The sequence below is a fragment of the Lasioglossum baleicum genome, chromosome 15, assembly GCF_051020765.1.
Source record: "Lasioglossum baleicum chromosome 15, iyLasBale1, whole genome shotgun sequence".
Taxonomy (NCBI): domain Eukaryota; kingdom Metazoa; phylum Arthropoda; class Insecta; order Hymenoptera; family Halictidae; genus Lasioglossum; species Lasioglossum baleicum.
Window position 1 is genome coordinate 2,213,958 of NC_134943.1, and position 963,814 is coordinate 3,177,771.

Consider the following 963,814-nt stretch of genomic DNA (forward strand, 5'->3'; position numbering starts at 1 on the left):
TGAGCAGATGATTGAAATCATGGACACGTCAATTCCCGGTACAAGTTCAATGTTCGGATATGATTACGATCGTGCTTATGAATTCGCGTTTCGTCCCAGATCTGCTAGAGGATTCGTTAGTAAGGCTAATCTAGCAAACCCTGCCTTATACGCGTAGGATCTCGTTTGGTGTTTGGTTTCACGGCCCCATCCGTGAGTGAGCCTCTGGGGGACCTCCAATCGGAGGAATACCAATTTCAGACAAGATGTGAAAATTTTTAGAAGAGGGACATATATAGATCAAATAATAACTAACTTAAAAATACACTGTAGTCTTCTTCCTCTTCGTTGATGTGTCTTCGTCATTCGGTGTGTCGTCTTCGTTAGCAGCGGGCTGTTGTAATCTACCTGAAACAGACTAATCGTATTTAGAAACAATGCAGTTGAATACGGAATTAAATCACGCACACGAGTGCGAATGTAACCAGCTCACGAGAGCAAATATAAACCCGCACACGAGTGGGGCGCTCAAAATATAAATTTGATGAAGAATAAAATTGATAAAGAAGAAGACTCAATACCGAAAGTCTCGATGAAAATTTCAAAATTAGTATGAAGGACAAGTTTGTTGAAATTGGGCCAAGGGTAGACAAAGGAAGCTTTGAAAAATATTAGTAATAAAACTTACCGTTGTTCCTTGAATGAACAGTTGAAGGTAGGCCAGGGTAACTGTAGATGACCCCTTGTCCACCTCTGGTCCACCTCTGGTAAGTCCCTGGTCCTTCTGGTCCTCCTGGTCCCGGAGCCCGACTGAATACGACCGCTCGCCGCTCACGCCGGCCCCCCCAGCCCGATTGACTGACCGACCGGCTCGGGCGTGCCTCCCACTGTCGACGCTCCCCACCCCACCGAATATCGATCGATGTCGATCGCCGTGACAATTATTGATTTTATTATTTCTAGCAGGTTAATGTTTATAACAATTATATTTTACAGCGATGTCCACAAGCAATCCCTTTTCTTTTCTTTCTTGGAACATTTATGAAACGTTTTGAAATTAAAAACTGAGGTGTCTCATATAAAATTTGAAATACATAGGATTTGTTATGTCGATAAGTTAGAAAATGACACTAAAATGATAAGAAATATTTGTCGAGTCGGTAAAAGTCCCTTCGGAAAAAAAACATGTTTTTAATTTTTAATACAAAATAAAACTATGTGCAAAATTTTAGCTCAATCCGATTTGACCGATATTCGCAAATTTATTCGAAACCTTGAAATATCCATTGGGTATACCTATAATTGATAATGTAGTATGTTTTTATACCTGTGTCAACGAAGTTCATAAAAGTTCCGGGACGAATTATTGGCATCGTTTTGTTATATAGTATAGACATCTAGTATAGTATTATTCCAAGTTTGACGAACAGCTGCTTTGAGTTTCCCATATCAAACATTAACTACAGTGACAGACGTGCAGTGAAAATTGGGGTGTACGAATTCAATGTCTTTGCATTCATCTTGTAGTATACGGTTAAAATTAAAAGTGCAAGTAGTGGTGAATACTGTATTGAAGAGTGCGTAAAGTTTCTTAAAATTTCTCCACCGAAAAATGTCCGACTACTTTGATGAAATGGGTTGGACACCGTTAGAAGACGGCGAGACACCGAATCATTTAATACACATGGCAAGACTTTTGCGAGATTTTGGTATGTGGGATTTATTGGGCCAAACAACAAGGCTACCACCGCCTGCATCGAAATCTGCGATTGAAAACTTGGAGGAGATCAAGATTAGTTCATCCGAATCAAAGCAATGCCCTGTATGCTTAAAAGAGTTCGAAAATGGAATATCTGCCAAGCGTATGCCTTGTAAACATATTTTTCATAAGGAGTGTATAATTCCATGGTTAGAAAAGGTATCAATTTTTCCTAGTCATCGTTACCGATTTTGTAAACAAATTATACAGTTTAGTCGATAAAGAAGATATCTCACTTACTTTCAGACAAATTCGTGTCCGCTTTGCCGACACCAATTACCTACAGACGATGAAGACTACGAAATGTACAGAAAAGAAAAACAGCGCGAAGTAGCAAGGGAAAAGGATTTAGAAACTTTACATAATTCGATGTTCATGTAGAGAAATGCACATTTGTACATAAAAGGAGAGTGTTTTATATTTCTTTATATAGGTTTTAAACTCTATCATACTATGAATATTATAAAATCTAAACGTGTTGATTAAAACGAAATGAAATTCCCTACTACCTTTTCAAATATTTATAAATCTGTACACGAGACAACCTATATGAATTTTACACTTCTAGACCACTTTATTTTGGACGTTGTTTGTTTCGCGCTGAATTAATGATTTTTAATTCGTTGTACGGGTCATTTGTCGTAGATAAATGTTCTCAAACGTGCTCAATTGAAACTAATTGAAAATAACTTGTTATATCATGCCATGTAGTTGTTATGATATTACTAGTTTTAATATTTGTATTATAATACAATGAAATACCAGGAAAATTACATAAGTAACTAATAAATCGATAGCTCTGTGGTGAATAATTTAAAATATCAGTTTATGTTTAGTTGTAACAACTAAGGAGCTAACTTACGCCATAAATAAATGAAATGGAATACCCTGTAATGTACAGACACATTAATCATGTTTTTAATGTATCGCTATATATGTATTTAATGTACAATAATTTTTGTTCGGTGACTTCAATTAATCTTTCCATGAGAATAACTAGTTTTACAGTAACAGTGTTTCCATTTTTCAATTATTCGACTAATAAAATTCAAATATATTTATAAGCAAATTAATATATCTAAGTATTTTCTTATTTATGTATATGTAATTTATAAATATATACTTCTGTTAATAATGGGTTACGTTATATATTTACCTCGTACTCAAATAATTGAGTGTTATCCCTCTCAAATACCATTATAATGTAGCTTATCGATGTTAAAGTAACAATCAATTTATAATTAATGCTTTAACTCCGCATAATTCAACATTTATTAATAAAAGGTACCAACAATCCTCTAGCACGCACCTGGAGTAAAATAGAAATTGATTTCCAGTTCTGATTTGAATAGCTTGAAAATAATATAAGAATATTTTAAAATTTTTCTAATGTGTTTTTACCGTTTTGTGTTTCTTCTATTCATTTTGTGCCATAGGTGTATACAATTCGCAGTCTAGTAATAAAATAATTTAGCGGACATCCAATGGTTTTGTAGCTGTATTTTTGATAATTATAGTAGCATGACGTTACCGTTAGAATTCCAATACTTCGTGGATCAGGACTAAGGCAAAAGAAGAAGACTGTTATTTATTAATAGGAAATAATGTTTATTATACAGTGTACATATTTATTAACTTCATTTATTTTATTTCTGTTATAAATTTTATATTAATAATATTATTATGCTTTGCCGAGCGACGAATGCCTTGATCAGTGTGCGCTTAATCTATAACAATCTCCGTAAAAAGTATAGAAACTTCTGCTTTTTATTTTGTTTGTTTGTTTGTTTTCCTTTCATTCTCACCCGTCCCATCCTTTTTCCGTTGATCATTTATCAATCCCCCCTTTCCCCTACATTGATCACCATGAATTATACCACCAAAGAGTATCGCCAAAATATGTTGCGCTGAAAACGGCATAATCGTTCGGCATATACAAATAATAGTACTGTCGAAGTTAAAGTAATTGGCGGTTTATTCATCTTCTTTGTTTGTTAATTTTTTGCCGGTGACGCCATTTCGTTCGAAATGGCGCGCCGCCGCCCTCGCGCCATTTTGGTCGCGATATTCTCGAACTTTTTTTTCTCGAAATACTTCACCCTAGGATTAGTATTTGTTATGAATTATTTTTATAATATGCGTAATAATATAAATAATGTCGTTAATATACCTATCATGATTACCGTTCTTTTTTTCTTTAATGATAAACTATCTGAATGGTACATTTCCTCTGCTAATGGCCATGACTGTTATAGCTAATTATATGTATAGTCTGTATGCGAGCTCCAAATGGGATAAGGTACGTCGTACAGAGAACTTTTCGGCTCGGCGTATTTCTTTTTGTTAACATAATTCGAACAAAAAGAGAAACAAACCAAGAAATAGAGAACTATTCGTCGAATACGGGAACACGTCTGTGGCGTGAAAATACGAACGTCGAGGAACCCTCTTTCGTCTACCGATTCATGAAACTTTTATATCGCAATTTCCATTTTTATATTTCCTTTTACACCTGGTCATGTTTCGTGTCGACTAAATCAAATCTTCTCGAAGGGGAAATCTTTATTAATATTTCCAATCCGATGTGAAATACATGGACACACTCCCGAAGGAACGAATGTAACTGTGGAAAGTGTTGTACGCATTAACAATTCATAAACAGAAGGGACTTTTGTCAGCGAGACGCAAAACTATTCTTCACGATCCTTGACGAAATGTAGGTTCCCTCGAAGTACGCTAAAAAATTCTTTCTCGCTCTCTTTCTCTCTCCCTTTCGCTCACACTCTCTCATTCGAACTATTTTAGTTCTTTTATCGAACGATTCTCTCTCTCTTTCTTTCCTCTTGCTTCTCACACACGTCACCGTGTTCTAATCTTGATATATAAATGTACGACGTTAGTTCATGTCAACCAGACTTTGTGTCAGTGTGTGTGTAATTTTATTATTTTTTTTTCTCGCTTGCTTGAATGTATGTTATCTAGCTTTCTAACATAAGTGTTAAATATAATTACTTTTATTTTTATGTAATGTATTAGTTCTTTTGGTATAATAATAATAATCATCATCCCATAATAATCATAATCGATAACCATAATAATAGTAATAATAATAATATTAACCACCGTCGTGACCATAATCGCGATGATGTCGTTAATTCGTCATATTGATATACATTACATATTTATATTACACGTTCCTTATGAAAATAATAATCCAAACTGGCATATTTTCCGTTCGTGCTGTTCGCCCCAAAAATTTTCCCCGAAAATTTGCGTCGCTCAAACCTCTAAAAGGATCGATCTCCCTTCTCTCCCTTTTCCTCGCTCCTTCATTCTCTCGCCCTCTTTTCTTTCATTTCGTTTACTTTTCTTTTCTCTTTTCCATTTTTTTTTTTCGTTCATAGACTTCTATAACATAACAATTCTATCGCTAGTAGAAACGACTGAATCCCTCGCAACCTGGAACGAATTTTTTTCGAGACGGCACGCGTCAACGATCAACCTAATCGCATCGCGATTCGATATACTTAACTTTATTTCACGGCGACCTCGCGATTCGCCGTGAAACTCTATCAACATTCGTAACACCGCGATCATCACCGTTCTTCACGTTCGTTTTTTTTATTTTCTTTTAATTTAATTAGCTGCTCACCGTGGCTACGGAGACAACGTTTCCCCTAAACCGTTCGACGTCCAACGTCCAACGTTAAGGGCAACCGATTCGAATTCGATTTGACATTCTTCGAATTTTTTCGCAAACACACAATTATCATGCCTTGATGCACGCGCTCGGAAATTGTCTAATCGTCGAGAAATAATAATAATTTCGACGGTGTTGTAGTGTTACTTTTTTTCTTTCGTCCCCGAAGCCTCAGTAGTCGCATCAACCCTCTCGTTCGATTCCTCACCCTCCTAAATACATATACATTATCGAAATATTTTCTATAACCGCGTATGCCTCCGTAAAATTTATCGCGTTGATATGCTAAAACTCTCCCCCATCACTTATCGTACTATCGTTATAAATTACATCTTATCTACGCTGCCTTTGTTTTTTCTTCAGTCCCCACCGTTTCTCTTTTGGCCTCGTTTCTTCTCACGGCTATCCTTTCTTTCGCTTCAAGTCCTCTCTCGTTTCGCATGTTAATTCGCCTATTCGTTTTCGCACGTCACCACAAAGAGACATCTCGTGGACTTGCTTCGAGTCTCTCTCTCGATAGAATAATCTTTTCCAATAAGCATAATTAGTAGTGTCGTCGATAGCGACAATACGGTGATAATAATAATAATAATAATAATAATAGTAATAATAATAATAATAACCGTACTAGTGATAATCAATGGTCAATAATAATAATATTAATAATAGCTTTTACGACGCGACCAACTCATCAAGGTAACTTTACATTACATCGTTCGCAAGGATTAATACTGTCGTACTTACAATAAGTAACTCGCGTAACGCCCTGGTCAATGATTCCAATCGTTTTACAATATTTGGAACATCAACCGGTTCAACTATCGATCGCATAATTCGCTCTGCTCTTCAAATTCTCGTCTAAACTTTTACCGACGTTCTACAATAGAACCCCATCTAATTTCATCATTTCTCTCCGAAACCGTAAAAGCACATCCCGGTGTGACCAAAATCATGAACGAAGATTGTATCAGCATCACGATCATTTCAATTATAACTAATTATATCTTTCTCGCGTGTTTGTCAATGGAGCATCGTAACCAGAATCCCGTGTCGGTTTCTAAACGCGTTGTTCTTTTACTCTGGACGAGAGAAACAATAGAATTTATATGTACACATCGAGCCGCAAGAAGTCTCGCAAAAGAAACGAAAGCGATACGTTCGTGAAGCTGCAAAGTGGTCGACGAAATTGATTTCGGATACGTCCAGACATGTCCACGCGAGAAAAGAAGCCGCGGTGTCGAGGGCGAGATTCGTCGTCAAGGGGAAAAAGGGAGAGGGCGCGCTATTTTGTTCTTCTCTTTTTTTCTCTCTCTCTCTCTCTCTTCAAGAACGTCCCACACACGTTGCAACGAACGTTTTTTTTTTCTTATTATTTTCATGCACTATATAGTTTAGTACTTCGCTATGTAGGACATTACCGGTGTGCACGTGGCGTGTATGCACACTTCTGTGTCTCGTGTTTTGCAATTTTATTTACAGATCCTTTCGGGCCCGTTGTCGCGGCGGACATCGACAAGTCCTCGGAGTCGCAAAGCATCAATCATTCTGGACCATAAAATTCGCCACGCGTAACCCCGTGGGAAGAAAATGTATACTCTACTTCCGGCGATCCCGAGGACCCCGAGGTCCGGTGATCACGGCCCAGGAGAAACTTGCATTGTATATCGGTGTTTGATTATACTACGCAACGTTTTTTCGGGCCCCGAGCCGCGAAAGTACGTCCGGGGCCGGCGATTACAAAATTTTATTGTATACCACTCCGAAATCAACAATAAAACTGATTTCAATTTTTTTTCTCTCTCTCTCTCTCTCACGATTCTGTATAATATTTATCCCTTCTCTGAAGGCAGGAGGATATTTTTCAATTTGCGTGCGTGCGCGTTTCGTGGGATGTATGTGTCTATGTGTGTGTGTGTATGTATCTTCTGTGTATAAATGTTTATGCATATGCGCGTGTGTTCTCAATTTGTTTATGTTTTCTTTGTTTATCTTTTTAATATCGAGGTATACGCGTGTGTACGTGTGTCACGTGTACGTACTTCCCAGTTTCATATTCTCTTGTTTTCTCGCGTGTGCTTCGCTTCGTGTCTTTTCGTTTTTCTTTTTTTTTTTTTAATCATTTCTTCAGCCATTGTATTGAATATTCCGAATATTTCGGTTCGCGTTCGCGCGCCTGTTGCGTCAAATCTTAATTCGTTCCCTATGTTTAATATGTAAAAATATACAGGCTAGGTTATAGTCGTAAGTACAGTTAAAAAATTCTACATTCTTTAGCCTCGAGCACGGGATGCAGTCAAGTCGTCCTCGGAGTAGTAATCCACCGATCGAAAAACGAGTCTTAACCTGAGAACGCGAGTGAAACGTCATGCTCGACATCGTCGATCGAGTATTTGCTCGACGAGATGAAGATTTCTGTCGGATTCCAACAATGTAGACCTGGGAAGCTTAAAACGCGCTAAATCGTCGTTTCTTGTTTCTCCTGTCTCCCCCCCCCCCCGCCTCCCCCGGAAGAAGAAACACAAATAACGTATGCGTGTTCCGCTCGTTCTTTAACTCTCTTCTCGAATTCACGAAGCAAAAGCCGATCGAATTAGCACGTTTCAACGTCGACGAACGTACAACCCCCTCGAACGCGTTTGACGACCCCTACCCCGTCGTACCTGTTATTTTCGATTGAAAAGAAGAGACGTTATTCTCGCGTGTCACCTTTGGTACATTTGCAACATCGATCCTAATCGAAAAAACCGATTTCTGACTAGAAACTACTACAGATTCTCCTCCTCTTACGCTTTTCATGATCTCCGACTAGATTCGCAGACCACGCAAGATTTAATTGCACTGTTTCATCGAGATCTCAAAGAGTGAGTTTGTGTATAAATCAGTCTCAAAATAAGTTGCACGCTTTTGTGATATAGAAAACTTCTTTATTATTTTCTTCTCTCTCAATCTCTCTCTCTCTCTCTCTCTCTCTTGCTCTCTTTTTATCTTCCTTTATTCAACGGACGACAGCTGCTCGATACACGCAAAATCACAAACACGTTCGTTTGAAAGCCTGCCACACGATTCTCTGAGAATGAAGCTAGTGGAAATCGATCTATACGCACAATTAATTATTTCACGAATATTGTTCGCGCGCGCGCTCACTAAGCACATTAAAACTTTGCAAGCGTTAGAAAACTATTGGGAAAACGTGCAACGAAATTCCGCATCTTTTTTTTCTTTCTTCTGGACGGTATGACCTGGGCGTGACTATCCTCCTCCATCTTTAGGCGATCCGCTAACTCTTATCTATGTCGTACTACGTATCTCTCACAACTGTCGTCAGCTCAGAACAAACACCAAAGCAATTTGTTGCAACGGCACTTCGAAATATCTGAACCCGTTGTTTAGTGTCTTCGTCGTCGAAGCTCAATCGAGCTCTTCGGTCGCACTGATATTCCTCTCGCGAATCAGAACTCTAGGAATCTCTCACACAGTATCATTACTCAACAACTTTCTAGAACGCGTTTTCGGCTAATCACTTTTTTCCTTTCGGTCATAATAAAATAATAAATGAATAAAATATTCAACAATTAAAAGTCATATGAGCCGTTCAGCGCGAAAGTGGTGCAAGTCAATATTTGTCTGTTTGGTTCAATACCGCAAAAGGGACATTAAATAAAATAGTTGTAAAACAATTTTGATGTGGCTCGCGTCAGACTTCTCACTTGATTCCTGATCAGCGTATTCATCAATGGCTACCGTCTCGGCTGAATCCAGCGAAAATTGTTGAAGTAATTGATGTTTTGTTAGTGTGGTGTGTTCGAAGATCAAGTTCATTAAGATAGGATCACAGTGTTGTAGTGTTAATCAGAGTATTTCTTCCGCTAACGAATGCACGCACTAAAATCTCTCGTCGTTAAACCAATGACGAATCTTAAACACATCAAGCTTTCTAATTTCTTCGTTCTTCGAATAATTTCACGCGCGATTTCTCTCGAGGAAATTCTCCGGAACAAGAAAATCAAAGTATCGTCTCGGGAACGTGAACGTGAGAATCATTTAATAATAACTTAATCTCGAAAGAAACGTTAACGGAAAATTGTCGTCGAGTCACGATTCGAAAACGTTCAAGTACGACTTGAAAAGGTTTCGGAATCAACCTCGTCCGGTGATTTGAACGAGTTTCGCAACCATTTTGTACGAAGGAGCCACTTGTTAACCAACTGTTGCACTCTGAGCAGGCGCCGAAGGGGCACAGTACAATTTGCAGGAACCGAGCCACTCCCACCGAGTCTTTCTTTTATGCCGCCTCGTTCGAGAGAAACAAATTATCAGGAAAATCAACGTTTTTTTTTGTTTTTCTTCAAATTTCTGGGAAAAGAAATTTTTTCGAATGTACAAGACGAAATGACAGAGCGCGAACAATAAATGCAAGAACTATAGCTGGTCGTTTTCCAAGTCCAGCGGGAAAATTGTTTACGTACGTTTACTGATTAGTAGACAATTACTTCTATATCCTAATATTGTCTTTTGCTACGATAGTCGATTCGTGTTCGAAGTGGAAATGGATTTGGAAGATTCAGTGTTGGCACAATATATATTCTGTATCGTACATGATGCTTCGAAAATACTGGTTCAATTGGTTGAAATGCGATTTCGTGTGTTCCTCCCATCGGGGAAAGGACTGGTTTCGAAATTAGAAATCGATCTCGATTCGTGACAATTATATTATGCCCCCGTGCTTCAGTGGAAATCCGTTTCGTTGAGTCGCCAATCGTTCTACGTTGAATTTCGCTCGAGAATGGTCACCGTTACGTGAGAGGAGTGACGTCGGACGATTCCGAACGATCGTGTAAAAGCAAGAAGCACCGAAACCCGATAGAAAATGCGAGTAGAAAACTGAAAAAGCTGCCCGAAACGAGGACGAGAAAGTGTGTCCGGATCCTCTGTGCACATATTATTCTATACCGATCGAGGCAAATAATCGAGCAGCAAAGTTGCTCGAGGTTTCACTGGCGCCCTAAATTCCTTCTAACTTTTTGAGATCCATCGTATTTCAAATAGTCATGATGTTTACCCGCGCAGCTGGTTTATAAGAAGTATGCTTTCGGTTTACATTTAATTTTAGAGTCGACTTTCAATCATTATGTATATATATGTATGTACTTATATATATTTTTGTATTTATATATAAGTATATATATTTTTTCTATTTCGTATATTATTTCGGTCTTACGTACTAGAAGTTTAAAGTTAAAAACTTATCGTTTGGCGATTAATTATTTAAAATATGTTCTGTTTGTTAATAACTTTTAGTGTTTCTTCGCTCTCTCTCTCTCTCTCTCTCGCTCTCGCTCTCTTTTTCTCCGTTCTTTCTTTCCCTTTCTCTCCCACCCTTTTTCTCAACTTACCACACGCCCATCTCAACTTTTAATTATGCCTAATTCAATCATTATACGCGCACGATATATAATATTTATATTTCTCCGTCACTCCATCTCTTTCTCTCGTTCTCTTTCTCTCAGCGCTGTAGGTGTATTTTTTCCGTGTGCTTCTTCATTCTCTCTCTCTCTCGCTCTCTTTCTCTCTCTCTCTCTCTCTCTCTCTCTCTCTCTTTCACTCTCTCGCGCTTTCTTTCCTGGTATAAGTGATTATACTGCGTAATTTGTTATACTTCTTTTTTTCTGTTTATAACCTTATATGTTAGCGATAACTATAGTAATTGTTTATGCATATCGTTCGCTTATACGCCTAGATGGCACGCTATATAAAACTATGCTATATGCAAATTTTTCTCATCAATCAATATTCTAGTTTAAACGTTTTTTCGCGAGAGTTATGTATATGCACACTCATCCCTGTATATATGTGCTCGTGTATATAGGTATGTTTGTATATATAAATACCTCACAGTATTTTTTCACGTTCTCTCCCTTCTCTCTCGTGTTTTTTTTTTTACTTTTTTTCGCTCGTCTAATTCTTATGTACGTTCCTCGCGCCGATCGATCCTATTCCCACCGCGTTGCGTCGCGTCGTCTTTCTCTCGCTATGCGGCCTAACTACTTTCTAAACGTAAGATTTGTTAGCGACTTTCTAGGGTCGATTCGTGACGTGTGCCGTGCTTATGACGCGAAGGTATTATCGTCCGGACAGTATAGCTACGTTCGACCGATCCAGCAGGTTTCCAGTCTCATCGAATAGGCGTCAACGAAACGAAATTCCCGAGCGTGCGAATTCCCCAAGAATAATCTCCTGGACACCGAGACTCCGTTCGGAAAAGATCGTTCCTGGCCGATTCTACTCCCTCTCGCCTTCCCCACTCTATTTTCCCCGAATTTCCTACGCTTCACTTTCTCCGTTTCTACTTTCCGGCTTTTCGCACGAATGATCGCGAGCATTAGATGCTTCTCCGCAAAAATCGCCATGGTTCTCGCTAATCGTTCCGCGGGGTCCGCGCGAGGAACGGAAAGAAAAGACCAGATCGTCGTCTGATATCCGAAATAAAACGCGATCGCTGACTTTAGCCAACGCCACGAATCGACGATTCGTAACGTGCCAATTTCCCCATCAACAATTCCTGCATACTCGTTCACGGTGTCGCTTACAGTGCTCGCTATAATCTCTCGTCGTTTGTTTCTCTCTCTCCTTCCCACTGTTTCCATTCCTGTTTGTTCGTTTGCATTTAAATCGTCGCACGTTTACGCGCCCGTAGGGTATCGACACGACGTTCTAATCGCGGTCGGTCTTAAAGGAATACCGGTACATCGAGTCTCGACTAAATTCGAAATGAAACGAACGCTTCGAAGAAACGGGTGTCGTCATGCTAAACCGTTAACTAGACACGTGGATTTGTACAATCAATGCGCGAAGGACAAGCCGTTCACACTTTCAACCCTCGTGCATCGGTCCGAGCGATTGTTGCGTCGATGATTCCGTTCTAGCGATGTCCGATCGAAGGAAGAAACTTGTACTGTTCGTCCATCGGGAGATGCCAGCGACAGTGTCGCCAGAATCGACCAAAAACGGCCGATTTTCCTACTCCGCCTTCTCCCCTTCCACTATCCCACGCGACTGATGTCGTGTCATTCGCCCCACTCAATTCGTGTTGCGTCCTCGCCGCGCACGCGTAACATGTCACGTAATAATCTGGTTATCGGAGAGGGGGTAAACTGTATTCCCCTCGATTTCCCCGATCTGGCGACACTGGGCAGCGAGAAACTTGTAGGTACCGCGTAACATTCCTACTCCGCGCTACACGTCTTCCGCAATTGACCGAATCGTGGTGACCCTGAGCTCTTATGTCGATCGTTCCCGCCAGAACACCTAAGCGTGAAAGTGGGGTCTCTTATATCGAAATCTCTACCATCTCCTGATGAACGATCAGTCATTTGATTGTAACGTGCGCGTATAAACTGCTGATAGTAAGTTCGTTTTGTATAGAGTTCGTGTACAACGAAAAGGATGATTGAGGACGAAGCTCTTATCCGAACGATGCACGAGGCTCAATCAGATTTAGATGCCCAGCTTTCCTTGGTTAGGTCGCGTAAAAAATGGGAACTAGTTCACTGCGGTTCGTAGAAGAAAGAGGTCCAATGAACGTTCTGCGAATACTGAAAAAAAATTCGTATTATCCGTATCGTTCCCTGTCTTTTCTCAAAGACGACGAATTTACGGTACGGTAGAACCTCGTTCGTTGCACGGAACGGGATCAGAAATGCAAAAATCGGGGTTGTGCAACGAAAGATGTAACCCAGAGCCGGACAACTTCTCAGTGCCTACCAGCGTCTCCCACCACTCGACTGGTATCTACGCGCAAAGCCTATGCCGAGTGGTGCTGAAGAGTGGGAGAATCGCTAAACTAATTGTGGGGGCTATGCAGCAACGGTGGGGAAGGGGTTGCCCGGCTCTGATGTAAACCATCGCCCGATCTCTTCTCCCACTTTACCACTTTGTATTTCCACCACTGCCATATTGTAGACTCTCGCCACAACTCGTGGTGGGAGTCGCTGGTATGCAAGGAACAAGGGTTGCATGCAATAAACGAGGTGCAACAAGCGAGGTTATACCGTGCTCTTTCATTTCGCATTAAGGAAACAACTTTTCGCCACCCTTTTACGAAGAGAGGAAGCTCGGCCGGTGATGCCCTTCCTCTCTCTCTCTTATGATATAATCTTTGGCTGTGCGTGTGTCCGCATGTACTGCAAAAAATCTTCCTCCTTCGTAAAGGACGAGTCGTTGATTCAAGCCAGGAAACGTGAAATTGAACCGAGCAAACAGGAGAATGCAGACCGTGTCTTTCTACAATGTAATCAATAAAATTTGCTAAACGAGGTGATCGTTCGATAAATGTCTGGCATACTGAACGGTAGCATTGGGGGGGGGGGCGCGTTGTTTCGAAGTCAGAAAGTATGATTGGTCCCGGATAGTCGATCGAAATGTGGCCGGGTAAATATACATGATACCATAATATTTGTCTCCTTTCCCGTTTTTTCTTTTTTTCTTTTTCTCGTTTTATTATTTGTTTCGTTCTTCTGTGTTTCTTCTTTCTTTCTTTTCCTTTTTTTTTTGATTTTCGTATCTACGACTCGAATGAACGTACTCGCGTAATGTTTTAGATGACCAACGACTACCAACAATCGTGCACCGATTCTATGTTTATTTAGTACAATCGTAAGGAAAAAGACATCGATTTGGTACGTTAGAAAAAACCGAATTTCTCGCATTGTTCTTGCGATAACGCATAAGCGTACCTGAAGGAATTGACATCGGTCGGCTTGAACTTCGTCTAAAGTAACGCCGATTCTTATCTCATTTTTTTTTGTTTTGTTTATTTTATTTATTTATATACTTTTCTTTCTCTTCGTTAAATCGTTGAATAGTTGCGAATCTATCGTTTTTTTTTTTGTTAGATTACGATACCTCAACTAATTTCTCTAGGTTTTTGCTCCGCCTCTTATCTGGCGTTACACGCGCGCGCATAAGAGTGTCGGGAGGGGGAAAAAAGCGATTGTGGCTTGTTCAACCGGGTGTGAAAAATGTACAAAGAAGCCGAAGGAACGCAGAAAAGGGAAGGAAGAACGAGGATGTTGACTCGCCTGACGCTTCGATGATTAACGTGACGTACGTGTACAGTTTTTTTCCTCTCTCACCTCTCGCGATCGATACGAAATAAACTCGAATGATTAGAGCTCGTTTGGACAACGACGTGGCAACGTTCAAACGATAACATTTGTTCGCTACAATCGAGTCAGAGTGAAATGTATAAAACACAAGCATCTTTCGCGAATTATCGTTAATGTTCGCATGGATAAAACGTGACTCAAGAGCACTGATAGATAGGTCCTTCTCAAAACCCTAACGACGATGATGCTGACTATGATGATGATGTTCATGACGGTTTTCATAATCGTATCCGGAATCTGCAAGTTGGTGTGGGATCGCGCTTACAGCCTATGATGAGACGTACTTAGTTCAACCGCAGACTTAGGCTACAGTAGAGACCACTCGCCTAATGATGCCTCCGATCCAATCGATTCTCACAGTTTTCGATACTTCGTATAAAATCATCGATAGTAGTCTACAACTTCATTGTAGTGTATTCTTCTAATCTTTCCGAATCAATTTTAATGAATTAGGAACATTATTAATTTTTGTTCAAGTTGAATATGTTTATCATGGTTAACAATGAAATAGTAGCTCTGATGAGCAGAGTTCGAAAGGAAATCGCAAGGCAAAAGTTTCATTGATGTAGCGAGAATTTAACAGAGCATGTACTGAGGAAGAATACTTGCAGCTAACATTTTCTGAAAGATTTTATCGATTTTCACTCACCAATAAATTTGTATTGACTGACACAGTGTTTAACGAAGTTTAAAGAGCATGTCGTGTGTTTTTGCGTGTGTAGTCGAAGACTAAATTTATAAAATCAGAAATTGATGTTCATTATCTACGAATAATTAAAGAATATTCGTAGAACTTCTCAGTCGGAACTTTGAGTATCTCATTATTTAAATTAGACGATCATGCGAGCACGCCATAAGGGGAAACCCCATTAGGTGAACGGGTCCGTACTCCACCCTAAGTCTGCGGTCCAATATTCATATAGTTAGAGATAGTTCAATTAGTTAAATGTTTAGCTCCGCTTGCCCCTCCTGTCGGAATGCGTGTACCATAGTTTCATGTATAATATTCGTGTACACCGAGTGTCTGAAAAGAAGCGCGCGAGATCCGCATCGCTCGTAGTGTATGTAATGGGTGCGTACTTCGTGCAATCGTATGTATAATTAATGTCTGTAATGGGTAGAAGAGATGTGCACGTATGTTTAGTATTTTTTTTCTTTATCGTGAACGCGAGTGTACAATGTAGTTATTATTTTTTCTTTTCATTAAATCTTGTTGCTAGTTCTTTACAAGTTACGCAAATAATTGCAAAAACATACCCTGTTTCCTAGTATCACCGACACCACGGCTACCGGATATCAGGTCGCGGCGCGCGTGACTTGAATCCAATGTAATTCCACAAAAATGGATCGATGACACGTTAATAGCTGTGTCGAGAGGGTTGATAAAATTTCTTCTGCCTTTCTGTGCAAGTGCGTTGGTAAAGTGCTAGTATGTCTAGATGAGATGTTTGATCGTTATTATTGTTATCATTAATATTACTTTTATTATTACTATTTAATCTTCTTTTTTTTCTTTATGTCGTTAATTATTATTTCAGATTACTGTATAATCGAGAGCGGAGGATAATCTAATTTCCCGTTTCTCATCGAATCTTCGTGCGCGTCCTTGCGGCCCGCCATAAAGCTGCCGGAAAATTGCTATTCTCTGTCCCGTGGAAATCGCGAACGAAGGGAACCGGAGTTTTCCAGGTAACTTTGATGGCCGGCGACAATTGTTGTGCTCCGGGTGTTGTCACATCGGACAGCGACGACCACGAGTACCGATTTCTCGCGTTTCACCGAACTCTAGATCGAAAAACTCCGCGGATTCGCTAAGTGAGTCAAGGAGAGTCCCATAAGTTGAATCGATCCGAAATTAATAGAACGTTCGATACTCGAGTGGCTCATTTCAATTTGCAAGCAGCGAATTCGTCTCGGCAATACATCACGTCATGTAAAAATAAATTCAAAGCTGATCCTCACAGATTACTATGTTTTAATATTATCCTTTCTTTCATATCTCCTTAAAGCTAAGAATACTTATTTTTTTCCCCGCCTCCATTCCCCATTAAGTATCTCCATTCATTTCCCATAGTAAGATGCATACTACTTCGTTCGTAGCAAAAACTTTGTCGGATAAAATAGTTGTATTTTTTTTTGTTTTGGTTTGTTTACAATCGTCGTTACCGTCGTATTTATATTTATATATGTATATATTCATATTTATATGAATTTATCGTTATCCGTTAGGTTAATCGTGCTCCATGATATTCGCTATTAGTACTGTTACACATTAAAAAGCTTAGATCATAGTGATATTATCAATTGGTGCTTGCATACAAGCTTCACTAGTATACATGTCTTTTCCTTTCTCGTCGAGTGTGTCTGTTCCGAGCGTATGCGCGTGGATCTAAGTATATGTATGTGTGTGTGTGTGTGTGTGATCGTGTGAAAGTGTTTCTATGTGATCACTTCGCCGCCCTAACGTCCCTTCGCCTAAATTCTTTCGTATAGTTGCATAATAGTTTGATTTCCCGAACGCAATCGGATCGACTGAAATGAATTCCCTGTGTGAAAAATGGCTGACCCGAAACCCATACGACGACGTTCCACGCAAAAGTCCAACGGAACAACGAACGGAGAAGATTTGAACTGTCTTTGTCGAGTTGCAAAAATCGCAAGTAAAATACATGACGCGTGCAAATGGGAGAGACGTTCGCGAGAGCAGTCGCTGTACACATTGTCGACCGGAGACGCCGATCGGCGTCCTTCATTTTCCGACTGTTGTTGACGGGAGACGCCAATTCGCGTTTCGCATGTTAACAGCAAATACCAATCGGTACCTTTCACTTCTGAGAAGACGACTGGCGCCTTCTAAAAATCGGTAAGCGCGATCCACCTCATTGCATCCGCTCGACAATGTGCCAAGAATGTGTTTCGCTTTTCGGGCGTCGCTCGGGCGATGAAACCAAAGCGAGCGCGACTAGGATTTCGCGTTGATCATCGCCAAAGATCGATTGCTCGGACGATCGTGTAATCGTATCGTTGGTGGCTAGCGGTTTCGCGGACACACCGACCGATTACGCGAACAGGTGGCGGCACCGGGAAAACGAAACGCGGCGATTCGAATCTAAACGGGCAGATCAAAACGGTTTGTGGAACACGAGACTGGGCAGACGATCGTCTGGCCGAGTCCGATCCGTTGAATCGTCTTTGCCGGACGTGTGTACCATGGATCGATCCCGTACCCTGGAGAATGAAACGCTGATCCGCAGGCAAGCCTGCCTGAAGACCCTTTCGTAGGCTGTGCACGTAGCGCATCAGGCGGGCAAAGATAGACACACGATCGCGATGCACGTGTCTTCTAATTATGTTTGCACTCGTGTCCGCTATGGCTGGGATTCGTGTTTGCTTGTGCTCACGGTTTCAGATCGCGATTGCTCTTATGGTCCGTGATTGCACCCTCGATTCGCAAACACGTGATTACATTAATACCCAAGGTCGTTCCCTATCTGCGATCGCTCGACGGACACGAATTTCATCTTTCTTTTTTGTTCATCCTCCTCAACCAAGCCAATGTTATCCAGCCTACGTTGCCGTTCGTCCAATTTTTCTTTCGTCTCTTCTTTGTCTTTTTCTTTTAGTCATCGAATCGCGATTTTCTTCAATACGTGTGTGTATGCGTGTGTCTGTGACCGATTTCGAGGCGTTCGTTACCGGATATCCGTTCAACGAGATCTTAGACCCGCGCAGGTACAACGTGGCAAAGAGATTGATCCTTCTCGTTCTTCTCGCATTCAACAAGGTCGTCAGAGTTGAATTCTAGCTGTTCGAACTGTACGTCGCGAACTTGTGCTCGCGTTCTCGATACATCGGTCTACGCGTCTCATCGTGTACACGCGTGCATACACACGCGCATGTGTAAAGTCAAATTGTACGCGCGTGTATGCATACGTTGAAACAAGTTTAGCGTTTTAAAATAACAATATATATATATATACATAATATATATATATATTATATATATATATATATATATATATATATGTTTACCGTGTAGTATAAATTATGTGTACGTATCATGATGTATCGTTATCAATATTATTATTATTATTATTATTATTCATATTATTGTTATTAATATTATTATTATTAGTGTTGTCGTTTATCATTATAAATTAGTTATTAGTATTAATTGATTTTTCATATAATATAATAGTGTTTTATATCATCAATAATTAGCAAGCCATACGAGCTTGTTAAAGGAGAGGAATTTATAGCACACCCCATCTTCAACTTATGTCAATTAACGATGTATTAGTTTCTTGAATGTGTGTGGCTGTGTGTGTGTATGTATAAGTTAGATTACAATAGTGCTGGCGTGATTCGTGTAGCACGAGTGTATGTATGCGTGCATGTGTGTATGTTTGTTAATTGTGTGCGAGCAGACAACGAATTCATGAACGAATAAAATAACGATCATCTGTTCGTTTTGCCACGGGCATGTTAACTCTTTAATGCTTTATCGTCTGAAACTTGCGATGAAACTCTCTGTTTTCGAGCCATCAAAGTTCTTTCGTAATAATCTCCCCGGAAACAAAGCTAATGGTGTTTTAATTTCACTTCGCCATTTGCGAAGTTTCCAAACGGTTCGATTATGAAATTGAGAAAATGAAGGGTACATTAATAGACGGTGTTCTTTGAGGGAAACTCTCGTGAATTTCAGCGAGTTCTCTGGTAACTTCTCCAAGTTCTTATTCGAGGAATTAGTTAGATATTCAGCTAATTTGGCGATGTTATTGTGTAATGATTTTATAAAAATTTAAAAGGTGTTACATTGTTTTAGAATTAACTCTTGTGAATTCATTCGATCAAAATTGAATTACAATGGATCTTCTAAAAGAATTAAAAAGAACAGAATACTGGAAATACGATTTGTAAAGAAATTCAAGTTTCGCATATATAGCATTAGGTCAATCACCTCGCAGCAATCGAACAGCCTCTACGCAAGGAAAAGGGTTGCCTGGCCCTGATATATGAGTACATTGTATATACGCGTATATGTGTATATACAAATATATAGATAAATATATGAATATACATACATATACACGCATACACGTGTGTACGAATATATTTGTGTGCTTATGTATATATTTTCGTGTGTAGCAATTATTATATTCATTTAAATAGCGTACAAAGCGTATAGTCGAATAAGAGAGGATCGAAACTGTCCTTTTAACAAATTTATCGACCAGTGAGCCATTCGATAGGGTATCATCAAGAAACATATTGTGCCAAATTTCGTCTCTATATCTTCTTTCGTTCCTATGTGAAAATGCTGAAAAAATCAAGAATATGCCACACATACAGATACATACTCTCAATTCGCCTCGGATTTTTAAGTTAAAAATTCTGGTTATAGAAGAACTGAAACCTCAGAAAAATTGGAAAAATGCAAATTTCGCGTTGAAATTGAAGAGTGTTATCATTTATATTTTTACAGTACATGAATTTTTCCAGATTTAGAAAAAGAAAAATAAAAACTGTTCGCTGCTTAATGTTCGATGCGAAATCTGTATTTCTTCGAAGCTGTTTAATTTTATACAACCATGATTTTCAACTTACAAATTTCAAACAAATGTCCGACTTATTCAGAATTTTCGTATATGATTAAGGTTAGGTAAAATAGGTCACAAACTGATTTTTTAATTTTACTCCATAAAACTACCCTCGTCGAGATATAGGATTAATATTTCATGCAACATGTTTTTTCTCGATGCCCTGCGGAATGGCTGACGATTTGATCTGGTTCGAAGACACTTTCAATTCCCTCAAAAAGTGCTATACTCTTCATGATAATTTTTAGTCGCGTCATTATCTGCGTCAGACTAGAGGCGGTCCTTCCCATTCCCCGTCCCTCGAAGTAGTAATTCATTTTTCCGTTTCTGTTTAATTCACCTAAATCATAATAATTTACTAAGTGTCTAGTTCCTTTTAATCAATACATGTATATATTGATAATGTATGCATACATACATATATACATATATTCATTTCTGTGAATATTCATTTATATTATATTTCAATATTTATAGTATTTATATTTATATATTTATATATTTATATACTTCTTCTTCAATAATTCATATTTAAATATTTATATAGAATAGTTGTTGGTACTTTGGTTGATTATTTCTGCTAGATCAGAGTTTTTCCTCTCCGTTCCATCGCTCGCCTACGCTAGTTTTCTACCGTACGCAATGTAGTTGGTTTCGTTTATTTTTTTTTTGTTCATTTAATAACCCCCATTTATCCCCCTACAGCTCTCTTTCTCTCTCTCTCCATCGCTGTCCCATTATTTATCTGGCTTCTGTCCGCGATCGTCACTCGCATCGAAACTACGTGATTCGACCGGGCACCGCTCGTTAAATGTCTGAATGTTTTATTTATCATGCTAAGAAAATGTACTCGATTACCGGGGCGAGCACTATCCGCCGCTGCTCGGTCACTATCATCGGTGACAGCGGTAGGCAAAAGTTCTGTGATCTCGTACCAGTACAAGTGCGACATGCATTATTTGCTCGGTTTGCATCTGTTTGCTCTAGATATGGGATCTCGCGGTTCTTCGAGATCTGTATTGCACGAGTAAGCAATGTCAACAAAAAAGAGAAACAAACAAGGAACAATATACTCTTAAAAATATCAGCTACTCAATGGCAGAGGACTAGATTACAACGCTTACAGCTGTAAGTACAAGAATACCGAACTTGTTAGTACAAGTTGATGGTAATTTTGAGAAACAGACGTTCAAATCAAGTGAAACCGATTATTATAATTCGACTAGAACTCAAATGATTTCTGTAAATGTTTAAGTACTTTGTTCGATCTCGCTACTTCGAGAATCTAAACGTTAAATCGTTATCGCCGCGTCTGGTTAATAGAAGCAGCGATAAGAAATAAATAAATATATTTAAAAAAAAAATGACTAGACGTAGACTAGCTAAGTAGAATTACAGGAAAGCACATGTGTGCATTGAACCGGTCCCAGATGATCATCTTCTTCCGCGCGAAGAAGGATCTTACCAATGTCGCCGCCATTTTCGCCTCCTTCCTACTCCCGTGTTCATTTGTTTGGATAATCACAGCCTAATTGACATTTCTCGGGCGATGCGTGTCTGATCAATTAAAACGTGAACGATTGGATTATGGGTTCATCGAGCCGCGCAGGGATCGAGAAGCGAAACAGGGCCCTCGATCCCTTTCTATCGATCACGAAGCGTTGCGATCTGCTTTGAATGAGAATCCCTCGTTAGAAAAGAAACTACGGCCGGAATATCGCACGCTGCTTGACGCTTGTCATGACTAATGGGAGGTTGATTATCGTGATCGTAATAATATAATCGAGGAGATGGCGATGGCGATGCGGGTAATAATTAATAATACAAGTTCTATACATTGGAAAACGAGCGCTGTGACGTGGACGACCGGACTCTTCAAGATAACTTCGCTTTGACACGGCACTGACGATTCTTTTTAAATGTCGTATATAAAAAAAGAATTATATAAGTAATATATATAAGAATATATATAAGTAAGAAGAACCGCGCGCGCGATAACCCACGAATGTCGGTTCGGCACTGATTCCATGTTGTCACATGTGTACGTATATTTGTGTGAGTGTCAACCGTGCGCGAGCGCGCTCAATTCTGTACGTGTTCCTTTTTGTTTAATGCAGGTAGAACGTGTTCTCCTTGTTCATACGTAGCCTCGGTTATTTTTTTTTTTTTAGAAATTTTTAGACGTTGCGTAAGACGAGCACCCTGTATATGTGATTGACAAGTTAGCGTTAGGAGAGACTGCGAAATACTGCGTCGTCGGATGCGGCCTTGGCCCGAAGACCGTCCGACCTTGGAGACAATCCTAATGACGCCCGTTCTCTATATCGATTATTAACAGCAATCGCGCGTTCCTAGATCCTAAAGCTGCGAGAATTCTACTAGAGTCAACGGTTTACTTCGTGTCCCGAAAAATGAAAGCCAGCGAAGTTCGTCCGCGAACTGAATTCGTTTTCCCGCGGGTCCGAAGAGGTGTATTGTCTCTTCAAGTTCTCCGGACTGAGATACTGTTAATAGTTAACTTTTCAACGATGATCCCGCCGACGATATACCGTCGCCGCACCGTTGTGTCAGGAACTAAGAGTGTTCTTCAGTGATTATTGGAAGGTCACCCGTCTCGAACGTTTACAATTATTAAACTAGGACTTAACGTGTCATCGGAATGATAATCTGAACGAGAGACAACAGGCTCTCGGCTAGGCTTCACGAATGGTTAGACCTCGGTATCGTACTAGGACTAGCTTCTAGAAGATGATGGGGCCATCGTTTGATACTGTTCACATTTGGCAGTATGATTCGAGAATAAAGGATAAGGGCGTAGAAAGGGTTAGTGGGGATGGGGAGATAGGGGACGCGAATAGGACGATGAAGATAGCGAATACCGTTCCTAGTAAACAATCCGATTTCGTCTGAACATTCGAGAGCATGGAAGCGTGCATCGTACTCGTTTTCTGTTATTTCGTACTGAGTTCAGCTCTGGACATCCGATGTTTTAGCATCAGCCTCTTCGTTCTCGCCGTGTGACTGCAGGCGAAGTCGCTTTACTGACTCCTAATTTTTATCCTCTAATTAATTGTCTAACTAGTGTACTAGGTTATTATAGTGGAGAGCGTTGTAACGGTGATTCAAACTCGTCACTTCTGATCGTCGAGCGTTCAATGAGCCCGTGTTCTTGTACGACATCTGCAATCAGAAAAGTTTTATTCGTATTAGTTCATCAGTTCGAAATTATGTGTCTCGGAAATTTGTCAATACGTTTCTGTCAATTTTTATATTATATATCTTGGATTACAGTAAGTCACACATCTGTTCACATACTGCTGAAATTAAAATTTAGTGAAGAATTATTATATGACAACGTATATTTATTTTCCTTTTGTTTCAATATTCTTTTGAGATGCATTTCTATTTCTTCTTTTCTCTTAGAGTATTTCTTATAGTATTTCTAGAATATTTCTAGTGAGAATAGAAATGTTTTATACAGAATTTGGTTAAACAATTATGAACAAATCTATGAGTCACTGTAGGGTTTCATTATGATCGCAAAGGACGTATGACTGAAATATCTCTGGTGAAATATTTTTGATCGTTCATAAAAATGTATAATCATCCGCAATACAGTTAGAGATTTCTGAATCTAGCATAGATTTTTCCAATAAACCGATTAAGATTTCTGTGTATAAGATTATAGCAGATGCAATAATAATTTGTTTGGTTTCCTTAAATCAAACCCGAAAAGAGTATAACGAGTACTTCTCATTGTTTAAAAATGAAGTTTGTGTCTGCGAAATATTTGAGAGGCTATTTGAAGTGAAGTGAACGAAATATATCAGACATATTTTCTGACGAAAAGATTATACAATATTAAAAGATATTAGTGAATAACATAAGTTTCAACATTTTTATAATTGTTATATTATATCAAGCTTTTGATCTAGAATTATTAACTAGTTAGACACTTCTAATTGATAATCCAGTCTATTTTTAATGTTACATGTAGTGTATGAAACTAATGTTAAAATAAGAATTGTTGAGACGTACTCTGTAAGTTATGATGTACGGTGCATATCGTCCAGTTTCTCTAAGCTAGGACTTTGGTTAGTATGGTCGGCTTGCGTCCTTGGGCCTCTTTAACTGGACTTTTAAACGTTTCATCCCTATCTGGAAGCCATTCATTGCTTGAATTGCCTGCTGCGCGCTCGTTGGATTGTCGTACGACACGAAACCTGGAAGAACCGAATGATAAAACTGATAATAGACACCAGAAGGGAACGTTGAGTTAATTTTCGAAAACATCTGAAATACAATGACACATTTATTTCGTAAGAACAGTCGATAGTATATAAATCTGATGCAATATGACGTTTCAATGAATTCTTCATTAGATAGTCTTTCGTTAATCCATACATTAGAAACCAAAGTAATTTTAAAGCCTCAGATTCGTTGCATAAATCAGTATCATGAAATTATTAAGTACTTTTATGATATTTTTGGAAGAACTATTTTTTTGGATAATTATAGTCAACGAATAGTTAGCTACCTGGTTGCAACCCCCATAAGGGTGAAACCAGCTCATTATACCACTACACACACACACACACACACAGAGATTAGTAGTACACAAATATAACTGAAACATTAGAAATGTTGTAAAAGTAAAGAAAATTAAACAATATGTTTCTATGAGTTCATTAATACAAGTTTATGGTACGAGAAATAGAGTTTCGATTTGTTTAAACTGCAAATTTTGCACGATTTTGAAAACTTGAATTGTTGTTTGAATTATTGAAATACAAATATTCGTAGGGAGAGAAAAATACTTCTGTAAAAGCAATTTCAAAGTTGTGTCCAAAATGATTCAAGTTACTAATTATATTTTCTATAATCATTATCGATGAAGGTAGTTTAATTAGGATCTATTCCAAAATTCGATTTTTCTTGCCATGGTCGAATTGCAATGTGAAAATATAGCGAGCGGTTCAATTAAAATTGAAATTGTTTCTTTTCAGATTAACCCTTTGTATTCTTATGTGAATTTTAACGTGACATTTTTAAATTGTCAGTTTAATGCATTACATTTTGTATGTAATAATTTCTTTTCATACAGTCATTGGCCTAAAAATTTGGACCAACCACAAATTTCATCATTCTTGGTGTTTTTAGTAAAATCTTCAGACCTGAACAAAATTCGATTGCAAGTTTTCAATTTTATTATATGATAATAATATGTATACGTAAATATAATTTTAAGTTCAGTCTTTTCCATTTTACAAAAAGCACGAAAAAAAGTAGAAAATTGTGAGTGGTCCTAATTTTTTGTCCAAGGGCTGTCACTAACAATACACACGTAGCAGTCTGTTGAAGTACATTTTGAGTAAAACACTGAAAGTAACAAGGAATTGTTGGGAAGAAAATTGGAAAAAAATTCGTAGCCCAATGGGTTAACGAATTGGGGGTTTATCGGTCGATGAAAATGAGAAGGCGAGTGCTATACATGGCGGACGGTGTGTCGAGCTATCGAAAGGGTACTCAGTAGCTAACCAGTGATTTAGATTAGTCGATACGCCGGGCAGGAATAAAAAGTTCCCTACGATGGGATCTCGGTATTATCAAAGTTTCGTCTCGGAACGGGCGAAAGTGAGAGGGAACGAAAAGGTGTACGATAACGAAGCTTTTAACAACAGGAGCGCCGCTGAAAGGTCATCAGGGCCATCCCCAGTTTAAGCCAATTTTGACCATTAGCCCCGATCCAATTTTAGTTTTGCCATCATGGCGGCCTACTGCCTGACCAATCGCGGCTGTTCATCGTTCAACGGCCACCGCTTTTACTCAGAGTTCGTAAATTACGTTTACCAGGCAACTGAAAGAGACTTTAACTCTTGTTCGATGGAAAACATTTCTTTTGCGCGCAGGTTTTTTTTCCTCGTGTCCGGTCAGGGCTCCGTTATTGAGTTTCGAGAAATTAATTTGGAGCATTGTAACGCGGACTCTAACGTGTGCGCACCACGCGAATTACATTCCCGCGGACACGGCAGCGAATTATTTCGGTTACAATGCTCAAAGTATTCTCGTTCCCTCCGTTTCCATCCTCGTCAAAGAATTTTTTCCGCGAGCTGATCAGAGCCGATTATCAAGTGCACGTTACAAACGAAGAATAGGCATGGACTGCACTCTTTTTTGCTCATCAGCGCAGGCGATAATGATACGCGCGAGAGGACATATTATAAAACTGAAATATAACGACGCGCGTTCTACATTATAAAACTTGATGAAATGAAATGCCTATAAATATAATTCGTATGATAAAACTGCGTTCAGTTGGTGATGGGCATTCATGGGCGTTCAGTTGGTGATCCTTCTCAATTAATCTCGATTCCGGCTGAACTTCACAATTGCCCCCCTCCCCCAAGCTTCTGATACCTATTATACACCATTCTATTCGTTTCGATGCATTGAATATGAATATGATTTTCGTTTTTAGCGGAAATTACAAATTCTCCAGATATTCGCAGAAAATTTTCTTACTAGTACATTGAATTCGGCCCATAAGTACCTAGGTAATTATGAGTTAATTATTAACTATTAAGGTATTGTAAGTTAATCAGTATTTCACTTTCATTAAAGAAAATTCCTGTACTCATTGGAAACGTCTGGAGTTTATTCAAAACCCGTGTACTGGCGTCACCAGTCACCACAATAGATGATTTAAAAAAAATAATGGACACGATAAAACAATGCATAGGAAGTATGCCGGAAAGGGCGCATGCTGTAAAAGCAAAGATTGGAAACACAAATTATTAAGTATCTACGTAATATAGTGCGTACGTTGGTAGTTGATAAAAATTATTATTAAATTTCGTTCTGGCCTTTTAATTCTACCGCGAAGAATTTGGAAAATTATTAGTAACCCTAAGTTTTAGCTGGGGACTACATTATAACTCGGCCTATCCTGATCGATAATTGCCCTCAATCGTTCCGCATATATTAATCCGAATAATTTACGATTAAACAAAGAACATTAATTTATAACTAGGAATCTAAATAATATATGCAAATGAAATATAGAAATAAACAAAATTAATTAACTTTCAAACACACACATAGGTACGTACACAATAATATTACATACACTATACTAAATATAAATGACAAAACATTAATACATTTAAAATAAATACTTCTTTCCGTTTTCCTAATTTCAGTGTTTACCTAATCTTATGTTATCCACTGTCCGAATTTGGTTTTAGCCATAACCGCATATTTGACACAGATCTACAAAATGTATATTTTAAATTTTCAATGTAGATCCACATAAAAAAGTTGTAAACAACGATTTTAATATTTTGTCTGTAATTGGTCCAGACAAATCACAATTTTTTCAAAAATTTTTATTCACGGGTTGTAATAAACAAATTGCTCTAACTCCTCGAAAAAATCCAAGTCGTATGGTTAAGAAAGTTATTGTACTTTTAAAAGAATCCGAATATTACTGTGATTCACTGTAAGTATGTGATTACAGAATTGTTTGAAATTCGTGAGGAAGAATCGGATCCCATCACTAGTGCTCTTTACGATGGCCCTTCAGCGAACGACTACCGGTAGAACAATATTAACTATGCTAGTTGTTAGCGAATAGCCTACGGATGTGCGCGGCCGTACAATCAGCCGCGTCCAATGTTCGTGAATTTGTCCCGTGTGCGATTAATCAAAGCGGACCGCGTTTTTAGAATCCTTTTCGCTGCGGTCTACTTCGATGTATCAAAAAAGGCTTCCCGGATTCATTTCAGTCCGGTTGAATGGGCATTCGCGTTAAATAGGGACTTTGTGCATGCAAGATTCCGAATGCAACACTAAATGTTTGCATGTCCGTTGGCACATTGACAATTTCTAGGGAAATGTGATATCAAGTTCAAATGATTATTGCGTTTGGAATAATTATGGAAACATCACATGGTAAACGCTGTATTAATATTTCCAAAATTAAAATTTACATTTTGGACACGGTGCAACGAAATCCTTTTAAAATCGAGGATAATAAATATGGTGTCCTTGATAAGTGTCCAAGTTTATTCGTATTTTTAGATTTCTCATGATTAGACTACGGATTTCATGCATTTATTACGAAAATGAAACGCAAATTAAAAAATGAATTTAAGAATAATCAATATATTACTTTCAACTTACTGAAATTATTGAAAGAAGAAGATATTTCGATTTCTTATCCGAGTCTATAGTGACAATTTTAAACACACGTTTTATAGATTTGTGTCGATTACATACACGCTGATAATTTAATTAAAATCAATCAACATTTAAAGTTGATCACATTTACGGGCGATATTGAAATGTTTGTTGTTCATACCATCGTTAACCGGTTTCGATGAAATTTCCAGCGTGTGTATAATCGACTCAGATCTACAAAACGTATTGTATGAATTTTCAATATAGGAGCACATAATAAACTTGTGAAAGCCAACATTTAGAATTATCTCTGCAATTTTTCCAACTTTTGTAATCCTTCCAATATGTTAAAAAATTCCAAATCGTTTGAACACATTTAAAAAAAGTTATTCCGCTTGTCCAAAGACATTTCCAAGGTTCTAGCCCAGAAGGCTTAATATAATATCTCTTAATTGGTTTCCAGCAAGCAGCTGCTGCTGTCTCCTACCTTTAGATTTCAAGATCGTTTGAGTTTACCTGTCCAACGGCCTTACGTGTCTCTCTTCAGGCCACGATTGATCTGTATCGCGGGAATGACACACTTACCGAAACATTTACTCTGGTTGGTGGCCCGGTCGATGAAAACCTTCGAGGATATGACGTGGCCAAAAGGGACGAACGTCTGCATGAGCTCAGTGTCCCCAAACTCTTGAGGCAGGTGATAGATGAACAGGTTGCAGCCCTCGGGTCCTGAGAGAGAGCATCCTACCATATAAATCAGAGCACATCTAAACATCTAAACTTGAAGTATAATACTCAAGTTAGAATGTTAGTTCTGGATGAGTTTCGTCCTTTGCAATAATGATTCCGACGCGTTTAGGAGAGCCGCCTCGCGTCAGCGAGGATACACAGATTTGCTCTCCCTCCGTGTAACTTTTTCTTTGAATGCGTTTTTTGATGAAAATGAAGGTGTAGATTTCGGTGTTCGTTTTTCGATGACAATCTGATTTCTCTCTCGTCGCACAGAAATCATAAGGGATGATAGCAGACAGCGGTATATATATATATTTTTTGATAATGAATCGCAATGATAGGCTGATTTGAAAGGATTAGAGTTCCAACAAAACGTGAAACGGGATACTGAAAGAATGACTGGGTGGGGGACTGAAATGAGAGAAGAACACAGAGACGGGAAGAAATGATGATCAAGATAGAACAGTTGGAGAAACAATGAAATAACAGGTTGACGGGACGAAAGAAGTATGAAAATGCCGACGAAGAGAGTAATGATTAGAGTGTCACGGCGATATCCGTCACGACAATGAGACTTTTCGCGGCTCAAATAACGTTGAGTATTTATACTTTCAAATATACAAACACACAACACTGGGATTCACAACACAATGGCGAGCGAGGTGAGGGGTTTTCAAATGAATGCATATGGATATGAGGGGTACAGTGATAATAGTGATGATACTGATTACGATAGTGCGACACTTTACATGAGTTCGTCGTCAGACATATTAATCCGTCGTCATGTTTTTGCCAGGCTTCTTTTCGCCAAAGCTTCGTGTGATCAAAATCAGGCTCTGCGTGGAAATTCGATAGTAAATGATAGAAAACCTATCGCAATACCTGAGATTTCGATATTGGCATTAAAAATTTCGGTTCGGAAACCCGAAAATCTGACATTCGTGTCTCTGAACGATATAAATTTTCGGGTTCCCGGCCCGAACCCGGGGAAAATACCCGACCCGACCCGAAACCGAATTTCCGGCTACCCGCCCATCCCTAATATTTGCATGGGCATAATGCTCCTCGTTGTTAATTGGGGTGTTCTCGCGGAGGCTTTGGTAGCGTAATACTTTGTCTTCCTGCTCGATTCACCGGCGAAAATTTATTTTCATTTTCGTTCGGACTCCCGTAATTATTATCCACTTCATTAACGGACGATCCGTTGCGTCCATTAAATTTCGTTAAAGTTTTTTAAATGAAACGCAATTCCTTTTCCGGTTTAATTTCGCAGCTTTCGTCGGACAATGAGGAATTCTTTCCTTACTTTATGTCAGCCGCAAGAGGTACGAAGACACCGGCGATTAATACGTCCGCGGAGAAAAGTCCAATGGGAGAAGCAAAGCGAAGGGTCGGAATAACGAGAGTCCAAATAAGGATTTAGCTAATTTCACTGAACTTTATAACTCCGACGTCAATTAGCGGCGATTATGACCATGGAAACTTCTGCTCTCTTGGCCAGCGTTTCCTGACTAACGGACGCATTTAAGTAATGAGATGGCTGCCACTCAACTTTTAGGATGCTACTCATCGCGACTCGTTTGTTCCTTGGGCCAGATTCACCCCTCTGTCACTTTATCGCCTTTACGAACAACCGTCGCACTGTCGAATTACTCCAGAGTGTAATTGTCCGTTCCCAGTTCCGTGAACAATTACTATCTTCGTTCACTTGAAAGTTCACAGACGATTGTAGATTCCCTTGCTACTCAAAACGCGATTACGAATAAGTGGCCTTCAGCGGACCGGTTTCCACATTGATACTGGTGGGAAATTCAAACACACTTCAGGCACGAGCGTTTGAAACGTCAGGGAAAGTGAAGTATCGAAGGATCGTTGATTTAATAAAAGAAGGATCGTTAATTAGTAACCTGAACTGTACTACGTGAATTAATTCGTTATAAATTATTGTATGTGGCATTGTTTTGATATATGCGAATATTTTGAGACCGAAATGAAATTCGGATAATAGAATGTAACTAATTTAAATATTGAACAATAAATCGTGTTGCGTATGGATCGCTTATACAGGGTGGCTCAGCTGAAGGAGGCCACCTAAGAATCTCCTCTATTTTTAATGACGCATAAAATATTTATGGCATAATGTAAATGCTATCGAAGGAGAAATATCATAGAAGAACAATTTCTTTTGTCCGGTTATTTTTTCATAGTTTTTTCAAGGTCATCGTAATTTTTTTATCCGGGAAACTTATTTTTTTTAATTCCATCTTATAGCGGCTGAAAAAATACATTTGAATATGCTTAAATCATTAACAAGATGGAATAAAAAAAAATGTTTTCCCCATAAGAAATAACGATGACCTTGAAAAAACTATGAAAAAATAACCGGACAGAAAAAATTGTTCTTCTATGATATTCCTCCTTCGATACCATTTACATTATGCCAAAAATATCTTTTTTGTGCCATTAAAAGTAAAGGAGATATTTAGGTGGCCTCCTTCAGCTGAGACACCCTGTATAAAGTACGTCAAGTTTGGTCTCATTTGAATAACAAAAATCTCACAAATATGTCGGTGAAATTTTCATAAAAAGATAATTAAAAATAAAAAAGTTTTATGAATTTTTCGATATAAAGACATTTCTGTACTGTTTTATGCTTTCCAAACTACATATTATGTCTAATGGATCAATATTTTTTAGATCCCAAAAATGCTCGTTGCAGATCCACATGCAATCTATTTACAATTATAATTTACGTGAAAGCTAGATAAGAATGAGATTTCGCGAAAAGTATCAATTAAAAAATCGTCGCGAGTAGCACAGAGTAACAAACGTTTTCTTTTTCATGGGCACGGTCTTGGTCTCGGTAATAACTCGATCGTAGTGTCACATGAAACCGAAATTAGAGCCAGTGTCGACAGGTTTCTGGTTTCGACGTAGGGGAGAATAGAGGAGGAATTGCGGTGGACGCAGGAATCACGAAGAACGAGCCATAAATTCAAAACGTCGTCGTGCCGTGCGATCATTGATCCTGAAATTGGTTTTCGACTCTCTAATTGGCCCACGCGCGGGACGTGCACGCGAATTTAATGAAAGCAACACCTCCTCCAAACCCTCTGTAGACGTATCAACGGCTAGACAAGCCGTTCAGTTGAGAATCCACCGAACCTGCTATTCAATGGCTACAAATTTTCTTTTTTTCGGGAACGTTCGGAATTTCTTACAGCAATATTTTTTATCCGAGTAATTCGAGCTTTGGAATGTATGCAGAGTGGTCAATTGTCCCCGGCTCTTTAGTACAATTTTCGCAGAACATATGTAATTTTCATTGATTTATTATTTTTTGCAATTCAGAGAAAAGGATTCGGTATGAATAAAATAATTGTTTTCTTATTTGACACGCTGGTACGTTGATAGAATTGTATTAAAGAGTGCAAAATGGGACGTAATTCAATCTAATTACTTTGTTTCTCCAAAAGTATGTTTTATATGTAATATAATTCCTTCATTTTTGAGTCATGTAATTCCGTCGTGAAATACGTCTCACATTGTGTATCCATAAAAAGAAAATAGTATATAGACACACATTCTGTTAATAACTTATCGACAGATAATGCCGTGTGACGTGAAATCGAAAACTGCCTTTCATTACATGTGACATCATGTTGCGTCATATGAGCGTTACCATTACACGATGTATTCTGTCTACGTCAAGCAGCTAGAATATCTTTGGTTCTGTTAATGATTCATAATATCGTTATAGGAAATAGACTGATCCAAGAGAACGAATGTTTCAGTGGTCAACATTTTTTTTAAAGTTACACGCATAATACTTTAAAGCAGTTGACATTTTCATGCATAAATTCTTTTCAACACTAAACCATTACCATTGCCGGTCAAATGACCGGTCTTACATTTTTAATTTTATAATTACATATTGAAATTATCCAAGCGTATATTGCAATAAAAATTGCACGAAATCTAAATAAATAGAGCCTTGTCATTTCTATCAGCTAAAACATTTTAATCGCTTTGGGTGCTCGGTAGTTTTAGTGTTAATATTCATATGTACAGCTGATATAAATATCTGTGAGATGTTAAGCTTTAGATTGCTCTGAAATATCAAAAAATATGTTTACGTGGAAAAAGAGGAACTAAAAAGATTTTTCATTTCACGAAATGAGCAAGCGATTGCTGAAAACAAATTAATTTGATACATTCCCATTTTCTCGAAGTTTTTATCTGAAATCTAAAACTATGGTAACACAAAAATACATCATTCTATTCAGAGATTGATTAAAAAGAAAAACATGATCCATAGAAAAATATTTATCCATTACAACCCTACCTTGTTTGACAGAACAATTATTTCCTGTAACACTTTTCACAACAGAAACCGTAATATACTGGATGCTTTAGCGTATGTTATCACTAGACTGCAGATTTCATGCATTTATGGCAAAAATAGAGGTGGGTGTTATTTCAAACAATAAAAAGACAACAAATGAAAGACAACCAGTAAAATTACAACTTAATAAAATTATTTACTAAGAAGAGAAATAAATTCTTGTTTCACTCTCATGTATTACAATTAAACAATATTTACTTTGCATAAAGATCCGCAGTCCAGTTATTGTATTTTGACTGTTCCAATTGACAGTTTTCAAGATCGCGACTCCACGGTTATAGTGTTAGTAAAACCACTCTATACATTCGTCACGATACGTGGTTGATCGTCTCGTGATAGGCAACGATCAATGCTGTTCAACATCGCAACACCGAACATAGCCAAAGAAATCCACACCGAGTGCAATGATGTAACAGCAATGTAGTAAGTCCATCCATAGAACGAAAGCAGAGTTTCGGTGATAGACGTTGGAAAATGTTGATAGTATACAAGAATCGATCAAGAGAAGGAAGATATATGAACACCGAGAACACCTTGTAAAACGTGTAACATTGAAATAGGTCAGAGAAGCGAAAATGATCGACGAAGCGACAGTAAATATAAAATCGATAATGATGTCATGCAATGATGACAGAGTAGACCATTTTATTTTTCCTGACATCGTCGCCGTAGTGTATACACGTTTACACGGCTACACCTCGAGTATCAACACTGAGCATTTCCTTGAAACCAAAGCCCTAGACAGTTTGCTCAAAAGCCCTCCGAAGAGAAACGGCGCGTGGAAATCGAGTTCTGTGAGTATAGTTAGTGTAGTTTTTGCTACAACACATTCACCACAATGATAATAATTCGTTCTTTAACGTCATCAATACTTATTTATTGGTCTGTTGAAAATCAATAATTGTAACTTTAACCATGAACTAACAAGCGCATTTTCAAGTAGTGTAACCAATAAATTATGTTTGAATTATTAATTGAAATTATTAACTCTTATACGCTCCTCGGAAATAATTCTACAAAAGATTCTCTCGTAGTTTTCACTCATTTTCATTTTACGTTTCAGCCCTCGAGTGGCGGGACTTGGGTCTATGTTTGACCACAATTCGTATTATTAGCTACTTGTATTAGGTCTAGTTGTAAAAGTAGGTTGAAAGATCTGTGCAATAAAATTAGTACGTAAAGATTTGATTGTCATAAATGAAAAGCATCCCGCCTTGCGAGGGTTAGAACATCAAATTACACCGCAATCACATAAAAACAAAAGATTTGAGAGTATCAAGAACAGAAAATGGGTGAACTCGTCGAGTCGAGGAGCGTACGCAGCCTGCTGTCGATAAGTAAAGTGTTAACAGCGATAGAAAACGTTGATTCAAGAGTTGAAAGAGCGGAGAGACGAAGCGTTCGTCTTCGTCGGACACAGTGTACATCGAGATTTTCGTTGCAGCGTGAGTGTGTTGGGCAGTAACATACATGTATCTCGTTGAAGCTTCTGCATCGCAGAGAATGCGTTGACGAGACATTGTGTATTCGAAGGAAGGGGCGAAAAATTGCATCCGAAAGGAGTGAAAAAGGGAAAATGCCGGGAACCCTGAACGGAACGGGGAGGGGGAACGCTGTTGCGGGAAACTTCCCATTATCCTACAACGTAACAACGGATAGCCGGCAGGCGTAGTGGCAAAGTAATTAAAACTTTCGTTTTATTTGCATTATCTCATTGTTAGGCGTCGTATATTCTAATAATGGCGAGTTGTTAATTGCAATTAGACGTTGGCTGAGCTCGCCGCGTCCCTACTCTTTTCTACCCGCGTTCTTATCCACCATCTTCCCACCCCTATTTCTCCCACCCGGCGAGAGCTCGTCTTTTCATTCACAAAGATAACATCGGAGATCAGTTTGTTCGTCGGGCCCCTCTAACCCGCGTCGATATTGGTCCGATTAATCTTACACTTTCAATCGAAGTCAATCGGGTTTAATTAATTGCACCTTCTGGCTCCCGCCGCGGTTAAATTCTCGCCGACCGCCGCGCGCCGTGCGGTTCCATGGATCCTCAGACCCGAAGCGTTAGGCAGATATTTTTTGGTTAGCGTGGTTGTAATTTGACCGGCGAGCGGCGCGGTTCGCGTTGCGAAAGAAAAGCCCTATTTCGAGCCACCGCCCCTAACCCCCACCCCCGTGCACCAGAGAAACCCGATATTATTCGCGATATTGAAAGAGAATATAGTGGTTGAATGGAAAATTCATCAACGGTTGTTGGTTATCCTCCCTTTTCACCGGTGTGATTCAACTAGAAAAAAGATCGTAACGGTACGTGGCGAAATTAAAAATGATCCGTCAACCGTGTCCGGTGAAAAGAATTTTTTCGATTGCAACCGCGCAACGCGTGTATCGAATTTTTTCTTACGTTCTCTCGCAATTTTCCTCTCCGCCCCCCACCCCGGAAAAAATCGTATCTCTGTTCAGTTTTCGAAAATGCCTTTCCGCGAACGTATACGTTTCTTCTACACAACGAATTCTCCACGCAGCAGACAGAGAAATGTTTGTTTAAACGGTTTCGAAAGCGTTGCGACGCAACCGACGAGGGATTAGTCGTGTCTGGACGTTCAGGATTTGGATCTACGATTTCGGGACTGCAATCGTTCGTGTTTACAGTCAACAGTTAGACGTTAATGAGTGTGTTGTACTTACCTTCTCTCTGCGTGGGCGCCACGGCGGTCATCGGCTGTGGAATAGCTTGAGGAAACTGGCTGTAGACGGCAGGATAAGCTGCGACAATAACAAATAACAAATACATCATGATAAGTCTACATCTAGATACGGAAGTACGTGCTGGCTTCTTCGTTCGCTTCCCTATTTTTCTTCCGCATATATACAGCTTGTTACCAGCAGGAACTTTTCGATTAAACAAAGAACCTTTGCTGCGCGCGGGAAATTTAACTTTCGGATCAAAACGCGAGCGTTCCCGTTTACTCAAGCGCGAGGAAACTAAGTTTCGACGAACAAGCGTGAAATATAGATTTTATATCGCAGCCGCATTTGGGGAAGGTACATTCGGGTAATTGCTCACCCCTGGAACCATGCCGAATCAGAGGGCTCCGATGTTCAAGGAAAACTAGAAATGGGTTATCATCGATTTTGGAATATACAAGACAATATTTGCTAACTATTCAACATTCCTGAAGAGTTCTGGGTTGGTAACAAAGAGAAACTAATACGTCAAAGATGAACAACACGACACCGTGATCATTAAATCCCTGCTGCAATTCTTCGAAGTTATTCGCCAACAAGATTCGTTCAACTATTCACTCGCCTAATTTAGTTACGTGGTCGTTAATGACTACACAGTTTAGGGGGTCTTCTGGTTTGGAAGCATGTTTCACAATAATGAAGTTGAAGAACCGAATGAATCTACATATTCGATTTTTTAATGAATATTTTCATCTACTTTCAGTCACAAAAATAGTTTTAGGATGTTATATGTTGGTACGTTGTCGTTAATTACTATACAGATCAGATCTTTTTGAATGAATCTACATTTATACAACAGTAGATCCAATGAGTAGTTTCCCTAAATAATAATTTGGTTAAAAAAAAGAGTACAACAATAAACTTGCTCATTTTAAAACTTGAATTTTCTGTTTTCTCTATCAATCATTCACATTTTCCTAGAAAAATTTTGCACGATATCGCAGGTGAAAAACTGAGGACACTTATTTTTGTAACATTTTTTGGGAATGAGAAATTTGATGTTCAAATACTTTCTGAATGCACTTCATATTTTATGTATTTTTAGAGTTACAAAAATATTTTCATGAAGTGTATGCTAACAATACATGACCGTATAAGTAATAGCTTTGAGCTGTCTACAATTCACTACCATTAAAACTTTGACAGAACAAAGCTTTTCAGAAGAGAAGACCCATGTGATGAAGTTATTCATCAGTCCCTAATGAACGACTTCGCATTTGATCCGGGCATATCGGTTTTGCAGGTTGAAAACGTTGTTGGTAAAAAAATGTATTCCGTGTAGTTTTCTATCTGGATATCAAGCGCAAATTGAACGATATTTTGCTATCGATGTGAAACGACCACGTCGATCAACAAGCTGCGAGTGATTCGGGGAACTTATAATCGTTGTTGGTTAAATACGATAGGCGATCGAAGCACGGCGATTCGGTCCCAGGCAAATAGAAGAGGAAAATTCAAAAACAGAATTCCACGTTTGTGCAAGCCTCGCGGTGCACGGTATTTTTCTACACGCAGTCAGTTCGGCGAATTAACAAGAGGAGCATTGGTCCGACAAGCGAGCTCAAAAGCAAACGAAAGCCGAGTCGTCAGAAGAGGAAATTCTTTTCCGTGACGTTCTTTCGGCTTGGCAGTCGTTCGGTTGCGTTTCCCTCGACAAGAGTATTCGAAGCTCAACGTTCTCGTCGTTCCCCGTCACTTTTAATACGATACTTCTGTACTTTGCGACCCGTTCCGCCATTAACTGTTGATATTAACCGGTACACTTTCGAATCATGCGACAGCCTGTACCCTGCCGTTACGAGCGAATTGTAGAAGATAGATTTGAATCCGTATCAGCGTAGAATACGCTGTTTACGTAATAGGAGAGTCATCTAAACTTCGGTCATCTGAGTTCGCAATTGGAGAGACGCTCCTAACTACAAACGGAGGATTGTTCGACGAAAAACAGCTGGATGGAACAACGTCATTTATCGCCTTCTGCGGGGCAAATTTGTCCGGAGTAAAATAATTACTATCGAGAACCAGAAATTCCATTTCGATCTTTTAAACATGATAATTATGTATTTGCAATTTTGACGAATCTACCAACGAGTTTTGTAACGAAATAGATCGTTCTAAGGTAGAAACGCTATCGTATACAACAAGGGAAAGTATACATCCCTCATTTTCTCAATTGAATTTGTCTCTCTGTTGTCAAATTGATATGATGGTAAAAATCTAAATTCTTAATTGAAGAACACACCTAAAACCACGGAGTATTGTTTGCAGAAATGAAAAACAGGTGGTCTAAACAACGTGATCTACATTATGGCGTTGAGCAGGGTAAACTCTTCGGGAAATTTCTAGTTATTCGAAGCTCAAACACTCGGCAACGTATAGACCGAAATGAATAAATGGGTGCTTCACTGCATGATATTAGAGGGAAGCAATTATAACGGCATTAATTATGCCTTGGCAAATATTCGAAACGCGCTCGATTGATGTTTGCTTGTGACGGATAAACGCGGAAGGGGGTGTGGGGCGGTAACGGAGATGAAGGGGAACGGATATTCGCTCTCAGATCAGAAGAAATAAATTTTCGCTTGGAAATTAATTATTTTTGTGCAAATATGACTTTAATATATTCCGATTGATGGTAGCACGTACCGGGGGGTTCGTATATGGGATAAATACGCCGCCCGTATAATCGTTGCCACCAGTCGAAAATAAAAGAAGATTGCAGTATTCCGGATAGGTTTTTTTTTTTATTTCCGCGTTTGCCGATCTCCGCGAACCGTGTATACTCGACTAAAATCGAGTGGATAAATATCCCATTTTTTTATCTCGGCCAAACACAGGAAATCAACACTGCCTGATTAAACACGCTAAATTGTATTTCATGTTTGATGAACTTTTAAAAATCTGGACGGTCTCGAGAACAAGATGGATACGTACGCGTGTGTGCAGATAAATAGCCCGGCTTGTAATTATTCGAACGACAGTGGTTTGAAATGATAATATATAAATTGTTTAAATTATGCGATACTATTTGCAGAAATATTAATAAATGTGATTCTTTTGTATAATAGTTTCACTATTAGGTTGCAGTCGTTACATCTCTTTTTAATTCATTGTAGGGATTAAAAATGGAGGTATGTATATGAACAAATACAAACCGTACTTCGTCTGCATTGCCAAAAAAATAATAGGAAATAACGTTTTTTACTTGAGAGAATGCAAACGTTTGAAGACGAAGTTGTAAAATATAAACGGAGATTATAGTTTCTTATGAAAAAAAACACAAACTTTAAACTGCTGTTGCAATTTTATCCATCAAACTGTTGTGAATATTTCGGACGATCCAATGTAATTAATTTAATAACAGCTTGGCTTTTATTAAAATTCTCTTATAAGCAACATTAATCAGATTAGCGAATAGGATGAATATAGCAAGTGCCATACTGCATAATTCAAAACATTTCTTCTATCAACGAGCTGCAACTAACTTGTAACTCTTGTATGTCTCACTCTTCTTGAGTAAAAAAATATTTTTGGTTTGTCCAATATTGTAGTAAAACATCCGAAAAATTCCAAAAAGATCGACTCGAGATAAATTCCGAAACCTCCGTTCATTTTCGACGATTTACACCAGGCTCTCCGCCCCCAAAGCAGTAATTGGACCGCGGCACGGACATAGTCAAAAAAAGATTGATAATTAATGTTTCAACGAAGTATCATTATACGTCTGGTCTATAAGCTCGCCGGGCGAAACGGTTTTATTATCGACGCGGTAACATCCGTGTCGTTTGAGCGTTGAAAGTCGTTCGAATAATTACGAGCGGCACTGTGACGCGCGTAGAGAAAAATTTGCGCGGGTGTGGGGGAGGGCGCACGTCGTCGTTCGCGAATCGAAAGAGAAAATAATTATTAATCCCGGGCGAAGTTGTCACCGTCCAATGTTTCTGCAGGCCATAATGAGACACGAGCGTGGAACTTGCGAAACGAGATTCGAATGCTCCGTTATTAATTCAATCCGTGAAACAGAGAGTTTATCAGGGCCGTGCGTTAATTGCTAACGGCGGATGGAACGAATTGAAGTTTAGTTACGTCGGAACGCTGATTATCTCTGAAACGGGATCGACCATTTCGATGCTGATTATTGGATTATAATTTCTGCCAGTGCGTCGCACTATGATGTAACCCCCGTGTGTCGTTTCAAGCCTTCGACGTCCAACGTCGATTTCTGCGTCGGCTTGTTGATTCGGCGTATTGGTAAACATGCAAGGCACACAATACGTTTAAAAGTTTACAATATATAATAGAATGTACAACGACGTATATTTAGAAGGAACACCGAGGTACACCGTAAACAGCACATCAGAAGCACAACACGTCGACGCGGCACACGTCTATAATATATCATATATAATAGAATATAATATACATACATACATGTATATAAATATATATATGTATATTTTATATATCGAGAATGTATATGTATACATATGTATGTATGCACACGCAGCCTCCCACGCATCTCGTATACATACGAGTATTCATGGTGGCAAATGTAACGATGAGACATCTATGTCCTTACACACGTGTGTATATGTATAGGTGATCATGTACATATACCGTATACACATGCGAGCATAGCTGCATGCAACAGCCAGAAACGCGACCAGCGGAATCGAATCTTTTAGAGTTAAGTGCTCGAGTGCTCGGATAAAAGCATATTACGATCGAACGTTCGGATTCATTTATTTCTGTGTCCTGCGAGTCGATTTCGCGTGAAATTATCATCGAAAAGAGTGCCCGGATTGATTCGCTTCGTCCGCCGCGGAAAAACAACACCGTTCGATTTTCTACGCAGCAACGTGTTCGCGAACGAACGTTTCCAATTCCGCGAGAATTCGTCGCGTTCGCGGAGGAAATGGAAAGGGTGATCGGACGTTGGATGAATTTCATTCGTCGTAATATCTTAATCGAGTGACGGAGCAATAATACCGACGGAATTTTCTTTCCGAAACTCATTACAGAATCCGATGCATTGTTCTTCACGGATTGGCTCCGAGCTTTATGCGATTATCGAAAAGCGTTGTACAATGCGTTCCGCTATATAGTCCCCGATGGAAACTCGCTGCAGATATACTAGGGCTTGACGGAATCCTCGATAAAACGAAGGGTAAAAGGTAAATGGAGACGAGAGAGAGAGAGAGAGAGAGAGAGAAAAAAGAACTTACCGACACCGGTGTAGGCTTGCATTCCGGGATACGCGGCGGCATGCTGGAGTGCCGCCTCCCCATTGGGCAGCCCTTGTGCTGAAATGGACAGATGGAGGCCATCTACACTTCAGTAAGCTCAGCTCTTATCGGGGACAGACCTACGTCTAAGGCCCCTCTCGCAATACTGACCAATCGATAGCGCACGCTATCCTACACATTCTTGGATATCTTTAGAATTATACCGACAATTTCACGCGACAAAACTTCCTCGGAAACGCGAATTGATTTTACTTGGAACCAGTCGACGTGATAAACGGAAACGTAGACATGGGGCAAATCATTAGAATGAGCTATATGTCGATACCGTTCACAGACTCCTTTTTTATGATTACTAGACTGCGGATCTTTATGCAAAATGAAAACTTTCTACTTGAATTGCGACAAGCTGGGGTGAAATAAATATTTAATTTTTTGTTGAGTATATTTAATAGGTTGAAAATATAATATAGCAGTACATTAAAATCCTTCAAATATTTTCACTGTCAAAACTTAGACCTACCCATTTTTATCATAAATGCATAAAATCCGCAGTTTAATGATTACATTGAGATGCTGGGTGGAAGACTGTCATATGAATTGGTTTTCAGTAATAAACTGTTTACTAAATTGGTTTTCAATATTAAAAGTGAATATCAAATTGATCTTCAGTTTCTAGGGAGGCTCGTATATTAAAAAATCTGAATCATCAACAGATTATGGTAACATCTGTAACATCATGCAACGTCGATCATATAAAAAGACGATTAAATATCGTTTCTGAAACTTTAAGACGATAAAAACACTATCTTTTAAACATTCAGTTCCAATAGTTAGCCCAGTCTTTTTTTAAAAATTTTGTCAACCAGTTAATACTAAAAGGTATATAATCTCCACGTAAATCATTAATGATTTTTTAAAATTAGTAAACCGACCTCACCCTTAACACCCTTTCAATACATTTCAATCTGATCTATTTCATTGATAAATTGAAAATATCCGTCGTAAAAATGATATATTTCATTCGATTTTGAAAATAAAAATTGGGCCACTCTCGTATGAACATCCAAACAACGTAACACATATAGTAAAACGAGCGCGAAGACTTGGTTTACTACAATTTCGTACAAGTAAACGAAGTAGAACACGAGAAACGGAACACAATAAACTGCAATGAAACATGATGCTGAGAGCTGATCAATATCAGTAGTACATTAATTATTATTGAATGTATCGATTGAAGAATCAGAAATTTAATCTGTATCCGGTAAACACGATGCTCAAATATTTGAAATTTTCACGAATTTACCAATTAGTTTTTGTATGAAATTCTAGAAATAAAAACATATAAATATTTAACATACGATAACAATCGATTAGCAATCAATAAAAAGTAATTTATATTCGAAGCATGAAAATACGCGACAAATCGCCGTAGAAAATTTCGAATATTAACGTAAAGGTTAAATAAGATTATTCGCGTGATCCTCAATAAATAAACCAAAGTGTAGTGAACACTACTTGATCAGTATCATCGCATGGCGTGTCAAATCAACGCAAATCCTCACCGAACAATAATGTCATTAAATCTACTCAGTCACCTGTGACTGGTCCAAAAACCCGTAAAAAAAAAATAGTCATTCGTAACGCGAACAACCCCCTCAGCATGATCGTCAAGCGAAAAATTTCCTATACGGAAAGCGTGCGATTGAAAAATCAATGTTCGTAGTTTCGCGTCTACGATCGTTTGTTCTTTTTTCGGAAAAAAATGCAAACTTTTCGCGTAGGTTGGCGGCGTAGAATCGAAGTGCGAGGGCGAGGTTACTTGGTTATCGTCGGAAACGCAGAATAATACAGTCCAGCGTCGATTGGCCGAGCATTGCGCAGGGGCGGCACACTGCGCCTGAGTTGATACTCACGTCCCGCGTAGGTCTGCGGTATCCCGTTGGTGTAGACACCTGGATCCGAACCTGCCTGACCGGTAGGTTGTGCAGCCATGTTGAAATTCGGCATCGTTGGTGACGGTAACGACGGTATCGCCCCGTTAACCGGCTGTCCTGTACCGGTACCTATGAGCAAACCTGATCAGTACACATCGGTCACCCTCTTGCTCTTACAACATCGACCTCGGTCACCCTGTCCCGGCGCGCGGCATGATCGGATCGGAAATGCTCACGGCGTCTGTCTAACGTTTAGCTAGCTGCCCTCTCCTCTGTACATCCTGTCAACCGATTTACGGTATATACCGTATAATTGGTAGGACGCCGGAAACGGGTTTACGCGTGATCCGTATGCCTCGCGCCGTATTTGAGGATCCGTATGATCCGCAGATCGCAGGAATGTTGATCCGATCTTAGGACTAATAACGATTCGTGACAAACTAACGCCACGCGAATTGATCATTTACCCTTCACAACTTGAACGTTTCAACACCGTAATTCTAGCTACACGAAGGACACTGGGCGAATCACTGGTCACCTAAAATCCTACTCTGGCCATTAAGTGGGAGCTTGTCTGTTTGAGTCGTTTGAATTTCGTAAATCAGAAGTATATTTGATAAACATGAAGTATGATATTAATATTTGATCCCGGAATTGCAGACTAAACTTCTAGGTCAGCTTTCATGGTGTAAGTATCGCGCAACTTGACGAGAATTTGTCCAGGAATCGTTTATTCCTAGAAACTTGTGTGAATGTACCTATGGGTTTGTTAGAGAGTCATCGTCATTTTAAAGGAGCATTATGTGTAAATATTGAATAATAAATTCATATTTATATCACAGAGCCTGCGATTCGAAACAATATTGAATACTGAGTAACAAATTACTGGTACATACATGGGGTTGAAGATTAATAATTACTGAGATATTCTTTAGTTAATCTTTAACGTATGTAACTTCTGCTCAAAATACTGTTCAACACAAGTGTGCAGGACAAACGTTCAAATATGTTTTTCAATATCAATTTCCGGTTGAAACATTTTTTTGTACAAAACAAACAGTATATGAATAAATTTATTTGTGGTTAAGTGAAACGATCTGTACAATTATGTTCTGGACAGCATGATCTCTAACATTTTAGAACAATAAATGTCTTTAGAATAATAAATTATATAGGTTTGAATTAGTTCTAACCCATTGTACATTGTTAAAATGTCGCTCGTGAATTGACCTATAGCAACACAGTTTGCATAATTTGTAACCTCTTTTCCCGAACAAATCTGCGAGTGACTGCATGTCGGAACGTTTGCGGAGAGCCGATTTCCGCGGTTACTCGACTCGTGTCTGTACCATTCGGCCCTCCCTTTTTCCACTTTGTGTGCGTGTTCGCGAATCACGGAAGCCGGGGGGATAGGGAAACTGAGCGAATCTGGTGCGAGCAAGACAGAGGAGAGAGCCGAAGGGAAGGGTGGTAGGTGTAGGCGAAGAAAGAACTATGCTTTTTGGCTTTCCTCCTTCCCGTTCGGGCGAGTTTTCGATAAAGTTTCGCGGTACTGGCAATATCTTTCGTCCGAGTCACGCTCGGTGAAAATGTTGTATTGATTTACGAGCCGGTTATAAGCCAACCGACTGTACGCTGCTGCTGCTGCTACGAGGTTTGCGAGGAACAAAACGGTAGGGCGGGATGAAAGGGGAAAGATAAAGAAAGAGTTTTGCGTCGGTAAAACGGAGCAATTGCCCGGCAGAGTGTACATATGTGTGTATGTGCGCTTCCGAACTCGCTCCTCCTCTACCCCCAACCCTCGTCCGAATGTTTTTCCGGAAATCAACCGACTAGCCGATTCCTCCTCACCCTCTCGATGCGAATGTTGCGTAATGGGGGCCAGAAGAGAGGGTGTTTGTACTATACTTTCTAGCTATCAATGATATCGGCGATCAAAGCATGCAACGATCGTGCTTGCGATTTTTACCGGGGCCGCCTTTCGCTGACCGTTTCGAATGTAAATGGCGAAACGCTGTCGAAGACACAAAGAACTTACCGGAAGTCGGTGGGACCACGGGGTTCGGCATGCCATTTAACGCGTGCGGCAATTGTCCTGTGGCTAACGCCGCCATCGGGTTGATGTACGTCCCCTGTGCTGTCGCAGCAGCCATGAGAGCCGCTTGCTGCTGTAAATAGATTTTCTATGTCGAATGCGTTTGCGTGGGAACATCATATAGTATCGATTAAACCCATAATATTCGACTTCTGCTCCCCGAAATGAGCTGTCGTTCCAAATCGGTTACCTACGCCTGTGACGGACACAAAAAACTTTTAAAAATGCGATTTCTACAAATTTTTAAAATTTACCCTTGAGTACACCAAATTTTTAGAAATCAACGGTTTAATTGAAGTCAATTCATTTTTATGAATTGAACAAATCACACAAAAATCTAGCTTTGAAGTGAACGAATAGAACGTGTGATTCTCGCAGCTGATTTCGAAAATTACAATTGTTCAAATGTGCCAGTTATTTAAACCGGAACCTTTCATACTGATGATGGAAATTGTTCGTTTTCTGTTTCCGAAAAAGAACTACGGTAGACATGAAAAAACTTCTATGATATGTACATCGTATAAAAAATAACTGTGCAGATTGTCTGCCATTTCGATTTATTGGTTTTCAAAATATGTTGCGTGCCATTTCTGAAAATGCTATTTCGAGAAAAATAGATGTAACGTTATGAAAGCGGTTGCTACATATAATGAATGATCAGATTATTGATACTAGATTTTTTTTCAATTTATAGTTTTATTAAAATTATTTATCTTAATCGGAAGCAAAATTTCTTAATAAATCGGCGTAAGTGTTTCAGGTATATGGCTTTCGCATAAAAATGTTATGGAAACATCAGATTTTTCTGTTTCTACGTAGACGTAGGGGTAACCCGATAATATAACATTCTGCGCGTTTTCCGTTTCGTTGTTTGAAATATTTTGAGAGAAACAAGAAATTCCGTCTCCTATTACCGTTGCGCGGCGTTAACAGAGCATTATCGAATGTCGTCGATAATTTCTAACAAGACAGAAACTATTACAGGTTGTGATTCGTGATAACGAGGGCAACCAGACGGTAATGTGGTAACGCGAGAACCATTAACGGTAATGTGACCCACCTGAGCATAAGCGCCGTAAGCGCCGAACTGATTGAAGACAAAAGGGTGAAGGAGTCCCATGTTCCCGGCCATTTGCTGCATGCGTCTGTAGTGTCTGTCTTTCTCAGTATCTGCAAATTTTACCACTAAGCTGGATGACGCACCCTGAAACACACATTTATTATTTACATTAATTGAGCCCTCGTTGAATCCTACAATGTAATTATTTATTTGCAACATTTATGTATTTCAGGTACGCATTACGAATTATGCATAATTACTGCAACTTTAAAATGTTCTCTTGCGAACACTTATTTCAGTCATTCGCTCAGCACGTTAGAATTTATTATATTTCTCTCTATGTTTATATTAATGTGGGATCTTTAAAAAACAAAAAGAATCACGCACATCAATAATAATAATGTTATAAATATGATCTTAATATTCTAAAAATACTGCATTTTAGAAATCTTGCAAATTTTATACAAAATCAAAATAGCAAGATAAATCATAATTGATCCTTCAAGTAACAAACAATTTTCTACATTTATTTTCGAGGAACAATGCTGATATAATACAAATAAAACAATAAATATAATATGAATAAATGATTCACATTTGATTCACCCATTTATTTGTATTATGTTACAATAATACGAATATATTAAATGTAATATATTGTACTAAATTAATTCATCAGTGGATTGAAAAATTGCACACATAGTATTGTACTATAATTTACTAGAAAGATTACGACAAATGGTATTGGCTCAGTGGTGGCTGTGGAGAATTGACTTCAGGATTTATTGTATCATGATCATATTTTTCGCGATACAAATTGTCGTTCTGTGACAAGCACGAGTTCGAAATTCAGGTTCAGATATTCCTGCCCGACGTCTCGCTTTGTAATTTTCATGAGACGAAGTGGCACAAGTTGCAATAGGATTACTTCCACCGAGCCAAAGCCACCATCATTTTCTAAAATCTCGTATTTTTCCGACAAAGTGTACAGTACTGCTGCGTTATAAATTTACGTGCTTGTGCGAAATTTTATAATGATCTTACGTTGACTGTGCATGAAATTGAAAGGTAAATTCAGCTTAAAGATATTTTGGTTAATACAATTCCGTGATATAAGCTCTTTAGTCACTTTATGTTCTTTTATTTTATATTAGTACGACGTGGACTGAGTTTCATGGAAGAAACTTTGTCATATGAGCTCCATTTATTGCAACAACCTAATATTTCAAAAAATGTTTTGTGGCATTTTTACCCTTTGAACTTTTGCAATATGCAATGGATTGCAGAAAATATGTTTTGACATATTTACATTATCTATAATGTAATAAAAATATATTACAAATTTTAGTTATAATCCTTCAAGGTATAGGTACCAAAGTGAAGAAGCATTATCCGAAATCGATAAGCCAATTAATTATTTAGTAATGGTTACATTCTGTAAATGGATTACAAGAATTGTAAGTATCCGAACAATAAGATTTGGGATTAAAAAAGAATACTTTTGTATTTTGAAAATTCATTTTTATACCGAAAAAATAATACTTTTGTACTTCAAGAGTTCCTTTTTGTAACGCAGAAGGTCTAGTGTTGTATTACCACAAGGGATAGAAAAAGATTGATAAAAATCACTTGCTTCCACATTGTCGTTAGGGGAGAATTTCCTCGCAAGGAAAAACATTAGAGTACGCGTTTCGGAACGTGGAAAAATCTTCCTCTTAAGACGTTTACGAAGACATGTACCTAAGGCGATGACAGTCTCGTCACACCTAAATTTTAAATGGAAAGGCAACAGGTGGCCAGTGGCCATTGTGGCTACAGGGAAAAGCACAGCTTTTGAGCTTCTGACGATATATTATATTCACGTCATCAATGCAAATGTTGGGCGTGTCTGCGCGAGTTTATATAAGGATGGTAATATTGTAACCTGTTGACGCGTTCGCTGAGATTCTAGTTCTTGTAATATATCACTATGAATTATTCTCCCTATTATTTCTTCAACGTAGTCCTTACAAATGCATACATATTGATAATATTCTTTAATGTCATTAAATATACTATGATCAATACTTATATAAGTGATATTTAATTGTTATTAATGCTTCGTAAAACTTCTATCGATTCATCCAATATTTTCCTTGTAATTCTCGTGAAATTATGGTGCAATTATTAACGGGTTCGTTCCACATGAAAAAATAAGCCGGTACTACACAATAAACCCTTTTCGCTTGATCCTCGTTTTTCAAAAAATTGAATTTGGAATTTTGTTGAGTTACACGTGCGCTTGGTTAACTCCCGACTGAATGCGCGTGGTATAATCGATAGGAGGTTATTCTACATGTGAAAATAAGTAAAAAATGTAGAATAAAATTGTTTCGTTTAAAACCTTGTTTGCCAGGAAATCCAATTTAAAAATTTGTCAAGCACACCGGCAGTCGACTAAATCCCAACGGAACATGTTCAAACTCAATTTTTCAGAAAATGAAGCCTCGAACAAAAGCTCCCCATTCTACATTCCTGACTTATTTTCATATGTGGAATAACCCGTAGTCGATTTTATCTACATTTAGGTAGGAGTTGGCCAAGTGTACGTGTGCTTGACAAATATTTAATTTTGATTTCCTCGAAAACGAGGTTTCGGGTGAACAAATTTGACTATATGCTCCCAACTTCTTTTTTTTTTTTGTAGAATTCTCCCGCGGACATGTTTTAACTATGTGTGAAGCTCATCACAATTGAGACAGACTGTTCAAGCAATTTGAAAATTTTCGGGATAAATTGTTTCGTCCTGGCAGAATCATCATTTAACTAATTAAATCTACAGGATGTGCCCAAAATCGTAGTACGAAGAAATACTGTATATGTAAAGCTCATCAAAGTTAACAGGTCGTGTTCGAATAATCCGAAAGTTTTAATTTTTCGTGATAAATCGTTCTGGCTGAAATTCTTCGCAATTTGAACGGAGGCACGTTTGTCTGTTTAGTATTATGATCCTACAGGTTTACGAATGAACGGCATGCGCGATAACATGTGTAACATGTTTACCGACGCCAGTCAGGTATTAAATGGAACAGGATGATCCAAAAATTGTTCGAATCGATTGTCCGTGTATTTTAATCAGCAACGATTTCGCAGCGAGCGATATCAACGCTGTCGCGCTGCACGCCGGTTATTGCATTCGCCACGAAAAACGCTTCTGTTATTACTATTTTCGTTTTACTTTGAACCCGTTACCGGAAACGTAGAGCTGACATTTGTGAAATATTTTACGAGTTCATCTGTTTTTTAAATCTTTGAACAGCGCCGTTACATATCACCGGCGAAACGACCTCCTATAAAAATTTGTAGATTTGATGGAATAGAGATGTAGCTATCGCGTAAAAGTTCGTTTGGTGAGACTTGTTAAATGAAAATAAATTGAAATACCCTGCGCCGTTAGTAGTAATGTTTCCAGTCACTTAAACGACGATATTTTGTTGTATAAAAATAAAGATTCTACGTATCAATCGACTAGAATGTTTATTGTGAAATATTGCGTCCTTGCCAACGAGTTCTCAGGCGTTTATTATGCTTTTTTTAGTAATTTTGATTTGAATGTTAGTAGAAAATTGATCCACTGTTAGTAAATAAATTGATCTATTTATTCCACATTTTCATTTTCAACTATCAAGCAAAGTTGGGTAGTAATCAATTAAAATTTTAACCAAGATTGATTGATTAATGTGTACGATTAAGGAAGCTAATCATTGAAAAATCGACGATTGATTCAATCAATTGATGAAGTTAATCGTCAATCGTTGATTAAATTTTTGCCCAACTCTGCTATCAAGTCAGGAGGTTACTAAGTCGCTATCGAATTGTGAAAATATTTTTTAAATTGCAAAATATTTGCAACTTTGTTTAATGTTGTAATAAACGTCGCACGAAGTCCTTGAACAATCCCCAGGAAATTCCGTTGTTTCGTGACTCTAATATTAATTAACGCCAGCCATGTAAATTTAGGTATCAATATACACAGGGCGTGGTCGCCACGATGCAACCGTGTATGACGTCAATGTTACCTGAATGAATAGAGTGAAATTTTTTGACCTGGGGTTTTGTTTCAGCGGAAAACAACGGGAAAGTTATCCTATAGTGCTTACAATAAGTAGAAACAATGAAAAATAGACAGATGTGCCAATCAATTCATTGGAAACCACGAAAACGTAGTGATTTTTAACTGAGTTCTCTCGAAAACGGACCACGGACAAAAGAAGCGCGTTCTATGTTTTGAATTTAGTTTTACACGAGGAATTACCTTTTATCCAGCAATACCAATATTGCGGGTGTTTCGTGCGAGAATTGAAAGACAGGATTTAGGGTAGGTAGATAGAATTAGCGCTAGCCAATTCACTTCGTTTTTTTTAAAGAAAATATGTAGCTCTAGATAAATTTCTTTTGTTTTAAAGAATGTGTATAATCGTATATAGAACATCCAAAAATGATTGTAAATTGATTATCCTATTGCTACTGAATAAAAAGATGTGAAATTTCTTTACTAAAGACCGCCATTTTCCTTTCCCTGGTTGACGTTAAACTAATTACTACTTGAGATTGTTAATTCTAATTACTTTCTTAATGGTAATTCTTTATTTTGAGGATGTGCAAGTTTTTTTAGTATTTTCATAGGAGTTATAATTTTCGAAAAGTCCATTTAGAATAACTATTTTACACATATGCGTGTTTTTTGATACTCAGCAAAACTAATTATAATGCTTGTGAAACGTTGGGATGTTTCTGCTGAAAGTAACATGTGTGTCTGACTCATGAACGCCATTTCTACTTGCAGCACAGGCAGTGATGAGATATTACTATACGGTCTTATCGTTTACTTGCGAATTAAACATGATGCGAAAAAAGTGAGCTGTAGTATAATAATTACATTTTTGGTAAATCAAAATATATCTAAAGTGTTTGTGAGACACAGAAATGAGAGTAAATATATGGAATAGTAATTAATAATTGGAAATCATTTTCATTTCTAATAAAATAACTTGTGTTCGCATTAATTTTAACAAATCCGGTATTTATACTGCGAATCTTTCGACAAATTCTCCATCAACTATAAGTAATTGAAATTAAATGAAAGAATTAATCATCTTAAGGAGTCGAAAATAAATAACAATATCCTGAACTTATTTTAATGTTTTTTTAGTTTTGTATTTGACCTTTTCATTTTGTCATAAATGCATAAGATCCGCAATCAACTCGTATTCGTACCTCCTCGTCAATATGAATTTTTGCAAGATCCAGATAGAAGGTATTAAAAGTATGCTGTTTTCAAATTCGCGACAAGCGTGAATGAATGACTCGAAGTAAAAGGTGCTCTCATTGGTATCGGCGGAACGCATTTTCATTAGCATTTTATGCAAAGCACCGTCGAGCCGGCGCGGCGTTCATGCGTGCGAACGTCGAATGCAATCTGCGTTCCGTGAATTGTGTTCCGGAAAGGATTCCTTGAGGAAAAGAGAGAGCCGCCTGGCCCGCGATTATTAGAAGTTTCGTTTACTGCCAAGTCGAATATGACCAAACGCGCGAATAACCGCGGCGCACCACGGGAACCAGCATCCGGCCACAGTTTACAAGGCATAAAAGTTATGCAGGTTTCATGGTTGGATACAACTTTCCACATTACGGTAACTAATATCAAGAGTACCTGTGAAACTCATACCTGTTGTTTCCTTCCACTCACGGGAGAAACCTTAAAAAAGTATTGGAGTCAAGATACCTTGAACTTTAACGTTATTATTAAAACAAATTTAATATTGGGCGAACCTTGCATGTATACCAACGATTGCGGTAATTCAAGACAGATGTTCATCTTAATATTACATCCTGTAACTTCGCAATCTTTTACCTTTTACAGCATCACTTGTTATCGTTAGAAAATATTTAATGTGAATCATAGACAGATCTACAAAAGTGTTCATACACGCAGTTGAAATTTGTTGAATGTTAATGTCGATTTTTGATAATATTTTCATATTATATTATTATTAGTAGACTGTGGATTTTATGCATTTATGACAAAAATGGGTATGTACAATTTCAAACAGTGGACCTATGAAAAAGATTTAAGGCTACCAGTGTATAAGTTTCACGTTACCGAGATAATTAAAAGAAGAAAGAAATGTTTATTTAGCTCCTGTGTCTTTCCATCAATGCAAACATTTTTTATTTTGCATAAAGATCCGCAGTCTAATTATTAGGTTGTAACATAAATACATTCGATTCCAGGTAAAAGTGTGTGTGTATTTCTTATTTGTACCACCAAGAATCTCATAATGAATAAACCTTTTTCTTAATTTGATTTTTATAATGTAAGGAAAAGCCGTAAGGAAAAGCGGGTTTATTATAACGTATTTGGCCACACGGATAATCAAATGTTAACGACAAACGCGTTTGTCGCGGGCGCTCGTTTCGATCTGCCTTCTTTTTACAATTCGTTGGCGATTGTAATTTTACAATTCTTCTGTTATTTATGATTGTCTGTTTTTATGAATTTAGTTATTTATAGGGTTGCCTGTTAATACACACACATACATACATAAGACTCACAAATTAACAGGCATTATAAACAGCAGGAACTTGTGTATAAATGGTGCACTACAGAATGAGACTGGGAGTAGTTCAGCAAAGTCTTTACGATCAAAATTTCAATAATCTCACAAAAGTTAGTCAGGTTATACCGTCGATGTAGGTACTGGTAAAATTGTTTTCACTACCCAATCCAATTATACATAATAAAAATATTTTCTCCAAACCAGCAAGGACAAAAAATTTGACAAAATCAAATTCGCACATTCCTAACAATCAAGTTCCAGTAAAACAGCGCGTAACACTCTTTGGCACATCCTGTACGCTAGGTAAGCACTTTATCTGCAGCCCCGTCGGTTCGTGCATTCCAATCATAGTAAAACGAAACGAGGAAATATAAATGAACGACGCGAGCCGACGCGACGCGTCGCGGCGCGGTGCGGCGAGAGCGGAGAGCGAGCGTCGGCTTATAAGCGTTTCACCGTGACAAAACCAGTGAACAAGAAAATTTTTCAGTCGCTTCGTTTGTTACAGCGACCCCCATTTTCTGGGGAACTCCGCAGAAGGAGGTTGACGGCGTCGGCGTCGAGGTCATTGGCGAACCGGGAAAAATTCGCGCGCGCGGCAAAAAATATTCAGGGGCGCTCTCCTTCGTAAAGCCGAGAAAAATATCGACAGGTCGCGAAGAGAGAGAAAGAGAGAGGATGGAGAGAACGAGAGAGAGAAAGCCGTAAAGAGGGAGATGACGTTTTGTATTCTCTCTACGAGCCGGAGCCGCTCGAACAACTCGTTATACGCGGTGAAAAGCATCGACGCGTGTTGTTGAGGAAAATAATTTGTCTCGCGTCGACAGCCTCGAAGCGTTGGAAGGCCTTCTCTCTGCGTACCGTCGGCGTCGCCGCTCGCGCGCTTGTCGGCCTGCTAAGTCGTGTAGCGTATGTGACATTTACGCGGTGGCACATATGTACATACACCCGATGCCGATGTACAGAGGCCAAGGGATCCCGCGGGGAGGGGGTAAGAAGGGTGCCGAGGTCGTATCAGAGCCAGTGAAGCCGAAGCCTCATTATTGGGGGATTACGGTTCATTAATTCCGATCCAACGTTCTGAACTACACGCGAAAAGAAAAAGCCACCCCAAGCGATATTGCCGGGAGAACGTTTGAAGCTTCTACTTTCCGGCTCGTTATGTTTATCCCGTACACGGCACTGTTTAGGTTGTCTTTTTAAAACTCGCGACACGAAAGCAGTCTTATTATACCGTAGTTTCGTCTATACTTATGTATGGATGCGTCCTTATATACAGGGCGGATCACCACATATTACCACTTCGATTTACCCGACAATCGTTATTCGTAACGGAAAATGTTTCACGTAGAGTTGAATGGTATTAAGAGGGGCGCGTTAATAGTTTTCTTTTTGTAAGTAGACGCGTAGAGGACGTATGAAGATCATTTACTTTTATTTTAAAATGAAAACATTTTTATTGCACCGCTTAACGCATCTTGATATTCTTTTCAAGAAAGTGTTAACCTATTTATGTGAAAAAATCATGTTTCAATTTAAAACAAAAAGTTAATGACCTTCGTATGTTCTCTACGCATCCACCTACAGAAAAACTATCAATGTAAGTTATGACACTTTCGACGATCATTTGCTATTTTGCGATTAAAAATTAATTTTGTTCATAATACAGTTGCTTGAATGAGATTCTTCATGGTTGAGTTGCAGAGATTTGTACGATCAAAAAGAATTCACGAAATATGTACTAAATTTTAACTCTGCAGTTTTGATTAAAGCGACTATAGCAATATAATATTAGTCCTTTGAAACATAGAACGTACAAAATACGTTTTAATTTCAGGAACCAGTAGAATAATATAAATTGTCGACGGATCAATACTGTGTTAGCGGATTACGTATTTTAAAATTATTGAGATGATGAAAATGCAACTGATTATGAGACAATTTGTTCCTATACTCCCTTGAGATTGCCAGTCTTTGAAAGTGACGTAGGTAGGTTCACAGAAGCGCGATAGTGCTGCAGACTTGGCAATGGAATGAAGCAATTACCTACTCGATTGGAGGCTTTCCTGTTACCCGCGTCATCACACTTGCCAATTCGCCAGCTGGTAATTTCAATAGATACAACTGCAACCGCAAGACCCGCTGGATTGTCGATTGCTTCTTGCCCGCGTGATTCTGCATGGTAACACAAAATGAACGGACTAACCCAAAAAATCCAATTTTCGGACTTGATAAACGATATTTTGTGCAGATTTTTAGGACGCGGAAGATTTGAAGTAGTAATCACTGTGATACATTTGATCTTTCTATTTAACGATTCTACTAATTACATTACTTTGATATTGTGGGACTGTTTGGGGTCGATAGTCGACACTTAATATGTCATAGTTTATTCTTTCCTCTCTTATTATCTCTTCTGTCCATAATTTTTTTAATTTTCCTTATTCACATTTTAACTACATAAATTATATTGTATTGTATTATAATTTATCTCAGTACGAATTGTACTGCAATTATGTTTTTCATATGTTCTCATATGTTCACATATTTCTAAAATAAAAATCCAGTACAAATATTGTTATATCATACCACGTTTATTTATGTTTTGTTCCAATATTCTTTCGTATTCATCATATAATATTAATAAAACTAGACATTTTATATACAATTTGAACAAGTATGTGTAACATCTTTTGTGAACAATTCTGTGAGTTATTGTATATCATATATACAGCTAGAATTATTAAATAATGCGAATGAAGAAAGACATTCCCGCCATACTGTGTTTACCGCTTTAAAAATACGAGAGTCCGAGAATCCGGCAAATGTTTCTTCTGTCAAACATCCTCGTAATGAACGCACATATTTTCTCTCGAGGAAAATTGCTATTGGTACAACAATGCTGTAACTATATTCTGTTTGTAAAATATTTCTGGTGGATGATATTAAATATATAAGATGAAACAGTGGGATGATTCTATATGAAAAAATAAGTTAAAAATATCGAATATATTATTCTCATGTTAGATCAAAATTTTTAAAAAATTATTATAATTCTCACATGCTCCTTTGGTTAAAATAAAATGCAATTTTTACTTTTACCATGAATACAACGTATCTCCGTCCGAGATCCATCAAGGGTACTTCGACGAGAGAGGTCTCGTAGTTACAAGGGTAGCAGCACGAGGGGTTAAAGTGTAATCAATTCGCGAAGTTGTAAACCCTAGCCTAATATTATAATCTACGCCCGTAAAATGTATTTAGCTGCCGTGCTACGGTACATCGAACGTTATCGCAGATCGATATATTTTCCTCGGCAGCGACCGTGTCCGAGCGGACGCTCGAGAGGGTTGTACTTTAATTTTCTCTAATTTCCATTTAATCAAGATAATAGCGATATTAAGAATCGTTCCGTAAGAACAACCATTCTTTTTAAAAGGGATAGAATTGTATCGGAGGACCTCCATGTCTCACGCTTGATCGCGTTTCTTTTTCTTCGACCGTACTTTTCCTTGCCCACGGGATTCAGTCTCTTGTTCTCTGACTCCCGATACGAAAGACTCGCCAAACAAGTAACAGTTGTACCGAAGATAAAAGCAATGCAATTACGAGGCCGCCGAGGGAATTACTCAGGGAATGTCTTTAATTAAATGTTGGAAGCAGTTTCCGAGCCTCCGTTAATGCAGAGACAATTTCCTTCTATCCACTTTTCGCTCACTTCCTCGAAGAGAAAGGAACATCCGCCGAGGCTGCAGAGAGAGAGAGAGAGAGAGAGAGAGAGAGAGAGAGAGAGAGAGAGAGAGAGAGAGAGAGAGGGAGAGAGAGAGAGAGAGTTACCCCCCTCGTGCTACTGATGGTACGTACTACATCTACAACACACACCCCCCCTTCACGGCTTAACGAACTTTTAAAGTTCGCGTATCTAATCGCTCGTGTCAATGTTCGTTCAAAAGGATTAGAAATCGAATTCCCCATAAAACTTTCTCCATTCCGACGGACATATACCAATTTTCCACTTCGACTTTTTCACAATTGCGGGACGATGATTAGTGGATTTTTATGTAAAATAAAAATTTTCTACCTGAACTGCAATCAAAAGGTTGATATAAATAAATAAATTCCTGTAGTATAATGCTGGTATTTTTACCAAAAGACACGTTCCATAAAACACTTTTCAATCGTTTGTTATATTCTCCAATACGTATTGTTTATTGATAAAGAAAAAATTTTCTGTTCATGATAATGTGGACTGTGAAAATGAATTATTATTTCGCACATGAAATATTTGTGCATATAATATAATATATTATCATATATTATTTTAAAGAAAGCAATATTAACGAGTTTATTATGTATCAGATATCGTATCATAATTGTTTTAATATTTTATCCATTTATATTACCATTAATGTATTTTAATTATATTACCACATTATTGATCAATTGGAATCGTGTGCGTTTTAATTTAATGCAATTCTTCTTGTATTTATACGAGTACTTGTTAAGTAGTATTGTATAGGAATTAGCTGATGTGTCTGACCATGGTTGGCCGATTCTACTGTTTGTGAATACTAATGCACGCAAACCTGATGAATTTTCAAAATCGATTGTCCTAAAATGGAACTTTAAAAAATGTTAAATAAAGAAATAAACAATGTTATTTGACTTATTTTTCCTATGCAACTGCCTCCTATTCTGTGTACAACACCAGCCCGCGAACCTCGTCTACATTTACCACACAATCAAATTTACCACACAACCAAAACGTTTTAGAAAACAGAAAGCCAACAGCATTTTCCCTGAAGGACTGTGCACGATCATTACGAAGAAATTCGACAGAAGAAACATTTTTCGGATTCTCGGCTCCTCGCGTTTCAAAGCGATAAACACAGGAATAGAGCGGTGGAGTTCTTTTTCCTTGGCTCGCAGCAGCAGCGTTTAATTACCAGCGGGTGCCGAAAACACGCAGGTGACAAAAATAAAAAGCGGGGAGCAACAGTTTACGTAAAATTCTTGTGCTGGAAACGGCTGTTACGGCGCTGGTAGATTTTCGTGCCGTGGCAAAACACTTCTCCCGTAGGTTCACGTAGGTTTCCTGTAGGTTCCCCGGTACGGTTTGCTTTTATTACGAGACATTTCAGGAGTTTGCAAAGCCGTGGGGGTAGCGAAAGCACGGTACCCGGTGGGGTTCACGAGCGTGTCGCGAGGCGTGACAAGAAATGTCACACGCTTCAGAAGGCATAACTACGCGTGAGGCCGGCGCTTGCTCGCATTCCATCCGGTGACACATACCGCGAGAGACGGACCGCGAACCTCGCAGAAATATTGAGCCCCTGGAGAAATATTGCCTGCTGCGTGACGTGCGAACACGCTGTCAATTCGAGTAGCGTAAATCACATTATTCGGCTCAATGAGCTTCCAGAAAAAAAAAAACGAAGAGAACGATCGGGGGGGAATTTGCGCGCGCGCCCCCGGCCGCCGGCAATTTTTCACGGTAATAACCCCCCCGGTCTAATGATCGATCAGTTGATACCGCGGCCATGATTCCAAAATTGATCCCGCGCCCCGAATATACATACATGGAAACCTCCAGAGAAATATTATTCGCCTACAATATAAATGTAAATGCACCGCTTGCCAATATGGCCGGCATTGATTTCGAACGCATGTTTGAATAATTTTTGGTATTTTTACCTGCAATTTTCGAGCTTTGATGATATGAGTTACATTTCAATATTTTATTGATGCGATTTTTTAAACGTTTAACCTTCGTATGCTTCTCAAACATACGTGCACGAAATGGCCTGTCGTTGTTTTCGTCCGTGGTCGTTTTGAGATTTATTAATTGCAGAGAAATAAACCATTTTGCAGACGTTAATATAGATAGGTGGTTTTGTTTACGATTGATTTTTTTTATTGGTTTTCGACTCATACAATTATTGAAACTTGAAGACTAGATTGTTTTAAAGATTTGAAGAATTTGGTAAATATATAAAAAAACCATGCAAGATATTTATTTTTCGACGTTCCTGCGTGTAACTTTGTAGTTGGAAACCATACTGTCATATTCAACACTGAAAAGCTGTGAAAAATTTGATGTATCTGCAACAGATGTCTGACCATTGACAGGATATTCTACTAGAAAGTAGGAACACGAATAATTTCGAACAATATGGGTATCGAATAATTATCAATCAAATCTATTAAATGCCATGAAACTAGAAAATAATCGTTATTTTCTGTGAATTGTATGTTTTAATTTCTAGTGAAAAAAATGGTGAGTTCGTTTATATCATATTTAGTACCACGAAATTAAAAAGAAAATCGTTACTGTACACGAATCCTGTTTTTTAATATTTGTTGGAAAAATTGTGTAGGTTCGTTTGTATTACATTCAATAACAGGAAATTAAAAAGTATTCGTTATTGTACATAATGTTTCAATATTTGACGAGAGAAAATTGTAGGTTCGTTCATATTACATCCAATAGCACGAAATTAAACGACAATCGTTACTATACATGCATTTTATGTTTAAATACTTTACAAAACAATTGTAAGTTCAAATTTAATTCGAGCAATACAATCTCACGATATCCACGGTACAGAGACCTGCAACTTTATCGTGAAGCACAATATAATTGAAAATGACTTTAACCCGTGCTTTATAAATGGAGCAATATTTCCTGCTCGTCCGTTGACAAGAACTTACAACTGTAATCCGGAGAAAAATCGGATTGCGTTCTTGTGAAAATATTGCGGGCTCAGTTAAAGCGCGAATATGCTTGCCGTGTACACACGTAGACACACATATTCGGCCGACGACGTAAATCACATTACACAGTTCATGGAATCCAAGTGTAAAATATATACAGAAGTTGAATCGTATAAAGCAGCAGTTCCTTCGCAGAGGAGAAAAACTGCAGTATTGACAGCCGGAGATATTAACCGCAAAAGTCGGGAAAAGTACCGATGCGAAGAATTATTATCCGCCGATCCGCTAAACCAAACTTTACGACCTTTGCCGTATCAGGTTTGCGAGGATAGCTGAACATAAAAATTCATCTTTCACGGAGGATGATTATATTACGACATTTTCTATAGAATTCTTAGCGCCGGACACTTAAGGTTTCTCTTAAACAAATGAAAAAATATGTGGCACCTTGTCTTTCTTATTCTGCGTTATTTATACATTAACTATATTGGAGATCAAAATGAAGTGACAAATTCTTAACTTGAATTATCGTTATTCTTTGGTTATACGATTTTAAGAAATCGTGTACTGTACACCGTCCATAGTAAAAATCGTTAATAATAATTTACAACAAGTTAGAAGCCTCGTGGGCTGATTTTTCGCATCCATAACATTAAATCCAATCTTCTTCAATATTTTCTAGCAATCTAAAATTTATTTTTAAGATTCTTCCTTTAACCTTTTCCCTTAGTATGGGTACTTGCCCTTATTAATGTGTTTCTGTATTTAGATAAACAATATAAAATAAGCAATTTTAATAAGCACATAAAGGAAAGCATTTTTTAATTACTGAAATATATTACACAGTTTTACAAAGATGCCCTTTGGATAGTTTTACCTGAATACCTTGTCAAAAAAGCTACATAAGTAGATAATCAATATAACTTATACTATATGAGTCTCATAAACACTCTTAAAACTGTTTATTTTTCTGAAAAATCAGTTTAGATGTTAAAGATGTACATAAGTACTGTCTGACATTAGATGTTGAATCGTGTAATAATCAAAGGACGATCATCGTTAAACTTGGGACGACGAACATGCTACGAAAATAAAATTTCAAAAGGAGACTTTAAAGGAGCCCGTAATAGCAGCATCAACTTTATTTCACCGACGGATTCAAACTCCATAAATCTGAAAATTTGATTTCGATCAAGGTACCTGTGCTGTTTCTCGTCGATGGATTACCGGCGGCGTGGATATCAAACATCCTGGTTGATGGAAGTTTCACTATAATTTCAACTTGTACTATTAAAGTAGCAATTCCGTAGTAATAACGATAGTAAACTCTGAACGGAGCATAAAGGAGAGCTAAACTGTATACGGAGATGTTCGAGATATGTACCGTAGTCGGAAACACAACATCAACGATCATAAAATGTTTTCGTACGTTTAATCATGGCTGATCGTTCCAATGCGCGCGGAGAACGCGGAGACGAATAACTCGCCGATACACATTTAAAACGCAATAAAACATAACTATCCGCAAATTTTTGCGCACTTAACCAATCCCGTAAAACCGTTTCGTGCTCGCCAATTGGATCTTCTTCGTCTTTTAGATCCGTTCGATATGGTACTCGCGAAAATTGAATGTGTCGCATCGCATAGCGATATGGTTTATTTTATTCGATATAAACTGCGTTTGAAGATAAAAATTTGAATGCCATGGAATAATTTACTGGCTCCGGTTATGATGCTGCTACATTTATGAGTTGTTCTTATAATTATTTGGAAACTGAGGTTTAAAGTGAATTTTAATAGGAAGAAATTTTATATGAATGTGGAATTTAATATTTCCTCAATTAATGCACAAAAATTCACCGAGATACATTCTGGTACCTTTTTTGTAACTCTAGTCGAAATTGATATACGTTTGGCATACAAAAATTACGAAAAATTGTTAATATTGCAGGAAATTGATAGTTAAGTTTCAGAGGTTGTATAATACTGAACATGACCTTACAGAAATCAAATGAATTAAGTAAAGATTCATTACATGGCACGCGTTTGAAAGAATTCACTTAAAATTGGAATTTCTATATATTGTCCTCGATGAATTGAAAAATTAAAATCTACATTTCTTTATATTAACACTAGATCTACGGAGCATTAAAAATTACTGTCCCACATGACTTGACAAAAGTAAGATGGATTAATTTATTTGAAATGAGATAAAATAAATTTATGTCAGATGTATCAGACTTTTGAATTATGTAGACAAATTATATAGACCCTTTCATTCAAAGCTCAATAAATCGGCTAGAAAAAATGGCCAATTAAGTTTCAAGCATCCGTTGCAAAGGGGAGGCTCTGATCTTTAAAACGAGTCCTAGTACATTGTTGTACTGTTGTTTAAAGAAAATTATCACAGTTGAAATATCAACAATTTCTCGAGAATGGGAAATTTAATATGTATGTTCAAATACTTTTAGGACCCACCATAAATTCGAAGCGTTTTCGAACGTAGAAGTCTTGAACGGAAGAAGCATTCTTTTCTTTTGCGCAGGATGAGCGTGTATTCGATAAGTTGTTCGGCATTCTCGTTATCATGACTACCTCGGGTGGAGAACAGAGGCTCGAGGCTTCGAAGGAAGCATTTTTAGACGGCACACAAGGAGATCCGACCTATAGGCGGAACGTTCTGGTTCGACAAGAACGCGACTAGAGATTTTCCACTCCCCCATTCTCTCTGTCCTCCCTTGCTCCTTCTCCTTGAATGTGAAGAGTCCTTGGAATACTCCGGCGTATCCCTCATATCTCCTAGGTTCCAACGCAATACGCGCATCCCTCGATTTAACAGGCCTTAATCATCACAAGGACCTGCCTCGAGCCGAGCGTTTTCGTCCTGTGGCCGGTTACCGTGTACCCTGGAGCATCCCCGGGTATATATGGTGCCGTCGCGGCACTTAATCGCTCACCCCTTATGCAAGCAACTCTCCGGTGAACGTTTCGCGTAGATACCGAATAGGGAAAATATTTGGCTGGTTCAGCATCACCGTATCGCGCGTACAGGTGGAAATATGGGATTTTATAATATACACACCGGCTGCAAAAAAGTATTTGAACACGAGCTTTCCGATTTTCGAAAAACCGTCGACATTTAAGGGGATCTCCGCGTCTTGAAAAAGATTGAGTTTTCTTTTTTATATTTTCTTCACCTTGTCGAGCCAATTATAATACATGGTACGTGACAACAATTGTAATATTTCTGAGCTGTTCTAATTGAAATATTTATTGTCATTCAGCTTCATATAAATAATAATGAATACGTAAAATAAAAATAATGAAAATATGTTGGATGATTGAAATTAACGCAATTTTCTGAAATTTTTGAGAAATTAATATTTGTTCATTCGGGTATGCAGTGTTTTTGATATTAAAGACCTTTTTTTAGTTTTAATGGATCGAAAGAATGAATGCACTGACAAATTGTTTAGATTAGTATGTAAAATCTATGCTTCCTTTTCCTTTTTTTTTTTATTACCGTGCAGCATTGAGGAAAAAAATAGTGAACTGTACGATGGATATAGAAGAGGTAGTTAATTTGATTCTCATGTGGGTCAGACCATTCGTTGCATGTCCACGCTAGGTGATTAGTTGCTCTTTGTCAAATACTATTACCGGCAGAACTTCGTGACATTAGATTATATCTCGCATTCACGCCTTATTTAATTTAATTTGCGAGTCCTATAATTTATTATACCTCACGCATCGCCTCTCAACGGTCTAATGTCTCTGTCGAGATTGATTTCAGCTAAATGATTATTCAACTGTGTGTACGTTGTATGGTTCTCCCACTGTTCATAATTGAAAAATCTATAACTGCTCAAAGTAATTTTCTTCTGTGAAATAAATCTAATAATATTGCAATACGATATATGAAAGTACTCTGTATTGCTTTCAAGTAGCTGAATATTAAAACATTTATTTTGTAAAATACTTTTTTTTTTATATAGAAGCATCTAACATAATTTTGACTTAAGAACGCGGATAACAATAAACATTTATAACGCAAATAGTAGAAGTTTCTATAATAATTCCACTTTTTCATACAGCAATGTGCTACATACATCTAAAATTTACTTAACAACATAATTTTTAATCATTGGATCCTTATCGATTATTTATTTACGTGCAGTGTGTTATAAGTAGGCTATGGATTTTATATATTTATAACAAAAATGAGTAAATCAAATGCAAAACAGCAAAAACATTTAAAGGAAATTGATGGAAGTTTGTCACACATCCTGTAACGTGCGAGCGTGCGCCGACGAGTGTGCGCGGAAGTGTTTGCAAGAGTGCGCGCGAGTATGATGTGCGCATGAGCATTGGTCTACGCAAGCCATCGTGCGGTCCTCGTGTCTTGTCGCGTGTCGCAATATGTATTCTTCATGTATCGTTCATTATCAATAAACCGTTATATATTCAATAATCTAACAAGGTTATGGGCCCAGGAACGGTTCCATCACGCGAACGGAAGTGGAGATAAAAGACACGCATAAATAGAAAGAAAGTTATATTTAAAAGTGAGGTTATGTGAGAATAACCACGTGTTCCGAAAATTATAAAGAGGTACGATTAATAAATAAATAAAGGAAAAATGGCTACTCTAATACAAACTGATCGGATAGATAAATTAAATGGGAACAATTACCGATCATGGAAGTTTAACGTGAAAATGGCTTTAGTACAACGTGAATTATGGCAACACGTGAACGGCGAAGCTGTTGAACCAACCGAGAACGAAGCAAGGACAATCTTTAGACGTAAAGAAGACAAAGCACTAGCCACGATTGCATTAAGTATTGAGCCGGAACACCAAATACACATCATGGACTGTACAAAAGCATCTGAAGCCTGGGATGCGCTAACAAAGGTATTTGAACCAAAGTCGAGGCCTAGAATATTACAACTCAAGAAACAAATGGTTTCGATAAAGCTTGAGCATGATGAAACAATGATGTCGTATTTAGGAAAAATAAAGACATGTAGCGACAGTCTTAAAGAAGCAGGTCATGAAATCAGAGATGACGATTTAGCGTATGCAATGCTATGTGGATTACCGGATACATACGAAGGAATTATCATGGCATTAGCGAACCTCGATGACGAAAAGTTTAAGTCGTCAGAAATAAAAGGAATATTGCTGAACGAGTACGACAGGAGAGCAGCGAAGGAGAGCAGCAGCCCTGAAGAAAGAAAAGAAGCGCACCATCAAACCAGAGAGACGCCTCATCAAAACAGAGAAGCGTATAATCAACCGAAGGAATATAGAAAGGATGAAAGGAAATGCTTCAAGTGCGGTAAACAGGGACACCTTGCACATTATTGTAAAACAAGGACACAAAGCACAACGACAAAGTGGAAACAGGGTACGTCTAATGATAAGCAGTATAAGCGGAAAGATATGTTCTTATTAGAATTAAATAATGTTCAATTAGATGACTCTTGGTTAATAGATAGTGGTGCGACTCACCACATTTGTAAACATAGAGATTGGTTTGTTAATTATAAGTCAATAGCGAATGAAACAATTTACTCAGCTGACAACAATGCGCAGGATAACTTAAAGGCAATAGGAATCGGTGATATTAACATAGAGACTTATGTAAATAATGACAGTTTTGATATAACTTTGCACAATGTGTACCATGTTCCTAATGTAAGAAGAAACTTATTGTCAGTATCACAAATAGAGAGTAAGCAGAAACGACTAATAATAGATAATCATAGATTAAGCATTTTAAATAAGAAGACTAAGACGATAGTGGGGGAAGCATTCTGTAAAAATGGATTATATATCGTTAGAGCTAATGTAACTAAAAGCAGGCCAAATCAAGTGGAAACACATATTGTCAAGAATGATAAATTAGATGATAGTGAGAAATGGCATCAACGATTTTGCCATATAAGCACAAGAAATATTCGCGAAATATCAAATAAGAGCTTAGTTAGAGGCTTGGAAAATTTAAATATAAAGGATGTTCATTGTAATGGATGTAGCGTAGGCAAATCTGTGAAAGCTCCATGTAAGAGCATGGGAGGTAGACAAACGAAAGCTGTATTGGATTTAATTCATTCAGATTTATGTGGACCATTACCAGTAAAATCAATGGGGGGTTCAAAATATTTTCTCACTCTTACTGATGACTATTCTAGGAAAACAACAATATATTGTTTAAAAAGTAAAGACGAAGTATCTGGTTTCATACAAAAATATATAGCTAGAGTAGAAAGGGAACTGAATAGAAAAATAAAGAGAATAAGAACTGATAACGGATTAGAATTTTGTAACAAGGAATTAGAAACGTTATTTGATAAATTAGGTATAAGACATGAACGCACAAATGCGTATACACCACAAATGAACGGTGTAGCCGAAAGGGTTAACAGAACCTTAATGAATCTTGTGCGTGCGATGTTAAAGACAGCAAAATTACCCGAAAGATTTTGGGCAGAAGCGTTGCTTACTGCATGCTATACCAAAAACAGAGTCATGCATTCAGCAATCGGCGATAATGTCCCGGAAGGTATGTGGACTGGAAACAGACCAAGCGTGAGGCATTTAAAAACGTATGGATGTTTGGCGTATGTACATCTCTCGGGACACGGTAAGCATAAGCTCAATCCAAGGGCGAAAGAATGTATATTTGTAGGGTATTCGACACAAACGAAGGGATATCGGCTATATGACCCTTCGAAAGACGATATTATCCATAGTAAACATGTAGAATTCGTGGAAGAAGTATGTGGATTTGAATATATTCATGGGAAAGAAACATATGAAATACCATTTTACGACGAAAATAGAGCCAATGATGTAACAAATGAGATAGAAATTAACAAGGAAGAAGTAAAACTAGATGAAGCAACAAGTAGTGTACCAATAGAAGAAATGCTGAAATTAGAAAACGATAAAGTAGAAACAAATATAAATAGTGATGTTAGCAGTTTACGAGAGACGCGAAAATCAGATATTGTTATAAATAAACGAAAACGCGGAAAGGTTATTAGAAATCCTTGGGGTTGTAAAGGTAAACCTAAAAATATTGAAATTAACCTAGCAGAGATAATCGAACCTACAACGTTCGAGCAAGCGATGTCATTACCTCAATCCGAACAATGGAAAATGGCAATGGATGAGGAATTACAGAGCTTAGAAAGCAGAAATACGTGGGAGGTTGTAAATAGAGTCGAAAATATGTCATGTATCGGTAGCAAATGGGTCTACAAGGTCAAGACGGATCCCACCGGCAAGGTTATTAGGTATAAAGCGAGATTGGTAGCGCAGGGGTATGGTCAAAAGAAAGATGTAGACTATTTTGAATCATATGCTCCAGTTGCCAACATGTCGACTATTAGGATGTTATTGGCAATGTCAATGTGCGAAGGTTGGCAGGCACATCATTTAGATGTTAAATGTGCATATTTGTATGGAGAACTGACTGAGAAAATATATATGAAGTTACCACCGGGATATAGCGAAACAGATACAAAGGTAGCAAAATTGAAAAGACCGATTTACGGGTTAAAACAGTCAGGTCGGAATTGGAATGATGCAATTGATATGTTCCTAATTAAAAACGGATTCCAAAGATTAAAAAGCAATAACTGCGTCTACATATATGATCGCGATCTCATTCTAACTATTTATGTCGATGATATAGTGTTATTCAGTAAAAATGTAGATAAAGTAAAACGAGTTAAAGTATTATTAATGTCACAATATGAAATAAGAGATTTAGGAATAGCGTCTTATTTATTAGGGATAAGTATTACATATACTGATAAAACTATGAAACTGTCACAAGAGTTGTATATACAGAAACTATTAGATGAATACAATATGATAGAGTGTAAAACCACAAAAACGCCAATCGAGGCAGGTATAAAATTATCGAAGCAGGATAGCCCTTCAAGTAAAATGGAAAGAGAGGGGATGAAAAATGTGCCATATAGACGACTGGTAGGATCACTAATGTACATAGCGTTGGCGACCCGACCGGATATAATGTATGCGGTATCGAAATTAGCACAGTTTGTATCGGATCCAGGTAAAATGCACTGGATGCAAGCGAAAAGGGTGTTAAGATATTTGTTCACTACGAGAGAGAGAAGTATGATATATAGTCAAGGAGACAGTGAAATAGAAATATTTAGCGATGCGGACTGGGCTGCCGACATTGACGATAGGCATTCGTACAGCGGAATGATAGCTTATTTAGGAGGAAATCCGATTTCTTGGAAGTCAAACAAACAAAGATCCATATCCACATCTACCATGGAGGCGGAATATATAGCGTTGGAATGTGCTGTGAAAGAGGCGATATGGATAAACATGATGTATAAAGAGTTACAGCTACTGATTAATATTAATATACCGCGTGAGCCATACATCATTAGGTGTGATAATAGATCAGCTATCGACTTCACATTGAATAGAGTAGAGAGATCGAAGACAAAACACATAGATATTGCGTACCATATTACTCGAGAAAAATGTGAGGAAGGTTTGATAAAGCTGAGGTATGTGTCTTCTGGTGATAATGTGGCGGATATTTTCACCAAAGCATTACCATACAATGTAATGAGTGTTCATGTAGAAAAATTACGATTGTATGAGAAATAAGTTGTATGCAAGAGACATAGATGTGTGCCAAAAGTGGGGGATTGATGGAAGTTTGTCACACATCCTGTAACGTGCGAGCGTGCGCCGACGAGTGTGCGCGGAAGTGTTTGCAAGAGTGCGCGCGAGTATGATGTGCGCATGAGCATTGGTCTACGCAAGCCATCGTGCGGTCCTCGTGTCTTGTCGCGTGTCGCAATATGTATTCTTCATGTATCGTTCATTATCAATAAACCGTTATATATTCAATAATCTAACAGAAATAAATATTTATGTGGCTCTTAATGCAAACAATTTTTATTTTGCATGAAAATTCACAATCTATAGATAATGGATAACATAGAAGTGACTCCGAATCAATGTGTTTTTCAATTCATTTAAGAGGAAGCTACGCAGTTGAAGAAATTTCGATTACAATATTCGAAACAAGAAATCCTCCCCGCATTCTTTAGCCACTTGTCTTTATAACGCGGTTTCGTGCTTTTCTGTCAACGCGTAAGTGGAAATAAACATGCGTATCAGAAGAGAAAGGTACAAAAAGTCGAGGGGAAAATTGAAGATTGTGACATGTCGGGGGAAACTGGAGCGAACGCAGCCAAAACGAATTACCCTTAGGGAGTTGCGATATCGTCTACTGGGATGTTATAAGAAATGCTTCTGTCGAAGGATTTCCTTCTTCAATTTCAGAAAAGAGGGTAAGTTAAATTCAATGGCAAGTAGCAATAAACGTATCATATTTTAGCGGAAATGGTTCAAAGGAATCGTTGACTCTAACAATTGTATATACTAATCCAGAGACAAAACATTTTTATTCTTAACAATTTTGTAAAGGAACTTTTAACAATACATTCGTGACATTTTTCTGATTAAAATGAGTCCAAACATGATATAATTTAGAGCATAATTACTTGTTTAATCTGCGGTACAATAGAACCTCGAATAACCGAACTAAACAGCGGAACACGACTACTGTCAGATGAAATTTTTGCTAATTTGTATAACAAATCGTGATGTATATGGATCCCTTCAAGAATGGAGAATTCTGATATTATCGATTCGGATAATTGAGGTTCTACACAATCGTGAATTAAACATGCAAATATGTTCCGAATTAGGTCGTGTTTGGACAGATTCTGTCAAAAATATGTTGACAAAAGTTCTATGAAAAAATAATTAAAAACAAACAGTTTTGTCGTTTTGTCATATTATACTTATTAGCGATGGAGTTTCCGAGTTTCTCAAGGGATACAGCTTGCGATAATGGGTTTCACAAGAATCGTGTACATCTAACCTACATGTATCGAGACATTACTGTATATTCGATTTGAATGCATTTAGCAGTGGCTGTTAAGAAATCGTCAAAATAATCAACTGAATTTTCTCGCGAGAGCAATTTCGTGGGTTATTCAACCGCAAACGGGTTCGTCACTTATTAATGTTCCTTCGATGCTAACAAATCTAGACTCGTCCTAATGAATGGGCAAACTGCGTGACTTGCTTCCGCGCTCCGTTTTTGCGCCCTCGGAGCAGCAGCCGATGCGTCGCGACGAAATCTCGTAACGTTCGTGTCAAAATTTCCATAATTCGTTGTGATAATTAAGCGATCTGCATATTACGTTCCGCGTCATGTCAGCTTCTCTTTTAAGGGCAAATGGTCCCTGGCACGATCCCGAAGTTCCTCTTCTGTGCCCACAATTTCTCCCTGCATTCCGTTATTGGATTAGAGCGTTATAACGAGTAATATTCGCGTAACAGCCTCGTGTCTGGCTCTGCTTCACCCTTTTAGCTCGACGCAATGTGTGATTTCGCACACGCGACAGACGCGTGACACGGAACGGGGAATCTCTCGTTGATATTGGAAAATTCGCGATTGTCTTTTTCTATTTTCCTACCGCGCTGATGGACATCGAAACAATTGTCGAACACACCGAGCTGGATCGAGTGTGCATGAATTTTCCACGTTCTCCGCGTTTCAGCTATATTTATTTCTTTGTAAACGGAGTCGAGTAAATTAACGACGAGGAAATAGCAAAATGCGAAGAAAATTGCTTTCTAATCACATCAAATATGATCAAACTAAATATTAATAAATAGATATCGTCATCTATAACATTTTTAATGTTTGAGAAGATAAACGATGTTACCGAATGTATCGAAATGGAGGATACGTTGTAAAAGTGATACAATCTCCATAGAAATAAGCTGTGCATGCAAATTATGGAAAATGCATAGTGTATAAAAAAACTGTTCTGCACAGCTGTGTTTAATATTCATTCTTGTAACAAATCAGAATTTGCATGTTATTATAACTTTTTAATCATTTGATATAGTTCTAATACACATGCAAATATTATTTAGTTATGGAACGGATTAGGAAGTATGTATACATGTTGTGAAACGGATTAGGAAGTATATATGTTGCATACAAATGTTTATGGAATAGCTACGTGGAAAAAGAATTGACCTGCAGTGAAGTCAAAACTGTTATAGGATCGTTGCAGTATACTGTATTCGTTCCCAATATGGACACCGAAAATCCGATTGGCGGAAGAAAATCTCGACGAAAATATGGTCGGTTGAAACGGAAGCCGGTTAAATCGGTTACTGTCGACAATAATTTATAGCTTGATTTGTTAACAAGCTTTTCTCTAACTATTTTTACGAGTAAACATAAGTTGAAATATATTAACCAGATATAGGAAGCAATTATCTGAATATTCTAACATTCAAATATTCTCTTATTCAATACGGTAGTGTAGTAGAAATCCATAAACATTTAGAGAAATAGTGTTTTCCTTATTCCATTGGATTGGAATAATGAAGTGTCTCAAACGTGATTTTTCCATGACGAGAATATTCCTTTGTCGGAATGCATATATCTTCCCATTAGTTCGGATATTGGAGGCTCTACTGTACATTCCATTCTCAACGGACATACTCTCTAATTGTCATTCTGTCATCGCACGTTCAATCGATCACTGATAGCTAATAAAACGACGGTCCGACGTTAATCGTCGACCCGACCCATTACGCGTTGAAGCCCAGCGGATCAAATTTACGACACTGTCATGGTCGTTCACTATTTGTGATTGAAGGCTTTTCATTTTGCAATCGTCAATGCATTTCATTTATAAAAAAGCTCGACCGTACGGATAACTTCAGAAGTCATATTATCTTCAAATGAAGCTTGCATTAAATTTTTCATCATGGAAACTCGATAAATAATACAAAAATTCGTGTAGAGCTTCCGTAACTTCGGAAATATGATAAGAACCAATAATTAATTACGGTGCCGAAATTAGAGAGGTTCATAGTTGGTGCAGTTAATCATCGAAGCTTGTAGGCTTCTTCAAGTTAGTATTATAAGCAATCTAGTTGTGCAATCCAGCAAACTCGAACGTTCTTTGGCTTCTAGTGGCAGTGGGGCTCAATTTTAGAAGCTATCAGCTTTCAAATTGGTAGGGGACTAATTGAAAAGTGATTGTATTTGTGACGCTTTAATTTCAATGATTTTTAAATCTCAAATAAATGCATAAGTCACTAAAAAGTGATCAATTTTTTTAGATGTATATGTTGATTATATTTACGTTATGTATTCTCTATGTTAAATTTTAGAAATTAGTTGCGACTTGTTAAAGTGTTTAAATTAGTACGACGTTGACAACTTTTCTCTATAAATATGAACCCTATAGATTTTGAACGGATGGAAGATTAACTAAATTATCATCTTATTATCTCATAATTAGACTGCGGATTTTATGCATTTATGACAAAAATGGACACGTACAATTTAAAGCAGTGGGCATGTTAAATATATTTAAGGACATCAACGTATTAGTGTCAGCTTAATAGGATAATTAAAAGAAGAATACAATTTTTATTTGGCTTCTGTGTCCTGCAATCAATGCAAATATTTTTTATTTTGCATTAAGGTGTCCGCAGTCTACTCATAATAATTTAACATTCCGTAAGGTGAGAATTCGGTCATTAACCTTTCTTTAAAAATTCTAAAATTTTCGATTTCTATTTATGCTGTAATTCTGGTATCTTTTATTCAATTTTACTATTTATGAAGATTAGAGAAATGATTTTAAACGAATTCTGTATTTTGGATTTTCTGACAAATGCCTCTGTATGTATTTCGGGCGATACGTTTTCGAACAAATTGCAGTCTTAACACGGTATTGTTAATAAACGAAAGCTTCGAAGTTGGATACGTCAGCAGTAGTCAGTGAGTGACTGCCGTGCGATAACAACGATGAGGGTGGTAGAGGAATGTCGTGTGGTCAAGTTCGGGAAGCGGCTTTGCGAACTTTCGTCAATCAGCAGGTGGAATCCTGGACGGAACTCACTGACAATTCAATTACAACTGGGAATTCGTGGTCCGACCCTAAGCTGAGAAAGTTTGGTGGTTTGACAGAGGCGAAGGGAGCGGATTCGTCGAAGAAGAAGGAGGCGGGCCACACTTCTCCAAGTGTTATGCAGATTTCTGTTTGGCCAGTCATTAGATTGCAGGCACGGGATATTTACAAGCACAACAACCATTACTACGGCTGTCTATTCTCCACGCTTTAACTGCTCGGGAGAATGACCGTCCATGAATCCACGGCGCATTTCATTGTGTGTATTATTTTCAACGCCATTTGCTATGCAAATTCCGCAAGCTCTCCCCTCTAAGCTTTTTCAATTTCTAGTTTCACTAGCCCGAAGAAAGGCATAGTTTATGTTATTTCTTAACAAGTATTCGAATGACATTTTTTATTTGTTCTTATATTTTGTAATCCATCAACATTTCGTATTTGGTTAATGTTCGTGGATTATTATAGTTTACTTCGACTTGAAGAAACGTTTATTTCTGAGATTTTTAAAAACGTATAGCTGGGTAACTAATTAATGGTTACTTAATTATATTTCTTATCTAGTAGAGACAATCTGTTCTTTATATTATTATAATATCTAGTATGCATTTGTTTAAAAAAGTTAACGCAATAATCAAAATTATAGAAAATTCAGCATCTTCATTTTGACATTAAAGAACGAACCTTTCAACATTACATCGAGTAAAATGTTTATTTAAATAAAAAGTAATTGATACTTACCAGCATAGTTTGGCTACCGTGTAAGGAATTGATTGCTGCTAGCGCTTCTTGATGTGACGAAAGTTTCACGAATGCACAGCCTGAAACGGAAATAAATGTCTCCGGTTAATTCTCGTTCGAATAATCCTTGGATCGTAAACAAATAAAAGAATTAGTCGGTTGTCTGATAAATTTCATTTCGCCTTGTACACAACGTAGTTATCGCAAGCCAGATGACACATAAAACTTCCATTTCTCATTTCTTCGGTCTCCTTTTACGATTGGAAGTTCCATGGGACACGAGGCGTCGAGCACGCGCGCACACATACTCGGAAGAAGTGAGAACCATTTTAATTCCGAGGCGGAACCGCGGAAAAAGAATGAAAGTAGTTCCGTTTCCGCCATTGTCACGCAGTTCAGATTATCCCCGGCGATGACGGAACGATTAATCGCCTCTACTCTCCACCACGTGCGCTTATCGTTATAGTTAGATGGAGACACGAAGACAAAGAACTTGAGGGTGCTTTGAAAAATTGACGCGCCACTGGAGCGCAAAATGCACTTAATAAAAGATGTTTACCACGAACAGAGAAACGCTCGGTAATCCGGCGCACCATTCCTCGTTTAGCGCCAGGATGGCGTGTACCATGCCGAGAAAACGATCTTGAAAAATTACTTCTATTTACAGCCATTCGTCAAACAATACTCGTAAATATTCATGAATATGTATTACTCACTTCATTCTAGTTCTGCAAATCATTTTTATTGCGACGAAGTTCGTTCGCATAAGGAACTATATTACATATAATTGAATTTTTGAAATGTCATTACATCTTTATGCAAAATAAAAATTTGAAAATACTGTTGCACTGTTTACAATTCTATAAAACTATTCAGACCAGAAATGTAGATTCCGATTGATACAAACAATTTTGATTTTACATAAAAATCTGTAATTTCTTTTGGAGCCATGATTGATGCAATGGATACAATCAATTTTTATTTTGCATAAAGATCGGCGGTCTACTTATAAGTATGGTTGTGCACGAGATTACGTAAAACAGGGCATTAAAATGCAACGAAATACGAAAATGGTGAATTTAATGCTTTTATCGCAAGACGAGAAGAATATTAATTACCCCGGAAGTATAGTTTTACATTTATCGGAATTATCGGGGTAATTGTTGAGTTCTCGAATTTGAATGGGTGAACGGGTTCAGAAATATAAATGAGTTTCGATAACCATGCCCTAGCTGAGATAGGCAGGAGCAGGATTGAAGGGAATTGGAGCGAAAAGAGGGCACTTACCCTCGTACCTGCTGGTATATGACACGATAAAGTCCTGCCTATCTCTGTTTCACGAGCCTGAGAACTTTTTGAAATCTCCTCGCTGTTCTAGTCTTCGATATATCCTATTATTCAACTTGAAATCGTTATTTAAATGCCACTGACCAGCAAAAAAAATTGCCCGTATTAAATCCAAGATAGGGGAGCTACACATTCACATTTATTTCTCTTCTGAAACAATGTAGCAGTATTTTTTAAACGATTTTACTGTTTTGAATTTGATTTACTCATTTTTGTTAGAAACGCATAATATACATATATGGTATGTATATTGTACGTAAATAATCGATAATGATTCAGTGTTTAAAACGTAACTATCTCAAAAGTTTCTTCAGTAATCAGATTTTAATATTTTCCAATCAGAGAGACTTTTCTACAATAATTTTAAACTGTGTTTCATGTACTAAGTTTGAAAATGATATTATTTAGTAGTTCTCATAAGAACGTTTCAATTGACTATTTGATAAATGCATCAAATCCGCAGTCTAATTTCACACCGAGGGGGGTTAAACATGAGGTGCAACCTGAATTTGCTAAATAAATTTGGATGTTCTTTAGACACGGCTAAAATCGTTCTCGAATGTTATCATTTCGTCGACATAATAAATTTCAGTTTCTCTTGGGGTAAAAACTATTTTAAGTGTCCGGGTAGAACCCGGGCGTATTCTATTGAGGAATTTACGAGAAGAATAGCAAAGAACGTCGAAACTTGTCGGTAAAGCGAGAGAAAGAGAAAGAGAGAAGGAGAGAGAGAGAGAGAGAGAGGGGTGTAGAGCAGGGCAGGGTAGGTCCGTGGACAAGGTTTTCTTGCGATTCAACCCCTGTCGCTCACCGACATCGTAAGAATTTGTCCGAGCTTCCAAAGCGTTCTGGCTCACCCCGCTGTTCTTTCTTGTGCAAGCGAAATCTCTCGAAGACGATGCGCTCCTGAGATTTTTCTCCGCCGCTTCGAAGCAGACGGGAGTAAGGTCGCACGGAAATAAAAGACTCGAATTTCTCCAAAGTTCGCGTGCTTATATCTACGTATGTGTGTACGTGCGCGCGCGCGTGAACACGTGTGTACGAGCCCCCATCCCGCGCGCGTGCATACATAGGAGCACGTGTCACCGCGGCGCACATATGTACGGATCGGTGTACATGTACATGCGCATAACTACCATCGGTATATGAAGTATACGTACGCCGGCGTGTACGTATGTACATACTGTTTGTATGTGCTTGTCTCTCTGCGTCTGTCCTTCTCGCCGGCTCGAAATCTATGTTTGGCCCCTTGAACAACAGCGAACAACAAACACTGGACAAACCGCTCCGGCCCTCCGCTACCGACGATGTCAACTATATATGTAGTCCCGTGGATCTTCCCCGTTCCTATTTCGTCTCGAACCCTCCGACGACCCCTTCTCTCTCTCTCTCTCCCCCTCTCTTTCTATCTTTGCCACCCCCTGTTACCCCCGCGTTTCAGTGTTCTCTCTTTCCTCTTCGCCTCCGCCGCGCTCTGCCACAGCCGGTTCGATCCAATCGATAACGCCTGCGAGACTTTCCACTCATATATTTGATTGCTCGGCAAACATGCCTAAGTTTATTTTGTGGCCCCCTCGCCACCCCCTTACCACCGCCCACGAAGCGTTAACGCGCGTTTCTTGCACCGCGCCGGCATAGAGAAGCGAATGCTAGGCTTTTCAATACGTTGGAAACCCTCCAACCACGACGCAAACCGTGTTCTCTCGATCATCCGGCGGAAAGCTTATTCGATCGTATTGCAGACGACAATGTAGCCCTACGGTTTTTAATGGATCCACCCCCCTCCCCTGAACCACGGCGACAAATAAGAGGACCCATATTAGCCTGCTGGTATGTTATAATTTAGTGAGCGAGATCGAATCCATAGGCTCCATATAGCTTAAATGTTTATAATTTACTGTACGTAATCAAACTGTTAGAGCCACTCGTATAGGTAGAGAAAACAACAAACAATTTTTATATGAACTACATTAAGTTTTCGTTCGTATGGTACTGTAGCTCAAATGTTTATAAGCCACTGTAGGTGATTAAATTGTTAGAATCACTCGTATACATTGATGAGGTGAAATTAAAAACAATCTTTACATGAAAATCTAGCTGCATTGAATTTTTGTTTGCTATGATACGGCAGCTCAAATGTTTATGATGCACTCTGGGCAATCAAATTGTTAGAGCTACTCGTATACATTGATGAGGTTACATTAAAAACAATTTTTATATGGAAAGACGTACATATAAAAATTGTTTTTCATTGAGCTAGCACTGAATTCTTGTTGTTTTCATGAAGTGTTTTATCATACATACACTATAAAATGCAGATTGTATTTCATAGGACAGGATAAAAATTAAGATAATTTAAGAAAAGAGTTAAAATTATTCAAGAAAGAATTGATCGTGTATCTGGCTCCCATCTCGTGCAACTAATGCAGAAAATTTCTATTTTGCATAAAGAGCCACAGTCTAGCTATGTGCCAATGAATGTTCCAATAAATGCCCACAGTATTATAAAAAAAAATGCTCGTCGAGAAATACATTTTCAACTTGATTAGGTGACTAAAATAGTAATAAAGTATAGGGACGTAGGATTGGACAGGCAATAAATATCCCTTAAAGAAGACGTCACGCTGTTTCGATACGTGTGTTTGCACGCACCTATGAACACGTTCGGATAGGGGTTGTTGACACGCGTCCGGACGTTTTCGTAACGTTCCTGTGACGATGGGTGGGGTTTTTATTATTTCGTTAATGGATTCGGGTCAGTGGCCAGATGAAAAAAAATTCCCTAACAATCGTGGGAATCGCGTGACGAGGCGCGAGCACATAAAATTTGTTATCAAACGTTCCCGCGACAGGAAGCCGTAGTTTGTATCACCCTTTGGCAAGTTTTATTTATTGCTTAGATAATTTTCATGGAGTCGATAGAACGGCTAATAAAACCACGCGGCTTACTGTTAATTAAAGTACTACTATTAAATATTTTCAACTGCGTAACAAAATTGAATCGTTAGAACGATTCGCTGATTATATTATTAGTAAAATGATAATATATATATAGTCAATTTTAAAATAATTATTACAAGATCGTGGATTTTTATGCAAAATAAAAATTGTATGAATTAATTGCAAGATACAGGATCTACATAGACATTTCTTTCTCTTCTGAATAATCTTTAAATTGTTTAAATGTTTTCACTGTTTTGCATTCTGTACACTCCGTGTAATTGTTACAATTAAATTGCTAGCCAGAATACATAATTTATTTGTGTATGTAATACTTGTGTAAATAATTTAGGGCGCAATGATCGTATTTCTCTTGTGGAAGCTGTTTTAGTAAACATTTTAAATAAATTGTTTTCGTAGAACCTTTACTATCGGATTGTAACATGTCGATACTTGTTAAAGAGTAGGATTTTTTTGGAAACAAAAGATCGCTTCGATCTCTGGTTTGTTCCAAGACACACAGGGCATAAAGGGTTGCAGCGTTTTAATACTCGGAATAGAAAACAGCAGAATCGAATTACACGTAAATCGTTTGAACATATGCTCGATAACTACTGTCGGAGTTACCGCTATGACACGCAGCGTGTGTACTTGTGCTGGAAGCGGACCAAACGAATCAATTTCATTGATGAAGCTACTGAATCCGAGCGAGTGGAATGCGAGCACGCGTAATTGGCGCAACGGCTGGTTTTACAAAGTACATAGGGCATGGCTGCGCACCGAAGTCGAAAAAGGAACGAAAAAGAGCAGAACCAAGTATACGTCTGCGCGTTTATTCAACGTACGAGACAAATCGAGAAATAAAAGGAGCTCACGAGATAAACGAAAGCCGATTTGCAATAAGGGCTGGGATTAAAAACGATGACAAAGTTTCTAACTACTTCTCATACTTGTAAGACGAAAGACGAGATGGATCGGATCTAGCATCGACTTCTATTAATTTTTGGTGAAGATAAATAGAACAATCTGCGTTTAAAATAAACAATTCTGAATTATCTTATCTTCAACTACACATGAAATACTATACTGCGCGACCTTAATTTTTCTAATAATAAGTCGGACAAGCAAAACTTATTTAACTCCGCAAGCTCCATTATTAATTGTATAAATTATAAAAAGATATCTCTGCATGAATGTACTTGAATTTTTCAGTTTGAATAAAAGAAAAATTGATTCGTCTGGTTTCTGACGTCACTAATTCAATAGTAAATGTCAAGTAAAAGAGACAAAGGAGGGATGAGCAGTAATACGCAATGGCTAATTAAAAATTCGGTATAAGAAATTTACTGGACAGTCGACAGAAGGAACACGAGAGAAGAAAAAAAGAGAAAAATTAAGAATCGTAATTTCAATGTGAAATAAGAAAATTCGCAGTCTCTACAGCATCGCAAAGTGGACGAAGGTGGACGAGACTAGTTCGGTAAAAATCTTTGTGTCATTTGAAAGGAATTTTCCCCTTCAATGTAGTGCTTTGCGAAACTATACACCGCTGAAGGCGGTGTTTCTCCACTCCTGGAGACAATGCTGGAGATCTTCTATTGTAACTGCTTTCAGTTGGTCGGTTGCACCCTTTTGAATGTTGTTCACAGTTCCCGAATGATGTCGATTAAGATGACGCTTTATTCTTGCAAAAAGAAAACGTGGACTCAAATCTGAGGGATATTGTATTAGAGAACCACAGGAATATCTTGTTTGATGAAAGTCTCGTTGACTAACATTGCAGTGCGAGTTTTGTTACATGATAAGAAACAAAAAATTCCAAAAACTAATTTCAACAGATGTGCAGCTGAAGTGTCATCCGCCGGACTGGTCACCCCGGATCTTTTGTTGGGCACGGCCCTCGATGCCAGACAGATAAAGAAAATTTGTGATATATTTTGAGGAGGAAACAAATAAGACGGCGGTGTAAAACGCAGGGAGACGTGTAGTACGAGGCGAGGCAGCAAGTGTAATGTGGAGACACGAAATGCCATTATAGTGCGGACACGACCGAATCCCGGAGGGATGTAGGGGTAGGGCTGGAAAAAAGAAGAAAGAAGACAAAGAGGCATACACGTACGGGTACGAACGGGACGTGACAACACCCGGAAAACGGGATTGCCACGTTGCTATTACGAGAAGATAAATTTCCAACCGGAACGTCTCCCTACGTTCGAAAAATATCGCAACGTCTCTTATTTTCAGTGGGACCAGGCTTATCCACATTCTACTTATGAAACCACTCGAACTCCCTCTCGCGTTGTAAAACCACAGAATAAATGGCAGACCCTTGCAGGATTGAATTATTATTTACAACTATATGTTTTTATGTCATATCCAGACGTAGTAACGTAAAACACGAATTTAAGGACCACTATCAAAGTCCATTGCTTATACGTACGTACGTACAAGTAGTATACTTTCATAGATATGTACTACTAAAAAGTTTAAGAAGCAGCGTTCCCGACATACAGAGGACATTTATCTACGTCATAAAATGAAGAATTATAACTCTTCGATTTGAAATGACGAAGGTATTCTCAACGGTTGTAAAATATCAGAAATGCGTCTATTAAGAAGTCAAATGACAGTTGAGGAGTTTTCTATAACCGCTGTTATGATCCTTTGAATAATTCATTACATTGATTGATACATTTACTTATGTTGCCTAGTGTAACTTTGGAATACATTCATTTTCTAAGTAGTACGTGTATGCGGTTAATATATTTTATTAATTAGCCATGATTTTCATGTTTTAATGTAATAAAATTCATTTTATCGTTACGTGTTGTTCCTTTCACAAAAATTTGAGTTCACGTAACGTGTGAAGTCTTGGAATTGAAATGTCAAGGTAGGTCATTGGTATTTTTTAGCATAAAAAAATTTACTGTCGTACCTGTTCAAATTTCATATTATCATTTTATCAAGTAGAAAGTGCAATAAAAATAGTTAATTGTATTGGAATTTGTCGGAGAGTGCATACAAACATTTAATTATATTTCTATAGCGACAATTCCATAAAATACTGACTGACTTAGTTTTAGACCTCAGCGGGATAACGTGATTATGTTAGCATAGACTGTGACGACAATTTTAGGACGTGGAAGGGTTGTACGGGCCAAAGACTGTTTGGAGCATGTACATTTATTAAATATCTGTATAGTGCTCCATCGAAGAGACAGATAAGAAGGTAGCGTGAAAGTATGGCTGGGCATCCCTTTACGGTCGTTTTGTAATTGACGGGGGCCTATGCCCGTTGGGAGTGGCTCTTCCAGCAGATTCATCTAGATTACAGTGCAAAACTACTCTCCGCTTGGCGTATTTACCAGGCATTAAATTACACAGACGGTCGCGCGCGTCGGCGAGGGTCGAGCGTCGTTTGGCGTTTTACCGGCTTACTTTCATTACATTCAATACTGATCGCATCCAGCCTGCATGTTTTATTTATGCAACGTTTGCAACTATTGCGTCAACAACGTTGCGAAAATATTATTCGTGCAGATTCAACCCTTAAGTCAATACCAGGGTACCTACATTTTATTTGTCTTTAAATGTTTCTATACGTTCTTGACTATTGGCAAAATTGTTATAGACTTTTGTTTTTAATGGTACGGGGTCAGTCAGTAAGAACTACTATGTAAAATATCTGAGTATCTATTGATTGTATCAAAAGATTTTTTAATGAATTTTGTAGCGATTTTTTATATTTTATTTGATCAAGTCTGAATGTTTATGGATGATTCTTTAAGTATCCCTGAAAGAATTCAATGATCCAATTATACAGGATGTTCCAAACTGTTGCATTTCCTTGGAAGGGGTGATCCCTGACGACATTTGAAGTAACTTTTTCCTTTGCGAAAATTTTCTCCGCGGCTTTGTTATGGGGCAATTAACGAAAAACACGGACCAATCAGAGCGCGGCTACTGCAGGCGTTCCCGGCTCAGCCAATGCCAACGCCACGCTCAGTGGAACTGTAGCCACGCTCTGATTGGTCCGTAGAGTTTTCGTTAATAACTCCTTAACAAAACTGGGGAGAACATTTTCGCAAAGGAAAAAGTTACTTCATATGATCTGAGGAATCATCGCTTTTTCAAGGAAGTATATTTTTAGGAAACACTGTATATAGTGGTTTTCATCGATTCTTATTGCCAATGATTCTTATTGCCAATTTTATTTGCGAACGAGTTTGCGGCACTGGTTACAAAATGACGGTTCAGCAGTGAATTGTGATAACGATGTTTTGATTCGTTGGCAGTAACGAGGTGTCAGCAAGGTCCTCCGATCCTTGGCCGGTGGCAAAGACGAGAGCAAGAAACCGAAAGAAGTCGCGCAAGGAAAAAGAGGAGATGCTGCGTTCGCCGTGTCCTCGGACAAGGAAAACGAACAGATTCCCCATGGGAAAGAGGCAACCATTTCTGACGTTCCACTAAGAATCGTCTTCGATCCAAACCACCAGCGGGAAAGCAACAAAAGCTTACGGGAGCTTAGCGTGGAGACAAGGCGATTGCCGGCATTACCGGAATTACTTGAACGCGAATTGCGCTATATGCCATAACGAACCTGTAATATCACGATAATCGAACGTTAACCCTATAACCAGGAGTCCTAATAACTACTTCAGCAGAAATACGGAATAGAAATTTTATCGAGCTCTCGTAATTATTTCTCTATTCTCGTAATCATTTATACAGGATGGTCAATGTAAAACTAGTCACTTAAATATCTTGTCATAATATAAACAAATGTTTCGTACACAAATATGGTATTCATGAATAAATGCAAAGAATATTTTTGTACCAGAATAATGTTTTTCAAAGTTTTGCAAATTCATCTACGTATTTCTTGTATGTATACAACGACTGAACAAATTATTACTGCCACCTGCAAGAATTCACGAATTTGTATTAAAACGATCGAATTTTAAATCCCATTTACATTCTAATTACACCAACTATTTTTTTATACATACAGAATTTATATTTACACATTGCAAATATAGTATACAGTCACACATGAGTGATATAATGTTTCAGTGAGTAAATAGGTTACAAAAATAATTTCTGCAATAAATCCAATCTTTTCTATTCTTAATTTTAATTGACTTTTGTGGATACTATTGCTTAGAGTCAACGTGTTAAGCTTAATGATTTATGTTCATATAAACTTGGAAAAAATTGTAGAAAAATGGTGTAAAACTTTGTGAATTTAACATGTCTGTTGTGGTTAAGAACCAGTATCATGCTCGGCACGATTAAATTTGTGTTTTCTATAAAAGTGGCGGAGATACTATAGATTCGAAGGTTTGCTTTCACGGGCAATGCACCGGTAACACAAAATCGTCGTACGTGCGAGGAAATCCTTAAGAGAAATACTTGAAAATACTTCGTTGAACACGCACGTTTATTCGTATTCCCTTTACACGCTCTTAAGAAATTCCGGGAACATCTGGTGCATCTAGAATAGAGGGGGTGGGAGGTCGAGCAGATGCGACAAAAAACCTCGAGAAAATTCACGGTAAACGCGACTCTGGAATCACAGCGGTTCCTGATTTTCTGATTCGATGGTGAAGCAGCATGCTGCTTCGCCTTGGAGAAAGTTCGGTGATCGCAGATCGAGATTAAGCACGGTAAAAATTCTTATTTCAATTTCCGTGGCTGCGTTTCACCGACATATTCTCGCGCAACAGTGTTACAGAATGATAACGAAAAGAAACCAGGGCGAAATTGTTGAACAGCGAGATGGAATTTTATTTCTCATTTTCAGACTACGGATTTTTATACAAAATAAAAAATTGTCTGCATTGACTTCAAGCTGTAGAAAATGTGTAGACATTTATTTCGTTTGTTACATTGTCTCTTCATTTATATCGTATAGTTAAATTTTTGAAATAGTTTTACTGTGTTGCATTTATTACGTTGGCAGCGAATAAGACGTTAAGCATATTAGAGTTAAAAAGTTGAATATCTATATTTTAAGAATGAAAATAGAAAGATCGTTTTCCCATAGGTCATTTTTCTAAATTAAAAGTTACAAAATAGTCTATGTTCCAAGCAAATGTCTGCGCAATACAATCGAAAATGAATTACCAGAAGCCACACCGTATTGAACCGTTCTTTCGCCGACCACGCTTTGCCTTCACGTTCAAATGGGCGATTCTAATTGAAACGAAGTTCAAAGCGAAAATTTCCCGTCGCCGTTACACGATCGCGTTCATTCTTCCCCCTCTTCCCGGAAGTAAGGATATGCACGAGCAAAGGGGGATCCGCGTGGAAATGACCAAACGGAACAATAAGTCGGTACCGGAAAGAGATAAAACGAAGTATTGTGCTTTGGAGGTCATAAAGGAAGTCGCGGTAAAGACACCGAGAACCCTGAGACATCGCGGGGGAAGAAGCGGCCGATGGAAGTGGCGTTTCGAGGAGTAAAAAGAGTCAAAGGAAAGAGGAGCATGGGGGTTGGAGAGAAAAGGGGCGAGGAAGGGCGGGAAGGGAGGGGGTAGTGAAGGCGTGGGATGCAGTGGAGCAAAGGAAAGTCTCTGGACTAATTAAATAACTAGCAAAGTCACCTAGCAACTTGGCACCTCAACTGAGTCCAACCCCTTTTCCAAGTCCACGATCTTTCTTACCGTTGGCTTCTGCACTTCTGCCTGTCTTTCTCTCCCCTTCCTCGACCCCCCTTTTCGTTCTCTTTGTCGCTCCCGGTGGCGTGAGTGCACCCTCACCGTCCACGACGTCACCTCGTTATTTAATTAAACTTCGCGGAAGTAGCTCGCGGCTGCTTGATACCAAAGCACGTAGCTCGTCACCTTCCATTTTCTTCGTGTCCCCCGCGTCGTTTCTTATTTTCGTTCTTTCGTCGCGAATGATTCGCGGAACGTGATGTCGGCGTGAGGCGCGGCATAATTGTTGAAACGCAGGCTTCGCTGCGGCATACATATATTACCTAGCTACAGCCAGATCGCGACGGAAACAATTGATTTTTTAGTCGTTTTATTGAACTTTGAATCAGAGGTCTGCCATCAACTCTACAGTAGTGTAAGTTACACCACAACGGCATTTCAAGACCGAACTTGTTCCTCATTTTTGGTCCATAAAACAAAATATTGTACGTCACTTTTTACGTAGTCGTTGTAAAGAGGCTTCAATACACTCCCACGTTTATGTATGTGTATTAATATCTAATTTTCAATTAATCTTGTCCTAAAACAATGTTAACAGCTTCATTTAATATACATGGAGCAGACGACGCGTAATTGGCTTTCGCCGGTTTAGAAACAATAATATCATAAAAAATTTCAATACATGAAAATTTAATGTACAAGGGTGAAACTTAATACATAATCAAGAAAGTTTCCCTGATGCCTTGTTAGCCATAAAAATTCATGGGGATGAAGGCCCGGGTAGTATGCAAGAACGAACAAATACTATCGAGTGGTTAACTCCCTTCGTGATAATTAACGACGAAAATTAAAACATAAAGAGGAAAAAAGAAAGTTTCAGCCCCGGCGATCTGCTACTCTTTCGACCGGGAACTGCCGTTCTCCTTCTTCTTCCACTAATTTCAGCGGAAGAACAGCAGGGGCTGTAACTGGACGAGACATTATGAAGGGGTTCAGGGAGAAGTCTCGCCGCGAACCCCTAATTTACTGCCACGAAAATAAACCGCGAGGATCTTTGGGGAAATTCGCTCCCGTTCTTCTGTATTCCAATCTGCTTCTTATCGCGCGGCCGGTGTTAAGTCAATTTTTCTATCTCACTTCTCGAACCGTGCCATTCACGCAATACCGACTTTTTGCAGGAAAAATGGATTGCTCCACGAATTTCCCTCTAATTCCACACGCGTCATATGTAGAATACGGATTTTCTGACAAAAATTAATAAATTGCACATAAAACAGTGTACACATTAGAAGAAACAAGTATTACGGTGTTATGCAACTTAATGAAACTATTAAAAGAAGAGATATATTTCTATGTAAACCCTACTTCTCATAATTGATGCAGATCATTTTATTTTGCATAAAGCCCCGCAGTCTAGTCATACACATACAATGATCTTTTTCAAGAAAGTTTTATTTCAATGATTACTGCATTCGTGTATTTTATAGAACATTCCAAAATAGTTCTTCATCATTTGATACGAATATTTTTGAAACAAAAGGCAACATGAGTAGACGTGTTCTCGTGATATAACAATTTCTGCACTGAATTTTTATTTTTGAAGTATGCGAGCAATTGATTCGAAATTAAAGATCACAATATTCATATTTTTTTAAAATACGAATCGTTAAATGCAGGACTTTATTCAGATCCAGTCGACAATTGATTTTCGAAAATAATAAAGTGGCGAGTCCCTCTGTATTTAAAGTTTTTTTCATTTCGAGCGGTCTGTAAAATTCATTAAAGTGTTGAATATGAATGAAGATAATATTTTAAATCTGGCGAATTTCTCGAAAGCGTTGAAACGTTTGAATATCTCCGAATGCAAAAATCCGGCGGCATGCTGAGAGCGACAGAACGTTATACATTCGGTGAAAACTGGAAGTGAAATCCGTCCATGGATTATGATCGACTATTGTGGCACATTCCCCGGTTTGATGTAAATTTGTTTAGAGTAGCCTGAGGGCTACCACGATGCGCTATCCTGGCCAACAGGAGTTTAATTTTGAGAAACGCAAACATCCCGTAATTAAGCAGACGCCGAGAACAGGACCGAAGGGTATGCCTGTGGAGACTCAGTGAAAAACCACTCATAATTGCCAACCGAATCAATATTTGAGCTCCCTTTATAGTGCTGAATGGTCAGGAAGGACGATGGGCTCTCGTTCATTGCCAGTACGCACCACAAAAGCTCTTTTACTCCAGCTGGAATCGAGAGATCTTCCGTAGGAAGATTCTCAGAGAATATTTATCGATCAAATGCCAGAATTTTGCATAAATATTTCCGATTGCTTTATTAATACTTCAACGTATACCTTTCACTCATACGTGGAACAAGCTATCGAAGATCATTGACTCTTTAACACAACCGAACCCATCAAAATGGCGGACTTCAAATTCTTTATTTTACACTTATTGAATTTGTAAAAATATAAAATAACAGAACAGTATAACTTATTTCAGGAAAACTGTGTCAAATTAACACGAGGGCCGAATAAGTGTTAATAAAAGTGATAGGTTGAGGATAATTTACTGTTTGATATTTTTGTTCTACTCAGTTTTGTCGTAAGTGCATCCACAGTTTAGTTGTGGACTAAAATGCGCTAGTTAAATATGGAAACGCGAACTACGATGAAAAAGCCGACTGTAGTTAAAATAATCGTGGAAGAAGCAACGAAACATTTTATTCAAAGATAAGTGAGTTGGTAGTTTAATAAGGTTCTAATAAACTTCAAGTTTTAATCGATCGAGGTAAAAACCGTGGCTCGCGCTGACGGTGGAGGGGGAACCTAATCTTTAATCACGTCTTCGATGGAGTTTCTTAATCTGAACGGGACGAGATCGTAGCTGAGAACGTCGTAAGTTAAAAAGAAGAAGCTCGACTTCCGATAGCGTGAGAACTTTGAAATCACTGTCCGCGAAACTTCGCGGCTTTGTGGTTAAGAAAAGGTTAAGACTCTCTATGAAAGCCAATTAAAAATTGCGTTCCCCTCGAATTCCACGGAAACCATTTCAAAATGTACCGGGCTCTTAAACTATAAACAACATACAGGGTGGTCGACTTGAATACGACCACTTAAATATTTCCAGCATGTTGATATAAAAATTGTTTTGTGTGCAATTTCAATGCTAGTAATGTACGAATTCACTGGAAAAGAAGATTTTGGTGTTTAACTGATTCTGGCTGCATTCTTATTATTTTTTAACTTTATTCGTCGTATGGACAATATACATATTTTCTTTTGCATATTATAGCTAACACTAAAAGACATTTGAAGATGTTAATAGCATAGCCTTAATTTGATTTTCAAAGTTTAAATTCAATATTAAATAAATTTCCAATAGAGTGTACATAAAATATCATCACAATTGAGGAAAGTATTTACATAGCTACCTTTTCAAGTGGACAACCTTGTATTTAGATACACGTTTGAATTTTAAGATACATATAAGATTACTGTAAGTTTAATACAAATTAATGAATACTATGTGAAATGAAAATAGTTTGAAGGTTAAGGGTGAAAGGATGAGAAATGAAGTAGAACTTCAGATATTACGAGTTCTTCGGTCAGAGTTACTAGAGATGGACTATACTATAGCAAAAACGCTCATGTATCTTCGGCAAAGAGGTTCAGCTGTATTAAAGAGCCGCGGTCGAAGCAAATCAAACTCCTATATACCGGTCTTCAACTCAAACCTAATTCAAGCCCATGCAAAACCACCCGTTTCCTGCGTATTTCTATTGATCCTCGATTGCCAGCGGCAGTTCGGCGTAGGTATCTATGAACTACATGGACCGCACATTGCTATCGATACTTGACTTCGAGCAGTAAGGGGATGAGTAGCCGAATCCAATCTACCAAGTCTACACAACAAAGTCTCCTGTCCCCTGTTATTTATTCTGGTCTTGAGTAAAACTATATGCCACATGTTATCAGGCAGCTACTTCTGTCGCGAACAGTTGATTACATGTCAGTTCATCACTTTAAATATCTGCTTTATATGTTTGCCTCCATATTGTTGTAAGTAAACACGTTCATTCATTCGCTAAGCTCCTTCTTACTTATGCTACTTGCTTCCTTAAAAGACTAGTCTGAATTTGTGCGCATTAATCGAAAACAAAATTAACTTTTCGCACAACCTAATATTTATGACGAAAATGAGTAAATGTGATTTGAAAGAATAAGAACGTTAAAACGGGGAGACAGTGCATAGACGAGGAGACGAAGCCATCTTCTTGTTCCTACTTCTCGGTAGTCATCCGATCGATTGAGTTGAAAGTGTGCTTTTAGTGTTAGGGTAATACGTATTTTAGCCAAGGACTTTTTTCAAATTCGGTCTACAACCGGATTGGTAGCATTATTTATGTAATAAGGTGAGGGTGCAAAGAAGTTCACACATTGATAGGGTTGTATAATTTCTTCTATTCGGTATTTCAAGATTTTCTTTGGTCAAAATGGACATCTAGCATGATACTAGATAAATGATACTTTGTCATAAATATATAAAATCCGCAATCTAATGATACAAAATTGTTCACTTCACTACGTAATTATAGTCGACGTAGCACATAATAACCAAAAGATCAATTTGTCTGGAATTCCGGCATGGACTACTTTCATACTAACCGGCACAAATGATTGTACACGTAAGAATGGTCTTGTTCCACCGCTCGCGACTTAATGGATTAACCTGGAGGCGTAATTCAAGCTGTGTCGCGGTGTTGCGCGGAGCGAGAGCGCAGCCACGCAGTATCCGAGTGGTTTGTACGTTAGGTGTGAAATCGCCGTTGTTGTTTACGCATGTTTACGAATGCAAAGTGTTTGCGAGCATTGTGTGTAAAGCCACGCGTGCAGCGTAGAAGAGAGTGTAGCGGGCGCATTCAATGGGACCTGACGTGCGTGTCGCAAAGGGTGGGCGGTGGCAAAGAGAGGGTGAGGTGGACAGAGGGGATACGCCTGCATGTGCAAGAGGGGGTGTTAGCACACTTGGCGAGCTGCCATTTAGGGTTGGCTTCAGAGAGAAGAGGGTCGGGAACTACCCTCGCGCTTCACAGCCGTGCCCTTACAAACGGATGTGGAAAAGACGGAGGCTTTCTTTCCCTCCGACTGACGCGTCTCTTCTGTAAATACATTAAAAGGGAACCGCCACTCTCCCCCCACTCTCTCTCTCTCTCTCACTCTATCCGCTCCCTCTCTTCAAGCTCCATTTTTTTAAAATGTTGACATTCGTTAATCTTTTCCTACTTATGTCGCGTTCCCGCGGCCTGAAAATTTTCCCTCAACCGGAAGCTCCCTCTCGATCGTCGATGCGCGCGCGCATGCGGAATTGAACACACTGGCAAACTTTTCGTTTATAGAACTTTGGAAGTTTATTCAGGAATAGCCGGGGCTCGAGTGGCGCGGCGAGTTCGGTACGAATTTGTACGAATTTGTACGAATTTGTACGATGATGAGGTGATTTCAATGCCCCGCATCGAGAGATTTCCGCTGTTCCGCGTGATTATTCTTTGTTCGTACGCAATCCCGCCTTGAGTTTGCCTGTTCATTAGCTTATCTGTTGGAAAGGCTCGTAGGAAAGCTGACGATTATATAGTAAGAGAAATTATACTAAAAAATACTTATTTGGGTCGTTTACACAACTGAGCATGTTTCTCATTTTTGTTCTATAAAATAGCCAAAATATGTATTAAATCTGTGGATTCAGTTACGAAAAAATTGTTTAACGAATCTAAGAACCATTGGGAACGAAACTTGTTTTCGAGAAAGAAGGAGAAAGAACAGACAAATATATTTAAAAAATAAATGATAGATGATAAAAATAGAAGCATCAATCTTCAAAACGAATCGAAGATTGTTATAGTATAATTTCTTTTTACGAAATTGGAATAGTTTAACACTCGAAGTACTATCAATAAACGTATACTGTCAAAATGATGGATTTCATATTCTGTATTTTAGAATTGTTGAGATTGTGAAGATGTTTTTGCAGATGCTTACTAGAGGTTCGTTGTACCAGTGTTAATATCAACAATTTTCGAAAATGTGAATCGACTTCGAAGCCAGGTCGGAATATTTTTTGAAGGCACTGTACATCGATGTGTATATGAACGCATAAAGCGACGGTACATTTCAGAATAATTGAAGACTAGCATACATTTTCGGTATGAGTCACGTTTCATAGGCACCCTGTGCATGCTTACGTGGCACAGAATTCACCCTAATACAAGTCACCCCAGCGTAGCGATAGTGTGGCAGGCAGACTGCTACGTTCGAAGCTCATTCACCACATTGATTTTCCTTTCGGTGGCCCTTCGTTCCCGTGGCGTCCTCACCCTAAAGTTTCATCAGCAGGGAACATGTCATTGCCCCCGAAAAATAGCGGTATTTCGGGGCGGAGAACAGACCGAACTGTATCTCGGATTTCTTCAAGCTGCGCAGCCACGATAACAGAGTTCTTTCTCGCTGGCTGGATCAAATTTATGATACTGATTAATTCTTTTCAAACTAAATTGATCGTCATACTTTCGAAAATATACGATTGCAACGGCACTGCCGCCTCGGTGTTTTCGAAACGAATGAAAAGCCGCTCGCACAGCTATAAACTACTCGAATCAAACTCCACCACACTTTATTATCCAATATATATAATTTTTCGTATTTATATAGAATAGTTTCAAAATTCGAACATCTCACCTGATCAGGAATATTTTTGTTATATACGACTTTTTCCATTTTTAGTAATGTATAAACGTTTAGTAATGTATTACATACAATGTTCATCAATTATTTTGAATTATATTATAATAATTTTTAGTGGAGCGTGAGAGAGGACAGTATTGTTCTTAATCCTCAATTGCTTAGATAATTTACGATACATTTCGATAATTTCCATTAGATAATAACATTTTCACATCTCCCAGAAAGAAACGTTGAATGTGTTTGGTAAAACAAGTACTGAAATTTTGTTCACGATCAATAAAAGTACAGTATCATCGATTTAAAGACATTTATAAATTGTATTTCACATTACCAGCCTAATAGATTGTCGAGAAGCATGGTATATGCTCACAAAAATTCAATTTTTCATATTCTATAGATAATAATCGGTTTATTGAATGACTGGAGATCTGAATATGTGTTATATTTTCAAACTTTTCCAGGTTTTTATACTTTCGCGTATTTACCAGTGAACCTGTTAATACAACGCGAAGTAATATTTTATTTAGCCGTTGCTTGACGACAGCGATTCCGCATATAAATTGACACTCGAGAGCGACTGATTAGTTTCGAACGAGGCGACATCCATTACTTTATATTTTCCGTCGAACGGAAAAATGGAAAACCGGGTGTGCCGGGATAAAAGCAAAAACTAAGGATGGCGATCGATTTATTTTATAAAGAGGAATCGGTTGGAGCGATCGCGTCTGTCCGTCGTTCATAATCCATTTCGAGTCACACGCCAACTGTCGCTTCGACTCGACAGCAGACTTTAACGGCCAGTCACTAACGGTCGGTTGTCCATGTCTCTCAATATCCTAGCGCGGCGCGATAGCATATACTCTACAAAAACGTGACCAATTTGAGGGGTGGCGCGTACTGAAGCGATTCGAATATAGAGAGCACGGGGGCTGTCATAAAATTCTCTATGGCGCGACATGCATCGACCGAGTGTAAATCGTGCGCGGAAACTGAGAAACCGGTGAGAAACATAAGGGCGCAGCTCGAATAGCTGCGAGTAGGGCGAGCGAAGGAAAAAGAAAGGACAAAAGACAGCCGAAAGAAGCAAAGAGAAAAGAAAGAGCAGGAATCCTCTTGCAAAGGCGTAGACGAGGTCTTCGTTAAAATTCGTCGAGGCGGTCGTCGCGTCCTGGTCGGGACGTAAAAGAAAATAAAGGAGCGCTTAGTATTAATGTCGCGATTCGTGTCCTCGTCACGTACTGGCCCATCTCCCGCCCTAGCTTTTCTGGATGGGTTCTTCCGTTTATAATGCGAAATAAGCCTGATCGCGGCCCACCCGTGCCCACACAATTTCAATAAATAATAAATCTCTTAACGACGAGCCGCGAAATCGGCCCAAGGGTATGAGACCTTTCCGAAGGGAAAAACGCGTGGCATGTGTCTCATATTTCGGAACGGTTCTTCGTCGATGAAGGGAACAAGATCGAACCTATCGATCGTTTCACCCTTCGTCATGGGGCTGCTGCGGCCCCACGCAAACAACTTTAAGCTGAGCAGGCTTTAATGCCTGTCGACCAGATTATTTCATGATTTGCGCGATTATTTGATAGTTCGACCGATTCCTGATGCTGCGGAGCAAATTGGTGGACTGTTAGTCTTTAAACCTCGGGGAAAATGGTTGCTGAAAAGGTCCAGGGTTATACAGGGTGGGCCAAAAGTCGCGACGGACTCTGAAAATTTAATCACTTTTTAAACCCCACTCTGTTCCATCAGTTTTCATCATCAACATGTCTATTATCACCCCAGGAACGTATTTGTTCTGAATTCATACAATAATTCATTGTTAAACTTACACAATGATAAACTGAATAATAAATGATATCTTTGATCACACCATTATGATCTAGCGAAATAATCGAGCTCAAATTGAATGAATAAGTATACCCGTGTCCATCTTCGTTGCCAGAAGCTCGGAATCGATTTGAGTATCGAAGAATTCGATATTTCGTTGGCGATTTGCACAGGTTTAATCACGCAATTTATGGAATTCTTGCGCCCAGTTTCTGAACTGCCCTTTCAACGGCCTGCACCATTACACGCCGACAAAAAACAGCGCGAAAGATCGTTCATATCCGTCGATTTAATAACCATGTTCGGAAACCAATCGCGAATCCGCGTATATCAATAGCATGTACGTTCTCCGCCGGTATTGCGATTTAATCTTTACTCAGGAGGCCCGTTTATTGCTCTGCATTTCGACGTTAATATCCTATATGCCCTACGTTTTACCAGCCAAATATCCATTAAACGGATTACCGGTCCAAGTTCAATATTTGGTTAAACTCGTCGGCCCTCTGGCTGGATTAATAGACGGCAGTATACACACGCGAAGTAAAATATTTCGATGCCTCAGCGATATTTCGCTTTTTTTTTTTGTTTTTTCATGTCGGCGAGCAGAGAAAGAGAGATACATTATTTCGAGATATTGCGCGAGAGTCAAGGCAAACATTCAATTTCCTGTATTTTTCTCTCAAATATAATATCCTTGGGAACCAATAATACACGAGAAATAATGTTCTGATTTTTGTAGCCAGAGAGACCGGCGACCGTGTTATCGCGTTTCACTTTCGAAATCGTCCGACATCGTATTAAATACTCTTCGGAGGAGCTTAATATCGCTCCGAAAATATACTCTCAGTCGAAAAGGTGGCATGTGTGCGTCATCTTTAATTTCCGAATGACAGGTGTTCAATTTTGTTTATAGAGGAGTCTGAATATCTTCCGGTTTTGTGTAGGACGATGAAAAATTGTTTAATTTACTCGATCATTAATCTACACATATCCAGGAATATCCTTCTTTATTTATTATTATTTTCATCAGTTAATTTCGTAACAAGTGACATAGTATTAAAATTCTTTCTTGATTTGGTATAGTTTTTTAATACTCACTTGACTAGTACTTTTATATTACGAATACAATATTACTACTACATATACAATAATTTCACCTTAACATTGTACTCATCGATTGACTTCATACAATCTATATTGAAATATGTGCTTCGATAAAGAAGTTTATTCGAAAACTCATGAAAATATCTTCATAATTTCAAAATGACTGGTCCGGTAGCTCTAGCGTTAAAGATAACACATGAGTGCTGTTTCCGAGTCTAGATCGACGATTTCCTGTTTAACAAAATAGTTGAGCAATTCGCTCGACGTTTATCCCGTTACGCGTTCGCTGTTTCCTTTTCTTGCCTCGTATTTCCTATTTTCAATTTCTGTCCGTCCGGTTTCCGCGTTGCGGGTCGCATTGTTTTATTTAAATATATCTTCAGCGCGCACGTCAACCGATATTACGGCGAAAGCGTCTATTCGCTCGACAGACAAATCAAATTCACCAACGTTCCAACTTGTCTCCCCAACATGAAGTCTGCCCTTTCGACAATGTCACAGAGAAAATGCGATTTTTCCCTCGCAGCATCCAGGTAGGTACTACGTAGGCGACGCGACAAGGGCGAGTGAACGCGGCGAGAGAGACAGAGAGAAAGAGAGAGATTCGGCACACACGGCAAAACGGCGAATGAAAAAACCAGGATGGTAGAAAACATCGCTGCAAATCGCCGACGCGAGAAGCCGCGAATTCCCAGAAGGGGTATTTCAATTTAATGTCCGTTAATCGTATTACGTTTTGACTTTCGCGAGCGCCCCTACGCGCGCCGGGGAGACCCCGGGTGAATCCGTACGCACAGGAACGAGGAAGATTGCCTCGTTCCGGCTTTGTCTACGTCCCGGACGCATTTCCCTTACGTTCCCTTTTTGTTCTCTGCCTCTCTTCCTTTCTGTCTCTCTCTCTCTCTCGCTCTTTTTCCGGTTATCACTTTTGCGCTCCTTTTTTCCCCGCACCTTTCAGCGACGCGTATCGCGGCCGTAACCAGCCGCACAGGAATGTTAATACTTGTTTAGCCCCGGCTGATTTAGCGGGCAGAATTAAAAACACAATTTCCGGCGCGCCCTGGAACGCGTAAAGCGCACGCCCGCCTAATAGAATTACCGTGCAATCAGGGGTGCAGGATTTTCAGTGTGTGCCAACCGCGTCCCGGCGATTCCGTCCGCAGGCTCCGCCACCATTTCCAAGCTTTACGAGCCGCCACAACCTTTAATATCCTCTTTCTAACCTAACGTCCAGGATAAGATCAGCTTGAAAAATATCGCGAGCATAACCCGTTAAATTCATTTCCGAAGTAGAACGGCCGGGCTCCGTGATTGGCTAGTCGATATGCCTGATCCAAGGCCGAGGAAGCTTCCGCCTCGACGCGGATTGCATGGAAATGTTTTCGCAGACCCTTCGGGTAATTGTGCGACTATTCCATTGTTTGGCGAGCAGCTGATGTAATGAAACCTAATAACAAGCTTGGATACACTTAGGTCGGAATAGAAAAAAAATACTGCAATTACGAACAATGTTTTATGGGAAATTTTATGGGAAATTCAAATAATTTCTTATTCGAGTAAATTAAATCTCTAGAACAAATACCATCCGCTATTGATATCGATTGTACATTAAACATTTCGTCAGAATTTCTGTGTTTATTTAGTAATCAAATTATAAAATAACACGGAGAAAAATTATTTTCATGTATAAATAAATTATCGCTCAGTCGTTTTAAAATAATATGTAACTAAATGAGATGATATGTTATTCGAATCTTCATGTTCCAAGCATATTATTTGAATAATGCCCAAGCCTGAATAATGAGTATAGCTTGCGGTATATTAAAGTCGGACGCTCTGGTAATAATTTGTAAAATAAGGTAGACCGTTTACATTAACGAACGGGGTAATAACGTTTCTACTTTGTTGTTACCACAAGAAATATATTTTACTCGATGAAACAAATGTGTCTGTGCTCTTTGTAAAATAATTTATGAATATGGAAAATGTACGGAAAAATCTGCAGCCTTCTGGTAACTGGCAGGATTTAATACATACATATATGTATCATTCATACGACATGCATATTAATTCCATATTATATGGAATTTTTTATGAGCAGTAATTTAAAAGCAGCCTTTATAATGCTGGGAAACAATGAAGTACAGTTCTGTGTCTTTGGTGCTTTAGTGCAATGGTGATTTCACGCGTATAGTAGAAATCCGATAATCCGAAATGATCGGGATTTTGGCGATGTCGTATTATCAAATATGCCGGATTATTGGGCAACATTGGTAATGCGATGAAAGCGAGGAATATAATTTTAAAAACTGCAATGGGAATTACGAAAATATACTACATTGTCAAAAATAATGTATTTGTATTATTATGCTCGAACTGCCTCACCTTCCACTGCATCGTATTTAATTACTACTAAACATATAAATTATATTTCGTACTTTAAAATGACAATCGTAGATCACAAATATCGACAAAGTTAATAATTTCGTTTAGAATGATTGTACACAAGATCATTTCTAAGCTTTCTTTTGGTGCAGGATAAGTATTGAAAATCCCTTTGTGAAGAATGTGCTTCCAGTAGATAAAGATTAAGACTAACATTTCTTTCCACACAAATTCCACAGGAACACATTGAAACGAAACCCCCAAGTTCGAACAGAACATTTTCAAACAGGAGCGATCCCCGTTCATTTCGACGCCACTTACAAATTAGAGCCTCGGAAACTAAACCACCGAAAGTAGACGCGATAGTGGAAACGAGGAGGCGAAGGACGAATAAGAAGGCAAAATGTTGGAGCAAACGAGAAGAGGTAAAAGAGAAAAAAAGGCAGGAGAACGAGGGGTTCGAGCGAGGATATAAATCGAGGGTGAATTGCAAACCTCCGGGGCAGCAGTTTCGAGGCTTACCCGCGATCCGAGGGATGTTCGTACGATTGTTGCCCGTAGTTTTATAATTATTGTGACGCCCTCGGGGCTTATGGGATCGAGGTTCGTTTGCTACATGCACACGTGCGGTATATCCTCCTGTACATGGGTTACGTGTATGCAAAATGTATAGAACGGTAACGGTGCTCGCTTACAAGCGCGTGTGCACGCACGTGCCCGCGCGAGCTCGCACGGAAACTTCTGATGTCGATGCTCGTGACGCATCAGATTCCGCGATGCGAATCTTCGTTATTACCCCCGGTTCGTTATAGTGCTCGGCTTTTACGTAAAATCTGCTCGGCTAAATTTACACAAGCCAGCCCCATTCTTTTCCCAACGTCTGGTATCGTCACGACAGTGTCATGAGCTCGGCGAAGCTACTCAAGGATAGAGAATGAATACGGAAAAAGTAAGCAGTTAATAAAGAAAATTTTATTTTCTCAATTGTAGCAACGGTGGATGGTTGAGATTGTGTCGATCAAAACGAGTCCAAACACGAGGTAAATCGAACTAATTTTACTTATTTAATTTGGAGCAATCAATGGCACCTGAAATCTATTATACGAGAGCTAATTACCTATGTGTGTAAGTATTTAAATCGGTAAAAATAGTTCGATATACATCGTGTTTGGATTCATTTTAATCGGAAGAGTCTCGACTATCCATTGTGTTACAGTAACACGACAATTACTAAACCTGAAATTTCCTTCATTACGTGTTCATTTTGTTCAGTCGCGGTTTCCCTTTGAAATTCCGAGTCTCGATTGCTGATACTTGACGCGCGTCGCGCGGTGTTGTTCGAGTCGGTTATTGGAAACAAAAGATGCGCTGCTCGCAAGAATTGAACACCGGTCGGGACCGGCGCCATATATCCGGAGAGATGACTTTCCTGGAACTTGTTTGAACGGTATCGGTAAGACTGAAAAGTAGGCCGTGCCCTGAAAAGAGATCAGACGAAGTCGGCTTGTATAAAAGCGGGTCTCATGGAAACGCTTCCAACAATAAGGAGAGATAACTCGTGACTAGACTACGGATCTTTATGCAAAATAAAAATTGTCTGCATCCGTTGTAGGAGACAGGAGTCAGATAAACGTTGCATTCTTTCTCTAATAATTTTACGAATTTGAAAATACATCGTTACCCTCAAATCATTTTAATCTTTCTAGTTTTAAATTGCACTTTTTCATCTCGTGATCGAATATCCCGACAGAAATGTGGGCATATATCTGGACATCAATGTAAATTTATCCGAGCACTACTGTATTCCCCCGACTCGTCATACTCCTCTTTACTTTGTCGCCGGCTGAGTGGGATTTCTATTTCACCCTTTCAATATCAGCCGTAAGAAAAACAGCGTGCCGTGGACACGAACGTTGACGCGGCTAGCTCGATTTTAGCGGACGTCGTTTATCGGCGGCGTTCTCCATGAAAAGCGCGAATTAAATAGCCCCCGGGGATAGGCCTTTGGCCGAAAGATAAATTCGTTTTTCATTCGCTTCGTTCTTCGTGTACCAAAAAAAAGGGTTCAGGTAAAAGCTAAAATCGTTTGCCGGATTTGTCAGCAGCTGCTCGTACGCGCTCGTGTTTGTGTGCGCGTTTATGCGCGCGTGTGCGTGTGCGAGTTTATATATACATTCGCGTTCGCATTCACCGATTGCTTTCCCATTCGAGCGGTAAACAGGGAGCTTTACAGAAGAAACGAAGATTTGACGATGCGATGGGCGGTACTAACGCCGCAAATGTACTAGGTAGGCGGATTAATGTGCATTTACGAAACGCGTGCGCCCGCGGCCGCGGCCGCGAATGCGCGCGCGCTCGCGTACTCGCTTTTGCTCGCCATTCTTCGGGCACGTGTGTACACATGCGGCGTACATATAGATAGGCACGTATGTATAGCATATAAACCTCGACGACGGCTGGTCGCTTGGCGTTCTACCTGCCATATATTCCCCACGCCCCCCCCCACTCCCCCACCTTCCTGACTCTCTTTATCCGGCCGCTATCCAAAACCTCCCTCTATGCCTGTCTCTTTCGCGCGGCAATCCAATCATCCGCATCCTACGATTTGTTCCTAGTAATTCCGTCTGTTTGATCGCGTCGCCGCTGTTACCGAGACTGTCTATTCTGCCAGCGGTGCTGACGATCGCTGGATGCTTGCCACTGCTGTGATGCTCACAGCCGAAATATTCTGCGTTTACGCCGAGTCGATGCGTCCGCTTTGTGCATCGGTAATCCCTTCCCTTACAATTTCGTTCCAAGGTTTCGGATTAAAATGTACTGTTTCGTCTGATGCTGAAAATAAAATGATTTGTGTTGCTTTAGAACCAATGCGAAACGGTTAGGTTGCTTCTGCCGATGTTAGTTTATGATGGAAAGTTATACATGATCGTGCTTGACTATCAACAAATTATATAATTATAGTAGGTTCTGTTCGAAATCTTTATCAACAGGTGTAATATGATAATAAAACACAGATCAGCGAAACTGCATAAGAAATAAAAACCATATTTACTATGAGCGAATGGAATAGCTTATTTTTCTATTATATAAAATAGTTCTGTCACGCAAAAACTCTGAGTGATGAAGCCGCGAGATGCCACGCCGCGGGGGTTGGTGAGCGAAGCGAACAGGGGGCGGAACCACCTAGTAGGTTTATAATTTCCGCGCAGATATATGCTACAATTCAAAATCAATGTAACGCATAATTCCCAAACATTACTGTGATTGTTTAAATGTAAACAATGCATACGTTTGTCCTCGTGAAATTATAGCACTCTCTTGTAACGCGAATAAAGCATATACCCCACTCTCCTGCTAACTATGATTAAATAGTACTCGCGGGTAATGTTGAATATAACAGTAAAATAGTATGGGGGCTTCAGGTGCCGCCGCCGACAGTCACACGAAAATACGTTGCGTGCTTGGTCTATCCTACACCTCGTCTGCCATATCAGCATTGTATTGGCTGTTGGTAATCAGAGACAACAAATCAGTATCGCGATCGTTCGTTTACTCTAGAACGAAGCATTAAATGGTAAACGTGATTCAATTATCCAACCTGGCTTTTCATCCGATTTTTCCTATACACTCTGATAAACGATAATGATAATTATGTTTGCTAAAGATAGCCAGGTAAGTGCACCGAAGTGTTGATAATTTAAACAAACATTCCCGCGATTTATTGTTAATCTACAGGCAATATTTATATTTCCTATCTGTTTGTTCCTATCTGTAACCCTAAATGATATGATCATGCCTATATCTTCCATGGCAGCTGAGAGAGTGAATGAAGCGATGGTCAAATGACCATTGCAGATTTTACCAATTGTTGAATTGATAAGGACGATGTCATAAAAAATAATTCTGTAGATTTAGACAGTAGATCAGGATTGAAGTACATAGTATAATAAAAATCGCATTAAATAAGTTCAATCTTCTTATTTTTACGTCGATATGGGAATTAAGGCATCAAAAAGTGAATTACTGCATTTCTTGTTTAACATATGATTCGCCGTTCTAAACGAAATAGTGATAATATCATAAATCTCAACATTCGATACAGTAATGAACGGCTCCATTAAACGGTCCTCCTTTGGGCCCAGTACGCCATGCTACCACCCCATAAAGCATTTTCATTCCCACGAACAGCGCAGTAGGCGGTATCAACGGATTTGTAAAATGACAGTCCACTATGGGAAACCGATTTGCGATTTGCTAGCCACGTCATCGGCCCCTAGGATACTTTTATCTATTGTAGCTTGTTTTTCAATGAAAGGGATCCAAGGTGCACGAGAAGTAAATCCCAACAATAACTATCCATCTTGTATATTACGAGCTTGAAATAATTACAGTGTAATGAACAATTGCGTTAAGAGTCGAACTCTGAAAAAGGAAATAATAAATAATTATTCTCTTCTATACATATGTTACAAATAATTTTTACTCGAGAAGCAATGTTAATGTCAACGTAAAGCGAAAACCCATTTTAATACAAGTATGCAGAATCCATATAAAAATCTATAAAACAGTGTGTTACGCGTATTCTAAATTAAAAATTCACACACCAGTTTCCGGGATAACGCGTCCTCAATTACCGTTTATGGAAAATAACAGTTCCTCCTGACAGCATCTATGTATAAATGCGCGAAAAGTGGGCCATACCGGGCTCGGTCGAGAATGAAAAATGCTAGTGTACTTTTGTAGAAGTGGTTATGGTCCGCGCAACATAGTCAGCCCCGTAAATAAATGGTGTTTAACGCGCGAGATGTCAACACTTTTTCCATTACGCGATAAACACGGGGCTCGTGAACGTTAAGGGATTCGCATTTACAGGGCCCGTTACATCCGTTACAGTGAGGCAGGGAGCATCGGAACGATGGGATGCTTTGAGGCGGTAAAACTCTCCGTAAAATTGCTCGTTATTATTATAACGCGGACGTCGTTGTCTACGCTATCCACTCACTATCGCAGCCTGTGAGAGGATGCCAGATGGATTATTAAACTTCTAATGTCGCGGGCGAGCCCCGCATTACGGACTCTATAGCGTAAAGCTGTGTCTTCACTGAAGCAACGTCGAGGAACTTCCATTTCCAATAAACAAATTATTCAAACGTTTTGTCCGTACCGAAGCGATAAAATCCAAGGACCATTCGACTACATATAACGATTTTTTCAGAAAACATGTCACAACATTAAAAAGTTGCTCGTTGTTGCCTCAGTGAGGGCGCAGCTTAAGAGTTTCGCGAGGAGCTTGAGTAACAAAACGCGGAGAGCTCGACGCGTGGAAAGAACAGGCTTGCGATAAACGCGACGGAATCTTCGAGCTTACTATTTTACCATTGTTGATACAATCATCGAATTTTTCCTGGAAATTTTATCACTAGACTGCAGATGTTTATGATAAATAAAAATTGTCTGCATTAATTGTGTGAGAGAGGATCCAAAACAGATTTTCTTGAATGATTCCAATAAGATCTTTGATTTCTATAATTTTTCCAGTTTTAAATTTCACCTACCTCTTTTTGTCATAAAAATTGTTTAAAAATTCTGATATTGCAACTCGTTGACAACTAAATGTACTTCTACATAGTTAATCTGAACGAAGTCTAAAGCAATTCGACAAGAACAATGAGACGTCGTATGCAGTAACAATTCGCACATTTCACACAGATTACGAATCCACTGCGTACGCGGAAGCTATGCGTTACCAGACGGCGTAATAAAGATAAACACGTCGGTAAAACGGCGTGTTTCATAAAACTTTCGGTTACGATTACTGCGCGGCCATTGTTGTGACGCCAATGGCCTGCACAGACGGAGAGTAGAGGAATGGATTATTAAATTTTCAGTATGTTACGGCACAGGTAGGTAATACTTGGGTTTTTAGAGACGCAAAAATGTCGTTTCCTCCTTAATGAGTTTCTAGACTGAACCGGATTAGTATGATAGATACAATCACTAATATTATTGTCGGCATTGTTACGGGGATTCGCTTCTCGGTTTCAGTGGACATTGCTTCCCTGCATTATTCTGAACACTTCCTTTTTAAAATGAAACGGGCCTGATGTTTCTTTCGAGGACGTAGTAAGCATATAATTGGATTTTCTTCAATACCAATCTTTAGAGAAGACTTGATTGTGTATAATTATTCCTTTATGAAACTTCTGCCAATATATTAAAATCAGTAATTAAAATAATACATGACATAATTTGGATCGCATTTATTTAATTCGCAATACACTAGAATCTGTATTATCCATACCAATCAGCGGAGTATATTTAATGTTTGGATAATATGTATAGCAATTATTTCACTGATTAATCTTTACTGATTTGTAGAATAAATTCTGTTGTATATGGATCACATTAGATTTAATTATTAAACCAGCAAATATGATCCAAGTTGTGTCGCGTTTGGGCTCAGTTTTATCAGAAAAATGTCACAAATGCATCGATAAAAGATTAAGAAAGAAATAATGAAAAACAACAAAGTTTCGTCCAATAGTAATTACACTATTTTCCGATGAAGCTTCTTGGTCCTTCAAGAGGTACATTCTTCGGTATCGAGGATAAATTTTTCACAAATACGATGCACATCTTTCCCATATACATGGAGGTATTACTGTATTTAGTAGGGAGGTACCGGTAAAAACTGAGATTGATGTAACTCGGGACGTAACCGGCATAACGATGAAGATCAAAATTCGAATTGCGAAGGAAGATGAACAGGAAAATAAAAAAGGGGGAAGGAAAAAGTGAAGCACTGGAAGTGGCGACGTTTTAAAGCGCTCTGGTTAAGCCGACCACCATCGGTTATTTGATAACGTAGGACGAAGAGCTGAACGAGGCGGGAGAGCAGCATCAAACGGGGATGGGTAATGTACGAATGTAAAGGTTTATGGGCAATATGGTGTATTTACGGTTGACGGGCAAAAGTTACCGTACAGAAGGGAACTAGGATACCTATAAATTTTTCTCCATCTCTCTTCCCATTCGTCGGTTCGACTTACCGGCACTGCCGGGTAAAAATCTCGCAGATATTGACGAAGCTTCCCCGTGTAACACGACTGGATTCGCTCGACCGACAGAACGTGTCCACTCATCTGTTTCCCCTGTTGTTTACGTGGTTGTCAGGTTTCCACGGTAAGTCGAATTAATGTTCGAATTGTAATCCTAGATGCTCATCATGACGCACCACAGATGTGGTAGTCCGGACAACAGAATTTTCTGCTAGAATTTTTGTGTGGGGAAAAATATTCATTAATATCGACATACCGTAGAATCTATACTGTACAATGGAACATATGCAACTATATAAATTGTATGATGACAGCGTGATTTGCCTTTATACTTATGCACCATCGAGTAAGTATAAAACTTTGATACATTGAATATCCACATAAAAACATTCAGCAATGTGCGATAATCAGTTCTGAATACAAAAATTAATTCGTAAGGGGCTATGCAACCCTCAAATAGGATTAACTGAAGCTTTGCTTAATGTTCCATATAAAAGTCTTGTCTTTTACAGTATTTTTATGCACGAAAAATTGTTGCACAACCCATTAAATAATTGTTTTTCACCCATATAATGATAATAATTCATTGTACTTTTCACACTGGTCATTCTAACACGTCTACAAGGAGCATTTATAAACTAACGGTGTGAATGGATGAAAGCCAGTGTGCCTGATCAGCGGTGATTTTAGATAGAACCCTGTAAATATATAGGCGATGTAGCTAGTGTGTTAAAAACGATTTATTGTTCGTCTATCGCATGGAAATATCTGGATGATAAAGAAACTTAACGGATTCATGCTTTTATGTTATTACCCGTTGATGCGGAAACGTGACAAGCTGCCAAACAAGTTTGATATCGTTTGAACCATCGCGTCTCAGCGTTTTTAACCCTATTCAACCTTAATGGGTTTGCTGACGACGGAACCAGTTCGATGACGTGGCTCGCATTTTTATCTGATCTCTCACAGTTCGTGCGATTCGGATCCTGTTTGATGATCCTTAAACGAAGGTTTGCGATATTGTAATATTAGATAGATAAATGCTTGTTCCTTTATCAAGCGATTCGTTGCCATTTTTAAACAGCGTTCACTATTTTTAGTAATATATCTGGGAGTGAAACGTTTTCGATTGAAATGCTAGATCGGCGTGTATTTCGTTCCGTGGCGTTCGATCGGCGACTAAACGTACGAAGCACATTGTGGACTGTTATCGATTTATCACGGCCAGGTACGACATTCAACATGGGAACTGTAAATCAAAAATGTCATCGTAAAACACCGCTGACAAATTCCAGCCAGCCTGCCAACTGATCCAATCACCTCAGATTTCAAATATTTCTTTTGTTCATAAAGTTCACCGTGGCCACAGAAATACTAAATTACCGTCGGAGCTATACAAAATTAAATTATACGAACACTTGATGATGCTGCGAGCAGAAATTTGTTCAATCTACATCACGGGTCTTTGGCGTAATCTGTTTCGAGGATGAATTTTTGTTTTGCTTTACTATTTCGCTAAAGAGGGGAACGTAAAATTAATTTAAAAATACTTGGGCTCGAGCGAGATACGCAATCAAGTGATACAAAGTATGTACCTGTGCAATTTAATAATAATTTTATTGTTTCAAATTTTTGTTTCACAAATGAAACACGTTTCTTTAGTAATGAATATACAAGTTGATCGAGAATATATTTAAAATATATTTAAACATTCATTGTGAGCTGAAACTAATAATTACAACGATTAGAAACAAATGAGCATCAACTCCGATGCACTCTCTGCAGCATAAAAAGTTACTTCTCTCAGAAATGAAATCTCAGGCAACGAAATCTCATTTTACATTTTCAACTTTAATTCTAAACAGAATTTTCTATTTCAAACCATTAAATCCTCTACACTAATAATACAACAAAGACCTCCTTTTCATTTATATCCATAAATATTCATGACGTCCAAGATTATTTCTTTTCTAAATTTGCTCTTTTTGCCAAGAGATATTTTAAGCAGCTGCTTGAAATGCAAAGTTACGGTATTTCATTTTCTGCTTCAGGTTATTAAGATATTTTCTTTGACTGCGTACTATTTAGTTTAAAGTTTTTACAAGTACACGTTCGTGTTATTTAACAATATTGAACATTGGGGAAAGAAGCTTTTCGGACAACCCAATATTTTTCCCCTAATCGTAGCCAGTTTTGCGTACGGATGATTAAGGTACATTCTTAGTAGGCAAAACACGCGTCCGATAATATATGGACTGAGTCAGCGATCCATATAGGCGCGTAAGCAAACAGAAAACAGAGTGTGTTGTTAACACGATGTTATTACGACAAACACAATGCACAATTATGCCGAAGTGTCCGCTGTAGCGGCATGTTTGCGCTATTAAAGCCCACAATTTTCCTTGTATAAGCACTTCGGACGCTGTTCCGCATTGCACTCTCCTTCGAGCCGGTGGCTGGGACTCGAGGAGGAGGCTGCTTTCGGGTGAAAGCTCTCAATATGTCCGACCTAATCCTCTCCCAGAGGTCCCGACGTCCCTCCTCCCTTCTCCCTCTCACTCTCTTGTTGGTGCTTTGCTTCGCAATACGTATAAACATTTCGAGCCCAGCTGTGCCACAGGATTTAAGAGCTGAGCGATTAATAAATGCTTCGTACGACGAGAGCCGGCACCAGGACTCTCCGACAGCCACTCGACGAGGCTGCCCGTGATTTACCGTTCGGACTCGCGTGTCTGCATTCAAGCTTCCGCGTCTGGATTTCCAGCGGTTTCGCGGCATCGTTTTGATTTAGTGCTCTTCTCGCCCGTTTGAAACATCGCTAGGTATCTGTCTTTCTCTTTCACGTCGATACCCGCGTGTCAACCCCGGCAAATGAAGGTTACAGACTGTCATTCGATCCCCTTGTCTCCGCAAACGTTTGCTCGTCAACGTTTCCGAACGTGACTCGCGCTGTCTTTTAATTGAAATGGATCATTAGAGAGGCTGGATCCATCAAATGTTTGCGAGAAACGAACATCTACCAAAATGGGGCTATCACACTGTGTGACAGAAGGATAGCACATCTTGCGCATTGTTTTAAAGTTTTGTTGTATAAACTGGTAAAACCAGTTAAAACCCAACCAAACCAAAACCCAAACAGGACAAAATGACAGCACAAGCACAAAATCTACACTTCCCAGTTGCGCGGAAGCTGCTGAATAACAAGTACAGTTTTCTTTCGATAGGGCGATGAATAAAAGTTGGCCACTACAGTTCTACGGCGACACAAAATAATAATTTCATCGACGTCAATTTCGGAGATAAAACGGTAGACGGGATATGTGTATTGAGGCACGATACATTCAGCGGAGTGACGAACCCGTGCAGGTGACAGCAGAACGATTAATCATCGATAAATATCGCCCTTTTAATACTCCCTCATAAAATGCTAGGCTGGGAAAATTATTGATTCGTCATATTTCCTGCCAGCAGTGTCGTTAACGGGACCATTCTGATGTATTGATGTCACGTGATCAAACAGAAAGCTCGGGGGAAAGTTATTGAAAATGCTTTCCCACATGCAATAACACACTTTATAAAAGTTGATCCCTATGAAATCGAAAAGTATAGCTCTCTTCCCTTTTCGTAGCCGAATTGGTCGCTGCAATTTTACAATTTTCTCAACAGATTTTTTGTTATTTCTCTAATTAAGTTCATACCGCAGTGAATCGCGAGTCCGCGAATCTCTCGGAGGATTTCGCATTCAGCATGAAAAGCTTATTATCTTGGAACCTATCGGAGAAAAATGTCTCTGGCGAGGCAGAATTGTTGCTAATAAATAAAGTAGTAGAAGAGCAAGAAACGGAACGCGTAATCTCATTGTTTACGTTCCCTGTCTATGAAAGCTGTTTAAAGATGATATAATGCCACTCGACGGTCTAGCAGATAGATATGAATAGCACGTCGGGGGGCTTGGCAACGGAAAGAGGATCAGAAATGCAGGGGCGCGCAATGTTGTTACAACTTGATACACGAAATTGTTCTGCTGCGCGAATATTCGTTTAACGTTTACAACACGCCGTTCTACATATAATAAGCGGATATAGGATACGGAGGTCGCCTCTCTCCGTTCCGAGGTGCGTCCACGGTATTATTTGCCTTGGTGTTGGTGGAGAATCTCATCGTACAACCCTCCCGTGCTCCCGTGAAAGAATGAGAGAGAGAGAGAGAACCCTTGAACCTGCTTCGAATAATATTTCGTTCCATTATTCATAAACATTTTATAATCTTCTTAGCACGGTGAATTATTGCTGCTCGCACAATTGAAATAATGCGGGCTCGAGTCGCTTGTCCTGGGACCTCCTTCGGAGGATCGAAAAACGGAGTCGACTCTCGAGGAGAATCGAAAAGAGAGAGAAGGGGAGAGTGGGGGAGGGGGGGTGGAACGAGACAGGACGAGGTGAAGAAAAGTTGGCACGCAAACGAGAGAATGGAACGAGTTCGTTCGCTGAAGTGGCGTTGAAATGTTTCGAAGCGAGGGAAAAATAATTGGACGAAGAGTCTCTGTCGTTACTATCGCATTGGAGGAATGCGGACCGCCTCTCGCCGATGACGAAGACAGGCGGCCGTGTCTTCCCCAAAGGATCCGGGAAACGAATTCCTTTCTTAAACTCCTTCCTTCCTCGTTACCGAGACATTCTATGCTGCCACCCCCCACCCCCCTCCTTCGCCCACCCCGAACTACCAATCTAGCTAGTATCCACCGATAAAGTAACTTATTTGAATACAACGGCCGGATCGCAAATAACTTTGGAAAACATGATAATTATATGGCGTGTCGTCTGACAGACCTCCCTGAAGGAGGCTGGGGATATTAGCTCTCTCTCCGGTTGTTTGGTACTTATAGAAAGATAATGACGAGATTCATGTACGCGGTGTCTACCTAAAACTTTATAATCTTCGTTCTTAACCTCGCAGCTGCAATGATTAACGTTTCTTTGTCCCTGATTATTTCACAGAAGTAAAAAGAAAATGTATATGTATTATTTGTGTACACTTAGTTTTGCTATATTTTATCATGAATATTCGTTGCAGTAAGTACATCTGACTCCCACAATGCGTTAGGGTATACCTGGTAGATGACTTCTGGATGACCTTTAATATCGGAAGAGAAATGTCATTCTAGGATAGCATCACAATGATATACGAATGTAATGCTTACGAAATAAAATGCTCAACGGGATTATTATCGCCATCTTATTGCTCGGCAACAGCGAAGCACTGAATAAATCAGATTATGTTTATCAACGTATAGATGCACACAATGTTCGTTCCATCGTGTGATCCATCAACAGAGTTTCACTTGTTGCTCTGTTCGGAACTTTGCGGCATGGATTATGTAAATCGTATCCTCATTTGTTAATTGCAACAACCTAAGAACAACGAATCTTGTCTTGAACTGTATTTACTTGCTATGTTTTCAAACGCGTTATAGAAATTTGAGTTATCGACAGATAATTTAAGATATGTAAGAGAAAAATAGTGTAGCTCGTAATTAACCTAATATTATTGAAATCTCGTTACTTTCTTATGCTATGCGAGTACTAACGTGGTTTTACTACTGACCGAATTATTCCCGAAAACCAAAAACTTCAGAGCCAAAATTCGTGCTTCACGTAGTAGGATGATATCGACATGCTGTTCGTTCAGGACACTACACGTCACTAGCGTAACTCTACTGGCTGCAGCAGCAGCCCTAAAGTGATATACAGGTGAAGTCGTACAAGAGAGATCTCCTTGATGTCTCTATTACATCGCGGATTAGCTAGTTCTGAAATTCAAGTGAGAGCGGGTGAACGGTGATGAAGCGTGTTCGGAAAGTTTCCGTCAGAACGGAACCAAGACAAGGGACGTAACGGTGGAGTTGCAGGGAATAACCGATCGGTAGCTCCCCATAGAAGATAAATCCTTTAGAGACGAGACGTGTTGCTGGCCATTTCAGAACAATTATAATTAAATTTATCGCCAACAGGTTAGTTAACAATAAATTCGTTTCATTAATCCCGTTGAACCTGATTTACATTAATGTATGCACGTCGCACTACCCACTTTTAATTTGTTGCGACTGCAATTATTTCAACCATGTTTTTTACATTTTGCTTATATCTCGTGTGTCGTGTGTGAATAAAATAATGTTGAAGAATAGACTAACAGTTTTGCAGACGCCTAATGCATATACAGATGCGCACTTACAAAAAAGGTAATGTTAATCGTATTTATTTTTAACTACGAAATGTCTCGAAAGGAGAAGTGTCAACTGAATTGACATTGAACCTGCCACTGTTAATGATTTTTCTTTGTTTGCAATTATTGTAGTTACAAAGCCATCCATGGTAAATGATCGAATAAATTTAATTATTGAAGCATATATTATAATAAGAATCGTACAAATTCAATTTTCCCATTTTCGAAATTATGTTATTATGTTACTATTTATTAGGTGTTAGTTTGGTGCCTTTTGAGCATACATTTGATCTTTATTTATAAAAAAGGAGTACACGTTACGTTTCGAAGTAATTACCATTACTTTCTACACACTTCTCCCACCTTTTGGATAGCTGGCGAATCCCGTTTCTACAAAAAGATGATGGTTTTAATTGAATAAACACTTTCGGCATTCCACTGCGTTCTCCATCGCTGAGACAAAAATTTCCACTACGAAACCTTAGGAACCACTTCTTGCATGTTTTATAGGTTACAGCATTTTCACCTAACGCGGAACAAATCATTTTCGTAGCCTCAGCAGCATTTTTCTTAGAGTCAAATGCAAAAAGACCAGTGTTGAATGTGCTGTTTCTTAAACGCCATGATGCAAAGTACTGTTTTTTGAGGTTATGTACCAATTAGCAATTGTTCAATCATAATTAAATATATGTAAAGGCACCGAACTTATTTGTACACATAATAATTAGAATTGTCTCAGTATTTACCAGTATAACTAATGGCTCTTAACGTCATCTGGTATATCCTAATAGCAGATTAATGTTGGCATTAACCTCAACGACCACAATGACGCGGCATTCAGTCTCCAATGCTTTGCTAGTTACTTCAGTTTCGAAATGCTTAAGTTTGAAGTTTCTATTCACCGAAAAATAGAATGTTGGAGTTGCCGAGGGCTCTTGCGAGCAACTAAGCGCAATATTTCGAAGGGATGATCGATTCGTGGAAAGCAATGATCGCAGTAGCAGACTTTTAATTAAAGTGCTTGAAACGCGAGTGCAACATCAGCCCGATTTTCGACAAAGAGTCCAAAGGCAATGACAGAAGCTACAGTTCAGCAGAAAGGAATAGACGGTGGGTGAACGAGAGAGGAGAGAGATTCGGTGTCCGTGAAGCACAAGAGCAGAGTCCCCTGACATCATAAGGGTCTCTCCTCCTACAGTACTGCTTTCACCCCTACCCCGTTCACAGTCATGCCTTCGCCAAGTTCCTTTCGCATTGCAAACCTATCAAAGACGATGGGTGCTATGTTACATCACCGGGCCGCGTTCAAAATCTTATTAACCGTTGAAAGTGAGTTTTACTTCAAGGTGGAATTTAATTACATTCACGCCTGCTAGGCCACTTAGCCCTCCTTCTTTTTGTCACGATGCAGCTTCAATCACATAACCCTTTCCCCCCGACCGTTTTTCATCGTTCCCTTCATTTTCTTGCACCTTATTACCCCCGATTTCTGCCTCTGCTTTAATCATTTTCCTCGGTTTCTTCTCTCACTTTCCCCACAACCTCAAAAACTCAATTAGTTTCCCGTTACTCGGCGTCTTTATTTTTACACGGAGATCTTTTTTGAAATTATTGGTTCCCTCCACGGAAATTGCTAGCTTCTTATGCAATCTGAACTTCTTCCAATTCATTTTTCTTCGTTCGCTCTCTTTGGTGAAAAGGATTTTCATTGGTTCGGAAGTGTAGCTACGGGTTTCATGATGCTAATGGTGTGAATGATCGATCTTCTCGTTGCATTATTTTTGTGGATCGGCAATTATGCGAATCACAAGCGAGGAAGATGGTGTCTTTCACACAACCTGTGTTGGCTTTAACCTGGGATTATTTTGCGCAGTCGGCTTATGTTGATCCCCAAATTTCCTCTTTTTAGGGCCGAATTCCCCGGGGAGTATTTGATTCTATTTAATATGCAGAAGGACGCTTTGGGAATGGTGCGAAATATAAGCCTCGCAGCTTACGATTGCTAAATATGCAAATAATACAACAAAATTTATTCTGTCGCGCGGCGTATCAAAGTAGCTAGATCAACTCACTGCTGAATCTTTTATTCGCTGTAATTTTGATTTCATGAAATATAATGCAATAATATAGCGATTAATTTTGTCCAGTTTAGTTAAACAGAATAATATTAACGTTAGACAAAAGCAAGAAAGAGGACATTCTAAAAGTATTGTATGCATATTATCTAACCTTTTAAAGAATAGATATAGTGAAGAGAAAATATTTCTTCCGCACATAATTAATTCACATCCAGTTAAACATTTATCACACTGTAACATTTAACATACGTGGTACCAAGCTCAAATTGTTATTATTCATTATATGACATTATTTATGGAACAAACAGTTTATTCTAAATAGCAGTTGCAATAAATACAAACCTCCAAAATGTTCATTAACCCTGCATTACTCATATGCCTGCAATAGAGTTGCAATAAATTCAATTCAACTAAATTTATTCATTATTAGTCCAATTCAATCCCTTATAAGTAAGATTGCGAATCTTTATGCAAAATAAAAATTGTCTGTATTGATTGCAAGACACAAAACCTAAATAGAATTTTCTTCCTTTCTATAATCGTTTTATGGAGATGAAAATTATTGATCAGTATCCTTAAATTATTTTTTAATCTTTCTTAAAATACGCAGTCTACTTATAAGTATCAATTACTGATTACCTAGTCAATAATGTGAAATATGTCACATTTTAAGAATTTAAATATCATAATTAAAACGAGTAATGCAAGATTAACCACTTGCCTTACGATTTATGTTACAGCTACATTGATTAGAGCTTCTTTGTAATTGACAATTTCGTATAAAGAAAATGCAATTGACATTTATCGTATGTTTATATTTAGAAAAATAGAATTTTATTTGGAGTTGAGAGAACTTAATGACATACACAATGTTTAATAGATTATGTTCCAAATGTTCACAAGATTCGACATTAGAAGGTAAGTGATCAGATAGAAAAGTAGTTTAGATTTTGACGACGCAACATGTAAATCTGCATAGTATAAGAATATATAAGAATATATAAGAATAGTGAAGAGAGAATATAAAAGTATTTATCACTCACCTCTGCTACCGCCGTCAGGTCCTCGGAGGATGGTACACTCCTCTATTGTGCCAAAGGCAGTGAATAACTTTCTGACATCGTCTTCGGTTTGCTGTTTGCTGAGCATTCCCACGAACAGCTTTCTGTCTGCGGGTCGTCCGCGTGTTGAAATAAAGGGAACAGAGAAAAAAAAACGAAAAAAAATGTATTAGTCTTTGTCTTAGATATAGCGGGATTTCGCTTATAGCGCTTATTAGGCATTAAAAAGAGATTTTGCGGCTAACACCGAGAACGACAAAGTTACACGGTTACACCAGCATCCACCATCCTAAGGGGAAGGAAGTAAGGGTATATAAATATACATATATACGTATATCTACATATTTCGGAATGTATATAGATATATACATATGTATATGTCTATGTTAGATGCAAAATTTACACTGCCTGTTATGGCCGTACTTCAATTACACATTGTTTTCTTTTTTTGCTTGCACTTTAGACTCGTGTGAAATGTATATATGTATGCATACATCGATACGTTCCCGATTGTGGATATATAAAATGGACGTAAAAATGACAAGGATAATAAAGTATCATTTGTAATACTAATATCGGTAACAGTATTGTATAATATATAACACGACGTACACGTGTGACAGTGACGATAATATATTTCAGTGGGAGTTAGAAGGTAGTAAAGTAACGATAACAAAGAAAATTAAGATAATTCAACCAATGTCAATCCTACATCCTACGCCACAAGCCGAAGAAACAGATGGAGAAAAAACGGTATTCGCGTAAAAATCGGATGGGGCGTACAAGCGACTCAACTACGGCCGGAAGACTTGACGTTAATGTCGTCTACTATGACATTTAGCAATACATAATCATTTATTTCAATTTTCATAACTTTGACGACTACACCACTGAAAAATTGTATTTGTAGACGACATTGCCAGCAAGTGTTCCGCATGGTGCTGAGGTCAATATATCGCTTATAAAGGGTCACACGCCACTTGTGTACAGAAAGAATCGGTCTGTGATTGTAATGTTATTTCTCATTTAGTTAAAAATACTTGGGCCTGATTAGTTTCTCATGTTTTTGATCATTAATTGCGTGAGATCGTCAATTCATTGGAAAATGAGGCATTGAATTTTGAAAGCGTGCTGTACTCATTCAAAAGAAAAACAAATCACTTGTTCTGATAGCAAGGCCCAACAATTTGCATTATTTTGAGTTACATAATTATGAATGTATTCGCTACTCGTGTAACACACTCTCAAGGTTCTAAGACTATTCGTGTAACATCCCGAGAAATATCAATATTATAATTATACGATTAGATTGTTCAAAATTGTGTGTAGAGTTATCAATTTTTCGTTTGATCGTAACAGAATTCATGGCTCAGAGAGAATCAGATAAAATCGTAGATGGTAAATAGAAATATCTGCACTGAGAGAGTATCCCGCGTGTACGTGTATCCCTGTATAATATCGATAATTTATGGTCGTGGGTGTGCGAGATCGACTGGGACTACGTGAAAGAGAAATGTGGCCAATGGGAACGCGTGGAAGGATCTGTCGTCGTGGATAGAGAGTTTTGGGGACCTGGTTGATGATGGAGGGGGTCAGGGATAAAAAAGTTCTTATATAGAATCATATCTAAGTAATAGAATAAGATAAACGTAGCTGACATCATAATCAGAAAATATTTACAGAGGTGATAAAAAAACACATCGACAACGAACGAGACAACACATCCAACGAGCGAGCCACTATTTTATGGTCATAGCTGTAAAGAGCGGTATAATATATATAAATATATAATCATATATAAATATATATAATATTTACGCTTGAGGTTGTTCATACGAAAGGGATCAAGGTGAAAAGTTGAAAAATTGGGATCAATTACGGGATAATGAATAATCTTACGAGACGAACGATATATATTCGGTCCTCGAAACAAAAAGGGAAGCTATTCTGCAACATACGGTCGGTAGACGCTCTGAGATAATGAGTTTTACCCTTTGAAATTCGAGCTGGTCGTGCACGGATGCGTCTTTAACCTTGCAATGGTATCCTAAGGTCTCTGGTGACCCAAAAAATTGATTAATTTTATATCGTATTGCACAACTGCAAAGTTTCTGTAACCTCTTTGAAACATTTCGGGGTTTCAGGTTTAAATTACGTACAGTGGGACTTTGATTATCCAAACTTCCGATGTCTGAAGTCTTTAATATCCCGACAGGCCTCAGATGTAAATATGTAGCTGAATCTAAGGAGATTTATGTGCGACTTAATCAAAATTGAATCTAGCATTATAATTGAGTTCCAATATTCAAACAGTTTTCCTCTTTAGTTTGGATAATCGAGGTTCTGTACTTGAAACTATCTTAGTAAGTGTTTAAAGAATTTTGGATAAGAGTCCCAATATGGTACTTTGTAAATTGAGTATAAAATGGTTCCACTAAGGGTTAAATAGTCAGCTCGACGACCACCATCGTGTTAATTTATAGGCTGCTGAAGGTTTGGCTCATGGGAATCTAAGAGCGTCCACGCACATTCCGCCGTAACGAGTTTTTAACAATGTGATAAACGCCGGTGCGCAATAAATAGAGCAAAAACACGAACGACAAGTTGACGGCTACTAGGTAAACGTTCACGCACGTGGGCACGCACAACATTGTTTGTAATACCTTATATAGAGTGTACCACGCTGTATGTTCGAGTTCTCCGATGAAATGGATTAGGAACAGCAGAACGGTAATCGAAACGGAGATAGGTTTTTCTAATAAAGACGCGTCGCATTCCGCGAAACCGAATCGAATAATAGGGCAGCTCTTTTGCCATGATTAATCGAATCGAACGCATTCCGAACGACCGAAAAATCAATTTCTTTGCTAAATCGGTGACACGATTGCAAAAGCCAAACAATTGAAAATTAAATTCCCAGGGAATCCGTAATTTTAACTGTATATGCTCTCTTAACACGATCAAAGAACAACAAATTTTGCGAGTTCGACAAAGTCCCGCGATCGGACAAAATTTAGGGCATGTTCGTTCAATGATATTTGAATCTTGGATTCTGTTTTTATTCGAAACTGAATATACAGAGCATAGCCTAAATAATTTGTAAGTTTTACGACTTTTGTGATGATCTAATGAAGAAACGCTGCGACCAATGTTTTCTTTTTCACTTAACACCTTGTCTATTACAATCTTTCATCGAATTCAACGTACCTCCTTGATGAAACATTGAAACAATTTAGGAGAAGAAAATCATTATGCTGTTTCCTATGATTTTAGGCAAAAAGGCACTTAAAATTAATTTGACTGAAACTTTTCTTTGATAAATACTACTCTTTTATTGCAAGCAGAGTTGCATGATTTAATTAAGGGTACCATAAAAAATGGACCATATTTTTCTAAAATATATAGAATTATACTTTTAGATCTTTCTTTTGCATGAAATTGCATTCACAATCTTAAATATTCGATCGAACAAATGAAACAACCAGAAGAAACATATTTATTTCACATAATTCTTCTTCAAATCTTGACTTACGATTTTAAAGAAACAAGCAGTGGCACCTACTGTCGGACACTTTCAAAATACTACCTTTATAGGTTTGTAATGCATCTACTCATTCTTGCCATGGATGCATGAATTCCGCAGACTAATTATGAAACATCTGATAGAATCGTTTAGTGTCCAATAGTTCTTAAGACTTTTCCTCATTCCATTGATTTCATTTTCTTATTGTTGAGAGGCACATCAGTTCCATCGAATTCTCTGCTTCTGTTAAATCTTCCTCATGCTTTCGTCGGGTTCAATCTTTCCCTCATATTTCAATTGTTTAATAAAATGCTAGTGTCCGACACCAAGTGCCCTCCAGCGTCAGGTAACTTCCCCTACACGGCTCTATTCGAAATTTCTTAGTCCCGGGTTGAAAAACCGGGGAATCTTGCATGTACAACTTTTTTCATTAGATCAACGCAACCGTCTAAAAAAACGTATGGTCTACAACGACAAACACCACGTATATGTATACTGGTCGCGCGACGGGTCTAGAAATTGGACCGTGGTCGAGGGAGGAGAAGAAAAGTTCGTGAAGGAATGCTGGGTATCGTGGGTCAAACACTAGCGAGCAGCAAAATGAACTTTGCGGCGAGCTGTGCTGGCTGAATCAGCGGTGATGGCGTGATGAGAGAGAAAAATTCGTTTTTTCTTTTTTCTCTTAAAGAGGTTCTCCTTCTGCCGATTTGCGGAGAAGAAGAAGAATAGAGGTACTGTAAGGAAGCTAGCTATCTCCTGGAAGTCGAAGTTACCTTCAGCTGCCGCCACCGGTGCCTCCTACTTCCAGAAGATGGCACTGGTGCTCCCGTCGTCCATCATGCACTCTGGAATACAGAACAGAAACAAAGAAATGCTATTGGGCCCAAATTACATCATTCGTTGTCGTCGTTGACTATATGTATCTCCTCGAGACTAGATACACGTCCTCCCTGCACGAGTCTAAACAAATTTGTCTCTTTCTGTTAGCGAAAGAGCTTCTCTTAGAATATACAGTGCAGCATATTTCTGCAACCTCTCATGAAAGGTCTTAAACCGCAACGATCACTAGGATTTAAGTTCGCAGCTATACGACTGTTTGCGAGTTCAGATTCTTTTAGTGCTGCACATGTTCGGCGAGAAAAACCTGGTCGTTTGATAAAACGATTGTATCTCGAGTAGGCGACGGCACTTCCGTTAATCGAAAGTTCGGAAGTTCCTGCGTGGTGTCGGGCGGGCGAGGATTTCAATCGGGCGTAACCGTTTTATCACAATTTTACATTCCTCGGATAACGCGGCTACGGTTCGTGCTTTCGATTCACCGCATTCCCCACGTGAATGAACTTAATGACGCGTCTTCGCGAGGTTATGGAGATGCAAAATTGGCGAACCGAGTTAAAGGTCGTCGTCGCGGGTGCTAGACGCGAGCTCATTCCAGCCGGTGGCTTGGCTCGCGCCTTCCAGCTAGGCTCCAGGGCACATTTAAGGATTTGTCTCGGGAAATTAGATTCTCGCCTGACTTGCAGCCTCGTTGCATCCCCGTTCTCCACGGATTCTTACCCCTTCGTCCACCCTGCTCTTTCTCAAACTCCCCCCCACCCCTCCCCTCCCCCCGTTCGTTCCCTTCGTTCCTTTTCGCTCCGTCCTTCAACCATCCTCACACTTCCTTCTGCTATTCTTTGACAGGGAATTCTCCTTCCTTAAGCCCCGAGTACTTTTCATCGAGCGTTCGTTTCCATTGTCGTGCCAGGACACCGTGGGGACCAGGAATTGGACCTTTGTCGCTCAGGCTAAGTGTTAACGTGCCCTTCGCGTTCCTTTTCCCGGTCAGGGTCTCTCCGCGAAATCAAGGAAGGAATTAACCCTTGGGAAATTATCTTCTAACTGGACACCGAGAACAAAGCGAACATTCTGTTTGACGCCGTATTTCCTTTTCTTTCGCCCGCTCTCCCACCTCCGACGACTCCTTTTGTTCCGCTTTCAGATTGGTTTTTGTTCACACCCTACGATTACTTCGTTAATTCGATTAAAACGGTGAATAGGATAATATCGGAAAACACATGGAAATGGAAGACATAACGTTCGCCAGCTACGACGTCCGTCTAATCGATCCTAATGGATCACGCCGAATAATTACCTTCAGTTCTTGGAGACAAACAGACCCCGTCAAAGTGTTCAAATTTTCCAAACAATGGAACGAGCACTCGATGATTGTACGAAAACCAAGTTTCATTGCATCGTTCAATAAACGGTCTTATCCTTGTGCCGTTCGCAAGACAATATACAGTAGAACCTCGCTCGTTGCGTACTGGCGATTCCCACCACAAGATTGTAGAAGTTCTGGTACTCGTGGTGGGGATTGTGGTGGCTACGTAGAAACAAAGGAAGATCTACGGATCACTATGATTGGTTACTTCTTTCGTTGCACAACCTCGATTTTTGCACTTTCAGTTTCGACCACGAGCGAGGTTCTACTGTACAGTCAACCCTACGTGGGAAACGATTTCATTTTATCTGTCTCACAGAAATTCTGAAATGTGAACTATATATCGACCTATTATAAAACTACGAGAGCCACACAGAGCTCGTTATGGTTGTATCGCAGAAAAGTGTCGAATGTTTGTCGTTTGCCAATGCTCGCGGAGATCAATCCGATCGACTGATTAGAAAACGTCTTCGATACACTAACTGCGGCGCGAATTCTTGCGTGCTTAACGACGAAGAGGTCGTTAAATACGCCGTAATTTCTGACCCATACGTAACTTTATACCTCGGTGCGACGTTCTATTGACGACATCATTCCCCGTCTACGAAGAAGCACGTCGTTCTCTCATAATCCTCAAGGATTTCTCGCAATAGCTTCGGACCCGGAGCAGTTCGTGCCACGTCGACCAACTCAAAGTTGCCGGCAATGAAGGCAACCTTCGAGAATCTCGATATCCCGGGATACGTTTATCTGCTCGAACATGGTAGGGCGAGTGATGGCGGCGGAGGCAAGGTGACTCGCCGAGGGATCGAAACTTATCTACTTGCTCAACTAGCTCCGGCATAGCAGCCACCCTTATCCACTCGCAGGAACTTCCACTACCCTTGAGCTTGAGCAACTTCCGCGCGAGATATACGTATTTCTCAAATCTGTTTCCGTCGTTGTACACTTAATTCCGGCAGCTTTCGCGAGACAATCGACCGTGCTTAGGCTTGAAAGCCGTGACAAAATGGTCGACATGTTTATTCTACAGTTTTCTCGGTTGGTGTTTAACCCTACAGAGACAACGCCCGGTTCTTACTTTATTTTTGTATGATCAACGTTGTACGTATAATGTTACCGTAATCTACTCACGATTTAGACTCCTCTAAATTTTCATGAGAGATATAAGGGCTACAGTTTATTCCTTTTTTGAATAATTTTAATAAGTTGAAAATAGTACAACAATATCCATCAATATTCTTTAACTCTTCATATTCATACTTTCGTGAATTTAATGACAATCATTAATTATTATAGTAAGCAATGTCTTTAATAATTTTGTTATTAAATGTCTTTAATGTAAAAGTCTATTTATGTGCACACGTATACCGTCTGAAACAGTGGAAGCAGCAGCAGTGACAGTGTTCAGGTTTAGATCGCTCGTCCTATAGTTACGTCAAACTGAGGCTTTGTGGGGTCACACTGAGACAGCCGACCGGAGATTACAATGGCATCTACGCGAGATTAGCATATGAATTACGGGCCCCCTCATCCATTTCTCTTGCTCCGCCCTGTAACCCGCTTTTCTCCTTCTTCAGTGCTTCTCCTTGAGCACCATGGATGGATCAAACTCAATTGATCGCGCAAAGCCAATATCCCGATTCCGACTTTTACGTGACCATAATTTCAATGTTTGCGCGAAAAAGCAACAGAAATCTGAATAAACTTGAATTCAGCTTCGTGCGACTACTCCATTCTGACCACCCGTTCCTTCTTTCTTCAATTATCTTCGTTATTTGTCTCTGTGTATAACCTACTCTTTGTGTATAAATTATTCCATTTTGTAAATTTTGACCATTATTAACACCACAGTTAATAGACGTTTTCATAAGTGAATTGAATGATAGAAATATGTAAGTATGTCTGCAATAATAGTAGATATTAAAATTTCATAAGGAAATTTTGCAGGTGCTTAATGGATTACTAGTCTCATAGTTATCAAACGTCTACACCGATAATTGTCTCGAATAAATAAAATGAGAAGCATTTATAAATCTGTTAATCAATAAATATAAGCATCAGTTTGCCCGTTTTATAATAAATCCTACGTGCATGGTCAAGTATTATCCCATTTTTCAATTCATCCGAGCCATTTGTTGCGCGCGAATTTTGTAACGCTTGGTCCTCGCAAAAGCGGTAAGATCGCTAAAATATCGGTAGATTTTCGTTGACACGAAATTAATGAATAGTACACAACTCGAAAACGGCGCAGGCATTGTACAGAAACGAAATTTTATCGAGGCGTGCTTTTTTGTGTTTGTTCGATTGAAAGTTACGTATGGGTTGTCAACGAGTATTACTGTATGTTACAGTGAATGCTTTCCCATTCAATAAAAATATTTCATAGCTCGCCATTAAATCCGCTATATTTTATTGAATCTTTCCGTCAATAGTGCATCCTTTGTTACGGATTCGGTGCCTTTAGAAGTAAATGCATTACAGTTGTTATTAATTTCAGGAACACGAAAATGTTTTTAATAATTGTGCGTCAATTTCGTCATTCGTTAGACGGTATTGGACGCTGAATTGAACAATTCAGTTCTTTCGATCACGTATTTGGTCTTCATTTCTATCTTTCGAAGATTGAAGACTTGACGCAAGTTTAGTAACAATAGTAATAACATACAAGATAAGTCAGAAATGAATTTCAAATCCATTTGGTAGATCTCAAATTTAGCCTTATTAACGATATTCGATGGTGATATATAATTGTACTGGTACGTGCGCCAGTTCTCACCTCCGCGGTTTTCACTGTCCGCCGGCTTCACTTGAATAGGACGGTTCATCTGGAACAAACAAGAAAACATAGAAATTAGCAATGTAATTAGGTTATATTTTTCCACAATAATCATATCATTGTGGTTCATTAAAACTGAAACGTTGTGGTCTTATAGACGCTTGAGACAGGGCTAAGAATTGTTAGTTTACTGCATTTCATTGAATTCACATATTTGCAATGAAACCTGCCCATAGTATCTAAAATATAATTTTATTCTTTTGTCATAAATAGACTTTTCTTCATAAATAAACTCAATTGTATGAATATAAACTTGACTCTTTCAGCTTTAATAAAAATGAACTTATAAAAATGTAATGATCTTTCGAGGTAAGAGTACACAAGAGAGATTAAAACCTGCTACATAGTAAAATGCATAATTCGTATATTATTAGTTCGAAGACAGACACTGCACGAACTGTAAGGAATTTCCATTTCAAAAGTGTTTTTCCAACGCATGCTGTGTTTTGCATACAGAAGAAAATTCTCACTTTGAAAATTAAAATTGAAGTTGCTGCAGCGAGAAACTGTATTTTGCATTAGGGGTGGTTTGGTTCCGGTAGGATATCTCGATTATCCGAACTAGATAGAACTTATCCTACACAGGATCAGGAAGTAGAAAGGAATCGTTATTCGAGTGTAATTTGGTCGGCGTTGGGTCATCGGTCTTGTTGAAACATTACGATCGTTCGTTGGGAAAGTTTTTTCTGGCGTTGACAAGACAGATTGTCATAAAATAAAAGTGGCGAGTGGGAAACGGTGACGCGGAACAGCAGGAGCCAAAATAAGAGCGAAAAACAGTGGGGGGATGCGAAGAAGAAACGTAGTAAGGGAAAAGGGGATATCGCTTCTCCCCCCCTCCTGCTCCGGTCGCCCTACCCAACGTTTTGGTTTGCGAAAATGTGGAATTCCAGAGCTCGACCTTCTGTACCATCCTCACGAAGTCTTTTGGACGACTGCGAATGGGTCGAGATCCCAGAGAACAAATAACATTGTTTATTTGTTGGACGGATCGCGCTACCGCAGAGCGCTCCAGTTCGTTCCTAGGGGATGAGAATGCATGATTCATGACGCGGGGGACACGGGACTGTACTCTGATCCCCTCTCTCCTACCCACCAAATTCTCCTCCCTCTCTTTCCCACTCTTTTAGCCGGCTGTTTTCTCTTCGGGAATCCCCTGCCCCCTTTCGTCACTTCGAAACTACCGGCGTGTCAGCCCTACCAGAAATGTGTTATGGCAAAGCTGTTTGGAAAATTTCTGTTTTCCAATCTTTCTTCTCGCTCTCTTGACCCGCATATGGATGCTTACATTTATCCGTCTCTTGTGTGGATCAATGAAGATTTTATTAACCGGAAATGTCGTATTTCATATTGCATGATTACTCTGACTCAGATTGTCTCGTTGTACTAACCCCCTCAGGATAGCGTCTGTTGTACTGACTCTGAAGAGTATGTTGAAATTTATTACACAAGATTAGGCTATTAGGAGGCACTTTCAAACATTATTTTTATTTACGTTTACTTTCTAAAGTTTTTAAATGACCAGAAAGACTGTTTTCTACCAGTTGGACAATATTTAATTAATCTAATGTTTCTATCAAAAGTATTATATTGAATATTAACCTTCATACCTATTCATAGATACTGTAAAATATTTCATCCCTCTCTCTTTGTGAGATGTACTTCTTTAAAATGTGAAATTAGAAATGGAACATAATCTGTTGATTGTAAAGCAAAAATGGGTGAAACATTATTGTAGGACCTTTCTTGTTAACTATTTCTGAGAAGTGCATAATGTAAGAAGCTTCTAAACTGTTAAAAATTGCCTTCCCTGTCATAAAATTAAAATTTAAAGAAAAACAATTGTAAAAATTGACGGCGATCGTAGATTACAGTATAAAATTACCGGTATTGTGTCTGTATTTTATGGCGCAGGAGGCCCATGGTTATGTCGGAAGTTTGATAATCTGCTGCTTAACAGAGGTATACCATGGACGCGCATCATAACCATCTGTCTTCGTATTCGCTACTCTTTTTTTCATTATGCACTGGCTGCTATAACATAAGAATGCTAGGGAAAGAACGCAGTGGGGTGGAAACGTACGCGGCAACCCCAAAACTTTTTCTTTGTACATGCAAGTCATATACCAAGGGGAGCTGCGTTGCAGGGGTCAGTGCCACGACCATGTGGAACTCGCCCAGAAACTATGCTCGCCGACACAAGATTTCCGGGTTCATGCTCTTGAAAAGGCACATTGTTTCACTGCGTTCGCATTATGCGGTTCGCTATGAATCTACTTTTTGAGCCGTTCTTACTCGCGCTGTAAAAAACTAAGTAATTGCTGCCATTATACAATCTTTTTCCATTCTTCAAATTGTATTTATATCTTTCTAACGTGCAAACATATTTTCTGTTAACTTATTCAATTTACTGTTGGGAAATGTGTTACATTATTTTTGTGATTCGGCAATGCATTTTACATGCTTACAGCCAAATAAAATAATAAGGGCATTATTTTCTAAAATATTATCAGGTATCAATAATTATATACAAAGGTTATTTTGGTCAGTATTATTCTTTCTAGAGTTAATAATAAACTGTTAATTTCTAGTAAATATATTATATGTAATATGTAAATATATTACATCTTACGTTTCCTACGGAGTTTTAGTACGTACTTAATAATTAATAAAAATATATTTGGAAGAGGCACGTAATCTTAAAATATATGTTGACATTAAGCATTTAGTATGACAATGAATTTTAACTACAGACGAATCATAAGTGTCTATAAAGTAATGTTTTACATAAAAATGCAAAGTCTACTCGGCATAGTCAGTAGTAAAATATTTAATTAATTCACAGCATGGCTATTTGTACTGCTTAAAATCCTGCATGGCGAGAGATTAAACGTAACTGTGCGAATTCAGATTTTCACATTCGGATTGACATTCTAACGGAAGGAATCGGCTTCGTCATGGAGAATAATATTCTAAAGAATATAGAAGGATAACCCTGGTTCTATTTAAAGAAGAAAATCTTTCTCAAGGGGTAGCAGCTGCCTGCCTCGTGACTTCGTGACGCATCAAATTAATATAATGAGATTATAACCCTGAAAACCACTGGCAGTAACGGTAAAATACCAAGTCAGAATAGAAAAGTAATCCCACGTGTCCTGTATTATTTTAACCCTCTTTTTTCATTCGAAATTATTCTTCGTCATTATTCATATAATACTTAATTAATCAAGGTATAACTATATAGAATATAAATAATCTCTTATAATTGAATGTATGATGTACCCTTTGTCGCTATTTATATAATTCTCTTGATTTTGATCAAGCTATAATTTCATTCAAATAATCTATAATTCAATATATGGTGTACACTTCACCTCCACTTGTCTCCACTTGTACCTCATTATTTTTACAAGTCTCGTACTATAATTAACTCGTCATATACATTTATGATGCGCTTGAATATCCACATTTGTTCCTAGTTTACTATACAAGAATTGTTGCTAACTATGTTTACAATATTACATTTAGCTCTCTTTTCATCATTGAGATAAAAAAAAGATTATTGCTACCGTTCTTTTATAGTTCGTTCACTTCAAACACGAACTTTTCCTAATATCTTTTACAAATACGAAACGTAGAGTGTACCAATTTCCCTTAGCGTATAACAAAGTGCGTTCGATCTTGTAATACGTCCGATATTTCAATATTTTATGATAAAATTAACACGTGTTGGTGAAGATATTTTTCACAAACATCGCTATATCCTGCGAAACACGAGAATCATTTATTACGATTTCAATTAATTTTTATTGAACCTCAAACATCGCTCAACACACAAAGTTGAAAATTACTTCAATCTGAATGCAAACATCGCCGGAAATATTTGAAAAGTGAAAAACGGCATATAGCTAAATGTTAAAAATTCGGTCGGAAATATCCGTGTAAGAGCATAACGGTATCATGGCAAGGAGGTATAAAGATATAATGAAATCAATGATAGCAAACGCGGAAGGGATGAACAGGAAGCGACAGAGGAAGCAACGTAATTCTAGGGAGAACAAGAGAGACTAGGACAGGGGTTACTTTAAGCACTGTCCTCTGGTCAGGAAATTAAACTTTGAGCCGAGTGCCGGCTATTAGGCGTTTGTTGTTGTTTCGTTGTCAGGGGAACTGGATGTTTGTATAGATACCGGAATTGAGATACGACGTTTTACCCCTCTTACGTCTCTCTCTCTCTCTCTCTCTCTCTCTCTCTCTCCTATCTCCGGGGAAGTTTCACACAGAATGCATCGTGTAAATGTCACTTACTACCCGGGGGATCTGTACCAGTCAATAACGATTACTAGGCGAGGCTTCCGCGGAATGTATTGCAGGGCATAGACGTGGCGATTAACGTAGACAAGCATTAACTACCGCCCATTACCGGTGGCTCCGTTCCGTCCAAATAGTTCCACTTACAGTTGATTCACGTATCGCATTAATGTCAGTTAACGATTTCATCGAGTTCATGATTACGGTGCCGCAAATGCCGGCCGACCGCGCGCAAAGAAAAATCGCGGGAAACACAGCTGATTCGCTACGTCACTTTAAGCACCGAGTTGAGATTTCGGATTAACGTTTGCGACACGGGAATAGTGATACACGCTTGTAGAAACCGTGAAAAACGCAGCACGTTAGCATCAGATCGGCATCAGATTGGCAGCAGATTTATATTGATCGGACTTCCTTTTGGATATACTGTATATGTATAGGAAAAATACTCTTGTTAGTGAATTAACTAATTTAGGAAGCTATCGAAGTGAAATGTAAGATTAATATCTTTCCTAGTAAGCAATGAGTGATCTCAATCACTGGTTCTCCGTTGAGAATCTGTACTTTTACTTTGACATTTCTTAATAATAAATTAGCTATACTAGTCACAAATATAGTTTTAATGGCTCCAACGATTTGTTCCGAAGAAAGCAAAAACTTTTGTCTATGAAAAGGTTAGGTTGAACTAGTTGGAACAAGTGGCATAGTTATTGGATCGTTTGACATAGATCGTTTGCCACAGATCCTTTGCTTCACTGTGCTATCGGGCGTCCCTTAACATGTAGAATGATATTTTTCTTCCTTTTATGTCATTTCATTTCATATTATACTAACCACTATATATCCAACACAAGATTTATGCATTTATAACAAAAGTGAGTGAAGTAAATACAAAACAGTTAAAACACTAAAAGAAGTTAAAAATGTTGCTGTATTATTTTTAGCTTGTTTAAATTATTTAAAAGAGTAAGACATTTCTATTCAGCACCTGTTCGTTAAAATTCAAGTAGACAATTTTGATTTTGCATAGGGATCCGCAGTCTAATTATTGTATAAATAAATTCTGACCTGAAAATGTTTTTTTGTTTAGGCTTTAAATGCTTCAACGTTCTGCCAAAGGTTCTGGAATTTACAGTGTCCCCAAACTGGTAACGAGGAACGAGGTTACATGAATTTGCATGAAAAAGTAAATCGAGAATGTACAGTGACATTTCCTCGCTCAAAGCGTAATTTCTGAATAAATCGATATTGCCAATGTAGAACATTTTCTAGTTCACTGTGCAGATAATGTTCATCGTTTTGCAGTACACTTTCCGAATTTATTAATGTTTTACGTTTGTGACAAAAATCAGCATCTCCGGAATCGATTAGTGACTGCTACAAATGCAGTAACTTGGTTAACAATCCAATTTTATTAACATTCAATCGGCCTGTTCGTTTCCCACCCTAGTTTCGGATACGATTCAAGACCTATGATAGATCACTTTTGAGAAGCAGTTAGTTTACTTGCCTACTTTTCATGAAGTATGCACGTTATACATACATATACCTGAATAAGATAGAATTCTGATAATGTATAAATAAACAACAAATTCACGAGTAACAAGCCATGAATAAAATTGCGCATTTAATATATATTATTTAGTACGTTACGAAGGAATACATAATATACGAGCACTGCACAATATTAAGGAGTAACTTCTTGTGATCAGAGCACTGAACGGTTAATTTGTTGAATAATCGATCGCTAGCAAGCAGCGAATTAACGCGTCCTTAGATGCAAAACTTAATCCCAGGATGAAATATATTATAATACCGAGCGCTCAGTATATTCTTTAAGCATTTTGTTGCATTTCGTGTCGAGTCTTCGATAATTCGTGTCATCATCAGCCCCGTGCACTTAGAAAATCGATTCCCTTAAGAGGCACCACTCAAGATGGATAGTAATAAGTAAATGTGTTTGCTCAGCCCAGAGCGCGCATCACGAGCAATTAATTAAGCTCGATTATCTATGTACACTGCGGGAAGCAAGTCTTGCTACTGCCAGATAGATGCTGAGTAATAGCCATATGCTTCTACGAAGCGCACCGGGTAGGTATTCCTCCCTGTTTAATTCTACTTCGTCGTAGAAGGGTGGACAAAAATATAACTTTCCCTAATCACGGTGTAAAAAGTTATTATTCATTCACCACCGAGCCAGATTGTATCGAAATTTAATGCCCGCGATAGTTTCAATGAAATTTTTAAAGCCGTTTTTGCACGGCCACCTGTGAACCGCGTGAAGATAATTTTATCGATGCGCAATAACCGAGATCAGCTTCGAGCTTCGGTTCATAAAACACAGAAAACTATCTTCATAATCCCTGCCGATGGTCGATCGAATTTCAAATAATATTTCCATCGAAAACCAATTGGGAACGTCCAATTAATCACACTGAGATTATAAAGATCGATCGAAGCGGAACTCGTCTCTTTTACTGCATTTCGGAAAGAGGTTCAACCCTTGTTTCATGCAATTAAATTAATCGTATTTATACTCTCGCTAGTTCTCCTCACTCTTCTTCTCTTCACCCTTTTTTTAGCCAATTCTTTTTCTTGCGGAAGCCTGATTCCAGAAAGGTTGAATATTCAAAAAATGGGTCTTCAGTTTCCCACCTGCTACTTCATGTAATAATATCTTAGAGGAAAACGAACATTGCTTGGCAAAACTAGATGCTTAAAGCTTTAAAACGAGTCCATGCTTATGTTCGAACTATTTGTATTTACGAAATTATCAGAATATAGATATCGACAATTTTTCGAGAATCAGAAATGTAATGTTTAAATACTTTTAATTTTTGTGTAAAAAGGTTCGAGAGATTAGCTTAATAACAATTTTCGATTAGTAAAACGCAGACATCTGTCTTGATCCTCTTCGCCGTTCATCGATACCTCGACCATAATTTCATTCGAAAATCAATTGGAACCGACCAATTAATCGTTGTGCGACTATAACGGCCGATTAAATCAGAACTGGACTCTTCTCCAGGACTCTGGAAGGAGGCTAAACAGCAGCCTCGTGTAATTAAATAAACCGTATTTATGCAGTTTGGTCCCTCTCCCTACTTCCTCTCTCCTCTCTTCATTCTTTGTAACCCAATTCTTTTCTCTCACAGGAAGTCTGATTCCAAGAAAGCCACGCAAAATCCAGATAGGGGATAGGTGGAGGTTGATAACTGCCAAATTGAATGGTGAATGGTCGCTTCGGAAATTGAATAAGCTATCGTGCCTGAACCGAGCCGTCGAGCGAAGCCTGGTATTTGACCTGGCTGCGTGCAATCAATGTACTGATTGGAGATAAGGGCTCACCCTGTAGCCCCTGGCATCCTCTCCGGCATGATTTATATATGTACGGTCTTCGCAGGCGATGTATTCATTACTTGATTACCCTTCGGCAAGTTTATACCGTCGTGACCGTGTAACGAGCCAGATATCGAGATACCTTATATTGTGTTCGCCCCCAATCCACGAGCTACGCATTCTTGTTCTTATTGCGCCGCGAGTAATTAGATCATCCGGCTTCATCAGACCAAGCTTTTTTGCTTTTTCACTTCCCTACCGGTCCCGTTCATATGGCTCGGTAATTCTTTCTGTCGTGAATATGCTCCTAATCAATCTACTAACAAAGATTTTCTCCAAGGAACTGGTTTTCCTGTGATCATTCACAAAATATGTTTTTCCATAAATGCAACGTCTTTTTTGGCTCCCGGACGATAGGACTTGGGTGCATTTCAATCTAAAGGTATAATTAGCCTGCGGATTTTATGCATTTATGAAAAACACGAGTTGTGCACTTTTTGATATTATCTTGCTTCAATTATGATCTTTCAATAGTTCATATAAAATCACGATAATAATATCGTAATGATGTTAACAATTGAAGTGGACGACTAACTTGAACAATATAATTAAGATAGTTATTAGACTGATAGTTACAAAACTGACATTAGAAGCACTTAAGGATATTATTTAAGTCTTTTCTTAAAAAATAAAAAAATAAAAAAAAAAAATTCGCAGTCTAGTAATCATAAATAGAAAATGTATCTCAGTCGTATACGGGATTTTCGCGAGTTTCTTAGAAATGAAGGAAGTGATTAGGGCGCCACAACGACATTTTAGTAAATTCGTTTTATTAGCACTCGTAGTTCAAGGGATGACTGTGTGCCAGTAGATACCGGGCTCCAGTTAACTTCAATAATTTGCCGTACGCGTATCCAGCTGGAAACTGTACTCTCCGAAATCTGTAGCCGCGCCTCTGCCGCTAATACGGCTAATTTGTCGACTGCTCCAAAAGCAAATGCACTTCTCTCTAGGTTCACATCGGATGCCACAGAGGAGCGAGTGATTCCGGGCTGTCTCCTATCAGATTACGTCTAAATGGATTTCAGATGGGCTAATTGGCGAATTAATTGAAATTCCAAGATTAATTGGATCGTTTCGACAATTGATATTCGACGAAACCCCGCATAATTTTTCTCGATTTCCGTGATCCTGCATCCACCGATCTCAACGTGCTCAACATTTTTCACGCGTTTCACCCTTTTCAACCCTTCCTGCCAATTCCACATTTTTCTCACACGCTATACTTACACGTTATGATATTACGCTGTATACATCAGTATTATTCCTTTACTTCTTCTTAAAAAAAAAATTATATTTTATTGTTTCATATTCCATAATTCGCAAATTTATTTATTCATCATTTTACAAACAGGCTTTTCTCAAAGGATAAATTTAATTAACTCTCAAAAAGAGTAACATAAAATATTCAACAATAATGCTTCACCCAGTCTCATTTTACTCTTTGAATAAACAAATTATGTTTCATTTAGAATGTGATAAAAGAAAGAAATCAAATGTTTTATACTGTTCAAATGTTGAAGATGGGTGAATTGTTGAAATTATGTGCGTGTTTTCATCGTGCGCTTACCAGTCCGATATCCGCATAAATTTTCACAGACGGATGTACGGTTATGGTGTTGTCAACATTAATTTCTTTTTATCCAAGCACAGAATGCGATTTCAGGTAACGATAATTTCTATTGAAGCGTAAATTGTGGAACATGCAGTTAATGTTGGAAGGCGTTAGAAAATTACTGGCTTGCCTACACGGCTGCTAGTCATTCCGCGTCCATCACAATTATAAATAGGATTCACGTTTTATTATAAAGCACAAAACGCTGCACAATTATACATCGCAGCGTGCAATACACGGAAAAAAGTACAATAGTATGGGCGCGAATTCAATCGTTTTGAATTAAACGAATGAATAAAGTTCGAAATAATATCATTCCAGGTTTAATTTCCTCTTCGATTTTTGTCACAAGCATTGGACATGGATAACAAAAAATTTTCGATAAATTACTAAACGTATCCAGGAATTTACATTTTTGTGTTCGGAATTTTACAAGAATAGTTAATATAAATAACAACACCTAATCTTTGTTAGTAATTGTGTTTAGAAATTCTAGATGAATACTTGTTATTCAGAGTATGTGTTGTTTCGTGGGATTTGTTTTCTTAAAGGGATTAAGAAATTGAATCTCTCATTGAAAATCTCGATAGTCCATTTTGACAGGGAACATTTTTTTCAAGATCATTGCAAGCTTTCATTGTAGATTATTATAATAAAAGCTTATAATGATTTATCCTATCCAGTATTAATCGTATCTTATTTATATACATCCTTTCGCCTCGCAAATCAGGGCACAGACAATCACAAAACCACATTGCTGCGGCGTAAACGTACTCCAAACGTCGATTTACGCATGTAATCAATCAGTTAGTCGAATCGCTTGCGTCTCGACTACGTCCACACTTGTAACGTAACCACGAATCAAGCTTACAACTCACTGACACGGAGCGAGGTAACCAAAGCATACACTTCGGACCGCTTCTGGGCTTTTCAGTTTAGTTTCAATGTTTGGTGATAGTCGCTCTAAGTAAGTCTGTCGAATTAAAAGACATTTTATACTATCACCATTAAAAAAATATGTTCATTTGTTAAGACACGATTCTTTTAAAATTATTTGTTTATTATCATTTAATTCATCCGTTTGTCTATTTTATTCGTGGTGGTATACAAACCTAATACGCGCCATTTTGATGAAGGGTCTACCGTCTACCATTTTGTGGATAACGCTACTGCACCGTCCGGGCAGAATGTCTACCGTTCGACTAAAAAACGTTCGATAATTCCTCGTTCAATAATGCGCCATCTATAAAATATTACTCAGATATTCGTGTGCGTCTAATTAGTTTGAACACGCACAAGATGGTACATGGTACACTTAATTGCCTATTGTAAATTCATGAAAGTTGGAACTATAGTGCTTGTTCGAAGCGTATATTTTCACACAATCGTATCCCTAAACAGAATATTCCATAAAAGATTAATATTGTGTGGGTTGAGTAGAAGGACGTAGGTAGTTTATAACACCGAGTCGAACTTTAGTCTCAAGGTAGTGAACGTATCTATTAGACATTTTAAAATATTTTATTCTTTTACACTCTAATGGCGACTGCGAAGCGTCACTAAACATTATCGTACCATAATGAAAAACAAGTTTTACATTAATTAATTTGTTTGTGTTTAGTAAACTGCTATGTTTACGAGTTAGCTTTGAGTATAAATGATTAAACCACTTTATTAGACTATTTCAAACAGTGTGTACTAGAGCAACGTGTAAAATCGAGCATATGCTGAACAGTATTACTTCCGCATGACCAACACAAATTTTGTATCAAACTTAAAAATCAATTTTTAGTACAATCTATTTATTAAGTTTCATTAGGATCTACGAGCTGTAGGCACGGTCCAAGAATAATTATTATTGTAATAGTGATTCTCATACAGAAGATATTAATTTTCTGAAAATTAGACCATTTTAGATTGTATTAGAATGATATGATGGCGTATTAATATTTCTGAGCTTCGCAGAGGTGTGCAAGATTTTACTTAACGAAGATGACGCCCCCTACTTTGTAACATGCATATATTTACCCGTTTCAATTGTTTCTCCGGTAGAATATGATGCAGTGTTTCGATATCAAGTTTTTTACACACCGCGCCTGTTCGGCACGAAACACCCATTCGCTTGCCTATCCAATTTCTCACTCTTTTTTTTACTCGCCACCGATCACTTTTTTCCCTAACACTGTACAAATATTTGAGAGTCGGCTACAGCCCCGGCGAAAGAGCATTCGAGTCGAGTGAGCTTTCGCGTCCCCAGGCCAATCACCGTTCACCGATTGTAATCTAAGCCAATGCCTGGGTGCGCATTAAATGTCAAACGTTATTCGTCCCTCTATTTCGTGACGACAACGACGTCGTCTACGTCGATCACTCGACGTTGTTCCCGCCGGTTCATCCGACAGATGTTAGGAAACCATTCGGATACGACTTTCATAAACGCTTAACGACGGCTTCGGCGTCGACTCGTTCCAAATCTTGCGGTTTTAAACTGCTTTAGAGACTTCGTGTACGACATTTAATTCCAGGATCGTGCATTACTCGATGTGCGTGTCTTGGAAATTTCAAGTACAAAATCAAGGTACGTACTAGGTCAAGTTAAACACTACATTTCCGAGATTTGAAAAATTGTTGATATTTAAATTGTGATAATTTCGTAGAAACAAATACTACAACCATGAGTCTGGGCTCGTTTTAAAGATTGAAGTCTCTACTTTTCTCCTATTATATTTGTACACGATATAGGGGTGGGAAACTGAAGATTCATTTTTTTCTTTATTATTCTAAATAATTTTATTAGTGTTAAGGAGAAATTAAAAAATTTATATTGTGTAAACGATGAAAGTCTACTCGCAATTTGGAAGTTTGTTAGAAATTATTCCTGTTATAGAGATAATACTAGGAGATGTAAACCTCAATAGTAAACTCGTATATTCCTTTTAATAAGGATTGAATAAGAGACAATTGAATAAGTGGAAATAAAAGGAGGATGTAAACCTCAAAAATAATGGCTTATATTATTTTAATATTTCAATAAAATGTTGGGGTACTACACTATCTCAGTAGTTGAACGTAAAATTTTTAAGAATTAATTTCAAAGGGTGTATCGATTTGAAAAGAAGAATATCGATCGAGTGCACGACGAGCACGTTTCGAGAACGTGTGAGATGAATGTTGTATAAAACCAACGATTTCTATCTGACCCCGGGGAAGTAACATTAACGAAACTTTGTGAGGGTTTATAAATATCGATGTATATCGGTGCGCTTCCTACTCGAGTCCAACGGCGGTATGCAAGTTGGAGAACAGGAGGTCTGGTTTTAGGATTGATGAGCCAAGCGAAGCAGCTGAACCGTGTGGCGAGCTACATTACCACGGCGTTATGCGCTGGCACATTCACGTGTGCTGCTGCATTAATTGATGTACGTCTCTGCATCAACATCGGCGCGTCTTCTCGTGAGAACCTGTCATGTGTTCTGTTCAACGTTTCCGATACAATCGCGTACACCGCACGTGTAGCACAGGCAACCGTCAACGCGAAGGAAGACCCTATCGACAGGAAGACATGTTTACGTGAAATAATTTATTTCCTGCAGCGAACGGAACGCACATTTCAAGCCAATATTGCTTTTTAACCATTCCCCACGGCGAGTAATTCTCACAGACAGTTCAACCGGTCAGGAACTTCAATTTCCAGTATTTCGTAAAACATTCTGTCCTTTCCATCGGGTAAAGAAAAGAGGATATTGAAATTTATTCCTTTATTAACGAGTGTAACAGAAGATCGCTATTATTATCAATTAATATCAATCTGAAAAAATGCTTTCTTAAACAGATATTATAAAAATCTATGTATAATTATGTTTGGACCTATAACATTAATATTCCTATGAATATTAAATTTGTATTTTACGTTATCAAAAACTACTACAGGATGTCTTAAAAATATTACGTTACCAAATTCTCTTCAGTTACAATTATTGATTCTAATCATATACATAGAAACCCATTGTTTCCTACTTCTTTTTTAATAAAAATGCTAAGTTCATTGTTGATTAAACAAGAACGAATACTACGAATAGTTCTTTTTCAACTTGAACTTACTTCCTCTCTGCTTCCCAAAAAATTTAAATTCCAGACATTCTACGTAGGTATGAAAAATAGGGGAATACGTAAGGAAGGAGATATGTAAATGATGTAATGAATGCGTCAAATAGTGTACAGGCACGAAAAGAGGGTACCACAATTGCTTGGTATCGCATCGTCAGCGAAGCACACTTCATAGAAATTGTTCTGATAAGGAACGAGAAAATTTCCCTCGCATTTGATATACGGCACTTGAACATTGAACACTACATTTAAACTACCGTGCCAGTGCTTTTTATTATACATTAGAAAACGATACGGTTCATACCCTTCATTCCTTTGAAATTTTCACGAGATGAAGTTAAAATTGTGATAAGCGTAATTTTATATAAAGCTTTATAGTGACCCAATGAAAAACTTAGTTTACACACGCTAAATACCTCGAGTGAACATAGAAGTTGCACGAAAGCCATTTCAACGTTCTGTCTTTGGAGCCGAATAGTAATAAAAAAATGTCCATTTACGGAGTCTTTTCCTGCTGCTGAATTTGGAAAAAGTCCATTTCCGGATAAGTATAAAGCCAGGGAGCTGTACCTCTCTTCATAAAACATTCCCGTTGCTTCCTCAATTGGAAATCTAGCGAAAGGAAACAAAAATATCTCGACGGAAGCATATGATAAAAGAACTATTGAGAAATTGTGTTTCACACAATACTGACGCGTTTCTATTGAAATTGTCCGACATTAGGAAAAACGAATATAGAAAGAATTGTTAATTCACAGTTCCTGTTCTATCTAAAAAGGAACATCAACATATAGTGATGAAAATTAAAAGTGTTAAGAATTTCATCACGTATTTTATTTGAAAATATACAATGCTAAACGCTATCAAGTTAATTGAAATTATCAAATTGTTAAACAACTATTTATTTCAGAAACAATGTTTCTAGATTCTTGTTTAAAATGTTTAAGATGTTTGCTTATACACAAATTGTTTAATCCACATGTTCTCTTCATATAAAAAGTTCTGCATATAGATTTTTCTATCGAACGTAATAAGATGATAATTTACATTCATTTAAACACTTCGGTAAGACAGTTTAGAAGAATTCAAGCGTCTCTCTCGGTCCTGTTAAATTAACCTGAAATCTGTGCTTTTGTTGGAAAATCTATTGTTAGAAAATTCTATTTATACTTTCCATAGATTAAAATTAAGTTCTTCTCCCGGATTTGAGTAAAATTGTCTTTTAATCTACACACTATCTCTAAAGTGTCCAAAAGATTAAACACCCCTACTTATAAACCTACTCATTTTTGTAACGAATTCTCGTTAGCATTCTGCCCACGTTGGTTCTAGACATCAGTCTATTTTAACTTGTACAACTGTTTTTAGTGACTGATTTTTACTAATACTAGTCGAATATTTTGCATTCGGAGTGCATACGGTTTTTATAGGTTTTAGCGTTCCGAGATGCTTAAGAAACGTACTCTATTACATCTCGATAATTCCTATAATTTCATTTCACTCGTTGTCTTGACGCGAAAACTCTTTGGAAAGTTAAAATATGAGAAGTTTCACTTGACGAGGGTTAAGCAACGTTTAACGATCGTTATAAGTACCATTTTATTCTGGTTCATTGCATATAACCCTTTTAAAATGATATGTTCATATACAAGTATGTCGTTCGTTTCAGTTTGCTAGAAAGACACCATATATTCTTTTAGATGTATACATATATTCATTTTAGAAATTTTCTGCACGATTCATGCGAAATTTATTCATCCTCTTTTTGTTAATTCTAAAAGTTTTGTCAACCTCGTGATCTGTGCCCAAAGTGTCGAATAAACAAGACGATCGTATAATTATAAATCTATATAAATTTTTACTGTTTTGCTTTAACAATCATCCCACATACGTTGAAAACAACTTCATTCTGACGCGTTTCATGTAATCATAATAATTTCAGTCCATATATTTTAAGTCGAAAATAAAGTTCTACTCTTTCATCTGTAGGTTCCGTTTCCCCACCCAATTTCTACAAAAATGATTATCAACCTCAAGTATGCGGGCTCTAAAATTTCCATAACCCTTGGGCATTATATTCAACCCTTCAGGGACGACGACCGTGTACCATGCTGATTCTAACGAATCATTCAAAATTTATTGTACGAGGTCAGAATATTAAGTACGATACACTTTCACCCCTCATTGCTTCCTGGAATTTAAAAAATAGACTACGTAAAAATGTCTGATTAACACTAGAACTACCAAGGAGGTCAAGAAGACTTGTTTTTGATTCCTTCCGTAACAATTATTACAAATATAAAACTGTTCTCACGAGACATTATTGATCTTTATTCGAGCACGAATTAGAACAAAAATCGGTAGTGGATTCAATCTATAAACTATTATGTACATCAGTCGCGTTCAGTGTTCGGTAATTCAAGTGTAAACCAACACATTATACCAACATAAAGAAACAAAGAATCGTCCCTAAAGGGTTGGAAAACCTAATGCCCGCGGCAAACATCTAATCATAAACCGGCACACAGTTTAACCACTTTTCCCCCAACAATCGTTCCGCGCAAATGAAAAGCCACTTCGTTCGAGCGCGTTCCCGGTATAACCGTTCCGCGCATCGATGTATCAATCCCGGTATCGTAGATTTCAGCCCGATGGAAAGGCATTATCTACTCGGGCGATAAAGATTCGCGTGATTCACGGAGCATGTTCGAGGCAGGCCGAAACATAGACACGCCCGCTATTGAGCAGCTGCGTTTCTTTGCGTGCGCCCGCACGTACGCGTGCCCAATGCACTCGGCCGCCTTGCATGTATACGTATATACGTGTGCACACGTGCGGTGTGTCTGTCGTATGCAAAGGTGGGGAGAGGAGATGCTATTGTAAACGTTCCGCGCGTACAGCATGTACGACATATGGATACACATAACGCAACGGTAGCACACACATGCCCCCAGAAATAACCGCGCGTAAACAGACGCACAAAAATCTTTTACGGGTTCGGTGCGTGAGCTAGCGATCGATATAAAGGGGGGCAAGCAGGCTGTAGAAAACGGGGGGCATAAGGGGGAACGCGTGGGAGGACAGGGAACCCGTGCATGAAAATCCGAGGTGCTCGTAAACTTCTCGGATCCGTGCATTCTCGCGGTCGTCTATCGCGGTGGTGGCGTCGTCTATACAGAAGAAGCATCGGCTCCGTTTTTATGATCGTCGTATGCATTTCCTGTGCTACTCATACGTCGCGAACGACTTCGTGACTAGAATTCGCGGCGCGCGTAAGAAAACACACCCGGCCGTACTGGAAACTTCGTTACAATTCAATAACACACGCGTTTTCCCTCGGCGACGATCACGCGACCGATCGATCACGCACCTCGCGATTAGAAAATATTGAAATGCTTTCGCATGGGCAAGAGAGAGAGCGCGAGAGAGAGAGAGTGAGAGAACGAGAGAGAGAGAGAAAGATTTTCGATTTCGTCACATTCGCTCACCATTTGCAAGTCGTTTCGACGCGACGATACAACTTCCGCTATATGAACCATTGGTGACAGTTTCGACGCGCACACTCGCGATCAGGCTGAAGAAAAGAGAATCCGCGGGCTCCAGGGGATGTCCTCTCGCCTCGTGGAATCACAGCGGAACAGAAACGGAATAAACAAAAACGGTGTTCACTGTCGCGTGTCCCGATATGATCACAGCGCAGGACGGCACAAGCGCGTTTAATTCGTCGCGCGAACGCGCGCCCCCGAGATCCACCGGAGCGGTTAGTATATGGCACGTGTTTCCGACCGCGACTTTTCCACTCCACAAAAGAAGCTCTCTCTCTCCTGGTTCGTTCTTCCTGTTATTTCCTTCTTCCTCGTTGGTCCTCTCTCCTTGTTCTACCGTTGCACGCTTCCACCGATGATGCTCCGCGCGCGCTCTCCTCACTCCTCTATTCGTGTAAAGTGCACGGATGTTTCGCGTGGGTGTACCGCGTGTATGTATAACACGTGTGTGCGTGTATATACGTGCGTTGTCCGTACGTGGTGGAGCGTTGATCGGAGAAGAGAAAGAGGGACAGAGTGCGCGGCGATAGTGCGAAGGAGACGGAAGGGACAGAGCTACAGATAAAACCCCGAACGCAGCTCGTCCGCGACTGATTCCCCAGGCCTACACGCACCCTCTAGTTTTCTCCCTTTCATCCCCCACTACCCATCCTACCGACCGCCATCCCCCTTCTTCCATCTATCCCCCTACTCCCACCCTATTCCCTCCCTATTACCCCTCTGCGACCCTGCCGGCCCTTCCTCCTTCCAATGTCCCCCTCTTTGAGCTACGCACCCTCTGAAAGAAAGCCCACGCACCCTCCAAGCAGCCGATACACGTCCTTCTTGTTTTCTCTTTCCGTCTCTCCCCGTATCGTCCTTCGCTCTCGTTTTCCCGTACGGATCTCATCCTATCCTTGTCCCTTACCCGCTCGCCCTTCTATCACCTTCTCACTTTTGCTTCCGACCGTGTCTCTCTCCTCGCTCTGTCTCCGTAATTCACCCTCCGCCTTCCTTCATAACCGAGTCTCTCGATCCTGTTCTCTTTGTTCCTTCGATCTCCGTCGCCTGTCTCCGTCTCCTCGCGTCTTATATCGACGAAACCCCATAGCATTCGGCCAATCAAAGGAGTGCGCGAGCACCCGGCCAGGAGACCCCATGTCCCTGTCCCCCGAAAAAGAAAGAAATCCGGGACACGGCCGGGCAGACCGAGCCGCTGCTCGAAGGTTCCAAGGGCTGGGATTTTATCCCTGGGAAAATGGCACAGCCCGCCCCATATACGTATATCTGCACCCTTTCCCCTCCCCCTGTCCCCCCTATGATATGCACAAATTTCTCATATTTAGACCGCCTTTTCCAGAAGTACATCCCACACCGTGGAATTCGATTTTCCTCGGGTGAGCAGCCAAGATTACCGCTCTTCTTGACACAAATATTTGCCCTCCACCCGTGTCACGCGTAGCCGACGCCAAGACGAGTTCATTGATTAAGCACGAGTCCTTGAAATGACCTTGAGCTTGAAACTCAAGAAGATATGACGCACACGAGCGTGAGCGCGCGCGCAGCACGCGTTTATGTCTTCGATGCGTGAAAGGGGGACACCAAGCACAGCTGTAATGGGGAAACGCGCCTAGCTTAGGTCTCCCCTACAAAATTCTATGAAACGATATCCGCCGGAACGATACGCCGGCGAAAAACTTCATGTTCTTTCCCTAGCTTTTTTTTATTTAATGTCTCTGTAGTTTCCTTCAGGTTTTATTTCACTGCGGGACATTTTCCAATACTATACTTCTTCGCTTTTGTATTCTCTGTGAAGCCAGGAATATGCAAGGGAGATGACAGTGTCGAAGTTACAGATGTTCTTTCAATATGTCATGTGCGAAAGTTTGAATTATTATAATAGGGTAAGTGTGCCTTCAGCACCTACCTAGTAATCAGCCTTCCTGAAAACAAATTGCTATTCCTGTAGGCTTGTGTCGCCATATTATAAAGCATTTAGAAAATATTAAACATTTAGTATAGTAATAATAACAACGCTTAAAATGTCTGACCACTGAAAAATTGAGTAACCCTAAAGGACGTTTCCCAAGCTTGAAAACGGTACCTCTCTTGAAAATTCTCTTAATTATTCAGATGAAACTGTTAATAGACACCGAAGAATCGTACGAAATTGCCAAAATAGCACGAGAAAACGGTGATGGCTGAACGATTTCGTGGAAAGCATTATTGGATGGCCGCCTTACATCATAGCACGCAACTCGTGTAATGGGTGCGGGTGGGTCGCTGGAATTTTGCGGTTTTAACAAGTATCGCGGCTCGTGATTAATGCAGATTGCAAATACGGGAGTCGATGCTGAAAGAGAGAGAGGAGGCTTTCACAGTGTAATCATTCGATGCGCAACGCGTTGTTCGGAAGGAAGGAGGGGCATTCACATCACCGAACGTCGTTAAAAGTTCCTTCATTATCAGAGGCATTCGGAAATCCGTTGCCACTTGGACCGGGTCCGTATAAGGAGACAAACTGAAATCAGAACGCAGCGCAGAGAAAGGGAAATATGAAGCACGTGAATGGAGAGGAAGAACGCGAAAGGACCTGCAGTTAACCTCTCGACTTCCTCCCTCTTTTCGACCAGGGATTTGTTGGTCCAGAAGGACCACTCGTATGTACATTCGCAAAACTCTCTACCGACCTCTTATCGCTACCCCTTTTCTCCGCCTGCACGGCATCCCCCATAGCTCGCATTTTTAAAGGGCGCACAAAAGCCACCGGAAATTGCTCCCGGCTCTTCCGACGTTACGAACGTCCTACGCCTGTCTTCCTCTCCCGTTGCCTCTCTCTCGTTTTCTTTCGTTCCCCGTTCAGCTCTCGCGTTTTCTTCTCCTATGTTTCTCGTGCCCTCCTTCCCCTTTTTTCTGCCATCGACGATTTCACCGGTAGGTACCTACTGAGGCGGCAGGAGTTCCAATAATGGCGGATTTGGATAGCGTCCATGTCGATTCCTCGCCAATTGAGTCGCGGATGAAGCATGCTACCGACGACGACGCATGACACTCGGAAACTAAACTAGCGCTTACGGAGTATTGGCTGCCTGTCACTTTCATAGCCGACAAAAAGATAAGACGGCCTCTGAAATTTCATATTTCGCATGGCTGACGAATTATTAGCTCTCTGTGTGACGCGTTCCCTGGCAAATGGGCATCCAGAAATGTTGTACAGTGTTAGAACAAGTCGTTTGGTAAAGGGTTCTTCCTAATTTGCTGTTCTGCCTATAAAGCAATTTTTCAATATTTTTTTAAAAACAATATTGAAGACATTATGATTTCAAACTTGGTACACTCATTAACTAACATTCAAAGGATCTACGCCAATTTTTTCAAGCAATAATAATAATATTCATTAAAGTTATATTTTTTGGAGTCGAAGCAATTTCTATAATTGTATAAAGCAATTTTTCGAAATTTTTTAAAAGAGAAGTATTAAAGATTATGATTTCAAACTTGATACACTTAGGAACTAGCATTCGATGAAAGTACTCAAATTTTTTAAAGCAAGAATAGTAATTTTTACCCAAACACCTGCACCAGTAAAATCGTTTGAAGATGAAGATTATTAGTGTTAAATATGATGCTGACTATTGTAGTCAACTGGCAGAAAATAAACCAAGCATTGTAATTTGGATCTAGGTTGCATGAATTAGGATGAATAAAAAGTATAGCATTATTTCGAAAGGACATAAATGTATTATACATTGAAATAAATGGGTCGATAATTGTTAAACTGAAAAATTCCAAAATACTGCGGCTCATCTTTGTGATTATTAAGCAGATTTGATCAAAGAAATGAAACACTCTTGACAACTCGTATAGTCCGATGTTTAACAAATGTAATTACTTATTTGCTAATTCGAAATAAGTTTAAGTCGGACCCTTGCTGAGATCAATAAGATATATTTACATTGCAAATGGAATATTGCTGTCGTAGATTTCAAGTTTCCGGGGGTCCTCTTTGGCTTGTATAATAAGGGATGATCTTGTTTGCGTTTTCGTGTCGGGAAATTACTTCTTCCTCTATGACAGTGCAAATTATTTCTGCCAACAGAGAGATCAATAAGACGCAACATCTTTCGAAACTGTTGACAAAATATTTACTTAGCAGCGAGAGGGCGAAACCGGCGGGGAACAGGCGAAGAAAGGGACCAAGTGAAAGTTCGCAAGGAAAACTTGAACGAACCAGGCCGCTTTTTGATGACCTTAGGGTACTTCGCCTCGGAACGATGAGGTCTGGGAAAGGACTTTGAAACTCGAACGTCGATATGGAAAGTAAGAGATCTGGGACGTTATGGATTAGGCGATCAATCTCCTTAGGGAATGACAGAAAATCGCAGGCACGGGGAACGATAAAAAACGTTCCGTCATTTTCCCCCATATTGCTATTACAAATCTGATAAATGTATTCCTCGATCGGCTAAGATTTTCCTCGATATTAATTAACGAATATCCCGGACTAAGTATTTACTTACCGATGAATAAGACAAAGATAGAGCACGGAAAGCGTGGGCAATGCCGATGAAAAGTTCCAAGAACGGACGTGGTCTCAGCTACTTAATTATTTATCGTTCTCTTCAATTATTGATTACCTTTTATTCTTTGTACTTCGAGGAGGTTCGATGAAGCAAGCATTAAAAAGAAATAAGCAGGTATACTATAACCGTCTTAAGAAGTCGACGATTACTAGGTCATACACCGACATGTTCACGTGTAATTATAGCTCTACGTAAATTAACAATATGGAAGTGCTAAACTCGTAATAAACTCATTTCCAATGGGCAAGAACTGCTTCATAAATTTAGATCACCAAATCTATTTTTAATGGAATAAATAAAGTGGCAACTAAAGATCGTTGATCTAATGTATCCTTAGATTGATTTTACTGTTTATACCATTGCAAATAAGGTTCTAATTCTCAACAATTCATTACGTTAGAAGTTTTTTGATTACATAACAGTCACTTAGCTACAAAATTAAATTAAATATTTACTGACTTGTAAAATAAATCGTGTTGTGTGTTTACATTTCATCCGGTCAGATAATCGAGATTCTACCGAATCGTTAATTAAACAAGCAAATATGATACGAATTGTACCATGTTTGGGTTTATTTTAATCATAAAAATGTCACAAACATGTTGATAAAAGTTCCACACATAAATTATTGAAAAACCAAAGAAATTTCTCATTGGATTAATACTGTTTCACCGATACATCTGATCCGAAATCATGTTACCCAACAACGGGGACACTCCCAGCGATTACGAGGACAATTTTTCCGCCAATATCGTGCACAAATGAAATGCTGCGGAGACAATTAGTTACGTCGACGTGGACACGCGTTCCGTGACAGTCTCCCGTGAGTCGGGTTTTTGGAATATCCGTTCCTTTGCATATGCGGTATTTGTGTACTCGCATTAATTCGATAGAATCCCGGTGACGTAATCGCACGCGATCGATTACGTCACCGGCTGGCAGCTCAATGCGAAGTCGATCGATCTCCCATAAATTACGGATGATCCTCGACTAGCTACGAGACGTCCACTCATCCCCTATCAAGCACGGGTCGTCTGTCGAGTTGCGGCTGCAACGACTAAGCCCTTTATCTGACCCTCCCAGATCCTTTTCGTCTCGCGAATCTTCATCGGATCCACTCAGTCATGTCATATGCATTCGTTCTAATAACTGGTACTAGCACCTAAAACGTTTGCGCGGATAAGCTGAAAGGGTCTTGCGCAAAAATCTCGTCTAATGAAGGGAATTTGCTTATACGGGCTGTTCAACCGTACGCAATACAGACAAGTGCTCGAAAACAATGAAACCAACACTGTGAAATCAACGATCTTATTTTTATCGAACCTAGGAGCATTTTTGCATTCTGTTACAGTGATATTGTTAATTTTAAGTGACCTATTTTGGAAACGAAAAATTATTATTTAAGAATCATAAACTAGCATCAAGGAGCAGTATAAACATTCTATGAAAAAGGAGAAGCTATAAAAGTATCGGTTGTTGTTGAAAATTTGAGAAAGATTACAGAAATATTACAGGAAAAATTAAGTTAAGATATCAGAAAATGCATTAGATTATAATTATTCTAAAATTCAATTGCGTGGGCTTAATTGCCCAAAACTTACGAAAGTTAATTACGTTCTATGTGAATCTTGATAAATCTCAAAATGATGCATATAATACGTAGAGTTAAGACATAGTGAAGAATAATGATAACTGTCACGTGGTTGTGTAATTTCTAAAAAACATGGAAGTAAACGTGTTCTGGTTGTAACATTGAGGATTCTCTGAAGCAACTGGTGGAAGAAAATCCACGCCAAACGTCACGAGAATTACTAGCAATATTTGTGCTATCCTATTTGCATGCCGGCGAAATGAATGTAAATTGCAACTTGTAACATCGCGGGAAAACAATAGAATGTCTCGTAAAAACGGATTTCCTCAATAGCTAAGTAACAGAGAAAATAATGCTGTCTTGTTGGTGGAATTAGAGGTGCATAATTTTCATAAATAATGCTGATAACAATTTGACTAGCTGAAGAAACTTCGACAAGTGAAATATGCAATGAGATGTTCGATCAAAAACTGCTTAATTAAAAAATTAATTTAATTGAACATGAAGGCATTTATATTATTTTTCATGTCTCTCATATTTAGAAAACGTTTCGAAAGCACAATATCGAACAGTGCTAGAAAAGTGAGAACAAGTGTCACACGCCTGTTGAGTGAACACGTTAACGTCAAGGTGTTTTAGGGAGACGCGGAGGTGGAAGGTGAGGCGCTATTTTGCCTTTGGCAAGAATTTATGGCAAGGTCTTAGTTCGCGTGCTAGCTTGGAAGAGTGTGAATGAGGCTAAACATAGATATCGTCAGGTGATGACTGGCGACTCGGTTGGGTCATCCCGTTGTTATTTGTCATTGTGATGTTAATGTAAGACGGCGAGTCAAGAATTAGGAGCTGTAAGGAAATTGAAAAATGTTTCCTCAAAAATAAGAATATTGAATAATAATAAAATTAAAAATTAGTTTCCTAAGAATAGGTTTCCTTCAGCAGCCGAAAATATGAAAATAGCGTAGCTCCCTTATTAAGTTAAATAAAATAGAGATTCCAACAAACAACAAAGGAACAAAGTCGACCTGTATCGTCAGTGTACGTAGTGTTACATATGGAACTTTTCATAGAAAGTAGATTTTAACGCGCCAGGGATAGTATCGATTTCGTAGAAAGTACGGGTCTCCCGAGGATATTGCAAAATCAGATCACGGACGATATTATCACGGCACGTATATCTAAGCCAGATATTATTCATATATCGTATACGTTGTAAAGAAGCTACGGACCACGGTGAATGTGTTAGTGGACTTCTCATAACCCTCGTTGCCAACCCACTGGAGATCCTTTTACAAGGTTTCTCGGTATCCAAGTCTGCGATTAGCAACCCTTCGTAACTCGTTGCTCGGTACTTGCTCCACCGACCCTTCGGCCTATGACTCTTCAATATCCTTTGGGCTGCCCCGATTTTCCAGATCCCTTGCCTCACGTTTTACGACTCTTTCCGTTTAGCACAGTTCTTGTAGTCATCATTTATGTGGCTCTCCTTAATCAACATTTTCTTTTGCCTTCGATGGTGCTCGTTTCTTTTCGAAGTAAGTAACGCCGTCGTTACCCAGCATTAGTCGCGGGAACCAGTTGTCAAAAATCAAAAAGTATTTGATCACTAACTATCCCTTTTTTGAGAAATTCTCATTTCGTTAAAAACAATAGTAAAACACATAATTGGACTCATTTCAAAGCTTGAAGCCTCTACTTTCGCCAACCATTGTTTATTTTTTACTAACAATAAGATATTTTTGCATGATACAGCGACTGGGAAACTGATGATGATCTCTTGGTCCAAAATGTTACAAATTGAAACGTCTGTAACAACTTTAATACCATTTAGGCAAAGAAAGTGCAATAAAATAATGATATTCTCAATAGCATATTCGCCCTTGAAATGACTTACTATAGTTGACTCATGCTGCTATACTAAAGGCTATTTTTCTAAAGTCAACTAAAATCAATCGCATTATTCATATACACGTAAGTCGCCAGTAAGATAAATCTAAAAAATAGTCACTTTCTTGCAGGTGATCTCGAATAGAAGGAATCGAGTAATTGCTTCCGAGGGGACTGCGAAACGGACAATGGCGGCCGATTTCGAATTTCGAGGGACTAATATACTAATCTGTTGAAAGTCCAATCAGCGTGTCGAGGATTCTGACAATGAGGCTTATATATCTGAAAAGCCAGAAGGCAAAAGCGGAAAGCATAGATTACAATTGAGCTTCAATCGGTGACCGACCGATTGAGCGTTGAAAATGCGCAGCAGAGTAGAAGTCAGGGCTGGAGCGTTTCAAAGGGGAGAAAAAATTAACAGACGCCGCATGCTCCAAGGGTGGGCTTTAGGAAAACGAGGAAGGGGAGATCCATCGGAACTACTCCAGGTGCGTTAAAAGTTTCACCGGCTGCGCGAGCTGGAACTTTTATATGTATACATATACACATATCTCCGATCGAATTTCCCGGATTTCCTTCTTTGATTATCGTACATACGTAGAGCCGCTACATTTGATCGCCCGTGTGCGAGCAACTCATTTGTATGGTAAATCAATCCGACCAACTTTCGTTATAATTGCCAGTCTGATTTTACGGTAGCATAATATCACGTTATTGAACACTTATGCTATGATCACTAGTTGTTTTGGTAAATTTTTCGATGCATACATACAAATAGATATTAGTAAAATTAACAAAATTTAGTCTTGCATCTAATAACATTTTTTGTGTTTTGGAAAAAGTGGGAATTTATATATTTGGGAAGAAATATATAAAATTTCTTGTTTAAAGTAAGACTGTCTAAAGTCTAATTGGATTATTCTGTGACTTTATTTCCTTTAATTTATTTAATCAACGAACGAACTTTTTAATGTTATTTCGCAATGAATATTTCACAACGCCGAGCAATGCAATTGTACTTCGCATTGCGAATAGGTTTCAAATAGAAATAATTTGATCCTTCTTGCGTCTTTATATTACGATTCACATTTAAAACAGACCTTATGAAATTTCCGTAAATGTACCAGGTTGAAATAAAAGTCTTGAAGCAAATGAAATATGAAGTTACTGGGATTCTTACTACAATATTAAGTTTCATGGTGCAAGAAGGTTTCCCGCGTAATGAATTTGTTGTTCGGGAGTAAAACATGTTTATACAATTCCCTTGAAAAATGGAGCACATAGTGCTTCATTTCGTGATAAATTATTTTGTATCGTTATTGCGTATTTATAAAGCTTCTGCGAACAGTACTGTTTTAAATAGAAACGTAGATATATGATTTTTAAAATTTATTCATAAAAGTGATGTCGGAAGTGTTTCTACAAATAATGCGGGTATCCAAATTTTTCAGAAATTCTATTTCCTCGAGGAGAACATTCGGACACCGGGACTTCGTAAATTAATTAAGGTAAGCCGTGGTCTCCGTTCCTTTCATTTCGCTCCCCAGTGTACCTAATATTGGCTATAAATAATGGAATTATGTTACTACGTCAGTGGAAGGGAAAAAGGGAGCCTGTTTCGCATCAACTTCGTACCCTACTTTGGCTTCCCGTTCACAATACCGAAATCTACGGCAGCTTAATTTCAATATTTCCACTATTCTGAATTAAAACACTTAACTCTACGCAAACTATTGCGATAGAAATTCAAGGAAGAATGGAGGCTGCTTCGAAATTAAATTATCAATTGAATCGAATACGTTGCTTGTTCAACGTATCTTAATATAATACTTATAATCTATTCCTTCTATGTTATGCAACGTTAAAAAAAAACATATTTCATAGAGTAAGTACAGCATTTCTTGTAAAAATTCGTAATGTGATCTAGAAATTAATTACATGAAATTAGTAAGATTTCTTTGACAATATGCAATATAGAAATTTTTTTAATCCTTTCTAAAACTTTTGAGAAGCTTCAACAATTTCTTAACAACTGTATTAACTCTATTGCGTTATTATTTTGGAAGTGTACTTATTTGTGCAAAGCATTCGACCACCAACGATTGCCATGCAAAGTTCTCTTTTCCAGCAACGAACTATTCTCGATATAGACGCGCAGCAACAAAAGTAATTTATTTTCTAGCAAACAACAAAGAATAGTTTCAAAACCGTACTTCCATTCGCGTTTTATCGCTACAGGTAGGTGGGAAGTATTTTAATAGACAGCCTGACCATGAAAAAAAGGAAGTGCGCTTGTAACACGCTCCTGTTTCTATGGTATTGTAAAGTTTCGAGATACAATTAACTTTTTTTCTGCCATTGCATGGTATTGATCTGTCAGTGTCATGTGATAGCGCTGGGTGTATGAATGCTTAGCACTCGGAATAAATTGCAAATAGAATGGCAGTGAAATTAGAAGGCGCACACTATATTTACCATACGTTCGATGGATTTAATGATGACAAACTTTATTATCTTCATTCAGAATTAAAGAATCGCTTGACGTGCATGCGCCCATTATGATCTAGACGAATTAGGCGTCATTAGACACTATAAGTTGAAGTAGATTTATGACTTCCTAATGTTATCAGTGACTGCGATAACAACTGGCTTGAATGTTTAAACAAGTATGTGAACGAGTCGTAGATTCGCGACAATACAGAGTGTACTATTTTAAAAATGAATACTAATCTTCCACGTGTACATTATATTACATTTATATATATATATATATATATATATCTATTCTAGACTTTATAGTTCATATACAAGAAAGTAAAATTTATCAATATTTCACTTAAAATGTTTTTTTGATAAGTAGATAAATGAAGACAAAAACGAGTAGGTCAAAACATTAAACAGTAGGAATGATTACTTGTTAAATTATAACTTATTAAAATGAATGAAGGAAGAGGCAAGTTTTTATTTAATAGTAGCTTCTAATTGATGCAGAAAGTTTTTATTTTACGCAGAGGTCTGCAGTCTAGAGATGATAGAATTTCAGAAGTATATAATAATTTTGAAACAGGATAAATCAGAACAGACCGTTACGGTTTATCGTTGAAATAAAATGTTTCACGTAGCCGGCGTGTCAAGGAAATAATCAAGGAAATAATAACGGAGCGCATTGTAGCCGGCGCTCTCTTATGAAATGTAATTTTTGTTTCCGTTAATGAGGAAGAGCAAAGAAGCAAAACAGTCCTCTTCGACGTTAATTTCATTTTACTTGGTGCCCTTTAATTATCCGCCAGGGCGAAATCGCGGCCGTTAGAGCTTCGGCGACGTCAGCGTTGCAACATTGTCGTCTTAATTAAATTTTTACATTCTTCTAATGGCGTACTCGACAAACGAGGCCAATCGATTGTCGCGGACATCTACATATAAAAACTATACCGTCCTGTTTCCCCTGCTAATGGCACGCACTCATGCGTAAACTTTATTATGTCGCACACTCGAATGAATTGAACGAAGAATCGATAATTTTCAAATTTCTGTCTCCCTTCTTTTAATAAACTGCCTCCTATTTTGCGGTCCGTTAGACTGCATTGCTTACAGCTTACGATTATTCTTCACTCGGCCATGTAAACAACACGTTTATAATTTATCATCTTCCCTTCCTGCGCCATAGCCTACAGAGTTCGCTTGGTTTTTATACGCAATGTTTTATGAACCGGCGATCTAACTTGAATTTTTCCGCGGCGTGTGCCCGTACCAAAGATTAATTTACTTCGGGTAGAAAACATTGTTTTGCGAATACTCATGATACAATCGATGGTTTTTAACGGAACGTTCGAGGGGCAATAATTTATCTTTTTTCTTCGGGGTCTCCTAATAAAATTATTTCTACTTAAAATATTTTTCCTCGTTTTAGTAAAGATGAAATTTTCCAAAACGCCATTTATTGTTGTTTAATATTGCACATAACTGCGTTTTACAATTAATAAGTAAAAATGAAAAGAAAGATCAAACCTCTTCCACACATCTATCATAACATTTTGCTCTATCCTAAGCAAGAGTAATATATTTTTAAAGCAAGAAAATAATTTTATTTTAACGCAACAAAATCTCAATGTAAGGAAACTGGCTTCGGTATTCATATATGTCGGCACTGTAACTATTTCGGTATTACATCGGTTTCGGTAGTCATATTAGTGCAAAATCGGTATCAAAATCCTACCAGTTTTTAATCGAAGAACGAATTCCCGAAATCAGTCAAGCCATAGAGCGCGTCAAATTCGCAGTTCGCGAGGCTGGTCAGAAAAGGTGACCGGGATCGGCTCTCTCGCGCCACGTGTATGCAGTTTGCGCAAGTCTGGTGTTAATTTGTCGTTAGCTAGGAATTGGCCGCTTGTCAGTGACAGCCGGATGCGAGGGCGGCATTGTTGAGGTCGTGTGGCAGAGGAGGGTCGGCGAATCAGGAGGGTGGGGGAGGGGGTGCAGAAACGAGGAAAGAGGGTCGCGAGAGGCGGTTAGGCGTCGGAAGCTGAATCAGGGGTGGTTTGATAAGTCCGATCGTGGAACACACGGGTACGGGCGTTGTAGGGAGGCTTGGTAGCGAAAGGTTGCGGTCAAAGAAAGAAGACAGAACAGCATCGCACACGTTGTAGGCGGTGCTTGAGCACGACCTATCGAAAGCATAGCGAAACAAAGAAGTTAGGGCTGGTATTGGCATGGCAATGGTGAATTGATATAAATATCTTGAAACAATTGAAATATTAACACATCGTCGACCGGAGGCGCCGATTGGCATCTTTCATTTTCTGAACGTAGTTAACAAGAACAATTGGCGGCTCTCATGATTCTCGTGTAACTAAACGTAAATGTCAATTGGTACCTTTTATTCTTCAGGTGTTAGCTACCTCTTCCATATCTCAATTGTCAGGATTCCAGTAAAAAAATATTAGTATCCACGGTGCAAGAAGTACGCGCGTAATGAACGTGACGTGAAAAATGTTTATATCATTTCCTCGAAAACTAGGGCACACATTTGTCCTGCATTCCGTGATAAATTATTTGATGTCGTTATTGCGTAGGGGATGCAGGAGCGAGGAAAGAGGGTGGCGAGAGGCTGTGTTAGGCGTCGGAAGCTGAATCGGGGGTGATATGATAAGTCCGATCGTGGAACACACGGGGTTGTATTGAGGCTCGGTAGCAAAAGGTTGCGGTCAAGGAAAGAAGACGGAGTGGTATTGGTACTGCGCACGGACGTGGTGCTAACCTACAACTTGTGGGCAGTCCCTGTCTCTCAGACGCGACCTATCGAAAGCATGGCGAAAGAAAGAAACGTTAGGGCTGGTGTTGGCATAGCCGATGGTGATGCAAGCGATGGTACACCGATGTCGGTGGCCGCGGCAATGGCGGTGGTGCTTGCGCGCCTTGCGCCGTTCCCGCGCTGAATTATTGAGATGCCACCAGATCGATGTCACAAAAAGAAAGCGGCCGTGCGGCTTGAAATGACGGGCTTTCGCGTCACTCATACATTATGCACGCGGCCGCTTCCACGGCTGCGTGTATTCGTGTGGGCTGATACACACACACACACGAAAAAAAAGAAAATAGAAAGAAAGAGAACGTGTGTCCCCCCTCTTGTACACGGACTGTGTGTAGTTCCCTCCTGGTTTTTTTCTCGTGATTACGGTGGACTCTAGTGACTAGCAGGCGACGGGAGGAAGGCAAAGAATGGCGGTGAGGTCAGGTGCGATGAAGGCCTTTGTCTTTTTTCAGACACGACAGAGATGGGGTGGACGGACCAGGGAACACCGTCAGGTTGTTTTACAAATAGTCGTATAGCGCGATATCGTTGCGTGACCGTGCCCTATACAGGCACATCCAGTTTTGTTGTGTGTAAATAATACTGGTAGCTTGACAAAGGGTTTTGTGTTTCGAAATAGTCGAAATTTGAGGGCAGGAAACTGATCGATCGTAGGGGAAACGTATAACTGTATCAGTAATAATAAATAAAGTAATAGTCTAGGATGAAATGTAGATACTCAATGAAAATCTAGAACGAACTAAAAAAAAATATTACAAAAATAGAGTATTAAAACAGACTAGTTTGTATCACCTCGTAGAAAGGATGCTTGAACACATAAACCTATTCAATAATTTTTCAACAGAGCACCTGTATAGTTTGAGTAACTCTAAAGTGAAAAATATGAAACCTGTCAAAAGAAAAGATTGCATCGAGAAAGATTTCACAGCAAAGAAGGAGGGATAAAGCCGTGGAGTTACTATTTTCGAGAAATGGATTTAGATTGTTCGTAAAGAATCGAAATTCTTTAGGTGCTCTATCGATAAGACGCCGGCTAAAAACATGCCCAACGATCGCGGAGCCTTGAGGAAAGGATCAGCCAAGTGTTTAACCAAATTGTAAGAGCCATTAGGTTGGAAAATGCGAAACCCGTGTTCAACGATGCAGGCATAATACTTTATTCCTCGTATTGCCCGCTTGAAACTCTTTGGAGCATGGCGGGACCACTGTGTGAAGGAAGAAAGAAAGAACAACTATACATCCAGGTCAGATAGCGGCAGCCGCGCATGCCGACTATATTCTTGATGTTCGTACGGACGCACCGCGACGACGTGAATAAGGTAGAAAAGCGATAACCATTCACACGTGCACGGCAATAAGGTTCATCTCAACCGGAACGAGAACGCATTGAAAGTATTTCGTGATACAAAGGTGCTCCATACTAATAAGATTAAGGCAAATACTCCCTCTGTAATACCGGGGATTATGGGAATGTCACGTTTCCATCTTTAGGGGTATTAGGGACGGATCAAAGTTGCTGCCACTGCATCACTGTTGCAGCAAACCGTCCACGTACACAATCGCAGGGAAACTCGAGATTTCGGAGAAAATCTCCAACTCGCTGACATCTTCCGAAGAGCTAGCGCCATATTTCTTCAAGTGTCAACCATTTGGCAATTCTATCGCACCTTGACAAGTAAACGCTTAACAATAGTTTCATAATAATTTATTTGACACGGCCACGATTATATCTTATCAGTTAATCGATGCATCTTCTCAAAGTTGATTTCATAATAAAACTTTGCATGAGTATTCTATAAAGATCGTACTAGTAGAATACAGCACTTTTTTATTTTACCGAAGGTACCCCTTAAAAATGATGGCCGTAGTATAATTTATAAGAAAATATTTTACGTATCTTGTTGTTGTAACAGGAGATACAGCGAAGGAGGCGTAGAAAGTTAGTTTATTATCTAATATTTTGTGGATAAAAATGGCATAAACGGGTAATGGACCTAGGAATAAGACTGTGGAGGACAGAATATAGAGGAGCGGAAGAGTATAGGGTGTAAAGGTACAGGCGAGGGTGGTAGATATTGAGGGCAGCAGATATCGACTGGAGGGACACATCCACGGGAGTTCTGCAACGGAAGAGAAAAGGGAGAGGTAGTATCTTATGTAATATTTACCCCTCCTCCATTCTTGTCGCAGCTCACGCTACGTGCATCTTCTTACGCCCTCACTAGCCTCCCTTAGCCGCACCTCTTTTCTATGGTTAAACACATACCTCATTCTCCCTTTCCTTTTCGTACTTCCCTCGGTCTACGACCTCGTATCAGTATCTAACCACCGTTCGCGCATTCTTTTGTTTACCCTGCGATAACTATCGCCGATTGTTACGACGCCCCATTATTTTAAGTCGATAATACCCTCGGGTGTAATAGGTTCATGGAAACTACCAAGGCCAAATCTATTGGTCTTCCTCCTCTCCGCGATATTAATCCCGATTACTATAGATATCGCCGCCAAGACTGCTCCGGTTTCGAAACTTTCAGAAATCGATTTTATTTTTAATCGGTTAACCTTCCGGCAGTGGCGTTGTTGTACCGCGTACTAAATCATTAGTCTTTGTTGGAGATACAATTATAAAGCTTTTCTGTTTTGAACTTTCTGTGGGCAATCTCGATAATTATTACACTTTTACTACGTATATCTTAATATCTTTTTACTCGGCATTTAATACCCTTTCAATTCGTACATTTAAATACTGCACATTATAATACAGTAACTTAAGGTCACCTTTATGTTATTTATAACAACTTTAAATATTTTTCTATGCGACGAGTAGTTTATGAACAAATTTAGGTGGTACGGACTCCCTTTGTAGATTGTTTTAGATTGAACTACAGTGAAACCTCGGTAGTTGCATGACACGGGATTGCAAAAGCGTGCAACTATCGAGGTAATTCTGTGTTCTTTTATAATTTGTACACCTAATAATTGATTCGAAATTGTGCCGTTTGTGTGCCAAGGTCCTCTAGCCTGTTACTTGAAACTCCCGGAGGATTTTCAATTGGTTCGATTGAACGTTGAAAAAAATAGCGTAAAGTTCGGCGCGAAGTTCGATTATTTCAGCAGTCCGCGGTTTGAAACACCGAAATCTCTTGGGCCGATATTACGCTTTGATCCCGCTCCTGAATCGGGTTCATTCACGAGCCTCTCCCTTTGGCAGAAAGTTTAACCGTCCGCCGACCACGGTAGTATGTACACCGCGGACGTCGTGTGTTTCGGTCAAGCTTTTTCGAAGAACTTTCGGGGAAAGTAGTGCCCCGGCTGGTAACCGCTTGCCGTCGAAGAGAGCTTGTCACGATCGACTTTCCCCATTGGAGTGACCCTAACTCTGGCTGCAATTCCGATCAGAGGCCCGGTTGTGTTTTCGAGTTGGTCATCGGTCGCTCAAGGTGGACCGAATCAATATATCACGGCGGCACTCGCAGTTCCGCGCATTTCACCGCGGAAAAGTGGATTTCGATAACCTAGGGACGCTCTATTGCATTTTTATTTAGTTTCACGGGCATTAAGCGGCAACCTGATTACCGCGCAACTCGCTGAATGGAACGGTAAAGTGACTGGGTAGAGGGATGAAAAAAAAACGCGAGAGGAGGGGGGGGAGGGAAGGACGCGAACGCGAGAGTAGGGTTGCGAGAGGCGGCTATGAAAACAAAGCAGGAGAGAACCGAATTAAGTGTCTCGCTCTCGAGTATCGAACGGCAATTAGATTCACCCCTCCGTACTTTCGCTTCGTTTTCCGAGCGCAGCTTACTTCTATAATTAGTAGCCCGGTTAGATGAACGCGATTAATAACACGGCATATTAATCGACGCCGAAATTGATCCCTATTAAAGCTCGCCGCGATCGTACGAACGAAATTTATGGCGGCGGCCATTTATCTTCGACAATGATACGGTTAATGCCTTGACCGAAGCAACAGCAACGCTCTAGCTCTTCAATTGATTCGCCCTCTTAACCCCCATGCTTCTCAAAAATAGTTACATGAAAGATTCCCGGATAATGTGTCACCCGTCTGCGTTTTACACTTTAAACGTTTCTCGTTCAGGCGGCGGCGCACAGTGGTTTTACTGACACGATTAGCTAGGCAAAATTTGTTTTTAAATCGACAGAAAGTAAGTGTGTCAATGTGGTCTATTCTAATAACTACATATCAAGATTTTATGTATTTATTCATCAAAAATTTAAGAATGTTGTTACATTTTCTTCCATTTATTAATATTACTGAAAGAAGATACACAGAATATATTCTGTCTATATATTTATATGAATATATTAAATCTACTCGTTACACTCTAAAGGATCATGCGCGTTCACGAAGAAAGACGAAGAGCTACACCCTCGTCTACAACGTCAGGTCAGACTTTCCAACAAAAATTGAAACAGAAACAAAGAAATGTAAGTACTATTCTACTATTACTAAGAGCATCAATGTAGTGTAGCCCCACACGAACATGAATTTCGTGCAAGCATAGCCTTGAAAATATGATCGTACTTTTAGATCTTTAATGTACAATTAAACACGCATCCGTGGTGCGTCAATTACAGCGTGGGCTAGTCCCGTTGTCAGAAGTAGTAATATATGCCTAGGACGTTTATACAAAGTAGTTGCCGTCGAATAGAATTTGCATGCAGAGCCGGAAGATAATAGCATCGCCCGGCGACGTATTAAAGGTGAATTGCGAAAACAACGACCAACAGGCAACCCCATAACTCGTTGGTAGATGACCGACGAGTTGCGAGTGCTCCTCCGGGTGTCGTTGACCTTTGAGTGACCCAACGTGACAGCCCGTAACGACTCCAAGGTACCCTCCGAGACCTCAGTTGATGAGGGTCCAAGATGGATACCGCCGATATTTTTCGCAAGCCAGAACTCACGACTTTTCCAAAACTTTATCAAATTCTCACTTCCTTACTGCCCGAAAGAAACACTAAAAACCACTACACTGACAGTATATTCCTCCCTCGTATTTTTCATCCTTTTCTTCGTGTTCTGGTTGCTGACTTCGTCTTCATTAGGTTTGCAAGAGTTAATGCATTTGCAGATTTTAGAGACTCGGATCTAATAGGTGCTCATTGATCTTTGTCCTCTAAATTGTGAGATACATACACGATCCACATCAATTGCACGAAATGTTGAAATTACTCAAATGTAAAAAATAATTCTTCTCAGAATATGTAAGAGTTGTCCATATTTATAAGGGTTCTAAAGTAACCAGCTAATTAATTTATTGAATTTTTTTCTTATACGTTTCATTTCTAAAGAATTTCAAAATGTACGAAAGAAGCGAACTCTTGATTTTATTCAGAAGAAACGTGCCACCAGGACGTTGTAATGAATATTAATACAATTATGTTTTCTTTCGGAACGTCTTTTATAGTTAAACGGCAAAGTAACAATGGCCGGGGTCTTTAGAATTTTTAAACATTCTTCCTTGCGCCCATTGTCGCGACAGAGAAAACACTGTAACTCTCAAAACGGACGTTTCTCGTGCGCACTCTTTTATCTTTCTTCTCTCATTATTCTGCTGTTTTTGCTTCTTTTTGCCTCTTCCTTTATCAACAGTGGCTTCCTTGTCTTCTCTGTTTTTTCAGCAGTGTGCTCGGTACATTACGACCTCCATGTACGCATTAACCGTAATTTCAAATTACAGCCTTGTGCGCTTTTTACTTGCCGGTCTCGCAGACAATTATGCGTATGAGCGGGAGAAGGAGAGCGATGGGGGGTAAAGTTTCGTTTTGCGAAATATGTCGTTGCGCTGGTCTGTGTTACATTTGATATTAAATACGCGCGTTTGAGACAATACGAACAACGGAATTTCTTACGGTTATGTCTCTTCCAGACAAATTTCGGAGCTCATTACCACGCGGTGCCCGTTTTATAGCAGTATGGTCAGTTAATTTTTTGCACATCCTTTGGAATTGCTGTTTATTTTTCTCCCTGAAAAAGAACTATTACAGTTTTCAACGTGCTCTGATGTTTGCCGTGCGAGCGCTCGATTATCTCACTCGAGTCTTCCGCTAAAATATTTCCCTTTACAATAGTGTGGGCTACTGAACATAATCATTTAAAGAAAATTTTCAATTTGGTAGTCATTTATGTGATAATTACTTACTCGTAGAAATACTTTTCTTCGTGCATGAACAATTTCAATTGGTTAAGAATAAGATAAAGACGAATTAAATTTTAATTCAATTATTTACAAAAATTTTTAGTGATTGTGATGAGTAAGACACATTTTAAAAAACTCGATTTTATAGAGTAACATCTTCTTGATTCTAGAGATTCCAATATATTAAAAATACTAGAATAATATTGAATTAAATTTTATAATGATTCTTTGTGTTTTGTATTTTGAAGACTTAATTAATTAATTCTGAACCCGATTGTTTCTTTTCGGAATGTTTCTACGAATTTTCTTAAGGTGGGGAGACAGTCAACAAAAACTTGAATGCGAATAAATCATGCGCAAAGCTCCGATCAGTTTTAGCACAAAAAGTTTGTTAGTTATGTGTTATCAGCGAAGCGGAAAGACGAACAAGGGGAACCATAATTCCGTGGTTACTCAATATGCAATCAGTTAATAAGACAGTGCTTGATGACCCAGAGGTGTATCGGCGCCTCTAGCTAACACAAACGAACCTTACTTCATTATCTCTTTGAATATTCAGGAGTTTCGTGCATGCCTCCGGCCATTTGCTAGAACTCAATATGTTTGGAAATATGTAGATAGCTCCATAAATATCGATGGTGCTTAAGGGATGTTCCGCTAAGAGGGCGTATCCACGAAAACTATAGTCGCAAACTGTGAGAATATGCCGAATTTTGTCTCCGAGAAAGATTTCACCCTTTATTGAAAATCCTAATTTATTGCCATAATTCCGAACGCGTTTTCACGAAAGTACCGTCATGCAACATTCCTTAAAAAATTAATCTACATATAAAGACACTCTATACATATACTCTTGCTTTCTTTGCATTTACGAACTGGTTTTGGGGTGAACGCATAAATTGTTGGGCCACGATAAATATTATCACTTTGTAGAAGTTTTATGTCATAACATAGGTACCGTAACATAGTCTACGAGGGTAAATGTAATATTCAGTTTATAACTATTTAAGGCATCTATTTGTTTTAGAATTCTTCCTACATGAGGAATTAATCCTAAACTAGCAAATATTTTGCCACGATTTATTAATTATGAACTGTAACTTATATTTCTGTAATATATTTTGTTCCTTAAGAGAACGAGAATTCATTTTTGTAGAAGTATATTGAATAACAATTCTATGTTTTATATTTGTGGGACATTTTGTTACATTATTGTTCAAGTACTAATAGTAGCAACGTCAAACATCGGGTTTTCAACACAGGAATAGTGGAGTGTATTTCCGTGTCAAGCGTAAATGATGCTTCCACTACACATATCCAACAGGTAGCTGAATGGGATGCGCAACAGTTAGTGTCTCTTTGTATTTGAGAGCCCTTTTTTGTTTGTGGAACGTTTACCGAAAGTTTCCTTGTTGCTTCTGTCACTTTCTTACTCTACTCCACTAGTTCTTCGTTCAATATCGTACATCTTTTTTCCATTGTGATTTACTTATTTGCAGATAATTAAAAAATATTCGTTGCTTTCTTTTACACGATCGTTTCGTGGACGCAAATTCACAAATTACTATTAATGACAATACTACAATATTAACCTTCCAATATTTTTTCTATTATTTTTAAGGAGGCGCATAGTTTAATTATTTTTTAAAGATCCCTTTAAATTCTTCATGTTCAATATTTTTGGAAAACTATAAATATAGTAGCCACATGGACATTTATTTCTTGTCGCAATAATTTTAATAAGTGGATAATGATACAACAGTATCTTTAAATTCTTTAAATGTTTTTATTGATTTGCATTTTGATATTATGAACAAACTAAGACAAACTAAGTAAATTCCAATTAAATATTCCATAAAAAAAAGTAGATACATTCTATTACATTTATCAAATGATTTTGTAAGTTATCGGTATCGATCTTCATGCATTTATCAAAAGTTTTTAAAACATTGTGTGACGTAAAATATTAATAGAACTTAACAAGGGTATGTTTTATTAGAAATTCGCTTAACTCAGTTTATAAAGGAAAATAAAATAAAAAATATTTTCGCTTTTATTAAACTTCTTTTCAAAACCACAAGGCAAGTCCGTTCGTTAATGAAAGCGACCGACTAATTAATCGTACATGAGTCTGCGAGACTCTTAGAACTAACCTAAGTGAACTTCAATCGAAGAGTTATATGCTACATGCTCGCGGTTCAATTTCGAAATGTGCTGTCGACGGGAATGACAGGAATGAAAAGATCGTAATAGGTGTTGCCAAAGCGGTGGAGAAATAATCCAAAGTATCGACGTGGCATCGTAGGAGGTCACATCGCTATCAGAAGGTAATTCATATTAAAGTCCCGTGGGATCGGTTGGGATTGGTCCGGTGAATCTGGGGCAGGCAGTTGCCACATTGAGAGTCGTAAAGTATTCCAAGAGTTAGAGAGAGAGAGAGACTGAGTGAGTGAGTGAGAGAGAGAGAGGGGTGATCCCGAAGGTTTTCAACCTACACGGGAAAAGCCGAAGGCAGTTGAGAACGGCAGAAGGCAGAAAAGACAGTTCTATGGGCTAGCTTATCGCTTGCGAACAGGCACGCTTTTTCCGCCGGGCTCTTTCCCCGTTTTCTCTCCCTTTCCCTTTTCTATGGTACTTTTCACAATTTCTATGTCGTCCATTCTTTTCCGCGTCGTTCTCCTTGCTTTGCAATATTACTCTCCGCACGCTTGTCCATTCCTGACGCATGACTGGGCCACAATGACACACTTGTTTGTTCGTTTTATTAGCAACAGAAACAATTTCTAGCATGTCATTTAGGACATGCTTGAAAATTTATCAAAATCCATAATTATTCCTTTCACCCTTCTGCATTCTTCAATCCTGATAAAATTTAATTCTTCCAAAATTTAATGAATCATTACTTTATAAATTTCGTCCAAAAATATTGTCACCCATATGTGACCAAGGTGGCAGTAAGCGTGTTAAGATATCTATACAATAAAATTTCACAAGGAAATATGAACGTTGATGAGTATACCTAAAATCTGTTTTATAGTGCCACGTTCCCTTTCAGTAGCTTATAAAATACAATTGATGATCTGCCAGAAGTACTTAAAAATTTAATCAATAAAAAGCATTAACCTTTAACTGGTCAAGTGATTCGAAATATATGTAGCCTAATATATTTGTTTAGATAACATTTATTACACAGATTGTAAAACACTTGTTCCACGAGAGCACTTTCCAAAGAAATTCCTAAGGGTAGCATATCTTCCCTTAACAATTCCACAGGGATAGATATTTCCTCGAACGGAGCAGTTCGGGCAGAATTTGTTTAAACTCGAAACTGTTTATTTCGATCTAAGAAGTAAGGCTTCGATACATAATTCGGCTAGCAGGGAGCCAAACAGCGAAGGGGTAAAAAGGGCACGCGTAATTTGGTAGAGCGTAGCGCTGCATAAGTCTTCTCGTTTCTTTTCATCCGGAAGAACCAGCACAGGCAGCAGCTATTACTTGCGAGAAGGAAGACGAGGAAGATGGAGGAGGGTGGAACCGGCGACGTTTTCCAGAAAAATAACGACTCTAATAATCTCGGTAGGCAGGTCGATTTCTTCCCCGCCCCCTCTTTAACCAACCCCCGTTTTCCCCTATAGCCAGTCGTTTTTCGGAATTGCGCCTCCCGTGAAACTGTTTTTGGGAAAAGTTTCCCGTCTCTCCTTGGCCCTTCTACATCGGCCCCTCGGTCTCTCTTTCTCCTTCTTCAACACCCGCGAGAGATGCTCGAGCCCAGATATTTCGAGGGTCTCCCATTTTCACTGCCGGGGGCGAGGAATATGGGGCCAGGCGAATGGGGATGGAAACGAGCACGATTCGCATGGGGGAGAACCTCGACCTTCCACCAACCTCCATGCGGAACTGCCGGATAATATCGATCCGAAACATTCGAGCGTGGGTTGACTGTATCAACGTGCAAGACCCGGAAGAGAAGAGAAGAGGGTCAATTATCGGGGTTCAGTACTCTGAACGTCTCCTCTCTTCTATACTCTTCTCCTCTCCTCTGTTCTGCCTTTCTTTAGTTGAATCGCAACGCCTGTATTCAATGGCGCCCGGAGATACAGAGTGAAGCATCTCGAATTACCGAGCCCAACTTGTGTTAATATTATTATAACCGATGGAAATAGGTCAGATGAATTGGGTGTTTTACGGGGACGATGTTCAAATTAAATCTTTTTAATGAGTGATGGTATCGTACTCGAGAGGACAGTGTCTTAATCAAAATATTGTATTCTGATTCTTTCAATAGGACGTTTAGGTTGTATGTAGTATAACTTATTTCTTTTTATGTAGCAGCTTTGTATCGTGATTATGTATGTCCTCCTTTCTATCGCGCAATGTATTGTAGTAGAATTGAGAAAGTTGGTGCTAATATTTTTCTTAGTTATTGATCATGTGTTTGTCTCTCAGTTTTTAAATGCATGAGTATGGGCATGGACATTGAACTTTATGATTTTGTGTTGTGAATTTCTTGATTTTCGTGATTCAAGGTTTATATACTACAAAGTTACCCGAAATGTTCAAAATGTTTGCATATCTGCCCAAGTATTTTCAACGTAACAGATATGCATATACACTTTCACGATTAAAGGCTAACAATACCGTTTCGCCGTTCGACGATGTAATATTTTAATTACGATATAGAATTGATTAATCACTTCGCTGTTCATTGACGAGCCGATATTACTTATCTTCCTTGCGTAAATAGAATTCGTGTACCTCCGGAACTAACGTACACTGTTTCCACCTGAATCTACACTCGGCACACAATTATAATACGCATTCGCCAAAATTACACGATACTAAAGCCGTCTTGTGTCGTTCGAGCAAACATGTCTGTAATTTTAACTATTGACACAGTCAAGGTGGCTTAATCTTCGCCAAATTTACAAACCGCTCGATCTAATTATTAATCCGCCGTATTTACGTTAGCCTAGCCATATAGTCCCGATTCTATCGAATTTCTCGATTGACAATCGATTGTGTGTACTCGAGGGCTCGTACCCATCGAGAAAACTGATGCAGCTAGTAATTAGTGGTAAACACCGGGGCGGTAATTAATTAATCCATTGTCCGTATTTACGCATTTATGGATCGAGTCGTTCGAGCGAGGATGCGTCTACTATCGTCTCTTTCGCAAAGAGTGGATGCATTCCTGTGCGCTCTGTGCATCCTCTCTGCTTTCCAGTTTGTCCTAGAACGCCTTAGACTTACGTCCTGCAACCGTTCCCATTCGTATTTTCTCCATTTCTCCCCTTTTCCGTCGGCCTCTCTCTTTCTCTTCCCTTGTGTTCGCTCTTTATTTCTCTTGGAGCCCTCTCTCTAGCTTTTTCTTTTGCTTGCTCGCGGAAATGTACCGGCCTGGGAGGTCACCAAGTAATTGGTTTCATTCCCGAGGAGACAGGCTCGTCCCGAGTTCGGACTGGTTTCACAGAATCGCGGAACCGTAAAGCCCCGGCTTCGCCAGCGGCGGCTCTACCCTAGACGGTTAAGTAACGCATTTTTGCTGGATAATTATGTAGGTAAAATCGTTAGTTATGATAACGCTGCCGAGGATTGCAATCTCGCCCTCAACCTCTCTCGCGAATTATCTTCCTTGAGAGCAGTATGCATACTTATTCGAGACCCCAAAGATTTTCTTCTTTCACCCGTGATCCCATCGTCGTGCACGAGCGGAGCCATTACGCTAGCATGAATCAATGTTTCAGATACCCCAATTTGGACGAGACCGGCTAAAATGTCTGCACGTCTTCGCAAGGAGTGAAATAAAGCTCTTTTTAAAAAAGTTTTAAAGAAATGTTACCCCTAGGAATGTCTTTAGCTCTTAAGTGGTATTTCCTCAGGTTACGAAGTATCCTACTAGAACCATTCAAAAATTGTGTATAAATTTTCCCAGATATTTTTAAGTAATTTAAGACTAAATAATCCAATGATTCTAAAGAAGTTAATGAAACTTGAGACACCCAAGTGCCCCACGCCATTACAACGAATTGTGTTGTTTATAACATATGAATCAGCATATACGTAATACAGTAAAAATATTAATTATCAAGGAAAAAAGGCAATGCTTAAGATACAGTATAGAATAAAGCATAAATTTATATCTTACTAAATTGTCGCTATAACACGGTTTATCAGGTCTCTACCACCTAATAGCGAAAATTCCTTACTTATGGTCTTGACGGAAAGTTTAGCGTGGAGCGTATGCGACCCACACGACACGGAACGTGCTAAGCTCTATTAACCCCTTGCCACAGTAGTACCTCGCTCGTTGCAACCTCGTTTATTGCACGAAGTCCTCGTTCGTTGAAAACTAGCGACTCCTACCGCGAATTATTAGAAGTTCTGGAATTCGTGGTGGGGATTATGGTGGCTATGGCGGAAATTCGAATAAAGAATAAAATTATTTCTGAAACGCGATAGTGAAGTCGAATTCTAAAGAAACTTGACATCCCCAATTAAAATATTAAATACCAAAGGTATACTAATAAAGAATTTTGGTTTACTGTTTATCTGATATTTTGTCGAATTCAGTAACTGTTTATCATTTGCAAAATTGGTTTCAGCGCGAAACAATCCACTTTTATGATACACGCGACAAGTGGATAAGGAGTAACGTCATCGCGTTAATTCTCATATGTGATACACGTTCCCGTTGATTAACATTTTCCTGGCCGATCGTTTAATAACCACAAATTACACGAATTTATCGAATTACGGTATAATATCCGGGAACAAGGAAGCGGAAGATATTAAATATTTAAACAGCGGATAATTTTCTGGTAAACACGGAACTTAATAAACATTGAAAGTCATGTATTTGCGCGGCGACTATCTCGCGCAAGCAGGTGCAAATGTTTATATACTTGGTAGCGGTGGACAGTACCCATCGATATTCAAAACCGTTATTTGAGTGTAGCCGCTGTTGTCATTTGGAAACAATTATCACGCTTCCGCGTTACGCTTAATGCGAGCACAATGCCAGGGACACATCATTTTGTGCCGTAGTGGTTTGGAAAACTAGATAACGCGGTGCGTGATGCATGATCGTAAATTCCGATTTTATTAGTGAACGTGCCAACCAGAACCTGGTCCCCTTTCCTGGACGTAATGCGTACATGTGAACCGATACTTACGCACGCACGCCCATACTTAACTGTATGGGTGCGTATTAATTAAACGGCCAAATGAACTAAATGGTGGCTGGCTTAATAAAACGGTCACCTAAGACTCCTAAGCGGGCTCAGTGTCGGTTTTCAATAACACTGCTTAGCGGAGTTCGTATCAGAATATTAACCCCTTGTGCTACGATTTATTTTATGATGACGATGATTCGAATTTTTAGAAGTAGAAGTCTTTTTAGAAGTAGGAAGAAATTTTTTGGTTTCTTGGATAATTTCAATAGACTGAAAATAATGATATTATCAAATTCTTTTAACAAATCTACTCTTTCAAATTGTATTTACTCATTTTTGTCGTAAATACATTAAATCCGCACTAATTACAATACACGAAACTATAATTAAACATGTAGCATTCATTGCAAAATAGTTATCAATTTTTAGTGAAAACGTGTATATTATGAAGCTCTCGTGTATTATCGAGGGCGTTTTACAGAGATTTTTGCGCTCTTCCCGAGATCCACGATATTGATGTTATATAAGCTACGGTCTCGGATTATAGGCAGGATTCGATATTTCCCGGCTATACGAGTTTGTGTTTTCTCCTAAAGCCTAGCACGTGAGCACGTCTTAATTGCGAGCGTACGGCCCCGTGGATTTAAGGGTGTAATATTAAGGACGAACGTGACTGCTGACCGCACTTCGTCGACATCCCCTTTCTGGATCTAGAAACACCGTTATCCCCCTACGAGACCTTACGTCATCGACCGCAAACACGTAGCGGACAAACGTGAGAGAATAAGCTTCTATCGTAACTCATTTGCATTGTCCTATCTCTTGATCTACTCCTACGAGGATTGACATCGCACCAAATTGGCTATTAAGCCACCACTTCTTTTGGACATTTATCTGACTTCATGGACGCCTAATGTCCAACCGTATTATTAGCACTTTTTATTGTTCGTATGATTGTTAAAACCCCCCATGCGTCGTTCATTAATTTTTCATTTTTAGATACCTTTCATTTCTTCGTGTTTGTGTCATAAAATGTACTTCTCCATAATCACGTTAAATTGGCTATTAAACTACTCATTCTGTTTTTTTTTTTTAATTTTTATTGTCACTACGAGTTTTACAATTCTTTATACACTATTTATCCATTTTACCACGCTTATATTAGCTTGCCGAGTAGTCGTTGTTGTTGTTGTATGCGGCAAATCTTGTAATCGAATTTTAAACTGCTTCCCGATGAGCTGGAGACTTGAAACTTTAAACGTAGCTCAGAACTGGATGACAATGCAATATTAAAAAACAAATTAAAAAAAAACTGTGCGTTGAGGAGAAAAAAATTTTAATACCTCGTCGCGCGACGAGTTTACGACGAATTTTAATAACGTCACACCTCGTCGCGCGACACTCGGTAGTACGTCATCGCGTTTAGCGATCCCCACTCCGCGCGCCAGCGCTCCCTACTCCACTACGCGTTCCCATTCCGACTCATCCCCACTCCACTGACCCATTTCGCACCGAAGAAGCTCAGTCAGTGTGGTGTTCCATTGTTTATATTATTGTGGTGTTTATATTAAAAGGAGAAAATAATATTTTTAAACATTAGTGACTATAAATACAAGCGTGGAGCTCCCACGAAGATTACGTCAATATAGTTTAGCGCTCCACGCTTTCATTTATAGTCACTAATGTCTAAAAAAAATTATTTTCTCCTTTTTAGTGCATTTTAATATAAGCGTGGTTTTTAAAATGTTTTTTTTATATATTTCATTTCTGGATGCTGTAATCTGTGGAATTGTAAATAAAACTTTGTTGATAAAGTGTATTTATATATCTATATATTTTCAAAAATTGTTTCTATTCCTCAAAATAAAAATGATGATTTGTGGTTTATTAAAATCTTCAGTCCTGAATAGAATTCAATTTTTAATGTTATTATATAATAATGACGATATATAAACGTAAACATAATTATAAATAATTTTCTTTTGTTAGCGTGTTTCATTTTTAACATAATGTAAAGACAGTTTAAATGGCAAGTCCGAGAACAATGAATGCTGGAAATCTCTCATTGTGATAATAGAGAATATATGAATAAAAAAATTGAAATCACTATAAATATATTTTGAAAAGGAGCTGCATAAAATTCGAGTGCCGCTTCCCCTGTATAAGTGAAATGAAATCCAATTATTTCTCATCGATAATTCTTCCCTGTCACGTATTCGTGTATACTGAAGTAATCAAACTTCCTTATTCACGGAACAATGTGGAGGTACCCTATTTTTCTCGATTTTCCACGGGAACCAATAAATTTCATGAGTTCTCGGTATAAAAAAAAGAGAGAGAGAGAGAGGGAGAGCGGAAAGCAGAGGGAATGCGATTTGATCGGTAATAAAATTCGTTTTTCCCCCAGTGGTGGTGGTGTGTTCTGCTCTTATTTTTCCAATTCTTCCTGGTTTTGATTTTGTCTCCCTGGTCGCGGCCGTGTCGCGTCGGTGCATTCGAAACTGCCGTGTCAGGACAAAACTAGTTTAGAATTCATGAAATCTGAGCTTTATTAAGCGTCGCACACGTGCTCCCTTGGAAACAAATAGGACTCCAATTGGCGGATAGCGGCCACGTAGCCGCGCAAATTTTCGCTGAAAGGACGCGCCGTGACAATCATAACGATTGTTTGTATTAATTATTGTAAGTCACGTATCCGACGCTCGTGTCGATGCACCTGACGCTGCACATAATTTCATCAGCAACCTGAAACGCGAAGCGACAAAGCTCATCTTTGACTGTATTCCGGAACACCCCCTAAATATTCCTCTCGGAATATCACTATACAAGTTTTGCCCCTACACTCGCAGATTCCTAATATTTAGCAGAATTTATACCGTATGCACCGAACTTAATCCTCCATTTTACGATTTTCCTCGCCCCCGCCGTGATCAATAATTCATTCAGAATGTCAATGTTGAGAACAGAGAAATAAATATTCACATTTGTCCTCGTTTAAAATTTTCACCACTAACCACACTGCAATGTATCAAATTTTTAAATATTAAACTGTGTAGTTATTATTTTTAACACAAAATAGTCGATCGAATAAACTGAGCACTTATTATAAAAATTATTCTCTCATAGAATGTCTTATGAAATTGTCTTCATGTAAGTAAATTCTTCATAAAAGAAATTTTGCAATATTTTTCGACACTATTTGCATACGCTTTGATGACTTTTACATTGTATTAAACGAAATTTTACTTTCTTTAGAAAAACTGTCAACTGTGTATTATATTTTTTATATTCCACGATATCATTTTTTGTAATATATATGCAAATAAATCAGTGGTTGATTTTGGACGAGGATTATAAGACGATATGCAGGAACAATTTTGTACGATTACAAAAGCTTATCAATCTATTCATAATGTTCACGTTTAAAATTGCATGCTCGCAAGATACCTTTCTTTCTTGGCTCTATGCACACACGTTATGAATAACTTAGGATTTCATAACGTTGCGACACCAACTGTCTGCAACATTAAATTTGTATCACTGCTGTCACGCGGTTGGACAAACGGTTCGCCTGTTTCTCTTTATTACCGGCGTAAGTAATGCATCAGGATGCATTTGTCCCGTCCGCTCATTTATTTAATGCGTAAAGATTTTTTAGTACGGCCAAGTATCAATCCTCTCGGCGTGTCTCGAAAGGATACCACTTTGCTTTAGTATTGCCGACTCTGGACGGATTTTATAGCGAATTCGATCCTTCTTACTCTAAGGAAATACGAGCCACTTTATCTTGATGCTCGCTCCATTACACCCGCGCGCGCAGTTGCGTCTCTGTTTTATCTTCGGATTAAGAAACAAAGCCTCGGGTCTAGGGTATGGATTTGCCTCATTACTATGACAGCGCATGATGTACCATATATATTTTCCTTTATCATAATTTCCGTATCGTCGCTAAACGATCTGATATCCAGCTTCCTCAGTATTCCGATTTTCTTGCCACGAATGTTCGCGCTTTTACAACTAGTATTTTCTCTGGAAAGTTTATTACGAGTCACTACTCTATCGTTATACAGAGTGTTCCAAAAATGTATTTCGATGAAAGTTACTTTCTCCTGTGCGAAAATGATGTCCGCTCAATAATAGAGCATTGCTGGTGCCATTTAGCTAATTATTTCTAAAATCAAGGACAAAAGAGAGCAAAGTCGCGACGTTTTGGGAAAGAGGATGGGGAAACGGGGTGCCGAAGAGAGGCACATAGTTTTATTCATTGCAAGAATTTTCGAGCATTGTGTTTCCCATAAGGGAGCGTTTATAGGTTTCCTGAGTACCCTGTCGCTTGTTCGGTTCCCACCGTGTAGGCCCGACACGATACAAAGTTTCGTCAGGAACGGGAAGATATTCCGGTCTGGTCGTTCACTTTGTCCGACTTCTCTTCGTCGGAAGAATACCGATTTCCGGCGCGAGGATACCCACCTTTTTTCCGCGATTTATATAAGGTCGGCCACGAAGTTTGCTTTTCTTCGGACGCGTGGGAGCGCGTCCGTAGAATTCGAAGAGAAGTCACGAGGCCGGGGAAACTTTCTCTGCGCTTCCACGGGCAGCTCTATCCGAACGTGACCGATCTGGCATCTCGAGGGGATGCCGGCAGATTTCCCCGGATAATAATACTTCTCTCTTACAACGGTTCCAACAGTTGGAGAGCTCCGGGCCGATGCTCGCTTGCATCCGCGTGCTCGGGTCCAACCAGCTGCCCGACGCGTGCGTTCTTCGCTCGTAAATGAAAAGCACCGCGACGTCGACGCCCATGGGACCACCGAGATTGGCACATTCTGCTAGAGCGAGTCGAGGCTTCGTTCACTTCCCTGTAGAAACTTGGAGAACCTTCGTCATGTACGCGACACGCTCGTCAGCGACAAGATTCTCCGCGCAACAACGCCCGGCGCAACGCGCGCCTCAATCTGCACATTGCTGGCTGTCTGGGTCATTCAATATTAACCCTTAACCCTCCGGCGCCGGACCTTCCGTAACATACAACAGTATAACTGTGTTTAGGATTATTTATTGCTTTATTTATCAATTTTTCAACTTAGTTTTGCAGGTACTTCTTGTAGACACGTCAATCTTACTCTTGTTTCTAATGTAAGTTCATTTAATTTAATTACCAGAAACTGAATAATTAAATGATGATTTTTATACATTGGGTCAAGAAAGACCCAGACATCCCCCGTCGGAGGGTTGAAAGTTCCCATAAATCAGGGATTTTGCTGAACATTATTTAACATTTTGATGTCGGATAACGTAGTAGTACGTCTTTTGGAAAATAAAAGGGTAAATTCAAGTTTTCATAGTTTCACTGGTTGTACAAACTTTTCGAAAGTGGTCTGGCATGTTGTATAGAAACGGAACGATCTGTTGTACGATAAATCGAGCCAGAGTGCAGTACATACATTCGGTCGTAAGAAAAAGTCAAAAGTTCTCTACAGGGGTTGAAATCGTATAGAAAATCGTTCCATATTGTTCCTGGGACGGTCACACACGATTCAATCTGCCGTTCGTCAAACGTGTAATATAACAAGTTTTATAGCTCGGTCGTATCGTGGTCAAATACAGTTGTGTGGAACGACGAATCACACGACAGCTCCCACACGTTAAGGTGCTCGTACAGGTTACGATTTATCGTATAACTAGCCGTTGCGACAAACTTTAACGAAAACTAGTACGGTTATAGTATACGTATGCGTGTAAATGTACTAACAAACAACATTTCAAAAACTAATCACGTGACTGTGGTTTCAGCTCGTACCTAGAGATATTAATTGCAGATACATATGCTTCGAAATTGAACAACTTATTCACGTGTGCAACCATTTTGTAATATTTTTGTAGATGATTACAATCCTACTGGAAATAATATCGATACATTCGAGATAATTCTTCAATACTAATGTCGAAAACAAATGCGCTTTTTAAAATGTACTAGATAACTAAAATGATGTATTTTTAACTGTTAGACTTGTGAAATCTGCTCTTGGTTTTTTTCAAAGTTCAATGAGAGGTTTAAATAGGTTAAAAGTATTCTAAACAAATTTTGTAATTGGTTTTAGCATCAGTGAACAACGAAATAAAGTATTGTTACGAGAATATAGTTGTTGCTCTTATGGAATTGGTGATGAATGGAGTAAATATAAATATTGTGTTACAAGTGACTCGTCACAAATAGATTAATAAATTTCATGCACTTGTAATGGATACAAGCTTTGAGGAACCAGTTAAATGCAAAGTTCAATAGGATTATTTAATAATTTTATACTGTTTCTTAACTTATCAAATGCACAAGGAGATAATATAAGAAATGGAGAAACTATTATTCATACTTTTTGTTATTCTTGCATCTCATAATTCAACTCGTTTAATATCCCCGTTCTGAAACTGTAATCAACGAGCAAATCACCTAAACTGATAGCCACGAAACAAAACACATTTCAATCCGACGTTTAACCTGAAACCTTTTATGACAGAGCAGTACTGTGGTCAAACACGATCGCGTCGTACAACAAGTCGTACGAATTCCACATACACGTTACGATTATTGTTGAAACAGTCGTCTCGAATAAAGTTGTACAACTCGTTGTGCGATAAATTGTGTCGTGCATAGCCCCTTTACGATTATCGTTCGCACAAGCATGCATCAAACAAAACTGCGCAACTAGGTTGTGTAATAAATCGTGACATTTGGAGTAACTGCAAATGATCCAAAATACTAATTCTAGAAAGTAGTAAAAACAAGCATTATAGGGTATGTTCTAAATCGTGGTACAGCTGATAGAAGCATAAAAAGATGTTTATAAATGTGTATTATGAATTCAAACGACAAGGTGTATAAAATGAATTTGACCATCTTCGACCCTTAAATACACTACTTAAGCGCCACGCAAAATAATAAGAATTATTTAATATATAACAATAAATAATATAACTGTTTCTGTCTTTCTCTCACTACGATTTTATTTACCAGTTCGATTGAGATAAATATTAATTTCGAAGGTCCACTTGAGGTTTAAGTGAACTGCAAGCTTGTAGACATCACACTGGCGATGGTAGCGACCGTGTCAAACAATAAGGAATTTCTTCAGAATATTGCCCGAATAGTAAAAACAATATAAAAAATATTACATAGTTCGTATCATAAAGTATCCCCTAATTGATAGCGCGAGAGTTGATCGCTGGATATCGTTCAGTAATTTCTCCTGCGCTGCAGCTCTCGAGCTGTTTTTTTCCTGGGATGATAATCGTTCGGTTCTTTGGCGAGGGATGGGGAAACGGCGAGCGGAATCGACAGGAATTTTCGCAGTTGGAAAGAAAAGTGCCGGTCCGGGTGGGAAAAAGAAGAAATCATGCTTTCTTCGCGCTGTCGAGGCGTGAACTCTGAAACAGGCTGCCAAATGTAGCCAGCCACCGTAATGACGACGTGATGGATGGCCTCCGATCGTAGGAACCATTCGGCAGGTTGGGTTCGGCGAGGCCAGCGCCCGTTGTCCGTCCAATATGTCGGGCCAACGTCACTGGCCGATTCGAACCTGCCGAATGGTTACACTTACTCTTCTAAACGTTGAAAGAAGAGAAGGAGAACGAGTGGTCTCTCGTTCATCGAGGCGTGCCATGAGGGATAGCCGAGCGGAGCAAAGGCGATACTTGGAACCACCCCCGGCATCGTGTAGCAGCTCCGCGCTCCCAATTCAATTCCTTAATACCTTATCCCACCTTCTCCCTGCTGGCTCTCAACACGGCTGTTACCATCGTCTCGCTACCACACTGTTCGACCGACCTACACCTACGTGCACGCTCGGGCACTGACTGATTTCCGCGGATATACAGGGTGTCGTGTAACCGGTGGGTACAGCCGGATAGAGACTGATTCTACGGAGAAAAATAAGTAGAAAATGTAGAATAACTTTTTTTGTTGCACACTCTTTTTTTTTTAAATCGACTCTAAAGATGTTTTGGTCTCAGCAAGGTGGTTCACGTTGTTCGTGAAAGATAGGTTATGCTCGCTTTGCATATTGAATAGTTGATAAGTAGATTGGAGACAGTGGTTGCTAGTGACTAACTTTAGGTGTGTATATTTTAGGAATATTGAGCCGAGTGTCGTCTTTCTGGTGACCGAGTTTGAATTTTTGGTCCTCTATTCATACGACGAGTCAGTTTTCGGTTTATACAGTTACACCCAGTATATTAGTAGCATCGATTCGGTGTATCAGCCTCCTTGAGCGTCCACTCGCGTCATCTCAGCCACTTTTCTCTCTTTCTCGTGAGTACGTTTCTTCCGTTGCGTCCCTAATAGATGATCGAGAAAAAGACCGGGTAATAAAAAATAGATTAAGACCTACGAATTCGAGGTTATTAAGTTTTCGACAAGATGAGGAAAGAGCCCTGCTACACGAAGATTCAATAATAGCCCGCCTGGATTTCGGGGCTGAACCGGCGACGGACACTTGTATCTCGTGTTCTGCAGGATAGACCTCGCGGAGTTTCTCTTGATGGACAGTAGTAATGGGTAAAATCGAAGACTCAACGAGACGTTCGTGAATACCAGCTGACAGTTCTAACGTGTAGATCGACGTAATGAATCGCGTGATAGAGCACCTGCGGTTCCATGCGTGGATCATACTCATGAACTTTTTCGACGCTATTCTGCGGCTTTCTCTGCGACTATTTGCGATATATTTAATTTTTAGTAGTCTACGATTACCTTTCGCCTGTTAGCTATTCAGCCTGATTTGGCAGATGTCGCTGACATCGTTGTGCAGCAAAAAGTAAATATTTTTATTTCATGTATTTCTAATTTCGTTTTTGTTTGAAGGTATTTTTAAATATTAATTTAGATAACAAATGTGAATTGCTATTTATCGTTATGACTAATGAATGAATACGAACGTTAGTATTGCAATTAGCCTTTCATTAAGGATTGTTAACAAAATACTAGGATAATAACGAATAATGAAACATTTTGTATCATTTGGAACGTAAACCATGTATATGCCAATTTTTTTTACATTTTGCTAGAACAAATCAGGAGTTCATCTTTAAATCACTCTTTAATAATTCTTCAAGATATCATAATTATCGAAGTAACTTCAACATTTAAATTGACGTACTTTAATGTAGTGTATTGTAAATAACATTTTCTTAGGAAACTTCTGGTGCATTTTTATAATGCTTCTGTTTAAAATTGTAAGGATTCAATTCAAATATATTTTTAAAATTGCAGGCTTTATAGCCATCGAGCGTGTCATTTTGCGTGAACGTACTGCTTGAGTCTCAGGAGATTCGAAAAGGCTATCTACATTTTCAGAGCAAGAAGGCTTTATACATTTATGATAGAACGTGAATAGCGGTCTATTCGTAAACGACTTGAGCTGACAGTTACTTTGCCCCAAGGTATCATTATGGGACGTCGAACAGAACTGTACGAGGCAAGACATCCTCGCGATGTCGTCTTAATTGTCTGAGCTCGGGGGAACACTTTTTAGACAGCCTTACAATTCGAAACATCAACTTGAAATGTGTCAACCATTTAATAATAAATTCTTATCAAAGAACCATAATATTTTACACTGCATGTCATTGATTTAGGAAGTTAATAAATCACTTATTTGTAGATCTTGTTTAATGCATCACATAAATTCAAAGTATTCTAAGCTTCAAAAGGTAACACATTTAATTTATTTTATTTTATTCGTTGATACTGTGTGTGTGTGTGTGTGTGTGGAATGGTAACTCGGTTCATAAGATTCGAAATTCAAATAGAAATCATTGCAATCACAGTATAAACAATTCCAAGTTTTATTCTAACTCAAATGTTAATTCATTTATATATATTTTTTTTACGTATTTTATTTTTGATCTGTACCCTTTGGCTTTAGATGACTTCCAGTTACATTCGTTTTACAATACAATAAAAATTTCAAACATTTTTGGATAAATTCGTATGCGAATGTTTTCTTACAATTAGTGTTTCGTTAAAACGCACACACTTAATAGAATAAAAATAGCAGGTATCGGCAATCTAAAATTGCCAAAGTTAAAAAATATTTTCATTGAACCTCTTGTATGCGAAACAGCAATTTCACGTGCACCGGCTTAATACTTGTAGTACTCCTACACGATAGTGGAATAAGCATGAAGGTGGGCGAGGTGTTTCGTACAATAACCCGACGTAAATCGCGCGGCAAACATAAAAGAAAAATATACCTCTATTTTGCAAGTATAATCGAACACTGAATTTTCCGATAGCGTGGGTTACGTTTAACATAAGATTACACTAGGCAATAAAGGCGGGCGCGAGCATAATTTCAAGAAAACCAAACCAGTGATTAGTAGACTGGATTTTCATAGAAAACACACACAAAATTTGTGTTTAACTAAAAGATGCAGAAGATTTTTTATTGTAGGTGTAGAATTTTTAGATTCTCTGAATGTATTTACTGTTTTGTATTTCACCACCTCATTTTCGTCATAAATCCGCAGTCCAGTAATTAGATAGGAGACAGCATCGTTAATAGATATTTTAAGATAAATTAATTACAGACAATTATCGCGCAACTCGTCGAGAAATGAATCGAAGCATGTAATGCCGTTTCGGATATAGAAGGCGCGGAAAGTTGAAGAAGAATTGTCGAGCTGGTTATGTCTTAATTGCACCGGGTTCAGAGACTTCGTTAATGCTAGCTGCTGTCAATTACGAGGACCCTAGCTTAACGATTGTAACGGATTTTTTCCATCGCGTTAACTTCATGGGGTTAGAATAACGAAGCAGAAAAGAAGGGGGAGGGGGAAGAATAAATTAAAGGCGAATCGAATGACGGCGTTATTCATTGTAACAAAATCTTGTGTGTGTTTCCCAGACAAATTGTTTCGAACGATTAATTTTTATTTTCCAGCGCACATAATGTTGCAAGCTCGGCATGATTCGCGTGAAGTATCGTGCCGACTCGGATAATTCGGATCGTTCCGATAAGCCGGCGACTAAAAGCACGCCAATTAGCGCGCTCTAATAATCTTAGTGCACGTTATGTTTTTCGCCTTACGGACTTTGGCTTAGGCGTATATGAAAAAATGTACACACGAGTTAGGTGGGCTAGTAGACACCGTCATAAACGCAGAACTTTATGATTACGAGCTTAACTAAATCATACGTATACGAGGTCGGCGAAGTCATACGATGCATCGTAGAAAACCACTTCCATTAAAGTAACTCCCGCTAAAGTACGACGGCATTAACATTCATCCGGAATATTATAGCGCGGCTCTTAGAAATAATTTTGCCTCGTAAAGAATATCACGCAATTACGTAATAAATGCTGTTGCCGTGAAACGATGGATATACAAGAGACTAAATCTCGGTGTTTGAACTACGCTTGAGGTTTTTAATAGTGAACACGAACTGTTAATGTATATAATTAGTAATGAACAGACTCCAGACCATTATTTTAAAAAAATGGTCTATATCAATTGCAAGAAATAGGAGTCAAATGTGTTTCTACATTTAATAATTTTAGTAACGTGGAAATAATGTATCAACATTCTTAAATTTCACTTACGTATTTTTATCATAAATAAATAACGACAGCAGTTTAATTGTGAAAAATGTAGTTAGACATAAAGGCTGTTTCTAAATGAGCGTGACTCGATCCTAATTTCAAATTTAATGAAACTAAAATAGTCCACATATTTGGTTAGAAATATAAATATATTCTTGCCTGAATGATTTAGTTATGACTAGACTAATTTTTATGCAACATAGGTATTTTCTAGATCGATCGTAAGTAATGGAAGTTACATAGAGGAAACATAGTGTAACAACAATTTTAAATTTGATTAATGTCTTCACAGTTTTCGTTTTCACTCATCCATTTTTTCAATAAATGTCTGCTGTATAAATGCGAAACCTTATCAAATATAATTCTGTTCTTTATTAATAAATGTAAAGAGATAGTGAACATATTACCGAACGTATTTACGTCACGCTGAGTACAGTTGGAAACTCAGGTAGCATTTGTGAAATATCGCATACAATCTTGAAATTTGTCGACGACGTTAGTTATCGCTGACGTGTCGTATGCTCGGACTATTATTCATTCGGATGGACCAGGTTCGTGCTGGCGACGTTTTAATAGTTAGTCGCGTCCGTGGCGTCGACCACTGGCTACCCTGGCTATAAACATTAACCCCCGTGAAAGAGCTCGATCGCCAACGAAATTGCGTACATGTGGATTGAGGAAACGCGTAATACAGCCGCCGCCCGTTGCGTATAGAATACACGAGAATAAGCATCGCTCGGGTCGCAGTATCTAGTTATCGTCCGGTACAACTTGTACCCACCTGTTAAGTCTAGACGTAACAGAGATAGTTGAAGCTTGTTGCTGCGAAACCGTACCAGTTAATTGCGTATACAGACCGTTCAAATTGCTCCGACCATGCGAATAATAATTGATTCGCCGCATCCGGATTTATGTATGTACAAGAACTGGGAGTTACACTAGTTTGTACATTGTCACAACATAGACTTTCAAAGATTTATGTAACAATAATTGAACAATAATTGACATTCTAATTTTGAATTCATATGTGTACACGAGCAGGGTGTTACACAAATTTGTTGCACTGTTATAACTAGACAGATGTGCATTTAAGACGAGAATGAGTAGATGTAATTTAATACAGGAAAAACATTAGAAGAGTTTCAATAAACTGTTATTTTCAACCTGTTAAATTCAAATTATTGTTTATCAAGAAATAAAATAAATTTCTATTTCTCTATAACTTGTAATTCAGGTAGAACACTTTTATTTTGAGCACAAAGATTCGCTGTCTAGTAACACGTAGAAACGAAAACATTGTTGATTGTATTGAGAGAGATTGGCCCCATATTCTCATATTATAAAACATTTAGAAAATAGTAGATTAATAGTAACAACACTTACGTTGGCTGACTACTCGCCTTAATGATTGACTACAATTACCCGATGTATTTTTGAAAATTCCCGCTCGAACACAAAATTAAAGAAATAGTGTATATTCGACTGAGCCCCGTAGATCCAATTAGTGTATTGGACAATCCGTCCGGCTGATTTTCTACAAATGGAAGCATGCACGTTGATAAGAAAAACCGGTGCAGTACGCGACCATACATGTTTCCGTGCGAGCACGTACTTAGTTCTCCGGGTGGATCTTCAAGTATATATTTCGCCGCGGGGCAAAAAACCGACAATTTCATGGAATGAACTCGCGAAACAAATCACGGCGCTTGTTTTCGAGTTAAGCCCCTCGCAATTTCAAAGCCGGATACTAGTTCACCTCGCCCGTCCCCCTGGCCTTCCCCTTTAGCCACCCACGCTCCCCGGTGAGCTTCGCATTCTCATTCAGCGAGCGATACCGACTCGCGCTCGAGGAACCCGCTCTCGCAGCGCAGCAGCGTGCCCGAGTCCCTTTTATCGATGTCAGAGCGCCCGTAGCGAGATTGTGCAACACCACGCTGCTGTAACAACGACGAATTAGCTTTGTTACGGCATTACAGTGGTCCGGATACGATTGTACACTCGAACTGGTTCGCAAAATTCGCGAGCAATATAATATAGAAAGAAAGGCAGCTGGTTGGTTGAGAGAGCTAAAGGGTTGGGGGCGACAGGGTGTTAGGGGGTTAGTCTAAAAGAAAGCGATTCGAGTGTAGAATGGAATAAAAGGAAGGAAGGAAGGAAGGAATGAAGGAGAGAGGGAGAAGGAAGGAAGAAAGGAAGGAAGGAAGGAAGGAAGGAAGGAAGGAAGGAAGGAAGGAGAAATTGTCAAAGGTTGGAGAACAGTCGGAATAGAGAAAGAGGGGGGGGGGGCGAGAAGAGTTTCGGCAGAGGAAAATGGCGCGCCGTAGTTGGTCGCACTGCTCCGCGGATTAAAGCGTAATTTCGTCGACGGCTTATGCGATGCGTAATTGCATTGTTACATCCCTCTTATGTACGTATAGGCACTCGGCAGTCTCGACAACACCGCCTTGCGAGAGACACCGACGACAACGACAATGGCGACGATACTAGCTGCACGTTGCCGTCAACACTGAGCTTTAGGGAGAATTTGTGTAGTTGGATTGGATACGAAGTTGGGGCTCGTTGATGCCGGCGCGTCACCGCCATTCCCTGCACCTCCTCCGTAGCTGAACGTAGGACTGGAATTAATTTTAAGTTTTAATGGCATGTATCGCGGGGTCCTCCCTTATGACCACCTCCTTCTGGCTCGCACACTGCCGACACACCATGGACCAGGGCCGGCAAGCTAGAGAGCTCAGTCGGCTAGCAAGCCGCGGCGGGGATTCCATTATCGAGCCAAACTTCGCGAATATCTTCGACGGTTTTGGTCGACCACAGTGTACTGTTCGTGGGGCCATCGTCAAAGAGGTTAATTCAAGTTTCGACCGTGGTAATCGTGCGTGAATACCACAATCAAGGGTATACCTCGACTTTAAAGGAATATGTACCCAGGCCGTTCTGTTTGCCGACTACTTTGACACTTTGTCGCTACCGGGATTGTACAGAGTTACGCCCGTTATATTAGAGATACGTGCCGCAACGGTCACTGCTGCGCTTGTCAGTTTAACGCGTTTTCAGATTTTCACGCCCGGAAACTTTCGCCGAATCGCCCAGGGAAGTGAGCTGAGTATTTCGAACAGTGGAGTTTGTTTTTTGGCTCGTTTCGAGATGGCTCGAACGAGAAATATCAACGTCTATATTCAACTTACAGAAATTATAGCTTATCGTGGTTACGTAAGTACGATTTTCTTTGAAAGTGGCATACATGGCAAAACATTCAAAGTAAGATATTGTTTAAACAGATTAATTTTTCTTCAATTTTCTCATTAAAATGTGCTATTCAAAAAGAAACAATTAAAAAAATGTATCATTCTACACTCTTTAGAATTCGATTAAGATGTCTCGTAATATCTGCTTTTTAAGCCTCAACCAATGAGGGGTAAAAGTTGTGTCACAAGTTGAATCACAATTAAAATAATCTTTGGGAATTATTCTCCGAAATATTTCTTTAATTGTGAAAATGATAATTTAAATGATGTAGCAGTAGTTTTTAAGTATCACATTTTTTCACTATAGAGCTCTACATAATAAGATCCACGCTAGATTATGGTTCCATAGTTTGTAAATTGTCTGACAGGTACCAATCTCAATTATTTCCGTTGGAATAAATTAACACTAACTGAAAAATCTATTTAAAGAATAAATTAAACCCATTTTCGCAAACAAAACAGTATTAGCACCACATTATACAGTGTGCCATTAATAGAATAAAGGATTAACGAATGTAATAATGCGAGGGAGGTACGCATAGTTTGTGTTGGTAGAATTTACCTCGATACCGGGTAGCGTGGAATTATGTTTACGTTTCCGGAAACCATTGTTGTATGGTACGTTGGATAATCGATTACTGTAATTGTACGCTTGAAATTTATATAATTGTATCAGCTTGCTGCAAATACTCGACGAAATTAATTCGCTGGGATGCGTTAAACAGTGTCGAGATCATTTTGACCATTTTCCGCGTTTAATTCGAGATACATATATTGAATTCCGAGCACTCTTAACAATTCCACGTTAAACAAAAGAATTATACAATATTGGAGCGCTACCGAAAATTTTTAATTAAAAGCAACGAATCATTTTTGTTTGCAGTCGTACATACTTGTAAAATGTGCACCATGTTTGACTTTCGTTAAATGTCGTTAAATTTGCAATATTTGTAGCTTGTGCAACTTTAATGGTAGTGTATAGGAAAATGAGATATGACAATAACCAGAGATTTCGAAATTCGAAAATCATAAACAATTGTTATTCATTATACACTATTAAAATTTTCAAATAAATATTAAAAGATATATTTTCTCATTAGGCTGCATATCTTTATGCAAAGTAAAAATTATCTATCTCTACTGGAACAAACTGAAATTAGAAATTTATATCCAACAGATTTAATAAATTGAAAATATTATAACAGCGTTTAAAAATTATTCCAATGTTTTTGTTTTCTGTTCGTCCTATTAATTATTTTCATAAATATGTAATTTGTTATTTATCATTTAGCATAAATTAACGGGATCGTATGAATTTGTGTACAATGATAGCCAAAACGTGTTATATTGGTTAATCATATTGTGTACACAAATATGCTTCCAAAAGGTCAGAAGTTTAATTAACCATTTAGTTTGCTAAGACCCTATGAGCATGGTTTAAGACGATGGCCAAATGTCAATATACATACATGTGTATGTTTGCGGCGTGATATCACGTACTGACGAAATTCCATCAATCCATCCGTGGATCGTTAGGCTCAAGGAAATTAAACCGTGTAATTAAACCTTAACCCTGCGACTGCCTTAGCACGCAAAGCAAGGCTTACCAGCGGAAGGGTTTACCGGGCTAATCTCTTTACCAAAGTTCGTTAGATCGATCTTTCCTTTCCAACACTTTCCGGCTCGTGATTCTTTTATTTCTTATCCCAGGTTGTTTTATCATATCCGACCTTTCTTTTTTGCGCTCGTACTAAGCTCTAACGACCTCGATATTTTTCTTCATTTTTTATTTATCAACTTCGTTCGTTATCCGAACTTTAAACTAGCAGCATTACATCTGTTGCCTGCAATGTGTTTGATGTTTTTCCTTAACAATCTCTACGCAAAATGATGCGATATTTAGTTTTATCATTAAATATATATATATGGTGTTTATTTTTAGAAATTATAACAAGAAAATAAATCATTACTTAGTCAATGTAACTTGAAAATTCGTAATTTATCTATAATATAATTGAATTCACTTTGCTACGTTCGTCATTATACATTATTATGTTATAATTACATATCATTAAATTCACATACTTATATAATGTATATAATTATAACGCACCTACAAAGAAAATGTATGATCTTGTGCACACGTATTTTATGAAGAATTTTAAATTTTATTGGTGCTACACTGTATGATTTTTAGAAAAAAGAAAATAACTTTCTATTTTACACCAGTTTATCGCAACCCAGGTAGAAATTTTTATTTTGCATAACGATCCGCATTCCGCTCATTACCAACATTATTATAATCTTGATACAACGTAACAAACTACAGAGAATTGCTGTCAGACTGAACTCCATCATGTCGCAAACATTTATCTCTTCCATGTTATTTATCAATCGTTCTTGACCGTGCTTGCGAATACAGACGCGATGAAAGGCAATGAAGATTAATGAATTACCAATGGCTGCAACAGCATTCATTCTCGCGTATATCATGAATTTTCATTACCGGACGCACGAGAGATGGCCAAGAAGAAGACGGAGTTGGTGTCAACCGTTTTTGAATTCCAGAGGAGTTGGAATATAGTTTGCTAGTCGAGTCCCGAGAAATAATGATGACGAAGGATGAATAATGCTTATCCTATAATTTCGAAATGTTAATGAAGATGACTGTTTCAAAAATGAATGGAAGCAGTATATATGAAAACATTGTTAATTCAATTATTTTACCCAGCATATTCGAGATTTGTTAATGAATTGTAAGATAAACTAAACTGTGGTCTCTGAAATTTTTATATACAAAAATAATCAACGAATTCATAAGGAAAGGACTACAAATTAAGTAAATATTGAATACTTCCTTACAGTATCTCAATTAGATAATGTAAGAGGATGAATGATAGTGTAAAGCAAATATTTAACAGACAGCTTTAGTAACATTTCTTGATTGTTACACGTTAAAGAAATAATTTCTGATACGTGTAGGGTCCCAATTGACATATTAATTTCTATAAGAATTTTTGTCGTATGGTACTTTTCGAGCATCACGAATATCGAGAAGGCCATGAACGGATCTGGCGCGGACCGATAGGACGTTGTACTGTTCGCGATACCGTTACAGGTTTCCGTTTACACGATCGTTTTTGTTCAGCCTGTGGTCACGCGACGAAGGTACGTTAAGCCGGGGTTCTTACCGACTCGCGTTTGCCATACGGCTCGGAAAGCCGCTAGGAAAAGCCTGATGGCCTGAAAATCTGCTGGCTCAAGCCGTATGGCACACGTCTTCGCCGCAATGGCAAAGCGATATGGCAAAGCTGCATGGCAAAAGCCGTCCCAGTGTGAACACCGCTTTACTGCTTGCGGATCTCACTTAAAATCGCGTCGTCCAAACAGGAAGGGAAACCAACAAGATACCGGGAGACATTCGTCGAACGCCGGCGTGCCTTTTCTTTTCTAAGCGTCTTCCGCCCTTAGAATCCTGTTCCACTTTTCCGAAGAAGCAATAAGGTCGAGATCAGTTAGACCTGGAGTAGCAATATTTCTTATTGGTACGGAGGAAACCGAAGGTAGGGTATCTAAGGTTTGCCAACCTGTTTGAGGAGCTCTTGTCTCCCGTCCATCTCTGCTATGTGCTTTTCCACAAGCCTCGAGACGGCAATCCCTTTTTCTTCGACCGTATCGTCGAACACCGCGATGTATACTTGTTCGTTATTTTACACAAAATCGAGTTAGAGCTGCGACGCCAGGCGTCGTCGGAAATTGCTGTTCTGCTGGAAACTCGGAGAGCCGGGTTACGTGACTGTGGATGCTTTTGCATTTATACACTACTTCACGGAATTAGAGGAATAATAAATTATAAACGAAAAATTGTCGACTTTCGTACTCCGGTGGAAAAAGATTTTTAAATGTTCCGGCTGTGTGCTCGTTTTAAAGGAATTCTTTGCCTTTACACATTTTTATTATAAAACGTGAGAAACTGAAGTTGCTTATATTTGTTCTTCAAACAATTTTTTTCTACATTTTCAATATGATTCCACTTGAAAATCCAATACACGATTAATGAAGTACATAGTAATTTTATTGAAGATTGATCAGACTCCACCTCTCGGTCCATCGAAATAAAAATAAATGGAATTTCATTAAACGTGGTCTTCTATAAATTTATAACTTTGGATGCATATAATTCTATATTAGATAGCAAAATGTGTCTTATTCGAGTAATGCAGGATTGACGAAATAATTATTGAAGAATGGAACAATACTGCAGAAGTAGGAGCCGTATTTATGAAGTAGAATGTATAAACGATTGATCAGCCGTCAGCTCCGGGTCCATCGAGATAAATGGAACATCAATTTGAAAGTGGAGAAGATCCAAGTCTGGTAATTTATTTCAAGTAACAAGTAAGCTTAGCCGCAGCTTCCTGTACAAGGTTCGGGGGGTGGGGCTGCCGACCGAAGAAGAAATAAACTAACTGACGTCGCATAACTCAAAGTCAATCCGAGTGATTTCTCGCGAGACGTTGCCTCGGGAAGAAGCTATAGCCGAGATCGTATCGCTGTTTTTCCTAAGCCGGATGTTATTATTCAGTGGCTCGTCCCCGACAACAGTTGCCGCGAAAAGCAGCTTGAAAGTGGAAAAATGGAGAGAGGGGGATGGTATTGCGCAGTTGAACGGGTGCGGGGTTGGGGGGCGGATATTTTATTACCCCGAGGATGAACTACAATATGAAACAGGTTAGCATCCCATAAAATAGACGTGTTGGAGACACAAAAGCAATTTTGCCAGCCGCCATTCTTGAATTCGTATGTATAGCTATATCCCACCTGCGGGTATATAATATGCGCACCGCTTTTCGAATGACGCGAGGGCTATATATAGAAGCATGATTGCACTATAATGATGGTGCTTCTACGAAGCGCCGTGAGAAAGGAAGCCGGAGGAAAGAGCACGGAATAAAATTTCAAACCAACGACCAGAGGTAACAAAAGGAACAAACATCGGCAAAGGGAAACGGAAGGATGGTTTTCATACTCTCTACCTTCATTCTTGCCGTAACCTTCCGCTTGACATTTCTCTGACGTCGTCGCGCGGAAAAATATATGCGCGCCAGTTACCTGCGCTGCTCCATTTAATTAGGCACGTTTGAACTAGAAAAGTTGTAACGCCGGGGTTTACAACGTTTTAACCCTGGAACTTCCGAACAACCGAACTGTATGGCTTGTAATTTCTTACGAAAATTGCCGGGACGAATTGTTTGCGATTTCGCCCGATTTTTACTGCGGCATCGCTCGAAACGAATTTATACAAGCTCCATTGTGATTTCAATAACTGTAAAAACAACCGTTGCTTACCTTCACCGTTATAATGTCTTTAAATTGCAGCGTAACTCATTTATGGAATATTAAAACAATTTTACGGAAGAACGCACAGTTTCTGTATATTATACTGTGTATCATGATTTTAAATAGCAACGTGTATAGAATGAATTTTGCTGGACAGTAAATATATTTTTCATTTTCATTACGAATTTTTATAAGCAATATTACATAATAACTGTAAAAGAACTTATTAAACGAAAACATTTGGTAGTACAATACGTGAAATAATTATTTGTGATATTGTTAAATTGTTTAGAAGTGTATCCATTACCTTTATGTGTCAATGTAATCTATAATTTAACGTGTTGACTGTGATGTCATCTTTAAATGATGGAATTACTTCTACAGTGATAGATAGAGTGTACTAAATTTGCTCAATTAATTAATATCATAAATCTTAATTGCACAGTTTTTGTCGTATTAAATAAATTGCGTTGATTTAATTGATTTGAATGATTGTACCAAAGGTCCTTTCACCTTTGCAAATCATAGATCTCTTTAGAGGAAGCTATTTCTTTTATACTATCAAATCTAAGCGTGTGCCGCGACCGTGCGCATGTATCCGTGCCGCGTTTCACCTATTTCACGTTTCCGTGGTCGTGATTCTCTTTGACGTTGGTCGTTTCATTACAAAATAAGGCTACAGCCTGCTTCTGTCACGCGAAGATCCTCTATACACAAAGACGCGCAGTTCTGTACACACAGAGAGCCCTGTACCCTCTTCACTGCCTCTACTTACCAGCACTTAGAAAATGTTCACTGAGTACACTTTATATACCCATGTGCTTCCTAAAACCCTTTACTCTTTTTGAAGATGGGCCTGAGTGACATCTTTGTCCCTCAGAAGAAATTCAATTCAGCAATCCACCCCGACGGTGCTGTTGTGTACCCTGCATTAGTTCATGGTCCACTGCTTTCTCTCTCAGAGGTCGGGCACGGTGGCAAACAAGTTTACCAAAATATACACTTACCTATCGCAGTAAATACACACCTAATTGTCTCAACCGGTACCTAGTTCATTAGCTCGTGAACGATCTTTAGCAGCGCGACTTGAATACACTCTTCTATTTGATCGCGCGCGTTCCAACCAACAATTCAGTGCAAAACTCACAACTTGGTGATCTCTAACTAATGCATACAAGTTTACTTCTTCAAATTTCGAACTCAATTTTTCAGATCTTAAATGTTTTTGAAGGACAATTTAGTAACGTAAAAACTGATATAATTTTAAAATTTTTTAGTTACATATAGAGATTTATTTCTTTACTCAATAATTTTCACAAGTTCTTCTGATGCTTATTGTTTTGTGTTTCTTCTAATCCAATTATTATCATTTGTAGGAATAGTTCAGCTATGATAGAATACTGTATAGTTAATCTCGTCGATACGATCAGTCGAGGAAGGACAAGTGAATGAGCGTAATAGTAATTTTGATAATTACACACAGTACGAATGTTTAATCGAAAGATTTGTCGCGGTGTTTACGTAAAACGGTCCGTAATCTGTTAACCTTCCATAGCAACCTGTAGCTCTAGGGGTGAATGGTAGCGTGTCTGCTGTACTTCAGGGTAGTGAGTGCTTCTCGAGCCTCCTTCCAGCACGCAACACTCAGCTTAATGAGAAGAGAGACCTAGCCCATACCCTGTCTAATCTCAAGCCACTTTGAAACGACCCGACCATCAGCGTTCAGTATTACTCAGATACATACGGACCTCTAAGACGTTCCCACATTATGTGCCGTCTTATTTCCTCCACATACGTGCATACCATTAAGAAATTGCAAAGGCTCTTACCGAAGTGCTACGCGTAGACCGAGCTTTTAAAGCAGCCTGAATTTTGCTTTAATTTTGCACCGCGGGGATTTGTATGTACCGACAATTCTGCGACCGAACAATACGGAAGTGTCTCGTTGTAACGTACTGGAGATATTTTCGAGATTACTCGTATACTATCGAGTAACAATTTTTGCGCATTTTTAATACCCCAATAAAATGATTAAAATGCAAACAAATTTAATGACGGATCTGTTGTGCTCAAAATTATGTATTCTAAAAATTATGGTTATTCTGACGGTAAAAAGCCATAATTATAATCCAAGTTAACAACTAACAAATTTAAAACATTTAATTACTTTAACAACTAGGAAATTTAAAACTTTTAATTTATATCATATTGGATATTCATTAACCCCTTGCCTTACAATATCGAGTCAGTTCGTGATGAAGATTCTGAATAGAGTCTAATAAATATGTGTGCTATTAATTTCCTTTAAATCGAAATAAAATTCTATTTTGGTTTTGTTAATGTACAGCTGTTGGAGAACATATAGGCGTATAATAGATATAAAGTTTCTCCTTCTTTAGCACATCAAGAATTACAAAAAAAGTTTTAATCACTGAAACCGTAAAATAAATCGTAGGGCAAGGGGTAATAACTAGCCTGTGAGTTTTTATACGTGTACGGTTCACAAAAATATTCGAACGACGTTTTATAAAAATCAAATAGTAGTTGACAGAATTTTGTTTAATTTTACCTTAAAAATTATGTATAAAATGTGAATTTGTATAAATATCTACAGAGTACTCGTGGGATCTTAAACCTGTTGATCACTTCATGTCAGACCTATCATAACGTAAGACAGTTACAGTTCTATCGGTGGGGTAGAGCCAATAAAGGTTTCACGTCGAGATATAATCAATGCTGTGTCATGATAATAAAATTTCAGGGGAGGGTATTAAAATCCCGAGTACTAACGCAATGAAAATTCAATTTCATTTACGTTCCCAGTGTCGTCGCTGTTTCATGACGTAAGACGCGAGAGAGAACGCTGTATTATTGATTGGCAATTACTACACGTAGAAACGTAACATAGACTGTGTAGGCACGGATAGCCAATTGGTATATGGACCACTTGTTGGCATCTCGCCACCGTGCTCCGAATTCAGAGCCAAACTGAAACCCCGGGACATCCAGCGGCGCTGATCGTCAAGCAACTCTTAATTAAGGTATTTGTATTCTCCGTGGGCCATAAAAAGGCTTTCTTGGAATTTCAATCAACCAATTACCCCATGAACTTGTTTCTTATTCAGTTTACATTTTGTGTGGCTGGACACTCTCCGACTGAATCGCACATACTTCACGCACATTTCAAAGTTTTCGTTCTATGGAAACATTGAATTATATTTTATTTTTATAAATCATACAGAGAATTGTGAACGTCTATAAGAAAATTTACAATCGCGCGACGTTGATTAAATTAAATATTACACGAACACTGATTGGATTAAATATTACACAAACACTGAATGAATTAAATATTATTCAAACTCTGATTAAATTGAAAGTAAATAAAAGAGCTCTGTAAATTATAAATGAATTGGATATGCATGTTTGCTTACATAAGTAAACACTGCATTTTCAGGAATGCAAACAATGTACATTTTTCGAATTATCTGTATATATCTTTGTTAAACATTGCAATTATTTAAATGGAGCAGAAAAAATGGCTGGGAAATAGTTTCATGGCGTGTGAATATAGATACTACATGTTTATGCTTATACAATTTACAATAGTGTTCTCAGCAATATTATTAAAACAAAATCGTACGGTCTGACGAGCCTGGCTTATGACGAACACTTCCACTGAACATGAATGTGACTCCTTTCTGTCAGAGCAAAATAATTTATATTTCTTTTGTATTTACTTTCATGTTCAAGGATTGTTTATACAAGAACGGAAATTTATTTTTCCCTGTGAAAGAAGGGAAAATCACATTCATATTTAGTGAAAGTGTTCGTCATACGTCAGAGTCGTCAGATCGTACGATTTTGATTTAATAATATTACTGAGAACACTATTGTAAATTATATGAGCATAAACATGTAGTATCTATATTCACACGTCATGAAACTATTTCCATTCTTTTATAACCAATCCTTAAACATGAAAGTAAATATAAAAGAAATATAAACTTCCTTTTTTTCTGTAGAAAATTGTTGAAGTTGAGAGAAGTTCTATTCTTGCAGTCGTGGAGCAAATGGTACGGAAAGTGGTTAAAGCAGTGTTTATTTAATGTTGACGAATCATTCGGTAATATAAATAACGCGAAAGATCGTTCATCCGTGATGGGAACAAGATTGCGACATTTACAATGCATCAGATAAACAGGAGGAGAAGGAACCACGCGATAACTCGCACGGTTAGCTCACTGTTAGCAGAACGGGTAGGGAAGGAGCCGCGTGGGACGTTGCCAAGAGCTCCCTAGAAGGTATAAGGCGGTCCAGCCGAAGAAACACTTTACGAATGCAACAGGCGATATGGAACTAACTATGTACTTACGTAGGCCTACTACCTGTGTGTACGTAGACCTATCCAAACCTCTTTCTCACGCTCCCGCGTCTGTTCGGCCTCGTTCAGCGTTAGCAACTGGTGGTTGCACCGGCGCGGCGTGCCGTGCCAGTGAGAGCACTTGCATCGTTTCGTTCCGTTTGTTCTCAAATAGAGAGAAAATCCGAGAGGATAAGGGTGCCGGTCTTGGCTACGGTCCAAGCCGTGCTCCTAAAAACCCGCGACTACTTCATCGTGATACATTCTCCTTCCTTAGACGTCACTGATCCCATAAGACTACTCCTTTTTCGCGTCAGCGATCCCACGCGAACTTCCTACCACCATCTCGCGCATTACCTCATATTTTCTTTGGGAGATCTACTCGTATGCATCAAATTTCAAATTTAGTCACGGGGTTCCCCATTTTCCAAGATACCACGTTATTTTTCCTGATAATTACGTAACACTGCTCGTTAGATAAATCTTCAAGTTGAGTCAGTTAAATCATTAAATTAATCAGTGAATAAGAAATTGTACTGTTAGCGTCTCGCATGTTAAGTGCAACTGGAAACATGTAGACGAAGACACGTGCACCTCAATGAATTGATTATAATTCTAGCTCTAATTCTATCACACCTCCGGAGGCTATGCTTAGTATTTTTACGTTGGTATTTTTACATACCAACTAATAAGGGCTGTTTTCACCCCTTCTTTGTGAAAATTTTTCTAAAAAATATATATCACATAGCCTCACTATTTTCTCTTTAAAGTTAGGAGTTACAGTTTCCTTAAATTCAAGATTTCAAAACTAAATTTACCTTGCCAGTCTTGTTTCAGATTCATTATTCTACATGCTGGCGTTATAAAGACGATTTTGTATGAAATTCTAGAATTATTTATGAAACCACACGTATTAAAAATCGTCTAAAATGCAAATAAACGTAGATGTGTTATTTTAGAAGACAATGGAAACTACCCTTCTCCTGCCTACGAGAATGTTTCCTCTACCATACCTTTCATCTATATAAAAGTGTATTGCGAAACCTATAACCAGAACTATGTCCGAATAACTCGCGGAGAGCCTAAATTTGAAATTCAAAAGAATAAAATTTCCCACAAAACAGTTTTATTGTGCCCGGTCTGTTTTTGCATATAGAATCTCCTTGTGTCCGAGCTGTCGCACCCCATATCCGCTGACCAGGCCCCTCGAAAATAGCCCCATTTCGGGTAAATCAAGTGTTCCACGATAGCACATTGGAACGCGAGAGGAATAAAACACGGACTGTATCTCTTCCGATAAAATGCGGTAGGGGCAGTTTGAGGCACACCCTCGATATTCCTCGGATAGAATCTTTGTAGGACCGTGGCCGCACGGTAATTCCCCGGAACCCCGCGAAGGATAGAACAGAGATGAGATCCGTGCTTTTCGAGCATCATAGGCAGGGGGAGGGTTCGAGTCCCGGGTCGCCTCTTATTCTGGAAAAGGCTTCCGGTGCACATGCATAAATAACACGGATCCTTGTAAGGGCCGTCCGCGGTCGACCGCTTCGCTCCCATCCTATGGGTCCACGTAGAACGCGAGGGCCGAGTTGGGCCGATATTAATAATGCACCGACTGTAAGAACACCCTAAATATCCTCGATCAGCCATTACGGGTCCCAGAGGAAACCAAATGGCGTATCACTGTCCTGTTGTCCCTGCGGCCTCACTTTCGCTTCGAATCCGTACAGACAGATTTTTTCTCATTTATCCGAATACCTTTCTTTAGGAGTTGTATATCCCTCAACGGTAAACAATGTTTGTCATATATATAATTATTCTACGATGTTTGAGAGAGTAGCATTTGCTGAAAGTTTCAGCTATGTCTTGAACTAGAAGGACTTCGCATCCATTTTTCCAAAGCTATTTCTGGAGAACACCAAAGTTTGTGGAACCAGATATGTACATATCTCTTTAGGGTTTTGTCTAATACAATTTCCTTAAATTTGACATTAAACTAGATAAACAAATTTGCACGTGTCGATGTCGATTTTGAAAGAATGAAGTTTTAAAAAATAATTTCTCCTTAAAAAATTCGCTTCGTCAACGGCTGAATAATAGTCTTAAGAATGTTACCGCACAATTTTATAACAAACTGGTCCACTAATTCATCCATCTTCATTTCAAAATCAATAAATTATCTTTTACATATAATTGAAAATTTTATAAAAATATATTCTATAATACAAATAGGAAGAGATCATCCAAGAATGAATAAATTTTCACCATAAGGAGCTTATGAGGATTGAAGATTTAATCTGTGTGCACAAGCAGTGTTTATTATTTAACTTTATTGGAAATTGTGTTTAATAATTTCGTCGTGCACTAAGCCAAAGAAAAGGAGTTCAACGAGGCAGGTATTCGCTGTGAGCATAAATTAACCTTTAACTACCCGCGCTGGTGTAAAAAGTACACCAAAAAAAAAATTCAGGGCGCGGGTAGTTAAAGGTTAAGGTAACCAAGAATAAGGGTAGAGAATTTTGTGAAATAATTGTGTTTTAGCTTAAAATTATGTAAATGGAATCGTACTGTCTAAAACTTTTGCTTTTTCATAATTCTGTAACGAATGGTAAGTAATGCGTATGTATACATATATACAGCAGAAGTGAACACTCTATGCACTATAATATCCTTGCAACCGAAAATCAATCTTACTTTGTATTAATCATACAATTGGTGATAATGGTTAGTATGATTTATAAACAGTAAAATGATAATGCGAACGAGCATTTACGAATAAGCCCATTGGGTACAATTATGTTCTGCACGGTGTCGAAATTTACAGCGACGATGGTGAACGTTTCATTACTTTACCAGAACAAAATTCACAAACAGGTCCTTGGCACGATCCTGCAGTGGTTCAGAAGGAACTTTTATTTACAGAACTGATTACGCAGCAGCGTTGTACACAACGGTACATTGTTGGTTCGTCTTTTCCGTATACTTCCGGTTGCTTTAGTCCCTGAAGTGTGCTTCTAACTAATTCTGAGACCTATTACTATTTGTTTTTACTGATGTTAAGACTCTATATGTCAAAGTGAAAAGGATATATTTTGCAAAGTTTTAGTACAGAGTAAATGAGAGTTACAGAATCATCATTAACATTTTCATTTATAATTACTTAAATACACAAGGTGTCCTGACTGCCATTTTAACACTGTACCTAATGCAATCATATTATTACGATTTTCAATGACTATGCAAAAAGGAGCCTAGAAATTTTCTATTAACTTTTACTCTGAAAGGAAATTTTTAAATCAGGTTTTTGTAGGTGATTTATTGATTTACGATTGAAGTTGATATTGTTATCGGGAAATTGAGAAAGAAATCTTTAGCAGTAAATTATGAATTTTTTAAAACTATTGTAACCTGAATGAAACGTGAAATGTTAAAAGACAGTTGATCATTTCGTATACTTATACAATAAGTTAAAGATGTTGAGAATTGTGAACAACGGATTACAAATGCAATCACAGAAGAAGATAAACAGAAGAAGAAGATAAAAGAACTTAAGAAGATAAAGAAACAGAGTTTTATGTTAAAACATTTGGGAACGTCTTATTAATATTTAAACATTGTGGTTATTGAAATTCGAATGATTTATATATTTTAATTACAAAATGTACGCCGCAGAGAATATGCCAGTAAAATAGCTGAAAACAATTACTTACGTCCGATTGAATTATTATCCGATCGATAGTACAAATATTGCAACGCAGTCGGTTCCCGCAAAGAAGGGCTAAGCAGAAAGTTGCCCATGCTGGATTATTAAATTCCTTAAGACCCTATTGCAAATACCTATTCAGAAATCGATACAACTATTGAATATCTCAAACACAAGGAGCACCCTTGGGCCATTGATAATAAAGAATGGTAACAATGCGCCTTGAAAGAGGTATATTTGCCTGTCCATCTAGTATCTTCTATCTAACGCGAATATATCACTGATTTCATTTTATCACTGCCGATCTTTATGCAAATTTAAATTTTCTATTCCAATTGTGAGAATTACAAATTGCACAAGAATTAAATCGTTCCTTCAATCATTTCGATTAGTCTAAAATTAGTGTAATAATATTCTTAAATTCATTAAAAATTTATAAAGCCTGCAGTTCATTTATCATTGTCTATGGAAACTAGTTTACCTTAAAAATCAATTTTTAAAAGTCCAGTTACACTGAACATCTATCATTTTTATAAAATATTTTGAAAAGTATTTTACGCAAATAGACATTTAACAATATTGTAGACACTATCCATTCCATGGATGAAATATGTTTTTCGTACTGTGGCTCTAATAATTTGATCAACTATTATATTGTTGCAATACTACAATCTTCCATTGATAGTGGTATACACCATCCGTACCAGTGAACTATCAGGATTAATTGGCATCAACTGCGAACTTTATCAGAGACGACAAGGGGCAACTAATCATATTCCATTTTCAACCGCCTTGCCAATTTATCTTTTTGTCTTGGCGGGCATACGCGAAGGTACAAGTCAATATGCTTTCATGATCGCGGTTTCCGTACGTCACTGGTCTGAGCCAGCCCGATGGCGACAGTTTCTACGAAGCCGTTGATGGCCTCTGGTTAAACTTCCTAAACCGCCGCGAATTGAGTTAGAGTTTGCCCTTATGCAAAGCCTGCTAGCCATCTTGCTTCACGAGCCTGCTAGCTGGCTTGCTTGTCCGCTTGCTTGCCGACGTCGAGTTTGGACTCAATTTGGAAATTACTCCCGCCGAAATAGTCGGAGCGGTTTCGTCATCTACGAAAATACGTCAAACCTCCCCGTTTCAAGATCGCCCGTGTTTAGGAATGCACTGTGAAGAATGTCATCGCGGCGGGAAACTTTCGGCTGCCCACTGCGGTTGAATAGTCCAGAAACTAACATTAATCCTTTGACTGCGAGAGCCATACGGAGTGTCCCCAAAATGTTGTTCAACCTTAAATGTGGCGGTTCCTGGGGTCATCTGAATTGACATTTTCATTTGCAAAAATGTCTGCCTCGGTTTATGTTAAGCAACTATTAATGAGAAACGACGTCCAATAGAGAGGAGAGTCTAGCTCGGCGACAGTTTCCACTGAGCGTAGCGATGGTGTCGCGCCGTGGTGAAGTAATGAACAAGAGAAGGAGCAGTAATTGATTTAATTAAAGTAAATCTATTTTAATTGTAAAAATCTATTTACTCAGATGTCTATTACAGGGTGTTATAGTTTGTAGTTTTATGTCTTTAACGATAGAGGACACAAGCCAATTACTGTATGCCAATAAGCATGAAAACTGGCATAATCAAGTCTTTTCAACCGTGCAATATATAAACTATGTTAAACTTTTATAAACACGTGAATATTTTTCATGCCTTGAAGTTATAATTAATAATACAGAATTTTATAAAATTGTATGTGTTAGTACTCAAAACGAGATAAATAATTAATGTCTCGATGCTAACGCGATCGTTTCTAATTTTGATTTGATTTTGGGAATGATTGAATAAATGTACATTGATATATGAAACAGATATATAAACGTATGATATTATTGTAGACACATTTGGAATAATATAATGTGAATATCATTTGCTGAAGTGGATACGAATATTTCGGAAGATTCAAGCAAATTTATTGAGTGGATTTCGTTAATCGGTCCACGTGGTTTCATATCACGTATCACTTTTCAATCGTGCATTGGAAAGCCAAATCAGAATTCGAATAATTGAAAAATGATATCCCTGTACAACCCATCAATACGTTCAATATATCCTGCTCGAGGATTTAAATTTCACTAAAAGGGTCATATAAAATATATTTTTGTATATTCCACATCGAAACGTTTGATAAAATTAATACTTTGATGGCTGCGAATTTCCTGCAAAATTGTCTGCTTATCACCAGCCGTAATACGGAAATGTAATACAATAAAAGCTTTGAAATTCTGCATTACTTTTCACTTTTTCAATATGCATCGTTCGATACTTTTGTCACTTTGATGCTTTTGGTCCTAGGATTTTAACACTTCAAAACTAAAATATAAAAATAATTTCGAACATCGATAACATTTTTCACGATCGAACATGTCGATCCTTTGTTTTAAACTATCGTCTTTTACTAACCAATAGTATTCGTATATATAACTACCGTATATTTTTTGCTTGAATGTGCAGAATAATGTTAAAAACACACAAATGTTGTTTCCGATCAGCCTATACACGTGTTGCGTAGAAATTGAAACAAAACATACGAAAAATAAAAGAAGCAACTCAGCGTTCGTTGTTTTGATTGTATCTAGAACAGTACATCGAGCAGGTTGTGTACTATTTTTCTATTGACGTAGTTATTACTGTTACTGTTAAAACAAATATAAGTAATGAATTTGTACACAAATTTTAAAATGAACATATCCTGGATTCAAGGGTGAAGCATGGCAAACTATTACCGCACCTCCTGTGCATTTATTTTTCATAAGTGAATCCGAAGAACAACTCGAAGCAACTAATGAGAATAAAAATTCTAAAACCTGTAGATGAAAATTTTTCAATTTGTCCTGGTGTATGGGTAATCAGGAGTGGACGCGCCTTTCCCGGAATGAGCTTCATAGTCACGTCATTAGGGCACGGTTCAACAGGTGCACGCCGGGGTAATTTCCACATACGGATGATATAATTCAAGACAGTTTCTTCTTCCGACGGTAAAGCTAAAAGCGGCGGTTGCTGCAAATCTCGGGGGATCGCTTTGTAAGTTGAGGGCCACGCGATGCATAAGTGATGTGGCGCTAAAGTGCCTCCGCGGAGCGGAGTTGGCTGTGTATGCAACTGCTCGGTTCCTGCCTATTCTCCTACGTTTTGATCCTTCGCCGTATATGTGTATAATTCCGCAACTGCGTACTCCCGAGAATGCGTTCTCCCTCCCCCCCTCTCGCGGTTGAAACACACTTGCCTTTTTCATATTCACGCGGGCTGCTGAAAGTGAATTGCTTTTTAAAAGTTCCCCTCGTATATTGAAATATGGGCGTCCTCCAGACACGATACCGCGCGGAGCAAAACGGCCTTTATTCTTGCCCTCTTGTAATTGCTGCTCTGCGGTTATCATTCGCAAATGTTTATTTCAATCTTTAACTACTGTTGCCGAGTTAAAAGCGCCCCTCGGGGGTTGATGTTGCTTTTATATCGCAATTGTTACCCCCGGCTCGAAAGTAGCGTGCAAAATTAAGGGATAAACGTGTTAGATAGAATTACGTTCTTCTAATTATTAACGGTACCGTTCCTCCGGTACTAATGTATTCATTGCTTTTCACTGCACGCAGTAAACAATGAAAGTTCTTTTACTGTTATCGCCGCTGTGGTTTACTGTCTACAATGCCGGGACGCTGAAATGAGGATTCCTCTCTGCCGAGTTTTAAAAAGATGCAGTTTAACGCGCGTTCGTGATCGAGTTCGCGTTCTTCGGTTTTTTGTTTGTTAAAGAACTGTGGGAGTTAAATAACTCGCTGCTTCGTAAATAATCGTTCCGCTTGTGTGCACTATTTCCTTTTGTATGTGGTTCATGTACGATGTTATTGGAAAATTAATTTGAGTCAGACTGCAATTACGATGAATTTTTAACGCGTGCAGAAATTGTTATCTGTAACACAATATAAAAGCATAGAGTGATCTGGTAGCGATTAAACTGACACTGAGAAATGACCATATGGTAATAAATTAATACCGTTTTTCCATACGACACTTAACGTATACAGACACGCAGCTTACGTGCAATTCTAACACCATTTTCTGAATGTTTCATGACTTCAAAGTATGCGAATTTATTGGAGCGTTGTGCATATGCTATGGACCATATGACTTAGTGAATAATTTTCTCCTGAAACATTTTATAACTGCAGTACCTCTAAACTTCAGAATCTGAAGTGGATCATTGTCATCTGAAATCATCATCTGATCGTTATGAAATAGTTTGAAAGCTTGGCGGCCTCGCGCGTCCCGACATTTGGGAGCAGTAGAATTGCATAGCATTGGTCAGACGCGTTCACCTAATATTAACACTCAATTTTCTCGAAAACAAATCGTTAACCAACAAAATATTATCCGTCTTTTGCTACTTATTTTTGCACATAGAATCAGCATAGATCTTAGACACATTGTATATTAGATATACAGATTAATTCATGACCTCCACAATCAATCAGTAGGAACTTTATTTTAAATCTTTTGTCCGTCGAATTGAAGATTCAGCAAACATTTGTGGGATGGAATAAATGTACAAGAATTCGGGAAGGGGAGGGGCTATGAATTCGTTTGTATACCTGATAATTTAAAATAAATCTTATGCGTCGGGTACTCCGAGAGCTCCACCTACACATTCGACTATTTATCGACAGCGATATCGTTCGAATGGTTTCGGTGACCGTATCGAGCAGAGATTCTTCCCGCAGACGGGTAGCAATTTCCTTAATCCGTTGTACCGAAGCGCTGACCCGCGCCATTAATTCAGGCACGTATGCTATCGGTTTTGACGCAACGACAGGTTAGTTGCACGCTCACGCTGACGTTGTAATCTCGTTACCGTTGAACTCTGCAGCTGGTGCAGCTTACGTCTGATCCCAGAAGAGGATAGAACACTTAAACATTCATAGAAGCCTGCGCCTCGACGTTGAAGCAACCTGCTGCTCGCAGCTTGGAAGTTGCCCTACCCGGTACACGTATGCATGCACCCGCACCTGTACACCAAAACTCTAAGACCAGGGTAACACACCATTCGGGCGAGCAAGAATGCGCGGAGTACTACGAGAAACCGAGAGAGAGAGAGAGAGAGAGACAGAGAAAGAGAGAGCGCGCAGGTGACAACGAGAAAGGGAAAGACTGAGACTCGTAGAGAGTCTTAATGAAGCCCATTCAACCAGCCATTATCGCGGAGACCACGTAATCGTCTATGGCAGTTCTCACTTAATAATCGTACCCCATATTCCGAAGTCCCGGTAATGAGTTTTCAGCGTGCGTGCACCGTTTACGTGGCTTCCGTTCGCGACGCACAATCCTGTATTCGCGTATTCAATTCCGTGACAATGGCTGCGCGTCGGAACGGTTCCTTGGCACACTCAATACGATTTCCGACAAAAGTTATGTCCGTTTATAATTTCCCCTGTCGCGAACTGCGGAAATCAGCCGCGCCTTTGAATCTGAGACACACAGAAGTTGCTAATGGAGGTGGAAATGGGATTTGTGCCGCGAATTACGAGCCTCTGGCGCTGTCGATCCATTATTTTATAAAAATCGCCCTCACCGATAACTCCATCGACCAATTTATTTCGTTATAAGCCATTTCACCAGAGAATATTGCGTGTCCTTTTTTCTTCATAAGACATATCGAGAAATTACTACAAAGTTCATAGAATATTGGATTTTTTCTGAAATCTGTGTTGCGAAAGGATAAACTGTTGCAAGTGATTCTTTTTTTCAATTTGTCGTCTTTTTATTCGATTCTGACGCAACTGAATGTTTCCAGCGTTCCAATAGTCAGGATAAAAGAACAGAGGAAAGTTGGAATAATTGTTGTCACATCTGAAACGTTTGTTTTCTACAACTTTAAATATTATATTTTTATTTATGCAGAACGATCTCCTCCCACGCCACGTTCAGTTTGCAATATTAACCGCGCATGTAGTTCAAAAGGAAACAAAACAAAAGGTATTGTTTCATTGGAAAATCTGTGGAGTTGATATTTTATGAAGAAACAGTTTCTGTTGCAATTTGCAATGATCAATTTTTAAACGAATCCATTCATGTTAAAATATACAAATTTGAATGCCGTTTATGTTCAAATTCGTCGATTTAAATAAATACAAAGCGGGTGGTCGTTTAAATACATTCGTTCTTGTAAGAAAAATGAAAAATTATATTTTATTTAAATTTTAAAATACTTAATATACCTCGTATGAAACATAAAAAGATATTTAGATGCATCAAAGGTTACAAAGGATAAAAATTGTTTGAATGAGCCTGTTTCACAATTAAGTAACTGTTCATTACGTCACAGAATTAACAACTGTACTTATTTCTCAATTCTTCATATCCCTATCTAACATTTTGTTTCTTTGTAAATAACTAAAAAAATTCATTAATATATGCCCTCCTAAAAATATTGTATAAATCTAGTACTATAATTTTCAAATATTTCGAGAGGGCCAGCAGAAAGGTAAACAAAAGCTGGACAGAACGTAATGACCCGTGGATTTGCCTACACATTACTAGCCGGAGCTATTCTCCTCTCGATAGATGCCATAAACGGAACCATTTCGGATTAACCGTTTGCATCAGTGTGTCGCGTGATATACGTGAAACGTGCCATTCAAACGTCTACGTGACTTTCGAGCATATTTTAACAATAATCCACCAACTGGAACGTTACGCGTGCGCAGCTATTATCTGAAACAAGTTGCCGTTACCACCGGCACGTTCATTAATTCGCAAGTCATTTCGCGACTGCTTTACGATCGCGCCGGGTTCGACCCGTTCGTACAATTCGTTCGCTCGCGGCCCCCTATCTACATTTGTATCGGAAAACAAATTTGTCCCGAGGATAATGGATGAAGCGATCGCCGAGTCACGGAACATGTACATACAGGAAACGTGCACGAAATTCTTGCACGACTCTCTAATTAATGAACTCGCGCCACGGTCGAACACACTGTCTCTGCTGGCCAGTATTCAGCGCATGACATGAAAATGTGGTAATTCGATGTACATAGCTTCTGGAACAGAGATCATCCGATAATTACACGGTACTGTTCCATGTCAAGTTATAATGGTTCACGTAAGTTGATGCAACGTCCCTGTATTACCGCAATATGCTCCTGTTTCGTTTCTATTTTTATTTTAACTATGACTTTAACAGAAGTTATCTGCAGATCTTGTAAATGATGGGAAAGATATTATATATAGTAGACGTTCAATGGTATGTCTTCCCACTATGATATTTTATTTATATGAGAACTAATTATTAATTACTACAGTCTACATTTTTTATTCCATTTGCCGCAAGTGTATTAAAATAATTTAAATATACAGTAATATTTTTATCTATATTCACATTGCTCTTTGGTCTTTTACGAAAAGCAAAAATACTCTGAACTCAGTATAAAATACTATAAATATCGTAGTTAGTAATATTTTATATAGCCTTAATAGACAGGAAGCAAACAAAATAATGAATGATACAAATAGTGATGAACATATTAAAGATTATTACTAAAGAAAAATTAAATACACAGGTATTGGTTATTTCAAAAAGATTAGATTCTTGTTTTATTTCTGCCAGTAAATGTGATTTCCTTTTCTAGTTCTAATTCTGTGTAGTGGGGTACCTCGCACCCTAAATATAGCCTACCTCCATAGATTCGCCCTTATCTTCTTCCGTCACCTGTCACAGATACCTTACCTACCTGCGTGCCAAAGAACTGCTTTCCCCTAGTCGTCATTTGGGTGGCTAGTCCAATTTGGTATTAACTGATTGAGAGATCGTCTTCCAGTATTCTTGTTGTATATTTCTCAGCTTTTCCTTTTTATTTTTGTTAGACTAATATAAAATTATACAACTTCTCGTCAGAAATTTTTACTTGAGCTCAATAAAAAATTTACAAAATTGTACATAACGAAAATCTGAGTAGCGAATAGCAAGTTTTAGCTTTTCCAAGAATATAAAATTCATTACTAGTCCTCATTGATTTTTTACTTCCTTAACTTAACCTGATGTAAGTATACAAAATGAATGTGATAGAAATAATGTTTTAAGTTTGCAAATTCCTTGATTGAAAATAGTAAAATGAAGATCTCTGGGGTTCAGACGACAAAGTCTTTAAATTTGTTGCAATGTGTACTGTGTTTGAAAAATAGACAGGAGAAACAAATGATGATTGAAGTAAAGCAGTCATGTATCCCATTATTTATTATAAGATGCTAGTTCTCCATTACATTATTTTTAATAATCTTTATTAAATGATCAATTTTATTTAACCACTTAGATCAGGATTACATTAAAATTTATTATATATTTTCCTCTCTAAAACTATTTAAAAACCTATTTATCATCCAGTTTACTGGTTAACATGATTTGGATACATTGTCTGCTTTAAATGTGCATTAGGTTTCATTTGTATTACACATGAATTTTTGCACCTCAAAAAAATGGTAATGTACTTTCTTTTTTTTAAATAAAAGGATTATTTAACCTTTAACTCTGTCCAGATGTAGTCTTCTCACAATTATAGATGACCTTATTCACTTACCTAAAACAAAAAACCAAAACAATTGGTTAACATAATTTTCCATCTTAATAATTTCTTATTGTAAGTTTAATTTGAGTAAAAAGTACATTAGATTCAATTATGATATATATGTATTAATTATGACAGAATTATTTCGAAGCAGCTTTTCAAATTCCCTGTTTTAGTTGCTATAAACCTGCTTGTTGTTATGAAATTTTACTAGAACAAACTGATCGACCATCAGTTCACAATTCAATACACTAGGTGGAGTAAAAAATAAGGTTTAGGATTCACAGGATTTAGGGGATGATATAGGTGTTCGGAAAGGATTAGCGGAACAGATAGCGTTGGAATTAGCTTACTAATTAGGTCATTACTCCAGCATGTGTCACGCTATTCCCCTTTTCAGAAACACACTCTTGTCAGATTTGGTGAATTACAATTGCATTAATAGAATTTAATTGCGCAGGGGAGCAACTTATTCAGATATTTATATCCCTAAAATAGAAGTATACCTATATGTATTCTTTCCCCATTCTACACGAAAAGTGGGAAAAATTAATTTCTAAACTGCAAATTTTTATGTATGTGTAATTTACTATGCTAGAGTTATTAACATGTGAAATGATATTTTATGTGTGATCCAAAGATTATATAATATTCCGGGACGTACATATATATTATACGTACTCATAAAATGAGCTAGTAGAATAGGAAGATTATGGTCAGACAAATCCATACAGTCTAAAATCAATGGTTGGAATCTAAGAAAATCAAACGCACACAAAAGTAATAAATACAGTAACACTTGCGAACATGTTTTTTACAATTCCACAACTTCAACAAACCCAAAAATATTTACGTATACTATCGAATAGGAATTGTCTCGTGCGTCTGACTTATGATTTGTCAGTTCTACTTATAAATTCCATGTTCTGCTAAAATCGAGGTTCTATTCTATCGTTACTTAAACAAGTAAATATGATCCAAACTCTACCGTGTTTGCAGTGATTTTAATCTGATAAATGTCACAAATCTCCCTCTCTCTCTCTATTTCTCTATATTGGATGAAGATAAAAAAAGTAGAAAACAACAAATTTTTTTGACTCACTCTGTCACGTCATGTGAAAAAACAATGATGTAGCATAAATGAATTTGTTACAAGTCCAGATACTCGTGAACGAGAATGCATGTGAGCGTAACCGAAGAAACTTGCAGAACACGATCACGCATTCACCGTTGAGGTCCAAAGAATTCTCTTGAATTAATATAGCCGAGCACGGCGAATTACTTGATAAAATTCGTTACAGTATATGTACGTGACTGACTCGCAGGCAACGTTGGCGACGGCGGAGGGCTTCTCGCTCGAATAGTATCCAAGAAATCAGCGCCGTGCACTACTCTCGTAATATCGGAGCCCCATTAGACGCAACTCGGTTCCTGAATTGGGTTTCGAAAGACGTCACTTTACGGAGGAAGCGCGACGCTATTACAGGCACAGCTAGTTACTACGATAGTTCAAGGAAGGAGGAAACTAAGAAGGGGTGAGACTCGGGAAGAAGGAGAGGAATGAGGGTATGGTGGAGCGTAATTTCGAGGCATCTTGGTACTCCCTGTCGCCTTGCGGAGGGAACCAGTAGCGTAGGTACCCCCCGGAATACGGGAAAGATGACTGCGGGAGCGAGCGAGAGAGTATCAGAGTTACAAGGGGAGAGGGTAAGAGGGGGAGAGCGAGAGAGACGAAGAAGAAGAGAGCTCAGTACCTCATCGACGCGCTCTCTCCCGATTTCTCTCACACTTACCCTCATGAGCGTGGTAACGTCTCGATGGTGCAACTTCTCCAACGACGGAGTATCTCTCCGGCGCGGCGTCGAGTACGGAACAAGTTTCGCGGCGAGAGTGCACACTCCACCTAAATTAACTCGCTTACTTTGGACTTGATTGCATATCCTTATGGCTCAGCGCCTGCGTCCCCTGCCGTCGATCGACTGTCTCTTCTTACCCTCGTTTAAATCACGCAAAGAGCAGTAATTATTAACGAACACCGCGTTTTCATTAATTCGACGTGAACGACGTCATATTACCTTATTATGCTTTCGAGGAAATTGCCTGTTCCGAGCAGAACCTTTCCTGATTATTCCATCTCCAAATTATCATTTCGGCAACCCCTGTGGCAAACGAGTGACGGTGTTCATTCCTATATCTTTTTAAACAATTTGCTGTGTCCTTGGGAAAATATCACTCACTATGAACACCGTTAGATCGATTTATATTTTTAAGACGGAATATTTTTACAAAAAATAAATCTTAAATATTTAAACTTTGAACTTATCTATCCCTTCTGGTTGCCGACGCACGGTGTAATTGCAATTGCTGCTCTTGGCTTACTAGCGTGTGTGTGTAACAAGTATTTAAATATTAGATGATTGCATAAGTTCGTGCCCGATTTTCATAGACTTCGCAAACTGTACTGCATGGCGGAGTGTAAAAAAAAGATTATATTTAATAAATATATAATATATTTTTAAAAAATTATATATTCTACAATTAGAAAAGCTGTATTCTAATAAATTTAACCATTGAATTTTATTTTCAAATCGGGCACGAATTTATGCAATCATCTGATATTCACAAAACGTATTTAAAATAACGTTATTTGGGTTATTTGAGGTTAATTTATAAAATAGAAATTACATAAATCCTCTAATCCTCTGTTAAGGGGATGTTCAAACTCTAAATAATGTAAAAATTGTTTTACGTTGCATGAACTGAATATAGTCAGTTAAATAATTGCGCCAGCTCTGAATGCTCGAAATGCAGTTTAGTTATAGAATTTGCAGGGAGTTAGTTACGCTGAGATCTTGGGAGCAGCTTTAAGATGACGTTCACAATATCAAATTTCAATAGTGCCCACTGTCCCTTTATGCGGAGATATGTGGGTGGTGCGGGTTCTAATCTTGGATATAGCTGGTTGGTCCCTTCGGTTCCTTAGATCTCATCATCCAATCCTTCCACAGGATTCGCATAATACGTCAACGTTTGCGAGTGTCGAGTGTCGGTATTCGACTGTCGGCAGCTAGGCGTAGCCTACAATGGTCCGCAGACGTTACCAGTTTGACTTTCACCGACATTGCCGACTCCTGCCGCCGTCACCGTGAATATCCTACAACTTTCTATTGAAATCTCCGGCGGGTAGGAATAACGGTTCCGTGGTTGGTGGCGTCGCTGCCGAAGAGGGTGGCGAGGGGGGTAGAGGAGGGTAGGTCTACGACAACACGGAAGATTGAAATCAACCGTAACAGTGCTACTCGCCATTTAGGTTATTGCATTTTTATAATGCAAGAACGTCAACATAATATGAACACAGTACTTCACAAAATTAAAGAAACTGGATTGTCACGGAAAAATCGTTCTTCTGTAACTTGTAAAAAAATCTTAAAATACACTGTTTGTTGCATTTGCCATTTTGCCAAACATTTTTATAATGCAAGAACGTGAACATAATACGAACACAGAACTTCACAAAATTAAAGAAACTGAATTGTAACGGAAATAAGTAACAGGTTTAACTACATCAAGTTTTATTTTTGCATTACTAGAGACTCTTAACCCCTATTCTTAATTCTTAATTCTTAAAGAAGAATATTTTCTTCACAGTTACAGTGATTAAAACGTTTTCATCCCCAAAATTTATTTTAATGCTAAAATATTGATTACAAACGAATCAAATTTTATTCCATTTAACAAGAAACATATTGGTTAGGCTTTGCAAAAACTTCACCGCGAGTTTGATTCGTTAAAATACAATAAGGGGTTAATGAAATAATATATTCTATAAATACAGTTGTGTCTGTTACTCACTCAAAATTTAGGGCATAGACATAGCACAATTCAACAGTGACAGCAAAACACAGAAAGAGAAATATACTCGTACTTCGAGAGCCAAGAGAGATGGTTGGAACATTTCCCCGTGTCATGAAGAACAAAAAATATGCTCAAGTGATTCGGTTACGCTGTGTACATACAAACACGCGTAGCAGAGTTTCAACGATTTTCCGGTTTCCTGTCGCGGGAAAACCGAAAAACTGGGAAACGTCAAACTCGCTTCGTGTTCCAGACAAGCGTCTGTCCCCGTCTGATGTCTCGGGAGAAGTAATTAAGTCGCGGAGTTCGTTTCGTGCGTCGCAGGTAGTAAGTAACGCCAAAGTTAGATACTGAAAGGCTTCCAGTAAATCAAAGGATCAAGTCTCACGGGTACGGAACGAAAGGAAACATGATACTTTAGAAATTCACGAGAAGATCGTATCTCTTGTAAGGAGAAAGGCACATCGGTCGAGGAAGGAAAGAAAGGGTGGTGGCGAACAGGGGATTGGAGGGACGAAGAGGGAATGTGGGAGTCGGGTTTAGTGAACTAATCAAGGATTTCTCGCCTTGAGCCGCAGAACAGGAGATCGTTTCCTTTTAGGTGACGATGATGAGAGGACGGATGAAAGAATGAGACAAAAAAGGACGGCCACGTACATGTCTCCCTCTTATGAAGATCCTGATCAAGTTGGTCTAATGAACAGTTTTGTAACGTGAGCCTTGAGATTAATTGATGTCCACTCGACTTCTTAACTAACTCACTTATTATACAGGCAGGGTGTCTCAGCTGAAGGAGGCCACCTAAATATCTCCTTTATTTTTAATGGCACAAAAAATATTTATGGCATAATTTAAATGGTATCGAAGAAGGAATATCATAGAAGAACAATTTCTTTTGTCCGGTTATTTTTCATAGTCTTTTCAAGGTCATCGTTATTTTTTATCGGGAAAACTTATTTCTTTTATTCCATCTTATAGCGGCTGAAAAAATATATTTGAATATGCTTAAGTCATTAACAAGATGGAATAAAAAAAAGTTTTCCCGATAAAAAATAACGATGATCTTGAAAAAACTATGAAAATGTAACCGGACAAAAAGAAATTGTTCTTCTATGATATTCCTCCTTCGATGCCGTTTAAATTATGCCATAAATATTTTTTTATTGCCATTAAAACTAAAGGAGATATTTGGGTGGTCTCCTTCAGCCGAGACACCCTGTATACTGATGTCGACGCGTTCTTCAAAACCCTAGAAAAGAATCTCGTCGCACTGTGTTGTATCTCCTCTAACTACTGAAAAAACAATTAACGACATCCAACGTAGTGTGTTATAGTTCAAAATACTATAAAAAATGATGCTATTGTTATCCATCAAACAAACAGAACAGAAAAATATTATATTATATAAGTAATCTTTGGAGTAAATAAAACTTTGAATCGGGACAGAACTTTTTGAGAAGTAGATACGTTAAAAAATAATATATTATATATTTTTGTAAAAATGTGTTACAATTAGTTAGGGCACATTTCGAATATTTAACGACGTGGCTTTAATTCGAAATATGCACTGACACACGGGTATCTAAATATGATTTCAAACTAAAACGTTGAAGTAAACTTCTAACACCGCGCTGACCACTCGTATTTTTCGAGAAATTGCTGATTCACGATGGGATAAATCAAAGTGTCCCGTTTCACTGAATGGAATGTCAGCAACCCACGTTCCCGGATGATGGCGATACGTCGTTCTAAGGAAGGTATTCTACTCGTTAGTGTCAACCCGTATATATTATCGGATATCGATCAATTGTTTGATCCTGCGGGGTTTGTTTTTCACCTGTATTTTTTACTGTTTGATTCTTTTAATGCTAAAAATACAGCACCTACGAGAAAACATTTTTATAACGACTATATTGGTTAAAGTCTTTTCTGTTCAATATTTCTGCTGATATTGTCAATTATTATTGCAATGATTTTCATATCATTTATTCAATAAAATTATTTATATGATATTACTTATATCGTTCAATGGAACTAGCACAGAATAAATGGGTTTTTTATGTATTTTCTAGAAACTTTGTTAACACTCTAAATCGATGGAAAATAAAAAAATTTATACTGCTTCAAAATTAATGTACAGGTTGCATATGGTGCTATTACAAATGCCATTACAAATGATGACGTCTTTCAGACATCATTTCTGACTGACTGTAAGTGGGGACAGAAAGTTTCTCGAGATTGGAGATAACTATTTATTTCGAGTCGCGGTTTACTGTATTCGATTAGAATGAGAATTTCCAATTAGAAGTTGGGGCTGCCTCCAGATATCCAGGAATAATGAAATAATGGGAGCAATATTAAAGAGATAAAGTTAGAAAGAATTCAGGAGGGAGTTGCAGGGTAGAAGGGGAGAGAATAAAAGAAGGGATGAGAGCACGATTTAGGTTGGAGATTCGAGGGTGCCGAACGACGAATGGATGAAGCCCGCGGAACCAGAAGCCCGATGCACCCGTCGGGTAATTCTACCCGCTCGAGTACCTACCACACTCGCGTATACACGAACCTCGGTAGGCATGCACGGTTGCGAGGGAAAGGATGCTGCTTTGATAGCCGCGGGGGAAGTAGATTGGTAAGGTTGATGCGCTAGATAGAGTTCATTGGCTCAGCTCTAGATCAAGAGGGTTTACGTTCAGGCATAAAAAAGGGGGCGGACTGCTTTGGAATTGGTTGAACGCGTCCAGACCGGCGATTCCACGCCGGAAATAGGACTACTGTCTTGAAAATGACAGTAAAACATCCACTTTTACTGTTTTTTGCCCCGATCGGCGCTGCACACGTTGCGCCCATTAATTTGTATCTCTTTATATCGTCGACTGTAACGTTTGATTCCCGCTTCCCGCGATTTATCCGAATCCGTATTTACAGGAAACGGAGATCAACAACCGTGAAACGCGAACTTTTATTATTTGCAAAAATAAATTTCGGTTCCCTGATCCTCGTAAAGGGGATTGCTGTTTTCATGAATATGCAGAGTTGTGGGATTACCAGGAAAGTATGATTCCTTGTCCAATATCGAGTGCAAAATGTACACAGAAGTTTTTCTTTGCGAGAAAATTCCAGTTTTTAATATTACGTCGAATTATCATATTATTGAGCTTTTTATTTTTGTCTAGAGGACTTAAAAATATAAATAGGTAAAATGCAAAATTAAAATTAATTTCGGAATAAATCCGATCTTATGGATTTTCTATGTTTAGTAATTGACACAGAATAATTTTGTTTTATTTTGCATAAATATATATACCATGAAAAGGAAAGGAACATTGAAATATTCGTGAATTGAAACATGCATATAAAAGAGCGATGGGTATAGCAATTTTGATTTTTCAATTAATTATTAAATCACGAATCTCTTGCTTTCCACCGCAATTTCCAATATTTATATACCGATCGGTATTTATTCGATCCGTTATAATATGATTGATAGCGGAAGTAATTTTGCCATTGGTAGAACTTTTCAATAAATTATGCGGTGTCGTAGTCGTCCCTCGGATTACGTTATCAGTTTAACATCCCGACAGTTCGCATCGCGGCTTTCGTTACTTTTTCCATTAGCCCATAATATTTTATTCGATTCCCTGACAGGATAACGTCTTGTTTATGTAAACGTGACTCAGCGCGCTCCGGCGCGGCGTCGAGGCAATTTTTGCACGAAGTGTCCGACGACGTCGCGCCCAACGCAAAAGAAACATAATTGTGACCTTCCCTTTTTCATCCGTTGACAGTGAAGGGGGGAAGAGGAGAGTGTGAGTTACCTGTGACACCGATTGCGAGTGTGTCGCGTGTCTCAGCGCCCCCAGCGATATCATCACTGAATAAACATGACATTATTAAGCGGACCGCTGCCCGGCAAACACTCGCGAATTAACATACAAATTGAGCAGCGAGACCGTTCAGCTTCGAGACGCTGATTGTGAGAAGAGAAACATACTCGTGTGTCCACTATGATATTTCGATTTAGACGTTACATGTGGCGGACGCGTTACAGACGACCGACTCAATGATGCAAATGTCTTTTGCCGAATATCTACGAGCTCCGTGACTCTTCGAGCTGGTATTTGAAATTCAATCAAAAATGAAATAAAAATACAATTTTGGGTTCTTTTAAAATTTTTCATTATTATACTATTATTACGTTTGTTAAATATAGAAGCGATATGTTCCATTTGTAAATACATTCTGCATCTTCCTGCTGCTCATTGATTTTTCACCCTGTTCGAACACTTTTTCACACTGTTTTCACCCTTATTTTTGAAGTTAACATAAAAATCAAATCCAAATAAGATTTTTAATACAACTCCGGTATCGTTTTTACATTTGTTCAGAGTATAATGAATGTGCTTGATTTATAAGTACATTGTGCACCTTCCTTTAATATAGCATAGCCAATTAGAGCTCTGAAAAATTGTTTAAATTAAAAGTTATGATCAGACTGCGAATTTTATGCATGTATCGAACAAAGTAAGTAGATAAAATACCCAAGTCTGATCATGGTCAATCAATTCTACTTCTCATGGTTGCCAGATACTCTCGAAAAAGAAAGCGTCAACCGAGAAAATGTAACTGGTTTGTTTTTACTTATTTTTACAATAAAAGACCACTGCAATACAAGAAACACAAAGAAACACCAATCCCTGTTACATTAAAACGAAATATTTCGACTCCGTTTAATTTCCACAATCAATTATTCAGCAACGTGGAAAATCTGTAACCAATATAAATATTGATAAACCTTGTTGCACAAGCTCCCTGACACACGCTCGACAGATGACACGAATAGAAGGGCAGAGTCATTTTCGCGGTGGGTATTGGTCAGGTCGTCGGGAGGGTGCCGGAGAATTATATTTTTCTATAGAAAAATAATTCGTCCCCGGGCAGAGGTTGGCCGGTATCGTTTTCATCCTGGTAGCGCTTCGCGCTCGTTGTTCCCTCGCGAATAGCTAATGAAATTAATTTTTTTTTCATCAATCTCTATGTGAAAAAGTGGAACAGCGTGCGCGCGCGCGTGTGCGCATTCACCGGTACAGGTCCGCGTGTTATAACGGCGCACGATGAAGCGTGACCTTAAGTCCGCCCCTTTCCATTTTCTCTTTTCCTCGTAGAGAGAGAGAGAGGGAGAGGGGGAGAGAGGACATCGTTGGATCATTTCTCGGAGCGAAATGCATCGACAGGATCCTCCGTGTTGGCCGCCCTCTATCGCGCTGCATACAAATGATGAATTACGAATATCGATCCTGAGCGGGGAGGGGAAGAACCGACAGAGACCGAAAGCGGGGATGGAAACCCGGCACACGGAGAGAAAGAGAGATCAAGGGAGAGTGTGAGAGGACGGTAGGAGAGAGAGAGGGGGGGAGGGTGGCTACATAGAAGGGAAGGCAGGAAAATTATTCGCGTCACGCCAGGCGCAAAAAGCGAATTTACGAATGAGATGTGCCGGCGCAGCGACGCCGATGCGGCCGGTTGGTCCCAGCCTTGATTTCGACCAAGTTTAATTGAGTGTAGCACTCTTCCGCTGGGAAAACGACACCACGGCCAGTTCCGAACTTCAACGAGAACTTTGTCGCAGAATACAGACGTTATGGAGGTCCCGTATACCATGAGTCGGCGCGAGGAAAGTTGCAGAAGTACTGGTTCGACGTACCTCTTTCTCTCTCTCTCCAGCGAGAGAGAGATGTATTTTTTTATGAGTGGACGTTTTTATTATTACTACATTGGATACTTTTCTAACTTTCGGCCCTTTATTCTGGACGAGGAATTAAGATCGATGGTATAACGCTTCGTTTATGTGGGAAGTGAAGACGAGGAAAGTTCTCCTTTTGAATTTTCGTGCAACTCTACGGTCTTCTGTGGACAATTTCCTCGAAAATGAAGTGGAGAAGATTCATATCTTTTTGACTGTTATACGTTGTTTGTTACTAATGTACCTTAGATAATTTAGATGGAAGGTAAATGATAATCCAAAACGAAATTATTAGATTACGTTTCTGGTGGTAATTTACTGGATCAGGATTGAAATTGTTATTGCCGTTGATAGATCTATTGAAGCCCGCATTAATGGACCATAGACTTTAAAAAATGACGTAATAATCACCGGTAGATAATTTGTTAAATATAAATGTGATTAATTTTTATAAGCTTCTAGAAAATTATTAACAGCAAAGTAGCTATAAGTTTATCGAAGTTCTCAAATTTGTATTACAATTGGGAAAAATCTACATGGACAAACACGTCAGAAATGGCGAGTAACATTTTCCCATATTTTCGAGGTACATTTTCTAAGTAAGTCATTTAATTTACCGAAATAACCTTTAATTTACCGAATTTAAATTTACCAATTTAAAATTCCACTCAATCTTTCTTCAATTCAACTATAATCTTGCTTTTAATTTTTAATGGAAGAGCTTTCATTATTCCCGTACGTAATCCGGAGTGCACTCGCGACTCGCAAACGAAGAATCCAACAATGTCGAAGAAACAAATGGAAATTCCGTTGCAGAATTTTTTGCCAAGCCGCACTTTGAAACAGACGAACAGAGATTCGAGGGGTAGCGCGGTACACAAAGATGGAGTGGAAGTAGCCGCCATCAGCGCGATAATGCGTGGTGAATCCAGGAACCAGCGGACCATGGAAAACGTATGAAGTTTCCGGCGTCGTGGTACGGCTGGCTGGTTTCCCCGGTTCGAATGCTGGAATTTTAACACTTCGGTCATGACGGTCACCGTCGTATCCACTCTATAAGAGATTATATCGATCCCTCTTAAATCATTACTGCACATAACACTCGCGAATTTATTCCATTTCGTGGTGCATTTTCGCCGCGTTTATTCGAGAAATATGTCTGCCGTTATATCGAACGAAGGTGGTGCAAAATTGTCAAAATCTGAGTAGATACTAAAATCCTAAGGAACTGTAAAAAGCACATTTCCTTCAAATATAAAAGGAAAGTTTTAAAAACTGCAGATGAAGAAGAGGGCACACAGAACGACTAGATATCGTTGACGTCGAATGTTTGTAACATCGAAATGCTCGAAATACGAAAACTCAAACCGTATTTTTAAGATGTTACGCAATATTCACATTGTAGTTAAAAATAATAATTCAATGCAATTCTTTCGATGATAATTCATTAGTAAAATAATTATTAAGAAGCTTGATATCACACCAACTCAAAGAACTAAAATATTATTGCAAGAAATACAAATTAGTCTGTGAAAATACAATTCTGTATGAAATACCTCTAAAATGAAGGGAAAAATTTTAGAAGATATCTAGCTTTTGACTTGATTTTCAATGCAGGCCCACATAAAAAGGTTGTAAACAACAACCGCTAGTATTTTCTCTATAATTCCGACCAGTTGCAATTTTTTCAAATAATTTTGTTCAGATCATATAGTAAACTAATTGTTCTAACTTCTAAAAAAAAATCCAGTTCGTACGGTCCACTATTAAAATAGTAATCGTGCTTTTAAAAATGTCCGAATATTACTGTGATTCACAGTGCATAAAAATCGCCGGAGTGGGAAATATTCTCGTTACCCGCGTTTCCCAGTTTCCGCGTGATCGAAGTCAGACGCGATCTCATTTCCTTGCTGTCGTTGTTTACGAGTCCATTATCGGCAGGCAGACAAACGAGCTGCGTTGTATCTAATTTCTGGGTGGCGAGCGAAAAGGAAACGTTTTCGTTTCGACACCCCTTCAAGAGCCTTGCCGCATTCTCTGACAGCCGTCGGCGCGCTAATGAAAGTACGATTGTTAAAGCTCAAGGGCCGTGAGCTTTCTGAGCTTCTTCGTTGGGCTCTCGTAAAGTACTCCCCATGAGACGTTGAGAATTGAAGAGAGCGGCGCGAAAAGGGACCGAAGGAGTAAAAAGAAAAGGGGGCGTGCGCATGAACGTGAAGAGAAAGGAAAGGAATGGTTTTTACGCGTGAGCACGGAAACGAAATGGGCTCCTCGGAAGATCGTTACAGCTGAATCGTCTCCAGAGGCGTCGATGCCGATGAGCGGATTCGCCGTTTGCTTAAACGTAACTGATTATTTTCATCGCATCGGCTCGAACTATAGCCGGTATTCCCGGGTATCTCTCGCGCGAGAAGATCGCCCAGCCGGGATAATATTAATGGTTCTTAATGTAGCTAATGTTTCATAAAAGTGGTACGAACCTCCCTCGAATCCATTGTGTAATTCATGAGGGGAATCGACGAATTTATGCAGTTAGCTCGTTTCATATCTTATTATGCCCGATCGCTGAATATTGTCAGTTACTCGACGAACGAAATTACGTGCCCTCCGTTTTCAGACCGAAATTTGAAAGTATTATTAAGTCAAACACATAGAACGATTTACTGAACTCGATAACCTGAAATCGATTGGACACTGTTGCGAACGTGTCACTGCACGAAATATTGGTAACCCATTTTTAAACGATGTATTCTATACAGAGCTTCACAGATTATAACGTTGACAAACTACTGGGAAAAAGAAGTATTAAAAGTACTCATTCATTATTAGTTTGTAACTAATAGACTGCGAATTTTTATGCTAAATAAAACAAATGTTGAATAAAAATTTATTTAATCTCTGTTTTTTAGAATTGACTTAGAAAATTGTTATATTGCATAAAAGTTCGCGTTCTATTAATTACATGTTAATGAGTTTTATAGAACACGGTGCAGCATGAAGGAACAAACTAATTTATCACGATAAATTCTCAAAAAATCATTAATTTTCAACTCAAATGTCCCGTTAGAATTCTCCGAAATTTTTAATTATAGATATAATTAAAGACGCTGAAAAATTAAATTCATATAAAGGTTGCGAGATATAAAATATGTATATTGTATTCGATTGGTTAAAATATTGAATTAGATATCGAAGTTTATGTCGTTCCCCAATTTCGCGGAGGTTTTGAAATTCAGAATCGATTCGGTGAAATTCTCTAACGTCTGTGGAGCCGTCAAAATATTTGCAGCTCGCGGGGTCTTCGCAGAATGTAAAGTACGCCTACCGGCTTGAAAAAGGGGTAGGGCAAGATAGGTGGCGAGTCAAGGTAGTCGTCGGCTCGTTAAGGACGAGGTTAGGAAGTGGTGCGCGGCATGCAGATCAGCTCATCGAGCACCCCCGCCTGGATTCGCTCTAGGCAGCCGGTCTGAAAAACTTGGTCGTTCCTTTCTGGCCGGAGTTAAATATTAACTGCTCGAAAAGCGGTGGTGCGAAATTGAAAGGCTTGAGCCGTGGAAAGGCTAAATGGAGAATCCTCGGGAATGGAGGGCCGAGAAAAAGGAAATCGTTGGCTGGCGATCGCGTAGAAAAGGGAGAAAGAGGCAGAATGGAGCCAAATCGAGAGATGAATTCAGAGGAAGAAAGAAGGTTGAAGATGAGAAAAGTCGACAGTGAAGTCTATACCGTTAGGAGGGACTTAATTAATCCGCCGTACCTCGTCCGGAAAGATGGTTTCTTCTCCTGATGGAAAGGTTGCACTATGTACTCCGGGACTTCACATCGAATCAGGCGAGTTCCTCAACTCGATAAATAATATATCGAGTTATTGCTCGCAACTGTTTAGACCCTAGCTGATGTTGCTTTCAAATATGAATCTCCCAAATGTACTCCCCAGCCACAGTATACTTAATCAATTCAGTTAGGTGAACTAATTTTTACATGTTGATCAAAACTATCGTAGAATTAAGTTAAACAGAGAGAGATAAACCGGTACTTTAGATAGTAGCTGTTGTAGAATCATCCAACTATTGTAGTCGTCACTAATTAGTACTAATTTCAGTATAATAAAAGTCATTAAACAGCAGAATCTCAATTACCCATACTAATCAGTTCAACAAGAATATTCAGATAATAACAATTAGCTGCAGAGAGCTAGATTAATTCACTGATCCGCATAATGAATTATGTTGTATATGAATCGCCTCAGATTTGTATGTGAAACACGTATTCGGATAATGGAGAGAATTCAGATATCATTGGTTCGGATAGTCGAGGTTCTACTGAATCGTCAATTGAACGAGCATACGTGCTCCGAATTATGTCATGTTTGGTCTCATTCTAATCAGAAAAATGTCACAAACCTGTTAGCATGAAATCACTGTAATAATTTTCAATTGTACGATTTCTCAATTATCATTACCGTATATGAGTAATTGTTTAAACTTGTAGGTACTCATTTCAGGGTGCACAAAAGTTCGTCACACGTCTGATAAAATAATCCTTCTAAATCCTTTAAAAAATCAGAGATTGTTTAATCGACTTTTGACAAAGTTATTCGAAAGGGTGGAGCCTTTCAGTAACTACAAGCTTGACCTAAAATGTCTGTCCGTTATTCTCGGTTGACCGGATCGTTAAAAGTTAATCTTGAAGTAGACTTTGGTTTTGTTTATCCGCTTAAACGATCAGGAAGGGATCCATTTGGTTATTCGACGGGTTAAAGAATCCACAGTTTCAGCAGCGGCGACGGTGCGGGAGGACACCGAGTGATTAATGACCGCGGAGTCGCATAGTGGGTCTGGCGATGCCGTCCCGTAGGTTTCGCGGGGAGATGTCTCTACGTTGATTCCATGTTTCTACCTCCCTGGGTCTGACTTTCGAACGAGACAGAGCGAGATGAGCGGCAGTCTGACGGGAAAGGCAGGGGCTGCAGGATGGTTACAGAGAGGCGGAGGAAGAAAAAAAGAAGCCACGCTTTACTTCCCGCTCACGAGTGAACGGAAGAGACGATCGTAGAGTACGAGGTCGAGTACAAATTGTCTTGAGGGGACAGGGCTGGGAATCAATCTACTTCTTGCCCTTCGTCTCCCCTGTCCCTCCCCCTCTCCCTCTTTTTATCCACCATCTTTTCTTCTTTATTTCCTTTCGACTCTCCTCTCTATCGCTCTTTCATTCTTCCTCTCGTCTCTCCTCTCTCTCATTCCGTTGCCCTATTACTCGTTTTCTTTATTTCAAACTTTACCAGACGTCAGCCAGTGATCGGATGAACTCATTGTACAATGGGGAAAAAACTTTGGGAAATTTAGGTTTGAAGTGACGAATAGCCCCTCGGTCTTGTCGAGAAGTCGAATGGTTCCGACAGGGTGGGCTCTGCTTTTAGAGCTAAATAAAAAGAGGCGATTCCGCCGAGCTGGCTTGGGTAAGGAAGCCACGGCCGCTCTTCTAACAAGAAAATTAAAGTAGTGACACCGTACTACGATAAACGCTCTAATTGAAACTTTATGTATGGCGCTTCGTTGGCCGAGCATCTTACTGCGCCGCGTAAATCCGAAAATTGCGCCATTATTCCTGGTGTGCTATGATATGTGGCTCGAATATTCTTAGGAATCACTTGATTAAACTTAAATTAACATTCATACTCGAAACTATTCGTTTGTGATTGATCTGCTTGTGTTGAAACTGCATTCGATTACGCAGATATTATTTTTAACTCAACACTAATGTGAAAGTCAATATTTCTTACAAATATTATACAGAATTATTGAATATTATGAGAAAGGGGGCTGTAGAAATTTAGAAAAATGCAAGAGATTGTACAAGTAAATCCTAAATCCAAATAATTTTTGAAAGCTGCTTTTATGCATATATTAACTATCAATTTATACCATATTCTCAGTTAATAATTCTTCAATATAAAGCAAATAAACTTTTTGAAATTATCGACACAAAAAATATTCGACAAAAGGTCTCTGAAAATTAATTTGAAGTTTAAAAAGATTTCTCCAGATTCATTGCTCTCATTTAAAAAATATTTCATTACTTAGATTGCACTAAATACAAATTCTTGCTTTATGGCGTCACGTTTGCCATTAATTCTCTGAATGTGACAACTTCATATAAAATTTAGCACTTTCTGCTGTTCGTTACATTACCAATCACTGCTTGCTGTGACACTTGTGCTCTGAATTTGAAATACACACTTGGCATTTTCATTCGCCCCGTACAGTTATACTTGGACAACAGAGTACTATACCTCATGGATCTTTCCTCATTTTTCATTACCCCCGCCGTTTCTATTGGGTTTCACGCGGATGTGGAACAATAAAAAGATATAAGTAATGGCATACAGCACACAATAAACTAGCAGGACACTCCGATACCTCTATCACTTGACCAGGTATAAAACTGCATTCTAGAAACTCTAACAGAGAGGCTTCCCGAGTCTATCAGTTATATATTTCTCTCACGTGGAATATTTAGAACAAATTATTTGTCGTAATTTTAAGCAATGTATGCTTAAAATTGACATTGAAAAATAATCTATACTCTGTTGAAGACATTCTATTCCAAAAGAACAAAGTTCTAAAATATAAATATTGATTGCCTTAAGCCAAACTAGTTGAATAAATTATTTATTGCCATTAAGATTTGTATTAATCGTTTTTAATTCAGCATGGATATTATTATTAATAGATATTATTTCCAAAGCAACAGAAACTAAATTATACGTGCAATTAAATAGATTAGCATATAAAATGGTACAAAAAATAATTTCCTTATTACTTCTGAGCTGCTGGAAGGAACATACATCAGAGTATAATGTATAATGTTCATAGTTCTCGATTCAAAAAGCAAACAAAGAGGTCACGCAACGTTAGACATACATGTATATCACGACCGTGGCTGCCTTATTGCTGTACCATATCTGAAACAACTGTGAAAATATCGCTGTCGATGCATGGAAATGCTGGGATCTTTGGAAATGTTGATCGGAAACAAGATTCTTCCCCCTCACGGGTTCACCCGTTTATGTTCCATGTCGAATACGAGCAGTTTGAAGATACGCGACATAGAGGTATCGGATTTCAAATATCGTGCGGTGTGAATCAGGAAATTCTTATTCTTGGATATCCTTGGATACACGTTGTAGCTTAACAACTTTTCCACATATATAACCGTATATTTTATTCTCTCGTATAAAAATTCATGTTTCAAATGCTATTAATCGGAAACATTGATCCCTCATTGTACAGGGTGTATAAAAAGTAATGGAGAGAAACTTGCCGTAAAATTGGTTATAACAAAGAAAATTGTTGGTAAACTTGTGTTTTACATCAACGCGTTCCGCTCATCCAGAAGAGAAAAAGTCACATGTCGCAAACAAATAGTTATTGAGATGTAAGCTCAAACAAGATGTAAGCAAAAACACTCCAGGTACAAATCTACTGGATTACATACCAAATACATCATAATTTATAGGAGAAAGGCACATTTTTGAGTCCGGTAAAGTAAAGTTTACCTGGCTTTTGTCTATACGATAATTCTACAAAATCAAGTTTTGCAAGAACTTGAACAGCTTATATCTCAACAAGTTGCGGCAAGTTTCTCTCACAAATGTCCGCCGATCCAGAGCTGTAGATTCACCCCTAGAACGGATGACCATTACTTTTTATACACCCTGTACATACCTGCAGCTCTTTAAACATTTAATTTGTTTAAATTAAACGAAAGATAAAACTATTTTCTGTAAATTTCACTTAGTTTTATGAGGATTATTATAACATATTTTAACAGAAGTTTTGTTCCTTTTTGATATAAGCGAAATCGATCATTTGGTCATTAACTTAATCAAATAATTCTGTACCTTCAGATCTAGTTACACTAGAAAGGTCATTTTATATTTGCATTCTAGTTCTTTTCCCACCCTCTATATAACCAACATGACGATCGAAGATCGTTTATCTGCCAATTGTTTGCAGTAGCTAATAATTGTTATTATTTCCGGGCAACATTTCTGAGCATTTGGAGGCACAGCAGGTCGCGACACGTAAGTTCGAACTGTCCACTATGGGTTGTATCCTGATTCACATTAGTACGTATGCGGGCGCATTGTGAATAAAACAGAGTCAGGAATGGGCAGCTAGTATGATTATAATGCAGTGGCCGTAGCGTACGAGTCGAAAGGGTCTGCACTCCCTTTTCTCTGTTCTCGTTTCGCCAGGAACCTAGATTCTGGATACACTGTAGCCCGAGTCCATTATAGAGATTGTGGTCGAGACCTCGTAGCCAGGGACCCGCCACCAAGTTTTTCATCCCCACTTCTTCTTCTTCGCGGGTGAGACCGAGTATTTTTATCCTTCCTTCGAACAGCGTCGCCTAGCTCGTTTCTACTTCGTTTTCTTCATAGTACCCTACATCACGTCCTTGCGTAAAGCATATTTTACGCTCGGTGGGGCTAGCCCCCGATGGTAACAGCGTAATAAGAACACGGTCCGGAGATGACTGGTGTCACGACAAAAGAAAAATATTCTTTCCTATTAGCAATGGGACCGACTTAACCGTGAGAGGATGGAAGTCGAGGACAAGCCGTCGCGTAAATTAGAGCGGCGGAGGGAAGAAACGAATTCTCCCAGCGGACAGAATTATTCTCAGTAATATATTTCTCACGGCGGTGTTCCACTCGTTTCTTCGCGCAGCTCCAAAGGGATGACGCAAATTGTGATTACTGTACTGCCCGCGCAATTGTAACTTCTATTAAACGTTGCATTACACGCTGTTGTTAATATTTTTCCTTCTCCGGTCCGACCAACACTAATCAAGAAGGAAATTTCTCAGGGGAGAAGCCGACGCCGCTTTGGGAACGCGGAGCCGAGATAGGGTAGTAGAGCAAAATGGGGTTAGTGTTCATTTCTTACAAAAATATTGCCCTCTTTCTGAAGACTGCGACGCCTCAGGAACTCTCCTGGAGTCCCAACGATTTCAGTCAGCTTGTGCAACGTTATTGCCTATTTCTCTGTGTCTCATACTCGAGAAATTATAAACTCCATTCCTTCACTGTACCAGATAAGCTACAATTTACAATACACGAATTTTTAAATCCTATTATTACTCGGTTAGTCTCTGGAAGAACATTAATTTTGTTCGCAACGTTATTAATCAAGGACAAACGAATGTAGATAATTTTTCACTAGGAAATACAGAAATACTTTTCAACCCTTCGATTTTTTCAGAAATAGTTGTGGAGAAGATTCTAGAGTAACACTCAAGTTTACTTTACTGTTTTATTTATAATTCACTTATAATTCTAAATTAAAGAAATACATAAATAATAAAATGTTGATTTCCGTTAAACAAATAACTAAATTATTTATTTTCAACATGAGAAATTAGATGAATAGTCCTGGTGTCATTTGTATATTCTTCCTCCGTGAACGGTGCAAAACTTATGCTCAAAATTGTTCTTTCTGTATTTAAAGTAGATGATAAAAGTTATAAAAAAATGGTGCTCGATAAGTACAATCTGATAAAGTAATTTTTTCCGAGATTGTGCTCGCCTGCAGTTGGTACAAAGAGAAAGGCTCGCATGAAACTGAAGGTACGTCGGTAAAGCTTTATGATTACGCCCTTGAAACACACTAATGCACCCGTTACAAAAGCGTTCGCTTTTTCGTAAATAGCTTAGTGTCGTTCGGGTGCATTCTTTCCTCGGCGGAAATACAATGCCAGAATCTCGTTTGCCATGTTCTCGGGTAACGGTTCTCCTCGGGAGCAGCTACAGCGATGATGTCGTGCGAGAAAACGAAATAATAAGACGTCTAATGGCGTCTGGAATTGCGGACATTCAGGCAGCGATTGGATGCAGTTCCGGCGCAGCAATTCTACCCAAGCAGTTTCGTCGCATACCTCCGACCAACGAACACATCTACCCGTTTGCCTTTGACTCCGACTGCCTCCTATTACGGGACGCCAACGGAAATGACTTCTTAATCGATATTCGTTGATCCTTTTCGTGATCGGATACTGATTCTTTTGACAACGAAGCTGTAATAACGTTTGTAACGACCTTCGAATAGGAAGACTCGCCGATTCGAAATCGAATTACTGTTCCTGTCTCCGATCGTTCAGTCTCAGAATTATCTTGCAATTTTATACAGCGGTTTCATTTTTAAATTATCTTCAAGTATGTTTAAATATTGGGTTGTGATATACATTCGTTCTGTACAAAAATATAAATATTATATAGTATATTCAAATGTTAATGACTTACTAACTTGCTGACAGGTATTAGACAACTGATCGAATATAATTTTATAATTTATTGATAAATAAAAAAAGTATCACCGAATATAATCGGACATATATTTATGTTACAACCCAATACATTCTGGTAGATTATTTTGATTCGTAACATTTGAATTTAAAATTTTTAATATGAATAAATAATAATCTGTACCTCATATTATTTACCAGTATGAAAATATCGACAGAAGGTTAATATCAATAAGTGTATTAATCAAAAAGTGAGTCTCGTTCGTTGAACTAATTATAGCTACTGTAATAATAGTAACTTTCAGGCATTTTCTTAACAAAAAACAAAGCAGATGTGGGAGAAAATGTTCAATACGGAACAGTGGTTAAAAAATGGGGCCTCTACTAATGCGCATGAGGTTAAGTATACTATTAGAGCAGAGGCCTCTAAATTTATTCTCAGCGAGTAAAGTAAGAACAAGGAACACAGCTTCTGCTGAGTTTTTAGAGTGCGCCCTCAACGGAGGAAAGTTATAGCGACAGTAATAAGATGTAGTTGTAAACGGAATGATCTTGCTATTTGCTATAAATTCTGCACTACCACAGCGGCTCATCTTAATTTCCATAGTGGTGTCCTATTATTCATACACCTTTCCACGAGAATGTTAAACTTTTATAATTAAAATGTGAAAGCAGCATTCGAAAATCATAAATTATGGAATAATTAAAGCTAGTCAACCAAATGCTATCCATCAGAACATAGTATCGCAATTTAATAAAAAAATACTTAAAGAATTGTAATCTCTAAATCTCTAAAGGACCCTGCTCCAAGAATCTTTTCAGTTCTCACTGAATATTCCTTCCAATAAAGTACGATTTTTCCGGAACAGCTTTCTGTAGCATCGATACGTCCGAGTGTCACCTGTAACGGTATAATCAGAAAACGTTCGAGAAGGAAGCTCAGCGTGCACTAATTGAGAATAATTTTCCTTTCATCTTCACTGCGCATTTATACTAGAGCCGCGAACCGTGATCGTGGAAGCTAATTGAATTATTCGTACATCGAATCAGCAAGATGAAAATGTTGCTTTATACCTCTCCGACGATAGTGCACTGATAATTATGGGAGCTTGTTATTCGCTGATTATATCTAGTCGACCGTGGAGCCAAACGAGTTTCTTGGTCCCCGGGCAGCCGAGGAGGGCGCCGCCGCCGCTAAGTACTCAAACGGAAGAATTACTCGTCGTTAACGTCCATGCGTTCGCGAAAGCGACAAAGAAAAGCGACGTAAATAAAGATTCCACTTTCTGATGTTGTTCACTCAATTTCACAGTTGTCGTTCCGCGATGGTGTTCCTTGTAAGAGGAGGGTGTCTATAAAGGAGACTCGCCATCAAAGATCGGCGCAGCGCGCGCGTGGGGTAGCAACATGCTTTCTGCGAAGTATTCCGAGCCCTTTCTGCCCCGTAGGAATTCTTCGAAACCCTTCCCACCTGGAGCACGGTGAATCTTTAAGCAAGCCAAAGAGAAATTATTCGCGCTTGATGGGAGCCTCTTTGATAGACATTGCGAGGAATCGAGAATCCGGCCGCTGCTACTTTCACGAATATTCTCCCGGAACAATATCTTCGAGCCCTGGCAATCGAGGTGAACATTTTCAGGAGAACTGAACACAGGGTTACCGGAGTAGATTTTCCAGGAAAAATCGGCAACCCGACAGCGTAACCTCGCACCTGTACTTTCGTTGGCCGAACAATGGATAGTCCGGTGGTATCCACGGGATTAAATATCATAATTAATGTCGTCACGCTACACGGGCCTGTGTGTGTGTGTGTGTTGAAGAATCGTCACCTTGGAGACACCCGCTATCACCATCAACCTTTGCACCTTCCCCCTGTCTCTGCATTTTCTCACGGCTCGGCGCTCAGCTCGTTACGGGGATCAAATGCGAGTAGACAGAGTGTCTTCTATTGTGTACACGCTCAACAAACCTTCATTATTAACCTCGATCACGATTCTTCCTCTCACCTACCAGTCCCGGCGGCTGTCTCCTTCTCCACCCCCGCCGCGCGCTCTTTCATCTCGTTTTCTCGTTTCCTCGGCCGGATCGAGCCCCGTTGAAATGCTCGGGAAGCTGCTCCGCGTCTAGTGGAAAACCTTTTATTCAACATGCAACGTCGTCGCCGTCGTCTCCGTCGTCTCCGTCGTCGTCGTCGTCGTCGTCGCGAGCGAAACGCGTATAACTGTCGACAGACCGACGACGGGAACTCCGAGGAAGTTGTTTACTCGAAAGGAGAAAAATGACTGTTGTCGGACGTCCCGGTGATAAATATACCCGTGGATGTTCTCGCACTTGTTAACTATGCTTAATAGAGTGATAAGGCGGAAACCTGGACAGCTGCTATAAATACAACGACGGAGAGCGTGGTGAATTTTCTATATGGTGGATGGTTTTTCGCGAAAGTTCTTCATGGTGCATAAATTAGAGCTACATAAACTCCAGATCGCTCACCTACGAACAAGTATCAGCATAATTAGGTATTGTAAAATTAATTGTTATATACTTGATTCAGATCTCCTTTAAAATCAAAGCAATTTAATTAATAAAACATAAACTAAGAAGTTAAGATTTATAGTATTAACATAACCGTACCACGACCGGTTTCTTCACTTCCTTATTTTAGAATTATTGAAATGACAATGATGCTTCCATTAGAAATTATTAGAAATATGTTCAGTCGAGAACATACAGGGTGTCTCAGCTGAAGGAGGCCACTTAAATATCTCCTCTATTTTTAATGGCACAAAAAATATTTATGGCATAATTTAAATGGTATCGAAGGCGGAATATCGTAGAGGAACAATTTCCTTTGTCCGGTTATTTTTTCATAGTTTTCCAAGGTCATCGTTATCTTTTTTATCGAGAAAACTTATCTTTTTTATTTCATCTTATAGCGCCTGAAAAAATACATTTGAATATGCTTAAGTCATTAACAAGATGGAATAAAAAAAATATAAGTTTTCTCGATAAAGAATAACGATAACACTATGAAAAAATAACCGGACAAAAAAACATTGTTCTTCTATGAAATTCCTCCGTCGATACCATTTAAATTATGCTATTAAAAATAAAGGAGATATTTAGGTGGCCTCCTTCAGCTGAGACACCCTGTATTATCATAAAAATTGCGAGAAATCTACATGAATTCAGTCTTACAATTTTTATAAAACATCATGTTACATTTCACAGACTATAAAGCAGCACACTCTACCTGACACTGCAGAAATTCAGTTTTGTGTCTGAAGAAATAGTATCCCGTGATCCAAAATGGTTGACGTGGTAGAAAAAGTGCGAATAAAAAGAAAAATTCAATGATTTTTTTCTGGTGACGAAAAAGACTTGTTTAGCTAGATTGTCGATAAATTTTAGCGGTGCTCCAGTCTCTATTTAGGCGGCCTGTCGGGAATTAGACGGTTTTTATCCGGTTCGCTCGACGGTACGCAAAATGATATTTGCGCAAGGAAACGGAAAACAAATCAAATTAACGCGCGCACGGATTCCGACGAATATCGGTAGACCGAGTCGATTCGGGCAATATCCGGCGCCACGAAGCACCACGAACGAAATTTACTTCCTTTGATAGACACCGGGACCGTAGTTACGGCGTAGGCATTGTCGGGTGTAAACCTTCTGCTCTCTGATCGGCACGCTGAGGGTACGTAGGTACACATTAATTAGGCTTAGGCTCGTAAGGTAGGTTTAATTACTTTCGCCAGATCAGAGCCGAACGGAATTTAGCTCGGCAGATGCAACCAGCGAGACGAATGGAGAAAGAGGGAGAACCGGGGCGAAACAGAGACCGACTACTTTGATCGAATGTACCGAAACTATGTAGAATTGTTTAAATGATTTAACTGGAAACTAGTAATCGCGATATCTTTGTCGATGTGAATGTACTTTATGTATTTATCGGAAAACTTATCAGAGCACTGTCAGAGGAAAATTGTTTTTCCTGACGAATTTAGCAGAGGAAATATTTAATCTAGCAACATTTACTTTGAGAATGTTCGAGTTGAGGATGAATCGAGTTCAATTAACTTTGTTAGTAATATAGCGTTTGATCTAACGAGACTACTTGAAAAGAAGATTTAAGTATTAGTAACGTGCATTACCGAATCATTTTTAATGAGATAAAGTATTTTCAAACTTCAGAGACGTTTCTAGAAACTTTCGTAATGACATTGTAAAATAGTAAGTGTTTTATACCGTTAAAAAAGGTTTTATTTTTTTTTATTCATGAAAAATACGTAGAGAGAGAAAGAGAGAGAGAGAGAGAGAGAGAGAGAGAGAGCCAGTAATTATTGCTACTTTTGATTAATAATACAGTAAAAACATTAGAAGAATTTAATTTAATTAAGTTATTTTTTATGTATTTAATTTAATTAGAAGAATAAATTTCTATTTGGCTCAAGTCTGTTGTAATTCAGGTAGAAAATTTTTATGTTGCATAAAGATCAACTGTTTACTTATAGGCCATCAAATGAATTCCGATTTGCTTCATTAGAATGTGAAAGTTTTCCTTTCTCATTAGTGACAGTAAAACTTCCAGCCAGAAACTGATTCCAAAATCTGAATGAGAGGTTTTCTTCAGGTTATTCTTACTCATATCGGTAGATTACTATTTTCTTCATTCTCTTCAAACCGTTTTAAGCAGAATTTCTCTCTACGATCATACAGAACTGGAAATCCAACTTTAAAATTGATTTCAATCACGAACTTCCGATTCCCTCAAACTTGAACTTTAAAAATTGCCGGAGTTTAAATTACTAAATGTAAAAGTTCTAAATTCGTAAGAAATCTCTCTAATAATATCTCTCCCATCAACGAACTGATATCCTAGGAAAATATTTAAGATGTTGAACTGTATTTTTAAACAGCTCCTCTGACATGGCGAATTGTAATTTTTATTTGTATATTTTTTTAATATACAATATAAGAAACATATTCCCAGTAGAATTCCATGTTTGGTGGTGCCGGTATGTAGTTATTACAAATAATACCAAAAAGGTATGTTACAACCAACTAAAAATTGAAACTTGACAACTACATGCAGTACATATCCTTTTATCGTATGAACTATTGTAGAATTAAGTATGCGCGGTGAAATAAGACGATAAAGCACAATCGTTAGTACCAGAAGGCTCACTGTTACACTTTTAGAGCTGTATTCGAAAATGTTCCACCATATTGTCAACCTTAGATTCTAAGTTATCTTTGTAATGCTAATAATTCCATGTGGTGTTTTATAATTTATGTAATAAAAAAAAATGCAACATTTCCAGCAGAAACAATTTTTATTTTGCACAAAGATCGGCAGTCTAGTAATTACCGACGGGATCGATGCAGCAGTACGGAAGAGCTGATCGGAAAGAGACAGAACACAGCAAGGCAGTGGAGAGATGGGATAATAGCACGGTTAGGGATATGAATCGCATGAGCGACTGAGCCATTGTAAACACGAGTGTAACAGGGACTCATCCCCAGTGACCTGGCCCTCCTAGTTCGTAGCTAACCGGCCAGGCAGGAGTTCTCTCGCAGGTGCGGAGGAAGCTAGCGGAATCATCGGTGTCGGTATCGCCGGCACTTCGGTTAGCTACTGGCGCTGGTGGAGATGGTGTAGCTCTTCGTGCTCCGAACCCTTCACCTCGAATTCGCATGTCCCGCTCTCGGTGTGGAAGAGATAGAGAGTGAGAGAGCCCGTACATTGTAATCGCGTCGCGTTAGTTACCTACACTTCGACAACCACTGTAATTTGCGTACATTGATTAAATTGACAAGTGGAATGAGAAACGCATGACTGGGGGATTGAAAGAGATAGGTACGGAGAGAGAAATTGTAAAGGGTGGGTACAGAAAGAGAGAAACAGAGATAGAGTGATAGAGAGAGAGAGGGAGAGAGAAGTGTTGAAAAGGGGAGAAAGAGGAGAAGCAGCGAGGAAGGATAAAAAAGAGAGAGAGAAGCAGATCCGAAGGAGAGAAAGAGAGACAGGTGTAGGGGCGTGGGGGTAACGAAGGGAGTAGAGAACGGGTTTAAAGGTTCGCTCGATACTCCAGGGTCCTGTATCAAATTAAAACTTGCCAATCAAACGCAATATCGCTGCAGCTTGATAGTAACTTTAATTAAAATTGCAACTGATGAAGACCTGTTAAGATGCGAATATTCCACCTATAATAACAACCAGGGATATTGGATTTACTGTTCGGTGAAGGAGCTTCTATTAATTAGTATTAGAGTTCGTAGACATACGAGGATTATTATTACCGTTACCGTGAACGAAGCGTGGAGCGTGTGAGTACAATTTTGAACGTTGCCGCGCTGTAGCACGGTATTTCTCCTCGAAAATCTCGAAGGAAAAAGTACCATCGTCGCCGGGGCAACATCGACGGCATTGTATCGCGATGACGCGGATACTCTCGGTATATATCAAAGGCGATCGGTCGTACGTCGTCGAGGTTTTTGGTTGCATGAAAATTTCATGCAAACGGCAGAGCGCGCGGCGGCGACGCGCAGTATCAGCCGGAGCTGAAGCGTATTTTATCGCGGCATTTCGAAACCGGTTAAGGGCACCGTGACGAGAAAATGGCATACACGTCGCAGTTCGGTAGGTGGCGTTACTTTTATGGATGAACGTAAACCATGCGCCGCATACTCGTTCGTGTTAAGAGAATAAAGAAGCGATGGGCGTGGTCCTGATGCGGTTCAAAGCTGCGCGCACGATGCAGGTAATACCGGTCATAAAATGCTTTTGCTGACAGGACATGCTTATGACGGAAAAAAGTGGTCATAGATGCAAAGGAACGTGTTTAGGGGGGGGCAGGGAGGGAGGAGGAGCCGTCGGGAAAACCGGAGGCATGTGTCCGACGTTACATTTCACGCAGCTTACGCCACACGCGTCTTCGAGGAAACAAATACCGGGGTATTATCACGCACGTACGATTCACACCCTTCGCCTTTTCGGGCCATATGCTCCGCTGACAAACCCGGATAACCAAATCTGAGATGCGATCTTGCTGTTTCTGGCTGCTCCAACGTTGTTAGTCACGCGCCGAAATCGTATGCCACAGTGCAATTCTTAACGCTTTCACTGACACATCGGTCGTTTAGGGTGACAATTCTTCGTACACTTTTTAACCCTCGGACGGCAGACCATTCTTATAGCTTTATAATTGATTAGACTGCTTTATTTATCAATTTATTTATCGAAAACATTTGTGAAGGTACTTCTTGTAGATACAGATTTATTTTTCTATCTCACCGATACAATACCTCGTCTTTCATTAAGAGATTGCAAACTTAAATGAATATTTAACTATCATATTTAATAATGTAAACAATATTGTGAATGATGGTCGAACAATTTTTAGCGATGACTCTGTGTCGCCCCTCGACTCTCTCTCTCTGTTAAGGGTTGATATCATCCCAACACTCCTACAATTATACCTACACAGCGATATTAATACAGGTGTCACCTGTAGTTGACCAGTAGCAATCATATGAATACCATGCGAATCTGACGTAGTTGGTTGTGACGATTCCTCGGAATTTATTTTATGGGGGCATCTTATCGCGGGAATCGATACAGGGTGCGGGACTTGGCGTCTGTGTGGATGTAATTATTTCCATCTAAGGTGTCAAAGTTTAGCGCAATCATTTCTCAGGAAGGATGTTCCCTCTTAGAAATTGTTAGAGACGAACAGCTTTACTCGGGAAACTTTTACGAAGCGTCTCCGGTCGCGCGACGCTTCCTCTCTCTCCTCTCTCTCTGTCTTCCTTTCAGGATTCCCTGGCTACTATTACCTCGACACGGCTTCGCAGAGAGCGTAACTAAATAGAAACTGATGCCGGGAGCCCGGCAAAGACCCTTATTGTCGTTCGCGAACGCACGGGAGTGGAGGACTTTCCTCGCCTCGTGTTTTCTCGCTCGAATAAGACGATTCTTCACGTTATTCTCACTCGCGTCTTCGCGATGTTGCGCTATTCGGAAGAGGTTCGGGGAGCGAAAAGTGAGCGTCGCGCACCCACCGAATACTAAACCCCCAACCCGAACACTGTTCCAACCGCCCTTGTCGAAGCCTCGTGCTACCTCACGGTACAGTCTCCCAGCCGATAGTCTGACGAAAAGTCTACGTTTTGGCCCGATATGCCGTCGACAGAGCAATTGCGCTGAATTTTAAACAGACGATGTGATTGGACGTCGCGCGGAAATCGTCGTGATGTATAATTCCGGGTTTCGTCGCGGCTAAATTTTAGGGTACCCGCCTAACTGCGTTACATCTGTCTTGACTGCCAAATAAGCAAATTACGCTGCCGCTGAACGAACCGAATTTCTATGCACGTGTAGGTCGCGGCCAATGAACTGCAGACGTTCGCCATTCCACTCTAGATCTTACCTATGATCTACCTATACCGGCTGAAATTTATTTTGCGAGATTCTTTTCACGCTGTCCCATAAAATTGTGGTATTGAGGAAGACGTGGCACATTGGCGTTAAAGTTGCGATAAATATGAAATTTTATGTGAATGGGAATATATGAAGGAAAGACATTTGATTATCATTCAATGTTTTTCTCGTGCAAAAATATTTATGATAATAGTATCACAATGTAACTTTTTCAATATAGCAATTAACTAATGCTCATATTTTTCTGAATGTATATTTTACATTTTACGTATTTTATTGAAAGTACCAATTCTTTTAGTTTTTCCTTTTATGAAAATGTAACTTGGATCTCCATTACATCAGTGCGTGTTCACTAATTTGATCAGCCACCGTAAACGAATATATCAAATTACATGATAATTGTAGAAAAACAAAAGTTTACAGTTTATAAAATATGAAATGGGTGACTTTTCACCTGGGGAACGTATGAAGGTTAATGTTTGTAACTTGGTTTACACAGAAATATTCTGTAAAATTCACATTTCTCTGGAACAATTCGGAGAAACAAAAGCGCAGGAAGATTTTATTTTCATCACTAGCGGCTTCAGTAAATTAAATTTTTAATGAAACCGCGTGCTGTTTTGTTATACTTTTCATTTTTCAAGTTTTTGTAAATGTTTATGTACGTCACGCGCGCACAAAGATCCGCACTTTACTTTTCACAGAAATTAAAATAAGGCAGGATTTGGTTTTGTCATATGACACTACAGAAAGGGTGGAAAGTCTGAAATTCTGTTGACAGTTACTTCATTTCCTGTGTTATTTCCGTTGACTTGTGTGGGAACACGAAAATGGAAGAGTTAAAAAACTCGCGTTTGGTGCTTGTACAGCGAGTATGTTTACAATGTTGTTTTTCAGTAAACTATTTCGAACCAGAACGGTTGTGCTCAGATCGAAGGAAAAAAGAATCCCGGAAAACATTAATTAAACGTGCATTGAGCATTACCTGTCTGTTACCTGTAGCTTTATTGAATTTCTGTCTCTCCTTGTAAAAAAGGAAAAAAACCCTTTAGTCGAGGAATGCTGGCTAATGTTGAATTGCTTCGATAGATTTTATTAAAAGAATTGCTACATGTGTAATTTAACATGTACGTATACTTTAAAGTAAGGCTAAGATTTATATACATATATAATTATTACAATTTTTCCATTAATTAATCACATTAATTGAATGAATCACAGGTTGCCCACACGCCTTAGCATTTCTTTTCTCCATCGATCGATAGTATCGTTTGCAAGAATAAATATTAAAATAAACTAAAAACAAAATATCAAGACAATTCCGAATAAAACAGGCAACACCTATGTTTTATTCATTTCAATTTAGTAGAGCGGAACTCACCTGTCGACACTAAACATGCGCAAGACCTAATAATTAAAATATCTAGATCGCACCCTTCGGAGGATAAATACATTTCCTGCAAGCAAAATAACATAGTCATCATCAGATAGGAGTGGATAACAATGTTGCATGTTAGTAATAGTACTTCCCAGAGTGCCGCATTTCCATTGTAACGTGTTCCGCACATAGAGTGAAAAATGGCGAAACATATCACGCGCTTCGACAGAGGTTATGACCCGTTCTTTCGGCAATAGCCGGTTCTCGTTTCGCACAATAAACTCCTCCAGGCGATGCTGTCTTGCTCGGTCGACAGTTTCTAATTACGCGTCGCGCCAGCGGAGATACCATCTACGGGATAATTATATAATGCAGCATATTCCATCATGCGTGCAGCGGGTGGGCCGAGTGTGTTTGAGGTGGTGAGGCGTGCTGATGACAGACAGGGTGTGCGGGTCCGATAGCGATAGCATCCCTTGTATCGTGCTGGACGATGGGCTGGCTGGTTCTCCTCTTCGTCCTCCCTTCAGGAACCATCGTCGCATTACCCTCTTCCTCATCCATCATGTCGACAGCTTCGTTATGACCGCATACTGACTGCGCCTCTGCCCATCGTCTCATGTACCCTTTCGTCAAACTAAATCTACGATGTCCCGTTCTCCTGTCGGTTATCACCGAACCGTGCGATTCTACAGATACTCTATGTTTTTACTGCCATCTCTAGACACTTTCGATACTGCGTCCGAAGAAGAGTACGCATCGTCTGCTGCCATTTGTTTCCCGAAGTCAATTACTAGTTTACTGTAGACACACTCGATACCAAGGGAAAAGCATCGTAATAACATTAATTTTACCGAAATCCACGATTTGTGACATAATCTTTGATCTTTTTTAATCTAAATCAAAACCTAAGTTTGAAGAAGAGAGAGGAAGGACTATCCCTCCGAGACTACTTAAAGGCTTATGGCACACAGCGTATCTTTATGCAAAATATAAATCTTCTGAGTTGATTGTAAGTCATCGAAGTTAAATGTATTTCAAATTTTTCTAATGTCTTTACAGTTCAATGTTGCATTCGTTCTTTTTGGCCATAAATAACACAAAATTTACTGTTTAGTTATCACCATCCGGTGTGGTTTTACACATATTTAATGTTTTCACTGCTGCATGCAGAAACCCTTGATACTAATCGAAGAATAGAAATAAACATCGTAAAGTGCCATTTGTTTTCCGAAGAACCCACCAATTAGAAGTTTGGGAACATAATTGTAACGATAGTCTATCCGCACTTCGTCAAATGTAAAAATAACAAGGGACACTTGCACGGAGATAATTGTTCATCAAGTTCGAGAGATTGCTTAATGCTAATTGTATCAAACCCCCCAATTTTCTGTTCCCTGATTATTGTATTGAGTGTTTCTGTTTTAATGGCTTTTTTGTCCCCGTTGATATTGACTGTGGTTACACGAGTGATCTTTTCTACTCACCCTAAGTTCGAAGAAGTAAGGACTATCCCTCCAACTTCTTCTTGAAGGCCTATGACACAGGAGCGGGGATATTTATTTATCAATCAGGAATGTCTTCTTCTAGAGAGCTTAATGCAAGGGATGGAAGGTGAAACAACCCTTTCGCATTCTACTTCCCAGGAACCATGTTTACGGTGAACGTTTTAAGGTCTGGCATGCAACTACGGTTTACGACTGTGCTGTCAAGATTTGAGGAAGGTGGAAATGGCTTCGAGGCCATTTCTGGCTTAAATTGCTTAAATCGGAGTCTTAGGTTCGAGGAAATTGGGAAGTGTGTCAGTGTCATAGTTAATTGCTTATTTGTTGGGCATTCATGTAACTTTAATTGAAATTTTTCAAATTAGAGTCCACCTCATCAACCTCTGTGATGTTCATATGTTATAGAGAGTCTAATATACAGAAAAAGTAGAAACAGTCAGTCATGAACAGACACAGTAGCCAATACGTAAAAAATATCGCAAACATCTAATATATAAACAACACAAATCTGTTCTAGATGGACGTGCTACCATCAAGCAAATTGTAAGCCAAATTTGGACAACAACAAAGTTCACCTTGAAATCTCGGAAACACGTCAATTTGGAGAAGATTTATGACCGCCATAAGATGTCTCACCAAAACAGAGTAAGTTTTATTTGAAAATTACAACGAGCTGTAGATTGGGAAATGATTGCTTGGGAAACTTAAAAAGCAGGTACCCTGTACATATACATATGTCTAGAATCGTTTTAATCAATTTTACGTTCGCGAAATACGTAGCCCAGCGTAATAACGGCCACGGTGGCTGGGATCTAGGGAATCCGGTAGCGTGAAATCGTAATTGTCGATCGATCCTGCCTTGAAATCCCGGCGAAATATCTGTCCGGTGAATCATTCCAGGTAAATTGGACCACGACGAGCGCATTATTGTCGCAGTAATTTCGGTATCACGTGCCACGAAACGTCAGCGAACGTCGGCGTCATATCAACGGAACGATGCGTGGCGAGCGGTTAAATCACATTGGTCGCGCTACGTTGAACGATGATACGTTTCGGTCGGGCCATCAGCCGAGAGGGGTTCAGGTGACACGAGAGCGCCGGTCGCTGATACAGTCTGGAATCTGAAGTATTTTTCTCGCCCGGGCACTCCGCATCCCAGCGGCCTACCTCTCTTTCCTCTCCTCGCTTCGCTGCTCTATCAAATTAACAAAGGGGAATATCAAATTAAATTACGGGTGCGCGGGAGAGTGCAGGGCCGTGTTTCGAGCCGGTGCAAAATCCGGGGGATAGTAGGGTGGGAGAACGGCGAGAAAGAGAGAAAGAGAGAAAGAGAGAGAAAGAGCGGGTCGCACGCACCCGCTTCGATGTACCCGCTCTTCCATACGGAGCCGGTTTTCGAGGCGTCAAATATTTGGCGGGGAACTATTTCCTTTCGCGCGTAAACCGGCCGCGCGGCATGCTCGAACACCGGGCCAGATAAAGAGAGCTATTAGATTAAATCGGCGAACGTATTGGGATTTGAATGGAAACCAATTCATATCGCGCGCGTCGACGCTAAAATTAATGGCTCGATCGAATAAGCTTAAAGCACTTTTCGCCGGGAGGCCATGCGCCCTCTCTCGCTCGCGCATTCGCGTGTATTTGCGTATTCGGATTCCATTGTGCCCCGTTCCGCGAAAGAAACAAAGAACCGGGGCTAGTGAACAGGAACCGTATCGAAATGCCGGTGTTCGCCGCGAAATTAAAAACTACACACTGGTTACAGCGACAGCTGAGTGCGGGTGGTGTGCTCCTCCCTCTCACCATCTCTCTTTCTCTATCTCCCTCTCTCTCTCTCCCTCTCCACCGATTTTTTTCTTTTTTCTTTTTTTTTGGTTCGTTTCGCGCGACACATTCCATAGAAGCGCGCGGGGGCTTCGATACAATCTCGACCGAGAATATTGAAGCAACAAAGAATGCTTCCGAGAGTATCAATTCAGTTGGATGGCCACATTGGTTCGCTCGGTGAAAAAAAAGGGAGATGGAAAGAGAGAGGACAGAAGAATTCTTTTTCCGCTGGACTTTTCCTTTAGCCCTTTATACGGCCATAAAACTGGAAATTTCTTCGTATTTCGCCGCGCGTCGCACTCATTCTGTGTATTCTACGCGCTTCGACGCGCATCCATTCGTCTCCTTTTTCCCTTTGGCTCGGCCCCGGCTGCACCGTCTTTTCCTTTTTCGGTGCAAACATAATGAATATTGACAAACCACCCTCCCCCGATCTTTCTCTCTCTCTCTCTCTCTCTCTCTCTCTGATACCCTCTCCCTCTGCCACCCCCTCTTCGCCTAGCGCTCGAGGGTGCGTCGTACCGGCAAGCAGAAACAAATAGGATGAGACGTAGGGGTAGCAGGTATCCGGCAACCCTTCGCAATACAGAACTACCATTGCGCTAGGTACAAAGCACACTTTCTGTCTTCTCCCATCTTTTGCCTCCGCTCTCTCCATCCTTCCACACCTCCCTCCCCAACCCCTTTCTCCTCGTCCCTCTCTCTTTTTACTCTCGTTCGCCCGTACTTTCGCTCGCGGTTTCCCTCTTCGTCTATCGTCCTCGACGCAATCGGGTTGCTTCGGAAATATATTAGTTCGGATTCGCGGTGTGGCGGAAAGCGAAGCGATACGGTTCCCACCCACTGATTTGATGCGATTTCCACGTGAAATGGCGTCGAGGAAATTACGGTGAAAGCGCAAAAATTCGTTTTCGTTGAAATTTCGAGAATGTCGCCGGCTACCTCTACTTTCTCGCCACCCCCACCCCTCTCTCTCGTACAGCCTCGTTTCTCGAACCCCTCTACTTTTCTCCGTGTGCTGTGATCTTGCTCGCTCTTTAGGCTTTCCTCTCAATTTCAGAACGAATTTGCATATCTTTGGACGCGGCACTGGTCGCTGGATTCAATATACAAGCTGCAGTGAATGTACCCGTGCAAACCGTGGCCAGATATCGTCTTCATTTTTTTTTTTTTTTTTAGTAAATGGAACGGCGCGCTTATCGGTCGGTCTGCGTTTGATTTTTCGGGGTCGATTTGTAACGCGATGGATTCTTTTTTATTTGGATCGCTGTTATCGGACTGAATAACATTTGCTCAAAGTATTAGGTTCTAGTCGGGCGAGCTTTTTGTTGTTGCGCGAATGCAGCACGGTCGTGTTACTATGCATGTTTGTTTGTTATTAGAAATGAAATGTTTAAGGAAGCATTTAATTTTTTTTACCAGATAATTTGAAATATTTGTCACTTGTAATTACATATTTCTGTGAGAAACATATTGAAATTTGTTTTTAGCTGCAATTACGTTACGCAATACATTTGAAGATTGCTTTCCAAAGTGCCCGTTGCTTATACATGATGAGATAGTCTTCACCGGCACGACCGCAGGCTTTAAAACAACAGTCTGACCTATTAAATTGATTATTTTTGCGAACGAATGCCGGAGAAAAAGTGACGCCATTAAAGTCAAATTTAGAGGCATCGGCTTCCTTCTTGCTTTTAAAGATAGCAAAAGAACGTCTCAGCTTAAGGTTTCGGGCGCAAGAAGGATTTTCCCCATGCTCTCTTCTTTAAGAGCAAACTACGTCCTTATTTGCCACAAAATCGTAAACAGCACTTTATGTATCCTATCCATCTTGTACAGGTACGTGCGCAAGGCCTGTATGTGAACGGCACACAAACTTCCACGGGGAACACGCAACTCCATTTCTTGCAGGTGTTGCTGAAAAACTACGATGCACGTCACTGCTTCCTTTTTGCAATCCTTGGTTAAACTCATTACTGAACGTTAGATATACAAACACTGTAGTGCAAAGTCGGTGCGTCTATGTTTTATAAATATTAATTCTGATTTTTATGTTCATTCGTTTTTCAGTTACTCCAGAGTGACTGTTACTAAACTGCTAATATTTGCAATCTGCTTCTACAATAATCAAACGGGTTCAATACTCTTCGATTGATTTCATGCATGTTTTCGACATTGCATGCCGATGACGTGTATAATAAGAGACATAATTGATTGATCACTATATTCCGCTGTGTACAATATCATTTATAATGTACGGTGCACCGTGCATTACGTATCGACGTTCCATTCACGTAACTAATAAATAAGTAACATTATGGCAACGTGCACACTCTATGGCGAGCCTCACTTTGTATGAATCATTCTGTACATCTCTAGGGTCTATTGTAACATAACAGAATTTCTTCTTTAACTGTATCATAACACATAAATAATTTATTAATATCTTTCGAAGTTGTGTGTGTGTGTGTGTGTGTGCTAACAGTTCAAATCGTTAAAAACTGCCTATTATATTTTTTCGTTATTCATTGACGAACAACAGAAATAAAGGTGATATCACTATGATCACTTGCAGCAGTTAAAATTAATCATTGACGATGCAGGTGCATATATAATTATTGAAGACGACGTTAAATATGATTGTGACGCTAATAGCGCCACATTTTTTCAAAGATACGAAATAAACTGGAATATTATTCTGATGTCTTCGGAGAACAAATTGTTCGGCTGCAGAATATATAATGAAGCTCTTTTTACGCTATTCCTCTCATTTTCCGGTGGTGGTTACGCAACAAAGGGTATCAATTTTCGGTGCTTCTTTCCCTCTTATTTTAGTTGTCTTTCCGCCTTTCGTTTCACCACTTTTCTAGACTCCTGATCGACCGTACTTAAGCATCGAGCCGAACAACAAGGAACGAGCTACGGCGCTTTCCTCATTACAAGCCGGACAGTTTCGGTCTCGTCTTTTCTTTCTTGAAGGCGGGAGTTTTGATTGAACGAAGGCAAAAGGCAGCCCCGAGTCTACCAGGAAGCCCTTGTTTCATCGTTGCCTCAATTATTCTATCCCCACGTTTTTCTTTCACTGCCTTCTTCTTCTCTCCGAGTTCCCCGGTGTCTCGTCGACGTCCGATAGCACTTACATCCCTCACGATCGAAGCTGCCTTAAATTGTTCTCAGACGTGGCTCAAATTCAGTAAAGATCGCTTAGAAAATTCATCATATTTCATATATTAATTCGTTCGAAATAAACCGTATTTTCGGAATCGATAGATATCTTCAAAGAAAGTCGTGTCATTTTATTTGTATTCCAGTCTGTTATTTCACAACTGATGAATCGTTTCTGCAAAATCTGTACTTGAATGAGTTTGTCTTGTCAGAGTTAAATATCAACTCTTTGCAAAAGAATTAAACATTTCTTCCGCGCGATCTAGAATAATTCCATTCTATATTAATCTTTTTTTTAAAATTGAATATGAATGAATATGAATACGAATATGAGATTGATTCATAGATACAAGACGTCCCTTCAACAAACACAATTTCATAGAAACAATTGTCGTACCGTTGAAAGGTATGCAACCCCTTAGAAGGAAAGTGTGAGTTTCCAAATACTTCCGGACGGCGCGGCGGTGTGTACGATCAGTTTCCTGAATGTTCGGCAAAGGCGCCACGACGGCAGAGCGTTACGTAAGCAAGTCTACTACGTAACCGAATCAAAATAGAAGCGCGAACGTAGAAATGTTGTTGCATAAGCGACGAACGGTTGAGCTCGCAACACCGAGTCGGCGGGGGGTCTTTTCTAAGGATTCGCCGAGAGAAACGCAATTAAAGTTAAACGCTGCCCCCACCCACTCGCCTCTTTTCCTTTCGCTATTTCTGTTTCTCTTCAGACAGAAACGTCAGTCTATAAGCGAGAGGTTTCCCCGGTTCCCTGTTGGGGTTGGTTGGAGGGTTAGAGAAAAGCGAATTCTCGTTCAAAGGAGCATTAATTCACGAGCTTCTCACTGGATGCGAGATCAAACACTTTCGTCAATTAGCTCACGGTTCTTGCATGCGTATAATTGGCCTGGCGACCAGCCAACATCGAGAGATGTCGATAGAACGTGGCTAACGTTGAGGAAGGGCAACGGGGTGTGTGGACCCGACTACGGATGAGGAGGGGGTGGAGATCACATTTTAGTTTCCAATTTTTATTCCAATTAACTAGTCGAATAATATTTGCATAATCGTGGCCGGGGCTCGGCGGACCGGGGATGCCGGTGTTGAAATTCAGTAAGGTTACATGAAAAATGTCTTCATCCCACCCGTTTTAAAGTCTACTGGCACAGCACGGGGAGAAAATTTTTAGTGCAGCTCTTAAAGTCGGTTGGAAGTGTACAAATAAATGCAAGCTTCGAGCAACTGGAAAACCTGGGGACCGAAAACGCCGAGCTGGACCGCCATCGTCATCCCTTTTCCGCTGCGGAGAAACGGAAATCTCCGCGTTTAATTCACGTTTAATGTGTGCTGCCCGACTGGATTTCTTTTTTTATGTGCCTTCCCTTCTCACGCCGGGTGGTATAATTAACCCGCCTCTGAAAACGGCCTGCAGGGACCAAGCGCATTTTCGAAGGGACTCTTGCTCCGTGAAAATTCCAACTCGTCTGCACTTCTCCATCCGTGCATACCGGTCCTCTTTTTTTCCCTTCCTTTTTCGTCTATTTTTCATTCGTTCCTTTTTCTTCTTTTATTACCGGACGAATGTACGGACATAAAATTAAGTATGTACCGTATTCGAGAGCAGTTAGTCGCGTAGACGTCTCTACCCCTTGTTTGTGCAGAATTTTTTATTCGACGCGGCAACCTTTCGCGTTTTCACCGTTGATCGAAGCGTTTCAGCCTGCAACTTTTATGAACGTCCTGTTAACATTTTAGAAAACCGTTCCGATGAGTTTTCACGTTCAATTTCTGCTCGGCGTGTGTTCCGACCGTCGATTATTAACCATGTCGATGTAGCTGTATTTATATGCATGCACAATTTAAACATTTTTTGGCAAGTCCCTGAATGTTGAATTTGGGAATCATCGTGAAAATTAGTTTGTATAAGCATGTTTACTTCTGCGATTTTATTCCTCGTAGCTTCATGCATAATCGATAAAGTTCCATTGCAATTTTACTAGCAACAGGTTGATAAATGAACTAAAAGATGATGCAAATTCAATATTGTCTTGCGTAGATGTCAACAGCTAGTTGATGAAGTGCAAAACAGTGAAAGAATCCTGATTAGTGTAATCAATGAACACAATTTTTATTCTGCACAAAAATCACCAGACCAGTAATCAAAATTAGAATACTGAACGAATGTACTGATCGAATTTCTAGAATACCGTATCAAAGAACTAACTTGTCGCGAATATACTCTAACAAGGGAAGGACCCCACGTGTCCGACTTCGATTTTGATCATTTTTTGTGAGATGATGGTATATGGATCCCTAATTATGTATGCAAAATATTAGGTATAGTTACTCGATAGTTTTAAACATATAAACAACTAAAGTTTAATTAACTTTAAACTAAAGTTTAAAAAAATAAAACTAAAGTTTAACTAAACTTTAATTGTTTATATCTCTAAAACTGTTGAGTAACTACACCTAATATTTTGCATACATAATTAGGGATCCATATAAATACTATCATCTCAGAAAAAATTATCAAGATCGAAGTCGGACACTTGGGGTTCTTCCCTTGTGAGTGTATTAAGTTGATCGACCGAATCGTTTCCAACGAATACGATAAACAACAATGTAGATCCAACCGAGACCTTATCAGCATTTGACTATTTTACGCGCTTATGGTTGGTAAACCCGCGACATCGGAATAGAAAGCTACGATTTGTATAAGTAGATGGCCGAGCTCGCCGAGAGTTTTCATAGAATCTAAGAACGCTCTATCTCAGACCCCGCCGGTTTTTTATTCGAGCAATTTCCTTCCGCGATTCCTAACACAGTGGTCGTCGACTCTCTAGTCGGTGGAAAACAAATAACAAACTACTCTGGCGCCAAATCGAATAGATGGCATTTTTTCCCCGGTAGAATTTGATCAGCGACGCCCGTAGAGACAGCGTTCGAACCGTTTCGATTAGAGTGATAACGAGAGATCGCTCGGGCTGGCCGATTGTTGTTGTTGCGTTTACCAAAGATAGAAATTGGTCGATGTTGAACGATGCAACAGAGAATGAGTTCGGTGGAAGTCAGGGGATGGGGAACGGCGTAGCCAAGAAGAACGAATGGGGATGACGAAGTTGAAAAGGGCGGAGAAAGGGGGCGGGCAATGGTGAGATGCCATCGGTGTCTCGCTCTTCTGTTTCTGTTTCGTGGAAGGAGCAGCGGCTATCAAATATTTGCAGCGTCTCTAACCCACAATGCCTCGCTCGATAAAGCCGAAAGTTTGTTTACGGTTGCCGGTTATTCCTTCGTCGCGTTCTCCTTCAAAGTCACCAACCTCCCCGGCCTCCGACGACGCCGGATTCCTTCTGCCGTGGCACTTTAACTTACAACCTACCGGAGAAATCTCTTCTTACCCTCCGTCGAATTTACGGCAGTTGAATGTGCTCGATCGGCGGAAAATACTGGCGTCGACCTTTTTTTATACCGATCGAAGATAGAAAATTGACGTAACAATTTCGAACGACCGAACGGACGCGCGAATGGAAGAAAATTGGCAGCCGCGAGAACCATCCCCCGGAACTTTACTATTTTTCGCTGGCCAGTTAAATTCCTCGTCGTCGACTCGAATTCCTTTCATTTTTTCGCCGAATGATCGAACGGAGTCCGCTGTAACCGGGTTGCATAAAACTTACGCGGAAACATACGTTTTATGCATCGCGGCCGGGAAATAACGCGCGAGCGCAAGTCATGAAAAACAAGCTCCGGCGAACTTTTTCATTGCGACCCCGTGCCTGCTGATCGAGGAGCTGCGGATAGACGCGAAATTGTCCTCGTCAAATTTTAATGCTGCCATTCCTTCGACTTGGAAACTTACCACGATGTGACGATGGCGCTGCCCGTAGAACAATATCAAGTTTTTTAAATCTCCGACGGCGAAAGAAAGTCCGTGTAAGCAACTTTATCGCTTTTATTTGAGAGGCAAACGACGATAATTATTGCGATCGTTAGAATGTGTTTTCCTGAGCGGTGGGTACGGTCGAACGCATTTTTATATTGTCTGACATTCTGACTTCTTAAGTGTTTGGTGGAGAACTTTCATTATACAACTTGAATTGTTTCAGAACTTTTGCATACTTCAATTTCATCTAGTTATTTATCTAAATAATTCATATATCAAAGATTCTTTATGTTACCCTTATAAATTATTTTTTAATAAACGTTCTAAAACATCTGTTCCATCATAATACCTTTTAACCCTGTATCTGAATCAAGAAGAAATATTTGTTAAAAAGATATCACAACATGTTCTCTTTCAAGGATAAAAAAAATTCTTGTTACCAGAAGTACATAAAAATGGGACTTGAATTTCATATTGCTTAAAGGTTACAAAATTAAATACAGGGTTATAAATGTTCTAAAGGATGTCGTAGTTCAAAGGATTTTATAATTACATGCATTTAGACTTTATTAATTAATGCAAATGTTTAAACGAGGCAAACAAGTTCATACAGAATTTCACTTAAAAACGGAACGCCTATTTATGTTGCACTCTGAATAAAAATGACGATGTATCATAAACGCGTAGGTGTCCACTCGGTCTGATCAAAATGTTAGGGGCAATGATAGGAGTTAGTCAGCGTGGGTCGAACGAGCAAAAGAAAAGATCGCGGCTGTTTCTTCAGTGATTTGCAATTGCTTTATCGCAGTTTCGGAACGGTATTCCGCGTAGGACACGGAGCGGTGAGGGGGGTGGCAAATGGGTGAGGGAGGGGAGTATGGGGGTTCGGTGGAATGATTCAATGTGGCCTAGATGCTTGCTGGCGATCGTCCAAATCACTTCTGGCCCCGGTAGTCGTCTACCCAAGTTCGGCCCGCGGACTTCTAAGGGCTATTTGTACTTAAGCGGGCCAGACGACGCGCGAGACGACCGGGAAAACATTTCGTTGGGAGTGCTCTCTCGCTTGAAACAATAAACGCTCCGTCCAATCGAGCGTGGAAGATAACGAGCGAGAGAAACGGCTGGGAGAAGAAAACCGTCGGAAAGAGTTGTTTGTTAGATTCCCGACGATCTCGTTGAATTGCGAGACTGGCGAAGTTTCCCCAGCGCCTTTGCTTCCGCGTCGAAAGATTTCCTAATAGATCTTAATAATGCACGTCCGGGACCGGCTTCCCCGCGTCCCCTTTCGACAAAGGAATATTAAGTTTTCAAGAACTACGAAAACTTTGGTATTTCCGCTTATGAGTACTTAATTGAATTGTATTTACGGACAACGCGAAACCAACATCGAACCGGCATTAGCGAACGTTTTCTTTTCGGATCTCGGCAATCGCTTAATGCACCTCGGCGCATTTGTCCTCACGTACTGATTGCGTCTAACACTCTTCACATCATTCTTATCCTAGATTTGTATTTAAAGCGTCGATGGCGAGCTGTTTTCACGATTTCTTAGCAGCCATAGCTGGATCTATTCAAATTTTTAGGTGACAATTTTTTCAGATTGTTAAACCCACTTCTTTTTAATAATATAAACTGACAGCTAAAAAATTGAATTAGCTGTTACGTTAAGTGGTGTACCCAAATTTTCAGAGGACTATTGCTAATATTTTTCTAAGTCGTAGATCTGTGAGCTGACAGAGACTGGTCGAAGTTTCCGCGGAAGATCCAGGGCTCCGGTAAATTTATGAATCGAGGAAATAAAAGTTCGGAGCCCTCTTTATGGCATATAAATATCATCGCTTTATACGGTCTACATAAATCAAAGGCTATGTATAAGGTTTACGATTGATCTTCGGTAGATCGCGCCGGGGTGGCCATTAAATTACAGGGTAGTAAAGTCGTCGACAGTTACAATAAAACCGGCATTACGTGTTGCATTGACGTTTATTAAAGTTCGGCTGGGATTCGTCAGCAAGTTTCCCCGGCCGCGGAGAACGGTTCGGTTAGGTGGTGGTCCAAAGGAAAGGGAAAAATACGGTTTGAGGAGTGGGTTGAAGAAAAACGCGAAATTGCGAAATGCCGAAGTGCCAAGCCGGATGACAAACGATTTAGGCGGAAACGCGGAATACGCTTTCCGGTTTTAGGATCACCGGCAGCTTGCATTTAGCACGCTTCGACTAACTTGGCTTCCACCTCATCAATCTTAGGCCACTTGGGTAGCACTGGCAATTACAATATCGGCTTGCTCGACGAGAGTTTGAGGTTGCGGCCGAAAGGGGTGGTTCTTGGCACGCTAACCCGAGCCAAAGCTTCTGGCTCAGCTCGGCGGTGCCCCACCTGCCTAGGGAACATGTCCCACCTGTTGCGAGCGATCAGTCACTTGAGCCGTGGATTTGTTTAAATCTTGATAACGTGGACCTCGTATCAGGTTAATTTCAATTCTCTCGGGAGACGGGATGGAATATCGCGGGCCTTTTCAACGGATTAACAGGTACTTCGGTCCGATTCAATGAATTACATCCAACTGCTCAATAATTGAAGGAGAATGGCGCTGATGGGATACCGATAGCTCCTCTAACTGCCCTGCTTTACATTTTCAAGGCGAATCGAAGCTATTCCGTAATCCAATCTTCGCAGATATAGAACGATACTCTAATCGGACAAGTTCAGCGTTGTACCTGACACGTAATCAACTTTTCACATTCTTCGTGGCACATATACTATCCGTTGATACATTCACAGCCACACTTCATCAAAGTGACACGAACTAAGAACAAGTTATTTAATAAAAATACAAGAATACAATAGACTGGCGTAGCAGTCAAAGTGTTAATAAAAATTAATATTGCAAAGTTTGTGAAAGAAATGTAAGAGTTTGGAAGCTAGGCGGATAGATATATATGCACACAACCAATGTAATTAATGATACAGTAGGAAATAATTTGAATACTTCTCCAACATGTATTTAATATTTTGAATATAAATCGGAGCACATGTCACGTTATTATAATAATAAAAATGTGTAAGATGTAATATAAAAGAGTGCACGTAGAAATCTTTTCATATTACGCCTTTAAAAATGTATAAACAAATAATGAAGCATTGAAAAGATAGTTCACAGATTTAATTTTTACCTACGAAGTCAATAAAGGTAATTAATCACTGAAATAATCGTAATAAATCACGTTATTAAATTTTCTGCAAATATTCTTATATTTGGCGACGTTTGGATTAAAATATCCAGAGATAAACGATGTGGAAACTTTTTCTATCAATGATAAGGGTCGGAACAAACGCAGCAGGGTACCAAAGGGAAATAAAATTAATCTGGAGTTTGTGCTCTAAGATTTACAAATCTTTGTCGACACAAAAAACCGAATGGCTTAAAGGGTTAATTGTACGAAGCAAGATCTCCTCTCGTTCGTGTTTTACAGGAACGCTTATCCAGAGCTTCGAGGCAGAAGATGACCGTTGGAATTTATGGGGCCGTTAAAGCATCCCCTTTGGTCTCGTAAGCTTCTGCCCTACCACTTTCTTTTTTATGACTCCTACGTTAACACGTTTACCACTACATAGATCGTTTTATCACATCATGTGAAACTATTTGCGAAATTCCGCGAATCTCTGTACACTCCAGTTATCGGAATTGAATTGCAAGCTTCGGTGTACAAAATATTTGCCCTCATTATTATTCGTTCGAAATAAATACCGACCTATTTTCTCATTTAAATTCACAGTATGTGTACCCAAACTGCCATGTTAAAATTCATTTAATTCATTCAATTAAATAACCAAGTTAATTCGAATTGCAATATTGAAAATTTAGTTTCTTCTTACTTGTTGATAATAAGTATTGCATTATAAAATTGTGTGTAAAATTCATTCGTGTTCAGTGTTGCTAAAGTTTAAAACACTAATTTATGCTAGTCTTAAGAATTGAACTAAAATGTTAAGAAGACGGAGAAATTACTAAATAATTTCGACAAGATATGATTATAATTATATTTTTGAATTAACACTAATTTTTAGGAATGTAGGTGGTTTCATTACATTACACATGGTTCTACATATTACTCCAAATAAAGGAATCATGCAACATTGTGCTCTATCATTTTAAATATTAATAAGTACTATTAAATAACATGTAACATTTTTGAAGTCAACAAGTTTTAAAATAATTTCTAGGAAAACTATTTTCACGTCTCGTCGTATCAATTAATTGGCGATCCAGTACACCGCGTGTTTCGGAAACTCTGATATTGTTTGCGAAGTACTGGAGGGTACCCTAAAATTAATAAGGCTTCTGAAAATTCAGAAGTGAGCACGGTGAACTATGTATAAGTTCTTCCATTCTTGACATGCGCCGCGTAGTTTGCACTGATAACAATCCGCCGGAGTTTAGTCCGGACAACAGTTCCGTGTCCGGTTTATGCTCCGGGTACCAATTAGCTGCGGGCATCACGAATGACTTCCTTCTAATTAACAAAGTTTTGTTTATCGATGACAACGAGAAAAGGAATAGGTGTAGAGATTGCGAATGATTAGGCTTTCCGAACCAATAACATTGGTCGTAATTGGTCGCTCCAAAGCTGAGTTGCTTCAAAGCTTTAATTAGCCAATTCTCGATAACTAACTATTTCGAAACTGGTGCATATCTACACTTCACCTAAAACAACATTAGAAAATTAGAAATCATTCGAAACTAATAATAATAATTTGAATATTCTCAATAATAGAAATCAATAAAATCATTATACAATTCGGACACCATTTTTATGTTAATTTGATGTTAGCCAAATTGGTAAAAACAGAATATGGCTAGAATATATTTTAACGTGGAATATAAAAGATAACAGGACAAAATGTTTACTTTCATGGAAAAAATAATCCTTGAGAGCAGAGTCGGACAAACGCTAGTCACAATTATGATTATTGACTAATAACTTCATAAGCTCTACACAAAAGTGACTAATAATTAATGACTAAGTAAATACTTGAGCGTGAGTATGAGTAATGACTAAATTTTTATTAATGATGAATATTGAATACTGACTATAATGGCATAACTAATGACTAAAAATGGTTTTAAGTTCAAATAAGACATTATAATAACAAAAAAATATCCTATTAGTTTATAAACATGTAAAGTACAGATTATGACATGTTTGGCCACAGCAAATTCCGATATAGTTTAAGTATACATATTGATGTATGTTAATCGCACACAATAGTGACTGACGACTAAAGCTTGATGACTGATCATTTGAACTAACTAATGATTAATCATAACTAATAAGCACTAACTAACGATTACTTAGAGTTGTGACTAACTAGTGCCATGTAGTTATGACTAACTAATCAAAAAGTTTTAACTAACTTTTCTTAAGTTTTGACTAACAATCAATCAGACTACTAGTCATTTTTAATTATTAGTTGATTTTTGCCAAACTCTGCTTGAGAGCACCGAAAGAAATATTTTCGATGATCACAATGTGCTCTTTCTAAAAGTTAAATGTTCGTATGTTGATGTCACATTTTAGAGACTGCATTAGCATTCCATTAACAGCAATTACGCCGCCATAATCCTTTATTTTGTATGAAAGCTTATTTAGCATTTGTTAATTCACGAGATTTGCGCACATTTACCAGTTACTCCACAAAGCAGCGACATGAAACTACGCATCTAATAAAACCAAGCGTACCGGATGTAATTGAATCTTGTACAGTATGATGCGTTATAATTGACATTAGTCATACATAGTAGTGAAACTTGTACCTCGAAGCCGTACAGGCTGCCTGATCACATTTATTTAACGAAATTCCTCAAGTTCTAAAATATTCCACCCGACGGGTGCTCGATAACGGAGTTATTTAATCGATCACATGTATCGCATTACTAATTGAAATGTTACTAATTGCCATAAAACGGGGACCGTGTACGATGCACGAAGTTTAATCGAATCTCGTGCAAATTTTCATCAGCTCCCCCTACCCCCGGGGTCTAGAAAACGTACTGATCAGTCTGTCGGTGAGTCGGGATAATTAAGTTTGACGAAAAGTCTACTTTCAAGGAAGCCAGACCCAATATGGGGCGTGTCTTTAATGGCGGCTGTTGTTAGCTGTAACCCCCGTAATCAACCGTGATGTCGAACTCCGACAGGTTTGACAAAACCTGTTCTTCTAAGGGATAACGTGATTAAAAAGTTTACCGTTCGTTCACGGCGTTACGTTGTCTCTATCGTACCTGACGAGAACCGATGGATTATCGATAGCGATAATGTACCATGGCGGAAGAGGTAAGCAACAACCTTTCAAGCTCCAACATAATTCATAATCGACCTATATTTTCGGATGACTGATCGCTGTTTTATAAAATCACGGTGCTGCTGCGAATTGATTTGAATGCAACAACGCAACATGCAATAATTTCATGAAACACATCGTAAAAACGCTTGCACAAAGATTTAATAACATTGTATTCAAGCTGAAGATTGCAATACATGTGATAATTAGACAGCAGATCTTTATGCGTGTATGACCACAGTGATTAAGAGACCAAAGCAAAGTTTTTTTTTTACTGTTTTTTATACGCTCTATTATTAGTTTACTAGTAATTACTTAGTGTATTACTCTAGTTTTTATACTATTATATTATTTGTGTTCATTAGTTGGTGCAAATAGAACACACATTATTAAATTTTTTCATCGCATCTTGAGCAACAAAAGTATCATGATGTTGAAACTTTGTAATTAGTAATACAATATGATTATTCTGTAACACTGTAACATGATTATGTCATATTATTATTCATGTAGATTATTCATTATTATTAATACATACAAGAATTTACCACTAAAACTCCAAAATGTACTTTAAAATCAAAGTACACTCAGTAAAATAAGTCTCGAAAATAAAAAAGGCTCTTTTTAAAACATTTTTATTTGGGCCCTCAAAGAAAATTTAAGATATATGTTTTGTAGATCTGTAATAGTTACACACCGGCTGAAAATTTCGATTGACATACACACGAGCTACAAGCGGTTAAAATTGGTGAAAATCGTAGTTTTACACGACTTTTGATCAGTTTCTGCTTAAAATCCACAGAATCGTACATCTTTCGATGCGTGTCGTTTTTTCCTGTGTCAACCGATTTCGATGAAATTTTCAGCAAGTGTGTAACTACTATAGGTCTACAAAACATACATTTTAAATTTTTATCAAGGGCGCAAATAAAAAAGTTTTAAAAAGTGCCTTTTTTATTTTTGCATGCAACCTTGTAAACTGTAATTTCTAGAAAATATTTTTTACACATCATTCAGTAAACCAATGCTTCTAATTGCTTACAAAACATCAGGTCATTTGGTATAATTACAAAAAAGTTTGAGACTTATTTTACAGAGTGTAAATACATTTTAAAGAAAACTACTAACAAATCTAGAGTACACCAATCGAATTTACGAATAAAACGTTTCCTCAATTTTGTTAGTGCACATTTTCAAAGCTAAAACAAATCTAGCAGATCGTATCTCAGGCAATGAGACGGTGTCAACAAGGGAAATTGTTCGAGCGTAGTAAACGGACGCGTCAAAATGTAAACTGCTTGGGCAGACGTCGGAAAATTATTCTGTCTCTGCGGAAAGATGAAAATTTAAAGGTTTCCAGAATTTCCCGGGAACTTCAAACAACATCATAAGATGTACGGTGCCCCTATACTACTCACAAAGTAGTTCGTAACGTCGTTTTTTTTATGACGTCGTATTTCTTGTGCTTGTGACACACTGACGCGCACTTTTACTATTAAGACGCTGGCCTCGCATTGTGTAACACAAAAACACATCGTCGGGACCAAGAAATAGGGAGAAATGAAAGAAAGAAAGGACGAAATACGATATCGCCCGCTTCCTTCATACAGCAATAAAACAATAGCACGTTTGGAAGGACAAATAAATTTATAGGCAATCTCGTCAATGTCCATTAATGGATCTCCGTGGATCCTTTCTGGAATCCGAGGCACGGCGATGTACACAGTGATGTGACACGGATCGACAAAGGGGACCAAAACGAATTGGTAGCCGAGCACGTAGAATAAAGTCGTAAAACTCGACTTACGCCAAGTCGTAACGCAAAATCTTTCGTCCATTTTTTTTGCCCTCTCATAATTGGAGCTGTTTCGACGGAGATAAAAAATTAAGCTTGTAATAAGGAAAGCGGGAAAGCCAGCTTAAGCATTCGTCTGACCTCTAGCTGCTCCTCCGGTTTAATGCCGTCATTTTTATTGAAAATATTCAAGCTGTCTGATTAAGTAATAAAAAAGGTACACCATGTAGAGACCCCTTGTAACAGCGAACGATAAATAGCAAGCGAAGTTCTGCGACAAGAAATTCTAGGCTCATCTTAACGGCACAATAAAACTCTTGCGGCTTAATTTCAGGCTTTACACGACGCGACCAGATGACGCCCAAAGTATTTTGTTTTATTCACACCGAGCCGAAGGAAAAGTTCCTTGATCCAATACGGTCGCGAAACTGCGCGAGTTTAGGTAGTTCCGAAATTTGTGTTTGCACTATGTTTTTAAATTACATTGTAGGAGTTTATTAAAAAAGAAAACACGCACAAGTATTTTTAATAAACTGTGCCACATTTTTGCAAAAAGATTTCTTAAAATTCTGCATGACTTTGAGTACTCCAGAAATAAGTACTCTGATAAACGAGAAGGGTAACAACACATTCACTTTTGTAATTTTCAGAGCACTTATTATTATATAGTTCAAGTTATTGCAAAACTGTCTGCAAAATCACGGAACTGTGAATTGAATCGCAGGTTCATATAAATAATGTTTCATTTAACATTGTACGTCAAAATATAAATTAAGTATCATCGACTGAAATTCAAATAATGATTCCGTTAATGAATGTTTTAATTGTTATTTAATACATCACGTTGATCAGTATTGTCATTTCATGAAGACGAAACGTTGAAATATTTTACCAATTACAATTGATACTGGTAAATAACAATTAATGATGAAAATCAGTTATTTCTGCGTAACATTAAACGAATATTAAAATTGATGCAATAAATATCTCATGTATTAGTAGTTGTATCTTGTATATATAATGTACTTGTATCTTGACTTTTATGAAATAGTAGATTCGAATAAGTATGTTAATTACATTAAAAAATAAAGAAATGTGAATGTGAATATACATTTAACTTCCTATTGCATGATAATGTGTTAAAACGAAATGTTATCTTGAGCTAATGAATTCTTAAAATAATTAATGGTAAGATAATTCTACTGATGTAGTTCAGAAAATAAATCGCAAGGGCCGACCATCGAAACGGTGTCAAATACAGCGTACATATGTTTTGCATCGGGAAATCGTATTCCTATGAAGGATAAGAAGTGGCATAATATAGTTCGAGCAGTTCATCGAGCATGTATGTCGACAGTATTAAAAAAAAAAAGAAACAATTTGTTTCATTGTAATCCGTTTCCCATGGCCGGTGATAAAATAAATCTATAAGTTGTTTTGCTTTCGTAGAGTCGTCGGTCGCTCGCTCGTAGCAGCGCCAGTCCCTGTATTCGCCTTTTTCTACGGGCAGACCTTGGTTATTGGTAGGTTGCCGGTATCTCGGCAGAAGCTACGCCATCGTTGCTCCACTGTGGTGATATACAGCATAAAACCGCGAGAGAAATACTATCTTCATTGTCTAAATGGCTGCCGATAAAGCAACCCGAGTTTACTGCGGACGAGATTGTATTTATCATCTCGCAATGTCAGCCAACAACGCACACATTATGTACCTTACGGGCCAAGCTATCTAAGATACGTTCGTCTATCTTCGAAGAAAAATGGATTATGCCTTTTTGGACCGCTGAAACAAAAGAAAGAATAGGACTCCCGAACTCCTCCGATGATATATCCGAAAGAAAAACATGGCTCTCTCGCGATCATAACGGCAATAATAATAGAGGCGATACAATTTCCAATGGAGAAGATAATGGATGGACAGTTGCGGTGTTGTGATAAATTACTTTTAATATATTTATTCGACGTAATGAACGCTTATCAAATATTTTGAAATGGCAGTACAGGACATTCCATTAGTTATACATCTGCTAAATTTATATGAAATTTATATGATCAGCCAATTAACTTGATGTAAAACAATAATTATATTTCAGTACTTGATTACATGTAAAAATAATATACCTTTTCCTTGGGTAATAATGGGTATAAACAAATCAATTTCTTAGTGTCAACACAGTAATTAGACATCTAAATTCGATGTAATAATCGAACAATTGATCAAAGATCCTAACGAATATTTCTTTTGGATTAAACTAGGGCTATTTTAACCAATCATGAAAAATGTAGTGCGAGCAACTGAAAGTATTTTAGTAAATTTTAACTGAATTGTTAAGAAGATCTCAGTACAGTACTTCCTAGATTGAGGAAACAGTATATCACTTAAGAGTTAAAAATGTAGCCTACAGTGCACACACAATGTAGCCTCAGTGTGCTGTATTTTTATATAAAGCTGTTTCGAAAAAGCCGAGCGTACAAATACTTTTCGAGCTGGTGTATTTTCGGGTAGGTAACTTGTAACGTCTCCAAATGGAACAGATAGGCGTTACGTGGACGTTTCGGCCGCAAAAGAGAATACGTGCGAGTTTAATACAAAATTTAGCAGGCTACCCTGGCCTGTGCGGCTTTATTTTCTTCTCTGCGGGAGAAAAGGTTGTGGTCACGTGCCGCGGAAAATGCCGGGCACGACCATCCACCGGCGACCAAAGAAGGATTCTATGCTTGAGCGAGCACACGCACGGCCAAACCTTTCATTCCACGTACGAGGAATAGATCTGCAAGCTCTATTAAATCGTGATTTGCAGGGGTAACTCGATTCGTACCGGAGAGTTCAAACCCCGGGATAAGATTTTCTTCCGCAAGAGGTACCCCGTTCTATTTATGGCCATACATTTTGAACGTAACACCCGTTCTCCTGTAGTAACACCATTGAAATTTATAGATTACAAGATTACCACTAGATTACGAATTTTACACACAAGAGCTTCCAGGAGAAATGTGAAATGAAACAGTTCGAAGAAATATATTGTTTACGGGCTAGGCGAAGTATTAACGAAAGAAAATAATTTTTGTGCGGCTCTTAAAAAGTCCAGAAATAATATACAGCCAGATTTTGTAAAGTTAATCGCATGCAACATATTAGATCATAGTTTATTTGCAACAAATAATACCCAATTATTTCTCATTATGAAGCATAAAAAGGACAGAAATTACTAGTTAATTTTATTGTTTTTGTTGTTCCTAACTAGCTTTTTTTTCATCAATCCACAATTTCTATCGTTCCCAACCATTTTCTTTATTAATCTACAATATTTGTAATTTTTCTGCAAAACGTTCTTTAAATTTCTTAATTAGAATTCTGGAGATCCTAGTCTACAATGAAATGTCTCAACAATAATATCCTTTAAATCTTGTTTCTTCGCACCATGAATTATTAATGGCACATTATTAACGACAATTTTACATGCTGATTAAATTTAATACCAGTCTTTATTCTTCACTTCTTAGTTCATGCAGTAAATTGCATCATTTTCATAAAATTATCTTCACTCTACCGAACATATTAAGCAAGATAAATTAATTAAAAATTTTACCTACATTATAGAGCACTCTGAGCTCCCGAAGTCTGCATTAAAAACAATAAACTCATAAATAGCTTTCAAATATCGAATTAGACAGAAGTTCTCGGTTCACACGGATGGCTGGAGCAGGGGGTTCCCGGATAATAAAACCGGGGAGATCATCCAGCAAAAGTCCGCGAGCATAATGTGGTCTTTTCATCATTCTTTTAACGTATTCTGCAGCCGTCGCGACGTGCAGGCCACGAGGGGGTGGTACTGTCACCATGGGTTTGGAAAAACTCTGAGGACACGAGGCAGGAGCAATACTATCGTGACTGCCACACGATGTTCCTATGGTAGACCCTCTCTTCTACACACATATGCGACCATACAACCACCCACCAAACCACCGTGATCACACGTATACAGAACCTCCTCGGCACATATACGCACACAGACAACATTTATGTACACGTTTCCTTGGAGGTCTATCTCTGCTCGTGTTTACTCTTACTACGGTCTGTTCTCATCTTCAACCGTCTGCAGGGCTCTCTATCCTTCATATCTGTCGTTCTTCCTCCCTCCCTCTTTCCCTCTCCCTCTCTTTCTCTTTCTCCTGCCTCCTCCTCATCCTCCTCTGATGGAGAATTCGACCCAGACCAAAGGACGGAGTCACGTCTCTAGACCGGAGTTGTTCTAATTAAATTACTTAAGCGTACGTGTATCCAGGGATGGTTTCGGGCTGATGCTGCTACACACAACTGCATGCCATGAACGTACTGAAGGACGTTTTGGTGTCGGGGAATGTTTCATTCGGACTTCACAAGTCAATGCACCTACAAGGTCCGCCCTGTCTCTATTCTACTGCACCTTCGATTCTACTGCAAAAGTGGATTTTGCATTCAGAGAGGAACACTGTCCCCGTTTTCGTGCTTCTACAGAGAAAAACCAGTGTTCAGCAATAATACAGAACCGCTGAGTTCACACTCCTCAAAGAGTGGTAAATGAACGATGGTCAGGATTATGTATAACTTTTATAAACTGCAGATGATGAAACGTGCTTGTACCAATCCCGATGACGCATTTCAGCAATCAGTGTGTTGCTAAAAAATTCCAATTCGGAGCAATTGAAGTACTCTGGATTTACAAAAGTACAGTATTAACATCACGTCAGCTTAGGCCACGAAATATTCGGCGAAGTCCACGGGATTTGTGGGTTTTCGTTCCACCGCAGCGAATTAAGACATCGCGTTTAATCTCCCGTGAGAAGTAGCTGTCGGACTGATACTTTCTGTACCAGTTGCCCGACATGCTCCCCATAGAAGCAGAATTTCCATAAGCTCGGCGCGGAAAGAATATTCGCCGTCAGGACAGTTTCCAATCTCCCGAAAAATGTTCTCCAGGTGAGTGATGGGTTTTTTATTATCCGAATACGCGCGGGTCCTTGCTCTGTTTACGATTTAATGAAAATTCAATGTCCTTCCTTGTTGCATCTGCCGACGTAGTTTCATAAGCTTCCGTCGCGCGCAGGGTGCACGGATTTTTGCGCTGAGGAAGAAAAAAAAAGGAATAACTTAATATCCGCCATCCTGAAACTCGTTTAGTAACGAAGAGTGTCCCCGGCAGTCTTATTATAGTTGGTGTCTTCTTCTCCTTCGCCCACAGAGCCCCGGCGACATCATGACGACAGGTGGAGGGTTAGAGAGCCGGGATTCCTTAGCTACCCTTCTCCTTTTCCATGACATCATCAAAGGATCTGTCAACCTCCATTACTGGGAAAGCGAGTGAACAGCGAAACCATGAAACGGCACTACCATATTACATGAAAGCCATTGTTCACTGGCGACAGTTGCACCATCGGCAACATAGTACTGGAGCAAGTATTCGATCCCGTAGAGACGGGAGACCTTCAGCTGGACCTACAGCCGCGTCCGATTAATAGTGGAATAATAATTCACTTCGAAAAATGATAAATCAAAGATTTTATACGGTTATGAGAAAAATGAGTACGAAGAAGCACAACACAGCAGATTAGGAGAGAGAGAGAGAGAGAGAGAGAGAGACTATAAATTTCTTAATTAGAATTAAAGAGAATCTTAGTCTGTATAATGAAATGTCTCAACAATAATACATATCCTTCAAATCTTGTTTCATAACACAATGAATTACTAATGACACATTATTAATGACAATAAAGACATTATATTATTATACATATGTATAAATACTATTAAATACATATATTAATATTATTAATTTTTAAATGTGTGAGATATTATTGCACTCGCCAAGATAAACGCGATAGAAACTTCAACCTATGCCTAGTTGAAGCAACTTTTAAGTAGTGTATTTATAAAAATGAGTAAACTAGCCCCGATTTCCCCTACATTGCAAGTACACTAATGGAAAATCTATTAATTTTGTGCAGGTCATTGAAGTAGGCACAAAGTACACATATTGTGCTTGCACACCTAATTAAAATCATACTGCGCCTGCATAAATGCGTAAGACCGTAATCGGTATAGTAGATAATTTTTCCGGAGAATAATAGGGGCTAACTTTCTGACTGAGAAATTGGCCCTCGCAACCTTGTATTGTTTCGCGAGGTAAAGTGAGCGGCGCGGCGGCTGTCGCCAGAGTGTACCATGGTGTACCTCTGCCGCGAACGTACAGCCAATTACCGGTGCCTGGGCATGAAATAACTGCATTATCTCTGTGGAAGCGGCTGCTACCACACTCTACGATCCACTCCTGGCAAAGTACACCGACCAACCGACCGACCGACCAGTCGGGGGTCTGCCTTCTGTCTCGTCTCGTCGTCCATTCCGCCTCGAACTCGGCGTTCCCTTCGATTTCTCACTCCGTCCCTCCGAATTGCGCTGAAATTATGTTGCCTGAAATTTCGATGAAACGGGATTCGGTTCGAGTCGGCATTAGATTGAATTTGTCGAGTTATAGTCCTCGAGGACGGAAAAAAGTTTTCGGACGGAAGAACGGTTGGCTCAGGGATTCGAGACGACCCACGCTTGCTGCACAGTCTGCCGACTTGTACACGTTTCTCCCCGAGAACCTCTTCCTCTACGTCTTCGCTCTTCTATCCCCCACCCCTCTCTCATTCTAGGACCTTCTCCTTCTGTCCTCCTGTCCCTATCCGACTCTTTGCCCTGTAGCTACCTTCGAACCGGATAGAGATTCTCTCCCGGAGGGATTTCCTGACGTACTACCTAGGAAACTCGTCTCCAGTGCTTGCGACAGTTTTCCTAAATTACGGTCAACCGTGTTCATATGAAATGATACCGAACACGAAATAAAGTCATTTAAATTCTTACTTCGTGGACTGTTCCTCGACATGTTTATTCTGTTTTATAACTCTGGCTCGTGTCAATTTTATTCGTTTAAAAAGGCTGATCTATTGTACTAAATCGATCGTGGATACATTATACATACTGTCGCATGTGAAATGTCCGATTCATAACAGTAACTTTAAGTAAACATAACTTTTATAGTAACAATAGTTGATCAGGAGAATTTGAATTTTATTCATTTACGTGAAAAAGGAGTGGGTCCAATTTTTATTTTATTTTTATGTATCATATATAAACAGGATTTATTATATATTAGTTTGATTAGTGTGTAGAAGTGATTGTCACATATACATCAATTTATTTATTTATATAATATACAGTCATTCCAGATTCTTAAAAGTGTTATGTTATGAACTTTTCAGTCGTACTATCGCTACAAACAAATGTGTTAAAAAATTGAGGCATCGTTGATCCGTATTGCTACCAGAAATATTGCTATAGCGTTAGGTTACGAAATTTCCGGGAAAATAGATAGGAGAACGAGGAATAGTGAATGAATACAGATGAACACACGGAATAAGTTTACCGCTAGCATATGCGCGAGATCCGACGGTAAAAACGGCAGGCAAAAAGTATTAAGCTCCGCTCACATTATCTGATTGCGATAGCTGTCAGCGTCGAATGAATTTCGCCAATATTTTACTCACGGTGGATTTCATACGCGCTATCTCACCGAATCGAATAACAAACGAACTATCACGGTAAAAGGCGCGTTTAACGTTATTATCGGGCAAAAACTAAAGGATCGATGGAGGGACAAAGAAGAGAGCAGATAAGGCGGAAGGAGGAGAACGAAACGCATTCCTCGTTCGTAAATGATGTCAAATAACTTTCGAGCGAAGGAAGGAACGGATGGCCGGTACGGAGCAGAGGAAAGTAAATAAAAGGCCATTCCGATTGGGCGATCAATTACATCGAGTCTGCATTATTCATGGGGAGTTGGAGCAGGCCGCAGAAAGCTCTACTTCCTCTGGCCCCTCATCCTTGAATCAAACTAACAGGGACAGAGAGAGAGAGAGAGAGAGAGAGAGAGAGACCGGCCACCGGGGGTGAGAAAGCGCGAGAGAGAAAATGTATATTTGCATTGGCAATCACTGCGAAATCATGGATATCGCTCCTGGATTCCTAGGCATCGAAAAGACGCAGGCTTTATTCCGAATAATTTGAAAAATTAACAGACCAACTACAGACCCGTTCATGAGACTGCAAGAAGTTCGCCCAGGTCGTCGCCTAATAGATTAATATAAACGAGCAAACATCGAATCACTAACCTTTAATCTGTACATTATTAGAGAAGTCTCAGGAGTTTCTCTGGCAACGTTTTAATATGAGCATGTACAAAGAAAATCTTAATAGTGTCTTTTAATAGCATTGGCAGGGAGTAGTTTAGTAAAAAAAATTTTTAATTCCAAATGACGGGTTCTAAATTTTATAATTCACTATTATTAAGATTGCAAAGATTCGTGAAGAAATATTTGATACAAATGCCTTTGGATATGTATGTATATATAATTAATTTAACCACGGTTATTCTCTCGCTCGACCCAAAAAGATTCTACTGGATAAAAAATTGTTAGAAGTTATCGGCTATTTCTTTGTATGCCATTCAAAATTCTAATGAGGAATACTTTATGTTTAAAGTTTAAATCATTGGGATGCAGCGTTATCAATCGTCCCATATGGACTATGGAAAATCGGTTCCGCGACTAGACACGGAAGAGTCACAACCGGATACGGTGCCCGTAAAAGTTAGAGATGTATAATTTGATATTCGAGAGAGCACGAGTGAGGTACTATAAAACAGCGAAAATTAAATTCTTTTATAGAAGCCCGACATGTAATACACAGTTACGGCCGTCTCCAATATTATTCATCACAGTTATTGAGCTTCTCCTTTCTCAGTTCCGTAGTTTCCCGGATATTGTTCGACGTCAATATTGGAATTCCATGCTATATCTTCGCACCACCGTTTCGCTTTATATAACATTCGCGAATAAGGAAATTATCACGTTCGCCGTGTCACCGTGTCGGCGGACAGCAGCACAGCGGCGGCGGCGCGGCCTCGGAGGGCTAATAAACTTCAATAGAAAATTAGTTTGCAATTAGTTTCTAATTACTTGAGGAAAAAAAAAGATGTTGGCGTGGCCGTCTCTCGCCGCGCCGCGCGATGAATATAATAATGTTGAGTTTCTGGGAAAGAGCCGTCGCTTTTAACCGACTTAGACGGAAGTTATGCCTCAGAAGCAAGATAATAATGACTTTCGAACGTAGCCGACGACCTTAATGGCGTTTCAAATCGGTTCATAAATGTAAAACGGGACGGTTAACGGCGCAGGATATGATTCCGCGTCGACGAAAATTATTGTACCGACAGAAGAGGCAATCTGAAATTGAAGTCGAAATAACGTAGAAATCTCCATGCGAGAGTCCGGGACGGGGGTGGACGACATCTTCATGCTTGGGTGCACCCACAGTACGCTCCGACGAATCGGTAGCATTCGACTGCCGCAAAAGCGAACCCAGTCCGAGTACGTCATCCGGTAATCAAAGTGGACTCGACCTCATCCTCCGACGTAACGGCTATATAAGTATATCAAAGCAGTGGTTTGGTCATCGTTTCAACCGCTCTTCGTTCCTTCCTCCTTCTTTTCCGGCTCTTTCACCGCTCCCCTACCCTCTCCCCTTTCTCTCTACCTCGTGTTATTACGTTTCTCCACATCTTTGAAGGTGCCGTTGAGCAGAAATTATGAGTCCTCATGCACTATGGGTTTGCTCGTCTACTTTCTGCTCGAATTAAGTATGGGGCAAGAGGACGGGGGCAGGGTCAGAGAACGGTCGAATGCAAATACAAAAGCGAGCTTGAACGTTCTCCTCCTCGTCCTCCTCCTTCTCCCATTCCCCTACTCGAGAACTACCTATTTGTTGCTACCAGCTAAGAGACCGACGAACCGGCGACGGCCTCGTTGTTTTCATAACCTCTTTATTTAGCGGAGATGTGTACTTTCCAACCGGCGCAAAGGAAAACGAATATTTTATAATTTCAAATGAAAATTTCTCCCAACCCTTTCCTTCTATGCCTGTGGTGGAACGTACTCGAGGGAACGCGTCGAGACGCACTTGCGGCGAACGATTGCGTTCACTCTGCTTCAGAATGTGCTTATTATACATAGTAATTAAAAGCATTTGTAGAAATACTGCAATTTTATGCTATCTTATAAAGCCTAAGTGTGGACTTATAGTGGAGCAGCGAGGTGAGCTGTGCGGTGAAAAAAAAAGAAAAACAAAGAAAATACATATGTACTTTTTCTTTAGTATGTGTCGAAATGTTGTCACGAATGTTGATTTGTTTTCACCGCGCCGCTATCATCGATGCTCACCGCTCCACTATAAATCTACCCTAACTGATGGCATATGTTCAGCGAATCAGACCAGTGAAGACAATTAAAAGAAGAAACACATTTTTCTTATCTCCCGTTCTCTACAATGGATACGGAAGATTTGCATTGTTCAGGAAATTGGAAATCTAGCCAGAAGTGCAGTCTACGAATAGAGCAAACCGTGTTTTCAGGAAATGGGAAATTCCGACTGAAAATAGTGAGCAACACCTTCGCCATTATGAATCCGCAAAAACTCGCACGTCCGAAACGAGTGGATTTGAATTCGAAAAGTGATCGAGCACACACAGCCAAGTATCTTAGAAATTCAAATTCAATATATTTTCCAGCAATAATTCCGGAATACATTTCGTTGTATTCGGAAACCCGCGTGCCCGCATATGCAACGCGCGGCGCACAACACACTTGAAAACCCCTCTTCGGCGCGTGATGCCTTTGAAAAGCGACCCTTTTTAAGCGCTTCAAGTATGTTCCGCTCCGCGCGTTGCGCATGTTGAATGGGCTTCAAATGTTGTAGCACACGAGTTCCATCGTACGGTTAATCGCAATCGAAGACTTTAAACGCGGTAGTACATGTAGTTTCAAGCTCTACCCTGCTGTGCTCGAGTCTCGGAGGTTCTGTGAACGTTCTTTAGCCAATTTGATTGTATTCGGTATAAAAGAAACCAGGAATCGAAATAAACGAGTACGTTTCTGTAGAATTTTTGTTTGAATTTATATGTTTCATTCAGGAAAATATTACATGTATATGTGCCCGTAGCATATATATTTTTTCAGATATTTTAGTTACTCCTAGAGAATTTTTATTACAGTTTCTAAAATGTCTGTTTTATGAGGACAATATTATAACGATTATTAAAAAAGGTTTGTGTGAAAGAGACAGAAACAAATTAAATTACAAATAAATAACATCGAGAATGCCAATTCAATTGTAAAAATTCTTTAATATTATTCTGCTACTATTCGTTGAGTAGTATTCAATATTTCCTGTAGGGGATGAAACTTTTATAATATTAAAGCATGAAATATCTGTTCTTGTTGCAGGAAAATTGAAATTTTTATGTTCTATAAGTTTATTGAAACTAAAACTTTTAGTTACAAGAACTCTTTTCTACGGTTTCGTCCGTATTTGTAGTATGACTGCGTTTTTTGAGAAAGTTTCATTCTCTGTCCATGCTTTAAATATAATCTATTGCGGAGTTTTTTCATTTCTTCAATCTCTGAATAAAATTAAAAAAAAAAGTTACTTTTTTCCAACTCTCGGAACAGTAATTCATAGCAAAGCTTTTATTTCTTGCATATAAAATTCTTTAAATGTTTTTAAATGTGCAGTATTGCGAACATTTAAAAGTTTTTGATGCGAATATAGTGACATGACGTGGACATTTTTTAACATTTGTTTGGGATTATTTGCTGTTTCCGGTGCACAGGTCTGTTATACGCTTGAATTGTGTTTGTGAAATTTTGTTTGCCAGCCTGGAATTATATAGCATAAAATGTGAATATAATATGATAAAAATCAGTTGCAATGAACCTTGCGACACAACTATGAAATACGGCTAAATGGTTGGAGTGTGCGTGGCTGTGTACGTACTAATGTATTAGGTTGTTGCATATGAAATGCCCGATTTTAGATTGCAACAATTAATAAAATTGTAAAGATGCTTTCATAAGAAATGATTTAACAAATATTTTTATTCGAGTACATATTATAATAAGAACCGCGCAAAGTCTAAATAAATTAATTCTAGTCATTTTTATAACGCAACCACGTGCCTGTTGCTTTTATAGTTCGGTGTTACGTTTAGTGTTAATATCCTATATTCAATTTTTATTTAGATGTACAATGTTATTTTTAAATCAAGTTTATTTCGACGTTAACCAACACAACTGTCGTGTATTCCTTTTAGATGTCTGGAAAAATAACTGTTATGTGATTCTTGGTCAAAATGTGGTGATTAATTAACTTACTAGTCGTTGGTGGTAAAAAACAACTACAAAATCAAAATAACAATCTTGTAAATGAAAAACGCGAATGACCATAATATCCAATTTTTACCGTAACACAATAAAAAAAACTTGAAATTTGTAGATAGAATCCATTGGGTACAAAATTGCGTTTCTTTCTTCATGTATTAGAATTTACAGGAAGTAGAATAGGCTGGCCATGATCAGACGCGTTAGCCGATATCGATTCAATAGCAGAGGTACTCGATGAAATTATGATTTCTATGGTCTCAAAGACAAAATCCTCGACAATTTCTAAAATTAAACTCTCGCAATTATTTTAGTTGCAAATCGTCGCCGCGCCCCCTTGCAACGCATCACAGACTGCAGCGGGTGAAGGGTTAAATTCCGACCGCGACCAAGGAGACAGCTTTTGAGCGTCCCCGAAAATTCCAAAAATACGTGTACGTGTTTGTAAGATGAGCCGGCTCGCGTCGTAATCGCACGGGTATCCGCAACACTCAGAAAGGATCGGATTCGTAGCAATGCGCTTTGCGGCTACGACGCCAATGCGTCGAGGCGTGGCGAGGTTAGTTTAGTTGGAAACATGCCTGGGCGAGCATAGCAAACACGCGCAACTGACACTGGAGGGCCGGCCTCATGGCGGAGGCGTATACCAACATATATACATATATATATATTGTATATAACCCGTCTATATATACACGCATACATACATATATGTACACATACAAATACATATAGATACAGATCCGTGTGTGTGTGTGTGCGTGTCCATCTCCACAGACACATGGTCGAAGCCTGTGTATATACGGCTAGGTATACGTGTGTTCACGTATAGGAGCCGGAGGAACGGCGAAGAGGGGTCGAATAACTCGGTCGTCGGAGACGACGTGGACAAACAGACGTGCCGACGTCCACGGGGACATGGAAAACACGACGGCGTCGGCGTCGGCGTAGGCGGCGCCGTGAAACGAGAAATCCGCGTTTACCCTCCGGCCAGGTTTTCGATTGTCCGGTCTACAGCCTTCGGTCGTATCACGATGAAAATCGATCTGCAGGGACATGAGCTATCGGAGAGGCAGCGCAGACTTCCCGTCATGAAAATACGACAGGCTTTTCCTCATCCAGCGAACGCGATACATTCGATACCCTCGATCTCTCCCCGCATATGCGCTCGCCAGCTAGCGAGCACAGCTACCGAGCAGAGCCAGCGCGCGTATCCGAGGATACGCATAGCGGTATCGAATTGGAAACGATCGCCGGCGCATTCCTGAATGAAAGGAGAGACCCGCGCTCACCCTGGAACGGCTTTGCTGCCCAGACACACTCGTTTGACAGGGAATGCAGGTTCCCGAGCACGAACGGATCAGCCTGATTTCACTCACGCGATGATATGATTGCTATGCTGGATTTCGAGAGCCGGACCCCTGCCCCGGAAAATCGCTCGGATTGAATTAATCTTATTGTTAATTTATTTGTGCCATCGGCTGGGGAAATGATCGTCTTTCCAGTATAGTTTGTTAATCTCTGTCAGGTCGTATCCTTTCAAAAGTTTCAGCGGTAACGTCTGTGAGCTGATTGCAACGAATGTTCCAAAAGTTGTTACACCAGGCCTGGCTCTTAACATTAAACCATTAAAAGTGGTTGGTATGTATTGGCTAATAAAAATAATACTATTTATTTGGTAGGCTGTGGCTTGAGAAATGTCTGATGTGTAACAGTAACGTTAAGTAAACACATGTTTTTCTAAATGAAATTCCGTCAAGGAATTTTTTCAATACAGTATGACAAATATTGAATTTTTTCTGTATATTAGAAAATGCAATTTTTTGATCGTTTATGTTTTTCATTGTCATCTCCATTTTTATGTTTTTCCACCATCAACGAACAGTACGATAATTTACCACCATATTTTTTTCAAACATCGCTATTTGTCAATATATATCCATTTTCTACTCATATAAAAAGAATATACAACGAACAGATTGTGGCATTGTACAAATTAGAATAAAATATTGTTTAATATTCACAGCAAGTATACCAGCAACGTGTCTATCATTATCCTAGAAAGCAGAATAAGAGATTTCCTTAAAGTGAAAACAATGAATTCGTATATTATTAACAGTACGATACAAATCTCTCTCTTTCTCTCCTTGCATGAGATTTCGAGTATTTATTTTGCGAGCGTCACGTAATGTTAGCGAATTCCAGTTCATTTTCAAGAGCTAATCCCAATTTCCTCGAATTTCTCACAATCGGATCACGTTCTGAACAATAAGTTCGTGTTACGACGGATTCCATTCATTCTCCTCAGTCCTTTAACTCTATTCGTCGCTTTCCACGACGTCGTAAATAATTTACTCGCGCCAGGGTGTAGGATTACAGATTCCCGTCGATCGTAAACCGTTAGGCCCTTTTCACATGAACTTTCGCAAGCTGAGCTTATGCGAGTCGCCGTGGTTACCTGAGCGATTTCAGCGTCGCCGGTACTTTGTTTCCTATTTTCTGTTCGTTGTGTGTAATGCGCTTTCTATCCGTGTGCCTACGTATACGCGTTGCCATAAAGACGAGGAACATACTTTAATCTAAAAATCAATAATCAAACTTTTTAATTAATGAAAAATATTGAGCGAGATTATGAGCATAGCGGTGTAAATGAATATAACTCCGTTCATTTTAACAACCTCGCTATTATATTTGCTGCAAATTTTGTATTGTACATTCTCTATTGATGTACTCCATTAAATTTATAATGACACAACATAACGAAAAGAAATACCATATTTTATAGTTTTATTATGACACAGAACAGAATAGAATTGTCTGGTACTACTGAGAAGAGATGTTCACTATTCTGTCTGACTATAACTCACTATTTCTACTTATTATGTTACTGATATAAGACACGTATGTATACAATAGTTTTCCAGATCGATTATCATGGAAACGCAGCTGCGTATGAAAGATGAATATACTTGTACATAGTATAATAACAAATTACAATACATTATTTATTGATACAAACCTATTTGTACAAATAGAAGTGTCATGAAGAAAACTTTGATACTTTAATAGCTAATCAAAAAGGAGGTCTTGATTAATAGAACATTGCTCGTACTTTTTCAGTGTTTAGTTTGCATAATTCTGAGCAACATTATAAATATTATAATTGAGCATTCGAAAAAAAGTTGAAGCAGAAATACCCTTTGACAGATTCGATATTGAGCAATAAACATATCAAATTAGGAAAACTCGTGGTATTCTAACGTAACGATAAGGACACGATATTTATCAGAATTTCGATATTCACGTGGCCACATAAAAGGCATTAAATTTTTATACCCGATGAGCTGACGTCGGTTAGCAGGAAAGCGTGGGGCACCGTCTGCGCGTGAGGTGTACCAAATCACGTGTGCTCATGTGAATTTCAATGATATTTCTCCCTTATGGCTTAACTCGGCTCACATGGGTCGGCTCGTGCCAACTCGCGTGAAAAGCTTTTTAACACTTTCGCTGCTACCGACGCATACGTTACGATCCGTCAATTGTTTCAATAATGCCGCTGACATAACTGTTGCATTTTTGCTTATACCAGGCATTCGATGCTGTTACGCTTGCGCGAGAATGAGAACACTGCATCGCTGCGATAACGTAAATGATCCCTATACAATTCCCATCGAGTATCGATGATCGACATCCTTCGTATTTTTACCTTCTCATATCTCACAATACATTTCTAAAATGTAAAGCACACCTTTATGACTGAATTAAACTCAATGCCCCTCACATAAAACTTTGTTTCTCGATTGCTTAATTTAAGTTAATTTGATGTTTCGTGTTTTTCGTGAGGAACATCATTTTTTAGTATAATAATTTCTTCAAGAATTTCTTTAAGTATATACTAGCTATTCGAAAACTTTCTTTATGTAGGATTAATCTTATTATTACAGTAAGCATTGCTCTCTAAATCGGGTTATCGCTATACGTATTCTCTTTTTATGAAGAAATATTTAAAGTTACCAACATTTGGAGTACGTTCATTTTAACGCACATGAAAAATATCTGGTGTGTTTTTATGTAAGTAGCTCATATAAAGTAGTATCAACGAGGCCATTAAGATCTTACTTACATTAAGTTACATACAGTTACATTAAGCGTCTGAAAATCAATTATCTCGCGACAATCATGATCAACTGCTTAATCCTTGGAGCACGTAATTAAACAGTAGACAATGGTCAAACTGTGCAGTATTATAGCAGACATATTCTAAAAGCATGGAGTAGTACCTTTAGAAAAGTCCGTGTGTCCGGAACGGTCGACTTTCGAGAAAAATCTATAAAGGAGCTCTAGGAATGGTCGAGGAGAGCAGCGGCTACAATTTTATGATCGATCATGGTTGTTATTATCGCGTCGCAACGGGCGTCTCCGTTGCATGGACCGTGGAGTGCAGGGTTACCAATGACCGGGACGGAGCGATAAACGACAAACAAGGACCGTTTATGTCGATCTTTTCGAACGATTTCATGCGCTACGTGTCCCGCCGCCGCTAGGTGGATCTTACTTTTATGTCGTGCAATACGCTCACGCTTCACGGCAATGCGACGTATCAGGAGAGTCCCGACGCTCCTTTGTATGCCGTGATCTCTCCTCCCCTCTCCTCTCCTCTCCTCCTCACCTCCTCTCCTCACCTCTCCTTTCCGATCTCTCTTCCGGCGACCATCTCTGCTATTCTCGTGTGGCCGTTACACGCTGTAAACGTGCGTTTATACAGGTCTCAAACTGTCGAACAGTGTGTCGCTTGATTGCGCGTGCATCCATTTTGCTGGCGAGGCCGTAAAACGTTTATGCGACGGATCGATGTTCGCTGCGCGTTCGCTAATTTCTTACCGTTCGTAACTTCGCTAATTCAAGATTCGATGCACAGCTCGAGGAATTATTGGTATCGATCGTTGTAAATAAGTTCTGCGAAAATTGAGAGCGTGAATCACTTCGGCAAGAATAAAACGAATTATTAGAGTGTCCCCAAAGTTTGTTTCGCAGTGATTCGTACTGTTATCATAGACGCGATCGTCGGTTCGTTAATGTTTTACTAGTTCTGAAGCTTCCCTTCACTTAACCAGGTAATTTGTGTTTTCTTAAATTAACTTATGGGACAGCCTAGTATTTGATAACATGCAAAAATATAACAATATTGTCTGGTGGCACCAATATGCGTCTTTAATCGCAGTATATTGTTTTCCGCCGTGCCAGAAAATTTAGAATGAAGTATGGTAAAAAATTTTTAGTTTCATTGAACAAAAGCGTTGCCAGCGTTCGAAAGTGTCTAGCGACAGCGTATTGACGCGATACTCGTAGCTGCGCAATTTCGCGGCGACGCTTCATCTTTAATAAAAAGATTTTAAAGGGATAAAAGCCTCCATTTACTCTTCACTTTGGTATACGGGAAAAAATTCGAATAAAACCGCTCTCCGCGTTTACCCTTTCATTTAATTATCTGACTATTCTCGTAAAATTATACTGTTCCCTGTGTGTAACTGCGGTTTCCACGGTCCTCGACAGCACCGAAACCCATCCGGCATTGTGTAAAATGTACGTGGGAATTTCCTGTAATAATAACAGAGTGCGGTCGTCGGTTACTACCGGTAAAGTTCAGCAAGTAGGAAAGATTCGTCAAAATTGTTTGCACCGAAATTCCGTGCGTTACAGCGAAATTGAGAAATTTGGTTGCACGTTAGACAATTTCTCATCTCGTCGTGAAAAAAGGCCAGCGGCATCGCGGCGGAATGTCGGATTCGAAACGCCCACCGAGTTCTCTCCCTTGTGTCCGTGTAACGAGTACGAGAAGGGCGTATCCTCTCTCGGAAAATATGTTCGCCGTGGGCTACTAGTTTTAATTAAATCTGCGCTTTCTGCCGTCCAGGTATGCCGGCTGTACAACCAAGACGATTAGCCAACGGTTCCACTGTCTCAACGCGGCCGCGTCACGCATCCTACGCTTTTAAACTGTTTAGTTCCGAACTAAATGTCCATCTAAATCTCTGTTTCTGGCCTCGTAATTATTCGTGACACCGCTTAACTACGCCGAAACGTTTCGCGGTGCTACTCTGCGGCTGATCAAATTATTTGAACCACTTGGACACCTTAACAACCACGCGCTATAACTAAGTAGACTGAGGTTCTTTTTAATAGGTTTAGCAGATCGAAAGTAATGCATCAATACTTTTCAATTACTTTAGTCTTTCTACTATCTTAAATTATATTAGGTTGGCAAGAATTTTTCTATTCAAGCAATGAACTATTTTCCCTTTTGTTCGATGTTCTTTTACCAAAAAGAATAAATAAGAAAATATTTTATTGATTAAAGTTCATCACTTGAATAAAGAAATTCAGTTTTATATTTCACCATAAAATACCGAAATTACTTTCTTGCCAACCTAATATCTACGCATTTTTGTTGTAAATATATCGTAACGGGATACGGTGCGCCACGATCAGACACGCTAGCCATTAGTCACTGAATATCACCCTACCCGAGAAATTTTCAAACTCAGTTTTCTCTAACTGGAAAATTGATATAAAAGATAATGTATTTAACGTATCCTTTTAAATTATTTACAGTTTTAATTCATTTGTCTACCTAGAATAATTGTACTTTCAGTATATGTGAGTGTCTAGGGAAGCTCCGTGCGAGTGGTGCCCATGGGCGTTTTATATATTGCCTTTTGCTGTTTTGCTTGGAAACCAGGCTTCTTGATTGCGAGTTGAGTAAAGTTTGTATTGTGCTCTCTTTGAAATCAGATTCTGTTTATAAACTACCGTTATAAATGTACCTAATTTTCCTCTCTCAGAATTGCCACTTGTGATAAATCGCACAGTGATTAATTTTGCACGAGCCCATTCTATCTGCACCTACCTATACGCAATTGAAAGAAAGTTTCTCGTTATTCTTTAAATTCACATATGCATTACAATCATATAAGACTTCATTAAGTATGAATCAGATGATGCAGAAGCGGATTATAATCTCCGAGCGAACTGAAAATAGTTGACCACTTTCCGTAGCATTTTTCGTTGAGAGAGCCTGCAATCTGTAGTGACACCGGCTGATATTTATTTAGACATGCCTCTTCTGCCAAGCAGAGTGTGTGCACCGCCAGTGGATTGTGCAACGACGGCTTCCTTATTTGGCGTGAAACTGACGCAAAAGCCCGTAGTCATCCGACATCACGGTCCAGCGGTTATGGTTCGGTCCCATAGTGTCTTGTGGCGGGTTTACGCCACGTCGTCTACCGGAGGAAACATTCGCTTTGGCCATGGTTTAAGACGGGTCGAAGGTCTCCCGGGCAAAGCTTCTGAATAGAGTTACCTAACGGCGCGCAAGGGGGCAACAAGCTCCCTGTACTTGGTGTACGTACGTATAGGTACATATTCCCAACCGGCCATAGGAAATCTTCGATATGTACCAATCGTCGAGATAGTCTCGTAGTGGTAAGCCTGTGTAATGTTTGCCGGATGAGCGGCTTTCACCGGCATCTGTTTACCGGACGAACGACTCCTTCCTAGCCGATAACTCGCCCTGGCCTTTCTGTTGCTTCTTTCCTTTTTTTTTTTTTTTGCACAAGTTTTTTTGTTCCACCTTTCCCATACTTTCCTGTGCTCAGTTGCCCGTGCACGGTGCCATTTATCGCGCCACCCCAGTTGTCCCGACAACTCCCGCGGAATGGTCACTTCGACTCGTTTCACTCGATTTTTGCACGTTCATCGTGGTCAATAAGTGTTTAAGTCTATTTTGAATTTTTTAAATGAGTAATTTTTTAATGTCCAAATATGCTCAAATTGCTCACGAAGTGCTCCTCCTCTTCGTTACTATTGAAACAACATACTCTCAATGTCTGTTTGAATGGTTCAAACAAATAATCATCCCACGATAATAATTCTAAGAAAGAGGGAGCAGATAGTATCCTTATGGAATAAACTATAATAAAAATGATGGAAACGTGAATATCGTCCAATAAAATAGTAAATTTATATATAGAGAAAATATATTCTTGTAAGAATAATAGACTAGACACCTCTACGAAAATTACAGTTGTAACTCCGGCTCGTATCCGTGCAACATTTTTGCCTGAAAGTTGAAATCGCTGGCCAGACCGTTCCGACAAATCGCTCTCCAGCCACACAGGTTGCAAACTATACAACCTGCACTCCGACAGGTTTTGTGACAGTATCGTAGTCAAACCCAATCGCGTCGTAGCACGGTCCCCCACGTTACGATTATCGTCCAGACAGTGGAGTCGTACAAACTTGTACAATACATCTCACGATCAATCGTAGCCGGAGCTCACCGAGATCATTCAACAAACGCTATCGTAGCACGTTTCAAAAGAAAGCTGTAACGTTCGCGTAGTTAAATAGCCGAGCAGCTTATCAAAGTCTAAACAACCTTGTACTTCTTTTCATTGTTGAACGTTCCGTTTCGAAATTTCGCGATTCAAAGTTAAACAGGAGTGCTCCTTTTCCCTTCGAATTCCTTTTCCGCTCTTTAAACATCGAAAGTTGGCGGGAAAAATACGGGTACGCGGCCCACGTCCGACGCACGAGAAAAATAATTTGTAAAATAAACTTGTCGGAATGCGTTGGCCCGCGCGACAGCGAGAAATATTCTCGGCTCGCTCTACCGCGAAAGCGTTTCGAAAAAAAAAGAAAAAGGAAAAAATGTGAACACGCTCTGTAAAATTTCAGCTTGATTCGAGGCCTGAACACCGCACACCGGCGATATTTAAACAGCGTGGTGCAGAGGGCGGCGAAGAAATAGAGAGAGGCGTGGGTGGAGCCCGGTGCATAGTCGCCGGCACGTTCGCCTTAAAAATTACTGGCGATATTTCAGACGCGGTAATACGCGGAGTTTAACTACACCCACCAAATAACAAGAGCAAGACGAATGAAGTACTTTGCCTTACATAATTCATTCTCGAGTTTCTATATAGCCCGGCCGGAATGACCGTATTTTCTATGCGCCGCCAGACCGCCTAATCATACGCGCTGAATGCTAAATGTCCACGTCTCTCCACCGGTGCCTTTCGAGCTTTGACTCGACCAAAGTATTTCGCTGGTCTTTTGTACCTCACGCGGCACAATCGTGGAATTTCACCTCTGTTTCGCGCACTACCCTACCCTACACTTCGTCTACTCGCAGAATTTCATTGAATTAAGCGACATCGGAATTTTATCATAAATCCTGTCACATCTGCAGCCTTCGACGACGCTCGCTGCGTACGTGATGTCGAAATTCGGATCACTGACATATAAAAACGTTCGAATTTTTATAATTGTGATAGGGCACATATTCAACCGTGAAAACAATATTGACCTGATTTAGAGGACTGGACTTAATTAAAAATAAAATAGAAAAATTCAATCATATTGTTATGCTATTTTAGACTTCCTAAATTTATTTAGAAGAGGAAATACGTTTTCAATGCAAAAGTATAATCAAGGAATTATAATAAGTAATTCAAGTAATAATCAAGTATAATCAAGTAATAAGTATATTCAAGGAATTATGCAGGGTTTTCCAAAAAATGTATACACACTTTAAACCTGAAGATTTTACCACTCGATTAAACTTGAATGGAAAGCAAGGAAAATTAAGTTAATTAGCAGCTGGTAAAGTGTATTATATATTCTTGGATACCCTATGTATTCGTTTAACTTTCATTCAGTCTATGCAACTGATTATCCAATAAAACGGTCACGTTCTTTCATCTGCTTCATTTGATCCTCAATTTCCAAATACCGATTAAACACATTTACTGCTGAAATAATAAAATACCGTCTCCTGCACAGCAAATATCATTGGCATTAAATAATTCAACGGGTCGAAACTGCAGACGAACGTGCAGTTACAAACGCAAGAGCGGAAATTGGAATCCGGCGTCCGCCTTAATTCGTATTGAATGTTTTAATCGTTCGTTAGAAATTTACGAGACCGTACTGTAAACCTCTGATTCTTTCTAAAGTGAAAAACAATTCATAGGATTAAAGAAATCCATTAAAACCTCCCGACTGGATTACCACGATACAAACTGTCCCGTCGGTAGCGAGAAAGGAGAGAGGGAGTGCGGGGGCGGAATCAAATGAGTGAAACGGATTCTAATGATCCAGAAAAAAATCAGGGCCGTCTCACTCTCTGCGGTGAAATATATGAAAATCATACTAATATTTTGCTATGTTTTTGTCCCAATGTGTTCTAAAATTGCCATGTAATTTTTTACAATGTGTTCCTGAAAGATAAAACATAGAGTTTACTGATTTAAAGTCTGGCCAAAAATGGGCGAATACGTTTTCTAAAATACCATTAAAGACTAAATAATCCAAATGTTCCAAAGACGTTAGAGAAACTTGATAGTTACAATTATTGTACAATGCAGTAGCGAAAGTTAGTGTACAGAAATGTTGTCGGGGTCATGAGGGAACCCGGTATAGTATTTAAGGGTTAACTTGAAGGTCTTAAACCTTCTGAAAATCCCGACTGGATTACCGCGATACAAACTGTCCCGCTCGATTGAGAAAGAGAGAAAGAGTGGGGCGGAATAAAATGAATGAAACGGATTCTAATGATCCAGAAAAAAATCGAGGCAGCCTCACTCTCGGCGGCGAATCGGTGAAAATAATTCGAGTGGGTACTCCTTCCGGAACGCCGGGGGCTACGAGGGATAAGTAAGGGATTCTGTCGTGGCTGTTTAAGCGGCGCAGCTTCGTGGCTAAGATTGGAGTTAGCTCACCCTCCACCGGATACAAACTATTGCATCGCATCGTCCGCCTCAGGATGTCCGATCGAGTTATCGTTCGGTACCCTCCTCTGCTCGCCTTCTTCATCTAGAAACGCGGAACGTACCTACAGGCTACAAGCCACCCCTTGCTACCCGGCTATTCGCTTTCAACCTCGTTCCCTCTCACCGCCCCCACCCCTGTGTAACCCCCTAGCCTCGGCCGATTTTTCTTCTAACCGGAGCTACCATCCGGTATCAGAATAATTCGCATTTATTTGATGCGCGCCTCCAACAGGGCCGCCTCGACTTGCTATAATGAAATGTCGTCGTGTGCAATAAGACGAAGGTCGATTCTTATATTAGCGGAATAAAGCTTTTATTATGTTGCCTCACGGACCCTCGCGGGATCACGATATTGTCTACTTTTAGATCTGGATTGCATGTAGTAGTGCAGCGTCTCTTTGTTTCACTTAACTCAGACCTAACCCAGACCTTGCGTACTCGTTGAAAATAACGTTTGTGTAAAGTAGTTAATATTACTTCTGTGAATGATATTATATTGTCGAGCAACACCGGCTGAGATAACGTTATATTAATTAGTTATCGATTTCCATATTAGTGGGTTTCTGCGTTTCCTGTTAGTGGATGCAATTCTGTATACTGTGTTGCATATTATCAGGGACCAAATGTAACAGTTATTTTTAAATTATCTGCGATAAAAGTCATTCATAAAAAGTTGATTATTATTGAAATTTAAGATAGTGTACACAAAATATAAAGAACAAAATTCGAAGAACAAAACGATTAAAAAATATCGATTTTTATACTTTTTGTTTACGAATAACAGTTATTAGTGTCCTCATCGATAACTGTTATAACTTTTTCGATTGCTCAAAGCAGTTATCGATGAGAAAAGTTCAGTTTGATCGCTCACAACAGTTATTGATGATCGAATTTCTTTTCACTTATTTATAATAATTATTGACGAGAAAATTCATTTTGGTTGCTTATTTAATTATTGAGATGTTTAAATTTTGATTGTAGCAATTAATTTTACGAATAAAAAATTTATGAAATAATTGATTGTTATAACTGTTATGATCCCTGCTTATGATTGTTTGAACGATAGAGATTGCATGGGTTAACTTACAATATTATATTAAAACATTCAATTTTTAAATGAAAGTCTAGCTACTACTACTCTTATCATTGTTGTTTTAGGAATTACTAAAGTATTCTCTTTATAATTTGGTTTGGTGCAGATCAAGATTATTCGATTAGTGTGAGCATGTTATACGAGAATGTGAATGTTTAAATTATTTCCTGCTATATTGATGTTCCTTCGATGACATCAGCTACGTATTATTAGAATAATTGATATGGTTCTCATTGTAGAATACTTATAACAGCATGCAATCTAAATTTCTGTCGTGAGGTTTTAATTTGATTAAACTTTTATAGGACGAGTTAATTAATGATGTGAAAATTGCTTTTTCTACCAGGAGACATGTAAAATACATTAATGTGACAGAGACGTAATTAAGCTTAATTTGACGAACGTCAGCAATTTTATAATGCAGTAAGTAGAGCGCAGGATGCATTTAAATGTGAATTTCTAACAAAATATTCGTAACTAAATACAATTACCTTTGTAATGTAATTTCTGTGCTCGACGTGTAGAATGATTTTGTTCTACATACGTCATATTATATTTTCTGAATATTTAATGTCGTTCTAATAATCGCGAGCAGAGTGTGTGTATATTGAAATCAGCGTGACAAGAGTTTTGAAACTCTTACATATGTATTTATGTCGATATATGTAGTTTGATTTAAATATTTTGTTCCGATTAATAAAACAATGGGATGATTTTTTCATTTCTTAAATGAGATGAAATTTCATTTTCTGAGCAGAAATACCGGATGCAAAGGGAGTAGAAGTACATATGAATTATAGCTATAAGTATATACATACGTACAGGTATGAAACCCTTATCAAAAGTTAGGGTACGTCAATGCTATTGCAAGAATATGAAATAGACTCGCTCTGTATTTCCATGTTACTTCCCTTTTGTACAGACATACAAGCTACCAGTTTTTCTCGTCTATGGATTAACATTTGATTTCCAATGTTAATATAATTACGCATTTGAAGCTCTCTTGAAAGTTCGCCCATGAAAGTTTCGAATTATAGTAATACTTTAATAACATAACATAAAGATACCAAAAACTATTTTTGACATAAAGATACCAAAAACTATTTTTCAGGAGAAAACAAATATTTATTTCGTGGCCTAGCCCTAAATTGGGCGAAGCAGAATCGATTTAGCTGGGTTGTTTGATAAATTTGCATTTTCGCGGAAGTAACAGAGAAATTGAAGCTCGCGGAATTACCGTTGTTAAATTACGGAAGAGTATTTAAGTGACTTTCATGGAGGGCTTTGAACGAAGTTTGTAAAATTCCTCTTACCGGCGACTCCCGGATACCGTAATAGGAAGTAGCTTCGAGATACATCACTCACCTGAAACACGAAAAGGGAAAAAAGGTGTTATTGCATCGCTTGCAGGATATATATCAATTTAGGGAGAGGAATCTACGTTTCTATAGAGAGTCGAACAACGAGGAACGAGTGAAAGTCGACGCGAATTAATGCCTGTCGGACGTATTGCCAGGCAAAACGGTTCGGACAGGATCGATCTGCAGATTAAATTTTCATTTACCGTAACGCCTGTGCCTTTGCGTGATAATGGCGTAAATTCGCCCGCTCGGCTGCATCGCCCGGGTTCATTAAAGCGGGCTGGCTCTCGTTTAATCCTCGTGAACCAACCGAAATCATGTTCGATAAACATTACCGCAATGCAGCGATTTTCTTCGGTGACTGAGTTAAGAACCGTCCAGCGACCGGGTTTACTTGACTGGTTAGAGAAATTCCCGTTTACAAACTACTACTGATCCTTTGAAAATTGTTCGCCTATCGGCTGACGATTACGCCCAGCCCGGCCCGTTGTGTGCCCGCGCAAAAACTGTAAGCCGAAAATGCGTTAGGGCAGCACGAACTCGATGTTTGTTCTTTAAGGACGCCGTTAATCCCCAGGGCTTTCTGCAAAGCCTTGTTTGGTTCTCGGGAGGGCGATGTGCGTTTCCATCGCCGGAGACTTCAACGATGGCAACGTAATTTCTGGTCTTAACTCCTGAAATATTTTATTACTCGCGACTTCGAATTTACGTTTAAGTGGCATTGGAACGCTTTAACGCTGCGCCACCGCTTGTAAAATGTCCGGTTTTATAGATTTAATCTTGCAATTATCTTTCAATAGGGAATGATTCAATTATATTTTTATGTCAGCTCGTAAGGAGATAAAAATTGTGGCAAAAAACCAAAATAAATTCTTGTCAATTTTATAAAGCAACGTATGATAGCCACTGTTATTTCAGATTCTGAAAAAATGGTCTAATTTCGTAATAACAAATAATACAACAACGTAAAAGAGACGGAGCCACTTTTTTGGGAAAATTTTGAAACACAATCAATTTACAATGTGTCCGATAGAAATTAAAGTTAGTATACATGACAACTAACTAGTTTTTGACGAGATGTAACCGCGAATTCCGAAAAAACGTCACATTTGCCTATATATTCGTGTAACATCACAAACTCCAAAGAATCCAAAGAAGGTTGAAAAATAAGGAGAGCACGTGGACAATATAGATGAATGACGAGCACTGTACGTGCATGGCAAAAACAGGCTCAAAATTCCTCCTCTCCGAAAACCAGCGGCGTCATTCCTGTTCAGTGATCCATGCGTTATGATGGATCGGTCGATTTCTAATCATTATATTCGCTCGAATCATTTCATTCGCCGGATCACAGCCGTGACACATTGTACAAGATGGAACGCGGAGGAGATGTCAGTGAGTTTAATGTCCGCTTCGACCCCTCGTGAATTACCTCGCAGAGATTTATTAAAACCGTAAAGCAGAAGAAATGGCTCCGGCCGAGCGTGATGGTGCTCTCCCCGTTGTTCTCTGTGTTGGAAAGTGGTACTGGAAGCTCGTCGAGGAATGGGCAACAAAGAAAAGAGAACGAGCCTGTGCCTGACGTTAGTGAGCATGGGGAGGGGAGTATGTTCTTGGTCAAGCTTGTCCGGTCACGCTGGATTAGTTCCCGTTTTCTAACTCGAGACGATGCAACCAGCCAATTAAAGTGCCGTTAACCTTTCTCTGGTCCGTTGTTCCAGCTCCTCGGTTCATTCCTTTATCCGCGGAAATGGACAGATAGCCCGGGTCCCTAACAGTTCTGCCCAACGGAGAAAAGAATGCCACACAGTCTTTGAACCCATCAAACCGAACGATTCTCTTATTCCGACCTTTTCTCGCGCTCACAAACCGTCTTCAATTCAAGCAATATTTGTTTTCATTTATTCAAAATTCGAATTTAATCGTAGCGAATAATACATTCCGTGTTTAATATCCGAGCACTAATATTCTATAGACATAATAGTAGAGCACAAGCTCTAATATTCAATTAGCTTGTTAGGAAAATCATAATTAGACTGCGAATCTTCATGCAAACTAAAAATTTTCTTCGTAAAAAAAAAGTTTCTTTCTATTTTTAACAATTTTGATAAATTGAAGATAACACATGGACGTTCCTAAATTGTCTTAATATCGTTACTGTTTTAAATTACATCCGCCCGTTTTTGTCATAAATGCATAAAATCCGCAGTCTAATCATAACAATAAAACAATACAATAAGAACTAATAGTTATCCTATACATATAACCAGGTGTATACCTATATTTCTAGACCTACATTCACAGTAAACGGTTATCATGTCACACCTTTCAATCATTTAGTAAGACATAGTGGAATCGCGTTTGGAAAGATACTGTTAGTAAATAAATCGCAGCGTAATCGGGGCTAGAGGATGTTTGAAAACATTCCACAGCATTGAAGGACCTTATCATGTTTACTACAAGTCTCTCACTGGTGATAAACGTATTCTGCTTCCATATTTTAGTTTTATACGTTTTTTCTATCCGCGATCTTGAATGACCTTGAGTAATTATATTCACTGGATGGTTCCATTTAACAAAATGAAGGTGACCTTGATATCTCTAAAAAAATTACATAGAAACAAAAATTGTTTTGGTATCGTATGAGCCCTATTTTACCATTCAACTTTGTCCTTAAGACATTTAATGTATCTTTAAAAACAACAAAGACACTTGAAGTGATAGCGTTAGGTGACTCACCCTGTATATAAGAAATAAAATAATATATAGTTGACACCAACCATGATTATAAATCGTAAATCAACAATTTTATAGTGAGAAAGATTTGTCAAATTTTGTTTGTAGAAGCGTGTGAAGAGCGCGACACGTAACGAGTGAAAGATCTAACGAGACTGTGGAAAGAGAGGCGATAGTGCAGGAGTTTCCCGATATCTGTAAAGGGTGCGATCCATGATCGACATCGGGACATTCAGGAGGATCTCGAAAGTCGCGAGGCAGAGCATAGCCAAGTAACGAGGGAACTTATCCCGGCGCGATTGCGGGAGTTATATGTGGGATATTCGGTGACGCGACGACTTTTTCAGGGACGTCAATATATTTGTCCCAGTGTGTACTTTGCTTCGTCTTATCTGGTTCTCTTTCCGCGCAAACTCAAGTTAAAGTAAAGCAGTGGCTGGCTGGCTGCCAGCCAACCTCAGTTTTTTCGATCGTGAAGACGAAGCGCCGCGCGGAACGTTACAACCCATTGCACACGCCAAATCGTTTCTGGTGCCTGGTGCACCAAGCCAAGTCCTGCCCACCCACCTATCCCTAATGTCACAACATTATTCGACATACGGGAATGCGAAAGTTGTTTCTTCGACGATAATTATCCACTTGTCCGGTCTACGGGAAGATCAAACCTCGGTCGACTTTCTTTCCACCGGCGGACCTTGCACTCGTAAAAGCGCCGTTTCGTATTGCCGCGAAAGTTCTTTGAAACACACTGACGATTAGATGCAGATCCCCGGGTACTGGGCTCGTTGCCGCAGTTAGAAACAGAAATTACTTTCTTGCCTTCTTTATTCATTTGTGTAAGATTACAACAAATAGACTGCTAGATATTTTTTTGCAAGATTTTTTCCACACCACCCCTTAAATTGTATTATTCGATAAGAAAATAATTCTTGCAAAAGATGAAGTCAATCGGATAAAAGCTCAAAAGCTGATCTGCGACCTTTTTGTCACGGTTTTATTGTACTTTAAATGAAAGTCACTCTTTGAAATCAGCACAAGCAGATTAATTTAAGACTTTTGCACACAGTTGAATTTTCTTTGTTTTGAAACATTTCGTTCATATTGTTAGATGCTTAGAATACACGGTTATTTATGGATACTAGTAATTTAGTAGAAATTGTTTAATATTGATACGACTCACAATGTCGATGGATTGATTTATTCAAGATGTAATATTTGTTTATTAATTTGTTTATTAATTATTATTCTATTCTATCAAATTTGACTGTGGCAATACTGCATTGAAATCATGTGTAATATGTCACATCTACATAATTGCATCAAATGTTAGTAGTTAGTACTAAAACGACATTCTAAAATTCATATAAATTTGCTAATAATGAGAAACAACGCAGAGAATTTTCATTGAAAATATTCTGTAAAAATGCTCTATTATATTACCATTTTGTATCATTTCAATAATTGCATACCTTTCATGTAATTCGATTAAACGAAGAAAACGATTTCAATGTGGTTGCAGGGAATTTTTAATCATTAGAAATCGTAAATTATTGTCCCAAGGGGTAATTTACTCATTGTAGATTAAATTTTGTTGAACAACGCAGAACCGCATTTAGTGATTTACACTTCAGGAAATATACTATTTACAAAACTTCATCACCTAACATTATGCCCCTTGTGATTCTTATCTCCCCTAGATTCAGCGTGCTCTCGTCTTCGCGCTTTATGTAATTTATGAGACCTCCTTTATATCTGTTCCATCCGCAATACATATAAATTCTATTTAACGAGAGTGACATTTATTGTTTCTCCAGTGTGATCTAGGTGAAGGAAGCACATTATAAATGGTACATGCCTCGCAAAGATTTGAATTTGTTTTCCTTAGAATAGCTGTTTAATCTTTGTCTAAGAGGGAGTTTCAACAATTGGATTTTGCTTTGAAAATAATGATAGGACTAAAAGCATTTTTTAATTGTGAATAAACCTTTGTATTACCCCATTGTGTAAAAGCATTTACCACAGCTACACTTTCTTTTTAGTTTAATGAATTCAATCATGGAAAAATTAAGATTTTTCTTAAATATAAACATAAAAATAAAAATATACCAACCACAATTATTATGATAAAATAATTGTTACAGACGAAAAAAAATTATGAAAATATTATGAAATTATTCAGGACCATGAATGAATGTAATTGAATATGAAATTTGACACACATGTTATGCGAAAATTAAATGTGCGAAACCTTTCCAACTCTTTCTAAAAGTTAAGTACGATCTCTGTACATTTTTAATGGAGTATTTCAAGCGAGGAAGTAATTACATTTTCCACTAAACGGAATCATTTAAAATAACTTTCTTTCGTCATTGAAGCGGGTCAGTGGAGTGGAGATGAGTCAGAGTGGGAACGCGTAGTGGAGTAGGGAGCGCTGTCGCGCAGAGTGGGGATCGCTGAACGCGATCACGTACTACAGAGCGTCGCGCGGGGAGGTGTAACGGTTAAATTTAATAGTTTATATCTCCTAAACGCATAGGCTTTTTTAAAAAAAAATTCTAAATATTGCATTGTCATCCAGTTGTGAGCTATGTTTAAAATTTCAAGTCTCTAGCTCCTCGGGAAATTAGTTTAAAACCAATTGCAAAATTTGTACCGAACAGACAAACAGACAAACAAACAGACAGACAAGAAAGCGAGCTAATAAAAACGTGGTAAAATAATCTTGCTGTTACCAGCTCCAGAATCGTCAAATAAAATTGCGATTCGTTTCGCCATTCTCGCGCTGAAATTAGATCACGAGATCTTGTGCTGCGAGCGTGTATTGCACGCGTGTCCATGCGTGGATTAATTTAGTGTTCCCCCGAGTATCTTGTATCACCGACAAGTACCGTAAATACGGCTATTTTAAATCTACATCCTGCAAAGGGTAGTAAATTGCGAAATAATTACGCTTGCCTGTACACCCCGACTGGAAAGGGTCGGTTGTACGGGGAACAGCAAAGGGGTGAAGAGAATATTCTCCATGGTTTCGAGTGTACTACACCGGTCCGCGTCCCCTCGACGGAGATAATACTTCGTTTTGCAGAAAAATGTGTAATGGTCCCGCGCAACGCATTACACGGCCAAGGAGGAGGCGATATGGTCGTTCGGAAGAGCATTACCTCCAAGAAATTTTTCTTCCTCGGTTACCTTCGCGGAATGTTCTATCTGCGGCAGAATACGCAACGAGAGACCCTCAACGTGTTGTTTTATGTCCACTGTTCCAGTAAGAGTAACATACTGCGCTATGAATAATTGTAGCCTCAGACATACTTTCGCACTTTTCTGAAAGCCGTTGTGATAGGTGAGCTGTTCATTTACCAAATTGATTTGCTCCACGAATTAATGGATAGAAAAAAAAATGGTAAAATAATTTTTGTCGTTTAGAGGTAATGAACTTTAACCACTACAGAATATCGACATTTCCGAAGTAGCACTGTAATATAAAAAACTGCAAAGCTTAATTTCAGAAAGACCGCCGCTTCGTACTGTACGTTCGAAGAGCCGAGGTAAAAGAGATCGCATTATCTACAAAAGAAAATGTATATAACGACCTTCGTGCAGTCCTCGTATCCCGCACAAAGCATCAAAGTTAACATTCTTTGCTATCCGTCCTTCGCTCGCGCATAGATCTTCCATTTCGAAATTAATTTGCACAGCGCGCGGGAGCGGCAAATACGAATTCCTCAATCAGAAAAGTTTCCCCATGCAGAAACACGCTTTACTTTCATTAATTATCATATCTCCGGGCGACTTTCGAGCGAGGTGCTCGCAAAGACAACGTTTCTTGTACCTTTTGCAGGAATTTTTCGCTGGCCGAGTACCGGACGTGTTTACACTGGCCGATTTCTCGGGCGAGTTCGTCAACGATTTGTTTGTGAATGCGAAATGCGGGGACGGGGAAATCTTACAGAAGTTTGTCGCGTGGCGGGATCTCCTCTTTCTTTCGTTTTGGCAGAGCCAGAAGCTGAGCAGGCGAGGGGAAGTTAGGGGGCCAGGGACTAGGAGAAGAGAAAATGGGAAGAGCAAAAGAAAGCAAGGGCACACCTCCGCCGTACGTTTCAATTTGCGAGGCAATATTTTTAGCGTACGCTGGGCTAAGTTCGGTGTTTTATAAGGTCGTTACCAAGGTTGCGCTAATCTTCACCCTAGCCGCAAGCTTCTGGCAAAGTGCCCGCCAGGAAAATATTGTTTCACTGGTCTTATCTGACTTGCATCTCAGCCCGACCCCCTTACTACAAAAGGGAACTCCCATCCGCGTTTACAGTGTTGGCTGCAGGTAGCAGGAATTTCATATTCTCAAAGTGAAAAATTTACTGTATTCCTGGGCAACCGGCTTGCGGGACAGAGGAAACGAGAGGTTGTAGAGATACAAAGACCTTTGTAAAATAAGCAAATTACGACCCTACCTGAGATGTCTTGTTGCGAGAGAGGGCGTCTTCGAGGCCGCGTACAACGGCCGTTTATTATTCATTAACTCGTAAATAATGAAACATTAGCTTGAAAGCTTAATGTGTGAGAACGGCTGCCGAATGTTTCTGAATTATGTGCCCTCGTTCGCCGGTATACGGTAATTTTAATCTCTTAATGAGAGCTAGTGTGGCAAGGCTCTACTGTTTCACTATAAATATTTGACTTCGGCAATTTTCTACCGCTGCTACCGACTAGAAATATTTGATCCGAACAAACTCGTATAACAATTTGTACAATCATTAACGCGTGCATGCTTTTTTCTGGAAGCAAAGTAACAAGTTTATTAAAAAATGTCTAGAAAAGCAAAAATCTATTTCGAAAAGTGCTAGATCAAGAAATCAAATCCACGGCATGCCCGTCGGATTTTGTCGCATGAGTTTATTTCAATATTATCATTAATCAGTATACATGAAATCATTACAATTTATATGCATCGTTGGCTCATATATGAATTGCTAATGACCCAGAGCATGGAAATGTATTATTGCATTCAAAATATTAATCATATTCTGCGTCGTCTTCATAATTCACTGAATGCGAAATTAATTAACTAACTGCGAAAGTATTAAATTCGGTTACAATTATGCGAAGAAATATTTACCACTGATAGCTGACACTTCTCTGAAAGACTGGAATTCGCACATTAAAATTGATGAACAAAATATCTATCTTTATTACTAGGGATGGGATCAAGTTCAATATGTACTCACGAATCCGAGTCAATATCAATAACCAAGTTTCATTTCATGGGTTTCGATTACTACTTAAAAGCAATAATGTTTCAATGATTATATTTGGAAAGTATTCATTTTATACAAACTGATATCGAACCTCGGAATGAGTACTTACAAGTTTCGAAAAGATACTTATAAGTACTTCGATGTTGAAAGGAATCGAATCTTTCACAAGTAGTACTCGAATCTTGCAAATCAGGACTGCATAGTAGGCTTTAAGCACTTCCTTTATTAAATTCGTAACTATTTAAGAATAATATTTCCGATAGATTATGCAATTATAGTTATACATGTTGAATTAAATTATGCATTAGAGGATAACATAATTAACTTTGAAGGTAAACAAAATAATGATTAGAAAAATCAGAGAATTTCCGGTGCGATATTCATAAAAGTTTCGAATCTGTTCGACCAAGATTCGAATGTACTTGCAAGTATTATTTCCGTCTACCAAAGTACTTGTAAAAGGTTCGAAACTGTCTGGCATAGGTTCGAGTATACTTATGAGTACTATTTCTGTTTTCCGAAGTACTTATAGATAGTTCTTAATCCCATCCCTACCTATTACACCAAAAAATTCTCATGTTTATATTTTATGTGTGTGCGTGAGCTCTATTCAAACTAAAACTATTAAGATCGTTGCATTATGAAAACGTTTTCTAGAAAAGTTCTATAGTCAGTATATTAAATAAAACGTTGTCGCAACACTTTCAATTTCTGGAAAATGTTATAGGAATTTGATATCCGGAGAAATCTTTTAAATCAGCCTCCTCGGAGAGGCTATCTGCCAGATAAATCCTCCATATGCGGGGACATGATTCCCTTATTCGATTCCGATTAAAAGAACCATACGGAATGGGAAGGAATGTAACGGGTCCCCCCCACAAGATCTCTCCGTCTATCGCAAATACCTTTAACGACCCTCCAGAATGTGGCCGCTACGCATTTAACGCTTTTAACACGCAAAGTCACGTGGCGTAATAAAAAGGCCGTTTTGAATTTCCTCCCCGGATTTAGCTGCTTAACCCGGACGAGGGTGGTTGTTCTTAGCCGGGCGGAGGCTCGCGTGCCTGCTCCAGCTTCTCCGCCTATTCTTCTTCCTCTTTATCGTGCCGTTGGGGCGAGCAGGAGGCATACAATTACTCAGAGAATGAAAAGGCTGAAGAGAGAACGGAAGAGTAATAGGCGCAATGGCGCGTTTACACGTGGCATTCACCCCGTTAATGCGGTACTCGTCGCCCGAGTACCATCCTCAGGTTCCTCTTCTTTGCCTACTACCTTTTTTCCTTTTTTTCTCCCGCTCCCTCCCTCCCTCTCCCTCTCCCTCTCCCTCTCACTGTACCCCTCCACCAACGGCAATGCACGGAAGACACCGCGTGTATATAGTCCTCGGGTGGAATAAACGGCGACGACTATGAGGACCTCCGCGTTCGTCTATTCACTTTATCCCATCGAATCAGTTATATGACCCATGAAAGAAGTCTTTATCTCACTCGCAATTAGTTGCAGCCATAATGAGTTCTTGTGAAACTCGTAAATCCTGATAGGATTACAAACGGACTCGGTTACGTTGCAGTCCACTTACCGGCAAGAACGATTACCGGCCCGCAATCCCCGAGAACGTTCCCTATCGAGCGAATCCTTTTTCCCTTTTTTTTTTTTCGTTGCAATTTTCAATGATCACAACACTACCGAGCGATACCCGATACGAGAGTAACCAGCCAGCCCCGTGCCCCACAAGATATTACGGCGAACCTGCACCGGCACGTCGCTCCGAGTTTAATGATCGCAGATATCTCGCAAACATCACGTACCACGAAATACGCGAACGTGACCATAACGTCAAATGATCGCGAGCACCCTTCCTTGCTCGATCCGGAATTCGGGGACCAAAAGTTGAAGCACGAGCCGACCGTGAGCACGGCTGTTCCGAATCCAAATAAATATCGTGACCGTCAACGTTTCTTTCCGCGTTTCAATTACAACCTGGACCAGATACTACATATTGTTCGACTTTGAGGCCGAAGAATAACATCGCGATTATTACTAAACTGCGGATTTCATTTGTTGCACTTTAGAATTGTTTTATCCGGACTTGAAAATTTAAAACATCTCGTAAATTTATGTATATATACATTCTAAAAATATCATTGGCAAATCGATTGTATTACGCCATTTTATATGGCAGTGCACCGATGACAACTCGGTGATCAATTGATCACTTTTCAAAATTTCGTTATATTTTATGTAAAGAAAAACTTCTAACGAAAAATGCTAAATAAAATTTTACAAATAAAGTTTTGTACGGATTTCTGCTATTTTTTATTTTTTTTTATTTAGTTGGTTGGTCTTGTATTAGATGATTGCATAAGTTCGTAACCGATTTGAAAATAAAATTCAATGGTTAAATTTTTAAGAATGCAACTTTATATACTCACGATTCTTATCGAATTAGTAGAAAATTTAACCATTTTTTAATTTTAATTTAACCAATCTTTAATCAAATCTTTAAAATTTAACCATTGAATTTTATTTTCAAATCGGGCACGAACTTATGCAATCATCTAATATATTTTGTTTCATTTTTGCAGTTCCATACTCGTGAAACAAAGTGAAAAATTTTTGACGGAGTGTAGACATTTTTTTGCTCTTTTAGTTACGCTTTGTCCTGTTTTGAAACTGGAAAATCAGTTCCATTGGTTTTTTCAAAAGTGTCAGTTTCGTACAAATCTTACTCACTATAATGAACAGAAGAAGAAAAATTCTAAACTTTGATTCAGTCTGTGTATATATATAAGTTCAGATAAACCTGAAAAGGATAAAAAAGTATGAACCAGAGACTGGTGCTGATTTAATCAGGAGGATAAGCATTTGATGTTAACAAATCCAGCCATTATCTCAAAACTAATTTAACATTCAGCGAAGTCTCTCGGATATTACCATAAAATGCTCTCTCCCCGGGAAAAATGAAACGTATTCTCGAAAATTGGGACGTGCGTTCACAGGATGATATTAATAGCAGTATTTCAGGGAGCCTTTTCTAACGACGCGAAGCGTTCTAATTTCGCGCGGGTTTCAAATTCCAGGGAGCACGGAGCCGGCGGAAAATTTTCTAGGGCAGGATTTCGTGCCTTCGCTGCGAAGTTATAGAAATGATCAAAACCAGTGCCGTTCCGCGAGGGAGAGCTCAAAAGGAATTCGGTGTTTGCACGGGGGCGTGAGGCGGAATGCGCTTTCTCTTGTTGTTTCGTCTCCTCCGACTGCGATTAAATTATGCAGAATGTATCTTCGCGGGGGTTGGAGAAGGAGTGGAGCATTGTGGGTCGTCGACGAAGTGTAAGCATCTGCACGAGTAGGGAGTGCCTGGGCGGAGTCGAGACGCGAAGTCGGCGGCACGCTCGTGGTCGACTTTTTGTACGCCCATTGCAACAGTTGGCCCCTTTAAGGCTCTACAAGAGCCGCATACTTGACTGCGGTCCTCCCTTTAACGCGTTTCATAAGCAATTACTCGACTCACCGTTACTCATAGTCATGTAGAACGAACAGACTCGTCGGCGCAGCAACAGGCCTGCTTGTACCACGCCAACGACCACAGGTGGAAACAAAGATGGTAAAATATTATACTGATGACTTGATATTTCTGTAAACTCCCAGACCGATATGTCACTCGTGTACGCACACTATTCCATCGATTTTTTACCCCCAGTACTAATATTATGATAAATCTTCTTTGTTCCTAATGGTTTTTCTTTATGTAACTTGTACCAACATATTCGCGACACTTTCCGGATTGAAATGATACCAAACACGACATAATGCGGATAATACTTACTCATTTAATTCACATTACAGTAGAATTTACAGTGTTACTGACACTAATTACAGTGTTCGAATAATTTTAACAATTTTACCTAGCTACACAGTGCCAGATTAGATTTTCACTTGATTGAACGATTCACATGTGAAACACGTATTCAGATAATGGAGGTACCATAGGTTCGGATAGTTGAGGTTCTACCGAGTCATTGCCAATTGGACAAGCAAATATGCCTTGAATTATGGAACGTTTGTTAGTGATCACGAGGCTGCAAAATAATGTACGCACAAAGATAAGACAGTATCGAATAATAAAAAAGTAACAGCTGACAATCTAAGCAAAGATAATAGAAATGTACAAACAGTATACAAACATTTTTTCGATTTGGTTCAAATATAAGACGGAGGAGGAGGGGGAGATTCTGTAAGAGAAAATAAGTTGAAAATATTCAATGAAAGTTTTTTGCTCAAATGAGCCTCCGTTTTTCAGAGAATCGATTCCGAAAATTCGCCTGGTTGGCAGGCATTAGTATTCACGCGAAGTAGAATTGGTAGGTCATGATCAGACGCGCCAGCCTATTCCTATTCAATGGCACGCGTACTCGACAAAGTTTCAAATTTGATTTTCTCGAAAACGAAGCTCTGGGGCAATAAAATTTTATTCTACTTTTTCGAGTTATCTTTCCATGTAGATTCTCCCCCTTTTCAGTTATGTTACCAAATTGGAAGCACGCTATTACATATCTCAACGTGTTTTATACAGTGTACCATTACGTTGCGTGTTCGTTTTTAATTTCTAGTTTGCTGTATGAATACTTTGTAGCTTTTAAATAATAATTGATTGGATATCATCTCTGCTTAGTAGTGCTCGCAGCATATGAAACGAAAATCGGTTGACTGCACAGCGTATCGTTAACGGTATGAAATTCAATAAAGTTACGAGAACGGTGATTCCACTTTTCGAAGGGGCGTTACAACAGTTTGCCCCTTTAAAGAGAGTCTACCGGAAGATACGAGCTCGATCGTTCGGCAAGTTCTATAAGTGACTGTTCGACCTCCAGTTACCTCTTGCGATCGCCAATCTTTGAAGCTGTCTAGGTTAGAGAGCTACTGGTTGCCGGTGACACGGGAGACGTATAAGCGTCGCGTCGATGGAGTTTATGAACTCTTCTCGAGAGAACGAGCATCCTCGTGCTGAAACCGAGCATGGACATTAAATTCTAGCAGATTGATGTTCTACCTTGCCGTGTATAGCGCGAGCCGGCCGAGGGAACACGAGATGTATTAAAGAACCTTCTTTAAGTTTCAAAGATAGCCAGACAATTTTTGAAGAACACACTTTTATTCCCAGATCATTGCAATTTTTATGACTATATCACAGCTTCTCAAATTATATAATATATACTACTAAAAATTTCGAATAAAAACGGAAAGTACGATCTCATAAAGATTTAAGGACTGTAATCGAGAATGTAACTGTTACAATGCTCCCTTTTTTTTAGAATAAATCTCATGAGCTTGGGAACGTACTATGTTACGTGTACTTTTTTAACGTACTTTGTTATTATCAAATTTAATCCTGTAAGTCGATTAAAACTATTTTAATGGTTGAATGCAAACGTAGTAAGTCAAATGCAGGAAGCAGAGGTTAAACAAAAGTGTATTTTTTCTTTCAATGATTTTAATAAGTCGAAAATATTGTATAATTACTCTCAAATCCTTCTCAGTGTTGTTCTTAATCTATTCACTTTTGTCTGAACAAAAATTGATATATTTTGCAATGGCTGTGTTTGTAAAGATACCAAAAGAAAAAACGAAATTTCGTTTCCTCCACTCAGATAAACGTTTACCGCTTACAAATCGATGAATTTATAGTAATACAATTTCTTCCATAATTTCCTTAAAATGCAGTCCTCGATTAGCCGCAATCGAGCCACTAAACTGTTTTCAAAATATAAAAGCAGTTTCCATCGAGGCGTTTCACACGATCGAACAGCTGACTAATGGGTAGACACCTGGCATATCGTTCTACGCCGCGCCGGTGGCGTGTTAACGCGACGACAATCGATAAACAAACAATCGGCCTCCGAATCGTCGGTTGTTGCAAGTTGCATTACAAACTGCACCAAAACACGGGCGCTATAATTACGCGTCCACGTATACGTTGTTCCGTCCGATAATTACACAGCGCGCGGGAACAGAATCGCGAATGATTTTTCGGTCGGCGGGCAGGCGGGGACAAGAGAACTGGCGAAAAAACATAATTTGAAAGGCGACAGTCGCGACAATTTGTGTTCCCGTCGGCGCGAGATACGTTATTTCATCTCGTCACTCTTACGTGTCCGTCCCCCGTCCCGATTCGCTTCATTTGAGATGCACTGCCGCAAAACGCAGGACCAATGTGAATCCAATATCGGAAAACAATTTCTCTCGCGGAAGAATTTTAGCGCGGCTTTTCAAGCCGTCGGACCTCCAGTGGCTTTTTCTCTCTAGCCACTCTTTCTTCCAGCTCGAACCTCCCTTTCGTCCCCTCCGCCCTCTTTCTCACCCCTGCCCCCGTCACTCTATCCTTTCCCTATTTTTCTGTTTCCGGCGCACCGTTCCATTTTCTCGATACCGCCTTTAAACCGTGCTCGTTTCTTCGCCGTAAAAGAGTGACCACGCTCTTTTGTCGTGACTCACGACTTCGCTGGTAATAACGATAAACGTTAATGTCGCGTTATCGTTCCGCCATTGACCGCGACCCCACTCGGAATTAATTGACGAATTAATTTTTGTATAATCTCGCGCTGCGGCCTGACGTCGGGTCCCCCCGTGCTTATACATTTTGATCACCATCAATTATCATTATTTACCGGCACCGGGCCCGCTGGAAAAAATAGTGTCCGGATGCATTAACGCATTACCATTGATATTTTAAATCACCGGCATAATGTTTCTTCCGTTCCAATGAATTTATGTAAATCGTCTGCTGGGAATCGTGTAGCGTTCAAATTCGAATGAAATTGATTGTGTGTTCATCGAACTGCGATGATATTCAAGGCGTATTCTGATACTGAACTTCCAAAAAGTCAATCTTTCAAAAAACATACTGTATGAAAATATAAATCAATCATTTATTTCTATTATTTATTATTACCACGCTGATATTAGCTTGCCGAGTTGTCGATGTTGTCGTTGTCGTTGTATGCGTCAAAGCTTGTAATCGAATTTTAAACCACTTCACGATGAGCTAGAGACTTGAAACTTTAAACATAGCTCAGAACTGGATGACAATGCAATATTAAAAAACCAATTTTTTTAAAGAACTGTGCGTCTAGGAGAAAAAAAATGTTTATATTAACCGTCACACCTCGCCGCGAGATGCTCGGGGTAGTACGTCATCGCGTTCAGCGACCCCACTCCTCGCGCCAGCGCTCCCTACTCCACTATTCATCCCCACTCCACCGGCCACTTCGCACCGAAGAAGCTCAGTGTGTGGTTGTAGTGTTCCGTTCATTCAGTTACATTTCGGACAATTTCGGACTCCATCAAGAGACGTCGTTTCTCGGAGTCATCCCCTCATTCTATCTCGCGTATTTCCATATCTTGCGTTTCTATATCTTACTATTTCATACTAGTATTACTATATCTTGCGTTCCATTTAAAAAAGACTAAAAAGTAGAAAATAAAAAAATATATAGAAAAAAAACTTTTTAAAAACCACGCTTATATTAAAATACACTAAAAAGGAGAAAATAATTTTTTTAGGCATTAGTGACTATAAATAAAATCGTGGAGCGTCCACGAAGATTACGTCAATATAGTTTATTTATAGTCATATAGGCTTTTGTTTATAGTCACTAATTTCTAAAAAAATTATTTTCTCCGTTTTAGTGCATTTTAATATAAGCATGGTTTTTAAAAAGTTTTTCATATATGTTTTTTATATTATATGGAATTTAGAATTTCTGATATCTTTACTTTATTGTAAGCAACATTATGCGAATAAGTTTGTTGGTGTCGCGTTTGTATCACTGAAATAAGCAGTAATGTTAAATATTTCCAATTTCATTTACGTTCACTTCATCACGATAGATATTTGTCCACACAGAGGATAGCCTTTTTCCACAGTGATATTGTCTTCTGTGTCGTGGATTAGGTGGCTGGCAGTCCGGACACCAATATTGAAATTCCAGAATTAATGACGTCCTCGTTAAAGCATAATTAATTATCGCGCGAATTAAACAAAGCTGGAAGAGCCAGAACGGAGGGGTGGAAACCGGGTCGATGGCGCGTGGTTTCGTACAAAATATCTAGTTACAAACGATTGCTAAAAAATCAGCGGCATGCTTTGCCCAGACAGGGGAAGCTGCCCACGAAGTACACTCGTTTATAACGTCCTGGGAAACAAAATTAAATTGTAATTGCTCTATGTATAACGGCGCAGTGTCGCCTAGGTAAGCGCCCTGCCGACGACAACTAATTACATTTAGGTGCTTCACTTTTACCATCACGCGGGTAATTGCCTCGGGTAGTCATAATGAAAAAGTATCGATTGCCCGGTGCCCGTGTTGTGTGCCTTTCTTACTATCTCCGTTGGCAAGTTAATTGAATTTTTCATCGACATAACTCAATCTATGAATCTAAGTCTATTACGACCAATCAATCAAGACGGTGAAGTGTAATTCATGACCGTCACGAATAGTTTGCTTTCGCGGAACAACACGTAGGTTAAACTGACAGCGTATAAATTTGCGCTCGCCTACTCCCCTCCCGCGCCGGTCGACAAATGGTTGATAGAAATTTCAGAATATATCAAATATACGCAAACACGCGTATGCATTTACGTTTACTCCGCACAATATTCGTTTCGGCTCATTCAATTATCAAATAATTTGAAACACGTTGCTAGTACTATACCGTAATCCACTTAATAATGCATCAGTATTATCGCAATATCAATATTGCTCATCACGACAATATTTCAATTATTCGGATACCGTTCTTTTAATTCACAGGCGAGTTTCATCATTCATAAAATCTTTCTCGGATAAAAAAATTAGAACATAAGTAATGTTACTGTTATTAGCATGAAGTAACCGATTAAATCTTCGCTGAAACCTATCCACAGATTGAAAGCATTTTGTTTTTCAGCTGTATCAATTATTAAAATCCTGGGATGGTACTAGCATATTGTTGGTAATATTTGTTGTCAATATTAAAGAAAATTTTACACATGCATGTGTACAATGTTATGAGAAACACATGATTTGTTCCGTGGCTGAGAAACTGTGCCACACGAACGGCTAAATGTGTGTGTTCGACCATTTCGTTGCGTGTAATTGTTGCAAACTGCTTCGATCGCGGAGCAATGTGTCTCGGTTCCCGATTAGGGCAAACTAAAGCACGGTACATCGCGCAAATCATTAACCAGGGCTATGTGCTATGGAAAAGTTCTGAAGCGTAACACGAGGATTAACTCATGACTGCTTAAGGGGTTAGTAAGATATTTAGTTTACTAACATTTCAACGGTGTTGAGGGGCTGAGCGGAGGTTGGTGGGAGCAGACCATGGTCTAAGAGACTTAGGAGCTAGCGGTCACCCCTTGAGTGCATTCTCCTGTTCCAGGGTGTCTACCGACGCTTTAGGCTTTCAAGATCATTAATTTAAGGTTGCCGCTGGCACTGCACGCTACTGAATTCTCGATGCTTTCGGGGGGAGGGTGGGGAGAGGGCGAAGACTTGGAAGAAAAGAATGACCCGAAAAAGAGACAACGGGAAAAGGATTTTTAAAGTGTAAGGTCGTGTGTACTTTCCGCTCGTACTTTCATTAGGCCGGATCTTCATAAATTTCCTCGAATGATTCTTCGCTGCTGGACTTCGCAACAAAAGATGCCGCGTGGATTAACCCCTTGCTGGATTATTTTCTTCGCAGTTACAATGAGTCCCTTCGTTCTTTATTATTTTTTCGTGCAGTCTATCTTTATTGTTTTCTGTTTTATTTTATTTTTATATCGATGGATTCTGTAAAACTGAATTTTGCGAATGTCTATAAAGGGCGAAATTATTAAAAGAATAATCTTTATGAAAAAAAACTTTCCACTTTTTATTGTACTCTTCCATCGACATATTCTGTAAAATAAATTTTGTTGGAATCCGAAAACGGTGAGGTGGTTGTAATCGTTATAACAGATCTGGATTTCCAGTTTTTATTTTATTAAAAAAATTGCTTCGGTTTTGTAGCAGTTTTATGGGCACTGGTCCGGCAGTCAACTTGTTAAAGCTTGTATCTTGCGATCTGTCACTGAAACTTCTCCCTTGGAATATGAAAGCCTCCGGCACGAAATGAAATATGACCTTCGGTGGGAATAATAAATCGTACAAAAGCGTTTAATGTAGTCCGAGCGGAAATGAAAAAAGACGACGACGGAGGAGAGGAAATCGCGTCTCGATGGTTCAAAGAGGATTCGAGAGGAGCAATGGGAAAAAACGAATATCAACCGCAATGCATCTCAGCGAGGAGGAGACAGAACAGCTGGACTGTTGGGATGGTCGAGTGGACAAGTTATTTGCGGGATAATGCGAGATTGAACGTATAAAGACGGTAAGACGAAGGGAACGGTGGAAATCGAAGAGGTTATGGTCGGAGCAGTGACTGGGAAAGTAAAGGAATAGTAATCGGATAAGGAAGAACTGATTTGCGGAAAACGTTTAAATCTACTACTGCTGTATACGCACGACGCTAAATTAACACGCAATTTCTTCAATGTCAATATCGAAATTATAAAAATTACATTATTCTCGTTCTTAACACGTTCGCTATTTGTGGGTCCCACGGAAATCACCGACTACATTTCACCGACAATAACTTTGGCCGACAGCGTCAACGACAAGTCGTTGTGGATCAAATTCGTTGTCGGTCAAAATCGTTTTCGGTTAAAGGCGTTGTCGGCCAAAGTTATTGTCGATCAAATCTCCATGGGACCCGTATTTGTTTCGTTGCTTACCTTGTTCGAAAGTTTTATTAAATGCAACGTACCCAATTTTGAATGATTAAAACAGTTTAGCAGAAGAAAGTCACAGATTCTCTAAAAATTATGCATTCTAGTATGACTTTAAACAACGAAAGAGAGTGCATAAAATTAATTTTACTGTTTTTAAGTGAACTCTCAGATTATGGATGTCAACTGTTAATTGTTACTATTAACATTAGATGCTCTAATTTTATTCTATGTCCAACAAGAAATTGAAAATTATATATTATTAATTAAATCGTGTCTGTAAAAGCAACAAAAAATTGTTTTCTGAATGAATCTAATTACAGATTTGAACATTGAAGCTATAATTGTAGACTATAACGTTTACATGTAAAACATGTAAAAATTAGACGAGATTGATTTGGAAATTTCTGAAAGAAGAAGAGTTTAATAAAATTTCACAATCTACATTCGAGTTGGATGAATTCAAACGGTGCAGAAAGGTTAAACGGGTAAATATTTTACAAATGATTGCTGGCAGCGTTCCCGGTTACATAGTTGAACGTACTTAACATAAGGGAGTTCCATTTGTTCGAGTCAAAGCTCGGGGGGTCCTTTTCTTCGTGCTATGTGCCGAAGTCTTTCTTCTTTTCCGAAAGAGGGGTGGCGGAAGGTTCAGAAAGCGGAGTCGGCATACCTATGGAGAACTATTGTCGCAGTACCTACGGAGAGAACTATTGTTTCACTTCCTTTCTGTGTCCGTATACCTCCGGTAATATCGTATTATGCCCCCACGTCTAATGGAGATGCTAATTCCGTGCCGGCGCCATCGGCTTCCTTGGAAGTAGCGAGGTTGGCTGAGCTGAGATGGTGTTGGTAAGGGGAAGTGGTGAAGAGATGGTGGCTCTTCCATCTCCGAGTCACTTCAATCTCCCGCAATCGTGCGGAATATCATGAATGCCAGAGTATATCTCGATGAATGGCCGGAGTCGGAAGGGTGGTATTACCGAAGGTGGGACGCAGAGAATGGTCCATTCGCTCGATTGATTGATTTACGTTTACAGCACTTCGAGCTACCGGTGTCGAGGAACGAAGATGTCTTATTATATATCGCCATATGCGTGTGACCGCGATGATAATTGCACCACCGAGAATTAACGTGTCGACATGCGATATCTATGATAATCCGGGTACTAACAGAAACACACGAGCATCGAACACTAGAGTCCAGATCAGTGTTCAAAATAAAAATGTTCTGTATTAACTTTGTATGACGGACCATTCTTATAATCGGTGATGTTTAGGAGTATCCACTGCATTATTTATCAACTTTTTAAAACATATTTTTAAGTGAATAACGATGTTGCTACTCTGGGTAAAAATATACCCGGACTCCGTTGTCCAAGAGTTAATTACAAGTAGTCTGTGAATCTTAATGCAAAATTAAATTTTTTATATAAAAGGTAGGAATGGAAAAATGGACATTTCCTAGTTTCCAAAATGTTTTCTAATTATTTTCAAACCATGTCTTAAGGTTTGGTGCTTCGACGAATCGAGTAAAAGCAAAAAGCACGTGGTAACAGGACGATGACCCAGCCGATTGAACTCCGATTAAAGAGACGCGGTAGTAACCCTTTGTTTTCACGGAAATATTCCTTTCTCCCTCGTCGAGCTTTCGGAGAGTGTCTCCGGGCGGCGAGAAGAAAAGCAGTTTTGTAGTCCTTGAAAATGTCCTGGGAGCAACGTCCCCGTGATGTAAAATGACTTACTAACGACTGCGGCATAATCGCTATGGTACGATCCTCATCCTGGAGAGTAGTATGTCCGTGGTTCGGTGTGCGACTCGCGGCATAAAGTGGTTACGATGCACTTGCACCCGTGGACCCTTTATGATCGGAATTAATGGCGAGTGCGATAACACTCAAAAGAAATCGTATCTTCGAAACTTTGTAATGCCACGATCCAACTTCTTAAGGACACCGGTCGAATCCTGACTGGTTGTTACTTGGAGGGTTATCGCGATCCCGTTTTGTTAGCCAAAAACAACGACGAAGTTATCGTATGGCGTAACAGTAATGGAGTTGTCATGGGTATCGTTCGAATCCTATGGAAATTCTTTGTCTCGAGATGGTATGGATGGTTATGCAACTCTTTCCAAAATGGAGAACACGATTTGTTACTACATACTGGCATTCGATGAAGTCTTGCACGTCTATTCAGCATTTTTAACTTACTTTATCCTATTTACTTTCGGGGAAGAGGTGTGAAAACAATTACTAAACTGTGGATATTCTGTGATAAGTTTGAATAAATCGTATTGTGAATGAGAGAATTTTCTAAATTAATGATATAAAATTAAAATCACATTGAAATTGAAACTATTAGCAGGACCAAATGGGTACAAATTGATCAGTACCATTTCTTAAAATCAAAAGTAGGAAATTTTATGTAGAATTTTCAAGCGGCCTTTGTTCTTTATCATGATTGTACTTATTGGTCCTTCGCGATTATAGAAGACCACTCAAGCATCGATAAAGACGTTAACTGTGCTCTTCGGAAACTGCATTAACGAGAAAGTCGCTGACACAACCCGGCCAGCAATCTGGAGCCACTATTGACGCCATCGACGCAGAAACTGCATGAAAACTTGAAAATAATTTCGCTAATGCCACGCCGAAGGAACCGGAAACCACCGAGACGTAGAGAGAAGAAAGAGAGTCTTCAAGGTCTATCCTCCTTCCATTCCTGTATCCCTTTCTCTTCTGAACAGTTCGCTTGGTGCGCGAGTTTGGAATACCAAGTTGACTGCAAAGTTTTTAACTAAGTTTGGCGGTTCCCACCATCCATGCCGATTACCTTCCTTCCCTTTTATGTCGATTCTTTTGAGGATGGCCCTTCGTGTACTTTCTCCCATGAAATTTATCCGAATAACGAGCCGAACCCGAGGTTAATTCAAAAACGAACCGTTTGAACCGCTCGTTTGCCGGCGATAACTTTTTATTGTCCTGTTAGCTGTATGTGAAATAGTGATCCACTAAAATAAGAAAAATGGTCTCGAAATACCAGAACTGTAAGAAATAGGAAGCGAGTAGAAATTTCATTCTTCCATTAATAATCAGAAATTCTTATAACCTTTTCACTGCTACAATTTTTACCCACTCATTTTTGTCATAAACGCATAACATCCGCAGTCCAGTCGTCATACTGCAATTACGTGTCTATCTTCATGAAGATATAATGTGCACGTGAATTTTTCATCTCGGAAACTATTTGTCGGATGAAATTTTAATTTCGAAACTTATGTACAGAAGGATTTCATTAAGCTCTTTTGGCAAATATTACATTTTAAAAATTGTTTCAAGTTTTTAGTTCAAAAATTTTACGAATGATCCTTTTAGGATAGCTTTAGTATATCGTGTAGTCAGTGGATGAAGAATTGTTATTTATTTTTTACGCTGATGGTCTTAATAATTTTAAATCATTGCAAATAATTCTATCAACCCTATCAAATGGGATATAAATTTTACAATTCGTCTCATTGTGAACTTTAATTATTCACAGAGTGCAAAGCGAAGACTATTTGACAATTTGCATAATTCTCGAGCAAAGATACTCGACTTTTTCAATAACATATGGGGTAATGTAGGGGAATATGGGGCACTGTCCATAGATCTATCATTTATCACGAAGTTTCACATGTCAGGGACCGCAGTTTCACATTTATTGCCAGACAGATGGAAAGTTATTGTTGAACTCTCACGGGGCTTCGCGCGCATTCCCGGACATAAACAATTTTACCTCGCTTTCGGACTTCCTTCGAAAAGTCTTACAACTTTTCCGGGCCGATTCCTACGTTCTAGGGCAACTTGATTTCTCTTACTGAAAGTTCGGCTCTCACGTAGTGTTACTGATCGTCTCCCTGAAAACGACCAGGTGCAATAACGGCCATTCGAACGATCTCCAACGCGATGAAATAAAAATTTAACAATTAAGCCATGTTTCCCAATTAACACGCAACCCTATCAACGTTTTCATAAACCCGTAATGTTTCTGAAAGTAAATTCTTATAATTCACTGAATTTTATTTTATAGTTTCTTGAAACTTTTGTAGATACTATTCAACAAATCGCAATTTTATAGATCACATGCATCCTGTCCAAGATTACAGATCATTGAAATACTCGCTATTATATGGAGATGTAACAAGGTGTAAATTATTTGGTAGCTAGATATTGTAATTATGAGCTACTCTGCACTATTACCAATTAACTTCACGGTAAATTTACGGTGAATCTGCGTATTCAATACAATTTATACCTGTTGCATAGAATTCGACCGTTATATGGATATATTATATGTACCTTGTGTAACATTATGTTCTCAAAATGAAAGGGGTATTATTAAATTAAATTGATGGTTATATAGATTTTATGAATCAGTGCACCTTGACAATGTACAGGGTGTGAGAAAGAGGATTCTACCTATAATGTCTCTTATCAGTCATTTTAACCATTAACAAAATTCTGTAATACTTCCTCCTATACGTATTTCAGAAACAATTTGTCGATGGTGAAACCGCAAAACGACAATACAGTCAAGAAACTGTTAATTCATTGACAGAATATGTTGCTTACAATGGTAGCTCCTTTGACCAATAAGTTTATTTAGAAAAGAATTTGTGCTGCATTAATGTTACTGTTAAAAACACACTTTTAAACTAGACAAAACAATTAGCCAATAGCCAAGGAAAATTTTAAAGTCACGAATGAGATAAAATAATTTTCTAAAACTATCTCGGAGGACAAAAGAAGCACATTTTCAATATTTCGTAAATGATGGTTTGGAAGCGGTCTTCTCGGGCCTTCCAGGGTTGATGTAACAATTTCCTGCGCAGTGTGCAAGGATTAATAGTGTCTTCCATCTGTGTCATCTGTTAGTCGGGGGTGGACAAATCCAATCGTTAGGACTCAAGTGGGATCAATCCAGGTCCGTATCTCATTCGCTGACATTTGACAAACAAGGACTCCATCGTTTGCTGGCCGCCGGCGCGGCGCTTACAGAGTCGCTATACTAGATCTAGGGACTAGGTATTCGATTCGGAAGAGCCTTAAAATCTTGACAGCGGCGTTGATGTCCCTCCTAAATGGAACACGGGGCAAGGACTTTTCAGCGATTTCGATCAAGGTGAGCTCAGCCAGGCCAAACCACGGAGGTCAATGCAGAGAGGGCTGCCGAGATCAATTTGCACACCGTTGCGCGTGACAGTAGCGCCAGCGAGCCAATTCACGCGGGTATAGTAATTAAACTGCGGTTTAGCGTGACCGGAGCACCTGCAGTTACCAAATTGCAAGTTATGTCGCGTGTCACTCAACAGTGCCCAGCCTCTAGCGTTCCATATCTATCCCAGGTAGCGTTTAAAACGTCAAGATCGGAAAATGTTCTGAATTTTAACTATATTACCGGGGAAAAAAGTATTTTCGCGCGCCGCGGAAAATACGGCACTGATAATTAAAACTTGGCGGAAAGTTAATTATTCGGGAACGTTGTTGTTCGACGAAATTTATTTAAAAACGATTAACGAAACCGCTGCGTCGCGCGGGAGGCATGAAAATTGAATGGCGTGGAGAATGGACCGTTAGCATAAAGGGTTTGTCTCCGAAATGTTTATAACTTTTGTCACGCGTAATCAATTCTTTTGTGCAATGTATTCTTCTTTTGTTCAATATATTAGATAATTGCATAAGTTCGTGCCCGCGGTTTTTATAGATGTCGCAAACTGTACTGCACGGCGGAGTGTAAAAGAAAAAATTATATAGTCATCATTCTTTTCTAATTGTAGAAATGAATGGTGACTATATAATTGATTAATAAAGCTGTATTCTTTAAAACTTAACCATGGAATTTTATTTTTAAATCAGGCACGAACTTAAGCAGTCATCTGATATTTACAATGCAATCAGACGTTCACTATTTTTTGTGTGATTATAAATTAAGGTTACTTAAATATCTTATTGCTGAATGAACAAAAAAATTGCAAGGCAATTAGGAGAATTCAAGAATATTGCTACATTATATTTTACTTATCGAGATAATAGAAAGAAGAAACACATTAAGAACATTTTTATTTTGCATATATGCCTGTAGACTACTGATAATAATAGAAAAAATTGTCTAGAACAAAGAGTCGGTAATCATTATAGCGATGAAATAATACGTGAAGGTGTTAAAATACCAGAAGGCTTTCCGACCATTCGAACAGAAAGATAATATCTCCTTCCTAATCTAAATAAATCCATCTCGGTGTCTCCAGGAGGTTCGAACGATCGATCTTTAATTCGTTAGATATAAAGCGTGATGAAAGTAAGCCCTTTAGCCTTCTTTTCCCACTTTCCGGAAAATTCCATTAGGTTTTCCGTCTCTTTTCCTCGGCGAGGGGCCGCCGGTTCCGGTGTTCCTCCTGTTCTCGACGACAGTGGTGCTCGGTGGCAGCACTGGCATTGATCTAATATTTAAAAATCCATTGGAATTAATAACTAGAATGTTTCTTCAAGATTCGTATAATACACAGTGGATCCAAGAATTATTTTAATCGCTAAATTTTAATCACTAACCCTATTCTCGAAAAATTGTTTAAACTGATACAAATTCATAATAAAAAAAAGATCGTACGGTAATATGTTCATAATCCATCGTTCATTTTATCCGAAGATGTTTTTCATAACATTGCGAGCGAGAAACAACGGCCGAAGTTTTTTTCAAAAATGCTATACATTCAAACATTTGTGAAAACTTTGAACAATTCTTCTCTTTTCTGAAACCACCATAGAATTATAGATTGGAGCTTTCTCTTTTAATCTACACCTTAAAAATTGGTGTACGATTTTTTTAGTCGTTTCATCAAGCTTTGAACGAGAGGTGTGCTGCCAAACTTTAGAGTAGTATAACTTACACCGTGAGTGCTTTTTACGCGAACAAACTTGTTCCTCATTTCTCTTCTATAGAACAATGGGAAAAAATCGTATATCAATTTATAAGGGGTTCTTTTTTTCTCGAAAACTTTGTTCTTTCGTTTCGACTCACTTTCGTATCACGGTAATTTTGGATGGTTGAAGATCTCCGTATTTTTTACGGACGTGTACCATTTGTTCAATGCGATCCCTACATGAATAACTCAATCTGTTAGAAATGTATCAAGAGTTTTGCTCCGATACTTTATTTTTAATAAATTTTTGGAAGCTCCTGGCTCAGTATGAACCGCGCGACGCGACGTCGACGTTGGCGGCGGTGTCGGTGACGGCGACGCGACGGCACCTTCGCGCGTCACGCTGTGGCGCGTGGATTTGCGGTTACTACGACAATTGATTTACACGCAAACACGTACTACGGTAGCTTCCAACACGGGCGATAATGCGTGCATACGTATATATGGTCAGGCTCGGTGTAGACCCGTCCGTGGCAATCTATCTCCGCATTTCCACCCGGGAATCACCCTCTTCGCCGATCGTATACAATCCGTAATTGTTGTTCCACCCCGTTGCTTTAGCCGAAGATTACAATGCGATCTTTCAGGGAATTGGGATTCCCCGGTTCGCCTCTTGTTCTCGGTATCGTGCCCCGCTTCGACCAATGAGAATCGAATCGAGCTGTCGTTGTCGCGTTGGAATCCGATTGGACGCCGCTGAGGAGAGAAGAGAAATAATAGATGCGACTAACGCGATTCGATTTGCGAGCGCGACTCGCTCTCCGCCGCTTCTAATATCCGTGATCCGATCAGATCGATGCTATTCTGTAATTATTTTCTCGATTTTCTGGACACTTTTCAACGGCCCGACGACCTCTCGAGATTTTATTTACTTCGATTAGGCGTGGAGATCGATTCTTTCGCGATTTGGGAAAGGCTTTATTGGAAAGTAATTGTGAGGGATTGGTCACTGGTATATTTGCTATTGGTTGGTATTCAGCCTTTGATTGCGAACGGCATTTTGTAATTAAGGAATTTTGTAATTACATTAGCCGTTTTATTAACACTTTGGCTGCCACCATTTCTTTCGTTGCTACCATGTTTTATTAAACGTACCTCCTTCAGGAAATATTAAAACAATTTAGCAGAAGACAGTCATGAACTCTTTAAATGTTACGTTGAATAAAATTGTATTTTTCCTATTCATAATTTTAATCAATCGTAGTCAATGTGTTTACATTATTGCAATAGCTATTTTCACTCTTTTTATTAAAATATCCACACAATACTGTATACCATATACTGTAGTTACATTAGAAACATTATTTAACTTTCCTCGTTCAGCAGAGAATGAAATTCTTAAAAAATATTCTCTCATTTTTAGACATGAGAAACCGAGTTCATATTCTTGCCTATATGTAAGAAGATGAATGTGTAAAATTATTTTTCATTTTTATTCCGACTTTTCTCCACGTTTAGGGCAGCAAATGAATTTCATTACCGCAGCGACCTAATGGCTTGAACCCGATGAAATCACCGACACAGTCAATTGCATTTAAGTGTGTACAGCGCGGTAACATTGTAGCGACAGAGACAATCGATAGAGCAAACTAACTCTAAACAACGTTTCGTTAACAAACTGTGCCCAATTCATCGTTTAAGTGATCAACTGGCATTGACGCCGCACCGCAATTAGGTTATTATATTTCAAACACGTAAACATTGAACGACTCTGTGAACAAGCTAATAGATCGGAACATGATTCAATTTGGAGTGAAGATATAGACTAAAATGTGAATTAATTATTGCACAATTGTGTATACTTTGACTTTAATAGAGACTTTTTTAACTCGCATATATTCTTAAATCTCCTTTAGTAAATGTGCAATATTTTATCGGGGTCTATTATTCTTTAATCATGTCTGTCATAGCTAATATAGCATTTTGTCATTCGAAACAGAATATAGAAAGCCCAGAAGAAATCTTGCCTGTATTCAGAAAATTAATTTCCCTGCAGTTTCCTGCAGTGAGGTAAAAACAATTATTTTTAAAATGGAAAGATTTGATTAGATAATCAAGTAATAGCTAGTATAGCAGCGTTTGGTCATTCCAAACAGAATATACAAAGCCCAGAAGAAATCTTGCCTGTATTCAGAAAATTAATTTCCCTGCAGTTTCCTGCAGTGAGGTAAAAACAATTATTTTTCAAATGGGGAGATTTGATTAGATAATCAAGTAATAGATAATATAGTAGCGTTTTGTCATTCCAAACAGAATTTACAAAGCCCAGAAGAAATCTTGCCTGTATTCAGAAAATTAATTTCCCTGCAGTTTCCTGCAGTGACGTAAAATCAATTATTTTTAAAATGGAGAGATTTGATTCGAATTTTGCGGGACCATGAAAATATCGAAACACTTGCGAGAAGTACAGTGTACGAACGGCAACATTGCTGTTAAATTGGTTTTGATAAAAGAGTGACACGAGCATCAGGTACGGGAATAAATATCAAAGAGAGTAGAAACGAGAAGCGCCGGTGGCATTGCGGTCATCATACCTTACCATCTTCATAGCGGGCTATTTCTGGGCGCAATCGATTAATCGAACAAGACTTAAGTATGGGTCTGGCCGCACCTGGTGCTCGTCCATCACCGGCAACGCAACGTACATTTATGTACGTACATAGGCCGGCCTTGCGAGTAGAAAACTTTCCCTCTTTCAACAGCGCTGCGTTCGTTAATAATCGATTATGAAAGATGACGGTTTCCCCGTATCGACTCGGTTCTCTGGCGGCGGAACTTATTGTTTTAAAGAAACTTTAAATTTATCGTGAAGTTCTTGCTGCGGGTGCAGCCGCGTTGGAATTAATCCCTCATTCATCATCTAGGATGCAAGGCGTAAAGCATACTCAGAGGCCTGAAGCGGTGTAAAACTGAACGAACCAACGAACCGAGGTGGAAAAGGGTGCGCGAGCGAGCACACGAGGATAGAAGGGGAGGAGAGAGAGAGAGAGAGCAGGGAGAGAGAGGAGCCTGCTATCCGAACGCTAAGCCGTGATTAGTTGTTGCGGCTACGAAAAGGTAATCCGTTCTTCTTGTATTTTTATTAGTTCGACCTAAGCTCGTGCTTTTACTAAATATAAGCATTATTTCCCGCGGCGGTCGTGCCCAGACACCAATTTCGCACAAACTTGTTGCCAGTTCTCGCTGGAAGTTCAATGCGCGGAAGCTGCGCCGTTATCTGTTATGCATTACTCCACGAAATTTAGGGAATACCAGATTGCAACCCAAAAATTATCGATTTTCCTACTAACTTCGTGTGAGAAAAGCTGTAACAGTTTGCCTGCGCACGTGTTTAACCCTCGTCCATCCTTTGTGTAAATTTGACAGAATTTTCACGAATATTGAATAAATAGTAGGGTACCAGTAAGTGACTGAGCACTACAGAATAACAGTTTTCAAATAAATACTAGCAGAGGAGATTTTGATGATTAATTTTTACAAAAATTCTTATTTGTACACAAGAGAAGCAGCTTATTGGCAAACACCGATCATTAATAAATACTCTCTATATAAAAATATAAAAAATTAATACATAATTCACAAATTAGACGTACATAAACCTAAACTTTAAAAACAAAATGAGTAAAAACTGAGACGATGACTTTAATTAGAAACATGATTTTTATGAGTTCGTAAGACTAGTTAATTAACTTGTACAATAGTTGCAAATACTCACATGTTATTGTAATATATTTTTTTAATATGTCTCTGGCTGACATATTAAATAGATTGGATGACATGCAATTCTTAAATTTAAATGATTGGGACCGCAGTTTGAGATAAGACATTTTTGAGTCAAAAGATTTTGAAAATCTAAAGAAGATTCTTAAAACGAAAGTGTTAATTCTGATATTGGTTTTCCAAGTGGCGTCAGTCAAATAATATGTTTATTTTTTCATTTGGTGTTGATTCGTTAAAATTGTGCCGAAGTTGTTGGAAAACTGGGTTAATGGTCGCTAGGACGCTGCAGTATTTGAGGAGTACTTAGAACAGACGTTCATTGAACTAGATTTGAACTTCTGAACTAAACGAGACGTGAAGTCCAAGGTGTATCCTTATTGTTTGAAACTTTCGTGTTTCTGCTGACCATCTGCGCTTTACTCCTTCGTTCTTAACAACGACTGACGTAGCACAAAGCTACGGCATAGCGAGTGCTGTCAGTGATTTCAACGGGTGTTTCCCTCTTTGGTTTATAATCCCTATACAGGATGAGACGGGAGGAACGGACCAAACTCCAGGAGTAGATTGTACACAGAAAAATAATGTAAAAGAACTCGTATGTTCTTATCCGACTTTCATTTGTTTCCATTTTATAGCAAAAATCATCTATTTGTTATCGTCTATGCAAAATAAAATATGTTTGCATTGATTGCAAGACACAGGAGCCAAATAGAAAATTCTTTTTTCTTTTAATTGTCTTATCAATTTGAAATTAATACACTGATGTCCTTAAATCTTCGTAACTCGTCCACTGCTTTAAATTGCACGTGTCCATTTTTGACATAAATGCATAAAATCCGCAGTCTAGTGATAACAATAAAACCAAATTTCATACATTAACATTTCGGTTATCATCGTCTTTTTTAATAAATGTTCGAAAATACCGCCATTGACCTCTAAACATTTTCGGCTTCGTCAACGAAGGGCGGCCGTAATGTTAATGTATGATATTTTGTTTAATTATAATTACGCTATAAAATGCAAATCGGATAAGAACAATGAGTTTTTTTACATTATTTTCGACGAAGATTCGGCAAATTGCTATGGTTGAACTCATCTAAATTTTTCACCATTTATTATCTGATTATTATCTTATATTTATTATTATTATGTCCATTTCACCAGACGTATTGGTCGTAAAAAGTATTGTACTGTGCACAAATTCTTCTATGAATGGTTACTAAAATTAATATAAAATCAAATTTACAAGCAGTGTAAGTCTGCATATTTGTTTTGCAATCGAAATGAAATTTTCATCGCATCCGGAATTTGATTGTAAAGGTATTCAATTTTCATTGAATATTGCAGATTTCGTACACAGGTACTCACATAGATATGATCGTAAATTTGCATATTTAATATCGTTTTGCATGTATATTCGATTTACATACCTTGTATACAAACCATTTAGTCAATTTTCCTTTGATGTGATTTAAAATTTTGGAAGAAGCGTGTCAGTAAAAAAAGGCCAACATTCCAAAATATTAGTAGGTAACCTGATTAATCTCTTTCAGTCTGTTACGATTTAATTAAAAAATGTAACATTATAAATGAAATATATGAAATATAAAACGTTGATTTTAAGGGGATAGCAAACATTTATGAGATTTTATCGTAGGATTTAATGCAACTATTTCTGAGGAGCGTGTGAGGATGAAATGCAGTGATATAATTATTCTTCCGTGAAACGTAACAACGGAACAAACGCGCTTTCTTTGACGCCAGTTTACTACAAGGAGCAACCGTTAGCAGACTCATGTTTTGCGCGTTCGAGTAGTAAATCAGAGTAAGTGGGTGAGAGGGACCTCGAACAAGGGATAGGTATCGAGGGTTATCGTCACTATATCACTGACGGGTCGTTCGTAAGATATCTAAGCTGGTCTCGCACGAAACTTTATTGCAGGGTGAGCCAATTATAGGTCCGTGGTCGGCGAGCACAATATATCGAGTACTTTCAAGCAAGTGGATTCGACGATATACTCGATTCGAGAATGTATCGAGCCACTTAAACCATTTAACCAGCGATGGAGAGAAAATACAAACCTCGTTGATGTTCACGCTCTTTGAAGTTTCCACCGATCCTCGAAAATGTTCAATAACGTCAAACGTCCCCCCGCGTTCATAAATAATATCGGTCGAAAACCTCGTAAGTCTACGTTTCGAGAGTAACAAATATTTTTGTTAAGAGGAACACTTTTTAGTTCGCCGAGTGGAACAGAGCCGAAGCGTTTGAATCGAGATACACGGGAAATTTAATGAACGATGCGATGTTTTCTACACCATCGCCGAGCGAATGTGTTTGCACTGACGATCGATTGCAAATCATTTAATGAAATTAACCATTCTTGTGTTAAAGGAGAATGGTGCATTTTTTTACAGAGTACGTTTCTGTAGTGAATTTCTAGTAGCTGACTGAATTGTTATATTCGATAATTAATTGTTAAATGAAAACCATGCTAGAGAAATTGGTGAAATTATCAGTTTCCTAAAGTTATTCAAGGCAGAAAAGAACCACCAATTGACTTCTATTTTTTGAGAAAGTGATGTAAACAATTTTTGTGCTGCATAAATATCTTCAAGATATTCAAGATCTCAGACTTTGAGTTTTTGACGTTTGTTCATTGGAGGAAATACTGTGCGATCTGATATCTAAGAAGCAGCGAGAAGCTTGTGGAATCGATACGAGAAAGGCATGAGGGTAGAATAATTTGAAAAAGATTCCTTTCGCGGTCAAATTAAAGAGCAGACGCGACTGGTCCGTGTGCTCGAGACAGCCTTTAGTGTAGTGTAGAGATATGTCAGGTACGGTCGCGACAACGTTCATAAAAAATAATGTCGTCCACAGGGGCCCCTTTCTCGTCTTCTTCTGGAAGAAGTTCATTTCGCAAGCTGTCTAGTTTCGGAAATTCATCTCCGGACAACTTCGAGCCCACCCTAAGGCTCGCCAAACCCCCGTGGCAGCCTCAAGAAACTCTGGCCAGAATCACCCCTAGGCTCGACAAGTGCCACAAGAAACAGCAATAAACGTCAGGATACCCGTAGTAATTAAAACTAAAGATCCACGGCGGAAAAACAACAGTTGCCCCGGAGTGGCGACGAAGCACTACAACGAAGAATAACGAAAGCCGAGAAAACGGGGGATGAGTAGACGATTCCGGGACCGGGAAAATTGACCGCTAATCTTGCCAAGTAAAATGAGAAAGTGCGCCGAGGAGATTGCACCGGGGCGAATCGTCTGCGTCATCGCAACGCCTCGACAGTTTTTTAACTGACAAATTAACCTGGATTCGAAGATAAACGAGCTGGAACGACGTTAAGATAAGTCCTACTGCGATTTGAAATTATTTGATGCTTGGTGGCTGTAACGACCTGCTCTGAAGTATTATCAAGGAGGAAATTACGATCTCTTATCGCGACTGTTCTACACAGAGGATTTTATTTGTCAAACATTTTTAGACGTTGATGAGGACAATTTCTGACAATGTTGTGCTAGTGCCTATTAAGTATAAGGGTTGATGATAATTAATTGATTAATGGTTTCATTTTTATAAGGGAACATATATACCAGGTATTTTTAAGGCACGGTAGGTATAGTGTTAATTCTTCTAACTTTGCCGGTATGCTATCCAAAGACTAGAATAAAGCCACAAGTACTAGAAATTCTCTTCGAAAGGAATATTTAAATTTTTTGAAAAGTTTAATTGATCAGAACTGTGAAGAAGAATCGACCATTTCTGATATCTTGTGACGGTCATGATGTTTGATTTTGGTGATAATGCAATTTTATAATTCATTTGCCGAGATGTAAAGGACAGTATGAAAAGTTGGTGGATAGGTAGTGGTCCAGGTAGAGCGTTTGAACGTGGCTGAACCCAGGAGTCTGTTCCCTTTTCTTGCCCGGTGGTCTAATAAGAAATCGTTGGATTTCCGTCATCTTTCGTCCAGATCGCCTTTGTAGATTTTAATGGGTTTCTGGTTTCGACAAACTCGTATCCGCTTTCTTGGTGCAGAGTGACGAGAGCAGAGGTAAAGGCTAGGAAAGGGCGAGTACAGAGAAGGTAGGATGAAGGGGAAAATGCACGTTAACAACATGAAAGACCCGTGGATCCCTTTGCATTTATATGGAGTAACCTTACAGGACTGAACAGTCGACTTGAGCTTCCCCTGGCTAAAAGGAAACTTAAGAAACATAAAGTAACTTTACCTTTCCATCCCTTCTCTCTCTCTCTCTCTCTCTCTCTCTCTCTCTCTCTCTCTTCTGCTATGCTTTTTCTCTCCACCTTTTCCCTTAACAGCGGCGTCGTGTGCTTTGCTTTCACTTAGCCATTTGCACAAAGCTTTCCGGATTGTATTATAACGGGTAGGATTGTTTAGGGAAGTACAATCTACAAAGCTTGTAGACGTTGCCCGGGCAATCTTTGCTTAGCTACTGGCCGTACACTTTATCGCCTACTATGTTCCGAGACCTACCCATAGTTGTTTGCCAAGAAAAATATACCGTTCCCTCTACAACACCATGACTTTCTTCGAGTATTAATAACGGAATCGATTAGCTCAGTGGTGTACCAAATTTATTTAGATCATCCTATAAGTAATGAGTTTCATGCCTTTATATGGCAACAAACAGCAAACAACTACAGTTATTAATCTTCTCTACACGTAACATGATCCTACGGATTCACGAAAACATGAAAAAGTCACATTACTTATGGGGCGACTTGATATAATGGACAGATCGATTAAAAATTAAATTTTTCAAGTCTTTCGCAAGTGTGGTTGAAAATCACTTAAAAAAAAGTGTTCTAATTCAGTGGTTCAATATTTGCGTTTATTTGAAGCAATCATGAAAGACTTCATAAATGGTGATACTCTAAAATATATTATAATTGTGTTGATTTGACAGAACACGGAACATAATCTCGAATAAAAATATACAGTGGATCCAAAAAGCACTTGAAGACTGTAAATTTAATCGTTGAATTAAATCGTAAAAATCACAGTACGGCTGGCACTACCTCAGCAGTACTATAGTTCTAGGACACCTCTAACACGCGAAGCTTACGAGATCCTTTTATGATAATTCTTTTGGACAGGATCGCATGAAAATATTTTAGATTCCGGCAGGAATAAAGAAATTTTCGAGAGATAGAGGGAAAGCAGCTCGGTGAGGTAGAAGCATGGGCTTGGATACAAAATCAAGCTCTGTGCAGAAACATGCGATTCGCCGTTGCTAATCTGCATGCCGAGTTGAGAATGTGACGCCATTGAATATTTAAGACGGCCGTAGCAAGAGGTGGCTGGGATGCTGCCGACGTCGGTGCAGCCGGCGTCGCTAGGAATACAGCCATGCTCTTCCTGGTATCTGCCACGACCTAACCTCGTTCTTCGAGTTCGTAAGAGGTAAGCCTCGAGACTTCCTGGTTTTCATATGCAAATGTAAGTTCGGCGTGAAGCCATTTGCAGAGGCCGCGCGTACCTAGCTACGCAGAAACGCGGCCATGCGCCGGATCGCACGAACGTTGCATCCACGTATCTCCTTTTCTATTTCTCCGACCTGCCGCCAAAGTATCCATCGCCGTGGCACAGAGTACGAGTTCTGTACAGAGACAGCTTGCCAGTCAAAGAACCCGACGATCACGGGGACCGGTATTTCTCTGCGCCAGCATATGAGTCCAACCAGAACCTTCGGAGGGTAGACCTTAGTCGTTGAAAAAATCAATTTTTTTAAATCAATTCTCTCATAGTGTACAACGATTTCTCAATACTTGAAACCTCCATGTGATTTAGTTATTTAGTGACTTAATAAGGAAATATTAATAAATTTTGCTACTTCTGGGTTTTTCTAGAAATGACAATTTCTAGAAAATATGCTCATATGTGATGAATGTGTGTGCAAAATCCTAATGCAAAAAGTTGAAGGCAATTTTTAAAAATTGATAGAAAAATGGCATTCGAAAGCAGAATATGTACTCTCTTAGTTAGAATCCCCTGCCTCTCCCAGTCTGTGAGATAGGATGCAACGCTTGTTGCTTTTAAGTGGCCTCGGTGCTCCGAATTCCCACCCATGCTCAAGCTAATTAATTCTTGAATATTTATAGCTACGGTACAGATTTCTAAACTTCTGTCGGAAGGGATACTAGTGTTCGAAGTTGATTAATTGAATTCAAGCATGGCTCGATATTATGTTCATTGTGTATCGGTCCCGCGCTGTTTTATAGTTGAAGTGCTTGCCGGTACGGAAGTTAAATGCTTTCAGAAGTTGTACATTAAGAATTAATAAGCAGTAATGAAGAGCACATAATTATTATAGGTTCGATCGGGTAATTGTGTGATTAAGTGGTGTTCAATTCGTATAACTGAAACTCTATGATTTTCACAACTTCCATTTATGTTGATTCAATAGAATAAGTATTTTCTTTCTCTCTTTTTTTTTAGAAAACTGTTTGCACTGTCAATTTCCTAGTGGAACCTCGGTGGTTAGGATTCAGAACGTATGGTAGAAATAATTGTCTCTTTAAGTTTATTAAATGTACAGTTGTGGTGACATCAGCGAATTTAAACGAAGCTCAAACACTGATGTTTAAAGAGTGAACACACTGCAAGTTAAATTTTATAATTTTACGTTTGCTCTGTTTTGCATAATGCAGGTAATATACTACACAGTGTGAGGAATGTTGTAAGTGGAAGGTCTCATGCGGCTGATTAGTTGGCTCTTTAAATGCATGAGCCTCTATGTTTGCATGCGTTTTCAACTCTGTTCTCGTGTAGCTATCGAGGTTTTACCGTATTATGTTTCAACCCGTTTGATACTACAACTGCAAATAGTCACCCACTACAAATTGACCTCGGGGTGTTTAGACTATAGTCCCTGAACGGTCAAATTTAGTTCCAACATTCGAGAGGGCTTATTTATTCGATACCCTTTTTATTAGTGCGGTCCAATACAGATGGCCATTAGTCGGACGAACGACCATGAACTTCTTATTGTTAAATTTCTATGTATACTTCACGTGCATATTTCATAGTTGTTATTAAACACAATCACTCAGGAATTCCTTCTTTAACAGGCTGATTGATAACCCTCTACAACTTTTCGAAAATTCTATAAAGTTAACGTAATTTAGCTAATGAAACCAAAATTCAACAGGCAATGCTCACCTTAGAGATCATAGCTTCAAGTCTTCTGCATTCTTCGAATTCTAATATTATTTGCTTTCCTACGTTACAACGAACATTAATTTTTAATCTGACAATGGAGGAATAATGTGTCACTCATATGTAAGAACACTGGTGGTCAAAATGATAAGGCACCTCAAAGTTTTTAGCAATGAACATTCATTTGTACATATATACACGCAGAAAGTGACTAGCAGATACTAAATATTAAATAACTCGTTCAAACCATTTATCATTTCTACAAAAATTGACTCTTAGTGTGGGAAAAATGATAAGGCACTTTGAATATAAAATAAGAAAAGTATTAGAATTCAACAAAATTATACAATTTTCGGCAGTTTTAGTAATGCGTGGACTGCCCTTTACGTTGTACCTCTTCAATCATTCTTCTTGGTAAACTTCTATATAGATTTTTTATATCAGTTTGATGTATGCTTTCCCAAGCTTCTAAAATTGCTGATTTTAATTCGGATACTGTACTGTACTGGTTTCCACCTTCGTATAATATTCTTGACTGTCATCCCTAAACGTTTTCGATAATGTTTGCAGGCCAATTCAAAACCTTTATATTTTCCGCTTCAAAATAATTTTTTACTATGCAAGCAGTATGTGCACAGCTGCATTATCTTGCTGAAATATATGTTTTCTGCCAGCAATTCTGCGAGCATATGTTCCCATTTGGTCTTTCATTAAATTTACGTAGCCAGCACTATTCATACGGCCTTGAATAAATTTTATTTCCATTTTTCCTCTATAGCCGATTCCTCTCATATTGTCGGCGACTCAAAACCCTATGTTCCTTTCTTAAATCATGGAAACAGTACTTGTATCCATTTGGACCATCCTAATTCCAGTACACGATATGTATATGACCCACGTGGCAGTCCATGACTTAAGCTCACACTCCACCTACGTGATTGTTCTATTGTCGAAATGCTCGTGCTCCCACTGATTATTTAAGACAGCTCCGACTGAAAAGGTTTAAAGAGTACAAGACACAAGCGTTTCTGGATCACAGCGTCCGTATCGTATCGAGAAATAGATTTCGCAGCGAAGACGCGACAGCGGAAGCATTCAGGAACGAACGAAGCACGGTCAGGTGATTTAAGGGAGCGCTATCCGGGCCATCATAACAAATTAGTGTCGTCGGGTGTTTGCCGGCAATGAGGACAGGAAGAAAACAGCGGGTTTGGACTGGGTTGCGGTGCGGCGTAAAACAGAGCCCCCGACACACAATCGATCGTAACTTTGACGACTTTGCAGTCAATTTGAACGCCGATGAAATACCTATTTCCTGGACGGGAAAAGGGCGGCGAGTTCAACGAAGGGGACTGACACCGAAACGTTGTTTTCCGTCGATAAATTCAACGATGGAATCGAACGAGGGAATCGTCCACGACTCGAGAACTCGGCGCGGTGTGGCGTGGCATGGCGTAGCGCGGCGTGGTTGCTATCGTGGCACGAACACGATCGTAAAAGCGCTTACGCGACGTTACGCTCGAATTGAGTGGAGCGTATAGATACAGAAGAAGCAGGAAACGAGGAAGAAGTACGGCGACCTAAACTTTCTCTCGCGGGTTCCGCGCCATGCTTCCGAGCAGTTAGTTCTCCCTCATATTTTCATAATCGTTCTTTCACGTATGCGGGCATGAAAAACTTTCTCGGATAACTTTCTTGTAATCACCTCCTCCCGAGGAATTTATTTATTCATTCGTGCAATCTGTGCCGCCTTGACGGAATTGAAATTTTCGCGCGTACCCGCCGCACAGTGGGGTATTTCGCCCGAAAAGTCGGAAAATAGTCGATTTCAATGCGTTATGCGTTACTATTCAATAATATCCGGTACTCTTTCTGGTATCATTACATTCAATAAAGATTTGTGATTATATTGCAAGAGGAATTAGCCCCAGATCTGCACAGATTGAAGATTTATAACTAATTTAAGCAGAAATAAGCATCGGCTTCCAAAAATTATGATGTAATGGCCGGTAGATGTGTTAATAACGTCGCCGTTTCCCCTGTGTGAGGTCGCATCCCCGGCTCAGAATGCAATCTCTGCTTTTTAAACCGGCAGGGATATTGCGCAATAATGCGGAGATGTTATTAATATTGTTTACAGTATTATTAGCGATATGGTAACTTGATGCCGAGAACCTGGAAAGAGTCTGGAATCTAATATCCTCATGCTATAATGCTGTTGCGAGGATCCAGACGCCGCGTAACGGGAATTTGCAGTGTAATTGTGTTACATGAAGGGCCTGATTGTGCGTGTTACGTCTAAGGAGCACAATGAGTACGGGAGAATTGAATTGGGAAGTGAATAACCAGGAAAACAAATGCATACTATATCACGTAGACTGCGAATCTTATGTATTCGTGACTGGTAGGTGCAATTTTAAATAGGCAAACAATTAAATTAAAATGAATTAAAAACTTTTTATTAAATTCGGGATCGGTTTTTCATTGGAACGCAAACGAAGCAGATAAATTGATTGAAACTGCTAAATAAAAGCTGTGGAATTGTTTGCGATGTTTTTATATCGAAATAAATATAGGAAAATGTATGTTTGTTTCGATTATTAAATTAATTTCAACTGTTTACCGCCGTGTAACCATTGCATTGTCGGTGGAAAAGCGTTTCTGGGAATCGTATAATTCCGTGAACTTTTTGCAACAAGTGAATTATTATTGCGCGTTCGAATAAATCGCGGAACAAAACGAAAACTTCCGCTTCCTCTCGACATTAATAAAATAAAAACGCGATAGTAGAGACACTCGACGGATATGATTAATCCGCGAAATAACGAATATTCTGGTCAAACATTTCGGCCGTTTTAGCATTGTGCTTGTATCGATGCGACGCAACACTCTGGCCTCCGGTACCAGGCCGGGGGATTATACATGGACGAGAGCCCTCAATGTTGTAATGCCTCGTGAAAATCTCGGTTGGTTCTGCATATGTATGATCTCAAGTTTCCCTCGTCACGTAAAGAGTATCGTTTGAATTCGCAGGCTATCGAATAATGCTTCCAGCGTTCGGGTTAACTCCGCAGGTCCGAGATTCATGCTGCAAGGAGAATGAATGTGCAGTTGCATTTCAAGTGGAACGCTCTCGCCCTCGGGGGAAGACTCGGAATCATTTACGAGATGCGAAGATGCAGAATGAACACATAAATATCCTATTAACAACTGTGCATGCGAATACACAACTCAGAATTATTCGAAAGACAGAGACTTTATACATTTTCTAGCTTTTTAATTTCTTCATGTTACAGTGGGTGATCAGGTTATTAGAAATACGCGAGTTGAAAATCTTATATTAAATCAATCAATTCGTAAACGGAAGTCTAACTGTACTGTATCTTTATGCAGTGTAAAAAAGATTTGCTTTATGATTTGTTTTGCTGGAACCCAATTATTACATATCGCTGATTATTAAAAAGTCATTAATGTTCTCCAAAAACTGTAGTTTAAAAATTGAATGAACATAACGTACCAACCCGTTGTAAAGTTAAAATGGTTCTCACGCGAGTTTCTGTGTGCTAAATAAAAAGGAAGTGGCTGCATTACATTTTCGAATCGTCTGCAGCGTTATATTCGCAGTTACTTTTGACCCCAGTCTGCCCCACAATTCCGCAGCGATGTAATTTAAATTACAGTCCATGTTTCAGCGCTCCGTAAGCGCAATCCAGGAGGGTCTGAATCAAGTTGGGTCATCGTCGTAGATGGATCGCCGTGTCCATGTATCGGCGCCATCGGCACGTCTCCCTGACACTCTCGCATTTCAGCGGAGCGGCGTGGGTGGCTAGCTCTCGAGCGAAATTAAACCCTACCCCTGAGTTGGATTTATACGATGACTAAATATGAGCCGGTACCGGCGTTATTCTCAACGACGCTGCCACCCTTTTCCGTAGTATAGCTTTGCCAGAGCGATAGCGTCGTCGTCGTCGTCGTCGTCGTCGTCGAGGTCTGCCAGTTTCGTACGGCTGGTGCGCGGGCGCGTGCGAAGAGAGAATAATTTGCGAACGACGTGGAATTGCTGGAAAATAGGAGTTGGGAGAGACTACTGTGCCTTTGCCCTCTGTCTGTTTGATGTATAAATGGCCGAAGAAGGAAGGAAAGAGACGACGAGGGACGACGAGAGACGACGACGACCCCCGGAGGAAAGGACAGGGGACGAGGAAAGAGGAATATCGAGTGTCGAGATGGTTTCGAGGTCGTGCATTCAGGAATGCGTCAGACGTGTAGGCGGCACGTATCATGTCAGTGTCATTGCCCTGCGATTTACATGCGTTATGTTCTGATATACCGCCCCGCGTCTCAAACATCCAGCCAAGACCTCGTCCCGGAATTTTTCCCCGAAGATAGAGGGATGTTATGGATAGTTCGGATAGATTGCCTGCCGTTCGACTCGCAGTTCCACTACCAAAGAATCTTAAAAGTTCACGATTGCGTAAAAGGTGCCCCGCGCATCAACCGCCTCTAAAAGTCAAATTTTCATCTTTACGTTTTCGTACGGCTTTATGTTTCGGAGCATTGCGAGGTATATTCGCGAAATTGGCGTATCTGCACACTCTGAAATACAGTATCTTTTATGTAATTTGCGATCGCAAAAAGTTTTGACCTCTCTTTCCGGAACGATGTTTGTAGAGTGTGCTGCACTCATGTCTCTAACTCGTCTGAACTAAAGCAAAGGAGTCAATGATTTTCTTGCAAAAATGATTGAATTTGTGTCACTTTTATACTCTCATTTTTTAATAATAGGAAAGGACTTAATACTTCTACTACTTAGTCGTGGTATAAAACTAAAAATCTATAATAATAGCTATTACAATTGCGTTAATAGAGAAAGTGAGGGTGGTATTATTTTGTATCTAGTCACATTGAACAGTACATTTAATATTTGTTCAATACTTTTCTGGAAAAGATGAATTCGTTTGTTTTATTTTTAGTATGTAGTTAGGTACAAGCGCAAACGTTGTACGCAATAATATCGTGAAAGTGCTCAGTTGTTGAACTAACGATGACGAAATAATTACCTAAGTGACATCGAAGGCAATATTCCGCCGGGCAGTTGTTGAGACAATATTGTGTTCTAGAGTATTTCGTTTTATTTGGAGTTCAAGAAACGCGAGAGCTAATATGCCGGCCAGAGAAATTCAGAAATTCAAGTCACTCGGATGCCAAGAGGCTGGACTCCGATTTATCATCCAATATTTGAGTGTGGAGCTTTTCAATCAAGGTTGGAGTTTACACAACAGTCCGCGGCTGTGCTCAACTTGATTCAATGGTGCAACTGAAGCCGTATAGACGGAAACAAACAACTCCCTAACTATCCTCAGGTCTATCTTTCTGTTTCTTCGATCCTAGCTCGGAGCCTCTTCACAAAATGAAGAGTTAATAGAATAGCTAACACAAGCCACTCTCCCGAGCACGTAACGAAAACAATCATACCATTTCGTTAATGAGATAATAAACAGAGTTATGAAAACACAACAATTAATATTGACCAAAAATACACAGAAGATTTCTCGAACATTCAATCCTTAAATTATTATTAGTATCGACAAAATTAACAATTTTTACCAGGTTCAGAATTTCAGTTTTATTTATATTCGAATTAATCAGACTTGATTAGGACTTTTAGGAATACAAAATTGTTAGTTATATCCAATTTGAACTTTCTAGCTTCAGTTCCACTAATTAAATTTGATTTTCTTATTAGAATTCATTTCTACTTTCAGTAATTTTTATTATTTGAATAAAACATGAGCATGTTCCAATTTACTATTCTGTGTCTGACGCATCCACGTTTGTTACAATTCCGTCTAATCCGAATTTTAATTGTTGTTGATCGGAATAAAAAAGTAAACGGACGTTTGTCAAAGGTAACATAATACCACGGTTCTCCTTCTTGCATGATCGAAACAAACAGTCGTGCCTCGAATGTTAAAGTAAACTGAAATATCGACGTCCCGGACGATATACGATTCGACGGTACACATATAAGTTTGTTCGGAGTTGTACGTGCGAAATTCACCGAATTTTTGTTCGACAGCGATCGATCGATCGATGTTTCAACGGTATCTGTGTCGCAGGGTCATTCGAATAATAGATTAATATTCTTTCCGAAGGTGGAAATGAGAAATTCCAGCAGAACGAACTAGATGCCAAGCAGTTTGACCTAATTAAGGAACCGATTTCGAGAACTAACTCGCTGAGAATATCTCGTAGTGGTGGTGTTCATGGTAGTATTGTACGGGGAGGTTCACGGTGCATCGAAAACAGGGCACGTGTTAATTGCTCTTCGCTCACCATTTCACTTGTTAAACTATATGTCAGTTCTCCGAACGTGGAATAAGGAAGACGAGAGGCCTGCGAACGACAGCTGTTCCTTTTAATACAGACCTTTATCACGTTCATCGATGATTCTTTCAAGATAATTGAATATAATCTTCATCGCCCAACTTTTATTTTATTGATTGCTGTTATTTAACTCATACATACATATTTCGGATAAAAATTCGCCCATTCTCTGTTTTATAAACTACAAACTTTTACTTCTCTGCTGTGTAACTATTTTTCAGGTGCATATGACGTTCATGATTAAAATCGATGTTTAATAAAAATAATCCCTATAAATAATACCAATAAAAATAATCAAACGATTTTTATTCAGATTTATACAGAACCAGTCGTCTTGATCGGATCGGTAGTTAAATAATGTTGTAGACTTTTAAATAATTTGTAACAAAGTTTCGTGTAGCCTCTGCGATTTACATAAGTTTCTAAGGTTGAAATACTTTCATATATGCAAAATATTCCTTCTTTTAATATTTAAAGATACTAGAAAAATCGTCAAAAACATAGACATACCAGTGTTCCAAAAAAGCAAGTAATCCTTCAATTACAAACTACTTTTAGCAAAAAGAGATCAGAAGTACAGTATCAGTCATAATAGCTATCTTCTTCGCCGCGATCAATCTACACCGATGACATATGGTTGGTCGAAACGGAGCGAACATCTATTATGACTGTCAGTGTGTTTCTCGAGTCTGTTCCTCCAAAAAACAAACCACGCGTAATTTCTGAATAAAGAAATAAAGGAGCGCGGAGCATCTTCATAACAACTGCAGAAGAGATATCACGGGGGAAACATATTTTCCCCGACAATGTTTTGCGAAAGATAACCCGAGTATCAACACCTGCGTTCCTGTGAGTGTGCAGCTCATCTGATAGATAGGTGTTTTGATACACACTTGGTCTGGAATGTTCCAGGAAGGACGCTGGAGAATAGGGACGTCAAAATATATGGCAGCACGTGACAGCACGCGACAAAAAATAAAAGGGAAATATGATAGTTGCGTAGTCTGCTATTTTAGAAATAAGGACGCCTCGTGTCCTACTACGCTCTGCGAGGGTGGATGGGGCGGAGGGCGAGCGACAAAAAATAACGACTGACAAGAGAATGTTGCTGTCTCCGTGTGATATGTATCCAGTGCTAACGTTTGCGGAATAAGGTCGTTAACTTCCTTGTGCCCGAATGCCTGTGGCTATTGTGTCACAAAATAGAGCCACAGAGGAAATGAATGCAGGAGCTATTTTATCAAACGTAATCGAACTGCAATTCAGCAGATTTAGTCAACCATAGCTCCCACTTAATCCTTATGTCAATACTTGACATTTTCTACTTGTAATTGTTAAACTTCCTAACTTCGACGTATATTTTCACGCCTTAGATGTAGCTTTAATTTCTAATTGTCCAGGGAAGTTATATTTGTTAATAAGAACAAACAAAAATCTTTGAAGGTAACTTGTAAGGGTATCTGTACTTGAAAGTGTTAATCTTGAAAATTTAATTTCTACCTTTTTACAGAATACGCTGATTACAATGGTGCTTAATTTTTTACTATTTAGATAATATTATTCAGATAAAACTGTTTGGATAAAAGTTGCGTTTATTTAACATGACTGTTCAAAATCGAACATGTCATATGCAATAGCCTAATAGTGTAAGTTAAACAGCAGAGACGCATATTGTCTATACACTTTGCTGAATAAATCTAGACAAATTTACGTGAGATATGTGGAGGGGCGAGTGTGCACTAATAAATACTATTCGGGTGTCGTCGATGGGTGATCTTGCGCGACAAAAAAGTCAACCGTGCCCGCCTGTATTCATTCTCGTAATTCTCGCGGCAAAGAGATGCTGAATTTTATTTCGACCTCGTAAATTATGTTTCAGTAATATCAGCGCGCGCGTTGACGTCAAGCTTGCATTATTATCAATCACAGTGACAGGGTGGGAGAGGCAGGGTCGTGTGCACACGTTTCCATCGTACGCTCGTCGGCCCGTGAATAAGTAATCAGAGTCTGATGAAAAGTGTCGTCGCCCCGAGAATTTATGGCCATCGGACCGATCCGGAAGTGTCAACTTCTCTCCGTCGTGCACTGGGCACAGGTACCAAGGTGCGGCCAAGAGGTAAATTCTTCCTGACACAGCTTATTGTGCAAGCACAACAAAAAATGTCCGAATCTCCTCGCACATGTAAATCCCAGATTACATACCTGTATCATTCTGTTCGCGCTCGGACTGCTCGGTCGATTAATTAGTTCGGCGAATACAGGTCATTAACACTAGGTTTGCAGGACCGGTAAACTTACTGGTTCCAGTATTTTTAATCGGGGATTATTGAGATTATACCCGTGGTTATCAGGAAGAACGCCGCATGTCACACACTTTCACTTTCGAGATATATCCGTTTAAAGTTTTAATCACTAATGCTTCGACATAGGACATCGGTAAATTGTATTATTTTTTTCGAGCCTTTAGAATTTATTTTTATGACTTTCTTTCTGGTAAAGACGTAAATCTTATATTATAATCAATTTATTTCTTTAATTATTTAACCCTTCGAGTGGTGACTCTGAGAGAGAGAGGCACCACTTAAAATTGCTGTACTATTATTCAAAATATTGTTTACATTATTAAATTGGTTAGTATCTAACAAATTACTAAGCATTAGGCATTAAGTATTGTATGAGGTTTATATCAATTTCATATCCATAAATTGGAATTATCCCTGGTCGGAAGAAATGTTTAATTTCCACATTAAAATAGCTCCAACTGCTAAGGATTAAAAACTTGCATAGACGCATTTTTTATATTTTTATTAAAACAGTCGCTTTTAGTATGCCGTAAATCTAATGTTAATAACGAAGCATCCCTCCATCTAAACACGAGAACTTTCCGCGATAAAGAGAACGAAGGTAGATCTCAGTAAACAATATCCTCTTTGTTGTAAAACGCGTTACATTACAATATTAAATGCTTCTCCCTGCGCAGAAGACGAAAGAATTCTTTTTCTTTCTTTTATACGGGGAATTATGACTTCTCCTTGAAAGCACTCTGTTCTCTTCATACAGAGTAAAGAATCTGAAGTAATTACGCGAATTCCCGTTTCTAATGCCAAGATCCTGTATTCGAGTTTCCTTTGTGCCGAGGACGAAGGGCACGGTATACAGGCTCTGGCGTAGGAGATGAAAAGTGAAAATACACCCGCTATATTTATGATCGTATGGAAAGACTCTTCACGAAAAGAGATACACTATTCTCGCGTAATGATATACGTATGTGCAAAATCTTTTCTGAAAGTCATATCTTACATTTTCTTAGCAGGATTTGTACTGAATTCAATACGAAGACAAATTCAATCATGTATTAGAATCAAATTGTGTTCAAATGGAATTCTATTGGGAATGTAAATTGTAAGTTTATAACGATTGATTAAAATAGTAAAAAATTTTATAAAAAAAATTAAACCAACTTCGAAGAAACGCACTAAAAAATGCACTAAAAAGTATGAAATAATTTCCATTTAATTTATGTGAATACACACGGACTTAAGTCCACCCCAAGGACATACTCTACAAGATGCAAAAGGTTTCCGATTGGTCCATCCATCTCGGCGTAATCGGTGAACATATATAGAAAAAAAAGCGAAAAAAAGGAACCTCCTCCTTTTTCGAAGTTAGTTATAAACGAATGCTGAATAGAATGCAAGAAATATCGTCTTTCGTTTAGTATAAACAAGCCAGTATACTGACGTATGGTAGTTAAGAGGTTAAATAATGCATGGATACAATATGTTAAGAAATAAGAAATAAATGGAGAATCAATAAAATTATAAGCTACGCGTACTATATTTCTAGACATATGAAGGTAAATGAAGAATAAATAAAATTACATGTGTGTGTACTATATTTCTAGAGACATTGGAAATAAATTAAGATTTAGACACTCAAAAATTCTAAACTAATTACAATTGCGTCGAAGCTCGTTCGATCTTTGTTATAGCTGTGGTATAGTGGTTCGCCACGATTTTCATTGTTGGCTGAAATATTTATCGGTAAATTAAGAGGCGTTATTACGGCTGGCACGGCTTCGTCGTCACAGGCATCTATCGCGGCCTCGCGGGGTTATGGAAACGCATATTGTAGACGCATGGGCGTTGTAGATCCCTCGCTGAAAAGTACAAAGGTTAACATAGAAACACTCTTAGCCGTGAGGGTTTCAAAGAGAATAAGAGCGAGCGAATAGCGGTGGCAGGCGGAGAAAGAAAGAAGGACCTACCGAGCGAAAGAAAAAGATGACGACGCGGCCAGGGAGTCAGAGAGAGAAGGGCTGAGATAAAGGGGGCTCTTTTAATAACGGTCTCGACCGGTGTTACCAGGCCTCGCGAAGCTAGTGCTTTCTTAAGGCGGACGGTAAAGTGCCCGTGGTACAGTGCTCCCGGCAATATCTTCCGATTACGGTTAAGTAAAGACCCAGCCTTAACTTTCCACCTTACCAAGACATCCGCTCCGCGCTCCTGTGTAGCCCACGCTAAATCCGATAAGACGACTGCAAGGCATGCTGCGGTCAAAATTGCAATCAGTCGGCAATCCTAAATGAACCTAACGAGGCCTCCCCGCAGGATTGCCTATTAAGAAAAAACGTCCAGCAAAACTGTTTAAATTGCGTCAACCGCTTCAAAGTGCCGTCCCATATACTACCACAGATTTATTTTTCTGTTAGTCTTCCATTTTCCACTATCGTCGTCGCGCTACCATCACTAAATCTCCGACTTTTGTGCAAAATAAAAATTCTCTGCATTTATTTGAAGATACAGGAGCCACATAGTTCCTTTTCTTAATAACTCTAATCAGCTGCAAATAATACAATATTTTTAAATTCCTTAAATGTTGTTATTGCTTTATATTCTACTTGATTTTTCATAAATGCATACAATTCGCAGTCTCGTCATCGCCATTCGGTTTGACGAAACTTGGCAAATTCTGAGCAAGTACTTTCTCGAAATTTTTCTCTTGACCCTCCAGTACTGAACTATTTACTTTGGATTTGTCTTTTTGGAAATTCATCTGAAAAATAAATGGACACACCATTTTTAATTTATAGTGACAGCAAATCATAATAAAATCGGCAGCAGCTGATAGTATATTCGGATCGGTTGGATTGAATTTTGCAAGAAGTAATTTCTATATCAGGGACGAGGCAGCTTCCAGTTTACGAGTCGAGAAAATTCTTGTTCTCCTTTCAAGCTATTCCCACCTCGGCCTGTTCCTTTTTCTCTGTATCACACGGCTGGTATCTTCGCCGAGTCGTGGCAAGAAAGAGGAAGAAAGAGGGAACGGATAAGGAGGAAAGGGGATGCGGGTGGTAGTTCTTAATAGCGCTTATTACTCTCGCCGGGGACCCTATGATATATCTCCTCTATTTTTCGCCCGTGGGGAAATCAGGCGTGTAATAGTGTATAATTAGTTATATAGTCCCTCTGTAACTAGCCGTGCATTATGCACGATCAAAGTGACAGAGCGGCGCGGTGCCTGCAAGTGAATACAGCCATAGCTCATCAGTCGCGTACGAGGAAAATTAGGATGATAAGGCGATGTTGTATTGATCGGTGTTCCCCGAACCGTTCGATCGGCCCCCGCCGTTAATCTTCTGTAATGTAGGATAGTCGTTTAATGCAATTCAATTTGAAAGATACGTCCTATTACCGTTAATACATTGCCGACGCATTTGTTTCGCACGAATTGATTTCGCGGTTGAACGACGGCGATTGTGGCCCAAATACTTCCTGCATCGTTCGTGAGATGCTGTAATATTGATTTCTGCCCTGTAACTAGTCGGGTTAAATAACCTTATTCGTATTACCAAACAAGATATTGCATATTTATCAAACTCACTTGGAATCACTACTCAAAATTTATATTACTACGTCAGGTCTCAATGTTACTTCGAAACAATTTTTAAACGCTCAGGTACAATGTGCAAAGTGATAATTGTATTAAATTTTGATAACTTGTTATCAGAATATTTTTACACAAATACAGAATTATTGTAACGACACAGGTCTATATTTCTGTATAAACTACATTTGTTACATTAACTTTTATCACGTTTACACGTACATTTGAAGTTGCAATATTGTCGCACGAGGAATACACTTTCGAATATTTTATAATACCCAGATTTTATTTTCAGACTTTGAACGGTATTTTCTACTTTTTTCGTACGATTTCACAAGAATCATGCAATTCAGAAACAGTATGAACGGTCTTCAAAACAAAGGAAAAATGTCAGGAAAACCAAATGGACAATGAATACGTTGCTTTCTATGCAACGTTCGGCTGTATTCTAGTTTCGACAAAGCAGTTTTTTGGAAAATATTTGAAATGTAGTTTTACAAACTGCAGTTTGCGATCGATTTACAATACATTTCTAAAAACGGAAAAAATGGTTGGAAACTTTCCATCGGCAGTGATTCAAAGATTTTTCGTTCGATGCAATGAAGACTGTAATCCTATCAAATTTTAAGTCGCTATTGTATCGATTATTTAAGGGATATTTCAGTTTTTAGGTCAACAGATCGGTATCTTTTTGTATTTCGTTAATCCCTGTGCAATGGGGAATATGTCTGCCAAATGATTTTTCGAAATACTCTTTTCAACACTTTTTCACGGTTTTATCGGAAACAGTTCCATCGATTGTTCGTTTATCTATAGATTCTATATTTCGAATATCTGGTGATCTTAAAGCTTCTTCCGAATCAGGTCAGTATTTTCAAAACATCGGATTTTTGGCATCTAAAAGTTACAAAAACCACAGACAAAATTGTGTTCATTACAGCGTGCACCCTTTCAGGGATATTATTTGTGGATTGTTTTATAGTGTCTATTATTTCACGAAGATTTTTCCACATATACAGAATTTTTTTTTAAATCATCTATTGATGTGACAAGTGATACGTATATGTTTCAATAGGGATGTTACGAGAGTTGTGCCTGGCCATGGTAGCACAGGAATATTCTTTAACGAAAGTAAATTACTAAAATTAGATGATTAAAGTAATTACATTTCGCTCGGGCCTGCAAGTTTACTAAAAACACGAAAGACGTCAAAAATGGTTAGTGGCCTCCTGTTTTTAGCAAAGAACTATAGATTTTTGGCAACTAGTCTGGGAAGAGAGTGAATCCTTGAAGAACTTATTACGAATTAGGTGCAGATACGTGTCTAACTAGTTCGGTTGGGTATCTTGTGAAATATTCACATGGTCGAACGGTTCGTCGTTGCGCGGGAGACGAAAAACCTGTGGATGGCTATGAAATAATTGGGAGTGGACGGTGAAAGTTGGCCGTCGCAGGGGATCAGACACATAATACCGTCATTCTCTGTTATCTGCCGTGCGAAAGGGAATAGAGGGTGATCGTGCAGGGGCCCGACTCACCGGAGGAAGGGACATCTTATCGAGAGGGTGACCAAGAGGGAGAAACGTGTGGACTGAAGGGGTTCGAAGTTGGTGGGTGGAGTGGCGGGTGGATTTGCGGCAACTGGAAACCCGATACCCAGGGGAGTCTCTCAATTGCCTCGTCCCGCAATTATACGTTTGAGCGGAGCCACTATCTCCGTTAATGTGCTGGACTCCGAACGCAAACCCAAGCCGGGACTAACTAGCGTAGTAAGAGGCGGCACCGGGCACCGCCGACACCTTTGCCATCGCGAAATATTGTTCGTTGCACTCTGACCCTACGACCAAATGTGTACTTAGTTATACAGCCCTTTTGATCCTATGTTATCTCGATTACCGGCGGGTTTGCGCCACGATTTTCAAGCCGTATCGAGATCCTCCGCCGGGGACAACCATACAAACACGTCTGAGAACCACTGTATTTGTTACCTAAACGCGCGTTACGTGATAAATCGTTAGGTGCACGCCCCAGCAATACTATTTCTCCGCCGCTTTGTTACACCGTTTCTATGAGCTGGCATACTTATTACCTTGATATAGTTTACGCCTGCTGGACCATAGAGGAGCGCCATTAGTATGCTTCGCTTGTAAGTTACAGAGTTAACAGAGGTATTTGCGAAAGTAACGTAGTTATTCCGAGCAAGCTGGCCCTGCGAGATCACTCGTACACGTTACAAACAAATTCCAATTCTTCATTTCAATTGAGAAACTTTCTAAAAAATATTCTTCAATTATAAGGATGCCATTGGCTGTAGTTCGGTTAAAATTTGGTTAAATTAAAAAACATAGGAAACAAATTGCTGCAATTTTAATATCTCTTAAAATTTAGATGGGCCCAAACATTTCTAGAGTCATCTCATGGTCACCTATGGGTTAACATGCTTAGGATTATAAAAGGAAAACTATTGAATAGGATATTAAGACGCTCCTTGAACTGGTTTCTAGAGGTACTCTTGAAATTTGTCGTAGCTCACCAATATATGTATGTTTGCTCTTACTCCCACGAGATATATTAATGCAGTAATCTAACTTATGCGAAAACAGCTTTAGCGGATATTCATCAATTATTATACATGTAACAGCTGCTATATTACGCTGGGTGACGTAAAATCTACACGAAGAGCCGAAGCCCAACAAGAGAATTAACATTGATGTCAAAGAAGTGGGTTTAAAAATCTGGAAAAGTCTCGATTCGAAATCGAAATTTCTTGGTCGTCAACGTGTATGAATGCACGTTTACTCCAACATCGTGGAGAATTTTCAAGAATCTAATCCCTCATAATGATGCTAGTTAAGTTTCAAAACCGTGCTCAGCAATCGGCTCAAACTTTGACTTAACTTTTTGAGGCAGAGAATTTTTCACAAAATATTAAAAATATTTTCCTAAGAAAAGTCGATCTTATACCAAAGTCCTGAATATTGGCAAAATAAGAAATATGCGATACTTTGTTTGCAACATTTTTTTGCGACTAACACGAGGACGTTACATTTTCCATAGATGACGTAACCAAAATGAAACAGGTACAGAGACATCAGATTTCCACGGGTAATCAATTTATAAAATATCCAGGAAGCGCTGACGGAGATATTCAGTGAATTAAATGTTAATTTGAATGACCGGCGAAGTAAATTCACTTTCATTCCGTAACGAGGGCTGTGAAAGCCCGCAACGAGGACGGGAAAAATAACGCAAGCATTTTCTGGTGCGTCGTGCGCGAAGGGGCACCGATACGAGGGACGCCCGAGCGTTGCGTACGTACGCTCTTCTGCCGGATTGAGATAACATAATGACAGCATTTACGGTGAGAACCATCTACTTGCGGTACGTCGGAGTTGGCAAGAGTTAAGTGCCATTTAGCTCCGATGTGCAACCTGCCTTGCATAGCTAATTTACTTCGAAGGACGGGTTCGTTAATGAGAATGGGAGATTCAACACGGGGAAACCTAAATCCCCTCAAATCAATTAAGAGTACCTTGACGTGTCGGTTACAAATCGATCATATCGTTTGTTCAACGGGACTCGCGTGGAAACTTTCAACCGTGCATCATTCGGTAACGAGCTCTCGTCAATGTTTTTTCAACGAGCCGCGCAGACTAGTACATTTATTGGCAAAACAGGGAGGCTTTGAATATTCAGAACCGTTTCGTTTCAATACTGACTTGTGAGGGGTGAACTAGAAATAGTCATTTAATCGCGTATATAGAATCGGTTAAATAAATAGAACCAGCAGATTAAACCTCATGAGTCAATAAATTAAAGATATTAATCTCCCGCATTTATTAATTCTATATGTGTCCCATCTACTTCTACTTTCATAGGCACTGTAAAATGGAAATGGAAGAATATTGTTATTTTAAATACATTTTACAGGAGTACATATATATGTATACAATCAAAGCATTAATAGTTACAATAAAAACTGATATGCTGGCGAGAGAGAGAGAGAGAGAGAGAGAGAGAGAGAGAGAGTGCGCAAGTGAGAAAGAGATAGCAGATATTTTCAACTTGTTAAAAGTTGTCCCCCACAATTGACTTGGAGAGTATTCATTTTGCACAAAGATCCGCAGGAAGAGGTGCCCTCGTTTGTCATCTTTTCGGATCGGACCAGAATTTGATTGATATTGCTAAATCTTCTTTGGGAAAACATCGTCACTGCGGCGACGCAATACTCTTTCGAACCGGTGAACCCTTGATCCGATCTTCTCTTTCCCTTCGGGCTATGCAAAGATGGAGAGGCTGGACGATGGTCAATGCAACGATGGCGGGAGCTCTATACATATATATCGGCGCGGTAGATGGACACACTTCGGTTTGACGCTTCGAACGACCCCCGAAAGCTTTCATCGGGGAACGCACACCCTCGCCACGGTAAATACAAACATTTCTGTGGCTCGAGTGCACGGACTGAACGCTGATTCTGAGTGGGTAGCCGCTCGGCGCTAGATGGATCCATTCTGCTCCCGGCTAAAGTTGGAACATTGAACGACCAAGTGATCTCTCTGTTCACGCGAGTGCAAGGATGCTGATGGCCAGGAGGGTGGCCGAAATGAACGAATGCTGAAAGGAAAGAATGAATTCTGGGTGGCTCGTGGAAGCCACGATCCATGCGGATTGTCGGTCTCCGACTGTTTACTCAGATCTTGATAGGGTAGCTGTAGTCGATGTGTCGCACGCATTAGTGGCTCCGATACATTCATCAAATTATCTATTCACCGGTCCTTTCGTTCTTATATGCATATAAATCGTGTTCGCTTCGCGGATCATCGGGAGTACATTATCTTTGTACCATTGATTCTGCGGAGTGGGATTTAGGTCGACGTGCTGCTTCGGTATAGGTATGGGTATAATGTATGTATTGGGTATATTATGAGCTCTCACTTCAAACATATCATTTCGCGTAAATGTTACGAATTCGTTGACTTTTGTTGGATCAAGGATCAATTAATGTTTTAGTAGCTGAGTGACGATGTTTAACCTTTTCTCTCCGTGTATGGGCTGCAAATGCAACAACAGGCTAACAAGAACGAATATAAAATGTTGACGAATGAAAATTTTTAAAAAATATTCTAAGAATACTACAGTGATACGATGTATACTTACCTTTTAAAAATCAAAAAAATTTCACTTATGCAGACGAATTTTTTCTTTCAGTTTGCTCCAAAAATATTTGAGTTCTAATTTCTAATTATCCCCCTGTACACGGTTAACATTAGAATAGCAGTACACAGAGAGAAGGTTGATTCTCTTCAAAATAATTCGACAAATGTAGCAATGTTTATGTAAAATTATTGAAACTAGAAATATACAGTCAGCCCTGTGTTATATGGAAACCAGCGTTACAAGAATTAATAATTAGTACAAACCAAATTAAATTAAATTTAGAAACTTTATTAAGATTATATTTAGAAACACAACGTTTTTTTAATGCTCATAGTAGTAATTTCCGTTTCCAGTTACATAAACAGGTGTGTCGACGAATAAACATCATTCCACAGTATTTATTAAAAGTTCCATCTTTCATTTATAATTTTGATGTAATTTTGAGCACGCAGCAGCACGAGTTATTCGGGATACTTCGTGAAACGAATTTCCGCCACGGCCAAAAGTTTCGCGTTGCGTTATGAATTATATTGGACTGCGGGAAACTGTTTGTGCTTAGGGATGCCGATGGGCAAGCATTTTTCCGGGAATTCGCAGATTACGCAGAGCGTGGGAATTCGTGATCTCGCCTATCATTGCCGACCTTGTCCTACTTCCCGTGGTACCGACGCGGCGGTTTATCATACGCAGTGTTTTAAAATGGAAATTGAAAATATTATTTATTCAGGATCTCATATGTAACTCAATGCGAGCAGCACGACAATATTCAACACGTTTGCTTTGTATATTCCACATTTGGATGCCAGATAACGAATTCGTTCCCTAGAAATGTTCCGACTACACTATGGTATTGAATACTGTAGAAATGCATGAAAATGTGGTAGTGTTAACACTAAACCTACCGACTATCAAAAATAAGTGATGTGTATTGTATTATAAAACAAACAAGATTAAATTTATTTATATCTTGTGCAATTTGTATAATATTGGGTTGACAAGAAAGTAATTTCGGTATTTTAAGGTGAAATAAAGCCCAATTTTTTAATAAGATATTCTCCCTTTTATTCAATGATCTTTTACCAAAGAGGATAAACAAGAAAATATTTTATCGATTAAAGTTCATCGCTTGAATAAAGAAATTCGTTTTTATTTCACCTTAAAATACCGAAATTACTTTCTTGCCAATTCAATAATACATACTGGAATAAAACACCCTTAGAATTTCAATAATTGTAAAATGAAAAATCTAAAATCGGTCATTTGACCGGTGGCGGTAGGTTTAGTAATAAACTAAAGTTTTTGAATTTTATTATTCATAACTAGACTGCGGATCTTTATGCAAAATTCTTCTGCATTGATTGTGGGGGAAGCAGGAATAACATAAAAACTGATTCCATCCCTTAACGGCTTTGTTACATTGAAGGCAACATTACAATATTCGTGAATTTTTTAAATCCTTTACTGTTTTATATTCCACCCAACTAATTTCTTCATAAATGCATCAAGATTCGCAGTCTATTTATAACTTACCACGACGATATAAGGCGAAGATTCTCAATAGGAAAAATGCAGCCACTTACCTGAAACAAGAAATGGAAAAAAGAGAAATCAGTGCGTGTTCTTGGTGTAATGTTCAGTTCGTGTTAAATAATTATGCGTGTTGATAAGGTCGCAAGAATGGCTTAATACGAAGCGATGTCCTTTCTACTTCTCTTCCTTTCCGCTCTCTATCAACACGCTGCCTTACGGAGTTCGTTCCGGGGTTATGCGTGCGAAAGTCCGTGAGTTTAATGTCATTTCGTTCCTCATTTGTGATTCATGAAATTCGCCCGAACTTTCATGTTCCCCTCCAGTTATCTGAAGGCGAACCACTGTGATCTCATTTCAGTTGTCCCACGGGTTCATCCTGAACCCGCTGGATAACCGCGTAACGAAATCGATCTCCGAAAGGATCTGTCTATAACTCGGAATCTCTGTCCATGAATGATTGAACCATTGTCCTTTTTGACAACATACGACGTCCATACGAATTCCTTTGTATACGACAATCTCTGGATTTACGCAGAATCTTTACAATGGAGATTTGTCGTACTAATATTAAACAATTGCAAAAATATTGTTTTCTTAGATATATTTTCGTTTTGTGGTTATGGATTGTATCTATTTTATCTGTATTACTTTATCTCTACACTCTACCGTATATTCCAAAAATCTTATCAATACCAAAAAGTTTCGAGATTACAGAGCAGTTTTGAAAACAGATTTAAGAAATTTGAAGAGTGCACAGGTTTCAGAAAGAATCACTTTGTTTTACCGATAAATGTGTCACTGGAAATTCTGGGTTGCTCCAAATTGATGATAGAGTATTCTTCTGAATCCCAAAACCTTATCCAGATCAAAAAGTCCTAAGGTTACGAAGCTAGTTTCAAAAATGGATATAAGAAGTTTGAAGAGTGTAGAGATTGCAGAAAAAGAAGCTTCGGCTGACTGATAAATTTCTCACTGGAAATTCCAGGTTGCTCCAAATTGGTGCTAGAGTATTCTTCAGATGTAGCATTATTCTTGTCCAGGTGATTCCGCTTTGATCTGATTGGAGCCTAAAAACGTCGGGGCGAGTGAATGTCACAAAGGGTGGCCGGTAATTGGAGTCGTGGAAGGAAACTTATACCACAATAACAGTACTGATGACATGCATCCGGCCTCTGTTCGGTGGGAAAGTAAGAGTGGCGAATAATAAAGGGACAATGAGGAAAGGAGTGGGACCCGGGCGGCAACGACGAAAGCACGAAACGGGTGTAGGAACGGGATAGACAGGAAAGAAAAGACGGCAGGAGATAGAGTATCGGGACCCTTAAAGAGGCGTCGTTGCAGAAAGCAAGCCAATTCGCCCAGGAGCATCTTCTTTAAAAGTTTGTATCAGAACAAGAAGGAACGAAAGGTTTTCACGAGCAGAAGTGTTAGACGCTGCGGAGCTAAATTGTCCGTGAGAGGCTTCCGGGGGTAACGAAGAAGTGCCAGGGATGCAGTAATTTATCCGGAAACGGTCAAAGTGGAACGTAAAAGAAAAAAATGAAGAATGAATCGAGCCTTAATGAAAAGCTATTCAACAATTCCGTTCCGCATTTTCACGAGGGCTGACTTGTGCCTGACAAAATTTACTTATCGAGTGCCTGTTCAAGACGCTCCTTCCCTCGATTTCTTCTGTAATACACACCCTTTACAACGAGACTGGTTCTTTCGCGTTAAGCATCATTTAGCTTCCGTACCCTTTTTACATTTTCATTCTCCGTTTGTGCGATCTGTTCATGTTTCTCTACTTATACTTTTGCGTTATACACGTCTGCTTGATAACATATTAAATGTGCGCGTGGATAGGATGATTGAATGATTTAATAATAGAATGGTTATTGAATAAGGTGCAAGCTATTTTTTAACATTGTTTATTTATAAAGGTCGCATTAACAGCAGGGTCATCAGCGACTACATTGCTGTACATGAAATGAATCAGATATAAGTAAGTCAGTATTGATTGATAGGTATAGCATAACAAGTTTAAATTTACTTACATTTTGTGGTATAAATCAATGTTTTTTTTTATATGTGTGTGCACGAATTGTTAAGATATTTCATATAGAAACATTAGCCAAACATTAATGATGTTTATTGCTACAAATATTTTTGAATTATATGACTGAATGAATTATATTGAATACAGTTTCACGTTGGAACACTTTTAAGTAAATTTAACATTTTGTGTTCCTTTTAGCATTGTGTTTCTTTTTACGCGCGTGCACGCGTTTCAAAACAAAATGAATACCAATAAGAGAATTTGGAAATGTATGGAAACAAGTTTTATAAAAATTTACTATTATCGAAAAATTATATTAGAATATTTAAAATTATAATGTGATTTACGATGTTTCCAACGCTTTGTGTATGGAAGCCAACAACATAAATAAATGCTGGTGATAGGTTTTCGAATTCAGTAATACTGAGTGTGAATTTCGAGCGTGAATTTATTGACTCCAGCAAAGTCAGCATCGCGGATGCACAAAAAACAGAGGTGTGCTTACAGTGCACACACGTAAAACATTCATGTTTTGCTTGCATTAATTTATGCCCGCTAAATCAACGGCGATGAAGAGAAGTAATCAAGAATTTCAACCGCAACGCGGCGAATGTTTTCCGATGCATATTTCCGATTCGTCTCTACGGAAACTATCAATATTTCTCTGGATTCATCCGTAAAATCCTCTAGGTCGTCTGCGAAAAAGAATCGTCGATTTCGAGATCAAAATTTCACTCCACGTTGAAAATAATATAAATTAGTTTCAGACTCTATAGAAAATACGATCTTCTCATTAATAGACTAGTCTTAACATTCCAGATAATTTCAGAGATAAAACACGCAAATAAAAGTTTCAAAAACTGCCTTTTTTCATTTCAATGTATAGGGATTCCCTTGTGCTTGTAGGAAAAAGTTTTTTAACAAATTTCTCAGGAAATCAATTGTATGATTTGAATAAGCGTGAAAGAAAAACTATTTTGAGCCACTGGGTAGGAGTCAGAGTATATAAAAATAATGATGAAAGAGACGTCTCGACCGGAATGGTTGGGTGTGTTCCGTGGGCAGGGTCGGCCGAATCGCGTACAAGAATCGTTACTTTCGTTCGCTTTCCGGAAACTCATAATCTGTAGCTAGCAGACTGTCGCTGACAGGTGGTAATACAGGGTACGGTTATTGTGGAAGGCGTCGCGAGCCCGTAGGCCGAGCGGTAACGAGAGAAACTGCGTTCATTTAGCAGTGTTTGTTCTTGCTCGTCCTTCCCGGGGGAACACGCGGTTGGGGGAGCACATCAATGTTGTGACTTAATTATACGCCATTCAGAGGCGTGTCTCTTGCACAAACCGCCGCGCCGCTCTCGTCCACCACTGTGGTATTCTACGGAGTGACCGTACTCTAAGGACTACACTTACACTTCTGCGGCTGGTGTGCACGCATATAAGATATGTAATTAAATCTGTGTGGGCGCATGTGTTCGGACCCGATGTTTCATAACATGTCACCTGGAAACAAGCGGCCGCCTCGATGAAGTATTTTAAAGAAGAGACCGTACAATCATTGACAGACCCTGTAATCGAATCAGCCGGTTGATCGACAAGTCTGAATCGAGGACAAATTTGCGTTTCTACCTAAATTACGGGAGCCGTGCGCACAGACCGTAGCGTCTAGAAAGTTGCATCGCCGCTCCGGATCCCGTGAATTGAAATAACAGTCCCGTGTTTTGCCTCATAATGGACCAATTTCACTGTAAGAGATTTCAAACGAACAAGCAGAATCTCTGGGAATATATGTGTGCACTCGGAGTTGTCGAACGGAAACGAATTTTTCTCAATTATTCTATCAAATGTTTTGATTCAAATCAATATAAAACCATCTTCTGCGAAAAGAGATGGAACATAATATATGTAGATACACAATTTTTAAGTTATAAGTTGTAAGATTATGAGAAATACAAGTATGACCATAAACTGTTCGTAAATTGCAAGTAGTAATGGTCAGTAATTATACAGACACAATTGAGGTATTCTAAAGCAGTTGTGTTTGAAGGATTTTTTATACGAGTTCGTCTGTAAATAATGCTACATACTTCTCTGTCGATAACCAGACTACTGTACGGCAAAACTCAATTTATTTTACACTTATTATTTTATATGATTGTGTAATTTAATGTGACATCTTGTAAGTAAATACGAGTTAGAAAATGTTCAAAGAAGATACAAGTTTTCTTCAATTATTCTATTAACTGTTTTGATTAAAATCAATACAAAACCATCTTCAGTGAAAGGAGATGGAACATAATATAGATACACAATTTTCAAGTTATTAGCTGTAAGATTATGAGAAATACAAGTAAGACCATCAAATGTGCGTACATTGCAAGTAACACACAATTTTATTTTATATGATTGTGTAATTTAATGTGACATCTTGTAAGTAAATACGAGTTAGAAAATGTTCAAAGAAGATACAAGTTTTCCACAATTATTCTCTTAAATGTTTTGATTCAAATCAATATAGAACCATGTTCTATGAAAAGAGATGGAAGTATAGGTTCATGGTTTTTAGATGTTCAACTTGAAAATCAATATCGTCGATTTAAGTTGCTAGCTCACTATTTTTGGCAAACACATGCGTTTGAGCGTTCTAACTGCCATATTCAATAGAGGTTGGCGCATCGTAAACCTCAAGACGCAATGCAGTCATTAACGGGTCTGTTAGGTCGATCCCTGTGGGCCTGATTCCCCAGAGACCTTCCCCATATCATGGTTATGGTTTCCCGAAACGAGCTTTAGCGTAACACAGTTTACGGTTGACAGTGGTTACCACTCTGAATAATTGCTTCTGCTTAAACAAATACTGTGACGATTAATTTGCTGACTATTGGTAAAAGTCATATGTTGTTCAAAATCTTCATTGCAGATACTTTTAATTGACTCGCACATTTTCTTAAGTGTTATATTGTAATTGCTAAAACTTACATTATATTTAACTTTTAATTATTTGCATATAGTACTTACAATCTCAAAACTTTAAATATAGTGTTTCAAGCATTAACAAAGCTGTCGACTACACTAGCAAATATTTATTTTGCATTAAAGTAGTTATTTTATTGAATAAAAATTTATTTATGTTCGAGTCATATGAAGTTCCATGTAAACAGTTATGTATAAAGTGTAGAGCGAGTAACTGAAGGTTTAAAAAATATTGGGACTGTTAAAGCATATAAATATTGCTAACATTTTCGAAAAGTTAGTTCTTTATGTTAGTATCTTCAATACTGATTTTGGTAGTGTTAAGAAGCAAGCAATTAAAATTAAATTAGAATTGGATAGAATAAAATATATTTGTTTGGAACATTTCGTATTGTTCCATTTACATGTTGTTTTAAATAAACTACCAAAAGGCAATCGCCACGAATGGGCAATATCGCGTAGAAGTTTGCCACTAAACCGAGTTCTATCATTCCCACTAAAGAGTCGCGGAAATAGTGTGAAGGGCCGGAAATTTCACGATTAACGTTTATGAACACTAACAGCGATAGAAATAACCAGTAATAGACGGACATTTGGACCAAGTGTGTTACAGCGACGGCTAAAATAGTTCTCCACCCCATTCGAAATACTCCAGGTTTACGATTATTGGTTAGTACCGAAGGGTGCTCGGGTCTAACAACTTTTCAAATTGGATTTTCTTGGGGGGCGGGGGGGGTGGGAAGGTTTGTTTGAAAAATTTAGATTCACTTTAAATGTAGAATAACCCAGTTTCAGTAACCCAACACTAGAATTCACTGATTGAAAAACGTTCCTGTAAACGTCTCCATCTTTGTTCACTAACCACCATTGCTATTTGCATTCGTTATATTAATGTATAACGAAATTATTCATATTTATTAAATTATATTATATTAAATATAATAATGAAATGTTCTAAGATGTGATCATACAATTTTTTTAGATTTTTTCGCGAAAGTGTAATAAAATTACAATTCAGTTTATGTAATTGATACAATACATAATACAGCACACAGAAAAAAAAGAGAACGTGCGATTAAAAATATGGTGAATATTATAATTTAAATTTCATTGATCTACATTGTTTCTAACATATAATTAGACGTGACGTGTATGCAACAAAATATATATAAACAATTTGTAGTTAATACATGTCACAGCAGGCAACATGTATACGAGGATAGACCATAAAAGTACAGCCATGAATTATTCAAGACATCCTTTTATGAAATTTCCTGTGATCCTGGCATACATTGCAATTGGGAGAAGATAAGGGCAGAACAATGAGCAGCAATTTGAAGGCACCCTTAACGATAAGTATCTCGTTACGTGGGAGTTATGATGAATTTTGATACGGCGAGGTATTCCTAAGAGAACGACTGCTATCCGTGTATCTAATAACGATAATAATAATCAACGAGGAAGTTTCGACCGCAGATAGAATAACGAGCGCAGCTTTGTAGCACATAAACAAGAAGTGGAATCAAATAATGCGTATAAGCTATTGATACGAACTGTACATGCAGCGATCCTGGTGTACAGACTGCAGAAAAGTTCATTTCCTGCATAAAGTTATTGTAATTAAAATCCTCGTAATATGTGTTCTGGATTATTGGCGTAAATAAATATTGAACATCCGAATTGAAATCGACGGTATTAATGAAAGCATATGAAATTTTTAAAATCGCAGCGATGCTATACAGAAATAGCGATTACAATTGGCGTCTCAAAATAATGTTTCGATTGGTAAATTTTTGATAAAATCGCATTTCAAAGACGTTGAATTAAATATGATGCACAAAATATTAATCATAAATATCCCGTGTAATTATTGAATGAAATAGGTACTGCAGTGAATTTTACGTCAGAATTTAATGAAATATTAATTGCGTCAGCTAATCATCTTAACATTTCCCGATGCGTTATACACATGTAGCATGTTTATCTGTAGAAAATTCAAAATAACCAATTTCTGTTTCATAATGCTGCCGTTCCGCATGCTGGATGTTGCATATTGCGATCGAATGAAGTATTTATAAACGTTGTAGGGAATTGATGATTCAGTTTGAAGTATGTCAACACGCGAATTCAATGAAAGGATCGGGAACTCGATGCTGGCAGAAATTGTAGCAGAAGTCTCGTGTCATGTACAAGAGAAATCCCTCGATTGCATTGAATTGTACAGGTTCAGGTATCCTCAGAAGTCTGTCTTAGGTTGTACCTTCAAAGACCAATCTGTACCGTCTTGAATCGAATTGTTCCAGCCAGACAATGGAACTAAAAGTTTGCTCATCTACCTTTTTGTCTATCCCAAACAACCTTTTCCACTAATAGTCTTTCCCTCGAAAAAGCTTCCGCCAATTAGCTAATTCTCTCGATACGCGTAAGCTCTCCCCGAGGTATTACATATCTTTTATTCATACCGATTATTTGAAACACAAGGAACCGAACTGCTCCAAGAAGAACAATTATAGAAATCCAATCTGATTTTGTAAGGGACTCCATTGATATTTTATCTTGTAAGTAATTACTTTTTTAGCCATTCCCAATTTTACAAATTAATTTTCGTGTGTTATTGATTATTGTTTACAAATACTACTTGGATCAATGTTTATATGTGTTAACAATGAATAGATTTGTAGTTATGAGATTATAAAAGAACGTTACAAGTAGTACAGTACATTGCAAGTAGTAATGGTCAGTAATTATACAGACACAGTTTAGGTATTATATTATAAATTATAATAAATATCTGTAATAACTTGTTAATAAAATCATGTACAAAGGAATTCAGCCTACCAGTAGAAAAACTTAATTTATTATACCATTAACAAACTAATTTTGTAAAATGTCAAAATCTTAAAGAAGTGAGTACATACGAGTAATAAAATCGTCAAAGAAGATTCAAGTTTTCACATATAATTTTATTAAAGTAGTACATGTTTGGTTGAAAGGAATTCGACTGGGAGTACCGAAAAAAGATGCTCTTCAATTTTACGCGTCTACGAAAGTATTACCCAAAAGAAGTCTATATCCAGGAATGGTATTTAAATTACATTCACATTGAACTGTAATAAAGTTAGCTCACGTTCTACGGCGGGCAGAATTTTTATGTAGATCATAATATTCATGAACTGTACTTCATATTATGCGAGAGTAACTTTTGTCGACACGGGAAGCGGTAAAGAGAGAAAATTTCTGGGAAGACAGGAACATGTTTCCGAGAAATTAAGCTAACGGCGATATTTCAGTGTGTAGACGCGGCAATTATACAGACGGACTCAGTGGGTGGTTCTGTTCTGCCTCGGCGAAACTGGTCTGCGCAACTACCGTTGTCCATTCCTATGCCCTGCATCTTGTGCTATCACCGTTGCTACTGTAAATTGCAAACCGCGAAACAGGACAACATAAATGCAGGTTCTAAATGGTGACCCAAGGGACAAACACTTTTGTCTTCACCACGGTAAATAAAGAGACTCGCTCTGACTATCCTCCTCTATAGTTCCTGTTTTTGAAAGCCAGAACATTCGCGAGAATTCTTCCTTTGAGCCCGCCGCCATTTAAAGGGTTGCATAACTTTGTTGAATTAAAAAATTGCGATTTTCAATAAATTGTGCATTCTGCTATAGTACGATTCTTTTGGAATACTTTACTGAAGTTCAAGTTCAAATAATTGACGGAGTGGATGGATAAAGGGGTCAAGTAACAAATTGTTTGTTTTCTGTAAAAGAGTTTTTAGCGAGGTATGTTGTCCCTTTTTGATGAATGAAGATAATAACACAAATCAATTACAAATGTATATATATGGTTGATCTCTGATACAAAAAAAGATAATAATTATCTTCATTCATCAAAAAAGGACAAGATATTTTGTTAAAAACACTTTTACAGAAAACAAACGACCCCTTCATCCATCCACCCCTTCAATTGTAACTTTTCTACATTATTTCTAATGTAACCCTGTAATTGTAGTATCCGGGAGTCTGTTATGATCCCAGTGAAATTTAATGTTCATTGATTTTCGTATCAGTATCACAAGACAATAGTAAATATGAAATTGATTTGAATCTTGTAATGTGGAATGTTTTTTAGAAGTTAAAGATAATGTAAACTAGTCAATAGCTATTAGGCCGTTCGGAAAGTAATTTCGTTTTTAATCATTAGGCCATCGACTGTACAGTATTGCAGAAAACAGATAGAACACTCGAAAAGCATCATCGGCGTTTTCCTAGTCGAAAGTCATCGTAGAGGAGGCTAATCTGCCCACGCACGGGGTTCGTTCGGAGGTGTTCCTTTGGCAGACCTGTGCTGAACCGATTGATCTTAAAATCCTCCATATGCCATCAAAATTCTGGCAACGCCGGAATTGCTTCGACTTTACGAAGGTTACACAGAAGATATCGGCTTTCACGAGCAACGTGACGGATCTTTCCTTCGTCTATCCGAGGAAAACGAAAGAAAATCTTGCGAGCCAGCGGTACGGTGAAATATTCGACGTAACACGTTCAGAATGGTGTTGGAGGGTGACGTGGTAAAGCGGTCTGCCAATAACGCGAGAGAGACCTTTGTGTGGGCCGAGGCGTCGAGGCATCGCATAGCTTTTCCCCTAACGTCCCTTGCTTCACCTACCTCGGCAACCCTGGGCGAGAGGGATGCTAGGCAGGCTCTCACTCGACTGCTTTCTGCCATACCGAGAACTCGAAAAGGCATCAAAGAAAAAGCTGAACGCCGATGTTCTGCCTGCGCCCGCCATTTGATTTGCGCGAAGTCGCGAGGGTCTCTCTCTCACGGAGAACGATAATGTCTACCAACAGCTGCGTGGCAAACCGTTTCGCAGGAATTGCGAGGGGAGGCCCAGATTGGTTTAGAGAATCTACTTGATACGGGTTACCAATCATACTGGCCAGAAACTCGGTCGATCAAATTTCGTTAGGAATCCGTTTAAGGCGCAGAGGGCTTTAAAAGCGTGACATCCTCACTGTTAAAGGGACACCGTCCGACGGACGATCAAGCCATTTTACAGAAAGATTTTGGAAAATTGGATCGCGCCCCGAGCTACCTGAAATTGATGGGCAAAATTCGGCAGACTTCCTCGATTTTATATCTTGGCTGGGGTGGTTAGTGGGGTTAGTAGATCGAGCATATTTGTGTAATATAAAAATTGCCTGAATTAATTGCTGGATATAGAACTCACAGAGATTTCTTTCCTTGATAATTTTAATAAATCGCATATATCTTGTAACTGAATTTAGAAATGAAATGAAATAAAAATTTACTATATATTTTCATGTATATTTTATTTAAACAAATTTTAGCTATAAAAAAGTCTTGCAAAATATCAATTAATATTAATTGTGAAATTTAGAAGAGAGCTAAGAATTAATGAATCAATAATTAAGTGGTAGATCGTTTTTTACGGGATGTTCATCTATTTTCTCACCAACTGAAATGTAGCTGTAGTATTTTTTCACTTTGGTAGGTTGGTGGGACAGTCTAGTGACGTTCCTACGTGACGTCATGCATTGTATTGAAGGGATCCGCGATCTTTGTGCCGCGAGCCTCCCCTTCGCACCGCGCCCCGCCCGGTCCCAATTCGGGGCTAATCGCCGATCATCGGGGACTTTCAAACATCCAACCGCGGCTCATTATAATCGCGAAAGTGAAAGTGAGCGCACGTGTATTTTATTGTCTCCGAGCCTCCTGCTGACTTTGTCAACCGCGTCGTTTCTCACCGAGACGTAGAAAGCGTACGGCGCAGAAGAAAGAGCTTTACGTGGTACGTACAGTTTCTGTATTTCATCATTATTTATCATAATGTTTATTTAAATTAATACTGTGTTCAAGTGAATTATTAGTGGATTATATACCAAATACATCATAATTTATAGGAGAAAGGCAGAAATTTTGAGTCCGGTAAAGTAAAGTTTACCCGAATTATTTATTTTGCATTGATTTAAATTTATTTTGCCTTCGTATTGCCTTCTCGCGGTAATCTACTCTTGTGTCGTGACAAACAATCGAAGTTGAATGCGTGTCGTGCGATAGAAATCAAGTTTATTTAATTTCGGTTCAAATTAATATTCATTTTATATTCAATTGAATTTATTCATTTCGATGAAAATATTATTTATTCAAAATGTTGTTAGTTTTAATCTTCTTACACTAAACCTACCGCTGCCAGTCAAATGACCGGTTTCACATTTTTCATTTTACAATTGTTGAAATGATGAAGTTACTTACATGAAAATTGATTCGATCAATTTCTTTTACACACATTGTTTAAAAATTGGACAAAATCTAAATAAATAGAACCTTGTCATCTTTATAAGCTAAAACATTTTAATCGATGTTAGTGCTCGATAGGTTCAGTGTTAATTGAATTAACGTTAGAGATTAGAAAAGTGTTTAAGATTTTAAAGTAGCACATACGACTATATTTCATGACAAATGGCAAGCAAAGATTATGAAATTAGCAATCAGTAACACAGCGATACCAACTAAGGATTGAAATCTTAACCCGAATAAAATGAAAGTCTCGTTCGTTCCTTTCCCCAATTTTTCGTTAACTACAATCAGATTAGCAGGCGGAGCACCTAAAAGTTTTCGGAATGCATGAGAGCAGTGAATAATTGAAGGTTTCTTTTTTCCGTTCGCTCCGCGTCTGATTTCTCTCTCCCTCTCCCTCTCTCTCTTTCGCTTGCTAGTCACTCTCATTGTGTATGGAAATTGGACGGGAAGGGAGAGCTCTCTCAAGCTGTTGCGTAGCTTTTTCTAACAACGTAATTGTTAATTTAGAAACAATTCCGGGTAGCCAAGTTGCCTGTTTGTTCAGAAGGAGACGGGAGAGGGTAGGGAGGATGAGTCCAAAGGCAAGACTTAGGGGGTGAGGAAAGTAGAGCTGATGAGGAGACGAAATCTCGGCGCAAAGGTGACAAAGACTTCGCCATTATGTCGAGAACGATAGTCAATTTAAGTTAACAGTGCAGGGGGCTTTGGAGACAGTCCTCTTACGTACCTAAGTAATCTCATTCCAAATTAATGTGCAGTGCGAGTGCCGCTGACGCAGCAACCGTCTCCGTTAGATTCCTCTGCATGCTTCTTTGTATACCAAAATTGCAGTCCCCGTCTAACAATGGCGGCGGGAGTACACTATACACACGCAATATACGTCGCCTTTCATTCACTTCTGAACGAGACAAACGATCTTTTACTGTTTGCACTTTATTTCCAGTTTTACTGGTTCCCTATAAACAGTAAATAACGCTGCGAATTCCTTCAGATAGATATTTGTCTCATTACCATTTCCGTTATAGTTGCTCAGGCATCCAAGTTTAATCACCTGTTCCGTGGAAGATGTAGGTACTGTATGTATGTATGTATTTGCTTCATTTTCAGCCTTACAGCAAAGAAATATGACTTGGTTTACACATTAACCTAACTTTATACATATCTATCTTATTTCACACATTCGGGCATACCTTCTCTCGTAACCTACTCTGTTTGTATCGTAATTATTACTAATCTAATTATTGCATTCCTTCCTATTCCTCAACATTTGTTTTTATAATAGTTTGGTATATTCTTTGGTGTATTTATGCTCTCCTTTCTCTCTTTCTCCTCAACTTCTCCAACCGCTCTTCGACATTTCTATCTTTCCTTTCGCTCACTACATCCTCGAAAGATGTAGGTACTGTAGAAAGTCGGATAATCGGTGCAGTATCGCCAAATAAATTTTATGGAATAAAACAATGACAAAGAATTTCTGATTGGATTGGTGCATATGAAATGTCTGATTTTAGAATGCAAATCTAATGAAGTCTTTTGGTCTAGAAATACCATTATAGTGTACAGGTTTATTATATTCAATTTTTCTGCTCGAGGCTGATCTTTAAGGACGTATCTCCAGTTTTTATATAGATATTTAATTCTAATTTTAAACAATATTTGTCATTATTCATGTCATGTTATTCATTCATTGACCAAAGTATTACTGGGTGTTTGGCTAAAATATGATGGTAAATGGTAATTCGTTGGGAATTACCATAATCCATTTAGGAAAATATTATCGCTGTTTAACGTCACTGTTAAAAACCGGACGATAAAATTAACCCTCGGACAACAGACGACCTTTTGTAGCTGTATAATTGACGATGTTTAGGACCGATCACTGCACTAATTAATAATTTAAAAAATTTACTTTTGACGATATTTCGTATAGACATATTAGTCTTTCCGATATCCGCAATGCAACGGATTCATTTAGTTTAAATGAAATGGAAATGATTCTTGACGATTGAGATGCCTTACTGAATCGCCAATTCTCGAATATTCTTTAGGTTCGGTATTGGCGTCTTTATTATTCGTCACTTACGGGAGGCGCGGTTCTTTAATTTATTGGAAAGTAAAAGCAAGTCATGGAGGAGAAGTGGTGAAATAAGAGAACGACAGAAAACGAGGGAACGATCGTACACGCGACAGGACGGAGGCTCGAGTAGTGAAAGGCTACAAACACTTTCGTGCGTGGCTTCTCTTGGGAAAATGCTCCCGGCTACGACTCATTCCCCTGGTTCGTAAAGAGACTAAGGGAACACAAGAGGCCACGGAGCCGGGAGAACGAGGAACGTATAAAATGAAGACCAGCTCTGAAATGATAAAACTGAGGATATTTCTAGCTTACTTCGGTATAAAGGGAGGTCTTCCCCGAGATGGAATGTATCCGCCTCGATGGCGCGGCTAGGTCAGATCGAATCTCTTTCATACACGGCCAATATCACCAAAATATGGTCAGTTTTAAGAATCATTGCGTTTTGAGTACTTCGCCCGGGGGTCACAGTGATTTTAGTTCGTCGCGACATCGAACTTTCCGAAAACATTTCAAGCAGTTTCTTCGTCGTCGGAGACGCTTCTAAGCCAATCGGATTTTATTTTTTCGCGTCCGCCGACAGCCGGCTTTAATAAAGTTCTCATGCATCGGCATCGCTTCTGTGCGAACTGGCAAAAGCCTACGGAGTTATTTCCAATAAAAATATCTTCCTTAGCAGCTATTCCTTTTAAGATGTCGTTCCGCATTCATGAAATCAATTTAGGCGCAGCTATGCCGAAAGTTCGTAGATATTCGCAGGCCCGGCGCGATCAAGATGAAAACCTGTGAATAAGTCGCTGAATTTATACGAACCAAGGCTATAGGTCTACGCATTAGTGTACTCGGTTAGGCAGCTTGCAAAATCATTGGACACTGAATATTAATTCGATGTCTTCCTAAAATATTTATATAAATCCGTGGAGCGACCGAGAAAGATGATATTTCGATGGAGCAACGTTTAATTAGTAAACAGAACGAAGAGACGTCTTAAAATGAGGAACAAAATACGTGCTAATTGAAATTTTTTAATTTCAATTTTGTACGGTTTCGGGAGTTCTTTACTGAAATACGAGAAGAGTCCAATCACTCGTACGGTTATTAATTTTCTGCGGCCGAGTGATGTCGAGTAATACATGTAGATCTTTATAAACATTAATGTTACATGTGAAACACGTTCGACTTTTAACAGTAAAGTTAAACCATCCTAACTTTTATTAATTAAATCTTATTTATTGTTTGGTAGTTCACACTTCCCATATCATTGCAATTGAAGCAAACATATTTTAGGTGACTTCCTTCAAACGATCCACTCTGTATAATAAACCTGGCGGCTATAACAGTATGTCGTGATGAAAACGCTTCCGAAAATTTGCATTCTAAAATCGGCCATTGCATATGCAGCAACCTAATAGCTTGTATATTTTCCGAAATCTCTCGATTGCTTCGGTTTGTTTGATTAAAACGTTCGCACAATTAGCGGGTTTTCCAAGTGTTTTTCGTGGCTATTGAAACGATGTTAATTGCGCCATCATAAAACAGAATTATTACGCTCATCTTTCATATCGTTTAGTAGCACGCTTCCCATTCGAACCGCGGCCGTACCCGGTGGTCATTGAACCGTATAACTTTCTCTTCGCGCGCTGATAGACCGCGATCAAACACTGCCTTCCATTAACGTTATTACGCGGATATTTATCTGTCCAAGCCGGACGCGCGCACGGTTTAGTGGGTATTCGGTTTAAAAATCGCCAAATTCGCGGATATGTGTAGGTATGTGTTGCTTTGACGATGCGTATCTATTTAGAGTAAACGTTGCTGCCCGGGGACACGCATGCGTTAAAAGGAAAGCCAAATAAAAGCAATAGGAGGCAGGGAGGAGCGGAGGGTAAGAGAGCTTTAAAAAGCAATGATAGCCGAGCGCGACGGAAGTTTTTACCGGACATGGCTCAAATAGGCAAAGAGAAGAGACCGAGTAGTTTTTCCTCCACGCTCCGACGGCTCGGCATCCGTAGACATAGTGAGCGCACAGGTCGGATCTTCTTTACGAGTATTACGGTCGCGCTATGGGCGTCACTAGAACAGACTCATCTTGCCATTATTGTCGCCCCTTTAGGCTATTTTCTTTCAATCCAGGAATTGTATCCTTGCGTGCGCGCCGGAACAACCCTATCACATTACTTTCGCCTTGTCCTGTCTCGCTCGCTCTTCATTGTTTACGAATTTTCTCGTATCGATTGCGGGGCGTGTCTCTTTGGATCATGCGAACTATTTTCTCTGTGTACTAATTTGTTTTATACTATCAGGTTAGTATTAGGTGTGCAAATTAATTCGTGACTGTGACAGTTAATCGATGGCTACTTCATTTTGAGTTCAAATCTTTCAACCATCATATCGAATATTTATTTATTGTTACATGGAGAAAATACAAACAAATTAATGTAAATTATTTTGCAGAGTAGAATATTCTCTAATTTCTCATAAATGGTAGTAGTCAGTAAAAATAATTTTTCGAGCGGTATGAGTGACAAGATTTTACGGCGCTCACATGTTCTCTTTTCTCAGTGAGCCCATTCGATCGATCGATTTGACATTTGGCGTGCCTGTACTATTAAGGGTTTCTTTTTTAGTTTTTTCTAGTTTGAGGGCTTAGAAAAATAGTTTAAATTAAGAAATTCCAAAGGATATTTAAAATTAACGTAAAGCACATGAATAGGGAAGGAATAGGTGGACGCAGGAGGGAGTGGTAGTTGAAGAGCAAGGTTGAAGAAGAGACAGAAACGGAAAAAGGGGAACGGCGCGAAAGGTGCGTTAATTCCCCACAGTCCAATTTTAAGGGGAGCTTTAAAACCCCCGTTTATAACCAGCCAGTGGCGTTCGAAGGTGGCGTGGCAACCACCGCTAGAAATGTGCAAGTCAAACAGCTTGACTCAGCGGTTTATCTATATAGTGTAGTACCGGGGACGGTGTACCCGGTTGCAAGTACTTCATGCGCCTTTATGACTTCACGTTTCGCGAATGGATCACGCCTATTTCACTTTACCGCGGCCGTGGTCGGGACTTATCGTCGTTCGGCACTTGGTCAATAGCGCCGACTCCGCCATCGGATATAAAGTAAACCTTCGAAATAATTACTCGGATCTTGAAGATAGCCGTAGTTTACTACTCGCACGGTGTAAACACGCCCCGCTATCCTCCTGTTTACCTCGATAACGCTTTTAATTAGATTCTAGTGTCCTCTCGTTTTAAACCTTCCCAGCCCGTAACTCTACGGAAATTACCAGTCGGCCCGACTCGTAACAACTTTATTGCGCGAACACTTTTCTCGAATCTGCCTCCCGCAATCCTGCGGATACAAATTGCGCGGCATTTATGCTGTCTTGCGAAACGCGCAAGAACGTTTCTCACGCGATGCAAAGTTAATTGATAACTCGACTGTGCATTTTGTGCGCTCGTCACGAAAATGAATAGATGAAATTGAAAATATTTAGACGATCTTCAGCTGATTTTAAAAATATGATCTTTAAAAACATTATTTTCCACATTAATGAAGAATTTTTTATTTACTCCAATAACTCTCTCTAAGTCATTTTTGTATACTTTAATAAATTGTGCTAACGTAAAATGTTGTAGAAACGCTCGCAGGTACATATATAAAAATTGTTTAATTGCAAAGAAATGATAAATATAAATTTTTATAAATGAGAAAATAGAAGATTTTCGTAATTTTTAGAACATAAATGTTTTCTCCCAGTTCGAACAGAGAATCGTCCACCATGATTGAAACATCCGAGAATTAATGGAACAGCAGCACTTTGAAATTACATTCCAAGTTTGTGCTCAAAAATCATTCTCCGCGAAGCCGTTGAAAATGCTAAACTCTTCGGAAATTCGTGGAAAATTTCAGTAAAATCCGTCGAACAGTTTCCCGGGCGATTTTGCACTGGTTCGAAAAAAAAAGTAGTTTCGAGAAAGTTCAAAGTTTCCAGAACGATTATTCTTAATACCTATGCTGAAATCTCGGGCACCTGACCTGCGTTTGGTTGAACTCCCTTACCGACGTCAATTTCTCGGAATATCGAGAAACCCTTTTAAGAGCACGCTTTTAAAGATTCAAGCCGATAGCAAGATAGCCGAGCAAATACAAACACCGCAAATAGTAAACCTCATCATTCGAGTCTACGCGGCTGTTAAACCGAACCCTCGGAGAACCCCTTTTCGAACCTTTTCCAATTCGCGAAAAAAGGAGTGGAGGAATTGGTAAAGAGGAAATTGACAAAGTAATATTGCGGGGATACTATGCCTCGAATACAATCATAACATAAGAATAAAGCGGGCGCGCGATCCCTTTTGCCTCGGCGAAATCGGTTGGGGGTAAAACTATAACTTCCTTCTGTTGTGCGCGTTCGGTGCCCGTAGCAGGCGTCTTTTATAACCGCTTTATCGAGCTCGCCTTTCCCTTCTCTTCACGAATAGAAGAAGGCATTTTAAAGGCAGCCACCCGCTTTGAAAGCTCCTATGCGAAGCAGCTCCTTGAGAACCCGCTACACGCCGCGCCGCGCCGGCCTAATCTGACTTGGGGGTGTAAGATCGTAAATCCTCCCGCGCCAATTGCGATTGCGGAGAAGCTTGCCGGAACACAGGTGTGAGTATTGCCTCAATGAATCTTTCGCGATAGGATTTTCCTGTAAAACGGGATAATCTCGGGTTAAGAACAAAATCTATCGCTGCTGTTGGATCTTTTTTCTGACCCCGCTACATTTCCTATCTTCTCATCCGCGTCGATAGAATGCAACACTCTTCCGTCTCTAATTATCATAGAAATTGTGCAAGTTTACGTGCGGATTATTTTAGGTGATTCTTTTTTCTTGTAATCACGGAACAGCAAGACTTCGTTTCTTATTTTATTGTGGAAAATAGTAATACTGTCTTGATATATTACAATGACCTTAAAAATATTTACCGAATCTTAATAGTTTGTTACTTTTTACTGTACACAATTGTAATTTGTTCGTTTAGAAATAATTTTTCATTCATAACTATATCACAAAAAGAGACTGTATATTTCAACAAATTTAAAGCATGTTATCGATCAGTTCGATGTTCTGCATTTATGATAAAACTGAATAAATAAAACTCATTTATCAGACTTACTAAAGCGATTCAGAAAATTGATAAATATATTCTATAAATATATTCACACATGTATTCCACAGTCTACTTGGAATATTCTTAAGTTCTCCTCATACCTTCACAGATTTATATGTCCCATATTCGATTCTGTTATAATATAAATGCAATGAATTAAAATCAATGAATTGGACATCTGAAACAGTTCAAAACTAAAATAGCAGACAGGGCGCATTCCATCCAAAAACAAATTGTATCCGAGAAAAGAGGGTAGAGCCGTGAGCGCGTATAAATTTAGCGTGGGATTTAATGACTCGGAGTTTAATTAACCGCTGAAAGTCTGGTGATCGATTTCCCCAGAGCTCGTTTTTTCAACATTTTCTCGTCCGACGCGGCGCGGCGCGCGGCGGCTTTCTTCGCGTTTTCGTTCTCGTTCATATTCCGTGGAGAATCGAAATCCCTTGGTCCGTTTTCCGTGCTGCCACCTCGGAACAGCGAAATTCTTTCGGCGGGGAGTCATTGGGGAAGTAAGAAGGTCCACTGGCTGTTCGCAGTAACCGTCAAAAGTGCTGCCGCGTCGAATGTTGACTCGCTCGTTCGAAGTCGGAAGCAGAGAGCCGGTTTGCTGGGCCATGGCAATGGTATGAAACGTAGGAGGAACATAGAGAGAGAGAGTGAGACAGAGAAAAATAGAGAAAAGGAGAGAGAGGGAGAGAGAGAGAGTGGGGAGAGATGCGGCAGAGTGGTAACTCTTATGGAAACTTCAACAACGTTGAAACTTTTCGATACTCTGCGCGGCCCGGTTTCTCCTGGCAGATTCCGAGCGACCGATTTCTATCATGAGAAATGGGACCTTAACGAGATGGAAAGAGAAAGCGAGGGGGCAGAGGGGGAGAGAGAGAGAGAGAGAGAGGTTTCTCGGGGCTTCCGCGTGAGTAAAAACGCGATCATAGCCCGGCGAATCGAAGTTTTCGGTAACTCGCCGGATGTTACGAAGGCGCTTCGTGCGTCAAAGATTTTCTCCGGGGACTTGGTGCGCTCGTTACTTCCGCCGGGCAAAAACGACCCTTAACGAGATCGCTTGTTGAACGTGCGCGTCTAATGCCGCTACCCCTACTGCATTATATTTCACTTTCAGCGAGCAACCCCGCTGAGATTCCTTCCAGGCTCATTTAGAAGTAGCACCGACCGTTTCGGCTGTCGAAGAAAAACGGATGACCTGTCTCGCGGATGAAAATGTTATTCGGATGGTGTCTACTATTTCGGAACCGGTCGGACGAGATTAACAGTGTCGTCCTCACAGGTTAAGAAAAATTAAAATCTTCGTTACCGAGTTGTTTCTATAAAGTATTCATATGTACAACCCTTATGTCAGTACCAAACATTTTCTGCGGCGTCCAATAACATTTATGCCTCTATAATAATTTTACTATTTGTCAACGAGGACGTTCAAATCATTTTCCCAGCGTTGTTCCAGCATTGGTGGTTCAACCGTGGAGAGGGGAGTTTTTCATCAAGAAATAAGCTGAACAAAAGGAATAACATTTTTTCGTCTGAGGCTCTGTTTTCGAGAAAATTGAGCTTAGAAGATGTACAAAGTAGTATTGTTCGGCCATGATCAGACATGGGTATTCACTGCATTTTCAAAATCGAATTTCTCGAAAACGGAGCTTTGGATAAAAATATTTTATTCTGTTTTCGACTTATTTTGTACCATCAATACCGTGACACCCTACGTAGCGATTTTATAAATGAATACGACCACGATATAAAAATATAATTTCTATATCTCTCATGCGAATCGTTCCGAATTTTTGGCATTCTACACAACAGGGATATCGACGCTTTATTTCATCAACGAAACTGTAGTTAAAGGCTACATTATCTTTACGAGACTGTGCCGGGAGTGAAATACGAGGCTATAAATTACTTTACGGTCATTATCAAGCAACCAGTGTTATGAAACTATTTGTCACAATTTGCAAGTGTAACTCCAGAAAGCCGAAGCAAAGAGTTCTGAAAGAAGTTCCTAGGAGATCCTAAGCCGCAAGCGAGGCAAGAGTTTCTTAAGGGGGACATTTTAATTACTGACGGTTCGTTCGCTGGCAGTATATATTCGACGATACACCTGCTCCTGACACTTGCGTCTTTGCTGGGCCGTAGTACGATCTCACACCATTTGTCTTTTGAGTTTATATATAAAGCCGATCGACTAACCTTCCTTCCTACGACTGACTCCGTTTACCGGCTCAAAGGCTAGCTGAGTATCGCCCTAAATCGGAAACTACGGGCGACAGAGATTGACTGGACTTCAATAAAGCTTCTTCGGAAGTACGGGAGAAGATGGCTGCGGAAAGTGACGAGACTGAGCTATGCTGGTACCGTTAAACCGGTCACTCGCTTCATCCTTTATAGCACACTCAATCCAGCCACGCTAATAAAATTTGACAACTTTGATCTCGACAACCCAGACAGTCTCTCGAGAATTTCTGCGATTACATAGTCAGACATACTCCTATCATATCAACGTTCTCTTCAATGTCTACTCCGTTACACTTTTTACTTTTTTCATTTTTTTAAACTTTAAATATTTACCCATACCTCTAAGTGAGATGTATACAGCTGGGACTTTTAGCATTTCATAGTATATAGCTTTGGAAACTTTTATTATTGTAAGCTCTATACTAAGTGGTCTATATTGTTTGATTGCTAGAGTAAAACAAAAGTAAAATTATTAATTTTATCATTTTAGACACTAACAAATTTGGTGAATTTAATATTTATTGTATTATTATAATTATGATAGGGTTATATTTTTGTAGTTTCACATTTTCAGAATTTTTGCTGAACATTTTTGCATACTTTTTGGCCCATTCGCATTTTGATGTTTAATATAAGCAAGTTATTAAAATTCAAAGTAGCTCTGACAAGAATATTTATGAAATAATTGTAAGCAGACGAGTTAAACTTTTTTTTAAATATTTTTTGTTACGGTAAAGATGTTTCATGTTCAAAAATATAATCTTTATTTTTTATTATATGGTCGCGTAATAGAATTTTTAATTAAACTAAATTCAAGGCAAAAAGTCATTTGGTTCGTTGCAGCATTTTAATGAAAGCAAAATATCTTCAGAGGTTAAGTTAACCTAAAAGTAGGGCGACGTGTTTTCGTAAATTATCTAGTGGATTTTCTCTACAACATTTAACTTGAAAGCCCGATGAACGAGTATTGCTGCAATTTGTCATTTCTGCCATACATGTTGAAATTAACGTGATGAAAAATGAGGGAAGTATTAGTGTATCGAGACCGCAAATAAACTGCTATGTTCACCACAAACTAATGCCGTGGGAGTTATTTGTATAATATTAGGTTGAGTACATGAAAATAGGTTGCAGTGTTTCATCGAACATTTTGTCATCATTATCATCGGATCGGTTATTTTACGTATATTGCTTGATCAGATAATATACTATATTCTAACTCCAATAGTATAATTATAAACAGAGGGTTTATCTGACCGCACCAGCCTTTAATTAACTAACCTTATTGTCGATGTAAAAGATGTTTTTAGTAGTGAGAAAATTTAAACTTGCTTAAACATTTCACAGTAAATGTATTGTTGTAAATTCATAATGTGTTTACTTGAAATGGGGTTAAGGGTTGAGTGAGTTACATGATGAAGTGGATATGTATTGGTTGACAGGTCATTGGTAATTTTGGAAGGGAAACCAGGTGTGGCTGGTGTTTGATTGATTGTTTTCTACATTTTCTTATAACGTGAACACATGAGAATATAGGGTTGATGAATTTATAGTGAATAAGCTTTAGCAAACTGATGCATGTTTTAATATTTTTACTCATTTCGAGTTATTAGCTCATTTTTTTAGTCACGTTAGTTTATAATATTAGGTTGGGGAGAAAGTTTCTTCGAATTTTAATGCAGAAGTGAGTCATGGTTTTCCCATATTTTAAATGAAGTTTATTAAATCAAGAATGTGCCGTTTGATCGACCGTCTTTTGCCATTTTTGAGGTAAAACCATAATCCCGTCACTGTAGAACTTCTGTGATTTCTGGGTGAAAAACTGTGACACGTTATTTTCGCAGGCCTCTTTTGAAGTCAACTTCACACCATTAAGAGAGTTCTGTAGAGACCTAAAGAAAGTGGTAGTCAGTTGGTGCAATATCAGGACTATACAGTGGGTGCATCAAAACTTTCTTTTCCCTTTTAATTGTCTTATTAAGCTGAAATTAGTAAACTGATGTGCTTAAATTTTCGTGTTACGTTCACGTGTTAATTTTGTCATAAATGCATAAAATCCGCAGTCTAGTAATTACTCTTTGATATGTCACCTTTCAGACGCACTCAAGTAATGCCAGATCCGATTAATATTAACAGAGTTATGACATGGTAATTCCATCTATCGGGAGAATATGAAAAAACTTTTTCCCCAACCAATATTAGGTTTAGATAGGTATAACATGACCATGTAATAAAACTAGTTGGAGGAAAGAGCTTTACAACGAATGATTTGTTCATTAATAAAACCAGAACTGAAAATATGCAATAAATTACAAAGTTTAAAATATTGAAATTAATTGATTAATTACACACACGTTCAGATAAAATTCTTTGGTATCATCATTAATCTAAACTATCCGGAAATTAATTTCAAATATTCAATTGATTACAGACGAAATGTAAAAACACCTATCGCTTTGTAGATTATTTAATCAAAATCGCATTCGGCCACGCCGACATCAATTGCGCATTAATCTCATCAAGGCATCGCTCAATTACATTATGATATGCCTTTTATCAGACCGGTACAGTGCGCGTAAGTATTATAATATCAGCGTAAAATGATTTCCGTTTCACGTGCTCACTTATTGACATTTCCATATTAATAATTACGCGGATGCCGAACAATAGTGGGTTGCTGCATTACGTTGAATTCGGTTGAATCTCATCTAATAAAGGTTGGCATTTGTACAAATTAATAGGCCCCAGTGGGAAGCTTTATGGTGGAAAGGACACCATGCGTCTTCTCTCTGGTTGTCGACTGTACGGGGGAATTCAAGGCGACTGTCTGCAATAATCAAGACTAACAGCTTCGGCTGATCCTTCAAGCTTCTTCGTCAGCATCCTCGCGTACCACTCTGACCACTTTATATCTCAATTTATATCACAATAACGTCACTTTCACGCGACACGTATATATATACAGTATATAACATTTATTTTCTTTCTCTCTCGCACTCTCACCGATATTCCTATTTTTTAAGAAAGAAAGCTGGCTCTGCAGCCTCAATGAATTCTACTTCATGATGCGTATCGGAATGTCCAACGCGAGCCGCATTAGCCGCAGAACGAAGTATTTTGCTGAACACGACGCCCTTGGGAGGAATGCGAATCGTTCGAACAACTACTGCTACAGAGAGTCTTGTTTAGAGCCGTATAAAACAGTCCGACTATTAGCTAGGGAAATATAAACAAGATATACGCTGTTACAGCCCTGAGTGGAAAACGAACAATTTTCCTTTTCAGGGGTATTAAGTCGCCGCTGCAAATTGTGGATTATGCAGGCATTGTATCAGAAAACTGATTCAGAAATGATTGCACTAAGCTTAAGATAATAAGCCAACTTCATGTTCCTCAAAATCTACTACAGCTATTATTTTCGAATTTTTAGATAGTTTCTTAGAATTATATTTTCTATCTTGACATATATATTGAAGCAATTAATTTTTGATAGTATTTATAAATTGCGAGATGAAAATATGTAATACTAAATCTTTTCATTTTCTGTTGCGCAGATTTTAAAGTTAATAAATTTTGGAACAGTGTTACTTTTTTCGAGAATTGCTTGACACTGGAGAGATTCTAATGTCAATCCGTCACTTATTACAATAATCTGGTGCTCCGAATCCAGGTAGTGAAAACCAGAGGGACCCCGACTTAAAATTTCCTACTTCGCGCAGGCAGTTATAAACGAAAGGCTTTATGCACAAAGTCCCGAAGTACTATTAAATTAAACGGTACTTAAGAACTTCCTGCATAAAACCTTGTAACTGCCCACCTCAATTAATAGACACGCGTTTGAAATCGTTCTGTTAAGCCGTCTCCCTTCGCAGACGTAAAACACAGTTACTATATCTTCAGTTTTTGCTATCGTTGAGTTAAACCTGTATCGATCATGCCCGCAAATAGGCTTGACTGAGTTACTTTTACCACCTTATTTAGTATTATAGTAGATTTAACGAGACTGAACCATGTCGCTCCGTTTTCTGACTCGCTTGTAACGAAAGCACACAAGTTTGAAAAACTTTCCGGTTATTGGCGGTATAAACTTTTTAAGCAAGACATTTAAAAGTTCGTTCCGCCATCAAAAAGATTTTTTTCTTTTAGTAGTAATGTCTGTGACACTTAATGAGAACATAAGTTTAACGAAAATTAAGTAACGTGATTATAAAATGTATAATTGCAATTATAGCAGTAACAGTATCAAATCACTGTAGTCACTAATGTAATTCAACTATAATTGAACTATAAATATTGCTCGATTATCAGGATAAAGCAAAAATGGAATTGTTAAAAAATGTTGTCATCTCAAACAGTGATCAATTTTCTGAATTTATCACTGATAATTTGACTATTATACTTATGATAATTTGACGAATATTTCAGTCGAATATTTCATATATCATCATATCTATCTTCTACAATCTTTCTCGAAATTCTAAATCGTGAAAAAAAGTTTATAACAATTTAAAAAAGTTATTCTACTGTAAAGGGTGTACAAATATTCATTCACCGTATGCATTGCACGGTATATCGACATTAAAAACGTTAACGGTAACGCACAGACCAAAAAAAGCGCAACAAAAATGAACGCATTGTGTTAATCATTTCATCGTTGTTTGAGGAAAAAATTTAATTTTCGTTTGTCAACTTCGCAGAATGTTTTGATCGAAACAGATGGTGGTCGATGATAGTGAGTCCCGCTGATTAAAAGCTGCGTATTTTCGCGCCTATTCACGAATCACCGTGCCCGTTAATGGGATTGGAAACAGTGAGTGACGCCGAGCGGGGTGTGAGATCGGTTCAGTCGTTCGTCTGTTCTCTCATGGTTCCGCTCCGGCCCGGCCCCGGCGTACATTTTCAATTTTGCGCCCCGGATTTTAATACCTCGGACGGGGCTTTTCAAAACCTGCCTTTTGTCGCTGCAAGTGACGAGAACTTATTTCAGCAAAAAGTCACTGTCTCGGAAATAACTGAAAGACCATCAAACAAGCTCCCAACGACGGGGAAACCAGTTGCCTACGACCGCTTCGCCGGTCCGAGGGGAAACCTCCAATAATATATAGATCAGGAATCAGCAAATGGAACGAAAAGTTGTCCGAGTATCTTTGACCGAATAAATTACTGTGTTGAACGGTTCGATGAGGAACCGATTTCCCGGATAGAGAATCTGTCTCCGTAGACTCCTCCGTCTCAATTTCGCGATCGATAAACGTAGCATCTTCATGAAAAATTAAAATGCCGTATAGCAAATGCAAGCATAATTATCCTTCTCTCTTTAACACTAGAATTATCTACATTTTCGATTCTCAAAAAATTATTTAATTTGTGATAATTTCTTTAAAAAAAATAGTACAAACATAAGTCTGGACTCATTTTGAAGCTTGAAGCCTCTACTTTTGCAAAGCAGTGCTCATTTTTTTCTAAGATATTTTCACATGATGTAGTAAATGTAGTAGGTGGGAAACAAAAAACTGCAAAAATTTTTCTCGCAAAGGAAACTAGCATAGATTTGAAGACTGAAAACTCTCTTCACAAAGACTCCTTAAAAATCCATGTACGATTTTTTTTTCACTCTTTTATGAATAAATTGTTTTATTCATTTATGTTATATAACAAACATCACTAAATATTCAAACTATTGTACTTTTCTGAATTAACTTTTATGCATTCATGACAGAAATGAGTAGATCAAAGTCAACAATAAATTTCAAGGTGTAAGAGGCACCATAAATGGTATTTTTTCGTTTAATACAAATTATGTTAATTCACTAGACAGATCACCATAGCTCGTAAAGTACGATTTTGGAACTTTGAGACGGCTTAGGAACGTCCCTTGTCTTGCAGGGTTTACAACAGTCGATCGGTCAGCGAGAATTAACTGGAACATTTATATTCTTGACACGCAATGTTTATTTGCCTCGGTGTGCGTCGCCGCGTGTGTGTGTGTGTGTGAACGTATATGTACGGTGTGCGCGTGTGGTTGGGTTCGTGTGCAGCCCTTTACCGGTGGGCATTAAGCTGTTCGGATTAGGCTGCCCTACGAGGAGAAACTTGCTCCGCAAGATTAACCTATTCCGGAGCTTTATAGAAACTCCGCGCAACCTGGATTACCGCAGCCACCGAAATCTCACTTGCCAGTACACCACTGCCCGCTACGGATACGTAGAATCCCAAACAGATGTTTCCATTTACGCCCTTCTTTGTTACAAACGATCAGATCTGAACAGCTCTCTCATGAATCGCACCGTATCAAGGCAATCGACTTGAATGCATTGTGCACGCGCCAGCCAGTGGTTTATTCGAGAAATTTTTCCCTTCTCTTTGACACCCAAAACATAGAGTAGTACAACTGACTCGTTTTTGATGCCTTACAAAAATTATCGTGATCACCTATTATTATTATTTCATACTTAACCATTTGTACTCGGAGCTATTTTAACTCGAAAATTAAACATTTCTTCTGTCCTAGAATAATTCCATTCTACAGTGGGTGTACAAAATATTCGTACACCTTTAAAAAATGAATAGCTTTTTCAAAATTGGACCCAACAGCTTCAGTTTTTTTGAGACGTTTTGAGTGTAAATATTTTTTGTTTAATTGCTATTGGTCGCAATTGCGTAGGCAAAAGGTCATGATTTTTAAATTCTTTATCTACGCGCCTGTAATTAAAGTTTGTGAAACATGTATTTTATAAATCTAAGTAAGTTATATACATGTACAAAGTCTCATTGAAATCGGATGACACATAAAAAAGCTATGGGTATTGTAAGATATAAAAATCTTTGAATTTTTAGGGTTTGTGATTCATTTAAATCGCAGATTTTTACAATTTTTAGATTGTGAAAGTTGAATTAAAATGTGTACAAATGTACAACTTTGGACAACTTTATGCCACCTTTCGGGTAGTTTCACTATCCCACTCCTGACAAAGTTTGCAGATTTTTGAGCGAAAAACTCCGCCGTGCGAAACAAACGAGGAAACTTTCTGGCCATCGTAATAATATAACAAATTCATTGAGCATTTTTAGAACTTGTTTGCTCACAGCTGCGCTCTTCCCCAGTCTACTAACTAGTTCCTATTTTGGCAAACACTTTTACCAATTTATGGTAGCTTTCGAAATCGTTACGTAATTATTGCTTTTGAAATCTGCGTTTTCTAATTGAGTAGCACTTAGTAATTATAACTTTCGAAGTCGTTTCATAATTATTTTACACTAATTCGAATTGATCGATAATTCGATTTGATCATTGTAGTTTTCGATATTGTTTCATGATTGGTTTGAAAAGCTACGTTTTCTAATTTCGTAGAACTTGGTAATTGTAGTTGCAAAATCGTTTCATAATTATTTAAAACCAATTCTAATTGAGTGAAACTCGATCATTGCAGCTTGTAGAATGGTTTCATAATTATTGGTTTGGAAAGCTAGTCTAATATAATGGAGTAAATCGGGGTACATGTGAAAAGAAAGATTAGGGTTGACGCGTATCGATACCGCTCGCACAGCTATCCATCAACGCAAAAGCTCGAAAATGTTTAGATCAAAGGAGATCAATTACTTACGCTTTGCTTTCGGTAAATTTGTATTCGATGTAACTTGTTCATATATTCATGATGTAGCACGTCACGTTCCATAGACGTCAAAGCATTCATGGGGTTTCCGAAATTTCATTGAATTTCTGGAGTCGGGAACGAATAGTTGAATGTGGAATGCTTGCGTGGAAGCGATATTGTTTTTGGCACATTATTCGGAAAGCAGAAATGGGAAACCGAGCATTTGTTACTTGCGGCTGAACGTAACATTTGTGAAACCTGTAATTTCAACTGTACGCACGTCTGGCTATGTATATTAGTGCAGAGGTGGAAAGGGATCACGTACAGAACGCATATTACACAACTACACGGTTAATATATCAGAGCATTCCTTCCCGAGCAATATGGTTCTTTTGTGTCTGTGTGTGATAAAGTTTGGTGATGCACAAACTATACGTTCCGCCTAAACATTGCTTTGCAACGCAAGTAAAAGTTGATTGCTTTTGAACTTCAACAATATATCATCAAAAATTGTCTGATTTATATAAAAATGTTCTACAAATCTTTTTAGGCTTGAATTTCCAAGATTGCAAAAGTAATACCACTCTACTTTTCACAAACGTAACATATTGAAGTTATAGACAATTCAAAACTCATTTCAAATTTTACATTTTGCAATCACTGAAATTAGAACGACGTTTTCGTAAAAAATTATTGTGATCATTTGTCTCTTTTCTCTCTGTGCTCGCTGAATGTCGTTAAGTGGACGGATTACTAATAATTCATGTCGGTGGTAAAATGTTTGAATAAAATGCCATGCGATCCGGACCTGAAAATATCAAAATGCTACTCCATACAGAAAAAGGTTCCACGAAAATGTATTTAGCGAATGCTTACATATTCTCTTTTACGTGATTTTTCATTGTGCAACTAACTGTGGTTTAATAGTTGTGGGTTACTATCGTCGAAGTTCTACATGTATCCCATTCTACTTGCACACAATGGCACTCAAGAGTGCGTTGCGAAATGCAGAACAATCCCTCGTTTATGCACCCTTGAGGGTCATGTAGATTTAGGCATTAGTTTGTAAGAATCTCCATAATATCTCTTAGGTTATGCACGGTATGATACAGATGCAAATATTAATTTACAAATCAAGTTTTCGTCCTCGGAACGTCATCCCAGTTAGACGGTGTCCTGATGTAATGACATGATTTTTCAATTTTTGCACCGGTTTTTCATTTACCATAACTAATCAGCGGATCATTATATAAATTAAATTATTACGACAAGTAAAATTTAAATAAAAATGAGTTGACAAAAGCACAAAATTCGCAATTTTTATAATCCATAGTATGCTGCATGAATAAATGCTTCAGCAATATTTCCGTCGAAATTAACATATTAGTACTCGTTATTTCTTCTGTTTTCACTGCCTCACGCGTTTACTCGTTTCTGCAATAAATGCATTAAATCTGCAGTCTAATCGCAAAAGCAATCTTTAAAATTTATTGTTGCATGAATAATAATGGAGTAAATGGTTCAGCAATATGTCAGGGAGAATAAGGGAAATAATATGCCAAGAACTGTCAAAGAGACGTTGCTATGCGTTCCCCGAGCAGACTGACTTGACTGTTGCGATCCAAAAGTTGTATCTTGGAATAACTTCGATCTGAAATAAGTTTTCTACGGGGACGGATCAATTTTGGAAACTTTCCGAAGAATAATGCAGAACAAGTGAGAGGAAGAATGCAATAGAACGAGAGGATCGACAGTTCCCCACACGGTTGAAGAATATGAAACTAAAATATCAAGCTATGTGCCTGCTAACTCATGTTGTAGTCTATTGGAAAATATTTCAACGTTCGCAGCAGGTTACAAAGGAAAGCTATCGATAAATTGTTCATTTTCCGCAGAGTAACAATCTCGTCAACTTCCACTCCCGTGAAATAATCAAAGGCAATTCAGTCACCTATTTCCGTCAATATTTTAATGAAAAACTTTATAATAGAGAAAGATGCTCTTTTTCAAGATTATTTAATTGAAAAAATTGTTTCACTTACGCGCGATAAACCGAGTCTCTCAAACGCATGTTTCCGACGTATTAGAACCAGGCGATTAACGAAATGTCATTCACTGTTTGCGAACAAAGCTCCGCGATATTACATTTTCGACACTAATCGAAAAATTGTCCGGGAATATGGAGTTCGCTTTTTGCAGATACATTTTCCGAAATTATACGAGCAATTCAACGCAAAAAGCTCGTACACGCATCCGATATAAAATTGTTTAAAACGAGTCGGTCGAATGATATTAATATCGCACTGCATACGTCCGACTTTCAGATCGAAACTTTCATTACGGACCGTAGTAATACGAATTTTTGTTCATTAATCGAACCATGAACACGCGCATTAATACAACGTCACATAGAAATGGCCACCTTTTTACTGAAATACTTATTTTCAATTATTCCTTTACAAATAACAAATACCGTTCCACTTTGTGTTTACTTTACACAACATTACCGAACAGTGTTTTAGAAACAGCGATTGGGTCGATATAAATCTTTATCAAATGAAAAGTATTAGAATTTTTTAACTGGCTCGGACCAGTTGACACTGGATAACTAATCTTCCATAAAAATGCCGATTGGAGCATTTAAATCATGCGGTATCAGTTGATGCATCGAATGGTTCAATGACTAAATTCAATAAAAAATAAAACCGTTTCATTGGGTGTATCCTGCTTCTTTGAAAGGTAAAATGTTTTCTGTTGTTAAATAAAAAGGGACCAATTATACATATTTGCGATTTTATTTGGCGTCATAATTTCCACGCATTGTACTTTAATTATCTGAAGTTAATTGAACGAATAACTCTTCCAGTCCATTGTGTCATAGTATCCATATTGTGCACGATAATTATGACAACATTTTTGTCTCACTTTTACTTGTCACTTTATCTTTGCGAGTGTTCATAAAATTTTAATATTTTCTTTCTCACAAACAGAGTGTTAAAATAGGTCCGAGTGCAGAGAGGGTTAAAAATTTTCTAAAGTCGAAACAATTCATTGAATAATCCAAAAACATATAAAATAAATATATTAATTAATTTCGCAGTAGTAAGGACTTAAAATAATAAAGTTGACAGTTTTAGTGTATAACACGCAGCACAGGCTGGCCAGTATCGACTGAATACCACGTTTTCCTTGTAAAACCAATAAATGTCCTAATAGTCGGGGAAAGAGGCGCGCCAGAAATTTCGTGCACTTGTGTTTTCCGGAATCAACCGTTTCATGGAGGAAGGACCAGCTTAAAGATAACCTCGAGCATACACGAACACCAAATGGAAGTAAGGTCGGTTTAGGAACGATAATTGGCGCGAAGGCGAACGTCCCATCCCTTTCCGTCGCGCCTCCCGACAGAATTTCGTAGACTAGGGACGAAATTTGATTTGCAAATTCAGTTGAATCCCCTTCGCCTCCTCGATTCCTAGTCATCCCTTCTTTCACGGTGGTAACCGCGCAGGATATACGCACGCTCCGTGATGTTGTCCTGCAGGACGCCCTCTGGGCCCCGTGGGAGACGAGGCCGAGAAAAGACGCGTCGCATGAATTTTAATTTCACTTCGCCTCGTCGCCAAGCGCGATGCACTTGGGACAACGTAACGAGCAGCTAAAGTTTTTTGAGGAAAAATTAAAAGTTTCGCCCACGTTCATCGTGTCCACCCTCAACCCCATCCTCCCCACCTCTACCCCCCCCTCTCCAGGTTTCTTTACCCACCTTTCCTTCGGCTGACAAGCTGCACTCGTGAGCCAGAAACGTACTTCGCCACGACCGAAACCGTGCCGTACCGTAACGTCTAGTAAAGTAATTAAGCTGGCCGAGTTGTTGAGACCGAGTAACTTCAGATGGAAGTTGATTTATTTTCTCTGTGTGTTGGGATGTATTCGTTGTCCGATCGCGAACGCGACGTCTCCTTCGAAACGATGTCGTCAATGACGCTGATTCCGTTAATGGCGGGATTGAATCTGCCGCTGTTCAACTTTAAGAAACTCGTGTAATGGTCGCGATGGATCCTGATAATGTTTCGTTACGTACTGTTCCATTACGATGCTGGCGGTTTATGAAAATGTTGAAAGTTTGTGTATAACATTTAGACAACTTCGAAATATTCCTATGTAACTCAACATTGCAATTAAATTTCTTGACACGCTCCGTAGCTTTAAATTGTCTCTCGACTGTGGATCTTTGCGCAAAATAAATATTTTCAATTGCAATGAACGGGATTGAAATAGAAATTTCCTTTCTTAATCATATTAATGGGTTGGAATTAATATAACAGTATTTTTTCAAGCACTCCTAATGTGTTTACTATTTTGTGTTTCACCTATATATTCACTTTTGTCATAAATACATTACATTCGTAGTCTATACAACTATATTTTTTCCTATGGTGATAGAAGCGATATCGATAGAATATGATATGTTTGCATCATCTGAAACAAACGAGGACTATATAAAAATTTCTTTCATTTTTCAATAATGTTCATGAGCTGCAACTAACACATTAATGTTCTTCAATTGTTTAAATCTGTCTACTGTTTTAAATTGCAACTACTCGCCTGTATCATAAATGCATAAAATCCGCAATCTAGTAATAACGTTCAAAACAGAATAAAAACACGGCCAAATCACCTCAAAGCATAGAATGTTAGACGGATAAGTGTTATTCGTAGCAAACTAGTGGAGTTAATCGTTGGCGAGGCCACTAATTCAGAAAGGTAGAGCTGCAACGATCTGGCAAATTACACAGCCTGGTTAAAGAAGAAAAAGCTTGTACTCGTTAACAAAGAAGGAATTGCTATCCTCCATCGGAACGCTTGACCACATGCAGAAGTTGTAACTCGAGAAAGCTTTTGATGTTGAGTCGACGCAATTCGCCAGCATCCAACAGAAGACAGAAGTGCGGACGCGCGCGTGTGCGCCTCGCGGGGGGTGGACGGATTTGCAAGCCAGATTGAAATTTTGAAATTTAAATCTTCCCGAGACTTGAGCTTAAAAAGTCCGGAGCCCCTCCCCTCCCCCTTCGAACGGACAAATGTATGTATATCAATACAAGAAAAGCCTTGCTAATTGTCGAGCGATTTCGCCCTGGGCCAGACAATTCCGAGATCAAGTGATCTTTTTGAGCGGTGGACTTGTTTCGTATTCTTTTGTGTACTATCGAATTCTGGAACCGTTAGAACTTTAACATGCCTCTGGTATGTTGATAAACCGTTACCGTATTCATAAAGAAATTATGCTCGTGACGGTCGTCGACGGCCACAACATTGCTTTGAACAAAATGTTTACAGCATCGGCGCATAATGGTGCGTGAATATTTGCGATTGCAAATGATCACAGCTAAGCGATCAAAGTTTCACGTGCACCCCGGCGGAAATAATAGATAGAATATTTTATAAACAATATTTTCTGCTCCAAGTCTTCAAGGAAGCAGTTCTACATATTGAATTATTGATCTGTATTCTCTTCTGTTTTATACTTTAAAATTGTTGATTGTATAGCTTCAGAATTTTCAATGTAAATCTCTAAATAGTATCTTGAATCTTCATAATAATAAATCGTGTTATTTATCAGTGACATTTACTTTGCTATCAGGTCCTTCAATTCAATTTTTCAATTTTTCAATTTTTACTTGTATTAGTATCAAAATTTTGAGGAGATCCAAAAAAGATTTGTCATTGTCCTACTAATTGGCATTTGAATTTTTCTTGTCAATCGGTGTGTGGTTGCTGCACTGTCCTACTAAATTTTGATTACAAACTTCCTCTAACCTAAATTTACGATTTATACAGTAATGAAATCTGTATGATTATACAGGGTGTCTCGACTAAAGGAGGCCACCTAATTATCTTCTTCATTTTTGATTACCGATTTGTGTAGAAATCAGAGTATAAACGCGAATGTGTTAGTTTCTTGGAAAAGGTTCTGTAACATATGAAACCACTTTTCCCTGACGATATTCCGTCGATCTCATTCCCAACGTTGACGAACCGCGGCATTTTCTCTTGATTCGTCGTTTTCCCCAAACTCGTACATATCTTTCCCTGTGTATTCGCCGGGTTGTGAAGCAACTCGTTACTTTACTTTGTTCTTTGAATTGGATAGTTTGCCATTAGCAATCATAACAACGTCCTTTGGTCCATACCTCGAGACTGATGGAGACGACGGAGAGGGTGCCAAGCAAGGAGTTGGGGTGAGTTTGTTTATTCAAGATTCCGCGTTACCCTCTTCGCGCTACTGACGGAGGTTAGCCTTGTTTTCCGCCCACGTAGTCCGTGTTAATTTCCATTTTTATTGCAAAGTCAATTGCATCCCCTCTCCGTGGGCCCAACGTTCTCCATTTAACCAGCCTATTCTATATTAACCTTGCATGTATTTCCGATTTACTACCACCTACCGTTACGGATACAATAATAACTGGCACAGTGAGTCGCTGTACTTTCTTGTCACAGGCACATCGGGTTCCGAATAAAACTTACCTGAAACATAAAGAAATTACGTCGTTAGCACTTTTGAACAGAGTGTTATGTCAATTAACATTGGAGCATATAAAACCCGAACATTCTGGAATTTATGCTATTTTAATGTTTTCGCATTCTAAAAAGTTTATTTTATTTTAGAATTTCTTAATGAATTGTTTGATAGGTGGTATCAATTTCATTCGTCAATCAACAAGTTGTCTTGAATAATATAATATAATGTAATGTTTTAAAATTGCTTGGGAATTATCTTAAAGATCGACTGAAACCTCAAATCTCATTTACTATTCATTTACATAAGTAAAATACAAGTAGATATTCAGTACTGATATGGTGCAATTGTTCAAATCATTCACGAAATGATTAAGAAAACAGGAAGACAGAGAAAAACCCTAATACGAATTGATTCGTTCACCTAGGTTAGCAGGTTAAGTACTCTCATTATTCATCGGATCAACCTCTTCGTGATTTCTTTCTCTTTTGAAAGAGTCAATGTAAGCTCAATGGGAAATCCATTTGCAGCAACAGAAGAGACGAAAGTGAAAATAATGGAATTCCTATAAAGCCTATTACATAATTGTGATAGTATCATTTGCAAAAGAGTATTAAATAGATAAAGAAAAGAAGATTAACATATTTTTTGACGCTGTTTCTTCGAGAAAATCGAATTTGAGAATACAGCGCATACGCGTGCATCTTATAATATGGGAATCGGCTGATGCGTCTGATCATGACCTACTCATTCTGCTTCCTGGAAATACTAGGACACGCGAACCCGACGGATCTTGAAACTCGGTTACGCATTATACTGTCAAGAAATTGGAAGTATTCAGTGAAAATTGATTCAGAAGATACTATATTCATTAATACATATGAATCTACACTGATTGCACAACATTGCCCAATTTCCATTATGAAGAATCACTCTCATAAAATCCTAAAAATTGATATTCTTCATCCTACAAGGTTTTACATCAAGGATAGTGTCTAAACAAGTGTTTCATATTCAATAAATACTAACATTCAAAGGAAAAGTGTAACATTCAAAGAATTTACCCGATAAAGAAATTAACCGAAAGTAACCGTAACCGGTTACACTGAATATTAAATTGAAGTAAAGCATTGTTCGGAACGTAATATTTAATTGCTTTAATAACAAGAGTTGTAATATGCTGAACGTATAGACACTTTCCACGTATTGGAAGTACAAAATTGCTTAGCTGACACTAAACTTGTCATCTGTGACAAGAACCTTCATAGAAAGTATTCATTATTGTAGCAATTAGACAGTAAAAAACAATCCTGAAATGTTTATGTTCAATATCAAAGCACACCAATCGTCACAAAAATATCTGACGAAGCTTTGTTTATAGAATAAACAGAGATTGAGGCATCCAATCACATTTTAAGCATTTTTCGCGTTTTGAGACCGAACAACTAACCACGTTTTCACAATCACATCAAATCGGCTGGGCAACCGATGCAAAACCGAAGAAAATTATTAATTTTCAGAGCACTTTACATGAACAGAGGCGTTAATTTGCGTACAATAGTTGCGTAAAATAGCGTTCTGAATAAACGTTGAACCGGAATCACGATACTCCGGTGAAAGAGCGCCGACGTTTAACGCTGTTTTAATGGTCCATCGTTCAAGCAAGCAGGTGTGAAGAAGATACGCCGCGAAATAATTCTAAAACCTACCCCGATCCCTGAGAAACACTTGTAAGGACTTGACGACCGATAAATTTTCGAGATGCCCGCCCTCTGCGGGCAACGGACGGAAGAGAAGGTAGGCCGTAAAAAAGGAAGTAAGAAATATCAATGCACACTGTCAGCCGGCCGTATTACTCAGAAACTGATACGGCCATCGGTGACAATCGAGCGTGAGGAACGATATTAGCAATAAAAGCGTAAATAAGTTCGAAGTACCCTTTTGCCGCTACTTTTATGCCAGCCGCGGTATCGGACTGAAATCATTCATAAAAGATGGCCGTATAACTGTACGATTCAAATGCCTCACTAACACTACCAAATCAATTTAAGAGCGGTAATACTCGCCGGAATATAAAAGTCGCTGGGAGAAAAAATGCTTTCAGAAATTTTACCACGCTGCTGTGCTAAAACTGTGAATAACGAAGCTGACTTTGTCTGAAGTGGAAAGCGGAGGTACACAATTCGTTCTAAAATGACAGAATAACATCGATTCATTATATTTATGGAATATTTGTAAAATTCGTATCAATAACTAATTGACGATCGAAAATATTCTAGAAGTAATTTTTAATATGAGAAAAGTCCTGCTATCTAGATTTTATATAATTATTCAACGAAAGAAAATTACTCTACTCAATTCTTTTACAAATAGTCTAGAATATGTAGTCGTGTGAATCACAAATAATCCACTTGTACGTAGATAATCTCACTTGTAACTATACAATGAAAGAAGATAACTATGCCAGATTTTAAATAAAAAGTCTAGAATAGCACAATAACAAGTTGTCACGTCTTCCAGAGGATAAACACGCACACACTGTATTAGTTTATGGTTAGAGAATGACAGAAAACTTATTTAAAATGTTCGAAACATTTCACGATGTGTTTATTTCACGATTTTAAATTTCGAATATTGAACTTTTCATTAAAGTTTATCGGGAGCACGTCTGGTTCGAAATTAATATTGCATTAAACTCGATTCCAACGGTTCGGAATATTTTGGAGGAAGGTTCTGCAGCATTATAAGCGGCCAAATACGGAATTCAATTGATTGGGGACATTCAGCGACAAACGCGAGATACCGTCCTTTTGATTCAGCTAGACGGAAGGTGAGGTATTCGTATTGGACATATTGAGTACTACACAGTATGGAACCGGAACCCTCCACCATGGAGGCAGAACCATAACGGAGTATAATTCAGTACAGCTCTGGTATGTATGTATAGTACGTACTCCATTCTCCGGCAATGTTACGTGCACGCTCCCTGTGTCCTACTGCAATGTCCTGCTATAATGCATTAAACCTGAGTAGAACACTATTTATATACCCTATATGGACAAAGGTATATAAAGTACCTGACCTCCGTCTCTGTTCATGTACTCGAGTTGCATGCACGACAGAGTCTCGAATCGCATTAAAGGACTGCGCCCGCCATTGCTTTTCGCAATGCAGAAAATCAAAGAGGAGCTCGTTAGCTCGAACGAGACTGGCCTGGCTCACGGAAGAATCCGTCAAATAAATTCTCTATCGTGGCACAACAATAGTACACTGGTGAAACTTTGGATTGCTAAACGATCGATATTAAATTTCATTCACCGGAGGGAGGACTATCCAGTGTCCGAGAGGCATCGAGGGCGCGATTCGACGAGCGACTTTTCACAATGGAACGTCTCCGGCGACCAGCAGCTGCACTTCATAAATCATCGGGAGTAGTATAGCCCCGGCCCTTGTACAGCGAGACGGAAACGAATTTCCGCCTATATCAGCACACGGGATTTCCTGGCCGACGAAAACCCACGGGCGGTATATTTGTTTGAAGAAACAAGCCCGGCGCGCAACGATTTATCACCTATTAACTGACAAACGAAGTGTCACTGCTCCGCCGAGAGGAATGTCCACGTAATTCGCGGAACATCGCTACACTGTCTCTACAGATGACATCTCAGATTATGTCCGAGGCAAGGGAAAAGGGATGGTCGGAGTTTCTGGTGGCGCAGCAGCTCTCCAACCCCTCGCTTTCCCGTTCCCGTCCTTCCGCCTCCAGGAAACAGGGGAGCGAGCTTCATTTATCTTGTTAGGGATCACATTGCATCCCGACAAATGCAACATCGTCGGTGGAACGCATCGCTGAATAAACTTTCGAAGTAACGCCGAATAAACGCCCGAGGGCCGAGCGGCGCGCTCGCGCGAACCGTAAGCAGCTTTTTTTCGTGAACGATGAAAACCCAACCCCGAGAGTCAACCGTGAAAATGTGGCGGAGCACGGGGAGGCGAGAGACCGCGCGATGAAAAGTGCGCGACATCCGTCACTCGGTTCAGTTTCCGGGAACAAATGGGAATTGCGTTATTTAAGAAAAAGGGGACCCGCGCAAGAATGACAGATATCCGACACTTTGAGCGAGCTGCACGCGCTCGGTTTTCCATTACGCGTGCGTGTTCCAGAAATGAACGAGAAACGAGGGAAAAAGATATCTCGTCGGGACACCGAGAAGATAACGCGCGCGTGTTTCTCGCGTTGTTACTTAAAACGTTCGAGCTGCTGCTTCGAAGCCGCTTTAAACGGCGAGGCTGCTTCCGTGGTACGCGTCGAAGCCGACAGAGGCTCGCCTCGAACGCATCTATGTATGCATAAATACATATGCATTACGCCTATCCTGTCCTTTCAATGTAAATCTTTGCTTTCACCCATGTCAATCGGGGATACGAGACGGAAATTACAAAACGCCGGTGCACGCAGCATGCCAGTCGATGGGTATTTCCACGTCGGGGAAAAATACGTTACAAATCCAACTTTAACCTCCTCGGGATTCCGGTCACGTAGCCTCGTCCAAAGATATATATCGTATATCGCCCGGCACGTCGGCCCTTCTTCACATACTCCACTTTCGAACCTCATTCCAGCCACTTCGGCCCGCCTCTCCAGCTAATGTCACACGCGTACTGAAAAGTTATACGTCCGCGCGGCCAAAGGCCAAATAGATTTTACTTATCGAGCGATTTTAATGCCCGAGCAATGTATACGGAATCGCTGCGAAAGACATATGCCTGGAAAATCCCGCGGAATAGTCACTTCTGAATTTTACCCCTTCAACGAAACTCAATGTGTTAATGCTAAATTTAAAATCTCACTGAGAATCACTAGTTATATTTTTAAATATTTCATACTGCATCTACAACTGTCATTAAAAGAGTCTTCGTATTGCGCGTCTGACCAAGAACGGACCCTTTCCACTAAAAAGTCCAGCTGCTCACTGTTCGCGCAACTAGCAATCGAATTTTGTATTCCAGTGGCGATATTTATTTGACTCTAAAACTATAATTATTCATTTAATGTATTTAAAGTATTAAATAAATAATTATAGTTTTAAAAATTGTATATTAGGTCTACCACTGTCATCACAAGATTTTTCGTATCGTGCGTCTTACTTATGACGGACCTTTTCTACTCTCAGAGTCTTTTTCACACTCACATTGCTCACTGCTTGCGGAACTAACAAACGAATTTTATACTTTACAAACAAAATATATTCGTTTCTAACTATAGAGAGGATGTGTTCTCTCCCTCTTTATTGACAAAGTGAATTTACTAAACCACTAAATTACTAGTTATATTTAAAAAAATTAAATATTAGTTCTACGACTGTCATCACAAGATTTTTCGAATCGCGCGTCTGACTTATGACGGACCTATTCCACTGGACACTCATATTGCTCACTGCTCGCCTAACTAACAAACGAATTTAATACTTTACCAGCAAAATATATTTATTTCTAACTATAGGGACGCTGTGTCCCCTCTTTACTGACAAAGTGAATTTCCTAAAGCACTGAATTGCTAGTTATATTTTTAAAAATTAAATATTACTTCTACGAGTATCACTGCGAGATTCTTGGCATGGTACGTCTGACTAATCACGAATCTTTTCCACTAGAAAGTCAAGCTGCTCGCTGTTCCTACAGATAGCCTTCAAATTTTGTATTCCGGAGGTGAAATACATATATTAGATTCTAATTATAGCAATAGTGTGTCCCCCCCCCTTACAGGAAAATTGAAAATCCTTAATCACTAAATCACTAGATATATTTTTAAAGATTTTATATTAGATCTGCAATTGCCACTACCAGATTCTTCGTATCGCGCGTCTGACTAATAACGAACCCTTTCCACTAGAAAGAGAAAGACAAAAACTATTTTATCACAAGAATTTGTCCAGAAATCGAGAAATTGTATTAACTTTTAACACGTTGAACCTTTTACACTATAAACTTGTTAATTTCGGTATTAATAAACTAATATTCAGTGGATTTACTTGTGACTCTCAGTCAACGTATTATGTTAACACTGTAGGCGTTCAGAAATGTAATTTTTATGAAAATCACGTGCAGACCGCGACGCAGCATGCAAGTCTTAAAATGAATAACTATGTTTACGTGGGAACAGAACGCGGTGAGTGCATTTAAATGGAACAGGTGCATAGTGTTGTTTGAAAATGGTTCGGTCTCAAGGAACAACAAATATCATATGCACATATTTAGCAGCTGCATATTATTTCAAAACAGTGAGCTCTTGGATCGTAGACCATATTGTTGTTCCACCGTTACTTACGAATTCCGCATCTACTAAATTTTATTTTCACTGTATCAATTTCTAGCGTTTCGTGCATACGCGACGAAATATCTTGCTAGGCAGCAGTTATGGCTGCGGTCTTCATATTCTAATAACCGTGCAATTTGTATTTAACTAGTTTAAGGCAATAAACTGATTAAAACTCAGCACATTTTATAAAATATAAATTGAAATTATTACAAAAAAGCTTCCTAATAACCTATAATAAAGCTTTCTTGTTCAACTTTTTCTCTGTTTATATTCTTCACTTTAATATCCACACTCTGCACCAAACAATCACTGAATTTTTACACTTTGCGGTGATCATGCCAGGGATACCGTAAATGATACAATTTCTGATCTAATGGAAAGACAACAGATTTCGGAGTGGGAATCGAGATTGATAATTGATAATTACGTAAACTGATCAAGAGTCACTATAAAACGATTAAAACAGCATTCTAAATGTACTTTGTAAATTTAACGAGCTTTGTGCTCGCTGAAGCGGGATATTCATTTATGATTCATACTAAACATTTCGCGAGCAACAGTGAAACATTCTATCCGCGAGAAGAGCAGCACCTTTTGGAACAAGAGAACTAATCGCGAACGGGACAATGAATCCGAAAACGAGACGTAACAAGAAATTACATAAGTTTTCAACTTTCCCTCCAAGATGAGGAATCTGACAAAATAAACGGCGTAATTTTCAATAAACGAAGGAGCGATTCTGGTAAACGGTTGAAGATTTTCGGATCGGTCAGAGATTTGTGTAACGCCGCAAGACATTCGACAGATCAATAGGCACTGGAGAAAAGAGCCCCTCGCGGTTCTACCTGCGAGCAGTTTCGCAGGAATATCAGAGTATCCTTAAACTCCCGATTACCGGCTTTCGAGTTTTGTTCCCGGAGGCGGCAACAGGTTACTGGCACGCGCCGCTTGCCGACTCGTCGAATCGACCACGGGGACGGTCGCGTGTGCGTGTCTGCTCGATTCTCGCGTGTTCATCTCTCTTTCTCCCATTCTCTCTCTCCCTTTCTCACCCCCTAGCTCGCTTACTCTTGCTCATTCATTCAGTCCTTCGCGCGATCCGATCGGTTCCGCGTAACTTCCTCAAGCAATCCCGAATCCTGAATCCGGAGGTCTAACACCTTGAACGGTAACACGGTTGTGACGGGACAGGTCGTTTAACGTGAGAGTATCAATTGGCTAACCTATGATCCATATGCGTGGCTGACCAATGGGTGTCCTACGCCGCCGCACGCACACGTGCCACACGAGTACAAGGACGTCGAAGGTAACCACGAGGAGGATGATATCACCACACAAGGCCAGCGACGTGCGTCGCTCTGCGAACTTCCTCCGCTGCGCGTCACTGTTGCATGTATGTGTGTTTGTGTGCGTGCTGTGTAAAGCGCGGTGCGTACATGCGTGTCACCCTCCTCCGCGCCCAGCGTTTTTTGTGTGTTATTTTCTTCTCCTGGACAACATGCGACTGGACAATCGACGGCGCTGCCTGTTTCTTTTTTTTTTATCTCACTCCCGGTTCAGAGTCGATTATTCAACGTTTGTACAGATATTCTTTTCCTTTTCTACGTCTGCACTGTCGAGGGTGATACAACACTGTGCCGATAGACGAGGGGTAAACAAGAACCTGCGGGGGGATGATAGTGTAAACCGCGCACGGGAACACAGGGTGCACGAGTGTATATATATATATCTATATCCATATACAATATATATCTATATATACATATATATATATCTCTCGTAATCTGTCGTAGACCACCTCGCGTGGACAAGGGACGGCTGAAAGGTCTCTTTTTCACAGGCGGTTTTGTTGACGACACGATTCTCGGGGAAAAACACACGCAGCGCGCGGCGTGGCGTGGCGTGGCGTAGCGGCGAGTCGGATAGCTGACTGGCGGAGAGCCGACGACTCTCGTTCGGTCTCGGTTCTCGGTCGTGGCCGTGGGGATCGCTGCTGGCTGGTAACGCGCACGGGTGGATGCCCGCCGGAAGGCTAAAGGGGGCGAGGAGGTAGAAACCGAGGGAGTTGCTTGCTCGAAATCGGTGGTAGGGTGGCTGGCGGTGGAGGCAGCGGTGGTGGCGAACGTCGGCTCTGCACTACTATCGGAGGGAGAGTGCCGAGGCCGAAAGACCAAGCGAGACGACCGTGCGAAAACTGACAGGAAGGCGCGGCAAAGAAAGAGAGACAGCACCCTGATGGCTCCGGACGGAGACGGCGGCACTGTAAAAGTGGAAAGTTGGAGAAAGAAGGGACGAAAGCAGAGGGTACGAGATAGAGATAGATAGACATGTATATGTATATAGAGAGAGAAAGAGAGAGTGAGAGCAACCGGCCGAAAGTGGGGCGAGGAACAACACACCCCTGGTGGAAGAGAGACAGTCTCTTCTCCGCATGCGGTTGTAACAGAGGGCGCCCTCTCTTGGTCTGATTCTGTCTCTCTCTCTTTCTCTCTCGCTCTTGCTCTCGCCCCCGTTCTACAGAGGAGCGCGCGATCTGGAAAGGGATGACGCGGAAGAAGAACGAGACGGAGCTGTTCAGGGGAAACGGGAAGGAGACCGTGAAGGAGACGGGGTAGGGGAGAGGCGGAGGACGACGGGGTTGCCTACCCTATCCGTGTAGCAAAGTAGCAACAGGCGGCAGCGGTCCTCTCTCTTTTACGGCGAGGGCCGACGAACGCCGCGCGCCACGTTTCTCGTCGACGCCAGGCGCCACTGCCGTCGACGCTCTGACGTCACAACATCGTGACGTAGGCGTGGTCACGGATGCGCACTAACACCTCGCCTGTCACCGTTGTCATAGTGACTGGTTCGCCTGTGCCCGCGTTTCGTCGTCGTTGCCGGTACGTCCTCCGCACACCATCCCTCAACCTCCTGCGTCGCCGCACACTCCTCTCTCAGACCACCGAATAGCCCCCTACATCGGTTCAACCCTCTCTGCTTTGCTGTTCCTCGCTCTCTATCTGGTTGCTCCCTTGCTCTCGTTCCTACCTTTTCCACTTTCCCTCTTTGTCTCTATTCCTCTCCGGCCGCGGAATACGTCGCCCGCCGCTACCTTTCGATGTACGTCGACGGTGTGACGCGACGCGGCGCTGTGGCAGCAGCGCCGACGAACAGCTTGAAATCCGTGGAGGAAAGAGGAGAAAAAACCTGGCCATTATAAGTGAAACGAAGAACATATCGTCGACCAGGGTGGGGAGGGCACCGGTGTGTACACATGTATGCGATGGTGTACCAGCGTTGTCACGGTAACCGTAGCTCAAAACAAGCCTGCGCGTTTTTCAATTCGAATGCACTCGCTAGGAAGTGATGAGGTTATAATGAAGTTCCTGCATACCAGCCTCGATGTGCCTCGCGCGCCCGTTGCCACCATGTTGCGTTGCGTAACGCCTCGTTCTTCAACAGCTGTAGCTACCGACGCGACGCGCCGCCTGCGCCACGGGGTTCCTGCGAATACCTGCCTTCTTCTTTCACGCATCTTTTATCTCTGCACAATGCGGCGTGTGTAGGGTGAAATTGCGTATTTGGAAAGATTGCCATTTGTTTTATTTTTAGTGGCGTTTCTTTTCTAGGTTGTACCAATCCATGTGGTTGAGTGGGGGATGATCATTTCCAATGTTTTTCATGATGTTAGCACGGTGACCGACACATGAATTTTATGCGTTTCACCACAACTTCCGACGGTGGATGGTTGTAAAGTAGAATAACGTGAAATTAATCAGACAGGCCACAAGAGACTGTAGAAATGGTGGAGGATTGTGGAAGATTTTTTTAGGTGGACCCATTTCTCGTTTTGGTAATTGCTTTTAACAAGACTGTTTGATTTAGCAACTTCAAACTTGTTTTTCATTATTGAACACAAATCTGTATATGAATAAACCAAAAATTCTTGACTATCTGAATACCAGTTGAAATTTTCTACAAGAATGAAAAATTTAATATAAAAAGGATATACGATTTGTAATACCTTTAAAAAGCCACACTGGCCGAAAATATGATTTTTAAAAACTGACATAGTATTTGAAAATTAAAGAGAGCATCGCATATGAAGGCAAATCTAGTTTAAAATAATTTCGCGAATTAATTCTTGCCCGCATTCTCTATTAAAAAATACTCGAATTGAAATATGACTCACTACATAGACAATATTAATTTCCAGGGGATCCAAAATGTCACGAAAACTGCGTTTATATTCGATTTAAAAAATACAAGCGGATCTGTAGAATAGTATTAAAAATTTTTAATATAATATTTTTTGGTACGGTTGTTTGACGCTAATTACAAGCGGTGGAATCGCGGGTATAGTACTAATTGGTCTTAGAAAGGTTTAAGCCGTGTGATTCCATATTCTATAGTTAAACTAGTGTGGCTAGTGGTTATTATGCATTAGAAACGTACGTCATGGCTCATGCACCGTGAACATCGACACGATCAAGTTCCGCCTAAAGCGTCTGTCCTATAGCTTGATTCAAACTCAACCATTAGTCGCGAGGTAGCTGTTATATGTATCTGGGCCTAATGAGATTTCCATGTAGCGTGAATGAATTGCTCCGGATACATTCGTACATAGATACGCGAATACATACTCGTGTACATGCGTTGTACAATATATCTATATACAATGAATCATATCTGCACGCCTCCCTTCACCGGCATTATTTTGCCCTTCGTTAGCGTGACTATTTTTTAAATTACTTAGGAAGAGTTAATAATTCTACACCGGTTGCGAGATACCGGGCGAGTATCATAATTTAAAATTACAACGATGTCAGTTCGCGGAGTTAATAAACTCGGCGGATAAGTTTTCCGAGTGAGTCGGGCTCGCGATTTTTAGTTAAATTGTTGACGTTAAGGTTCGCCTTCCATCAAGAAAAGTTAAACGGTACGTCGCGATGAAATTTAACTTTATGTTGTAAACTGTAAAGATCATCTCCGTCGGTCACGGCTAAACAAATTGTTCCTTGCGTTGAAGTTTACCAGCAACTTCTCTCAAAACGGCGTTTACCCAAGAAAGAAAAAAAAAACAGAAGCTGTAAAGTAACATCGCGCGCAACATGTCGAATAATCGCTTTAAACGATTCGCTTGGTTATCAGGACGGGAGAAGGGACAACGGAAGTTTCGATTCGAGAAGAAAAAGTAATTATTACAAGTTCGGTTTCTTCGCGAAGTCGCCTGCTCGTAGTTTCCGTTTGCTCGAATACAAATGGATTCTTAATTATCCTTAATTCGCGCTAAATCGAGCTTGCGAGCGTGACGAGCAGCGCGACGCAGTCCGGTGTCATTAACGAAATAATGGGAATTAATTTTGACTAGTGCTTCTCTTCGGCAAATCAATCGCGCTCTCGGGATACGATTCAATTCCACCATTATGGATTCCGATGAACAGACCACGTGCATGCAATAATTTAATTCTCGAGTGCGGCCTTTCTGATAATATTTGCGCGCGAGCGTGTAGACGCCGCATTCCTTGCGTCTGTATCCTACGACAACTTTCTATGATGTTCTGATTACTTGCTCTCGAGCACAAAGAAAATTAATGCACGCGTCACACAGCCAAATGCATTATATGGCAAATACAGCGTCAACTCACTTAATAACAAAATTAATTTCCATACTGGCTCTTCGTTACAAAATATTATATAATATATTTATCAGTTTTACGTTTTTTTCTTCTTTTTATGTTGTAATCTAATTTATTGTATCGTTATATTATATTTTATTGCTGAAGATTCGTTATATACGCTTGATTTTACTTTTCCGAATTCGAATGAATATATATGTTCCTTCTATCGATCGTATTTGCTGATAATATATTTTTAAATGTTTTCGGCGCAACGGTTCGATCGTTTATTAATGAATATTGTATAGTAGATTTAGATTTAATAAAAAAATCGATTTCAGATTTATTTTTCGTGTAACCTTTTGTCATTTTATGCATTTATTACAAAAATGGGTAGATATAACTGTAAACAGTAAGGACATTCGAACAATTTAAAAATATTGCTGTATTATTTCCAGCCTATTAAAGATATTACAAAAGAAAATAACTTTCTATTTCACTCCGGTTTGTTGCAGTTCAGATAGAACATTTTGATTGTGTTATTCGGTTCTTCTGATCCCTTCACCAGCCTAAAGTAGTTCTCACGTACGAATTAAATTAATATTTTCTACAAATGGCCGTGTAGATTTTTCCTTTGGTACATATCTGCCCCGCACCATTTATTTCCCGTGCCATTAAAAATTATCTCCGCCGAATGAATCAAACTAACGTTCCTGTATCTGCGCAGGTTCCGCCCTCGCATTCCCGCCATCTCATCGTCTTCCTCATCATTTACTTACGTTCTCCGCTCGCTTCTCCTTTGCCATCCGCTGTGTCGCTTCTACAACCACCCACCTTCGACCCAATTACAGTGATAGGGACAAGACCCGGCCGTGTTCTACAAATTGGGTTACAAGGCACCAATAATCTGTCGCATAATAAAGCGATTAATGAAGCGATAAAATGTAACCGCGGCAATGATTCACAATTAGGATCACTGTCATCCCTGGCGAACGACCGTTCGCTCCGATATATCAGAACTCAATTCCAGACTTTGTTGCATTTTATTTGGGAATGCAACGGGATACGGCGATAAGCAACAGACGAAGAAAGTTGCACGCGGGTAGGAGGGGTATCTGATCAATGCGCGAGAGAGGAAGTTCTAATTCCAGGACAAATTACTTCGACAGCATCCTCCGATGAAACTTTAAGCAACTCGCCCGTTAATACCTGCCAGTCCGGACGCTTCCCGGTGAAATAATTCTGATGTAACCGTGGTCGACACATTTGACTTTGTCTTTGGAAGAGAAAAATACACTACAGTCGAAACGAATGGGCAGACTGTTGTGTCATGTCAGTGCTCAACTACGATTAGCACAAACCACAAACCAATAAACTCATCAAAGAGATATGGAAAGGACTCTCAAGACTGGCATCATTTAAAATCGAACACAGCGTAGACCCAAATTGACAGTCGAGTCAGTTTCAACACAGCCAATCACATCACCCAGAATCCCAAACAGACTATATCGCGTCAATGCAATCAAGAATTTGATCGCCATGATCTGGATATCCTCTGGGTATCACAGGTAATGACAAAGCGGATGAAGCAGTCAGAGAAGCATCCTGCGATCAACTAAATTAATACACAAAATGAAAGATTAATGTTAAGAAACCTCGATTAAAATACACCTCAAATGATTTTTTTGAAAAAATCATCACTCCCTCTCTAGCGGGTCACGGATTGTGACTCACTGCACGGGATGGCTAATAACCCATTCGAGTGGTTGCTGCGATGACAAATAATTAATTTGCAAAAAGAAATGAGAAAAGTAAAAAATAGACTATCCGCGGGAGAGGGAGTGCGTGGCGTTCGCGCTTCGCAAAGCGGTTCCATACAGAAAGAAAAAGAAGAAGCGGGAAAAATACACGATTTTACGTACATGAAATTGAGTTTAAAAATGTTTGATGTTGATTGTAGGTAATTCAATCAGAGCGTAGCGAGTAATGAGACGGAAGCGGGGCTAAAACCCAGCTCGCTTGGGCAAATGCTCGTCGACTACCCTCCGTTGTCCCTCGTATCCGCCCACCCCCGCGTTTCGATCCTCTCGCTCGCTCCGACGATTTCCCACCACTCGTCGCGTGCTTTCATCTCCCTCGTCGGTCCCCGACTTTCTGCCGGCAAGTTCGATCGTACCGTGAATATGAATTAAGTTGATACGATTTGAACAATCTACTAGGCCGCGCGCGTGGGAGGAGGTAACCAAGAGCCATTATATGGAGGTAAATCGTCCGATGGTGATTTTCCTAAAGTGGATCAGTGTGCGTTGCGTTGGAAGAGGCCCAGAGGATATCCAGAGCACCGCGTTCCACAAATAAGATCTCCACAGTGGTTCTAACCGTTCGAGTGCCACCGGTCTCTGCAAAAATCTGGACTAATGTGCGGACGGAAATGATGAACGTGTTGCCCATCACAGCTTAGGCCGGCTAAGTTTATAACAAAATTCAAAATTCTGGTTTGTTGCGACCGATCCATCGAAGGACGATCATATAGCTTTATACAGGGTACGGCCGACTAACATGTACAAGCGGGCAGGGGGTGATTCCTTACGAGAAAATTACAAAAAAATATAAAACAAAATTTTTTCATCCGAAGCTTAGTTCCCGAGAAAATCGAGATTGGAAATGCAGCGAATACGTGTGCTACTCGAGAGGAATCGCCTGACGAGTCTGACCATGACCAGCTTATCCTACTTCCTGATTTTTAAACTCGATTTTCTCGAGAACGAGGCGTCAAACGAAAATCTGTTATTCCTCTTTTTCGATTTATTTTCACATGTAAAAATCACCCCCTGTATATGAAAAGGAATACAATTTTGCCTCGAGAAACGTCAGCCACTCGAAGTCGGCTTCTGCCGTTTCTCGGATCAGGGTAAATATTCGGCTTGCCTTTGTTCTTGAGTGGGCCGAGAGTGTATGGATCCCATATAGTTATCCGGCAGATGATTGTCGGCCGAGCAGCAGTACCTTTTGTTAAACTGTAACAGATTTTTCGTTCGACGCCACATATCCAAGAAAATCGAGCATAAAAATCGGCCGGGTGTCGTGATCACATAATTAAACAGACTAACGAAGATACGACCGGCGCGTGCGGAAGTTTTATTCTGATTTAATGAAAAGACTCGTCAAGCATCCGATGTAGTGCCACAGGTGCGGAATAATTTTCGCCGTTTTCGGTGACACGGACGAGAACGGCAAAAAATACTGTCCGCCACTATTCAGTCCCATCGTTTCTCACGGTTTCGTCATATAACTAGCCATTGTTCCCCATGCTCGAAATCCAGGGGCGCCGTGCGCGCCGGTAACATTGCTCTGACAGAATCGTAGAACGTGGATGGAGCGCGCAACGATCCGCTCGTAGTTACGCGGTAGTGGCGTTACATTGTTTCATATGGACGCATTGTTTACGGATCCATACACGAAAAAGAATGAAAGCACTCGGATACGCGCACGTAGATCCGTCTCACCCGCTTAAACCCTGCCAATTTATTCGAACCCGTTCGCTATCCCAGGGGCTCTCTCCCAACACGCGGTCCTTCTTACGAAACTTCGACGGGCTCGTAAAAATCGACTAGCTCTAATCGTCGTTTTGATTTCCATAAACCCGGAGCCCCCAGAAAGTGAATCTGTTAACTGCGTATATCCCGTTGTTGCGCAACACGCTACCAGGTAGTATTTACGCGGCCATGTATCTTCGGCAGAGTTTGCCGGGGAAGAAATTTACACATTCGCGAGTAAGATACAACTGCGGCTGAAGTTGAGATTTATGCGATGTAATGTTTGATACAAGTTATTCTGCGAGCGTTTTAAGTATCCCACTGCAAACAGCCAACTTCCGACTACTCAAGAGCGTGAATTTGAATAACGTCGCAAGAACCATCCGACAGTGCGTGTTAGCCCGATAATTATCGTAAATCGGAAAAACGACGGCTAACAGACGGTCGCTAGCTCGCTCCTCCGTCGTCCGCGTTTCGGTTAATGAAAAACAAGAACATAAATTCGACATACACGGGAGACGCGTCGAAGTGTGCGCGCAGGCCGGCACAGCAGAAAACAAAATGTCAATCGCCGAAAGTTAATAAACCGTCGTTCCTGAAACGACGTCGGGCGAACGTTTTGAAAATGGTACATTCCGCGCTTGATGACTGACGGACGTCCAATCACCGGAATGACAGTCGACTCGCAGGAACCCGCCTCGAAACCCGGTTCACTAAATATTCTCACACTTTTTCCTTCCAGGAATTTCAATTTTTCCCGACCGTACGAGGCAGTTCCCGAAATCAAATGGATGTCAGGCCTCCTTCGACTCCACGAATACCGATATCTCCGAGATTTTTGTCCCCTCACCGTCTATAGCGATCGACGACGTCGCTCTTTCGCCAGCGTTTACGATCGGTTCAACCATTTTTACGAGCGTTCGACTTCTACCCCTTTCAGTCTCTGTAATGTCTGTCCGCTCCATGTCCATCTCCCTCCTCCACCCTCGCTCTACATGAATTCTTTTCTTCTCTTTCCCCTTTTCATTTTACTTCGGACCGCGCTTTTACCGAAACATACGCGGTGACGGAAAAACACGGGAAACTATTCGATAAACGACCAAGCCTGTCTCAAGTTCTCATACGGAAAATTCAGGAATTTATGAATATTTTTTATTTTTGTTACCAAGCAGTTCTTTAGCATAAAAAATAATTTTCCTTGGATTGTAAATATTAACTCTACATAGTCTACACACAGGTAGTTTTTCATTCGTTTATATTAATCGCATATTTACATTTACAACCATAAAGTATATTCGGTTACGAAAGATTCTCTAGAACATTCGTATAAGTAGAAATGGTCAGCAGTGGTCAGACACATTAGCTTATTCTTTACACTGAGATGAACGTACAGCTTATTCTTTTACTTAATGGTGTTCCCACTAAAATGTTGGAGATAAAATGCGTTAAATATAATACTCTTGACTTCAAAATTGAAATTATTCAATCATTGTCAACCCTTAACGTGCAAATAGTATATTGTGGAGATTTATATTTACAGCATATACAAGTTTGATTCGAATATCAGTAAAAGTCATTTTCTGCTGATTTATAATTACTAGACTGCGGATTTTATGCATTTATGACAAAAATTAGTAGGTGTAATTCAGAGTAATAAAAAGATTAAAAGAGTTTAACAATGGCGATAATCTTGACCACATAAAAATTATTAATGAGGAAAATAAATTTTTACTTAGCTTCGATAGATTGTAATTGATGTATCAAAATTTTATTTTGCATAAAGATCCGCTGTCTAATAATTACTATACTTCAAATTATATTTAAGCCTTTACGAGATACTAACTATTACAATTTCAATTCTAATTTGATATGTCTGTCCTACTGTTACCACACAGACACTTTCCATCAGGAAAATAAAAGTTTTTCTAATTTTATCTTCTAAAGAGTAGTGAAAACTCGGCTAAACAACCACAGTCTACTAATAGCAACACAGTACCACAGAACATTTGTACAACATAAACTCGTGCGCTGCAAACGCGTTTATCGGCTGTTGCCGCGTAATATAAAAGAATATAATCTCTGTGATACTGAATTTCAAGATCCTGATTCCAGCGGTGCATTTTACGAGACGACGTCGCTAGTAGTGCTGTACGAAATCTCATCGTACCTTTGGCGGACGACGTAAATGATATCGGATCAAAAGAACAAGAGTTTTTCCTCGGTCCGCTACAACCGTTCGAAACCATGCCCTTTATCCCCTTATAAAATCCAAAGAACCACGAGCGAGCAAGCAAGCAAGCAAGCGAGCGAACGAGCGAGTGAGCGAGCAAACGATAGTAGGTCTCGAACGCGATGGGCGGGGTAGAAAGCGGCTCGGTTGTTATTCCGGTACAGCTGAACTTAATTCCGTAACTCGATCGACCGCACCGGATGAAACGTACCGACGGTTCTCTCCCGTAAACCCCATTACCTTCTTGAACGATTGCGGTTCCTCGTCAAGGCTGAGTTACGAGAGACGCGGCAAAAACTGGGATAGGAAAAGTGGGAACGAAGAAGGTGGATGAGCCGAGTGTAGGGCGAAGGGTAAGGCGAAGCGTGGCTGATGGTTGAATGAGAAGGCTAAGGAGAACGAATCAGAGATATAGAAACTAAGGAGAACCAGATACTGAACGAACCCCGCCCCACTTCTCTCCATCATCGGACGGTAGAAGAGAGGAGAGTAGAAACAGAGAAGGAAAGAAAGTGGTTACCTTGAATCAGACATGGCGAGCAGCGAACGGCTCGCTCCACGGAAAATGAAATCCCTTTTAACCTCGGCCGCCCCTTTCCAACGTAAAGGAAGGTTTGCCTTGTCTACGGCACGACATCGGCATCGGATTAGCGTAAAATCGAAGGGCGCTGACTTGGTCGCTCGTAAATTGACTACAAAGTTTGGAGAGAAGACAGAGGTGGTAGTGCCCGTCGTTGGTTGTACCAGTGCAACCGACTAGGTTCGGTGGTGGTTGTGTTGGCTCGGCCGGTCGGTGGAGGTGGTGGTGTCGGCGAAGTACAAAGGGAATCGATTCCGGTGAATCGAGATCCACGCTTCAGCCAGCACTCTTGCTCTCGTGCGCCATTTTGTCTTCCCGAATCTGTGACCATCAGCATGCAAAGTGGATAAAGTTTCTAGACTACACTCTCCGTCGCCCTTTCTTTACTCGCTTCCGATTCCTATACCTGGCCTCGCGCCACCATCGCCGGCTACTGCCATACCGTCGACTCCCGCCGCTATCACCGACAGCGTTCTTATTCCTTCGTCTCGTTTCGATTCGTTCCTATTCCAGATTGTTTCTCGGCACCTCGAATCTTCCTACCCCCGTCGGCGTTTCTCTTCTCTTCCCTGTGTCCTCGCAATTTTCGTACCTCTCTCTCCCTTCCTCTCTCACTCTATTTTAACTCTTTTTCGTCTCTCTCTCTCTCTTTCTCTGTCTCTTCTCTTTATCCTCTAGTTCCGTCTCTGTATCACTCTTCGACGATCTCCTCATCCGCGAGAGATTCTTTCCAGCTCGGGACTAGTTTTACAATGGCGGCGCGCCGACGCGCCACTCTACCAATTTCGAATGTATCCGGGGACGGATCGAATTTGACTACGTTTTCGAGGATACAGAAATCTTTACGCACCGGCAGAATCCGATGGAATACGCGCATAAGTGCCTCCGATTCAATTGGAGAACATGTCACCCAACCTCGCCCGGTGCGATTCGATTGTATCAATATCGCGATCGAACTTTCAAACTGCTCCCCGAGTTATTGCTCTTCTTCCCGAGACTTAATCAGGTCAATCGGAGCTTCCCCTTTGTCTGAACGTCTATTTTTCTATCTGGCGTACGCGATCGGGTAGATATCCACTCGTTTAGTACTTTAGACAAGTATGTATATGTTAGAATCTTTTTATAATAGATTTGCATTTGGAGCTGCTTTCATTGACTTTTTTTTTTGCTATAAGAAATTGAATGATCGATTCATCCGATATTTCGTGTGTTTTAGTCATCTTAGTTTATGTTATACTAAGTCATCTTAGTTTATCGCCATACATTATGTGGCAAGACATTAATTAATTACATCAGACGTGATGGATGTGTAGAAAGTCAAGCTTAAAAACCCTTTTCATTCTTGCACATATAGACTGAAATAATTAAAATATTCACTTCTGAAATTCGTGTTCACAAATCTGTTTCGAAGAAAATTATAAAAGAACATTTTCATGAACATATTCATGAAATATAAGTAATTAGAGAATTACTTTTTGTGAAGCTCTGTTAATAATCTCTCTGGGAACACCTATTTTATATCTTTTATGGTCTGACGATTGTTAATTCGTTAATGGAAAGGCTCCGAAGACATGCGAACATGTAATTTATATTTCACACAATTTATAGATTACAGACAAAACACTGTACAATTACATTATTTCAATAAAAATTCTATCAAAAACTGTTTCGTTCGTAGAACGTTCATGAAAAAATTTTAAACTGTATGAATGCCGCCGGTACGATATATTTGACAAAAGTTTATACATTATTCGGTACAAGTAAAAACAAACGGGAGTACAATTTATGATTTCTAGATGCGTGAAATCTTCGGCTTATCGTTGCGTTAATTCCCGGCAGTACAATATTTTCGTTGTAAATTTTCCTACAGCTTATAACGTTGTTATTTTTTAATTATCCACCGCCGGACAAACATGTTGCGAGATCCATCAACGAGATTACCACTTTCGCAAACGCGAGAAAATAATTCGCGTTATTTACAGAGATATCAATCAATAGTAAATTAGTATTTTCCACGCAGATAGAGATTAAAGAGCGAGTAGTATGTTAAGCGGTATTTACCAATTATCTCATTTGTTTCGCTAACACTTCGCGACAGGATGATTCGTACCCGATGAAAAATCGCCCGGTATTGGCACCCCCAACACTTTTGTAACGTTCACAATCGCGCGTAATAACGCGTCACATTATGGGAAATTAATTCGACAATAATTCTTTCCGCGTCGGTAAAGTTATTTCGTCCGCAACTCGAGCGAGGCAGATTCAATTTCGCGTGATCACCTATTGAAACAATCCTTTTATCATTGCTAATTATCGCTTTATCATTATTCAGTCTACAATGTTCCATGACACATGTGTTCCATCCGATATCGCGTATCGCGCCGCTAAAATATGCACACGGACAGAGATACGAGCGAACAAGTTGAAGTTCCGGCAGAACAGAACGCTCGAATACGGAGAATACATGTTGATTTGAAGGTAATCATTTGTACACATGCTCCCGTGCGCTCTGTAAACGATGTTCATTGACGAACCGGCCATTATGTTTTTATCGTGATCTTCAGTTTGATTGCGGGCAAACTATAGCCTTCCAAAGGGGCTGCGAGTATAAATGGAATGTGTAATAAGACATCAATGGCAGAGAAACTCGTTATTCAACATATAAACCAGAATCAGTCGAGGGAGCGAAATTATTACACTTGATATTCCATATTTCTCTTAAAATACAATTTTTAAATTTGTCACTGTGTCAGCATGGTTAATTTAAGTTAAAAAAAATAATTCATGTACTTCATATACTTAGAAATGAGTGCGCGAAATTCAAGTAACTGGTTTCGGTTTGTTTATCTTAAAAATACGAAAGGAAACTATCAGGGACCCTAACTGTTATAACCAAAAAGAAAAAAAGTCATGGAATAACAAGTATTTCATCGACTAAAATAAGGATTATAAGTAGCCGAAAATTTTTTCTCTTGTTGGTAAATGTTATTGTTGAGAGAAATTCATTTCGATCACTTATAATCAATGAAAGAAATTGTTATGAGCGATCGAAATGGATTTCTCTCATTGATAACTGTTATGAGAGACCGAAATAAACTTCTCCCATCGATAACTGTTATGAGCGATCGAAATACACTTCTCCCATCAATAACTGCTTTAAGCAATCGAAACAGTTTTTCCTCATCGATAACAGTTATCGAGGAGGATCCAATTCGATTACAAGTAGAAATAGTCGGTTATAATCAGACGCCAGAGAAAACATGCTGCTGTCTTATCTAAAATCTGCCAAATAATTTTTCATCAACAAGACAGAGGAAATTCTCAAATAAAGCGTCGAACATTATTTTTCATTATTCTATCGCGATTAGCGCGTTACTCGTAATTAAACATATTGTTACGTCCAAACAGCTCGCAGCTTGAGAGACGTTATTCCCGTATTTTTTTGGTTGTCGACCGATGTTTTTGAAGCGTTAACGAACTCGGGCGACGCGTGTTTCCACATAAACGAGAAGCCTGAAATATTTCTAATTAGAACGGGCGGGAATAGTTTTTCTCGTTACAAATATTTCACAGCTTCCGTTCGTTTCCCCTTTGACATTCTTTGCTTTGAGGAACAACGAATTAATTTGCCGCGCGCTGGAAACTCCTGGCGTCAATTAATATTCCAGGAGTTTATTATAAATTTACGACGGTCTAGCCTCGTCGCCGGGCCCGGCGACGATTGTTTGGAACGCATCGGTGGCATAACTGTCGATAAAAACACATTGCTTGTTCGGGAGCTGGTGTGAGGCGCGCAGCGGTGTTTCATTCTGGCGACTGACACACGCATCGAGATTCAAAATTCCGGATTTTCCAGAAAACGATGCCCCCGTTTTCGTTCTCGCACAGCACGTCTAGTATTATCGCATCACCTGTCGACACCTCGATGATACGGTGATGGCAATTCAGCCGGTGCAGCTTGTGCATGCTTGTTACGATGACGCAGACTCCGTAGAAGAGACTCGCGACGCGTAGGATACACACGCCAGCACAGAACATCGATTTTCGCGCGTAATAGCGCTGTAATAGTGTCAATATATTAAGTTTGCTAGCAAACAAACGATACACGGCCTTCACACATACTTACAGCTTGCAAACGCACGGATGTGTTAGTTAAATTTCGGGTAGGCTAGATAAACATCTTCCTACGAAGACACTAAGTCGATTTTAATCTACACTGGGTGGTACACCCTTTAAAATCGTATAACTTTATCAAAATTGGACCCTTCAGCTTGAGTTTTACTGAGACGTTTGAAGGATTAGTTTACTAGCTAATGAGTAAATAATTTTTTCAAGGAAGAAAAAAGCAAAGGTCACGATTTTCAAAATTTTTTTATATCTGCTTGCAATGAAAATTTAGAAGGTGCCTTTGGTAGGTTTAAGGAAGTTTACATCCTGTAAACAAGATGTTGTTTACATAAGTGGAACTACAGTAATGTGTCTCGATATATATGAAAGAGATGTGCTCGATGTTTGTGCAAAATTTGTTATTACTACTGCAGTAATTTTTCTATAATATTTACCTTTAGCATCATATTTTTAACATTTTTTTTTATCGTATGTAATACATAGTTTAAAAAAGTGCTGCCTACACAAAGAGTGAAATTGAAACATGAAATCCTTGATATTGCTTGAAGGTCTCATCAATAATGTGGATATAAATATCTCCGCGTACAGAGTGCTCACTGGCACGTGAATTAAATCGAAAAAGCAGTGATTCGTATTAAATCGAAAAATCGGGCTAAAATATGTGTACGGAGGATTGAAATTTTATATTTACATTCGAATATTCCGTTCGAGCGTTATTCATACTGAAATATTGAACTATAATATTCACGGACAAATTCTTAACTCGATGTGCTATAAAAAAAAAGATGTTGGAAAGTAATAATTAGAAGATGTTTATTAGAAAATCAGCTACCAATTCGTGCTGGATCATTGATTAGTTCAGACTCCCGGAGATATTTCGTGCAGATATCAACGGATTAGAAAGTAAGTCTAGGAAGCAATCAGTCTTCCAGCAGTCAGGTCCAAGTTGGAATTGGTACTATCCCATTTTCAGTCAGTTCGAGAGAAGAATTTATCCATCAATGTGTTAACCTGGTCTTAGTTCATCAGGCGTGGATCGAATAAAAAAGTAATCGGAATTGATTTATGCGTTTGCGTGCACCTGTTTATCACTATTCTCCCCTTTTGTCACGCGCGTATAGTTCGTGTCATAAATATATCAACCCCTTAAAATTTTAATACCTTGACCTTTCGGAAATAAATTATGGCATAGTAATAAATCATGGCTTTTATTGCTAGATAGTGTCATGAGAATAAAAATTCATAACAATTACGTCAGTTTATTGAAGTAAATGGCTGAATGGATGAAAATTCTGTTTATTACTTTTATACTATTTATAGCATTTATTACATTTCCACAATTACAAATTAGATAACAAATACGATTTTGCTGTCTCGCAGCGAAATCTTTTATTTTGTCTCCATCAATCCTGTTTCAAGCATCAAAAATTGCAACTTTTAGTTCTTGCATTTAGTTATGATTAATTGTGAACAATCTGTCACAAACTAAAATTCCTTCTAAATTGTCTATATATGACTTTTGAGCCTATGTGTCTTCTACACAAATCAAATTTTCATCTGTGTACTGCATACTGTTCATTTTGCATGAAATATAAATTATAGAACGTTTTATTTAAGGGTATTATAAGGGTAAAAGGTATTTAAAAAATTTTTTAAATACCTTTCACCCTTATACATAGAAAAAAGAAACACGTTCTACTTTAATTCTAGTAATGAATATCTCACGCGTGCATTCAATACTAACGATCACCATGCGAAACTTTTACGCGTGTTGACAGTTCCATGAATAATATGTTGGAGAAATAAGTGTCGTTCAAAACACAAGCACAAGTGTCATATGGAAGTTGACCAACAGCTCGCTAATCTAGAAGTTTTCGCCGGCACTGTACGCGCACCCCGTCAAAATTAAAAATTCCGAGTGTCTCGTAAAAGCGGAGAACAAAAGCTAAATGGCGGCGATTTAATCGTACCCTAAAACAGTATATTCCCATCCAACGAATAATCTCTCATCGTGTATCCGGTCGACAAGTGGGAAGCAGGAGGAGTCGTGTGGGTCGCAAAAATAAAAATGGAAAGGAGACAGAGAGAGAAATGGAAGTCGCCAAAGTGCAGGCAAAGGCCCTGGGCCAGTGTATTACGGTATTCGGATCCTGGTCGTGTGTCGAGACACGTTATTCAATTACGGACTAAGAGGTGCAGAACCCGATGGAGGGTAACTCGGACGAGACATTTTATCTTGAGTGTCCACTGGAGCCCAAGCTGGCTTCGATCAGGCCAGAATCATAGAAAGACAAAACCCGAGGCCAGAATCTCGTTCCCCGTTTGCTGGTTCTTCAGAAGAAGGCAGTCTAGCCGGTGTATACCGGGCTGAAGCAAGACAAGGAACGAGAGCAGATGGGCAAGGTTAGGCGATCGGGATGAGGGTTCGATATATTGAATTATGGACTACGTGGCTCTGATTGAGACCGACTTTGAGGCGTGGATTACGCAGGAACTATCGTTAAGAGGATCTCGTACCTTGACTCTCAACAGTGGGGCATTCTCTCTCCTGGAATTTCACTCGTCGAATGGCGAGGGATTCGGAACCCCATCAATTCCGACAAAGGTTTCTCGGATCCCTCTATGCGAAATTGTGTTAAAGAGTGATACTGTAACACATGCCTAGCTAATTACGATAAACGCTAATGGAGCCGAGTCGTCGGAGCGGTAAGCATTGCGTCCAAAGATGAATACGGTATTGTCTCGATACATGTGAAAACTTGGGAACCCAAATGTCAGTTGCACCGTGTACTACACTTCGATAGCTCAAATTAGCGTTGAACGTAGAACGGATAGTGAACAAAGCGTCGACAGCAGTTAGGGATTGCAATACCGGTACCCCGGTATACCGAATACTGGTATTTCGTGCTAATTTGCAGTATCGTGAAACCGGTATTTGCTAAGGTAAAATACCGGTATTTTCGGTACTAGCTATAAATAATAAATATTTTTCTCGGGCATCTACTCTTATTTGAAATACGTATTTATAGTAGTACCAACATCAATCATTTGCTATAAGCTAATCTCACATTTGTAAGGGTTCGCCGCTGACGATGTGTGTGTGTGTGCTGTTTAAAAAATTACAACAAGATTTTCATGTGATATTTACTCTTAGTGTCTATACTATCTCTTTACTCTTAGTAATTAGTATTTTCTTAATAATAATAATAATACATATATATATTTTGTTCCATTATTGTGTTATAATACTGTAATGGTTTATTTTTCATATTATATTTTTTGGTTCTAATGTTAAAAACTATTATTTTACTGCTCTTCTTAATAATATTTGACTATAACATTTTTGTTCCTTTATTTTATATATGTACATAACAAAATTGTTTATATTTTTATAGTTTATTATTTTTTGTATAAAAATAATAAATGTGGCAAAGAAACAACTGTGTTTTTGTACCTTCTTGAAAATTCCTTATACCGGTATTCCGGTACAGCGTTTGAAAAAATACCGAATACCGGTATTGTATTTTTGGTCCGGTATTGCAAACCCTAACAACAGTGTATCGGTGAGACAATACTAATCCAATGGTAATTTGTAATGATTTATCTATTAAACTTTTACCAACCCACTAGTGACACTTTTCCTATTGGAACGACATCAAACGTGACACAATTTGGATCATATTTACTTGTTCAATTCACTATACTGTAGAGCCTCGGTTAAATAAAATGTTTCTTGATTTGTACAATAAATGTTGTCGTATGTAGATCATTGTTCACGTGTGAAACTATATACAGTGGGGTGATACCTTTTAGAAACGAATAACCTTGAATTGATCCAAACGAGTTGAGCTTTTTTGAGATGTTAGAAGGATTAGTTTACTAGAGGTAATGTATTATATAAAAAATTTATTTCCGAATTTCTATTTGTCGAAATTGCGAAGAAAAAAGTACTGTACAGATATTATTGAAAATGAAGGACTAATGCTGGTGCCTCGTATATTATGTATAATAATTTCCTATTAAAAAGTACGTCGTTAAACTGCGATCGATATTAATACGTTTGAAGCAGGGAAGAAATTAAATAACGAACATATCCTGACGCTTATGCACACACATAGGATTAATGCGAACCACGTGTTTAAATAGATCAAACCGATACGGACACGGCCGAATATTACTTTGATTCGCTCGGCGAAACGTACGCAACGTTCGGAACAAAGATTTTTTTCAACTCTGATACAAACTCGTAATCGTCAAAATTTTATCGATACTGGAATATTCCCTCGTTAATTGCCTTACTGCGCTACGGCTCAAAGTGAATATTTCCAATAAAGTGCAGCCATCTCTCGGGTCGAGTTTTTGGAAAATATATATTTCCAGAAGTACTGCGTATCGAATGTATGTATGTAATATCGAAACGCTTCAATATTCCTTGCGATTTACATGTCGCGCAATTTCGTTTTTCGGGTTGCACCTTTTATTATGAAACAGGCTAGACGTTTTTCTTTTTCGAAGAATTTTCCAAGAAAATATAATACAATATATCTATATTAAATCTGTTTTCGAGTTATAAGCTCAAGTATATTTGCGGAAAAAATTATTCGCCGGTTGCGTCGATGAGTGATATTGTAATTAAACGCGAGTGAATGGTCGTTCTTTCCTCGAAACGAAGGTTAAATATTATTTATTTACCGACGGGTAATTCATCTGACAAAGCTCTGCAAATATCGCAAACGCAGTAAAAACATTTACGTGCTCGAAATCAAACTGTATGATCAAATGATTAAACTTCATCGACGATGGAACCGTTGCTTTTATGTCCCACGATAATAGATAATATATTTTAATTAAAATACGAAAGCTTAATACAGTTGGTTTGTGACGCAATACAGAATAAATAGACAGTGGTTGTGACGTATACCTGGAACTGTATTTTACAAATAAACTACGTTCATAACTAACGAAGAGTAATAAATGACGAAAGTTAAGTTAATACTGGAATAAAAAAACATCACTGTTAAATACCCCGTCTATGTCAGAATGATTTATTTTATCACTTTATAATATAAAAATCGAATTATCAGTGCTGGAAAATTGGAATCACTGGTGCCTTATGGACAAGTTGAAACAAAATTTATTTCACCTGCAGAAAAATTCAGTTGTCCAGTATGCCTCAATATGTCGAATTTTTTCTTGTCGCGTGTGTGCACACGAATGAAATTGGATAACTAACAATAAGCAATAAAAGTTCATCATATGAAACATGAACGCTTATATTTTTTAGTTCTATTGCTTTCTCCGTTTGATCACTTTTATTTGTGACATCGAGGAAAAATTACTTCGTACAAAATTGCAGGTGGAAGGCTTTGTCCAGTCACTCGATTTATTAATGAAATTGTTCGTCACAAAAAATAGATTTTTTCACTGGAACGCAGACAAAAATCAACGCACAGCTGCCAATACCTTCAATTAGAACATTCTAATTTGAGGCAGTGAAGGAAAATATGTTAGTTTTTCGAAACTACTGAAATTGCAATTTCAATGTGGTCACTAAGAAAACGAGTAATGTTAACAAATTTTATTCTTTCCGAAGTATCTTATAATTTTAGACAAAACAAGGTTTAAGTACCTATTTCCAAAAATTATATCTTTAAATAAAGACGATTATAAAATGTTGATTGAATGAGTTGCAGTAACCGTGTGTATGATTCAACGAAATTTTCCTCCATTTTACTCCGTAAAGGTCGAAATTATCTCGTTACGTCGTGTCTTTGTCACTTTCGTCGAAAGTATTCTCCGCAAGTCGTAACGAAGATGGCAACTTCTCGTCGTGGAGAGTGGCAAGTTTTAAATTTTCCTTCCAATTGGATAAACATAAAATTACTCTGATTTACGCTGTGACTCTCGGCCGACACAGTCGTGCTCTTTCCCACTCCACAGTCTGAAGTCTGGTAACTAAGATGACAATGTTTCCGGTACGGTGACGGTTCTATCCGAGAACTGTTCCGTTATACTTCCATTAACTGCTCCAGACATAATTAATGTATAGTACGGTTTAATGTGCAATTCACGAAATTATTACCGTGAGATGCTGCTTTTATACGAAAGTAAATCCAGATTTATTCCTGTTTTCCTTTTACATAATTTACGTAAATCAGTATTTTCACCATAAATTTCTTATCAATTTTAATGGAGAAACAGACGATAAAGTAAATCAAAAATTCCGCATCCTTCAAAAACGTATTGAATACCAAGTTGTTGATCAGATAGTTAGTCTTCTTATAGTGAGTGGAGAAAAATAAGATTAGGGGCAAGATTGTTCGCTTTAGAGTAGCCTATACATACCGTCAATTTCAGTTGCGATACGTTAAGTAGGTCGTATGCGGTAAGCATCGTTGCAGCTTAATATTGTTAGGTAAACGTTTTCAATTGCTATGCAAACTTCAGCGAGCTATCAGAAACTGCGCGAACAACGACGCATAACTTAAACAGTTAGAAACTGCGCGCTGGAACGAGTCGGAAGTTGGAAATCTTGGTATAATATTAGAGCGGATACATCGTGAAGAATCCATCTTTTCGCTCGGTTACTTGTGCGATTTATACATCCCAGCTATACGGTTCACCTAAACTAAAGCGAAAACAAGCGTGACTGCATGGGTACACAGTTATCATAGACGTTAGCCGAAATTCTGAAGACTCGGTAAGCTGGATAGCCGAATACAAATAGGAGATATTCCTCTACATCATATTTTCACTTTTCGGGTGAATCGAGCAAAGAAGAGGAAATCGAGCGTGATGTCGCATGGGCGTAGGCGCGAAATTATCCCGTTATTGCATAAATGCATAGACTACGTGGAGAGGAAGTGGAACGTGGGTCGAGCACTTTGTAGGGTCCCCTAAAATATGGAGGCTCCGTCGCGTTTTCCTGGTTCTTCATGGATAAGAAGAGGAGGACTTCTTACATATTGCGTCGGCGCTGCATAAATGCATGTTATTCATGCAGCGCATTCGTAGAGCTTGGTTTCCTTTCTTTTTTCATTTTGTGGTTCCACCTCGTCACTCCCCTATCCCCATCCTCCTTTGCCACTTTACTATTTCTTTCTCTCTTTGTCCCCGGAATAGTGTTCCCTTCCCGCCGTTTGTTTGCGTTGCTACATTTGCCTATATTTCCGGTTCGCAGTATATCCGCGGTATTCCCCCTTTATTCTCATTTTATCCTCCGGTTTGCACGTAGTTACCGTACATCGGTTACCTAACCGTCGATGTATAATTTGTTACTTATGTAACATTCAAGACCGGTGTGTTTACGTCTCTTTGGGAAAAGGAGCAGCGGCGCTCGTTCCTCTCTGCTTGGTTGAAACAGCGCGGATAAACCACGGGGCCTCCACTTAAGCGATTGCTCGCACCCATTGTGGCTTTTTCCAGCGAAACGAAGATTCACTGCCCCGTGGAGCGAGACGCGGGTGGGTACGGGACCGTGAATCCATTTTCGCCTAACCCCCGCACCGGACCCGAGCCCACATAATAGCCGTTAAGAAAAACATTACAAATATATATCACAATTTGTTTCCGTCGCCCGCACATGGGGAGCTATGGATCCAGCCCGGCCAGTCTCCGTCACCATTAATGCCCAGCGATAGACGAGAAATGCAAGTTAATTAAAACTGAAATTGAAGTTACCGCGCCGCGCCTCGTCGCCGCGCCGCGGGAAATTACAGAACTCTTCCGGAGAAGAAGATAGTAGTTCAGCGGAAAGTTTTGTCATTCGGCCGGCTGTACCGTGATCTTATTAAACAAATGAGAAAAACCGTGACCGATGGGTAGGCTCTGCAGTGTTCCTTCGCTGTAATGCACGGCGTAATTAACTGCTTCGATGCTTTTGTACGAGATTTATCGTAAAGTGCGCTGCAATAAAAAAGTTTTCTATGGAAAAATGAAAATGGAAATGATAGAGGAACTAAATAAACATGTTTTTCTTCCTTCAATAGTTTCAGTAAGTTGAAATTACTGTCATTCCTAAATTTTTAAAAATATTTATACTATTTTCAATTGCTGCCAACAATGTATGTCATGATAGCATAAAATTTGCAGTCCTAAAGTTTAAATTGTCTTAAAAATGAGAAATCAAAATTTCGGCTGGAACTTCTTCTCAAGAAATCTGCGAAGCGTTGGAGGTTCCAAGCTGGAGGTTTCTATTTCCTGAGATACCGTCAGATTAAAATAGAAGATCTGGTTAAGAAAATTGATTCCGTGATTTGAATTGAATTTGTGCATTCATCCCGGAGCCGAACACTGGGAAATAGTGTACGCACATAGGTTCGAGGAGCTGGGGTATTTTCTCCGTGTGGATCAAATTAGATATTGGCATAGGCGCGTTATTGCGAGCTTGAATTCGAGGAACGAGATATCGAGAACTGCCTATTCGAGAAGGAGGAGTTAGGATAGCCCCGTGATCCTTAAAGCGAACACGAAGGGGTTAGAACTGATCGAGGGGAGGTCGCACGCGACGAGAGGGTGCTCTGCTCCGGAAAATGACCTGTCACTCGCGACACGTCCCTTCTTCACCCCCTTCATGTTCCGCTACGGAACGCTCGGTTCTCCTTCACCTTCTATCGCCGCTTTTTCCTTTTTATTTTTCTACTGCGGATCCCATCCTCTCTGTCTTTCGCCTTTTTATTCAAATCCTCGTGTCATCTAAGAATCAAACGACATTCATCCGTTGCGTCGAAGCTCGAATTTAAGGATTCGGGTGTTCTGCTCCTTGGCAAGACTGTGCTGATTTACTCCTATGAAGAAAGACGTCAATCGCAACTTTGAACGCTTTTCAATCAATAATTTTTCATGTCTATCAAGAAGTACGTTCCTACCACATTCTTAAGTACACGTAAAATAAAATGTTAATGTCAAGATTAATATTTAAAAGTTATACATAAGAATACTAATCCTACGTTATAATAAAATGCTGCCGTGCTTCACCATTCCTCCAGCGGAGTAGACAATATACCTGGAAAGGTCGTTAAACCTGGCAAAAAATGCACGCGGATCTGTTCCGAATTGGCCGATTATTTTACAACCACCGCGCTCCGACAACTTCAACGCCGCCAGATAGATAACATGTGCGACAGACCCACCGAAGCAACGAGCAGATATACACTTATAAATCACGCCATTGACGACAGCAGACAATAAGAAAAGGAATTTCCTTGACAGTTTTCCACTCCTCAACCTAAAGTCCTTCCGGCACAACCGCATCCAATTAACGAAAGCTATATTTCCTCACCTAAATCCACCCCTAAGCAATCACGAAAAAACCGAGATGACAATCGCAGAACTATTTCTATCATGGTCAGAGTAACTTCTTCTCGTTTGTTGTCACAATTTCGGAAAGTATGTTGTGTAGTGTTTAGTGATTGTATAGAAGTGTCGTGTTTTGTGCTTCACAGTTAAGGCATATTCGTGTAAATGGCAGTGTGCTGTGGAAGATTCTGAAAAATTTTTAAAACAATGGACATAACGTTTTCTTTCATATTCTGCAACTTCTAATTTGTGATCTGAATAGGCAGGGGGCGTTGACTTTTTTTATACACCTTATACAGTGATAAACCGACGACACATATGATAGAATAAGAAATAATTCGAACAATCAAATAATTTTTTAAAACATTATATTTACGATTTCCATCAACTTCTGTCAGAGGTGACGTAGCATGACACCTATAATACAAAGTCTACGGTGGCATTACACCCACAGTGCAACTCTATCAGCTTCAATATTGTTTTTCTCTTAGAAAATTTGCTAACCATTTTAATTCGAGCATATCACCCTCGCAAAATACGTTTCTTTCCGAGGGGTAAGGCCAAACGAGCAAGGAATCATGTACCGTTTCCTTGCTCTTAACTCGCACCTCACTGTCGAGAACTCGAAGAGCCGGCTTATCCTCGCCGCTGTATATTTGCGTCGTATAAGCTGCATGGACACGTTGCCGGCGTTATACGAGCCTTCACAGATATTGCGTCAAGTTGAACGCTCGCCCCGAAAGTTTTCTCAAGATACCTCCGTGGCCGTAGACGCCGCAAAAGTGTTCTCGGAGGTTGGTTTGTAATACCATGCGAGAGGAAAAAAGACGGATGCGCGGCGGAGTAAACGCGGCCGGATGCCGGTAAAACGGATACACGACGTTACGTATGTATGTGGGCAGCTCGTTACGAAGTTCACCTGACGTTGTGTGCGCGGGTTATTACACATTAGGGTGGAACTTAACCCTAAACTTGGAAGTCAAACGTCGACGATGCACGGACGGGCGGCGGAGCTGGCGAGCTTTAAATTATTCGGTCAATACGAACGCGGAGGGTCGACGATCTTTTAATTTTCACGCCGAACAACGAAACGGAATTCCTTTTACCCGCTTTACAACGTCCAGGAGAAATTTTATTCTGAACAATTGTACTCGGGTGGCGCAAGTTGTCGTTTCGCGCAGAGAAATTTGTATGGAAATATTCTTTGCGCTTTGGCTATTTTATTCGAGCAAAATTGTTTCTATTAGCTTCGCGCGTTCGTTCAACGAAGGATTAAATTATATATCTTTTTGTGACTAGAAGTTGAAATTCCCCGATGGACAAACATTTAGAATGTAGTTTTTATGTTCAAGCTATTTTTTAACCTACTTGTACCAAAAAATTATTTAAAAATACCAGTGGCTACAAGTTAATATTGCTGGAGGGAACAAATTTTACAATGCACTCTTTTTATATTCTTATTGAAAACTTATTTAAAAATACACGGGGTAGAGGTTCTGATAAGAAGAGGGTTGATTTAAATTAGATTATATTTTTTCAATTTAGTAAAAGAGATCATATTTTTCTGAAATGTTTATCCATTCTACAATGTATGTATTTCACTGCAGTACTATTATTTTTCTGAAATGTTATTGTGTGCCCATCTTAAGTAAAGAACCTTCTATGGTGTTTGTGATTGAAAGATTATTTCGTTTGTATTAATCGAATAATTTTGAAATACATTCAAATCATAATTCTCTTGTGTCTTTTAATTGAATAAAACATGCAAATAACATGTTGTATATTTTACACATTTAATGTTGCCATAAATTTATAAAATCCAGTCTATTTGTGAGAAAAGTAAATATATGTTTAAACAATTTAAAGAAAGATGAACAGTAAGAATTTTGTATATGATTATCTTTTTAAGTAAATGATTTTAATGATTTTACACTTGAAAGATAAATATTTATGTAGAAGATGCGCGTATTGCTAAATGAAATACCTACACGACTCAATATTAAGCTATTCGATATACCGAGGCGAATCTTAGATCGAAATCGTAAAACACGTGGAAGTGGCAATTATTATCACACATTAATCTTTAATAAGCGATGCGTCTGACTGACTACTAAAATCTGTTATTCCGTACATGTAACTTTATTGCGACATTACTCCTTTTATGCGGTCGTTGCAAACTATTGAATTGCAAAGTGGAGGGTGTACTGCTATGAATGTCGTCTATCGTTGAATGGATCTTGGGGATACCTAATAAAATTCAAAAGGTCTAATGTATTTTACTTGTGGCCATCAATTTTAACTTACATTAAGGAAAGCCGTGTCTCGCGGGGTTTGACATTCTTCAACCCCCTTCGCGATATTGAAATATGTTGTAACCGTCAACTTATGACGCAATAAGGAACTTCCTTTTTCTTCTTTCTTTTTTTACTGTTCCAGAGAGGAGTTCGAGTTGTTTGCATTCGAGGAATCCGTTCTGTCGTTCGACGCTGATACCAATCGGCGTTTCGAACATCCCAGGAACAGAAGATAAATCGAAATGGACGAAGGGGTGAGGGCCGGTCTCCAAAGTTTCGTTGTGAATATCGAAGTAGAAGAAAGCATTAACGCACGGATATTTTCAAGGAATCGAGCTGCACTGGGAAACTTACTAACTACGGAATCACCCTCTTATTTTTCCTAAAATCCTGCGATTTTCTGCATTACACGAAGCATTTAGTTTTATTCGACTTTACCAAGTCAAACACTCTTTTCAACTACCATTCTCGAGCGGACACCATACTCTACTTACAACTGCGATGCTGCTCGATAAATAAATATATTTGGCACCGTTATACTTCCTTACGTTCTTCTTCTAGATTATAGTGAACTCGAGAATATGATCTTTAAAGAATTTAGTAGCATTTATATAAGCAATTAATAGAGATTGCAAAATTAATATTTTGAGAGTTTTAGTTCTTTCTATAATTTTAATCGGTTGAAAATTATATCTATTCCTTAAAATCTTTTAATTTTTATACTTTTGTGCATGAAAGGTACATAAAATCTATAGTCTAGTGAATACTATTGAGATAACAGTATCTTAGCAATGCACGAAAAACATTATTTTTAATCAGACACTGGTACTTGCAACGGAGCTTTGAAAAACTGCTGTCGAAAACAATTTAGTTTCGGATCAATAATTTTAGATTCTGCGGCGTTTGATGTTTCACATGTGAAAAATAACACTGAAAACTGTTTCCGTTTCATCTTCATTTATCTTTTTTCATTTGCTGTAACGGCATTTCAATTTCCTACTGGCTTCACGTATTGCTACCTGGTCTACCTGTTCCTCATACATATTGGTTTCTTTGACAATGCATGAAAAATACTTACACAGAAGGAAGGTTGAAAATAATCAATGAACTCGACATCAAGAATATTTTCATAGTGGAATCAAATGAATTTTGTACGAAGGCAGTAAATTCTATAAAAATTCAATAGAGTTGTCATAGAAAAATCGTTTCTCGAAATTAAATAATATTAAAAAGAATTCGACAATAATTTTAGACTTATAATAAATTTTATCATTAAGGATAGTGTTTTATATGGTATTAATTTTTAATAATATGTTGATAGTATGTCATGAAAAAAACGTTTTTTTTCCCGAAATTAAATAATATTAAAATAAATTCGACAATAATTTTAGACTTCTAATAAATTTTATCATTAAGGATAGTGTTTTATATGGTTTTAATTTTTGATAATATGTTAATAAAAAATTTATGGCTGACCTAATGGGAACATGAGCTGCAGAGGACTACGTTTAGCGACGGTCCCTTTGCGAATTAAATAGCTGACGCAGTTCTCATTTCATCCGAATTTAATGCCTGGTTGTAAAGAGACATTAATGTGCGCAGGTATACACGTGTTCAACCTCTTGTTTGATAAAATGTAGATCACACAGTGTAATGTTCCCTTTCCCAAGCATTTGCAGCTACTGAACGTTCATGTATATTCTCTTTATCATTAGTCTTTGTCTGAGACTGTGGTTACAATAACGTCATACGAGGTAACAGATGCGGACAATAGTCGTTGCTTTTGAAAGACTTAATTGTGCCAGTCATGTGAACATTAGTTGTGCCATGTGTGGCTGAGAAGAAGTCTAATCGATACAATACATATGTTCTAAAAATCAAGAAGCTTAAATCAGAGAAATAATGAACTAACTTGCTCTCTAGAAGCAGGAATTTTTACTTGTTTAAGGCATCAAAAATAGTTTCCACAAAATTTATGTAACAATTATGAAAATTAAACGAATTTGTACATTTATGATTAATGGTGTGTTATGAAAACTTATAATGAATATTTTAATTTATCAGCAATTTAGTTTTGTAAATTTGAAAACTTAATGTTTGTCTAACTTTTAGAGTAGGGAGACGCGTAAAACAATTGGTTGACAAATATTAAGTGTACATCTGTAAGAAGATTAGTACCGTCGGAATTCGTACACAACATTTATATTGTGCAAGAAATGTCGGACAAAGTTCGGCAGTGATTAATGCGGCGAATGGTAGCGTGCATTCTTGAAAAAGATGGAACTTCCGAAAAGTTGCTGCGAACTTAGGGAACGACGTAAACTATCGTCGACAGTTATTAATTGCACGGTGAACGACTCGTCCAGAGAATTTTAATTCGACGAATACAATGTCAACAAAACATCATTAATTATTTGTAACTCGTCAGTGAAGTGTTCCGGAATAGTAATTTCTAATTTCGAGAGTAGAAAATCGGGCACAGAAATTTCGGTACTTATTAATGTTATCCAAAGTTCCAGCCTTGTAGTCGGATTAGCGAAACGTAATTTCCATGTTTCGTATTTGTGCTAGAATATTACATTGCAACCGAGTATTTCGTGCAAAGATACATGAATTTGTATATTCATACATATACATATAGTTATTTATTCATTTTCTGCAAACATTGTACTTATTGCTGTGCCAAAATGAAAGCCACGAACGTGTACGTAGAATTTCGAATGGTAATAAATAGACTGCTCATTTTGTACACGTATATTTTGTAAAGTGTACGAAAGTCCTCAATTTATTAAAATTATTAAAGGAGGAACGAACATTCTATTTCTTGCGATGGATGCAAAAAATTTGTATTCTATATTAAGATCCTGTGATTCTCTAATCCTGTACAAAATAATCATGAGAATTCTGGGACCAAGTTGTCTAGAATTTTGAAAAGTTCTTCAATCTTATATCACATCGCTTTAACAAATGCAGCAAAAATTAAAGAAGCCTAATGAACATGTACTTCATATTACTAATTACAATTTGATCATATCTCAATATCTATGCTCTCCTAGTAAAGGTTGGTACACTCATTGACAGAGTTTGAATTAATAAATTATTTATCCTAATATTGTGTCAAAAACAAGAAATTAATTTGATGGTTATATCAACCGAACCTGAACCTGTGTAAACCGAGAAATCAGGAACAAGGGTATACATAGAGAAGGAACCCAAGATAGAGTGTCGCTCGTGGTGGTCAACACTTATTGTCAGGAGTTATCGGAGATGAAGTTGGCAAACTAGTGGCCTTGATATATCTGTCTATGGACGAAGTCAACGTACACGAATGCTTGGATATTGTAACTTGTAATAGGAGTAAACGAAGACTACCGGGGTCTAGAAATTTGAGCCCGCTATCTGAATATCTGATAAGGCAACTGACCACATCGCTTCGTTACGTTCATGATACGTTAGTTGCTGATGAGCAACTGGTTGTGCTGCTAGGACATGCTCGCTTCTAATCCTATAAGGTGTCATAGATGCTTTCTCAAGTTATAAAGTATTAAACATATTCAAAACTATTTTTAAAAATTATTCTTCTTGTTAGCGACTTCAAAGTTATTATTATTTTAGCAAGAGTTTATTCCATAAACAAATATCGAGATAAATAATTCCGAACGCAGAAAAGTTATTTCAGAGATTCAACTACTTTATTTTAATCAATTATTGTTCTACTTCTTACTAGATGCCCGTATCGTGAACCCGTCTAATTAACTCCAGCGACATCAATTTACAGTTTATATGGCCAGATCAATTTTGTCCAGCACTACTATACACGCGGGTATTTAAATACTACGCCATAGTGGACGCAGCTAGAGCAGATGTTACTTTAACGACAGGGCAACTGTCGCCTACATTTCGGGGCAAATGTTCAACCCTTTGTTTAAATTCCCCTGGATATTCATGCTAATACCGTGTGACTTGTATGTAGATTGCTCGACGTAATTTTTATTATCGTTTTCATCGATTTTATCTTTGACCGATGCTGTTCCGTATAAATACATTACCGCTATACAGACAATATAATAGTATAAATGATTTATAATAGTAATTCATATCAATGGCATTTCCACTTCCTTACTCAAATTTAATCGAAATTAATCTTCATAACGAATTTATAATAGAAATTACATCAGCCCCGATGTTCACTTTTTCGAATTAATTGTCGTTTCATTGTCTTCTTTCAATTTAATTAGCAATTGAAGCTTTCCTGTTAATCAATGCGAGATTGTATGGTTCCATAAGCTGTAATTACAAAATAAATTACATCAAAGGTTCTTTTCGTGTGAATCCATAAGTTGAAAGAGGAATTCATAATTCATTAAAAACGATAAGAAAGAACAGCGAGATGAACAGACAAGAAATTCCGATCGTATATGTATATTAAATTAATTAGTTGTTCTTCATAACAGAAGAACTGGTTGACAATAGGAACACTATCGCTACTACGGACGTTTCTTTTATTGCATAACTCCGCGACAAAGGTGACTGTTGTCAATCGGGAATTTCGAAAGTGTGTATTATGTACATGAATTCGATATGCGATCGCTATTGTATATTCAACCAATTGAAAGACGATCATCGCAGTAAGAGGGTTTCAGCATGCTATAGAAAGCGCGAAATGCCGACAGTGCCGTACTTACAGGTCTCGTGCCCGAATGGTATGTCAGAGCAGATCAATACATTCTTGTACGCCTCACCGAATTCGCACGACAAGAGTTTCTGGCTGCTGGGTTCGCACTGTCTGTGACAGCTTCGAATATATATGCAGACCCAATAAATTCTTAATAGTAATACGAGATCCGTGGTTTAAAATTACATCACCTGACGGGGGTGGCTTTGGTTCTCGCATTAGAACCCCTGTGTTCACTCTTGCAATACAATCTTGCCATCGAGCACATTAATTTTCCACTTTCTTCAGACCGATACCAATTTTCAGAGATATTATTTCACTTATATTTTAGCAAATTAGTTAAGCAAATATTGATGTGTTCTGTCAATGATTTTATTAGATTCGAATACGAATTTCATTCAATTTTTCTGTTCCATATAACTTCATAAAATTGAATGAAATACTTATTCGATTCAAATAAAATCATTGACAGAACACATCATGCTTAGCTAATTTGGTAAAATATAAGTGGAATAAAATCTGTGAAAATTGGTATCGATTTAAAGAACGAGGAAAATTAATGTGCTCGATGGCAGGATTGTTTTGGAACAGTGAACACAGGGTCTGTAATGCGAGAACCAAAGCTACTTAACCACCATTTTATGAAATTATATAGAATATAAAAATGGCATTTTTATACATTGTAAATTACACACAGTTTGCAACTTCATAAATAAGACGTATGATCCTGACATTGTTAATATGACGACAATTAGCCATAATGCTTAATTTAAATTGCACTCTATAATGTAATACACTATAAATTTTCATCATTTCACTTTTGAACTTTGATATTTTTCAATTATTTGTTTCCAAAATAAAATTCATAATCAACATAATACAGTAAAGTCGCGTTTACTGTCCATCAGCCTGTGTTTTGCACGGACAGTGATCGCATACCAACATTATTTTTTTATGACTGCGTCTACCGCGCCGACCGCGCCGAGAGTTCAAAAGAAAGCCGAACGTAGAGAAGGACCCGATCGCGGACAGTAAACGTGACTTTACTGTATTATCAAAAGTAGCTCACGCAAAATTAAAAGAAAATATCAGTATATTCGTCACAACAAGCTATACAAAGATTTCATTCATGCTGAATAATCTCGTATAATGAAGTCGGTGAATTTCGTAACAAGTAATTACTACGCCTCGCAATGAAGGAGACGACTAATATAACCGCGAACAGAAGATTCTAAATTGGATATCCTGCACGCTTGAATAGAACAATGTAAAACTTTGGGAGCGTGCGGGGGGGGGGGGGAATGTTAAAGCGGAGCCCACGCGACTCACACGTTTCGCGGAAGTGAACAAAGTCTGATACGATATAAACAAACTGTCAGCAGCAGTTACTCGGTTCCGTGGGTGGCCAGACAAAGAAACGTAAATTATAGGGTTCACGGTGGCGAGCCGAGACAAGAAACCGGAACAAAAAGAAAATTTGCGAACAGGCTTGCTGCTAGATACCCGCCTACTTTGGAAGCCAACAGATATTATCGCCGGGCCGTAATTTCTATTGGCATACTCGCCTTCGAGAGGCAGTTGTAAGAACTTGTTATCTAATGTGTATCGCCTGGTGGTCGTGCTCGCCGCAAGCTCCCATACAGAGTTTCCCTCTCGCCATCGCGACCCACTTCAAACCCTCCTTCACCCTTCTTCTTCTTCTTCGATGCTTTATGGTTACATTCGGCCGGAATCTATAGGTGAGTCTTAGTGCGGCACGACTAATCCTAATTGTTCAGAAAACTTTTCAGATACCTTTGAATGTGTGCTCCGGGGTTAAGTACCGTGACGGTTCCCGAACTGGGCCGAGTTAGTCGAGCGTTGTCAATTGCATCGAGAACAAGTAATCCATTATTAAAGCCCTTAAGACGGTAGACTCGTTTCCAGGATTGCAAGGGTGAGGGATTCGCGTTCCCATTTCTCGATAATACAAAAATGGGGGTTTTCAGTAGTCAAAAACGCTAGACAAAAGATCGATCTAGAGCGCTATATCGCCCTCAAAAGTCCTACTTTTTCGTTTACGAGGCGTAATTTCTATTATTCGGCACCATGTAGCTATGAAAATAGCTACATGCGCTGTTGTACACTTCCGAATAATGCAAATCACGCTACCGAATAATTCAAATTACGCCTCGTAAACGAGAAAATAGGACTTTTGAGGGAGATAGGGCCCTAGATCGATCTTTTATCTAGAGTTTTTGACTACCGAAAAACCCCATTTTTGTATTATCGCGAAATGAGAACGCGAATCCCGCTCTCTTGCAATCCTAGAAAAAGAAGTCTACTCTCTTAACCCCTTGCCCTACAATATCGTGTCAAATTCGTGATGAAGATTCTGAACAGCATCTAATAAATATGCGTGTTTATGATCTCCTTTAAACCGAGATGAAATTCTATTTTGGTTTTGTTAATGTATAGTTATTGGCGAACATGTAGGCATACAATAGATAGAAACGTTCTCCTTTTTTAGGAAATTACGCACTACAATAAAAGTTCTAATCACTGAAACCGTAAAATAAATCGTAGGGCAAGGGGTTAAGCCACGACGAAGTCTAAAGAAAGATATCTTTATCGTGTGAATACTTTCCACAAAGAATTAGATTTACTGCACACTTCAATAAGGATTAAGTTCAGCACTGAAACTATGTAATTGTTCTGTTATCCGACAAACATGTTCCACTAATTAGCACGGCTAATTTAAGTTCTACTGTATTATCATCAACACTATCTCCAATCTTGTTTCGCGTTTTTGTCCAAGGTGCGTTATAGTTAAAAAAAGATAAAAACTGAATTTTTCGACGTATTTAAAATATTTCGTCTTTAAAATATTAATATTTTTTTCTTCTGTACATTTTGATCTGTAATTAAAAAGTAATGATATGTTAGAACAACTATGCACTTCTAGGTATAATGGTAAAATCGCAGCAAAGCCGACTTATAAATAAACATACAATACTCATCTCTAAACCATTGGAACACCCTGTTCTGTCGTCCTTAAAAGTATTCCAACAAATTTAAACCTTGGAAACCAATCATGGCTCGTCATTATACTCGGTAGTTTCCGGGATCCGACACAATACAGCATAAAACATGAGCATAATACCGATTCAAATGAGATATCGTGAATGTTAACAACGCTCCCGGAAAACTTCTCGTGGGAGCATCCCAATCAATAAATCTCCCTTTGTTGGTCTAATTGGAATAATACGGATCAGGAAAACAGTCGCCGTTGATTCTTTAACGATGCCTCGGGACTAGAGGCACGAACATTTGATAAAACTGTTGAGGAACACGCTTTCCGTGGGGGACGCCGAAAGGAATGTCCGGAAGGCTTAACGCGCGAAAACGGGCAGGGACCGCAACGCAGATCGCAGTGTGCAATAATGCTTTCACTCGAAATGTCGACGGCACGCGTAAGCCTGGCTGAACGATGTAAGCCCGACTGGAAAGCTCGAGGTGGACCGTGCAAAAAAGGGAAAAGTGTACATGAGTAAAAGCGACAGACTGGTGAAGACGGACAGAAAAAGAGAGAGGGAAAGAGTTGGTCGCGATGGCGCGGAATGGGAGGACCGAAATGCGACAAAGAGAGAAGCAAACACAGGTAAAAGAGAGAAAGAGAGGGGGAAGGAAAATTGTGGGGTGAAGGGAGACGCAGATATCGGTAGAAATAAATAAAGAGGGAGAATGATGGAAATACAGGATGAGAGGGAGAAGAAATCGACGTAAGCGCAGTAAAATCTATCGAATCAGTTTAACGAGTGTACAAGGGCTATAAATCAGTAGGCGTTGTTGTTTTTTCGTCGAGCCGATAGGTGAGGGTTGACCGTGGAGAAGAACAAGGGAAAGAGTAGGAAATCGAGAGGGTCGAGGAGGCAAAAGTGTTGCAACGCAACACAATAAAAGCCGTTGCCAGCGGTGGACAGGAGGGCAGATGCATTTTACGACCCGCAGTGCACCTATGTCCTTTTCTGCCTTCACCCCTCCGTCCTGTCCACCCACCTCTCACACTTTCCCACCTTCCTCGCGCAACCCAGTTGGAACACCACCCCCTAGAACCCTCTGCAACCCCCTCTGCAACCAACGGTGCACGGCGTTTTCTAGATGCAGTTGGACGCGCGCCGACTACCCGGGACGTGTCCAGTGAATTGATTTCAGTTACTTCCCGATCATGTAACTTGTCTAGGCTTTTACATGGACAATTGATTATTATTGCTATTCCGATAGCCCGGCGATCTGGCCAACGGTCAGCTACGGAGGGTGGCTCCCATGGAGGAGTAGCACGAAACCTTTACACCAGAGAACCGACTTCCGCCTCGTCTACCTCCCTATGGGATTCCTACTTCTGATCCGGATTCGAGCGTGCGTGGGCGGACGTCATTATTGTCCTAAGCTGAGCGTAATCTTCTGCAGACAACGACGTCAAGAACGTACGCTCTCCTAGCCACGGTTACCTCGACGGGGCATTGTTATTGAAATTTAAGTGTCGTCGCGATGCGATTTCTAGCAGCAGATAGGGGAGGCTGGAGCGAGTTGATTCGGGGGCTTCGTATATTTTTATATTTTTTACATGAAAAACGAAACAGAAATGTGCACTTTAGGACTAGTCGGTTTTTTATATATTAAATTTTATTATTTCCAATTTATTGTTTCAAGAAGCAAACTTTTTCCACGCACAATTTTTATCAATTAATCTATGAAAATGTGAACCTGCACAAAGATCTGTGCAATCTATTTTAGTTATATATTTGATCAGTTTCAAAGATTTTCAACACAAACACACATATTACAACGATTATTACTATACGTATCTTTCGTAAACAAGTACACTGTATTTTCCATTTTGCATTTAATGCACTGATTGTAAGCATTAATTCCAGGAGTACCAACAACGTACCTAGAAATGATTGTTATGAATATAAAAAATAGGAGCACACACATAACACACATTTTCCTTTGATAATATGATTCGGATAAAATGAAACGACACGACTACCGGGTATTATTTCCAGCACTTTGTACAATATAAACTTCAGAAAGACAAAGAAATAACGAATAACCTCGCGCTTTTTTTTTGTTGCTACGCCCGCGCGTCCCTTTTAATAGAAGTAATGCATCGCCGAACTTTTTGTATATTTTCGCTAATGAGACACTACAAAGAATTTGAAAGACCGTTTACCGAATGTGGAACAACATGTTTTTCATGCGCGCAAATATTTCTTTTATTTATGTCGTCCCTCTTTCCGCCTTCTTCGTTTAAATCGCCCTACGGCGTTTGTTGTTTTGAACTTTGAAACGAGCAAGCTTTGATGTGCAGCGCGTGCTGTTAGGGCAGTAATATGAGTTCAACGCGATCTCTCGTCGGCCGCACGAATTTTTTTTCCCAGTTCCGGCCATGGTACGCATCAATGCGAAACCGTTCGAGACAGGGAATTCAATTAACAAAACAGCGATTGCGAGACAAGCTGCTTGCGGAACCGATACTGCGCTCGTATTTCACCGAAGCTCTGCTTTCCATTGGTAAAAAACGGAACACAGAGAAAAAAAATCGAGCTTGGAGACAGAGAGGGTTTTCAGGTGGGACGGGCCGCGCGCGCGAAAGGACAACGGAAAATGTTTCCGCCAAGCAGCACGAATTTATGGATGAACAATTCTATCTCGTTTCAGTGGAGCACTCGTGCTCTTGTTCCTTCGGTGCACACACAACGCCGCACTCCCAACCTCTGTATCCTTTCGCGCATCTGCGCCACCGAAGGCCGTACAAAAGTCACATGACTCGTGTGTACAACCAACAGCAGACACCGTGAATTATCACCGCAGCCTAAATATCGTACTAGCCGTCACTACCTCCTGTTTCCCACCTTTTTTTTCGGCCTGTTTCTTTATCGAACTGCGTCCAGTCCTGAAATTCCACGCTGCAAGATTTCGGTACGTAGACCACCATTTTAGAATCGAAAATTTGTTACTATTTACATAGTTGTTTGTTTTCTATAACAATATTCGGTCCGACGTCAGCGTTCCATATTTCGGTACCTACTCCACTTATAGTAGCTGCTGTGTGTTTTTTTTTTACCACGCTTATATTAGCTTGCCGAGTTGTCGTTGTTGTTTTTACCACGCTTGTATTAGCTTGCCGAGTTGTCGTTGTTGTTGTATGCGTCAAATCTTGTAATCGAATTTTAAACCACTTCCCGATGAGCTAGAGACTTGAAACTTTAAACATAGCTTAGAACTGGATGACAATGCAATATGAAAAAAACAGATTATACAAAAAAACTGTGCGTTCAGGAGAAAAAAATTTTAATATTAACTGTGACACCTCATCGCTCGACGCTCGGTAGTACGCCATCGCGTTCAGCGATCCCCACTCCGCGCGCCAGTGCTCCCTACTCCACTACGCGTTCCCACGCCGACTCAGCGCCACTCCACTGACCCATTTCACACCGAAGGAGCTCAGTGAGTGTGGTGTTCCGTTCATTCAGTTCCATTTCGGACAATTTCGGACTCCATCAAGAGACGTCGTCTCTCGGAGTCATCTCCTCATTCTATCTCGCGTATTTCCACATCTTGCGTTTCTATATCTTACTATTTCATACCAGTATTACTATATCTTGCGTTCCATCTAAAAAAGACTGAAAAGTAGAAAATAAAAAAATATATAAAAAAAAGCTTTTTAAAAACTACGTTTATATTAAAATGCACTAAAAAGGAGAAAATAATGTTTATAGACATTAGTGACTATAAATAAAAGCGTGGAGCGCCCACGTCAATAAAGCGCTCCACGCTTTTATAGTCACTAATGTCTAAAAAAATTATTTTCTCCATTTAGTGCATTTTAATATAAGCGTGGTTTTTAAAAAGTTTTTTTAATATATTTTTAAATGTTAGTTTAATATTCAAAACTGTTTATAATACTGCATATTTTATTCAAGATTGTTATGCAACGTAATTGCATAAAATTTTGCAGTTTTATAATCAGAATAACTGAATGGTATTGATATTCAGAATTTTTATGGTTGCCAGTTCGACAGTTAGAACATTAATGCACTATTATAAATATTTATTGGTACTAAAAAGAGTATAAAGAATGAATTAAATATTATTAAATTTTAATATTGTAGAAACTAGGTTGAAGATTTCTAGCCACATTTTAATTTTCAAGATTTTCTAATTACAATTTCGGAAAGATAAATTAAATATTTATCAGACGCGAGTGGTATACAGAACACGTTTTAACTGACATGTGTGTGTGTGTGGGCTGACCACTGCACCCTTCCACTACTTGCTACGAACCTTACAATTTGAGAGGAATACGTCTCGAGTGCAGCAGCTATGAAATATAATATTAAAATGATGGTACTTCTATGGTGTCGAATATTTAAAAAGAATTATTTACTCTCATCTATGCGTCTACGATTAATATTTATACTTCACTGTTATTTTAGTCATGATTTTATTTCTCACAATCTTCGACTACTTAAAGGTAAAGGCTACGAAATGTAATTTTTTATTAACGTATACATTTATCTAAATGCATATTAATAAAAAAAGTATGTATTATAAAATATTAGCTGGTATAAATCGTGATATTACAATATTATGCTTTCGTGTATTAAAACGATTGTAACAATCTTTTACTGGGTACGATTAACGTGGAAAAATCGTTTCGTTATAACAAATTGATGACAGTTGAGTTTCCTGTAACATTCATCTTTTAATACTGTACAATAATCCAACATTTCCTTGGTAAAAATTTAATATATCTCGCCAATATTCTCTCTTATTACATTGTGTAAAGATTCCGTCCCGATAAAATCCATTAAAATTGTTCTATCCTTTAACTAAAGTAATAATCGTTAATTAACCAAATCGTTTTAATTACACGAGAGTATAATTTCATTCGCTCGGTGGAAGTGTACTGTTTGAATGGGGAAGCGGCGGAAACTATTTTCGTGCGTTTCCCTTTGCAACTTGTTCCACCTTTCAAACTGCGATTTCACAACTGGAACGTAAGTACAAATGATTGTGGTGTTTCAACGCAGGAAGGTTCTGACGTTTTCATTATTCGATTTACAACCTTTTCTGGAAATTCAGCGTGGAACCATAACATAAAACTAACTTTGCCCGAGAGGCGAGAGAACACGCCGGGCAAACCCGTAGCTGCCAGGAAAAATCAATTTTGAGAAAACTCGGCGGTTCGTATAAAACCGGCTGACCAGCAAAGCGTCTCCGCTTCCAATTCTCCGGAATAGTTCGTGCAAAATTTATTTTTGTTACATGGTACATGTTTCCATTTTTTTTTTCTCTTCTCCCTTCGCCCCGCTAACTTTGTTAGATTGCCGGTGCGCTTTAAGCGACGCGAAAGCATACAAATTCGTTGCCGGGTTCGAGGCGTTTCCCATGGAAATTCCTGAAAATTTAGCAACTTTCGACTTTTACACGTGTCCACCGCACGTATTTGCGAGGGAAGACATCAGCATGCTCCATTTAAGAACGCCGTACCCGTGAAAGTCGAAACTTCGACACTACGGAGAACGAAAGTGAGGCTTACAGAATCTCGTAAGCCACACCTGTGTCTGCTACGAGAAGGTAACGCCTGTATAAAAGAAGGTAATACGCATGTAAATGACAGTGGCTGCGATGCCAGTGTGAGAACCCAGTGGTATAAATTGAAAGTCGTCGAGAATCGTACGAATTTTTTGCTGCTCCCAACAGTCCTTGTAAAATACTTAAACCGCGATTACTGAAAAATATTGTATTATATGCCGCAAACAGAGCAAGTAAATAAATCGGAATTATCCGAAGTTTAATTATGAATCTTAATTTTTCATGAATTCTTGAACACGTCTTCTTCCCGTTTATATGCAAAGCGCGAAAAGTTAATCATAAGAACTAATTTCCAGTTAAAAATTGCTACTCTATTTTAATAAAACGTGCACGTAACCGAAGTAATTTTAAAGCTAATTTTCTCTATCGCCAAGGTTTCTATGAAAAAGTTCTATCGCATAATGTTTCACTATTTTTGCATTTGCAACCACTTTCAATCACGTGACACATTTTACTGATATAAATAGAGAACGTATACAGAAATTTTGTCGTGTAGCGTTGTTCTTAACTATGTATAAAAATGTACCTACAAAAATTATTTTTACGAAAGCACGATAATAACAGTATTGATGCGAATTAAGTAAAATATAATAATTTAATAGTATTCATTCTCAAGCAACGATCTTAAAACAATCAAAAGTTTTAAAACAAAAAGTTTTGAAAAGTTTTCAATTATAGGGCGTCTCAGCTGAAGGAAAGCGAATTTACCATACATTTTGTGCATTAATAAAATGTGCAAGTATGTTTGGTGATTATCAGAATTGATGATTGTAAATAAGGACAAGCAAATTTGACTGAATCAGAAAAGTAGGTTTGTGAGGGGTTAGTTGAAGCTTAATAGATTCTAATATTTGCGTGGATCCGGGTGGGATCGACGTGCCGACGTATTTCCCCTGTTTCTTTCGTTAACAAATTTTCAGCAGGGACACACTTCGCTATCAATCCCGAAGGTTGCGAGCGTGTAACAGTATACGAGACAGATCGTTACGCAGGCGCGCACAATTTCAGTAGAATTGGCCGTGTTGGGTGCCTTTGAACCCGTTAATTTCGAACGGTAGCCCGGCGAAATCGTGACGGATGTCAGACCGATCGGCCGTTGGAGGGACGTATCGTAGCACAGGATACCGGCTGGCTCGGGAAAATGCACGATTTACGCATCCGACTGGGCACGAGTCCCGTCATTGGCTTTATTGCTAGTAAAGTCTATATTGGCGAATGACTTTCGAGTAGAGGGCACCTGGGGCACGTCTGGAAATGCAGTTAAAGCTCGAACGAAGCATACGGACGGACTGTTAACTGAAGGGAGTTTCCTTTAGCCGAGGGAAACAAGCATTCAACCATTCTAACGGCATTAAAATTATCTGCTTTCGATGGCACTCCGTTTTATTCATGCGACACATTTTATACCTGTGTTCGCATAATCCATTTTTATTTGAATAATCCAAGAGAGAGAGAGAGAGTGATGCCACACGAGGAAACGCGTTATTACCATGAAGAGGATATAAAGCTTCAGCTTCCAAAAATTGGAATTATTTTATGTGTTTGCGTTCATTCTGAGGATTTCAACTTTTACACTTTCTATGTATTAACATATTATTAACTAATTCTTCTGCATTGAAATGACATGGAAAATAAGATTGAAGGAGATAGATACCGCTCGTAAATAACAATAATTATAAATGAATTTTTATTTCTGCTTGCAGAAAGGACTCTCAAGATTCAAATGCAGCGTAGACCCAAATTGACACTTGAGTCGGTCATACATTAGCACGTCTCAACAATTAGGAATATACGATTAATTGATAATTCGTATTGGGGTCACGTATAGCATCATCCGTTCGAATTCTTTCATTAGCGGGAGAAGCGAGTTTCACGATCGTCAAATATCGAAATAACTAGCCTGCTTTCTGCTTCATGCTCCGTGCAGATCGCCACTCCTTGGCCATAACTTCAAGCTCTCTAGACCTATAAACGGTTTATTCGTTCGCGGTCCCTTAACCACTTTCGAAGGTTTGTCCTATGTACGTGTCTCCGTGGCGTCATGGTTCAATATTTTCACAGCGGGGTTATAACATTCCCATTGTCGGTCGTTACTAGGTGGGCGGTAGCGTGCCTTATCGCGATTCTAAATGCAATATCGGACTCCATAAAATAGGTGTAAAGCTGTTTAGCCGTCTGTTCGATCTGTCGTCGGTTACTGGGAGCAGTTCGCCAGTGTTTGAAGGGTGTAACCTGGGAGGGCCGAACCCAGACTCGAGTCGAACCAAGGGAAATGGGCGGGAGTCCGCAAGCAAGAAGGTCTTCAGACCGTCGACAGGGGCCGGATTGACCCAAACACCTCCGCCGGCACAGCTTTATTGGTTGTAAAGGTGTAAACTCCACGTCGAACCGTACTGTGAGAGAATTCTGGTTACCTTGGTCATTAGAACAGAAGCAGTCTAATATCGTTAAAGCTTCGGCAACTATGGTTGCATGTGCTCGCCGTAGTACCAATACCTTACCTCCCACCCTCTTCTGCACAGATTTATTTTCGCGCAACAGACATTTTCGTTCTTCAGTGATTTTACGTGTCGTTATCTAGACATGGTTCGCACAGGTACACATTACTGCGCGATATAGAACAGGGCGTGCCTGTTGTCAGTTTATTGAAACTATCAGATGATTGGATAAGATCGTGCCCGATATGAAAATAAAATTCAATGGTTAAGTTTTAAAGAATACATTACTTTCGAATTGTAGAAAATAAATGTAGGAAATTTATGAATGTAATTCTAATTGTAGAAAAGAATGGTGACTATCTAATATTTTTTACACTCCGCCGTGCAGCACAGTTTGCGACATTTATGAAAATCGGGCACGAACTTATGCAATCATCTAATATTAATCCTATGGACTCGTAGCTATTGTAATTCGAAAATTAAACATTTCCGCCGACCTAGAATATTTTCATTCGCTATGATTTTTGAAATTTGGTGGATATGAAATATTTGCCATCCATTATTTATAAACGATTTAATTTTCTACTGTTTTATATTCCACCTAGCCATAAAATCCACAGTCTAATTAAAAGTAGCTCAGCAGACTTTGCTTATTTGAATGTAGTACAGATTTCAAGATTCTTATTTACGAATGTATATAATAGCGCATTGGACGTGATTCTCCCTTTCTGAACATATAATGGGGAAACTGTGTTACCACGGCAGAGGCTAATGCAATTTTTAATTGAATTATGCAATGGAAACCAGTCAGAACTCCTCTTACAATGAAAACTGCAAAATTAAAATTAAAACTCTTAAGAATACACGTACATTAGACCGTCCTTGAATCAAGATAGTAATAATACTAAGATTGCTATAATAATTACAAACCAAAAGAATGAAATCTTTTTTAAAGGGTAACAGGAAATATCGAGAAATATATTTCACCACGAAAATAAAAGAACGCGTAGTCGATACGTCAATATCGAGGGGAACCGTGGCGAGTACCCACGTACCGTGTATTAAGATCCATTATCTTTACTTTGCTTTATCATAATCGAATGGCTCAGTGGACGAAAATAATTCTGGAGATATCGAGAAGAAGCGCAAGCACAGAGGGTGACAGAGGGTGGGAGTGGGGGGGTTGGAAAAACGAAAACGGAAAGATATCGAAGAAGAAAGTAGACCGTGAAAAAAAGAGATAAAGAGGCGGGGAAGTGGAGGGAAGAAAGAGCTGAGAAGAGGCATCGATAAATCAATGAAATATGGTAATGCTGCAATTTCAATAATTTAAATATGTATGAAGGAAAATGGAACAATCTGGAAGGCAAGGATCTGCCGGAGTGTGGTACACTGAATCGTGCCTAATGAGACGCCTCGAGTCTCACGGGACGGACCCGGTTTTTCTCTCTTTTTCCCTCTTTCTTTATTTCTGTCAAGTGTGCCGTGCTCGCGGAACAAGATGGCGCGTCGCAAACCCACCGATAGGCAAATAAAATAAATTTCAACTCGACGAATTGTCGCTGAAACCGCATCGCGCCCCGCGCCTCTTTATACGGCGTCTCCGTCTACATAAGCGTCGACAATTTCGCATTTTGACGGCCTGTTGAGGTATCCATTCATATCTAACCACGAATTGGTTTTCCCGACGTCATATGCGCAAAAAAAAGGATCGGGAGAGAGAGAGAGAGAGAAAGAGAGAGAGAGAGAGAGAGAGAGAACGATAGGAACAACGTGAATTCGGTGCGCCACGATTATAGTCAACGTAGAGAAAAATGTAGTCGCCTGGAGATTTCTCGGTATGAATTCGCAAAAACGTTTCGTGGCGAAGCGAATCCTCTGTTAGAACGGGATGCGCATCTCTCTTGTATTTTCTCCGGTCTCTTGCTCCTCTCCTTTTCCTTTTTCTCGTCCACCCAACGGACCGAACTGAAATTTCTGTTCGAGAAATCTTTGAGGAAATTGTTACGGACCTGTCCAGTTACAATTAAAACAATTCACTGTTGAAATGGTATTATGTTCATCTCTTGCCATTCCCTGAAAGAAACAATGACTTTTTCTTCGGTCTATACCTATGCATACTTTAATGCTTAAATATGAAACGAGAACGAAAATACTTTTTCGTTTAAAAATAGCAAAAATTTGTTGTAAAGAATTGGGAATAAAACGAAGAGTTTATCAATTATCCTTGAAAGAATTACCGAAAACAGTAAATTTTTAGATAGTGTTCTATCCTCCCTTAATGTTCGATACTTGGAGTCAATTATGGCGCGGTTCACGTTTTTCGTGGGGTTTCTATAAGAAAAATTGCGATCACTCCGTAAATTTGAATCAAGAACGCACAATTGGGCATTATCGGGAATTGATATTTCTCGGAATTGCGGAGAGTATCGATAATTATCGATTCATTTAGCATTAGCGGCGTTTCTGCGTCACGATCGACCGCGAGAAATGGTCGGTTTTGATTTCCGGGATTGCAGAATGGCTGTACAACTAGGTTGCGGTTCTCCAGTCTGGTACTCCTTCCCCTAGCAACATCGCTACAAACCATAGATATATGTGCATGGACACCGTACGCACACATATAATCCCTCAGCGTTTCACACATACACAAATATGTATATATATATATATACACACACACGCACACACACACTGGCGAGGTTATGGGTTCAAAACACGGGAGTATCGAATTTAATGAAAATTAAAACCGTGTTCCGCGCAGCACGGCCGCTGAAACGAGATTCCCTTACAAAACTGCGACTGCGTATCGAGAGAACGGAGATACAAATGTGATCCACGAAATGTAATTAAAAAATAATAGCAGTAAATCCGACAGAGCGCAGCGTTCGATTACAAAACATCGATTACACGCGTACGGCCGCGAATGCGTGCCCGGACGGCCATTGTGCGTCAAGTATAAATTCACACTGGTCTTTGGTATAACCGTTACACGCGTTCCCCCGGAAATCGCTTTGTTAATTAATCCGAATCGCGTCGGTGTTAAAGAAAAGAGAGGAGCGTTTGTAATTCGTCTGTGGCCGAGGCGCACACGGACTCGCGAAATTATTCGAATACTTGCCACTTTCGACGTGCAAAAAGAAATTACGCGCGATGGACAATCGTAAAAGTATTTTCGAACGCTTAGGGATGGGCAGTCTTCAGAACGACTTTCTGCGACAATCGTTATAAATAATATATGGAATTGATGCTAAAGCATTGTATATAATTATAAATGCGACGACGTGTACACGTGCAGAAAGTGTTACAAATACGTAGCCAATTTCCTCAATGTAAGTGAATGTATCATAAAATACAGCTGTTCCAACAATCGGAAAGTTCACTTCCTAAAAGTGTTCAGAAAATTGATTTCTCGAAAGTAAGCATTGTTAATATGCATGCATATTAAAGGACAATTTTTAGATAATAGATTCGTTCAGCATGGCAAACGCGATTGTTCGAGCACTTTCGCGAGCCCATGTAAAAACCGCGCCACTCCCATCAAGGCTATATTCAGAAACTGTTTACCCCAAGCACGCGGTATAGGTCGCGTCGCTATTACCGTCCCTCCTATCTATAAGATAGTCGCCGGCTCTTTCACCGATACGGAACGCATACGAACAGTTATGTTTATGTGGCACCGGCACGGTCCTCCGAGGCCGCCAAGTGTGCCGAGTAACTTTAGGAATCCTGTCGCAGTGACATTTTCTCAAGGGGCTCTAATCACGTTGAGTAGGGAGCAAGGAGAAACGGAGTGTACGGCCACCACACACCACGGTACATAACATTCGCCCGAAAGAGGAGGAGGAACCGAAGGACGAGTGAAGACAAAGCTGGACAGATACAAAGAAACAGATGAAAGGAAGAAAGAAAACGGCGGCCCCTTGTACGTACAGGGTTCGCGGGTACGTATGTGTGCACATGATCAGCTAACATAGTGTAACGGTATACTCTCGGTACACTGGAGGTCCAGTTGTGCACGTGCTTTGTCCCTTCATGCAATTATTTACAGGTCACGTATTTAAAAGGACGCCCGGAGAGTGTGTCGTTGTTGCGCCAAGGGGGAGAACATGTACGAGATACGTTTCCGTCCCTTCCTCCTGCGAGTTTCCCTCGCGGCTACAGCTTTGCCTTTAATTGCGAACGTGATTGGTCGCAGTCGTGCGTTTCATCCCTTTGCTCGGTTTTGCCCGAGATGAGGACGTCTCCAGACGCCTCCGGCTGATTCCACGTGAGATTGCTCAATATGCCTAACGTTAATTCACAGTTCGATAATTGTTCCTTTGTCGTACCTCTGTTCTCTCTCCTTCTCTGTCTCTCTTGCTCGATCGTACCGCATACAAAATCCGCTGCCAATGAAAAATACGTCGCCGATACCCCGAGGCGTCTCGAGCCCTCTAATTATCTATACAGACTTAAGATCAGAGCAGATATTTCATGCAATTCACTTTTCTGACTACAGCTCTGAATTTCCGACTCTGCAGAAAATTCCCTACTACGACGGCGGAGTCGAATCGAAATGGAACGATCAGCTAGTGAACTGCACGAGATTGCAACACAAAACGTGAGTGTCTGAGGCAGCCAGATTTTACAGCATTGTCAGTTTCTCTGTGCTAGTTGTAAAAGTTTAGAATATAAGTTATGTACATGTAGAATACAAACATTTTATGTATGAATCTACAATGAATAAATAAAGACATTGTAATAAAAAGAATATATCTGAATATGTATTTATTGACCTACCAATTTTTCCCGAACGTCCGACTTGTCGCCAAGTTGTACTACTGAATCTGAGAAAATTTTTGGCCGTCTCACTTGTCGTTGAGTTGTATTACTGAATTTTCGTGCTACCTCCTTCGATATCGAGTGTTCTCCTATTAGAAATACAAAAATGTTCAAAAATCACGAAAAAATTGTGTTTCGTATTAGGAGAGTATGATATCGAAGGAGGTGGCACGAAATTCAGTAGTGCAACTCGACGACAAGCCAGACGGTCGAAAATTGGCGAAAATTTTCGAAAATTGAGTTTTGTATTAAGAGGATATCGAAGGAGATATGCGAAATTCAGTAGTATAAGTCAACGACAAGCCAGAAGCTCCAAAAATATAGAAAATTCAGTAGTGCAACTCGACGACAAGCCAGACGGTCGAAAATTGGCGAAAATTTTCGAAAATCTCGAAAATTGAGTTTTGTATTAAGAGGATATCGAAGGAGTATGCAAAATTCAGTAGTATAAGTCAAGGACAAGCCAGACGCTCGAAAAATATCGAAAATTCAGTAGTGCAACTCGACGACAAGCCAGACGGTCGAAAATTGTCGAAAATTTTTCGAAAATCTCGAAAATGGAGTCTTGTATTAGGAGAATATGATATCAAAGGAGGTGGCACGAAATTTCAGTAGTACAACTCGACGACAAGTCAGACGGTCGAAAATTTTCGGAAACCTCGATCCAAAACATCCATTTTCGAAGATTTTAATCTAATTGTACTATCAAGTATTACTGTACAGGGTGGGGAAAAGAGAACACATTAACTGTTGTAATTAATATTCTTCATTGTTCTCCAAAGAAATTACAATATTAAACGTGTATCGTAGCGAGGTGAGAAGAAGAAGAAGGTCCCCGGCAGAAATGCGGTGACGTAGGTACGAATGCGTAGCCGACTGGATTAGAGTGGGATGGGGACGCCTCGCTCCACACGCATTTTCGTCTTTAACTGAAATATTGGCTAGAGCGCTCACACATACTACGTAGCGCGTATCGTCAAACGTATGTAGAATAAAATAGAATCTCAGACAATATAGAATATTCAGTTCTTACTAATACGCCTAAATCCGTGAACTATCGGTAACATGGGAGCGACACCGAAATGGTACGGGGGTTCATAGAGAACCCCTCGAGACCTAGACAGAAAAGCCCATAAGATGCAATGTCTGTACTGATCTTAAGTCCGTGTTATCCATCGGGTATTACGACCCTCGAACCAATAAGAAGAAGCCGTTTGCTCGTTTGCCTGGAAAAATGTTTCCGTTCGAGGAATATTACGGTGATAGTTACCTTTACCACCCGTCCATTCGCAACAACTGCTTCGAATGCCCGCAAATATTTGCCGCTATAGACTCGCCTTTGAAGGGCGCCTGCAAAAATTGCTGCTTTTGTCTCATCTTCGGCGAACTTGAATAAATAGCAATAAAAGCTTTCGACGAGAATGAAATGTCGTCGCACATTATCGGTTATACAACGACAGCACCAATGGGAGAACCGAAGATGCTTCTACAAGAACACTACGGTTTTGTAATGTTGCTCTGTAATTGAGAGTTTTTTTTTTACAATTCCTAGAAGCTACGTCAGCATTGAAATCAACACATCTATGTTCATCTGGATCATTTACATTCTAAATAATTTTATCGATACAAGCAACCATCTATTAGGAACTTATTAGATAAAATCAAACCTAGTAATGTAAATTGTGATTTCAGAAACATTACACTGTGTTAACTTGGAACAGAGCCAAACACGTACACAGAATGTTAAATCACTTGCACAATAGTAAAATCTTTCATCTCATAAATAGTCTGAAATGAACGGCTCTGAACGGGACTACCGCTTTAATAATGAAATTCGTGAGAAACGAGTAGACGGCCGAGCGGTTTTTACAAATTGGACAGCGAGAAGTAGACAATCGTTGCAAGGAAATAACGATTCCTGGACATAACCTAGGGATCCGGCTTAAATTAGCATTCCCGGCGAGATTCTTCCGCGTTCTTCGAACACGCCGGCGCGGTGGCGGCGAACGCGTCATTCTTTTCGCCTATCTGAAACTAATTTGAGGTGGGGGTTTAAGTAATTTAAACGTAGCGTGGAGCAATTAGAAAGGCGCCTCGGTGTTCCGGAGTAGTCGGGGGTGATTTAGGTATACGATCTCGGGCGAAGAATAAGAGAGAGGGTTAACTATAGCGTGTACAACGGATAAGACGAGCAAGGTTCAAGGCGGTAGAAAGAGAGGCGGGGGCGTTGTGCGGGGGTGGCTGTAGTTGCGAAGATAGAGCCCACGGTAGAAAGCAAAAGTGTAAGAGAGAGAGATAGGAATTTGAAGGCGGGAGAGAGCGGAGAGAAGTGGATACCGGGAAGGTAACTTCTGGTAAGTTGGTCCACACCTACCGAGTAAAACGGAGGAGCAGAGGGTGAAGGGTCTGAAATATACGCGCGAGGATGTGAAATTTATGTGTAGCCACACCTGGTTAGTGCTTACATGCGAAATAGTCTCATAAATTTCCATACGCGAACCGTCGGGGTTTAAATCCTGCCGGTGCCGAAAGCGGGAATATTGGTTAACAGCCCCGCGTTATACACGGCTTTTGTGATTTTTGCTCGGCCATTGCCGTCGCCTAACCACCGAACACGTAAACGCCAAGGAATTTTTCAGGATACCACCCTCTGAAAATATTAGGCGCTTTAATAAGTTCTGCCGTTTGCTAATAGATGTCGGAACTAATTGTACGTGTATGTAATTTCAGATAGGGTAGCATGTACGTGCCAATGCTACTTATAAACAAGTTTTTAGTCTTACAAGGGACATTACCTAATTGTAAGTGTAGCATGCTGATTATAATGATATTATTTTTCATCTGTAATGATCCTTATTTAGGGGGTGAAAACAGCCATCATAATTGGGAGTGGAAACCCTATTTTTTCAAATATCTCGGGAACTAGAGGTTCTAGGACAATGACTTTATTTATAATGAATTAAAAACATTTCAGAAAAAGTTATTGTATTATTTGTTTTGTTTGTTTAAAAATTCATCTTTTGTTTGCAATATTTCTTATTAATTATTTACCGATATTTACGTAACTTTGTGTACGTAATCTGTGGACCAAAATAGGGATACGTGTTTTTGGAAATTCTTTGTTTTTGTCACTTAACAATAATTAAATATATTATATAATATGAATTCTTTAAATATTGATTAGAAAAATAATTTTTTGCTGAAATCTTTTTATATGATTGCATTCCTCGATCAAAATTACACAAATTTTAAAAAAATGCTTGTCCATGACCCTAAAAAAAAAGGGTTTTCACTCCCAACTTTGAGGGATATTTTCACCCCTTTAACATGAATGTCAGCAGCTAAAGAAAAATACGTGTCAAATATTTTTCAACAAACTTATTCGTAATTATTATTACGTGAAAAGTGGGAAAATACTTTGGGTAAAATATTCTCCATTCAAACGAGACACTTTGATTGACCAAAAGAAGAAGAAGAAACTTAGAGCAGAAACTTATCCATATACCTAATAATTTCTCGTCGCGTGCACGTTCCACGACTCCGTCATATTCATCAGTTCCGCGAGGACACTCCATTGATTCCAAGCTTGTAATCTAATCATCGGGAACGCATCTACTTTCTGCCCTAGTTTCGAACGTATGTCGCCTACACCCCTAAGCTTTTCGTGCAGCCGCAGGTGTGTTTAACTGCACAACATTCTGCATATATAATTTTTTCTTCTATCCCTGTCGCACGTGCATTTGCATAACTAGTTGCGCACAAATCAACGTATCTCGGATGGCTTCTGCTATGACTTGTGCAAAACGCGGGATGGCACATAGAATTTTCATATATATACTTAGTATTAAAATAAATTGGGCATTTTTTCAGATTAGGTCCGTGCGCACGGAAAATGAAAATGTACGTGGAAACTACGTACTCTATTTTGTGCGACGTTCCGACGTACTCTGTGTATTATTCTGATAAATGTATTACTGCGGAAGACGAATTTCAATGTCGTAACACTCAAACAATTTCGGGTGTTTGAAGTTTAGGATGCTTTTTTAAAGAGAGTATAGAATAGGTTAAATAATGGTATATGATACTTTATTTTTTATTTTAAACATTTCAGATCTCTGAGATCTATTTCTGCTGCACTGAAGTAAATTACAGTATTATACATTAAATCATATTAAATTCGTAGTTTACAGTTTTTTAAGAAATTAAAGATGAGAAAACAAGCTTTAATACTGGGTCGGGCAACTAATATTTCTAAGCTTTAGGGATATTGAAGTTTAATTTTACGCAGTTGATGAATTAGCTTAGATCGCTGTAAATCGAAGAGGCTACATTGCCAAACAATATGATTAATATCCTCGGCTCGTTTTAATATTCCATAAAAACTATTTTACTTTAACTAGTTGTTTTAAATTAATTTATATTTTAAACATTACATAAGTGAGTTAAAACACGAATTACGATTTAGTTGACCAACACTTGGCAACTTTAGATCTTGAAAAGGATAGTTTATAAATGGATGTGGCGAGTTACATAGCTTTAATAATTATTGTTTTTTAATCATTTGATTTTCCTGCCCTCTGCGCACGCTATGACAGAAGTTCAAGGGTCATGTTGTTTCGAAAAAAAATGAAATTGACGAAAATAGACGGGAGCAACAAAACCTGCAGCGAGGTCTGGCTTCGACACGGGGATTTGTCGATCGCTGTCACGGCACGAGGACCGTGGAATAGTATGGCGAAGAGAGGGTTGGAGAGGATAAAATGATTGTGCGGTCAGCACCAGCAATCAATGCCTCTGCGTACGGCACACACGCATGGAATCCGATAACACTAACAGTTTTCTGGCTTCTCTTACATACGAAGACATTCTACGCTATGCCAATTCTTCCAAGAACCGGCTGCCGAGCGTCTCTTTGATCATTAACTACTTGTGACAAAATTTCATGGACCAGCACTTTCAAATCGTTCGCAATTTCGAAGAGACTTCATCATTTTAAAGCGAGTCGGGATACATACATATATTGTTGTATATATGCAGTTTCATATTTTTATAATTTATATTTGATGTGAAATTACGTGTCATGCACCAAAATGATACGCATCAACTTGCAGTTCTCGCGAATTTACAGGGATGCGAAGGTTAACAATACATTTTTTACACTGTCACACGTTATGAAAATTTTTCTCTATGATACGTTACGTTGTTGACTTGTGAGAAACTGTTCGCATGAAATCGATGCATAATTTGTACGCAGAAGTACTAATGTAAAATTATTTGGTTTTCAAATTTTAAAGCGAGTAATGTTACATTATTGTAAACGTAATTTCATATTTTTATAATTTATATTCGAAGCGAAATTGCGTGTCGCCAAAATGATACGTAGGGTCTATCAAGTTGGGATTTTCGTGAATTTACACGAGCACGCGAAGCTTGACGTAACAAATATTTTAGACTATAACACGTCATGAAAATTTCACGTTATTGACTCGTGTGCTCTGATTTTGTGGGAAATTGTTTGCAAGAAATTAATGCATAGTTTGTACGCGGAAATAACGCAAAATTGTTTCGTTCTATGAAACGGTCATGTGCAGTTACTTTAGACAAGAATATTAATTCTGCATTCATCGTTCATGGAAATACTAGTATGAAAATTACTGCATATTTCAAATTGATGAATTTAAACTCTTTATGTAGAAGCCTTCCAAACAAAATACATACTCGTGTAAAACCGACAATTCACATATACGTACTATGCATCAAACATAGCAGAAGAATATAGTATTGAATTATTTGTTCGGATCATAATGAATTCATATTCGGTTGAAAATTTTTACTCGGTACAGTTTACTTTTTTTTTTTTGATCCCGTAGTTCGAAATATCCCTTTTCATTCTATAGCTTACTTTTTAAATACGTCCTGCATAGAAACATATTACATGCAGCGGCGCATTAAAACTTGAACAGAAGCATTTCCGCGTTTTACGGTAAAACGTGCAGGCATTCAGCGGCTATAAACTTTCATCAGTTGGCCCGATGACGACGAAAGCTTCAACAAAATCTGTATAATGAGGGATTTAAAAGTAAAATAGAAATTACAACGGAATATCGCGTTTCGGCCTCCCTCTACGGACACGTGAAAACAAAACGGGCGCGAGGATTTAACAGATTCGTTCCGGCCGAACGATCATTGCTCAAACAAGTATTATGGTACACATAAAACACACTCTATACTTGTATCTCACAAGGATTTTCAAAAACACCTCATCGACGCTGCAACAGAACTATGGAATCAAGATTAAAAAATCTCAAGATCTCTGCACACTGTTAGTGGCAGAGTCGCGGGCAAAAATTTTATTGAAATAATTCTGGTTAAGTGGTAATATGAACAATCTGCATCTTGTTCTTATAAAGATGTTGTCCAGGCTATATCCACTCAAGTATGCTAATTGTTACAGTGGTCAGTCATTTCAGGCCAGTTATTCATAAATGTCGTTATTATTAATAAATTATTTTCTAAATTTTGTTAAATGAGAACATGAAGCTAGAAATGAAGAATAGGCTGACCTTTGTGCTCATCCAAAAATGCATGGAAGTTTGTTTCCGAGGTGACCAGGAGCATTCCCTTAAAAACAGAATAATATTGATCGACGGCGGGGATAATTGGATGGGTGTCTGAAAGAAGGGCTGATACCGTGATTTTTAGAAAAACCATTTCCGTGCTCCGAACATATTTTGCTTTAACATTTAATAAAACAAACCATAAAAAAAAGTGTTTCAGTTTTCAGTCTTTCTCCAATGGAAAAAATTGCGCTCCTATAAAATTTAAATACCTGACATTGATTCTTCTTCCAGACACCCATTCCATTGTTGCTCGAAAGCGAATCGAAGGAAATGGATCAGCGCAGGAATCGGGAGACGCGTCGGGATAGAAAGCGGTATCATTGCTAATCGAATAATACGCGGAAAATCATGCGATATCAAGCGAACATTCTTCCCTCTTTTATTCCTAGGGCGGACAAAGCGAGACTTTCAAGCCGAAGTGCCGTAGTAAAAGTTTCGCCTCTCTTTTGTTCGTGGCGCACGTCCATTCCTTGTCATCTGCCTCTACGGCGAGTACCAAAATTGCGTTACTGTTGAGAGCAGCCGCCACGGCGCGGCGTACCTATAGAGGCCCGCAGAGAAGTGTAGAATGGCCAGAAACGGCAGAGAGCGGTAAAGGCGAGTCGTGGCACACGGTCTGCGTCCAGGGCGGAGGGATCCGCTTTATTGGAGAGTGTTGCTATCGACAGCCTCACGCCGTTGGGTTGTTAGGGTAGGTAGGTAGGTATACTCTGCCGCGGTTCGCTGCATTTTCTCTGTTATCGTTGTAGGGGGTCTGAGCGAAGCCGCGCGGACAATGGCGGATCCCCGTGGCGGATGGCGAGAGAAAGTAAAAATTAACGAGAATTCAAGCTCGGCCAGAGCCATTGAAAAATTGTCCGGCATTCCCGGCCACCTAAACGCGAGCGAGCGAGCGAGCAAGCAAGCGGGTGTTCGCCCGTGGAGGTAGCTAGGCTCTCTCTGTATGTATGCGTCAGGGTTTGAGACTTGCTGGCGGCCGTATTTTTTTTCCGGCCGGCTTCTGTACTTCCCTCTCACGCACTTGGTGCCTCCGGTTCATCCCTGGATTCCTTTATCCACCACTGTCCATGCTTCGTTCCGTTTCAGCATCCTTCCTGACTGGCTGTGAGCCGCTCTCGTCCTCCTGCTTTGTGTTCGCCGACATGTCGCACACCTGCTTGCATACCCGCTCGCGCGCGCATGCCGCGCTCCTCAAACCCGCCCTTTTTCTGCTCACTCTCAATAATGTTGCCCGCGCTATAGCACCGGCGCGAACGTATTATGCTCCCGTTTCACTATTCTCGCATAGATCCTGCGTTATATACACCCCTCCTCACCCCCGAGACACTTTCTATTTTACGTTTTACGTCACCCCTAGCTGAGCAGGACCCGTGTATTGGTATTTCCAGATTATCATGTACACAGGCGTGAGTGGGTAACGTAATCCTTTGCACAGATTTTGAAATTAATTTTTGTGCTGACGGAATCCAGGAACGAGTTGTCGTAGCGTTTGCGAGATGCGAGAGGCTTGGAAGAGATGTTATGGTGAGAGTCAGGAGATTAGTCCAACCGTAGCCGGCCGTCTTAACCCTTCAGGGACGACGTCTGTACGCAGTACAGACTCTGAGGAACATTTCAAAATTGATTATAGAAGGTCAGATTATAAGGGTGAAAACATGCTGAAGATACCTTACGTCGACTGTATTATATGTATAAGGTAAGTCACCTTGAATGGAAATATATATTTTGTGCTTATGTTGGTTCTACATTGTACATACACACGCTGGACATTTCATCGAAATGTGTTGGCATTCGAAAATATAAGAATTTTTAGATTTATTACGACTTCAATAGAACCATAGACTGAAAATGGTGAAAAACTGCGATTTTCACTATTTTTAAACGCAAGCAGCTCATAGTAGCGTTCATTGACTTCGTTAAACTGTACAACGTATATAGAACAGACATGTATTCACGAGACGTATTTTTAAAATTTTCATCAGTGACTCAGGTGGTGTAAAAAGTTTCTAAAAAACGACTTTTACTATTTCTTTCGCAATTCCAACCAATTGCAGTTTTCTTAGAAATTTCTTTGCTCGTCATTTAATAATCATCTTTCCATTCTAATAATTCAAGTTGAAAACCTTGATGACAATTTAAATAGCGTTGGAGTTTATAATGAAATTAATATACGCGTAAAATGTAATTACTTGAGACTTATTTACAAATTTCTATTCAATGTAAATGTGCAAAAACTGAAATATGCTTTACGTGGATACGGGTTAAATAAACGGATATTAAAGAAAAGTTAATCTAATTTTCACATTTTAACATTTAATATTGCTAATATTACGTAACGATGTGCTTAATTCGCGCAAACAGTATTTCTATCATAATTTTGTGGATTAATTAAAATAGAACACGGCATTGGAATACGTGAAACATTTTAACGAAAGTATCGATTTCAGGTTGGGAACCATTATTTTATAATGAATGCTTGGAAATGATACAGATGGACGTTTTTAACTAATCCTATTACAACTCGGTTCAATATTTACCTCATCATTCATGAAGAATATACATGTAGAGTCTACAATATCGGATCAGCTTTAAACATTATTATCCGATAGGAAGAATATGAAATTCACAACTCCGAAGAAGGAAATTGAGAAAGTACTCTGGTCATTCGCGTAGTTTGATTAATGGTCGGTCCACTAAAAGAGCAAGGATAAAAACGAGCGTGTATCATTCGTCATTGGCGTAAGCGTTGAACCACGCACTCGCCTCGGAGGAAATCTGTCGAGTAAGATAATGGAATAGAATTGGAGCCGATTACGCGAGAAAAGAATTTCATTAGAATGATCGATGAACATTGTTGTCTGAAACTGAAACTAAACAGCAAAGTACTGTTCTCCATTAATTATATTTAGCTCGCCGAAGAAAATAAGTTGCAAAAGTTTCGCGGAACGATCATATGTCAGACTTCTGATTACGAATTGAAGTGGTGCACACATTTATAAGAGCTGAACATTTATAAATTAAATTTATTATTTGAATTATATCGTCTCGATCGCATTACTATAACTACACTGTCTCTCACCTGCGCTCAGAAGATTACTTCATGCAACACTGCCCAGCAAAAAATTGTGTACGTAGTGCGCCTAAACAAGTTTTCACTTCAATAACTCCGCTTGAACACAGAATTAATTCTAATACTCATCTAATAACAATAAATCAATACTACTTCCCATTTCGAACAATGTGTTGGGGGCCCCCTTTCCCCCACCAAAAAATTACCCCAAACACACCTGTGTGTTTCTTGCTCGTTCGGCTAAACTCGGCTCTCCCGAGTTTATAGACCATGCTCAGACACACGAATGGATGCCCTGATCACAAAAATCAAATCCTGACACCACAGACACAAATTCCGCTCGAAGGACGCTACCAACAATTCCGATACGAAACCCGAACTTTCGACCCACAATGTAGTACGTAGTATCCACATGTGGCCGATCTGTCGCATTGGCAATGAACGTGTTAACCCATTTCGCTGTTCAAGGTTCCTCGTAGCGCATCTCCTTGCAGGTAAACTTTCGGGGATCGATCGGGTAACTGCAGGTTGTCTGGAGGATTGGTCGAGGTATTCGCGAGGATGCAAAAGGGGGTGAAGCTGGCAGCGGGTGTATCCGCGTGGCTTCAGCATACTGGTTGATCTTGCATAGAATATCCTCTCTCGTTTACTCTTCTTATTATGGTGGCGGATCGATCGTGCCGGCACGAATATATTCTGGCCCGGTAAGACGGCTCGTCTACAGAGCAGCAACGGCAGCAACGGCAAGGTGGGCCGCATCTCGCGAGGCGTGCAGGGGAAGTGGCGGGTGGGTGGGTGGGGGGGGGTGATGTAAGCAATGGGGCAAAGTAGGTATGGGGGTGGGAAGTGGGTATGGTTTGTAGCTAGAACGGTAAGCCTGTCCGTAGGACTAGCGGCACGTCCTCCCCAGGGAATCCGGTGTATCTGCTTCGCGGCACGGGCAAACACGTCGGGATGAAGGAAGTCTGGCTTCCATTTCGCAAGACGCGCCGCACCGAAGCGGAGTAAATATTGATACAGATCGAACATCTAATCGCTCTGGCCCGGCCGTTTACCGACATGCCACCCCATACACAGATGCCGACTGTACGTGCACAACCTCGTTCGGCTCCGTGTCGACGAGCCCCGTATTTTTATAGTCGAGGAGAGCCAAACCTGATGATTGACGTAACGGGAAACGGGATGTTGCTTCCGACGCAACAATTTGTTCGTTTCCGCGCCGCGTCGCCGTTCCCTTGATCTCTTAACAGCCGCGACGATGAATTCCAGTTATCTGATGCAGATGGGAGGCGAGATGCAACCTCTCCACCGGAGAAAGATGAAGATCGTTACAGCGCGTAAACTTTCTTATCTGCGCGCCGGCATTGAAGTTACAACTGCGTTTTACTGCGCCGACGACGGGTACATTTGATGCGTGCAAATGTCGTCTGCGTGTGGGTTACTATAATGTTTTCCTCGGTTTGTAACTTGGAAGGCTTTTCTTTTCTGTTTTTTCATATCTAGGGTTTGGATCTGCTTTGCTAAAAAGGGTGTTCATTGACACTGAATCTATGATGGAATAAAAGTGGCTATTGCATATTGCTTTATAAAAATAGCAGGGATATGTTTAATCAGATTTCTCAAGATCAGGGTGTTCCAGCTAGTCCCTTAAAGCCATTTAAATTCCATATTTTATGTGATCAAGTTAGCTGTATACTGGTAATAAGTGTAAACTAAAAATGTTAGGATTAATCATTTTGATGCGGGCCCTGTACTTCCAGTTCCTACTAACCCCGCCTATGCGCTCAAAATGGAATAGAAAGATTGCACTAATTTAACAAATTGCCGTGTATACAGAATTTTTGAAAATGATGTAAGTATGAGATGAATGTATCGTTAGGCAATTGATGTGATTTGACAATCACTGATGATTAAATGAGGCTGCCTTCAATTTGAAAAGAGACGAGTAACTTTAAGTTGGAAGCCTCTTACAGCAACCTCTTTACTTACAAGTCCTTTTGCCTGTGGATCTCATAATGCACACATGATTGGACAACTTTGTCAGCGAGATACCGTACGGCAGGTCGGTAGCCGCACGCTTCTATGAACGCGCATTGCCAGAAATGCTTCACTCCAGGGACTCGAGGGAAATCATGTATGTAGGTCCTCTGTTCCTACTCCCGTTTCGACGATCCCTTACCATCTGTACCCTCCGCCTCCTCCGATTTCCTTACGGGAAATCCCGTTTTGTGATGTACAATTCGGCAGGCCGATGAAAGGGCAAAAAGAAAGGGGAAGAACGCTCCGGACCGACAAACAATCTGGCGAAGATGAACCACGGAACTAAGTCGATACATACTTCTCCCTCGGCTCCTCCTTTCTCATTTAGACTCCACCCTGTTTTTCTCTTTCTTGCACAGGTTGTTTCAGATTTGATGATGCAGCCAGAAAAGGGATGATTTTAACAAGTTTTCTTTTGTGACATCAGATGATACACCGATTGCATCAATTAATAAATTCAATCGCAAATATAATTTTGTTTCTTTATAAAGTATTTTTATTTCCACATGAAAAGCGTTCAATTATATTCGTGTTTCTAATTAGCGTCGTTACTTCCACGCACCCTGGTTTAATTATCTGGGATTAATGAAAGCTCAAAATACAGAATAAATTCACTTCAAAAAAGACTTTGTGTTCGAGAAAATTGGCTTCGAAAATTCGTTTGATTTTCCTTCATTAGTGGACCGCGGAATTTAATGTAAAATAAAGATTGTCTGCATTAATTGCAAAATACACACGCTCTGTAGACATTTACAATGTATTTCCATAATGATTTTAGTGTGTCCAAAATGGTACAATAATGTTGTTATATGCTGTTCTGCACTCTATTCATTAGTGTCTACAAGAAGTAGAATATTTTCTATTTTGGATACTATAAAATGTTTAAGTCAATTTAGTCATTCAAATAACTATTGACAGAATTGTATGTGTATTTAAATCGAGCAGGATTTATTTCTTTGATACAACAATTTTAAATTTCATTTATAGACAGCATGGTTTCGTATGAAGTATTATCTGACAATTTTTGCTTACACGTGTAACGTTACTCTGAAATAACGATTGGAAGAAAAACTTTTAAAGATTCACGGTATTTTGTCTGTTCCCCTGTGGCGGAACAAGAAATCTCTGAAAGTGAGATTGCAAACTTCACGTGATGTGTATTCGAACAAAGTCGAATCAAGTTAGTACTTTACGACGGCCAATTGAAATTTCATACGATGTATTTACACCAGACAGAAGTTTAAATTTCAAGTGAAAATGATGTTGAACTTACACTGAAACTTTAGTAACCCGAACCTCCCCAATGTTTCTAAAACTTCGCGGGTTCGTAGTTTCACGGAGTCTTCACTTCGAAAGAAGTACCAAGTGATTTTTCTTCTTTTTTGGAAATACTGACTGGATGTTGCTCTTAAAGGTTAATATGAGTTTTCATAGTTTCTTAACCAGAAACTTTTTGCACGAGCGTTCCCCTCTGTAACGGCGAAAAACAGGAAATTTTTGGAAATAGTTTTCAATTGGACCGTACTAAACATAATAAATCTAAATTTTGTATATCACTGTGTACCTGAAGAATAAGTAGACTTTTTTTAAATTCAGTACATTCATTGAATCTTTAACGTTTCGACAAGTTTACCATCAAAGCAATTCCACAACTTGTACGTATGTGTATGGCTGAAGTAAAACGTCTGAAGCAATACTAATTTAATTATAAACTTAATTGTAGAGGAATATTCAAGTTTAAATTAATTTTAGAAAAATATCTAATTTACAGGAATTCTTATGCAATAGAATAGAAGATATATTATTAACTAGAGATGGTGGAGAGAAAGGAAAGAAAAATAGGAGATGAGAGAGATGAATATACTATAAAAATTGTGTAAATCTAAAACGATTTGAGGTTCTTATGTGCAGTACAACTGTGAAGAACGAATGGGGTTACCATTAGCCCGCAGTTCTCCCCCGAGCAGTAATTAAAAATCGGACAATGACGAGTAGCTTGTTTTACAGGTCAAAACGCACTGCTGCAGAGGCAGATAGGCCGGCGTTATTTCGTTTATTCGAAGTTTATGGCTGGGTAGAGGTTCATGAGACCTTGTCGTAAACCATGCACAATTCTAGGTGGGAATCGATTACTGGGTCATTTGGAACAGCTGACTGTGACGCAAACCTTTTGATTAGCCTGTGTCTGTGCGTCGCGCTAAATAAGCACTTTTTTTACAAGCACATTGAATTTTTAAACAACGATAGTCTTTGTTCCATTTCCAGCGTGCCATAACTTTGAGAAATTGGAAACCGGATTACTGCCGCGGTGTACACAGATTAAAAAGTGATAAAACTTTTAAGACGCTATTATTTGAAGGAAAAGCAGATATGACGTCAGAACACATTTTTTATTTCAATTGGACCATTTTATCACCGCTTAAAGTATTTCGTCGCGTAACTAGGGCAGCATGAACATCTTGGAAACGGTGAAAGATATAAAAAAAATCCGTTACCACAAAAATTTAATGGCCCATCAACTATTGCGAAAGATCTTGGTTGTCCAGATTCAATTGTGAGAATGTGTCAGAAATGTAATGTGTGTGTGAACAACAAATTTATATAAAATTTGTTGGTCAATTAAGAATAAATTTGTTTAATCTTTTTGTTTGGACCATAGCTACACAGTTGAAGTGCGTGAGGATTTCATTACAAATTTTCAGTGATTGCACATAATACGTATTCATTCGTACTTTAATTAGGGAGATGCTGGAACGCATTCATTAACGTTAAATTGTTTTTGTGCTAAAGAATCGAAATGCAACCGAAAACAATTATCTGATGCTTCTGTTGAAATTCTATACCAGTTCAACATTCTAAAACGAATAGGAATTTTCAGGTCGTTAGTTTTTGCTTCTTAATTGTGTAACTAAATGGTAAAAAATAATCAATTATAACCTACCAAATAAAAGTTCATTTCTCCTTTTTGTAGTTTTATTACGTTGTAAACAATGTATTGAGATACTCATATTTTTTAAATATTTCTACTGTTTCAAATTACCCCCACCCATTTTTTTTATAAATGTCTACATAACCAATTTCGATAACGATTGGTAACATACCTCGTACTTGTAAAAATCATAAAGAATTGAAGAACATACATACAGATGCTTATATTGTGAGGTGATTCTTAAGAAGCGGAGGGAATTACCAGAAACTCATGTCAGACAGAACATCTGGGAATCTTTCACATTTCTATCATATAAAGTTTATTCAACCATCTAAACCGATTCTGCCGATGCCTCGGCGGATACTCTGGCTAATTCGAGAGCGCACAGGCGGATCATGGTGCCTTTAACCGTGGTCTAGAAAGGTTGAAAGCCATGACTGAAACGCGTTGCAAGATTTAACCGATAAACCAGATTTAAGCGGCTCTTGTATCCTTTCCATGGATGAATTGCTCGAGAACGTTTGTGGACGATGATGAATACCGTCGACGCGAAAAGCGATCCCCTCCCACACCGGTTGTACGTATCCGAAGGGTTGAGAGGCTTAAAATCAAATACGAGTACCAGACTAATTACGCTAATTGGTATAATACTCCTGACGGGTTTCCAGTTAGGAAAGTGTCGACTCTTCGATACTGGAACGGACACAATGGAAGCTGAGAATTGGCGAATCAGTCGGACGGCGATCTCGCACAAGCTTGTTTATTTAATAATTCGTCAGATTCCGAAAAAAGCCCTTTCGAACCTTTTCCGGCGGACAACAATTTCACATTTCATTTGAGAACGGCTCGTTTGAACGCCATTTGTAACCTGAAATGTTAGACCATTAAAGGCACATTTCTTGTACCATTAAAATCTACTTTAATTGAATGATTTTTTAAAAATTTTAGTATTGATTAATCCTTGTATCTTAAAATTCGACTTTTTTCTTTCACTCGGCATTACTTGAATATAAAACACTCTTCCAAGTGTTTTAAATTAATCTTCATTTTAAAAGCGATTTATATTACGTTATAGTACGTTTATTAATTATTTTATGACGAAATTTTTTATCAAAGGTTTCACCTTATTTTAATTTTGGTGTATTCTATTTGTCTGTGTTTTACAATCTGGTCTAACCATTTAACAATGGTATCAATACATTTAGTGAACAGTTTTAGTACAGGTGAGTTTATTTCAGTACATCTCATTGCAGTAAATATTTATAAATGAATTTTTTTTTCTAAAATACCAACATCTTAACCACTGAGGAACGGAAAAGAATTTCGCTGACCGATAAATTTATTTAGTAAGTCCGGTATTAATAAAAAAAATGTTAAAACTACAAACAAGATGACAATTGAGGTCTATTGAGGAAGTGGTATTTTATTAACTGTAATAAAAAATTGATTTACCCACATCTTCAGAAGATTGAACAAAGTTTCGGTTAACATTATGATATATATTAGAAGATCGTGGTTCAGAACGAAGGTGAGTTTGGACAGTGTCGAAAAATTTAGTTTGGACAGGTTCGGAAAATTTAGTTTGGACGTGTTAGGACGTAACGAAAGACGATGCGTCAACAGACACACGTTGCCATTATCAACGCGGACCGAACGGTGTTTCTTGGAAGTTTGAAGTTTTAAAATGTAGGCCAGATAAGAGCCCCCAGTGGAGACCACATCCTTTTTCAATTCAAACTCGCACGAAAGTCGCGTATCCACTCCGTACATCGATCCTTTCTCCTGTCTTCTTTAGCATCCCTCTCCCTCGATCCCCATCCCCACTCTCTTCCAAGCTTCCTTTACCTTCCTTCTTTTCTTTCTTTCGTACATAAAGGCAGAGTCGTGAGTGAGTGCTCCGGTTGCAGCAGAAGTTCTTCCATTAACGATAACAATGAAAGATGGACACCGAATTTGGCCCCGATCACTCCTGACAAACACACGCACACGCCGCCACGTCGGAATGCGAAATTCCGGTTATCGAGCAATAAATATCGCCGTGGCGACGCGCATCCTGTTTTTCGCTAACGACGCGAGCGTATATATCTTCCCGGGTGGGTTAAACAATTTTCTAGTGGCCGGGATTCCGAACTTTTGCGAAAATAACACTTGAAATCTGAAAATAATAGTTTTCGGAGAATTGTGAACGTAGAAAGAACGTTTGACGATGAAATGTTGGTTATTTCTATATAATAAATTTATAAAATCGCTGTTTCATTCTAAATATAAAGGGTGCAGCCGGAAGGGTTGTACAATCATGCAGGGGATGATTCTACATGTAAAAATAATTCGGGAACAAGGAATAACAGATTTCCTTTCGACGCGCGACGCGCGACTCCGCGTTTTCGAGAAAATCGAGTTTGAAATTGCAGTGAATTCCGTTAATACGTCTGATCATAACCAACCAATTCTACTTACTGTGTATACATATATATGTATACTAAACCTCGCGAACTCGACCAATATTTAAACTCGATTTTACTACATAAATTGTTGATTAATTTTAATAATAGAATAGAAAATATATTAAAAACCGATAATGTGACAGGCGGTGACAAGTTTAGTGTTAAAGATGGTGTATTAATTAGGGATGCAGAGAGAATTATTATAGTATAGAAGATGAGAGAATTCTCACCGATTTTTGGAAGCTTTTGTCATTTAAAAACTTGGAGACGTCTTAGACTCTTGAAAGGAATTAGCTTTTGAATTTTCTTATAAATTAGAATCCTATGTATATTACACTCGTACATAGATAGATAGAATCCTGTAAATAATTTTTACAGATAACATGAGAGACAAAAGAATTGGACGTTTCGCAGCGAAGTTTTTTATACGATTTAAAAAGAAAATTCGCCTCGCTTCCTTCTGAATTTTCTGTTACGATAACGGGTAATCGTAAAACGAACAAAAGGAAATGGCTAATATGTCATCGGATGTTCGTTTCGCGTTTGGAAAGCGAGTAGAAGTGAAGTGGATTCGGTTCTGGTTATTTCAGTCGAAAATCCTGTCCATTAAGAGCTTTACTAATGGACTGGTAACACGTAATACAATGGAGTAAAAACTGGCGGTCCCATGTGTGCTGTTTTAAAAAACGCACACGACGAAGATTACTATACATGCTTCTTTTTTCTCATGCTTCGCAGAGTTCATCTTACCATGTCGGCGGTGATAGAACTATAGTTACAAAATGTAAATGGTTGAAATTGTTTTCTCAAAATTCATTCAGAAAAATATATTAAAAAAAACTTTTCAAAAACCACGCTTATATTAAAATGCACTAGAAAGGAGAAAATAATTTTTTTCCTGGTTCTCCATAAAATACCGAATCCAGTTAAATGATTAATAATAGTTTTCCCCAAAATTTTGAGCAATTAGTTCGAAATTTCTTCTGTTACAAAATTAGTGTCGGAATAGATAGAGAAATTTAATAAAATCATGACACTAGTGACTATAAAAATAAAAGCATGGAGCGCCCACGAAAATTACGTCAATATAGTTTAACGCTCCACGCTTTTATTTTTATAGTCACTAATGTCATGATTTTATTAAATTTTTCTATCTATTCCGACACTAATTTTGTAACAGAAGAAATTTCGAACTAATTGCTCAAAATTTTGAGGAAAAATATTATTAACCATTTCACTGGATTCGGTATTTTATGAAGAAGCAGGAAAAAAATTATTTTCTCCTTTCTAATGCATTTTAATATCAGCGTGGTTTTTAAACAGTTTTTTTATATTCTTTATTTTCTACCTTTATTGTCATCGGAAGCCAGTGTGTATACAAAAGTTCAGCAAAATTGGACTATGGGAAGAGGTTTAAAATTCGATTACGAAATTTGACGCATACAACAACACGGCAAGTTAATATTTCTAAGCGTGGTAAGCAAAAAAAGATTCATTACTGTTATTCAAAATATCTGATGCTTTACAATTCAATACAGATAGTATTCATACTTTACTCTAATTCAGAAAATTAAATAAAATACTAATGTTCTACTTCTAATATGTAATTCAAATATTTTTTGATGAAGTGTACTTAGAGAAGGTATTAATAATGCAAAAATTTACAGGTGAAGCTCAACAAAGATATTTTAAAATAGAACTACTACATTTTAGATATTTATTGTATCAAATAAAATATTTCATGTACGAAGGTGTCCACACAATTTATTATTTAAAATAATCTACTACTCAGCACTGATCGTTTATAATATGTTCAGCGTGTTTAATGAGTTTCCTCTACTACTTATTTTACGAAATGAATCGACTTGGTAATCATGGAAGGTTAATATTCCAAATTTCTTTTTCACGACCAAAAGGGGTGCTTTCCGGTCGACATAGTACCGGTCCTGAAGAATCTTTCTACAGGTATGTGACAGATATTCGCCGAAAGAAATTAGAAATATGCATGGCCGTGTGTTCGCACAAAAGTATTAGACATTCCAGATGCGTATCAGAGTTAATGCACGAAGCTGAAAGGACTCTGAAGGATCAAGCGAAGGAGAAGGACATGCCAGCAGAAGGCGGTGGATTCCGGTGGTCGGAGTAGCTGGGCAATATCGAGCGTCTTGAGATGAATCTTCGACGTCCCTCGAGAACGTCCATGCGGATTAACTATACAGCGCTGTATAGCTCTCTCCACGGTTTCGAGGGTAGGGGGTGGCGAGCCCCTGAACATGGATAGGGTACTCAAGATGCTAGGCCACGTCGAGCCTCTTCATATAGCTTCCATAATCAACTGCATACCGCAGTGTTACCAGCGTCAGTGGTGCTATGGTCGCCCGTAGCATATGAATGGCGCCTGCCTAGGTGCTCTGTTTGTCTTGACGCTGTCCGCTCTTTCGTTGCCCCAATAAATAATCACTCTTCCCCGGTTACACTTGAAGAGTCTCCGCAACTTCTCTCGACAACTCCAATCAGGAACAATGTTAATTGAAATTCAACCTTCAGCCCGGTTATTAGTTACCGCGACGCTCCAAGTAAATAATTTCGGCGGGTCGATGCATCGATTAATTTGTCTGGCAATAGTTACATTCAACAAGTAGACTGGTATTTGACCGACGCAAATAGCTATGAAGCTACATTATAGAATACCTACCTGCTTAACGTTATGTTTGCCCTCGAGATTCATCAATTTGCTCTGATATTTAAAGGGAGGAAGGTGTGTCGATATCTGTATTTCAACCGCCTGCAGTATACGTGGTCTGATTGTTTGCTACAACGCGATCTGCAGGAAACGCTGCAGCCCGATGCAACGCAAATCAATATCAAATGTTCCCCTGGATAAAGCTTTCGACTAATTGAGACGAGAAAAATTCGTGTTATTGCTGGAATTGTATCGGAACTTTTAATGCGGAATGCGAAATAAAGAAGCGTGTTTTTAGAACTTCAATTGTGATACTGATGGAGCTTTAATCATTTCGTCTGTGTGTCACCATTCTTAACTGTTTAAATTGGTTTTATTTTTTTAAAAAGTGAGTGTAGGAAAAATATTTATACGATGAAAATTGTCCGTCATCTCTAAGAAACTGGAGCTAAATGGAAATGTATTTTCTCTATTTGTCATCATAAATAGTCGAAAACAATGTAATGATGACTAAATTTTTCTAATCTTTTCAGGATTGTATTTAATCTATTCGTTTGAATCATAAATTTATAAAATCCGCCGTCTACATAAAAGACGATACCAAAGAAATTTTTTATTATGGGAAATAAAAGTCAACTTAACTCTCCTGTCTATAAAGTCACCGTTTTTATATGGAAATATGTATTGAATCGAACAAATATTTCGCGTACGTTTTTCCTTAACAAATTCGGAATTTTCTCAGTACCTTTAAGTCGCAAATCTCGCAGGGAATGGAGAGGAGTACGTCGAAGGAAACAGAAGGGAGATCGGACACGGTGGCGAAGCCTGAAAATCAATTACCAATCACGCCTTTGGGTAAAGCCTCGACGCCTCGTGTTCATCCAACGGAATATAATAGGAGTTACGGTGTCGTGCTCCGAGACGGCAAGTGAACACGAAGTTTGTCGTAATATCGATTTTCCGAAATTCAAAGAGTCCGGATTTCATATTATTGACATTATCGCAATAGAATCGCAGTCCTTCCGAACCCATTACCACCACAATTGTAATACAAAATTGTATAATCGTACAGAGGGTGAACAAATTATTAGAGCCACAGTACAAAAAATATAACTATTAACTATCCGATGAACAATGCTACTTACAGTGCTATTAAATGCACATTTACATTTTGTAACATTAATACTTCATACTAAATTGCTAAAAATTCGGTGGAGCTAGATTTTCATTTAAAAATTCGTTATTTTAATGTGAAATTGCCAACTTATACAAGTACTTGCATAAAAAATATTAGCGAAAAATGTCTACATGAAGCTATGTAGATTTAATTTGGAGGTATCTTCGAAAAAGGAATTTCCCAGACTTGTTGTAAGTACGAATATAATCCAAAGTAAAATCGATTTCTGTATTGCACATTTTCGTGTAAAACATTTCAGTAAAGCAATGTTTGTGTGAAGCAACGTTTGGTGCAGCAGGATTGGATGGTCAAAAGAACGACGTATAGGAAAATAATTTGTTCCGAAGTTATAAAACATTTTTTGCAAAGTGAAAGGCACGTTGGTTATTAAGGCACCTTTCCACGGTGGGTGGTTCGTGATCGGGCAGGTTCGGTTTGTGCTTCTCGTCCGTCGGTTGGTAAACGTCAAAGGAAAGCGAGCTCATTTCGTGCTTTTGACGTTTATCGACAACGGACAGGAATCACGAACCGAACCTGCGTGATTACGTACCGTCCCCACCCATGGTGCGTTGTTTAGCAGGAAATGAGTTATGTATAGCGAGCCCACGCTGCGTGGGTTCTTACTTTACATTACATTATAGCAGTCTATACAATATCGTTATTATATTTGGGAAACTCCAGAACTGGTACATTATTCTTGCTGTACTAATATTGTTTCATTCAATGTGGATTTTATGCATTTATGGGAAAAAGGTATAAAACGCTAAAAAAATGCTTTTGAGAATATGACTTAATCACACTACTTAATCTATACTTAATCACAGATTGAATTATTCATATTTCTGAAAAATATCAACAAAAATACGTAATTCTCATGTTCCACCTACTGAAATCTCATTTCCCTATTCCCAGCAGATTCTTCGAGAGTTATTTTCCATATACTTTCCTGTTCCCATAAAACTAATTCTCATTTAGGTGATGGTCCGAGCACGATGGGCAAGCACTATGTGTGATTTTCGATAAAAACGTCGCAGCGTTTCGCGATGAGATTGAAAAGGAAACATCTTAAGCTTTTTACTTATCAGAGCGATTCCGTGAACAATGTCGGGCATTGAATATGGCCGTTACGTCACACAGAAGCACAATCTCAGCTTCATCCGCGAGAGAACGGGTAGCGGAGCCCGGTTTCACTCCACTTTCATCGGGGGTGGCTTCAGCACGCAATACAACTATAGATTGTTCGGCGGAAGGGGTCAGCAACGGAAACATCTCGACAAAATTCTCCATGGTCTCTTCACGTGAGCCGGCATTAATACTCGGCACTCCATGGTGACGTTCTCAAAGAGCAATCATTATATTCCGCGTTCATAGAAAGGCGCGCAGCAGCCCGCCAACCCCTCGGTCCTCGGCGTGTTAGGCGGGCAAAAACGGCCGACAAGGAATTGAGATCGCGTGGAAGAGAAAGACGAAGAGAGGAGAATAATAGAAATCTGTCGAGGCGGAGTGGGGGGCTCTGCGAAAGAAGGTAGAAAGTAAAAGAAATGGGAATGGGAGGGTCCGCGAGAGGAGCGTGGCGCGCAAAGTGAAAAGGAAGTGAAAGGGCGTGGGCGTAATCGTGACAGGCAAAGTGTCCCATTTCTTTATGAATTTTATTTGTTACATTAAATTCCAATTGCCGACGCAGAGAGAGGATAGCCATTCCGCATTACATGACAAGGCGGAACTTTCGATCGCACCGGAAAAAGGTAGCGCTCATCTTGATTTTCAATTCAAAATAAAAATTGTCTGCATTCATTAATAAATACAGTAGATATAATTTCGTTCTTGCTTTGATCATTTTAATAAGCCGAAATAAAAGTCTTTCTGTATCAAATAAAACCTAGTAGAGACGTTACATCAATCAAGCAACTTTGCAAGTTGTGCTAATTCGTGGACAATACAATCTACATTTTTAAGAAAATGAAACTGCAAAAGTCAGAATCCCATGTTGAAAGTATAAAACTCATTTCTTAATACTCTACCAACCTACTTACTGATAGGTTTCTTAATGATTATATTGAAGTATTGAAATCTTTTTTTAAATAATAATCCCACGAGAAGTAATCAGATTATATTACTTGGTGCGATTCATTTATTCACGATCGAAGTTACTACTGCTATTAAAAAATTCATTATTAAATCCTTAGCTACAGAATCCCAGATCTTGTAAATATTGTAAGAATAATGTGTTTATGTGGTTCTATGAGGTCCATACGGCGCGCCCCACCGAAATCGATAGTTATTGCGCGATTTCACGGTGTATCCGTCGCGAACTTAAACAATATTAACTAAATACGCACGTTAATCCCGTTCACCGTCAAATTTTCATGCGAAAGTGCGGGCGCTAACGCGGCAGCTAACAAAGTTGATGCGAATGTACGACTATGCCGATTAAAGGGTTAATTCCAGCGGCGTAATCGTCAGCGAAAGAGGCTGTGGGAGTCTAATGAAATCGGAGAAGTTGGCCGTATAAGGTTCTGATGGACGCCCGAGAACCTCGACCTCGAAGAACCCTATAGCAGTGGGAGGGAAAGGAGGGGGGGGAGGAGGATGGCTAAAGGAAGGGGGAACGGAGGGAGATACAGCCTCAGGAAATGATTATAAATGAAGCCATCCTAGTGGCTGGGGCTGAGACCGCGGCAAAAGCGGAAGAAGAGGAACTCAGCTGCCAAGGCGACAAAGTAAGAAGAATTGAAGACGATGTCAAAAATAAGAGAAGCGTATTTACAATGGTGTGAAATTGGACTGCTAGCCTGCGAGAGAAATGAGGGTCTCCGACTGTGCCGGGAAAATGATATTGTATGTTACGGGCTGTATCGTGAAGGTGACAGGGTGGCTGCGACTCAAATTTTTACTGCACGCAAGACCCGGACGCTATTCGATATTTATAATCCGCGGGAACATTCTTCGTCTCCGGGATACAGGTGCGGCGTCCTCGTAAAAAAGTGGTTAAATGATGGGGGGAAAAAGAAACGAATATTGCGTTAAATTTATTTAATGGCGGCGTCCAGGCCGTTCTATAGGAAGCCTGTACAAAGGACGTTTCGAAACTTTCCGACCAAACTGCGATAAAAATAATTATACAATGTCATGTAAAGTTAGTTTCGTGGATGTTGTAATAGAAAATGTGTATCAATATTATTTTCATTGGCTCTGAGTAAAATTCGATAATTTTTGTTAATTATTAGCAGATACTTTAATTTTTTGTATTAGGTTGATATCAACAAACGAATAATCGAAATAGACAATTTTGTTCAAATTATAGGATTTTAAGCTTCGTTTTTGGTAAGGATTCAGCACGGCTGACTAATGTGTCCGACCTCTACATGGCATTTCTACTTGCGAGTAGTACAGAAGTATCTCTACGAGTGCACGCGGTGCAGTATTGTGAATATTTAAACAATCACACGTTGACTGCCACGTTGATCTAGAAATTTATTTTTGTTGCAATATGCTTGGAAGAAATACATTTTTTTATAATTATGTGTAATATTTGTATCTCCAATTTGTACGTGTGAAGTACGAACTTCATCTTTACTATTGATTAATGGAGAGAAGGGGACAGAAGTTCAGGATATCTTGTCTTACTTCGATAAGTTTGTATAGGAAGGATTTGGGTCATTTATCATTCCAAAAATGTCTGTATCTATTCGAGCGCCATGAATTTCCGTCACATCGACCATCAAGTCTTATTTTATGGGACTGCGATAAAATCGATTCTTTGCCACACAAATAGCGATATATTCCATAATGTTCGTATTATGCGTTGTACAGATTTATCCATCAAGCAGGCCACACGTGTGATTCAATTTTCAGGATGTGAATATGGACGCGTATTACATCCGCCATTCGCTTGTAACGGAAAGTGGGGTCACGGGTGGAAGCGATTTGTGTCGCGATTATGAAACAACCCTGGACTGCCATTCGTATATCTGGTTGCGATAGTAAATGTCTACATGTATTGTGGTGTCAGCAGCAGCCTCAACAACGCAAATGCAAATTTATTGTTATTCGATTATTCAGTTCGTGCCACCCTCACTTCGTGTGAACGTTAATACTATATAACGTCGCCGTTAGTTTCGTGAGCCGATATCAAGGGAACCATTCGATTTCCATGAAACCTTGTCCTTAAGCCGTGAACAAACTTACAGTACAATCATATATATTTTGGATCGTTCCACCGCTCGAGTGCGTTGTATACATGCGAGCCGTTTCCACGGCTGATAGCTGAATCAGTCGAGCTATGCGTTCTCCAAGCTTAATCGAAAGTACCATCGCCTACACAAATGGAATTAATAGACAGCGAATCTTTATGCAAAATAAAATTGTTCTATCTGAATTGCAACAAATTGGAATGAAATAGCAGTTTATTTTCTAATATGATTAATAAGTTGAAAATAATATAACAATATTCTTCATTTTTGTCATAAAAATATATTTCCCACGATTGAATAATATGAAAATAATTTTAATATCTACAAATTATCATAGTCTCCTGACAGGGTGTATATGAATTTTAATGTTGTAGGTACCCTTTCAAAGATAAACAATATTGTGTTTCTTTGGGAAGTGTTTACGGGGCGAAAACAAATTGCTGGCTTAATCTGAAGATTGCACGATGATACTTGAAGAAAATATTAGGTGCCCGTCGCAACAAGGAAAAGAATGGAGCAGTTGACACCGCCAGTACTCTAGTTACAGCCTTATCCGGAGTCCCAAACATTTCATTCCCCGGGCGCTTTCACTCGTAAAGCAGAGACTTGATAAGAAAAGCGGCTTACGGTACTTCTAATTTTCCCGCCAGCTCGGCAAATATTATGCATACACCGTGAATCTATGTCTCCGTGAGAAGATGATGTATTGTCGACCTCGACCTCCGCTGGAACTTATAGTCAATAACGGCAGACCGTGGCGCAAGGAGGAGAGGAAGATAGAAGAGAAACGATGAACAGGGTCGCGTCTTATAAGCGTTCTTATGAGTAATCTATACCGTGGATATCGATACTCTTGCCACTTGTCGGTCGCGTCGTCATAGGGCGAAAGTTCATGCTGTTCCAGTAGTGTCAATGTAGACACATCGCTCTACTTCGTGAAAACTGCGTGGACGTGACCGGGTCCCCAAGTATATGCAAATGCGACTTCCCAGAAACTACGGACACGAACAATTTATTATTAACCCCTACCGGTCGCAGCGCTGAAGATAGGGTCTATTTTTCCGGGAGATTCTCAGACTTCGACTGGAAGGGATTAATATGCTACAATTGAATATGTTAATATGCTAATGCATCCACTGGAATCAAGTGGCAATTGATTTTATTGTTAATTGTATTATATTGTTTTTCAAAATAATATTTTACACACTAATTTTATGTAATCATTCATTAAGTTTTGTTTTAACGAACGGGGTCTCAAGAAGGAAAATAAAATAGTTTTAATATTTTCTAGTCTTTTCTCAAGGTTTATATATCTCTCGATTGGATCTAAATTCTTCTCGAATCTAAAATAGTAAGGAGCTATAAAAATTTGATGCTTCTTGTAATAATATTAATAAATTGACAATAATGCGTCGATATCCTAAATTTTGAAAATCATTTTACTGTTTTAGATGTCATCTACCCATTTTTCTCATAAATGCATAAAATCCACAGTTTAGTTACTAAACTATAGTGGACACATCATAAAATGAAAATACATAGTGCTATTTGAAAAAGTATAATTATCATTTGCGAAATCTGTCAGAAATTCCGTGTTCGAAACGCACTTGGAATAATTGCTTGTTCTCCCGATTTGAACAGCGTGCCTTAAAATTTTGTTATTGTCGCGAATAAAGTTATTTTGGTAGGTTCACCCGAGATTCCAATTTCACTTCATAACAGCGTCGTACTTCTGTGAGAAATACCGATGCGAGCGGAACGCTGTCGCACTCGAACGTACCTCGCGTCTAGTTAAATTTCACAGCCAGGATTTAACTTGAGTCCGCAGTTCGGAATTGTGTATATTAACAAGTCTTGTAAACTCGTAACAATATTCGGGTACCGTGCGAATTATAGTAATGCATATGTTGACATTTTAAAGATAATTGGGTTGAAATCCCCGTTAACACGATGTGAAGCATGCATTAATCTTTTTTAATCCTACGTGAAACGAGTTTCGCGAATGTAATTCTTTTCATAACGAATTTGACAAATTCGCAGGGACATTTCGATAAATATGCTGGGGTCGTGTTGACGGACATTAAAGTCCGATTGCTTTTTTCTATTATTATTAGACTGCAGATTTTTATGCGTTTAGTATATGCAGTATTAGAATTTTCATTATATTACAGGATAAATTAATTATATTAAATGGTATTGATGGTATAAAAATTAATGATATAAAAATCCGAAAATTTATAAATACGTGGCACGTGCCTGTTTTCCAGGGAGATCCTTAATTTTGAGTTGCCACTGCATATCAGGTCGATATATGAATCTTTTAGTTTGAAACCGGGGGAATCTTCGCAAGACTGGCTGTGGCCTTGCGTTCGGTGTTGGTGGCGAGTGTAGGAAGGAAGTTATGAAGTGCGAGCATCCGTAGTGCGGCGCAGCACTGCTTTATAAACGACTTTTCGTGCGAAGTTTACCAGCATTCATCACTGACGACTCGACCTAAACCCCCGCGACCCTCCCATTTCCCGCTTCGCACTCCTTTATACTTCCCTGACATCAACTCAGCCACGGACGGTCGAAATAACACGGGGGTGGAAACACGAAGGTGAAACAATGAAAATTGACCTCGTATTGCTACGTTGTTTCTACGCAAGATAAATAAACTTGCGTCCTAAATGCGCTTTTAAACACTTAGTTCTAGTATGCACAGGAACACTAGTTTTCTCGTCCATCTAAATAGAAAACGTGATAAACCTTTCTCTAGATTTTTTAAATTTATGTACAGATACCATAACTGTTATAACCAAAAAGAAAAGAGTCATAGAATAACAAGTATTTTATCGACTAAAATCCTATTGGTTACAAATAAGGATTATATGTAACCGAAAATTTTTTCTCTTATTGGTAAATGTTATCGTTGAAAGAAATTCATTTCGATCACTTACAACAGTTATCAATGAGAGAAATTTATTTCGGTCACTCATAACAGTTATTGATGAAGGAGATTTGTGATATTTATTATTAAATAGCACAACTTTCAAACGGTAGACAATTAATTATTTCATTAATGTTTTATCCGTAAAATTAATTGCTACAATCAAAATATAATGTGACAAACAAAGAGATTTTGTGTTGTTCTTATGGTCTGTTGATTCGTCTTATTGTATGAAACCTTCTCAGTGAATTATTTCACAGGCTTGCTCCATCCGAAAAAGAGTAGATAACTCAATAATTAAATAAGCAACCAAGATGAATTTTCTCGTCAATAATTATTATGAACACGTGAAAAGAACTTCGATCATCGATAACTGTTATGAGCGATAGAAATAAATTTCTCTCATTGATAACTGTTTTGAGAGATCGAAATGAACTTCTCTCGTCGATAACTATTATGAGCGATCGAAACAGTTTTTTTTCATCGATAACAGTTATCGAGGAGGATCCAAATTTTTTGCACACTAATAACTGTTATTTGTAACCAAAAAGTATAAAAATCGATATTTTTTGATAATTTTGTTCTTCAAATTTTTTTCTGTATATTTTGTTTACATTGTGTCAAATTTCGATAATAATCAACTTTTTATTAATGACTTTTATCGTAGAAAATTATAGAATAATTGTTATTTTTGGTCCCTGTTCATGTATAATTGGTATATTGGTATATTGGTTACCCAAATGTCCTTTTGCATGTGTAGACGTATATTTAGTTATTTAGTTAGTTGCATATTTAGTGCTTCTGTATACGAAAATTTATATTTGCATAAAAATCTTAATATTATGCTTTTAGTGAAACAATAATTAACGATTAGCATGAATTTCAATTTGTTTTAAGTTGACTGCTTTAAAGGTAAGAAGCAGGGCACGATTAAGTACGTTTTGATTGCCATACTATAGTCAGTTAAAGCCGTTTATTTATTTAGACGTACCACCCACGAAATCCTGGCGGTAAATATTTCCCGATTATCCGAGCTACAATCGGTTTACGTCACATCATAAAGGATTTGGCAACATATTCGCCAGTTTTTGGATACGAAGAGAAAAATTCGAATAAACCTTCCTTTTGGGAAAAACGTTTTCACCTTTTATCCAATCGCAAATATAACTTCCTAAACATTTTTGCAAAATGTGGTTGCAAATTTCTGAATATCTGATTATCCTAACCACAATTTCGTATCATGTTACCACTGTTACCACGACTTCAATTTCTGAAATGGTTTTCTTTTTTGTTATTACAAAGTATTTATAGCTCCATTGTACACTATGTCAAAATAAAATTCAGACAATAATCACTTCAATCTGTAAGAAAAGTTTGGAATTAAATTACTCATTAGGATAATGCTGCCGAATATGAAACCACAGCTTACTTCCATCACAGAATTCGAGACTGTTGTAATGATGAAGTTTTTTCCGTAATTAAATCAATAGTAATAGTAGTTGCTTTACTGTACAACTGTGTTGAAGTGAATTAAGCTTCTGGAGTAAATACATTTCGCGAAAAACGTTGTAGAAAGTTTCGGAAGTAGTTCGATTGAATTATAAATGCTTTTAGAATGATAACTGTATAAACATTTTCTGCAAATTATTGCAAACAAGAATTGTTTGGTAAAATAAGTAAAAAAGGACGAAGAAACATTTTTTTAACGCTTCGTTTAAAAAAAAAACAAGTTTGGAAGTTCGACGAATTCGCGTGTGCTAGCATTCATAGTAAGTAGAATAGGTTGGTCATGATCAGGCGCGCCAGTCGATTCCTATTCATCAGCACGCGCTACCGTTGAATTTTCAATTTTGCTTACTTTTTCAGGAAGAATCACCTCATGCTCGCTAATCGTTTATTAGAAACCTTTTTGCAGGATGGACTTGGTCTGTAAAAGTACCAATTTTATTTACAAAGAGCTGAGTACCATCTGTGACGAGGTGACCACCACAATGCCTCTGCAATGACATGCAATATTAACCCTTTACAGTCGGAGCTGTTTTAACTCGAAAATTAAACATTTCTTCCGATCTAGAATAATTCCACTGTACATGATGTTTTGCATTTTATGGATATGAAATTGATATACAGTCCGTGTACAAAGTATTCGTACACATAAAAAAAACGAATAACTTTTTCAAAACTGGACCCAACAGCTTCACTTTCTTTTCAGACGTTAGAAAGATTAGTTTACTAGCTAATGTGTAAATAGTTTTTTTTTTAATTATTATTGGTCGCAATTGCGAAGGAAATAGTAAAGGTCACGATTTTTAAATTTTTTATCTGTACGTGTAATGAAAATGTAGAAGGCGCCTTTGGTAGGTCTAAGTGAGTTATATACTTGTACAAAGTTTCATCGAAATCGATCAAGGATGTTACGAAATAAATAATTGATTGAAAATAGCAAAAATTGTAAGAATCTGCGATTTAAATGAATCACAGACCGTAAATTCAAAGATTTTTATATCTTACAATGCCCATAGCTTTTTTATCCGTCGACCAATTTCAATGAAACTTTGTACATATATATATAACTTACTTAGATTTACAAAATACATGTTTTAAATTTTCATTGCGGGCACAGATAAAACATTTAAAAATCGTGATCTGTACTCTTCCCTTCGTAATGGCGACCAATAACAATTACAAAAAAATTATTTACACATTAGCTAGTAGACTAACCCTTCTAACGTCTCAAAAAAATTCAAATTGCTGAGTCCAATTTTGAAAAATTTATTCGTTTTTAAAAGGTGTACGAATACTTTGTACACTGACTGTAATACCTCATACTCCGAGTAATCACGTCAATTTTAAGGGTTAACCCTTCGTCTGTAACCTTATTTTTATCCACACCGTCTGCATACTGAGTTGTTTATGTTCACGAGTAATTTTTTCACTGTTCTAGGTGTTAAAAAATTTTTTTAAAATTGTGCAACACGTATTGGCGTCTCTAATTTAATATATGATCAATGGAACGTTAAACGTTTACACCACTAATAGGATAAATAAGTATTGGATGGAAATATATTCAAGAGTGAAATTTCGCTCATTAACAACGCAAGCTGAATGAATCAACAAATCCGAATGAATCATCGCGAGCTTCCACACGGTCGATCCTCTATTACACGCGTATTATAATAGAATAGTGTCACAGCGAGGAGCCGGCTTTATTCTTTCGGCTCGCGTGGCCTTATTAAATCAGTCGATGTTATTGCATCGGTCGGCGTTGTTTACACCGTGACTCGCTTGTTCAGGCATTTCAGACTGCGGGAGGTTCGATGCGAATTCAGAGGCGCGTGATGCAAAATAACACGACAGTGGCTCGCGCTTGGGTCGGCTTCAAAGCGGCAGGTTACATAGAGAGGGAGAGAGAGAGAGAGAAATGGGGGTGGGAGGTCTCGACTGGATTCGAGGGTAGACGATAGGTGCGCGCGCGGAGCGGTTTGGAAGCACGTACCGAATCTCGGCTAATTCGGTCTAATTTGTTCGCAGTTAGATTGGAGCGCCAAGAATTATTCACAGGCTGAAATTGTTGGCGGTTAAGCGAGCCTCGGGAAAATCGCCGGCCAACCCCCCGTTTCGTAGGTGGAGAGGGGTTACAAGTGCGCCCCCGATGAGGAAGGTCGAGGGTGAAACCCGATGGAGTATTGGGACGCGGGGAGGAGGCGGGCAAGGAGGCATCGTCCAACCAAACTCGATTCAAAATTGACCGTATTATTATATGTCCTGACCAGGCGCGGAGGGTTAGACCGCAACGCGTGCTACCTCCCGCTTTTCCGCCCGGTGTTCCCTTCACTGCCTCTCCACTCTTGTTACGAGCTGGAGATGAAGCAGGAGCAGGAGGAGAGGTTTCGGGAAACGTGGTCGGCCCGACCTCCGCGGAAACTATGGCGAATTGTAGCAGAAAGCTGCCGCGTCGAATTATTTCCGACCGCAGGCCACGACCATTTATAATTTAATTACCATGGCAATTCCCGGAGCAACCTGGCTCTTTGGCATCTATATACATACATACGTACGTAGCCCAAGCAATCGTACATATTCCACCATGTAACGCTGTCGGTTCATCACGCGCGCAGTTTCGGGATCCATACCGATCGACGGAGTTTCCAGGAATCCTTTGATCCCTCATACAATTCCCTGCCCCTGTTAATTTATGGTTTCGGAAGCTTAGTGTAAAGGTCCGCGTAAACAACTTGATTCCCTCCCGGAAAGCTCCATTGTTTTTCCGTTGCCCGGAATCGCTAGCAATAAACAAATATGTCGATGTATTTATATTTACTGGTCGAGTGCGCTGTGCATTTTCATGCCGAGCTTCGAGCACGGAAATTGTACTCATCAGGTCAATTACTAATTATTGCTTGAGTGGATTAAGCATACTCGTTTTTTAGTACCGTTACATGATGTAATACTGCTTTCTTTAAAACGTTATCGTCCTTTTAAAAGCGTCCGGATATTACTGTGATTCACTGTACATTTATTAGCCTACATAACTGAAGTCGTATATAACGAAAGAAATTAGAAGCAGCCTTCCCCTTACCGCATAAATCTGCGAGCAGTAATGCGCAGCATGTTTCATTCAAATTGCCTGGGAATTTGTAAGATATACAAACCTCCTGGAATAACAATCGAGAATGTGGACTGTGGGATCGCTGTGTAAACTCGAATTCTTCAAACAACTTATAGCTGCCATGGGGTACTTTCGGTTTAGGGACGGCGAGGGTATAAGGTGCATACACGCGTCTACATATGCACATAAACTTCTGGTGCCATAACCCGGCACACGATAGAGATCGTTCCCACAGGTTCCTCCATACGTGCACGAACAGATGTAACTTGTGTGTGTGTGTGTCTACGTGGGCGGAACATTAGAAATAAAAAGGGGGAAGGAAGAAAAGGAAGAAACGAAAACGACGATAGGTATCCTCTGCGAAACTTTGAATATAAACCCAGAATCAGGCGGCGGCGTCTCGCGTCGATTTATTCACGTGTTTGTTCACGGCGGAAAAAGTTTTGCGGTTTGTCAGCGCTTTTAGATTAAGGGTAAGAAAAGGAACGGTGGGTAGGGAAAGTGGCGGAGAACGAAGGGTGGAGGGCATCGAAACCTCATAAAGTCCTTACAAATGCCTTCGTTTGGTATGCTCACGTCCCAACCCACTAAAAGAATAAAAACCACTTTGGTCGAATTTCATCCGTCTTGTTGAAGCCCGCTGCTGATTGGCGGAATCGAACACGTCCAACATTTCACTTAACGAAGCCCCAGTCGATATTTATTGCAGTCACAGTCTTGCACGAAGCATAAAGATCTGATATTAAATTCCATGTTGACTTTTCGATCCAGAATATTGAATTACTACTTTCTTTTTTTAATGCTGTACATCTTTCAGTCTGAGTTTGACGTGTGTGAATATACAATTATTCCTATCATTTATGATCAGCTCTATTGACCTGTCACGAATAGATGATTCATTATTCAAAGTTTTGATGATGTAACTGTTAGACCAACTTCCGCAGTGTTAAAAAATGACTAGCGTAATAAAACCCGCCTAAGTCAACACTTGTTAAAGTCCACAAGTTTCGAACTTCCTCGAGCCACAGGAACTTCAATGCGATCAATGTCGCTGAACGTTTCCCTGTAAATATTCGTTTTCAAGCGTGCCACACCTAGACAATATGGCACTTGAAGTGTTAAAAATGCGGAAGAGATTCCAAAAGATTTTTCGTGACTCAGAAAAGCATGGAACAGAATAATCAATGGTGAAATAGTAAATTAAATTCCCTCGTACGCTCGCCTTTAAACATTGTTACTCGAATAGGACCTTGGCTTGAGACACGTTGTAACCAAAATACCGTAATTATGCAAATTAATCCGAAAGTGGTCATGATGGGTCATGATTCTTACTCGGGTTTTCACCTATTTATTGTCACCTTTCCCAATTCATCTGTTCCGCAGACGTTTATTGGGATTCTCACGATCCATTTTTCCTTTTTACACCCATCATATAACCCCATGGCGTAGGCGATGAATTGACAAGAACAGAACGACACGAGGCACGTTTCAATTCGAATTCAGGATAGCCAACGACGTCGTAGCTTTACGGCGCAATATGGTGGAATTCCTGACAGTCGGTGAAACTGGCGGTCGTAACTCGTAAATAACGAGGAACACGTGAAAACGGAGGGATGAGCATTTACTCTAAAACCTGTTTTAATATCCGTGTTATTCTTAATAACATCGACGGCCCAGAAAAAAAAGAGAGAACGTAATTTCGCAATTGCGCGTAACATAGTTCGATCAACGGTATGCTGCAAAGGAGCTTTGTTTTGATCCTTCCCCTCACCCTCTGACGCCCGTCTACGCCCCATACCAGGCTAAGTAAAATTCGCCGTGAGATGATGGAAAAATATTTCATTAACCCCTTGATAACCTTCGAAGTAGCCTTAATACTTTCTTCGGCATAACTTTCTATGGGATTCAGCTCTATCTGCTTCATACTTCAAATTGCAAAGTTCCTTTGAAGCATTTTCATCCATATTCTTTTTGCGCCGTGTCTACGGCTAAGGGGTATGAAACAAATTCTTGTAATTTAACAAGGAACTGCGCCGAATTTCACGAATAACAAAACAGGAACTTAGACATGCTACTAGACTACAATATGAATTCTGTGTGCATTAATTTACTTGTATAATTTATTCATCCTTTCTTTCACTGCATTTCTTCGTGGATATTTTTTAAATAGCATTGTTATTGTGAGATACTGATAAGGATTTATAATGTTAAATTAAATTTAGAAAAACGTACATCGTTCAATTACAAGGAACTAAATGAAACATGAAATTACTTTAATGACTTGAAAATAATGTAATGATATCCTTAAACTTTGTTAATGTTTGTATTCTGTATTTCACCTATTCGTTCTTCTCATAAATGCATAAAATCTGAAGTATTAACACAAATTTAACAAAAGCACTACCACTAAGTTATTATGCTGCGGATTTACCCCTTTGCTTTTAGGATCTAGAATTATCTGATCCTTTATACGCAATGCTTGTGTTTTCGAATTTCGTCAAGGACAACGAAGTTCAAATATCCGAGATTAATAAATAAATAGCTTGCTTTTAATTATATAATTGTGCAGTGTGAATGACAAGAGTGTGAATATTTAGAACATGGAACGTTTTAACGATGCATCGAAGAGGAGAGCAATAAACCACACCTAGTCAAGTCGGCCTAACGTAACCAGAAATCCAATGTTTTCGTTTGATGCCGGGGCACAAGAAATAAATTTCATTGAATTTCCTGGTTTTGCAGTGATGGAAGGATTTTACAGCCCTCTTACGTGTCCGATGTTCTCTCCCTCGCGTTTCTTCCTCTTACATGCCTCCCCGTTCTCATCTTTCTCTCACGTTCCCTTTAGCTTTTAGAACAAATACTTAATCCGAATAGCAGGCATTTGCCTAAGTAAGTACCCGCCATTCAAAGCAGCCTCGTTTTATGCCCGATGCAGCACTCGGCCTTTTCGATCGCGTCCAATCTTCTCTTTCTTTTCACTTTTCAAATAATGTCTTCTCCCCACGGTACTCAATCCGAATTTGGTATAATCCTTAGTACCGCAGCAATTAAACCTCCAGCCGGAAAACGAGCGCAATTACACGGGTATTACTTGTTGTGCGAAACTTCATTTCATACGCGAACCCTATATAGGGTAAACTGTACTATTGCTGGCACTGCAGTAATTGGCACTTTTGATTTAAACGGATAATATTAAGAATTCCTGGTATAGAACATCATTTTATATTGCTTCTTATTTATATTTCAAAGCAACGTTGTAAGTTTTTATAAAAGAGTTCCACATATGACTGTTAGCAATGCTGGTACATCCAGTAAGACCGACGGATGACCACAGTGCAGTGTAAATAGTGTTTTATTAAAATTTTCGTTGCGAGTAAGTATACTTTACCGCTTTATAACTTAATTTCGGACTGTACTACAGATGTAATAAGTGCGTATATGTTTAATTATAAAACAAATAGCCTGTTTAACGTTTACTTCTTACAGTGCCAATAGCTGTACTATTTGTCTTACGATTGTTATTCACTGAATATATTTTATAATAAAAGATTTACGACTGGTAAAACTGTTTGATTTTGCTGAAAAATCTCTATTAGCTTATAATAATAGCAAGTTAAGCTCGTTTAAACATTTCAAAAAAAGACAAAGATTTTCACTACGATTTTGGCTTAGGTTGTCAATCAATTTACAGTTTACCCTAATTACAGTGAAACGTAGAATTCGAATTCTGATAACTAGACTACGAATCGTTATGCAAAATAAAAATGATCTGTATCAGTTGCAAGAAATAATATCTCGATGAAACGTTCTTTCTTTCGTCATTCATCGTAATTGAAGATGAAACATTAACAGCCTGGAATTCTTTTAATCTTTTCACTATTTTAAATATCAGTTAATCAATTTTGTTATAAATGCATTATTCTACTTATAATACCTTGTCTGACACATAAAGAAAATTCTAAATAAAGTTGAATAAATCTAAATATCTTTCAGTTCTCTTCAGTCGCGCGACAAATTATCGTACAAATTCAAACAGTATATATTTACAATAGTACCAAAAAGTATTTGAACACTATATTTCCCATTCTAGAGGAGTGATCGATATTTAAATTGTGATAATTTCGATAAAATAACAGAAAATCGTACAATACGTTTTAAGAGAGAGCAGTTGCTAATAACTAAGTTGTACTACATTAATTTATAGAAAAAATTCTTTTGATACTTCCACAGACGATTTGTTAAGATAATAACGATGTTTTCTGGAACTTTTCACTAGATTACAACATTCGCAAAAAATGGATGGCTAATGCATGATTACTACTGACTGGCGGAATACGTTCCCTGTTATTTAAGACCGCTCATGAGGTTTGGGGAGCACATAAATGAATAACATGAGCTAGTTGCCATAGCACTATAGGCCGAGCACGATTTGAAAGCCGCTTATGCGCGCTCTTCAACATTGGCGCACAATACCATGGATTGCCATTAAGTATAATCCCGCGTTTATTCGTAATGGAGGTCCAGTGCATTATTTTGGTTCATAACGGGTAGAATCGTGGGGCCCTTCGCGCAGTATTTGAATAATCTCCTTTAATTTTCATTATAATGACCCCTTTAGAAGTCGGGAACTACTTAAATCAATTGTGATAGAGTTTGACCAGAACTCCACCGAAATTTTATGATAATCTTCATCTGCTGACCCGTCGACCCGCCCACCCGCGCGCGCGTGCGAGCGAAAATTCCCGGAAAAGCATACGCTTACTCCAAAAAAGAGACGTCGGTGTGTACACATTTAGAGGTTTGCGTTGCTCTTCAGAGTGCATTAGATCGATGAAGCTTCTGATGCATTACTGCTTCTTCGGGTTGATGGATAGGAGCTACAAAGATAGGCGTGCTCGCCGGTATTTATAATGCACATGGCGTCGCGGAGCTAGAGATTGGGAAAATTGTGCAGTCGTTGCTCTCGACCATAGTGTGTGGATTGTGCAGTTTATGCAAATTTGCGATTTCGAAGTCTCATTAATGGAAACAGGAATTAAATTGATCTCATTAGATCAGTGGATCTCTACGAAACGTAATCCCTGCCAAAAAGATAGCATATGTTTGTTAGCTACGATTGTAGAAGTCTATCAAGATTACATTCAATTTCTCAAAAATGTTTTTAACGACAATGACAGCGAAAAATCGAAATTGCAAATGAAGGTAGCTACGTTTCAGAGGATGTTCAAGGGAAGAATAATTTATCAAGTAAAGCTAATTAACTGGCTTAGATGCTCCATTTTAAACGGGGGACATTTAAGTAATACGAGGCAGCATTTGGTAGTACCATCGTGCGTTTAGAAAGCGCGCAGAACACGTCTGGGCGAAATGATGACATCAAGATAAAGACGGCGTAATTCTAACGCGAAGCTCCCGGATACAAAATACGAATATGGAAACAATTACGGGTAGGGGGGCAGCAAGCAAGAGCAGAAACCAGCTGCCAGACAATTAACGAGGCGCATTAGTTCCAAGTACTTCACTTTGGGCTGTTGGGAAATGAAAAATCGAGGCTCACGGGGGTTTCGATTTTCGAAAGGCTGCAGAAGACCTGGAAATGGAGCATCTCATTTAGCAAGCTGTCCAAACTATCATTTCGTCGCTAAGCTGCAGGCTTCAAGTGCGACCATTGTTTGGGAATGGCGCTCGGGAATGAGCGGCGAAGTGAAGATAGACTCAGACACGGGAGCCGCGTCATTACTAAGGTTGTTGATGCCGGCAGTTCATTTCCACCTTCGAATCTCCAGCGAACACTCTCTCTCTCCTCCCTCTCGCCGTCTCTCCCCTGCCCCCTTCCTGTCTTTCCTCCTTCCTAGTTGCCGGCGCAAGGGCTTGAGAACGGAAGTTGGATCTGAGACTCGCAGACAAAACGGGGAGCAAGCATCCAGGGTAATCCTGCAGGAGAATGTGACGTAGCCCGGTCCTTTCCTGTCACCTCCTCCTCATAAAAATAATTGGGATTCTTCGAAAGAAACACAGCCAACCGTGAAATGGACAAGCGAAGGCTTGCGGCATTCCTGCCGGAAAGTGGCCTCGTAAACTTGTCCTTTGACAAACTGATCTTATTGGTGCCATTTGACGCCTGGCTGAATAGCGGTTAAAATAAAATGCCCACCGTAATTCCCCTACTTGCTTGGAATTACGAATCCTACGTCGGATTTGCTTGCTAATTCCTTCTCTATATAATCAATTGTTATTGGCAAAATAGCTCTAAGAAATTTTATTACAGCATGTTCAAATATTTTTTAAAGATATCGCTCCAGATTATGGAAAGCGTTGTACATGTACCTTTGTGCATGTACAAAGTATTCGTACACCTTTTAAAAGCAAATAACTTTTTCGAGAAACATATAGTATTCATTGAGTAAGTACATATGCACATAAATATATTAATTAATTTGGTACTTCTTACGAATTCTATAAACATTGCGCACACTTTGTGGGGAAATAATATATATTCATGAATTTATAAAATATGATTTTCATGCAGTATTTTGTTTCAAAATACTAATTACTAAAACATGCAACGTAGTATCCAATAAGGTTTTCACAAACAAAATGCCGGCACTGTGAAATTGTATTCATAATGCTATCAGTAATGCTTGATCAAGTACAAAATACAAGTCGGCTTGGCCATTACGACAGCGTAATTTGCATTATTCGGAAGCTTACAACTGCGCATGTAGCTACTTTCATAGCTACATGCTGCCGAATAATGCAAATTACGCCTCGTAAACGAAAAAATAGGACTCTTTAGGGAGATAGCGCCCTAGATCGATCTTTTATCTAGCGTTGCATATGAAATGTCCCATTTTGAACCGTAACATCAAACAACTGCAACTATTTCTTATTAATCAAAGAATCACATGTTTCTTAATTGTATTATGGTAGACATTGAATTTTCTGGTCACTCACATTCACAAGATTGTCATCTCTATTTTGTAGTTCTCTTTACTATCAACAAATAGTGCATTGTTAATTGCAAGTGACTGGAGCCACATAAATAGTTAATTCTTACTTTAATAATATCAATAAGCTTTTTTACTATTTTAAATTGCACCCACTCATTCATTCCATATGTTATTTTTCCACACATACAAAAAGTGCACACGACAATCCCCTTATTGACGTTGATATCAAATTTATATGAAAGAAAATTTATGTGTAAATTAAAATTGGAGATAGGATCGTAATTTCGTACCTCAAAGTGGCGTACAATGAACCTGTCAACTGTAATAGTATTTCTTTATCAAAACGCATGGGAACATTTGCGTTCTAAAATCGGACATTGCATATGCAACAACCTAATACATAACACGATCCGACTCTTCGGTATCAAATAATCTCTGTGAATAATCAACCTGATCTTTGGAGGTGAATGCGTGCGCGTCGGAAAATAATCGACGACAGTGTCGACCGAATAAGATCAAAGTATACGGGTGCGTTACGTCTGTTCCATTTTCTTGAGGATGGGCGGCATATTATTAACGAGGATTCGAGCAGGCTAGTGTCCTTATTTGATTAAAATGCTCGACAAACTGCCGGCTAATGACGGGGCTCATTGATCCGTCGTTGAACGAGAGATCGTGATCAATATTCCCATGCGACGCGGCGAAAACTCGAGTACAAATAGGAGGGGTAGCTACCGGGTACGGCGAGAGGGTAGGAGAGAGTGGGATCTTGCGAGGGCTTTTTGCTTTGTGTTCCAGTAGTAGGAAAGGTCTCGTTTAACGACGCCCCGGCGAACGGAAACCGGTCGAACGAAATCGTAATTAACCACAGTGAATAAGCTTCCGAATTTAATTAAGGATATTGAATGGTAGCTGAGGAATAACAGGCAGCTCGACTATATTGGCTGCGGTGTCACAAAGCTAGGCAGGGTACGGCACGGCGTATCATGCTCAAAGCTCGTTCAACCAGTGCTTTGATGTGGTCGCGGCCAGTGCGAAAGCGTGAAGCACAAACAGACAGTGTACGAAAGCCAAGGGAGGAACCGATCTGCTAGGACCACATAGGGCTTACTCGCAGACTTCCGGCCAGAACTTGCCGAAGAAGTGGCAACTTTATGTTTCCTGTACACGAGGTTCAAGCTGACCCGCGGGATATTCATCGATGAACATGAACCACTCTCGTTCTTGACGTCTATCCACTTCCGCTTTACCAGAAACCGTCCATAACTAACTCTGTCGCGAGGAAACTTACCAAACACTTCCACCAAACCCACACAGGGAGAACTCTGAAGCACAGTGTCTGGCGTTATCTCCTTGCATTCGGTATCGCGGAATGTTAGACACTTGAGTAATATAGAGCGAAAATGGAACAAACACATTACTCATTACACATTAGCCGGGTCGCTTGGATTTGTATCCATGAATGCGATGGGAAATTACAGTAGGTGTACAAAGTATTCGTATTCCTCTTCAAAACGAATAGCTTTTTCACAGTTTCAGTTTAATAACAATCCATTTCTATGCGACTAGTATAATGAATTTTTTTCAGTTTTCAATGATGCATCGATGCTTGAAAATTGCACGTACACATTTATCAATATATTTTTACTACTATGCAATGAATGTAGAGGATTTAAATAATATACAAGAAAATATAATTGAGGTATTTTCAAAAATGATATTACTTTTGAAAAAAACTACGGACTCTTGTATTATAGAAACTGTTTTAATCGTTGAATATACGTAATGAATAATAATGAATTTTTTCGCGAGATTTGAGGTGATCAGTATTTCGAAATATCCCAATCATATTATTCGCAAATTAGTTTAGAATCCGTACTAATTGAACCGGGCTAGATTGGATATGCAAGAGTTTAGAAAAACTCGTCAGTGTGCCGATGCTCTTTCAACAAATTAATGTCGTCGGAGCTAGTTTAAATGGAGAAGTTTTGAAGGATTTAAGAGCTTCCCGTGATGTTTGCAGTTCACTATTTATTTACGGAAAATATCACAGCTTGACTAACGAAGCTGGAACTTTTATTTCTGATTGACCGTGTCGAAGTACCCGTTTGGATCTCTGCAGTTTGTAATTACTAGATTGCGAATCTTTATGTATTTATAGCAATTTAGACTGAGTTGCATCAGAAACACTTCTTCATTATCTAGCAAGAATATTTATTAATATAGTGGAGTTCTGTATAATCTTCTTTTTTGTCAAGTAATTTCTACAATTTGATGTCCACATAATCAAATTATGAATTTGCTATTATAATATACATATTACAACCCCAGTTGTTATTTACTCTCGCGTTCCACCTTTAAGAAAATATTAAACAATAACAAGCACGAACATTATTAGCATTCTTGTATACAACCCTTGTAAGATAAAAAGAATGTTAGTGTTTTCATGAAAGTTTGCAGTCATTAAAAGTGAGACGCAAACAGGGAAAATGAGGTAAAAGAAAAATGCTGCTGGAAATATTAAGGAAAGTATAAAGAGTGTGCCTTTACGGTAATAATGAGTTTTAAATTGCTAGAACAAGCTCGCAATTAGAAATAATAAAGAAAACAAGACCGTTTAAAGTTCTGAAAACTGGGATCACAGTAATGAAAATACCGCATTGAATAAAATTTATGGACACAATATTATAGCGCTATGACATACGCATTTCTGAAGAAGTACAATATACGGCGACGTTCTATTTGTCTGTTTTTCGCCGCAGATTTTTGCAAGCGCATTCGTATTTCTCTACTTTGTGAAATATCTATGACGTCGCGTAATACGATTTGCATAATATCATTGACCTGCACCTTACCCCCCGCGAGGTGACTCCCATCGTATTCATTCGTCCCGACGTAATGCCTCTTCACATGTTACGTATTATGTGTCCGCACGACGTCATTGTAATACTTCAATGGCATAATCCGCTATTGTGAAAGATACGTACCCGATTTCGCCGTATTTCCACGAGCCGCGTAACCTACCTAACAGTATTCACGCTTTGTGCATTTGACCCGACAGCCATCACGGACACCCGCGATTACGAATGGGAAAGAATGCAAGCTGTCTCACGCACTCGCCTCATTCTTAACGTTCTAAGATTTCTAATAGAAATCGATTTTCCAGTTACCAGTCTTGCCAGAAAAACGGTCAACACGTTGACTGCTACGTCACCTGGGTGACGGAATTATGTCTTCAGATTTGCAAATTCTTTCTTTAAAATATTTCAATCTATTTATTTCAATTGATTTTTATTTAGTTGACATAGGTATTCAGTTAATATAAACATGACATACAAATTTTTTTGTTCTTTTGTCAACTCCAGCGCATTGCATTTCAAGCATTGAATCATGTTTTCCTCCCAATCTTCTCCACAAACAAAACAAAACCAATCGCATTTCTTCTTTTTAATTTTTAATGCCAATTCCTTTTTATGAATTACTGCATTTCTTTTATTTGCCGCATATTTTATGTTTTCTTTATTCTGCGTTGACGTTATTTCGACTGACGAGGTAGTAAGACTTTGGAATCTCACATGGGTACGACTTAAGACACGGCACAAGTTAAATTTAAAATGTAAACATAACCTAACATTGAATAAAATTAATACGATTTCGTTTCGACCAAACGATTATGTAAATTCTACTGAATTTATATTTAATAAGGAACATAATTTTACTAATAATTTACTTGCAATATTAACTACCAAACATATGCAGAAAATTATAAAAAAATTGAAATAAACTTACTTGATGAGAGGATTTATAATGAGGCTGGTTTACGGCAGACAATAATATATAAAGCAACTTGGTTGACTCAAATGTATATTTGGTTGCCGTTGTATGTGCTGTTGTCGCCGTAGTTCGTTCAAAATTCAAGTGGCACGACTTGAGCAACTTTACCCTACGTCTAGAAACAATTGCACCATTAGTTCGGAAACGAAGATGACCAAGGAAAAATAGTAATGCCTATCCTTTATGTGAAGAAGACGCGACAAGGTGACCATCTGGTGTCCTTCGACGCGCTAAGATGCGATAAACTTTAGCCAGCCATTACTTTTTTAACGATGGCAATTGTCTGCGAGGAAAGGTGTCAGAATCTGGTAAACAGATGCCACACGTCTTAAAATTTTACTGACGATTTTAATATCGTTTTACAACCTGACATTGTGTCGCCGAAGTCATATTTGTGCAGTAAACGAACTATGTATTACAATTGATGACATTCAATGAACTACAACCAAATAAATATAACGAATAATTAATAAAAGTTAATTTCATTCTAATCTAGTTAAAAAGCCATACTATTACCGCCAGCATTTTTTCTTTTTTCATCTTTCTGTTTTTTCTTATATGTTCTAATAAATAATAATTTCATTTTTCGTCAACATTCATGGATTTTTCGAATCCCTTTCAATCTAAAGAGATTAAGTTCATATGACTAAAATAAACGACTCTAATTTTATTCGCGCGATCAGATCATGTTGAATAATTATAAATGAAGCGAGAAAACATTTTCCTCAAATACAAAGCTGAAGATCTGCTCTCAGTCAGTCGGAAAAATTCTTCAGCAGCGTTTTATCAGAAATCAGACTGGAGTGTTATTCCATATAAAAGAAACCGTCCCAGGTGTCGAAGTATTTGCAGGGTGAGCGCGGTGTGTGTTCGTAAATTTTAAACATAATTCCCAAGATCCAAAATGAAATCCAAAGTTCTGATTGGCCGAGAGGCTATCTCGAAGTCGTGCGAGTTTCGTGAAGCAAGAAAAGCTTGCCCTCGGAGACGTATGGGAACAATTTCCGGGCGAAGCGGATTCATCAATGCTGGAGGACTGGATTTAAGATTCCTCCCGCATCGCGGAAGGACGAGTAGAGGTTGAGGTAAGTAAGTAAAGGACTGAGGTAAAGGTTGGGAACGAAGATCCAGGGATACACCTTAGAATCCCTGCAGACTGACGCTCCCCCGTAAAGAGTATAAATGGTACGTATAAGACGGTGTCTTCCTCTTCGGCGCCGCGGACGCTTCAATACCGGCAGGAAAGGTGGGCGGCCTGCAGCTGAAAATTAATTTATTGGAATCGTAATGGAAAATGCAAGGGCTCCGTGGAAAGAATGTACCGGAGAAAACTGCCAGAACTCGTAATTACAGAAATGTATCTCCTCCGTCAATGCTCCTTTACCTACGGGTTCATTTATTTAATTTCAAATCTACAAAACGAGAAACAAACGCGAACGTGATACATAGAAAATTACGCGTGCCACACTGCATGGAACGTAATTAATATAATTTTCCTTTCTCCAACGATTTTTAATCTCGTTGCGATGTTAACACTAGAAACACCTGCTAAACGCGACGGACGTGCTATATTGCTATGCTAATGAAAATGGACGTTATGCAAAATAAAAATGTTCTGCATGAATTTTAAGAAACAAGAGCCGAATAGAAATGCTTTCTCCTTGTTAGAAACCCTTGAACAATTATTTATACTAAAATTACTTATAATATATCAATGCAATATTAACGTCACAAAGTTTAATTAGAACGCTAGACAATGACTGCGTGTTCGCGAGTAAAGGCAGGCGTTCACATTATGAGATATCAATTAGAAGCATTGCATGAGAAAGAATAGTTAGAAGAACAAAAGACCGAGAGTAAGTAAAGGGAAGACGCAGTTCTATTTGCTTGACGTGAGATGCGCCATGGTGTGCGCTATAGAACTTCAAGGGAAATAAAATTCTGAAAGACCGTGATTGTATAGGAAGCTAGGTCATTTCGTGGGTGTACATAAAAGAGGGTGTAGTAATAAGACGCGAAATATATGCGCCCTTACAAATGAATTTGAAAGCGCGTGCACGACGTTCCAATTATACAGGGTGGTATTAATTCGAGTAACTGTATGGAGGAAGTAGAATTGGTTGGCCATGATCAGACGCGTCAAACGATTCCTATCTATTACCACGCGTAATCGCGAAATTTTCGCTCTATTTTCTCGAAAAACATATACATCATTGTATAATTTATTACATGCATGTATTATTATTTATAGGCTACGAAAATATTTAAAGGCATATTTGTCCAGGACTGTACGCGGACGAATCTCCGGCTCGAGTAATCGAGTTAATTTCGGATTCACCGTGAAATTATCTGTAACAAATCGCATTGTAATCTACCGCCGAAAATTGGCTTCCGGTGGTTCCCGATTACCACGCGTGTGATTGACGGGAGCGAAACGTCTTCGGGAGACGGTTCGCCAGCCGACACCGAGGGGTGTGTAAATAATTTGCGCCACTGTGCCGCCGCGACGCCACCGACGCCGACGCCGACGCCGTCGTCGTTTCGACGAGAATACAAGCTCCGTCGGGATCGAGGGGCGGAACGGAAGGAAGGAGGTTTTGTGTCGGCGACGACAATCGGCGTTTATCGGCGATTCGTTTCTTCGTGTTCGACGGAACGCCATCATTTCCATTTTTCGCGTCCGCTCCGCCGAACAAATTTAATTGGTTGTCCGCGGGTACTGATAAGTACTTTTATGCCGATTCGGTTCGCTGGAATAAATTGGAGCGGCGCGACCTGACATTAATTTTTATTCGGTATTTTAACCCGGTGTAGTATTTTATTTCGGCATCGAACACCGCTTTGTCGGACGATCGACAATCAATGAGACTTTCCGGGAACGGTTGAATTATTGTATTAAGTTGATGCGAAAATAATCGTAGGTTTTCGTTCTTGAATTTCAATTTTGCCGACATCCCGTTGGAAAAAAATTAATATTGCTTAATATTCGGTAACGTCGTCTAATCATTTCGGTTCGGATTATAATATAAAAACTGATTTCTAAGCATTTTTTTTTGGTACAGCATAATTGGTGAAGTTTGACTTTGTTAGTAGACCAGAGGAAAATATGCAAAGTAATTGCACTAAATTATTTCACGTTTACCACGCATAAGCACTATAAATAATTAAGCAATATTTTCTATAATGAAGCTACCTAAATGTAATTAAAAGTTAATAACATAGTCAGGCGCAAAAACAAACAATTAGCAGCGAAAATCAGTAAAGAAATTCTGCGAAAAATAACGTGAATGTCGAAGCGAAGTTAATTAAAAAGTATTTCATGAATTCGTAATTTTTCTTTGCGATCGTTTCGAATTCGATAATTATTTAGTTAATGCGAGCAGAAAGTAACTTAAAATGTGAACTTGTAAATATAGAGGCAAGTAAGATGTTATTAAATATAAGAATAACAAAAACAAAATATTAACCCTTATCTTGTAATATGTCTTGTATGTATTAACGATAACTTTTATTTATAGAAATATAAAAAATAATAAGGATATGGTGATTTTTTATTTAGTTGACTAAAAGTGATATTATATCAGGTTATTAGACCAGAAAATATATAAAAGACTTGATATTGCCAAGGCGATAAAATCGAACTATTTATGGGGTTAACTATTTCAGATATTTGAGATTACTATCATCCCTTTCCGCTCACATTCTGTATCCTACGAAACACAATTTCTATTTAAACCGGCGCTATTACATTGTCTATAACGTGAGGGATATATTTTTTGCACAACAGATTTTTAATTTAACAGACAGCTGTGTTCAACACAGTGAAAAAAAGCGTAGAAATATAAATCCTATTTAATTAACATTGGTAGGCAGATCCGTGCAAACAAATAACACTCTCTCCCCAGGTTCATTCGCTTTTGATACTATCTCCCTTTTTCACATTTTACACCCCGATCGCTATATCTCCCGTTCCCGATATTGCCGAATGATAAAGAGCCGGTTAATTGCAATTAAATCAACAAACGCATAAAATACCTGTGCATCGTTCCGACCCTCTACCAGGCGCGCGCTCGATATCACGAGTGCGGTAATACGGGATACACATACGTGTCAAAAGTGAAGAGGTTTTCGAGAGTCTGCTACAAAAACATCGGAAATACGAAATGCCACTGTGTAAAATAACTTTCATGATATTCTAAGCACTATTAATGACTATATCGCGGCGTGGATGTCTGTAAAACAATATTTAATAAAAATGAATTCCATCCGGCACTCGTGACCTCGTGCCGGCGAACAAAAATGCTTTATTTTATACTTTATATCGTTCGTATGCGCATAGATGTAATTGTTTAACGTTGAATCTATTCTTAAATCTCAAAATCAAAGATTTCAAAGAAAACCGGATAAGTATAATTAAAAAATATGTTTACCTTGAAATCACTTTGACGCCTCCGCTTGCAAGAACTATAAAAAATCCGCCGTGGTAACCGAATCGGTCACTTCCTACGACGAGCCACCCAGTATTGTATCAGCTACAGATTGCAAAACTTGTCGACAAAGGGGCGTCGGCGTCGCGACGCGAGGCATTAAAACTGAAAACAGTATCATGTTCTAACAGTAATTGTGCGTGGGCGAAGAAACGTCTAGAACGCGACAGAAGTTGACGCTAGCGGTGTTCAGAATGCGGGACACGGGATGGGGTATGGGGGATGGTGGCTAGAAATTCGAAATTCTAGCCGAAGGTGCCTGCAAGGAGAGAAGTTTACGAAGAAGTTGTTTACGAGAAATTCCCAGGCGCGCGCGGTACAAGGAAGAGAGGCAAAGTCTTGCTTCGACGCTCTGTAAAGCATCAGTCAAATCTTGTTGCTATATTAAAACGCAAGAATTCGGCGTGCCTGCACGCCTCCAGCCCCAGCGAACAGCCCAGCTAGCAGCGTTGCGAAATATTGCTACAGTTAATGCTCCGCGTAAGATCGTTTAATTATCCTATATATGCTCGAGCAACGACGTAAAGGCGACTTTTACATTCCGGAACAAATTTTAGTCGGACGCGGCGCTTACTTTCATCAGCTGTCGCTTTTCGTCGGCGAGACCGCGGCGGCCTTTAATTACGGCCACGCCTTCTACAAAATTAAGAACTCGACGCAATAAATAACGTTTTAATCAGAGGATTCCTAGCTACTCGACTCGCCGGAGAATGAATCGGAGAGGCCAGGGTGCAAATTAGCGACGGCGCGCTGCGCTATTATCTTAACCCCTTTTCCGCCAAATTTACCGTTCTTACCAACTAATTGCTAAGCTCGATCGATGCCCAGAAAATGTATCTACTGCCGTGCGTAACTGATCAACAAAATTAATTCACCCCTTACATATTCTGCTCAACCATTTGCTGCGTTCACAGCCCTTCTTGCAATACTGAACCAAAAAACCGATTTAAATATTCATGTTCTTCACTTTCCTCCCCATTTTCTTCACTTTAGTGCCTGAAATATTGTAATTAAATTTTCGTAAAAGTTCTTCCTACAAATAATAGATAATTTTACGCTAGTATACTGTTGTAATTATAATTTCACATTACAAAGATCTATTTGTATTCTTGCTATTCAAGGTTCTGGAGCTCGTGGTGGGATACTATGATTACTATGGGACGCTATGATGAATCACTATGATTAGTTACCTCTTTTGTTGCAAATTCTGTCTGCGAACGTCTGTGGTCCCATTCCGTATCATGAGCGAGACTCTACTGCACTCACAAGGGAAGGACCCCAAGTGTCAGACTTCGATTTTGATAATCTTTTGTGAGACGATGGTATATGGATTAGGGATGGGATCAAGTACCTCGCAAACAGGTTCGAACTTTGATTGATTGAATTCGAACTCTCTATAAGTACCTCGAAAAACAGAAATAGTACTCCTAAGTATACTCGAACCTATGCCAGACAGTTTCGAACCTTTTACAAGTACTTTGGTAGACGGAAATAATACTTGCAAGTATATTCGAATCTTGGTCGAACGGATTCGAAACTTTTATGAATATCGTACCGGAAATCCTCCGATTTTTTCTTATCATTATGTTTTTTACCTTTATAATCAATTATGTTGTCCTCTAATGCATAGTTTAATTCAACATGTATAGTATAACTATAATTTCATAATCTATCGGAAATATTATTCTTAAATAGTTACGAATTTAATCAAATAAGTGCTTAGAATCTACCATGCAGTTCTGATTTCCAAGATTCGAGTACTACTTGTGAAAGATTCGATTCCTTTCAACATCGAAGTACTTATAAGTATCTTTTCGAAACTTGTAAGTACTCGTTCCGAGGTTCGATATCAGTTTGTATAAAAGGGATACATTCGAAATATAATAATTTAAACATTATTGTTTTTAAGTAGTAATCGAAACCCATGAAATGAAACTTGGTTATTGAAATTGACTCGAATTCGTGAGTACATATTGAAGTTGATCCAATCCCTAATGATGTCTGCAAAATATTAGGTGAAGTTACTCAATGATTTTAAAGATATAAACAATTGAACTTTCACGCAACCTGCTTACACGGCTAATGGAACTTCGAAAACTTGAGCTGCAAATCATGGTATATCAAGAAGGTATGAAAGTTTAATTGTTTATATCTTTAAAACTATTGAGTAACTACACCTAACATCTTGCAGACATCATTAGGGATCCATATACCATCGTCTCACAAAAAAATTATCAAAATCGAAGTCGGACACTAGGGGTCCTTCCCTTGTAAGTGTCACCAGATCAGGGGAATTGAGGGGAATACAATCACTTTTTCTCTCTGCTAGTACCGGATTAGTCATGTGACATTGTGACTCATGCACGACAGGGACAAAACGCGGCACGTGGCTCGTCGCAAAAGCGAAAGGAGTGGGAGAAAAGTCTTAATCTGGCGACACTGACTCTATTTCCAAATTTCATTTTCTCAACAAATGTCGCATATTACTGGGCCAAGACGAGAAAATATCGAAAGTTAAAGTATAAGGATGACTGTAGTGTACAGGGAGATGGCTCGGCTCAATTTAAATGCCAAAGAGATTAATAGAGCATCTCGTGGTCTTCATTGGCGGTAGCAGAGATCCAGGGCCGCGGAGGTTCGAGCTTTCATCAATTAAGCGGCACGGCGAATGTGTCCGCGGTTCCAACTGACGAGCAAGGAGTGGAAAAAAAATAGAGGAAGAATGAATATGACATGGCACAGATCGTATCGACGAATCGTGCGGGCGAAACGGTCGCGTATCGGCGACTCCACTTAGTCGAATGGTTTTGCGGTCAGGCATTGGTCGTTTTTCGAGGGAAACGAAAGTATTCGAATCGCACGGATCGGGGAGCACGTTCACGGAAATACGTGCATACGTACCAACCCGGGCCCCGGTATTCAACCTCACTTTGATATTCTGTGTTTGTGCAATTACGCGCGACCCGTTTCCAAGCGGATGTTGATCAAATTAATATGCATTATGATAATCTGATTCGGTACTGCGATGCCGCGTGGACACATTCCGCATTAATCATAGCTTCGCCGCGCGCGCCACGACACCGTTTTAACGAACGATTTTCAACAAGCACGTACACACTCCCGTGCCTCGGCCGGTTCGAACTTTTGCCCCGGCATTCATTGCAATTAGAGGATTTTTTACGCCTTTTTTCCCGGCTATTCTCTCGATTTGCACGGGGATAACCGGCGGCGAACGCGGCCGGAATTACACGTGACGAATTTAAATAATTTCGGAGTATAATAAAGTCATAACTTTGATTCGGACGAATTCGATGAATTTTTTGAATGCCCTGACGCGATTTTATCTCGCGGTATTGCGTTTCGCGGATAAATTGTTTGAGAAATGGAGTAGTCGCTTAAAAAATATGATCGGCCGAGTTATTTTATTTCGAGCGGGCGGAGGGGCTCGGGATTTTTAAATGGTTATACCGCTCGAATATGACTTTATTTCATTATTTTCGAATAAGTTTGATTGTAGTTGATTTTGATTATAGATTCGTGTGCGGTACTCGACGCGGAATATTATTTTATTCATACGCGACGGTAGTTGCGAAAATATTCTATGTTAACGCGATCGTTTCAATTATCTAGGAAAATTATGCATTTGTGGACAATATACCGAAGTGGGTGAGAAAATAACTATTGAAGTACGGTGTTAAAATTTACCAAACAATTTTATCGATCTAGTGAAATATTGAAAATTTCGAAGAGGACGTGTGTATTAACGGCATATTAGTATCTTGTTTATGTTACGACGTAAAAGCTATCGATATTTTATAACAGTATGGCTCTGTTGCGCCAGTATATTCTTTGGAAATTATAGTCCGTTATACTTGCTACATAATCGCCAATGTACAGAGAACGTAGTATGTACACGGCTGCTCTTTTCCGTGCGCAACCAGAAATTTTTGCCTTCTTCCTATGCAATCCAGTAGATTAGGGCAAGAAAATGTCAATGATCCAAGTTTCCATCGTAGGAGATTAGTAGTTTAAACGTTATGAGTGTTTAAAGTTGAGTGATTTACAGTGTTTTTGACTGATAAGAGTGCCGGAATCTACGTGATCAACATCAGCGCGTGCTTGTAGTGCTACGTAGCAGCTGCGCTCGGTAAGCAGTGCGCGACGGTCAATAAATACGAAAATGGCGGCACTCTTACCTGTCAAAAACACTGAAAATCATTCAACTATAGACATTCATAACTTGTGAACCAACATTCTAGGATAGAAACTTGGATTTTTGGCATTTCCTCGCCCAAATCTACTGGATTAGATAGGGAAAAGGCAAAAATTTCTGGTCACACAAGGAAAAGTTTAACCTAGTACACAATACTTTTGGTTATGCTTCGAAAATTGATTTCACTTTTACACTTTAACTATAATTCTACAACTCCACAAAAATGTTCGTCCCGCCTTTGTTAGGGAGTTATTAACAAAAAAAACACGGACCAAAATCACAGTGCGGCCGCGACGCGCGATGGCGAGGAGAATCCACTAACCGTAGTGTTGGCGTCGCGCCGCGGTGAAGCAGTGAATCAGAGATGGAATAGAAATTGGTTTAATTAGAACTCACTTATTCAGCCTTAAATAATTCAGCTCCGAAATGTGTCACTGGACCATTTGGAGACGAAGTGCATAGAGACGCTGAGGGACGTACGGTCAGGTCAACGAACTGCACACAATTGGTGGTAGACAACCCCCGCGAGCTTCGAATATATTTAGAGATGTTCACTCTACCGCGGTTCGAACGACACTGATTTTACCCACGGTTTTCTGAACAGTTTAGGGAAGGTATGCATGTCAAACGACGGAGTGGGCAGACAAAAAGCAGGACGCGAGAGGGACCGCTGTAAGACTAGAATTTATGGCAATCACATGGCAAAACATCGTCTGTTCTTCTTTTAGAAAGTTTCTTAAGGAAGGTACAGGACAATAGAGACTCATAAACGCCACACGTACAAAACATTTCTACCTGTTGCTGGGTGAAAGGACTGACTTTTTTCGAACAGTTGCCTATCGACTTTACGTAGCAATCTGCAGGAAAACCGAAACATGTGATTGCCATAAATTTTAGGTTTACAGCGATCCCTCTCTTGTCCTGTTTTTTGTCTGACCACCCCGTCGCTTGACATGCATAATGCCCTCTCTAAACTCTTCCAAAAAGTCTTGTCCTCGTCATCGCGTGCCGAAGTTATGCTGTGATTGGTCCGTGGTTTTTCGTTAATAACTCCTTAACAAAGCCGAGGCGCACATTTTTGCAAACGAAAATATTGTTCGAACATTTTTGGGATACCCTGTGCGTGTGTATCATGCTTTAAAATAGTAGAATTATATAATGCTTTGAAGAGTATAAAGTGGAGAAATTCGTGCACTCTCTCTCTTAATTAGTTACTAAAATCGAAATGAATCTCGAAGCTGTTGCAAATTACATAGTATTTGAGAATATAATGATTAAAATTTTTGACAGGCCGCACAACGTGCACAGGTCAACCATTCCTATAAAATGACAAGTGGAAAATACGAAAAATGGCTAGTGTGAGTTTTTTGAAATTATTCAGCATTCTAGAAAATAATATTTAAAACTGTATTTTTGAGGCATCGCGAGGAACTTGCATAGAGAACTCCAGTGCGCCGCTTATCTGGTTCTTTCAATTGGATTCGTGTGGCGTCGTCGTCGCGGAAACGATTGTAACCTCTGCCGGCGTTCTAAAAGAAACCGAGACCGTCAACAACACACGTCGCTGCATTCCTATCGAAACACTTTTCGCTGCGAAATGGACAAATTTCCATTCACGGCGGCACGGGCCCCGGGACACATCTACATGATATTATGCGTACGGTGAAACAAAGTAGTACGCAAAAGTAGTTTCTTGCACGGCGGAGCATCAAAGGGTTGGGTGGTGGAGAAAGAGACGACGGTGGAAGTTCGGTCGGATACCGTCGTATCTGGCTCTTATACCCCCGGGCTTGCTAATCTAAATTAAATGAGGGGATGGTAATGATCCGTTACCCTGAAAGGATACACCGCTTCAACGGCACCACCCTTTAATCGATTCAGTACGAGGAGGACAACGCGGAAAAAAGAGAAGTCACCACCTTCGCTTACGAATCGCTGGTGGCTTTATGTAATCGTGTAGAACATTTACCCTCCGCTTCTTCCTTTTCCCATTCCTTCGTTTCTGTCACTGTCCTTTTTCCATTTCTTTTCGGATATTGGAACCGTGGGCGTGGATAATGGCTATTCAATAATTCACTTTGTTGATAAAAATCTCCTGTTCGCAATGTCCATTGACTCGCGAAAGTATTAATCTTTCTCAATCGTTCATGCATAATGACGTACGGTGAACCACAGTAATATTCGGAGACTTTTAAAAGAAAAATAACTTTTTTAATATCAAATCGTACGACTTGGATATTTTTTAAAAGTCGGAGCAATTGTATTATAAAAAAGTTCTACTGCTATATATATATATATATATATATATATATATATATATATATATATATATATATATATATCAAAACCTGAGTTGTGTTTAATGTAATTAAATTTTTCCTTCTATTATTTTCAAAACAAACTGAAGAATATCTAACAAATTTGGTATATCAAAAACATCTTGTTAGCATTAAACGATGTCTAAATGTTCACAATGTTATACAAAAATATGCTGCTTAATTTTCCTTCACAATTTTTTACACGATTTCATCGTTTCTATTTTCTTAGATAAATATAAATTAATTTAATCAGATTGTGAAAGATAAATTAACATTGTAGAAATTTCAGGATATGATGCGTATATGTACTATACATATAATACATTGAAATGGAAGTACCACGAATAAACAGTAAATTCCTCGAAAGATGTTACAATTTACAATATCACCGTATCGAGTCCAGCGAAAGCGTTTTAACACAACAAAACTCACGTGTATGAAATTCTATAGATGCATGTCTGTTAAATAGGTTGCACTTGAAGAATGCAAGTTCACAAACAAGAGGAATTTCGCGCTGCATAACTCGGAGTCTCCAGAAAGGATATAGTGAGTACCGTACTTGGACATGTGTCTCGCGACTTTCTATGTGCGTTGCAACTTATCCAGAGCATAGCGGTGGACAGGGACAATTCATACGAAATCAAAGGTGTTTCTTTTTATTCTGGGACAGTGCCTTGAAAAAGGTTAGCGCCACAAGGTATATGCATACCGTTACACAGTCTCTATCGATACCGGCTATTGCATTTCATCCGTGAATATTCGCATACCTACGCGGTCGCTGGTGCTAGTCGACCGAACCTTTCTTCAAATCACTATCTCTGCCCGTATTTACGAGGGTGTACGTGGAATTGTCTGAAACATATTCGAAAAACTGCGCGATAACGTTTCACGTGATATTTGATCATAGACAGACATCATAGATATTGCTGTTGTCTAGTCGCGACGAGATCGTTATATCGAAACGAAAGTAGCTGTCACTTGTATCTGCAAATTTCGGCTGCGAGCTTTATTCAACAGAGATCGAAATAAATCGAAACGATTCTGTTCGAACGTCGACGTTTCGTTTAAGAAAATATTTTTGTGGCATACTAATAATTAAAAATGACTAATTAGTCTGATTGATTGTTAGTCATAGCAAAATAGTCATTAGTTAAAAATTTTTGATTAGTTAGTCATAACTACATGGCACTAGTTAGTCACAACTCTAAGTAATCGTTAGTTATTGCTTATTAGTCATGATTAATCATTAGTTAGTTTAAATGATCATTAATTTTTAGTCATCAGTCACTATTGTGCGATTAACATACATTAATATGTATACTTAAACTATTATACACAAAGGTGTCATAATCAGTATTTTATATGTTTATAAACTAATAGAATATTTTTTGTGATTATTGTGTCTTATTTGAACTTATAACCATTTTTATTTATATTAGTCATAGTGAAATTCTGATTGCCTATTTAGTTAGTACGCTCAAATACTTATGTAGTCATTAGTCATTAGTAACGCTCAAGTATTTACTTAGTCATTAATTAATAGTTACTTTTGTAGAACTTATGAAGTTATTAATCAATAATCATAATTGTGACTAGAGTTTGCCCGACTCTGATACTAATATGTTCGATAAAATTATTTGGTAGAAGATATCACTTTTACTCTATATTTCAAAATTTTATATTTTGTTATTTGTATATTCTGAAATTACACAAAATCTGCAGTCATTATACAAGATTATAAGTGTTAAACATAGAATACGCAAGACTGTGTTTTCACACTGTGCTTGCAGCAAGTGTAAATCGTAATTTATTAACAGACACGTTGCTTGTAGCAGAGTTAACGCGAGTAGACAACATTCGTGTCACATTTGTTACAATTAAGTATACTAATTTGATGCACTTGACTGCATATGAAAAATTAACCTTTCCCTCGACGAGTAACACTTTTTCCAGAATGCTCGTGCAAACTTGTACACTACCACGTTTACGGACCGTCACCCATATATGTATGATTGACACTGTAGTTAACGTGTTAATATTCCATATTTGTACCCGATACAAAAATTCATATTAGGAAATTTCCAATACATGTAATAAATATTCTGCAGTCTACATATCGAGCAAAATATTATTTTGCTGCGAGTATTAAACTCCTGTAACAAACAACCACCTACAATAAACATATACTTTTCTTTCTTACTACAGGGGTGCCAAAAATACCATTTACGAGTTAGGGCACGAAATAAATCGCGAAGCAAGGGGTTGAAGACATCAATCTACGCAGCTAGGGAGGTCCGGGTGGTGTATCATGTTTATACTGGAGAATTGATGTACCGTTTGCATGAAGAGAGGGAGGATCATAGAGCGGTGACAGATGTGAATGGGTACGCGTGACTTTCCATAATCATGGGAAAACTGTGTTGCAAACAAACCCGAAAGAAAAAAAAAATTCGCCAGAGAGGAAGAGAGGGAAAGAATCGCACGCGTCAAAACGCGAACATGAATATGCAACGTCACGCTTTGATTATTTATCGTTTATTGTGCGGCGGTTGTTGTTTAACCCGTGTCACGAATCGTGGCTCTATTTGTATCAGGAAAGTGTCTTTTTATGAGCAGCGCTGCCACGAAGTTCGATACATCGAAGTGGCATGCCACGTGCGCATCCGCGAAGCCGTTTAAGCCCACTGGCTGTAACGCACCGATAACAGTGCGCCCGCGTTCGCAACAGGAAAAAAAGTGAAGTTCCGTCGGGCAGACCTGTCAACTTTAATTGGCTTCACCGAGGCGTGCTAGGCCCTATTCATCGGATCAGTGATATGCAAATGCAATTTAATGACGCGATATCCTGTATGCAGCGATACCGACCGCCTCTACTTCAATAACATCGACGCTTTACATGTACAATAAAAATGCAACGCGCGAAACATTTGTACAAGCGACACACATTATGCGGAATTATCAGCGGCACCTTTATCCCGAACGAATGCGTGTGGGACGTACGTAAAAAGATTTACTGGCGTCACACGACATTCGATAAATAATTTTACGTGCGAATCTTTTCGAGAAATAATAGAATACCGAACAATAAAGTAGATTATAATTGATACGACTGGTCCGACTCATGAATGTTCCTCTAAAGCGATACACGGTTCACTCTGTACACATTTGTCTGCGATTATAAATTAATTATATCATATATCAAATCCTCTGATATTGAAGTTTCATTATTCGTGATGATTATACGAATTGGATCAGAACCGATGAATGTCCATACTTATAAAATATCTAATCTGTTAGAATCCTCTTCTCAAACAAATAGAACTTCTATAAACTAGCAATGATTTCTTAATTAAAAATGTAGACCGTCAGAACCACGAATTAATTCGAACACCCGTCGACGCAACTACCATTATTTCTAAATAAATCGCGTTTTTCATAGAACGAGCGGCTGCCGTAAAATTGCACAACTTTGCAACATGTTGACCTTGCACGTACGCTGCGCTCGAAGTAAAAATAGCTTAAGCGCGAGATCAATAATTTGATTTGATAGAGGACAGCTCCATTATGTCACCGCGACGCTTATTATCCGCGCAAAGCGTTCCAATCTGCTTGCCCAGAAATGTCAGATTTTCTTATATTAACGTGTCTATCGACAAACAGGGGAGAACGTATCCAATACCGCGGAGCGTTTCGATTGCGTGACATCGATTCCATACAGATGTTCTCGCGAGTGAAAACGAGTTCACAGAGACGGAAGAGAAAGAGAAAGAGAGAGAGAGAGAGAGAGAGAGTGAGCGAGGGAAAGAGAGGTTCGCCAACGGAATGCTAGTGCTACCCGAGAGCCGTATAAAGGGGAAGGAAGTTCTCACTGTAGAATCCTTAGTAATAAATGTCCAACGTCATTCTTGTGCCACCTCGGTCGACCGTCATTTCCCTCCCACCCCGTTGAACCCGGCCCGTTCCTCTTCACGCTTCTCGTTTCCTCTTTGTCCGACTTCCGCGCGAACTATCTCTCTTCCTCTAATTATCCCTTATCTATATCTTGGTCCATTTGATTCGCAATGACGTTATCTCGCCCGCTCGGACTGAGCAGAGACGCCTCCTAATCTTATTACTCAAAGTGTCGGCCAGGGCTTAAAGGAGGTTGCAACAGCAGTTTCCCTTTGTACTGCGTGCACGCTTCTCTCTCGCTCTCTCTCCTTCTCTCTCTCCTCTCCCTGATTTCACCCTCTTGCCTCTCACTCTAATTCTCCATCGTTCCATCGTTCCGTCTCTATGTTCTTCTCCAATATCCTCTCTTCCGTGATCTGTCTTCGTCGCGCGCCCGTTCGCGGCTCCTTCCGTCCTCCTTTTTCCGTTCGAAGGCAGCGAGCACTGACGTTGAAGGATTAAACCATTGCCAATCCGACTCTAATTACAAGTAACGGATTAGTACGCGTGCACCGGGAAAATGCCGGGCAAACGAGGAAACTTTCGCGGACGGCGGTGTATGGAGAGGAGGATGCTGCAAATGTTTGTTCCGCGCACCGTGTATCAATAAGAGGATGTACAACGCCGCCATGAAACCACCCCCGGAAGATAAGATCGCTGATTTCGTATGCGATGGTTCGCGGAAACGTTCTGTTGGACATAGCCCTCTGAACGTTTCTCGATACCCAGCACGGTGACCACGAGAGTGGACGTTTTATTGCTTTTTAATGCGTTTTTGTGGAAGGCAGAGGCAGTCAGGTTGCTGTGTATGAAATGTTCGATTTCAGAATGAAAATGTTGTGAAGCGTTTTGATCAAGGAATAATAATCACAATCTCCAAGTTTAATATCATTTAATATTAATAATATATAGGGTTATCCAAAAGTACCTTTAGGATGTTGAATGAGAATATCTGTCAAACGCCATGTTTGTTTCTTGTCACTTTCTTGTATTTCTAACCTACAATGATAGACAATTTCAACAATGGAGTCGTATACGATTGAAGAGCGTGTTAAAGTTATTAAAATTTATTTTGCAAATCAGTGTTCAATAAAAAATACCTATCGTAAATTACGTGATTGTTTTGGCATACATAATCGTTCATCAGAGCAAACAATTCAAAATTTGGCTAAAAAATTTGATGAAACTGGATCTGTTCGTGATAAACCAAAGTCTGGCAGACCAAAAACAGCTCGTTCGAATGAAAACAGTGCTGCTGTTCGTGAAAGTGTTGTTAATGATCCATCAACATCAATTCACGTCGTTCTCAAGAATTGAGCATTTCTTCGAATTGATGTCTGTAAATTGACAAAAAATCTTTTTGTCATGAATGTATAAAATTCACCAGTGCGTTTAGTATCCTAGAATGTCCACTTCAATATTAAAACAGTCGATAGTGGTAGTATAGTTATCGAATCATTTTCCGTGGTAGATAGTCGCTTTGCAGGGTGACAGCGACCTCCATCCCCTACTGTCGTCTATGGGGCCGAGTCGTCTACAAGAAAGTTCGCTATGGAGAAGGCCATCACGAGAAGGTCCACAGGGGGTGTAGGCCCAAGGGGTTCGTGCGTCTAGTGGACCCGTTAGTTGCCATGACGAGTTCCAGGTTTACGATACGTCCGTTGCTAGTGAGCACCGAGGTGAGAATACTGGAGCGTTTTTTCTTTTTTCCACATATCATTTATTTATAACAGTCGTTTCGACAACGAGATTATACGCGACCATATTACGCTAAGAACTGACTTGTGCAATAACTGCATTATAATGGCGTTGTTTATGCAACGTGTGTGTGTGTGGAAGGATTTTGTAAAATTATTACGTCACTACCAACAATTTTTTAAAGCAGCCATTTTTAAAGCTGCCAGCAGAAAATGGATTATGTCAATAATATTGTTTCACGTAGTTGACGTTACTGTTTATACGTAAGAAAAGTTATTTTCTGGATGCAACCCTGGCTTCCGCGACGACCAAAATGATGTTTCGTTTGATATTGTTGATACAGAAAAATACTTGGCATTAAAAATGAATGAATGTGCTTCAGAATGGCTCGTGTCATAAGCCGGATCCCCAAACATCCCAACGCACGAAACTTTCTCATTTCTTTAACGATTATCCCTCTCTCGGAAAACTGTAAAGGTAAACAGTGTCTTCCAGGGCACTTCGCCGTTATGTTTCGCCGGTCTACGATAAAAATTCGTGGGAGGCAACGGAGGATATCGTCCCCTGACCTGCATTAACGTATTCAGAAAGATTAAAGGCAAATTGCCGGAGATTGTAGTCGTTGAAGAACAAAACTGAATGGTTAGTGGGCTATTGAGCAGATACATCTAGCGGCCGTATCCTCTCTCAATTTCAGGCCGGTTTCGCATAGCGGCGGCGACGACAGCAGAGATGCATCGAAATCGGGCAGTTTTGACTAATGTTCCGTGAACGAAACTGTTTGCCACCATTATCGTATCCCACGGCGGTATTGTGTAGTTCCAGCAAGCGACCCAGAGGCTTCGGGGACCTCGTCCTCTTTCTTTCCAACCCCCATGCTAGCCCGTCCACCACCGAAATCATTCTACCGCGTCCGAGATAAGAATCCTCGAACGACCGATCCCGAAGTCGTTCGACCCTCAAAAATCTGAACTTTCAAGTGAATCGACGTCGATGAACCTCCCGCCGAGGCCAACGCCGTCGAAAGTGCTCGCAACACTTTGTTGCGTCCTTTTTGGACGAGAGGCAGAGAGAGAGAGAGAGAGACTAAAGGACGCCATGAAACTTTACGAGCGAACTACGTGGCTAAACGAAATACTACAGATATGAGATTTAACTTTACGTCCGCCACACGCACTTTTCCGCAATGTTATGAACCATTACAGTCGGTAAAGGTCTTGATTCGATTACTAGTTTCTTTTTATGAACAAGAAAATAAGTTCCGGGCAAACTCACTCTCCCTCGATTCGTTTGTTACGGCCAACCCGTTCCAACATTTTGTGTGGTATTAGGCTGTAAACTCGGTTTCTGAGTTTACGACAACAATTCGTTGATTTTACAAATGCTCGTTCGCGTTGCAACCTCGATGGACAAATGGAAAGGATGAGAATGACGAATGTTATGCAGTTGACATGTTTTGTGTGTTCCTTTCTGCGAAAATTAAACTAGACTGTCGATTTTAATGCAAAATATATACTTCTCGTTTATTAATTCTAATAAGCCAGAAATAGTGTAATAATATTAATAAATTTTTCTGAGAAACTCTTCAGAGTTTTGTATTCGACATATTCATTTTTATTCCAAATGCTTAAAATTCGCTGTCTAAAAAATGCTTTTTTATAGGCATGTTTGACGAGAACAGATAAATACTCGTAGAATAAATAAATAAAAACTGGGAGATTTTCAGTCTCACAAGACTGAGGACAAACAAATATGTATATGTTGTCTCTTCAGGTTTCTTAGAGATGATCATTCTAATTAAAAGTAATGGCAGCATAGAATCACGAAGCAAGTGATTACGGTTTGAGGTAAGCTCGTTCTGTATGATGTGCGGCTGTCATAACAACTTGCAGCGAGAATTACGAGTCAGGTTTATCGCACAGGTTTGCCGACCGATGGTCAACGTTAATCTGAGCACTGTTGTATGGTCATTGTTGAAATCTGGCCTGATATTGCGCTGCGCCTCGCGATAACACGTCACTTGGAACTTTGTATGACATTTGTACACGTTACAGTGCAATAGACTAGTAAATTCATCAATACGGCGTTAATTTGGCTAGACGTGGAAGCGAAGAACGTGAGCGGGCGAAATGCAGGGAACCAAACTCGAAAAAAATTGCTATACAACTGTCGGAGGGATTAACAAATTGCGAAGTGAAATATCGGATACAGATTGTGCTAGGTGACAATTTCGAAACTTCGAGCTGAAAGCTAAAATTGTCTATTTAGGTTAGCGTTTGCGACCGCGCGCCAGCTCGAAACAGATAAACATAATTGATAACGTTTCAGACGTAACTAAACTGAAAATGTGTTTATTATTTGTACGTATTCATGAAATGTTTACATAAATATCGATAAATTCCTTCAAAATAGATTCTCATATTTGTAGAATAAAAATTGATATTCTCATAAATATTTATAGCCAAGTGACAATCGTCTTTGTTAGGTGGTTAGAATTTTGTTATGTGGTAAAACCGCTTTTCCATTTAAAGAGGCGATTTCAAAAATTATTTTAAACATTCTTCACTGTCAAATGCGCTCAATGCAGCATGATTATACCCTTGATTGTAGTGTTTTGATTGATCGCATAATGCATTTACTAAAATTTGATCATACAGATGTAGGATGACGCATGATTCATTATTCTTGTGAACTCGCCGATCAATTAGACGAGTTAACATGATGAATGCATTCGTAGAATCAGCATGTCCTAAAGAATCATCATTCATCATAGAGGCTAAATTTTTAATTATAATATCATAATATCGTACCTTAAAATTTCCTTAAAATACTTTAAAAGTTAATTGTTAATTTACAGGTGCACGAACAATTTCCAATAATTTTTTAAATGCGGGTTTACATACTTTTAGATATTACAGGATATAAATATAATGGTAAATTAAATGTGAGCAAAGTTAGAAATAAGCACGTAAAAAGTATAACAAATATTTTATAGTATTTTCCATCTAATGAAACTATATAATTGAACGATATCGAATTAAATATTATTTTATGGAATAAGTTTATCAAACAAACTTTTAAATAATATTTCATTCGATTTCGTTCAATTATAGTTTTATTAGATGAAAAATACTATAAAATCTTTGTTTTTTACATGCTTATTTCTAACTTACTCACATTTAATTATTATTTAGATACTATTTGCTACTCCTTTGAATTTAGCTTCAAAACAAAAATTTTATTGAATTATCTGCCAGAATAGGAGAAATTGTACGTGGTTTTGATAATAATCTGAAAATATAGATTGCACGTATAAATCGTCTAATAACATTGCAGACTCATGCTATACAATATTTGAATAGTCCGCAATTATTTTAGCTCTAAGAAGCTGAAAAGTCTTCCGGTATCCAGTGAATGACGGGTCATTTCCTCCTTAGACCGTCAGCTGTTTCCTGCAGAACTATCGGGTTCTCTACACCCAAGACTAACCTGCAATGTCAGTTCCACCTCACTCCTTAGCCCTCAACTTTCAGCTCTCTGGCCCCTGTGATCTGTTGAGAAGTGATTTTACAGAGTGTCTCGCTTGAATCAGTTTAAAACTTCTAATTGCTAGTACTTTAAGTACAACAATCCCTTAAATACCAGGGATTTATGGAGATACTACTCGAAAAACAAATTGAATAACATCTAGCAGAGAATATGGATAATACACAAAATTTCTTAGTTCGGATAAAAATATGGGTATATAAATAGCTAAATATTAGAATTAAATTAAGGAAACATTTTTCTAAAATTTCTTTGATATTATTAGAGAATGATCATTTTTTCCAAACCTATTAACTTAAGAGGCAGATTTCTATTATACTCGAATTCGTTAGAACCGACGAGGACAATTTTTATATCGCATATAAAGCTCTACAGTATAGTAATTACCATTATTACGAGGAAGCGTAAAGTGCGCGTATCATCTCGGAATCCCATCTATTCTACATATTTGCCCGGGGGGAGAGCCCATGTTCCCTTTTGAAGAGTCGTCGACGAACGCCTGGGCTTATCTTCGCGATAATTCGTCCCACTTTCCGCGACTTTTTCATTCGCGCGAGGAGAGCTCGCCGTATCTCATTTCCCCACCCTTCGCACGAGGAGCAGGAGGGGATGGGGGGCATCAGAAAGTTCACCGAAGACATGATAGAATACCAAGGCAAGAGATTAGATTTTTGCCTTTTTGTTGAGCCACCGTTCGCGGATCGATCCACGCTTTAACGAACTCAAAGTCTATCCGACCACCGCCGCTCCCCGCACCGTTCTCGACACCGGCACCGTCGCGAATGATTTTCGAGCTCGCATCCCCGTTGGTAGTGGTAGTTCCCACCAAACTGCTTCTACGGCTAATATTTACATTTATTAACTCTCTCGTCGTAAATGAAATTTTCAGATAACTTTTAGGATATTTCCCGAGGGTTATAAGGCTATCCGGTTGGCCGCTGACGGTCCCCTCGACGTGCTCACCACTGAGTTTGCGCACGTTCCTGCCCTTTCTCATTTTCTCCGTCTCTCTTTCCGACTGTTCTTGTTGCACTGTCAGAAGCAGATTAGCCAATAACTATTGCCAGCCAAACTCCCTGTAGGCTGAAGCGTCGGTAAAGTTTATGATCGAGAGCGGAGAGCCGTTTTTCCTTTTTCCACCCAGCTTTCATTTGCTTCTTTCCTTCTATAACGATTTCGGTGATTGGATTCACGGCGCTACTCTACTGCTACCTTTTTTTCATCGCGTTTCGGTTTAGACCGTTTTCTAGTTCCAAATAAGGGATTGCTTGTAAACGTGGTTATCAGTTACCACGATTACATTGATTTTCGGCGAGTATGAGATAAAACACTGTCTTTTGGGGCTAATTTTTCATTAAACTTCATGTGTTTCTTTGTAAAAATTATATTTTAGTTTACGGCGATCTTATACAACTTTTTATGCGATTAATGTATATAATTTTTAAATGTACATGTGTAACTTTGCAAAATGTGTTATGCACGTCCTATTGTTTAAAAGGAATTTAGAAATATGTTCAATGTTTAGGCCACAATCTTACTTTAATTAAAGTAATTGAATAAATTTACAGTCTTTATAAATTTACAGACTACTTTACAGGTTTAATTTACATCTTAATTTACAGCAACAGCTGTATCATGATCGAGAGTTTTTTTAGTTTTGTCTGGTGACTAATGAACTATATATTATGTTTTGATATAAATTCATGATATTACAAATTGGCTTAATTTGAAGTAATAATTTTTTCGCGTTCATTTTAAAGTAGGTATATTATCCAACTCATTTAGAATGTTCATTTTGCTGCATTTAACATGTTAGAACACCCTATAATTATGTCATTATAAACTTCCATAGTATAGTGACTATAAATGTAACTGAGGGCAACGTCATTAACTGGTTGAAATGCAACTGGGAGTCAAATTTTAAGTACGGCCAAACATAGTTGAAATTTGTATCTCTCTAATATGCATCGAAACAGCGTTACAAATGCAGAAATTTATCAAAAGCAGGGAAATGTAGCTCTGACATTTTCATAAAGGCATATAAATTATTGATCGGTTACTTAACCGTTACGTAAACCCATGCAACATTTTCTGACGTTGTATAATTAATGCTGATGAATATGACACTTTGTCAGGCATTCAGTCTCTTTGCGAGGTAAATGAAAACGCGCGTTACACACGTATGTATCTAAGATTGTACATTTTTGAATGATTAACCTGCCAGTTATTGAGCAAGCGCAAATTAATTAATCTGACTACGGTGATTCGAAAAAGAAAACCTTAATTTTCCTTAATGTTTGTGACCACTACAATAATCTTTTAAAATATTAAAATACTCTCATGCTTCCAGAGAATTATGTTATAGAATTTGTGTTGTAAATGATAAGCATTTTTATAATAATATAAAATAATTTTGCTAATAAAAGTCTGAATCTAAATTACCCCATTAAAAATGCAGTAACAATTTTTTATATTCTTAGATAAATTGCATTCCAGCGCATATGAAGAGTGCATGGGTGACTTATATGTATGCACACTTCTAGAGTATATGGAAAATTTGTTTTATTTGTCGAACTGGTTAATAAAGGTATTTTTAATCCAAAGTTCGATTGAATATCTTTTTTTATAAAAGTAAAGAGACGAGTCCTTTTTTCGTTTCTTATGACACGATAGTCTTGCGCTCGCAGGTCATCGAACTGGATAATGAAACGTGCAAATGGAAATGAGGCAGTGCTGTGTCAGATAATATTATGACTGACCACAGGAAAGGCCGAGCGCTCAGTCAACTAGCGGGCGCAGACTTTCCGCGACGCTTTTCCCATCAGCGTTAAAACGTTTCACGTTCTGCCCCTCTTGCAGTAAAAATTTTCAATGCGAATCTCATCAGCATCAAAATATTTCGCCCGTTGTAAAAGCGTGGAATGTTTTTTCAACGAGAAAAACAGAGTAGGCGTTGTTTTTCCTTTATCAAAACGCAACGAGGAGCCTGCCAGGTACGTACTGGCCCGTCGTTTTGTCAATACGTTCAATACTATAAAGTTATTTCGCAACGGTATTCCGCAAACCGTATCCAACACCGTTTGACAGACATTTTTCTGTCAAATATAATTAAGGCTCGCGAAATGTTTTTTAATGCCGCGCACAGGACCGTCGCTGAAACAAATTTTTGTCATTCTTCTACACGCGAAAATAACGAGGAACGTAAAACAAGCATTAAAGTGTCGGCGACTAATTAAAACAGAAATCGTACAAGTACCAATTCCGAATATAACAAGCATTTTTCAGACAGCATGTACAAATTCACTTTTGACAGTGCAATGTGACGCAATATAGAAATACACCATTACATTTCATTTTCATGTGTGTATTATTTTCAAATTTACAAACCTTCCATTAGATAAATTAATTATTAGACTGTGAAAACTTCAAATCAAATTTGAAGAAATTGAATAAAGTTTCCATGTCAATTAATTATACCTACTATCGTGAAACATTAACAAGCTACGTCGAAAGATAAGACATAACCGAACAATTTTTTTCTGCCTCTAATTGATAATTTTCAAGAAAAACAAGTTTTTATTGTTTCTGTAGTTATGTCCTACAAGCATTAATTTGTGTAATTAATTTGCGACTCTTGTTGATGTATTAAATAGTGCTCATTATTAAACTGGTTCTCTCATTGCTTGAGAAAAAGCATGAAATTAAATGAAAAAGTAGGTTAATGGATAATTATTATTTACAGGGAGTACTGTGTAGCATGCAAAACAAATTAATTAATATTTCCTCGATTATACGTGGTAATTAAATTACAAGTTTCTCGTGTCACCTTGCTGGCGAAGAAATGTTTAAAATTTCAAAAATTGCGCTCACAAGAGAAAGCATAAAATTTCAAAAAATTTGGTGTCGTATTCGTTTAACCGAGACACAGGTGCACCATATAGTATGTAAGAATTGAGGATAATAATTATAAAAAAAGTATCACTGTGCAAACATGAATGTGTTAATTTACAGCTTCAATAAAAACTTCTTTTTCATCGGCTTTGGTTAGTGTGTTTCAAACCTACAAAAGAAAACAAAAATCCCGTAACATGTATCTCGACTATTGGAATCTGCCAGAATTTTTTTCGCGATTTTTGTGTAGCCGAATTTCGAAAATAGAATAAAACGTGTAATCTGGTTTTTCCATGTGACTACCTTCCTGGTCAAAGGTATAAATATGGTAGAGAACCCTTTGTCTTGACGTATTCAAAACTGAACTTCACCAAAAGCATGATTAACACATTTAGAGTGGACAATAGAAATCGACCGTGTTCTAATTCCTCGAAAATTTGCCAATTTTCTGCAGTGTGTGGATAAACTTCTTTTATTTTAAAAAATACATGGGTTTACAAGAATGATGAACCATTACTATATAATTATACATACGAATTCATATTTTTCATATTACAATTACTAAAATTGCAAATATGCTTCCATAGAAAATGATTCAGTAAATTTCTTTATCCAAGAAATAAATTCTGGTAAAACGATCCAGTTATCTTTAGCGTGTTTGGGAAATTCAATGTTAAATAAGTAAATAAACAACTACCAAATTCTGTCGTAACTATCATCCCTTATTTATTATACATTTCAGTTGCAAATCGGATCTCAATCGCAAATCAGATTATTGTTATTTTTCCGTTCGTATTTCTTTGAAGTCTATTATTAATAATATCGTTCTTACAGATCAGGTATTTCCATTGAGAATTCAGTCGGAATAATTGCATCCACTCAACTTCGGATCAATGGTCATCAAAACGTATCGCATCTCTTTAGCAATTATTCATTTTCATTTCGCGCGTCAAATTAACTATCATTGGTATTATTTATTGGCGGGTTGTATTCAATGAATTCCTGTTATGTCGAAAACGTCGCATTGTTTCTTATTATTCTAGTCTACAACATAAAATGTGTCGTTAAAGGCTCGCGGTGATCAAAAAGCCAATGTCCAACGTACGTCACTATAGAAATCTATACTTACGTAACTTGACGATGGGCATCACGTGTAACTGGTTTGCCATATCACGTGGCGCTCGTATTTCAAACCAACGTAATATTGATTTTGTCTTTGATACGGACACGCCAATTCAGAGAGAGAGAGTCCCCGAAAGTTGCTCCGCCTATCGAACTTCGGTATTTCAATGTTTTCCAAAATTTTAAATACTCCGGAACAGTACTTGGTCTCTTCTATCACGGTACGGTTTAAATCCGACCATTGATATTCCATTTTTTACACCTTCGTCACATTATCGGTTCAAAAGTTCTAAAAAACTAATCGGAAAAAATAAATACATATTAAAAGCTGTTGTATTCCGGAAAATAATATACAGAGTGATCGATAACTGATGATTCCGAAGAAGATGTCATGCTACATAAAAAAAGTAAGTCTAAAATGTAGAATAAAATTTTTTCATGCGTAGCTTAATTTTCGAAAATATCGAGTTTAATATAGTATAATACTCTCGAATATTTTCGAGAAAATTGAGTAAACGAGTTGTTATTGAACGTAATGCAGCACGATATTATATAACATTAATAATATAAGAAGTGAATCGGTGTATAAAGTGTCATGCCGGAAGAGTAATGTTCACATTTAGGATGGTAGTTTTCAAAGAGCACCGTCGCAGATCCACAAACCCTCGAGCTTTAATTGAGTTTACCTAGCGCTCCAGTACTCGAGACACTTTTGCAAGGCGGTCTTCTCTTGTCTAGGAAGAAGAGAGATAATAAACTGGAACGAGTAGTGGCCAGAAATAAATAATACGTCATCTGTACGCGTCCCGTGACAAAGGAAACATTAAAGATACAATGAGGAGACGTGGAAAAAATGTTGAGGATAAAGAAAGTGCTAAAGGTTGTAGAGTAATACAACGAATCACGGAGAATGAAAAATAAAGGAAGTTGAAAAAAATTATCCTTGCTCACAATTGGTAGTTATATTTAGACTGGAAATCTTTGCGCAAGATAAACATTTTCTGACGGATTATTTTCTGAGAAATTTATTTTTGTATCTATTAATGTTTCATCTATTGGGTTGGCAAGAAAGTAATTTCGGTATTTTGAGGTGAATTAAAGCCTAAATTTTTTATTCAACCAATGAACTTTTTTTTCGATGATCTTTGGCCAAAAACGAATAAATAAGAAAATATTTTATCAAAGTTCATCGCTTGGATAAAGAAAGGTTTCATTTCACCTTAAAATACCGAAATTATTTTCATGCCAACACAATAATAATATTTATAATGTCAGTAAATAATAGAATAAACAGTAAGAAACGCAAGGAGAGTAATCAAGAGTGACAGAGGTCCTTTCTAATTCTAATCAGAGGAAATGTAATTTTCCTAATCTCGCTGGGATCCTATTCGCTCCTTCTAAGATAAGTAGTATAGGCCTAGCAATTACAGCTGATAGTGTAGGTCCACCGAGCATTAGAGACCGCTCTAACTGCGCATGTCCGAAGAGAAGATAGGAGGCCATGTGGTCCTACCAACTACTACTTTTGCATCTCACCCCCGCAGTACACCCCCGCAACTCAACTCCCTGCGTTTACAGAGATTTCGCGCTGCAGGGGTCCTCACGTATACGATGGTTCACAGCACGATGGACAGAGATACAACTGAACTACTGAGAATATAGAATAAGCCTCACTGATTGGGTAAGATTTATGTGGTACAACACAGATTTATCAAAACATTTCTAGAAAATGAAAATATGTTAAAGAAGCAGCTCCTTTAAGGTAGAAAATGAAAATAAAGAAAGTAGGATCCAATTTGATATGATTGATCGATCTACAGGGTGTCTCAAAATTCTACAACAGACTCTTAAAATTCTTTTTCCTGTGTATGCTCTATTTTATGATAATGAACATACTCTATTGTATGCTATTGGTAGAGCACTGTAGTTGATGCCATGCCGCAGTCCCAAGCGTTGTATCCTTCGACAGATTATGCGACACGGTAAATTCCGCTCTTGTCTTGCAAAACTCTGTCCAAGGGGCGACTGGGCAAATTTCCAAGGGACTGTTTACAAATTTTTCGACAAAGGAGAGGAGGGGTGAGCGAACAGAACAAACTCCTTTCAAGTCCGAAACTGCTTCGGACTTTCGACAGTCGTACGGCTCGAATGCGTCTGCAAATCTCGTATAAGTAGATAAAAGAGGCTAACTTGCAGGTTCTTGCCAGATCTAATAGATTGCTGTTGCAAACAAATTAAACGTAAATTTGAAACACAACCTTCAGACGATCAATATAGTGGTTTCTTGCCTGTCATGTGTCCGAGAATGATGATAGAAACATATCCCAATCTGAAAGAGTACCCTAATACGTTTCGTAGCTAGACAAGGTCTTCAGATATGAACTGAGGAGGGTGATTGCACATTTGATTAATATTCGCAAATCTAATTATAATAATAAATACAGTATTTAAGTGACAAACCATCTACACTGAATTCTTATTATCAATAAAGTGTTAATGTTTTCAAATTTCAAATACACATTTAGTAACACTGTAAATGACTGTACACAATGTCCTCACTGCACAATTTAGGGAATGCTATTGTAAATACATCTGGAAAAGTAAGAGCAGCAAACGTCTGGGAAATATCTGAAAAAGTGAATCCGACCGACAGATAGGAACAAATATAAAGTATTCGAGGAAGAAGGTTGGCAAGTTGGGAGGCGAAGAATTTCGTGTCGGTATTCGGAAACGTAAGCGCCGTGAATTGCGCCGGACGCAAGGTGTACTCGCACCGGAAGTCCCTCTTTGTAGATGAACGAGGAGGGAGTGAAAGGCGATGCTATCGACTTCTTTTCTTCTTCACTTTTGTCTTCGTATTCCCGTTGTTCGGGACACATCTTTTCCCCTTTTCTTTCAAGAAAAGAGACGATGGAGCCACGATACGAACGGTAAATCAGTTCATCCTACTTTCTCCCCAGCGGTGGAGCCGGTAGCCGACCGAATGGCATTGTTCGACAAACAGTAATTCATTACATTCTATGACTCTATGAGACGTGAATGCATTCTCGACGCGAAGTTCTGGGGAAGCTACCCCTCTACGTCTTTGGGCGCAGTTCCTTCCCCTCTTCACTGAAAGCACCCGACATTACTAGCGTATATACCTACGTGGGACGAGGAGTTTCGCCGAGAACTTTGCCGGCGAACTTCAAGTGCTCCGCTGACGGTTGGCGCATCGCAATCATGACCCGTTTCTAGACAAATTGCCGCGATGCATCGAGAAACGCACGGGGGCCTTTCAAGAAGTGTCGGGAAAACAAGTTGTATCGACGTCCTTGAAACTCCGGCTATAAATCGGCACATTATGCCGCGCACCCTTAATTACGTCGGCATTAACTTCATTGCCATCTCGCGGACCGTTTTCCCTCTGTACACCCCGTCCCGTCCTCTTTCTCTCTCTCTCTTTTTCTCTCTCTCTCTCTCTCTCTAAATCCTCTCCACGGTACCCCGGAATCGTTAATGATTATCGTTAAGCGTTAATTTGTCACCTCTGTAAAATCGACTTCATTAGGAGCGCGTAATCATTGAAATCGATTTCATTCGGAACGTATCAGCGTGAGCATTCGCGCGGTTGTGTAATTGTGACGGGGACGGGAAAATAGGTATGTACATCCACGTTCAGAAGTATTAGCACATGTTCCGTCGCAGAACAATACCTTCGCCCCGGCTGTTGTCGAAATTCCACCGTGCTATTTAGCGATCACGCGCGTAACAGCGCACTTGTGCAACATTAACCCAACGCGGGGGTGCTGACTAATCTGACAGACGCACGCGAAATCTTTATGTGCGAGTCTGTTGGTACACCGTGGAGATTGATAACTAACAATATCTAGTTGTTGCGAGCTTCTACGGCAGTTTGCATCGCGGTATTTTTAATGGAATACTGTGTTCCAACGAAATTTGCAATTCTTCACAGTAATTTGTAGTAATTCGTTATAGCATCGACCGTGCGTCCGACTCGGTTTGTGGTCACTGATCGACTCCCCCACTGTCAGTTGGTACAACAGTTTCTTGACAATCCCTTTCTAGCACTATTTCATTAGAGGTTGTCCATCGTAGGACAGTTTTGCTCTTGTGGTCTTTTTAATAGTTTTAATAGGTTGTAAATGTTCAGTTGTGCATTTTCATAGTACTTCAAGTATGCCGTCAGTATTATAATTCTTGACGTCCCGTGGTCGGACTATTATCTTGCGCGAGATTAGTGTTTCTGTCGAGGGTGTTTGTCTAATATACGTCTAGTATGTTTGTTCAATGCATGAGGAGTGCATGTGTATCTAACATGTGTGTCAAGTGTGTTTAGGAACAAATGTTACGTCTGCACTGCCTTATTACTAGATCTTTAATGGAAAATAAAAATACTCTTAATTACAAGAAAGGAGACTCACATGCGAAGACTTCTATTGTTCTATACATAGTATCCTGAAAGAAATTTTATATTCCATAGATGTATAATTATTATAAAGATTACATGAAGACTAAACAAACACTTGAATCTAGCGGATTCAATTTAAATTCTCCAGTACGATTTAACCAGACATTAAAAGTCGAGAGGTTAATTTCAACTAGAAAGGCCAGACAAAACCGCGAAAGCAAAGATCGCCGGTTAAATTTCTCGTCTCGTAAGATATAAATAAAACATATTGCTTACGGCGGAATCACCTAAAAATGCCAAGGTCTCGCCGCCGGGATAAACGCGAAGCAGAAAGGAAAAGAGATTGCAGAGGATCGCGGGCTATCCAACGGACAGAGACTTGCGAGAGCGGATGGAAAAGAAAGAAAACGCGGGAGAGAGACGTTTTTGAGATAGGTATGCACCGTCTTGCGAGTAATTGGATCGTACGGCACCTGTCTTATCTGATGAGAATTTATTATACGAATCAGATGGTTTGTGAAAGCTTCTGGATTCGCCAACGCCGATACGCGACAACATCTTCGATGATTGCGAATATTTTCATTTGAAATCCTTGCCATTCATTCTCAAGTGCTCGAATGCAAATTTAATGAGCACCGGATGGAGAACGAATCGCGAAAATGGGACGGCAATTTTTATGCTCCGAGGGAAACGCGCTCGCTAAATATACTATTAACGATTTTAAAGACTTCAACTTGTGGAAAAATTGATAGATACAATGATCATCAAATATTTAATATACGAGGAGATGTTTATCATACATTAGTCATAGGAAGTTAATTAATAGGATTTTCAGAACATATCTAGAGCAACAGGGATGTTACAAAATTTTGTTTACTTTATAATGACAAATGAAATTATTGGATTACCTTATTGGGTGTAACTTGTTGGTTCCATTAATAATTGATTGACTATTATTATTGAACGTTATTTTTGAAAACTGATTGAACATCGAAATCTGGTAGGTTTCACTGTAAACACGATTGGATCGTGTAGCATGCGATACGTCCGGTTGCTTCTTTGCGAGGCCGAACGGCGACAAACGTGTTCCTGTATTTTGTCAAAATAGAATTAAATTCATGCCTGATGGTAACTCAATAATGAAACCATTACGCCACTGCGCATGGTTCATGGTCATAAAGGGAAAGCGAAGAGTTAGGCGAGGGGAGTGGAGAGGAGGAAAGAACCGGGTGAGAGGCAGAGAGAATAAGAGCAAAAGGACGAAAGGGTGAATGGGAATGGGGGAGGAAGCCACTGAAGAGAAAGGAAAAGAGACAGACAAAGGGACTGTGCAAGAGATATAAACCGTGGGTGGAGTTGGGGGGGAGGGGAAGGTCGGAGAAAAGGGTGGGAGTTGGGACGAACGAGGGAAATGCGTTATCGTCTGCAGCCAGCTGACAAATCGAAGGTAATAGGGCTGAGCGGAATTCTGCCTAGCAGAAGGACCGAGAGCACTGCATCTAGTAGGTACGTGGTTACATACGTACATGTACACCGGGACCGCGTACGTGATGCGCGCATGTTGCAATATGTACTCGCACTACGATGATTATGTGTATCGCACAGATACGATACATAAACATATGTGTCTCGCGCTCGCTTGGCTGACTATTCTTGGATATTACTACTGAAACACCCCGCTACGTTCTCGGACAGTTTATCGTGCCCACGGAAAAGCACTACGACGTTACTATCTTTTTTTAGCAAATCAATAGACTGTCCTAGTGACTACAAAAATTATTAGGTTGGCAACTAAGACCGCGACCTCCACATTTTTTCGAACAAAGTCATTTATATATATATTTTTTAAGCACGAGTATTTTATATCAAATTAATCGCAAAATTCAAAGCTTTCCAATGATATACAGTTCAAAAGGAATGATCACTGAATGAGGTTATAATGATATAATACAATAAAAGAATTACGAAACAAAAGGTCGTGAATTTAGTTGCCAACTAATATATTAATACATCTGTATTAATATATTGATACTGTAATATATTAATGCATCAGTCACAAGTTACAATTTTTCATTTCTGTTGCAAAATAAAAATTGTCTACAGCAAGAAACATATTTCTTCTTTCCATAGTTTTAATAAATTACACGGCGTATTAATCGACTTTATTAAGTGTTAAAAGTTAATCTGTACATCTTTTTTTTATGATATATTGGTTTATATAAAACGTTCTGTAAAACTATGAATTTGCAGTATATTGAGTAAATATTCCACACAGTTCTCTAGAATAGTTTCGTAATTAATTGGTGTAAAAGATCTTCTATTAAATAGAAATGCAAAAGAGCCTGGCAGTTTAAAGCTTCGAGGAACCATACAGTACGAAATGGAAGTTGAATCTTGGTCTGATTTTAAGCAGATTTGTGCTTCCATCTTCCCTCGAGCACAAACGAAGATTTACTCGAGAACGGAGATCACTGATCTATCCGCTGCGAGAGGGAGCCACTAAAAGGGTGATAGAACATACTGCTACCGCGACCGCCTCGCGGAAAACTCGTTCCTTTCTTAAATTGAAGCATACGCATATTTCGTATCAAATCTGATGGAGAAAGTCCAATACATGGAGAAAAACGAAACGAATATTAACTAACATTTGAATGACTAGCTATTTTTGGTGTAATAAGATAATGTAGAAATATTTTTCTCAGATGCATAAAATTATTGAAAACAACAAAATGGAAGGTCTATCCTTTTCCAAAATTTAACCCTTAGCACTCGAGAAATTTGTTTACATTATTAGATATGTAGGTATCTAATCAATTACTGAACATATAAGTATTTCATAAGGTATAATATCAATTTCATATCCACCAAATTTAAAATCTCATAAAAAAAGGATGTGGTCGGAAGAAATGTTTAGTTTTCGAGTTAAAATAGCTCCGAGTCCATTTGTAATCAAAGACAGATGTTTGTCAATGCCATCTTTACTATAATGTAGAAATGTAAGACTAAATATATGTTGTGAAATAACCCTATGCAGTCAGACCTATTTTAACACGAAATTTAAACATTTCTTCCGACGTAGAATAATTCCATTCTATACGATCTTTTATTTTATGCATATGAATTTGTGATATAATACCTTATACAATATTTAAATGTTTAGTAATTGGTTAGATACCAACATATTTAATAATGTAATCAATATTTTGAATAATAGTACAGCAATTTCTAGTGGCGCCTCAGCGTCACCACTTAACTGCTAAAGGATAATATAAATGCAGCAAGAATTAAGAAATTTGTAAAAAATACTTAATGTAACCGTAAATTGGTTGTCTTTCAAGTGCGAATCGGTAGGGTTCACGTGAGCGATTCGAGCAGCTTCAAATAAAATCGCGACAGAATGCGTTATTTCAGTCTCGAGTCACTCGTAGATAGAATTTGATTCGTAACAATGTGAATTTGGTCTGTGTAACGGCAAATTTTTCACGCGAATCCTGTAAGAGGGTTGAATGTACATCTTGAAGCGCGAAGGGTTAATACTCCTCGGTCGCGTAGAACAATGAAAAATGCTTGATGAAAATAGTAAAGGTCCGCGATGCAGCTGGAATGATATCGTGCGCGAGCCGTGGACACGGAATAGGCGACTGGTTTCCCTTCGCGACAACGGGAAACGTCGCGAGCGGCTGGTTCCACCCCTGGTCACAATCCCGATAGGACATTGCAGCATAGAGCAGCGAATAACCGTGGTCCGTACGAGCGCGACGACGCGGCATCGTGCCAGGAACTCGTACTCTGGGACGACCCACGACCCCCGCATTTTCCAACCCAGGTTCAGGCATAGGCCGCGGCACTAGGCCGACGCAAGCCATCGCCAATGAGTGCATGTCTGGGGCGGAGCATGGTCGACACCGAGCAGACGCGATTTCGACCTACTTTGTATATTCCACTATACGCCCTATCTGAAAAGACCTATCGGAAATTGATTATTATCCGCTACTTTTACCTTCTTTCGTAGTACTTTCCCCTGCATAAAAATCCCACTGCCGCGCCGCACACGGCCCCATCCTCGAGAGACGGTACACGCCCGGTGTTTCCTTTAAGATCCCAGCTTAACGCTCCCGAACTTCAGACGCGCAAAGGAAATTTCAATTTTTAATTTGCGAATAAGAGCACGCTACGGTTTTCCCCTAAATCCATCGATGACCTAATTCCGAACCATCGCGCGCGCCCCGCTCTGCGAATTGTTGCGTTCCAATTTTGCGTGACGTAAATTGAATTAAAGTTGTGCACAATTCGAGTGAAAAATGATTCTGCGACGCAGTCCAAAGCGATAAGAAAAGTTGCGGTTTTACTTATCGCTAATAATATGATTATGTGAAAGTGTACCTGTTCAATGGAGGATTCGCAAAAATCATTCTGTGTCTATTGAATTTAGCGTGTCTTTCATATCGTCACTCAGGTTCGATAAGTGCGTTATGGTGCTTCCTTTCGCCGCCGTTTCGATTTCTTTGTTCACTATCACCGAGCGGGAAAGTACATTCGTTCTGGTGTCGTCATCAGCGACGCCGAGTACAGACGTGACCTACTTGCGCTATTGACCTGTTGGCGATGCTAGTGGGCGAACTGTTTAAAGGGGGAATAGTGGATAAGAGGGAGAAGACAGTCTAGGTGAAGGAATGGTGGTAGATGCCGAGGGGACGAGACGGGCCGGCAAAGTGGGGAGATCGGGGTTAGGTGCACTTGAGGCATCAGAACGTGGAGAAAGTGAGGGACTGCGGTATACGCTCCCAGCGCGCGCAGCCTACCACTTACCCTAACCGTACATTGACACATACAGGGTGTTCGACTATATGCACCAAATATTTTGGGGTCAGAATAAGATGAAAATCGAGAGTGGTGATATTGCAACTTGCCCTTCTTTTCCAAGTTATTAAACCCTTGCAGCATCGAGTCAGACTCGTGATGAAAACTTCGAACAGAATATTTATTGCATCTAGTAAAATCCTCTGTGCCACCTATAAAGAATAAATGACATTTTTTAAAATAGTGAGTTTTATAGTTCGACAGATTTACGTGTCCCAGCATTCGCAAGAAGTAGAATTGGTCGGCCAAGTTCGGTCAGACCACTAACCACTAACCACTAAATTTACAAACTCGATTTTTTTCGAAAATGAAGCATCAACTGAAAACAATGTTATTCGTTTTTGTTTGCTCATTTTTGCAAGTAAAATCAAAGAGACACCCTCTGTAAACGGATGGACTATCTAAATAGTCTAAATATTAATTATCTGCATTGTTAATGGTTTTATTAAGCTCTTTTTTTATGCGATAAGTATGAAAAGCAAGCTGAGGTTTTTCTACCATTTTAAGAAAACTTTTATATACGAGTTCCAGTATTATAATAGCAATACGAATATTCTCAAACCATTACGTCATTAAGCAAACGAAAGTAATGTAACCTTAAAAATAAAGATAACGATCTCGACGGAAGTATTCCAGTAATGTTAGGAACAGAGTTTCAGAATTAAGTTTCAGAATTTAAGTTCCGTTTCATTAAACCTGACCTATAGAAATAACTGGTTCTGCAACTGCGCGCAATCTTCTAATTATTTTCCTTGTAACTGAACACCGATATCTTCACTCTACTATTTTCCAGTACAACGATTTTATTTACCTTTCGTTACGGACGAAACTATATATACACTATAGATACATAATTATATAATAATTTCCGTTTTGCTTACTTCGATACCTTTGCCACTATCGGCTCCATCCATGCGAATAATGCTACGCATTCGACTCCGCTTACTCAAAAATAGCATTACTTTGAAGCGTTCGAAATGCACCGTCGCGATAAATTAATTTCGCACGGCACCGGTGATCCGATCTAGAGAGCAATTAGCTCTTTCACGGGAGGGGCACGTTGTATCGTGGTCTGAAGTATCTGCACTCATAAAAGCTCGAGGCAATCGGCGCTTACAGCAACTCGAAAGAGAGATTTACCATACAGAATCGCTCGAGAATGGCTCGCTAAAAATTCGAACTTGCTCATTGAAAACGCAAAGTAATTAGTTCAAATGCTCTTCGGTAACGAGCGGATAAAGTGATAGAAGCGATTTCGTGACACGCTCTCCCGTTGAGGACCAGACATTTATCATCAGGAATTGAAGTATAGTGAAAAAATTTCTACAATAACGCTATGATTTTCGAAGAAATATTAATTACGTGTAGCTTTACCAGCTGTACATGTGAAACTTCACGTATATACTACAATATCTTCGTATAATTTCTCCACATAATTTTCGATATCGCTATAAATGACGTTTTGGAAAGTGATTATATTGTTATCCGTTGAGTTGCAGAACTCTCTCTCCGCTAACAAGGATAACGCGATAAAAGAAGAAGCGATTCGAGCGGCGCGGTTTCGAGACATTTATCAGCGGCGAAGGGAATTAGAATATACGCGATGCCCGAAATTGATTGGTCCGATCGGATCCGGGCATTTAAATTTGCAAGGTTAATAAGCCGTGCGATTGGCGGCTGATAAAGATTCCGCGAGGTTCGTTCATACCCGTGAGCGGGCGAAGGACGAGATGCTTCGGAAAAATCTTGTCTCCCATCAGTTCCCGGAACGTGCCAGGACGCATCAGCTTCGTGGAATTTCGATGGTGAGTCACTTTCTTAACGTCGAACAAATGTGTCGGGACGTGCGAAGAGAGGGAAAAGAGGGAACGGGATGGAAAAGGGGTGGGGAGGGGAAAGGAGAGAAGAGGAGAGGACAAGAGAGACAGAGAGTTGATCTGGAGATTTGGCGGTGGGTGGAAGGGTAGCTCGTCGTTCGGGTGGAGGAACCCGGGTGCAGGCTGGCAGACCGAGTCGAACTTCTGGAAGGGGAAGGGGCAGAGGACGTGGAAGAAGAGGAGTGCAGGACTTCTCAATGGAGTGAGGGATAAAAAGCAAATACGTTTCACTCACTCGCGTTTTCCGTTAGCAAATTCAATCTCGTTCGGAGTCCCTTTAACATTGTGCCTGTAATAGGGAGGATGAAGAGGGACTAAAGGGGAGGTTGAAGTGTGAGGAGTGAATCGTAGGAGGCGAACGTGGAAGGAGGACCGAGGACAGGGGGCAGGTGTCGCTCGTATAAGGACTTTATCACACCCTCCGATTCTTCCCCCACCACGAGACATCCGGAGCTTTTTCACCTTCCTAATCTAGCACACCGCTCACACTTCGCCGCCGACTATTATCGACTTTGACTGAACCCTGAGTCGGCTCATCTTTAAGCTGGCCGACTGAAGCCGCTCCGCGTTTGTTTGAGCGGATAATGCAATATCTGGCCCTTAGGAGCCAATAAAAGTGTTAGGCCACCTCTACCGACCCCCGTCCCCACCCTCGACCACTCCGTTCGGGAATCGAAGGATTTTCTTTTTTTAAACTCCGACACGGTTCACGTTGCCACGCGGATCTCGAAGTTTGCGTTGCCTAACGACGTTTCACTAATTCTTTTCCTCGGCAAGCAAACTTAACCTCCTCCTCCTCCTCCTCCCATCCACCGTCAGCTGATTTTGATAAACTCCGGGGGCAGTCACGGCGACAGTCCCCGGCTCAACTTTTATGAGACTTAGATTCGATTACGTTCAAATAAAATTAAGGAAACGAAAATATTTGACGGTATCCGTGGAGCCGGAGTGTTTGATTTCGTAATAAACTATGAGGTGTTTCCATTAGGAATAAAATCCCGTTCAGCCAGAATGCAAGGAGTCGGTGAAGTCAGTTAATAAAGAGCAAGTTGGCAAGGAACCGGTAAAGGGGCAAAGGTACACTGCGAAAGTTAGTCTTCGATCGGTAGAACAGGGATGGGCTTCCAGCTCGTTAAAACTTGCCTTATTAACATTTTTTTCATATGCGGAAGCCTCGCGAAATGTTCGAGAAGTTTCGTGAAGTAGACACGGACCCATTTTATTGAAATTCCTTGCAAAATTAATCTTCGGATACGCGGTCAGTTTAAGAACAAATCAAATCGTGTTCGTAATTTCTCTTCTACTTAATTACTTTAACCTAGTACATTTTAAAATCATATATTTTATTATATTTTAATCGTACATCTTAAAATAATAACTACTATTATATATCAGGAAATATCATTTTATATATACATACAATTTACATCTTCAAATTTTTATAACTTTTCACCACTCTGTAACTTCTTTAAATCTTCGTTAACAATAATAAGCAGAATATTATATTTCACATTGAGGTATTACACAATATGTGTGCTCTTTTTAATTACTGAAATAATTACTAAGATATCGTAATGTACTGCATACCCTACTTCATTTTTAATGAACTGATTTTCAAGTTTGATTGTATAAAACATCGCAGGGGAGTCGGTTCAAAAACATAAATTTGTTTATATTTAAAGGCCCCAGATAAAAGTGTAATACATTCTGTGATACCTCCGGTGACTGTTTAATAAACATGAAAATAGTTCACTTAGTTATCATAAAATCACACGCGGGACATACATATGTATACATTCTCTGAATTTATATGAAATATTTTCAACCTTATAAGCAATTTTTAGTATGCTGCTACATATAAAACTCTAAAAATTAGAATTTTTCATATTTTATACAATTTATAAGTACCTGGAATTATTACTACATTGACAGTCGTTCAACTCTAGAACGTAAAAATGAAAGACTTCAATGGACAAACAAAGAAGCTGTATGTAAAAATGTCTGTACGAGTATTGGTGAAATAGCATTTGAGTAAACTTTAGTCTGCAGGAAGATTACTCGATATTTGGAATGACTACCCCAGGGAGGACATTTGGCAAGGGAGTGTCGGCACAACGCAGTGACATTTTCGTTCAGGCATTAACACCGGTGTTTAGTGGACAAGCACGACCTGGCTTCAGCATGTTAAACAAGTACGTCCATTAATCAGGGCCGAGTCACAAGTAACTTGACCCACGCGGTGCGATGGCATAGGGTCGGTTTCCAACAACGAAGGTTGGAGCCCGTCTCTCTACCTCCGTCTTTCCCTTACCCTTCTTTCCGCCTCCTCCTCACGGGTCCATTTGTTATGCCCAGGTGACACTCAATTATGTCGCGCAAAAGGGTTGCGTGAAAGACGCTGGCTAACTAGTGCGGAAACTTTCCTAACAACGTACTCCTCCGGTCGTTTTGTATCGTAACTCCTCGCGAAAAGATCCATCGAAGTGAGACCACGGTTCAATATACTTTACCGGGAACACGGTTCCGAATACATAACTAATGTCAGCGACGTTCGATGCGAGCGGTTCGTGAACGTGATCGCTGTAGGAATTATTCATATTAACACCGCCGGATCTGTGGAAATGACGGGTTCATTATTGTACAATTATTGAGGTTATAAACATGTTTTTCTGGACACTTAGCGACTATTTTTTTTAGTCTTGTTATTTGTGGAAGGTTACAGAATTAAATGTTTTCAACAATTTTTTGCTCTACACTTTTTAGACAAATGATCATTCGTATTTTTATACTAATATTGTATTTTATAATATCACAACCAATATAAAAATTATTATAATACTGTTATATTATTAGTGATTGTACTAGGTTAATCAAAAGGACATAGTTCAGATTGCTTGTGTCACAATTACGGAGAAGTAAACATACTTTTATACGATATTACTGAATAGATACGTTTGCTGATGCATATAGCCTTTTCGATCATTTTTAATCTACTAAATATTCATTTCTCTCATATTGAAATAAAATTCAGTTCTTTCATCATCAATATTTATACATTGAAATGAATGTGGACACATAATAAATATACAATTTCTTTCTCTGTTGAGAACATAATTAAGAATAAATTGTAACCGTAGAAAAATAGCACATAATTAATCAATAACGCGTGGATAGTGAAGGATCACGTTACTGGTTCGGGATCTAAATACATAATTCACTAAGTATCGATCTTCTGCCTTATTGTTAAATTTTGGACTCCGTGAAGATTAAAAATATGAAATCTCAAAACCCTCAGAATTCGCTATTCAAGGATCCTATCCAATTAAAAGCTTCGCTGAAAATTCAGCGAAACGCTCATCAACGATACACTATACAGACGACATTCTCCTTTTACATGACAATTAGATTCATGACGTGTCAAAGACTAAGGATTGTCTTTTCTAGGATCGTATATACACAACGATATTCTCCTTGAGAAGAGTAATATTTATGAAACGTTATTAACAGTACTTGCATTTCGATCAAGCTCCAAGGATCCGAGGTCCATCTCTAATTAAGAAAAGTCTTCACAGAGACCTGAAAGGCACGATCATCGACGAGACACCACACGCTCAAACTCCATTCATAATTAATTACGCCGACATTGTCGTCGCTGACATTCCATATATTCGGGTGATGCTGGTATTGAATTCATAAAAAGCAATAATTCGATTGAAAAAAAGCAGCGAGCCGGTATTGGTGCCCGATCTGTTCCTGTTTAATCTGCCTTTATTATCGACAGAGTTATTCGCGTTATTTACGTGGACGGGAAAGCACGCGCCGATCGATAGCGCGCGAGCGCTTGTCCAAGGGGGGTGGAGGAGGGTGGCAGGTGCGGGGGCGGCGGGTAACGTTCGCTTGAAAAATACGCGAAAAATAGCGGAGATATATAAAAAAAGGCGGTGGGGGATAGGGGAGTTGAGGGGGGGGGAGGGAGAGAGGGAGGTTGTGCCGGGGAAAGCGAACTGTCCACTAACTGCGATGCCTCCAGTGATGCCGATCGCGAGAACCCCCTAGCGTGTGAAAGCGCTAGAAGCGTGCGGATTTTCGCGCCTCTCGCGCGAGACGAGAGCTGGCTCTGGCTGGCTCTGGCTGGCTGGCTGGCTGGCTGCCGGCCTCCCCCGCTCGATATTAAATTCCAGCCGGCATATTTGTACGCGCAAAGCATCGCAGCGGGATATAATTTTCGAGTAGCCTCCAATTAATACGCGAAATGAAAGTAGCTCGCAAAGGAAAGAATACGCGCGCGGCCGCTGCCGGAAACGATCGCAGGCCCCCGGGGGGAGGGGTGTCGGCCCGGGGGTTGTCGAAGGGTTTGGGTAGGGATTCGAGGATGGTAGAGGCGGTCCAGGAGGGCTGGTAGGGGAGATGAACGTGGGAAACAGCGAGATGGGCAGAGATAGAAGGGATGGGGAGAGAAAGGTAGGCGAGCGAGCGAGCGAGTGAACTGCCCGAGCGACTATTTGCTCGCTCGCATTTAATATCGAAACCGGCCAATCATACGCGAATGTAACGAAGTACTAAAATTATTTGGTGGATTGACGAGACGATGAAAGCCGGCCTCCCGCGTGTGGGGGGATCGGTCTGCGCCAGCCGGTAAAGGGATGAGCTTTTTTATAAAGTAGACTATTTATTCAGTATCATTACATCGGAGTCGGAATTGGTTCCGGGCATCCCGTGCGTCCTGGTATTTCGTATAATTAAAGATTTTATTACTTATCCGAGCAGCGGATCGTTGCTTAGTTCTTGTCGGGATACGGAGCAGAGCAGAGCCGAGCCGCGTATATCGCGCGGTTCGAAAAACGAATATATACGGGAACGAATGGAATTCGCGAAAATGAATTCGTCCTGTCTGTTCGTCCCGGCTTGATTAAACCCTCGCCTGATTACGACGGAAATTTTTCAAATCGATGCCCTCTTACGAGGCGACCGGTAGATATATCCGAAAGCTCGTCTTCGATGGTTCTTGGCGAATAAAATATTGTTGAAGTATAACACACGTCGTATTATATTGCCCCTTCCGAATTTTATTTGAATAGTACGTTAAATATTAGCGAACATTTTCCAGCATGTTCGAATTAAATTCCTAGATATCGCGGCTATCGGAATAACAGGAAACCCATAGGAACGTTTGGAAGATACGTATTAAAAAACAGTTTTCCGGTGCTGCTTTTATTTATTTTGGTATTGATGAAATATAGGAGAGAGACTGCAGGCAGAGCCGAGAGCCGAGGGAGCGAGCACCCGCTTCTCTGAACGTGAAAACGCCTGAACGCAGAATACCTGAACCTGAACGTTTCAGAGAGGCCGCGTTACATGGAAAATAGCCCGCTAACAGTTTGATGAGAGCCACGGGGTACGTGGGGCAAACGGGGTGGGCACTGCGCAGGATGGATGTAATTAAAGTGGTGACACGCTAGCCGTGGGGTATGTCTACCCCAATCCAAATCCTGCGCAACCCTGGGATCCCTGTCCCTCAAGATAATTCGGACATCGTGTAATCGATACGTTCTCCAGGCTGACGTACAGACAATTTCAAAAGATGATTCCCAGGCTTCTATCTCACCACTGTCGTCCCTTCGCAATCATAAAAGGGATTCCATCTTTTTTTTTCTTCTTCCCTTCGCCGCTGATGCTCTGGAAGAAAGGGGCCACGTTCAAGGACGAGGGTGAATCAATAGGGTGAATCTATAAAACTTCTAATTGCTCGGAATAATTTTCCAGATTGTTCTGAAAGTTACACGACGAACCAGTGCTGTTCTTATTCAGCTTTTACATACTTTGTTATCAGACTGTGTATTTTATGCGTTACGATAACGATGAGTTAATGAGAATTTTCAAATGTTCATAGTAAATCTGTCTCTTTATTTTTTTTTTGTTTTGTAACGGGCCTCTCGTTTGCAACAACAAAATATTTAATAAAGCAGACAAATTATGTCTTATGTTCTCTTTCACGTTTAAAGTTTCAATCATAATTTAGTAAAGGTACAGAATAAAGAGTGAACAGATAAAAGAATAAACCAAAATGGTACACTGTAATATGGTTAGGTTATTCAACATAATCATATTACTATCAATTATTATGTTGAAATCCATAAATAAATATAATAAAATAAAATATATTATACTTTAATATATAATATTGAATAGACGTATAAGAAGTTTATGCAATTTGCAAGTTTTCGAGACGATTCTTAAAAAGGGGGAACTAAACAAAATATTATTTTCAGTGGAAGTAGCCTTTGTAGATCTGGAGCATGACAAAATTTGATTAAATTCTGTCGAAGGATATATGCTGGCATTTTTGGAATATTTTCAGAAGCCATAAATGCATAAAGATCCGCAGTCTAGTTATCAGTTAGGCCAGAACACTATGTATTTGAACTGTATAACATTTTTTTAAAAATTATTAAATATAAACGATAATAGCACTTCAGACAAGTTCATTTAATTTTTCATTTTCTGAAGCAATCATCGATAGAAATCGGATTCTATTTGGCACGAGTTCCTTGAAAACCGTAAATCTGCATAAACTTCGTCAGCGAAAATGTAAATTTGCATAAACTTCGACAGTCTAGCGATGACGAGCAACCGGCGCGGAGGACGGCTGGGTGTGCATAAAAACGGTTCGCGTATGCACTTGGGACAGCGACAGTGATTTGTATTTCACAGATTCTCGGTTGTATTTATGTATTTTGCAGGTTAGATCCCCCGGCCGTGTAATACCAAAGTCCGGAACGCGTAGGAGTTTGTGATATAATGACGGTTTGTAACACAATGACAGTTTCAGATTACGGCATTATAAGTTCCGCAACAGCCAGTACCAGCGAAGTTTGCGATTTTAGGTTGTTTTACAGGGAAACCAGAGCTAACCGGTGCCGGTGACCCTTATTCCATGCATGACTTTGCCAAGGAAATTTCACACGACGCTGGCTTCTACTTGCGAATTGAAATTTCAAATTGTGGAATGCGAGATTGTCCTGAGCCGTACGTCCTATTGCACAAGCAAACAGAAACACCTTTTATTTGCAAAACTTTCAATATTCCTTGCACATTCCCACAATGAGATGGCAAACGTAGAATCGCACTAAATGAAATTTCCTACATGGAAAACGTTCTTCTTCGATGCAAATAGTATCGAAAGAAGAACCAAGATTAACAACATGAATCAAAATATTAGTTAAAATAGTTAATTATTCTCTGAAAATTCAACTACACTGAATTCCTATAATTTTTTTTATTTATATTTATCACTGTACTACGGATTTTATGCGTCTATAACAAAAATGATTGAGTAAAATTTAAAATAGCATTAAGATTAGAGTAGTTCAAAAATGTTTATTTATTATTACAGAAAGAACTCAATTCTGAATTGTATCCTATAACCGATGCAGAAAATTTTTCTGCTATTCATTATTTTTAAAAATTGTTTGCACTGTGGCTTTAATAGTTCGATCTCTAGACTGTGAATTTCACGTCTTTTTTAGCGGACTCTTAGCATGTGTGTTTGAAACGTTTTAAAATGGATTCACGTAATGCGCGAGTGTTGGCCGAGGAAAAATGTTAATCCGTGATTTTTAAATATTCCAGCTTTCCAAACGGGAGTAACACGGTAAAAGTTTTATGATCCGAAAGGCCTGTGTCGATCGAACGCGTGTGGAATGGAAGCAGAGATTATCGAACGTTCATGTCGAAACGAAACAAGAAATCCGTGGTTGACGTCCGTTTCGCTACGATGATTTGCATAGGGCAGTATATAAGCGGATCAACGAAATCAATCAATTACTGGCGTACAGCATGCGTCGTACCGTGAGGATTACGTCGTGATTACTGTAGAACCATCTGTTGAAACGCTTTAATGCCTTTTATGCAAATTTCCCACGATGTTGTGTTCGTAACGAAGATTACGTTCATCACGAAGATTATGCAAAGTACACAATAATTATATAATCCCTCCTTTTAATGACATGCGATACCCCGCAGCGCCGTCATTGACGACGAAATAAATTCGTTATTGAGATTGCATTGAGAAGCACCAAGCAGCGGTAAGGCACCTTCATCGATATGCGCCGCCTATATTTCACTAAAGAGATCAATCTAGACTCCCCCCGTAACAATTTTCTCCACGGACGGCGGCGCGGCAGAACGTTCACATTAATTTCTGCTAATTAATTTGGTGGACGAGCACGATTCAACGATTACCGGGCTTCGAGACTGCGCGCCCCGGAATAGGAGAATCTTTCAAAGTCTACCGCGTAGCAAATTAACTGCCTTTGCACTCACGACTATTGGCTTCGATTTTTTTATGTCTATTCTTTTCGTACCCCCTCTTTTCGAGAAATCCGATCGCATCGATTACATTCTTCTGAAAGCTAACATTTTCGAGCGTTCTTAACGTATATGTAACGTGAAAGCGAATTAAAAAATAAAAAAAATCTATCTTCAAAATTGACAGGGCTGTGTAGGGTTGAACCATTTTAAGAACACATCGTGTAAATTTTGAAAAGAATAAAAAAAATGTTTGTAACCAGAATTTCAGACCCTTAAAGATATTTTAGTATACATTTTTTAAACTGCTGAATCTGAGATCTCTTTTATATTTTTATCCGAATATTCTCTTAATTTGCCATTACAATCGTATAAAGCGAAATGTTTTCCAACTGGCTAAATAATTCCACGTCCAATGCCATTTCAATTTAACGACTAAATCCGAAAGAAGCGAATGTTTTTTAGACACAACTAACAATCGGTCGTCCGCGAGAGCACATTGAAACCTGGTCGTTTTATTTACCCAGGCAAGAGTTTCGTTATCGTTAAAACACAACAGGTCGTAACTTTCAGAGTCACCACAATTAAACAGTTGTCATAGTGGTATATACGAATTCCCCCGTGATGATTGGAAACAGTGTTTTCTAAATTTTTAATCGGACAACGAGTAAAGTTGTTACGTTTCCATTCATTTTCATACGATCGTGTTTTCGAAATAACAATTTTTCTCGATGATGTGTCGCTGATACTTACCCAATCTGTCCATTTTTCCGTAATTCAAATGGCGTAATGAAATTTGCACGAATTACTCACCTGGAACCAAAAGAAAACTAGTTAGTAAGGGTTTCAATATGTTCTTTTCAATATACAGCAAATAAAAATCAATGCTGCTGCAAGTAAATCTTTAGTGATGAAAAAAGTGACCAGAAAGACGTGAACGAATGGCCAGGTTAAGCAGTGGAAAAAGGAGTAGACGTGAAAGTGAAACGTTAATCCCAGTTCGACAGCTCATTAGCGTTTTTATTAGTCATGTCGTCTGCCTAACGCACACGCAACACAAACGTTCATTGAAGATTCATTGTAATTTAAAAGGGAACTGATGTATGTTTTTGCTTCAATCAACGCTTGAAATATCAGCAGAATTACGAAAGTACAGTGTTCCATTATTTATTGAAAGGTTCTTCAAAAATGTTCTTCCACATTAAAAAATGTTTTATTATTTTATATCACTGTACGAAAAATGTAGTTCACTGAAACACAGGAAACTGTACAATTTAAGATGGAATTTAAAAGTAATTTCTTAGAGTACTAATAATATTTATATAAAATTGCACGAGTATTTTAATATGAATTTTCAACAGCAACAGATTGAAAAATAAAATTCTTGATAATTCGGTTAAACCATTATAATTATTTATAAACGAAAGTTTTTCAAAATCGTTCTTACTAAACTTCGGTTTTATTTTTTTTAAGTTTCTGACTGTTCCATTGAATTTTTCTATACATTTGCTTATGAGGTGGCTGATTTTTTAAGGTTTTAAAATGCAACTTGTATCACACCTTTCGAGTAAACAACTGCCAGACACCTAGGGCAGATTCATTATAATTCTATGCCTATAATGAGACTAAGCGGCTTACAAGTACATGCGGAGTTTGACAGGATCAGACACACGTGCAGGATCCTGTAATCGTCTTAGGATGTTCAAGGATAAGGGGAATATCCGATAATAATAAATATCTAGAATACTTCGAACTTTCATTCTACCGTACCCTAGCAATTACCATTCTACGAGGCCATTTCTCTGCATAAAAGAAAATTATGAAAGTTTTACAGAATTATGATAATATCCTAATTACAGACTTCCATTATAATTATGTTTGAGCGAATGGAATAATATTTTATTAAATTTTCATTGATAATCGTTTGTTTTATAACAGTAACGAAAATCAAGTTTCGTTTAAACACATTTCACAGTAATGTCAAGAGTGAGTGTTTCTATTATAATCTTCCTTCCTGCGAATGCCGCACTCTATTGTTGCTAAACATTTCGCATAAAGCTTGCAATATGAGAAAATCCAACGTCACAATCCTCCATTTTCAGACCTTCAATTCTCTGCGGGACGGATCTCGATTTTTTTCTAAAAGCAGTTTACTCACGCCACATTAAACTCTTATGTTTGCTGAAAAATGCACTGTCTAATTGTAGTGGACATTATTACGCATTGTTTCCTTTACATTAAGGTTTGCCAAGTTAAATTATCTTTGCAGCCGCAGTTTTTACCACTCTCTAATTAACGACAGCGTCCACCGTGTGAAAAAGGTTCCTGAGCGTTAAGCTCTTTTATACTTCGCGAGGTTATGCGATGCGGAATTAAAGGGAATTGTAACAAAATGACGACAGTATAGAAGACGACAAATTTGCGAGCTGGAGAACTCGTCGGACGGATAAGAAAAAACATGGAAAAACGTAACCGAGAATTTGCATACTAGTATTAAACGGTTCTGGTAGTTCGAATATTAGTGGAATATGCGGTCAGAAATTTAAACTAACTATTATTCCATGAGAATGAATTTGCGTGGAATGAGAATGCACTTCGAAAATTAATTCCTCAAATTCATTGTAATTTGAGGGTACATTCCTGGTAGTAGACTGACATTTGAAGGGACATTGTGGAAGTTAAAATAGTGCAAACAGTGAAATATCACTTTGCATTAGTATGACTATGTTTAATAAATGATGGTAGTTCATATTTTAGTACATATTTAAGTTATTACATTACACCAACGATTATACAACATTTTTGGGTGCTTTGGGATTATCCCGTCGACCATTTTCGCCAAACACGAAATTATTATTATTATATATTATTATATTATTATTAAACTATTATTATATTATTTATTTTGGAACTTGCTTTTCATTATGACGGCGCGAGAGGTCGACGGGATAATCCCAAAGTACCCATTTTTGTAAACATTATGATATAGATTATTTTCAATGTTATCATTTACATATTATCGGGATATACAATACATATGTGCAAAATTTCTGCATGTCGAGAATAACGTAGAAACATTTTGTATTTATCCAATTCATTTTTGTTATAAATGCAAAATCAGTATTCTATACTATGTTGCATTATAAAACGACCAAATCTTCAGAATCACTGATGGACAAAGAGGTTAAACAGTCGTTCCCTTTCCCCTAAGAAGGTCATTAACTCGGATTAAAGAAAAAGACGGCAGTAACGTTTAAAAAGTAATACATAGAGCCGCGCGGAAGAATGGTGAAAATGCTCCTTTGAATTTTTCGTATTGTTGGAAAGACTATCAAATCGATCTTTACTCGTCGTACGGTGCCGATAGTACCGGTCTACGACCATTAAAGAAGTTTAAGCTATTCAAGCGAATGACGATGAAATTGCATGGGTATCCACTCTGTCGTTCAGGCACCGTTTAATGGTTAATGGAGTTCCAAATCAAATTATTGGTAATGAGTAAAGTTGCTGAGGGCAACATAGAGAGCGCACGCCACTGAAGTGAATACCACCTATAAATTATACAGAGTGCGGAGCACTTGCAACATGTCTTTTGGGGAAATTAGACGCAAGTATGCCATCCCGAGGAACTTTCGCGCAACTCGTGGCTGCGCGAGGCAGGAAAATTGTAACTGCGAATAGAGGGGACCGGGACGCGTTCAACTCGAAGAAAGATGCACGTCCGACGTTTCATCTCGTCGGGAAATTATATCTTACACGAACAATCCTCCGCTCGTAAATCGTCGATCTATATACATGTGTACAATTCCTTTGGCGGTACAATGCAACAGGCTAACTTATTTTCATGCGGCGAGCTTCTAAACAATCTTGTCTCGAATCTTAGCGTCCCGACACCCACGCAGGCCGGATGCTAAATCGTTGTTGCGTTGTTTCGATAGAAGATTTCCTTTACATTGCTTCCCCGACACGCTATACGGCATGGCAGATTCGCGACCTGGAATTGGCAATTAACGCTGTCACCGACGTATAATCGTATCTCGAGAAACGCGTAATTTATCGACTCAAACTCCTAATTGGCTGCGGTATACGTCATGTCGTTAGGGGGCTGCGCGCAACTAATTCCTGCCGTCTAACTTCGACATGATGTACCAGCTACGTACCGAACTAGGCACTGTACGAGCACGACGTGGTATGCGACCTGACTCTCTCTCACTCCCTCTCTTTCTCTCCCAGTTTCTCTCTCTCCCTCTCTCACTGTCCCTCTTCCCAACACCCCCAACACCTCTCCGCCGACACCACCTTCTCCACACCCGACGTCGTTCGGCATATAAACAGCTGTTGCAAGTACTAACTTCCTGTATTGTTACTTCTGGACCACTGAGCTTCCTCATTAAAAGCACAGTTAATTACTGCTTACGGGAAAAACATCGGTGTCGTCGCGCCCCGCTAAGTATGGCGGTAAAATGTGCACCGCTTGTCCCGACGTTCCATCGAGTTCCAAATGAAGTTTTTCGGAATCGTTAGGACTCAAGAAGTTATGGCTCTTCTTGCCGACTGTGAATTGTAGCACGTGTCGCGTTAAGTGCGATAGTGGTTGTTTTAATTAGAGCCCGTCTTAGGATACGTGACGCGCGTACTCGCCTGGATTTTGAAGTTGGATAAACGGCGGAGAGCGTATTCTAACTTGGAACAATGTGCGGGAGATTGATATGTGTACAAGGTGTATAAAAAGTAATGGTCATCCATCCTAGGGGTGAATCTACATCTCTGAATTGGTGGACAGTTGTAAGAGAAACTCGCCGAAAAATAGTTTATGAGAAAGAAAATTGTTGTTGGAGTTTATTTTTACATTAATACCTTCTACTCATCGAGAAGAGAAAAAGTTTGAAAGAAGCCACATGTCGCAAACAAATAGTTATTGAGATGTAAGCTGTCAACGTTTTTGCAAAATTTGATTGTGTGGAGTTGTACGTATAGACAAAAGCCTACTACTACAGTCCACCCGATCGTGACGATGAGACAGAACATAATCGTGTGCGTGCCTCGAGCAAAAGCGAAATTTAAAGGGACATTTGTCGCTAGGCCCGTACGACGTCATTGTCTCCCTGTCCATTCGGATCATAAATTTATAGTTGCAAAATATGAAAGAATATCCATTTTTATACATAAGAATATTAATCCTGGGTTATCAAATACTAATGTCAAGTATAGGTTCTTACAAATTTTTGAGAATCTTCTGTTCCTCCGTCGGATCAACAGGACACTGCCATTTGCGCGAATACGTCTTAATAAGTGTGAAGCACAAAACAACACACTTTCAGAAATCGTGACAGCGAACGGGAAGAAGTTACTTCGTCCACACGGTCAAAATAGTACTGCGGTTGTCACCTCGGTTTTGCGTGAATGGTTAAGGGTGGATTTAGGTGGGGAAATGTTGCGTTTGTTAATTGGACGCGGGTGTGTCGGAAGGACTTTAGATTGAGAAGTGGGGAAACTGTCACAGAAATTCCTTTTGGTATTGTTTTCGGTCGTCAATGACGTGATTTATAAGGGTAGTCCTCGCATCGACGGGTCCGTCGCACGTGTTGTCCATCTGTCAGGGTTGAAGATTCGCATGTGTTTTTTGCTTGCTATTAACGTCCTTTACAGGTACGTCGCCTAATCCGCTGGAGGAACGGTGAGGTAGGGTAACATTTTATGATACAGGATTAATATTCTTATAACAATGGATATAAGATATTCTTTCATATTTTGCAACTTCAAATTTATGATTCGAATGGACAGGGAGACGATGACGTCGTACGGGCCTAGCGATAAATTTCCCTAAAAGTACCTTTAAATTTCGTTTGCTCGAGGCACGCACACGATTATGTTCTATCTCATCGACACGGTCGGATGGATTGTAGTAGTAGGCTTTTGTCTATACGTACAACTCCACACAAACAAATTTTGCAAAAACGTTGACAGATTACATCTCAATAACTATTTGTTTGCGACATGTGGCTTCTTTCAAACTTTTTCTCTTCTGGAGGTGTTGATGTAAAAAACAACTTTACCAACAATTTTCTTTGTTATGAACAATTTTTCGGCAAGTTTCTCTGACAAATATCCGCCAATCCAGAGGTGTAGATTCACCCCTAGAACGGATGACCATTTCTTTTTATACACTCTGTACAATGAATTTTTGAGAGTTCTGTAGACTTTTTGTAGATAGTTGAAGGGGTGGATAGAGATAAAGGTGTCAAGTAACAAATTGTTTGTTTTCTGTAAAAGAGTTTTGAGCAAGGTATGTTGACCTTTTTTGATGAATGAAGATAATAAAACAAATCAATTATATATATTGTTATGGTTAATCTCTAATACAAAAAAAGATAATAATTATCTTCATTCATCAAAAAAGGACAACATATTTTGTTAAAAACTCTTTTACAGAAAACAAATTTGACACCTTTATCCATCCATCTCTTCAGTTGACAGTCCGGATTTCACTTTTTTTGTTGCAAACTATTTTCTACCTCGCACGAGAAGTATCAGAATCACGTGTTGAAGCACAATCACCTTACAGCGAAGTATACTTCTTGACCGCTACCCTACTTTGACCCAATGTTTCACCACTACTTTAGCCGTATACAAGCAAGCAAAGGTAAAAAAGAAAGTAATCTAGCTGCAGAAATGTACGTTTCCCTTGTTACAAATTTTCGGAATGTGTCCCGGGTTACTGAATGAATGTATCCACTGGGAAATCGTCTAGTTCTTTCCCGTCAATAGTTTTCATAGACTTAACTATAAGCCTTTAAGCTACGTGTCGGTAATTCATGAAAATGATAATTCGATTGTTTCTGTAGAAATTTACAAAATTAAATTACATCAACAAATCATAAACATGTAAAAACAATAAGTATGTATACGTGATGCGTTCAAGGTTTTCCCACGATGGTATGGTGTGAATCCATAGTCGTAAGAAACGGACCGTTAATTTTAAAGTTCTGGAGTACTGTGTGCTGTTAATTGTAGGTCTTTAACATCTTTGCAAGGATTGCGGTTTCTTAAGTGTCGATAAGGATATTTTATTTGCAGGCTGAAAGTAAATTTCTGTTCACACGTATTTTCTTTTCGCCTATGTTTGCATAATACATACATATAAAGTAGGATAGTAGGTCAGGAAATCTATTTCTCTGTAGGTCGAGCATCTCCCTACAAGCATTTTCAACACTTCTATTGCAAAATAGAAAACAGTTTACAGTAAAAAAATGTATTTCTGATCAATACGCTTGTATATGCAAGTCTAAATCTTTTTCATTAACATAGTACTACAAAATTAGTTAGAAAAAGTGCACATGTAGGTAGTAACTATCGCAATTACTAAAATAGAAAATTATTTCGCTGCTTCATTTACATAGTATTTAATGTTGTATTACATCCTGAAAACCCCATATTCACTTCTTGTTATTTTAGTTACTTTCAATGTTAAAAAGATTTTTACAAAGACTTCATTTTCCAAAACTGACTATTTTAACAATGACTAAATGAAATACCAAACTGCAAAGATACGAGAAGAAAAAAAATTTAAATGTATTCTTACACTCTATTCAACAAATTGAAATTATATTAGAAGAACAACATCAAGACTACATTTAATTTCTGAATCAGATATTTCAAGATATTTCAGAGATATTTCAATTTAAATAATTCTAAAACACCATTACTGTTATACTAAGACGTTACACTAGTAAATAAACGCTAATGGCTTAGTACGACAGTAATGGTGTTTTAGAATTATTTAAATTGAAATATATCCTGAACTACTAAATTTTTGGCATACATAGGTTAGTACTTTTTTATAACGAATGTCCGGCTGCATCGATTGATGTATTAAAAAATACCTCATTCCATTAAAAAAAAAATGAAGGTGACCTTCATATCTCCAAAAAATTACATAAAACCAAATTTTTTTTGATATTTTATGAGCCCCATTTTACCATTCAACTTTGTCCTTCAGACATTTGACGTATCTTTAAAAACAACAAAGGTATTTGAGTTGGCAACGTTAGGTGACTTACCCTGCATAATTTAATTACGTACATGATAAGAGATCAGTACGTATTGTCTCTATTTTTCCTATTATTTCACCCTGCAGTGCACGGAGGGTGAAATCCACGATTTTGTACCGTTTTAATCATCTCTAAATTATCTAAAAATTCCTCATTAAATTCTTATTTCACCAGGAGCAGTTTTATAAAATATAGCAACAATAGCATTACGAATGAAACGCTCCGAGTTTTTCGAAGAAATGTCAACAGAAAACGGATATTTTCGATCAGTTCAGTGTAGGGTTAAGATTCAATAAAATATAGATTAGCCGAACGAACAAAATTTCCATCACATTCTCTTGTTTTCCCCATAAACAACTGGGACGCAACTGTCGCGGGATCTTCCCGAAATCTTGCGGGCATCGTGATTTATCAAGCGTTAGTTTAATCTAACGAATCGTTAAAGCCCGATCTATTGGGAACACGTTGAACGTACTCGTGTCAACACACGTGACACGAGACCCTACGCTTTCAGTCGCCCTTCTGTCCGCCACCACGGACGATCGCTTCATGTCTCTTTCATGAGGCGGCATCGTAATAGGTTCGACGTGAGGCAGAAGTGAAAAGGAGCGGCGCGCGTTTATATCGGGCGTTGTTTATCTCGCTCCTGGCTCTCTCCCCGGGTTCGAACGAACGAAAGGAAGGAAGGAAGGAACGATGGTCGCGCCGCGGCGACAGAATAAAGTTCTACCGTTGTTTCTTCCGGGTGAGTACGCCGCGTCGTTAGAAAGGCGTCTAACTGTCTGGAAGTGGAAGGGAACGAAGAAACGGAAAGAGAACTGCCGCGGAGAAGGAAAAAATCCCGCAGGTACAGGGTGGGGAGGGGTCGGGTGGGTGGGAGGTAGAAACGCGAACATCAGGAGAAACACAGAGGGGGAACAAGGTGGTAGATGAGAAAGAGAGGTTGGAGGATGAAGAGAACGCGAAGAGGAGCAAGAGAAGACACACGGATGGAAAGGGGGGTGGGGTTGGGGGGGATAAAAAGGCGAGAGCAAGCTGCGCTCGTATAGGACGCTCTGCGAAGACGATGCCTACGAGTCCGCAGCCCCGTTTTGATCAGGTCGAAGGAGCAAGCGGGATGAGGGATGAAAGCGTAGGGACGAGGTGAGGTAAGGTGAGCCGAGGTGAGGCTGTGGAGCGAATCGCCATGGCAACGGCTTCACCACGGCTTCCATTTACCTATCGCTATGGAAACGTAGGGTGGCGCTCAAAGCTGCAGAGAGAAGGAGAGAGAGAACTAGAGTGAGAGAGTGAGAGGAGAGAGCGAGATGAGAGCGAGAGGGACGGAAAGGGTCGGAAAGAGAGGCAGAGACGTATGACGTGAAAAAGAGAGACGAACGGAAGAAGAGGAAACAGAGACGGCACGCGTGTAGAAGGAACAGAATGAGCGAGAAAGAAATGCCACACACGGGAAAGAGAGGAAAAAAATACAACGGAGAGCACGAGATTCGCGAAGGAGGGATGCCAGGAAACAGTGGTTGGAGGAAAATCGGTGGTGTACGGACGATCAAAGTAGAGGAGTAGTTGTCAGGAACGATAACACACCGACGAATATATTGATTATATATCCGGCCCGGAGTTGTATGTGCCTCCTCTCTCTCTGCGTTCCGTGATCGCGTTCTAGTGCGTACAGGTAATAGGTATTTTAATTATCTCTCGAGTCTACCATTCTTTCTACCGGTGGATTCTGCGGACGTTGATTGTACGTCTACAATTACCGAAATTGATATGGAAAGGTATACCGTTTGTACGAATGAGGAAAATTGTAATTACGAGGAAGGGGTGGTGGTGAGTTAGGATATCTACACTTATTACATCTTTTTATTTAGCCGAGCTTGATTGAGATTAATATATATATATATACATATATACGTATACTGTATGAAATTAATATCAATCAAAGGCAACAGTAATGATTACAAGGTAATATTTATGCTTCCTGGTATTGTGTAAACCTGAGGATTGAAATATGTATACATATGCAAGGGTGGTAGTGTATAAGGATACGTACTCATATTTATACTTCATGCAATTATAAACATGGAAATATATTTATATTCTATAAATGTAGTGTTAAATATTCGTATGATTTACAAATACATAATACGTACATTTTTACATAGTCTTTCTATTGTGAATAATTAATTTTAATTTTGGTGTACACTTATTCAACATCAGACAGGAAAAATATTTTATTGTTATATTTTTTAATAGTAAGTCAGGTTCTGATAAAATACATGTTGCAGTGACTAATAAATTATGTTCAGTCGAAGCATGAATATGTGTGAGAATGGTAATCAAAAGAAATATAATTAAAATGAAATGAATATCAAATGAATGCATAATATGAATTGCAGTGAATTATTCCATCGCAAGTAAACAGTCCAGGAGATGCAGTTTGAAGGGATAAACAGTGCTTGGACAATTTTCGATTAATTAATACTATTATAATGTTTGCTCTGAATATGTTCTTCCTCGAGTATTTACAGTTCATTTAATTATTACCCAAAATATTTGATTTTCCCGAATATCGTTCCCTATTCGTTATGGAAGAGTAAAAATCGTATAAAATCGTTATGGAAGAGTAAAAATGAAACTAAATAAAGAATCGGCAATGCAATGTCAACAAGTGTCTGACTCGCAATCAAGCAAACACAAACTTTGTGTCTGTTGTCAAACTGTATGAAATATTTACCGGAAACAAATGTTTATTGATCCAGAATACTAGCCGTACCTTCCTGGAATTACATCAATCAAAAGTTACAATCTTTTTTATTAGATGCTTTCATTATTTTTAGCTATACGTTCATAGTAAATTGGAAACTAGAATTGTACAAGGAAGGGAATAAATGAAGTTACATTGGTTCTACGATTTGTTTACGAATTTGTTAAACCGTATTTAATCAGAGATTCGTGTAATACAACTTCGAGTTCTCAACCGCCTAACGAAATCAGTAATTCTGCAATAATCTTATTACCAAACTGTACGAGAAGTTGCCATCGATGCGGCTGAATATAGTTCGTGAACAACCACACAGACGTCATTGAGTCACGACACTAACGCTTGCGACGAAATATCTTTCACTTAGTTAGGATATTTACGTGGAAAATTGTTGGCTAATATTTATCACTGCTGATCAAATTTCAGAAAATCAAAATTCTATATTCTTTCTTTTTTGATTCTTTAATAGAAAAAGACAAATTTTTTTTAGTCACATTTTGCAATCTTAAATTGCGGATTTTGCTCTTCATTCTTTCTTTGATACTTCGACAATGATATGTTAGAAATTAATATTTCTCCTGTTTTAAAATTGACTTGCTCGTTCTTGTAAAATCTGCAATTTTATACTAGTTATACATATTTATGTTTTCATAGACGAGCACATAGAGAAATCGAAATCATTGGAAATGTTATTCCTATATCAATTGTTTCGGTAGATTACAAATATTTGTACTGTATTTAAATATTCTGTTTTTTTTCAGATTTCTTAGACTACTAAATGAATGAAATCCGCAATCTAGTATTACCTGAGTATACCTAGATATTGTGTCCCAGACTTCGAGCGGGTCTAAAGCAAGACAGAACTCAACCATTCACTCGTAGACGCGGTACTCGAGCCTGTACCACGTTGCAAATGCAATTGTCTTCGGCACTGCTGTCGTATTCCTTTCTCCTTTCTCCTTATATGTATACATAGAGTACTAGCATAATTCCCGTTGAAAAATCAACGGCTGGCTTATTTCTGGAGGCATGCCACTAATTTATTTCCAGATAATCTGAAATGTAACAGATGTTACATGCTTTATCTATTTTATATCGACCTAGTCTTAGTGCACGAAGTCTGTATTTTTTCAAAATATTATTTTAAGAAAAAAAGTGTCAATTGTGTAGTTTCCATTGTTTTCAACTACTGCATTCTACCTTCTGATTAATTATAGATTACAGTTATAAATGCTATATATTGACTGTAACAATTTTATCATATTTTATGAAACATTATTTTTAAATTCGTAAATATTAAATGTACACAATATTCTCAAAGGTTTAATTGAACGTTGTAAGTAGAATGCCGTTGTTCTTAGACACAATAATAATTGTGCAATTATATAGTTGTATGGATCTGCATACCGACACCAGTCTCATTGAAACTCGCATGACTGTTGATTTTTACCTCGGCACATATCTCACCACTTTCACAATTTGCATTGCGATATTCGCTGGAACCATCGCAGCAATTAAAACTGGCATTTCAATTCTCAATGCTCGAAGATAATGCGAAAAAAGCATTCACCACAAGTAAACCGGCGAATGATATTAAAACAAATATGTTAATAATGAAACTCATTAAACTACGATTGATGTTGTGCAAGCTTACTAAATAATCAAACACTGTAATTATGTCGATGACAGTATGGAATATTACGCATTTGCAAATTAATAATCTGGCATGCGAAATTATTCAAATCATTATGCACACATTAATAAAGTCGTTAAAACAATGAGTTTATAATAAATGAAGGAAATTTAGAGATATGCTGAGACGTCTTCTACAAGAAAATTGAATAATCTATTTCAAAAGTGTAGTGTAGAAATCAGAAAAGAAATTTCCATTAATTTGGCTTTTTTTTAATATTGTAGTTTCACAAGATTATTTTTGAATCTTTACTGTTATTTACTGTGCTATCGACTGCACAAGAGTGTCTGGTGTGCATTTCGAAACTAGACTGTAGTTCATTTCGCGTTGTCTTGCATTCGAGTTTAGTTGTCCTGGTTTTCTCTTTCACAATTAGAGCAGCAGTTTTTCTCGCGCCGGGGTATCACGGTATCAAAGTTCCGGTGAAATTCGGAATGCGAGGAAAACGCGTATGAAAAGAGAAAAGATATGATAACGACATTTTCGACCAACCACGATTTGCATCAAAGGCAGCTTCATAACAGGAACGCACAAAGAGAAACTTTACAACTGAAGTATGTAATGTAAATCATCATATCGTATGGTACACATATGCAGGATGTTAAACATGAACTGAAGAGCAAAATGAAGGACCGGGGAGCCGGGGAAAATATGCAGAAATTGGTTGAATATTCCGTGCTTTGAAATATCAAACCTGTAATATTTTAAATAATGTATGCGCGTCGACGTTGCTCTGTGTAAATATTTAAATAAACGTTACGCTTTGATATACATACGGTTATGTAAAAAACTATTACAGTGAGCACGCATAAATGCACATTTATCAGAAAATAAATCATCGAGTTCCTGTTAAAGATTTATTCTTTGCGAAATCACTGATGCCAGGCTTCGAAATGTTGAGCTTTGTTTTTCACTGGAAATTCGTGCTTTTCGGTTCTCGAAAAAATTGTGCGAATATAAAACATGTTCCGAGAACTTCCGAATGAAATCAAATTCCTGTGATATAATACACGATATGGGTGCAAATTGGAGAATTCGTCTCTGTTCGTATTTATTGGCAGAAGTCTATAGAATCTAACAAACTCCAAGAATATTGCTGTGTACATGACTCGGTAAAGTATTATGTACACTCTCTTATACGAGAAAACGTGACTTCCCGTGGACACGTGGCATTACTCCGGAAGTATCCTCCGCTGTATGGACCATCCATCTTCGAGGCCAAACGGAATGGAGAAATAGCTAGCATTTAAAGATAATCTTACCCGGATATTTACTGAAAGGAAAACCTAGTGGTGGAAGAAAATTACCTTCCATTTACGTTCCTCGTGCTTTCGAAGTTATGTTACGTACTTCCGAACCCCGTTAAACGAACAAATCATTTTGGTAAGTTGTACATTCCACCCCTGAAAGCTTTTCTAGCACTTACCCAAAACTGAATCAGAGGATGCACTCTTCAGTTGTTGAAAAGGTGATCTCGCTTTCATCCCCTTAATTGCAGTGGGGAAAATGTTTGGACAAATTTCATATTCGCCCTTTAAATATTTGATAAATGTTTCATTCGTGAAGTAATTAATGTTAAAATCACAGAAAAAATTCATCCATCTGCCTGTATAAATAATTTTATTTTTGCCTGAAGCACCCAGTGCAGATGTTAGGAAACCCACTGTTCTGATTTTATGAGAGCACAAAGTTAGGTACAAAGACATTTTGCAAAATACGTTTTACTAGTTGTTAATTGCCACCTCAGAATATAAAAATGTGTAATATAAAATAAATATTGCAAATATTTATTTAGAAACGTTTAAGAAATAATTTTATAAAAAAGATGTTTTATAGTAACGATTGAATATAGGAATATTTTTTAATTTCGTATCGTTTTTTTCTTCGGCACGAAAATAGCGGTTTATCTATTAGTGCATGCCACGTTGTTGAAATTTCGCCGGATCGAATATATAGTTGCATAAAAAGAAATGAGCGCTTTTAATATCGCGGTCGATGTACTAGTAGGAGGGCAGATCTTTCATCGAGCAGAATCGATCACACAAGCCTACCAATTACACGATCCTCATAGCCTTTTCCATCCGACAATACTTCATCCCCCTTTTACTTTTGGAATACGAATTCACCGGTTTCACGCGGGAAGGTAAGCGGATTGAGATGGAATTGAAGTTGGTTCTGGTGAATGCTTTGTAGGTCCTGCAGAGGGCGTCGTGCCTACGAATTATATTACATCGTGTTACCACACTCGTGGACCACTCTCAACCCTTTAATTGCTACCACTGAATTCATCGTTAATAGGTATGTATGCGTCGCCTCTTCAAAGTAAACCAACCGACCCATCGCCGTTCGAAATCATTTCGGACGCGTCGATTATTCATCGGGAATTCAGACGGAAGAAGAATCGATGAGAACTAGCCGCGACGAAATTTATCGAGGGAAATGTCCACCCTTTTAGAATAAAAATAGAACGGATCCACCATCATCGACAAATTCATACGTTTCCGAAAAGTTTTCACACCTTCCAGCTCGGTGTTCCCGTAAAAAACTTTTTTCCGGATATCTCTCCCATACGAACAGTAAATCAATATGTTGAATCTAGATTTATCAGTCTCGAACAAATTGGTGAAAATTCAATTAGAAGTTCAACACAATTCCTACAACTAGACTGCGATTCATTACCCAAAATATTGTAAAAATGTTCAGTATCGATTGCAAAACACTGGAGGCAAATAAAAATTAATTTTTTCATTTAATAATTTTAATAAGTTTAAAAAAACAATTTATTTCTTCTTTCTTTCTACATTTCACCTAACCATTTTTCTCATAAGTACATAAAATCCAGTCTACCTATCGCATAATCAACTTCGGTTGAGATTCCAACATATTTTCCTTTGATAATGTCGAAATCTCCATAGTAATTGCGAAATGTAATAATTGCTTGGATAAGTATAAAATGTTCCATCGCGCTTAACGAAGTACATGTGTGCGCCTTAAAGTGATTACGAAATTCCATCGTATCATGAGTGAGTGGCCGCTTTCATCGAAGCAATTATCAACCGATTTCAATTAGCAGCGTTGATCAATCTAATTTTTTCTAGCGATTGAAGTAATATTATCGGGAGTCATCCCGAGCGCTTTGTAATTGCTTGCTCGTTGCGCCATTCAAAGTGTTCACGGATTTCGAATTACCGTGCATTAGTACAGGGCATCGTTACCCTAAAAAATGCGCTGAACGCGACAGAAGGGAAGAAACAAGAGCATGTCACGAGCGAGGAACCTTGATTCCTTTGAAGCCCACTCGGTCGTACACATAAGCGCATTTAAGCTATTGGACTTTCTGCCTTTCCTCCTTCCTTTTTCAACATTTCTGACCAACCTTTCGATGGACACTGGCGACGGCGAGAAGGGCTGAACCTGGACGTAATTAATTGCGATTTCACTCTTTCCTGCACTTAATGCCATCGTCGGTCTGCGGTTGCCCTCTCCCTACTTGCGTCCGGTTAAATCGCAATTACTCAGAGATGCGGCGCTGGCTCGTTGGAAAAGGCGTGCCGAAGAAGGGGAGGAGGACAAGGGCGATGTGGTAAGAGTAAGTTATTTGTCCATTTCAATCCTTAGCGTGCAGGATCTTTTCGTGTTCGTTTGAAATCGTCACGTATCTTATTTGCAAACGCCAGGAATGTACATGGTTATGAATTTTGATAAGGACTTATGGATTAAAGACAATTTTCATAGCTTACCACAGCCATATTTTTTCCTTCTGTCTTTCTAGATTTTATAAATGAGTTCAGTATTTGTTGCCATTTAATGAATGAAAAAGAAGTAATTGTCAAATAATAATTTTTACGCTTGCATAATTGTTGCCTGCAAAATGAACAATCGAACATGAGAGTAATACCTTGTCAATTAGTATAGTAAATATAGGGGGTGTACAAAGTATTCGTACAACTTTTAAAAACTAATAACTTTTTTATAATTGTACCAAACGACCTGACTTTTATAATCAATTAGAAGTATTGGTTTAAGAAATGATATGCAAAAGAGATTTTCCAACAATTATAATTTACGAGGTTCCATGCAAAAATAAAACAGTTTTTTTATCAGTTTCTGCTTAAAATCCACAGAATCATACATCGTTCGATGCGTGTCGTTTTTTTCTGCGTCAACCGATTTCGATGAAATTTTCAGTATGTGTATAACTAACGTAGATCTACAAAACATATATTTTAAATTTTCATTAAGGACCCAAATAAAAAAATTTCAAAGAATGCCTTTTTTATTTTTGCATGTAACCTTGGAAATTATAATTTTTGGGAAATCTTTGTTGCATATCAATTCGTAAACCAATGCTTCTAATTTATTATAAAACATCAGGTCGTTTGGTACAATTATAAAAAAGTTATTAGTTTTTAAAAGGTGTACTCTTGTAACTCCTGTAACTATTTTATAAATCTGCAAATGGATATATTATTTCTGAAAGGAGAGATGAAAGAACTCATGACTGATTAAGGGTTACAATGAGCCGGAAGCTAAAAATTACATTAGTTAATTTGCACAAAAATTATAAGGCACTAATGGAGGAATGGGCATGTTGTAACGTAATACGTTGTGTGTTTTACGAAATTAGATCCTAAGGGAATAAATAACTCCACAAACATAGCTCAGTACAATTGCGTCTTCGGTACAGAGAATTAATCACTCAAGGACAAGCCTGTAGTCCTTCGAGGTTTACTCATTAGGCGACCGCGTAATTAAAAAGACTGTGTGTCTGACCAAAACAGACAACAAAGACGAAGTAAGGTCTGAAGTTCAACAACCCTTCCCCTCTTTAATTCCGCTACCCACTCCGATGGGTGCACTATTCCACGTTGATCTACCCCATCCCCCGTCCACTGTTCGATTTGCATTCTCCATCATGAATTAGGGAGGAAATAGTGCGAAGAGGTATGAGATAAAAGGATGAGGAAAATGAAATTCAAGGAGGACTGGATCTTTTTATAATTGCAAAGCATTCGTGGGCGGAACAAAACGGTTACTTTCTAAACAAAGAAATCGGGTCAATAAAGGGATGAAATCTTTCGTTAAAAATCTCCTTCCGCTATCGATAAGAAAATTTTTTTTGCAAACGAAATCATTGTTAGGAAATATTTTAGGCAATGATATAAATTTAAGACAGAAATAGAGATGTTAAAATACGGTTTATTGAACCATTAGAATGGTTATCCAAAAATCGACGATTCCGCTATTATCATGTTTTTATTCAAATAAATCAATGCCGGCGTTATCTGGTATTAAATCAGGAAATTCAGCAATTGGTCGTTGCGTTGAATGGTTTCGTCTACACCCACGCCGAAGACGCGAGAAGGTGATTCATTCGACTGAGGGTAACATCTTTCACGTGACCGGAAGTATTGGTCACTGTTAACTGGAGTACATTTGACCAGAGCTGCAGTTTCAGCTCCGATAGGCGGCAGCATCTCTGACATTAACTGCGGGAGCTTTCGTGCTTGCAGCATGTGGCGCCACCTAACAGAATGTTCCGGAAACCGTTATCAGTCGGTGCTTATCAGCTCGAGGATCCTAAATTGAATCCGGGCTAACTGTATTCTAATCAGTCGCTACAATATCCTAAACACACTCTGCGTCGCTAACATAAATCTAAGCTAATTCCTTCTTCAAACTGAGAATCAATTTTTCAAATAAAAAAGCTCTGTGGTCTGTAAAATCAACGACACCACATTCAAGATTCTTTTATTCGTTTATTCTACTTAAACATTTCGCATAGAAGCACGAGAAAATTTCAGAATCATGTATTATATATTTAGTGATAAAAAATATATTCAGCAATAAATTATAGTTAATTTTCTATTATTTTTACTAAATATTTACCTGAGCTAGTGTTATAAGGGGTAGTAGACACTGGAGAGGTACAAAAGGGACAATGAAAGCGTTTTCGAGATAACAGAGCATTTTCATTTGGGGTTGTTTATATTTGAAGGTCATCATCTTTTTGTCGACGACCGATGGACGTCGATAGGATACCCGAGGGTGGCTCAAGGTCACGACCGGACATCCAACCGAGCATCCTTTCTTACTTGCTGCGGCATCCCTACAGAGGGCAGCACTTGGCTTTCTGCCCTTCGCATTGTCGATCGATCGCGGAGATTACGTTTCATCGGTTTGTTGTCGCGATAGCGGGGTTCCGAATCATTTGAAACGTTTTACAACCCGTCGCGCGGTTAGTATTCGAAACCTGTCGCCGTAACTGCGTGAACTTTATGACCGGTGCCGTATGAAAACAGCGAATAATACCGGCCCAGTGGCGTAGTTCCTAATCCAAGATAGACGATCCACATAATACGTGTTGTACACGATGTCCGTGTGTACACAGCCAGACAACTTTGTGGATAAACACGGGCTAGTAAACCTAGAATATTACTCGGGCTGTCTGTAACTATTACGTACCCGCCGCTGCTGCTGCTGCGCCGAAGTCGTAGATGTTCGAGACAGTTCGCCACATTATTTGCACGGCCGACGTATCCATTAAACGAATGCAAATATTTGTGGTACAAGTTAATATCATGGTTGTATGTAAACATCCACGGTCGAGAATTAATTTATCCTAAGACAATATACTTGCGAATACGCGCGCCGGTATCGACCCCGTTTAATTGTTGCGAAAAACTGTTTCCGGGCATTGTTTGTTGTGGAAATCGATGCAAACTAATGATATTTGTTTATTGGAGGAGTCAAAAAATTTATCCGAGTTTCATTACGTTTTTTAATACATGAAAATGTTGCACATGGTTGTTTTTACTGCTCGTGGATCGAATTTAAAGAAAGGGTTGAATTTATGTGAAATAAGTTTGTGCTTATAGTAAGTAAAAGTAGCAAGTAACGGTCAGCCATAGTGTTTTGTAATTGGTGGATCGTATTTTAGGAAAAGGGGAAGTATGTAAAATAATATATGTAATAATAAATAGGTAAATGTAAAATACAAATTTTATTGCATCGCTCAGTTTTGAGGAGAATGTTTTTTGAGTGAAACGGTTCTACACTTCTATAAGTAGAAACGGCAGATAATGGTCAGCCACTTGGATCGCGTGCACGGCCAGATTTCAAATTTAGTTTCTCGGAGATACACTGAGATATGCAACTATTTTGCATTTGCAGCTCGTGATTTCTTCTACAATTGACGTGTAAGAATGAAATTATGCAACTTACTTTGTTGTATTACAATGGGCAACAATTTTTAAAATAATCCTGTCGCAGTATTAAAATGGTATTTCGTAGATTAAATTGCTACAGGTGAGAGAAAGGGTTCAAATATGCAGAAACTAAATTTTTCTTGCGAACAATTCAAACAATGCTGCGAGGATTCTTTTACAACGTCATTTATTTTTCCTGAATGGAAAGCCAAATGAGTATTTTTTGTACAATAACATAAAGAACTTGCATTTAGAAGTGGGAGGTGTTTCAATGAACAATTTAATTCACTTCTTTCTCTGGTAAAGAATACATTAAGAATGTGCTGTTTTCATTTCTTAAAAGCAGAACGACAGCAGCTCTGGGAATTATGCAACGAGGACCAGGCACTCTCTGGTGACCTATTTAATATCTCAAGATTATTGCTTGGCTACAGAACAATGATTACTGGTCAGGTAAGTCGTAAACATTTCGATATGCATTTTAATCTTACGAATGCTAAAGCGATAATAGTAAAGTTTTTCCAATTCGTAGCTTCAGTTCATATAGTAACTATTTTATATAAAAATGCACAATTTATTGAACTTTTTTAATTAGTTCTATTTGAGACATGGACCATATAATTTTTCTTTAGACAAATATACTTGGAAGTAATCATTCTAATTAGAATAGAACTTAAAAAATATAAAAATAGAGTAGTTAAATAGACATTCTGAATATGTGACTTTTTGCAGTAATTTATGCAAACAACTCACAATTCAAATCTTACTAATGTATCTCTTATGAAACCACAAAAATTCTAAAGCAGTGTTTCTCAACGTGGGATTCTCGCCCCACAAGGGGGGCACTTTGATTGTTAAGGGGGGCAATTCAACAATTTCCTAGTGATTTCTTCCTAAAACCAATCATTGGCACTTGAATGATGACTCCGAGGCGCCACTAAAAATTTTTGTGCCATTACTCAAAATATTGTTTACATTATTAAATATATATTAGGTATTGTACGAGGCAGAGTTGGCCGAAAATTTAATCAACGATTGACGAAAAAATTTCTACTTCAATCGTTAATCACAATTAACAATTAATCTCCTAGTTTAGTCGTTAATTGCGGTTAACGATTAAATACTTATAAATCGTTAATTGCGGTTAATGATTAAATACTTATTCTTTAAAAATTATATTTTAAAGATTATATTTAAAAGTCTCTTTAAAGTTGATAAATATTTTATATGAAAAATTCTAAAAATATATAGTTATTCTCATAAAATTCTTTACACGTTTTAAAGATTACAGTACTGAATCCAAGTTATAAAAATCAGTTTAAAAGAATAAATATTCCGCCAATGACACGTGATTGAAGAAATACATTGATTTTTTTAAGAATATACCAAAAAATTGGTACACGCAGCAAAAATTGTGGGTAGTTTTAAAAACAAAATTTCGTCAGTGTAAAAGGTTGAAGTTTCAGTGAACACTGAAAATTTTGAATATTAAAAATTATGTATGTTATACGTAGGGGGCATAAGAATTTCAGAAAGACTTAGGTGGAGCATGGCACAAAAAAGGTTGGGAAACACTGTTCTAAAGGATCAAATATGTTCTGAAACGAATCGTAGAAATTCAAACGAAATTGGTGTAAGAACATTTATTTCTGAATATTAACATTTCATCTGAAAACGAATAAGTAATATAAAGAAATGTTGACGTAACGTTATCTGGAATTTCGAATTAAAAAATTTTTGTGTAAATCCGTGATCGGACAGACGTCGGCGTGTTTATGAACCGAACTTGAACCCTGATCGATCGCGTCGCTCGTCATATGGGACACCCATTAAATCCAGCCGTAAAGCATCGATCACACAATCCCGATAACATCGTTCACTTCGTTTTTCCTCTCCGTTTTCTCTAATTTTCTCGCTCTGTTCCTCTTCTCTCCCCTCGTTAATGCTCCTCCCCGTTACACTCGCGGTAACGACAGACATGCCGACGCCTAAGGGCCGTTCACGTTTACGAGCGCGAAAAGAGACTGAGATATCGACGAGGAAAATGAGTCGGAAAAGTGCGGCGGGAGCACCCCTGGCGATCGTCATTGCTTGACCCTTCTCTTGCTATTTTTCTCTCTGGCTCTCTCCCGATCCTCTCTCCTCGTCCCTATCACACTTACACACAGGGGCGCATGTACAGAAGAATGGTTGTCGCAGGACTGTAGTGACACCATCTTTCTGTGTTATGCTGCCAGGGGGAACTGGTGTGGACCCCGATAAGTGCTCGATTCCATTCTCATCCTCTCGGGGACAGTTACACGGATTACATTCACTATGGTCCGATAATTTCCGTTGAAAAGCGAGCGTCCGTGCTCTCTCGTGTGCCCGTTCCCGCACACACTATTTCTATACCGTCCCACCATCGAGCTACTCCATGCCGCTTCAACACGATTTCCTGGGAAATGAACCATACAAACGTATGTTCCTCTAATCACGTGACTCGAATCGTAATCCGCTGGAGGTTGTAACGCAATTTCGCGAAGGGTTCCGATACCCCGCGCACAAGATCAAACGCGATCCACCGAAAAAAAACCCCGTCCAATTTCATTTATATACGCATCGAAGTTTTTACATTTTTCAATTTTTTTCACGCCAGCGTATTCGACGAATTATGGTTCTGCGATGCAAATTTTTTTGCAATTTTTTTCGTTACGAAAATGGTCAGGCAATCCGGACATTCGAAAAATTTGGAAGTGGTGATGGAATTGTGCGTGGGGGATCGTTCCATTAAATAATTTAGAATATTTTTCGTAAAATATATATCAAGGGTGAATATGATCCAGAAAGGGATTAATAAAAATATAAACCATGCGATATTTGTTTTTTAATCTATAAGTCTCTAATCAAATTCAATTTTGTTGGGGGGTGGCTGCAGAAGAGAGCGATAAAAGCGAAATAACTTCTCTTTGATATTTCTAATGCTGCTACATTTAACGGAACATTTATTCATAGCGATGATAAAGAACAATGACATATAAATAATTTTTAAAAAATCCCATGATCCATATCTTAAATAGAACCTGCAAATGAGGAAGTTTCATAATCTTTCAACCGCTAACAACACTTTGCAGGCAGCCAAAGTGGATATAAACAAACACATCGTAAACGGAATAGCGAAGAAAATGAACGCTATAAAACTTTATTCGGTATGGAAGCCTGTAGTCCCACACATGCCAGCAACATCAATGTCTCCATCGAGGATCAGGCATCGGACTATCACGTCCAGACTGCTGACCGTAAAGATTGTTTCGTGTGCAAATTAGGAGGGTTAGTTGACGTTGTAGCCGAATAGATCACGATAAGCTGGAGATGTTTCTCGCAGTAGGATTACGAGAAATTGAATTCCCTTATAGCAGGAAAGTCTCCGGGGATCAGACGTTAGCTCACGGTCGTCCTCTCGCCGATGCTTGGCGAAACAGTCTCTTGCACACGTTCCCCAACACATCACCGGATATACCCTTGTCTGCTTACTCTTCTATTCGGCTCTCATCCAGTTTTTACCCGGATCCGCGACACCCCAGGGGTCGCAGCTGCACTCCATTCCGAAGAACAATCTCTGCATATTTGAAATCTATTCGTGAGCCTGCATGCGCGTGTGTGTGTGTGTGCCACGCGTGAAAAATCCGGGCCGAGTAACGTGTTTCTGGCCCGGCCGCCGCAGCAGAGGCAGGATGGTCACATACAGCATCGGATACGTGTCGGTGGGAACTCCCTTATCAATGTATTATGGATATTTATAAGTTCCCGGAGAATGCCCAGGAGACGCGCGACGCCGCGCCGTCCGCCTTCCCTTAAAGCGACGGGCGAGAGAAAGCCAGAAAATTGACTATTTCTGCCGTTTTGACTGGTGAAATTTTCAAGAGGCCATCATTGATTTTACCCCCCTCGTGCCTCGTGCCTCGTGCGCCGTCCTTATTCCGCTCCCCACGACCCGCTCGCCCTTCTCGGAGCCGTTTCCCCGCATCGATCACCAGTACTGTCCACGCAAAATAACGATTAGCTCCAGAGCACGACGGTTCTATTGGACACGGCCGCCGGCTTATGCCGTCCGTATTCTTCGAATCGAGACCAGACAAAAAAATCGATGTCACCGCTTTTTCTTCCGAACGCTCGCACGCACAGCCAGTTTCCATTTTCCGAGAACCGTAGAGCATGGTGGATCACGTGTGCCCTATATATCGACGACGCTAAAGCGGCACTGCTTGTTGTCTTGTTGCTCTATGTACACGGTGTTTCCAAATCATAAATCAAGATTCATAGAATGACGAAATGTCATTCAAGAAAAATTCCATCTCCATTCGATTTTTTTCCGAATAAATTACAATGGTTGTTATTTCTGAACACTTTAATACAGCGAACCTCTTGTCGTTCAATTTTCTTCACTATTACCATTATTAAAAAATCAATTTATGATATCAGGTTGTAAGTTATTATTAAATATGTATATGAATAGATTTACAGGCTTTGTTAATGTTGTACCATGACATGTAAAATAGATTAGGTCGATGGATCCATTCGAGAGTAGTAATTTAATTTTATTTTGAGTTATAGTTAGGTTTAGCACCCTGCAGGGCAACATAGATCGTAAATCAAGACCGATGAAATTATGGTTTCGGCTTTGTTTTCGAGTTACATTGGCTGTTCAATAAATCTTCATTCCTTGGGGATTTCTATGTGATCTTTTATAAAATTAGTCTTTTTTGAAGTCACGAATAGTACAAAAAATTGTATTGTTTAGTTATATAAAACTTTGGTCACTCTTTCTGTGATAACTAGACTGCGGATCTTTATGCATTTATGAAGAAATTGATTGGGTGAAATATAAACCAGTAAAAGATTTTAAAAATTCAAGAATGTTCCAACGTTGCGTTTAATGGAACAAAGTCATAAGGGATGAAATCAATTTTTATGATATTCCTGCTTCCCACGATAGATGCAAAACATTTTCATTTTTTTTTCAAAGATCCGCTGTCTAGTGATAACAATATGTACAACCTTTTCCATTCAACACTATTTTACCACGATTATTATATTAGCTTGCAGAGCTAATATAATCTTGTAATCTAATCAATCAAATCTTGTAATTGAATTTTAAACCACTTCCCGATGAGCTAAAGACTTGAAACTTTAAATAGCACAGAGCTAGATTACAATGCAATATTAAAAACAAATTTTTAAAAAAACACTGTCCATTCAGGAGAAAAAAAAATCTTACTGTTTCATACCAGTATTATTATAAAAAAAAGACTAGAAAGTAGAAAATAAAAAAAATATATAAAAAATAACTTTTAAAAACCACGCTTATATGAAAATGCACTAAAAAGGAGAAAATAATTTTTTTAGGCATTAGTGACTATAAATAAAAGCATGGAGCGCCCACGAAGATAACGTCAATATAGTTTAGAGCTCCACGCTTTTATTTGTAGTCGCTAATGTCTACAAAAATTATTTTCTCTTTTTTACAGCATTTTAATATAAGCGTGGTTTTTAACAAGTTTTTTTATATATTTCTTTTTTCATATCACTTTAGGCAGTTCGATAAGATGAAAGTATGGCGGCTCCAAATGATTATAATTGTCACGTTCCATCCGCCCGAATTTATATATGAATCCATTAACGGATGTTTCGCAATGCAACAAAGTTTTAAATTCATTTCATTGCCGGCCAAGCGGGAAGTTTGTCGATCCAGGATTCAGTGAGCTGGTGATTTGCAAAATGTGCGTGTGAGTGAATGCACTCGCGCCGTCGACATTGATGGAAGAGGGGTAAACGACAAAGTATGAGGTGAGAGGGTGCGAGAGAGGAAGAGAAAAGAGGAGGAGAGAAAGAGAGAGAGAGAGAGAGAAAAGAGAGAGAGTAGCTACGTTAAAAATTTAAATTCGTGAGTTACGTTGCCGCGTATATAGGTGTCACATTATCGATAAAGACATCGAGTCCCAGGTGCGTTCTACGTGTTTACGAGTCTCCGAACGGCGTAACTTCGGAACCTGTGCCGCCTGCCGGCAACTTTGAAGGTTATGTTTTCCTGGCTATGGCGAATGCACCAGGTGCGCGATGCCCTTTCGGCTATTATCAAGCCGAAATATCTTTTAGATTGCTATGCTTCGAATAATACACATTGCAACTTTCCTTTTTCCCCCAATGAACTGTCCGGACCGTTTCCAAGCACCACATTCCCTGTGATGAATTAAAACGGTACGGGAAATCCTTTTTAAACAGCATCTATATTTTTATAAAACGTAAGGGCGCTACAAGTATACTGCTACAGTTTTATGCTTACTATATCTCGTTGATTATTTTAACAGGCCCTATCATAGAGGGGTTGTACCTTAAATATATCAATCATCAATTACCAAAAATAAATTATTTCCCTTTCACAAGATATTTGAAAAAATTTCACTCATCGACATTTATATCTTAGTCATAATAAAGGACTAGGACCCTAATTTAACCTAATAAAAGCGTTAATAATTGAAGTTTCATTATTAATTACGGAAAGTGGATGCTATCTTCACTTTTAAGCGAGAATCATAAGCTATTTACACTATCAAACGAGAATCGGCTACTGAGTTAAGACACTTTACTATGATGTGGGTTATGGCGTGACTGCGTACGCAAGGTCAGTCACTTTCATAACAAAAATTAAATTTCGCAAGTTTTATAGCAGTTAACCTGCGGAGAATGCTGTAAACTGTATTATAGCTTCTCGTATCAATTCGACTAACAAATTTGTGAAATTATGAACTGTTTATATACCTTAACCACCATCATCATGACACGTACACAACTTAAGGGGTTTTAAAACTTTAAAACACCATTACCGTAAAACTGTAGGAAATTTGTATATTCTCATTTCGTTTTAGCATTTTACAATATTCCCATTATAGTTGGATATATTAGACTCCCAATTAAAACTCATTAGCAGAACAATTGTGCTCGTGAAATTTATTTAGTATACTAGTATCGCTGATATTAGTTGTTGAAAAAAGTTCGTCTTGTAAATTTTAATATAAATGAAAATGTAAAGCTACAATTGAATAGTTCAGTGGATACTCGATATATTTTTAATTTTTCTAAAATATTTAGGTAAACTAACGGGTGTCTAAAGATATTCGTATGCAATTGCAGTAGATATTAGCTCCTTATACAAATGAAAACGTAAATGGTCTAAATAGATCCATTTACTTCTTCGCATTTACAGAATTTCGTTTACAACAGTCTGCACTCGACGGCGGTAGGGGTGCTTGAAACATCAGCAGCTATGAATATGATTTCGTAATCCAATTAGTATTAGGACTGTTGATAGAGCCACTTAAGATGATGTCAGAAAAATCGTTTTCGTCAAGTACATTGCATTTCCATGCTCATTGAATTCCGCATTTCCTGCGAAGTAACAGAATGCATCTCATTAAGCTTGAGATCCCTGAAAGGTTAATTCAGTTTTACGGAAAAACGCGCAAAACAAAGCTTACTTAATCACAATTTAAAATTCTGGAAAATTAGCAAATTATGATACATTGATATATGAAACGAAATTGCATTAAAAAGTTCCAGCAGACAGTTCCATTTAAAAATGTGTCTCTGCAAAACAGAAAATACCAGATATTATTTCATTTGTAAGCTGCATCGATCGTTCAAAATTAAAAGTGAACGCGAACGAGAAGTGAAGTTAAATGACAATTAAAATGGCAATTTGTACCTTTGGTTTACAATTTTCGAATATAAATAAGTGTGGAAAGTAATCTGGCCCTTGATGTCAATTGACAGAATCGTAACAAAATAATATATTAGATGTATGTAGAAATTTTAGTCTTTTTAAATCCATCATTCATAATGAATATATTTCTTTTCTTACTAATTTTAATGAGTTAAAAGTAACACAACAGTATTCTCAAATTCTTTCATTGTTTTCACTGTATTGCATTAAGTTGAATTATATTGACTCATTAATTAAAACCTCTATTTGTATAAGGTTCATCTGGTTCTTTAAGAACAATATTTTTGAAGTTTCAGAAAATCTTCGTCCTCAAATGGTTAAATTAAGGAAAAGGCGTCGATGGAAAAGTTGGTTAAATTAATTTGAGAGTAACAATTTCGATGCCGCTTTAATTAGTCTGCAAAGAGTTAATTTCGTGGATTAATTTACATTACATTGGCTTATTGATTCACTGGTAGATGTTCGACGTGTTTCATTGGAGGCGATCGAGTAAACGTTGTTTGCTCTCCCACTGATCTTACAAGAGTCCCACTAATATTGGTGATTGAATCATGTAAGTCGACCTTTGTATTTTCACAGCGTTCAACTCCCCTTGCTAACCACGCTCACGGGTTCCAAAGCGTGCAAAGGGATCGTCCAATCTAGGGGGTTTGACCGGAGCAAAGGGTAAGGTAGACAGTGTCCTCGTGGGGATTCGAACCGTAGAAGCGGCCTGCCACTTGGCACGTGCGTGTGGGGTAGTTACTTTAATTCTTTATAAGCGAGACGCCGTTATCGAGTTAGGTCGACTCCAAAAGGAAAAGGAGCCTGCTCGAACAGTAGCGTGATAGAGACGAAATAGATAAGCTTTTGCTGTATACGTCTGTTTAATGGCAACACCGAGATTGCTGGCTCTCATAAATATATTCTTTTCCATTTTCTTCTTTCTCCATCCTGTTCAACTTTCTTCTGCAATTTCAATAATTGAGTCCTTGAATATAAAAGTAGTGTGCGTCAATATCTGTCTGTTAACACCACAGCTCAAGGGTTTAACCCTTGTGTAGCCAACCGGTTACCCGGGTATCTATTTACTGCATTTCTTTCAACTTTTTATAATGTTTCTCTAAACATAAGGGTTAATCATCATTAAATAAGATAACTTTAATCATCTCACTCTCTCTGTCTCTCTCTTCTTCGATATTATTGTATTCTAGAGAACTTTTACTTAATTCCTCATTGTCCAATGATTAACTGTTTTGACAACGATTATACAATAAAAAACATGAAACAGGTTGTCGTACGTTTAGCGTGAATGTTTTGTGTTTTCCATGTACTAGAGTATACGATGTACGCTCGTCATTAATGGAAATTTGCGAAACGAAATAAATTTCATTCGATTACAAGACACAATCGTGTATCGATTAATGAGACTGCGAGAGGCTCCGGCTACCGATTCGCTTGTTTGCTCAGATTTTCGGTTTATATCTGTCAGCTCGGCTTCTGAATAACGATCTCGCTCAATTTCAGTGCCTTGGCCCGCGAAATGGCGCAACCGCGAATAGATAATGTCGAGGGGTGGGAATATGCAAATGGCTCGTTGTATCATTCAGCCGTAATGCCATACACGTAGATAAAGTTACGCTGAACGTGACGTCAATTATACAGAAATCTGGTCCGATTTTGCCGGATGAAATTTTTACCGAACACGCACAGTCTCTCTATTAATGCTATTTAATGTTTCTGTATCGTGCAATTAAACTCGTTTAAGCGAGCCGTATTGTTTATTCCGATCCCCCGAGTCGCGATGAACGTTATTGATTGTTGTAACGACCATTCGAAAAGCGAACTGTATTTGCACACAACCATGTAAACATTTAGCTTTCCGCGAAAATACGCGAAAATGGCTGAAAAGAAATACTGCACAATTCTAATCACGATTTACGTTGATTTTGTTTTAAAATGTTATACAGTTCACTAGAAGAGCCAGGGATGAAACGAAATTGAAATGAATACTTTATTTGGAAATATTATTGCAGTTTCATCATTACAAAAGGAAACGAAAAGATGGAGAACCTCTGTGCAATTGGCTTTGATCTAAAAAAATGACCAACCTATACATAAAAGAACTGATTCGTGTTTTTAAAAAGAAGTACGGTTGATATTTAACCGACTCTCGTAACTGCTTCAGCTTTCGTGTTGAAGGACTTGCGTCGATAGACATCTGAGGTCTCCAACTATACCGGCAGTGTCGTCTTACTTCTCGGCCATTGTCTCGCGTAAAATTCGTTTACGCCGGATTCGCTAGGACAACAGCGATAACTCGTCGGTTATGCGGCCATCAACGGGACCGGTGCGGTGGTGGCGGCACCGGTTGACTATTCTCGCCGGTTTGTCCCGGCGGTACCAAGGAACAGAATCGCGGTAGTAACGGAGGCAGTCAAGGGACGAGTGATTTATCCGAAGTCGTGTTACGCAACAACCACCTTAGATTAACCGAATTACCGGATCCTGGAAGCGGACGAACGTGGATCTCCGAAACTAGGAACGCTGGTATCCGGCATCACCGACAATGGTGGCGAGGACCCGGTACAAGGTAGGTTTGTCATTGTGCCCCCAGTGTTTAATTAGAGGGAATATCGACCGGAATGGAAAGGGTCGCAGGGGGGAAAAGAGGGGGGTGAGAGGGGGGACCACGCCAAGCCGGCTAGGGGCTGCTAGGTGCGGGGGAAGGGGGTGAGAGTGGTTCCGAGGATAGAGAGGAAGAGGTTAGAGACTGGTGGGCACGTCTCTAGATAGGCCCCTCACCTGCAATTACCCAATCGCGTCACGGTAATGGATTACCGATTGGAGAGAAGCGGAGGATCTGGTTCCCCGTTCGATTCGGTCGTCGGGCAGAGCGGAGTGGATCGGAGCGGAGCGGAGCGGAGCGAAGCGAAGCAGTCAGGGGTGTAGCGGAGGCAACCACCGTCTCGCCGCCCACCATGCTCCAGGGGCAATTTACCTCACCAATCTATGCCACGTAATTGGGAATTTTATAATATTTTTGGAAGCGAGCCAGTCTCGCTCGGCAAGAGCCTAGGCACGCCGGGGAAAAGAAAGAGAGAGACCAGCCGAGGGCGCGGGCAGAAAACTGGAGAAGGATGGCCGCACCACGGGTTATACCGAGAAACGGAGGGCCGGCAGCCTCTAGGGAAGATAGATATCCTCTTTCTGAGGGCCGCACCGTGCCAGATGAAAAATGCACACGGCTAAAATTCACCGCCGCAAAAAGGGTGCGACCGATTTGGAAGCATACCAAATTGTAATCGTCGGAAATCGACGATTAATTTATCACGGAAGTACTCCCGCCCGCTCCATCAACATTCTCGTCTCTCTTCCAATGTCCACTCTCTGACTACTTTCTTCCTTCTTCCTCCTCTTTTCACCGCGTCTTTATCGCTTCAATATACAGCGTGGATCGCGGCGAGTCGAATTCCGCGGTTTCCATTCTTATTTGTCTGATCTTGATCGATTAGATTAGCTGCGGCGTAGCTGCGCTTTGCTGCGTTTCGTTTATCCTCTTCGGGGCTGCGGTTGCTCGTTGCTCGACACTATTGGCTACCCAACTGTTATCTGAACGTCCATGTCCCATGATTAATTCGGATAACCGAGATTTTAGTGTATGTATACCAAGATATAACCAGTCGCTAATAATCTCGCAGTCGACATAACAAAAAACACAGAAGAAGAAGAAAGAGAAGAAAAACTTTTGAAATTACACACCGACAATCCGAATACTAATATCTAGCGGATTTTATGGATGCACAATAAAAATGGATAGATCAGATGCTAAACAGTAACGACATTCAAAGCACCACATTACTTTCAACTCCTTAAAATGATTAAAAAGAGAACTAAATGTCTACGTGTATGACTCGCGATTAATTCAAATAATTTTTATTTTGCATAAAAATCTACAGTCTGATAATAACACTGAGACTGAAAAGTGTCTTCTCAATTTTATCCACACTCCCATAGAAAATGACCACTGTGCATCGCTGGCCCACCCATATCAATTTGCGAACCGTCGCGTCGCAGGAAGTCGCCAGCCGCGCCGGAAAAATGCGAATCAATAATTTAAGTCGTCCGGTGATCACCCGAACCCTCGTTCCGTCGCTCGTAAACAAGAGCGGCGCGCGTTCAGGAAGACCGAACAATGTGTTTAATGTGTATAACGATTGCGCTGTTTGCCCGCTTGAAACCGTAAGTTGTCCGCTCGCGCGCGCGTGGTATCTTCGGTAGCAAGCAAGCAAGCAAGCAAGCAAGCAGGCACACAGGCAGCATGGTATCGCAGTCACGGGGGGAGAGAGAGAAACAAAAGTGCTTTCTGAACGCAGCACTCGCTAAAAGCATCTATAGACTCTGAGAGTACGATAATAACGTTCGGTTACCAGGTTGGCACAGCTGGTAGGAGTGCCGTATTATCGTTTTGCTAGGGCTGCCGGCAGCAACGGTGCGCCGCACGTGAAACAGGCTCGGCTCAAGCCACTTTATATTCAAAGCGCAGGCGGACGTCTCTGAAAATGCAATCGCAAAATACAATACCGTGCATTACCTATACCCTGGTGCGCCCCAGAAAGAGATATCGTAAAAGATGATGTTATACATTATGCGGCGCGAGGCTTCCAATTCCCTCTCCGACCCTCCTCCATCGATGCCCCCCCCCTCGATGCCCACCACCTCCTATGCGAACCCCCCGTACACCCCGAAACCACCCCCTATCCACTGGATCGCATCCCTTCTGCCGCCTGCTGCTGCAGCGTCCGTACCACCATCGGCCGATACGTTAATAAAATTCGAGAGTTGAAAGGGGCGCGCTATGGATATACGTATTCCACCCACGATATTGGAGTATCCCCAAGGAAAATCCTATTCCACTTTTTCCCCTCCTCGGTCCCGCCCTCAGGATATAGGCGAAGATATGTGAAAAATCGTTCCCGAAGTCTCCGGGCTTTTATAATTTATCGGCCGCGCCGTTTGTTCGCGTTGGGACCGGAAACAAAATTCCTCGGCCATTTCCGTCGAACCAGGGATCGCACCGGGGGATACTATTTCTCGGTTCCAGAACGCTTGTCCACGGCTCCGACGGACCTCCAAGCCTTGGAACTTGCAAATAACGTTCGGACGGCCCACGTAAGTAGCTATGCAACGCAGGTGGCGTGTGCTGAACCATTTGGCAAAAGTGTTAATGGAAACTGTGAATTCTTTCAATGGTTTTAGCTAATGATCAGTGCTACGATGGTTAACCGAGCGCGCCGGTGCTTAAACAGGAATGGCGTGTTTAAGCGGAAACGTTTAAACCGGAAATATTTTTCGGGCATTTGGTGAAGGTGTTAATGGCGGCGCAGGATTCGTTTGATGATACGGTAGCACCGTGGGGTGTATGATGATGGAGTAATTTGTTCGAAAATGTTGCTGACCATAGCATTTGTTCGTTCTAGAGCGTGGATTCGTATGCAAAATTGTCTAAGTCGATTGTAAAATATCAGAATTTAAATAAAAGTGTACTCTGTCTTTTAATTATTTGAATACATAAAAACTGAAGTTAATATATGTATACAGAACATTTCTCCACACAAATCGGAATACAAATAATCGAAATGAAAGCAGTTTTTATTTCAATAATGACCAGAATCAGCACAACACGATCGCAGTTAGTTCCACAGACTTTTGAAAATATGCCCAGCGTACTTGTTGATTCCAGCTCAGGTATTTCCATGGAAATGCGAAAGTATTGTTGGCATTGCCTCAGATCGTACATATTCGATCTAACCTGTATGTACAACTCTCCTACACATTTCTTAATATTTCTCATCAAACGTCAACAATTTCTTTATACACCTTGCGACGTATCTATGCTTCAGTTCAGCAGAATATGAAGTTTTCGGCGTTTACGAGAGTTCTTGCGAACAACACTGATAAAGACAAAAACTTAAGTGATTAAGCTGTACGGAAGGAAAGCCTTGGCGGTTTGGTGGTTTGCATTAACGGTCTTGACTCTAGGAAAGTGGGGCGTATTTCACGGGGAATTGCTGTCTACATCGACCATTGAGTAAGAAATAGAGCTGCAGCAATGGGCATGTATTCCCATGCTTTCGGTTCAATTACAAGCCAGTCAGGCTGTTAACATTTCCCCGCGTTTCATTAAATCACCTTCAGCCCCGGTGAAATATACACCTCATCGTCGCATTTTCATCGGGTCGGCCGATAAATCCTTATTTTTTTCGCGTCTCGACCGTCCTGTACAAATTCCCCAAATACTTTAAATTCTCCATACTTCTCCAAAGGCTGGCACGCGTGATCCATCTTGTCGCGTTTGCTTGTGCAAGCAATAAGTTGCAACGCAGACCAAGTTCGAATCAGCGTGTGCGTGTTCCGTCAATTGTCTGGACGCAATCACCATATGACGTTGATCTTTCTGTGCATTTCTCAATTTGTTGCTAAACAAACCGGATCTTAATTGATAAATTAAAAGAAGTGGATCCGGAGGCTAATGAAAAGAGTTTGTAAAGAAAAGAAATTCGTTGAGAACATTGCTTTCGGAAGAAGCTTAATGAAATATTATATTTCATTTCGGTATACCACACGATAAAAATCTGTTGTTTCCTTGGAAACAGCGATTTAAATATTGACGGCGAGCCGGGGCGTTGGCTTATAAAGCGGCGATTTTCGAACGCGGGTATCCGAAAGTGAATAACAGAAACAAAGAACGGATACGCGAACGGAACGGGAAACGGGTCGGCGATAAAACGATCTGTTTTAGCATATGTTTCTGTATCGTAACTCGCGGGCGATCGGAGAGAAATTCGGTTGGCGCGTATCGCATGGTATCGGCGCGCGTTATCTCTCGCAAAGGGATTTCAACGGGGAGATTTCGCATCGAAGCGACGTCAGTACGGTCTGTACCCAGTTCCCTGCTAACCGTGGAGTTTCTCGTGGAGTCGCCGTAAGAGGAAGAAGGGCTCAAAGGGTGGCGAATAAGGACGGGTGGGCCTGCACGAAAGGGAGCGTTTCACAACCGTTCGTTATCAGGATGTGAGAATCGCGCGGGTGGGCATGGATAAGCCGGGGCCGCACAATGAGGTTGAATGTAGATCGGCGAGAGGGGGGGTTGCGGGGGTGGAGAATACGAGCAAAGAGGACCACGGGGAGAGGTGAGGTCTCTGACGTCGACGGAGAAGTGGAAAAAGGAAGAGAGAGGCCTCGACCGTAGAAACGACGGTAGGAAGGGCCACCGGCGAAGTGCAGTTAGGGGGCGATCAGGATACAGAGAGGTCTGCGGTACCCGCGGCTACTCTTCTCTGTCTGGGCTTCATCCGGGAAGCTTTGCATGGAAATGCCGCCGCTGAATAACCCACCGCCGCTAACTTCAGCACAATGGCCGTCACATTATGTTGCGTCAGAAAGCACCAACGCCAGAGAACCGAGCTTCAGCAACCGGGTCTCTCTCCCCGCATCTAACCGGCATCTCTTTCTCCGTCACTTTCTCACATTCTATCTCTATAATTCCGTGTACCTCCTACCTTCATCCCGACCGACGCGTCGCGCCGTTCCTTCTCCTCTCAAGGCCGGCTTCGCTATCTATCCACGGGTACCACCGACGCGATCCTTTGCACGCCTCTACCGAACATGTGTGAAAAGCAGCCATTCATGGGATGCTGCAAACCGGGACCAGTTTAAATATGTTGCGCTATCGAGATCCATTGTGAGCTAGTAATACGCGGGCTGATGGAATAGCGAAGAATTCATGGTGCCGTCTTAGTCGGGGATATGTTCGCTTTGCTTCGCGGTTCGGGGCTCTGCGGTTCTTCCACTCGGAGATGTTTTGAGAACATTTCCCTAAACAATATTTTACAAATTTGAACTTTTCTTGCGATTTTTCTTCTTAGTGGTTAATCCATCTTTATGTAAATTCGTGGCCGTGGTCAGTGAACCGAAATAGGGGATGGGTGATTTTTTTGTTTTAATCATTTAATCACTCGTCTTCATCTTAAAATGGTCTTCCCGTCGTCGTGGTGTAATTAAATATATTTATTTACTCTACGATTCTGTCAATAATTACGCGATTTGTGTACAAGTGGTGTTTCTTCGTTTTGCATCGAACAGGGAGCATATGGCAGCGCGAAATTCGTTTGTATCGCAATACCCTTGACGCCAGGGAAAACGAATTAGTACCAATTCTGTGGGGGACCCTCCGGGTGTGTCACGTAGTACCAAAAGGAAGGGAATCGTCTAGGAATAACAGCAATTACTCACAGGGAACGTGCGACTTGATACAAGAGCCATTCCTCCGGCAGAGCTCCTTCTCCGATAGTTCGTCTTAACCGCCGCGGGCGCATGGGGCTCGGAGAGTTAATTGCAGAGCTTTGTCTGAGTCGCGGTGAGACATGCAAGTGTACCGTCTCTTACCATGAAGGATGTCGTTGGGGGGTCGATAACGTCGTCTCGAGATGAAACTGTCGTGCCTGCTGACGTGCATTTAAATAGGTCAACTTGATACGACGCGCGGTTTAGTATTTCCTCCAGAAGTTTTGACGGAATAGGACGGGTGGTTCACGACTCCTCCCCCGGCTCGATGATCGCCAACTCATCCGTAGTTTTTAGTGAGCAGTTCGGGGACGAGCGTTCCGATAACAATAAAACGCGGCGTTGTAAATTTTAAGGAGTCGTCACGTCGTAAATCCATTTTCATATAATATTTTACACAGTGAATTATGTTTACGTTGGCAAGGGGGAGGGGCAGGGGTAGCCTACGGTGAGAACGCATCGCAGAAGTGGACTATCTATCGTTCATAGTTGCGAGCCGGTCGAGAGAGGGTAGCACAGACCGAAGCAGGAGAAATAAAAGCGAAAAGTAAACGGCACGATACTGACGTTGACAAAGTAGCAATATCTAGCAGTGGCGTGTGTGCAGATTGATAGGATAACCCTGGCCGGTGGTATGGAGCGCTATAAATACGACACTGAGCTGAAACTTTGCATCTCGGGGCATGCAACGGCGATGCAAAAACCCTCCCGACAAAGAATATGGTGCAAACCGTTTCGTTCTCTTCCGTTCAGCGTTGGGAGAGGTCGCCGGTGGAACTTGAAAAGAAGAACCGGCGAGCAAAACGTACGCGAACGGACCCGTCTTGCGCGCCCGTGGGGGCGGGTTCATTCGTGACTTTCGCAAGTTAATCAGTACTCTTTTGCAAGAGTTACAGTTCCACTACTAGTTGGAGCCTGGATCTTAGCAGGCTCGTACAATGGGGCATAACTTTGCATGGGACACGTACACGTAACAACTAACAACTAAAGCACTCTGTGGAGTCAGCAGAATTCCTCTCCCTTCTCCTCGTCCTTGGTTCTCTGCCCCCTTATCCTCCTCTGTTCTCTATCTCTTTCGACCACAATACGGAGACAGCGCGGGAGAGCGAAAGGGAAGGAGAAGCAAAAGCCAAGAGAGAAGAGAACTAAGGTCGAGGAGTCCTCTTTGAGCGTGCATATGTATCCATTATGCAAATTTCGCGCCCATTATAATAAGCGAAGCCCTTGGCATACCTTGGAGACTACCATCCGGAGCTGCCAACATTACCGCAACACGGCGACATGGTCCAAGAGGACAAATTCAATTAGGACTCGGACGATAAGTTTGCGGCTGAGTCAACCGGTTGAATCGTTTCCGCTGCCGTCGCTACCACCCGTAACTTGGGATCGACTGACAAGGGTTCCGCGAAGACGAGCGTTGCATGAGAATAACTCCTAGCTCCGCCGCGGCGAAATTTGCGTTCCCTCGCACTTACTGCCACTTTAACTTTCTTAAACGTGCCGAATTATCCCCCGAAGTTAGGCGTTCATTTACGACCCGCGAGCTGACTGAATCGGCAAGTAGCCCGAATGTTTCAATCTGCAAAAATTTCATGGCGATTGCTGAAGTGCCTCGGAATTTTTATCAGCCACCTATTTACGACAAATTCCGAGTTCAACCAGTGACAATAGATCCAGGCAAACACTTCGCATACATGTAATAATTGGTTTCGCAGACATCGCATTTCCACGAATAAACAATACAAAATTTTGATTATTAATTCCACCTTTATATCGTCTTTTCTTTAGAAGAATATCTATTAAAGTCTTCTCAAATTTTATCTCATTTAGCTCGATACACTTTAATTCACGTGTCCTCTATTTTTACATTATATTTATTAAACATCAATAATTAAAATATCGATTATGAGAGAGTGTTGTAGAGTATAATCATTTTTTCTTTAAAACAGTAATGATATGTTGAATTCTTTTCTTCAAAGTTACTTTTTCTAGCTTGACGAACAAAAAGGAAAGAGAAGGAACTATTAAAAATTATAATGAATTTAATTAGTTTTTATGTCTTGTAATTGATTTAGAAAATTATAATATGTAACGATCTACAATCTACTAATAATATAGTCGAAAGAAAAGTCTTTCTTCAGAGATTTTAACTTGAATAAACCACCCTCTAATTTCAATAATTTCAATTTCTTTAAATCTCCCCTGAAAATCCCTATTAACATCTTCCCAGTGATTGGAAGATCAAGTGCAAATATGTATATCATTAGGTAGTTATCGCAACTTCCGAGGAATTCAAATGAAAGTAGTCTGCAGACCTGTGTCGGTATGTTACGGGTTTTCACTTCCTGGGCTGGACTCTAATAAAGTTCCGTGAAAGCCGTTATCGCAGTTGCCTCCTTCATGTAATGGTCGGTTTCTTTCTGCTCTGGTGTACCGCTATTCCGGTCGAGCAGGTTAAAGAACTTGACGATCAGAGAACAAGAGAAAGAATCGAATTGTGAGGATCAGTGAGTGGGGGGGGGGATGGGGCAGCCAACTATATAGCGACAAATACTTTGTTCTGACTGGTTTTCTATTCGCCTACCCTCAATAAAAAGAAACAAAAACCCATTGTTGGCTATTCTGTGGGTGGTGGGATGGTTAGGTGATCCATCAGGGCTTGAATGGGAAATGCTTGGAGATAACAGAGGATGGAACACATCGAAGCCTGCCTGCCTCACTGGATGGGGGTGAGTAATTAACCAGGCCTGCCTACTCTGTGCTTCCACTGGTCTGTCTGTTTGCTCTGGAACCTTATGTACCGCGGAATAACAGTTGAATCGTAACTGTATGAACTACCTATCAAGTTAGATTCGCAATCACAAATGCAGCATGCATTTTTCTACTAACATTTTGTGGACCACCATCTTTTTTGGTTCACGTCAGCTTCTGCATTGATTTTTTAAAAATGTAATAAATTAAGTATGATACTGAATCTTTTAAGTGGATTTTTTTAAAAGGATACTTAGAAGAACCTTGATTACAAACATTACTGATTTTTATGTTTGATATTAATCATTTTGTTGTTTTCCTCATCCTGATAATATAATAAATTTGGAACAGTTTATTCATCTTCTTCAATATATTAGACGAGATTTTATAATTGATCATATCATGTCTATTTTACGAGTAAAACTGTTTGATTTTTATACAAAATATAACAAATAATTAATAATTGAATCTTTTGCAAGGAACAAAGATAAATCGATAATATTGACATAGTGAAACACGAGAATAAATTAATTTATAAAATGTATAAAACAAGTGATGCATATATCGATTGCAACGATGGTAAACGCGAATTTGATACTTCATCACGGATACTAACGTCAAATTATTATACTACCATCGAGAATCGTTAATCACTGCAGAAGTGAAGCGTTGCGCGGTGCAGCCGCGGAGTTATCTGCAACGCGTGGCCATTAAATTCAATTTACATATAAATTCAAATTATTCTATCGAACACAATCGTTGCGCTAGGCAATGGGGATGTTTTGGGTTCCACGCGTACATGCGCGATATTTTGTAACACCTTCCATCTCACATTCTCTATAATGAATAGTTTCATTATAGATACCCGGTAATATTATTTTGTTCTATTTTCATATTTATTAGAATATATTAATACACATATTTTATTCATGTTAAGTTATCTATTTATGCTAATATTTGTACTAATATTCCTAACTTTTATCAATTATAACACAGCTTATTATGTAGTATTAAAGTTCATTAAATGGTTAGAGTGTGCATTCATTCCAAAGTTTTAATTTTCTTTTGTGAGAATTAAAACGTAAACTATAATGTTGAAAGTACAATGGAAGTACTATTTAAGTATGGTAAGCAAAGAATCCTATTTTGAAAAATCACTTAATCGTATTGGGAAAGGTTGAAACATTTAACGAGACGATTTCGATATTTCTATTTAAAAGCAAAGCTCCTCTGCCTGAAGAAGAGTGGTTCAGCTATTTCAGGGGTGGCTCAAAGTTGAAGTACGAAAAGTTCGACAGTATAGCAACAAGAATTAGGGAGAATAACCTCTTAGATGGGATAGTGTTGATGCCAGTCAGTCGTTATATCGTGGAACCAGAGAAAAGAGCATCGAGGACCAAGAAATGAAGAGCACTCTACTCTACCTCGCGAGGTGTGAAGGTTGCGGAGGCGTGAAGTAGGTTGGCTTCATATAGTCCCAGACTGGAAAGCAAGGAGGTGGCGGCGACGCCGGCGTTGGCTAGCAATGGTGAACGTGTCGAGGGTGAAGACGGTGGTGATGGATTGTCCTCTGCGTGTAAATATTTCACACTACACGCATCACAATTTTCGTTTCAGCCCGGTGTTCCGTGCCGTCATAACTTCCCATCAACTCTAGAGATGAGACACCTCTTTTCTTTCTTCGCTGTTACGCTTCCGCGCCGGGAACCTTTTACGAATGTCGTAAAATTTTCATTGTTCCATTCGCTTTCGGACATCTCATCTTCAAATTTTATACGCGAAATTCGCCAACTTTCCATACCGTTCCTCCGGCTTCTTACCGTATCGCAAATACCTGATTAAATTCAGGGGTGTTGAAGCTAGGAATTGACACTAAAGAAAATTTGAAATTTTACATTCTCCAGGAAAAATATGCTAATCGCTCATAAATCGTTCATAAAAAAAAAATAGTTTTCAGTTTGTATTATAATCTAACAACAATGTACTGTGTGTCCATATAATTGAAAATATTCATTTCAGATTTCCCAGGATAAATATGTTATATAATTCCTGGGTTTATTGAAAAAGAAATCTGTAGTATGTAGTTGCATTTAAATGTAGTAACAAAGATATGTGGTATATACATTCGGATTTTCATCGTAGTATTTTACCGACTTAGGGGGGTGTAATAAACATTTTACTATTTACTTTAAAATATTCGAAAATAATCGATATGTTATTTTCACAGCGTTCTTCATATCAGCTGATCCAAACTGTTATGAACATTTCGGATGGTGTACTAAAAAATGTTTATTTTAATAATAGTAATGACATCTTGTACTATTAAATGACGCTGTCTGTTGGGTATTAAGTCTTTGAGTTCTCTGTCGTAACTTCGATCCAAGCAGCCTCCTTGCAGTCTACGCTTGGACACGCTTCCTTCTTGATCTTCTTTCTCCTTTTTTAATCTATCAATGACACGATGAAAGGCGCACAAAGGTACAAAGAAATCTAATACGAAAATGGATTTAGCCGTTATAGGATACATCCACTGGAGAAATAGCATTACGTAGGTGTGGGATCAAGCTAAATCCATCATCCCAACTGCCGCCACTGGCGTTTTATTGGCGACGCATCGAAATATAGTTTAAAATCTAACGCGGCCATTTCGGTGGATCATGAATGATAACTATCTACGAAGGGATGAGTACTGGCGAATATTCGCAATTATACATGGCAGATTCAAAATTGTTCTGCACAGTCTTCATTCATATGCATCGAAAATTAACCAGAGTATTCTTTATTTAGAGAACGTCGATCTATAATGTTTTACATTCGGCATTTCTAGTTCTATATTTTTAATGTAATACTAATTTTCACACAACACAGTTTTATGCATAATTGCAAGTATTATTAAGTACGTATTGCTATCGGATTTTGTGAAAGATAGAAAATTAAATCGGTAATTCTAAAACGGTATTACACTCGGAATTACGTTTGTAATTATGCTTATTTAATTATTGGCTCAATAGCTCCGTAAAATTAGAGTAAATGGGTGTATATGCGGTCGCCCCTACTGGTTAATTGAATCAGTTATGTTAAATCGTGTGATATAATTCGAATGAAACAATTTCTATCAATAAAAATGAATTAGTAAATTTAACAATTGGGACTTGTTAACAATTTATGTTTAACCTTTTTGCAGCCGTATGAGCAGTAACTTCGCAAAATGATTGCTCTCAAAGAGTACAAGGAAGAATGATTCGTTATCCATGCAGCCGCCCCTTTCTGCCATTTTAATACTTAACGCATTGAGTGCCGCGCTAAATTCATGTGACTTTCCTTTTACGCGTGGGTCCCTTTTACTGCATTTATTATGTATGGTTGTAAGACATGTTACACTATTTATGGGGCTACGAAAATAGTGATTAACAAGAATAACGGATAACGTAGGGTATGCGGGACGTGCGCCTACTATCGAAACACTATTATGTACTAATGTTCAGGGACGGCAGTCCTATGCTTACCAATCTATTTTCTGTGAGGCGATTTCGATTTCGAAAACAGATGTTTTTCCGATCCGGTCTACTGTACAACGCGACGTCGTGGACCACCGCATGGTGCGTCTTCTATCGAAACACTAATGCTAACGACATTACGAGGGTGGCTCCCAGAAATCGTAACACATCTCGCGGTTGTTCGCGAAACGCGCACGTCTTATCCAGCAACAATGACGTTCGGCCTGCGCGTGACAGGTGACACGAGAAAGAAGGAAGGTGCACGGCCGAAGAAAATGCGTTCGTGACGAGAGAAAGAAGAATTCTCGGGAGTGGAGATTGCGAGCGAACCAGAGTGAAACAGGGACCCCTTTGATACACCATTGCAAAGCCGTCTTTCGCGGACGTGCAGACATCCTATTTACATTTATACCCACCTTCCGGTCTCGATGGGGGTTTGAGGATGTCGTGAAACTCGCGGGGACGCGCAGGGACGAGGGTGGTGTATCCATAGGGGTGAATCGAGCGGAGAACGGTGGATATATCCAGACACTGAAATTTTCGCTTCGATGCTTTCAACAATAACGCATCGTACATCTTCCACGGAGCGACGAGCAATATTTCAAGCGACTGCGGACCACACGCGCATCGCGAACGTACGTGCACGCACAGAAACACCAATCTCGGCGTACACGTACACGCGCACGAAACCGTAGCCAGAGCCAACTGCGTGTGTTCCCATCTAACACGATTACCGGCCTGCCTCTGCCTGTGTGTCTGTTTGCGTGGATGTGTACGCGAACACGACAGTGATGGCTCGAATTTTCGTAAAATTTGTCACGTGCTTGTTTTATCGATGCCCCGCACACGCCAGATGTAAGTAGAGCCGCGCGTGTTTCTATCCGCTGTGTGTTCGAGGACTCGGTTAGTGTGTTCGAGGCATGTCGATGATCCCCGATGATTATTCATCCATCGGAAATAGACGCGATTAGCGTGCTGTCTGGCAACGATCCTGGATTTTCCGCGATTCATCCCTACGCCTGCCAACCTCTACCCCACCCCTCTAATATACGTATCACCGTATTTCCACGCGTGCTGCATTGTTTTCGAAATAATACGCGGGCCGCACGTGTGGCACGGGCTTGTCGCGTATCATCCTAACGCCTACAATGCCTGTTACGCTGCCGTGGTTAACGAGGGTAACGACAGAACGCTGTATATTAGGTAAATACGGTTACCTGCATGGAAAAACGCCGACGCTTCCGAACGCAGCGTATAAGTGGGACCTGCTTTTAAGCTCTTTAACCACCGCAGATCTTCTTTGTAACGCTCCCGAGCGTGAAATATAAATTCGCGGCGCGGCACTCTTTTAATAGTATACGGGAAATTGCTCTAACGCGGAGTAATTAATTCCGCAAAACGTGTTCCGCCGCTACAAAGAAGACGCGACCGACGAATTCTGCGTAACGCAACTCGAATGCACCTGTTGGGCGAGAACGTCACAAGGCTTTGAAAAATGCACTCCGCTTTTGGTGAATATGTATTTTTGCATTAGTAATATGTTTGTTTGTTGAATATTGGTTATCAGAAGTGTATGTCTCATTTGGGAATCTCAAATTGCCCTTTGTAAAACGTTAAAATTAATTTCCCTTTGTGCCGATTTAATTCGAATGCATTATTGCGTTTTGTAAAACGAGTAAAAGATAATATGTTTATTGATTAAAATTGCGTTACGGGACTAGTGATTCGAGGCCGTATTTAACAGACCGAAGCGAAGTAATAATGAAATATGCATGTGTTGGTGTCATGGGTTATATTTTTTCCAATATTTTAATTAGCAGTGGTCATTGTTCCTGTTGTAATGTTAGAAAGAACTCTAAAACATATTTATTTCATTTTTTTTAAGTTTTAAGATTGTTAGGATGTTTCACTAATCATGTTTTTCACATTCTCGCGACTCTGTAAATGATTTTATGTCACACATATTATTGTGGCTTTAGTTTTGAATTTTTATTATTTTCAAACTTTATTATGGGCATTTCAGTATAACCAAGAATCTTTCATTCTTCGAGGTTATATTTTAGCAGATATATTTTAATTTGATTCTCCATTAATTATTCACATTTTATAGTAATGGTAGCTCGGTTGAATTGGTTTATGGTTTTCAGAGATTAGGAGAGTGTGTGTAATTTTAAATTTATCAGTTCCTAGACAAGACGGTGGTAATTTCTCGCTTAAATTGCGCATCGTAATATTTCGTTCGTAGTCAGACAGGTAATTTGCACCCGAGAATTTCAGCACACGTTCCCCGCTTCCTCCCTGCAGTTTCTACGCTAATTCGGAACCAAACATTTGCTTTCTTCCCCCTGGTGATCTCTAACTTCTGATAAAAACGTCTTGGATCGTAAATACGAAATGATTTTAGCCAGCGAATTTCGGGGGTTGAAAGGAAGTGCCACAGAAGGGAAGGATAGAAGGGATTATTGGAGATTACTTCTGAACTTCGTCCGATTGTCAATACTCATCCTCGTTTTACGGTGACGCATGACGCCGCGATAACCCTTAATAAATGTCTCCCGGCCGAAAAACCTGCGGGGCCAAAGAAACACGAACGGAGGGATCAGCAAAGAGATATATTGCCCCGCGTAAATCCTCAATAAACCGTTACTGAGCCTGGCAATAAAACGAAACGACGCCGTCACGCCGTTGCAATTATCGTTGCTTCAGTGTCACGGCGCACCACTCGATAGTCGTTGGACTTAACGCTATACTATTCGACCGTAACATGAATACATCGTTACCGACTCGATAAAGTTTTTCCAGTCGTAGGTGGTAAACGCGTGCGAGTTACTTTGTGTCATTATATAACCCAATTCGGCTGAGTTCCTCACGCGCCTCGGCCTTCCACGGCTCAAACACTTTACGCACATAGTAACCCCGCCGGCCATAATTATTCCAACGACTTCATACCGTTAGAGTTTTAATACGCGGCTCAGAATCTATTTATGAATTGTCCGACTTGTCCATTTTAATCTGATCACTGCTTTAAAAAATTATCATTTGTCCAACTAATTTCATTCGTTGCGTTTTGTACCTGTAGCTCAATTTATTCTATTGTGATTGGCTATGGTGTAAAAACAAAGTTAATTGTTCTATGATAAAGTTCTCTATGCTGAGAGAGGCTGACAATTATCAGTGCGAATTTTAAAAGTGATATTTGCGCTCATACATTTAGTACACCTTTGCTAAAGACCTGTGAAATACGAGAGACTTAACCTTAACTGCACAGCTTATATTTCATTACACAAATTATTTTTATTTCGTGGTAGTTTTATGGGCGAACTGCAAGTGAGCCAGACTAGACGTAAGATGGCCACCGTTAAATTATCGGAACTCTTCTGCCGTCTTCAGCAGTGATGCAAGCGTGCGTGCCAGGGAGCAACAAGGGTAAGCATAATCGCAAGCAAGGAGAACAGCGGAACAGGTAAATTTATATTGCTGGCAAATGCAAAAAGGTTTTATTAGGTTTTTACGCGCGGATAGGTTATGTCTTGCGCCACCTCTTGTCGTTAATCTTTGGAGTTTCGTGAGGATAGCGAATAGACAAGCAGGGGCGAGCCTGCAGTGTACGTCGGCACGCGACGAGCCCGCCTATCTTGCCCATGTTTCAGTCACGGGGTTCCTTTCTTTTTCACGTCTCGAGTGAAAAAAGAAAAACGCTTTACGATAAAGTCCCTAAATAATTGTGGTTGACCTCTCCACCACATTTCTCTTAAGACTTTAGTCCCCTGCGTCGAATTGCCGGGCATACATGCGCCGCCTCCTCCACAGTATTTGTTCCGTCTACAACATTTTCAGCAATAACAGCAGCTACCATGCTGTAACTATGTACAGGGTGAGTAAATTACTTGTGTGCAAAAATTTTCAACGAAAATGAAAAATTGTGACAAATATATACCCTCAGTGTAAAAAGTATTCGTGCGCCCTTTAAAATAGAATAACTTTTTTCTAATTGTGCCAAACGACCCCATTTTTTATAATCAAAGAGAAATTTCAATGAGAAATGATATGACAGCAAAATGTTTAATTTTCTTTGAGGGCCCAAATAAAAAAGTTTCAAAAATGCCTTTCTTATTTTTGCATGTAACCTTGTAAATTATAATTTTCGGAAAATATTTTTTGCATATCATTTTACAATCCAATGCTTCTAATTGATTATAAAAAATCAGGTCGTTTGGTACAATTATAAAAAGGTTATTCTATTTTAAAAGGCGTACGAATACTTTTTACACTCACTGTCTAGCATATTTGAGTACATGAGTCTACAAACTGACATAATACAATTTCTGTGTGTGATGTCAGTATTACTATGTGTAACTCCGTAGAGAAATTAGACAGACAAAATCTGGAAAAGATTACCTGGAATACATTGAAGCCTAATGCATGAAAACAAAGCCAGAACCATAATTTCATTGGTTTTGATTCACGATCTATTTTACCCAGCACAGAGTACTATGCCTAACTATAATTCAAGATAAAATTAAATTATAACTCTGAAATGCAATCAGCGGCCTAAGCTATTTTGCATGCCATAGTTCAACGTTAACAAAGGGTGTAACACTGTACATGTATGTATTTAACAATAAATTCCCACGTGATATCACGGGTGATTAAGTAGGTTGTAATTTTACAACTATTGCACTACGATAATACAAATATATGGCCGTACTTCAAAGAAAATTGGTGTCCGTAAACTGGTGGTATCGTAAAGTAGTTTATTATAGAGTCGATGAAACTATCGAAAAAATACCAAACCAAATAAAGCATAAATTAAATTTATACAATGAATGATTTTTCTCTGAATATTATCATAATGCTCTGCAGGACACAAAAGTAGTGCATGATATGATTATTCCTCCGCAATGACAGTCAGATTAAGTAATGCATACCAAACATCGCGACGAAATTTCATAAATTGCTTTCTGTCCAATTTGCATGGCACATACCTTATTCATACAGTGCGCATTGAACAATTTCGATTCATTATATTGTAAACTGGAAGTGCAAACTTCATCCACCGAACTAATAATAGTACCGTCTTTTAACTGTGTGCAGCTTTCTGTCGACTGAAAATTTTCAGAAATTACTGAAACTACAGAATTCGGTTAAGCTAATACTACAAGTGACAATGTTGCGAAATTGTGATTACACAAGCTCTGAATGAATGAAAATCCAAATATTTAAGCACGAGACTGAACAGTTCCGTTCTTATAGCTCGTATGAGTTATATTATTTCAAGTATATGCCACGTCAGATACACGTGCATGAGGAAACTTCGGAAGATGTAAATGTTATATCGAGTTGCGGTCAAAGTTTTTAAGGTAATGTTGAACAAAGTTGCTGGATGTGGCAATTTAATGTACCAAATACCAGACGAAGTAGCCTATTTAATGAACGACAAACGTATAAGATAATATCGTAGATTTTACATCGTCAGTTATTTTTTATTTTGATTAAGATAAATGAGTATGCTAGAGCACTTCTGTAACTTTCTGTTGATGCTAACTGTATGCATTACACAAGCGAATTATCGACTTATATAACTTTGTCCGAATATTTTTCCCGAAGAGTAGCATAATTATAAAAAGCAAGATGAAAAGAACCGAAGAACACATATTTACTACTTCAGCAACTGCTACACATGTGTTCTACGGATCAGAATTCCTCTTTCCACCAGTCATCCATAATACAACTGCGCCAGCCTGTTGATCATCTATCGCAAGAAAATCTCTCGTAACCCGAAAACTTCACCACCTCTCTTAAACTTCACTCGTTCAACAACGACTCCATAGCTTTTCAGAGGAAGTAACGCTATCGACGACATTTTTCTAGCGAATTACCGCGTAACTCGGATAATTCGTTGCTCGAGCATCGTGCACTTTTCCGTTCGTGTATTACTCGCGGAGTGTTGGGTTCTGTTGCATCGGGTCGAGTGTGCGATAGTGACCAAGGGAGACGAGATGTGTATAAAATTCTGAATCAGTATGATGGATACGAGAGAGAGAGGGCTCGTTCGTTGAACGATTGGTAATCGGGAGGGCACGTAGGCGCGTACTGCAGGTACAGCGGCAGCATCTGCGCATACATCAGGCTCGAATTGACACGGCTCGCGAATCCAAGTGGCAGATTTTCAAGGGGAATTTGTAAATTTCCCGTGTACCGGGGGCCCCCCGTCGCGGCGTCAACGTGGCCTCGCATAAACACAGCTACGTCATCCGCACTGTTCGCAGCCGGCGTGCCCGTTTGTTCCCATTAACGATTGAAGTTGGCCCGATCGCGACAGATGGGTGCGACGTGACCGTATACCACAGCCGCATTCCATGAAATCCGTGAAATATTTAACCGCATTATTGATTCCCTCCGTGGTCCACGAGAGTGCTTCTCGTCGTAAATTCATTAGCCGTGAAGTTTGCTGTTCGCCCCCGCACGCGAGCACCCAGGCCACGCGTTCCTCGACAATTATCGAACTCCGCGATATATCCTTCCGACTCTGTTCTCCATGGGTCTGAGTGTCGTTACAAGTAACGGCACGTACCTTCGACCGGCGAGCTGGTAATGTTTGTAGAAGCGTCCGGTAATTGCTGCCACGCCGGAGTTATCGACTTATTGTTACCGATCGACTTGTGACAGATTTATTAATTAGCCCGAGCGTCGCCCCACCGTTCTTGTCGGTTTTATTTCGCAAGCGTCGCTACACAACGTTCCTCCTTACTGCCTGTTATTTATTGCCGCTTCGATCAGCTTCGTTCGGAATTTATAAACAGACTTTTTATTTACGACGAGGAAAATGTGCTCATTAGGACAATTTTTTAATTTTCAGACCGAGGATCTTTATGCAAGGTAGTCACTTTCTACTGCAATCCCGAGAAACTGGAGCCGAGTGAAGATTCAGCTTCATATTTTGTCATTTTAATTTAATGCTGATGCATTAGCATTGAATTGATTTGTAATATTAATTGGAACATTTGACAAATTCAAACATTCCAATCGTCATTATTAGAAGAAACTAATTCTCCAGGATTAATAATTATCTCCGTTCGTTAATGCACAAAAACTTTCTCGGCTGCGTACGCACTGCAGTAAATATTAATAGTTGCAGTTTGAGCGCAGCACGGAATGAAACGAGACATTTCCTGGTTTTCTTATGTGACTCGGTAATTGGGACAAGGCTCAGCGAATTACCGGAGAAAATTGTACAGAGGGAAGTCCGCAAGGAGGTGAATCAAAGTGAAACAGAGAGACGAACGCGCGCGGCAAAAAAAGGAAAACCGAGCTCGCGACCATGGGCAACTGTGAGAATGTATCTCGCTTGTAGGACACACATAAAGTATCAGCCGGAAGATTACCATCGTCCCTTGATCCCCTACTAGTTCTTCCACATCCGCCTTCTGCCGAGCTAGTTTTTACCGGGAATATATGCACCAACCGTCGCTTTGTTACTTTTCCTTTTTTGCCCTCCTACTACTCTCGTCTAGTGGCTGCACCGACCAAACGAGTCTTGTTCTATCTACTGTTGAACTCTTGAGCTGTTCCTATGACCCGGCGCCACTCACTAGAACCGGCTTTATTCCGAGACATAAGTGGCATCCGTAAGTTACATTAACGGTCCAGAATTATTAATCATAGCTCGGCTCTGTGCATTTGATCTGGAAGCTTTATTCGCAACTCCTTTTTATTATAAATTCGAAGAATGAAGTCTGTTCCAATATGGTTCTGGCGAGAGCATATTCAGAGCACATTAACTGTATGTTGAGTATCGTTCTGTTTGAACTACTCATTTAGGAATTATTAAAATACATGAATGGAGAAATGTGTAAAATCCACGTTTTAATCATAAAATACAGATCAACGAATTTAGTACGAACAAAAATGCAGAAAATCCGCGGTCTACGTATAACGTAATATGTAAAAGCTCGATAACGAATCGGAATTTCTTCAAAAAATCCGTCACGGATGGAAAGACCAGATGTTGTAACTTCATACGTTCGTCTATACGTGATCCGTCTGCGGATCGTAGATATCGATTAACTGACTGGGTCGTACACCTTGGTTTCCTTTGCTCATCCCCATTCTATCGGTCTCGTGACTGACGTTTTATAATTTAGTTGTGTCGGTTGATGCACGGAGGATCCGTCGGGCACCGGAGAAGCTAGACGGATGGAAGACGAGCGACCGGCGACTGTGAACGCTTTAAATACCACTATCTATTATAAGATTACAATTATCCGGCAACCATCGGAGCGTTCTGGCAGTAACGGCGGGGCACATTAACTTCGGAACGATGACGTAACCGGTCCCGATAAGTAATATCCCTTTTATACGACGTCTTCGTTTTACGAGCCATGAATTACTGCCCGGTAATATCTCAAATACGACGTAAATGTAGTACATTCCCTAGATAAGTGTATATGATGGGGGTCGTCGAAAATTTGCTCATAAAAAAGATTGCCGAGGCAGTGCGGCGTTGACGAGAAACCAGCCGAATTGCTCGTACCAAAAAGGTTTCTTCTTAGGGGAAAGTGGTTATTACTTTGTTCGCGAAGATGGAACGGCCGGCAAAGTAGAAATGGCGCCGACGTCGTCGTCGTCGTGACGCTACACGAGGACCCCGAAACCCGGAGCACAATTTTCTTGGTCAACTCCCGAGATTGCTGTATCTTTAAAAAAACGAAAAAGAAAAAGAAAGAAAGTCCTCAGTTGACGCACCATTCATTTCGCCTTCCACCCAATCCCCTTGACCCTCATTCAATGTTACGCTACCTACGAGCGGAAATTTGTCTTGGATGTTTGGCTTTTACTACTTTCATTACGTTTTATTGTCACCCGCGTCAACGACGCCCGCGTTTATTTTTTAATTCGACGGGAATCGAGCACCGACACGCTCGACGGGGACTATATTAAACTCGTAAATTCTTTCAAAGAGAACGCCGCTGCCAGAGTGAGGAGAGAATGGCAGCGTACCTTGTAACCTGCCACCAATTTTCCCTTTTTCTCGGTAACGTACGTGCCTTGAAACGATTAGCGGGACCCTGCCACTGGTCGACGTACGTCAGTCACTCGAGTAATTATTCTCGAGTATGTAGACACGGTCTGCATAAATCAGCTACCCATCAATATGTAAGAAATTTATTAGTGGGTACTGTTGAACCTTTAATTGCTACGATCCGTGTAAGGTAATTTCCAATTCGAGCTCGTATTCATGAGTCCTTCGTTTATTCTGTGTTTCATTGAATTAATCTTTTGCGTGTGTGCAATTGTGGAAAGGGATTTATTGCTTCGGTATATTCCATTCCTTTTTCAATCATTTAGACAGGATGGAAATATTTGCTTCCCCAAAAACCCATTAAATTATTAATTTCGTCCTTTACGTTATTCTAATTAACGTTGGCTGTAATTTTGTTTTTACAATTATTTTCTTCACGTGTATTTATTTCGTTCCTCAAAAAGTATGAGTTCAACAATTTTTTAAAAATAAAAATAAAAATTTTTAATTAATTTATTTAGTGTTTTAACATTGAAATAAAAATGACAGGGATATGTTGCTTTATAAATCTGACAGATTTGAATTTTCCTAGATCGTGTACGAAAGATCTTTGCAATCTTGATAATTGCAAAGATATATAAAACCGGTCATATGGCCAAATTTTTATCAAAAATTCGTAAAATCCACGGTGTACTATTAGAAGTAAGTTCTTAGGCGACTCGCCCAGTGCAGACTAGCACGAAATCGGGTTACAGCGGCGTGTACACTTGTACAGGCTTATAACGCGTACAACGTAACTCCTTTACGTAACCCCATCGCGTAATCTCGTCACGAACAGGAACGGAACGAAATAAGAGAATGCTGCGTTGAAAAGTAACAACGAAGAAAATTTAATTTCCCACTCTTTTCAAGAACAAATCCAATTAATTTTCACCGCGAAGCTAGACCGGCCCAAGAAGGATCGTGGTTGCAACTTTTTTAATTGATCGTGTTGCACGTGCCGCTTTAGATTGCTACGGGAAGAGCTCGACGGTGTGTGCGGTTAGGCATCCGACAAACCGTCTTCGCTTCCCATCGACGTTATTGGCTGGCAGAGAACTCGGCGGTGTTAACGTGGCACGTTACCTTAACACGCGGTCAACTTGTCAACGTGGCAGTCAGCGAGGTGGTAACGATACAGGGGGGCGACAGTACAAATCGAAACGAAGTAAGCTCGTGTGCCATGTGTGGGTGATACCGAAACGAGAACGAGACGCGAGGCATTCCAATAAGTGGATTGACTCCAACATGCTCCGCTGCCACCCTTTTCCACCGATAACACCTTAGAACCACCGGCGTGTCCAGCGGGGATCAATGAAAAGGAAGAAAACGAAAATCCCAACGGTAAAATTGCTGCAATTTTATACTCCGAGGAATCGTATTTATAGTTTATCAAGTCGGATACGTGGCGGAAAAAATTCCGGCGACGTACAGTCTCTCGCGAAAGTCGACACGAGCACCGAATTTCAAATATCCCATCGGTAGATTTTTCAACTCGATCTAATATTTCTTTTTAAGACTAAGATTGAGATTGGTTCACATAATTTGAGCAAATTAATATTTTAAATTACTCCAGGTGAATTTTCGGATATTTAGTCTTAGACCCCAAACACCTTTTATCAGAAAATTAAATTTGCTTAGAGTCACGCTGTTAATTACATTGTTAGAATCTAAAATAATTTAATATTTCGAATTTTAAACAGACGTTTTTCTCCGTGTCTTTGCGGAAAGATTTCTTGAAAGTTTAAAAATTATACAGCTGTATAACTTGTACTTTGTATTTTATTTTCTTTCATCGAGAAACTGGACAGAATTTCTGCATTACGTTGTATTCGTTTACTTACTATTTCGTTAATGTTGTGACATGCTGAAGCACTTAAATGTAGAAAAATGGTATTATATGATTAGCCAGAAATAGGGCAACTGTTAGTGAAATGATATAATGAAAAGTGCACTTGAGGTAGTCACAGTGAGGTCTTAGTAACTCCAGTGCACACGATATAGCAATATCATTTCATCTATTACAGGAAGCACTCGGACAGTTGTATCGCCTTCCGTAGAGACGGCTAATCTGAATTTCCATTACGCTTATATCGATCACGCGACGTAATTGCGCACATGCTCTTTGAAAAAATGTATACCGTGTGTGCATTCGGTTCTTGGTCTCTTATTGTAAAAATGCTTTCATGGGGAATATTTGAATAGACTTCCAATATGACGAAATTAAATTACTGCTGATGTTCTTTTACAATTATATAAATGCTTTCATGAAGAACATTGAAATAATATTATTGCTGATGTTTTTTTACAATTATTATAAAAATGTTTTCGCGAGGAATATTTGGAGATAAACTTCAAATATATTATATTAAGATAATTAAAATGTTTTGCTTTAAAATAATGCCACTATTGTATTTAGATTTGGTATTATTTTTATAATTTTTATAATTTTCCCCACCGAAGCATTTTTATAATAACTGTAAACAGAACGGTAGCATTGTTTTTATCTTTTTAATATTTTATTTTCAGCACTCGATACTTGTAGTGCCAATTAACTCCAAATTATTAAAAGATCCGGTTTGAACAAGACCAAATGCATTTGAACATAATGCAACTGTAGATTAAAAGTTCTCAGCATAAAATCACAATCAACCGCGCAGGATTACAAAGTTCGGTGCTCGGTGTGCAGGAGTGACCTGTAGTTTGAGGTCGTTCACCGGTTTTATTTTCGCTGTGGCTACACTTTATTCGGAAAATGCTTTAACAATTCCGTAACCCCGTTCCGCGCATTGTGCCCCGAGCCTGGTTACACGGTAAAGGCCAGTCGATAGACAGAACTTCTGTATTCCGCAACGTTACGACCTTTCGCGAAGAGTTCCATCGCTCAGGCTTACGCCTCACAACGACCTTATTGGACATCCCTGATTTGTGCCCTCCGGCGAAATGCTCGGCATTTCCTACCAGCCCGAGAATTTCGCAATGGAGCTACGATGTGTTTCCACAAGTGCCGAAGAAATCCACATACAAGATCCGTGTATAGCGCGACTAATCTTACGTGTTCACGTTCCGCGTACAAATTAGGTTTTGCATGCCAAATTGCTCTGCCCCCTGTACTTCCTCCTGCGCCATGCAAATTCGAAGATTATGCGAAATAACGGGACAACCGGTTTCGACACGTTCTCACGAAAAAGCTTAAGAAACCCTTTTTCACACCTCTTGTCGCGGTCACGATACTTCGAGGGACCGCTGCCGATTGAAAATTCCGTAAAAAGGACAGCAAACATGTTCCCGATATCTGCCCGCTTCAAATATAGGGTACGTCGCATGTCGTTCCACCCGAAATGTATGGAAATTAATTCATTTGAACCCTTACTACTTTATGAATAGCTGCTACTGTTCGTCGACCTATATCCCGCTCTGTGTATTTAAATTTTAATGGTATTTTAATCCTTTCGCTGCGAGAACCGTATATGCATGTATATGCGACTTTAGAAAGTTTTGCGGTACTGATAAAACTTGTGCATGTGCGTTCGATAAATTTTGTTCCGTACGAAAAAGCCCTTCATTTATTATATTAACGTAATACTGGAGGTAATTACGAGATTGTGGATTTTATGCATCAAAATTTAAGAACCCTTGTTGTTGTTGATGCAAACAATTTTTATTTTGCATAAAGTTCTGCAGACTAGTAATTGCACTCCAATATATGTACAAGAAACGTTCTATAAAATTTATTTAATAGTTTATTGTGCTCGAAGAACGGAAACTAGTAGCATATTGATCTGTGAATATACAGGGTGTCCGAGGGTTAAAGCGTCAAACTTTGCCAGTATGCTCTATGGATCTAAGTGGATAAAATCAATTTAAAATCATATCGAAATCTATGTGACTCTATTTTAATAAATACAAAGATAATTTAGATAAAAATTGTTTCATTGTTTCATTGGTTCAATCCGCGCTGTGTATCCACTGACCAAATACATAACTACACAGACAGAAATAGATTCAACGGTCTTCTCGACGTTCCCCGAAGAACAGACGAAACGCAATTCCGCGTGTCGCCGATAGGCGCCGTTATTAAAGCAAATTCGCTCGTTCAGTGTCTGGTGGAATGATACAATTTCGAGGATGGAATTTCATGGCTGGCGCGAATCCCGCGGCCGTGTTGCGCATTTTGGTGAAATGAAATATTCACATTATCGGGCGACCCGATAACAAGCTACACTTCATTACTTTGGATGGTTGACGGGCGCGCTCGCTCGGCGCTGGTTCGTGCAGATGCGAGCGGTCGCGCGCGTGTCTCCGCTCGACTAGGTTTCCCATTCCAACGCGCCGGGATACGTCCGTTGGCCTCTATTTGAGCGAGCGGGACAGGCAAATGCTGGACCAAGTTAGGAGAGGGTGCATTAGAGAAATGTTTGCACGCACAAATTCGAGCACCGTCCCCTACCGCACACGCTTTTTGATACCACCCCGATCGTTCGCGCATTCCGTCGCCACATCCTGCTGGGCCCCCGTTGCCTGCTCGACAATCGCAGTTGCGGTTGGCGGCTCCACAATGCAGCTAAATGCGGCGCACCGTTGCAATCTCCACTGCAGTGCCGCGAATTTTAGTATCTGCTCAGTCGGCTGAATATACGTTCGACTTCACCAAGAAAGAGAATCATACGAACTCATAATAATTGATCGTACTAAAGCTTTCTGCTCGCTCTTGGCTGGGCAAATCATTTTTGAAGTGTGATCTAGAAACTCTACCGGTAGTGTGCGGATTTTTAAGGTGGTTGTGAAAGCTCTAATTGAGGTAGAAGTGTTTTAAGTCGAAAAACCAAAAATGGATTGAAAACGAAGCCAGAAAGCTGATTGATAGATGGAAAATCATTAAGGATGATGGGCATTAATTAAATTACACGATTTATGGGATCACCTAATATAATCGTCGCTGTTTTTTGTAACTTTTATCCACAATATCTACAATTGACATAAATATAGAAGTATATATATATTATATTTTTTTTCTTTTAAAATATATTTCAACAACTTCATAGATTTGAATGACTTTATAAATTTCATATCTTAAATACATAATTCCCAAGTGGTTTGGAACAATTCGAACAATTAGCCTGTGAAATGTAGACACGTTTTGCTGAAAATTCTTTTGTAACTAGCTGTCGTAATATCTAGATAGTGGAAAAAATGTGTAGAGCACAGTCGTGTGGAAGAGCACAGACCGTTCATTTCTACTGTGGCTATGAACATTTAATTATAAAAGAACGAGTAAGCCCGGAACACCGTTGAAGTCCCATCGGATTTGTTGTTCAACACCCGGAACCGCAGGCGCAGCTGGAAACCGCATTACACGCATGCACATTTCGTCGAGTTGTAAGAGGAGAATGAAACGCGTTGACGCGATTGATTAGAAGCGGAAATCTGAAATCATTAACACCTTATCGACTGAATCGTTACGTTGAATGCGTTCACCCGACACGAGCAGTGAAAACATCAACGCGTAAAACGTTCCTGTCGGTATTACTGGCATGATAATAGCTCACACGCGGAAATTGTTATATCAAAAAGTATGCAAATATAAAATATTTGTGTACATAAATGTATTGCATACATTGTTATGGCATCCTTTTTCTCGCGTGGAATGTAGAATTTTCCTAATTATTAAATACTCTAAATTTCGACATGTTAGACTTGATTGTATTATATTTTTTGTCGACAAGTTATAATAGTACACTAAAAAGTATGTTATTTAAAAAATTGTGAAATTTATGGAATCTAGTAATTATTTCATCCAAAGCTACCTTTCTGTTTTACAACTTTTTAACCATTTTGCAAGCAACAAATTACCGTCATTTTGATTTGATACAATTTTGTTACAAAATACTGTTGGTAATTACAAAATAATGTTACGAAAGCAAACCATGTTGTGAAATTGGACACTTTTTACATAGAATACGAGATGGCGCGGTTTATATTAAACGTAAAAATTATTGCCTCTCAGAATCAATGAATTGAAACTTTATTTTGAATTCAATTTTTTGATCTACGATATTAGAGAAAATACATAGATATTACTTCGAAGAATGTCATTCAATTGTTTGCAAATAATCAACGAACTGACGGGGGAACAACCAGTTAATTCGTACACCAAATATAATCGAGCGACAGTCAACACGTCGATAAAATAATTTCTACTTAGATTTGTGGAATTACCGAGGATATCTCTATTTCCTCCGATTCGCAGAGCGATTCCGAGCTTTCAGCCAACAGCGGGCGAATCAACAATCGAAGCACGTAGCGAAATCGAAGGAGAGGTCGTGTGTGATTCATAGCGGTGAAAGTGACTTCGAGCGGCCGAAACCGTCCTACCTTTCCGAAAATTATCTCCTAACCACCGGTCGGACGGAACAATGTTCGATATCGTCGGTGGTCCATCGAGTACAACCAAGTATCGGTCACTTAACCGCGGATAATACGGTCTCTCGACTTGGTCCTCACGAAAGTTCGAATAATCTTACAAAGAAATTTTCGATTAGCCGGTATTCGTCGTCCACGACTATATTGCTGCCTTATCAAAGACAAAAGCGGTCTCGTAAAAAAAGAAGGAATTCCATTAACGTCGTATTTCTTCTCTCATTGTTCCGCTTCTCGATTGCTTCGGACTCGCCGAGGTTTTAATTAAAAGTTTCTCATTACTCCCGTTGTTTGGAGGCAGACCCGTCGACGGGCTTTACGTTTTAGACAGTAACAAGCCCTGTTTACGATACCGTCCAAGGGACAAAGTAGTTCCTTCTCCTCCGGCCGGGGGACAAAAATCCTCATGCAGTTAAGACATTAACACCATCCGCGTTCTAATAATTGTGCTCCGTTTCCCCCATACCTTCTGCTGTCTCGCCGAGAAAAAAATTCAGTCCACCGGGGAAAAACGGGAAACAATCGCCACAACCACCGAATGGGCGCAATTCTGCGCATCTCGTCGCGAATGGAAAACAGTCGTTCTTGCTCCAAAGAATTAAAAACAAAAAAAAAGCGATGAAGAAATGTATCAGAAACTTATTCGTACGTTCAAGTCGACGATATTGATTCTCATCTCCTCCTTGTTCCTTTCGTCGTTTCGATCGTTTCTTTTCTCCGTTCTTGTTCGATACTCGTATTCGTTGACAAATTCAATTTGCATGCAGACGGAACAAATTATAGTTCACTTTCCCGGCGACTTGAATAGAAACGACATTGCGTTGAAGGGGTTCCCGGTGTAGATTGGATTCATTAGCGTGTGGACATCAATTTTTCCAGTAGTCAGTAATAAAGCCTGGCTTTAAACGAACTACCGGTACGAATGGCGGAGCCTGAGGGGAGAACGGCCGCCGGTCGGTCTGTTAAATGAAACAAAGCCGTTACAACGAATGGGTATTCACCCACGGTACGATTGAGTGGAGAGGAGAGGCTGGGAAGAGAGGGAGAGAGAACGAACACACACAGAGAGAGAGAGAGGGAAAGAAAGTACGCGCGAGAAGGAGGAAGCAAGAGACAGTAACGGCTGGTTGGTAAATTAAAATTGTTTCCCCATTCGAAATGGAAACATTCCGACTTTGAGGCGGCTATCCGACCGAAGTCCCTTTTCTTTCTGTTTCGGCGAAGTAGTTTACCAACCGGATTCACTGGACGCGGACTGTTTCATTTTTTACATTCCATCTGCATACATTTTTGGTTAGAATGCGAGAGCTGTTTCTCTTTTAGCGTATTACCGATGAAGGGCTTGTTCTATGAATAATCAAGACTGCGGATTTCATGAATTTATAATAAAAATGGATAGGCAGCGCATTTGAAGCAGTCGAGAAACTTAAAAAAAATTTTTAAATTTATTAAAATTATTTTTATTAACTATTTTGAAATTTATTAAAATTATTCAAGGAAAAGAAATGTTCGCTTGAGTCTATTATTAACATTATTAACACATTTAATTCTATTGTACTGCACAGGGTCAAGGTATACAGCGCAGGGTTATTCTACATGCAAAAACAAGTCGAACAGAAGTAATAATATATTTTCGATGGACGTCTAGTTTTCGGGAAAATCGAGTTTGAAGATCCTCGGGTTTGCGCGTAGTAGTACTAGCGGTATGTAAGTAGAATTAGTTAGCTATGCTCAGACGCGTTACCCGGCCCTGCCTAATAGTGCGCGTATTGGCTACATTTTCGAACTCAATCTACTCGAAAACGAGGCGCCAAATTTAAAAATGTGAATCCTCTTTTTTGACTTTTTTTTAAATGAAGAATCACTATAGAAATACTATATTCTGAATTAAATTACTGTCATGTTTACGCCATACGTTTTGACACTACTCAGAATAACATTGATATTGGAGCATGCATAGTATTACATTAAATTAATATAAAAGAAATGTAATCTGTTCACCTCACGTGAACATGTTAATAAAAGTAGTACACTGAAGTATACACAACACATGACAAGCTGAATTACTGTATTTTATGGTAACTTCGCTTCAGATTATGATCCCGGAACGAATTACCTCTAACAATATAACAAACGACGTTTCATAACCAATTACTTCCGGTTTAGCATACTCCACTACGCAAGTAATTAATTGAGTTGCCCACCCCACGCAGTATATCAGTATAAAATACCATTATCCACTAATAACAAATCCAACCCCCACACTCTTAACCGTGTGTATATTAACATCATTCCAGACACAACTACTCGCAACAAATAACACGTTACGCTGCAGAAATGGAGGTAGCAAACGGCGTAGATATGGTGCTCCGCTGTTTTCGCTGGATCAAAGTGTCTAAAATTTCTTCGCCGTGTTAAGTTAACTGTAATTAGCATCGGCCGATGATCCTGTAGAAAAGCTTCTAAAGAAAAGGTCTTTTGTGTCTCTGCGGGGCGGAGTAACTTAATCACGCGGGTTGCAACGATTGGTGCCGGGGCGGGATTTGCGGCGGCGACTTCGCGCCGTGGTCGTTCTCGGAATTAAAAACACACGGACCGAAAGTCCCCCATTGAAGTGTAGTGTAATTGCGACGTCGTCCCAGCCGTATTCCACGGTGATGCACGGCCCCACGGATTTCGAGGCAACATTTTTCTGGACAAAGTCGACGCGCACGAGAAGTTTCGTCGTCTGTGCCGGGAGATAGAAAAAAAGCTTTTCCTGCGGCAATGGTAACCTGGCGAATCGAATGGAGAGGCGAGATCAGCGTAAAATAAGTTAGCAGAGCCGTCGAGACCCCAAACCAGGACCACCCATCTCCCTCTCTCTCTCTCTCTTTCTCTCCCTCTCTCTCCCCCTTTCTCACCCTTTCTCTCTTACTTTACTCTCTGGTAGCACGTAGAGGTCCCTCTCTTCTCCCTTGGTTTCTCCCTTTCCCCCGATTCCGAGCGGAAAGCTCCAGGAACGCTCAGTGGAAGCCGGATCGCCTACGGTTTTTGCAGAAACGACCTCGGTATTTCTCCCCGAGTGAAATTAACGATCGCAGAACAGCACCGTGTACCTTCGGCCGTGCTGGGATAAAGCAAAGGGGTTTATGGGCTGCATGTACACACTCGCCTAGGTAATACGCGTCCTTTCTTTGTTTCGCCTCTCGGCGTTCGCCACCCTTCGCCCGGTTTTCTGCTTCTTCTTCCCGATCCGCGAAGTACGGTTTTCGAGAACCACCATGCATTTTCAATGGTGCTCTTCGTATTAAATCGATGGATGTAACCGTTCCGCTTTGTTTCGCGGATTAAGGTGTAAGCGCAGGCCCTTCCCCGAGTTCGCCCGACTTTTTGCCCTTCTTCTTTTTTTAAACAGGACACCAATATTTGTGGGAGGAATTTGCATTTAAATAACCGATGCATAAATAGCTCTTATCTTGCGCATAGGATATTTCAGAGCGTAAAACTCATGCATTTTTAGGCGAATCACCCCCGGTTTTTTGTTAACTACATTAATTTTGCCGGAAATTAATCCCGCATTACATTGTGGCTCTCCTCGCGAATTTCCTTTATTTTTTGCGAAACGAATTACGTTAACCCTTTGCGGGGGGCGAACCTTTTCTGCTGGACCCTTGTCAAACGATTTTCGCCAGGTTTGCCATAATTATTGAGTGCGCAGAGGATTAATACACTTGTTACAGATGTTATTACTAAATTCAAAATGCCTTGAACTGTCGAACAAGCAAGATTTTTATTTATAATTTAATCATAGATGCGTTGTACCTGTGTATTCGATGAAATATGAACATCACACTTATTGAATCGAAAGTAAACATGTTAATGCGAACACGTCTTCAGGATCGCCGAGTTTCTACGAACGCCGGAATCCGTGCTGTGCCGAAACGTGGTCATTAAGATAAAGTGTTTCCGTGTAATTTGATTGCAAGCACCGTCCTAAATTGGCATGAAGCCACCGTGCGACATCTGCTTCGTTCTTTGTCTTTCTTCGACTTAAGAGTATTGAAAATAACTACCTTTCAGCTTTCGCTTGACGCCACGTAACAGTAGATTTATTACGACTTACCTAAAACAGAAAAAATTATCAATTATTACGTGCCGATTATGTGATCGATGAGTTTTACACGTTTTCAGTGCAGATACAGATTGTAGGCAAACTTCCAGTCATGAGAAATTGTAACACGTCTCATATAAAAATGATATCAGGTATTTTATTAATGCAAAAATTAAATGTATTATTTTTAAAAAATGTGATAAAATACTTAAATCTATTGGAGTTTTTCTGATGAATCTTCTTCAAATCACGACTAAAGTTACAAAAAATATTTAAAGAAAATATTCTCGTTGCATGCTGTGTACTAACAGTATTTAACAATTTTTTAAACTGAATATGTAATACACTCAACACATCGTCACAGGTACAGTTCAAAAACAAAATAAAATTTTCACAATTCTTATGTACATTTACCTTATGTGTATTTAAAATTTGTATTTTTCATCATCGCATAATTTAATAGATCGAAATATAGATAATATTTTCAGTGTACACCATAGACAAGAAATTTCTACTTTGAAGTTTAGCCCGTTGTTTCGTTAACGCTTAATTCGTCGAATCCGATCGTTTTCGGTGTACTGCAAGCTCTCCACCAATGAGCCCGGATCATTAATCATTTAGACAGGCGAACAAAGACCGTCGAGAAAAAAACTTGTATCGGAAGAACAGTGTAACGATTGTCAAACGATACGTATGAAGGGATTATCCGGAGGCCTTAACCCGGCGTAAAATGACGTGCCGCCTGTATGAGACGTCTTTCCTCGCAAAACGAATTTACATATTCATGGGCAACGCCAGCGCGGCACCTGAAAACTATTTTAATTTCATTCAATGTCTTTCCCTTCCTCGCCTATTCTTGTCTTCACTTTCTCATTCGTCTTCGCGTTCCCGTCCGTAATCTACATTTGTTACCGCGTTCTTTCTTTTAATTTCCACGCCAAATATCTCGGAATAATTACATTAATACGTACGAAGTCGTCTGGAGCCTGCAGAATTATTCTGCGACTCAAGGTAATGGACAATCGGGTGGACGAGAGGTGATTCCTTACGAAAAAAGAAGAAAAACATATAGAATACAAATTTTTTTTCTGAAGCTTCGTTTTTCTTCACAAAAGGAATTCGGAATTCTTCAGAAAAGGATACTGAAAACTGTAGCTGAACTTTAATATAAAAATTGGTTGCCATTTTGTAGCACCGCCAATTGATGGCACTAATAATTTGATAACCACTGTATGAACATAAATATAAAAAACAGACGAACCATGGATTTTCAGCGGAACGAATTTACGGTGCAGCGATATTTATTGTTATGTCTATAATTATTACCAACACATATCGACAAAACAGCCCCTGGCACAAAAACAATTAATTTTCAATCGTATTACGAGCACACATTTCCCATTCTACTTTGTAGTTGGCGTGTCTAACGCGTTTCCGCGCGAGCGGTACAAATTCGAATATTCCAAACAAAATAACAATGTTTGCCGCCCCTGTGAGAATTCGGGGTCCGTGATATCGAAGATCACAAGGGAAAGAATGAAATGACTGCACGCATTTTGACGTCATTAGCCGAACGTCATTGATACGCGCCACCGCACGTGTCCGATCGATCTTTGTATCTCTTTCCACTTTTATCTACCGGGGGAAAAAGCGGGGATGGGGGAGTATCCGCGTAGAAAAATTGCATGTAACGAATCGTGGCGCCTGTACGATCGCATTTCCGATCACGTTTCCGCGGTATTGAATCATCCAATTAGTGTCGTCCCGGGAGCGAGAAATACACGGATGACACCAGATGGTCCCTACGTGAGAACAGGAGTGTCGATACGTATTCAAAGATAGAGATTTCCATGCGGCGCAACAAGATGTGTGTATGAAAAGGACGATCTCGATGAATTTTAATCTTTTTATGCGAGGAGAGTAGAGTCGCATCAGCATCTTAGGTTGTTAGTGACTTTATGCTGATTTGTTATTCGTAGGGTTCATCATTAAACGTACCGAGCTCTAAAAATGGCTGACACGTGTTGCCTTATAAAAATGATATCATAGAATTTTTATATATTATATATTTTCTGTAACTTTTATTATAATATGTGCTTGGATACAAAAAAATCTTTTTAAATACCGCGCTTATATTAAAATGCACTAAAAAGGAGAAAAGAATTTTTTAGTAATGTCTAAAAAAATTATTTTCTCCTTTTTAGTGCATTTTAATATAATCGTGGTTTTTCAAAATTTCTTTTTTATATATTTCTTTATTTTTCATATTATTTTTTATTTCAATTCTTTTCAAGTGTGCAAGTATGTGTGCCTAGGCTGGCCTGACCAATAAGATTTCTAGTCTCTGTTTATAGGCCCCATGAATAGATGTATAAACTTCCCAGTAATTATTCAATTTTTCGATTATTTTGTTTATAAAAACTCTTTCGAAGCTTCTGTGCGAGGTTATGGAGTTCTAAAACTCCATAAAAATATTCGAGACAGTTTTATCCACATGGGATGTTATCCATGTTAGTGTGATCTTGTCAGCTTTCCTCGCTCGTCGATGAATTTTGTTTTACTTAAATTCCATTTCCGGAAGAACGGAGCACGCCCCCAGTGGGAGAAGTATATAAAATTTTATCGTAACGCATCCTTGAGCATCACGTTTTACGATACGTCTAGGTCCATTTAATAGACGGCGTCCAGGTTTACGGCCTCCGTTGATTCGCTAATACCTTGAAAATTCAACGTCTATTAATTTTACGACCATACCGCAGTTCGCCGATTACTTTTATGCGGCATCACGTTTCCTTCTATATGAACTTAACAGCTTAACACTGATTTTGCCCCGTTGCCTCCGATAAGCTTTTTAAATCCTCCGGATTAAGATAATAGATTTTACTCGTCGAAAATGATGTTAATATCCGGCGGTAATTCGAAATATTTTTAGGCCAACTTTTGCACGCGCGGAAATAACGAAACGGAACTATTTGTTTGGAAAAGCAGGGTTTTAACGAGATTTTTTTAGGTTCTATATCAGAATAAGGTCACACTCGATTTAACTTTCTCCGAGGTTTCTACAATTTATTATTCGGACTGGATTATCAGGTGACCTTATTTGCTTGTCTAAAAAGAAAATTGTTCATGTTATACTGATTCGGCCTGAATAAATGTGATAAGCAATGTGAAATCAATATCGAATGTGTTTGCATTTATCTGGCACAAATCGGGTTTTAGTTTTCTTAATAACCGGGCGCAAGAAAAAGTATCATTAATATGAACTCGTGACCATTTCAAACTGCTTTACTTGCCATTACAGAAAGGTAGACTTGAAAAGGGAGTCGTAATAAATGAATTTTAGAATTCTAAAATTTAGAATTCTCTGCAAAAAGCGAAAATTGAAATTAGCATCCTTTTTAGTCAAAAAAATGTATGTAATTTAATTAAATTAAAAAAATCAAAAATAATATATTGATATTTTGAAATTCTTTCAATCTTCCTTTTATTTAATTTCACCTAATCATTTTTGTTATAAATGCATAAAATCTATAATCTAATTATGATACTCGACATATTTCAAGTTATAATCTGATCTATGTATATTAAAATATAAAAGTTTCGTCCCTTCTGTCTGTTAGAGATATTTGCAGAGAACGAAATGTTCAATTGGCTCAATCTAATATTTCCCATTCTTTTCCCGCCCATGTCCGACCGCAGCGTTAACGTTGGTCACGAAACTTCATTTAATGGGATTACAAGATAAATTTCGAATTCTCGGGCTCTCGAACGCCGCGTGCTTTCCAGATATCTACAGCCTTACGTGCAAGTGGGTTAACCAGATTTTTCTGGATTAGGAAGAACACGGCCAACTTTTTCGTATGCAGCCGGGTCCTGTGACGAAACGTGGGTCCGTGCTAAGTCACGTCGGTGCACTGGCCAGAATTATGGCGAGTTTTATGTAACAGCCACAGAAACGAAAAAATGAAAGGCATGAGTAATATTCTTTCTGCCATAACATGGAAAAATATTATTGCAGATCCTGTTGCAAAAACTGACACAGCACCCTGCACAGTTCTCAAACACAATACCACTGAGAACTTATATTTGGCGAATATTTTTCAACAAACATCATTATAGAAATGTACGAATTTGTAAAATTAATTTCACAAATATTACGAAACTTGTTTGTATTCATTTAAATTATGTTGATAAAGTTTTATGAAGTATATTTAGAGAGGGATGAATTAATTAAAACTTTTTAAGGGTAACAAAAGTAGACTGCAGATTTTATACATTTATGACAAAAATGGGTAGCTGTATTTTGAAACAGTAGAAAGATTAAAAGAGTTTAATAATGTATTAGCGTCGAGCTGCAAAAATGATTAAACAGAGAAAGGTTTAAATTGTTTACACATTCTTTTTCGAGCAGGCTGAGGCGTCTTATAGCGCTTTATCGAATCCAGGATCTAGGACTCGACGAGAGGCCCCGAATAAATAAGCCGTGCAATAAATCGGAGACTGAAGGAAGCGGTGGTGGCTCAAAGAGGGATCCTAGTTTCCTGTCGTATAAAATATTCGCCAATTCATTTCGGCTAGCACACATAATTAAAGCGCCATGTGTGCAGGAGGTCCGTCATAAATCTCCGGGATCAGCAATAACGTCGGGGACTTGGCCGTTGCCGCTGGTGGCGCGGATGATGGTGATGGTGATGACGATGGTGGTAGTGATGGCGGCAGCAATGAAGGTGGCGCGGGGCTGCCTACAATTCGTCGGCTGGTCCGGTGAAGAACGGTTTGGCATCAAGTCGCGAGAAATTATGTGAATGTTCGCGCCCTACACCAAGACGGGGAATAGGGAACGGAGAGAGACAGAGAGTGAGAGGGTGTACTCTCGCACCCAGAGACAGGGAACCAACGATCTACAGCCAAGGTTGAGGTGCCTAGACTTGGCTGGTCTCTGCACTTTGCACGCCGTACGTATTCAAACCGATTTGCGAGGATTCGCCCGACAAAAAGTCACGAGAGGAGGATCTGGGATTTACATTGGTAATGCGTACGCTACGAAAGAGAGGACGCGAGAGAGATAGAGAGAGATGGCGAAGCTAGTGGGAGTAACTCTCGTGGAATAACTAAAATGGCAGTGGCATTTGAGATGACATGCGCTCCAGATTGATTCCATTGTCTTGTTTTGTCTACCTATTATATTCTTAATAAGAACAAAGTAGCCGTATGAAAAAGTACCTTCTGGCGTTATTTCGAATTAGACTAAAAATCATATTAAATGAGTCGATAAATAAGTTAATAAACTCTATTATCTGTGTGGCACAATATAACTTAAATAATAAGTCAACATCTACAAGAATATATATTTTAGTGATATGAGATTCAATGGTCGGTGATGAAAAAATGGTACATAAGTAGATAAAGAAATGTTTGGTACTTGTAAATAAGTGCACATATCTTCAAATCATGTCTAGTGTGCATTAAAAAACTGGAATTCTGGAATCCTTTTCTAGAAAATTAATTTAACGAATATTCGTAGTGTTCGTAGGTGTACGAATAGAATGCAGAGGCATTGAGGTTGTCGTATGTCAAATGACCATAGGTTGGACACACAGGATGTTCCCAATTGGTATCTTAGAGTCATGATTATACAGCAACATCGCGCTCATTTATCATTCCGGCTATGGTCCGTGGCAGGCAACGCGATCTGTCTCTTCGTGGTAAGATAGCCAAACTCTTATGCGAAGGGGTTGGCCGAAGCGTAGCCGCATCTGGACTGCCTCCAAGAGACCAAGACACCCCAGAATCTCCTGGCTCGGTCCAGATCCCCTTGACTTCATAAATTCCACACGGTCCCCACCTTAAGCCAGAACCACGTAACTGTTTCTAACCAATTATTATAAATAAAATGTGGCCAGCCGTAATGACAAACGGCAGGAGCGGGGCCGTCGCATGGTATACCGAGTTTCTCGCCAGTGGGCTCCGAGCCATCTCCCCCCACCAAGCCTCAAAAGATTACGTTGGTCTTCTCTGTCTCCACTATTTCATTCTACAGGGCGACCGATGGACTTTTCATACGAAATCTATGAGTTCGGAAGTCCAAGTTTGCACATTCCCCCGGACGTATAGTAGACATAATTTGATTCGGGTTAATTTTAAAAGCGCTTTCGTATGAAAGCCAATTTCATGTAGTAATCATCATTGCTACCGAATGGGCACAGTTATGTACGTATTGAAAGGACAGTCGATGCAAAAATTATTTGTACTAGCGCGTGTAATAAATAATTAAATAAGTTATCTTGATAAACAATTCTGCTCGAACTTGTCTGTTTCGTTTAACAAAATTATCTGTTCCATTATATCTGTTCCCGTGGAATTTTTATGAAAACATATTTTAGAATCTGTACAATAAAAGCTCTATGAAAATGAGCTATTCTGTAACGTTTACTAAAAAAGTTGCCTCAAGTAACAAAGTCGCATATCAAAGTAAGTTAAAAATCTTGAATATTTATTGGTTAAATATATATGTTCAATTTCACTGTAATATTAAAATTGCGAAATATTAACTTGACTATTTCGCCAGTGAAGTCGGGGTAGATTGATTCCAGGATAAAAATGGTGCGTGACAGATGGAGAGGGCGCGAAGCTGTTGGCAAGCAGCAAATACTAAATAAGTCTGCGCCGCTTTGTATCGCGATTAAAGCTACATTACAGTTGTCAAGACGCTCATGGTTGTTTACAGCCAAAAAGCAGATGTCTCGTTCTGGCAAAGTTTGCTGGCACTCGACACTGATACAAGTATCCCTTTATCGGTCGTTAAACGATCCGGAACTTACGTACTTTGATTTCCGCTCGAAGGAAATCAGTGAAAGTTCCGTCGAAAACAATGATGCCCGCGGAGAGGCCAGAGATTAATAAATTAGCATAACCATTAACATCCGAACACTCGAGTATCTGCTCGTTACACGCCGAATAAATTATTCGGATACCTTCTGCGTTCTGGGAATGACAAACAGGGGGAACCGAGGAAGAGAGTGTCGTTGCTTTTTAACGACGACGGAAATAAATGGGACACCGCTGTATTACCATGAAAATGTTTAGCAATTTACTAAAAATCTTTCTTCGCTGTTTTTCACTTTAATGGCTACTACGTTCTCCTAAAAAGGAAAATTACACGAAGTGCATCCTGGAAATTAAGACGTTCCTCACTACCTTTACGAGGGTAAAAAAGAATCACAGATGCAATTACAGTCGCCAAATAATATGGTTTATGGTATATAAAAATGGTTTCATCATCCTCAAAGACTACCCGATGTAAAATGCCAAAAATAGGTGTAATGGTATTATATTTCGATCAACAAATTCTTAAATAGATGTGTGTCAGTAAAAAATTCATATATGTATAATTGATTCAATGAAGATTAAACTTCGGAAGAAATGTTCAGCTTTTTCCTTCTATTGCTGTGCCCAATTTGTGAATCATAAAACGGATATAGAGTTACGGCTCCATAAAAGTACCCCCGTAGAACAATCGTAAAACTGGTGACACATTTTTCCATTCTCTCCTATTATGAGACTAACATGTCCTATTTCATGTTTTAAAAGCTTATAAAAAACGTCTGCGAGCTATACGGGACAAGTTACTGGAAACGGAATAACCGAATATTTTCATTTCTCGGGAGAATAGAGAAAAATTCATAGATATAGAAAATTCAGAGGAAAATTGTATTCCGCTATTTTTTATATAATTAGTTGAGACAATTGCTTAAAATAAGTATGAATAACCTGTCTCCCGAAGTACACATGAAATGAAAGGGATATGGCGTGAACAAAATTGAACAAAAAAGTGCATCGGGTGAAGAATGTTTTCCGAGATCATTGTTAATTGTAAGGTATCAGCGAAGAGCGATTAAAGCGAATCACTCTGTGCATAAAGACGTTAAAATTCCTCGGAGGCAAACATCCTTTTCTTCAGCGTGCTCACATAGAATCTGCTCGACATACCGTGTACTCATCGTGCTTGGCGTACAAACATCTTATCCTACGGCACGCTATCCGCTTCGCAGCAATTTCCTCTATGAAGTTTCGCGAGGACGAGCATACCCCCGTCGAAGATGAGCCGAAATGTTTGTATAACAAATCAAAAGTCGTCGGGCCTGTCCTGTGTCGGCCCGTAGATTCCCGTGTGCATATACAAACTAAGAGTACTCTTAACTCTCTCCCTTTCGTCAGATTGGCATCGTCGATCTGCAAATCTATTCGTTCACGTCGGTCGTTCACCCTCGTATCGCGACGATCCCATGGCTAGGAAATTGGATTTTCTTAATATTGCGCGCGTGCGTAATTTATGTCGAAGATAGCTGCAGCGTACGTGATGTATCGAATTTTCGTAAGAACCTGGTAAGCCTAGTCTATGATATATCTTGCAAATAAGGGGATCTATTACCTCGGAGAATCCTACGCGTTGCACCGCTCGATAATATGAGCGAGATGGTGTGGACCAGGTTTCTTTCGACAGGAGAATTTGTAAATTCTTGAAAATAATCCTGGATCTCAATTTACATAAGTAACTTTTAAACAAGCTTCTCGCATGTCTTCTTTACTTCTACATGACTTTTTAAGTATGTTTTATTGACTTTTAAGTAGTTTTTTAAGAACGTTTTACTTATTTTTACGCGAATTTTAACACGCTCTGCACCATTATAAGATTACTTTGATTAAAAAATTGTTTGGTTAAATTTTCTTTGATTTTCTTTGATTAGAAAAGATGGTTGTTTTCTGTGGAGGATACATTGTCTTTGAAATTAGGATCTAAAGAATTAAATTGTTAGCGCAGATTTTCGGCGAACACCTGCTCTTCTAGTGTGTTCCGGGTTGTATACTCAATAGCCTTTGATATATCACAAACCTCAAGACGCGTTGCAGCAATTAGCGGGTCCGTTAGGCGCGTAACCCCTTGAGCCTGGTCCCTTTGTGACCATTCACATAACAGGATTTTCCGCACCGAGCTATCCCATAGTGCAATTCAGCTCTATGTGGAATACGGTTGCTGGTGGTCGCAAGTCCGAAAAATGATCACATACAACGGACACTTGGACAAATAATTGGGTAACTTTTAGCCCATTACAATATTTAACCCTCGTATACTCAGGAGTCGTTGCAGAAAAAGTTCTGGGACACTACTTTACCCATTCTTGCTTCGCTTTTTAAATCAATGAATTCACACACACATATCCGAATGAAATACTAAAATTAACCGACATTTTTTATGTATCATAGAGTGGTACCATAAATTTTTTTTCCTACTAAATTTTAACAACATAGTTTGATTAAAATTAAACATAGTTCACTTTACTTGCTTTATTCGAAATGCAGCACCACATCGAAAGTTTCAGAACGTTTCAATAGGATCGACCAACAATTCCGAGGATTTAAAATGCTTTCTAGGGCAACTTTTTTATAATCCGCTCAACATTCGCCGTGCGCCTATCATCGGACAGGAATGAAGAACGAGATTCGTCGAGAGCAAGCAACGTAGATTATTCGTGATGGACCCGTGAGAGAATGGTCAGGTCCTTACACACTGGCACAGATGCATCGAACGTAGCGAACCAGATAGAATCTCCGTTTTGAATTCCTGTGACTGCACAAAAACGCCACGTACCCAGCGAGCCGCGTGTACCTACCACTTACTCTCATTTGCATGATACAGCTGCGTTCTCTGACTCGGAAAAATTGTTAGATCCATCTCTCGAACACGGTCGATCCCTCAATTAACAAAGTTGCGATCGCGATCTCGATCATTCGGAGTCTCTATTAGCTGGAGTCCGATTATATCTTGGAAGATTCGTTCTGTACGATGTTTCTAATGTTCAGAACTTACAGAGATTTGAGTATTCGTTCTTCATAGCGTTTCCGATATTCAAACCAACATAGTTTTTAGTTTTCATCGGTACGGAAAATGTATAGTTACCAGTTTTTACTACAAAACTTTAAAAAATACAAGTTGCTATCTTTTTATCACACAGTGAAGTTTTCTAAAATAAAGCATCTTGCAGGATCTGCTAGACCCAACACTGAATACTAGACTACGGATGTTTATGCACTTCCCAAAAATTCTAGAATATAAAATTCGATGGAATTCAGAACGATTTTTATTTATTTCAGATCTGCAAAGGCTACTACCACTGAAAATAAAATTTTATTTAATTCGACTTTCTGAAAAATTGCCTACAAAAAGTAGAAATTGCATAAACATCCGCACTCTACTGCTTACAATGAGAGTGAAAAAGCCCACTTGTCCAAGCTGTATCAACGACATCAGACTCTGCACATCGCCAGTTCTCGGCTACCAATCGCACCAACGTCTGCGGCCGCAGATTGGTATTGAGTTGATCCTAAACCACGGGAGCGATTTATTCATTTCAGTGTTAGGAGCGTCCCGATTTACATATTACGGGCTAGTCAGCGCATAAATACACGTACAAACCTACAGAACTAGATTGAGCTGCATCAGCTTAAAGGGTAGCGTGGTCAGGGTACAGGCTACGTTCCGTACACGTGTCAATTAAGGTTGAAGCTCGTCGGCCGAATACGCGTGCGGTCAAAGTGCAGTCGAATGCGTGCGTCGAGAGAATGATGAGGACAGGTGGGCGGGTTGAAAGGGGGTGGGTGTTGTGGGGGCTGCGGAGGGACCAGCAGAAGGCTGTCGCGGTGCAGGCGCAGACCCAGCGGCAACTTGTACGAACTTATTACCACCCACCTGGTGAGAGTCGGCAGTTGCAATCCTCGTCCCGTGCACACACGCAGTGGTAAGCTTGGGCTCACGTAGAATGTAACTTTGCGACGTTACACCACAAACACGCCAGAGGGTGCGAGCCTCGTTACAAGCGTTATACCTAACCGCTCCGCCTCGTTACGACAAGATGTGGTTCTGGTTTTCACTGCACGCGTGCACACGGTCTGCGGGTTAATTCGTGCGAGGAAGTTTCGAGGGCGAGCCGTATACAGGGGCCAAAACGACAAGAGGGGCAGGGGGGAGGCGGTGTACGCGGAGGTGGCGGCATTGCGGGGGTGGGCAATGGGGGGCAGGGGTTAGGCTGAGTTGCGTTAGCGTGGCACCAAGGTAAATCCAATCGATCTTCCTCACGCGAGAGGCATTAACGAATTCTGCTATTCGACGAGCTTAATTCGCCGCGCTATCGTGAATCCCTGTGCACCTATCTATGTAACTAATATACGCACGCACGCCTCCACACGCGCGCCCGCGCTCCCGCGTTTCCACCCTCTGAAATCGGGAACACGATATCCGTGGACGAACCGTGACCACGTGGCCCCCTTCCTAACTTCTCGTTCTTCGATAACTTCCATTTCTACGAACCTAATTTTTGCTACTTTCCTGCGGTAGGAAAGTTCGCGCGGTTCACGCACGAGCTTCTCACGTGCTGTTGTTCAGTTGTTTGTTTTCGAACGAAACACGAAGGTTATCGATAGTGGAATGGCTAATTAACCATTTTGCCGTGTGGATTCCGGCATAAGCAAACTTGCGCTCGGGTAACTTTTATCATTAAAAAGTTGGAAAAGTTCGAGGAGCTTCTGAAGGTTATCTAAATTGCTGCTGTACGCGTGTATGTATTCGGTTTTGCTCGTCGTGGGGTGATACTTTTTCGGCTGCACCTGTTACCAGTTCTTTCATATTGCTCAATTGTCGTCATAATTATTCCCCTTTATCAGATAAAATTTTTATATTCAGCACATCGTGTATTATAATTTTGTTAAATTGATATTTTGGTGTTTTCCTGTCACACTAGATTTAGAATCATATGCATAAACATAAGTAGGTACTTGTAAGTATTAAGTATAAGTAAAAATAAATACTTCAAAAATTTTCTATTTAATAGGAATGGGATCAAGTTCAATATGTACTCACGAATCCGAGTCAATTTCAATAACCAAGTTCCATTTCCTGGGTTTCGATTACTACTTAAACGCAATAATGTTTCAATGATTATATTTGGAAAGTATTAATTTTATACAAACTGATATCGAACCTCGGAATGAGTACTTACAAACTTCGAAAAGATACTTATAAGTTATAAGTACTTCGATGTTGAGAGGAATCGAATCTGTTCGAGCAAGATTCGAATATACTTGCAAGTATTATTTCCGATTATCAAAGTACTTGTAAAAGGTTCGAAACTGCCTGGCATAGATTCGAGTATACTTAGGAGTACTATTTCAGTTTTTCGAAGTACTTATAGAGAGTTCGAATTCAATCAATCAAAGTTCGAACCTGTTTGCGAGGTACTTGATCCCATCCCTACTATTTAATAATAATAAATAAATACTTTATCCTCTATGCATGCAGCACCGAGTAATTATTTGAAAAATCGCTTGTGAAACTTTTTACTTGCCTGTATACATATGGCTACAGTTCAATAACATAGTACTTACAGTGATTTATATATTTTTCAAACCATTGTTGTCGATATAAAATTATCTTCTTTTTCACAGAAATTTTTCGCAGAAAAAGTTCAACCATACTAACGAACGCGTATCTTCATACTAAAACTAATTTCTAGCGTGAAATATGTTGGATGCATTATTCGCACGTGGTTCGTATGATTCGCATTTGATATGAACGGATTGATTCAGTGAATCGGACCGCAGTACATCGGGACGAGCGAGTGTGCAGCGACAGTTTCGAATTATTATGCTGTCGAGAAAATAGTGGAAGTTGCAGTAAGGCAGTGAATATTGTTCGTTCGCGAATGCATATAATGGAATCCAGAAAACGAATGGGTCTCTGAATAACGCATCCATCAAACAACTGACGCAATACGCGTAATCCCTGCCATAATATTTAAAACCTCGTACCGGGCTTTAACGAGACTGTATTTACGCCGGATTATCGCCGAGAGTGAGTTTAGATTTCGGTTCCGCGATGTCGGCGGTATCGCATTATACTCGACTATAAACACATATCCACGCATCGCACGTTTGTCTTCAGGCAATTGAAACCGCCGAACCGGCCTTTGTTAATTCAAAAACAGTAGCGCGAACGGTCGTCGATAAACAACATGCGCAAACGTTAACATTAATTTCAGTTTGCGTTGGCGACACCGTGAAAAATAATTATCCTTGTACGTGTACATTAGGAATATTACGAGTTTTGAATTAGTAGAGCAATTCTGAATTGTGTGGATACACGATTACCGATAAAATTGATGTGTGTGCGTTGTCTCCAAATTTTCTATAATTTTACGACCTGTAAATTAGTCTGCGTTACGATAATGGTATGAATTGCTTCATTCGAAAGACTGCTGTAATGCTTCCATGATTTTATACTTAGATCATTATTAATCTAGTGCTATTAAGTTGGAGGGAAAGTTCTGTCGTATTTTAAATAAGCAGGTAATATTGCTTGTATATAAAAAATACGGCAGAACTTTCCCTCCAACCTAATACGTACATAGTCTTACAAACGAAATAAAATTTTTAGAAATAATGAAATAATATTTCATAACCAAATTTCGAGTGCACACAGGTTAAACTCGATTTCCTTGGAAACAAAGCATTGTATGAAACCAGCCCGTTTACCATGTACAAACATTATAGGTACATTACAAACGATATGTAAAAAATCTTGTTCCTTCAATTGCACGTCAACTTGGATCGAATAGAGTTCGCGGTATTTGTGTAAAATTTCCAATGCAGAAGGGTTAAACTCGATTTTCTCGGGAACGAGGCTTTGTATGAAAACAGCTCGTTTCACATTTTCGCCATTACTTTCAGAATCACCGAGCTTTCAGTTGCTTCGCGGTTCGAAATACACATTGTGCAACAACAATAACTTCATTACAGGAAAACCGAAATGGAGAACAAAGGCAGAATTTATAATAACAATCGCCATATTGCGGCGCGGCGCGTGTACTCGCGGACGTTGTGCCGTGCGGTGCTTGGTTCACGGTTTGAAATATTTTTAACGAGTCGCATGTAACACCGTAAATAATCTCTCTTCAAAGGAATTCATTCGTATTTATTTGCGCCGTGAAACGATCATGCCTCGGGTTAAACGAGCAACGGGCCGTGCGTTGTCCGGGTATAATTACATGCAAATTATATGAATAAACATCGAGAATTTTCAACGAATTTTCTCCGGTGGCCGCGGCGCGTCGGCGGCACTCTTCCCTCTTTCCCTCTGTCCCTACGACCAGCCTGTGCGTTGGCAACGATGCGATTGAGAGAGTGCCACGTAGGAAACGAGCGTCCACGTATGAGAGGCCGTGGCACAAAGTGAACGCGCCGGTGTGCGTTCGGGAACGTGTATCATCACGTATGCATCGAACGTGCACGCGTATCCTCTCGCTTTTGGTATAATATCGCAAACTGGGTGCAACGTAAACAATTTATACCGGCGCGGCGCTCTGCTTCGGCCTCTCCTCTCCGTTCCGCTCCGCGCCGCGCCGCACCGCTCTGCTCCACGCCCGCGCCCGCGCCGTACACGCGTATATATTTCAGTGTCATTTTAATTTGCACACTCGGAATATTTTACCATCGCATTTGTATCCGCATTACAGTCGGCGCAATGTAATCTCGTCGATATTTCGCGCTGCGTCGCCGGCAACGTTCAGCCCACCTTCCATTTTAATTATTTTCGCCCCCGAAAGTAGATACCGACTGCTTTCCGGACGGGGAAAGCGGAAAATTCCGGAGCTCCCGGCGTCACGTGGGGCTGAATCAAGGACGGGGAACCGGAAAACCGGGAAAAGCGAGACACAGTGTTAGCTCGAGTGAGCCCAGAGGCACCCCCTCCCCGCGAGCGCGCGGGGAGGGGGAGAGATGTGCATTTTCCACGAATATTTGTACTCTTTATTCGTCTTCCCTTGCTTACCCGAAAGACGCCGTCGTATAATAGGGGCGCGCCTCCGAGTATACACGGTGCTCCGAAAGTACACGGCCGAACAATACCCCGGAATTCGTTCGGATATTTACATGCTTTGTGTTACTTTTCCGACGAGGAATCCACGATAAATACCAGACGTGGACGAGTCTAGAGTTAACCAGTCGGCATCGTGCACTCACGTTTCGGAAAGTACCGAGAAGTTGCATTGTTTGAGTTTCGAACAATCCTTAGCTGGTGCGTCACGCTACCTTTGTACGGTGTGTTGGTACGGTGACATAATGCATAATGCTCGGGCTCGGGGAATGTGGGATTGTTTAATGACATTTTTGTCTACTTATAATTATTATACATTATCTAGCAAGTTTATTCTTCCAGCATCTAAAAATATACTATTAACAATTTTTTAAAATTATTCGTTTTTAATGGACGTGCGAATATTTTCTCAATCCACTGTAACTGAAGCTCCACTGTCGTGGCTGGACTGATTAGACGTACAATAGAAAGGAGTCTGATAGAAGCAGACTATAAATCAGGGTTAATTTTGATCATACTCCGGCAGCACACAATGAGAAAGTAATTTAACGAGTGACGATATTCTGTCCGGTTCTCGGTAGGTGTATTTCACTCGTTCGCCTTTTTCATTTCACAGGCTTCTGGCTTTTTCCGGTCTCGCGTCCTGGAAAATACCGAAGGAGGAAGAAGTCGGAAGAGAATCCTCCATAACTATATAATGCCGACGAAGGGGGATGCAATAATTTCATGGGGTGATCGTCACAGAATCGTGGTTCGCGGGAAAGGGACGATTGGAAGTATAATTGAACCACCGTCTCGCGATTAATATCCAGCGGAGTGAGGGGTCGTTCAGCACGTTTAGGACATTTTTCATTAAAGCTCATCGCCGCTGAATTCGTTTAACTTCGGGCATTCTTTCGATATAGACGCACTTAATCCCTCGGATCCTCGAGCATCTCGGCTTTACATCCCTCTGGATGCTGTAATTTTTACAATTCCTCGTAACTTCTCGTAAACCTTACATCTTTACAACATTGTCGTCACGAGAGCGTCGTTAAACGTTGCACAATAAAAAAATAGCTAGAATTTATTTTGCAGAATGAAAACACATCAAATTTTTACACATTCATTATTTTACTTGTTGTTATAGATGTGTATTAAGAGGTGAAACACATGTCTATTAAACCCCTGTTATTTGTCACTGATGTAGACTTTCTAGAATTCTTTAATTTTCCAATACACAATGTGTTCAATACAATCTTTGATTCTGTTTGTATGTACTTTTTTTTATTTATTCTTGTTATTTCGTTTGTCTTGTAGTATATTGAACGTATCATTAAAATAACATGGAAAATTCGTCTTGCGGCGAGCGGTGGACTCCATAATTATATATAAAGCAATTTGGTTAAGCGGATTATGTTCATTGTTTTCGCGCGTTGTCATCGCAGGTCAGTTACCGTTGGTGAGTGACCAATGCAATCTTGTTTTCCCAGACGATGGCACACAGTATGCATATCCATTTATACGGTCGGTACTCGTACTTGGCACCAGTCATGGTTGATGAGCCGTCGGTGATGGAGGGAAACAGCCATTAGTCATCGTTATACGTCATCTTGCTCCGCCGCACATAGCTACAAGTACCTCGAGGATATTCGCAGTTAACCCGTTTGCGCAAACACCTTGTACAAAGACGTGTCGCTGAGTTATGAATTACCGGGGACACTTTTCCCTAAGTCTACAAGAGGGCGGAGACAGATCAAATAAACTTGACTGAGGATCTGAATGACGAGCGATGAAGTATACGCTGACGAGGGCACGGCTCTGTGTAAACTGACTCAGAAAAACGTTTAAGTGACTCTTAGCTGTTCGGTACGGTCGAACGTCGGGGTAACTACAGTCATCGCCGGTATTATCAAATGTACAGGGTGTCCTTTAGTTGAGCACTTTAATCCCCAAATGGCAGGACTCGAGTCCATCTTGACTCAGAGTAAACAATGGTCCATTTTGAAATATCCAATAATCAATTCACACAATTAGGGGTTACTTTCATTATAATCATCAAATAGTCACATTAAAATGAAATGAAATAACATTGTGACCTTCATTTTTGTTTCATATAAAATTGCATTGGTATTAATTGAAGGATTTATGCACGTCAAAAGAATTCTGAAAAATATTTTTCATAGAAAATAGGAGTCATACGTTGTGAACATATATTTTTCAATGGTACAATTATTTTTATATTAGAGTAATTGGGCTGCGGATGTATAGTTACATAGATGCTTTTGTAGACGAAACATGCAGATTTGAAATGAATTATTTCGCGGACCACCCTGTCCAACTCTGAAAGCCCATATATCACCATTTGGACCATACGGTTAACTGTGGAAAGATTAGTGGCTAGATTAGCGGAAACTTCTAATAATGAGAGATAAAAGAAAACTCATGAACAAAGTTCTGAATCGAAGTCGTCTAGCACGTAGCTGGAAAGGTGCGACTATGGAGGAGTTTAGCGATACGTGATCGTAGTTATCGCTAATTCCTCCGGGTGCTATTATGGAAGGGAATGGATAGAGCATTAGGCGGACCAACGGGCTTTCGATGCGGCGCATGGCGTAACCATTCACCTTCCCAGCCCTTCGTCTTTTCACATTTGAAGGGACGACGACTACGACGACATCGGCTGCTGGATCTCGTCGACGACGGTAACGACAGCAACGTGACTCCCCGAACCACGGGAGCAAAAGAGAGTCCCCGGTTCTTTCAATGGTTTTCACACTATCGGTTCGAGCTTGTGTTCGTGGAATCCCCTGAATGTTCAAAAGGACTATTAGACCCGCCAGTGTATAACCTTGAAAGAAACGTCGACGTAAGCGTTGCAAGATTCCTTTATACCTAGTACTTGAATAGTCATTTGGAAAATACAAACGAGATTTCTTATGGTATATTTGTCTTTTGCGTTTCAGATTATTTACTGCTGTTTTGTTGTGAATTTTACAGAGCACGAATTATTTAAATAATTATTTGATCAAAAAATGAGAAATTATTTGAGTTCCATTCAAAATTCACATAATGAAGTAATTTTAAATTTTGTTTATTGTTTAAATAAGCTATCAATAATAAGTAGACTGCGGATCGTAATGCAAAACTTTTTTTCTTTCTTTAATGATTTTAATAAGGTTTTGTGTCATAAATGCACCAAGTCAGCAGTCTCATGATAAGATATATTATCCTAACAATTATTTTCCAAATAATTTATTTCGATAGTGTTCAAGCCAGGTTAAACAATTCTGTCTAATCGGAAGAGGCGGTTAGATTCGCTGAAAGCAGAATTCGAGCATCGAGATCGAGGAATAACCGCGGGCGAAACGGTATGATTCCGGGTAAATTAGGGTGAGAAGGCAGGGGGGCATCGTGCGTGCCTGGGCGCGAAAGCGAAAGAAAAATATTCGGGGGACTCGGAGGACAAGTAGCGAGACAGAGTGGCAGGATATCAAGGTATCGATCCGGAGTAGGACCGTTCTGTATGACGACGAGCGTCTCTCGAAACGCTCGTGTCTCTTCACGCTCGGTCGCGCTTTTCGTTAACGCCGAGCTAAGAGCCGGGGCTTGTGTAACGGGATCCTCGCAGAAAGCGCCTTGGGGTTTTATGGTGCCCTTTCAGCTGGGATCAGAAGAGGCAGGAGAGGAGCACAGGAAGAAGAAAGTGCCGGAGATGGAGGTGGTTAGTAGAGGAGAGTAGGACAGTGAACCTGGTATCGATCGGCTCGCGGCAAGTTCAGGGTCGGACTGTCGCAGTGACTACCTCCCACCCTGGCTCACCGTCACCGTTACCCCAACCCCCCATCCCTCCTACACCCCCAGATCCACCCCTGAACCCCTACACCCCCAAACCAACTCCACCCGCCGAATTCCATCCCTTCGCCTCGGACCACCGTTCAACCCTTCAAACGAACCATCTACCTTTCCCGTCGCACGGTTTTACGGTGGATAGATAGATGGTGTGAGGAGCCCGCCATGCACAGCTGTTTGCATACACCCCCGAATCCGTCCACCACCCACTGCAGGTCATTAGCCCTCTAATATAAGAACGAGTACGCGCGGGCGCGATGACTTGCGGCCCTATCAAGATACGTTTGATTTACGTTTAACCCGGACCCGGCTGACATCCTCCTTTCAAGGGCTTTCTTTTTAAAAAACCGAGTCAAGAGAGAGCTACCACTGTAATATCGTATTTTTACGAGCCCGCTAATTCTACCACCCGGGACCACCTCGATGATCGTCGTAAAATTTGTCATTAGTGGTTTTAGGCCAACTTTTATTTTACGACAGCCAGTCGTAAAGCACCAGGCGCGTGCCACTTTTGCATTATAAAACTTTGTTTCGCCGTATTTGAACGTGCCCGATCCACTTGATTACACGCTTGCGTTTCGTGTATAGTCGAAGATCGTCGAGAGTCTGTCGCCGATAAAGGAGTACTTTTGTGACCATTATATATCAGATTTATTTGTTCTGCAACGTTTCCACTGAAACTCCAGTCGTGTAATTACGGGAAATTGTAAATCACGTTTGTTTCGCTAGAGAGGGCTGATCTAATTTGGATACACTGCTGGACAAAATAATAAAACACTTTGCATGCTGACGGTTCCGCATGACGGTCCTGCATGCTGTGTATTAATTTGTTCTAAAATCTTTTGTGTTAACAGTAAATCTACCGAGCATTGAAAGCAATTAGTAAGTATTGTCGTACAAATATATCAAGGTTTAACGTATTTTGATTAATTGAATTAGCCAATCGTTTCCAACGAGTGCAACTCTGTATGAACGCTTAAGTGTCCGACTACTGATCCTAATTATCTGACTACCGGCACAACTACCACTTTTGTGATGCCGCAGATAGGACAGTGGGCTGCAAACTGTTTTATTGTTCCGCCAATCACAGTGGATCGGTGACAAAGTCGGAGAAAGTCAAGGTAGAAGTAGCGAAATCTCGACGCACGGGTTCAAGGGTATTCCTGTTCTTTTACCTGGGGGGGAATAGAATCGAATCGAGCGTCACGCTTGCGGGAAATCGTTTAAAAGGAATTACAATCCAGACTACGGGATAGAAGGTGGCGGCGGATGAAAACGGTAGGGTGAGAAAGCGATATTTCGTCGATTCCTATTCGGTGGTCGTAGATAAACTTACCCGATCTTCGGGATGTGTGCGTCGGCTAACCGAGTCGGTGAGCACACTCTTTCGGTGGCTCGGGCTACGGTTCGACGTAGTGAATTGAAATTAACATAAAATCGAAATGCCGGGAAACTTTGCGCATAAAGAGTCAACTGCCCAAGTTCGTTGAATGGCTGCAAACGGGCAACTCCGTTTCGGTATGAAAGGAGGGCCCTCCCTGGAACACCCACACCCCACCGACGCGCCCGTTTGTGTTCCTTCTCCAGCCCTCTTCAATAACGCGGTTCTCTTCGAAAACCACCGTCGTACGGGACAGAGGGGCGTGGGTGGGCTGCGCTAGGGGGGTGTCAGTAAGGGTGAGTATAGAAAAGACCTTGGAATAATTAGACGAACGGGTCCGTTTCCGGTGGCGCGATAACTGCGATAACCCTCGGCTCTCTCTCGTAGTAGACCAATAATTCCTGCGGGGATCTCTTCTACGCGAGAGACCGACACACGGCGCTTCTGTGTACTGTTGCATGCCCGTTTTGCTCGGTGTGTATCTCGAAAATATAAGGCACGATAACGTGCCAGCCCGATAATAAACGACTCGAATACGTGGAGGATAGCTTTATCACGAAGCGCTTTCTTTGGGCACGACGCGAAATCAGCGCGTGGAAATGGAAAGTTTATCGCGAACCCTCGCCAACTCCAAGTGTTAAGCACGCCAGCCAAGTTTTCAAACGTCGATTCCGACCAAATATACCCGCGATATGAGCTTTCGCTTTTTCCTTTTTATTACCCTCTCCCCGCTCTCCTCTCCCGCCGTTGCACTGATACAGACTAATTTTATTACTATGCATGACTCTCTGATAACAAGATTACCGTTTATGACGCTTATAACCAGCCGGATCGGACAATTTTCGTTCCAAACCTCGTTTCTGTGCATGGTTGTGCACGATCTTAATCCTGTAGCCTTCAGCTGTCGCTGTTGATACCATAAGTGCTTTTAAAATCTTATAATGTCACTCTACTACTAAGGGGTATTTTTATTTTATTTGAATCTGCTGCATTTTTGACAGTCTAATCTTTCTTTTCCATTTTTTAAAATTAACACTAATAAAGAGGTCATTTTTTCTGAAAAAATGATTTCAAATTGATAGGTCGTCTTACAACCTTAACACCTTTAACAGTTGTAGGTTACGTGTATTTTAATACAATGAAACATTTTTCATAGTATTCTTATTATATTATAACAAACATATTCATTTTTATATTAATATTTTCTTTATCTATAGTTTTATAATTGCTTTTGCCTTTACTGTTTATGGGAATATTTTCCACATCGCATATATGAATAATTACAATTTTTGTCAGGGGTAGTATTCACTGTAACTGTAAAATAAATCGTACTGCAAAGGGTTAATGAAAACAGTTGCTGCATCAATAAGAATAATGAACAAAATTTTGAAGTAGACTATAAAAAAATATACAAGCTAATTTTTCATATTTTTTAAGGTAAGGTATCAAGCCACGTTCGCGACATATTTCGAAAATATAAGAACCCAGGGATGTCATGGTTAAGAAGTACGCTCCGCTCGTACGTTGAAGATCACGTAGCACGATAATGGCTTCCTTTCCGTCCCTTATCGTACCGGCGACATTCAAAATCCCGGACCATTACGGCAAGGCGAATGGTACCCTTTTCAGGTAAGTAGGTAGGTACGTACATCCCCTTGAAAATTTCCCCTTTGCCTCGGCCGCGACAGATTATACTGTCGTCCTTTCTGATTTTCGACTCCGCTCAAGCTATCTGAAATTCTTTCTATGCCTCGCACTTTTGCCCTACCCCTCCCTTTTCTTATTTAACTTTCTTCTTTCTTCTTTTCTTTGCCGCTGATTCCATTTTCATCCCCCATTCTCTACGGCTCTACTATGTATATCATAGTAGTTAGCCAACTTGAGAACTTCGGCTAATGATGTCATCTAGTTCTGACGATGTAGCAAAATAGATTTTTATGAAATTGTATTTATTGCACTTTACTAATGCACATGCATGTCACAATGGAATAATCTTTTCCTTTTTTTTATCAAAGATCATTAACTAACTATATAATATATGTGTGTCTATATTTTCGTATGCATTCTGTGCTGTACTCGAATCCCTTGTTCCATACATGCGTTGACTTTACTACTAGATTTCAACGTCGAAGAGAAGCTTTCTCCGGTATTGGATGATGCAAGGACTTTTTATGAGTGTAATTTTCAGAAATTGGATTTTTGAGGCGGGAAACAAGAGGAAACCTAATCTTACTTAGTTTACTGAATATTCTGATAGATACCGCTGTTCATCAAAAGAATGAATTTCCAAATAGTTATAATCAATGCTGTATTCTAAAAAATAATACTTTTAATAATGTTACTTACAATTTGTATAAGAAATGAAATACATGTGTATTTGATTTGCATTTCCTGCAATTGGTATAGTATACCCTTATATTATTAAAATAATAGTAAAGAATATCTACTTTTTATACTATTCAAATGGCTTCGTGATATGAAATACGTATACTAAACTTATAGTAATATCAAATTTTTCGCAAATTCCACAAATTGAACATTATGGTCGCCATAGACGGACTGAACATCGAAAGGATTAATTCGACCTTTGATCACAATATTGAATTATTGCCGTCGCGGACACACGTGACGGCAACGATCGCGTTAATCACGCAACTAATTTATCTACGTCCCAGTGTAGTGCATGCATTCAGATCAGTAACCTGTCGATCGAACCGTCAGATCATGGGGAATCTTAGAAGAATGGATTTGTGCAGTAAATTCATAGGATCGGCAGGTCTCTCGTCAGCGAGCGTCCGGGCTGTTACAAGTTCATTAATCCGTTGTATAACGGATCGTTTGTCACGACATTGAAACAAAGAGTGGGAGTGTATTGCGAACGACGTCTAATAAACCGACGGTTTCTTGTCGCAGGGTGAAGCTCATTCGGCTCAACGTTAACATCCTGTCATCAGTCTTCATTATCGAACAATGGCTTGGTTCTGCGGTTAACAGCTCATCCGCGCGGGGAACAACGCGCCTCACTGGCAAGTATGCTGTGTCTCTTGAAACGGAACTCGTTTGCGGTTAAGAGAACAATGGAAGTAGACGATTAGGTGATATCGGATAACAGCTGAAGAGGTGGCAAATCCATCAGTGATTCAGACACACCGCCCGGATGATAAGGATGCGCCATTTTCCTTCCTCTGATCACCACGGCTCACTGAGTTTCCTGCAACGATGCCTCTTTCTTCCGCTCTGCGTCGCCGAAGTATAATGTTGCGACATACTCTACTTGACGAGTTTACCAGAAATGTTTATATGAATTCAACCAAAATCGTAAACATAACTTTTAACGTTTTCATATAAATACAGTGTTCCCGCGATTGTTGTGAGAACCTCGGGGGTATCAAGTTTCAGGAAACGAAATGGCACTACGTTTTTTTACGTGTGCCGAACATAGATTTCTTGGATGTCTTTTCCAAGTGTAAATGACGATCCTGGGTAAACAACGGTGCTAAGCGGGAAAAATTGTGGTATTGTACTAATGCTATTCCATACCTGAGAATGATACGTCGAGTATCATAAAACCCCAATTTAAAATCTCTAATACCTTAATTTCTTTGTAGCGCGATCGACCGCCCAAGGGGGAACCCCCTAGTAGTGGAGATAAAAAAGTCACATCATCCGCATACCCGAAAGTCGCATCAATCGCGGGAACACTGTACTCTTGTCCTTTTATAGGTACGACGAAAATGACGATAACGATTGCCTAGCATGTCCCTAAAACATTACCTTTTGAGAAATATATTTATTTTTATTTTAAACTAGGGAGCTCCGCCTCCTGTTCGCTTCGATCACCAACCCCGCGATGCCTCCCGCTCACTCCCTCTCTGTCACGTCGCTCAATTTTCGGTTCCCGTCAGAAGACTTCGCCGCTCCGAGTTTTTGCGTGACAGAACTACAAAACTATTTTATACATATAATAGAAAGATAATATCTCTCACTAACAGAGAGACGTTTAGTCTATTTGATATTTTCTATTCTAAATAATCCTACAATCTGCCATTATATTTCTTCATCAGTCAGTTAAGACACTTGGAATAATGATTACCTATTTCGTTCCATCTCTCTGACCCATTGTGATATTTTACCTGCTATCTGTTTTCCCTTCGCTATTCATTACTCGCAGTTCCTCTTTCTCCTAAATTTGCGGTGTTAATTAACAGAAGAGGGAACGCTGGTTAGGCGTTCAATGGGAAATGGAATAGTGTAAACAATTCGAAGTATTATGTTATCCGTCAGACTGACAGCACGATCCCATTATCTCTCGTGGCAAGAACAACCCGAACCCTTCTATTCCTCCTTCAACCCAACCGACCCACCCTCTTTGGCAACTAATCTTCTAAAACACACGACCCAACAGTAGTGAACATTACGTTCTCCCGGGCTATTGACTTATCCAACTTGTAATTCGCAACACGCAAGATGATGCCCTTATCCATCCTGTGCGAATCCACCTTGTACAGTTGTTTCCTGTATCGTGTTAAAGTTCAGGGATCGAAAGAGTTCTGAAACTTTCGAGTAGGTTCTATTTCGCGAACCATGGAACTTTCTAAAAAAATGTTTTAACCAGCTCCGAGTACCTTGCCCTTAAAATATGTTGTCAAGGTCAACATTCTGAAAAACTTGTCAGTATGTACTTAGAGTCGCGCGTCGTTTAGCGACAGGAGCCGCTGGATGGCGCCACAAGCACGCGAAGATGTTGATAATGTAGAACGACTATCTGTTATATTATACATTTTGTTCTGGGACAAGCTGTTATTGAACAATAATTAAAATATACAGAATCATATACAGGATCTCAGAGAGAAGGTATAGTTCAAGTTGATTGTTGTTAGGTTAACTACGCTTGTAATGTTTTCGCATTTCACATGAATTTCTGTATTTATGTATAACAACCTGCCAATCTAAGACCAACGTGGACCAACCAACATTTGCTTCGAGATTATCTAACGATTTTGTACATTTTAATTACCGTTCAGTGACAGCTTGTAGGAGGATACAGTATACTTGTAATCTAATTGTAAAAACATGTAAAAATTAGTCGAAAAAAAGGAATAACATTTTTTCGTTTGCCGCGTCGTTTTCGAGAAAATCGAGTTTAAAGTTTTCTTCCCTCGCGTGATTATTGTTGAAACGTTCGTAATTGAAATTTCACTGCAATTAATGTTTGTTTCCCATCTTGTTACAAAAACCTGAAATGATGTTTCAGAACGCAGAGAATGATGTTCTGGTAATCCATTTCTCTGTAACAGTCTTGCTTGCTGAAGTGTAATTACCCTCTTGAATTGCAATTTGACGTACGCGGTCCGAAGATAATCTTGAATGATTGATGCATTTCCTCCGGGTTAATTGCTTTATGTTAATTACGCTGGATGTTTATCGCTTCAATGAAAAAGTAAGTGCTTCATTCAGCTAATATATCATGATCGTTGCTTGCATTTATATTCTTCAATGCCATATTTGTAACACCAGCACATCCGTAGCAACATATCACTGTACATAATGGTAACAATTAATTGTATGCAGATTTCGCTTCCGTATTATAAGCTTTAGAGTATGTGTGAAGAACATTCAAAATTATCACTACAATTAGATTGTAGTTATAGTACGTGCACTTGTACTTACGGAGATGTTAATTGCATACTTTTCAATTTTACACGGTACACACAATTTTCATAACACATTTCATAAATTAATTCATATTTAATTTTCTCCATGCCCGCGAGATGTACATTTTTGTCACAAATATCTTTATTCAATCTTAATGCACTAATTAATTAGAATCACAGGAAGCGTAAGCCTTGGTCTAATCAATTCTAATGCACCAATTAATTAGAACTATGAGAACTGTATGCGATATTCGGGGGAAGAAATAAATGTTTCCATAAACGTAGAAGAATATAATTCAAATCCATACCCTCGACGTGAGCATTGAAGTTCATGCGCACTTGAAGGTTGCATAACGATTATTGTATTCTGGGTCGTTAAATACGCTACTATGTTAATTCTGCAACCTTGCAGTACAAAATATCAAGCTCTCCCTAAAAAAGTATGGCAACTCTAAATTACATAATGGGAAAAAGAAGTATTGTAATTTTTGCCAGCTTCTCAGTTTCTGATTTGTATAATAAATTACTTACGAGTGTTACTTGTTGAGGCAACATGTTAGTCAATTATGGTATTTAAAATTTTTTTAATCGCGTTTTAACACCATCGCGTAATAAATGGGCGTCGCCAATTTTGTGCCGCGTTTCCAGACTATCGTGCTATAGGAGGCTTAATTATACATCATATCACGTTTCATTAACATCCGGCAACATCCTCGGCCTTTGTATCCGTTTCATCATCCATGCATATTCATCATGTTGCCTCAAGTATAACTCGAAGTTTCGGAAAAGCTACGGAATCGCGAAATCAACCGAGATCGCTGATACGCCGAATGTGGCTTTACGACCTACTCAAAAGTATCAATTAGATATTAAACTTTGCGCGCGGGTGATGAATGTACACAATCCCGATGTGGAAACCGAGTTACAAGTTATTAACAAAGTCAGCAAAAGTACTTTCTTCCTGAAACGCCTCGTCAAACACGGAGGAACGAGTGCACCCGTTTAAACTTCTCAACGTTGACTCGGCTAAGTTCCGCGTTTCTGACGTTCGTGTCTGTGGCCACGAATATTTTAACCATCGGCCCCGCCACGCCTACACCTGCACCAGCCTCGCCTTGCCTCGCCTCTACTCGCCTCTAGTCGCCTCTACTCGCCTCGCCACAGCCCCCTTTCTCATCGAGTTCTACCCAAACTTTAATAGGAATTCAATTCCGTGCGTTTCAGCAAAAGTGTAGAATATTAGGCGAGCCCCGGTAGGTATTAAGCAGCAGAAAATTACTGTTCCCGGCCCACCGATAAATTGACCCAAGACCCAAAGTGGAGTTCGGGTTAATCTCTTGGGCTGCATTCTAAGTTTAGGGTTAATTACTGAGATCTATATATATATATATGTGTGTGTGTATATGTATGCGTGTGACCGGCTGGCGTGTGAAAACAATACATCGGCCGCTGGGCGCTGCCGCTGGGCTACACGTTCGAATAAACCAAACAGCCGCGCATATACTATCTGGAAAATCAGGCGAACTTTCAAGTCCCGGGCATTTCCATGTAGGCATACATGATAACAAAGTATAAGGGGGTAGTGCGAGAGTAATTACAGTCCGCGTACTGTAACTCCCTATCTACGAGATCGAAATTACCATTGGACGGGGTATCTTGCGCTGCTTCTTTACGAGCCCAGTTACCCGGCATACGCTGTTTGCATGTAAACGACGTCTTTACACGTAGCAAAGGTTAGCCTGACGCTCGTGTCCGTTTCGTTCACGACAAATTACAAGCAGATCCTTTATTCGACCAAGATATGCAACCTGTTCAAGTTAAAACGCCGGACCTCTTTAACGAACTTCGCGGCTTCGGCGCTGATTCTGAAACGCTCCGCTCCGGCTTTAGAAAAGCCTTGTACTTTTAAGTGACACCGGTCATTAATTTCTGGCTTGCCCCGCTGTAATTATTCCGTGGAACCTTTGCGTTGCTGGGAAAAAGTTTCAAGTTGTCCAGTGTAACTTAACGCGTTTCCGCAAATGCGGCTGTGGGCCTCGAATTTTCTCGATGTGCTGGTGAGTGACGACGATTGCTTTTTGCTCTGATAAACAAGTGACTGCTGTGATTTTTATTAATATTTTCCAAAAACCAATAGTAATTGTATTAGTTGGTCTGTGTAATCATTGTCTTTTCTCGTCTAATTTCATGTAGTACCAAAGAAAGTTACAAATTTTTTTAACACTTTTGTTAATTGTTTTGAAGATTTAATATTTTCATGTAAGTGATTTCTAAATAACACTTGCGAAGGCTGTTCGTAAAGTAAATCAATTTCTAATTCATTATAAAGGACCATGACGTTACAAGATTACAAATTACACTGTTTCGAAATGACAATACTTGAATAATAAGTTGACCATATCATGTTACTGTATATTATAGTATATGAATAATATACTGTGTATTAGTACGCCCCCATTATGTACTGTCCATCACGTATCGTATATCATCCATCCCGGATCCTATACATACCGTATATCATGTATCCCGTATCATATATCAGGGACTATTAAATTTGATACCGTTCCGCACTTTTTGTTTATCTCGTTTGAATCATGTGAGCTGTCAATTTGAATTACAACAGGAACCTGATGATAGTCACTCCAGATTAATGATATTATTTTGGGCTGATCTATCAGAACTATTTTTACACAAATCATTTAATCGGCAAGTTTTCTCATATTGTTACTTAACGTTTTCAAGTGTTGCTAAGCTTCAAATAATGTGTAATTCGATTTTCTGTTCTCTGCATACAGTGACTCCCATTAATATTCGGACGCTCTAAAAAGCGCGATAATCTTTTGAATATTGGACTATACGATTCAAACTTTTTTCGGATGTTAGAGCACTTAGTTCACTACAGGATGTGAAAAGAAATTTTATCGAAAATTGCAATTGGTCGGAATTGTAGAGAAAATACTAAAAGATCCATTTTACAACTTTTTTATGTGGGCCTATATTGAAAATTTAAAAAATACGTTTTGTAGATCTGTTTCAATTAAACATATCCTGAAAATTTCGTCAAAATCGGTCGACGTTGCAATGAGCTACAAGCGTTTAAATATGGTAAAAATTGCAGATTTTCACGATTTTCGGCCTATAACAGCAGTAAATCTAAGAATTCTTACATCTTTCAATGACTGTCATTTTCCCCCGCATCAACCGATTTCGCTGAAACTTTCACAATGCATATAACCCACACAGATCTACAAAACAAATTTTTCAAAATTTCGATATAGGCCTGCATAAAAAAGTTGTAAAATGCAACATTCAGTATTTCCTCTACAGTTCCAGTCAAATGCAATTTTTGAAAAAATTTCTTTTCACATCCTGTAGTAAACTAATTGCTCTAGCTTTCCAAAAAAGTTCAAATCGCATAGTCCAACATTTCAAAAGTTACGATGTTTTTAAGAGTGTCCGAATATTAGTGGGAGTCACTGTACCTCAATTTAGTTTGTTTGTTAAAGAAGCACTCTGTTAAAGATAGAAAAATAATCTCTCAGCTACTATATCATTCCATTTTTAAAAAATACAACTGTTAGTAAGATCTCGGAAAATATCACCTTGAGATGACCTTCACTCACATTGACTTTTGCCCTTCCCCAAATATTTATTTGTATCTGTACAAATAACCAAGGTGTTAGGGCTGGCAGAATTAAATAAGATACCCTGTATAACTAATCAGAGGACACGAAAAAAGAGTTTTGAATTATTTCATACACCTATCATTTAAATATTCAAGTCGTCCACCACGTGGAGAGAGTCGAGGTCACGCTGACCTTTGGCCGGCATTTCCATATACATATCCGGGAATGCTATGTTCATCTATCCTTCATCTCGCATACGTGGCATACAAGATATTTCTTTCTTGAGGGACAGAACGTCGCGTGGAGACTCTGGGTTGTAGATGTGCGGTTACATGTAGGCGCTCGAAGAAGATAGACTCGGTTGCATGGCGCATGGCGTCATGAGCGTAACGATATACGTGCTTTGGAGGTTGAGACTGGTTAGAGATTGGCGCCGTATCGCTGATCCGGGCTCGTCTAGGCGTAATGCCACCCCTCGTAGGCCAGTCACGTCCCTTGCTACTGCCATTCCCTACACCCCCATCCCCGCATCCCCTTGTGGACCACGGTAAAGTTATGCTCAACCCAACGGGTCAGTCCAAGTGTTGGTCCCACTCGACGCAGAAATGCGGTACTATAAAGCCTCTTAGACTCAATCAAGTATTTATTCAGACATACCCACGAGCCCTTGAGAATGGGCGTAAACACGAGCACGGAGGGACCGTCATGGATTATTTCGTAACCTAACTACCAAAGATATTCTTAAGTTTATATCTCCAGAACCTACTACAAAGGACCTACCAAAAGCTTATAAAGATGAATTTGCAACTGCACCCTTAAGCACAGAAATTGCTCAACAGTGTAATCTGCCTATGTATACTTTTTCTTTTTTGACACAATGTAATTTGCGAATCTAGCGACTTGTTTCATGGAAAACTTCAGCATTATTTTTATAAATTCATAAGTAACTTACACACGTGTAAATATATCTCTATCGAAATTTTCTTGGTAGGAAAAAAAGAACAAATTTCTCAATTTATTTCATTAACAACGTTCACGGCAATTTTTCTGTGGAAAATAAACTCTCGTTATTACGTGTGATCAATTCTGCGAGACGACGTTTTAATTTAAAATTCACGAGCGTTTCATTATCCGCGACCGTTTGCTCGACCGTACTGAAACAATTTCCAAAGATTAATTTGGTGGGCAATAATCCGAAGCCAACGTGCACCATGACGGCCAAACCTCTGGGATTTATAACCGTCGGAGAATTGGAAAGACAATCTGCGCGCTTAGATTCGGGATCGTACGTCATTGGCGAAATGAAATTGATTGGCGTGCGAAGTGAAATGAATTTGCGAGCGAGTCGTAAGAAGTGACAAGGCCACAAGGATATAAATATTTTTTGATTTATACAACGAGCCGAAAAATAGTGTGTGAAGTAGTCTCTCAATTTTCGATTTAGTTTTGAATTTCAATTTTGTGAGAACTGAAAAATCGTACATTAAAATATATAATATGAGACTAATAGTTATGATGTGCAAATGTATTTTTTATGACTTCTCGTGAAAGAGAAGTTGTACTTAATATCTACAAAGATATAATAATTAACTGAAATAAAAATATTGTTTAAGAATAGGCTTAACTGAACAAAAAATCAATTGCAAAATTTGCCACCGAACAAACAAACAAACAAGAAAGCGAGCTAATAAAAACGTGGTAATAATAGCAGAAATGTCATCCGTCGCACGAAAAATCTGGCCAAAAGTCAATTTTAAAAATTTTGCGCAACCTGTGCAAATTTTGTTGTTCGAGATAGTTGGATGTCTGACGAGCAATGTATCAGCATTCTTTTTTAATTTAAAAATTCTATAGCACAAATTCTATAGCAAAAATATTATAGCACATTTTTTGCTCTTAACCATTCTTTGATACATCGTTCGCTTATTACTGATTATCAGGTGTTTTAGGGAAATCGTGTAAATGTTTTCGTTGTAGAAATATTTCTGCTAGGTATGTACAGCCTATTATGACCTTGAGACCATAAATAACGTTGCAATAGTTTTGGCCAGCTTTCCGGACCAAATACTCCACTGTGCATCGTAAGGGCGAATCTACACCTCTGGATCGTTGGACATTTGTAAAGGAAACTTGCCGCAAAATTGTTTAAAACAAAGAAAATTATTGTTAAAGTTTGTTTTTAGGAGAGGGAAGAGAAAAAGTTTGAAAGAAGCCACATGTCGAAAACAAATAGTTATTGAGATGTAAGCTGCTAAAGTTTTCGCAAAATTTAATTGTGTAGAGTTATACGTATAGACAAAAGCCTACTACTACAGTCCACCCGACTGTGTCGAAAGTGTATTGTGTAGTGTTCAGTGATTATGTAGAGAAGTGTGGAGTTTTATGCTTCATCGTTAATAACACGTATTCGCGAAAATGGCAGCGTCCACTTGATTCGACGAATGATCAGAAGATTCTGAAATTTGTAAATACCTATACTTGACATTCGTATTTTATAATGTAGGATTCTTATGTTGAACAGTGGATATAAGGTATTCTTTCACATTTTGCAACTTCAAATTTATATACGGGCCTAGCGACGAATGTTCCTTTAAATTTCGTTTGTCCAAGGCACGCACACGATTATGTTCTCATCGACACGGTCGGGTGGACTGTAGTAGTAGACTTTTGTCTATACGTATAACTCCACACAATCACATTTTTCAAAAACTTTAACAGCTTATATCTCAATAACTATTTGTTTGCGACATGTGGCTTGCTTCAAACTTTTTCTCTTCTGGATGAGTGGAAGTTGTTAATGTAAAAACAAACTTTAACAACAATGTTCTTTGTTATAAACAATTTTACGGAAAGTTTCTCTTACAACTGTCCACCGATTCAGAGGTGTAGATTCACCCCTAGAACGGATGACCATTACTTTTTATACACCGTGTACGTATGTAACAAAAAAGGTAGCACCGGGAAAATAAAAAGAAAATCACGTTGCAAAACGATGACTATCGCTTGACTGATTGACAGATTCAACGCTATAAATGTTGATGGGTTTCAGAAGTAATTGAAAGGAGAACCATTATATTAGAAAGCTATTGTAGTTCGGCGGGTTCTTTTACGAGGTGTCAAACGTTTCACCTCGTTAAAAACTTGCAGTTCGTGTCGGCATCGGTATTAAGTAATGCGATACGGTCCGTCGGCCAGGAAGATGAAGGAGGCCACGAAGAAAAAGAAGAAAGCGGGCCAAAGCGACGCGGGGGAGAAGAAAAAAAGGGCGGCGTCCCGGTGGAAGTTTCCGTAATTAATACGTTAAACTTTTTCCCAACTACACCGAAACTCATGTTCCCGTTCGCTGGCTGAATGTCAATGATCAAAATCGCTTTTTGATATAATTCCCCGGTCGTGGCTCGAAAACGTGATCTGGGAGACCGTTCTTAGTTGAATGCAAAAGATTCAGCCCCGGCAGACTTGTTCGCGCCGCCGCTGATGTATTCGCGTTCTATGATTCTGCACCCGTGCGTTCTTGGTGAGACCTCTTACGAGAGGGAGAAGTGTAATTCTTTCGGCGATTAGCGATGGCTCATTATCCTCGTAATTAGTAGTTTGTGTAATGAATTTAAGTGTTTCCACTTTGGGATTAGCATGCTAACTACCTGCTCTCATTCCCTCAAACTCCACTTCTAATTCGAGTTCAACCCGTGCCATCTCTTTCTCTCTTCCTTAGCTGCCGACTGAATCGCAGGCGGCAAACTCTCTGAATCGTGCTGGGTGTAAAATAGATGTTTGCATTTACTCCACTGGCGAACGCTTCTACGTTCCACGTTCAACCTCTTTTCGCGTTCCGATACTATCAAATTATTTCGGACACGTGCGAACATGATTGCGAAGCTGAAAGCTAACTTTTAAACCAGTGAAAATATTAAAAGACTTTAAAGAGTCTTAATATATTATTTTTAGTCCATTAAAATTATTAGTGAAAAATATAAATTTATTTTTAGCTCCTTTTTTATTTTGCATAATGATCCGGAGTCTAGTTACAATTAATTATATTTATCAAGGTCGCAGTACTTTCAACGAGAACTTTCTTGTATATTTATTAATTCGAGCTTTCATAGTGTAACCGACATACACAATATATGCATTAACAAATGCAACTCCCTGGTACATAATTAATTGGCATAATTTGCAGGATTGAACTAAATATCCAGAACGGATCGTGTGCGTTTAACGTATTAAATTTTTATGTGATAATTACAACGTTAATTATCATATAATTATTAATATTTCATAATAAATGTACCACATTACAATTTTCGTGAGCATCAATTATGCTACGAGTTAATATGTTGTTGATATCCGAGATTAACGGATAATATTTTCACTTGACCTAACACAAGAAGCTAATGGGCACAAATTGGTTACTAGAATATTAGGGTTTGGATGGAACGTTCGTAACTGCGAGTCAAAATGGGTCCAAAATTAATAAGATGCAGCGTATATCGTCGATCGTTATACGAATTTAGCTTTAGCTCCGTTTGAATGTTATCGTATCGCAATATGCTCTCCGTCACGAAGCAATTTTCTCCCGAGGAAAGTAGGAAGTCAGAATGATCGTAGATGCTCGAACGGACTGTACACAATGTCCTGGTCATATTCCAATATATTGGTCATATCGATGTTTGCAGGGGAGAAAGACACTCCGTGTGTGGGTGAGCGATAGGTGCAAACAAGAAACGAGAATCCCCATTCCCCTTGCTCCCCTGCTCCCGTGTACCATGGTAGAAGCCAGAGCCGAGCCGAGCCGAGTCGAGCCATGCCAGACCAAACTAGACCCAAGGGTAGAAAACGTATGTAGGGAAAGGTAGCACTGTGTCGGGGTGAAACATACACAGTAGCCAGTCGATGTGATTGGCCTTGTGCCAAAGGCCCCTAACGACGCTTTCGAAAGGAGGAGAATCCTACTTCGTCCTCTCCAACGACGAGCCTCCAAAGATACCCCGGGACCACTGGCGGTGACGCAATGTTGCCGCAATCACATTTTGGCACGCCTCTACTCAACCTATACCTCCCGGTAGGCACCTTCGATATCTCGCACTATGTTCAATTCGACCGGGTATCGACCCGAATCGCCGCGACTCCCGACTGGGTTTCACCCGACAAACTGAATTGACCACGGTTTATTACTGCTTATGTTCACGGCTGACCAGTATCGGCAACGACTACATGTTTATGCCCACGGCTAACCCGCACTGACTTTAACTACTCGCGTTAACCCGCGGCCGATCAGTGCTAGGCTCTGACTACTCACCAAAATTCACGGCACTGTAAAATCAAAGCTGCCTATAATTGGCTACTCGTTCCGCAAACCCCACAAATTTCGTACTTTTACTTTGTTGCAAGCGGCTGTGCTGCGACTGCACTGTCATATTGTTCGGCTGTGTCCGATTTATGGGAGAAGTTGTTAATCCTCGATCAACAAATGGTGTACTCAGTTTTCCAATTTCTATCGATTTATCACGTTCACTATCGGCATTCATTTCTGTGCTAATCTTCCTTGTCAAAATATTTTATTAAATGCAACACATTCAGAAAATATTAAACCTCTACTTAACAATTTAACGATAAATTCTCAGATTGACAGTTTCATTTAATCTGACGCTCTAAATACGAATCGATAGAACACAAAATGGTTTGCATTGCCTCAAAATTCATGTGAAATGTTGCTATCACTTCAATTAAATTGTGAACACCTCGGAATAATATATACCCAAAGAAATAAACATATTGAATAATTAATTAATTTATCCATCAGAATGACGGGTACAGTAAAGTAAAACTAGTGTTAAGAAGTGGGTCTCATATATTAAGAAATGTTGATCAAGTAATTTACAGAAGTGGTGTGCGAGAGAGCCAACAAGCAATAACGTGTTGAGCGTCGATTCGTAATAACGTCGCGATCTAAGCTCTCAGACATTTAAATAATCCCCTCAGAAATTCCGCGGGTTATCTTCAATACCGTTCGCAATATGACCTCTTGATTCTCGTTTAAATGCTAAGACGAGGGTGGAACACAGCAGCGAAGTATAAAACACCGTGAAATAACGGAATATCTCCGGGGTGATTCGGTAGGCGCGGCGCGAATTTCAACGGTTGTGAATGGAAAGTGTTTGTATCTAATTTAAATTCCCGACATAAAAAGCTTACACAACGCGAAGAGTGGTTGGAATAGCGTGGATCGTGGCCAAGCCACGTGCGGCTGCGAGATTCATTCCGCTTTACATGACCAGTCCGTACCCATCCACTTCTCTACGTCCTCTGAAATTCTCTCTTTAAGCTCCCGCTCGCATTCTCTCTCTCTCTCCTCTCACCCACCATCCCTCTACCGGCTTCTCGCTCTTTCCACCGTATCTTCTTCTTCCGGTCTGGATCTCATCTCTACACAACCTATTCCACGTTTCTAGCCAAACTTTGACCGAAACCATAATGCCCTGGAAGCTCCCTTCGGGAAAGGAGCCGTCCGCCGACGCGGAGGGAGAATATCGTACCTTCTAAATCAGATACAGAGAGCAACGTATTTAACGTCTGGGATACGTATGGGGAACGGCTGCGTGCGGCTCGAATAATCTCAGATGATCGAGGGACTTTTAAACTTCTTGTACTGCGCGATCAAAAGATGATAAGTTTCTTCTTTTATCTGGACTGATTTATTCTACAGTCAAAAAAGTCTGTACACCATTCCATGTAAGGATAACTTCTTAAAAGAAGTTCAAAGGACTTTTTGAGATATTTTACACTTGTACAAATTTATTCTACAGTTTAAAATGTCTACTACATACATCTTTCGAGACAAAAGAACTTTATATCAGATCAGGATAAAATATCTAATAATACGCTGAATAACGTCGCTTAATAACCATAGCAGTTGAAGAAGCGACGTAAAACAATCCAAATAAAAAGGATAAAATATATAAATAATTAATAATAATCCAATTTGCCGACACGTGCGTTACTAAAAGTTGTTTGTAACTCAACAAGGCTTTTGTAGAAACGCGAGAGGACGAAAGACCTCCGGAACATACAATTGCATTCGCACGCAAGTGGGCATAATTATAATTTAAATATTGTTCTGATAAAATAATATTGTGCTGTCGCGTCGTTCGCAGCTGTGCAGTAATTTGTAATGACTGGAAAAGCGTGTTTCAAGCGCAGGAAATTTTGTCGATTATCGCTGACGGTAGCATCCGGCCGGCTTCTTCTGGCATAATTACCGAATGAGCATTTTCTATCCTTTTTCCATCGTGGATATCGGATAATAAGCGGAGAGTAAAAACAGCAAGTGAAGGGTGAGACCGTTAATAACGGTGGGCTCTTTATCGTTTATCCAAGCGAACGAGTCGGGAACGAGGCAGCACCGTAATTACCGAAAGAGAACGCCTAGACGTTGTGACAAATAATGACATAACTTAGCATCGATCTGACTATAAGCACCACTTTGGATTCCAGAAGTGGAACGCGACGGAAGAGAAGCAAAGGCGCAAGGAATTATTGTGCACTGTGATGGAGTTCGCGAAGGAATCGCTGAAGTACAAAACTCGGGAATTCTGATGAAAACCCGCTATCATAACCATGTGCCTCGTGTTCCTCGACAGATATCCCGCTAACAAAGAGAATTAATTATTTGCTTGAATTGAGCACGATTGCTTCCGGCAACATCCGCTACATAATTTTCCCCAGAATATTTCGCATTCAAAGGGGCTCTTCATTAAGTAGAAAATACCAACGCTTACACAGAATCAAAATGAACGTTTGTTATTCGGTATACACTTGCTTTCCAATTTACTCGAACAAAGATTCCATATAAACGTGTGCCCCCTTCCCTGTTCCGACATAATTGTATAATTTCCTCTGTTTGAAAAATGACGTACATATAATTATTCTCACCTTTGCCGCGGAACGCAATTTTACATTTCCGGAATAATTATCCCGTTTAACTCTCTTTATAACATAATTAATTCATTTGCCAGCGTGTGGCCTATTATAATGAAATTGTTTACCTTTTTCAGCCTTCTTATCTTCAAAAAACGTTGTTGAATATGAACTACTCATGAGTTCATTCCCAGTCATGAGAATGTTCCAAGAGGTATTTCTTGTTTTTAATAGTAAAACAGTAGGGAGTCCACAAAATTGGTACAGAATGTTTAAATGGTTCGTACCGATGGTTTCTATTTATGTAAATGGTTAATTACTAGACTGAGGATTTTATACAATTGAAACAAACATTAATAAGTCAAGTAGCACATTTTGTGTGTGGATCAAGTATTGTATATCAATTAATAATAATAATCAATATTCATTGAAAAGTACTACTGTTTCTTACAAACTGACCACAGGTTAAAAATTGACAATTTTTCTAGAGTCAGATATTCAGTGTTGAAATTATTCTTGGAATACATTGTATATGTATAATTGTTATAGATAGAATTCTTTTAACGAAAACTGTATTATAATGCATTTCACAATACCGTGCGGAATAGATGAGTTTCGTCGGAGCCGAGGATCGAGGAAAATTTTTGTGCAACACCGGGGGCGCAGTATTTATCGAAACGCCAACTCTTTTATATGCGCATCCTATTACGCGTCAGTGAACTATCACGTACGAATGCATTTACCAGCTCATGCTTGGGATAACGATCGTTCAAAACGGTTTTCGAGTGACGAAAATGATGCATATGTATTCACGGTACAGGTCCTCTTGACCGGTTACGTATCCAGCATCTATCGATTCCCGGGCGAATCGCATTTCCGGTGATTCACGATGCACGCACGCGCCCATCCGACGCATTTATGCCGGCAGTAAAACCGAATGATGTGTATCAAATATTAATACCGTGGTAGTAGCAGCACGAATCACACACACGATGCTAGGAATTCAGCTGTCTCGGTACCGATCCCTGTCGGATTTCCGGTCGGAATATGTTTATCGATTACGTCTGCAAATTGCATCACACTTTTTCTTCGGCAATAATACCTTTTCTATTCCTCTTACCAATCGCCGTACTCGTCCAACGATCGTGCAGCCGTCGACAGTAACTATTTCGATAATGGACGTTCAATATTCAATTTTTTTAAAATTCACTCAAAAATTAATGCGATAGGTTTTGCATAAAATAATGATCTTTAATTCTCATTTAAAATGTAGAATGTACAATCCCCTGAATAATTGTTATTAATCAACAATATTCTAAAAAATTTACATTATGTGAATTATGAATATTTTTCTTCGTTAAAAATCTACAGTTTGCATTTAATGAAGCAGTGAACAACTCTAGAATTTTCCTTTCCTTGCACACTGTTCTCCAATGTCTCCCACTATTCCTCTATTTTTCAAATACCCATTCTCAAAGTTCGATAGTTTTCAACTGGAACCAATTTATAACTTAGTTTGCAGTTCTATAATATCGAGGAAGAAAATTCCGCTCGATGATTTTCGAAAGGAACGGGGAGGTGGTAATTCGTTGCAGCAATGTGCGGCGACAGGATACTACGAAGAGAAACTCGCATCCAAGATATCGAAGAACCATTTTGGTTAAGTTTTCTGTGTATGTATAGGTTGTTGGAGATGCTCACTTTTATTCACTCGATACTCGACAGCTTTTAACCGAAACCTTTATCGATACTAACGCGAATAGGAAAATCTTCAGAAGAATTCCAATACAAGAATCGAATAGTTATTTAATGGTATATGTTACAGACAATTGTTATTGAAATGGTGTAATGAGAGTATCAAGTTGTTTCACGGTTTAAACACCGTCAGATAAAGTCTTCAAGCACTCTATATAAATGTTTATTGAATGGCATTTAAAATTATAACAAACCCGTGGAACAACAAATAAAATTTTTATGTTCGTAATTGTACGAATGAAAATTAAATTATTTATCTCTGCAGCAGTAATGCAATAGTTGCAAAAAATACGTGACGTAAACTTGCTCTTTTATTTGTTGAAATATTTTGCACGGTTACCGAGGAGGACACTCGTAAAGTTGTGGTTTTCACCCCCGTATTTCGTTTACAAAAGGGGATGCAGATCTGGATTTTCTTGAAACGGTATATCAAGCAAAGTGGTTTTATTTCGTAAATAAAGATACGAAAAATGGTGGCGAGTCCGATTGTCTATTCTCATTCAGGTGGACCCTTTGTATAAACGTCCGCAGTCTAGTGATAAAGTATAGGGCGATATTCGGAGAATCTATGACTTTTCTTTGTTACATTTTTCTCGTATGTCATGAAGGGGTTGCGTTACATTTACATGTTCGCTGGTAACGCTCAATTGTGCAATATTTCAGCATATGGCTTTTCTCTCACAATATTTTTTGCACACTTCATGCAGAGAATTCTGGGGATTTCATCAAGCATTGTAACTGTGGAAACTGTTCCCGGGGCAGGCATTGTGTTAAATATTTCGTGAAACGTTAATTATGCAACTTGTCAACGCAATAAACAAACGTGTTAATATAACATTGTAATCATGGAGACCGTGTAAAATTAACGGTGACGACGAACGCGTTAATTCATCATAAGAACAAATTGCAATTTGATTGAGAGCATGCCGATGTAAAAGATAATTTTCAATGCAGAAATGTTTTTAACTTCTCAGAAAAAATTCAAGTTGTTTAGTCCAATTTTGAAAAAGTTGTTCTCGTTTAGAGAGTATTTGACAGAATTGAGTGGAATTTAAAATACATAATAGGAATATTAAAACGATTTAAGAATATCAATATGTAGATTATATTATCCGTCTATAAAAATTAAGAAACCGCGAAAGAACATTTGATTTTTCTTCCAATTGACGCAGAACAGTTTTTATTTTGCATAAACATCAGTAGTCTAGTAACAAGAGTTCACTGGGCCGAAAAAGTCTTTGCACATAAATTTCTGATCAACGTTCACGATTGAATCATCATTCAATTAAAAGGCTAGGAAGATAAAATGCAACACTGATGAATCGATTGTGAATTTTATGCATTTATGACAGAAATGAGTGGAACATTAGAAAAATAATTGGAATTCAAGAGTCTCGACATATTATCCTCAACTTACTAAAATTGTTAGAAGGAGGAAGTAGATTTCTTAATTTAGTGTCAGTATCTTGTCAATAATGCGGAAAATGTTTATTTTGCATAAAGTTTCGCTGAAATTGCAGATGCATCTCCGGAAACGTTAAAGAAGCTAATCAATGGAGTCTAATTTCTGCATTATTGTTGAGTGGTCCGCATCATGGAGGAAGAAAGGGGGTAGGCGGTTAAACGCGGGATTAGAAGGATTCGTTACGAATTCATCGGCGGTAAACGGCAGAGCGTGGGCGTCGAGATCCACGCGGGCTTTGGAAATTCCCAGGACGGTCGGTGGCGGCAGGGTTACCTCGATAAATCACACGGTGCGCCGACAAAAGGGCCCAACGAAAGGCCCGTCGCCATAAACGTATAAAGTAATTACGCGTTGCATCCGTGGTGTAGCGGTGCCGGGAAGCCATTCACCCGGGATCCGCCTATGCTCTCCTGCCTATATGGCGGGTTCCAAAGCCGGTTCCTGCGGCATAAAATAGCAGGATAGGTAAGCTCCGCGTGATTTTCGCCGCAGCGAAACCGAAGCTTTCATCGCGCGCCACCACGACAAGGATTATATTTCGGTGCGTGCATTATCGGGACATATACTCGATAAAGCAGCTGAACGAGAGCCGACTGGCTCACAGTGCACTGGCAGCTTGCACTGTGGATTTCATCGAGTTAAACCCTCTTTCCTCCCGCGCCCTTGCCCGAGCGCTCGCGAGAGCGCGCCCTCTTTCGACGCTTGCAATTCCCATTCATATTCATGCGAACCCCTGATTCAAATGCGTATTACTTTTGTCAGAAGGGAAGGGCTCGTAATCGTTCGACGAAGAAGCGGCTTTTCAAATGAAAAGAAGTCGTTTTCTTCCGGTCAAGAGGTGCCTGCCAGCAGCCTTCTCTGCTAGGCCCTCCGGCTCGGGATTTCAATAAATTTCAACCCTCTCGCTCGATTACGTTTCAAAACTAAAGACTCCGGAGAGAGATAGAGAGAGAGGGGGGGGGGGACAGAGAGAGGGAAGAGTATTCGGCTCGGTGTTTATGCTCGAGCTGTACGCCGCCGAAGAATCATGAAAATGTTCCCCGTTCCATTTATATTGATGTCTAAAGGTTTACAAAACTTGCGCATTCCGCGAGCCATCGAGCGAAAGTATCTGCTTGAAAATTCAATAAAGCCGGCCCGGTGAATACGGAAGACAATGGCGTGTACTTATCCGGAATAACAAGCAATTTGCAGTCGAATCAATATTTTAATCTAATGCGGCTACGTACATGCTCCGGAGCATTTCTTCTGTGAACTATAAATTCATTTTTAAAAGTTTTAATGCGGAATGCGTATCACCTCCGACCTCTTGCAATTTTAATAAATCAACCTTATGGAATTAAGCTACATCGTAACTTTGCCTCTTAGAAACTTTGCCGCATAAGAAATAATGGAGACAATAGATGCTTAAGAAATGATGGAGATTATTATCGACAAAATATATTTTGATTGTGAATAATCAACAAATTCGCGAAGAATGTGTTACGACGTAATATGTATACCCAATAATAACAATAAACATCGACATATTTACTACATCAGGATTACATACTTAATTTCTGAATGTTCATATTTATAATTTCATTGCGTATACGACAGGAGATCAGTACGTTACTTCAGGCTTTAGATAATAGGTATTATTATCCGAGGAAAAGATTCTTGTCAGCTAAAAAATTCACGTTTCAAGATTATGAAGAACTTCTTCAGAATGGAAAAAGTGTTTCGTGCAACCACTGCGACATAAATGGAGTATAACTGGTAGAAGTCATCGAAGGATCATATTTTCTGGGTAAATCGAGAATCCCGGTAAAAACTGATTTGTAAGCATGATTTGGCCGGAAGACTAAGACTAATGGTCCAGGATTATTGATGGTGGAGCAGCGCTAAACTTGGACACGCCGATGAAAATGCTGGTTCCATCGTGGCCCGTTAAATCGAGCGTAGAAATAAGAATACCTACATGCTCGACAGGAATCCAAGTGGGGCCTGCTTGCTCGCAAAACGATGTATTATGTATACGGAATAAATGGAATAGAGAAGAGCTCGAGCTTGGGTCCTTCGGAACCAATAGGGCGAGCTAACGGTCCTGCCATCGAACATATTGCGATGGTCACGTGTATGCGTCCCCTCTGCCCCATATTCTGCCATCCTGGAGAAGTTTTCGGACGGAAGGAGTAGCTGTGCGGATAAATTCTCCGGGTTTCCGGCGAAACTTCCGCGCAAGAGAGTGAAAGTACAGATACTGGATAGGCGATAAGGAAGTCTACGCACAATGCCTAACGCGGACCAACGATCCGCGAGAGCGGTATGGCCGAAAATTTATCTCGAAATAACCTTTTATTGCAAGCTCTCCTCGAGAAGTCTTCGTGCAACGCTCCACCGCCTCGATACAGTCCAACTTTCGGTTCCTGTGAATCTACGAGCGTTGAATCGAACGGTCCAGCTAAGTATGATGTATATTCCCGATGCACAGGATACTTGTTACACAGATTGTACGACTCGGAAGTAATGCATTACCCGCTTCCAGACTTTTAAACTTCTTTTGCTTCAGTTATAAATTGTTTGATCATTTTTTGAACGTTCAATTCGCTGATGAATTTATAATGCTGCAACGGACTGGGAAGCTGTCAATGCATGCCTAAAATATAATACTGCTTGATTTATTGTCTGTCCCCCGATGCTTTCGTTAATATTTATTGCGATTCGTGATGTATTATAGTAGATTCAGCTGATCGTGAATGAAATGGGATTTATGGAAAAAATTATGAGCTGTGTTGCATGAATATGTTCGTATTTATTTTGTCAGAACGATCATTATTGATTTTAACAATTATTGGTTGATGGTCAGCACTTATTTGATGTAATGAATGCTATGTTATGTTTTATACATTCGAAAGTAGAACAAATCATGCCTATGGCCAGACTGCATTTAAAAAGATATAATAACGTTTCTCTTTTGTTTTCTAACAATGCAACCATGCATCGGTGAATTGCTACCAAACGTACAATTTTTCTTTATGTAATGAAACCACTTATTCAGCTACTTTGGTTCATATGAACAGGCTTCTTCAACTTTTAATTACAATGTCCGAGTTTTTTTAATTACAAACGTGAAAACTGAAACTAGCACTTTGAAAAATTACATGCTGTGTTTTAATTCGGACAGTGCTCGAAAGTATCGTCTACGAGCGTCTACTCTCTGTTCTATTTTTTTGTCCTTGTTAGAAATAGTGGGACAGCTAGACTGTTGTCAGATGAAGCATTTACGGAATCTACTTGGGTAACACGGACATTGGTCGATACAATTATAATTGTACAACTACAATACAACACAGACCGGAAAATACTTTCTAAAACTATGTAGTAGCTTAATTGTTTAACGCTTAATTATTTGCATATAGTAATACATACAATCTCAAAATTTCGACTACACTAGCAAATATATATTTTGCATTAAAGTTGATATTTTATACAATAAAAATTTATTTATATATTGGAGTCATATAAAGTTCCATTTTATGTAGAAAAGTGGAGTGCGGATAACTGAAGGCTAATTATACTGTATCAGATATTTAAAACAACGCTTAACAAACGCGAATATATCAGTTAATCTATCTGGGTTAATATAAAATTCAATAGTCGTTGGTATAATCTTTGGTAAGGGAGCAGTTGCGATGGAAATCAGAAGGTAACATGGCAAAGCGAGTTATTTTTAATTAAGACATTGTTATAATTACATGTCACTGTGCAGTCCAAGTTCTTTATCACAAATATTTATGTAAACATCTTAGAATCTTAGCATTTTGTTCGCTGCGGGAGTAATCTGTCCAGAGCATCGCTGGTCGATAGCGTGTCGACGCGATCACTATCATCATTTGTTTTGCTGAAGGTCTTCATAATGCCACTTTTTTAAGCCTTTATAGTGCAAAGTATTCTCTACCATTCATTTTGAAACTATCATGAAAATCATGAAGTTTCATTATTTTAGCATTTCTAAACTTGGTAATTCAAGTCCAACCTCGAAAGGGGCGTTTCCTCAGGTCATTCGAAGTGACATTTTCATTTGCAAAATTGTCCACCTAGGCTTTGTTAAGAGATCATCGGTATCTTTTCCGAATGAAATACCTTTCCGTTTTCCAATAAAATAGTTTCATTCCGCAATGCGCCGGTGGCAAGCGCGTTAACTTCGGCTAACATTTTCTATCGTGATCAAATCAGGAATATCGGTTGCCGCGGGTTCACCGGCAGTGTCTGTCTTCGATTTATTCGATTCCGTCGGCAGCCAAGATGATAGGGAGAAATACGAACGACAAAAAGAGTTACGAGTAGGCAGAAAAAGGTCGTGAACGGAAAAGTATCGCGGAGATCCCGTGATTTCTTCAGTCTTTCGTCCACTTCTATTTCCCCCTGTTCCCTGTCCCGTCCCTTTTTTTCGGCCCACAAACTTTTCTACGGTAGGCACCTCAAGATTCCCGCACGAAATCCTTCGCAGAAAGTCACCTTGCTTTCCCCCATTGTTCTGTGTCTTTTGCGAACTTCTTTCTCTCCCCTTTTATCTCGACGTTCGCGCTCACTTTCGTTTCTCTCGAGTTACCTCCACTTCTTCGGTCTCTCTGTGTTCCCACTGCTGCTTTGCTGGTGGTGGTACGCAGCGTTAGCAGAGCAAAGCAGAGCAGAGCAGAGCAGTGCAGAGAAGCAACGGCGGTAGGCGGCGGCGGCGGCGGCGGCTGTGCGTTCAAGAACTTTGAAACTCTAACGAAATCTTGGGCAAGGTGAATATTTTATGCGTAAATCAAATCCCGGCAAATATACGCGGGAGAGTGAGGATCCGTGGCACGGTGCGGCTAAATTGAATCGAAGCGCTGCTCGAGCACAACCGTGTGCTTCGCCATCCGACTCTCCTCCCCGTTTCTCTCTCTTTTTACCCTCGAACTCGCTTTCGTCTCCTCCTCTTCTCTCTGATCTCCGCTTCTGGCTCTCGCACTCGCGCTATTTCCGCCTTTGTTCTCCGCGCGGCATTTTCTTCTTTCCGACTCTTTCCATCCTGTTGTTTTCGTTGCCGGGCTTGTTGACTATATGCCGCGGATATCTATTGGTTATTGAATTTCTGCCACGTAACGACGTATACGTTATCCAGCTTATTTACATCACACGATTCGAAAGCCGAGAAACTGGCGTCTCTGTCAACCGGAGGTGCCACGCCGAACAATTCGAAACTATTCGCTCGGGGAAACGGCCGGGGAATAGTGCCAACTATGCTAAAAAATGGTGAATCGCTTGCGGTGATCACGGCGCACAGAACAAAGGATGCACTGGCTGTTGTTTCGTGAATGTTTATTTAGCGGCCGAGGGCGAGAAGGACGCGTATTGGACGGGAGATTGTAAGGATTTGAAGGGGATCCAGGATTTCGATCATTTATAATACTGGGTCTTCCATCAAGAAGTGTTGTTTTCAATTATAAGAGAACGCGGTTTTGTACAATTTTTTTAGAATTTTGCTAATCACGAGTCGAAGAGTGACAACTCTAATCTTCACAAATAAAAAATAGCGCGAGACAGCACTGTTCATCTTGACAGTATCGTAAAAATTACATTGAATTAATTTAGTTTAAAATAATGTGATGTGAAATAACTGATAAACTCATTTTTGTTTTAATTTTGACTCTGACCACTTCCACAATTATGGACAGAAATATTTTCGCGGTATGATTTATTAAAAATACGAATATTTTGGCATTCAAACATTCATATTTTAATCTAAATTGGGTTTTCCAAACATTTCATCGCATATAAATTTCTTGGTATTGAATACATTCATACCGTAACGATACATGAATGTTAATGCAATATAAAAATTAAAAGAGCTTTATTCTGTTCTGCGTCATTTTTAGTTTTGTTTTATTACATGTACAGATTATAATTTGTAATTTTTTATTGTAATATACATTTACGAATTGATTTGATTTGACCATGATGGATTTAGTGTTCACGGTTCTGACTTTGTTGCAGCAGGATTTTTTATTTCTTTGCTCGCGACAACCGAATCCTCCGGGTGTATACCAATACGTACACATTTACAGAAGTATGACGCGGCGGAAAAGAGAAATATTATTTTTTCCTGTCCCCTGGGAAAAATGCCAGCGTCCTCTCGCCCAAATACGATTCTGACCCAAAAAGGTATGCATTAAATAAATAAATTATTCTGGTTCCTCTCCGTTGGCTTCCATCCGAATTGCTCGAGCTTTCGTGATGCCGGCATTTACCTCTCGCCGATGTCACGCATGCATCGCCACGAACAAAAATTCCGTATAGATTCGGAATATAATTTAAACATTTTATTATCCCGGGAAGCGCAGCGAAGTGAATTTTGCATCGTCCATTTATTCGGACAGAATCCATATTCTTCGTGAGATATCATGCACCGATATCACCGTAGCTTTCCAATTCGGAATTCTGCAAATAGTAATAACCCGAAGATAGAAAACTTTCCCGCGTCTCGACAGTAGGATCAAATTTTCTGTCGTTTTAGCTTCACTACTCTGGGATGTCGTCGTTGCCGGGGCACATTCTGACCCAATTTTTCGTAGGCATGCCTGACTTAACATCTGATGGCTAACTAAGACTGCCAGTTATTTTTCAATACATATCATAATTATTTGAACGAATGTTTTATACTTTATTCGGATTTTAAAGAGTTTAAATGTATCCAAATATTATTGTCATAAATGACATTTTATTAAAAGAATTAACATTTTTTTATGTACAGTGGCTACAATCAGAGATTGCGAATTTGATGCATTTATATTAAAAATGGAATGAAGCAACGCGAAGGAATAAAAACTTTTGAAAATTCAGTAAATATTTACTAAGATGTTTTTAGGTGTGTGATTTAAGACTGGGCACTCCAAATTTCCCAAAGAAGTTAAAGAACCTTCATGGTTTTGCTGTACGATATGAAAAATTCAAGTACAGAAATTTTGTTGTCAAGGTTAACAATCATCGTATAAAACTGAGGAAGTCTCACAGAAATACCAGCGACGAATTAAAAACACGTGGTCTGATAAAATACCATTAAATTCGTTCCCCCCGCCTTGGTATAACTGTTTTCGCGACGAATTTTCTGGCGTGTCCTGGGAAAGAGGGTGGCCTCGTGTCGAGGCGGTGACGCGTGCTCGTTCACGGAAGCTGGAGAACGCCGAATGAAAATTAGATCCGGCGAAAACCACGTAACGCGGCGCGCAAAACCGCGGCCACGCTAAAATATCACAATGATGTGGCAGGTGCATTTACCGGGTTTCAGCGGAGCTTTGACGCCAGTCACCAGATAGCTCTTTCATCCGGTAATTAGCCGAAGAGCCCGAGGAGTTATCACCTGGTACGATCATGGTCGTGTGCGCGCATGTTTCGTCTATTCGTGCACTCTCCATTTGGAGGGGTTGTACACGGCCGGGACTCACTGTGTTCCACAGGCCGCACGCCGGTTCTCCATCCTTAATTAATTAACAGCGTGCCGAATAATAATTATCGAAATGAAAGATGGTATCGGTCGGTTTATTTATTGGTAAACGCTCCGGCCTGGCATCGTAGTTACGTATGGTATCGTAAGCGAACCCCTCTGTGCTCTTGCACACCGAGCCCCGTGCCTCGTATGTAAACGGGAGTACCTTGTGATATCGATAACGGTATCTAAACGCGACTCCCCTAATTGGTTCATAAATTAATTAACTCACTCGGTCACATATTTAAGCGTTTTAATCGTGTACCCGCCGCCGACGCCGCCGGCGCGTATCCGGAGTTACCCGCTCTCCGGTTTCATGCTGGTTTCATGCTCGCGAGACCGGCAAACTCCCTGAGAGGGTTACCATAATTCCCCAAGACGTTCATAGATTTTTATCCGCGATCGCACGCTCCTCCTTTCATTCTAATATCGTCTCCCCCGACGCGTTTTCCCTTCGTTTCCCTGCGCCGTGTGATTGTTCTATTATTCAGGTTCGATCCCGTCCTCGAAAACTTCACTGTTTCGTAAAACACGCTGAATTCTATTCCACCACAAGGAGAATATTCACGGGTGACTATGATGCGCGATATTGTATAGAAATCAACCCTCGTTCTAGTTTTATGCTGTGTAATAAATTTGATAATTTCATGTTTATTGGTCCTTAAGAAGGTCGATAAACTTTAACCTGATCATTGGACCAGTAGTGGTAGGTCAGGTTTTAATGTACAAGGATATAAAAAGAAATAGAAAACAATTTTCTTTTTCAATCCTGAGGGATCTCTTTCAACCGCGGCCGTGTAAATCAATGAAAACCTCAAAAAAGAAGAATGCATAAAAATGATTGAATATAAATTGAAAAAATCGAAACCTAAGAGACATTTCATCAACGCGAGGGTTCGACACGAGTCGAAAATTAGGTATGATTGAACGTCAGAGAAGTCAAGAGAAGTTAATGAAGAAAGAGAAGACAATTGGCGAGGGAGGCAGGCAGGAAAAAATGGGCAATTTCCGAGAGCCGTTTCATCAAGAGGAAATTAATGGATTCTCTCGTCATCGAGGAACACAAGTGGAAGGTGCGTATCAGCCCTTTGCATTCCAGGTTCCTGGATATTAAAGCCGAGGCAATGTGTGGGATTGCGACGATTGGTGGCGTGCAGCGATCTGCTTGGTGCCTGGACTCCCGATAATTATGTGCCAATTAAATTTAACGACTATCCATTATTCCGGTCTGCGAACGCGCGTACAGGCTCTCCCGCTGCTATCTTCCTCTTCCTACCGACACGACACCCCTTATACCACATACTCCACCCAGCGAGACCCCACCAACGGCCGATCGAATGGGCACATTGGCAACTACTAGTCAGGTCGAAATCCAATTACCTTGTAATATTGTCCAAATGGGCCTGGAATCGAATTGCCTTTCGCGGAATTCCGCACGGCGCGGCAGCCTAGCTGAAAAACTTTCCGAAGGACTCCTGCCAGCGCAAAAAAGGCTCCTGCGGACCACCTATATTTTCTTTCCCACATACGTCCCAGTCCGAACATTACCGAACAGCATGACGTCCTCCTTTCGCCCGCCCCTTTCCCGGCTGATGCCATACTAACAGATTGAATAGAGTAAAACGTTCTGCATTTCCAACCGAATTGGAACGCAGGTCGGGATAATAGTTTTACATGGCTCGATCTAAGTGCACGTAAGAGATACGGAGCCGGCTGCAAGCACACGTATGAGAGATGTCGCGTCTGTTACTTCTCGACGAATTTCCCACTTCCGTTTTCTCATAATGCTCGTAGGATCATCGTATTCCTCGCGTCGTTGCGCGAACACGTATCATAACTACATTCTTCTTACCAGAAATATTATAACGAAGGTTTAAATACATATCTCTTCGTACAAGAGTTTCAGTTTTGATTGCTTCACCCCTTGTGCAGGTCGAAAATTTGTTTTTTTTAGAATTTTCAATTTTTTTATTCCCTCGTTACTCTTGCCTTTCTCCCTCGAATTCAATTTAACATATGAATTTACTTATTGTATTATTAACTTTCAGTATGGCGGTTTTAAACTTGGCTTTCTGTACACTCTCTCATTATTTTCCCGGGAGGTCGCAACCATTTAAACGTAAAGTAAATTAAAACTTCAACAATCTTAACAGCTCTCCTCACCACATTTTTCACCACAGGTTTCGTGGTATTCGTTGGTGTATTTGTTTTCGTCGTTTAGTTGTAAACGTTTTTCTGTTGAATCTCGTTAAAAATTCAAGTATTTCGACCGCAGATGTCCCCCTTTGCCACAGCGCAAACAGTAATCGTGTTCGCAGTTCATTAACCGCGTTAATAGCTTTTACGTGACTTAATCATTGATCCCACTTTGGAAAAAAGCACCCCCAGTGAAATGTGATAGATGAATGAACTAAAAAAATACTCGAGCTTGTTCGCCGCTATGTGTCAGAGTGTTTAATTCTTTACTGTAATTAATCGCCTCATTAGGGTCGAAGCATTATTTTTCTACTGTTGAATGAATAATTGTTTTCGTTGTGGCTGAAGCGAAATTAATGAAATATTAACGAACCGTGTAGATATGAAATATGCATGCCAGGAAAAAGGAAACGATAATTTCTGGTTTCCCTAATCAAATGTCGGACATTTTTTAGTGGCGAGACAGTCTGTGATGTAGATTTGTACGCTGGATGCATAATGATCGCTGGGTTTCTTATCTGCTGTTCAAATATGTATATTTGAATTCCATAATGAAGCGTGTCCCCTGATTTCTTTAAAGCTTTCCATTTGTATGCGATTATTTACGTTCCTTGTAATACATGAAGCGTAGTATGTAATATAATCTTTTACATTTTTATTTAAGGAACATAACTCTTTGTTATCTTGAATTTTTTAATTTCTATGTTTCACTGTTATTTGCATTTAAATTATTTAAAGCGAACTGTAAACCTCGTTTGCAATTATTCGAACCGAAATGCACGTAATGATGCTTTAACCCCTTCCTCTATAATGTCACACTCATTACGAAATTGCGAACAGGATTTACTAAATATGTATATCATTAATTTCTTTAAAATCGAAAACAAATTCTAATATTTTCCTTATTGGTATTTCCTTTCCTCGCAGGAAATTATTAACGACAAAGAAGTTTTAATAAATGTAATTATTGCACGCAAGGGATTGAATTGAAATTTTGAGAAGCTCTAAACGTAAATGCTTCATTACAGCATTTTAATGAAAATGGTAGTTTGAGAAGTACCTCCCAAATAGATTCTATAAAAGTATTATTGCTCGGGGGATAATATTACAGATATAGTAACGGGTTGAAAGTTCATAGTAACGAGTTCAACGGAATGCAATATGAGGTATTACCATTCGATAGGTCTTATATTAGTGAGGTCTTAAGAGGTCAGGAAGGGTCAAGAACCCATGTTGACCACCCACCCCGTTTCCGACCTACTGTTCGGAACAAAACAAAGTAGTATAGTATCGAAATTAGCAAACGCTTGTTCAGATAGTCGAATTTTTCGGATACTACATTTTATGAAGCTTCTGTACTTACAAAACAAATTTTTTACGGTATGGTTATCTCAAAATATCTGATCAGATTATTAGAAACATAGTATACGTAGAACATATTTATTAACTATTTGCTAAATAACGTCGTCTACTCCAGAAGGACTTTTGGGTCAAAACCGGATGATGGGTAGACTGGTTCGCGTTAACTGCACGGTCAAGGAGGGTTCAACAAGGTGGAGAGCCGAGATTGTCGTTGACCTGACCACTTGGGGCCTCACTAATTTACGACCTTCTATTGAATGGAAATACCCATTATTGCACCTTGTTGAACTCGTCTCGAAAGACGCTATCATATTATTTATACTGTGCTCCTGGAACATATATCATCCCACTCGGCAAAGTCACATTGGTCTTAGAACTTGAAGCACACAAAACGCATGTGTTGTTCCCGAACAAAAATCCTTTTGCAAAAGACATTATTTTATATTTCTTAACGCTTTAGTTCTTTTTGTATAATACAGAAACAAATTGATTATATAAATATGGTTAACATTTTAAAGTAACAAAAATCACGCATGCATAGAATTTTCATTTTTCTTTCGCGAATGCCATCAGCTTGGTCGATGAAGTGAAACGAGTGAAATTTTGTTACGTTCTTTTCATTTCATTAAAATGATTAAAAGATGAAATATTAACTTACAACATTTTTATTTCGCATAAAAAACAAGTTATGACAATTATTATCAGTAAAATAATATGTACAACCCGGACACAATCCTAAATTATTAATCCAAAACTGTAGAATTATCTTGAGTTTGAAATTGTTAGCCTTATTTTAAGTTCATGAAATATGTTATTAAAAGCGCTTGCATGTTGCGTTCTACCTAAAACGCTAAACGTTCTCAAAACACGTTATCATACGATAATTTATCGTCATGTTAGGACCTATACATAAAACTTCCTTTATTAGAAATATCAGGGGCGGGCAAGCTTTTCACGCGATAAAATTGTATATCACGTACCGTATGATAAGCGATAGCGCCTTAATTGAAAGTTTCCTTCTTTCGTCAGTTGATCCGTGTACAAGAAATGGTGATGTATCGCAACAAAATTAACTGAAAATCAATGTTTATTAAACTTGAACGTTATTGTAAGTACAAAAATAATAATTAATTAACATAATATATACTATATTTCATAAAATTATAGAAATTCCATGAAAATATCGAATTCATTCAAAAATTCTTTTAGATTTAGTTACAAATCATCTTCTACTGAACAAAAAGGATTTAAGAAAAATTAGTGAAATCAAAATCAGTCTTTCTCTGGAATGGAAAATATAATAACATTATATTCGTTTAATGTCTCGTCTAACATCTGCAACCTGTGTCGTTCAATATCCGCGTGACTGTTTTCATTGTGGTCGGAAAAACAGCATGGTATCTGGAAAAGAAACATTTTAGTATAAACCTTACCGTCAGCTCGGTATGTATTAATAGTGTTGAGGGTCTTTCCGTCGTCGAATAAGATTCCTTCTGACAGAAGACAAGCTTGACATTGTAACTTCTAACATCAAGTTTCGGGATTCGAGTTGTGGGAGAAACGGGGGTGCAGGTTGTCGGGGTTGCGGGTACAAGGAAGAGTCGATAGGGTGAGCACCAACACAGAGTGACCACTAAACACCTAACAACCAACAATAGCAGCCAACATCGAACATCGATAAACCAACGAAACTAAACCAACCACAAGTCACATTGTAACGGAACTCAGCGAACAGTGAAGACATAATCCAACATATCCATAATATATTCTATAATATGTATAATATACACACATCGGTTACATGCATATATTATACATATAAATATAAAATATACAATGTATACGCGCAACGTTGAATGACTTTTTAAATACGTACGTGTGTGCGAAGAATGCCACTGCTGCCGGTGGAAATTTAAAACGATGACTCGACGGATGCCAAAACAATACGCGAACAAGATTCTTTATGAAAAATTGAAAAACGTTCTTTCCAATGAACAGTCATTGATCCAGGCACGATATAGATTAACGCGACTTAATTAACGTGTGATTTGTATGAGAGAGCTGAAATTTGATGCCCGCGGTTTAATTAAGGGGAACGAATACGCTATAAGCAAACTTGCTCCGGCGGCGTTGCATGTCGTTACGAGCTAATGCGCGGCCACACGGTAATTATAATCGAGATAATATAAAGTTTTTTTTCGTAAAAATGCATCGTGCCGTTTTATTAAGCCCGGGACAACTAATTTATAATAGTCTCTGGGTTTTTCGAAACAGTCGCAGTGCACACTCTTCGCTCTACGTGCGTTCAACAACAGGAAGGACTTGGTATCATCGCTGCGGGCCATCATACGAGTTTCTCATTAAAAACATCGAGGAGCACTAACTGTGAGACACGATATAAACGTAAAAGTGAAACATGTTAAAACTTAATAAGGATGACATATCTTCATAGACACCGAGTAGGGGTATGGTGACGTACCACATCGAGTACATTGAGAACGTGGTTCGCGCGGACGACTCTAGTAGTGGTAGTTGTTGTTACATTGTGTGTTGTGGTCGTGGCAAGAAGAAGAAGAGATGGAGGAGGTGTGCGGCGCCCCCGGCCAGCCGGTCGCCCGTCACACCCTGAAACAGAATAATATTGTCACTTCCTTGCGGGATAGACGCCATCCCTATCGATTACCTTGACCCGCCATTATCTAAATTCATTTTGGGACATACAGGGTGTCGAGCAAGCGGAAATACGGGCTTACGTCACACGTGGTGTTTCCAAACGCAAACAACTGGGTAGTGATTCTACATGAAAAAGTAAGTCGATAGAAAAGAATACCTTTCCGTTCTCGAGAAATGTTTGTTCGAAAATCGAGTTCGCGCGCCCTAGTGTTTACAAGAAGTAGAAATAGCCAGCCATGATCAGACAAATCAGCCGATTCGTGTTTAATGGTACGCGTACTCGATGAATTTTCAAACTCGATTTCCTCGAAAACGGGGCATCAAAAAAAAATGTTATTTCTTTTCTAGACTTCTTTTTACATGTAGTATCACTATCTGATCGCTTGTATCATTTGTTATTAACATCTTTTTTCAAACACGTGTCATTAATGGAATATTGGTTTCTCTCGCAACAACAATCACAGTTTTCTCAGCTCGTATAAAATGTTTCAGTTTGAAATGCTTTTAAAAAATGTATGAACCACTGTCTCTATAATATAGAACTTTATATTACCATTAACTTTATTCACTCAAAATTGATGAAACTGGGGAAAATAACGCATAAAAAATCCATTTTACTGATATGTCTGAAGAATTTACAAAAAAAATACGCTATCAGTAAACAAGAGAGAAACTGCTATACCGAAAAATAAAAGTTATGGTATAAAATATGGTGATTGTATAAAAATGTTAAGGAACTGTGACAAAAATATTTTCTTTGATCGTACCTGAAAAATTGCATAAGAATTCACATTTTCGATATAAAAATACAGAACTGCAAGAAAAGTTTTACTGCTAACACAATTTATTCAATATATTTGTAAAAACAGTAAAATAAGCCTTTCGAGGCTACCAGTTTGCTCCCTCCTTCGTCTACGCTAGCCCAACCTTAAACAATATTTTCCACATAGTACACAAACATCAAAGGCGCTACATGTTCCGCTGAACGTGGGTCCCGGTGCTCTACGATACATTAATTAAAAAACCTCTCCTCCGCTGAGCTCGCGCGACACGTCCATCACGATCGGTTCGGCGCCGAGCAAACAGCAAAAAGGGAAAAAGATTACAGTTTGCCCGGTAAGCGTGTAAAGTATCGAGTGATGAATCGCCCGACACGCAAAAAACACTATCGACTGTCTATCATGCTCGAACATTCGATTTCCGAAGGTTCATCGGATCCTTCAAATACAAGTTGATTTCACCGGGGGGCCGGGAGGAGGCGGGAGTGGCGGGGGTGGCGGCCCGATACTTCTGCCGGCCGGTTTGCTCGCAGAAAAGTATTGGCGCGAAGTCGCGCTCGACGGAGGGTCAAAGCCGAAAAAAGAGGTAAAGCTTTATATCGAGGAAAAGGGGATTTCGGATTTGCTGGACCATGTCCACCCATTGCATCGTTTACGTCCAATACAAACGAATGGGAGAATGAACGGACTAGGAAGAAAGACAGATAGAGGGTGGCGATGGGGGTGGCGACTATGGAAGGACCGGTGGAGGGGGTTGGAAAGCAAGAGAGCGATGACGGTGGAAAGAGCTTGGGGAAAGGGCGATGCAGAGGAACGGGGATAGCAGCACGGGGGGGCAGCGAACCGGTTGGCAAAGGGGAGAGAAGGGGACCAGGGCCTGAGAAACGGGAGCAGCGACCGGGATTTTAACGTCGAGCACACTCGTTTCGAGTCGATAGGTCCACTTCGGCTGGCTTGGGAAGCAGTCGACATGGTCCAGCAACTTCCTCTCCCACCTCACAACCCACCACCTCTCCCCCACCCCTTTTGCTGCCCTTATATCCTTCGGTCCGAGACATCATCCCCGTATTCGAAAACAGAGAGCAGAGGCGACGCAAGTTTTCACCGGGAGATGCTCTCCACCGCTAATAAGAGCCGGTTCCCGATTTAATTGCTCCGAAAGTTGACATCTCGAAGTTGCCTGTCGGGCCAGGCTAGTCGTTCGTGTCTCCTCTCGCTGGCGCACTCGTGCCAGGATCGGGGAACACACCACTTATAGCAATGCGCACGATAATTGACCGTTCGAAATGCCAGGTTCAACGTAGAAGTATTATTTCATTAGGCAGGCTACCCGGAGAACCAGTTTGGATAGAGACTATGTAGACGGCGGGAAAGAGTGGCCCGTGAGAAGCCCGCCATGTGCTCTGTCCTGGTAAGTGGGAAACGCGAGGTTTACTTAACCCTGGAGGCTTCCGATCGAAAACAAAATATACGATCGACTAACTTCCACGAAAGTGTTGCAATCAGTACGAGTGGCTCAAAGTTTTACGTCTGTGCTCGTGGAAAAATCGCACCCCGTGTAAAACCGGACGAAGCTGTTCGGCGAACATGGAAAACTGTGTTACGCATTCTATGGTTGTCGTCGTTTCTTGCACATATAATTAAGTTGTTCTTGTAATGTCCGCTCTCGATATTGTTGTTGTCTTCATTAGTGCGTCATCTCTGTGTTAGTGCTGTATTACTTTCTATGTTTCCATGTATTCAGTTGCTTAAGTTTCCATCTTCTATAGAGATCCGTAATCTAGTTATAAGAGACCACATAGGGATTTTCACTTCAGTAAATAAGTTTAGTGTTTCGAAATAGTTTTTTCAAATACGAGAATAAATGGTAATTGGTACATGTGAGATCTGGCGAGTGTGGTTAATGGGGAAGCAATTTTTAGCTAAGTTCTTCGATAGTACTTTTGGTTTAACGAGCCGTATGGGGTCTTGCATTAGCGTGTTGCAGGAATAGTTTCATCTGCAACTACTTGGGGCACTTACGCTTACCCATTTACGGTCCAAAGTGCTTCTCTCTTTTATTTCAGAATTTACTCCACCACATTATGCAATTATATCCCCAGGTGAAATTTAACCGTTCTAAATAGACCAATAAATAAATGCATAAAATCCGCAGTCTAGTTATAACTTATTGTAAGTCTGCATAACTGTTATTGAAAAGAAGCCATCCGCAGTCAGGAGTCATACAATTCATTCAATAGAATTTGTTCACTTAATTAATAAATAACAAAGTATAACGAACACACAACAGAACGTATTTATGTGATTACCCATTCATTTTCGAAACTTATTAATTAGACCAGTCATCGAGTTATGGCCTTTGTTATTCGACTAATTATTTCTGCAACGTTTGCGCGCAATTAAAAAAATGTTGATATCCCTCGGGATGTATGTGAAACACGTGGAAAATACGAACGCACGGGAATATGAGAAAATGAAATTTTCGAAATTCTGATTACGCGTATGAGGAGCGTTGTTAAGCGAGACGGAGTGGAAAAAATGATGGACGAATGTAACCGAATCTGTACATTTGAAACTTTTCCGGCGGGAAATCAATATCGCGGATACAAAAATTGGGGGTGGTGGGTGAGGGAAACGCGCATTGTGAATACAGTTACAAACAATTCGGCGGAATAATTAAATACGCGAGGCGAATACTTTTCGGCAAAACAAATCACTGAAAAATCCAATGGACAATAAGTGCATTTAGTATCGAGGAAGGCGGGAACGGGAATGGATCGTCCCGATTGATGAAGCACTTTTTGTTCTGCAGCATAGGCAGACGCAGTGGAGATTTTATTTAATGGTTCTCATGTGTTGTGAACGAATGGTGGGAGGGAGGGGTCCTTTTTAAAACAATGGTCTTGATGTAATCGAGGAAAATCCTCCAACTGCGGCCGGGTTTCGGGTAGTATTAAAATCATTATTTCCGTCTCTTGGCATTCATACGGAAATAAATAGGGTGTGTGCCGAGGGATAGGAACGAGGCGGGAGGCAAAGGGGGCATATTACTTTCGAGAGACGCGGAAAATGGACTCGCGTATACACCAAGCAACGTTGCGAACGTATGGAAACGAATAGGCGGAAATATTACGTTCAAACTGAGAGAAGGGTCGAACAAAAGGACAGAGGCAGAGAGACGACGGAAACGGGTTCGAGCAAGACGAAAATCGTGACGTTACCGACTTTGTATGTAGATTGAACACGTCTAATCGATGATTATCGAAATCGTTTCCCCTTCAACGTTTTGTACGGTTGACCTTCAGATTTTTGTTGCAGAAAAACGCGCACGTGTAAATTAATCGATGATCTATGCGCATATAAAAAATGTTGCAGGTATTTGGAAAATCAAAGATTTCATTATGAACCTATTTACATTTCCTGTTTGAATTGTGAAATGTACTATTTTTAGTTTAGGAAAGAGAATGTTGTTCACTCGATGACGAGGTGTAAACAAATTTACTACAGCTTCTACGTGAACTAAGTCTGCTCCATATTTATCAGTGAAATAGATGATAGAAACAGATTCCGTTTTATTCGAAAGAGAATGTCATAAATTATGAACTAGATGGTGAGCCCATTCGCGATAGCATTTCGAGGCCAACTTAAATTTTTCGACAAATAGCTGTACTTTCAATTTGTATAACAGATCTTTGCTTTCTATGACTCTCTGTAACGCGTAAAGGTGCATAGCTTACTACACCTTTGTTCCAGTACCTTACAATTGATGCAGACGAGTTTTATTCGGTTCCTGTACCATGGAATTGATCCAGACAATTTTTATTTGATTCCAGTACCTTCCAATTGATGCACACCATTTTTATTTGGTTCCGATGACTTTCAATTGATGCACACCATTTTTATTAGGTTCCAGTGCTTTGCAATTAATGCACACAATTTTTATTTGGTTCCTGTACCACGGAATTGATGCAGACCATTTTTATTTGATTTCTGTGCCTTCCAATCGATGCACACAATTTTTATTTGGTTCCAATAGCTTGCAATTGATGCACACAATATTCATTTGGTTCCAGTTGCTTGAAATTATTGAACACAAGTTTTGTTTAGTTCTAGCACCTTGTAATCGATTCACACAATTTTTATTCAGTTCTAGTACCTTGTAATTGATTCACACAATGTTCATTTAGTTCTTCTACGTTGCAATTGGTGCACATAATTTTCATTTTGCATAAAGATCCACGATTTAATCATAAGTATCCCGCATTAAATATTTTCGGGCTTGTTACGTAAAAAGCGGTGTAACCAAGTATCGCGTGGAATTTTCGACGACGCGGGTCAATTAAATATATTCAATGAAGTAACGATTGACAAGAGACATATTCTGTCATCGACAGGAATTGCGCGGCCGGGCGTATTTCAGTGACAGGGTGTCCTGGTGAAATTAATCACGTCGCATCGTTTCGACGATTGATGGCCGCGCCCAACTCAAAAACCAGTGGTGCCAATATTCAAGGCCCACGGCCTGATTTCTATTTCGTTGTAGCCCCGCGACCGGGGTTACTCGAAATAAATACTGTTTAATTCATCATTCCCCGGTATACTATCCGTGTCATACCACCCGGTTGTCCTCGTCGCAAATAGAACCCCGGGGAATTACGCCACGAAGATCTGCGAGATGGGTTGAGTTGACGTGGTAATACTGGTTATCATCGCGCTGATTGCACCCATACCTCTCTCCGTCGCCACCGACACTACAACCATCGACTATCTTCCACTGGAACCTGCACCTGACCTGCAGTATTTCCATTCGAGCTATTCATTACATCTATCCTACAGCGATCGTTCCTTTCACGATATATTGATGTACGAAAATTGGCAGACGGCACGGTAGCTCCGCTGATCCGTGTGGATAGCTACCCTAAAGTTCCTTCCCGTTATGTTTATTTTCCATTAAATTCTCCTCCAGCTACGCCAAAAGTATGACGGTCGACTGGAGGGTTATTTAGACGTGTATTTGTTTATCTTGGGGAATTCGAAAGTGTACCTACTTCTTATTCAGGCAAATTTTATAGTAGTTATTCTTCTATGTACGGAACGATTTTTAATGTTTAAAGGGGTAGATACACTGACGTGCAAAATTAAAAGAGCATTGAATTTTCATGAAGAAATGGTTGACGTTTAAATTGTTTAATTAGACTGCGGAGTTTTAAGAAAAATGTTATCTGCATTAATTGTAAGAAACAATAGCCATTGCAATTATATTCTTTTAGATTAGTGAAATATATAATCAATTACAGTTTAATTGTTAAGTACGCAGTAACTCTAATATCGATGGGAAGTAGTAACGCTTCTCAGTATAGTGGATTTGCATGCGTCATCTAGTCTGGAAATACGTGATACCATTTATAGTCGCACGTACGCGGAACAAAGTACCGTACGATGTAACAGATATGCCGTACCTACGCAATCTTAAATTCATTAAAATGGTATTAAACGACGGTGTAAAGTAGCGGAAATTATGACACGTGGGAGAATAGTGTATCACAATGCAGGAAATCTGCAATTCAATTGGTATTAATTGTCGCTGCATCAGATTGTATGATACGACGTCGTGACGCAGATCTAGGGCTAGACAGTTTGATAACTGTGAGGTAGCTAAATCACATTTCCAACGGAAGAAACCTTTCTTCTGAAAGTAGTTCGCAATTAGAACATAACACGATATCGAGCAGTTTAAATTGAAATGAGAAACGGAATATCATTTCATCGGTAACCCATTTAGTAAAACCATTTTAAGATTACAGAAATGGTTACGGAACAATTCTTAGATTCGCGTCAATTTTAGAAATAAAATGTAGTAGTTTCATTGCCCAACGAAATTGTACACAAAATTGTATACGTGACAGAATAATGACACAGCTAGTTGAATAGAAACTCCCATTACTGTACATCTCGGAACAAAGAACGCTGAGGTAACATCTTTATGCATTGAATGACTGCACATAATTAGGCTACTCAGGAAACTATATGTATCCTGGAATCTGCAACTTTCACTGCACAGACGCATTAGCTTAAAAATATTAGTCTCGCGATTAACTCAGACGCATAACTTTTCGCAACATTAGTTATTATGCAATTCCTACAGGTCTGAAAAAATTTTATTCCTGCCGCAAAATGGCAATGGCCTAACCGATATATTCAGCAGAAGCAAAAGAATTCGAACATTTATTTATTCAGTAACAAGCCTGAACTAGTGAAAAAAATTCTAACATTTTTATTCTTGTTTCAATTAAAATATCTTACATTGTTCGTTTAATACGTTGACTGCCACGTCTGGCATATATGTGAGTGAAAAATGTTTTCGTGTATGTTTAAAAATTAATTTCAACAAAAATTAATTCGATTTATACAATCCAAAAAAGTTTCAGATGCAATCATTGTCTTAATTAGACTGCGGATCTTTATGCAAAATAAAAAATGTTTGCATTGATTGCAAGACAGAGGAGCGAAATAAAATTTCTTTTTTCTTTTGTCTGATTAAGCTGAAGCCGATACGCTGATGTCTTTAAATTTCTTTAATACTGCTTTAAATAGTGTTTATCCATTTTTGTCATAAATGGATAAAATTCGCAGTCTAGTTATAATCTTTAATTGTACGGTTTCTTTTAGAATTACTAAATTACATGGATTTTGTGTGATTTTTGGGGGATGATTGTTCGGGGCACAATATGCCAATTATTCAAAAATATTAAATACAATTAAATGAATCACATATGATGTTCCTTAACATAAATGATGAAGACCTTATTCCGATAATTTTCAAGATGTCCTACAATTCTGTCCATTACCATAAAATAGGTCGCGCCTTGAAGCGAGCGACGCTCCCAGGTAAATCGCGTTCGACGTACCGGCGAACAAAAGTGAAAACAACAACAGGTATCATCGCGTTGCGCAACGAGGCCATAAGAACAACCGTTAGGCGTGCGCGTATGTGTGCGTTAACGCGCCAATGTCGAGCGCAAGGGTGCAATGCATATCATTGACTGGTACGCGTGCGCGCGCGTGTGTGTAGGTGCCGCGAACTTGTCGGCGAACGAAAGAAGAGAAGAAGGAAAGGACAGAGGCAAGCCGGGTAACAAAAAGTTGCAACTGCAGCGTTATTTGCGCCCGTAAACATGACTCGGCTTGCTCGCACGCTCGCTGCAAAGGTAACGAATGGGAGAAGTCGAAACGGCCACACCTTCCTCCGAAATGCACTCTGAAACCTCGGCTCGTTCTCACTGTCAGCTTCTGTCTCTGTTCGTCCTGCCCTTCGCAGCACGCCGTTCCACGCTTATGCAGCTACGTACGTACGTGTTTACGCTGTGAACGCGCCTCGCCAAGCGGAACTAACGATAACGAACGGTTACGAATGTAAGGGACCGGTTCCCAAAGCAAACGACATTTCAACCGAGCGTTACGCGTCGCGCCCCGCTCGCGCAAGAAACGAGAAAAGGAGATGGATTGACGTGGCGACGCAGAAACAGATGGATGGAATGCTGGATAGACAAACATCGTGGACGCGGGGATAGCTAGGCGTGAGTGTGGGTGGAGCTCCCGCGGAGTTACGCACAGGAAGTAAACAACCGGTGCCGCCGGTGGAAATACTCTTTCTCGGCTTAAACACGTTTAGGGTGAACGTCCCTGTTCACGCTAATGCTCCATGGTTCTTTGTGTTTCCATGTGATATCGCAGAAAATTTACATTTTAGTAAATCAATTTGTACACGTAGCTGTACGGAATATTATGCATTCGTAAGAAATGTTATGAATAAACTACGGATCTTTATGCAAAATAAAAATGGTTTGTATACATTGAAAGACACAGGAGCCAGATAGAAACTTCTTACTTTTTCTAATTGTCTTATTCAGCTGAAACTACTACACTAATGACCTGCTTAATACGTCTACTGCTTTATATTGTACGTACCTATTTTGGTCAAAAATGCATGGAAACCGCTGTTAGTTATAAAGAAAGATATTGTAGTCCCCAAGTAGAACAAAATGGTAGGATTTGATAGAAAAATCTTTCAAGCTTTGTTCACCTCATCCTGTATATGAATATTCACTCAGCAAACTGCGGGCTTCATACACTCGAACCACAAAAATTTATATTTTGTTGTGATAAAATAGATCACCACGTAAATAGTTCTGCAGTCAGTTCCAGATCATACAAGTATATATTTGCATGAATATTCACAGCCCACTGATTATACGTCGGAAGTACTCGCAGTCCATTTGCGACTACCAATTGCTTCAAAGAGCTAGAAGTGAGATTCGTGACGCGAAGTTGAAGTGGAAGTCACACGGGAAACCCTAAGTAGGAAGTTCGGTCTTTCCCATCATCCAATTTACTGCACTATATTTTTCTAATTAACGTAGCATACTGACGTACATTATCTTGGACATTAGATTATTTCATAAAACCTATTCCACCTCTGACAAGAAAGACTCACACGAAAGAAGACGAACGTAACATCAAATCATTTTTTCACGATTGCGCATACTATTAGAATTACACAAGAATTCATTTCACATGTTCCCTTGGCTGAAACTGTGTAGCACATTACCTTCGCGAGTCGTTACGCATTCCATTACAACTAGCAATCTGGTAACAGTTCGTTTCCTGGTCAATCGACTTGGCGCAGCTAACAGTAATTGGGCCGTAGAACCATAACCTGGTCGAGGAGAAATCTATGACGAATGTTCAGCTCTTGACACTGTTGTAGGTTATGGAGAAACTGTTCAGGTTCTCCTCTCAATCATTCATCAAATGTTATAGCTTATATACGTGCGAAATATTTACAAAATATGATTTAGTGCCCTCCATCATCGATCTGTTGCTTTAATTACCAACTTTCAGAGAGCACTCATGAAATTTTGGATTTCGGCCACGAATCATGTAATCTTAACAACGAGGTTGCCCTGGTTCTTCCAGGATGTCGGACAGGCTGGTGGTAGCATCTGTAAACTTCTTGGCGGACTAATGGCGGGGCAGAAATCAGGGTGTAACAGTTAGTTTATGGGGTGGCGGGATCCAGCGCTGTGGCTCCGAGTGTTGTCCAGTACGCGGTGGAGGATTATCATCCACTTGGATCGCAACTAGCGACAGCGTACAACGGCAATACGGCAACAGCAGTGTGGCCGATGTTCGCGTTCTCGTGGCCGTTAGCGCCGACGTTCTGCCAGGCAGACGGTACTTGGTGGTCCAGGTTCCGAGCAGCAGCAGCAGCAGCGGGTGCAGCTGCATTGAGCCGCGGCAGGATAGTAAATTACACGTTGACTAGAGCTGACAACTGCAATGCATGCCACACACTGGCGTACATGAGCTTCTGCACGAGATGCCGTGTGTTTATGCGGCCGGTGAGTCCAGCACTGTCAGCCCGTCTAGGCCACCCGGTGAATTATAGATGAGCTGCCTTAATAAAGACACGGGAGATGCCCGAAATTCTCCCGACGTTCCACCCGCCGCAGGAACTCGACGTTCCTTCGAATTGCAAACGGATACCACGTGAGTTCGTTCGGTGGAAGCCGGCGAACGCTAAGCGAGTGAGCGAGCTAGATATCTAGCTAGCCAACCAGCCGGCTAGCACAAGGTAGCGAGCGAGCGAGCCGACGCTCGCACTCCAACATGGCGAGTCTACCTTCTCTCCCCCGGCAGCCTGTTCATTCGAAACACGCAGACCGGTAGAATTCCGAGAAAAACAAGTAATTTACCGTGCTCACTAGAAAAGCCGCCGCTATGAGATACGCGGTTAATCCCGCGATTAAATTTTAAAATTTCATTCCCTGGAAAACGCCAAGCAAAATGGCATCCGCTTTTGTCCCCTCCTTCGGGTCTCACCCCTTAATTGGGATACATTCTTTCGCACGGGAACTGCGACCCTGCCCTGTTCTGTATATTGTTTAGCCGCTCCTAATTGAATTTTCATGTAACGACGCGCGATCGTTCGCGCTTAGGTGCACGCGGTTAGGGACTTCTCATCGCCGCTGTTGCGTGCGAAACCAAATAGGATGGCCTTTTTTTTCCCCGGCCGTAATTACACCGTTTATCAGCGGCGAGCCGCACGCCCTTGTTGCGCCAAGATATTCCGATGAGTGGTAATCCTTTTTTCGCGGCGAGTCTTGTATCGCATTACAGACGCTAACTGCCGGTAAAGAGTGGTACACGGCCGGCGGCGTCGGCCGCCCGTACGCACCGGGAGTATCAGTGCCAAACACCGGTAGTTATGTATATTAGGAGCAGTAAAACTTGATGCAAATTTATTTCGAAATTTCGCGGTGTTCTCGTAAAGTTGTTTTAAAAGTACGCTCGTAAAACGATTTCAGACCTTTTCTTCGCGGCACCCGCGGACTCGTCCGCGACCGGGAGCTTTTACCGCCTGACGCCTATCACCTTTTAAGTAATTCCACGTCGTATCCTTAAGGTAACGAGTTCGATCGTGAAAACGTGCTCTTGCATGGATCGTTCGCGGTCAACCTTATACTCTCGCGCACGAGCCTTTTCCGCCGGAGTCTCACAATATTTTATAATACCTTGATACGACGATAGTATATTGAACGGTGCTATAACTCAGTCGGCTCCTCTACTTTACGAAATCGCGTAAAAAGAATATTGAACGGTATATCCTGTGTTTTTACGGGGGCGGTTATCGTCCGCTCTTTATGCCCGCGCTTATTAACCACGCCGACCGAGAAGAAACTTTTATTCGGCTTTACAATTGGGGCTATCTTACCTTCGACGAGACCACAGACGGATCACGATGTAGACGTGGTTCGTAGATGTAAAGTTAGCATTGAAATTATTATTAGATTATTATATTAATCGCATTACAAGCATGACTGATACTTTAAGAGACTTGAACTTGACTATTATTCATTGAACAAATGGGATCAGATATAAGTCTATTTCAATGAAGTATTAGCTTGTGAAAGGACCTAGTTTTAACCTATTTCACGACATTGAAATTTTCAAGTTAGTTCCACCGATTTTATAGGAACGAGTGCGTCGTTCGCAGTCGAAGGTTAAAAAGTTCCATAACTCTTCCGAGCCGTGCTAAAAAGTCCTCGATTTCGAGAGAAACCGGGAAAATCTCGGAATATCCCCTGATTTTGTCGCGCGGTACAGAACCCCCAGCATCAAACGGGTAGAGCAGCAGCAGCAGCAGTGGGGGCAGCCAGGACGCGGCAGCTTTTCCAGCATACGTGTGGGGTAGTAGGCTGATGTTGAAGTTGGGGATGTGGGCGGCAGGAGGCGCCGATGGGGAACGAAAATTTAAGGGCGGCCGTATATTATCGCGACGAAGGGGTTGTCTGAGGTTAACTGCCAAAGCTTCGCAAAGGGTGTGGGATCGGGCGGGGTACTGTTGAGGGGAGCTGAACGGGGGGGAAAGGAACGAAGCTGTGCCATGAATATGCCGCCATTAGTCACACGCCGAACTACGCCGTAGAAAGAGAAGTAGGTGACACGAATTTCCCGGCATTGGGCGCCTCTATTGGTATCCCGAAAGTGCCGCGGCAGTAACACGAACAATTCCTCGTGAATGCGCATTTATCTCGACCAGCCTCCTCCCTTGTCCTACGGTTGAACCTCTGCAAGCCCCGAGCCTGCGGTATCCAGAAGGCAGATAAAACTTCCGGAAATTGCTGGCAAGAAAAGGCCGGCATACCTATCCCGGTGTCCAGGAAACTCCGGGGGCAACGCTTGCAACACCACAGTGGGCCAGGGAACTCCCCAAAAGTGATAAAAACTGAAGATTTCGTTAAACGTTTTTAAAACTTGCCAGCAAAATCATCAGTAAGACCCCTGAACATGATGATAAGTTTTTGTTTCGCTAATTTCCTATTTTGTTGTTGGTCAGTTTTTGGCAGCTTCTGGCCTACTGTGCAACGCCTGCAACGCCTACACCTCTCCCTTTCGACTCCGTTGTTCTCGTTCACCGTCGAAACATTCGGGTACCTCGGTGACGCTTCTGTCACCGCCAGGCATGTCGTCGTTACATCTCAAAAGGCAGCAATGAAACGGTTAACTAAATTGCTGCACGCTGGCTGTCACTTGCAGAACGCCCCCTTACTTCTCCTCGCCCGGCTTATTCGAGCCGGCGATATCCGAACAATCCTCTACGTTCTGGTGCCGGTCTACTTTCGCAAAAACAAGTAATCGAAGTCGTTAATGCGGTTATTTGTTCTCTCTGTCGAAAGCAGTCGGCGGTGAACCGAGGCGGATGAAGCTATTGGGCTTCAAGGGGTTATTCCCGTTTAACGGGTAGCTACATTGTTCCTTCCCCCCACCCCTCCGCGTTTTTAATTATATTCTCTTCCGGACCTAGCGTTTCGGATCTATGTTCGGCGAGCACCGGTTCGGGATAAAATAACGGGGTTACACAAATTCGAGAGAGAGACGGTGTCGAATGGAAACTGGAGCAAGAAAACGTTTCTTTTTAATTCGTGGAATGATTTCTGGGACCTCCAACAAACGAGGTAATAAATCGATGTTAGAGAGAACGGTTTTACGAGATGACCTGATGCACATACTCTAGAAATGAATTATACGACTTCATTTAATCAGGCTTGTTTTTAAGTATTACTTGTGGTCGTTATTATAACGCGTTTATCATGTTATTATATTGTCACGTTTATTTTACCAAGAGATATTTCTAGAACGATTACTCAGATCTAAAAAATTAGAACAATTAAGATATTTCTAATTTCGTACAAAAGAAAGAAAATAATAGAAACTAAAACAATTAATGTAACGGTTCTATTAGTGAAAATCTAGAAAGCACGTTTCTATATTTCCGTATTAGTTGCACTAAATTAAACTTAATTTTTTCAAAATGAACTAAAAAATAAATAAATGATATTTACAACTGTCTCACAGAGTGTATTTATCGTAGCATTCGTAAAAAGAGTTACAAACAGTTTCTTACAATAGTGTGCACAAGAGGAGGTATAACTTGTTCGGTTTGCTATTTATAATTAAATTATCTGTCTTTAGTTTGCATTTGTACAATCTTGCCGCTGTAAATGGCGTCAACTGTGAACACGTTGACAAACTTATTACAAATTCCTGTATTTTCCGAAAGGATGTCTGTGAAGGAACTGTCTTGGAGTATTTGATTAGCATTATACGACGTGTCTAACTCATATCCGGTGCCAGAACTCAGTATCTGGATTATCGCTTTTTCTACCAGTCGGTTCGCAATTCGTACCTCTGATAATGTTATCTACCTTTCCTCTGATTAAACGGAAATTCGTTTCCGTAGGTTTCAAAGTCATGTTGATCGTCTTTTGTAATCGGTTCGTGTTAAACCACAATTCTTCCTCGCCGCGGTCATTTACGATTACTTTGATACCGCTCACATACTGCAACGTTGCCTCGTCCTGGGCAATGATCACTATATTTTCTGGCGCGAAGGGCTTCTCGATGTTCCAACAAGCTATCGCTGTTAGCTGAACTAATTGGAAAAATATTACGCCCCTCCGAGACGTTGCTTGAACACCTGCCTGGCTCGCTCTTTTGTAATTAGATTCGTACACTACCGGCTCGTTGTATTGACTTTGCTTTAACGAAGCCGTGCTCGTGAATTTTTGTAGAAAGCTTGCCAAAGAGTTGAAGTACAGATATCTGAAAAGTGTATTGGGTTTTCTCATAAGTAATGCGATTCTTTTTTTGTGTGTGTTTTTAAAAGATGAAATTCTTCGAAATGCAGAAAATGAAGAAAAATGTGCATAGAACATTTTGTTTCCGATCGTACTTCCCAAAAAAATAAGATTACTTATGGGATGACTTAATTTAACCAGGCATAACATCTTGTATTACCAGTGCTCAGAGTTTTAGATCTGTGATCGTTATTATGACTTGTTTATCAGCGAGGAAGCTGCATTTTTACATACAGGATGAAGTAAAAACGAATGTTCTTCTAAGAAAATTTAATTACTCGTCAATTACGTCTGATCATTTAGTTGTTGTTTCTACTGATTTCAATCGCGAATGTAGATGTTCAAGGTAAATTCTCAAAATTGATTTTCTCTAACCCGAGAAAAATGTTTGGAAGTTTCTGGAAACGTCAGAATTTGCAACATTTTTTCGGAAAAGTGGGTCTTCAGTGAATACATGTTTTTAGAACGTTTTCAGAAGCCAAAGAAGGTGTTAGAATGAATTAGTTCGTTCTAGACCGCTCGATTGTGTGAACAATGGTAATACCTTTCATTGTAGAATCCATACGGCGACAACGACATTCCAAGAGTGCCATCAGTTAAGTCGAAAAATTCGCCAGCAATCGTGATGTTCATGGCATCGTCATCCGGACCGAAAGCGTTGCCGCGAGTATTGTTTACCCGCCACGAGTATCCGCGATACAAGTCATAAATCAGTAGTCCATTTTGATCCACGTCCGCCACGTACAGATAAGTATCGAGACACGTTTTTCCGACATCGACGATCGGTGTAACTAATGCCGCCTTCCCGTACAACACTTGGTCATCCGGTACAATGTATTTATGGATCAACTGATCGGTCCCAAGATCAAAGATTAGGATTTTCGTCGGGCAAACAGCCTCGCGTCCCATACGGCCAGTATCCACGACCCACAGGCGATTGCATTCGTCTATCTGAACAGCATATGTTCGTCCATTTAACTTAACTTAAAGTTAATCGCCACATTAAATGTTGCTTAACATCCTTTTTACGTTATTACAAAAATGTTTATGGAATTCTGTATGGGATGATTATTATAATGTTCTGAACGCATTCATATTTTAAAGAGTTCCTGGCTATAATGTTAGCATGGAGAAACTTACCCATACCTAATCCATGGAAACTTTCCCATGCCTAATTTACCTTGTATAGATTGCACTAAACGGTAGTATGATACTAATGCAATTGCCACTTTCACCAAGAATAATCAAGAAATTCAATTATCTATCTTCATAACTATTCACTACAATCTGTATTCTAATCGCTTACTTTAAGAACATTCAAGTAATACATATAGGTGAAGTGTAAAATTTTTTATAATGATCAGAACACTAACACATTTAACAGTTAATTCAAACTCAATTTTGTAAAAATTCTAAGCACATTTGCAACACAGTAACATTTTAAATGGTACTTCAAACTATTTTCGACGTACCAAATTTTAAATCGTGTCACCAGTTTGTATGATACCCTAATCATTTTTGATACACAGTAACATTTTCATTGAACGACTACCTCAAACCATTTCTAAGACACCAATGTTTAAATCACACGTTTTTCTCCGGAGACATCTAATTACCCATACCTTCTAACAATAGTAACTGCAACACTAGCGTGATACTGTGAAGAAAAGTTTCATTGGCAAAAAACCGTGTCACGAACGCGACTCAAGACTCCCTTCAAATTATGCTTATCATCAGGATATTTACCGCCAACCTATAAACAGAGATTATGCTGTCGCAATTGTACGGTGTGAACCAGGACCAGTTAGGGTAGGGTATCAGTAAAGGGCCACCGGGTCCTGGCATAGTTGACACCAAAGACAAGGTGATGGGCACACCTTCCAACCATTGTGGACTGGTTACAAATATGCGGCCGTATCGGTCAACGTCAACGTCCTGTGTAAACGCATTTCCCAGCGTGAAATTCTTTCCAGTTAAGGGAACATTGGGCCAGGTCCAATCCAAGTATTTCCACTGAAAAGCCACTTCGAGGCCCCCTCCATTGGCACAGTGCAGGGAACCGAGGATGAAAACGAAATTTAGAAACGACACCATTTAATGATATTTAAATAATTCACGGCACCGTTGATTAATCGTCGAACGAGTTAAATTTTTGCTTTTCACATAAGATCGAACGTGTTACCGCGGCGCGTAGCTGAAATTCCCGGAGACTCGCAGAACCCTGGATTCGATCGAGTTCGCGATCCAATGTGCACTGTTACACGGAGCAGTGCGCGAACATTCTTGACAGTGGAAGCACTACCACCAAGAACACTTGGTCACTTTCCCTGTTGATACGACTCGAAAGTGCGGTTCACCTTGAACTGGATTGAGGAGCACCGCCCAACGTGTTTTACAATTCAGTGGATCATCAGGAAACGCTGATACACGGTAGGTTAGGTTCAAAGCAAGAACTAGTTACGTATGCTTCCTGAATAATAGACAAACGCAAGGACGTTTCCGCGAGCATCACACTTGTTATAGCGCGAAACGAATGCATTACATGCGTCGATCAAGGAACGCGGGTGCAGGTGCGTTTTATTAAATGCGTGGACTGAAAAACTGGTATCTTTGCTGAAGATAATTCGGTGTTGAAAACAGGTTTTTGACGTCTGCAGCACAAAGTCCATATATTTTTTGCACAGGGACAAATATTTTATAATATATTTCAGTCTGTGGAATATTAAACATTTTTTCATGAGATTGGAAAGAAATTTTATTTATGCTTGTCTATATGAACAAGACAAATCTACATTCTCTTCAGCACACGATATCTCATAGTAAAATAATAATAGCAAACAGAGTAATTTTTCTAAAACATGGGAAAAAATTCTTTACATTTCTTGAAATTTATCTAAACATAATATAATTAATAGACTGCGAATGTTTATGCAAAATAAAAAATGTTTGCGTTGATTGAAAGACACAGGAGCCAAATCAAAAATTGTTATTAAGCTTCATTTTCATATTCAGCTGAAACTAATACACTGATGTCCTTACATCTTTTTAATATGCCCACTGCTTTAAACTGTACGTATCCATTTTTATCATAAATGCATAAAATCCGCAGTCTAATAATTAATATATGTAACTCAGTTAAAGGAACGATTCAATTTTAATATTAAGGAAAAAAATATGGTTCAGTACCTTAATTATATTAGTATGTTGAAATTGTCTCATGTTAAACGCTTGCAATAGTACTACTCCATAAAGAGATTAACGAACAAATGTATCAATAATTGAAATTTAAATTTATTTGATAAAATATTTATGATACCAATTATTTCTAGAAACGATATATTTGGAGAGAATACACATATATTAAACATCGATGAATCGTTAATTACTCTAAACATAAATATACTTTCCGAACGGTATATACATATACCATTCATAAATTAATAAACTCCGATTGTTTCATTGCAGCAACGATAATGCAAATATTTGAAAACTATATCTTCTGTGCCAAAACCAATCGATGCGTTTCACTTTCAAGTGCCCAATTACTCTGCTGCGCAAATGTTCTGCCATTAAAGTAAATTTATTATTTAAATTAGTGTAATGCATTTCTATCGCAATTCTGAGTCGTTTTGAGATTTTGAGAAATTATCTTTCAATTTATGTAAATATTGGGTGTTGTTCTAAAGATTCTTTTCGTTTTTGACTATTAAATCATCCGTACTAATTAAATAACAACAAATTATTTTACATTTCTAAGTTGATGACATATATGGTTTAAAAAATTGGCAATTTTAGGTAATTTTCAAATGACTTCTGTAAAATTACCTTTTTTTGACTTGTGTCACTTTTTTAATGAATGAACTATACATAGTGGGTGTAAAAAGTATTCGTACGCCCTTTCAAATAGAATAACTTTTTTATTATTGTACCAATCGACCTGATTTTTTGAAAAGGTTTTCCAAAAAGATTTTCCAAAACTTATAATTTACAAGGTTATATGCAAAACTTAAGAAAGGCATTTTTTAAAACTTTTTTATTTGGGCTCTCAAAGAAGATTTAAAATATATGTTTCGTAGATCTATAGTAGTTATACACATACTGAAAATTTGATTGAAATCGATTAAAATCGGTAAAAATCGTAGTTTTACTTGACTTTTGATAAGTTTTTGCTGAAAATCCACAGAATCATATAATACATCTCTCGATGCGTGTCGTTTTTTTCTGCGTTAACCGATTTCGATGAAATTTTCAGTATGTGTATAACTAATATAGATCTACAAAACATATATTTTAAATTTTTATTAAGGGCCCAAATAAAAAAGTTTTAAAAATGCCTTTTTTATTTTTGCATGTAACCTTGTAAATTATAATATTTGGAAAATCTTTTTTGCATATCATTTCGTAAACCAATGCTTCTAATTGATTACAGGTCGTTTGATGCAATTATAAAAATGTTATTCTGTTTTACAGGGCGTACGAATACTTTTTACAATCACTGTATCTACACACAAGTTACATATTCCTTGTAATTGCATAGTAGACTTAAATTATAATTGAAATTGAACACCGTGTTATCAAAGGAACGGCTTTCCCTAAAATTTTCAGTACCCATTGCTAACCGCTAGAGCCCATTATTCATCGAACGAAGAAACTTTATTTCCATACAAAACGGATTTAGAAGTGCGGGTCGTTTTTGCCGGCGGTATGAAAGTACACATCGAATATGCATAGGTATTGTCAAAAATGTTCGCGGTTCGCGCGTTGAAACGTCAATAACGAATGCTCACGGAATGTGGTCATGAACGCATTAACCACTGCGTGATCAGAAACTGGATCAGCTATTTGGAAGCAGTACACGCCCACGTGAAATAGAGCTGGAAACTATTTTCGTGCAAATTCTCGAACACGGGCATCGGTCGTTATGAATGCTCGCCTTCGATTCCGGCGTGTTTCGCGCGCGAATTAAAACTTTCTTATCCCGAGGCCCGAGCGGAATTGCGAGAACGTTGCCTAATCACTTACGTTTTTCGTGTCTTCGTTCCACTACTTTACACGGCAATCTTATAATTGCCCGGTAATTGCTCCCGACTGTAATATGAATTGTGAAGCACGATATCCCATGCATATACGGAACAAGCGATCAAAATTACACACAAGTTGCGGTGCACCGAGCGACCGTATCTTTGCAGTTATGTTCCGAGCATCGTGCTATTAGTATGAATGCAAATTTCACGGTGTACGCAGAGATGCTGGAAAAGAGGGGATACCATAATATTCCTCGTGGAATTTTTAAACGACTTATAAATAGTGAGACAATAATTATTCGATCATATATATACAAAGTGTTTCTCATTGTAATTATTCATATTTTTAATGTGGAAATAAATAAATAAAATAAAAGTCTTATAAAGAAAATATTTAAGGAAGGGTTTCTCATCTCTACCGTATTTATAACACCTCTTTTGATCTATCGTCATTATCATCGATAGAATTATTAAAAGGTGTTCTAATGCTTTATAATGGTATTTTTTGCAAATATGTGTAACTGATTAGACTAATTGTACCGGTAAGTTTTGAACTGGTTGCTCGATCACGATTTTGACTATGTAACGTTGATAACGTTGCAGATGACACGGTAATGGTGATGGGGGCTCTAACGCCCCAGAAAGTTAGGCCACGAAAATACATAGGACGTCAGCTCTATTCTTAAACCCCGCCTGTGCTAACACCTTTCTCGTCGGTAACTACCAGTCGCATGAATAGGTGGCAATACCCTTTGTGCTCAAAATGCATGAAGAGCAAGTGATTGCATTGATCGTCGACACTTACACTTGCTTTACATCATACTAGCACTAACAAGGAAACCTACCAAAATCGATGATTTTGTTGTAGCTCTGCTAATAAAAATGCTGGCACATATTGTTTTCGTTAAGTGAAAACAATTTTTAATTTCAGTGCTGCGGAATATATTTGATGAAATACTTCTCGTCAATTGTTAAAACTAGAATAATAATTTTCTATCTATTATACTTGTGTGTGACTGCGTACGTTTAGAGACCTTCGGCTTAAAATAGAAGAGAAATTCAACTTTAATAAGTATGCTTTCGCGTTCAAAATTTTGTAATGGAGCTTTAAAAAATATTTTTTTATATTTACAATTGTAAAATGTATAGAAGATTGACGTTTTGGAATGTTTCGCAGGTATGACGCGGGCAGTGACGTTGTTCCAGTGTTCAAGAGATTCATGTGTCGAAACGATTTTGTAAAAGTGTTACCTATGAATCACGCAATACTGTCATAATCTGTCCGTGCCTCGTTGCGGGCAGCGCTGAATTCTTTTTTACAGGTTTTCTCGATTTCAACGGTTAATTGCTTCACACGCCTTGCCGCGTATGACCAACACAACTGTATTTGCTGAGGAGAAGTGGAAATCATAAATCACCTGGCTGGTCACGATTAAGCCGAAGGAGAAGACAAACGGGTGGTTAACCAGTTCTATCGTGAGCTAGAGGCACGGTCGGGCTCTTATTCCGTGCTAATAAAAAATGAATCACGTTCTATCATTGTGATGGATTATATATAAAGTAGAGCCCCGCGCGCGCGCGCTAAAATTTTGCATTGTGGGTCATTTGGCGATTTCATCGGGAACATTCGTTCGGCGCCTATTATTACGAGAAATATTGTGAGCTCATCTCGCATGTTATCTTGTATTTATTTCTCACACTCGGCAAATTAGATTGATGATCTACAAGTTAATTTGCATTGAAAGTATCGCTAGTATTAAAAATTCTTCACGTCAATACGGTGATTATCATGAAGAAAATATTATAAACCAGTCTGGTATTGTTTTTATCCTTCACGCACAGCAGATATTTGGATTGATGGCTTATATTTAACTTACATTAATTCCTCACACGGTCTAATGCGTTTAAAATGTTACAATATTTGTGAATTTTGCATTTGCAAATTTTATCAGGAGTATTTATTCGGTCACTATCATTAAGAAAACTATTACCAGCCCATCTTTTATGCTACTGTTTTTGTTTCTCACTCAGGCATTTGATTGATGATCTAGAAATTCATTCACGTTGAAAGTCCTGCTGGTATGAAATTCATTACACGTCTTAATACACGTAAAATATTACAGCATCATATACTGAATGTTGAGGAATTCTTGCAACTCACATAATTTGTACAGTGTCTAATAGGATCATTTAAAAGATTAAAAATCATACTTGAAGCGTCTGGGAATGTCTAAAATGCGTAAAAGAATATTAATGTCTTTATTATTCCGTTTAAATAAAAAATGAATTTCAGGTTTTGCGATTCTTGGCATTTGCTTCTGACCACTGTATATAGTACTTCTTGGTGAAAGGAGCGAATATAATATTAGCCAGTGAGTGACCTTGGCAGAATTTTTTTAACCAGTTTAAGCATTATTGGAATTGACCAAATAAGAATAAAACAAGTAAACGATGTGTCCTAAATACCGTGGATTACTAGCACGAATATATTTTTGAGGTCGTATTCCATGCATAATCGATTTATTTTTTGAAAGTAGATACTACTAATGTTAAAAATATTACTTGACTCATAAAAAATATTACACGCGTGTCTCATGAGTGTCACACGCTTTCTAACTACTGATGAGGGAATATTCTTCCTAGAAAGTGATTACAAAAAGTATTCCAGCAATTAAGCCGTGTAATGGATTACGCAGTCGGACATGCAAGGCACTAATGACCCAATCACTATTTTTAAAGACCATTGAACCATCACACTAACGAATGCTCTTGTATAAATTTATATACAAAAGTAATATAACTAAAAAACCTAGAAAGTGAAGTAAATTAATTTTGTTTATTACGAAGTAGTCCTGCTAAAATACAAGAGAAAAGAATATGAAATTACTAACACTTTCGACAAATTAGACTTCACTAATAAGTCTCATATTTTTCAAGATTTTAGATTGTACTTCTAATAATTATTTCTGTTCAGAATGATTTCAGGACAACAATCCGTAAGAGAAAGTTGATTAAAGCTTTATTACGCTGAATCACGAGTTTGCGTTGCATATGCCGAGTTTAAATACATGTAAAACGATTAGTCTGTCTTAATGAATTGTAAATATACTTTAACCAACTTCGTTGTTAGAACAAACAGTGGGCATTGAACGGAGATTGCTGACCTCGTTTAGCATGTATACAGTGACGTTCGTTCTTTATTTTAATTTACGAAAAAGTTAAGACCACTTTGCATGTTAATAGTAAGTGCAAATCTCTAATTAAATACACATGAACAATACAGCACTCTGGTGAAGATCACTCTAATAGAAAAAGAGAACAGTGCGTCGCACATTTTCGCCACACGATCGCTGTCATGCTCGATCCCCTTAACGAAACTCTTCAGCAGATCGTATTGAAACTTCAATCTGTCGAAGATATACACTCTCCACACTTTCTCCGTTACGGTTAATGGAAAAAGGGGGAAAAAATAAAGCAATTTACGGCGATACTGTTCGTTATTCCCAGCGGCTCGAACTTCCCGAACTGCCATTCCGTCGGAAGCTCGCGTCGCACGATTTTATATCGACAAGGGACGAGAGAAAGTCCCGCAAGATGCGTCTCTCTCTCTGGTTGAAACAGTTCTTCTTCTTCTTCTTAAACTGAGTTTGGTAAACCCTCGTACAAGTTGAAGTTCTGACCGTGCGGGTGGCGTCGAAGTGGCGTAAGAGCGAAGGCGTCGTAAAAGTTCGGCGAAGTCAATTTTGCAGTTGAAGTTGGTAATGCGATTTGTGCCGGAATAAATAGTTCGAGTGGGGTGCACCCTGTGTGCACCCCCCCTCCCTTCTTGCTACACCTCGTTTCTCTTCGGTGTCTGACCCATGGACCAATCCATTCGAGTTTGGTGTCACGGGCACGTCTGTTGGACCTACTGAACGTGACAGTCTTACCGGAAGAAGTTTTACGTAGCTACCCCGTAGCCGACGACTGGCAACCTAACGAAATAAGGGACTCATTACTTCCGGAAAATTGCCAACTAGTTATGCCGTGACGTCGTTTGAATAATGAGACCGTCGCCGGTACGACGTCTTTTATTCTTCGTCCTTTTCTGACTCGAGGACATTCGCTCACAATTTATTGATGGTTCAAACTTTTATTTCTTTATCAAATATTACAAGCATACTCTGTACAGTATACTCGAACTATGAATATATGGAAAGGCGAGTTGGGTCATTTCCGACCAGTAGATTTAATAAAAATACGAACGTCAACGAAAATTGGCATCAGTCACCAGCTTAGTCGAAAACATTCTCAACAGGTAAAATAATTACGCGTCCGCAATTTCGCATAAGCTTTACCAAGGGATCCGGAAAAATGCAAACGTGGACGATATTTGCAGTGAGAAACGATCATTCGTTTTTTTCTTTGGCTGAATCAGCGATTTCCAAGCCACCGTCTCCCATAGCCCGCCGGCAGATCTTCGTTGCGTTGTAATCCTACAAATGAAAACTTATGCTAATTAAACCGTTAATAGCGGGCTGCGCGTGTAGGTAACGACCACGGTGGTTACTTAAGCCAGAGAAAATGAAATGTTCAGAGTCTGCGTGCGTGTAAACAGCGGCCTTTCCCTCCGCTTACGCGTACGCGGGTGAAACGATCGGCCGCTATAATAATGGAACCCTTTATTAATGAATAATTTTTCTGGTTCAATCGCGACCGAACCGCCGTGCCTACTTGCTAATTTTTTACCTCCGAAAAAAAACCCACCGCGTTGCATTCCTCATTTTGTCTTCCATTCGGCCTAAGTAATTACCGGCCGGTTTTTTAATCGTGACGGGAATTAATGCGAAGTAAAGGGCTATTTGTTTCTGTAACGAGTCCCGCGATTAAAGACGGAAAAGGGGAACTATTTCCCCGCCGCTAACCCTCTGCGCCGCGGTTTTACTGTTTCGAGCGTTACCGGCAAAAGGCCACCGGGAAATAACGACGGTCAGAGGTAAGAACGAATTTGAATAACACCATTCGCTGCGTTAAGCACCGAGACTCGTGTTAACATGTCAGACACGAACCAGGTGCTACGTTTATTGCAGCTGTCCGTGTGCGTTGGTCGAACGACCGCGCTCTGTGTCGATTCTTCGCTACCGAACTTTAAATAAACCTGCAACCATGCGAAATTTTGGGAAATTACCTCGGCTTAGTTTCCATAAAGCCTTCATTGTTTCGCCGAATTTTATCACTGTCGCTGGTAATTGCTGCGCTGCGGATTTTGAGCATTTAGGACAGAGAGTAAGTCCAATTTAAAGCAGTAGTTGCATGGGTTAAAATTAGTTAAGAGTATCTTGTGTCATAAAAGTGATATTAGAATATTATTTTCTATAAAAATCAGGAATAAAAAATTGTATATTCCATGTTGAACTATATATAAAATTCATATAAAAATAAATCACTTTCGTTCCAACTACCACGAAAGTACAAAATTCCTCCATAAATCCGCGGCGTAATAATAATCCATTTCTCCAAACACCGCATCCAAGAATTGAATTGCAATGTAATTACCGGGGTTCGAGCGGTTCTTACGATATCCGTTCTTGATTAGTCTCGCGCCGTTAAATTCCCAAATGAATTTCATGGGTTCCGGGCGGACGCATCTCTGTTCGGTCGTGGGTTCGGCAAACTCGCGAAAATAAATAGGGGTGAAGTTGTTAGGACAATCAGTAGGGAAGGGATTAGGGCCGTTTAACCTTCACAGTAACGTTAGTAAGAGGAGCGTCGTGTCGCGGCGTGCGACACACCGACACGGTACTTTAATTATCGGAAGTGCTCAGTCGCATAGCCCGCCACTTCCTTTTTTTTTTCTCCCCGTGGAATAGGAAGGAGAAGGAGAATCCCGTGGAGAAGAAGAAGAAGAAAAAGAACGAGGAACGAAGAGGAGAAGAGAGGCTAGAGGCTGCTACCGCGTCCTGTTTTGTCTGTAATTTTTCTTCCGGCCGCGAGACACTGCGACGTCGCTTATCTCATGTTAGTCAAGTAGGATTACTGTACCGTCACCTGAATCTTGTAATGTTTTGTTGCGTGCGAAGAACTGCATTTCGTCGCTCGTCGTCGGATGGAACCTTTGCCATTCCTAGCCCACGAGAATCCTTCCTTTCGACCCGTTTTCTCCCGACGCGCGCGCTCGGCCCCCCGGAAGAGCGACGTTTCGCTAACAAGAACCTGAAAGGATCTCCCGAGTAAGATCGAGGGTGATTTATCACCGTAACCCCGTGGCCCTGCGCATTTTTCCTATCCTGTCCGCGTATCTCTCCTTTTTCACACTATCTTCTTGCACGTCTGAACCGTGCTCGCCGCTCTGCTCGCCGACCGGGCGCAATTGACTATTGTTGCGCGGCCAGCACCACCCGATATATACCTGGGGATGCTGAAAGGATTCCTTGAATACGAAAACAACATTATTTATGCCCGCCGGGTACATCGACAAGGTGACAGCAATAAAAGTAGGGGGACATTAATCACGGTATCGCGCAGTTTATGTCCATTGAAACAGCCTTCCTCTCTCCCGTGTCTCGTCTGCCTCTGTCGAATTGAATTACGCCCCGCGCTGATCGTTCCGGCATCTATCAAACGCAGACACGCTTTGATCAGCGCATCCAATCGTGTGTCTGCGCAAGGTCTATAAACCCGATTGCCGGTAAGATGCGCCGATCCTGCATTGGAATGCCGATTCGGCTTAATTGTGTTCTGTTTCCAGATACCCCGTCGTCGGACGGACTGCAAGGAATTGTGGCGATAGCTGCTCGCACAGTCGCTCGCAAAAGTTTACATGGAAACGCTTGTTGGGTGCCTACTGGCCAATCTGCTGGTCTCTATTCAAATTTTTGCAGATGCATTATTTTTTGCCTCTGTAACTTGAATTTAAAATAGCTAAACTTCTGCAAGTAGAAGTGTTCCTTTATAAGTCAGACCTTTTTTTATATATATGTGTATCTCTGGTACCATTATTTGGTTTCGTAAATCGTACAGGTTTGAGCCTATATTTAGGTTTGTTACATCTTCGAGTAGTTGTTAAATAATTTTAGTGCCTTTTAAAGAATTCATTTTATTTTTAGTGTTTTGATATCACCGAATCAAATTTTAATATTTCAGTGGTTGGTACCTACCATTTTAGAGACCAGTTAGTATGATTGGTGATCCCGGTTGCTAAAATCGTATAACTTCAGGACACAGTTTCAAAAGTCAATAGAATATTGGAATATTAAAACAAGCTGCCAGTCTAATCTATTTCTGAAATACGTAGTCATTTTATTCTAGGAAAAACACACCTCTCCGTCAGGACCCAATATTCTCTAAGTGTCGCAATAATGGTAACTTTTCCTTATACACATTTTTGTGTATTTAGAAAAATAACAGTCTTACACAATCTGTAAATATTAGTTATCTTGCTAAATAAGATTACACATATTCTCTATAACTGAAAATTTTCCTCCAATTAATTAATTTCAAAGTCTAAATCAAATTTATTCTACAGCAAAGTAATGCATATAAAAGTTTATAAAACATCATGTTATAATTATTAATACTATTCTAATAACAAATTCTAATTCGATTTTTGTATCTTCCTGTCACGGCTTGACTAATACATAATATAATAACCACAAAGTGACCGAAATCTGCTTTCCTTCAGTGTGTTATACATATACACGTATAGTATATTCCAATCCAGAAAGCCGCGTGTGAATTTATGACTGACTGTACATATTCTGCTTGACTCTCTGCACTATGTACTCTGAAACTCGATTGAGAAGGCAGAACCATGACTGGCGAATTTCGCTTCAGGAATTTATTGTGTAGATCCGTATAAATGTTCGTATAAAAACCGATTATACAGTAGTACGTCCTAGTTATTAATATTTCTGCAGAATTCATTTAAATGCAGTACTTGTGTATGAAAACAACTTTCATATGTAAATCGTTGGAAGCAAGTTCTAGACGAACTGTCCAATTTAGTGAACGGTTGAATAAAACGTCGTAAACCTGTTACGTCACATACACAACCGGTAATAATGTCAATACAATTTTTGGATAAAATAGCGTCTAGAGAACTCGTTTACTGCTCAGCAATAAATACCATCCATTTATCGAAACCGATATTAACGAAAAGGAAAGCGAAATTATGTCAAATTTATTTTTCCAAGATTTGTGTACACTACAACCGCGCGAACTTTTATTTTCCACTTTTTATTTTCCACTGTTATATGGACTCTTACAAAAACCACGTAACAGAAAAGCCTTTCATGTCGACGCGGCTTGAAATTTGCGCCGTCGAATGGTACACTCGTCAAAGCGTCGCGTCGATTACAAAAGTCAGAGTTAAAATTAACGCGTTAGCATTCGTCTCGGTCCCTTTCGAAAGTGAATATGTTGTTTGTTCGTCGAATGTACCTAAGCGCTTTCTCGCGCTTTATTTAGTTAAACTTTGAATGTTGATTTACGCGTCGGTGCCGCAGCATGTAAAGCTGGGGCGCGCGCGCAATGTGCAGTTCTCTCTCGCCCTGGAGTCTCGGTAAAACGGGTTCGTTTCAATCGTCCTTAATCGAGTAAGTTCGCATATAGTTGTTTGTTCTGCTCCTGTCGCCATGGCTATTTCACGTGTGACCCACTGGAGTACAATGGCTGCTGCTCTTTCCCCTGGTCGCTCGAATGTCAGCAGCCAGTGTCTGTGTAAATACGATACCGGCCCTCGCTTTTCGTGCTTTCAAGCACACTTTCAAAAACGAGGAAAGGCCAAAAACGAGAGAGGGACGGAGGGGCCACGGCGCGAGCGAAACAGCGCATATAGATGAAAACAGAGTACATAAGGGAGAACGCTCGAAGCCTGGTTGAAATTGCACCGCTTGGTTTTCAATTCACAGAACGTACGACAGAACGCTGCCCAGGAAAAAAATACTAGGTTAAAAATAATACAACACGCGGCGCCCGGTATCTCACCGCGGCTATTTTACCATTTGCGCGGGAACAACGTCGCCCTTTTCATTCTCACGCTGACCCAGTCCTTGCGAGACTCGTGAAACATTAATTTTCATACGGCCACGATTCTCACTAATTAATTTGACCCTTGGCCAAGCTGATACAATGAAAAATTGTTAATGCGAATTATCTTCTTCTAAAGTGAAAAATACGTTTCTCATCATTCGAGCATGAAATTGTCTATATCTCAGCATAAATGGCGAAGTAGATGGTAAGAAAGTCATCGCAGCTATTTTTTCCATTGGGACTGGAACACCTTTCTTTGAATTTTCACACCGATCTAATTCTTTCAGGCCTCGCGAAACATTAATCTTCATCTTGCCTTGATTGTTACCAATTAATCTGACCCTTGGTCAAACTGATACAGTAAAGAGTGTCGTTCGAATTCTTTTCTTTAAAATAGGAAAATACAAGGGCATAAGGTTGTCTGTATCGATCATAAGCTATTTTTCCATTAGGCCAGGAACAGCATCACCCCTTTTAATTTTCACGCTGACCTAGTCCTTGCAGGCCTGAGGAAACATTAATCCTCATTTGCTCCTGATTGGACCAAACTAATTTGTCCCGTGGTGTCAAACTGATGTAATGATGAAAAATCTGTCCCTGGTTTTCTGGAACTAATTTCTCCCTTGAGGTCATACTTATACTTTCGCAAAAAATGTAGTTCAATTTGTGAACTCTTTTCTAAAAAGCAGAAAAATAAAAATTCTGTTCGTTGAGACTTAGGGCATGTGCTTTTTCACATTTATCACAATGCGAATTGAGAGTATAGAAAACCTTTAATACAATGAGAGTATAGAAAACCTTTAATCTCCAATTATGAATGAGAATGTGCCATAGCATAAAACGGACTAAAAAGTATAAAATAATTTTTCCCAATCCCATACAGATTCCCAACCCGATACAGATAGTCCTGAAAATTGTAGCGAACGCTGTCGCGCGGAGTGGGGATCGCTGAACGCGATCACGTACTACCGAGCGTCGCGCGGGGTGGTGTAACGGTTAAATTTAATAGTTTATTCTCCTAAACACGCATAGGCTTCTTAAAAAAATATTTTTAGATATTGCAGTGTCATCCAGTTCTGAGCTATATTTAAAATTTCAAGTCTCTAGCTCATCGGAAAATTAGTTTAAAATCAATTGCAAAATTTGTACCGAACAGACAAACAAACAAACAAGAAGGCGAGCTAATAAAAACGTGGACGAAGAGACGTGTAAAAACAGTTGGATCGAGGAGCTTCGTGGGGAATCGTCGGGCAATTTGCAGATGCTTGCGGATTAGGTAGGTGCGAAGTCTCGCATGGACATCTTATTAGTATAATCATTGATTCAAAGTTCGTTACAGAGCAACGATCGATAATGGATTTCGGGCGTGGAATGAGGAGGAGGGTTAACTTATGGACGGAGGCTAGAATCGGCAGGACGGAGAAAAACGGGGTGGCTTGATTGCTAGGCGGATCGCAGTCGGTGATTTGAGGCAATCTACCGGGTTCTTGTTACTCCGGACGACGAGTAATAACCGTAATGGGAGTCGGTCTTCGAAGGTAACTATCCTTCTTTCGAATCTCTCGTTCGATCTTATTGTCAAATCCACCGGAGAGCCTTGCCACTTAAATCAGTCTACCATGCGCGTGATTTGTAGAAAGATTCTACGGAGCACACAGACCGTTTTTAGCAAATGAGTCGTAAAGTCGCGGGCGCGATCGTAACCGGTACGACCGATTGCCGTGTACAAAAGGAAAACACCGTGTCTGCTTGATCAACGCAATTAATGGCTGCATAGTCGCCATTTGTTTCAATCCGATCGAAGTGATTCCGGTTCTTCCGAGACCTTCAAATGGTCGAACAAAGAGCTCCTCTTTATAGTGTAGTACACTCTTCATTTCACCTTCCCAGAGAATTTATACTCGATATACATTTGTTTTAATTATACAGAGATAAATTAATCCGTCACATTCACTTATTCATTTTACTCCTACTGATAAAAATATCTTGAAACATTTTCTATAAATAATTCAATATTCGTTCGAGACGTTCAAATTTGCAGCATTTTTTAAGAAAAAAAGTGTCTTCAGTTTCCCACCTGCTACACCATGTAAAAATATCTTAGAGGAAAATGAACAGTGCTTTTCAAAAGTAGAGGCTTCAGGCTTAAAAATGAGTCCAGTCTTATTGTTGTGCTGCATATTTGCTTTTCCAAAATTATCACAATTTAAATATCGACAACTTTTCGAGAATCGTTTAAATATTTTTTAGTTCCACTGTAAGTGTTTGAATGGTTCTGCACATTATGAACGTATAAATTTTTATATTTTCGATGTTAGACCAATAAATTTCTTTATATCGTTTGTATCGATTGCTCGCGTGAACTCGCGGTGGAAAAGGTGGAAACTGGAAAAGGGAATATCTTATTGAGAATCATCGCGCGACCATTAAAGCGTTTATTCGCGTTTCCATCGAAACTTTCTTTACCTGTGCGACGAATCAACCTGAATAAATAATATGCTGTTATTGTGCTGACATACCGCAGTCTGTCAACTATGTCAGTATTGTCGGGAAAGTTTCGACACGGGCCTGCAGGTCTCCCAACACCGCATAGCTGGCTCGAAACTATTTCCGATATAATTCTCCGGTCGACAGTACAAAAGTAGTAACTTTTATGTTTCTAGTACCGTTATTTTCATAACAGCGGATGACGTCGTCTGTGCAAAGACCATTGAGAATACGAAAACTATTCGCATTGTTAAGAAGATCCCGCAGACGTTTCAGGTCTTACCGTAAAATGGAAGCGGACGAGAGGCTTTCCGCGTTCCTTGACAACCCTCTTCTACCCGTGGAAAATACTTTCTGATTAAATTCCTACCTTAGCGGGGGAGGTTCACGAAGCATCGAAAAGAGAAAATAAATAAAGGTACGGAGACGTCTCAAAGCAAACAATTTATCCTCGTGTAAAAATTAATGCACCCACGGGGCATCCGAAAGTAGTTTCCATTACATCCTTTATAATAAAGTGCTTCAAACGTTTGAATATTTATTCTACTTCAGCAAACAACTATGTCCGTACTGCACGGTTGTCTATCCCCTATTCAACACTTATTAGTAGACTGCGGATTTTATGCATTTATGACAAAAATGGCCACGTACAATTTAAAACCGTGGACATGCTAAAAATATTTAAGGACATCAATGCATTAGTTTCAGCTTGACAGGATAATTGAAAGAGTACAATTTTTATCTGGCTCCTGTGTCCTGAAATCAGTACGAACATTTTTTATTTTGCACAAAGATCTGCAGTCTACTGATTAGACCAGACTGCAAATCTTCGGACATTTCTACTTCGTTGTTAAAGAAATTTTTAAAAACATCATGGACGTTAATTCCTGACGAAAGCAACATTCACCGAATTTTAAATAAATGTATGTTTATTGTATGCCTACTCAATTGCTTCCACAATCTTTTTTCCTGGGTATAAAAGTCTCTCCGAATATATTCAAGCAATTTATCATGTTCAATATGAATATCTTTTAAATTATGACGTTTATGAACTGATTCACATCGACTGGAGTTGAATGGTAATTCATTTTGTTTGCCACATGATTAATACAGAACTGATCTTAAATTCCAATGAAGCCGCTTATTTCACCCAGTTCTGCATACATATACACGAGTGCGAGAAACGCATAAAATTTCTCGCAGAGCTCTTCCACCAAAAATTCGAGATAGATAACCGATTCGAAATTCACTACAAAAACAGCGACGTCAGAGAAGTTTGTCGTCTGACAAATAGCTGATCGCGGCGAGCGAGCATCGCCGAAGTCATTGCGATGGAACCATTAACCATTGGAGCGGTCAGAAAAAAGCTGAGAGTGGACGAGCCGAAAAAGGGGAAGGCGAAAATCTATCTGGCAGCTAATAAACAACGCTCTTCTATTCATAGGTTTCGGTGTCGCTTGATTGTACGACGAGAGTAGAATGGTCGGGAACGAGAGAGAAAGAAAGAATGAAAAAGAGAGGGAGGAAAAAGATTGTGCGAATGCGGAAGAGGGATTGAACGATGCCGGGGACCGGCTCTAAACAGTGCAATCAATCTTTCCTTAATGAACTCTTAATTATTTCGAGGACACGGCAGAGCGGCAAAGGCAACTGCCCGTATAATGGAGGCGCAAAGTGTGCGCAACCGGAGCTATACGCAGCTGCGGTGAACCGGTTGTCGGTGTAGGAAAAGAGCCCGCGGTCTGGAGGTGGTGCTATTAGATAAATATAGGGAGCAACAGCGCCACGAGGGAACCAACGAAAATGGAAATAAAGGGCCACTCTGCAACTTCTCGCTCCCGTGTGCAGCAGCCTGCTGAGAGCGAACAGAGACCGCGTTTCCGACACGAACCTCGGACCGCGTTCCTTCCACAGCCAGGGCTAACCTATCCAGCGAAGGAACACTTAAGGAGCGTCTTTCTCTGTCCAACTTGGGACTCGCAAATGCCTATTTGATCCCCTAAACGCTATCACCGGAAGCGAGTTTCATTAGCTCGTGCATCCAGGAATTCGCGCAGTGTTCAGTGGTTAAATTAAAAGTGACTAGTCTCTACCCCCTCCAAAAGTAACAGACTACATTGATCGGGACATGTCACGATTATTTTGGAAAAATACACGGCACAGGAGCAGCGAGAATCGTGACGCATCGCGAAGATGATCACCTTCGGTTGCTTTAACAAGAAATAACTCATTACTTGGCCAGGCGTCGATGAAAAATATTTATTGGCGCGATAAGAGACGGTTACTGGAAGCGTTCTGCTGAAATATCGTTGTCACATATTTCTTTCAGTCGAGAGATGTATATCCCCGGGTGAACCACGATAAATTTACATTGAGCGTTGCCGCGTTTCTGAAGTTGGGGAGGTCTGCGGCGAAACAATGATTTCCGTCGGATTGTCCGTCGTGCAGGAATGATTACGCAATTTTCGCGGCCGGTGCAGCCTTGCTCCGTTCGCGAACGAGAGACGGAAAAATGGAAAAACATTGCGGGCCCGGGTCACGAACAGCTTATAATATACACCGTGGAAATTACGCGGGGCCGCGCGACGACATAACTTCGAAAATTACGCGGGTAGGGTACTGAAAGTTTGCGCGATCTAACTACTACGAAGTCAGTCCACGGTACGGCCCTTATTCACCGCCCTCCTGGGACTTGGCCACGACCACTATTATCCCTTGGAGGGTTGGTACCGGCTTACCCAACGTGTCGACGAAAAAGTCCTCTTTAGGACGACGCAATTCACTGAGATACGTCGACTCTGATACACCCTGCGCCGTCTCAGACACAATTTTATTCAATATATTACTCGCTAGACTTTGGCCTTCATCCTCAAAATTTATGACGTCTGACAAACGTTTATCATTTTAATTTCAGTTTCAATCTAGTACATCCTTCAGTCGCCGCGGAAAGTATGTTGAAATGTTGACACGTCTCAAAAATGCATATTTTCTATTTTATATCAATAATTTAGGAGTAAAATATGTACTATGTATGTTATTTAATATAGTACAAACTAGTATGTGTAGCACTAAAGACGACATAAAGTTTATAATAATTACAGAAATTAAAAATTGCGGAAAGTATGTTGACAGCATTGAAAATTCGTAATTGAGTGTATTCTTAACAATAAAACGTCATAATTAATATGAAGTTTGATACCCTTCGTTTCTTATGACCTCTTTAAGTAGTCTAGGTATACTTTCAAACAATTTATTAATAACATTTTCGTCAATACTATTCCAAGCACTCAGTTATGCTTGTTTAAAAACTGATTTATTATTCCGAAATTTCTCACTTGCACTTTGATCTAAGTGATCCCACAAATGATCAATTAAATTCAAATCGGGACTTTGAGGGGGCCATGGTAACAATTGAATATCATTTTCATTGAAGTATTTCGTCGCTGGTTTGCATTTATGTTTGGGGTTGTTATCTTACTGGAAGATATAATCACCGTGGATGTTTATTTTTATTATTGAATCTTGTAAATTCTGTTGCAAACTATTTACATACTCTGCTACTGATAATATCCCGTCTATAAAATGTAAATTGCCAGCAGCATTTGCAGAAAAACAACCCCTAACGCATACTAATCCTCCACCATGTTTTGCTGTAGCCGTTATCACCATTGATTTAAAGCATTCACCTTGCTTTCTCAATACATAGTTTGTTTAAAAACAAATTATCAGATTTCTGTAAGAAGAATATATTTATAGCGACGAGTCAAAATTTTTGAACTGCGATATTGTAGTAGAAGAAAATGTGTATGGAGTCATTATTATAAACTTTATGTCATCTTTAGTGCTACACATACTAGTTTGTACTATATTAAATAACATACATAATACATATTTTCGATTAATTCCTAAATTATTGATTTAAAATAGAAAATATGCATTTTTGAGATTTGTCAACATACTTTCCGCGGCGACTGTATTTTATTAGTCATACTTAGACAGCGGATTTTATGCATTTATGGAAAAAATGACCAGGTGTTATTTGAAACGGTAAGAACGTTAAAAGTTTTTTAAAACACTGTTATAATATCTTCAACCTATTGAACGTATTAAGAAAGAAAATAAATTTCTATTTCACTCCAGTTTCTTGCAATTCAGTTAAAAAACGTTTATTTTGCATAAAGAACCGCAGTCTAGTCATATGTCTTGTGTCTTGCAGTAAATAAATGGCTCTAGTTTCTTTAAATCGGTATGACTTAAAATTTTACCAGATCGAATGAATTGTTGGATTAAACATTGTCCGGATAAATCAAGTTCCATAGCATCGAACTACATACAAGAGTGTCCTTCAGACATATCGTCCGTACGCGGTTAGCACGTATAATTGATAGCTGGTTTAATGAATTGGATAACTAGTTTATTAAGTAGTTAGAGTAATTCACGAAGCAGCAGAAGCGCATTGTGCGGTATGATTTACTCGGCTTGCTCGTATGTCCTCGCAGAACCTTAACAGAGGAGAGTCGATTTGAACTTTCGCTCAAGCCGCTGGTGTACAATTATTCATGCTCGTTGTTCTGTGCTCGCTAAATGCCTCGCTAATCATCATATTCGCCCCGGAAAGTTGCGTAAAGTATTCCGTGCAGCGTGTGGCGAACACGAGAGAGAAAGAGGGACAGCCGAGCCAGATAGCGTATTGATAAGCACGAACCAGTGAACTGTTTGCATGCCAATAAATCCGCTTCAACGCTTTGGTCGCCAATATTGACATTTCCGCGAAAGGCGAAACCGCGAAGTCGATGTATTACCACGCGATTAGAGAGCTTACCGTACAGACACAGGTACCTTTTTCATGTGTGAAAGTGAAGCAAATAAATGTCTCGCTGAAAGACGCTCGAGAAATGCGCTGGAAAGTGTGACACACTGAACGATTACTATCCAAGCACGTAATGATGCGTATGCGTCTGAGGTGGTTATCAAAGCGGAAAGCTTCGGGAAAATGGGTTACCATTTCACTTTCGAGTAAGTTATTTTACAATCGAAGGTCATCTGCAATTCTGGTCTTATCATTAGTAGAAATGTTGGAATAGTCGAGGACAAATATTGCTAAAATTATAGAAAATGCGGATGAACGTAACATGTATACATATACACAACGATTATAACGACTATGCTAAGTTATTCACATAATTTTATTTCTATGTTCGTGCTTTATGTTTTAATTCATTTACTGCAAGTTTGTGCCAGAAAACATAACAGCAGCCGAATATTTGTTGCAGTCTGGAATTTCTAGACCACGTTGACCATCTGCGTTCAGCAATGGTCGGTTAAAGCAGAATGTTTTATGACCTATATGTAATGGTTCAAACTGAATGTTCTGCTGCTACCGATTGCATTACCGTAATTAATGCATTCTTGACCGCCCAAGAATTTAAATTGCTGCAGAATGTGTGCAACGCAATGGAGTTCGCTCAAGAATCTCTACAATTAATTTATCGAGGTTTTTCCTAATTCTGAAAATTTCGTCGTATATAGAAGGCTATATAAGACTAAATTTTACAGGAAACAGGTGACTTTTCTTACGGGATCGTACAAGGGTTAAGACACTAGATTCGCATTTCCACGGAGAGTGCTCTAATTAACATGTCCCATCTGTCGGAAAGTTTTGATCGCGAAAATTCTTTAAGCTCGCAGAACTTGGGAAACTCGGGGTGGAAGAAAGATAACAGAGAAACAGTGAGCTCTTTCTACAGTTGATTTCGGATCTCGGGAGTCGGTTGTATCGTTCGCCACGAGGAGAACGATCCTCCGCTGTTAACGAGAACGCCGTGAAACTTCGATAAGGACGATGATGTCGAGTTGGCGAAAACAGGGTCCCGCGCTGCCCGCGGACGGGATCCGAACGACAATACGGAAGAGTGAAAAAAAATTGACGACCGTTTACGTTCCATGATGCTGACCCAAATTTCACCGCAGAGTTTCCGCACCGTTGACGCAGCAAACGTTGCCAGTGTCCCGTCTGCGTCCCGCCCCCGCATCATTCCGTTCGCTCTTGCGATCTCGCCGATCTCTCGCCGCTGATAAAATCGAAAACCTCTCACCCCACCTGAACCGTAATTTGCGAATGTACCGGGGGCCGCGTGATTATGATAACGCTCTTTACGACCGTCCACGGCGAAGCTCGGACGTCTTTATAATCGGCGGTTCACGATGTCTCAGCAAATCGCTGAAGTTCTCGCCCGTTGGAACGGGGAAACAACCGGGGTCGTGTTTTCCTCCGCGAGTCGTGGAAAGTTCGCAACTCCGAGATCAAATAGCGTCGCTCTTTAAGGCGTTCGACATTGGACTGTGTTCGCCCTGCGTCCTGACTGACATTTAATATTCTGGTTAATATTTCGCAATATTTGTACTATTTTTGAATGGGTAAAGGATCAAATGCTTCCGTGTTGGTTGCAGATTCGATATAACGCTGTTTAATATATTAATACAGTAAATTTTAGTTAAATGCTGTTACTTTCCCCCACCTTTAAACAGTCTCGAAAGAAGTAATTGTCTCAATAAAAAGAAGGAAGTCATTGTAAAGATTTATTACTTACAAAAGACAGTACAATTTTTTGTAATGTTTACTATTTGCAAAGAAAACGCTGGCCAGTGTCAGCGTGAACACCCTGTTCACTATTTTAAAGGAAATATTTCATTGTTTTTCCATTGTCAACAACGTGCGTTAGAAATAGTTTACAGATACAGTTTTATAATGTTTGAAGCATTCCACATATCGTTTCCCAACAAACACGAAGCGAAGTTGCACTATACGGATCGAACGTAAATTCTTTTAGTTGACGTTCGGAGAATGAACTGTTGGAGTAACAGTCACCAATTTCTGTCATTTTATTACGTTTCCTAGTTTCGCGTCGCGTCGACATAGGACGAATCAGATTTTTTTTTTCGGTGAGGAAAAAAAAAGATAAAACCGTTTGGGTAGGCAGATGTGCGCTTACAGGGTCGGGAAATATTTCGCTTACATGGAAACAGCGAGTTCGCGTTGAACAATGTGCTTTTAGCCTGGTCGAATAAAATGTTACGTCAGCCATCGAACGTTCATCGGAAACCCGGCCTCGTTGGCTGACGGATATCGAGGCTGGTCTGCTAGCCGATAACGAAATTATCTTAATCCGGGGCCGATCGATTGACAGTTAGTCGATTGCACAGCATTGGTAGATGGCTCTGAGTTGTACGGACTGACGGCAGCACCGTGTCCATTATGCGATACACATGAAATCGATGTGTATTTTGATGCCCCGAAGTCCACGATAATGTCCCCATTGAAAGACCGACAGTCAAGTCTCATACCAAAGGCGCAACAACCAGAATGCACCGCTCGTCGGCGCACTGAATAGTTCATGAACGCACTATCCGCAGGCTCTTAACATAATGAAACGTATGTTACGCGGCGGTTGCGCGGAGACTATAACTTTTTTATATTTCATTCATCCAAAGCCTTAAACACTTCAAAAACTGTGCACAATCATCTCAAGAGAGCCCTTTCTAGTTTGTTTTTTTATTAGGTGTACGCAAAAGTTTTAGTCTTTTTCTGGCGATTCTTTTAATGCTTCTAATGGTTTGTTTGCTATCGATGCGACTAAATATATAGCCAACTTTATTATCAACTGACAACATAGTTCATATGTAGTGCATAATCATAGTGGACTTCTTATATTCCATTCATGCAGAAACTTGTATATTTCAAAATTGTGTCAAATATTCTAAACATGGTCCTTCTTCATTTGCATACTTATTTGTCATATGATATACTTTTGCAAGTATCATAATTAGTCTATAGATTTTATGCATTTATGACTAAATCAAATACATGCAATTTAGGACAGTATATTCAATATTTTCTCAAAAAAGAAATTTCTTTTTGTGGCTCCTACTTTCTGCGATTAATGCAAATAATTTTTATTTTGCAAAAAGATCGGCATTTTGTAAGCTAAAAAGGATATAAAAATGTCCGAAACTGTCCTCACTTTTTAAGTATGTCTTTATTAATTTATTCGCTCTATGATTATTTATACAGCGTTGAGGTAAAGGAGTGTAAGCCTTAGCAAAACTGATTGAGCAACAATGCAAGATATACAATTATACTCGGAATGGTTCTTCTCAGTTTTTCTCATCATTAGAAGACATAAATGTAGATAATACTGCAAAACATTCTGCTTAAATGCCATAATGACAGAACTGGCAGTGCAGAAGAACGTAATGACACGTTCGAAGTAATGTGAGTTTTTATCCAGAGATTATCATTCAGGAAACTACTGTTTTGAATCTTAATAAACCGACACGTAACATGCCTGCGTGTCGAAGGTTTTCAAAGAACATAGCAAGTGTAAACGTTTAAACCATATGTATTCAATAGCATACTGCGCTTAGGAAACATGACTCATTTATTACACAGTAATTTATTTCCAGATTAATTTGATAGTGCGTCAGAAATCCAATAATTTAGCAATGTCAAGTGTGAATTTTCCGCTTGTCAGATCGCAGAGAGATTAAAAAAATATTATTGGAAAGTTCACGAAATAACATCTTACACAATATTACGCAATGCACCGTGTGAAATCGTTCGTGCATTCACGGTGAAACTTGATGCGATTCTTTCGAAAATGCACATCGGTAAATGACCCAGATAATTTATGCGAACATCGTATTCGAATCACACTACAACATTATGTGTGTAAAACTGAGCATACTATTTCCATTCTCAAGATGGTTACATTGACATCATTAACACGGTTTTTATCAGTTTGATCGGCAATCATTCACTGAAAGAAAGTTTGATTTAATTACAATTTTTTCTCAATGGGGAATATTAATTCATAGATTGTGAAATGGTCATTTTTAGCTTGCTAAAATTACTAAGAGAAGAAATACATTTTCAACTCCTGTTTCTTATATTTGATGCAAACAATTTTCATTTCGAACAGAGATCTGTCGATTTTTTATGTACTTATTTTCCTTATAGTTACACTTGTTATCTTGTCATTTCTATACTGGTATCGATCAACGTTAGCTGCATAAAATCTTAATGACCCGCTCGCAATTTGTTTTACTGCACCAGGGAAATTCATTACAGCATATACACAGTACTTCCGGTGGTGTATGTCTTTCAAAGTGGTATAGTATCGCTCAATATTGTTAACTATTAGTACCGTTCTCGGCCAAACTTTGTTGAAATCTTGTCGATCAAAGCGGTATTAGTGAAACCATGTTGGTGATTTCAACGTGGCATGCTAGTAGTAGCAACAAGCATTGCAAACAATTGAAAGAAAGCTGTTTCGCTGGGAACAGTACGCAGTCATGCGTAGGCCATTCGAGGCCTTGGAACCGGTAACATGTGCGTTTATAAATAAAGGACAGTAATCATTGACCCTGTCCTCGTTTCGCAAGGTGTATTTATTTGATCGTGAACCTGGTTCATTGAGAACTTTACGGCGAATCTTGGCGCGGCGAAGTGACATAAAATATCGTTCGTGGAAATAAATGCGTACTCAGAAAGAGAGCAATCTTTAAATAAACGCGGTCCTCGATAATTCGTGCAAGGAGGTTAATTGAAGTCCTCGCTCCAGTTTCTCGGCATGAAGACTACTTTATGCGCGATTAAGTCACAATTCGCAATAACTTTTCATAAGGTTCGATTAATTGTAGTGGGCCTTAAAAACATTGGCGATTGCATAGCAGTTATGAGTAGACTGCGAATGTTTATGCATTTTCCAATTTTTGTAGACAAATTTTAAGAAAGTGGAATGAAATAAAATCTTCTTTTTAATGCAAACAACATTGGGGTAGATCCAAGATAGATCAAAATTATATAAAATTCTATCGAATTTATATAGATAAATGCATACAGATCCGCATTCTTGTTATGAGAGAAATTATGAAAACAAAAATGTTATCCATTAAAGGGAATACGAAGTGTATAAAAATTTATTCCTTTTCTTAATAGTTTTAATAATTTTCGTTTGATATTTTTACTGTATTTTTCTATTCAATTAGTGCTATTTGTTCTTCGAATTTGTTTCTTTATATTTTGTGTAGATTCTCTTAAATTTCAATAATAATCAACTCTTTATTAATGATTTTTATCGTAGAAAATTTTAGAATAACTGTTATTTTTGGTCCCTGGTGTTATGTGCGAACGGATAAACAAGTGATATCTATTACGAAGGAAATCGTAAGGCATGAAAATGAGGGAAGAAAGTTTCGAGGATTGTGTAATGAATGAGCCTCGTCAGGCGTGACGAGCCTAAATTGGAAGCGCTCTGATTTAAAGAATTCCCGGGCACGGTAGTTGCTCTAGTCATAGCGGGTCTAGAGCTACGGCCGTGGTCGTAAGCTGAAACAAGGATTTATTAACGTAATCTGCTCAACTTTAATATCACTGAACGGACCCGTTCTGTTTCATTGTACTATTCCCACGTTGCTGATAGGATAAAAGCCAACTTTACTTTGCATCTTTCGCTGTTATTATCGACTTTCCCGCTTTAATACGTTCGTTTCATGCGATAGTGCAAGTCTGCGGAAATATAATTCTATATTTCTGAAAGCGGTTATTGAATTTTACAGAAATTAATCTTTTCTGTAGACACAACAGATTTTATTCAGTCGGAATAAATATCAAAAACATTGCAAATTCATAGAATTGGCAAGAACCATGTTTAATAATATAAGAACGAGAATTTTGAGAATCATTTAGAAATAAATACTTTTCTCTGAACAAATTCAATATTTTAAGCGACACCACTTTCTCCGCAAATAAAGCTTTAATTCAGGTAACGTCCCCATATAACAAGAAGAAATGCATTCAGGAATCGTTGCAGTCCATGTAACTCGAGGGATGCAAATCTGAAACGTCGCAACTTTCTGGACCGATAATGAAGAAGCGAGATCATTCGGCCACGGTAAACGCAGTCCCGAAGTATCAACGAAGATCGAAGACCTTTCTTCTCCCAGGCGGGAGTAACTGTCGAACTTCTCGAAAGATTAATGCTTCCACCGTTTTCTCTTCCTCTGATTTCCACCCGTCCCTTTGCGCCGCAGCGGAAACTAATTTCGTAGGTACTGTCGAAATCTCACACTGGAAAAATACGTATTTATTTCGGACGGGTTCTTGCTTGATTAGGCTGGGCAGATGTCTGATGATTTTTCGAAATTTTTCCCAATTTTTGATTCGATGTCACAATGTCCGTCGGACTCTATCTTTAAACTATTGTGTGTCTCGATCAAGAATAAAAATGAACAGCAATCTCTCGTTTCTAAAATCACTCTGTTAGAATTTCAAGTATTTGTTTAATTGTAAAAGAATTCTGCAGGAAGCACCTTTAAAAATATAGTTAAAAAATGGATAATTTAAACTGTAAACGATCCTAACTTGTAGTTATAAAAATGGTCCGCTGTACAACATCCTACGTCTAAATTATCAGTTGCGTGGATCTGAATCATCATTTACAATTTGTCAGTTGTTTAATCGCTTATATTCGTGAAACGCGTTGTTCAACCTTGGTAAAGAACCACGAAGAGTCCGAGAAAGTAGAAAAAGGAAGGACACGAGCGCAAAGGAGACGAAGAAAAGCGGTCGTCGGTGAAACAGGAGGACGTCACGAGCGGAAAAGAGAGGCACACACCGGTGAAAAAGGGGAAAAAGAAAGCGGGTAAAATCGATATTTAAGACTGTTCGCCTCCCAGTGAAAATTTAATAACCAGCTTCGAAGTATGTGCCCGGGAAGACGTGCTCCTGTTACGTACACGTGTGAGAATGTTCGGTCACACGACGGCGGTTATCGTACGATATTAAATCTCGGTCTGGAATAATTAAAACCTCCGGAGGAAGAAAGAACGCCGTGGCGGACGCCGCGAGAGGAGGACAGAGAGCCCCACGACGAAGCTCATCTCGTAATAACGTGCCTGTCAATTTTACGTCGACGAAAATTGCAATCCCTGCCAGTCGTGTCATGTATCTACGGACGAACGATGTCGGATTTAACGATCGATCGTACAACCATCTGGTGTGCATGCCAATAGGAACTTCGAACGACTCACTCCCGCGGTAACGCAATGTTTGGTTGACGATTTCCTATATCGATCCACGCATCGATGTCCCGGCGAATCGACCAGGTTTTTCTCAGTTTTGCTTTCTTCCGCACGGACCTCGTACGTGCTCATTCCAACCAATGGGAAGCAGGACATTAACCCTTCGCAGACGAGAAAATTACTTCTACATTCTACAGTACTTTCTAATAAATTTATTGGATCCATAAATCATCGAAAAAATATCGTATGTGAACTTTTAGGGAGTTGTTGTGAAGGGATAACTTCAATCTTCGAATTTACGACAGACTCAGTTCCGAAACAAATTTTCGAGAACTTTCTTGATTTTCCACCGAGTGAAAAAAATTGTACAATTTTTAAGAGGTTGCAAAGGGTGGCTTCAATCTTCAAATCTGTTGCGGATTCAACTACGAAAAAAGTTGTCCAGTCTTTGGAGAGGTTTCAATTTGTAGCATTTTTTAGGAAAAAAAATGTGTCTCATCCTCTACATAATGTGAAGATATCTCAGAAAAAAATGAGTAATGTTCTTCGAAAGGAGATGCTTTAAGCTTTAAAAGAAATTTATTGCTGTCTAAAATTTCCAGAATATACCCACAATTTCTCGAGAATTGAGAATTTAGTGTTCAAATATTTTTAGAGTTCGTTGTACGTCTTTTCGAATTTAGTTCAATTGGAAAATTGACTCATAAAGATCATATGGCACTTCTCGTGAAACGGTTACGTCCGCGCGATGTGGAATGTAGAGAAAGGAAAACTGGTGCCTGAGCTGGAAGGGTAAGGTGGAAGATTAACACGTGAGCCAGTAGGTGAGATATATGTCGTTGGAGGCGGTAATAAATACGAACTAATTGGATTCTCGTTTGCTAGCCGAAATTTAAGGAGGGGACAGTGGCGGTAGTGGCATCTCAACGCGGGCTGCTCCAACCCACGGAAACCGACGCCCTTTTCGGCTCGGCGATGAATTATTATTTCGCTTTGTACGCGCATCCGCGATTATTAATATCCCAATTCTTGACTTAATTGCGGAGAATGGATTTTAGACGTAATTCGCACAGTTTCTGCCGATCCCCGTTCTGTACTTTATACACCTACGACCACCATTCCCGACATCCTGCGCCACTGCAAGGTTATGGAGCTAGATAATATCGGTCTCTGGGTAAGCAGTAGCGGTTATCGAGATTTTCTTTTAATGAAACGTTGTAACAGTTGCATTTCGTTCTCGAGTTGATAAGTATTTTGCACCGGCAGTAGACGTTGATTAATAAAAACTCTCATTATTATTTGCATTGTTATCTTCGCGAGAAAATCTGAAGGAGTAGCTGCCCCAATTTTTCTGATACAAAGGGCTGTTCTACTGCGTCAGCACTTTGCTTCACAATTCAGTTTCGACTCGAAAATTTGTTATCCTTATCCCGCTAACCCCCTAACTGATCAAACGTTATCTGAAATTACTTTATTTCTGGATTCTCCGAAAAACCTTATGATTAAACACAATTATATTTAAGTTTTCAGCATCTCGTCCAAAATCTCTTCTACTAATTCTTGAAAATATCAGTCAGAATGCATACATTTAGTTAACAGCTGATATATTCAAATCTTAACCCAGTGACATACTTTTATTTTTCAAAATCAACATGAAGCTGAGGAGAGAACCCACTGACATAATTAAATTGAATGTGACAGAGAAGCTAAACAATTTCATTAAACGTTGCAATGTACATTGAAGAGATTGAGGACAATCATCACGTTTTCGTTTTTATTAGAAAATCTATTAGAAAATTTTACAATTTTTAATTCCGTAGAAGAGAGTATTGACAAGTCTGACGATCTCGATCTATTTTGTTATTAGAAAAACTATAAAAAAACGTGGTTACTGAATAAATGGAAACACTGGTTCCTATTATGTTACCATAACATACATCTTAATCGGTTTAATTGTCTTGCTATGAAAATCATAGAGTGATTACATTTATCGGATTGGAGAACACGCAAGAAGAGAAAGTGAGATTATATCAGATTATGCAAACACGCGCATAAGTACTTAATAGTCACACTGAAATTCGAGGCGTCCCAATTCTTCGCATTTACTTTTCGAAATAAAAGTCTGAATCCTTCCTACACACAATAAACTAAAACTGTTGAATATTTTTGCAAACATGTTCCTGTCTTTTTGGGTGGATATAGTGAATCACAAAGAAAAAATCACAATCATTATTCTTCTATATATAATTTGACGGATTGTAGAAAATTAAGAAAAATAGACTGCGGATCTTTATGCATTTATGAAGAAATTGCCTGAGTGAAATGTAGTAGCTAGAAATATTGTAAGTTTAACATCTGACGACGAGTGTCGCAGCACCAATTTAAATTTCCACCCATAGAAAGGGAGACACGCAGTTCGCCGTTGATACCGATTCTCAAAAGACAATCGCACAAACGCAAATATCTCGATAAAGCGAAAAGCGTTCCCGCAAAGTAATCATTACCAAAGATCTGTCAGGTCTGATAGGACATCACGGCGACAAAGAAGCCTGAAAGGAACTTTGAGAGTTCACTCGACTGTCGTTGTAAGTAGTGCCCTGGGCACTCAGTCCTTTCGCTCCGCCGCTTTTTAGCGCTACAAGACTAAGAAAGCGAAAGTATAAGGGCGTAGAAGCCGCGGCAGTTAGAAAGAAAGGGTCCAGGATTCGGGGGAAGAATGAAGAGAAGGGACGGGAGCAAAGTGGAACACCTAATGAACTTGAGGAAAAAGTTAAACATCAATGTGAAAAACCGTTAATGAGTGGCTTGAATAAAAGAAAATCAATACTATTACGAGTTTCTCTCTGACGAATAGGATCTGTCCCCCCTCGTTCTCTTTAACTCTCTTTTTGCACATCCGGAGTACAAATGGAGTACAAAGTGTGTATATCTTTATCGTATAATGGAGCTCTCTGACGCGCTGAATATTTCATTGTCTCTGCGAGAAAGCAAACAAGGTCCGAGGAATCTCGCGAACCAATTAATTGTCCTTTTCCACCCACCCCAATACAAACGATTCGTTGGGCCGTACCGAAAAGAAACGATTATTTATCCAAGCACTCTTCAATTATTGGTGGCCCGGGAGGAGCCGGGAGTTGGGAAGGAAAGAGAAGAGAGAGAGAGAGAGAGAGGGGCGATTCGAGGACACGGGATTGTCGGGTAAATCAGATCTGTTTCTTGGTCGCGTGGCGCCCCGAGCAACAGAGGGTGACCGTCGTGCTTCTAAGTTGGCAAACGACGGTTACAGAGAATCCAACGACCGAAAATTAGTGCGCGCAAAGAAAATCCCGGGTAATTTGGACGTCGACAAAACGGACCGTGACCCCCGGGGGCCAGCTTTATTGCGAATTTATGCAATGTTTAGCCGCATGACCAATTAGAGATGGGGCAACCGCCGCGACCCTCGTAAGCTCTGCAACGAGCAAGCTATGCCGCTGGAAAAATTATGCTTATGCATAACCGCCGCGGCGGCTTTATGGTAATGTTGTGGTCCACGCTGAAATCTTCTATGCGCATACATAGGCGAGACCTGAGTCTCATCTCTTCCGAAATCCCAGTCAGCCATCCGGCCCCGGTTATACGAATATATTACCGAAACGTCTCTTTATTTCGCGGAGACTGTTATCGCGCGTGCTTCAACGCTGCTGGCTAAAAGACTCCGAATATCTGCTGTACCACTGCATGGTATTTATGAGGTGGAACAATAACTGCGTCCGTCTGGAATATTTTCAGGATTTGCAAAAATCCGGAGGTATTTTACTTTCACGGCCCTTGCGTGATGCGGGGACGACGCGATGCTTAATACTAATGTAGATTCTTACACCAGCAACACTGGTACCGGAAGTAAAAATTCTTTTCTGGATGGTTACATAGTATCTTGGAAAAATAAATTCTTTTTTAATTATTAGGGGTGTGCGGCTACCCGAAATTTCGGATACTCGCACACCCCTAACAATTATACATTCGTAATAATTGTTATATTAATAGTGTATAATAGTGGTTGATAAGGATGAAGGTAGTGGTCAATAAAATTGAAGAACATTTACATACACCTGTGTATATCTGATAAATTGCTACACTAACTTTTTTTATCGCTTTCTGCTGACGGACACTGCAATTCAGGAAATTGATAGCAAGTGGTTTGTCAAGTTGGCTACACTATAATTAACTCTTGCCTGTCTTGCTCAGTTGAACACTGTGCGTGGTTTCAACGCAATAATTACTAATATCAGCCTACTAAATAAAAATATAAAACACGCGTCAGAAGAAATCTGATCCCGCTGTTTTACAGATTGGAGGGAGCCAAAGAGTTTAGTAACATATGCTTATGATACATTGTATTAATACGTAAACTATATTAAATTGTAAATCACGTAGGCAGAGTTTGTGAATGATTAATACAGGGCAATTGTTCATTGTCTTAGGGTAGGTCAGGGTGAAAAGGTCATCAAGACTTCGAAGCCGCAGACCGTCGCATTCTGGAAAGAATGGAAGCCGCAGATCAAGATGTGACAGTTTATCGTTCCCTGGAAAAAGTTGAAAAGTGTGCTCCTAATTACGGTAAAACAACGCACTCTCCGAGTTTATCCAGCGCCGCGTCCACTATTTTCCTTTTCCAGCGAAAGCATTAATCATCTTACAAAACAAATGCTCCATGTTTTTCTATACGACGCATCATTGTTGACCGTGCGCGACTAAAACTGATGTTCCGATGATAAATGACGACACTGTTGATGATTCTATCGTAGCAGCTACTACCAAACTTTATACCTTACGGGGTAAACGCTATAGAGAACCGCCATGCTAGATCAGCTGTAGATTCCGTTCTACTGCCATGGAGAAAACTAATTAGCGTAGATCTCTTTTATATGATAACATGTGGTACAAATTGATGCTTCTGATAACCATCTGCGAATTCAATTAATCACTTTCCCGGTCGTTTCGAATAGTTCTGTGCTGCTAAGATTACGTTTCGCGAGCAGTGTGGCGTTACTCGCCCCTACGAGGTCTATATCTTGGGACTGGGCTACTTATACGTATGCGAAACCTTTTGGTAAATATTTGTTAAGGAGCAATCTGAAAAATATTCACTTTAAATTGAATTTAAAAATATGGATGTTGTCAAATAAGTATATCAATTATGCAATTTGGAAATGTTGTCCACCATATATAATTGTGTAAACCTCACTAACACTTAGGTTTGGGTCAGCTTAAATGAAGAAACAATGATAACCATCAAGGATTGCTATTAGACATCAAATAAATCATTGAATTTGTGTTGTATGGATAGAACAACGACTAATGGAAGGATTTTACTGTGCTTAAGGGGCCACCATTATTCCTATGATTAATATTGCACTCGATATTGGAATCGAATAAGTAGACTGCATTGATTTGAGAGAAAGGATAGAGTGCTAATAGAAACAAGGAACCATCAGGTTTAATGTTATTCGGCGATGATGTATAGCGCAGACTGTGGGCCCGAGAAAAGTAGAGAAAGAATACGACAGGGGTGAATAGCCGACGGTGGACAAACGATATAAGATTCCACGCTGAAAGATGCTCTAATAAAATGGACGTGCGACGACTACGTCTACGTTGGCCACTTGAAGACCTAACCTTCCTTTTACCTCCGACGCTTCTCTTCCATTCGGCCGACGCTTTTCTCCGTCGCCCCTCTCCCCCTCTCTCAATTCGTAGCGAGACGCGTCTGGCGCACCCTCATTCTTTCGTATTTTCTTTCGTACTGCGTCTCCGGCCATTTCAGTAAACGCGGTTTACGTTCACTGCCGACGGTCACCGTCACCCAATTGTCGTCATGTATACAAACCGCTGTCGTCGTCAGAATGACCATCATCCTGCTAACACGGGAAATACGTCAAGTGATCCGCTCGGTATTTAAATGAGCTTTCACGGTGTGATAGAAATTGGAAAACTCGAGTTCGCCGTTTCCAATCCTACTCCGATTTACGATCGAGATTTTTATAGACTTCGACTTCTGTGATGTCAGTGTTTCGCGTGATTGTAGAAATTTCGGAATTGCGCAGTACATTTCTAGTGGGACTTCGAATTGTCACTTGAAAGTTCCATATTTTCTCAAAATTTTTTGACAATCTGGTTAACCAGTATTGACTACATATAATTTTCTTGTATTTGCATTGGAACGCAAGGGGTTAAGAGAAGAATTTATTATTATTCCTCATATTTCGCATAAAAATTTTCAATTTTGATTGAATATCTACAGTCTGAAAATGAGGAACGGCATGATCTGCGAGACGCCCTAACACATCCCTAAAAACATATTAGGCTAATCAAAAACTCCTGGTGACATACATATTCGTCTCATAACGAAGCAGACTCGCCCCCGGCGGCGCGACGATCGTCGTCCCGGCGCATATTTTCGTGACGACGAGGGAAGCATTAGCTATATTCCCTTAAATTCCGGCGTTCCCAGTAATCTCGTCTTTGGGCAAGCAAAAGATAAAGTACGGAAGAAAGAAGGTCAATGGGATTTGGAACATATAGGCATATCATTTCTATAAAATTTCTTCTTGAAGGAAATGTCGAACGACTAAGAAAGTCTAATAAGTGTACCCGTAAAATAGTGCAAGGGGTTAAGAGAAAAATTCATTTTTATTTCTCTTTTATTCCTCAAAGTTCCCTTAAAAATTTTCAATTTTGCCTGAAGATCTAATGATGAGAAACGGCACGACCTACTAGACGTCTAACACGTCCCTGAAAACAAATTACGCTAATCAAAAACTCCGGTTGACATACATATATTCGTCTCATAACGAAGTAGGCTCACCCCCGGCAGCGCAACGTTCGTCGTCGTGGCGCGTATTTTCGTGACGACGAGGGAAGCATTAGCTATATTCCCTTAAATTCCGGCGTTACTCGAAATCTCGCCTTTGGTGAGGGGCAAGCTAAGGATAAAGGGAAGGAAGAGAAAGAAAGGCAATGGGGTTTTCTCGGTGCGAACGCCTCTATCCCGACCGGCGGCGAACAATGGCGCGCGGACACGGCCGGGCGGAACCTCGGAGGTTTTTTCCTTCGAATGCACGTTTTAATAATGCGCGGGGGCGAAACGTCGCCGACGACGCATACGAATTACGTGAGCTGTAGAATGCATCATTATGGCGCACAATGCAATGTCCATCAAGTCCACCCACTCCACCGTCGGAATATTCCTCCTACACCCCTTTGCACGACCGCACCGGAGAGAGGGTAGGGACGCGAGAAAGGCGAACTCTGGAGAGACAGAGAGAGAAGGAGCATCGCATTACCATCGCCCAGGCCGCAGACCTCGACCGTAGTCGATCTTGCGGAACATTTTAATGACAGCAGCTTACCGCGCGCATTTACCGTGCCCACAGTCGCTCGTCTTGGCTAGTAGAGCGTATACGCGTGTTCGATGAAACAACTCTTGAACAACTGAGCATCACGGTGTGCACCCCCTCCCCCGATCACCCCCCAGCTACCCCTATGATCTCTCACACCATCGTCATTTACGATTCCACCGCCCACCTGCCAGCCAGCTTCTCTTTTTCGATTTTCTTCCCTCGTCTCGCTTTCTCGTACCCGACTTCCTACGGTTTTCGTTTCAGAGCCGCTTTTTACTACGCTTTCATCGCGGTTCGACTCTGTTCCGCGCAGAAGCTTTTTCGAACAAGATGCTCTTCGATACTGTTCCTTATAGTTTTAGCTTGCTCTTTTCATTCGACCCGTGACCAAAAATTTCGGATTTTGGCAAATAAACAATTTGTAGTTACCCCCTTCAAACATAAGTATACAATAAAGCTTATGTTTAGAATTTTTACCGAATTTTTATGAAGCATTTTTACAAAAAAGTTTAGGGAGCATTTTGTCATACTAGAACACAGGACTATAGTCGGAAAAATGTTCTATTATTTAATCAGTCCGGTTGAGTTTACTTTTAACGATAGCTGCAGCATGAATTTGTAATAAAGAAACGTGCCGCTTCCGACTTGAGTTTATTGATTCATCTAGTTCCACATACTGAAGTTGGCACTGTACCTGCTTCCAAATATACCATGGATATAGTAGTACTGTCAGACACCAAGAGAGAGTAGAATTTATAGGAGAAATATTTACACTATTTGAAATTGTAGACAATCTACAGTCCACATAAAATGCTAACTACGTGACAGACAAAACTAAACATTAGCAACAAAAATGTGGTATATGAAATGTAATATTTCAATAATCTAATGTATAAAATGTAAAGTTAAAATCTTGTACTTGACGCGAGTGAAATTATAATACCTTCCACTGACAAAAATAAACTGAATGAACGGATGACGTCGGTAAAGTTTTATTTTTATTGTTCCGGTTTTTCTTTCGAGAACAGAGAATTAATGAAATTAAACAGGAAGCCGGCGAAATAAAGGACAATTATTTTCAGTACCTTTAATGCTAGTTTTAGAAAGTTGCCCGAGAATTTAAAATAAAGTGGACTCTTTATTATTTAGTATTCGAAATGGCACATTCTTGGAGACTGTTCAAGATTGCAAATAGTGTACCGGAAATATTGCACAAATCTCAAATGAGGTTACTGTTTATACCTCTTGCAGTATTAGCATTTTAAAAGTGAAATATGTAGCTCGCTATCCTAAACAAAGTAAGTTACATATGAATTGTAACGTCGCTGATACATTCGGTACACATAAATAAAAGGAAAAGTTTGTAAAACGCATGCTCTATCTGACCTTGTTTCCGAGTTATCGTCGTTCTGTCTTCCAGTAATCCTTCTGACAAACTAGAGTTTTTGATTTACAACACAACAGTACATAAGGTTGACATACCCCAGCGTAATAATACTAAAAATACTGGATGGGTCAGGACTCAGTATGAATCATGTTACAATCTTTATTTTACAGTTGTCGGAAATATGCTTCTACGGAAAGCTATTAAATAAATCGCTTTATTCATATGCAGTCTGCAATATCGGTATTCACTTTTGACATTTGTGTAAGAATATAGAAATTCAATATGGTTCAGTCAATAAAAAATCTAGAAGATTCTAGTTGTAAAAATATTATAACTCGGGGGAGAAAAGTCAAATAGATCAAAAACTTACTATATGAATTTTTAAAAATATTTATATATGCTTTATCCAATACTTTAGCCATCCTAGGAGGAAGTAAGATTCCTTTTATCGAAGTCCTTCTAAATTCTGATTAATCTTTATTAATTCCTAAATCAGCTGTTTCGTATAGAAGCAGTATATTAGTGAGAAACTTATACTGAAAGAATGAAACGAAGTCAGTTGGAATTTAGTGAAAAAGTTGGAGAAGACTGTGGTGATTATCTGGCTATTTTTCGTGCACGAATCAACGATACGTAGCGAGGCTGTCGCAGTGTCCTCAGAATATTTACTTAGGGTATCTACTTTCTGCAATCGTGAGCTGTTTCGTTTAGAGTTCCCGTGTACCTTGACTGTTCTCATATAGCAAGTTCTAGTGCGCTGCCTCGCAGTCGTAAGGGAGTATTTGCGGAGTCGTGGGTTTCACAGAGAGCCGAACAAAGTGGTCCTAATGGCGCAAAAACGATCTCCGTCTCGCAAAAGTTGCGGCACAGTCGACGAAGCACCTAGCACGCCCAGCTACCGACCGGAAAAGGATAAGGACGAAGAAGAAGGAAGACGACGGGCGACGACTACGACGACAGGCATTTGTCACCGTGCCCCCCATGCAAGCAACGCCTTCCGTTTATGCAAACGTAGAGTCCCGCTGATGTTTACCTCTTTGCAAACCTAATTTCAGTTACCCCTGGAGAAAGAGCTACTGGAACTTCTTCGAGGCGAACCCCGCCACCGCGCCGCTCGCCGCTCGCTGTTCGCCGTAAAGGAGGGAACCGCTCCCTTTTCTTACTTATCCTCTTTCGCTAACTTTTGGGAATAGTGGTAATTCTTTACGATGCCATTGGGAAGCGAAGGGAACTGCAGCATCGGAGTCTTTCTAATAAAAGAATTCCCCGGGAATTCACAGTCGAACCCGAATGCGCACGAGGAAACGAATTCCCCCTGCTTTATGCAAAACAAATCTCGTGACATTGGATCGAACCCAGTGCACTTATAAATGCAAACTGACGGAAACGTGATGGAAAGTGGAACGATTGCTGTCGCTAAATCGTGTTCAGGTCGTTGCCGTTCGTGGGGACCGTTCGACAAATATTTGTTGGATTTCGTTCGGGAAACTTCTCAACAAAAGTTCTATTAACGGGGATTATCTACATTTCAGGACCTTTCTCCACTCCTAAAGAAAAGATAATTCTTGTAAAATCTCAAGGTGTAGTTTCTTCAGAATAAAAATCCAATTATTACCATGTCGGCCAAATATAATCAAGACAATTGTTTCACTGAACTTAAAAATCACTTTTTAACCATCATCTATGAAGTAAAACAAATTATTACACTTGTTGGAAAAGTCATTTCGATTTTGTGAATCTCTTATGGGCATTAGTGAGGCAATCAATTAATTTTACGTTCCATAAATTACATTGTTCCACAGCTTTAATTTTCAGAAATGTCATCGTTCACGCAGACTGTATCGAGCAGTAAGCGTCATCTTAAAGGGCGACATTAACTGGGTCATCCAAAACGTTCCGAAACACAGAGATTTCCATTTTCGGGAGAGGATGCATTCGAAAATGCATGAGATAGGAATAAATAACTCGCGACAACGGCGTAAAGGATAACACTGCCAAAACCTTGAGTCTGCTAGGGGGTCGGTCATCGAGCGTGCCAAATCAGATTTTCCGAATCTTTTTTTAGACAATAATTAATCGCCGACTTTAGCGCTTAGAGGACTGGCAAACACGCGGCCTTATTTCCTGCCGCTTCTGTCCCTGTTGGTCTATCTTTCTCCGAGTAGCGCATTATTTATTGCTAGCCAAAAGGGTTGGTGACGAGCGAGGGGTGGAAGGAAGGTGTACAAGGAAGCCGTATATAAATTATGCATTTCCACGACAGCTTTATCGCTCACTTCTTTCTCGTCCTCTCATTGTCGTGTTGTCACAAGCAGAGTTCCTTCGTCCCGCTCTTCTTTATAATCCATAAATCCAACAAAGTCGTGTTTGAGAATAAGAGGCGGTTCTCGCATCGCGTCGGCGTGGTTGTTACCGTTCATGGCCGCAGTTTCCATCCCCATTTCTGTCCTTTGTCCATACCTATCTATCGCCTTTTGTTTCAAGAATCTATCCCGCGATCTGCGCAGCTCCCAGCTTCAGCCACCATTGCGGTCAGTCCACCATAGCCAGACGCGGAACGAAGCAAAAACTTCACCGCGTCGTTAATTCAGCTACTCGCACAAAACGCCGATTCCACGAGATTTAACACGTTGGGGACATCGGTCTGCCACATTGGACCCCTCGCTGATGTTGTTATGATAGGTCGCCGCAAGAAAATGTATACGCTATACGTCTTTTCAATCCGTGGCTATATCATTTCTTTTGACGTCGCGCTCGTCGAAGCTTTATCGTCAACGAGTTACTAGAAAAAGGTTCCTGTGCTTGTTGTACGTCCGCACTTCTTTTGAAGTTATACAGGGTGAGTCCTTCGACTCTTACTTGAAACATTTCTATGTACGACTTTGAAGTAAAAATTGGATATATAAACAATTTTTGAAGTAGATTTCAGTGATACAGGGTGATTCTTTCTGTAGGGATTTTATAAAAGTTATTATTATATGTGCGTGTTGCTCAGAGCTTACAGTCACCGAGGTACTGCCTTCTGTTTGTTAACATGCCATGCTTTCAATGCTTGGCAATAGCCACAGATTGTAAACTATTACAATTCGGCCATAATAGTTTCATATTTGAAGCTTCTTTCTCCAAAAATTTTAATTTGAAAATTCTTGAGCAGGCATGCTGTTTCCACACAGTAGATACGGACATCCATGACCAGACACGGTAATGGGAACCTATTCACAAGTACACGTTTTATTTTACGACACACTTTTGAAATTACCCCTCTTTCTTGTCAACAATCATTTTTATAGCTTTGTAATAGGTCTTGCAATGTTGTGGAACACTGCAAATATTCAGAACAATTGCAAAAGCGTGCAACATCAGTGCGTGCGACCTGAACGCAATAAAAGTAAACGTAGCTTGGCACTTAAGGTACCCCTTGGATTATGGTGTCCTTCATGACTATACTGATCGGAGTACTTTACCATTAACAATTAATTGAAAAATAGATTACATGTTTATTATAACTTCAAATTTAATGTAAAAAGTGAATATTGATGGAAATACGAAAAGTAGTATTAAATTGAGTGATATCCGCAGTCCTACAATTTAGCAGGAAATATGTAATAATTTAGTATTTTTAAACCAGAGATTAAACACTTCCGCAGCCAATTTTTAATGGCATTCTGCGGCTGGTTTAGCTGAAGAATTATCCTTGCTGGCATCAAACTTTTATCTAACAGAAGCGGTCTTATGGGAATGAAAAATGGATGCAATGACGAGAGCCTTGTTTCTACATTATACCAGAGGTCTCTCGCAGAATAAAATACAAAAATATGTTATAATATTTGCGTTGCTGTAACGCATTAGTATTATTAATATTTATTTTCATGTGCAGAGACCCAAAATTACATCATTTATAATAAAGTACAGACAGAGCACAATATGAAGGTTAATATAATATAAGAAAGGTAATATAATATTTAGGTTCTCGCAGTATTGAAATGTTCATATTACTTCGTAAGTTCAGATACCGCATGATTAAAATTTCGTATCCGCGTTCTCTCTTTGAAAAAAGGCAAACTTTTAATCACGGTTGTAATATTCGAAGCTAGAAACTGGCCAGCAAATTGCTACAATCAAATCCGACCGTGTCGCAGCAATTACGCGGGACAGCGAAAACGCGAGACACAAAGATATCATAACTTCGGGAAACACATCAAAGCGTGACGGTGGAATCATAATGCATTATGAGAAGTCGGGCACAGCGAAGTTATAGTTTTAATGGCGACATGAAAACGGAAGAATTATGGCCACGTATGTTGTTTTACGGTGTGCAAACGTCATGGGACACGGTCACATATTACTCTGAAGTTCGCCTATAATTTTCCTTCTTTTACCGCGACGGTCGTTCGACGGCCGATGAACAACGAACTGACTGGGAGTTCAAAAGCGAATTGTACCGTCCCACGCGAACGAGTGTTAATGAAATTATGAGATAACCCGTCGGCCGATATTAAATCGATTACCGAACTTCACCGCATACCGCGTGCGTTAATCGTAAATGACAACTGTGTGATTACACTTATTAATATTCGATTGCGTTTACCGGCGACACACTTCCAAATAAGAGGTGATTCTGTTTGCTGACATCAAGATACATTTAACGTGGAATTAATATGATTTTAATAAACGTGGGTGAAATTTCACGACCGCAGCGGCCGAGGATTGTTGTAAATTCTGCGTATACCTATCGATTCTTCCGTGTATTCAACCAGCCTCCAGGCTTCTGAATTTCATTTACCGGATGTCCCACTTTCAACTGAGCTTCTGAATTATTCCTACTCCTGTTGAACAGTTTACATTTCAAGATTTAGAAGGTTTGGAAGAAATATTAGAAGTTGCTTAAATTATACACAATGTTTTAGATCGAAGGACTATGCAAGCTTGAAACATGTAAATATTATTTTAACCAAATTCCATATAGACCGATTAGTTTAAATTTCTACAACCAGCATAAGTTTAAAAGATTAGACTAACAGGTGCAAACATTTAATCAAATAAGATGCAAGGAATAAGTAAAATGAGAATATTTACTAAAGAACAACTAAATGTTAAATATGTTTTTAAATCAATCTCTATTAAGCTTTCCACGAAGTAGCACACAGGTATGTTAAGGTTGCCACGACAAAAAATATGCACATGTGGAACACGTTGCACGGCACAGTAAGATTTTAATCTGGCCACCGTTTCTTTACACCTTATCTTCACTCATTAATAACCTAGAAATCACAACATCGATGTGTAATCACAACCTCTTTACGATTGCGAGGCACGAGTACTATAATCACATTTGTTCAAAACTATAGCAATTTGTACCGATGCATGGAGAAGTATTTTCACTGTTTAGATCTGAAAAGGTAAAGCGTAGAAGTTTTTAAAAGTTCGTTGGTCTTTAAAACGATAAAGCCAGAGACGTTGACACATTAAACTTCTAGATTAACACGCAGACTTTATTGCATACAATTTTATTATTTTCTTATCTTTCTAATGCTTGAGACCGTGTGTAAGTGAATTGTAATAAACGTATTTCACCTTATTTTTAAACAAGTTACGGATTATGCTAGCTTGATGGAACTACTAAAAACGGAAAAGTAATTTTTAACATTTTTCTCTAATAAATAAAATATTAATAGAGCTGAATAGTTTACGAATCAACATTTTATATCTAGCACATATTCTATTACATATTAGAATATGTATAAGACATCTGTGCACAAAATGGCACAGGTACTTTTGTCAATATTAAATAAAATAAAAATAATAATATAAAATTGAATTAAATTTCTAATGAACAATAACAGTGTGTGACATAAATTTCGTTGAAGATAAATTCTCGAAAGGAGCAGTCGATAACAATTTCTGTGATTAAACGATTTGTGCACACTTTTCGTTTCCAAATCCTATTATTCTTGAAATCTGTTGACAGAAAAAGTAAATTCCGAGTATAACAGGGTATAATGTAATCTCGAAGATCGTTATATTGTAATGGAATTCGTCTTTGTGCTCAACAGGCTCGTTATGGAGATCGATCAGTCAGCGACGATCAATCAAGATCACGTAGTCCAGCACGTCAGCAAATCTTTTCGAGGCTGCGGAACGGAGAGCCAGAGGAACCTTCGTTCTGACGACGAAGAAGGCTTGATTAATGAGACAGTTGTCGGGGAATAAGGGACAACGCAGCAACTGCCGGGATAAATAGACGGCGATAAAAATGAAGTGGCAATTAATTTTGGGCAGCGCCGGTGAAAGGAAAAATGTCGTCCTGGCTCGAGATATCTTCGCTCTAGAGGACGTTCACGACATTATGAAGAGAAGCCCGCTGGTTAAGCGTCTGCGATAGGAAGAACGATGTGACATGCGAGAAAATGAGAATAAGTCCTCTGATTGACTAAATGAAAACTCGGAAACTGAATAAAAAACGTTCTGCCTCGATTACAACAACTTGGAGCTAAATAGAAAGGTAATTTTTATCTTAATAATTGCAATAGATTGGAAATAATATAATCTCATTTTTTTAAATCGTTTGATATTTTTACTTAATGTGCCAACTTAAGCATGCAGTAGTGTTAATTTGATGAAAACTCATTGACTATTTTCGGTAACACGATTTTGTGCCAACGGTCCTTCCACGCATTGTGACACTTACAATATGCAATAGACTTTTTGCAAGAGACACGTAAAAATTTAGCCAGGCAGAACGTCTTCCGTGAGCGCACATAAATTTGTAACCGCACAATGCGCGTGATTTATTACAATACATATAAATAGTAGCTGTGGAACGTGCGTCATTGTAGAGCACATGAATTGCTCTCGTTCCCGGCGACCCAGAGATGCGCAATCATTCTGTCTGGCTTGACGTTGGCCCACAAAAGACGACGAAGAATGTCATTTCCAAGGGGGTGGAGCTCGATGCACGGTACGTATGTAGGTGCAGAGGAAATCTCAAAAATACGTACACAGGCGAAACCGCATAAGGCAAAGATTGAGGAAGAGGACAACGGCGGCGTGGAGGCACGCGACAGAGGAGGATATAGTGGAGAGAGCAAGAGAGAGACGGAGAGAGAGAGAGAGAGAAACAGAGATATCTCGTCCCATCGATAGATAACTCCACCCTATCCATTCTCTATCCAACTTTCACATTTCTCTTAAAACTTCTACGGAGCAAACGTAGGAAGCGCAATGTAGAAGGGCAGGAAAGAGGGCGAGCCAAAACTTTCTTCTCGCCATAGCTCACCGATTGACGGGCGACACATCACATAGGCGCAGGAGTCACCATATCGCAGCCTCATCCGCGCAGACTGCGTCAAAGACAACGTGGAATATTTCGGGGAGGGGCCGGCCAGTTTCGACGCTAATGCACCAGCCTACACTCCTAGACAAAATTATAGCTCGTGGCTTTTTAACTCTTCCAGGACGATGAACCCTTCGTGAGCAACCTGCTGTTTACAGTGGGTGTACAAAGATTTATACACCTTTTAAACAACTAATAACTTTTTTATAATTGTACCAAACGACCTGATTTTGTATAATCAATTAGAAGCATTGGCTTATGAAATGATATGCAAAGAAGATTTTCCAAAAATTATAATTTACAAGGTTACATGCAAAAATGAAAAAGGCATTTTTTAAAACTTTTTTATTTGGGTTCTTAAAGAGAGAAAATTTAATTTTTTGTAGATCTATGTTAGTTATACACATGCTACAATTTCATCGAAATCGACTAACACACGAGCTACATGCGGTTGATAATTGTGAAAATCGTAGTTTTAATCGTAAATCGTGTCGTTCAATCTGCGTCAATCGATTTCGATGAAATTTTCAGTATGTGTATAACTAACATAGATCTACAAAACATATATTTTAAATTTCCTTTACGAGCCCAAATAAAAAAGTTGTAAAAAATACCTTTTTTATTTTTGCATGTAACCTTGTAAATTATCATTTTTGGAAAATATTTTTTGCATATCATTCCGTAAGCCAATGCTTCTAATTGATTATACAAAAATCAGGTCGTTTGGTACAATTATAAAAAAGTTATTAGTTTCTAAAAGGCGTACGAATACTTTGTACACCCACTGTATATTCAGAGTGAAGTTTCGCTCTTCCAATATTTATTTTTTCCATTAATGATGTACACATTTGTCCTTTCAAATTATATATTAAAATAAGGACTTTCCTAAAAAGGTTGGTCGTGAACATAATCGACCCAGGTTGCCCATGGCTGGTCTGGGTTAGGTGAAGTGTTTATTCGTTGGGCAGGTCACGAGAAATTCTTCAAGAAATTAAAGATTCCTCACATGCGCTACCATTTTATCCAGGAGTGTACCACGCAGTGTAGTGCAGCCGTTCGACGTTTACCCTCACTGCCTCTCGTCGATCAACCCCTTCGTTTGATTCCGGCGGAGCTCGCTCCCTTGTCTTTCGATAATTGTTCCCAAAACCTTTTCAATCTCGATGATGGATAATTCACTAAAACTAGAGAAAGGACAGACCGGCGACGGTGATTTACGATTCGTGGGGCCGGCGCGGTCGTGATCGAAATCGAGGGAGCAGTTTCGGGGACCGGTAACACGACGCCCCTGGAGGAATATCTGGTTACTTCTCCACATATACATACATACATACGTATGTCGGAATACCGGACGGTCGATTTTCTTTTAATAAAGAGGAATGGAAATGGCGATTTTACGTAGGTATGATGGGAATTCGAGGAGCGTCGAAGGGATCATTTATTCTGACGTATTCCCAACGATTATATTGGTTATGAACGGGTCTCATGGAAAATTGGAACGAGAGATAAGGTATTTTTACGACGTCGTCGGCGAAATACGTTTATGAGCTCTTATTGCGTCCGAATACCGGTACAGGGCCGGTCTGTGTGCAAATTTTACATCCGTTAATCTCGAGGCAGATGGTGTTGGGAGTTTCATGACAGCCACGGATAAATTCGTTCTTGTCAGTTTCATTATTTACATATTTTCTGATCGACACATCGAATTATTGGAGATGTTCGCATAAATTGACGAGTTTATCTACATTTGAACCTTGACCGACGTAGCTTTGACACTTTTCTGTTAAAAGGAGTCCAAACAATATATACATTATACCTTATTTGCTTGTTCAATTGACAATTCAGTAAAACCTCAATTATGAAAACCGATAACATCCGTATTCTATTATTCAATAACTTCATTCTTTTACAGTTTAATCTAAAGTGATTTACTTATGAAGTTGTGCAATATAAGCACGACTTATTGTACAAATCAATAGTGACTTTATCTATCATTGTAAAACGAGACCGTTCTGTTATCCGAACACTCGTGTTCAATTGATTATTTCGCATAATGGAGGTATATCCACTATATTGTAAATTAAACTAGTGAATATAATCCATATTGTGTCGCGTGTGGTATCATTTCAATCAGAAAAATGTCACAAATATGTCGGTAACAGTTTCATAATAAAATAATTGTCACAACAATTTGATCATCTACTGTAATACTTCGACATCGATATTAATCTTCTTACGGTACATAATTTGAACTAGCTATTACAAAATTTGAATTCAGATAGAATGCTTGTAATACTGGGTCCAAACAGACCCAAGTTCCGTCACCCAAGGGTAGATGCCACGATAATCGGTTTTTCTCACGCATAATCGAGTTCGTGTTTGACACGCGTTAAACGAATTCCAGTAAAACTTTCACCGCGCCGCACTCCTTGTTATTTTCGAGTTACCCGTCCATAAAAATCGCTTAATGCAAAAGAGGTGTAGTTAGATGTTATTAAATGTAATTAAAGTGATTTAAGGTGGAAATAACGTGCTATGTTATTAAAATTATTATGGCACGTTCGTTACTCGGGATTAGCATATTGATACATTCTTAACTGAATTTTAAATTCATTCTTTCGCCTGGAGATTGTTACATTTTGCATTATGGTGTGCCGGGGTACAGAATGATAGTGAAACTTTTCAATTTCGAGACAGGAAGTTGTCGCGTGGTACTATTTGCTTATTTTTCCATGAATTTATTCACTTTGCATGAACTGGCAGGGTTCTCTCGTAAAACGTCGCCGGTTTAGAGTGCGAGGAAAATGAGGGAAGTGAGAAAAATGTCACACAAACATTAAAATTTTAATTCTGCATTATAGAAGTGTGAGCATGGAAACGGCAAAACTAAAGTGGACACTTGTCAAATATCAGGATAAAAACAAATACATAAATATTAACAGATGTCATTTATTGGCTCGTTGTACTGATAAATTTAGTATAATATTAATAGTAATCATCATTAACCCTTCTTAAGCCGGACATTTTCAAAAGAATCCAATAAAATCCGTAAAAAAGTTTTAATGTATTCTTAATGTTAAGTGTGATCGTTATTGCACAAAACAAAAATTAACGACATTGTGACTACACAATTGATTAAAGAAATCTGTTCCAGTAAAGAATAGTACAAAAATATGAAATCCATATAATAAATCTAAAATTTATTACTATAAAATATGAAATAAAAAGTGTCGAGATCAGAACTTCCGAACTTATCACATACTCGGACGCGTTGATTTTTTTATTTCATGTTATAGGTACAATTGGGAACTTTAATTAGTTAAGCTTCGAAGTTAGATAAAGCCTTCGGGAAGTCAAAAGGCTTGAGATATACGAGCGGTTTGTGCGCTGCACATAAAACTTCTTAATGCGTTTAATGTTTTGGGGTTGATTTAACTACGCGAGTGTTTTCCATGCAGCGTGTCACATCCAGAATTCAAACAGACGAGCGTTTTCCATGTTGCGTGTCACATGCGACATTTTTCATGAAGCACACGCGTGTCACACAGAAGCACGTTGCTTTTACGTTTCATTATACACGTACGCATCAATTGCATAAATGTAACACGTCAGCGCACGGTATACATATATTGCATGATACGCCAGATAAACGACGTTGCACAGTAAAAACACCGTGAATTACATTTTTTTGATTGCTTGCGTTTTGATTTCCAATACCATCAGTCGCGTGTGTCCAGCGGAGGCCGATGAATTGCGTCGATGAGCCTCATCTATTCGAATTGTGCGTGTGACACGCAGCAGGCGATGTGTATATGTTAATCTCATCAATCTAAAAGCATTGAACGCTGCGGATATTCTACTTTCGACCCATAAAATGCTTTATTGATAATGGCTCTACATAAAGAGAAGTTGAAAGGAACAAATTATAAGGTGTTTGCAAAAGTTTTAATCTTTTACAATCGTTCATGCATAATTACATAATTACAATGGTTACAATCTTCCGCCTGTTTGTGAAATTGTTTGTTTGTTATCAATGTATCTAAACGTCACACATTTATGAAAAATAGAAAATTAAAGAAAAGGCTAAAACTTTGATGAATAATTTTACGATTTGAATATTTTCAAGAATTAAAAGGATTACTTGATAACGCGCGCGTGTAAAGGAAATTTTAAAAACTTATTATTGTGAAATGAATATGTGTAATTATACATAATTTTTCTCTCTTCAGAGTTTTTGAAGGAGATAAAAGGATTACTCAGAAATTGTTGTATTTATTCCGACGACTGTTCGCAGTTCCTGCTTGGCACATCGAAGAAAGAATTTAAGACCCGACATTAAGCAATATGGTGTCTCTCCCTTTGGGTAGAAGTAGCCACGGCGAAAAAAGAGGGTTATGCCAGACCTGTGTTCCATTTGGTACCGGTCTCCCGACCAACTCTGTTATCTGACAGAGTTCTCCACCCTTTCCAACGAAACCCTTTCAAGCGACTATATCGTGTCGCCGTGGTGCGGCCCTCCAAAGACTCATTAATATTCACAGTGCGTTGTGGCCGGTTTTTCGGCGCGCTGTTACGACGAAAGAGATATGACCGCCCGTGGGAATTATTGTATTCCCTTAGCTGCCGTAGCATAAACGCGAACCTCGCAGCAGTTCTTCGAAAAAATGAGTCAAGGAACCGAGTTGCTCGGGAAAGCACAAGCCGTGCACAGTTTTGAGTTTTGCGAATCGCGACTTCCAATAAAACAACCGCAACCTGACGTTTCCACCATCTTAAAAACCAACCTTGTTTCTTCTATTATAAATTAGCCCTTTTTGCAGTTTGAGACTTTTCTCAGATCACCTACCAGCAACACATTTATTCGCGAAGTAATGGTGAACGTATCTCTTCGTATAAAATGTTGTTGCAGAGGAACTGACTATTTTATTCAAAGTGAAACTTGGTCTGGTAATTTATTGATAGATATATATTTTTGAAAAAATTAAAAGCACGAAATTGTTTGATCTTCACGTAGTCGATTGTTCAAAGAATAGGAATGTATATTATTAGGTACATGGATTCAGCAATTAAGAAAATTGCTAATATCAGTGATGTGCGTTAAATTTTCAAAAACCAGAGAGAATATGGTTCCCAATGTAACAATGGCGGACAGCACGTAGCGGAAAGAACATTGAAGAAAATTCAACAGAATAATTGCCGCTACACTGCACGTCTCTTATTGTTCAGATATTCAGGTATTTATAACTTAAAAAGAATTGGATGGCTGAAAGTACTCTTTGATATTTCGGATTACGATTTCCACCACGTTTCATAAAGCTCGAGTGTGTGCGGTACAGTGAAATGCTATTATTGAACATTATAAATGAATATGACGAACTCCATTATATTTTTAAAGTGTCGATATACGAAATGGTTGAAGATAGAATTTTTAAATAATCTCTGACGATTGTTTAAAAAATTTTGAACTAATACTTGATACTCCGTTATTCATAATTAATATGTATATCTATATTCCCGTCCTTGTAATCCATGAAAGAATATCTAGTATATCTACACATCATATTCATATCCATGTAAAATGTTTTGTACGTCATGACTGATTATACGTCGTTGTGTTCCTGATCAGTTGTGAAGTGTAATTAAATGTATTTATCGAGCACGATGCAATCGATACGTATCAGTACGATAGTTATTTGTTTCAACGTGTCTCAAATTGTTTGGAAACGTACCGTACAATAGATTAATATCCAAGCATCAATCATAAACGCGAGACCGTATCGATGATATCAAACAAGTCACAATCCAGTCTCCAGGTATGGTTATTATGGTTGGACGGTGCGTTAATTTCCGTCACATGGTTCCGTTCATTAATATTAGATCGGTGAATGGCATATGGTGTACAGATTATTCATAATTAAGGAAACACGAAGCTTGGCACAGTATATATTGGCACTGAAATGTTAATTATATCGTCTACAGACGCTACTGCTTGATCCCTTGCTGCTAACGTTGACCGTATCGATGATATCAAACAAGTCACAATCCAGTCTCCAGGTATGGTTATTATGGTTGGACGGTGCGTTAATTCCCGTCACATGGTTCCGTTCATTAATATTAGATCGGTGAATGGCATATGGTGTACAGATTATTCATAATTAAGGAAACACGAAGCTTGGCACAGTATATATTGGCACTGAAATGTTAATTATATCGTCTACAGACGCTACTGCTTGATCCCTTGCTGCTAACGTTGACCGTAGAATACTAATACCATACTAATTCCGTGATAAAACTTTTTCATTTCTGATGATGCCTTTATGAAACGTTTGGCTACATGTTCTTGAGACTTCCCTGATTAAAACGATACCAAACACGGCATAGTTTGGGTCATGTTTCAGTCATGAGTATTGTACTATTTACATGTGAAATATAATTAGAGAAATGAAGAATTTAGTTATCATCGGTTCGGATAATCGAGATTCTACTGAATCGTGATTCAAACAAGCTAATTTGCCCCGAATCGTATCATGTTTGGACTCGTTTTAATCAGACAAATACCACAAATATGTCGGCAACAGTTTCGTAAAAGATAGTTAAAAAGCTTTGTCATTAGATTATTATCGTCTCACGGGTAAATCTAATCTCCTGTTATGTTGCACTTCAAAATGCTATGCTCCTCAAAGAGGATACCTCGCGGTAATAATAAAGTCACAAATGTCGTGCACATCTCTTTCACATATATCGAGGCATTACCGCACTGTCTTGCTCTTACAATAGAACTCCGAAATCGCGTTTCGCAGGACGGTTAGTATCGCGGGGGTTAAAGATAAAAAATTGAAGGACCACCGTGGATTATTTTATCGCGGACTACGTGAACCCCGAGAACAATTGCATACTGTTAAAAAGGGGAGTTAGGCCGACTTAAGGATGAGACGTGCGTTTCTTGGCAGATTCAAGGGTAAAGGAAAGGTTGAACAAAAGAATAGGTGGTAGGGGTTACGCGAAAGGCACACCATCCTGCAGATGCTATGGAGATACCTCAGTAAACCGTGGGTCGGTGGCACCAAAGAGAGGGTAGTCGCCATCGAGGAAGATAGAGAAGAGGTGGATGTACCCAGGCTCCGGTCCGTGTATTAAGCCGGCCCGAGCGAACTCTGCATGCCGATGAGCTTAATATACTTTACTTTGTCATAGCCTTGCGCAGCCACCTTAGCGAATGGTAGCCTGCAGGACCAGCTAGTCGGACGAGAATTTCCAGATAGCCTTCTTACCGAATATTTTATGGGAGACGTACTTTTTTAATTGGAATTCCACGATTACCTAGTCTCGCTTTCATCAGCGCGAAAGTTGCGTTTTATGCGGTTAATACTTTCGACCACACGGTGCAATCGACATTGCCGACAGTCTCTGAGGTATTTCTTCGCGATGTTAGTTCGAGAAGTAGAGTGAACTGTACCTGTGACGATTGGTTGCTAGTTACCCAATCGAGAGCAAATTGGTGCTTACCTGAAACAGACAAAGAAAGCGACCATTAGTTGTTGGATTGATGTGATCATTATTTATTATTTGTTAATTTAATAACAACAGTATTGTTTTAGTGTAATTCAGTTTTTGTTTAGTCAAGAAACAGTTTATACGATACTATGATGTTATATGTATTATATGTTGATTCTTTAAACGAGTATGGGGTTTTCGAAAAATTATTTACAACGTCACATCGTATTTTAAGGATCGAAAATTGGCGGAAAGTAGCGGCGTATGAAATCTTTGGGGAAACAGACGGAAGAAAAAGAAATTCGCCGACGTAGTTGGTGAGCTCCTCAAGATAGACGAAATTAGAGGCGCAATTTAAACCAGGTCTTCCACTTAAGCTCCGCAGGTGCCACGATGCTATGAACTGCGCCGTCTATCCGCTTTTTCGTACACGAGTGGATGGGTAAATTTAGTCCTGGGCTACGTCATCGTGTAGTATCGGCAAACTTTTAATCAGAACCCCGACGGCAACGAGGAAACTTTATTTTCTTCAATGACGCTCGGCGTAATGTCGAAGATCAGGCAAAACAAAATGGAAATCAGGCCGAGCCATGGGGAAAATAGAAGATGAAAGCGGCTGAGTACGCAGCGAAACGAAATATTGTAACGAGGAACGGAATGAAACGAGCACAACACGAATTAGGAATTTCGTCGACTTTTAAAACCAACAAAATATTTATTTCTTTGAACGTCTTCGCAAATTGACGATGCAATCTGTACATTATCTAGTTGCAGGTTTCTTTTGAATATGGAACGTTCATTGAAAATCTTAATTAAAATGGGTAATAATAAAATAATAATATCTCTATCTCCTCTTTGTCATAAGAAAACTTTTAGTCAATAAATGAAATTTATCTGCTATTTAAATTTTCACAAAAATATGCACAAACATGGGAATTTACATGAAGGTCGCAGTCTAGTTATTACACAGATAATTTAGTACAATTTCCTGATACACAGTATAATTCCTCGAATTTTGCGCGTTAGTGAAATCGTTTCTTAGTAGAATGTAATATATTCAGAAATCATCTAAATGATCGGTTGCTCGATTTTTCCGCGTAGTTTTTAATTACATGATCGCGGAAATAATATGAAGTTTCTGTATATGGGTGTGTGCGCGGAAAGTCGTCACGTGCGACGTCGTATGTGCAAACCAAGGTGTGTTCTGTGGGCGTCTTGCTCGCTTTATAATAACTATACTTACTGTCCTCACGTTACATTACTACCACCTACTAGGTGGATGTAACGCACGCAAGCACGCAAAGGCTGACGCACGGCGTCTCGGTCTGTACGGGCGTAACTACGTGCCCTATAGCTCAATTCTAGGTGGGAACGTTAGTGGCACGGCAGTAATTATGTTATAGTCATCACGACTCGGAAAATTGCGTGATGTTGCAGTGTAAAGGTACCGTGATTCTGTGCCACAAATCACTGCCTCATGATGGTAACCGTCTTTTTTTTCCTGGAGCGTTACACGCCGGTCTATGAAGATGTAACTGGACTGCAAAAATTTCAGACGTGCAGTCAATTTTAGACTATTTACGGTCGTTTGTGGAATTGCGTATGCACCTAGTAGGCCATAAAAGTAAAGCTTGCGCAAAATTACGGCGTTATGTACCCAACAAATGAGTCAACATTTCAAGAATGTTGTAATAGTTAACTTTGAAAATATGAATGAGTTATGAAAAGTTATATAGGGTGTCTCAAAATGACCTGATATCTTAATTTGTACGCCATTTTTTTTGTGGCGAACATACGGTATTAATCTTTGACAATTGGCATCAGGAGGTATTGAGGATTATGGATCATGGAGAATTACACGATCGAGCAACGCATAGGAATTGTGAAAAGTCACTACAAAAAATGGTGAAAAGTCACTACAAAAAATGGTGAAAATTTTTCGGAGACGGTTCGAAAACTCCGCACGTCTTTTGGTCATCATAACGCACCATCTCGCAACACTGCGGTGCATTTAATCACAAAATTCGACAGTTTTGTTTATTCACGTAGCCACTAAGTTGAAAATGCGCCTCATCGCTGAAGAGGATTTTCTTCGAAAATTGGCGAATTTACGGCGCACAGTGGGTAAAACCGATGAATTCTGTGTCAAAATCAAAGAACTTTCTATAGAAATGAGATAGAGCGGTGAAATTTTTATTAAATGATAGCTGAAACTTTGCAGAATATGAAATAATTATGGAGATTGTGGTACGAACGTTTTTTAACCTTCAGAAAATTCGTTAAACTTGCACAATTTCAAGAAAATTTTTCTTAAAATTCTTTTTAATATGCGACACATAATCTCCAGATCATTTTTTGAATTAGACACTAAAGATTCCAGAGAACGCCATTTTTGGGTTAACCTCAAATGGTCAGATATTTACCGAAGCGTTCTCTCGAAAGGTCGTAGGTTTACGAGAAAAACTGGTATTATCGTAGTAAATTTGCTGGTGTATAAAGGTGTAGCATGCATCTCTGCCCCGAGGGTATCGGAAACGTCGTTGCCGGCCCGGTTATATTTTACGTAGTATAAAATTAGTGGGCGTTCTCCAGGCATAATACTTGAGAGTACTCCGGTAAGTGCGTTAAAAAATGCATGGCGCATTTTCGTTTTCAAATGGATCCAACTAAACAAACGGAAGCAGTCACGCAATCATTTGCAGGTAGAAGACCATGAAATTCAAGCTTGAAATTTCTACACAGCAGCTTTCACATACATATAACATGATTTCATATTAAATTTTTACAGAATTCAAGTCGGCGTAAAAAATTCAGATTTCTACGCGGGCATGCAAATTGCTGGGCCGGTGCTGTAGAAAGCCAAGTAACGAGGGAATTTTTTTAAACGAACACTAATTGTACATTGTGAACATATATATTTAAAGTTTGGTGCGCGTTTCCGTGGTTTTAATGTAATGTGACTCTTCAGAAGCTATTGAGAAATTTTTCCCTGGTTTATATTTAGTAAACATTATATTAATTTGAAGCGGGTACTATGATAACATTATTAGAACATGTTATAATAAGGATTTGATTGTGTTTCGGGCTGACTTTTAGAAAACAAATTGAAGACAAAGTAAGAACAGAGAAGCCGCGTGATCATTTACACAGGAGAAACCATAAACCCTGAATTGTACGTGTTCCCGCGATTTACACGGGCATTACCATTGCAAAGGTAACGCCATAAATTAGAAATACTGTAGTCCTGCTTCAGTATGCAGGCAGAGATATGAATCAGTAAGATCTTTAATCGCGGCCGGTGTAACCGCAAACTGGGCATCCTTTTGAATCTATTGGAACCCCTTTCTATTAAAGATCCAATTTATCATATAGATATTGACTTATTACCTATAATCACTTAACATCATTCATTCTACATTGCTTTTATACATGCGAACGTCAACAGGTATACCAATCTAACTTCATCTTCGATTATTAAAATATTTAATCAAATTATTATGTTAAAGCCGCAGCACGGAAAATTCACTTTCTAACCGTGTGATTTTCAAACCAATTTTTAAACAATAATACTTCGTACGAAAATGGTGAGAAATCAATACACATGGCTAAATTTTATTTTGATCTGGTTTGCTCTAAATTGATCGCTCTCAAAAATCTGAAATACAGAGCATTGAAGATATCTGAAGTATTCCAGAACATTGTTTGATTATTTTAAATATATCAAAACCATTAAAACAAGAGATCAATTTTTATTTAACTCTTGCTGTTTACAAGTAATACAAACAAAGTTATTTTGCATAAAAATTCCGAGTCTATTTCTTAAAATATCAGTAATAATTTCTGGCGATTTTTTCGAAAAGGGCAAATATTGTAGCAGGAGCGGAGTTGGGAATAAATATAAGTTGACAACTGAATATTGCGTGGTGTATAAACACAGAAATACTTTTGTGACTTCAACGGTCGACTGTTCGCGAATATTTATCTGTGTGTTTGCTGGCATCGGCCGCCTCTATGGCGGGCGTCTATAATGTGCAATTAAAAGAGCGCCAGCCGGCAGACAGGCAAGCGATGGAGGAAAGTGTTATTCACCACAGCGTGCGTCAGTGAATGGCGACCGAATACACCGAGGGTAGAAGCCCGTTAACAAAAAGCTATGTAACAGGTTTTCACGAAAATTGAGTAATACCACCCACTAATTTGAATTTATGAGTCTTTTAATGCTCTGCCGCTTTCACCGTCCCAAAATGGCATAAATTATATTCCATATGAACTCTCGTATCTCCTTTAATACCAAATTGCGAGTTTTATTCATGAACAAAATCCGTTCCATTTTCAAGCGAGCAGTTAAGGAGAGCCGAATTTTCTAATGCCTTAAAAATTAAACGTACATATGTAACTTATCTATAGAACGATCGATAATGATCCTTAATTTAAATCTACTTCATCTTTATACAGATTACTGTCACAAATTTCTATAATGTGCGATGAAGTACTCAATAATACAAAAATTTATATTTAAAATGACTGCCTCGCAGAACTTGTAGTTATTAAAAATGAACAGAAAAATATTATTGCAAGATGTGTAAGTCGTGTTACATAAAAAGGCTATACGGAGAGGACAGGCTATTGCATTTTTACCGCCCACAGGAATGGTTAATAAAAGTGTGGAACGGCAAAGTGACGTTTAACCTCCTTTGTGTTAAGTGTCTTTTGAAAATAAAATCTAAAGTCGAGTTGTTTTACGTCGTTCCTTTTAAGTGAATTCGGAAACAAAATATTTAAATCAATTTAACATTACACGTTGAGTCGATTACAAACGTGGCAGTACACATTTCACTCAAAGCTCAATAAATCGACTAGAAACAAATCGTTGATCAAGTTTTAAGCGTTCGTTGTAAAGGGAGTGCTCCAATCTTCAAATCTTGCAGTAATTTCAGTCGCGAGATAAATTTTTCAATGTTCCAACAGACGTTTCAATTTGTACCATTTTCGATCAAAAAAGTGTCCAATTTCTCAGCCGTTGTATCGTGCAAAAATATCATTCAGAAAAGTTGAAAATTTTTGGTTTAATCTTATATTTTTTTTTAACGAAATTATTACAGTTCAGAAGACGACAATTTCTTAGAAATGAGAAATTTAGTGTAATATTTGTTGGATCCTCTGTTGGTTAGAATGAAGTTTACAACGTGAAAACCTATTGAATAATACCATAACACTTACCCTGTTTTTTCTAATCATCTTTGTCATCAGATCCCAGTGACCGATACCAGTAAGTAGCGTTACCAGAGTGCACGTTAAGATTGATAATAAGAATCCAAGAGTGCATAATATCCTATAACGATAAGACGTATCGCGGTACTTTCAGTTATAGACGTGGTTCGTATGAAGTGTAGGCGTCAGCGTGCTTATCGTCCAGGAAAGGGTTGCACCGTGAGGATTATAACCGTGCACGCAATGCGTCGAGAATGCGAACGTGGACGAACGAACGAACGAACGAACCAACAAACACGCAGGCCATTCTGCACGCACTCTAATCGGCCCACGTATCATAATATAGAAAACCGTCCGACAGATAAGCCGTACTGCCACTTCCACCTTGGATTCATTCTTAACGAGCTTTCTTTCGACTTTTATTGCTAGATACGTTTGCTATTCAATGAACGCCATATTTTCCCCTTTGCGTGCGTTAACGCTTTTCCAAGTCGTGAAGGTAACGCGTAACGAGACCGTACATCGCGATTAGAGCCATAAAAATTACGCAGTAATATATCGTCGGCAATATGCCGCTGGCACTGTAACAATGTGATTTGAATGCCTCTAAATAAAACGCTAAGGCAGAATTCACGAGGCACTAACGATGAGTTTATTTGCACACCAACGTGACTCGTCTATTATTAAGGTTCACATGCATTTGGTTACATCGAGCTAATCAATTTCTCGTAAGAACATGATTTCACTGCTAATACAGCGACTTTTTAATTAATGGACTGCGGACTTTATCCATCTGTACGAAAAATGGGCACAGAAAATTTCAAATCATAAAAAGATTAACTGATTTTAAGAACACCTATACATATGTTATTTTTAACTTGCAAACATTAGCACAGTTATTCGTGACACAATTGTCTAGTCTAGTGCTTATGATAGAATTTCTTTGAAGATTGAAAAAATCATTTTTCACATGATAAAATTTTTCTAACGCAATCCAGCTTTGCCCGGGCTTGTGATGAATTCGATCTTTCCAGTTTTCGGTTCGACGAAATAAATTGCTCGAATTTGGTAGAATGTTTATGGTTGCTGACTCAGCAGCCAACGAGTAGGAGGTCTATGCAAAATCTCGATGACCATCAGCGGTGGTGTGTCGTAGTCGTTCGTCGAGAAAGCTATGTTATAGTTTTCGCGTGGGCGGTCCCAGTTCCTCGTATAAATTCATTACTTCCCAACAGAGTTGAATTTGAGAGAAAATTAAAAAAGGAGGAGGAACAAGAGACGAAGAGCGACGGGGCACAATCGAAAAACTACCATCCAACGAAAGGCCACACGGTACCGTCCCGGCTGCTTTGAGCCCACGACAGAGAGAATAATTCAGCGTTTCGCGAAACAGCGTATTTTTCTTCGCTAACTGCTATTTCGTGTTTTATTCAGTTCTTTTTACCCTATTTCATCCCGGCTCCCTCTACGTACAGCCTGTCGGACCGGGTGCATTACCGTAGGCGGTATCCGGTTTTGCCGGAACTGCGAGTTCTGCGGAAACCTGCCGAATAAATAATCCTGAGGAACAGCCACAGTTAGGGGAAGAAACATGAAACGTCGTTGTGATATATAATGAAATACAAACCCATCACCGGAACCGGTGGCACCTCAAGACCTGTATTTCAAGAAAGAGTTGAGTATTTGCATACTCTATGAAACTGTACCTACGGTACAGTCTGCCGTGCAAATACCTACCTGGTTATAGGCTGGAGTCGAGTGTGTAATGGAAACAAGTCTCTATCGCCAGTTGGAAAATCAATACTGATCATTAGACTCCGGAGTCCGGACCTTCATCCGAAATAACCGTGTGCATCACTTCCGGGGAAATGTACAGATTTCATATTTCATAGGTTGACTACGTTACGGCCATAGATACTGCATTGTGCGTGCGCCTTGTCGTCCGCTGCGTTCATTTTTTTCCGATTGCAGCGCGACACGTAGTCACAGCGGGCCATGCCATTCCCGTTTTTAACAATCCAGCATAGACGTATAGCCAATTATTTGTTCCTCAACAAGGTGTAATATGAAGACTGCGGATTTTTATGTAAAATAAAATTTTTCTATGTCGATTGTGAGAAATGGAAGCTACATAACAATGTATTTCATCTTTCAATAATCTTAACAAGTTTAAAATAATGTAACAACATTCTTGAAATCATCTAATGTATTTACAATTTTGTTTTTCACTCATTCACGTTTACTATAAATGCATAAAATCCGCAGTCTAGTAATACCTCATTGAAGAAGTAATTAATCCATTAAAGGAAATTTTATTTTATTATATTATTATATTACGTTAATTAAACTAAAATCTTTATTCTGTTGTGCTTATGTAGTAACAAATGAACATTTTTATGTTAACTAAATATCAATCACTTTTTAATAAAGGAGAAACGGTTATTGTTAAGAGAACAAACAAGTTCTTAAACTCGGATAAAAGATTCTGGTTAGTTATCAGAGGAGAAAGAATAAAAACTGAATTCCTCACAGTATAAAATGGCCAACTTTAAGAGTTTTTGAATGAAGGTATTCTGGTTTATGTCGAAGCTTCATTAAAGGAAAATAGCTGTTCGTTGACCCGCATAGCTTTCGATCTTTTTCGTTTAATTATTTCGTCTCCGCCCCTACGAGGTAAAGAATGCTAAGCAGTTTCATTATTCGCCGGCTGATTTCCGTTATACCGCCACCAGTTTTTCGCTGGGATTCATTATCCGGTGTGGACGGAATATAAATGAATCCGGGCAACCACTACAGGAGCCTTCTCTCGCTAATGAAACATAGACACCAAAATTCGTTGCGAAATGTTCCAATTTTTAGAGTATGTCCTTTTGCAGCATTTAAATACTTTTAGCCCCGTGCCCGACGAATAATTGAATAATTCACGGCAGAAACTAAAAGATCAGTTTTAACGAGAATATAGTTGGCTTACTTGATTTAAGCATTGCAATAACATTTTCATTTTACAGACCAAATTAGTGCGCGGTTAGCAACATTTGTTATATTATAAACCATTCATTTATGATTGAAGTATTCATGGTACAGATTTACTTAATTTATTGGCAAAGAATTAGTTTCATTATCTGTAAATTTTATCCAAAGTATCTTGCAATGTATGCTGCTGAAGAATTCATTAATTATCTACTTTCCAATAGGATGCAGTAATTTAATGAAGCATGAATATATGATAAAATGTATGAATGAATAATTCACACTTGTTCATAATTATATTGTTAAACAATGTTGAACAATAATATTAGGGCACACGTAAGCAAATGATAAAAGTGTTCAATTTTATCTATTACTTTTTTATCTATTCATTTTATATTCATTTTATATTCATTTTATATTAATTTTATCTACACATTACATATTATCTGACTTAACACTGCCATAAAAATGAATGTAAGAGGTTAACTGTTTTAAAAATAACACATCATCTAAACTTTGTAGTACATCAAAAAATAATGCAGAAGTGTGTGATAACATTAAAAAGAGTTATCGTCTTTTTAAAAGTGTCGGAATATTAACGCGAGCCGCCGTATTTAAAGAACGCTAGGCGTTTAAGGGAAATGGTGCGGCGCGGCGGCGTGTTTACAAATGAAATAAGAAATCATCAGGATCGGTAAATTCACGGGCAGCGAATCCGAGACAAATCTGATTCGGTTCACTCTCTTATCGACCGCGAAAATTTCGGTTGAGGGAGCATGGTGCGCGCGAGAGGGTTCCCGGGCTTCAACATGCTCAGCCCAGCAGAAAGCCTCTTTGCTCGAAATGTTTTTCGTTCGATTTGCAGCGACGATGTTTAACGTTGCATTTCGGTTGATTTCTCAGTCGTTTGGCTTAAGGCTTCGGAAGCAGGAGAGCCGAACCGAACGAAACCGTTGCTGGTACCAAACCGAACCGAACCGCCTGGCTGCTCCGGGGCGGCAGCAATTTTATTAGGTTCCCTCCAACTGACTGTATATTAAATTTAAAGGATTCCCGTGGGAGTAACCGGCATCTTAACCACTACCACCGCGACTCCCTGCCGCAGACGTCTCTCCTAGTTCGGATTCGTTCCCTTGTAAGTTGCGGTGGTCGCATCCTTAGGAACTCTCGTGGGACGTACACGTGTTGAGTAGCTCTCCTACTCGTACAACTTGTAACAACTTGTACATACGAACTACGTATTCGAAACACACACTGACGTCTCATTCCTGAGTCACGTTAGGTCGTTCGCCTAAGAGAACCGGCTATTAACCTCGCCAGATGGTGTAACAGTCCCAAAGGGGCATAAGCGAGTACAGTTGGATCGTATTTGCGACGAGTTATCTTTAAATTTACGATACATCACTAACGAATAAATGACTATCTAATTATTACCTCCACCTCGAGGATCACTAGCCAAATTAGCCGGCATCCACGATTCCATGTTCAACTTTCTGACGCGGTACACGACACCAATTATTCTCGTTTTACAGGATTTTAATCTAACTCGCTCTTTTAACCAAAGATTGAAGATTTCAATCTTTAAACACATTTCCGATTCTCGAGAAAATTGTTATTATTTGAACAATGATAATTTCGTTAAAAAAAATAGTTCAACTATTTCAGGATGTTATGTTTCATTTCTGTAAACCATGTTAAAATTATGTTGCAATATTATATTCACCGATTAAAACCTTGAGACATGGTCTTTATAACCAAAACTAAGGCCAAGTAACTAATACCACTTTTACATTAAAAGTTGTACATTCAAGAACCAGTTTGTTCGACTGCGGTAGGTTTAGTATTGATACTCACTCCCAGGCCACGTTCTATAACCTGCAGCCATAATCTCATCGACAAGAATCGATTATCGCTCGCACGAGAGAAAACTGTTTTCGAATTACGAGCATGCTTCCTACTCGTTGAATCGAAAGGAAACGGTTTGTAGTGTCAATAACGTAGGTATCGGCCGTATTCCTTACATACGGATCAATGACCGAAGCCTTCGGGTATTCGAAAGACTCTCAGGAGGTTGCCTTTCTTTCTGTCTTCCTCCAATCTTCTTTCTGTCTCTAGAGGTCGAATCAGCAAAGCCCTCACGTCGTAATCTCCGATATCCAATTGATTTTCCAGCTGGTATGCTCCTACATCGTGGCAGTCGTGGCATCCTACTATTCAATTAAAAGTTTCCCTCTCCCCCCCCACTCGTGGTTCCCGCAACCCTTTATTCATGTTCTCTCACACTCACGCTCTCTTCTAGTCTCGTCGAGGGGCAACAATCGTGGTGAGAGGTAGTTGCTCTCTCGGTGGATGTCGAGTGTCACAAAAGGGCTGCTCAAGTAACCCTTCTCGCCCATATTTTTTCTTTCCTTTTGTTGTTGTTGTTGTTGCTTCTTTAGTTTTGTTTCCCTTTCTCCCAAGCTCTCGTTCCTTTCTTGATAATGGAAACGAGAAGGCCAACTCCTCCAACCAAGTAACCTCCTTCGCGATGGTTCTTCATCTACGCGCCAACTGAAACTCAAGCGACTCGGGTCGTTTTCGCTTCGAGCAATCAGAGTGGAACCAAACGATAATTGCACCGGTCATGGTTTTGAGACACCATGCTTCTCATCCCAGTTTTCGTATTTTTCCTGCAACGAATGATCTCGGATTCTTAATTTCTCTTTGCGCAAGATGACAGAACGCAACGACCGTGGCGCGAGCATCTTGATTCAGTGTTAGATTCCTTCGGGAAAACATGGTAATGCGATTTTTTCGAATTTTCGAAACGTGCATCGGTTGCCAAGACGAGAACGTTTCGAGACATTATCGTTGATATACACGGTTGAATGTTTGGAGAGCAATTATGACTTTCGGTAGATTGTTTCTGGCAGAAGAATATTATTTTAGTAGAACAAAACGATAAATTCTGTGCTAGTTATGATCGTGTTTAGATTTGACAGCGATAGACCGCTCGTAGCTGCAGGACATCTCGTATAGTTTACCGATGCCTAAGGTAATATGATAATTTATAACTGTAATCACGTTGAAACCACTGTCATTGGTTTCGACACTGTTTAACGCGACAAGCCGATACCAAATTTGAGTAATATCAGCATAAACCTAATATCAATATTGATCGACACTAATTTTCATCAAAATACACACCTCCCAACTTGCACGCGTCATTAACGATGTGGGATGACACGGATTTCGTAAATTCCAGCTTTAATGGTAGAATGACAAAAATACATTTTACAGAATCCATACATTGTATATTCTAAAACAAATTTCCTACGTTAACATAGTACAGTAGAAAATTGTAAGTGACTCAATTACAGAATCAGAATTTATACGAGGTTAACTTGTTTTAATAAATATAGTCTAAATGCTGCTGTTTGTTTCTCACTTAAACATTTAAATATTATATGTCGATCTTTCACTATTAATGAGATTAATATTTAAATAAAGAAAAAAATCGAATAATAATACTGTACAAACGAAAACGAATTCAATGGTTTAATAACATCCTCCTTTGTAGCTAAATTTTAATTTAATAACTGATTGTGTTAATATAAACTCGTCAGTTTACGCAAATGGCTCTAAAAATTTGATCGCTGTGTATTAACAGCAATAAATATTTGAGCGTCAGCATCGCGACTTTCCTACCGCCAAAAACAGTCGCAGGGAGCATAAAACAGACGAGAGCCACGTTATACGATATATTTTCGCAAAGAGGATACCTGCTCTCGCGGAACTCGTGCCAACGGGAATAATTCTTGATTTTGATACTTTCTCTTCCCGGCTATTATCTCATTTTTCTGGTAAATCGGTGAATTCGAGTCGAATGAATTACTAAAGGGTCATTAACGAGCCAGGGGGAATAAATTCGCGGCGGTTGTCGGTAATACGTAAGAATGTAGTAAAAGTGTGTGGGAGCGAGAGCATGGTCGCGTACAAGCAAATGCGCGCTGCGAGAGGAACAAGGAGATGAAATGATCGCGGTTTACGCTGGTTCTTTTCGGTTACAGCGGCTGACTTGCCGCCGGTAGGAAAGGAGGACTATTAGAATGTATTATGCATGCGAAATGGCGCGGTTTCCTCGAAATCACTGGTGCCACGCCGCTCCCGGATGAAGGAGTTTTGCGGTGACGACGTGGAAGTCTGCCAACCTTAGGTGGGTGGTCTTTTAGCGGCCGGCGCCCTGTTCCAATGGTGGCTAAAATATTGAAGGAATTATATCGCCCGAAATGCCCGTAACCATTTTAATTATCTATGTACCGTTGCGGCTCGTTGGTCGACATAATTTAATCACGCGTTTAACAATACATCCAAGTTCTCCCCCTTCGGGGCCGAAGCCGCGTCGATAAGTCGACGGAACTACGGACTTTTCAAGTCGATGTTTCACTTGAATACGTCCGACGGAACCGTCTGCCTGCAAGCTCACTCTTTTTCGACTGGTTTTTACCGATTCATTCACTTGGGACGCAAATGCGTTCGTCATTTTGCTATTAATTTTTATTAATCTTTAAAAAATATCGTTGATGGGGTTATGGAAATCAAATAGTAAATATAAAAATATTGAGACTTGTGTCATCGACAGGATAAATGGTTAGTATCTATGATGAAATAAATTATTTATTATCCTAGAAAAATTTGAACTTCACATTTTTAACCTCGCGGTTAATCAATCACATTAGTTTAAATTTGAATCTAATAATTAATTTGTGCATTTAATACACAGCCATTTACTTCTGTCTCTCTATTTAGCAAATATAATAATCTTTTTCTTAGTTCTAAGCAAGAGAAATGTTTTTAATATATATTAAGTATATTAACAATCGTAAAAGACGTAAAAGTATGGAAAAGTGATTCTAAAAAATCAAATAAGATACTTGTGAAAACTAATAAGCTCATTTGATTGGCGAAAGAATACTCATAAGAACCCATGGAAGAAACGATTGTCGAAGTCAAGCAATCGGTGTCTTAATTGGGTCAAACTGCCCTTAATCAGGTCAAACGATTCGTCCTAAAGGAACCAACGCTCTCCACTTCTAGGAGAAATACTATCCAATCGGGACGTGTAAATCCCCCTTCTCCATCATCGATCCTTTTTACAAGGACATCGTGGTAGAATTGGATGATCAGTTCTTCACGAACACTCAAAAAGTTCTGTGTGAGCAAGCAAACATTCGGAAACTTTCTACGAACACGAACAGTTTATAAAGTCGACTGTTTCAAAATGGCAGCTGCACTTGTGCTGTACTTCATCTTGCAAAATTGGGAGAATAATTTCTATTCTTAGTATTCGAGAAATACAATCTACCAGCTATCCATTTTTAATTGAAAATTTAATCAATTCAATGCATTCCTGAAAATTAAATAATGTACCTATTTATGCACAAATTCATTTTACATAATTTTTTTGAAGAATTATATAATGTTTTTGTAATTAAGATAAGTTTTATGAAATTGTAAACATTTCTAGAAAATTTAAAATGATCAATTGGGGTTTAAAACTTTCTATTGGGTTTGAAAGAAAGTGCGTAGCATTTTCAAATTAAGAATCGAAGATAAAGTTAAGGAATTTATTCATATGTTTATTCAATAATACGAGAAGTTACCTCGAAAATAAGTTATTGAATAAATCTATGTATGAATATCTCAATTTTAGCTTTCAATTTTAATTTACAAACGCTACGAACTTTCGTTCGAACCCAATACAAAAGATTCTGAAAAAGTAGCGAGAATGAAAGGCAAAAACGTGTAAACTTAGTGGAGATATCGTCGCCATAAATTTCGACGACATTAATTTTGTTCTATGTATCGCGAAGATAGTAAAGACGATTCTACAGAAGACAGTAATACATTAGGTGCATAACTGCTTTTTCTCTTACGTGTCATATCTGTCTCGCGTCCCAATGGAGAAAGTATGGTGCTTCATTTTATACGGCGTGTATAACTTGAAAGTGATCATAAACAGGATTCTCCGGGGAAATGACTTCTGTGCGCCGTTTCTACGAGCAGTTTTTTTACGACTACAGCGGGGCGCATGCGTGTGCGAAACAACAACTATCCGTTGTAAGAAAAAGCGTGCTGTAAAAAAGTCGGCAAGATGAAATTACCGTGCGCTATACCGTGGGTCCTCCGTTTGCAAAGAGTTGCCGCATTCTTCCCGCCGTCACCCTGTTTCTGTTCGCGTTACCCAGACGTCATGACGATTTTTCGTCACCGTCGGGTCAACAATCAATTTAGAATTCAGCACGAATCGGGCGGAATTCATTCGTGCCTTTTAAAGCAAAGTCGATTTCAGCCTCCCTTTCCACTGGCAACTACGTACGTGGCGCCCTTCTCTGACAAATACGAACAATTTTGAACGTCGCCAGATCAGCTACACGATAATAGGACAATTTATTTCACGGCTTAACGTACTGTATTAGATAAGGCCATGACTGATTTCTGTTCCTGCGTCTATAAAGTACCTTAATTTAAGGGAAATACGTTATATAGCTTCGGGCCGCGATCATTGCCGCGACCAACTCGATCGCCATTTATTGAAATTTATCATTGGAATCTTATACGTTCATTTTTTAAACACTTAAATTTTCGTTAATTCCCTACTGTACGATTTTTTTCACTTCGTTGTCTTTCCCATAATTTCTTAAAAGAAAGGATGTTTATTCCATATTTAATTTTATTTTTACTTAAACAAAGGAACAATATTAATTTATATCTGGCAGAGTTGGGCAAACATTTGATCAACCATTGACGAATAAATTTGTACTTAAATTGTTAATCGCAATTAACAATTAATCTCCTAGTTCAGTCGTTAATTGCAGTTAACGATTAAATACTTATAAATCGTTAATTGCGGTTAACGATTAAATACTCATTAATCGTCAATTAGGAATAACGGTTAAACTTCTACTTTATTCGTTAATTGCGATTAACGATTACATACATTCCTTTCAATTGTAATCGGCAATCGGATAATTGATTAACGATTAACTGTTGAAACTTCGATATGAAATACGGAATCAAAACTGTATGAATACTGAAAAAAAATGAAAACTGAATTTTTGTTGAGATATATTTCTGTCAATTGTCCATCTCCGCTCTCTGTCTCTATCTCCCTCCTTATTATAATTTATGGATAGATCGTACGGTGATTAACTTCATCAATCGATTGAATCAGTCTCCGATTTTTCAATGATTTTTTCTTTTAATCAACGATTGACGATTAACTTCATCAATGGATTGAATCAATCGCCGATTTTTCAATGATTACGTTTTTAATTGTAAAGATTAATCAATCAATCTTGATTAACATTTTAATCGATTAATGCCCAACTCTGATATCTGGTAAATTCTCTTTAAAATTTCCATCAAAAGTCTGACTCATTATTCTATGAGAACATATTCAGAAATATTAACTTGTAACGTATCGTTAAAATGTAATTGTAATTATAGTACTGAATGGAGGAACTTTTTAGAGCCGCTGCAAAGAGAGTCTTATTGTTAGCAGCGTAATGGAATCGGGAACACATAATAATAATCCTGAATGTGCGACGCCACATGGGAAGGCCAATGAGAAAGAGGTCTGAAAGAGCCTAGTGCTGAAGTTATTTTAAATAAACGTGGAGAGCAGATTTCGTTCTTCCCACTGTGGGGGTTAGACACTTTTCTCTGTCTCACTTTCCCGTTCCTACGAAAAGTTCAGCGCTACGGTACGTTTTGGTACACCTGGGAATTATTGAGAGGAAAGTTGGGCCAGGTAGTTTTGGAAACTGGAGGAAATAGAAGTAATTTTAAAGTACCATGAGGAATTTTTTCGGATACTGGAAATTCTGCAACCGGTGGAACGACATTTCGGAGCAGAAGTATAAATACGTTAGAGTCGCAGGTCACAGTTTAATTCGACCTTTCGAACTATTCATTAAAAAACACTATTAACTTGTGAAAGACATTGTTTGCAATTCGACACTTCAATTCGTCACATCTTCTAGTCTACTATAATATCGTTCTGACCGTTCTCATTGTTGTATAAATGTGAGGAGAATTTTTATCTAAATACTTTACTTCAAATTATATTTAGTTTGTATAAATTCATAAAGCTGCAAGTATTTGCATGGGCATTTCGCCTGCATCGTGTTCGCGTGCAACTGATAATATCTGATCACTCCACCGATACATGAAGTTTTATTTAATAAATTGGTTTCACTGTCGTAATCGGAGATAACCGTAATGAAATGTCGCCGTTAAGAATGAAATACTAGTAACCTAAAATAAATTCATTAACGTGTTCGAGCTGAAAAAAAAGATTACGAAAGCCTACATGTGTCACTCAACTGCTGTAGTCCACGGCGAAATGATTACAGAATTGTACAGCAACATTTTATTACTTCAAGGAATTCGCATTTTATTTAACAAATCTAAACATTAACGAAAAATGTTATATTATACTTTATAATAAATTACGTTACGCTTCTTATATTTTATAAGAGAGAGAGAGAGAAATTATGATTTTAAGAAAGAACAGAAAATTGAAATTGAAAAACGTATACATATCGATGTATTACCGCATCGAGTATTCTAAAAACTGAGAAACCTTCGTTGTAAGCTCGATTTGAGCTATAGCAGGTGCTCTGAATGGAAGACGACGAGGAGCTAAATCGACGTGTCTGACGATACAGTCCCTTTGTCATTCCCTTGTCCAATACGTCGTACTTTAATCGCGAACGGTATACGTAACGAAGGGAAATAATTCGTTTCAGCGGCAATTTCGAAAGTTGTCGGCATGATCGTATCTTCGTATCGCAGGCAAAAAGGATTCCGCTTCTCGTGCACGTATGGGGTGTATCGACGGCGATTCGTTTCGCTTTAAGCCCGTTCGCTCGATCCCCTCGGGGCTCAAAATGATCCCCGATAACTGGAAGCAGCCCGATACGTGGCGGATAAGTTCGTAAGGTCGTTCGAGCTGAGCTTTTCAGTCGTGCAGTAAGGTTAAAGATGTAGTGAAAGACACACAGCGGAATGGCTTCGTTATGCGTGCCGTGTCGCGAGCCATTCGCTGGTTTTAAAAAATATTTGCGGAACCGGCGAGTAGCGGAGCTCTCTCGCAAACTTCTCGCGTTTGATACGTTGCTCGGACCGCGGAAATCGAATAGCTCTATTTGCGGTAAACGGGAAGGCATTCGGTCCGGCAATTTCATTTTTCCGAGCTCTCAACTAGACGTGCGCAACTTCCAGTAAACGAGTAAGTGAATGAATCCAATCATTTTTTTGAAGAGAAAGAAAATCTATATTTATTGTATGTCCATAGTGATTGATTGGGATTGGTATTGAGTGATAAATTGGTTTATGATTCAGAATTATATAAAATATCCATACATATATATATATATAAAACTAGTTTCTGTAGTTATACTGTCTGGCACACTATTTTCAACGATAGTGCTTTATAATTGCGTCCGAATAGGATTCTATTATTTTTGTTTAAATTAAAAATGTGTCTTATATTATTCGTTTAAAAATCATTTCAAAAATCATTTTTCTCATAATATGGTTGCTGAAACCGAAGTTCATTAGGATTTGTACGACCTAAACATTAATTCTACACTTTTTATTAGAACGACTTCACTTTTATTTAGATTTGATAGTCAACGTGCCAATGATTATTTCAATTTAAAAGGAAGAAGTAATATGCTGACTCGATATTACATGGCAAAGGGTTAAGAGGTTCAGTCGACTCTTGAAATCAGTGTTAACGTACACTTTCCAAATACAGCAGGGATTATGGCTAATTATCAATTTCATAAGCAAGTGCTCGGCGTTGAAGAGAAAAAGTCAGGATAAGGTGGTCTGAAGTTTTCCAAAGTGATGAATGGCTGCTCTACCTCGACAACGGTCAGGCTAACAGCGCCCTTTTAATTTAAGAATTTCTTGCCAAGAAAAATTCCTGCTGCGCCACGCTCTGCTTAATTCTCAGATCTAGCGTTCCTAATTTTTCTTATCCTCTGAAATTAAAGTGAAACCGGAAGAAAGACAATGTACAATAATGATAAAACTGGAGTAAATAATTTAAAATCGTATTTTAAATATAAACTGGAGTAAATCATTTAAAATCAATGATTGAATATGATCATTAAAAGCTCGTACCATTTTGGAAAATTGCTTTTTTCACAATTTCTGCAGATGCGGAATTGATTTAACCTTAAAGTATCATACTAGACCACTCTCGCAATTCAAAATTTCGTTTGAGTCGAAAGTGAAATGCAATAGAAAGGTAAAGTTCGTGTGCACTTCTGAATTTTACATGAGGAAAAGAAGTGGTTTCGAAAGTAGACCTGAATAATGTGATCGCGGTTACCTAGAAAGGAGTTAGTTTAAAAAGACAGAAGGCTGAAGTATATGGATTCTCAAAATGGTTTCTAAAGCATTTCTTTAATAATTCGCACTAACAGAAAAATATGTACGACAAAATATTCTCAATTCTGAGTTTTTGTCTACTATAACATTAAAAAATGACGAGAAACATTCGAAAATAAGCTTCTCTCTCGAACCAGGTATAAGCAAACAAATAGCTAAAGCCATTGACCAGAGAAAGTATCTTTATAGTCTTTCTTTTCTGAAAGTACGAGCAGCTGCAACCCCGAGCCGTATTGCGTCGTCGTAAAATAATACCAGCTGAAAGTTCAACGGATTTGACTTCTTACGTGTTTAATTGAAAGCCCTCGAAAGTTTTGGTCTCATAATTAAAATCAGCGGAAGACAGAAGGTACCCGTACATCAAAGCTCTGGAAGATCTTGAAGGAGGAGGGACGGTAATATCTAACGTCGGGGGCTCTATATCTGAAGCGCGATGGCCGCACGCTGCGCCAGGAACCACCTTTTAATTATTATCGCCGTAACTTTGGAACCCTCGTAAAATATTTGTTTCAATTTCCAGGCGACGACGTCGTTGCAGCCGCAGTCACTACCACTAATGTACAGTCGGGGCTGACCGAGGCCAGCAAGGCATAACGCGCTAGCGTTACGAGGCTGACGTCGGATAGCAAGCGGGAACGAGCACGGCCGTCAACGACTTTATGAGTTGTTAAGTGAAACTGCACCCACCGCGAAACGAATAAGCAGGTCATCGATAAAAATGAAATGAGCAGATGAAATACCATAGTTTCTTTTGGGAGGGAACAATCGGCGATTGCACGGGTATTCTTTTCACATACGTGGATATTGAATGTTTCTTCTCTGCGTCAAGCAAATTGCCACCGCTGGAATGTCCATCAATGTCCGTCAATAGTAAGTAAATATCGACAGTACCATTTTTAAGTGTTCATTGAGCTCCTGGTTTATATTGTATCATAAATTCCCCAAGTCCTCGAAGTTGAAGGATATCAGCAAATTTCGTTGCAAAATAGCCCGGCTATCAATCGCAGTTCGCGTATCTTGCATCCGCACAACGAAAAGGAAAATTATTTTTTAATCAATTTCCATATATAACGGAACTGTGCACGTCTTATCGGGCTCGCTTGTAGGTTGAACGCACAATTAGCGAGCTACCCTAAAATCGTTATTGATTTTCCGGGTGCCCTACCAACCTGCTTCTCCATCCGGATTCATTTTCGAAGCAGATTCGTTCTAGAGATATGTTAAATTATTTCACCGAAGAATGAGAATTGCAATTCATACTCTACAGATTATTTTCTATCGAGAACACAATTTATAAACTTAATTCATCCTACGTGTCTATACGATATTAGATAGCTTCAGAATGAAATTACCGCAAGAGCAGCGTGAAAAATATTCGGAAACTTCGAGAACCCCATAAAATACCGCCCTCTTCCGGACCATTTTCCCCGTACACAGTGATAACAGTGATAACAGCAATTTCGCGGCGGCAAGTAGCCTGCTGTTTATTTTAGGTGGTTACCGCGACAACGTGTCAACGTTTTCTACCTTTTATTGGAACAGTGGCGTCCCGTATAATCTGCAAACTAAATGCAAACACATTTTCGCTCGCTGGGTTTAGAGAAGATCATGCAATCTTCAAAGCTTCGATTTTCACCGGATGATAGGAAAATAACAGGATTGGCTTATCGTCCCGACAGCACGTACACATAGCGGGGAGCGATCACTTTATGCAGATTTCGCCCGGCATCACGCGAGCCTCGTGAATTTGGCATTGAGGCTCGCCGAGGAGGAAGGCGAGCAGGCAGACAGCCGCTGGTTTTCGGAGGGAAGAATGGGTAACCGGTAATTGTAGGTTGGCAAAGATTCAATGTAGGTAAATACACCGATCCGACCAGGAGGAAGCAGAAGGAGAAGGCGACACCGGCAACCATGTAGACACGGGGATCATGTGCCGGCTGGCCCTCGACCTCCAGGACCTGTCTCAGGAATATCCCAGGACCAGGTTCGGATCCGATGCCTCTGCCATCTTCAACTTTAGCACGCCCTATACCATCTCCACCGTGGGCAACTGTTACGCTACCATCGCCAACGCCGGCACTCTTCGTTTTACCTCTTTGGTAAAGGGCCAAGAAACCCCAATCTGGTCGGTAGGTTACTCTCGAGCCCGCACCAGATGGACCTAACACGGCCTCTCCAGTCCAATCCGTGAAGTGGCTGTTTCTTCGTCGCCATCTTGCTGCCACTTGATATTTCCTTCGGGACTAGCACACAGTCTCTTCCACGCCGGCTCATGCTAAGGTCCATCCGCAACGTGGTGTGCCAAGTTTTGTTCTCTGAACGGTCCTGTCGGAATATCCTGGGCGCCGTCTCGGAGATAAGAGACCGGTTGGATTAATATACGAGGAAATTGAGGTATTGACATGTGGACGGCTTACGAACAGACTCCAGGATCCTCGCCGCTCTGGAACACGGAGTACACGGTTTCAGAGAGAGTCTAGTGCAAATGGATATGGGACCGGTTCGACATTGTCGGTCGCAATCGACGGGATCCTTGGGAAATGTGGCCGGACCCCTCCGGTACCCCTAATATTACTTTTATCGACGTTTCCTTGAACGCATGCTCTGCGTCGGGTTTTAGGTCGAGTCGAAACGTCTCGGTTTCTTGGGCGATCCTTCTGTTTTCCGCAAGACCGGAGCACAGTATTAAACAAATCAATTGCAAGGATTGGAGCAATCTTGGTCGGACACGTGGGTGGCTGAGTTGCAGGGCGGCATGGGTGGGGTAGTCAACGCTATCGTATGCAATTTATAAGCCCTTTTCGTATCTCGTAACACCACCACCAGCGACATCACTACCACGATGAACGCCACCACCGTCACCATCACTACCCCGGGGGATGGAAGCAGTTGCGGCCATGCCCGCCACCCCATTTCGCGGTCCAGTGACGCCCAGGAATTCACCAATTGGATTTTCCCTGCTTGCTCGCTACTCCTCGAGCACCCGGGATGTATGTATGTTAGATGGTGTAAAGGCGCCTTACACCGTTACCGTCGTATCGTCGATGGAAAGGCTGCCGAAATCCCATCAGCATCAGCAACTTCGAATTTCGCGCGCCGGGCGATCATCGCCGCGGCGCGCAGCGCGGCAGCCGGATAAATTTCACGGGAATTACGGAAATTTCGTTTTACAGATCCGATATCTGTCCGATACGGGCACCGCCCGCCCGCACCCACCCGAACACACACGGCCGCCGCGATCTGCTTGTTGAAATTGGAACTGCGATGAGGGAATAACTTGGCCAAATTGTGCAACGCATTGACACCGAGTATCATCTAACCTAAATTATTTCTTTAACCCAGTTGGAGGTAGATGGAAAATTTTAGATCTTCAATTTAACTATCTCGTGGGACGATTTGTTAATGATAATAGCGTGAATGCTACACATTAGCGTGCTAGTAGACAGAGGATTTTAGGCATTCATTACAAAAATGAATAGGTAAGATTATTAGACTGTTTTCGCCTCTACACATCTCCAATCAAACTCAGAAAAACAGTTCCCATTAAAATAATAATAATTACTGAAATGAAATCGTATAAATAAATCACCTGGATATTACAGGATGTTTTAGAGGCGGCAATAAAATGCAGTTTATAAATTTTCTATCATCGTGAGAGGACTTGTGAAAAGATTATCGCTCGGTTTAGGTGCCATAAAAGCTAAAACCGCCCCTGAAATCATAAAACGCAGTCGTGCGGCCGAAAGGTTTGTAATTAAACCTAATATTAAATATAGGCAGCGATGATCGAATTTTTCGCTGGGATTGGGAAATGGAGGAAATATGGGATGGGCGAGGGGGTAGAACCTTTAACGCCTTGACAGCATCGGGAAAAGCGAATCTTGCTTGTTAGCTGATGCAACCGACCGCAGCCCCTCGCTGCACCATCCCCCGCGTCGCGCGGTTCACGGTTTTATTTTCTTTCTCGTCTTTTTTCAGTCGTGCGCTGCCCGGGACATATGCGAGAGAGCGTTCGCTATCAACTCTCGGGGGTTGAAACAGTTTAGCGGTATACTGTACGTCATGGCATTGCTGGGAATGGCAGGCTAATGGAACGTTCGTGGGCACAGGGAAAATAAAGGCAGTCTTATCGATGTTGCGTCGTGGAGGTTAATTGGAAGTTATTGCTTGCCATATATTACGCGCATCAGATGCAAACCGCTTCGCGTTTGCTTTGCGGTGTGTCACCGGTGTCGGCATGCCGTAATGATTGTCAATTATGGTGATGTAATACCACTTGCCGGACCTGGAAACGATCAATTTGAATTTAAATAGTGAACGGACGCCAGGCCCGGGGAGGTGGAGAAATATTAATATTTGCGCAGCTCGGTTGTAACAACTTCGATTCGCTTGGAAATTATTAAATAACCAGCAGCCCGACCGGTCCGAGGGTATATCGGATGCTTAACATTTCTGCGATGTATTTTTCACTGGCGGCTCCCTGGGCCGTCATAATATCGTAAAACAATCTCTTGCCGCGTAAATGAATATGGATTTACATGCGGTTTCGGTTTTACAGAATTCCATTATTCCGCGGAATTCCGACGGAACGAATATTTTCATAATTCTTCCCGCGCTTCTACCGCGCGTTCCACGACACGGGGCTTACGGTACGGTAATCTATGTCGCGGAAATTTATGAAACAAATTTTTAGCCACCGCGAGAAATGCACCGAAAAAGACTGTAGAACGCTACCCTATGTAACAGTGGGACACATATTTCTTGACCTACTACCCTACTCTGACCCCGCTGCTCCATTACTATTTTGCAACATGTTCGCGTTCAGTTATCCCAGAAACGATCTTTTCTCTTGGAAATTCTTTGGACAATACACTACCTCTTCCATCAACGGACACTTAAGAACCGTATAATGCTATTCAAACGTTCCTCGGTTGATTTTCGTGAGATTCAACCACCGCCCAGTAAGTAAATTTCGTTATTAATATCGCGGAAAAGCACCGCACCGAGTCAAACAGACGCAGGAATAACAGTATTTTCGGAGGTGAGCTGTTCAAATATTTTTTCGCGAATCAACGGAGTGTATTTTTCCAGAAGTCTGTAGATGTATGGCGAAGTACTAGGGCAGTAGGTCAGCACAGGGTAGTGGGTCAAGAAATGTAACTGTTAAATTTCCCTTTTGCGCGCGTGTCTGGGCTGTTCTCGCGGAACAAAGCGCAATTTGCGACTCTACAATCGAGCCTCTTGGAACGTGTACGTGTAGAAAACCTGTTCGGCGATTTAGTTCGTAGAATGGTGCTGTGCGAAAATTTCGCAGATATTGTGGAACAGCCTGTAACAGAAACACTGACGGTGAACGAATTATTTGCGCATCAGCGCACTGCTGTAGGGAGCGTTTCCCGCAGGTCCATGAGCAGAAAATTCCGCACGCATCGCGACGCAATGTGTCTCAATAAAATCAAACCAATTTCGTAAATGTTCCCCATTTTACTGTGGACCGTCCGCAGCCGCCGCACTGTACAATTTCGCCAGACACGATATCCCATCTCGAATCGGAATAAAAAATGAACAAAAAACAGGCTGAAAATCATCCGTCCGCCGCAACGTTTCGTAAAATAATAAATAAATGGGTTCGAGGAAACGACAGGTGTCCAAAAATATTCTGCGGTTCGTTACACCGTTGTGTCACGTTCACCGGGCTGCTTCGATTTCGAGTCACACTCAATGATATGTGTACACACGTGCTACCTAGGTTTACAAAGCCAGGCACGAGGTAAACTAAACGAGACTCCATGTCTACACTAGCTTCCTCCGATCTGCCACTACGTTTCGGCCCCAGACACTGCGACGGAAAACTGTTAGCGCTCTGCCGAATGTATTCCATCGTTGGCAAATGTTGCGTTTCTGCATTTGAAAACTGGGGGTTCAGTAAAACCGTTATAGACTCCTGTAAAATGGCATCAAAAAATTGTACTCAGTATATAAAATGTACGGCAGCAAGCATACAATCTTCTTATATAATTTTTTGGACATTTACTGCCGTATAAAATACATATACAGTATTACGCCCTTTAAAATACAACAGAATAACTTTTTTGTGATTGTATCAAACGACCTGATTTTTTATAATCAATTAGAAGCATTGGGTTACGAAAGGATATGCAAAAAAGATGTTCAACAAATTATAATTTACAAGGTTACATGCAAAAATAAAAAAGGCATTTTTTAAAACTTTTTTATTTGGGCCCTTAAAGATCATTTAAAATATATGTTTTGTGGATCTATAGTAGTTATACATATGCTGAAAATTTCATCGAAATCGATTAACATACACACGAGCTACAAGCGGTTAAAAATGGTAAAAATCGTAGTTTTACTCGGCTTTTGATCAGTTTCTGCTTAAAATCCACAGAATCCTACATTTTTCCTTAAATCCTCAAATTTTCAGTATGTGTGTAACTACTATAGATCTACAAAACATATATTTTAAATTTTCTTTAAGGGCCCAAATAAAAAAGTTTAAAAATGCCTTTTTTATTTTTGCATGTAACCTTGTAAATTATAATTTTTTGAACATCTTTTTTGCGTATCAATTCGTAAACCAATGCTTCTAATTGATTATAAAACATCAGGTCGCTTGGTGCAATTTTAAAAAAGTCATTCTTTTTTTGAAGGGCGTACGAATACTTTTTACACGCACTGTATACAGTCTTTTTAAACATCCTTTTCTTTCCATTTCCTTTTATCGTGTTGCACGGGAGTCTACGTGTTCTTTTAATCAATTATGGCATAACTGTAATTTTCTGAATAGACTGTGTCGGATTTTGTGTATTCATGACAAAACTAGTCGGTATAATAGAAAACTGTGAATACGATGTTATACGAACTTTCTCATGTTCTTTATAAATGTACAAGTGTCACAAACACATAAATGACCAAGTCCTATTTAAGTACTACTTTGTTATCCTGTCACTGAGGAATAAAAAACTCCGCAGTCCATACAAACGTTCATATGGTTCGGCATTTTATAATTCAGGTTTTGAATTCCGGTAACATCGAAGCTACGTTCGCAAATGAAAAAAAAAAAGAAAAATTCCGGCCGTACACGGAAATAAGTTTTTTCTGCTTGGTATTTGTAGCGCACGGACTTGCGACTTTCATACGGAAAAAAAATATCCACCATGGTGCTTCCGACCATTTGAATTCTGCATCGAATCCAACTCTGAATCGCGGATACCATACGTACCGACCTTGTAACTAGGTTTGTGCAGTTGCATAGTGCCCCTGGTACGTGTGTGCATACAGATTCGATGCATCGCACGTTCCAGAATTACCGATAGTACTCAGCAGCTTGGGCGAATTACAGTCCGACGCAGATATTTGTACTGATTGATACACGGAGATGATAGCCAATGATACCGGACGCACCGGGAAGATCAGTAAAATTCTATGCATAAAATTTTCATACCGATTAATTCGGTATGTTACGAAACTTGTATTACAAATTCAAATGCAATTTGAAAATTGCTTTACATTCATCACAATGCATAGTGTTACACGTACAAAATGCAAGAGTCTACTTAAATTGGTGTGTCTACAATTTTGTTTAACTCTTTGCCCACTCTTTCTCTGGAGTCGAAATAAAATGATATTTCAAACAGTAGTCTCAAAACACAATTGAAAAGATTGCTCGCAAAAACTGAAATAATTATTCGCGTTTATCAGTGATTATAAAAGAATTGATGCGAAACAAGTAGTAAATTGAAGCTTAAATGAATGACAGACTATAGGTATGCACGTTTTCGTAATATCATTATTTCCAACAAAAGACTTTGTATACCCCGGGATACCGTATAAATTTCCAAAGAAAAAAAAGAACAGGACACGCTTAAATCATGAATAATCTTCAGTTGCGTTGACACATAATACATCCAGATTTATGAGCTGTCGCAACACCGCTGCATTTGTTGCACATTATATGCAGAAGTTCCGAGTCGCCATCGCGGTTCGTACCAAAACAGAGAGGCGAATTGTACCGGATGACCGATTGAACGCTGAGAGTAGGTTGCTTATAGCCATTGTTTGCCGATACCATAAATTATTAGCGATAAGCCGCTAGAGAAGCCAGAGAATAGGGAACGCCGTGGACAAAGAATGGGGATAAAAGCTTTAAATAATTCGTTCCTTTTGCAGAGGCCGTGGATCAGCATGGTTGAGTACATTACGCTCTCTCTGGGCACAATCAGCACCTATATTATCCAGTTCGGAGCCAAAGGCTACTTTCTTGGTTGCTTGGCTCCGTGCTAAAGTGTTGCTAGCATCTCGCCAGGCCAGGGCCAAGAAAGGAGGGTGTCGTGTACGAAAACGAACGGTCCGATGAATGAGCAAGCGAAGAAAGGGAGGAACAGCGGGGGCGTGTCGAAGGGAACGTTCGTTCCGCTTTTCAAAATATGAGATCATACATTACGGATATTTACAGCTCTTGGAACATTCTTTCGCCGACCGTTTCGGTTGCTCCCAGTATTTATTGGCCTAAAGATAAGAGATTAGGGACCTCGTAAATTGATGCGGTTCCACGCACGCGAAACAGTAAATAAATATACATGGGGAAAGGGGATTGCTTGAAATAATTCACGAGCTGCTGCATTTTTGGAAGTTCACGTTTTATTGGTTAACACGTGGAATTTTATTGTGCCTGATTAGACTGTGAATTTCATGCAATTCCCGTCACTACAGGCTGTATAAAAAGTAATGGTTATCTGTCCTAGGGATGAGTCTACATCTCTGGATCGGTGGGCATTTGTAAAAGAAATGAACATTTGATCAAAGCTGATCGATTCAAACAAAAGATATCGTTTCCAAGGAGATATTTATTTTTCAAGAATCATCTGTGTTCTCCCTCGCGTACCGCTTCTGCATATTATTGCTATGAGCACAAATGCCCGACTACCTGACGATATACCTGAAAAAAGCGCATGCAAATCGGCTCCGAACTGGCCGATTATTTTATAATCATCGCGCTCTGACAACTTCAACCCCGACAGATGGACGACACGTGCAACAGACCCATCGAAGCGACGAGCGGACATACACTGAAGACACTCTTCGCACTCCGCAATCTAAAGTCCTTCCGACACACCCGCGTCCAATTAACAAACGCTATATTTCCCCATCTATAAATCCTCCCTTAACCATTCACGAATAAAACCGAGGTAATAATCGCAGTACTATTTCGATCGTGGCCGGCGTAACTTCTTCTCATTCGCTGCCACGATTTCGGAGAATGTTTTGCGTAGTGTTTAGTGAATGTGTAGAAGTGTGGTATTTCGCGCTTCACAATTATCAAGACATATTCGACGGAGGAACAGAAGATTCTGAAAAATTTGTAACTCCCTTTACTTTACATTAGTATTTTATAATGTAGGATTAGTATTCTTATTTACATATAAGAATGGATCTGACAAATTCTCTTAGAAATGCCCACCGATCCAGAGGTGTATGTAGGTTCACCCCTAGGACAGATGACCATTACTTTTTATACAACCTGTACATGTGCTTCTTGAAGTAATATAACTTTGTCTTTTGGAACTGTTCTCTAAAAACAAAAATTACAGCTACGCCTTCTTTGAACAAAAAACAGGTCTATTTCGGTACTATTGAATTCTGAACTCCTGGAGCAGATGGAATCGTCGAAAGCGTTTTAGCCGGTTCTTGGTTATTGAAAATCTTCTTTCTTAAGAACTTGTCGAGATGCTTAAAGGGGGGGGGGGTAGTAATCAGTTCGAAAGAGGCCTGTGGAACGAACTGAGTGAAGTAAGACCTCAGCCCAGTTCATTCAATTTCTCCAGAGTCATTTGTGAGACACGCGGTCAAACGTTGTCGAGGAGGAATATAGATTTATTTTAATTGACGCACTTTTAGTTTTTGGACAGTAAAATTGTGTGCACGAGATCAATTCGTTATCTTTTAGAAATAATATATAAAGTAATCACTTTATGGAAGTGAGGTATATGAAGGGTGTCCCAGCTATCTTGGCCACCTTGAATATCTTTCTTGTTTTTCAAGATACGTCAAATGTCTGAAGGACAAAGTTGAATGATAAAATGGGGCTCATACGATACCAAAACATTTTTTGTTATGTAATTTTTTTTAGAGATATGAAGGTCACCTTCATTTTTTTAAATGGAATGAGGTACTTTTTAAAACATCAATCGGTGCAGCTGGACATTCGTTATAAAAAAGTACTAACCTATGTATGTCGAAAAGTTAGTAGTTCAGGAGATATTTCAATTTAAATAATTCTAACACACCATTGCTGTCATGTCAAGACATTAGCGTTTATTTACTAGTGTTACGTTTGTTATATGTATTGTTATTGTATTGATTGTATTATATCGAATATTTTAAACGTTATTTAAGCAAACTTATAGGTTTCGACATAATTAAGGACTCCCGCCGAGCATTAGAAGCTAACAAATCTAATTAAAAAAAGGAAAGCCGAATTCGAATCTAGTTCATGTCACTCGAGTAGTCGTTTCGTCGTTAACAACGTTCCCGGGACGATTAAATTCTCGTTAAACAATAACGTGTTCAAGCAGACTTAACCGTGCTTTCACACTATGTCGCGTTCCTCGTTATTTTTCCATTTTCCGGGCATTGGAGGCACTTGATGAAAAAGGGGGAGCACTCGTGGGAATCGTAAGTTGTAATTACACTGATTTGAATCGGCAAAACCGTTTAACGCGCGGATTTAAAAAGTTCCCCCGTTAAATAATGGTTCGGGTTTCTCGCGCGTGCGAGCTGCAAGACGAATGGAACCGAAAAAAAAAATAAAAAAAATAGAAGGAAGGATCGAACGAAATAAAAAAAACACACAAAAAATAAAAAGTAACTAATGGAGGCGGACGACGGCCTAGTTTCCGATGGCTGATCGATTTTCATCTGCACGTGACAGTGGAAACGGCGCGCAAAAGTCAGCCGTAATATTGGTGAAACAAAGCTGAGTAATGGAAGGAGCGGGAAAATGAATTCCATGGGCCAGTATCAAGTTCCAAACGAGGGGGGATATTTCGTCCTTCGACAGGATCGAAATGGATTACGACGTTTCGAAGTTCCGTGGGTGATCGATTCGCGCGCCTATGTGCGGAACTAATGGCAGTCAAAAGGGAGAGATTGAAATCCCTGATCTAACCCTGGCGATACACTCGCCATGATTCAATTTATTTATCAAATTCCCGAGAAGACATCGTCGAGGGTGGGAGGTTGGTACCGAACGGAAACCAGTGGAGAGTATTATCAGGGATCTCGAAAGACGTTTATGAGCGTGCAAAATACACAACAGAGACGAAGCCTTTCTTATCATTCGTACTCTATTTATTTAAGGCTCTTATTCAAAGGGATGAGCTCCGAGAGCCAGCAGCCCTGGCCTGGTATTTATAGTATTTGGATTATGGAATAATCCTTCGCGGGGAGACCGTGGCGCAGAACGGAGGGAACGAGGCGAGTGTACGGTGTTTACCAATATCCTTCGCTTCTTTCCTTCTCCGTGGCTCTCTCCGCTTTTCTACCCTTCCTCCTTCTCTCTCTCTCTCTCTCTCCCTTCTCTCCGTTGCGTCTCCTTTTCTCTCAATTCCCATTCGGCGATCCCGCTCGAGAAACTTCAATCTTTTCTCCCATCTGGATTACTCGTGCATCGAGAGCACTCCACCGGAATTTCGTCTTTTAACGTGAAATTCGTCCAGTTTATTCGCAACCTCAATAATTTTCGCGTAGAATTACTCGAGACATCTGAAACGCCGCTCCGCCGGTATTCCATCAAAGCCTTCTTTAATTTCATCCTCTCCTAATGTCCGTATTGCTGCGGCTTCCGTTAAATCGTTTCACGATATTTTCTGGTAATGAACGTCCTGGAAATGGAACGCAGCAATTCGTGCAAGCCAGAGAGGCCTCCCTTTTCCGTTCATTAACTCCGACGACGGGGTATTAGCGATTTTCTTTCAGCATCTACGGTCGCCGGTTCTACCCGCGAAGTAGGCAGCGACTCCGCTCCGGCCATTATTTATAATTCCTGGAGAAGTGCTGTCCTATTTATGGAAATGTCAAAACTATGAAATTTGCCGGCAGTAGTTGGATGAGTAGGGTAGAATAGTATTATTATTGCAAAACGACCGGGCTTAAGTTTTTAATATTTCTTGTTTATTAACACTTTGCAGTTGGAACTATTTTATCTTTAAAATTAAACATTTCTTCCGATCTCGAATAATTTTATTGTATATGATTTTTTCATTTTATGGATGAAATACAATAGTTAAATGTGTAGTAATTGATTGGATACCAACATAACAATGTAAACAATATTGTGAATAATGGTACAGCAATTTTAGTGGTTGAGTCACCCCTCGACTGATAACAGAGTTGGGCAAAAATTTTATTTAACACTAAACCTACCGAGCGCTAAAGGCGATTAACATGATTTTAGTTACAAAAATGACAAGACTCTATTTATTTAAATTCTGTGCAAATTTTATAACAATATGTGCTGGGATAAAGAAATTTATCGAATCAATTTCAATATAAGCAACTTCATAATTTGAATAATTGTGAAATGAAAAACATAAAATCGGTCATTTGACCGGCAGTGGTAGGTTTAGTGTTAAATAAAAATTTTTGCCCAACTCTGACTGCTAAGGATTAATACTGCACGTGTGCTTTTGACATTTTCGGTGTTGAATCTTTAAGACAAATGGCTTATTTTTATTTGTATTTTCACAATAGCTTCCAAAGAGTCGTTCCTATTTTAATGCAAATATTTTTTCAATATTAACGTTGAAGATAAGTATTATCAGTTGCTCCATTTCGTCTTTTCATGTTCAAGGTTAAAGGGGTCCTAATTCCGAGCTCGACCATTCTGCAATGACATTCGCCCTCGCATGGCTGTCACAGCTCACATTGTCTTTGCGTCTTTGCCCACTCAGCGCTTCCCTCGCACCTTGGTATCTCTTTCAGGAACACCATCACCTCCGCTATCTCCCTTTATCACTATCCCCTCCCTCCGACATGCGCGCGCACATCGCAAACATTTCGCTCGTCGTCTGTCTTCGTCGTTGTCGTTACCTTCTATGATCGGTGTTCCACCCCATCCCAACTAAGCCGCCAAATTGTAGGATTTCAGGAAAAAGAGGGATCTGGAGGAAGACTAACACACACGAAATCGAGATAGATCGACTGGCTAGCCTTCTAACGAAAGTCACCCTAACCGAAAATCTCGATTTGTCATGATTAGACTGCGAATCTTCTTGCAAAACAATTTTCTGCAGCAGTTACAAGAAGCAGAAACTGAATTGGTTAGACTGCGGATTTTTATACAAGGTAAAAATTGTCTGCATCGATTGCAAGAAATAGAAACTAAATTAAACTTCCCTTAATGATTTTAATAAAGGAGAAATCAGATATTGAAATCTTGAAATTTTGAAATTTTCCAACAATTTTGAATTTCATCTACTCCATTTTACTATGTAAATGACGAAAAAGGATTATACTATACGTATAATCACATTTTTATTTTTTAGTTCTTTTAATTCTACTACCATTTTAAATTTCACAATTTTGTTATAAGTGCATGCAATTCGTAGCATGTAACGTACAATTAAATACGAAAAAAATTACTTATTGCAGAAGAAAATAAATTTAACGGGTTTAAACACTCTTTTTTTTCTCATTCTTATATATGTATAATTTTATAATATCGTGTAAATCTTTATTATTTTATTTCATTATTATTTGTTTTAGTATACGTACACCTTTTTATTCTTTTATTGGGTTTGATTAACTCAGTTGAAAACTGAGTTTTTCTGTGCAAATATTAATAATTCATATATTTAAAGTTCAACTTGATTTTACACTGTCACAAAATTGTAGTTTGGAACCGAAAAGCGTATAAACTTTGACGGATGACTTCAAAGTGATTTTTCGCTGAGGAAAACAGTTTTCCGCGTACTTCATTATACTTCACATGCGCACAAAGTTTCACGCTCGTACAAATTTTTGCAACTACATAATTTCACAACAAATCCCTGTCTACTGTTCAGTACGTTCGTCTTTGAAAGTTTAATTGCAAAGTCAATATTGAACGAAGTTTTCCAACTAAATACTTTAAAAATTCATCAATTTTGAAAGATTGCGTAGTTTTGAGAATGTTCTTTTTAGACGAGCTTTTCATTCACGATCATGCTGCAACACTAATATCCATTCCAAGATACACAATAGTTATTGTATTTGAGAAATATTGCTGCTGTAATTTCTTAGTTTCTTCCCCCGTTTTGTTTCAAGTTACTGTGGCGGAAGTTGTTTGGCGGATACCCGCCGTTTATACGCAAACTTTTGATAGACACTCGTTGTGTGTGTGTGCGAATATTCTGCTAGATACTCGCTCTCTATCCGAAAATCCGGTACAAAGGGTTTTCCGATACAGTACGGGTATCGCGAAAGAATTTAGCTACAATTCTTTACAAAGTGTTGCAAAATTCCGTAGCAACGCCAAATATATACTGTCGAAATATTCACGGTTCCTACGAGGCGGGTTTTTGGTTTGCATTGATTTTTTACGGTTAGTGCGGGCTTCTTTTGTTCTGCTTTATGAATGACGGCGATCGACTGCTTGCGTATTTCAGGTAGCTGCAGTCTCTGTTTTTCCAAACACGACTAAAAAACGAAACAGTTATTTTTATTGTTACTTAATTCTATTAAATATGTAGAATCACGTCTCTTTTCATTTACACGTTTTCGGTAACCCTACATAGCCTGGCGCATTTAGAACATTAATTATGCGTTGGCCATTATCGGTATTAATATTAAAGGTATTCGGAATCAATTTCGAATCAAGCAGACAATTTATCATTGATGGAAATGTAACGGTAACGTTACACTTCGTCTGCCTTTCATATTAAAATAACATTCTGTGCAAGGTTGTATTGACTACATAGGCAGTATCATAGTTGCTAATAAACAATTCTTTTGTCTTCAACAAGTTAAGGTATTTATCTCTACTGGTGAATATTTCATTTTCCCAGGAGATAACTATACATGGGAATTTAATTTGTGTATGATTACCATGTTTAGGTAGCGGATTTTTTTAAGGTTTTCAGTTTTTCAATCACCGTGCTGTTAACATTTAAAATTCCAATAGTTCGAGAATGTGGCCCAGTTTCGTTAACGTAAATACATTTATGTAACAGTATTGGAAAACAATTTGAAATATCTACGTTCTACACAAATCTACGTCTGCAAAGACCTTCGAACCTCTGAAGTGCCCTTACATAGATAGATTTCGATTATCATCTGACCCACTTCTCTAATTATACTGACGCAAATCGAGCTTGCTCTTGTGCAAATTAGTCTCACGATGACCTTGGAAATCTCAACTTTAAATCAGCTTATTCCTCGTTAATTGGCACTTGTCTTTAAGCACATGTCTCTTATTATAACATGTCTATTATACTAACATTTTTCATTTAATTGCATGTCTATTATCTATACAGGGTGAGTCACCTAACGTTGCCACCACAAATATCTTTGTTGTTTTCAAAGATACGTCAAATGTCTGAAGGACAAAGTTGAATGGTTCTCACATGGGGCTCACATGATACCAAAAATATTTTTGTTTTTATGTGATCTTTTTTAGAGATATCAAGGCCACTTTCATTTTTTAAATGGAAACACCCTTTTTAAACACCTACAATGATAATCCCTTTCATTAGGAATTCAGTGACTATAATTATCCATGCACGTATAAACTTTCTAAGTAGCTCCTAGTCCATATAACAGACACAGAACATTATTATTTTGCATTAACCATTAAAAATTCGCAGTCTACTCGTTAATCACTCACTAATTTTCGAAGCACCTTATTTGTGGACTTCATACTTAGGCTTTAAAAACAACAAAGATATTTGAGTTGGCAACGTTAGGTGACTCGCCGTGTATACAGGGTGTGGCCGGACGGGTGGTACAACCGAGCAGAGGGTGATACTACATGTAAAAATAAGTAAAAAAAAGCTTCGTTTTCGAGAAAATCGAGTTTGAAAATGCAGCGAATACACGTGCTGTTGCATAGGAATCGTCTGACGCGTCTGACCATGATTAACCAATTCTACTTTGTGCATATCCTAATTCACGCGAACCTGGTGGAACTTTAAACTTTAAAAAATGTTATTCCTTTCTTTCGACTTATTTTTACATGTAGTATCACCCCCTGCTCCGTGGTACCGTCCGGCCACACCCTGTATAGAAGATTTTGCATCAGTTCAATCGGAGTGACATAGTCTTTGTAAGAGTGGATGTGTACCACGCGTACTTATTAACATTCAACCTACCGAGCCTTAAAAGTAACTGGTACATGTTCGCTTATAAAAATGACAAGATCGATTTTATTTAGACTTTGTGTAGCTCCTATTGTAATTTGTGCTCCATTAAAGATATCTATATAATCATTTCTTATGAAATGATTTTTATTATATCAATAATCGTAAAATAAAAAATCTGGAACCGGTCATTTTGACCGGTGATAGTAGATTTCTGGTATATTCCATAGCTTTCATATTCCTTTTGCAACAATGATTATGCACACCATTTTTCTCCATATTCTCATTTTATATTTTTCATTTTCCGTATTAATATTGTCACAGAACATGCACCAGCAAAACGACCGCAGTAAAATCATTGGAAAATAATTCCTCTGAGCAAATGAAACGTTTGTTCAGTACAGATATAAAGTAACCGAATGTACCGCAGCGTGAAAACTTCGTCGACCACGCGAGACTGGGGCAAACAACAGCAGCAACAAAGGCCGGGGTTTCCCCGTAAGATTTGATGCGAGGATGCCACCACAATTGGACGGAGGTAAACAAAACTGAGAAACGACAATAGGTCTTCTTTCACGGTAACCAGACTCCCGGACCATTGTCTGTTTCGTACCTTCCAAATTTGTCAAACGGATGGAAATCTGCTGGGAGTGTCAGCGTATTAAAGCAAATAGAAATCAGTGGCTTAGTTTCGCTATAACCAGCTAGAATGCTCTCGAGAGAAAATGCTATAGCGGATCACGTGAACCGCGTACCGAAAAGGAGCTGTATACGTCGGAAAAGTTTTAAAGCTGTAGGAGAGTTCCTTAACCGGAAGCAACTGAAACTCTAGCTCGACGAAATAATGGCACCACTCACAAGAGATGGCGGGTGATAATCCATCAGGATGAAGCGCATTTCGCTCTGTCGTACCTCTGTGCGAAGTTTTAAATAATTTTTTTGGGGGGAGCATCAAGGAAAGTTGTCATTGTTTCACTTTGGTGTCTTATCATTATTATTCATAGTATAATAAATAGTGTCACATTGTTTTTAAATGATTAAGACATGATTAAGACAGCCATATTTTTAGCGTGTTACAAGTTGCCTCCATTAATTACTCGCCCAAGGCCATTGCAATCTCAGCGCTCAAAGGTTATTGTTTTAAATCACGAATAAAGGTCCAACTTACGCAAACAAATATTTATTTAGCAGTGCGAACAATTAGAGATTAAATTACAATAAAATCCGAAGAGGGCTGAGATCCAGCATTTCAATATCTCGGCGCGCCGAGGGGTTCGCGAGGATATTTTCCCAACAAACGTGTCTTCTGGCGCGGCCGGATTTCCCAAGGTGTATTAAACATTAATTACCACTGTAACGGTAGAAACAATCGCAAGCATAATTATAAGAAAACAGGGCTGCGCCACTGCGGGTGGCTCGGGGATCGGTCGGTTACAGGCTTCCGTGCGGAAAGTTCCGCAGCTCTTCCAGCGGCTGAAACTTTTACTCTCTAATTAGAAATTAATAAAGATTAATAGCTTTATCGCCAGACTATTAAATCCCGCGACGGTGAGGGTGTCGCCGGGTGTTAAGCAATCGGACAAGAGAGAGAGAGAGGAAACGGAGGCGTCGCGTCGTCGTCGTCGGGTACACTCTCAGCAATCGAAGTTTCCTCGTTGAGACAACGAGTTGGGGACTTCAATTTCACGGAGACGCGAGTCGTATTTTCGAAGCTGCGCGTGACAGATGCTATTTACCTGATAAAAGAAGACGAAGATCGAAGTCACCGGGAAGAATTACAATCGTCGCTCCCGATACAACCTTTCAATTTCGCTTTCGGGCAACTTTTTCTTCGTTTCCACCCTAGAAGCTTGTTTCAACGCCCCCGTCCTCGGGTCTCGTCCGGGTGTCTCATTTCGGTACTGTCGTGCAATCTGCATCGCCGTTGAAACGTAGGACGCGGGACGGAGCAGGGGGGGGCGAACGAAATAAGCAGCGCGACGAGGGAAAAGAGAGGAAGGAATAGACAGCGAGAGTGAACGGCACCGGGTCGAAGGAAAAGGGAGAAAAAAGAAATCAATGAGCGGAAACATGAGACGGCGGTGAAGGGTCGGGTGGGCAGAAGGGAGGGGAGGGGAGAGCGCACCGAGCTGACGGTGCTGTAGTTTCTCTATTTCCTTCATTAACTCTGGTTCAACAGCGGCGTAACTTTTAATTGGAAGTAGTGGGGGCGTCGAGGCTCATTTCCCGGTGGACTTCCCCATACTGGAATTCAAGCTAGTCCCAAGCGTCTTGGGAGAGGTCAGTTCATTCGTTGCAATATTCCCGGACTCTGGCCTCCATGGTCCCGTGACGTAATCTCCTATAACGAGTGTCCAAAGTATCCTCGAACTAGAAACGCCTCTAGTGCTTTTGTCGTTTATAAGCAGGCCTTTGTCGGCCCTGCGCGCTTTCCATTACAATACTGCCTCCGCGCGCGCGCGCAAGTTCTCTCTCTCTCTCTCTCTCTCTCCGAGGTAAAGTGTGAAAACCGCGGGAAAAGAAAGTGCGCGTATAGCCAGAATGCTTTGTCGCTTAGTGCGTTACTAAGAAAGCTTCCAGACCGATTGTTCGACCAATTTAACCGAGTGCCTGCGGCTTTGTCGAGGTCAGAAAGCTCACCGGCTAAGACACTTCGCTTTATTTATTGATATAATGTCGGTCTGATGGTTAGTCTGCTGTAAGTTAACTTTCTTTATGAAAGTACATAGTGATTGAGACTGATTTTTGGTGGGCGGTTGTTATTGAAAATTGATTTGAATGATTTGAGGAAGTATTCTAATGTGTAAACACCAAGATAATTTGTATTCGAAAAACGCTAATATTTTTGCAGGTATAACTTCGGAATAAGTTTGTACATATTTCAGTAACATGTACAATTCTTTTTCATCGAGAAAGAATACAAATTAGTGGCATGTGTACGTATAAGTTCAGTTCAAAACTCTACGCAAATTATACTCGCTGTGACGTTCACACGGTAAATGAAAGTGTATATTCGAAGTACAAAGAGACGTTTTGCAAAAACTGCATGTAGAAATTAAAGTATAAATAGCACTAAATCAACAAAAATTTTCAAAGACATTCGCTGCAGAGTTTCAGTCGCGCCCCCCGTGAATTACTCCCATTATATTTTAATCTCGAGCACGCTGAACATTAAATATGGTTTAGACACAGCAGAGCATTGCGCAATTTCTCAGGTGGTAGAAAAAGTATTAATTACACGCTTAAAATGGCCACGAATTTCGAAATGTACCCGTATACTCTGTCGCTCTCATTCGCCACTTTTCTGAAAGAAATATTTCAAAAACATTATTCTGAAGACCGTCGGAGGTTAAGTTTTCGTTTGCTCCAAAATGGATCCAGCGGACAATGCGGCTAATAGACACGGAACTGTCTCTCGGAGGGCATTAAGCGCATTCGGAAGGAACGACGAGGAAAATGATTTAAATAAAACTTTGCTGCGGCGGCGTCACCTTCTAAAGTGCAAAATAATAGAAGCGGCAGCTGCTACTGAAACCGTACATCCTATTCTCTTTTCTCGCGTGGAGGCGCACGTGTCGCGTTTTGTAAGACCTCTGCCGGAGGAATAAAACTGATCAAAAGCGAGGTAAACAGTTATGCGTGCGGCGAGGAGACCACCAGCTAAGCAAAAAGATGATGGTCTCTCGATAGTGGCGATATCGACAGCTCCGGTAATCTAGTCCAAATTTACGATGATCCTTCACGCCTGCTGCGCCGCGATACTATCGGTTTCTCATCACATCCGTCGGTATATTGTTATTTCGGCAGTTCACCAAGGATCGCCCGCTACGATCACGCGAAGATTCCTCGGAAGAATCCAACATAACTACCCGATAATGGCATATTACCTCGTAATGCTATATCCCACTTTCGATTAAAAACCCTATCGTCTGAACATTCCGCGTGCCGTTTCTATGTATTTTTACCTCATATTCCGCGTAGTCTGCCTGAATCGAGATTGGAAATATATTCGATCGCTGGTAATCCCCTTGGTACGATTACGCTCCGCGTGGGATAAATGCTTAATGAAATTTCTCTCATATTAACGTCTCCAAAACGCTGGGAAATGAAACCTTATATTTTAAAAATCTATTCTGCTGTAACTGCACGAGCACTTTTGATTAGCTCTACTAATTCTGATGTGTAGCTCGAAGTGCAATAGAGGAAGATAATGATCATGACTAGAGCACAGGTTTTTATACAATTTTACGTATATTCGTAAAGGAATGTGGAATATGAAGTTCTATTCTATTTTGCCTGAATTACATTTTCAATATGAGTGAATACAAAAATGTAAGATGTATTTAAATAAAGCCCAGCCGATATTTTATGTTTGCAATGTCAATTGTGAAAAAATGTATTTTAAAAAGCGTACTTAAATATTATATTTAAAGTCGAAAGTTAACAAACATCAGGATTTTCTCCATGTCAGAAATAAAATCGACTATTAGGGAAGACAGTTACATTAGTCACACTTGAATAATTGAAACGAAACGAGAACGTGAATTTATCGTGGCAGTGGGAACATCACTTTATTTCATTTGAAAGTAAATGTCAAAGCCATACAGACCCCTCTGTATAAACGAACTGTATAATAGTATTTCCTTTGTATAAACGTGCTTCAACTTCTTCATGTAATTGTTCCGCCATCCTCGTTATATTACATTTATGACTTCAGCAAACAACCAGGCCTCGTTTCAGCGCTTCCACTGAAAGAATGAGATAGTAATGAGGGAACGAGATAAAACCTGTAAATAAATGAAGCGTTTGTAGAATCGTGTTCACTTCTGTCTATAATTACGTTGCCAATTTCGAGCGAAGCAAATATAGCGAGGAACTACTGTACTATGGAATAATGATCCACTTAGTAAGCGTCAATTCATACGAGACTATTCCAAAATCTTTCCCAGTGGAGCAGCAATAAAAATTTGAAGAACCCAGTAGAATCCGAGGGAGGAGCAAATTTACATTGAGAACAATTCGTCGAAGATGTAGAATGACATTTTTCCACATAAAGCTTCGTTTCTAAATTCAGACGAGATTCAATTGAATCACACATTTTCATAAAAAAAATGTCACAAATATGTTGATAAATGTTCATCCAAAAATAATTAAAAATAAGAAAGTTTCGTCATTGGAATGCCTCATCGATATTGTGCGACTAGATGGCTTTTCTCAGATGCACTATATTAATCTCCAGTACCGTTGTAACCGTTAAATAATTTATTACGTTCGTTCGTACGCGGCGCAGGAGCGTTGTTCTTTTCTGCGGTGGGCAAAACGAAGGATGCGTTTTTGGGTGTACTGCTTCCGCGTCGATGATTCCACGTTCCGTCACACAAATTTCAGCATACCGCAGCCGTGCGCAGAGCCGCGGCTCCGTTTTTCCTCTGAAGAATAAATATCTACGTTTGAATTTGCCTTGAAGCTACGGCTCGGGCATTGCACGAAAACGCCGCACCGCGTCGCTCGCTCGCGCGCCGCTTTACCTGCGTACAATGATCGCGGGGGGCGTGCGGACCGAGAGGAAAAAGCGGCGCAGGTAAAACACGGGAATTTTCGTGAAGAGCCCGCACGCTGAACCCCCCTTCCCCCCGGTGCGGCAAAACACCGCGGTGATCCCCCGTTTTAGTGACATAACGGGGTAGCTGACAGGGGTAAGCGGATGGGTGGGAAGGGCTAGACAAAAAACAGTGCCTGCAGAGATCCGCGAGGCGGCTGTTTAATTCGACCGGGACTTTCCGCAGTGGAAAAAAGCGCAGAGCCAGCCAGCCCAGCCGAGCCCAGCCCACCCCAGCCCATCGTCCCAGACTCTGACTCCTCATGCATTATGAATAATGGAATTTAAATATACGCAACGGAGAGAAGCCTCTAGGCGGCTTCAGTTGTGGGTGGAGAGGCCGGTCAAAATCACGGGTGTCATGTTCGCATTGTTAATTGGCCGCTGTTCCCGTTTTCCAGCGGCCTGGCCTGAACAGTAACCGCAGATGAGGGAGAGCAGCATCGAGAAATCCCGACTCTTGTGTCTGTTGTCTGATACACACGCCCGGTAACCATAGAGGGCTATTGTGTACGTTGAGAAGAGGTGTGGTGATTTATTTATGAGATCGAGATACAAAATAGCACATGTGTGCTTCTTTAATTTCATTCTACAGTGCCCTTCGAGAAATTAACCCGTTGCCTTAAAATGACGTCTCAGAGACGCCATGGGGTCCGTAAAGTAACATACAGTCAGTCTCATAATTCGTGGCTCACACTTTAAAGAGAATGACTTCTTTATCTGTTCCAAATTTAAAGTGTTGCCATTTATTACGAGACTGATTATATGTATCGAGATACAAAGTAGCACATATGTGCCTCTTTAATTTTATTCTATTTGCTATTCGAGAAATTAACCCATTGCCTTAAAATCATATATCTCATAATTAATGGACACACACTTCAAAACAGAATAATTTATTTAAGTGTGTACTATCAATTATGAGACTGACAGTAATAGCAACCTAATCCATTTTGAAGCAATGCAAATTATTTCATTTACCATCGATGCCTACTTGGAGCGTCAGACAAAATGGCACACTATGTTCTATGGAATTAAATTGTGAAGATAGCACGCAAGTGCCATTATTTTGTCAAGGACTGTGGACGGAGCGAGAAAAAAACTGTCGAGAAAAGAGGACAATATTTTCAGTTGGTAAAATAATTAGAGACAGTATAATAGCTGGGAGTGGCCAGCAGGTAGGTGCACCATCGAGGTTCGCAGCTCGGTTTTCGTGGTCCGCCGCGAGATTCTCATATGCTCCCGCCGTTCGCAGTCGTGTCGGAAACTATATCCGGTATACCTTATGCCAACCTTGCGCCAGTTAACCTGGATATCCGTTCGCAACCTCCCTCGAGATATTAACACGCGTGCGAGCAAATTCGCGGCACAAACACATAGCCGCGTATCGCGTGGAAGTTACTTGCTATTGAGTCCCAGGCAAACCCTCAGGAAGATGGACAAAACAGCCGGATAAGTATCGCTATAATGGAACCGTTCCGCGTATCTATGTATGCATCCTGCATGTGACCGGTACGTAATATTCGAAATGCAGCCGGATATCTTCTTGAAAGCATTTTAATGAAATTAATAGCCACCTGTAATTACAGGTGAGGTGGCTACGGCCACCGCGTGTTTCTGGATTATGATCGTATCAAACGCAACCCCCGAGTGTTTCCCAACATTTTCTAATCATGCGCCGCGCGATATATGACATTAGACTATCTACTTGTTGTATCTATTAAGCCTGGAGCGGCCACGTTGAACTTTGAGTCATCCACTATAAGGTTTTTGCAATTACGCCATACTGCATTTTATGCGTGGTAGACTAGATTAGACTAGACTGCGGATTTTACGCATTTATGACAGAAATCAGTAGACGTAATTTAAAACAGTGCAGACATTAAAAGAATTTAGAACGAATTATTGCATTATTTTCAGAGTATGAAACATACTGAAAAGAAAAATAATTTTCTATATCACTCCATTTTGTTGGTATTTATGTGAAAAATTTTTGTTTTGCATGAAGATCCGCAGTTTAGTGACGACATTGAAAGAAGTATTGACACATTGTTTTCAACACATTCAAATTATTAATCCCTTGTCGTACGACTTTCTTCATGGCTAAAATGATGTTAGAAATATTTTCAGTTAATGTAATATTGAAAGTTGTGTTCAGCAAAGACTTCTAGAAAGATAAGCTTTGTCATTGAACGAGGCTATGAGAACCGTTCAACGTCGTCTTTCAAGATTAGATTCGTCTTCTCCTCTTATCGCCGGAAGCGGTATTCAAAACCTAACAAAACGAAATAGGAATTGAATGGTACCGGATTCTCGTTGAGGTTCATCTCCCCCTACAAAGGTACACGGCACAGCATCTTTATGACGGGGCGGATATGATAAAGGTTGATGACTCCTAAATGCGGAGAAACTACTCGCATATAACCGCCGTAAACTTATTTTTCAATTTCGGTGCCGCCACTATGTGGATCATCCATGCACCATATTTCAGTATCCGTCGGTGCACGATGTTCAAGAGAGATTGCAACAAATATTACGAACATACAATACACTTAAATATAGATAGTAAATATACGATTCCAATAAGTAACGAGTCGATTTCACTACGTAAATTGGTAGCGCATATTTTTAAAGAGCCTGAGATTAAATAAACTCCTTCATTTAAATCAGAATAATTTTTATATGAATGGACCAAACGACTTCAATTTCTCTGTAAAGCTCGATGAATTAGTTTAGTAAATGACGTCTAAAAATATGTTGAAAAAATGCATTTGGTAGGAATTGTGAAAAACAATAGTAAAAATTGATTTTTACGACTTTTCTAGCTGGGCCAATAACGAATATTTAAAGGTTGTGTTTGGTCAATTTGTATAAATTATATACGCTCAGAAAATTACATTGAAATTGGTTAATTGGTTTGCGAGTTATTAATGATCAAAAGTGGTAAAAAGGACAAAAATCTTGAAACATTGCCATTTTTACCACTTTTGATCGATTATAACTCGTAAACCAATTAACCAATTTCAATGAAATTTTCGGAGCGTACATAATTTATACAAGTTCACCAAACACATCTTTTAAATTTTCGTTATTGGCCCAGCTAAACAAGTCGTAAAAATCAATTGTTACTATTGTTTTTCATAATTCCTACCAAATGCATTTTTCCAACATATTTTTTAGACGCATATACTCAACCAAATCATCTAGCCTTACAGAGAAATTGAAGTTGTTTGGTCCATTCATAAAACAAGTTATTCTGATTTAAAGTGTGTATGATCATTAAAAATTAAAACTAGAATGTAGCTCTTTTAGAGGCCTCTGTTATTTGCATTTTGAAATGTCTAAAGATCACTGTATCTTATCAAAAAACACTACAAAATTTTTAGAATTTATATTTGCTGGAATAGCAATAGTTTAGTCGAATACTTGTGGTCCTTGACACTACTTAATGCAAAGCGATCTAAACTACATGCATATTTTTATATGTATATATTTCAAAACGACTTTATGTATCCGGATACTAGGAGAACTCGCTCAGCTGTAAAACGCGAATGGGAAAAGATTTTTCCAAATAAACCGGTATCAGAGGACGCAGAAGCATCTTCCTCGCTTTGGATGTCAAACGATTGACCGTTTCTTTGATTCGCTGATGCTTCCCCGGCGTTCGTATTTGTATTCCTGTCCCGTGGTAGAAGACGTAATCACGAGACGCTGCATGCACGCAGCCGTTTGAAGGTGGAAATTCCAATAACCTGGAAAAGCCCTGCGGATCCACGAACACGGATAACTCCGTTATGAGAAAATTCGATAAAATCCCGCTAATATAATCACGCTCCATATGGTTGATTAACCCCGGGGTAGCTGGCAGCCCTCTGAGGATCGTCTTCTACTTGCGGCTGGTGAAAGAAGATAGGAGAGAGGATGTAGGGACCGAACCGAACTGAACCGAATCGAACCGAACCGAGAGAGCTATGTATAAACATAGGCCCTCGGTCTTTCCTAACTACGAAGGACGGAGGAAAGGAGAGGAAATGAAAATCCTAGACAAGGTGGGAAAGAGACGGCGAACAGAAGAGACAAATAAAGGATGGGAAGGAGGAAAGAGAAAAAGAGGGAAAAAGGAGTACCTGCTCGAAACTCATATCCGAAGGGAGCAGAGAGGTAGGCGTTGGATTATTCGAAGCACGACGACGATCTTCAAGCCGGCCGACTGTCTATATCGTCGAGCTAGCCTCTATCGATCACCGTGTTGGATTATGCTCTTCTGCACTTATGCACTTCGATTCACAATCATTATTTTCGTCCCTGAATCTGCGTAATCTGCTCCTACACGCTCGCCTATGATATTAACTTATTTAGCCCCTGACGATTCGCGATGTTATTCAATATATTTCTTAATATTAACATTTAAAGTCATTGGTATTTTCACTATATAATAACTACGTAACAATCCGTAATTAATAACTTGCTAATTGTGGAAGACTACTCCTTTTCCCCCCATAACTTTATTCATAAATTAATTCATAAATTAATATTTATGGTGAAATACAATAGAGATCATTTTCGCGATAATATAGGCTACTACTTGATGTTAGTACATTTATTGATGCTACTAGATGATTGACAATTTGACTATTACGTGAGTCAATCATATCAACCTATTCTCGTATTATTACTTAGCATGTTCGCTACCACCGTCACAAATATGTGACATCCATAATCTGACAGTTCACTTAAAAACAGTCAAATTAATTTAATGCACTCTCTCTTCGTTGTTTAAAGTCATAGTAGAATGCACAATTTTTAGAGAATCTGTGACTTTCTTCTGCTAAACTGTTTTAATAATTCAAAATTGGATACGTTGCATTCAATAAAACTTTCGAACAAGGAAGGTAGGCAACGAAACAAATGCTGGCAACGAATGTGTTAAGTTTCTCTGATTTTATACTTCACTTTTCTAAGCACTGATGTAGCAGCGAACGTGTTAGACTCGTGTTCAACAAATTACAGGACATAGCAGCGCACCTCTGCCAAGTGCTAAGTCGCTCTAAAAGACAGCTGTAATTGGCCGTGTAACAAGTGCTTCGGCTAATGTCGTTTCTTTCTGCAGACCAGCTAAAACTTGTAAAAGTTGGTTGATATGCGTGCCTACAAGATCCACGTTCGGCATCGGTTATGTGTCCGTGGGAGGTCCAGACTCGCGATTGCGGTTCCACTGGCGTGATGTTAATGGCAACGGGCATAAAACATACCGACGCCTGCATGCTGAACCGTGCTCGTTTACAGAGCCACTATTTATGTTGATAACTTCCAAATGGAGTCAGATACACGATCCTGAGTGGCGGTGGTTCGCGTTGGTCCAGTGGTTTGGTAGCACTTGCAAAGTATGGGGGATCTTTTTGGTCTTACAGCAGCGGTGGCCGAGGGGAGAGCTTGAGCAGAGGAGCAAGGAGAAAGGGGAGGACGAGTCGAGTCGAGAACAAGATTCAAGCGGAAAGTTTTGTGAGTTAATGGTGCGGAGGTAATGCCGCGGTCGCAACAGCAACAGCCACCCCACCTTCTCCTCCTTTTCGTTGTCTTTCTCTCTTTCTCTCTCTCTCTCTCTGCCACGTTCTATGCTTCTTTCACTCTCATCCCTATTTGTTGCCACCGATGTCTCTCGCTCCTTCCTCCAATCCCTTTCCCCTTCATTTTTTCTGTATCTCGATACGTCTCCCTTCTCGGCGTTTTCGTCTCGCCGACAGGAAAAAAAGGTGAGTGCTACGGTCTCTCCTGTTCGTGGATGCTCTCCTCTCTTCCGGTCTTCTCCTATTACTCTTCCTCTCAGCCTTGTCTCTTGTCGGTTCTTCGCCGCTACTGCGCTGCTCGATCTTTTTCTTCTGCAGGCCCCATCGCCGGTGCTACCAACAACTGCATCAATTGCAGGCTCGCGTATTAGTTCTTCGTTCTGTTTCGACCTTAGTCCTTTCTCGGGATTATGCAAGTTATGTGCGATTTTAATGATAAACACTTTAATCAGTTGAAAACGTCACAACTTTCTTCTGTTCATCTTAAATGCAGTAAATCGTAAAATGTGTAAAAAAAATGACATGTTTCGTAAACGAATCAAACCGTTTTACTTGATTCGCGAAATTAATTCTTCATTCCTCGATTGCCTCGAAAGGCAAGCAAAAGTGTCCACCAAGAAATTCGCAGAGGAGAGCGTCTCAAAGCTCGGAGACATTTCTCCGTCTAACGGGTCGTGAAAAAGCGCCGCGCCTCGGTGTAATAAGATCGAGGGAACAAAAAGATCTCGAAACCACATACACAGCGAGACGGGTTTAATTTGTGACGCGTGTGTTGGAAAAATGTTCCTCCTAGAGCCGAGCCGTGCTAATCAAGAAATTCATGAATAACAACCCGCTCTACATCTGCTCCTCTCATTTGTGCCGTGGCTCCGGCCCCTTATATCCTCCTCTAAAAACTTGGTTTCTATTTAATTACCTAGTCCTTTGGAAGCATGGGCACCTATAACTCGAGCGGCGGTCCCGTTATTCTGCTGCAGGCTCCTCCACCTTGCCAGCCATCCGCACGAACATCCACTTCGCATAAAAGGCGAGCCAGGGTTGCAGATCCGGGGCTGTGCCCTTTCAAATTGCGACACCCGTCTGGGTTCGCGTACTAACAGCCGAGACACCGTTTTCAAAAGACGCGCGCGATCTATTCGGTATCAGTTTGCTCGATTGCACTCGAAACTGTAACTGCAACCGGAGGCATTGCAGGCACGCGAACAAGAACGACGCCGGCTACAACAATAAAGACAGAATCGCAAATGACGACATTTTGCAAACCCTGACCCTGCGTCTATGCACGAACCGCGACTCGGTGGCAAGCCCCGTTTCTATCGCCCCGAGCTAAACGGTCACCGGAGCTCGTGCCATGAACGGAATCTAGGGCCCGATCCGCCTCATTGAATTTCGCTCAATCGCGATTATGATAATGCGTGAACGATCGCCCCTGTCATGGATGCGGTACGATAGCTGTTGTTCCCATTGAAGACGCCAGGGGGATCGCACGATGACAATGTAAGGGATATCGAGCTGGACAAAGGCGACAGTGAAAAGTTGGAGTAAAGGAATTGCTGTTGAGTAATACGGGATGAAAAATGGACTCCATTCAGGATCGCCGTTTGCGGGAAATTATATATGTCGGTAAACACTTTGTTCGTCGCACAATACTTTGACGGACGAGTGGATGATCACGCAAAAACCTCTCGTAATTTTTATCGTCGGGACAGTAGATCTTGATGCCAGACTGCGGACCTTTGTGCGGAATGAAAATTTTCTATGTCCGCTGGAAGAAACTGGAGCCACACTTATTGTTAGAAATCTCTTTCTTTCTTTATTAATTTCGAGACAGCGGTATCTTTTTTGGTAGTAAGTGTACAGAATTTTTAAACAATTCTTTATGCATTTACTATGCATACTGCACAGTTCGTAACTTGTTTGTTTCTCCCATGCATCCTCTTTTAATTCGTATTCTAAAACAACTTGTTTGCATGGAACGATCATCATACAAACTCTGGAATATTTATTCCGTGGGGACGATTTTCGAACAAATAAGGATTACATTTCTTTCCATAAATATCCTAGAGGAACAGATCCTTTCTTAAACGATAAATATACAGTAGTGGTCAACAGTATTCGCACAATATTTAAGATGAATAATTCGTTTAAAATTGTGAACCAAATATTTTGAAATTTTGTCTGATGTTAGCGGCATTAACTTACTAAATAGAATGGTTTTACGTATTATCTGATAAATTCTTCCAATAGTTCAAAAAAATTCCAGTCGTTTCGAAATTTACTTCGATCCCTGTTATAGTTCATCAAATCATACTTGGTAATTTCTCGGGGAGCAAATAAAACAGGATGCCACACGAAATGAAATCTTCCTTCCGGAAATTAGAAGCGGACGACAGGACGTACGTACATGCACGGCTTCCCTAAGCAGAAATCGATAAATAGATTAGATTTCGAGATAGTATATAAGCGAAAGAAGCTGTTGCGCCCTCCGTGAATTGCTAAATGTATTCCCCAAGCGATCAACCAAGGGAAACGAAGTTCGACCCAGAAGGAAGATGGAAACGTCTTATCATTCGCGAAGAAGACGCTGATTATTTTCGTCCCGTGTGTTCGAGGTCTGGTTTGCTTCTTCCCTTATGCCTCGAGATAATGGACACTATTACCTTAACGAGGCTCCAGTCTCTTAGTCGGTAATTGCTTCGAGATATCCAAGAGGGCCGGTATATGTACGGTGATGCCCTGTGTTGCACGGAGAACCCAGACGGTGTTATTGCCGCTGAGGCTACTTGCCCATTTCGTGGTGGTTATTGTTATGGGGCTGTGGCATTAAGATGTAGACCGCACTCTCACACGAGACCTATCCCACATAGACCTTATATACTTACGTGGGAGAATTTCATTACGCCGCGCTTCATAACCGGTAGACTTCACGGCAGCGATAAATTGAGATTGTATCCCTTCTTGTTAAATCTGCCCGCGTCTCACCGTGCCCTATCGTTGAGACGACGAGACAACTTAATCCGCGTGATTGAACAACGTCGGCCGCCTATACGCTTCGAGTCGCCTAACTGTGGCAATCGCAAGCATCCCCTAAGCGCGTAACGCTGTCGATTTGAAAATCAATGTATCCCTCGCTAGGATAATCAGGCTCACCAAAACGATCCACTTTAGATTATTATTATTTACTAAAGTTATAGAGCGCCTTTCTTGTGGTTGATCTGTTCCTAGTTACAATTATAACCTGATATATATGAAAAATAATGTGTTTCACGCTAAAACAACCTGGCAGATCAAGGTGATACATTTAGAAAATTGTTTTGGCTTTATTAAAGTTATTGAAGTTGTAGAGTGCCTTTTGTTGTGGTTGATGTACCTAATAAATACCTACAAACCGTCGGTCACAAATATTAATAAATCCCATAAAATCAGAAATCAAAGTGTGAAGAATTCATATTCCCGCCGATTCAAATAAATCAGTTATTTGCCTTTCCCCGTGACTCCATACGCCTAATATCGCGAGCCATTTTTCACGGGAACTTTTACGAGGGAACGTTACCAAGGTTGACCGCGACGCGTCCATTGATTGAAGAGCGATATCCAGAGGCGGAATGTCCGCGTAGCGAAGACGAAGAGACGGAATAAAGGGAAATCGCAGTGCGCGGGGGACAATGCAGGCAGGATAGAGGGAGGAGAGAGAGAGAGGGAGAGAGAGAGTGAGAGAGAGATCGAATCTGGTATCTGGATTAGGATGATACGTAATCCGTAGGACGACGGGTGGTACGAACGAAGGATCCGCTGGCAGATCCCATCGCAGGAACTCTGCGGGTACTTCGCTCAGCCAAATACGACAAGAGCAGCAGCCTAACCCGGTAGAGCCGCCGAGATGGTTTACGGCTCGTCGCAAGTTGGTGAAATTTAAGAGCGCATTTAAAACTGGTTTGGCGCGATGCCCTGCGCCTCCTGGAGCTGCTACTGCCGGCAAGAGATACCGCCGAGCTCCGACAGGAGTTTATCGCTCCAACATTCTTGGAAAGCTTTGGATGGATTTCCCTCCTCAAGCTACTGCTCCTAGCGTCCTGCCCTATCTCTTCCCAAGCAACTCATGTTCCCTTCCAACGAGGAGGATCAAGAGGAAGTCTTCGTACCGAGTTGTCACAAAGATGGTCGGTCAAGATTCCCGGGAGAGGAACCTTGCGGCGTTACCGAGGCCGACCGGTCTTCCTTCGAAATTCAAAGCTCCCTTGACCATCGCCGAGAAGATTTAGGAGGCTGGGAACGGATCGGGAACGCTTTGAGCTCGGCCAACTAAGCGCCGCGACGCTTCTTTCTGACTCGGACGTCTCCTTTCACGATCCTCTATACACCTATCAGCGATAATAATATTACACGGAAATATTGAATCGCCTAGACGCGATACGGACACACCACTCTGTTCGAAATGTTCGTAAAATGATCTTTATGTACTGTCTGTAGACTTGTCTGTAAACAGGTTAAGTTTCACGAGCCTGAGGTAACCGTTCTCTGATAGTATTAACCCTAGATAACTAAACTATCGCCCGGAGTAGCTCATCAACGAGCAAAATATTTTTATAACAATATATAAAAATGCCTGACCGACTCGCATTTCGTTGATGAGATTCCAGGAACTTTTTGATCAGAACGTTCCCTCGGAGCGTTAAGACCTGTTTTATCTTACAGGAATTAATCCGGGGCGAGCACTATCTCGTCGCCGGTTATTAACATTTTTGTTAGCAACGGTAATCTCGATGTAGCGTAATCGGGGCCGGTGTTTTGCGATAGTACAATGCCGTATGTTGATTACCCTCGGTTCTATTAAGAATGGATTTTATGAAAGCAATCTAGTCCGGCGATCGCTGTAGAAAAAAAGACGATAAAGAGTACTGTGGGGGGATGAGCTCAGCACCCTCGGCCGATCCACTTCGAATGATAATCACCTCTAGGAGACTCAATTTCGTGCCCCTCCCCCGCTGCACCCCCGCCCGCAAGCCCTGCACCGGTGCCTTGAAGGTTCTACGCCGCAGAAGGGTGTATCCTTCACTCCCTTCATCACCTCGAACGCCACCATCGACTACCTCATCCTCCACCTCGTTGCCACCCCCACAAGCCCCCAGTCCGTAGACTATCCCCGAACGATCTCTTCCCCCCCAGCTATCCACGCTCACCCCTAACTGATTGGAGTACCAATCAATGCGGCATTCAGGCGGCCGAGCTGAAACTTTAGGAAATTAACTATTCACTCCCTGGAAATGGTTATTTGGAAGCCCGGAAAGGCAGTCGCGACTATACTACATCACGGGGACGGGCAGTAGGCGACAACAGATAAGACAGTTTAATTTTCAATTACGTCCCGCAGAGTAGTCGCCAATTGATTGAATGCCACGGCTCTGTCCTGCAATTCCTGGCCTCCTGGCGGCTAAGGGACCCCACCGATCAGGATTCCTCGACTCCCAGTTTTTGCTTTCCTCGTGTACATCCTCGGCGAGGACTAACTTTGGATAATTTCATTGATCCGCGTGTAGGGCAGGATTTAGTTGCGGGACTTTAGACAAGAAACGTCCAAAGTTACTCTAATAAGCTTGTAAAATACAGGGTAACCAGATAAAAAGATGTTTCGAACAAGATTAATTAGTTCTCAGTCGGCTATAAAATGCAATAGAAATAAATTCAACAATGTAATGTGTTTATTAAGGTCACCTTTATTTTTTTAAATGGTTATTTTTAATTGGTTACTTTTATTACATATAATATGAACGAAGTTTCTCTTAGCTTGTATTTACTAATGTAGTACAAGTTAGTATGAACTATTCGATATAGACGCCGCCCAAGAATAAAGGGCCAAACAGTCAAATGCGGGGTACACGTACAACTTTGAGGTTACCCTGAACGTGCAATAGTTTACAAGTTATTAATATATATTCTGTGTTGTTATTTTAGGTAAGTACAACAAATCTTGATGTAGGTTTATAAACCGTTCTTATTGTATTTTTTAAAATTTATTGAGAAAAACACTAAGATGCACGTGCCCCGTAAATATTACTACACGGGGCAAGTGCGTACTATCACGGTGGGGTAAGTGCGTACTGTATGGATAACTATAAAACTAAACAATATCATTTAATGCAATAAGAAGAATTTTATAGCAGGCTTGTTAATCATTCTTTTCTTGCCGCGTAGCACTTGAAACAAGGTTTGAAAGCATCTTTAACTCTCAGAGACGCTCTTGCCCCATTTTCGAGGCAAGTGCGTAGTAGTTGAGACTTTGTACAATATCCTATCAAAATGATAATTTTCAAGCAAAATTAGAATCCTACATAATAGTAATTCATCAGTAATAACTGTGGCAAGAGTTTGATACCAAAAGGTTTAAGTTTTTAAATACCAGACTGAAAATACATCAGTTTAAAGTCCAACTTTGCAAAAACTAGGGCGCACTTCCCCCTCTCAACCTTACATAATAGTATTGCTTATGTCAAGAGTTCGACGGCCTAGTATATTATGATGACCTTCCACGACAGTTGCATCACTAGGTTCTTTAACGCAACTATTTCTGATGGGCGTATGGCGGTTAAAAATCGTGTTGTTCCTGGAGACCCCGAAAAGGCGACGATTAGAATCCTTGATAATATTGTTTCTGCACCTGTTGTCGACGACAGGATCAAGGTAAGCTACAAAGTCGGCCAGGATATTTACAGTTACTTCGGAACGACGCACCATGGAGGCAGTGGAGCATGCCGGATTTATACGATGTTTACATTCGTGTAAGGCTGCTAATACGGCCTTCCGACAACAGTCCCTGCGCCACCGTATCACGACCTCTCGACTGCGTCTCACTGTTTGAAAGTGAAACTTCTGTTTGTACGTTACTGCCCCGGCTAATCCTGTATTTTACGCCAGTTGTCCTACCGCCAAAAGTGCGAGCCAGTAACGGAGATACTGCGAAAGACGCCTGGTGTTTTGTCAAGGATTGCAGGATTTTCGAGCGGAGGACGTATGGAGATCCTGTTAAGCCACCGCCGAGTAGAAAAACCTTGGCGAACTGCTGTTACATCCAGAAAATATATCACGGTTTGCTAAGGGTGTCGTTCACGGTCTGTTTGCAGATTCTACGCGAAAAGTGGATCCCAGGTTTGTTAAAAATTCTTGATTCCGAGGAACAGTGTATAGCAAACATTGTGAGACGATGTAGATCCCAAGATTAATAACACTAAACCTTCCACCGTCGGTTAAATGGCCGGTTTCTGGTCTTTTATTTGTTAATTATTGAAATTATAATGATGCTTTCAATGGAAATGGTTATATACATTTTTGTACCCAAGCACATATTATAATAGAAATTACAGAAAATCTATATCAATTCTATGGTGTCATTTTTATAAGGCAACACATGCCAGTTGTTTTTACAGCTCGATAGGTTTAGTGTTAAGAGCTCTTGATTTGGAATAACGACGTAAATATTGCAAAATGATGGTGTAAGAGATTATACGCAACTTGGATTATCATAAATTGATTTATAAGTCATTATTGATAAACTCTTTTACAATAAGACGTGAACTGAATACTGATGAATTTATTTATCTATCGGTTCAATACATAGTTGAGTGAAGACAAAAAGTTCAGTTTCTGAGAAAATGATGTTTGAAAATTCATCGGCTGCGTGCGTGCTCTACAGTCGCAAGAAGTAGAATTGTTTAGCCATGATCAGACGCGAGTCAGACGATCCCTACTCAACAGCACGGATAATCACCGAATTTCCAAGCTCGATTTTCTCGGAAACAAAGTGTTAACAAAAAAAATTTTATTGATTTTTCTATACTTATTTTTGCGAATAGAATCACCCAATATCTACTTGAACCACCCTGACACATCCTATCTATAATAAGTAGCAAACGTCTTTTTCTTCCAAGAAATTATTGGACACATGGAAGTTTTAATAATTATAACCACAATGACAATGGTATAATAAGAGATAAAGAATACTTTCGTTTTCTGAAAAATATTTCAAACGTATAACTCAACCGAGGACCACAGCATAATTAATTATCTATCTACTAAAAAATAAAATGGAACCGTAGCCTTGCGTCACCATAAACAAACTCGTCAGACGAATTGAGCGATAAATCCCTGTCGAACTCAATTAAAATTTATATTTCGGAGATCAATTTGGCTCGCTATAAAATATACCGTCTAGTCAGAACCGTACGTTGAACGTTCGATCTCCGGGTATCCGTAGTCGTTACGAACGACATATATCCTCTGCGAAGCTTGTCCGCCTACCGAGAGAGAAAGGAAAGAGAGAGAACGTGTTTACCATCTATCGTCCAGTTTTTCGAAAAAATCTATTTACCGTAATGTTCGCGATCGTTGATGCCTCCGCTGTCGGAAGGGGAAACGGATGGACGAAATCGCACGGAATAGAGCGCGGACGACGTGCCGTTGCTGGCTGTGATTCGGTGTAGTGTGCGAGAGCGCAGGGGTACGGTAACTCATTCGCCGATAAATTTCGGCAGCCGAAGCATCGATCACAATGTTCTATTTTGCTCATTGGTGTTTTTGTCGGCGGCATTCGATTCAATTCGAGGATGCGGTGAGTCGATATATCTCCCGAGGTGTCATGCGCCGCCCGTAATGGATGGCGGCTGTACCCTTACCCTTACCCCGAAAGGAGAGGCCGTGCCAAGAACCTGCCCACCCCCGCAATCGCCTCCGTTTCCAATCCTGATCCTTGCTCTGTCTCTTTCCCCTTTATTTTCCCGTGTATATACAGTCGACGATATCCCCATAAGAGCACCACTGCTTTCAATAAAATGTTCAATAATTTGATGACACGCGCAATGGACAGTTAGGGAATGATGACGCACGGTTGAAGAATTTGGAGAAGAATTTTGACACTTTTCCGATTCTCTGGAAATTGTTGATATTTAAACTGCGATCATTTCGTTACAAATATACTTACTCGTGATGAAAATTCTGAACAGAGTCTAATAAATATACATGCTATTACTGAATTTCTTTCAAATCGAAATAAAATTCTATTTCGGTTCTGTTAATGTACTACAGCTATTGCGGAACATATAAGCGTACAATATACAGGGTGTCCCAGCTAACTTGACCACGTTGAATAGCTCGCTTCGTTAGGAATCGAAAAAAAAAACGTTATAGGACAATATTAACCTAACCGAAGAGGCAATATAATGATTAGGAAAAAACTTTTTTCAAGGTCTCTTTTTTTGTAGATATAAAGTTTCTCCTTTTTTAGGAAATTACGAATTACAGGAAAAGTTTTGATCACTGAAATCGTAAAATAAATCGTAGGGCAAGGGGTTAAAGCTTGAAGACTCTACTATTGCCTTGAAAAAGTACATTGAACAGTACGTTTTTCTTCGCGACCAACAGCAATTTTGAAAAAAAATAACTAATCCCTTCAACATCTCAAAATAACAATTTTAGCTTCCTTGAAAGATATTGGAGTGTATCATTGATTTAGGACAAAGTAGCGTGCGCGAAGTTCCAGATAGACAACTTGATGATCTACATTAATATTTTTCGAAAATCATAATGTTCTTTTTCGTCGACTGTGTACAGATTAATCCTCGGCCGCTGCGCTGTTCTTCTATATCCCCGACATCCGCGGGGCTAACCCCCGCTTCCTTCCTCCGATAGCATACAATTCGATACATGATTATGTAGCCCGGGCTAAGTGGTCACGAAACGCCCGTGGATTTTCGCCCCGGGGAATGGATATGCGCGGAACTCTGTTATACTCATGGTATAAAACGCTTCCGCTCCTGATCCCGAGATAATAGAGATATTAACGCGGCAAAATTGTCACATTAAATCCGTGACACAGGGACGCGGGAATTCTATTTGCATCCCGCTCGAATAGGAGAATGATGGCTCCGCCATGCAAAATTGTCCTAATGCTCTACGCACGCGAATACTTTGTAAAAAGGTAATTCGTTTCAATTACGCACCGCCGCGCGGTCCGTTCTGCGTTTAATGGCCGAGCCCTTTTTTTTTTAAACCAAACACACGACGTTGCATTTTTCTGAATATATTGTATATTAATGCATGGCAATGAAAGATGTACGAGTGAAGAAAAAGTATTCAGAATATTTACTAAAGACAGAGTGAAAGTCGTTTCAATAGAATTTTTGGTTACAGCGACCGAAGAAGAGCTTCGCGTCTTTTGTACGAGAACAAAACCGGGAATTATTGAAAGAGTTCCCAGGCTGGCAGTATGAAAATGTCAAGCCGGCTCGAAATAGAGGGGAGACGTGTGGCATATGTTTAGTAAATGTCGGAGTAACGACACGGCGAGATATACAGCCGCTTTCTAAGCTAAGCGCGACTGAAATTTACTTGCAAATTTCGAAATATTGATTTTCCGATAAACGTTCAATAAAAAACTATTCACCCGGTCAGAAAAGTGCCATCTGCTCGGTGAGTTTGGACACATGTGACAGGCATATTTTCTCTAAATGAATTATGTATGTATATAGCATATGTATGAGTTAGAGATTTTATTCGGGTCTGAGACTTCGACCGAAGGACTATGCTTCTCAGAAATTCGAGGGCAAGCCTGAGGACGGTTTAACATTGTCCTTTTACCGAAGGGGTCCTTTTGCTTCGCCACTTCTTGGTCAGATTCCTTCAGGAATAATGTCTCTGTGATTGAACGAACGTAATGTTATACTTTTCTTTCCTTACCCTCGGCTCGGTAGAATAAATATCGCTTTGACAATCGATAACTGGATGACTCAACGTGGTCACCAACCAGCCGCCTGACGACAGCTTTGTTTAGTCTCATTCACCCTCTTTCGAGACCGCACGCAGGTTAAGACACTGTCATAAATCCTCTGTAAGCTGAATGGCGCGGCGTCTCGCCATTCACCTTCGACACCACTTAAAACGACGATGCTCGCACACACGTTTGCCGTAAGTCACCGGACACCATAGTCTTTCAGAGAAAGTTTGTGCGTACAACAATATTATTGAATGCTTTTCTGTTCGGTATTCCTAGTGTTAAATATTAATGTTCGCCATTTTAATTTGCCTTACAAAATTGTAGGAAGCTTATTGTTATACAATATTTTCTGCAATGGATGCATTTATATAATAATACAACTTTTAAAAAAAGGAAAGGGAAAAACATGATTTAATAATAAATCATTCTTTCTGTTAACACTAAACCTACCGAGTACTGAAAGCGATTAAAATGTTTCATCTGATAAAAATGACAAGGCACTATTTATTTAGAATTTATCGAATCAATTACCATGTAAGCAACGTCATCGTTTCAATAGTTATAAAATTAAAAATTTAAGACAGGTTATTTAACCGGCAGTGGTAGGTTTAGTGTTAAAACAGTTTGTGATTGCACAAAAGAAAAGTCTTTACAAAGCATGAAATCGATTTTTTATGCATGATAGATTTTTATATTTCTTGGTTTAGCGACATGAGCGCCAGGTGAACGTTCGCGTCGCGAGGATCGAAGAAATCGGAACGGGCGTGAGATAGAAGGGAAGTGTTTAAAAACACACGTGCGATTCACCGAATCGAAATATTATCCACCGAGAGTCTATAACGCAAGAAGATTTCCGAACCGGAAACGAGCAAACATGAAAGTACGCGGAAGAAAACACACGTGCGATTGGTCCGACGAGGATATTCATAACGTGTGAACGCCCACGAGCGTTCGAGCGTGCGTCGAATGCCAAAACGTGCGAAAAGAACGGATGCCAAGAAAACCTAAAAGTGCTCAGGTGATTCCGGAATAGCGGAAATACGCGGGGTTGAACGTAAGTAGGCAAGTTTGCTATTCGTGGTCCGTAACGACCGACCGACTTGCGAAAGAAACGAATCGTGTAACTTTTACGACTTTTAACGAGATCGTAAGTTTATGCTTAAATGGGTATCAATTTCACAGACAAAAGTATTTCAAGCATAATCGCCCATTCCCGACCCGTTTCGAGTGTTTCTTCTGTTTCAGACGCTCACGGGGAGATTTCAGAAACGGTTTTCTTACGATTCATGCTGGTTTAGCATTTTTCGTAACCCTGTTCTTCGCAATGTTCGCGAAGTTCAATTGTATCCATGAGTCAATTCTTTCGAATATGTTAGGAAAATTAATTTGTGATTCTTTTTCCTGTCGTCGGGAAAGGTGGAGCCAAGTTAACTACCCCATCTTTCTTTATCACTTTGATGTTAATTTTTATATCGTTCTGGTTTCGTTAACTGGAATAGTACAGTACTTATTACTATTTTCTATGATACTGGAATTTAAACATTTGCAGTCGGAACTATTTTAACTATCGACCTAGAATAACTACATTCTACATCATGTTTTTCATTTTATGGATATGAAATTGATGTAACACCTCATAAAATACTTAAATGTTTAGTAATTGGTTAGATACCAACATATTTAATAACGTAAACAGTATTTTGAATAATGGTATAGCAATGTTTAGTGTAGATTGTATCAGAAAATGCCTAAAAAATAGCACGTAGGTATTTTTTAAAAATTGCACGGGACTAGAAGGTTAGTGGTAAAGTCTATTTTATATTGGACTGACCGTTGTATGTGTGCCTTCTAATTTCGACAGAATTGTCATGGAGTGTTGGGCAGCATAGCTGCGGATTTAGGGAACGTCGGGCGAATGACACTTCCCCTTAGCGCTCGGCAGCCCTAATACCGAGTTCAAGCCTCTTACCCTCCTCTTCAAGTAAAGATCGATAGTCTGGCATCATTGGGCTCCAACGGCTGATGCGGAGGAGTCGAAGGTGGAGGCGGAGGTAGAAATGGAGCGAGAGGTAGGGAAGAGGTGGATGCAACGGAGAGAAGGTGAATGGCAATGGGGAGGGACAGGAACTTTCACATAGGGAGTATTGCCGGCTCTGGCCAAGGATTAGCATGAATGGCCATCGTCTGCGCCGGCCGAGATAGCAACATGGGCTCTCGCCTATTATTGTTCAGAGAAATTAATCGCATCCATCGCAGATTACTCCGCGATTGCTTTTCCGGTGGTCCGTCGCCGGAAAATACTCCTCCTTCCACCATGAATTGCAAAAGGCAACAATGGCCAGGTGACTTCGTGCGCGTATGAATGTTTCAGTGCACATACTACATTGAACTCGCCCTCTCCCTCTCTCTCTCTCTCTCTCTCTCTCTCTCTCTCTTCCTCTCCGTCGATTGCGATTCGCAAGGAAATATTGAAATGCACTGGCTCGTTGAAAGCAGAATGCTCAATTACCTCGCTCACTATCAAAACCTCTTACAAACGAAAACGTAGCTCGTGCTGGAATTGGACGGGGCTGCGCACCCCGGCTAAGCGAAATTCCACGAGAAATTTTCCGCGAGTAATTTCTCCGGAGTAATTAAGATCGTCGGGTTTTCTTCGAGTAGAGACGCGTGTGACCTTGCGTGCGAATGTTTCGCGAATTAATTTCAATGGATAATTTATAAGCGCACATTATATCCTGTCACAAACGTTTACGTATACTTGCGAAGTTTCAAATACTTCAAACAAAATAATAATTTAATAATTATATAATAATTATGCAGTATTATTCATTTATCATACATTTCATTATTCATCTATTTCGTTTTCGTTATAATTCACTCAGTAAATAATATATTGCTCCTAAAATATAACGATGCTTTTGAATTTATTCGATGAAGACAACTAATAGTTCAACTAAGAAAAGAAACAGTGTAAAACTTTTAGACAGTTATCATGAACAAACTAAGATTAAGGTTGAGAAGATTAATATTTTACTATTTTATTTTACTTGAATTGATTGTGTACTATTCTATTTTAAGTAGTATATTTCACGACTAAGGAAACACACTATTACCGGCACACGTATTTACTACCTTCTCCTTCCTCAAGGGAGAGAGAACAATTCATTTTCGAAATGGCTAGTTTCCTCTTGAATTATTTACAATTTGTGATAGTTATTAGAATCTAACTATCTCGTAGCATGTCATTTAAGTGATCGCGCACTGTTTTACTGTAAGTAGTGTATTTTAAGGCTAAGGAAACACACTGTTAACGGCACATATATTTACTATCTTTTCTTCCTTCAAGGAAGAAAGAACAATTCTTTTCCTAAATGGCTAGTTTCCTCTTAAATTGTTATCTGGAAAGAAATTATAGGATTTGTGTCCTTCCTTCTCCTTCTACTCGGTCCACTCAATTAGAAAGGAAAGTAATAGGACAGAATCTTCTCCGAGCATTAACTTTCTCTAGAATGATTGTTGTTTAACTGTGAACTTCGCCTGTAATTATGGGCAAATTCAAAGTGGATAGGTAGGTATATAAGACTCCTGTCACAAAACAACAAATTCGACGGTAGTAAACCTACTTGTATAATATAAGTGTGACAAATGAATAATATATTTCATATTGTACTTTTCAATCAAGAAATATTATATTAATATTAGTATGCACTACTTAAAAAATTTTTTCAAAATCTTTAATGCAGTTTAACATCTTTTGACATTTAGGTTTTAACGTGTGACAACCCCCTTATTTTATATCCAGCCAACCAATCAATAAAATAAATAAACCACTAATTTAAATTACTGAATCCTGATGATGGCAATCGATCAAATAAATAATTTTTAAATTTCAGTATTGAAGATTCTCACTATACAAATCTTTATGTTGAAACTACAACTCGAAGTATAATGTCCAAGAAAATAGACATTTGATAGCATTCGAAAATTGTTAAAGGATTTTTAGCAAACGGGCACACGGTTACTCGTGCGAATTATTGCAAAAACCGTGAATTTGCATAAACATCCGCAGTGTGCCAATAGCATGCGGAATATTCGTTCGGGAAAAAGCGAATTTGTCACGAAACTGGAGGATATAATTAATGTATCACAGCTGACCGCGCCGAAGCAATAGATCTTTTTCGTGATCACGTATAATCCGAATTCTAGCGATGTCCAACATTCGGGGAATACCACCCAGTATATATATACCACCCAATGTAATCCTCTGTGCCGTAGTTTGTATTTACAACGATCAAACGTCTACATCCATGGGGATACGCATTGCTCCGCTGTCCCGGTGGGGTTTTCGCGGATGTTTGGCTCCCATCAAACCGGACTCGACATAATTACATAATGACAGACATCGCTTTCCCATCCCGGGAGAAGTGTGCCCGGCCGCCTAGCATCCAAGATGTTAGGTGCTGGGGAACAGAAGCGACGGTAATTCCCCAGCAAATGCGGTCATTATGGAGATTTTATCAAGGCGCGTTGCCAGCAAGCTTAAGCTTCACCTTAACTCGCCCGTTCCAAGCGTTCCCTTTGGCCCCCGGTGCTTTACGCATTGTCGTGTCCCCGCCCTACACACATTCCACGCGAGAAAATGATAATGAAAGAGAACCGGAGTGATTTAGACGGCGCGCGGTTCGCGTTCACCGACGGGAAATAGATTTACAAATGGCCATCGCGACGCCGCCGTGGGGGGTCTGCCGAGAAACGCGGCGAATTAAGAAGGGCTGCGGCGACGCCGAGGAATAATGACACATTGACAACACGTTTTTAGCGCGCAGCGACATTAGGATTCATAAATCTAGGAATTGCACAGTCATAAACCGATGGGGACGGCCGATAAACACGAGCGGAAAAGTACGGAAGAAAACTCCACGGGTTGCGCAAGTGGCTACGGATCACGCGCATACGTGTTGGTAATGCGACTTTAATGCGGCCTGCACACTCCGCGACAATACTATACGACACTGTATGAACAAATCCATGTTCCAAAAAGGAATTTCTTCCTCTTGTGTTCCGTATTCTATAGCTCGCTTAAGGAGACTTTCTTAGAATACAATATTCATATAATAAAATAATAATTGTCCTTATTCATTACAACATACAGGAACTGCATAAACATTTGTTCCTTCTCTTAATAATTTTATAAGGCTGCAAACAATACAGAGATGCTGTCGATGGATAATGAAAATAAAATATTGACTGGTTAATCAACCAGTAATTAAGTAATTACTTATAATTACTGTGAATTCACCCTTATAAATAATTTTTGAATCTCCACCTCGACGGATTCGAATTTAAAATAGAGTTATTGTGGATTGCGAGTGCCACGAATTAATGTTATTCAGCGGCCTTCTGCGCGAGCGTGTCGACTCGATATAGAACAATACAGATAATTATGACGAACATTTATTTGTTAGGTCGTAATAGAACGAAGAAACGCATACGATCACCCCTCACGTTTCCTCCCTAACCGTCTGATACCGAATCACACTCCTCCTCGGTCTCGACAACCGTTGAGGAATGATTGTGGAGTTTCCCCGGGTGGACAGTGACGAATAGAGTATACTGTTGCCAGCTCGGAAAGCATGTTTTACGCTTTGTTTACCGTTTGTCATGTTATGCAAAGAACCGGGCGAATTTTTGCCGACTGCGTACCCGCTGAACCGTTTACCCGGCCGCCGCCGCCGCCAGAACGCCGCTGATGTGTTTGTAACGGGTAATCATTGAATACACCGGCAGAAAATCGTTATTGATGACTGTCGAATAAGAAGCGGAGGAAACGGCCAGTTCTTTCGCTCGGGAAATAGCTACGCTTAACATATATTTGCAGCTTTCATATTTCTTTCCCCTTTTTCTATAGAGAGACTCGGTAAGAAATCTCATGCGGCCTCTGATATGTCACGCTCATCCGTTTCTTCTTCAGCCTTTGAGCTTTGCCTCATATTGACATTTGATGTGTAATCTATTGTTATCATAGATTCGTGCCAGTGGTCTAAGCATCATGTATAAATTTTATACAAAGCTTCGTCAATATGCTTAAAACTCCTTCCTCATTTATTTTGAGACAGATTTGTAATGAATAGATGGTGGATTTTATGCTTTTTTGGATAGTAATGAGTACGTGCAATGTATTAGTTTATTATTAAAATCATTAAAAGAATCTCTTTCTTCTTTTAATAATTTTAGATTTTAATCATTCATTTAAGAAGACTTCTCTTAAGAAGAAAAAGCTCTTCCCTGTCATTTTTATTCAATTCATTTATAAACAATTTAAGAATAGACGTCTTTAGAATTTCGTAAATGAGTCTTTGCGAGTTAACGTTCTACATCGTATTCATAGCCTGATACACATATGGACACATCGATTTCCCTGCATCCGAAGAAGAGCTTTTATAAACCCAGAAGAATACTAGAAGACAATACTTGAAGCCCATAACGCGTTCCGCTGGATCCATTTCTCGCACCCTCTGCAGAACTTCTCGAACTACGCATTTGTGTGGTATACGAAAGTTTGAACGATAGTATATACGGCCGAATAAAGTATCGTTGCGTCAGGTGTGTTTGATAGCTATCACAAACTTAAGATCAGTACAGACCTTACATGGAATGCATTTTTCTGTCTACAGTTCTCAATTACCGACTCTGAAGAGAATGCCTTAGTACGACAGCGGAGTCTATCGAAATGAAACGATTAGTGAACTACATGAGGTTGCAACACAAAAGGTGTGTGTCGGAGGGAGCAAGATATTACAGCGTTGTCACTCTCACTCAGCCAGTCAACATTCATCTATAAATATTTTTATTTAGAATATAAGTTATGTACACAATGGTTTTAATAATTAGTTACATGTACAATGCAATCATATTATGTATGAATCTACAATTCATAAATAAAGACAATATATTAAAAGAGCATATATCTGCGTATATATTTATTGAACCACCAATTTTTCTCGAACGTCCGACTTATCGTTGACTGGTACAACTAAATTTTCGAAGATTTTCGGCCGTCTGACTTGTCGTTGAGTTGTACTACTGTATTTTCGAAAATTTTCGGCCATCTGACTTGTCGTTGACTTGTACTACTGTATTTTCGAAAATTTTCGGCCGTCTGACTTGTCGTTGAGTTGGGCTACTGAATTTCGTGCCACCTCCTTCAAAATCATGTTCTCCTAATACTTACTCAATTTTCGAGATTGTCGAAAAATGTACGGCAAATTTTGGGTTTCTAATAGGAGAACAACACATGATAGCGAAGGAGGTGGCACGAAATTCAGTAGTACAACTAAACGACAAGTAAGACGGTTGAAAATTGGCGAAAATTCTCGAAAATTGAGAAAGTATTAGGAGAACATGATATCAAAGGAGGTGGCACGAAATTCAGTAGTGCAACTCAACGTAAAGCCAGACGGTCGACAATTTTTTGAAAATCGTAAACTAATATTCTCTTAATACAACACTTCAGTTTTGTCGAATTCTATTAATTTTTTTCTATTAAAATTTTCGAAGATATTAATATAATTCTACTATCGAATATTCATGTGCAGGGTGAGAAAGAAAGAACACATTAATTATTGCAACTAATATTCTTTATTTTTCATAAAAATAATTACAATAATATTAAATGTATATCATATTGAGACGAGAAGAAGATCCTTGGCAGGAATGCGTTGACCTAGGTACGAATGTGTAGCTGATTGGATCAGAGTGGAGTGGGGACGTCTCCCTGCATACGCATTTTCGTCTCCAATTGAAATATTGGCTAGAGCGCTGTAAGTAGTAAGTGACGTCAAACGTAAACATTGGGACTACGAGAGCGTTAGAGGTGCGGACAGGCGCACCTAGTGATATACTCCTCTTGACCACGTGCCGTCGCGGGGCTAATCTTCTTATACACCATGAAACACATACAATATGGAACAAAATAGAATCTTAGACAATATAGAATATTTAGCATCTTACTAATACGCCTAAATCCGCGAACTATCGGCAACATAGGCCGCGTTACCGAAATGGTGCTCTCAGAGAGGCCTAGACACAAAAGCTCATAAGATGCAATGTCTGTACTGATCTTAAGTCTGTGTAGGTATACAGGATAGAAATTGAGTAAGTGGGATGCGGAGAACAGTTCCGAAGCGATATGATTGTTTTGGAGGTTTGATTGTTTTGCCGGGAATTCGGAAAGTTTTGGGTTCGAGAATTCCACGTATTCCTAAGCAATGGTATATGGTAAATCAATACACATACAGTGACCTGATTAATATTCGGACGCTCTGAAAAAGACGATAACTTTTTAAATATTGTACTATACGATTTAAACGTTTTTGGGAAGCTGGAGCAATTAGTTTACTACAGGATGTGAAAAGAAATTTTTTTGAAAAATGCAATTATTCGGAATTGTAGAAAAAATACTAAAAGTTGCATTTTACAACTTTTTTATGTGGGCCTATATTGAAAATTCAAAAGATACGTTTTGTAGACCGTGTCTACAATCCTTAGATTTATTGCAATAAGAACCCTTAGGATTATTGCAGTCAGAGGCCGAAAATCGTGAAAATCTATAATTTGTACCGTCTCTCTAAACGTTTGTAGCTCATTGCAACGTCGACCGATTTTGACGAAATTTTCAGTATTTTTAAAATTTGTAATATAGGCCCACATAAAAATGTTGTAAAATGCAACTTTTAGTATTTTTTCTACAATTCCGATCCATTGCAATTTTTGAAAAAATTTCTTTTCACATCCTGTAGTAAACAAATTGTTCCAGCTTCCTAAAAAAGTTATCGTCTTTCTTAGAGCATCCGAATATTAATTCGGGTCACTGTACATTCCTTTGAATTGCAAATATGAACAATCATAACTACACTTCTACGCACCAACTAGAAAAATTGTTGCATCAATTTCAATCTAGAGAAGCTACATAAACATGTATTACTTTCGAATTCTTAAAACGCCTTTTCATGTAGCGAATATGACGACGTAGGTCATCCTCTCCAGTTGAAATATTAAAATTCAAAGCGTGGATGAAGTAATCAATGAACAAATAAAGTACCTTCTGATCACCCCAATAAAAATTTCGAATTTTCAACACGAGCTATCTACGAAAAGCATGAAACGCGAGTAAAACAGGTCAGTTTCCCAGCTGTTGTTCCGGTCGCATGTAAAATCGCGACAAAATCTGCGACGCGTTACTCAGACGAAATAAAAAATAATCCTGTTGGAGACAGGGCCGGAGACTTGTGCTTGCAAAATTAGCGTGCGCAACGACACGGTAGCAGCCATGTAATATGCATATACGATACGCATACATACGTGACAGCTCGTAACGTAATGGCGTAGGACGGGTCGTTAGCCGTACGGTTGTTTCGTTGGCGAGTCATGCCTAATCACCGATGAATACAACAATCGCGGCGTGATGAACGATCGGCAAGCAAGCCGGGCCAAGCCTTTATTAACGTTAGGGTCATATAATTAGATTAGAGCACACCCACTGCGCGCGACCATCATTTTCCATGGTGATTTCGCGCCGCGGAGCCAAACCTAACTCCGGAGCAGGCCTCGGCGGATTGCATCCTTTGATGTTGGCGTCGGATGACGCAACGATCTTCTGGTGAATGAGAATCATTTTAGGGAGAAGGATGAGGGGGGGTTGCCGTCACGCTGCACGAGATTTAATTGACGCTGGCAGGGGTCGCACTTGGAGCCCTGTCACGGGCACGGCACAAAGCAGCGAGGTTGCTTACTGCAAACGAGCGTGAAAAATCACCGGGCCGCGCTCGTTCGCTTCCACGTGGAGGAGAAGCGAGTGAAGAATGGCCGCAGATTTGTCGCAGAAACTGTGATCAATATTGTCACCGAGCTATCGACCTTCGCCGCTCGAAATTTACCAGACATCTCGCTGCTCGAAACCGGCGTGCTGCAAACCTATTGCACATCATTTCACTGTTCAAGGACGCCACACCATCCACGGTCTCCTTTCTGTATTATCGATGTTGTGTGATGTTGCGGGTGTTGCTGTTACTCATTTGTGTTTCATAAAACAATGAAAAATATCATGAATCAATTTACAAGGAGTCGTTGTAAATTTGAGGAAGATTCAATCTTCAAATCTATAGCAATTTCATTTACGAGACAAATTTTTGGACGATCTTGAAAACGTTTAGATTTGGAACATTTTTCAGGAAAATGAACATCATATAAATCTATTTTACAGGGAAATCAACACTGCTTTGTAAAAATAGGTGCTTTAAGCTTCAAAATGAGTTCAGGCACAAATAATACATGTATGGTTTTTAAATTACTGTACACTTTTTAATCTTAATTTTGTCATGTACCTGTACGATAAAATTCTAGAAAATAAGGTACAGCTTGAAAATCATAACTAGACTGCAGATGTTTATGCAATGTTCAATTTTTGTAGGCAGATTTTAAGAAAGTGGAATTAAATAAAATCTTATTTTCAGTTGTAGTAGCCTTTGTAGATCTGGAATAAGTAAAAATCGTACCAAATTCTATCGAATTTTACGTTCCAGCATTTTTTGAAAATTTTCAGATGCCATAAATGCATACAGATCCGCAGTATAATTATAATAAAGTGTGTATATCCTTGCTTAGAGAAGTGCTCTCTATCTCGCCATCTCTCCTTTCATATTACACCAAATTGGGTATATCATATTCAAAAAATAAAAGAACACAGACATTCATACTCAAATCTTTCATGAAAATGTCCATTAAAAGCTCGTTCTAAACCGCACTCATAAAATTCCGTTCATAAAGCAGCATTTGCCCGAAGTGAACTCGGCGCGCGAGGTGTTACTCATCGTCCACAAATACAAATTAGTCATCGTGCACGTACACAGCGAATAGTTGCGTACGCATAAGTCCACAAGGAAATCCATTGCGCGCTGTCGGATCTATGTAACGTAACCGAATGACAGAGAACTCCTCTAATCGATGAAAACTATTTTGGCGCCCGACCGCGAGACAAAATTTAATTCATGCGCGTGTGTATATTCCTCGAACGTGCGGGGGATCACGTACACAAACGCACACCTACGCATCGACTAGAAATCATGCGTGCCGAAGATGGACGACACCGATGCGAAGAAGAGACGGGACTCATGGATCGATAACCAACCGCGCAGCTATTATGCAGATGTAATTTGGCCGGCAAACACACTACCGGGTCCGATTTCCATCCGATTGACAGCGGATGCTATCCTTCTTCCTTCCGCGTCCGTATCACCTTTTCTATTGGAATCACTTTTTTTTTATGTCGCATACCCCATCAATCGATAAACAATTAATCTTTATGGTCTTAAAATCTCATATCGTCCGACCCAGGCTTTTGTTTTTTTTTTTTTGGTCGATATTGCAGTGATGTCTAAATTGATGACTCCCGTGGATATTATTGATTGGTTTGATAAATGTTGTTCACCGAAATTTACTATATAAATGTATCAATTTCCGTCCGCTCTGATTCCTGTAGATTTTCAACTCCGTGCGAAGAACCGTGCATTTTACTGATCGCGTATTACACATTTATTTTTTATTATTTATTATTTGTTGTCTATAACAAGTTGAAGCCTATTATTTAATATTACATGCATTCGTCTTAATGCTACAATTTTTATTTATGAATGGCAACTACTTATGTAAATTCACAATTTTCAAGTTTGATTTACGACAATTAAAATTTAATTCCCTCCCCAGCGCAAGAAGGCGTTCGCGCGTCTCGAGTTTCTCGGTAAAACTCCATCAAACTGTTTGTTTTCCTATTTTACATATTAGCGTGAACACCGGTGGTTCCGTAATTTGTAGCAAAGCGGGTTCGATGTAAATTTATTTGGTAGCAAACCGTTATTTTTGCGGGACATTAATTGCTTCATAAAATTAGTTTCAATTTAGTTACAGGATGAGTTAAAGCCAAGATTCATGGGGAGCCTAGAGGTTCATAAAAACTTCTTGAATGATAAATACGGCCTTACGAAGACAGGAGAGCCGGGGCGTGTAATTACTGAAGCATGGGCGTAGGACTTAGGTGATTATGGGTAATTGCGAGCGTTCTGACCATAATTAGAACGCTCTATCGTGCGTGGCATCGATCAAGCCACCTCTGGAGTCAGGTTAGTCCGAACAGCTATCAATAACTATCAATTCGACCCCGACGTAGTGAGGTTGAATCTCTCGGATCGTAACTTGAGCGATTCGTAAACGGACGAAGTAAAGGGAGACATCCATCATCTTCGAGAACCTGTCTAACATTACGTCGTTTGGAGCACTTGCCCTGGGTCAGAACGGATAAAGAAGCGATAAAGAAATGTAGCTCGTGTCAGCATCGTCAGTCCTTCACCTTTCATTGCCTTTCAGGAGATCTTGGAAACTCCATTAACTCGGCAAGCGATCCAGTGCGGTGGAGCGTGAAACTGTTATTCATATAGTATAACATCAATTATAGAACGTTCGATATACTTGGGGTATTACACTAGCCGGTGATATATCAGCGATAAATTTTATCTCCTTCGACAACCGTAATAAATTGTCCATTGTTTTCAGTATGCAGAGGGAAAAGCACACAATACCAAACGAAAGAATGGTACACAAGGGTCTCCGATTCCGAATCGAAAATAACTTACATGAGTTATTTTGTGAAAACGTTCGATCAAATTTATTTTACACTCCCGGGTATTCCGCAATAACTGTACTTTGAAAAAGTCATAAATCCCGCGACGGTTCCATACTCGTTTTAGAACTATCGCCGATAATTTAATTCTTTAATTCTTTATCTTTTAATCTTGAGGACTAACACTCATAAATTCTGATCAGAGCTCTGCTCGTAAATATGATTCGCCGAACTTTATCAACGTTTTTATTGTCTGTGGTACATAAATTCTTCGTTACTGCTTCTCTTCACTGGAAAAGTTCAATTTTGTCTTGATAATAAACTTTTGTTACGTATGTATTCCATGGCATTTTAAACTTTCACTGTTCACTTGATTTTCCGATTTGATTAACAATTTCTTTTGTACAGGTTAAAATCGATCAAGTGACAAATTCAAGGAAAAAAGAGTTCGAGTTTAATCGAGGAGAGTTGAACTCGCAGAGAATCCGAGAAACATTTGAAACGAGAAAACCGTCTTTGAGTGGTCCTTTCAGTAATTCTTAACGCTGCTTTAATTCCTCGATGACACTAGAACAAAAGAACATGCCGGAATTGTTCAGTTTCCCCATTTGACAGAAATTTCTACTTGAAACGAGAGAAACTTTTGACGAAATGAAAAAATTCATTGGAAGAAATTCCCCGCGAAAGAATTTTCAAAATAAAGTATTTAACTACCCTCGAATTAGCATCGCCAATTAGCGGCAATGAAAGTGAATCGCGATAAATTTCTCGCCGAGATTTTCAATCGTCAACGAGCCATCCGGAATGTACGCAGGTTTTACAGTCCGCATTTAAAATGCACGCGAAGCCTTTAATGTGCATTCCCTGGCTGATAGTATCGGCGGACAATTAGCGGAATACAGTTTCACCGTTCACCGAGTTCCTACGAGTTTGCGCTGCAAAGTTTCATGGCGAATTTCATGGTCAGCGAAACATTTTACGAAACTGCTCACTTGTGGATTTTATTGCTGCATTCAGAATCAAAACTAAGTTTACGATCGTAGAGAATGAGAATCAGTTCCCCCGACTCCTTTAGCTTCGTATTTCCGGCTCCTCCAGGCAGCAGCAGCAGCGTCAGGGAAGCTTGAAATCTAAACACGGTACTTTGTCCGTGGATGCCAGTGGCCGTGCACAGGAACAGACGTAAAAGACGCGATAAACGCCGATAAGACACCGGCCGGATCCCCGGACTTCTGATTCAGATACGGTATCTCTTTTCGCGAACAATTATCATCATCGGGGGGCCGCCGTGCCGGCACTGGGCTCGCGTTCGTGGAATTGGACACGAATATAGAAATGCCGGTGTGTGGCCCCGTTGCGCAACGCTGTATTACATTTCCAGCTAATGGAAATGGTCGATGGGAATGAGGTAGAAATGCAGGGAGGATGGAGCATTCCTGATGTTTCGGGACTTCGAAACACGATCGTTCGGCCAGTTATCCCTGATAATCGGTCGAATTTCATTCGCCACCGCCACAAATGTATTAATTCGTAATTCCGCTGCAGATCGGTTCGTTTCTAGCAGAATGGTTTTGAATGTACTCAACGTTCAACATAACTCGGTACATCATTTTTACGACGGAACCGAACTTTACGCGTTGCGAGCAACGGACAGCCTGATAGTTTCGGAATTTTAGGTAATATATCGCAGTAACGTTCCAATTTCTGGGTTTAACCTCACGAATTGTGTTCCATTTTGTCTTTTATTAACACTGTAATTTCTTCATAACTAGACTGCGGATCTTTATGCAAAATAAAAAACATTTGCATTGATTGCTGGACACAGGAGCCAAATAGAAATTGTATTCTTCTTTTAATTATCCTATTAATAATAGTTTAAGCTGAAACTAATACATTGATGTACTTAAATATTTTTAACATGTCCACTGTTTTAAATTGTACATACCCATTTTTGTCATAAATGCATAAAATCCGCAGTCTATTCGTAACTATCCAAGACAGGTAGATATTATATTATTGGGTCGCAACGAAAGTTCATTTTTAATCTCCGAATTTTAATTTAGAACACTACGAGAGAACTTTTATTCCAACTGTATATTTCACATTTGGTAAAATGACAAAACGGAGGAAAATCATTTTATTAATTGTATTTGTCTCAAATATCATTAACTTTCATATCATACTTGTCTTACGTATGTATATAAAGTAGTGTTTTTCATATTTAATATACAAAAATAGTTCCTTGAAGTGTTATGTTCACAATAATTATATTTGGGAGATGGAAGATAACGAAACTGGGCCATCACACGATAAACTTTTAATAAACGTCGGCTATAAGTGCGAAGCATCATTTTCATGTGATATATAGTTTGCTTTTATGTACGTGGCTATATCTGTCATGGTTAATTTTCCTCGCAAAAAAAACCAGCGTCGGCGGTCAATACTTTTGACATGGCGGGCGTTAAACTTCAGGGTAGAGAGTAGACGTTCAATGAACGAGAACGCGATAGCGGTTTACAATTTCGCCCGTCTACATAATTATCAGTCAGGGCAATCTTTATGACCGGATCGTAAAGCTTAAAGCGGCCCCGAAAGCTCGCCTCGAATTAATATGAGGTATCTGCCACGACCGCCGGCCGTAGGAAGTCTCGAAATTACGGCGGAAAAGGAGGAAGGAGTGACGTAGACGAGGCGAAACAGAAAGAGAAGGTGAAAGAGAGAGAGAGAGAGTGAGTGAAAGAGAGGAGTGAGGGGAGAGGAGGCGAAGTTGGTGGAAGAGGAGGGTAGATCTTTTACAGTATACATACGCCGTAAGCCGCTACCCCATCCTCTATCTCCACTATACTCTTTGTTCCCGACGCATGATAATTATCGTCGCGGCCGTAACGACATTTAACAACTAACCCGTTGTAACTACATCATTGGCGTGTAATGAACCGCATTTTGCCTCGTGTCGCATGACTCACGCTGCGACAGCGACCCAGTCAAAAGCAATGATATACAGTATACAGGATGATACCTCGTAATTAGCGGCGCAACAGGAAATTTGTTGTTTCTACGTGAACACGTAAATAAATCTCGGACGTAATTTCTTCTTCGGAAACGTACGTTTCTGAAAAATATGTTTTATTCCGAAAAATTAGAACTCTGAATTACAGTGGGTATAAAAAGTATTCGTACGCCCTTTAACATAGGATAACTATTCTTATAATTGTACCAAGCGACCTGATTTTTTATAATCAATTAGAAGTTATCGGTTTACGAAATGATATGTACAAAAGATTTTCCAAAAATTATAATTTACAAGGTTACATGCAAGAACAAAAAAGGCATTTTTTAAACTTTTTTATTTGGGCCCTTAAAGGAAATTTACAAATATAATTTGTAGATTTATAATAGTTACACACATGCTGAAAATTTCATTGAAATCGATTAACATACACACGAGCGACAAGCGGTTAAAAATTGTGAAAATCGTAGTTTTACACGACTTCTGATCTGTTCCGGCAAACCGATACGCCTTCGATCCGCTATACCGACTTCGCGTAGCCGCGATCGGGTGACGTCAGGTCGTCGAGGCTCCCCCCACTTTGCGTCCGCGGAACGCGTGATTTTCGGCAGGCACCGGCTGATCAAGAGTCATTCGTTCGGTTAACGGTCACCGTCTCAGCTCGTTATCACCGCTTCGTACGACCGTTAACATCTCGTCTCACACCGCTTTCGCTACACCTCATGGTTCGCACATCGTTTAACACAGTCATTCTTAACACAGTTTGTACCGTTTATACAGTGACTACAGTTAATACAACCATTCTCGTTATTATAATATAGTGTTCCGTTCTTTCACCCGCTAACAATCCCAGACTCTCGATCCGATCTCAAACATGATCAGTTTCTGCTTAAAATCCACAGAATCGTACATCTTTCGATGCGTGTCGTTTTTCCTGCGTCAACCGATTTCGATGAAATTTTCTGTATTATACCTAACATAGATCTACAAAACATATATTTAAAATTCTCATTAAGAGCCCAAATAAAAAAGTTTTACAAAATGCTTTTCTTACTTTTCATGTATCCTTGTAAATTATAATTTTTAGAAAATCTTTTTTGCATATCATTCCGTAAACCAATGTTTCTAATCGATTATAAAAAATCAGGTCGTTTGGTACAATTAGAAAAAGGTTATTCTGTTTTAAAGAGCGTACGAATACTTTTTACACCCACTGTATAAGCGAAAAATTGTCGACGTTTTGTACACATTTTACCTGTACCTGATCAGAACATAAAACATGTAATTTATTTTTTCTCGTGGACGTTCGCGATGGTAAACACGAGACGACCGACCGATTCGCAGATGACTGCAATATTAAAAATTTATGCAAGATCATGAGGAGTTGCAGGGGCCGACTTTCAATTCCCCACAACGAGAAGATACTGCGCCAGTAGCCGGTCTCATATCCCGTCCTTATCCACTCTGTAAACCAGAAACCAGCGAACCCACCATATGGTTCCGATGTTCGTGTTCAATCGCGCCTACCATTGAGTTATCTAGACGAGAGGATATTTTCGGCTTCTTTACGATCCCGCGTCATTCCGAACTTCACTCTTTCTGGATCCGAAAATAAAACACCGCCACGTGTATTAGGCGAGCGAAATCGAATTTCGCGATCTCAGATCCCGACCCTATAATCTACTTATTAACTTATAAACGACAAAGAAGACAGCAGCTGTAAAATAAACCAGAGGGCAAACGGTTAATAGCGAAAATTTCTGTTGGCTTGAGCGGAAAGAGTGGGTCTTCCGACATCCAAGTATCATGGAGCGTGCTAATCAATAAAGTTGTTGTCGATTTAAGTAGTGCTTCACTCATACGAGTACAAGCTAGCGCTCGAGTGATCCGCGGACCTGACGCAAGATCGGTGTTTGTCGAAGAATGATAAGTTCGCGTCGGGAGACCGGATTCCGCGCGACATCTGAAAAGAACCGCAGAAAAACCAAACAGAGAGGCGGCATTAGCAGAAACTACCACTTGGCAACTGGGGAAACGGTAGAGAGACTGTTCCGGACTTGTCGCGACGGATCCAAGAAGGCGAAAGTGGGGGCGCTGGCATCCTTATTAGGTTACAGTTTTCCGAGAGGATGGAGGACTTTGGCCGAGGGTGGTAGAGGGGGGATGCTGGGGAGGACGAGCGCAAAATATTCCTCGAGATTAACGCCTTCCCCGGATGCCACGGTAATCCAGTATACGCCGGGGCGAAGTAAGTCGAGGAACGCCCGGCAAAAATGAAGGAGAAGTGTTTGCGTTGATGCCAAAACTTGCATTAGCACGCTATCCTGGGATTATCTGACTCTGCGTACGCCAAGGAAACCGGGCTCTCCTCGCGCATGGTGCCGAAATCCGGCCCGACCCGGCCCGGCACGACGCGAGCAGCGGCGGCGAGAGCAATGAAACTCTCTATTTATTTATTTCATTCTGGTATGTGCTGCGGCGTGCTCGAATTCGAACAAATAATAAAAAAAAAGCAAAAACAGGACGGACGAAAAAGAAACACCGAACCGAAACGAAACGGAACGAACCGCACCGTTCCGTGTAGTGGAGACGGGTTGCACACCTCGGTTTCGTGTCACGGTTCCTATTCGTTTCTATTAGTATCAACGCCCGATGAAAACGAGTGCAACAAAATCATTCGCTTAAAATGTAATTTCCGGCTTCTCTCGCGTGATCGGAGCCTGATTTAATATTTGCGTGATGTGCCGGCCACGCGAATTATTAGCGCCCGCGTCGTAACGCGATTCGGAAGCGACCGGTGAAAAAGACGCGATACTCGTATATTAATTCTGAAGGGCTGCAGATCGATGGCGGCCAATCACGCATATTTAACGCGAATGAAGGCAGCGTCAATTAGCCCTTGTTCTTCCTCGCCTTTCGTTCCGACGCCCGACGGTAGTCCATTAGACCATTCGAGGTTAACCTTTCAGCCGTTGCAATCGTTGTTTCAGTGTTACAAAAAGTTAATTAGTTAAGCGCGATATTCTGATAATATTTAGAAATGGTAAGTAGACTGCGGATCTTTTGCAAGATAAGAATGTTCCGCATCGATTTTGGGAATCAGGAGTTGAGTAAAAAATGTTTTCATCCCTTAATAATTTTGATACATTGAAAAAACACATCAATATTTTTAGAATTTTCGAATCCTTTACTGTTTTACATTTCACTACATTTATGCCAAAAAGAAATGTTAATAAAACGTGATTTCTTTCTTCAATTATTTTAATAAGTTGAGAATAGTACGTTCCTAAATGTTGTCAATGTTTCTACCGTATTAAGTTGCACCAATCAATTTGATCAGTTCCGGCGATCAAATTCAATTAGCAGTCGTTCCGTTAACATCAATGAAAAGATTCGATCTGGAAGAAACATCTTAAAAACCATGCCTAAATAAATTGAAAAATACACTTATAAATGTTCTTAATTAGCGTTACAATTTATTAACCACCAGGAATGTTGCATGAAAGATGCCTCACCCCATAATCTCAGCTCGCATTCATTAGACGTTCGGCTGACACACCTCCCGATCGATTCTTGTAGGCCGCTCAAAGAAAAGAACAAGAGAGGTCAATAACAAGAATGTATCGTCGTCAGAGAAGACAGCAAAGAAAGAAAACGAAAAGGAAGAAAGGGAAACGACGGCTGCAGAGAGAAACAAAAAGAAGGAGAAGAAGAAGGGTGGATACTAGTAGGGTGGTCAGGGGTTCTGGCTTTGACGTCGGGGCGTCGCGACGGTGTTTGCGCAGCACTTTCATTAGCCTGCCTGAAATTGCTATAGTTCAAACACGGAACACTGCTGTCAGTTGCTGGTATGCCATGCCGAGGCGATTTCGTTTTGTTAGGGTAGATATCGAGACTAAATACAGAGCGGTTGGATAGAGGAGAGGCGAGCCTAGAAAGGCGGGCAGGAACGAGCGAACGAGCGAACGAAGGAGGACGAAGAAGAAGAAGGAAAGGGGATGAATGAAGAGAAGGAGAGGCTTCACCTTCGCCGAGTTTCGTATCTGTGCCAGGGTGGTGGATGAAGAATGAGATGCCACAACGAGGGAGCCACACGGGACCGTGGCACGAAGAGGAAAGAACGCCGTGGGGTAAGAAAAAGGAGAAAGAAAGACGCTTGGTCCGAATGGACAGTTGGACGGGCGGTGTGCTATTATTGCTTCTACGAAGATTGGTAGCCTGTAAGACGCACGCCCTGGAAATATTACGTTTTGCGGCGGTGTAGGAAAACAAGGGAGAGGCTCTAGTGAAAAAAGAAATCGGGGCCGAGCGAGGAAAAATTGTGGGAACGACGTTGACTCCGGGATTCTTCGTAGCGGAGCCCGCGAAACGTAACACTTTTCTAGGACGACCAGCGCCCGGTCCAACCGGAACGAAATATGAAATATCCGAAGTTATATACGGGCGGGATCGATAGCCGGGTTCGAAGATCGATACGTGGCTGTCGCTAAGATAGAACCGCGAACACGAACTTCACAAATGGCCTCAGGTGCGACCAGAAATCATCCGACATTCGTAACCAAACCCGCGACATTGATCTTCCCGCCGTGGATACATCGGGGGATATCGAACATTTCGAGAACAGTTTACACGGGACGAACATGTGTACAGCAAATCCTTCGGGATTATAGGCCGCATGGCTGAGAACGATGTTGAAATATGTCCGTGGGCAGCAGATATCACGAACCTTTGAATTACGACGTATTCGTAATCGAACGTCCGTAGTTAATGGGCAACCTGATATTACACGGCGCGTGTGTCATAAACAACAAACATACTTTGCTAATATAAATGCTAATACGCGAATGTAAGTAGTCAAATGCGACGGGAATATATGACAATTACAAGTTATTCTTTAAAGACACCACTAATGTCGATTTAACCTTTTTTATGTTGTATATTAGTCGACTTTGAGGTATATAAATTTGTTTAATTGACAGTGGATACTTGATACTATTTCTCAAAGGTTCTGTCGATTTGTCAACCATTCTTTAAATTCTTTTTGAGATTACATGTAAATGCGGAAAGGATCAAAAATTCTTCTGACGATCTACTACATGTTCTTCTATAAAAGTGTTGGAAGTTATTTTTGTGAAAAACTATTATAAATAGAGATAAAATTTGTCTAGTGTTTCAGGGTATACGGGTGTGTATTATATGACATAGGGGATGCCGCCATCGCACCTCCCACAAAGGCGATGAGGGCTCGTCCCTCATTTTTTCTCCGAGAGATGAGAGACAGTGTGTAAATTTTTTAAATGTTGAAAGCTGTTCCCAAAACAAATAGAGTCTCTATAAAACATTTTACATAGACAAAGTACGTGAAACGTGCAACCTTTTATTCGACTGTATTTCACATAAATCAAAAGTACCACTATATATTTGTCGAGGAAGAATTTATATATAATATATTTTTAATTGCAGCTATAGAGACGAGAATTAAAGTTCATTATTAAATCAATTCACATATTAATGACTCTAAATATAGTTCCTTATTTTTCGAAAATATTAATTTTGAAAATTTCTTGAACACGATAAAATATAACTTTATTGTTGCACGTCCATATTACTTATCATTTCTATAGCAAATATTTTTATTCTCAACTATTTAAATATTATTTTTGTATTTTATAGCAATACTTTGTTTTTTACTTTTAAAGAGGATTACTCGTGGAGCGAAATGCGACGAGTATACACCACATATATTCGAGTTAATATGCAGGACTGTAGATTCAAATTATGATTGATCGTATTAGAAAATCCATCTGACAAGCCCCTAACGCGCATGTACGTGAAAATGATTAATCATGGTCTGGAAAGTAATGTTGGACGAATCAGCCAGACGCGATAACTCTTCGGCAAAAAATACAGTTGGCACAGATCCAGTCGTGTTTACTGTTGAAATTTGTCTTTGTGAGCTGGCTAGGAACGCGTACACTCGGCACACGCGGTGTAACACGTACAATGTCGAAACCGTGGATCGCCCTGAATTAAATATGCCTTCGTCACAGGGCCCGCCTTCGCGGCTTTCCGGGTATAAATGCAGCCCGGGTGCCGTGAATACTGTAAATACAGAGTATGACGGTACAAGTCTGTCTATAGATACCGGCCGCGGAACATGAAAAACGCATTTTATTTATCGCATCATATACAGGGACTCTCTCGTCATATTTCATGCACATAGGCATTGAATCGTCGGTGAATGTCGTCGTACCTCGAATATCGAACTATTCGTTATTCTACCTCGTTGGAATTGACGCGTTCGTTAACGTCAGGAAGCAGAAAGTGCTGACGGCATTTGTTATTCTTAACTAGCAACTTTCCATCGGTATATATACGCATACTCGACTCCGTCGACGACTGTCTTGATCGAATTGAACAAAACATTCGATTCGAGCCGGCAGAGTGATTGAAACGCCCACGGAAAAAGGAAATGGAAGAAACGGGATTCAACTATGGTCTACTCGGCTCTCTCTCCGCTCCAATGACAGATCACGATCGTATATTGACGTTGGGGGCGTGGCCTTTTCTTTAATAACCTAATTGTACTTTTGCTCCTTTGTTGCTGTGTAAATATTTTAATCGGAGATCGAACAAATTGTGAAATTTTTTGACAGGTGTCAACAATGAGTATCATCAAAAATAAGTATTGTCAAAAACGCTCGGGCATGGGTCAGCTTACTTTTGCTCTAGATTCGCCAGGAAAAGTTCAATTAAAATGGACAACCTCATCACTGTCACCTCTCCTTGTAAGCGGTGTGAAGCGAACAACTTCAAAAGAAAAAGAGGAGATAGCGATTTTCTTATTTCGAAATAAAGTGTCTTAGATCGAAATAAAATTGTAAGTATCGTACAATTGTACATTTAAGAGTACCGTCGGATTATAAACATCTTATTAAAATTCTCTCACGATAAGGAATATCTTTTATTTGAATTCCATTTCTAGTAATTGATGCAAGAAGCTTCCATTTTGGATAAAGATCCTACATTAACTGCATCAACTGTTTCTGCGTTAATTTAGCTTATGTTTTCAGGCAAATTGACTTCGCTCCGGTAACTGTGTATTGCTGCAAACATTCTCTCCGCCCTTCGCGCTTTTATTTTTCGCACGAGCGGAAGTTTAGCGCGGCGCGATTATGAAATACGGTTCGATCACGCGAATGCCGTAAATAACCATTATCTCCGGCGACGTAAAGTGACAAATCGTGCTCGGTTTTGCTCGCTCCTCGTGCGTCGAATTACAACGACACAGCGTGAAACTGTTCTCGCGTTCAACCGAGATCGACCTCGGCCGTGTTTCGCCTCAACTCCCCGGCAAAGTTTTCGCTCCTGTATAATTGCTTGTCTTTCTGGAGAAGCTACCGGGAAGTGGAGTAAGATGTAATCACAAACGAAATGATTTCTTAATTGACTTAATCATGGTGCGCTTCATAATAATTATTTTCCCTCGATTGTGACTTCCGACGAGGATATCTATTCTAACGAACTTCGGGGCTTCTTCGTGTTACCGTTCCAAATTGAAACACGGACCGCGAAACAATTTGCGAAATATACGCGCGGAAACGGGACACGTGGAACACCGAGCGGGAAATAGAACGGTTCGAGAAAATACAAAATTGAAATGTTCATTTCCATTCTGATATGTGATTTTGTTTTTCGTAATTTCACTTTTGCTAACTAATAAAAACCTGCAACACCAATTACTCATCAAAGGTCATTTGATATACTTTTTAGTAAATATTAGACACGCTTCCAAAAGTTAACACTTTACCTACTGGAAGTCTATTAATAGGATTTTTAATAATTGTGCTGTACCAAAAGAAAGCATAGAAATTTCCTATTACATTGCAATCTTAAATGAAACTATTAGATGACGTTATTGAGGGTGACTTGTTAATTTACAATGAAAACTGCTGTTGCTTTTGAAGGTTCCATTAAAAAGTGTTTAGCCATGTACCATAGATTTTTCAAAATAATGCAATAATCACCGGTCGGTAATGTGTTAACAGTAGTCGTTTTTCCCGATGTGATCATTCACGCGTTTCATTTCAGAGGACGCGTCTCTCCAATATATGAAAAATCTTTACGCTAACGATCGTCGTCGTATTTTCATTTCGTCGTGTCTGCTTTTACGGGTTTAGTTTGCCAGGGAAGCCAGAGAGTCATCCCCTTCGGCGACTTGTTTCGGGTAATTAAATCCAGGCAACCCGACGAGATGTCGGAGCCTGATAAATGAAGTGTTCCAGTAGGATGAGGGAGGCCCTCTTCGTGAGGGTCGACACAGTGGCGAGCGGAGAGGTCGAGCAAGCAAGGGGTCATGTGAATATTGCAGGACTTCGCACTTCTCATCGCTCGTCGTCAGACTTGTCGGCACGTTATCTCGCACAGAGAATTGTTACTTTAAATTATAGAACTCGCGATGGGTCTCCGTAGACCGCGTTAGCTTCCTCCGGGAAAAAGAGTTAATCTCGAATTTCATTCTTTCACAAATTGCAAATTATGAACATCAATCTTTTGCCAATCGTCGATGTAGACTCTACAATCCTTATAGAATGTGGTAAATTTTTATGTGAAAACGATTTTGGTTATTTATGTATATTGTATACGAAGGGGCCCCGCTCACTAACCCCCGCGGCTTCGCCACTCGGAGTTTTTGCGTGACACAGAACTGTTTTATATAATAGAAAGAAAAGATATACTGACAGAAACAAATTTAATGTCTTGTGTAATATTTTATTTTGACAATCGAAAAATATGTATTTGAACTACAGTAGGACCTCGATTAACCGGATCCCGATTATAAACAAATATGTGCTTAAATATGATTATTAGACTGCGGATTCTCGGAAATTCATAATTGTTGGAAAATTTTAAAAATTGAAAATGTATAATCTCTCCTTTACTAAAACCATTGAAGGAAGATCTAACATTCAATTTGATTTCTACTTCTTGCAATCGATGCAGACAATTTTTACTTTGCATAAAGATCAGCAGTCTAATGATTATATTATGAAGCGAAATAAATTTTCAGAAATAAAAAGATTTATTTTGGAATATAATGTAGATTTTAATTATTTCCTCGGGTCTCGATTATCCGTCGGGCCATAATCTATTCGGGCTGTTTGTTTCCTGATCAAGCTGGTTAATCGAAGTCCTACTGTATTTTTGACATTTTCCACTGGAAACTTTCTTTTTGTGCCAGTTACGAGGTTGATCGTTTCAACTCGATCGTTCAGGTTGAAAGTAATATTGCGCACAAAGGAGAACTCGGTTGGTTTTTTTCCATTAGTAGCGGGCGTAAACTTTTCTCGACGAGTCAATGTAGGTGTTCCGTGGCAACAGTACGCTAATGGTAAATGTCGTACATGACGCGGTCGTCGTTGTTGTTCCACGGAAAAGCAGCGAGCAGCGGGCCACTAATGGCGTTGAACAAAAAGCGCCCCATAAACCTACGACGGAGTGCGAACCGCTGCGAGAAGGGTGTCACCGGTAGTTGATATCGCTTACTTCCGGCCCGACTTCGCGCGGCTATTCCTCCTGGCCTAAAAGGTCCACTGCGCGTTTCCTTTTGTGTATACGAATTCCCCAGACCACTATCACTGGCTTCAGCTAAATAAACGTTGAATCATTAATCCACCGGGCGAACTTCCTCGCCGGTGCCCGCGAATTTGTACGACAATGGGGCTAAATTTCATGATTCCATAAATCACCGGGCACGTGTGCGCAATGGTAATTACGCTGACCGTGATTTTCAATTGGTTACATGGGGCCAAAATTTAAATAACACGGAAGCTCATTGTCGGATCGATCTAACAGTTTAACACCGCGTGCCCGCGCACCGAAAAACTTGAAGACGTTATTTTTCGTTGAGCGGTATTATCGTGAAAATCCTACAGTGGTCAATGACCGACGTAATTTTAATCTTATCGATTGCACCGGCAAAAATAACTCGTTTGTCATCGCGGTGTGTTGCACTTTATACGCGACTCTCGGTAATCGAACTGTTTTAGAACGTCCTCTCGCGGTTGAGGCAATAATGAACGGAATATTTAATTAAGGTACCACCATAAACTATACTAAAATGTAAATTTTTTAACCTGTTAATTGTTTTGCCTCAATTTAAGAACGTGCACTTGTACGAGTGCTATGAGCGTGTGCTCGATTATTTTTAGCATTATTTGTATGCTGCTTTTTCATTCTACACAATGCACTATGTCAGACAATTTTTCAAACAATAGCATACGATGAAGAATAATAAACTGCAAGAATAATAGGGCGCGTCTTTTAATACACTAGTGTAGGCACACAAGCATAAATATTAAATTATGGGTTAAGCATCCTTGAATTTCGGAAGAAAATTATGGGAACCAGAAGATTACCTAAAAGTTCGAGTTTTTCGTTCCGAAGATTGGACACATTGAATAAACCGGCCGCGCGAAACGAAATTTGAGCAGCGGTCGAGCATAAGCGGTCGACCAAAAATGTCTTTGATTTCCGGGGCGACCAGCGAGGGAGAGTTGCCTGTACACGGGAATGGCGCTTCATTGTTGCCCGTGCAAGTACGCAATTAATTTCTGTCTGCGTTCGCCACGGGAGAATGCAAATACGCGGGGAGATTTTGCCGGAGTAATTCGGAAGTGGCGTGGTATACCGCGCGCATTATGCCGCTTTCCTCCTCTCTTCCTCTCGTCCTTGTCCCTCGGCGAGCCTCTGTAACAGTCGGCGTGCTAGCTTCTCCTGGCCTGTTTACACGGACTACGGGGGTTTCGTATGCGTGATCAGCCGTACTTCGACGACACCTACATTTACAGGTGTACCCGTGGAATACCGAGCTAACCAGTCGTCAGCCGGCGTACACTCTTTTCAAAAGCTTTGAACGCTTTTATACGCACGAAATCCGCGTCCTTTCTGACGTATTCATCCGGCCACGAAGGATAAACTACGCTGAAAACGATGAATCATCCTGGAGAGACCGGGCCAAGTTGATACGTTTTTTAGGAGTCCCCTTTTGTGCTCTTTGTTCGAGCTAAATGTTTGTTCTTTGTTGGAAACATTAGGTGCGTGCAAAAGTCTTGGTCTTCTTTAACCATTCGTGTGTAATGGACTCACAATGAATATAAATTCTGTGCTTTGCGAAATATTTTGACATAAATACATGAAATCCTCAGTTTAACGATATTAAACCAAATCTGGATGGACTCATTCTTTGGAATATTATAATACAACGGTTAAATGTATTCTCTTTAGCCTCAGTTAATATCCAGAAATGGTGCAAGAGCTGTGATTCTAGTATTCCAGAGGAAATGAAAAGTGTTCGAAGGAGTCGGGAATTCTATGATAAGGAAATAATATATGCGTGTAGAAATGGAAGAAGTGTACGTGTGGGCGGAATCAGTAAGCTTCAGAATCATAATATGATAAAATATTCATTCGTTTTCACACCAGTCACGCAGAATGGAAAGTAGCAAATTATTTGCCTTAGTGGTATAAAAAGTTATTTCCATCTCGAAGAGATAGAATTTTTTGCCTGTATTACCAAGAATTTCTCATCGACTTCAGACATAATTACATGTCTGAAAAGTTGATCACATATAATAAATATACTCCGTTAAGTTCTATAATGTAGCACATGTACTATATGTAGTTTTAATGATAAAATTTTAAATGGAAGTCCAGCTGCATAAAATTTTTATTAATTTTTATCCGTCACATAAAATTGCATTTAATACTGCAATCTCAAACTTTGTGTCTTTCCATTAGCTATGTACTTTGAACATTCCATAGTATATAATATAGTTAATGGAACATTTTCGACAATTCGAAGTTCATTATTGCGTTTATATTTGTTAACAATTCCCACGGGAACAAGGGAGACAAAGGATTCAAAAACAACGCCAAACAACGGCGGTTCTTCAGAATTTGTATTCTTCCATTTCCACATTGTTGTGCACGACAGGGGGAAGCTATTCCTACCCAATGTACTGTCGACGAACAATTGAGATTTAGAGTGAGTTCCAACGATGCCGGTAACAATTACATCCGCGGGCGTCGACATGGCAGCGACGCGGATCACTCGATTGAAATTCATGGGGAAACGAATTCGTGGTTACACGCCGTAAGAGATAAGGCACAATTCTTGAAATACACGCGACCCAGTTTCCATCTACGTTCGTAACGGATAGGTGCCGTTTCAAGAGTCCTTTTACAGTTCATGTTGAAGTCTCGCTGCGCTACAACGGCCCCGTAGACGCACATACATACATTTAACCAGCGCCGCGCAAGCTTTGCTAATGTATTTCAAAATCTCCTCTCTCTCTCTCTCTTGTCTTTTAACAATCGCGTCGATGTCGCTCTAGACTCATTAAAGAAAACCTTGCCAAATACAGTAAAGAAAGTTCTGTAGGCAGATAAGGTTCTTTTAAAAACATACACAATTACACGTGTCTTCTTTAGACCTTAATTTACGACTTCCAACAATAAAATTTTAAAGGGGATTGTAAAGGGGAACGTTCAATCTCCATATCAATGGTGTGTACTACTATCACGAAAAAAGTTTTCGGATGTTTTCCGAGACGTTTCAATTTTTCTAACAACTTGTAAAGGCTTTACGTTATAAATTGAGTGTAGGTTAATTGTTGAAAGATTATTTCTTACAAAATTGTAGCAGTTCAACAAATGGGAACTGTACTGTGTCCCCGAGAACTAAAAATTCCTTAACCAGCAGGATATTGGCACCGTCCCCCAACTTTTGCCAATAAACGTCATTTCACGGCTCGGTTCACAATATGTTTGAGCTGAATGAAAATCCACGACGAAAGTAACCCCGGCACGAATGCAAATTGGTAAGCGGGCACGATAATCGGCGCGCACCGTGTACGCGTGATGTTTCGATTAACGCTTTCGCCGCTGCGAAACGTACAATGCCGTGTATTACCGTTTCTAGTGTAATTACCACTGTATTCTTGTATGAATGTATGCAACACAATGCGCCACTGTTTACGATAGAATTGAACGGGCCCCCGGTAAAATTTATTACGATTTATTAAGTATAAACCGCGCAGTAATTTAACGATAGCGCGGCGCACCGCTCGGCCCGCGCCGTTCTGGTTTCATGCGAACGAATTGTTCGATCGGAATTATTATTTTTCCGCGACGATAAATTACCGCGAGGTTAATCGTGTTGTTTCTGGCCTCTTTCAAATCGTTCGTTGTATCGCGGGTGTCACAAGCGTTCGATATTCACACGGAAAAAGGTGTACGATTAACTCTTGTGTGGGCAGCCGGGTACCACCCGGGATATACAGGCATCCCGTTTCTTTGTTTCCTTTAGCCATTTTTTATTGCCTTAAAAATATCATAAAACCAGGTCCTCATTGTTTACGTTGGCTACTAAAATACAATTCGCGTAATATTTTATGCATTTATTTTGTTCGTGCGATACGAAATGCGAAACGTGCAAACTACGCTAGACACAAATTTTTGTTATCTGAATACTGGATAATTGTTATATGTATTTTTACAGTACTTTTATAGCATTTTTAGCCGTTTTTCTGTGTTCCTTTGTTCTTTAACGGACTTAGTTAGTGTGATATACAAGGTGTCACACAATGGACAGGGTTTCTGTATAAACAAAAGGAAGATGAGAAAAGGAATGGAACTTCTTCTTTGAAGTTTAATTTATTAGAAATTGATTTTTCAAGGAATTTGTAAACTCGTGTCTTTTTACGAGGTAACGTAAAGTTATAAAAATATTTTCATCCGAAATTTTTAAATGAACTTCCTTATTGGAAAGCACGTTACAGTAAAAATTGTCTGAAGTCTCGTCATTATTATAAAACAATATATGTACATCGGTCGCAATTATTACTCGGTCCCATGTGACTTACTCTTACACAGTTTCCCATACGTTTCTCACCGTGCAAAATAGAGTAAGGTTTGCTTTGATAACCTGGTTGTTTATCAATCGTTTTTGGATACTCGCACAGAGGTTAATCGCGGAAACGGGGGATAAATGCTCGGCGAGTTACGTAGACAAATATTAACGACGAAAATTGTCGATTAAAAGTGCCCAACGGCTGAAGAGCATTAATCGCACGGGAAACGGAGAAAATAATTTAATTTGAAAGTAAAAACGCGCCCCGCTTTGCAAGTCTGATGGAGGCCCATTGTTTCCGAGCGCCACTAAGGATACCGTTCTCTGTTACTCCCGCGAGTGTGTCCGCTCGTTTCTACTCGCTCCTCCACGCCCTTCGCTGCCGTCTACCGTAGCCTTCTTTGTATAATCGAAACTCTCGAACAAATTTTCATATTGTTTGCGATTCAATTGGACAGGCAATTTCCGAGTCATCTTTCGAAGTATCTTCCCCGCCGGTGGCTGCTGTTGCCGCTCCCAATCGCTTTCAGTATTTTTTCCCCTCTCTCCGACTCACTCTTATCCCCTTTTCTGTTCTCACATAAGTGTGTCCCCCACCTTTTATCCGTCATGGAATATCTGTTTGGTCAATGAAAAAACAAGCCGACACACGAGACCATGACTCTCCCATAATATTTATCTTCTCCGCCGATGTCGGTTCGTTATCTCGAATTCAAGTTCCCTGTACGTGCTTTTACAGCTCTCCTAAACCGACATTTTCTGAAACTGCCGCTGTACTTCTCTTGACATTCAACTCGCCAGACGACTTTTCTGCCTCGTGAAACGGTTAAAATTCAAGAGAAAAGTCACCCCCGAGACGCAAGGGTCAATAAATTTACCGAATAAAGATAACATTGTTACGGGCAACGTAAGACAGCCATCTGAAGCGTGCAATAATTTATATAGAGAACTCCTGTAACGGGAAACGTGTGCGAAATGTGTAGAACATAATTAGTTTGCCACCCGCGTTACGTTCTGCTTCAACTGTACAATCCCTTCTCACGTTACATCATTTACATAGCGACATCCATTTACACATATCCGGCCACTGTTTTAGATCTATAGTTCTGTCACTCGTATTAATCATTTGTTGGCTGCGGATTTTATACTCTTGATGAATGATGTGACAAAGAGATTCTGGAAAAGTTATAACTGGTCGGAGTAGCGGAAAAAATACGACACGAGTTTTGCATTTACATCTGCGACCTTTTTCGGAAATTTTGAAAACACGTTTTGTAGATTTGTATCAGAATTTATAACTAAAATAAATCTGTCCTTAGCAACGGCAATTTTTAGTATTTCCTGTACGATTGAGAACGATTCCAATTTTTTTTTTTAATTTTTTTGCAATTTTCATTTCCTCCAATTTTAAAACAACATATTTTTCAAAAGTGTCACAATATTAGTCGAATGCACTATGTATTAAAAATAGTTTTATCTGTGGAGAATCTGTGCGAAATCGTGGAGACTAGTCGCAAGTAGTATGAGCTTGTACATGTCAGACATGCTACTGTTCTATTCTAAATATACTTTTATTATTGAGCTGTAGCAAATTTTGGAAAGAATCGCTTTAAAACAATGAAAAAAATATAGTATAACTATAAATGTTCGTTGCATATTAAATTCGTTTTAATAATTATTTAACAGTGAATACAAATCTAGAGTCTATTACTGAATTCCAGTAATAAATTTATATAGGCGTAAATATATATTATAACAAGTAAATAACATTAGAATAGCATAGCGAATATTGTATTAAATTACAGGAAATGTTGCAAATGCTTCCTAATCACATAAATGCTGTTATTACAACTTTTAAAGTAATTTTCCGAATAAGAAATCTTCGAAAGATATATTAAATAGTATAATGTTACATGAAAACAGTCGCGCTTTGTTTACGCAACTAATTAGATTCAATTTTGAAAGCGCACGGTACACTTTAATATTTCGGAACACGAGAAACACTTTGTGTTCCGGGACGCGTTTAAAAAGGGATACACGACGAGAATATTTTATATCCTTTTCAGCGTGGTCAGCGAAAAATGTTTTACACTCATGATAAGGTGGCATGCACGTGTGTCATTTGCAGATCTCGCGAGCATCCGCGCGAAAGAAAGCATTGTAAATGTTGCACAATTTAAATCTTGAAAACAAACCGACCAGTCACATTTATATTTGCTGGCGTTAAAACCGTAGCTCGTAAATATACTGATATGAAATCGCTGTTCCGCGATACAGTACACCGCAATTGGTGCCAAGCCAAAAACGAAAACGAAGAGGGGACAAGCGAAACATTTATAAAAACCACACATTACACCTCTACACAGTTGTTTTATTAGGATAATTCGTCTTGTGGTGCACGTCGACTGTCTCTTCCTCCACGCTATTCTTCTCTAACATTTCGAGATTTTTATGCCGTATTGTGTTCCACCAAATCACGCCGGAAATAAGGCCAGAATATTATTCGAATATATTCCTTCTTGCTTAAACATGAACTCGTTGCCGGCTACTTGCGTTTTTGTTGATTTAAATTCACGTTTCAAACAGAAAACCAATAAATTCGAACGAGAAAAATTGCGTGCTTAATTCAAATATTTTAAAATATCATAAATTTGATTCATTCTTTTTTGTCATAAATGATTATGTAGCACTAACTGTTCATACACATACAGAAATATTTATGCAAAAATGGAATAAGTAATATTTTAAAAGATATAATATTAATTTGTGAACCTTTCCAAATATCGCACCCTTTTCTAGTGTCACAACTTAATATTATATATATTTTAAAGTATTACTCGTCTCACATTTTTGCGCTATTATTTCCATGTCTAGTATCTTTGCGTAAGTCGTGAACGTACGTAATTTTGTGAATGGGTAAAATAATGGATAAACTCATTCCACGTCGTGGTATGGTCTACAAGTGGACGAAACCCTTCATAACGCACGAAGTCGTGACAGACCTAACTCCAAAGGAACATTAAGTTGTCTCGTAATGTGCCACTCGAGACTCATTCCTTCTGTGTGCTGCAAACTAACTTTCTGGAAGCTAACGGCTGCTAAGGTGTAGTCCGTGTCAGTTTAAGCATATTCACAAACAACATACGCAAAGTATGGACAATAAGAAAAATTTTTTCAAAATAAATGAAAAAAAGGGTCCTCGAGCGTTAACGAAAAATGAAATCATAATTTATTATAAAGTATAAAAAAGTGCAGAGATAGATGAGCAGATAAATCCTGGTACGCGGACTTGTGTTAGATTGCTAACAGTAGTCTGAGTGACAGCAGCCCCTAAATCGGAAAAAGTTTCAGGTGGAAGAAGTTAACCAGGAGCAGGTTAGAGGGCATTGCAAATAACGAACAGATCAGTAGGAGAAGATCGTGTTGCTCTCATTTTCTGGACCTTTCTATGCCAGTGGCAGCAGGCTGGACACGTCCCTTCCTGACAGAAGGCAGAAGGAGAACCAAATTAGAACCCGACAATCAGGCCAATTATACACTCCGGTGACGCTGACCCAGCTCCTCTTCCTGTCTCTGTGTCCGCCGTCTCTTTGCCTTCTCTTTTCCACCCTCCTTCTCTGGAACCTGTTAGGTTCCGGATTCTGTTACGGCGACCTGTACTGCGGTCCTACTCCAGAAACTCGTCAGACCTTCCGTAATCCCGATAGTACGAGACCCAAACGAATTGCTAGCGGAATTAAGCAGCTCGCAAGAGATATCCGATATGTGAGACTGTACTGCTCTCCTCCCGGTGTGGCCGGCTATCAGGAGAGCACACAGCCGACCTCTTTTTTCATCTTTCCTTACGTGAAACGAAATCTGCAAAGTGGACGAAACGAGATGGAATTTAACGACGCGATATTCCCTAAGTAATGGGACGTGGCGATATTTCCATCCCGATAGAACCGCTGCGCCAACCGGCCGGAAACTTATTAAAATTTTCGATGTTTATGTCTAGACTGGGGATTTTTATGGGCTTAGAACTCACAAGGACTGTAAATTTTTATGCGTTTCGAACTCACAAGGACTGCAAATTTTTATGCGTTTCGAACTCGCAAGGACTATGGATTTTTATGCGGTTAGAACTCGTAAGAATTTAGGATTTTTATGCTTTTAGAACTCACATGAATTGCGGATTTTTAGCGCTTAGAACTCACAAGGACTGTGGATTTTTGTGTATATACAACTCACAATCGGCCAACGTGGCACTGAGCTACAAACGTTTCAAGATGATGAAAATTTCAGTTTTTTACGATTTCCGACCTCTAATTGTAATATGTAAATCTAAGGATGCTTATACACAAATTATCGGAACGTATGTAATCGCCACAGACCTACAAAACGTATCTTTTAAATTGTTAATACAGGCGTACATGAAAAAGTTATAAAAAGCCACTGTTAGCATTTTCTCTGCAATTACGCCCACGAAAATCGAAATTCGCAGGAACCGGTTAAAAATATATCGTGAAGAAAGAGAGTTCTTCAATTATTGCGAACGAAACGGTTTATACATTTCATAGATCCTTGTCGGTAAATAACGCGTGCGCATAATGGAACGACGGCGGCTTAAAAATGACCGGGGGGAAAAGCGTGGGGAAATAGTAATTAGTAGTTAAGATTATCAGAAATTTACGTTTAAAACGTGCCAGGAATTCAACGAATCAACTTATCTTGATGGGCTTACTTTTTCCGTGGACTCGCGGGCCGCATAAGTCCCTTTTAAACCGTACCCCTGAGCGACCCCTGGGTTTAACACGCTCTGTCATTTTACCTGCATGTAGGAGAGGAAAAAAAAGGCGAACGAGGGGAATAAAAGGAAAAGTGAAGAACCTTGACGGTAACCTCCTCAGAGAGAACATTTCTCCCAAGACCAGAACAAGACGACAAGATCGGCGAGGGTCCATGTCTAGAGAATCTGCGCCGAGCGGCAGATTGCAGCCCGGGCCTTTGGAGGATCATCAAATTAGCGGAAGAGTCTTTGAGGGCACCTCGTAGAGGTGGCCAACTTGGTTGGCTCGTCATAGTTTCTCTGTTGGAATTATGTTCCCCCTCTCTCCGAGCGCGACGTTTCCGCGAATGGAGTTGCAAACTTCTGCCTTCCTTTTAAACCGAAAAGGGACAGAAACGTAGAGGATCCACTCCCTGTCTCTCTTCATCTCTCCATTCTCTCTCTCTCTCTCTACCCCTCCCCTTGCCGCTTCCTGTCCTCTGCCCCGTACGTTTTTCTTTCCCCGTCCTTCTTTTCTAATGCTGTGTCTTTTACCGGCGCGCACGACGCTAATGCCAGCTGAATGCAACTGAACAAAATTCTCTTCGGGGCTTCAGTGCCCAAAACGACTGAACTGAGCACGCTTTCCGCACCGCCTAGATATAAATGAGGGAACTTTCTGAAGCCGCTGAAAGAAGACATTAGAACCCGAGCAGTTTCGGCGGGTCCAAGCTCTATCTCTTTTCCTGCCCTCTCTCTGTCTCACTCGCGCTCTTTCCGTTTCTGTGCGGGCACATTTATACACTCTTGGAATAATTTTTGGAGTTGGAACGTCCTTTAGCAGTCTCATGTTTAAGTCCCTAGTTCTTAAGCCAGTTTTTTAACGTTGCACCTCAATTCGATATCGCCTGGCGAAACTTCCACCTCGGTTCTTACTTATACAGGAACTTTTGTGGAAACTCAACCTTCTGTACGCAATTAAAGAACTTCTGTTAAAGCTGACGGATAACAGAGATGTTATTTCGTTGAACTGCTTTGTCCGATCCTATTTCTTCGATTAAAAATTAACTCTTTTACATGTATGCATATGAAAGACATCTTTAGACGAAATAATCGATCTTCATGTAAGATATAAATGTTCTACCTTAATTGCAACCAGCAGATATTAGGTAGACGTTAATTCTATTATTAAATTCAAATGACTCTTACTACCATCATAACAATAATTTAATTATAATAGGATTCGCGTAGCAAAATCTTACGGCTTTAAGACGAAAAGCGCCGCAGACAAAGGGTTAATTGGTGATCAAATTACGGTGGGACTTACGACTCTCAAGGAGCTTTGAAAGACTAATTATTATGATAAGTCTGGATTCTTTAGATTTTCTTTCAGTGGATAATCCGTGTCCAGCTTATGAGATTTTCGTAGTTGACTCGACACTCAATGTAAAATATCACAGAAAGGGTAACTTCACAAGAGGAAAGTGCGCGGCTGACTACGAATTGCTATTTGTACTGCCTGCAGGCGTGACAAGAAACGATTACTTTGTATACTGAAACGTTATAAAGGAATGATAAATATGAATAGTAAGTGATATTTAACTCATGTTAAAACTGAATAACACTTCACGTTAAAAACGAATAATAATTGATGTTAAAAATGAATGATATATATTCTATCGACGAAGTTTCAAAGAGTGGTGTAACAAGAATGTTTTAACGATTTTTACAACTCAGCGTGCGATTAACTAGAAGACTTAGAAAACAGCGTTGAAGTTCTCGCTGCCAGCAAACATAGAACGCGAGAAAGGAGGGAAACGGAGTCCGATGTCTTTGGAAATACTTGGCAGTTAGTTGGAAGTTCGTTAGAGGTGAACAGCCAGTCAATTAGTTCGGGCAGTCAAGGACACTGTGGTTTCCGCTTAACCGCCAGAAATCAGTCAGAATATCGGAAACAATATTGGTTTGATTAATCAATATATTAATTATAATTCTAACTTCGCATTGCTAGTCCCAGAAGTGATCTAGATTTAATGCCAGTTTCGAGAATCGTGAGCACACTTGGACTATCACTATTCCAAAGAGCAGTTGGATTTCATCAGTCTTCAATGAGTCTTAACCAAATTAGTGTGTAATTAAATCGTGCGGTACAATAGTTTCAGTCAAATTAAGTCAAATAATCGAATTATATTCCCCACATATTTGAGCTGAAATTGTGTGTGTTTAATTTAAGAGCATTTACTAGTAATGTGCGACGACTAAAATATTCACAATATTGCATTCGACTCTACAGAATTTCAAGTAGAACTTTAAATAGTCGAAAACGAACAGTTCAGAAATAATCGAACGCAATATGAAATTGCCTGGACCATATGCCGGTCAACGAATGTCGATGTTAAACTGCTCGAAATCATTCGCCAGCCACACATCCTCGATGCGGCTATTTTTAACTCAAAGTAGACATATCCGAGCGGCTATGTACAGGTCTATTAAATGCGTGCGATAGGAAATGCTGAAACGTTCGACCGCGAGCCGATTTCTTTGCGCCTCTGGTGCAATTTATTTACATGTCCGTACGTCTAGTCTGCACGTAAACTGGGTCAGAAGCACAAAGCCTTCTTATTGTCTGGACGAAATATCAGTGATCAGTTCTGGGATGAGCGTCGGGACAACGTCATAGGCGTTCATAGGCGTTCATACGAACGAATCGACCTATAGTCGATAAAACTGCAAAGCTTCGGGACCTGAATATTTTTTTCCCGCCTCGTGGCGACTAGCTGCTTTGTATGGCCGTTATGCAAACGGCTAGCCGACCTATATTCAAATTAAGCACATATGAGAAAACTTCACGTCTCTTTATCAATTCATTAACGCCGGCTGCGAAAAATTCATTTCTTCGGGAACCATTTTTATTGTCCATGATGGGAGTCACCGGGGCGATCGAATCGGTACAAGTGGCCAACGATTCGACACGAATAAAGAGAAATCATTATCTGTGTGCTGGATATATGTTGTTCACATACAGCCGAGAACTTTATGGATCGTATCGAATTTCTCGTTATACACGGTACATATTCTCATATACATACATAATCTCCAGATTTTGAAAGACCATACGGACGTTACTGAAACTTTTATTGTGCAGTTGGATCAATGTTCACCAGATTGTTTCGGCGTCCATACTGTATTTTATTGCTAATTTATTTCTAATTCAAACTAATCATCGAGAGATGATTATTTTAATTAAATATTATAAGTATATTAAAATTAATTTATACAGTTTGTTGTATAATATTCAATAAATCCACAAATTTCTTCTACTAAATTGTTTGAATAGTTCCTAAAGAAGGTATGCATTTAATAAAACATTTCAGTAAGGTAAGAAATGAATGTATTAGTGAAAGAAACACTGAAACTGTAGGCACATAATTGAGACAGTCGTAAATGAATGAGGTCTAGCCAACGCATCAATATAATTTTTGAGAAATGCGAGTACACGCGTTTCCATCTGTACAGCATATCTTGGCGATAATTTTAACTTTCCTGCGAGGATCGCGAGCACAGAGGCTAGTCTCTTCGGAAAGGCAAACCTGATGTTAGCCAGCTTGTCTCGCTCGAGTAAACATTTAGATAATACGCTTGCCGCAGAACGATCGCGAGATGATTTAAGCTAATGCACAATTCGACGGGGCCGAACAAATAGGCTGAAAATGTAACTATGAACGCGGGGGAAAACAGGAATTTCATCAAGAAACCTCGTCGATATTTCTTCTAACACTTCTGCCTTTTAAAGAGCAGTCAGCTGGAAAGATTGATGGCGCCTCGAATGTTTACATCGTTCCCGATTATTTTTAGATACTCCCACTAGTGCTTCCGACCTACCTACGCTTTATTATTTGCAACACTCTGCCGATTCTCAAGTGGTTTTCATCCAACACTTTCGATGAACTAACAATTCTGTATAGTTCTTTATAGAGGCAAAATTTCAATCTACCAGCGCGTTACGGTTCTTTGGTGCAGAAAATTTTCCGCAGCTGCTAGATAAAAATTTTATACGAATTCCTTTGTTTTCAACATTCAAATAGCAGCTCTTTACTGAGATGAACTTTGATTCTGTTCGAGTGTCACGGTTCTTTAAGAAACTTTTGTTTAACAGGGTGTCCCAAAAATGTTGTACATGAAAGGGGTGGTTCCAGAGATTATTTGAAGCAAACTTTTCCTTTTGCGACAATGTTCTTCGCAGCATTGTTAAGGAGTTATCAACGAAAAGCAAGTTCTGGATCGGCCAATGACAAAACCTGTGGTTTTTCGTTAATAACTCCTTAACAAAAAGGCGGAGAAGATTTTTGCAAAGGAGAAAGCTACTTCGAATAACCGGAGTCACCCCTTCAAGGAAGTGCAACATCTTTGGGACACCCTGTATAGAACTTTTATACGAATTCTTTAGCTTGGAGAAGAATCTTGATAAGAGTTTCATTGCTGCAGGTAGAATTTCCACACGATTTTTCCCGGTTCGTTTACGCTTTCATCATGGTTGGTTTCCGCGTTACAAAAGTGTGCTGTTTTATTTTCCCTGGTCGCCATGAAGCCGAGATCTCGACACTTCGTACTGAAAATAAGTTTTAGTTCACGGCTAGCTGCAAGGGGCGCGTTCTTGTTTACCCTAGCGCCGGCAAGGAGTTCCAGTGGAAATCCTATTTTTCGCATCTTGATGTTTTCCATAAGTACAGCCGGGCAAATAAAGTTTTCTCAATTTCCACAAGCAGTTCTAGCATGTGGCCGCAAGTATGCCACCTACTCCGGGCAAAGTCGATCCTTGAGAGCGATTCGAGAAATCGTAGTCGAACGCCGTCACGATTCCTGGGAGAAACGAGCTTCGCCCGATCAAACTTCTAAAAGTGGGACATTATTTTTACGCCGTAGGAACGCATTCAATTTCCGTTTCCCCCTTCTTCCGCTCTTGTCTCTGCTGGAAACTTCACCAGCCAGTGCCACGTCCAATAACAGAAATTGCAACAATATCCTCGACATAAAAACTACGAAAAAGGAGACGAGGACGTGCTGTTAGAAGTTCGATCGTTTCTGTATTAATGCTACCATCCAAGTAATTGTCAAAGTTAACTCACTGACGCGGTTACGAACACCTAAACAACCAGCATAATAAGTGAAACGTCCTTCAAAAATGTGTGATGACCTTAAAATAGTTTGTGTTCATTCTGCTTTTTATTAAAAAGAAATGGTATAAAAACCAGCTAAATTATTTCTTAAATAGTTCACACATGAACTGAAGTGAAAATGAAAAAGAATAATTTATGTTCTAATTACTGTTGCTACATTCATTTTGTACAATTCATGTTGTTACATTGTTTTAGTGACCTGAAGATGCCTATTAATGCTTTCCTGGACAACATTTTCATAACGATGATAATCCTCGATATGCGGTCAATAATTATTATTCGAAAGGGACTCGGGGTGTAAGATGTTTGAAACTTTCCGAAGTAACATTGAAAAATTTTGGAAGCGATTTGAGGTGTTCTAAACGAACCAAGGTGTGATCGACTGTGCGCGTGAAACTCGGAGCAAACTGTACATCCTTTCCGTACATCCGTTCCCGATGTCATTGGAGATAAAAGCACTTTGACGTCACCATTATCAAACCGTCCAAGTACGAATCGTTCGAATCGAGTTTTGCTTCCCCGAGGGAACGGTTCATTCCGAGTTAAAGCGCGCACCAGCGGCCGCGACGCGACGGTCAGAGCGTGGAGTCTCCGACAGAATCAAAACTCTGCAAATTGCCGTACCTGATCAGGTCAGTAGGAACCTAGCACCACCGTCGACGCGCAAATTTTCAATTTTCCGGAACAAGCGACAGTCTATATTCCAGCTCGCTCTTTCCAATTACTGGACGAGACAATGGAATTATTAGATCGATGCATGTGAAACATCGCTTTCCATGCAACCCCTCTTGATTGGGCCATGCTATAATACGAGCCTGAAGAATTGTGTGCAATCGCCGTCGGAAAGTAAGTTAACAGCTTCGCAAATAAATCCATCGCTATTACTACTGAACATTTCTAACTCTTATTTGCTTCTCCGTGTAATAGGTATTCAATATTTTATGTACTCGTTTATATATTCATGTGGACACTGTAACCATTACTCTTGGACAATTTATTAATGCATTGTTACTGCAAAATTTATATGTATAACGATCAAATATAAAAATTGCACGAATGTGCACCCAATGAACATTATCAGGAAAAATTTTGAATGAAAAAGAAAATTTGAATTAAAATGAAACTATTAATTGTACTATTATACAGGGTGTTCATTTGAAAACTTTCCAGCCGAATATCTCGAAAAGTATGAAAGATATTTAAAAAGTGTAAAACACGTGTCCAAGGATTTCGAGGGGGAAAGAGGGGGGCAGTGTCAGTTTTTTATTTGGGTAGCGTTTTCAAGGTCATCCGAAGGTCAACTTTGTTTTTTCATATGGAAACCTATATTTTTTATTATGGGATCTTATTGTACGTAAAAAGACCAGCAATTTTCGTAGGATACCTTTTTTCCGCGCACTTTTTTATCCAGCCTCTTTCTCCCTCGAAATCCTTGGACACGTGTTTTATACTTTTTTTAATATCTTTCATACTTTTCGAGATATTCAGCTGGAAAGTTTTCAAATCAACACCCTGTATGTATATGTACAGAAGGAGCAAATCAAAAGTGATTATCTTAGAGTACAGAACTCTGATTTATACCTTCATAATAGGATTACAGTCGTGTTCCATACGGGAAAGCGGATATCTCATCTTAAAAGCTACAAACTTCATATGTTTCACATTTTATCTTTGTTTGACTGTCAAAATTGATTGTCGAACAATATTCTTCTTATTTTATATAAAATACGACAGTTATGACATTCTTTCTCTTACAAATGATACTTACAGCACAGATTATAAATGATCTACGTATTTTAGAAACATCGCGATATTTGCAGAGCTAATATTTTGTATACGGTCATTCACGCAGAAAGAAAACAAAATGGTTTCTATCATTCAGTGATGAACATAATCAGGCAACGTGGATCGATTTAAAAACCGAAACGAACCGCGTCCAATAATAACGAGTAAAAGCGAGTATCCGGATACTGCCGTTTGAATCGAGTGGCTATCCAAGTACTCGGATACTGGGAGATTCCGATATCTGAAAATCCGGCAGTGATAAGAGCCCTAGTCATGACTCATTAAGAGTCATAATGAACAGCTTCAAGTGGAGAAGGAAATATCGTGCTTTTTTAACATGCAGAGCTTTGAAGCCTTCCATTCTTGTGCCGAAACAAATTCAATATTCAATGTTATCCCGATGTTCTATTTACCCCTACAATACCACCCCCTAAAATTATACTTGCACATTCTCATAGACCTTACACATATGATAAACAACTGAGGGGGTTGCTGTTCTATTTCTTGTACTACTCCTATAAATTCAACTATTGAAGCCGCTTCCTTTTTCTACGAAAGTAGAAAAACATATATTTGGTACTTATTAAAAAACAAGTACAAATACAATCATCATGTATTCTCTTCTACATCCTAAAAATTTTGCCTGAAACATTTTCTCATGCCACCTATAATTTTCGGGTGACGGAATGTTGAAAGGGGTTGTGCGATGTCCCGCGAACAACAGTTCCACGTAACGCCAGAAGCAAAGGCTTATTGCTCTGCTCCATCTCGCAGCCAAGGTCAGGACGGGAATGACTTGACACAGGAGTCAATTAGCATTGCCTTGTTCCATGATATGCAGAACAGTCGGTATCGTCATCGTTGCGACGAATATGCTGCCGCAATCTCAAAGGGAAAGGCCTTCGCTTTCTAGTCTACGCATCCCGTGCTTCATCCGAGCTTTTATCATGTACCCCGACTCTGTCTCTCTATTTCTCTTCCCATTCCCCGGGCATGCACACATTCTGTACGGCATCCCGTCATGCTCTCGACCCGGGAAGTTGAGAGCCCTAATTAAATTCAGTCTGGGTACTCTTACCGAGCGCGGTCCATCGTTCATTAAGCGACGGATCAAAGTGATATTCCCGTAAAGTAGTTCCACTTTGTGGCGAGGGTTCACCCTGCCTATACCTATCCCTTACCTTTCCCTTCGCCTCATCCTACTCGATCTCGCGCGGAGGCATGAGCGACAGTCCAGCTTTACCCTGGAGGCGTACGTGAATCTTTTACTCCGCCGTCCTACGAATGATTAATTACTCCATAGGTTACAGCGGTCTTGCGCCCGCGCGCTAGCCAGGCTAAAAAAGTCGAGCCAAAGTGTCCCTCGGACATCTTCCGAGATGAAGAGCGACGTCGAGTGTTATTTTACCGGGGGTAATTGTATTCAAGATGAAGTAGATGTCGAGTTATGGTAATGGAATTATAAGTGATCCGCGTGTGCGCCACGGGAAAAGGAAGGCAAGCGGACAACCGGCTTAATGAGAGAAGGATGGATAACCGAAATGTTGACTTCCGACACCGTTTGCCTATACGTTCGATGTCCTCTACTGTAGGTCGGGATAGTTTTAGGAACCTGGAGATGTATAAATGATCGGATTAATCGCCTCTATTGTCGGGACAAGCGGACATTGGGATTAACGAAGAACGGATGGACTGGAATGCCGACCATGTCATAGTTAACAATAAGATGGCAGGTGCTTCCTGTCTCGTCTAATTTGTTATCGCCCCATTTCAATTTTCACACGCTATTATTTCCAAAACTATAACTCGTTGAAAAAATTATTGCAAATAAAGCTAACTCTGTTTCGGGGGGCACATCTTACGGTGGTTTAGCAGAGTTAATTTTTAAACGGCACTAGATAACCTTCAATGAACGTGAATATTATTTCTATTCCTCTTTTATAAGAATTATGATTCTGATTAATCTGTAATTATTGCAATTTTGTCACGGATATTAGGCATAATTATTGATATTGAAAGAATATTATTTCTCAAAGATACATAGGTAATGAAGTTATTAAGGAATGTCACGAGATTCTGCGGATTATCTATAACAGAATTACCGAGTACTAAATGTTTCATTGGGTTGAATCCTGATGTGAAATATTTAGCTCACTCTAGAGAAGCTAGAGAACCACGCTTGAGCATTGCAGTCATCGTAAAATAAACGGAGAAAATTTTCGAAGCTGACCGCACGCCACTGAACGCAGTGTAGCATGCGCTATTGATTATTTGAAAGATTTATATGATTAGATTGTTGAATTTAATGGGGCATTTGATCTCAACAAATAGCTGTGACTATAGATTCGTAACAGGCATTTCGAATAATAATTCATATATCATAAATTTGCTGGAAATCGTAAGAGAATTTACCAATGAACATTTAGAATGATAAATGTGTCCACAGTTTATATACTTTCGCGTAATGTCAGTATTAGACTGCGGATCTTTATGCATTTATAGTAAAATTGAGTAGATGAAATTCAAAATTGTTGAAATATTTAAAAAATTGAAGATGTCAATATATGATTTCTCCTCTATTCAAATCATTAAGAGAAGAAAATAACATTCAATTTGGTTTCTATTTCTTGCAATCGACGCAGACAATTTTTGTTTTGCATAAAGATCCGCAGTCTAGCTATTATTATTAACTATATCAAATTGTACTAATTTTTCAAAATTCTTTCTGCATCCGCAAGTGTTTAATACCAATGCACTTTTAATTAAAACATATTTTTGTAAAACTACCACAGCTCAAACATCGCGGTGACTAATTCGAGGACCACCCACTATAACGAACAGCGCATTAAACGCGGAATGATAGAAACACGAAGCTAATAAGATAAACTACACGCGTACGTTGGAATACAAGATGTTCTCGTGTTGCGAATACGCGAAGCGGCGTCCCGACAACGAGCAGGTTCCAAGAGAAATATTTACAGTAATAGGTAAACGGAGTGACAGTGCTATATAGCATAAGAAATTGCCAAATATATTAATAGATATGTTGGTACAGCGTGTAGTGTAGTCGGGTAATATATCTGCTCGATAGTTTCACATTAGCACGAGAATACCTTCGCACCCTCCAAGGATTAATGGCCTTCGAATGCGCCATAGAAGGCAACGACTTGCAGCTGTTACACCGTGGCGTTGTGAATAATTAGCGGCCATAGTAATTTCCTGATCATTAATAATGACGTACTAGGTATACATATAATAAAACCGAAAGCTGCGCGTCGCGGGCCGACAACGCCGCTGTACCCAACGTGCAACAACAACAGGCTCCAACAAGCCCGCGTCATTTGTCATTAAAAAATCCGGAAACAATCGTTCCCTCATAAATTCATCGTAGAGACCTCGGGTTAGATTATCGAAACAACCATGTTGCACGAGAGACCCTGTCAAACGAAGGACATGCAACTTCAAGCCCGCATCATTGGCCAATTAAAAAATCGGAAATTAATTGCGCTGTCATGAATACATAGTAGAGGTTCGAGATCTCGAGACACGAGCAAGTTCGCGCGTTTTGTTACCGAAAAATCATTCATAGGTAGTACGTCTCGAGTCAGATTATAAAATCAACCACGTTGCAGTATCGCGAGACTAAACAAAGAGCGTGCATCGACAACACCTTCGAGTAAGCCCGCGTCAATTGTAATTAAAAAAATTGAAAAACAACAGTACCATCATGAATTCATCGTAGAGGTAGGAGATCTCCGGGTAGGTTATAAAATCAACCATGTTGCAGTATCGTGGCGCTCTGTCAAACGAGGAAGAGGAAGCCGCAGCAGCGTTTCGGTGTTGGTAACTTCCGAATCACGGGAAGTTAGCTCGTCCAAAATTCCCGTGGAATTAAGTTCGCGACAATCGAAGTTCCTGGGGATCATTCGCAGGAGTTGCAGGACAAGGCAACTCGGATCGTAGCGCGTTACACTGAATCGCCACTGCGCAGGAGCACTGTGTAACACCGGTTCACTTTAATACCGCACAAACACTTGGCGCGACTCGATTTAAAAAAGAAAAAAAGAAAGAAGAGAGAAAGAAAAGAACTCTGCCGTCGTCCACAGTTTTCGGAAACTTTCGAAGAGCTTTTCTGTATCTCGGACGTAATTCGCACACACGGTCACGCGAGAAACCGGCGCGGCGCCGTTGGGCGATAACTTTCGAATCTGTTTAAACGGACGCGTAGAAATCACTCTTAATTTCCGGCGACAGAAACATCGCGGTGCCCGATACACAGAGCGAAATAGCCCGGTCGAGGGTGAAGGAAAGAATGAGAGACAAAGGAGAGAGAGCCGGCACGAAAGGCGCGTATAACTGCGATTGGCTTATTTTCAGGAGCGTATCTCGGAAGTCGGCGCGGAAGGTCCACGCGGCACCCACGAGGGTAGAAATGGGCGGCTTTATGCGCAAACGGGAGATAAAAGAGGGACGAGGGGTAGACGGATATATATATATATGTATATGTATATGTATATATACATATATACGTATGTATATAGAGGGAAAACCAGGACTCGCAAGCCTGCGCTTGCGAACGAAAGCACAAGGGAGAGTAAGCTCGGTCACTGAGGCGTCGTCACTCGGCTTGCTTCCTCCGGAGTGACTCCCTCCTTTGCTTCTAGTCCCCTACCATTTTCATTCCATCCCTCCTTAGCCTCCTCCTCGCTTCTTTTTGTTCTTCCGGCATTTTTCCGTCTTCGTGTCTTGTACTTCGCAACGCGTAACCGCGAGAAACTCTCTTTCTCTCTTCTTCTCGTAATTGTTTAACAGCCGTGATCTCGCCCATGCCCAGTTCAAACAGTAATTATATCGCGCGACGAACAAGTTCGTCCTCGTCTTTCACATTTTTTTTTTCTTCTTTAAACTCTAGCTCTCTTTCGATCGTGTTCCACTTTGTTAGTTCTCGAGAACCCTCCAGAGGAAAAACGGTGGGAGAGAAAATCAGCAGATAAGACGGGAATTAAAATAACGCCCGTGCTGTTCGAAGAGATGGAACGGTTGATGCAGATGACTCTCTCTCTCTCCCTCTGTCTCTCTCGCGAGCGAGCGAGGAATTACTGGCGAGAAGAAAATGGCCGAAGATAAATGTTATCGAAGTAAAGGGTACAATCAGGCTGGCAGCCAATGAAAGCTGACGATCCCCGTCCCACGGCCGGCGTATTTAATGAATTACGAATAGTGAACGGTCAGGAGGAACGGGAGAAATCGCGGAAATTTCATTGGACTGCGGGGGTGGCACAGGTGCACGCAGAAGTTACAAAAACTTCGTTAGGGAAGAATGCAAACAATGCCCGGGCCAGAGCTGCTCAGCTCTTTCCTGAGCTTGTATTCGCCCGGCGAATGTATTCCCCGGCTCGAGCAGCTTTTTCACGGTTTTTCTAGCCGGGCTTTACACGCGCGCGGGTATCGTTTCCCGTATGCAAATTCGCGAGAACTCAAAACGCGTCGCCGTTCGACGGACTCCGTAGAACGCGCGTCAGAGAGTTCAGCCATTTCTTTGCCGTCGCGTCGGACCTCGGCAAAAGCCCATGGCGCTCCAACGCCAATTACACCCTCATAAATCGGCTCGCCAATTTGTCAGTCGCGCGCAATCCGTCCTTCTGAATTTCACCGTGCCTTATCGTGTCGTCCGAGTGTTCACGCTACTTAAACTCGTTCCTAATTTCAACACGGAAGCGAACGGCCGCTCGAAACCACGCGGAATGCGTTAACTGATTTTTTACCCGCTGCCAAAATTTCATCCGCGATCACTGTGCGAGCACTCGAAGGACTATTGTCTGGCGAAAATGTCTCACGACACTCTGTAACTCTTTGACCGGGGATGACGAGTTAACTTGTCATTGGTGTTCAATATCGAAAATTTTTCATTTTCTTCTTATTTGAAAAGAAAATTTCTATCAACTTATTGTGTCACAATATCTATATTACTGTCAACTATATTGTATCTATATCGTGGTAAAAATGTCAATTTTATTTGTCTCACATCACGTCTCTATTGTTTTATCAATCTTTTTGTATTCTGAAGTTATATCAAACAAAATTTCTTAACAAGTGAGTTGTGTGATCGACTTCTACAGAGTTTATACATCTTAAAAAATTTATGCCGATAATGGAAAGACTGTGGAATCCTTTCAATTTAGATTTGGTTATTCTGTCTAGTTAGATTGTGTGTTTTACGAATTTATGGCATGAACGAATGTCTATTTGATGTAGAAATTTTCTAACATACATATCAGCAATTATTCTATTTTACTAACAGATCGATAGAGCAATTGATTGGGCGAACTAGATTTTATTTAATTACAGTTCCTGCACATTGAACCATACCGTTTCATATTTGCACGGATATCCGCAGATTGTAGTAAATATTTAATCAGAGTTCACAAATTAAACCTATAAAATCCGCAGGTTGTACTAAAGATTTAATCCGATTTGAAAAATTGAAACCTTGAAATAAAATTGAATGTGCGCACACTTTCCGATGAAAATTAACTATATCCACTATCGTAGATGTGTGTATTGAGTTACAAATATCTTCTCTAGTTTATAAAAGTATATCAACTTATTTTGTATGCAAATTTATATTAGTATAAATTTTCACAAATACCTATAGTCGAATACTTTTAAAGCCGAATCTTTTAAACAATGTTGAAAAGTTTGGTATGCTATGATTAATTTAATGAATTTTGTCGTGGCTTGGAATTTCATCATAAAATATTCTTCAACGTGAATTATGGAACAGAGGAACAACTTTAGGAAATGAAGTTAATTGTGCAAACTTTTGTGGATGTGTACAGAGATAGAATAATTGTATAACATTAGTTCGGTATTGCCGAAAAGTATTGATCGGATCCATTTCTGACTACTACGAGACATTTTCAAATAATAAAAAAGTTTGCAAAACCTTAAAATTGATAACTGCTTAACTAAAATCCATATACTAAAATATTATGTATTTTATAGCACGATTTTCCCCTCGCAAAAATGAAAATTTCTTGCGTTTTGAGCCGAGTTTTACGCGAGAATTTTCTTGTCGCTAGGCAAATACCAATGAACAGCAATAACATCTGGCGATCTGTTAATGGTGGGGTCGGCTAGACCAACACTGCAGCGATGGCGGAGGCTGAGCTTACGAGTAAAGCAAATAAACAGGAATTAAATCTGGAAGGCTTTATCGTGGGGAGACGTTTCGAGATTTCTGCGTGGAAAAAGGAGATGGGAATATGTACTACATATATGTATTGTATAGTATATAAGAAGAGGAACAAATAACTGGAGGCTGTCGTTGAATAAGGGAAGGGAGATAAGCGTAATGCTTTCAATTTCGATAAAGTGTGCCCTTGCACTAAGCCGCCTATCTTTCCTCGAGAAAAGAAAGATTCTTGTCTGTCTGCCTGTCTCGATCTTTAGTTTCACCTAAGTACGCAGAGATTTATCGTGCTACTTGGCGACACACGCAAATTCCCATTTATTTGAAGACCATTTATGCAATATTGCTGTTTAACTGTAATCTCGTTCATCGGACTATCGAGCAATAATTTAAAAAAATATTTTCTATCTTTCTGGAGACCTCGAATATATAATTTTGGTGAAGACCGTCTAATGTGACAATCAAACTGTGGATCTATATGCAAAATGAAAATTAATGAATGTAATAATTTCAAAAAAATATAGAAAAGCATTTTTAAATTTTTCTAATATTTACCGACTCATTTGTGTTATAAATGCATAAGTAATGCAAGTACTTTAGATATTTATGTATTTATAGCTAATCAAAATCTGTAAACGAAAATAAACTAGTATGTAGTTTATTTTTCGTCAATAATTATGTGATTCGACGGAATTACGAATGGAGAAAATAGAACGATATTTTCTACTATTTTAAAACGTGACTGTACAAATGTAAATTTGCATAAGTATTAATAGGTTAGTGACGACCTCAGCCTAGACTGTTTCTACGCAGGTTATTTTCACCGAATACACATTCTACGCGGTCAATCTTGTTACACACTTAATCGATTTAAAGAGACTGAAGTTCAGTTAGAATATAGGACACGGTTCACTTCATTCGATGACTGGTGATTAGAAAGGTCGTATGTCTTACCTTAACATTCGAATTGTAATCAAATAAAGTACAATTTACAATATAATTATACGTTGGAGGCTGGGTAATCTCAGCAGTAGGAATCGTCGTAGTTCTTTCCAGTCTCGTGACAGCCATTGGACTCAGAACTCGGACAAGTCACAACACTCGGAAATCAACAAACACTTTTATTTCCGAATTAAAAAATGAACTTGCTTCGTCGAAGGCTCGTCACCGAATGCCCGGATCCATCTGACCCTCAGCGAGTAATCAATTCATCGAACCTCTCCGTTAATCCAGGTAGGAGGGTGAGGGTTGTCTCGCGGTGGCCGAGGGTCCTTGAGCGTTAGGAAAAAAAAAACAAAAATGCCACATGTTGGCGAATACATATATGTATAATACGAAAACGAAGAAACATCTGTACGAAATGGTAAAACCAGTAATAAAACTTAATAGTCAGTAATATGAACAAACAATCAAATGTGCAGTAATAATTTTTGATTTTAATCACTCGTACTACTCCAAAGAGAAACGTCACGCTGATGCTTGACATTCAACGTCAAAAATTTACCCATTTGCATTAGAAGCGGGCGTGTACGAATTCATTTCACCCGGCCATTATCACGGAAGCGATTATATGCTGCATAATCTTTTCGTAGATATTATCTTTTAATGTGTGCCTGCACAATTTCAAGTAATTAAGGTTTTTATTACTCCAGATCAAATCGATACAGCGACAATAATATCTGTTTTACAAAATCAAATACGTTTTTCGTTTAGCAATATTTGTACCCAATAAATAAATACACGACTGTGACAAACTTTCAAGAAACTATTTTCCCTCTCTACCATGTATATCAATCTTCGACTTTTCTAAAGGATTTTTGTTAATTAATAGAATACTCCGAACTTTTTATATTGAATATAGCATATATATAATATATAACAGTGATCTTACTGAGAGATTAATGTCAAAAGAGGAGTGAAATGATTTACAAATTAAAAAAAATTCGACAATTATCTTGTATTTACAGAACAGCTTCATTCAGCCCCTGGTGACCGTGCACCAACGATTCTGCAGTTAAGGGTGGATTTATAGTGGAGCTGCGAGCATCGATGATAGCGGCGCGGTGAAAAGAAACCAACATTCGTGACAACATTTCGACACGTACTAATGAAAAAGTACATATGTATTTTCTTTGTTTTTCTTTTTTTTTCACCGCACAGCTCACCTCGCTGCTCCACTATAAATCCACCCTAATAAGTGAAGAGCACATCTCGGTACGTGTTACTCGAAAATTAAAGTGTCTCTTTATTCGAGCGGCGCGGCTTGGCTTGTCCTTTAAAATATATGTTTCTGCAGTTCCAGCTCTAATTTCCGGCAGAATTTAATCTCGTTCAGGCGGCACACGAAGGGAACTTCCCAGGACAACGGTAAAAAATTATAAGTCACAGAGGAGAGCGAGATCCGAGGCGATCCCGGAGCGAACGGCGCGGCTCGGCACCGCGCGGCGCGACGAGACAAACGCTGGCGCGTTTCAGATTAAGTTTCCCCCGAGAAAAATGGTATTCGACGTAATCAAATAGCTCCTCCAATTCGTCAAAGTAGTCTGCCGCCATAAATTTCACATGCCACAGGGTCCGGCGGTTCCCATCGCGATAACGGGCCGGAAGCGGGATACCCAATACTTTCTTTCTGGAGTTTCGCGTGTGAGCGTGAACAAGCGCGTGCGCACGTGCAACGTGCTCGCTTCCGCAGTAAGCACAGGCTAAGTATAGCCGGTTAGCCACGGGCATTGTTATTGCTTGCACAGCGGGGGCGTTCGGCTTACGATCCCTGTTTATGAAGGGTCCGCTGCTTGCACAAGTTATGGTCTCAGGTGCATTCGGATATTACAACTCGCCACGGTCAATCAGTAAATGATCAACAACCTAACGGTGAGACAGGTACACACGTGTCATTTACTGCAGTTTTTGTGATTTCAGTCCTGGTTCACGGATTCGTAAGAACCACCTTCCTTTTTTCGGTGTGCAGGCAATCGGGTGGACGCGTGACACTAAAAGACTCAGTGTGCTCATTTGCATGTGGAACTGGTCATTTATGTCTTGGGAGGTATGGCTGGTCGAGTCGTAAATTATTTCCTTTTTTATGGGTATGTTGGAGTTATTAGGATCTTTATATATAGGCTAGTGTGGCCAGACCAGGGGAATTAAGGGGAGAATACGGTTACCCTTCCTCTGTCATTACCGGATTTTAGTCACGTGACAGTTTGACGCATGCACGACAGAGACGGACCGCATCACGTGGCCGAAGCATGGGGAAACAGCGTTGTAGAAGGGGAAGGGCAGAGTAGGAGACAAGTCTTATGTTAATCTGGCGACACTGATAGAGCTGAAATCTTTTACCTGATCTGCAATAAATTGGAATAAAATAGGAGCTGATTATACATGCTTAACACTAAACCTACCATCACCGGTCAATGTGACCGGCTCCAGATTTTTTATTTTACGATTACTGATATAATAAAAATAATTTCATAAGAAATGATTGTACAGATATCTTTAGTGGAGTACATATTACAATAGGAGCTGCACAAAGTCTAAATAAAATCAATTTTGTCATTTTTATCAGAACGCATGTACCAGTTACTTTTAAGGCTCGGTAGGTTTAGTGTTAAAAATGTAATTTCGTGCTCCATTCTTAAATCGAGCACGAGCTTTCCCAATCATCAGATATTAAAAATCCGGTAATTCTTGATGCTTCTGATAGAAATCACAAAGTGCAGTTATCATCGCTAACACGGTAACGTCCTTACAATAAAAATGTCCGATACAACGACCGGATTTTCCGCTTCGGTTAAATTAATTTTCGCTCGACCTGCTGGGCGCGCGGCTGGAGTTACGGAAAATCAAGTGGAACGAAATATTTTCTCTCGGCGGGACGGCATGGAAACGTCAAATATCTCGGTACGGAGCACGTCAACGTGGAACACGCGCAGGGTCGGTCAAAGCAATTGAAGCGATTTTTCGTATTTGGCTGGCACGGCCTAACGTGTACTCGGACGTACGCAACGCGAGAGTGCGTCTATACCCACGTGGTACGCGTCTACCTCTTCATAAAGTCATAACTCAGCCAAGCCTCCGGCACATCTCTCGGCATAACATTTAAAACGATTTCCGCTGGCAGCAGTGCCAAGACCCGTAGCTGCGTTGTTTCGGGGATAGATTAACGAAACATAACGCCAGTACTCGCTACGGACTTCCAAGGGGCAGCTCGGATAATAGGAAGGGGCGTGTTGGCACTGCTCTGGCAGTTAAGCAGCGTTCAGTGCCGGCGCTTGTACTCTTCAGCCCCCAAGGCTACGATCGATGGAAAATTTTCGGAGAACTATGGTCCATTTGGTTTGAAAACATTCTACGAAGTCGACGATTTATTTCGGAAACACCTGGTCCCGGCCGGGTTCGCCAGAAACAGTTGAAATTACCGTCTCCGCCCGAATATTCGCTGATTAATTCATGTCTCTGTAATAGAGAGCATCGCTGGACGGGAATACCATTCCATAAATGGGACAAAGAAATATCGGTTGGCTACCCTGGCATTATAACTTTCTAATGTCCTAATAAATTATCGATGATAAGCTGGCCCTATTTTTTATATTCGTTCCCTGCTACGGACCCCGCTCAATATTTTCATCATTTGCTCGCGGAACTGTACTAACCCCTTATAACTTCGCACAGCTTCGAAGCCGCACATTTGTTACTTGCACTTTCCAAGTCCTGTTCTGTTTTATGGCCACAATTTGGTTTTCATTTAATTTAATTATTAAACATTTTCGAAAACGAAGCGAGCTTTCAGCACAATCTAATATTTTCCTTAACTCGAAACCATTCACCGACGTACAGATTAAGCGCTCTATGCATTGTCGAAAAAGTTGAAAACGTTCTTCAGTTCTAATGGAGAGCTTTATCGTAAGTTCTTCGATTATACAATCTTATACAATTGGCCGCTCTGGTGGATAATCTAGTGTATCGTGAATAGTGTAATTTTTGTTATTAATAGACTTAAATTTTTAGCTGTTTATTAAAAGACAAATTTCTTTCCCTTTTTAATATTTCGATTCTTTAGCATCGTTTATTAATAACTTATTTCAATGTCGATTGCATTATGTATTGTTTATTAAACTTAAACTCTTCTAAAAAATTAATTGGTGGAAAGCAATTTTTATCTGCTTTTTTGCATAAGTCCAGTCTGTGGAGGCCAGTTCACATCAGCATTGCGAGTGCTTTCGTGTAAATTTTAACAATTTCTACACGTTGTACGACTTTATACTTTTCTACGATAAAACAGCAACCAACGCTCAACTCATTTGTAAAATCTGAAAAAAATATGGCCGTCCTATTTTGATAACCGTGGATTTGAATGGCCCTCGTAATTTCGTAGCCGAGACTGTAATTTGGGTGGTTGTTCTAATATCGCGAGCAGGAAGTGGATTCGTACACGTTACGAGATGGTTTTCCCGTGGCCCCTTTTGTGAAAAAGAAATGAGCACGAAATTCCAGCGTTACCGGAGAACAAGGGTACACGCAGCCACCCCTGGCATTTGTAGAGGCAACGGCAAGTCTGATGATACATTGCGGATTCTGCTAGTTGCCCCCTCGTCTCCTATCCCCGGTCGTTCTTTCAACCCTTACCATCGACCCTCTATTCCCTTCCTAACTACCCTTTCGGCGTTAAGAGATTAACTTGTCACGCCGGGCCATTTTAATATTCCGGATCGCGAGGTAAGTCACCAGAATTAGCCGGGAAAGCGCCATACGGCTCCGGCAGCGATAATTATCTCTTAACGTTGCTACTGCTTCGCCTCTTTTTACGCGGGACTGCAGCAAAGAAGAATTATGACGGTGAAGTTTTACGAACGTTCGATGGCTATTCGATGAACTGCCGCGCAAAATCGAACCGGACAAATCGCCATTTTACAAGTTACCCGCCCGCTCCGACTTGGAGCGTTTCCAATAGTTTTCGGTTAAATGATATTCGGAGAATTTTTGCAGGTAATTCTTGCAGGAATCACGCGTAGACTCGCGTTAGGAAACGTTATTTGGCTAATAGGACGGTTGGTAACGAACCAGTTAGATAACTTCGTCGTAGTGACGTAACCGTCATAAAATAAGTCGTCCAACTCAGATATAAGAAGTCGGAAAGTAGGTAAACCGCGCGCGTTAAATGTGTAAACACTTACCCCTGGTAAAGTCCGCTTCTCATGCAGAGCGTTCTGGGCGCTGATTGCGCTGTCACGACTGTAGTAGGTGAGAAATGCACAGCCTGGAAACGCAAGAACAGAAAAAAATTATTGCGAGCGAAACGAAAACGAGATTTCATTGATAAATTCTTATCTGTTAGCCAGGGGTAAAATGAAATCATTCTTCCTCTGACAAATTCAATTTTTCTTGAAATTTTACTATTTGTACAGTACTAATTACTCATATTTTACTCTAAGCATTATTTAATGGTTAGAAGTGTGACATAACTTGATGCACTCGGTGATCAAATTATTATGAACAGATGAAAAAATTATACATATACAGATACATAACTCCTGTCTCCATGAATATTATTTTATTACAATAGTGTGAAATATTATAGTATATTTCCATTATGGTAATTGTACAATAGTTTTAGAAATATGCTCTGTAATAAAAGATGTATTATTAAGTACTAGATTTTGGTAAATTATAATACAGAACCACTATATGTAAGTTGCTGACAAACTTCGAATAAGTAGTAGTTTCGAAGTGTCCATAATAATTTGAACACTCTCTGCATTAGTTTGCCTCAGAAGTTCTATTGTCTTATTATTACTTATTTAATGCTTTAAACCAAGTATGGTTTATGTAGCAAACGTTCTATCGTATTCTACTATCATTTATCGTCATTTATACTTTAAAATGGTAAATTACATGCAACCTAACCCCTTTTTCGATGTGTAACAGTTGAAACGAAACTTCTACAGTTTCATTCAAGAAAAACGTCGGTGACGTAAATCGGGACAATAAAGATTACACACTTGTGTTTCCAAGCCCTATGCAAAACAAAGTATTTATAGAAGTTTTATCAGAAACTTGATAAAGTACACCCTTGGCGTAAAGTGTCGCGTGTGTCCGCGATTTCGCAGCGTTTACGCGGCGCGGGAGTCAATGTGTTACAGTGAGAGTAGATGTTACCGATTGAAACTTTTTCGCTGCATAATTACTAGTGGCCGGGCATTAAGAAAACTTTTGCATTATAATTTCTTCGGCGATTTTTTTTCGTTCTCTTTTCCAACGTCGCGACACAAGCGCTGCACGACAAGCAAGGGCGTCGACAAGATCGCTCGACGGAAATGTCCGTATCTCACGCAGCCACCCGGGTTTCGAGCTATCAAACTGAATTCTTCGAACTTTCAGTTTCTCGTACGGAAATAAACGTGACGTTTCCATGGGAAAGAGACCCGCGCACGGCTCTCGGAAAATCATTTCCCGGTCGCGCCGATAATTAAAGCTGGAATCGCTGAATTCAGCGGGGACAATGGGACGCGTGAACCCAAGATTTATTGAAATTTAAAGTGCATCGTTAACCGCGACAGTCGTGCAACGAACACGTTCATGAATCATGGTACCTAGTATACTTTTCACATTTTTCGCTATACTGTCATCTCGACCATTTAATAGTATCATGATAAAAAATCACAGGGAAGAAAACATATTTGTTATCCGTATGATGAATAATGTTGCCTATAGTGCTGCTGAATTCATAATTTTCAAATATCAATATTTCATAATGGTAAGCATTCAGTATAGATAGACCTCCATTTAAAAATTGTTTTAATGCAAAATCGCCAACTTATACAAGCCGTTTTAATATTATGATCATCCACTGAATTCTCAAACAGATCTTGTAATATCAAAAATGATATTCGTACTTACTAAAAGCAGTTCGAAACCATCGCTACTTTAGTTGAACAATTCGCGAAAATTCGTTCCTATCTTTATTCATGGTACTCAGTTTTGAATCGAGTTTATAATTTGAAACTCGTAAACTGGAGTTCTTGAACGAGTGGTTGGCAGATGTCGGTAAAATTCACCGTCTGACAGAAGTTTTTATAGTTATACAAACTTCGAGAATTCCGGGAAGAAGTTTGTAATAGAACGGTGTGTGTATCCATAGCTGTCTTCTTTATCGGGGAAAACCGATAACGCGCATCCTGACACGCGGCGTACCGTCTAAAAAGTACCATCACGTGACGTACCCTGAGAAAGGTACCTGTGACAAACTGCGAAAGACGAATCACCTCAGTTTCGTAAGGACGACGACCCTTGTGCTTCAAATTGTAATCGAGACATCAAATTTCGTATTTATTGTACGAAAAGTTAAATACATATTCTCTGCAAGGACATTTTGATTCGAGGTGTGAAATGTTCGTATAAATGATGACATTAAAATGCAGTCATGCTGACTTTGTGGATCAAGAATTCCGCGGGTAATAATTCTCAGACATTGACGTCGACGCAATGTGACTCACGACATTGGGTGTATTGAACTTTTCAATTATGGAGGTGGGGGGAGTGGTTGACGCATCGATTAAACGTTAAAATTCTTCCGTAGACGTAACCAGTTAATCGAATCGTTTATTTGCGGCCCGCCTTGAAAACCGTTCCTGAGCAAAGGAAGTATCGACATCCCCATTGTCGTAAAATTAATTTTCCAAAACGACTCGGCATAGCGGGTTAAAACGATGGTAATTAACCCTAGAATTGGACGGTGCCTGAACCAGGCCATTATCGGCTATCGCACTGTCGAGCAAACCTCCTGGGACCGCCTTCCTATCGGTCTGAGGATTTATTCAAAGGGCCTCTTCGTCGTATCTGATCTTCATTTGACTATCTCAACACACTGAGATGGATGTAAGCAGGCACGCGCACTGCCAGACTCGTGGACAGAACTCGGTCTTAGATCACGCAGTATTTACGACCCGATACTATCGTGACTGCCCGATCGTTTCGATCTGTCTATAACCGGGACTGCTGCGACGCAAAATCTATTAACATTCCTTCGGATGTCGGTCGAACGTGTTCCACAGACCTGATTTTCCGAATTTGAATAGGCGCGGCAGTGAGTTCTTTTCAATTAAAAATAAATAGTGCCATATTAAATGTAAATATTTTGTTGCATGCAGAATATTTTGATTTTGTATAAAGATCCGCAGTCTAGTAATAACTCAAAAATTGTCCTCCTTGAATAATGTCACTTTTATCACATATGTGAAATACGTGGGTGACAAAATTAATTTTCTTCGTAATACAGTTGCTTAAACCGAACTTGGGATTAGGATTCATATTATTTAAAAACGTTCAAGAAGTAATCACTGAGGTAAATTTTTAAAAATATAGAACTAAATAAAAGAGTATTTAACAATTCATTTAATAATTTCCTATAAAAGAAAGCAATAAAATGAACAGCAAATAATGACGCAAGTACGTAATCTCGTACGAACGTCAGCGTTTCTTGTAAGTAGAGGTAGTCCGCATTGAACAGACACAAAGGTAGATTTATTCGGAATCACAAGTGCTCCGTGAATTTTCTGCGGTGATCTTTTTGTAGAGGCACTTTGATTCTCTCTGGAATTGCGATCTACATTTTTTATTTGCTCTTGTGAGGATAGTTACTCCCTTTTCACTTGTACGATGAGTACACTCTGCCTTTTATCTTACGAGTAGCCTTTAGATGGTAGATAGTCAGATATAATCGAGATTGCAAATGCATTTCATATTCTGTCTTGAAACATTAAAACCAGTTTAACTGGGCAACCCAGAATCTGAATCTACAATAATCGATAAAGGTAACATATCGTGTTGAACGAAGTATTTATAATGCAATACCACAGTGGAGAAAATTACTACTTGGGAAAATATTTTTCGTAGAATGTAATTTATGATTTAAATTATTCTGAAATTTTTATATTATCCTCAATTTGCATATTTGTACTATTCTTATATTATACATTCATTTACATTTAATTTTATGCATCTACATTATTATTATAATTTCTTTGATTTATATAATATATATAACTTTCATATCGAGGTATACATATATGTAAACACGATCATATATCAAAGATTTTCAACAAGATCGAAACTTGCGTAACTTTCAAAACTTAAGCAATACTTGCTTATAACTTACTTAGCGTAACCAGAGCTTAGCAGTGTGTTTGAAACTCGATTTCAGACTACAAGACAATACTTCTGCCCTACATACAGTAGTCAAATACTACGAGGTTGTTTCGATATTAAATCTCATATTCCTACAAACAGCTGTAGACAACGGATTCATTAATCATGGTTGTATCAAACTTGCAAGAGCGTGACGACTTTCATTAATGTATCACGAATTTCGTTTTGTTTCTAGCACAAGTTTTTCGAAGAATTTCAAACACAATTTTCAACAGCGTATTTAATTGTATTGCACTTTTAAACGAAACGACATCTTTCTTGAATTAGAGAACGCCGAAGTAAAATAAAAATATGAGAACGCAGTTAAAATATGCAATTAACATTAAATATGAATTAATCGCTGAATCCAGTATTATGCTTACTATCGCGTTAGGCCTCGGAAAAATTTCAATCCACATATTTGAGAAAATTTCAAATTAATCAACACATTTATGCCATTAATGGAGCGGAAATGAATCTCGCTAAAAGAAGATGATACCATCAAAAATAAACGAGGTCGTCGGTACGTTGAGCGTGTCCACGTGCTGCATCGCACCGTCATACGAAATTCAAATACGTCGTCGCCGGTGTTCTATATGGATCACTTTACGTAAAGCTCGAAATGCTTTAATCTCGCAAATTCGGGGACGCAATTTCCCGAGTATAGCAGGTGAAGCCATGGCGCCAACAGTTTCTTAGCGAAGAGTTACGCGGTCGGTGCGAGAACGAGGGTAGAATGGAGGCAGAGCCGACACTGGACGCAGGAAACAGGAAACCGGAAATGCCGTAGGAGTAAGAAAGCGCGGAGAAAAGAGAAAGACAAAAATGTGTGCTCGCTACACTCTTGTAATTTTTCATGCAAGCCGTTGCACGCGCCCAGGTCCCCATTGGTTATTTCGAGCGCCTTGGTGTGCTCCGTTCGCGCGCAGGCCGAACAACCAGTACAAACTCGGAGGATAGAATACTTGGCAGAGGATAGAAAAGGATGGCAGGACAGTTGTAAGGGAACGAGACTGATTGTGGTGTGAATGGACCTGAAAGTTTTTCGAGGTGTCAGCACTCGTGGTTGGTTGAACGAAGAATTCTGGGTTGAGGGTTTGAAGGAAGACCTTCGATAATATTTTTATATATGAAATCATATCTTTTAAAACATCAAAATGCGCATCTTATTGGCAGCCATTTTACCAGAAACAGAAGTGTACAGAAGAAGTATCACGAAAAATATCTTGGAGAAACATGATCAATTATAAAATTGTAAAAATGGTCCGCCGTCCGAGAGTCAGTATGAGTTGATCCATTTATTTGAGGTGCTCGAATAATTTGAGCACGCACTGTAATTTAGTTATCTAGGGTTAGGGTGCGACTGAGATTGTCTGGAAAATGGTGGTAGATCGAAATGTTTATAAACACGGTCGGCGGTTATCTTAATTGCATTGGGACGGGTTGCATGACACTGTTATTCTTCGTGGGTTGATACCCGCCGGGAATAGAAAATTTCGTGAGTCGCGTAGGACCTGCGGGCCATCAGGGCGAATTGCCTTCCGTGGCGTATCAAGAACAAGGTCGACCTTTCTTTTCCCTCCTTGACGTTGGCCCACCCCTGTCCCTCGGTATCTCCGAGTCGAATTAAATCTACAGATAACAGCGGCGGCGCGGCGGCCATACACGAATTCCGCGCGACAGGGCCAGACAGAAAGCTAAATCCACTCGTGCGAAACCTACTTTACGCCGACTTTTACTTCCCTCGTTAAGGATACCATTTTTCCCGAGATTTAATTCGCCGTGACTCGTTTTAATCGTGATACTGCGCACGTATGCCTTATTCATGACCTCATTTGAATTTGTCCCCCCTTCCCCCATGGACGCAACGGGGAAAAAATGGATCGCTCCGTTTTGGATGACACACTTTATACTCGCTTAATTTTCATATCGCCGCGTATTTGTCTATTTGGCACTACTTTTTTGGCTTCCTTCAAATACATTTGGACCAGGGATACCCGGGGCTGGTACTGCCAACTTCCACCCTTGCCAGATCCTGAGAACGTTCCGAAGAATCAGGCTGAAGCGCAAACTGTATTAGAACATCGAACAGATATTAATCACATCTTCTCGCCTGCTGGCGCGGCGATCGTCACATCTAAAATAATTGAGTAAGACTGGGGGACTAATGAACAGATTTATCCCATCTGCTACTGCTGGATTCTTTAACCCCTTGCACTATAATATCCAGTCAGACTCTTGATGAAGATTTCGAACAGAATTCGCTAAGTATGTGTGTCATTGATTTCCTTTAGACCGAAATAAAATTCTATTTTTCTGTTGTCGGTATACAGGGTGTTTCAGAAATGGTATAGGCAGTGGGATTGTGAATCTACATGTAAAAATAAATCCAATAGTTTTAGTACCTGCTTTGATAAGAAGATCGTTTTGCTATTTTAAACATAATCGTTTTTCGCAAAATTGAGAAAAATATTTTATTAATAATTTATTGTGTACAATGTATACAATGTTCTAATTGTTTCAATCAAGCTTCGTCATTCTGAACGTTCATTGTTTACTGTAGGATCGCTAATGTTTAAAAACAAGTTAACCAACATTAAATTTGTCTATAAATGGTAACAACTGCTTCGGCGCAAATTAATCCGAGGTGAAAGGACATACTCCAGGGAACACGCAAGTACAGTAGAATATAATTAGTAGAATGCAACCCTAAATAGTAATGTTGTGTATACGGCGTTTTCATTGCGACGGTAGTGTGCAAAATTGGTGTATCGGGTTTCCACGTCGCTAACAGGAATTCGTGATGTACGACTGCGATGAAACAATGGCGTCCTACCCCATCTTCTTCTCACCCCGGAGAGAAACGTTCATGGATGTTGCTGTCGCATTTACAATTACGATAAGGTTTAAGATTAGCTTGACAGCGCGCGACGAGTGGCGCAGTCTCGTGCAAATTGCAGATCAAGCGGTTACACTTGCTGCTGGCAGCATGGAACAATTTATTAACTCGAGATAATGGCGCGTCTTGTCACCAAGATTATCTATAGTCAAATTTCGCTGGTAGGTAGCTGTTTGTACAGCTAAGATAATATCGAAATCGATGTCAACTTGGTCCAAACAAGTACCAAATTATCCACTATAAACGAGCACAAAGGCGTTATCCAGAATAAAATCTGGTATCTACAATTTGGTAATTTAACAGAGGATTAATAGTTGTGACGTTGATTTTGTATCTCATCTTTTAAAATTGTGAAAAAGAATTCGCCCGATAGCCTCATGTCCAGGTGATACGAAAAATGATTTTTCATTATAGTTGGACATTATTTCATTAATCTTTGCGATCAAGAATAATCATGTTTCTGCAATATCCTTATAGTGGTGATTCGTCGCAACTGTGCAACATCTGTGAATTTAGTTAATCGGATTCAGATCTCTAACTACAACCAAATACGAAATGTTCGTCTGGTTCGGCCATTCCTAACGTACCCAACCAATTTGTGGAACTACCATCCTGAGGACGAGTTACATATCTCCCAGCACCATTGATTTGCAATCGAGTGAGCCGATTACAGCGACGCGAAACATGCCTGTGCAAACGAGTTATTGTTTGCAGCGACGCAGAGGGAGCCCGGCTAAATATCGTATATTAACACGCCTACACGTGGTTCGGCTGTCCACAACAGTGATCCTATGCAAAAATAAAATCCTCGATATCGCTCAGGCTTATAAATCCAAAACTCTACCACCAGAATCTTGCAGCTGTTTCTGTGAAATGATAAATAAACGCTGTTCCTGTCCATGGGATGCTGGAACTGAATCAGCTATATCGTCCGAGTTTTCATACTTTGTATAAACTATACAGGAATATAAACAAGTATTATCAATGGTGAACGTATCTTGCAAATATAAATTTTGTTACTCCGTACCACATTTATAATTCTCTTTCTCTATTCATCTTGGATTATTTTTTATTATATTTGCAGTTGCAGAGGTGTATAAATTAATTTAACATATTCAACTTTAGTATCACATCATCCGACAAGTAAGCAAATTATCCTTTTTATATTTTTAGAAGGTCGAAATGCAAAAATATGTTCACAACCATGAATTATATGAATACCAGAGCTGGGCATTAAAATGATTAAAAATGATTAAAAAAAGAAATCATCGAAAAATCGACGATTGATTCAATCGATTGATGAAGCTAATCGTCAATCGTTGATTAAAAAAAAGAAATCATCGAAAAAAAACATAAAAGCACGTAAACAGAGTTTGTATTATGTATGTATAGACCAAATGACAATACACCTAAATTAAATTACATTTTTTCAGTATTCAGACAGTTTTGATTCCATATTTCATTTCGAAATTTCAGCAGTTATTCGATTGACGATTAATAATCGTTAATCGCAATTAACGACTAAAGTAGAAGTTTACTTGTTAACCGCAATTAACGATTAATAAGTATTTAATCGTTAACCGCAATTAACGACTAAACTAGGAGATTAATTGTTAATTGCGATTAACGATTGAAGTAAAAATTTAGTCGTCAATCGTTGATTAATTTTTTGCCCAACTCTGATGAATACTATATGAATATTACTATACCAGTTTTTGTATTCCATGTTCCAAAAATGTGAAAGTAAATTCGCATTAATAATGAGATAAACTGATACATTATAATTAAGTTACAAATGAGTTTATCAATTTTATGCTCTGATCCAATTTAATTCACAAAATTTTAATGCAAGAATATTAGGTTCACTGGGGTTAGATATAAAACTGGAGTTTGCGTATCTAGAGTTACAGCCACCGCCCATGATGACATACGTAGGGTTGAAGCGCGCTGCAGGAAAGTTCGGTATGGAGAAAGGCCATCACGAGAGAGTCCGTAGAGAGACCAGTCCCAAGGGGGTTGCGTGTCTAGCAAACCCCTTAATTGCCGCGACGCATCTTCGGGTTTATGATACGTCTATTGCTAATGAGCACTGAAGCCAAGACGCTAGAACTAGACATGTTTACCAACAATGGAGTAACACATTCTAATGTTCTGGTTCGAGGTTAACAATCGAATTCTTATTAACACACATCTTACTAAAGTATTTAAATATTATACTATAATATTAGTTAAACTGCCACAGATAAAGAGTAATTTATTCAGAAATTTTTAAATAGTTCAGCGAAAATTAAGGGTATAGAAATTTTCTTTGTCGGCCATACAGATCCAACACGTGTATTCAAAGGACTGCATATCTTTATAATAAAATAAAAAGAATTGATTTTTCAGAAATAGTACATTTCGTTAGTACGATCCTTTTGGAACAGACCCAAAGTTTTATTTGGAAATTCGTAAAACTGCTGGATTTATAGCTCCGAAAATGCAGTCGTATCGCATATAGTGGCACCAGAAAATAGAAATTTCAAGCACGTTTTTCTGAAAATGAAGTTTTCGAAGTTGATACCGAAATTACCTGAGAGACTACTGGACTGGAATCCAGTCCTTGATAAAGCGGATTTTCGATTCGTACAATTTCCTCTATTTACAGATAGATGAAGCTAAAATTGCGATCAAAAATTATATAGTGAAGCATATTGATGCATATTGATCTTTCAAAGAAATGTAATTTTGGAGATAAAAATAAAATTGTCGGATCTCTCTCACGTCTCAACCATCGCAATGAACATAACACCTTGAACGGTGCGATAGTTTGTCGGCTATTCGGGCAGGGAGGTTTGTCCAGAGTGATTCAGCGAAGTTCAATAAACGGCAGAGACACTGACTAGACGGCAACCATCACGCCGTCCAGGCCGATCCCATCACGGGTGCATAATGAAACAATTCTTTTGCGTTAGTCGGCCATTTTTCGGAGAGATAAAGCGTCCGGCGAGGTACCAGTCCATGAAGTTGATTGTCCCGGTTCGGTATTTTTGCCTATAAACTTGCCGATGTGTATTGGGGCAAAACAGGTATACGCGGGCGAATAGATAGACAAAAAGAGAAAGGGGTAGTAGGGAAGAGACGCGGGATACAGACGAAAGTTGATGGCGTCTGACGACCGTCCGACGTCGACGAGGGCGAGGCGAGGTGGTTAAAGGGGGTTCAAGAGTAGAAGAGCGTTTTATTTGCGAGGCAATGCGACGGCTAATACACCAGTCACTGGACAGCGTCCAAGTCATAAAATGGATTTTATGACGCCGATCGATACAACGAGATCTCTCTCTCCCTCTTTTTGACGTCGTTGTCCTACCTCCTGTCCCCCTCACTCCCCCTGATGCCTCCCCCATCGGTTACCACCCCCGACCCCCTCCCCCCAAACCCCCCATTTCAATGGACAACCGCCGACGCCTAAGTCTGCCTATACCCCTCGAGAGACCACTTCTAGAGTCCACTTCGTTCTGGCAAACTCTGGGGGCGAGCCCCGAGGACGGAATATAATCCGTTTGTGTGTCGCATGTATTCATTAAGGAAAAAGTTTTGGATTCCTTCCTTGGCTTTCCTTCTGCTCCTTCATCCGTCTTCTACAAACCACTTATATTTCTGGCATTCTTGGACGTCTGCGTTCCCTTGCATATAGATTGCGCGCAGCGCGGCTCTTGAACAGGAAGGAGGACCACGATATATACAACGCCGTAATAAAACCACCATCTGTGTCAAGGGCTCGTTACTTCATTAATTAATTGTCCCGAGTTACTTCGTTGCGCGTGACAATACCGAAATTGCTTTTCTTAATTATTGTTATTACACGATTAACCAGGCGGGAATTTATCTATTTGATTATATTGAACGTGGAGTGGATAGGCGCGAAATTAGTGGAGGTGTGAGAGCAACATGGCGAGAACTAATAAGAAAAAAGTGTTTAATCAAATGGATGCGACTACCTGAAGGTAATTCTAACGAGTGAAACAGTGTCGCGTGTGAACATTGAAAGAGAAAGGACGTACGATTCTCTTAAAATCGATTTTAAAATGTAAAATTAAATTTAATGCAGTTTAAACTAGAATATACTTGGTTCCTCAAACGATGCAGAAATGGCTGCCGCATGCTCCCAGTTGAATTTTTCAGCACATAGTACTTAGATATTACTTAATAAAATGTACATATTGGTGAATATTTATGAAAAAAGAATTTTAAATGAACAGGTCATACTCCACTCCACCAACATGATTCCGCGTTCTTCTGGCAGCATCATTTTTGCGTGGTCCGCGAACCGCTTCACGTCGTATTTATTTGTTTAATTCAATACCCATCTCTCCAATTATCTTAACAAGATTCGACTGGATTACTGGTTAACGCGAACAGCGTCCGAGGGATAGGAGGAGGAAAAGTTTCTGGGCCAACGACTCGAGGAAGGGTGGTTTCCGGCAACCGAAACGGTGTCGAGCAAGAGTGAGAGAGAGAGAGGGGCGGTAGGCAACCCGGGAATTAGAATTTTACGGTCCCCCTAATGAATTGAAACGAAATGAGGCTGCGATAGACCTGTTCGCCGTGCACCTACACATTAGACCCTCCGGGCGTCTTGACGCCGTGCCGAGGCCGCCTCGACGTCGGGCTCGTTCCGCGGAATTCGCGTTCGCAGACAAGGAATTTGCATCTTGGGTGAAAATTGAAATGCTCCGGTACAATGGACGGACAGGAGTGTCCTGCGAAATGACTTTTATAATAGGACGCAGGTAATATAGCCAAGCCGGAACGAGAAACGTCCCCAAGCGGTAGTGGCCCAACACGTATACGCTTATGCACGTCCACTGGCGCACGGAGTTTCTCTCTCTCTCACTCACTCACTCACTCGCTCTCTATCTCCCTCTCTCTCTCTTTCTCTGTCTCTCTTGTCTGCACAACCGTATCTCGGAAAGAACAGCGGGACGCGAATACACTAGGTGGGGCGATGGAAACTGTAGCCGCTCTCTTGCTTTTATTGTATTGATTTTCCAAGAGTAGACAGAAATGAAACTTTCCGAAAGCAACGGGTTCGGTTTTCGTCCTGTTAGACAGTAATGCGATCCAGATCGGTCGTTGACCGAGAGGAAAGTTCTGTCTTCTCTGTATAATAACCAGTCTGCGCATTTTATGCATTTATCATAGCCGAAATTTAGAATAGTAACAAGATTAAATGAATTTAAAGAGAACATTTTATTTCTGAATTGTTAGAATTGTTAGAGAAATTCTGTTTGGTTCAAGTTTGTTGCAATTGATGTAGACAGATTTTATTTCGCATGAAGATTTGCATGTAGTGGCCTGTGGATTTTGTGCATTTATGACGAAAATTAGCTGTTTAGAACAGTAACAAGATTAATCTAATGACGCTAACATATAATAATATTTTTTAATTATTTGAGTCATTAACAAATCGACGATTATTCACTTTTTGAAAATAGAACAGATCCATAAGATGTACTCGTGCAGAATATCTGTGACTGGCACTTGTCAGACGGGAATATCTTATCGATCTTCAAATACACGTCTACCTTGGCAGTTAATTAATTTTTTGCATATTCTGATCAAGATATGCACACGATCCATTTTCGGATTTTTCATATAGTAATTAACCTTCATGTCAATAACCAAATGCATTATAAAACCACTTTTAATCTTTAAATAATTTTAAGTTGATTTACATTTGTGACACGCAAATTTGCGGGTCCTCTAAACCTATTAAATTTCCATATCGTAATGATACATTGTGTTTCAACAGTTTCCTCTTATAGTAGATCAGTTATGCTTAAATTTATACTTTCAATTGAGTTAACTTTAAAGTATCTCTAGGTGTATTTATACTTAAATAATCCCAAAATATCTGAAATAAAAATATTAAATCCACAGGGTAATCAAATTATTAAAGCCACAGTACGTAAAATATATTTCTCAAAAAATCTAAATTGTAAACAGTGGATAATTCTGTTTATACACAGTGGATCTACAAAATATTTTAACACTAATTAGTTGACTTGAACCGAGTATATTTAGATGACGTTTATTTACAAATTGATTGTCTCAATGGCAGATTGTCAGCTTAAACGTAATAATTTGATCACGCACAAAACAATAATACAAGTCAATATTGCAAGTCCTAAAAAGGGAGGAGTCTACCGTGTCTAGCCCAGAAGCCTCTGTTCTCCGACAAACAACAAGAACATTCTATTTTGCATAACAATTTCAAGATAATTACGAATCAGAGATGCGTATAACATTTCTGCGGAGAGTCTCGCCAGCAGTACGAAGAAACGAGTCGTCCTGTATTCCAGTAATTACCATGCCACCCTGTATAGCCGCATCGCAGCATCCAGCGAGAAATGTTTTGCCCCCGACATTGACATTTTCTCCGCGCAGACTTGCATGAACTTCAACGCACACAGAGGCGTAACGGGTTGGTTGTACATTGACGAGAAGCAGAGCGGGTGGTATACTTACAAAACGCATAAACGAGAAACTATGCGTGTAAGCGTGAAACATGTCTGTGGTGGTTTGTTTCAGCCGCACGTCGACAACACCCTCGGTGTTGCGCAGAGGAAATTGAAATATGCAAATAACCACAGCCCCGACGCCACCTATCTACCCAACCCGGCAAAGGTTGATGTTTCATCCTCGGAGTATCGGCATTTATCGTCAATGTTGGATATCGCGCGCGCCTTGTATCCGAGAGATTCACGTTTTTTGAATATCGATGCCTAGGAGGTATCTAGCGTACGTGTTCACTCGTGTACACGCTGATCTATGTATCGCGGTTAAATCACCGTTTACGGGAACGCGATTTTCAAAAGCGGCCATTAAATCCGCACACGTTGAACCAACGAAATTTATCGAACCAGCCGAAACAGATTTTACACAGCAAAATGTTGGCACAAATCGTTTGTCTTGCATGCCAAAGAAATTCTAAACTATTTCTTTCCACAAAATCAATTTGCTTCTGGTAAACTAGCAAGCTGTTTATGTTAGACATTGTCGAATAAGGGAGTTAAATGATCTCCAAACCAAATTGATCTGTCTTCATACCATACGTTAGGGACCCCAAAGAAAAGCCTGTGTGACCAGATTCAAATTGCTATCTCTACCACAAGGACAGCTACAGGGTGAGCAATGTTTAATGAATCATTTCTTTACTTCTGCGTAACAACAAATTGGATGTTCTAGAAATATGAGTTTTATATGAATTCAGTAGTGTGCTACAATTGAAAGCAATGCTTATAATTTTTACCAAAATATAAAATCGAATTTTTTTATGTTTCGTTAGTTTTCTGTAGGTATATATTATGCAGTTGAACGTCTCCATTGAAAATTATAGTACGTATTCAAAATAATTATAAATAATATTGGAAAGATAAAAGAATGAGTTTTAGAGGAAAACGAGAGTCTTCCGTCGTTTTCTTTGGAAAATAAAAGGCAGTGCGAACACGTTCCCAAAAAAGAATATGGGTCAACCGTTGTGCGAGGTGTGTGGTTGAGAAAGCAGTGACCTTGAACATTCTCTTGAACGTTACTTATGAGCAATGCTCGCGAAAAAAGGGAGCGCTTGATTCGATCCTTGTTTCGAGTGGTGGAGAAACGTACTGTTTCTCGAAACGGTGTCAGAGAGGATTAAGGTTCTCCACAGTGGAGAAGAAGAAGAGGTAGAAGCTTCGTCGTTTCCGCGATCATGAAATCCCGATCCATATGACCGTCGAGTGCGCATAAGTGAAGTGGTCGCATGGTACGGAACGATGAACACACTTCGTGGTATTCTGCTCCATTGACATTTGCGACCCGGCGAAACTCTCGAGAACCTAGCAACAAAGCGTACAGCAATAGCTGCGAGTTAGAAGACGCGGAGTAATATAATATTACATCGGGAAATTAACTGGAACATGTAAAGAGACTCGAAACTACCATTACCGTTTTCCGCTCGGGAACGAAAGTGTCTTTGACGGACGAGGACTCTGTTCTACAAATCTTCTTGTGGTACTATTTACATTTGAAAATGTTATTTCTACACAACAAATTTAGTAATCTAGATACTTTTATACGGAATGTGAATTGATAAAGATCATGATATTTAACGCTTTGAATGCCATGTCGGTCACGTATGACCAAAACAATTTTTCACCAAACTTGAAAATTAATTTTTACTACAATCTATTAATCCTCTTATTTCATCAGGGTGAAACTTCATCTATTTACTGTTCTTACATATTGTAAAATGATTAATCCCCTTCTGTCTGTGTTGAGACATATTTAAAAAAAAATGTGATATTATAAATGAAACATATTTTGTTGACAGAATCTACGAGGTGTGAAAATATTACAAAAGTTATTCCTATAATAATCTTTGTCTTTTAAATTCTTGTATTATTGTGTAAGTATGAATTTTGTACGACTTTTATGAATCTTGATGTGCTAGTCAATGTTTTAACAAAATGAATGTAAAATGCAAGGAACAATTTTATTGCTCGCATTGTGCTCAACACTGCGTCAACGTAAAGCGTCTCGTTCTTGACAACGTGTTAGAAAACGCCATTTCGGAGTAGGATTCCTATGGAAACCGAGGTCGATCAAAAATTGACAGCCTTTGAGAACCGTCTTCGACCGAAATACGCCGAGAATAGGCTTACCAGTTCATTCAATGAATAATCGAGTAGCTGTATCCTACCCTCGCGTGACAGTAGAAGCATTAACAGTCGATTCTATTGAATGATCGTCCTCTTGAATTGAATTTATATAAAGAGTTAAAAATAATTAGTCTCTTAAAAAGATTAAAAGGGGAAATATATTTTCATGTAATTTCCGTTTCTGACAATTAACCCAAATAATATTTCGGGCGCATAGAGATTCGATAACTTGTAGTAAAAGAAATAAATTTCTACTAACTCTCTAACAATGCCTAGATAATTACGAGGCTTTATAACGCAAATAAATATGAGAGAATTAAGCAGAGAAAAACTAAAGAATGGCAACGATATATACTACATACATAAAATATTTCAAGAATTTTAATAAATGTTTATAATAAATTCTACTGGACAATCAAACTGTAGTAAACACATTTGATGTACTTTTGGTGTAGCAATTAGTGTAGTACATAAATAATGCTATTGCTTTGAAAAAATATTAAACAAAAATCGGTGTTGTACAATAAATTCCACCGAACATTTTAGTATCACAACACAGTGGCCGTAGTAAAATGAAACAAAAGGAAAGAGGTGCAGGTTGTCTGGAAGGAACCACCCTTAATTTTGGAACAATGTTAATCACATCGCTCGTAAGGATGTTAATACGGCTACTATCAAACAATCTACTTTATGTTCGACCATCCACTCGTTTCCTCCGCTTTATTTCTGGCCGGTCTCCCTTTAGAGAGTCGAGCACTAAAGAAAAATGCGCCATTGAGGGTGATTTTTATTCAAGAGACAGCGCTGAGTGTGCGACGTTAGGTCTGCCTAGGGGGGGCTCGGAGCTTTAACTTAAATGTATGTTAAAAGTTTAGTTCAGGATTTTTAATGTCACGGGAAGGAGAAATATAAAAATAGCTGAGCCACGAAGTTATTAAGATTCCCTAAGGTCCCAAGCTGCTGAGGCCTTTTCGTCTCGCGCGCTGCACACTCCTTTCTCTCTCCCTATTCTCTCCGTGTTCCACCATCCCCCGGTTCTCCATTCTCCCTTCCTTTATTCGCTTTTCTCATGCAGATCTTCCTAACTTTTTCCACCGCCTCCTCTGCCCCCCCCCTTTCGCGCCGTTCTTCACCGTCTCTCCTTACGTCGACCAAATTAAATACCGTTCTCGGGAAATCCTGAAGGAGCCTTCTCGGATATTCAGAGGCGTCCTGGATGCACTGTCGCGTTCAATTTCAACCGCTCTCGTGCCGAGGCATATCTCGAAGGGAGAGGAACAGCCACGATAAAGGGAGAGGAAATGAGGATTGGCCAGATCTAGGCAGCGTTAAGCGAGAAAGAACTTCGATTACACGGTGCGACTTCGAGCGTGGTTTCCGGCGTCGCGTCGTAGCGTTGACTAACGTTTGAATGGAATAACATATCGCGTCCCGCCTAATGCTGAAATCACGTCGCCTTTCCGTGAAACTTTTCAATTAACCTCTCAAATTGCGTTTATTAATTTTAATAGCACTGCCTAACCGTCACACAGCGCCCCGTTCGCATAGCGATGCGCGCGACCAAGCATGTATCTTTCAGCCGGATACCTGGGCTATGTACCTTCCAACCATTGCCTCTACCTACGCGCTCAGTCTATGTGCAGACATAAATATGTACTTAGCTTGGATTAAATTATTTGGAGGAAGATGAAACGGGTCCGACCCGCATAGCTTCATTTCCCCAGACATCTTGGTTGCGCCTACCGCGTGTCGATGGAAATACGCCTTACAGGCACCCGTAACCCGTTCTCCTCTTTCCACCATCGTGGAGATTGGCTGCCAAGTTACCACCCCCATGGGGTACCTACTTAATTTATCTAAATCGGCAAGTTGATATATATTCTAACCGGTTAACAGGCGAAAACCTCTGCGAAGTATGGAGCAGCTCGAGTAATTAAGATTAATGGCCACGCGACTTCGACGAAATTCGAGCAGTTCGACCCATTTTCGACCGCGACCAACGTCGACACTATCGATAGAACGAGAATACTCTGCAGGTGATGTGTCTTGGATCTTGTTTCCTGCATCTAAACCAGGCTCAGGCTACACCCGATCAGCATTAATTTATTGGAACTCGTTGAAACTAGTAGAAAACAGATTACTGTTTAATTTGTACATCTTACGATTCCTCTACAATTATGCAGATTCTTCAACATTTATTTATTTAAAGCTTCACACAGACTTGATACTTTTAACATTTATTTTCGAGTGTAATTTTTCTAAACATTTATTTTGAAGTGTTTTAGTTTAATGTGTATCATTCATTTAATATTTTAATATTTTGTTCAATAATAATGGTAAGGTAACTAGAAAGTTAGCAAAATTATTAGAACGTTACTAAAAACTGGAAACAAAAATGATCATGATTACCATAATTATGCAGCAATCTAAGCTAATTCATCAGCTGCGTAATTATTAAGCTTAGAAATATTAGTTTCCCGACCCAACATTAAAGCTTGTCTTCTCATTTTTAATTTCTTAAAAAACCTGTAAACTACGAACTTAATTTGATTTGATTTGTAATTTATCTCAGTGCAGCAAAAGTAGATCTTAGTTGAGATTTGAAATGCTTAAAGTTAAAAAAAAAAATGAAAAATTCACATAATAAACGCGAGAAAGCAATAAACATAGAAACGAAAGATTAACCCAGGAAATCGTGTAACAGTTTTTATAAAGAACATCTACAGTTTGCGACAGGCATATTCCAAGCAGAAGTACATAAATCATTTGCAACAATTGTTCGGCGGAATGACCACTTTGCAGACTGAATTTTTGAATAACGTATCGCCATAAATTATGAGGGCTGTAATAATGGCGAACGACGGAATGGACGGTCCGGAGCGTAATAAGGTCCGGCTTCATTTATTCATTGTTATAATGAACCGGTTGATGACTTAATATTTCATCATGACACACTGTAGACCGAGCGTGAATTCTGCGGCAGCATTTAATTGTGACGTTTAATAATTCACGGTGGTCAGTATAGCGGCGTGTACGCTCTGTGTATCGTAACGCCCTTGTACGTTCGAAAACCCAAAGCTTCGCTTCCAAAGGGACTATTACAATGGTTCATAGTGCGGTGACCATCCTTGTTTATTTTCGGCCGTTTTGTCGCTTTCTCGCGGACATGGTTCCATGCATTTTCTCTCCTCGTCCACGCTATTTCTCCTCGTTTCACGCAACCCCACCGTGGTCTTTCTGTTCTTAGGTACGGGGTCACATTAATTCATTCTCAACGTTGTCCGCGTGCAGAGTACTGTGCACAGGCTATCCTTTTTGGTTCACGTGGTATCTCGTTTCCAGAAGGATGCGTACGAATTTGGCATACGTTTCTCCGATTTGCATCTGTATGAATAGGCGCGGATTACGGGATTGGAATAAATTTGGCCGGCTAAGTGAGCCCTGCAATTTATACCGGTTCACGAACGACGACTGCGTATGTATATGCTGTCCTTACACATTGTTCTATTCAGCATCGACGAGTCTGCTCCATTTTTGATCAGCCAAGTCGACGAACAAATTCGAAATATCCCGAACCGATCATCCGTAGAAATTTTTTCCTGTACGTGACCTCAATATTACAATTAATAGATAAGCTAAATATTTTATAATTATGAACGTTTTAAAGGCGATTTTGTGGAAGGTTTTTAAATTTAATATTATAGAAGATATCTCTGTAGAAGGATTTTAAGTTTTTATTCGTACATGAAAAATATCCATAGCTTTACCATTTTTAAAAGAGTTACATACCGAACACTTTTATTATTCAGTACAACTTGCTTCCTCCATTCTATCTTTGGATTATATTTAATTTTTGACGCGAACATAGATGAGCTTCTCCGTGTTGCATCGATTAATTTTTAGTCAAAATGGAATCGATTGGATAATAAATGAAACAGTCCAATCTCTCGATTATCCAATTTCAATAAAATAGTTTTAAAAATTAATGAAATCTCGTTTATTAAGTGATAATGAAACCGTATTTTTCATTTTATATAGGAACGATGTCAATATATCTATTCTATCTTGAATCACATTTATTTTATGGAATTGCTGATCTCAAATTACCAAAATAATTTTTTATTTAGACAATTATTGCAGTACCACCTTAAAATCCATTTTAAAAATGCCATTTTAATAATAGATGCATTATTTTCGTAATTTTTATTTAATTCATAATGTACTATCTTCATAGAAATAATCAAAACGTTAAGATCATGCAATGCATATTCGACCCCCATGCTGCAGTCTATCGACCCGTTGTTTTTACTCAAGTCGTTTCCATACCTTTTATTTCATGCCAAATAAGAGGTGGTCAATCCGGTTTTACAGCGGCGTGAATTTTATTTATCGAGTTCCAGTTCCTTTAACAATAGCGGCTGGAAAATAAAAGTACTGAACCCATTAACCGTGAGCACACCGGCACACGTAAGTACACATACACATTCGACCTATGGCGGCGCCTCATTTTGGCGTGCGGTTATATGTCAATTGTTTATGATGGGTCATAGTCTGGCCTGTTGGCCATACCGCTGGCCTACAATTCACCGCCGATGAACGAAAACTTATTACGATCCGTCGTTTTATCCGTCCGTTGCTCATAACAAGCATCTTTTACGACACCGCATAGGGGAGTTGCGGGGGTGGTGGAACCATGACGCGGACGCTATAGACGTTGATTGTCGGGGGACGCTCATTCCAGTTTCTCCCCTTGCCGCCCACCCTCACCCCATGCCTGCCTGGTCACATTTTCATCCTTTCTACGTCATTTCTTCCGCCGGGTCTCTGTTCCCATGGTGTCTCACTTTCCACGGGGCTCGTATCCGAGGGTAAGAATGACGGTATACTCCCAAGGCGAGAGGGAAAACTGCCGTCGTCGAACGGCCTTGGGCAACGCTACACCACCGAGAGGAAGACGTTGTTAGGGCTATTGCTCTCTGTCCGAATGAAGGATCGGTCATATTTACAAGCGACGCCGGCAAATGGTTGGTGAGAAGGCGAACAAGGGAAAAAAAAGGGGAAGAACAAACCTGTCAAATCGGCCCATGGGACGCGGCAACGATTCGCCTTTCGGTCACCCCCGCACATTCCCCTTTTCGCTTCCCACCTCTCTATCTCTTTCTTTCTTTCTCTCTCGAAACCGTGCCTCGAGTCGAGCCATTTTTATTCTCACACCACCGAGCTGGGAGAGACTGTGTCCTTTCCTTGCAATTCACTCGTGTCTTCCTGTCGATCGTTTCTCGTTCGTCATACTATTTGCAGCTCCGAAGAAAACATTCGACGAAATGGGGACAAAAGTCCCCGGTTACAATACTGCGTATGCAGGGGCGAGATCGTGTTAGCGTATTGCTCGTATTTTGTGGCTTGTTCTGGGGATGGTGTTTTTATTCGACCGAGTCGTAAATAATTTTTAGCTTGGTCTATCTGTTTTATTTATAGACAGAAGAAGCAATAATTGTATCTTGAAAAATTAACCCTTGGCAGTGATTTAACAGAGATCGTTTACATTATTAAATATGTTGGTATCTAACCAATTACTGAACATTTATGTGTATTGTATGAGGTATTATATCCATTTCATATCCATAAAATGTAACAAATCGTAGAGAATGGAATTATTCTAGGTCGGAAGAAATGTTTAATTTTCGAGTTAAAATAGCTTCGACCACAAAGGGCTAACAATTGTATCAATAATGTCAACATTCTTGAAATTCATCAAATTCTTCTACTGTTTTATATGTAACAAATTTTGTGATGCAATTTAATATATATATATGAATTACTTTATACATTGTAATGCATTATTGAGAGAAATTATTGAAGTATACATAATACTAAGAATATTCTAAGAATGTATACATATAATTTATTTACACATACTCTCGTTGAATTTTTAAACTCTTATTTGTAAGAAGTAACTGCGTTATTCTGTGCTACATTAACTCTAAAAGTCTGTAAAATACCTTCATATTTTCTATTAAATTTGTTTGCTAGAAAATATTGTTACTGGAAGAGCTTAATATTATTTCGAATTCTAAAGACTAACCTTAATGTTTCAAAGTAAAGTTATACAAATAAATGTTTAAAGTTAGTCCAAACATTTGTATACAAAATGTATTTCTATTTGTATCGTGTTAAAAGGAATTGGTATAATGAAATAAAACTCTGCACGCTCACGCATTTATCGTCAAAATACAAGTATTTCCCAGGTTCCCTCGCAAGTTTTTCGCTCGAACGTAACGCGAGCGGTATCGCGTCGAGGAAAAAAAGGGCGTAGGTAACGAAGCAATTACTTACTGAATGAGCTGTTTAGTGGAGAAAATTTCGTACTTTGACCGCAGTGAAACCGAAGCCTTTAATCCTAACACATTCCCGGCGGTTAAATTCGTCCGTACGTACATTATACGCAAACAGAAATTCCGCGCGAGTATGGTCTGCTCGGAGGATACAGAGTGGCCAGTTCGTTGAAAGAAAAGTTTGGCGAACAGTGGTCCGGCAGAACTGCTGTAGAAGTACAAGTAGTTAGAACGTGTTAGAGCAGAGTGTGAAAACTGGAGGAACCGTGCCCCGAGCAAACACTTTTGGGAACACCAGTGTAAACGGAACGCTACGGGCCAATGAAAAGCACACTGTCCTGAAAATTGTAATTCTCCTTACGAATCTAAATGTCCACTCTGTCCACCAAATTATAGTGCCACTATCCCAGGAATTATTCTTCATGATGAAGCTGTTAAAATATGTGAACGTGTGCCGTTTAATTTCTTACAATTTCGAAGAATTACTAGCGTTTAAGAAGAAATTATTTCAATTATGACAAGATACTATTATATTTCTAAACATTATTTTATTATTAATCAAACAATGAACTACATTTACACTAACATACATTTTAATATAAGCGTGGTTTCTAAAAACTTTTTTTATAGATTTTTTGATTTACAGTAGTTTCAATAAAATTGAAAAAGGGTGTCTTGGAAATAATGAAAACCATTTGCTATATTTTATAAAATACTGGAATGTAGTTTATTCAAAATAAAAATTGTCAGGAATGAATCGCAAGATACAGGAGTTACACATATTAATTTTGTTTTTAAATAATTTTTTTGTGTTGAAAATAGCACAATAGTATCTTTAAACTGTCTAGCATTTGATCGATTAATTTTTCTGGTTTTCGTCAGTAACAAATAAATGTCAAGATCGTTAACGGATCCCAATAGTATGTTCACAAGATGAATGATTACAAATCAATTTTCCTAAAACCAGTAATTGGCATGCAGAAATTTTACTCGATATTTTTACTTGCTAGAAACAGAGAATTTCTCTTCAATTATACCACGGTTTCGATTTCAGTTGTCTGGCGCATTAATCAGCCCTCTAATTACGCCCGAGGCAACAAAATGTGCGCATCGATTTCTCGTAGATCAATTTGTGATCAATCCGCACAAAATGTATCGGGCGGTTAGTTTCGGCTCGGCTAACTGCTAGAACCATATGCGTCGTTTTATCCCTTGCGTCCCGCCCCTCTCACTGGACTCTTCCAGTCCCAGCAGACTCAAAACGTGTTCGCATGGATATTTTTATGGTTTCATCAATGTATGGACACATGCAATTGCTCGAGTTTATTGTTTTTGGCGGTCGGTTCCCGACGCCCGCCGAATTTGCATATTTTGTGCAGTGCCGACTGTCCGGCCTATTGTGTTCAACCGACTGCCGAATTGCTCCACATCGAGCATAAGGTTGCACTTTTGCATGACAATGAAAGCGCCAATGGTATCTAGCATGTTCGAATTGTTACGCCGTTGAAAGGTGGTGGACAGATTGCAAAAAGACCCGGCTTTTTTTCTCAATGCGTACCGCGGGTTGCCGTTCCTTTGAGTGTCGTGATTAGTAAACCATATACTCGTTATCTCTATTCTGTTTCTATATTTTTCTTGCAACCTAATTTTCTGCCAATGCCGACACCAATAGATTTTCAAGACAGTAAAACTAGTTCTCCATTTCTATTTCTGTGAAATAATAGAATGAAAAACCGACATCGTTAAAAACAACTCGCTATAAATGTTGTAAATCAAACGTAACAGAAGAATAGCATTATTGATGAAAGAGTTTTTAAAATAGCGAATAAAAAACTGCAAGTGTTTAATTGATGTGATTCCACACAAAATTTCCGAGTATTATTTACTCGGTCCTCGCATTACAGAATGATATGTGAACTGCGCCGTCGATTGTAGAAAGCATCGTAAAGCAGATAATAAAGTATCGTTTCAATTTTGCCCGAAAGTTTCCACGGGCGCGCGAGTTTGCGTTAATCAAAAAAAATCAAATCGAACTGGACTAGTATTTCACAGGATATCCTGTTTTATTCGACACGGTTCAAATGTAATTCAATCGTCGAGGAATCGCAGAATTTATGAACGGGACGCGCGCGCAAATATTTTTAATTAAAATAAGTCCAGGTGTTTTATTGACGTCCGTGCAGGGAGTCCGAAAATCGCGTGAATTATCTGTCGCGCTTCGCTTTCGCCGTTACGATGATGCATGAGCGGCCGCATAAAAAATGTGAGCCTGAAGCCCACGTCGGGTGAGGCGATATCGTGAAAAATGAGACTTTCGGGATTGCAGGCGTGTACGAACGAACAAATAGTTCGATGGATCAAGTTTTAATGACCTGAACAGCCCGAGCGCCGACGCCGCCGCTATCGCGTTATTGACAAACCACTATGGGTTTCTACTGCTAAAATGAATCACGCTGTTATTTGCGAACGCATAACATTAAACCGCCAATATACGCGCTCGCAATATTGTGCCACGATAACAATAATTTCACCGGGAGAGGAAATACGATCTCGTTTCACGATCCCCCACACTGAATCGTGAAAGAACGATTCGCGAAAGAAGTAACAATCGCGATCTGTCGTCGACCGGTCGCGTTTTCCACGATCTATGCCCGGTGTAATCTGAAATATTATGCTCAACGAAATAGTTGAAACAACTAACCGAATACAGTATTCAATTTTACCGTCCAAAAATATATGGCCCCGTGGAATTAAAACCGACACCCCTCCGAGAAGGTAAAACAAATATACATCGTTTTCGCTGCAGTATTCGAATTAAACTACAGTTTAACAGCGTACCGAATAAATCAAGATTTTGTGTTCCTTCAATAATCTGTGCATCGTTTATCTCTGAATGATATTTTTGATCTACAGGCGTTGATAGCGATGCCACATACAAAAACAAGTCAAAAATAAGGAATAACATTTCTTTATTTAGCGTCTCGTTTCCGGGAAAATCGAATTTACATTTTCGTCGAGTATACGCAGGAAGTAGAATTGGTCGGCCATGATCAGACGTGTAGATGATCGCGCAAACTCGATTTTCTCGAGAACGATGCGTCAAACGGAGAGAGAAAAATGTTATTCCTTTTTTTCCAATTATTTCTGCATCTGGAATCATCACCCGACCGGTTGTGATTTTGAAAACTCTCTGTACATCGAAGCTCTGGATGACCTACCTGTTATTGAAGCAGAAGGTCCCCTATTGTATTATTTAATATTAGTAAACTCTGATCAGAGTTGTGCAGAATTACAATTGAATTACTCCACGAATTAAAATTACAAAGTAATTGAATTACATTGTAATTTATAATTCAGATCTTCATTCGATTAAATTGCAACGTAATTCCTAATTGCAATTGGAGTACAATTATAGAATACTTTGTAATTAAATTACATGAATTACGAATTACGATGTAATTAAATTAAAATTAAAAATTAAAGAATAATAATCTTCAGATAGAAGGAATTTATTATTTATAAATTTATATCTGAACAGAAATAACTTCTGCGTTACACATTTTTTATGAACGAGGACGAGGAATAGAAACTACACGCCGCACAGACAGCAAACAAGTATATGAAAGAAAAACATTAAAATATATCGCACTTCTTCAAAATTCTGGGCTATAATTTGGAAAGCGGTATTTTAATTACATTGTGTTTCAATTACACATCTGATTCAATTGCGTAATTGAATTACAATGTAATTGAATTAGCACAACTCTAACTCTGATTTATATTTTCAATCAAAAAGTAGTAACAATCGCGATCTGTCGCCGACCGTTCGCGTTTCCACGATCCATGCCCGTTGTAATCTGAAATATTATGCTCAACAATGCAGTTGAAACAACTAGCCGAATAGAGCATTAAATTTTACTGGACAATGATACACGGCCGCGTGAAATAAAAACCGACATCCATTCGACGGCTCGTGTTATTTACAATCCTGTATCGGATACCTCTGAATAAATAATTGTACACGTTCTACGATAAGATTCAACTAATGCCGTGTAATAAATTTTAGATTTATTAGTATGCAACGCTACACAGCGAATTTAGAGGTTCGCGATCGATAGGCAAACCGCAGAGAAATGGTTTGATTACTTACTGCGAGAGACAAGAAATTCGACTAGGTCTCCACCAGTTTCAAGTGCTGCGGCTGCTCTTTGGTAGAACCTTAATTCGTCGATGTACAAACTTCAAATTAACCAAGAGTTTCTACCTGACTTTAATTAAATTCCGAATTTAATTGTTCGGCGATTTAAACGTGTCGTGAGTAAAATTTTTGAATGCAATGAAATTCGCGCTCAAGTTTTCACGTGAAGAAATTATACATATTTCTCAGATTACAAAACATAATTGCGAATTGTGTGGGTGAAATTCGGAACAGTGGAAAAATTAAATGGATTTATTGGCATCCACATATTATTTGGAACTATTCAAATTGTTAAAGAAGGAACCTTCCTTACTGTAAAATTGCCAGCACATTACTCGAAGCTCGATAAAACGTACAAAAAAAAATCGCACATCAAGTTTTAGGGGTTCGTAGTAAAGGAAAACCTATAATCTTCAAATCTATTGTGAATCTTTCAAAATTCGGTAATTCATCGTGCCAACACTTTTTGAAGTCACTATATTTGCCATATTCGAAAGAAAAACGCAATTAAATTGTGAAATGAATTTCTCAAACATGGAGAGGCTACCAGAATAAAATTCTGTTCATTTTCGAGGTTCCCTTTACAAAAAGAAATTTTCTGTCTGGTTGTGTGTCACAGTTTCCGATACAGGCCCTCTACATATAGGAAGCTAGTCGAAATCGTGTTATAAGTGACAAATCTCACAATTCAGACGCGAAATCCGGATAGAGACACGTGTCCGTTAATGGTTGGCAGAGTCACCGGCTGGCGATCATTGCCAAGTCAACCTACGGGCCGCCTCTATCTGCTCGTCGCTACGTGCACAGCTTTCGGAAGGCTTGACTTCGAGCACGGCATCTGTCCGCAGGTACATTCACAAAAGCGTGTACACGTTGTGCTGTCTCCGCCACGTGCAACCACATATGTCTATTCGATGCTCTATGCGACTCGTGCGCGAGTAAACGTTTTGAATTTGTTCTTTTACGGCGATCCGATATCTCGGCCAAACAAACGGACACGTCCACCGGAAATGGGTTCACTTCATTGCTAAAAGAATTCAATTCGACTTCAAGTGATATTTCAATATACCAACGTGCTCTATTTTCTGCAATCGAACGCATGCTTCATGCGACTGGATAGAGCTGTTTAGGATGCCGCAGCTTTTGAATAATAATATCGACCCTGCGGATGGAGAGATACCTTGTGCAAACTTTTCATAAGAGATGGGAGTTGTTTTCTTTTCTTAAGACTCGTAACACGCGTTGATCGTCAAATTAAAACCCTGAGAAAATTAAAAAATATCATAATTTATAAAATAAATAATAATCCAGACTACATACTCATCGGTACTAGAATGCACATATGGGAGAAATTCCGAAATTATATTCTTGATTGAATTTTAGAAAGACCGTAAGTTTTAATAACAATCTCGAGCTTTTTACTTTTAAGGTAACTAAGTTTTACATGCTTTTAATTAAATTTTTTAATGAAGCCTTTTGTCATGAGCCTGAAAGCTATTTTCTACAGAAGAGCACTTGGATGTTTCGTAGAAGTAGATTAGATGCTAATGAAGTTCTGCGCATAGAAATTGCGGCACGAAGATAATATGAAGTAATGAAGATGAAGTCATTACTTATACTCGTAACCAGTAAGCTCTAGGTTAAATACTTATTAAACATCTGGATCAGAAAAATTTATTTTGACTCTTTCAGATGTAAAATTTTAGTTTTGTGGGTAGCTATGTATTCCAACAAGAGCTCAGAAATATAAGAAAATTCAGTAAAATTTTAATTTTCGAAAAAATTCAAGAACATCAAACGACATGAAAAATAAAACCAAGTTTAACAGCATAATAGTCTTGCTAGATGTAAGGCCATTATTTAAAGCTGTGCAGTAGAATGTATACGAGCTTTTTATACTAATTTTTAACCATACTAATAACTCAACTTTATAGTATCCTAGAAGGATATTACAGAGACAGCAGGATAATTATATTTCATCGATATAATTTTAAAATTTGAGATTAAGAAGCTCTCTCTATGAACACATTCATTATTAAACTACTGCCAAAATGTGTATATCATAAAGATAAAAGTATCCTGGTACTTACATGTTTGATGTCATTAAAATACTGTTAAACATGAACTGCCCTAACACCACACGACCACTTAAAAAATACCCAACGATACCCTAAGATTTAACGAAGAAAGAAGAAATTAAGGGATATATCACTAGATTGATGTATCTAAATTTCCCACTAGTTTACCCGAAAAACGTAACTTCCAACCGCGCCCTTCCGACCCTTAACGCTCCAGACCCGGACGATACCAGCGGCAGGAGAAGAGCAGCACAATCAAAGCTAGGGAACAGTTTCCCAGGTCTAGCAATCAGAATTCCACGGTACTCGCGAGCATAGCCCGAAGACAAATGTTCACTGATGAATGGCGAAGGGGCATCGGATCGTGATTGAAGTTAATGGTCTTCGGTAACGCCCCGTAAAAAGCCGGTATCTTATCGCTCGCAGCGGAGTCCTTCCCCCGGCGGAAGAAACAAGAAAGAAGTAAGTAGCCTAGCCTAGCCGACTCGGATCGGGCCGTGCAGGGTCGGGCCGGATCAGAGTAGGGATGATCTCCTCGGGGTTTGATTTCTGCGACTCGCGCAGAAATCCTAACCGGTAGGTTCATTGGCACCGTTTCAATTCTGGGCAGCGGATCAAACGTCGACATGCGGTCTGGTGGTTGTAGCGCGCGGCAAAGACGACGAGCTTTGTGCCGTCGACGCCGCCGACACCGTCGCCAGCCTCGTCGTTCGCAGGAGCTATCATCAAGAGTCGCGCGACGTCTAGCTGGCGTCGACAAAGGAGGACCGAGGCCGCCGTCGACGACGCGACTTGGCAACTCGTCAAGAAGCTTGTAACCCTAACTGTGCCATTGTGCGAGAGGCGCTTGGCGAAAACTCCTTTCTGGTCAGGCCTGCTGTTTCGAGGCTTCTTTGTTTCCCCCGAAGGGTGAACGCCGTAGGCGCGTGGCACGCTACCACTTGTCGTCAACCTTCACCCTCGGGCCCTGGCTCCTTCCAAACAGCCCACATATCTCGTGACCGACCTGCTAGCACCCTGGTTCCTGCCCGAGATCAGGAGCCAACAGAGTCTACGGGTCTAACGTCGACGACGACGACGCGACGACGCGACGGGAACAGGACACACTGTTACTCGTCGACAGCTTAACGCGCTTAATCGCTTATACGGCTTCGCTGCCGAATGATTACGCGTCGTATACGCTACCAATTTCGTGACCCACGGTGTTGATTTTAATGGCATTACCGAAAACCGGGCTTAGCGAGGAATTCCCGGAGACACACACACCGGTAGTTCTAAGGCCTCCCAAGGTTTTCCGTGTACGCCTTCAACGCGTTTCTGATCCTGAAACGATATTAACGTCAGTATTATCCGCGCGGTTAATTAAGTCTTTTACCGGTGAGCTGATAACAGGGCGGCTCTCATTCCGCGCCGAATCGATCATCATCTTTTGCGGAATCAACCACGATGTAAGTCTATACTCTTCAGTGTTTACCTTCGGATGGCAATACCTGGGTCTATTTTGACCCATACTTAGACCCAGAATTAGATGAACAGTTGCAACATTGGCAACAACAAGAAGATCATCATTTCTATAAAAAGCAATGAATAGTCATAGACGGTGTCGATTGTATAGTTGTAAAAATAGTCTGCCGTTCTAGGGTTAAACGAAATTGACACGGTCTATTTGGAATGGAATGGTCTAGGTTGCAAAGTAGAGGCTCAATTTTGTGTTTCAACCAGTTTTCGAGGCGAGAAGATGGCGCTGTAGCAGTTCACATTTAGAACAACAAGTCTTTTTGAGCAGATGGTGCGCGCATCGGCACTCCCGTAAACAAGCGAACGCCGTGGTCGCCGACTTACTTTCCTCCGTCTCCCTCTCGGTTCGTTTCTCTGTCCTCGCTCTAGCCCCGGTGTCGTCTGTCCCGGTTTCTCCATCCGCGTTCTTTGTTCTACCACGTCTAAGGAAAGCCAATAAACCATCGAATTCCTCGGGTATATTGCGGGATTCCGGTGCCGCTTGTAACCAGCAACAAGTCCCCTGCTCTTATATTCCGCGAGTCGTCTTTCCGCCGAGCAGACGCTCGTACTTTCGCAAATTACTGGTCGGTGGGTTACGCGTGTAGCTCACCAGCTGCGAAAAGTGGGGCAAAGTAAAGCATCGAATGGAAAAATGAGAGTGAAGGCGACAGGGGGGGGGATACATTGTACGGCACCGGCGAGAATCCGCGTTATGCTCTTTGCCACGTTTATAGCGCGGGCGCGACAATCGAGCCAGAGAAGTTATAACGAAAGTTTGAAGAAATCGATAAAATTATTTTATTACCGTGCAGCGTAACCCACCGAACTTAAAGTTGCGGAGACTTCCCTCGGGATTCGATCGCCTAAGCGATCGGCGAGCCGGGAATCCCGCCGAAGGACTTTTCCTCGGAAATTTATTCCTTTTTATATCCCCGTGATTGACTTGGTCCGAACGAACCGTAGAAACGAACAAGAAAATATTTCCGCCGTTTTACGACTGCGTGAATTTTAAAGGCGTCTTTTAACCGGTATACCCCGAAACCGACGGAAATCGAATTTCCCGAGCTCGGTCGAACGGGATTGCGAAACATTAAATCATAGTCGTATTAATCTCCGCGAGAGCGGCGAGTGTAATCGAGTGGCGAACATTCGTTTCAGCGTCTTCGGGGATCTGAAAGTCACTAATTTTAAAACAATGTTCACTTGTGCGTGAAACCTCAGACCAATGATTTCTTCCAAAAAGAATTTTTGGAGAAATTTCACTCGGTCAGGATTGAAGAGAAAATACTAGACTTTGTTTTGTATTAAGAAATTCGTTTTGTAGATATGTATCATAAGTGACGAAATTTTCCAAATGTGTATGATTGAATGGGGGAACGCAGCAGGTTTAAGGGAGAAGGCCGTTATCTTTACGATGTGCGAGAAGTTAATCGACGGGAAAGGTTCTGGAAATAATTGCTAGATGGGAGCCCATCAAAAACAATAACATATCCCCAGTGAACGAAGTGCGAGGGGTCTTCTGAGTGTGATGAGTAGTCTGCCAGGTTATGGAACTTATATAGTATCTGGCTGTCCGATCTTATTCTTCTTCCCGTTCGTCTACCAGCAATAAGTGGCGAAGCATTATATGGTTGGAGGACCGTTTAACAGTATCGCCGAGTCGTGTTCTATCACATGGAGATACATTGAATTTTTGCCCATTAGAACCACCTTGAACCTTCGGAAAGCAAATGCCTTTAATGACTGTATCTCGTTAGTGCATCGCACGTGCTCTATCTCTTGGTTCATAATGCGCATATGGCTCCGGCCGTGTAGATAACACGGATTTCCGTTTCGAACAATTTTTCCATTTGCGGACGTGACATCAGAACATTGTCAATGGCAGACTTCTACGTCAAATTACGTTACTGTTTGCCTGCGAGTAGACTGCGGATTTGATACATTTATGATAAAAAGGGGTAGGTCTAATTTCTGACAGTAAAAAAATGTGAAGGATTTAAATATACTACTATATTAGTTATAACCTATCGAACATATTCAACAAGAAATTAAATATTTATTTCACCCCAGCTTCTTGCAATTCAGGTAGAAAGTTTTTATTTTGCATAAAGATCCGCAGTCTACTTATAAGAAACGTCAAGCCCTGCTGCAATTACTTAAATCAATTTTGGAAATTTATATAGAATTTAGATTATTGTAGAAAAAGGATAAACTGAAGTTTATGTAAAACTGTAGTGAAACTATTTTATTTCTTTTTGGGGATAAAGAAAGAATTCATATGTATTTTCCAAGCAATTGTAGTTATTTTGTGAAATTCATTTCTTAAGCTATTGAAAGTTTATTTCATTTTAAGACACAACTTTTTGGCTGCTTATACAATCTTTGTTTTTATAATTGCAGTATTATGCACTAGCAGAATAATGTACTTGCAGTTTAATCAGGATGGATATAGAGTATAGATTTACATAAGGACTTAAGGATTCTGCTAACTGCACGACTTCGAAGACACAGACGTAACTGAACAATTACATTAAATGAACACTTTATTGAATGGGTTAGATTTAGGCGACTGAAATCAGAGCTCTCCCCACAGACATCTTTGTCTCACCACCCATCCCTGCTAATTCCTCCTTTCCACAGACTCTAACGCTCGGTAAACCTAGACCTTGGCAAGTCACTCATGCTGTCACAGCCTTGAACTATTTTAATGTCGAAGAAAAGAAGAGAGCTCCATTAAATAAATATTGGAATAACGCAATCGACACGTTCACCTCGAATCTTTTTCTTGTTTATTTAAATTAATTATCTTAAAAAGGTATTGGTTCTAAATGCAGAACTCAACGTGCAATATGCAATAGTGCAATAACTTTGATTTGATATAAAATAATTTTTTATATTATAGAAGCTAACTGTCTAAAGTTCAGAAGTAAAGAACTGTCTAAAGTGCAGAAGTAAAGAACAGTCTAAAGTGCAGAAGTAATAAAGAACTGTCCAGTCTAAAGTGAAGAAGTAAAGAACTGTCTAAAGTGCAGAAGTAAAGCATAGAACACAGAAGTGCACGCACAACGTGCAGAACAAAATGGTAGATAAAATTATGCATATTCTGTTTAATATTCAAGTGACGCAACAAGTATCCCTAGCACTGTGTGGAAATTGCCATTGCGATTAGAGTAATGACTGAATAATAAACGCATATAGTAATTACGTCAGACTGTATCATTTGTTCAGTGGTGTGTGTATCTGGAATAAATCGCCTCCCGTATTGAAACACGTAAGTCGCACCTAACAACTTTCCTTGCCGCGGCGAAGGAAACGGGGCCGCATTGAAATTTTCCCATTTCTCTGGTTTACTCTGTACAATCTATTAACCACCGCCTGACAAACTGCTTCATGCGCACTGCACATTAAGATCTTCGACGATCTAGCTATGTAGGTTCTCGTAAACGTTTCCTGCAGCCTGGAAACGTGCGAATCGTGCCGTGGAAAAAATATCCGGTCCGTCGCCAATCGTTCCATCGTGGCATATTGTTACACGCCCATCTTCTGCGGTAATTTACTGCCCGTAAAACCGATTTTAAAGTGAAGTTCGAAGCTTACACGGTTTTTAGCACGCCTCGTACGATTCGATCGTTCCACGGTTTTCTAATATTGCGAAATTGTGCACTGTTCCGGCCGGCATCCGACCAAGATTTCCAGAACAATTTAATAACAATCGTTTAAGGAACCGTTGCGATCCGTGCATACATACAATATGCTTTGCTTTTATACCATGTAATTCGTTACAAAACTAACACGTACCTACCGGAAATTTTTCAACAACCTTGAAACCAAAGATCAACAGTTAAGATTTCCCCGACGATATTGTTTCAGAACGACAGTAAAGAAATTTTTGTAGAATTAATGTAATGTAACAATACATATTTCTTCTTAAGAACTTCTTTTAAATACAGATCACACACCGTCATTGGAAAGCCTATCAATGTCCTCCAAATATGAACGAAGTCGTGTCGTAATGGGGACTAGTACACATCGCTACACTTTCGCCACATATCATAATTTAAACAAATGGCATCGACACAAAATTCCCGAAAGTCTGAGGCACACGGAACATTAATAAATTCGAATTTTTCGAACCGTCTGCCTGGTACAGCCCTTAAGGATCTCCGCTAACAGCCGCCCGCTCGCAGATTAAATTCTGCCTATCGCATGAACGGGTTTTTTTTTGTTAGCGGCAGGATAGCTCTAGGCAATATTTTATCAGGCACCTCGGTTGTTTCAATTTATTTCCCGCGACCCCAGAAAATTGAATGGGACACGAGCATCAACTACGTTCCGGGCTACCCTCGGCGAAGGTTTACGTGCACGTTGAATGATCGTCATTCGTCCGTGAAGGGAAATAACGTTGTCACAGAAAAGGGGATACGTTATTGATATCGCTAGAAAGCGAGATTGCCGGCGACGACGACAACGACGACGACGACGTCGACGACGAAGTAAGAAGAAGGAGGAATAGCCAGAGGGGAGCCAAGAGTTACGTGTAGGTAAGTGTTAATCTTGGTGGGTTAACGCAAGTGGCGCCCGCTGCCAAGTCTGCGGATTATCGCGCATCTTGTAATTGCCAACCAATCCCACGGGTGGAACCGGTTGGGAGTAGCTAGATCTGTTTGGCATCAAGCCTGAGTGTGCTACCGCGCACTTCTATGTACCGTCAGCCATTCGGCGAGCTGCCGACGTTATTTCCTCGGTGGCCTCTTCCTCCTCGGCTACCCGTCTACCCTCTAGATTCGGTCATCCCATTCTGCGATCGTCTAAATCCTATTCGACGTCTCGACCTTCGTTCGTTTGTCAACAACGACGGAGACTATTGGTCTCCACGGAAATCACGAATGTCCAGTATCTAATGTACCATTGGACAATAGCGGCCGGACGAGGGGTGGGGGTGGGGGGTGAAAGGGTGGACTATAGCCTTTCCTCCTTTGCTTTTTCAATTTATCATCGATATCTATCCTCCGCGGAACTTTCTGGCGAGTGCACCCCGGTGAGTTCCACCCGATAGTCTTCGCTATCTGGCAGAATGGTAAATGACAAATACAATGAACGTTCCCGCAATGAGTAGCGGGCCACGATGAATCACGGTAATGGCGGTTCGATTCGACACCGGGATACCGAAAGCTATAAGGTGGCTTAGAGCCGCAATGGACGTTGAAACGGGGATCCTTGCTAATATACTCGGTGATGGATTCGTGGCAGAGATTCTAACCGCTGTCTAACGCCAAATCGTAACACGGGTTTTCCGAGGAGTTATTATAGCAGGATGAAGCTTGCTCTAGAATGCGACTTAACCAGATTGCAGTGGGTTACCGATCGATGCACAACTGCACTCGAAACTTTCGCAGTTAGGTTGTCAATTATATATTCTGTGGCAATAATGTCGTTAGTAGACTAATGATTCTAAGCATTTATAAAAGAAATGGGTGAGAGTACCATTTCAAACGACATTCAAAGAATCTAAAGCTATGTCCACAATGAAGTTGTTGCCTTCTTCATTTTCTATTCAGTAAAAGAAGAACGCGTGGCTTGAGAATATCAACACATTTCATAGAATTAAATAAAACTACCAAAAAGAGAAGAACCTCCGGTTTTTGTGTTATATCAATGCAGACTGTCACGTCTGCCGACGTGTTGCCATAGGTTATAAGCATAGCCAATAAGAGTAGGATATTGTAACCGTAATTATTAAGAATATTGATTAGTTATAAGTAGTCATACTTCGCTCCGTTCATCAGATCCGATTCTCACCTCATACCATATACCCATTCTTATCTTAACCCTTGTATAATAATCATATCTTAATGTATTCCCCGTAACAGTATCACGTAGCATTCACCGTAATCATTAATCGCGCGCTCCTCATAACATCCATAGCGTTATGTCTAACGAGACATCCGGTAGAAAATAAGACACCTATGTATTCGACCTCACGATCCTAAAAAGAGTTCAGTCAGTTCAATTCGGACAGCCAGTCTGTCACGTTCGTTCAAGACTCCAGCGAGGCTCGTCGCCTCCTGGATGTCCCGGTCCAGACTCCGACGAGTCCTCGCTCTCATCCGCCTTTGAGCGGTCCTGATATAACACGCGCTTCTAGTTCATTATAATTTCATTTCATACGTTACAAATATATTCCCAGTTATTAATTTAATAAGTGAGTCTCGCTTAGTTCTTCTCCCTACATCCTCGCGCTTGCAATACTCTCCTATTCAATTCGCGTTCGTCGCTATCAATTACGAAAGCTCGTGCGCGTCAACGAACGCGAGACGGAGGACAACAGCGGGGTATCTCCCGCCAACCGAGGATCACCGACGACGTGATCTTCCCAGAACGAGTGAGGATCATCGTCCTTCCTACGACGATCCAGCCTGATTCGACTGCAGCCGTCAGCGAGCAACGGAAGCAATTCGCATAAAGGAAGCCTGCCTGTCTTCACCGATCGCTATACTCAACTGTCCGATAAGTTGCTAGATATTTCCCTGCGAAGATTCGTGCCGTCTCAGTTATCTCTGTTCTCGTCCGCCGCTTTGGGGCGAATCTACTGTAAGCGTTAAGTAGAATACGCATGTTCGCGAAAGTCGTGGTTCCCAGTCAGACGTCGGACGTAACGTGCCGCGTGGACAAAAGGTTGTATCGCATTTGAGAGCGTCCAGTAAGGGGAATGGGTCGCGGAACGATAGTTTTCGCGAAAGTCAGACTCCGGGACGTAACACAGACAATTTTTATTTTGCATGAAGATCATTTTCTGACACATTGTAGACTATAGATTAAGTAATTATTTCTTAGGGTGACCTCTTATATTTTATGAAAGAATTTTATTTTGCTGGAGGGTTGTTTCGAAGATTAATCTAGTCAGCAGCACATGTACCGAGTACGTCAGGCTTTGGCAGAGCGGTTTTAGTTTTCATGAAAAATCAATTCAGGAAAGTATTGGGGACAATCCATAGCATTATGTCGGGCGGTAACGTGTGATTGAAAAAAATGTAGACAGAAAAGCGAGCAGGTGGTTACTGGTGCAGACAAATCGAGTGGAAATAGCAAGAGAACAAAGGGGTGCACGTCCCTGTTACGGCCGAATTCGGGTTGCCTGCTGAACTTAACGAGTTGTTTGTGCAATGAGTGGAACGCGATGGGTCACGTGGTGGGCACACCGGCACGAGTAGGAAATGTCTAAATTAAACGACAAATACGCCGAGACACGGGGATTTACACACGGGGCGCAAAACACGCACCCTCCATTTTCTCTGGGCTGGGCGCCTGCCCGTGTGGCCGATCGCCCTATTGTCGTAGTCCTTGTACGCCGAATTAGAGTGCTGCATTACCATAAGCCCATCATTTATACGGCTGTGTTGCCGTTCCCATATAAATCCCGATAACACCTTAAAATATTAAAGTAGTTCGAACGATGACTCGCCTGACCATCATCCGCAAACTGCCGTCTCGCTCGGACAACTTTTAATTACTGCCAGAAATTCGGGGAACTTACTCCCGAATTGCTCTGTGCTACCGAAATTCCTCCGCGTCGGAATAACACGCATCCGAGATGGTTTTATCGTCGAAATTGTTTTAGTGGACTATGAATTTTCCGAAGAAGAGAGACGTTGAAAACGTCACACTGGGAGATAGCTAGTCTTCTAGTTCCACTGATGGAACCGTTTAATCTTCTAGTGTCTAGCCTGTTCTCGCATATTTATTTCAAAATTATCAAAAATTAGCCCTTAGCACTCGAGTGGTGATTCAGAGTCACTACCAAAAATTGTAATACCATTATTCACAATATTTTTTACATTATTAAATATGTTGGTGTCTAATCCGTTACTACACATTTAAGTATTGTATGAGGTATTAAATCATGTACAATGGAATTATTCTAGGTCGATAGAAGCGTTTAATTTTCGAGTTAAAGTAGACTGCAAACGGTTAAAAACAACAGTTGATTTTTATTTCTGTTACTGGTAGTATAATTGGCAAAATCGAAGAAGAAAAACTCGAAAATGTCCCCGCCAATTCAGTAGAAACAAATCGCAACGAACGAGTACCACTTTCTCAAGCTGTCGCGCGCGATTCGCACACCGAGCAAAACCGAATCGTTGCTGCGACTGCAGAGCACATCGTGTGCATCGGATTCGAAAAAGGCGGCAAGCGAGGTGCAGCGTGGGAAACGGTTGTCCATTTGTATCCGGCGTGGTGCGCGCAGCAGCGTCGAAAACGTTCGTGTAGCCAAATCAATTCTAATGCCTTCGAACGTATGCGAATGTTTTACACGTGGCGCCGCAGTATGGCGAACGCTCGCGTATTTCAGACCTTAGAGCCCTTTCACACGGAGACGCGCGAACCGCGAGCTACGTTCACGCGTATGAGTTCGTGTATTTCATAATCATTAATGCAAGAATGGTGCAATCTAAAAAATTTAATCATTGGATGAGGAATCAAGAACAGTCACTTCTGAAAATACATATATTGTCTCTAAGAATCTGATCCCGTGTAATCAATTTTGAAATGCTCTTTAGAGTCAGTAGGGTGTGCACACATCGTCGTCACTGAATAATGAAACGGCTCATTTCATTCCTGAAGGTCCGTCTCATACGCAGCTTTGCGATACCCGAATCGCGATTCGCGTGTCCCCGTGTGAACGCGGTCTTAGGGCGTGTGGTGCGGCTTTATCAGAAAATCAGCGAGCAAGTGAGAAGCACTCGAGTGAAGTGTAGGTTTCTGGCATCGGGCGTACGTCGCTCGAGGATTCGCGGTATCCTTTTTTGTTATTTTTTCCGTCTCTTTTAAAGTGAACACTCAGATGGATAGGACGGATGGAGAGGGAGAGGGGCGATTGGAGGGGGGCGAGAAAAGAATAGCAGGACTTTAGTTGTTCGTAGGCAAGCAGTCTGGGATCGGTATAACGTGGTGGTGCACCAAAGAGGGTTGGTAGTCAGTGGTGTGAGGGGTGTCACGTGTGTTTTATAGTTTCGCCTGGCCGGGGGCGGCGAGGTGTTGACGGACGGGACGTGGTACAACGTCCCAGCGTTGCTTATCTCTCTTTCTCTCGTTTGCTCGTCTCTCGTCTCTCGCCCTCTCTCTCAGTCAGCCGCTCATTTGCTATCTTTCTTTTACGCCTGTCTGTCTAGCGCTCACTCTCTGTTCGGCTACCTACTGCCAAAGCTACCCTCTAACAAAACCCAAACAGTGTTGCCAAACGTCTGCGACACATAGCTACCCGTGCCCATTTACATTCCGTTCGTTGGGAAATGTTTTACGGATCCAGGCTGTATCGGGTGGAGACCGATCATCCCTCCACGTGTGCTCTCGACGAGGTCGCTTAAATTCCTTCTCTGTCTGTTGCTTCTGATGCTTAATAACGTGATCTGTATATGCCGGTGCCAAGAACATTTTGGTTGCTTTTCATGTGCAGCCAAAATGATGCAAGACCAAGGGATGCAGTGGAACCAAGAAGTATTTGAACACTCTAAATACTCGATTGTCAAAAAATTGTCTAGATATCAAATGTGATGATTTCGCAAAAAATGACCCCACGACAATAAATTTTGACTCGTTTCAATGCTTGAAGCCTCCAGTTTCAAAATCCATCGTTCATCGCCTACGATAAAATTGTCTGAACGTTTTTGGAGATGTTTGAATTCGTAGTATTTTTTAGGAAAAATTGGATCTTCAGGTTCCCATCGCCTTCAGATTATATATGTAGATCCTATTCACAATAATGTAGTCGTTGATATGCAGTTTATGAAATTCTGCAATGTGTATAAAGTACACACATATTGGTTTGAGACATAAATACCACAGTTTGTTCCGAGTTTATTCTTCCACGCTGAAGTACAACTTTCATAGTGCAGCAAAATGTCTGAATCCTAATTCATTGCTTGCATGGTACCATTGTTGGATATATACGTTCCTTCCGTTTTAAAGTGGGTCTGAATACTTAAATTATTATCATGCTTGAAACATAAATGATATAGTACATCAACTGTTTTCTGGTTCTACATCTTCCGAGCTACAAATTACGGTTTATAATCTGTGTAATAAATACTATAGTAATTATAAAATTAATTTCGTTCAAGCCAAAATATATTTGCTGTAATTAAATATTGAAAAACTACTTTGAATAGACATTTTATTCTGTCTACAATAAATGTTTACTGAAAAGTTGTCGATCATTGATCTTCTCTACCAGTAATCTCTTAAGTTTCAATGTTCTTTGGATCTATGGTGGTTTCAGTCACGAAAAATATTTTTTGAAAATTTTCACAGACGTTCGAATGTATAGCATTTTTTCCCTTGAGTTTCTTGGCCGCTACATTTATTGTTGTGCGATGATTTTTTATGAAATTATCGCAGAATCGCGTATTTAGTGTTCAAATACTTTCTGGATCCACTGTAGTTCCATTCGCGAATCAAACGAAACGAAAGACGATACTTGTCGTCGAAAACGTAGCGATCTGAGCTAGTTCCCGGAGAAGTGCAGATGCGGCATGTGTAACGCCTGCCGTGCGGAATCGCGTCTACGAAGTTGCGAACGATGGGTTTCGCAACAGCTGAATCGCGGGACTGTGGCAGGCGCCTCTGATGTAGTGCGGCGAAACTTTGCGGACAAACAAATCCGCACCGGAAATCCGACGAACGGCCAATATACACGGGCGACTCGCCGAATAACATTCGCTACGAGTGATGGAGTCGTGACACGGGTTAAAAGGCAAATTGGGTAAACAATTAAGACAAACGGCTGCGCGAAGGTATCGAGACAAACAGCCTCTATCCGCGCCACCGATTTCACCGAGCTACAAATACGTCGCGCCAGTTTGCTTCTCCGTTCTTTTTCCTCCCATCGCGTCTATTTTTTCTATTTTTTTTTAAACTGAAAACTTGTTAACCCGCTCCCACCGGTATTTCAAGGCGCGAGGATGTCAGTGACAAATGTATTGACAGTGGCACACCGACGTGTGCATAGCGTCCACGACGCTCCTGCAATTTGCCGGGATGTTGTTGTACTACTTTCTAACAATCCGCTCAAGTAAATGTTCAAACACGGCTCTAAAACAAACATCTATCACTGTTTGAATACTTATGTCACTAAGAATTGCTGCTGGCATAGCGTACACATGTTTGTCGATCTAGTCTAGTGCTACACCGTGTCGAAGCTGACGCTTGAAAGTTTTTTTGAACGATTGTTGTTTGACTCTGAGTCTTTGTTTGCTCAATTACTAATTTTTAAATAGTGGACAATATTTATTGTAGCAAATATTGATGATGACTTAATTTTATTAGGAATTTTCAGGTGGAAAAATCAATTTTTAATTCAGACTGGTGTAGAAGTGAATTAATTATATTAGACATGTTGATGAAATGTTAAATTAAGGTGAAATGCTCTCTCGCGAAATTTTTATTAAATTTCGAAACCACATTATAAAAACTTGTTTGCCTTTTACGTCACATCCACCTATTTGCAGCTTTTAAAACATCCACTGATGTTAAGGGTGAGAAATATATTGAATAGAACGTCTATAAAAATACTAATGGTAGAAGAAGGTTCTAAAATATAAGTAGCAAAATTTAGAGCCTGATGTTTCTCTGCGTTATGATCTATTATTCCTATGCCGCGTTGATAACGTCGGCGATGACACGGTAATAGTAACGGAACGTTTGCGCCCCAGTAAATCAGGCCACGAAAATACATTGATGTCAAGTCTATTCTTATACCTTGCCTGCGATATTACTTATGTATCAACAATTGTATCTTCTATTCAAACGAATGCAGAAAGACCTAGTAAAGTGGTGAGTTCTTGCGGCGTATTCAAAAGTTGCGTCGTTTATCATCCGACAGAATTCAGGAATTTCCAAAATAAAAAACCGCGAGTATTCAATTTAAAGTAATTACTTTACGTTTACTTCTTGTTTGATTAAAGAGATAGCAAGTTTGTATGAAATTCTAAATAATTTACTAAAATCCACTTTGTACCACCTTGAAAATATAATAGAACTATTATTTACAAGTATTATTATACCTATATAACCTACGTTCCATTGTAGTTTCAGAGGAAGTATTAAATTCAGTATCAAGAAAGAATTATTAAACACACTACCACCATTACGAAACAGTACAATCTGCTAAAACATTTCGAATTAGCCATCGCGTAACATCTCTCGATTTACTGCAACGCGGGAAAAGTAGAAATTGAGCCACCCACGGTATTATAAATTGAGCTAGACGGCACGAGGAGCTCGTAAGAGATGTAATTATTTTGTCGTGCTAATTGTAAGTGCACTCTGCAGCGTGGCATATTCCGGTGAATCATAAACGAACTTGTAGTTTAATCAGTGAACTTTCGTAGAAAGCTTTCTGGTAATTAGCGATTATTGCTTCTATGTAGTTGCTCAAAGTTGCCGGGGATGGTTGGAGGTTTTCTTTTTTTTAAATTATTGTACAAGTAGATTACGTCTGGTAGCGGCGGCCTCTTCATAAGCAGGATTGGTCTACAGGACGAAGTGAACCTCGAAGACTAGAACCCTAGCACCGGAGCCCGAGTTGCGGCGCAGTCTCATATTTTAAGTCTGGTAGAACAATATTAAAAGTACGGCAGCTGCGCTGTTGGCGAGGCGAGAGGGACGAAACTGAAGTGATATCACACAGCTCTCCGGTGGGACAGCTCCATCCTCATAGTCTGCAAAGCTACTCCGGCTCTCTCTCTCTCTCAGTCCCTTCACTTCTCACCCTCCTCTCCCGTTGACTATGTCTCGCGCACTTTAAGTCAGTTCCTTCTTCGAGAACACCGTTATGAAATACAGCTCATGATTCGCGCGAAGTCCGCCGATCATCAACCTTCTCGTTCATCTTTCGGCGCAACTTTATTACGCGATGTATAGTCGAATATCCATTATTTATGAGAGAAACTAGTCCCGATGTCGAGGGAAGAACGATAGCAGTGTTCACCTAAGGAACACCTGAACACGAGGCTCTCCTGCTTGATTTTCGGCAGCTCGACTGTAGAATCGTAAAGCTCTTCTAGTTCTAAATACAGTTCGCTCCGGGTAAGTATAAAAGGCTTTACCGTGGATAAATGCGAGACGCTGCCGCGCAATTTTCTTTCCTTACTTGCTCCGCGTGCAATTCGCCTTCCTCGGGAGACACAGTTGTACACCCTTGGAATGAGACATTTTTTGGCTAGACTGAAAGTAGGATACTAAATAGTTAACTCTTTAATTGTGCTTGGTATACCCGGCATGTAACGATAGAAAATGCCTTCCGATGTAAAAACTGAAAATTTTAGAAAAAGTGAATATTTATATTCAGTACTTCATGAAAAACTAATCCTACATGCAGATGCTCCATTTGTTTCAAACATGGAATTTGAAAGGAGACCAAATATTGACGTCCTACATCTATCACGATATACTGCACCATTTTCAAACATGTTATACCCTCAGGACAGTGTAAATTTTTTATTTCTCTTTTTATTTTTTGTTTCCCATATACTATGTTCATCTAGTTCTCTTTTTACACGATATGTTTTTACATCAATGATTTTCACACAGGTTTCTGACTCATATTTGCTTTTACGTAATTGCTCAAGTGCGTTTTATTTACTTTTATGCGGTTTTTAATGCATGTTTTTTTTTTCTTTTATGCGGATTGTTTTATTTAGATACAAGTTTTTAAAGTTGTATTAATTTTCTAACTGATGAATTTCTAACTGAAGGTTTTCTAACTGATGTGTCCTAATTTTAACAATTGAATTACCACGCTTATACTAGCTTGCCGAGTTGTCGTTGTTGTTGTATGTGTCAAATCTTGTAATCGAATTTTAAACTACTTCCCGATGAGCTAGAGACTTGAAACTTTAAACATAGCTCAGAACTAGATGGCAATGCAATATTAAAAAACAAATTTTTAAAAAACTGTATTAACCGTCACACCTCGCCGCGCGACGCTCGGTAGTACGTCATCGCGTTCAGCGATTCCCACTCTGCGCGCTAGCGCTCCCTACTCCACTATGCGTTTCCACTCCGACTCATCCCCACTCCACTGACCCATTTTGCACCGAAGGAACTCAGTCAGTGTGGTGTTCCGTTCATTCAGTTCCATTTCGGACACAAATTCGGACTTTATCAAGACACGTCGTCTCTCGGAGTCATCTCCTCATTCTATCTCGTGTATTTCCATATCTTGCGTTTCTATATGTCTTACTATTTCATACCAGTATTACTATATCTTGCGTTCCATTTAAGAAAGACTAAAAAGTAGTAAATAAAAAATTTTTAAATACCACGCTTATGTTAAAATGCATTAGAAAGGAGAAAATAATTTTTGTAGACATTATTCACTATAAATAAAAGCGTGGAGCGCCCACAAAGATTACGTCAATATAGTTTAGCGCTCCACGCTTTTATTTATAGTCACTAATGCCTAAAAAAATTATTTTCTCCTTTTTAGTGCATTTTAATATAAGCGTGTTTTTTAAAAAGTTTTTCTTATACATTTTTGTGGCTCATTGTCATTGCAAACACACATGACTGTGAATAAATAGAAGCTATACATCGTTAATAAATGGAAATAAATATTGAAGATAGCCGAATATATTTATAATACAACTCAATACTTAACATAATTCCGTATGGGATGATAGACTAGAGATGTACACGTGGAATTAAAATATCTTGACGCTCTATGAAAAGTGAAAAGGAATGATCGAGAAAGGGGAATACTACGGTTATTAACAACCTAACGCTCGCAGATATTAGAGTTGTAACGAAGAGCAGACACCTTCAAGCATCGTTTCAAACAAGGTGTCCTTGAATTTCTCGAGGAAAGTAACGGTCGTGCAAGAAGAGGAATCGATACCTGGAGAATCTCAACCGAAAAGGGTCCGGAGAACGTTTCAGTTGTCGTTACCCATTTATCGCTACCCTTGTCTCTTTTAGCAATGTCCACCATAAGAATTTCTCACTATCACCATTTCTCAGTGGATACTTAACTTAATTTCTTTCTTTTCTCAGTAAAAGTATGAATAATGATTTCCATATATCGAAAAGTACTTTATTCTGGTTGATAGAAATTTTTTTCCACAAGAACACAAAGGAGACAAAATGTCTTCTACAGTATTGTTTTAAACAATTTGATTTTATATATTTATTTAAAAAATCAGTAGATCAGATTTAAAACTGTACACATATCAGAGAAATTAAAGATTAATATCATTTTTCATGTATCACGATTGTTAAGACTGGAAATACATTTTTATTTCGCAGGAAATTTTTATTTTGTATAAAGATACACAGTTAAATTATATGTATTTAGTGTATCTAGGTTTTCATTTAAAAATTGATTGTCTTAATTGCAAGTAAAAGGTTATTCCAATCGTTACTTTATATAAAAGTGGCTCTAACAATTTGATCATCCTTGTAAACAATTTCCTGGGACCGTCAACAAGCGTTCTCGACAAACCATCGATCGTAGAAAGGTTAATCATCGTAGACCGAGTAGGATTTACACGATACTCAACCAACATCCGTGGTTTATTATTCCATCGAGCCGCATAGTTTCTTACAGTTCTCTCGTTAGTAAACCTTTCAAAGTTAGTAAACATTCCCGTGGGGATTATGGACTTCTAAAGCTGAACCGCCAGAAAAGATAGTGTGTAAAAGTGAAAAGTCAACAAACTTTTCAGTTCGTGCACTTTGACCTCCATTTATCCCCACTTCGCGGAATTTACAAATTCGTCCATACGAAAGTGCATTCAGACGTATTCGCAAAATTTACAATGGATAGAATGATGTATATAGCAAACTACATTTGTTTATATAAATTGACACAAGCATTGAACGAGGTTTAAATAAGCTTTCTCGCTATTTTATAATAATTACTAAAATTCTTGAAAAACTAATTTATTTAAATAATTGTAGCTGCCAGTAAAAAGGAATTACCTATATTAAATGTATGTTTCGAACATCACTGAACCATTTTTCTTCGTCGACGAAGCAAAAGGTAGCATAAAAAGTTTAATGAAATAAATATAACTACCACAAATTAAGAAAAATATTTATTCAGATTCTATGTACTAGTATTTCCTACAAATGCATAAATATGCATAGTCAATTAATTGCTGAGATTGTCTACTGTGGAACAAACAAAGTTGGAAGTATTATAATGTTTCGTATAGGAAAAAGCTCGTAACGAAATTTCCCCATTGTACTAACAAAAAAGATCGGCTTCACGTAGCAACGAGAAAATTTCTCTCGACGCAAGGAACGAGTGAAGGGGAAGGTGGAGAGGCTCTCGATCGGTGAAACTACTCGAGGTTCCTTTACCGTGGAAACTTTCGACTCCGTTGGGAGGTGAACGAAGATGCAACGAAGCTCTTCTCCTACACTCATCTTCGTTCGCCCATCTCCACCCCTTGTTCCGCCCCGGCATTGCCCTTCTTTCCTCTCCTTCTGTCTTGAGATGTGATGGAAAGTATTTATCGTGACTCTCCTGCTTGCATCGACTCTTGGTCCTTTTTTCGTCAAGAACACCCTGTATAGGGAGAGGAGGTGAAACCTTATCGGATAGTTCCCAACTGTGGAAAGCCTCGGCCCAGGCTCCGAGAGAGGAGATTTGATAAAGGTCGAACGGAACGAACCAGAGAAAACAACTAGAGTGGATTTGTCTAGATCGCGGAGAAGCGGACTACTCTCCTTACGGATTAAAGATTTCTTCGATCTTGATATTTTTGTCTCGGCCCGGCTTCGGCGAACAGACACACGCTCCTACACGAAAAACTTTCATATCACATTTGTTTACAACTTTTATCGATGCGTATAGTGAACCACTAACTAAATATATAAATTTCACACCCAATATTAAACTTAACTACATTTCTAATAATTTAATATCAAACCTCACTAAATATTTATACCTTCTATTAAGTACTGTCAAACATTTTTTACCACTATGAATTTAACTATATCTTCAATAATTTCATTAAACCCCTCTGCACACATTTTCTTACAGCATTAAAAATTTATTTCGTTTATTTTAAAAGAATATTTTAATTTACATTGGACGAAAAACGCGAAATGTTTGTGATGTAGACAAATTATTATATTTTTTAATTCAACATTATGAAAAGAGTTGCTCTCGCAGTGAACATTTATTAACCAGTTTATTCGATGTTGATTAATATATATTATAGTTCAGGCGGGTTTTAATTCAGGTAGAACAAGATGTAGAGTCTCATTAATTTCTCGAAACTAATTGTAGATGTGAAGATCCCTATCGCGTTGAAATTTTCACTGTTAGGTAATTAAATTTGGTTCTACAAAATGTTTAACAAAAGTTCAAGCAAACCCGAATGTATCGCTAATCTATGGGACCATTAATCTTGACTAACCTTCTGTACAGGTAATTATCTTTCTAACTGCAATCTCCATCTTTTAGGTTCTTAAACTATTCCGAAATAGGACGTCCATTAATCACATTGTCACCTGACTCGTTATATTCTTTTTCTGCCATCCATGATAAAAGGGAATGTTACAGTAGCTCGCGATGAGACAAACGTATTTGCGCCAGATTTAAGCTTCCGTAGCACTGAGACTATTTTAATGAGCTGAAGTGATGACGTATACTGCAGTGAAATAGTACCAATACTGTATAGTAACAAGAAGCTATCTTTAGGTATTGTGGAGAAATAATGACTTTATTAAATGAAACACGCGAGTGATCTAATTTTGGCAACGAAAGCAGCAAAAAGATTTTTTTAAACATCGTGCACGAGGGGAGAGTAATTTTTTATGTATTTCAACTGGTAGACATAAGAACCATATATATTCCAGGTGTAAATATCCATTTTAATATTTTTATTGTTTTAACATTTTTTTTAAGAGATCTCATGCACAGGACGGTGTACATACATGCAACAGTATTTTGTTGCCACAATATTTCACCTGAATTTATTAAATTAAACACGAGTGTTCAAATTTTGGGAACATAAGCAGCAAAAAACGATTTTTTTGAACATCGTTCACGTGTAATTTTAAATGTATTCCAACTGGTAGACACATAAGAAGCTTATTCCAGTGTTAATTCTCAATTTAAACATTTTCTTCCTCGTTACATTTTTGTAGAGATCTTATGCGCTGGAGGTTGAACAGACAACTTTGTTGTCACTAACATTACGATTGTTAACGTGAAACAAACCAAGAGCAAGTATCTCGACCAGAATCGACAGAGATCATCATTACGAAAGACTACTTAAGGTAATTACACATTCGTGCGACTCGTTTTGAGTTCACCGCATCTCGATGTAGTCATCGCTGAATTCTATGGTTTAGCGTTTCGCTGATGCGCAGCGGCTATGCGGAACTGGGACCCAACTACCCGAAAAAAAAGGAAAAAAAGAAACCGTAAAATCCATGTACGGTATCTGACATGCATGATTCACCAAGAATGCCGGGGCATTCATCGCGGCGAAGCCTTCGATGATGCTCGAACGTACTTAGTAGCCTGAAAAGAGATCGACACAAATCTAAACGGCTCTGCATCGGCTCAGTCACTTTGGTACGTGGTATTGATTCTGTTAAGTAGAAAGCATTCAGCGGGGGCGAGAATGGGATGAGGATGCGAAAGTGCACGCCATTGATGGCGGTAAACGATGCGGTTTCTTTCAGGGGCCCGACTCGTCGAGAAAACCGCTGAATGAGTAACGCGCCACGGTTCGAGGCGTGCATAAGTCGATAAAAACTACATCAATTAGAGAGGCCGTCGGTTAACGCGCAAGCTTTCGCCGTTAAAAGACGAAAGAGAATTAAAAGGGGCAGTGCGTGTTTTGGCCGTAGCCGGCGAGCTTAAGCAGAGAGAGAGAGAGAGAGAGAGTCACCCTCTCTCTTCCGACCCCTCGCCGAATGGCTGAATTTCGCGGCCGGTGCTGTATTTATTGTTCAACGGAACTGCAATTTTCGGAGTTCATTTAATCGCACCCGCTTCCATTCGGCAACCGAGCGCTCAAGATTCCAGCAAAAAAGTTTCTTCAAACGGGAGAGATCCTCTGTGCGGTTTGATAATTTACTGCACGGCAACCAAGTCTCGAGACGTTTTAATCTATCGTAAACATGTCAAAGGAGCTGATAGCAAAGTCTTAAGAAGGAGAGACTTGATAAACAGTGTATAAAGTGGTTGTACCGTATACATGTCGCTTTACGAGGAAATATCTTTCTACTTTTTCGTGGGAAATACGATTTTTTTCGGGATTTTCTAGATTAACTCTTTAGAAATGTCTCCGGAGAATTTTCTATTACATATTTTTTAAGTTATTAAGCTACTACAGGTTCTATGATGTTCTTCTCAAACAACATTTTCGGAGCTGATTCACAATATTCGGAAGAATATACTGAGCCAATCATCTTGGAATTTTAACAGAACATTAAAAGGGTATATAAAAGTATTTGTAACATTTATTCAGATTATACTTTTCATTGGGACAATTTCTAAGAGAAAACAGAACAATATTGTGCGCATAAGACCGCACGACCGAAGTGAAAACGTCTATAGCGATTCTATGGCTCCCCCGTGTTTACTCGAATAGCATTTCACCTCGGAGCGTGACGGATTAGACTCATTCGCTGCCGAGCAATTGTGTACGCGGTGCGCCAAAAGAAGTTTTATTCATTTCAATAAAGAAACACTTGACATGTACGATTAAGTTAATCCAGCTTAATAGAATAAGAGTAAACAATCTTAATATAAAACCTAAGAATGCGAAACAGAATTTTCCTTCGAAAAGTTATTGTGAATATTTATGATGCAATGAGAATTTTCGCCCTGAAAAGTGTGCTTGCAGAAGACTAAATGTTGAAATTCATATTGTGTGTAGATTTAGAGGTCTACCCCAGTTTACAGCTAATAAAAATGTTAATGGTACGGGGCCGATTAAGGATGATATTGCAATTGACCTATTTGCAGCGGCTAGAACACTCGAAATAAATTAGCCGGCAATTGAAATCGTTCGAAAATGATCGCGCGCGCTTCGAAAACGCGACGTCGCGCGTCGGTACAAACCGCGCTAGTGTAACTGCTGTAAATACGATATCCGTGTATTATTGTAGACAGCACGACGGCATTAAATGAACACAGTAACGGGTATTACAATTTCTAATGCGAAGCCCATATTAAAGCGGGTTATTAAAGTTAGGTTATGCGAACGCGGTATCATTATCGAATTTTCAAAACCGTTCTTGCATAATCTACGCGTTGTAGTACAGATATAGATGGATTTTACAACAGTGCCGGGCTAAATGCAAATTGTTTATTAGGCTGACGTGGCAATTCTACGGCCCGGCCCTCTCCATTTCGTGTGCTCGATTCAATGAAACCGGAAACAATCGATGTTGTTGCGTTAGCCCCGGCCCCGAAATATATAGTCGCGTATCACATGATCTTTCCCGGCAATTTTCACTCGCGTCGTAACATAATAACGACGGGGCATAGATCAACGGGAAGCGCTGCTCTTTTTCGTTGCGCTCGCAAAAAAATAACTTTACGACGCGCCGAAAAATTTTTTACCCCGGAATAACATTCGCGTGCTCGCGCGCACACTGGTTTTTTATGACCAGAAATATGAGTGGAACAGAATGCGCACATATTTCGAACCGTGCACTCCGGTTTTTACATGTACGCGGGCAGACACAGGCGTAGGGCCGCGCCCGTATTTGTTTATAAATCACGGGGAAAGCGAACAGAGTCAACTTGCCCCTGTACATATAAATATGAATTGCCGTGGAAAGAGTATCCAAAACACCAGGCCAGCCTAAGGAGTGATTAAACGAAAGAGTCAGATGCTAATACTCATTATTCGTGTTATTCAACAAAAAATAAATTTCCACTAATTTCAAAGTTAGAACCCTTATTTTTAATTTTTGTTCATTTTTGAGCATTTGCGAAAAGTTTCAAACATTTTTTTCGTGACTAAAACTCCTATTAATTCAGACATTGAAGGTTCCTCTTGACAACGACGCCTTAAAAATTGATATACGAGTTTTTGTAGTCGTTTTGTCGAGCTTTGAATGAGAGGTGTGCCGCCAACTTTACATAAGTTACACCATGGGGGATTTACACGACCCAACTTGTTCCTCATTTTTGTTCCATAAAGCAGGGACAAAGAATCATACATCAATTTTTAAGGAGTCGTTGTAAAGGGGAGGCTTCAATCTTCAAACCAATGGTAGATCAATTTATGAAAAAAATGTAGAAAGTGTTGTTTGGTGACCGGTAGTGCACGATTCTCTCCTAATTAGCTTGGAAAGCAGATGATTCAAATTCAGACGAGACGCGAGCAGGAACGTAGGGTTTGCTCAGAAATCGCGCGGATCCATCCGGCTGGATTTTATTCCGTTGCCGTCAGTGCCAGTAAATCAAGTCACGTGTCATTTACTCGAATACGTAATGTATCGCATAAATATACGAGCCACGCACACAGCTACGCATGGACGGACATGTGGAGGGCGCAGAATTTTTTCCCCATCTCGCTCCGACCATCTTCCATCCCCTTCGCAATAGCCTCGTCACCCTCTGTCCAGCCTGGAAACCGCGATCCCTCATCTTTCCCTACATTTACTCGATCCGTAACGGGTGAAACGTAAACTCGTTCGTTCGCACCCCCGGACGCCACTCCCGCAACCCGTTCGACCCGTGTATGTGCGCGTGGAAATGTAAGCGTAGGTGTGCGCGTTTTTTCCTTGTCTCTCGTCGCTCGCGCGACATCGACCAAGATAACACAATTTTTCATGGCTCCAACGGAAAAAAAATTTTGGCTCAACTGAATGTTCCTATTCCACGGCAGAAGGCATTAACGATAACGTCATTACTGTTAAATCCTGTGTGGGACACGACCGGAACTGTTCTGAAATTCGGAGATAACGTTCCATTGATATATCCTATACATATAGACGACGTCCACGGTCTCGTGTGACGGCAAAAAGAAACGTAACGTCAAATCGATTTGACTTTTTCTGCGAAAACACCGAGTTCAAAGCGTTCCCGTTTTTCGCCCGCCCTTTTTCAGCCGAATGGTGTTTTTCGGTCTAATTTGCTTTATGCCCGTAACCAATTAACTGGCGTGCACTTTTATTTTTTCACGCGATCTTCGCACTGTGCTATTTTTGCGGATTTGAATAGTCGTAGTACATTGTAAATAAAATTACATTTTGGACAATGCTGTATATTGCATTTACTTGATGTATTTTCGTCTTTTGTAGTGGAAATAATTTGTAATATGATTATAAGATATAGTATATTATAGACAAAGTACGGTATGTGATCAAATTATTAGAGCCACAGTGTAGTTAGTATTATTAGTAGTCATACTTTTAATAATTTTCTCGAAAAGATAGCTGTAAAAATTGTTTCACATATATTATATGTTAAAGTGAAATGGTAATTGTATTTGCGAATTAAAATGTCCATAATTTCATATATCTGGAGAGAAGTTGCGTAGAATATTTCATTTGGAAGCTAATAATTTTTCATTGGAAGAGTAACCTGATAAAAATTGTTTGATTTCTCTTAAAAGGAAAAATATAAAAATTGTATTACGCATATATTTCCAAATAATAAATACTGTATTTACGGAAAACATAATTTCAGATGTGTCGAGATGATTTACTCGGAACGTTTGCGTAGAAATCCCATTGAAAATGCAATCTGTTGGAAGCTGTTTATTAAATTTTTCTGAAAAAGAAGATCGTAAAAATTCGATTGTATATGCTTCGCTGGGAAATAGTAAATACTGTATTTACCAGCTAAAACGTCCATAATTCCAGATATCTCGAGAGAATAAGTAGAATCGGGAACGGAGACTGATTTATTGGAAACATTTAATTCAACTCTCGTAGTACTTCAGAAGCACCGGCAACTCGATAGAATTCATCAAGAGGAATATCGTGAAACAGCTGTCACCCAAACCCGTCATATTAAAAGGACGAGGAGACGCCTATTCAGATGGAGTCGGATCCTTTCGCGGTTAGAGGATTTCGAGCAGTAGATCGAGCCGAAGGAAAAATGAGATACGATGGAGCAGCTAAGCGTGAAATAGTCCTCGGTTACTCTATACAAGGTTTCCGTACCGCGAACTTGGGATATTATCTTCCCTCGGATCTAGGCAAACGATTTTACACTTTTCCACGTCAAAAGTATTCTTCGGTATTCTGCCGTGGAATATTCGAACATTTGTCCCGTCGATTTTCCTTGAATTTTCGATACCGATACCTTTGTGGTTCTCCGATTTCCTTGCAGAATCCGAAATCGTTGACGCTAGAACTACTGGGTCGAAACGTTCTATTTCAGTTTATTTTGTAATTATCGGAAACATAAAATTGCTTCAATCATTCAACGACGACTTTCAACTATTTGTTTCTACTATAAATTATAGACTTATGTGTAATCCACAGTTGCTGCCAAGACGTTTAATGGAACAACGTTACATTAGTTCTCTATTATTTGTATCATGTATTTATCATTAGCCACATTAGGCGTTCGTGTCTTGCAATCAAAAAATTTACTTCCCTTGATGCGGAATGGATGAAAATAATTCACGAACACGAAGGAAAACTGGGACCATGTAATTGATTAGAAATTAAAGCAGACAAAGGGTAAAGAACATAAGGATGAGCGTAGAAAAAGTGCGGGTCGGATATTGAAGCGCACACGTGCTATCATTTCGGCTGCAAGAGCACGGGAAAAACGCAACCCAGTTACTTTGACGTTCACGAGGTAGTAATTAGGCAACCGATAGAACACCGGTTTCGCCGGCGAAACGGCGAGCGAGCGAAATTATGCAGCAGCGCGAAAGTGGAAATGAAGGAGCGTGGAAAAGGGGAGGGGGTTGTGGAAAAAGTGAAGGAATGAGAAAAGTAAGAATCCGGTAATTGAACTCTGTGCCAAGTGCCGCGGGGATAGATTCGAAAATGAGTGGATCCGGGGAACTGATGCGGCTTCCGAGGATCTCGCGATGGTAGAAGCAGGGAGAGAGGTTCTTGGTCTGATGCGGCGTCGATGGCGGTGTGATTTGCTTCTAGTGGTAGAAGAGGCCTCGACTGTTTCGGCTTCGAGCCGAAAAAAGGATGGCCGCCGTGAAAGAAAGAAGGGGTCGAAGGTACGAGGGTTTTCTCGAAGGCGCGAGGAGGCAAGAACAGGGGCAACAACGGAAATAGAGGCGTAGGAGGCTTTGCCGTCCCGCCTCGTCTTGATCAATACAGCTACGGCCTACTACTATAGGTAACGTTTCGCTGCCTGCCTCCTGCCTTGCTTGCTTGTACTTGCTTGCCTCCCCCAAGCCCACCCTTCTGGCTCACTACTATAGATCTGTCTCTTATTCGAACCAACACGCTGCGTCCCATCCCGCGGCTGCTCCATCTCGTTCCGTCTTCCGTTACCCTACACAGATCAGGGAGGAGGTGTACGCAGCAGCAACCTACCTCACGGGACATCAACGGCCGAAAGAACATCTCTCTATCCCTTCCGAATGCACCCCAGTTTTCTTGTTAAAGAGGAGAGCATCTGATGCTTTAGCCCAGAAATAAGCGGTCTGCGTGCCCGCCTGCGCCAACGCTTATGAACGATCACGCTCCCAATGCTAACCCTTCGGGGACGACGCCCGGTCCTCGCTTCCTTTCTACATAATCCACGCGCGCGGTGTATAATGTTACTACAGCCCCTGCTCAAAATATTAGGGTCACCATTTCTGACGTCTTTTGTGGTTTTAGCTTTTGCGGAATGTCATTACTTGATTACTTTCACTACTTAATTTTATTCATTATTCAGGTATTACATTTACCACATGATTCCATTGAAAACGTCTGAAGTTTATCTCAAAATAAAAATGTTTGATATTTGGCAAAATCATCCCGAAATAATGGATACGCTAAAACCTGTTCGAATTGTGCCATGTTTGGTCTCGTTCTAATCGTAAAAGTGCCACAAATATATCCGTAAAAGTTTGACAATCAAATAACTAGGAACAACAAAGAGTTTTGTCATTTTATTGTCTCACCCCTCAAGAGTTACATCTCATACTAGGAATACATTTTTCACTAGTATCTCTTCAAATTCTAGAAAGTAAATGTTGAAGTATTTGTCGGAGACAGTAGGTATAGTGCATAGACGCCGTCTCCGGAGAGGTAAACTTCCTGATTACGACGTTTGGCAATCGAAGAACGATAAAACCAGTTGTTCTCCGTAATGAGAACATAATGAGCTATCTACATCGTCGATCGAGCTCCATATACACGTGAGCGTAATTGATATCTTGTAATTTCAACGACTGCGATAATGTTTACGACGTCCATTTACATGTTTACATATTTGCGGCAGCGGTACATGGACGTGCTCGCTCACCGAGGATAACGAAACTATCTGGAACTACGTGTACAAACTATTCCTTATGGACGTGCTGATTAAATGTAATGTACTCTTTCGTTTATATAAACGTCGATGATTTGGTCATCGGAGTTAATTTGGTTACTGTGACAATTATACGACCGTGTTTATTGTATGGAAGATTATCTTGGCTCGCAAGCTTTGTATGTATAACCTAGTTGCATTCTGAAATATGTGGATATTCTCTCTTATTGTTAGCCGTATTAATTAGCCCAATATAATCACAGAGTCATTAATGAAATTTATTTTATGAACTTAATTCTTCGCTGTACTAACGGATATGCAACAATGAAGAGTAATTTGTTATTTGCTTCCGTCCTTGTGAAGGCTTTAACAGACAAATTATTCATATCCCTAATTTTTACCAACAAACATCATTTAATAGTAAAGATTTACATTCTACATTACAGATTCACTAAAAATTGCCGGTTCTCAATTACGAGGGTTATAAAACTGGCATCCACTGTGATATATTTCAATTTTTTAAATTTTGATTTCATAGATAAAGATTTTGTGGAAATTTCTTTGATGTTCCGTACTTAATGTCCAACTTTATGTTTCTACATGATTTTTCACATCATCTTTACATCATTTATTTGCAATCTGGTGCGCACCCTGTCATCGATAACTTGGCAAGAAAGGAGCGATCCATAAATAAATTGGTGAGAAACCCGTCGGTATAACAGGCCAATTAATTCCTTTTGTTTAACTAACGAGGGATGCTCAGCGGCGCAAAATTAACTTAACCGAAGCGCGAACGCAAACACGAGCCGCCTATTTCGTTTGCTTCTGGGTTCCGCGATGTAGCGTTCGGAATACGAGAAGACGGCGAAGGCCGTTCATCCGTGTAAGCTAAGTTTCTGGTAACTGCGCCTTCGGCGGGGATGGTATTCGCCGATGGATGGGCTCATAAGAGATTCAAGAGCGGCTCGTCGCGAACGATAGAGTTTTCTCGAAAGCCGGGGGTAGCGGTAGGAATGACTGAATCGCCGGCGTTGCTCGCGTGCCTCGACTGGCAGACGGCCGCAGCCAGTCGCACGCCACAAAAATTAACAGTTAAACAATGGAATCCTGTTATATGGGCGTTAATCAGAAACCGAGGTAGAAATAATTAGGGAAGCAAGTTACCGTGCGCAGCCGGTTCGACTCTCTCTCTCTTTCTCTCTCTTTCCATCGCGGTCTCTATCGTTCTCAGGATTCCGCAACGAACGCCACCCTCGTTCATCCTTAACCAACCCCTCCATCCTAACCGGTTACAGCAACGGGCAGACATGAAAGGAGCGGTCGTGCTTTCCCAGACACTCTATACCACCCCCGTTCGTACCCCTACACCCCTTACTAACCCCCACCCCCGACAACCCCCTTTCTACCCCCGTCTTCACACTAGGTTTCTCGCACGTGAGATTCCCGCCACTGTTACACGGCGGTTGCTGACTCTTTATGGTCTTTTAATTAGAACCACTTTACAGAGCGAGGACAGGAAAGGTTAGGAATGCCGCTTGGAAAGTTCTTTAATTTGCCCGATAAATCAGCGGACGGTTTTCTGGCACGACGGGGAAACATTTATCTCACATGCGGCGCGCGTCACGGGCTTTCTAGACCAATCGCACTCCCGTCGTATAATTTCGTCGCTCGCGGCGTGCCGCGTCTTTACTCCCGTCTCTACCCTATTTCTTGCGCCGTTTCAATTGAGACGGAGATTGAACTCGACGGTAAATTACCGTCTTATCACTTAGTCGGCACCCGGGACGCGGCCGTTCCTTCGTCGCTCGTCGTCAAACCGAGATTCTTTCGACATCCTTGCATTTCTATCAACACACTTCCCCACGCTCTTCAGGATCCTCCATATCTTCATCCGTCACTTTACACTTTCGTTCGACCAAGTATTTGCCACTTATCTTATAATATGTTGTGGACTATTCGTTGCTTTATTTATCAATTTTTCAAAATATGTTTTTGAAGTCAATCCTTGTAGACAACTTAATCTTTCTGTTGCCTTTAATTCTGATATTTACGAGATCGCGTGTTCCGGAAAATAAATCACCACAGTGCCTCGATCGTTGCACAAGACGGGGCTGAAAATGCATGGAGAAATCGAGGTTCTAACAACTCCTAGTGGGAATCGCTGGGTGTGCAACGTGCGTTAAAAAATTAAAAAGGATAATCATACGCGTCGAGAGGGAAACGAACGCATCCGATCGCTTAGCGTTCGGAGGTTCCGGAATGTGTATGGGTTCGTGTCCTGAAAGTTAATCTCAATTAACACTCGTAAATCGCGGTTATACGGCCGCAACTTCGCAATGGGAATCCCTCTCGAAAGAGAGCACAAGTTTCCCTCGATAAAGGTTTTGATTAAAGTGCCTCGCGTGTAAGGAAGTTCCATACACCGGGTATCCATATGTTTCGAACTTAATCTAACTCGAGCGAGCCCGAAAGCTCCGGAACTTTTTTCCGCGATATGTGATCACGGCCGTTGTTCTCTTTCAGTGGAGTCTCGCCGGGCCATAAATTTTTCGCGTCTACTCGTAAGCCGTGGCTGACCGCAAAATAATATGCGGCGGGGTCGGCCCTCATGTTTGGCTGATCGGCGGCTGATTACACGTGTTCCACGCCAATGGTAGGAGGGCATGATAAAGCTGGCGGACGGCTGGGGCAGAAGGCCAGACACAGCCTCAATCACCGCAACCTGCTGGTCAGCCTAATCCGCCATGGTGGCCACCCATTCAAAATCAATAGATAATTTTAGCCCTCTACACCAGGACGTGTATGCACGGTGACGCACGTACGTTGTAAAGGGAGGCCCAATAATCCTCAGCCTTCACTCACCAGTCTCTCCTATAAATCCGTAACCCGTTGGTTAGCTCTCCAACTTCAAAAATCTCCAAGTAAAATCGACTAAAACCCCCTCCCCCACATACAATGAGTGCTCTAGAAGCAACGCTTCTGGTTTTTTTCGCCGCTAGTAATGACGTACCATTCGCTTGCCAGTGTTAGGGATGCAAATGATTTATTGCCGCGGCGGTGAACGAACTTGATAACCACCGCGATAAACCGCGGTTAATCAATTAGGAAAGGAGTGTGATGTATTGTACCCTGGTACCGGGTAAACGAATTCTCTTGTGATAAATTGAGGCGTTCGCGAGATGCTAGTCTAGAATATAAAAATTTCTGTCGCTTTGTTGGGCAGGTGCAATTTTTTAATAATAATCATCGACAGTTGCATTGGGTAGGTCATATTTACGGACGTGAGAAGATTAACCATAATATTTTGACTAGTGACGATATAAATGGTTCTTAAAGTCTATCGGCCTGTTTGTGTTGTCATCAAGTGTACACTACTACGATTTTGGTGATGAACACTTGTCGGAGTATGCGGTGTCATTGGCCTTACCAGGTGGGCAGGTGGTTTTCCCGGCTCGTGACACCTGTACAACTCTCGCTTATCCTCATTACGGGTTCCAGAGATTCTTCTTTTTCTTTCGCGAAACAGATATTAATGAGTTGGGTATCACAGCAAGTAAGTAGCATTTATCCCACGTAGTTTAAATCCACATTAATTTAAAATTTTGAATCAGTTATTACTTTACAGACGCAATTCTTTAAAGATTTCTTAAAAATGATCTAAAAGAAGATCGAAACGTTGAAATAGAGATTTTGTGAAAATTTGCAAATAGTGTTTATTTTATAATACTTGATCGAACCAGTGCGCCGAAATCACTAAAAATATCGTTTTTCGTCACAATAAAGTATACATAAAAATAGGTAATTACCAAGTATCTACAAGAAAAAGAAATATGGAAGATCTACAAAGTCTGTTTCAGGTAAGATTGAGTAAAACGCTGTAGAAAGGTTAAACGCAGTCCGGCTGAGGAGATCTGGTTAATGCAACGGAGATCACAGAGCGCAGCTGAAAAGTCGCGGAAGCAAGGAAACGATGAATACCATTACAGGAGGTAAATATCAATTAAGCCGGAGTAGGTTTAGAACAAGGGTAGACCGCGGCGCAAAGATGAGACAGGGACCAAAGGTTATCGGACACCCTGTACACGGCATCATGCGATTCAGAGAGGCAACGGCGTGTGGGTAGAAACCGTACTACGTGTTTTGCTCACATCACCGAGGCATTAAGGCGCGTTTTGCCCTTCCGTACAGGGAACTAAGTTCGTCTGTCCCCCTCTGTCTCCTCTTTGCGTCCTGCCGACGGCGACGTTCGCCCCTACACGGTGGCATGAATATTCAGGACCTGCGCCTCGTTCAATATGAATGCCGTTGATCTTGGCGAGCCGCTTCTCGTTCCGTTTGCGTTAACGCACACCCCTAAAGAGGCGGATGGTCGCGCGGTTTGTTCCCAGATAAATAGCATTCAGAACGAAGGATATTGCCGGGTGTGTCTGTCTCCGTAACCCGATGAAGCTCCTTCTGATTGCGAGAGTAGGGTCTCGTCGTTTCGACGAGAGGAGACCCCGCCGCCATGCTTTCCCAGATCCTATAGAAACGCGCGAGCATGTTTATTTTCGCCCATCAGTATGCGGACTTCCTTAAAGAATCCACGTTGGAATATTCAGCGCGCGACCCCATCCGCGCGTCATTCGACTAAATTCATTCCCCTCTAACGCAGAGAGCATGCGATTCACGTGTACATCATCCGAGCAGCAGCAGCAGCAGCAGTCGCCTTGTGTATATAGGGCACACCGACTACGTGACGAAGATGAGAAAGAATTGTTATCTATGGTTCCATTGCCGGAGTAATGTGGACGGAGAAGCGAAACGAAGGAGAGAGGAGAAAAAGACAGGGAAATTAATGAGGACTTGACGATAAGAGGCCGCGCGGGAGCATCCATTCACTCTTATCCTTTTATGGTCGCGCGGAAGTCTGCATTCCGCGGCGAGGGAGGGTTCAACGACACCCAGCACGTGCCACAAATTCAATTTGCTGATTCCTGACGGAACGGAGAGCTCCGACTTCCGTCCGGCGTGTCTCCCGGAACGACGATAAAAGCGATTGTGTCTCATTATCGTCGTACACATAGCAATTTCATTTATCAGCGTGGTCGCAGAAACTTTTGACGGAATGCTGGTTGTTTGAGGGGTATCCTTCCTAGGCTCTCTCTTCGAGAGTTTCTATAGGTTATTCGAATAAATTGAGCGATATTGAACGCGAGACACTCAGGAATGATATGTGCGATGGTCATCACGGCGAACCCATGGTCGAAGGGTTGGGCTGGACGATGGAAGCTTTCATCGACAAGCAGAGAGGGCAAGGAGACAGGACATCCGGGCAAGATCCGACGCGAATGGGAAAAAGAGACGGCCGATGCGAAAGAGAGTCGATCCAGCAGGAGGGAAAGAGAACCATCGGGGGATGCAAGAGATGCAGGAAGGAAAAAGGGGTGTGGGGGTGGCAAGCAGCGTGCTTTGAGAGTGGACCCCCGCGCTGAAAGTTCAATCAAGCTAAACAACATTTCTGTCCGGTCGCTCGCCAAAAAGCGGACTACCGCGCACGGCCGACCGACTGCGGCAGGCCAGGGCTGGCTGGCCAGCCAACCTTTCCCGACATCGGTCTGGCCTCAAACCAACTTCAAACGCGTATGAAATCGCGCTATCGTGTTGGCGAGTAGGGCGTGGCCGGATCCGTGGGACCGTGCAGGATCTGTGGCTTTCCAGGTAGCAATCAGGTTCGAAAAACTGTTGCTACATGGCGCGAAAACCATGGTCTGCGTTCCGGTAAAGATACTACAGTCGGCTCGGAAAGTATTACCGTTACGAGTCAGCTCTTTCCAATTAACTTCACGCCATCCATTCAACACTTTGCCACAGTGCGTCTAGTAGACAAAAATAGAAGAATCAGCGTCTTTGTCAACAAAAAAGAACTATGCACGCCTATCGAAAATATTAGATGGTCAAGTACGAACAGTTGAATTTTTAAATATTACGACAAATAAGCTTTCGTAATTATTTTTTATTAAGTTGTTGATTTTATCTCTGAATTGGAAAAAATGTATTTCTGCAACTAGTAAGCTAATGATCTCGACTGGTAAAGAAATGAACGTAAGTTTGTTGTATGAGCATATAACTAAACCTGTGGAGTTACCGAGAAATGTTATATAGAAAAATGAAGACAAATTTGCAATGGTTAATAATAATAGATGGTAATATATGTATATAAAGATTTAATATTTAACAAAGTCTACCAAAAAAATAGGAAAAACAGAAGTTCATGAAGTATTAACGATTACTTCAAATAAATTGCTGATAAAAAACGGATTTAACTACTGCTTTTGTACATTCATGATAAAAACGGTTACGTGAGATACCCAACTGTGTACACATTAAAGATCTTAAGAATACTGTACGTTCTCTTCAATTTATTAAAACTATTAACAGAGGAAAAACATTTTGATTCAACTTGTGTTTATCATAATTGATTACAAAATTTTATTTAGAAAGTGTGTCATGCATAAAGGCCTGCAGTCCAGTTATAATTAATAGTAGGTCATATTATATTAGATCATATCAAACGCAGAAACAGCAAACATTACGCAATCCTGAAGGCAAGTCTACATACGTCGTCCGGATTTACTGATCTCAATGATTCATGTCAACTTCTCGTTACAGAGACACGAGTGATGCTCGGAGATTACCGATTTTGACAAGCAACCGTCGTGGTGGTAAGACAAGACACGTTGATATACGAGTAGACCATGTCCTAGCCCTATACAGGATTGTACACTGCAAGCCTGAAGGACGATACCCGAACGGACGCCAGATTGATCGGAGTCAAGGCTGGTTATGCTGGTGATACGAGCAAGGGAGAGGCAGAGAAGGGCTTATGGGTAACTGGGGTCATCGGCCGGATTCAATTCTATACGACGTTCACTTTATTTCATCTTTTTCTAAAGAATCCATATGGAAATTCCAATTCTTCGTTTCATCAGAAGACAGAAAAAATTCAATTTTATATATACGTTCGCGATAAACCGTTCAAGTGGAATCCAAGTGATTTCCAATCACCTATGAAATTTTCAGAATGTGTATAACTAACATAAATCAACACATATTTTAATGTTTCAGTACGGGCTCAAATAAGAAAGTTTTAAAAAGTGCCTTTCTTATTATTTCTCAAAATTTTGTATGCCATTTAGTAAATTATCATTTAGTAAATCGATGCTTGTAATTGTTGAAAAAAAAATCAAGTCGTTTGGTCCAATTTTAAGAAATTTAAATCGCGGACCACTGTGTACGTCCATTTCTACGAATGTAGGCGCGTGCAATAAATATTATAATTTTTCCACGAAATTAATAGACAGGAAAAAGTTCTGACTCACCTAGCCATGAAGTAAGTCGCAGTAGACAGATGGCTAAACAGATTATCTAATCTCGGTTTTGCACAGAATCGCAGAGTAAACGAAGAAATGGCAGTGAGTGAGTAGAGCGCACTCCGTGAAATCAAGATAGCCGGTTATTATAAGGAGCAGACGAATGACCATTAGGAGTAACGCGTTGCTAAACCGCGTAACGTAACGTAGCGAGCGTGGGCGTCATTCTGAATAATGAAGTCAAAGGCGTATGCGTGCCTGGGAATATCTTTTTACCGCATTAAAACGTTCCGCACGAATGTCGTGTTTTGCCGGGGAACAAATAGGTGGTCTGATACCGTTTATTTGAGAGCGACGTGGTAGGTGGAAAAGTTTGAAAGTGGAATTGAAAGCAAAGCTATGCGGCACGTGAACCACGTTCGCCACTTCCAGGCCGCTTACCGTCGGATTCGTGAGCGGCCGCTTTTTTTAAAATAACAATTCGTTTCCGGTAAATCAGCCGGCGGCGTCGTGCAGTTTCTTTTGCGGCACGAAAAACCGCCGGTGGTCTCGAGCCGATATATAGAGTTATCATACAAAACGGGAGTTATTACATATTTCCTCTATTAACATAAACACAATCCTCATGGCGGCGAAAAGAAACGAGTGAAATGAACGAGCACATTTCGTTTTTCTTTTATCCTGGCGAATCTACCTGCCTTTCCTTCTCGTTTTATCTTGAATAAAAGTGGTACCAGACCCTCTCTCTCTCTCTCCCTCTCTCTGCTCTCCTCTCCTCTCCGCCTCTTCACTCCTATCTCTCTCTCTCCTTTTCTGTCGCAAGCGATTCTTCTCTATCCCGGTCCAAAGCTTTATTTTATTTCCTCCATTGTTTCCACTCCTCGTGGGTACAACCCGCACGTAGTCCTCCTCATTTTCCACTCACACGAGCCGGAGCTTACCAACACGCGTCCAAACGCCTAGAACCGACCTATACATTCATCCTGCGCACACACGTACGGCTCACATTCAGATCCCCTTTTCTCAGTTGGTTCCTGGTCCCTAAACGTTGGTATTATTTTGCTCGGCGGCCCCTTTTGTTTCGGTCCAGCCTATTGAACTGTAGGTGAGATAATACGCCTCACAGACCGTTGCGCTCGACATGTTGCTTCAAAACAAACCCGCATTCTCACTTTCCAATAATCCCCCTGCAGAGTTTTATCCCCCCGAGCATCTTACGTTCTTCGTCGTGCCAAATTCCACTTTTCTTCGGCCGAGCGCATTAAATTCAATCGACACGTACTTTACGCTTCATATGAAATAATCGGAGAAAGGTTCGGCCGCTTCAACAGTTTACCACCCCCGCGCAGTACTAGGTCGAATAAATCGGGGATCGAGCTCAGAGGAAGGAGATGTTCTATCCGCGAAACTGGTTCAGTGCGGCTGAGCAGTCTGTTATTGGTATTTTAGGAATCACCGTGTTCCGTTTCGCACTTTTGTTTTCGCCGAAACCCTTCGATCCGCTTCTTCCTCCCCGATTAATTAATTAATACTTCACTGCGTTACTTTTTTACAGACAAGTATTAGGTGTACAAGTTAATTTTTTTAAAAAATTGAAAAGAAATATTCTACATCAATCGCCAGAAACAGGAACCAGGTAAAAATTTCTACTAGTCTTCAATAGCTGCAATAAACTGTAAACAATACACCGATAGTCTCAAATGCCTCTAACCTTTCCACTCTTTCAGGTGGCACCTGCCCATGTCTGCCACAAATTCGTAAAATCCACGAACCGTAAGTAACACTAAAACTAAAATTAATTTCAACGATATTTTCTTAAAATTTGTAAAGACATCCACAGTTTAGTAACGAGTGAGGCAACGACCGTTGTGGCTGGATTGGATAGCAAGTCAGATGTGCATCTGTTCAAGACCGACCTATCGCGCGCCAAGAGGGTATCAAACGCAGCTGAACCTGCCTGACCTCATTATATTCATTTGTTCCCGACACTTTGGAACACGAGACCCATCTCGCACGCTTGAAACCGATTGTAGAGCCGCGTAGCTCGAGTATCGAGGAGTCAGTTGGAAGAGCAATTTCCGGGTCGAAGTGGCGCCGGTATTAGCAAACCGCGAGCTTATGTATCTCGGAGTAAACTCTGAACTGCAGGGCATCCAGGATAATATTATGCCGTGCTGACATCTTTGGTGTTAGCCGGAGAGTCCGTAACCTAACACCGGAGCTACGGACTAACCCGTGCCTTCCTTTACTTGACTAACCCTTCTCCTATACAGGCAGAGCCAAGCAACGTCGATAGCGAAAGCCCGAGATCCTGCGGTCACCCTTTACAGGAATGGCCAAAGGAGTAGTGAGCCGCTTGCTCTCGCTGGAAAGAAAGAGAGGATGGCAAAGGGAGCAAGGGAGAGAGAATGCCAACGAGAGTAACAGAGAGGGAGAGAGGGAGAGAGAGCCTAACCTTTCCATGGTAGACTAGGGAAGCCGACTGACCGAACACCACGCCTTACCAGCTTCTGCACCCGCGTTACGGGGCTTTCAAATTAAGGCACAATTTCGTTCAAGAAGCCACGATCCGAATTAACGAGACGAGCTGGGATGAACGCACCTCCGAGCCCCGTGCATTTTGGTAAACGGTCCGAACGGGTACACCATCTCCTTTCCGTAGCTGATGAAATGGCAGCAAGCATTACCGATACCTCAGAAATATTGTAGTACGTATTGTAGTACGTAGTACTTTGTTGTATAGATCCTATTGGCGCAAAGCTGGCCCTTTTGTGGTTGTTCAAGAGTTATGTGCTCGTTGAGCAAACTGGGACAACGTGAAGCAATGGAGCTTGTCTTTATCGGTGACGCACGCGGACTTCTTCGAATTCAGCTTGATTTGTAATAAGCAGTGTCCGTTTTTGGAACGGATTCCCGTGCCAAACGCGTTTCCGAAGGCAATGACGTGTTAACTCTTGATCGAGTGACAGGTCCTGAGGATTTGAAATGATCTGGTCTTTGTTGGATCTTTTTGTCGTATTTTGCACGGTTTATACATTTATAATGTCTTTTTACTTAAAGAATAATGTGTTCAAAAGTATCGAACTTCAACACTTACTAAGCGCAAATGCTTCTAACACTGAATCCACTAATGTGTCTGATCAATGCTGACCGTTTCTACTTAGAACACTCGGTAATCACTGATCTCGTTACTGTTTCCATTCCGCGAATTGTACTATCTTATAAATATCAATTAATATGTGACTGCTATAGAAAATACCCTTTCCATTGACAATATTTACATTCATGAAACTAAAAATAATTGTTTATGGCTACCAAACGTGCTCAGTTAATTTCGTGTGTATTTTTCATAATATGTGATCAATTTATTGGCGTTTGGAAAGCGTTCATAGACGAGTATCGCTGCAGAGTTGTTGCAGTCCCAAACAGTATCTCAAAATGCCTCGCGAAGTCTATAAAAATGTTCGCACAGGGAAAATGAGAGCATACGCGAGTTATAAATCCTTAAGCAGATAAATGAAACCAGTTCTAGTTTACTAGCTGACATTAAAATAAGAACATTAAAATGGTTATGACCTGGGAAGAAAATCGGTTGGAACGATCGTTAACATAAATCTCTTTTATTTTTGTATTGTTGAATTATCCAGTATTGTTACGCTCCGGCTTTATGACATACTTTCCGCGTACAATGTGCGGTGTGTAAATTGTCTTCCTCCTTCCCACCTAACTTCTACTTCCTGCTCCTTCATTCTATCTTTTTTTTTAAACACGCAACATTGTACAGCATTGTAGAGTATTACGCGAAAAAAGAAGAATAATATTACCACTAATTTATTAAATATTTAAGAATAAAAAATACGTGTGCAACATATTAAATTTAGGTGCACTCGTTAAATAGGATGAGACTAAAACATGCAGCATATTTTTTTGCAATACTTTTCAGACGCCTTCCAAATAAACAGCAAATAAGAAAATTAATTAACAATATAATGAAATGAAACAACTGCCAACATATTAATTGCACCAGCATCCAAATATATGGAAGATAAATTGTTATTTCGGCTATCGGTCCTACAATTTTTTATTCGGTGAGAGCACGTTCGCCGATCAAGACGATATTAGAAACCATGATAAATGCCTACGGGGGTTCGTGAACGTTATTTCTAAAACATATTACATGACTCCTGCCGTACAACGTATTACTCTTTATATCTTCCATTTCGCGTGACAGGCTCCCCGGAGAAGGATAATTTTTCAGCGGAGCTTTTTTTTAAATAACAGCCACGGTAAAAATTCGACTAGAAAAAATGCGAGGGAACACAGGCGGCGTCCCTATAAGGACTCAGCTGCGATACTACATTTATCATATAAAGGGCTCCAGTGAACTGTAAAATACTGAGCACGCATTCAGCCTCTATTCCCGAGAGATTTCCAGGGAATAGTTTGCCCAAGTTCCCTACCGCCTGTATAAATAATAATGCCCGGGGAAAACGAAAATTCAATGACTTCCCCAGTCCTATCGACGATCGTTAATATCGCTGGCACAAAGAGTCGGAATCAGGCCTGTCTGATGGAAAATCATCGCGCGTATTTTTCCGACGATGTAAAATAAAAAAAAGAGACAGGGAAGATAAAGGAAGAAAAAATATGGTATGCATGAGATCGCAGGGTCCGCGTATTTCTAACCCCATTTTGAGACGCTCGTTGAATTTATCGCTGCAACATAAATACCAGCCGTACTTCGCATACCGCGTGTAAGAGGTCCCTATATGTGTGAAGACATATCGGAGCGTGGCCATTTAAAGATGAAAGATCTCTTGCCAACATTACGCGTGTAATATACTGCGCGACGATGTACGTAGCCTGGCCTTAACGTTATTAAATTTTCGACCGACGTTGCCGCGCAGCGTCCTAAATTTTATATTCATCGAATCATCGTCGCGTTGCTACGTGCACCCGGCTCGCTGTCGAGAACATTGCGCTTACGTCATATTGCATACTCAGTGGTTGAAAGTGAGTCGACACTGTGGCCGACGGTTTTTTCCAATTTGATTTCAATTGACCTTCGCTTACGATCCATCGATTTACGGCTCGTTCTGATTCGCGGTGAATGCTTTATTGTACCTGTGCCTTTTTAAACGAGTAGCATTTATTAGATTTGCAAGTTGAATGCAGTTACATCATGTGGAGTTATTTTTGAAAGAGATTTTATGAAATAATATTCATTAGATTGCCGGTTTCATGTATTTACAACATGTAGAATTTTTATTAAATGATATTCATTGGATTGCGAATGTAATGCGCTTGCATCGTGTAGAATTAAAAAAAATTTAATACATCAAAATATTTCACGAGATTCTTTATTCTTAAATCCTAATAAATTCTTAAAATTGTTGGATAAACGTCTGTTATATATTTGGATACAAATCTTCAATCCATTTGTTGGAGAGTTTACTGTAATTTTTATATTTATATGTGCGTTTGTTGTATTGATTTTATGTGTAAATCTTATATCTGGAATTATATTTCATATTTACTGGTTAAATTGATGACCTAACACCTCATATTAGTATCAAAAAAACAATGTAATACTTAAATCATTATAACGAGAGTACAGCTCAAAGTCTCCCGGTATTACAATAAATCTACATAACACTAACGCATATTGAAAACAGGTTACCCGACCGGTCGATTCATTGAAAATCATTTCCAATCGAAACTACGGACCAGCCATATAAATATCGTCATTTACGATCGTTGCGAGACAACAAGCACTAAAACCTCGAACACAGTACCGTGTCGAAAGCTGTATTTTTCATGCTACCCATATTAACTAATCGTAAACGAACACCGCCATTATATACTGTGTTTATGTGTTAGGAGCGTGAATGGGACACGCTGTGCGGTATAAACGGTATCATTTAATCAATATCAAGTGATCAATGAATTGCATTTTTTATGTCTACCTGCGTTCTGATATGCGTGGCAGCTAGTGGGTGCAGATCTACCGGCATGCGAAACGCTCATGTAGTCAAATCAATTCAAATGCATTGAACTCATTCGGCTGTTTTACACGTTGCAGGCGACACGCAGAGAGGAAAACGTTCGTGTGATTCAGCCCTTATTCGTTTTGAATTGTATCTAGATGGTGATTTATGATCGGAAAGACAGCCAGTCTTCGGGTTAACCCTTTCGCTGTTAGCACCGTCTGCATACAGGGTGACTTGCTTACACGCAATCACTTAGATACGTGCCCCCAGTGTTTCTAATTATTGTTCCGTAGACACTTTTTCTGACTTCTCAACTTTAAATTACAAATGAACCTGTTTAATGTGTTCGGTTTATTTTTAATGACACAAAAATATTTATGGCATAATTTAAATGGTATCGAACGAGGAATATCATAAAAGGACAATTTCTTTTGTCCGGTTATTTTTCCATAGTATTTTCAAGGTCATCGTTATTTTTTTATCGGGAAAAACTTACTTTTTTTATTATAGAGACACCTTGTATAAAGCGACGTTTATAAAAGTTTCATTATCTACTCTTATAGTATTTTTCAGTGCTAAGGATTATTTTAATTTATTCTTTTCATGTTATTTTCAAACTTACTAAAGTTATTGAAAAAGTACATTTTTATTTGACTTCTACGTATCACAGTTGACTTAGAAACTTTTTGTGTCGCAGTCTAATGATTACAGCAATACCAGGATCATTAAAATCCGCGGACAAGTGCGACTAAAAATATTTGCGTTATCTTTTTCCCATTAGGAGAGTGCAGGCAACATTTACGCATTTTCACTCCGGCATTAAACAGCCGCGGCATAATGACGGCGCACACGTACGCGGTGCATTCGATAGTGTGCATAAATATTTATCAAACGTCTACAGGGGCACGTGATGTGTAACAGTCAAAAATTCATCGGCTTCTCGGCTCTCGGCGGTGTCATTTACGCGGCAGATGTAAATTTCAAGCGAGGAGATGGAACGTGCATTCCGTGCGCCGCGATTAAACACGATCCTTCGAGTAGAGAAGGGAAAAATGCCGGGAGCACGAAACTTGTAGGGTAGTTGGGAAAGTTAGTGGCTGAAGTCCCCGGAGGGACGCCCGTTGTATAATATTCGAAACAGAAAACGTAGGGGAAACGGTGGGCTATACTGTGCCGGGTGCAGAGGCTAGCCTGAATACGTCAGCATGCTCCAGCGCGCTCAGACTCGCATCAAAAATGTATGAAATGATATAATTTTCGTTTAATTAAAACTGTAATAACAGTTTTGACTGCATTCCGCCGTGGCTGGCATTAAAATACATGTATACGAGGTGTTGGCGCCGCCACCACTATGCTGCCAACATAGTCAGAGGTTGGGCGGTTGCGGCCTCGCACTTTCCCAAAAATTTGCCAACGGCTACGTCTGCTACCCTCGTGACTATCACCGACTATCCTCAACGTGGCGTTAACAACTTTCAAGGCAAACCCAAAATGAAATTATTTCTCGAAAACTTTCGAATTTGCCAAAGCAACTGTCAAGAAAACTATGGAATTTAACCCAAGAGTGGTATCACGAATTATCACACCAGGACCTTTCTGAAATTGAGCACTGTTAGGTGTATAATTTTAGACTGAAAACCTCAAATCTTCCAAAGAAGTTAATGAGACTTCATATTTGGCCTTGATAACTCTGGCAAAAAGGGTTGACTAAAAATTTGGTATAGTCATCTGAAAACTCTCCTTGCACCGTGTTATACTAGCTAAAAAAGTTTACCCTTTCATAATACTAAAATGATGCGCTCCAGCGTAAATACCGACACGACTGTAAGTGTAAGAGTTAAATGAAGGGCAACATGCTTTAATAACACTTTGTAAGACATTGTTTGCGAATAATTAACTTCTTGCAACCTCAGCAGCGGCATTCGTTCGCAAAGGATTAATGGTGTGTCTATTCTGAACTAACCCCGCGGTAGCTGAAGGATCTTCACTCTGTATTTGTTGTTGAACATAACTCCACACAAACTGCCAAACTCATCCTCTTAGATGATAGAATAGATATATCCTGCGCAACTAGGTGATGAGTTAAGAGAGCTAGTTCGATTTAAATCCAGTGGCTATTTTTGAGAATTCGTCAGATGTAATTGGAGTACAAAGTGATATCACATGGTCCAGCAACTCGGTGTCCCTCAGAGACACTATTCATTTGCTTCGAAGCAGGCAGGCAGCATGATTGTTAAAGGATTCTTCAGTGGGTACGGAAAGTAGCGAGACTTGGTAACCAGATGTCGCGGTTTAAACCATCCGAGCAGCTGCTCCAAACATCCGTCTCGGTACAGAACAACGGGTAGACCCTGGGTAAAAAGTCAGTCGATGGAAAGGTGGAAGAAAAAGAGCGTAGCAGAGAAGGTAAGGGAAGAGAAGAGGAGAGAAAGAGAAACACAGAAGGGCTACGGAGTCCTACCTCGAGACTTCTGCGGCCCTTTGTTCTCGTCGGTGGCGTTGTGTATATATTGTGTACGATATTTTAATTACAGTCGGCGGGTGTGGGATCTCTTTCATCGATTAGTACAGCTGCCAGTTCCTTTCTCGTGTTTTCAAAGAAACCTATCTTCCCGGGCATCCTGTTGTTTCGCCGGAGCACCAAAGGCACCGTGGACCGTGCAAAAATATCCGAATGAGAGTATTACTCTCTTGCCAAGTAATATCGAACGTCTATCTTGAATGCGAATCATCTACCCAGGGAAATAACGTTCGATTACCGGCGGATCCTTTTTGGTTGAACAGAGGGCGGGAGAGCTAGAGCGAGAACAAGAGAGGGAGACAGAGAGAGAGAGAGAGAGAGCGACGTGGGCGGCAAGCACGTTCAATGAGATTCAGGGTTACAGACAGAACTTTGAGCAGCTCCCGTGTTCGAAGGCTACGGCTCGCCGGGACGGGGCGGCCGGGAAAGGCGACGAGAATGGAAAATAAACGTAGCTATGATGCCCCGAGTTTGAAACAATTAACATAACAAAGCGAAGGGTGCCGTGGGGCGGTCGGAAAAACAGGATACGCCGCAGCCAAGCGTCGACGAGCGAAGCGGCCGCGTTTCTCCTGAGATTTTGGCACTGTTTCTACCGGTACCGGCTACGCTGCTGGCCTATTCCAACTTGCGGTATTTGAAAACATTTCCCCCCGAACCGGCGCAAACGAATCTGACAGCAACGGCTGAAAGATTGCGCGGCGTGAAACTTTTCTCTATTATCAGCCACTTCTTACGCCGAAACGACACTCGTGATAAATATTGCCGGACATTTGCATATTCATCTCTCTCGAAACTGAGAAAATTGCGGTCAAGGATTCCTGGAGAGCGACCTAGAATGTGTTGTACAGCAACGGAGATTATTTCGTTTATTTAATGTCGCGTCGGTGTTTTAGTTGTTAATAGGATTTCATGTATTTGTGACGAACTTATTTTTGTTAGACTTTTCATTCAGGCTATTTGATGGTTTTACTCCTGTACTTTTGTGTGTGATTAACTACATAAACGTAAAGGAAATAACTTAGAATAATGTAAAAAACATAGAGGTAATGTAATTTACACAATATTCCGTCGAAACATAAAGATTGCATTATAATACTATATAACATATAAAAATCTAGAATAATGTGTCGAATATTCTTCGGACGAAATTTTTCATCCTAGCTCTATGAACAGTTCAATTCTTTGAAATTTAAAAATATTACAAGATTCAGATGAACAATAATTAATCTAATAATAGAAGTTCACTGCAAAAGATCGTGAGGCAGATGTCACGCCAACGCAACGTTGGATCTTAATGGGTTAATGGAACACATTTCGCAAAATTTCGTAAAAGAAAGTGCATGCAGTCGCAGTGTCATAAAACCTTTCTAACAATCACAGTGTTCCGAGAGAAATCGAAGATCTTTATACTTTTCGCGACGGCGGCGTGCGATGCAATCTGTTTGTCTCGTTATATATGCATGACGTCGGATCAAGCAAGAGAAAATTTTCCAGTCCGTACGTTTCAAAGTACGACAATTCAAAGCGTCTCCAATGTCTCTTGCCGTTTTCCAGCGTCGTCGACACAGCACGGCTTATTTGATTAAGGTGCATTGCAGGCGCCATGCATATAATCGTATAAATTGCTTTTGATGTGAGAGAGCGTGAGCTCTCGCAGTTCTGTCTGCGTGGTTGAAAGTTTCGCACCCTTCTTTCCCCCTTTTTGCATTTTCCATCGCCTCTGCCTCTCCTTTCTCCTTCTTCCTCATCCTCCTCCTCGAAACATCTCCGTGATATGCAATTTCGTCACGCGAAAAACAAAATATAATTTCTGCCGGGCGGAGTTTTCCCATTGAACCGGTAAATACAATATGAAAGGATATATACGAGTAAAAGAGAAACGCGACTCTGCGATCTGAATTATATTTCCACGAACTATTGGGAGAGAACGAGAGAGAGAGAGAGAGAGAGAGAGAGAGAGAGAGAGAGAGAGAGAGAGAGAGAGAGAGCGAGAAAGCGATAGGTAACTTTCAATATCCGAGTTCACAGCGTACCTGATTTACAGGATATTTTAATTGAGAAGGTTGTTACGTGCGCTCCCATAAAACGCTGCTTAACAGGCGCAATAAAAATAATTACAACTCTTGAAAGTGATAACCGCCTCGGTTATACACCGATTTTCAGAGAAAACGTCGTCTCGTTAAATTTACTATTTTGATAACAACGGCTAATCTGCTCGCTTTTTAAATCAAGGTTGCCAGTGAAATAAAGCACCGGCCGAAGTCCGACGTAAATTAGTTGCTGCACGTGACTGCGATAAATATTTAACTTCCCTCATTGGTACTAAAATATACCGGGGGTTTGTGTAAAAGTAAAAAGTTGGTAAGCTCGCTAACGATCTATGTGTGCAAGCGCGCCCACGATAAACCGTATGATTTGTGATTTCCTTCCAGAACGAAACGTATCGTTCGAAAAGCAGAGAACTCGCCGAGTCTGGTGAAACGAATCGTGTTTACGAAATAATATTCAAGTCTTTCCGCGTGACATCGTTTTGTTTCACTTTCGTTCGAATAAGCCGCCATTGTCGAGCATGCACAAAGCCTGCCGACACCGTATCAATAGAGTCGGTTTGCAAAAAGTAGGGATCCAGGGAAAATAATAACGCGGACGACTTTCTCGAACGACACGTCACGTCTGGTTATACACCGATCATATCTACTTGTTGTAATAACGCACCCTGCTAAGTAGAACGAGGCGTTACGTTCAGACGTCGCTGTTCCGGTAACACAATTCAGAAGGGAGTTCTCTCGGAGGACTTTCACCGTATTAACCCAATATCAGCCATATGCTTTAGAATCAGGTCAACAACCTTCTTGCTCCTTACTTCGCCTTGCGTCGATCCAAACACTTTGATTACACGCTCACGCTGAGGTAACAGGCCACCTTGACTATCAGAAATTTACTATGGGAATTCTTTTAAGGATAATTGATAAGTGAAAAATGCCGATTTTTGCAGTGATATTGACTCCATTTTTTCAGAAGAATATATTAAGAAATGGCACAGTTATTTGCTATTTTTGATGCGGTCTTCTATTGGTACTTTGACGGATGGCTGACATTGCTGACAAAAATTGAAACAATATTTTTTATTCTCAAAGTAGAATTTTTCGGAAATTCAATCACTCGTGAAAAGAGAAAATCAACTTTAATCATTTAGATCAAAAAATGAGATATCAAAAAAATGTTAGTTTTTGTTTGAGTTACTAGATATAAATCTAAAATTTTGATTTCGATTAAATGAACTAAACTAATTTTACGGATTCAGACAGATCCTTTTGTGCTCAAGAACATTTACACTGGAGAAAATGAAAGAAATTGATTTTTAAAAATTTCAAAACGAGAAAGAAGAATAAACGGCGTCTATTGAATCACTCCACGGTTACGTATTTAACTTTCCTGCCGTTTAATGGACACGTTTCCCAACGAATGGCACTGTAAATAAGAACAATCCTTCCAGTAACTTTCGAATCAGAGGAAGAGAGAACCTGCCTCCCGGAAAAGCAGTTAAATTGCCGTTTCCTTGGCCATTCTTTCGATCGTACCGATTGATAAACATTTCTTCGATATCGTTCACGTCCATTAGTATTTCAACGAAGAATCATGGGGAAAACTAGTGTATCCTGCGATATTGAAAACCGTAGGTATAAAGTGTCAATACGCTCGCCGGCAAGCCATTGTTGGCCACGATTTATGTTTACGGGAATTACTGGAGGTTGCCGGAGTGCTATGTACACAGCAATTGCAAGAGAATCTGTTCTTGTAATGTCCAAGTCTCTCTCATAGAGGTGGAGATACTATACCGACTATCAATGTGAGCATTGAAATATAGATATACTGGTTTCAATATGATGACTGCGCCAGCGAAACAATGCGTAGATTTTCTAGAAGAATTGTGATGAGACAGGTGTGAAAGGTAATTTTGTATTACGATTGATCTGTGGATCTTTTTTATGCATTTGTGGCAGAAGCGAGTTGGTGAAATGTAAACGAATAAAAACATAATTATTTTGAGCCTATTAATATTATTAAGAGAAGGAATTTTATGTATATATCTCCTATTTCTAGTAATTGACACAGAAGATTTCTATTTTGCATTAAAACTATCTTTTCATCATTTTAATAAACGATTTAAAAAATATGTACTAATATCTTTCTTTAAATTAATTTTGCAATTTTTCATCATAGTTTTCATAGTTTTAGTGTGCTAGATTGTTTCTCAAAAAGTCCCAAAAACAATTTAATTCGTAGTTCACACATGAGTGGACACACAAAAACTAATTAATAATTTTCTCTTAATTCCTATGTGTCACTGAATTTCCAATTCCAAATAAAGAATTCAAAAGGCAGATGTCTAGTTAAAATTACAACATTTCATTCAGGTTAATTTTGCGTGCATTTTATTGCAAAATAGCCACGATTCAAGTTTGCTATGAACCAAACTGCACCGTCAACGGAACAGGCGTTCTAACAATGCTTGAACATGTACCGCCTAATTTAACCAGTTTTCAAATGTCTATATAGCGACAAAATTGATTCAGTATCCCGAGTGAAACTCGTTCCCCTAAGCCCTGAAATAACACGAAGCACCTTTATTACAGAATTATCATAGAAACTTCGACACGGTATATACACGGAGCCATTTAAAACGTTTTTCACGCAAGCCGGCGCCTCGCGATTACGTATGTATGAAATTGTAATAATTCCGAACGAACTCTGAAATTTCCGACCCCACCAAAGACACGGCTAGTATAACATTTTCGCCTGGTAAAAAAGTAGTGCTCGTACCGGTATCACTGCTGGTACCACACAGTATGCATATTAAAATATGCGCGGGACAAAGAACGGAACTTTAAAAATTCCACGTATAAAAGGTATCAATAACGGAATTATAAATATGTAGATGATCCCTACCCTGGGTCACGGAGAAGACTCGTAGGCGCCGAGCGAGTTGTTTGCCGAGGACTAGACGACGAATCGCCAAAATCTGTTCACATACCCACAGTCTCTGGTATCCTTCCGTTAAACGCACACACCCGTCTCGTCTTACACATGCACACGCACATACTCGCACGTACACGTTTTCCGAAGCGTGTTAAAGCGTCCAACGGCTCGCGCGTGTGTGTATGTGTAACCAGCGTCTGGCTGAAGGCGATATCGTTTACGATAATGCATGTGCCTAGTGCAGATCTCTCGGTCGAACGATCGTCCCCTTCGGCCTGTTTCCCCTATCGTCGACTCGTTACCTTCGACTTAGCACGTTCACACGCGATATGATGCTTCGACAGGCACCACTCCGCCGGAACGACAATCTTCGTCGATCGATTTCCAAACGAGAAAAAATCGAATGAAAGAAAATCGAACGCAAACGACACGCGGTTTCGAACCTTCTGCGCCTGTGTTTCCTGTGCGCTCTCGGTGCTTCAATAATATGGGAGTGTGCAGAATGTGTAGATCCTCGAAACGAACAAATAGAGATCGGAAAGTTCTGTAGCATTTCATAAGGTTACCCCTACAGGGACGACACCCAATTCTCGGTTTCCTTCCGTACGACTGAATGCTTGCAGAGTTACAACTGTTACTGTTGTGAATGCTGACGATTTAGACTTTCTGATATCTCTTCAGAAATATCAGGTTGTTGTATCTGAAATGTTCGACTTATTCACAGTGACATTAAACGCATACAACCTTTTTTCTAAAGGAACTTATTGGTCAAAGTAAACGCCATTGTAATCAACGTATTCTTGATAGTACTACTAACAATTGATTTTTTTCGAAATTCATCAAAGTAAGTCAGTGTAATCAACGTATTCTTGATTGTACTACTAACAATTGATTTTTTTCGAAATTCATCAAAGTAAGCCATTGTAATCAACGTATTATTGATAGTATTATTAAAAATTGAATTTTTTCGTAATTCATCAATCTCCAATATGGTGGTTGAATGATTTGAATCCACAATGAAGTTACAATTGATTCATTGTGAATGCCATGAATTAATTTGTGCGCATTTGTAATTCCACGTGTTCCATTTGTAACTGCATATGCCTTATTCAAGATCAGCGGGAAAACTGAAGCAAGATGCGCAGAACTTGGAAAAGAATTGCCGAACAGAAGCAATATCCTGTTAATGCAACTGTAAAACATTCCAGCACGCTTGCGATAGTTTCCAAGCAAGACATGCATCGGTAATTGTACTTTGAGAACTTGAAAACTTCAGACGCGTTTATCTTGGCATTATACTTCCCCTTTATCTCGCGCTGATGACGAAAATATGGGGCTTTCGATCAACTTGGACAAACTGCAAAAAAATAGATTCTTTCTAAATACCAATATTGAGAGAAACCTTCGACTTTTCAAATTCTAGAAAATAAGCAATCTGCATCTGGTGGAATAACTTTAAAAACGTTTTTTTTCGTTAGTTAATAGAGCACACAGACATACATGGAGTGTTACGCAAATGATTAAATGAACCTCACCAAAACATTCACTATCTATGAATCAATTGACGCAGATAAAGATTTTCCCTAATTTTCGTTTCCGGAGGGTCAAGAAAAAGATTTATCTCTTCAGGTTGAACGTCTCGAAAACGAGGCATCAACTTACGAAAGAGACAGACAAGTCCGGCATTTGCGTGGAGGCTGTTTTCGTCCGATCCCATAATTTCCGAGAGCTGCGTGTATCTCGCTAGTATTTTCTTATTTCGGGTTATTTTCCGCTTTTGCGCTCGATACTATCCGGCACGTAGGAGAAAATTGCCGGTCCGCAGAAAAAAGAAATTGTTGCGAGCTGTTCGGCTCGCTTTGTTCGGTATATCGCAACCAGGTTCGACGAGTCGGAGGGGTTGAGGCGCCGGAGACTCGCCGAGGGAATGAAACCTGATTTAGGACTGCGGTCCAGAAATCTCCCGGGGGACCGTCCGAGCTGACCGCCGTGCATTGGCTTCGCTTTCCAGTGTCCCTCCCGAATGCGATCCTCACCCTGCATCCCTCCAGGCCGATTCCTCCTTGTCCCACGTCCCGACGTCCTCGTGTTCATGGACGCCAACAAGTGCGACTCTTTACCAACATCGCGCTCGAAATGCGCCCGGAATACTAAGGAACCCCCGAGGCGTTATACGAGAATACGTTAAAACAGAACAAAGGAGCCGTGTAAATAAATCGTGGACTATCGGGACAACGGGAAATAGAATATTTTCGCAGTACGTCACCACCGGTGCGGCGATATCGAATCTGTCCGCAAACGCGCGCGCTCGAGGAACATCCGGAAAATTAAATATCGAAGCGCAGCTGCGAGACTCTTGCTACCCAATCGATTTCGAGAAATATTTCTGTAGGACCGTATCCACCGGGGCCACTTTCCGCGCGTATTTTCTTTTCCCCGACCTCGTAACACCGGGGGAAAATGCGGAAAAGAAATTTTTATTTCAAGCATGGAAATTTCAGGATACGTCGCACCATCGCGTCGCATCGCGGAACCGAGCGCGCGCTAGAGAGAGAGAGATCTTTTCGACATCCGACGCGCAGATAAGGAGTATTGTTCGACTGGTATAATATCGGATCCCCCTGTATTCGCATATCGAGCGTATCCTCGCAGAACCCGGAGCGTCCGGAGGGGGATCGTCTAGGGGAAAAGTTTTAGACAAGGGTTAAGGAAAAGAAAGGAATAAAGAGCCGAGGTAGGAAAACGCTCCTGGCACAGCCTGGCGTGTAGGTTACTACGTGCCTGCTCGTCGCGGCATCCCGTGACCGTGGTCTGGCTTAAGGATTCGGGTCAGGCTGTAACCTGCTCGATTGCAAATACAGGGAGGAAATACTCTTGGAAGCGCTGCCAAAACCAAAACTCAAGTGGCACCGGGACCACCCAACCGACCACCACCAAGACGCAAAAATTTAATCGTCTTTCGCCACGATTCATTTCAGTCCTTTTTACCGGCCACCGTCATTCCCCGGCGAACAATCTGCTCCGCCATGCGATTGAAATACATCCGTTCGACAGGACTTCACAGAGGAAATATATCCGATAGTTATCCGGGTGATTAGACTGCGAATCTTCTGCATTTGAGGGTTAGCATGTAGAACAATTTTATGATATTGTTATATTTAACCTTTGTGTAGCTAACCGGGTTACTCGGGTACCCATTTACTGCATTTCTTTCAACAACTTGTTAATACTCCTCAAAAATATTACAAAATTTCTTTGAATGTGTCCAATCTTTTCTCGCCAATATATTCATTTATAGTCTTAAAATAAGAATGTGTGCAAATATGTTAAATACAAGAAGTTTTAAATAATCTATACATTTTGGTTGGCAACATAAACTGCGGATTTTATGAATAAATGCTTCGTACGTAAATCGTAAGAAACAGGCGCCGAATTAAAATTGTTTTGCTTTCTTCAATAATTATTATAAAAATCCAAGATAAAAACGTAAAACCCGCAGTTTAATCATATTATTCCACACTTATTTAATCCTTATGTCAATAGCTACGTACCTATTCTTAGTTTATTCATTCATAGTTTATTTTATCTAATAACCAATAAAATCGAACATTAGGGAGACTATCCCACAAATAAAATATAAAATCAGATTTCATAGAAGAGAATGAACTCACGATTACAATCGGTGACGCAAATTATCAATGAATACTATCCTGACATTCTTAAAAATGAGGTCTGTCAGGGAAATTGAATTATATCATGTTTGTAAATATCGGCAGCTTATTCAGGATGAAATTTTAACTAATAAAAAATCAATTTTCATAGAAGAGAATGAACTCACATGATTACAATCGGTGACACAAATTATCATTGAATACTATCCCGACTTTCTTAAAAATGAGGTCTGTCAGGAAAATTGCATTATATCATGTTTGTAAATATCGGCAGCTTATTCAGGATGAAATTTTAACTAATAAAAAATCAATTTTCATAGAAGAGAATGAACTCACATGATTACAATTGGTGACACAAATTATCATTGAATACTATCCCGACTTTCTTAAAAATGAGGTCTGTCAGGAAAATTGCATTATATCATATTTGTAAATATCGACAGCTTGCTCAGGATGACATGGTCCGTTAATACCAGAGGAGATACGAAATTTCAGACGCGGTTGCAAGGTAAGTGCTCAGGATGTTAAATGTATTTTTAGAGAATCCATTATTGCACGACATCATAATATCACGAGGAGCATCCGCGACCAGTGTGTCACGTGCTTACGATATTCGTTCGGCAAACTACCTTCCCGACTTTCACGAGATGTGTTTGTAGAAAAACGATAGATACACGCGACGTCATGGATAAATAGCACGCCCTTTGTCACCGGATATGAATCCTATTGAGCACACTTGGAATATGCTCGGTAGAGGCAATGGTGGTGCAAGAATGCACCCTCGAAGCGGCGAAAGCTCGCAGCTCTAGTCACTGAAGAATGGCTCGACATACCACAAGAACTTCTTTGCCATCTTTTTGGAAAGCGCGCGTTGTCGTCTTATTGCGAAGGGAGAAGATAGAAAATCCGAACAAATTGACGAATACTAAAATCGCCCCGAAATCCACCGTAAAAATTACGTCAATTCTATACATCGCGTTCCTGCATCGATTTATATCCTTGACAACGGCCAGATTTTTCAAGATTCTTTTAACATCCAGCTACCTCCTAGGAAGTCATTGACTCGACAGAAATGTATTACTAACGATGATTCTCTGCGAATCGAGATGTTCAAACGATTGGAAGTGTTAAAAAATGTAAGCAATGCAACTTTCTACACTGGCATGAAATATAAAATATAATTCTATAAACATCATAGTGTAACGCGATCAAAATACTGCTGAGAAAATTGTATACATCTTTTGGTCTATATTTTGGCGTAGATGTGTTACTTTATCGGACAGCTGCTTATGTACACTTCGTTATATTTGCGAAACATCGACATCGAGAAACACGTCGAGAGTACATCGGACTTTAATAAAAGTTTTGTTGAAAATGCTAGGGTTATGTGCAATGTGTATGTACTACGATGACCGTATATGCTGTGTATGATACGTTTCATATTTGCAACCATTTATATGCACTTTGTTATCTATGCAAAGCCTCGGCAGCACGAAATGCAGTGACAGTTCATCGAACCACGTAAAAGTTTTATTAAAAATGATCGGCCATATGTTCGGAACTTTCCGAAAGTTGTAAAACATCGTCGATATCTATGTACCCTTTATGTTTACAGTCATATCCCTTATCGTCTAGTCTAAAAGCACAAGTAGTTTGAGTCAGAAAAACGATGACAGTTTATCGAAGCTCTTACAGGTTTTGTTCGAAATGTCAAGCTACGTGTTCGAAACTTTCTCAAACCCATAATACATCACTGATATCGATGTACTCTCTTTATGTTTAAGGCCGTTATGCATTAACAACCAGCACCGTCATTTACCTAACTAGCAATATCAGTCAGAAAATCGTCACTTGGCTTCACAGGGCTTTAATCCAATATACTAGGGTACATATTCAAAGTATGCTGGGCAACATGAGCCAGCGTTTAGGTGAAATTTCTTCTAGGCAAATCGTGTACCTGGTTGATAAGCGTAGAGGTCCGCGGCGCGCGGCCACACGATCGCCGAGCGCTCCACGCTGCTTGGTTTGCTCCGCGTACTTGCGGATCTCGGAAATCCTACGAAGTATCACTAGCCACGAGACGGTACACGCCTCCTGTTCTACCTCAGCCGGGCTTCTCAGTTCACGATTCTTCTTCGTCTTCTCCAACAGTGTCCGGAGCGCAACGACAATGCACCGTCATCCCTTTCCACCTATCCGCGACATGTAACTGACACACGCGCGTCACGACTCCGAAAACAGAAGGACGGAAGAAAGTATCGTCTTCCTCTACAGTGACTCCGATTGAAATTTCACTCACTGGGAACCACTTCACCGATTACGGCCGACCGTGACGCCGGTGTATAACATTGATAAAAATTCAACAGGACGAACCTCGAGGTTCGAGCAGATCGCCTTTAACTCGCTCCGACGTGAGAAACATCCGTGAGTAACGCGAAAGCGCCGCCGGTAGACGACGACCACGTGAGCTAGGAACGATCGGATACGTATCCACGTGCCGTCAATCTCGCCGAGGAGACGAGTAGCACACTGACGAAACGATGCAAAGTTGTGGAACCTTGTTCCGAAAGAAGACCGGTCTCCGTGTAACACTGCGGAACAAACTCGTAAACGACGACGACGACGGGGGTTACGCGCGGCACCGGTGATGGATCTATCTGCCTCCCGAGAGGGCGATATCTTGCATCGCAAGTACACGTAGTCAGTACTCGCGACACCGAGGGGATGGCACGTGTATGGATCAAACACGAACAAACAACAACAACAACAATATAACAGCACTAAATCACCCACACGCGGTCCGTTCCAGGATCCTTTTTCCGCTAGCTGCGCATCAAACGCTCCTTATGCCAGGTGTCAGCCCTCTCGAAGACGCTGGTACCACCGGTGAGAGCGTTGACCGCGTGGCTACCGACTGTGGTCCCAGTCGACGTTGTCGTATTCATCAAGGAACGGATCCGTCACCCTGATCGGTCAAGGTAACGAGTCCCCAGGCTGGTACGGTCACGGCACAGGAAAGCCTTGTCTCGTAAACGCGTCAAACAGAACCGGATACCGTTTCCGCGACACACGCACACACAGACACACACACTCGAGAGAGAGAGAGAAAGAGAGAGAGAGAGAGAATTCACTTGATGGACCCTCGTGTGTTTGCTCGTGACTTCCGATGCCTTCGACGATCTCTGCCTAGACGGACAACAAGACACACTCTCGAACCCGATAGTCGCAAATGTGCAATGAGCCTTCGGGAATCGCGCCGGATAAACAGTGCTCCGTCTGTCCAGCTGGATACTACGGATCGAGGGAACTCGTTCACTCTGTAACGACTGTGCCTTCTTTGCCAAAACGTGGAGATGGTGTACACTGCGGTCGCTCTCCGCACACTGAGGGTAGCTGACGTCACGAGCCCACCACGCGGAGGTGGTCTCGCGAGCGAGCGTTTCGCGCCGGCGCCCGCGGCGCTGCAATCCCTATAGACACACGACCAGTATACCGCTCTGTGCCGGTATACTGCCGGTCGGCTATATATTCCATCCGCCTACGTTGACGGTTCGACTCGTCTGCCTACGTCCGACGGAGAACGAGCCCCACCGTCGACAGAGAAACTAACGCCTAATAAGGTTTTACGTTACGCGACCTTGCCTGCCACTTCAACCCTACGTCCCCGGAAACCTAACAAGAAGTTCCCGATTTTTAGAGAATTCATCGAGACACACAATAATGTGCGCTTTAATCCGCACGATTTCGAACAACGAAATAAAATTCTCGCGGAAGGAGATAGCGTTTTTTCGTCTTGTGTGGTCTACGTCAAATCGACTAATGTCATTGCTGATGACATTAGGTCGACACGAGTTATATCTCGATGAACATATTTATTTTTTTCAGGTAGTTTAGCATGTTCCGTATCTGGGCTTGGACAATTAGGGTTGTGCCTGGTTTTATCGGCGGAGAAACTAACGCCTAATAAGGTGTTACGTTGCGAGACCTTGACCGCCCCTTCCGCCCCTCAACACCAAGAACGAAACGTTTGTAATTTTTCACAGAATTTATCGAAATAGTACTTGTTTTAATTTTCAGAATTTTCTACTTCTTCCTTTGTGTTTTACAACGCAACGAATGCAAGACGTTGAGTCTAGATGGTGTGATTTTATTTACAAAAATAAGCAAACCAAACAAGTCGCATTCAATTGACGCTTCGTTTTCGAGAAAATCGAATTTGTAAATTCTGTAGTTACGCGTCTGGTTATGACCTACCAATTCTACTTCGAACTTTCGATCTCATTTTTGTTTAACAACGAAACATTGCCTACGAACAGGGTAAAAGTTTTACGAGCTTGATGTATGCCATTTGTTTATGGCAAGGCCTTTAGTGGTCCATGTTACTTTCGGTCGTCAGACGTCTTGGAAAGTGTACGTTCTTTTTACAGAATGACGTACTAATACAAAATTTGTTGTGAAATTCGAGAAAAGAGAACTGAAGTGGTTGGTATGATAAAATAAGCATATGGAGAGAGTGCTATGGAGCTAGGAATCATTTACGAATGGGTGGGAACGTTTCAAGAAGGAAGAGAAAGAACGGAAGTTGAATTTTGTTGATGTAAGTTTATGAACTTTTAAAATAGAATACTAAATGTGTAAATGAAATAATAATATTCCAATAATCTATTATTTTAATGGTTATTTCTAGAAAATACGCGAAAATTGTTTCAATTTGTTAATACATGCAATATTTCGACAGTCTCGTTTCATTTTTCTATAAAATTCATTTTTCTTAAAATGATCACACATATTTGTATATTATTCTAAAATTATTGAAGTATTACAATCTCTCTATTGAATCTCGTAGAAGTCGAAATTAAACGTTGACCAATTTCCAACGGAAACTATTTCCCATCGTATTTGCTGCCATTCAATTTAAACTACCGATAAGAAAACGTTATCGTACGTAAATCAACTGACGACGTGCAGAAATGGACGACTCGCGATCGATTACGTTTTTCGTGCGACTGCTATCATTCCTCCTTACTTTTTTATACATCCCTACTAAACCTCGAATACTTGATAGAGATCGGACCAGGATTTCTCCCGTGGTGGTAGCCATGATTCTTAAGGTGATTTCTCACAGACAGAAAACCACGAGCGAGGGACTTCAAAGAGAAAACTCGCAAGTTCCTACGGATCGTCGCGCTACGAACAGAAACTTTCAACGTAAGTTGGTAGCCTAAGGCCTCTTTCGCACTGTCGTTTTCTCAACGTAAAGAAATCGCTTCAACAACAATGATCTCGGACCGTTCACATTATATTTTGTTGCCTAAACCCGCAAAAACATTTATTCAAGTTTTTCTTTGAAAAGCCACTTTTTACTTCATCATACATATTTGTATAATGTCCGAGACGTTTCTATATGTTGCCAAACAATTAATTCTATTTGCATCGTATTTGTATTATATCTACCAAAGAATTAATTTTACTTTAAAGAGAAAAATTCAATGCTACCAGTAAATTTCTTTTTAGGAAGTAGAAATTATTTTAATTAAATTATTTCAGGAAATACTGTTGGCAAATATTATGTATTAAAAGAACTCACTCATTTCAAACAGAAAGAAATGTATACTTTTAAATGAGCATTAAAATCAACAGATAATGAAATGATTATTAATACCAATTACATATTTTACAGGTTACATTCAAATGTAAGCTAACACTTGTCTAAAATTACTCTAGTCTTTAAGAATGCTGATGTAACAGTGCGCTGTAGAGTAATGAACTTGTGGGATAAGCCAAACTATGAGGAAGAGGCTACGAGCGTCTAATTGTTAGACAAAATACGCACCGACCTCGGAGTAGAATAACAGAATAACACACTCCTGTGAACACTAAATTTGAACATCAGAGTAAACATGGTAACTAATGAACAAACTTATACGTCGATTAACTTATAGACGTCTATACATTTCTAAACCTACCGAGCACAGATATAACTGTAGCTTAGCAAAAGTGAGACAATTGGATTTATTTATATCTTGTACGGATTCCATAACAATGTAAGCATGAATAATGAAAGTTCCATTATTTCTGAAGGAATCGTCTTTATAATTTCGATAATTGTCAAATAAAAAATTGGTCATTCGACAGTAGTGGGTCTAGTGTTAATCAGCGGGTTAGGTTCGAAACAGAAGAAACCAATTAATCGAAATATCCCGCTAGTCAGGGCCGAAGCACTTAGCTAAATCGCGTATCAATTAACGCGGCGATTGATTCGACGGTGGAGGAAAAATTGACTGGAGGAAGAGAAACCGCCAAGCAAAAGACACAATGAACGGGATACAGACAGTATGGTCGGTGAGGGGAAAGAAAAAAGATACACACAGAAAGGAGGAGAGAGTGAGAGAGCGAGGGAGAGAGAGAGAGAGAGAACGGCCGCCCGTCAATCTCTTTCTGGTCCCATCTCCCTCGTTCTCCCATCCCCGGTCTTTCTCTTTTGCTCTTGGTCGTTGGTGGTGTTGGGCGGGCTGATGGTAGGAGGTGGATGGAAATCAATAGCCCTGAATAATGAACCCCAAGGCAGCACCCTCACTCCGCTCTCCACGGTCTGGAGCAATCTCTCATGCATCCTCTCATTCCAAACTGAGAGAGAAAGCAATTCTCTCTTCGCCATCCAGGGCCTACCGATCCCTTCTCCTTCTCAACACCCGAAAGGAGGTGTTTGTGTCCTCTCCTAGTCCCCAACTTTGCTACGAGACCCCCTCGAACCCAATTCGGATAACCGACGGAAGAGGAGGAGAAGCAGGAGGACACGGAAAATGATTACCCTCCTCCCCTTTCTTCTTCACCTCCTCTCCTCTTCTCTTTCCCGTGCCTCCCCCCGCGCGCGACGGATCGATGGTCGTCGAGCACCTTAGTTCGTGATTCTTCTGGATTCGGATCAATACCTACTTTAGCATTGCAATAAAATGGTCAGACAGCGCGTTATGATAGCCCACTCTCTTATCGAGTACCCGGCCCGGGGAAGCAATTCCGCGACCGCTAAATTTATTTGCGACTTCGCTCGAACGTAAAACCGTGTACATTACGTGGACCCCGAGAAGAAGACCGGGAATATAATAATAACCGGGTCCCCGCCCGGGGGAATACGACGTCCGCAGGATCGAGGGATAACATTCGATTTCAAGATAAAGAGTAGACCCGGAAGACGACGCGTGGGAAAATGGGGGTTAACACGAAATTAACATAATTATCGCAGCCTGCGTGTACGTGAGAGGAGAGAGACAGAGGAAGCGCGAGACTCTGAGAAATTGAACCTCCGATGTCTTCATCTGTGAGAGCCTCGATACGACGACTAGAATAAATAGACCCGTCAATTTACATAGTCGTTAACGGGCATAGCTGGCAAGCCCTTATCGGCTCTGTGGCTTCTGAACTTCCTGACCTAGCCAACGCGTTCTACGTTATTCCTACACTCCGCCGTCTCTACACCTCAACATCTTCAAGGTCCTTCTCTCTATGTAACCCCGCCTCGGACCCTTATCCAACAGGAGACGCTTATTTAAAGATCGATCACGGGACGAGCTGCAGCAATTTCTTGGATACTTTAACCAATTGAAAGTAACTGGAGAGCTACGAACGTTTGGCCTGGATGCAAACTCTTATAATTTACCACTCCCCTCACCACACTATATTGCTTCTACAGCTTGTAGCCGGAACGATGCATCTGTAACGACTGGCCCGGAGATATAGTTAAACGTATTTACAATTTAAATACAGCCGAGGCTGCCGCTAAGTGTTTTCCCTCCGCGCTCGAACAAAAGATTTATTACTAAATATATTCAATATTCGGCTTACAATGCACTCTGTTGCCTTCCACCGCGCGGAATTGTACCGTTAAATGCATACGAGGTGCACTCGTTGCGGTATTTAAGTTGACGCACTTCTGTTTCCCGACCTGACAATGCTGTTCCGTCGCTTCTGTGTACTCTGACATTTCTTACAGTGTGCAATGCTTCAGCATAGGGCATTAATCCTCGCAAGGCGGATGCCTTTGTTTTTGTTTTGCAATTTTTATGTTACATAAAAATCTGCAGGTGTCAATTTAGATAGTTGTCAACTGAGATAGTAGTCAATTTAGATGGGTGTCAATTCAGCCAGGTGTCAATTTAGATAAGGGTCAATTCAGAAAGATGTCAATTCAGGAAGGAGTCAATTCAGACAGGTGTCAATTCAGAGATGTGTCAATTTAGATAGGTGCCACCTGAGATAGTGATAAATTTAGATGGGTGTCAATTCAGACAGGTGTCAATTTAGATAAGGGTCAATTCAGAAACATATCAAATCAGACTAGTGTCAATTCAGACAGGTGTCCATTTAAACAGGTGTCAACTTAAATACCGACATGAGAGTACGTGAGGTGCAGTTTTCTCTACCTGTTTGTATCCTTTACTCGATACCCATTTTCGTTTGAGTCACTGTATGTTTCTGCTCGAATATTACAAAGGGAATTGGCGTTCGTTTTAAGCGAGCAAGCCTGCACGGCGCACTGACTAGAGAATGTTTTCCGTAGCAATCAAACGGATGATCGTGCTGGTTGTCTTCTTTCCACGGAGCCAAGAGCGCCTAAGGCGGATCGACGGAGCAACCCCTCGTGAAGGCGGGCGCTGGTAACGACTATGCAAATTTCATTTGACCCAGCTCAATTCTTCACACACGAAAGATTAAGACATTAGACCACCGAGAGGAGGAGAAGAGCATGCTCTAAACTAGAGAGTGAATATATCGCCAAGGTGGAGAAGGACGAAGAACCCACCCAGCAGCGGAGCTTTCGCCATGATGTTCCGAACACTGGCGTACTTCCGCCGTCTGGATTATCTTCATGTCCTCGGCTATGCATCGCCTTCGCATGTAAACCTAAAACGTTGAAGCTCTTAAATTTTACATGGGAACTTCGGCGGAGCTCGTTATTACGATAGCGGCATGGTTTGATAACTGCAACAATCTCTCATGCCTGTCGTCCTCGTGAATCTTTAGCTTTGGATAAGAAAACGATTTGGTTAAATATTCTTGTTTAGTTAGAACTCCTTAGCCCTTTCCACGGTTCAATTTTTGTTATGAAGATTTTGAACAGCATCTACTAAACATGATTATTTTTTTCTTTCCTCTTTGTTCTTTTTTGTTCCGCCAATACTTTGTGTGCCAATTTAACAGCCTCCATTCTAATAACCATCGAACAGTATTTTTTTCTACGACAATTTTACTAAGAAAATATTATAATCGTAATTGCACTAGAATTGATAGACTGCTCGACACACATCCTACATTTCCCACAACGTCAGCCTCTAGAAATTATAACATACGTTGAAAAAGATGTTCCATATAGACACTCTTAGCCCAGTTCTTCGAATACACTAATTAGACACACGTACACCGTGAAAACCCTCTCGTGCGGTAAAATAAATTCACACAAACATGCATAAGGAATTATTCAACAAATTATATTATTTAAGAAATAGCTAAAAACTTGGATAGATATATTCTCGTTATTTTTATAAACCAACAGAAAATCGTTACTTTCACGTAAAGCCAGTGTCAAAGTTGCCTTGCTCCGTGTCAAGTTCCTTTACAACCAAGCCTCGCCCGTCCGTGATAAAAATGCCGGTGGTTACAACTACACGTAGCAAAGGGCATAGGTTTCCCCGAGCGCAGACGTATTCTGTCCTCGGCGTCAACGAGATCTTATTTAAGGAGGAAGTAATTAGTTAGTTTTTTCCAATAGAATAGCCGCGGTATGTAAAGCGCGGCCATAGAACCGCCGGTTTTATATTTTCCCTGGAACGAATTCTGTATAAAAGCTTTGGCCCAAAGAATTTCACGGCTCTTGTTCTGCTACGAATGAATCTCAGCGGCGGGGCACGGCCTCGCGGAGAATTTCGCGTCCGCCGGAACAACGGCAGAAAATGCATCACAGGTTATGCTTCCCATTTCGAGGTCCTACCCCCTGCCGCCGCCGCGATGGGAATTCCCATTCTTCGTGTTCGGCGGTCCGGAATTTTCCGGCAGCCGGCTTCGACCTCGGGTTGGAACTTCTTCCCCTTGCCCGTGCGCGCTATCCCTTGCCGAGTGAGAGTAATTTTAGTTTGATACCGGGGCGCAATAGCCATATGGCCGGCCTGTGCTCTCCTTTCGATGTAATAAAGGACCGGGGCCGAAGTAAGAAAGAGAAAGTGCATCGTTGCAGGGGAATAAGGTGGTGCAACCCCCGGTGTCCTTTACTTCCTTTATCGGCGGCTCTTCTTGCCCCCGATCGAGACAAAGCCGTAGGTATTACCTTATTTCCCCAGTGCCTTGCTCTCCCTTCTATCGTACAAATCCTTCTTAGGAGGGTGTTTCCGCTCATACACTCCCTGCCTACAATCTGCCAAGGTATTTTTATCTGTTTCTTTCGTGTTCTTGTTATCCTATTTATACCCGGGCAATACGCGTTCTCGTTATTTTAATGGACCTTGCCGTCAATAAACGTTCCTTCCGTTTCGCGAGATAAACCGGTTCGAAGCCGTTCATGTTCGAAATGCCCGCGTCACAGCCGAAGCGAATGGTGTTTTGTAAGTAAGTGGGGGAAAAACGTGTATTCAATAGTCGTACAGTCCCTCCGACATATTGTTAACCCTTAACGATATATTTTATGGTTACAATGATTAGAACTTCTTTTTCGTTCATCATTTCTTGGAAGACAGAGGATGTTTTGTATTTATGTATATGCCTCCAGTGACTACGTAATATCGTCTACAGTTTTCTCATTTGTTGCGGTATATTGAAAGTATTTATTAAAAAAATAATTTTCTATTTGATGTCATCAAACATTTACAATCTACTAATAACAACGCTTTGATAAGAAACTTTCCACCGTATTTGAACAAACTGGTAATTAGTTATTTTTAATTAGCAAAGGATGAAAGACAATGGTCCTTACAATGGTTTGTATTCACTTCGTGACACAAGTTAAGTGGAAGCAAAGTTAAGAGGAAGCAAAGTTAGTATGTTTGTTCATGTTAATTTGACTCGGCGGCATCTTGTTCCCCTTTCTTGTGCCTGTTGCCCAATACACTTTAACGGAGAGAGAATGCGAGAGAGAGAGAGAGAGAGAGAGAGAGAGAGAAATAGAGCAACGGAGGTAAACACCTAATACCCTTGTAAACGGCGACGATCACATGGTGATTTGATCCAGCACGGTTTTACACGAAGAAGTAGATCTACAATTTCAATCACTTAGTTTCAAATCGTATCCGAATTGTTTCCGAACATATTTTAATCATTATTTTTAAAATGTTGTTAAAATTTTTCTTCATTAGAACAACTTGAAAATCTGATGCTAATGTTAATAGTATTTGCTTATATTTTATGTATACAATAATTAATTCATTCATTCTGTTCACCAATGATAATATTCCTCCTTTATAATTTAATCCGTAGTTTATTCAAAATTGAGGTAGTTAGTTAATTTTTCACATGAAGTTAATTGAAGACTATTTTTATCGCACATGAAGTATGTTTTATAGTGTTGGTTGATTAACAGGGCGAGGTAGAATTAGGTCTCATACTGTAGATTACATTCCTGATGAAATATCATCAAACGCGGGTAAAAAGAAAGATAGATTAAAACTGCTCGATGTCGATAAAATTAATTAAATTCGGAGAGACGATCTACGAAGAAAAAATTGCATGCTAGAAGAAATCCAATTAGCTAAAATTGGAAAATCAGCTAAACTATTACAAAAGATCACGTAAATCGACCAGACCAAATTGTCTACAATAAAGAGCATGTGTTAATAATAGCTTCAGAATTTATTTCTCCATTCATGACAAAAACGAGTAGTCAAAATTTAGAACAGTGCGAACATTAAAACAACTTACAAATATGATACATTGTTCTCCACTTAATTATTAACTTAATAATTTGACAAAATACATTTAGAACACGTTCTTATTCTGCACATAAATACAAGCTTGTTAGAAGGTCCAAAAGTTAACGACATTGCATACACGGTAAAAATAATTTTCTTCGGCCAGTCCTTGAACTTCTTCTAATTATTCCGTCAAGTAGATAGCCTCGAGATCGAAATAAATAAAAATCAATGATGGTCGAATCGGGGGGCGCAGTCGTCGTAGAATATAATTGTGGAGGGAAACGTGACACAATTGTTAAGAGAATTTCGTATAGACCGAAAACAATAATTACTCCATTGTCGATTTAAGCGGAAAATTGTTCTGAGTCGAAGCAATTTTCAATGGGCCAGAGGGCGACGCGTTCACCGGATCGATTTGTGGGCTAGGGACAGAAAGAGAGAAGGGCCTATGTAGAGAGGTCAGTGGCAAAAAAGTGGGATAACATACACTCGTGCATGCAGACGAAGAGACGGACAACGGACGGACGAACGAACGAACGAAACGAACGAAACGAACGAAACGAACGAAACGAACGAAACGAACGAAACGAACGAAACGAACGAACGAACGGACGAACGAACGAAACGAACGAACGAAACGAAACGAACAGACGAGCAGCCCTTGTGAACCTCGTGTCGAGAGAGGAGAGAGATTGCGGGACGGGCTGGTAGCGGGGTTGGCTGCCATTGTAATGGCGTGTGCCATGGTCCCCATGTGCCAACCACCCCAACAGCTGAGCCCTTTGCTACACTGCTGTTAAATACGCTGAAACGAGCAAACCGCTCGCGAGAGTTAAACTCGTAGTTATCGCTCGCATCGATATACATATACGTGCGAATCGATGGACGCGTCCTCTTTAAATCCACTCTACTGCACAAACGCTTGCAATTGAAAGGAAATGATTTCATTTGGTTCTATTCTGTGGCCACCGCCCCGATATCAAGATTTATATTTTAATACATTTAATTGAACGACAAAATGATATACGCTTGTCGCTTAAATTATGCCGACAGCCGCCACCGCCCCGCCGCCGCACCGCCTCCGCGCTACACGTTTTCCACCGTTCGTTGCATTTCGATATCGTTTGATTGTGAATTGTAGCGTCGAACTGTATTCTATACACTGCCCCCTCCCTCCTCTCAACGCCCGATTTCGCCATCCCTTCATGCGAAACATCCGCCCAACCACCACCCCCGCCGTAGACCACGTTGTTAAGACAGTTAATTATCGTCTTTTCCTCTATTCGAAAAGTTACGGCTCTATGCACTCGTTAATAAGTTACGACGTTGCGCTGACAGCAAGACACAAGCTGGAGACGGTACGGGGAGCGGGCCGGGTTTGAGGACGGAAAAGAGAGCGAAGAAGAAGGAACGGAACAAAGGACGCGGGAAGTGTCCTCAAATACCGGCGACGAAAAGTTACCAAAGTATCGTAACTACTCGGTAATTAAGTAAGGATGCCGAAGTGGCAGTCAATGGGGCAGCCAGCGAAATAAAGGGGATGTAAAGCGAGTTTCCGTGAACAGAGGAGGCAGAGAGCCCGGGCCCCCGGTAGTTTTCTATTTACGTTGAATTGTAACTCAATCTGTAGGGTAAAACAAATTGGTCGAGTGTCGGCGAACGGAAGGAGGAGGCAGCATAGCGACCAGGTCCAAGAAGAGAAAAGTGACCGAACGGGGTGAGAGAGAAAGAGAGAGAGCGAGAGAGCGCGCGAGAGACGGTACGGTGGGTGGAGACTACCATGATCCAAGCGGTCGATGGTAGCCGAAAGACTTGAAGAGGTAGATGTATTAGCATTCACAACAAGCTACTGCCTACCACGAGACCAGGAGGAATGAAAGAGACAGAGGAGGAGGAGGGTACGATGAGAAGATAATAGCGGAGGACGGAGAAGGATAAACGATACGGGTAGAACAAGGAGCCCGCGGAAAGAGAGAGGAAAAGTTTCGCTCGGAAATGGTAACAAGGGATGGACGACCGGGAGAGCGAGGCCGTAGAAGAAGGGGATGGATGCTGCGCAGCTCGAGGAATCAAAATATAATTACACGAAGACAGGCTGTAACACGGAGACAGAATCGCGGAGAAATAGACGGGTCTCATTAAAATTGGAGAGCTGTTTCGAAACTACAAGACTGCCGTGTCGGTTGCAGCCTCGTCGTCGTTGAGCACTACCTTTCCCTAACTCGAGCTTTTGCCACACTGTCCTACCCCCTCCTCCGGCAACCGTATCCGTAACCGTACTCTTTGCGTGCGTTTCGAACGAAAAACATAACAGCAGACAGATTGTTGGCAGAGTATATTGAAAAAGCGTCCGTAGATGGGGAAATAAAAGAAACGTAGCCACACCGCTGTTGGTAACACAGAATGCTCGTTTTAATGAACGCAACCCACGCCGTCCAACCGCGACGTTTGTCAAATTTTCCTGTAAGTAGCTTAATTTTTTTTTTTTTTTGGGTCTCTGATTCGACGAGCGCTGCGATACCATTATTTCAACCCGCCCGCCGCCACAGACATAACGTACACACGGACACGCGTTATTTGACGTGGCGAATGTCAATGCAAACGAATAGATTTCGTTTGTTCGTGACAAAGTGACCCCCAATTGTTTCACCCGAAAACGCGTCGCATCCATACGCCCTTGTTTACTGGAAAGTTTCAAATTACAGGTACCGGGGGCACCGCGATTGCTGAAAATCGCTTTTGCAGCAGCTTCATAGCTGTTTTATACATTAACGATAGCTATTACTTTCGAATGCGAGTGATTGCGAAAACAACTTCACCGAGAACAAACGGGCGGGAAAAAAGAAAGAAAAAATAAACGGTCAGAGATTTAACTTTGCGCTTTCGCGGACATTAATTACGAAACGGGTCGAGCAGCTATATTCCGATGTACACGCGAAACGATTATACAATAGAATATTCAGCACACGAAATAGGAAACTTAATAGGCGTGGCCGGGTAGTCACGCGTGTGTGTGTATGTGTGCGAGCGTGTGTACGCTCCTTTCGCTAAATATACGTATTCATCCTTGTTAGAGACATGGAGGCCAACGAAATATTGGCGATCCTCGGAGTACGCACCAAGCGTGGCGAAGTTGGAAGCGAGAATAATTCGAAAGATTAACGAGCTATTTCCCGGCAAAAACTCGAAAGGCCATTCGTCAACCATACATTTCGCATGCCTACAAAAATAAAAATGTGCTCTCCCCCATGGCGAGCCAGGGTTGTGTGCAGCTTATCGGCCGGATATTTATTGTAAAATGCCCGCGTTCTTCCCGGCCATTCCTGACTACAGTTGGCCGACCGTATCGCGGCCATTTTTTAGACAAATTAAATAAAGTGGACCTGCCGAAGGACACCGTTACGGATGAAAGAGTGACGCAAATTATTAATCGACGTTCCCCGATGCAGCGCGATCGAAAATCATTTCCGTCACAATTTTTTAAATTAAACCACCAGTATCTCTTGGACAGCTGATCTCACCACTTGGGGACTCAAACGTGAAAACAAAGAATCGATAATGAAAATGTTTAAAAACGTACTTTTTCCGTTAAAACTGTTAATCGACCGAAAATAGCGTAATAAATAATATAAGTAATGGTTAAATGATCTATTTATATTTTAATACAAACTTGGTTAATTTATGAAAATAAAGAGTTTTGAAATAGCCACGAACGAACCAATTTCTATATTATATTTTTGAAATAAATTCTAAATTGAAATGCAATATTTAGGAGGTTAAATTTTTAAAAAAAATCGAGGTTTATTAATCACTCTGTACGACGAGACGAAAAGTTTATCCTGCGGCGGGGACCATAACTGCGAACTATCCTAGACCATGTGGATTCCGGGCATTTCATATAAAGCGACCGTATCGCTTCACAATAACGAAACGATCGTCGAAGCCGATCGGAATTTCGAATAAAATCATTCAGCCCGAGGCTTTTCATCTGATGCACAATTCATGAAGACAATCCGAGTATCTCTCGGAGCGTTGTCTCATTTTTCCAAATGCCTTTATAAAATCCCAGCATCGAGGCGAGGTACCGCGTCACCGGGAGCTTGCCTCTCTCTTCTCTCCTCTCTCCCTAGCTTTTGTCCCTTGAGCATCCCTCTTTCGTTTATACGAAGGTATCGCGTAACCGACCCCATCGTAATTCGAGCAGCGGGGATCGAGTTGTGTCATTAGATACCTCTCTCTTGGTATGAGAAGAGGCTGCCGGACGGTGACCAGTGACGTCAGTGTTAAAGTCCCCGTTTCCGGGACAAGTTTCCGCTGCGGAAACGGCACGAAGCGTTCGTGAACGTTGTCCTATTGTATCAGGTTTGCCGGCGTCTGGTGCACCGCGATGTTCGAGCGAGGAAGAGATTGCCCACCCTTGGGTGAGAAGGAGAGGTTACCAAGGGTGGATAGAGAGGCTTACGGCCGGCCAACAAAGGCCGTCGATCGTCGACGTCGGCTCATCCTCTCGGCGATCGACGTGAATGCCCGCGAAATTTATTGTTTCACCGGCTTAGCCCGCTCTTCTACGTCCCTTGCCTCTCCGGCTCGCTCACTCACTCTCTCCCTCTTTTCCTCCCTCTTTTAACTCCTCCACCTCCACAACCCTCCCACACCACGTCTCTTTCTCGCCCAACGCTTTCTCTGTCCCAACCCCCTCCCCCGGAGTTCCCGTCATACAGCACGTCGTGAAACAAAAGAATAAATCCTGATTAATCTCTCAGTCGCGTTTCGAAAGTTACCTCGCCGACAATACCATATACAGGGTGTTTCTTAGCGCGTGAGAGCTACTGAAGCGACAGGATCCCTCCCCTCGGCTAAAAAACAACGAAGAGAGTTTGTAGAAACGTGCACGCCGGATTAAGATTTATTCGGAATATTTCAATGCATTAACGAATGATCCCGTGAGCGTGCGGATGAAGGATGATTCTCGTTATTAGAGAGTCGCCCAGGCGGAATGGTTTTCGAGAGGTAACGCTGGGAACGTTTGCGATAGACATCACGTTATACCGGGAACCTCAAAGTATCCGCCGGTGATCACCGATTCTGTGTCTAATTAATAGGCGATGTTGCCTTCTCACCAGATTTGTAGTTGTACTCGCTTTGCACCTTTGTACCTAACTTGTCAGTGGTCTTTTATTTCAACTATTCAGAGATAGACTTCATTAACTTGCGGATCCACTTGCATTTGTGATTACTTGTTGGAGAGTACTGTGCTAAAGAATTTTGTAAAATAACCCCAGATTTCACAAGACAGTGTCCGAGTCTATCTTCAGGGGTGGGTGATAAATAAATCTGAACAGTAGACGAGTTCCGTATAACGTGATAAAAAAATTGTTTAAGAAAAACTGCGTGTACCTCCTGTGACAGTAAGTGCACAGTCTTTTTAAACAATTCATTATACATTTACCGAATATTTACTGACCCATAAAAAGCATATATACAGAATCATTTTTTATCACGCTTATATTAGCTTGCCGAGTTGTCGTTGTCGTTGTTGTATGCGTCAAATCTTGAAATCGAATTTTAAACCACTTATCGATGAACTACAGACTTGAAACTTTAAACATAGCTCAGATCTGGATGACAATGCAATATTAAACAATTTTTAAAAAAAACTGTGCGTTATTTTACGCACAAATATTTTAATATTAACCGTCAAACCTCGCCCCGCGACACTCGGTAGTACGTTATCACGTTCAGCGATCCCCACTCCATGCACCCACGCTCCCTACTCCACTACCCGTTCCCACTCCGACTAATCCCCACTCCATTGACCCATTTCGCACCGAAGGAGCACAGTCTGTGTGGTGTTCCGTTCATCCAGTTCCATTTCGGACAATTTCGGACTCCATCAAGAGACATCGTCTCTCGAAGTCATCCCCTCATTCCATCTCGCGTATTTCCATATCTTGCGTTTCTATATCTTACTATTTCATACCAGTATCTTGCGTTTCATACCTATATCTTGCGTTCCATTTAAAAAAGACTAAAAAGTAGAAAGTAAAAAATATATTTAAAAAACTTTTTAAAAACCACGCTTATATTAAAATGCACTAAAAAGGAGAAAATAATTTTTTTAGACATTAGTGACTATAAATAAAAGCGTGGAGCGTTAAACAATATTGACGTAATCTTCGTGGGCGCTTTTATTTATAGTCACTAATGTTTAAAAAAATTATATTCTCCTTCTCGTGCATTGTAATATAAGCGTGGTTTTTAAAAAGTTTCTTTTATATATTTTTTTAAACAGTTCTTTGACCGTGTAGACCGGGGATCTACTGTGACTGGTCTTAATTACTTTGCCATTCGTCTGCTTATCAACAAGGTCCACTATCTAAAAATCGATAGACGAAAACAAGGATACCCCTAGCCCAAGATTCCCCAGACCACGAAAGACACAATTCTCCGGACTCACCCTTGTGCATGCCGGTGTACTTGTCCTTGAGCACGGTGAACTCGTAAATCTTGCCGAACTGTTCGAACATCGGTCGGAGCGCGTCCTCCTCGAGGTGTCTGGGTATTTGTCCGACGAAAAGTTTGATGGCGGCGTCTCCGTTGCTGGACGTCGGGGACGACGGGACCGGTATGAGCATGTTTGCCGCACGCAATTCACCCGTCCAAACTGGTCAAAACTCGGCGTCTCAATGTTAACGACCTTGACTACTGGCCACACACGTAGCACATACGCGTCCGAGAGAAAGAGAGAAAGAAGATGATCGATCGTCGTGGTCGTGGTCGTGGTCGTGTTTGTCTACAACGTGTTTTCGGTGGGAGAAGCAAGGGAACCCGTGATTACTTATCGCGTCGCGCATAAACCACGATCGCGAGCAAAGTCAGTGGGCAGTTGACACGTGAGGGGGGGATGGTCGGCGTCACGAACGTACTCGTTAACTGTCGTCACCGGGGGTAACCGAGCGACCAAAACCCGTGTGGGGGGGTGAGGTTGTACGGGGGGTTATCGAGAGTTTGCGAGAGCGTGAAACGGAGGCGTTATTTGCCGAAAGCGAAGTCCCGGGCTTGGACGATGCAGCGGGGATGGAGGAAAGGGGTTGGTAGGGCTTGCAGGAGCAAGGGCAGGATCAGGGGAAAGAAGAGGAGGTGAAGCAGCAGCAGTAGCAGCAGCAGCACAGCAGCGGCAGCAGGGGGTGCAGGAGAGGAGGAGGTCCGGTTTTAATCAGGAGCTCGATAAAAAATACACGATAGCGTAATCTTCGTTGGAACGGAAAACAGAGTGGCGTGGTAGCAGAACCAAAGGGAAAGAAAGAGCAAGATAGGAAGACTGTAGAGGGTGGGAAGCGGCTAACGCGGCTCGTGCACGGGAAAGCGAATACTTAACGAGAAAGAGGGTGAAATAAGGGTAGCCACTGGAAGAGGGAGTCGACGATGCCGCCTCGCACGCAACGATTAATGGCTTTCGAAACACATTAAGAGAGGCCTTTTAAAAAAATATCTCCGGTCCAACTAAATTAAGTGCGTACCGGCCGGCGAGAGCTGCCACCGTTTCCGCGCGTCCGATCACTTTCGCTCTAACCGTTGTCCACGTGGATTTAATGGCCGTGTTACAATTGATTCGGATGTGTACCGTGTGTCCACGTGCGCGCCTCTATGCTTATCAATTACACGATTACGGAGGCCTTTCTTTGCAGAAGCGCGCGCCGCTCGATACGCGAACGAGCTGATCGATTCGCGGCGGCCCCGATTGATAAACGTGATAACGTGTCTATGGTCTCGTGCACGAACACCAGTTGCTCGGACAGTCTGCAAGTAATCTGAATAGAGAACCTCGGATAAACCCCGAGAACGTTTCACGCACTCCACGATAGCGGACTGGTTCGCCTCGCAATATTTAAACGCGGAACAATATAATTGGTTCACACGCCGACGATCCACAACTCCAGATAAGGCGTATTACACACAGAATAAAATATGTCTCACAGCAACGCTTAAATACCGATCACGATACCACACGTTCACCAGACAAATACTTTCTCACTGTTTGAAATTAAACATAATCGAACTACTCTGCAGATTAATCCAAATATGCTGCACGAACTTGTATAAATCCCAGTGGAAGAGTCCGACGTTTCACTGTTGCATTTTGATCACTTTTGAAATTGTTGACGAATTCTTAACAGCTGCTATGGAAGTTGGGGGATTCTTTGTACGATCGGGTGTTTGGTTGAATGGGGACTGGTGATTGGATACGATTTAGATTAGGTTTACAAAAGAAGACAAGGTTGAGCAGATTATTTCGTAGAGCAAGTTGAAATATCCTAAACTAAACGATCACAAGTACAGCACGTTCACGATCACGAGAGAACAGAACTACAACACAGCGCACGAAACACTATACAACACTGGTAGTTGAACGACCCTCGGCTTGATCCGCACCACGCGCCCTGACGCCATCGTCCACCGGGAAATTACACGCACCCTTCCCCTCTTACGAGCCACCCCTACGACGTCACCCCATCTCAATATACGAGGGGTACACTTCCCCTATATCGAGTCTTCGCCGTGCACGATTGTGTCTTTGCGCCCTCTTATTAGCTAGGCCAACGCCGTAGTAGCCTCCGCCGCCATTCATTTCCATGGATTGTCCTTAACCTCTGCTGCCCCATTCACCCGTATTCGCGTGGAAATTGGATTCCATGAAACAAAGTTACAATCCACGTTGTCGTGTTCGTGATAGCTGTCTTAAACTTATTCCCGCTCGAATCCTGTAAATAGCTTCCGACTGTCTAAATTACATGCGGTTTTCTCGCCGCTACGAATTCCGCAAAAATTTACTCCCTTCCGATTTATCCTCTAGCTTCGCTTTGCTATTGCTTACAAACTCAATGACATTATATTCTCAATGACTATACTATATCTTTGGTTGTTAGGAAGAACGCCGCATGTCACATATTTTCACTTTCGAGATATTGCCGTTTAAAGTTTTGATCACTAATGCTTTGACATAGGACATCCGTTAAATTGCATTATTTTTTTCAGCCTTCGTGTTTGTTTTCATGACTTTTTTCTGGTAAATACGTAAATCCGATAATGTAAAGCTCAATTAATGCATAAACTCTTGCAACCACAGATATTAAGAACTTAAAAATTTTATACAATATTATGGGACCCAGTAACCCTTGGCACACTGAAGAACAATGATTAGCCGTATCCTCATCCGCAAAACGTCGATAGCCGTCCTGAGCCATCGTCTTACATCGAAAGAAAACGGTACTATGAGTTTCGTGTTCACTTTATTAACGCGTGTTTATGTCAAGAGATTATGCAAGGTAGCCTGTAGGTCACTAAACAATTTCAAATTCAAATTTGTTTGTAAAATAAATGTGAATTTAAAAAAAATAAAGGGCTATTCCATTTTAAAATGGTCTAATGAATTTTGAGCCACCCTATATGTATATTGGGTCTTTAGTTGTTAACTATTAGATTTACATGATGGTATAAAATTATCTCGATAATAATTATCTGTTTCGGAATTTGGTGTTGTACATGATAATTTAATTTTATACCATTTTTAACCAGAGTTTGGTGTTGTACATGAGAATTTAATTTTTTATTCCTCAATATATTTTTTTGCATTTATCTATAGGTTCACACGCATGCACTAAATGCGTATCCCAGCGATCGTTATTATCGTCACGCGTTTCACAGCGAACGATTGTTTTGCGAGTAGTGCCAAAAAGTATGTCTGCATGGTAGGTAGCCACACAACGAGGCAGGGTAGCTGAGTCATCGCCCTGTGCGATACTCGATCGCATCACACTGTGTTAATCTCTCGTACACATGCACGCTCACGATTAAACAGCTGTGTGCACGCGCACACGTCATCCGATGGTACCCTCGATTTCTGAGCACGAAAATTTTTCTCACAATCAGGGACGTGTGTATTCCCGCAGCTGTGGAAGCGTATCTATGCGGAGAAATATGTTTCTGCATGCTGGCATCGCATATCTAGATCCTAAGTCAATGTCGCGAATCACAGAGGTATACATACTCGCTTTCATAAAATGATTCTACATCGTATTGGTGTACAAAATATATCTACAGTTACTCGAATTAATATTTGGACGCTCTAAAAAAGACGATAACATTTCTAACATTGTACTATACGGTTTGAACTTTTTTGGGAAGCTAGAGCAATTAGTGTACTATAGGATGTGAAAAGAAATTTTTTCAAAAATTGCAATTCATCGGAATTGCTGTGTCAATTAAACATATTCTGAAAAATACGTCAAAATCGGTCGACGTTGCAATGAGCTACAAACATTCAAAAATGGTAAACATTGCAGATTTTCACGATTTTCGGCCTAGATCTAAGAATTCTTACATCTTTCAATGCCTGTCGATTTTTCCTGCATCAACCGATTTCGATGAAACTTTCACAGTGCATATAATTGACGCAGACCTGCAAAACGTACCTTTTAAATTTGCAATATAGGCCCACATAAAAAAGTTATATAAATACAACTTCTAGTATTTTTTCTACACTTCCGATCGATTGCAATTTTTGAACAAATTTCTTTTCACATCCTGTAGTAAACTAATTGCTTTAGCTTCCCATAAAAGTTCAAATCGTATAGCAAGTGTAGCACAACATTAAAAAGTTATCGCCTTTTTTAGAATATTAGAATATTAATTCGAGTAACTGTGTTTCATTATGAAAAATATTCTACAATTCATTCATATTTTCAATAATATGGCTTTTAGCTTAAAAGGTGCCTTATTAATTTGCCAGAAAAAATTTGATAGAAACCCAAAGTTTTGTCAATTTGACTATTGTCTCTAACACTCAGCTAGCAGACCATTTTGGTAACTATAAAATGGATATTCATTAAAACCGTTTACAGCTGTTTGTCAATTTTTAAAAATCTATTTTGCAAGGTCCTTTTATAAACACGTCAGTCTTTCTACTGTTCTTAATATAATAGGTTCGGCGATTTTTCTCTTTGAATACAGAGGTAATTGTTAAGTTGTTGTCCGTATTATCCCATCCTACAGTTACTGCAACAATCGTAGTTAATTAATAAACACCTTAGTATGGTACAAGCAATAAATAACAACAATTAAAAAAAAACAATTCAAACGTATCGCATCGCGATACAGCGTAACAAAGACTCCGAGGTCTTAATTGTTTTATTGCCTTGTGAATTGGGATTCCATTGCAGCCGCGGGTCGTGCGCACTGGAGCCAAACTTGGTTCTTTATTAATTTTTATAGCAAAGCTGATTCCAGAAATCCCAAACCAATACACACGCGGATAATCAAGGAAGCTTCTCTGTGCATTTTTATTTGCAACTGCGAACCATATTGTTCGAACTGACCATTGAACACGTCTGTTTTAATCGAATTTAACCAATGCAAGTTTTTAATACCTGGTGCTTCTCGTGCTATCAAATATACTGTTCTCATCTCACAATAGATTTTAATAAAGTTGTATCTTTTGTTAAATTAGTGTTTTCGTTATCTGTATTGGACTGATTTTTTTTTATCGAGGTCAGCATTTCAGATCGTGAGACACGAAACCCCACATGGTGATTGGTCTACACCTATATGTGTCTGCAAATTTAGTTTCAACATATGTGCTGGAGTTCACGCTTATCGACCCACCCTCTGTAGAAAGACGCGGTCTGTGATGTTAATGTAGGTTAAGGATGAAAAGAAACACACCGGTACTGTGCAGTCTGGAAAAGCGCAGCCGGTTACAAGAGCGGCGCGCAAGAATTACGTTTGCACATTCCTGGAAAACTGACAAACCGCTCTTTGTTCCAAAGCTGTGGAGACCTCGGTCTTCTCGTTTAGAGGGCGCAAAGTGCCATCTTGTTTGTACGTGGCACGCCGGGATACAAAAATCTCGCTGGCTAATATTTTCTAATGTCCTCGTTGTTTAATGATAAAGAACGTCGCCTCTCCTTTTTATTACTAACAGACCCACGAAAAAGCTGCGAACTTTGGCAACGCACAAAAATTGTTCGTTACGGGAATGTTACCCCCGAACCGGCGAAGTTCAAAGTACTCGTCGCTTTTTCCAGCAATTTAGCGCGTAACCTGCTTTTCTGCCGGCTATCAAAGTGACTTGCTCCCGGTATTGGTAATTTTTTAGGTTAAGCTACAAACCGATGAAACTACGATTACACAGAAAGTGGAGCGTAATTCGGTACTGGCGAAAAGCTGATATTTGTTCGTGCGGTAACAAGCAAAAAATATGCAATATACCCTGCTTTCCCGCGGGGCTCGAATATCAAGAAATTTGATTTTGAAAATTTCAATACACGCGCAAATGGACACGATACTGTTGCCGCGTGATTCTGTTACTGATTGCTTCCGCATACTCTGCTGGAACCTCTATCAGTCGAATCGCATCATAGGCCGCGATAGTTCTATTCACATTCGTGCAAGCATTATATTCTCGAAATTAAATTTCTGCACAATAGGGTTCCACGTGAAAAATGCTATTTTAGCAGAAATAAATGTGCTTCGTTGGAATACTCACACGTATTTCTTCAAACATTTCTGTTCCCAATTAAAAGTATACAGAATTTACAATTTAACAATGATTAAGATGATCGTCATAGAAATTGGTTTCGATTAAAGTAGCTGAGAATTGGAGTTCCCTCAACATATCAAAAGCAAACGCGTCTCGCTACAGCGAATGGCTGCGCTGTGTACCACATATTTTGTTTGTTTTTGCATGAACAAACATCCCCAGTCGAACCGCGAATTCTATTGCAACCTGCACACACACACACACACACAGTTCAGTGCGCTGAAACTGAAGTGGACTTTCGATGAAGTAATGTAGCAGATATTCTGGAAATAGTTTACTTACGACTAGACTGCGAATTTTAACTCGTAGTGAAAATTGTCTACCTCGAATGCCCCAAAATGTAAAACGTTTGCATAAATTAAGATAACAATATTTTCAAGTTCTTCCAGTTGCTTTACTGTTTTGTGTTTCATTGTGTAAAATGTATTTAAGCATACGCTTGAATATTACAATCCTGAAATGACTTTCAATTTTAGACGTTCACAGAAACGTGCTTGCTCATACATGCTGATGCAGCGTACCTTAAAGGTCCGTATCGAGCTCATCTGTTCCAAATGACCCAGTAACCGATCCCCCCCTTTGAAATTTACATGGTTTACAAGACCCCATCAGCTTCTCCGTTATAAGCCATCAAAGAGAGAATCAGTCTGTCTATTTATACAAAAGCATTTTCACGGTGCAGGACAAGCGGCTTGTCATCTGCAGATTTTCTACCAGCGTTTGGTGGAAAAGCTCGACCTTATCTACTCACTGCAGTTGCAAATGCACTGTATATGAAAATTTTATTGTCAGCATGCCTCGGGACACACACCATTTTCTCGAGCAGCTGAAATGTCTAGGCCAACAACCTTTTCGAATGTGTTTGTTCCGGCGACGTGTGCCGAGCGACTCTCCGTTCCAAAATCATGTTCTAACTTAAACACATTATTACTGCAGAACAGAGTCGAGTGGACGTGATCATGTACAACATTTCCTGCTCCACTTTAAAATATTTTAGCACAAATTGTCATGTACATGGAGTCGCTTACAAGTGTGCCAGTTAGAGGAGGCCTTTTCTTTATCGAAAACTGGCCTAGCCGAGTAAAATAAAGAATTGTTCATTGCATTATGCAATCTCATTTTTCTCTTAATTTATGCAGTCATGAGTTATAGTGTCAAATAACATCAACAACTCTATTCAGATGAAACAATATAATTAATATATATAAATAAAATGCACTCTATTATAAAGTAAAACAGTTCTTTCTACTTTGCCACTTTTCTCCTTGTCGCCGTTGTTTTTTTTACCACGCTTATATTAGCTTACCGAGTTGTCGATGTTGTCGTCGTTGTATGCGTCAAATCTTGTAATCGAATTTTAAATCATTTCCCGATGAGCTAGAGACTTGACACTTTAAACATAGCTCAGAATAAATTCATTAGGACTAAGTAACTTAACACGTTATTATTAGACTCCGGATTTTATAGATTTCTGACAAAAATGGGTGGATGTAATTTAAAACAGTAGAAACGTAAAGACGATTTAGGAACGTCCATATGTTATTATTTTCAATTTACTAAAATTGTTACAGGAAGAAATTTTCATACGGTTCCTGTGTCTTGTCGAAGAAAATTTTTATCTTGCATAAAGTTATAAAGTAGAACAGTCCTTCCTTTTTGCTTTTCCATTTATCCCCTCGTCGCCATAATGCGGTTCAACATTATTTTCATTTCTCACGTTGAAATTCACATTTCGTTGCTGAAGAGAAAAAGGAAAAAAACACGAACCCGAGAAGTGTTCGGCAAAGGTCGATGTGCGGTAGATGAACCCAGCGTCGACGTGATTTATGGCGAAAGGAAATTGCCCAAAAATGTACAAATTTTTCGTCGGAGCACGAACCTGCAAAACACGATCCGAGAAAAGCAGAATATCGGCTACAGATAACAGAGAAACGGCAACATTAAAAAGAGATACCAAAGAACCGTGGCGGATATCGTTTCTATCTGTAAGTTCCTGTGCAGGCACGATGCTAGTGTTCGTGCCTCGCGGAAACAATCGCATAGGAATCGGGACTAAGCTAATAGTATCGGAAAAACAAAGATACCGAATGTCTAAAATTGTCTTCCATAAGAAACTACTTCCCCAATAGAATCAATCACGTTTCCCTTTTTCCGCCGCAGTTTCTCGTATTTGCGAGGCTCGTATCTAGCTTTCAGATGATAAATATATAACGCGATCTTCCACGTTGGATAATCGTTTTCTGGAATCTCGAATAAATACATTCCTGGCCGTAAGCCATTGCAAAATGGCATCAGATTACTTCTGTGTTGAATTTTGTAATTCAAACAATTTTAAGTGTTAAATTAATTAAAAGAATTTAAGAATGTCTATAGTGATCACTTTCGATTTATTCACATCATAAACGTTGTTATATCGTTAAAAAGAGGAGAAAAACGAAATAGAATTGCATGTTAGGGATCACACGACGATCAATATTTTCTTTTAAATAAACAGCGGAGATACTTCTGTCTGTGTATGTACCGAGGAAGAAAGAAAAAACCCCGCGGCGCGATTTATGTCAGCCAACTGCACGATGGTACTCTCTTGTCGCTGTCACTATCGTATACCATATAACGTTCCAGCCCGATCTTCGCGAGCCATCTTGCATCCCGAGGTCTCATCCCTCGCCATTTGCTCAGGAAACACACTCAAAAAATATAACCCGCCGGTATCTCTCGCGCATGCCCTAGAAACCCTACCGGCAATAATTCACGCACGGAGGATGCTCTTACCTCGGCGTAGCCGGTGGTATACATGTATCGCAGGTATACATACATATATCGCAAGTATTGGCCAGTTTCTTCCTGCGAGTAGGCAGAGGGATATGTGCGGGGGGGGGGGGGCTGTAGCAGGCTCGTGTCCACGTATACAAGAATGTATGCGCAAGTATGATATAACTCAGGGTAAAGTTCCAGGCCACTTGTGCCGCGTAAATTATTAAGCATGTATTGCCTCTGTCTCTCCAGCGTGGGAGGGATGCAAGGAGAAAAGGGGGTTGGCGAGTATCCTAAGAGAGAGGGAGATAGGGGATGAAAGGTCAGAGAATCACGCGGAGTGACCGAGAAAGAGGGAGAAGGTAGCCAGAGGGTTGCAAAGCTCTTTGTCGGTTCTTCCAGGGCTATGAAGCACCGTTGTAATGCCGCGTAATGCAATGCAATGCGATCTAAGTGAACTTTGGCTGGATCGGGCGCATGCATATTAGCTTCATCGCCGAGTACAGTCCTGGACAAAACGATGCGCGCATGTGTGCTGCAGGATCCCTCCTACAGGATCAGCCTAGTAAAGGGTGTTTTTTTAGCTTAGATAGAACTTTCGATCGGGATAACTGTCAATACAAGCAGCCTTTCTGACTGCTCTTGTTGATATTTATGTTCAGTATAGTCTGGCTAATCATCATGAATAGACTCACGCTTGAACAACGCTACCAAATTATCCAAATTTACTTTGAAAATCAGTCGTCGATTCGCCCAACTTATAGACAACTTAGTTAACGGGTTTGTTAATAAGCAAAATTGTCGCATATGGAGTGAGACCAATCCACAAGAGAAGCTACAGACTCCATTACATCCAGAAAAATGCACCGTTTGGTGCAGTTTACACGCTGGTGGTATCATTGGACCTTATTTCTCCAAAAATGAGGCCGAAGTTCGCTTTACAGTCAATGGAGATCGTTACCGCACCATGATCAATGATTTTTTGTTTGAAAATATGGATGACATTGATCCGGATGAGATGTGGTTTCAACAGGATGACGCTACGTGTCATACGGCGACGGCGACCATCGACTTATTGAAATCAAAATTGGGCGATAAGTTGATTTCGAAAAATGGACCTGTCAATTGGCCTCCAAGGTCGAGCGATTTTACACCTCTCGATTAGTTCCTGTGGGGCCACGTGAAGTCACTGGTTTATGTTGATAAACCAGCAACAATTGACGCCTTGAATGCCAACATTATTCGTGTTATCTGTGACATATGGTCAGCAGTGCTTGAAAAAGTGGCCCAAAATTGGACGTCCAGAATGCGCTTCGTCAAGAACAGCCGCGGTGGCCATATGCCCGAAATCATTTTCAAACGTTAATGCCATGTATTGATCTTTCGAATAAATAAAACAATTTTATTAAAATTACATTTTTTGTGTTATTTTTTATAATTTCAAGTTCCATCGGGCTTTAAGAAACACCCTATATCAAGCGTGGGCACGGGTGGAGCCCCTCAAACGCCTGCTTCCCCCACCAAGCTTCCTTTCGGTGGCGCTCCTCGTGGCTCCGATGCACGAGGCCTGCGCACTGCTTACGACAAGCGAAACGCGTCCTTCCTATATAGTAACGACGGATGCTGGTGCCCTATATGATCTTACAGATGTTCTCACGATCTGGAGGTCATTTATTTTGGCATATCCCGTAGCTGTCATCAAATTCTAAAACGTAAGCAATGGTATAATAATTTTATAATAACTTAACCACATGTGTGTGTGTGTGTGTGTGTAAAAAATTCCGAAACACAGTTTAGAGACAGTACGGTGTACGGATGTCGCTCCTGAAGGGTTAATTTCTCGAAGATTTTTCGGCGCCTTCATTTTGTCCAGGAGTGTAGCTACCTTGCGTGTCCTACCACCCACACCCCTTATCCTGACCCCTTGCTCTCCTTCGCACATCCCACCGCACACCCTCCTTCCCTTTCTTAGCTGACGAAGCTATATCCTCCTCGTTCTTCGTACCAGCCACCATCCCAACTCTCGTCTAAGGCCGACTTTAATACGTGAGGGTGCCATGGGATTTGCCGGATTAGCACCGAGAATTAGCAAGCAGATGTGGCAAGATGCTACGCGCCTCCGACAACCCGAAAATTATTTGTCGCTTCGCCCGCTAACTATCACGCATATGTTCGCCGTTATTAGAAACAGTTTAAACGTTTGCCGCGCACGTTAGAGCCGGCGAACGTTAGCGCTAGGAAAATTGCGCAGACCCAGACGTTGGCCAGGAATTAAAATTGTGTGCTTGTACCTCGTTAACAATAATTGGCTAATAAAATGGAACATTTCTCGTTCCGAGCGGACTGGTTCCTTTCGTTATATGTGTTAAGAAGCACGATAAAATGGGGATTCTAGCTCTCGTCTTGGCGAGACTGTGAGTGCATTTATGGAGCATGTTTAATAGTAATTGAGACTGTGGTATTCATACAAGCCCTCCAATTAAGGAATATCTAAATAAGTACATCTGTTTTTCGCATGTTGTTCTATATTTGTATCTTACAGAAATTAATTTATTTTAACGATGAAATATGATGAAAAACATGCGTTTTTCTCATGTTGTTTCATATTAGTATTGTACAGAAATTCATTTATTTTAATGATAAAATGTGATGAAAAACATGCGTTTTACCAATGTTGTTTTATATTTGTATCCTACAGAAATTCATTTATTTTAATGATGAAAAGTAATACTGCATTTTTGCAAATTCTGAATAAATTTTTTAATACATCCTAACCTCACTTCTATTTTCCACTACTTTTTAAATGCTAGATATTTATATTTTATTGTAAATATATTTTATGAAATATAGGTCTGCAAACTTTTCTAATTAATAGTAAGTAATATGTAGAGTTGTATAAGTTCGTAGCTTAAAAGCACTTTTTATCCCGAGTATGATCGTTGAAACATGATAGAGAACAATGAGATAAATTTGGAAATAAATAATGTAAAATTAACAAGAATTTGTTATCCGAAACAAAATTTTTCAAAAAGTTCATAAACATTCCTTATTTTCATACGCCTCAGAAAGGTCTTCTATCTTAGGTTTTTATCAGCAAATGCGCTACGCTGGTAATACAAGAAACACGTGCGCCGATATTGACAGCACAGTACATTCTCCAGGGCTCGCTATAATTTCCTTTTTTCGCTAATGCTTCTGCTTTCTGTTAAAGCTACGGAGAATCGGTCGGACATTTTAATATGCTGAAGAGATCGTGCAGTTGCATCGTATCGAAAACGCCGGTTGTACGTGAGAGGGTGGAGTTAGCGCTAACCAATTACTCGATGTTCTCCTTCCGACATTCTTCCGATATTTACACACACCCAATTTCTCAAGGGAGGCCCGGAAGTCATTCACATTTTAAATGACTCCGCTGTTCCGTGGGAACAATAGTGCACATACGTATCGACGAAACATTAGTCGCGAAGAGCTCGGTGCTCGCGCCGAACAGACTTAAGAGACGGTAAGAAAAGTGAATTAGAACATTCGAGGAGTCGTAAATCGGTGATACTGTCCTCTTAACGAAATTACTGACGGTAAATCAACGGCCGGAGAAAAAACAGAGGGTAGACGGAAGAAACGCGTGCTCCCGGTGCCATTTATATTAACGAAAAGGCAAAGCAAAACAATACCGTAAGAGATCCCTTTCTCTTTCTCTCTCTCTCACTTCTTCGGGTAATAAGAAGAATTGGCGAGTGTGCTTTCGACTTTTAATCTTATTAGCTCCGCTGCCTTTTGCAGGGACGTCGCAGACCTGTATAATTAAATTACTTAAACAAGAGCAAGAAACGATGAACTAATTCTAATAGTGCACCATACGAAGAATCTTTTTTATTTAAAAATTACTTATTGCTCTTCAATGTTATTATTTATTAAATGTGTATAAGTTGTTTACAATTTGGTAAAATCAGAAAATAAAAAATTATCTAAAATAATGGAAATAATCATTTATACAGGATTACATGTACCTTTTTGATTAAGAATAGCTCCATTTTTGCGAATAAATAAAATCTGTACATAAATGATACTTCTATGCAATTTTCAAATCAAAGTGCCATATCTCATTAGGACATTTATCATTTTGAAAGAAACATTCAATTTTTTGTTAACATCTCAATTCTATTCACTCAAATGTTTTTGATTTTCTATACATTGTAGCATGTGACAGTTGTGAATATAAGCTTTTGAATGAAGGTATTGTTTGATGGTGACAACACGGGGGAATAGTTGACACTGTTTGCAGAATATAAACGTCGATCTTTCTGTAGGTAGTCTCAATATCGCCATCGGTCGTTCCAACAGTGCGTACACTTGAGCATTTGAAAATTGTTTGAACAAAACCACCACGCATTCGTGTGGCATTCGCGTGCTTTAATAACCATATGCCCGCAATATTGCGGTTGCGTTAACAACAGTCCTGATCGGCAGGGCCAAACAACAAATATTTATGTATGCTTGATGGCGGTGGTCACGCGTGAACGGCTACCAATCAATTAACGTTATTTCGGCCAGAAAAAAGGCAACCGTACCGTGGACAAACTTGGTCACAACAAACACGCTGGAATTGAATAACCCAACACGAAACAGAACTAATATACAATATATAACCAGTAATAGATATATTGTATATATGACTATTAGATAGCTATCATTTAATAGGTAGAAAGTAGAAATACAATAATTGCAACATATAGTGACTCACAGATTTATTTACAAAAAGATATTATAGGAATGTTTAGTACGTGAACAAATGTGTGAGTCACTGAACTAAATTTAAAACGTTTTAATTGAAAACCTCATTCTTTAGAATACTGTTTTTTAAATAACAAATACTTCACCAGAAATATACGACCGGAAAAGAAATATTGACCAGAAAGCAAATATGGATGTTTATAAAAATTGAGAATAATACTATTAATGCTCCAAATGTACAATCTAAATTAAAAACTCTGAATTTATAATTGTTTGATGTAGTTCTACTGTAACATGCGCATATTTGATTTTATTTCACCACATTCCAGTTTGATTGTGTCGATATTTCAGTAAAATACACCATAGAAACAATTAATTCGGTTCATTTGCTGTTTTTGTAAATCAATGTGCAAAAATGTGAAATTGCGTACAGATTCCGAATTTAATTATCGGTGACATGAAATATGAAACAAAATTTAATTGGTGGAAATGAAATGTACACCACCCTGTTCATAATGTCCATTTCTCTTCTTGCTAAATAATCCTGCTTAACATTACAGATGTATACAAAGGTATTTATGTGCTCGTGCGAATTGCAATTCAATGGAACACTTCATAATTTCGTCATAGATTTAATTACAATGAGCGATAAATAACGAGGCACATCGAACTCCAGACGATAATTGTGAATGAAAACAGTCTAATTATCATATGGGTTACACTAGCATCACGCTTTGATGATATAATACGTGGAGCCACAATCGGAGCATAATGTTGTTAATTAAATGTCTTTGTACTGTGTTAATCACCTATTTTGCAAAATATTCATTTATCATTTTTATAAAGAACTAATTATGTGTTAGATTAGGAGATTTAGCAATGTAATATTTTTGCTGACGGTAATTTTAGACGGTCATGCAGGCATGTTGTTAGCAAATATTGAACAGTTCCGCCGGCTCAGCTATTACCACTAATCATATAATACAGATTTTCCATTTTGCTCCATTCTATATTCTTCCACACACACGCGTACAGTTGGGAAGTATATACGAGGAAACTTGAAACGAGTTTCAGATTCTTTCAGCCGTCGAACGAGTTGTTGGAGCGTTTTGAAATTCCGACACTCGAAACTCTCACCGCATGGTTTCTAATTTCCGATCGCTCCTTACCCACTCTTACGCTGAACTCCAAAAGAGCATGCTCATGTATGCCCGAATAGTGTGCAATCGAGGTGGGGAGCAGAATGCAAGCAACTTTGATAAACCTTGTATAAAATGCATGGCATCTGGAAGTTCAATGACACGTTGATCATCATTGACTTGAAATCCAGAACCCTAAAGTGTTCATATTTAACAAAATCATAAATTCAAATTGACAAAAAAATAAAAAAAAAATTCCACTTGCACAAATCTTTGAAAAAAGAGCCATATCAACTCCGTAACACAATTCCATAAGTTTCGATCACGTTAGTGATGGACAGTATACATTTCCAGTACGATATTTCTCGACCGAAGTGTCAAATATCGCTGTCATTCAATCTCGGCCAAAAAAACGGTGCTCAAAATTACATCGATCGATGAAATAGTCACGGCACATCAGCCCGATCGCCTATCCAGTGTGTAATTGAAGTCTAGACGAAAATTTATGAAGATTGTAAAACCTCTTTCCAGCGTTTAATTAGAGCTGTCAATCCGCCGGGAAACTTCGTTACATGACGCAACGAGGCAAATACTCCCCCTTATAAATACTCGACATTTCGTCCACGGTGCTCGTCTATCGAGCGATATTACAAATCCTGAATAGATTCGATCGACTGTGAATTAGGCGCTATCCGATGCGCCGACGTCTACCGAAATCCAGTCGCTGCTCGATAGATGCATCGGCAATTTTCCTGGCGCATGCCACCGCACCGCCTAAAAGACTCGGATATATTCAAAATGCGGTATACCTTACGGTTGGTATGACCACCACAACTGAAAAGAGCTGGATGCGCAGGCATGTTCGAGAGTAGTATCGTCGAGGAGCACTCTTGGAAATCGTGTGCCTACACCGATGGGCAAGCAGCTCTGCCCAGCCACTCTATTGCGCCTAACCAAACCATCCTTTTGCCCATCCACCTGTCTGCCTGGCCACGTATTTATGCGAGTGGCTGAATTGCCTCCCAAACCTTATGATGCCGATTTATACGTCATCGTTTTAATGAATTGAATACGATGATGACTTTCGTTGTTCGTCGGTTTCTTGCGGAAATTACAAGAGACATTCGCAAAGAACTTTCTTACCGGAGTCCCTAAACAAATACAGTGTTTCCGCGATTATTGAAAAAACATCGGGGATATCGAGTTTCAGGAAACGAAATGGTACTACGTCTTTTTACGTGTGCCGAACATAGATTTCTTGGTTAACTTTTCGAAGTGTAAACGACGATCCTGGGTAAACAACGGTGCTAAGCGGGAAATTGTTGTATTGTACTAATGCGATTCCATACCTGATACCCCCAATTTAAACACCCTAATACCTTAATTTCTTTGTAGCGCGATCGACCGCCCATGGGGGAACCCCCTAGTAGTGGAGATAAGAAAGTCACATTATCCGCATACCCGAAAGTCACATCAATCGCGGAAACACTGTACTGGTCGGGTTTGGACGAGGTTTAGGAAGAGACAAAGCAACTGATTATGTCTGTGACTGTAACACAAGTGCAGACTTAAAGGAAGAATTCAGTATGCCAGTAAGAAAGTCATATTCGTATTCAGCACATTAAAACTAGTAGAATGGCTAACAGGGTCTACAAAGATGGCCAAGCAACACTGCTCAGCCGCTATTGCGTTGAACCGAACCATCCTTTTGCCCATCCGTCTGTCTGTCTAGCCACGTATTTATGTAAGTTACTCCATTTTCCATATTTCCAAAACTCTGAATCATTTATCCGTGCTCACTCGTGCATGCTTAACCATCCCACCGCCTCCGTTGCGATGCTTACGTTCGGTAGCGACCCTCAGGGATACAGAGGGATGCAACAACCGGGTTTCGTTCGTGAGCAACATACTGATTCGTCTTTCCACCGGTGCACGCCGCGCCGCCGCCCTGAGACTTTGAACAATGACCATGCAGAAAGGTCGGGCCACAGTTGGAATTACCATTAGTCGGCCGTCCTGTTTCGTCACAGACAGTTATATCGGTTTCTCCTCGTTAATTTCATTCGGGGATAATGTTTAGACCTTCCTCTACTAAATGACCAAGGTATACTTAGGCGCATCGAGCAAAGTTTGCATGAGAATATCGCAACTTGGGGGCCTCCGTGAGTGTCGTTAAGGATAAGGGCTATATTCGCTAGAATAATTATTAGACTTAATGGAAGGATCTATGCTCGCTGAAGTATCGAGTTTGTGATATATGGAATGTCTTGGTTAAGCTGTCGCGCAGGAGAATGTTTCTATGAAACGATTAGAGAAATGTGCTGTAACAAATGAAGCTTTGTGCTTTGAGATATATCTTACAAACTGTGAAGTTAAGAAAATATTTCACCCATTTATGGCAGCAATTAGGTGAAACTTAAAGAAGCTCTTGTTTCTTACAACAGTGGTCAATGAAAAACTGGTGTAACACAATATTTATCTGTTTGGGTTAACACCACATCTTAAGGGTTTAGTCATCGTTAAATAAAATAATCGCACATGATGCAAAATGATTTATCGTGTTTTATACAACTTTTCCTTAATTCCCTATTATCCAGTGATTAACTGTTTCGACTTTCATTATTATTACATTAAACGACTCAATTCTATACTACCAACGCCTCTCCTACGCTTAACACGTTGTAACAGTAGCACACACCAACAAAGTTAATTAATCCACAAAGAATCTCGAAATTAACATGGTCTGCGTACTTTGAAGTATTCCATCACGAGCAAGAACAGACGCGAATAGTCCAGGCTGAAAGTTAGCGTGACGGCGGCGTTGGAAAATGAAGAACGGGTTGCAACTAAAAAACAGCGAGCAGAAGGAGAGAGAAAAATACAGAGCGACGATGCTTTCGCCGTGAAATAAGTCTCAGTGGCAGAGAGAGAGAGAGAAAGAGAGACGATACTTGGGCGTCGCGCTGACATTCGTGTACGAAGGGTTGCACCCCCTGTGTTACCATCTACAATACAGAAGAGGGCCCTATTGTGACCTAGAAGTCAGTATCTCGGAGACCTCTCTCAGTCGGCGTCCGTCAGAGCGTATTATGACCCCCCTCGGCCACCCTCCGCCCCTCTCTGCCTCCCTCGGCCCCCGTTTGCACTACTTGGTTCCTGCGCCTCTGTCTCCGCCACGCCTGCCTCAGAACCACCCCCATTCGTCCCGACCTCCGCAAGACACCCATTGTGTTCCCTATTAATTACATTGCTTTACCACCCCAACCTCATGCCAGGAGCTGCAGCGGGTTAGGCTACGGTCTAAATACTGTGGACCGCCGGCGCGAGCGCGGCGCGGTACAGTCTCGTTAGGACGGCTGCGAAAACGTTCATAGATTGTCAGTCCGGGAAATTGGCTAATTCGTCAGGACGAGTTTCCCCCCATTAACTGGTTTGCTACGATTTAATTGCTCGCTTACGCGAATTTGTCGGACTCCGAAAACTAGGGGACAGTTTCCTCGGGCTGCCTCAATAGGAATTCATTTATCCGGCCCGGTGTGTTCTCCGGGCGGTGCGGCAATGGAACACAGACGCGACCAGTACGTCCTCTCTATTCGGGGCTAACCGTTATCAGCCGGCGAGGTAGCATGAGGCGATACGAATAAAATTTTCTACATCCACGGGAGCAGAGAACTTCGCCGAGAGAGTGAAACTAGTCGTGCAACGCGTTAGCCTCTTTCATCCGGCAACAATAACGGAAAGCTCGCTGTTACAGACAACTGTGGAAGAAGGGTAGTACAGGAAGGGTGGCGCAGGAACCAGAGTTCTCCAGGCGGGACGTTAATGCTGATTCTCGCGTGTTTATCCAGCTCTCTAATTTATTCAATGTGTGCATTCACTTCGCATTGCCGCTCTGTACGCTCTCGCGAACGCAGTTAGGATTTAATAGCGCTCGTTTCACTGACAAACTTGTCCGTGTACAACGTCAGTGCGAGGTTGCGTTCGCAACTGGCGAAAACTGGATTAACGCCAGAAGATGCGAAACCCTGGACTATTCTGATAAACCCCCGGGCGCAAAAAGACAGACTCTCGGAGTCTCAGGGATCCGCAAGGACTGAGAACGACTGGAACGAAGCAACTGAAATAAAGTGCACCGGTGAAACAGAACAAAAGAACACACAACGCGAAGTGAGATATATGAACAAAAAATAAAAAACGGGTCCAGCATGTATTATCATTTCGCAGAGAGAGAGAGAGAGCCGATTCCCGCGGGCTTACGTATCGGTGATGAATTTATTCTCCCCCCGCAATCAATTCCATGCACACACGCGTGCGCCCGCGATATTTATTTTCAGCCGCATTTAAAATACGCGCGGCAAAGAAGTCGATATGCAAACTGTCGTAGGTGATTTACGATCCGCAACGCATCGGGCCCGGAGCTTTATGGAAAACACGTGCATGCAAATGGAACACGGGAAGTCGTGGAGAAAACGAACCTCCAAGTAAAATGGGGAAAAGGGATGGGCGTTCGCTGAGGAGAGAACAGGAGAGGGGAGAGTTCGAGAAAACCGTCTACGTTGTCGAGGCAGCCAGAGCCACATGTTGCTCTCTTTTAAGCGTCATCTTTAATATCAACAAACGGATACGGCTGCCGATCCTAGTGGATGCAACGTGCAACGCGCGTATGCCGCGAATTCGATAGCTCCGCGGGAGCAGTTGATGCTGGCAACCGCGAAACATTGTTACAAGCGTCTGCTTTGAATTCAGATAACGTATCTCGCGCCTTCAATATCTTTCTCATTCACTCTAACCTTCATTCCTCGTCTCGTTCCCGATCTCCCTGACGTATCTACCTTTTGTTCAGCCTACATCCTCCCTCCCTCCCTTCGCACCCCTCCCCGCCGCATAACCTGCTTTTCATAGCGAGCTCTCCTTCTCCATCCATCGTCCCCTTTCGTTCCCGCGTGGCACCGTTCACTCGCACGCCTTCAGGTTGCCTCGCGAACGAAAACAGCGTGTCAGATATGACAACGTTCCCAGCACATAACGATGCTAAGGGTTCTGGACACTGCCGAGGCGAGTGAACAGCACCGGCCAGTATCGAGCTAGAAACAACGAAATCCGTGTCTGTCTTTGTCTGGCCGCGTTCGACGCTGCATTATCAAATATTCAATTGCCATGCCGTTCACTCGCTGCAATACCTGCTCGGAACTTAAATGCTTGCGTTAGCATGCAAAATCGATATCGAACATCATTAGCTATCGCATAGTTTGTGGAGTTAATTGTCTAGCAAATGGAAAATATTATTTGCAGTCACGATACACGCTTTGCCGAATGTAATGACGTGACGATAATCTAGATTATACATTTGTGTACTGGAAGATGCGAGCTAGACGCAATTTTTATTAAAAACACATTAAGAGATAGTAAAGTCGAAAATGTAGAATAAAATATGTTTTTTAGAAGTTCGAGTCTGATGGTTAGGCGACTCGCGCGTGCTACTGAATAGGAATCGTCTGGCGCGTCTGATCATGACTGACCGATTCTACTTACGATTTTCAAAGTCGATTTTCTCGAACATAAAGCTCCATGTGAAAAAGTTTTATTGTACATTTTACTAATCAAACTAATACCGTAGAATTCTTTTATTATCATCAATTGTGTTCCTTCTCATTTAACTGAACATGAAGATTTAATGACGGAACATATAATCGTATCTTTGTTCGTGCCTCTTGTATATTGAAACAATTGTTGCCATTAGTTTGCAGAGTGCTCCCGAACTTTCAGGAAACATATTCGCAAGGCAACGTTCATACGACTCATTTCAATTACATTAATGAAAACGTCATTCGATTAAAATCGGTAATTGAATAAAATTCACGGAACTCCGTTGATAGCTGAGCACGATGGTCCGCTGTCAGTAGTTGACAAATTTGAAATTAAAAATGCTGTTATGAATTCAGTTCTACGTGACCGAATGAAATATCTATATTGCACTATGTATGTAGTATCAGACATTTTCCATTCCGTGAAATATCGACGAAAAATTTCAGTCGCATACGAATGCATGTTGCGTGCAACAAAGTTTTCTACTGTGACAGTAAGCAAAACGTTCTCTGCGGCCGTTGTAAAAAACTGTGTTTAAACTTGCATGAAACAAAAGAAATATGTGACTTTAGTATGAAACATTGTTCAGGCTTGCCACAAAGCTTATTGTAAACGGTGCGGTAATGTTTCTCGTATATTAGTGCTTCTATATGCCAGGGCACGTTCTGTCGCTTGATATTTAAACAACGCCCCTTTGGAGTCACTCCCCTTCTAAATTGCCTGTACAATGGAAATCTATTATTGCAGATTGATTGGGGGGCCTTTTAACACTAGAACTATGTACGTCAAACTGACGGGTCCTAAATTTTTAAATTTACAATTACTGAGGTTATAACGATGCATTCAAGAGGGCGAATTTATTTCTTTCGGTATATTCATAATAAAATTCGCTAAAAAATATGAATAAATACCGTTTTGCTATTTTCATAAAATTATGTAAAATAGTCGCTTTTGGTGTTTCGTAAATCTAATGTTAATTACCTTTGGTACATATGTCGAACATTTTAACAAGAGACCCAAATCTTGATGTTCTATACGGTTACAATAGTAAATTTACTTCTACAGTGAGACATTGCAAAATCTAATAATGACAAATGCAAGAAAAAGTTTCAGACAGCTTAGGCACAGGATTGCAAAATTCTGAAACAAGTCCAGTGTAATGATGAACGCTAAGGGTAGAACAATTGTGCCATAACGAAATGCAACCCTGAGCACGGAATATTATCCACCGTTCGATGTGACGAGTGATATCGGTTTTAATGGGAGGAAGGCATTAGCATTAATTTGAGTTACCGTTTATTTATAATGGGTTAATGTTAATTTACGAAGTAGCCAGCATCGAGTGGGCCTGCTCCCAACCAACGATTCCACCCTCTCCTCCTACCACCCACACCCCCACCCACCCGCGACTAAAAGCATTGTTTCGAGCCGTGGTTTTGTGCTCAATTTGCATTTCCCTGCTAATACATTACGGTTTATAGCCGCGCGGCAGTCGCTTTCGCGGTAAACTGCATAAAATATGAGGACTCGCTTCACGTCCCGCGGCGTTAGGGCGGTGCCCTAACCGCGAACGTGTTGCTTGCGGGAAAAACGCAGATTTTCCCTTTTTACCGTCGCTTCGCGAATGCTAAAGGCAGCTCGTAACACGGATATCACCACCGGGGATGTTGCACCACTCATTTTCTGCTCGGGAAGTGTGCGTCAATTCTCCTTGTTACACTACACAATCGTTGCAACTTTAACGTTCGCTGGTATGATTCATGCTTTCAATGTGATTCTTGTTTCGATCGTCATACTTTCGCGCGGACATTCATTAGAACAGAATTTGATGTGATTATTTGTTGCAAATTTGAATAATCTATATCTGTATAAGGTGGAGTGGGGTAAGTGCGTTAATGGTGCAAGTGCGTTAATTGGTTATTTTTATTATAATATGAAGGAAATTGCTCTAGTTTGTATTTATTAATGTAGTATAAGTTAATATGAACTATTCGACATAGATGTCGCCTAATATTACTACACGGGGCAAGTGCGTACTATCACGGTGGGGTAAGTGCGTACTGTATGGGTAACTATAAAACTAAATAATAGCAATAAAAACAATTTTGTAGCACGCTTGATAATAATTCTTTTCTTGCTCCGTAGCACTTAAAACAAGGTTCGAAAGTATTTTTAACTTTCACAGACGCTCTTGCCCCATTTTCAGGGCAAGTGCATCCTAGTTGACACTTTGTACAATTCCCTATCAAAATGATAATTTTCAAGCAAAATTAGAAGCCCACATAATACTAATTCATCAGTAATAACTGTGGCAAGAGTTTGATACCAAGAGCGTTAAGTTTTTACATACAAGACTGAAAATACATCAGTTTAAAGTCCACCTTTGCAAAAACTAGGGCGCACTTAACCCACTCCACCTTACTATAAAATATTTGATTTCTGTGCATCGTAAGTTATGCAACATTACAAATGTGTAATATAATTGGTTCATTTAAAATAAAAAGCATAAATGGATTATCCTTTTATGATCTTTTATTCAAATATTTCTGAGGGACGTATGAGGGCTAAAATGAATGGGAGAAAGAGCAGTATTTAGTCGGAAACAATTTTTCACAGCGAATACTTCAACAAATAATAAACAGTGAAAAGTTCTCCGCAAATTACACGTTTTAGGGTCAAGAGCAGCTCATCAGCGAAGCACTGTAAAATCAGTAGAGTAACCGTAATTTGCAGAATACTCGATTTAACCGAGGTAGCTGTACAGTTAATACGTGGGCGGGTATAATAGGAGATCGCATCATTGGACCTATAGATTTTCCAGCACCATTAAACATCAAACAATATTTTAGATTTCTGCATGCTCAGCTTCTCGCAGAGCTGAAAGAAATTATACCCCGTCAACGATGAAATTCACTTCATTTAATGCACGTGTTATATTCATAATAATTTGAATATGTTGAAAATATAGAAGTCATATTATCCGAAATTTTCTAACATTAGATTCTGTGTGAAGGAAACTCAAATTTCATCAAACTTGAAAGAAGCCCTTAGTGATAAAAAATTAATTAAGACTTAATCACACAGTGGTTGCCAATAAAATTAAAAAAGATAATTCTTCTGATGTCTTCACAGTTTTGTATGTCACCTACTTTTGTTATAAATAGAAAAAATGCGCAGTCTATTTTCAAAGAATGATTGGTCGAACCCATTCCCGATCTAAACACATCGTGACTTCTTTCTTTCGGGAGCGATGTGAATAATAATTTATGGATCAAAGAATGCAACAATAGGGATAAATTAACACAGCGTGTCTAAGAATTTCCCAAAGGAAAAGACGTTTGTATTACGGACTAAGAATGTCGATAGAACAGGGTTGGGTTCGGCATTATAAGTCTTCCACTTTATACGTAAATTGTAAATGATAAAATCGATTTCAGGAAGGAAGTGACCCCAATCACATTTATCTCCACTGGGGAGAAGAATGAACGCTTGTCCTACGGGTGACCACTTTGCTCCACGATGCTTGCCACGGACCTCTTGAACTCATCGCACACCAATATTTCCTCTTTCGAGAGGCGACCGGCGAGTGATCTGTTTGCCCGATAACAGATTCGCGTAGAAACATTTGTACCTAACTGCTTTCATTGGGTCTTGAATTCCTTTAAACTTTCGATTCTTTCAATTCGGAGGAGTAGTCGAGAATGGACCATTGCCAATTGAGATGTTAAGAATTTTATTCGGTCGAACACTTGAAACACGCACCCCAGCTACGGTTTATAGAGACTTAGAACTTCGTAGGCGTACCGATTTATCACGTAGATGCAACGCCATCTCGGAACCAATATCCCTGCATATAAATCACGCGTCAGCCATTGCGGAGACAAAGACTTATATCAGATCGATCAGCAGATATATCCTGGATTATTTGACGTTCTCGCAAAAGTTGGAGTACTTGCAACAAATGTACTTGGGTATGAACCTGGTTTCCCGAACAGGTTCCATTTTTCTGTATCGTGTATTCACTTCTATAATCAGATGATGAATCTTGAATTCACGGACAAGGCAATTGCTAAAACGTACAATAGGAAAAACAAAGATCGGAGTAAGAACTTTCGCCTACAACTATGTAGAAACGTGTCGTGCCAGTTGGCCGACGTCGGAACACCTAGACACCGGCGGTCGATGAGGAAGATTTTTGGAGCGGAAAAATATCTTTCAAGAGAAAAGTATTATATCTCGCGGCTCGTCTGCCCTTTCCAAGACCTCTCACCAATTTCAGCTCCATTTTCTCAAGTTGCCGCTTCTCTTTTCGGCCAAGCCGCGCCCGTCAACTAACCCAAGAGCCATTATCGGCCAGTGTCAATATCTTGTTACCGGCATATACCGTCGCGACGGTAGCCGTCTCCTGTTTACTCTCCTGTAGCCGACCCATTCTATTCGTTGCTCCGCAGACCCTCCTTCCTCAGTTTCCGGCCATTATCAACGTCCTCGTAACGAAGACGAGATATCCTAAACGCGTGGAAAATTCACCAACGAATTCTACGTCAACGGCTTTAATAGCAATCCAGTTTCGCCCCGGCAATTCAATTGCTCGGCCATCGAGTTTATCGTGATCATTAACGTGATGAATTACGATCAGTCCCGTCCTCCTTATATTTACTCCATCATTATATCAGACCTTTATATCAGATCTTTATGCAAAATCAGAATTTTGCATTCGTTTTAAGAAAAAGGTGCCAAATGCAAAGTTCTTTTTTCCTTTAATAATTATCGTGGGTTGTAAATATTGATGTTCTTCAATTCTCTTAACTTTCATATTCTTTTAAATCGTATCAAGAATTTGTCTGTGATTTTGAATTTATTGATTATTTACAAACAATGATTGTTCTCATATTGTTGGTCAATGTAGCATTTCCAACCTTCTAAGACTGCTAAAGGGAGAAGGAAATTCCCAAGTAGCTTCTGTTCCTTGTACTTGATGCAGATACTTTTTATTCCGCATAAATATTAAAAAATACTTCTGAAACGTCGTCGATTTATCATGCCACGCAGGATAATTAATATTACCAATCGTATTTTCATTAGCGTTTGCGTGGTCAGATTACGGTTGTTATTTTCGTGTCAGTAGTCAGAGAGTAGAATTACTCGGCCATGTATCTCGCGTCTGTAGGGAATCGCGAAGAGTTCCTTTTCTCCTTGGCGCGTATGGAGTCTGGGTCTGGTCTGGAGAGTCGGAAGGAAAAAGCCGAGGGAACTATTGCGTGAGATGCAATGCGTATATGGACGATCGATGGCTGTAGAAATGCCTGCAGGATCTGTCACGCACAAAAATATTACGTCATATATCTGAGGCCAGACGGGCTCCGGGGTTGTTTACGACTTACAGGATCGTTTCCAGAAGACTTTTGCGATATACGTAACCCCCGACGGGCTCAACGGGTGACGGAGAAGTATGAAAGAGCGATCACCAAAGTCCTCGACCGCCAATTTATTTCCTTCGCGAATCTCGGACGGTCGTTTTCACTTTATTACGCGAGTATCGTGCACCGTCGGCAATGTCCGATAGAGACGGCTCCTATAAATTTTTATGGCGGTAATCAGGAGTGGTGTCAGACGACCGCTTGATACCACACACGTGTATAATATGGGGGCGATAAGGCTGCAGATACAGTTCTGAGTCACTTTCGTATCTATCGGTCTGGGGGCTGCTAGTCCCAGTAGTTGTACGATTGATTGGCGAATTTAGAGCAATTTGGTGTACTTTCAATACCGTAAAGATAAGGCACTTTATCGAAAGGCCATGCTCGATTTTATTTTCGAAACGTAATCTCATTTGAACGACCTGTCGTTGCAACGATCCCGACGCAATTAAACGTGTCTAATGCGAAGACTGTCTGCTTTGCAGACTCGTTTAAGTCATTTTGATCACGATTTCCGAGTAGTCCGAACCGCTAAGAACAATGAACCTGTTTTAAAGGAACTGTGTCGTCAACCTCTTAATTCGTCGTCGACAGAATCGCCAATCGTCGAATCGCCAAAATAAAATTTTACAAAACCAGTTTGAATAACAGAGCAGTTACGTTATCGCTTGTGAATAATTTGCTTGAACTGAAATTATACTTCTGAATTCTCAGTGACCATCTTCATTGCTTACTGGGTTCTTTGAATTCAAGCTATGACCCAAATTTGTACTCTGCCAAATATATAAATATGCATTTATTCCAGATGGAAAATCATGAAGAAATTTCAAGATCATAGTTATGTCTGTTTCTTTTTCTAGCACTTTTTGATTATTTAAAAAGTTACTAAAACAATCATACATAAATTTTTAGGGGGTTATTGTAAAGTTTATCAATCGTCAAATTTAAGGTAGATTCATTTAAAGAATTTTATGCAAGGAGAATTTAAAAATATAGCTGTATTCTCTGTGACTTATTGAAATGATTAAAAAGAGGAGAGACATTTTAATTCAACTACTATTTGTTAGAATTGACATGGAAAACTTTTATTTTGCACGAAGATCCGCAGTCTAGGATAACAAGTGAACGCGTATTCAGTGGAGGAAAAGTAACGCGAGCAGCCCGAAGGTATGAATCCGTCGAACGAGTAGAAGATGTAGATGGTTGAGCCGGTGCTGCGGACCGAAACGGTGGGCAATAATTTTTCGGATTTCGAAGAGCTACTTAAAAAGCGCGAGCCGGAGGGTCGAACCTTATTGCAGCAACAGAAATGAAATTTGTAATGGCAAGCGGTCTAGACAACCGGTTATAAAATTCAATTCCTCTGGGCACATCTCAAAGTTAGTACTATGCGCGTCGCAGTAGAGACAGTTAAGAGCACTCATATATAACCTGGATCCTCTTTATGCATTTGCAAACTGGTCGTATGTGCGGGTTTTACGCTCCTTTCTCTTCCCTGTATTTTTCAATTGCCCTGCTAACGAAACAGTCCGAGCGATAGCGCCGGTTTCAATAGCGTCGCACAACAATCCGCGCCATGTATACCTATCTGCCCGTGCCCGTGGCCTCTGGTCGGACTATACTTGTGTTTGATTAAACCCTTCGACTGCCGACCAACATACACCGCGCGCGCCACCGGTATACATGCACAATGACGTATAAAGCTTTTCGTTCAGTAACTCGGACCTCTATCGCTGCACCCCCCTCCCCCCAATTGAACCATTTGGTGCCTTGATTCTGTTAAACGTTCAACGCGTCTAATTAGACAATGTTTCCCCTGCCGTCAGGCCGGCCTCGAATCGCTGTCGATTCGCATTCGACCAACACGAAAAGCCTCGATCGCTCGCGAAACCGACAAATAATTCCTTCGATTGCCATGCGACGCGTTGGATCAGTAAACTCTTATCTCTCAACTGTTATTATCTAGCTTCGTAATACCTACATACAAATATTAACCCTAAAAAAAGGCATTGGTACTAACTCTACAGAATATTTCAAAATTTATTACGCAAGATTATCAAGTGCGACACATCCAGCTTTTTATTTTCCAGAATTTGATAACTATGACAAATATGGAAAGATCTAAAGCAAATTATGATAATGTCGGACGTCGTTCCTGAAGGGTTAAGTGAAATATTGTGTCGAAGGAAAAATCCTTTTTCATATTATACATTTTCATGTATTCAGTATGCAATTGTGTGTGTTACTGACGCGGATGTGTGCCACGTTTTCCTATGATCCAATTAACTGTATTCTTAACGGTAACTACAGCGTCAATTATCTGAACCTGGATTATCCGAACTGTCGATAATCCGAACCACTGTTGCATCCTCGCTATCCCCACCAGTTCTAGTGTAGCTGTACCGTTTGATGTAGCGATCGCTATAGTTCAGTACTATACGTAATTACCATCTACATATGTACATTGTGCATAGTACTGCATCTAACAAGTAATTTTGGGTTTATAATTCCTATAGTTATAAATTATATAAGTATGTAGATGTCTCTCACTATTCGAACAAAGTGACGATTTAACACGTTGACTGTTACGTGTCGGTTATATTCTATATGGGTGACACAATTCTTGGTGTATCAATAAAAATTCATTTCTCTGCAATTTTTATTATTACACAATGATTCAATTACTTTGCATTTGTGAGATTTTTTGAGGAGCCGTGTAAAAAGAATCTGGCAAACGAATGTTCACCAGGTATATCTTGTCGGGAAATCATTATCAATTTCCCTCATTACCGTAATTTTAATCGCATGCTAATCGCATTCAAAGTAATTCCCCTCGGAGTTCTGCGATTCTCCTAATGACGAGGGCGAGAGCAAGTTGCAAGTTAGAAGTTAGAGCATCGTTCACCGGGAGAAGGCTCGCGTAGGCCAGCGAGCTCGGGGGGGCGATTAATTAAAATAGCCGTGAACGCGATTTGGCGGCATAGCTGCGGCAAACGCGGGTAGATTTTCCGCGGCGCGGCGCTCTACCCAAGTTCCCACATACGTTCCTTTCCGTCGCGACGCGACGCAACGCAGCTCTCTCAACCCTTTCCCTCCCCCGTCACCTGTGTGTATTCCGCTGGTACCAGGGACGCGTCCCTTTACAGCCTGCTCTGTTCCCGACCCTCTATCATCCATCCCTTCCCCGCCAGCCCTGACGACCCAGACTCTCGAGGCCATTCGGCGTGGTTTACGCGTCCGGCATTCAGATGACCGCATTCGCACGAGCCGAGGAATGTCCAACAATATCCGCATGGCTACGGTCACCGACGACGAGGCTGCAGCGCGGAATTCGCTCGCTCATTTCGTTTTTTCCACTCCTCCGTCATGCGGCGGCGGTGTGGTGCCGGCAACGTGTTATTGCATCTCTACACCCCTCCCCCCTCCTTTCCTTTCGCGTCACCGATCGTACGTTTCCCCACTGTATATGAGCCGCATTTCCACGGTACCAGTGCCGAGAGAGGAGAGGGGAGGGGAGAAAGAGGAGGTGCACACGCTCCCGTTCACCGGCGCGCTTTCATTAATCGGGTACCCTCATTCTTGATCGTATCAATGAACTCAATCAAACTGTTCGGACTCGAAACGGGGAGTCAGAAAACCAGAGTACCCCGGAACACTCGAGCGGCCCGATTGAATCTATTCCATGGCAACCGATCGTGCCGGCGCCTCTATTTATGACGTTATTTCGCGAAAGCGCGCTCGGTTGCGGCATAATTACACACTTGCCGTAATATAACCGCGCCGATTCCAAATCGAAACGATCTGGAGGAGGAGCGCAACGGGAATTATGGACGCGACCAACAAGTAGGTTGCTTGTTCGGTGAACGGGAATGAGGAATGGTAGTTTGTTGTTCGGGGATTGTTGCGTTCTTGTTCTTTTCGAACTGGGTATACCGAAAGGAACTACGAAAAGCTTGATAAAATTTTTAGCTTCGCTGAAATACGATGTGAATTAATTTTTGATCGATTGTAAAACAAGCAGAAACATCAAGAAAAAGAGATATTGTAAATTTGTTCACAACCTCCTGATTCGATGTTACACATGCCAAAAATTTAAATTACCAAGATATAGCATCCTCAGTTATTCGTAGAGGGCCGTATCGCAACACAGGCGATATCGATCGCTGAAACCCACCGAAGCCCAGATAAAAGACGTAAATAAGAGTAGAGCAAATGCATCGTTCAGAATTCTAATGTCTCGATAGCGGATCAGTGGATCTAGCAAATCTACGATCGCTGCGGGGGTAATGTGGGGACGGGCCAGTTTAATCCTTCTTTCGGATCCGCGGAGTTAAAAGTGCCAGGAAAACGTCGCGTCACCTCGGATGAGCGCGGAATTCGAAAGATAAGCAGGTAGCATAACTTCCCGACGGACGACAGCGTAACTCAGGCGAGCGTGGCGCGCGGCGCGGCGCGACGCAGAGGCGAGCACGAATCGTTATGCGTCCCCCGTCGCTCGTAACGTAACTATCTCGAAACTTGTTTTTCTCCTTTATTTTAATAGGTCCCGCCGCCTCTTCTTCCTTTTATCTCGCATTCGACGCGTTCCCAGGCGGCTAATTCGCCGACCAAGAAACTTCGGGGGTCAGTAATTGATGCAAATGAGCCTGGTAGCCCGCGTCCGACTATCGATTTAAATGCTTTGTAAAATTTAGCAGCCGGCAATTGCGTCTCTTAACCGATCCCCGGCACACGGGCCGTGCGCGCGGGCTCTCCGTTCATAATTCATGAGGCGTTAAAGGACCAGGTAAATCGACAATAGACCCCGGCGCTAAACTCTGTCGACGCGCGCGTGGTGCCTTCTTTTCTTTTTTTTTATTTTTCCAAGCGAGATCCGCGGGCGAGTGTTTTCCGCGAGCCTTAAAATTAATATCGCAGAATACATTGCAATTAAATGTTAGCGTAAATAACGCTCTGACGCACAAATTCAATTAAATGCAATGTAAATGTTCTGCCTACGGGAACCCAATGCAGCCCCGGCCCCCGCTGTATATATTACCGAATTGTTGAGCGTTTGACCATGGTACGTGGTTGTTTCGATTTTAGGTACGTTGCAGGTGCGCCTTCATTATTTTCATTATTACGAACACGCGTGCCAACCGCACCTTAAAAATTTACTGGCAGTATAATATTCGCTAGAATATTCAGTAGAATATTCAAATTGTAAATCAAGCCCCGTAGCGATATCGAATATTAATTGAGACCGGTTCAATTACCGAAGGAAAATAAATGTTTCTAACTCCGCGACGGGCTTTGTTTCCGGGGGACAAAAGAACCGGCTGAACGTTAATTACATAGGATTTTCCGTTCGCGGCATTTGTTTTGTAAAGTTCCTTCATTGTATTTTGTTTCATTCAGCCACGCCGATATGACTGCAACCCGGGAGTATTAATTAAGGGACACGCTGCGTACAGAAAGTGATTCGTTATCGGAGTATTCGCAGATGCTGTGGGAGGAGTTTCATCGATAATTCTTTGCTCCCGCGGGTTCTATTGTAATTCTTATCATTTTAGCTAATTGCAAAAAAGCATCTCTGCTTGTATCTCGTTTTATCAGTCGGCGGAGATCGCCGTGAGATTGTCGGTGTTATTTTTTTTTGTTTCTGTTGGCAACGCGAGCTGATTTTCTTCGGTACTTTATTTGGTAATATTGTTTACTATGACACAGTGACAAAAGACAACGCAAATTATCTGCATTGATTACGAGACATAGAAATAGCTACTTATTTCTCCCTTCAGTGGTTTTATTAAGTTGTAAGAAATATGTAGAGCTACTTATAAATTCATTTAATCTTCCTATTGGTAGAAATTACACTCGCCCATTTTTGCCATAAATGCGTAAAATCCGCAGTCTAATTATAACTTGTAGAATTTAATTGTGAACCATAATCGCGTGAAGTATTCTCCTAGGATATTTTATACAACTATTTCCGACCGTGCATGTGTATGTACGACAGTTAACATTTTTTCAGAAGCAATGTAGTTTGAAGCAACGATATAATTTGTTTCGAATTCCGACTTGCAATGCTCCGCCAGTCACCCTCCATTCCCTCCATCCACTCGCGCCAACTTCAATGGCGAACATATCACTTCGCAATTACAACGAGATAAACTTCCCACCCTTGACCCCACGACTCCACCAGCATGCACGGTTTACATTCGACTTCGCGCTTCCATTCCAGTTTATAAAACTTTAGCTCTCGTACGCTGATTCTCAGTAACAGCGGACTCGCACGAGTTTGCACGATATCATTCTTGGGCCTAGCTATCTCGAAGTAGCACGGAACATTCGAAACAGCGTGCTCGTTTAGGTAGATCATTAAAAACAGACAGATGTGGTGAAGTCAAACGAACCTAAACTTAAGAGCGATAAAAATTCGAAACATGGCTGTAAGCGATAGTGAAATGCTACATCAGAACGAAAATGAATATATAATAATTGATGGTGTTTGGCCTTAAGGTAATCTCACATCCAACGTTGCTCCACACACAGCCACCAATTCAATTAATATCTTATTGATATAAAAGAAAACTCTTCTTGTTTGAAATATCGTTATTAAGAATGTAAAAAATACTAATATTGTGAGAAAAATGATTTTTAAACAATTCTTCACCCCCTGAAACAACGTAACTGTATCGCAAAGATTTATCGCATAAAATCAAATCGAACGAAGACAATTGGTCCAGTTATTTCCCTTGCGTTGGACGTTTAGGCTAGGGACGAAGCTCGGTTTCTTTTGCTGGCAAGTAACAAGCCATTTGTAATAGATTTAAACGTGAGCCCAGTCAATAGATAGCGTTCAGGGTGTATTCTCGCGCGACCAATAATACGGTTAATTCGGTTCAATATCGACGATGCATAGCCGGCCGGCGTGCATCCCTCGCAGTCTATTCGATGCAACGAAGGTCTGGCTGACCGATATATTTGAGGACCGAGGGCAACCTCGAAATACATACATATATGGATGAAAATATATTCTGGCAATCCCTCAGGGGATAATCTGGCTTAGGGCGGCGAGTAGGATACCTGTGTGAGTGGTGGACCCTCAGCTGGTGAAGCAAGGGGTAGAAAAGGTATTACTGGCCGCGACCAGCCACCTCGGTTGTGGTGCCAGCAAGCCGCTGAACTCTGCCTAATGATTATTTGTCGCCGTGGTAAGTGCTGCGCTTAAAATAACATTACCAGACCGCAAGACCGGGCAGACCGCCTATCCTCCTCTGGCTTAATCGGTCTTACTTCAACCGCCTCGTTCTCTCTTAAGTTCTACGAGCAACGGCGGCGAGTCTAATGCCACCGGGTACAGTTTAAAACGATCCGAATCAACTTACGTAAATCGCGCGGCACCGAAAGGATTTCGAAACAGGATTTCGAACTTGCTGGCCTCTGATCGCCCGGCATTTTTCCACCCACGCCCCTGGCTACCTTTAGAGCAGAGACATGTCTTGTTTAGCGATGATTCCTTAATTGGTCGATGTTCCACAATGGGAGAAGATAAATTCGAAAAGTGTGGGCCGATGTGAAACTCTCCCTTTGCTAACATAACTGCAGTGACCATAATCCAACCCTTACATGAGATGCAGAAAAAAAATTGTTTATCGCCTATTAGAATAGTGTGACATTTCAGTTTAAATTGCAAAAGTGCATAACAAATATTTTGTATACAGTCACGTTTTTAGGGAACGCATGTTACTGCTGGAAATTTCTTTCTTCCGTTATTGATTTTAATAAGCTGGAACTAAATTCTTTTAATTTGTCTGCTGCTTTCAACTGCACATACTCGTTCTTGTCAAAAATGCATAACATCCGCAGTCCAGCCGTCAGTCTGTAGACTAGAACTGATCCCACTGTGCTAAAACGAAGGAAGCGCTTGGATTCGACTCGCATTTCCCAACGAATTTCCCATTCTTATTTACCAACGATTCCTTAATTGGTCGTTGTTCCAGAGATGGGGTGGAGATAGCATAAATTCGAAAAGTGGGCCGAAGTGTATCTCTCGCCTTGCTGACATAACGGCGGTGACCACGCCATAATCCCTTAATATTCCGGGGTTCGATACATTATAGGGTAGCTATTAACTCTGCGTTAACTTGGCGCAAACGGGATACCCGGTTTGCCGGTTGGCTGGATTATACAGAAGAAAAATGACCTTATTGGTTCCAGCTAGAACCAAGCCCGGGGTCTGTTACACCCTGCTATAGCAGCAGCTGCATAGCGCTGGAGTTCGGTTGGGCGAGTTGCAATAATACGATTCTCTCTTTCGCCCCCACTCTCTCACCCTCCTTTTCTCTTTCGCTCCCTCTCTCGTCCTACCACCCCATCATCAACGTTTCCTCTTTCTCTGTTAATGCTCCCAGCCGTAAACACCGAATAGAACCAAATAGAATACAGTAAAGGCAACTAACGCGTGGGCGTATATGCGATTACTACTTCCATAGAACAGTGCGATGCGTGCGTGTGCCGTATCGATGCATCGGTTACAATATCATCTCGTTTTCACTGCCCGAAAATTGTCGTGTCAAGATACAACGAAAACCCAGGGCAACGTAATGGGTATTCCGACTCGAGAATTATTCGCGGGTTAAATACATAGATGTTTTAACGAGGTGTACTATACTTGGTCAAGTGACTAATTGTAAGTATATTTGTTAATGTTCTTCAGTGTTCACTTTAAGCGGAATATTTTTTTTCAGACTTACAACCTGTCTTCCATGTTATTATGCAATGCAATTTAAACAATATTGTAAAAATATTTATTACTAGGGTAGTTAAGAGACGACTATCAGGACTGTATATTATGTTCGTACAACTTTTCTATGGCGAATGTTGAAATACTTTAACGAGTCCAGTGTCTATTAATTTTATGATGAATACGCATCTCCATGTTTCGGAAAGTATGTTTTACTACTTTAAATGAATAACATGTTTGTTGCTTAATCACCCTAAAATTAAAATTCGACAATATTAATACTCTTTCGGTTATTTGAACAAATGTATTTACTAACGAACATGCTAAAACTAACAAAAGCTTTCAAAGATTTCATTCGTTTAAATACTATCGAATTTCGTACAGATATATGGAATTTAATGGGAAGGCAAAAATCATGTGCTAAATACGACGGAATTATTAAATCTGGAGTTAGTTAATTAAATGTATAATTTGCATATGCATATGTATATTTATATCCAGTTAACACGGTAAGTTTTCCGAATATCAACTCCCCTCTTATTTTATATACTATATTGAATATTGAAACTAAAACTAGGAAGATCAAATTTATCACAGTAGGTGCAGATTTAATCCTTTTGCATGAAAAAAATCCTAATAACATTTGGTTCACTGGAATAAATCGCGAAAAAATTAATTTCTGAACCTGATAAAAAATGAATGCTACTTTTAACACTTATTGTGTCAATTTTGTAGTATCTTCTTTAACTTTCAATCTCCTTCATCTTTAATTTCCAATTAAAACTAGAGAGGAGTAAAAGAGCGCTTCAAACGATTAGTTGCAACGTTTATCGCGCGATTGAATGAATGATATTAATTGTACAGTTAATTACACGCGGCCGGTGTTTTATTTTGAAACGGCGACCGCAACAGTACTCTCTCGCAGCATCCAATAATCCAATCCTACATTACTACGGCAGTCCATTGTTGCGTGTCGGGCCCAGCCATTATTGCTTGTTACAAAACATAATTCGTGCACCTACGCCAGTCGCTGTTTCACCTATTAAATAAAATACGAACTACGTCAGTTGCTATTCATTAACGGCTCGACTAATGACACGATTGTCACGATTGCTTATTTAGCTGAAATGCATATACTGGTACTTCGCCTATGTAAACCGAAACGTGCCCGGCACCGAACAAAGCAATTGAAATACCCTAATTAATGTTACGTCGGCCTTACGCAAGCTTGTGTTGTAATACATTTTCCTGCAAAAATTCCCAAAAAATATATAATGTTTCATGTCAAACTTACAATTAGACACACATAGAATGCTCATATTTACAATTTCTTAAATATTTCTCTTATTATGATTGCAAAATATTGAGCTGAGACAAAACGAACATTTCAAATCTTCATGTAAATTGTCATTTTTACAGATTACATTATAAAAATGTTTTCTAGTCTAGGAATAAAAGTTCTGAAAGAAGTGGATTTAAAAATATGTAAAAATGGATGTGTAATAATTAGAATGGGTCTAGCCATGGCTGTGCTGCGAAGTCCGTTTCGCGAGATTTAACAAGAACGAACTTCTTATTGGCGTTTCGATGTTCGAATAATTGAAATGACAGTATCAGTCAGGTTGTCCGTGCAGCATCGCGATGAGATTTCTTTTTCCAGTGGTTGCGCTCTCCGCGAGGCTGCTTCCATTTAACATTTCACAATCTCATCAGAGTCATTGAATCTCGCACAGGATCCGCGTTCAAGCTCAAACATGCGTGCACGCCGCGCCGGGGGAGAGATCAAGCGGAAATGATTCTCACAGAGGAGCGGGATGCGCTTATAATCGAGTTCGTCTTTTCGGTAGCCGCCTTCATTGAAAAATTATTGGATTTTACGCCGTATCGCATAGCGATTCGTCGGGGGTAGACCGGGCCGACGCGGCGGCCCCGGCACCGAACTCCTCGACGATTCGCAAATAAAGTCGTGCCCGGTCGACAAATGAAACCGTATAGATTTTCGTTATTGAGAGGTCTGCATCACCCGGCTGCACTGCAAGCCTAGTCGGGCAGCAGAGTTCTCGTTCGGGGTACCATTGCTGAGTGTAGCCTGCCCTCACTCCATGCAATCTGCAATAACAACCCTCGCTCTGTACACTACCCTTCTCTTTCTCATTCTCCGGCCTCTCGCTCTCTTTCGCCCGGCCCTCTCTGCCTACCCCTGGCTCGATTCCCCACCACCTGCTCCGATCCTTCACCTTCCATAAAGGTACTGTTTGCCCGTTCGGCCGGGTGTGTGTATGTGTTAAACGCTATACCAAACCACCCTCCACCTGCCGGCGCGCACCAACTCGCCACCCTCTTTCTATTCTCCTCCAACTATCTGCAACTCTACGCCACTCCCACCCACAAACCGGCAATGCCTATATCTCGTCTGTAGCGTGCGTATACTTTCCTAAAACAGCCGCGTGATTTATCGCGGAGCCACGGAGGTTGCGCACACTCGTTTAACCCCCTTTTTTTCAGCCGTGACGAATCAAACGAATAATTTAATTACCCCGCTTGGTTGGCTGGTCGGCCGCCTTGAATAAACGAGATTGGACCAGCTATGCTAGCCTACTAAATTCTCATTCGACAGTGACGTCGTCGACCGACTCTAGAAATCGTTACCGCGGATCGACAATGGCACCCCGTGTGACGATTATGCCCGTGGATTCAAACAATTTCCAGCGAGCAGCGGTGCGGGCATACTTTCAAAAAGCGGACAACGAGCCTCGAACGAACCGCGATACGTAAGTGCGCGTCCCGCCCGAAAACGGATGCCGATCATTTTCTCCACGATTTTCACGAGAGCGGCCATTTCACCGAGAAATTCGCGTTCCATTCTCGTTTCACAATCAGCTCACGGATGGAGGAAAAAAAAATTGGCGGGATGGAGGGGGCGGGGGAGGGGCGGAGGGGGGAGCGTATAGGACCGCCGCCGCCGCGCAGATACAGCTACGAATTGCTGAGCTGGTGGTGTGGCGGGAGACAGTTTGCCTTTCCGGTTCAGGGGATTTCGTTCGGAGTGCTTGGGTCATTTCCAAAGCAAACCAAAACTGGGCGACTGAATGGGCATCGAATCGCGACCGCAGCTCCGAACCACCGCAAACGCGAGCGTAACACAAACTCGACGAGAACGAGTGCTCCCTGCACGTCGTACGGGGGGTCCTTTTAGCAGCTCCGCGGTCAGGGCCATTTGACAGCCCGTACATAATGAATGGTTCACCGTACATTCGAGTAACGAGGAGGCTGCCTGTGCCGCTCTGCCGTTGCCTGCATGCCTGCCCGCCCGCCTGCCTGCCTGCCTGCCTGCCTGCGCCGCCGCACCGATCGAACAGCCACGGACGTGGGATATTCGAGGCAAACAAACCAGGCGTGCGAAATCCCGCCATTTCACTGGGATATCCGAACAAGCAAAAAGCAAATGATGCGAACAGCTGCTTGAATCTTTAGTCGCGAGCGCTACATGGCTACATGCGATCCCGCAGCCGTTTTTTTTTTGCAGGCAGACCGAATGAGCCGACGGCAAACTGAACATCGTACGCGCACCCCCTCGTAGAGTTCTCGGTCTATGGGTACGTCTAATTACAACTCTGTCAATAAGAATCTTACTTCATTCGCGTAGATGCTGTGTCATGCAAACGATTATGCACGTATATGGTTTTATACAAAATATATTGAAATGTACCACGTGACAAAAAATGGGTTGATGCAATTTGAAATAGGAAAAATATAAGAAGAATTTAACAATATAATGTTATTTTCGATCGATTCGAATTATCAAGAGACAAAGTAAACTCTGACTTAGTTTTCGTTTCTTGCAATTGATACTGAGAATTTTTATTTTGCATAAATCCGAATTAATTATACAAGCATGTACGGGGTGATTCTACATGTAAAAATAAATCTGATAAAAGGAATATTATAGTATTATAATTATTATATTTATAGATGTTCTACAATTTTCATAACCTGTAACCGGATACTAAAACATCGTATCTTTGACACGTATCTAAAATTTAATACTAGAATGTATTTTTTAATATGTTGCAGTTAATGGTATGACGAAATACATTTGTACGGAAAGATAATATAAGTTTCGAAATGACCAGTTCGCATGCCAGCATTTAATGCAGGATTCTTCGGTTTGTTCTGCGAGCTCTTTTAATCGGTGGAATACGTATTTATCTGTACTACTGAAACGCTCTCCATAACATTTTTCGTACCGCGAGTGTAACAGCTTTTATGGCCGGATGCAAACGCTGATAGAGAATTCGTGTCGGCCGATGTAATCTTTCGCGCGATAGCTTCTTTAGTAGTGATCAAAGTTGGATGTCATTCCACAGGTTATAACTAATAATGGTGGTATCTCTCTTCCTTCCGCGAATGTAGTCCTGTTATAACGATAACGAGTATGGCATTAATGGTTTGCAGGGTTGTGCAATCGCGCATGTTATTTCCCAGTAGCCGCCACTTTATTGTCGCTATCGGATTAACCGATTTAATTTAATCACCCGTGTGCTGATTGGCCGATAGCAAACGCAGAAAAACAATTTCCCCGGTAACCGCTATCTCCGGGACACTTGTCGCATGGAGATCAGTTGATTGAAAATCGTATTTCAGGGACTTGTTTCGATTCTGTGCTGATTCGTTCTTTTACGTATCGTAAATACTCAGGATCGTAAAAAAAAAACGTTCGTTTTTCATCTAACGTGAAATACCGCAATTCCAATGTTATCTGTTTCGGTTCCGTGCAAGAGCGCAGTCGGATGCATTTTTATTTTTCCATTTTATTTCCTTTGTACTGTTGAACGTGTTTATACCTTTCTGGCAGTATACAATTCAGTTTTAAGCATTTAGTTTATGTTTAATATAACTGCGGATTTTATGCGTTTATGACAAAGTAGTGGACATGTTAAAAATATTTAAGGACATCCACGTATTATAGTTTCAGCTTAATAGGATAATTAAGATAATAGTATGCGTATTTACTACATTTTCAAATTCGACTTTCTCGAAAACGAAGTGTCAAACAACAAACTGTTATTCGTTCTTTTCGATTTGTTTCTGCAGTTAGAATTACCAACCGCTTGCACCGCGATTTCGGAAACACCCTGTATACAAAAATAGCCTAAGGGCAAGATGTCATGGCTGACAAATTGTCACAAACAGCGGTGCGTGGGCAGTCGTTTCGTAAAGTACGAGTTACCGCCCATCGTGGCTCGCGTGGGGCGGAAAATCCGCTGCAGGGGTAGCCCGCAAAGGGATCAAGCGCAAACGGAGTCGCGCACCTAGCGGACCAGTTAACTGCTCCGTCGCGTCTTGAGGTTTCTGACACATTAATCGCCATTGAATTTCGGGACCAAGGTGCTGCAGGCACGCCCTGTCCTCAAAATGTATACTAATAATGCGGCTGGATCCTAATTGCAGCACTGTGGATCCTTATCCATTCATGCCGCACAAAAGTACTCGGGATCCCGTCAAATGCAAATTTTAACACGGTCAGTACCTATTTTGAGAACATCTTTCATAGCAGAAATCTTCTTCACACCAAATTTTCTGCATCAATTGTAAAAGACTCTAATTAATTTAATGACTCTGCTGTTTTTTTATCATAAACAGAAAAGAACTAAAGCTCTTGCATACATGTACAGGTAATAATTAAGAATTGAACAATTTAAGATTCACGATCCTGTAAATCAGAGCACCTAAATCCAGTTAATTACCGTGCATCCCCGCCGCCCCAAAAATGGAAGCAGAATATGATTTACGTGGGCGCGCATGGTGCATTCGAATCTGTATGCACACTCGGTAAAGTGTATCAAACAACAATTTCGAAAAATTCCGATAAGCACAGTTGTTCGGTGAAATTGCTGCGGCACTCTGTTCCGATGCAATTTGCAGCTAACGCGTTATATCACTCTCTAATGTTCGAGCACAGCAGGAACATCGTCCGCAGTTTACGCAACAGAATCGGCGCAGCGGCGGAAAACTTTTAATCCGATAATGTAATTGTAATTTCACAGGGACAAATGACAAAGAGTATTACACGCAGCAATCAGCCGTACACGGAGCACACAATAGAAAGATATGCGGGTCCGATCGGCCACAGGGTGGGGACACCGAGACCGTTTGGTGCATTGTCATGCAAGCAATGCGACGTGTTATGTATTGTTATGTTATTGGCGCATAATTGATGTCACATTAGCGTCGCACTCACGTTCCTGTAATGAACCGACGCATATCGTCGGAAATCCTGCACGTATGCACTTACACGATCCTCGTTCGTCACGAGGTGCACGCGTGTACGCTCAACTATTTCTTTTACGGGACACCTTTATACCGAAGGCGCAGGTGTTATGCTCTACACTCCTGCACGGAAGCCAAGTGTTTCGTCCTGCTTTGGATCTGTATATCGAGTTACTTGCCGAGGATGACACCTGCGTCCCGATTTACAAAAATTTTTGCGAGGATTATTCTTTTTCGTTATTATGTTCTTCGATTAAGTACGGGACTGGAGTGGTTAAAATTAAAGGTATAGTAAATATTGATAAAAAGGGACCCAGCTCTAAAATATCCAAGAATTTTAAAATAATTAATTTTTAAGTGTTACAGAATTTCTTGAATGGGAATGCCTGAATGGGAATTTCTTGAATGACTTTTTCTAATGTTTTTTCAAGAATAATGCAAAAGGGTAGTATTAAAATCAAGGCTTTCCACAGGTATTTCTAATAACGATTTATATAGATCATAAAAATAGGTCAGGTCGTGAATATGAAGATTAAAATAAAAATTGATTATAAAAATCATATTTCAGTGAAGTCGTTCATTGGAATTACGGATAATATTATTATTCAGATATTGTTACCATTTCCGCGCGTACACCTGGCCGAACGTAATATGACTATTTAGGAAAGACATTGTTTATAGTAATCATATCTTCGGTTTACATTACCAATTAGTTTGGATTTACTCCGCGTGCATAAGAGGCAAACAACGCCGCATGAAATTTTTAAATTTAATTTTCTCATTGTTTGTGAATACAAATGCATGTAGAATAATTACACATTCATTTCCTTAATTACATTTTCAGATTATGTAGCTTATTGCATGGTCAATTTACTACTTCGTTTTATACATATTTCTAGCCAACAAAAATTTACCGTCAGATCTTTTTGCATATTATTAGTAATAAGTTATTGTTATAAATAAACCGTGTCCCTATGTAATATTCAAATGATCATTATTATCCAGCATTATAAAAATTATTTACGCAAAGAAGCCGCAAATTTAATTATCTTAATGTTAAAGTAAATCCACTGTAGCCCGACAACATCGTCGTGCATGGGCGTAAAAATTCCGAAATATTGTGATAATGCGAAACGTATAATTAATTAACAAAAGGGTCATCCGCAGCTCGTCACAATTACAAGTTTCCCGAATAATTCAGTTTGCCCTGCCCGAGTCTCCCTAAAAACCGGCCGCGCGCCGGTTGAAAAAGCTCGAAATTTTGCGCCCGCATATACATATAAACCCCTGGTATAATTACGTTAATAATTAGTACGGCGTGCCAGTTTAATTACGATTATATCAGAGAGTAAAATCAGCGTCCAGGCGTTCATTTGTGATTAATTAATGAACGCGTCGGTCGCGGCGGCGGCAGCGGGATTAATGAACTAATATAATTTATCGAAAATGCATTTCCGGTCGTTCTTCTCCTCGATACGGCACGGAACGCTCGAGAATAGCGGAGAGAGGCCTTTTCGCAAAAAAAAAAGATGCGAGAATGGTCAGCGTTCGGCGGCCGGTTCTGACGGCGGCAAGCTGCAGCAGTTATTTACAATGGAGCACTCGTTAGCCGCGTCCTCCACCGCCTCCCATCCCACCTGCGCTCACCTCTCCGCATCACGCGCAACGCAAATCGGATTTTTCTCGTAAATTGATAAAATGATGGTTCGAATCCTGCTATACTGTCCGGCATCGAACGAAGCACCGTTCCGCCGCGATTACACCGACGGAATACTCGTATCCGACGCTCTCAGGAATCCGCACGGCCGCGTCGCGTCGTTTCGAAACTCGCCGACGAATTCCGCGCGGTCGAGTTCTGTTTGTTAACGTGTTCGTCTCCCGGAAACTCCCGCAACACCATTTTTCTTATACTTCACTTATGTCGTGAAAACTGCTAAATAAATTAATCAATGTAAAATGCCCGAATAGATTATAAAAACAAAAAAAAAAGATTTCTTTAGCATAACATCTGTGAACTTTTAAATATTTATGATGCCATTTTCATGTTGAAAATTATAGCAATTCTTTAACCTCTCCCTATATTACGATCTTCACAGCTGCGTTCATCACAACTCCTTTATTCCTAATAATTTCCTAGTAGACAAAGGAAATCTATATTTGTTCAATGCAAAATTGATGTAAATCGGAACAGCTGAATGTTGATAATATTACACTATAATATTATATTATTTAGTGATGGTTGAATTCTTGATATTTGATGTCAGATCAAGCAAGGTAAATTTTGTTTAAATTTAGTTTTATGTCAGTTTGGTTTCTGGATGAAAAGCTGGTAATTTGTTTAGACTTAATAAAGTTTGATTACTAATCAAGTTGGAAGCAATTGCATCAGGAGTGAAGGATGTGGGGAAAGTTAAATTCACCGATCGTTTCCATCCAAGCACGAACATATGGAAAAAGGAGAGAGAAGTAAATCGAAGGAAACAGGAAAATAACGACCAGAAGTAACCGGGAAGGGTCCCCGCACGACGTCCAATTAAGCCACAAAATAGATGCGCACAATTCATTCAATAGCGACTGTTCGGCGCTGCAGAAAGGGCCGCTAATGAAGTGAACACGGACGCCCGTATGTCTGCGACTTGGTTTGCCAAAGGTTCTCGCATGTGTGCTCTAAGGGTTGAGAGAAACTTGAACGACACTCGACTGTCCCGACCCTCCCACAATTGAGAGGAAATCGTATAGTCGTAGCAAAGAAACCCGAGTGTTGCCGCGTTTTTCTTTGTCAGTTGTTTTCCGATCTCTTGTAGTGCGTCTACTGTCGAACCTCGATTATGCAAATTAATCCGAGGAACATGGATGTTCGGATAACAGAACAATTAGGTTAGTTCCAGTGATGAACTGAATTCTTAAAAATGTTGTACAATATTTCCCTGTGGGACGTCGTCGGACAATAAAGAAGTCGGGCTTCTAAGGTACCGTTGATCAGTTTTGTCCAACAATAAGATCTTCCATAAATAATAAAGTTAATGAAATATGGTATCTCTACTTGAACGTTAACATACAAAATTGCCTAAAAACGAAATAATCTTCCATTGAACTACAGTAATGTGAAAATTACACGACTAACATATTATTTTGCATTAGACTTCGTGGTCAAATTAAAATAATTTTTGTTTTAGCTTTTATTTAGCTTCGTGCAAGTTGACATTTATGAAAGACTTCGTTAGCAAGGTAGAATTAGTTAGACAGCGGTTCAGCTGTGGCAGAAGTTGAAAAGAAATTTAAATTCGATCGCAGAAATTGAGATTCAAATTCGAAGTTCCTGAAATACAAAGTGCGCAGCTTAGTTCGAAGTTACGCTGTAGAAAATGTAACAGTCGTTGGAACTGCATCTGCAGGCAGTTTTCGACTTCGATAAATTTTTATCGGTGTAGAAGTTTAAATTTAAACCGAAAGTACTAACGTGTTCTCTCTGTTTGAAGACGATTTCTAAAAGTTTTACGTGCACCCGAGGATCTCGAGAATGCTGAGAATATATTAGACAACTCTTTAAACGCTGCTGCAACTTTCTACAATAAATATCACTACACAAGGTAGAAATTCTACATGTTTTATTTGTGTGAGCGAAAGAAATTAAAGTCTACCATGTGACTAACAGTTTCACTTTATTCAGAATACAATATTAGTTCTTTCTCATAATTTTTGCATATAAACATTTATATTGCTTGTTCCATACATTAAATCGTTTAATTATATCAAGTCGCAGCAATATGTCGTAAATGTTTTTTGGTTTTCTATCGTGCACTGAGCAATTCCATTACAGTAAATTTCGCCAACACGCCCAAATAAATTTACGTGATTTAAAATACGTTTACCCTTGCATTTCCGGGTAGTTAAATTGAACGTTAAAATACGCCCCGTTACAATTTCCACACACTCAATCTTTTTTATCCTAAACAGTTTTATTGCTATTGCATTAACTCTCGTACATCGTTCGCGTTTAATCCACAAACAAATCCCTCCGTTTGATTACACTTTTTATTGCAAAAACATGTCTTTATATATTACAATTGAATCAGGAATAAATTTCGTCCAATTAATTATGAAGTGTGATTTTTGAAAAGAGTTAAAGGAAGAAAATATTAATGATGGCTGATGGATGGAATTGGAATTTATCGAGTGTCGAGCCGTTCAATCATACAAATTATTTTCTGTGGAAGAAGAAAGTCGAAGGAATTTTGAAATCAAATGATTGTGGAAGAAAATAATGGGGGTGCAGAAACTGTGGGAAGTTGGTGGTGAGTGGGTTAGCAACGAATCAATAATAATTCCAACATAGTGGGGAACGAGTCTCGATGAAGTCGAAGGGTAATAGAAGTCAGCTTAGAAGTCTGTACCAGAGTCGACAAATCAGGTAGTTTAATGCCGGCGAAAATGCAGGTTGGACCATCGGGAGGGAGTTAGGGGTTTACAGGTCTCGGGGGCGAGTTTATCGCCGAGTTAAGTAATACGAATGTGTCTGTTCCTGCGACTGCTGGTGGGTGCCTAACCCACAGTTATCTATAGAGAACCGTTTTACCGTAGCTACAATCCTCACATCCATTCATTTGAATAAATATTCATTTCCCGGCTACACTTTTCACCGCTTCTTGGCGTATAATTCTAGCGCTTTGCAACGCTTAAGTAAAGATCTCGTAACGACTGAAATTTGCACAGACATTCCCTACGGTTAGGCATTACATCCCGCCTCTCTTGTTTGCTCTATAGGGGATGGGAGGGGTAGGGGGGCAGGCATCGTCATTTTTAAACATTCGTTCTCCTCATTGTTCCACTCGGGAGTTTTCAACGGAGACCGATTCCAATTCCATAGGTCCCCGGTCTCCCAGCCGTCTTTACAACTGCTCTAAAATACGCGCAGTTAACGATTCCGTAAGGGTCTTAAGGGAAACTTTCTGTTCTCGACGCGGCGTTGTTAAACTCTTTACGACGCTCATTCGTCGCTACAATGGCGCTGTTGGCCACTATATAGGCCGTTCGAATGAACGAACCGGTCTCAAGGTCCCGAGGAAGATCATTTATCTACAGCTGTCGACCGTTACTCAAGAGAATTTCGCGAAGTTTGCGCAGATACGTGATTATGCTAATGACACCCTCGGATTCGGCTGCGCCGCCGATCGGACCTAAATAAAGTGTGAAACGATCGTTCCTCTTCCGACACTATCATCCTGCTCACAGAGAAATCGATATTTGAATATTGAGAAGAATTTACGTCACCAAAAACTGAAAACTTTCGACACCCGCCACTCCCCCATACATTAAGCATATATTCTGGTCTCTTCAACTTTCAAACAATAAATTTGTTGAATCTTCTTCAATTCAATCTTTAATCGAAATCAAAATCATTGTTTTACAGACGTGCTGTATGAAAATTGTATAAACAACTCGTGTAATCCTGATTATTTCTCCTTATAAAAAATAATTTATACACCTCAAATGCCTGAAAAAAGTGTATAGTTATTTCGAAAAAATTGATAAAAAATGTCATTTAAACCAGAATACCCTCTTAAATTGATTTAAATGGAAAGCAGCTATTATTTACTGATTTAAAAACATACCGATTTTCTTTATCCAACAATGGATCAATATACTAATTTTGTTTTGTGTTACGTGTATTAACGACATTTTACTAGACAATGAAAATTTACGTGTTCACACGATAGCGTTCGCGGTAGAGCTCTCTGTTCGTTACTTTATAAAAAAATTCCCGCGGTAGGGAAATTCACATTTTATTCAAGTTGCCCGCGGCTACGTTCTAGTGAAAAATAAATCTTTCCGCATTTTCATTTCCCGTGTTTCAAAAATTGACTATCAAAAATTGAATGAATAAAAGAGGAAAGGTAATCTGGTTTTTAAGCGGGTTTTGTTTTACATTAATTGTTCTATTTACATTCGATACCGTGCAGCCGAAAATCGGGGAATACGTATTGGTGGAGCGTTCAGTTCGTTATACGTGTACTAGATAGAACGTTTTATCCAGGAATCGGGCTGTGGATATTGCACAAGGTAAAAACGAATTCGAAAACATTAAAACTGGCGCCATCCACGAAACAATGGCTGGGTATGATGCAATGATTGCTAGAATGCATTTAAGGATAATAGCTGGAACGAATCGGGCCAGCCCTAACTCGGGTGCATGGGATTTGAAACAAATTTGGGCGCTGCAAATGCACGAGAGAAAGTTCGTCGGCGAGTATAGGCACCGGGGTAAGGGTTGAGTACATGGTAGGAGAGACGGAGAGATTACCAGAGATCATTAATAACGCCGAGCACCATTATATCTGCTAACTTTTATCTGCCTGGACGAGCACTAATGAATATAATGACGCACTCTTTCCCTATCACGATCAGCTCATTTGTTCGGGTAACCCAGATGCACTTGCAGTGTCGATACTTTAGCAACACTGCATCCTTCACGCTGTGACCTTTATCCGAAGCCCACAATCGAGCTTCTATGCGACCTAGTCACGCTTTTCAACCAGTGAATAATTTCTCAAATAAATTTTTCCTGTCCTCTGCACTAGTTTTCTGCAATCGAGTTGCAATTTCTTAACTACACCCATTAATTCTTTGATCTATATTCGTGAATTTGTTGATTATTTACAAACAATTAGGATTAATTCTTTAATGCACTTCCTTCATGTTACAAGTAATTGATGAGACTCCAATGTGGTGATATACAAGATATTAAATTCTGTTTGACAATAGTGTTCTATTTATTTGTAAATTAAAAGAGATTCAACGTTGTTAGTAGTGAAAAATCATAAACAAAATAAATAATAATTTTCCTAATGTTCGACACTGGTTCTACGCTCAGGAGGAATATTTAATTTGTTTCCAAAAATATTTCATATATTAAACACAAAGCTTTATCGAATATATTTGAATGAAGATTTATTCCATTATTTCTCTGTACGCAATCCTGCAAGATTATCTTGAAATTCTGAACGCATTATGCAAATCAATGCAGCTTAGAGTCTTCTAGATTATTCTAGAAAGTAACAATGGAAATAGCTTCATAAATAATAGTATGTGAACTGGAATTATAAGTCGAATGCTTAGCAATTAAAGCAGTATGAGAAACTGGTACCATATTTATATTAAAGGAGAAATATTTTCCATGACATTACCTGTTTAAGTAAAAGACAGTAATTTAAGTTTAATTCGAGACATACTAATCTATACTGAAGAATACGGAAATTTTTTTAAATTAGCGAATTTAATATTAATTTACGAAATTATGTGAATTGTGTTTATATTGAATGAATATGTGTATATGGATTTATAGAGATTTTTGATGAAATACATTTTTCATTACGGAATCTGGAAACGTGTCGCTGCGCATGTAATAGATCTTGTATACTATGTAATCCATCGCAATATGCGGATCAATGGCCATCACTTGAGCGCCAGGATCATTCAGAGCAAGCTATTCCGTTTATTTGATGCTCGTCATTACCACTATATAATAAAACCGATAATCGAACAGAGCGTGCACCGATAGGTTCTTCTAATTGCTACGGATATTAAAGGATATCGATCGCGTAGCGAAATGATTGCCATGTCTGTACGTTCCAATTAGTGAAATTGATGAAAAATCTGGATTAAACGCACGTGAATGCAAGAATCCGCGAATTCCAATTTACGCGGTGTGACACGAAACTTTAACGTCATTAAAATTGTTCCCAACTCTAACCGTATTCTCGCTTGCGTTTAGTTCGTTATCGTATTACATCGATACTTTCCTCGTTGTTGCCAGCTATTTCCTTGTTACTTTCTGTTTGTATTATTATATTTGCACATAAAAGGTCCCAATGGAATTAATAAATCACTGAAAGAAGTTCTCGTTCAATTGTGTGTACAATTGAAATTAAACTGAAATGTTCTCAAAATGCGATGAATAGACTGCATATTTTATTTGTGATAAAAATGACTAGGAAAAATATTAAACAATAAAGAAATTAGCAGAATTTAAGAATATTGTTGTATACTCCTCGATTTATTAAAGAAATTTTTATTATCCATCAAAATCCATAGTTTAATCATAAGTGTTGTATAATTTTGATTCTTCAACATTTTTTTATATTTGTATATGTATAATGATACAGAATATTCAGGTGGTATTTTATACGCATTTCTACGTATCATTAATTTTTCTTTCCAGTTTTTCTTTGAAGTCATTAAATGCATAAAATGGTGTTTCGATAAGCGTCGTGCAAAGCTTGCGAATTGCGCACTGCTGATCCAGATTGTTACACCAGCCGTGCCAAATAACAACCACTCGCTGCGTGACCATTAAAAAGTTACGACAGCGTAAATGAAGACGTATTTCCGCCAAGAAGGAAGCCAGCGTGCAGAGGAAACGTGGTGCGCGAATAATATGATAAAGTCCGTACAATCATGGCATAAAACATAGAAACTAATCGTTCGTAACCGATTCATGATTTATCTCCAATCTTTTACCAAATCAGATGCGTTTTTATCGTAACTTTTTATTCAACCAAACGATATTAAAGAAAAAAATAAGAATAGATATTTGATAAAATATTGTTAAAAATCATTTATATGCGACTCTCAATTTATATCCTGAAAATTTCCACGAGTCTCACACGATATTATAAGGCGAGTGACTAACACAATCATGATTATTCCATTCTATTAAGTGCAACATATCTTCATGTCATTATCCACATCTCATCAAATATTAAAAAAAAGAACATTATCTCAGAGGATTTATACAATGCCCAAATGTCACTCTATGGGTTATAATTTTGAAGTACAACTTGTCTAAAGTTAATTTGATTTTCTCGCGTGAAACACACTGGCGAGCGTGGTACATAATTTGTTCGGGAAGCAATTCCCAAAGTGTACCATTAAAGCAGACCAAGAAATGAGAATATGCAGCTCCTGAAATGAATTTGGGATCAAACGTGAAAATTTATAACTCCGTACAGGATAAGCAGTAATGTAGCCGAGCAAATTAAGACCCATAGGTAGTCCAAGTGATAGGACTACGAACTTTCTATGAAGTGGAACGGGATAATGAATGAATAGAGGTTAAGGATGGATCAATGGGGACAAAGGGATAGCACGATTGCTCGAGGAAGAAGGGACAGGGGACTAATTAAAATCCCACAACGACGCCTTCGGGTCAGCAATTCGGTTCTCGCGGCGCATGAAACTTTCTAGGCTACACCCTAGTTTATGTATAGATATCTCTCAGTGTCATATATGCTAAGGGATCAAAACTTCGACTGTGCAAACCCCGTGAGATGACTATAATTTGGAGTTGTCGATATTGATAGCTTAATCGTAATTCAAACAATCCAACTGTTACATATATTCGCAAATAACATACTAGTCAGTAGGGAAGCTACATCCCTGTGAAACATTCTCACGAAATGCTCGATTTCTGGTCTCTCGTGTCGATAGAAGCAACTTTGAGATAAAAGATTTGCAAGGTAAAAATCTATTCTTGTTTTGTGAAAATTATGGGAACATTTTTCCCTTCAAAATATCTTTGATGCTTACCAAAAAATGGTACAAAATATTTGAAAATCTGTTCTTTGCTCGTTTACTTTAAAAATTAGAAATGCTTCTAAATATCGAATTTTTCGGTATTAGAAGTATTTATTACAATAAAAGTGAAAAAGGCACAAAGTGAATTTATATCTTTGACTATTCCCATATAGAACTGAAATGGTGAAGCTCTGCCATTAATTATAACCAGTAAAAATCAGAAAAAATTTCCAAGCTGCATCGCATACATCATTTTTAGTTGAACGAAAAACCCATAACAATGAGAAAATATAATCGTAACAAATCGACATTTTTCTGCCTGTCTACAAAAATCATAAAATATATCAGTTCCCTTGATATTTTTGGAAGGTGAAATACAAAAATGTAATTATGATTAGTGTTCCATATGTTTCACCTTTCTCTAGAACCTATAGAATGTATATATTATAAAAAAAACTAACATTTGTGAGTATATTTTTGTCATCCTCCAAAAATTAAAAAAAAATTCACCTCGTAGATCTAACTTGGTTTACCTAATGAATTGTAGTAAGAATCGATTTCGAAGATTAGCAAAAAGATTGTATCAACGTGACACTCAAAATGTGAATACATTTTGACAATGTTTTAGAAAAATGCCTTCGTCGCGTTTCCCCTTTGAAGCGGCTCAAGGTCCACACGAACTATTTCTCGGTTCAATAAATGCAAAGGCGATAATCGAGCGTTGGGGATTCTAGCGGAGCGTGCTGTATATTCGCGATACTTTCGCGCAAATAATTCAATAACCATCGAAATAAGCTTATTTGCGCGAGCATATCGGAATTCAATTGTAACGGGAAAAAAGGAGCGCTTTATCCAATTACCGCCCGTCAGAGATGGTCCGTGATAGAACACGGTTAAGAATTATCACCGGAACGAGGAGGAGAGATGAATGTTCCGTAAAGAGACAGAAAGAGAGAGAGAGAGTGAGAGAGAGAGAGAGAGAAGGCGGGTCGATGAAATGCGGGAGAAAACAGCTGATAGGTTGCGAGAAAGCGCGGCCGGGTCTGGTCGAAAAATTCATTTCACCGCGAGACAACGACCAATCAGCAAGTTAACCACGGTGGCACGGTTACGGGAATAGTGGAAGCCATTCGTCTTGTCGTCGCCACAGGCATTATCATATTTCCCAGGCAGTGGAAGGGTCGTGGCAGTCACCGCGAACCCCGTGCTCTCCGGATCGGTGGTGTCCTCCCCCCTGGTGGTGTTGCCTCCTTTACACACGAGTAGTGTCGTCTAAGTGGATAAATCTCCTCTGAACCAATATCGTAAAGTTTCATTTGCATCGAAGGTAGATCGGCGGAATTTGATTTCGTGGCTTCGTAAACAACTCTTAGGTCCCTGCAACTCCTTAGATAGTTCGCCGCCCGGTAAACTCGTTACGAGTTACCGGAGTGGATTTCGGGTGAAGATTATAGACATGCATAAGCACACAGACACATGCACATAACAAACACGCACAACGAGCTACACGCGCATACATGCACGCATACATCTATACAATAGCGTTTATTGACTTATCAGTGGGACCGTGAATCGGATTATCGTCGATGTTTACTATTGGCGGATCGATAACGGTTATTCGATAGCTGAAATTACATGGAAAATTGGGAACACACTGATCGTGTATGAATAAATTAGCTCACAGGGTTTTTTGAGGACGCAAGATGGAAGTGTAACAAGGCAAACGGTAACCGGCGAAGCGTAAAAGAGAATTTCGTGTGTCCCTTTCCTCGAGACTGTCCCACACCAGCAAGCTTCTCTAACCACGTGCCTGCCCCACCCAAGATGGAAACCAACTTAGCAATGGGATTCGGCCGGAGGAGAATATAGATTGGGTTTAAAATGGAATACTGTTGCAAGTTGTCCTACACTTGGGAGCCAGATAAGCGTAAAAGAAGGAGGAGACAAAAGAACGGGCGATGAGAGAAACTCTCATCGGCGGTCTCACAATTCTGCTCACGAAGGGACCTTAGGAAAACGAAACTGAATCCCTCTATTTACGTTCGCAACTTTTATCACCAGCGGATAGTCGCCTCTGCTACCCCTCGGGGCTTTTCTCGCAAGGCTACCCGGGTAATAATCATAATTCGCTGGCTATTGTTTCACAGATAATTAAGTTCTTGCCCCGTGTACGAAGCGTGCCGGGCGGCCAGTGTTCCTACATGCCGTGCTTGCGTCTTTGCCAATTCGAGGAAAAACCATTCGCCGTCCTTATTCGGATAGAACGGAACTTGCGCTGCAAGTAGGAAGGCATTAGGAACTCCTTGCAAACACGATCCCCAGTTTCGGAAATTATAGCGCTGCGGCAAAATCGCGTATCAATGCCGTATTACCTTTATTACTAATTCGGCAAACGCTTTTAAGAAGTTACGCACCTTCGAACGGTTGAAAAATAAAAGGAGGGGGTGATCGTACATAAACAATATAAGTCGAAAATGTAGAAAATAATTTTTTCATATCAGGCCATAGAGAGTGTTCTAAACATAGCTCTAAATACAAATAAACCGTGTATAGCTCCATTATTCATCTAAAAGTTGAAAGTTTCAATTTTCACAGTCTTAGATCTCACAAAAACGAACCTAAAATTCACCTAGAAAATAACGACCAAATCACCATTTGCTTACTGTGCTATCCCCATCAGCGCCCTAATAATCTATAAATATTGACAGCAGCGTATTACCACGTTTCTCACAATAATTCGGTATAAATTGGTGCTTACGAAGCATTAAGGCTAACGAGAAATAAATCACATCTTGCCACTGGCAATCTCCATAGTCAGCAAACTAGCGAGGAACATTGGTCTCTGTATTAGAAAGAACGAAGCCGCTCGACCTTCTGATTCAATTCTCCCAAGGACCAATGTCCTTGCAACGAACACTACTCGTCAATTCCCAGTTATTTGTGTACAATGAATCGGCACAGACGAACGTGTACCATTGTTATCTCTCCGGTGTTCATAATTATCCAAGAATTCCGCTCCGCGATGCTGACTTGCGCTATGATAATACACGACTTGCGCGGCGAATGCAATTGGAGTAACACAATATTAATGATAAAATAGCAATACTGAATAAACAATTTAGCCCGGCTTGCAGCTGCAACAACAGCGCAGAGAGCTTGCAGAGAGAAGGGAAATATCATTGAGAGAGAGAGAGAGGCCACCGATCTGCCGACCGTGCGGGCCCTCCGTCACCCTCTCACCCGTACTTTGGTTAAATTACGCTAGATATCTGCATACAAAACGGCCCAGGAAAATGAAAAATACAAACACCGGCCAGGCCACGGCGTACATACGGCTGTCGTTCCCTCTTTTTCCGCAACCTTTGGCCACCGTTTCCCATCCCGATTGCACGGGAGAGTCGCTATTTCGCCTTGAGCGGTGGCTGACTCTCTCGCATTATAGCGCCAAGCCACCAATCTTGTAAATTGCACTCTGCTGAGAGTTGAAATCGTAAGTTTTTCGGTAATCAAGTGATTCATCGCGACCGACTGCCTAACCAGATCGTAGTAACGTTTGAAACTGTTCCAGCGGCGGAGAAACGATTCGTTGTCCTCGCGCCTCTTGCGACGAGAAGCGTTGCGCTGAAGATCACACATTCTTGAAAGAAATGAACGATGATTTGCGAAAGTACAGTCTACGAGCTTTGACTTGAATCCAAATTTATTATCAGATCATTATGCAAAATAAAAATTTTCCACATCCATTTCGAGGAGAGAATAGATAGAAAGGTATTTTCCACCCTTCACAGTCGTGATCTCTGATTCCTCTGATAATTGTACTGTTTAAAATTGCGAATAATAATCAGGTGCGATGTAAAAACTCCAAACAAAAAATGTTCAAATTCCCCAAAATTTAAGCGTATTTTATTTACAAAAAACTTCCGGAAGCTCATGATGGAACATTCTTAACGCAAATATGTAAGGTGTCCTATTATTTTGCTTGGCGCTGGATGCGTTTGCACGAAAGAATCCGCGCAAAGGGTATGCCTCACTACGAACGCGTGCGCGCACGACCCTCGTATTTCCGGGCCGGAGAACGGTGCATGTAAGAAATGCGGTCTTTTGATTTATCAGCCACAAATCACGCGACCCAAGGAAAGCGGTTGATTTTTATTGGCCGCAGTTACTTCTAATACATCATTCGGCGGCCGGCAGCCTCGCGGTTCGAGTGGCTTCCCCGGGCCATTGCTTCCTGCGCACCCACTGTATTCAATCCCGGATTCCCGAGGCTCGCGATAATTTTGCCCTTTCATGGAAATTGATATGTGAACGTATGTAATTCCCCCAAGTGGGCTCGCGCTACCGGGGGAGAAGGGGGAGGAGAGGGGAGAGAGGTAGAGCCTCGTTCTTGCCGTTCGGATCGATTTTAAAAGTCGATGGGGAGAATTATTGGAGGAATGATTAATTGACGGTTATAACTACATTAACCGGGGACCCCTCCGATATCGCTGCAAATTGCATTAATTATTCCAAGTGCTCGTTCGCCGCCGCGGCTATACTACCCCGTTACTGATGACGATGGATTATTCGCGTCGTGTATAATTGCCGCGCCGAAGATATTATTAAACGATTTTAGAAGCTAAAACGCATCTTCCCGTTCCAACGGCCGATATATGGGAATTACGGTATCGGTGTAACTATCGTTCTAATTGGATGCATACCGCAGTTAGCGGATCGTATATGCATTAGCGCGATACATAGCATCGCGTGATAGATTAATATCCTTTCATTACGCGCTCGAATTAATTAGAAGAAGCGCCTCGTTTGTAGCGGTCGCTCGCGAGCTACGCGTTCGCGCAAATATTGTTCTTATCGTTTGTTTTACTCCTATACTGTTCGAACACCGATGGAAGAGAACTAATAAATCCGGCGTGCTCGCTTTAAATATAGAAACGCCGGGGAAAATTGTGCACGGTTCCGAGTGTGTGTATTACTGTGAAACTTTAATCTAACGGGAAGGAATTTGATCAAACAACGTTGAAATTCTTTTGACTCGATTAAAAATAGTTATAGTCGAACGCTGCTCGTTCTGGCAAAGAGGATTTCATTTGTTTTATTATGTAGAATTATTAATAACTGAGAGAATTTGGTGCTTTATATATCGCTGTAACGTACGTTGGCTATTATTAGCGAAGTAATTACATGAACCATCACTTTGCAGTTTTGTTCGATAATTTTAGGTATTTTAAATTTATTAAAGTCATTACTCTACTGTCACTAGCAGGAAAATAGACCGACGGTTAACGTTATAATGCACAATTGTCTCTTAATGTAGATTTAATAGTTGCATACACATTATTTAGTGAGATCAATACATACAACGCGTATTTAGTCATAAACTGTTCAAATGCTTTTAAAATTCAATACATACTTTATCTACTCTAGGAACGAATACTTCATTTTATAATCAAAGACGTTTTCAGTAACAAAAAATTATCATTTGTATGCTTCCTGTTTATATAATTAAATACTAAGAGGTCCTCTTAATGAAATATTATTAATATACAACTTTGTGCATTTGGCGTACACGCGAGAGAAAGAGACACTATATTACCCTGCCATTTGGAAATTATAATGTCATACGCAAAATACAGAGTGTTCAGATATTCAGCATGTAATAATTACGAACCCCAATGAATAATTACAAACTGATGACGCAAAAAGGATTTCTTCCTTTGTGAATTTCATTAATAATAATATGAAAATTATGAAATTGTAATAACGGCGATGTCAAAGTTTGAGAACTGAAATTTCGTATTACGCGCATGCGTTGTTGCAGTGTGCAATCAAATATTATGATAATTCCTCGCACTGCAATAAAACCAGAATGACGAACTTTTACATACAACAAGATTACATACAGTTACAAACCAAAAAAAACTTCAAATTCAACATTTTCACGCATATATTACTGAATATGGAATATGTCTGACCATTGCTCACTCTTTCCCCTTACAGACAATGTTCTCAATAACTAACCTAACGACTACAATTCTATTGAACGTCGCGGAAAATTTTGGTTATTGACTGGAGAGTTAATTATAACGCCAAACACGGTATTTATAATGCTCCGTAACCAAAATTTCGGAGAGAATCACCGAAACATTGCAGATTCCACGGTGGTCGCGATTAATTTCGCAGACTCTCTAAAAACCGGCGTCGCCTTAAATAAAACATGAGGCGTAGAATTAATCCGTGGCGCTTTGAAGTAGACTCAATTTAAAATCAGACTGCGTAGAAGAAGCTCATAAATACGTGACGAACGCGTACATATTCCAGCACGATCGAACACTAGAGTTCCTGTAGACGACTGTAGGTTTTCAGGTCTCGTGTACACCCTATAGGCCACGTATACAGCAGCGGAGCACGGTGGCCCATGTAACGACAGCCTAGGGAACTTTCAATCGACCTTACCCCCTTCGAGTTTACCAACTAGCTTTCCTTTTTTCTTTCGCATTTTTCGCGAGGCTTATCACTCGTCGTAATGCTGGTCACCGGCACGCCAGAGCGTAACTGTCGCGTGAACGACAAACTTTCGCCCGGAAAATAGATATTAATAACGCCTTTTGCCACGTATTATTCAAGATTAATGGGGTACGCCACCAGCTGGATGTAGATATCGTGCCGTTACTCCAACCGCGTTGCAAAACTTTCCTATACCGGCGCTATACAACGTATAATAAAGCTGTCTGACATGGCAATCAACGATATCGCGGAGATGACGCGAAGTAGTTCAACGCTATAGCATGGGGCCTGGGTGTTTCGTTGCCCTCCTCTGTCACAATACGTTTTTATAGATCGATTTCATTTCCTTAAAAGTATTTTTATCGGCAGGACAGCCAGCGCGGCGACCTCGTGAGTTATTTGTAAAATCGTATAGAACCGTAGACCAGGCTAATGGATTTCTATCGTCAAGTCCGCTGTACGGTCATCAAAAGCATTTTATTGTATCTACGTGACGGGAAGATATAAAAGCTTTTCATGAAAATACTCCTGATGAACATCCGCGTTCACGATGTGTCTGTGATTAATAATACTCAAACAATTCACAATAAAAACACTTTAATCACTTGTTCATGTGAAATGTTTCTTCTACCTGACAGCTAAAGTAAGTGTTTTCCACCGAGAAAATGAATGTGAATACACCATTCAATTGAGAGGATTGTGTAATTGTATTAGAATCGTTTGATACTTGAACTACGATGTTAAAGTTTAAAGTGATAAAAGAAACCATAATAAAATTTAATTTTGAAACTTCGAAAAACAACCAAGATATTTTCATTGACAAATTTTTGTAATTAACTATTTATGCAACAGCTTCTTCGACCCAGCTAAGGTGTTCTCGTTACAAGAATTTTATCCGGTTTCAACACCAGGAACTTCTTCAAATATTCAATATTTGTCTACCCTGAACGTATTGCCCACTCGCCAGCGTCGGACCCATAAAAAGTTCGGATACGTTCGAACACCTGACTAGAAATTCGAAGGGGTTCGAACAACGTTGAAGAGGAGAAATGCTTGCGAGCTCTTGCTGAAGTTCGAGCTCTTGAGGTATTTCTTGAATGTTTGGTCGCTTATGAGACTTCAACGCTTGTGCGGGCCTGGGAGGTTTGCCGACTATTCACGTTCTTCCTTCCCACAGACTCTGGGACTAAAATATTCAAGATCCGCAAGAGAATTTAAACAGGCTCAACGTGTTTGGCGTAAATAACGATTACAGTTCATTCCAATAAAAGCGTCGGCAATAACTTCATGAACAAATTCATTCGGATTACTACAGGTTTTGCTATTGAAGTTTGAGCTATTCAGAATCAGAAATGCTTGAGCTCATGCAGGTATTCAAGATTTATCTATTATAAATTCTTGAACTTCTGTAACAATTCAAGTTTTACCAAAGTTCACAATCATTTCCCAGTTTGAACAGCATTCGAATTCAAGCTTTCTGTGCTGGTACATATTCGAACATATTCAATCTAGCTCGTGCACCATCTGTACGAAATGCATTCACTTGTACCACGGGTATTCAACCTCAGTCTTTGGGATATAGCAACGACTAATTAATGTAGTCACGCAAATATTATAAATAGTGGTTGATTCTAGTAATGAAATACAAAGTTCCTCTCGACCCAACAGACGCTCATGCGTCACGCGGCGCTGTCTGCGAAAGGTTCACTGTGTTAGCAGTGTGAAATTGCGTCCGCCATGAGGCATAGCTAGTACGAAACAATCATGCGCAACCTATTTCGTATGTTAGACTACGAGTCAATGTTTCCCCATTGTAGCGCGCACTTCCGTTCGCAAATACTACAACAGAATCCGGCGAACTCGATAATTCTCAAGGTAACATGGACAATCAAATCCTAGGGACACGATCGCTAACACGTGTGAGTATATTAGTGTCGCGTCCCTCTATCCAGAATACATGTGGTGTATATCTGCATACCTACCTCACCAATTACCATTCCGAATCTATACAGGAGCACCAACCATTTCGCGCAGGGCCGAATCATTCAGGGGCATAACTGCGGATGACCTCATTAAATTATACAATATGGCCGTCTTGATATGCAAATACCGACAAATTAATACCAAACCACGTCATAGACCGCATTTCGTATTATATTAAAATGGAACGCCCTGGAAACGAAACGCTGTTTCTTGCCATCCAAAACGTCAAACGATCGCGTAAAATATTCCCTATATTATTTGCGTCGTCATCGTATTATAAATTTTATTGCATTGTCAATATCGTCAAACCGTGTATGCATGTTTGCCTATCATTTCTAGATGTTTTCAGAATTTTTGGATAACCTATGCAAGTTCATTGGTGACTAAACGTGAACCAAAAGTAGACTATTTTGTTAAAATATAGTTGTAACATTGAGAAAATTTATTATGGAGGTGTCGCATTTAGGTGATCCTGCAGATTTAAAATATACACATTTTTGCAGTGAACTTGATTGATAAACTTGTGATTCGATGTTATTGAAACCTGAGAAGAAATCTCTATCTTCGCAGCGTATTTAACTTGTTGCTCATTATTAGATAGCTCCACGTTCAGAAAAAGCCGATATGTTTTCTGTAAAACATTGCTACTGAACACATTCTCTTCCGATATCTAGTTTCCAAGATACAACGCCCCAATCCTTCGAATCTGTTTCTAGTGGCCATGTTTTACTCCTGACACTCGAGGACCTAAACCAGACGGTCATCCTTGTATTCTACTATAGGAGTGATATTGTTCCATTTCATTCCATTTTTTTAGATGCATTAGTTTTATTAGACAATTAATCAGGATAAAATTCTTTTTCATAGCTTGAATAACACACTAATTTAACGAATTAACCCTTGGCACTCGAGTGGTGGCTCAGGGTCACCACTAAACACTTACCTCTACCATTATTCAAAATATTCTTTACATTGATATAACACCTCATACAATACTTAAATATTTAGTAATTGATTAGTTTACCAACATATTTAATAATGTAATTTCATATCCATAAAATATAAAAAAATAATCAAGAATGGAATTGTTCTAGGTTGGCAGAGATGTTTAATTTTCGAGTTAAAATAGCTCCGAGTGCAAAGGGTGAAGTCACACTGAAATAAATCGTTATTAGTTGATTTTATTTAACAACGCAGACACTAGAAGAGTTATAAATATTCAGCAAGCATTCTGATTTTAATCTCTGAAACAATACCGATATATGCCTTTGAGATATTGAAATATGTCGTATAATCACTGGTCCTTTGTAACCGACGTTATATAGACTGTCCAGAAAAGTTCCGTTCCATTTTATGGTGGTGGTATGGGTTATCGGAAATCGACGCATCGATCTTGAAGGGTGGAGAAACTGGACGGGAAAATTGTGAGTCAACGGTTGGGGTTATTCCCAACGTGTCAGCGTTTTAACGTCGTTAATGACGTCATTTACCTGTCACGGACAAAAGTTACGCGACACAAGAATAACGAAATGACCAAGGGCAAAGACGAAGGCGATTGATTAACCGGAAACTTCTTCGCTGGCGACGAGAGAGAGATAATATTTGTATTTTCAATATAATGGCAGAATGATTGAAAATGCCCACAGTTCCTACGTAATTGCATATATGCTGCAGCGTGACTATAAATTGAAATTGGAAGCCATGTGAAACGAAATACGAACGATGTAAACGTATTCTGCTTAAAAGCATTTAAAATTTGATTTCGCATTTCCGCAGATATTGTTTGTCGAACGCAAATGTAGAATGCCAATTCATTTGCAAATAATTAACTTTAAAATTAAAAATCTAATTACAATGTGCGGACGGCCGTGATCGGAAATATACGATGTACAGTCCTGTTATTTGGCTCGTTTGCTTTCGTAGTCTCTTGTGTTGAATGTTATCCTCGCAACACTGCACACGTGTCTTGTATTACTATACTGAAATTATTTTCCAAATAATTTCATATAGAAGTTTGTTAAGGAATGATCTTGCTTTGTGTGCGTATTAATTATTCTGTGACATGTACTTTACAAAATACAAGGCAATATGTATATCAACAAAAATGTATGAGTTTAATATTATTCGTATCACGTATTAAAAATTCTTCCTTATTTTGAGGTATATCAAATAATTTATAAAAATGGGGACATTTTTCAAGGCAAAACTTTTTACGATCCTTTTTGCTCCCTAATAGTTCACCGCAGCGGCTCTCACAAATCTTATTCTACTTCTGAAAGTGCTGTAGATTAATAGCGTTATGCTTTCGACATGTCTCCATAAAAATACTCGTTTTTCTATTCTACTGATTTTTATGCATTCACGTGGTAAAAATGAATCAATTACTCAATTATGAAGACATTAGAAGAATTTCAGAATATTGTTACGCTATATTGGATTCGATAGAGTTATTGAAAGAAGAAATATATTTTGATTCAATTTCTATGTCTTATACATATAGTTGCTGTTAGGAAAATGTCACTAGAGATCCGCAGTGTAATAATGAATCCAGAAGGTAAGAGAGAACCTAAAAGCAATCATCGTATCTCGGATCTGTTCGGAAAAACAAGTCGGAGCAGAGAGAAGTGCAACAGCGTCACAAATTCATGGTTCGGCCATTAGCATAGCTAAGAGAAACTTTCATTTCTTTCGGGGAACAAGAGTTCAAGTTCTAATCTGAATGGGCCATTCTATTCTGAGCGGAGGTTCGAGTCCATAGAAGGGACGACTTCGGAAGAAGGGAAAACTAGCGAATCGCAGAAGGTCAAATTATCTTTCGGCGACTGCCGTTTAAATCGTACCGGGCCACTCCTATACCCCGGCAGTTCATGTCGTAGTCGGCGAGAGAGTAGAAGGTACAGGCTTGAGTTTCCCCGCACACAGAGTTCGTAGGACCATAGCCGGCTATAGCTTGCCTCTGCAGTTCGCCGGCTATTTCCCATTTGGCAGGCGAGCCAGACCCAGCACTTTTGGTGCCAACCGATAATTGGACGAATCGCAGTCATTCGCATCGCGCGCGCGAACTACTCTCATCTCTCTCCCCCATCTCTTACTTTTGCGCCGCGCTTCCTACCGTTTATTCTTTCACGTTTTCCCTTTCTCTCCACGAGCCCCCTGTGCTCCGTCCCTTTTCTTCTACACCTTTCTCAACGTTTCAGCTCAACACAATTCCTCCCTGCGTTTTCTGTTCACCGTGTCCTTCCGATTCCTTTCTCTCTTCCTCTCGGAACGTTTACCCGCGCGTTGATCATCCTATTCTTTGTTCGCATCCTTCAAAGGGACCATTCCTCCGAAGTTTCAAACACAAAAGTACTTGCAGTAGAATGTTCTGCCCGGTACGAGTTCAGGCTGGAAGATGTAAAAGAGATTGGACACGGTCCTTAAATATATGCGCAAATCTACAGGGGTTGGATGGAATAATAAGACCACCAAGCATACTAAGAGAATTTCTTGATTAGTATACAACACCATCGGTGCTTAATACGTTTCGAATTTTCTTGGGAACAGAATTCTCTTCGTTCTCTTTTGGAGACGTCTTTAAAACTCACTCTATCCTCCGAAATAGCTGCATAAAAAGTCCCAAAACATCCCAAATG

The 963,814-nt window shown here is 39.7% G+C and overlaps 3 protein-coding genes and 1 long non-coding RNA gene across 32 annotated transcripts; 1 reads left to right on the forward strand and 3 right to left on the reverse strand.

Annotated features, from left to right (window-relative positions):
- Positions 1-1,386: 1,386 nt before the first annotated feature.
- Positions 1,387-6,420, forward strand: LOC143216412 (E3 ubiquitin-protein ligase RNF181-like). The gene is made up of 2 exons (XM_076439430.1): positions 1,387-1,897; positions 1,985-6,420. Exons 1-2 carry the CDS (start codon positions 1,592-1,594, stop codon positions 2,117-2,119), a joined length of 441 nt encoding a protein of 146 aa, XP_076295545.1. The 5' UTR covers positions 1,387-1,591; the 3' UTR covers positions 2,120-6,420.
- Positions 6,421-13,884: 7,464 nt separating this feature from the next.
- Positions 13,885-901,487, reverse strand: Bru3 (CUGBP Elav-like family member bruno 3). 29 transcript variants are annotated; one of them, XM_076439398.1, is made up of 14 exons: positions 901,354-901,487; positions 803,363-803,445; positions 233,381-233,429; positions 121,607-121,655; positions 113,084-113,209; positions 73,678-73,757; positions 46,601-46,744; positions 45,484-45,613; positions 43,425-43,586; positions 41,488-41,589; positions 36,203-36,280; positions 28,966-29,124; positions 24,241-24,425; positions 13,885-23,382 (listed from the first exon to the last, which is right to left on the reverse strand). In XM_076439398.1, the coding sequence occupies exons 2-13, from the start codon at positions 803,383-803,385 to the stop codon at positions 24,298-24,300; spliced, it is 1,230 nt and encodes a 409-aa protein (XP_076295513.1). In that variant the 5' UTR covers positions 803,386-803,445; positions 901,354-901,487; the 3' UTR covers positions 13,885-23,382; positions 24,241-24,297. The 29 variants fall into 29 exon arrangements, with proteins under 29 accessions (XP_076295513.1, XP_076295512.1, XP_076295524.1 ...); XM_076439397.1 differs by lacking the exon at positions 901,354-901,487 and adding an exon at positions 884,960-886,403; XM_076439409.1 differs by lacking the exons at positions 233,381-233,429; positions 901,354-901,487 and adding exons at positions 624,917-625,062; positions 884,960-886,402.
- Positions 638,790-643,541, reverse strand: LOC143216408 (major royal jelly protein 9). The gene is made up of 3 exons (XM_076439423.1): positions 641,336-643,541; positions 640,134-640,540; positions 638,790-639,554 (listed from the first exon to the last, which is right to left on the reverse strand). Exons 1-3 carry the CDS (start codon positions 641,681-641,683, stop codon positions 639,071-639,073), a joined length of 1,239 nt encoding a protein of 412 aa, XP_076295538.1. The 5' UTR covers positions 641,684-643,541; the 3' UTR covers positions 638,790-639,070.
- LOC143216413 (uncharacterized) lies at positions 663,672-803,356 on the reverse strand. The gene is made up of 2 exons (XR_013010559.1): positions 793,721-803,356; positions 663,672-691,798 (listed from the first exon to the last, which is right to left on the reverse strand). It is a non-coding gene; the product is annotated as an uncharacterized LOC143216413 (long non-coding RNA).
- Positions 901,488-963,814: the final 62,327 nt, after the last annotated feature.

Coding starts and splice junctions, on each gene's coding strand:
- LOC143216412 (XM_076439430.1), top strand. CDS start 1,592: ATGTCCGACTACTTTGATGAAATGGGTTGGACACCGTTAGAAGACGGC. Junction 1,898..1,984: donor TAATTCCATGGTTAGAAAAG/GTATCAATTTTT, acceptor ACTTACTTTCAG/ACAAATTCGTGTCCGCTTTG.
- Bru3 (XM_076439392.1), bottom strand. CDS start 133,109: ATGGGTGTTTCGTGCCGAACAGGCGCGGTGTGTAAAAAACTTGATATC. Junction 46,745..73,677: donor ACGGTAGCCAAACTATGCTG/GTAAGTATCAAT, acceptor TGTGTGTTTCAG/GGTGCGTCATCCAGCTTAGT. Junction 36,281..41,487: donor GCAAGCCTACACCGGTGTCG/GTAAGTTCTTTT, acceptor TTATTGTCGCAG/CTTATCCTGCCGTCTACAGC.
- LOC143216408 (XM_076439423.1), bottom strand. CDS start 641,683: ATGGTGTCGTTTCTAAATTTCGTTTTCATCCTCGGTTCCCTGCACTGT. Junction 640,541..641,335: donor TCTCTGTTTATAGGTTGGCG/GTAAATATCCTG, acceptor TATGCTGTTCAG/ATAGACGAATGCAATCGCCT. Junction 639,555..640,133: donor TATGGATTCTACAATGAAAG/GTATTACCATTG, acceptor TACACTTTTCAG/ATATCTGTACTTCAACTCTT.